The 1,153,433-nt window shown below is 40.0% G+C and overlaps 11 protein-coding genes and 1 long non-coding RNA gene across 46 annotated transcripts; 8 read left to right on the plus strand and 4 right to left on the minus strand.

Moving 5' to 3' along the window:
• The first annotated feature begins 31,016 nt into the window (after nt 1-31,016).
• Nucleotides 31,017-86,037, plus strand: ARMC3 (armadillo repeat containing 3). The gene is made up of 18 exons (XM_050314728.1): nt 31,017-31,061; nt 35,789-35,837; nt 44,651-44,768; nt 46,695-46,820; nt 47,870-47,938; nt 48,266-48,441; nt 49,770-49,964; nt 50,770-50,953; nt 56,168-56,320; nt 56,427-56,532; nt 69,217-69,466; nt 70,608-70,744; nt 74,099-74,267; nt 75,113-75,213; nt 76,118-76,186; nt 81,377-81,574; nt 83,963-84,125; nt 85,584-86,037. The coding sequence occupies exons 2-18, from the start codon at nt 35,790-35,792 to the stop codon at nt 85,791-85,793; spliced, it is 2,472 nt and encodes an 823-aa protein (XP_050170685.1). The 5' UTR covers nt 31,017-31,061; nt 35,789; the 3' UTR covers nt 85,794-86,037.
• A 12,607-nt stretch (nt 86,038-98,644) lies between these two features.
• MSRB2 (methionine sulfoxide reductase B2) lies at nt 98,645-109,230 on the plus strand. The gene is made up of 8 exons (XM_050314740.1): nt 98,645-98,679; nt 98,767-98,925; nt 99,016-99,033; nt 99,124-99,141; nt 100,311-100,417; nt 101,400-101,476; nt 105,414-105,561; nt 108,202-109,230. The coding sequence occupies exons 2-8, from the start codon at nt 98,826-98,828 to the stop codon at nt 108,307-108,309; spliced, it is 576 nt and encodes a 191-aa protein (XP_050170697.1). The 5' UTR covers nt 98,645-98,679; nt 98,767-98,825; the 3' UTR covers nt 108,310-109,230.
• A 21,948-nt stretch (nt 109,231-131,178) lies between these two features.
• Nucleotides 131,179-132,394, plus strand: PTF1A (pancreas associated transcription factor 1a). Its single transcript, XM_050317820.1, has 2 exons — nt 131,179-131,803; nt 131,906-132,394. Exons 1-2 carry the CDS (start codon nt 131,179-131,181, stop codon nt 132,106-132,108), a joined length of 828 nt encoding a protein of 275 aa, XP_050173777.1. The 3' UTR covers nt 132,109-132,394.
• Nucleotides 132,395-132,952: 558 nt separating this feature from the next.
• On the plus strand, nt 132,953-138,714 carry LOC126650488 (collagen alpha-1(I) chain-like). The gene is made up of 6 exons (XM_050335368.1): nt 132,953-133,433; nt 134,280-134,799; nt 135,110-135,404; nt 135,680-135,737; nt 137,169-138,259; nt 138,346-138,714. Exons 1-6 carry the CDS (start codon nt 132,953-132,955, stop codon nt 138,712-138,714), a joined length of 2,814 nt encoding a protein of 937 aa, XP_050191325.1.
• A 59,101-nt stretch (nt 138,715-197,815) lies between these two features.
• On the plus strand, nt 197,816-200,485 carry OTUD1 (OTU deubiquitinase 1). The gene has a single exon (XM_050322028.1). It carries the CDS (start codon nt 197,988-197,990, stop codon nt 199,281-199,283), a length of 1,296 nt encoding a protein of 431 aa, XP_050177985.1. The 5' UTR covers nt 197,816-197,987; the 3' UTR covers nt 199,284-200,485.
• Nucleotides 200,486-274,023: 73,538 nt separating this feature from the next.
• On the plus strand, nt 274,024-625,382 carry KIAA1217 (KIAA1217 ortholog). 15 transcript variants are annotated; one of them, XM_050311843.1, is made up of 21 exons: nt 274,024-274,136; nt 295,037-295,142; nt 455,686-455,972; nt 532,286-532,481; nt 549,651-549,849; nt 554,043-554,136; nt 577,416-578,248; nt 585,818-585,922; nt 586,347-586,399; nt 593,571-593,731; nt 600,250-600,425; nt 607,118-607,248; nt 607,494-607,641; nt 609,329-609,830; nt 610,590-610,770; nt 613,405-613,559; nt 614,159-614,305; nt 617,556-617,675; nt 620,788-622,467; nt 622,928-623,050; nt 623,770-625,382. In XM_050311843.1, exons 2-21 carry the CDS (start codon nt 295,079-295,081, stop codon nt 624,262-624,264), a joined length of 5,850 nt encoding a protein of 1,949 aa, XP_050167800.1. In that variant the 5' UTR covers nt 274,024-274,136; nt 295,037-295,078; the 3' UTR covers nt 624,265-625,382. The 15 variants fall into 15 exon arrangements, with proteins under 15 accessions (XP_050167800.1, XP_050167758.1, XP_050167765.1 ...); XM_050311801.1 differs by lacking the exons at nt 274,024-274,136; nt 295,037-295,142 and adding an exon at nt 395,938-396,206; XM_050311808.1 differs by lacking the exons at nt 274,024-274,136; nt 295,037-295,142 and adding an exon at nt 395,938-396,206 and having other exon boundaries at nt 609,329-609,743.
• Nucleotides 600,268-609,342, minus strand: LOC126638223 (uncharacterized). Its single transcript, XR_007628558.1, has 4 exons — nt 609,282-609,342; nt 608,521-608,603; nt 602,257-602,398; nt 600,268-600,363 (listed from the first exon to the last, which is right to left on the minus strand). It is a non-coding gene; the product is annotated as an uncharacterized LOC126638223 (long non-coding RNA).
• Nucleotides 625,383-630,226: 4,844 nt separating the features above from the next.
• Nucleotides 630,227-742,523, minus strand: ARHGAP21 (Rho GTPase activating protein 21). 3 transcript variants are annotated; one of them, XM_050320589.1, is made up of 26 exons: nt 742,401-742,523; nt 740,874-741,196; nt 697,209-697,391; nt 691,177-691,201; nt 680,511-680,603; nt 676,599-676,677; nt 671,159-671,213; nt 662,135-662,164; nt 658,667-660,614; nt 644,983-645,141; nt 644,727-644,829; nt 644,601-644,637; nt 644,034-644,159; nt 642,942-643,226; nt 641,773-641,837; nt 641,544-641,692; nt 639,842-639,984; nt 639,595-639,750; nt 639,408-639,486; nt 638,868-638,941; nt 638,693-638,782; nt 636,809-636,934; nt 636,575-636,616; nt 636,143-636,248; nt 634,346-634,377; nt 630,227-632,801 (listed from the first exon to the last, which is right to left on the minus strand). In XM_050320589.1, the coding sequence occupies exons 2-26, from the start codon at nt 740,958-740,960 to the stop codon at nt 631,068-631,070; spliced, it is 6,006 nt and encodes a 2,001-aa protein (XP_050176546.1). In that variant the 5' UTR covers nt 740,961-741,196; nt 742,401-742,523; the 3' UTR covers nt 630,227-631,067. The 3 variants fall into 3 exon arrangements, with proteins under 3 accessions (XP_050176546.1, XP_050176556.1, XP_050176563.1); XM_050320599.1 differs by lacking the exons at nt 740,874-741,196; nt 742,401-742,523 and adding an exon at nt 712,311-712,442; XM_050320606.1 differs by lacking the exons at nt 662,135-662,164; nt 742,401-742,523 and having other exon boundaries at nt 740,874-741,645.
• Nucleotides 742,524-744,112: 1,589 nt separating this feature from the next.
• Nucleotides 744,113-815,009, minus strand: PRTFDC1 (phosphoribosyl transferase domain containing 1). Of its 6 annotated transcripts, XM_050320719.1 has the most exons (10): nt 813,980-814,210; nt 811,125-811,231; nt 807,466-807,649; nt 791,377-791,442; nt 775,936-775,953; nt 774,397-774,479; nt 773,938-773,984; nt 771,899-771,975; nt 766,432-766,510; nt 765,627-765,641 (listed from the first exon to the last, which is right to left on the minus strand). In XM_050320719.1, exons 1-9 carry the CDS (start codon nt 814,091-814,093, stop codon nt 766,472-766,474), a joined length of 735 nt encoding a protein of 244 aa, XP_050176676.1. In that variant the 5' UTR covers nt 814,094-814,210; the 3' UTR covers nt 765,627-765,641; nt 766,432-766,471. The 6 variants fall into 6 exon arrangements, with proteins under 6 accessions (XP_050176713.1, XP_050176694.1, XP_050176684.1 ...); XM_050320737.1 differs by lacking the exons at nt 765,627-765,641; nt 771,899-771,975 and adding an exon at nt 747,734-748,267 and having other exon boundaries at nt 813,980-814,211; XM_050320727.1 differs by lacking the exon at nt 771,899-771,975 and having other exon boundaries at nt 747,734-765,641; nt 813,980-814,211.
• A 9,258-nt stretch (nt 815,010-824,267) lies between these two features.
• On the minus strand, nt 824,268-835,820 carry ENKUR (enkurin, TRPC channel interacting protein). 3 transcript variants are annotated; one of them, XM_050320696.1, is made up of 5 exons: nt 835,729-835,820; nt 831,389-831,534; nt 830,127-830,347; nt 828,136-828,282; nt 824,268-824,642 (listed from the first exon to the last, which is right to left on the minus strand). In XM_050320696.1, the coding sequence occupies exons 1-5, from the start codon at nt 835,818-835,820 to the stop codon at nt 824,469-824,471; spliced, it is 780 nt and encodes a 259-aa protein (XP_050176653.1). In that variant the 3' UTR covers nt 824,268-824,468. The 3 variants fall into 3 exon arrangements, with proteins under 3 accessions (XP_050176653.1, XP_050176644.1, XP_050176647.1); XM_050320687.1 differs by having other exon boundaries at nt 835,605-835,794; XM_050320690.1 differs by lacking the exon at nt 828,136-828,282 and having other exon boundaries at nt 835,605-835,802.
• Nucleotides 835,819-858,551, plus strand: THNSL1 (threonine synthase like 1). 12 transcript variants are annotated; one of them, XR_007629526.1, is made up of 5 exons: nt 835,819-835,974; nt 837,607-837,699; nt 838,135-851,922; nt 856,549-856,774; nt 858,260-858,551. XR_007629526.1 is itself a non-coding variant. In XM_050320616.1 (3 exons), the coding sequence occupies exons 1-3, from the start codon at nt 835,819-835,821 to the stop codon at nt 840,412-840,414; spliced, it is 2,529 nt and encodes an 842-aa protein (XP_050176573.1). In that variant the 3' UTR covers nt 840,415-856,523. The 12 variants fall into 12 exon arrangements, 4 of the variants coding, with proteins under 4 accessions (XP_050176573.1, XP_050176608.1, XP_050176619.1 ...); XR_007629527.1 differs by having other exon boundaries at nt 856,549-856,770; XR_007629537.1 differs by lacking the exons at nt 856,549-856,774; nt 858,260-858,551 and having other exon boundaries at nt 838,135-840,563; nt 841,394-841,473; nt 842,173-856,523.
• A 41,114-nt stretch (nt 858,552-899,665) lies between these two features.
• Nucleotides 899,666-1,086,793, plus strand: GPR158 (G protein-coupled receptor 158). The gene is made up of 11 exons (XM_050308312.1): nt 899,666-900,690; nt 914,768-914,873; nt 981,755-981,857; nt 988,650-988,867; nt 1,007,022-1,007,090; nt 1,034,641-1,034,750; nt 1,062,462-1,062,700; nt 1,074,239-1,074,377; nt 1,078,168-1,078,273; nt 1,080,202-1,080,348; nt 1,081,098-1,086,793. The coding sequence occupies exons 1-11, from the start codon at nt 899,819-899,821 to the stop codon at nt 1,082,550-1,082,552; spliced, it is 3,564 nt and encodes a 1,187-aa protein (XP_050164269.1). The 5' UTR covers nt 899,666-899,818; the 3' UTR covers nt 1,082,553-1,086,793.
• Nucleotides 1,086,794-1,153,433: the final 66,640 nt, after the last annotated feature.

Here is a 1,153,433-nt window from a genome sequence, read left to right on the forward strand (position 1 = left end):
TTTGAGATCACTGGCACCTTACACATATCACACATGCCATGCTGATACTGCAGTTTTGGTTTCAGAGGCCAGCATGGCACACTGCCTGCAGTGTCCCATTTGTAGTCTTTGAAACACTGCTCCTTTTTTGCACTTTCAGAGGCTTTCATGCATCCCTCCCTTGCAACGGGCCAAACTTGGACACTTCATTCTCTAAATATGGCTATTAAATTTAAAAAGTGCTAATGGCTAAAAAAGGTACAATCCAAGATGACTAAATTAATGAGAACATATCCTCCACTTCTTGCAATATAGGAACCTGCTACAGTGCTGACTACAACCATGTCAAAAGCAAAGATGTTCAAAAAACCTGAGAACCATACTGGTACATAACTAATCAGAATCTGCCTTAGCCACAACAAAGCAAAGTAGCTTTTTCATGGTTTATTTTAAAGAAATGGTAAAAAGAACCACATAGACCCCCGTCACACACGCAGTAATATTACGCTTTACCTTTTCTGAAGATCTGCAAAAAACCCACCAGGGAATGGTTCAGTATTACCTGTCATGCCCATAATGTGTATATTACTATTGAAAGGGCAGCTCACAGAGCAGATACTCAGACATGCAATGGTACCAAGGAGTTATTCATATGCTGTGTTTTTCCCTCCATATTATCCTGCACACCGGTCTCCAGCACTCAAATCATACTTCATCCTTTTGTTCTGTTCAGGTCTGACCCCAGTTTTTAAATGGAAAAATATATTAAGAGAGTCATAATCATAATGCTCCCTCTGGTTCCATTAGCTTTGGAAGAACTGCATTTCATACATTATACGTGACCAAATTAAAAGGTCCAAGTTTTTTGTGTGCAATTCCTGGCTTACAGCGGCTGGGTATAATTATTTCTTCTCGGGTATTGCATTATACTATAATTTGCACAATGGCCCAAACGCCTTCCAGTGTGCCAGCAGAATCAAAAACTCCTCCACTTTACACTCAAGTGCAGTGCTGCTGCTCTGCTTGTTTCAGCATGGGTAGACAATTAGATAAATAGGGTGGAATTAACCCCCTCATCCCCAAATTAGGGGTGGTACTAATAAAAAAAAGAAACACTGAAGTTGGAACATAAACCTATTGATCTCATTTCATCAAAAGTCATCATAATATTAAGTAATGTGAAGTAATTATTTTTGAGTGTGCAACTTGAAATGTTGAAGAGGTTCTACATTACATTTTCATACTGAAATTCATGCAACTGTTTCCCCTGCAGTCTTTGAAAGCAGAAACCATCATTTCTGTTCCTCTGTACATGTAAAATTAGGTACCATTGAGTCACAGCTGTCTCAGTGGACAGAAAACATTTTTATTGTGACAAAAAGTACCCTCATATGAAGCATTTTAGCAATGTCACCGTTTCAGCTGTCAGCTGACATTCAGCTTGACATTTACAAGGTGACTTCAATGACATTTCTGTAATTTGACTAACTAATGACCCTGAATAATCAAGTGATGATAGCTAAGATCAAACCCATGCATCTGAAGCACATCTTCGACTTACATTTATGTCACAAATTGCTATGAAATTTTGATAATTCTAAATATTTTTGTGGTCTGTTTAAATCTTTGTCGAATAATGAATATCCCAAACAAAAAATAGAAAGGAAAATTCTTATCAAATCACTGTAGAATTTGTGCACCTGGACTAGCCATTTACTTCTTACAGAATGGGGATATCTTATTCTTCACATCATAGACATTTTTTAATAGTTTATAATAAAACCAAATAGTTTTTCTGTGCTCAAATTAAATTGTGCTTTCCTGAGATTAAATTATTGCAGTGAATTGTGATTTTTAAGACTAGTAACTATTGTGAAATTGTACCAAAGGAAGATATCAAAAAGTAAGTTTAACTTTTTTCTTTGACTTGTCAAACTAATTATTTAAGGTCTCATTTCATGCATTTTGGAAGCAATTTCAGAGTTTCCCATTATATTCAGAAAATTATGTAAATTATTCTGCATTAGTACTTTTCATTAGATATAGAAAGAAAATGCTCAGGAAAGCATATAATTCTTTATATTTCACTTACTGAAATGCATTATTTCATTTATATTTTCTGTTAATGTTCTGAGTTCATCTAGTATTTACTCTGCAAGTATTATTTTAAGAATGTCTGAATCTGCAAAATTAAAGCATGTCATTGCAGTGAGTTGCTGTCACTCATTCTTTCTCTTGTTATATGGCTAGCATAAACATTGCGAGACATTATAGCTATTCTCTTAAATATGTTTATTGAGATATATCTATTTTCTTTTCTCCTTTGGAAGTGTTGGAATCTAAATATATCCCTCACTATTACAATCTTCAAAAGAAATGCAGTTGCTTTTAATAAGTCAAAGAAACCTGTTATTTCTTCATTGGTTCCCTCAGGCTCTTTTTCCCTTCCCTTCCCTTCCTTCTCCAAAAGATTTGCTTTTGTGCTTAGAAGCACATTGCCTTTTTTTTTTTTTTTTTTAACTCAGAAGGCTTCTTCATCTGAACTAGTCATCTGTACTCCTTTCTAAGCACTGAAGATCCAGTGATTGCATCCTATAGCAGGACAGTTGGACCATACCTGGAAAGTTCCTGTTTCCTCTCAGTGGAATATGAACGGAGGTTTAGATGACTTGGTCTGACAGAAACCTTTGCTGTTGCCATGCAAAGTTAGAGATGAAGCTCTCTCAAACCCCTACCTGTATATCAGCTATAAAAGAGCCACTAGAAACTGTCAGCTCTGGCTATGAAGAAAGATCAGCCTGCTTAAAAAGAAAACCAAACCAAAACCAAACCAATACATGAGGAAAGATTTGTTTCTGATGAGGCAACCTAAAAAGAGTAATGCTATTTGGCATCTGGCATTTGTTTCCTGTTACAGGGAACAGTAAGGACGGGCCAATGCTACAACCAAGAGAAATTAATTTCCTCACAGGAAGTGTACTGGCTGTTTTTTTAATTATTTCTGTTTCAAATGCTTCCATCTTATGACTTTGAAAATACACACTTTATTTTTATATTCCAGTGGGTGATCATGTGTCTATCTGGACTGGCAAATACAGTGTTATCTAGAGTGTTTTTTCAAGGGGGGGAAAAACCCCAAACCTCAGACTATTTTGGAAAACTCAAATTTTAATTGGTATTTGGGTTCATATTGTCATTCTGTGGAATAGTCTATATCAAGACAGAGCTTTTAGGGCATCACCTCCAACCCAATTTGCAAGATTCCACTGGAATGCAGCTGCTTTTATGTAGCCACCTTCATTCTTCTTGTACCTAAGTCTTTCTCACAGGTGCAGTAGTTGCCTCAACTAAGCACATATAACCTGAGAGAAAGAAGTCCTTGAATAAAGAGAAGAGACTCAGAAGTCCTCATGACTTGGAATGCTGTTTATAGGGCTGAGTGGGGATTTTCTGAACATACTGATTTGCCATGAAATATTTATTTAATAAAGGAAAAAACATTTGCACGCACATTTGTACCATATTTGTAATGGTTTAGACTGCCAGTCTCCCACTTGCTTGTTAGTTGTTCCGTTGGGTTTTTTTGGTTCACGCTTTCTTATTCCACTGCACTTTTCTGGCTCATTATCTTTGTCCACTGATGGGATGCGTGCCTGGGAAACCATAAGAGCACAGGGCAAGCTTGCCATCATCCTACAAGTTCCCTAGCAAAATACTCTCAGCTCTCAGTACTTTGCCCAGAATTCCATGTGTTTTGTTATTTATGGGGTGTTAATGGATTTCACATAGGACAGGATCAACTTCAAGTTCAACCTCATCTCTTCCAAAGTGTAGCTCTTCATAAAGTTGAGCTTTGTCCCTGTGTCCTCAGGTTGCAAAGATGCTCTCGTGAAGTCTTGGCAATCCTGGGAGCTGTCAAACATGAGTAGCCAAGGAAAAGTGGAATTTGCACATTTTTTAGTTTCAAAATGCAAATTTCTCTACCAAGCGTGAGCAATCTATGATTTTACAAGAATTTACAAATCTTACAAGAAGAAAAAATTGATTGCCTGAATATTTTTTTCTATACAAGATGGACATTTTTAGCTCAAATTGCTGGGGATGTGCAAAGCTACAGGTAAGCGGGGGACAAAAATCTATAATGGAAAGTATCAGTTGACCCCGACAGCTTGCAGCTCTCTGCCCCGCCTCACAGTCATCTGCCAACCTGTAGGGCACAACACAATGAATTAGGTATCTGAAATGCTGTTTACCTGTTTGCTATGGACAAAATCAACATTGTAACACCATATGAGGAACACATATTACCCTACTTCCTTCTCTTAACGCAGCAAGTGTTGGATGTATGCAACTCCTGCCACTCCCTGTGTCTCCTGCCACTCCCTGTGATCTCTCCTCTTTTGCCCTAGTCACTCAAAGTTCAGGAATGATGCAAGTCCCTTTCAGTGGGAACTTAAGGCTCTTGCCCCAAGCCCATCCTTCAGCTTGTGAGGTGAGAGGCACACTCAAGTCTTAGATCTGGTCACAGCAGTTTTGCATCCTGGCCACTTCAGTTGGTATTTCATGGATGAGAGGCTGCACCTAACTCTGTATTCCTACAAAGTACCATTTGCTGAGGCTGGGGCTAATAAGAAATTACTCTTGAAATCAAGGAGCTTCAGCAGATTCAGCAACCCTCATCTGCATCATTCGTGTACTGCCAGTGTAGGACATTTATGAGAGATAAAGACACAGAAAGGGAAAGCTGGTGTTTATGCTGATGTCATGAAGCAGCATAATATATTCATATGGAAAAAATATCACAGCTAATAACTGATACATTTTTTGGGGGTGGGGAGTTTCAATAATGGTTTTCATCACAAATTTTGCAACTCTATTCTCCTGGCTTTTTGAAGAGTTTTTTCTAGCATGTGCAGTTTGAGGCACCACAATATAAAGAAGACATTAAGCTATTAGAGAGTGTCCAAAGGAGGGACATGAGGATGCTGACAGGTCTGGAGGGGAAGCCTCATGAGGAGTTTTGGTTTATTCAGCCTGGAGGAGACTGAGGGTAGACCTTATTGTAGTCTACAACTTCCTCAGGAGGGGAAGACGAGGGGTAGATATGAACCTCTTCACTCTTGTGACTAGTGACAGAGTCGAGGAAATGGCATGAAGCTGAGTCAGGGGAGGTTTAGGTTGGGTATCAGGAAAAGGTTTTTAATGCAGGGAGTGGCTGGACACTGAACAGGCTCCCTAGGGAAGTGGTCACAGCACCAAGCCTGTATGAGTTCAAGAAGCGTTTGGACAACGCTCTCAGGCACATGGTGTGATTTTTGGGGTGTCCTGTGCAGGGCCAAGAGTTGGAACTTGATGATCCTGATGGGTCCTTTCCAGCTCAGCATATTCCAGGATTCTATGTTTTCATCTCTCACAGCCCTGCAATATCTCAATAAATCTTTTTGTTAAAGCCTTATAATTTCAACAAGGTCTGTTTCCACAAGTATACCCCATATTACTCTTTATTGCAACCTGAACATCAAAGCCATGCAGCTAACAGAATACTGTACATGCTTTTAGTCTTCCTCCCATACACACAGCTGCATGTCGAGAAGCAACAATTTAAAGATATAATGGATGTTTGTCTGCTTCTACAGAAGCCTGTACTGCTAGCTAGTAAACTGAAATCTTTCAACTACATTAATATCTCTGACAGTCTTCAGGATGTATGTTTAATACAATGGAAAATAAAAATAATATTAAATTACTACCAGTGTGAAACAGTTTGCAGTTCATGGTCCAATAATATTTTATTTGGTTAAAAAAAACCAAAAAACCACATCAAAGACTAAGCCAAATCCACCCAATAGCTCAGTGGGTCTCAACTTCAAACTTACAGTCACTGGTGTTTTCCTGAGGGAGGATATGGCCCACACCTTTAATTTTGTTTGATATTAGCAGTTAGCTAATATAATATTCTATATTAAAGGATTTCCCTTACATTAATTAAAATATGTTGGGTAAACAGAAAGAGAAATGGTTTTGCAAGTAAGTTAGCAGAAGCTGAGAAAAATATGAAGCCGAACATTTGTTCCTCAGATGTGGACAGTGATGGCTTACTACATGTATGAATAATTTCTTACAGTTTTTTATCACTTTCTGCCCCAGAAGCTAAATTAGTTTTACAACTATTAATTGAATTGTCTAACTTCACTACACACTGGGAGATAGAAAGGATTATTAACCCCACTTTACAGATAAGGAAACTGAGACAGGGAGAGGAAACGATTAGCTGGAGGTCACACAGGGAATCAGAGACAGATAAATCCCAGATCTCCATCCAGTGCATTAAGCCCTGAACAGTGCTACTTCTCCACACAAACAGCCAGCAGAAATGAGACACGTTTCAAAGAGAAACAATTAAAGCAACATTTCACCAAAGATAAAAGCTTCTGAAATTCATCCTACGCTGGTGATACCAACCATTGTTCTGTTTTGTCTCTGTCACATTGTTTTAAGTGCAGATTAACCCTACTTCCTTGCTTCCTGCACCATTAGGCCAGCATGTGCAGCATATGCACTCCCATCTCTCCTGGAGCCCTCCTGCAAATATCTGCCCTACCTACACACTGCACACTGCTTTGTGCTTCCATTGTAGTGAGGACAAAAGCTGATCATTCCCTAGCACTCGCAGTACAAGAAGCACATGTCTGCCTCTTCAAAAAGACCAGTCTATATACAGATGTAAGATACTTTTTCTATTAATAAGTTAATGGACAAGTTCAAAAGTAAGTTGTGTAATGTTTAACTCGGAGAGGATGGGGAGGGAGGCGTAAGAAATAAATAAATAACAATATTCTTTATCCTTCTAAGATTTTCTTGGCCTGACCTCACTCACACTCTGGGTGTCTAGGAGAGCTCTGACACACTCACCTTGCACAGCACTTTACAATTTCAGCTATCACCACTCTGAATGGGGTACTTGATTAAACTAATTAAAGTGGTGTTTATTAGCTGACAGCTATTAATAAGTGAGCTGGTTAAACACTTGCCACAGTGTATCAATCAACAGATTAGATTTTTCTTTGTTTTAATTTAAGCCTACGTGTCTTTTTTATAATTACCTTAGTACTTAGATCTAATACTGAAATTCTGTAAATCAACACATATGTCGCCATTAATTTCCATAGGAAAAACACCAGGATCTCTATGAAAAACATTTTATAAAGCACTGCATGCGAGCAAATCAGGTTGCTATAAGATTACAATTTTGAAGCAACTTTAGTTTCTGGCTTCACATTTCCTTGTGTTCTCCTGTCTCCACTTAATACTTGTACACAAATTATTTGCTCCATTTCTAACAGAGTGAATGAGGTCTCATGACTTTAATGGGGCAGATACATGCTACAGAAGAAAACAGAATTATTACATGGTAAACATTAGGGCAGGTGTGTAGACTCATACAAAACAAACCCAAAGGCTTCAAGAGGTAGCATTAGCATTTCAAAAAATCTTGTTTGAGCTACAACATTGTTATAAACCATTTTTAAGTTTTGTTGTGCAAGTTTGTAAAATACAGAGTTTCTAAACAGCAGCATGGATCAAAAATCAATGTATTTTTAAAAATACTTCTTAATGACTGATAATTCAGTGTGGAACAAACCTTCAGAATTTTTCAAAGTTAAATAACAATGTGTTTGTCTGACTGGTTTCAGTAGAATCACTGGGAATATGATCCAAGGAAGGATTTTATTAGTACTTGAAGATTAAAGCTTAAAAAAACAATTTGGAAATCAAGAAAATTCAATTAGATAAAATTAGAACAACTTACTAATCATTACTGACACTACAATGGTTGTCTCTGCCTATTGCTTTCTGTAATTATATATAGTTTTCTACTGGATAGTTCTGATGTCTCTTACAAGGCCTAGAACATGAACACACTACAATTTATGTGTTTTCTATGGCACTCCTCAGCTAAAAAGCATAATGCATTAAATTTTATTAGTTGGTCTAGATACATAAACCAGTTTTTATTTTGCTTGTGAAGCAAATACTCCTCTTATTTACTTATAATTGCTCTTGGGGCCAGTCACATTTTGTTGGAACAAACTATAATGTGTACAGAATGATAGATAAATACTTGAAAAATAGCCACAGTGAGTTTTGTTTATAATAAGACTTTTTCAGGGTATCTGGGAAAGATAATTTGTAATGAAAGACTTTTATCTTCTTAACAACAACTATAATAGCCTTTATTAAACTCAAAGCAACATGTTTAGGCCATTAAACACCTGTGACCTAGGAGCGGCTGAAGACCTTTAAAATGGAATCTTTATCTAATGGCAACTGTTTAGCAAAAAGAAAACATTCCCAAGCAAAAAACAATAACAACAAAAACAAGCAACCAACTAAACAAGACCAAAAAACTTCATATCCAATTCCAACACTCTGCAGTGAAGCACTGGCCCCCTTCCAGGGGTCACTGCCCTTGTTCTTCCAGGCTAGAACAGGGATGGAAGACCACTGGCTCAGAAGCCTAGGAAGTTCCCTCACCAGTATTATTCTACAGAGGGAAAATTTGGATGGTGTACGATCTCATTAAATGCCTAGGGCTGTGTCAAGGCACTGGATTGTCACATCTGCACACAGATTAATTTTCAAACCCATGTCCAGAAATCCTTCTCATCTTCGCCTCCCAGGCCTCAGCACAGAGGCTTGGTCTGCTTCAGCTCCATTCTAGATGCCAAGAAGAACTGAATGTTCTGCCACAAAATCCAGGCTACAACTGCATCTATATTAGTGTTGTGTTTTGAGGCAATGCAAATCCCCACTGTCCTCGTTTACTGCACATTGCTGCAATCTACAGAACAGTGTTTACACTAACTGGGCTTCCTTTCAGGGATATCTAACCCGATGGTGGTGCTCCATATGGCCACCAATTGCACTTCAGCCCCTACAGGGGACACGAGCCTGTAACAGTGCTTGCTGCTTCAGAGCTCATCTCCATTGCATCTTGTCAGTTCCGTCACAAGAGTGTGTTTGGAGCCGATCTCCCGGCTGTCCCACTTACTCTTTCATTTGCACTGCAGAGGGGTCTCAGGGAGTCTACACTGTATTTCTTGTAGGTGAAACTAAACTAGAAAATGTACCTAGAAGTTTCTTCTAGGGCACTGCAGCTACCAATGGAGATTCAGTGCATGAGACCAGATGAGATCTAATTCAAAACATCCTGCTGAAACACAGAGAATGTGGCCCTCAGCACCAGCTACTTCACTCTGAAGGCCTACTTTTCTTGCAGCACACTACGTGCTAGCCTAAACACAGCCTCAGATAGTCTCAGACTGCATGTGTGGTGACAATGTGGTATCTCAGGGGACCAACTTAAAACTGCTCCAAAGTAAAATCCCTGAACTGCACATAAGGTAGATGTACAGGCCTGTTCACTTCATTAACTGTTACTTTTATTGCACCAAATTACTTGATAATGTGGACATAGCAGAGTGCTCTTTGCCATTAGACAGGAGCCTCTGATGGATGTTTAGTCATGCCAACCAGAGGACAGATATCATAGACCTATGAAAACATATATGCAGTTTTAGCACAATTTTTACACCTGAACACTTATGTTCATCTCTCTGTTGCTTTAGCTCTATGGCATTACTGACAGTAAGGATGTAAGCTGAGAGAGGTGGGAGACCTGCCACCACGGAGACCTTGGTATGGGTTGAGAAGGTCTGTTGGTTTTTATAGCTCTGCTTAGTTAAGACTAAAATTCCATCATACAGCTTTTACTGATGGTTTATTTAAATCCTGTAAATGCAGTTTTATTTTATTAATGTATCAGATTAAATTGTGTGGGGTTTTTCTTTATCTCTGTATATCATCTAGCATTAAAAGTAGAGTCACTGAAATATAAATAAATACATAAGTGAACTCAAATCTGCCATAATTCTGCTGGTCTGATTCTGATTTCATGCTAGCATTAATCAGAACTAAAACAACTGGGAAAAAATCTGAGCCATATACTTCCAGAGTTTGTACTAGTGCACCTCATAGTATCGAAGGTCATCCTTCTAGCAGCAGAGCAACTTCTGATATTGCAGATTGCAAACACTAAACTAAAGAAAAAATCATGATGGAGCCTAAAATTAGTTGGATACAAAGCCCAAGCAACATCCTCTGTGGTCCTTGCTAAAAGGGAACAAGAAAGACTTGACCTAGTATTATTGGCCAGAATTTAAAAAGTGGAAATGAAGGTTTCCACATACCTCTGACTTCTGCCTTGTGATTTCAGTCTGCAAAAGAATCACCCTACAAAAGAAAATAAATTATGACAGGACTACAGACACTGACCAAGGCTGCTTTAGATTAAGTTCTCTGTATACATCATGGATCTGTACCATCTGTTTTGTATTGAAAAAGAAGAATATTTTACAGCACATTTATTACAATATACTAAGAAACTTAGGAGCTTGCATACTCCTTTAAAATATATATTGAAATTAAAGACAAAGTCCAGCAGTGGAAACTGAGATCCTCAGCATCTTTCAAGAGACGTTCAAGAATTTCATGAGAGCACTGTAAATGGAAAACAAGCCTAATATATATGATTCTTGCCTGCATCCTGTAAAAATAAACACTATTACTTATACTCTGCTACTCGCTTACTTTACATCCATGTTCTGTAAGTTACCAAGGATAAACTTCAGTCATAATATTTACTGATAAATTTCTGTTATACAATTTTATGGAGAACTTTATAAAAACAAAGTCTTTATTTTTGTTTCTTTTTAGTCATGGATGGACTTACTGAATTTTCATATACTAGATTTCAGATAAACTGGATTTAAAATACATACAGCTTATTTATTTATGCACTGTATATGAAATTAACTTTTCTTGTTGGAATTGTATAACTTTTCTCTTATTATTCAGATTTCACCATGTACTTGCATTGTATGCCTCAGTCGATTCACTAATTTTGGATTTTGTTAGCAAAAAAATAATCCATGAACAACCACATAATATCTGTAAGCACTGCAGTTACAGTTTCCTTTATACAATTTGGGCTACTTATCCATGCTAGAAGAACTCTCAGTTCTCTGTTTAAATGAGTTATCCAACATTATGGTAGATATAAAAGGGCCCTAATGGGATCTGCGTTTTTTTAATGGTTCTCAGAAACTGGAGTTACAAAGACCACTTCTCTGCAGATTCCCCCTTTTCTGGCTCTGAGTGTCAGTGCAGCAGCAGGGCTAATGCCATAACAGGCTGCACTAGCAGCAGCACAGCCTGGCTGACAGAAGGGAGTGGTTGCTTCTATTTGACACCCACGTCCAGTTTTGGCAACCCAAGTACAAGAATGACACAGGTATACTGGACCAACTCCTGCAGGCAGACACCAGGATGTTCAAGGGACTAGAAACACAACCTAAAAGAAGTGTAGGTGTCTGGCTTTGTTCAGTCTGGAGGAGAGATGACTGCTTTGATTGGGCGTACAGAAAAGATGAAGCCAGACTCTTCTCTGAGCTGCACAAGGAAAAGACAGGTTGCAATAAAGGAAATTCTGAGTGGATACAGGAAAAAAATTCCTCTTGGAGAGTACTTAAGGACAGGAACAGGTTGTCCAGAAAGGGCAGGAATCCATCCTTGAAGAGACTCAGAATTCAGCAGGACTACAAAATGCAACTTGAAAGCCCCCTGTTTTGAGCAAGGGGTTGTATTTGTTGACCTCCAATAGTCCTTTCCAACTGGATTCTAAGCCTCTGTGCATGGGTTGCTACTCCCACCACAGTAATACTTCTCATATCTAGCTTTTCTGCATCTATACACTAAATTTGTCATCTAGATCCTCATAATCTTGCATCCTGATTAATTCAGAACTGCTGCTTTCAGGCCATCTGTTATACATATTCTCCCTCTCCCCCCCTTCCCCCCCGCCCCAATTCAGTATACACAAGATACAGTGGTTCTGATATTCCCTGACCACAATTCTGACATTACTGCATTTCTCTGTCTCATCACAGCATTGCTTATCTCCCCCCACAGCACAGTGGATTTGCTTGCCCATTTGTCAGATTCTGCCACTGGGATTGGCCTGTGCTGGCAGATCTGCATGGCAAATCATGCACCGTGACCAGTCCTTCTGAACTGGTGCAGAAATGCCTTCCAGCCTTCCACATTCTTCTGCACAGAGTTCAATTATTGTGATTTTTTTTTAAGAAGCTGCCAGATGATGCATAACCAGAAGGGTCATGGTGTTTGTCAGTCTCTTTCTTTAAAATGACTGTATATTCCGCATATTCCCTAATCTTCTAATCTGGTACATCAGAAATTATTTACCTTCAATTAAATAATTACAGCAGTTTCTCTAAGTGTATGAGTTCCCACAGATACTATGGGACATGCTTGGTGAAGAGTTTAGATAACAACAATAAAAATACTGCAAAAGATCGTAATTAATCAAAGTTGGTTTTAAGTCCAGTGTTCTTTAGGCATTTTGATGATTTGATGTTTTTGGAGAGGAGTGTAGGATGTTGTGCTATTATAGATATGTAAGTTTGCAAAATAAAGTCTGTCACAAAGGTTTGATTCACAGACTTGTACATAGGCACCTGGTGATGCAATTTGAGATGTCCTAGCTTCTTTCATACCCCCATGGCTTCTATCTGGGCACTACAGAAAGAGAACTAACCCTACACTACATTTAGCTCACAAGTTTTGTGCTTGAGCACTTTATTATCTACTGCTCTTTCAACTCACAGCCAAACACGGTGATCAGTTATAACCCATGGATATGTGTGATACACATATGGGTTATATTTCCCTGGAAAGATATACATTTTGATTGTTTCTCACACTCTTTCCATTCTTTTGGAGGGTGTTTAGGCCATGATTTTGAAGAATTATATCAATCAAGCTGGAAATCAAGCTGCAAGTTATATAGTCACCAACTATCTGGCTACAATGTTGTTAGAGAAAATGGAAGCACTTACTAGACAAAAACTCTCTATTTTTCATGTCTTTGGGATAAAAACTACAAATAATGACATCTTCTTTTGTACTGCCTCTGCCCATTTTGGACTAACAATCAGCCCTCTAAAACCTGACATTTGGTTTATATTATTCCATAGAAAAAGAGAAGAAATAAATTCAGGACTGATACATCCACACAGAAAAATAAAATCCTCATTTTCAAAGTGGACTGACAAACAACAGCTTCAGTAAAGAAAGATTAGTAATGCAACTAATAAATTAGCTTTTTACTGGACTTTCTGATAATGGGAAGTTAAAAATGTTTGTGGCTGGACCTCAGATTACACAATCAAGAGAACTCAAACCCAATGACTGGAACTGAGATGAGGATTTGATCCTCTTTTCAAAGGAATAGAGCAGTGCTAACTTTCTATATTTTTGACAGGTTTTTTCCTGAAAGTCTTCACTGCAAAGTTCAAAATAAGGTAAAGGACAAGGAATACAAACTTAGTGTTTTAAAAAAAAAAAAAAGATATCCTGTTCATCAAAATTATAGAAAGCCTTGTCCACCAAATTACTACAAGGTGCTAGACCATAAATAACTGCATAGCTCTGTGACTATAACCACTGGCAAAATCTTAAATAATACTGTCTACATTGGTCAAAATATTTGCCTATTGAACTAGCCAAAATGCCCCCAAATGCATCCACATAATCATTATTCAGCACAATACATTAATTACAGATTGAACCTGACAGCTATGATGAGCTTCATAAAAGCATTCTGACATGAAATTTAACCCCTCATTGTTTTTACAGTAAAGGATTATTATCTGGATTTAGATCACTTGTTACAACAGTATCTATTTCCTCTTTTTTTTTTTTTTTTAATATTATTACTAATTTTTTTCCTTCCTTAGTAGAGAATTTGAAAATATCCAATGGTGTTCATTTTCTTGGTGTACGTTGCCTCTGGCATAATAAGCACAATGTGGTTACAGCCTTCTATCTTTTTTATCCAAAAGATGTAAGTGAATGTACAAGATGTTAGTCTATGGCAATCACATCCATTGCATAACTGAATTCAGAATTCAGACCTGCCAAGTATCTCACACTGCTCGCAGGGCTCACGCAGTTGGCTCATGCCTGTCATTCTCTTGCAGATGGGGATCCAACACACACACGTATTCAGCATTTACACAGATCCTTTGATTTGGTACATGAGATCATGGAGCAGGAATGAAGCTGTCCCAAGCCCATCCCATCTTAATGGAGCCTTCAGCTCACAGAGGTCCTGCCAGGGAGATATGCTCTCTGGATGCAGCCCAGTTTCCCAGCTGCATGCCAGCCCATCACTCAGTGCTCCCTCTGTCCCCTGGCCTCGCATGGCATTCTCACAGGTACTGAAATAAATGGGACCTGAAAGCACCGATATCTGATACCATACAATGCACAGAACTTGCAGTTTATTATGAAGCAGACGGTGCAATAAATCCCTCTGTATTATATTTAGTAATGGTATCATTTGTGTCATTCAGGAAAGTGATCTGGATAGTTTTGTAAAACCCCACGGCTTTGAATAAATCACTTCCAGAGTGAAGTATTTGACTGATGAGACACTAACTGTCCTACAGCGAGAAAATTATTCAGGCTGGGAAGATGACAGGTTCAGAGCACAAAAAACAATAAGCCATAGAGAGGCTGGAAAGAACAACATGTACAAAAGACCAAAGGGCAATTGTCACTATCCCTGAGTAATGACCATAACAACAGGTGCTAAAACATACAATACAGCTATATAGTACTGGCCAATTTCTAAACTGGCAGAAAGCTCAATAGCCAAGTGAAACCCTTTATAAGCAAGAGAGTCTCATTAGCACAATGAAAGGGACAAATAAAAATGACTAGGTTTTGTTTGCAATACCCCTTACAGTTGTCTGCAATGTGAAAGAGCTTTCTGTTTGCTATTTCCATTTGATCTCCCTATGCTATAGCTAATATAATGGTTGCCAATTGGAAAATAAGTAGAATCTGTAGTTAAAATTGTCTATGGCCTTGAAATTGTTATAATTTTTTCCTCATCTTTCTTTCCAATAAGATCCATTTTACAAGTATAATATATAACTATTCTAATTTTTCCTCACGATGGTGTTTATCCTTTCTTATCTGGCCTGCCTGTCATATCTTATTATAATTAACAGAAATCTGAAATGTGCTGTTCTGATAAACCTGTCAGAATAATAACAGAAATACATATAGTTAATCATTGTGATAGGGTTTCCATATTATTCTAAGAAATATAGAACTGAATATTATGAATAACATTAAATGTAATTTATATGAATATATAAATCCTTACCAGTGGTTTCAATTTTCCAATAATCTTGAAATTTTATCAGATACTAATTGCTAATAAGCATGATTCATTATGACTTTCTTTGCACAGATTTACTGTTCGTGACAGCGAAGTAAGACAACAGACACAGAATTCCTGAAAATAGAAACAAAAAATTTCTAGCTATCTATAGGTCTGCCAAATATAAAGTAACACTTGTTCTATAAAATGTCAGTATGTCTCTATTGGTCTTGTTGGTCTTCAGTAACTGTGTTAACTCTGAGTCTTTTTTTTTAGTATAGCATGCAGCCAGGCTGAGATAGCTGGAGATAAGAATTGGCATCAAGCTGTCATTTGGGGAAATGTGCCATCTAGATTCTTTAGGTCCAATCAGGAAAACCTGAAGGGAGATTTATCTTCTCCTGTATAATTGCTAATTATTTCAACATTGAATTCACAAATTCTGAGAACAGAAAACATAAACCCCAGAGAATTATTTTTTTGTTTCAAAGGCACATTATCTGTAATCCTAAGCATATGTCCCTGCCTTCTGCACAAATACAGGAAAATGCAACAGAATAAGCAATACTGTTCTTTGATTTATTTATCTGAGTGTTCATGCTTGAGCTTTGTCATCAAGCAATCCATTTCAGCCTCTTCTGTGCACCTTTTTTCATTTTGCTGTTTTTCACTGAAGTTCTTCTTGCTGCTACTGCCTCCAGAGTCACACACAAATAGATTTAGGCATGAACATTTAATGGCAAAACCCTTTGAAAATTATAGAGCTAATTTTAAATTTTTTTTTTTATTTCTACTTGATAGCTTGCAGCACCAAACCAAACAGAATCATTAAATGGTTCAATGGACTAAGATCAAAGACAGACACCTGTGAGCAAAATCCTCTATTATCCTTTCACTGTCAAAAGTAATTGTTGCTAATTGAACAAGTTTGTTTAGTTGTTAATATAGCTCAAGAGACCATATCCTGAGCTGCTGGAAATAGATCTGGTTCTGCTGAAGTCAGCTCCACTAATCTATAGCAACTGAGGAACTGTCACAAGGAAACAGTTAACCCATTCCTTAACTGCATAGGCTGCATGACCAGCTATTCCAACAAAAATATGTCTCAAAACTTGGGATGAACAAGAAAAAAATGACCACATTCATCTTTGCCTAATTTTATGTGATAAGCTATTAAATACACACTTTGGTAGCAATAGACTAGATGGCATCCAATAGAATTTGATGAAGGCAATGTTTAAAATATGCTGTAAGTTCTGCAAGCAGACTCCAGCCATAATTTTCTAAATGCTTTTAAAATCTGATTTCCCTTTGCAAGAAAGAAAGCTTCTCTCCTCCTGCTCAGGTTTAACACACTACCACAGTCAACCAGCAAGCAACAAAATGAAGTGCTAGCATATGGATTTAAATGTTTAGAAAGCAAATAATAACAAATCCAGCACCTCTTCAAAGCAGTCATTTTTATAAAGATTGCTCAGGAAAAAAGTGTCAGTCTATCTGCCACATTTTAACTCCTAGCAATTTCATTCCAGTGAATGGAATAAAAACAAAACCAAGCAATCACCAAAATGACTTCCTGGAAGGGCAAATCAGATAGAGCTGTAAGATACAGGTCTGCTACACGCATCACAACAGCCTGATTTTCAACAGTGAAATTATATACAAGCAATGCTTTCTGAAGTAGTAGTGCACATTAAAAATGAATGAATATAGTTTAGAGAGAGCTTAAAAATAATTGCAATCATAAATACAAATATTATTTCTTTCAGAATCAGTACTGGCTCATTCATTCAGCTAGGTAAGGAGAACCTACAAATAACTCCTGTAAACCCCCAACTTAGCCTGTTTCTCTATCTGGTGCTTCATAGGACTTGCAGCAGATCACAGCTACAACAGAATGCCAGTGCAATACTGAACTGCTGTTCAGATCATCAAGTAAATAGCAGCATTTAAAAGACTCCATATTATCAAGGCTGATGCACATACAATCTGTAGAGAGATAGATTGGTGCAACTACCAAGATGTATCACAAACAGAACATCACGTTGCATCATGGGTGCCAAGCATGGCCAAATTCCGCTTAGTCCCCTTGCTAACTCCAATCCTGTTTACTTACAAAGCTTATTTCATATCATCATTATTGTTTATCACTTATTTTTTTATCCTTTTGCTTGAGCTGTTCTAAGTCTCCAACCACTAGCTTTAGCTCTTATTACCTTGCATTGACAATGTGAAAATAAAAAATAATGTATAAACCCATGAAGAAAGTGACATATTATAAGGACAGTCTGTTAAAATTCACTCATGCAAGTGTATGGGTGTGACAGGTGCCATACATTCAGCGCACATGTAAGGAGTCACTAAATCCCCTTTTTTTCGTAGCAAGAGACTTTCCAATCCAAGAAACATTATGAGCCATTGCCCAAAATATAGGGCACATCTAGAACCTACCAATGACTGAGCTAATTGCATACCAGGCGCTGGGACCCAGATGTAGGTGCCAATACTAGTGGTCACTGAATGGAAAAACAGACTGAGATTCCAAAGCAGGTACAAAAAGCAGCAGTTTAAACAACATGTAGCAAGTAGTAAAGTAACCCAGGGATGAACAGTTTTTGGGAGAGACCTGTTTGTGGGGGATGCTTGACACTACAAGTGAGGAAACTTCTCTTGTTGTGGCAAGAGGAACTATCTCAAAACACAAGCTTTTACAAGCATTTGTAATTGGTTTTCATCATACAGAGCCCGATTATTAGCCAATAGCACATGTCACAGGGAAAATAATGTAGAAAATATACAAGCAATCTGAAAACCAGCAGTATTTAAACACTGGCTAGTGATTCTACCTTGGCTGTGATGGCATCACTTACTTCAGGGTGACCAGATCAGAAGAGAAGACAAGACCACCTGGCCTAAAAATACCTTTTTGGTACAGAATTCTTTGTTTGCTGGTGGCTTCCTGGACTGGTTAATGAAGACATGAGGTGCATACTATGGAAATACATACAATTGCTGCATTTATCTTTTTCATTCATCTCAGATGACTTGCAAAACTTTACAGGTTGAGATGCAGTGTTGTGATCATGGAATCACAGAATCAATTAGGTTGGAAAAGACCTCCGAGATCATCGAATCCAGCCTATGATGGAAAACCACCATGTCAACTAGGCCATGGCACTGAGTGTCCAGTCCAGTCCATTGGCCATGTCCAGTCTTTCCTTAAACACCCCCAGGGATGGCAACTCCACCACCCTGGGCAGCCCATTCCAATATCCAATCACCCTTTCTGTGAAGAAATTCTTCCTAATGTCAAATCTAAACCTCCCCTGGTGCAGCTTAAGGCTATGTCTTCTTTTCCTATTGTTAGTTGCCTGGGAGAAGAAGCTGACCCCCACCTGGCTACACCCTCCTTTCAGGCAGGTATAGAGAGCAATAAAGTCTCCCTTGAGCCTCCTCCTCTCCAGGCTAAACAATCCCACTGCCTCAGCTGCTCCTCATGGGACATACACTCCAGACACATCAACAGCTTCATTGCCCTTCTCTGGACACACTCCAGCACCTCAATGGCCTTCCTGAATTGGACACAGTACTCGAGGTGTGGTCTCACCAGCACCAAGTACAAGGGAAGAATCACTTCCCTACTCCTGCTGGCCACGCTATTGCTGATATAGGCCAGGATGCCTCTGGCCTTCTTGGCCACCTGGGCACACTGCTGGCTCATGTTCAGTTGCTGTCGGCCAACACAACTAGGTCCTTTTTTTCTGGGCAGCTTTCCAGCCACTCTTCCCCCAGCCTGTTGCCCTGCATAGGGTTGTTTTGGTCAAAAGGTAGGACTTGGCACTTAATTAGCATCTTATTCAGCATCCTAAACTAAACACAACTCTGAAACAATTCTGTGCAGAAGCCCTAGCGAAAGCTCCTGAATATGCTCTGACAAACACCTAAAATGACTGGGCTGATAACATTTCTTAACATACAGAAATAGGTAACATTTTGGTAGGCTGCCAATATGCCAAAGTAATTTTCAACACAAATAATGCCAAAACAAGAAATGGATAGTAATCAAGCTAGGAAACATGTGAAATGCAAAACAATTTAAAGCCAAAACAAGACCCTGTTTCATTTCCATGCAGTTTCAAGGTCAATGACCTAAAGCACAGCTTTTCTTGCTTTTTGTGCTCATCTTCCACTTTCTCTAGCATATATAGGAGCAAAAATATAAGAAGAGCTTGCCTGATAGATCTATATCTAGATCTAATCCAAGATGTGAATTACACTATTTTAAGAGTAACACCTGGCACTGCAACCAGGCTTCAGAGACTGCAGTGCTGGCTCCTTTCAAGTTACCCATGGGTTTACTAAGCAGTTGGCCAGCAAGATGCTAGATTCTCATGTCAGGTGTGAGTCTGGAAAAAGCACTCCAAAGGAAGCATTCTTTTAAAAATTAGTAGGATGAAGGAACAAATAGATGCTTTGAATTTTATAAAAATTCCCCTAAATGACTGTGATGGGGAAAGGGAAGAAAACAGCTTGAGGATACTTAGGTATCCCTAAATATATGTATCTGACTAAAAAATTTACTAGTATCATTCTCAGGAAAATTTTTTGGTATGACTTGTGTGTATAACTTCAAGCTTTCAAAGGTTTCTTCCTTTTCTAATTTCCAAATTTAAAAAAAAAATTCCTACATAAAGGATTTCTTCTCTCTCAGCTGCAGATATATTTTGCCTCAAGTTTTTAAAAGTTACACAGTAAGAAAAAGGAAAATGCAACTGTAATTGCACACTCCCTAGTGTTTTCAGAGTTGGGAAAGTTATGTAAAGTACAGAGTAGGTTAATGAAGAGGAACTGAATAAAAGTGAAAAAATTGCCCAATTTCCCCTATGAACCAGAAAGAAACAGGGAGAATAAGAAAGGGACCAAACCCTCAAATTCTGAGAATTCTAAATCTATAATTGAAAGAGCAAAGACTTTGATAAAGAAAAATTTCCATTTTGAATGCTACAGTATTGAATCAACTTAAAAATATTCATTAAACTGTCCTATATGTTTTGTGATTCTAGCCTTTAAATCCCAGATAAGAACAGACTTGTCATTCCTTGTTGAAACACAGCCTTTGGCAAGGCTTCAGAGGATCGGTGCTGTTACAAGAATGGAAACAATACAGCACAATTTGTCCTGAGGACACTACAGAATGTTTCATCTTTGAAGAATGAAGATATAAAGTGAAATTTGGGCAAGATAAGTCTTGGGTTTTTTAAACACAATCCATGTATTCCTTCATCAGTGCAGCAGATCATGGCCTCTGAGAATACCCGATATCAAACAGTCTGTCCAGGATGACACTTAACAGCATCCCGGAGAACTTATTCAGTTTAGCCTTTAAATCCATGCCTCGGGAAAACAGGTGATGTTTTAAAATATATTTGCTAAGAGACTGTGAAAATATCTAGGAAAAAATCACCTGATCTATGTTAGATGTAAGGTCAAAATGGTGAAATCTTCTGTTCCTTCCCATCCTTCAGTCATTTCTTACAGTCAGCCATTAACATCTCTGATAACATCTACAGTTTTCAAATACCACTTTAGATAAAAACCACAGTTGTGTATGTTCATTTATGTTAGCTTTTGATGGTCACTCCTAATCTAATCTTTTTTAAAAACAAAAAATGTGATAGTCATGGTGACTTGAAATGCAATCTTATTTTCTTAGGATATTTTTACCCTAAGAAACAAGTGTGCCACCTATTGATTTGCCAGATAATACCTAAGCATAGGCCTCCTGATTTTGTAATGCTTATATGCTCCAGCAACAATTTTTGAGAACCTTGATGAACTTCATCTCAAAGTGCTGTATGATGAGGACAGAAGAGCCCAGTTTCATAGGCAGAAATTCAACTCCAGAAACACTGAAGTATTTTGTCATTCCTGTTAAACAACCAAACTGGTTTCATTTTATGCAGTCTATTCAGGATTATACAGGAAGTTCTATGGTCTCAACTCCTGGCTTAAACCTTTCACTGCTAAACCACCTGTCCTCTTCTGAGAGTCTCTGAGGTTATGAAGTACATACACACATGCACTGATGTGATGTACCACTACCAGCAGTCAGAGGCCTAGGTACAAGCTGTGGCTGCAAGTAATCAGTTTCTAAATGATAGTGCTATGCAATTTGCCATTTGCAAATTATGATTAATACATTTGCTACAAATAATCAATTAAATAATTTAATTTTATTTTTGCATAGAAGAAAACTGACTAGAGAATACAAGTACATTGGGGGGACATTTTTTCAATACTCCCATACCATACACTTGGTTTAGGCAGGGTGGCTGTGAAAAATGAAGACTTAAAAATCTCACTTGCAAGTCAAAAGAAGGAAAGGCTTGCTCTTTGCTTTGATTTCCTGCCCCCCCCCCCCGCCCCAAGAAAGAGGTCCATTTACATTGATATTGAGTATTTTAATGTGTGAAGTAATACAGCAAACTGAAATACCAAGATGTTGTGTTGTAAATTCATCACTCCCTAAACCAGCTGCTTCTTGTCAGAAAAGAAAAGTTCCTTTTAAGTGTCTTTTGAGACTGATATAGAACAAGTTACATGACAAGACTGTTTGTACTGTATGTCATCAGGTATTTCTTAAAGCATAAATTATGACTGATTTTTTTTTTAAATGGAAAAAAGAATTATTTCAGACAAGCAACCCAGTGAATAGTAATTCTACTTCTGATGTTTCAGAAATGAGAAATGACTCCCCCAGTGGTACTTCCAGTAGAAGTAGAAAGATAATTTCACACACCTCAACATGTAAATTTCCAACACTTAAACTCAACAAATACTTTGAATTGGCAGTAGCTTATGCATTTAAATCCCTCTTGAAATTAAATATTTAAAATGTTGTTCCCCAATATTCTTTCAAATATGTTTCTAATCCATACTTGATTTATTTTGGCACAAGCCTTAAACTGATAAGATATTTGGCCCTGCTCCTTCATAGGACAGCATGCAAATTTTCCAGTGGCTCTATCAAAAGCTAAGTCATGAAACTTCATTAAAATGTGTAGTTAACGAGGTCCTTGTAGCTAATAAAGTCCTTAGTCACTTTATTAGGTATTTAGTCTCAGAAAGCTCTTTAATTTTATAATCTTCTATCTTTAAAACAATTTGTATTATTCTGGTTTGTGTATCTTTTAATGTTAGAATAAATTATATTTCAATAAAATATTGAGTTCAAGAAGCATTTAGACAATGCTCTCAGGCACATGCTGTGATTCTTGGGCCTGTCCCTTCAATGATCCTTGTGGACCCTTCCAACTCCAGTTCTGTGATGTCTGTCATTTGAGACTATTTGTCAGTTGTGTATTTTCACAACAGTTTGTAACTGTTTTCCTCATTATTCCTCTTCCTTTGCTTTCTTATTAGTATGTTGTTACTCAATGACACCCTCAGAATATTTTCACAAAATTATATTAATTTTTTTAATATATATTTGCATAATTTTGCAAAAACACAGGTAAAAATGCTGCAATTATATGGCTGTCACACAGTGCTTGAGTGCCTCTTCTCATGGCAACCACAGATAAAAATAAAGATGGAAAGCCTATTCTGTCTCTGCAGAATTCATTTCCACGGAATAGTAAGACCACATTTATTTAGACTATGAAGGAGGAGCTGGGTGCCCACAACATGCTCATGGTCCTTAACTCCCAGACACACAACTGAAAGAAACACTGGCCTGACAAACACAGACTCACCTGTCGTGGAGTCAAAATGCCACAAAAGCACACACCTGGAGGGTCCAGAAGGTTAGACGTGTAACCATGGCACAGATAGCAGAGCTGGGGAGGGAACAGCATGCTCGACTTTCTCCTGGTCATCTGCTGTTGTCCGTGTTCCTTTCTGTCTGCTTCACAAAACAGATGCATAGTCTTCACAAAATTTGTGAGAAGGTGCTGGCTATGAGTTTGAAACTACTTGTGCATTTCCTATGTGCATGGGACACTTTAGTCTTCAAGGACAACTGAGCCCATTCTTCCACAAGTGTATTGAAACACAGGGTAATTATGCACCAAATTACTCTGTCCCTCTTCTTTCACATTGACTACGCATCACTGTATGTTTTTTAGGTGACCATTCACATGAAATAAAGAAAATATCTAACTAACTAAAGTTTGGCCAGCATGATGTTTGAAATAACCATAAGAACTACCATTATTGAAGACAAGAAAAAGAAGTCTCCCCAGTCATGGAAATCTTTGGGTTTGGGATGAGAAGATCCCAAGCAGCAACTAAGAATTTGTGGGCTGCTTGCTCACTATACCCCCACAGCCACAGCAGGATGGAGGAAATAATTACAAAAACAGAAGTGAAAAAACAAGTGGCTCAAAATACAGACTGCTTAATAAATGAAGGAAGAAAATGTTTCGAAAATCCCCAAGTGATGCAAAGGCAACCACTTAGCACCTTCCACCAGCAGACCAGTGCCTAGCCAGTTCCCAAGCAACAGCTACCTCGGGAAGATCACCCCCCAGCGTGCTTGCTGAGTCTGGCATAAAATACCCCTTTGGTCAGTCGAGGTCAGCTCTCCCAGCTGTGTCCCCTTCTCAGCCTCCTGTCCATCCCCAGGCCTGCTCTCTGGCAGGGCAGCATAACAAACAACCTTGACACTGTGCAAGCACTGCTTAGCAATAGCATTATCAACACTGTTTTGGTCACAAACCTACAACATGGCAACATACAAGCTCCTAGGAAGAAAACTATCTGTACCCCTGCCTGGCCCAGCACAGGATTAAAACCAAATCTTTGCCTTTACTATTTAAATCCATCTGTTACATTTATCACACCAGCCTGGCACTGTGGTGGCAGACTCTGTTTAGGTCCATGAGGAAGTTTGGGGAGCAGGTGACTTGCCTATACCAAAATTTTTTTTCCTTCCTTCCTTCCTGCCAGTGTGAGCCTCTACTAACTACTGTAAGCCTAAGACATCCATTGGCCAGACTTGCTGGAGTGTCAGTCAGTCACCAAGTTCAGTGTGATTTCTTCTGTTCGTGGAGATACCAGTCAGTATAAAGGTTCTTCACTTGGCAACACAATTACTTTCCAGGGAAGGTGATTATAAATCTCCATAAATTTTCTATAGGAGTGTTAAAAGTAGAATGAGACACCTTCACATGTGGCTTGCCTATGCCTGAAAATGACCCACCAGCTCCTCTGTTATGATGGTACACATTTGTCATAGTGTCATGGCAGGACCTGTTTGTGCTATGATCTCAACAGACAAACATGGCTTATAAAAATAGAACTAAATTTATACTTGCAGTGCAACGTTGTAAAAAACCTGGGGAGAAAGTGATTATAAGGAATCACAGGTGAGAGATGTTAGCAGTTGCAATTTCTTTACCTATTATTACCTGACTTTGAGGCCTGGAAATCATTAGATTTGCTTGTTTTCTGTCACTTCTGCAGTTACTAATAGCAATTAAGCTGCATTTCAAGTAGAAAATGTTTTTTTTTATTTCAGAATTCAGTGAATACTAGAATGAATTATTATTCTGAGAATAGCACAATTCTCGATACAGCAAAGTGTTCTCCATCACCAAGCCAGAGCTGACAGCAGAGAGATCACCCCTCTGGCCCCTTGGCACGGCTCTGTGCTGATGTTCTGCCCATGGGGCTCGATAGAGGTTTGCCTGTGCCTTGGTCTAAGTCGTGTAGTGGTTTTATCTGTTTCTCCCCAAAACAGAAGGCTTTCTCAACTTTCTCCTCGCCCTCTCCCTCCCCCCCCGCGGTGAATGCACTGAAAATAGACAGTGACACAGGACCAAGAGGGAAAGGAAGGCGTGAACGTGGCAACTTGTATATTTTAGACAGACTGTAAACGTTTATGAGTTTTCAGAAACAGTGTTCTTTGGGTGAAAAAGTAGCCTTCCCCTTTAGTCTGCAGAAATAACTGATTACTTTTTTCCATCACTACCCTGGGCCCATCGGCACTAACGACTTAAAAGTTTCCCTCAAAGAGGTGTCACCACCACTTCGGAGTCGGGATAAACTGTGAAGAAATGGATTATATGCAAGTGTCACGGCGAAACCGTTCCCCGAGGACTTCTGGGAATTCACATTAAACGAGCAACGCTTGAAGCCGTTGCCAGGGACGGCTGGGAAAGGGGGGAGAAGGCGGCGCGGGGGCGGCGGGCTCGGGCTCCCTCAGGCCGCCTCAGGCGGGCCCTGCCCGGGCCGCCGCCGTCTCCCGGCAACCGGCGGCACAGCGGCGCGGCGCGATCGCCCCCGGGCGGCGCGGGGAGCCCGGGCAGGGTGGGCGCTTCGGCCCCGCCGCCGCGGAGCGCGGGGTGCTCTGGAGCTGAGAGGGGGTGAGCGGAGGGGCTGAGGCGCTGAAATCGCCGTGCGCAGCCCCAGGTGTCGGCGGCGCCGCAGCGGCGCCGGGCGGGAGGGGCGTTAATAGCGACCGCTGCCCTCGGGCCGTGCCCCGCGGGTCTGGCGTCCCGGCGCCCGCCAGTGAGCTGAGGGCCACGTGTCTGTAGACCTTCAGAAATAGTAAGTCAAAGCTTAAAAAGCATCATTATTTCTGTGTTGGTAGGGTCTTTCCAGTATCCTGGAGGGAACTTGCAGGAAAGGTGCGCCAGGACTATTTATAAGAGCATATAGCGACAGGACTAGAGGGAACGGGTTGAAATTGAAAAAGAGTAGGTGTAGATTGGATATTAGGAAAGAATTCTTGACTGTGAGGGTGGTGAGGCACTACAGCAGGTTGCCCAGAGAAGTTGTGGATGCCCCATCCCTCGAAGTGTTCAAGGCTGGGCTCTGGATGGCGCTTTGAGCAACCTGGTCCAGTGGAAGGTGTCCCTGCCCATGGCAGGGGGGTTGGAACGAGGTGATCTCTTAGGTCCCTTCCAACTCAAACCATTCTACGATTCTATGATTTTTAAAGGCATACATTGAAGCTTTCTCCAGCCACAACCAAAAAAACCCTAAAAACTTACAGTTGGCTTGATAAGGGCATATATGCCTTTAAGAAAAGCAGTGACAATTGCAAGATTTATATTAAAATTGTGAGGTTTAATAACAATTGAAGTATATTGGCATGAACATAAATAAAATTTAAAACCAGATGGCACATATCCTGCACTGGGAGCTCCTGACAGTATTTCGTACTAGAAACTGGGAGTTTAGGAATTGGTGGAAGCAAGTAGGAAAAGACATGAGTGGACATGTTCAGCAGAGGATAACTGACCAGTATTTTTAGATGTGTTCTGGGAAGCAAGAAACTGCAGTGGACCTGCCTGAAGAAAACATAAACGGTAGAGTTAAAAAAAAATATTTCTAAAGTGTGGATAGGTAAGAATAGTTTACTTCAGGTGTGACGTGGAATTTTTGTGACAGGAAAAAGAAAGGTATGGAACTTAAAATGGTGTGGATGATAGACGAGAAGAAAAATAATTGAAATACAAAAGTTTTCTCCTAAAGAACACTAACACATGATCAGGCTATGAGGGTGATAATCTCACCTGATTTATTGATATTTCAAAGGTTTTGGGACATCTTTAGACAGGAATTTCAAAACAAAGTATGGATTTGCTATAGGGAAGCATCGTCTTTTATAATCTTATTGCTAATCTGAAATTATATGAGATAATCTGATATCTTGTATGCAAGATAAACACATGCTTCCTATTGTTTATTGACTGGTAGCAAGCTCACTTTCACGTTTGTTTTTGGAAGCAACAATTCGTTTTTTTAATTTCCTTTAATTTTTGTGATTTTTATCATGTTGCCATTTTCTGATTTTCTAATATTCCTCTAACACAGTGAATGCCAAGATGGGCTTATATATCCTTTAGCACCACTTTTGTGCTACTTGTATTTTTGTCCTAAATTGTAACAGATTTCTTTTTTATTTCTTTTTATTTTTTTTTTTTAACTGTTAACATAATAAAGCCTGGTAAACAAGCATTTAAAATTAAATTATAGGACTACCCTTGCAGATATAATCCTAAAAATCACAAATGTGATAGCAACACAGCTGAGGTATGTCCAGTGCTGACAAAGAAGTAAGAGTACAGTGTTGTAATTCTTTAGGAATCTATATACTTTATAGTATGTATGGAATATAGTAAATATATATTGTATAGTATAAATATTTATTGTATATTTCTTTCATACCAGCAAAGAAAGTAACTGACAAATGTTCAGACATGACACAAATACAGTAAACTGTAGACTAAAAATTAAAAAATGTTCCACAAGCTGATTGCTCATGGTCAGGGACCAACTTTTTAACAGGAGAGGTGGAAACAAAATATCTAACAGTTTTTAAGATACAGTGTGATAGGTATCTGGTGGAATTAAAGTGATGCAGTGGCTGTGATGTGGGAGGGGCATGAATCTGATCTTTCAGAATGTCCCTTTTCCTGGATGTCCCTGAGAAACTGCCAGGAGAAGGCATTCATTTTAAGACCTGTAGACTGGCACAGCTGGCTAAAAACTTAGGAGTGTCTTCAGTTTTTTTACTAGTCTTTCTTCCTAAATCAGACCATCTTTGGCTCCTGTATGAGAAGTGTCCTGCTATTATTGCTCAGACAGTGGTTGTGTAACTACTGTATCTCATTTGTTTTAGGTTAAGTCAAGCTTTCTTTATGCTCTTTCTCGTGGGATGAGGGATTTCACTATGAGTCTCAGTCAGACGTTTAAAATCACACACGTACTTTCTAAAAATCACCTTCCTTCAGGTTATAACAGCTTGGATTTTCCAGAGGTGGATCTTAGGTCTGATGTTATTTAATATGTGACCAATAACATATAGTAAAACCAAAATTTTCTAGTGAGATAAAATAATTTTGTTATGCCTGAAGAAGACTGCTAGAAGCTTCTGAGAGCTCTTCTGCAGCTAGGTGAACTGCTAACACCATGACAGATAAAATTAATTGTTGATGAAAGTGGTGTAATTTATAATGTCAGGAATATTTAGAGCACTATATTCTCTTCAGTAGTGAACCTAAATTAATTGTGATCAGCTGGGAAAATGACCTGTTTACCATATGCGGATAGCTTAGTGAAAATCTTCACTTAGGAGATTGGGTAAAAATAAATACCCTAAAAGTTATAATCTCTCTCAAGTAAGTCAGTAGTGTTCTAGAATCGATTATGGTATTTCAGGTTGGGTATATCATATCTGAGAAAGATTTAACAGTCACAGAGGGACTCTGAGACAAGAAACATAAATGTCTGGAAAAGCTATGTGGAAAAAATAATTAAAGTGGCTTAGATGATAAATCAGAATGTACAGTGAGTTATAAACGAAGTAAAAAGATCAAGTCAGTGCACCTCTTACCTAAAGTTGTAATACAAGAACCGGGGGTTATTGTGTTGAATTGAATAACACATTTAAACTATTTACATATTTTTTGAATCTAAGGCATAGTTCCTTGTACGGTGCCCTTGACAATTGGACCTGTGCTGTAGTGTGTCAGACTAAGAAAGAAGAGTGAAAGGATTAAGTGCTCATGTGGACAGTAAAAATGGCTCCATTGTTAGGAAGAACATAAAAAGTTTAGGAAATCTAAACCTTGGTACTTAGGGAAACAGAAACCCTGTAACAAATGGAGGAAATCTGTCTTTTGGGATAGTTTCAAGGAATTAGTAGCAGCATTTGGCTGTTGCCATTCTGGCTGGATACTGATCAGCCACGGAAGACTGTTCATTGAAGGAGCTTTCTTGCGCTGAGACCTCTGAGTTATTCTGTGTTTTGGAGAGAATGCTATCGTGTCCTTTAATTCCTAGTAATTCTTTTTATGAACATTCATACATCATCTTTTACACTGTACAAATGGGAAAATACATTCTACCTCTACAGCTTAGGATTTCAACATGATTGAAACACTCCTGACTTAGTGCACCTTTTGCTAGGTGTACCAAGCTGTTCAGTTTCAGAAAACAGTGAACTATGGTCCTTGGGCAGTATGAAAAAACTGTCTATCAATCTGAGGCTGTACATGACTCATGTACAAATTTTATGCAAATTTATGCAAATGTTGCATATTTTCACAGCATCATATTGTGAAATCAAATATCTGAGAAACTTGGCTTTTGTTAAAAATCTTAGCATCTATCCCTGGGCTTTTGAAAGTATCACTCAGCTGAATGTTAATGTGATATCAGAATGCAAAGAAAGAGTGTAATTGTATCTTAAAAATTCTGAGATCTTAAATAAATGATTATATTAATTTTTAGCTTGCCTAAAATCACCACCTTTTCTCTCTCATAGCTATTTTCTCAACCTGGCATCTAACTACAAATTTATTTTGGTTTTCAGACTTTGTCTGCAGGGTACTCCACTCTGCACCTCTCAGTATTTTTAATGATTCTTTCATTGTGTGTGTGTTTAATGTATAAATGCATAGATCGTTGGAAAACATTGGAATCTTTAAAGGAACTCTCAGAACGATCAGGATACATTTAGGTGTGGGGTTGGTTTGTTTGTTTTTTGTGTTTTTGTTTGGGTTTGTTTTGTTTTTTTGTTTTTTTGTTTGTTTGTTTTTCTGCAATGGGATGAACTTTGTCGAGTTGAATCAAAATATTGTCTTGTATCTTAGGATCAGACTCTGGGTAATTTTGGTTAGTTAACGTGTCTTGCATCGTAGCTAAACCTTGACCTAATCCTCACAGCATCACAGAATGGGTCAAGTTGGAATTGACCACAGTGGGTCACCTGGTCCAACCTCCCTGCTCAAGCAGGGTCATCCCAGAGCACATTGCACAGGATTGTGCACAGATGGTTCCTTTATCTCTCCAGTGAGGGAGAGCCCACAACATCTCTGGGCAGCTTGTTCCAGTGTGTGGTCACCTGCACAGTAAAGAAGTTCTTCCTCATGTTCAGGTGGAAATTCCTGATCATTTTTTGCCTAATACACACACTGGGCAAATCGAAAGGTCTTGACTTAATTGGTCTCTCATGTAATGTATTTGTTTCATATGCCATATATATATATCTCTATATCTCTATCTATCTATCTTCAGGAACTGAATATTCAATTGGACCTGCTATCTCTTTTTAACTCTCTTCTTCTATGAAGTTTTTTTATAGTGTTTTAATGCTTGCACTGTCATTACAAAATGGCAAAGAGAGTCTGTTGATCCATACTTTAAGAGTTGGACAGAAAAAAGATGGAAGAAGAATGTGGGAGAAAGAAAGGGTTTCAGGATTATTCCATATTGGTCTCTTTAAGAAAGAGCTGTCTGAGAATGATGATGAGTATATTTAAGCTGGTCTACGAAGGACATACTAGTTTATGGACTCAAGAAGGGAGTGAGATTGTCTGATGATTATATGATTATCTCTTGATTGCATTGGAAGGCAGCAAACCTAAAGCATCCATACAGAAATAATTTTAAATAATCAGTGACAATGACCAATTTATAAGGCAATTTACACTGTTATCACACACAAAAAAATAGCTTCTTTGAGACAAAACTAAACAGCCAGACTTCAATTAAACTAGCTCAACTAAATTGATATGTAATTATTATTCGGAAGACAAAAAGAATCTCATGCATCATTTTTGTGAAGAATCTGAAAATCATAGCCAGGTTGTAGTAACACATCTTCAGATTGTCTTAAAGCATAGGACTGTTAATCTGAACAGTGGAACATGTAATATATAACTTGCTAGAAACTATTCTTAAATCCTTCTCTTTGCACTGCTTTTCCACAGGGGTAATTGCTCTCAGAAGAGACCTTTGATTCCTTGACTAAGAGGTAAGTTTCACAGCTGGCTGTACCTTTGACCTATTCCTGTTCTTTGTCTCAGGTCTCACAGTATGTGCAGAGTTCTAGGTGTGTCTTTTTGTGTCTTTTATTTAAGGTTTTAAAACAGAAAGAAGCAAATGGAACAGGTAGTATTTTCTAAATGCATTGTCTGACTTAAAATCATGAAATATTATGGTCTTGAAGTGTATGCAACAGGACACTGATAGTATAGATATATACTCCATACTCTAAAGGAAGATTTATAAGATTTCAAACAGAAAAACAACCAGAAGACTTTCCTCATATATCAAAGTATGGTTTATAGATTCTTTTTTTGTTGAAGCTCACTTGATAGCCATCATCTTGTGTTTTAAAAAAAAACAAACTGTAATGGCTAGAAATAAGTGCATATCTCAGATTTGCAATCCACGAAACTCTTCACACTGAGCAGAGAGGTTGTTAGAGCAAGACAATAAAATGAAGTAAGTACAGGGATCATGGCCATAATTATCTTATGATCTAGTAGTTGGAATCTGCTCCTGTAAGCATCTGCAGCGACTCTCTCAAAAACTACATAAATTTTTCTTATTTTATTTGACATGATAGAGATGCCAGTTCCTGATATAATAGTCAAGAGGTTAGAGGGTTCCACTTCTGAACTAAAAAATCTGTATTTGTGAACTTTCTCAAAATCCTTCTCCACTGACAGGCAAAATGTTCTGGTTATAGAGATGTTACTAGAGATGAGCCTATTCCTTCAACCACTTTAAGAAAGACAAGGTGCCTGTGTTTTGTGGTATGTCTGGTTCTGCCAATGTTCAGTCTGCTCCAGTAGTATCTGCCAGAGCTAGCCTGGCATGTGGATTTGTGTGGAGAAACAGGGTAATAAGCTTAGCTCACACATTTTAGATGTCAGTGTAAATGTAAATATATAAGCCAACAACTCTGGACTTTGATTTTGGTCTAAGAAAAAAGTAGTTATTTTTAAGGTGCCATTCCATTTTAGAGCTATTGGATATGTTGACTAGATCTCCACCAGTTATCAAGGACAGTGACTAACTTTAGTACTGATGCTTAATTTAGTTTAGTGGACGCTACTAATAGTTTGCAGATACGGGTTCAACTCAAGATATTCACACTTGGAGTAGTTCTGGTCCTGTGGGAAAGCTGGAGGTCCTAATGAAGTTTATAGTGAGACAGGGAGGTACCTCCTGAGCTTAGGCATTGAGTGTTGAGGACTGTGGTTTTAGAATGAGGATTTAGGTAGATGTAATGACTGTCCTGCTGGTTGAGAGAAAACACCGGATTAGACCACTGCACTGAAACTGGGTTGGAGTGAAGTAAAGCAGGCTAGTTTGTCTATCACTGATGGCAATAAATTCCAGGTGGTGAAGAACAGGAAGTAGCATAGAATGATAACTTCATAGATTGCTTGACTATGCATTGGCTACATCTGTTAGGTCAAAGTACTTGATTACCTCTAGCTCTACATGACTTAATCAACTCTTTAATCTCAAAAAACATATGTGGAAAAAGTATGCTTCTATGATTCTAGAAATGTACAAGTCATGAAGTAGAGGATATTACTCAAATGAGAATACTTTATTTTGTTTTTAAGATTTAAAAACATAGAACTGGTTTGGTTGGAAAAGATCTTTAAGATAATTGAGTCCAACTGTTAACCTAACACTGCCATACCCACCACTGAAACACATCCCTAAGCATCACATCTACATCTTTTAAATACCTCCAGGGTTGGTGACTCAAGCTCTTCCCTGGGCAGCCTGTTCCAATGCTTGACAACCCTTTTGGTGAAGAATTTTTTCCTAATATCCAATCTAAACCACCGTTCTTATAGCTTGAGGTAATTTCCTTTTGTTCTATCGCTTGTTACCTGGAAGAAGAGACTGACCCTCAACTCACTACACCCTCCTTTCAGGTAGTTGTAGAGAGTGATAAGGTCTGCCCTGATCCTGCTCTTCTTCAGTTCAAACAACCCCAGCTCCCTCAGCTGCTTCTCATCAGGCTTGTGCTCCAGACTCTTCACCAGCTTCATTTCCCTTCTCTGGACACACTTCAGCACCTCAATGTCCTTCCTGTAGAGAGGGGCTGAAAACTGAACCCAGGACTCGGAGTGCAGCCTCAGCAGTGCCGAGTACAGGGGCACAATCACTGTCCTGGTCCTGCTGGTCCCACTATTGCAGATACAGGCCAGGATGCCACTGGGCTTCTTGGCCACCTGAGCACTGCTGGCTCATGTTCAGCTGCTGTTGACCAGCACCTCCAGGTGCTTTTCTGCTGGGCAGCTTTCCAGCCACTCTTCCCCAGCCTGGAGCCCTGCACTGGGTTGTTGTGACCCAAGGGCGGGACCTGGTACTTGGCCGTGTTGAACCTCCTACCACTGGCCTCCTCCAATCAGTTCAGCCTGTCCCAATCCATCTGCAGAGCCTCCCTACATTCCAGTAGATCAACAGTTCCACCCAACTTGGTGTATATGTACTGTAAACCTACTGAGAAAAAGACACCATGCAGCTATTATGGACAGAAAGGGATTTGAATAAAGAAGTTCTTTTATAGTTCAGTAGCCTTTCAATACCTGTACGCATTGATTGTCTGTGTTAATGAAAATTCAATGCAGAAGACGTATTTTTAATTATCAGTAATTTGAAGAATTCCAAATACGTCATTCCCTAAAGTCAGAGTGACCACTGAATACTGAGAGCTTTATGGGAACAAAGATCATACCAACATTTGATGGCAGAATGCATTGAAATCCAGACCAGTACCTGCTACAAAGAAACAGACTGAGGGGCATAATCCACAGTAAAGTAATTGTGCTGGTCTCTCTGCTTATTGCCAGAGGTCATACTGCTTTTTTAAAGTTAAAGGAGCTAAATATTTCTAAACTAAGAAAAATGTAAAAGTTTCTTAAAAATGGGCTCAGAAGTTGGATGTATTTATACGGAGTGAAGAAGTACTTGCAATTAAATGCTTTAGCTATTCTTGGTCCTGAAATATTTATAATTTGAATCTGAGAACATTAATTATACAATATTATAAATACTTTTACATTAATTAACTTTTAAAATTGTTTGGTTTAAACCTAATTAAACTCATTCAGAATTAAAATTGCCTCTTCTGACTTTAGCTTCATTTATACCTGAAATGAATCGAGCTGAACTGAATAATTCTAAGTAAGAGTCCATATCTCCATACCAGGATTTAGCACAATTTAAATAACCCAGATTTCCTGAATGTCCTTGTAAATCTGATTCTTGTATGTGTGCAGGATTCTTACCTTCTACAGTGACTGCATAAATCAGAAGGTAGTATGTCCATCACGTTTGTTCGATATACTGTCAGTTACTTGTCCTTATGCTTTTTCTTATGTAAGTTAAGTTGTCTCTAGCCAAAGCTGCATTTTCTGAAACACTGAATATTTGTGTGTGTTCATATATGTGTATGTACAGATGGACAAGGGTAAAGCAGATTGGAGCTGATGAATCTTTGATTGTGGAGGTCTTCCTCTCAAAACTGTAATTAGTGACCTGCCTATGAAGTTTTAAATTTCAGATCCATTTTTAGGATGTGATTATGAACTGGTTTCACTACTGCTGTGTTACAGTTTATTTTTGGAGACCTATAGAGGAACAATACCTGGAAAAAAATCAGAGGATTCAAGAAGAGCTCCAAATTTTTCTTGAACACAACAAACAATAGCCTTGACTTTTGTAACCAGCCAGGCTGCATTTCATATTGCACTAGAAAATAATCTCTTATACCACAGGGAGGCTGTCAGGATAGTCCTGGCTGAGGGTGAATGTGTGGTTTTACTTTGAGAACCAACGGAGGAGATAACAAGGGGTACTAACAGTGCAAATTTCACTTTTACACAGTGTTAAACTGAAGTTTGGCATAACTTGGGTTATGTTCTATACATAGCTAGTGCTAGTGGCTCACGTTGCCCTTTTACTTTTGCCTGTACTTTAACTGGAAGGCTCTCCTGAAGTTTTTGAAGCCACACAGAATTAGGTCCACATGAGGTATTACATCCATATGCTTCAGAACCTATTAGATGTACTTGAGGAGGTCTTCCTGGTTCATGTGCACATGTGCTAATACCAAAAATAAAAAGGTAGAAGACAGAAGCTGGACTTGGTGCAAATAGATGTAATTTTTTTAAATCAGTGAAATTTGTGCTGTAAAGAACTGTTTCTTAATACCTGCAGACCTGATTTTTGTCTTCTGTGAAATATGAACAGAGAATTCAAATTGTATTTGAACCATGTTTTTGGGGCAGAACTTATTTGTACATTCTACAGTTGTATAGAATGTTTGCCAACACAGACTGTGTAGGCAAACATGGAGAAATACCCTAAAAGGACTTTCAAGTTCATATATGATTTATAGATGCAGATAAATTAACTTAGAGAAAATGATGTTCTGTGGTTTTGTACCACATTACAACCTGAGCCTGTGATGTCTCAAACCTTTCTTTTGAGCTGTGTATTTTGTTGACAGAAATATTTTACCAAATGTGTTCAAGTGTTAGAAAAAGGGACAACTTTCTGTATAGAAATTACTATGTCAAAGAATGATATTCAGACTAATTAGGTTGGTCAAATGAATGAAAAAGTCTGTCTTAAAAGCTTTTCTAAATCAATGGTAAACTGGTTCCTAAAACACAGAAGGGAATTTGTTTGTCTGCTTTTATTTTTTTGTTTGTTTGTTTTTAGAATGGGTAAAAAAGTAAAGAAGGAAGCAGAGCCTCCACCCAAGGATGTGGTAAGTTTATAAACTGCTATGTGCTATAAAATAAACATTACCCAGTTACAGGCCCAACTCTACAGTCCTTACGTAGTTCCTTATTCTCCTAACTTACCCACATTATTCTAAAAATGGCTTTTAAAGATGACTCTGTTTCTGCTTTTCTTGGACAGCATACAAACCAGAGTGACTGGGCATGTGTAGTTCTTTGTAGAGATTGTTGTCTTTGGCAGGCTTTGCAAACAGTAATGTATGAAACAATCCAGGCTTCTTTTTATTTAAAACAGTGTTAGCTTTCTCTTTGTAAAAATCAAAGGAGAAAGGAGAAGAGCAACATGAAATCTGCCTGTCTTTTCAACTGTGAAGACATTCTCTTTCTTTGGGTGGAAAAGAGTTAAGAGTCTAGATGGATCTGCAGTTTTATACAAATACAAAATTTGACAGATATTTTGAATGCTAGTATTACATACTCTGGATCTTTTGCAAGGTTACACAGACTTTTTTACCAGCAGTTTAGGTTTTTTTGGTATCATGGGAAGTACGAGAGCTGAAGATAAATACAGAATCATGGTGATGTGACTTTTTTTTCAAAATTGGAGGTTAAGGGTCTGACACTAGCACACTTTTCAAGGGTTTCTATACATTCCGAAGGTATGAAGAGACCCCCAAAGATAGATATTCAAAATAGTTAATTTTAAAGATTAAATGTTTTATTCATAAAGAAGTAGAGGAAACACAGAAACATTGAAAAGAGTATAATATAAATTCTCTGCCAGATAATAACCAAGTTAATGAAAATAGGAACCTCAACGAGTTTCACAGAGGAACATGAAACTAAATGCGAAGTTCGGTACACTGTTTTAAAAAAACAGTGGCTTTGTCTGTAAAGAGTGGTAGTACTGCAAGAGCTTTTTCAAAGCTCATAGGTCATAGAAAAGTTGATCAGCAAAAACTACATTACAATTTGAAAATTAAACATAAATAATTTTGACTAAGACAGTATCCAATAGCCATGATGTCGCTGAGGCATAGCAATTGATACCAGGTTTAGCTCCATTGTTATGTAGAAAGGTGAATATTACAAATGTATTCATAAGATCCAGTCAATAATAAATCCTCATGAAAGGAGATGACATGAAACCTCAACATAACCTGGGTCTGTATAAAAAAACAAGGAGGAGTCACAAAGATGGTGAATGTGGATAAGACTAATTAAAACAGACCCGAAGAGTTAAAACTAAGTATCTTCGCAGTCTTAAAAAAAAAAATTGGAAAGGCATGACAGTACATTTAAGCCATACAGATAAGCTAAAGGAATAAAAGTTGACCTTTTCAGTAAATAGCTAGAAAATCAGTAGATGCAGCACTACAATCTCTATATCCAAAACATGCCATTAGATTTTCTGGAGAGAACTGTGATACAGCCTAGTAGGTACTACGATAAGTTGTGAAAAATGTTAGAAATATTCAATAATTGAAAAAATCCAACGTAGAGAAAAGGTTGATAAAACTATCAAAAAGGAAGGAACTGGAAAGAGTGAATTCCAGATGGCATCTGCAGCTTTTGGCTTAGTTTTCCCCCTTATTATACTTCAGGCTAACATATCTGTTCTATCAGTCCTAGCAGGAGAAAAAAACTTGAACGTTGCATAGCAAAACAGTATTAAATATGAAAATAGATCATTGATTAATTGTAACTATCAACCAAGAAAATCTAATAGCTATGAGAACGTTGTTAATAATGATTGTGTAAAATCAAATCTCAAAACTTTAAATTTCACCTGGATATTTCAGGTGGCAGGAAATGAGATGCAGGCAAAATAAGAGATGTATTAGCCATTATCTTCTGATTGATAATCTGTTTATGAAAATGTCAAGTCCAAGAAAAGAAGCCTTGAGATAATGTAGGCAGGCTTATAAAGAGGGCCTTTGTGCACTTGGAATGCTCCGGGAATATATGGTCCTGCAGATGACCGCTAATTTTTTATAGATTTCTAGGAACAGGTGGGAAACACATCTCGTACTAGCCTCTGCTTATATGTTTTAGAAAATATTCCTGAGGATTCTGTTTTCACAGCCTTGCATAATTTGTCTTTTCTCTGTTACAAGAATTGGTCTCCTACAGGAAAAATATTACTTTGAGCCTCTATCTCTATATGAATGACCTAAGTCAGTAATTCAGACAGATAAAATATTTGACACACATTGATAGGAACTTTTCGTATGAAATCTACATTAAGTTTGGTCCAGACAATATTACTATTTGATCATCAGCTAGCACACAGACATTAAAAGGAGACCTAAGATTATCACTAGAGAAAATACTGAGGTGCTATCACTTAAGCTATAGATACGTGAGTATTTCTGAAAATAGCTTGATTCACAACTCTGCTGTTAACAAAAGGTGGAACGTATGAAGTGGCACAGTCAGCTCCTGAAATTGTCTTCTGAATAATGCCTAAATATTAATTTGACTTGGCTTTAGGAAGGCTTTCAATACTGTCTCTCATAATATCCTCATAGGCAAGCTGATGAACTACAGACAAGAGAAATAGACAATGTAAATGAATTGAAAAGTAGCTGAACTGACAGGCTCAAAGGGTTGCAGCACTGAGGTCCTGTTGGAGGTCAGGCAGCCTTGTGCTCCAGGGGTTGATCCTGGGGCTGATACTGTTTGAGCTCTTCATTAGTGACCTGAATGATGGGACAGAGTGCACCCTCAGCAAGTTTGCAAGTGATACAAAATTGAGAGGAGTGATAGACAGACCAGATGGTTGTGCAGCCATTTAGAGGGACCTCAACAAACTAGAGAAATGGGAAATTGGGAATTTAATTAAAGTTCAATAAAGGGAAATGCCAAGTCCTGCACCTGGGGGAAGAATATCCGGTACAGTCTGGGGGATGACCAGCTGGAAAGCAGCTTTACAGGAAAGGACCTGGTGATTCTGTTCTTGGTTCTGTGGTACGAGAGAGACAAGGCCTTACTGGAATAAATCTGCCAAACTCTTGGAACATTTGTCATTTGACAGTTGGGACTGTTCAGTCTTGAGAGAAGGCTTGGAGGGGTCTTGGCAGTGTCACCTGACAGGAAGAAGTAAAGAAATCAAGCCAGGGTCTTCTCAGTGATGCCCAGTGAAAACATGAGAGGCAATGGACACAAACGTAAATGCAGGAGGTTCCACTGAAGCAGAAGAAAAAGACCAACCCCAGGTTGTCCAGAGAGCTTGTGGAGTCTCCATCTTTGGAGATACTCAAAATCAGACTGTGTACCAACCCTGAGCTCCAGCTCTCCCTGCTCTGAACAGGGCAGTTGCATCAGATCATCTCCAGAGGTGCCTTCTAACATCAACTACTTGTGATTCAGTGAAATATCTTGGGTTTATGTTGTTAGTACAGGAGATCAGGCAATCACAAAACTGAAACAATTAGCGTGTCCAGGTACCTATTCTGTTTTTCTAGGTAAAGGGGTTAAGAGTATCAAAGATACCAGTCCTGCTTCTAAAAATTCTATGAAAAGTGCAATGATAAACCTGAACTTAAATCAAATTTAAGTGATTTTTTAAAAGACAATCACAGCATGATTAACAACAGAATAATAGAAGATAAATGCATCCTTCATAAGGTGGGCTTTGCATTCAAATGAGAAGTAAAAGCACAATGTCACCCTGCATCAAAATATTTTGGGAGAGAACTAGCAAAGACACAAAACTCACAGTAAAGCTTTTCCAAACTGACTAGATGCAAGAATCTTCTTAGAGGGATGTTATTAGGTGATTAAAGTCATGAAGGAAAAGCAAACTTACTTACTTTTTTGTCAAAGGCCAAAGCACCAAAATAAATGTGATAAAACTTCCCAAATAGGAATAAATAGTATTTGCCCTGGTCTTGTGCTAAATGAAAAATAACTAAAATTCAAAAATGTGGTACTGCTACATGTAGTATTTAATGTAGTGGGAAAATGGAGAGTAGAAAATTTCATTTTCAAAAAGAAATACATTAATAATTACAGGAAATTTATCTTCCATGCTGTGTTAATTGGTAGAAATAGTTCTGAAAAAAACCTCCAAACCCATGGATAAATATGATAATAATGGGCAACAGTCCCTACTGCTTATGTAAAGTTTGATCTCTGAAATCTACTTGAATTCTTTGGAGGAGTCAGTGAGCAAGTGGATAATAGTTTTCAGATTGATACAGTTACTTAGCTTTTTCAAAAGTTTTTAGACTAAGCTTTTTGCTCTCATAAAGACAAAGAGGTAAAAATAATTTTCTCTCCTAGCAATAATGGCTGGTTATAAAACAGAAAGCAAAAGTGAGAAAACAAGTTACTGTTCAGGTTTCATAACAGAGAGAGGTTGCCAATGGAATGTCATGGGGTTTTATTCTGCAACCTATGTCATCCAGTCTATCAGAATTAATGGATATTTTCATGAAAGTGGCAGCCAGTTCCTAAGTAGAAAGAAGTGAATAAATACAACATTTCAAATTCCAGAAATAAAAGGCAAAACAACATGTCACTAGCAAACGCATTATACGTGCACATGTTAAATGCTATTAACAGTTTTGGTGTTTCCATCTCAAAAAGGTACAATTGAGCTGTAGAAAGACAACAGAATGAACTAAGAAAGACAACAGGAACAGACAGAGTGGCTTCTGTATTAGGAAAGATCAAAGGGGATAGGTTTCTTCATCCCCAGAAGGAATAACTGTGAAGGGGAATATCATAGAAACTTAGAAAATTATGAAATATACAAAATTATGAACATACAGGGAAGGCAAATGAGTGTAATTTATTTCATTGTTTCCTATGGTGAATGAACTGTAGAGGACAAATAAAATTATCAGGTGGTAGTTTTAAAACAAAGAAGAGGCACAGTAATTTATATGACTGTTAAATTGTGGTGTTTGTGTCTCAGAATATTAAAGGTGGCTTCAAAAAGTATGTACCAATTTTTTTCTTGTGGATTTTTTTGAACACAGAGATAAACTCACTAGGCTCTCTAGTTCTCTAGGTTGCAGAGTACTGGAGTCTGAGAGGGAATATAAGCAAAGTTTAATGTCTGCTTGCCCACACCTGTTACTAGCCTTTTGTCAGAGACAGGATGCTGGGCTAGATGAGTCTTTGGTCTGACTGGAAACATATTTTATATTACATTCAATTTCAACTAAATTAAGTTGATGGAAGCCAAAAAAAAAAAAAAAAACACCACCCAAAATCAAGCCCCAAATGCTCTGCGGTTTTTAATGGCTTTGAAGTCAAATGTACACAAAAATCAAGATCAAAGACATGTAGAAGTTTTTGAATTATAGCTTTCTTTTTAATTTTATTTGCTTTTTTCTTAATACAAACTGAATGTTGGAAATGTTGTTGCTTATAAACTAGTTAAATTTCTGTGTATAATTCAAGGTTATTTGTAACTTCAGACATATTATTCTAGCACATAATCTGTCCTGTATGTGCCGTTATAGGAAGAATATGCAATGATGTATGAAGATTTAGAAGCAAGCCTTGATTTAAAAAAAAAAAAAAAAAAAAAGCTGGAACACTGGCTATACATGCATTATGATCAGCAAGAGTCATAATCAGCTCTCTGATAGTTTTGATGAACACACAGCAATCACAGATTGGGTAAGGTTGGAAGGGACCACAGTGGGTCATTTGGTCCAACCTCCTCACTCAGTCAGGGCCATCCTAGAGCACATGGCACAGGATTGCATCCAGATGCCTCTCAAATATCTCCGGAGAGGGGGACTTCCCACCCTCTCTGGGCAATCTGTTCCAGTGCACCATCACCTGCACAGTAAAGAAGTTCTTTCTCAATCACTGACCTGCTCAGGCCTCTGACTGATTAAGCATATGAGGGTAGACATTAGATTAATTTCGCTCTGCTCATGTGCAAACCTGTCATTAAATCCCAGGAATTTGCATTAAATTTTGGTTTCTACAACTAATTATGAACATGAGATGCAGTGAAAATGGAGCAATGTAATAATGACTTTGTTACTAGATCAATGTAAATAAATGACATTTAAACCTCTTATTTCATCTTTCATTTCTTATTGATCTTCATCTGAAACCAATATTTGTGTTTATTTTTCTCTGGAGGACTAACAGCCTTTCCTAAAAATTGGAGTTTTATCCCGTCACCAAGTATTTGTCCAGACTCAGGAGATATGTCTGTGCTCAAATAATAGCACTTAATAGGAGTGTTCAGTCCATGCAAAGACCCAAATGTGCAGAAGTAGGGAAGTATGAAGATGGCTAAAGGAACTTTCAGTCACCTCCTAATTCTCCTGTATTCCCCTTATGTGGGTAGAATGAATGATTGTTGCTGTGATAAGCTGAATTTTTTTTGCCTCCTTACAATCCAAAAAGAAGGTTCCTATAAAGAATTCCATAATTTTAGGCCCATTATAGAGTCAATAAGTTTAGAAAAGACCTCCAAGATCATCAAGTCCAACCCTTGATCCAACACCACTGTGGTTACTAGACCATGGCACTCAGTGCCACATCCAGCCTCATCTTAAAAACCTCCAGGGATGGTGAATCCACCACCTCCCTGGGCAGCCCATTCCAGTGTATGATCACTATCTCTGTAAAAAATTTCTTCCTAATATGCAACCTAAACCTCCCCTGGCAGAGCTTAAGCCCGTGCCCTCTTGTCCTGCTGCTGATTGCCTGGGAGAAGAGACCAACCCCCACCTGGCTACAACCTCCTCTCAGGTAGTTGTAGAGAGTGATGAGGTCTCTCCTGAGCCTCCTCTTCTCCAGGCTAAACAACCCCAGCTCCTTCAGCCTCTCCTCACAGGACTTGTGCTCAACTGCCTTCACCAGCCTCATTGCTCTTCTCTGGACCTGCTCCAGACCCTCAATGTCTTTCCTGAACTGAGGGGCCCAGAACTGAACACAATACTCAAGGTGTGGCCTCACCAGCGCTGAGTACAGAGGAAGGATCACTTCCCTGCTCCTGCTGGCCACACTGTTCCTGATCCAGGCCAGGATGCCATTGGCCTTCTTGGCCACCTGGGCACACTGCTGGCTCATGTTCAGCTTCCTGTCGATCAGCACCCCCAGGTCCCTTTCCACCTGGCTGCTCTCCAGCCACTCTGTGCCCAGCCTGTAGCGCTGCAGGGGTTGTTGTGGCCGAAGTGCAGGACCCGGCACTTGGCCTTGTTGAACTTCATTCCACTGGAATCGGCCCGACTCTCCAGCCTATCCAGGTCCTTCTGAAGAGCCCTCCTGCTATTACATCATTAAGATGTAACTTGCACCACTATGCTATTACTTGATTTAATTCTTATTGCTGAGTCATTATTAAGCAAAATGACTTGCAGTACAGTAAGCTGATTATACTTTCTTTTGTTCCATGACTTGGCCCATGCCTTCAGCTTGTCACAGCAAGCATGAAGTTAGTTGGACAGTGTCTTCAGATTTTCAAACCAGTTTTCAGATTGAAGCTAGGTAGATCAGTTAAACACATTAGGCAGGCAACCTCTTAATGAAATTTGTCTTTTGAGCTTGTTGCCTGCTAAATTGTGTGATCTGCCTCATGGAAGGTGATGAAATTAATTAGATTTTAAAACCTACTGAAAATATGAATTTGGAAGTCTTTGTACCAGTATCATATTTTGCCTTATTTTTGAGCAAGTCAAAAAAATGAGAAGAAAAGAAGCTTCCTCTTTGTCCATTTTTCTTATAGCACACTCATAACTTTTAAGATTTGCTCCATATCATTTACTTGCTTGACAAGAAATATGTGCCTCTGATGTAGCTATTAGAGTTTTTTTTAATGAAGTAAAACAAATAACATTTGTAATGATATATAATATAAATATATATTGTAACAGTATTTTTAAATAATTTGTAGTGCTATCTTATATGATTAATCTGCTATATTTTAAAGATAAATACATTGATTCTGAGAGACAGTGTGACTCCAGTATGTGATAGTTTCTTTATGTAACACAGATGCTCTATAGTCCTGAACTGTGAAGACAGAAGACAGTTTTTCCATACTGAAAGATTACTTTAAATCCAAACAAGCTTAAAACTTTTTAATTGGTAGGATTTTCAGAAATTGAATAGACTCTTGTTAAGGAATGAAAGGCTTTTTTAGAAGATTCTCTTGCTCACATGATGTTAGTCCTAAGAAGTCTATTAAGAGTGTGAAAACTGTCTGATTTGTTGGAAGATTTCTTTCCATATGAGAGAACTCAGAAATGGAAATGAGCACTTGGTATCATTTCTGGCTGGATGAGCAGGGATTATATTTTGGAAATGCTTCAGCTAGTGCAAGATCATGGTGAGCTGGTGAACTGAGTTGACAAAGGCACAGGAAATGTGCTTTTATTAATTTTTTAAGCAACCACAAAGTGGTATTGCCAGAGAGTAACCAAGTCCTCTTCCTCGCACAACACCTGAGTTTGTGGTCTCTGTGTTACAGCTGCTCAAAAGGAACTTCTCATGTCTGGTTCCAAAGCTGAAGAATTCTCTTACATATGAAACAATTACTTAGTTTGTTACTTTCAGGACTTTCTAGATTTGCAGGGAAGTGTCAAGGTTTTTCCAGAATCTTCATATGGCATGAAATCCTGATTATACTTATTTGGAAGTAAATTATTCTTTCTTATTTTGTAACAATGTCTCTGATTGTTAAAAAATCAGATTTCTCCAAGTAAATAGCAACTCATTAAGGTTTCTAATTCGAATTCTAGATATCAAACAAGATTTTTTTCTTAATGAAATGTGGGAGTCTACTGCAGCATACAGAAAGACTCAGAATAAATTAAACTTTTCTTTCCTTTTTTTTTTTGTTGTTGTTTGTTTGCAGTTTGATCCATTATTAATTGAAAGCAAAACACCAGAAACGGTTGTACTAATGCTTAGTTCTCCTGAAACGGAAGTTTTGACCAAAGCATGTGATGCTCTATATAAATTTGCTTCAAAAGGTTAGTATTTTTGCAATGAGCATTGTTTTACCCTGCTTAGAGTTTGATGGTAGTTCACAATTTTTAGTTTCCTAGCACTGAAATCTTAATTTCTTCTCAGAGGTCTCTGTCGAGGTTTTGGGGGTTTTCTGAAATATCTATTCAACCCGTATTTGCAGTTATAAAGTAGTTTGCATGAAGGAAATTTTTCCATTTTTGTTGTAGAATTTTATATTCACTGTTGAATAGAGGTGTTTTAAATATAATGTAGATCTGGTTTTGTATGAGCAACAGACCTGCAGTTGGGAAATAATTATTCTTTTTATGACACAGTTTGAGACTTCTGTACCATTGTAGTTATTCTAAGGTTCAGTTTTCAATGAAAATAACTTTTTAGCTTGTTTCTGTTATTTTTGCATAAAGTTGTGTCAGTATTTCTGTGACAAATGATTTATTGGAGACTGCTCAACCTCCTTTATCAAGCTTATTCTGCCTGTGTTGGGAGTCTAACAAGTCTCCAACATACCAAATCTTCCAAAGGTCCCTGTATAATCTATAGCTAAGGATCCAAGGGACCAAGGAGACAACAACTGTGTAGGGCTCAATTTTATGTCGCAAATAATTTCCTAAGCTGTCTCCTATTTTCTCTATGCCAGTCACTCAAATTGGTATATGTTGGTAGCGTTCTTGGTTTGATTAATGTGGTTTAATTTTAATTTCCTTTAAATTTACATTTTCTTAAAAAATTATGGGTCTCTATGTTGATTGTTGTACTAATGGCAATTGCCAACACTGCTGAAGTTATGAGAGAAGAGCTGAATGCTTTGACAGCTGGCTAGAGGTCACCAGGTTCTGAAAGATGTTTAGGCTCTGCTTAATATGGCAAGCTTGGCTGACAGCATGCAATCATATTCTGAATATGGGAAGAGAGAATGTGGACCATAAGCCTTTACTGGCTTCTTCCCTGCTGTCCCCAATAAAATATGTCACACTGCAAGAGGGAGGACAGATGCTTATTTTTTTATGTTTCCACTAAATGAATCATTCTTTAAATCATTGATGTAGACATTCCTACAATCTTCCAGAAGACTTGACTGTAACTTTGCAGTGTGGTGCAAGAGAAGGAGTTGTTTTCAGTTAATTGATTGCAGTTAATTTATTTTTTGAGTGTTGCTAGTAAATTAAGTCCCATCCCTCAATAAAAATACCTTGTATTTTAATCATGTCTTGGCCTGAGTATGAGCGTAGCTCTCCAGTTTCCTCTCACACTGCTTGCTTGTAGCCAGAAAGAACTGGCATGGTTCATTAGAAAATGAATTATAAAGCTGTTGTGGGAACTGAGAATGGGAGTGGGATTGGAATTTTGTTTCTTGGGTTGTGTGTGTGTTTTGAGTTATCAGGAACGGAAGGCTGTAGTCTCACAAAACACCTCTGTTCTTTGCATGTCCAGCACCTATTGAGGTACAAAGTGCTCCATTCTCAGGTAGAAATCTCAGGATTTAATGATCCAAATCCTGCTAGTTGCTTCCACTGAGAGATAGTAAAGATCCACTGAATTATATAACTGTTATTTTGAGGAAAACCGAATTGGGAGGCAAGAAAAGAGGAAGATAAAATGAGGTTCTTAATGATATTGAATAAAATGAGGTTCTTAATTATACTGTTTATCTGTACTTTGCTAAATAGAAAGTTGTCCTTTGTACTATCATTGCAGTCTCTAACAAATGAGTTGAGTGTCCAATAGATAGAAGTATCCTTTGCTTTACAAATGTGAATTAATCTTAGACACATATTTATTTGGGGTATAGATTAGACGATCTCCCAAGGTCCTGTCAGGCCTTTGTTTCTTGATTCTACTATCTAGTAAAAGTAGCTGTTTTACTTCAGTACATTAGAACTGTGAGGTTGTTGCATTTTTCTTGGGCTTCTAACACAATTCCTCTTCAGATGATGAAAACAAAGTGATACTCCTTGGTCTTGGAGCATTGGAACATCTGTATAAACTCATCTCACATGAAGATCCCATTGTACGCAGAAATGCCATCATGGTTTTTGGCATCATGGCTTCTAATAGTAAGACTTTCAATTTATAAATATTTTCCAATGTGTGGTCACAAGGAGCTGACCCATGTGAAAAAATCCTGTATTAATGGCCCAGAATAACGACTAAGTGATGTAAGGTTGAGTTTCATTGGCTGCTGTTTTTACAGTGCTTTATAAACCTATATCTAATTAATGTAATTAATCAGGTGTTATTTTGTTGGATGTTCTACCCAGTTGTCTTCAATTGTGGTGTCCCAATCACTCTCAAGTCTTTTCACCAACTGCTACCTGCTTTTCATGCTGCACTAGACCTTACCCTCTTTACCTTCCTTTTAACTCCACATTAGCATATAGTCCATGCTGCTGCACAAACATGAATTTAAATGAACAAAGATCTTCCATTTATATTCACATCTTAATAATTTCTTTATTTAAAGTAAATTAAACTCTCATACCTTTTTCCTACATTTCAACACTGTAATATGTTGATAACAACACTGCCCTTTAAGATCTCACAAAATCTGTTCCAACAGCTATTATTTGATTTTTCTGTCCAGTGGTTGTGGTTTTGCTAGTTTGCCATTGACAACAATAAAAATTCATTCTGAAAGTCTTTACTGTGATTTTAATGAGATCTAGGTAATTCATGTTTTCCGTTTGCAGGGTGGGCTGACATTAGCTTAAAATAGCAAAGTGATGGCTTGAAAACTAAGTAACAGATTGCTTTTAGTTTGATAATTTTAACAACAAATACTTTAAACTATTGGGATGTGACTTCTTTGGCAATTAAAACTGCAAGACTTAATCAGAACCTGCTAGGTGCAAGTTTTTTGAGTAAAGTTTCAATAAAATATTAAGAAAGTTCATATATATCAAAGAATGTCGTCTGGTACTTTAAAGTCTCTTCTATTTTTTTCTGGGCCTGTTATGATCTTGGTATAACTTCAGTTGTGTGTCTTTCCCAGTCAGATCTGTTTGTCACTCAGAGAATAACCATAAGTACATTTGCTTGGAGCAGATTCTCTTCTTTACTCAGCCAACATTGCCAAATGAGAGACTTTGTATTTATTTCATTGTAGATGATGTCAAGAAGTTACTGAGGGAACTGGATGTCACAAATCCACTTATATCACAGCTGGCGCCAGAAGGTACCTTGTGCAGTATTCATTCTTGTGCTAAAGTACAGTCAGAAATAATTTATGATTGCATTTGAACAGACAATTTAATAAAATCTTCCCTGTAACTTACAATTTGTCCTACTACATGTTAAAGAGGTAAATGCTTTTATAGGAGTAACTCTTACTCACCAAGTAGTATTTTATGTTGTACAGATGGAGCAACATGTTTATGGAGGCATCAGGTAGGATTAACAGCTATTATTTATTGACTTCAAATAATGTTTTAAACCACTGGATTAGTGAATATGTTCCGTGCTGAATAAAACTTGATCAAAATGTTTCTTTTTTTCCCCACAGAAGATGTAGTAATCCATGAGTTTGCTACTCTCTGTCTAGCACATATGGCTGTTGAATGTACTACTAAAGTAAAAATATTTGAGCAAGGTGGGTTAGAACCACTTATCAGGCTGCTAGGTAGCCCTGATCCTGACGTTCAGAAGAATTCACTTGAATGTATTTACCTTCTGGTACAGGTAAAGTTTCCTGTTGTTTGTTGCTTTAAATTACAGAGGCAGATAAACCCTTCCCACCACCCCCACCCCCACCCAGACATTTTCTGTGGGGGTAATAATTTTAAAATACTTGGTTTCTTTACTCCCCAATGTCCATCAGTGTATTTGAATCATCACACCCAATCTTATGAATGTTAAATTAGTTATGAATATAGCTGATTTGACTCTAATTCTTTTGAACTTGATGCAATTATCTGTGGTGTGCTGCAGTATAAGTATAATCAGAATGAGATTTAGATTTTTTTAATTAAATAGGAATTTGTTTTCTCAGTTTGAAAATACTAGTCGTGGTAATTAGAGTCATAATCTGTCCATCCAAAAGGTTGGAATAATCCTGTAAATTAAAGAACTAAAGAACTACCAATTGCATTGTGTCTTGTTTTGACCAGCAGGTCCATAGCACAATTTTGAACATCTTTTTAATGATAGGTGAATGCTGTCAACAGCTACTTTCCATACTGGGAGGAATAGGTTTTTTATTGGCTACTTTCACACTCAGCACTAATGTCATCCATATGCTGCTTAGCAGAAGAATGGTGCATTTGTATGGCAGTCCTCTTCCATGGCTTAAGCGAATCAATTCAATAATGAATTCAGTTTATAACTCTATCTCTTTTGGGGCATCAGAGCATGTCTATTCAGAATCACATTTTACTCTTTCTCCTTTTTTACTATCTCGGTGTCTTTGTTGCAGGGTATATCTGGATAACTGCACCTGGTGCTTGCTTATATTGATAAGGATAATTGCATGCTGCACATGTGCAATAAGCTATTTAAAAGCAAATTGTAATTTATTTATTTATTTTCTATTTTAATATAATCAACTACTGTCTTTTTATTAAGCTGCACATTCACTGTTTAAAGTTGAAATTTTAAATTAAATATAATTACTAAAAAAAAGGAAGATATAACCAGGCAACCACAGTTGAGTGCAAAAAACTGTTTTCCACCCACTGATTAAACAAAAATAGTGAAACTAAATTTAAAAAACTTTTTCAAAGAAACATTTGAGACAAACATGGTGAAACCCAAGAGTAAATGGGCTTCCTTAGACAGAACTAGATTCTACAGTCTTGAAAAAACCCCTAGAATTTAAGGTTCACAGGGCTTGATTATATTCAGTTTGATTTTTAGGTCAAAAGAAAGAAATCTTCAGAACTGAAAGCTCTGAAGTATTGATAAATTTTTTGATGTCTGAAATCAGACTTCTGGTGTTTCTGTGAAGTCAGGAATTGATGTATTGTTATATTCTCTATCACTAACTTTATTTTTTGAATATTTTACTGCAGGATTTTCAAAACCGTGCTGCAGTTAGCGAACTGAGTGTAATTCCACCCTTGCTGGAACTACTGGAATCTGAATACCCCGTTATTCAGTTGTTAGCCCTTCAAACCTTAGAAGTAATTAGCAAAGACAGAGAAACCAGGATAATACTGGGAGAAAAGAACGGATTAGATTGCCTGCTGAAGATACTGGAAACCGATGTACAGTTTGCTTGCTTTAAAAGTTTTTCTGTTCTTGCTACTAATGTTTGTATGACTAATGGGAAATATTACTTCCGTTATGGAAGAGCGAGATAAGAAGAAAGAGTTCCTTACTTGGAGTGAACTAAGATAGAAATAGGATAGGCTAGGATATCTAGCTTACTCAGAAAGGAATCAAAGGGATTCACCCAAGTATTTATATTTGTTTTATTGCTTTACTGCTCTTAGTAATACTGTTTTGCCTTTACTGTTCATTTCTCAAACTGTTGAAAATATCAAAAAAATTCACCGTATAGCTTTTTATATGACATTTTCTCAAATTTTTTTATGATACATAGAACTCTGGTGATGGTTCCTAGTTTGAACACTGATCTTTTTTTCCTGAATTTACTTTGATATCAATGGCCTTAGACATAATTTCCTGCCTTGGAAATATCACTGTTTATGTTATTATGAGATTCAGTTTAGTGCTTCTTGAGTTTAGGTGTCACCATGGGACATAATGCGTAGAGAAATTTGTGACGTTTTTGAAATTTTAAGATGACAGGTGCATTCTGGGTGCTTGTCTAACGCACTTTAATGTAAACAAGAAACTTCTGTAGGCTTTAGTGTTTTTGATAAATTGTGTTGCATCCTAAGGCATCATTAAATAAATTAGATGAAAATGTGAATATGAAAATATACTCTTTGCAGTGTGATTAAACTATCCAAAAGAAAGTTACAGCCATTATCCTACAAACTTAAAAGCCAAAGATATTTTAATCCTGATTTGAAGGTTATTTGTTTGGATTTTTTTCTTTATTAGGAATTGAGCGATCTACATGTCGAAACTCTTGCTGTGCTGGGAAATTGTCTCGAAGATGTGCATATCCTGCAACTGATTCAGCAGACAGGAGGCCTTAAAAAACTCCTTGCACTTTTAGGAGTCTCCACTGTTCCTGATATTCAGAAGAATGCAGCAAAGGCAATTACCAAAGCAGCTTGTGACTGTATGTGACTTTTCAATAATCCATGGACATAAATTTGTTTATGAAGTAAATTTTTATTCAGAATGAGGTTGAGGATAGTACTTGTGCTAGGTTATATATATATATAAATATATATGTATGAGAAAATCTTAAGATTTTGCCTCAATTTATTTTTAAATGCAATATATTCTTGCAAAATGTTGTTCTCAAAGAAAAATGGAACTCTGAAAATATGATCTTTGTCTTTTGATTAGTGATGCCAGGTAACTGCCATCTTAAGCCACCTTTGCTGGCACTTTCTCACTGCCATCAGTTAAGACTTCATCTGGCATTCAACTGCTTGTCTAAATGTCAGGCAATTTCAAATACAAATTTCTGTAACGGGGGCATGAAAGAAAACCTTTCAAATGGCTTGCAGATTAATATTCCCAGGGGAGTTAAATAGTTGCATTGTAATCTTTTTATAATTATTCATCCTATAGTTCTTTTTTATGTACTTTTCTTTAATTCACCAAGGAATTCTGAATTAGGCAGAACATGCTCATCATTTTTGCCCACAAGGATGCTCTTTTAATCAAGCCACATTTGAAATTCTTTCCATACATTGGCTTCTGAGTTGCAACATGTGCCAAGTAGTGTTGTGTAAAAAAAAATATAACTAATAACATACTTCTGTCTATAGAAGATTTTAATTCTGTCAAGGGATTTTTATGATAGAACTATGTCAGTAGAGCTTAAATATTTCATTCATATTTCTGGCATTTTGTGTTTGAATCATGGCTTTAATTGATTAGTATTTTAAAAATATGTTATTTAATTTAATAACACGGGTAAAATAATATCTTCTTTCTGCCATATTTCAGACTTCCCTTCTTCTCTCCCCATGCTGTCTTTCCAATTCTTTTCTCACCTTGCTTAGTTTGACATCATGAATATTTGTAATTATTTGGATTGCAAATGATACACAAAAAGAGTGGAATCTGCCTTTCCTAGTATTCTGTGGATTTCTCTGTGCTTTCATCATTATCTATTGGAAGCTTTGCAAGTCACTGAAGATTGTTTTCATTAATGTTCAGGTATCAAAGATAGGAAGGAACCTTCTTATGCCAGTATTTTCTACATGTATTTTCCTGTATTGTTATTTTATTACGCTACTTAGGACTGTCAGTATCATTTTTATAGTCCTGTGACAGGCTTATAAGGTGTATGCTAAGCAGATTTATATTTGCTCCTACTGCTTTCTACTACGTCTTACTCCTTTATCATATTTATTTTCAAATAAGCATAGCCTTCTTTTCCTCTTTCACACTTTTTTTCAGTTTTTGTGGCCTAATATTTTAGCAGCTGTTAGTAGAAGCATGTCTGAACACATTTTTAAAGCACGGTGGCAAGAACTACACATAATATATTACAGTACTGCCTATGATCTTATATCAGGGGATGTTACCGTCAGTGAAGATGCATCTTCTTGTCATGGTTCTTTACAAATGGAGTCAATGTGGTTTCATTATAAAGGTTTGCTCTCTTCTTCAGCCTGTGACAGTTGGTATGGATACAGCAAGCTGGGAAAATAGATCAAAAGAAGATTTAAAATATTTGCTTTCAAGCTGTAGAATTTTGGTGACACCCAGTTAGGCAAAGGGAAACTTGTTGTCCTGGTGCAGTAGAAAACAGTCCAGTAAACTCTCTGCTCAGCGTGGCCCCCAAAAGCAGTGAATTTTTCAGATACATAGAGCTACTGTCAGCCTTCCAGAGGGAAGAAAAGTGGCATTGAGGCCATTATAAGAAATAGCCCAAGTGCAAAAAAACCCCATAAATATTTGCAGTTCTTGTTTCTTTGGATTCTGGTTGTAAACATACCAAACAGCCTATCCAAACTGCAGCACTAATGTATACAGTACTAGTACTTGCCTTGATGGGAATCCAAAATAATACAATACAACTCTAAGTTCTGTAGTGACTTTTCCATTAAATTTGCAGTAGCCATACAGTAGCACACATCCTTCAGGTTTGATAATCGTGATTGCAGTTTACCAACATTTCCTGCTTACTTGGTTAAAAAAAGGACTGCTTTTCATTGGAATGAAAAAGTTCCTTCTGGAATGACAGAACATGTATTGAGCTGGTTTTTTAATCCTGTAAGATGAGTATACAGCAGTATCTGGTTTTGAAATTATTGTTGTTGACAGATGGAATTTAATTTTGGTGTTTTGTTTTGTTTTTTTTTTTTTTCTCCTGATAGATTTGATCATAGCAAACAGTTTTGTTTTATGTCCCTTTCAGCCCTTTGCAAAGGGACTCCTGTAGCTTTGGTGGTGTTGTTATAAGATGGATTTATCCCTTAAGAGCTATTCTCAATATCAGAATAAATTACATGGTACAAACATGATATTCAATTTGAAATAGCATCTTTAGGATGCTGCTCTGTTTAAGTACATTAAAATTGATCACATTTCTATACATAATCATTATGCCTTTGCCCCTGAAAATTTTTTTGTTCAGTAACATAATTTTGAATTTAATATATTAATTTATTGATGATTTTATTTTGTACGCTCAGAATTATAGTGGTGAATTATACTGTGATTCCCTCCTTGCCCAGCAAATAATGCAGTCATTTCAGAATGCAAAATATAATTTAATGCTATAAATTATTGAATGTCTGTGAGTGGATTATCTGGACTGTTGATTAAGGAGGGCCTGATTTCCACTGTCAGTGCCAGACACACCAGCAACAACAAAATGCTGTGGAGTATGTGTGGAGAAAGTGATGATCATTCTCACTGGAGTTTGGCCTCACTCTGCCAAACTTCTGGTTTGAACCTCTCCCCGTTTTTTCTCTGTATCTCAACGCAAATCCTTTCAAAAGGGAGCACACTAAACACACCCTGTAGCCTGATTAACATATGCATTTCATAAGACAGATTTTCGTTTATCTGGATAATCTCAACTCAAGATCAGTGAGAGCTCATGGTACTATTTAAATTTTTTTTTTTTCATTTGAAATTGGTATAGGTAATTCCATAAAGTGGTGACAGTGACCTGAATAGGTAATCAGGAGAATTCTGATCATGATTTTGGGGTAATAAGGGCAAATAGGAAAATATACTGAAAAACAAAGGTTGTCTCACAATGGGGTCAATGCATGAAAAACCAGACAGAACTGTTAGTACTCCAAACTCTTTTAGTTGTGTGCTTGAGTATTTTGGTTCATGTTAAATCAATCGTGTTCAAATTACTTAGGGGTTAAGAAAATCATCACTGTAAAAATGGTGTTGGCGCTCACGTGAGAAGTACTTCAGTAGAAAGGATGCTTTTTAATTGTGCATTCTTTCTTTTCTGTAGTAATGGAAACAAAGGAACAGCTCATACAGACAGAGAGGATCATCAGAAAATGTTCATCCCTTATATAGAATTGGTGCCTGGATTGTTAAAATATTAATAATTTTCATCAGCCTGTCTACCTAAGTTCAAATTCAAACTCTTTTTTCCACATTATCAAAAAAGTATTTTTCTGTTTAAAATATTTTAAATCAGTATTTTCACTCATCCAAATTAATTACTCATATTATTATTTCATATAGGCATAAATTATCTTTAAAATGAAACACTCATCATCATAGCTGCCTTTAAAAGAAAGAATATTTTTTAAGAAAATTTGAATAGTAGTAAGCAACTTGCTGTACAAAAAACAAATTACTGAGTCATGAAGAACCTCTAGAAATCACTATTAGGGATTATGGACTACTTTGTCAAGCAACAGGCCAGCAGCATACTTGATAACTTCTCCAAATGGTCTCTAATCCCAACTAAGGCCTTCTCTTGAGAGCTGGCCAGTATGCATCAAGGTTGTGGCCAAGGTTCTGCTAACACTTAAAATCCTCTCTGGTTTTTTTGTTGCACCTTTGCTTTGTGATTTTGTTTGCGTAACTGATGATTCTAAAAATGTTCAAAATTGAGCTAGAGGGAAGAAAGCAACTGTACCATCTCACCTATGTGCATTGAGTCATTTCTGCTGTAACTAGATTTTCAATCCAATTCCCTTTTCATTGACTTTGTGGACTTGTATTTGTTTACTTTTATTCATTACAGATTCAGGTTTATCTAAAAGCACACTTATGATACTTTCCTTTTAAATTTTTTTAATTTGGAGGATGACAGTCCAAACAAGGGAGAGATCCCTGAGAGCAGTAGTAAGCATTGGTAAAATTTCTAAGTGTGTTGAAGTCCCACTGACTTCTCAGTTCATGAATTTTTTAATACATTCAAAAATTCTACCATTTAGATAGAACTTCAAGCATGTAATTAATCTGCCTAAAATTATGCATACGGTTAAATGTTTATTGACCCTCATCACTGTACAGCTTCTGTGCTGTCCAGTGCCTTTCTGGATGAGAAAGTTTCTTTCAGGGCTCTTTCTAACAAACACCTGGATTTCTGATCTCATCCATTTCGGGATGAGAGAGTTTATTAGTTAATTAGTATCCACATACAGATGTCTGTTGATACTTTGTCGAAGCTGTGTGTTGTTACAAGGGAACATCTATGTCCTTCCCAGCTGCTGCCGATCATTGCAGAGTAGGTCAGCAGGGAGCCCTGTGTCACCAGCCTAAACTACAACATTGAAATTCTCTGCAAACTGCACATTGATGAAGACCTGCAGGCTGTGCAGAATTTAAAATTTCCTATGTAATGCCCCTTGCCTTTTTTTGGCTTTGTATCAGTATGTTGGCTTTTACAGTGGAGTATGTTAACCGATACTCCACCAAGTTCAACTGTTCATTTACTAGTATGTTCCTCAATTTTATGCATTTGGACTTTGTTAGCATAAACTGAAGTTAAGCATGATCCTGAGTAAGTATGATCTGTTGAACTGAAAAAGCTGTTTCCATCAAGCCTGTATACATTCTGCGGTTTTAAAGTCTTTTAGAGAACAAACTTTGCCTTCTGTTGGGCTATGTATGTTTAAAGCTGTATTTAATAGTCATCATTTGGGCTTGATTCAGAGTTCACTGAAGTCTAATACATGAGTTGGACTTCAGTGATCTTTGTGGGTCCCTTCCAACTCAGGATATTCTATAATAGGATTTGGCTCAGGTCCTTTGTGCACATTTCTAAATGGCTGATGCCCCTGTTACCAAGTATTTCCAGCAGCTATATGAAATCAAATTCATGTCCTTTCACTGATTTGGAAAACAAACGCTGATTAATGCCATTGTTATTTCTTGTTTAAAGCTGAAATCAGAAAAATCTTAAATGAGGAAGAGGTTGAGAAATGTCTCCTAAAGCTTTTGGAAACTGGCAATGATGAAGTTAAAGTTGCTGCTTCCCAAGCAATTTCTGCCATGTGTGAGAATGCAGATAGCAAATGTGCACTTGGGCTCCAGGGTAAGTAAGGTGGGAAAGGGTGAGCTGAGAATTTGTGCTTTTCCTTTTTTTAGGAGACTGCTATGGTTTACTTAAAGGTTCATACATAAAATTATTTTTTTCAAAGGGATTCCCCAGCTGGTACAGTTGCTAAGCAGTGATAATGAAGAGGTAAAAGAAGCTGCAGTGACAGCATTAGCTAGTTTGACAGAAGCCAGTCGTAGTAATGCAAGGTGAGTCTGCAGTAATTATTATTTAAAACACTAATCTGAACACAAGTGATAATATTTTGATTTTTTAAAAATGCCTTGTCTTGTCCTTATCCTGGGATAGGCAGGTCTGTTTGAATTTGACTGTAAGGTGCTTTTTAGTTCTTATAAGTCATCTGGAATAGGTTGGTTCTCATCAGTGTTACAAGAGTTATGCTGTCTCTACTAACATTTGCTTCATCAAGGAAAGGTATGAGGCAGATGTAATGAAAGCAGAGATATAAATCATGTTTTGAAGAGAACATATGAGCAAAATATGCCTTGTAATCTAAAGCATTTGATGTGGAATTTTTTTTTTAAATCCCAAATCATTAAGACAGTTTAAAATTTTATGGTTCGTACAACTTTTTTGACTGATCTGAATCCAGTCTTTGAGGGAGATAGCTCTCAGATCTTCTGAATATTGGCATTGTCATGGTTTTTTTTTTTTTTTTTTGTCGTTTCCCAATTAATGGAGAATGCTTATAGTGCATTATCTGAAAGAAAAGAAGGGCAACTTCAGTATCCAAAATAACTAACAAAGGATGGTTAGCTGAATATATGTTCCAAAACAGTTGTATCAACTAAATTCTGCTGTCAGTTGGAGAGTTCTGTTATCCCAACTCTATTAATAAAGTCCTCTTCAGGGAAAAGAAACAGAGCAGTGTGTGACGTATGTGAGCAATCACATGTAACTTACAAACCATAAAATAAAATTCCTTAAAAGTTTCCTGGAATATACTTAAGAAAGTTGTAATCAATTCACAGGCATTCTTTGAAGTGAAAAAATAAAATAACTCACAAAATAAATTATTTGTTTCAATTTATTGATTCAGCTCTAATAGTTACCAGTATTCACTTAATGTTACCAGATGGAGCCATAATTTGATGCAAGAGAATAATACTCTGTTCTCAGATTCACATAGTAGATTTTTTTTTTATCTGATACTCTGCTCTCCTCATGTTCTGGACTCTTCAGTTGGTGTCAGTGGGAGTCATAGACACATGAAACGAGCACAGTATTGGAGTCTAGGGGTCAAACTTTCAGCTCTGCTACAGCTGTTTTTCGTAGTGCAGCCCTTTGAGGTTTCACATTGTGAAAAGGGAGTTTTGAGTTGGTATAGCAGCTTATGCCAACTCATTCCATTTCTTTTGCCAAGGAGATAGTCAGGACATTGTTTAGCTTGACTGCTGGAACAATTCTCTGAGACCTCAGGCAGGGAAATAGCTGTCTCTGTTCCTCTGCATTATAATGAAATCCGTATTTGTTTCTTGCTGGGCAGAGTCAGGAAATTGTAAAGGTGGCTCACATATACTTCTCTCTCTTTGCAATCCAGCTTCAAGTACAATATGGAAGCACCAGATAATCTAATCACATGTCTTCTGTGAAAATCAGGAAGCAATAATTTACATTAAATATGTATATTGGATGAATGCCATGTGATTATATAATTACTTCAAAGCTTCATTCCTAAATCAAAACCATTAATAAGTCATAGAAGGGTCCAAGTGTGACTAGGATCTGTAAATGAATATATAGTGTTGAACCCTTAGCTGATGCAAATTGGTATAGTTCCAGCCCACTGACTGACTATCTGGCCCATATTTATTTTACATACACATAATAGGAAAAAAAAATAGTTTAGAGAAAATTCATTCCAGATTGAGTCACCATAATCATATTTCATTCTAGAGTGTTTTGTGTGCATGTACACCTCCGAAAATAAGTGTATATATAATGAAGATGCTGATACACTTTTATAATAATGTGACTTTTCTGTGCAATTATGTTGACAGTATTCTGATCCCAAATGAGACTAACAAGACTAGCACCCTTTTATTGGTTATGTGTTAGATTCTTGTTATAAACCTTCCAAGAATATTAAATCATAAAGGTAGTAGTAGCAGGTAGACAGAAGCCAGCAAGAACAAATGGCCACAGAAATGGGGAAGACTATTTGCTGTAAATGCTTTCACTTTTTACTGGCTAGTCAAAAATTCAATCTTGTTGAACTCATATACATGTGTTCTGCCATATTTCATTTCATGAGCATTTTTGTATGCATTACATTGACTGAAGGATGTGTACCTTGCCCTTTCATTTTGTACAGTACATATTTCAGAATATAAACTGAGTATGAGACATCACTATTTTTGCTGGAGATTTGTTGTTCTTGTTAGGAATATTTGCTCAAGAAGTGTAGCCTGCTTTTCATATAACATGGAAAAAAAATACAATTTAAAACAAATTGTGTGTAATTAAGGCTCTCACAATAGCTAGCTCATAAAGATAAAGTCTTCCATTGATTAATGGCACAAGAACAGCATAGGTAATGGGCAATACTACCCCCCACTAATGTATATTAACCTTGACCTTTAGGTGCTTCCCCACAGCAATGAAAGGCTAGTTCTATACCCTGCCCAATCAATCCTTTGTTTTTCAACTGAGACAGCTAATAAAGGTGTCAAATATGGTGGAGATTTGGTAATTAGAACACCTGTTCACGATGAACGGGACAGAGACCAGCTTGTCATTTCACACAAATCCCCAAGCAACCACGATTTGGCAAAAATAAATAAATTAATTAATTGCTCTGCCTCACAGAGTATTTTAACCAAAGATCTAGAGCAGAAGAGAACATGAATCCCATACAAGTGGTTTGAGTTTTCAGGTTTGCTGGAAAACATGGATTTTCAATATGATCTCTACCAGAACACATAACATTTACTATAAATAACTTCTAAAATATTTTAGCATTTAAGTTTTTGCTGCAGAGCTGTTGTTGTATCATACTTCAGTAGCACATAGAGAAAACCACATTGGTCAAATGCCTCATTAGTTTACAGACTGATTCCCCCAGATGATGCTTTTATAAGAATTTTATCATAACATAAGGATGAAGTTTTAATGCTGCTCTATATTGATAATAACTTCTTTGTAAATTTGTTAATAATTAGACTAAATAAATTTGCAAAGTATACTGCAGTTTAAAATCCCATGTACTTATTCTAACATGTTATGTCCCTATGTGTGTATAGCTCCGAGGTCATCCTTGATATATATGTCAGAATTTGGTTCTGTGGTCTGCTTCTGGAAAATAAAGAGAATGATGTTCAACTGGGTATTTCCATCCATTTTTTCCATCACATCTTTTAATCCAGAACACTAACTTGCTTTGCTGAAAACTGTATACACTTATTTGTACAGCAAAATGCCATTTAAAGAATCCATGAAACCTGTTTCTGCTGTGTCCAAGCACAGGGCAATGTGGGCGCAGTCACTTCAGTAAGGACGTGATGCACAAATCCAGCAATTACATGGGAACAAAGAAACAGCAGCGTCATCTATTGGGCAGGAAAATGAGTGATTCTGTGCCACACATCTAACCCTGGAACAAATGTCTTATCTCGACCTCTGCCTATTTTTTCCCATTTAAAGTATAATCAATTATGTTTGCTTTTCATTTTAGGATAAGCTAATTGTGTTAAATACGAATATGATGTTAGTTAGAAGTAGCAAGTTGAAATAAGATCTCAAGCATACCAGTTAGTCAGACATTAATTTGACCAGCTCTTTTCTTCAGTATTGTTGTAGCACAAATGCCATTTCTAATAGCTGCCTTCATAAATCTGGCAGTGTCTGAATTCTGGGCACCTAATGGATTTGCCACTAAAGAAAAACATATGCTCTGGAATTTAGAACTTGGTACTGGACATGAAAACTAATTAACAGCCTCAGTAATATTTGTCCTAAATTGTTTATTTTAAGTGCAAAATTTATAGCATTCAGTTAGAGTTTGGTCAGGGGCAAGAAGGAAAGGGATGGTTTTTCTTCATCTGTACCAAGGGCTGCAGGAAGTTGTGGTACGTGACAGATTTATGATACGGCAGAATATTTCTCCTGGGGTTTATAATTACTGTCATTTGACATATTTCTGTATTATATCTGTGTTTAGATAGCAAAGTATCATCCCAAAATGTAGCTAGCTTAGTCTGTTAATCAGCAAGTTTTATATTATTCAAATTCTTAAATTCTTCACAGGAATCAGTGGATCTATTTACATTCACAATTATGTCCATATAAACAGTTCCTGGCATTAGCGCAGCATCTGAATGTATGCTTTCTTAAATGTATCAAGATTGTCAAGATTTGGGAGAAGCTTGGGATAGGAAGATAGGTTGGAAGCTTTTTGGTTATGGACAGTGTCCAGCGAGGAGAAAGCGAGTTGTTCCCTTGACTTCAGTGGATATTTTATGTATTCCAAACTGAAATTCATACACTGATCTAACGACTCAAAATACATCCTCAGTTTGTTCCATGTGGATAATGCTCACCTGCAGTAACAGTCACCTTTTTAAACTGAGATTTTCAGTACCCACAGCAGACTTTTTACTGTTTGTAAGATGGGTATGCCTGTCAAGGAATGAATTTAAAGAACGTCCAGTTTTCTTACATTCAAAATATTGTTGTTATTATTAGGAAGTAGTGATTACTACCATTAGGTAGTAATATCACTAGGTAGTAATCTTCCCTATTAAAAAATAGAAAACATAATAATAGCTTTTCTCTTTCAAGACTGTAGATGGAACCTAATTCATATAAATATTGAAGCGTTGATATTACGTAAGATAATACATTTGCATGAATATATGTGTTAATTTGTGAGAACAGGAACACAAATTTCTAGCATGAGAGCTACACCTAATAACATAAAGAGGTGATGATCTACTGTAGGGTTTATCTTTTTTATGGTTTTATAGTTCTTTATAATGTAAGTTTTTTTTTTTAAGGAGGAAATCAACAATAGAATGCTGCTGGCGGTATTGTGTAGATGTAATATGTTTTAATACTGACCCCTAGTGTCAGAATTATATTTTTGAGCTCATGTGCTGCAAGGTAAAGGGATTTTTTGTGTTTTGTGGTTTGTGCTGTGTTTTGATATTAGCATCCATTCTGCTGCAGCCTGTAAAATACAGAGTTATCTCATGCCACAGACAGATCCCTCTTTTTCTTTTATCTTACTGTATATCCACAGTGTGGGGATACTTTCTAAAAAAAAAAAATTAACTAAAAAGACAACACAGTCATTTATATATTGACTTCCACTGAAAACTGCAAAATATTTTATGGTAATTTTTTTCCCTTGACAGAAAAACTGAATTAAGTCCTAATGCTGGGATATCAATCAGAAATGTGTTCCCTCTAAGACTTTAACATCACATCAGATGACTGATACACAGCCCATGGACAGTACCCTAAATCATGCCCTGCTGGCAGGTGAAAAATGTTTTGTACAGCCAGCTGTTGTATTTTTCTCTTAGATGTGTGAAAGAGTGGCTGTATGGAAAAGTCCCTCTGTACACTCAGACACTGTAACTGTGTTTTGGTCCCCAGTACAGTTCTTCTGTTACAAAAAAAAATTGTTATGCATTTTCCTGGGGTTTTGGGGATTTTGTTGCTGTTGTTTTTAACTTTGTTGCCTATCGGGCAACTAAAGACAAAGACCAATACAGAGCATTGATCTCTATCTAACACAGATCTCGTGTCACCGCATCCCAAAGTGCATGGGAACCAAAGTACATCCAAAAGAGGTTCGGAAAGAAAACAGAACACTTCTAAATTGGGATAATGATAACTATGTAGAAATTCTACTCCTTGTTGATACAGCAAAATCTTCTGGGCTGTTTGCACTCCCCTACCTTCAAAGCCTTGCACTATCATCACTGTCTTAGCCATGGAAGGCTGGAATTTCACTTGGAGCATATGTAACTTCCATGTCACTTGGAGCACCTGTAACTTCCCATGGTAGATTTCTGTGGGATAAGGTGAAACATTTTTCTTCACGGATGGGGAGTTCTTAAACCTGGGAGGGAAAACTTTCTTTCGTCTAGTGGCATAAGTACAATGATTGCTCTCGAGCGTGTATCCCTGCAGTGACTTTCAGTGCCACGCAGTGAGATAAATTATACTTCTTATGAATTTAAAGTGGCAAGGGCTATTTTACTTATGAGTAAATTTTAGACAAATTTATTGGTGTTTTTGCATGTGCATTTTCTTTATAGTATATTTCTAAATTAAATGCACATTAATTAAGTGTATGTTTCAACTTACTTTAGTGTGGTGTGAATTTGTTTAATTAGGGAATTGCAGGGTTATGGCTGACCATGCTGTGAATTTAACCTCTGCACTGACTGTGGCGTGTTGTCTACTTGTACTGTCTTATACATGAGAGGGTAAAAATAAGCTTTCACAAGTAACTTTAGCATTTTGACAGGCAACCTCAGTAATTTTATCTTAACATAGTAGTATGGGTGTATTTTCTTAGGGATGTAATTTTAAGAGAGAAAACTAAAAGCATAAATTTCTCCCCTCTGAATCACTGTAAGAGCCTGAGCTTTTAGCAAGACAGAACAGGCTCCTGACATTTGAGATAAGTTCACCGTTATCCAGAAAAGAGTTATCCAGAAGTGAAAGATGGTGTCAAGTTTCACAGTCTCAAGTACTGTGTTTAGAGACTGACTTGGCACAGCTTTTTTGTCCTTCCTCAGCTGGTGGTTCCAAAGATGAAGAAGAGCCACCATATTTTCACTCCCTGTGTTCAGAGGAGTTGTTGTGAGGACCCTGACTTGGCATTTTCTTTCCTTCCCTTACACCTCCATGAAGGTTGCTGTGGCAACACCTGCATATCCCTGTTATTTTGCTTTTGTAACAGTGTGGGCTCCAGACTCACAATATTTGTGCTGAGTTACTCATTTTTGCATGTACTGCTTCTTGGATCAGAAGAGAGAGGAGAATGGCGTTTTTTCATTAGCTTATCCTGACTGAAAGTACATGGGATCTTTCAGGAGTAAAAGAGTTTTTACTGCTGAATTTCAAGCCTTCCACATAATAGTGGAAGTGTCAGAAATTCTTAACAAAGGCTGCAAATAATGTTATAGTTGAAAGTCTCAGATATCATGAACAGATAGCTCATTACCAATGTGCCTGTAATATTTTGAATTAAGTATACTACAGTTTTAGAACTGAGATCTGTGTAACTTTGTCAGACAAATTCAGTGACAGACATTAGAATATCTCTGTGAGTTGCTAAATGAGAGTCAGGTATTAAGTCTCTGCTAACCCAGACAGTTTAAGGTTTTATTGCTTCCAGACTGCGAGGTTTATTGAGTTTTAGGTTTGTTGATGTTTTAACAAGCTACTTGTCATTATAAGATAGAAATAGAAGGTTCAGTTCCTGAAATGAAAAATTAAATAAGGTTTGTTGATATCATCAATATTTTTATTGAAGCACAAAGGGGCCCCAAATTGTAGATCAGAGTCTCTTGTGCTAGATTCTCTTACTCAGAATAAACATGCTACATTAATTTCCCTTGTATAGTGAAGAAAACGGAAGTAATATTAGTTTTTAAATAAAATACGGGTGTCTATATATAACAGTCAATTGCTTTTGAAAATAATTAAATCACAAAGTGAAATTTTTACTAAGTGCAGAAGACATTTATTGGATGTGATTATTCTGATGGCATAACAAGGCAAATGAAGAATGCTGATACATTTAAGGGATAAAAAGGAAGCTATTTCTTGAGGGTTTTTCAAACTTCTGGTTATGATGTTCTTTCTCAGAAATTGGGTAAGAGAGCTGGATCAGAAATGCCATGTGTGAAAAAAGAAGTCGTGTGATTTAACAACAGATAGAGTTGATTTTAAAAAATGTATGTGTAATTAGATGCATAATTCTTATGCATAATTTACATGCAATTATGTATGAAAATGAGATATGCACAGGCATAAATGGCTAGCTAAGCACCTCACACACAATCACAGTAATTTTGCACAGAAATTAAACATGCAGTTGAAAACACATTTTAAAAAAATTAAGTCCATAAGGAGTCCAATGGCTTTTGTGAGGAGGAAAAATTTGAATCTTTTCTGAACAGAAATTATGTTAAATCCTCAGTCAGAAAGGGGGGAGTAAACAGTATAGAAGTGAATAAAAATATAATTTAATATAAACCAGTTTATGTTCAGTTGTGGTAGAAGAAGCAGAACCAAACATACTTGATCATTTTTATGAAGTGTCAATCTCACCAGTGTAAATTTAGTACAATCCAGAGTAAACAGTGGTGTCAAGCTGCATCACTGCTCTTCCCCTCTATCTCTCCTCCCTGGGAGGTCATTTAGGTTGAAGGTTTGGGGGGCAGTCTCAGGGGTTTCTGGCAGCTCTTTGAACACTGTTAGTTGCTTTCTCCCTTAGGCTAGATCTTCTCTTGAGGAGGAAAAGCTAGCTGGACCATTCCCTATGCACTAAGTAAATAATCTGTTATTTTTCTTGCCATGGCTAGAAGGCTTGGTCACAGATCAGAGCTATTATGCTTACTATGATGCCAGCAAAGAGGTGGTTCATGCCCCAAAATGCTTACAGTCCTAAAAATAAAATAAAGTAAAAAAAACCCCACAGAGTTTTGGTCAAATTTTTACTGATTATTGTTTTCACAACACTCTAACAACGTCTGAACTTTGCTATTGCACCCCAGATACCTAAAGCAACAAAATATTCAGTTCAGGCACATTAATATAAATCTCCAAAATACCTGCTAAAAAAAGGGTTGTATTGTGAAACTTTTGGTAATGATTTTATTGACAACATTTAACTTATTTTTACAGTAAAAGCAGTAATGTTTGGTTTTTTTACTTTTCAGCATTTATTCTTTTAGTCTTAAATTATCTTATAAAGAACGTTCAAGAATCTCTCTTAATAACGCATTACAGTGTATATTTAAAATTAACAAATTAAATATTTATTATCTGACCTTTTAATATATGTCTTTCCAATGACATTTGGGAAAAATATTTTACTTATTCTTGAATACAGTAATTTGAATCCAATTGCAATCAGAATTTTACTGTTTCACTAAAGAGCATGGTTAAGGTCCTTAGGGTACCTGAACCATGTATACCCTGTTTAAAGTAAATGACTGTTCAGTTAGGCATTCTAATGATCGTAATATGTGCTTACAATTCATAACATTTGAATTATTTTGAATTTAATTTAAGCTCTGCAATTCCTACACCTATCTTGTCTGTTTTCCCTTGTTGTTTGTATTTCAGATAAACAGCTTCCACTTTTGAACAGAAAACAGTGATGTTGCAAATGCAACATTCTTTTTTTTCCCCCCCCTTTTCATTGTCTTCTTTCCTTTAACCTAACCTTTTTTCTCCATATTTAGGAAAGTTAATGTATTCTGAATAGTTACACAACATGGAGGGGAAAAAAACCTGTAGATTTATATAATTTACTCCTTTTCCATACAGAAAGTGTACACTTTTTTCCAGCTAAACCAAGGCACACTTCTTCCTTGAGGATGTAGTTCTGTAGTGGGAGCACTGATAAAGTGCACTGTCTCAGTAGGATGTGTCTGAAGGAGAGTGTTCTGCAGGCAGGGAGAGAGGCTATGGCTAATCTACGTTTGGCAAAGACAGTGCTGGTAAAAACTTTTGTTGCCTTATAATAAAAGAATTACACAGTGCATGCCTCTGCCCAGGATGGAAAGGAACAAGGACCTCCGTACTTAGATCTTAATGTTGTAGTATTTCAGCACCTTAAGAACTTAAGTATGTTCATTCTTTCAGCTCCCTTTTGAGGTCAGGCTCCGTGGCCCAGGGTGACAGTGCTATTTCTGTGTTCTCCGGAGGGCTACGGAGTAGGATTGAGTTGAACTGTGGATTCCCCATTCTTCCTTCTTCCCTCCGAATCTCTTCTATATGTGTCCCTGTTATCAGAACAAAGCACTGGCCTCAGATGTTCACGGCCTCTTAAAAATGTATTCTCAAAGGTATTGGTTACCTTCAGCTCCTGTTCCCTGCTGTTGTCACTTCTAACAAAATCTTTTTGCCTTGTGATCAGTTGTTCTGCTTGATTAAACTGTACTCCTGACACTGATTCAAAATGAGTCTGCGCAGAACACAGATCTGAAATAAATATGTATGATCTTCTAAATCAGTGGTTCTCAACCTTTTTGAAGTTGAGTGGCACTTGAGAAAATTGGGTGTGCTCTGTACCTCGCTGAGGTCAGCTCTGAACACACGCGGAGCTGTCACCTTGCTCTTTTGTGAAGTGCTTATGTACTTGCTGGCTTTATGGAAATTATAGTAAATCTGCCTGTAATGTGATTGGCTACGTCATTCAGTGCTGTGTATTGTTCTGCAACCAGTCCATGAGGGATGATCTGTTTACTAGGATTTCCTGTGGGAGAATACGTGTTCTTGGGTGTAGTACAGGAATAGTAAGTCCTGTACTTACTGCAGAAGTATTGGATATATTACACCTGTGAGATGCAGTGGTGCATTTCATGAGTAGTTAATCTGTCCCATAAATCCTGGAATTTCTTTGTATCCGTTGTAAAGGAGAAACTGTTTGGTTTTGGTTTTTTGGGGTTTTCCTTCCTGGATAACATATGTGTAATGGTGTAAATCTTATAGTTTATGGACATGCCTTACTGTGTATGGCCGTGTGCACGTATGTGAGTCTTTCCTATGCTTTGCCAGCAGGTACATCATGACTCTGTTACATGTGCTGTGAATGTGATGTTTTCCAGCAAACCCATGATACATGTGATGCATGGCTGATTCTTACATGTGCAGTTCTGTTCAGGATTTTTTCATATACAGCAGCCTAGAGAGAGCTACTAAAGTCCTGAAGCTGGAAATTTGGCTAAAATTTTGTGGCAAAAAGAAGACAGTCAATATTAACCAAAGAACCTAGAAATACAGTGGCTTTACCTAAGTAAGAAACCCAAACCAAATCAACAACAACAAAAAAGCAACCCACCAAACAAAACATTTTCAGGTCTTCTTCATCTGGTCAAGGAAGGAAGGGGAAGGAGGGCACAAAGGTGAAGGGAAATCCAGCTGCTTGAAGACAGAGGAATGTAGTGTGGGACATCTGAAAACATAGGACTCACTTCTGAATAGAGACTGAAGTGCTTGCATTAAAGCTACTGGTGCTCCAGGAGGATTAATTAGTCTACACCAAATTAACCCTATATCTTAACACACACTCAAGCTAATGAGCCTGCTCACCTTCAGTCCCTGGATTGCTGCCTTTTCCCTGGTTTTCCGAAGTGGGAACTACTGCCTGGCAGCCTTCCTTAGAGCCATGCACCAGCACTGTTTGTGAGCTGCCATTGCCTTGTACCTGAGGCAAAGGTCAGAGTGACAAACCCCATTATCCTCTGCTGATTCATTCCAGGTATGCTCAGGAGCATCTGCAGCCCCCTCTCTGACAGCCTGGAGATACTTGCACTGAGATAGTTCACAGTAAGATCTACATCATGTTGCCCATGTAATGGGATTACTTGGCACAGGCTGGCATGTATTCTGCTTTCTGTCCTCTTTGCATTCCTGATGGTTTTTTGTTTTCACCAATGCCTTGGCAGTCTTTGATAGTATAACGGTTTCTTTTACATGTGATACTTCTAAGCTTGTGTTTATTTTGTAACTGTGAAAGTTATCAAAAGGTTAGTCAGATTTTGGTAAGAGGCTGTTACAGTAAAAGATGTTTACATGCAGATTTCTCTTTTTATTTAATGTGTTCACAGAAATGTAGCAAATTTATAAAAAGTGTATACTCTTCCGTTGAAGAGCTTTTTATGTTTTAGATGTAGATAAAATGTATTAAAAGAGGGTATAAAAAGCAGTTACAAGGAAAATTCAAATTGCCATCTGCATATTCCCATTGCCAACTTTTAACAGATGAGCCCAAAGTAAAATTATATATCCTCTAATAGTGCAGCTCCCTGCACCTTCCGCTGTCTCGGGCCCAAAGTTGCTATTTCCTTAGTAGTGCTTCTTCAGTTATGTTTTTTTTTTCCCTTGGATATTCTCTAACCTACATCTATGAAATGATCCTTAGAAAAAAATCCCAACAAACTCACCAATTTTATCTGGAAACGGTTTGTTTTGCATGTCTAGCTTAGAACTTGGTCACACCAGCGTTTGTCCCAGCACTGCTGAGAGGCAGCAGCCTTCAACCATGGATGCTTGGGAACAGAGGGAATATTTAAACTGGATCTGCTGTTGATAGACTAGTTGATGTGGAATCACAATCATGGTCAGCCCTTATGACCCTGCTGTTAATCCTGCTAACTCATATAAAGCCAGCTCAGTAATTCCTACATTGCACTGAACTGCACCATGAACATTTACACTAGAAGAAGGACAAAAACTTGGTTGACTATGTTTATATTACCTAGGTGCCTAATAGACAGAACAAAGAAAAATGTGACATTCCATGCACTATAATCCTCATTAGAAGCAGTGCTAGAATGTTTATGGTGATAGCTGATAAATGTCTGCAGAAACATTTGCCTGGAACTAAAATACAAAAATCATACATCTTTAAGAAGATGCAAGATTTAATTGACTTGTTCAGTACCTCAGAAAGAATCCCATAGTAACTTAAAGAATGCAGAAGTTTGTGACTTGGTTTGTCTGCTTAGGTTTTGTCTCTTGAACTTCTCACCATGAGTCATATATAAATCACACACACACATATATATACATAATTAAATCTTGAAACATAATACTAATTTAGTTGGTAAATAGAGCACACTAAGAAGGAAAAATGGTCCTAAAATAACAAATATTTTTCCTCTCCTTTATTTCGCTAGTGCTGTTGCTGAGGCTGAAGGAATTGAGCCATTAGTGAATACCTTGAGTGCTCAGAGAGATGGAGCCATTGCCAATGCTATTACAGTGCTGACAAATCTGGCCATGCAAGAGTCGTCCCGTGTCAGTATCCAGAGCCACGGTATCATGAGTGCCCTTATGGAACCACTGCACTCCACCAACAGCCAAGTGCAGAGCAAAGCAGCATTCGCTGTGGCTGCGTTTGGTTGTGATGCTGTTGCAAGAACTGAGGTAAAACTGCTCTTTGAGGTTGTGATTACTGATAACGTTTCTGGATTGTGAGGCCGGAGTTAAATTAACCTGGAATCTTTTGTGCCTCTCCTAGAAGTCCTGAGCTTTCTAGATAGTGACTTATTTTTTATATTTGTCATAGGCTTGTTCTGCTGAGTTTAGCTCAGTTTTTCATGAGGTTTTGGAGAGGGTTTTCTTTTAATTTGTATTTTTACTGCTGTGTTTGCTTGCACCACATTACTGCTTTGCAGCTTTTCATTGGCTTCCATGAGCTTTAGTCAGGGCTACATCTTGATCCCCATGTTAAGGAGCATTAAAGGTTTCTTTCAGCTGAACTTTGGACATGGGAAGTTCAGTCCTCTTTACTCTCCCTCAGTGTTCATTGCCCACTTTCAAGGCCTGAACGGCAGTATCTGACCTTGATTAAGGAAATATTGGATGTGCACTGAGTAAATGCAATTCAGACAAAACTCATAATTAATCCCTTGATCAGTGACATCCATCAAGTTGAACTCTTTGCTGTTTATTAATTGGTCATAGTATTTTTATAAATAAGAATGATGCTATGTCCATTCATAAATCATGAGATGGGGTTTTCTCACGGGTCAAGTTTGTTAATTAGGATACGAATAAGGGGCATAGATAATTAATCTGCCTCTTTCAGTGTCCTTAAAATGTCTTTCTCTTCGAAAATCCAAATGAGCAATATTTCCTCCAGCATGTATAGGAAAGATACTGTAGCACACAAGAGAGTAGGATGTTAATAAGATTGTCATGCATACAATACAGATTCAAATGTACTGTGATGTAAATTAGTTGCTGGGAGGCAACAGAACACAGAAAAAGCTGTGCAACTCTCTGTGGCAGTTTTGGGTTGCATAGTCTCTTCAGGTTCCACACGGCAGCCTAATAACTGAAGAGTAAGGCAGAGCCAGAAGGGATGTCTGTCTTGTACTACTCTGAAGCTCTCTCAGCTCCAGCCTGTGCAGTTCATGGGAACACAGAATACCCAAGAATGACCTTTCTACCAGCGCAGCACTGGTTGTCTACCAGGCTCGAATGTTTTGGAAGGGGAATTCACAGGCTGTTCTTGTTTGGATAGATGAAAGATGTAAGTGGCAATGTCTTTACTTTTTCACAGTTAAGAAATGCAGGTGGACTGGGACCACTCGTTGAACTGCTGCATTCTAAGAATGACGAAGTCAGAAGAAATGCCTGTTGGGCTGTTACGGTCTGTGCAAGTGATGAACCAACTGCTGTCGAACTGTGCAGGCTAGGGTGAGTGGAAGTAGGAAATTTTTGATGTGAATACTCAATTAAAGTCAATCTTTTTATATCTATAAGCAGAATAACAAAGCTTTTTGGTAAGCAGAAACTACTTTTGCACCACAGATGTTACAAATGAAATGGTATTGATTTTTAGGAACAGAGGTTTTCAGACAAAATATAAGCCTGTAGAGAGAACTGTCTGGAATTATAAAGCATTTATTGTTTCTGTGACTGAATTAGGCTTTAGATTGAAGATTGCTTATATCAGTCAAAATTAGGAACTACAGTGCCCCATACATTTCAAACCGAAATAAAGGTTTCAGACTAAGTTTAATATACAGTAAATTGTACTTATTATACACAGACTAGATTTGATTTACAATCTCTGGTTAACTGCAGGTGTCCTGAAGTGTCACATAAAAGTGACTCTATTTTATTTCTTCTTAGAAGCTCCCAGTTCCATATATTAATATCTGAATTACAAAAACTGGTTTAGGTTATAAGAATTATGACACAGGACTCCTCAGACAGGGTGACTTTTAGTTACTGTTAAATTAAAATATATGTAATTGCCCTGCTCCCTCTGCTGGGCACTTCTCTGATGACTGCATGGATACTTAAAATCCCTCTGTGAGGGAATCCTGCAAAGTGAGACTCTCAAAATTTAGATCAAGATGGGACCTCAAAGGTGATGTTATCCATCTATCTACTGTAAGGCTGATTAAGGTACCCTGAAGTTTTGGTTTGTTTGGTGTAAATACTGATTTTGATGGGGTTTTCACAGCTTTCTGAGGTAACCTGTTCCAGTGGTAGAGTATCCTTACAATTAGAAGGGATTTCTGAGTTTTAAATATCCCTTATATCAAATCAATCCAACTACGTTGTCCTACTTGCAGTGGGATTGAATAACCACTTTTTTATAGCAATTTAACTTACTGAATTTTCTCATTTTCCACATTCTTCTCTCAGTTTCTTTTTCATGACAAAATAAAAATGTTAAACCAATTTTGTTTTGAAATCTTGTATCATTTTATCACACATCTCTGAATTTCTCTTCTTTATTTACACCATTTTGAAGTGCCATCTCCCACGCTGGATGAGGTACGTCAGATGAGGTCATGCCACCATCAAATAAAGCTCAGTAATTATTTTCTTTATCTTGCATATGGCACTGTTCTTGTTTAATCTCTTCTTTGTGACAGTATCAAAGTAGGACTCTAATTGATGTGTCCTTCCAGTTTGACAGGATATTATTGATAATAATACATTAAGCATAGTTTTTCAACTAGTCAGGCACTACTTCATGTTATTTTCATATACATCACATTTCCTTGAGTTGCTCACAAGCATTCAAGTAGGAATATGTGAAAAGACTAATTAAAGTCAAAACATATCTCAAAGTCAACTCATATCTCACATCTACTTCTTCTGCCTATACATCAAGTCACTCACCCTATCACAGCAAGGATTACATTCACTTTACAAGATTTACTCTTGACAAATACATAATGGCTATTTCTCATCTCTTGTTGCTTGCAAACTGATTGTTTAATAATTTGATATGGTGTTCTCTGGACGCTGAAATTTGGCAGCACAATATCTATTATGATTTCCTTGTTCTTAGTTTTTCAAATCTAGGTAGTATCTTTGCCCTTCTCCACCTTCCAGGCATCTATACAAATACAATTATAAATAGTTATGATGTCGCTTTTGCAAATTCATAGAGTGGCATGAGGTAAGTGTCCTCAGGGACTGCTAACTTGGTCTCCTCAAACTTACTCTAGACATGTTAAGATTGCTGTTTCTACCTCCTTGTTAATATTACTGCCAGGCATCAGCCTGAAACCTTTTTATGAAAACTGAAGCAAAAAAGGCATCAGACACTTCAGTATTTTCTGTGCCATCTGCTATGAGTTTTCTTCCCACATTGAGTAATAGGCCTACGTCTTCCTCTCTGACTCACAGCATATGAAACATTTATTTTTGTTTCAGTGCCGGAATAGTTGTGTCTCACTTTGCCTGTGCATCCTTTGGGTTTGTCCCTTACTTTCTCTATTCTGTTGGTAGTGTTTCCATTTCTGTTTGAATCTTTTTTTTGGGGGGAGGGGGGTTGGCTCTTCACAGAATTTTTGGTGCAACTTGTATTTGTCCGGTATTAGCTTGTGCCATTGTGCCTCTAATGTCATCTGGTTTAGACACTGTTGAACACGTTAGCCTTTCTTTATTCATTTCCCCTTTAAAATTCTTCCCTGCATTATTTGCTGCTTATCTGCAATATGCTGTAGACAAATAGCCTGAACTGCTCCTCCACTATCTTCTCCCATTGCTCGCTTCTGTAAGAGAAGGCTGTCATTTGCCTTGCCTGAAAAACTTGTTCTCTGGAACTTGTCTGATGTACCTTCAAAGTCTGCATTGTAAATGTCCACAGCTGAGCTCCCTGTGTAGTTCACAGAGAGAAATGGGCAGTCTAAACACGGAGATCATTATATACATATATAATATGTGTGTGTGTGTGTATATGAAGTTTATTCCTTGAGATGTGAAGAATGTCTGCATGTGTGCATAAAAACACACACATAAATTTGAATGTTTGCCCACAAATATATTACCATTTTTCCTGCCTTTTTTTTTCATTTGTAAACAGTTCTAAAACTGCAGTATGCTGTATTCTCCTGATTCAGTTTCCTTTACCTTCTTAGTGAGCTTTTCCTAAGTTTTTCACGTCAGAAGTTATCAGTATGTGGGTTTCAGCACCAGAAACAGATGAAGAAATTAATTCCTGTCCTCTCATGTCCTCACATTACTATTTGTTTCTGTCTCCATGCTGCAAAAATCCTGCCATTCTGGAGGTGCTCAGACAACTGCTTGTGTTTCTGTGCTCATTCATGTTTAGCAAATATCTGCCAACTGTGCCTCCCCCAAGCACAGTAACAGTCCTGGGCCAGAAGGACTCACACATCACATAATGCACAACTGGAATGTGCAAATGGCATCATTGCAGCTGGGGAGAGAGAGAGGGAGACGTTCCCTCAACTGTGTCATATGGTCAGCTCTGAACATTGTCCCTTTTACATCTTTTTTTTTCCTCAAGTCCTCCGTGATGCTGAACATCCTTCTGCTAAAAGGTTGTGGCATCGTGTCTGTGTTACTTTATGTAGCATTTAACTACCTAAAGAATTGCTTTTGCTTTTGAGCATTGCAGCCTTGCTGACCCAGAGGGCACAGGGCTAGCACTTGGAAGTGAATTTGTCTGGGCCTTGGTAACGCTGAAAACTAACTCTGAACTGTATAATAACACTTAATTAGTATTTAACAATGAATTAGCCACTGTGTTTTATTTACCAGTGCTTTTGTATTTATCAGTGCTTTAGACATCCTAGAAGAAATTAATCTGTCGACAAAGCGTAAAAATAAGTTTAGTGAAGCTGCTCTGGAAAAGCTACTTGATAACAATCTTTCCCAAAAGTACAGCCGGTTGGGATATTTATCATCAAGTAATATCATTACTAATGGATTCTATGACTGTGGTCAGGTAAGCTGTTCTAACTAGCTACTCTTACTTAGAAAGACTAAAATTTTTCTTCAAATTTAGAAAGAGTACTGAAGCAAAAACCAGAATCTGGCTACAGAAAATACTTTGGTTTCATGTCCTGAAGCTTCACAGCTGTTACACAGATCTCTTTTGATTATCTTTCTTCATGGATGAAATCTCACCATCTTCATGCTACCCCTTAGTTGTGATTTTCTTCCCAATCCTATATGAGCTGTACAGACCTACCTTCCTCTCCAGATCCTTTCTCAAACTTTAGGTCTTCTGGTCTCTGTCCCTGCAGTGCACTTAATACTAACTTGACACTGAGTGACCTATGGGCATTTTGTTTGTTCATTTTTATATAAAGAAGTAATATTTTCACCTGAGTCATGACCCTTTCTCTCACACAGAAGTGTTTGTAAAGATGATACTGACTCCAGTATCACTTGTTAGTTTAAACCAGAGAAGGACTTATTTTAAAATACTCAAATGAATTAGAAATACCAGTCTTACTGACAATCAGTGAAATACCTGCTCCTAAAGCACTTGGTTGCTTTTGAAAATTCCATCCTGTATTGTAAAGCCTTCAAAGGCAGGAATATTTACTTACTATGTTTGGAATGCCTTAAAAACTACAGGTTAAATTATTTATAAACAACATTTTTCTAATAAAAATTAATGAAGAAAATGCAAATTAAGAAAAAAATCACATATTTTTAATAGCTTTGTCTTATGGAGTCTCTGGTTTAAGATTAGGAATTCTAAATTACTCTTTTAAATACATTTTTTTCTCTGCATCTTTAACCGAACAAAACACCTTATATTTTATGCTAATTTTCTTTTAGATAAAACCTGGAGCAAAATTTTTATCTTTGGAAGAACTAAGCATGCAAGAGCTTACTGACCGTCGGGCAATAATCTTCATTAATGCAAAACCCCAAGAAGAGTGAGTCGTGTTAGATCTACTAGCATTTATTGCAATAGCTCATCTTTTTAATAATATTCACTGTTTCCAGAACAAACTTCATTTTTTATATATATATATATATATATACATGCATGTATATATCCACACACATATACAGACACATCTATTTTAATGCCAGTACAGTGCTTTATGTCCTAGAAGGCAAAAGATTCGCATTTTATAAAATAAGAACTTGGAAAATAACTTTTTTCCTCTTTCTAGAGAGACAGACAAATGCATGGAAGTTTAAGCACATCATCCCAACAGACAGGACAAAGCCAAGTATGAAGCTCTCAGGCTTGATGAAGAACCTGTGTCCATTTCTTCTCCGTTTAAGTTAAAGCCAGCCTAACAAATCTTCTTAGATTTGAGTGCAGGAAGTTGGTATTGGGCTTGTTTAACTGGGAGCCATTTCCTGTAAACAGTCTCACAGATCAAAGATTGCTCTACCAATATTTTGCAAGTCCAAAACCTTCTTTTCTGTCAACACATCACATATTTGGTTTACAGTATCATTAGCTTCCCTTTTAAGCTTGTATATGACACCATAAAGATGTCTGGGAATATCTATGACAAATTAGACTTCCATGCTCTTTGTTGATCCCTAGAGTTGTCTTTAACTATCAGGTTTTCTTTCTTTGGCTTTGATACAGCTTCTTGCTCTTGCACTTTGGCAGCAGTCTTACTCCCCAGTTACTTTTGAGTCCATAATTTGGTATTCCATACTTCATTTTTGATCCCTGAATCAATATCTGGTTTATTAGTGGTCATGTTATTTCTTCCACTTACATATCACAATATATTTACTGTCCTTTAAAATCAGAACTCCATTTTCATAGCTTCACATGCAAATAACGTGCAAAAATATCTTGTTCTGTTTCAGTCTTGCAGTAGAGAAGGCACAAGATTCACCACCTCCCACTTCAAAACTAGGTAGTAAAGAAAAAGCAAGGTAGGGTTTTCAGATTTACTGGTTGTCAATGTTCTGTTATTGCTCTAACATTAGAAATAGAATTCTGACTGAAAATAGTGTTTCTGAACACTTAAATACAATGTTAAATGTTCTTGGAGTCTTGCTTTCACCTCCTATTTGCACTAATACTCTTTTGTCTATCTTAGTGATTATTTCTCCTCCCTTCCCAAGCTGTAGTTGAACAGCTCATATTTATTTGCTTTTTCCCTTTCATTATCCCTGGGAGACAGGGAAATGCTGTTATTTTGCAACTGGACCACCAAAACACAGGGAAATTAGGGTAGAAGTTCTTTCTGAGTTTAGAACTTAGACCCATGAAATGTTCCTACACTGCCTACATGCATCCTTATTTGTAGATTAAATTTCTTCCAGTGAAATTCCATAGATGACCAGAAGCTGTGTGTGCTCAGAACTAGAAAGGTGTGCTCAGAACTGTCCTGATTTGGATGGCAACTAGCCTAAAAATGCTTTGCTCTCGCAAGGCTTGTCCTGATCCATATGATACACGAGGTACAGTGCTGCAGTCTGTCTGCCCATACCAAGTAGGCTGAAACCTCTACCCGTGTAGTGGAAAATAATTGCATTCTTTTACAGAAAGAGGATTTGAGTCTGTCCCTCAGCAGACAGCTGACCACAAGATATTTGGGGTTTAGCAGTCTCTTTCTGGTTTGTTGTAGCTGATCACTGACAATGATGTGTAATGAACAGGGCTTCCTGCTTCAGCTCTTGGGGTACTTACCTGACAGAGCCAAGCCCAAATCTCTAGTCCTTGTCTAGTATAAAATACTAACCTGTAGTTTGTTCCTGTGGAACAAAACTGAGCCATGGTTTCCCAACTGTCCTGCCTTTTGGACAGGACAGCACAATCATGACCACAACAGTGCCTTTTGGAGAAGCCAAGCATACATGCCCAATTCCAGGGCAGTGTCCAGAATTCCAAACCCAGTCCGGTTAGAGCCTCCTTGCCATTAATGGGATGGTCTCTAGTCCTTGACAGGAATGTGAGATAACCTACAACTCTCCTTGGCTTTTCTGTTAGCTACCTTCGTGAGCTGACCATTTATCATGCTGGTTTCTGTGGGTCCCATTCCTGACTTCCTAATTTTCCTTTCTTATGGTATAGGGAGCCTTGGTAATGGCTCAGGGCTGTGAGTTCTAGTCAGTGGTGGACATTATAAACTGCTAAGTGCTGCAGGGTTGAAAAAAAAAGCAGAAATAGTGCCTCTGTTGTAGGAGCTGAAGTACTGTGTTTCCAATTTTTAGCTTGAAGCTCATCCATTAACTGTGATACACCACTGTCCATAAAGACATTTTATTGACAGAGATAATGGCTGATTTCTTACACTGCTTATATATTTCTGTGTATGTATGTATCTGTGCTTGAGAGAAATCTGCAGTAAGAAAGTCGAGAAAACTGAAACTATGTATCTCCAGTGGAGGAAAAGGAGTTACCTGGACAATGGTGTTCACTTAGCAAAAGCAGCAGTAGGGAAAAAGGCTTAAGGATATTACACTTTGAATTTTATTTGAATATATTTGAATTATATAAATTTTTTTAGAACTGACATGCAAACTGTTGACAGATAATAGCTACTGACTGTGAAGGGTTGAGGTTCTGACTTAAATCAGAATCCAAATTGTGAGATTAGTCTATCCAAAAGTTATTGATTTAAAAGGCAGACATTCCCATTTGACTTGTTATTTGGATTGCCAGCACTTCTGAAATTCAGTCATTTCATAGTAGATACCTGAAACAGATGACACGAATTGCATGTGGAAGGTTCCTGTTTCAGGATGCACGAGAGCAGATTCTGCAGTGTGAGTGTCTCACAAGGCCTGCCCTACCTTCTGCTCACTGAGCGGGTCCTCCTGGTTCCGCTCGTGCTCTGGTCATGACCCACCATGGCGTATATGCCACTTTACTGAAGGGAGCAGAGGCAAGGGGAGATGTGGAGCCCCAGCTGTGTTTGCTCTGCACCGGTGGCGGGTTCCTTTATCTCAGAACACGCTCAAGAGTCACAGGCCACTTAGCACAGTCTCGGGAGCTGAGAGACCTGTTCTGACAAGACATTTGTTTATTACAGTGTGAGATGAGGATACACTTGGATAGTTGCTTTTTAAATGTAATTTATGTCAATTACAGAGTAAATGACTGCTCTGTTAGCAACCATAACTCTTTCAAAAAGCAAAAAAATTTCTTTAGGAAGAAACAAATACCTGGCTCAATTTCCCATAGTAACTTGTAGTTACTATGTAACATAGTAAACCTTGCAGGGATACAAAGACTTCTTTCTTCAAGTATGAAATAATTGCTTTTGAATGTCATGATCAAGCTGTATGATTTATAACCCCATTGTCATTCATTTTGAATCCATAATTCATACATCATTATTAATTTGTGAGATATATGGGAGTTACTTGAAGGTCAGTAGCTGACTCCAAGTCTCAAACACACTTAGACTTTTTTCTACATATTTTTTCCTTTGATCATATGTTTCTGTTCATCATTATTTTGCAAAGTAATACTGTTTAAAGCCATTGTTTTGAAAAAGTGATACTACTTTATATAAACCATAGTTGAAAGCTCAGAGAAAGAGTAGTTGTAATTGTCTGCCAGCAGTGTTTGAATCAGATGTAGAGGAAGTGGCTAGTTGATAGTTTGACATTTATTTGCATTGACAGCAGCATTTTTAATCAAACAGTTGCATATCTGATATACACACTGACCGGGCTAAAACATTGTATTTAATGTAGACTAATAAATGTGTATTTATTCCATGCGACGTTCCAGTACAGCATTTAAGGAACTACTGCCCAATGCTCATTTAAGCCTTTTCTAAAGAGTATCAGGTATTAAGCTTTGTAAAATAGGAAAGAAAATAGGTGTCATGGCTGTCTTTTGATGGTAGGATATTGTCTTGGCTGCCTTCTTCCTCACCATGATGCTCTGGTGACCCCCTGGACTTCTGTACTGAAGCTGCAGCAGGACTCAGAAACAGCTTGAAGCTATTAAGTGCCATGAGCTCTCCTTTGCAATATTCCTCTGCATTCACAGCAAGTAGTGTCACAAGCAGGAAAAACAGCTTTGGGAAATGGGAGTGATTTTTTTTTCCTGATATCACAATTCCCACTATTAAAAAAAAAAAGGGGATTAAAAAAAAAAGAGTACAGGAAAAAAGACAGTAGAAGTCTGCTGTAATGCTTACTGGTAATTTTATTGCTGTATAAAATAACAAGAGCTCCACAGTTCCTTATGGGGTAAGTATTAGGCAGATACGATGAACTGAGCAGCTGAGGAGTAAGGTAGAGACAGGTGTGGAAGACAGCCTTAAAGCAGCTATTCCACCAAGGAACAGAACATAGTCCTACCTGAGAGAAATAAGCAGCAGCAAAAACCTCAAACAAATCACTGTTCAAACCCATCTCTCTCAGGTGTTTTCTTCCTGAAAACTGGGAAGGAGGAGAATTAGTGATCTGAGAGTCGTTTGATTAAATAGGAATAAGGAACAAACTGTCCTGCTACAGCACTGTAATGTAATGGTGCACTTCTTATAGGGAAAGAAAGTACTGGGAGAAGGGAAGAACGGGAAAGAGAGAAAATGGTTAAGAAACAAGAATTATAGCATTTGCAGAAGTTGTTCTTTTGAAAACCTGCTAAGTTAGACACCAGAGAGTTTGGAATAATTAATTTTTTTAACCAGGGCATTTTTAACCATAGCGTATAAGCAGATAAATGGATAAGTAGGAGGCTGTTTAATGTAGCATTATAAGGTTCCCTGGCTATAGTTAGAAAGAGTCAAATTAGATAAAGAAAACTGGTTTTTTCAAGTATACATGTAGTTAATAATCAGATCAGTTTATTTAAGAGGGTGGTAAATTTTCTATAATTTTCAGATTAAATCTTAATTGGTTATCCTTCTAAAATAATACACTTTATGACATCTATGAAAAGGGCTTTTTGAGAATAAGGTAAATCTCAATGAGTTAAAGAAAAGTTTGCAAAGTATTCTGGAGACAAATTGCTTGAATTCAGCTACTTATAATGATGTACAACCCTTCTGCTTTGCCCAGTGCCTTCCATCTTAAGAGTGCTGTTTCACTATAAAAATTTAAGAATAATTTGAAGACCATACAATAATAATAGTGTGTCCTGGAGCCGTGTACTCTAGTGGTTCTCTATTTCTTTTTTCTTTTTCCTTCCAAGACCACCAGAAATACTGTAGATTTTAAAAAATAAGTCAGAACTGTTAAATGAAGGAAAGAAATTTGTCATATTTCACAGTAGAATTATTCAGGATTTATGCTGAAAAAGACATAATGCTTACAAAACATTAGTTTCTTGTGTTCCCACAAATGAAAAATCCTGAACTGTCTGATGGTATAGACCTTAATGATACCTCTGGTAAGATACTGGTTTTTTATAGTTGCTGCATTACTTGTGAAATGCACAATATTCAATCTGAGTAGAACAATCATTTTATTTCTACTTCTGCCGGGTGCTTGTGATGCCTGTTCAGGATCACAGTCATTTTTCAGATCCCAAGCTTTAGTGAACTGTGAAGCAAGAGCAGTGAAAAAGAGTCAACAAAACCACAGACTTCCTGTAAAATCTTCCTCTGACAAGTCATGTTGCAGTTTACATAACACTTGAAGAACCTGGACTTGCAAGTACAGAGATTGTCTCTTGGAATGTCCTGTCAAGATTTCAGCCATGCTCTTGATACCATTTGTTCCTTTATCTGAAGTCCAGACTTTTATCAAGTAAAAAGTCGCTGGAGTTCATGATTTTTAGTTCATATCCAAATGGAACCAAACCATAACTGTCTAAAGATCTTTCCTCTCTGTAGCAGGTGTCTCCTCCCTTAGACAACCCACATATGGGAAAGACGTACCAGAGCCACTGACAAAAATAAAATCACCATTTACAACAATGTTCGTGTAGAGATGGTGACACTTGGTTCCTAAACATCTCCTGCGGGAGTGTTCCACAAGTGTTCTCTACAGCTTTATAAATTTTGGATATTCCTTGTTAAGAGAAAAGATTTCTCCTACTTTCCATCCCTCCCTAATCAATTTGTGTAAATGTCCTGGTGGAGAACTACTGTATTTGAATTTGAGCTCCAGAGATTACAGTATTCTAAATAAATGTAATTTTCTTTTCTATGTAAGAAAAGGGAAGGGGAAAAAAGAAGAGGAAAAAGCAAAAGAAGTTATTGATATTACACCTAAAGACCAGGAAGAAATAAATCTAGAAAATTCACTTTGGTTACCACCATCTGACGTAATTTTAATGGATTACATTAATGATGCTTCCAAAACAATTCTGCCGCTAACTACAACCCGGGAACAGGTTGTGGCCCTTGCACAGTAAGTACCAAATTATATTCCAAAAGTTGAATCCGTAAAGTAACTGTTTTCTTATCCAAGAAGAACTTTTCCAAATTCGTTATTTTTCCTGTTCTTAACTGGAATCCAAATCAGCTATGTTCCAGTATGCTGACAGGATTTTTGATTTTCAGCTTCTTGTTCTAATTCTGTTGCTTTAGCTTAATATTTTTAAAATAAAGTATCACTTGCAACAAAAGGATGTAAATTTTTCATTTTGAAAATATTCATATGGGCAATTTTAGGGCTTTTTTTTCACATGTATATGAAACTGTACTGATCCTTTCCAATGAACACATCAGCTCCCTATAGCATCTGTATCATCAAGGAGCTCCAGAGACCCAGGTGCTGCAAAGCCTAAAAACACAAGCTAGAACCCCAACCTAACAGTCAAGATGGTTGCACCTTCTTTCTCTTACCATGTTTTTTACCTACTTGGTTTGGAAGCCCTTCGGGACAGGAACTCTCTTGTATTTTGTTTTCCTTTAGAGCCAAAAGCATGAGACATGTTTTCTAATGCAGTTTTTGGGTCCTGTTGTAATTAATATCCTGATGATTTAATAGTGCCAGAATATTGCAATGGTGCATGTACAGACTGTTGTTATCAATGTGTGATTCATTAGTTACACTGACTATTCAGCCTGGGCACCAATCACTGTCAGCTCCAAGCAGTGTGTCTGCTTTCATCTTCTCCTTAGTTTAACCTTTATTATCTTAGCAGTTTCCTGGCTGCCTCCTGAATCTGGAGAGTTTGGTGTCAGATCCCACTGAGTCTCACAAAATTTGTTACTTTCACTGCCTCTCATTTTTAATGAAGTGGTCTAATGTGATATGAGGAATGACTTTTCTGTTGATTGCAGAATTTGAAAGGACAGATATTCATCCTTAACTATCCAGCTGTGTATAAATCATTCTGCCTTCCTCAAGGTGGAATCCATAAAATGCTCTTATAAATTCAGTCTTCTAAACAGTGAAATACTTGCAGACACACAGCCCAATGAAACAATCACAGGAACTTTAAGTAGAATGTTTTTACTGGGGATTTTTCTGTGCGTGTTCCATTTTAAGTGGCTGCTTAAATAGCGTGTGTTCAACAGGGAGGGGAGGAAAAGGCAGCTGCTGCATCCCTCGGCAGCCTGGCAGCCTGGGAAGAGTTCCTGCTCTGCTCACCAGAGAGGGGGTCGGGCTGGATGAGGGAGCACCAGTGGTGCTGGATGTGTCCTTTGGAACAAGCCCAGCGCACCTCTGAGTGCACACGTGTGAGCACGGCAGCTCGGGCAGCTTGGCTGTGTTCAGAGAGGGCTGGCCGTGGGCACACACAGCACAAGGGACTGCCTGGAGCCCCCCCAGGCTTCACCCAGTAATTCCCAGCTTCAAGATAGCACGTCCAGCCTGCTCGGTGACAGCTCCCTGTGCCTGTGCTGTTGGAACCAGCACTTCCTCAGCCCTCGTTTTGAGCAATGAGGCCTCGGAGGTTGCCTTGCTTGTGCTGTGCTGACAGAACCTGGTCACAGTTTCTGCAGAGGAGGGGATGCAGATTTCAGCTCCCTGTCTGAAGCAATGGCTTGTGATTTCCATCTCAGTTCTGCAACATCTTGTCAAGGGTAAGAGCTCCTCAATAACCCTTGTGCCTGTAGCTGGAGACACTGCAGGGAAAAAATGTCTGTCTATATAGGGACCATGCTTAGGGAGGTGAAGATGTGTGTATGAGGAAGTGGGGACTTACAAATCAGGGCCTGGCCTTGTGTGCATGCACTCACCCAAAAGACATTCTTTTGGCAGAGTTCGCACAAACTGTGAGTTCTGATCTGTTTCTGTGACTGAGCCTTTTGTTCTAATGGATACACGCTTACCTCTCACCACCAAAATACAGGCTTCAATGTAAGAAAGCACAGGCAGAAGTACCTTCAAGGAATAGTTGCTTTTCTGTATTGGGATCATTACCTGTGGCTTTATTTTTGTCATATATATTCTCATGGTTTTATTATGATTTCAAACAAATTTAATATGTAGCTCACCTAATCTGTTATCTGAAAGATGAACACTAGCTTCTGTAATTACTTCCTCAGTAACTGATGATTTTCTCTGAGCACTCTGTGCCTTTACTAGACTTCTCCAGAATCTCTGCTGGCAGTTTTTGCACCTTGTTTTAGGTCTGGGACAAATAAGAATGACCTGAGTTATCATTATCTATATTCATCAGTAAGCATATTTAAATGCCAATTACTGAATTAAAAACATTAAGCAAACATAGAAAAAGTATTAGTCTCATATTTCATTCACTTACTGCTTGTATACATTTCATTTTGCTACATTTTTGTGATAAACACAAGAGGAACTATAATTGATCCCAGTATGCATTTGGAACAGGTTTGTTGCAGACAGGATGGGTGGCTCTATTGAAAGAGACAAACTACATGACTTCAGCTGGGAACTTCACATAAGTGAAATAGAATTTGAACTGAAATGCAACATTGTGCCCATCGGGAAGATCAAAAAAGGGACATTCTATCACAGGGCTTTACTTTTCAAGGTATATTAACATTTATTTTGCAACATAACATATTGATTTTAAATGGATATTCAAAACTTTACTTGCATCAGTATACCGTATTTTTATTCATGTAAAATCTTTTGTATACGCTTCAGTAATTTTTCACCAGCAAAGCTGATTTCCCAGTGAATGAAAGCCAGCATCGCCTCTTTCTGTAAGCATTCTTGTTGTCATTAAATTGTCTTAAGTGATATGAGCAGAATACTTGGTAAATGGCAAAAAGCCAAAATATTTGATTTGGAGTCAAAACATTTTACATTTTCTGTAAACTGTAGAATATTGAATTATGCAGCTTCCTTCTTTTTCCATGCTGCAAATATAAACTTGTTGGGACTTTTTGTTTGGTATCTATGCAGTATTCTATGATAGTATATAACAGGTTTTATGTTCTAGTTTCTGAGAAGTTCACAAGCATTAACTTCTGGGAAGTTTTATTTCTTCTTTCTTCATGTGAAGATGTACTGGTGCTGTCTGGTTATCTGTCCCATACTTTTTCCTTAGCTGGATTTTTCTTTTTCTTGGATGGAAAGGCAAAGAGAAGCAAGGGCCCAGCACATTGTGCTGGAAGGACCTAGGAAAGAGTACACAGGAGAAAGAGCATGACCCAAAATTTATAGTATCCACGGGGAGAGAAAGTTCCCAACTTATTTATGAATGGTTTGAGGGTGTGAATTAATTCTCCGCCACTGTCCTAAGAAACCTTTCTAGGGAACAGATCATCTCTTTTAAAGCCACAGCACTCTAAACAATGGATATCCTTGTCCATTTGTAACGAGTTAAAAATCTTCTGGGACTTCATTCCCTCCCAGCAGATGCATATTGAGAAAGCAGTTTTGTAGCTGGAAACCATTATAGGTTTGTCTGTGATAGTGCAGCACAGAGGAAAGGCAGGTGTTTCATCTAGCAGGCACTTGCCTTGCATTTCATTGCTTCCCACATTACGAGGGCTGAAAAGCAAGGAGTGTGCTTTGGAGCGATGCAAGAGTCCTAAACTTACACTGATAAAAATGTTACATTTTTACACTTAATATTTCACATGACCTGTACCTGTGCAGGGGGCCTACACCTCATTGCTTGAATAGACTTCAAAATATTATTCAGAATTAAGTTTTCCAACCAGGAAAAAACCCATTGCTGGATATTGTGGGTGTTGCACTTCATTTGAGATCTGAAGGACTGGCTGATAAACAAATGTATCAGTATCTGAAAAGAGTTAAAATTAATATTTTTCATGATGTGCATTGAATATGCTCGAAGTAATATTAATAGCCTACACTTTCTAAGCAGAATGAACCATAAAGGTTTGTAAAGTCTGTTTCAAGGAAACTCTTCACTTTCAAGGTATTTGTTTTCTTTTTAAGCATCTCTGTGCCTTGCTGTATATCACAGAAGCTACATGGATGAACTGTGATTAACTACTTCTTCTTTCATTTTTAGGTCATAGCAGACAGAATTGGCATTGGCTGTAGTTTAGTTCGTGGCAACTATAACAGAGCTTGGAATGAAGTTAAATTGGTTGACGACTCTCCCAAGGGAATAGCTGGGCTTCTGCTTCCTCCTCAAGAGTATATTGTAGATCTAATGTTTGAGCCAGGCTTTTTGATAAAACAGGGAAGTGCGAAGGCAGATCAATACAAACGTATTTAATCATCTTGGCAAATTTCACCAAATAAATATTTTAAAGATGTTTGCAGTGCTGTATTTTTGAAACATAAGGGGTTTCATAGCCAACTATCAAAAATAAGCATATCTGATATGTTGTCTTAAACATTTAATTAAATGAATTTTTGGTATCCAGCTGCAATGCTTAGAAATGTTGTTAAATTCTTTTGTACTATTTTAAGACTAAACTGTAAAACTACAGATTAAAATTTGGTAATCAGTATTTGTTATGTGCTAACATTAAAATGCTTATTAAATAGGATTAGATTATTTCCAATACAGTATTTTTTTCCTTGTTTTCCTTCTACTCCTGTGCACATTTATAGGAACTACTTGTCCATGAAGCAAGAAAATATGACATCTGGTGAAATAACAAGTCACCTAAAAACAACTGGACAATTTTTGTGTGAAATAACCCAAGAACTGAGAATTAGAACAAAGATAATGGTATACTTTCAACCTCTGTAGAAAACATCCCATTTATATTTTTTAGAACTTGGCAGAGTTAATATTTACAGATAATAAGGTACTCTGGATGAAAGTAAATACTGTTCGTTCTGGCACAGGGAAGACAGATGATTGATAAGTTAATGCTTGTGATCTCTGTTTAAATTCTTTATTTTTCACTTGAAGATAAAATAGACTCCAAGAAGGCAGCAGTTTTAGACAGGGAATTTGTATTTCTTGCAGCCTTGGGTAATGTGGTGTTGCTGAAGTGGGTGGTGCATCTAAGACAGGTAAAATACCAGCTACAGCCAGTAACTCCAGTAAACACTTCCTGGTGAAACTGTCAGGAATGTACTGGAGTATTTCAGGGAGCACCACTATCAATTGAGTTTACCATGGAAAACTGAGAAAATGCCCTGTATAGCAGTTAGGCCAGTGCAGACAATGTTGTACAGAACTGAATTTCAGGAGAATTTGAGAATGCAAACAACAAGGCATTTACTTCCTGTCCACCAAAAATGTGATTAAAATATTTGGTGTCTGTGTTCTTTTAGTTTTTTACTGTTTGCATAAGCAGAGCCACTTGCATTGGCCACTGTGGGTTGAGGAGGTTTGTATCTGTTGTATTCATTACTGCTTATGAGCATGATCCCACCACTCCCCCTCCTTCCTCCTCTGACGTGCAGCATGATTTCCTGGTAGCCCCTGGAGAACATTTTATCTTTCTGTTGTAAATTCACTTATATGGCTGCATGCTCATTTTTTTACCTTATGTTCAGCTGCACTCTAGACATCAGAAGGAAAAAGAACTCTGGAAATAAAATGGATGCTATGGTGGTAGAAGTGAGAGGAAGGTGAGGATGTGTTTCTTATCATTGCCATGTAGCAGGCAGGGGGCTGATAGAAGGTCATATGCTCTCCCTGACAGGTATGATTCGGTATAGACACCCACAACTTTGAAAGTGCAGTAAATTGAAGTAAAATAAGAATTAATTTCCTGCTAGCTATCATTTTGTATAGTTTTCTTACACTGGAATTTCATTATTTTGTATTGGAACCATAATGTTAAAGTGTGACTTACTGTGTTTGAGGAGGTCTTGAAAAGAGAGCAATTTCTGTTGTTTCTAATAAAAGTCAATATGGGGGGGAAAGGACAAAATGCAGTTTTTAAAAATAAAAATTGGGAAACTTCTAGACATATAAGCTCACTTTACATAAAATAATTATCTAAACAAATAAACCCAAATACTGTATCCTGCATTGTATAATGAAGAATTTGACGATCCACTGGATCCATTGGATGAGGGTTGTTTCATGTCAACCCAAAATTTTTAATTTTGTATTATCTGAGTTCTGTTACTTCAAAATTGTAATGCACTTGGGTGTCAGAAATAAGATCTAGGCAGAATATAAACACTTCAATCTCAAACTGTTACTTTGAAAACTGCACTTCAGTTGTTACGTAGGTCAAGAGATGCCACACTTTTTTATTTGATGATAACCAAAGACCTGTAGCTGTGCCCAGGGCTCTAGCGGAGAATTTCCCCAGCCTTGAGAAGCACATCCCAGCTCACACTTATTCCAGAACTGAATCTGAAAACAAAAGGTTTAAACATTTCTACAGGGCTCAGCTGGGTGAATATTCCCAGGACATGTCCAGCATACTCCATTTGGCTTGGGCCATGCCTGAGAGAATTGATCATCTTCCTCCTTTTAAGGAGCAGATGGAGAAGGGCCTCATATTTCCTTTTACATAATATTCATTGGGCAGATCAGTCACACAGAAGGAGTCGAGCTTGATGCCTTCCTAAGTGTGAACAAAACAGTCTGCAGCTACCTCACTGCAGGATCTGTTCTGGCCACTAAGCACTCTCCATCGCTTTTTGAAATCTGCTGTCACATAAGAAAAGAATGCAGGATTAATAAAAGACAGAAACAGAAAAGTTGAGTTCTCTGCAGCCTAATATTTGGAGTTAGCAATTAAATTCTTTGTTTGGGGAAAAAGAGTCTGGATCTCCAGTGCCCACTGCCAGAAATGTTCTTATAGTTAACTGAGTAGACACGTAAATTTCTACTGTAAAATGCAGAAACTCTACCTTACCTATAACAACTGCCCCCTAATTAGGGGCTCTCCTGCAAGGTGAAAAGGTGTCTCAAAGAAAGGTAGGAACTGAAACAAGGTTGATTCCTCCACAGCTGTAACCACTGGGCAGTGGCACAGAAATGGGTATCATGGCCAGCAGCTGTGCAGAACAAAAACCAAATGAGACATGCTCTGCTTCTTGAAAGAGAGGCTATGTAGATGATTATCCCAGGACAGTGATGGGAACTGTAGGTCCTGATTTAAACAAGGAACCTCTAAGTCATCCTTACTGTGATGTCTGTGCTCCTGAGAGAAGCATCAAGACACATTCCTCCTCTTCACAGGAACTACCCAACTTATCACTGACTGTGCGGAAACGATGTAGTGCCTGCTCAGCTTGCTGCTTCCTGCAGGGTCTCTTCAAAGGCATCTGGAAGTGACACACCACACATGCACACACATATCACACACACACCCTGCTGCCCCCACTATTCATTTTCATTTAAAAGAATTTTGGTTTTGATTTGTCACTGAAAAGCACAGTGTTTAATATCCAGCACATCTGCATATCAAGAAATACAAATCTGGACTGTGTTGATGAAAGGTCAGGCATGATTTCTGATGAATGTGAACCAATACAGCAGCAGACCCAACTGGTGCTGGTGTCACCGTGATTGCAAGTTGCAGTAGAGGTTTTGGTATGGGAGGGTCTGATGGTTCAACCCTGCACACCTCTGCTTTTGCTTGTTGTGTGTGTGCTGGGACCATTGTGGCTAAGGGGATCCTAAGGGGATAATTCCAGGCGTTTCAAACCAGTTTTTGTCTGAGACCTATTTCTGAGGGGTGCTTCTGGCACACACCTTGCTGCAGAAGTGGATTCTTTTATTCTTTCCCAAGCAGATGCCAAAGCGGATGAGATTGCTGGCAGCAGCAGTACCGGCACTTCCACACTTCCCTTCTGTTCCCTTGATCCCTGAGTAGTGGGAACACTGAGGTTAACTTACACTTGTTTTATCTTTATGCTAGGGAACAACTGCTGTGTAATTTATAGAACTGGGACATTTCAAATAGTTTCTGACTATCCACTGCTAAACTGCAGCAATGGCAGAACATCACTCCCCCAAACTGTGTGCTCCTGTGCATGGTAGGAATTGAACTCTTCCTCCTGTATATCTCTGTTGCTGATTAACTCTGTGTTAATTAAAGAAACAAGTGTTTCTTTTCAGATCCAAGAGGAACTGTTACTTTTCTCACCATACTTGTCTTCAGGTAAAACCAAAAATGTCTTTTATTAGTAAACGCAGATTTTGAATGGTGATATATTATTTCATCCATAGCTTCTTTGCATGAATCGGCACCTCTTCTACTACAAGATTCATTTCATGTAAATCCAGCTCACTGTCAATGCAAAGTGTCGGAATGGAGACTGTGCAGAGGGCAGTAGACATTTACTGGCCAGCGTGTCAATTAGTTAAGATAGAAAACTGCACTAAAACATTTATTATATTCATAGCTCTCTTGCTGCTTTATACAAGGATCTCATCCCCAACAACTCACTGGCAGTACCTGTTTTCCTGCAGAAGACTGAAAATAAGCCAAAAAAAATCCCCATATAATTCAAAGCCCAAAGACAGCACGTGCCATCACAGCAAAGTGGAAGAAGGAAGAATGGACACGCAGGCTCAAGCCAAGAGTCTATCCAAGCAAGTAACCCACCTCCAGCAATGGTCAGTATGGAAAAGGTAAAGAACATGGCACAAATACCTTTATACACTTCCAGAGTACTTTGCTAGGTCCAGCAGTTTGCAGCTGAGGGGCTTTCTATGTGTCTGGGTGTTTAATAGCACAGTTACACAGAGATGAAAACACACAATACAGCACCACCCACTGGTACATCCAGAACACAAACCCTCTACCACTACAGCTGTGCCAAGGCATCTCCTCCCAGGCAACTGTACCTCTTCTGAAGTGGCACACAGGGAAATGATCAAAGGACTCTGCTCCAGCACTTGCTGTGGTCTTTGCAATGCAACTATGTATATAGGACATGATTTTTTCACTCTACCAGTGCAGCTGTTACGGCAGAACTTTGCAGATAAATTAACAGCTCTTTAGCCCTCTTAATGAGCTAATTATTCTTCTATTATACAAACATTGACTCTGACACTGAAAGATAGTGGAAGTAGTGAAATAACTTTATCTGGCCTTCCTTGTCCACGATCACCCAGGCAGAATTTGGAATTCATGAACAGGAATGACACAAACACGGAGAGACATACACACATATGTGTCTTTGAGCTATAAAAATGTTACTTGTAGGACATGGAAGAAATTAGTGTATTGGAGACACAGTGAGCTAGTAAAAGCTCTTCTCTCATCAAGGAGTGAGCTTATTTGCATGCTAATGAACCAAATAGTTCTTCCACCTCATTGATGTTTCATTGACACGCTAAGATGCCATCTCTTGAAACCTGGTACAAAGCTGTAACTGAAGCCAGTTCTTGCTTGAAGTTGGATAAATGTTGGGGGAAATACAGCAAGATGAGAAGAGCAATCATATCTAAGAAGGCAGCAGGTCCTGCCATTCATGCAGCCCTTTGCCCAGGCCATACCCACCTACTCAAATGCTGTTCACAACCAGCTCTCCTCATGCTAGTCCTGCCTTGCAAGTGAGCACAGCAGAGGGTTTCTCTGACCCTGTTGTTCAGCAGTCCAAATGCTTGGGCTATGCAAGATCTCTGCCTATTTTAGAATAAGGGACACAAAAGGCTCTTCAGCAAAAGACTCTACCAGAAAGTTCAGTGCCATTAGGTTTTGTGTGGAGGTTTAGCTGTGAGCAAAATTTTTCCAGTCTATGTAAAGCTTTAGAGCTGTACACTGCTGTTCCTCGCTCCCTCATCCACGCTGCATAAAACTGACAAAAGTAACAAACGCCTCCATGGGCTCCACAGTGTGTAACATCTTTCCTTTTGTGGTGCCAGTGTTGTGCAAGTTTGCTTTAAAACATGGTGCTAAGTTCTTGTGAAGCAAAAACTGCTCCAAAATAACCTCACCCTTCTGTTGCAAGAAAGGTTGAGCTAACTACCCAACTGGAGACCTCAGTGCACACTGGCTGGTACCACAACTTGCAGTCTCACTGTTTCCCATTTCTTTTTTATTGTTTTCTCTTGTTGTTTCCAGCAGATATCCCTAGATTGTTTTACTGTTTCTGATACTCATCTCTTGTGTTTTCTAATCTACATCCTGTAGTGGTTTAACACCAGTCATTAGCTCAGCCCCACACAGCTGCTTGTGCTCTCCCCCTCCTGTAAGATGGGGAAGAGAATCAGACGAGGAAAAGTGAAAGAACTCAGTTTAATAGCTAAAGCAAAAGCTGCACAGGCAAGCAAAGCAACATAAGGAATTCATTCACCACTTCCATGGGCAGGCAGGTGTTCAGCCACCCCAGGAGAGCAGGGCTCGAGCATGCATAACAGAGACTTGGGAAGACAAACAGAATCCCAGAATCAATTAGGTTGGAAAATCGCTCTGAGATCATCGGGTCCACCCTTTGACCAGACACCAGCATGTCAATTAGATCATTCTAAGTGCTATGTCCTGTCTTCTCTTAAACACCTTCAGAGTTGGTGACTCCACCACTGCTCCATCACCACCACCATAAACACCATCATTCCAAATATGCTCCCCCTTCCTTCTTCTCCCCCCAGTTTATATATGGAGCACAGTGTCATATGCTGTGGAATATCCCTCTGGTCATTTGGGGTCAGCTGTCCTGGCTGTGTCCCCCCCAGGTTCTTGTGCACCCTCAGCCTGCTCACTGGTGGGGTGAGAAGAAGAAAAGGCCTTGGCTTTGTGTAAGCTGTGCTCAGCAATACCAAAAACATCCCTGTGTTATCCATGCTGTTTCCAGCACAAGTCCAAAACACAGCCCCATGCCAGCTACTGTGAAGTAAATTAATTCTATCCCATTCAAAATCAGCACACATTCTTCTATAGATCAGCAGTGCTTCCTAGCTATAAGAAGGATTTGAAGAAAAAAACTCATGCCATAGCATGCTTTTAATTCCATTTTAATACAAATTTCATTGAAAAAGGTGCTTTTAGTGACAGAGTTTGAAAAAAGATTCCTTAAAGGCCAGGTGCTAACAAGATATTAAAGAGTCAAAAGACTTTTCAAAATGTCATTAGTTTTATTGGCATTAGGGAACAAATTATGAAAGACTGGGGGTCTACTTAGTGTCCCAAGATGTAACAGATGTTGGTAATGACACCTAATTTCCAAAGTTGGAAAATTCTCCCACAAACAGGCACTCTTCAGACACAGTTTATCCATGGTAGATCATACAGAAGAATCATGTGGTGTGAGTGCCAGTTCCTTTTCATTATACTATTTTTGCTGCAGACTTCTAATGTAATTAATGGGAGCTGCAGTACCAAAGAGAGAACTATGTACCTGAAGGCTGGCCCTTAGGTATAAAAACACGCAAAAAAGTCCAGGACTATAAGCCCAAACTGGGCTATTCAGGAATCCCCAATGACAAGACAGCTAAGTATCAGGAATTGACAGGAACTGGAGCTTTGCAGCACTGGGCCAAATTTCATGTTGGGTCTAAGTATCCCATGGCAGTTTCCCCAAGCCAAGTGCCGTGGGCATGTGGTACAGTTCTAAACCACAAATAACATGAAATACAGGCCGAGTTCAGGATGCAGTGTTACTTGTGCCAAGGATCACACTGGTCCAGCGGTCAGGGCACTGACTCAGTAGTCTCTGTCTTTTAAAAGGCTCTTCACCTAAAGTCCCCACAGAAGTAGCTGCCTCTGCAGACCTGGCCAGTCTTTGTATCACATGAATCTGGAGGAGAAGTTTTTGCTCAGCTCAGAGTTGTTCAGAAAGATCCTGGAAAAGAAACCCAGCTCCTGTTTCTGTGGGAACAGGATATGCTGGGCCGCATTGCCACCAGGAACTCCATTTTCATGAAATGGAAAAACAGCTCATGCCTTGAGAACAGAATGCTAGTTTTTCCAACAGACAATTGATGGCCATTTTTTTTTAAACTGAATCTTTAAGTACTGCTAAAAGAAAGAGTTTAAGGCACACAGGTAGTGCAGAACTGCACACTGTGCACCTGCACATCCCTTAAGCAGTTTTTTGAACTTGAGTCTCTTGCACTGCTTCTACCTTAATATATGTTGCTCATTTTTCAAATCACACATCCATTTGATAAAATCACAGCCTGGTTTTATATAACTGGGAAAATAAAACCCAAACAAAACAGTCTCCAAAAACACAGATACGAAATTAATTTTTAGATATTTCACACCCTCCACTATCCATGTACTTTATCAACAGCCCTGTTCATTACTCCATAATTCCTTCCCTAGTGAAATCAAGAGGCAAGTTCAGCCTTCCTGTCTGGCCACAAGGCAGGTGTCTCTCACAGGGAGCTGGCAGTGTGTTCAAGTGCCCCATCAAATTCCCCCACAACCCGGGTAACAGCCTTTAGGGGTGCCAAAAGCTCTGCCAAGGCTGCTGCAGACCCAGGGCACAACGCTTCACACTGGTAAGAGGTGCTGGCTGCAGGAGGAGGAACCACATAAAAAAATACAGGACCAAGATATTACTCCTTGACCTCTTAACTTATTCAAATACATCCATTTTTAGTAGAAGATTTCCAGAGGACAGATGCTGCCAAGAGGTCTTCCTCTCATAACACAAGTCAGTCAGAACTTGAATTTCCAGCTAAACCATTTCTGCTGCTGGTGGCTGGGACAGCGGCAGTACAAAAGATCTGAAGGTCATTCGTAAGAAGCAGGGAATGCACACTCAGCCTCTCGCTTTCTGCTTATCTTCTAGCCAAGAGCACTACAGTGAAGGTGAGTCACCAGCACAAAACCACGGCGTGACTCTTCCAGAAGTGCCTGCATCTAAATGAAGGTGAGATGGAGGAAGTGCAGACTTTGGGGGGATTTTGAAGAGCATGATTTTGTCCTTTCCCCGATTAAAAAATTCATTAAAAATAAACCTTGGGGACTCACCTAAGAGAGAAGGAAAGAAGAACTTCACTTATGTGAATCCCAGATTTAAAAATGCATCTAAGATGAATGATTGGGAATAAAACCTGTTCTGGTAAGGCCTTTTCCTCAGGAATTCCCGTTTGCTGGGAAAGAGGCAAACTCTGTTATCAGGGAAGTCAGTCTATTGAAGAGAGACAGGGAAGTCAGTCTATTGAGAGAAGCATGACATACCCTACTCTTAAATCATTTATATTTTACTTTTTTATGATGCAATCATGAATTAGCTGTTTCTGCATTTGTAACGAGAGGATAGAACAGATGGTCAGGGCTTAGTTCATGGTGATAAATCCATTAAGAAAACCTACAGAAAGCTGCTGCTATGGCAGACGCTGCCAAATAACTGTTCATTCAATGCTCTGTTCAGGTTTTGGGTACTGGGTGGAAGAACCATCCCACTTCTTCACTACCTTGAGGCACAAGGGATAAGAAATCACACACAAGATTGTGGAATGTATTATTACTGTCTGTGTGGCTCAAGAAATTTGGATGGTATCAGGGGATGCACAGGGGAATCCAGGGAAACAGCCTGGAGCTGTTGCTTCCCAGTAGCTGCCCCTGCAGATACACATAGTCCATACAGGACTGTGTGTCTACTTTTAGCTGAACCAATGGCCCAGCTGCAGAGTAGAGTTCTCTATCAAGGAGTAATTGCAAAATATCCAGTTCACTTTGAATTCATGCCTTCACTTGTTCTGCAAGAAACTTTTCAAAGCTTTTAGGATCCTAGAATAATTTATGCTGGACTGGACCTAGGGAGGGCATTTGGTCTAATCCAACTCAAAGCATTTGTCGCAGTGGACCAAACCTGTAGGTCCCTTCAAACTGAATCTATTCTATTCTGTTCTGTTCAAATTCCACCCTTAGACTCCTGCAGAAGGCTCTGGCTTAATCTAGTCCACCTATTATTTTCTAAAAACACAGGTCAGAATAATCGGGTATCCTAAAGCTTATAATTAGAAAAAAAATATATCAAACCATAAAGCAAGCAAAACAAGAAATAGTGTGTTCATTATTTCTGATGCTGTCTTTGACCTGAATCACATCAGACTACTCTAAAAATGAATCTAAGCAGAATCCATGGGTCAGCTTCAGGGAAGTCAAGAGCTGTGTTCAGTCTCTCTGTACCTCTGGAAACCAGCAATACCCCTTTCCAAGGTGCTTTGACACTTTAAATTTTGCTGAAATCCCTCTCCATCATTGGATTTCAGCACCAGAGCATCACCGCATATCTTTGGGTAGGATTTCCATGTGGAAACAGTGTCTCCACACACCAAGAGCTCAGAGTTTTCATCACACCTGAGTGGCTAGGAACTGGCTGTGGAGCTGTATCAAGTCTATTAAAGGAGAAGGAAGAGTCTGCTGAGAAGAATGTGGAGTTGCTGCGATATCTCCTACAAAAGCATTAAGGTTTCTGTGGGGGAAAATGGAGCCCACCAGAGATACAACCTACCACTGAAGGGTTCATGCCAGTCCCCTGTTCTTCATTTCCCAAGGACCTGGGCGCACAGTACGACTACATAGGACAGATCCAAGACAATTCTTGCATGTTGAGCTCCCACGTGTTTCAATGGGAACATCTCACGGGAGGGGACACGCATTAGGTATGACAAGGTGAGCAGAAGAAAACTGATTGCGTAGAAATGCACACAAAATAAAAACACTACAGTTTCAGTGTTTTCTTCCGTATGTAGTAATGTTGAGGGGCTTTATTAACAAAAGCTGTGTAAGCAGAGGTCTGAATTTGAGCAGGGTTCATCTGACATCTTCACCTCACTGCTTCCTGGCTGGCTGCTCAGTATCTGCCAGTGTCGGCATTATGTGATGCTCTGCTTGTCCCCAAAGCCATCAGTCGAGACAGAGCCTGGGCTGGGAAGTGGTTAGAGTCCGAATAAATATTAGCAGGATAGTCTGGACCGTGCCTGCTTCCCTCTACTCTCGCCTTCACCCGCCCACATGCATGCTGCTGCTGCTGCCTCAGCACAGAGTAACGCTACGGGAGGAGCTGAGGACCTTCTCTCCCCCACCTCCACACATCTAATAGGATGTGTGACCCTTCCCTGGATGCAGCCTTGTGTACGTGCTGGAGTCAGGTGACATTTTTAACAATAAACCTGCTGAATTACAATTCAGGGAGAATTTACTTGAACATTTACATAATGTAGCTAGGGGAGACTTTTAACTGCTTCCCCTTGTGCATATGGGAAAAAAAAAAAGGGAGGAAAATTAAGTAACAGCCTAATTGGCTTTTATAACAGTCTATGGGGAGAAATGCAGGCCGGATGTCTGCCTAGCTACACAGCTTGGTATGTGCTGTAACTATGGGAGGCAATATTACAGGCATGACAGGACAATGATTTGGTTTTTCAGCAACAAAGATCTGCAAAATTAAATACCTCCAGCCAGGGGGGTTGTTTTCCACTTGAGGAAGGCCTGTCATGCTGGTTTGGATGAATGCAGCTCAGGCTTCTGCTGGAAGGAAAAATGGAGGATCTGCTTTGCCAGTGCACCACCTCAAATGTGGATCATGGCTGCTGGGATGAATGGGATCTGCCTCTTCCACCGCCACCCTCATTTAAATCAAGGCGTGGTTTGCAATGAACTGGGTAACTGAGGGGATGATGAGGCTTGGGCTGATGGGCCCGATGCCTTCTGCTCCTTCTGATCCCACTGCTCCCCTAGGTGCATGGCCCAGATGCCTGCTCCCCTCCTCCAGAGCCCAAGGAAACTGGCACAGCAACAGACCTGTGTTGATGCAGTTCCCAGCGCCTCAAAACTGCTGCATTTTGGGATGGTACCCTTAACAGCCACAAGGAAGATACTGACGGTTCATTTTTTATTTAATTTTGTCTTTTAAAAAATCACCAGTTAAATCAATGTCAATTACATGAAAACATGCAAGTTTCAGGACTAATCACTTTCTCTCATCCGCCTTCATTTCCCAGATGCTTCAGGGAGAACTCCATTGATTACTTCCTCAGCAGCAAACACAACCTGAGATCAAGACCAGGAACGTGAGGGAAATGCCTCTTTTCCACAGCTGAACTGGAGACAGAAGCAGTGACCCCCAGGAGTGACACCATCACCTGCCACCACTTGCCAGACCTAAGCCATTTACCAGAACTGAGGGAGTGTCAGATTAGGTCTCTCCTCTCCAAAGGCCCCCTAAAATGTACCAGTTGCCTCCTAAACCATGGCTAAATGATTGATATTAAATGCCACAGGGATAAGCAAGAGAAAAGACCTCTGATCGTTACTTCCCCAAATGGCTGAACATGGCAAGATGCCATTCCTCTAACACAGCATGGATGTTGACCCCTGCCAGCACCAAGAGCCCCGAAAAGCCCTCTCCTCCCTGTCCAGCAACACTCCTCTCTGAACATCCTGAGGACTCACAGCCATCACATCTCCAGGATTTTTCCCAAGGTCCTCTGGCTTCACTCCACAGTGTCTTATTACACAGGACAAAGCCATAAATCGAGTGTGTGCCCCCTCTCCCTGCTGCAGCAGGTAGTGAGCACCATCGTCTAAGAGCTCTGCTGATATCCATCTTCTGGTGCAATACTTCGTGGATCCAAGCAGAGGGAGTTATTAGAGCCACCGTACTGATCACATGCTGTGTTGGATGTCCTGAGCTGCCTTTGAACTCTGTCTTACACGTAAGGATGGTTCAATAAATGTGTATATACAGGACTGATCACACAACACTATTTTTTTAGCTTTGATTAGATTTAGGATAGAAGAAATAGACTAGAAAGAAAGTAATTTTGTATTAAACACCATTATTATTTTCGTTATCCAATGCAATCAGAACACGTCCTTCCACATCCTTCAGAAATGATGAACCAAATCAGAAATGGAACTATTGGGGAAGAAAAGCAAACAACAGCATTAAGGCTCAGCCTGGAAAACTAACTTGTGTTTAGGTCTACCTTCTAAGGACAAGAGGGCAAACTAAAACACATGTCCTACTACAGGTATATTTATAGACCAAGTCAAAGCAGCTGTGACTGCAAATCACACCCACAAACAAGCACCCCTCAGACAGCACATCCCCCTGGCCACCCCTCGATCGGTGAGAGCAGTGCCTGTAACATGCATCCAGGACAGCGACAGCACTTTGGCATGCAAGCACCAGACTCGTTCTCCTTAAAAACAACCTATAATGGCTGCAACCAAACGCCTCAGCAGGATTTTGTTATATTTATAGCTCCAGCGATTGTTGATTTTTGTTTTTTTGTTTTTTTAAGCTGATCTCTTTGCCTCTCGGTAAGAAGTGATCGAAACCTTTACCTGCAAAGGCTGCATCGGCATTTAAGCGGGTTCTTTACTCATTGTTTTTATACGGTTTGACAGCTCAGGCCGAGCGCAGGATCAGCCGCGCTCGGCGCCTTGCCCGGTCCCGCCCCCCCGACATGGCGGCGCGGCTGCCCCTCAGGGCGCTCGGGAGCCGCGGCCTCCGCCTCGTCCTGCTCCGCTCCGGCGGCTGCGCCCGCGCTGCCCACAGGGGCACAGGTACCCACAGGGGCACAGGTACCCACAGGGGCACAGGTACCCACGGGGGCACGGGTACCCACGGGGACACGGGTAACCACAGGGGCACAGGTACCCACGGGGACACGGGTACCCACAGGGGCACGGGTAACCACAGGGGCACGGGTAACCACAGGGGCACGGGTACCCACAGGGGCACAGGTACCCACGGGGGCACAGGTACCCACGGGGGCACGGGTACCCACGGGGACACGGGTACCCACAGGGGCACGGGTACCCACGGGACATAGGGACCCACAGGGGCACGGGTAACCACGGGGGCACGGGCACCCCCGGGAGCACAGGTACTCACGGGGCACAGGTAGCTCCCACAGGGGCACGGGTACCCAGAGGCAGATGAACTCCCCCGCCTGGAGCTTGGGGAGGGGCGAAGAGCAGGAGCTGCCCTGCAAGGGGTCGGGGGGCATCCCCGTTCTCGGTGTCTTCTGGCCGGTTAGCGTGCTATGGGTTTCCCTCTTGAACTGGCAGGCTAAACTCTAGGGGTTTTTTGCTTAAACTATGATTTTCAAATTCATTCTCCCCCTTCTTTCCCCCTCCCCGCCCCCCAAACCTCTGCACTGAAAGAGGTGAGTGCAGACAAGCATCGCTTAGGAGCTGATTGTTTTTCGAAGATCCTGTGCTGATGGGAGATAGGCAGGGAGGTAGTTCCCCACCTCAGACTTTTTGATTAGGAAGGTATTGGTCTATTTTACTCACTCTTTTTCAGCCAATCTATTCAGCCAATTCTTTGCCAGTTCCATACCACCTCCGTGGTGTGTAGAGATTGGCAGGAGGCGTTGCTGGAGTTTTGCACTATGATGAGTGACTTCTGCCCTCCTGTTGCATGTCCCTCACTTAACTACACCCCCTTTCTCTTTGTCTGTAGGTGTTTATTTCTTCCAGTGCTCCTTCTTAGCACTGCTTTTCATTGGGCCTGTGAAAGTTGCTAGTCTTCAACAGCTCATACATGAACATCAGATCCGGTTTCTGAGGGTTTCCAAACTGCCAAACCTTTTAGTGATACCCGGGGATGAGGAAGGAGCATGAACAGACCAGGAGTTATCCCAAGCTGGAACAGAGGGCTGTGCAGGGAGAGCAGGTGGTATTTTGGGTCATAGGTGCCCGTTTCTATTACAAGCCCTCCCAAGTGTTTTGCTGGAGCTGCTCTCTGGATGTAGCACATCAAATGGAAAGCAGATGCAAAGTCCTGCATTCACCCTTGCTCATGTCCCTGAATTGCCCACTGTGCTGTGTTTGTACCCATAGAAACTTGGGGAGAACTAAGATGATGATGGAAAGCATCGACTCAGTCTAAGTTAAAATAGTGTTAAAAATAATACAAATTATCTTTCTACATCTAATTGAAGACAAAGGGTCTCTGACTAAACAAGCTGAAGCAAGAGTTACTACAGACTGGAAAAAAAAATTGACTCCGGAGCAATTCTATGTTACAAGAGAAAAAGGAACTGAACCGGTAAGCAAAGGCACTAACGCTGTTCAAAGGTAAACCACCTCCTCTGCCTGCTGGGCTGAGAAAAACCTGCTTTGGGGAGCTGTCACCACTCAGTTGCTTCAGAGGATTTCCCCTGCCTTCCTGTTGATGAAAGTTAGGCTCAACATACTGAATTAGGTGGATTTTGTTCTGACACAGACTGGTTTGAAGATGAAAAAGCATTCTGCATTCTTTTCATATTTTGTTGGGTTTTTTTCTGGAATGCTTTGCTGCCAGCTCAGCTCTCTGTGTGGCAGTAGTGGAGGCCTCTTCAGAGGAGAGGGATATTGTATTTTTGTCCTGTAGTCTCCTTTTTTGACCATATGTAGACTAGCCATGGAAATGTTGTACATAGCACTCAATTCAAGAGATTGCTTATCCCTCATGTGCCAGATCACCCACCTACCTTGTCCCCATACTTTGCTTCCTTCTGTGATGGAGGCCATTTAGTCTTGTGGATGGAGCACTGGCATCCACAGCCCAGAGCCAGGACTTCTGCGTGCATGGAGCATGTACCGTGGGATTCAATCAGTCAGCTGCCCAAATTCATATCTGTAAAATAAGGATCTGAGTTCCAGACCGTGCAGGAAGGAGGAGAGTCCCTTTGTAGAGCCACTTTAAAGTTGTGGCACTCCATAACAGAGCCATGGTCTTTGGGATCCTGCTCATTTCACTAGTTCCTCGGAGGTCACGACTCCATCCCTGGTACCTGGATGATTTATGCATCTGACTGGTCTCACAGTTTACGGGGGTAGGGGGTAGTCTTTCTTCACTGTTAATCCAAAGGCATCCTCCCCTTCATATCTTTGGGCTGCTAATGTTTGTTCTTCAAAGCCCCCCTGTGAAGCCTTCTTTTTATGGTTTTTCTCCTGTTTTGAATCTGATTCCTACATGCTTGTTCCAGATGGTGAGCTTTCAAAGACCTGCATTATTAACTTCTTTTTTTTCCTTCCTTTTTAAAAAGCCATTTAGTGGGATCTATCTGAATAACACGGAATCGGGAATATACTACTGCGTGTGCTGCAATGCCCCACTCTTCAGGTAACATCCTTAGGATTTCATAGTGTCTTTAACATGCCCTAATTGTGGCAGGAGGGGCAGTGACTTTTCATGAGCGGAAGTGGAAAGGAGGAGGAATGGGAAGAAGGGCAGTCCCTACATATAAGACCTCCAGGATGCCTGTGTTGATACAGACACATGGTACGCCTTTTCCTCGAGCATGTGAGGGTCTCCAGTGCCCAGCAGACAGTTGCTGCGTTAGGGTCTGTCTTGTTCTCCTGCCACACACTGTTCTTTTGGGTTGATAGTAACTCTCTGTTTAAGAGGTCCTTAAGCCACAGGCTGCCAGAAATTATGTGTATTTGTGCATTAGTATCACTGTGTGTTTGCTCTGTTCTTGTGCTCCTCCATAGTTGTCATCTCCTGCCACTCATGCTGCTGGGCCGCACAGACCTTCTGTCTGCCTTTGTTTAGCTGTTGTGATGTTCTAACTGCTGGGTCCCTCTCACTGGAGCTAAGACCCCCACCCCCTACTTGTTCCTTAAATTAAATTCCACTATTCCTGCTTTTTTGGTTATATCTACTTTTTAAAACCTGACTGCCAATGACTGTGCTGTTAACCCCAGCGCTCTTTACAGTGCTATATATTTTGCAACTTCATTAACATCTAAGTAAAAGGAAATAGAGTGCCTTGGAGTAGGATGTGCATTGGGTGTTCTGTTCTCTGTAACTGAACCAGAAAAGACAGTTTCTTTTATTTTTGGTCTAGAAAATAGCCCTTTATTATTATTATTCCCAATTCAATGAAATGCAGCTGATATGCCCATATTTATGAAGACTTTAAAGGATGCATCATAAAGCAGAACTTCAGAGGGAAGCTGAGGAACAAGAGATCTGGATAATAAGAAAGGAGGGAATATGTAATGGCTGTATTGAAAATAAACCTAAATTAAACAATTAAATTGTAAAAATGGAGGCTGATCATTTTGAACGGTTAATTTTCCTTTGGCCAAGTATAGAAAACTGTTATTATGCAAGTATGCATTTGCTTAAATGTATCTTTTTCTGTAGAGTTTGCTAATAAAGACTTTTGAATAAATTGATTTCCAAAGTTCCAGCATTACAAAATATTCTGAAGATAAATACAAAAACTAATAACACCTCTGAAAAATTCACATAAATTAGAGAAATTTTAAATTACTAAGCTGTGGAAGAGTTCCTTCAATTCCTTCAATTTTTCCTTCAATTTCAGTATCTTTTGTATTAGACAATAGATTCTGACAGACCAACATGAAGAGAGACAAGCACTGGAGGGAATTGCTTCTGCTGCTAAACTAGTAACAAAACAACAATATAACCAAACAGTCAGGCTGCTTTTTGCACTCTCCAGCTCTCAGAGAATATAAGTACTTTTGTTTAAAGCACAAGATAATGCTGAGCCTCACAGATCAAAAAAAAATGAACTGTCAGAAAGAAAGCTTTGTAAGAAAATTTGAAATTATTAAATGTGCAAAATGATCTGAAAATATATTTTCCATTGATATATTATGTTGTGGAGAACACTAAAAATGAAGGAGGGAAAGGGGAAATGGTATTGGATAAGAGATTCATTCATCTTTTTTATTTCCTAGTCCATTAAAAATGTCCTTTCTTTTTCAAATGCATTAGATCATTAGCTACAGGTAAACATGAAGTATTTCTTCCTTTCTTTGAAACATGTGTGTATACATTTATACCAAAATTTATTACCTTCTGCTACCAAATATTCATTTGAAAGAGTTGGAAATACGTGGAACAAACCTCTAACCTTTATAGATAGCAAATTGTGGTGCTTTAATTAAATCTCAAACCTTCATCAAACCATAAACCTACAGCTGAGATTCATACAGCAAAAAGCACTTTTTAGAATTATCTGGATTCCATCCAGGATGACTGAAATAGGGATCAAAGTAAATGACATGTGCTGGAGGAATGGTGTGTCGAAGGCTAATCTAATGCATATGTTTAGGGAAAGTCCATTTATCCATAAATTAAGTGGTGAAATACTTCAAAGGACAAATATTATCTTGAACAGCAATATTTTTGGGTACTAAAATGTTTCTATTAGGGAATCTAAGTGATATTACTGTTAGTAAAACCACACAGAGGCCATTTCTGTTGAGAGCTAATTTAACAGCTCAAAGGATTGTTCCTTTAGCAGTGGAAAACATCTACAATAAACCTAAGTATTGTGAGTGACATGTAAGGGACAGAGTCAGTCAGGGTCAGATGCAAAACTCACAAAGCGTTAAAGGCCTTCCTTGACTCTACGGGGTCTTAGAGAGGATCTTTGTATCTAAGTATGAATAAACATAAGGACCCCTGTGACAAAAAATAAAGAGTTCTGATAAAAAGGAATCGAAACAGATATATGTCAGGGAAACTCAGAAGTCACGTACAGATATGTGTTCCCCCACGTTATTCTTGGGGACTCGGTGGCTTGGTAGGCACATGTTAATGTGATTTTCTAGCAGGGAAAGCAGGGAGCCCTCTTTGGCTAGAAAGAAATAGTGCTGGAGCCTTGAGGACCTTCACATACAAATGCAAAGTCCACTGCATTTGCTTCAGTGCAGCCTGCTTCTGTCCTGTGTCCTGTTTCTCTCCAGTTTTACAGAGAGGAGGAGGAGGAGGAAGGAGAGCATTTCGCATGGGTATTTGTGCATTGATGTAAAGGGCTAAGCAACAGCCCTCACAAAAACTACCCTTTGGTCATTCTATGCTTGCAAATCCTCTTCTATTTCCAGAGTTGCATTACTCAAAACCAACCCTGTACAGATAATTATAACACCCATGCTGACGCACGCACTGTTCTTTGGGTTGGATGTTTTAAACTTTTTGCCTAGCTTGTTTATCTTGTCTTTTTAAAAGGCACTGCAATCTATTTTCGGCTTTTTCTTCACTGTGTTAATATCTCACCAGAATATAAATGATATACACTACATACTTACTTTTAAATTCTATGTTAAGTAATGGACTAATCCCCTTGACCCAGAGCTGCTACTGGTGTTGATGTCTCCATCCACCACTAGATGCCAGTAAGAGCATTGAGTTTGTGAAACTGGGAAAAAACTTGAGAAATCGAGAGGAAATAGTCAAGGTGAGTCTCCAGCCCACTTATCTGAGAAGTATGTGAATCTATCTTCATTTCTTGTTGTAGCTCACTCTAGGTCCCTCTTTGATAGGAGAAAGTCCATATTGCTATTAAAGCTTGCGCAGTTTTAAATAGGAGGGATTATCTCATTTCTGTCCTAAATCCCAAAAATATTTTCTGATCGTGTTTTCCAGTACACTCTAGGTTTTAATATGCAGCTAAACAGTGTCTGTCATCCTGGATGTTAACAGGAGGCAATCCACAAGTTGACAGTCTATAGTGCTGTTTCTGATTGCTGCAATGATCTCTTGGGAAAAGTAGATCTTTGTGCTGTGAGGATTTCTCATTGGTTGATCGATGGTTTGAGCAAGGCTTTGTTTGATTTTCCAAACCAGCTTGATGGCTGACTGCCAGACAAAGCCATCATCATCAGGTGTGAGTCTGGGCTGGTGGGCCAACCCAGCCTTTGTCCATTCTTCATTTCTTGTAAACTTTCTGAGATTTTGCTGTATTGGGCCAGGCTTTGAACTGCAACTTAATGGGTGTAATTCAGCTGAACACCATGCTCAGTTGTTGGGAACACCCTTTTCCAAGCTTTATGAAATGCCAACCTGTGGTTGAAATAGAAACAGTGAGTCAAAAACTTCTGCTGTGGGCTGGTCGAGAATTCCCTTTGGAAAAGAGTTTCCAGCACAGTCTGATGCCAGTGAGAAGACTTCTACAGTGCTAAATATTATTAATAGCGGTACAAGACAGGAATAAGGAGAAAAGCCAATGTTCTTAATAGAAGCAGATTTTTTGGTAACATCTCAGTTATTAATTAACAAGAAAATCTGGTTTCCACTATAGCTCAGAAAAGAAGTACAATTCTGGGACTGGATGGCCATCATTTTCTGAGGCTTATGGTACTTGTGGCAGAGATGAAAGTAAGACCAATATCATGAGACGACCAGATAAGTCACTGGGATTAACTAGAACTGAAGTTGTCTGCAAACAGGTATGTTTATTTTGGAGACGATACCCAAAGATACAGATCTTAGCAAATATGTTTTCTTTGTGCCCATGAAGGAATCTTCCTAAATACAACAGCGAGAATTACAGTATCACTGGAACCATTCTGTCTGACTTTTTGGTATGAAACATGAGTGGAGTATCAAATATAGGCAGTCAGAGTACGTGACTGGGGAAAGTAGTTGTGCAAGTATAGCCAAGAGCTGGAGTTTAGACAGAAAATTTATTCAAAGGACCTCAGTTGCAATGCAGGGTGTGACAAGAGACAGTAAAAGAGTCTCTGAGATAGGGTCCATGCATTTGGCTCATCACAGGGATAGTTACTCCTAGTTTGGCTGCTAAATATTTGCTGAAGATGTTCTTAAAATATGCAGCCCTAGTAGGTAATGAATTGTAACCTGCATATCTTCCTACTGTTGGTTGGACATTTGGGAAAATACTGTTTGCTTTGCAGCTACTGAAGTTTGTTACTCTTTGCCCTGCATGGTGGTGGCTGTGCCCTGCATCTCCACAGCTATTTTTGTGGATTTTTGTGGTTCACAGAAGCCACTCTTCTAATTTTGATGGCTATTTTGACTCCCTCAGTCATTTCTTTTCTAGACTAGAAAGGTCCAATTCTTTCAAATGTTTCTTTTTATGCCAGTGTTTTTTAGTGTGCTGATTGTCCTGTTGCTCTATTTTGCATTTTTTCCAATTGACCCTTTTCCTTCTCCAAGTACAGTGCAAAGCTGGACATAGTGCAGCAGCTGGGCCCAGCCTGCATCAGAGGTTGGGAGCTGTTCAGCTGTTTTGTAAATGGTGTTCCCATCCTTACACTTTTACCTTTCCACAGCCCACAACACACTTGTTTTGGGACATGCTGCAATACCCAGGTCCTTTTCTAAAGAACTGCCACCCCTAACCATTTCTTCCCAACTCTGAACCTGTTTATTACTTTTGTTAAGATATAAAAGTATGCAATTGAGGTTGATGAATTTGCATCTTGGGTTTGGTTTTTTGTTGTCTGTGTGTGTCTTTTTTTCCTAAACTGTTGAGATTGTTAATGCTGTCCTTCAGTGTGCCTGCAGCCCTTCTAGCAGGATAAGGTATATCTGCAAACGTAACAGGAATTCACTGCAGTCCATTATCTTGGTGGAGTTCATGTTTGCAGCAATATGCAGCAAGCACCTTTCAAGAACCCTATCTGAAGACAACCTTCCCATTTTATGATGAGCCACTGATAGCTATACTGAGTCTATTTTTTTTTACATCAGCTTTTTGGAGGAGGGAGAATCCTCAGTTAATCTATGAGAAGGACCTACAGTGACTGTCATAATTGAAATTTTCATAATATATTGAGAAGTCTATATACTTCCATTTATTTCCTTTATACTTTCTGGCACTAATACCTTTTTGACTTCCTTTTCTGGGATCTGCTTGTTTGGAGGGCAGGTATCTGCCCACTGGCCAGAGGTGATTACTCCAGGTTGTATTACTAGCCTCTCCCTAAGACTCCCCCCCACCCCCAGCTAAATAGTGAATTAATAAAAGTTTCTTAATTCGGGATAGCACAGTAGGTACCATCATAATGGTGGTCCATAATTCCGATGGTAATAATGCAGTAATAATGGTTTCCAGTCACCAGTGGTGTTCCGCAGGGCTAAGTACTGGGTCCCGTCCTGTTTAGTATCTTCACTGATGATCTGGACAAGGAGGTTGAGAGTACCCTCAGTAAACTGACAGACGACCAAGTTGGGTGGGACTGTTGATCTACTGGAAGGTAGGAAGGCTCTGCAGATGGATCTGGACAGGCTGGATCAATGGGAAGAAGCCAATGTTACAAGGTTCAACGAGGCCAAGTGCTGGATGCTGCCCTTGGGGTCACAACAACCCTGTGCAGCCCTACAGATTGGGGGAAGAGTGGCTGAAAAGCTGCCCAGCAGAAAAGCACCTGGGGGTGCTGGTCAACAGCAGCTGAACATGAGCCAGCAGTGCTCAGGTGGTCAAGAAGGCCAGTGGCATCCTGGCCTGTATCAGAATTAGTGTGGGCCGCAGGAGTGGGAAAGTGATTCTTCCCCCTGTCCTTGGCACTGGTGAGGCTGCACCTCCAGTACCGTTATCAGTTTTGTGCCCCTCAGTTGAGGAAGGGCATTGAAATGGTGGGGCAAGTCCAGAGAAGGGCAGAGAAGCTGGTGACAGGTCTAGAAGGCAAGTCCCGTGAGGAGCAGCTGAGGGAGCTGGGGTTGTTTAGCCTGGAGAAGAAGAAACTCAGGGGTGACCTCATCACTCTCTACAACTACCTAAAAGGAGGTTGTAGCCAGGTAGGGGTCAGCCTCTTCTCCCAGGCACCTAGCAATATGACAAGAGGACATAACCTCAAGCTGCACCAGGGGAGGTTTAGACTGGACATCAGGGGGAATTTCTTCATAAAAAGGGTTGTTAATCATTGGAATGGGCTGCCCAAGGAGGTGGTAGAGTCACCATCCCTGGAAGTGTTCAAGAAATGTGGCACTGAGTGCCATGGTCCAGTTGACAAAGTGATGATCAGTCAAAGGTTGTACTCTGATCTGAGAGGTCTTTTCCAACCTAATTGATTCTGTGATTCTGTAATAATGCAATAATAACATGATAATAATTTCTGTTGCAGTGTGACGCCCATCTAGGCCATGTGTTTGACGATGGTCCCACACCTTCTGGGCAGAGGTTCTGTATCAACAGTGTTTCATTAAGCTTCAAACCAGGCTCTGGTCAGTGAGAAGTGGATCTCTGTGGCTTACAGAATGTCCCTTCTCTGCTTGTACTGCATGCTTGTGAAAAACTGTCATGCTTTTAGTATATAACCCAAATGTTAGTACTTATGCCACGTAGCTTTGTTTTCCAGTTATTATCTTTGTTAATAAAATACATATTTTTGTCATAACTCTTTTGCAGTCTGTCTTTTCATGGTTAGTGTGATGTTTTGATTTGCTTACTGGTTTTTTTCATCTAAAAAAATCTGTGCAATAGTTCACTGTAATAACTATCATCATTAACTCTATTGAGGCTGCTGAAATGACGTGCTCTCCTGAAGCTGTCTATTCTGACCAGTAATTGTGGCACCCAGGAACACAGATATACATGGCTGATCATGCCACAGCTTATACTTCTGTAAAACCATCTTATCTTTCTAAAGGGAAGCAAAAATACCATGAATCTTCAAATAAGGTTTGGTTTTGGTTTTTTTACCCTAATGTGAGAGACCTTTAGCCAAGCCAAGTGACTTTTCCATGAACCCACGAAAGCAAAGTCCTGAAGGAGGGCCCTAATTAAAACTATTCCAGGCAATGGAACCAGTGGAGACACGGAGTCTTTCTTCTTTTAAATGAATTATTTTGATTCTGTGTCCAATAGCAGAGCTGAAATAGGGTTTGCTCCAGGAACTTTCTCTTGCAGCAATAATATGATTATAATGTAAATATTTAATAATATTTATTAAATAAAAATGAATGTGAAATGTACTGTATTTGGGGAAAATAAATTGGCATCAAAAAACAGGTTCAGTAAAATGATGTTTTTGCTGAAAACATGCCTTGTCTGTTCTTTCTTGTACAAGTTTGTAAATACTTCTGTATTCTCCCAAGCATTGTCATTATGGTTTGCTCTAACAGAAAAATAAATCCTATTTTTGTTAAATTGAGCTTTCCTGCTTTCAGATTTTTTTTTCCAGAGAAAATAATCTCTGAGTCAGAACATCAGCTTCACTAAACTGGCTGGGTTTAAATGCTTCCCTGCTGAGAGTTACTAGGCAACATCTCATTTGGCTTTACCTATAACAGACTGTTTCCATTCTCCCCACTTTGGTTGCCTCAGTAATAAAAAGGATGCGTTCATTTACTAGTGTAGTCTTAAATCTGTTTAGACTGACCTCTATTGCACTGAATTTGCTTTTAGTCCTTCCGTCTTGGAGCTCTGCGTTTTTCCCTTCTCCTGTACTTTCTACAGGAGAACTTTACAATTCTGTAACTTGTAAAAACATCCTAGAGACAGGGATTGCTACAGCCAACCTAAACCAGAATGGCACAAAGGCCACCAGAGGTGTGAAGCAGCATGAATGAAGCAGACACTGCTGCTGGTTTTACGCAGTGTCATGGACGGTGGAAATCACATCAGAGGTGTCTGTTATCAGCAACAACATGGTGCTTGCTGTGCCTGTGCTGCACCCTGCTCTGACACGCACAGGTGCCCTTGAATCATCTCCTACCTGCTCTGACCAGGCCGTACATGCCCACTCTGCTCTCAAGTGTCTTCACAGTTTGTACAGAAATCAGCGTCTTCGCATGCTCCGAATTCATGTGCCCCCCTATCCTGATATACTTTCACTCACTATTTGTTTTTCTTTAAATCTATTGCAAAGCTATTGGAAAGGGTATTTGTCCTATAAAGGCATTCTTTAGTCAGCCAGCTGTCTCCCTGCCTTTTCCAAAATAAGAGGGTTCTCTCAGAAAGCAGGAAGGTATCCCCAGCTGTACTCCTGTGTTCAGCCAAGTGCTGGTGGAGGAGCCAGGACCTGCATTAGTACAGTGACTTTTGGTGGGATACAAAATGGAAATGCTCCTCATTTCTGCAAATGGCAGAAAGTAGAAGAGAGCTGTCAAAATACCTGGTTTTTTCCTATCCCCAGAGATGGCATGTTTCACAACCCCTTTTATGGGTGAGAGTGCCACACAAACAAAATAGACCATGAAGCTGACAAAGCAAGTGTCCACACTGATGTGTGCAAACCACGCTCAGTTTGGTACCTTGGATGTACGTGGTTGGTGGAGATCAATGCTTAGTGAAGTGGCAAGTTAGTAGCTACTATTGACAGAGGAATCTTGCCTGCAGAGAGCACGTTTATTTTACACCTACAAACATAATTGTATGCAACTGGATGTTTGGGATAAGGAGCAGCTGGTGCCTCCTCACTCACATGGCAGGATTACCTGAAGAAAGAGTCCTGTAAGACTCCAGTTTAGCTTGTGCAGTATTACAGATACATAATCATATGAACAGACCCATGTTTTCAAGAACAGCACTTGACCTGCACTACACTGATATGTCACCAAGAAAACGCCATATAGCCGCCAAGAAACGAGAGGCTGAGATAAGCAACCTTCTTCTGCTCCAAATGAAACGGGGAAAAAGAAGAAAGTTTGGCTTTGACCATGTGTACCAACAAGAGTAATGGCACATCACTTTTGAGTGTGATGTAAACTGCTGGACATTCGGGACCCCTGACCAAAACTTTGGGGCAGTGTACTTCATTATCTTCTGTGTCTGTGGTACCAACCACACCAGGACAGATCCCAGCTAAAGGCCCAAAGTATTTTAAGATCATAAATAATAAAGACCAATAATAATGGAAGACACTGTTAAATAGTATCATAAGCTATGAGAATTTCCTCATGTATCTATAATGACTTTGTTCCACCATAGTGAATAACGAGCATTTGCTTCTCTGAGCTGAATATACTCTGCCAGACAACTGCAGATTTATGTTCCACCCTTCACATTATTAGTTTCAATTATGATACTTTTTATCCCCTTGTGTTTTTAAATAACCTTTTTATAAATCCTAATTGAAGCTTCTACATAATTCTTAGGAGATTTTAACATCTTAAATAAACTGTCTGAAGACTTTCTTAATCTTTACAGCATCTCTACAAGGCAAGTAACTATTCTCAATTTTACTGAGGGAAAACTTCATGAGAAGAATTTAATTGACTTGATCAAGACTTCAGATTAAATTTGCAGCCAAGCCAGAATAAGACTTTGCATGGCTCATAACAGCATCCCTATCTTCAGACCCTGATTTTTCTAAAAATTGTTTTGGTACTTGATTGTTTTTGGAGGGCGGGAGTATAAATTATCAAAAGAGAGGAGGTAAACTTACCATATGTTTTTCCAGCTATGGTATTAAAATCAAAGCTAAGCCAACTAGGGCAACTTTGACTCATAAAGAACAACACTTGACCTCTTTCTCACAGTGAAGTAAGGACTTGGTTAGAAATTAGAGAAAGAAAGAAAATAGGGAAGAATGACCAGGTTACTCTTATATTACTAGAAACTTCACTCTCCTTCCACCAGAAATCATAATGCCCATAATTTTAACCATATACACAGAACTGTAGTGATGTTCTTTTCTGTTGCACCATGCTGCAAATAATTTGGATTCCCTTTTAAGCTTGTCGAGAGCCTAGTCTAATTTTGTTCAAAACAAGAGAAGAAGGGAGACTTCTCTCAGAGCAAAAATAGGATTTTTGCCACACTTGAACGTGTCCAACATGAGGTGGTTCAGAGGCAGCCTGCATGAGAAGAAACTGGAAAAGTCTCAGCTTGAGTTTTGCTTTTTTCCCTGACTGTTTAGCTAGTACTCCTAAGGACGTTTGTAATTTCTGGGCTTAAACCTTGGAAATAAGTCCTGTCACCACGCAACTCAACTGTCTCCTCTGCCATTCACTTAATGACTTTTTTGCACTGGGCAGCAAAGTGTTTTAAACCATCCTCCTGTGCCGTCCCACCTCCTGCTCTACCCGAGTGATGGTAACACTGCCCTCGCAGCAAGTCATGTACAGCTTAGTCACCCTAATGGATCTCACAGCTCTTCAGCGCACAAGTGATGCCTCCTCCAGCCCTCTGGGGCAGTGGTGAGCCACATGTCACAGAGCAGGAAGCTGACGGACAGCTGTGGGAAGTGACTCGCCCACAGTCCCCTGGGGCAGGACAGGTAAATCTGATTAAAGAAAGGGTTCTCAGAAGCTCTCCAAGTGTGAGCTGCTGCCAAAATTCACAAAGGAAAAGCAGTTTAGAAGCAAAGCTCTTTATTAAAGAAGTGCCCAGATTTTTTCAAGACTGAAAGAATTTGTCTCAAGGCAGGTGTGTCCATGAGGACTGTTTTATGTAGGACTGAGGAATTTGTGTGGAAGAGATTGGCAGCTTGCCATGAGGCAGAAGAAAGAGAAATTCATGCCCATTATTGTTCTCCCTTTTACTGTCTTCTCTTTTGCTGTGTTTTTGTGGGTTTGTTTTGGGGTTTTTTTGTTGGGTTTTTTCCCCATTGCTCTATGGTATCCTTCCTCTCGCCTCAGAAATCCCTTTGTAATATCCCCTGGTCTCTGGCTTTCTTGACTGCACTTGCCCTCACCATGGTCCACACCCTCCTAATTCCAAACTGAGTTCTCTCCCCTTCGTGCCAGAGAGATGAGCAAGCACACAGTCCTGCACCCTTGCCTGCAGCTCCCTGCCCGTGCTGGAAGTGAATCTGGGGATCTGGCCTGCAGGCTCTGGGAAGGTTGGCAGAGCAGACATTGGCTGTGCTCCTCCTGCCTGCCTGCTTTGCACCCGCAGTTTGACATTTACAAAGTGACTTTCAGAAAAACTCATCAAAGACAGAGGAGATGCCACAGACATCAGGAAAAAGGCAATAAAAGAGTCAAAAGGGATGCTCAAGCAGCCTGTTTAGTTCTAGAAACAAAGCTTGTGCTACCCTGCCATATTACTGATGCATGGGATGTGATGGGGACCACAGCCAAGTCATCTTTGCTCAGGTGTCATTTGTGGAAGATCAAAGATGGATTCAGACATCTTGTAATAGCAAAAAGGAACAGGAAAGAATAGCAACTGTTGCCCAACTGCCAAGAAAGAGGCAAAGGTATCACAGAGGAAGGTGCTGGAGTCAAACAGAGATGACAAGAATTCATGTTTTCATTTTGAGAGAAGTCAGCACTGAAGGATGACAACACAGCTGTGGGATGTCAGCTAAAGAGCTGACTGTGAGCTCTCAGGAATGGGAGAGCTGAGATCAGTCCTCCCTGGTGTGAAAATCTCTTGGGGACAGTTCTGACAGGGACATGGGATACCTATGCATTTTCTGGGATTACTGAAGGAGAAAGCCTTGCGAAGGGCTAGGATCTGAGCAGAGCTAGAAGCAGGTGTTCACGCTTGGGAAGTTCAGGAGATTGACCTCACTGTTAATCAGAATACCAGCTGCAAAATGAACTCACATACATTCACTGCCCCAGGAATGACCCTATTCCAATCCAGAAAATGTTCCCTCCCTATTTCAGGCTTTACATTACCTCTTAGTCCTGGGCCTCTCCTGAATGCGCTTGGGTATTCATGCTTGGGTCCATTATGAACAAAGGTTGTTAAACCTTGTCATGTACAATATGTCTAGCTGGAGTTTCCGTAGGCCCCCAGAGAAGGAAAAAAGGGGCCTCCATGATACTTCTCCTTGGCAATAGCACAAATAGCCTCTGCCTCTGGGCCTGGTCTGTAAGAAGGGCATTTTCCAAAACCAGATCACATGTAACTTTCTATGACCTTGTAGCCTTTAGTTTTCTAACTTTAGTTTTATGAATGAATCTCTATTAAAAGCGGGGGGTAAATGTTTTTCCTTTGTCCCTCTTTCAGTTTACAAATTTGTCTTCTCCTATAGCCAGCTGTTAAAAGATTGGTTCTGCCCCTGCTTTCACCTTTCCTGTTTTATCAGCTGAGACGTCAAACTGAGGGCCTGACCACTTGGTGTTAAAGATCCATGGCTCTTTTTGTAAGGCAGTGGCCTGGCCAACTCTAGACTCTAAATGCTGCCTTGTCTTACAGTTTGAGTTAGCCTCTCACACCCTAAATTGCAAGGTGCCATTGCCTTGAGCAATGAACAGCTTCTCTGTCCTAATTCAAGGGTGACAGCAGTTAAGCAATAGGTGGAAGAAGCTGCATATTTCTGACACATGAGCACTGCTGAGAGGCTTAATTTTTTTAGCTCTTGCAAATTGTTTGACAAACACAGATGAAAAGGGCTAGAAAATGAAAAGGGTAGAAATGCTTATGATGGCTTATTATTTTGGTCCTGTTACTATTCTTATTTCTATTACCCATGTGCCAGTGTATCTTTTCGGCAAGGTTTCACCTTCTTGCTCTACACCTGCCTCAAGAATATGCAGAAATTGCCAATTAAAAAACATTGCCTAAATGGAGAGAGCAGATGAACTCCTCCTAAGAGGCACAGTAAAACTCCTCCACTCTGCCCATGCCATGGTATTTAACTAGGTCCATTAAGCATCTCTCCATAGATGACCTCAGCTGATCAGAGGTGTTCAGCTGTGCTTGTGATAACTTCCCAGCCTGTGACAATCACAGCATAGGCTGCAGGGAGCTATCCCTATCTGCCATCAGAACTGTTCTTCTGGATGGAGAAAGACAAACAAGGCTATTTGTTGAGACCATGGCAAGGGGAGGGGAGAGTGGGTGCTGAGGAGATGTGATGCAGACGGGATGATGAGATTGGGCTACTCCAAAGCAGGAAGACTTCACGAGGTGAGGTATGGCATAGGGAGGAGGTGGGAATAGGAGGTGGAGGGTGTAACATGAAGGAAGTGACATTCTGTCTGAGAAATGTAACAGGGTAGAATTTTGGGATCCTGCTCTGTGGAGATATGGCATATGGCTGGGTGGTTTTGAAGAGGGATGGACAGTGACTACTCAGAGTCACCTCAAAATACATTTTAAAAGATTATCTAATATTCCAGAATATTTAGTCTCAGAAATTTTCACTTCGTAACCCATTGTGGCTCAAATGGCTGCTCTGCAGTGACCTCTAGGGTACACTTGCTTTCAAACCTGCTGCAACATTCGATCACAGGAAAACCAGCTTCTCCCTAACAGATTATATGGACCTACATTTTCTTCTAAGAGTGGCTTGTGCCACTGCCAGGCTCAAAGTCCTTCTCCACATAATGCCTTACGCAGGGCATGTATGGAGAAGAGAGGCTTGTTATCTCCAGTTTGCTGGTGCATCAAAGGAAGTTGCAGATGGTCTGCATGGATCTGATCCAATACTCTTTGAAGTCAATGAAACCCCTTCCCTCAATCTCTCATTCAGTTCTCCTCTCTCAGCTTTTTATGCAAATCATAGTCTATTTTGTGTGTCTCTCCAACAAAACCAACGTGTTCCTCCCAAGCTATCCCTTTGTGGAAGCTGATAGCAAACCTTTCAAAATTCTTGGTGTTCTCTTTTTCTGATGAAGCGTGACTTGAAAGTAGATTAGCACTAACCAAAGCGGGGGGAAGAAGCAAGCCCCGACCCTACAAACCTGTTTAAGTACCAATTACTGACAGCTATTATCACTCTGACTGCAGCAGGACTGCTCACCTGGGTAACAGCCAGGAGGAATAGGCCTCAGAGAGGAACCTGCTGAAAATCAGACACAGTGCAAATGAAAATCAGTGCAAATGAATGCAGGCCACTTGACAGTAGAAGATTGTCAGGAAGCCAAACTGGAAAGTGCTGGCCATGCCTGAAATGAAATTGTCTACATATGCTAAAAATAACTAAATAAATAAACAAATAAATAGAAAAAATGGTGGATGGAAGGACAAGAGTATACAAGTCCTAAAAAACTCAGAAGGAAACTGCTCAAAAATTAGGCCAAAATCACAGCAGAGGCTACACCCACAAAATGGGCAGCCCAAATTGAGATTATTGGGCTACAATCCTAACGCTTTGTGCCTTTTATGATAGTCCTTATGTATTCATGTGCCAGCAGCCCCCTCCTTCCACCTTAACAATTAAAAATCTGGGATACGGATTAAAGCTATAGCAGGTGGCAATCTAATGGCTATCAGTCTTACATCTGAACCTCTCATTTGTCATATAAGCCCAACAACAGCTGGCTCTCAACCCTGGTTATCCTCATGGCTATTACAAGTTCAAAGAAGGTACAGAGGGATGGTCCTCATCTGCATGCTAGCAAGGAGCAAGGGGAGCAGAAGGGTGTACAGGTGCTGTGACAAGACGGAGGGGGCACCAGATGAGCCCCTTCTTCCTTCCCTTTGTAGGAATCGCTCACAGCAAGACCAGGCACCCACTGCCTGGTACCAGCTCCAGCCTTCACCATGAATCAGAGCGGACTGTCCGACATCCCCCAGCCTGGGCTGCGGCCGAAGACACTGGGGCAGCAGCACAGCAAATAAAAAGCGTCCTTCTTCGCGAGAAAGCAAATTTCTGCTGTTTTCAGGGCGGTTTCAGTGGTATCACAATGTTCCGGGGGGCGGACCCCAGCGCCGCTCCGAGCGGCGTCGCGAGGTGGCGGCAGAGCCCCGAGGCCGGGCCCTCGCTGCTCCCGGCCCTGGACGGCTCTTCCCGTGCGGAATCTGGGGAGCTGGTCTGGAAAAAGGTGGGAAAAAGTGCTGCATTGTGAGTTTTGGGGATGTCTGTGTTCACGCTTAACGGAAGACTGGTCGATTTTGGCAGCCAGGTACACCGTAGTTTCCTTGTGAACAGTTTGTGCTTCCAACCCGGAGTGCAATCCAAGCAGAAACTTACTTGTAGTCGTGAGAGGTCTGTGTGGCACCGGCCTCTGGAGCTAAAAGATGGAGGCTGGCATGCCATCAGTATCTTCTCTGCTGGCATTTGGTGGGAGACAGTAACATTCAAAATGAAGAGGGGCAGAGCTTGGGCAGGGAGAGAGAAGAGGGAGCAAAAGGCATAGAGCAGTATTAGGGCAGGGGAGGGAGGGAGTGAGGCACCCACTGAAGTGAGGTGGCTGGACAGGGGCTTCAGCAGGTAACTGGGATTAGTGAGGGAAGAGAGTGGGGTTGCATCATAGAATCATAGAATGTTTTGCTTTGGAAGGGATTGTAAGTATCATTTAGTTCCAACCTCCCTGCTGTGGGCAGGGGCACCTCCCACTAGCACAGGTTGCTGAAAGTCCCATCCAACCTGGCCTTAAACACTTCCAGGAAATGGGGCATCCACAACTTCTCTGGGCAACCTGCTCCAGTGCCTCAACATCCTCACAGTAAGGAATTTCTTCCTAACATATAATCTAAACTTACCCTCTTCAGTTTGAAGCAATTACTCCTTGTCGTATCACTACATGCACTTGTAAATAGTCTCTCTCATAAGCTTATTTCAGGTACTGGAGGACCACAATTACGTCACACTGAAGCCTTCTCCTTTCCAGTCTGAACAATCCCAATTCTCTTATCTTTTCTCGTAGGAGAGATGCTCCATCCCTCTCTAATCGTCATGGCCCTCCTCTGGACTCGCTCCAGCAGGTCCATGGGGACTGTGCTGGGGACCCCAGAGCTGGATGCAGCGCTGAAGGTGGGGTCTCACCAGAGTGGAGTAAAGGGGCAGAATCACCTCCCTCACCCTGCTGACCACTCTGCTTTTGATGCAGCCCAGGATACAATTGGTTTTCTGGGCTGTGAGCACACACTGATGGCTCATGTCCAGCTCTCATCCACCAGCACCCACAAGTCCTTGTCAGCAGGGCTGCTCCGCCAGCCTTTTTTGATACTATGGGTAACATTATATCTGAGGATTCAGTAGAGTGTGTAACCTGGGTGTCTGTGGCAGAAGCTGTTGTTACTACCATGACACTTCAGAGCACTGGTTATATGTTCACCAGGTAAACCCAAGAAAGAACTGGTGATGCTGTAATCAGAAATACACCTTAAAATGTGTTATTGTCCCTCAGCTATTATTCCTAAACAATTGTAGACCCCAAGAGTCCAAAATATAGAGAGACAGCATCTCTGCCCTCTAAAAAAAGGACAATCTGGTGTGTGAAACACCAGGCAGAAGCCCTGGGAATGCAGGAGCTGAGCTGTGAAGACCTGTGGAGGATTTGCAATGAAAGCTGGCATGGCAAAAAGAGGGCACTGAATTCACACGCACTGCCCTAAGCCTTTGTGTGCCAGCACACAGGGCCAGCTCTTGCTGCCCAGCCCCACAGCCGTAATTAAGGGATTCCCACTCGCCATGAACAGGTGCAGCCCCACCCAAACAACAAGGCTGCAGACAAAAGATTACAAATAAGGCTAAATCCCTCTACTGTACATTGCAGTGGTGAGCAGGGACAGGTGGCCTAGGGTAATTCAGGTTCAGTCCCCATGCTGGGGTGGGAAACTGCAGCATTTGGATCTCATAACTCCTTGTTGGCTCTGTTGATTGGGAAGCCGATGGAGGCATGGATTAAATTAAACAGCCTGTAAGCTACTGGTAGTGGAACTATTCCTACAGATTTATGACAGCTTGCAAATAAAGGCACAGATGAGGGAGAATCTGCTTCCTCAAGCTACCCCTTCCTCACCCATAATCTGTCATTCATTCATTCATTCAACTATAATTGATCATAGAGGTCTTGTACATTAGATGAGCCCAAGTGTATGCATGCAGGGAATTTACAGTGCTCACGCACCTTTGGGACTTGCTATGTCCAAAAGAGGTCTTGAGCATTTTGGTAACCCAAAAAAAAAAAAAACAAAAAACAAGCAATTGTCATCTGATGTGATATTTGTTGTTCTCTAAGTTTATTGCATTTGTTGTTGAGTTAGGTATGTCCTGCCACCAGTGTCCTGTCTGTTGATTTGAAGAAAGGTCTTAACATGGCTCAGGGCTATGAGCTGCCCATGTAAATTTCCAGTTTCCCAATTTATACTGCATGGTGCATCTGCCTGGGGTGCATGTGGCTCAGTTATCCCAGATTAGAGTGTGAAAGCAAGCTTTCATGTAGTTATCCTCACCTGAGAGCAAGTGAAAGGCTGTTTTCTGTATTTAATAGATAGGGCTGAGTTATTAAACGGATCAAGAAAAACACCCAAGCTAAAGTTTAATCAATGCAATTTCTCTTGGTAGTTGTTAGACAGCTGTAAGCATGTAGAAATGCTCCAGTAGTAATTTGAAGTAATTAGCTTCCTACATGGGGTATCTTCAGTGATTCTGAAAATTAGCCAGACCAAGCATGGACCAGAATGGGTTCGAGGCACCTAAGTAATTCAAACTCTTGTTAGGCATTTGAATAATTTAAATGTTGGAATGCCTTGAAAAACATGTAGCTGCCTAAATATTAGTCCTTTAACTTGAAGGTTTGGGGATTTTTTATTCTTCTGGGTTTTTTCACCTTCTGTTGCCAGTGGAACAAGAGTGGCGTCTTCAAAGGCCACCAGACTCCATCTTAAAAAGGTTCCCTCCTGAGGGTGTTTTGTTGTACCTATCTTTTCCCCTTGACTATTAATGAACACCTTATACTTAGGAGTGCAGTTACTTTAACATGGATATAGATGCCCTATCCCATTTTGATGCTCTCAGGTATCCCACATGGATAGCCTGAATGCAAGTTCCAGCTGAGCCTCCAAAAAGGTGCAGATCTCCTGTTGATCCTGTGTCATACCTGAAAACCCCAGGTACTATATAGTCCTGGACAGTAGGTAGTAACAATACTAGACTATATGTGTCGTATTGCTGTGTGTAAGAATCCCTCTCCTAATTAGTGTCCAGCTCTTGACTGGATGAAGATAAAGTTGATGATGACTCATTCCCTAAGTGACTTGCTTGAGGATATTGATGCCAGAGGCATGTGTTTACAAGCCTAAAAAAGAGCAAAGAGGATCCTGGGAAGTATAAATCCATCAGCGTAACCATGATAATGAGAGTCAATTATTAATCAATTTGTAAGCACATAAGTGATAAGAAGGCAGTAGAACATATCGGTATGGATTAATCAAGAACATACCCCTTCCAATTAATTCAGTGTCCTTATTTGAAGGACTAACTAGACAAGTGTATGAAGAGATAGATGTGATATACATCAACTCTGTTAGTGTCAAAAACCTTTATGCTTATGATAAACAAAACCATGTACTGAGATCTAAATAAAATAGAGATTAGAATGAGCAGATGATGTTTGAATCATAGGAAAGTGGTCCTCCACAGTTCACTGTCAAAGCTGGATGTGCCCTGTGGGGTCCTGTGGGTGCCTGTTGCAGCCCCGATGTTTTCAACAATAAATAGGCTGCTGGAAAAGAGAGTGCTTAATTCAACTCTGGAGAGCACTGGCTGGGAGAGGCTGAGAGAGGTTGATTTGGAGAACAGGATCAGGACTCACATTGATCTTCACAGATTGGAGAGCTTGCCCGAAATCAATAAGATGCACTGTAATAAGACAAATACAAAATGCAGTCTTGGGACAAAAGACAGATCAGATATGTGATATGTGAAATTAAGAATAACTGATGAGGCAGCAGTAGTGCCCAAATGGATCAGATGGCTGTTGTAAACCATGCACTAGGTAAAATGGGAGATGCAGAAAAACAAATACCATTTGGGGATATATTAACAGCAGTGTTTTGGGTAAAACACTGAGGTAATTATTCTGCTCTACTTGGCACTGGTGAGACTTAGCCTAAGTACAGTGTCCAGTTTTGGACACTACACTTGAAGAAATGCTACAGAGAAATTAGCAGCTAACAGCAAAAAAATGTTAAGATGTTTAAAAAGTGCACACTGCAGAGACAGGATTTGTTTAGTCTTAGGAAGAGGTCATTAAGAGGAGGCATGAAAACAATCCTGCTTGTGAGAAAGTTTCTCATACAGTGGAATGAACTATGTTCTCCCTTGTCTACTGGAAGGTGAGCATATGAGAAGAGCTACCAGACTAGGTAAAACAGTACTTTTCACGTGTGGACAACTTCCAAAGAAAACGCAGCATCTCCTTGTGTAGATGTTTTTCATGTCCCTGACTTGGTTAATAATTTTCCACAAAGATAAAAGCCTCAGGGCTAAATGGATGCAGAGATGTGGTTTTGCAATGCCTAAATTGTAGGTACTGGGCATGCAGCCCCAAGGCTCCTGGTAAAGTGAAAGGCAGGTGATCAACAAAGAATGTAGGAGTCACCCAGTGGACTCAGTAAGGAGCCAACAAATGTCTAACTCTGGGCTGGAAAAAAATGTAACTGCACTTAGAAGTGGTGTTTGAGGGATCTGCATTGGAAATCCTTTCCTAGAATTGAACAGCCATGGCAGGTCAGCCATTCTCGTTAAAAATCATCATTTTAACATCATGTTACAGCCAAGACTATTCAACAAAACACCAAGAGTGTAGAGCGTCTCCTTGTATGAGACACTTGTGGGGCTCGATGGTAGCTGGTGGGAGATTCCTGAAGAATGTGGACCCTTAAGGTGCATTTAAGCCTTTGGTTTTTCCCACATCTCAAAGTCTTACCTCTTTCCAAGACAAGAATCATTAATTTAAAACTCAGCTCTACTAAATAGTATCTAATAATGTTAATAAAAATACTTGTTGCTTGAGTTCTAAAAGTCATTAGACAAATTCATGGAAGGGAGAGACGGAGAAATGAATCAAGAGCTCTTGCACACATGAATCTATGCCATGGCCCAGGATAGTCATCTCACAGGTCTTATGGACTCAACAGAAAATTTTTCATGAAGAGCTGTAGAGCAAAACAAGGACTCTGCTAACAACATTTGTCAGCCACAGAGTAGGAAAGGCTTCCCATCATGGAGGGGGGTTTAGAAATCAACAGAGGAAGCCTAGGACTGTGAGTACCAGAGTAGAGAATAAGGAGTGAAATCCAGTGTTAAAGGGTCACACATTAGGGACATACAGTAAGAACGTTTGCTGTGGCTGTGGTCTTGATAGGCCTTGCTAGATAGAGGAGGAAAAAGACCTTGGGGCACTAGTTAATGGCAAAGTGGTCATGAGCCACTGAAGGAACATGGCCATGAAAAAGGTAAATACAACCCTTGCAGTACAAAGTGAGGGATTTTGGCAGAAAGACAAATGCTGACGGCATTCTCCAAGGAGCTGTGAGAGCTCTCCTGGACAGCTGTGTACCATTACGGTTCTGGTTGTCCCAGCAGATAACTCATTTGATGAAAAAGACAGGAAAATGTGGTAAAGAAAGGGGGAGTCTAATCCCTAGCTTGTTTTGCTTGCCCTGGCAAATTGAGAGCTGGGAAGGAACACGGTGACTGTATATAGATCTAAGGGAAAATCCTGTGAAGATGGAGATCTTTCATAGGAACCAACACAACAGATGGGCGTAAATTAGTGAGGGTTCAAGGGAAGAGGACAGAAAATTAATGGAGTCTCTAACCAACAAAAAGGAACAATGACTGGAAAACCTTGTTTCTGTTTAATCTAGAGCTGTTTTTATTTATGGAAGAGACGATATCACGCGGGTGTTTAACAGAATGAGGAAGTGCCATTGGGATAGGAGCCTGTTCCCTGGGGCGGTTGGTTGGGTATGTTGCCGTCTCATTCCGCTGCGATGCCCTAAAGGAGTCACTGTGCCGTCCCCGTCCAGCAAAACCAGCACCTGCCCACCAAAACCAGCACCCGCCCGGCCTCCCCCACCCCGCACTGTGGCTGCCTTTTCCTCCGGCCTCGCCGCGTCCCGGGCCGAGCAGGGCAGGGCAGCCTCGGCTGACCCCGCAGGCTGGGCACGGCCGCCCCACTCGCACCTGAACTGCTCCCGCAGCCGGCGGAGCCTCGAACCCGGCCATTTCTGCTGATTTAAATGATATCAGCTTTGAGTCCTTCCGTTGACGGGTCAATTTAGAAGCTGATGAAACGGCAAATTGTTGGTGGAAAAGTAGGCAGCTTTGTGCTTTGCCAAGCAGGTGCCCGGCAGTTTTAGTCAAGGATTGGTAAATTTACAAGAGCGCAGTGAACGTGCCCTCCCCGGGCTATTGTGAAATACAGGGGCGAACAAAGGAGAACGTGAATATTCACACAGCCGCCTTTCAGCATGTGGCATTGCTCCGCAATGTTTAAAGCGCCATTTTTTTTTTTTTTTTTTGGAGGGGTGGGTTTGTTTTGTTTAGGAAAAAACCTACTAACACTCTTCCGTCCTCCTCGAATCAGAAAGTACCTGTTTGCGCTTTAAAGGACATGGAAATCATCCGTGAGCAACCATATAATTTGATTTGCTAAGCAATCTGCGAGGCGATTGCACATCATTTATAATGTTCATTGAGCATTTTGCTTAATTGTGTCTCTTTTTGTAAAGGAAGCACAGCCCCCTCCCGGCTGCGGCCGGCACAAGTGGCCAGATTCCCATGGACCCGCGACAACCGCCGGCCCTGCGCGGGGTTTTTCCCAAGCGGAGCTGTTCCCCCACGCACGTCTGGGGGGCGAGAAAAGGGCTCAGGTACGAGCTCGCTGTCTGGACCCCCCTCTGCTCACAGCCCGCGGCTTCGGCAGGTGCTGCCCGTCCAGGCTGGCGGGTGCCCGACGCGCCTCTCGCCAGGGCGGTGCGTCCTGCGGGCGGCGAGCCCCGGGCTCCGCACCTGCGGGACGGGCCCGGCGGCACCGGTGCCGGGACGGGGCTGATTGCCTGTGCCAGCCCCAGGAGCTCGGAGAGGAGACCTGAAAGCGGCACCGGCAAGAGAGGAAAGACCTCTGATGCACGACCTTTCCGCGGTCCCTCCCATCCCGTTCCCCCGCAGGTGCTTTCGCGCCTCCGCAAGCCAGGCAACCTGCGCGCAGGTGGGCAGCGAGACCGAGCCGCCGTGGCGCCCTTCGAGTCAGGAGTCACCGGCCGCGGGACGGCGTTTGGTGGGACCGGGGCGAGCCCCCCGCAGCCGGCGACCCCCCGCCTTGTCACGGCCGGCGCAGTTCAGTCTCCTTCATGGAGCGGGAGGCGAAGCCGAGCGGGAATGGGACTGGCAGCCTCTCCGGCGGAGGGGAGCCGGCAGAGCGCCCGCCCGCACCTTTTGCCGGCCGCGGCCGCCCAGCCGCACCATATAATTTGATTTTCCCCCGTGCCCGCAGATCGATTGCAGCTCATTTGTTATATTCAGCGGCTCCTCGGGGCGGGGAGGGGGGAGAAGGGCGGGCCGGGGGAGCCGGCGGCACAAGTGTTGGGATTCCCATGGGCTGTGCCTGCTCTCCAGCTTGCCGCGCTGGCACCCCGGCCCGAGCGGCCGAAGGAGGGGGGTTTGCAGACACGGTGACCTCCGCGATCTCCGTTTGAAAGAGCCTGAAAGGCGGCCCGCTATGGTGCATTACCAACCCAGAGCCCAGGTACCAGCTCGGAGGGGAGGGCGCGCAGCCAGGCCGACCCCGGCTGCAGGTGCCGCCTCCTCCGCTGGGCGGGCGAGGGCCCGGGGCCGCCCCGCCGCCTTTGTGGGGCTGCCGCCCCGCCGAGCTGCACTCGCCCCGGTAGAGTCGGCGAGGGGGGAGCGCTTCTCCTCTCCTTATTTATGGGCCTCACGTGGCGGCGCGGGAAGGGGCGGGCTCGCCGCGGCCGCCTCTGCTCCCTCTGCATCCCCGGGTCAGTCTCTGCTCCGGAGGAGCTGCCCAGGTCCCGGGCACCTGCCTCCGGGGATAGTCGGGCTACGTGGCCGGGGGATGCCGTGGGCTGGTGGGGCTTTGCAGGCCCGTGGGAAGCAAACGAGCTCCCGTAGACGTCTCTACGAAGTGTTTTTGGGCCTCCAGTGCCTGGCAGCGCAGACCTGCCTGGTTTTTGGCGTGCGGGTCTCCTCCTCTCGTCTACAGAGCAGGAGAGTTGTGTAAAAGTTTATTACCATGAAACACATAATTCCCCAAGGTAAACAAAGTTTAATTTTAATTATGCTTTCAGTGCTAAAATAATCCTAGGAGTTGCTCAATTAAAGTGCCATTTTGTATCGGGCTTTTGTTTTGTTTTGTTTTGTTCTGGTAAAATATCATTTGAACAGATACCGGGAAAACGCTGGTCTGGTCTTTTAAAATACTCTTGCTTCCTTTCTGCATCAAACATTGCATCTCTGAAAGAGTGCAGCACGCCAAACAATCCCAGCAGGTGAGGTGATGAGTTTTATAATCTTGAGGAGAAAATGGCCACACTCGGAATTTGCCTCACTGGGGCCTTATAGACCCAGAACTCTTGTTTAATCAAACACTGACAGGGTGGGGATGAAGATTGAGAAGAATCTGTGTAGCGCATGCACGAAGGAAGGTGGAGCTCTCTTGGTTTATCTTCCCATGCCTGTGGTTTCAAGACATTGGATCAGCAAATATGCAGGTAATATAAGATTAGAGTTCGATGGGAAACCAAACAGACCTGGGGACCTCAGAGGACCTGGGGTTTTGCTTCAGCTTGAGCTAACAGGATTCGTTATTCTGGATTATCACATTAGCCTGGAGCTACTTCGTAAGACTCTGGACTGAAAGGCAGGGTGCGGGTTGTGGACCTCACCCCTCACCTGTGTCGCAGAATGACAGAATCACCTAGGTTGGAAAAGACCTCTGAGATCATCGAGTCCAACCTGTGACCTAACACCACGTTGTCAACTAGACCAGGGCACTAAGTGCCACATCCAGTCTTTGCTTAAACACCTCCAGAGACGGTAACTCCAGCACCTCCCTGGGGAGCCCATTCCAGTGCCCAGTCACTCTTTATGCGAAGAACTCTTCACCTCGGACCTCACTGCTGCTCCCTTAACGTCACCATTTTCCGTGTCCTAACTCTCAAGGGTAAAACGTAGCAGAAAGTAGAAGCCGAGGCGGCAGCGAGGGATCTCGGGGGCAGCGGGGGCCCTGCAGCCTCTCCTCGCCATGGGCCAGTGCGGGGCCGTGCTCCTCAAGCAGTACCCCCGGGGGGGCTCCGCGTACGCGGAAAGGCAACCAGGACGAGCGTTCCCGCATCTCCCTCTGGGGCTCATCCCGCGGCGGAGGGACTGGTCCCGTGTTCCTGCGTGGATGCCCTGAAGGAGATACTCGCCGCAGCGCCCACCTCTAAGGCAGGCAGGAGCATGGGTGCAATGGTGTTTGTGGTGATCGGGACAGACCCCTGGGAAGTGCAAAGCCCGCCAGGGCCCGAACCCTCGGGCACGGCCCGCCGTGCTCAGCGCGGTGGGCACCGGTACAGTCGGTGGGCCGGGACTGGCATCCTGCAGAGCATCACTGGGGGCCGTGCAAGCTTTGCAGCCTCGACGGGGCGAGGGAGTACTCCCGATTCCCGGCCCCACTCCGGCCCCGAGAGTCCTCCAGGGGACACCTGTCAATGGTAAGGGATGGGCTTCCGCGGGCCAGGCACTCTTCTTGCCCTAGAGAAGTGCAGTCTCTATGGTTTCTCGGTTGTGCTCCGGAGACCCCACGCCCACGGTCGAGGTCTTCATCGCCTCCACGAGCCAGGGTCGGGCCCCGTCCCTCGATGAAGCCTCGGTTTACTGGGCTGGGGAGCGCTAGCACTCCAGCAGAGGCAGGGCCAAGTGTGCTCCGGGTCCTTTCAATGCAGAGTGTGCGCCCTCTCGTTCCCCTGGCGAGGGGCATTGCGTGGTCTCGCGGAGTGTCAGGAGTGGGTGCCAGTGGACCAGGCTCTGCATGCAGCCCTGCCCTGGCCCCGTGTCCCGCCCCTTCGCTGGACCTTTAGCAACTCCTGGTCCTCGTGAAGGTGGTTGCCAGCTGGACTTGTCGTGTGGTCATTGACTCTGAAGGGAAGGCGATGTGCCTCTTGGCGTGTCGTTCGTTCCCCTCCTCCCCCAGCTCCCCTCCGTACTTGTTCCTGCCCTCAACGAATTGAAATAACGAAGAGTCAAGCGCTGGTCATACATTTTTTTTTTTTTTGCTGGAGAGTGGTGCGGGGAGGTGTCATTCCGCTATCGCTCCTAGCGAGCAGGAGGGGGCCAGGTGAGACATCTGTGCTGGACAAATATTGAAAGAAGGGCGTTTGCGACACCGGCGGTGCTGGCCCACGTGCGATGCCGTGGCCCAGGCTCCGCTGATACCGGTTCCTGGTTTTGCAAGTTTCCTTTCGTAACGTCTTAGGCAACTCCAGTTGCCAAAGAGGAGAGAGGAGCCTTTCCCGCGCCACAGGCGGTTCTTTCGGGGACGGTCGGTACTCGTTTCTCAAAGGCACATGTGCCAAACTGAAATCGTTCATCTCTAAAGCCGTCGCTGCCGCAGGGGCGAGGGCCGAGCTCGGCACAGATCGGGAATCCCTTCTGCTGGGCGTCGCACCAAGCGGCGAGCAGGCGGGGAGCGATATTTCATTGCCTGCACACCCCAGCGCACAGGCAGAGCACCAGCCGTGCCCGTCGCAAGGTTCCCCCTGCATGAGACCAGTCCCACTCATAGTTTACCTCCCCTGAGGCACTGCTCACAAATTTTCCACGCCGGGACTGAACGCTTTCAAGACAAGCTCCGAGTCCCTAGCGGTTTGGAAACAGTGGGTTCCCAAAATATCCCCCTGCTTCCCTTTGCAGCGCACTCCCATCGCCGGGGGCTGCCGGGCCGGCCGCGAAAGTCCGGTCGGTCCTGACAGCGCTGCCTCGCAGGGACGGACAGACCTCACAGACTGACTTCCCAGACCACCTGCCTGATTTTGTGGCCGGGCGGCATCGTGCTGCCTCCACAGTGTGACATAAGCAGTCCAGCGCTGTAGGGCTCACACAGGCTGTGCGGTACCGTCGTGCGCCACAGGAAAACGGGCACCGCTAACCCTGGGCAAGGGGGAAAGAGTCTGGCATGGTAGATGGGCTGGGCTTCCCCAGCGTCTCTGGGCACGCATTGTGCTTGAATCAACAGGAGACATCCTCTTCTCTTTCTTACCCCCAAAGCCTTCAGATACTGCAGTCGGGGAGGTGCTTCACCACCACTTTGACGAGAGGTGCCTCTGGCGCCTGTCACGCTCTCGGAGACGGGGACAGGGACAGACCGTGGTCAAAACGCTGCGCTTGAGAGAAGACTGGGGGCAGAGGTTTTGGGGAAAAGGGCTTGTTTTGGAGTTTTACTCCTCCTCAGGATCTGGCGGCACGTAGCCTGTCTGACCTGGACAAAATGCTGCAAGATGGGCTATGAGTCAGCCCAGGAGTGTGTGTGTGTGTGTGTATGTGAGCCTGTGTGTCTCGAGTGGATGTAGCGATATCAGGGGTCACTCGACAAGGTTGGCTCATCATCTTTCAGTTGCCTGGCTCCGGCCAGAGTGTGGCAGGAGCAAGGACTCGCCACCCCATGGATGATGACTCCTCGGGCATGCAAGAGAGGGAACAGAGCCAGCTCTGTGGCTCGGAAATTCCCCCGAAATCACCTCAGTGTTGCTAGGGTTTGGTTTTCTTCTTTTTCTTCTATTTCACGGTAGGAATTACATGGATCCGAGAGGGATGCACGGTTAGATTTATACCTGTGCTTCTAACTGTGGTGCTCCCCCCGTAGCGTTCATTCCCTGCCTGCACTCATGCAAAATGAGATTCTCCAGCCGCAGGCGCGGCCCGGCCACAGTGGAGAAGGACAGGGCTCGCTTTCGTCTGTGTATCAGAGGGTCAAGAGGACCGCGGGCAGGGTCGCAGGGACCTCACCTCGGCTGCGCAGCACAGCTGTGGGACCGGCTGTGGATGAGCTGGCGGCTCCCGGGCGCCATGGGGATACAGTGGTGGCTGTGGGTCGTGGGCTTCCCTGGACTACCTGGCACCCCCACCCGCTCTAGCAGTCTCAAGGGCTGGGCATGTCCCTGCCCTACCAGCAGCGCCGCACTCCCGGCTGCCGTGGAGTCGCCAAGCATTTGCCCTCCCAGCTCTGGAAGCGCAAAGGAGGGACAGGGATGCAGCATGACCCCCTCGGGAAGACCTGGGGCGGGGAAGAGGAAGCATCGCTACTCCGTGCGGTGATGAAGCTCTGTTTGCTCTCCCAGGTGGATCTTTCGGCTCGGTGGGATAGGTCTGTTCGGGAGGAGCGATCCGAGGGCGAGGGATGACTCTGCCAAAGCTACGGCTGGGGGCGCCGAGGGGCCTCCTGGCCGTCATGCTCCGTGCTCCCCGTCGTGCCACTCGGAGCAGTCACCACCAAGCGCCTATGGTCAGCGAGCTGGACGGGAGCCAACCGTGTACCCCGGCCGCACGGCATGTCAGCAGCAGCTCTGGGTGGCATAAACACGATCGCAGCCCGGGAGACCGAGGGAAGGGATTATTCCCCGAGCTCGACGCTCGTGAGACCGTATCGAATAACTACGGGCGGTTTTGGGACAGCCGCTGCAGCAAACAGCTGTGAGAGGTGAAGGGCTGACGAGGAAGGGGAAGCTGGAGCAGCTGTCCCGGGCAGGAAGGCTGAAGGAGCAGCACTGGCTCAGCCTGGGGCAGAGGCGGTGTCGGAGGTATCCCGCAGCACAGCGGGCATGGGCATCCAGAAGCCTGGCTCTTGACAGAGGTGCATAGTGTGAGGTTGAGGGACGGCGGGTGTGAATGGAAACCGGAGTCCGGACGCTGAGGTTCCCGGTCCCGCTCGCCAGCTGGACGTGAACGGGGAGCCGCGTCGCCGTCGCATGGTCCCTCTGTGGACCACTCTCTCAGTTTCACCGTCCCGGGACGGATGGCAGCGGTTCCCTGGCCACACGTGAGCGTGTTCCTGGCTTCGCGCAGAAGTCTCCACCTTCCCGTCTCGTTTTTTCGCGTGGTCCGTCTGCAAGCGGGACTTTCCAAGAAGTTGTTCTTGCAAAGCTCTTTGTTCCCTCCCATGACTCACGCGTTTCCCTGCCGTTATCACGGCGATGTCAGCGCCTTTGAAGTCGAGTCATTTATCACTTTCCCGGAGCTGGCCCTGTCTTGCTCTGCTGATAGAGCCGGGTACGTTTCCACTAGGAGTTTGATCTCTGCCCGCGCTGGTGGCACACTGGAAAGTCACTTTCGATAAACCTCGACAGACTCTGCCGGACAAACTATTGCAGCGCTAATGACAGAGATAATCCTCTCCTAATCTGCCGAGTAATCCATTTCAGCCCAGTGAGAATTTTTAAGGCTTTAATCAGTGAGAGTCAGTTAGGGAATTATTAACAGAGCCTCCGCCGAGCGAGCTCGTCCGGAGAGGGCAGTGGGAGAGGGAAAAGGAACAACGCAACAGGGCCCTATGAGGTCAAAATCGATGCATGGCCGGGCTCAAGAGCTGACGTGATGTATTTTGATGTTACGATAGAATTGCCTTCAGTTCGAACGCCGCGAAAAACCCCGCGCCATCGATCCTCCCTATGCCCGCTCCGACTAGCGGTCCCGGGGGAGCGGGGAAAGCACTGGGGGTGAGGTGCGCGGGGGTGGCTCCTCCCGGTGCCGCGAGGGAGGGAGGCTGTGCCCGCCAGCGCCAAGGCGCGCCGTTCGGCGGGCGGCTCCCGAGCAGAGGTGCCGAGGCGGACCGGGTCTGCTCTCGCCCGACGTAAGAGCGGGGAGCGGCGGGGCCGTGAGGGGGCTGTGCCGGGGCAGGGCGAGGGCTGTGCCGGGGCCGTGCGAGGGCTGTGCCGGGGCCGTGCGAGGGCTGTGCCGGGGCCGGGCGGGGGCTGTGCCGGGCCGGGCGGGGGCTGTGCCGGACCGGGCAGGGGCTGTGCCGGGGCCGGGCGGGGGCTGTGCCAGGCCGGGCGGGGGCTGTACCGGGCCGGGCGGGGGCTGTGCCGGGCCGGGCAGGGGGCCGTGCCGGCCGTGCCGCTCCCCCCGCTCGGGGCCGGGGCCGGCGCCGCCCCCCAACCCTCGGGGGCTCCGCGGGGTCCCCCGGCGAGGCGCGGCCCCCGGCGCGCGCTGATTGGCTGGCGGCGGCGGCCGGCGGCACGCGCCCGGCCATGTCGTTATAAGACCCCTCGCGTGCCGGCCCGCGGCGCCAGCGGCTCCGGCGGCTCCGGCCTCCTCCCGCCTCAGCGGCCGAGCGGGCCGGCCTCCGCCACCCAGGGGCGGGCAGGGCAGGCAGGGCAGGGCAGGGGCGGGGGCCCCGCCATCGCCGGGGCGCCTCGGCCCAGCGGGCCGGCGACAGCGGCTGCGGGCGCGTCCCCCGCGGGGCTGCCCCCCTGCCCCGTCCCGCCCCGTCCCGTCCCGTCCCCGTCCGCGCCCGCGGCCGGGCGAAGCATGGAGGCTGTGCTGCTGGAGCACTTCCCCGGGGGGCTGGACTCCTTCTCCTCGCCCCCCTACTTCGACGAGGAGGACTTCTTCTCCGAGCCGCCCTCGCGGGATGCGCTGGCCGCCGACGGGCTGCTGGAGCCGGACGTGGACTTCCTCAGCCGGCAGCTGCAGGAGTACTACCGCGACGGCGGCGACCCCGAGGGCGCCTACCGCTGCCCGGCGCCGGCCGCCGCCTTCCCGCCGTCACCCGCCTCGCCCGGCTTCGCGTACGAGTGCTGCGGGGCGGCGGGCGCGGCGCTGCTGTCCCCGGGGGGGCGGCTCCAGGCGCTGGGCTCGGCCAAGCGGCGGCGGCGGGTGCGCTCCGAGGCGGAGCTGCAGCAGCTCCGCCAGGCCGCCAACGTGCGGGAGCGGCGGCGAATGCAGTCCATCAACGACGCCTTCGAGGGGCTGCGCTCGCACATCCCCACCCTGCCCTACGAGAAGCGCCTCTCCAAGGTGGACACGCTGCGCCTGGCCATCGGCTACATCAACTTCCTCAGCGAGCTGGTGCAGTCCGACCTGCCTCTGCGCAGTGCCAGCAGCGAGAGCTCAAGCCAGCCCAAGAAAATCATTATCTGCCACCGCGGCACAAGTAAGTGGTGGGCCGGTACTGCGCAGCCTTACTCTGCGCTCCGCAGGAATGCCGGTCCCAGAAATAACCCCCTGCCTTCCTTTCTCCCCCCTGTCCCCTCAGGATCTCCCTCCCCGAGCGACCCCGACTACGGACTCCCCCCTCTGGCCGGTCACTCGCTGTCGTGGACTGATGAAAAGCAGCTCAAGGAACAAAACATCATCCGGACAGCCAAAGTGTGGACCCCCGAGGACCCGCGGAAGGTGAACAACAAACCCTCCGTCAACGACATCGAGAACGAGCCCCCCTTTGACTTCGTGGCGTGAGGCACCGCGCGGGTGGTCCCCGCCCCCGCCCGCTCTGTACATGCTGTATGTAGAGACCTATATTGTAAATGGAATTTAAGATTCAGACTCTAAGGGCAATCAACTTTATTTATCTATTTATTACGGAGTAGTGATGATGAGATAGAATCGTCTGTTTTGATTATATAATTTATATAATTTATCTTGATTTTTTTTAAGATATGCAATAGGTTTATTCCACCAGCACCTTTTTTTTTTTTCTTTGGGGTGGGGGGGAAATATGCCAGAACCTGTGAAAATAATTTATTTCCGCACGTGGACTCTTCCTGTGTTTGTTAATAATAAACCGAATTATACCTTGTGGGAGCAGCGTATTTGTGGGAAGCGGCTGCCGAGAGCCCCACCACATCCCGAGGATGAACTCCCGGCTTAGTCCCCAGGCGGGTTGAACCCCGGGACCCAGTGGCACCCTCGGCCCAGATGCTGGCTCCACTCTGCCCCATCGCCGGCTCGGGCTGCTCTTATAGCGCCGGGAGGACGGGGACGGGAGGGGGCATACTTTCCCCTTCTCTCCTCCCCTTTGACGTGCTCTCCTGAAGTGCTTCCAACTGATGTCTTTGTCTACCTCTAGGAGGTCCCCTCCTTTCAGTGCCTCTGCACTGCTTGTGGTTTCCAGCTGGAAGACCCGAGCCCCCCAAACACCAACCTTGCGAGAGTGTGTGTTCTCCTCTGCCGCCTTGTACCCCCGACCCCGCCGCTATGGGAATGGGGGCTCCGTCCGCACAAAGCAGCACAAAGCTGTTCCCAAAAGTGCCGGGGAGGGAAGGACCAGGTTGGAGGCCGGGCAGGCTTGGTTCCCGTGGGTATGTGGCCCCGCGCCGGGATCCTGCCGGCTGCCCCGAGCCTTCCGCGGTTCTTGCCACGGCTGCGCCTGGGAAACGCTCCTCGCCCTGGGGATGCCGCTAGTAGCGGGGAGGGGGCAGGGGGATGGCAAAGCCATCGTGCAACTGGTGGCAGAATCGCTCTGGTAGCCCCAGCTCAGTGTGCCCGGCTGCAGAGGAGACGGCTGTGCTGCACCTGCCCGGGGGCGAGGGGTGGGGGCGGCAGGGGTCGGTCGGGCCGGGGGCTGCAAGTGCTCCCGGCGGGGGTAGAGAGGGGGGCGGCCCGGGGCTGGGGCGAGGGGCTCGGCCCGACGCCGCAGGTGCTAATTTTCCCGTGGCACCCGCGGCTCAGCCCCGACGGCTCGGCCCCCGGCAGAGTCCCAGATGCCCGGCCCGGCCCACGGCCGGAGCAGAGCTGTTCCCGCGCAGTGCCCAGGCGGATGGGAACGGCCCGGGTGAGCCAAGGTATAATTATAACTCATCGCATACTGTACATCTCTCCCTCCTTTTTTTTTTTTTTCAAAGCTGCCGCAAAGTGGGAGCAATATGTTGCATGCATGCTAATTGCATTAACCTAGTTAGACACATTTAGTTCCCTAGAGCGGATGGCATGGATCTATTCCAATAGCAATTAGAGGAGCTACTTACCCACACAAACACGCCGAGGCAGGGCCGGGGCGGGGTTGGGGAGGGGTCATTGCTTTTTTTATTTGCTCACTTTTCTTGCGATCTCGGGCTGCGGCTGGGCTGACCGGCCGCAAGCCTCGCCCCGTCCGGCGGCGGGCGGGAGGCGGGCGGCACCGGTGTCATTGAACTTAAACGGAGCTCTCTGAGAGAGAAAAAGAGACGACCTATAATTCGATCTTGTCCTGTATTAGGACCTCATTAAACACAGAAAGTCGCTTTTGCACAAATGCTTCCATCAGGCATGTAATCTCATTACACTCATTAGAAAGTCAAATGTTAGTCGGACTTCAGCTTAATTATAAGTTATGGAAGTGTTGTACCGTTTCCTTCTGTGTATAGCCTCGTCCGTCTCAATTGGCTTTGGTGATGCGGTCCCCCACAATTAAAACACTACAATCATTGTTATGTGGCACCTTTTCTATAGCGTGCCACTTTTTTGTGATTCAATGCTTCAACACATCCTTTAGTATGGTGCAGATGAAGCGGAAGAGCCGGCCTTCGCATGTAAAGCACCAGGGTCTCTATCTTGTCACTCTCCCGTCTTGACTTGGCAAGTCCCTTTAAATTCAATCTTCAAAGAGACTGACAGCTCCTTTTGACTGACTCATCATCCATTCACCCCAGCGCCGCGCTTCTGCGACAAAATCCGCCGCACAGGGCAGGAGGGAACTGCCTGTGCAGGTCCCCTGGCCCGGAGACCCGGCGGGACCGGGCGGCTCCCTCAACTCCGGCTCGCAGTTTTTGCGGTAGCCTGGGGGGGGAGTTTGCTGGTGGGGAACACGGGTCGGCGCGGTACGGACCAGCGTGGGGAAGGCGCGACTGACAGCCACGAAACCCCGGATCCCAGCCTCCTGCCACTCCTCCTCCCCGCGGCCGTGAGCTGCACCTTCCAGCACTGCCCACCGAGGCGCCACGGGCAAGAGTTCCCCATCTCCCTACCCCGCTCCCGGAGCCCCCGCCGCCCGCCTGAAACCTCGCGCCGGCTTCCCCGGGGGCCGCCCCTCCGCGGCCGCACTACCCCGACGGCAGTAGGGAGGGGGGGCGGGGAGGCCCACCCGCGCCCCGGGACTGTCCCGCCTCTCTCCCCCGCCCCACCCCCCCTCCACCCTCAGCGCCACAATCCCCGCGGGGGCTGCAAAGCGGGGTAGAAGAGAACAAAACGGGGGGAAAAGCCCCGGCCCCGCTTGGGATGGGCGGGAATGTTAGGGGCACTTGCAGGCTCTATGCTTCCCGCAGGCTCCCAGGACAGAGGTGCGGGTTTTAGGTGTGCGGGCTGATGGGCTGATGCTATCCTTCCGTGACCAGCATCACTCGTGATGCTCCAGGTGAAAAGACTACTTGATTGTCCGAAATGGGCAATACCCCATTAAAAAAACCACCAAGCCCCCACCAAAAAACCCCAAACCCAACAACAGCAAACAGAACCCTAAAAAATAACAACCCCCCCACCTAAGCTTGAAAGACGGGAAGCGTCAGACCGCTCGCCTGCACACCCAGCAAGGGGATGGGAAGGCGTGCGTGACTCCTCGGCAGCGCTGTGCGCAGGCAGGGGCTGCCGTGGGCACTGTGAACCCGTCCCGCCGCGGTTCCCAGGGTCTCTCATCTGCCGGCAGTCGGGCGAGCGCCCTGCGAGGCGCGGGGCGTGAAGCCTCCCCAGCCCGGGATCTCATCCCTCTTTCATTCACGCATCTCTCGCTGGCACCGAGTACCAGCTGCGAGGTCGAACAAACACCAGTTGAGTGTCCCCTGGTAAACCTCCCGCTTTCCAAAGCATCCCGCAGCCGGTGGGAATGGTCCTAAATAACTCCACAACAAACCGCGCTGCTGAGACCTGGAAGCGTGGGCGGGAGCCGATTCCCACGACGGGGCCGGGGTCTGGCCAACAGGTGCTCGGGTTTGGCGGAGGGCGCCGGGGGAGCCCGGGGAGGCAGAGCCTCCGCTGCCAGAAAGCAGCCTGCTCCGGCGCCTCCGGCTTTACATGGCGTGGAAGCCGCAAACAATCGCAATGATATCTTTATTGCTAGGTTCATGTCCTGGGCTATAACATATCAATCCCTGTCGTGGTTCTCTCGGATGCACCTGGTATTTCAAACTTGTTCTTTTTGTGCTTCTGGGTCCTGGACTGCAGCTGCCTAAAGCGAGCAAAGAGAGAGGCCCTTACAATGTGTCCAAGACGTGTTGGCATGGTTTGCTTGTCTTTAATGTACCATTAACTATTGTCTTTACACAATATGGGAACTGTAAAGCATGACATGTGTTATAATAAAACACATTTTCAACGATACACTTGGACTAGGCACTGGGATGCAAGCAAACAAACAGGCCCAAATCTTGTTTTGTCTCCCTCGCTAAGCCTACTGGCAATTAAACTTAAGACCACTGCTTTCCCCTGATCAGCCAATTAAATTTTATGTCTCCTAATTTTTCACATAGAAAAAAAGTCTCAGTGCCGGCCCCTAAAGACATTGATTTTCTTGCTATCACCTGGCGCTCAGACCTTAGTTCCATTTATCAAGAAGGGAAACGTCAGGCGTTACATAAAGTGACTCTGTTACCATAAGGCTCTCACCATCCTGCCCTATTGTTTTCCCTTGTTAATAACTCATTACCAGGATTTAACAAATCAACCATTACATATGTTTTGTGTCTCCATATTTTGATCCGTACGATTAAGCAGATGTTACGATTGAAAATTGAAAAGTCCAAGGCTACTCTCGTCTGAAAGAAAGAGGGCAGCCTCAAACAACGAGCTAACAATGAGATTCAGAAGATCTTCAGAAAAACATTTACGACCAATAAACAGACTCCAACCTGCTCCATTTCAACCATTGTGCGCCTTGGGGGAATAATTAAGTTGAATAGGAAGAGGTCCGCGGGGTTTTCAATGCCAAGCCCACAGGTGCGGGGTGGCACGATGAATGATCCGCCTGATTTTTGCCAGGCTCAAGGGCCCTTCTCCTGGCCGGGCGAGCAGATACGAAATATTGTCATTTCTTTTAATTCACAGTGTTACTCTCAGGGCGAACAAAGGGGCGGGGGATGAATGCCTCCGGCTGCAAGCGAGGCGCGCCCGGCCGCCGCTGGCCTCTCCGGAGACCGCCCGGCGGGGACGAGCGCGCCGCCGCCGCCGCGCCCGGGGCCCGTCCCGGCGGGCACGGGGGGGTGTCCGTGCCCCCCGGCCGCCGCCGCCCCCCCGCGCCGCTCCCTCCCGCGGGCGCCCCGGTCCCGCGCCGCCCCCGCGCCCCGCACCGCCGCGCGCCTCGACGCGGGGACGGACCCCGCGCGGGCGCACGTGCGCCCCGCCGCTCCCCGCCGCTCCCCGCGCCGCCGCCGCGCACGGGAGGGGCCGGGCGGGGCGGCCCCGGGCCGGGGGCGACTCCCAGCCGAAGCCCCCGGTGAGGACCCGCCGCCGTCGGGGCCCCGGCGAGCGACAGCGGGCGGCGGCGGCAGGGCTCTCCCGCCCGCCGGCTAGCGTTGCGCATGGAGGTCTCCAAGAGGGGGCCCGGCTGCCAGGAGCCCCTGCGGGCCAGGGCGGCGCCGCCCCTGAGCGGTGGCAGCGCCGGGGGCGGCTCCGGGGGGGGCCCCGCCAGGAGCCGCCGCGTCGCGTAGCGGGGCCCCGTCTGGCGGCGGCCACGCCGAGAGGAGCGGGGCTCCCCCCGGGCGGCCCCTGGGGCGGCGGCGCCGGCTCCAGAAGCAGCGCTCGGCTTTCGGTCTGCGGGCGCAGCGCCCGACCGGGCGGCCCGGAGCCGGCCCCCGGGAGGCCCCGCGGGAGCGCCCGCCCCCTGCCTGCCTCGGTCCCCGCACCCCCAGTCTCCGCCTCCCGCCCCGGCCCGGCGCGGACCCCGCTTTCCCCGTGCACCTGCTCCGCGCAACCTGTAAAGCCGAGCGGCTTGGAGAAGGCAGGGGAGGCCCGGCCCCACCGCGCCAGCCCCGCTCTGGGCGCCCCGCGGGCGGCACCGGAATGTCGAAAGGTTCTGGCAGCTCTGCCCGGCCCTGCCCTACCCCGCCCGGACGGACCACGGCCGCCCTGGTCCCCCCAGTCCTCACAGCCCCGGGATTCCCAGTTGGAACGGCGTGGCCCGAACCTCCAGCTCCGCCGTGCGAAGGCTGCCCGTTCCCCGGGGATGGGCAGCGCGGCGGGGTCGCACGAGTGGGACCATCCCACCGCCACCGCCCCGCGCCCCGACGGGGTCCCGAGCCTTCTGTCGCCGCGCGGCTTGGGGAGAGGGCCAGGCGGAGGGAATTTCTCGGCGGCGGAGCTCCGCACCCGTCGGGCGAATGAAGGTGGCTTCCCGTTCTGGGAAATGTATCCACCGAAAGCCCCGATGGCAACCCTGACCTCCAAATTCACGGGGGCCGGGGCCGGTCCAGGGCGCTCGCGTATGGGCCCCGTGGAGAACGATGTCCCGGGAGAGAGCCACGTCTCGGACCCGGACATCTCCCTAGTGGATGGCGGGCAGGGACGCCCCCAGGGCGGAACGGGCACCTCCGACGGTGCCGACTCCCACTCGGGCGACCACGCTGAAGTGAAAAGTGGCCCGAGGCGCGCTGGGACGAGTGGGAAGCACTCCTGCCGTCCCAGCGAGACCCCCAGAGCTTCTCTGGTGCCTGACCGCCGCCGGGCGGCTGGAGATGGCAGAGTTTTGGGGAAAGGGGGGAAACACGGAACCTCTGGGATGTGTCTGGGCAGATTGTGCCCGCCAGCGTGGGGAGTGCGGTCGGCGGGGCCGGGAATGCGCGGAGCACTGCGGCCCCCCCTCGGCGGAGCGCAGACCGCGACACTGACCTTCCCGCGGGGGGGAACGGCGCGTCTTTCACAGAATTAGCCGCACAGGCGTCTCGCTATAACTTTTGTTCCTCGCCACCACCCGGACACACCGCACCCGCTCCGCCGCCAGCCCGTCCCGTCCCGTTCCCGACGGCTTTCCCGTGCCCTGCCCTGACAATACGGGAAATGCATCACTGTCACCGGTCGCGGGTGACAGATGAGGCAAAGGCGCGGAGCCCTCGCCAAGGTCAAGTTGAAGATGTCGGTGGCTGTGCGGTCGCCGCCTGTTGAAGCTGAACACGGCCTTGGCGGGGGCCTCTCCAACGTTGTATTTCTACCTCCCCCACTTCCCCTTCTCCTTTGATAGCCCTTTTTGCGGGGGCCTGCGAGGCCGGGGCGCTGTCCGAGGGAGCGGGGCGCTACGCGGTGCTGCGCGGGGTGGGGGCACAGAATGCCGGAGCTCCGGGCCCTGCGGGGCCAGGTCCAGCTGAGCCGCGCCGTGATGGGCTGGGCCGGGGCGCAGAGTTTCGACCGCGAACACAAGCGCGGCTGCCGGGTTGAAATAAACTGCTAAACGCTCTGGGATGAGTTTTATCCCGTGTTCAGCAAAAGTTTTCCAAATGGAATCTGGTTAAACAAACACTTAGTCTTGTTCCCGCTCCCGCTCTCCCTCGCTCTGTGATGATTGATATTTTTTATTCAGCCAACTTTTATTTACCTTGCAAAAATGTTGGGGACAAATGTGATAAATTACAGATATGCAAATTTCTTTGAATGGCGTTGTAAGTGTGTCTCGCTGGAGCTGAATAAGTCCTTGCAAGTCGGTCTGCGCGCACTCAGGACCCCAGGGAGCTGATCAAAGCACCCTTTCTCTTTCATCCCCAGTATTCTCCTCCAAACTATTTCGATACAATATGTTTCCATGATGCACTTAATGTGCTAGGGACACAGAACTCATTACAACCTAGCTAGTTCTGCCGACCCCTTTGTTCAGAAGCATAAAGTTAAAAAAAAGGAGGGGTGGAGGGGGGGAACTCTGCTAGTTGCCAGCTTTCTGAAATGTTAAAGCATGCGTCATTTTTCACCAGGTCTCGTCTTGATATCCTCAAAAGACAAACTATGAAACCGGCCTCAGCCCTTTCTGGCATTAATTACGCTGCTGTCCAGCCGATCTGTTTTTCCTATTATATGCATTTCTCAGCAGGGATTTTTTTTTTTTTTTTGCAAGACTAATGCAGCTGCAAGTCGAAGTATGAATGCGTTGTATCGGTATAAAAAAAAATAAGTGGAAAGGCCTGAAAAAGATGTCAAAGTCTATACTGACTTTTTTTTGGTTGCCCATGTTTGAGGCAGTGACTTTGGAAAAGAGTTTTGTATCACCCTGTTGCATTAATTGGTTTTATTTCCAGTTATAAGCTTCTTAGAAGGGAAAAATCTCAGCCGGAGGCTGCTGGAAACAGGTTACATGTTTATTGAATGCCGATGCGCCCAACAAATCTTTTCTCACAAGGGAATCGCTTCAAAGTATTTGGGGAAATAGCTGGATATTAGTAGACGCGAGTTCAGGGCGATCCATTTCAAACCCACGGCGAGGTGGCGACTGTTTGGGGAAATGACTCCAGCAGGATGACAGTAAGAAATAAACTCTATTTCAGCGGATGGCGCGTTTGTTTACAGGGTTGATTGGTTGACGGAAATGGCTGGCAGCCAGTTCTGGGAAAGATTCCAGACCTGACTCCGATTAACCCTCTCTGGTGAAACTCTGCTGGAAACCAACTCACCAGCAATTGCCATTAATCTACTTACTAATTAAGCCAATTCATTTCTAAAGGAGAAAAATTCCTTTCTTTGGCCAAACTGATGGGAGGAAATTTGAAAGAAGCGCCAAACTGTGTAACTGTAATTCAGCCAAGGACTGCTAAAACAAGGTGTTGATATATAGCTGGAGATTTAAAACAAGTTTCTAGGGCAACAATCCTTTGGAGACGGTGGTATATAGTGCATAGTAGATGAAGCTCGAATAATGGTGGACTGCAGTGTGCAATTGTACGGACATTGGTTGGAACCAGGACGGTTTTTCCCAATTAAACTGTTCAAGGCTTTTACTCCTAATAATTTATCCGCCCCATTTTAACGTTTCAGCCTTCGGCGACAGCTACAAAGAGCATCTCTGCCGGACCCAGAGAACACGGTCATACAATCATAGAAAATCGTAGAAGTCCAACTCCTGTCTCTGGACAGGGCAACCCCAAAAATCACACCATGTGCCTTGAGAGCACTGTCCAAACGCTTCTTGAGCTTTGGCAGTCTTGGTGCCGTGACCACTTCCTTGGTTGTGGAACTTGACGTCAAACTTTTATCCAGTGTTGGCGACGACACCTCAGTTCCCCTCTCCCCGGGGCCCAGTAAGACACAGGGACACGCTCTGCCCTCACACTACTATGTGCCAGCCAGGACCTGCCTGGGATCCTCAAGGCAACCTGGTGTCCCAGCGGTGTCTCTCCGGAGGCTCTCAGAGAGGCAGGGACATATTTTACTAAGGTTTCATCTTTAGGTTAGCAACGTTTAGCTGCTAAACACACGGCTCAGGTGGGGGAGGCGAGTCCCAGGGGGACCTGGCCGCTGGTCGAGGCCGCGGTGAGCCGGCCCGGAGGGCAAGGTGATTTTTTTTTTCAGAGGAAGCCGCCACACCTTGCGCTGCTGGCAGCAGGACACCTGCTAGGTGAGGGAGAGCTTCACTATTCGATCCGGCACCCGCAGGAGAAGGAGCAGCCCCCAGCTGCCTGCCCTGTCTGCCTGCCCCACCACCAGCATCCCTGCCCGCCCCCGGGGCCTGGCTGGAGCCCAGTCAAGGGCGCTCTCCATCCCGGGCAGACCCAGGGCACCTTCACCGTTCGCTTTTCCCTCTCACACACCCGTGCCCCATCGCCTTTCTCTGTCCCGCACCACTCTCAGAGCAGCCCCGTCTCGGCCGGAGGCGAAGGACAGCTGCCCCCAGTCTTGTCTCGTCTGTGCCGGCAACGCCGACATTCCCAAAGCAGTGCTGAGGATGTGGGACCTATGGGAGGCACTGAGCGGACAAGGGAAGGGCCAGTGCCCAGCCTCAGACCACGGCGCTCGCCCGTACCCGCGCCTCCCACACCCCCAACAACCGGGCTGTGCCTGTGAAAGGCACAGCCCCCCGGAGTATATGGTGTGTGAGAGTCGACGCGCTCAAGAGCGGATAGTTCAAAATCGGTGTAACTGTTACCTCATGTTTCGTTGTTGTTTGTTGGTTTGGTTTGGTTTTATTTTATTTAGGTGCGAGGCAGTGAAAGGCAATCGCAAGAGAAACAAATAAAGCGTTCGGCGGAGCCGACTGTGGACAAGGCGGCGGTGGTCAAAGTGCTCGGCAGGAGGTAGGAGGATGCTGAGCCCTGGACATGAACAAACCACCCTCCCAGAAAGCAGCAGCCTCATGTCATTGCACTAAAATGACAAGATCTCATGAAACACACGGTAATACCACCAAGTGATAACAGCAGAACTATAGACACAACCTGGAGAGGAATGGGGAAACATTTTCTCCATCAGCTGAAGCCAAAACTCAGCAGGTGCTGTAGGTAATGTGCTATGCCTTCGTATCTCAAGCAAACACTCAACTTCTTCGTTTAAGTCTCTCTCTGAGATCATAAAAAATAGGATGCAATATCCTAAAAAGACTAATGACATTTCACAGGTAATGCAATTTAGAAAGAAACACTTCCATGTTTTCTTTTCCAACAATGTGCATTTTTGTAAACTGCTATAAATTGCAATTCAAAAGCCCTGATCTCGCCATCCCCAATCATTTTTTATACTGATCAAATGAATGCAGATACTCCCATTTGGGAGGGGCGACATGACATTTCACTTGGCAGTTCTAAACAGGTCACGGACCTTTCACAGACCCTAAGGCAGTGGGAGGGAGCTCTTTACGAAACCGTGTAACCAAATCAAACCAATGGTTACCCCTTTTCAATACCATTGGAATGGTTTGCACAATGCTATTCACATAGCAGCAGAGAAACTGAAAGGATGGTCATCCAATGGAAATTTCTTTTCTTTTGTTTAAACTTGTGAAGCTCCAAAAAAAACCCTGGAAAACAATTACTTTTTGTATGACAAAAAGCTAAACACTTCTACGTACAGCAGTACGTGTACACCAGGGCCGTCGGCGCGCCTGGATGTTTATACAGATATAGTCACACATCTGTGTGTGGGGATGTACATTTACTGGAGATGTTGCTTTGTTTGAAGCCATAGGCACAAAGACACAACATGGCTGCCCTGGAGATGACCTATTGCTTTCAAGTTGCTTGAACACATCAGAATTTCTATTGTTGAGGTTGATTAATTGAAACTGATAAGTTACCATGAATAAAGATTGTTTTTCTGTTTAATGTGGTGGGCCTGATTTGGTAAATGCTTCATTCATGTAGCCTTGCAGTGCAGCATATGGGCAAGATTCATTCAGTATCGCAAACATATACAATTTATTATGCCTGTATGGTCACAGCCAAAAGGCCTTTCTATTTTAATGACAAACTTTGAATGAAAAATTCCATTTAAAGAGTCACTAACATTAAGTGCGGCTTTGTAATTTATTCCTGTTGCTGGCTGCCGGTGAATCGAGCTTTTGGAAAAGCGGAGACGCGGCGGGCAGGGCCGGCAGCACCGTGCTCCGGGGCCAAGCAGCCGCTCCTCGCAGGCCTTGGCTGGCCCACGCGTGGCGAGGATGCTCCACCACCCCGTGTGTCACACGCTGCTGCTAAAACTCATCGCCGTCGAGCCGCGGCGCCACTGTCGCCTCCCCGCGCTGTCCTGGACGGGGCGGACGAGGGATCCGCCATGGCTTCCAGCGCCTCCTCTTCGGGCAGAACCTCCCACGGGCCCACGAATGCCTCTGCCTGAAGCAGAAGGTGTCAGGAACGCCGTGTCCAACCGGCCTTGCCCCCGCCGCCGCTGGAGTCGCACGCCGAGGGCCGCGGTGCCCTCCCTGCGCCCCGCCTGGGCTCAGGCTCCCAGAGCCGTGGTGCGGCACGTGTGGGCGGCCGGAGGCTCACGGGGGGCTTTCCGCATCCCCACGGAGCGCAGCCCAGCCCCGGTGGCGGCAGGGAGGGCGGCGGGACGTCCGTGGATGGAGAATGCCTCCCGCCGGTTCCGTGGGGTGCCCTCCCCGGCCGCGGGTGCCACCGCGGGTGAGGTTACACGGAAAGGGCAAAGGAGAAACGAAAGACTTCGTCTTCCCTCAGGAGATTGTGTTCATATTCAAGAGCAACCTTAAGCCCTACAGTGGCCAAGGGGATTTTTGCCTCAACATTTTACACCCTAAGATTTCTCCTTTCCCATCTCTGGCTGGGTAATCACCATTTTAAGAAGTTTTCAGAATAGGCGACTCTCAGCCTTGACATCACTTCTGTTTAAAAAGCCTATGTCGTTTTTCTGCATCCTCTACTCTCAAGTTAAACAGCTCAAAACAACAACAAACCCTCACCCAACAGGGGAAAAAAGATGAAACTTGAAATGAAGATGGGACGAAGACCTGTCAGGACCAACTATGTAGGGCGAATCACTGCACTTCAGTCCACGTGTAGGGAGGCTGATCCTGTTCCTGTCTATTTGAGGGGATTTGTAAAGCAACATTTCCCAAAATCAGCGTATCTGACAGAGAAAGTTGAGCTTGTGCACCATCACAAATAAGCAATTAAATAAGGGGGTGAAATTTATGAAAAATCCCTTGAAAGAGCCCTTTCAAGCATTTTTTTAAAAAATATGACCTCTTAGCCTCTTCCTCCTCAATTGACAGAGTAATTTGAACAGAAACAATGTAATCTATCAAAATAAGTTGTGTTACTTCTGTAAATCAGATAGTTATGTTTGAGCTTTCTCTTACTGACAAGCTGTAAAGGCTCACTGTTATTCCAGGGCTTTATCTCTGAGATTCTTGTCTTTTCTGCTCATTAAGAGTCTGTCTACAGATTACAAAGTCAATAGATGCAAACACCGGACTGTGAGAAAACTCTCCCTGAGTACATAAAAATCAACAGCAGTGGATGCTATACAATGGAAAGCATAGATGTTTGTAGGTGTTCAGTTTTATCATCTTTAAACAAGGGAAAGAGTAAATATTGTGGCAAAACTTCACCTTCCACTGTTGCACACTTCCTTTCACCATCCCTAAAGGTGGATCTCGATGCAGTATCACTTTGTAATGGCAGATTTAAGTGTAATATAGTTTACAAGTGTTTTGATTTTTCTACCTGTAACTACAGTGCTAATTATAATCCAACTACCATGTGGTGGACTTGGAGGGGATGACTTTACATCCGCTCTTATGAATTATCCTGTAAAGGCATGACTGAACCCAGTAGAGCTCTTTCACATTATTAAAAGACTGAAGGATCCTGGGCCCTGGGGAGCTTCCTTCAGTTCTTGCGAGGTGCCTCGATTTTTAGTATTTCCTACACTACTGAGTCCAAGTTACTGTATTTTTTTAATGCTGCAATGTGTGCATTCCCAATACTCCTCTGTGTTCACAAGTTAAGATGAGACTAAGGCAAAAAAACCACCCAGACAAAACTCTCAGCTTCAACCCAATCTGCATGATGGGGCACTTAGGTACGAGGAAGCTGAAGTGCATAGCTGAATGGACGTTGCCAAGATTTTAAAAATCGAATGTTATTTTCAATAGTATTCTTTTAAATATCTGCAAGCAGTGTTCGGGGCCATCTTTAGAAGCTGGCAAAAAGAAAAGGGATTTTCCAAGCTTCCTACGGATACCAGGCTGTCTGTGGCGGGTCCCTGCTCAGGAGGAACCTGCTGCCCGCCCGGCCCTGCCGCTGCGGTGCCACCCGCGGGCGGGGGCGAGGGGGCGCGGAGCGGGGCCGTGGTGCTGAGTGGCGGCCAGGGGGGTTCGGGGGCTGCGTCCCGGAATGGGGGGACGGGGGCTGGAAGCGGTATTGAAGGCGAGTCACAGCCCACGGGTGTCTCCTTCCCCCTGCTGTCAGTGGCTCTCAGTGGTACCTTCACACCAACTCGCGGTTTCATGTTAAAGGAGCCATCAGGTTTCTGACTTAAATAGAATCAACACGTTTGGTTATTCCAAGGAGCAGGGCAGACCTCACGTCTTCCCTAGCTCGAAGTTCACTTTGGGAGGGCAGGGTGGTAGGAAACTTTAGGACAGTCTGTGCAACTTCCCAGGTCTGATGTTTTACAGTTGGCACCTCATTTAATTCTCCTGAATTAACTTTCCCTGCCTATATTGTGTGTTATTGTTGTTCACTACCCACTCAGGTGCACGGTGCTTTTTCTCTTCATGCACATCAACGAGCAGTCACTCCATGGAGCCCCGAGAGAGCCTCCTCTGCAGCAGAGCTTTACACGTGGGTACGTGTGGCCAGCAAGGCTGTGATTACAGCTTAAACTTGTAAATACTTTTCAAAAGTAGCAAAGATTTCAAGAAGTTCTATTTGAAAAAAAGGAAAAGATAGAGGTAAGGTGGCGGCAGGTACTTCAGCTGGAGCCTGTCTAGGATTAAGAGGTTTAATGTGTCTTTTAAGCATTTATAAAGTATTTTGTTTTGCAGGACGTTAAACTAGAATATGATTTTCTCTATTGTCTTTAAAAAGGTTTAACAGTCTACACCCTGCACTTAAAAGAAAAATATATTTGTATGGAAATAAAGAACCTATATTGAAGCTGATAAAGTGACAATTATCTTTACTATAAATTCTATTGTATTATTAAACTTGTATGTGGATGTAGACAATTAGGGGAAGTGATACAGCATTTGAATCCTTAATTCAGGAACTTCAAGAACAGACAAAAGAAACAGTTCACATAATGTACATGACTTAGATTATCATGCATTCGCAAGCCTCTGTTTTTTCATGTATTTGCTTAAGTAATTATTTATTTCTTTAAATGTCAGCAAACTTACTCACAGAGAAAACTCAATGCATTAAAGCATTGTGTAATTTTTTTTTTTGTTTAAAGAATAATTTCCCAACCTGAAAAAATTCTGAGCAGCGAACTCACCTGAGATTTACTGCAATCAATTCTACCTCAGTATACACAATTCACTGGGTTTATCCACAGGTGTCTGGATACAACCAAGAGGTGATTTCACTGGTGCTTTTACGTGGAGCACTGAAAGTGTTCTCACTTCCATACTGTTCACCAGTGTCATCACAGTGATGCATTTCACCATTTCAGAAAAGAAATCACATTAATTTCACTAAGTGAAAATTTATGAATTGATGCTAATAATATTTTCTTAGGTTGACAGCTTGCAGTAAAATCAATCAAGGATATTTTAGATAGGAACCATATTCCTTAAGCATTTCTTTATGTTTACATGAATTAAGAGGGCTTTAGTATCTTGAAAACAATTTCTAGCTTGTAATTCTTGACATAAAACTTATAACTGAAAATCAAGTACACTTGTACTATGCAGATATTCCTTTCTGAAGCTGGACTAGCAGAGTTCTAAGTATATTTAGTTGTAAAGGAAACATGCCATTTTCAGTTTTGAACTTTCCAGACTTTTTCTCCCTGAACACCTCATCAGATGATTTGAAGCAAATTATTAGAATTTCTACATCTTCTATTATTGGAAGTCCAAATCCTTATCAGGTTTTGGACTGACTATCTACTGTGTTTAATAGTTTAAAATTTTTATTTCAATAACTATTTTCTGTCTGATAGTTATTTATTGCTGCTCTTTGTTAGGATAGAGTTACAATAGGTATACAAACCCATGAATTTGAGACTGGAAATGTAGGGAGGCCTTTTCCTCATCCTCGGTTCACACTTACTGTAAGCTCTGAAAAGGAACATTCTGCTTGGACTTGTATATTTGAAAAGTCTTCAAGGGATGGAGGAGGTGAGATAGGAGGGCAGGTGGAACCATAGGGACTTGCATTCATATATGAAAGAAATCAATCTGAAGACAAACAGTCCCTGACAACTTCCTTCTTTCAGTTATTCATTCATCTGGTTTGTGACTCCAAGCAGTGCACCACCTAAAATTCTGTATACCCAGAGAAAGCTCATGCAGTCAATACTGAATAAGGACCCTGGCACTGTCCTCCCATAATGCAGCACCACGTATCAAGACATCAGCATTAACATAGGTAGAAAGGAGACATTTTGCAAAGAAACCACTTGGAGCACTTGAATTCTACCCATCCATACCATGATAGCTGAATGTTCAAAATCTTCACAGAAAGCCTGTGGCAATAATCCCATGTGAGAGAAAAGGCAAAGTATTTTGCAAATGTATCTTATGATTATTGCTAGGTAGGTCAATACTCAAACTTGGGAAGAGATGAGCAACAGATGAAAGAGAAGGTGTTTTTCCTCTTTAAAAATTATTAATTTTCTAGTGTCTCTTGTGTCTTGCTCATTCTACCATCCATGATGAGAGGTTGTAGGGGTACAAAACAGAAAATCCATATGTCCAAATGGACTGGATACCTTCCAATAATCTACTTGTATATGGAAGTAGTGATGAGGTTGGTTACTACAGAAAATTCAACACAGTTTGTCAGTAGCCAAGAAGAGACTTTGCAGGGCAGAAGAGTAATCAAAAATATCAAGGGTTGCTTCAGAATATCCCATATCCTCTTTGAGGGGAAACTGTAGGACAAACATGAGCCAGTGGTACGGGTCTCTAACTGAAATGATATTATATAGGACTGGTAATTAGATCAATTATTTCTGTATAGCTTCAATTATTCATGCAGTCATTGCACTCCACAACCTAATCAACTATTTATGACAATGATATCAAGCCTGTGCAGAAGCCAAAACATTACTGTATATTTGAGGAGTCTTCCGATGGGTCACAGTTTTCAATATATTCTTTCACGTAACAGAACTGATTAATTTATTGTAACTGTTTTTCAAAAGTTTTGAAGTATCAGGGTTAGGATTGCTTTAATGGAAGTTAATAATGAATTTGTTTCTTGTAGTTTTCTGTAGTTCAGGGAATATTTTCCTTTCAGTTAAACTTATGATCTAGTGAATATTCTTGTTTGTCTAACTTAATGCTTTTTTTTTTCTTTCAAAAGTGCTGAAAACAAAACATAATACAACTATGTATCAGACAAGCTGATCTTGTAAGGAAACAACTGCCAAAATATTTCAGAAATAGGAGTATTCCGAACCACCTTATTTTCCTTTGTGCTCCACTTTGCCCCAGCGAAGGTAGCAACAATTCTTTCAAACCACCAGACAACCTTGTAGGTAAAAGTGTGGTTTCTTTCTATTTTAACAGTCACAGTTTAGCTGATCACCCTTCAATAGCCAAAAAACACCAAGACCAACCAAAAAATAATGAACTAAACCCAAACATTTTTCTTAATTCAGCTATATTCAGTAAGAGTGATAGGTTTGAAGTCCATATTACTATTCTGAAATCTGAAATGTGCTTCTGCCTTGCTAAAAGAGAATGGAGAACATTTTCCACGCATTTTTGATCATATTGAAATGTACTTGCATTATATGTTTCACTATGCTTTGTTTGAAGCCCCCAGCTTCCCTCTTCCCCTGAGACTTCGGTAAGCAAAAGACTGTGAAGATTGCTAAAGGACGTTTGGCACCCGGATATGGGATGGAATCACAGATTGCAGTTGGGAAACGAAAGAATCACAGGCTGTGCTATGCCTGGTTTTCTTCTGTTCATCATCTGTGAAAAACTCAGGTGGAAATTACTGTAGTCATGGTGGTAGAAAGAAGATAATGGCCAGTCAAGAACCTCTCCAGATCAATCACAAAAGACTAGCAGCTTTCTGAATGCATTAGAGGTTAAAGAAAGGAGAAAAGGAAGGAAGACAGTTCAGAAGTCCTTTCACATAGGTGAGAGAAAAAATGGTGCAACATTTGGCTCAAATTCCTAGAAACATTAGCAATTACCAAAACATGTTATTAACAGTGTCTAACTGGATACGTTCCTGCTTAGTAGGTATTTGCAAGGCTTATGCATTTATTGGACAGTCCTTGTATAGTAGAGGAAACCAGTGTGAAACCTCCAGCCTCTGAAGCAATCAGACTTCTATTTGTATATCCTGAACAGAAACCATCTCCTTCACAATGAGTCATAAACACTCAAACATCTGTTCTTAGCTGTCAAAATAAGGTGTTCTCTTAAAGCCTGACTCCAAGCCTTCTGATCCCATCTCTTGAATAACAGATATTTTTGTCTCTGAAAAATTTGTTACTTAAAATGTGTAATCAAAGAACTTTCCTTGCTCCCCAAGGTCTCTCCTTCCCTTGGACTCTGGGTCAGACAAAGTAGTCACCAACAGCAGGAAGGTCACCAAATGCAACAGATTCAAGTCCTTTTAAATGTAACCATCTCTGTTCTCTTTAAAAAACACCATAGCCATGCTATTTCTAATGCACTCCAAGATTAAAGTACCATTTGCATTCAGAATCAGAAAAAGGACTGGAGAAGAGCTACAGAAACAGAACACCAGGGGTAGACCAATGCCAAAGGTGAAGCCTTAGACTGGTTAAAGTATATGACAAGACCAAAGAGAAATGTTTAAATTATATTTTACATGTAGAGATCCAAATATAGAAGAGGTAGCAATTCTCTCTGCAAAGAATTACACCAAAACATTAAAAAGTGCATACTTGGTTTTAGCCATAGGAATAGACACTGGATTAAAGGAGTGCTACCCACATGCTCAAAAATAAGCAGATGTTTTAAACATCTTGCTGAAAAATGAATCATAAAGCTTGAGTAGAGAAACTGTGGCATTGCATGTCAAAATAAAGAACCTAACTAGCATTCTAAGAGGTGTAGTGAAGTGTAGTGCTTAATGGGTATAATGCTTTATATTTCTGAATAGCAGAGATACTGAAGAGACATTACATAGAGATTAAAAAAGTTTTCATAATGTTCTTCAAATACATGGTTTCATGGTAGTATTAGAATTCAGTATTAAAATGGAATGAAGTTAATCTGTGATTTGTTATGAAAAGAGATGGTAATACAACAAACCTTTATAAAATCTTTTGAGAGAGATCTGAAGAAATACAATCATGTTCAACTACATGCTAAACAGTTAGAAAGGAATACTTAAACTCCAAAGTAGGTTAGTATGCATCAAAACCTTCAGGTTCACCATCTTCAAATGCTGTCTATTTTTGTTGCATTTGGAAGTCTAAGAAATTAATATTTTTCTTTTTTTTTTTTTCTGCTCTTTTGTAGTCCAAGAATTCTGTGATTCTATGGAGAGAAATGTTTTATTATCAAGGTTGAGTAGGAAATTTTGCTGGATAGAACATGAGGAATTTAATATTTATGTTTACTTTTTTAATATTTATGTTTACTTTTTTAATAAATGTTTTATTTATGTTTTCTTTTTTTTTTCGGAAAAATATATACATGGAAGCGGATTATATCTGTGTATATCTGTATCCATCTATGTATCTATGTAATCTATATCTTTATCTATATCTATATCATCTATAGCTACACCCACATGTGTATTTCTGACTGGCAATTTGTTATGACATGAATAAGGCACATTTCCATCATATTGCTTAAGAACCTAGTTTTATAGTTACCCTTGGTAACTTTTCTGTAATTACCTATAACACCCTGAATAATATCTTATTCTTCACTAGCCTTTACTATAATGTAATTTTTTTCCCCACCTGAATATCTGCTGGTTTTATGTTAGTCCCTGGATTCCTGTCATTTTCTGTCATAAATAATCAGATCATAAAGACTTTTGTGTTCACATTATATTAGATATCGTAATTTCAAACAAAAATCTCACTTGAGTGACATACATTTCTCATACAGATTCACCTCTCCATCACCTGAAGTAATCTCATAATCTACCCACTGAGACTGAGGCTTTCAAGGCAGCAAGACAGATTAAATTCTTGCTGGTTCGGCAACTGGTGGTGTTCAGAACATTAGAAACTCACTCAGTTGTTATGAAATAATTTTGGTCTTCCCATTTATTTTAGATCTGGATGAATCAGGTTTACACTGGCCTTGTTACCCACTGAGATAATGCTACTTCAGTTCATATGCAGATGGTTACAGTGGCAGACACCTTTTTTTAAAAGGGAAGCTGGCGTGCCTTTTGCAAATACTTGTTATTGCATGCATTAGAAAAAAGTCCTCAGGAAGTTTGAATATGCTAAATATTTAAGAAATAAACAATAACATAAAATGCATGCAAGTAATTACTCACATTGGAGAGAAATGGGAAATTCCATTTATGTCTGCAGCAAGTCATTGCCTGACATTAAGAAACTCTCCCTTTAAAAACAATCTTCCATTATGCCACTGGAAAATGTTGACAGTTGGATATGTAAAAGTCTTATCCTATACTTCACAAAATTGTAAAACAAAAATATTATCATTAAGTACATAACATATTTAAATATTTATGTTTAAGGGCAAAAAAAAGAAGTTATACCAACATTGAAGGCAAATATAACCCAGCTCTAAATCCTTTCATCTCTCTTACATAATTTTCAAAACAAATAGGACAAACCACCTGTAAGTAACATGAGAAATAAACATTAATAAAAGATTTAAAAAAGGATCTAGCATTTTGTTGTCTCTAAGTGAATATGGAATTGCCATCAGTGTATGATCATTCTTAAATCAGGGGAATATTTCAACTTGACTGTACTTGAACTGTGTATGTTTTACAGTAAGAGCTGAATGTATTTGCAAGTAAATCTGATATACGACTTTAATCAGGAAAAAGAGTCAATGGCAAGTACTCTTAATGCAACTCTGTGTTGAAACATTCACATACTAGTGATGGTAAACTCAAAATGTTTTCAATTTGACAAGCTTCATCCTTGTTCATTCTCCCTGACATTCTTACTATAATGTCAGAACGGCACAAAAAAGGGACAAAACACATACAACTCCGCCTGAAGGACACGAAAGTAATTATTTTGTATAAGACCAATTGCCATGAAATAAATTAATTTTAATAATTTACACCTCCCAATTCAGTTTTGCAAAAATATTTTTCTTAAATGCCTTCAAGTCCAGTGTTGTCTATGACTAACAGAACATAGAATAGGGACAATATGAAGCTGTGCTAACTCATGCCTACCCAAAGGACTGACTAAAGAACTTTCTGAACTCTAGGGCATTTAAATTAAATCCCAAAGGACTTAGTCATTATGGAGTCCTCTGCCCTGCTCTAGAGGGTAAGCAGACTCTGCTATTCCTGTATCTAGCCTACAATATATCATCGTATTTATAACATTCCTGAAAAAAAAGGAGGACCCTAATTTCAGTCTGGTCTGCTGCAAAACAGAAGGACAGATGGCTGTTTATGAGTGGCTCTCCCTGCTCTGTTAGGACTTAAATGTAGCGTAGCTACAGAGTGTGTATCGTGCCAAACTTCATAGCTCCTGCTCTTTCTGCCTTCTGTCAGGTGGCTACAAGGGGCAACCTACAGTCCAAGTCTGAATTCACAAACTGGTTGAAAGAGTTCCCATGATGGTTCATGGTGAAGCCCCACCTGGAGTGCTGCATCCAGCTCTGGATTCCTCAACACAAGAAAAACGTGGACTTGTTATAGCAGGTCCAGAGGAGGACCACTGAGATGATCAGAGGGCTGGAGCACCTCTCTGAAAACTGGCTGAGAGAGTTGGGTTTGTTCAGTCTGGAGAAAGGAAGGCTCTGAGGAGAACTCATTGAGGCCTTTCAAGTACTTTGGGGGAGCTTTTAAAAAAAGAGGCAGAGTGACTTTTTACATGGGCAGATACTGATAGGAAAAGGAAGGAATGTTTTTAAACCAAAAAAGGAGAGTTTTAGATTAGATATTGGGAAGAAATTCTTTACTCAGGTGGTGGTGAGGCACTGAAATAGGCTCCCCAGAGAATCTGTGGATGTTCCTCCCTGGAAGTGTTCTAGGCCAGGTTGGATGGGGCTTTGAGCAACCTGGTCTAGTGGAAGGTGCCCCTGCCCATGACAAGGTGACTGAAATTAGATGATGTTGAAGGTCCCTTCCAATCCAAACCATTCTAAGATTCTATGATTCATTCATAAACTGCAGAAGGATGTCATGTTTACCCAGCCAAGGCACAATTTCTGTGTTATTTGTATGCACAAATTATTGACACAAGATTGTACTGCATAGAGTTCAGTATATCCAGCTTTGACAATCTGCCTTTATTGGACTCAATGTTTCAAAATTTTCACTTGTCATGTGGCATGAGCTGGCTTCTATGTCTTGTTATATTAGAAGGGCTTCTTATGATAAAAATGAAGCATTAAATAAAATAAACCAGTTGTCTGGACTTTACTTACTGTCTCACTGAGAGATATACATTAGGTGCTTAGTAACTGGCATTGCAGTTTTTCCAAGAAATATCTCATCCTTAATCACATGTAGATGAAAAAGATTTTCACTTTAAATTAACATGCATTAGCCTCTTGTCATTCTTAAGAATTAGCATACATAATTAAAAACATACTGAAATGGATTCCCCAAAATATCAAAATAACTGTAATGAAATGGACATTTGATTGATATTCTTTTGAGAGTTGTAAATATAAGAGACTCTTAAACATAGATGGAGCATCTTAGTTCTGGGTTCTAGCCTCAACCTATCTCATATGATTGTTAATCATTTGAATTCAAGTTCAGAGCACTTTCACTATCAGTGGCTAATCTGAGGAGATGCTTTCATTTAAAACAGTATTTAAGGCTGGTCAAAAACATCTGCAGCTGAACTTCTCTTACTGGAAGAAATTAATCAGTCTATGAATTATTACCCATTTTTCTCCCCAATTGATATTTACATTAATTAATTTTTTTAAAATGACAAATTTACCTGATTTCACCATCAGTGAGTGAAGTTTGGCTTTGTCCCCTCATCAGTAAATTCAATAATCTTTGCCTCTTCCTTGGCACATTTTCTACAGACTCCTGCATTTTTCCTGTGCATACAATTTCTATAGGGTATCAGATACCAGAAGTCTTAAGTTCTGGTCATTCTACAGACTATTCATGAAGAGTGTCTTGAGAATTTATATTAAGGATGTGATGATAAAATACCAGAATAAATGAGAAAAATACAAGTAGATGTGTTCATGGTTTGCATTTCTTTAACATATATATATATATATGTCATAAATACATAACTTTACACAACTACCATAAACACCATGATACAGCAGAAGGTTAAGGTATTTCAACCAATACTCTCCCACACAACTTTAAAATAGCCAGTTACAACAAAATGTACATTTTCGTATCTTTTTCAGGCATCAAGGGAAATAACTAAGCAAATGTTATCAATCAGCAGAATTAGAACAAATAATCAGTAAGTGTTCAGAAATCCACAGGACATATATACATTAAAATGCCATTATTATATTACATTAAATATATGAGTACAGTAACCGACCTTACACAGTGGAAAAATCTGTGAGGAGTAGAATACACCCTTTGAAATTAAAATACCAGCCCTTTCCTCTCTGTAAATTTACTATAAGTTTAACCACAGAGCACTGATATTTTATCTAATCAATTAAAATTGCTACCTAATTTCTCAAGGCCCAGTTCATGAGTTAATTTGAACAGCTGTAAAATTTTTCCTCTTTCTTTACAAAGAAAGGTATTGCACTGCAGAAACAGGTCTTTTCAATGAAGGGAAGCAAAAAACCCTCAAAAATATGAAAAACATTATATCAGGTGATAAGAAATTTTCTGAAATAAGAATGTGTGGTTTGGATGGTTTGGAATAGTCTCCCTTGAATTCTTGAGGGAGGAGTGGTAAGTGGCAATGAAACAGAGTCTCTTCTGTCTCAAAATCACCGCAGAGTTCAGCTCCAGTTCAGTAACAACTAAAAGACAGCTCTGACTGATGGTCATATTTGGTCCTACATGACTGAAATACTTGATATATATGAAGATTTTAAAGTAAAAACCCTGGATCATAAAAAAGACCTTCACAAACCTGATTTTACATTAACTAGGGCCTTTCACAGCAATTGAAGCGGAATTTACAAAATTATTAGAAATCTTGGAGTTTTGTGCTTTGTTTGTGTGTGGTTACAAAACCAGAACTTCATGGGCATTTTAGCTACAAACATAAAGAAAGAAATATGTAAAGGATAATTTAGATTTAATTGTTATAAAAAATGAAAGAGAAGTGACATTAGAAGTACTAACTTAACAAATTGACACTCAACATTCTCTAGATATTTTCAAGAACTTACTTCACCAGGTCACATAGTTTTTCATGATTTCAGAAGACACATAGAAGATATTTTGGCCACAAGAGGGCTCACATATTTTACAGTTATTTTTTTTTTTAAATATGAGTATAATAAAATTATAACAATATACAGGCTAAATTCAAGAGGAATATCTGCTGCCCAGATAGTCACACTGTCATTAATAAAATCATCTGCCTGATCCTTTTATAAACTCTCTGGAAAAAGTGAAGTAAAATAAGGGCATCTATTTATTAGTCTATTAATTGGCTTTTCATCAAAGCAAGTCTTTTCTATTATCCATTAGCTATGTATAAAATGACAAATTAATCTCTTCATTAAACAAACAATTGTAATGGTCTACATTAAAAGATCCTCCAGCACCGTTCAGGTAACACAGTGTATACTCATTAAAGTAAACCTGAAATGAATAATAGAAATTTATTTTTCTTCAGAGACTTGCATTATTACTGAAACAACTGATAACATTGTCATTATATTATCAACAACACAGTGTATTCTCACCATTTTTAGGTGAGAAGACAACTTGGGGCCTATTTCAATGAATACTGAATTTACTGAGAAACTACCCATTGACCTTAGAGATATTGTATCAAGCTAAACAAGCACAAAGTACAATACAGAGAGTTGGTTGTGCAATGGATGTATCTTCATTGCAGTTCACCATCTGTAGGACAGAAATTGCATTTCCACACCTTTGATTTGTGTTGTGGAGATAAAAATACACAAGGAAAGAACTGTCTGAAATACGGTAGAATGTGCAGTTGGTGGGAAATAGTGTTCATTAAAATTTGGCATCAGTCCAGATGAATTTTAAATAAAATTGAAATTCTGAAAAAAACAAGTCTCGGAAAGAATTTGGCATTTACAAAGGCTCTCCTGTTCTGCTATTCCAGGCAACATTCACATGTGAACTACCTCTGGCTGTAAACCTCACAACTTCCATATTTTCCCCCAGAGTTTTCAGGCTCTTGTTCCTAGGTTCATATTAGGGACTCTGGAAGCTCTGACAACCCTCATTAGAACAGAGGTTACTGGGCTTTTCCACCCTATTTGCGTGCTGTGGAGTTCTGTCTTAGTAAATCCTGCACGTCTCCTCAGACAATAAGGATGCTGCTTGCTCTACATAAGGCATACACTACTAAAACATTTTGCTACAGACAGAAAATCACAGACCTAAGACATGCCACACAGCTTGTTGTCCACACTGGTGAGTGCTTGTGACCTCCAGAGTGAACTGGTTGTATGGACAAGCTGGAGAGATGGTCTGATTTTGATGGGATGAGGTTCAACAAGACCAAGTGCCGGGTCCTGCACTTTGGCCACAACAACCCCTGCAGCGCTACAGGCTGGGCACAGAGCGGCTGGAGAACAGCCAGGTGGAAAAGGACCTGGGAGTTTGGACTGACAGGAAGCTGATCATGAGCCAGCAGTGGGCCCAGGTGGCCAAGAAGGCCAGTGGCATCCTGGCCTGGATCAGGAACAGTGTGGCCAGCAGGAGCAGGGAAGTGATTCTGCCCCTGTACTCAGCGCTGGTGAGGCCACACCTGGAGTGCTCTGTCCAGTTCTGGGCCCCTCAGTTCAGGAAAGACATTGAGGGTGCTGGAGCAGGCCCAGAGAAGAGCAACGAGGCTTGTGAAGGGATCCCAGCACAAGTCCTGTGAGGAGAGACTGAGGAAGCTGAGGTTGTTTAGTCTGGAGAAGAGGAGGCTCAGGAGAGACCTCAGTCACTCTCTACAAGTACCTGAAAGGAGGTTGTAGCCAGGTGGAGGTCGGTCTCTTCTCCCAGGCAATCAGCAGTAGGACAAGAGGGCACGGGCTTAAATTGTGCCAAGGGAGGTTTAGGTTGAATATTAGGAAGAAATTTTTTACAGAGAGAGTGATCAGGAATTGGAATGGGCTGCCCAGGGAGGTGGTGGATTCACCGTCCCTGGAGGTTTTTAAGAAGAGACTGGATGTTGCCCTTAGTGCCATAGTCTAGTAACTAAGGCAGTGTTGGATCAAGGGTTGGACTTGATGATCTTGGAGGTCTTTTCCAACCCATTTGATTCTATGATTCTGTGATTAATGCTGGGACAGTTTGGGTCCCATGGGACACAAGTGTGGATTTTAGATATTCTTAGTCTGTAGTCTTGTACCTAAGATAGCACTGGGTTATGTCACATCCTATGTGAGAGGTGTTTCTATAGCATGGTGCCAAACACATACACTGCATGTTCTGATGTTACATGGGTGTGCCACCTTCTCCGTACTCCTGTAGGGAACAAACCAGCACCAGAACTGCTCTAGGTTTTTGACTTAAGGAATTGGCTGTTCTATTCCAAAAACAAATATGAGTGCAGCAATAGAGACACACTGAGGCTGATAGAGAACCCAGATCCAAGGACAAATGTGAGCATCCAAACCATTAAAAATTGTTTGTTGGTATATTTGTAGTCCTGGCACACCTGACTGTTCAATTGGTACTTGCTTAAGAAAGAGCATGCTGTTTCAGCAGCTTGCTGCTCAGGTACTATGTATGTTATCTGAAATTAAGTAAAGCATTGGTTATTTTCTTTGCCAGCTATGCAAAAACATATATGAAATTTTGTTCACAACACAGTGCTATTCTTGGAGAAACTTTTCCTTTTTGGGGTTGTTAGATTTTTCCAGTATACTGTTAAAATTGAAAGCTTTTGTAACCTAAGTCAGTATCATAGAATCATAGAATCATAGAATCAGCTGGGTTGGAAGAGACCTCCGAGATCATCAAGTCTAACTCTTGATCCAACCCCACTGTGATTACCAGATCATGGCACTCAGTGCCACATCCAGCCTCATCTTAAAAACCTCTAGAGACGGTGAATCCACCACCTCCTTGGGCAGGCCATTCCAATGCCTGATCACTCTCTCTGTAAAGAACTTCTTTCTAATATCCAACCTAAACCTCCCCTGACAGAGCTGAAGCCCGTGCCCTCTTGTCCTACTGCTGATTGTCTGGGAGAAGCAGTTTGAAGTTGAGTAATAGTTTTAAGTTGAGTCTCTTTTTTCTGTTCTAAGGATTTCAACAGGCAATGTTTTGGCAACTATAATAAAAAAAGTGCTGTGGGTAATTAAATGTAATCTTGTCCTATGTATGTGCATCTGATTCTCATCTTACTGCTATCAAGGGTAAAATTGCCATTTCTTTAAATGGATGAGAAGTCAAGAACTATCATTGTAAATTCCCCATGGCAAAACCAGTCACTTGTGTCAAGTAAATAGAAAAAAGAAATGAGCTCCTGACTCAGACCTAACTCCCACTTTCACAGTTATGTCTGTATTTGGAGCCCAGGAATCCTTCTTAATCTTGGCTTTGTTTGGATGCTCTGACTCAAATCAATTCCAAGTCAGGCATAAGAACTAGGAAAATTCAGGTGCACAGACTAGAAGGGAGCTGTGGTACATTTTCAGTTTGGGTGATTGGATGGACAGGTGCCGATGAAGCATCCATGACATACAACTTAGACACAACCGGTGTCACCTTGAATCTTTCCTTTCCTTTCCAGGAATCTGATTACTATTTTAGAGAAGTGGCATGAGAATTTTTTAAAGGCCCTGGGATAAAGCTGCTATGTAAAATCCTACTACTACATTAGCAATTAAAATATTAAAGACTTAGTTCTGAGAGATCCATAGACTTTAAAAAGTCCATATGTATATATATGTAAAATATATAACTAAGCAGAATCCCAGAAAAGTTGGGCATGGAAGGAACCTCTGGAGCTACAGCAGGTTCATGTAGAACAGGTTCCAAAAGAGTGCATCCAGATGGGTTTTGAGAGAGACTCCACACCCTCTCTGGGCATCCTGTTCTGCTCTGTCAACCCCACTACGAGGAAGTTTTTCATCACAGTCAGATGGAACTTCCTGTGTTTCAGTTTATACCTGTTGCTCCTTGCCCTGTTGCTGGGCACCACTGAAAAGAGCCTGGTTTCATCCTCTTGACACCTGCCTTTAGCTTGTGATAATTAAAAGCTCACCTTGTCAGTAATTTATACCATCTGCAGATATTTCTGCCTCATAAGGTGTTCCTTTTCAAATTCTCTTTTCTACTTGGGCATTTGCTTTGGCAGATTGGTCATTATAACTTACTTTCAGTGCTGAAAACTGACAAATAAGGTCTATTGAGCACAAAACCTTGTTTTTATTTCCTGTAGTATTTTTATCATTTGGGATAAGAGAGCATCATTGATGAGGCACATCATATCAAAAACCTGTAAGAGACTAAACAACCTCAAATCTTCAGTTCTATCTTGGCAGGGTATCATATTTATTGCTTTTCCAACTGTAAATTGTATTGTACACAGGAATAGAGCAAATCTGAAAAAAAACCCCAAAGATGACATGCTTGTTTGGTCGTCTCCCCAGCCACCTCCTCACACAATAAATATCCTCACACAATTACACATTCCCTCCCCCAAAAAGGGACATTTCAACCTTGTTACATTTCCACAGGTCTCCATACAGACACAGTGGACATGAACCTGGTAAATCAAATACATCATCCACGCACCTGTTTGAACAGAACTTCCAAGTTCTTGGTAGGGTTTTGTATTAAGCCCCAGCCCTACCCAGATCAAGTCCTCATTTTGTTTTTTCAGCTGCAGATACATTCCACTTTCTCTTACATACATGTGCTGGTAGCTATGTGGCCAGTTCAGAGGTGTAAACACCAGAGTTAAAGAACAGATAGCATTGCAGATACATTGCAGTATCAGGGCTTCTTAAGTAAAGAAAAATAATTTTATCTACATACTATGAAACCTGAAAATGAAATTCACTGTCAATATTATTAATAAATGGCTGCAAAATCAATCACACGATCAAATTCTCCTTGCAACACAGGGATTTCAAACTGATGTAACACCCTGGATTTCAGTGGCAGTATAGCTGGGTAAATGGAGAGATTGTAAAAGCAAGATCAGGCCTATTGCAGCTGTACACAAAACGGGTCAGAATCCAAACCACTGGACAATTGTCCAAAGCAACTCCAAAGTCACAAGATTTGATTCCCATCCGCTTGAAGTAGAAACTTAATAGAGCTTCTGTAGCCCTTACTGTTATCCTCAGTGATTGCTGGGACATGGCAGGGTAGAAAAGACCAAGTCTGAAGACCTTCCACAGTTTGAGGATCCTCAGCTCTTGGAATGGTTCCATGAGGAAGTCGGAGCATTTCTGAACTCCAGCTCAGTAAGACAGTCAAAAAGAAGAGAGTGACAGTTGCCCTTGTGCAACTGTAACATTTGTTTTGAAAAGATGGTACCCCCACACTTTAAAACTAATGCTAAGGGCAACTAAGGGCAGCTTACTTTCAAGGCTTCAATTTTAAACATATAAATGTTTTAAACATATAAATTCCCTCCATTATATTTTTCCATCTCATTCCTTTTTCTCTTTGCAAACCATTGTCATGTTTCTCTCATTAGATCACTTCAGTCTCTTCTGTATTTTGATATTCTTTCTACTGTGCTTTTATTTACAACTCTGAAATCTGTCATAAAATGTATCTCTCAAAACTATGCTTTTCCTGCTTGAAAAGAAGAGCAAATCTCTTTGCAGATGTGGAAAGCAAACCTAAACTGGATTAAACTCAATGTTTGAAGACAAGTAAGACTCCTGCCCCTTTTCAGGGATATCTCGAGTTGATGGAAGTGTATTCTTAATACAGAAGAAACCTTGATCAATCTCTTGATCTGAAGAGTCCTCACTATTTAAACTGTATTTCATATCCTTCAGCTTTAAAACTTTAGGTAGGCCTCTTTAAGATTTTATTCAGGTTTATATGTAAAAGTGGAAAGAAGCACTAAACATTTTTGGAACAACCATTAGGTTATTCAAATTTATGTTTTTCAAAAGTTGGAAATGTATACTTCTAAATGTATTTAATACTGTCACTCATTCAACTCACTACAGAACCATGGACTAAATTTTAGACTCTCTTGAAGCTGACTGTAGCTAATGAAACAGGTTTCTGCCCACTACTGATCTATCAATGAACCTGAGTGAAGGGCTATGAGACTATTGCTTTCTGCCATACATTTGATTTAAGTTCTTGTGTAACTTCTTGTTTTTTTACTTAATGTTGTTCAGAGTGGAACACATCACAAGCCTACTCAATCCTCTCCACCGTGAGCTTCAGCTCTCAGCAACCACCCTTGGTACATGTGCGTGGTCTTTGGGCTGCCTCAACACATGGCCATCTGTCATGATTGCATGGTGCCTCTCCACAACTGGGTCGGATTCTTGCCTGAGGGCATTAAGGTCCAGACAATGCTGGTTTAGATGAACAGTTTGGTTAATACCACAAGTGCCATCTGTTCTACAGGAAATCCTTTCTCTGTGTCATTAATGAAGTGTTCCCAGCACATAACTATATATTCTTCTCCTTATATAAATGTTTCATGCAGTAGGCGTTATGAGACCATGCTCTTTGCAAATGAATAGTTTGCAAAAATATCAAATTTCATTACATAAATTTGCTTGATACACTTCATAGTACAGATGAACACTAACCACCTATTTGGCAGAGGAAGCAATTGCTTAGCTAGTGTTTCAGTATGGTGACAGCACCTCAGTACCTCAGGCAACCAAAAAGAACTGAACCCTGACCTAAACCTTGCAAGTAAAGTCTATTGCTTCCAGAAATCAAAATATGAATCCCATTGAACAGGATTCCAAAACTTAACTTTGGTAAGGAAGTTGAGCTCTAGCGTAAGTTAGGATGTTGTGTCCTAGCATGGCGGTTGTAAGAGTTACATTACAGGGAAGACCTTCCATATATTTCAAATATGTAATCAAACATAAAACTAATTTTTGGCAAGTTAAGCATGGCCAGAATATCACAACTAATGTTCACTAAACTTTGCATCCATTGTTCAAACACACTTAGCTTTCAGACACTGGGGCTCTAACTTCCTGGATAGGAAAGAGCATTCTGCAACTAGCCTGTTGGTAACATCTCCCCCTCCTTCCAACCTCATTTTCATCTTAAAAGGTGAAAGTTTGAAAAACAATATGTCGTGCTTATCTCAGTACAAAAAGCTACTTAGAGATATATCAAAAAAATATTACTACTGTAATTCAAATATACTAGATTTCCCTCCTGACAAGACTTCTAATTGCCTAAAAGGTTCTAAAATGAAACACCATTGGCTGAACAGCCACAAAGACCTGGAGACAGATGAAGATACCTTGGCTTTATATACCTGCTCAGAGAGAGTTTTTCACTTTACATGTAATGCAGATATAGTGACCTGACTGGGAATCTTCTATTTTGGGAAATTTCAGGAATGTTCTTTTCTCTTTCTTAGATGGTGAAATTACAATTATTTTAGTCATTAAAACAAACAAACAAACAACAAACAAAACCTTGCAACCAATAAACCAAAACAAAAAAACCCATTCCCAAACCTTAAAAGTTTATTCTTCTCTTTTTTGGAAGTAGATATGGTTTTCACTACTTGTAATACAGGTGACATCAAAATGGTTTTATAAATGTCTGTTTAGATCATATAGAAATCTCACTCCTTTTAGTTTACTTACATTCAGAAAGATTTGGCAAACTTGAATGAGCTTTAACAGTATTAATAGGACAGATTTCAACTTTAATAAATCTTATTTACCATTAATTATGCTATTATTGTAAGGTTTTATGACAACAAGGAGCAAATCTGGAAGAATATAAATATTAAGGATGAGAACCATTCAGTATGCACTAAATATTGAGAGTTCAGAGATTAATTTAAGGAAATTAGAAAACAGAATGAAACAAAGATATTTAACTCCTAGTAAGACACATGAGGCTATGAAACAGATTTCAGGGGAACTGTGGCAATTCTATTACCTGTAACACTATTTCTGCTCTACTCTTACACCCTTCCCATCATGACATTACTTGGATATGAATTATTGCTCTAAATGAAGAACAGAATGAAAACCACTCAATAAGAAAAGCCTCCCCTTGGATGAGACTAGCTGGAATGGTCTGTTTCCATCTCTAGTCTCCTGTTACTGTAATAAACACTATTTCTTATTGCATATATCTCCATTTTTCTCAACAGTGCATTATGCAGTCATCAGTTATCACTAAATCAGAGTATCCTATTACCAGAGAAACAGATATCCTATTATTTTCAAAATCTTAATCTATAACAAAATGGTTTTTCTAGTGTAAATATTATCCCTATCTAGACACATAAAAATGTATGGAGGTGAATGCAGGTGTCCTGTGCTCTATCTACAAAACAAAATTACAGAACCAAACCGGCAACAGTACAAACACACTGTAAAAGATCAGCTAACACCATATGTGTACTTAGTAGTAATTGAATGGTAATTGAAAAGTAGTTGAGCTTTATTGAATGTGCTTTTGTGTGCCCCTTCAAACCCACATTCAAAATTGAAAAAAACCCACACAAATTATGCAGTAGAATCTCACCATATCATTTAGTGTTTTATCCATTAACAGCAGACTGTACCTTGAAAGCCCTTCAGGCCATGCCAAAGTCTATGAGGTTTCTGAGAGCCACCATCCCCCAAGGACTGCAGGGCTGTGGGGCTGGACATCCCCACGTCCCCCTTGTGATGGCCACTGAGGAGTGGTCAGGTCTGGGCATTTATCCTCGTGTTTAAGAGGCCAAAGGGAGTAAATGTGCTTTGCACTTTTTAGAAGGGTGCGTGGAGGAGGAGGAATCATCTACTCTATTGCAGGATCACTATAGTATTGTTCAATATCAGTACAAAACCATACAGCTCTAATAAATTAATTTTTAATTCCCTGGGTTAAACTCGTATGATGTTTGATGTGTCTAAAGCACAACAGCAATTATGAAGAGTTGTAGGCACTAAAAAGAACAACAGTATGAGGACTAGTAACATCACAGAACTGTGGTTATTATGGATAGAAATTCAGCTAACAGAAAGAAATACAGTGGTAGTAAATTGGTCAAAAATAGCATACAGCCAAGGGTAATAGAAGATAGGGCAGATAAATCAGGTATTAAAGGAAGACAAAAAATTGTAACCTGTGTTTCAAACTCTACAAAACTTTTCCAACACGAATAACTAGGCCAGGTCATTTTAAAGGTGAAACTATGATCAAGGGCTCCTTCAGGTCCTCAGGTAGATTAAGGCAGGTTAGTCAAAGGATAGTGGATTTTTGACACAGCTCATAACAGGAAAATTCACAAAATGCTACAGGAAGCAAGAGGAAAAAAAGCCTCTGGAACCACAAACATTAACAGAAAACTGGAAAACCTGTAATTCTTATTTTATAAAATTGCACTAAAATAAAAGCGGTCATCTGAAGATCAATCCTTTAAAGGACTGAAAAAGCTTTTAGAGGTAGTGTGAAGGCTGATTTTCTGTCAAAATTTTGCATTGTTGCTACTGAGATTGAAATTTTATGTTGTGACTGCTGAGATTTTACTGTGTGATTAAAACATCAGAGCAAATAGAGATCTAAGTGTCAAAGCAGAGCATAACTTATACTGAATCCATGAAAGAAGAACATAAATTAATTTCTTCAATAAAGAGTCACAAGTCTAAGTAAAAAATAGATAATTACTAACAGTACACTAACTTTTACTAACAACCATACTGTTTAAATACGATCAAATACCACTTTCCAACATCACACATACTTCAACTAACCTATATGTGCTCCAGTTCAGTTTATCTCAGCATATGGCTTGTTCTCACCACATGCCACAGATTTCCAAATCTAACTATAATTAATAGGATTTGTCAAATAACTGTTGAAGGAAATCCAGCCTCAAAAAGTGAAGCTGATTAATACATCAATTTAGATATCAACCTCTAAGCATTGACTTGGTTGTGTTTTTTTCTATTTTTTGAAGTTTTAGGAAGATCAGGGATATCAATAACCCTTTAATCAATTAAAGGCATTGTGAAACCTAAATTCAATCTAAATTTAAGGATAATACAAACAATTAAAAATATTTTGCTTTTATAATGGTTCACTTCTTTTATTCTGATACAATAAAAATATTCTGAAAAAGTTTAAAAATGTCCATATATATACATATATGTAGACACACACACACACACACACACACACACACACACACACACACACACACAAACGTTTCCAGGTAATTACTTTTTAAGATTATTAAAATATAATTCACAGAACAAGAGAAATCCAAACAGTTTAATTGTCACCACATCTTTGGTGAATGACAGGATGTAATAGTATGGACATTTTTATTTGATTATGATCACATTCAGAAACTTCATAGTAGAGTGAGTTTTTAAAGAGTTCAAATAACTAATGGAAATTTTTTATAGATCTGTCATTCTTAGGAAGGAGGAAAGAACATTTTTAAAGGAAAACCTTCAAATGCTATTTAAATGCTAAATGATTTTTCCTTATTACTCTCACATATTCCTTACTTTAAGAATTCCAAAGTTCGGGAAATGTACAGAAGGACTTACAAGTATGTTTGGGAAAGGAGGATGACTTATGTAAAGCAGACTACGTTTTCTCTCAATAAATCTAAGAAGCAGTTTTGATTATTCAGCATGCAAAAAGGAAAGCATAAATGGAGAACTAATTTCGAAACACCAAGAGTAACTCAAAGACATATAATTTTATTATACAATAATTTAGATCACTGCTGATGGGATTCTCTCCCATGCCATTTTAAATGAAAGTAGAATGCAATGTAGGACAAATGAATTCCTTGAGTGAACTACTGTGTGGAGTTAGGAGTTCAGTTTTACTGAACCATGGGTATACTTTGAAGTGTATCAGTGGTAGATTGCTACAGGCTTTTGAGAACTACACTAAGCATTAAAACCACCTTAAAAACTAGCTATGTACTCATGCATAGTTTATTTGCAGGCTCTTCCATATTCCGATAACATTTCTTCTTTTGCAATAATCTTTACTTTCAAGTGAATTCAATTATTTCTTGATATCCTGAGTACTGACAGCTACAACAGAGTAAGATCACTTTATCTATATATTTATCTGTTTGTCGGATTTCCTTCAGCTATATCTGTTTATGACACATATATTACTGTTGCCCAAAGTCTGGGACAAGTTAAGTGCAAGAATAAGTAACCAGACCTCACAACAGGAGTTAGAAGAACTAGAGGACCTCCATGACAGCTCATTTCATCTTAGTCATTTCTAAAGAGCCTCCTGGCAACATTTAGGACCCATACAGGTTTCCTCTGATAGTTACTAACTCAGATGCCAGCTTTACCCTAATGACCTAGCAGTATTTTAAATCCTGCTTCTATTTCCACAGTCCCACAGTAGGATTGCATCTTACTTAATAAATCTCAATGGTGTAGAGGAAATATTTTTCACTTGTGGAAAAACATGATTTTTAGCTCATGCTTCAGAAAGCTCAAGCTTCTGTTCAATAGCTGGACTACCTTTTCTTCAAATCTGCTGTGTGAAGGCACTGTTGTAGCTCAGTAAGTTGTTGGTCTTCTGCAATGCTGTGGCATGTGCTTAGGGTGGTATTTGTACTGCTTTTAGTCTTGAAATATGTAGGTGTTATGGCAAACACAAGCATCCTGGTTTTCTGTCTCTGTGATCCATTTATCTGTAAATCTGTATTTTTGGTAAAGTGTTCTGCCTGTGGACAAAACTAGGATTTGGGGTGCAGTGTTTAAGTGTTTTCCAGTATTTTGAGCTATCTGTGAGGTACAGTGGTAATGAAGGGATTTCTTCCATCAGACTTGTAAGTTGAGCTGATTTCAGCTGAACAAACCCAGGGTTACACTTACCCAACAATTATAGCTGTCAAACATCATGATGCCCTGTGGTCTGTCATACTCATTCTCTCTAGATTAAAGGACAAGGAACAGCAAGTACATGTTTCAATTCAAGGGGATAGTGGGTCAAAGATAAGGGCCTAGTCTAGAAGTGATGTTACTTAACACCATTTAGATTAAATGGAAAAAAAGACTGTTTGAAAGTCTAATATTAACCAGCATTGTGGCTTATTGGAAAAATGTATTGAAAAGAGAAACAAAGAAGTAATCTGGAAATAGTATATTTAAAAAAGGACTTATTTCAGATTTAAAGCTGTTCATATTAGCACTTTGATCTATGACAGTGAAAAACTGTCAGTTCACCGTCTGGGGACATAATAATAACTAGAGGAAAAATATGTACTCTTTTTCTTCGAAAACACTGTTGAATATGAGCTAGGACTGTCAACATTAGAGAGTGACAGCAGCTCCTGGGCTTGTACTGAGTTGTAGCAAAGCCAGTTATTCCTGTGTTACTGCTCAGCATTGCTCATGGATTTGTACTACTCAGATGAAGGAAAAGCAACAATATTGCTTATAGGCAATGAAATGAAACTCAATACTGATGGAATCATTAAAAATGACAAAAAGGGAACATGTAGTCAATTGATGTCTTTCTCTGTAAGTTTTTTCCAGGATTTTACTCTTGGTTCAATATTGAGCACTTTGCTCCCGTTTCTGTTTTGTAGTTGTTTATTATCATCTAACATTGTTACATTTTCCAGGATTTAAGCCATCAGGAGATGTCATATTCTATCACTAACAGTTTTATTTCTTAAAGTAAAAAATATGAAGAATTGTATTTTAATACAAGAAATACTACATTTATATAATAATCTTAATGAAATTGCTTTAAGAAATTGTTAAAACTTAGAGGAAAGCTTCTGAGAGCACAAATGCTTTATTCCAATCATGCATTCTAGGATTTAGAATTTTTCAGATTCAACCTTACTGACATATTAATTTTTACATTCAGTGTTCATCCCTCATCAGCAGTATGTACGCTAAGAGTGTTTTTATTCTCTTGTTTGTCCATCTTTCATTTCCACATTTGTATGCACTCAGAGTACCAATAAGAAGTCTCAGAGAGCAAAGCATTTAAGTTGTCACTGAGTCTACTCCTTCCTTGCAGTTTTCCTGAGGAGCAGTATTCCACTTTCAGTGTTATTTCCCACCCACTGTGCACATTACTGCCCTGACTTACCTGAGTCAGCTGCATTACTGCTGTATTTCTTTTGTGCTTCATACTGATTTGCTGGAGAATATGCAGTGACAAGGTCACAAAAAATTGCATACTAAATAAGATTAGGTGTTTCAGAGCAGTCAAGGTGTCGTCATCACTTCTCATGATCAGTTGCAATGCATACTCTCTGTTTTGGGGACCTCAGAAGCAGACCCCCAAGTATGGTCTAGATATTTGAAAACTGTGTGCTTGATTTGAAAATTAGGAGGAGAGAAAAGAGTGAGACCAACAACTCACTCAACAGTCTTCGCAAAGGCTGGATGCCTGTGCACTCATTTGTCTTGAATTCAGACTATTACTACACACTGTGCAGAGAAAGGTTTGCCCAATTCCTCTGAGAATATCCCCTTAGATGAACCATTTCTAGATAAAAATTCGATATAACTCTAGATAAAATATAGACATTTCTAATAATAAATATTTATTTTAAAAAACAACCTTATTTTGAAAATTTATGTTTATCCTGAATTAACAAAAGCTTCCTAATACATAGATTTTTAATATACATTATGGATATATCAAACCTGGCTGCTTAAGTTTTGATTTTAAAGGTCACACAGGGATTTCTAGAACTACCACAACTCAGTTTGTGACTTAAAGTGATTTTTCTAGGTGCCTCAGAGATAACCCAAAAACGTGTCTGAGCTGTTTTCATGTTACATATCAGTTCAGAAACAGAATGTGAAGCCAAATCAACCCTTAGTTACAGCATCTCACAATAACGCCTTTAAATGCTTTTGGTAAATATACATATTAAACAGTAGTTTTTAGCACTAACTAGTATTCTATGCTGGCCCATTCTTATCCCAAAAAATTTTCCCTGTAAGAGCAAAATCTATTCCCTTGCCTGACTTTAGACAACCAAATTTTAAAACATTTTATTCATTACTTCCTATTTAATACAGTCCTGCTTACACCTTCAGGTCAAAGAAATTTTCTTAAAATGCAATGAGAATTATAAACTATTTTCATTATGAAGGTACTTACTAAAATTTATTTAATAGGAAACTTCCTTTGTAGGATTTTTTTAGCCTTCACAAACAGATTTGAAAGACCTACTTTACAAGTTTACATTTTGGAATTTTTTTCCCCCCTAATTTAAAAAAAAAAAAAGCAGTCCTACAGTACTTATCCAGACTCACTGAAACTGAAAATTGAGTAAGTACTGCAGGATTGGTCCCCTATTAAAAAAGCCCAAGACACATGGTGCTGAGATTAACAAAACAAAGTAAAGCAGCTATGACTTGGCACAAAGTTTGACAAGCTGCAGAAAAGCAAATGTTTAAATAACTGAAGTGGTACTGTTTTTCTATTCACAACCTTTTCTCTTCTAAACAGTATCATATTCTTTTCCAGCACATTTAGATTGAAAGTCAAGCTGTGTTTTATTTTTTATTATAATAAACCCAGTCAGTTTACTGTAACAAAGACATACTAGCAGTGATCAGTGTGAAAGCCAGTACGAAATCAGGCTAGGGGGGAAAAAAAAGTCAAATGGCAAAATAAAGGACCAGCCGTCTGGAAAGTTCCTGGATCATGTAAAAAGAAAATAAAAGGCAGTGTTCTTATGAGACTAATGCAGAATACAAAAATATTTTAAGACAAAACTCTGTATCATTGCCTATGACATTTGTAAACAGCAGCAGCAAATCCTTTCAAATAATGTTGCATTTATTAAACATTTTCAAGGCCTCCTAAAACAAAATAGTAGCACTTTTAAAAAAAAAATCTAGTAGCATTGTTTACGTCTGATCCTCTCAAAATAGGGTAAGAACAAAATAAAACTGTAAAGTATTTTACTGTCTTTTTTTGTATGTAAAATAACTTTCCAACTTAAATATATGTTTATTCAATCTATGGGATATCAAAAAGGTTCTGAATATTTTATTAGACTCGCAATAATAAATGATGGTTACAAAAAACAACGTATGCATCAGGTCTTATCAGATTTTTAGCTAACAGTCTTTCCTTTTCAAGTTCTGCCTTCATTCTCCTTGAATTTCAGTCAACTAAAAATACTTATATGAGAAAGAGTGTTGATTTTCATATTACAAACTGGCATAATTTTCTAAAAACCCTTTCAAAGTACTATCTGCCTGGTGAAGAGACTGCATGTACTTAGTTGCCGACTGGATTTAAACCTTGACACATACACATATTATTATGATAACTGGTAACAGATAGATGCCTTCACTTAGAGCTAAATACAGTAATGTAGAGTTTAATAATGTTGCAAGAGTCAGATGTATAAATCAGGGTAGAGAGTGATGTCACAGGAGATAGGAAGATGATGAAATCATTAGAAACTGAGACTTAGTGACCTAAATCCACTTTTCTAAGTGGATATTTGTGGAAACCTGTCACAGTCAAACAGCAGTGGCAGTTTGGAACTGCAGGAACAATTCCACTGTTCTGATGTACATGTGTAGAAAGATCAGCAGATGTCTGTATCATCTGCAGCAAGTTCTAACATGTCCTTGTGAGACAAACATTGTCAGGCAAATTACACATCTAGTCTCAGCCAGGACAAAGGACTGTGCCTAAAGAGCGGTTTAAACAAAATCCTTCATGAATTCTTCAGAAGTTTCAGAATCAAACTCCTTTAAACAGTTACACTGCATGTAACCAGCTTCCTTGGTTCTGCTGGGTTTGAGCTGTCTGTCAGAGCTGCTGTCACTTGAGGCTTGCAAGTTAAACATCTATATTTCTCCAAGTCACCAGGAGAAGAGTTTGTTACTTACTGAATTTGCATTTTGAACATATTTAAAACCAGACAATGTTGAGTACAACACTGACATTCATTTTCTTTCATAAAAATGGAGAAATGCTCCCCTTCAGCATAATAACCTAGAAGATAGAATGCGCAGCCACAAATCAGGGCAGCCGACATTGTATGCTGCTGGGAGTTTTATGGGGCTTGATTACAATATCCCAAGTCATGGAAAAGTAGCCTAACTACCCCTCTATGATGAGAATAAGCCACCAGTTCTGTTCAAGCTGTGCCATTGGACACAAAGAATATGAAATTCATGAGACTAGATACAGAATACTCATGCATGAGCTTGACGACATACCAAAGCTGTGACTGCATGAGAAAGGGACAACCTTGTGTTTTGGCTTGCTAAATCATTTATGCATTTCACATTAGACTATGAATTACAAGAAAACAATATACAAAACACACCCTCTCTCCCCCTCTACAATCCAACCCAAGCACGAATACTCAGCAAAAATATGAAGAAATTTAAACCAGATCTATAGAAAAGTCCTCTCCTCTGTGCTGAGTATTCTAACATGTAGCCTGGCGACCATGGCTCTTCTGTGCCTGTTCTCCCTGTACCCAGCTTTAAAGAGGAATATGTGTAAACTAGAGTTGTTTCAAAGGTATATGGAGCTACAGGTTCAAAGGTCCTCAAGTTCAACTATCAGAGGACAGAGCAAGTGCTGTAGTGCTTATGAAAAACTCAGTCCTTGCCATCTCTTATGATGCCTGGGGAGAAACGAGAGAGGCAATTGCTCACAGTTAGTGCACAGCTTGGCTGCCTGGGCACAGGAAGAAGATTCAAACTCCAAGTCCCACCTGCAACAAATCAGTCAGTAATTTCTAGCTAGTCCAGGTGCTTCAAACAGGTTTCATCTTATGACGGGCTGTGTCTGCTTTGAACACCATTTTTAGGTTTTATCTTTTCCTTATACAGTGTATATTGGATACTGGTGCCTGTATGAACCTGTGAATTCCATTTCTGGAGTGAAATGTCCAGCTGCAGGGCACTACAGCAGTGTGTGTCTTCATGTCCAGCTCCTGTTTTTAAAGATCAAAGCTTTTTAAACCAAAGAAGAATTTATGCATATTCAGGCTATCAAGAGAACAACTTTCAATGGGATATGCAAAGGAGGTGGGAAAAAAGTCAGAAATTTCAGTCCATGTAGTTAATCTTTAGAATTTTTGAGAAATTAGAATTTGAAGTTTTTCTTTTGGGTATTGAAATATAATTAGATTCATTATCAGAACTATAATGAGGAGTGCCCCAAAGATTTCTCACAGCACTTCAGTCCTACATCTTACCTTGTCATCTGACAGCCTGCACAGTGACTCTGAAGGGCAGCCTGTATGGGTACAGCTGTTCTGGAGGCAGTTTGGGAGGAAAGTCTGTGATCCAAACTTACACAGATATGGCTCTTCCAAATCATATGAGTGGCATACAGAAAAGAGCACCTATGTTGCTGCTCACAGACATTAAACAATGTTCCCCACTGTATGGAGATAAAGGGAAGAGAAGGAAAACAGAGAGTAAGTTTCAGGAAAAATTTTCTGTGAGTGAAAGGGTAAAAAAATGTATTTTAAAAATAATCTTTGAACTGTGTAAATGAACTGAGAAGGAACTTTCAGTGTAAGAACAAATGAGTGGCCTTTTCTTTTGAGTATGAGGCTTCAACTCTAAGCAGGATTCCTGAGCACTGCCGCACCTAGAAAGAAAAAAAAATAACATAAGACACATGCCTCCTTTGACAGAGTAGTGCATTAGACAGACCAATTAATATTCCCATTCTGATTTTGAATTTTGTGTACAAATCCTAAAGATCTTACCCTTTCGATGCTCCTATAAACAGGTGTCACTATTGCAAGAGTGGGAAACTTGGTCATAGAAGAGAGATTCATCCAAGGTTACATCCAAGGATAGGCAACAAAAGGGATGATTTTAGAAATACAGTGCTTCAGACCCCACAAATATATATGTATATATATATTTAAAAAAATGAATTTGCATGAGAATTTAGTAATAATGGACTTAAACTACAGAAATACCACTATTTCCCTTATATTTCATCACAGAGAAGTGAGTTATCTACAAAACGTTTTGGAAGTGTTTTACAGAGGGAATGTTTGTTATAGGAAGAGGTTCTGCATCTATTTCTTAATTTTCAGAGTGAGAACTATACACCGTAGAAGAAAGTGCTTTGAGAACTGTCACAAGATAGGAAGTCCACTGGAAAGACATCTAGATGTTATACCAGGAAAACACTGAGCATTGTCAACCTTTTATTGAGATCAATTGTTAATTAATAAACATTGACATTGTAAAGTTTTCTTAAAAAGGTGACTTTTATATCCTGTTCAGATACTGTTTTGCTCAGACAGCATATAAATAATAATTCACATATACTAATAGCTCTACTCAGGAATAGTGGAATATTTAGCAAGTCACAGGTTACAAAAAAAATCCTTTTTTTTTTTTTTTAAGTTTCTAGATATTCAGCCATACAAATCTTCTTTCCTTTCCTTCAAAAGCTTACTGAATGTGTTAGTTTTAAAATTAAAGTGTTCAATCATTTTACTGCAGTTCAGTGAGGTTCAGAATTTTCACAGTGTTTTAACAAAATTATGAAAGGAAATGAATATTCATTCAAGGAATAACAGTTCATTATTACTCTACAATGGGTTATACTACCATAACCCAAAATGTGACGTAAGTAGAGTTAATGTCAGCTTTCTAGCATTATTTGGACTATGTACTGCTAACACTCCAAGCTCATTACTGTTCTGCTGAGACTGTAGCTTACAGAAGTAAAAATTACTTTGAACCTTTTGAATCATTTGCTCATCTGTTTCCATTTTTTATTACATTCTTTGAACTTGTTTATCTGAAAACAAGAGGGGAAAGAAAAACCCCATGAAATCACGTGCCTACATGAATGTATTCCAAATGTTTGTTTCAGGTCAGTCCCCAAACCCAGTGGAATGCACTGGAGATGAGAGTCCTGAAGGGACTGTGACCTTCACCACCGCCCTTGACATTCACAGCCCTCTTCCTGCTGTTCAGCTGGCTGGACAGATAGATATGAAGAAGTAAGTTCAAGAGCCAAGTGTGACTGAGTGCCCACAGTTTTTCATTAATACTGGTTCTGGACATCCTTGCTGTTAGTCACAGCCAGTACAAAGTGTTTTAGCAGGTGTTTCTTTATGGCTCATACAAAACCAAAAGATAAGAAGCACCACTGAGTCAGAAGATAAAGAAGAATGAGGAATATTGTCTATATCAAATTAATGTCACCACTATTAAAGGTGATACTGGGTCTGATATGGACATAACAAAGCTAAACAGCCAAATTCTACTCTGTTGCCATAGTTACTAGTCCTTGATTAAATATTTCAGTCTGGCAATATATGAGAAGTACCCTGCAGGTAAAGACTGTGCATTGCACTGATCAGGAAAAATCCCTTCCTTTATGAACCGTAATAAAGCACAGGTATCAAAAGTAGTGATGGTTTATTTGAGAGAAACTGATTCTGTTAGAAACTTTCCCAGAAATACAAAACTGATTATATGGAGAAATGCACATTTTACAGAAGCTCAAAAACTACACTAGAGAGAGAGGTTTTAATACAGTTCCCTTAAAATAAAGTAGTAGACCGTAATTTAAAAACATAACTATCTACATACAACCCTTTTGCACTTCAGTAACTTTACAGCATATATCTCTCACAAAACAGTCACAAAAGTCTTGTCATATTGGCATATAAGCAATATTAGAAGTCTCAGAAGCCACAGCAAATATTTCTTTGTCATAAATTCAAAATATGTAAATATATGCATTAAAATTAGAATAAGTATGTATGGATTTATCTACAAATGCATACAAAATTACCATGTGATATCAGAAAAAGACAACATATCAGAAACAAGTCACCATCCTTCTGAAGCGCACTAAAAATTCCAACTTTAGGGACATTTCTTACACACTGCATTTAAACTAATCATCTTGATCTAAGATCAGTTTAAAGTTTTACCTAACAAATATTTTTCTTTGTCAGAGTGTTTTAGAGCATTTTCAAGATGAGAAATCTCATTGTACAGTTTAAAAACCTTATTCTTTTTTTCAAGTATTTTTTTTTCAAAGTCATCAGATTCAAAGGCAACCTGAAAGATTGTGATGCCTTGAATTTATAAATAAGGAATCAGGGATTTAAATATGCTGCACTGGTTTAATATTATGCAACACAGTATCATATAATTTCTGAATTCTATTACAGAGTCATAATATGAATAGAAAAAAGTCGAGATTCTAAATAGGTCCCCTCTAGAAGAAAGGCTGCAGTACATTATATACAAAGCCCATAACACATGGGGACATTTTATTGACAGGAATAATGCATATCATACTGTTTGTGTGCCCTCATCATTCAGGTCAATTTATTATGGAGGCTGTGTCCAGGAAGGCAGCTGGGGCCTATCCACCCACACTTCCCCCCGTGTTTATGAAGTGCTGTCCGTAACTAGGCAGGCAGGAGGGACTGTGGACAGGCAACACCAGGGGGTTGCAAAGTGCATGGCTAAGGAGGGGGGCTTGTTGCCTTTGTGTCATTCCTCAGTGACAGTGCTGCCAGTGTCATGAGGAGCACATCACATGTCAAAGCGGTGAAGTTTTCAGGCTGGGAGCCGCATGGAGTCCATCAGGCCTTCTGATATCAACACAGTTGGTTTTCTACTTGGTGTCGGAGCCACCCAGAGGCAATTCATATTCTGAACATTAACATGGCTTTGCATGCCTGTCACACATAGACCGTGCAGGGGTTTAATGCTATTGAAGACTACGGTTTAAATCTCTATGCAAACAGTGATTACCTTGTAAGAAGGTTCCAGGATAACATGCAACAAAAGACTTTAAAGTTATAGTTTTAGTAAAGCAAACTCATTTACATTTTTATTATGCGTGTCCTTTGTTTAAATCTTGCCACGTCCATTATGGAAAAGACTTCTTATGCAACTGAAGCTTATTGGGACAGCTACTCTTTTTTTCTTGTTGGTTTCAAAGCTATTGAAAACATTTGAATATATTGTCTTATGGCTGTCTAGATTTTACTGCCACATATTTCTTTTAAAATTACAGAAAAGCTTTCAGAGCTGGCACAGATCTTTATAGTAATACCAGAATATTAACTAACTCCTGAAACCATTTAAAATATTAACACAAAAGAGAAGACTCAAACAACAGTTGCTTTGCTTGCTTAGGAAAATTCAGGATATTATTTGTTTTGCTTGGTAAAAATATGAACTTTTAAAAAAAAATATTAAAGACCCAAAAAAATTAACTTTCAAGGTTTTGAAATGGCACGTAGACTAAAACTATAGTGTAAGCATGGGTAAAATTAAATTTATAACTATTTGATTTTCTTTGAAAAAGACATTTTTGGACTCTAATTTACCAGAAGAAATTATCAAGGTGCATAAAGTTTTTTGACCACAAAGCTTTCACTGATTTTATAAGAAACTGTGTAAATAAAATGCCAAGTGCTTTACAAAGTAATTCATATTAGTTTATGGTTTTCCTTCCTGTACTGAAGAAACAGTAGCAGCTTACAGAAAGACCAAGTGGGAGTAACAAGAATGTTATTTTTAATAATGTATTTTTTTAAAAAAATAGATTCTAGTGAAATACTTCAGCAATATTTCACTTTTAAAAGTGTTTATGCATTAACAGATTTAAAATTATTCCTCTGAGCTAATTGTGAGAGTGCATGCTTTTACTGAAAACTTTCCCCAAAACCTGTAGACAGCTGAACACACTGCAGGGAAAGCAGTAGTGTTAAGAAAACAGCACATGCAATATTTAAGTAATTAGCTGACACTCTACTCTGGCAATGGTCAGCTCTAGACCACCGCAAAGCAACCTTAGAATGTCAAAAGACCTTTTAAGTAACTGTTACAGCTCTTAATAGGCTTAAGTATTTGTTCCTTTGCCCTGGCTGTATTTGAGCATCGACAGCTGATGCTCAAAGAAGAACCTTTGCATAAAATAAACAACAACAAAAAAATTAACTAATTCTGTGAGCAACTGTCAAACGTTATCTCGATGTAATAACAATCTTTTACGGCTCTGAGGAAAGGATGTAAAAAGCACAAAAGGCACTTTCTCCCCCCAACTTGCCCCTCGCCCGCTGCCCGGGCAACCTTTAGCTCGAGCGCCACCGGCTGCCGCGGCCGGGAACTGCAGGTCATTAACTATTCAGTCTCCTGCTGCAATGAGGACACTCATTAGCAAAATGAACAAAGGGACAATTTTCTGCAGCTACAGTCATCTGTTACACTTTGAGTGGCAGGTTTTGTAGCAATGTTCTCTCTACCATCTGCCCACAGCGGTAGCGTTTGGCTTGCTTAAACTGGGGAACTTTTAAGTTGTAAGAAAAAAGGGCTAGGGGTCGGAAGGCTATTATGACTTGGCTTCTACAGGAGGCTTGAATATTTCTCACCTTTTCTGATGTATTGCCTTCATTCTAACAGTTTTATTACTTTTGGGGGGGGGGGAGCAGCAGCATATTTTAACCTTAATAATTCCACTATATATTTGCTAAGGTTTTGTATTGTAGACTTACAATAGGTTTTCTAATAATACTAGACAGATATGCATACATAGTTTTGGAGCACAATGAACTTCAACTAGATTCATTCACTACACCCATAGTATTTTAGCCAAACAGGTAAAGGTGAGAAAATGTAGCTATTTACCATGCAACCGAGAAATATGCACTTCGGTTTTGGAGCGCTGCAGTATTTAATGTACACTCAAAATAATAATTTGGCCTTTTGAATAACAGCTATGACTTTTTCACTCTTACTGCAAAGAAATATAACGCAAATTGCTGACGTTTTCCCATGACACGAAAGAAGAAAATATTTGAGCATATTCTAGTTAAATTATAAACTAAAGGTGTTACTGCTGTAGATATATTGGTAGTTTTCCTTGAAAACAAATCTGTTCTTGGGAACCTGTCATTCAAATGGTTATATACCTCTCCGTTTCAAGCTCTACTTTAGGTATTTACAGGCCGTGCTGTGTGCACACCAGAGGGTGCAATTGCCAAGGCTGTCATCAAAACCACTCATTTACAAACACAACAGTTCTAAGTCAAGGGAAATGATAGTTTAGATATTTACTTATATTTATTGTTACTATTCACAGCATCTTACATTTGCACATTTTAAAACTTTTACAGTTCATATCTGTATATTTCAAAGAAATGCAGTTTAAGGTTTAGCATGGGATGGCCATTGCTTGGACACCAGCCTTTACTTTGCAGTTAGTCACCCTGTTAATAAACCTGTATCTTCAATTCAGCTAATGGATATATTCTATTACGGCTTCCAAGGTCTTGAAAGTTTGAGGAGATCACGATGTCATAATTCCTTTAATAATATGCTCTAATCAGCAATCATTCTCATAGTGGTTTCATCTTGTAACCACTGTACTCTATTTCTTTTCATGGCATGTCAGAGCTGGATTACAGACAGCACACCTTTGAAGGGAAAATAGGCGTCTCATTGCAAATTCTTTGACAGAAGAAAACAATTTTTTTTTCTTGTTTCTGTTTTGTATAAATATAGAATTCTCAGAGAAGCTAATGATGACAAGCTTTTGCTGTATGGATTAGCTAATAATTGCATAGATCCTGAAGTAATCCTTGCAGTACAGCATAAGGATGAAGGGTTGGACAGCCAGTTTGACACTAAATGTTTATTGCAAGCAGCTGTCCCTACTTTCCTATTTCTCATTCTTTTTCATCATTTTCATTCATTTTTTCAGAAACTTGTCTGGGATGAAGATCAAATAGTGAATTTTTATAAACTGTTGTTAGAACACTACTTTTGACCTGGAGAGAGATTAAGTGTTCTCTTAAGAGAGACTCCAAACCCCAGGTAAATATCCTTCAGTCTTCTCCTTGGAAAGGTATTCAGATTCTGTAACGAAGTAATCTCAAACTATATGATAAAGACATTTAAGCTGAGTTTTTCAATTTAGGGCACTTCCTCCAGCTCTTAAAAGTGTTTTGACTTTTTCTTATTCTGTAACTATGCAGATTAGGAGTAGTACTAGTACTCCAAGGTTTCAGAAGTCAAATACCTCTTTACACTTATCTGGAGACTGTGTTAGTGCCCAACCACCCCCCTAGTGAAGAATCTTTTCCTAATAACTAACCAAAACCTTCCTTGACACAACTTCATGCCCTTCCATGTCACTGTTCACCAGAGAGAAGAGATCAATGCCTGTCCCCTTGCTTACCCTTGTGAGGAATCTGTAGACCACAGTGAGGTCTCCCCTCAGTCTCGTCTTCTCCAGGCTGCACAAGCCAAGTGACCTCAGCTGTTCCTCAAATGGCTTCCACTCAAAGCCCTTCACCATCTTTGTTGCCCTCCTTTGAACATTCTCCAATAGCTTTATATCCTTCTTATATTGTGATGCCCAAAACTGCACACAGGACTCGAGGTGAGGCTGCACCAGCACAGAATAGAGTGGGACAATCACCTCCCCAATCAGCTATGCTGTGCTTGCCCCCAGGATTTTCGGATTATTAACAATTCTACAATTTTGACTTAAGAGTAAAGTCATACAATTGCAGACACTTCCTTTGCCTCCAAGAAATTGATTATTTTGTCCTTAATGGTGCCATTTATAGTTCTTTCATTGATATGCTGTCCATTTTATGGACAGGTCTTTAGTAAAAGATGTTTTCTTCTTTGATTATGAGACTAAGTCTTTTTGACCATGTAATACTTCTTTTCTTACCAATTTCAGCTTTTTTGAGACTGCTTTTTATCAGCCTAAAGCACATATGAAATTTTGGAAAAGTGTTACAGATTTCTTACACTTCAGTGAACTCCAGATGAGTACAGTTAATTTGGGTAGAAGGACATGTTTATGCTGCAGAAGGGATACAGAGGTGATAAATGGGCATATGAGACTGAATTATGTCTCCCGTTTGAAGACTACAGACTGAATAAGCAGGACAGTTCTCTGCCATTATGACTAGCTATTTATGTCTTTATTTGCGTGGGGGAAAAGATTTATGATTGAAAAGAGCTTCTAATGTTTATTAATGGTTGTACCCAGGTAGTTGTCATACTCCACCAGCTTCTGCTGCATCAAAAAAATCAAATGAGGGATTTCCTATTTAATGTTTATATTTCAAATGAAGCTATGTATATAATGAAGTTTATATTTCAAATGAAGTCATCGTATGCTTGAAATGCTGATTTAAATGATTATCAACACAGTTCTGAATAAAAAAAAAGAAAATATTTATTTTAGAATAGAAGAAGGAGTGTTTCACTACCTAATTGTCAAAGGGAACATAGACCATTCTTCAAATAGTCTGTATGGTCTACAGAGCTCTTTTAAACTAACTCTGCTTAAAACATTAAAAGTAATTGCTAAAGGATTCCTCAATGCTCACAAAATCCCCTATTTTACACTTGGTTTTGGAGCAGAATTTCTTTCTTCAACTGATGGTGCTACAGATCATTATTCAGGAATGAAGAATAACAAAAATAAAAAATGAACATCTTTTCTCTCCGTGAAGTTTTTTTAAAAAATGTAGTTTCTTTCTTACAGAAGCTACCCTTTCCTTCACTGCTAAAGCTTAGGTTTGGCTTTATAATTACCCACTTTCAGCCATGCAACATTCTTGAACTGCATATCATCTTCTGTCAGTTGGTCAGTGTTTTCAGCATTCTGATTTTCTTTTACATCTTTTTAAAATTCCTCAGCCTCACAGCTCCTCATATCTTTTCTGTGAACTTTTCTCCTTTGCTTCCCATTTCTCTATCCTATTCTCTGAAACATCCACATGATTAATGCTGGTTTAAACCCATTCAGAAGTGCACCTGTTCTCCTGTCCCTGCACATGCCTAGGAGATCATTCATTCTGTAAAAACACATTCTTTTCTCCTTCCAGGCTTCTCTATGATTTTTTATACACTGTATTATACAGTAGATGGTGTTAGTATACTGGACACACTTCCCACTATTTATCTCCACCTGACTGTGCTGTGTATAAAAAGCGGAGTAATTTTAGCTAAATATTTTACCCACCACCTTTCCCAAATATCCCCATAAGTATTTTTTTTTTTTTTTTTTTAATACTGACCTCGTTTTATCAAGGAGTAAAAACTTGCATGCTCCGTTTGCATGCAGGGGAAGAAAGATGAAATTTAAATTCCAGATTTTCTAATGTGGATTATTTCTGCTGTTCTACTTATGTGCTGAAACCGGTTAACATGGAGGTTTGTGGCAAAGGCCCTAGAGGGCTGCAGGAAGCCACCTGGAGTGCCCATGACTGGTCACTATTTGCTATTTGCTAGCCTAAGAGTTCAACTACCAAATTTATAACATTTTCTTTTTATTTTTTTTAATTGAATCAAACAGCATTTTGTGTGATTACTGAGTTTCTGCCTCCTAACAGACCTAATCATAGACTGCCAATTAAAGTAGGTTCCCTTCATTTTCTGTGAATTAAAGCGTGCTCATCCCTTCATGATTTGACTGTCCTCAACAACATAGAAAAGCAAGCACTGACTGCATATTTGGGTCTAATCCTACACTGTTTGAGTATTTTGTGGTCAATTTTCACCAGTCAAGAAAGTAAAAACTCTGCAATTTTGGCATTCTTCCATTGGTATCTACTAAAACACCTCATTCACGTTGTATCTACTGTGATGTTACTCACCTCAAACTGCACTCAAGTATGCTAAACTGCATAACAAAGGAAAAAACAATACTTGTAAAAACAATTATAGTTTTGTGTTGATTATTTTGTTCCTATTAAATATAGTTTAAATGCCTACTTCTCATGGAAAATTAAAATACTACCTTTTCCAGGTTTTGAAATGCAAAGCTACACTCTGTAATTAGTTTATGACACATTAATACTCAGACCAGCAGTCTACTATCACCTTAATAATTAAAACTACCTCAATAATTGCCCTGAGAGCAGCCAGTGTATCACATAGCTGTTGTTGATAGCTTTGTTGAATTTGAACAATTTCAACAATCTTTCTGCATTCAATTTGCAATAAATTACTGAGAATTTTTGATATACAATAAAAGCACAGGAACAACTACAAACCCAAGCCAAATAACTTTTATAAACTTTTCTCTCTTCCCTTTTTTTTAAAATTTAATAAAATTAAACCTAAGCTTTTGGACTTGAAAAAATAGAAAGGTCATGTTCCCTTCCCATCACTTTTTTTCTTTGATTATTTAAACATTTTTTAAATAATGTTCACATCAGAAGCTTGAATATGAGGCTTTATGTATATTTCTCCCTTGTAGTGAGGGCTCATTGTTTGTAAAATGATTGCCTAGGAGTGTTAATGCTGGCATGGGTTGTGTTTTACTATCTAAAGGTCACTGACTATATGTTTTCAAATAAATACATGAGAAATGAACTGTAAATAATTTATACACACAAGGAGTGTGCTAAGTTTCTTGCCTGTTAAAATATTATTGTAAAGCATTTTACCAGAAATAATAACGCCACAATCTGTTTTCTTAGACATGGTTGTTAATATGCTGAGTACATTGTAATCCATGTTCTGCTCATTGCAAATTTGCAAAAGACACCTTAGACATTCACTTTTAAATCTGTATGAGTACTTTTTTTTACTTCCTTATTTCCAATACTTCAGTAAATTACTTCCCATTAAGTAAAATATTGTATTAATCTACATGAATAAGAACTGCTATCTAGTAAAGATTAACACACAGAGTGAAAAAAGAATTTTTTCATTAAGTAAAAACTCAATCTCTGTCAGTGGATCATTTATGAATTTGCAAATATTTGAGGCCTGTTGATCATTATTTTCTTCATGTTGTGCTTTAACAACACTTTGGTAGATGAACGAATCTTGCTAGAGGGAACAAACAAGCTAAAAATAAAAATCTTAGTATTATTTTTTATATATATATACAAAATAAGGTAGTCAAAAGAAAAGTAAAGCTGTTCTATTACTCTGTTCAAGATGTTGATGGCTGGATTCAGTCACCCAAACACAATCAGCTAATGCATTTCTATGCCCATGTTCAATTGACCATGGGTTTCTACACCTGTCAGAGCTCACAGATTCATATCCATGCTTTGGACATCTTAGGCTATCAGCAGGAATTTCATCTGCTGAGTAAAACACCCAAATTTAAGCGTCTACATAAGAACTAGGTAAGTTTCCAACACAGGCAATGAAGTAAATGAAACTTGACTCGCTCATGAGCACATGGTTTAGTGCCAAAAGAAATGAGGTATGTCAGACATCTCATGCAGGGCTGGCCGACACAACATGGGGCTGAAGGAAACCTGTCCCTTTCTGAACCCAGAGGCAGAGGCCAAGTAGCATATCTTTAGGCATCTCCACTGAATAGAAAGACAGATCTGTACTGACTATACAATAAGACACTCCCATGAGACACCTAAGTGAAGGTTTCTTAATCTGATGAGCACATCCTCAACCCAAAATAACAAATTTGCTTTTAAATAAAGTCTTGGCAATATATAAGTATCGATGACATCTTGGTAATGCTTGCTGTAAGAACCACTTCCGTGGATGATAAAAATTTAAAGCTGACATTAGGAAAACTACAACTCATGAAATGGAAGAACTGAATATACAAAAGTGAGCACATATCTCACTAATCCCAGGCAAGGAAAGCATAATGAGAACTGACCCCCAATATAAATACACTTTGTATCCTGATGTACAAAGTGTTCTCTGTTAAACTAAAAACTCCTTCTCCAAACCTTTAGTATTGCACATTTGGAAGATATTTGGATTCACTATTTGACAGGCAGAAAATATTTATGCAGGAAGGATATTTAGCTTTCTCAAAAAGTAACTAACTTAGAAACACTCAAGTATCTGCCAGATGGTAACTAGTCAGATTCTGCAAAGACCCACACATATGTATCTACCATATCAATCAAAGATATCAAAATGTAAGCCCAGTAAGGGTCAAATCTTGTTTATAAGTCTTAGTTCAATACTCTGCAAAGTATTTTTGTTAAAAAGAATTGAAATATCAGCATTTTAGCAAGACATAACAGAGGAAGTGTTAAAGGAAATACATTCTGCTTACCACCAGCTCAGATGAGCAAAATATTCCAAACTCTTTCAGGCATTAGAGGTAGAATGAGATACTGCTTCTAAAAAAATTATCAAAAGTATTTAATTTTAGTTCCTATCTCTGCACAAGTAATCTGAGAACTAAAAAGAAAGTTATTCTTTCTAGGAATTAATCTTTTTGCACACATAATTATTTTATAAGCTGAAGCACCTTCCTTTGAAATGTCTTACACAGTAAAGGGACAGACAGAAACATCTCCTTTTGGAGGGACAGATCTCCCTCTGCAGGTTTCTAGAGGCACCCGTCTTCCACCACAAATTGCTAAGGCGCTTCTGTTAAGCAGACTGCACTGTGCCTCCTTTCGTACTGCACCCTCTCTGGCAAGTCTAAGCATTAAATTTCAGATACACACTGTTTAAGATACACACATAATTGCGCGAGAGTTGATAACGTGATTTGGATCTTCTTTTTAATTTTCTTTTGTATGAGATTTGCAGAAGCACTGCACTACTTTATTTAGTATCCCGTGCTGGTTTTGACTGAGGTAGAATTAATTACCTTCACAGTGGCTAGTGCAGGGCTATGTTTTGGATTTGTGCTAAGCACAAGGTTGATAATATAGTGATGTTTTTCTTACTGCTGAACAGTGCTTATACAGAGCTGGCAAGGAAGTTGGGGGTGCATGGGAGGCTGGGAGGAGAGACAGCCAGGACAGGTGATTCCAGCTGACCAAAGGGATATTCCATACCATATGACATCATGTTCAGTATATAAAGTGGGGAAAGAAGCAGGGGGCATTTGGAGTGATGGCATTTGTGTTCCCAAGTAGCTGTCACACGTGATGGGCCCTGCTCTCCTGGAGATGGCTGAACACCTGCTGCCTGTGGGGAGCAGTGAATTACTTCGTGTTTTGCTTTGCTTCTCTGCGCAGCTTTTGCTTTTCATATTAAACTCTCTTTATCTCAACCCATGAGTTTTCCAGCTTCTACCCTTCTGGTTATCTCCCCAATACCTCTGGTGGAGTAGTGAATGAGCAGTTGCCTGGTACTTGACCTCTGGCTGATGTTAAACCACAACATCTTCTTAGCCAAACTCATAACACACCAGGCAAATGTCAACGGGACTGACAGGCCCATATTTATTTTCAGCCTCTTAGCCACTACTAGATAGGTTTAAATCTTCAGACTTTTCACGTACGTTTTTTTTGCCTTAAGCAATGTTAATCCCTATGTAATTGTCTCTGATTCTGATAGCCAGTAAGCCAGTCTCTAATTCAACTATTAATATTTGTATATTATTCTATTTGGAAAACAGACATTTATATAATGTAGTTTAAAGAGGTATATGAAAACAGAAGAAAAGCCAAAATAGATTCCTTAAGAATTACACAAAACAGAGATGACAATGACAAAAGTACCTTTTTTTGTAGCATGAGGAAGACTCTGTTATCATACTGTCCTAATTTACCTTGACTAAAGCTTGCATACCAATACCTAGCTCCTTTAATTCTGGTAGTTCTTTGGTACTTGTTTGTGTAGCGTGATCTGTGCTAATGTCCTATTTTTAAGTCATCTGTAATGCAAGGACTACAAAACCAGAAAGAATTGTAAAAAACACTCGCAATGTTACAGTACTTGCATTAATAAAGTTAATTGATTTTCTGTTAATAATGGAAATGATTTACTGTTAATAATGGAAATTCAGAGGCAAAGTGCCTATATTTGTTTTATAATTTCACTTGTCTGACTTTTTTAAGATAGTGGGTTTGCGTGGCCAGGTTTTGGTGGTGGGGAGGCTACAGGAGTGGCTTCTGTGAGAAAGGGGCCAGAGATTTCCCCCATGTCTGACAGAGGCAATGCCAGCTCCAGGACGGACCTGCACCTGGGCAAGGCCGAGCCAGTCAGAGATGGTAGTAGCACCTCTGGGACAACACATTTAAGATGCAAAAAAAGATTATTGCTTGGGTGTAATTGTGCTCAGAGAAAAGTGAGAACATGTGAGAGGAACAACTCTGCAGGCACGAAGGTCAGTGCAGAAGGAGGGCGAGGAGGCTCTCCAGGCTCCGGAGAGCTGAGGTTCCCCTGCGGCCCGTGGTGCAGCCCATGGTGAGGCCAGCTGTGCCCCTGCAGTCCAGGGAGCACCCATGGAGCACCACGGGGGTGCACAGATCCCCCTGCAGCCCATGGAGCACCCACGGAGCACCACGGGGGTGCACGGATCTCCCTGCAGCCCATGGAGCACCCACGGAGCACCACGGGGGTGCACAGATCCCCCTGCAGCCCATGAAGCACCCACGGAGCACCACGGGGGTGCACGGATCCCCCTGCAGCCCAGGGAGGGACCCACGCCGGAGCAGGTGGAAGCCCGAAAGAAGGCTGTGACCAGAGTCAGAAAAAAAGGCGGCTGAGTCCCGTTAACAGCGTCCCAGGCGTCACTCGAGAGCTCTGCGGCTGCAAAGACAGCCCGGAGTCCCTCAGCGAGCCCCCCGCCCGCAGCGCCCGGCGCCGGCAGGCAGGAAGTGACGCGGAGCGGGAGCGGTACCGGGGCGGTGTCGGGGCCGGCCCCGCCGATCCCACTCGTCCGTGTCCTGCGGCCGCGGCACCGCCTCGCCCCGCCGGCCCTTGCTGGCCCCCGCAGCCCCGCTGGCCCCGCCGCCCTTCCGCGGGCCCCGCCGCGCTCCGCAGCTGCCGAGCAGAGCCCGCCTCGGGAGCACCCCCGGTGTCTGGTTCACCCCTTCCCCGGGGGAACAGATTCGTCCAGCCGGAGCACCCCGTCTGCCGACAGGCAGAGCGCTCGTCATGTGTGCCTCCCTGTTTGCCACCGATCAGGTGCTGCTCCGCAAATAATCTCACTCCCTTCTGGATGTTCTTCTCATTTGACACGCATTAATCTCATTCGGTAGCCTCTTCCGCACCTTAAGCCAACCTCCTCGCTGTTGGAGCATCTGGCCAGCTGAAGACTTCCTGAAAGTGCTGTCAAGTTGGAAATATCAGTGGTTAGATCCTGACTGGAGAGTATCTGCTGAGAGTTCATGTGCTCCAGGTAAATTAGGTCAAGAAACATTTTCCCCACATGATGGTATGTTTCAGACAACATTGCATATAATGTGGCATCAGTTCAATGGTTCCTACCACACACAGCCGATCTTAAACTTCATCCACTTCTCCCTTCTCCAGTCTGTTTGAAAACAGAGGTGACAAGTTCAGATGGATTTTTTAAGGTGCATAAGGACGAGAAGAAAATGTGGAAAAAATATGGAATAGCGGCTTAAGCCGGCTGGAGGTAGAAGAAAAAAATCTCAGGCAATTCACGATTGCAGGCTAAAAGAAGGTGATGTCAAACATCACACAAACACTGAGTGGCCAGTTTTCTTTCACTGTGGTAACAAACTTTGACATTTTAGTTTTCATGTGGTTAGGAGACAGTAGTGGGATGACTAAAAGCTAGGCATAATTTTCTGATAATTTTCCCTTGACAGAAGCCAATCAGAGAATATGGGCAAGCTGAAAAAACTATACAGTTATTAATCTGAGTTTGAATACACTGGTTGATTTGTAGTGCTCTTTGACCTTAATAGCTATCAACAGTTACATTAAAAATCCCTTAAACTTTGCTCAAACTAAAGTTACACCTAGAGAGATGGCAAACATTTAATATGAAATATTGTATTGACATGGCACAACTCTATATAGAAGCAAATAATAACTTATAGATGCTGTAAGGATTTTTAAACAGGATGATTTCTTCTAATGGAGTTGAATTTTTCTAGGGTTAACATCTATGCCTGTTCAACGAGATACATACTTTTATATATCATAAATCACCATGATTAGGTGGATAAAACCATTTCAAATTGTATGAATCCACAGAATTGTCAGGCATTCATATGGCTTTTACAAAAATGGACCTTTATTTTCAAGAATGAAAATAACTGTATTAATTGCACCTTTTCTGCAAGCTCTGGGCATTATTTCATCTACAGAAGAAAGATGGACAGTGATACAAACTGCCAACATACCATTAAATGCTAGATTTTTTCCTTGAGCTCAAGATGAAAAATGGATAAAACATCTACCTCTATTACAATAGCAAAATGTTGTTGATAGAAATTTAAGAAGTTACATATAGTACAGGAGATAAATCATGATTACATTGACAAATGTTACTTAAATGAATATAAAAGATGGATATCTCATTATTAAGTCAGATGTGCTAAGTAATAGTTTAAATTGATACTTGTAACTCAACTATTCTCAGGTTTTCTTTCAGTTATTAACATCAGGGTAATTGAGTAAGTGGCAGTAATTGTTACTTGGCTTCAAAAGACCATTAGTAAAGCCTATCTTACTTTTAGGTCACCTTTCAGCACTAATAAAAAGTCCAATTAGCTATTCAAAACAGATAAAAAATTTATTAAGGCTACAGCATGATAAGGCAAAAACTGCCAAAAATTACATCAAAGATTTCAAGACTTGTAAGAATCAGATTACAGCTTAAGAAAACTAATTTCTTTATCCTGTATGTTGTTTTGATACATATGAAAGGAGCAAGCTGTATCCATTACAAGTTCTGATCAGAAGATTCACATTTATTTATGAACACTGAACAAAACACTTTTTTTATGATACATTTCACCCTGTGTTAGTTGTTTTTTTATTTTTTTTTTTATTACAGCCTGGTCTTAACTATTCTAACTACTATCTTTATGTTAAGTAGCTCAGTGCTTCACACCCTAATTATCTACTGCGCTCATAATAATCTTGTTTATTTAGAAATGTTTCTGCTGTCTAGCCTGGACAAGGACAGCTATTGATTCTTTTGAGATAATAATCAAAAGTTGTTTGTTTATAGCCTTCGTTCACCAAACTCCCTGAAATGTATTTTATGATAGTTTTAGCCCAGTTAGGACCTGCTGGGAATGGATTTGGAGCGATACTTGTGCCCAATCTAAAGGAATAGCATTTATGGCATAATAAAATACTGTTTTTACCTTTGGAAAATGACTTTAGTTGTAATCTTTGAAAATGAGATCCTACCTGCCTCTGGTTTGTGCCCCATCTTTCCAGGAGCGTTGCTGTTTCACTGGCTGGGGCTTCTGCTTTCTGTGCAGGGAATGCTGTGGCACCACAAGCAAGAGACTGGGCCTCTGCACCTGCTTTGCACCGTGGCTTCCCACTCAGCTTGGGTGAACCTTGGTTCACCTCTAAGGAACCAGCTACAGTTGCACATAACATCTTTTTAAAACAAGATACTCTTTTCTCCCTTAACTGAACCACAGTGCTTGGGGTCCATTATGTTAGAATGGAACAACAAAGCTTCTGAGACACACATTCAGTCTCCATTAAATGAAGTCATTAAGAGTTAATGTTGGCTGATTCATTTCTGACTGAGGCTCCAAGGTAAGCAGGTTTATGTGTTAACAGTTCGTGATTTTTTTTTTCTTAGAACCCAAAATATTGGTCCTGTATTTCAGAGAAACAAATAATTTTCTGAGTTAGAGTGGGTGACAATACAAGTATGACAAATAAAATCTATAGACATTTTCAAATTTTCCTCATCATCTGACCCATGTTTGTTGACCTAAGGAAAACACAGTATATCTATTTTATTCTTGCTAGCTTTTTTAGAAAAAGTGGATAGCTCTTAATGCATATAGATCCTTTTGCAAGTCTGATAAAGCAACAGCAAACTTAATAAGAGAGAGTTGCTCTTTGTTGAAACTATTTACTCTAATTCCTTGAACAATTTGGAAGAAATAGGTGTAGCAGCATTTCTAGAAGAGAGTGGTATTTGCAGGGGGAGATAATGACAGATCAAAACCCCCAAGAAACAGACATAAATGGAACAGACAAGTGGGATGAGATTTGATTGCACATTAAGATCAAAGTCTTTACCCAGCTATTGTCCTGTGTTATCATTAAACCACAATGGTCCTCACATTCATAGGCCATTCTGATTTCACCATGCTGCTGCTAGTATTCTGCTACCAGAATCCTTTCATAAAATTATTTGCAGTTATGTCATATCTGAAAGCCAAGGCTGTGAGTCAAGTCTAAATTTATTCGTTGCCAGTTTGTATCCATTTCTTTTTGGCCAACGTTACCTTTAACTTAGGAAGCTCTTCGTGCTCCATAGTATTTCATATGTGATGTATTTATAGAGATCCTTTCTCAACTTTCATGACATAATGCAAGCCAAGAGCAGTTGTCTTCTCTTGTTAGACAGCCACCAGTGCCCTTCGCTCTCATTCCAGTCAAATTCCAACATTCTGAAGCAATGTTGGCCAGAAATGTATCGAGTACTTCAGATTAAGTCTCACAAGTCCTTTCTACAAGAAATACTTATTTATTTTGGATACATTTTCATTTGCTGTGTTCTAGGATCCTATCTGAGCTTTTGAAAGCTCCATCACATCTGATGTGTAATACCAGAAATATGTATAATAGCAGAAAAAGGGTGGATGCACGCCTTTTTTTTTGCACTGTTGAATTTCATATAGTGACATAAGTAATTCTGCCTCTAGTGTTCAGAAGTTTCCCAAAAGTTTCTCAGAAGTTTGAAGATGTCTTAAAAAAATCTTTATTGTAACAATGCTGCTCAGCTCTGAATCTTTAGTGAAAGTCAGTAGCACACCAAGTGCTAGTGTAATTAATCAAAACATAAACCAAAATATTAAATAAAAAATATTTAAAAGATAAAGATCCATCCCAAGACAGATCTTTGAAGAACTCCACTAGCAAGTTTCTTTCAGTGTAACAATTCCTTTAAATTATCTTCCCTTGTCAGACCCATCACCATCGTCTGTTTCTTGTTCTAATCCTTATTTTAATTGGTTGGTACCATGCAGTATCAGAAACTTTACTTAAATACAGCAAGATTAGAAATACTGAATTTCTTGTAGTGACTTTGTATCAAATTCAGATAGACATGCACAAAACCTCGTGTGTCCAGGTCTGATATTGTAAACCTGACTGTATTTGGGATTCTTATCCTGAATTAATGATTAATTAATGCTTATTTTTCATAAAATTGTACTTACATATAAATCACAACTTGAAGAATGTTTATATTTTCATATATGGATAATGTAACTCTTACAACTAGTGATTATTTGTAACAATGTTAATTTTTCAATTACATTTGAATAAGTATGAAACTCTCAAATTACTAAAATCTTATTTTAAAATTTCTGTAGATACTCATTTAAAGCCTTAGGAACACCACTTTATATTTCAGGCTAAATAAATTAAGATTCCATTCTGATTGGAGTTACCAGTATAAATCTACTAACTGGAGAGTAGCTGCCCCTGATTTCTTCCAGTGAAAAATATTTCATATTCAGAGTCATTATAAATGCTTTTAAAAAATATCTCTTGTTATATTAGAACTCTGAAATTTCAGATAAAAAAAAATAATTCTGTATTTTACATTTAGGTATGCCAGGAAAGGTTTAATTATTTACACAGCTTAGGACATCAGTCAGGATGAATTGATGTCATCCATCCTCTCTAATGGCTCTACCTGCGTTATTTCTCGTGTTAAGACAGTGGAGTTAAATAGCAGTGATCTGACGGTGCCATAACAGCGAGCTCTGTGCCACACATATGGAAACAGAGCAGGTTTTTAATTGTGATGAGGTAAGCCCTCTCCCTACATTTCATCAGGGATTTGACATGACTTGCTGAGCTGGTTATGTAGCACATAACCACAGCCCTTTCCCACAGGAAGGACTTGGCACTGGGACAACAAAGCTGGTTAATGTAATTATGTGCTATTCTGTGACTCTCAAAGCATGAATGATGAAATGTGGTTTTCTTTCCTCTCTCTGTAAAGTGATGATTCCTCCTTTTGCTGCTTATTGATGGCAGAAAGGCAGGGAAAGGTGTGCATTGCAAGGTCATGCAGGATAGAGGGGATATCGCTTCTCACAGAATCAATCTGTTTCCAAAGTCTTTTGGTTGTGAGGCCACTGAAGTGGAAGTGCTGGCTGCTTGCTACCTCACCAGAGTGTTTTTTTCACTTCAAGACTCGGCAGTGTTGCCCCTTCTCTTCTACTGGAGTTTTTTTATGCTTACAGTTTTTATCAAGATTAATCTATTAATAATATTTCCTGTAATTGTGTTGATTTCCTGCTTCTGGTATTTCTGTATTACCTACTTACCCTGCCTCCTTCACAGTCTGCCCTTGTCAGAACTCTGTTCTGCTCTTGGTGTTAGCCAAAATGTCTACTTTCCTCAGCCCTAAAGTTGCCATTAACCAACATGAAAGGGAGAAAGGTGACTAATTTCCTGCAACTGATAAAAAAATGTAGACATCATGTACACTTTTATGTCTTGTAAGATTTATTAAAATAGAGAAGATAACCTTTCTAAACATCATACACACTATAAAGCTTGCTTACATCACATTATTACCACCATTTTTTTTTCAGAGGAGAGCAGCATTGCAGGCCCCCCCTTTTTTTTTTCTGGTAGTGTCTTAGGGCTCTGTGCACAGTGACCACCACAAATGCTGTCTACACTTCTGAGTAGAAATGAGAGACTTGACCTGCGTCATCGCTCACATTTGGAGACTCACTTATCAAGTGGGATACCACCTGAGCCCTTGAGATGTGAGCAAATGTCTATATTTATCACCAACAGCCCTTTTTCCACAAACTCTTGCCACATGATGTCATAGCATCGATTACATCCCTAATGACTTGTGCACACATACAGTGAATAAAATTTTAATATAGCAGAACAACAAGAAATTGTGAGGCAAAGCTCCCCGAGACACAGCCATTGTTTTATTTAGCATATTCACACCTCAATGTAAGTGTGGATACACTTTCCCTCCTTTTTATGTTAGTGGTATATTTAGGGTGAAACAAAGTAGGTAATCTAATTAATACCAACATTTAAGCCATGGCAAAGCAGCTGGCATCAGGAGGAAAAAACCCCAAACCTGGGAGTAGGAAAGAGCAGAATTGGTTCTTTTGGCAGTGCTGTTGGCTTGTTGCAGCTTTACAGATTCTCTAAGTATACTCTGAATAAGTTCCCTTGGTAATTTTATGAAAGGAATGATATATGATCATCTGCAGGCAACAGAGGATAAAATTGATGTTTGATCAGTAAGTTCTTTCTAGTTCCAATGTATATGCATTTCTTTCCTGTATTGGAAGATCCTTGATATATTTTTCTATTTTCTAGTAATTTCCAAATTTTGTCCTTGGTATATACCACTTCAGATTATTAGTATAAATTCAAAATTTCATTTTCCAGTTACATACAAGAAGTTATTAATTCATTAAATACTTCAGCCAGAAATATCTTTGGCTGAAGGGCTATTATGCCAGCACAAAAAAAAAAAAAAAAAAAAAAAAGGCAATGGAAACGCTTATTCAGTGTCATTCAATACATCATTTAAGCTAACTTCTCCTCCCTTCTTCACTAACAAATGTTCCTGGTGATGTAATTAATTTGTTTCATCTATGTCAATCATGTATCTACTACATATTAAAGTTAAAAGTAGTTCCACTCTCATACATCTTGTTTTACGTCAGTGAATACCAGTGTTATTCCACAGCTGTTTTTTTGATCGTGGTTTGCCTTCTAAACAATCTAAACAATTCCTGGAATGTGCCGGGTAACCAGTGATAACAGTCATGTCAAGAGAAACTTTAACCATGGGAGATGTTTATGCTTTATTACTACAGTGATTGTTTTGAGGACTGTTCTGTCATAGCAAAGGACCGTACATTACCCTTAATGAGTAAACCAGGAGCTCAGGAATATTACTCTGTGGAAAACAGTGAAAGGCATCTCCATACTGTGTTCTTCCTGCTTTCCACACCCCTCTAGTACATGTGAGGCCGCAACATGCAGACAAAAGTAACAGAAGTTGGAAATTCGTGAGTATTCTGGAATCAGTCAATGTGCGTGTTGTGTTTTAGCCAGGCCACAATAAAACAAAATTTAGTTTCCCCTAGAATTAACACCACTTCTGTATGCAGCTCAGAGAAATGTCAAAGACCTATATTCAGGTAGTGAAAGGCACTAAAGGAAGAACGTTTTATAGATATCATTGCATTAAAGACATTCAAATATTTTCTTGAAATTTCTATTTCACCTGAATTGTACTTGATCATTCCAGGTCCTGCACCTGGTGGTGGTGGTGGATGCCCCCATACATGGAAGTGTTCAAGGCCAGGTGGGATGGATTTTTGAGCAACCTGATCTAGTGCAAGGTGACTCTGTCCATTGCAGGGGAGTTGGAACTAGATGATTTTTAAGATCCCTTCCAATCCAGGCCATTCTGTGATTACTCTTTGGAGTAGACCATGGTTTAGGATGTTACTGTTAAAATCAGATGTCAGATATCCAAGAAAATGACCTTTTAGGAAGTGCTGATTCCTGGTAACTCCTAGTATGAGAGTTGAAAGCTAGCCATGAGATGCTTGTGTGGCAGCAGTTCAATGGGATTTTTGTCCTTGGTTATCCAGAGAGACTGGATTCCCCTCAGGCCAAGTATGTGTGACTAACTCTGGGTGCTCAGGTATGAAAAATGCTGTTTGCATTACACTGTCAGTGTTTAATAACAACATAGGTAAAACACACGAAGATGAGCTTCTCTTTCCATTTACTTCACATGGGAGTTAATGAATATATCAAACGTAGTATACTATTAACACCAAGACAGTGGTTGCAGTGTTTGTTTTGTCTCTCAGTTACCTAGTGACAGATTTTGATTGTATTTTAATCTTATTAGAGAGCTTATTATATGTATTTTAACTGAAAATATAGGAAAAGAGAAAAAAAAGAGCAATCTATTTGCTACCATTATAAAAAACTGCTGGCATATTTAGCACGTGTTTCAGGATATTCCTTGGGTTTTTGTTCAGAGATAAACAAGGGTTTTTGCCCAGAATATGCTACTGTAGAGCATCAGAACACTAACACGATGGTAATTTGGGCATACAAAAATCTGTTTCTTTCCTCAAATGAAGCACCACAAGCGTTGTATCTCATTGTAATGAACAATCAGAATTAAACAGCTGCCCATCCGTTAATGTACCACTGTCTCAAATAACCTATGGTTTTGGAGAGGCAGAACAGTCATTAGTGGGAGTTTCTGTAATATCCTAGAAGAAAGAAAATTGCAGTACTGCGTATTCAAAATGCAGCACTCAGTCCTGACAGAAGTGCTCTTATTCTGCTGCATCCATTTACTGTTCTCTAACAGAAAGAGCTGCCTCTCTCTCTTCCCCTCTCTCTGTTACCAGACTAATGAAGACTTTACACCACCATCCTGTATTCAGCTCTGGCATTTACTAGCAGACAGCACAATTCACTAAGCAAAGCTATAGGTACTTTTTCTGAACTAAAAGAAAAAAAAAAAGCATCAGAAGAACTGGTGAGCATTAGTAATTTACATCTTTATAAGCGACCAAACCCACAAGGAAGAGCTACTGTAAAAACCCCTAAGAAGGGGTAATTTCCAGTCATTTTACATTAAATCTCGTATCAATATACTACAACACGCTAACTTGGCAATAGACATTTTTGACTAAGAAATAAAATTAGACAGGAGTCTTTCCTTTGCTCCAAACCCTCATTTCAAGGAGGGAAGATTTCAGTTTACCATTATTTGATCAATATATTTTCCTCTCAAAGTAATGATTAGTCCAGAAATAAAGAGTCACTGACTGGGCTCACAAGCTATATTTAAAACAGAGTTCTGAACATTCTGAAATACAAGAGTCATTCTGTAATTTCAGAGCAGTTGTAATATCTTATCCCCCTGTAACAGGCTGCCAGAAATGCTCCTGGGATAAGGCCCATCACCGTTTGTTCTAAAGATATCAACTTTCTGGCTGGCTGTGGCAGGTAAGTCAGGACATTTGGGCTTTGACTCAAATCTGATACACTTCTTACATTTCATCTTCGAAGGCAAAACATTTTGATGTATATTGGGCCTATACATTTTTATTAAAGGTTCCCAATAATGCATGGAAATAACTGCTGTGTTTTATCCAGAATAAAAAAGTAAGATAGATGTGAAAACTGTTCCCATAAATATCCACTTTTTTTTGCACGAAGGATTTCAGCATTTTTCTTCAACATGCAAGTTAGCTGAGTGGCTCAGGATATGTTTTCTATGTAAAGAGAATGAAATTCCATATTGTGTTGCTGGTTGCCCTGGAATCAACTGCAGAGACTGAAAATGGATCCGAAACACAACCAAGGCTCCAAAGAAACAATTATTCTTGACATTGCAGTCTGTTACAAGTGATCCTTTAAGTTCTGTATTTTTAATTATATATATAATGGATATATTTAATTAAATCTATATAGTATATATTATATATTATTATTATATATTATTATTAGTATAGTATAGTATAGATTTAATTAAATATATACTATAATTTAATAATGTAAGTGGAATGAGGAATGTTTCAGAATATACAAATAGAGGGATTTTGGTCATTTGGTTTAAGTTCTACAATCTGTGACTGGATTACTAACACTTTTCTGAAGATACTTGAGACCATGGGATGGAATCCAGATTTTTTTTTTTAATCACTTTGAAATGACATATGTCATTACCTTTTTTTCCTCTTTTGTTAGGAATGAATGTCTGTCTTAACATTTGATCATGGTGCAAAACTGGTGGTTCTTGATCGGCATGTCAGAACGTAATCAAATTCAGCGTGCATGGATCACATCATCCTCCATGGACAAATGCTTAGGTATAATTTATTTATAGCACAGCCGAGGCTAAAGGACATGTCTTAATTTTAGGACACTACAGGCATTAATAAAGCAAAATATCACCGATCTTGGTGAGACCCGTATTTTGGAGCGGGTCTTTCCTGTCAATACGCCGTGGCTTATGTGACAGTTTTTATACGCATTTTCCACAGCAGGGCTGCAGGCGGGAGGGCAGCAGCGCGTGCCGGAGGCTGTGGGAGCACTCTGGGCCGGGAGCGACGATCCCGATCCCGATCCCCATCCCGATCCCGATCCCCACCCCGATCGCGATCCCGGCCCGGCCACGGACCCCGGGCCGTGACAGCGCGCGCGCGCCGGCTGGCGCGGGGGGCGGGGCCCATGAGGTCACGCGCGCGGCCCCGCCCCCCTGCGGCGCTCCCGCAGTTTCCAGAAGGGCCGGGCCCGCGGGGGGGCCGGGCCGGTGGCGCAGTCGGAATTGCCGCGGCCGCGGGGCCCGGCCGGGGGGCGGGCGGTGATGCCCTTGTTTATTTTTACCCGGGCGGTTCATCCTCCTCGGCAGCCCCAGCGCGGCCCCCGCCGCCGCTCCCCGCCCCGGCTCCGACGGCGCCGCCTATAAAGCGCCGCCCGCGGGGAGCCGAGGATGCAGCTCTACAGCTCCGTGATCACCCACTACCCGGCGGGCGCCACCGCCGCAGCCACCGCGGCCTCGCCGAGCTCCACCGCCGTCTTTAAGGTCTCCTTGTCGCCGGGACCCTCCGCCGCGGAGGCACCGGGAGCCGCCGACGCCGCGGGCCCCAGCGCGGCCGCCGAGAGCCCCGCCAAGGACAGCTTCATCCCCGCGGGGGGAGGCAGCAGCGCCGCCGCCATGCCCGCCTTCTCATCCTGCCTGGAGGTGATGCCGAGCGGCCCCGCGGCGGGCCCGGCCGGGCGGCCGGCGGGCGGCCCGCAGTTCAGCTCCTGCGCGCAGGTCACCGTGAGCCGCCGCCGGCCGCTGGAGCGGATCGTGCCCATCCGCATCGTGCAGCGCGCCGAGGCCGCCGCCGAGCTGGTGCCGGGCTCGCCCCGCAGCCGCGCCTGGCTGGAGGGCATCCTGGAGAGCGTGCGGCAGGCCGGGGCCGACGGCGAGCCCGCGGCCGAGGAGCCCAGCAACCGCAGCCTGCGGCTCAGCGAGCACTGCCAGGCGCTGCAGGCGGCGGCCGCCGGCGCCCAGCCCGGGCTGGCCCCCGGGTGCGGCCCCGCCGAGCGCAGCGCCGGCCCCGCGCAGCCCCCCGGCCCCGCACCCGGGGAGCAGGAGGACGAGGCGGCGGGTCCCGAGGTGCGGCGGGGGCCTGGCGGCAGAGCGGAGCGCAGCGAGAAGCTGGTGCTGTACCTGGCCGAGGTGGAGAAGCAGGACAAGTACCTGCGGCAGAAGGGCCGATTCCGCTTCCACATCATCCCCGACGGGAACTGCCTGTACCGCGCCGTCTGCAAGGCGGTGTACGGGGACCAGCGGCTGCACGGCGAGCTCCGCGAGCAGACCGTGCACTACATCGCCGACCACCTGGACCACTTCAACCCTATCATCGAGGGCGACGTGGGAGAGTTCCTCATCGCCGCCGCCCAGGACGGGGCCTGGGCCGGCTACCCGGAGCTGCTGGCCATGGGGCAGATGCTGAACGTGAACATCCACCTCACCACGGGCGGCCGGCCCGAGAGCCCCACCGTTTCCACTATGGTTCACTACCTGGGGCCCGAGGACCCGACACGGCCCAGTATCTGGCTGAGCTGGCTTAGCAATGGGCACTACGATGCTGTGCTGGACCGCATGTGCCCCAATCCAGAGTACGAGGCGTGGTGCAGACAGACTCAGGTACAGCGAAGGCGGGATGAAGAGCTGGCCAAGTCCATGGCAGTGTCCTTGTCCAAGATGTACATTGAGCAGAATGCCTGCTCGTGAGACCACCTGGGTCACAGGCTGGGAGCTTTGCTGCAGGGACTGAGACAGAGAGAAGGTGTGCTGGCTGTAATGGTGATGCCTTAATCCTTTATGAAGCAGCAGCACCCCAGACTGGGAAGGACTGTAGATGGTGGGGGATAAATGCAAATGTAATATTCTGTTGTAAAAACTTAGCCTCGGATTATTTGCAAGCACATTTCTCTGTGTATGTTTGTGTCTCCCCACTGTCTATTTTCTATAAGAATGTATTTTTTGCACACTATTTTTAAACTGTTACCTCCATCTTCTACATCTTACGTTAGTATCTGGCTTTCAGCTGTACAGCCAAAAACATTTGTAAACAGTTTTTGTAAATAAGGCTTATGATGTAACAGCTATTTTTGCTGTGTTTTTTACCCATAAACCTTATATTTTTACCAGATGAAGTTGATATAAAACTGACCCCCCCCACTGATGAAAATATTGTGGGTATTTTCTTGCAAAATTAAAACAATGGCTTTTGTAAAAGTGCAGCAAAGTAAGAACAGCCTGCTTTTAGGAACAGTTGCTTTCTCTGCCTGGAGCACAGAACAGGTCCCTTGAGCCAGTTGGAATGCAGCTACACGTGAACAGTATGGGGAGCAATTGACTCTTCTGTATTAATTACTGTTTTGAGTAAACTGGCCTCTTGTTGCCTGGTTGGCTCACCCTCTGCTCCATTTATATTATTTATCTTTAATAACAGAACATTAACTTGCAATAGAATGTTGTGACTAGATAATAGTCTCCTGCTTTGGCAATAATTGCCTTGGCTGCACCTCAGTGTTTGTGTTCTTGTTTCTGGGGTTATGGTGTCTTTTGTATAAGCCCTGCTTCTTTTTTGGCACTGGTATTGCTCCAACATTATCTGATCACAACATTTTATTCACTTGATGTTATTTTCTAATCAAGAAATCAGGAATGGTATTCTATGGTATGGTTTTAAAGGAAAAAGTATTTAAATTGAGGTTTGTATGGTTTGCTGGGTCAAACATTTAAATGTTTCCAATCTAAATTCTGTCTCTTCTACTTTCTGATTAACTTGTTAGGTATATTTATTAAGTAATGCAGTTTGTACTTTTTTATTTTGTAATATATTGTGATTTTGGAATTTATACTGTATTTGTATAATAGGAATATTCACAGCTAAAATGGAATGAATAAAGAATATAATTTTACTTGTGCTCTTTTTTTCTACTGTCTGCATTCCTGGTGTGGTGAAAAATTGTGGGTGGGTTCACAGGACCTTTTATTTAGTTTCTCTGCCTTAGTTTCCTCTAATAAAAGGTGGGAAGAAGGGGCATAGTACTTTACAGATGTGAACCATTGGTAACTCTGGTGTCAGTCAATATATGGAAGAAGGGCAAGTATTTATAGGCAATTGAATATCTGTAATTGTTTTGTTACTGCAAGAGATCTTAGTTTATCTGTTTGCCAATGAGAAACACTTCCACATCTTAATATGCCTTAGAAGAGTTCTCAAGCATAGTGCCGGAGCTGGTGACAGCAGTGGTTGTTAGGAGCTGACCGTGCACACTTGGGCTTGGATGTGGGTATTTGGGAATCTCTGTTCTGCACTGGTCCCAAACTTGCTTGAGATTTGTCCTGTCACTAGTCATACCCTGGCACCCTCTCGAATAGGGGTGACATCACAAAGAGATTCAGCTTTTTACTCCCCTTACCAGATGCACTTGCAAGTTGTTAAACAGTGCTCTGTATGTGTGTGCCCGCACGCGTGTGCTTACAAATCAATCCCCGATCTTAAAATACTAGAGGGCCCCGTCATTAAACAACAGGAGGGTACTGGCTTAAAAATAGGATTAAAATAACTAAATAGCTAAAATGCATCAGTCTTAATTGAGCACAGTTGATAAAAGAGCTGTAGGATTGACTGTGTGTATATTCGGTAGTTGTTTATGTGGTACAAAGAGTAGATTTAAATACTGTGTTATTTTCAAAATATTGGTAAATAGTGACTATATGTCCCTCCATTTTCTTCAAACATACAGTTGTACTTTAAAGTGTAAATAGTGGTGGAAAAAAGCCGGTCCTCCTAGTCCACTACTGCTTAACTATTGAATCTTTGGAAAGCTGTTTTGAGGTGAGGGCAAGGCAAAAGTGCAGACCTGAATGTGTTCATGAGGAATAAAGGTGGTTTATGAGGAAAATGGCTACTTGGTGGCACTAAGCATGAAAATACAGCATCTCTAAACATCAGTCATCTTTGACTGATTAAAAACTTTATATCCAGACTGCTTAGGATTTGGGTTGGATAAGATTAATTCATTCAAAGTTGTGAGTATCGCAAACTTTTTTAAAAAACACATTTCTTTTACATAGTTTAAAATTACCAGCTGCATTGTAAACTGTGATTACAAAGTTTGTGTTTTGCAGCACAAACCTTAGAAATGCTCAGTAAGCAAAGCGAAGAAGGATTGATACTGCACAGTGTTCACTCTGTATGATAAAACTGATGTTGTAATAGCACAAATAAAGAAGTAGTGTTCAAAACAAGCAGTGCACGACCCTGGGATGAGTTCCCACAGGGTTCCTTAGCAATTTTGATGCTTCTGGATGAGTCACAGGGGCATGCAGATAACTTTAAGGAATTTGAAAAAACTGGGTTACTTGTTGAACTAGTTTGCAAAGATATTGAGGGTGTATTACTGAAGCATATAGCAAAGCACTTGTTTTTGCAGCTTGCATTACATACCGTGTCTAAAAGGAAATTACAAAAATGGCATTTTAGATGTTTCAGGCACGTGGAAAATGAATTTTTTTTATAGTTGTGTTTAAAGTTCAGCTGAGGCACTGAGTTCAGATGCAAGCTAATGGTGTCTTGCTTGAGCAGAAGTAGAGGCAGTTTCGTGGAACAGTTTTATGGAAGTGGTGATTCTAGTATGGGTAAAACTTTACAAAACTACTTGTAACACAGTTGCTTGCCACAAGCAAAAGCAGAGGTAGAGGCAGGTTTTCCCTTACTGTCCTCTGTTCAACAATTCCAGTAACAATGGAAGGACAAATATTGTCCTTGCTCATAATTTCAGTGCCTGATTACTTTAACCTTGGCTAATCACTTGCATAACCCAACTAATCCTTAGACCTGTCTGGGGACTTTGGTCAACAGACTCTTTATTATTGACAATAAGTGAGAAGAAGAGCTGGATTTTCAATATGCACTTGTGTGGTTCTACAAGTCAGGTAGAAAATGCTTTAATACTGAACTGGGCAAATGTGAACTTCAGTCTGGGGGAGCATAAGCTTCATGATGCCATCTTTGCTTGTATTTTATAACACAGTTGTGAATTAGTTGACATGTTGGATGCTTCATTTCAGGAGTTTCTTAGGTTGCCAAGACTATGACATTCTGTCACCAAATGTACAATGAATATGTTAGAGTTTTCCCGTGTGTTGAACAGACTCTGTTACATAAAGCAAGGTTTGCAAGAACTGAATTGGTTTACAATGAATGCATCCCAAAATAAGGGTCGTGGGCAAGTGGGGAAGATTTGTGTAAGTATTGTTGTTTTCCGTCTCTGTCAATAATTTGCTCTTCATAAGGTTCAGTGGGTGACACTTTGTGCTTAGTAACTTTCTTAGGACACATAAAAGTTGTGCAATGCCAGCTACTGTTTTTTATCTGTCCTGTTGTATTTGACTGGTACATTACATATGTGCAATATAAATCTATTACATTAATGTCACTTACAAATATAGGTGTATTTCAGTAATCCTTGTACATATACAAAACCACCTGTAACCAAATGTTTCTTCTATCTGCTTTTGCTTTTATTTTGTCAGGCTTAGTTGATAGGATTTTTGAGGATAAGATTCTAATTTTGGTTTAGTGTTTGTCACTGCGCACACACATGGCTTCTGAACCTGAGCAGAAAATTATGACAGATATCTCACAACAGAGACAAGTACCTGGCATTAACTGATTTTTTGCTTATACTCTTTCAAACTTATTTAACAGTTTATTGATACTCATTGGTAAGCGTTCCTAGGATGTTAGTGCAAAATGTTGTGAAATGAAAAAAATTCCTCAACTTCAGCGTTAAAAGATAGTCCCATTTCCAAGTGGCATCATCGTGTGGAAGTATGCAGCATACAGCAAGATTGTGAATAACTGTTTGAAAGGACATCAACTCTGCCAAATGCAATCCTGTAGTCATCAGAACTTTTTAAAAGAAGCAGAAAACTTCAAATTTTGAACTTTTTACTAATACACTTTGATTTATAACATATATATGTGTGTTTTAGTTGAAAAAAGGGTGGCTTTCGTATTTCCTGTTCAGTTTTAATTTGTAATCTTTTTTATAAGCAAGTTTATAGTAATAATGGATAAAAAGATATAGCAATGCAGTAATATATTGTACTTCAGCCATTTTTTTCTGGAGTTAGTATTTAAAATCTGTTTATACAAGGAAACCCATACATGATATTCAAACTGCAAATTGAAGGAGCTAAACCAATGTCAAATTCCAGGTTTCTGTTGCATGAGTGGTTATTTTTCCATGTCCTCATACATTTGTCCTCATTACTGAGAAAGATCAAGCCTCTCTGGAGAAAAGGTGAGTGTGCAGTTGTAGTAGCATGATGCACGTACACATGTAGAACTCTTCTGTCTTGTGTGATCTTAAAAATTGGGATTTCCTGCATTTTTAGTGTTTATTTTTAAACCATTATGGTTTTAATCCTTGTTTTATTTCATAGAGTTTATACTGGAAATTGTAGAAAACAAACTTGTGTCCTCCCTACGGGGCATGGTTAATGGTGTTTGAACCTTCAGCAGTGTAGCAGAGTTAAGATGTGTAGAAAGTGGCATCTGCAGTGAAGAAGACTATTGTGGAAGGCAAGCTGGAATTGAGATCTGGTTGTGAAGGGGCCCAGGTTGCTTTCTATCCTTTCATCTCCCTTGTTCACCCACATCCCAAGCGCAGGGAGATCCCAACTCGCTCTGATGGGTAGTAGGCCTGTGCCATTGGGCTGGCGGTGGGGAGGTTCAGTCTCACTGTTGCTGCTCACTGGTATTTAGTTATGAAGTTCTTATCCTGTCAAGCTTTTGGGGACTGCAAGTGAAAGAAGGGATGCAACACTCCCAGAAGAAAATGAAAAGGATTTCACAGAAAAAGACGTGGCAGTTTTCTTGCCCGTGAACTTCTGTTGCTGAATTTCAAAGAGTTAAAGTGTGGTTGAATATCAAAATGGTTTGCAAAGATCAAGATAATTTTAAAAATCATGCAAAGCATGTTAGAAGCTTTTTGAGACTCTAATAATGCTGAAATACTCTTTTTTTCCCCCAGTTAATCCATAATTACATTAGCTAAACCATATTATTTTCACAGGTACAAGGATCCAGCATTTTTTCTGTGCAAAACTTCTATTTTTGCTGACCACAAATGTTAATTTTTCAGCTATTTAATTAATAAACATTTCTGAAGAAAATAATGTTTTCAGATCTCTGGGTGGGATTTGGAATTTAGTAAACTCTGTCAATTTATCCCAATATTAATAAGTGCAATACTTCTTCCCAGTGCTGTTGTTGTACTCAAGATTAGATGTCTGCTTTTAGAAATAACATGATGTTTGGAACTCCAGCTGAGCTTCTTTTGATATTTTTTCAGAGAGAGTCTGTGGTCAAAATGTACTCCTTTTGTAAATAAATAATACAGTATATTTTATATCTAAATTGCCTGCCTTCCATGGGACCTAAAGACTGAGATTTAACTAAGCAATTAAGCAGTTAATTAACATGTTTATATTACTTGTTTGCTTTCCTAACAAACTTCAGCTCCACTGGATTAGGTTACTCACAGGGACTGACCTTGTCTTTTGTGGCTTAAGGTAGGAGCAATGACAAAATTATTGTCTCATTAATTACTGACACAATTCCTATTACTTCTGCAAACCCTACCTGCAATCTTTCAATTTCTTTTACATGTTAATATTTGTTGATTGTCAATTATTTGCCTGTTCAAGTTTAAGCTTAGAAATAAGTTATGTTGTAAACCAAAACCTAATTAAATAAGATATTTGAATGAGTTTAGGAGATGACAGGTGTTTTGCTGCTTATGTATAATTGAGGGAAAGGTGGTGCCCAGAATGAAGCAGTTGTGAAAGGACTTGTTTTGCTCTGAAAGATGGTTATGCCAGCTTGCAGATCAGCATTGTGACTGCTGACGTAAAAGTTTTAATGTGCTTGCATTTATTATTTCTTAAAGTTATAGTGTTATCTCACAACAAGTTACATTGCTGCTAAGCTGGGGGTGGAGGCATAAAAGACTAATACTGGCAGATTGAAAAAAAAAAAAAAAGAATGTTTTGCTATTAGGAGCCAGGAAGTCATTGCTTTTTTCTTTTGTCTCACACCACTTTTAGTATCCTGTGAAAGGTAACTGTAGCTTTAGGTAAAGAATGATTGTGCACATGGACAGCATCCTTCCTGAACTGGTAAGTTGTATACATGTAGAATAAGATCTTTTACTTCAGATTTATACCCATAAAAATGGTGGATAAGAAGCTGGCTAAATTACTGCAGGTATCTGAAAGCTTCGTCTCCATTTTATTTTGTTAGATTTGTTTTGTTGTGGTTTTTTTGTTTGCTTTATTGGATTTTGTGTTGGTTTGTTTGTTTGTTTATGGATGTTTTGTCAATTAGGTAGCTGTCCTTTTGGATATACTCACAATAATTCATGTAAAACATTCACATGAATGTGATTCCTAGTAGATTTCCATTTGCAGCTGGTAATTTACAGCAGTTTCACTGAAGAGGCTCTGAACATCTGAAATTGCTCAAAATTATATCAAAAAGTAAAAAATTCCAGTACTTGACAGCATTTGTGTAGTGAATTTCCTTTCCTTGTGTAGCTCTGGCCAGAGACAAATATGTTGCAAAATGGACAAATAGGACAATACCGGGCTCTGTTAGGTGAAATAAAGAATCTTTTGCAGAGAAATAGTTATTGTGGAAAGCTGGTATTGCAAAGGAGTGTCCCAAGGTATCCCAACAGGGATACCTTAGTACCTATGTTCTTCAGAACACTTTATTGTCACACTGAAATTGTGACGATTTGGAACAAACAAAACCTAAAAAAAAAAAAAGCCCAGACAAAAGAGGCAAACAAAATTCTGAAAGAATGTAATCTTTTATAACCAGAAAAAAACAAACGAAACTTTCTGGATAGGCTGAATGTGTGAGGAACTGTGGCATCCAGCATCGCAGAGTCAGGTTATATAACATGAACCTTGGCAGTGGCCTCAGCTCTAACATCTACAGGAAATCATTCTGCAAATTAGGCTTCTTCCCTGTGAGACCAAATAGGTAATAGTAGATGCTCTACTTCAGTCAAGGGATTGAGTTAATCTCTGCTAAGACTTTTGGTGCTTCCTCAAGCCTTTGAGCTTTATCTCAGTGCTCTCTGGATTAAGCTGTAGCCAGCCAGCAGCTGTATCAAATCTCTTTCGGTTACTTTATATTGATAGAGGAGGTAGACAACAAGCAGGTACTGTCTCTGTAGGGAAACCTGTGCTCCAGCATATCCAGTTGGTGCCTTATATCACTTCTGTCTAGTATGAAGTGTGAGGAAAAAGAAGTTGTACACCACTGAAACATGTAATCAGTTCTCTCTGCTCACTTGAAATCTCTCATATGAAAATCTTCAAGTCTGTGCCAAGTCAGTTATACGTACTTTCTAATTTTGTTTCCTATATTTTCTATGAACTAAAATATATCACAAGGAGTTTATAGCTAGTCATGGAGGCATTTCAGGGATCTAAAAATGCTACAGGTATTTGGTCACATGGAGATCTTCAGAGGGATGCAACATGTTTTCTACCAAATTCAACTTTGGATTCAGATCCAAAATATATTCCAGAAATTTTCATTTGATAAAGTATGATTTATGTGTTGTTTTCAATTTGACAAACTTTATGGCATAATTCAAGCACACAGCTGTCAAAAGTAAGTTTGTAAAGGAGTATTAATTTCACTGTTATAGGCTTTTTAAGTGAGTGTTTATGGCTGTGTTAAGTTTGATAAATAGTAGAGGAATTCTGAATGAGAAATATGTGAATAGGATGTAATAAAAATATGACATTTCTTGTTCTAATGTACTTTATTGTAAATTTCCAGATGTAATTTATTTGGGGAAAAATAATTGAGAATGGAGCTTATTTGAGCTCTTTGCTGCGCTGCTGGGGGAGCTCATCCCAGCAAAACCCTGAACCTGGTCACCTGCCTGAAAGAGCAGCCTTTGCCTCTGGTTATTGCAGATGGGAAATTAAATGCACAGTCTGTTTACACAGATTCCTTGAAAGAAAATCTTTGAAAGGGAGAATGTAATAGCTACAGCTCAGTGGAAGGTCAGCATCAGCATCATCACCTGTGCAGTGTTTCAAATGCCATTTCTGACTTGTCTTCCTTCTATGCTGCCCAGTGAGATGAAGAAAGAAAATTACTTTGCTAGTCTTTTGGGGTATGTTGGCACTGCAGAACATGGTGCTGTGCAGAGATGCTGTTGTGCTCAGAAGGGGCAGCAGCATCACAGTGATGGCAGCATGGTGGGTAGAAGGGAAAAGCAGGTCTCTGAAGGAGGTGAGTAGAATCCTGAATCACAGAGTTATTTTGCTGTCTCCCCAGTACCTGCACAGAGTCTAGGGCACTTTGACAAGATTCAGTGTCAACACCTGGGAGCAGAGGTCAGTTTTTAGGGATTTAACTCTATAGAATAGATTTAAAGGTATTACTTTATGCAGAGCTGCCATGCAACAATCTTGCAATATCAAGCTGCAATAATTGTACGAGGAGTATGTGGCCCCAGGGGAGAGTTAAAGTACAATATTACACATAAAATTTCCATATATAACCAAATTACCATTTAATAGGAAGCCATGGTGACTACAAGCAGGAAGATGGTATAGCAGTTGTAATAACATAAGCCACTTCTCAGCAGTTTCAGTGGAGATGAGAAGGAATTACATAACAGCTCCGTTCCAGCCCCGAGATAATGTGACTTAGCCACTTTGCCAGTTCTTGGGACTCAAAGGTGTGAATTGTCACCTCCCACATACACTACAGCTGCAGAGTTCAGAGAGGTGGTTTAAAATAATGAGATGTTCTACAGTCATATTTCTGTGAAACAAACTTGGTTCTGTTCTGTTTGTTTGTTGGTTCCTTTTTTTTTTTTTTTGGTGGTGGTTTTGTTTGTTTTTGTTGTGGGTTTTGTTTGGTTTGGTTTTGGTTTTTTTTTTTGTTTTTGGGTTTTGGTTTTTTGTTTGTTTGGGGTTTGTTTGTGGGTTTTTTTTTTTTTTTAGGTTGAGGAGGAATTTGACTGTTCCCAAAATCATGTGCAAATTGTAAAGGTCAAAATGCAGCCCTGACACACATGCAAAAAAAAGTTTCTTTGCTCTTTTCTCTGGCTGTTTGGAAAATATGGCTTTCACTCTCCACCATCCCAGGCAGGGCTGTCACTGTCCCACCAGCTTGTATTCCCATCTCTCTTTGCTGCGTTACCTTCAACTTTGTTCTTATTGTCTGTGCTGGTTTTGGCTGGGGCAGAGTTAATTTTCTTCACAGTGACTAATATGAGGCTGTGTTTTAAATTTGTGCTGAAAACAGTGTTGATAATATAGAGATGTTTGCTATTTTAGAGAAGTGCTTGCATAGTGTCAAGGCCTTTTCTGCTTCTTGTACTGCCACGCTGCCAAGGAGGCTGGGGGTGTTTGGGAAGCTGGGAGGAGAAACAGCCAGGACAGCTGACCCTGGCTTATCCAAGGGATGTTCCAAACCATATGACATCATGCTCAGTATATAAAGTGGGGGGAAGAAGGATGAAGGGGCAGATGTTTGGAGTCATGGAGTTTGACTTCCCAAGTCATTGTTAATGCGTGGTGGGGCCCTGCTGTCCTGGAGATGGCTGAACACCTGCCTGCCCATGGGAAGCAGTGAATTAATTCCTTGTTTTGCTTTGCCTGTGTGTGCAGCTTTTGCTTTTCCTGTTAAACTGTCTTTATCTCAAACCACGAGTTTTCTCACTTTTCCAGTTCTCTCCTACATCCTGCTGACAGGGGAGTGAGGAAATGGCTGTGTGGTGCTTAGTTTCTGGCTGGGATCTAATGGTGGATCTAATGCCCCCATGTCCCAGAGTGGCAGCTGTTTTTCAAGAGGGTGTAGCAACACTGTTCATATCAAAAGCAAACGTGGTAGGAACTAGATCCCTTATTAATGATGGGATCTAGTGGCCATTTGGAACAAGGCTGTCTTCCTCTTGTTTTCATGAGCAAGTTAAACATATTCCAAAGTTGAATGCAATCACAAACCTTCACAGCACTGCAAATCCCAGTGTTGCTGGCAGAAAGGCTGTAGTGGAAGGCAGGGAGTAGGCAGAACAGAGGAGCTGCTGTGGCAGGGTTGGCTCTCCACAGGCCTGGCAAAGCTCAGCTTTGTCCTGCTCCAGGGCCAAGAAGGCTTAGGCAGCAGCAAAAAGACCTGATGACTTTATTATTCTAAAACTTGCTCTTTCTAAAACTCTATAGGTTTAAATCACTTCAGTTGCATAGTCATTGGTAACTGGTAACAAAGGTGATTTTAGCATTGTATTCTGCTTTGCTGCATTGCCAGAGAGATTGGAGCTGTAGACCCCACAGGCAAATCAGCCATCCTGCTATCCTGATGGGCCAGAGCAGCTTGGTCTGAAAGGAGGCAAGTGAGGCAATCAAGTAAGAAGAGCACCTGGTGAGCTTACTTGTGTCTTAGTTATTGCTCCTTGGAAACATGAGGTCTGACAGGCTATGATGCTTCTCCACCCTTTTGAAACATGGTGTTTTGTGAGGTTTGTGTTATACTGAAAATTCTTCTGCATTTGGATCACTTTGTAGTCTACATGGCACCCTAAAAAACTGTCACTGAGACTGTAAGTTGGAATATCTGCAATAGCACAGCTTTGTCCACAGTTTCATCATTGGCCTATGGCTATGACACTCATGCAGCTGCTCTTGCTGGATTTATGCATATCAGAAACTACAAGGATCTACTTTCTCACAGAATTAGCTTGACATGAAGTGAGAACCTCATGAAGTTCAACAATGCCACATGCAAGGTCCTGCACCTGGGTCAGAGTAAGCCCGAACACAAATACAGGCTGGGCAAAGAATGGATTGAGAGCAGTCCTGAGCAGGACTTGTGGGTGCTGGTGGATGAGAGGCTGGACATGAGCTGACAATGTGCACTTGGAGCCCAGAAAGCCCATTGTATCCTGGGCTGCATCAAAAGAATCACGAATCATGGTTGAGGGAGGTGATTCTGCATCTCTGCTGACTCTCATGAGACCCCATCTGGAGTGTTGCATCCAGCTCTGGGCTCCTCAGTGTAAGAAGGACGTGAACCTGCTGGAATGACTTTGGAAGAGGGTGACAAAGGTGATCAGAGGGTTGGAAAAGTTCCTATGTGAGAGCAGGCTGAGAGAGTTGGGGCTGTGCAGCCTGGAAAAGAGAAGGCTCTGGGGAGCCTGCCAGGAGCTAAAGGTGACCCACAAGAAAGGTGAAGAGGGACTTTATACAAGAGCATGTAGTGATAGGACAAGAGGGAATGTCTTAAAACTGAAAGAGAGTAGGTTTAGATTAGATATTAGGGAGAAATTCTTTATTGTGAGGGTGGTGAGGCACTGGAACAGGTTGCCCAGAGAAGTTGTGGATGCCCCATCCCTGGAATGTTCAAGGCCAGGATGGATGGGGCTTTCAGCAACCTGGTCTAGTGGAATGTGTTGCTGCCCAAGGGGGGTGGGGATGGGGGGTTTGAAACTAGATGATAATTAAGGTCCCTTCCCACCCAAAACATTCTGTCAGTCTATGATTTTATAATTCCATGAGTTACAACTAACAGGCTTTATAAACAGCAGGAAGTACAATAGAGTTGCTATGAGTCATGGTAGATTTGATACATGCACTTTATTTTCTCTTATTTTTCTGTGCTTGTAAATTGCTAATTCATGATAGATGCGAATGAAACGTTTGACATTTCTAGTTTTCCATTCTGTTAGGTTCCTTTTGCTGTTTTCCTTTAGGGATGGAACCCTTTTATGTCAAACTTGCTTTTCATTTGTTTTTGAGTAGGTACATATGCATTTGTCTATTTACATACTAAAAGATTATATTTGTTTTCAGCATTTTAGTAGGAAAGAAATATAGTGTTGACTTATACATCTGTATTTGTATATTAAAGAAAAAACATACAGAATAGATACAGTTGTTAACTGCTCTGCTAAAAACACTTTATAAAACAAACAAAAACCCCCTATGTTATGTTCAAATACATAACAATTTAAATCCCTTAATTAGCATAATATTGTAACACTAGTCTTGCATTTGAACAGAATGGTGTCTTTAGCACAATTTCCATTAAAAAAAAAATTCAATTAATTATCTTTAAAACCACATTTGTTTCAGTGATGTTTCTCAATTTTCAAAAAGGCAGAGGCTCACTATCCATTTCTGGTAGGGCCAGTAATGCTGTTTGTATTTTGGCCAAAGCAGAACAGTGTGCCAGCTCTTTGATTAATAATAATTTGCAAAATAAATTCCCTCCTCTCAGGCTATTTCATATCACTAATTTGTTTTAGTTTGCCATATGAAAGATTGTATCTCTATCTGAAACAGGATTGGGGATAGAAACACACTCACAAAGCTTTTTGTCTCTAAACTTCTTTGTTGTTTATTGTAGCATCTCTTCAGTACCTTTAAAAAATACAAGATTAAAAACCTCAGTATGTTAGATTCCACTGACAGATGAGATTGAGTCTTTTTTATCTCACATAACTGGATAAACAATTCTGTAGGAAAACAACAGGACCATCATGTGCTGTTCAGTCAAGCAGTAGGTGCATAATCTTCAACATAAATGCCTTTAAAAATAGAAAGGGAAAAGTGAGTTGTATTGTGTACCTTTGGCTTTTAGTACAGATGTATACTGAAATCTGTGGTGCCATGCTATTTCAACCCTGCAGAAAAATTGGTCCCCTGTAAATAGGTGTCACGCATATGTCTGCATATCATTGTAATAATAAGTCATGCTTTCTTCTTCGATGTTCAGAACTCATGTTCCTTGCAGTGCTGAACCTGTAAATAAATGAATCAGACACCTAAGTAATGGGAAAGCGAATAATAAGTTATGTTGTTCGTGATGTGTCTCGTGTTTCATTACCCTTTGGAGTTCTTCAAAGGTTTCAGTCAAGCAGAACTCCAGCTCAATTGAAGCAGCCAGTGTGAGCTAAGTGTGCTTTTGGCTAAACTTCAGTACCTTCCATTTTCATTGCCTTCAGTTAGTATGCCACAAAAGTTCACCAATCTTGAAAAGAGACACCATCTTCATTTGTTACATATGTCACTACAAACAGATGCTTATGATAGAGGAATTCAGTAGCTTCTTAAAGCGATTAAGAGATTACATTACAGTTTGAGGGGAGCATTATTAAAGGATTAGAAACCTCTCTTAATGACTAAAAGCACTAGCAGTGTAAGGTGTTACATTGCTTGATTTGCAAAGATACAGGTATGTGGGTGTGCGCTTTCTAACCTTAGGAATAGATGTGGTTTTGGCTTACATGGAAAGCATTGTTAGTGCCAGAATTCCTAAACATGCCCAAGAGATGTATTATAGGTGCACTGAGAGTACCTACTGTTGATGTTAAAGAGGGGGCAAATCAAAGTTTAGATTTACAACACACTGAAAAAACCCCACTGATTTGATGAACTATTTTTAAGTACTATGTTTATTTCAACAAAAATTGGAATCTACATGGAAAACATTTTTGAAGTTACTCTCAATCATACATTAATTAAAGAATGCAATAGGCTTTTACTGAGCAGTGTGATTTTAATGCCGTATGTATGGTGTGGCTTTTAAAGGTCATGGATTTGTTGAAAGCTATATGAAAGTGGGCTTCTTGTAATGTTGGTATTGTAAAAATTACACTTTTAGATTACATTGTAATGTAAAACTTGTAATGTTTTTAAGCTTCTCCTTTATATGGTTAAGACCAAGCAACATGATTCCTCTCGTGATGGATGTGCTTGGATAATGGCAGTCAATGTGCCAGTGCCTGCAAAATAGTTACTGCAGCAGCAATCACTTCAGAGAAACCTAACTGGTTTGCAGCAAACAGCTGAGCCCTTGGACCCAGCTCCTGGTATTCTCTCTCCTGTACTAAATATAAGTAGACACGTGGAGGGAAGACTAAGAACAGGCTAAGCATAAGTGATATTTCCCCCTAAAATGTTCTCCACACCAGATTGCTCACAGCTAAGGGGATTGTCTGTTGGGTTGGTCTGTTTGGTATCCCTTTCTCTTGCAAGTGTACCCCAAGCAACGAGCAGTCTCCCATGAGTTCCCTTACATCTACATCTTCCTTTGGCTGTGCAGGGCACCTTTTGATGTTTTGCATCTCACCCTGCACTCCACATGTCCTCAGGGAAACTGCACGGATGAACTGGAACAACAACTGCACTCAGAACACGCAGAACTGGCAGGGGCAGGAATTCTGGCTGCCTGTAACAAGCATTTCATACCATCAGTCACTGCCCTCTCAGACCTCTCAGTCCTGAGCAAGAAAGCCTGTTAAAAAGGTGAAGCTGAACCTTTAGAATTAGAACTACAACTGTGAATGTAAATAGAGAAAAAGGCTTTCCTTCAAGTTCCACAGGCAGTAATGACCTGGAGCTCCCACTTCCCTGTAGTAGATAAACATCTCACCTCCTGGCCTCACTAACACTGTCCTGGAGACTCCAGTTACCTCTTCTCTCAGATGATTAGCATACTGGACTAAACTCAGAGGGCTTTCAACTTGTATTTAGCTTTTAATATCATTGTCCTGTTTAAAGAAAGGCTTCAACACCTGCAAGTTTTTTTTTCTTCTGTGGCAGTTGGTCTATGAAAGATTTTCCGTTTCCCACAAACTCTCCCTGTCTTGTGCCCTTGGATGTTCATAGTGATACCAGCTACTGCCAAGAAAATGGCTATCGAAGGAATGATATTGTTTGAATTACTGCTTGCTGTGTTTTATTTTTAGGTTGTATTTAGTGTCGGTGACAAAGAGTTAAGCTTTACTAGCACTGAATCCTGAGGATAGCGGAAGTCAGGGCTGTGAGGTTAGGATAACTGGGTAAGTAGGGCAATAAGTAATTATGATAAGAAGGTTAGGATAATTAGCAGTAGCAATAAATGGCCAAAGTTATCCTCCTTGAGTTCTCTGTTCTATATTTTGTCAGTGATCATTTTCTTAGGATAAGTTATGAGAGGTAGCAATGCCTTGTTGAATACTGTTGTTCTCATAGAAGTTAAATGATAGTGATGGTGAGAAATCACTGTTTTTTGATGTAAAAAGGATAAAGTAACTGGTCTTAGTAAAGTGGAATATTATACACTGAGTGATACAGTTAATTGGCATTAATGAGCACTGAAAGTCTGAAACTGAAATGAATCAAATGAAAATATATGAAAAGTTTAACCAGCAACACATTCAAAGTGAAACAACTGGTATCTGACATGATGAAAAAGAGATATTAAGGAAAAGTACCTGGTTGGCAGTTTAGTGCCTATGTGATTTATATTTGCGCACAGACTGTGCTCAGCACTGAAGTAGTTCCATGTGGGATATAATTCTTGTCTTTCTTTCAGTGTGCTTTCTTCTCCTGCTTTCAGGGTTTGTCTGTTGTACCTGAGCTTCATATTGAAGTCTGGGTGACTTTGTGTCTAGGTCAGCATATGTAGAATAGACTATCTGCTTGCAAGTAGGATGCAGGCCAGATTGTTCATGGGCTAATAATTCTTCTGGGTCTTTCCTCTACTTTGTCTCAAAGTGTAAGATGTTCTTCTGTTAGTGTCAGTATTGCCTGGTGGAGCATGTAAATGCAAAGAAGCACAGACACTTAGATTGAAAGAGAAATGACAACTACGAAAAGGATGCAGCTTTGCCATGAAGGAAGCCTTCAAAGAACACATCACAACTGCATATTCTGCTTTCAAGCTATTGCTGATACTTTTTTTTTCTGACCACATTATGCTAGAAATTGAAGACAGAAGGAAAGGCTATATCCTTGTCTCAGAAATTTCTGCCTGAAGAATTTATAGCTTGAATAATAGTCTCGTAGTCTGGCTAACATATGCCAGCTTTTGTTTTCATCTGTGTTAGTAGATATCACTAGGCAAGTTCCACTTTAACATTTTCTTAGAAGGTATGGAAAACGGTGATCATTCAGTGTGTTACACGTCTCTCTGAATGTGTTGTAACAACAGTTCATTTGCAGCAGAGAGGAGAGGACCAGAGGAGACAATATTATTGTAACATATCCCTCAGCATCTCCTGAGTGTCCAGAAGTGCACTTTTTTCCCCCTCCCAAGGCAAATTAATCAGCTTCAGAGACAGGTCTAAATTTCAAGACTGCAGTTTGCCTGGAGGATGAACCAAGAAATTCCCTTGCTGAAAAGGAAAAGCATCAGATGACAAAATGGTGATAACGATGCTTGAATTCTTCATGCTTCACTGGTCCCATGTGACATAGTCACAGTCAAGGCTTGGTAAACTTCACTTTCTTCCTGGCGTATTCTTAATCCTCTTCATTTAAAAGACTTCCTTCTTTCTATTCCTTATTGCACAAGAATATATCCCGTTATAGGTGCTTGGGGTGTGTTGAAGCTTTCAGGAACAGTGCAGTTTCTATAGTTCTGTGTGGCTCTTTTGATGGAGCAGGGTAAGCCCCTGCTCTTCCTGCTGCCCTGCCTGGATTGTGGGGGGAACCCTCTGATTTGAAACTACTGAGTTATGGAATGCTGCATGTCTACATCTGATCTTGTTAACAGCCACTGAGGTTTCCTAGAACACAGAAGGTGTTGGCCTTCAACCTGCAAAAAAAACCCCTGCATAAGCTTGTTTGATTAATCGGAAGGTTCGTCCCCCCCGCCCCCTCTTCATAAACTAGAAACTGGGGAATTCATTCGGTTCTCAAAGGCTTAATATTTCCAAGAAAAAAATATTCAAATCACTGATCTTCCTGAATGTCATTTATTTTTTCAAGTGAATCTTTCTCTTTGAGAAGATAAATGCAAACTCAGCAGGATTGATCAAGACCTCAAATAAATTGTTGGTTTACATGCCTGTACATACTATATACAGTAATAACATAAAGGAGCTCCTGACAAAGATTGCTTTAAGCACTGTATAAATAGATTAAAAAAAAGCCAGTCTGTGCTTTACAAAGCTTGCAGAAATGCAAAACAGATTATTGGAGATGAATGAAGTAAGCCAGATGATTTTTCCATGTTCTGAGATGATCAGAATAATGTTGTGAATAGTTTAGTCAAAGCACCAGCTTTCTGCTTGGAGATAAGATTTATAGTTAATGTTGTGGGATCTAGCCTTTCAAAAACAAAGCTTGTAAGTATCATGTATCATAAGACATTTATCCAGCCTAATAATATAAATATATCCATGCACACACACTCACACATATATACAGACATGCACAAACACTCAGGTGCTTATCATAGGTCCAAAGACATTCATGACAGTAATTCTGAAATAACCTTGCATTTCTTTAACTTAATAGAGCCATAAGCAAAATGAAATACAGGCTTTGTATGATCTTTCCTTTTGACAGAGCTGACATTTTTCTAATATTTAATCTTAAAAATTCTTTATGTCTGCTACTTTGTCATGAATGTATCAAAATGTATCCTGCATGATGAGTAGGGTGTGATTTACCTGAATTTTTCATACCTTATGGGGTACAAAGAGTCCAGCAATGAAAAGTATTTTACCCAGCTAACCATTGCCTCTCAGGTTATGCAAGAGGCTGGTGTGTTTCCAACTAGGCTTCTAAGTTTGCAACATGACCTTGAATTGTACCTCCAGTTGGGGTGGTCTTGGGTCTCCTTCTCCCCTCTCCTGGGGAGGCCTTCAGTCTCCTTTGTGCTGTCCTTGCTTCAAGAGTTGGGACTGGGGCCTTTGGCTTCTGTGCTGAAAACTTCTCTTATGCTTCCATTTAGAACTTTTTGAGGAAAAGAAATGTTTTAAGGAAAGTGTTGAGAAAAAAGTGCTGCGTTTTGTAAAGGAAGGTTTTTCTTCCTTTACAAGAAAAAAGGTAAAGAATACCTAATGAAGTTACATGTGTTTAATGCTGTCACACTTTTATGTAAAAAGTAAGAAGCACGGTGGTCATCCCTTACAGGCTAAATGAGGTCTCCAAGATGATTTGAGACTACTAGGGAAGTAAGGTCATTAATAAACTTAACTACTATTGCTTCACTGTAACACAGGAGAAGCACACAGGGCAAATCAGTGTGTGATTTGCTTCCATCACACAGTGATAAAATCCAGACTCACTTAGGTTGTCATACTTCTGTCTTGCAAAAGATGTTTTTTGAATCTTCAGCTCTCTGAATGGAGAAATGACCTCTATCAGCTGCAATTCTTCCCTAGTGTAAAGTCAGCTTCATATTTTCCAAGCAGGGGGCTGCAAACACTACAAGTGTGGTTCTTGGAACAGCTGCAGAAGTGCAAACACAGTGGGTCTGGGCAGGGCAATGGGAAAGAGAAACAGGATTCTGCAGGTCCAGTGCCCAGTGTAGTCATCCAAATCCTATTGTACATCAACCTGGGTGACCATGGATGGTGCTAAGTGGTTGGGAGGAGTAGCTGGGCATGGTATCCCCATGCTCGGCTGCCCCTTGCACTGCAGACAGGCAGTCAACACAAGCACTGTAGCTGAGGTGAGGGAAAGAAAAGAAAGAAGAGTAGCAGCAAAATCAGTGGAAATGATACAGCCTTGTCTCTCCTTTTGCTGCTCTCTTCTGCCTCTGTGGTTGATGTCACTGCTGGGAAAACCTTGACTGACTGAAGCAGCATGTTGGACTGAGCAGATCAACCACCTTCAGCAGCTGGACACTGTGCAATGAGAGTGTAGTAGTGAGTGATCTGTGAATTAAACCGACTTCTATGAATTGTGATCTATGAATCATATTTCCCATCCAAAAAAAGTTGCACATAATCTAACCATAAAAAATAATAATTTCATTATTTTCTTTATTGCATTTACATTTCAAGGGATTTACATTTCATCTCATAATTTCTGATGGGGTAAGTGAGTTTTTGGCATGTCTGTTCAATTTAGAGGGCTCTGAATTGAAGCCTGTGCATATTTGCAGACTGAACAAGGACGAAATACTAATCTGGTAATAAAGCCTCTTATTCTAATGTGTGCACAAGAGTCATAATAAAGGTCTGATTACAGAGAGGAAAAAGATTATTGTAATGTAAGACTAAAATAAGGAAGAAGGTTGTTGTGTATTTACTGGATTTTGAACAGGAAACAGAAAATTCAGCCTGGTCGTTTCAGTGTGGTCAAGTGTATTTCAACCTTTGTGGCATCACTAACTGCCAGAGTTGTGATTTGGAGTTTAAAGTCGATAAGTATATGAGGAAACTTAAAGAAGTTCATCATAAGAGATCATATCCTTGCAAAATATTTTAATAATCAGCTATATTGTGAGGGGAAATAGTATGTATGACAACTTAATGTGGTTTTTGGTAACCCAATTACGCTTTCAAATTTTGCATAATGCAATGAGAGCTCTGCAATCGGCCTCTGCTCAAAAGGTTGCTCAACTCATTATCATCAGCATTTTTTTGAGTAATAAGAATAAAACATTCATCTTCTACATACAAAGTGCTGGTGAAAATTGTTGTTGCTACCGAGTATATATGGAAAAGGGATTCATTTGTTTTTATGTGGTTATAGGTAAATATAAACAAAAATCCTGAACCATAAATGTCAGCATTAACCTTTAGCTTGAAGGTCTCTCTCAGCCTGGAGGCAATGCCGGTTAAAAGAGAAATAAAATTGAAATAGAATAAAAATCCTTTATAAAATGTAATTTTTAATGCAATAGCATTATAATTTAAAACACTACCACAAATAAGTTCATATTAACTTTAAAGGTCTCTCTGACTTAGCCGTTTAAACAAAAGGCTACCACAGACACATGGAAGTGCTGCACAATGAATTAGTATTAAGAAAACTAAGGTCAGTCTCAGATTCAGGTGGTTGCTTCCCCCTTTAAAACAGAAACACACAACATGAACAACAACAATCCAAATCAGTAAATAGTTCAAATTTAGGCAGATATAAGAGGAAACTTTTTTTTCCACAAAGAAACCATTCCATCTGCAAAGAATGTAAATTGTTACGTTGTCAGTCTTATTAGACTGTTTACCACTGCATTATCATAATCTTTAAGAATCCTACTCCTAGAATTATTCAATTACTTTAGAAACTTTATTTCTGGACATTCTTAAGCTGAATAAGTCATTAAACTTGTATATAAAATTCACAGAATAATAAAAAAAGACTATTTGAGTTAATTTTTTAATGGAACATTCAAGGCCTATTAAAGTTATGAGCTTTCAAGGTAATGTAAAATGTTCTTTAATAAGCTGCTGCACATTGTGACTCCTGCTTTCATTTGTATTACTTAATGGTCTTAGGTCTTGCTACCATTAGGCTAAATTGAACAAATGATTGGGAACATTGTTAATTGGGAGAAAAGGGGGAAATGTCAATCATTAGTCATTTTACTTTTCATATCTACCTTTACAGAAGCACTAGTGGAGTCTACTGGTCACTAAGTATGTTTTAATTAGAAAACGGAGATAAAGCCATAGCTTCACATTGAAAGAGAGGTGTCTTACCTGGACTTTTGTGAACTTAGAGTAACAGGGCATTAAGGCAATTTGTGTTAGAAGGATCCTTCTAAAGCTAATATTCTTAAGGCTCTCAGATGATCAGCTGATCAGTTCTCCTCCCCACTGTGCGGTACTTATTTGCCAGCTGGGGTTAGAGTTGTGTGACATTTAATGACAACTTGCTTGAAGCAAAGAAGTTAGCATTAAAAGCAAAAATACTGTGAGGTTAAAAAAACTAAATCAGTTGCCCTCCTTGCAAAAAAAAAAGCAGCTGCTGTGTGTTTCCTCTACTGCTGAAATACTTCAGGCTTCCCAAGCTTCTATAGTGGCTTTAGGTCATTGCAGAATGTAGGAAACGTGGAGGTTCAGGAAGCTGAGATTTTGCAGCACAACTCCTGGTACTGCAAGCATTGCTGTGTGTTGTATGCACACCATACAAGGGTTGTCAGCATCCGGTTACAAGGATAAAAATCCCATCACCCAGTCAATGTCCTGTCTTTTATTCCCTCTCCCAGAAGTGGAGTTGTGTTTTGCCAACCTACGTGCAGAGAACACTGTAGAAAGCAGAGCAGGGTGTTTTGTAGGAAATGCATGATGGAAAATAAATCTCTTCTTGTTCTTAATGATTATTTGTTCTTTAGAGTGCCTTGATTTGGTAGCCTGCCTACTCATTGGCATTCTCCAATAATGCAGTGAGCTCTATTCAGTGGGATGGTACAGAGCAAGTTGGGAGGGCGTGCACTGGCATATGGTGGGGTGAGAGTTGGAGTGGACTTCCTCATCCAGGAGTGCTGGTTGCTGTTTGTCCTGCTCCTCTGATGGCTGCTGCTTTCTACTGCCTGCTAATATGAGAGGGCAATTTGTGATGTACAGAGGTAGGCTGTCATATTACTTGTTAGAGCAGTCATTTATTTTGCCTTGTTTCATATTTCAGTAATGAGTCAATACCAGAAAACTTGTGCAATAATCTCTGCCTGAGTACTGAGGCATCAAGACAGTGGTTTGAATACCGTTCCACTCTGGGAGATGGACCCTTAAATGACAAATGTTAAAATACATGTTTTTATTTGTGGCCACTTCCCTGAGAAATGTGCAGTTTGCATTTCTTTCTCAAGAAGTACTGAGCCTGAGAATCCAGTTTAATGTTGTTTTTAATAGAAAGGTCAGTGATGCTGGCTATATTTCAGAAATTCCTATGAGAAAGAACTCAGCTTTTCTCTTGACAGAGCTGCAGATGAGCAATGATCCAAGCATAAGAGAGGTCAGTTCAGCTGCCCAGGGGATCAAGATGGCTCAGATTGTAACAGGAATTTCAGAAAAAAATGAGCTGTGTCTTTCTATAGACCAATCAGCCAGGCCTGCTGTCTGTGGAGAGAAAATAAAACTTTATTCGAAGTCTGAGGTTCAGCACTGGATTTTCTCCTTGAGCACTGCTGCACTGGCCCTTCATCCTCACCTCTGTCTCTGCAAACACTGCTTTAGTACAGGTCTCCTTCACCCGTTGGCCTCCAGCAAACTGCGTTCTCTCAACTTCAGGTTGCTAACAATTCACTCTGAGTTGGCTCTGATGCTATTTATAAATTTTTCTTCCAATGAACACTCATCTCAGTCCATATTTTCAACTTTTGGGGACTTTGTTTCACTGGAATATGGAAATCTCTACGCAGTCATGTTTGATACTGAAGCTCATGGTACCAACCACAAAGATTGCTGCAGCAATCCTTGCTGACATTGACCTTTTTTCACCAACTGAAATCAAAATCTCCCTTGAGAAACGTCTCCTGTTGAGGAGTATTTTTATTCCACTTTTTGATTGCCTCCACTTAATAGACATATTTTCCCATCATTTACTAGTTTTTCATTTGGGGAACAGGCATCATATTGCTTCACCCCAGAAGGCAGGTATCAGATAGGTGTGAATCTCCTCCTGGGAGAAAGTCTTTGATTTACTGTGCTCAAATTAATCCTACCAACCTCCTACCTTCCCTGCTGTTGCAATATCCTGTTTTGGATTCTAGGCAATAAAGGAACAACATTAGTTTCAAATGTTTTATTCCCAGAAAGGTTTGGATGAACACTGGGGCATGCAAGGTTATGACCTTTCATGTGGTCCTGACAGAAACTGCTAGTTAAAGATGCCAAACTTCTGCGAGGAGAGCAGAAACCCAGTGGGTGTTTAGAGAAAAATCTTTCCAGGGGAAAATTGCTTCTTGGTGGGTAAGCAAGTGTTAATAAACCCATCTTTTTTGTTGATTACTTTCTTTCCTCCCTTCTCATTTCCCCACCTCCAAGGAGATTTTCTTTCTCTGATTCAGTGGTCATGGAATGCTGTAGGGCAATGGTAGATAAATATATTGTGCATTGAAAAGCAGCTAATATTGTATGCCAGCCAAGGAGATGTTCTGTGGCATCAGTTTGTCCTATTTGATTTGACCCAGGGACTCTTCAGTCAATCAAGCAGTGCATTATCATTTCAAGCTCAAGGAGAGATACACTATTAATCTAAGTGAGCTGCAGTCAGACTTGACAGGCAGGGGACAAATCCCTAATCAATCTTTTAATCACCCACCTGGGGTGATTTGAATGAAGTCAATTAAGGGATCTTTCATCAGCAGAAAAAGCTGTACTCAGCTAGTTTAAGAAACATATGTAAGACCTCCTTTGTAAAGATATCTTTAGAATAAAACTCTGAGTGTTTTTCTCTTCCCTCATTCATTTAGTGGGCAGTAAGCTGGATGAGAAAGAAAAGAACTGCATAGAATTTCAAAATAATATGATCACAGATATGTATTTGGAATAAATTTCCTCATTCTCCAGAAGCACTGCAAATATTCCAGAAAATGCCAAACTGTAAAGAAACGTAAATACTGAATAATTATTTTCATAAACCAGCTCTATACATTATAATGGTCAAATAATTGGATGAGGTGTTAAAGGGCTCTTTTGCAATTGTAGATAGTGAATAAATATATTGTAGAGTAGAGATTGAATTTTACATTTTCCTTTTTCACTGTTGACTTTTCTGATAGAATTTGCTACTAATATTTTGTATTAAAAACTCCTGCCAGAGCTAGTGAAGCACAGGATGACCATAGAAAGCAAAACTTGGTTGTAATTTCTGAACAGAGATATTATATTTTAACTCAATGGGATATGCCTGTAAGTTTTGAGCACAAGGTTATTTTTTTCCACTACATCTTGAATTGTGTTATTTGCTTACTGAGACTTAATATTTACAGATATTTGAACATATGACCTGTTGTGCAATTGATTTTCTTCTGGAAAAGGTAGAGCCACAATGTTGTAACCTGTAGCGTTTCTTATTCCTGTAGTCACAGATATTTGAAGTTCAAAAGCAGCTTAATCTTAAAACCATCTGACAACCTACCTGCAGCATGACCAAGAAAATGTGATTAAAACTAAAAAGTACCTTCTCAGGGCATGTCTAATGGACCCTCTATTAGTGGGGGATTAAAATTGCTGAAGGAATTTCCATGATAAACATGTTAAATAATCTGCTGTGGTTGCTAGACTTCTTACTCATCCTTGTCTTAGAAGTTTTGTTGGGCTGTTTTTGCTCTTCTTGTTTGAAATACATCCAGGATTAAACCTCTGTCGCTTGTACACTGGGAGAGATCAAACCTCTTCAATTCTGTGATAATGTTTTTTTTGCTTCCCCAATAGAGTAATTTCAGTGCTGCGTTAAGGACTTAAGCAGTAAAGGTTGAGCTGACATTTAATTTATCAACTTTTATTTTCCTCTCTTCATAGATCTTAAACTGAACAAAATCACCAGCTCTGGGTAATATTGTCGCCCATTTTTATCTCTGTGGAAATCTGAGATAAATTTCAAAAGAAACAAACAAAACCTACTTGAGAGGGACCTGAGGGATGTGAAGGATTGCAGCGACATTTTCTGTAATCCTCTTTGGCACACTTTTGGTACTGCCTTGTGTAAGCCAGCTAAAACCACGTACTTTTTGGATAGCAGGTGCCACTACAAGCTGAAGCCCAAGGGACTCTTGGAAACAGAACTCGGACACCTGAAAATCCACCGTGTCACAGGTGATGGGAGTGATGCACCTGATTAGTGTGAGCTGCTTTACACACGTGGGAAAAAAGAAACAAACCTCTTCTATGCAGTTGGACCTACATACTTGCTTTTGTGGTGGTTTATCTGTTTTCAATATGTGAATTTTAAAATAAGAGATGGAACTTGCTGGTTGCTGCATGTGGTCAGTGGGGCATTAGCTGCTATTTCAGATTTTATTTTCCAAAGAAAGGCAGGAACCAGCATACAGGATTTGACTCTGCTTCTGTTGAAACCATAGGAGAAGGCAGAGGCCACTATGAAGGACAAACCACAAAAAACATGACAACCAACAATACACCACAATGCCCATGGGAGCCATTAGCTGCATGGAAGAAAGGTCAGTTAAGGCTTATGAAGGCAAAGTCATTTTTCTGTTCTTCTGACTTATCTGTTTCAGTTTTCATTGATTTCAGGCAAATTACTTCATATTTACACAACAGTGGAAAGAAAACCAGGACAGGGGTTCATGTATGCAGGATTTATTGACCTGAAGGAGCCACAAAACCTGTGTGTCTCCTCACTCATGACCACTTTCAACACAAAGGCTCCCTGGGTGTCCTAGAGCTGCTGGTGTGACCTCTGCTGTCCCTGCAGGAGCGTGTACACCATGTCCTGAAATCCATACCAAGAGCATCAATAGAATCGAAAGGAGTGTGAGATGGAAGGAGCAACCTTCCCATTCACAAGGAATCTCTTTCCATGGATCCTGGTCTTCATCGATGGCCAAAGACAACAAAACAAGGACCTGACACCAAAGAGATCCCTAAGGATCAAGGCAAATGGATAAGCCAGTGTAAAGTGCTCCTCTGTCTTTCTAAGATGTTGTGCAGCTGGCCTGGGCCAGCTTTGCCACTGTCTCCTCATGCTGATGGTGGGAAATATCCTGGGCGTAGTTTTAATGTGTGTTGATGAGGTCTCTGGGCCTCAGCTTGCCACTCTGTGTCCCCCTGTTCTGCACTCCACCGTACCCAGGAGAGAGGAGGGTCTCACAGCCAGTGAGAGGGCACATTACAAAGGGCAGGTACAGCGCACGATGGGGAGGAGCATGTAGGGCGTAAGGCTTTTGGAGGAAGACTCTGATAGAGCCTCCTTCATGTTGAGGTGTTTCATGACTGTATGTGGGAGAAAATAGGTTGTCTGTGGGTTATCACCTGGATCTGGGCTTATAACTATGCCATTTAAGACATGAAGGATATAGTAAGAAGATTTAAATAATGAAATGAGTGACAGCCTGATAATAAACCAGAATATTTTCCCAGAGTAGTCTGATCTTGTTATCAGAACAGATTTGCAGAGGTGACTGATTAGTGAAATGGCACGTGAAATTCAGTGCCAACCACTATGAGGTAGTACATGCACATGCAAGAAAAAACACATCCTACTAAGTATAAACATAGTAAAGGATTAATTCCCTACCGCCACTCAGAAAAAGGCATGAGATTTAATGTGATAGTTTTCTAAAGGCATCTGTTCAATAGTTGTCAAGAGTCAAAGGCACACTGAATCAGAAAAACATTTAGGAAAGGAACTCACAACAATATAGAGATATGATTATGCTCCCATGCAAAACTATGAAAAGTTGGCACTTGAGTGCTGTGGATGAGACCCCAGGACTGGCAGTCCTGGTCTGCCAAACCTGAGGGAGACTAAAGCCTAATCAGGAGGAAGGTGCCTGGCTGCCTGTAAGGAGTGACTTGCAGGTTTGGTTTTACATTTATGGCTTTGGGCTCTTGTACCAAACCCTACATATGTGGCTGATTTCTAAAATTTTTAAAATTTGTGGAGTGGATACATCTGAGGCTCTATGCCAGGGGTAATACTGTGTGCAGAGTCCCATGGCCAGTTTAACTGGCTGCTGTTATAGGAAGGAATACAAAGATATTTCCCCTTCTGAACTGACAGCTCAGTTATATACTCAAACCAGAGTCAAGCCTTTTACATGCCATCACTGCTGAGACCCAAGAAAGTGGCTTTTTTGGTGAAACTTTCTCTTTTCTGTACATTATCTTGCGATCTTGCGATTATCTGTACCTGATCTCACGACAGGATGAAACTTTTTTTGATGTTTCTCTTACCTTGGGGATTGAGAGAAGGAGAACAAAGCAGCCTGACCAGCATATACTCACTTCCTCCTCCCATCAGGGTCACAGTCCTGATCCGTCTGACCTATGTCAAGAGAAATGAGCTGGGCTTCCAAATTCAAGTTAGCAATGACATTCAAGCATTTCTGTCACAGACTTCCTGCAGAAAAATTGTATGCTCATTTAATTCTGCTGCTCAGTGCATACATCTTTCTATATCTGTCTTCATATAACTATAATGGGCTTTGCAGGGAACATTTCTTTGGTTGCTGTTGCATAGAAGAGAGACAAATTACAGTAAGTCTGTGCTGTATACCCAATATAGCACCAGAGGTTTTTTTTTTTATCTTGGCTAGATTATTTTCCTTTATCTAGAGGGTTATAAGTGTGCTTAATTTTTGCATTTGTATCAGTGTTAACCTTGTAAAAGCATGATAAATTGAGAAATATTAGATTGCTAATAGTCCAAATGGATTAGCTATGTGAGTGTAATGTAAAATCATTACATTGAGGTAAATCTGTATTATGTCTGATATGTGCTGTTTTATCATTAATAGTGTGTTGTCTGATACTGTGATCAGCATAGAAATAGAATGCTAAGTTATGTTCTGCTAGACAAACATGTGCTTTTTAATAATGAAAAGCAAAAGCTCTCTTGCATGTAAAAATATGGCCTATTTTTTCTACTAATAATGGAACAGGCAGTTTCATCAGTTAGTTTGTCATTTGTCAGTACTTTAAAATTGTTGCATATTACATTGCATCATGTTCAAATTTTGCAAGGCAGGGGCTTTTGTTGAGCCCTTCATCTTCAAAAAGTGCCCTTGAGCTGAGCTTTCAGCTGATCTCTGTTGAAACTCAGCTTTCATTACATTTTGAGAGATTAGGAGCTGTTTGTGATGTCTTTGGGAATGATACCACCAGGCTGCAGCAAGGGTGCAAGTGTGCTATTCTTGAGTATGCTGCTGTCTCTTCTTGCTGAGATAGCTGGGCTTTCTGAGCTTTGAATGTGCATAAAAGCAGAAGCGATGCAGACCTTTGCTATCTCACCAAAGTGGGCTGATCTGCTCACAGGAGTAAGGACTGTACAGCCTGTCTTAGCAGCCTTGCACAAACAAGTTTCAGTGATGAGACACTTCCATCGCTTAGACCTTTATCAATATCACCTTGCTAATAAATTATAAGCAAGAATGTATTTATTCTTCATAAAAATGCTAATAAATTCCTCTTGGATTGATTTGAGCACCAGCCTCATAGCTTTATGTTCTACAGTGACACAACATACCAAGGTAATCGTTTTACTGCAGTGTTTCCACTCTTTGAACAATTGGGTTTGCCCTGTACCTCTCACTTGCTCAGCATTTTGCTACACTGAATGAACAGGATGTCACTGAAAAACTTGGGAACCTTCAGAATGTTTTAAAAGACTGTAGATAGAGGAGCTTAAACTCACATTTGTATCTTTTGGTATCTGCTTGTTCTCGTTTTTTGCCTTGGAGCACCAACATTCATACTTTATTTACAGATCTCAACAGGCTTTGCCTTGTCAAATATTTTGAATTCCATAATAAGGTGTGTAATGTCTCTTATATAAGCTCTCATTTGTGCTCTCCTGGGATGCCTTACTTTTGTACTTAAATGGATTTGCCTGTGTTCAGTTTACTCATTTTACTTTTTATTGAGAAATTAAGGAAATTATATTTGGCTTCTGTTGTCCCACCATGTCCTTACTCCTCCCCCTCAAAAAAAAACAAACCCAAATGAAACTCAAGCAATCACCCTGCTTCAGATCATCTGTTTGATTTAGAACTAATGTCAGTTCCAAGAAGCAAGTGGGCTGAGCTGAAGGTGGATGAATGTCTCCAGCAGGAAGTGGGTGCACTCATTTTTCCTGGATGAGAACTTCATTAATACTGTGATGGACTGGATATACAATTTGAGCTACTTCTATTTATGGGCTGGCTCTCCAATTCATGTTTTATGAGTTTCCTCCCAGGCAAAGCTGCTCTGTTTGGTTCATTAGAGTCCTGTCGGGAGAACAATTGGGAGGATATTAATCTGAAGCTCAAATACCATGTCAATTAGCAGGCAAGGGTTTTGTACTGTGGAGTTGAGAATGTACTTGGCAGAAGAAATGCAAATAAACCTTTTATCAATGAGAGAGCCTTAAAGCAGTAGACACAGACATTTCAGTCCTTTTTCTAAATATGGTCTTAAAATAGTTTACACCAGATGCCATCAATGAATAACACTTTGTTATTCTCATGTTTTAGATAAAAATATAAGAACAGAACTTTACTTCTGTGGCAAATATGTGGATATTTTGATGACATACTTTGGAGACAGAAACAAGCAAAACTCTGTTCTACTTTATGGTAGAGAGAGGCAAACAAAGAGAAAGGTCATTCCTCTGGACGCTGACGATAATTAGACACACTTTTAGAAGCCCCACCATGAGTGTGGAACATTACTGTGGGAAAGTCCTTTTTATTGTCAGGCAAAAAATCTTAACTTTTTCATGCAGTCATTGGTAGAATCCATGTAAAGTAATTTCTTTAAAAAACAGTGCACTTGGGAAGCTGTGACAGGAACTGAAATTCAGGGATTGCAGACACACATGTTGGGGTCACGTCACCTTGTGCATTGACTCTCGCTGCTGGGAGGAAACAACTGAGCCTTGGCAGTTCTTCTGGCAATATGTGTTGCATTTGGGTGAAGTGCTTCCATTTCTAGGTTATGTTTCTAAATTATTTAAATTAAAATAAATACTTCAGTGTTTCAGCCCATTAGAAGAAGTCGGCTTTGATGCGGTTGCATTAAGGTCTGAACTAACAGTGCCAGAAACCTTTTTCGTCCACTTATGCTGGGTAGTGTAGACATGAAATGCTAGTAAGTAGAAATCACAATGTGTCACACTCATTTGTACATGCACATAGCTATGTTAGCTTCAAGGCAGGAGACAACTAAGGCATTAATTTATTAGCTAGTAAAAAAACCATGTGCATGAGGTTTGAAGTCATAGTCCCACTGGGCATGTGTGTACTGCTTTATCAGATTGCTCCCAGGGACAGACCCAGGAAGGCATCCCAGCCTGGAATTCACATGCACATTTTGGGCCTTTCTCACTTCCCAGATGTGTCCACACAAAGCAGCACGGAGTGTCCTTGGGATCTCCTATCCTACAGTGCTTTTGACACTATCAGCAAGAGCTTTCTATGTGACCTACCATCTAGTTCTGCCTAACTGGCCTTGCTTGCCTCTGCTCATGATTGCCAGTAGCAAAAGCAGATAAAGAGCCTTTTTTTCATGTGCCTGGACCTCTGGATTCCCAGCTGGTCCCACTACTTCCCTGGAGCTTGTCTAAATCTGAAGCAAGCAAAGCTCCACTGGCTGAATCCCCAGCAGATTCCCTGAAGCCAGGACAGGCAGCAACCCGTGCCTTCCCTCTTGCTGTCTTCATCTCAGGCTCAGTCTCAGTCTCTCTCTGGACCTTAGTTGCAGCAAAGGTCCCCAGCACCCACACTTGACACCATATATTCTTTGGGAGACAGGGAAGGCAAGACCCTACCCCTGTGCATGCTGCAACTGGATTGTTACAGCTGCCTCATGGAACTGAGTCATGACAGAGAATATGCGTTGCCAAGAGATAAACACTTTAGGCAGGACTCAGGCTGGGACGCCAAAATTAGTCATCTAATGTATGTGTAGATGACATTTCTAAGCTCCCATTATTGATGGTGGAAAGCCAGTCCAGAAATCTCAGGGGAGGCATATTCAGCAGAGATGGTGGGTCTGGAGACTGAGTCTACCCACTGTGAGGAAGACACCAAGAACTTCTATTCAGTTCTCCTCCTACTAATAATGGTAAGTGGCAACTCCGAGGTGCCCAAGGCTACCTTAGGCATCAAGATGGGGCTTGCAGATGTGACAGAGGACCTGCAGGAGACATTAGGTCACCTGGAGCAGCAGCTGGAGGCCAGCCAGAAAACAGGGCATTTTAATGGCATCAGACACCAATGCTTTGCAAGTGAATCAAGGCTTAGTTTCCTACTGACTGCAATAGGAACAGAGATGCCCAGCTCACAAATAAAGGTTTGTGATTAAGTTGCTTAAATTTCAATGCCTCAATCTCAAACTGAATCCCACCTTTGTTTCTGGAAAGAACCAGAAGCCGTTTTTGTACTCTGAGTAAATTTGCATTCATAACACACACAAACACACATGCACACACACAAACACAAAACACAAACCAAAGACAGTTCTTGCAGTCAACTATCAAACCAGCATCCCCTTGACTTCTCTCTTCTCTGGCCTTGGGAATGCCCAAGGCATGGGACTGCAGCCCTTTCCCTTTCCAGCCTCCTTGGAAACCTCCTGCCACCTCTTTTCTCCACAGGTGAGTGAGCAACTGGTCCTTTTCACCCTCACCCTTGATGCTTGGCTGGGGATGTCTGACAGCCCTGGCCTCAACCCCTTGTGTCAACTCAGGACTGTGAGAGGACATTCATGCTGCCTCTGAGATCTCAGGGTGTTGGGGGGGGCAGCTCCTCTCATCACTCCTGGGAAGACACAGGCTCTGGCAATGGTCAGCACTGGGCACAAAACCTCCCAGTGAAGCTCTGCCATGAGGCAGGAACTTCTGCTGTGCTTATGTTGTGGCCTTCTGAAGGCCACATGGTCACTGTCAGCCATGGCCTTTGATGCAGTCAGTGAGCACACACCATCACCTGCAATGCCTGGGGACCAGACCCTGTGAGCACAGCACAGGTGCTGATGTGAACATGCCTACTTAATGAACTTCAAAAAATTCCATTTTCTGAGAAGCTAACTACAGATACTTTTGTCAGTATGTGATGTAGAGAGAAGTGTGACACCAGATTTATATCCTGAAAATGTTAATGCGGCACTTCTTTGACTTAAATATAGCTATTGACTAGATACCCCCATATAAAAACTAGCTCCAATTACAAAAATTAGTAATAATGTATCTCACATTACTTGTAGATTCTATTTGTGCATTTATTAACAAAACAGTTGCTACAGTTGCACTGAATTATCTGGGTATGAAATTTATTAATTCAGAGGATAAGCATATTTAGTGAACTGGCAAGCTGCTCATGACCTTGCCAGCGTAACCAACGTGATCGTATGTTTGTCATAACTGTTTGATAACTCTATTGCTTGATCCTCTGACAGAAGCACCTGTATTTGTTATTGATTATCTTAATTCTTATTATCACAATAGACCCTCAGATTCATAGGTCCATATCTTATATACAACATACACTGAACCTACCAGGTTTGTTTGGGTAAAACCCCACCTTCTTAGTAATACAATGGTTCAGTGCACCCCTCCCTACTCCTACTTACCCATTACCTTCTCAGCAAACAACTGATTGTTTTGTCAGCCCAGAAAATGTTCAAATGCAAGAGAGACCATTAACACTGTTCAGAAATGTTCAGCTATTACCTCCTGGAGCTGAAGAGTGTTGTGTTTTAGTGATGTGAGCTATCATCAAACAGAAATGCACAGAAATGCTTGTGTTTGAGCCTTCACTAACAGAAATAATAGAAGTTCAGAAAAAAAACCAATCTAGGTAAAATTGAGACTATAAGCAAAAAAGAACTGAAGGTGGCACTGTAGGAACAGATATTCCCCTTTTAAGAAAATAAAGATGCCTGTTTACTCTTTCTCTTTGAAACAAAAATAAAAAAAGAAAAAGAAAAGAGAAGATTGTCAGCCATGAACCACATTTCCCCATGCTTTTTCTCACATTTTGCTAGTGAATATATACTCACCTCCCTTTCTCAGAGTGGGAGGGCTTTGAGTAGAGCACCAGGGCGTTCCTTGTCCTCCTTTCCAGCACAGCAGACACACATCGGTACCCCCACAGTGAGCACTGTCCACAGTGCAGGCAGGGCAGTCAGCTGGATGTGGGAAAGTCCATCCAGTTTGCTGCCAGGCTGAGGAGTCATTAACTACAGCATTTTTCTTTTCCAGATAGGTTAGGCCTATGGCAGGATATTTACTTTCCAGAGATCTACCCCTAGCATTCACTAGAAAGGCACAAAGAGAGGCACATCTAAATCAGCCAGGCTTTACACGAAATGCTGAGGGTTATGACTCAACCCTGCAACTCTTAATTCCAGTCAAGCTTTCAAACTATCTTTGCCTAAACTAATCCTCTATCCTTTTCTTTGCCCCTTTGTTCTCCCTCTACCATAAGTGGTGCCCATGCTGGTCTGCAGGCAGGAGGGCTTTCCAAGAGCAACTCCTTCATCCTGTGAAAAATCATGTTGTGTGTTGCAGAGAGGTTTATGATTTCAGAAACTATGGCCTAGAGCTCCAGAAGTGTCCAGCACCTGCTCTGGGGACACATAGCAAGTACAAAATCCTGAATGTCTGCACAACCTGTACACCATTTAACCACAGAGTAAATGCTTAATTTTGAAAATATTACAGTCCAGACACACACATCTCAGAAGAAAACTTGTGGATTATGGCCAGCATCTACATCTACCATAGTGCTGTTTCACAGTACTCAAAAGCTTTTAAAGACAAGGGATCTGCCTTCCCATTCAGACACAAGAACCAGACTCCTGCTGGGAACTAGCTCCAGTAGTGAAAGCACAGAGGTGGGTTTTACATTTTGTTTGGATTTGGTGACATTAGTGTCTATTTTTACTTTGTTTTGGAGTTGTTTTAACTTATGTGAAGGTTCAGCCTTTTCTGGTCACAGATCTGCTATCAATCAACAAATTAATGTGGGACTTATTGTCTTGATACATATACCACAATGGAAGTTCAAGAAAACAATAGCACACAAACCAAGAACAGCATACATTATTCATCATCAGGATACTACTGAACAGCTGAGAGCTTTCAGGTGTGTATGCTGGAAACCAAAAAATACCACCACTATGTGGAGAATGCCACTTCTGTGGGCAGCCCAGGGCATCCCATGCCTGTCCCTGTGGACCTGGGGACAGCCAGTGACATCCCCAACAAGGACTGTTGGAGAGGTTTTGCAGATGTGAGAGCTGTGAAAGGCACTTCAGTGCTAGTAAAAACAAGTATCTAGGGGAACTTGTTCTTTCTTGTAGCAAGTTGCTACATCTTGTAACTTATTACCTGTTGTCACAGGTTTGCAGAAGGTCTGCTCTTGCCTCTTATAATGTTGCTACAAGGGTTGTATCATGGAAGTTAAGCTCTATCGCGTTTTGCCAGTGCTAAATTTCACTCTTAAGGAAAAATGCCAAGGCAAGATTTTGGGAGGGGCACAAATAAAGATGTGGGGACAGCCCAGCATCCCCAAAGGAAGAGTCATTCCTACCTTTTTGCTTCTAACCTCTGCTTCTGATCTGGGTGTTGCATTCAGAGCCTTCTGGGAGGTCTTTGGGCAGGAGTTTTGTTCCAGGACTTCAAGTATATGAGTGTGCTCTACTTCTGAGCCTGGGGGGTGAAGGTGATGTGCATTGTGATCACAACTCAGGTCGAAAGTGGGGTGCTGTCCCCAGAGGGCAACTTGCAAGGCACTTGTGAAGATTTTGAAGGTGTATCTGATTTAACAGATTGACAACTCCAACTGAGGGGTCTGTTGTAAGGGAGGGGTGTTATTATGTGTATTTCCTTCATTAGAGCATTTGGCACTGCTGTTCTCTGAATGTCTTTGTAGGAGGGAAAAGGGAAGCTCTTTCCATTACTTTGGTAAGACAACTAGAAGTCTTATCCTTTGAAGGCCCAAGGTGCATTGGTATGTGCTCCAGGGAGCTCCCCTTGCCCAAGGACACATCTAGCTGAGGTTCTGCAGCCTAATGCAGATTTTAGGGCCCTCAGCTTCATCTCTGTTTCTGTCACCACAGTGCCCCAAGTCTGAGCACGCCTGGTCAAACAGGAAATACAAACAAAACAAGCACATGCTGAATTTTTCTGAAGATGCCAAGGAAGACTGTGTAGGTGTGAATCTGATATCAGCTTGGCTATTGTCCCCTGGGAGACTTCTCTCTTTCAGTAGTTCTCAGTTATGGCTCTGATGATCACATGTGGATACCAAAATCTTACTCAAGGAGCCACCACATGAAATCACGCTTATCGTACAAGTGTATTTTGACTGCCCAGATTAAAGGTTCTGTGAAAGTGTTCTATTTGCATGGGAAATGTGAGGATCACTGTGAGGAGATACTCATTGTGGCTCATACTCTGTCTTTCTTTGGGTAAGAAATGGGAGATTTTCATGCAACACCAACAGTCTATGAGTTATGAGAAAATAGAAATCCTTTCTATGTTCCTCTCTCACTCTCTCTGACACCCTCCTGTTTAACAAGTCCCCTTATCTTCAGCAGGAGGCAATTCAGTGTTAGAATAATGGCTGGCAGTAAGGTAGCAGATAATATAATCTGCCTCTTGAAGTTCTACAGAAACTGTCCTTTCTATTTATTTTACTTGACCTGGAAAGAGCAAAGTGCTGTTAAGCCAGCAGGTTTGATTGATTGCAGATATAAATCTATACCCAGGAGTCTCGCCTATCAGTAAGTTACTTTCAAGTAAGGATGGGTTTGATTTGCAAGCTTTGTCCTTAATCTAAACCAGTGTGTAATGGAAAGTTAAACCTCAAGTCATAAGTTGCTAACAGTTATAAATAAAGGTAATCACTACAAAACAAAACAAGCTACTTCTTCAGATGATTTGTTAAAATAAATTAAAATATAATAGGGTGCAAAGGCTGCTCTTTAGATGCTTTTGAACCTCTTCTATCACTCTCTGTCAGTTGTCAACTTCATTCAATAGCAATTGATTTTAAGAAGGAGAAAAATACAAATTATTCTTTTGGAAGTTGCTCTCCCACACATTCACAAGCAACATCTGTCTTTAAGAGCTATAACGTGTCTGAGACTATGACAGCTCTGCTCTCTCAAGTGAGTGTTTACCACTAACATGGGGAGCTTGATGATTTATAGAAAATTTTTAAGCATGACAATTATGAGACAGCTCATAGTAGTTGTTAAGTCGTGTGTGTTTGTTATGATCATGGACTAAGCAGTGGTGTATTTTGTGCTTTCATTTTGAGCCATCTAGTGGTAATATAAATGAGATAAGGTTTCTGTGCTGAAGAGTTGTGAACCCTTCTCAGCAACTACGTACAATTTAATGGGACTCAGCTCAGCAAAGTGAATTGAAACCTCAATATTTTGTCATTATTGCTAAAGAACTTTTATTTTGTTAGAAATACAGTAAAACTTTCAATGCTGTCTAATAACGAGGAGTTAAATCATTCCCTTAGATTATCCTGACAATGGGCTGCTCCAGGACTCTGCTGAGATTGATTCAAGCCATTTTTATCTCTGACAGCCTTTCTGGAGGCTGCCCAACTCACCAGGTGTTCAAATGGGGCTTGGCAGATGTGGCAGTAGGGTGCGATTAGTGCCTCCCTCACCTCAGCCCACTGCCCCTCTTGCACTGGAGACATAAGCCTGTGCCACGGGTCAGGCAACCTTGGGCCTTATCACTCTGTGGCCCTTAGGCAGAGATGGTTTGAGAACATTACCCAAAATATTCTTTGATTGGGGTCAGGCTTGTGAATGGAAACCCCTGACTCTGGTCCCGAACTTTGCCTTGTGTCCTCAGCACGTGGTGCTAGCTTTCATTCTCCAGTGCACTTTTGTCCAGTGTATCCTAATATTGAAATCTGAAATTAAAAATAGTGTTTTCCAGAATTGAGCAATTTGTCCAAATATTAACCGTATAACTGAACTAGAATTAGCAGGGAGCATTATATATTCATATATCCATGACACAGCTGCATTTTCTGGGCCTGTTGTCTGAATGATAATCAATCACATGTCCTTTAGAACCAAAGTTAATTACAGACCTGCTCAGTGGTCTATGAGATAGACTCAGCACCTCAGATATACTGTAGCTAATTTTAGGGTTTCCTAAATGGGAACTGTAGATCAAAGTATCTTTCATTTTGTCTCTCTGTGCCCATATAATGGTCTCAAGAGTGTCCAGATCACTAAATCCTTATTGCTAATCTTGCAGGTTAGAAACCCCAGTCACCTTTCTATTCTGTGTTGAATTCTTGAAGCCTCTCTAGTCTTTGTCTGTTCCCTGATGCCATGCTATATACATTTTCCTTTATGTTCATATATCTCTCAGTTCCCTAAATATAACTTCCGGATGCTCAGACTATGTAACATTCCAAAAATCCCCTAAATATTACATCCTTTATTCTCAGCTGTACTACCAAAATATGCTAAGAGCAATCATAAAAATAAATAAAATAGTTCACCCTCTATTTTTAATATACAGTTTAGAAAATCAGAGCTCTTATTTAGAGAGAAGAAAAAATTTTGAATATTATGTCTTTAGTGCTTCCTGAAGGTTAACATGTTCAAATAATCCCCCAAGCATTAGCAAAGGGAATATGCCTTGCCTTTAGTTAGACTACTCCACCCATTTAGTGTTTCTTATTTCTGTGTGATACCTTAAGTTTCTGGTATATCATGTTTCTATTTAATTTTCTCCTAAATTGGGTGCCAGAAGCACCAGACCTATTAAGCTGGAAGATATTTACAGGAAGAGCATGGAGACAGGTGCTCGTTAATTCTTGTTCATTCTGAAAAACATGTAGAAAGGATTACAAGAATTCCTTGTAAGGTAGGAGAGGAAGGAAATGTCAGCTGGGACAGGGAAACCACAGGAATGGCCCAGATGGGAAGAGAAATTCAGCCAGATGTTTGTTATCACGTTGAATGCAATGAAGCCAGACACCAGGATGAGGATGGGTCTGGATGAGAAGAGGGATTTTCTCTCTTCTGCTGAAGGGCTGTGTCCAGAAAAGGATGCGTCATTTCCAGATTACTGCCTGTGTGGTCTGAAAAAAAGCTCAGCTTTACTGTGTTGCCTCTTTTGAAGGTCAGAGTGGGACAGCTGGGCTCCAGCTGCCCACACTGCCAGCAGAGAGTGTTGGAGATGGTGCTGGAGACCATCCCTGGCAGTGTTACCCACTCTGGTGTGGTATGTGTTCCTTGGACACTGCTCTGCAAACCAGGGACAGGCAGCTCCTGTGGGCCCGGATGAGCAGTGCTTGTGCCTGGGGGCTGTGAGTCAACAGCATGCTCCTCTGGGTGGGAGCGTTTCCTCTGACCTCCACCTCTCCCAGGAGCTTTCTGGCTTTGCAGGGAGGATGGGGGAGAGGAGAAGGGGTGGGTAGGAGAATTGACAGCTTGGCTTCTCTCCTGAAGGCGTGGTGGAGACCATCACCCATGGCAGCCCATATGGAAGTACTGACTGCAAAATAGTAAACCCAAATGATTGGCAGTTAGATCCAGAGAGGGATTTAGGAGTGTTGGTCAGACAAAAATCACGAGAATATGCAGGCTATCTAAGTGACTGAGGACAAACTCCACCTATTTTCTGTGACTGTAAGACAAGGCAGTAGGTCTTTAAAACCTGACTTTATCTCTAGTCAGGGTTGGTTTGCTCAGAGGAGAGGGGAATTCCTCAATATGCTTCAGGAGCCAGCAGCAGGATAGAAACACACTGCCTCCCTGGAAGGGAGGTTTTGGAGTTGCAGCAGTCACAGATCTCAAGGCAGAGCAATGTCATTGGTGGTTCCATCTGGCACAACTTTGGGGTAAACTCCACCTTTTTCTTACTAGAGAACATGGGACCGTCTGTGTAGAGATGTATGCAGTGGACTTGGACAGGTAGTTATCACTGCAGAGGAATACAGGCTTGAGGGAGGAAGATAACATGCCACCTGGTGTCTTTGCACACCATTGATGTCAATGCTGGGGACCCTGTGCAAGGACATTTGTTGGGGATCTCCTCATTTCTTCTAGGGCATTTCCCCAGAGAAGAACTGGCAGTGGTTTTAGGTAAGCTCTGCCCAGTGGAGGTGTAGGAAAACCACTGGAGCTTTACATCCCTTCTCCAGTCACCTCCTCTCTGCTGTCCTGGTGTCCCTAGCCGCTCTGCACTGGAGGCAGCAGCATGGGCTGGTGCACAGGCTGCCATGGATGCTGGGTGAGCCCTGTGACATCAGTGGGTCAAGGAGATCCATGTGGGACCCATACTGTTCCTGCCACCAGGTCCTGAAAAACCTTCCAGACTGCAGGGAGAGCTGTATCCTGTTTTGGTGGCAGGGCATGTCTTTGGCTTACACAAGGTAGCTGAGAGGCACCAAAATTAACAGACAAAGCTAGAAAGGAGCAAAAGCTGGAATATCAGAGTAGGAAGTGCAAGACAGTATCTTGACTCAAGAAAACAGTGTACTGACAGAAACAGTGTAGCAAAGGATGGACTGTTTGAGATAAAGCCACTGATTTTCCATATCTGCTGGTCCACACAAATCTGGATGTACTTTAGCTGTGTTACTCTACAACAAATCCTGTCTTGTGGCAGAGCTGTTACTGCTGTGCCAGTCTGGTGCAGTTCTGGACTTGTGCTGGGAACTTTAGGGTGCTAACCTGTCTTTGTCAACTTTGCCGTTTCATGTTTCTTCAACTTCATATTCATGTGCAGGGCACAGAAAGGTAATTTCCAACTTGGGGGCTCATGAAATTTTTCATGCAGCATTCAGGTATGCTCAAACCTTTTAGATGCAGCACAACTGCTGGACTGTAGCCAGAAAGTAACTTCTATTTGATCATGGGGAGAGCTGTGAAAACCTTTCAAATGTGTCTAGACAAAGAATAACGTTTATATTCCCATCAGAGACTTTCACAGAGTCCTAAGTATTTAGGTTTTCATCCATCCAAAAATAACCTCGGATGACAGTACATTGCTGGGAGCTCATGTTCAATCAGTTATTCACAATGTCCCTGCAGAGCAATTATTCTCCTGCGAATATTAATGCATAGTGCAAGCCACCTTTCTTATTTCTAGGTGTATAATTTTGCTTTGCTCATTTGCAGAATGTGTGTTTCCTGGCACCATCTGCTTTATAAATTGATCCACCACTCTCACTCTGCATTACTGACATGTCTGCATTCTTTACTACTCACCCCTTTCTCTCAGCTGCAGGATAGACTTTACATTTTCTTCCCAATCACTGATGATAGTGTATAGCAGCTTCTTGACAAAAGGAAAAAAACTGTCATGCCAGTCTGTCAGGTCTCTGTTTATTAACTGCAGCAGCCAAAAGCCCATGTCACTGTAGAGAGGCTGCCTGGCCTTCACCAGCACTGTTAAAGCAGCAACACCCACTGTAACCCTTTTCTTCTCACACTTTATTTTCCCTGCAAAACATTGATAATGACGCTTCAATTCCCAGTTACATTCCCAGCAGTGATTAAGCTTAAAACAAAAGAAATGCAATTGTTTAAAGAGGGGTTGATTTCACTGAGTCCACACTTCTCTGAACTGCATCTGAAGAACAGAGAGAAAGCAACAAAATAATGTGCAGCTAGTTAAGAAAGAGCTTTCAGACTTTATTTTATTGGGAAATGTTTTAATGTTACTAGTCATGGTTAGACAATAGGGGCATGACCTGAACATCCTAGAAAAATACCAGCTGCTCTGAAAGAAAAAAATTGCAAACATATGGTGAAGGCAGTAACACTGAGGCATTTAACTTGACAAATTTCACATAAGTTAATTCCGGTGGTAATGTAGTTTCTTCCAGGAGCATTTAGTTATTTGCACACTGTTTTTCTAAGTGACTTACATCCAGGTTTTTTCACTAAGGTCCATCATCTCTGAGGAATGTCATTCAATTTAACGTTGCTCAGAGTGGTCTCCAAACGTACTGCTCCAACTATGTCTTGATCCGCACAGTTGTGTCTCTTTTCAACCCAGCCCTTCCTCTGCTATTCACTGTCTCACTTTCCAGCCTACACCAAAATCTTACTTACCTTTCCAAAGGAGATTCCTCCTTCCTTAAACTCCTGTTGTTTTTGTTTTTTTTTTTAAACTTTTTCCTTCTGCGTTATATTCATATTTTTCTTACATCAACCTTCTACTTCATTCTTGAGGCAGATATCTTGAGCTGGCTTTGACACCGTCTGCCTTTCTCTCAACTCTGCCTGATGGGCTGCAAGTTGCTCTACCCCGACCTGCACCAGCTTCTGCTCTCTTGAAATCTTTAATCATGTGCAATTCATTATGTGACTTGACTATTGCAATTTTAATTGCTGATTCTCCGAAATCTTTGCTGTCTAAGCTCTGACGTTTCTGGAATGTTGCAATCAGGCTCTTCTTGGCCCTTGAAAAATGCTACTTCAGGATTGTCAGGGATGGTTGGTGCATTATTTTGCTTAATATGTAATATTAGGAAAATTTTGGTGGCCTTTGTATTTTCTACCATAGATTAGTGGCTATATCTATTGTCACAGACAGGTCCTGCTCCACAGCACTGTGATGCAACCTGTGCAACATTGGCCAGCCAGTATTTATTGTATTGGGAATTAAAAGCTGGATTTATGCTGCACTGTTAGGGATGATACTGTTCCCTCCTGGTTTGGAGAACTTTATATTACTTTATATTGCTCCATTTCTTGTACCTGTCCTAGCTGAAGTTACTCTTAGCCAAGCTGCCTCATCAGCACAGGCAATTCCCTTCTTCTGGGAACAAAGCCTGCCTCACAAACCTGTTTGCCACTGTCCCTGCCTGTAAATTACACATGGTCACCTGCATGAGAAACTGCTTTATAAGTTTGATACACAGTTCTCTACGTATCAGGACAGCATAGGGGTGCATTTGTTGTCCTCTCTATAAGAACATGTTGGATACCGTTTGGTTTTCTCAAGTCAGTCATTGAGATACTGAGTCCCTCTATAAATAAGATTTTGTTTGGCTTATCTCCTTTCAAAATTTCATGGATATTTGTCGTGGTTTTGCCCTGGATCAATTTGCTTTTACACCCCCATACAATTACTAATCAATTGAGAGAAAGTTTATGCAGACAAAAGAAACTGGATTGGGAAAAAAGGTATGAGCATTTATTACTAGCACAATAAAAATTACTAAAGAACTATATTTACCGTAATTCTACTTAAGTAAAAGGTGCTATGTATTTACAGAAAAATACTTTTCTGTCACTCCTTTATATCAGTCCAAGGAGGAGAAGTAGTTTCCGTTTCCATTCTCGGAGTTCCAGCTCTCTCTCCAGTAACTCTGCAGCACCCTTGTCGCAGCTGGAATTCTTTCTCCTTCTCTGTGTGAGCTTCCAGGGCTGGGCCTACCCCCCTCCTGGGTTAAAACCGAAGGCTAGGGGTTACCCAGGTCCTGAAGGGTCTTCTTCCATAGGCTTGCAAGGGGACACTTGCTTACTATGGATCTCCTTCCACAGAGTTACAGGGGATAATGGCTTAAGAGTTCACCCCTGTTTCCCTATGGAGGTCCCTCCCCATGGGAAAACAGTCCTTGATAGACCTCTCCAACATGGTCTAGCATGGATCTCACACATGGATCCCAACATCCCTACCCGAGCTGTTTTTTGCTCCAGTGTAGGTTCTCTCATGGTCACAAATCTTCAGCACCAGCAGCATGGATCTCTCACTGAGATCCCAAGCTTACCCGAGCCGTCTCACTCCAGCATAAGCATCGTCCCCTTCAAGGGTCACAAAGTCTTTAACAGGACTCTGCCTCACCCGAGCAGCTTCTGCTCCAGCGTCAGGCTTTCTCTCTCTGTCAAAGTCACAAATCTCTGATACATCCACAAGCTCCTCTGTGAGCCACATGGGGAGTCTCTTTACCTCAACAAACTTTTACAAGTGGCAGGGATTTTTCAGTCTTTTCCCTGTTGAAGAGAGAGAGCGAAAGGGAGAAAAAGCAGCTCTCCCCTCTTTGAACTTTCTTCTCTCTCCTCTGGCTGCCAGCTTTGACCTTGGAGGTCCCTTATCTCTTCACTGGAATTTCTCTGCAGCGGTTTCTGTCCAAGTAGTTAGTCTTTTAAACTTTTTTTTTCTTCACTCTCTTACAGAAGAGAAGGGGGGGCCTTCAATGCTGCACCTGCTCCACCCCAGCCCAAGCTGAGGGAGGAGGAGGCCTTGTTGCCACCTCTACATGGCTGCTGCTCTTAATTTCAACTGCGCAATAAATCTTCTCTTCCGTTTTCTTAAATATGTAATTAGCAAAGGCGTCACTGAACTTTTTGATTGGCTTTTTTTTGTCCGGAAATCACCTGGACAAAACCATCCTCAGCCCCAGGGATGGGCTGGTGGGCAAAACCACGACGATATTCTACATTTCTTTACTGCCAAATACATTATTAAGTTGCAGAAAAATGAGACAGAAATTGGAGCTCTATGGGTAAGAAAAATGGCATAGATCCATACTTGTGTGTAATACGTATAAAAAAAGATTCCAGTATTAAAGAAAGACGAGAAGTATCAGAGCAGAAGTTTATTCATTGCAGTTTTTTATATTGCATGGTCAAAAACTGAGGCCAAAAGAGAAAACAAAAGAAATGTATGAGGTGAATGGTAAAATGGGCAGGAGACACAAAGATGTGAGGAGCATTGGTTCAGACAAGGCTGGATGGTGACTTTTAATCTCTTTTGGCCTGCACAACCCTATGCAGATCTACATGTGATGGAGAAGAGAGGTGACAGCCAGCCCCTGAAGCTGGGGTGTGATGCTAACACTGGCTGTTACAGGCCTCTGGGGTTTCCAAATGAAAACAAGAAGTTTAGCAGGCGTCTACCATAAGCCTCCCTTAATCTCAAACTATTTCTTTCAGCATATGGAGTGCATTAAAAGAGTATAAAACCATTCTCAGTGGAGGTTTACTGTGTATTATACAAAAATTGAATTGTTGTAATAGCAACTGCAGTTGACTACCACCTCTAAAGATGCGGCATAAATCTGAGTTTTAGTGCCCCATATAGTAAAAAGTGGGTAACGTTACACAGCCTGTGCAAACAGTGCTATGGAGCAGAGTTTCGCTGCTAAAACAAACACATTGCCACCAGTCTACATTAGAAAATAGAAAGACCACAGCAAATTACCAAAGATATGTATTAAACAAAGCAGACATTACTAGACATATAAATCTAAGTTGTTGTGAAATGTTGTCTCCGCTACAGCAGCATCATAAAATGATTCTAATAGCCTATACAGCCATTTGGCTTGATTTAAAAATACATATTCCTTTGACATATACAGGAGTGCTGTACTGTTACTGTAATTACCTTATCTGGCAATTGCTGTAAATAATTCTTCTTTTCAAGGATTTGAAGACGCTTTGAGTAGTTGCTCTTCTTTTTTCTTAATATATAATTTTCCTAGTTGTCCAAGGCAATTATTTAGAATTTAAATGTGCCCAATGAAATCTGCTATGTAAATGTATTTAATTGTATATAAATTATTAACTGTGTCTAGAAAGAAGAGAAATAGGAAAAAAAAAGACCCTACATATGATTGTGGTCATGTCTTATGTAGTATCTAAGCATATTTTTTTCTGTTTTTTCCAAAGTTTATGTTGTTTTCCCACACAAAAAGAAATACAAGATATCCTGATTATTGTACTTTTTATATGTTTTGAACTTGTGATTTCTGCTAGAAATGTATATAAAATCAAACATTCAGGCTTCTTTGAACTGAAAAATGAAGATAATTAGAGAAAATTTTTTTCTTAAAAGTCTGATGAATGGACAAAATATCAGTGAATGGTACAAAAAATGTTGACACGTAACAATCTTTTTAATCCATCAACAACTAAACATTTCATGAAAAGAATAATGAGGCTAAATAAATAAAAATGTCAAGGGGAAAAAATACTTTATTATGATGCAATATTAGAAATACTTCACTGTGTATATATGGTGGTGATCCTGCAGTCTATGAAAACAGTGACTCCTCTGTCATTTATAATCCATATACTGTAAAAATTAGGTCCTTCTTATTTCCCAGGTGAGAAGTAATATACAGTTTGATATTTCAATACTTGAAGCTATGACCCACTGAAAAAAAGCGGAGGAACATCACGAGGGTGAGATCATGAGAAGGTGCCTGAATGAATGAATGAATGAATGAATGAATGAATAAACGAATGAACAAAGGAATCTTCCATGTATAGACCTGAGTCATGGGTAGGAGGATCCAATCTACAAAGATAAAAGTGAACTTCACAATTCTTTGCAATTATTATAGTTATTGAGCCAATATTAGAAATAATAGAAGACATCATAAGAAATAATCCATTTACTATTCTGAGGGTGACACCCACTAAGCAAGAGGAATGATGAATAGGAAGTTGACTGCAGTGTTGTACAACAGCTACGTCAGAACTCTTGTTGACTGAATGTGCCCAGGATGGTACCCGGACACAGAGGGCAGCTGCCACGAAATGCCCCCTCTGCTAAGTTCCCTCAGACCATGGAGTAAGATGTCAGTTCTGACTGCTCTGATGGGAAGGAACCCAGGCTGTGCTAACTCCCAAAATGGCTCCAGGGGTGGTTTGAGAGAGCAGAAGGTGCCTCCAGCCCTGAGCTGGAAGCAATTCTGACAGCTCCAGTGCCTGGGAATGCTCCTCTGAACTGTTTAATTTACTAGTATTGACACAACAAGTGAGACAGTCCTAAAATAATAGCTGAGTATGTGTGTGTATGAGAACTGTAACAAAGTCTTACATTTGTATTATCTTTCTAAGAAAGTATGTTTAAATCTTGTAGCCATTCCCCTGAACCACAGTCACCGAGAACCTGGTCCTGCAGACGAGAGAGTGAATTGAGAGCAATTAAGTGAGCAGGTATTTGTGGTGAATGAATAAGCAAGTGTCAGCAGGATTAATATCCAGGCTCCTCTGCCCCTGCCACAGCCTGCCTGCGTGACCCTGTTCTTGTGTGCCTGCCCCTCAGCTTACCTTGCTGCTGGTGTTGACACCTTCCCCATGCTCTCAGAGCCTCTCTGAGCAGTGAGTTGCATCTCCTATCACTCAAGCTCTACTTTTCTAGCTGGTTCCTGCTCTCCTCAACTCCCAGTTAGTCTCTTTTGCCAATTAGTCACATCCTCTTTTCACTGCAGACCAGTTTTCCACCTGGCTTAGGCCCATTCCATTTGGGCAGCCAGTATCCTTTTCTCCTCCAACATCAGTTTTCCCACGATCCTGGTTCCTGTCTTTTCCTTCCTCTGGCCTTTGAGTCATCGCCACTTCAGCACAAAGCCCAGAACACCCATGAAAGACAAATCTGCCTTGGCTGGGTGTCCTGGAGGCTGTGAGTCATGCCTGAGGGGACAGTGCCCTCCCAGCCATCAGAGCAGTTTGAGCAAGACCAAAGAAAAGTGAGTTATTGGAAACTGTGCTGAGAAAATAGAAGTCTCCACCCAACAAGAACAAGCTTCATTCTTCTACCAAGAAGTTAAAAAACCGGCAAAAACTGGGCAGATTTATCACAGTTCAGAAAAAACACAGCTCCAAAGCAGGAATCAGCCATTGTGTGAAAACACAGTAGCACCAGATTTGCCTCTTCTGCCACCAGAAATTTTAACACTGGTAAAACAACAGATTTCTCCAAGTCTTGCATCCTGAAATCATAGAAACATTTAGGCAGCAACACTCAAACCAGACAGTCCCAGTAACAAATACTATCTGAGGCAAAAACCCAGGACAGAATTATCTTTTAACTGCGCACACACAGAAGAAGAACCTGAAAAAACTGCCAACCCCACCTTTCATGTAAAACCAGGCTCATAATGTAGGTAATATGGACTACCAGAGCCAACCCAGTTTGATATTGAGTGGCTTAGCTGGTTCAATACTACATTTGAAATGTTTATACAAATATATTCACATAATAAAGTTCTGTTGCTTTTTTTAAGCTGATTCTCCCATATCAATACTGTCACATAGCCTAAAGCAATTGAAATGATTGACTAGCAAAATGTGCTAATAACACTGATTATCTTCATTTATTTGCATATAATTCTTTGCTAATTTCTCTGCAGTAATTAGGACTGTGGCACATTGCTGACATGACTTTTTTGAACAAAAAGGCTTTTAGTAATATTCAAACCTGTTTTGTGATTTCCAAATGATGTTTTCAATAAAGACAAATCACCTTCAGGAAAGATATTTTGGAAACAAATACATATTTCTAGATTTTAAGCAATCATTAGAGAGAGATTTTGCCATGAATGAAGATGTTCAAAATTCAGAAGACATTTCTCTTGAGGCTGCAGCTCAGTCATGATAGATCACTGTTGCCAGTCAGGTAGGAGTTGTTGCCTGGGAAATATGGAAATGACCCAAAGTTCTGCACTCAAAGCCCGAGACTGTTTGGAAGAAAATACTGGCAAAAGGCACCACACTCCTGTAGTCCCCCAATAAGCATATTTCAGTTTGTCATTCCACCTGTGGTGTTTAAATAAACTTACTGAGGTTTTTAAATTACTTACTAATTATGCATATTGTATTTTAGTCAGCAATTCTCCCTAACAAATCTTTGATCCTTTTTGGGGTCTACTTATTATCATGCTACTTGTAAAAGTATTTAAATACTTTTTTTTCCACTTTAAATTGCATCTGTACTGTGCATTACTGGGTAGTAGGTACTGAAATAGTTTTTATAGAGCTAGCCTGGGATGTTAGTGTCTTTTCTTATCTCTTAATCACATCAGGCATAAAATTCAGAACCTGATTTTGTGCCTGTGTCCCTGCAAGACAAAAGAATAAAAGTCAAGGACGAAAAAAACATGTGTCCTGAAAATCATGACTGGACAAATGCAAACTTTCCTGAGTGTTTTGCCAGCCACCTAACAATTTTAAATAGAAGACAGTGAATAGGTGAAGAAAGCCATCAAAGTCAGCATTAATGCTGCTGCCTAAACAGTTTAGCTGTCTTTGCTCCATTTCTTCCACAGCTATTGCTGACTGTGACTACAGATAAGTTGAACAAGGATAGAGGTCACCAAAACAAGAAATGCCTTAATAATTAAGGGCTCAATACATTTCACAAATGCACCTTCCTCTGTATCTGCTGCCAAACAGCTGTGGATTTGTGACATCTTTTAAAAATAAATTAAGAAACCTGAAAGGCTCTGCTCATAATCTAAATGTGGAACTGGAGATGCAGAATGAGGATGAAACTACTAATTACTCTCTCTAGGCTCATACTTGCAATATAATCAAATCTGTCTACTGGGGCGATCAGCACTTAATCAATTGAAGTGTGATATAACCTTGCACTTCATGCTAACGTGAAGCTAGAACTAAAAAAAGCCCTGCCATTGTTATAAGGCTATTTCCAAGGCAGAGAATTAGCAGGCTTTGCTCTCCAAAACGAGCCTTTCAACATTTAATTACCTATAGTAAGCTGCTTGTTAAGGTCTGTGCAGAGCTAAAAGCTGAGCCTGCTGATGCCAGCAAGCCCTTCCTCTACTGCCCTGAGAATGGTTTGCTACTGAGACACCTTGTTCCAGCATACTTCTCAGTCAGTATAATGCTAGGTGCTGTCCTTGTTTTAATGAAAGTGATGCCTTTTCAAGTAAAGAGAGGAAGCATTTTGCATTTCCCTCATATCTTACAGCCTGAAGAAAAGATTAATCCTAGAAAAGTTGTAACTTGTTTGTTGTGGGTTTTTTTCCCCCCTCTTTTAACTGAGACTATTCTGATAGATGAAAACTTATGTATAATATCAGCAGCCACTTAAATGCTGTGTTTGGGCAGATAGTAACATTTTGTGGATATGTATTTAGACCTTCTCTGCCTGTTACATTAGTAGCTGGCAGCTTGAAAGGCAGGTTTTCCTCAAAATTCACTTTTCCTTTAATTATGGGGAAGGGAAATAACATTTGTCTGGCTTTTTTTGTAAATTCTATTTCCAAATTGAACAGTGAAATATAAGGACATGAAAAAAGAGAAAGATCTCAGCTTTCTGAACCTGTAACACTTTGGCTGGGAAATTGAGTGAAGATTCTGTGTCAGTTCTTATTTATTCAGATGTGCTTATACTGCCCTCACATCTGGTTTTTCTACCTCATGCCCATTTCTATGTTCCTTTCCAATCAGCATTTTAGGTAGTCAAAATATTGGCAGAAAACACTTTGCTTTTGTCTGCCATTTCATTTCTAAATCGTGTAACTCCCAAACTTTGATTTGGAAATACTAAAACAAAGAAAAATCTTCTTCATAACAATGATCTGTTTTGAAATTTCCAAAACAAAGTGTAATGATCATACTCTCCCTAAAGAGGCTGATAGCATGGCTGTTTGTTTTGTTCAAAGACTGAAAGAGCGATCAGACTGAGGCTGCAGAAGTTTGCTCATGTATGGAAGACCTCCTGTCCCGGTGATCACAAACCCCCATCTCTCAAGACAAGTGTGGTGTCAACAACTTGCTTCCCTCTGCGGGGTGCTTGATTTTTCTCCATTTTGTCACTGGAGACGATCCACCTTGGACATGATTTTTGTCTCGACAAACTCTGGAGAACAACTTGCATGTTATTTTCATTTTGTCACTCTCAGGGATTCTTCAATACTTATTTGTGTTGATTGTGTAATATTACATCTTCAGTTATACACCTTGGGTTCTGGAGAGAGGAGTTAATCTGGCAGTGTCACGGTGAAGAAATGAAGGCTCTGGCAGAAGGAGCAGCTCGGAGGGAGCCGGCTGTGCCGTGTGGCAGGCAAGGCACACTGGGTGAGTTCTCATCCGCTGCCCAGGGTGGGTTATCACTTACAGATGTGCAGAGCCAGGACACAAGCCCCAGATCTCCTGCTGTGCCTTGTTCTTCTCTGCATGACTGTGCATTTCTGCATAAAATGCAAGAGGAGCATTTGGCCTAATCACTGTTTCTGCTGAAAACAAAATCTGTCAGCTGGTAAAGACAAAACACTATACTGGAAAACCTTCACATTTTTCTTGCTTCTGTTTATTGTGAAGTCTGTCTCATAAAGAAATGAAGGCCAACTTTATGCCACTGCAGAAATGAGTGAACTACATGTTTCTGCTTTCTAAGTTCAACACAGCCTGTGCTCTCACAAAAATATTCTACCAGTAAGCAAAATGTGAACACAGAAACATAATAACTTTTCTCACTCTTATTTTGTCCTATCACCTTCAGTTGAACTGCAGGCAAGTGAAACAGTCTTTGTAATTTAAAAAAACCCAAACAAACAATTCCCTGTGTGCTTTCTTCTATGGAACAGGAGGACATAAGAGGGAGTCGGCTGTCTCCTTGTCTGTTTGTCAGCAAAATAAGAACATCAGAATTATGAAAATGTCCAAACTCAATCAAGGGTTCATTAGCATTCTGGGGAGTCACTTCAATTAAATAAAACTCTTACTTTGCCTGCCTCACTAGAGAAATGCAGACTAAAATTGGAATGTAAATGTGGCTGTATTTTATAATGATTTAATGTGACAATCTTTCTATTTGCAAGTGGCCTAACAAAGGGTCACAGTTTAACATCAATTCATAGAGTAAAATGCAAGTTCAAAAACATGTCAGAACAATTTTCATGATGTTTTTCAATTATCTGGCAAAGGACACATGGAAATTTCTTACATTATTCTGTTTTTCTTTGAAGTTTTATTTTCTACTGGTTTGGTACCACTAGTTATCTGAATTCTTAAATTCCTGTTTGGGAAGTTTGCTGAAATGCTAGCAAGAAGCTCTTGCAAAGTTTCCCTTCATTTCCAAACCACTCCAGTGTCTTTTCCTACTGATGGAATAAATAGGCTGAGCATTTCCAGCTTCATCTCAGGCAAAACTAACCAAAATCAAGCCCTTAAGGCTCTGATTTTCAGAGTACTTAGCACTGATAACTGTAGCTGAAGGTAATTGGAGCTGCTGGGGCACTCTAACCCTGAAAACTTGCAACAATGCTGTCTTTGTGATGAGGATCCTTGGATTGTCAAACCTGCCTAGGGAAGTGAGGTAGGATGACTCAGCACATACTGCTTAAAGCCTGGAATCTGGCTGATCATAATTTAATGGGCTGTTCTTCTCCCCTGTGTTCCTTCTCCCTTTGGTTAAGAAAGTACCCTAGATATCCAGTAAATGGGAACAGACGTTCTACCCTCCCTGAGGAGTTTCTCAGCAGGGAGCCTGGGTGGTGGGAAGATGCTCTCTGCCCCATGGGGGTGGCAGCCTGATTGCTGGTTCCCTCCTTGCTGGGGATGTGTGTGCACACACGTGCCTGTGCCGGGCTCTTGTGTGCACAGGGGTCCTGACTGGGTGGCACTGGACACCTCCCAGCCAGTCCCCGCTCCTCCACGGGTATGGAGCAGAGCCTGCCCTGTCACACACCATGCAGGAAGAAAAAGAATCAAAGCAAAATAAGCCACACATATTTTGTAACTCTGAATTTCTTTGGAGGGGAAGACATTGGAAAATTATATTCCTGACATATCTGCTTTTATTTTCTATATTTTTTTGGTTGTTGCTTTGGTTTGTTTTTAAATCCCTTTAGATTACGTTGTCTTTATCAATCCCCAGAACAACATGTATCAAGTTTTTTGCCAAGTTCCAGTGTAGCCTGATCTGTGTAACAGCAAGATTTTGAAACTTTTTTTTTCAAAGAGCTCAGAACTTGCTTCTGTAGCTGAACTGACAGAGAACGGTGACCAAATGTGTCACTCAGTCATGCCTGTTACTATGAGAATGCTACAAAATCCCTGTCCTGATCTCAGTCTCTCTGTACCTCTGCCATTGATGTGCCCATTCACAAACACCTTGGCTCTTCCTTCCACCTGGAGCTCCAGAAAAGAGCCAGGACTCTCTGGCATCAATGCCAATGAGTAGTGCCAACCAGTATTACTAAATTCAGCAGAAACAAAGCAAAGTTCAAACTGTGAGCTCTGTGCACTGGCACTCTGTGGTTACTACAAAGTGACAACCCAAAACTTAAGCTACCTGTTTAATATTTGATATAGTTAAAACTGAAGAGTATTGTAAAATTGTAGAATTGTTAAGGCTGGGAAAGACCTTTAAGAACATCAAGTAAGGCCAACCATTAACCCAGCACCACCATCATGTCCACCACCAAACCATGTCCTCAGTGTCTGTCAGTGTGTCCTATACCTAATAGGTTCACTGTATTGGACTAAAAAATAAAAAGTATTCTATTAACTGTAAATCTTAAAAGCTGAAGTGTATTGATTGAGCACATGAGAAAGTCTAATCTTGTGCAGCCAAAATACTAATTTAGTCCATTATCTTCTCTCTGATAGCAACCATCTGTTGATGCACTGCGAGGAGTACAAAGCCAGGGAAGCCATAAACCCTTCCCCAGCATAATATTTAAGCTTCTGATGACCCATAGCTTCTGGGCTACACATTTTGTCTTTGTATTTAATAGACCGTGATTGATTTTTTTCCTGTTTTGACTCATCATTCTCTGAAGCCTGGGAAACTTTGGTGAAAGCCTACGGAAAGACTTTTTGCAGCTGACTGTGTGTTTTATTTTTTCTCTTTGTTTTCAATTTGCCATCTTTGTCTTTCTTTGATACTTGTTGGTTCTTGAATTGGAAAAGACAAAGAACACAAGGTCCTTACTCATGATCCCTATACACTTGTGATTTCATAGACCTTTCTTACAGCCTTGTTCAGTCACCTCTCTTCAGACTGAAAAAACCTATTCTATTTAATCACTTTAGGTGAGGAAACCACTGATACCTTTGTCATCCTGATACTCCAGCTCCAAACCCCTTTCAGACCTGCTGTACATTCTGGAGATGGGTGAACCAGAACTGCCCACAGTGTTCAATGTGTGGGTGCCCCACATCTATGCAATGTGGAATGAATTTCTCTCTCTCCCTTCTTCTCTTTTCCCTTCCCAGTAATTCCTCACACTCAATTTGTGTCTTTTTTTTTTTTTTATTACTCCTGAGCATTGAGTTGACACTTTTGTAGACTGTCTATCTCCAAGGTCTTTTTCCTGAATGCTAATTTAAAGACTGTCACTGTGTATGTAAAGTTAGGGTTGTTTTTCTTGTGCATACTACTTTACATTTATCTACTTTGAATTTCATCTGCCACTTAATCAAGTCAGTTTGTTTCCGCAGTTCTCTGTTCTCTCTCTAGGGTTTTTTTTTAATTAATTAATTAATTTTTTTTTTTTTTTAGTTTTTTATGATTGCACTGGATGAATTCTTATCAACAGAAAACATAGTCATCTTATTATTCACCTCCTTTTCCAGGTGATTCAGAAGTATGTTGAACAGGGCAGACCTATCACATACCCCAGTCAGATTCTACTGGTATCTTCTCTGCACGGAGAAAATTGGTTGTGAATCCTACTCCTCATTTCCTAAACCTTAAATATTTACCTATCCTTTAAAAGAGTTCCTTTCTTATACTGTGGTAGGAAGAGTTTTTGGTGAAGGACATTATCAAATACTTTTCAGGAATCCCAGGAGATTAAATCCCAATTATTATGTGCAGAATATGGTGGGAATTGCTTGTTGACTGTCTCTTTTTGTACTTGCAGTAGGGCTCATTGGAGGCATATTTAGAAAAAAATAAAAGCAGAATGATTCTTCATGCAACGTGTAGTTAAGTTTCAAAGTTCATTGCCACACATAATGTGGATAGTGTTTGTGGATGCAAGAGATAGACTGAGCTAGTTCACAGATGACAAATCCATTGAAGGTTACTAAATGTGAAGAAATAAAGGCTGCCTAAGGAGCTCATGACAGTGAAAATGATTGGAAGCCCTAAGAGTACTCATCAGGAGCATCATGCACATTTGCCATGGTTGTCTTCTCTTTCCCAGTCATTGACTTTTGGAGACTGGATTCTTAGCAAACCTAGCACAGTCACTCTTCTGCTTTTTTGTGCCCATGTTCTTAACTGGGTCTTTTCTTGGATGCCTTCAGAGAACTCTGGCTGGTTTACAAGGCATGACACCCCTTTTTGAAAGCTGTTTCCTCAGGGTACTGCACTTTTCCCAGTATCTACTGATTTAGTTCCTACCCATTCTCCTGATACAGTTGTCAAATTAGTAGGTGCTACAGCTCCTGAGTGTAGCTCTCCAGATATACCTTGCAACTGTTAAAAATTTGTCATCACTTCTGCCATCCTCTATTCCTGCAGGGCACTGACAGCTCTAATGCCTTGCAGCTCTCTTTAGTAGGTCAGCCTTTAAATCATCTGGACCTGACAATTTGTTACCTTAATTTTGACAATTTCTTCTATAGATTCTTCTAATGAACTCACTCTGAAATAGTTCCTTTGGCATATCCCCTCTGATGTATGAATAAGGGTTCCAGCCCAGATATTTCCCCAAACTCCTTCAAGGCTGTAAAAAATCATTTAATTTTCCTCCTCTACTCTGTCTTCTCTGAAAATTCCTTTTGTACTTTGATCAATTAATGGGCCTACAAACTATATAGCTTCCTGCTCCCAATGTGTTTGAAGAAATGATTAATTATGAGGTTTTTACACCCTCTGAAAACTGTTCTTCAAACTCTTTTTTCCTGGCCCAAAACCAGGAATAAGGGAGCTTTGCTGAAAAATTTCATTTTGATCTTTTTTTGTACTTGTAGTTCAGTAAAGAAAGAAAAATTCTCATTGATTTTTGTAATCATGCACGTATATGGATTTGCAATGGAATATACCTTTACACCAAATTTGTTACTCTTCTGGCACAATGTACATGTAACATACAGCATAATCCACTTTTTTTCTGTAAAAACATTTTTACATTTTCTCTGACACATTATTGTATGCTAAATAACTAGATACCTTTTTCTCCCTGATTGTGCCAAGCTGCTTCTGCAAAATGCACAAAAGTAGCATTTTAGTGTTCTCTTTCTTTGGCAGATAAACTATTTGGATGCCTTTCCACTCATCTGCTTATGCCTGGCTGACTTGTAGCTCACTTTATGCTTATGTCAGTTTGTTGCTCCATTGTTCTTTTACAGACCCAGTTTGTTGGTCCACTGTGCTTCCACAGACCCCTTTTCACCCCTATATTGGCTTCTGGCTGATATCTGCTGTTTAATCTTACGTACATCTGGTTTGGTATTTGCCCAGTCCCTGATCAGTATGGCTATTTCTTGTCATTAGTATCTCCTTTGTTTGTTTATGCATTTCTATGTTGGTAATTTTGCTTCTCTGCTCCATATTTGGTATAGAGGATGTTGTGAATTAAAATAATTTTCCAGCTTTTCTTCTGTTCCTAGGAGTGTGCTGTGGTTGGGTACGCTTCTCTTCTGCCTGCTGATGGCGATAATCCTCTGTTGTTGTGTAGTTTCATCTTTGCACATGTTCACAGAAAGTTTCTACATTGTTTTCTGCCTTACCTAAAATGTAGATATTCCCAGAAATTTTCCATGTTCACACCTTTACTTCTGCTACTTTCTGGTTGTTCACAATGCAAGTACATTTCCCAGAATTTCCTACTTGCTTTTGGGTATTCAAATTTTGCCAAAGTTGATTTCGTTGAAACATATTATCTTCCCCATTACTCTTGGCTTTGGAGGTTTATCTGTATGTTCACAGAAACTGGGAGGTGGGTTAAGTCAGTAGCAAAATATGTCTCTTCATGTTTCAGAGAAGGAACTTCACATTTTGGTCCCAAGAACTTCACAGTGTCCCTTGCCCAGGTCTGTCTCATGGGCCTGTCCACAGTAGCCCCAAAAGCTGTGACAGTAACACGCAAACTTGTTACTTTTCACTTCTGTTATGCTCCTTCTTTTTCCTCCTGATTTTTCCTGACTTACATCATCTACCTCCTCAGTAGAAGATTATTACTCATATCTATTTCTAACTATCTTTTGAGGTCACTATATTCCATGAAGTGTTTCTTAAATTGGTATTGTTAGAGATGTTGTGCACTTCTAGGCTGCTTAATGACATAAAGTTTTGTTCAGTATGAGATTTTCCTTCTCTGAAACCTGCTTGTTCTCAGCTACTTGCCTATGTCTGATTTCATTCACCGATAATATCACTCATTAACATTTTCTGACAGTGACACTACTAATACTCTATTTCTCGTCTTTGAGACTGCCATTCTTTTGGCAGTTTGACAGTAAGATAATCTTTGACATTAGCAGAAATAAGATATCTAGCCTGTTGGGCACTTCTAAAATTTTCACTGTGGTACTGTAGCTTTAGTTGCCTAAATGTATCTAAGATTTTGGTCCCACATTTTTAGAATTAGTAAATTCAGTCTCCTCCTACCTTGTATTAGGAGAAAATAATAAACCTTTTTTTTTTTAAACAAATAACAAAGTACAATTTAAATACTTACTCTTATTTGCAATTAAACATTGTGTATGTGCAATTAAAAACCAAACCAAACCAGTGTTGTAAACCAAGCGTGGATCTGAGTGTCAGAATGAGATTTCTGACTTTTTCATAGCCACTGGCCATTGGTATTCTGCTAAACTACAAGGTTCTTGAGTCAAGATGTTTCTGAAAATAAATTTGGAGAAGTTTAGCAGTGTGCTTTGAAATCTGTGACAACAGAATGCACTGAGGAAGGATTAAATATATACCTTTACTCTTTCCCTTCTATTGCCCTCAGATGTGCTAAGCAGAGCTTGGGAGATCTGTGCTTCTATGAAATGACAGGGAGGAGATACTGCCTGTACAGCATTTCAAATGTGGTTCTCTATGGTCTGAGAATCTCTGCTGATTGCCTCTTAAGGGCAAACATGTTTCCTCCTTTGCCTTTGTAACTCTGGCGGTGGAGGGGTACTTTTGCTCTGCTCAATTGATAAGCCTAGTAATGCCTATGCCTAGAAGTAAAAAAGAACCCACAACAAACAAAATCTGTTTGAAGGAACTAGCTTTAGTACTTATTCATTGAGTGTTGATTCAAAAGCAAACCAAACTGGTATAAAACACAATCACCCCCTCTGCAAGGCAGACGGGGTTTCAAGGTTGGCTGCTTGTCTGAAGTATGAGACGCACCACTGATCTTCGTCTCTCAAAGAGATGCAACCCACTTTCATCCTGGCTTGCTGTCCAGCCCCTTTCTTAGTTCCCCTTTCTCCTTTGAAATATTTGGCTGGGTCTTGGAGCACCAACTGTCAGAGTGGCTCGGGCTCGGCGGGAAGACATCTCCTCCTGCTGAGCTCTGCTCATCAGAATGTTTTTTGACAGGGGGAAGCTGGTTGTAGCTCCCTCCAGACTCACCCACAGCACCCTGTCATCTGCACAGAGCATCCCGTGCAGTCATTTTCACATTATAAAAGTTAGGTAATTCCTGCAACATGATCATTTTTGCACTGTGGATGAGCTTTCTTTTATTACTTTCTTCTTCAGCATGTGTGAGGTGGCCCCAGAAGGACTAGGGTCCCATTAACCTGGGAACTTTAGTAAGATGCAGTTCCTTGCAACACAGTTTGCATCCTACAAATGTCTTATGACGTATGATGAGAACCAATCTACAGAATATAAGCAAAGGGTCTTAATTGAATGTCATATCTGCAAAAGCCAAAGGGCAAAACTGTGGCCTCACGGAGGTCAGTGGCCAAGCTCCTGTTGGCTTGAGGAGTGCCAGGCTTTCAACAAGAGCCTTTGCGGCACAAGAATTTTTATTCTGCTCACATTGACCTATTTCAGGTTGAAATTCCCTTTAGCAGTGCTCACTAAGCCATAGGGCTTGCCGGTAAACCTTAACATGTTTAGCCAATGCAAGCTGACAAGGGCACGACATCATTAGCCAAGTTTCACATCCCACTGACCTTGCCATCATGACTTAATCCGCTGGGGTCTGTCATCCCTAATGGTTTGGTTTGACAGTGCTTTACTGCACTTGTGTATTCATCTAATACAGTCTGTTAAGAAAATGTGGATATGCAGAAGCTGTTTTATGTTTCCTGTGACATGGGAATTATAGCAAAATTTAACAACACTTTATGTAGTTTTTTTGAGTAGCATACCTACAGTTCTGTCTTACTTTCTAATATCTGAGTTATGGGTTTTTAAAGTCTGATTGCGAATTGTGTCACACTGAAATTACCGCATTTTGAGAAAACTTGATATTTCTACCGAAAGGGTGAGAGGGTGATTTATTATATTTTCACATCTATCATGTTTGTCTTTCAAAATTTCACACCATTTTACAGCATAATTACCCTGATATTTATTTTAGGGAGAGAAAAACAAAGATGCACACTGACAGGTCTGACCAGAAACCACTGGATTAACTTCACTGGTTAAGTCTCTGTGCCAGCAGAAGGAAGAGTGAGTGCCACACCTCCAGTAGAGAGCTGAAGTATTACAGGACTGTTCTGCAAACCAGACACCCAAGTAGCTCACCTTCTACTAGGAAAAACAGAAGTAAGTACCATAAATTCCACAGCATCATGTGTACTCTTCTTTACATACGATAAAAGAGACCAACCAACCAACCAACCAAAAAAAAAAAAAAAAAAGAAAAACCACCAAAAAACCCTCCAACCAACCAACTAGAAATGAGAAGAACCAACACCACTAAGATAAAAAATTTCGGTAGCTGGGGGAAAAGAGGGATCATATGGACCTGTACCTCAGGCACTTCTGTTTGAAACATCTTTCCACATTCCAAGTTATCTTCTCTAGTCCTACCCAGCAAGCTGCATCGTGGGCAGGAGAGTGAGCATTTTACTGCAAACATTTTTTTGCTGAACTCCTTAAATTACTTCCATTAAAAATTTGTCTATGTGGGGGAGTTGCTGCAGAATAAACATAGGGGGTGAATTTAAAATGCAGCATCCAGTTTGTACTCGTTCCCAGCGTGGGTTAAGCTAAACACACGGGGACAATTTCACTATGGATTAAAAATGTCCTCCTGAAGAGTTAGTATGCAATAAGTATTCCAGGCTATTTCCCCAGGTAGACAAGCCTAAACATCTGATAAATAGGCCTATTCCTTTTTCTCTTAACCAATTAAGTACTTATTTTAGAAGGATAAAATGAATTATCACGTAACTATTTCACCGCAATATGTCTTACTTAGTGCATTAATGTCAGAAAAGGCGAACTACTGTCCACAGATTGGAAATAAAGGTATTAGTGTTTTGCATGTACAACCAAAGAGATGTCTCTTGACCTTATTTTATTTTGGGTAAAGATTATGATGTATTGTTGTTTTTGCAACACTTCACATTTATTTCACAAAATAAATCACATAATGGACTGTCATAATAGCCCCAGTAGCGTGACAGGAAAAAAGAATTGGTAGAGCTACACTTCAGTGCACAGTGAAATAGCTAACAATTTGTTAAATATCCCATGAGTGGATTAAATAGGCATATGATCAGTTATGTGGCTGCCAAGCCACAGCAGGAGCCAATTAGAATTCACCATAAATAATTTAGATGAAAACTGATGAATCTATCAAAACCTAATTAAATTTATGGGAAAAAAGCAAACATCTCATTGACAGATTATACAACCAACAAGTTTCTCTGTAAACATTCTACAAAGGATGACCACTGAAAGTAGAGCCACATTATCTGATCTTGTTTAAAGTGCATCGGGTATTTTAACATTTAACATTCTTCCTGTATAAGTTTCACGTAAATTAGTCATATATAAGTGAGTCAGCCAGTTTTACATGAAGTACCACAAAGTCATTCAGCAAATTTTATTTGTTGTTAATTATTTGACGGTCTGTCTTATGTGAAACATGTAAGAGTTTGTGGAGGGGGAGGGATTTGAATGGAGAAGAAAGATGCTGTAGACAGAGAGCTCTTTTAAGGATGTTATTTTATATCATGAACTAGAAAAGCTGAGAAATACAATTGTTAGAGCTAGACCTCTTTAATCTTGAGGTATATTCTACGGTATAATTTTGGGGTAGAGGATTTTTTTTTTAATTGAAATGCTGGGTATTAAGCCAGCAAATGGTGAAGCAAGTCTATGTGACAATGAGCACTGAGACACCAGCAATAAAACCCAGAAGGTAGAAAGGCAGACACTTCTAAATCAGTGCTTTCAGCCGCAGTAAATAGATAAAGTGTCTTCACAACCAAAAGACAGGGACTTGCATGGTTATTTTCATTGCAACCTTGCAAAGAATTAGGCAGAAACAGGGCTGCTGATCATTTTACTCCAGCAATGTCAGGGCAGATATTTCTAAAATGTACCTTACAGTCCAGTTGTTTCTCAGATTCCTGCACTGTTCATTCTCCCATGAAACTGTTGTACATCGCGAACTATAACCTGAGTTGTCTTTTCACAAAAACTCAGTTTCCCCAGGGCACCAATGTTTTTGTGCTGTATATGTTTTGTATGACTAATCAATACAACAAAGACATAGTTGAGTATTACCCAAGACATGGATTCCACACACCCCCACCCCCCCACATGCTCTTCAGAAATGAAGCTTTCAGCTGCCAGCTGAAGAAAAGTGATATGTGCTTCTTCTCTGTGCTTGGGCTTGTTTTGTGTGGCCACATGGGAAAGTGCTAGGACAATGTCTGATTCATCTCCCTTGAAACTGGGAAGTTAGCAATGACTTTCCTTTTCCCTTTTCTCCAAATTGAAAACAAGTGAAAGATCAAATACAGGTAATAACATCCTTCCAACCTGAAGAGTCTGAATATTTGCAGACTAGGTATCTACAAAAATCAAAATGCAGAAGAGTATGTGTTGTGTCATCACTGCTTGAATGTTAACATTAGCCAGACTCTTGCATTACATAAAGATGTCTGAATTACCTTGTATAAAATACTTTTACATGCTAAGGAGACATTTTGAAGTGAACCTGTCTTAATGCATAGATCCATAATAAAAAGATGTGCTTTCTTTCTCTGGGAAAAAGAGCAGTCACACATGTCTCATTTTCTGATTTTTCTTGCTCCTAAAATTAAAGGTATTCTTTAAAATGCGGCAAAAATAGAATTAGACTCTAAGATCTGAAGTCACTTAAGTACTTGAATTAGCTGTAATTAAACTAAAGATAACCTAAAATGGGGGGAAATGGGGAAATAAAGGGGGGAAAAAACAGACAATTGCAAATGAGAAAAAGGATGACTTATTCAATCAACTGTTCTGTTACCTGTAAGAGATGTCTTCTTGGTAAGAGCTCTGAGCTGTGTGATGGGGTCTCAGCATTAACCAGAGGAGTTTCCCTGAAACCAGTGGCTGTAGGTGAGGGTGAGAACATGCACTTACTGCTGCCATATGCATATGCTTTTTTTGTTTGTTTTCTTTTGTTTCTTCATTTGGCTGTTTGGGGAAGGGATGTGTTTTGGGGCAATGTTTTGGTTTTTAAGGTGTTTGGATTTTTTAGGGTTTTTTTGGTAGATTTCAAGGGGATTTTTGGAGGGTGGATGGAGTTTTGTTGTTGGTTTTGGGGGTTTTTTTGAGGGATTTGGGAGTGATTTAGTTTTTTGGGGTGTTGGGTTTGTGGTTTATTTTTGTTTTTTTTTTTAAGGTTTTGAGTGACTGGTTTTGTTTTTTGTTTCTTTGGGGAAGGGTTTGGTTTTTCCTGCTTTTATTTTGGGTGGGGGGGGGATTTTTTTTTTTTTTTTTTTGGAAGAGGGTGGCCTTGGGTCTTTTTGAGGGGGAACAAGGGACGAAAAGCAGAAAAAGCAGGTCACAGCAGACCAAAAGAGATATTGTGATTTTGGATGCTTTACTTGCTATTGGTGTTTTCTGTGGTGCTTTAGGGGGAGGAGGAGACTTTTAGCATGCCTACCCCAGGCAGCACAACATGTTTTGCAACATTTTGCAGCACAGCAGGCTGCAAAATTCTGTGATGTACAGAATCTAACAACTTGATGACATATCATGCAACCTAAGTAGCCATGAGTGAGCTCCTCGGGGAAAATACCCAGCAGACAAGCTGCGAACATGTAGCAATTTCTCAGCACTTAATAAGGCATCACCTCAGAGCTAAGGAGGACTGCTACCCTTTTTCTCCTTGTTCAGACCAGTCCCAAGCCATAAATAAGCACTTTACTGTGATGTGCTGCAATGAGCGCTTCAAGGACCAGGACAAATCAGCTTTTGCTCAGGATGCGACAAAATGCAGGAGCACAGTCCATCATTAGTAGTTTCCCACCGACCTTTTCTTACAGGAGAGTTGAATAACCAAGTCTAACAGTAGCTTCAGAGATCATCTGAAACGGGGATGTTTTCTCCTGAACCTGAGATCCCAAGTTCCTCTTGAACAATCGTCTGGCCAGCTCTGCTCAGATGTGTAACAAGGAATTAGGTAAAGATTTGCTGTGGTTATTTTAAACCCCAAACTAATATGCTAAAAACTGTATTCATTGATGTATTTTGAATAACTGAATATATGAAACAGAAATATCAGACATTTGCATTATCATAACTGGACCTTAACATATTTTTTTCTCATAAAAGTCATATGTCAGGCTGGACATGAGGAGGAATTACTTCACTGAAAGGGTGATTAAACATCAGAATGGACTGCCCAGGGAGATGGAATCACTGTCCCTGGAGGTGTTTAAGGAAAGACTGCGTGTGGCACTTTGTGCCATGGTCTAGTGGACAAGTTGATGTTCGGTGAGAGGTTGGACTTGATGATTTCAGAGGTGTGTCCCAAACCAACTGATTCTGTGATTCTGTAAATATGAACTTCTAGGACACTACTAGAAATACCCTTTCCAAATCCAAGGATTAAATTCCACGCCTTGCTCCTAAAGAGTGCAGCTCAGGAGACATATAAGAAACCCCCTTTAGACCTGTTTGAAACATATAACCATCTTTTTCTATTGGGCCAAATGGATGGAGGTGAATAAGGGCTGAGCAGCAACTAAAATACATGCATGTCTTGTGGTAGATTTCATATAAAAATGGTGCCAGTGTGTCTCACCTTTATCTCTCACCAAAATTTTTGATGGTTCCTGAAGACTTTGTAATTTACCTTGGTAATATATCCATCCTATTTTTTAATGTGAGCAGAGTGAATCTCAACACCATCACACACTAATAATACTCAGCAGTTGCTTATTAAAAGACATACAGCTTTGCTATCTATTTGCAGAAGTAAACAGGAACTTGGTATGCTTGGTATGCACTAGCCAACAATTTCAGAGGCACTACATGGTAAGGTGTAAGAAAGTATTACAGAGCATCTTTAAATGAGATGGAAGGCATTCATTTATTTAAATCACTGGATATAGTCCTGGTAGGGAGCTTGATTCATACCAAATAACGTCAATGAAACTATAGTAATTGTCTTCATTGGAAGGATGCTTGAACTAATTATTTGCTCCTGGGTTTACATCTACAATTAATTTTGAACTTAATTTTCAGAGGTACTAAGCACTATCCCATAATCCACTGATTTCAAGTAATGCTTTGGGTGCTGGGCATTTCAAAAAATGAGGCTGCCTTATCTACATGTTCAGTCAAATTGTTAATCCACATTGGAATTAATGGACTAAGCTAACAGAATCTGCAAATAAATTGGAAGCACTGAATTAGTGCGTCTCCTGATGGTTGTGGAGAGGTGCCTTGTCTAACCAGCCCAATCCATTTTTTCACCTTCCCTGACAACAGGCTGCCAGGCAGAGGCTGCTCTGCACGGTAGCAGCCTTCTGCTAAGGCACTTTATGTCACATGAAAATATATTCAGTGCTTGAAACTAGCCTATTATTATTAAACACCAACACATCTCAGGGGTGGTATTCATCTTAGAACCATCCTCATAAAATCTTTTTTATTGTTTGTGTGATACATTCTCAAGATATTAACATTTTTATGTGTCTGGAAAGAGAAGAAAATCCCTGAATTTCACTCTGTGAACTCAAATCCAAAAGTGGCCAGTGCAGAAACTGTATAAAATTGGATAATCTGTTTACAGAAAGAGCTGGATGTGTAGTGGAGTTGGCAAAGACATTCAGCTTTTACATAATTGGCTCAGATACTTTCCAAGTCAGAAGGGTCAGTGAGGCTTCACCGCCTGAAAGTTGCTTTGCAAAACCTGTGAAATAAACTGCTCATTTATCATGTTGGGGACTTTGCCCACCGTAGGAAAAATACCAACATGCATAACATTGCCTGTATAATGGAAAAATTGTCAGGATTTAAACTAGAGGCAGTCAAATAACATATGGGGTTTCAGGTACTTGAAGAATCCTGGAAGATGTGGTATCAAATACTCACTACCCTTATTGAACAACCAACATTCAGACACTTGTAGAGACAGCAATAACTACCTGTTTTGTTGATTTATTAAAAAAACAAAAACAAAACCAAAAACATTTCAACACTTTTAATTAACTTTATTTTGGAATAAATATACTTTATTTTTTATGTTGTAGCCTCAATTTCAATTTCCAACATCTCCAAATATTGCTGACTATTCTCTTAAAATGAATTTTGACTAAAAAATTTCTAGAAGAGCTTTAAATTCCATATTTTAAAATATGCATGAACCTATTGCTATAATAAATGGAGAAACTAGATGGATGCTTAATAAGGAAAGATGAAAAGACATAAAGTTTAGAGTAAAACCATATTTATTTTTCCTGGTTGTTCTGGTATATCAAACCATAGAATAGAAAAAAGCTAAACCTATGCTATATTAATAGAAGTCAAACAGAGATAAATTACCAAGTAAGGATAGACAAAAAGTGAGTAAAAGGAACAAGAAATTTGCAAAATATAGCAGCTTGTCTCTTTGAGTTAAAATGAAAGCAAAGCATTCACTTGTGTATAATTTCCCAAAATATTCTGCAAGTGTAAAGAATTTGTTATTTTCTGTGCTTAGTGTTGGTAGAAAAGTGATGTAAAATAGGTCTTGATTTTCAGAGGTAAGTGCAACTTTTTCATTTTTTATTGTTGTTTTGCTCCTTTTGTACAGAGAAAGGAAGCAAATTCCTGTGAACATTGAATATTCAGTTACAGGTCCTCCTGCAGGCCATTTGGCATCCTTGCAGCTGTGAGGGAATTGCATGTCAGACCCCGGCAGGCCTGGCTGAAATAGAATGCTCAGCAGGGAAGACTCAGGTGTTGGGACTTCTCACCGTTTTGAGTGCTCATAAGTTCTGGGATAATTTTTTCTCTTGCTTCTCCTGTTTCTGTCCTCCACAGGGGTAGAGCAAGTTCAGGCTGTATTTCACCTTGTTGTGTGTCCTGTAGAGAAAGAAATAACCTTCTTGCACCTACTGCTCCTCAGTGGTAGAAGGATGGGGACAGATTTGGTTTCTACCAAAATGTGTGATGACAGTAATGAAAAACTGAATCACAGAATCACAGAATAGACCAGGTTGGAAAAGACCTCTGAGACCATTAAGTCCAACCCTCGATCCAACACCGCCACGGTTACTAGACCATGGCACTAAGAGCCACATCCAGTCTGAAGTTATCACCTGTAGCAGTTGCAGCTTTGGCATTGAATCTTTTATCCCAGTGATACCTATTAGGCACTGATCACTTTAATAGCATTTATCACCTATATATAACCATTACTTCCCTCTTTCTTACCTGCCTAATACCTTTAACAAAAGCTGTCTGTATTTATAACAGTTTGAGTTGAGAAAGTCCTGTTCAGCCATGATGTGAGTAATGACCTACAGAGCTGAGTCAGGAGGGACTCCGTGCTTGGAACAAATGTTTGCCTTACTGGCATTTCACCTCAGAATAGGTAGCAGATATTTTGTTTGTTTTCTATGAGAACATCAACTCCTGTTGTGTTATGTTTTGCCTTCCTTTCAATTGCAGACTAAATATTTAAAAGCGGGAAAGTCACTGTGATAGCACGCAAGTAAATTCAGCAGGTTCCAAAATTTGGGTGAATTTAAAAGCTGAACAATTTTTAGTAGTCCCATGAGATTGTTTGACAGAATTTGCAATGCATGATATAGCAATGAATATCAGTCTGTGTTTGGAGAGGATTTTAAACTGCAGAGTGCTACCATAGACACCAGCAAGGTGAGTTTGCAAACAAAACAGAGGCACAGTGCAGTGAATGTTACCCTTTGTAAGACGCTCCCTAAGCCAACAGAACATAACCAAGCAGACAAATAGTTATGTCTCTCTCCTTTGTATTAGGCTGTGTAGTACCCCTCAGAAGGCCCTGCAGCAAAGGATGATTGATGCACGTAACAGTGAATTTCATCCTGCACCTCGAGGACAGGAGCAATTGCTGTGCTTTTCCTCTTCATTTTATGCAGCACACCATACTCTTTGCTTCATGCCTTTCAAGTCCTTGAGCATAATCAAAATAGTAAAGGCTGCCTGTAACCTCAAAGTAAAGCAGATAATTTAGAAAATGTTTTTGCATATCCTTTCTTCCCTGATTTTTTTATTTGACCTCAGATTAGTTTAGTTTCTTTTTGGTATCTAAAATCAAAGTCTATACAACTAAAGTCAGTCCCTTCCAAAGGTATATGAAAAACAACACCACATTTTCAGACTGAGAAGGGTGCTTGTCTGGATAGCATAATTTAAAAAAATGTCTCATTTGCCTGCAATAAAATATTCATTCAATACTTTGCATTAGCTGTTCTTATTTCCCTGCATGCAGCATTCTTTCATATGATTCTGGTATATTCTAATAACTCTACAGGCCTAAGAGGAAAAACATGCCTCTAAAAACTTCTTGCTAATGGAGTATTGAAATTACAAGTCAGTCATCTTAAAACCACTGAGTTACAGCACTTTCCTGTTTACCAAAAACACTACTCTATTCAAATGGCTTTATCCTCCTCTTAGATTTTCCATCTTAGCTTGCTCTCCTATGAAAATAAATAAATAAATAAAATTATGTGGTGTGGCCAAGACCAGGGCCTGCATTAGTTGCCTCTGGGAAGATGGAACAACACTGCAATAGCACCAGCACTCAGGTACCTCACTGCGATTTCAGTAGGGCTGAGACCACTGGTGCTTCAAGGACACCTCTCTAGGTCACAGTAATATTTTTTTATCCATAGCAATTGTTGTGTGCCAAAACAAATACGGTGAGGCTTACAAGTCAGAAGAAAGCAGCTTGTGTGTCAGCAGAGTTTGCCTCGAGAAACCTAACCACCTCTATGGTTTAAAAAGAGCATGGCATCTACACAGCATATCCACAAAACCATGTGTGCAGGGGGCTATCCTAGATGGCAAAGGCTTTTTCAGTCTTGGCAAAATAATTAGGTTTGCCAGGTGATATGGGAGCCATGGTAAGCTAGCCAAACACAGGCAACTGCTGGAGTTTCTGGTAGTGGGAAAGGTTTCTTCCCATTGCCTCTGCCACAGAGTACTGCTGCAGCTTTCAGCTGAGAAAGTGTTTCATCTGGGTCCTGACAAATTTTTTATCATGTAGTAAGTTTTAGAAAGGTGGAAAATATGGCTTTTGTTCCAAGTTTACAACTGGTTTGTTGGCTGCCTTCTGATTTCAATTGGTCTGTTGTTGGGCAGGGATGGTAACCAAAACCACCTGTGCAGTTCTCCGGACATCACTAAATGCAGCATTTACTGATTTCTGTGTATCAAAAAATCTAAGAACCAGAATAAACTGCAGACCAATATAATACAGTATAGTTATTAGAGTGCAAACCCTACCTATGCAATGTTTCTCTTTTAGCTCCAGGACTGAATACAATTTGAGAGACATTTTCTGCTCAAAAACCTTCAGAGCTACTTCAACATGTTACTATTTGTTATGGATGTCAAATCTACAATTTTTAGCTTTGAATCACTGTCACTATTCAAAAGACAGCATGTCATCTTGGCTTAGTGTATGAATTATGTAGAAACACAGTTTTAGTACTTTGTTTCCTATAGTAATCACATATGCAGTCTTGACATACGTCATGTTCTCTTCAGTCTTTTGGAAATACCTATCCCTATAAAGCAAGCAGGTATTGTCAGTATTCATAAACTATTCTAAAATGTTGATCAGTAGTCCATCATGCCTTTAGCCACTTTTACAAGAGTTTGTTTCTAGGGAGCTCCAAGTGCTGATTTCATGATTGCATGTTTTTGTGATGGCTCTGCATGTTCAGATGTTCGCTGCACAGAGCATTAGCTCAGTTACTTGACATATAAAGCAGAATACTCTATAAATCTATAAATAAATGTATCAATGTATCATTTGATGCCAAATGTGTTTGTCATGGGTTTCCATATGTCAGAAAAGACACCGTTACTCTTAGCATTTTATCACAAGTGCTTCTCTCTTGATGGGAGCTGCTTTAATCATAAGGCAAGAGCAATCACATTGGATAACAGCAAAGGCCCATTTCACACGGTATACTGTCTCTAATGGTTACCAGTGGCAGATCACTATGAAAAAAGTATGTATTATAAGTAAAAATACAAGAAATTTATGTCAATTTAAGGACTTCTATGCCAAACATTGCATCTGCAGCACTGTATTCAACAAATATCCTTGGATGTTGGTTGTAAAAAAACTAATTTATTTCAAAAATATTTGTATATCAGGCTGAGTCAGACATTTTCTTACTGAGTGCTTCCATTTCTTTATTTTAAACTTGAAGTTGGGTAATTTCAACTGGCAGATTATAAATCTTGAATTATGAAGGAGAGTAAATAATGATTTCTTATTTTCCTTATCTAGATCATTCATGATTTCAATACTTTTGTTATATCCTCCCAGTTATGTCTTTTCCAAACTGAAGACTTCTGGTTGTCTTAGTTTCTCTTTGCAAGGAAATTGTTCTATCTCCAGTCAGAATTTTTTCTAACAGAGGCATAATTCCCTGTGAGATGCCTGTGGAATCCCTGTAGGGTCATTATCACAACATTATTAGACTTCAATAGGCTTAAAATTGTGCTGCAAACTATCTACAGCTTTACTCAGCACCTCTAAAATCAAACCATTACAAATGAAATAGTTAAAAAGGATTTTAGCTTCCTGCCAAAAGCCACCCATGGTTAAAAAACAACGATGTCTAAAGATATGGTTTGCCAGACAGAAATCTGACAGTATGAATATAGACTCACATGTTAGGTATATCAGGAACTTTTCTTAGTCCTTATTGTGAGGTGAGTAGAGAGTGAATTTCCTTTTTTCACACACTATCCTTTCACTCTGGCATCTTTCTTACAGTGCAGAGCAGTTCCTTGTCCATTCCTGATGCAAAATTGTGACTGGCAATGCTTCAGCAGTAACTAAAAAGTCTTTGTGCCAACAGTTGCTAGTGAAGGCAAGGATACTACATTTGTTTCCATCCTCTGACTTGCCCCAGGAAGGCTGACAAGTAGGAGATTTCAATATCCTACATTAAAAAAAAAAGAAGTTGATTGTTCAACATATTCTTCTCATAACTCTTCTCTCAACTACAAATGAACTTTTGAAACCAGAAGCAGAACACCTGACTTAGCTGGAAAGAGAAATGAGAATATTTGGGTTGCCTTCCCAATAACATTGATATGTCATTGTTCATTTCTATTTTATTGAAATGTTATGACTTTCGGCATTTTAATGTAATTTCAGTGGGCACAGTCTAGTATAGAGTTCAAACCTAAAATTTTTTTTTTGTGAGCTTTTATTTTCTGATGTATTCTTCAATATATTTTATTCAAAACTAGATGATTCCCAGTTCATGTAGCATCAGAAACCCAGTCTTCTTCAGCAAAGCACAGAAAATAAGAAGTAAATTAAATTGTGAGTGAGAATGAATTGCAAGGAAGGGTAGAAAATTGCCCAGTCCTACTTCAGTGCCAAAATGAGCAGAGTTGTCAATCAGTTCTCTTTTGGCTAAAACAAAACCAAGGGAATACTTGGGGTGGGGGAAAGCAAAAAGAATTTTCAGTTCTTTGAGAGATCCAAAAGGCTATTTGGTGTAGAAATGAAATATTTAGGTAGGGGCTTTTTCCAGTAGAAGCAGATAAAAAGAAGATTTGGAATTAGGTTCACAGGAGAGAATTAGGAGTCTGGCAAACACCCACACCAGAGATACTGATGACAATGGTACTAGAGCTGGAGATGCTTCCTTGACCCCCTAGCCTGGACTCCCCCTGTGTCCACCCAGCTGACATGTAGGAAAAATCTGCATGCTTGCCACAGACTTGACCTTGTGTTTTCCAGCAGTTCCTGGAAAATGCCAGTGTTCCAGAACAACTTGTAACTCAAGGAAAAGCCACCATGGGAAAAACTGCTGCACTGGAGATGAAATAGCTGGATCCTGCCTGTCCTGTCCTGGGTGTGGGCACTGAAGCAGTTGTTTTTCGTAGGAATTTAATTATTTTTGAGACCTCTGTCTTGCTTTAATACACTGTTGAAATTGGCTGAGTGCTCTGCTACATACTGTGGCAAAACCTGTGATAATCTTTGTCAAACATAAATGTTTTATGTGTATTTTCTTAATTTTTCTAAAAAATTCTTTTTCCCCTGCTGCAGGGAGGAAGAAGTTCAAAGGAGTATTGTGTGCTCCAAAATGGGGGAGAATGTTGCCATGATGAGATCGTGCCTTGCAGTATTTTTTTTTAAATGTAGAAAGTTCTGAAGGACATTTTTTTTTCTGCAGAGCTCCCAGAGCTTGAATTCAATGCAGGAGATCTGAATTAAATCTAGGAAAATATTAATAAAGTCTAAAGATCATTCCATAAGAAAGCAAAGAAAACAAGTGCATGCTGTAGGCACAGAAAATGCAGAAAACTAAATGAATTCCTCATTAAGGTGGGTGCCAGGTTGTGCTGCAAGGGGGATGAATTTGGCTCAGAAGCCAAACTGCAAGTTTGCAGCCTCCCTGGAGGTTTGGTTCTGTTGCAGTGGCTCTGTGCTGCTGTGAGCAGCACTTTCTGGGAACTGCGCCTTCCCTCAGTAGCTCTGCAGCAGCGCAATCCTATATTTAATCAATTCAGGTGCTTGAAATACTTCATTGCCCAGCATGAATGTCACTACACGGACCCAGAGATCAAAGGAATGTACTTAGTCCCCATTCACAAAAGTTAGATATTCCTTTGTAGAACAACAGAAGGTAGAGTGCAGGTGAAAGAAAGAAGGAAAATATTTTGTCAGACTTTTTTTCCCTTTTGTAAGATGATAAAACTTTGGAGAAGTTTGGGTTTGTTTGGTTGGTTTTGTGTGGTATTGTTTTGGGGTTTTGTTGTTCGGGTTTTTTGTTGCTTTTTTTTTTTTTTAAATACTTCCCATCCCTGCTTGACCTTCAAAACCAAAAGGGATTACTTAGGCATGTTGTACTTAGGCTGATAAGTTTTAGATGTAATGGTAACTTAAAGCAACCTCATGACTGTCTCGGGAAAACAAAAGAGCAATAAAATCAGTGAATGCAGAAGTTTTACAGATATCACATCTACAAAAATTCCGTTCATTTCTCACGTGTGATTAGCTATAAGAACTTTCTTGTAAATGGGATACTTAGTGAAGCTCAACATACCCTTGCAAGAACCCTATCACAATACCAAATACTTTAAAAAGTAAAGCTTTTTCTTAGAATAGAATATCTCCATCTGACTCAACACTTTGCTTACTGCTTTCCACTTGTGAATAGCTGTATATTGGTGTCTTGCTGTTTGCAACCATTACAGCAGCTGTACAGAACAGCTAACAGATATGAAATAACTAGCATAACATGAAGACAGCATTGAAAAGGGATTCCTTTTGAAAGATCCCATTGAATGGGGAAGATGGTACTTTTTAGAATCTCTAAGGCCCTTATTCTGCCTGTGGGAAAAATATTATTTACTTTGAGAAGAGTACACAAAAAAATTAGTAATTGTCTGCAGATGGAAATACAGTATTTTAATGTAAGATTTCGATTTACAAGAATTCAGTGAAGACTGGCATATGCCTTCTTAAGGTTGACTAATAATGGGTTTGAATCAACCCCAGACAAGGATTTCTTCAGTACCGTCTCTGTTGATGTAAATAAGTAGCTGCAAGTATGGGTTTAACAAGGCTTTGGGCTGTAACTTGTTTGTTAGGCCAACAGACAGGGATCTCGGTCCTGTACTAAATCTGATGGACATTGCTGGGATTCTCCTACAAGAAGTGATTTTCCATGCACAGATCACTGTGGGACCTTCAGTCTCCCCATTTGGCAATGGTTCAGGGAGCGTCCTGGGAGATTGCAGGAGATCTTGAATGCTGGTGTTGGTGAGAACAGAAATCACCCAGGACCTCTGAGAGGGCGCTGAAGTGCTATCTCCACATCAGGACCTTTACATGGCAGTGTATAGATAGTGTGCTTGTAGAGTAGCATCTTCCTTCCAGTCCCTCACAGCTTCCTTCTTCCTTTTCTGGAAAGAAATGATACAGATTTGGTCTCAGCTGCACTAAGTAGCTTAATTTCAAAAGGCTGAAGTAGACAATTTCAGATGTTTTGAATGAAATCATCTGAAGCATTGTTAAATGCAAAGACTTCCCCATACTCCCCCCCCCCCAGTTTATTATAATGATACTATTATGATTGTATCCATTACAGAAGTTTCCCTTGCAGTTACTCCAGTTATAATTAATCACCATCTCTACTGTATGAATTTATGGCCCAATAGGCATTATAAGTAATGATAACAAACAAGTCCTTAGGATTACTTTAAGTGAAAAATTCAAAGCTGGAAAAATTTATTTAATATTGTGATAATCAACTAAACCATTATTATTGTATTTTACATAAAGGCATGCAGGGCACAAAGGTACTTACTCTTAATTCTGGTGTGTAAAGTCAAATGTCATTCAAAAATTATTCAATTTGCAGGTATCTTCAGCAGAGGGGCAATAATTTGCACTAACGCTTAGGAAACCTAACCTGAATAAATTAATTTTGCAATTTAGCAAGAAATGGGCAGATTTAGCAAGAAATAGAAAACCCAATTGAAATAGCCTGGCTTCAGGACACCAGCATGAAATTGTATTGAACACCTTTTGCTGCTAGTGCTTAGAGACGTTGAGAAGAAGAAGAAGAAAACCTCAGTAACTTAATGCACCATAACACCAGTCTTACTAAAAACACAGTTTGTACATTTGATTTTCAGGCCTGTGCTCAGTCCATCATTTAAAGCAATACATGGCATCACTGAAATTGTTGTATGGGCTGCTGAATCAGAGGTACTGTCTCTGCAGCCAGTGCTCTTTACAGACCTCCTGCATGGTCTTGGGCAAGTTATTTCACCTTTCTGTGCTTGTGTTTCCCCTGCCATTGCTTGCCTGTCTTATCTGCATAGTCTGGACTGCAAATCTCCAAGACAGGCATTCTCTCTCTATGTATGGTCAGTGAAAAGCCCAACGGAGTCTTAGTTCAGCTGCAGCCCCCATGTGTTGCTATATTGCAAATACTGTCCCTTGTCATAGATATAAATGCAGTGCATCACACTTGGCAAAAACAAAGTCCTGGTAATTTGATTGCCCTCTAAAATCTCAGAGAGATGGGCAATAAGTTATTTACTTACATGAGCAAGCATGAAGTTTGGAAGAATATATATTAATGGAGTGTTGTTGCTGTTCTAGCTCATGTTTAAGTGGATTATACAAGTTCAGAGCCACTGGTTTTTGCCCAGCACACTATGGAGACAAAGCTCCATAGATAGAAATGTCAAGCTCAGGTTGTCCACCTTCTAGACAGAAGCTGTCAGCTGGTTGGAACCAGCAGGTGCCGAAAAGCAGAAACAATATCTGATTCCATTTTAAAGATACCTGCAAAACGAGGCCACCATCCTTCAACAAAATAAACTAAGGCAAGCTTGTGAGTTTGTATTTTTGTTTTTTAAGGCCGCCTGTCTTAGTTTCTTTTGCTCTTACCTCTTAAATTTTCAGATAAGCAAAATTTACAAAGATGGCAGTTATTGTAGGAGGTATTGCAACCTTGGGGAATTCCTACTGGCGTGGTTGTATGCCACCCAGCATCAAGAACCATTTTTGTAAGGGGAAAAAGCAAAACCATCCAAACAAAACATATTAATTTAGTATATTTCCTTCATACTTTTTTTTTTTTCGGTCTTGAGAGACTCTATTTGCTTCTTGTTGAAACATGCATGCCCTTGTAGGAAGTCCATCACTTCTTATCCCCATTTTCTATCAGTTTACATCCAAGATTAGCTTCCTATTTCTGGGCTCTCTATGCATTCAGATTTTTGCTTAAGATATCTTTCACAGCTCGATTAGAGCGTAAAAGCCCCAGTTTGTCTGAACAGAGCTGCTAATGTGATGTTCCCACAGAAGACGACGGTACATCGCCTCCGTGCCGATGGATATATTCTGACGGAAACTACTCAAGCCAGCAAACGTTCATCTGTCCTTAAAAAGGAGAGAGAAAGGTTTCGGGCGTCGGGCACACGCTGGTGCCCTTCTGACAAATCTCTCCACCTGGCTGTGACAGGGGAGTCCTTCCTCGGTGCCGAGTCAACCGGGCCAGTGCGTGAGCGAGTTAAGATTATATCCGTGTAGGACTGGTTTGGGGGGTTTGAATCACAGAAGCGACACGAGCAAAGTGCTCCTCTAGCTAGATGCAGCTATTAGGATGCCTAATAAATATTTATAGTCCCTCACCGGGGAGGTGATTGACAGCACGGGGGCAATCCCTATCCTGCAGCTGCAGGCAAGCAGCTCGGGCAAAGCATCCCGGGGCGGGGGTTGCGCGCAGCGGGGCCGCGTTGCTTCCGCACTTGCGGACGGGCCTCGGGACAGCCCTCGGAGCTCCACAGTTCCTGCCTTCCCCGCAGAGGCTGCGGGTGCCTCCGGGGCAGGACTCGCCCCGGCCCGCGGAGGGACGAGCGGGCGCTGCGCGGCGCGGCCCGCCCGGCTCCCCCCGCGGTGCGGGGAGGGCGCTGCCGCAGTGACTGCGGTCCCGCGGAAAGCTGCGGAGCCGCCCGCCCCGCCGCAGCCGGGCTGCCTGCAGGTGAAGTGAAAGTCGTCGGGCAGAGGCAGGAGGAGGCGGCGGCGGCACAGGAGGAGGAGGAGGAGGAGGAGGAGGAGGAGGGAGCGCGCAGCCCGTCCTGCGCCCTGCAGCCGGCGGAGCCTCCGCACCGCCCCCGGCCCTCCGCCGCGGCGGCATCCCGGCGCTCCGCCGAAGTGAGTGCTTCCCAAAGTTCGCCTTCCCGGGGGAGGGGGTGACCTTGGAGCGGCTGCGCCGCGGGCAGGTGGGGCTGAGCGGGGCGGGGGTCGGCGCTGCCCCCGCCGCCGCCTCCGGGAGCGGCAGCAACTCGGGCAGGCGAAGGGTAGGGCGAGGAGCGGTGCGTGGGATGCGGGTTCCCAGCGCGGGTTCCCGGCGCGGGGGGACACCGGCAGCCAGGGCGGGGGCGAGCCGGACGGCTGAGCGCTGACCACACACGGGTGGGCTCCGGCGGTGGCCCGGGACGGGTCGGGAGTGCCGTATCCTCTGGCCCGTCTCCCTGTCCCTGTGTCTGCGAGTCTTCTGCTTGTGAGTAAACTTAGGAATATGTCAAACTTAGAAGTTACTTATGGTAAGCATGGAGTACCACGAAAATTGCTTTTTCCCCAAAAAAACCATGATGGGTGTGTATTGCATGCTTTGACTGTAGTCAGAAGCTTTCCATAACAGAATTACTGTGCTTTTTGGAGGCAAAAAACCCAACCCAAATCCCCTAAGAATGTGCAGTTTGAGTCGTAAGCTTTTCCTTTGAGCCCTGAGGAAGAAAGCGCAGCTCTCCAAACACTCCAGGTGCTAGACCTGCTGCCCTGCTCGCAGAGACCGTGTGAGGGTGGAAGATGCTCAGTGGGGTATTTTGTGTGTGTCTTTGCCCGTGTGTGTGTCCTGAGGTATTACTATATGCTGTCAGCTGAGAACCAACTTTTCCTGCTGCTTCTGGAGTTCAAGAAAAACTATTGTTAGCTTCAAGAATAGCAGGATTTGGCTTGTCTGTGTTTGGCAAAGTTCAGCCCCTGCATACAGTACTGGCCAGAGTGGTGATGTCAGTTTCTCAGAATATTTAAATGTCATGTTTAGTGCTGTATATCTGTGCTGCTGTTCAAAATTAGTCATTATTAGTTTGCTTTTATTTCTTGTTCTTCCTCTGTCCTAATACCTTCAAAATCCTTGTTTGAAGCCCTGCAGATGAGCATTGCGTTCTGCCCAGGGAAATCACCAGCTGATCATTTGCGTGTCTCTGGCTGCTCTGGAAGGCTGCCTGGACAGTAGGTTTTGCTTACTGTGAAAGGATAGTTAAACTATTAGATAAAATATTGCATAATGCCAAACATTAGGATGTAATTTTGTAGACTTCTGGTAACAAACTTTCTTAGAGATGGATATCAAAACCATATTTATTTTTTTTCTTCTGACCTTGTGGACTGTGTGAAGCGAAGTGGCAGTGAGTATGCAGTGCATAGAATTCTGTATCCTTTAGCTTTCTAAGAATGACATTTTCATACAGTGACCAAGTTAGATCTCTGACTAAATATAAAAACTTTTTCTTTTTTTTTTAACTCTATGTTTACCAAACCAAACCTAATCTCAACTTCCTTTGATAACACTTAAATTAATGCATGCAGGAATTTCTGTGTGAACAGCTGGTCTTGTATGTGCAGCATCCAGCGTGCAGTGTTGATAGTGCACAAGTCTTTCTGCGGCCAGAAACTCGCTCTGACTGATGTGCATAGGCCCAAAGATTTTATATAATGTCATAGTTCAGGCTTCTGGGTTTTAGAGAACCTTTATCCTCAGATCATTATAAAATCAGAGAAGGAGGTTTAGTATTCAATATTTTTAATGCTTCTGTGTCTAGAACTATATACTTTTTTTCCCCTTGTATGGCAGATGAATTATTCTAAACCTGTTTTGACAATTTGCTATAATTCAGATTGTGTTTCCTAAAGAATTCAATGTACAACAATAAAACTGCTATAGAATAAAACTACTGTGTTTAGTTACTTTTTTTTTTTAATATACCCTCCTCTCCCCCATCATTGCCTTTGTATTCCTATTCATCACTGCGTTTGTTGGTTTTGTTTGTTTTGGTTTGTTTGTTTTGTTTTGTGCCTTTTTTTTTTAACAGATGTTCTGAATAGCTGACTTGCTCTCTATCTACTTTCAGTGTTTGAAGTAGCAATCTCCTGTTTATTGCTTCGTGTTAAATTGCTCTGCTGGTACTCCATATATGTAGCTTTTGGTTTAGGCTATAGGGAGAGGTGGGAAAGGTTAGCTTGCTGGGGTTTTTTTCTGAGATATTCATAAGGAAGCCAATGCTGTGGTATGGCAGACTTTTTTCTTGAGGGAATAAATTTATTTCTCCTTATTGAAGGTTAAAGCTTGGCAGCTCTTTATTGTGGAGTCTTGTGTAATAGGGGCTGTCCAGACATTGGTTTGTTGGGGCAAGGATGACGTCTAGGCTGCTGTTGGTAACAGTTTGAATTTTTTAAGGTTGCCCTTAATTGAACGGCTCTCTTGTGTTTGACATTTGCTGCGACCTCTTGCTGTAAGCAAAGGGAGACAGTTAATGATTTTGAAGCTTGTCTTTCACTCAGAGTTGAAAATGAGGATGTTTACTTCTAGTTCCTGTTCTAACTCCCAGCCATGTTTGAATTATGACTTTTTTCTTTTTTTTTCTTTTCTTTTTTTTTAATCTTTTATTGCATCCCTATTACACTTGGGATTTTTACAAACATACAGAAATTTATGCATGTACTGTGAATCTAGGTGCTTAAAGGTTGCTTTATAGATACAGAAATCTTAAAGATAAAACTTGCTAATTTTTACAATTTTTATGTTGTTTAGCCAGCATTTGCAGAGGACTACTGGAAGTTAAGTTAGAAGCAGTGAAAGAAATGAGGAGAAAGTGGACTCTGAGTGGCAAATACAGCACTAAGAAAAAGGACAACTCACTGGAGCAAGAAGCAGAGGACACAAAGCAAGCTGAGAGGGAGGGAACTAAAGAAATAACTGGGAAAGTGGGGTGGAACTAATGTTAGCTGGCAGGGAAAGAGGAAAAATATGGACTTTCTTTTCTATTTGACTCATCACTTAAACTGTAGTAGTGTACAATCTCATGGAGGATGAAAGATTATTTTTACTTACCATTCCTTATGTTGATTCAGTATTTGACACAGTTGTGGTGGGCAGAAGCTGCAGCCTATAGAGAGGAATTTTATTGCAGACCTGGCTTTGTCAGCTTGTAGTAACCAACTAATTAATTTTGTGCACTACCTCAGTCCTGGACTCTTCTGCTGAAATAGTTCACGTGACTGGTTTGTCATGGTATCTGTGTGTGTTTGCACCTCAGCAGTGGTACCAGAAATGGCAGCTTGAGTATTCAAAGAGTGGTTCGTGGCAACTGCTTTCTCTCATAAATAGCCTGGCTGGAATGTAAATTGCTGACCTGGGGGTGAAGGCCTTTCCGGTCCATTGCAATTACTTGAGCTTTTGGGCCTCTTCCAAAGCAGTGCTTTCCAGCTAGGCATTGCTGATTCTTTAATTCTGCAAAAATAAATTGCTTTTCCTTAAACATGTTGTGCTGTGGTGCAAAGGGACATTCTTCTGTGATTCCAAACACCTCAATCCTTTTGACTGAAAAAGGTGGTGTCCTTGGTCTTGATCCAGTGAAGACTTGCACGTAACCTGACATTATGTTTATCTGTAAGTCTTACAGATTTGTATTTATAGGTTTGGATTCACTGAAGATGTCTCAGAATTTGTATATAGTTTACATATGCAAGATTGCTTCTATTTTTTTTTCTCTTCAGCACAACTGAATGATAGTGTTTCTTCCATTTTTCATCCAATGCAAACTGGAATTGGCTATATTCTTGAATGCCTCAGAATTCATTAAATAATGGAATAGTAGTTTTCCAAGCCAGCATGAAATGAAATAACTGTAAACATTTATACAAAAAAGGAAAACACTGAGATATTTGTTGCTAACATTGAGGTATACTGCCAGATCTTGAGGTAACAACATTATTTGTGCCAGGGTGGTGAGTAATGCCAGAAGAAGAAACAGGTTCTGTAGTAATGACAGAATGGATTGAAACAGTGCAGTGGTTCCTCCAGAAATATCCCTTGATAGTAAATGTTGGTGGGGTTTTTTCATTATTTTATTTTAAGAATTTATTTATTAAGGGGATCTTAAAATTATCAGTTATTACCTCTTTTGTTTCTGTTTCTTTGGATGGGAAAAGGGAAACAAACCCTTCTGTAGTTCCCCACTGAAAACCTCTTTTGAAACCCTGACTCATTGGAGTATTCTCCAAATCACTTGATACGGTGTTTGAGTTTGTGCAATTTAATGGCAAGTCTGTAAAATCTTGTGGATGATGTATTTTTTTAAAACAGCTTAGCTTTTCTATTTGTTACCATATAGTTTCTTTCCTGGTATCTCTTCCTTCCTCCTCTAGTATTCTGGACCTTTTTACTTTAGGCCCTAAACTGCCCCCTTCTAAAGTACAATTTGTGAGCATGTGGTTGTTATTTCTTTGTTTGTTTGTTTGTTCATTTTCCTCTTTTCATGCAGTATGGACTAAAACCAGTTAGTAGATCTTATGATACGCAGTGGAAACTTACTTTTTTATGTCCCTTCTTTGAGCATGGCAAGACAGGAAATGATACCTTTGTGGAATTTGGTAGAAGTTTGGTTGACAGTGCCACAGGATGGTTAAGGTTGACAGGGATCTCTGGGGGTCATCTTGTTCAACCTCCCTGTTCAAGCAGGCCCACCTAGAGCTGTTTGCCTAGGTGACTTTTGAGCATCTCCAAGGATGGAGATTCCAGACCCTCTCTGGACACCCTGTGCTCAGTCAGTATTGCTAAAAAAGATGGGAGTTTCTTTAAGGGGGAATTTTAGCAGAGTCTTTAAAAACTTTGTAGCTGGGGATGAGTATTTGATGAAGGATGCAACTTAAACCAAATTAAAAAAGCACCACAAAAAGCCACCCACTTCTGGGGTTCCTTGTTGCCAAGATGGTGTATATAGCTTTATGGGGCCCAAACTCAAAAAACCTGGCATTTTACTCTTCATTTGCCTACCTAGTGCTTCCCTTTCATTCAGGTTTCTTGTGATCTTGATCCCAAAAGAGCATGAGCACAAGAAACAGTGAAATCCTCATTTCCTTTACAAGGACAGAGAAGGAAGCCCTGTTTGCACTATTGGCTGAATGCCCCTTAACTCTGGAATAATGCAATTTAGTCATGTCAGATTAAGGAGTTCTGGACAACATACATCCCTACATATGTGCATTCCTCCTGTGCCGTTTCTGGTGCAGCTGATGCTGGTGGGTGCTCCATCTCTCTGTTCCTGAGTCTGGATATGCAGTTCAAACACATCTTTCTCTAGCCAGAGTCCCAAGTCTGAGAGAAGATTTTCTGGGAAACAAACAAAATATGTATTTGTCAGTTAATTTGCAGTTGGTGATGTTTACTGCTTGACTAAAGTTGCTGCCTTTTTCTGTACTTTTCTTAGGATACATTGAAACTATATTGCATAAATTCAGTTTTGCTGTGCAACTCAGATATAATGTGCAGCATAATATGCAAGACTACTATAATTAGGCATTTACTAATTATTTTAGAAGCTGATGGTGTATAGCCTTTTGACCTAGGAAGGTTTTCAAAAGTGAAATGTAGCAGTACTATTTTTTTTCTCATTATTGACTTACCATTTTCTGTTTAAACCAACCTTTTTTCTTGCAGTATCACATAAAATAGAGTAATGTCTGCAAGCATGTCAGAGCTCAGCATCACGTTGTTGGGTATTGGGATGCCAATGGGGAAAAGTGACAGGATTCTCTTGGGATCATATAAAACAAAACATGGACTGTCAAGATAGTTAAAACTGAATATTGCTTTAGTAATGAGAACTCCTACCTTGGAAACTGCATTCTGTCTGGCAAGAGTCTAAGTTCTGTAATTAGAAAATATATTCTGTCCTTTATTGCTATGACTCTGTATGGAGATTACTTGGAAATGTTTGCTGGAAGAAGTTTTGTAAAATTATTCATCTTCATTTTGAAATCCAAAAGGACAGATTACATGCATTTGTTACTCAGTCATAGAGTATGTAATTAGTGCTTTGGCTGAGCATGTATTATGCATTGAGTTAGCAAATACTTTCCATTGTAACGTTTGTTCTAATAAACCATATTTTAGTATGGATAATCCTCTTTTAACATAATTGGAACATGGAGCTAATACTTAAACATCTTCAGTTTAAAGACTGATGGGATAGTTGTAGTATGCTACTGTAATGTCAGCGGAGAAACACTGAAGTGCAAAGGAGTCACGTGCTATAAGCACAACTGCAAGATTTTTGTATTTCATCCAGTCCCATTTCTAGCATTCTTGTACATGGTGGTATAGTCATTATAAAGATTTTAATTGGCCAACAGCTTGCCAGCTTGTGTTTGCCAACTCTGCTGAAATCCTGGCCAAACTTCTTAAAATTATGCAGTAAACTGCAGTTGGCTGAAAACGGCAGATATAAATAGATGACATGGTGCTGGATTACAATTTATTATTGAAATTCAGCTGGTATGTAACAGATAGCCATAAAAAGGCAACATTGTTCCCCTTATACAGGCCTTTAAATCAATGCAGTATTTTTTTTTTTAGTAAAGTAATGTTTATCACAAACTCATAAAGTCTAGTTCATAGTTTAGTGACTTCGCAAGCAAAAATATTTTTCTGTTCTTTAAAAGAAAGTGGTCTACTATCTGATTGGTTTTCAGTGGGAATAGTTCATTATTTGGGGGGGGTTAGGCAAAAGTTGGATGAAGAGAGTGTATTTTATACATAAATTGCTTTTCAAGCATCTTGCTTCAGAAATCATATTGGAGAACAGCAGTATCTAGTGGATTATTATTTGTGTTACCATCTCCCACTAACAAAGAATATTTTGTGCCTGATTGGAACTTTGAAACTGGTAAGATACAAAGGCTTATTCATGGAATCAGATTTTACTAATCTGTGTTTCACTCCATAGTAGTGCCTTCCAGAGGCTAGAATAGCATCGAAGTCCAATTGCATGACATATGGTGGCATGTATAGCGAGGACTCATGGGACCTCGTAAAGTCTCTAGAGAGGCCTCCAGCAGACAGCAGGGACAGCTGTGGTGTCAGAACAGGTTTCTTAGGGCTTGATTCAGTCATGTTTGTGCAGGCTTCATCTGTGGAGGTTTTCAAATCTCTCGGGGTAACCTGTGCTGCTGCTTGACTCTTCTCCCAGTGAAAATGGCTTTATGGGTTATGGATTTCTCCAGCCTGTATGGTTGATGTGTGCTTTTGTGTTAGATCTTGATTTTATTGTTTGCATTGCCTAACAGGAGGTTTTACAATTTGATTTTAGAAGAAGAGGGTGAGTTCCCTTATTTAGATGTTTCACCTGTGTGCTGGGGCTGTTTCTTTTGCACACAGAGAAGTTGTGTGCCTTAGAATCCAGGCTAAAACCCACTTCTTGAAGCAGGAGGTACAGAGAGTGAGGAAATGCAATGTGTGGGTTATGTTTGATATCCTGTCTCCATGGAGGTTAGGCATATGGGGCAATGCCAAGCATTGGGTGTGCAAAAGTCCAAAGTCTAGCATTTGCAAAGCAGTCTGTGAAGCCAAGACCAGGACCTAGTTCCTGAAGCTTTGCCAGTTTGTATTGAGAAGCTAGGAAAGCCATTGTTTAGTTGTTATCTCTGCTTCTCTGAAACTTGAGACGTGGTTATGAGCAGTTTGAGGTATTTTAGGTAAAAGATAAGCAGTTTAGTTTGAAGCACTTTCAGTAGTGTTTCAAGTTACCTTGTACATTACTGCCTTCAAACTAGAAGTTCTTGTGCGGTAGGTGTCACGGGAGTGTTAAATTCGTGAATTACCGCTCTTCAGCCCCTAATTAGCACTTCCAAAATCACTTGGCAGGAAAATGGGAAAGACATGAAGCAATTCCTCAGCCTAGGTGAGCTTTAAACCCACTTCTCTACTCTAGCATTGTAAGTTTCTGAGGTCTGTTCATGTGTCTTCTATTGAAACTCTGCAGCTGGATGAACAAACTTCAATATCCTTGCAGTCAGGAAAACATAAAACTATTGCTTTTCTTTAAGAGTGATGGCAATGCTGAGGAAAATGGACCTATGAGTGCTACTGCCACTGAGCTAGAGTTCACTGTCTGCAGATGTGATTTCTCAGGCTTTATCTGTGTTACTGTGAAGTGTCTAACTGCTCTTGTATTCACTAACGGTATTAATGATGGATACATCAGCTGTCAGCATGCTAATAAGCATCATTAACTACCCTCAAAGCCGCTAAATGACGCAGCTGTTGAAAACGCGGGAGTTGCAGGCATCCGCGTGCCTGAGCGCCTCTTCCAGCTCTAATGGATGGAGCTCACTGAGGGAAAACCTGAGGGCAAAAGCTTGAAGGCAGAATCTCTGTGTGTGAGATTCTTCCTTTTGATGTTTGCTTTAATGTTAACAGAGCACCAGCATGCACTGGAATTGCTTGACTGGAGTTGTATTATTTTGGTGTCTAACAACCTGTGACCCTTTATTAGTTTCTGGTGTTATTATTGTAATTGCAATATGACATCTAAAAGTTTCCAAATGATGCAGCAAGGTCATTGTGCCTTCCTTGGTTACTTGTAGGTGCAGATTTACTGGTAGCTGAACCTTTTTATTTTTCACTGTTCTCAAGGGGCTGTCTTGCTTATGCTAAAGGTTACAAATTTGCTTTGTAAACTAAATGTCTCCATGGGCAGATAGTAATATCCTATTACTGTACTTCCGTAATTTCATAATGCAAGTCTTTTATGGGGTTCTCTTTATGGCCTTTGCAACAGAGCTTGGTCTCTGGATTTCCCAGTAAAGACCAGACCTCTGGATGCTTTACATCCTTCACAATAAATCAGACCATTCACAACCATCCGGCACAGAAATTAACGGTTCGCAATTTTTTTTTTTTTTTTTTTTGCCTATGAAGGAGTAAAATCTCGCTCGCGTTTGTGGGAGGACTGGGAAGAGAAACGGGGCACTTTTGCTGGGAGGGGGGAGGTTAAATGGAAGCTGGGGAGGGAGATCTGCGGCACAAGGAGGAGGCGTTCAGCATCCGCTGCCCCTTGGGATTCTTGAGGGAAGGCAGAGGAGGGATGGGAGCGGCGGGCGCTGCCGGAGCGGCCACAGGAGGGAGCGCCCCCGGCACAGCGCACAGGGCAGGGCTTGTCCTGTGCGGGACATCTGCTCAGCCCTCCGATCCGCAGGGCCTCGTGTGCCGGGGCGGGGGGATCAATGCTATTTTATGTGTCCAGCGGGGTTTTAAAGGTTGCGTGGGGCGCTGAGTACAGGGTGAGAACAAGAGTCCCTTTCTTCCCCGGGCTGCCGGCCTCTGGAGCTGCTGGAAACTTTCAGCGAGTGATAGAGTTATACTTTTTCTTAATCGTTTTATTTCCGTGGCTGACATTTTAAAAATTCTGAACAAATATCTGCAAAGGGCACCAAATAAGCTGAAAATTATTAAGATTCAAAGAACTTCAAAGATGAAGTTCAGTGATATAAATATTTAAACCACAAATTTTGTTTCTTTGGTGGATTAAGCTAGTCAGCACAAATCTGTCTAGGGTTCTGTTGCCCACTCCCCTCAAAGGAAACATCATTTTGCCATACAACACTGTTGGACACAGTTGTTTTAACAATGGCATTTCTCTATTTGTGATTCCATACTAAACTGAATTTTAAGGATCCTTGATTTTCTCACCATCCTCACATTCTATCACTACAAGGACTTCATTTCTCAAATACTCAAAGAAACTCAAACACACTATGACCAAAGAACATCAATAACAGCATATCAGCTGTTTCAATACATTGCTGTTGTTTCAAAACCAAAGTTCACCAGGCACTCCAGCTAGTCATGGTAGTTCCTTAGATGCAATGCACATTCGAATTCAGAGACATGGACTCATTCACCTAACTCCTCATTTTACTGATGTCTCAGAACAGTGTTTCTAATCCCTTTCAGGTTTGCCCACTTCTTTCTTTTCTGATGGGGTCATTTTTGCCTCCTCTTACATTTACTCTAGAACAAGAAACAATGGAAGTGATGACAAATATAGGCACTTTTTCCTTTTGAGTCTGTTCCATGATATTTGACAGGAAGCATAAAAGTGCACAGAGGTATTCAGATAGACTGTCACCACATTGCAACCATCTCTCAGTATTTTTTTATAGACCTGGATGTAGAGTCTGTGTTTGTGAGATTTGACATGTCCTAGCAACTCCTAGCATGATGTCTAGCATCTTGAACCCACAAACCATCTTCATGCCTCTTTCCCTTTACTCATTTTAGAAAGATATGAGCATTAAACATACTGTTCTTTTTTGAAATAAACCAACCCAAATGTACAAAGAAATTAGTAATGTAGTAGAAAAATCACTAAGCTATAAAACCTAAAACCTCAAGGCTAGTTGTTTTGTAGCTCTGTGTCATATGCAACATTCAAATATAACAAAGTTAGCTGTTCATTTTAACTAGACAGAGCTGAAATTAGTTCATCAAATGTCAGTTACTAAACTGGAACTGATTAGATGTGTGATTAATTTAGTTGATACGTTCATTTTGAACAACTGCAAACTAACCTGTGTAATAATAAAGTTGCATTTTTACACTCCAGCAAGTATAAGCAGAACTTTTGTCACCCACGCTGATTTTGCTTTACAGTTGAATAGCTGTAAAACTGTGAGACTTTCTGTAATGTGGAAGTAACAAGAAAAGTATTTGTAGTCTCCTAAATAGTGTTTTTTGCCCTAAAGATATCATATAGTTAAACGACAGTTTTCCTCCATGCTTAAATATGAAATGACAGGAATTTAGTTGTCAATTGTTGAGAATTGTTGATACAACAGTTAGGGTTTGGTGATCGGCCTATTTATTTCTGTATTTATTATCTACTGGAACCTTTTCCTTTCCATGGTACAAAGGATAATTCTAGTAAGACAGTGACTAATGGAACAGATGCTTTATAGACGCTTTTAGTTTTGAACTTTGGAAGTAATACTAGCAGTTTTCAGGAATGGAATTAAACTTAGTTTCTTTCTGTAATAATACTTAGCAGTGTTTTGTAGCTTACAGAAGGTACCTTGCTGGAAAAGCAGTGCTGAGTGCTTGTATGCAGGATGGACTGCACATATCTGCCTGTGCAGCTCTTTCAGCAGAAGAATCAGTAAGTTTTCATAGTAGCACTACAGAGTGATTTGAAAATAATAAGCTGCAGAATTCAGTGGCTTCTATTAACTATGAGAATTTTTGTTTTCTTGTGCATAGGGGGACATGACCTACTCATGTGACCATTAACTAATAGAGTCATTCAGGTTGCTGTGTGAAGTGAGGCAGGAAGGTGTGAGAGGAAAGTGACAAGTCTGTAGCTAATTGCCAGAATTTGGAAGGCATTACAGTAGAAGTACTCTCCTAAACTTACTGTTTCTTGTAAACTGTTTCCTACAGTTTGCTACTGTCAGAGAACAGATGTGGGCTAATGAATATAAAAGTGTGGCCTACCTTGAGTTTTACATAAGGTAGCAGTTCCAAAGCAGTTACACCCCTGATTCTTCTGTTGCTGTCTCCCTCCAGTTCTGTTGGAGTTTTAGTTCTGTGGTACAGAAAGAAATATTTTATCCACATTTTGTCATTAAAAGGTTGGCTTAGGTTCCAGCTTGTCTCTTGAGATACATATGCGAGCATATTTGGAGAACTTGCTTAATAGTTTCAATATCCATTTTTACAAACAACTTGCATCTTTATTTCTTTGAGGAATTCCTTCTAGGTGCAGTATATATCAGACAGGTTTGTCTGTGGGTGATTATGCACCTTCTTAGTTGCACCTACCTTTTTCTGCAGTCGAAGGGAGGCTTGGTGAGCATTGGTGGTGCTGCTTTTAGAAAGAACAAAGGGCCTGCAGATGTAGAGCCTGAGATGGAACCGTGTCACCTTGTGCTTGATGAAAGCTTGCTTTGAACAAGTGCTGTCCATAATGCATGCTTCTGCTCTATCACTCAGGCTCACTAAAAAGGATACTTTTTTATAATTTTCTTTTTCACTTTCCTCTTTTTTTTTTTCTTGCCTTTTTTCCCCCCAGTTTCCATCAGAAGCGTGTTCAAAGTAGTTGCTGGTACTAAGCAGGACAGAAAGCTGAGCAGGCAATCTGGGACTCGTGTGTCATGCTATGAGATGCATTGTGACTGTATGAAATGTGAGTGAAACATCCAGGTTGTCTCTGAATACTGTCAGTGTTTTGTTTTGTTTTGGTTTTAGCATTGATACAGTTTTACTTCCTAATCTGGGATCTTGTGATATCAGAGAGAGAAGCTGGTAATGTACAAGAGTCTTAAGCTCTATTGCTTACACACAACACATCTGTTTGATATACCTGATCAGTTAGTTTATTAGAAATGGTGTTACAGATGTCAGGCTTTCGGAATAGATTTCTTTTAACTGTGCCATAGAGTACTGTGTGTTGAATATTACTTCTTGTTTGCTTTTAAAAATTACATTTATCGTCAAACACAACTACATAGTAGTTGAATAGTAAATACAAACCAAAATGGTGGCAGGAAGCATAAATATCCTCACCTTTGGGAATTATGAAAGAAAATACCTTTTAATAACAGTATCTCACTAAAATGAGTAAAGGTGGGATGTGAAGATGGTTTGTGGGCTCAAGATGCTAGAAATCATGCTAGGAGTTATTAGGACACATCAAATATCACAGATATAGTGTCTACATCCAGGTTTATAATAAAATACTGATTCTGAGAGACGTCTGCAATGTGGGGACTGTCTGAATACCTCTGTGCTTTAATTCTTCATGTCAAATGTCATGGTATAGCCTCAAAAGAACAAAGTGCCTGTATTTTTACATTTCTGCTGTTGCCTTTCTTGTTCTAAAGCAAGTGCAAGAGATGGCAAAAATAAACTGAGGGTCAAGTGGACTTCTGTGTGTCTCTGAATTCGAATGTGCATTGCACCTAAGGAACTACCATGACTGGCTGATTATGGTTCTGGTGAACTTTGATTTAGAAAGAGTAGCAGTGTTTTAAAGCAGCTGAGAAGTAGTTGTTGATATTCTTTGGTCATGGTGTGTTTGACTTTCTTTGAGCAGTTTAGAAATGAAGTCCTTGTAGTGATAGAATGTGAGGATGGTGAGAAAAGCAAGTATCCTTAAAATTCAGTTTAGTATGGAATCACAAATAGAGAAATGCCGTTGTTATAATAACTGTGTCCAACAGTGTTGTATGGCTAAATGAGGCTGTTTGAATTTCTTAATTGAAATTTCATACCTAATGTTATTTGGATTCTTTCCAAGCATAAGCTTAGTTAATTTTCCTGCATAAGATTAAAACATGGCAACATTAGGGTTTTTTTTTCTTTTGATTCTTAAGGTATTGTGAACAGCTTGATTCCCCCCTCCCTTTCTATTTTGTGTTGTTTATGAGAGAAATGAGCATCTTTAAATTCCATTTCTCATATGTGTTAAAGCCTTTTAAATATGTTGCTGAAGTGTTTAACTGTTTAGCAGAGTAGTACGCTGTTATATTCACGTATGTGCAGTTCTGTTATTCCTTAGTTGCTCTGTCTTGTCCACTGTGGCATTTTAGTAGTCTTTTTTTGAGTTCCTGGATTTTTGTCTGGAGTTTACAACTGCATAGGATGGACTTTTCAGTAAGTCATTACTGGTGTGTTTCTTGAAGTGACAATTATTAACTAATATTTTCTCTTCCTGAGATGTGTAGATTTGGATGCAAACACAACATAGGATTTATACTGTCTGTCTACATTTATAGAAGTGCTCTTTAGCTGTGAATGGGGATGACTGAAGCGCAGCCAGGAAAACTTTATTTGATATTTGGATGAATGCCATAAATAGAATTCAGATTAATTTCTCAACCCTACCCTGCTGTGCAGAATCTTGAATATTAACAACTTTTCCAAAGGTTGGTGGAATGCTGCAGTAACTGGTTTTTCGTTCAGCTGTGAATTGCTTGCGAAACTACCTTTTTAATAGTAGCATTTTTGGTAATAAGAGTTATACTTTAAAAAATGCAAGAAACAACTTGTAGTTCTCATTTTTATTTTTAAGTACAAGAAATAATGATATCATAGTTGGGATAAAATTTTAATGCCTGTAAGGGTTAATTATATATTACTGATCATCTTTCTTTAAAATAGAAGTGGCTGTCTTTCAGCAAATTCTTCTGTCTTCACTAACATACTATAGTGTGCTTTTCAGTGTTGGGAGTAGCGGTGTTTGCAGGTAAGATTTGCATTTTACACTGTCCAATGCTGTACCATCAACATGGAGTGCTCAGATCCTCTGCTGAGTGTTCAGAGTGGAGCTATGCCAACATAAACTTTTTAATCATAAAGTTTTCTAGTGCAGGTAGAACTGTGACATCTGCCTTTCCCTGTGTGCTCATGAATTGTGTTGATTTAGGGTTTGCTTCCTTCGTCTGAAGCCAGAGGAAACTGTAAGGAAGATTTTCTGTTTGGCTCTGTAAAACATCCTTGTATACACTGCAGTTTTTTTGAAAACCTGCCACTGTTGCTGTAGCATCAATATAGCTCTGTCAGTATTGATGGTAACAGGAGCACCGGTGGGAAGACTTCCTTCCAGTCTTTTACTGCTTTACAGATACTCTGAATATACTGTGGCAGATAGGGGGAGGGAATAGCACTATAATTTGTTTCCACTGTCCTTTCTTTAGGGGTGCTACTCAAAAGAATGCACTTGAGGAATATTAGGAAGCATACCAAGTGTCTTGCTGACATACTTTCATTTGAGAGCTGTGTGAAAAATAAGTCGTCCAGGTAGTGCTGGGAAATTCATTCCAAATACATTAAAGTCAATAGGAACAGAAGGAAGTAGTCTTTGTGTATTTGTCAATTGAGCACATTATTTTGAGGTGTTCTTGAAGACATTAAATAAAAACCTTGTTTTAGTCACTTAGCTAGTTGATTGAGCACTAGGTAAGAGAGCACTGTGTCCTGCTGAATGATGGCTGGCTGAGAAGTCTTGTGAGTTATGTTCTTTCTACGACTCAGTTTCTGCATCTGCAAATATAGGAGTAGTCAGACTGACAGCTTCGTAGAAAGTTTTAAAGTGCCTGCATCAAGACTCTTAAATAGTGTATGGTGCCCTTTCGCTCACTTTCACTAAGTGTAGGTTTTCTTCTCGCTCTTTGGGTTTTGCCATGCAGGTATGGTTAAATCTTTATGGTTGTCTGACTTGGCAGAGTAAGGCTTATAGTTGGACTTAATGACCCTAAATGTCTTTTCCAGCCTAAATGATTCTGATTCTGTCCTGAACAGTTCTAAAGAATAGCAGAGACTGAAAACATATGAATTGATAATAGGTTTATGACTCATCTGAATGCTGAAAACAGTTCTTTTCTTTACTAAATTACTGATTTCAAGGTACCATAGCTAAATGCAGATGTTCCTGTGCGCTATAGCTAATGTACCACTTGTGTGTGTATGTGACTTATCTGCCTGGGGTGGTGGGCCCCTTGGTTTGCATCTGAAATGATGTCAAGGGTGCAGAGGTGTGTAAGGAACAACATTTGGATGCTTTCATATATTCAAAACGGAAGCTGTTCTGCTCTACTCTTCCATTTGGAGAGATTAATTTCAACCGAAAAATATGTTAAAAGCTACTTTTGTTTACAAAAGTGCACATCACTGCTGAAGAGACTTGGAAGGATTTCAGATCTGCTTGTGCTTTTGCATTAAATGGATGATTTCTAGCGTTTTTATTCTCCTGCCCTTGCTACTGTGTCTGTTTCTGCATTTTCCCATCATGTGGCTTGTTTATCCCAGGAAGAGTCCTTAAGCCATTGCCTTCCTGCATGGGTGGATTAAGGTGTGTTCTGTGTTTTGTTCAGTGTCTGCAGGCGTCATCTCTGTTTGGTCCGAGGATAGGAAAGGGAAATGGGCTCTTCCCAGCTTACATTGTGCTGTGCAGTTCAGTTAGCTACATTTTATATAGCTCAATCTCTCAGGGCAGTTCTCGAACCTGCCTCTTGTATGTGTGGTGACAGATATTTGTGTCATTTGCCCCTTGTGTGAATTCTTGTGCTTCAGGGAAGGGGAAGCAAAGAGGGGAAAACACACTTTAAAAAATTTTGTTTTCTTTTACCCTGTTTAGTGTAGTGGTGGAGAGGAATCTTCTCCAGGTCCCATTTATTAACAATGCAACAGGCATGAATTAAAATCTTGCTCCAGTGCTAGGAAAAGCATGGCTGAGGCACATGGGAACTTGGTGAGCACCCTGGCCCTGCACCTTTTTGCAGGGAATCTACCAGCCTCTCTGCCTGGTCACTGTGGTCAAACTCCTGTACCTTCCAGGGCTTTCCATGAATGATGGTGTGTTTCCTTCTTGGAGACTTAATCTGAGTCTTAAAAATGCATATGAAATTAGCAGGGCAAGAGAGTGAAAAGCAAAATGTGTGAAAGGATTTCTTGAAAGGACTTCTGAGTCTTGAAAGACCTGGGTAGTTCAGGTTTTCTGAGATGTACAAAGATGCTTTAACATTTAGAATTTAATTTTATTTGTTAATCTCTTTATTAGTCATTAAATTACTCTTCAGTTGTTCTAATTTATGTTGTTTATCTTCTTTCTTTGCTTTTTACATCTATATCTTATGGATTAACAGTATTATTTATTCAAAGGTTGTAAGCTATGAAACATAATGAACAAATATTTTGACAGTTCAGAACCCTTTTTAAAATTATTTTTAGGAAATAGGTTAAGCAATTAATATATTATAGTGAGACACTAAGAATTAAACAACCCATCTTTCCCTGGTTTGGTCTACATTAATTCCCTCTTGTTGCTTGCTATAGCTCTCATCTGCTGTCTCCAACACCTTCCCATCCTGAAGTTAACTGTTTCTTCCTTGTTGTGGGTAGTGGAGATCCTGGTGAGGTCATCTGGGGAGCAAGATCCCTAAAGGCAGTTTGTGGAAGGCTGCTTAAGCTGCTGACAATGGAGATTGAAGGGTCCCGAGTCAGTCCCATGCCCTAGAGTAAATAGGTGGTACAGTTCTTGCAGTGCATAACTTCTCTACTTTAAAGTTGAAACTGAGTTCATGTTTATACTTTTGAATGTTTCATATTTAAAAACAAGAGTAATTATCTGTAGTGGCACACTAAATAAACTTCTTTTTTCCCTCTTCAGAAATACTTTTCCCCTGGAGAATTCAGCAGCAGCAGTATAAGGCAGTTACTGTGCTCCAGATATGTGATTTCTTTCCTGGCCCTGGACTTTTATCTTTCAGAAGAATATTTTATGATTCAGAACACTTGGTCACATCTGGTACTTCTCAAAAATGGTTGCTTTTCCAAGAATAGCATGCAAACATGAAATCAGAATCACAAGCAGATGTTTGCTAATATGGCCATAGATAACCTTTCAGCTCATGTTTAATAAATAACCATCTGTAAAGAATGCATATTAATAGAGAACAGAGATAATTTCTGTCAGTGTTAATATGTTAACTTTACTGTGTTACTGATGTTGTACTTATTACTACAAAGTAGCACTATTTATGGTATAAAATAGTCAGTCGCTCTTTACAGAAAAGTGACATTTTTGTCATGGCTCTTTTACAACCTGAAAATGTTTGCTTTTCTTTAAAGAACACAGGATGACTACCTGGGTCAACAACATTGCTAATTATGGCTTAATTTTTTCATCCATCAATAAATTATTTGTCAGAGTGCCGTGGAATGTAGGGAATTCCTGGCTTTTTGTTTGCCTTTGCATTTTCAGTGAACTTGGTGTGGCTCTTGCAGTTGGGCTGGTAAAAGTGGGGTATTTGGTCCCTTGACTGCTGCTCTTGAAGAAGCATATTTAAGCTTATTAAAAAAAAAAATCTGTTTCATAAGGCAGACTAGTAGTCTTTTTTTCTCTTCTTACAATAGTCTCCTTTTAACTTATATTTAGTTTGGGATAGTTCAGCGTACAGATGCAGCTGACAATAGTTTTCCTTCTCTGAAAAGTCTGCCTCTTACTGCTGGAGGAGAAGACAAAGGCATAGGCTATGCTGCCCACTGCCCCTGCCCTTCTAGAACCATCCTCGTCACAGTGGCACCTTAATTGGTGGCAAAATATATTCAGATAGCCATCATAGGGAAGGCATGACATGGGACAATGTCAGAAGTGTCCCTTAGGCAGCAAGAGCTGTGGTGTCTGGATGCTCTAAGCATGAGGCAATTGCCATCTGCTTTCTGCTGAGGTATCCAGTACGTCATGTCTTTAGTGCAGCTCTTGGTGTTTTGGAGGTTCAGGATGGGGTGACTACTTGTACATCTGAAAAATAAGTGTTGGCAGAGGCAGATTTGGGAGGCATGCAGGTTACAAAATCTGCTTACCCAAAGGATGAACCTGGTAAGGGAGAGGGGTGAAGTACATTGGGGTGGTTCTGGCTGGGCTGTGCCACCAGCAGGACCCTTCAAACCCCCTCCTCTGGCTCCAGAGAGCTGGGCTTCCTGGTGGAGCTGCACAGAAGAGCAGGACCACTCAGCAATTGGGCAGGTGGAGAGGAGTGAGATGGGTTAAGTGCCAAAACAGGTTCATGAGAGTAAACCCATATGTGTATGTCAGGGGCTCTTTTTTTGTGGTTTTATTTATTTATTTATTTTAAGTTTAGAAACTTTGAGGCATCTCACTTGATGATAATGCTGACATTCCTTGGAAATAAAGATGCACATGAGCATAGCAAGTACATCTCAGCATCCAAATTTGCAGATGATGTGAAAGAACTGTTTGGGAAAGATAACACAGCACTGAGAATTCATTAGAGCATTGCTTGCATTATAGTTGAAATACCTTCAAAGAGAAACTAACAATTGAAATAAGTTCAGAAGCAGAAGAGCCTTGCAGGCATTAGGGAAGGGGTGGGTAGAAGCTTATGTCTTAACAAAATATCTCCATCTAGAATATTATTTTACATCTCTGCTCTCTAGTTCTCTCCCTTGCTTATTTACAAATGGAAAATAAAATTTACAATTATATCTGATTAGATATTTTTAGGTCTCAACAAAGCATGTTTGTGTTCTCTATGCAATTATTACAGAGTTACTGGGCAAAACTTGGTAGTTGAATTTGAGTTATCTTTGTGTTCAAGCAATTTAGTATCTTCTGTTTTGTATGAAGAATTATGTTCTCTTCCAGCTAAAGCACTCTTTAGAAAAAGGCTATTCTGTATTTTATATTATTTTTTAACCAGTAATTCTTTTCCAATTTTATAGTGAAAATTAACCTAATTTAATCAAGTATAGCCTGTACAAAAGATTTTGATTATGCAAGTTGTGATTGTGTAGACTGCATTCAGGTTTAAATAACCAGTGTTACCATTCTCAATTCAGAAGACATAAATCCAGCAGCTTTCTCTGGCTCCTCTTCCTTCTCCCCACTCACTTATTTGTACATGCTCAAGTATGTTGTCCCTTTCAGTCCTAAATGTGAATCTGTGGTTCTTGTTAATGGATTGTCTTGGCTTGTTCTGAAAAATGCCACTTGTGCATCTCAGCATTGACGTTAGAACTGATACTGAAGCATCTTGTCAGTGCCATATTCTTTTCCTGGGAAACTGAAGCAAGGAGAGGCAGAGGCACTGGGATTCTGCCTTTTGTTTTCTCTTAATGTGGTCTGAGGTTCACTAATGGGGCTGGCCATTTTCAGATGTGACAGATGTGTTTCAGTAATTCCCTGTTATGCAGTGCTCTTAAAACTACATTTGTTTTGAAGTTTTGAGAGATCATAGGCTGCATTTATCAGCCTACAAGACTTTGTGAATATGGAGTGTTGTCCTTATGGGAAATGTCACTTAAACCACTGTCAAAGGCAAGTTAAAGGGTAAATTATATAATTATATCTTAGCCTTTCAGTAGATTCCTGTTGTTTGGTGTACTTTTGATAATGCTTATTATTTGAAGGTATTATCACCTTAAACCTAGATCACATTAACTGCATTGTTAATCTTTAAACTCATACTGTTCTTCTTGAGTGATGGAAATAATGTTCTTTTTCTTTTTAACTTTCTTGCTTCAAAGATATAATGTTTTATTTGAAATTACTAAAGTAACTTAAAAATGGATGAAGCTTGGAAAGGGGTATCAGTTAAATAAGACTGAAATACAATATTACACATGCTGGGAGCTCAGTTTCTTCAGGAGTATGTCAGCTCTGCCTTGTGATGAAACACTGAAGGGTAGCTGATGCTTAAAGAGTTGAATCATCTGTTGCTAACAACTTGTGGCAGTGTAGTAGAGAGAAGAGTCTTGAGCAGGGCAAGAAGTATGACACGGATTATGTGGATGATTCTGAGTACATTATTGCTAATGCATATCTAAATATTGCCAATGCACTATATAACATAAGCAAGTTTAGGTAGAAACAGACAAGTCTGCAGTCTTTGGCCTTGCAGAATGCACAGTTGCAAGGCAACAAAGCACCAATGTAGCTACTTCCAGATTTTATCTCTGCACCTGACCGGATCTTCATGCTTTTGCTCATCTGTCCAAAAGTCACTGTTCCCCATCTTCAGATTGGAAGTACCCTGCAGGAGTGTCTGTCTGGGGAAGGTGTGTGGGCGATTTACCCAGAAGCTACCTGCAGTCTTGAGAGACCAGTTGGCCCAGACTCCAGCACTTTGCACCCTTTTGCAGAGTGGTGTGTACCAAGGTCAGTCAGTCATCAGAGCTTCCCCATTTCTGGAATGCATTCATTATGTGAAAATCCAGACACATACTCCTGCAATTCCCACCTCAAATTCTTATCTTAGAACAAATCACATTGCCAAATAGAGACAATTGCAAGGGAGAGGGGTTGTGTGTGTGTGGAGGGTATGCTCACTGGAAGACCTGACTATCTTTTGCTCCTGCAGGACATCGCTGCTGGGTTAAAAATGTTTGGTTTTAAGATCATTGCAATATTTTCTGATGTGAATAGCTGTTAAATTGTTAATACTTCCTGCTTTAATTGCGTTTTACCAAACAATGTTTTGGTTGGTCAGCCTCGATGATGTGTTGTTTGCAGTGTTTTCAGCAGTGGCAGTGCTGCAGCTGTCTGTGGGAAGCTGTCAGTATTGGTTTCCAAAGGGACGTCAGCACATTCAATCTTGTCTTGCCTTTTCCCTGTTTTAGGTCTCCCGAAGCTGCTGCCCGTTCGTGCTGTGATGCCCCGGCATGCCTCATGGCAGAGCTGCCCGGCCGCCCCGCTGGAGCGTGGCTCTCCCCTGTAGGGAGCTGGGTAAGTGTGAAACCCCATCCTCGGTGCAGGAAATGCTGCCTGCCCACATCTCTTGTCTTCACAAACCTGGTGACGTGGGCTGCTTTCATCAGCCCCTTTTTGTATGCCTTAGCACTCTCTCCTGGTTTCATGTACGTTGGAAGATGGTCTGCTGGGAAGTGGTGGTTGCATGTGTGTCTTATTTCTGACATGCTTGGGGACAGATTCCTCTGGAGAGATGATTATGTGTTAGATGGCTAGGGAGTTGGAGATGTTCACTGAGATTTGAGTTGTTCCTTCATTGTGACTTTTTTAAAAAATATATAGAGAGAGAAGATAAGCACTGGGGTGAGGAAAGTAGGTTGGAGGAAGTGCATCTGAAATGCTCTCTTGCTCCCCTCTGTAAAAAAATTAATTTCTAGAAAACTTATTTTATCTGCCATGAACAGTATTGATTTTCTTCACACACTGTGAGCCCCATCACATTTTTCATGTATTGCTAAAATTTGTTAGGTGAGGTTACCTGTTGTGGGATGATTACTCTTTACCCAGTACTCCAGTTGTATCATTTTCCTCATGCAAAACTAAGGTGTAGTGGGTAGCTGGGACCTTCTGTTTGACCCTCTAAGAAAGACATTTGGCGTGTTTTCAGTCCCTGAATGATTTTTTTGGTTCCTTTATGATTTTAACAATGTATAGATCACTATGTCTGGTAGGGAGTCTTGCTGAGATGCAGAAAACTCTGCTTATGGTTCTCATATTAGGGAATAAATCTAGATATTTACATGTCAGTATTTGTGGGTTTATTATTGATGGTTATTGAATATTAGACAGAACTGTGGACTTCTGGAACTGGATCCTTCTCCTAATAGCCCTGGCAACAAGTGGTGGGTGGTTGTTGTTGCTGAGAGGAAATGTGAATATTTATGTCATCCATGCTGATGTGAAGCTGCTTGTGAAATTCATTGTCAGCAGAGCACCGTCAGAATGTTGGTAAGTCACTAACTTCTGACCAGATCCTGTTCAGGGAACAAATACATTGAGGACTGTGACTGCTCTCTGTGACCCTGGAGGGATTGCATTCTTATTTGTCTCTTGGGTAGGCAGTGTCAGCAACCTGCTTCTCTCATCTCCAGATCTGATTAGTGGAGTTACCTTGTCACCAGGTTTTGTGGTGCTGAACCAGCACTACTAGCTTAAATGTTTGAAGTTGTTTCTGTTCATCATGCTTTGCATTCATTACTGTCTGTCTTGAGACAGACTGAGTTTAAATTCACCTTACTGCTATGTTCGTAGTTGTGAGGGCCAGACTCTGAGTCTGTGCAACACACCTTCTTTGAATCTGAAGTACTTTTTTTGAAGTAGATTTAGTACTTGAAAGTCACCTCCCCTTCGGGATTTTGCTTCCAATCCAAGCTTGGAGATAGCAAAGCTTTGAAGTGGGGTCTGGGAAGGTGGTGTCTCAGTCTTTCCCTGTAGGTCTGGTTAGTGACACTCCAACCTTTTGTATCTGCTTTAAGGAAACATTTTTTAGATTTTTTTTAAACTCTTTCCCCGTTGATTATTCACTTAAGTGATTATTTTTGGAATAGGGCAGATCTAATTCAGTAGAAATTTGCCTTATGGTTGTTTTTAATGGCGCTTTTATGTGTGAACACTTTCCAGTAGTAGGTTTTTTGGGTATCAGTTGATTCACATCCAGCCATGTCTAGCATAGCAGGTTGATTCTTGTTTATGCAAATAACTGATTTTAACCAGTTTGGTTATTTTAAATGAAATAGGTCCATTTTAGGCAACCTGATTGTAGAATGGAAACAGCTATGTGGAGTGTGGAGCTGCAGCACACCAATGTTTCCCAGCCTTGGCTGAACTGGAGCGGATTTCCAGCACAGTACAGTGATTTTTTTAGTATTTGAAAAGAAGCTGCTGTAGTAGCTGGGTAGCTGGTGGTAAAGGTTGATGAGCAGATTGAGCTTCATCAACCTGGCGCTACTGTGCTTCTCCAGTCTTCCCCTGCACCACTCCCAGGCTTGTACTTGGACAATCCTGAAAAAACGAGGAGGTTAAAGGAAATCTTTGATTGTTTATTGCTGTTTATCGCTGTTACCCTGCTGCTATGAATATTGACTACGTGTATTTGGCTAGTTGAATGACATACTCATTGCTTACCAAACTTGCATGTTCAGAAGGTGGTTTTGTTTTCATTTCTGCTTTTCAAATTTTTTTTTTTCTGGGAGTGATGGGAAGTGTATGTGTGTGTGTGTGTGTGTGCGCTCCTGGGTCCCGTGGTATTTTTTACTTCAGGTTTTCCTTCTCAGTCCTTATCTCTGCATATATATTCATGTTGGGTGTTTGTATTGTAAGTGCCCAAGTTGGAAATGGTCTTTCCTTGACAGTGTGCATAAGGCATTTGCACCCTGCCTTTCCTGTGCCTGTGTGCATAAGCAAAACATCTGTACCTGATAAATGATTTTCGTTTTCAGTCATTTAAATGAGTCAGAATTCTTTTACTTTGCAGATTTTGCCTTTGCCATTGTGTTGCTCTCAGGATGCATTTGCCATTGTGTTTTCTCTCTTTGTTCTTTTGTGTGTGTCTGGGGGTGTGTGCTTTTTGCATTTCTCTTCTGCTTTCACCTTTCTTTGGATGTTAATTGAAGGGAACATCCTACTTTATGGCACTTCTTTATCAGCCCTTTCCTCATTTTCCTTCCGTTCTATCTGGAATGACTGTAAACTTTGCCCGTCCTGGGATGGGATACTTGTATCACAGATGTTCTTGTGAGGTGATTGAATTGTATGGGAGGAAACTGCATCCTGTACAAATACTCAATTTGCTGATCTTTTAAGTTCTACCTTGTTTTTTAAAAGATCAATTTATAAAGTATGTATATGTGTGAACATGTTTACTTTGTCAGTCTGGATTCATTCTTAGACCTGGCAGGTTAAGAGACTTGGCACTAAGAGCATTTGCCTATATCTGCAACCATTTTAAAATATTTGTTTATTTATTTATTGTACATATATATATATATATAGTAAAATACACAAAATTATTCTTTTGAAGACTGTGAGGTCCTGAGAGAGGCAGATGATCTGTAAAAACAGGTACTTCAAGACTCTTTCTAACTTGTTCTGTGCTTCAAGATGTAGTTCTTAGGAGATCTGGCTCCTGACATGCTGAGCAGAGCTGTGATGTAGAGGCCCCAAGTTCCTCCTTATCTTTTCATGCTGGAACAGATTCCTTTTACCACTTACTGTAGCCTCAGTTCTGTAGCCCTCAGCACTGCCCTAGTACATTTGTGGTGAGAACATGATGATGTCTATTTTAATTGGAAACTTATCTGCTCTCTGAGATGATAGTTCCACCTCTCCTCCCCAAGCTGTAGAAATGCTATGTCCTCCACTGAAGAAGGAGAGTAGCTACCATCACGCTGGCCTGAGAGGCTGGGCATAGCATTTGCCTTGGGCATGACTTGGGCAACATTAACACAATAAATGTATGATGCCTCCTGGTGAGCCCCAGAGCATCGTACTCTTCCTTAGACAGTGAGTCTTTTCCCATTTTCAAGGCAGGTGCATTTGTATCTGAAGAAAAAAACTACCCCAGCTGGGTAGTTGATTCCCACCAAATTGTCAAGAGTTGCACAGGTGTTTTTTGTTTCTTCTCTTGTTCTGTTCAAGAGAATTTACAGGACCTTCTGTGGAAGAGAAAATGTTGTCTTTTAACACTTTTATCATTGGCAAAGTCCTTTCATTCTCTGTCAGAGCTCCCTCCCAATTTTGTGTCAACACACCAGTTTCTCTTTGGATTTTCTGTTTGGTTGGTTTTTTTACTGCTAAATCTTTCATGTATCTCTGGGGCTGAAATATTCCTGCAGCTTTTTAGTTTTCAGGAGGGTCTGGGTACTGGGTATGAATAAGTTAATGGCTTTGCCATTGCTGGACACAGCCTGGGAGAGGTCAGTAGCATCACTTAACCTCTGCTGATTACTGGGAGACTCCTTCACAGTTTCTGCCATGAATTGGGGTGCTGCTGAAATATCTGGAGATTATTTATCAACTTTTTCCTTTAAAATGTCTGGTGAGGTACAAGGACCAGAACACAGGGCTGTCTGTGCCACTCAGGTACATGAGACAGTGTGGTAGAGCAGTGTGATGCATGAGCAGACATGTAAAATGCAGCAGGCATCAGTCAGTAACATCTGTTACTGTATTCTTTTAAAATTAACCTTTGGTATATCCCAGCATTCGAAAACAAACAAACAAAAAATAGTGATGGAATTTTGATGGTGAGTCATAACATGGGCAAAATGTTACAGCAGTCAAGTTTGTCATTGATGTTCAAATGCTTTTCACTGTACCACTTTTATTACTATCCTAATGTTAAATAAATTGCTCCTATGTTACATAGTCCTGACCACTTTGAATCCAGTATGACTTGACTTCAGGAGAAATGTCTTCAATACAGAGATTCCTTCTGGCCTATCCTTTTTCTGTTAAAATAATCAAGATTTAAAAAGAATGCGTGGAAAATGGTCATAGCTCCAGAGTACAATGAAGTGGATGTGAATGTTGAACAGTCATCATGGCTTTGCTGGAAAATACTTCTGTAAATTAATGTGCTTTCTTGGTCTTAGGGTGGGGTTTTTTAATTAGACTAAAAACAAAAAACAAAACAAAAGCACAAACCATGTAGTTCCAGAAAGCTTGGCAGCATCTTGACTGTACTGATTTTGAAGAGTAGATTATGATATTTACTTTCAGAGAAGAACATGGTTAGTAGAGACTTTCTTATTTTTTTAAAATATTATAAATTATAAATTTATAAATTATTTTTAAAATTATGAAAAATGTCTCATCTGCCTATTTCTTTTCCACGTCTATACTATTTCTGTCTTTCATTCATTTTATTAGTAAATGAGAGGGGGAAAATGTGAATAACATCAGGAAATAGATGAAGGCAAGTACTGTTTACTATGGGAACAGAGTAAATAGAGCATCTGCTTTTGATTTTTCTGGGAAATCAAGAAGTAACAAGAGCAAAACACTTGTTAGATATTTTTTTCCTTGGATTACACTTCTGTATCTGCTGTCAGGCTTCCCCCTACTCCTTCGAGTTCCTCTTTTCCTCTGTCTTTTTTCCTCCTTTTGGTGAAACAGTTGCTTCATTGAAACCAAGACTGAAGCCTACAAAGGAGCCACAGTGAACGGATAATAAAGGACAGAGATTCAGATGTTGTTGATCTGGGCCGGACTGTTCTGTAGCATTTGCAGTGCGGGCGTGACCCTTCCCGGCAGTGCCTGTTTGCGAGGCTGGTGGGGCAGCAGTGGGGCTGCGGGAGGTGCGTGGCGAGGCTGCTGCCTGCGGCTGCGAGGGCAGCGCTTATTGACTGTTAACAAATTAATGTAAACGTGACGTGTAGTTCGCCGTGAGATATTTTCACAGATGGAATGAGTCTGCAGCATAACCTAGGGGTGTAAACTAGAGGATTGTTTAGAGTTTTGCTTGATTATTTGCCCATCACTCCCCTCCATCCCCTGTTCACACACAGCTTAAATCTCCTGTTACAGCAGAGTAGCTGACATGGAGCTCTGCCTGAAGCTTTCCCTAATCCAAGTATGCATCCTGTTTTGGGGCTACCTGCATCCCTGTCAGGGGAGCTGTGATGGGGCAGGGGCTTGTGGTCAATCCCAGTCCCTGATGTGGAGCAAATAAGCAAAGCAGTGCTGAGTCTGAGGGCAACCTAGTGATACTGGTTTGGAACCAGGGTGCAAACCTGATACAGCTGTGGTCAGCAATGGGGCCCCCAAATCCTGCTATTCTCAGTGACGCACTTCCTGACACTTCCCTTCTCCTGAGGTATGTACCAGGGAGCTTGTGGCTAGTGGATCTGTAATTTATGGCTTGAGGACCAAGGCTTGCCAGACTGCCAGTATGGTATTAGTGGGAACTCTTTTACTATTTTTAGTGGTATCATGGTGGTTTGTTTGCTGTTCCAAGCTTGTCACTGCAAAAAGGGTTTTAAATGGGAAATAAAAATTGAGAGTTTTTTTTAAGCGTGAAAGAACTTAAGCAAAAACCATAAATCTGCCTACCAACTTTCAAAGTTTTTATGCCTTTAATATGAAGAGCTAGAAGTCTATTGTTTTTTCGTGAGCTTTTTAAAAGTGAGTCTCTTCTGCAAACACCAGACTTGCAGAACTAAGACTTTGAAAGAGCCAGATGATATTGTAAAACTCTGGAGGGAAAAATATGATGCTTATAACACTGTAGATAGCCCCTTAAAGTACTCCCTCTGCTTCCACATCCCTTTATTCTGGGACATGAAAGAGAAACCTGAGCCAATATAGGATTACAGAACTAGGTTACAAACCTGGAGCTAGGCTATTTGTAGCTAAAGCATCAGAAATTTATTTTATATGCTTATTTTGGTTTAAAAATTCTATGCATTTTGAAGACTGTCTCCCCCCATGAGAGTTCTTCCTTTCAAGTAATTAAAGCAAGACAGTAAGCAGCAGAGACAATGAATTGTAAAATTTCATTGCTGGTTACAACAAGAATTTGAACCTCATCCGTCTGTCATCAGAAAAAAAAGAAGCCTTTCAAAAAGCAGATGGTCTTGTAACTAAAACAGATCTGAATTCTGGCAGACAGGGTGAGAAATGTGCATTGTGAGAACAGGGGAAACACGGCACTGGGAACTGTTCATCTTGTTGGAGTGCTCTAGCTGTGAATACCTCTGCAATGCTATTGTGCATGATAGTGATCATCAGAGGTCAAAATCAGTAACTTTGGTTCCATCTGTAGGCTCACAAGTAATAATTATTATTTCTGGAGCACAGAGTTTTCTGAAAGGTGCCATCTCCTAGCAGGTATTTATGAGAAACTTAAGTGCACTTTGTGCTCGTTAATAGCAAGGGGTTCTGCACAGGAGGAATTTCATCCTAAAGTGGGAATCATGGATTAGCATTGCAAGAACCTCCTTCAAAATAAAACTCTATATTTACAGTGCTATGCTTATGCTCTTATGGGTACTTTCTAGCAAGATTCTTAAATTAACAACCCAATGAATACATAATGCCAGCTCTACATCATTTAATGGTACTTTAAATGCCAGTAACAACAAAAATATCCTCAGACTTGCTAGAGGCTTATTTCTGTGTTTTACCTAGGTGAAGTTGGAGCTGTACAACTTCATTCAGGATTCATTCTCTCCAGGTTATTTAATCAGCTTCATCAGATTCATTGGCTGCAATGGATAAGTAAACTCAGTGCTGCCTGCATGTGTGCCACAGATACCATAATCTGTGGCTGATAATTGAAATTCCTAGGGGCTGTGTATAGTCTTGCATGAGGCTTGGAGCTCCATAGCCTAGAACGCTATTAAAAAAATAGTGTAGTGACTGTTCATTCAAAATCACATTGACCCTTCTCTCAGACAGCAGAAATGCTCCCTGGAGTTATTCTAACCTCTTCATCTAGAGCTAGCAGCTTTTTCAATAGTACATAGTGGGAAATTCTCTCAAATGTTATTGAAAAATGTAGTAGCTAGCTCAACACGTCCACATTTATAGTAGGAAAATCATTAAGTATTTCAGGCCCAGTCTTTGGTCCATCCTGTGTTTAAAAACAGATTAGAAATCTGAAGAGGAATAATTTGGTAACTACACAATTGCTATCTCCATATGTCCCAAAAAGCAGGAAGATGATCATGAACAGCAAGGTCATTAGCATCACATGGAGTCTGGGTGGGAGCCTCCTTTATGCAGTGCAGTGCTGGTTTGTGCTGCTGATTGAAGCAGAAAGCAGGGGGATGCTATGTGCTGTCCCTTGGGAAGAGTTTATACCCAAAGAGGCAGCACTTGCCATGCAAATAGAAGAAAAGCAAAACAAAAACTTTTTGCTTAATTGGCAAATACATTGTTTGGTTGAAGTGAGTCATCCTCCTTCTCCACATTGTTATGGTAGTACTTCCTTTTAGTGTTGTTCTGTCTCCTGCGTGCATGCAATATGAATTAAAAAAAATGTTGATAGGTACAGCAAACAACTTTAAAATTGTCCCAAGGAAAGGAATACAACTGCCAACATGGTGACTCTTCTGTGTATTTAGCCAAGTTATCTAGACCTGAAGATGTGAAAAACCTTGAAATAGTGCTGTGTGCATAGGGAGGCTTTTTCAAGAGCCCATCAGTCTTTTTCATTATTTCCAGGAACCTGAGAACTGTAACTCCTGCAATCTTCATCCTCACACATATCCAACATTATATTTACATGAATCTGAAGGTGTATGAGCTTTTAGTCTTACTAAAATGCATGAATAAAAGATGTGGGTATTGGTGTGAGCTTTTCTTACGAAGTACTGGAGATACAGTTCTGTGGCTATTGTATTGATGTGCTTTAAAAATAATTCCTTTTAATGCATGTCATTACATTTCACTGACCACGCACAGAAATATCCTTAGCTTGGTAAGTAAAATAGTAGAGGGAAGAGACCCAATTTCAAATCCAATCTCTGCCGTACTCACATCAGAATTTGAACTGTGGTATCTCACCTTGGGAAAGTTTGAGTAGAGCTGGGCTAGAGGGTTTCTCCTGATGCTTAAGGGTGCAGAAATCAGGGGGATGCTATGTGCTGTCTTAAGGTGCATCCTTTGGCAGGATCCTTTTGTTCCACCAAACAGTTACTGTATGGTTTTGTTTGCTGTGACCGCTGGGGCACTGCCTAGAACAAGAGGCCTCTCTGCCCCATCCCTTGTCCTAGCAGGGTATGTACATCCTAGTGCAAAGCCCCAAAGGTAAGGGGGAAAGGGGAGTCCCTGTTCCCTGGACTTGGTACTCCATAGCACTCCACAAGGATGGGTGATATGTGCTTAGGATTCCCTAATGAGTGGAAGGAATTGCATGCATGGACCAACAGTCTGATCTAGTAGAAGACGGCCCTGCCTGTGTCAGGGAGTTTGGAATGAGATCATCTTTAATGTCCTTTCCAATCCAAACCATTCTATGATGCAGAGCTCTCAAGTTTGGTAGCTAAAGGAACAAGATAATGCCCCCTTTTTCTCCATCTCCTCTTAGCTGTAGGCTTGCACATGAGTGAAGTGTCACAGCACTTGTGGCAGTCGAGAGCCCAGCCCTCTGCCCTGGGTAGAGCGGGGTCTCCACCTGTGTTGGGACCTGGATGCGCAGACCTGAATTTAAGTGGCTTCATCTTCCAGCTGAACAGTGTGCCAGTCCTGCTGCAGAGTGATATACCTTGTTCTGTGTCAAAGGGAACGATTTAAACTCTGGTTAAACTTACTGTTTTCTTTTTATTTTGGTGAAATGCCATCTTGGAGGGTTCCTGAGTTTATGTGCTGCTTTCTATGTGATGACATATCTACCAAATAAAACCATTAAAAATTGAAGAGCTCTGGATGTAGTGTTGAGGCACAGTGTGGCATGAGTATGGTAACACATATAAGTTACATATGTGTTACACACTCAGTTTTCCTTATTGTCTGTTTTATTGTTTCAATTTTACATTCATTTAAAAATTCGGTTTTATTTAAAAGTAATCTTGCTCCTCTTTGGAATGCTTGTATATGTCAAGCTGCTGTGCTGTTTCTCGTAGCAATTTCTCAGTTCTTCATGGTAAGCACAAGTGTTACAGCTGTCCAGGTTAGTCATTGCTGCTGCAGCACTATCCCCAGATGTGTAACAAACGTGTGTTGGGTTTTGTTGTGAGGACAAGATAATCAGAAAAGCTTTGTTTCTGCCAGAATTGAACAGCTTCCTCCATCTCCTTTGGCCTTGAACTACTGTTGGCTGTGGAAGGACTGTAGGGTATGAGGGCAGCTGAGCCCATAACGCTGCTGCAGAATGCAGGGATGAGCCCTGGACAGGAGGTGTAGGTGCTGGCACAGCCCTGCTTTCCAGACGTGCACCCTTTAGTCACATCTTTGGCATGCTGTGACAGTGCTTATGCTGGGCAGTAAAGCTACAGAATCCAGAGTGTGTGGGTGCTGTGATCTGAAAACTTACCTCTAGCTTTCTGTCATTCCAGTGTGCCAGTGTAAACATTACTGTAAGAAATATTTCATTTCCATACAGCTCTGGGAGTGCCTCAGATTGCATTTCAGTGTTGTATTGTTTTTGGTTTTTTTTTTGTGGTCAGTGAGAATGTGCTGTTTTGTCAAAACTAATTTATTCAAGTCTGCTAATGGATTCAAGAAGAAAATTAATTTTGCAATTCTCTGCATGCCTCAGAATCTTCTTTCTCAGACCGATTTATCAAAGAGTTTGAACCCAGCTCTGTCTGTTGTCATTCACACCTCTCAAGGGTGCATTTGTCAGGCTGTTGATGCAGTAATTTCTGGAAAATATTAGTGGAAAAATGGGGTTTGGAGGGAAGATCAGGCTTATAGTCTTGAGATAGAAGTAGTAAAGGAAAGAAGTAGAAATTCACAGGCAGTTTTGCTGCAATAAATTTCTGTCAAGGTCTTGAAGGAAAATGAGTTCTAGGTCTTGTTTAGAGGTGTGTTTTCCTTTCTTGAAAGGTGAATAGTGAAACCTTTTGAAAATCTGTAAGAAGGCATCAGTAAAAGCAGTATGTCTGAGAACCACAGTTCCTGAGGGACCTCATCTCTCATTTTAATTTCTCCATAAGATGTTGTATTATAGATCTGATATATTTACTTGAGATCTTATTAGACATTATTTATATATACATATTTATATTTAGGATGTTTCAGTGTTAAGGGGTCTTTGATGCATCCAAGAGCAGTTTTTAGCTACTAAGTAAATAATATGGTGAATATGTTTCAGAATGTGGTGCTGCTTAGAAATTTTATGTCTTTAGTATGTTTTATAGGGGTACCCTTGTAGTAAAAATTCAGTGTAAGTTAAGTTATGGATTGAGGAATCAGATCCTGCATTAGCAAGCTAAAATTCTGCCAGCTCATTCTTTGCTAAGCCCCAGCCTTTCATGGAAAAGGCAACTGAAAAGGGAGAACAAACTGTGGTTGTCTTACAGCAAAGGATTAAAACTATCTCACACTGGTCTGGGGAACAGAGAGGGAAAGGGTGATAACTTCAGCTGACTTTAATTTGCCAGAAGTCATCCTGTTCTCTCCTTTATTATTAACTGTTGGAGAACTGTGATTAAGTGTTCTCCCTCCTGATAAGGGCTCACTGAGAAGTGGCTGACAGGTAGAAACAGCAGCCAAACTGCTGCATGTTTTAGAAGGTGTTTGCTGACGCCCGGCATCTCTTGTCAGCGCTGCTGATAAGCTCCAACACAAACAGCCACCCAGAATTTGTTTGGCAGCCCAGTGAAGGGCTGGATGGATTGTGCTATGCACAATGTGCTAATAGCCACAAATTGGCTACTCTTGTTTGAGAATGACAGGGTGACTGTGTATGGTGGGGGTTTTTTATAGTCTAGTTCTTGTACCATTTTTATTCTCAGAACAGGCATTTAGACTTTTTTTTGTGTGTTGGCAACAAAGCAAATTTTTGTTAACCTCAGAAATACTGTTGATTAATTACAGTAAAAAATTCAAAGCAATTTTATTTAAAACTAATTGCAAAGTGAAAGAAAAAGTTCTGGATTACAATATGAAGAACTTTTATATTGGTGAAGTGTTTTTAAAGTATTATAGCAAATACTTAATTTTCCTTTCAAAGACATAAAATCAGAAGTTTCTTCCATCCAAAAAGGAACTGTCTTCCAAAAGCTCACAATAGAGTGTCCCTTTACATTCCCTCAGAGAAGGGTGGGATATCTTCTGTTCCTTTTTCTCAACAGGCAGGGCCTATTGTTTTTTCATTTGCTACCCTCCCCCATCCACATTAAAATATTTTTTAATAGTTAGAACAGTTCAAGACCACAAGATGGAGATATAAGGAATTGTATACAGAAAAGGAGAGGAGAATGAACGTGCGTGTCCGCTGAGTATTTTGGAGAATGAATTCTTCTGTTTAAGGGGGGAGCAGGGGATCTGTTTAGTCATCTTTGATATGGATGGAGGTGCTGGGGTTTCCCTGACATGGAGGTTACCCTTGTGGCACCTGGTGCTACATATCAGTCCCTGCTGCATGGTGGTGGCATTGGTGTGGTACCACCCAGCAGCTGCTACCAGGAGTGATGGTGGTGACCCATCAGACTTCCACAACGCTCAGGCTGGAGGACAGATATAGTGGATGCTTCTGAATATCTTGTCTTTCATGGTCAGAAACCACAAGGGAATTCTAACTGTCCAGAGAGGTTGGAATGGAGAAAAGAGACTTGCTCACTGCTTCTGTTACAGCATACAAGCATCCTGGCATAATATGGGCTGCTTTTGCTTGCCCCAAACTTAGGACACATAAAAAATGCAGGTTCATGCGAGTGTCTGCTTGTCCTTTCCCAGCCAATTTATGATGTAGATCCTAGGAGCCTGCTGGGTACACTAATTTCTCTTTGAAATACGAAGCTGTTACCTTTCTTCCCTTGTCCAGCTGCAAGTCACAAAGAAGAATGAGGAAGGTACACAGGCACAGAGCTGGGAATATGGATGTGATGGCAAGAATGTTTCACACTATTATTCTTTGCTATAATATAGCAAATAATAAAGTGCTCTGTAGCCATAACACTACATGTTTGCTATTCTGGGGAAATTGGCAAACACTGAGAGCAGGAACAGTATTAAGAGAAAACGGTATGTTGGCATGTTTGGTTTCTGTCCAAAAGCCCCAGAAAATGAGAAGAGTGAATAAACAGCAGGAAGAAGATCCTGTATAGTCAAATTGTGCTAAATTGTCTTATCAGTTGAAAGAAAGTGAATGGAGAAGGCAGGGTGTTCAGAGGGATTTTAACAGCACCTAAGGCAGTAAACAAAGAAAGATGTTTAGCAACTGAAAGGGTATTGGGGTATTTTTGTTTGTTTCATGTTCTTGCATTTTGGTTTTTTGGTTTGGTTTGGTTTGGGTTTTTTCCTAATTTTTTTAATCTTTTATGTTGCCAGTGGAGGAGTCCTGGATTGCTCTTTTATCTGGCAAAAGTGATGGTTGTCACTATAATACTGTGTGAAGACTAAAATAAATGAGAGAACAGTCTGAAGGAAAGAGCAAGTTTATAGTGATGAAAAAAATCATTGGACTGATTGCCATTCGCCTTCCTAAAGCAGAGCTGCGTGCACTGCTTATTTACTTAGCTTTTTTTTTTCCCCTCTCTCTTTTTTCTGCATTTTTAAAGGCAGTATTAAATGTCAGGAAATAATTGTTATATAAATCCTAGAAGAATCATGCTCTTTAGAGTTTTTTTAATTTTATAAATTTAATCTGGTTTAAATCACATTGAATTTTTAGGTGAGTCCATGAAAGTACTTTCAGAGATATCCCTGATTTAACTGTTCATTTAGTTATGTTTTTCTTAATACAGACTTTCTTTTGCAGTTTTCCACCAGGGTTTGACATAAATAACACACAAACATCTAACACACTAAGAGGGATGCACTCCCTTAGAATAAAACTTTTTATTAGCACTCTTGGCTGCTTAGTTCTGAATTAACCATCTTTCCTTTTCTTGCTAAGACTCTGTGGTTTCAGTAGTCATGGCTCTCCTTTCAGGAGCAGTGAGTTGCCCTGTGTGCTGCAGTCTGAGTCTCTGTGCATGTTCTTGTTCTCCGATGGGCCACAGAGACAACAGAACTGCTTGTGTTTTCACAGATGTGCTTACAGCTCTGCACTCAGTGCCTGTGAGTGCCATGTGTGGGTTTAGGTGCCTAAACCAGGATTTAATGCAACAGAGGTGTTGTTGGCCAAATATATTTGGGTTGTGTTTCTGTCTGGGTTTTCTTGCCCTTCTCAGAAGCTACAGAAGTTCTCAGCAGCACTGGAGATGCTCTATGGGGTGGTCAAAGCTTGGAGGTTGTACAGGGCACCCTGTCTTTTGTGAAGATGTGACATTTCTTACCCATGTGGTCATAAGATTTGGACTTCGGAGGTAGTTTACTTCTCTCCTCCAAATCAGTTATGCTGGTACTCATCCAGATGCTGGGGCTCTGATCATAGGTTGTCAGTTCTCCGTCATATTATGGCATCAGTGCTGTCTTTGTAACACAGGCATTCCACCTGTAGGTCTAACATTTTCTGACATATCTTAAAGAGTCACTGGCCTTGAAGTGGGATTGAGGGAGAAATGTAATGTTTCATGGAATGTAGGAGTTAGACTAGATGGTTAAATAGTCCTTTCTGACTTTAACCTCTATGAAATAGTAGATGTGTTTTGCTGAGGGCTTGACTTTGATGACTGATTTAGCATTGTGCCCTAAAGAAGGATATGGCACACTTTGGAGGCATTTTTCAGGCTAAGCAGCGAGATAGAATAATTACCAGTTGCACAAATCATTAGAGGCCTTCAGTGGTATTCACAGACTGCTAAAGTAGATGGAATAAAATGGGCCTTGTTCTTTTGTTGTAGCTGCCAAAAGATTGTCAGGAGGATTCCTGAAATGAAATGTAACTCCCTCATCCATTTCTTATGCAGTTTTAACTTACAGATCTATGTTGTCAGAGCTGTACATCACTTTTTGTTTTTTATTTGCTGCTGTTACAATATATGTATGTATTTTAAAAGACCTTGGAGGGTTCCAAATTGTTGTACTTCATTCAGATACCAGAAGTTATTAATGATAATGTGCTGCTACTTTACTATAAAACTAATACATGCAGGAATTAATAACATTTATTTCTGAAATTTCGCGTTACTTTGCTAAATTTGGCGTTAGCAATGAAGTGTGACTTCATTGCAGTGTCCTTCAAAGTATGGTACAGAGTAAGCTGCTTCAAAGCAAAACCTGTACCAAGTGAGGCTGACTGTAAGGGGGACCCTTCTCTCCTCCTTCTAATGTACTAGGTGTTGATGTATTCTATGGCCTGTGGGAGCTCCAAACTCCTATCCTAATAGTTTCTACACAAAACCCAGCACTGTTTCCTCAGTTGGTCCAAAAATTCAGGTTTTGTTGCCTACTGTCATTTAAGTACTTATGTTTGGTAATTAACAGTGGTTTAAAACACCTTTTCTCTCAATGCTGTGTCAAAAAAACAGTTCTGCAATGCCATTTGCATTTTTTACTGTTTTTCTTTAAAAATATTATGTTTGTGTCTCATTATTAAAAAAATATTCCAAATGGAGCCCTCTGTGCAACAAATTACCTCAAAGTATACACAAATTCCTACTTCCACACTGGAGGGAAAAAAAAAAAGAAGTACAGGTCTCTAGAAAGAAGCATTGAATTTTCCAGGCTCACTTTATTTTGTTGACAGTCTGCTGAAATTGAATAGATGCTTCAGGCAAACCCAGTTTTTAGTGGAATTGAAGACAGTCTGCAGGAGTTTTAGAGTTTTTTGACCTCCAGTGTTCTGCGTGTTGCATTGTTTGAGTGAAGTCAACAATAAACTTTGCAGGCCTTCTATTTTCCTGGCTTTGTTTTTTCCTGTCTTCCCCCTCTTGATCTCCTCTGCTGTTCCCAGATGTGTTAGAAAGAGTATGTGTCTTCCTGCGCTTCTACTGGTTACCATAAACCTGAACCATGAACCTCCCACGGGACCCATGGAGGGAGAGGTGGCAGGGAAGCTCAGTGACTGCTGTGTGAAGAGGAAACAACCTCTGTGGTCATGGAGGAGTGTGGTATCACCTACAGGTGGCTACTGGCTGCTGGCTGGGATGGGGATCTTGAAAAGCTTTGAGTGAGTTTTGGTAGCTGTTGAGATTTTACCCAGCTGCCGTGTGTCGCTGTCTACAGCTTCTTCTCCAAAGTCTTGTGATTGTGGGAGGTGCAGCCTTAGTTCTACAAATGCCAGTATTTCCTTGCCTTTGTCAATATGAAGATGTGAACTGTGAAGGGTGAAATCTCTAAGATCAAATGAAACCCCCTCTGAATTTCCTTCTCTAAAAACCATGAGTCACCTTTTTCTTGGGTCTTGATTTTCCCCAACATTTAAGGTTGACAGCACTGTTCAAAATCAGTGAACAGCATAAAAATGCTGTTGAGGGTGGTTATTTTGTAACTTGGGGGACCCGACTCATTTAATTTTCAGTGAATAAAGAGCTTTATGTGATGAAACTGCATAATGGAGAACAGTTTTTTTATCACTCGATGGGAAACCATTTTTGTTCATTGTCATTGTAGTTGTGACTCTATCAGAGTCTCTGTCAGAAAGAAGCTGGGATATGCAGGAAAATGTCCAGTTTGTATCAGATTCATAACTCTGCTTTTAAATGGTCTAGTCCAGGTGCTGTAAAATAATGCGAATAGAAAATGGAATATGTATCAAGTGTATTATTATGCAAAGGATAGACTAATCTACTATGCCATACATCAGTTTTGTAGTCTTGCACCCTGCACGTGCCACATCTCAAATATTTTGAGGGCTGGCCATAATTTTGCTCACATTATCAAAGTCTATCTGCATTTTGAACTTGAACTGAAATTACTTTTTCACAAAGACCATTTCACTTACAAGCTTTCTAATGTGACAGAGAAATTATCACTCATCTAGTAACTGGAGAGAAACTAGATGAACTAATTTGCTGAAAATTTCTTTGGAAATTACTGTAAATACAATGTGAATATTTTGCAATTCTTGGAACTTTCAGTGGTCCTAATCTTAGATTATATTTTGAAAAGGCAATCTACTATACCAGAAGCATTAAAAAAACTCTTTAAAAATGTGTACTTTATGTGAAACTGGATCAGTCTTATAATTACCCCTTGTTGATTAATTACCTGAGGTACTATGAAGCCCAAGTACCAAGAAGCAATTCTGTATGTCATGATGAAAAGGACTCTGCTGCTGCTAAGTCTGAGGGAAATAGGAGAGCATTTACTAGTGTTGTTTCTCTTCTACTGTTTTTTTAAATGCATTGGTGGGGGCAAACGTAACACATGCTCCATCCTGCAGGGGCATGGTCAACTTCTGGTTAGCCAAATTTCATGCTGATGTGCAGTGACAGGAGTTCACCATTAGATCTGTCAGTCTTCTTACCCAGAGCTGCTCTTGACCTGATTTCTCTGTGCAATCAATTCATATAAAACCAGATGCCAACAATCTGTATCAACTGTGAATTAAATTCTTATCAAAATGAATCGCCCCAATTTGGGGTGAAACAAAGCGACCATGTCTCTTGTTCCAAAAAATATACCATCTGTCTGATAAAGCTGATTATCCAGAAGTGTTACTAAGAATGTCTTCATGTCTACGGAGAAGCAAATAATTTGCCTTAGGAAGAAAAGAAAATCTTGCTGTTACTTCTGAAAGTTATGCTGGTTGATATGGTGATTTGTTTTCCCAGAATGCCTGAAGATGAATTGTGTGTGTGAGGTTATTTATGGGGTGGGATTCCTTCTCCTGAGGGTATGAGAAGGGCTACATTAAGAACTTTGTGCATACACTGTGCTCTTAGTCCTCTTGCATTCCAGCAGTGCTAACTCTTATAACCATAAAACACAATTATTCCCAGGACATGCCTGGTACTGTTGTGGGAGCAATTCTGAAGCAAAATGACTATCATATAGCTGAATGAAGAGCTCAGGTGGTTTCTCTTTAAATTGCAGGGCAGGTCATGTTCAAAAAAGAATTAAATATTAAATGAGGGGTGGAAATACATTGGAGCAGAGCCCAGATTCTAAAAGTAAGTTACTGAAGACTATAACCTGGTCTCCTCAATGAGTGTATAGCAGATATGGTGGTGAGGAATAGTGTTTAAGCTAAGGATCAGGAGTCCAATTTTCATCACATGTTTCCAGGAGATATAAGACCTACTGTTGCATAGCAACAGTCGAAGGTATAGCAGTATTTGCACTTGAAAATGTTCAGTGCTTTGGGAAGCATTAGATGGCTGATGAGATAGGTAGTGAGGAAATAGTATTATTCTCTCTTAGGGTACTGGTTTAAATTCAGCCTTGGTTGTACTGGCTGAAGAACATTAACATCCGAATAACTAGCTAGATGTCTGCAAAATGAGTTATTGGTCTCAGTCCAGTTTTCAGAGCACCCATATTCACATTTCAAAAATGATTTCTGTAATTGGCAATGCTGTTGGCATAGTCTGAGGGCAAAGCAGATACAAACAGCTTTGGAGGCAGCCACAAATCTCCCTGCTTCGGAGCACTTCTGTCCTGTTGCAGAGGGCTCTCTGCCCTCGTCCTACTGCCAGATAGAGGGGCTTCTACTTTTCTTAGCCTGTGCCTTCTCTCTACAGCTGTGTGGTGAACCTGAGAACACATTATATAAATTTCACAAGATCCTGGTATTTTTGTTGCATTTTGTGTTTTGAATGAAAGATGCTGCCTAGAATATTTTTCATCTTTTGAGATCCTCTTAAATTACTTTACATTTGATTTTTTCAGAATGAAACGTGAGTTCACATTGAATGTAAGAGTTTTCCAGAAATGTGCAATCTCTCAGTTTGCAGAAGGTCTGTGGTCTTCTCACGTGGCACACCTGAAAATAGTTGGTCTGAAAAAAACAGGAAACCATCAGAAGATGCAGATGAGCAAAGCTGCTGGAACCACATGGCAAGAATTTGAAGTGCCTTAAATGGGATTCGGTGACGCTGCTCCTACATTAGCTGTTTAGTACTCAAAATTTAAAAGCCCTTTATCAGAAGAGCTTGTCAGATGCTTGGCATTGCCAGAGCACATGTTGTAGCTGGGCTGAAGGCTGTCATAGAGTAATAATGAGCAAGAAAGGCATAGAAACTGGCAGCTGACAGCATGTGACAGTCATAGGAGTATTTGCTAGGTCTTTTGTAAACATCTAGTTTTACCTTTTTTACTAGCATTTAATATGCTTTAAAGGAACTATGTGTAGTAGATCATCTCCAGGGTAAATCTAATACAACTGAGAAGTGGGGAAGAGCTTGAAGATGTCCTGTACCATAGGAAGCTTTCACTCAGTGCCAGTGCTGACTCTTCATTTTCTTAACTGCCTAAAATAAGCTTGGTAATAAGCTCTGTAAGAACATTTATAACAAGAGAGAGGTCCAGATATAAGATCTACTAATTTTAAAATAATCACCTAAGAAAGTATTCTGTCATTTATTCCAGTTCCTTGCTTTGATAGAGGAGACCTCAAGACATACTTAAATTAGATGAAGGACAGATTTACAGAACTTCTTAAACTACTTTTTTCCATAAAAATACATATTTTAATCTTAGAGTAATTTTAAAATGTTGTAGCCATTTCTGGATTAAAAGATTTCTGACTACTTCATTTCTGTTGCTGTTCCTAAAGGTGAGAAATTATGCCTATGTCATTGACTGTTAAGGTAATAGCAGGAGTGAGGAAAGGTGTTTATTAGTGAGGTCACTCATATTAGCGAAGTAAATAAGGAAAAAATTCACTGGACTTCTGTCATGAGGCTAATTCTTGTGTAATTTGGAGTTTTGGAAGTGTTTGGTAAAAAACTATTCACCCTTCTTGAGCTTACCTTTATTATCTGAATGCATTGCCAGCATGCTCAGAAGTTCAGAGTTTTCTGCGTGCTCATATGAGAAGGTGAAGAGTGACAGTCCTTACCCAAATGTGGAAACGTAACAGCAGATTTTAAAATGCATGAAGGATTGTGAATTTCATAATATTTCATGGTACTTACCATGCATTCTTAAGTACCATATTTTTTCCCCAGAGCTTATAATATCTTCTTTTTCCTTTGATGGTAAAACTTCTTATGGTGTGTGGTTTTAAATATGTCTTTGTTGTCTATTCAGGGTGAGACAAGGCAGTTCTCAGCTGTGATTTTTGATGTAGAGGGAAATTATGCCCTCTTAAAGGAATTTTATAAAATGTTGGAAATTATTTTCCATTCAAAGCACGTGTTCTTTTTTCTGTGGGGGAATTTTGCATTTAATCCAAGAGATTATGGAATTTCTATTACTTTAGTGTCACTCATATACACAATGAAATGGTTAATTCTGATCTGTTTTTAAATCTCAGGATCTGGTTCAGTTTACTTTTTTATTTCAGGACCAGTCAGGTGAAAATTGGAAATGGAAGAAAATATACCTTATATGCACAGTTAGGCCCAGCATCAGCATGGGAATGCCGAAAGGAGTACCTCTTATTTACATATCTCTGTTTTTGTTTAAATATATTAAGCTCTGCAACTTCTTTGGTGTCAGTGGGAGTTCTGCATGCCCTATATGTCCAGAAAACTAGTCATATTCACATAGATTCTTCAATTCAGTTTTAAGTTCTTATTTTAGGCACCTTTGGGCCTGACTTCTATGTAAACTAGATCCAAAAAGAAACTGGATATTCTGTATGCAAATACCATGTATACAAAGTAGACAAGTTAGTGCACCAATTACTTTTTTGGTTTTCCCTTGGCTGAAGAAATATGCTAGTGCTTCTTAACATTTGCAATAAAAATTGAAAACCAGAAATGCATGCAAAAACTTGAAGAGATTTATTAATAAGACACTTGGTTGCTACTGCACTTCAGTTGTGTTTTCATAAAGTGCCCTAACTTTGAATTAACTTTGAATTATTTTTAGGTTTTATGTGCTTTCACCTTTTTTGGTCAGTTTTGTAGCAGTAGTTCTTGTTTGCCCAGTGTCTATCAGGTCTGCTTTTGTGCCTTTATATGTATAAACTTAACTTGCCTTACATATATAACTCAAGTCTTTAGATACATAAACTTAATACAAGTTCTGTAATTTGCAGGGAGAGTTTGGTTGTGGATCAGTGTGTCTGTAGGTGGCTTTCCCATAAGGGACTGGTACGTAAACATGTAATCCTCAGACTTTTGAGTTTACAGAGTGAAAGGAAGATGATATTTTCAATGGAACAATCTACTTCTAAAGATAAACACACCCCCGCATCCCACACACACTCTTGTTAGTGCACTAAGCCTATTTGTGACTTTTAGCATAGATTTAATGTTTCTCTTTTTTATTAATTTGATATAGTATAATAAAACAGGTAAAAAGTGATGATGGCTATCCCTTTTTCATTTTTCTTGAATTTTCATAATATTCTATCACAAAGAAGAAAAGAAAATAAATACTCCTTATTCTTTTGCTTTGAAACATATGCTCCTGTTGCTTTTGTAAGATTCAACATTAAATACATGTATTTCAGGCAAAAAATAAATTTAACCTGTGTGATTATGTAGACTGCATATGTAATTGAAGTGCTACTCTCAGAAAGTTCATAAGAGAGAATATGATTTTTTTGGTGTAAAACCAAATAACAAACCCAATAGGAATTTTTGTGGAATTTTGTTGTCCTTTTGCTCATTATATAGATGATCTTTCATTAAGGTTTTGTTAATGAAAGATGTCACAACTTTATTAAGCTATGGCCAGTGTTTTAGGGCCCAGCACTGCAAGAGTGGAATTGTGAACTAAAGTGTGTGTGGGACAGAGGGAAGCATTTTTAATTTTATGCATGTGCAGTATTCTGTACAAAACACACTGATGAAGGCATTATAACATATTCTGAAATATTCTTGACTTGATACATCTCTTGGTGCTTCATATCATCAGATATTTTCTTGAATTATTGAATTGACTGAAGTGCAGAGTAGGGAAAGACTCTGAATGAGAGAGATTTAGGGCCCAAAGAGAAAAGAAACCTCATTTTGCAGTATACAGGATCCTACAATTTCAATCCCTGGGTGTACAAAAGCAGATCAAGCAGCTTGTGGTGCTACTGCATAGTGACCTGGATCTGCACTGCCCTCTGAGAACTGCACTGTGCTCTTTCTCCAGGGCTGCAGAGATCAGAGATGGCATTTTGAACCTTCATGAGAACAAAACTTCTGTGTGAACCAAACCTGTTCCCAAAGTCTTTCCTGTGTGTGTGCTTATCAAAGGATGCTGCCTGCAATCTAGGCTCCTGTGTCAGGTTCTGCTTTTAGAATAGTTTTCCATGAATGCAAAGGATTGCTTGTTTTTGGTATTTTGGACTCCTGGAGCAGTATAGGGAGCCTACAGAAAAATGCAAAGTCTTTGAGGACCTCTCAAGGTCCTGTCCTGTTGTGAAACCTAAGAGAAGGTCTTTCCCGTGTGAATTGGTAGAACAATCACACCACCAGCAGCTTTATTACCAGGGCTTGACATTCTGTGGGACAGGGCAGGCAATTTATAACACACGCTGAAAACCGAATAATCCTCAGCATAAAATCCTGAGGTAAGTGGTGGGCAGGGTGTCAGATTGCCTGCCTGAATGATGAAAGGAAGTGAGTAGGTGCCTGTTTCCAAACACTAGTGCTGTATAAATGGCAGAATGTGGGGGAGTGAGTGGAAAAATTAGCAGAGAGAGAGAAATAGAGATACATTAAAAATATGTAGAGGAAGGAGCTTCCTGCTCCTGGGGGTGTGCTGGGAAGGGTTGGCACCAACAGGAGAAGATGGTGGTAAGGAGGGTGGAACCCAGTGTGAATTCAGGCATGCTGCAGTTATTTGGTCTGAATATGCTGGCATTTACAGGCTTGAGATGCTTATATTTTTTCTAGTCATGTTCTTCAGTGTGATGTTCTTCATCTCTTGGCTCGGGTTGATGTCTCTCTGGCTTGTTGCTATAACTACCCTTCTGGTTGTGGCTGCAAAGAAGGGGTTTGGCTGGATCACCCTGGCTGGCTTAGGCCTCGCTCTCTCTCTGAGTGTGACTGCACATGTGCTACTTTGGGGCAGATTTGTTGGCCTGACCCTCCTGGTTTTCAAACCAGAAAAGAAAATCAAAAAAGAAAAAATGGGAAAAAATATTGTTGGTGAAACAATGTCACACTTTTAAAGGGAATTCCTATTTCTTTAGACACCATCAGAGCAAGGCTGTTGCTGAGCATAGGCAGGACTGTCCCACCCGTGAAAGAAGAGGGGCAGAAGCAACTGATGTGGTGCAGGGGCCAATGGTTTTGTCATTTGACCTCTGCAAGCAGCTCTGAACTTCAAATGACTATTGTGTTACCAGAGGTTGCAAGTAATTAACTGTATATAACCAACTTCTTGTGGGATTCATAGGAGCATCTGTTGTATTTAAGAGCACTGAAAGTGTAGGAGGAGGTATGGGGATGGATGAGGGAGACAGTAGGATCCAGGAGACTGCTTGTTGGCTCCTTACACTGATCAGAAACTACCATCATTGCGTACTTCTGGAGGACACTGTGAGACTTCCTTTTTGTATGCTTCAGTTTGCATTTTGGTGAACAGCTAATAATTTCATACAACCTGAGAAAATTAGAAATTTTAAGCACCCTCTTCAGAGGGTCAGTAAAACCCCATGAAGATGCATCTCGTGGAAGCATAGTTAGGCCAAGCATGAGGTTCTATAGGGTGGAGAAACCTCTCCATTCCAAAGGATTTAATTTTCCAGGGATGAAAAGAACGAGCTTGAATTTGGAAAGACACTGATCGGTTGTCATGTTTATGCTTAGTTTTCTGCTTTAAATACTCCAACTCAAAGCCAGTGGGATTATGTATATTGATATATGTCCACAATGTTTTGGTTCTGTTTAAAGGTTTCCTGTTGAAAATACTTTCTAGAGTAAAAAAGAACCTTTATTTTCTAAAGTAGAGGTGCTTCAACAGCTTATGGGGGAAGGGTGGCCCTGCGAGTAGCTTTTTCATTTCTGTTTTGTTTTTATGATGGGGGATCCATAGTGGAGGGGGAGCTCAGGGCTGTTTTTAGAGGGACTGCTGTCAGTCATGGATATTGGAGGCAGAGCAGGGCAGTCTCAGGTGGTGGCTCCAGAACAGCTGTTTGTGTCGGCTGTACAGGACGAATGGAGTGGGTTGTATGTACACCCAGCAGTGTCTTAGAAGCACAGGACTGTGCCTTAAATTGGATAGCATTTCCGTGAAGAAAGGCAAAGGATGAACCATCTCAAATGAGATTTGGCACTACTTAATGTCTTTTAGATGTGGCAGCATAATAATGCCTAATTTGCAGATGAAAGGGCAGATACTTTCTCCAGTCTGAAACTGAGTTTCTGCAGACACTGTCTGGTGTTGTGATCACAGAACAAATAGCCTAATTTACTAACTCAGAGATGGCTGCCTGGTCCTGGAGTTTTGTCTTTTCCTATTTCTTTAATTCTTTGGGTAGCTGAGTCTAAGGCTGTGAACAAGAGTGTAGTACATCTTACAGCTGCAGGGCCAAGGCACCACTGATAATTGTTTGCACCACTTCACACACAAAACAATTGCTTTCCTTTAGGATGTTGTTTCCCTGTGACTTGAAAATCATTAAAACTCTCATTTAGAAACTTAGGGTCTGTCAGTTCATCCTAATATACACGCTACCTTTTTTAATGGTTTATATTATAGCCACCAAGTACTTTTTAATTTTTTTTCAGATTTTTTTGAGTATTATTTCCTGTTCCCTTCAGAGCTGTGTGTATGCTTGTGGCTTTAGCACTTGATTTTTTTCTGACATTCTGTAATTTTTACTGTGGTAGTAACTACTAAGTACTCAGTCATTGTGTTTCCTTATTCTAGTCAAACTAGAACACTTCTGTCATTGCAACTATGTGTGTGCTTGCTTTTCTTCAGGTGAATGGATTGTATTAATGAAATTTGCTTTCCTCAGTAGTAGCTTGATGAGATAAAATGTATTTAACTCATCAAGGTAATTTTTTCTTACTTGAAACTGCTGTTTTAATAACTGTAATATCGTATGAAGAGTCATTGAAAACTTTACCAAATATTTGTATTTGCACTACTTATAAGGCTTTTTACCTAATGTTCAGCTTTAGTTTCTTTCAGTGAATGAGGAAACACATTAGTGACACTGGTTTTCCATGTTGTTGAAAATAAGTGGTTACCCACTTGTCTTTCCATAGATCTGAACCTTGATTTAATTTTAATTCGTATTCTAGGAGGGAATATAATAAATTTTAAATTATTGAAAACGTTTTTGTTCCCTTTCCGTTTGTAAGATTTCTGGGGAACTTTAAAATGTTGGAGCAAACCCACTGTCACTGTGTTTTTAATGCAAGAACAATGGACTTTATTTGGTGGCACCACGAGGTGCCCACCAAAGCTGCTCTATCAATCTCCTCTTAAGCTGGAATAATAATGTAAGACACATGAGTTAAGATAAGGACAGGGAGAGATCACTCACCAATTACCGTGATGTGACTTGGGAAAATCAGTTTGATTTGATTGATAATAAATTAGAGTAGGGTAATGAGAATTAAAGACTAAATCTTAAAATACCTTTCCCCACTCCTCCCTTCTCCTGGGCTCAGCTTCACTACCAATTTTCTCTACCTCCTCTCCCCCAACCGTATGGGGGGATAGGGAATGAGAGCTGCTGTCAGTTTATCACATATTGTCTCTGCCATTCCATCCTTCTCTGGAGGAGAACTTCTCACACTCTTCCCCTGATCCAGCATGGAGTCACTCCCAAGGGAGACAGTCCTCCACGATTTCTCCAGCACGGCTCCTTCCCAAGAGCCACAGTTCTTCAAAAACTGCTCCAGGATGGTCCCTCATGCTGTTATTCCAAGCAGGTTTTTCCCCTCTTTTTAAGTACCTTTCCCTAGAGACTTTACCACCATTTCTGATCAGCTTGGCCTTGGCCATTGGCAGGTTGGTCCTGGAGCCAGCTGACATTGGCTCTGTCAGACATGGGGGAAGCTTCTGGCAGTTTCTCGCAGAAGTCACCCCTATAGCCCCCTCTACCAGTGTCTTGGTGTGCAAATCCAATACATTTAAAAAAACCTCCACAACACACAAAAAACCAACCAAAAAACCCAAAAAGAAACCCTCCAAAACTCTGACAGCTTGATTAATAAGAAATAATAAATAACAACTTTTTTATCCTAGGACAATTCATTGATTTGGGTTTTTTTTTATTTAACTGATATTTGTAGTTTTCTGGCCTGTACTGTAGGCTCCTATTTATGCAGTTAAATCACCAGGAAACAGCAGGACATTTGTACCTGCTGATGGTAATTTTTGAAGAAGTGCAAATTGGAAACCACTCAACTGTTACCAGCCTAAGACAGTTGCTCATGGAGTTTCAGAGATATCAGTGCTAGGAGGGTACAGATTAGTTTGGAATTCGAAAGTAAATATTCTCTGAAGGGTTTTTCTTTTAGTCCAATGTCAAACAGAGGATTTGATTATAGGGAATTACTGATATTGGTGCTTGAATATGTTCACTATTTAAATTAAAGTTTTTTGGGCAGTATGGTTTCTTCAGTATCCTTGCACAGTTCCCTTGCAAGAACTAGGAAGCAAAAGCAGTGTTGACTTGGATTTATTTCTGCATGTAATATCCTACATTTACTGGAGAAAATCCGGTAGAGACAGCCAATCTATTTTTATGAGTAGATTTTATTCACTTGTTAATTCTTTTGATAAAGTTATTCATGTACTCATTTTTGTAAATTAAGGACACTTTAAAATATCTGTGCAGATAAATTTCTGTCCATTAAAAAGGTGACTTCTTTTTTCCATTCCATTTTCCCATGCATTGTATGCTTTTCTGTGTACACTGAAAGTACCTTCGTTCCAGGTGGCATGTTCCATCCTCCTTTACAGAAGAGTAACATCTTCTAAGCACAGGTTGTAGCCTTGTGCTTGCTTCCCTCCACACTTGGATCTTCTCTAAGGAAAGGTGTTTTAGAATTGTGTCTCTGAGCCTTTGCTGGTGGATGTTGATGGGGCAGAGGGGGAAACATAGGCTTCTTGTACTTTGAATACATCTTCTACAAAGTCCTCCAGAATGCATAGGTGAGTAGAGAATCAGCTGTAATATTCCTTTATCAATTAGGAAATCCATAAGCACACTGAGTGACATGGCATAATTCAGTCTGACTCCTTAGAAAAATTACTGACGCACTTATTAGCAGTTCGGGTTTGGGTCTCAGTATGTGTTGGTGAGTCAGTATAAACCTGTTAACAACAGTTAATTACTTACAATGTTTTCTGCAACCTTACAAGATCTATGCAGTGCTATGTAATTTAGTTCTCAGAATTGTGTTAAATTTCTTGACATTATCTGTCATAAGACTTTTCAGTGAACAGAGAGAAAAGTAGCATTTTTCTAATGAACTTTTGAACCTTTGCTAAGTCAAGATGTGCAAAAAAACCTAAAAAAGTAGAGACAAATTTATGAGTTTGTAGGCGCCAGCAGTCTAATACAGGAACCTGATAGGAAGACACCCCACAATTAAGAGCACTAAATTTGAAGTTTGAATTCTAGCCAAGTGTCTGAAGGCCCATGGAGAAGGAAAAGTGTAAATAATGCTATTTTTTGCTGAAAAAGGTTAATATTTCTTGGAACGTGAATAGTCGATAAATATGCAAGGCACAATGGCGTGGTTGGTGAGATACCCGTGTAATGGGTCATAAAAACTGAGCTGGAAACTGCTGGAACTTGTGAATATTGTTGAGGTAATTTCTTTAGCTGTTGATCGGTCCTAGGAAGGATGAACTTGATTTTATCTGTAATGAAGACTGAAGTAGTGTATCCTGGGAAGCCTTTGTCTGGTAAGGAGGGAGAGGGGTGGGAAGAGCCACTTGCAACACAGTCCAGTGAGGAAGAGGAGACCTCTCCTAGGATTGCAGCTTTTTAGTTATCTCTGTACAAAGATTAATTTCTCCTCTCCTTCCCTAATGCTTTAAACTCCATTTGTATTTACTTCCCTAGCATGTCCCATTGCAGGAATGTGCAATGGCTGAACTCCAGAGGTGCCACTTCTCTCAGCTGGCCCCACTTGCTCTGGATTCATCCTGGTGATTGAGTGATTTCCACACGCGTGAAGAGTACATGTGAGGAGAACTCTTTCACTTGTAGTGAATAGCAAAACTTGCATGATTACTTGCTGGGTTGTTAGAAGACTTTGTGAAGGAAAGGACTTGTCATTTTACTCAGGCTGGTCCCTGCTGGGAGTCCATTCATGGCACCTGAGCTGGTGGTGGGGAGCTGAAGCTTTCCTCAGTGTGCAGCTGCTGTTGTGCAAAGTCATGTTTCATTGTTATGGTGAGTAAAATTCGGGATCAGAGAAACTCTAACAACCATATATGTGAGGTTTTTTAGACCATTTAGTTGTTTCAATGTTTAACATAATCTCTCTCTTGGTGTAGTAGAAGATCATGTATAGGACCTCAGAGATGTAATTTTTCTGAGGTAACAAGAAAAGCTTGAAATGTCAAGCAGTTTAGAAACTGTCAGCTGAAATACTTTTTGGAGGTGAAGGAGAAATTCAGTTGTACAAATCATCTCGAGGGAGTCTGTGTGTCTTGGATGTATTTTATAATAGTTACGTGCACTGTTACAGTAGCAGCAGTTCTGCACAGAAGCAGTTTCTTACTGTTCTGCTCTTTCTTACCTTCCCTTTCCTTATGCATGGCTTTTTTAATTAGTCTGGTTGCTGTTCTCTCCCATCCCACATTGTTTTGCTTATTATTACTGCAGTACTTTAAGTAACACATCAGAAAGATGGAAATACAATGAATGGGCCAGCAAATGGAAGGCTACAGGGAGGCAGGCAATGCACATCAGGCTTTCTTTTAGACAAAGCTCAGAATAAGCTTTTAGGCCAAACTTCTCATAATTTGGGCTCCTTTTTAGTGCAATTAAGTGGAGATTGCTATTTTCTAAAAGCAGAACTGGAGAAAATTGATACTGTCAAATAACTTGAGCTTCTTTATTCTCATATGCAATTTTCCTTCTGTCTTACAAAATATCAATAAATAACTAGGACAAAGAACAGTCTTTTTGTTTCAGTTGAATGTCAGGGTAGGGTTTGTTCTCTGCTGAAATACAGTAATGGTCACTGCAGAACAACTGGCTACGTGAAAGCAGGCACCAAAGACGTTTTTTCTCAGAAACACTTCATCCTGGGTTTTCCTGGAGAACTTGAGCCATTTGCCTTTGTCTGCTGAAAACCCTGATTTTCTGCAGTCTTCTCTGAAAGTGCACCAGTCAGTTTCAGCTGTCAGGAAAGTGAGCTTTAACTCTGAGGGAGCTTTTTTGGGGCTCTCTGTGACCTCTATTACCACTCTTCTGTGCTGCTGTGATCCAGGCTGAGTGTCTTTGTTTAGCCTTGTGGTGGGAAACCAGAAGTGTCCTGCCTGATTGCAGAGTTCATAAGTTGGTTCTCTTGTTTCAGGAAGGTAACAGGCAGCAGGTGCTCTAGTATTTGAATATACCCCAGGGGTATTGCTTAGTTAACCAAGAATTTCAGGGTTTGAGCCTAGAGGTGGTAGGGTACATATTGCAGTGGAAATGCCTGCATGTCCAAGCAGTCACAATCTTCTTGTTAGTGATGAGTGGAAAGCAGAAGCTCTCTGCTGTTCTTTAATCATCAATAACTGGAGAATTGAACCAGACCTTCCTATCACTGAGATAATAAAATGAGTTACCATTTGTCATGGGGCCTTGTAAGAGGTTCAGCCAAATCCTTTGGCAGCTTCCCCAACTTTATTGAGATGTGGGTTTGGGTAAGTAATGAGGCCATTAAAACAGCTGGCTCTAGTAAATAGGCTTGGACTGAGTTCTCACAAGTTAAAATGAATGGAAAGATAGGTACAAACATGCATGTAAGGGAGGTAAGGTTTGGGTTTGGAAATGACAGACTGCATTAACTGATTCCTTAGTTTATCTAAGTCTACTGGGCTGTGCTACTTGAATAAACAAGTGGCTTGAATATAGAAGTCTTTCCCTCGCCACCCCCCTCTTAGGAGTTGCACATATCTGGAATGCATATCTGAAGCCAAAGGATACATTTTGGAGAAAAGGACTTTGCATTTAAGTGACATTTTTAAATATAAATTAAAAGAAACATCTCTAAAAAAATGCTGGGGAGTAGTTTTGGAATGAGAGTGTCAAGGGCAAAAAATATAACTACTTGTAATATGGAACTCAGCAAATAAGTCAAAAGGAGCTAAATTCAGTTCTGAAGAAAAACAGGGTACTGGGCTTGATTAGTGAGTTGTTCTTTGTCCAGTTGCCATAATTGTCTTGGTGCTGTGGCATCCCCAAGGCTTGCACAGGCCTCAGCAAAGCAAATCACAATATGAGATACAACTTTGTGTTAGTGCAGACTTGAAATTGGCCCTGTAGGGTATACCTAGGCCAGCAAGCGGGATTAGGGCATAGGTGTGAACTCCAGTAGTAGGTTAGGGTTCAGTATGGCCTGGGACAACCAGCACTGGTCCCCACAGCTGACCAGTTGTTCCCAGACAGTAGCAGGTCAGCCTGTTTGGGAAATAAGTGGGCAAGATGTGTGGATGCAAGACTTCACCAGCTTCAGAGGTAGTAGATGGGCCTTGCCCCAAACTGGTGCAGAGGAAAGTGACTGTATTTGAAGCTGCTGCCTTAGCCCTCAGGCTGAGTCAAGTCTGCTGGTGTGATGCTCTAAAGTAATGCTGAACAAGTCTGCTGATGGTTCCTTTGTGTCAGCTGTATTCCTGTAGATACGGCTTTCTCTTGATTTATACAAGAATTAATTGAGTCAACGATTTTATCAGCATTAATTGATTTTAAGTGCCCATATCTTCTCATAACATATTGTGAGGGGTCTGATGGTATAGGAAGAAGGAAATGTAGAGTAATATTTTGCAGTAATTAAGTCCTTTATGGAATAACATAAACAGATTTTTAAAAACTCTTATTTTAATACTTCTGTCTAAAGCTCCATTTCGTCTGCTCCCTGCATACTAATCTCTTATGTTTCTCTTCTCCATCTTGCACCAAGCTGTATTACATGTCTTTTGGCTGGCCTGTATATCAAGTAATCACTGTAATAATCTCTTTTCTTGTTCTCAGTTTCCTTTAACTCTTATCTGAAGATCGATTCACCCAGAAGTGCCATGCTCTCTAATGCTGCCCACGTGTCAATTCAGTATTCTGGGTTGAAGGTTGTCCTATGCTTTCACTCCAGTATGATTCCAGGGAGTGGTCCTTGAAGATGCAATTCCCACTGCATGGGAAGTTTAAAAGCAGGTCATAGGTTGGCCTGTGAGATCATCTTACCTCTAATTTTTTTAACAAATGATTTTTTTAAAGATAGAAATGCGTCTACTTTTTTTTTTTTTTCCTGTTTTTCAAAGACAAACCACTGTGCATTTTTAGGGATAATTGTGATTAGCTGAAGCTAAAGAACCAGTGCTTACACAAGTGGAGTTGATCCTGGAAACCTCTTTGTAGGTAGAATAGTAGGAAGCTGGCTGTAATTGCTGTGCTTGTAAAGGACAGCAAGAGTCAGGGACATAGGGACATAGAAGCCCTTTAGGAGGCTGTTCATTGGCTCTGATAGAAGCAAGGACAAGTTAAACTTGATATATGCTGTAAAATACTACTCAGGGGGGTAAAAAGTGGTTACTGTTCCTGAATTTCCCTTTTAGCACACTTCAGTACAGAAGTGAGAGCAGTAACCCACTTGGGAATGGCTTTTTAGGATGCTCCTCTTATAGCCAGTGCCTGACAGCTGTGTGCCACAACCTGGCAGTAGGAGAGGGGTTTTGGTACTGTCATGGGTGTTCTGGGGTGGCTGCATTACATCAGCCCCTCCTGAGGCAGTTATGGATGATGTCTGCACTCATGCAAGTTCAATTTATTATGAAATGGCTTTTTAGACCCTCCCTCTCCTTTCTTTCCCCTTCTTTGAAAGTTCCTTGTAATAATGATATATGAGAGTACTATGCAAACCCTTCACCCAGGGTTTTTGTTGAAGTGGGATAAACAAGGAACTTTTATTTTCTTCTCAGCTACCTGTTTTATGATAGTTAATTCTAAAAGTGTATAAAATCACAAACTCCAGACAGTTTTTGATAATAACTTCTGATGAAGTATTCTGTGCACCTGCTACCAGATAGCCTGGCTCCATAAGTATCACTGTCTCGTACAGGGACAAAAATAAAGTTGAATGTCCTCTTCATTTGAGTCTATAACTGACTTGCTTGCTGATGAGACATAAAATAATAATGAATAATGATGAATAATAATGAATAATAATGAATTCTCAAACATACCTCCCAAATAACTCTAAAATATAAAGCTGTTACCAGATTCCTAAATAACTGCTCGCTAAGACTGGGCACCTCACTGGGGAAGCTGCAAGGGAAGAAGCAACTATATGAGAAGGGAAAAAACAGAGCTCAGAAGACACTCAAGAGTAAGAGCTGGGAAGCTAAGGGAAGTTGGAAAGGGAAGAGAAAGAGATCCACTGAAAACAAAAAAAAAAATCCTAAAGAACAGCAGCAGTAATAGGAGAGGGATACTGTCAGAATTGTATTTTTAACCGCTCTTCCACAGAAAAAAAGAGCTGAATTAGTTTAATTGCAAGGAAATATTTCCTAATGATTACAAAAATTGAAAGTGGCATACTATCATTATCATAAATATATGATAATGATATTTTTCTTGTGTTTTTATAATAGAAAATAGTCAAATGTTTCTGTAATTCACTCTTGTACTTAATTCAGTATTGTCTCTGCACTTTCAAATTTGGAAGGAGTAAATGTATTTGTTACTGCTCAGAGGTAATATAATGCATTATCTTATGTAGCAGTCTATTATTCCCCCTGATTTTGGTTTTTTCCTTATGGCACTTTTAATTTATTCTGTTATTTCTGATTATTAGTCAACGGGGAATGAATCTATTTCTGCTCTAGATCGTGTGTGCTTGCTTCCAATTTGTTCAGAAGTGTATAGACTTAACATGCTATTCAGCACTGAAAATTGCATAAAAAATGTCAGTAGAATTTAATTATTGTTGTGTCTTACTAATTTCTATTTTAATATGTGCCAAGGTTAACAATGTGGGGATTATGATTTTTCTCTTTTTAATTATTATTGTTTATCCTGCACTGCACAAAGTCATTCAGTGATCCAACAGTCAAACTGAGTTCATTCCTTCTCACTCAGTAATGCAAGCTTTTCTGAACAAATTATGTCTTAATTAAGAATTGTATCGTACCTGAGTCTTATGGAGTCCTCAGTGATAACTGTGGAGATCATCTGAGACTAATTCTTACAGAGGAATAAGTGTTGAGATGTGCATAGCAGTTCTAATAATTAATTTCCTCCCACCCTTCCCTGGGTCACGCTGTCACAGCTCTGTGGTGAGGGATGGAGCACCGTACCATGCTGACACAGCCAAGGGCCACAGAATTTGTCACATCAAGTCCCTGGTAGAAAATTCTTAAATAAAAAACTGTCTTTTCGTAGTCACGTCTTCAAAACAAGATAGCACTTCAGATGTGGACTGAAATGGGACTGACCAAACCCCGGGCTTCTGCATTCTCTTGGACTTCCTGGTGTTTTCACTTTTCAAGGGGGTGTGGGGGGGAGGGGGGGGAGAAAGGAAAGAAGAGAGGTTTCTCTTTTTTTTTTTTTTTCTCCTCCTGGTATGCCTTTGGGTTTTTTTCTAGCTGAAGTCATAAAGTGGCATGCTTAATTTTTAAGGCAATTCAGTGGATAATAGGATTTCAGGGCTAATGCTTTTATCTTCCCTGAGAACCAGTATGTACACACCCTGGGTTCAATTAATGCTTCGTAAGGTATGTGTTTTGCTTTTCCTGTATACTAATTCTCTTTGTCAGAAGGGAAGAAAATTGCAATTGAAACTCGGGAAAATACTACACAGTGTAGTTACATGTCCTACATATCCCGCACCATCTAGTGGAAACTTTTTGCATTGGCAGTGTGAGGTCAAGGACCTGAAGGAATCGAGAGATTTCTGAGAGAGAAACTGTGGAGATTGTGAATCTGCTCTCCCTCAGCTAATACATAAAAAGTGCCCCACAAATTAATGATGGATTTTTAGTCCATCTCCTTGGAATACACTTATGATGGCTTGTAACTTCAGAAGAGGGAACCTACTGAGGAATATTCATGACCAGCAGCAATTGTGACCCTGCATGTCTGACTTCAGGAGGCCACTTCTCTCTTGAGTAATCGCTTGTAATCTCAGAGGGTTGTAAACTTATACAGACAGTAGGACAGGTAGTAATGCTAGCTGTTAGCTGCCTTTATGTGGCAAAAAAGGGAGAAACAGTGAAACTTAGACTGAATTTAAGACTGGATCTTGTAATCTAGGAACTAGTTTCTGATTTTTTCAAACTTAATTTGTTGCACGTTGAAGTGTAGAATTATAATTTATCATTTAACGTCGCCTAAACTTTTTAACCTAAGAAATTCCCATTACTTATAACGTTCTTTATTACCAATACCTTTAGTTCTTCCTGACTTGTAGCTTAGACTTGTAGCATTTTGTATCGTAAGTTCTGGGTTTGGCATAAAGTGTTTGGAGCTCGTGCTCTAAGTTAGGCGTATGAGTAGGTAGGTGGGTTTTGAAATCCTCTCAGCTGGACACATGGGCTGCCCAGGATGGACTCAGTAGCTCTTGGGGTATGGTCGTATTGGACTCCATGCTATGCAGTGGCTTTGTTGTTAAGTCTACGCTTGTCTGCCGTGTGTGTAGTTCAGAGAAAGATGAACCTACTTTTATGTAGCTCTGTATTAGAAGCCTTGTTTTCTTACATGGCTGGCATGAAGGTGAGATGTGGAAAAAGCCAAGAAAAGAAAGCCATTAATTCAACAGTAAAGCAATTAACTATTTCCAAACTGTGAAATTTAATTTATTGAACAGGGGTTTTATACCATCTTTGTATGTATAACAGGCTTGGTTTTAATAAATTCTAAGCCAAGAATGTGTCTTATGGCAAGGGATGCTGACTTTTGGGGTCTGTAGGTTGGAGCCTGCCAATGCTTATTTGAAGGTGCAACTTTCTGATATTGAAGGGAAACACACTGGCTTGCAGAAAGGGCAGTCACTGCAAAGTAATTGCTAAAATGGAGATCTACCTGAAAGAGTGGAGGTTGCAGTAAGTATAATCTAATGTACATACCCAGGTATGCCTTTCAAAGTGCTGTTCACTACTAGTTAAGAAATAATAGTCTTCTAGACTCATAGAATGGTTTGGATTGGAAGAGGCCTTAAGGATCATCCATTTCCAACTCCCCTGCCATGGGCAGGGACACCATCCAGTAGATCAGGTTGCTTAGGGACCCACCCAGCCTGGGCTTGCTTGAACACTTGCAGGGATGGATCTACAACTTTTCTGGGCAACCGGTTCCAGTGCCTCATCACCCTCACAGCAAAGAATTTCTTCCTAATATCTAATCTAATCCCACTTTCAGTTTAAAGCCATTCCCCCTTTTCTTATCAGTACATGTTCTTGTTTAAAGTCCTTGTCCAGCTTTCTTGTGGGCCCCCTTTGGGAACTGGAGGGCTGCTCTAAGGTCTCCCCAAAGCCTTCTCTTCTTCAGGCTGAACAACCCCAGCTCTCACAGCCTGTCATCACAGGAGAGGTGCTCCAGCTCTCTGATCACCTTCATGGCCATCCTCTGGACTCGCTCCACCAGCTCAAAATCCTTTTTATGCTGAGGCTCCAGTTAGAGTCTCACAGTCACGGAATAGTAATGGTGAGGATGCCCACACATGCATCCTCCCATATGTAATTTGTACCTATCCTCAAGTTTGGATTTTGTTTTGAAGAAGAGTCCTTTCTGCTCTGAACAGCTTGAGCTGAGAATGGAATGAGAAATATTAAAAGTAAAGCTATCATTGCAACTTGGTCATTGTACAAATAACAATTGTTGTCTCTTCCCTTAGCATTGGCAGAATTCATTGTTATCAAATAAGCCCAGCTGTAACACAGAGCCCATGTATAGACAATAGCCTGAAAAAGAGTTTTAGGTTAGGAAGGAATATCATACAGCCCAGCTGCAGCAGCAGATCTACACGACACTGCAGTGAAAACATCTTTTCTTTACTCTCTGAACCAAAGGATTTTGAGTCCTGTAACGGGGAGAAAGAAACCCCCTGAATGTAGATTTCAAAGAAGTTAGCTTTATAAGATAGATAGATAGACAAAAATACAATATATATATAAAATATATATAAATTTACCTGTCAGCATATCTGTGGACTACATTTTCTTTCTTCAAATAAGAATTGTACTTCCAGGAGAATTTTATATTTTGCCAAGTATATTCTGCACAGAAGTTTTTGAAGAAAATTAGTGTTGGGAAAAAATGTGCTGACCACAAGTTTCAAAATGCAACGGCTTGGTGGGATTGAAACTGCGTGTTCTTTGATTTTCATAGCTGAACAGGTATTCTGATGTGGAATTATCACCCTCTGGAGAGGAAGGGATTTAGTGGGGTGAGAAGATGGGGGAGAGGGTTTCTTTTTCATGTTTCTCCTTTTAGAAACTTAGCATAGTTCCTGAGAGTTATTAGTTTCATTCCTTACAGAAGAATAATAGTTTTTATCCCATGGAATTTCTAAGTATTATATATAATTTTACCTCTGACAGTGTTGACTAGAGACCTGCAATTTAGTATTTGTAATAGTAAGCTAAGCTGTGTTTTGCTGTGTGCTACCTATTTCTTCTATCGCAAAAATAGAGATGAAGATCTGTTTCTTTTTTGAAGAAGTTGATGGTGTCAGTATATGGAGCTTTTTTTCCCTCACATCAAAATCTCATCAAACTGTTGTTCAGGAGATTTTATTTTGCTTGTTCCTGTCTCTCTCAAATAACTGTCACGTGAACCCAAGTATAAACATTTCTACATTTACAATAATTTTGTAGCATTCATGAAAACATGACTTTTTTCCACCTCTCACATCCACCTGCTGTTCCCCATGGAAGCTTTAATTCATCTCTTGTATACTGGGATGTCTCAGAGTCTATCATGAGCATCTACAGGATGGAAAAAGTGTCAAAACACAGAGCAGTTTGGTCTCAAAAGGCTCAGAGCTTTCTACCTCCAGCATGTTCTGGTAATGTGTTTGTCAAGGCAGGCCATTGCCGTGTGTCCCAGACCGCAGGCAGCCAGTTGGGCTGTGCTCTGGGGTTTTTAATCGGGTGTCAGAAGGTTCCTGTTTAAAAGTCACATTCTTCAGCTTTTATTAGTCCCTTCTGAACACATAATAATAAACTCCTGCTTAGTTTTTATTGGGCACCTCTTGCTATAGATTTAAAATTACTCAATTTCTAAAATTGCCCCTGAATTTGAAACTGAGAGTGTTGCTTTCATGTGGTGATGCTAATTCCTAGCAGAGGTCTGACTGCTGTAGGCTGTGATTCTGCTGGATGCAATGTCTGTACACTGAATTATGAAACATCCCATGAAACATGGGGTTTTCCCAATGCCTCGGGGGTCGCTACTGCGCTAGAGAACTTTGAAAAGTTCAATTTGGCTATCTCGGAACTGGCAAAGCCTTGAGAGATTTTCATGATTTTAAAGTCCCTGCTAGTGAGATTTGTTGTTAATGTGGACATTCACTGAAGAGCTGTTTTACCTTACATGCTTTTGTTTCATAATAAACATAAATAAGCATTTAAAAGTCGGTGTTTAATGATGAAAGAGGTAGGAGATTGAGGAAGAAGTTTGGAAACATAAAGTTCTTCTGAAGGTGAGTATCTGGATGTCCCTGTTAATAGCCACATTTTAGACTGATTTCCAAATTCAGTGTATGTTACCTTGAAACATGTCATACCTTTCTGCCACTTCAGGGAATACACAAATTGTGAATCTGCAGGTACTGATTTATAGGGAGTGCATCTGTTACACAACCTTGGCGTCTCACACATTCGTCTGTGGACAGAAAAGCAATTGACTTCTCATTTCCTCTGTTTCACATTTCTTTTATGGAGCAGAAAGAAGCTTGTGATGAACTGTTACAACATCCTGTTTAATGCATATATAAAATCTTTATGCTGAAAGTTTAGCCCAGTAAATGTTTCAAGGATGGTTAACTACAAGTTGTATCAGCATCAGTCAGTAGTTCTGCGAGACACAGAAATATTTTTGACCTCAGCGATGGGCATAGGAAGCTTTCTAATTAATTTAACCTCCTGGACTTACCTTTTTACCAGGTTCAGAAGGGGGTTGAGAGCTGGTGAGTTTGCTCAGGACCACTAATGAGCAAATGTAACAGATGGCTTTTCTGGAGAGAACTGTCTGTAGGTGCAGGTATGGCTGTTCCTCAGCTTGCTTGGAATAGATTACTTGATGGATAACTCTGGCTTTGCAAAACAAATTTGTGGGAGGTCAAGATGGGTGAGAGTGATTTACTGTAAGTAGGGAGTGAAGGTGATTTATGCTGTCTGTTCTCCCCACGTGGCAGCTTGGGTCATGCCTGGTGACTCCACTGTCTGTAATAACTGGGGGCCATACTTGTATTCTTTTTTAGGATAATTTCTTCTAGTTTTGTTTTCACATGCTTTCTCTGCAGGAGGGGCACAGAAGAAAAGATTTCTAAGTGATTTTATATGTTTCATGGATGGCTGAAATTAAATCCTTTGTTGTGAAGCCTGTTTTGTTGTTTTGATCTTCCTCTGACCATGCCTTTGCTACATCGAACACATCTCTGACTTGTTTATTTTTGAGCACATATAGATTTAATTTATGATGTGAATCTAGTTCTGTTCACGTATTTTGTTTTGGTGCCCATAAGTCCAAGTGTGCCACTCCTTGGCATGAATTGAAACACTCAGCTGCAGGATGCCCTATAGTGAACTCAAGAGAGCAACATAACTTTTATGTGAGTTGTTTCATGAATATTTTAAATATTTAATGCACAGGAAGAGTGCTGAAAAGGACTGTGTATGGTCATGATTAGGGCAGGCATAGGAGAATATGGGATCCATTCTCCCTGGATTCAGGAAGGGAATTGAGTTGGAATTCCCTATGGAGCTCAAGGGTGCTGCAGCCACTGAACAGCCATCAGCAAGGATGGAGACAGGGCAGGTGTCACAAATGCTACTGGAGCCTCCTACTCGCTTCTGCTTTGGGACAGTAGTCCAATGGATGAGCTTGCCAATGCCTCCTGCACTGCACTGTGCAGGGAAGGTTATGGAGCAAGTCCCCATTTAGGAATTTCTCCAATGCTCATGAGAGAGCTCTGAGCAGCTCCGCAGGTGGGAGGTTGACCTGATGTTTGAGCTAAATGGCAAGGGGCCTTCTCCTATTTCTCTGCTTGTCAGTACTTATCTACCTATGGCTTTTGTTGCTGCCCACAGTTAATTATTTTTGTGCTGGAACTTTGTGTCAGGGACTGTCCTGTCCTTATTGGGTACTTTCCAGCTACCTCTTTAGCAGTTACAATTTGTTTTCTTTTTCTTCTTTACATCCATTTAGTAGTTCAAGCTAAAATATAAATAAATGAATATAGTTCATCAACTTCTAGGTCATTGTTAACATTTAAGAGTATTTACATGGAAGATAGAAATTTATATCCCTCTACCAATAAGAAAGAAATTGATTGAGCTTCTACTGTGAAACAAATAAATAACCGGGGAGAAAAATGTTACAGTTCAATAACCATAGTAATTAGATCTAAGAATCCTCTTGTAGTGCATTAAGCTGTTACCTTCTAAATACAAATTAATATTAAAAAGTTTAAGAATAGGAAACATTAGAATCTTCTGCCATTCAAGTATAAGACCACCAATTGGATATAAAAAATTAGTTTGGACAAATTCAATTTAATCTGTAATCCTAGGAGAAGAAATAATACTATTCTGGTAGTTGTAATGCAAATAACTGTGGATTTCTGTCTCAAGGTAATATTTTGCTCTCTTTAAAATATTTTGGAAGTGTTAATGTTTTGTTTCTCTGTTTGTGATTTCTTAATTGCATTACACAACTACCTTTGTATTTAATCAATTTTCACCTTGAATCGTGTTTTAATCTGCTACATAAAGCAAAATAAAACTAAATTTCATAGTTTAGTTTTCAGGATCAAACTATTAAGTCTTGAATGATATTAGCTATGGCTACTTTTGTAATGTAGTCAAGAGTAGTAACCTGACTTAAGAAAACTAAAAAGTATAAGTATGAAGTGTAGAAATACCTAATTTGCCTTATTACTAGGTTATAAATTATCATTAATAATGATTGATTATTTATTGTTATTATTAATAACCAACTTATGAATTAATTGAGTATTGATCAATTCATCTTCTATTAATTATGATACAGTATCACTTCATTTGTAGGAGTAGTATTTTTCTTCCTACAGTTTATATCTGTTTTATTAACTTATATGTGCTAAAAATAGTCCTATGTGGGGGGAAAAATGTAGATATCTAGGGCTAGACTCCATATCTGATTTTCCATTTTTTATTTACCATGTTTTTGTTAAATATGTTTCTTAAAATCAGAAAAGAGAATTTTAAAAGTGAATCTGTATTGTACCTGAGGACCCAGTTGTTAATTCTTGCTTAGTGATTTTACTGATCTCAGTAGGTATAAAAATGTGGCGAGTGATGTGTTTTACCTTTGAAAACCAAACATGGTCATGGAATTCTATTAATTGTTATAGTATAAATCTGGGATTTTTAGCATGAAATTACACTGGTGCTCTTTCTGGCTAACTGGTATCTGGGATATTAATTTGGTTTGTGACTGACTGGAATACTGCTCAGTCTTCTGGTTTGACATGATACCAAGTTTCAGAAACATCTATTTCATCAAAGTTAGATTCGATAAAAACAGGAAACAAATTTCTTGTAAGGTGCCTGTAGCAGGGTTTTAGAGAAGAACAGATATTTTGACTCATGCAGGATTTCTGTGCTTGTGGACTTCATAGCAACACAACGTGGAAACCCTGTAACACGAATCTTCTGGTCAGCTCCAACTCTGAGCAGTTTGTCCAGGACATCAGCAGCTCCTCCTTGCTGAGGAGAGCATCTCCATTCCCCCCAGAGGTACGCCTGGGAGCTGGCTTCCCGCTTAGTCAGGACCCACTCAGAAAAATTAGTATTAACCCTTGTCTGAAGAGGCTGCTCTTGTGTGAGCCACAGCAAGTCTCTCAAATCAGGCTCCACACATGATGCAATATGCCCTTGAGTATATTTCTCCTGTTACCGTGAATGACATCCATTGTGATGTTCATCCAGTGACATATTCAGGCTTTACAGCAGTAGAGAAACTTGGAAGTATTTGATGGTCATGTGCTACCTTAAAAGCTTAAGGAGCTAAAAGTATGGTCCTGGATGAGAGTGGATGCTGCATAATCTCATTGATGTAACCAACAAGTAGACAAGAGCACCTGTAACTGCAGATGTCTTTCAAAGCAGCATTTTTATTTCTGCTGGAATTCTAATGCCAAATTATCTCTTGACTGTAATTTTCAATAATTTGACAGATTTTAGTGTTAAATGGCCACACTCTACACTCTCTCCCAGATACCACAAGTCTGACCAACAGTTGTGGTTCACACTGTTATTTTGAAATAGAAACGCAAAATCAGTCAAAAGCAGAACCAGGAGTCACTTTTTTTTTTTTTTTTTTTAGTGTTCATGTACTGTATGTCAAAGATGCAATCCCTATTTTTATCAGTTTATAAAGAAGAGGAAATTAAAGACAAAATAACTTCACTGTGCTGTTTATACTATATAAACCCATTCAGTTTCCTTTCATACCCAGATGTTCAGAGTAGTTCTGCAGTGCATTTTCAAGGAGGTGGAGGAAAAAAAGTGTATAGCTTTTTTTTGTTGTTGCAGATTTCTTCCCCTTACTGAAACAGTGAGACATGTAATGGCTGTCATTTGTAATGCAACGATGCTGAATAAGAGTAAAATAAATTGAAAAAAATTGCTTGAAATATTTTTATAATTAATGTGACAAAAACAAGTCTTTTTTTTTCCATTTCTGAAATGTTTTACAATATTCATGTAAAATTTAGTGGAGGTAGAGGAGATTAAACATAAATAAGGGAGGAGAGCCTTCCTAATAATTTTGGAAGTGCTTAGGGAAAAAAAGAGTTCAGTGGAAGAAGATGTTATGAAATTAATTACAGAACATTTTGAGAACATACAAGAGAGGCAATAAAAAAAGTACTGGTTTTCTACAAATGAAAATGGGCAGTAACTTTGTTAGTTGTGGGAAATACATGGTTGTAGAAAGATAATACAAAATGAAAAAGTCTAAAAGCACTTCCCCCATTGATATTAAGCATCCAAATAACTAGGAAAACTGTTTAAGAACCCCGCAGGAGTCCTGTAGTTAACATTTCAAACCTTGTTTAGCCCTATCCCTGAACACTTGTCGAGATAATGACACAGTTTAGGAAACTGCCTCAGGACAACCTAGGAAATTACAGGCATTCAGTTGTAAACTAAGCTGTTAAAAACGACTCTAACACTGTCAAGTGGGAGAACATTTAGGCACCCACAGCTTTGTTAAATGTCTCTAGTGTAGGTTAGGGAAAAGAAGTGGTGCTTTAGCCAGGGGCACGGAGGTGCAAGATGATATGCTAATAGTTAGGACTAGGACTTCAATTAATTTTTTTTTTTTTTTTTTTTTTGGGTAGGAAATATGCAGCCTCAGAATTTCAGAATTATCAGGAAGTTTTCAGCATGGCGGATCAGTCCTGTGATTTCTTCTAAGATATTCCAGTTGGCTTTTGCTTTTCTTAGAAAATTATACCTGCCAAAATTGTCAGACAGCTGCTCTGTTTATGGTATATATCTGAGTAGGGGAAGATTGTTCACTTTTCCGTCCCTGAAACAGAAAGCTGAAGCAGGTGTATACAAAAAAAGTCCATTTTTATGTGCTTGCCAACCACTGCAGCTTTTACTGCTCCAAAAAACAGAGATGTTGTGTTTGTGATTGACAGAAATCACATACAAGTGAATGAATGAGAGTTTAATAAATATTTAATGTAGGAATATTTTCTAACAGGGTTATAATTATAAATTATAATTCAAATCAGAAGAAGCTGAGTGCATTTCATGCTCTTATATTTCATGGCCAACTGCTAAATAAAGAAGAGGGAAGCACCACTCTTAGCTGTTTTGGAAGGTAAAGAAATTATATTTAAAGGGCAGTGAACTTTAAAGGTAATTGCTTTAAGATTGTGCAGAAAACCACCTAAAAGTAAAGGTTAATCTACTTCCTTTGTTTGAGTCTTGTTGCTTGTTTTGAGTTTCTAATAACTTTTATTTATGACATAGATGTATCTATGTTTGTGTATGTGTATTTTTGGTGTGTCACTATGAGTAGAGGAAAGTGTACATAAGATCCAATTTATAGCATAAAAGAGCCACTCCCCCCCTCCCCCAAAAAAAGGGAGAAAACCCAGAAGTACATAAATTCCATTGATTTGTGTGATCCCTGAAGTCTAACTTTTGAATATTCAAGTAAATTGATATTATGGAGAGCTATCATTGCTTCACAGCTATGGATGCCAAAGCAATTATGTCTGCAAACCTTGAGATGAATCAGTCTGGTTTTTTACCCTCTGACTTGGGAGCAGGGAAGCAATTTGGCTGAATATCTAGGCAATTAATGTTGAAATTTGCTCCAACTTTTTGAATTTTAAGGAGTTTATGAAACTATAACCACATATAAAATGAACTCTCTGGCACTTTTGAAAGAATCTCGTTTTATGAATCAGGCATTAGCTTTAAAGTGCGGATGGAAGTAGGAGCAGGGCTCTGACAATCCTGTCCCTGCCAGAGCTGGGTGCCATTGTGAGGCAGAAAGGAATGGAAATCCAGCCCAAATGTGTTGCTGACAGCACACAGAAGATGGAATTTTTCTGACCTATATGTACGCTGCTTCTTACCCTGCCCTCCCTTTGGAAAGAGGCTGCTCTCTCCCAGGTAATTTCTCCAGTGTCGACATGGGCTGTTTGAGCTAAAGTACTGTAGGAGCATTCCATCTGCTGGCCTCCTTTATCCTCCAGAAAGTGGGATCAGCTGCCACAGAGTGGACTGTATCTCAGTGAAGTGAAGAGGTGGCAAGACATGACCATGGGAAGGGATTTGTGTTCAGTTGTGTCAAAATCCTTCTAGTATTTTGGTTTGCGAAGGCACGTGAAGGTTTGTAAAGGTTTATGTCTCCCATAACCTAAAAGGAAATGCCTCAGCATGACAGAAGGCATACATGTAAGGTCAAGGCTTTGCTATTGCTAAATTTCAAAGCCCAGCAGAGAGGCAGAGTGTCTAGGAAAAGGCTGAAATATCTGTGTAGGAAGAATTTTGGGCAAAGATACAATATGTGAGTTGCTACTCATTCTAACTTTACTGATAAGTGATGTGAATGGTGAGGTTATGTGAGGGTGTCTTGACAAATTCTCTGGTTATAAATTGCATTCTCAGTTTTTTCAGTATGATGGTGAATTGGTGTCCAGGGACAATGAAAAAATAAGTACTGTGACATTAAAAAATTGATTCATTTCATGGATAACTTCAAGTCAGTTGCAGCAAGGAGCTATTGCATCGGGATTTTTTTTTTTTAAACTTTTAACAGAACTGAACCAGTGTAGTACTAGTCTTATTTGCCTAATGGCTCTGGAGCTCATGAAATGTGGCTGTGAATTGTTTGCAAATATGTGTAGATCCTTTCACAATGATCAGCAAGGAAGGGACTGATACCATCACTTTTATTAGCATCAATGACACCAAGAACCTGATTGTTTGGACTCAAAAAACCTTGCAGGAACCACTGACCATTCTAGTCCTCTCTCATAGCTGGTTCCTAAGATAACTCAAAAAGATGATCCTTATATGAGAAACAGAGAAGATATTTCTGTTTTTCCACTCAGCCTTGCAAATCACTTAGCAGGAATTGGTGAAACATTCCAGCACAGAAAAACCATTTTTGAGAGATGAAGGTTTACAGAGTTCAGGCTTACATTGTTTTAACATACCATACAACACTGGTGAAAGGGAGACAAATGGCCATTTATTTATTATTCTGCTTTTTTCATTATCCCACGGCTGAAGTAAACCACAGGCCCTTGTGACCAATATGTTATTCCTCAGTATTAGAGCTGTCCAAGGCAAGCTTTTTACATGGATATGAAATGATCTTCTAAGATGCCCAAGTGAGTTGTTCTATTTAGCTGATTTTTTTTCCCGCCTTTAATCTCATTAGAAGCTTTTGGTTTAGAAGTGGGGCACACAAAACTAAAATAAATCAGGCATTGATACTAGACTTGGACTTTAAAGACTTAGATGCTGGTGATTTTGAGTTTTGAAAGGATAGAGTAAACTTCAGACAAATTTTTATTATGGGCATTGAAAGAAGTACTTTAAAAATATATTAAAAATTGGTACAAAGAAGGGTGTTATTATACAGCAAGTCCGAACAAAATTATTATATGATATGATTAAAATACAGAACAAGCTGTCAGTATTAGCAAAATAGACATCTGTCAATATTGACAAAGTAGACATACATCTGCAAGTAAACTGGGCTTTATTTATGTGATATCTAATTATATTTTACCTTTCTGATGGATTATGAAAGCAGTTTGATTTAGCTTTCTTTCCACCCCCCCAAAATTCAAGAGAGTGAAAGTTTGACTTTTGTGCTTAAGTAGGCTCTGGTGAGGTTTGATTCCCATCGCTGCCAGGCACATTCGGCATAACCGTGGGAGAGTCATTTCATCATTGTGTGATTTTCATTCCTCACTGAATTCTTAAGGGTAGTAATATAAAACCTATAGCTGCTCCCTATTCTGTTCAGGTATAGGTTTTGCCTCTAGACATCTATACCTAAACATGAATTAATTACAGCATAGAAAGTGAAAGTCCATTTTGGCAAACAGCACTTGCTGAAGAACAACAATCTGTATGTACCTCAGAATTTTAAATGGTGATATATAAAGTTATAAGAGCCTGCCTGATTTATGAGAAATGCTGTGGAAAGGTTTTGAGCTTTTTTGTTTCGTTAGAAGAATTTTGATTAATCCTTATCACTGATGGTAGAAATTGTAGATTTTACCAGTCTTGCATGCAAAATGGAGCCTATAATGATTTCTTACAATTTATTTTATTCCAAAGTACCTGTGATCCACCAGACTATAAGCTTGTAAGCACATAATTAATTTCATTCAAGGAATGAGCAGAAGTTTTTTTTTTAAATATTTGGCTTTACATAGTGAGTGGGCAAACGTCCCTCTGAAATCTAAGAGACTGTGATTGATGTGAAAGCAACAAATACTGTTGCATGGAGAGGCATTAATAATACATGTAAATCGCCTGTGGAGCCCCTGGTGGTCTAGGGGTAAAGGCGCCGCGCTATCACCGCGGAGACCCGGGTTCGATTCCCGGTCAGGGCCACTCCCGGGCAGGTGGGGCTCGTTAGCCCTTAAAGGCAACCCATCTACGTCCTAAGGACCTCGCTGCCACCGTCCAAGCTCGCTTGGCCCCGGCAGATGAACCTTAGGATTAAAGGGTGGGCTCAGTTCCGCGCACACTGTGTCTCACCTAAAAAATCCAATGCGCAGGCTGGAAGGTGGAAAGACCTTCCCCGGATCTTCGCTCGTGAAGACTGGCCATTATTATTATAAATAGCCTGTTATTTTCCAAAGGTTTAATTTGTTTCCTACCTAGAAGGAGGGAAGGCACAGAGGTGTATGGTGTTGGCAGGAATAAACGGTAGATGATGCTTGCAGGATCTTGCTGCAGGTGGAACTGTACAGATGATGGATTTTGCCAGTTCTGGATTTGGGGCTGATTCTGTTGCATACTAGAAACCAACCTTAAAAAAGGAAAAGGGGCTGACCTCTCTGGGGAGGAGTACCTGTGTACAGCTGTATGGAGCTTCAAGAGAAGCGCAGTGGAGATGGTGAAGGGTCTGGAGCACAAGTCCTTTGAGAAGCAGCTGAAGAAGCTCAGGTTGTTTAGCCTGGAGAAGAGGAGGCTCAGGGGTGACCTCATCACTCTCTACAACTACCTGAAAGGAGGTTGTAGTGAGGTGTGGGTTATTCTCTTCTCCCAGGTAACAAGTGACAGGACAAGAGGAAATGGCCTGAAGTTGTCCCACCAGAGGTTTAGATTAGATATTAGAAAATATTTCTTCACTGAAAGGGTGGCCAGGCACTGGAACATGCTGTCTAGGGAAGTGGTGGAATCACCATCCTTGAAAGTGTTCAAGAAATTTGTGGATATGACACCTGGGGACATGGCTTAGTGGTGAGCATGGTGATGCTGAGCTAATGATTGGACTCTGTGATCTTAGAGATCTTTTCCAATGTTACCAGTTCTATGATTCTATGATTTTACGGTAAAGGAACATAGTAAGAAGTCACACACCAGGGGATGGAGGGCTGTTAAACCTGTCTGGTGGTGCCAATATAATCTGCATAGGTTTTCAGTATTATTTGAATGTTGTTAGTCTCCCCACACACAGCAACACATTTGGAAATTGCTAATTTCCAAGTGATCTGTGATTTATCTCTGACCACAGCAAACACCTGCCATCCCCATTACCCACCAGAGCCCTGTTCTGCAAAGTGCAGTACAGAGATCCCTGCTCTTGTCCTTCCTCGGGGTGGGAGCAGGGGGGCGTGGTTTCAACTTCTCTATATTTTCATTTAACTTTATGTGGAAAATAAGGTGAGGATGAGGATTTTGGTCAGCTGTGGCACAAGAGGTCAAGGCCTGATGGATGTAGAGTTCTGAGGAGAAAAGTTTCCACACCTTACTGTAAGCAGTAAGGTAGGAACCTTAGTTTCTGGAGCTGAATTAGTGATCAAAAAGAAAGTATTGCTGAACTAAAAAGTTGTCTTCACAGTTGTCTTATAGTAATTAAAATTTGTATATTAACTGAACCTGGTTATAAACAATGCATGCAGATCAAGAGAAAACGTTTCATCTTTTCTGTATTGTTCAAGTGTTGATATAATTAAATGGATGGTTGTTTTGTGTCTTTAGTGCTATTATAAGCCTAAGTTCAGACTACAGTGTCATAATATTGTGTTCTAAGAAGGTAGTAATATCCTCTTGTATTTGTTCTGATCCCCACCTGGGATGGGCATAGCAAAATGTTCCATATGACTATAATGTCTTATCTAAACCAAACCCTTTTTGAATTTTTTTCTTGTAGACACTTCCCAGTTGATTAAACTCACTGGTTTAAAAGTTCTTGAGCCATGCTGACGTCCATGGAATTGTTCATCCCCCCTGTATCAACTACATGCCATCAGCTATTGGGAGGATTTATACTCATTGAGGCTTATTTTGCCGGTGCTGCCCTTGTCACAGTACAGTATTACTTGATGGGTACCAAGTAGTCCTTCGGGAACAGCCTGCTCCAGTGTGGATCCCCCACAGGTCCTCCCAGGAGCCTGCTCCAGTGTGGGCTTCCTACATGGTCACAGCCACCTTTGGGCACTCACCTGCTCCAGTGTGGAGTCCTCTGTGGGCTGCAGAGGGACAACCTGCAGCACCATGGTCTTCACCAGGGGCTGTAGGGGAATCTCAGCTCTACCCCTCCTGCTTCATTGACCTTGGTGTCTGCAGAGTTGTTTCTCTCATGTATTCTCACTCTTTTCTTCTCTGGCCGCGATTACTTCTGCCCAGTAGTCCAATAACTTTTGTTTTTCCTTCCTAAATATGTCATCACAGAGGTCCTGATAACCATCGCTGATGGGCTTGGCCTTGGCCACTGGTGGATCCATCCTGGAGCTGACTGGCATTGGCTCTACTGGACATGAGGGAAGCTTCTGGTACCTTGTTGCAGAAACCATCCCTGTAGCCCCCCCAGCTACCCAAATTTGCTTGCCTGGCAAACCCATTACTCAGGCCCAGACAGTAGTTACTTTAGATAACTTAAATCTTTTGGAATTTATTGCCTTGTATGCAGAATTTTTGGATTTTTTTTTTTTTTTTTTTTTGGTCTTTGAGAGATTTCTGTGTGTTGCCTTAGACCCTGGCACAAGAGTGAGCCGTATGTCCAAATACTGCTGTGTCACGTGTGGGGTAACGATCATGGGTGGGAGCTTGCTGAAACAGGGTTGCTGCCTAGAATGGAGAAAAATAGGTCCCTGGCCTCCTAGCCATCCCTTTCATACTGCTGCCTGTCATTTTCTTCTGAAGAACAGTGTGAAGCCCACAGCCAAGAGGTACAGCTCAGATGTAGAAACACCAAGGACTGGAAAAGAGCTGTGGAAACATAAGTGGTTGATGTTACAAAAGAGACCAGAAGTATGCTCTTTTTTTTTTACTGGATCTAGTAATTGCAAATTCTGTTTGGAACAGAGTTTGCTGCTGAAGCATGGAATTTGTCCAGTGTGGAATTAAGCAATGCATTGTTGCCTTGAGAACAGCTCTTTAATAACTGAAGCATTTTTCAGTGGATCAAAGGGGAATTCTGAAACTTCAGTGACTAAGGTCAAAGCCCGTGCAGTGCTAAGCACCTGACAGTACTGTCACCTGAAACTGAGGGTCTTCAACATCTTATGGAAAGAGATCTGAAATTAACCACCTCTCTTTAGAGTCAGTGTAATTCTCTCTATAGCTTTCTTTTAAAAACAAGGTTCTTAGATACGTGCTGGTAACTCAGTAGTCTTAAACCAAACCATTATGCTTTCAAGTCAGTGTGCAAGTATAAACGAGTAATGGTAGTCTTGCCAAATAAAACTGGGACAAAACTGACCAGACCAGTACTGAAGTGTATTCTCACTGATGGGTAGGCTGGAGTTATGCCCATAAATTTTGTCACTGTCCATATTGGAATTTTTGCCAAAGAAAATTTTCAAGTTTGGCTCTGTAAAAACTGGTCATAGGCTATATTTGCATCTGGATAAATCCAGAAAAAGAAGTTGTTTGCTGCATATCCTTGGTGCCTTTGAAATGTTGTCCTTTGAAAACTACTGGGCATGTGTAGACTTCCACCTTCGCTGTTGTTGGCACATACAACTAACGTTCCTTCTCAACCAATTTCCATTCTCTGATATCATCTTCTGTCTTGCTTCCTCTTTCTTCTCCATCACTGCTTCTTTCATTCTTATTTCCTCTCTATTCTTGACGTTCCATTAGCTTCAAGTCACATGGCTACCCAAACCAACAGAAATCTAATGTTGATGTTCTGTTCATTTCAGTTCAGTGACAAACTTGTCTGTCTCTTTCTGGTTGCCTCTCTTCCTCCAAACCTTAGTAGCCATGCAAAACCAATCCTGAGTCTGGGATGGCTGAAGTGCTGTGCCTGTGAGCCACATCTGCTGCGTGGGGCAGTGATGGGCTAGAGCAGCTGGTACTTGTGCTGCTGAAGCATCCTCGTCCTGTGCAGACTTCAGTCCACTGGTTTTGCTGCCATTCCCCCAGTATTTGGCCTGATAGTTTCATGCTCTTAACTATTTTCTCTAATTATATTAAGATGCTCATAGATTACACATTAGTGAACATTAGTAGATTTTTCCCTCCTCTCAATATTTCCCATTTTCATTTAAAGTTGATGATTCACAGATACCTGAGGAGAGATCCTAGCATATCCTTAGTTAGTGAAATGCACGGTACTGTTGTTCTTGACTTCCATTTGGCGGTTGATGAATCCCACTTTGTCTGGCCTGTGTGTATTTTTGTCACTGTGTGTATTTGTTGGTTAGTCTGTTGTGACACTGTTGTTTCTAAGCAATAATTTGCTGATCCTAAATAACCCAAGTTTTGAACTTTCCGATCAGTATCATTAAATGGTGACAAGATTAGTCAAGGAGAAAAAAAACACACCTGTTTTTGACAAACTGCCTAATGCTATTGAATAGACTAAAATTAGCTCTGTCATTCTTCTTGCTTTTAGACATCGCAGTGTAATTATGTTGGGCAAAGTCAGCCAAGCTGTAACTCAAACAAGCTTAGGTTTTAATGCAATTTTTAAAATCATAGAATCATAGAATGATTTGTGTTTCCTTCTAAGTAAAACAAAGATTAAGATAGCAGTTGCTTTTTCTTGCAGAGAGCATCTCAGGTAAAAAAATGAACCAGGCAAATATTCAGGCAGAATAAAATAATAATGATCCAGAAGTGGACTAGACAGCAAATGCAGCTGATGCTAAGGAGGGTTGGGTCTAGTCCCATTTCTCATGCTTTGGTTAGTTAAAAGCTGTGATTATGTTCCACATGAACTATAACTTCATATATGCATTTTGCATTTATTAACTATGTTATGAAGATGATGCAGACAGAGACAAAACTGTTATGGAGGATTTGGGATGGAACAAGCATGCTAATGAGCCTATGCAAAAATGCATCTATTAGCCAGATGGTGAGTTACACAGGCATTAGTTTCTGTTTACCATCTGTTTAATCCTCAGAAAGAGGCAAAAAAGGAGCTAGAAGCAGTGTAGAAGAACAGCAAACAGTAACAGTGTAGTAACCTTCACAGTATGTCCTGAATGTTGCTTTTCTTAAATAGTTCAGTGAAAAACCCTTTTTTTGTGTCTGGTGGTGGATACCAAATTGCCGCAAATTCTGTAAGTTTTTTAGTGCTTGGTTCTCTACTCTAGCCCCTATTCCCAGTATTCCCTGTAGAAAGAGGACTAGCAGTTCCTCACCCTGAGCAAAACACTCATCATGGTTCAAAGCAGGTTACAATTAAAAAAATGCTTTAAACTACTAAACATTGTATATAACTGGGAGAAAAAAGACAAAGATTCTGAATTTAGAGAGAAAAAGACCTTAAGGTCAACTAGTCCAACCACTCTCTTAATAAAAATGTGGTTTTAAATGCAGTTTGAAGTCCTAAACTTCTCAACTTATGGAGTGACAGAGTCGGGAAAAATAATTGCCAGAAGTGCTGTTGAGAGAGATCTGTATTTTAGGCTGAAACTGGGAAACCAAATTGATTAATAATTTGGTTAAGATTCAATTTGGTTAAGATTCAAAGGCACTTGGAGCTTATTTTTTCTCTATTCACTAGAGGGTAGCAGAGAGAGCAGCAAGACCATTTCAGCAGAGCCTGTGCTCAGTAGCGATGAGTTCACTTGCCAGCTTCTATACTCAGACAAATCTGATGCCCTTCAGGCTCCTTGGCAGAACACAAAGAGTACACTTGATGCTGTAAGTGTAAACCAACAGCGTTTTTAATGCAACTTGGTGCAATTCAAAATAATTCTTGGTTTTAGCACTGTTAATAATTATGTAATTTTTTAAGCTTATAAATGTAAGCATTTTCATAATCCACATTTTTCAGGAGCATGTTTTCAGGAGTACTATATTCTGCATAGGGGATACTGTCAAATTTATGTAGGCAGATAATTTTTAAAGAATACCATGACCATAGAAGGTTATTGCTCTTCTAGGCTGTATTTGTGAGCATTCCATTGAAATAAGTGCCTGTAGTCCAAAATTTTATTCTGCCACCACATTAAATATCTGACAGAACAAACCATTATACTGTAATACCAGTAATAGAGACCTTGTGGCAAGTCTGTTTCTATTGCCTGAAAATTCAACAGATATCAGTATGAGTTGCCTGTACCTTTTCCAGGGTGCAGATGTCCAAAGGAATATCATGAAAAGACTTTCAGAAATCTCTTTTGAAGAGCAGCCATCTACTCGTACGGTATTAATAAAAAATCCAAAAACATTGTCCTGTAACAACATCCCCCACCATCAATATTTATTACTATGTCTGCTCTCTGGCATTTAAGATTTTAAAGATATGTGGTTTTATGAGGTGTTGTTAAAGGTAATGCTTAACTGGCTGAGGCTGATCTTGTTCCTATGTTAGAAATCATCCTTTTCCCCCCAAATAATTCGCATTGCTGTTTGCTTTTATTTGCCTGTGATGTTGTAGAAAATTGGATCTAAAAAAAACTGCTTAAAAATGTTCGCCCATCTTTATTTTATGTAGTCTCTTGGGCATGCAGCAATAAAAAGGGACCTTTCATTAAGTAATGGGACTATTTGCCAGCAACAGGAACCATTTGAAGTAGTTGCTCATTTCCCAAATAACACTTAAGTTCCAAAGAAACACCCTTTTGTAATCTGTCTGCATAGTGCTTGTAAAAGAAGAGTATGGAGTGAAAAATGTGAGTTGCCATCCTCCCTTCCCCCTTCCTGTCCCCATACACATGCAAAGATGTGCTCACTGCCCCTCAACTTTTGAAGCTTTTGTATGTGCCTTTGTGCCAGCCCTTCACTGTAGATGGAGAGGTGGGGGACTTCTTAGATATTGCCCAGCTTCGTGTTCCACCCATCAAGTGGTTTCTGTGGGGCAAAAAAGAATACTGAGGAAATCTTTGAATGACTCATCCCTTTGCATTAAAACTTTTCTCAATTTCTACCTCACTTCTGGTCTGAATTCCACAATGAGAATGAAATACAGAGAGGAGATTCGTAATGAATATGGCAAACAAAGAGAAAGCATGTTGATGTAGAGAACCATCCTCCTTGTTTTGCTGGTTCATGTTTTGTGATTGAACATTTATAAACGCAAACTGAAATATAAACTCACTTTGTATGCTATTTAAGAAAATAAATATGGTCCTTTTCATCAAACTGAATTACCACATCAGTCTTCAAAGACTTTGGAAGCTTCATGTTGCAGCATAGTAGACAGATGTCCTGTCTAGGTTGAAGCTTTATTGTGTTTCACTTGTGTGATGGATCATATCTGTGCTCTGTTCTTTTTTCTGTTATAGAAATCCTTTTGGACTTTGATTCATACTAGGGAGTGTAAATAGTGCAATTGGTTCTGATGTGCTCCAGTGAGAGGGAGTCATCAGACAAGAAAAAGCAGATAATATCTCACTTTCCTGAAATCGAGATTGGAATTAGCTGCAAAACAAGTTATGTTGCCCATTTTCAATTAGTTTATGTCTTTTTAATGAATTCTTTTAAGACAAGATTAAAGAACAAATTCCTACAAAATTATGGCATTCATTTTTGAAGATACTCTACTAGATATATTTATATATCTACTAGATATATTTACTGTAAAGCTGCTCAGAAAACTGAGATTTGCATAGCAGTTCTGAGACTGCCACTCCAATACAGTAATAATTACTGCGTCCTCAAGCAACTTTTACTACCAGGATCCTGTTAGTGGTTGTGTAATGTGTATTTGTAAAAAAGCATTCTACACCATGCCCCAACAACATGAGCACTAGCTTCTCCCAGTCCCAGAACACTGATATCTCAACCTCTTTGGTATTTGGGGCTGTGGGGATTTGGGGTATCTGTGTTTGAAGTACTGCCTTCTGCCTCTATTTTTTTTTATGTTCTTTTTTCTGTCCCTTCAACCTTTGTTAAAAGATAAGCACCAAGCTGCTGTGTTTTGAGTCCTGTCATTTGAGTTTTTAAACCCTTCAAGTAGGGTGAAGCATTCTCCATTTCTTTGACTTCTCAAGTTTTTCCTCTGCAAAAATATGTATTTATTTTTTGAGGACAACTTTTCACCAGATAATGCAGAAGAATACTTTGCCAGTTTTATGCATGCCAGAATAATATCATGCACCTAAATGATGTTAGTACCATTGGGCACTGACACTTTAAGCTGCACTGTTCCTGTGGTTTGGGGACTTGCTTTTCCCAGTATCATCCCTCTAATGAGTCTGACAGGTTATCTCCTGATGTTTCCAACAGATGTTGTCGTGGTATGGAGGGAAAAGGGGTCTCATCTTCATAATCAGAGGAAAGCTCACGTAGATACATCGACCAATCTACTGTATATTAAATAGAATTTATGCAATATCAAAATACTTAACAGTGATGAAGTAGAAATGTAATGATTTCTCATCATTCCTGCATATTTATCTCATCTACATGGTCAGTGTGCAAATGCTTTTTTTTGAGGGTAAGTTACTCTATTTATGTTTATAAAATACTAGTCATTTTACTGATACTATCAAATCATTAGTAGTGGTGTGACTCAATGTGCATTGCATATGCAAACCAATATTTAAGAATGTTATGAATTTTCTTATGCTGTGTTTATGAGCCCCCAGTGTATTTTATGTACATTCAGGCCACTTCAATTCCTGTGCTTGATGTAATTAAACTAGACTGTTGATTTTTTTTTTTAACTCATCAACCTTGATGGCCTCTCATTAATAAACAACTTGTTAAATGACAAATTTCTGAAAGCATGGACTTATTATTCAAGAAGCTATTGAAAATAATATTTTAGAAGGCACAAAGCCATCTACAAATTTATGGTTCATGTAAGGATAGGATAGAAAGTTTCAGTAAAGATTGAAATGTTTTGAAAGTAGGACGATCGTGCAGAACTACACAGGGATATAAATGGCAAGTGTGCACACATGCACCATATTTCTATGAGCCATTCAACTAATTTTTGTTCAGTGCCAAACCTTGCATCACTGTTAATCCCACCTTCCAGTTCTTGATGCTGCAAATATATGTTAACAGTTGTAGTTGTCTTATTCTTTAGAAATATCTTTACCTATCCCTCTCCTCAGTGTGTGTGATGTAAACACCACACTTCTCCCTTCCTGAGTATCAGTTCACCTGAGATGTACAAAGTCTGACAAACTTGCATGGTGGATTTTGGCCTGCTCTTGTCATACAGTGATAGAACTGATGACATTTGCTAAATATTTTGGTGCCTGTTCCTCTGATTGTCCTCATGTACATGACCATGCATTTCAGAGGGAAGGACAGTGGAGGGGTACAGGTAGAATTAATCCTGTCGTAAGGATTTCTGTTTTCTGCTGTTGACTTTGTGCCAGTGTGAGGCATTAGCTGCATAAAAGGGCTGTGCCCTTTTCTCTCCCAGTCTTTTTGTTCCACTTTGAAATTGTCTTCTGTAGGCTTCCTCCATGGCAAGTACAAGTTACACGTAGTAAGGAAGAAGAAAAGAGAACCTTAGTTAAACAAAGCTCTTTACCTTTCTCAGCCTTATCTGTTGGAAACTACAGCAAGTTATTTTTAAAGGATTTTATATATTTATGTTGCATGTGTGGGATCTTGTGTAAATTAGGTTTAATACATGGGTTCGTATATGTGGTCATGTGTGTACAGCCTCATGCCTGAAGTGTGTGTCCCTGTTTGAGCTGGCTGCAAGTCCCCTTTATTTCCTTAATTTGTTACAGTGTGACTGAATAATAGTATTAAAAATTGTTCAAAGCTCCACACTTTAAAATAGTCCTATTGCATTGCTTTAGATGAATGTAGATCTCCCCTGAATACAGGCATAGTAGGGAAACTAGGAAAGTATACTTGGTGAGTGTGTGCTTCCATGTAGCATCTAGAAACTGAGTTTGGACACTTAATTGATGTCGATGGTGTAACCCGTTATTTCAATCCTTAATTTTTGAGCATTTTAATAATAAAACCTGCATATATCGTGGTCTATGAATGCCTTTATCATTCACTAGTGTGTTTCACTTTTTGTGTTTCTCCTCCACTTCTGTTTTTGGTTAAGAAGAAATAAGGGTTTTAAATCTCATAAGCAGCTGATTTCATATACTCTACATAAATGAGAGTTATGAAAGCACACTATGTTTAGCGAGGGAAGGCCCATGCTGACCTTGCCTCCCTGAGGACAAGGAGTATTCTGGATGCCATTCCACAATCTTTTATTTTTATTGGATATTTGGAATATCTTCATTGAGAAGTTACTGGCCTTTGTTACGGATTTTAAGTGTATGACCTATGAGGTACTGAGGCAGCATGGATTGTCTGCAGGGTGCCCAGAGCTTTTAATAATTTAAAATGTTTAATATGCCTGAGCTGTCAGGAATGTCCAGGGAAGGGGGTGCAGAGGAAGTCACCCTCACCAGCTGTGCTTTCTGTGCAGCAGTGGAAGTCCTTATTGAATGGGGATGAGAGAATATTTTGACCATTTCATTTTCTTTAATCTCTCTTGTACTTACGCATGGGGGAAGCATATTTGGCACATTGTAAGCACTGATTTTCTCAGAAAGAAAAACAAGACAGCATCAAATGAAGCTGCACAACAGACTCCAATCCCTGGGGTTAGAAAGGAAAGTCCCCTTTATATCTAAAGGGAAGGGGGTATTTATGTGCAGCCTTGCCTGCTTTGTCTGGGTCGGGCATGCAAAACTGTGGGATTAGCAGATGCAGTTTAAGTGGCCTCATGCTGGAAGTGGCACAATAGTTTGCTGCTGCATAACTTGTGTCTGTTGACCTGGTCGCTGCTGCCTCTGTGCTAATGCCCAGACAGAGGAGTCAGCAGTCACTTTCACTGTGTCTGCTTTGTAAGAACAGTCAGGGGAATAAAGCAAATGCCCAGTGGAGATTATATCTATACACACTAAGTCTTCATTCGCAAAGTCCTAATGGTGGTGGTAGAAACAGGAGAGGGAATGACAGGTTTTTACAGTTATTCATCCTCTTTTGCTGAGGAAGAAGACAAAATGCAGCCTCAGGAACTTTGCATCTCACTGGATGGTTTCTCATACGAATCTGGTTGATTAATAGGTGATGTGGGCAGCAACAGCTTTCTGGTGCACCTTCTGCCTGCCAAAGCTCTGACATGTGAGTATGCAATGTATAGAGCTTCCAGATCATCTCTGAATTTCAGCAGTAATTTGTTTTTGGTATCTCAAGGTAAAGCTAAAGATGTTAATGATTTGTTTCTTGAGTATTTCTGAATTGTTCTCATTTATCTTAATTGTTTATCTAATTTCCAGTAAGTTTTTGAGTATCTGTGTAGGTTACAGAAGCCTCAAGACAAGTAAGGCAGTTAACTTCATTGAAACTTTGTGTAGTCTGGACACATGAGTTATTTATGCTCTTTTGAAAGTCTAATTGGTAGTACTTCTTGTTATTTTCCTGTTTTTAGAAGAAGCACAAAGTAGCACTGGTAAGTTCTATGTATTTGTGTGTGTGTGTGTGTGTGCAAGATACGTATTGCCTGCACCTCTTGGGGCCTGTTTGTGTTGCTGCTCTGACTGCTGTGCTGCAACAAAAAAACTGCTTAATAATGTTAATTCAGTGTTTGGATTGGAAATATTTTTTTTCTTTCTGAACAAGAATGAGCTCTTTCCTGTGTTTCCTTGTAGTCCTCTTGTAGTTTTACAGGCGCCTTTGTTCTTTTTTGTTCTCGCTAGGGAGCTACCCCAGTTTCAGCAGCAGGCACATGCTTGCCAAGCCACCTCCTCTTGAGCTGAGCTCCAGTACCACAGATCAACTTTGAATGGGAGATTGGGAAGCTGCTGTATGGCAGCAGGCAAAGGCACAGCAAGCAGCAGAAGCAAAAGTGAACTTTTTAAGGCTATGTTTTAAAAAAACTGCTGTTTAAATATGACAACAGATAGGATGCATCCAGAGAAAAAGCAGGGTTTTTTAAAAATTATTATTTACATTGTTCTTGGCTTTAGCAGAAGATCTTACTATATAGACTGTTTTCAGAAGTTGCCTGGTGACAGTATTGTTAACTGTTATAAATAAGTACAATGAAGCTAGGGAAAAAGCAGTTGTAGCATCTAAAACATGCATTATTTTTCAGCACTTTTATTTTAAACAGTGGATCCTATCCTCTCCTCTCTCCTCAACTTTGCTGCTACCTTCTCGCTGCTGCAGAGGCATCCATAGTCATTGCTGTCAGCAGAAGCAGAGAGCAATGACTCCTGCCTGCAAAGGGAGGCAGCAGGGCCTTTGGTCACAGTCTGGAGGGCATAAGGAAAACATTGAGGAGAAGTATTCAAACAAGGACTTTAAAGAGGATGCTGGCAATAAAAAGGAGGTGGGTAGAGGAACTGGAAGGATGTTTCCTCAGAAAGAGTGAAACTCAGCCAACTCTGAGCCCCTCTGCTTAACCTGGCTGCAATGAACTTCCCATTGTAGGTTTTCCTTTACAAGATGGAGATTAGAAAGTAATCACTGAGTGAATGTGCAGGAATTTTTTTTTTTTGAAAGAGAAATAGAAAGGGATCCTTGCATGGGATTTTCTTTGTTTAGACGTTTAGGGACCAATAAAATACTATAGGCATTGTTCACTGTTATTGTGCTCTGTGCCTTCAGTAAATCCTTGGGTAATTCAGCAAGTCTAATACACTCTTTTTAGGCTTTATGCCTCCTCATGTTTTTGTTCTTAAGAGGTGATCATTCTTACTGGAAAAATATTGTTCACAATTATTCACATACATTTTAATTGAAAGGGTTAAAACTTGCATGTAAATAAAGTAATAACTTTTTACTCTCTTTTAAGTACAGTTCAGTATTTCCCATAAATTGCAAATATTTGTATCTGACACATATGCAAGTACAAGAAACAGTTCAAAAAATTCAGGCGATGGTGGACAGCAGCTATTTTACTTCCTGAAGAGAAAAGCTTTTGATTAGGTGATATTTCAGAATAAGACTTCCAAGAATGCAAAAGATTTAAACTTAAAGCAAAGTGCTTTTTACTTCTTTGGAAGTGTTTGGCCAGATTTGGTAATCTGATGTAATGACTGCTTGAATGACTGGGGCAACGTCTATGTCTGTAACCATATCTGGGGTTATATTATTTATATATTTTTTTAAATATTATTAATCTCACTGCAGCAGAATTCAGTAAAAATTGCTGATGCAACTGTTGAAGATATGTTTCCATAGTATATAGACAGATGTACTCCACAAAGATTAATGACCTTTCCCTAATCTACTCTTGAAGTACTCTTAAATTTCAGGAAGTACTTCATGACTGGATTGATATCTAATTCATATTATTAATGACCTAATTAGAACATAGGTACCAGCTATTCATGTTTACATCTTTCTGATTTGGTGTTGTGCAACAGTTTCAGAAAAATGTTCCTTAAAAAAAAGGAGGGGGGGGGAAATAGCAGTATCCATTCAGTCATGTGAATCAGCTGTAGCAACTTCTTCTAGTCTATGCCAACAGCCCCCTCCACATCAGCTGCTGCTTATCTTATCTCCAGGAAAAGGAAAATTAATAAAAGGAATTAAAAAAGGTGGCATGAGCTTTCATGATTACCATAAATCTTCTTGCAAAAAGGCTCCCTAGCAATGGCACAGCTTTTTAGTTGCACTTCTGAAATATTCTGAATGGATTACCAATTGTCTGTATTTTGGCACAGTTAAAGGCTGTAATTTGAGGTCTGAGTTATGCTTTTAAACTGAGGGCAATAACTGTTCTGATAGTAAAGATAGTAAATTTTATTAGGTAAGCCTGATTTAGCAAGTGTTTAAAAACATAAATTTTAGTCTCTTCCAGCACTTTTATTTAATCTGAAGGACCACTTTTAAACAACTCACCGAATTGGGATTTTGGATGTTTTACTTTCAAACTGTGTAGTCATCTCATATACCAGATGTTATATATTTCTATGACTCACAAAGGCATGCAATTATTCTGTTATTTTCTGAGGAAAAGAAAGTACTGTGAAAATATATTAAACAATGCACAAATAATAATAAAAAATAATGTACACTTTATTATGTCTTCTCTAATGCTAACCTGCCAGCAGGCTAATCATGTAGCAAAAGTTAGGTCATGTGAAGTGTTCACTTACGTGAACATACATAAATTAAAAACATTACAAAGCTTTGTGTGTCAGGGACTGAGTGGTTGAAACCTCTCCAAATTGGAATTCTTAAGACTTCTCTGAATTAAGTTCTCATCATGAATCCCTAGGATTGCTGCAAGTTTTATTATTAGTGATTTTTAGGGATTTTTGGCATATTTGGTGCCCTGTGGTAAAGCTGCTTGATGCTGAACATCTCAGGAGACCAGAGTTGCAAGTGGTTTGTTGGAACCAGCATTATCTGTATTGATAACAGGATTCATTCTGCTTTCACAAGAACATGTTTTGATTGAGAACACTGAGAAGTGAGTGCCATTTACTGGATGAAATCACACCTTGCATTTGCCTGTTTAAATATTATACTCAGTTTTCTGAGTGAAGTTGCCTGGGCCAGATTCTAAGTCTGACAGGTGACATAAATGGAACTGAACCATTCAGCATCTTTTGAGGACTGGTCTTGTAAATTTTTATGCCTTTTAACATAGAAGACAGAGCTGTGGCTCATTTAAGCTCATTAATGGCATTTTGTGATGCTCTATCAGTGGACTTCAATTACTGTAACTTTGCGCCTGCATTTTCCAATGCTAGGGTTCTTTGTTGTGTTTATGTATTTGTTATAAAGAGACAAATATTTTTAATTTATTAAGCTTCAGGTTTGAAAAACATTTGCAAATAAATGTAAGTAGACACAAACTGTTGCTGTATAAAATAAATAAAACAGAAGAAGAATATATTGCTGTTCGGCAGTGAGCTTGTGCCTCATCAGTGTAGTTCCTGAGGCTCAGTGAACCTGCAGAGATTCCTCACTTGCATTAGGGATAGAAAGTCTACCAGCAGAGTAAAGGAGATTGAACAGCAGATGAATCTAGAATAGATTTTATTTTGTATCAACATTTTTTAGCAAAAACCTGACTTTATTTATACTTTGGACAAAACTTATTCATCTTTCCTTCTCCATGGTTTGCTTTCAATAGGCTGCAGATGAAGCTGTTGTAACTCAATGCATACCATTTCATGGGGGAAATTCTTCCTCTTTTTTTTTTCCTTCAGTCCTCATTATTAAATTTTTCAATTTATGCAAATTTAACGGGACTATTATATATAGATTTGTGGGATGAGGGTTTTTTAACATATTTTATAAAACAAATATTAGGAGAAATTGAAAGCAAGGCCTCTTTCTTCTTGGGTAGATATTGGAAATCACTACGTTTGTAGCAGCCCTCTCTCTCTCCCTCTCTCCAGAAGCATTTTGTAATTTGATGCAGATTGTAGTTAGTTTAGCATTTTCTAAAATGTGAGACCTTGATCTGGTGGTTTGGGCTGTGGATTCAGGCTGTACCTGGCAGAGGAGAATATTTGAAACTGCCTCTCCTGCCTCCTGCACCGCTTGTGGCCTGGGACATTGTGATAGCAGAAGGGCATAGTCACGGTGAAATAGGTGGCATGCACAGAGAAAAGGCTGGTGTGAGCTCCTCCACTCTCCCCTTGTGTCCCATCTGCTGGCTTAGACTCACCCCACTGAATGTGCTGCTCTCTGTGGGTTCTGCCCCTTCACATGCTGAGCTTCTTCCCTTGCTGTATAGTGACCTTAGGTGACTTCATATGGTGTGGACAAGCCAGGTGCGATAATGCCCAGCACTAGTATCTCATTCTTCTTTGAAGCTAAATGTAGGCCTAATAGGCATTATGTAGTTGTGGTTTTCTCAGCAAATGAAGGAGCAGATCTGGGCTTTACCCGAAGAAGCATGTGGGGTTCTCTTGTGTTTATTGAACTGAACAGTGAGATTTAAAAAAACCACAACCCACAGCCCAAAGAGCCCACTATTTACTGATAATAGATTAGCTTTTATAATAGCGGATCCTTTTGTAAGTTGTTTTGATGCTTTAGAATTTCATGGCGTTTCCTAATTTAAAAAACTCCTGTTATTCAGCAGCTGAGTGGCATATGATGAAGGGTTTGTGGTTGGCTGCCATGTGAAAGGGGTTGTTAAAAAGCCTTTTTCTCTACCATGTGTAAATCAGGTAAGGGATGAACCAGTTCAGGTAGTGATTAAAACTGAGTTATATTTACACACTTAAGTATATGAAAACAAGATGGAAAATGGGATTTTGGAAAGTGTTACCTTGTTTTTCCTTCTTATTTAAGTGGTGGTGTTTTGATTGTTTAAGATCAATATCTCTTTATTGATATTGACTTGTACTCAACACAAAAACTGGAATGCAGGTATGAAAGCAAGTATTGTTATTTTGATGTGACTGCATTGCCTCACTAGTCCTCTTACATGTTAAATCTACTATTAAAACCAGGGAGCATTCTATTTTGGTGGGGAAATAAGGGGATATTGTATTTTGGTGGGGAGGCGGTAGGGATATGAAAATCTAAACAGTTGTACTTTCCTCTTTTCACTGCATTTTATAACTATATATCTCATTCTCAGTAGAAATTTAAAATTCTTGGTTAAATTAACTAATTGTGTGCTTTTGCTCTGAAATCTCAGTCCAAAATCTGCACTAAAACAAACAAACAAACAAACAAAAAAACCAACAAAAAAACACCCAATGTTTTATGTTTATGGGATTCCTAATTAATATTCTTAGTGACCTAGAAAAGAATGCAAGCAGTCAGTTTCTGTGGCTAAACTAGTTCAGAGACCCTCAGCTTTATTTCACACTTAAAAATATACATCAAAAAAGTTGATTTCCCCACAAGAGCATTATGATATAGCACACATTAATTTTGAGTTAACTGGAGTAAGTAACACTAACATCTGTTCCAGATGTTAAGATAGATAAAGCTTAAGATAGGGGTGATGCACAGCTGTTGTGACTCAGCTCTCCTGGGGCTGCATGGGCACCCTTTGAGATGGCATCTAGTCTTTTATTCGGGTGTCTCATCTAGGCACTGCCACACCAGAATTTTAGATGGCTTTTCCAGAAGGGTGATCCTCTCCCATCTAGCCCAGGATAACTACCTGCATTGCTGGGGTAGTTGTTCGAGACCTGCATACCTGGAGATGTGAAATGGGAATCCTGCCTGCTTGCCTTAGGTGTTTGCCTTGCTATCTCAATTGTGTGAGGAGCACATATATCTCAGAGGAGTGGTCCATACAGTTTAACTTAGATGAATATCAGCCTGTCATGTCCTGTGTGAGTATCTCAGACAAGGGAGAGTGAAGTTGTAAGCATTGACCACTCTTTTGAGTTGGAGTCACTCTGCAGCCAGGAACTCAGCAGTTACGGGACAAATAAAGGTGGAGCCAGGCTCCGAGGTAGGGGCTGGAATGTTTATCTGGTCCCTGTTTCCAAGACAGTTCTTGCTTTTAAAATGCTTATGCAGAGGTTGAAAGTGTAAAATGCATACATGTGCTTCCCCACTGCTGCCACTGCTGCAGCATTGGCCACATCTCATTTTTCAGTGTTTTTAACTGACTTAAGCTGTTTGCTGGAGCCTACATGTCTTGGAGAACAGCTGATCAGCAGATGACTGTCTACCACAAGCATATGTGTGGGTAATTAAGGTTAATGCACAAGGAACTTTTCCTGGAAACGTTAACTAAGGAGTCACCTATTGAGTTTTAGTGCCTGGGAGATTAGGTAGTTCTGGATAATGAGTGAATTAGTCTGTCGTACAGCTTGAGTAGGTTTTAAATTTCACCTTTGTATTTAATTTCCTTGGCACTTTTTCTTTCTGCTACCTTCAAGCTCTCCTGAGAGCTCTTGGCATGTGATGACTTTGTGGTTTTCCCTCTCACATCAGCAAGTTATTGGTCATCACTCACAGCACACACAGTGCTTCAACTGGCACTATCTAGAGCTTTTTAAAGTAGAATCACAGAATCAATTAGGTTGGAAAAAATCTATAAAGTCATCAAATCCAACCTTTGACTGAACACCACCACGTCAACTAGACCATGGCACTAGGTGCCACCTCCAGTCTTTCCTTAAACTCCAGTTTTTCCTTAAACATGTGCTTTGTTAAGTCAGTGGCTTAATCTACCAAATCTCACGTGCCAGCAGCTGTCCCCTGGCAGGCCACAGGGTCCCCTCATTTTCCCCTCCAGGATCTCCCTCCTCGGGGGCCCACAGGGATCTTTCCTCTTTTTAATTTTCTTTTGTTCTTATTTAGGGGATAGTCAAGTGAGGCACATCTTGGAGACATTTCTGAGCTGATATTCCTGGCTTCTCTGATGTTTATCAAGGAAGTAATTGGTTATGTCTTTTATCTTGGCCTTGGAAGTGTTATCATATGTATGTGTGGGAAGGAATGGAAAGGGGGAAATGGCAGATGGGAAAAAGGGATTTTCAGTGGGATTTATACCAGTGCTGCAGAATGGACATCCTTTGAATAGCACCCAGCCTGTTTTGTCTCATGTCCTCTGTTCTCACCAGTGTATGCTGAGAGTGTCTAGGAAAATTATTTGTATTTTCCCATTATTAACTATTTTGTTGCCTTATGAGTGCAGTATTACTCGGCCTTCCTTGCCTAGGTCATGACAAGTAGAGGACTAGGTCATGGCAAGTAGAGAAGTGAGTGGTGCTGGCACATTTCTTTTAAACTGGAAGAAGTCAAGAAGAGAAGCTGCAGTGCAGAGTGGGTGTCCCTGCTCTGCAGATGCTTCTCATTTGCCTGCTCTGATGCCCATAGACACTAAAACCAACATCAAAGAAAAACAAATGAAATGTATGTACTTCCATGGTTGTCCAACAGCCAGCAATGAGTGTAGTAGAATCAGAGTTATTTACTTTGTGATTCAATGAAATAAGAAATAACTTTTTAGCTGAGGGTAAGATTACTTGCTATAACATTTCTGTTTCAATTGTGAAACATTTATAATGAGGGAAATACACATATCACCAAAAGAAATAGTTTGAAGCATCAAATTTTAAAATTATACTTAGATAATGTGCCCATCTGGACTGATAATGTATTAGTTGAAATAGTTGCCCCTGATGTGTGCATCACTCTCAGGATGTGTATTTTTCCCTTAGAGCCTGTGAACAATACAATGATTTTGCTGATTTTTAAAGTCTCAGCAGTAAAATTACATCATCATTAAACAAGAATTGCAAAAATTATTTTCATGTTAAGGTTTTTGTTTTATCTGTTGTATGTGCTTACTTTTTATAAATAATATTAACTTTAAAAAAGTATCACGTAAATATATTTTATTGGGTAGTAGTGTTTGAGCAAAGCTAGGATATGGTTATCAAATAGTTTTTTGGCTAGGTAGTATGTCAGAATATCAGTCTGACAAAAAGCTAAGTACAAGAAATTAGATTTATTTTTAGAGATGTGGTTTGCAAGATTTTTGTCCATCTCCAAACGAAGAGAGACCAGATCAGAAATTGGGTCTGTGGTGATAAAGTTTTGTACAATTCATTTACAACCATTTTCCCTTTATAGTAGCCTGGGACAATGGCTTAGGAGAGGAATGTATTTTAGGAAACAATTTAATTTCAGTTGAAGCGAGAAACTAGCACATCGAAATTGTAATAGACAGGGGAAAAGGATTATATAGTGGCAGAGGAAGAAAAGGGGAGGGGTTTCAAATAATAATAATAATAATAATAATAATAATAATAATAAAGGAATAATGAAGTTAGGCCGGCCCACAAAAAATAGGCAATTTGAAGCAGAATAATAAGTAAATTATTATAGAGAGTGACTGGGAAGAGGGAGTAAAATTGCCACTGTTTTTGATACCTTAGTTAAGGAAAATAAAAACTGTAAATGTCTCCAGTAGCATTATTGCCTCTTTAAAACCCACTTAATATGTGCAGTAAAAAAACAGTGCATAGATGGATTTCCCCACATTGGCCCTCCAGGTAAAATTTATGGTGTAAGCAAAACTGGGTGTTAGAGAAAACCAGATTTGTCTTATGCAATCTTACGAGTGAGTGTATGGAGCCTGCAATGATGCTGAAGTCATGATTGCTTAGGTGTTACCCTGTCCACCTTTGGATATTATTGGACTAGTGATCAGAAACTTGTGTCATAAGAACCTTTCAAGGATGACGTAGGTAGGATAAGTTACTGGTAGAACAGGGTACAAATGAATTGTTAACAGATATTCTAGTATTTCAAAATATAAGAAGTTAGTAAACAAGAGAATAAAAAATTCTACTTCACAAACCCTATACCAGAGGTCGGTAAATAAGATTATTAAGTTAATATTCTGAATTTCTATCTTGAAGCAAAACTAGCATCTAGTGAGTCACTGTTTGGATGAACACTCATGGTACTGAAAGTTAATTATTAAGAGCAAATCTCTTGCTTCTGCATTTCAGAAGGTCAAAGAATTAAGTCATTTGTTTCAGGACAGAGATATTTTTAATGCCACAGGCCAGGAACTGCTAGCTTTGTTGACAGGCTACAAAAGATGCCCCATCAGTATCAGAGCACCATATTAGTGGATGGAGAGACTATTCCTGTCTCAGCAGTGCAGCAATAGCATGGGAGCATCCTGCTTTGCTGGTGCTGATGTAGACTTTTTCCTTTAGGTACCCTAAATTACATCCACCATTACTTATTCTTCAGATCTATTAGATTATTTAAATTCAAATTATGAAGGGAATTCCTCAGCAAAAAAATGGCCTCCACTTTTGAACTAAATTGAAAATAATAAAATGCTTGTGTAAAAACAACCTCAGAAAAAATTACCAGCTGTAGGGGAATAGAGAATCAGTTGAATTTATTTCCCCAAACACAGTATACTTTGTGGATATTTCTTCCAACTACAACCAACTTGAAAGAAAGAGAAACTTTATTCCTGGGAATGTAGGTCAGTGAGCAGTGCAAACCCCTTTTTTTCTCTCCACAAAGGCCCCATATTTGATAGTCTATATGTAATAAATAAGTAATGATTGCATGTGGACAAAACAAGCTAAACAAGTTATAAAACCTGGAGGAAAACCATCTAGACAGACTAGATGCAGTTGGGCCTTCTGATTCACTTTGAGCTGGTCTCCAGAGCCCCTGCTGCTGCTGCAAAAAAAAAAAAAAAAAAAAAAGCTACTGGTTGGCACATCTACAGCATCTTCCCTCACCTGCCAGGCCTGAAACCAACCATTTCACATGTCCCAGCTGTGTTTGGCCTCAGCTCAGGGCAGGAGCATTTCACCAAGTCAGCCACTGAGGTGAGAGTCCAGAAGCAGCTGGTTAAGAGGGCTGGGAAATGGGGCTGGTGTGCTCATCTCTGATTTCCCCCTTCCATCTCCATCTCTGAGAAGGAACGACCTTATCTTAGTGAGGATAATGAGACAAGTCAAGGTATTTGAAGCTGGCAGTGGTGTGACCCAGAAGATGGGAAAAGATGAGCTGCTGCACATTTCTTGATGAGGTATTTCCATAGTGAGGGACTGAGGAGGGTCGGGAAGATGAAAGTTGCAATAACGTGGGGCAAGGTATGAATGAAGTATGCATGGAAAAGGATTATTAGGTTGTGTTAGTATCATAATTCAGCTGGTTAAACCATTTAATGTTGCTTCCAAATGTCTGTCTTAGCCCCATTATGGGTTTTTTGTGTTCTCTATGATATCTAACTCCATCCCATTAAATCTCATTTGAGTGAGCTCTTCCAAGGAGCCTCCATCTGCTGCTTCTAAAAAAATGTGATTTACACCCAAAAGGGCAATGTTTTCAAAAAGAGATTTTTTTCCCTTGTAAAAATAACCTTCTGTTGTCCTGTTTGTATGTCACTGCATTCAAATCCAGTGATTTGTCCAACAATAAATAGATATTACTGCTCTGTAAAGTGTGTTTTTGAAAAAGGCAGCACACACATATATGTATATACACACACATACATTTTATATACCCACATACTGTACTGTAAACTTGAACTTACTTTGGAGTGACTTCTGAACTTGATCCAACTGGACAAAAGCTACTGTTCATGGCTCTGTGTAGCATGCTGTGCCCTTTGTGGCATGATATGTATGTGATGAACTAAGATATAGCTATAGAACCACTGTGCTTTCCCTTAGCAGGCCATGACAATGTCCTGTGAGCTGGTGGACAGCAAGCAGATGAGAAAATGTATTAAATTCACGTGGATCTGTACACTGACAACTCTGTCCTTGCTACTCCCTGTCATACACAATTCTCTACTTCTTCTAATGAATCATGACAGTTTAAAAGGCAGTTTTATAGTACTAGAAGGGTGTCAGTGTGTTGATATCTTCCACTGAAAGCTTTGGTGACAAAATTCTAACGTATCTTTACCCAGTACTCTCCCAGTTGCAGATGTGTTGTGGCTGGGTTATTCCCTGCTCTTTCATTCTATCTTTTTTCCCCTCAAATTATGTATAAACATTAGAAAAACACCTCATAACGTTGTGTGTTGTGGCCCTAGTAAGCATTTATGTGTATTTTAGTTGAGCTGTTCTACTTGAGAGATGTGAGTTTCCAAAGCACAGTGAGATGATGAAGGAAAAGACGACCTTTATTTAATATTTACTCTTCAGTATAGCTTCATCTTCTGGAATAGCTCTAAGTACATTTATAAATGCAAGTTTGTGATGCCAGGTGTTATTTTTGGCAAAGTCTAACATGTTAAGAAACATCTATTAGAAACTTTTTTATCATGTGCAATTATAATCACAGATTACAATCTATGATCATAAGTATGATACAACCCTTTAAGATTTATAGTTATAATTATATTAACTCTAGTCTTAGCCCATTAAAAATGTTTTGTGCAAGCTGTAGATCAGGCTAAAAAAAATGAAAGAAATGAGTGAGTTCTCCTTTCCACCACTGAACATATGTGAAACAATTGCTGTGTTCCCTTGTATGCCAGGCAAGGCTTTACAAGTTCTTGTAGAGCATGAGTAAATGGATATGTGGCTGAGGTGGTGCCTTGGGGCTCAGTGCTTGTGAAGTGATAAATCTGAATAAGGAACAAAGCAGCCTGTCAAATAAGCACTCATTGTTAGATGTTGATGCTTGAAGGCTGGGAGGGATGGGCTGCTTGAGGAATGATAAAAATAATGTCTACAAGAAGACATGTATAAAATAACTACAAATCTCAAAGCAGGAAATTGCACTAATGCAACTTTAAGGTTTACAGCTAAAAATCATAACAGTTCGAGGAATATTGAAGTAAGTGTCCCATGACAATGTTGGATTGGGGTCCCTGTGTGCCTGCTTTATGGTCCTGTGTGCATTCAGTAGCACAAATACTAGCCTAACCTGCCCTGCATCAGGTTATGTGCAAGAAGCAAAGCAGAGGTGTAAAATTACACAAGAGCACAGCAGAGATAATGCTGCTTTAGCAACCTTCCTTTATGTTTCTTGGCATAGCAATTAAACCATAAATGTTTGCACCTACATTGGCATAGTTTTAACTTGGCTTATATCCTGCCTGTTCTAAAGTAAAAGAAAGCAATTGCTGCTTTTCAGAAGGAAGAGAATTATTTTTTCTAAATAGCAAGTGGTTGTCTCTGGACAGTGCTGAACCATTACTGCTTCACAGTTACTGGTAGTGCTGCAGTGCTGTTCTGCCCACCCCATCAGAGAGGTTACAGATTCATCTGATGATCAATTCCCTCAACGTGTGCACTGTAACTGAGGGGCACTTCCTCATTTTAGAGGTCTATTCCTGTATCCTTTTGCCATTGCCTCCTATTTTGTGATGGAAGGAGAGGTGGAAGGAGAACCTGTGTCTGCCTCTGGCTTTGCTTTCCAGGCTGGGAAGAGCAGTGAAGGCTGAGCCCTTGGCTTCCCTCACAGCTTGCCAAGCCTTGCAGCATGGCAATTCTCAACTTCTGTTGCTGAAGCTTTTATGGAGCAGGAGCCAGGCTTTAACGTGTTCCAGAACTTCCAAGCTGGAGGACAATCTGTTCTGGTCTTTGATGTGTCTGGAAAAGTCATTCTCCTACTGCCCCTGTGAAGAATTCTCTGCCATACCTTACACTTGGATCTCCCTGTGTTTCTTGTGTACCCTGCCAGCTGCTATGCCTTCATTTATTTTGTGCCCCAAAGCCACCATTTCCCCCCCGCCTCCCAAAATGTTTCTGTCTCTTTGTTGTCGATTTGGAAAGCACTTGACCATTTAAATCAGATATTTCAAGTCCTACCAAGGTCTCTGAAGAACTTAATTTATGTTTCTGGAGGATTTTGGAGGATCGAGTAAAGAGCCTCTGGGAAGCCCATGCTCCATGGATGAAGGGCAGGCGGTAGGTGATATGCAAGTAATTTTCTCTGTATATTCTACATCAACAAACACTTCCAGCTTCTATGAAGCTTCTTTGTATTGCTGAGACATCTATCTTTGTGTTGTATAAACTGTATTTGAACTATGTATTAAAAAAAACCCTGTTTGATTCTAATTCTTGAAACAGGTGTTGGCACTTGTTTACTGTGCTGAGAGGTGGAGGTATTTTTGCTTCTATCCCAAGTTTTTTCAGAAGTAGTCTATAAATGTTTCTTTTTCTACTCAGGTGTTGTACTTCTAACATAAATCATGTGTGTCTGTAAATGTAATTGTTTGGGGAGTGGGGATTGCTTTTGGCAAGACTAGGAATGAGGGCCTCAAAGGTTATATGCCAGAAAGATGTCTGTTGAGATAAAACATTGGGTGGGTTAAAACTGGTTATGCATCTTTGATAAAAGAACAGTTGTGCTGGTTTGGACTAGACAGCTCTAAGCAAACACTCTTGGATACTGAGAGAGGCAATCCTGCTCAATTGCCTTTTTTTTTCGACCTGTAAGGTTACTTCAAACCTGGACGCTATCCATGTCCCCAAACAGCCATGCAGACAGGGGGGACAGCGTGGGGGCATGTGGCTGGCAGCAGGGGATGATCGGGTAGCTTCCTTTTTGGGACAGACATGTTTTGTCTTAATTTCTTTTTGATGATTATGTTTACCTGAATGGTGGAAAATTGTAGATACACTAATTCAGATACCTGGGTAAAACTGAAGGTTTAATTTTCAGTTAGTGGAGAGAAGAGAAAGTAATGTTCAATTTCTCTAGAGACTCAATTTTTAGAAAATTACATACAGTATTACTTAGTGCAAAAGCAGCTTCGGTGTGCTCATTTTCTCATAATGGGCACAGGTTTACAGTGTGGCATGGAATTAATTTAATCATTCATTCTTTGTGGCTGATGTCTGAAATGTAGTTTAATTTCAAAGACAAACTTCAAACTTGTATTTTATCCAAGGCATCTTCAATTAAAGCGGAGCATTCAGTGAATATGAAGAGAAATACGGGTGTTTGTCTTCATCTTGTTGGTTAATAGATTACTCTGGAATACTGATAGATAGAAGCAGACTTTTCCCCATGTTCTGTTTGGAAAGAGACAAAGTGCAGTGGTTGAGGACAGAAAGTTCTGCAGGTTGTCATACCACTCTGTTACATGTCTTTATGCAGGTTTTTGTGCCTGATTGCTTAGAAGGTAAACCTTGTCTCATATGAAAAGACGTAATTTACCACTTATGCCAGTTGCGGCCTTTAATATCAATACTTTTCGTCCTATACTAAGATTTATTTAGTGCTATTTCTTTTCCCTGGTCTTCGTGTTGTGCATCTGGGCTCTGCTTAACCATGTACGTAACAAAGTCTCCCGAAAAGTAGACAGGTAAGATTTGGAACTTTTTCTAAGTCCTTATCCTTTGACTCAATGCACAGATTTAATTTTTTTTACTTGCCGAAAGGCACTAAGTCCAAAAATCGTATTTTTCCAGAATCAGTGAGGAATGTTGACCTACTCTCCCAGAAGTCCAGAAAGATGAATGCAAAAATTGGTATCCAGATGTTCTGGGTGCAGACAGGAGATGCAGCTGCTGAAATGCAGGAAAGCCTGCTGAGGGGGAACCAGAAATTAGAATAGCTGATGGTGAGATGATCCTCTGGCATTTACAGGTTTTGCTATTTAATAGGGAAATGCAGAGGAGGGTGGTTTATCTTAAATGTCACTTCATGAGCACAGTGATTAAAGTCCTTTACACTGGAATTGAGATTTTGGTAAAATGCTTTTCTTTTCCAGAGAGAATTTCAACCCACCTACTCTAAATTAAGTGTTTTAGGAATTAAATGATTACCATACCCAGAAGTCAGTGGAAGAATCTTTCTGTGTTGTTCTATGTTGCTGGGACTGCTTCTGTATTTTACATTTAATTAATTATCAGAGTGCAAGTCCTCTCCTTTATCTTGCTTCAGGTTCATGAAACTTAGAATCCAGACAAGCCACGATGTGAGACGTTTTTCAAATAAGCTAGAAATGTTCAGGTACACTATCCATCTAGATATTAATGCTATTCATATTCCTATTGTATTGGTGGTTCTGACATACAGGAGTGTTTCTCACAGCTGTGCTGCTGCATTTCATTTTGTCTGAGAAATAAGAAGGTAAGCATGAGAGTGATGCTGTCCTTAGTGGGCAGGTTTGGAACCCTTAGAAATGATGAGTTGTCCTTGGGGCTAGTGCGAGCATGTTTGATTGCTTGCAGGCAAAGGGCCTCTCAGCCTGGGCAGTGGTTGCAGGATTTATCCCTAAAAGGCGGATGACCTTGGCTAGGAGAAGCAGCAAGTTTTGAGGGACCTTGCAGATGAGTATAAAAGGATTTTGATACTTTATGTGCCTAGGTTAGCAGATGGCAGATGCAATGCGGGACACATTAATGTAGAATAAATAATGAATCTTAGAGAAAAGAATGAGAGGAAACATCTGCTGAATTGCAACAGGATGTATCATATTGACTGAGAGGAGAAGAGCAAGTTACCATGGAGAAGTTCTCAAAATGGGCAATACAAAGAGCAAAAAACCTTGTTGCTGCAATTTTTTTGTTTGTTTGTTTGTGGGTTTTTGTGTTTGTTTGGGTCTTTTTGGGTTTTTGGGGGTTTTTTTGGGTTAGAACATGAGTTGTTCATTTAGGGGTGTATGATTGCTGTGCAGGAACATATCTATTAGTTTACTGGTTTAAAGAGCTTCCCCCACTGGGACACTGTGTTGCAGGGTATTTACAGCCATACTGTATCCCATTGCCTACCAAGGGTGAATTTCTGAGAAATATGCCAGTAATTCATTGGAGAGTGAAGCAACTCTTCCCATCTATGTTAATGAACCAAAAGTGTGATGATGCAGAGGCTTAAGAAAACCAGATTTTCACGCTTAGAGGCAGGATGTAGTAGCTTGTTTTGTTGAATTTTTTTGACTGAACCCATAAATGAGATGGTTTCTGGTAATGCTGTTTCACAGTAACCAATGAGGGGTCTATTAGAAGTAAGTGAATTGTTTGAGTTTTTGGTTTGGTGAAAATGTTACTTTCTAGGCAAACAATCTTTTGGTTCATTTCAACACTGATTAATGTTGTATATGTTTTGGTGAATTGAATTATTTCTTGGTTTTTCTGTTTTTAGAATGTGAAATGAAAGTGGCATTGATATTGTTGGCAGTTCAATCCCTGTCTCCTTCCTAGTACTGAATTGAAATACTGTGCTGTAGCTGACCCTATGCAACATAGGTGAAAAAGGGTCAATTCCCATCTTGCAAATGCTATGAACTAATAATAGAAATACTGTTAAAAAGCATTTTTATTTTTCAGCCTTAATTTATTTTGGCTGTGTTTTATGAATGTGAAGTCAAAGAAACTTAATATAATTTTATTTAGCATTAATCTTGCACAATAGCCAGGAGAAGATACATCTAAAATAATAAATGTTGCACAGTTGTATATTGCTATACAAATTTCAGTGGTCATATTAACATTTAAAGAATTTTATTCTGGTGTTTCACTTTTAATATCTGTCAGAAAAACACAGTCAATACTTTTAACCCTAGTATCGAGAAACTGTGCTTATTCATACTTGCAGAATAAAAACAGGGATTCTGATATTCCTATCTCAGTTTTCCCATAACAACAAAAAAAATTGAATAATGTGACATTTGCATTAGTATACTACTAATTATTGCAGTTCAAATACTTGGATGCTGCTGGACAAGTGCCATAGGATGGAAGGGAGGTTCCCTGGACTGTTAGGTCCAATGTTTTGCAGTGCAGGACAGCAACACAGTGGAAGGGTCTGCACAGAGTTCACTTTGTGATACGTTGCTTTGATGACAGGATCAAGTACCTGCAAAACTGAGTGGTGTTAGGATGACCTCGATAAGTCAAATGAAAATGTGAAGTTGTCTGGAGAGCTGAAGGTGTCAAATTCTTCTTAAGACAGAGCTGCTGTTGGCAGCAGCCTTTAAAAGTGCTTGTTTTAGTGGTTCTTTCATGTCTGTGGCTTAAAATAAAAACAGGAGTTATTGTTTAAAGAAATAAAAAAATATCTCAACACCACTACAATAGTGAGAGAAATTTGAATCTCTCTGCTTAGGTCCTCTCTAGTGTATCACCCTGGAACAGGATGAGGAATATACACAGTTGTTCAACAAATATATTCTTATCCCTTTGCACCTATGTTTTTTTCCTACTATCAGGTTTGTTTCTGCCTGGTTCACTTCTGCTTAGACAGAATCTGGATTCTACAATACCCATCTCTCTTCTTCCTTGAAAGCTTAATGTGAATTAATTTCTTTATTTGATCTCCTGTGGAAAGAAGTACCACTAACCACAAAGCTATCCACTGTTATCTTGACAATTTTATGGACAGCATGTAATTAATTGATGTATCTAATTCAACACATTGCAAAAAATAGGAACCTAGTACAAGAAAATGGGAATATGATTTTAAAAAATAAAAAATGAGAGTGAAAATTAATGGGAAACTTGCTGAATTTTTATGTCATGTGTCCACTTAAATAAAGACCAGCAAGCAGGCAAACAAATGTCTGGGATGTCATTCATAATAAACATAGATGAGCACTGGATTTAACATTCAAGAAAAGTAGACACTTTATAGTGTTGGGACAAGAAAAAAATTACTAGAACTGGAGAAACATATTGATTGTAGAAAACCAAACTACATGCAGTGGAATAATGAAAGTTAAAGATAGTAAGCTTCTGTGTATTAAAAATATTATCACGGTTAATAAATATTCTGACAAAACTGCTAGAAGGCAGAATAGGTTCTGCCAAGAGTTGTGAAGTTTTCCTTGGAAAACAGGATTTGAAACTCTTCGCAATACGGTAAAAGGGGTCACTACAGACCCCGTAAAATGAGTTTCCACCAAATGTTATTCTATTTTGAACTGCTAATGTTTATGAATTTTTGGCAGCTGTGACCTAGCAATTATGCCATCTTTCCTTATTTATATTTCCTGCCTTATGTGAAATCTCAGCATTTATTACATATCATTTGGCCTTTTTCAGTGCTTTATATTTTTCATCCAAATCAAAGTGAAAAATATTTAAATTGGCATTACAGAATATTTGTGTAAAACATAGAAATGTTTGCTAATTGAATGTAGACAAGAGTGACCAAGACGAGACAGTTGTTTCAAAATATCCCTCCTAATGTGCAAAACATGCATTTACATTTTTTAAACATGATGTTACTTGAGTAATTCTGTTTGACATGTGGCTGTAAATAAGTTAGTTGAAGACTGAGTTGCCTTTGACATGATCAGCATGTGTATGTGTACATACATACATATACATAAATGTATACATGCATGGCAGCAAATGTGATAAATAGCACTATATATATATATATATATATATATATGTATTTATATGGTTTTGGCAACTCAAGTTGCAATGTTTAGGCCACTAGTCTTATTTCGCATTCCAGATCTCACAAAGGCTTCAAAGAACTGCTAATTATAAAACAAGCCAAACCCCTTCTTGCTCTGATAGGTATTTGGGAAATGTCTGTGTACACCTTTTCCAGAGGAGAAACCCTGTAATTCAGAGTGCCTGAGCTGACATGGCAGGGTGGCAGCAGATCCAGGAATGGGAGTTTGGGCTGCCCCAGTCTCTGGTGTCTGAGGCCGTATTTCCATGCTGGGTATGGGCTGCCAGCACAGCCCTCAGCCCCAAGTACAGCTCTATGCAGGCATGAGATGCACTGCAGCCAGAATTATTTATTCTGGCAGCAGCTGTTTGGTCCCAGTCACTGTCTTTTTCCAGGGATTTTCCCTTGCCTCAGCATCTGCAGTAAATTCAAAAATTTCTTTCATGAAATGGGAGGGAGGCAGGCCATGGCTGCCTGAATAAGCTGTGTTGTCCCTGTAACTGAAAAGAGAAATAGGCTCGATTCAATAAAACACATCACAATATTTCCAAATAGGCATTTTTATCTTTTTTGTTTAGAGGCTCCAAACCATTTACTAAAATGGAGATGGTCTAATTGAATATGAATAAGGAGCTGGAGAGGTGCTATCAAATCAGTCACAAGGTAGCTACTTTATTTTATTGAAACTTTGCTTAAGTCTACTGGATTAATTTTTGTTTAAAATTAGGAAAGCTGTAAGGTGTGGGGGTGTTTTGTTTCCCTAATGCTTTCATTTCCACGATCAACTTAAATAAGGTTAAACTGGTAGTTTTTATCTTATAATGTGAAGCTCCATATCTCACAAGATCAGGCTTGTTATTACAAAAACTTATACTTATTTTGTTCCCTGGAATTTGAAAAGGGGGAAAAATTGTAGGAATGTTAGGTAGAGCCAGGGAAGAGTATTTTTTAGTGGCTGAAAAATATCACCCATAAGTGATATTATTATTTTTGTGTCCAATGTGACATCTTAGCTATTCAACCATTGAAAGACATATGAAATGAAAACTCGATGAATGTGTGCAAAAATATTTGCAGTTATAGGGTACTCATAACAGTCACGTATTTAAATAGTTGATGTTTTAATGGATCAAGCTTTGGTCAAGGGTTAACGATGCATGGTCTGTTTTTATAGCACTATTGACCTTCTGTAAATCTTGGCAGTCCCTTGCTCCTATTCCTTTTCCCATAATTTACAGTCAAATAGAAATGATAACATCTCTAGGGCAAATGGTAGATCTTCAGGATTCAGAGCATGTCCAATATAAAACTCACCCTAGTCTTGGCTAGGAACTAGTCTGGAACTTTACCACCATGTGAAAACACATATTGTTACAAACCCTAGAGTAGTTCCTGAAGCTGATTTCAGGTTCCAGAGAGGAAATGCCTGTGTAAAACTTGCTCTTGAGAGTTAGAGGATTGCTGTAGGAAAGCTTTAAAGCCTGCAGTGCCTGGCAGCACACTCACTCATATGTCAAATAATTACTTAATGTTCCTTTTTACTGCATTCGGTGCCCATATACAGAAACAGCCCATACCATGGCCCAGAGATTTTAACAATGTTACAATAAAAGTGTCCTTGACTTGATCGGGCTGTTTCATTCTAGGAGCTCACCAGGGCTGGTGGCCTCCTGCTGCTTCAGTGCAAGGTCATCTGCATCTTCAAAAAGGCCTCAGGAGCTCCTTGGGAACCAAGGAACAACTGACTTGGAAATTTCCCTTCTTCCTTTGCTTGTCCCCCACCTTTGATTTCCTAGTGCTGGTCATAAACCAAACCATCCTGCCCGAGTCTGCCTTGTGCTGGGACCTGGTGTGCAGTGGCATTGACCTGGGAGCCAGGCACTCCCTGTGCAGACGTGTGGTGAGTGATGGTCCCATCTTCCAGAGTTCACGATCAGAAAATATTTGGTGCCCATTTAGGGTATTTCTATGTTCAGTCTGGTGCCAAAAATTCCTCAGTATAAAGTCAAAATTAAATGGAAGAGTATTAAACATTGCATTGCCATGCTGCTGGTGGTGCAGCGGTCTGTGTGCTATTGCATTTGCTGATGCTGGACAGGCATTGCATAGTCATGTGGATGAAACTTGTACCTCAGATTTTAATGGTGTTGCAGTGAAGAAATGCCATCATTTAAAAACTCCTTAAAATATGTTTGGAGAGGACACATTGTGGTTTACATAGATTTTTAATGAGATAATTCTGGCAGAACCTGCCTCTACTCTGGCCTTAGTCACTTCAGGCTTTTCCCTGGGGACCATTGTCAGTACTGAGACAAGTGCATGCTGTGTTGTGAGTCAAATGAGAAACGATCCTCAAACTAGCTAGGCCACGTAGTTGGTGTTTTTTTCAGCATGGATAATCAAAATGTTGTATTTTCATCCCAGTAACAAGCGAGTAGTATAACACATTTCCCCCTGTCACTTCTACATTATACTGTAGAGAGGGGATTGATTTTAGAGGATGATCTCCTGTGTTTTGATTGTGCATCTTCTGCAGGGCAGCAGTCCATGTATCTGTAGGAACCCAGCTCAGCAGGGCCAGCTCCTGTCCCCTTTGGCTTAAGCCACAGAGATGAATCCCTGTGGTTGGGTTTTTTCCTATTAAAAAACACAGTAGGTAACCTTTGTCCTTTTTAATCCACTGCTTTGTCATAATTTACTCAGGAAGATGGCAGGAGTGTTTACTTTCTTGTTGGAGCTTTAGTAATTTTCATTGACTTCAGATATTATTTAATTTTTTTATAGGGCCAAATATTTACTCTGATAACTGCTTCTTTCAGTATATTATCTCAGTTTTGAAGGTGTTAGTGTTCATTTTTGACCGCAGAAGATGGTGAATCATAGCTATTTTCCTGTGTTACCTATCTAAATTCAGAATCCCCAGTGGGTTTCTGTCCTGCAGGATGTCAGGATGCCTCCTCCTTCAGTTGCCCTCTAAAATTCCTCTCTGAAGTTGCTGGAAAGGCTTTGGGTTCATTTCCATTAGGAGTTTAGGTAACACACATTCAGTGTTCTTTTCAGTGCTGCTGTTAGAAACCTTCACCTGGTAGAGGTTAGAAACTTATTTTTAGAGACAGACCTGACCTAAAGGCAAAATATAGAAATCAGTAGAGCTCAAAATTGGCTTTGCTGCTTTTGTGAGTTTCTGCATGTGCCACAATTCCTGCGTTAGCACTGGTCTGCAGGGGGTCAGAGCGTCAGGTCTGACTGATGGACTCATTGCTACCCTGCGAGAGGCTGCTGTGAGGACAGAACGGTGTCACCAGGGAGCAGCACAGAAGGGCAGGATCAGGTGCGAGTCTGCTCACGGCACGGAGCCCGCACCTTGAATTTGCAAGCTAGTTGCTTGTCTAGATAGATAACTTAGGCCAGGATGGACTAATCTTTAGAGGTATGTAGACTGCCTTCAGATTTTGGGGGTACCCTTTTTGCCTGACACCTCCCCAGAACCAGCAGCTGCCCCCTTTTGCTCAAGTCCCTGGGGAGAGGTGGCAGGACAGACTGACATGTGCCCTGAGGTGCCTGATGCTGATGTAAGCTTTCAGCAGCACAGCACTCTGGGGCTTGAAGGTGATTACATTTCTGGCTGAAAGAGGATATTTGAGATTAATTTGGAACTCAAATCATTATTAGTAGTGTTGCAGTGAGATGGTGTTTGTGGGGAAAAGCAGTACTTTTCAAAGTTACCACAGCACTAAATGGAGGGGGAATCGCTGGCTTTACTGAGCAGTTCCTAGACTTCAAGCTTTTTTTTTTTTAATTGGTTGTGAACATCCTAAGTAGGTCAGTGCATATTTCAAACATTTCATAGAATACTAGAGCTCTTAAAGCCTGATTAGGAGAGGCTACTAAATGCTTGCTTTCAATGTTTGCTTCTTTGTTCAGTGCATCAGTTTATAGTTCATGTTCTTTGTATCTTAATATTGCTTTGTTGCTTGTGGAACAGACTGCGAATTATTTTTGCTAATGTTTTTTTAAAAGTCTAAATAGCTTGGGATTTTTTGTTTGCTTTGTTTTTGTTTTTCTTTTTTTATGCAATGGCTTTTAATACTTGGCAACATTTTATTATAGAGTGAAGCTTTCTGTTGTTTCCTCATTTCTGTTTCATAATACTTTAATACTTCTAAAAATGTCCATTAAATATAATGACTTTGCTTTACTTACTCCCTCTGTTGTACTGCTGAGACTCATATAATCTTTTCCTTTCCTACTCAAGAGTTGTTTTCCTTTTTGGACATGGTTTTTCTTTAGAAGAACATTTTTCATGTGTGATAGTCTTCTTTACTCTCTTCCTTGTACTGTCTTTTGGAGATGGAGAACTAGGGAGACCTATTGGACTGCTTTTGATTTTTGGGTTTGAGTTTATTTTTATTCTCATGCCTTTCTTATATGGTATCTTCATGGAGTGGCCTGGCACAAGCAATTATTTTAGTCTTTTAATCCCTCTTAGGTTTGCTTTTAGCTAACTTCCCTGGTTTTATGTATTTCTTCTCCTTAACAAGTGAAACAGGAGTGGACTCTGTACACAGGGGCAGGCATTTTCTTCAGTATTATGTTGAACAGCAACTACTGCAGGTGGAGAGGAAGACCTGAGCTTGTCAAGGCAAGTGGGGAATGCAATGTTCAAAGGGGAGTGGGATCAAAGGGAGGAGCAAGTGGCAGTAGAAAATAGCAGGTTCAGGTTATTTAAAAAAATACAGGATATTTTAGCCATTGTAAGAAAGGAGAGAAAGATGGAAAGGAGGGAAATCAAAAGGGGAATTGGAGAAAAGTTGGTAAGGACACTATGTCCATTACAAAGTGCAGGGACACTCTACAGGGAGCAATAGGAATACTGCTCAGTTGCCCCTGCTAATGCAGAACCACTGGTAAGACTTTGATGCAGGTAGTAGGGCTCCTCCATAGTGGTAGTACCTAATTTAAGCTTTGCATAATATGTCTGCATACAACCTTATTTATATATGTCATGAATGGAGGTGCAAAAAATATTTGCATGGGCCAAGTTAGTAAAGGGTTCCTTAAACATGAATTCTCATTCCTGCATGAAGTGCTGTTGGTCTGGCTCTAGAGCTGAAGGAACTCAGAGTCCTCTGGTGGTCTGAAAGTCTTTATGAGGAAAAAAAAAGTCTATAAATAACATATATACTTTCATAATATTTATACAGCTGTAAGAGTTTTACTTTACTTAAAAATTTCAGCAACTGCATGTAATCCAGAAATATTTCTGTCAGCCTTTTGAACAACAAACTTAAGATGTTGTGAAAGTCCAACAATCTTAGCCCAAAGCCCATGCACCTAACACATGTTGTATTGTGAGTTGATAAATCTGAACACCCGTTCCTTATTACTACCTTTATTTTTTCTTTCTGAGGAGTATTTACTTTGGTGCCTTAAAACTGATATGATAAGCAGATCAATTGCATCAGTCTGTATTCCTGAAGGGTAGGATAGACAGATATTGTAGCTGCAGATGTTTTATTAAAGTTTGACAAAAAATGTCTCATAACTTCTGTAGTGTTCAAGGTCATAGAACAAAAAATTCTTATGTACGGTAGGAACTTGGTTTTAAGCTGTGAGTTATAAAATAGAAGCTGTAAAACAAGTCTGTAAAATATAGTAGAAGAATATTAGTTGTTTTCAACTGACAGTTCATTTTGTAGGTACTGAAGTAGACTCGACTGTGTATCAGTTCATTCCTGGGGAGAGAGAAAGTGTATGGTTGGCACAGACTAATGTCTCTTTTTGAGGAAGGTTTTTATTCCATTAGTAGAGTAGGTTGTTGAAATAATAAAATATGTACTCTTCACCTCTTATTTTCATTTCCTGATGTATGATAGCTTGAACTGCTGTTGAGTAAAATTTGCAGCAAATGTTCTTTCTTGTGTTCATTTGATATAGTTCACACTCCATTAACAACCTGATAGAGAGAAGGACGTTACTGCATAACTTTTTATTTTCCTGTACTTCTGAGATGACTTTGGGACACCATACTGTGACAGCAGAACACACAGATTTTAGGTAATGTCAGTGCAGTGGGATGGATTCTACAGTTCTACTTATGGAGTCTAAATCTAAATTGTTTCGGTTTTTAATAATTAGTTTATGTCTGAATTTATCTGATTGTGCACACAGTTATTAGAGCACTAATACTGTGAATGCCACTAACACTGTGAATGCCACTCTAGTTCTGGCAGTCACTGTAGCCAAGCATATCTGCAGCCCCCTTATTTAAAGAAAATTATTTCACTTTTTTCAATTATTTAAAAAACACACCAAAACAAAAAAACCACCAACCCCCACCCAGCCAAACCACCTGTTTATGATATTGGAATAGAAAGGTGTTTTTTGTAAAAGCAGAATTTTATTTTGTCTATTTCAGGCCAATTCATGCATCTGTAGTCATTTCTTCAGTAGCAGATTATATAAATGTGGTGTTTGTATTTGAAAAATTGTCTCTTATACAGGTAGGACAAAACTAGACTCTGTAAGTCACCTGATGGAGAGGAGATACTGAATACAAAATTAGTTTGAATAAAAACAATTGTTAAAGAGGAAAAGATCTAAAGACAGATACTAAAGGACCTGCCTGGGTAGAAAAGATAAGGTGACATAGATCACTTTAATGAGTGTTTCAGCTGAAATTTAGAATTAAAGTGCCTAAACTTGGCACCAAGAAATGCTGAATGCTTTTCATTCCTTTTAACTGAAATGAAAATAGAAACTCCTTTTGTCATCTGACAGGGTAGTGTTTATCAATCTGAATACATGGCCTGTCAGAAACAACAAGTATTTTCAGATTCCTTTGAGGTCACTGGGAGCTGAGGGTTAAGCAACCTTTTAAATCTGCCCTGAGTGTCTGTGACAGAGTGCATGAGCCTTGGGGCAGGTGGCGTACGGAAAGGGTTAATTAAACAAACCTCTACGGAGGGGCCCCAGCAGTTTATTCTTATCAGAGGATCTGCAAGGGTATTGGGTTGGATCTGTGGGTGCCTGTGACTCTCTCCAGTCTCTGTCAAGTGAAACAGAGGAAAGGGTCTAAAATGAGCCTGGAAGAAGCCCAGCTATTACTGGGAAGACTGAGATCAAGCAAACTCAGGGACAGTGGTGCCCACCTTTGGAAGATCTTATTTAACTTAGTCTTAAATTGACATCACTGTGCCACTATCTGAAGGGGCTTAGTGTCTGCAGTGAGGTATTCCACAGCGTCACATTGGCCATCAGGCTATATTTTATTCCTTTGATTTTTTGTGATTTAAGTACTCCAAGTTTGGCTGAATATGCTGAAAGGAGACTTGAACTGATGCTGCTATCACCCTCTGGTATTCTAACCTGGGTTTTTAACTGACTTTGTCACAGAGGCTGCAGACCAGAGCCAAACTGTCTCTTTATTGTGTTTGATGAAGCAATATGTAGAAAGTGTTTTTTATCTGCAAAACAAACAATAGAAACAGGCAAACCCCTTGCTGAGGTGCCTGTGTTATTAGAATATCTGAGTGTAGGTAATGTAAGCAGGTTTCACCCCAAGGTGTGACTTCTGTAATTACTCAGCAGTAGACAGTATTGGTAAGAGCTGCTGGTTTCCAAGAAGAACAAGAAAGGAGAAAATAAAGAGGCTGTAAGTTATTCTTTGCTTTGCTAATGAATGTTTTCATTTGAATTGTTCTTAAAATTATTTTCTAGGATTTGTATTTTGGATTCCTAATGTCGTTTTACAACAAGCAACTCTTAACTGGATTTCAGAGACCTGAAAATCAGATACCAGTGGTTTTGGTAGACAAAACATGAAGTATTTTTCACTTGTGATTTAAGCTGTATTTGAAGTTGATGTATTTGAAGACTGACCTGAGTCAATTCTAGTGGGAATAAATCAGAAGGTTCTGTTATGGGCTTTGTGTCATATGGTGTTCAAGATCTAATTCTATAAATCTGAAGCCTTAGAAGGCTCAGTACATTCTAGCAGCCATGTGAAGAAGAGCTGAGACTGTCTCAACGCCTTATGGAGCACTGTAGCTTTTGACTAACTGATTTTTTGGCACCATCTAAGTCTGCCCAACATGAAGCACTGTGCAGGGAGGAGGTGTTTTGGTTCCTCTTTGGTTAGTTCAGAAAACTTCAAGATTTTGCAAATTCACGGTGTCTTGACTTATATCAACTTTCCATCCTTATTTCTTAAAAAAGAACCAGTCATACTGAGGAAGTATCTCAGCCCCTTACTCATGTGATAAGAAAGCAAAGACATGCCAATGTACAATGCATGCCTGAGCTGTCATGGAGGAGCATCTTCTGAGCAGTGTGCCATGAGCATACTCATGACACTCAGGATTTAGAACACACTCAGTAAGTCACTTGAAAGGCTGTGGAGGCTGGGAAGAAAGCCTTTATTTGACTCCAGAGTTGTGATTGAGCTCTTGGATGAGAATTTGGTTTCATCTTGGATTACAGGTGAGCTGCAATTTTTGTTAATAAACAGAAGATTGTGGGAAACTTCTGAAGAAGATAATGGACCATCCAGACACCTTTAACTGATTTAGGGCTTCTTTGTCATTATCTTAGATTTCTGTGAACTTCATAGCATTAGGTAAGAAATAGCAGGTGATGTCCTGATTTTTTAAAAGAAACTTTCTGAATGATCAGGAGATGTGGCAGACCAATTTGAGCTGATTGCATCAAGTGAAAACTCAGTACTTGTTATGGCCAATTTCATTCCATATATAAAATGATACATTTGCTTTCTTATCTCTGGAAATTTTACTTTTTCATTGTTTACCTATGAGGAAAAATAAGTTATTTGTGCTCCTTGACAGCCTCCTGGAGTTCTAACACTTGCAGTTAACTTACAGTTCATGGTTTCTTCATGATTTGAAATGTTTCACATTACTTCTGCTTCCTTGCTCTTCTCTCTGTTCTGCTTGTCTGATATAGAAAAAATTCTTCCAGTTTTATCTAGTGTGATCTTTTAGGAAGCTTCAGTCTCTTTATTTAACAAAAAGCATTGAATTATATTTGGATGAAAATTTTTTTCCTCTAATTTTTGTATAATACACGCAATGCATTTTGACTCCTGGAATTTCCAAAATACAACAAATACAGTACTGTCTAGAAATGAGAGGTACCAAGCAAGGATTTTCAAGCAAGGGAAAGTTTCTTGAGCTGGTACAGCAAGAAAGAGCAAAATTTGTTGAGGTGTTCTGAAAACAGAAGAAGTAAAGGCTGTCATGGAAAGGAGAGGAATGCCTCCTCAGGACTATTTCTTTAGAATGGACTCAAAGCCTGTTTACCAAATGCACTGTTTACTTACGTGGGCAAACCCCTACTGGCTTGTATCTGACTACATATTTTTAGTAGTGACACTTTGTTGTGACTCCCCTTTTCTGCACCAGACCCCCATGTGAGCAGTGTCATCGGTGGGAATAATAAGGTCATGTTCAGTCCCCTTTCATCAGGGCACTGTTCAGTCCCCTTTCATCAGGGCACTCCTCTCTAAAAGGACTAGTTTTGCTCAAGCTGAGCATCACCTGTTTCCCCAGCCTTCCCATATGGCATTTACTGTGCAAAAGGGTTTGAATGACCATCTATGTAAGATGTTGCTGAGCAGCCACGTGGATTATGTCAAACCACTAGGAAAACGGCCATTTTTCATAAGATTAGTAATGCTGAAAAAGGAAGTGCAGGCTTTGTGATTGAAGACAGCTGTTTAATGGGGAAACATAATCCTGGGGCTGCTCTTGGGAGTGGAGTCTTGCTCTGGTTTGTCAGCATGGCCTCCATGCCAGTTCGTTGTGGAACAGTGGCGATGTTATTGACAAAAATTGTGATGCTAAACTTGCAGATTGTTTCTACTATCAGTGTTGCTCTGAGTGACCTGGTTAAAAAGGAGAGGGTGCACATGAAGTAACAAGAAGTGGTTGGATGTTTCTGATCTGCTGCTACTCTGGTGGCTCAGAAAGCAGTCTGCAAATTTGTGGCAGGAGCTTTATGCCCTTTTGTCTGTCCTGGACTTGTGAGGAGCCCTTTTTTTCAGGGAAAGTAAAAAAATCTGAAGAATTTTGAAGGTGCCTCATGTCAGAGGAAAACATACTTCAGCTCCATACCCCAGAGTACTTGGTCTGGCTCATAGATCTACTCGCAATTACAGCATTGTTTATTTTATTGAGATAGCTTGTAAAATAACTATTTCAGGCAAAGATCCAACAGTTCACTTCTGTCTGTCTATTATTTGCTCACAGTGGAGAACTGAATAAAAATCCCACAGGTACATAGGTTTAGTGCAACGTTCTGTGTATAATACCACAAACCAGATGCAAATTCTTTGTTACTGTATATTTGTGCAAATGGGCATGTTTCATAAGAATAAATGAGTGAACTATCATAGTGTTCATAATAATTATGTTACTTTTTTGCATGTCCTGCTTATAGTCTTGGATGATTTTCAGTTTGCTGCAGAATTTAACAATCTGGAGAAAGACTGGTGTCTGTAGAATGGAATAGAATAGAACAGAACATTTTCAGTTAGAAGTGATCTACAACGATCATCCAGTTCTAACTGCTTGAGCAATCCAGGACTCACCAAAAGTTAAGACGTTGTCCACATGCCTCTGAAACACTGAGAGGCTTGGGACATTTGTTGTTTTGTGACTTGCTTTGGAGGTCGGGTGTGAGGTCTGGGTCTGACTTGGAGGAAGGAGAAAAGCAGATCTTGTCTTTTAGCAGTCAGCAATTACCCCGTGAAGCGTGGTAACGTAAAACTTCACACTTACAAAAGCAACAACATACTCATGTATATACTGGTTTGTTGTTCAAATGTTGCTCTCAGAGTGAGAGGACTATAACCCTCCTCCTTCCTGCACCAATCAGCCTTGGATCTTGCATGCAGTTTTTAAGTCACGTCTGGTGGCTGTGGTTGATTCCAAGGTAGGGAATTTGACCATATATGTCATGTTTGAAGTTTAATTTGAGATATAAATAAATAATTTCAATTTGTTCTTGATTATTTTTCTTCAGGGTTTTTTTGTCGTTGGTGGTGGTGGTTTTTTGGGTTTTTTTTGGCTAAGTTTTAAATTTAAAGTTTTAAGTCTTTATGGTGTGGTAATCATATCACATTTTTACTAATGTCAGATGTATACCCATATAGATATGTATGCTTCGAAACCTTCTTATACTACATAGTTCAACAAGGCATTTGTAAAACTTGCACAGTCTAATCACTGAACATACAAAGGTTCAAAGCACTTGCGCTTCTGTGCTGCTGGCAAAATAAGAATAGCTCTTGAATGAATTCTATGGAGATCTACTGTTTTAAGAAAGAGATTCTTGTGGTTCTGTGAAAAAAAATAAAAATTCCACACAGTACAGAAGCTGTACTAACATTATATGTTTGAGTTCCATTTTAAGCACAATATTAGCCTTTTCAAAAATCTACACATTTTACGAGTTCTCAGTGATAGCTGTTTCCTTCTCAATAGCAATTTTTGTCTCCCACTCATGCATAAAACAAGAAAGCTGGAACAGTCCAAATCACATCATCAGCTTAAAAACCTGGCTTATACACCGATAGTGCTAAAGTCACAAACACACAAAACTGTTTTCACCTGGTATCTGAACCTGGTCTTGGAGAAGGTGAGTAATAGGAGTCTTTCCTCCAATAGCAAAGGCCTTATTTTAAAATCTTTTTGAAATTACTTTAATATGCAACGGAAAATCTGATTTTAGAAAAAATAGAAATACTGTCATGTAAAATTAGTTTAAATACAGCCTTATTTTATAGGTAGTTTATAAAATGTTAGAGCTATTTTTTTTAAACTGTGGTTCACTCAATTAGTCTATGCATAAGACTCTCATTTAACAGTTATATCAAGTGCTAGACCAAAGAAGATAAAAAGTAATCTCAAATAATTGTACCTATACTGGATACCAAGTAGTTTGTTCTCTTATTAACAAGAGGATTTATGCATTATTCTAGTGCGTAAAATTCACTTCCTCTTTGTCTATTCACATGTTTAAGTTTGCACTCTAGCCTTGAAATATCTCTGAAAACACGTTACACTGGATAAAGAGCTGGTTCTGGGCAGTGCTCAGTCACTCATTCTCTATCTCTCCTACAGCTTTGCATGCTGATTATTGTGCTGGCTCCACTAGAGACTGATATTTTTGTGTCACCTTTCAGTTAAACAAACAAAAAATCATAATCATAACTGAGTCAAATGTCCAAATGAAAAAGTGTCTGTATGTTTGGACAGCAGTGTCCTAGGTCCCATGGACAGGGGCATGGCCAAGAAAGAGGTCAAAAGAAGGAATCAGTGCTCTCTGCTTATCACTCATTAATCTTCACCCAGTTTGGTGCCCTCCAGCATAGGAAACGCACCATAAACCAGAGGGCCAGGGAGGTGGTGGGGCTGGAGCAGGTGGCCTGGGCAGAAAGGTGGAAAGGAGCGGTGCTGGCTCAGTGGGGTCAGAGGCACCCCACGGGGGGACCTTGCAGAAACCCTTCAGGTCACAGTGAGGAGGAGACTGCTGCTTGCTGCAGTATGTGGTGAGTGGACAGGGCAAGAGACAGAAATTAGAATGAGGCAGATTTAGAGTGGATATAAGGAAAGCATTTTTCAGCTTGATGAGGGTGAAGAGCAGCACAGGTTGCTCTGGGAGGTTGTTCAGGAGCCATCTGTGGAGGCTTTCAAGGCCTGAGCAGCCTCGTCTGACCTCGCATCTGCCCCTGTGTCAGCAGGTTTTCCCAGGTGAAGGACTTCCCACAGCTCTAGCCTTGATGCTCTGCTCTTTCCTCTGTGTCTTTAGCACCACAGTTTCTTGCATGGTCTCCTGCACCACTACCACCCTGGTGCCAAAGCCTTTTGCAGCTGCAGTGGTGAGAGGCTGGCTATGTATTTGCAGTGCAGGCAATCCTGAATTATCTCCACGTATCTTTCACAATTCACTGTTTTGTTTTTTTTTTTTTTTTTTAAGAGTCTGAGTGGTGTTACAGGTTATTTTAAAAGTTGCTTCAAAGCTTTGAAGTAAATGGAGGGTGAATTTACTTGAAGAGATTGGGGTATTTTGTTACTGTTTCTTGATGTGTTGCTGTGATATGGCAGTGGCATAACTGGATAAACACAAATAACTTCCACAACTCAAAGAATGTCTGTAGCATCTAACACAGAGTGCTGCCAACCTTGCTACCATCAAAAGATTTCTGTTGCTTTTTACTAAGCTTGAAGTTAATGAAAATTTAATGAGTTGTAATTAAGGACTGAAGGAATTGAAGATTCTTTATCAAAGTTCCTGAATTCTGCTTGGTGAATAACAGTAATTGATAAATGTATCCGTATTGATTTATTCTTTATCCTAATTGGTGTTTGTAAATGGAATGGGCATTTCCCCCTAAATTAATAAAAGATCACTTTTGAGGGTTTAATTAACTGTTCTTTGAATTCTTCATTCATCTAAAATTAACCTTCCATGACAATTATGGAACTTTAAAAAAAATTCCTTCTGTGTAACATAAACTACAGAGGCATACATTGACTTGGCAACCTACTGTTAGCTTGCAAATGGAAAGACTTATGTGCTGGAAAAAGCCAGCTGCACTTGTTGTTTTTGCTGAACAAATCACCCAGAAGTACACCATCACTCCAGCCTGCCACTCCATTATTTGTATTGTTAAGGAAGTTTTTCTCTCATCAGTGGTGTATATTTTTTAGAAATGAGTAAAACCCCATGGTTCCCCAGTATATTTATGATTTTAATAGGGTCTTACAAACAGTTGGTAAAATAACACACCTTGATTCATGAATAATGTTAGCTATAAAGAAAAGTGTCTTCAATAAGATTTCAGGGCGTGGTATGTTTTTATGTTTTTACCTCTCACAGAGCCAATCTGACATCTATGCTTTGCAGATTGCATGTCTCCATTAGCACCCTGTTGAACTTTGACCTTGTTTTTTTTGTAGTAACCAAAATAAAAAGATTATCCTATTACAGACTTTCTGAAAATAATGGATGGTAATCACAGTTGTGGTCAAAGAGGTTCCAGGGGATCACATTTGTGTGTCACCTGAGCATAGTTTTAAGTGAACTTTGGGCTGTCTTGGACTGGTCCTAAGGCTTGTTCAGGGCTGCACTCCAAATTAAGTGGAGGGATGAAAGGGCCTCTTCCATAATGCTCTGTCAGGCACTTGGAAAGGGGAGAGGGTCAAAGCTGCTCCATGAGGAAAATCCCCAGGACAGCTCTTTGCAATCATGTCAGCAAGCAGATGGACATTTCTCTTGCATTGCCACAGAGCCCATTTCTGTAACAACTTATATATTCTCTCCTACTTGAAAACACGCCTAACCTGGTACAGCCATGATAACTGGCAGAATTTACACCGTCTTTTTTCTTTCCTAATCTCTGCCCCTTAATTTCTGAATCTTTGCTTCTTTCCCTGCTTCTCTGACCCAAATTGCCTCTTTGTCTTCAGCAGGTCCCCTAGGCTGTCCCAGGCAACTGCTCTGTGCAGGCACCCACCAGGCTTCCTCACCATCACATCTCCAGTGTGCCTGGTGGGTGATTTCACACTGCAACTGCAAGGCTTCCTTTTTGACAGACTTTGTAATGTATTTAGCACAGTAAATCTTGATGCTCAGTTGAATAAATGGAAAGAACAACCAAAGGAGCATCTCTTCACTGCAGAGCCTGGTGGCTGAGATTAAGATGGAACCAACGCTGATTTAGAGTATAACATCACATCACACATTGACATTACTGTAAAATAAGCCACAGTTCACTTAGAAAATATAGGATTAAATCCTGACTCTGGACCAGACTCTTGTTGTGTGGTTAGGTTCTGACAAATTGAAATTACCTGTGCAATTACAGTTGAGTGTGGAACCCTAAATAGGTGGCTTTAATAACTAGAATGAAATTGTTGTTACTAAGTGATATGTGACTGTGATTTTATTAGCTGCAGAATAGACCAACAGAGGTAATTGCTGCGAGTGGAAGAAGATGGTTAATTTGTTTGTGCTGTAGAAAATTGTGGGAAAGCTTGGAAGGAAAAGTTTAGGCTGAAAACGTCCAAAACGTTGTTAATCAAATATTTTTCTTTTCTTTTTTTTTTTTTTTCTGTTGTCATGTAATAGAGCTCTTCAGAAGGATTAAGATGTGTCATACTGCTTGGCAGGTGACTGATGTCTTCAGTGGAAGACATCGCTTTATGAGAAATATACATTAAGGTCTTGTCTTTAGAGCTGGAAGTGTTACTTGCTTAAAGCTAGCTTTGTGGTCACTGCCTTCATTTTTGCTATGTTTTATGGCCGTTAGCATTGCAGAGTTGTTATATTTAAAGGAGAAGGCAGTAGTTTTCTTTAGTATATACATTATCTGTGAGCTATTTGAATTCGCAATTGAAAACTTCATTTTGACATGGGAGTAAATTATTGACAAACTTGTCTTTAAAGTCCAGATAACATTGAAAAAATCAATTTAATTCCAGTGTTAAATATGGAAGTTATGCAGATCCTGTTTTTCCTGTTCAAGTAGTCTTTACTGAGGTAAGAAGCCTGATTTTTTTGATCCAAGTTATTCCAGTCTTTCCCCCGTCCAGACCTTTTTACTGAAAGGCATTTTAAGGACTATTAAAATGAGGGACATCATGAAGGGTTGCTTTCAGAATTTGTAACATTAATTTTTAATAGCTTCTGAATTATTCTGTTTATTTTAGGGTTCATATAATAACATGATAGATTTGGAGGTTGTATTTCAGTGCGAGGAATTCAGGTCAGCCTCCCTGATAGCAAATCCCATTAAAAGCACAGGAGGGTTTACTGGAGGGGAGTTATGGTCCTCCTTCCTGTTCTTCTTTCCATGTTTTTTTCTGTCTCTCTTCATTTGCATATGATATTAAGTACACATGTCTGTCTGCTCTTCATATAGCAGTCCTTATAGCATCAACTTTATTTTAAGCCACGAACAAGAACATATTGAAGTTAAATTATTATTTTGATTAATGCATTAGTACAAATGAAAACCTTTGAACTAAGACTATATGTGTTTAGATCTTTCAGTCATTAAAGCAAACCAATACAGCATTAAGAAAAGCCAGATCAGAGAACACTGTTTGGTAGAGCATAGTAAATAATGTGCTCTTTGGGAAATAGAAAATGCATTGAAAACATCATTTTACCAATTTCCTTCATGGTTCTAGGCAGAAATGCTGGTCATGCAGTGTCCTTTATATTTTAACTTCTGCTAACCTACTTTACAAACGGCCACTGACCTTTTTTTAGAGATTTTACATTTATATATTGCACCTGGCATGGTCACCAGTTTAGTTTTCCATTCAGAAAATAGTTCGGGGTTCTTAATAATGTACTTCATAGGTACTTATAATTTATTGATAGGGTTATTAGTTCTTCTCGAGTTTTTTCTTGGCTGGAAAGCCGACTCTTTCAGCTTTCTTTGTTCATGACCATCTACTATTGTCTGTTGTTTAAACACCGTATTGAATTTTCCTGTTATGTTCCTGAAGAGCAATATGTAATGATGGAGGTTGGAGGAACCATGAGGGTAACCTGGGTGATGCCCCAAATATCTGCCAGAAGTAAAGAAAAGAGCAGTTGTGGCATTCCTAAAGCATGCTCTGTGCTGCAGCATTTTCAGTCTTATGTGCTAGTAATTGGGACCATTTGTTGTCATTTATGTAAATAAGGTAATGAATCATCAAATATGCAAAGCAGGACATCAAGTCATCTGCATAAAATCTCCAGATTTCAGAACATTTAGTCTCTACAAGTATGGGTAGATTGTAACCAAGAAATATCTTTCCAGATGGCTTGAGCAGGTGAGGATGCAGTGCCTGTGCTTTTCAGAAGAGTTGTGGTAAACTTGGACTACCTGAGCCATCATATATAGCTATATAAACACAGATAACCGGATTTGCAGATTTTTTATTGTCATTTTAACAAACGTGTTCATATTTTCAGAGTTGCTCAGACAGCAAGGGATCAAGCATCTGACTATTTGTAGACAATTTACTCAAACCCATGCAATCAGCATTACAGGGCACTTGTTATTGTAAGGACAAGTAAGTGACAGAAAGGATTGAATTCAGTGTAGAATCACAGAATATGCTGAGTTGGAAGGGACCCACAAGGGTCATTGAGTCCAACTCTTAGCCCTGCACAGGACCATCCCCAAGAGTCACACCATGTGCCTGAGAGTATTGTGCAAATGCTTCTTGAACTCTGTCAGGCTTGGTGCTGTGACCACTCCTATGGGGAGCCTTTTCTGGTGACCAGCCACCCTCTGGGTGAAGAATTTTTTTCTAATATTCAAACTAAACCTCCTCTGACACAACTTCAGGCCATCCCCTTGGGTTCTGTCACTGGTCACCACAGAGAAGAGATCAGTGCCTGCCCCTCTTCTTCCCCTCATGAGGAACATGAGTCACTTGAAATTTTGACACAGAAGATGGCCTTGTACATCTGAGTTAAGTAACAGTGTGCAGAAAGTAAAGCTTGCTGCAGTGTGATGATGGATATTTCAAATTGGACTTACAGGAGTCTTTTTTTCTTTTCTGTGGTGCCCAAAACCACACAAAAATCACAGACACCTGATCAGATTAATTTCTTGAAATATTCATTAATGAGTGTCCGAAAAGTATTTTGTCTCACAAACAGACAAATACATTTTTTTATTCTGCAGCTGGCTAAGCCCTCCCTCCCAGGGCTGCTCCTGAGGACACTGGATTGGCAGAACACTCTCTGTGCCTGTCTGCAGTTTAGATGGTGTCTCTGACTAAATATTTTTGCTTAAGAAAAAAGACCCCAAATGAAGGTTACTGTAATACCTGACTACAAAGATTTCTGTATCTGCTTGTTTGCTTTCTCATTTCCCTAGACCTGTAGAGATTTTTCTTTACATCCAGTATCTGTGGGGAAGAAAGCCTGGGATAGTCAGCCAAGAGTGCCAGAGCTATGGCTGCTCTAGAAAACTGTTGCTTCTCACCACCATCTTCAGAGGATGTCCATTGTCCTTCCATTGTTCTCTTTTCTTTGTAGTTTGCTCCTCCTTTTGAGAGTATCCACTGTGGCATCCACCTGGGGTGTAATTAATGGGACTTTGGTAGATAAGGAACAGTTAAAAGGCTTCATGTGGGATATGAGTGGATTACCTTCATGCCTGAAGTTTGTTCTTCTTTCACTTTTTACTTACTTTTCCTGTTGTTTTTTTTTTTCTCTGTGTGGTGATGTAGAACTTCAGGATGAAAGAGGAATATTGAAACAATGAAAATGGCTTCTCTGTACCTTGACCATAAGGGCAGGATTCTGTTAGTCAAGGATTGTGTTTGTCTCCTGGCATAGTCAGTCTGCTCTTACTTCCTACCTATCTCCTCTTCTGTTCTTTCCAAGACTTCATTCAAATCATCATAAAGGCTGATTTTCTGTAAGGCATATTTTATCTTTTGTAAAGCTTTAAGCAATCTGTGTTGTATTTTTGTTGTGTTAGAGCTCTTTTAAAGGTTATTCTTTTATTAAGAGGTGGTAATTTGAAAATGCCGATGCAAAAATCTAGAGAAGGCTGTAGTAATGCTAAAACAAATTAGCAACCAATATTTGAAACTTACATTTTCTTCAGAGTAAAATGTCAATGTAGTGTTTCAAGTTGTTTCTCTCCCTCCACTTTTTATAGTGGCATGGCCACTGTATAAAGGCAAAACTTTTATGAAGGTTTATAAAACTAAGCCAGACATAGTTTCATTTACATAATTTCAGAAGAGATTTTGAAACTTGGACACTTTTCTCTTTTACTAAAAAACTACTACAAAACTGCTATAAATTTGGCAAAAGATATTTTTGTGCTCATCTTTAAAATGCTTTAAGAATCTAATGTGAAATAACTGCAGATGTGGAAGGCACTATTCATATGTTATTTAACGACAAATTAGTAATAGAGATGATCTGCTGTGATTTATAGCTAAAGGATATTCCTTTAAGAACATATTGAGCCTAAGTTCTTATTTAATTAAAACATCAGAACAAGTGAAACAACTTTGAACCAAGATTGTATAAATTTTAGCTCTTTTAGTCTTTTAGTCATTACAGCCAACCAGTGTAGTACCAAGAACAGCCAAGTCACAGAACACTTTGTTAGACTTTAGCAATAATTTAAAGATGAAATAAATATTAGAATTTTGTGAGTGGCTGATGTATAGAAAAAGGTAACATTCTTAAAAAAAAAAAAAGTATTTTTTATGAATTGCACTGGCAGCTGATTGTTCCTTCTGGAATTGCTTAGTGATTAACATATCTCGTCAGGATGATGTACCTAAGCCTGCCATCACAGTTGGCACCAATTGGAAATCTTAGCAACAATCTTGGCAAACATTTCAAACATTAATGGCTGTGTTTGCACACAAATGCCCCACTGCTTTGTTCTTCTGCACTGTTTGTCCATTGGTATATGTGTTTAAGTGTGTTTAGGCTCATATAGCCCTTCAGGTGGGGAAGGGAACCAAATGTAGTTGTCAAAAAGCATCCTAAGGACAGAACAACAGGTGAGGGATAGTAGTGATGTTTTCTACTGGTTTAGAAAAAACATAACCATGATATAGTTCAATATGTACAGACTTTAATAGTAGGCCACAGAACTGTGTACTCAGGAAAAACACTTTGAAGGTCTTGAACCAAAGCCAAATACAAGACGCAGAAGTGATAGAATAATAAAGAAAAATAACTCTGCCTCTACTGATGGTATTTCTGAGTTTGGGGTACAATAAATTTTTCAGACTCCACAGCTGTAAACTCGTCTGTCTTTAGGAAAGGTTTTGCTACGGTTTAATTCTCTAAAATTTGATAAAAAGAAAATAAAGTAGACCTGAAGGGGTTTTTTCTGTTTTAGATTTTTTTTTTTAAGACTCGGAGCTGAGATTAAATTTTTATGGCTGAGTAGTAAATCTCTGGAACAGGATTTCCTGATAGAAATGACAACTCTGCTTTAATTATAGCATCTTCTAGGCAGCCACTATATTACAGCAGGACCCTTAACAGACTTTCCTATTTGAGACCATATTTAAGAGTAACAGGACTTGCCATAATTAGTGCTTGCTTTCTGTTGTGGTCTTCACCTGTCATTGAATTAATGACTAGGTTCCTTTTGCATGGTTTATTTTCCCAGGAAGAATGTCCTTAGATTTGTGTGAAATGTTTTAAAATGGGTCTCAATATGTGGAACATGAAGCATCTTCTGTATTATGCAACTATTTCAGAAATCATATATGGAAAAATGAAGCACTAGTACATAGTTCTAAGAAAGCTTTAACATCTGCAAAATTAACTTGTCACTAATTTTGCATGCTTCAGTTACTAGAAAATGTACCTCTCTGAAGCACTAAGCTTTTTTTTTATTATTATTACATTATATACCTATCTGTGACTTGCATCTGAAATAGTTTTCATCACTGATCTTGCTTTTTTGATGCCTATACATTTATTTCTTATTTTGTGCTGAAAATGTTATGCCATCTGGTTACTTGTGTAATTTTGTAAAGAGAAGACTTCATTAATTTGCGGTTTTAACTTCTGCACCTGCAACTTCCATTTAGTGGTGTAGCAGTTTTGCCTGTCAACAGTTTAGAAAGAGTCTGCTGGAGCTGAAATATTTGTGTATTCATGACTTTCTCTCTTTAGATAGTTGCAGGCCAAAATAGGGGAAGGATTTGGCGAGGCTGAGAAGACACTACATCCTGAACTGTACAGCATCAACTCCCAATTTTTCCTGCTTCACATGCAAGGGATCCTCTCCCCTCCCCAGCTCTTTACGTGCAAATGTAAACTAGAACTTCATGGGTGCCCAAAAAAGGGAATTTCAAGCTTTGCAAATGCTTTGTTTGGATTAATAACTTCTATAGTCATGTTTCTTTAATCTCAGAGGGCACAAACATTACTTATGTTAATAGCGGTATCATAGCCTATCTAATACGCTATGGTAAAAATGCCTTCTGTTAGCTAACTCTTAACAAATTCTTGTTGTCATATTTCAACAGTAGTTTATTTTTTAGGCAGGAAAGAGGAGAGGTTAGTTTTGAAACTAAAAGGACATTGTTTGAAACAGTGTATGGAAAGTGTATGGCTTTCTAAAAATATTACTTGTTTACACATATGTGATTATACAAATGCATGGACAGCACTGTTGCTACCTTAATATTAATTTCAGCTGTGTGAGATAGTGACAGAGTTCATTCATTGACCCAAAGCTCTAGAAATATTCCTACAGCAGTTTACAAAAACCTGACAAACTAAACTGCTTTTTGCTTAATGGTATGTTACATCAATATGATGTCTCTACTTAGCTGAAGTTAGCTATCTGAAATCTAAGAGAAAAAGGGTTGGATTTGTTCTGGATTTTTTTGTTCAGGTTTTTTGTTTGTTTATTTTCGATTTTGTGGGTTTGGGTTTTTTTCTAAAGTAGTTCAAAAGAATAGCTTGGGGCTTCAGAAAGCCTGAGAACTGATGAAAGACTTGCTCCCTGGGGAGCTTCATTAAGAACCTGTGGTGGAGGGGGCGGGATGGCAGGAAGGGACCTGCCCCACAGCTGAGTGGATCCCAGGCTTTCAGGGGAGCTGGGCTGGGGGGAGAGGACATGTGCAGGTGGGATGTGGGTGATGGGGAGCTGGCTGCAATCCTGGGTTGCAAGCTCTCATGCTGTTCCATCTTGTGAGGGAACTGGTTCACTGTCTACATCCAGCCTGAAACACAATCAGCAAAGCAACCTCAGCTTATGATTATTTTGGGGTCTTGGGGAGCTGGGGGGGGGGTTGTTGGGGTTTTTTGTTGTTATGGGTTTTTTTGAGTTGGTAGGGTTTTTTGGTTGTTGGTGTTTTTTTTAAGGTTCGATGCTCATAGTTGGAATCACCAGCTTCACATCTCAGAGCTTTTAAAACAAAAAACCAAGACTTTTTATGGGAACACCATGTCACAGACTGCAAGGGGCTAAAAGGGAGTTTTGACCAGAAAGGAAGCAAATTCTCGCAGACATGGCAGTCAGGCATGGGATAGTTTAATTGCTGGGACTTCAGAGAAAAAAGGTTGGACATCTACTGTTGGACAGATTTAAAGATATTTAAGCTTCCAGGTTCTAAATAGCCTCTGAATAAATCTGATAACCCAGAATGACAGAATGGTGGGAAATGGGAAGGCAGTTCTGGAGATTGCCTAGTCCAACCCCCAGCTCTTGCAGGCTCAGCTGCAGCGGGCTGGTCAAGGCTGTGCCTGGTTGGGTGTTGCTGATATCCAAGGATGGAGACTTCATGATCTCTCTGGTCAACCTGTGCCAGTGTCTGATCACCTTCTCTGCGTAAAAATCCTTTTATTATGTTCTTATTTTCTCTGTATTTCAATTTGTGCTCATTGTCTCTTTGTCCTGTTAGTGGGCACCACTGAGAACAGTCAGGCTCCCTCACCTTTCGTTTACGCACAGCTCTCCTCCAGGCTGCTCTCTCAGCCTCTCCTCACATGACACAGTGCCATTAGGCACCTGATTGCTACTCAGGCACTGAGATATTACTGAAAATGCCCATCTTTGACTGGAGTATTCCAGGAATTTCCCCTATTTGAGGAACATCTTTGACTCACCTCATTTCTTCATGGCTGTATCTCTGCTGTGAGACAAAGAGCTTGTTGATCAGGATGTTGCTGCTGTCTTTTGGTGCAGAAGTGTCACCTTGGCATCCAAATGGACAACTTAGGCCCACACCTTTCCTGTCAAAAGCTGATGGATAATGGCTCTCTTTTCCCCATCTCTTGTTGTTATGTTGCTAGAGAAAGAGCCTTAGGAGAATGTGATGGTTTTGGTCTTGTATTTGCAGAGTCCTTGCTTTGCTTAGAAATTAAATTATTTTAAGTTTGCAGGTAACGTGACCATCTGGTTAGACTCTCCTTCACAGATGAGGCTGCTCTTTCTAAGAACAACCCATGATAAGGGTGCTTAGTTTGGATGAATGTGCAATGAGCAGCAATCTCAGTAAGTTTTTGCTTTAGCAATATTGATTAAAAAACTGAAATGCTGCTTTTGTTGTCACTCAGGGCTGGATTTTATATCACCATTGTTCTGTGTTTGGGAGAATTAAAATATGTCCGTGTAGTGTCAGAGGCATTATTGTCAGTGCTTAAAAACTCTTCTTGAGCATACAGCATTTGTGTGTGCTTACGCAATGAGAAGTCGTAATGGAAGATGTTAAAAGTTACGATTGGTCAAACAGTCTGATATCTCAAGAGGGAATTACAGTTCTTCTTAGGCTCAGTACAACTGAGCTCACATACATATTGGCTTTCACTTTTTCTCTCCTTCTTCACTCATTCCTCACTCCAGTTACATTACTAACTCTCTGTTCATCATCTTGTTTCACTCCTGTTTCTGTTCTCCATCTTCTGCATGACCTGCTGTGCCTGAGCACTGCTAATGAGTCCAGAGTTACTGCCATGTCTGTCAAGTTCCTCTTTGAGAGTGGAATAGTTCCCACTCACTTACAGCTCCTATTGTATTGATAAAATAATATGTAGAATAATATCATGGCAAGGCTTGCTGTATTGCACTTAATCTGTCCTGTTCTTAATGGGGCAACAAAGCAATAGACAATATATTTTATAGAGAAAGCTTAAACAATTACCTATTTAGTGTGGGATTCTTGGAAAAAAATATGGAAATATCTTGCAAAAATATTTTTCTGCATTACACAATTGCCATCTCAGAAAATGAGGAATGACTGTAATAATTCAGTCATGTTTTGCTGTCTTTTTGCTTGTTAAGCACTTCTCCTAAATAGCTATTAGTACTTTAGCTCATGTGATATTGATTTGTCTATGTTTATTCTAGTTTTGAAATAAAATGGCTCCTCCTATTCTATCATTGATACAGCATACACTTGCCTGGGATATTGAGAAATACATTTTAAAATTCAGAGTGAAGATTTTACTGTAACTGTAGCTGTGATGTTTTCTTTTGTTTGCATTGTGGTTTTTTCCTTAGAAGTTGTATCCAGAATTATGGTGAATGGAATTTTCTTTTCATGTGACCACATACTTTGCATCTTGGCAGCATTTGCAAGCACAGAGCTGGCAGAGAAGGTTAGGCAGGATTTGCCTAGGCATTTTCAAAGAAGAGCACCCAGGAACTGAGGTTTGAAATAATGTAGCCTGAGGTCAGGAATTTTTTTATTTTAGAGTCAGTAAAGGACATGGTTATCTGTGGTGTGCAAGAAGCCAGGGCTTTTTTAGGTGAATAGGTACCAGTGAAACAGGACAGTATAATGGGCAATATTCTCTGCACTGTTACTTCCTAAACAATGTCAGCTAATAATAAGGGATTTGGGGCATTTTACAAACAGAGATGTTACTTGCTGCCAATCCTTCATTTCTTTTGGTGAGTTAGATAATACAATGCTAGGAGAATATGCATCATTTAATCCAATTTAAGCTTGCACTGTGTTTAACTCAAAGACAAATGGGTTCTTGGCATCAGGCATTTACCATACAGTGCTGTAACAGTGTGGTTTTGGTGCACGGTGAAGAAATCTGCTAAGACAAGAAAGCGTTTGTTTGAGAGAGAGGTCTGGGAGAGGAATGCAGGAAGGTCCCACACGCAGAGGTAGCCCTGTGCCTGGGTGGTTTTTCACGTCGTACCTGTGTAGGTGGAGCACTCCCCTTCTGCTCGGGGGCTGCCCGGCACCTCGTCGGTGCACACCGGGAGCTTGAGGCAGCCCCCGGAAGAGCATTTCCTTGCCCCGGCGTGGCTGGGGCTCAGCACCAGGACAGAGTCATCTGTTTTACCCCAGCACACGTTCACATTCCACAGGTCCGGGAAACTGCGTGACCACCCAACGCTTGGTGTTTAAAACTGATCGGACTGGCAGCACAGCACTTCACATCCAGCTGCGCTGCTCACACAAACTCCACAGCCTCTGTGCTGGAAAGTGAGCTGGGAAGGATTTTTTTAGAAATTGCTTTTGGAGCAGGTACATTCCTGCACAGGCAGAATGTCCAAACCCTCTCGCTTGGCTCGACCTTTGTCAGCCAATACAGCTCCTAAATCGCCTTTGTCTAGAAAAGAAGATTTTAACAGCCGATCACGAAAAATTAGGCTAGGTGAAAAGATTTTGAGAGCTGGCAGCGAAGGAAATCTGGTTAAACAGCATCAGCAGGAGCAGGTGGAAATCACAGAAGGGCTTGTGCCACGGAGGGCTCCTTTCCTGAAAGGTAACTGGTTATTTCATGCTGTATAAGAAATAATCAAATGCATTTGCAATTATTGTGCTTTTAATAAACCCCAAACATCAATTATTGTATAATAGGAGTGTGTGTGTTTATATGTGTGTATATTGGTTCTAAACGACAGATACTAGTACATAAAGCATTTGTTTTGAAAATAAAAGGGCTCAAAATATTTTTGTTGTTCATTTGTAGCTGGGTGCTGTATAGAAGTGGTAAATCACAGGCTTTTACAGTTCAAATGTGACACTGTATTGGGAAGCTTTATTTGAAATTATGATTTGAAATTATTATCAAGTGTGAGAAAGATTAAATAACATGAGAAAATAGACATCAGTGCAGGGACAGAATCTTTCAGCCTTACAAGTAAAATTCCTTTTCTTGGGTCCTAACAAGGCAGCTGGGAGTTGATTTCTTCTATAAAAACTAAACAGATCAAGTGTATTTGGAAAGGCTTATATGCTTTCAGAATGCAAACAAATGTGGAGGATAATATAAGATTACGATCTACTTTCACTGATCTGTTGAGCAATGGGCTGTAGGAACATTACCACTGCCTCTTCTTGACTTAGTTTTTGTGGAGGTACTCCTTAGAACTGCATTTAAAAGTAACCATTTAATCTACATGGCAAAAAATGAGGGTAAGTTGCCATTCTAGTCAGGAAATAAAGGTAGTAATATTCTAATTGGACTTTTCCTAGGTTCTATATTTAAATATGAACAAGAAGCAGAATCCTTTCTATCTAAAATAAAAATTGCTGTCCCTCCATCCTAAATCCATAGGAAAAAGAAGTGTAAATTGCAGACCTTTGTAACTTGAAACTGTACTTTGATTTCACACACATGGCATCCAAGGTCACAGTTTTTATTCCCAGCTGAATATGGTTTAAAAGATTTTTTTCCCTGCAGTATGACTTTTATTATTTCACAAAGAAGGGAGAAGTGATGACACCTAGTCTTACTCAGGGAGATGGATGATCTGTTTGTTTCTACAAAGGAAACTGGGTCTGAAGCACTTTATTAAAGGCAGAAGAGAGCAAATAGAAAAGCTGGAGGTGGGAGGGCTTAAACTTTTGGTCTCGCTTACAGAACATCTTGCTTATTTAGAGATGTAATGTGGAAACTCATTTTTGATCTTGCTATGTACGCAAGAAATTTAAACTTTCATTCAAAAAAACCCCCGATGTACAATTATTTCTACCCTGGTAACCAATATTTATTGATTCTATAGTAAATGACATTTCCCAGTCATATTTTTAAAATTTGAAAATTTTGATAGAAAACCCTGTAACAGTACGTTTTTCACCAAGCTAAAGGTTTTTAAACAGTAGTTTATTCCCTTTATGTTCTCTCATTTATTTGACACATTGAGAAAAGGAAGTCACATGGTATTTACAGAATAGCAAGTGTGTCCTTTTAAGGGATGTAATCTTTATGGCACTCTCACTTCCCGCTTTTACTCATTTTATTTAGATGATTTTGAACTATATAATGCTTTGCAACTACAAGCAAGGCTTCCACTCACTATTTAGTGTTTTAGTTGAAATTTCTCTAAAAGAAAAACGTAGTGGCTATCAGTAGTGCTGCATCCTGCCATGTGCTTTTAGTATTTATAGCTTACACTTACTGTCTTATTGAGCATGAGTTAATCCCTGTTAAGTACTGGCTTTCTGCATTGGGACGATTGGGACATTAGACACGATGTTGCTGTAAATTGTTTTTGCAAGAGTTGTTGAAAAATAAACATTGATACTTCTGAAGGGAGCATGTTTATAAGGGTGCTGGAAATGCAGAGTGTGGGGTTTTTTCTCTGATAATGGGACTGGCTGGATGGCCCCCTATGGAGTCCAAGTGTTGACCAAAGTGATTTGGAAGATGTTTTGTGAGAAGTTGGTATGGAACTGGATGGTGGAGGGGTGGCAGATATGGCAGAAGCCAAAAGAAGACGTGAAGGGTGTAGGAACCACAAGGCAGTACCCTGGGGTCAAGGCTGAGTAACATAGGAGAGCATGAGCAGCAGCCAAAGGGTGTTTATATGATCTTGAAGTGGTAAAGAGGGCAGGTACAGGCTGAATGAGATGGCTGAAGTAGGGAGCATAGTGAGAGGAGGCACACAGTTCCTGTGTGAAGAAGGCTGGTTCTTGGAGGAGAAAAGAAATGGCAAAGAAGGATTGGAATGGCTTTTAGGAACTGGTGTGTCAAAGGGGCTGGAACGGGGAAGTGGGAGCAGGAGGCTCTGTTAGTAGGCAGGGAGTGGGGTCCTGAACAACCTGACATGGAAGAGGAGTTTGACCAGCCTTCATCAATTGTCATGTAATGTTAGTGAAACCCCCATGGCCCTCTGTGTGTGTGTGTGTGTTACCCCTTAAAATCTTGGTCTGTGCACAAGAGATCAACCTTGGTCACCTGGACTAGTTTCTACTCATGAGCTTTACAGTTCTTCATGAGCAACATGGCACCATTTCTGGTTTCTTTGAAAGTCTGTTAAATTAAAACCAAAGAGATAACATGCACGAGTGGTGCTAGCAGACAGCAATCCAACAAAGCTCAGTACTTAACACATAGGAAATACGAAATTGTGGTTATAATTTTAATGGGACTGTGAAACGCGATGATTCATTTTAATTATGATTATATGTTGGGGTTTTTTTCTATAGGATTCTTGACCTGCATTGTGCATGGGATGAGTTGTGCTTAACTGAGAAGTTGGATTCTGTTAGCAGGGGGTCAGTTTGTGGCTGAGTCAAAAGTAATCCTTGTAGGTAAATCCATTAAGGGCTGGAGTGGATCTCTGCCTCTGAGGTCTGCGTGGTATCAGACATACTGCTTCAACTTTCAAGAGGGAATGCTGGCTGTGTGGATTTGTTTCTTCTTCAGTTGTATGTGCAAGTCTGAGACCCTGGGTTCTGATTTGCAGTGCTGAAACAATGTAACAATAACTGAAGTCAGTGTCAGCTGCAATTTTATTGCATGAAGTACTGTCTAACAGGAAGGACTCAAGGTCATCTCATACTTATCTGTTACTCTTTGTCTAAATTTAATGAACAACTTTGACCATAATTTCTCCGGGTGCCAGGTTCTCATCTTGCTGAAAAAGGGAGGAAGGGGTAGAATAAAATCCTTACTTGATAGGGACTATTGTAAGAACAGCATTTCACAAAAATTCACCTACTTTGTTGCAGTAATGAGGAATATTTAGACCTAGTCTACAAAATTTGTTGCTTGGTCTTCAGACCAAGATCTGACAAGCATGCGGTACTTGAACTCCAAGTTTACGTCCAGAATAGCTAAGATGAAGCATTTGATTCCATGAATGTGAAGGGGGTCCTGTTCCTTTTGTGAGGAGAACAAGGTGATGGCCTGTGTGAAGGATGGGATGGGGCTGTGGGTAAGGAAAGACTGTAACACAGTGCATGTGGAGTAGGAAACAGGGTTGCAGAGGCAGTCTGAGTTTTGGCATTTCATGTGTGGTGAGGGACTATCTTTTCAAACTTAGTGTCATTTTAGGATTTGCTGGTTTAAAGAAAAAATGGAGATAGGTAAGGTTTTCTCTTTTCATTCTCACTTTCAAGACTGAATCAATTAAAATAGGATTTTTTCACCTTTGGGATGTGTTACTGATTGAAGAACTTTATGAATTTCTGTCACCCATACTTTCCTTCAAGAAAAGCAGAGAATATACTAATGTCTGTCTTTTCAATTTCATTTCTCTGTGCCCTTTTATTGAGTTTTGATATTTGCTTTATTATTTGCCTTCATATCATTTCACTTAGCTTTATTTTTCATTCTGTTTTTTTCCACTAGATTTTCCTCCCTGGTTTCTCCTCTGCGCTTTGCTTTGCAATTTACAGTGATTGGAATGCAAGGCCAATACTTTTAGACAAAACCTTTTGGTATCCCATATTCAGTTGGATCCAAAACTAGACAAAACCTGTTTGTTCCATCCCTAGTTATTAGATGGGGGCCAAAGGACTTTAGGGATATAGTGGGATTCATATCTCTGGCCTCTTCATGTAAAACAAGCAATAATAGCACCATAGAAAGTGGAATTAATTATATTTTCCCTATTTTACTTTTATGACAAACTCCAACATAACAATGACTATATAATCCATATGTGAATCACTAATTATCTCCAAGAATGTTATTGTCTTTAAATAAAGAGATATTGAATCATGGCCGAAGTTTGGAAATTATTCTTTCTGACATTCAGTTAATATCTTTGGAATGTTTAAGGCCAAGAATTTATCTGTCAGGAACTTCCATTTCACAGCATTTCCTGACAGAGATGTACCTACAAATACAGAACACATGTAAGATTAGGGGTTTGTCTTCCAAGGAAGTTCATTATTAAAAGAATAGTAAAACAAAGACTGTTTCTATTTAGCCTACAGTATTTTTGTTTCTTCTGCAACTGTTTAAGATTCATCAAGGCAGAGAACACAGATCTTTCTTGTATATATAAATGTTTGTTATCACACAAATGTAATGCTAATTCTCTTCTTTACTGCCAGTACTTTTTTTTTCACTTGGAAATGCAGAATTTTTACTGTGATCTTGGGGGGAAAAAAAAAAGTATAATCAGAAACTTTACTGTCTTGTAGAGTAGTCTGAAAAAGATCCTGAAACTAGGGTTGGTAGCAGAGGTGCAACATGGTACAGTTAATTGTTCAAAATTTTGAGCTTGAGACACATAGTTTTGCTGAACTATAAGGAATATATTATTTCATTTTAGTGTATTAATATTGGAAATGAAGAAATAACATGGACCATTAGATATTAAAATACAAAATAAAGATAAAAAATTTCAAGCTGGAAAAGAACACTATTAAAATAACTCTTGGAATTTATAGTTGTATTGTAGAAACAGAGATCAGGTATGAGACAGTAGACATTCTTTCATTGCCTACTAGAACATTTATTTCTCTAGCTGTTATGTATGACTTCACCTGGACGATGAATAGGGCAGCTGAACATGCTTCCTTCCAATTAAGATTATGCAGTATATAAACTGGAGTTATGGTTATTGAAAACTGAATGTCTGGACATTTGTTTAGGTAAGGAATGATAGGCCCACTTCTGTTCTTATTTGCCCTGAGATCATGACTCAGATCTAAGCATAAAGTATATTTTAGCTATTTTTTTAAGCATGATTTCCTGCAAAAATTGTCATGTCAAAAGTCTCTGGCAGGCTTTCCTTCTCTGGTAACCTTTTTACCCATTATCTGAATTTGTGCAATTACGGTGGAGAGGGTAAGTGTCCCAGAAATACTGCATTTCTGTGATATACTGTACGCACTGTATGCTGTGTAGGATACTCTGTTATGTACCTGTCAAATAATACATGTCTATATTTTTCTATAATACTGTGGAATATTGCTGGCTGAGTGGAGAAGGAGGAACTGATTAATATTGTGTTCAGGGAAAAGCTGCAGTGTGTGCTCAGCTCTTCTTTCATATCAGAGAGTTCACGTGTGGGTGAGACCTCATGAAAGCCATACCCCAGGGACAGGCTCAGGTTGTAGCTCACAGCTCTGATAACTCACTAGAGAGGCAAATGCAGACTGTGGATGAGATTGCATGAATTCTGATGGAAATGTTTTGGAGTTGAATGCATACTGCAATCTAAGTATAATTCCATTTACAAAGTCAGCAGTGCAATGCCAAATAAAAAAAATTATAGAAAGATGCTTTGGAAACCAAGTTATGGTTTTGTGTTGCGTACAGAACTATTTTTCAATTGCAAAAGTATATCCACTCTGAAATCTCTTCCTTTGGGACCTGGCAGGATTGGAAGGAGAGCACTATACATCCCTTTGGGAAGCTCAGTATCTTCTCTTTGTTATACAATAAGGGCTAATAGCAGAGGATGGGCAAAAACTCCACCAATTCCCTCGACAGCTCAAGACAAGCTTAAGCCATCTAGATGAGGGAATTTTGGAGAGGCTACAATTTTGTGGTAAGTTAGGTATAATTTTTTGAAGGCTCATTTTTCTTTAAATTGTATCATTCTGAAATCAGTTGGGTTTTGAAGTTTAGCTCAAACTAAGGAAAGTAATAGGTGGCACAGACTGTAGGTACTTAAATGTTCCTCATTAGATACTTGTTCCATAAATCTTTATCAATATCACTTTGACATGTGTAGGATGTAAATATGTATTTCATATAAAGTATATAACTTTTCATGTATATACAATATTTTTAGTGGTTTAAGAGTGTAGTTCAATACCTAAGTGGCATGACTGAAATGGAACCACAGTATTTCAGTATTGCAGATTTCAGTAGATGTTAGTCAAACATGTAAATATGGACTAATTTTGCAAAATTTGGATGAGGAGACTCAGAAATATTAGTCCTACTGTCAAACACCCATCAAGGCTGGTTGTTTCTGAAAAACAGTTTTTTCCTATCCAGAATTGGGATTATAAATATAAGGTCTATAATTTTCTAGTGTGTCCTGGCATCAAAACAAGAGCCAGGGTTTTGAATTGGAAGCATAACTTTCAGATTTATGCCTTTATTTAATGTTAAGAATATTCCTGTAGATTAAAATGTTATTTGAGAGTTCAGTTTTAGTAAGTTTATTTGTATGATATCAAGGCAGGAAGTGTTCTACAGTTGAGAGATTCTTTATTAAAAGTGGAAAGAACATCATTGAAATGTGATAAATAGAAATAGAAATGCTCATGTATTTGACAACCCTTGTAGTTGATATGCTTGTGTATCTTTTTTTGGTGGATGGACTCAAGTATTCTTCTAGACTGAAACTCCTATCTCTTGTTGGTATTCTTGTCTGCTAAATAAGTGATAAGATGGATAGAACTTTCTTTAATCCAAATTTTCAGGGTAGCTCACACCGTCTTCTGAAATGGGATTTTCAAAACTGGACGTGGTACTCCATCACTGAGTGCAGTGGAAGGATTATGGTACAATTATTGCAGAAAAATGTTTATAAATCCTAGAACAAGTACAATATTTTGCACAATGGCTTGGTAATGTTTTAAGCTTCCGATTAACTCCTAGAGACATTTTCGCTGTTAATCATCTTTTAACTCTGTCTAGGCATTTAGAAGATTTCCCCCTGATGTGGAAAGATGATCATTGTAGCTGATTTTAATTCCTAAATCTTATCTAGTATTTTAAGAGTAGACACAACATCAGTTCTTTCCAAGTCTTCTGGCATTTCACCCATCCTGAGTGAATTCAGATAGATATTAAGAATGCAGAAATTTTCATCAGTTAGTTCTTGGAGTGCCCTAGGATGAAATTCCTTAGACCCAGTACACTGTTTGGTTTCTTTCCTTTTCTTTTTAGATTTTGTTGCTGGTATTAATTATGAAAGATGTGGTCACAGCTGACCTTCTTATTGATGTCTGAAAGGCATTCAAAATTCTGCTTTCCCCATGCCATTTGTTAAAAGCTGTCTTTACCCACTGAGTAAATGAATCCATCTTTTCTTTGCCCTTCCTCTCGCTAATGCGTTTATTCAATAAGTAGTCACCCAGGCCTGCTGCTCCTTTAAGAAAGAAGACTAAGGGCCCAGTCATGATTTCACCTTATTTTCTCCCTCTGATAAAATAAAGTAGTTATGCTACTAAAAAAAAAAAAATCAAAACACCTGGCATACCCAACTAGCTGGCTGGCTAGAGATAACCTGGGTATTAATATGTAGATGTTTAAGAACAGAAAAGGTTGTACTATTACTGGGGAATGTGTGTTTTATGATAGCCATTTCCTGTTGTCATAGGCTGTGCTTGTGTCCTGGTTTAGATAACATTTATCTTGAGCCTTATACTTTGAGTTTCTGAACAGGCTGATAAAGTCTTTGCTGCAGCTTGGACATGTAAGTAGCTTCCTGAGCAGGGAAAACTTTTGAGACATCTCAGCCTTCAATCTTCCAAAACTCAAATTCATCTGCAGCATCTAGATGTGAGATAGGTAAACTTAATTTAATTGTTTGAAATCAAACTTTGTAAGCACCTCTTATTGTAAGACACAGGAAAAGAGGCTTAGGCAGAGAAGGTGTAAATGCAGCCCTGCTGTGTGAGGTGCAGACATTGCCTGGCTATCGTGCAGCCTTCAAAGGGAGCCATCCTGCCTGGCTACATCTTGGCTATAACCTTGAAGAGCCTGGGCTGGCAGTTAGGACCTGGAACATCACTTCCTTTTGAGGCTACAGATTTTTGGCTGTGATGTTCTGCCTGTCTGAAGATGGTCCCTCTCCTGTTACGTATGGTTGCCAGTGCCTTTATGAACCACTCTCTCTCAGTCTCCATTTCATTAGGTTAGAGGACAAATACCAAGCATAATACTGGTGCAGGTGATCAAATAGCACCTACATGGGTTAAAATTGATCCATCACTTTGAGACCAAAGTCTAGTTGCCCCTAAAACCCAAACATTTCCAACACAACAAGCCCTGTGTTGCTCTGTCAGTTATTATCTTGTGGCACAGATTTCTCAATGAAGCCTTAAGTGCATGAAAAATGACCTGATTCACATACTGGACATTCCAGGCAATGTTAAAATCATGTACTTCAGTTCATGCACTAGTCATGTAAACTCGCATGTTACAATTGGACATTTTCCAGTCTTCACATCTCACTGTGCAGTTTGCTTTTTCTATTGACCGGGTGCAGACTGTTTGTAATTAACTGAGGCTTATCTGCCACCTTCCTGTGTTGCCCATCGTTACAATGTATGCAGTTAAGTGACACAGCTCAACTTGTTTCTTGAGTTAAGTATGAGATGCACAAAGTCAAAAGATCAGAGGTTGCAGTGATTTTTCACTCCATTTTTTTTTTCCCTCCAGAAAGCTTCTGCTATGTTAATCTCCCATATAACACAATGGCAGTAATAGGTAAATGGAGGACACTGAAATAGCTCTCAAATGGGAGTCTTAGATATTGAAAATATAATTTTCATTATAACCTAAAGCTTTCCATATAAAGGAGAAATACAGAAAGGTTATTATTTTATTCTTGGAAGTTTGCACAGTGGTTGCATACTGAATCAATAAATGAAATTAACAGATTTTCATCCTATATCGTTGAAGTTAAAAGAGTGACTTGGTAATTTCACCTGAAAAATAAAATAATGTTTTCCCATTGCCTTAGGAAATGTATTTAAATGGATCTTACTCACTTCTGTTTATAGAGTGTTGTTTGCTTGGGTTTGTTTTAATATCATCAATCTGATGTGTATCACTGCATGTAAAGTAAATAGAAATGCAAACAGTACTTGTGCCAAGTAATCTAGTTCTGTATTTTTAGAAGAGTTGAAAGGCTTACCAACCATACAGTATTTCTCCATGAAAGATACCTCTGTTCAAATGCCACTATGTCCTAACATAACTAAAAGCATACCAAAGAGAAGCTTAACTTACATAAATATTTTTTTTTGTTCATTTTCCACATTCTTACAAACTAGTCTTTGGTAGAAAAAATGTGATGCAGTTCTGGAGAGTGTTTGTAATTAACCCACTGCCATGCTTGTCTTCACAACTGGTGAAATTAGGGAATAGTGATACTTAGCATCAGGGCAGCTGCTGCTAGTTAGCTGGATGGTTTGTAGCAGACAAAACAATTCCTTTCAGCTTGACCAGCAAGTTATTTTAACAGAGTGTAAATTAAAGATTTCAGTGGTGTTCTTAGTTGCTTGAAATCCCCTTGGGTGCCTTACTGACATTACTTCCTCGAATGTTAATGCTGATCTTTTTGCTTTTTCTGGGGGTATTAAGAATTGCTGTCGCATCCAGGATACCACAGAGCTACTCGCTGAAATCATCCAGGAGTTTCACTTAGCAATATCTTCCTGTTTCAAGGACTGGAGGCCAGTGGAAATAGCCTTGATCTCTACTTTTACTCATGCTAAATCTAAACTATGTATCCAGAGATAAAAAGGGTGGCCTGTAGTCATCTTCTATATTTAGTAATTCCTGTTCAGCCTTGCATGAAAACTGTAATTTTTCAAGTCAAAAATGGACTGCCTTCTTTTTTTTTTTCAATCAGCTAATCACTGAAAATGCAGAAAATCATCTTTTGTCAAAAGAAGGAAATTTCCACCACTGCAAAGCCAAAAGCTTTAGGGAGGAAAATATGTGAAGCTTCAGGCTGCTTCCCTGGTGCATAGAAGAGAACATTACCCCATCACAGTCGGCCCATGAAGATCCACAGAGGAGAACTACAGTAGCAGTTTAATAATGATTTCCATGTTTTCCTCTCAAGTGTAATACAAGGGTTAAATTGTAAATGGCAAGTTACAACTAAAAGCACTTACTTGACTTTTTCTAGTCTCTTTTCTGTCCATAAGCACAAGTCTTATTGCTGATGACAGGATAGAGATTTTTCCAAGCCCTATGTGAAAATATTGGTACTACATAACAGGTCCAGCCTTAATTTTCACTCTTGACGGCAGCTTGTCTAAGCATGCAGTCCTAACACCAGTTGGTCTTTATCTTCCTCAAAATGTTCTGTAATGCTTATCAGTATATTGACTTAAGCCACATTCGTGACAGTTGGAGCTGTTCTGTGCCACTCTGTGGCATGTTACAGCTCATATCCTTATATCCTATATAATACATATCTATTTACATGGAATAATTCTGATGTCATCTCTCAAGCAGAAATCTTGTCACGGTGCATGTTTGAAAGGCAAATCCAATATTTACTGACCATTTTAAAATTATGCTGATAGAATGTGTGGCTGATGAGTGTAGGCATTCAGTAGTTTCTCAGGCAGTGTTCTGGAGAGATATGAGAGGAAGTTTGTCCATGACCTTATCTCTTCAGGAGGCACATTGTATCTCGTAGCAGTAAGGAAATGCAACCAGCTGATGGGACTAGATATTCTTGCATCATTAAAAAGGCTAACATACGAAAGATCCCGTAGATTGTGATAGGACTATTTAAAGAGAGTTTCTTAACCCTCTAAAAAGGTTCTGAGCAAGTTGATTTATGTTTTGTCATCTGTATGCTTGCTTAGAGGACATTAAAAGCAGGTATGGGTCCACTTACAGTTTGAATCGTTTTCTATCCATATGTTTGCTGTAGCTGCCATGAAGACATGATGAAGGTAGAGGAGCCTGACCTGTGGGCAGTGTCAAGGTAAAATGGCAGTCTGCTCCTTGCCAGGACTGAGCATCCCTGATGAAAAGATTTGTCTGGAAAATATGTGCTTTGGTGTGTGGAAACAAAGACACAGCCTGTGTGGATGGAAACAGTGATGACTCCCTTACCTTAGCCATATACCAGGGTGCCCTTAGGGCACAGGGTTGGGTGTTGAGTTAAAGGTGCTGTAAAGGAAGGGGATGAGGTGTGTGTTAGGAGCTTCTTTAGAAGCTGAATTCTGAAAAAGTCAGAATTGGTGGCAAAAGCTGTGTCTTTCTTTCACCATGCTGATACATGGTTAAGAATACTTCAAGTCTTTGTAAAGGATTCTGAATTTTTTAAATGAAAGGTGATATGCAGGCAGACAACATTACTGATATTTTCTTTAGAAAAACTGAATAAATGTTTGATAACTCTTGTGTTGAAGATGGCAAAAATACTTAGTAAGATGTTTTTCTCATTTACCACAAAATTACTTCTACAGAAATTGATATAAGTACCTTTTTAGTCTTCAGTGATTTTCTAAGGAATGCATTCAGTAACTTCAAAACCAGTTCCAACTACTTCACCTTTAATTTTCTGATTAGATGTTCACTTTTTTTAAGGATTAAAAGAAGTATGTCTGAGCTCTGGGCTTTTCTGTTTCACTTGCACAGTTCACTGAAACTGGACTTAAAATAGACCTGAGGTAAACAAAGCAAGTACCCTTACTATTTATTATATTAGGTGATCTTTGCACAGGCAAGCCTTGTAAAAAGAGTAGTGTGTCTAAGTCCCTTGGCATCCTGGTAGCTAGGGAGAGGTAAGCAAGATATTTATATAACTTTTTCTTAAGGGAATTGTGTTGCAGTATGCTTTTAGGATATAAAAGAATGCAGAAGTTTGTAATGTTGTTAAATTGATCATGCTTCCAAGATGGTGATTGTAAGCCTTTGTGTAACCCTTCTTGTTCCCAAAACTCCTCACTGTACCTTTGGAATGTCTGAAAGATATCTGGAAACTCACCTATTGGCTGTTAACCCTTTCTTGTAATTGGTTGGTTTGTAACACCTCCCTTCCTCCCAGAAGCCTTATAAGCTGCGGGAAACTTGAATAAACTCTCTCTGCCTGCATTCCTCCTGCCTGGCTGTCGGCCCCATGGTCCCTCTGGAGGGCCATGAGGCGCCGCGGGGTGAAGGGGGGAGGGGGAGGGAGCTCGTTCCCCCTCGGAGCAAGGGGTAAAAGGAAAAGCCTCTTGTTCCGGGGTTCACCCTCCCCATCCACCTCAGCGTTCATCAGAATTGTTACGAAACTACCAGAGCTCGTCTGAATTTCCAAAAGAGCAAAAACCCCCAAACAACCAAAGAAAATAGTGGGTTTAGATGACGCAATCATTGTGAATTGCATCCCATCTGCATTGGTCCTAAATAGCAATTTACGTTAATTATCAGATGATTTTGCTAAACGAAAGTGATGTATATTCAGCAGTTCTATTGAGTGGTCATAGTCAATATTCATAGATATGGGGAGTTCAGGTTTTTATGTGTCTTGATGTGTGAGACAACCAGCTGTCAGGAGGGGAAGAAGAGTGACTTACACTTGCAAAGTTAAATGGTCACTCATCTATTCACTAGCCAGGAAAATTGTCAGACTCAGCATGGAGGCTACAGAGTCCTTGGGGTTCTTAGGCTTTGTTTGATGGCAAACAAGATTTATGGTTTCTCCTATGCTTAAAAAAATTCTACTACAGCAGGAGTAATGCAATTCCTTGTTCATCTGTCTGGTTTTGCTCTCACCTTCATCTGTCTATAGGAGCTGGGGCACCCTTCATCTGTCATTAGCAGAGAGCCTGAGCACCCTGTTGCTGTGTGTAATTAGTCCTTTTCCAGCCCTCTGGTCAGGGTAGGAGCTGGGGAACACATTTCCTGGACCAGGTACCTTCTGACAACTGCACACACCCATTTCACCAGCCGAGGGATGCGAGGGTGTTCCTGCCCATGTCCCACAGGCAGCAGGGAGTTACATTTGCAGCCTGTCCAGGTTGCCACAGTCTCATCTGGGGAACTGATGGGCTGCAAGGCTGAGCTACGATGAGGACACTAATGCTTTATTGGATGAGGCTGTTGAGCAGGTGTGTATGTAGTGACAGTAAATAACATTGACCAGCAACATATCAGCATGCTCAAAGTGTCACAATAGTATAACACACTCTGGCTTAGGGTGTATTTACTGTCTCTAGCATTGGTCTTAAAAATTGTAGCTCTGTTAATCTAATGGTATGGTTGTATATTATGAAAGACTTCCTCCTAATATAATAATGTAAGTATTACCTTCAAAAGGGTCTGTTATTTTTTTTCACCCTCTTTCCAATAAATTTAACTCCAAAGAAAGCCTTTTTAACAGTTTCTGCAGTTTATAAAGAAATGTGTCCAGTTATTAAAGCCAGACATGCCATTTGTTAAAGGAATTGCATCCTGTGAGGCATCCTGGAGAGTGTTCCTTTCATCTTTTAAAAATTGCTTCAGCTAAATAACATGAGTATTCAGTCTCCCTGAGTTCACTTTAGCAAATGCTCTAATACTGACTTTAAAATGAATGGATATTGGAAGGACCATGTTCCTCCCTGCTCTGCTGAAGTTCTGGTGTTTTCAGTACGGTACAAGATGCCTTATAAATGTTGTATCTGGACAATTCAGCATAATGCATGTAAAGACAACTCTCCTGGTTTCATGCAAGTCTTCTCATAAGTTATTGGGGAAACAAGAACGGGGAAGGCTTTGGGATCATACAACAAATTACATCTGATAAAGTCTAGACTGCATTGAAAGGTTAGTTTGATATTGGATAACTTTATGATAGTACTGATAGATGACAGTAACTTGACTCAGAGACAATATAATGAGAAAGAGAAGTAAAGAGGACAAGAATTTTTGCCGGGGCTGTGAACCCGTTGTGATGATATTATTAATCATTAAAATGTTAATTCATACTGTATATTAATAGAGCCGTTGTTTTAAAAATATTCAGTGTTGTTCTCTCCTGTTGTCAGCATTTTAGGTGCATTAAATGACATAAGGAAATAAAATAAAAATGGTAGCACAGGCATCCAGTTGAGTTCCTGCATGTCAAATGGATGTGTAATAAAAATTAGAGCACATGTTGGGTTTAGATGGTGAATATTATTGATTAGCTGCACAGACCAGAGAAGACCAAAGGGGATCTGGAGAGCAAAAATGTTTGCTGCTTTCAAGGGTATGAGATAGATACCTGAATCTGAAAAGAAACAAGAGAGGAATGGGAAAAGTTCTTACAAATGTTATTTTGAGTTATGAATGGCTTTTTGAGACTCCTGTTGGAGCAGATCAAAAGGAACCATAAAAAGATGGGGAATGGCACAGGTGGGAGTTAAGGTCGTCTCCAGTAGAACTCTTCAGTAGATCATCCCTAGAGATGATTTTGGAATGTACTGGGCAATGAAGAAAGTTTTAGTCTGTTTCATTATTATATGTCAGTAACAAAATAAGGTTATTGTCAGTGGGTGGACAATATGCAGCTTCCTCATTTTATGGGATTGATGAGAATAGTTTTAAATTGATGAAATGGGGAACAGGAGAAAGTGCAAGAGAGCCTGTACAAACCTTGAGGGCACAGGGAAATTAAAATTGGACAAATGAGACTTCAGAAATGGATAAAGGAACAACATTATGAAGTGACAGCTAGCAAGAAAAAACAAGTCCCATTACTGGTAAAGAATCTGACGTGAAGATATAATTATGGAAAGGATTCCACTTCATCTGGCTGGGAGTCTGGGTGAGTGTGAATCATGGAAGTGTTACATCAGTGTAAGGATCCAGGCAGGTGCATGGAAGCCTGAGGGCTGTCTTTGCCAAATGGAAAAGGGGTGTTATCCAAAAAATGGCAATGTGTCCAGGAAAAATTTTATTGGCAAGTGGAGTTGGTTGGGTGTCTGTACACATTAAGGGCACAAAGCTTTCAGAAAGGAAAGATGAAATAAAGAAAAAGAAAACATTTAGAAGAAAAACTAAAATCAAAGCTCTGATGAGGTGGTGTTACAGTAAGTCAAAGGTGGATGAGAATAAGGACAGGGAGTCAATGGCTCAGCAAATGACAAATATTTGAGAAGTTGTAGGCAGCAGTTAATTAATCTGGAATAAAAAGTCTATAGACTTTTTAGTCCAAGGTTCAAAAAACCTACTGGAATTAATAAAAATATATGGTTGATGTACATTGGAAAACAGTATTTTCTTGGATACATAATTATCCTAAAAATAGTATTAAGCATAAGCAAAGAATCTGCAAATAATGGATAGAGGATTGGCCAATACAAAGCACTGTACCTTAAAAATCAGAAAACATGAGAAGGAATTGTAAATGTCTAAGAATCCACCTACGTAATGTAATTTTTTTTTTAAAATAAAAATTATAAAAAGTGAAGAACGGAAGTGCAGTCGGTAAAAAAAGATTAAAGTTTTTACAGTAGCAGTGATATAGAAGGATGGGGTTTAGATGTAATGGGTAGCACTCCTCGTATTTTAATGATGCTGTCGAACCCAGGACAAATGCAGAGCAGCTAATAGGAGTGATTATGCAGAAATGGAAATTCTCACCTCCAGGGGGAAGCAGAATTTAAATTATGTAATTGTTTAAATCAGAAGAGACCATATAATCCACATCCAAGAACTTGCATAATATAGTTGCAATTCCAAAAACAAGTACTATTAATAAATATATCACATCAGGATTTGATATTACCTGGGGAAATAAATGAAAAATAGTACTTAAATTGGAAAAAAAAAGGACTCTGATAAAGAGTGTTAGTATAATCTCAATAGTATGCAAAGTCTTTTGCATAAAAGAAAAAAAGTTTTAAGGAAAGACTAAGCAAACGACACAAAACATGGTAAGTGAGTTAAAATACAGTATAGGATCTCCACAAGAAGGCCATGCCTGATTAAGCTGATACCTTTAGCTGAAAAAATAACTAAGCTAATTCTCTAAACAAAAGAAGTAATCATATATCCATATGGGCTTCAGCAAAATACTGTGTTTGTCATCTGCTGTGTAGAGATTTGTTAACACAGGAATTACAGATTAGTTTTGGAGAGAAAAGAGAGGATGAAAAAATTAACTGGAAGCAAAACTGGAGCTGGAGAGTGGGTTGGAGGTCACCAAAGTATTTCCCAAGGACTTACTATGGGATCAGTCTTAGGTTATGTTTCCACTACTGATTGTACCAAGAATGTAACAATATTGGGAAGACAAATCTTGATGACACCAGTTACCAGAAGGATTATGCTGAAGACTGGAGTTTTGTGTAGAAGAAATGGGATGAGCACATGAGTTGAAAAATAGTTCAGGTGAGATGAAAGGCTGCTGTCAGAAGTGGAGAGTGATGCACTTGAGAGCCTGTAGCAGGGTTGTGGGGAGAGACTGGTCTGACATGGGAGTGCTCATCACAAGATAACCGAGGCATCAAAGTGATACATTTGTGGATAATGGACAGATTTGATTCTAGCATGGATCATCTGGCAGTAGAAGGAAATAGGTTTCCAATGCAAGGAAGCCTTAGAACTGCTTTGTATAAGGTATGTATAACACAGAAAAATCTGTGCCAACGTGATCATATATACTTCAGAAAAGTAAATTCAAACTGGTTTAGAAGCCAAGGCAAGTTTCTAAAATAACTTGGGAAATGGAGAGACTGTTTTATGAGGGGAGACTAAAATCCTGGATTTCTCTGACTCTGTAAAAAAAGAAAATTGAGAGGAAATACAATTGCTGTCTTGCACATAGGAGGATTTGTACATCAAAGATAGTATTAGTACAAAAAGAAATAATTACACACTTGAGAATCTGTGGGGTGGAAATTTAGGCAGCTTTCAAATATGAAGCACAGTGGGACAAGGCACCTGACTAATTTTTAGATAAAAATGTGTTGATTCGTGAAAAAAAGTATATTATATAGTGCCTACAGGGAACAGATTTGGTAACAAAATGGGTTTCTCTTCCTAATGAAAGGAGGCACTGGAAAATGGGGAGGAAAGACTGTTTAAAATACTACTGGTAAAGGTAGCATGGTGATATTCTTCTAAATTAAGAAAATCATCTGGTCTGGATTCAGAAGGGAGAAAACCCCTATGTAATACTGATGTCTCCAGAAACTACACATCACAATTGCTTTTTAAACAGAATTTTGCTTGTTTGGGGAGACTTAGACTAATTTGCCCCCTTTTTACTATGTAGATAGTTTTGTTAAATGAAAATGTACTTATATTTCTAAACATTTTTATTTTGAACTTTTTTTTTTTTTACTTTCTTTTGGTAAATGTGATTTTTAAAATGTTCGTCTGAAAAAAAAGATAAAGGAAAACCACACTGCAGCTGGCATTTTGCTAAATTTTTGATATAAAACTGTGATATATGCCATGTGACTGTATTTTGCAGTATGTTTATAACAGTAATTATTTTTGATGTGAGCTTTCTGCAGTAAAATACAATTTCTTGCAACTTATGGGAAGCATAAACTTTATGACTCTCATATTTAGCATAGAGAAGAAAATCTCACAGCAAAAGAGTAGTGCGTGTGTAATATTAATATTTCTATGATTAGCATGAGAAATTGAGCTGATAATTTTTATAACCTGATTAAAAAAAAATAGAACTGTATAAATGGGCTTAGAGCAGTGCTGTATAATGTAATCCTCCTCATGGCAGAAAAGAAGAAGGAAAGGTTTCTGCTGGAAATGGCGTTTGGTCTAGCTCAGTAATGTAGCCTTTCTTACAATGCACAGAAAGATATTGGCAGCCTTAGGCTATGTTTCATATAATGTCACTTTAGTTATTCAGGGTTTTTCGGGCTTCCTTTTTCAGCTTGAAGGAATTAAGTCCCATTGGGATGGAAAAGATCCATATCTGAAATAGCATAAATTGTTTGTTGATTTTGTGAAATGTATAAGTCATAGTGTGAGCAAAAACAAATCTTTAACTTTGATGGCGTGCTGTGAACTTTCTCTCTCTGCCAAAATGTTTGTCCTTGGAGGTGACACATGGTGGAAGCTTTCTAAGGGTAAAGATAACAATACAGTGACGTACTCCTGGAACTAGAGCATTGGGTTAAGTGTTTTGCTTGTTTTTTGCTTTTTTTCCAATTCGTTTCAAGTAAATGACAATCCTTTAGACAGACTTAGTGAGCTTGGTGAATAAATGAATCTCAGGAAAATATTAGGCTGTTGCCCACAGTCTTGTTTAGAAGAGGCAGTGTTTTCAGAGAGACGGGATGATTCCTGCTGGAGGGTGGCATTTGTGACAGCTGCCACGGGGCAGGAGCCAGCCACGAGCTCTGCTATGCTGCTGTTATCCTGGCGTTTTCTCTGCCAGTGGGTCGTCCTGTTTCACACATAGTGCCTCTTGGATTTTGGCCATGTCCATGCAATTGCATTGCTTTCAGCTCAGTTATGATGGTGCAGCTGAGATGGGAATCTGGTATAGGGCCCTGGCAGGGGGAGGATGCTCCCATGCCTGCCAACTTGGCCCTGCTGCCTGTCAGCAGCAGCATCCCTGCTGAGCTGCACACCGCCAGGCAGAGAGAAGTGACCTGTGCAAGGCAAGAGCTCGACCCTGGAGAGGTGCAGAACTTGATCTAGCGTTGTCCTTGATTCACACTATTCTCAGTCTTTCTGCAAGGTCACTAGTGGGTGTAAACATGAGGAGGGATCTCTCTGATAGGCAATGATGAGTCACCAGTGGGAACCACTGCAGGTGGGAGACTGCAGGAGTACCCTATTTCAGGAGTTAAAAATGATACACTAGTTAAGAAATGTAGGTGGAATAGGGATGGGCCCAATATGAAGAGAGACTAGCTGCAAGTTTGTGGTTTCTCAGGGAATCTCTTCCCTCGATAATTTCATTTTGAATGTTCAGACAACTCTGCATTTCATAACTAAATATATTGGTCGTTTTTGTAATATTTCCTGCTTAGACATAACTAGGGCATGTGGAGGATCTTGGAGGAGATCTAAGATAGATATCATCTGAGATTTCTATCCTCAATTTGCAGACCATGCTACATAACAAAATCTGAATATTCATTTTGAACTTTTGGGGGTTGCTCAAACTATTTGAAATTCGCCAGTCATTATCAAAGCTAAAATCGTCTTCTCTTTGCTTCAATTACTGAGAGAGATTGCAAATTCTTACTTGGGAGAGTAGTCAGTATGGGGAGCTGGGCTACATAGCTCCAACTTTGAAAGTGGGACAGTTCAAGTTTCATGGTCTATTTTCTGTTTAAAAAGCCCCCTAAAGCCATGGAGAAAGGGCATCTAAAAACTTACATTTCCTTTTTGCAATTTATAAATAGAGGCGATCCTGGCCTAGCAAGCTGTAATAGCCAGCTTTGCTATTTACTTATTTATTTGAGCAATGATGAAGTTACATAACTTTTCTTTAGGTAGTACATTTGTCAACATAAGCAAAGTCAGTTCCTGTCTTTTATATCTGGATTTACAGCTTTCCTATTTTGCTTTCTTCCTAGATATGCGTTACATAGTCCTAACCACTGAACAACTGAGCTTCAAGAGTAGAATATTGTGTCAGCAGAGTATCCAGTTCAGCATCCCCTGTGAAAATAGGTTTCCATAATAAAATTTGTGATTGCACATGTCACAGACTGTCAAAGTTTGTTTTGTATTCAAGATGAAAAAATCTTACTTCTATTTCACTGTTGTCATGTTTTTCTTGCCCTTAGATTATTCTCTTACCTTGCCTCTGCCCTCCCTCAGCTTTCTCTTACTCTCCCAGTTGTAACAAGCTTTTATTTCCCTTTGCTGCTGCACTGTGTCTGGCTTTAGTTTACACTTTTCTCTGTTCTCTAAGCATGTATTTCTTTCTATCAATAATGTTTATCCTGCATTATTTTGCAGTATGGGTCACTTTCTGTGTTTGGATGCAGTGACAGTCAGTGAACAGGTTTGTGGGGATGAAAATTTAAAGCTGCTTTGATGGCCAAGTCCCTAGCTATAAAAATAATGCAGTCAGGTTGAGTGCTGTGGAGGCCAGAAGACCACATCTTTCTTAAAATTAGGGGTGGGAAGTTTTGCCCATTTTTTTCTCTACCATTGCATAATATAAAGTTGGTTGCTCTTCAGAATGATCCAAGTGATTGAATGGATTTTGTTCACGCCCCTGGACTGAGCAATCAAGAAGCAGAGGAGTCCATGTGTGACACAGGAGGCTGATGGTAGGGAAGAAACCTTTGAAAAAGTTAGAGGCAAAGAGACTTATCTGACTCCTCAAGAGGAAAATTACTGATTCTTGCACTCAGTACGATGCTGCTACAAAATAGTGGGATGATCCCCTTCAGGACAGAATTGTGGAGCCGTCTTTGAAGGGTTTCTGTTGCACTGCACCATGAATTCAAAGGCAGGCAAGGAAAGGTTTTCCCCCCTGGTTTGTTTAACTGCATTTGAAGAACAGGCCTTTGCATGTAATTTCAACTCTGCAAAATATAAGGGAAAAGCTTTTAAAAATGGGTCAAAATGAGAGGTAGAAATTTCCTTTATTTTCAAATGGCCAGGCTGATATTGCAAAAATTAGAGAATGGAAAAAACCACCTCCCTAAAAGTGATAATGCCTGCAAAAGGCTTTGTGTTTTCTTTTTGGGGGGGGTTGGAGGTTTTTTTTTTTTTAATAAAAGAATTTGCTTTGTTTATTTTTTGAGATTTCAGGTGGATCAATATGACAGACCATTAGAATTATTCCTGCACTGGGCTGTGTGCAGTTTTCCTTTTGCACGGAAGAGGAATGCTCCGGTATGCCAGAGCAGGCAGTGCCCCTGTTTGCAAAGTGGAACATGTTGTCTACAGAAGCAGAAACATATTTGTGATGGGAGGGAAAAAAATATCAATCCTTTCAAGAATTAATTTTCCAGACCATGCTTTTGCAAGGTACTGTGTGTGTAAATTGAAGCTGCTTATCTTAGATAAGGGTAGAGGGGAAGGACAGGTGTCTGTGGACAGGAAAGAGGAGAAACAAACAGCTAAGCAGGGAGTATAGGTGCACCAGAGATAGCTTTATTTGTTTCTTTGAAATGAAATGTGATTAGAAAAATGACAAATTTCAGAATGGGAAAAATTTCAGAAGGTAGGAAATGACCCTTTGGCCTTAAGGATGGAGCATTGCCTAGGGCTGGGGGAATGACCTGGAAAGGCAGCAAGCGCGTCCCTCCATTGCTGGGCTTGTGCTCTGGGTGCCTGTGAATGGACATCCCGAGCAAGTCAACTCCTCACCCCTCAAATCTGCGCCTCAGCAGGGAGCCCGCAGCAGGAAATCCTTTAGCACACACAGCTTCAGAGCTCCTTTCATTTCTCATCAGATGTCCTCACACTGCTGTAAGATAGTGTGAGTGAAGTGACAATAAATGCCAGTGGGAGCACAGGGGACCTGTTCAAAGGCTTAGGGTGATTCTGTTGCCTTAAATTTTTATCCATTAGAAAGATATGTATTTTTAATAAAAGCTTTTATTTTTTAAGCTAAAATGGGGCATGATGAGAAATGTAATGTGAAGAAGTTGAAAAGATTGCACTACCCCCTAAGGAAGAAAACCTCACAAAATAACTCTCAGGTGCTTTATATTTGTTTACTAAATGGAAACTCTGGATTATTTTAACAAGAAAATTACAAGTAAGTACGTACTCTTTCTTTGGACTTTTGCTACCATAAACCAAATGTGTAATACTTTTCCTGTACAGGAAAGAATTCTTTTACTGATTCATAGTTTACTTTTGTATACTGAAACTTATTTTCACCTTCTGATGATGAAACTGGGTAAGTTACTTCAATCTGTCTATAAACATATATTTTGGGGTTTCTTAGGATTTTTTTTTGTATGGTCTGTAAGCATGTATCTGAACAAAAATATTTTATCCTGAAGTTCTGTTCCACTCATTCATGAGTAATTTATTTCCAGGGGTTTTTTAAGGCAGGCAATTAGAGTAATAGGCTCATAATGGTAGTTTTTCAATTATTTTGGCTTACACTAAAATAAAATTCCATTTAAAAAGAGAATGTTTACTGTGACATTGAATGAGAGTATAGCTCTCTCAAGATAATGGTCTAACTTGCAGCTGTATCCATCAAATACAGATAGAAAGGCAACATGAAAAATTAGAGTAATAAAAGAGCAGCTACTTTGCTTTAGTGAAAGACTGTGTGTGACCTGCCCTGGTGAACATTAGGAGAAAATTGCCTTCCTAAAACTATTTAACTTTAGTATGGTGTGTTAGCAGACATCAGACTGATCTAAAATAAGAGATGTTTGGACAAGGAATTTTTCAAAAATTACTTTCTTGTTAATTTATTTAATAGAATAAATAATAATTTATTATAAATTATGACTGTAAACTGATAAATATATTGTTTGAAGTAAGTAATTTTTGACATTGATAGAAAAAAAGTCTCATGCCTTTTTGTAGTTTCAGATATTTTTGGTGTTCTAGCTCCTAGAATCCTAAAAGTCAATGTAAACCTCTGATTCCAGGAAAAGAAAAAAGAATCTCAGCATTAGTGTTACAAAATGAAAACTGTGGAAATATTACGTGCCTGTAACTTAAATACTCAAAATCTTAAAAGCGAATGAAGAGTCCAAAATTTATTTTGTATTTTAGTGAGGATGCAGACACAGGGACATGCTAAACTCAAGGGCTTCTTAGCTCTTTAGGTTCAAAACACCTCATAGCTTCTCCTCTGTCTCCTTCTCACATCTTCCAAGGAGGATGTAATGTTTTAAAAAAAGCTCTGTGAAAACTGAAAGAAAAAAAAAATGGAGTTTTGAGCAGCTTTAATCCTACTCTTTGAATTCATACAAAGAACCCAGCTATTTGTCATTTCATTTCTCTTGTTGTCACTAAATACACCATAGAGCAGCTTCAAACCAGATCTAAATGTGAGGCAAACCACAGCCTTTCTAAGAAAAGGTGTCAGTTGTGGCTGGGAGGATCTGGGGAGGAGAAGAACCCATCCTGTTAACTTAGTTTACCTTGCTTAGCTTATCTTTGAATTGTCATCGGCTTTGCTTCCCACCATTCTTCTAACACCTGGGGAGAAGGGAGATGCCATTCTCTTCTGAAGTCATCATGAGATTCTCCTTGGTCCCTGTCATGTGTAACACAGTAAAGATGGGAGAGCGTGCAGTGCAGTGGGGCTGTGGATACAGTGATGGATGCAGTTTTACCGTGACCCCAAGGACTCCCCTGAGCACAGTTGTGCACCTGTTCTTTAGCAAGGCAGCACAGTGCCTCCATTCCTGACAGTGGGGATTTGTAAATCATGGGGGTTTTGCCCAAGTGGATGTTTTCTTCATACAATATGAACAGTTATTTAGTTTAAGTGCTCCCAAATTCAGACACAATTACTTGTAGTTACAAAAAAAAGGAAACTGAGTTAAGATTTCTGTAAGAAGTAGCTTTTAAGAGAAGAATTTGGCTTCTCCCTACACTTGATGGGACCAATGAACATAGCCGGTAACTTCTGGTGGTGCTCAGGTGAGAAAGAACAAGACCACTCCTCCCCTCCTCCTTGGCCACCTCCTGGCCCTGTGCTGGGGTCAGGTGGAGCACAAGCTGTCCCTGTCTCTTGCCAGGACTCAGATTCCCAGGGCAGAGTGGGGGCTGCAGAAGTGCTGGGGATGTGGCCACTACCTCAGCTTATGGCCCCATCTGGTGGGTTGCCATCACTGAGGATAAAGGATGTAGGGAGGTGCTGGTGAGAAAAAGGGCAGGAAAAGAGCAATGTTCCCAGTGTGTTGGAGGAGGAGTAAATTCCAAAAGGTTTTTGACCAAACCTGGTGTAGGAAAGACTTGTGGTCCCCATCAGGGCATGGGAACTTCCATAGTCATGTGTGCAAATGGGATCCCAGTGCAGACATGGCACTGTTGGAGCTGGTTACAGGGGGAGTGTTACCCTTCAGCTAGTTACTTGGCATTGGTAAGGTTCAACTAAGAGCTAGTCAGCCAAGGATTTATTTTTGATTCTTTATTACTAGGTTGGTTTCTTTCTGGATGGGTTCTTTGAGCCAGTTATCTGAGCAACCACAGAGGTGGGAGTAGGGAGGTACCAGAGAGGGGCACATGGTGTGCTCAGAGATGGCACAGGCTTCACTGAGGTGGGAGGGCATGAAGGGATTATTGAGGCATAAGGTCTGCTGTCCTTGACAAAGACTTTGCTCCAGTGTGTCCCACATCCCTCCATAGAGGTCCTTCCAAGTGGCTCTCTAAGACCTTTTATCTTTCAAAAATATCTTCTCCTCTGTGATGAGTCATTCATGCTGCAGTTTTCATAATGTGATCATCCCTGTCACAGATGGAATATTTTACAAAGTATTCTGTCTATAATATAAGAAATATGCTAAACATCACCATTATGCTGCATTTGAAATGTAGAAATAAAAATATAAGTTGAAAGGTAGAGCTGTTGCCTCTGCTGGGTTTATAGCACGTTGTTGATGGGAGCTGTTAACCCCAAAAGCTCCTGGGAGAAGGTCATTCACTGTGGGGAAAATGCTTTAATATAAAAAAGGATTAATAAAATGGAATTTTTTACAGCTATAGCTGACCGTTATTTTTTAAGATCTATAATAAATGATTGAACATAGAGTGGTAACACAGACTGTTGCAAAAATCAATCTGCATGTTAAATCCCGCTTTTGTTTTGATTGAGGCAGAGTCAGTTATTAACTGCATGATCAGAGCGCAGACGCTGAGTCCTATTCTTTCCTTAATTGAGAATTGCTGTTACAGATACTTGACAGTGGTTCATAGTGGCAATAATCCCTTTTAAAAATGGTTGTTATTCTAGTCATAAGTAGCTTGCCGGGGCACTAACCCCAGATTCACCTCTGATGGTTAGGAAAAGAATCTGATCGGGAGCTGGTGATGTTTAGTGATTTCCTGATAGATAATTGCCAAAGCAGCAAAGTAAGAAAACATAACTTTTAAAATATTTTACCTTTGGTTAGAAGGAGGGTGTGGGCTGTGAAAAATACTGTAACTCTCATTGTTCAAAATGAAAACCCACTGCTTACTGAGAGTGCTGACTTAAAAATTCTTGCACGTCTTTTGTTGATCTTGCAGGCTGATGCACACGACCTGCTAATGCGATGCTTGGCTTTCCATACAGAGCCATTCATCCATGTTATATGTGAATGAAGCTTCCTGGTTTGTACATGTGCTGTGTCACATTCCTCTGGTTTTCTAACAAAGCTTTTAATTGGTATGCTGTGACTAATGAGCATGAAGTCCCAGAGGAAATGGAGCAGAATTTTCCATTATCCACCAAGAAGCTTCAAGCACATAGATTATCAGGGCTTGAACTCCAGGATAAACCAGGGTCAAAGGCTCTAAGTATAATAGAACCTCATAGCTGAATATTTTGCCTCCATAACATTAAATTAATAGTTTCTCAGCAAAACTGTATTGTCTGTCTGATGGCATTGTGCAAACTATAATTGGCATTTTGCTTGAACATCAGATCAAATCCCTGACCTTCACTGTTAAAATTCCCATAAGACTTGAATGCTGACGTCCTGCCTTCGTTCCGGTTTGGGTAATGATGTGTTGCATACTTTTGTGATATAAATCTCTCTTTGGATTCAAGCAGAGAACTTGCTTTTCATTCTTCTTCTGAAAAACTATTGTACAGTGTTGCTGAACTGGGGTTGCTGCCATATGGGGCACCAGCAGTGGTTGCATTTTTTTGGGAGGTAAGAACTCTGACTCTGACTTGAGCGTATTCAGGACCACTTTGCTTTTGAGATTAGGTGAGATTGGATATAGTGGGACCAGCATACCTATAGGCTACCTTTACCAAGTAGAGCAAAGTAATTATCTTCTGTGCCTTATGTTCAGCACACCTACTAAGTATCCCCAACAGGTGCAGTATCAAAGAAAATGTAAATTAACTTAAAGGCATAAAAAGATACTAAGATTGTTACTGGAATTTGTGGGGGACATTACAGATATCTTTCCAATAAAGTACATGTAATAATATTTTTACCAGTTTACTACTTTAGTATTTAACCCAATTTGCAATTAATCATTTCCTCCTTCTTACGAGAGTGTGAGTTGTGCTTTGCAGCGAAACCACCAACCCAGAAGAAGAAAAAAGGAAATTGGTTTTTTTTTAAAGTTCGTTTCAGCAGGGTCAGTTCCCTGAGCTTTCACGGTTTGGTGTGTGGCTGTGCAGAGGGTTGGGGACAGGGATTGGAAGTAAACAGCTGAGGGAAGAAGAGATGTCTCCTTGCAGTGACGTTACCACCCCATGCCACATTTAAGTTCATGAAGCAATGGCTTATGTCTTGTAAGCCCAGAATTATAAAAAAAAAAAAAAAATCTTATTTCTTTTACATGTTGAAACTCCTCCATTGCAGAAAATACTGCAGTGCTGGATGGGGACAAGCTGTGTAGTGTAAGTTGGTCCATCTCATGCAGGCGGCTCTTCGCCTTCCCGACAGCTGTGTCTACAAGAAAGCAACCATTCATTTGCTCCTCTCTTACACATATGGTTTGCTTCATTTCCTTCTCCTGGAAAGGTGGTTGCTTTCTGGTGGGCTCTTGTAGGCCCTCTCTGTTCTCATTCTATGAGGGAGTTACCAGAGGTGCTGTCACCTGTCGTGCTTGGGGTGTGTGTGTGCCCAGCTCCTCCGGCAGTGTATGTGTGTTGCAGTGTGAGACACAGTGAGGCAGCACTCAAGGAGCTCTGTGCATCTTTTTGATCTTGGTCAATTGTTTCACAACACAGAATGGTTTTCTTTTCTTAGTATATTAAAGAAAAGGAAAGGAAATTCTATATAAGCACTTTATTAATAGAATATTAATGTTGTATTATTAGATTCAAAGGTTAGAAGATGCAAATACCAAGAGCAATAAGTACATTGTGCATTCAGATTGTGATATATTGCCTTTTTATCCCGTGATGGTGGGGTTTATGTTTCCCTTGCATCAGGAGTTCTGTGTGCACTGTTAACTGTGGGTAGCTGTAAATAATTGCCTGTCCTTTTCTTGCTATCACATATACCAATGGGATGAACTAACTGTGGTACCAAGTCATGGTACTATTACTGCTTTAGAGCCTAATGAGAAAGGACAGGGGAGGGGAGTTTAAAGGTTTTGGTTACTTTCGCAGTGCAGGTAAGAGAGCACAACTGATGTACTCCAGTGTGGCATAGAATCCATACATTTACTCACAGGTCACCTTAAAACCAAGGGAGTTGCTGTGAAGGTCAAACCTGCCTTTCCGTTTTCATTTGACAGATTCTGTAAATCTCAGAGCATGAATGTCTACTAACCACATAAATACACTGCAGGCTGTGTTTGGTGACCCAGCAGTATTGCAGAATATACCATAGCTTTGTCTGGCTTGCAGCAGACCAGAGTGCCTCACACTCCTGGTGCTGTGGTAGGGCTGCAGCCCTTCTGGGCTGGCAGGGAGGGACAGTGCCAGGGGCTGCTGGAGACTGCCAGACCACATACCTGGCCTTAGTGCTGCCCTGACCTTCTGGCATTTTGCTTTTGTTTTGGAGTGCACAACTGGAAGGAGGATTCCTGTATGCTGTCCAACCCCCTTGTTGTCCCAGACAGCAGTGGTGTGGAATCACACTCACAGATTTGCTGGTTTCCAACTCAAAAACCAACTCTATTTTCATACTTACTGTGATATTGGAGAGCTGTTTGGTCCCTCATTCCTTTCCTTAGCCAAAATTGTAGCATTCATGCCATGCAAACAACAAAGACCTTTACCACTTGAGACAACTCCTGTACCGAAAGGGTTGAAATCTTATGGCCAACCTGTTTCTCTGTGTAGGGACACATTTGGGAACATCCTTCCCCAATCCTCCTCTGGATTTTAGACCCCATATTCTGTCATGACAATCTAGAGAAGTCACTTATGTGTTTTTATTTTTGTGTGGACGAGAGAGAGGTGATTAAAATTATGCTTTGGAACCCATGCCTTGATGTCCCATGTGAAAAGTATTACCCAGCAAAACGCCCAGCCTCGTGCCTTTAAAAAACAGACATGTTTTCCCACCAACTTCAACAGATACTCAAAGGCACAAAAGACTTAAAGAACTGTCAGAAAACAACAAGGACCTCAAAAATTGCTCTTCCCAGATCCCTCAGCTTTATTTCCCAGAACACTGAAAACCAGACTTACACTTTTTTTACAAATGGGATTTTGGCAGCTGTATTGAAATGATCCTTTTTTCAGTCAGTAGTTCAGCTTTCAGAGAGGTGTGTATGGAGTAATACTACTTCTTACGTAAAATCAGTGGTAATGTATGCTAATATGTCTAATATGTTCATATTTGTATTTTTGGGTTTATTCTTTTCATCAAAAGCCCTAAAACTTTCTTCTGAATTTTATACTTCCATTTTAAGGAACTTTAAAGCTATAACTTTTAAGAGCCTTACCTGCGTTATAAAATGAAGGTACAGGTGTTTGCTGTTTTAGTGCTTTGAGAGATATTCATACTCTAGTAAAATATACCACACTAGTTAATCTGGAGCTTCAATAAGCAAATGTAAAAGTCAGACTTTTTAAAAGAGTGAGGAATACTTGAATCTTTAACATCTGTCTGAAATGCCATCTACTAGTTTTTAGTGCTTTGTTTGTTGAAAAGATCAGAAGTACAACCCTTATTGACTTAGTCCTGTGCTGAGTGTAAATTCACACAAAGAAGAGCAATTTAGCATGTGACTGACCTTTTGCAGTGTGAAATGAAGAAATGCACTGTTAAAGTTACCGGAGTGTGGCAGGATGTTTAATCAGCTTCTTTACTTTAAAGAACAGTAGGAAGGAGATGATGTATTAAAGATGATAGCTTCTTGTAGATTTTAACTCGTAATGCCAGGATCTGAGTACAATAGCAGATTAAATCTCTGTAGGGGAACTTCCTACTGGACTTTCTATATTTAGATGTTTGTGGCTGCTCCTTCCTTCTCTTGTCACTGTTGGCTTTTGCTCCCTTGAAGAGCTGAGTCTCTGAGATCTGCTTCCAAACTCTGATAATGTATTTCTGTAAGAGCAATTTTTTTCTCAGTTTTGTAGGAAAGGTAAAAGAAGACAGCATAAATGGAGCCATGCATTTCCTAGTGCACTCGAGGTAAATTCATGGCTTTGAGTACTAAATGTTTGCAATACTCTTAGCATGTTTGTAACAGCACGGCAAACTTCCATATAATGATAATAAATCAACCCAGATTTGCTTGTGCAGCTGCATAGGTGTTCTAGTCCAGTGTTCTGTGCATTCAGCTTGTCCCTCATGTTTGAAAACTCCCTGTAGCTGTGAGTGCCTCCTCTGAGGCATGCACACAACCATAAGTCAGATAACTTCACCTGGCTGTCTTTGACCAACACAGACTGGTTTCAGAATAGCTCTGTATTTTAGCAACATTTTCTCTACAGCCGTTTTCTCTATGGCCCTCCGTGCCCTCTCTTGAGAGATTAATTTACAGTAGGAATCCTGATTCTGATCTGTCTCAGAGCTGACACAACTGGGGTTATGATATTAATTTTACTTATAATGAAATCTTCTTCCTCTTCTCCACTGTTCATCCTCAGGATGTTGCAGTTCTGTGCATCAAAATTCACCACTCTGTGCCTCTACTATAATCTTTTCAGGGGTCACATCTCTTGCATTTCACTGTCTTTCAAAGGTCCATTTTTGTGTCCATTCTGCTCTTGAGTCTGGACTAGATGATCTTTAAAGGTCCCTTCCAACCCAAAACATTCTGTGATTCTGTGATTTCTATTCTAATTCAGGTGATGCATCTGCATTTTTTTGAAGTTTCAGTAACCACTTCTTTATCTGTAATTTGTATTTTTGTGTCACACATTTACTACTGATCTTCATCTTTATTCCAGTTTTTACTAAGGTATATTAACACAGTAAAGCAATTACAACATTACAGAAATATTCTCTTAATAGTCTTGTACGTTTAAAAGGATGTTCTTTTTAATTGTAATGAATTTTAATTTTATTGGTTTTTAATGAAGTAGTGTGGTGGGTTGACCTTGGCTGAATTCCAGGAATCCACTAAAGCCACTCTATCACTACCCTCTTCAGCTGGACATGGAAGAGAAAATATAATGAAATACTCATGGCTTCAGACAAAGACAGGGAGAGATCACTCACCAGGTACCATCATGGGCAAAACAGACTTGACTTGGGGAAATTGATTTAATTAATTACCAATCAAATCAGAGTAGGATAATGAGAAGTAAAACAAATCATTAAAGAAACTTCCCCCCCAACCCTCCATTCTTCCTGGGCTTAATTTTAGTCCTGATTCTCTACCTTCTCCCTGCCAGTTCTTCACAGAGTGCTCCAGAGTGGATCCCCCACAGGGTCACAAGTCCTGCCAGCAAACCTGCCCCCACATGGGCTCCTCCCTCAGTGGGTCCACAGGTCCTGCCAGGAGCCTGCTCCAGCATGGGCTTCTCATGGGCTCACAGCCTCCTTCAGCATCTACCTGTTCCAGCATGTGGCCCTCCACGGGCTGCAGGTGGATCTCTGCTCCCTCATGGACCTCCATGGGCTGAAGGGACCCAACCTGCCTCACCATGTTCTTCACCACAGGCTGCAGGGAAATCCCTGCTCCAGCATCTGGAACACCTCATCCCCTTCCTTCTTTACCAACCTTGCCGTCTTGATTCTCTCAGATATTCTCTCTCCTGTCTTCTCTGACTACAATTGCTTCTGCACAACAACTTCTTTCCCCTTCTGAAATATCTCAGAGGCACTACCACCATTTCTGATGGGCTCAGCCCTGCCTAGCGGCAGGTCCATCTTGTATGCAGCTGGCTTTTTCTCTGTTGGATATAGGAGAAGGTTCTGGCATCTTCCCAGAAAAGACAGCCCTTTAGTTTCCCCCTCTCTTATCAAAAGGTTCCGATGCAAACCCAATACAAGCAGCTTCCCAGGCTTCTGTCTCTGAGATCTTTTATTCTACTTTGGCTGTCACCAGTCTGAAGCAGCATTTGGCTTTGCTTGCTCTTGAACCCACTGGTGGAGTTCTCTTTATTCCATTCTAGTGGGCTCTTAAGTTAGAAGTTTTTACTTCCTTAGTTTGACAAAAGTACTCCAAGTGCTGTGCAGCTTCTGTGTCATTTAATAAGGGATGTATTTTGACCTTGTCCTTTGTGGGAATGCAATCAGATCAGAACAAAAATTTCAGTCAAATAACTCTAAAAACCTTGTAATCTCAGAAACCTGCTTTTGAGGCTACAGGAGTGAATGCTTTTATTGATATTCAGCACTCTTTGTTATGCTGAGTCTCAAGTAATGCCCATGTTTTCAGCATCTACTACCTACCTCTTGGATGCCAAACACTCCAGCACAGGCAGGGAGATAGTGATAGCTGACAGCACCCACTCATGGTGTGTTTTAAATGTCTTAAATCCAAGAGAACTACTGAGCACTAGGTTCTTGTCCTGTAGTCTTGATCTACTCTTGGGCTGGAGAAGCTCCAGGTACCATACGGTCACCAGAGAACTAACGTTTTTGTCACCAGGCTCTCCCTGGACTGTGCTGTTTTGTCCATGGCTTCCCCTTGCTGGGGTGGTGCCCTGGCTTCTGGGTTGCAGGTTGATGGAGATAGGAAAGCCTCATCTATGAGCAAAGAAGACAGAGGGACAAGAAGCTAGGAGGTGTGAGGAAAAGTGGTGGGATTGCTGAGTGTTGAATATGGGAAAGCCTCGTCCCTCGTCTAACCTCTAGGTATCTCTTGGGTCACCCTTGGATCTGGCTCAGGTCGTCTGGAAGATGGAATTAAATCTGTATACAGTTTCTGCTTACTGTGTCATAAGGACTGTCAAAACCAGAATCATAAGCATTGGTTTTAAAAATGGTGTAGCTGAGATAAAAGCATTAGCTGCATCATTGAAACAAATCTCCCCAATGATACCTGCATGTTGTCCCCGCAGAGGATCTTTATGAAATGTGTTACAGTGGGTTATTTAAGGGACTGCTCTTGAGGAGTGCAAGAGGCCTTCACAAAGATACTTCTGTAACAGCAAAACATACATACACAATCATAGCAAGCTGTCAGAGGTTACACCAGTACTTTCTGGAAGGGAATTAAGGCAAAACAGGGACACACCAAGTTTTTGGAAGAACTGTAATGAAAGCTCTGATTCTCCATTTGAGCTGTGGTGTATGAGCCTGGCAGCGGCTGCTTCTCCCCACCTACATCTTGTCTTGGCTGTGTCCAGGGTGACTCTGATAGAAGAGGCTACGGTCAGAATGGTTTTAATTTAAAAACAAAAAAGTCTTAGAAGTGGCAAACAAACCTTCTGTAAGTCCATAATCAGCAATTATATGATGAGTAAAATGAGGATATGGTAAAGAGCATTACAGAAACTTCATTCACCACTAAATCACAATTTTATGCAAACTGTGGCTGCAGCCTCTTACTGGGTCGTGCTACTACCCTTCTTCCATTTCTCTTCCAAGCAGAGATAAAGTTCGTGTGCGTAGGAAGGATAGCTGCACTCTCTTTATTTCCCATAGATACTCTTTCGGCATTTTAAAATGAGATTTCAATTCTGCAGAGCACTGAGTAACCTGCTACAGACCCTACAGAGCTTGGGACCCTGCTTTGAGAACCACTGTCTTGGATTTTAAATGTGAAATCAAGACAGCATCTGTTTGCATTTAGTCTGCTATTTTAAATGAACATGGGTTTTGGTGTGGAAACCTAATTAGTCTGAGACGGCACTCCTTTTTCTCATATGAAATAAAAATCATCATCAACTGAATAGATCTGTAACGAATTTTATTGACGTTTTGGGAGGCTCAGCCATTACCAGTGTAAATTAAAAGTGTTGTCACATGCTTTCCCAGGACAGAATTTCAGTATATTGGTGCACTTTCATACCTGCTGCCTATATGGTAGGAGCACTCACTGCTAATCTGATGGCAGGTAGCCATTAGCCATCAAATGTCTCTCTCTGCATTTCTCCCAGGAGCCTACTCAGTTTATTTCCCTGCTTCCTAATGAAGGATTTCTTTGCCAGAAAACTTGTGGAAATATCTTTCCTGTATTTCTTCATACTTTTCCCAATAGAGAGTATCTTTCAATTTCAGCTCTTTTCCTCTGTCACGTTGACCCCAATGCTGTCCTTTCTGGATTTCCTGCATGCTTTGTTTTTCCAAATTTCTGTTTTCAGTTTGTGATCATTCTTTTGCACTGATGGAGCATCTGCCCATGATTTGCATTTCTCTATTGTGACAAACCTTTTTATTACAGTGAGGCTTTAAGTCAGTGATGAATTCTAGTTTAGTCTGTTATTCTCAAAGATGACTTCTAGTCATTTAATTTCAATCCCTGAATGAGCAGCCTGGGCTCTTGATACAGCAAATAAGCCCTCCACAGGGAAGTCCAGAGTACTGTCCTGATCATGGACCAGATTGTCCTAAGTTGATCAGGGCCAGGAAAAGATAGATCCTTAGGAAGGACCTTCTTTGTCTCTTGCTTTTTATGGAAGGTGATGATCCTGTTGTGCTGTTAACAGTTCTTCTGTCTCACATGTAAATATTGAAAGGCTAGGTCATGGTTTCTCTGTTTTCCAAGTTTATAGCAAGGTCAGAAAGAGATATGAGCAGCAGATTGGTAAATCTAGGAGTGGCATGATGTATTGAAGAGGCCTGTGATTACCAATCCAGTGCTACAGAAAAATCTCATGGAGAACTTCTTTTGTCAACACAGTCTCCACAGAAGAGTCCTGGGAAGGCTGAAGTGCTCACAACATGGCTGAGTTTTCAAGCTTGTTTATCAGATCCCAGAGTGAAGACATAGTCTGCACAGGGGCAACTCTGGCCTTCCACCCTTCTTAAGATATAAATGATGCTGGGACTACAGCATCAGTCTCTGTGCCAAAATCCCTCAATGATACAGGGGGATCTCTAAGAGGGAGTTCCTTGAGCTGTTATGCAAAGTCCCCTTCTTTGGCCTATCAGAGAGGAAGGGATCTGTTCCAGGCTCAGGATATGACAAAGAGACAGAGAACACTGTCTTAAAAAAAAAAAAAAAACAACAAATAAAAAAAACCCCAAAGGCCAAAGGACTCCTCTATTTCCCAGTTACTGTAACAATGCTGATCTCAGGGTCTAGCATATGGTTTGGCTATTGATTCAGCTTCTATTTAATTGAGATCTTTGAAACAAGATTGCTCCATGCTGTGCAGTGCACATTTATAAAGCCAATCACTAAATATTTTGCCTTTTCCTTGCCTATATAACGACAGTAAAGTTGTCAGGAGGCCGTTACCACCTGAACCTTTTTATTGTTATTGGTCTTCTGACTATTAACATTACCATATGGGGTGAATTCCCAGATCTTGTAAGGCTTTGTTGGGCTGGTGTAGAAATTTTCATTTAACATTCATGGCAAAATCTGTCCACTGTTGGCCTCCATAAACTATTACTGGTTTGTTTACAAGATTGGCTTATAAAAATACACATACAGAGTGAGTGAAAACTTGTTTCCTTACTATAAGTGATCTTAACAAAGAGCTTTCCGGACTTGAAAGGCAAGACAAGCAAGCATTGTGCTATGATTTAGGTTGCTGCAGTAGGAAATCTTTAGAAACAGCTCACAGAGATCTTCTTTCTGAAATGGCTGCATTGACCTTTAATAAAGTGGTAGTCAAAATTTTGGGATGGGGATTGTTTGGGTAGGTTTTTTTTAGTTCATGAGGTTGTTCCTGCCTGTAGCTTGAGAGTCGCTTCCTTTTGCTGTTGAAGGCTGAGGTTGGAAAGGAAGACTTACTGCAATCTATTTCAAGAATAGTCTGAGGAGGAGGAAATTCCCTTCTTGTTCCTAATAACTGGTGCAGAACGCTGTACTGAAGGAGGAGAAAAGTTCAGTAAGTTAAAACATTTATATGAAGTTTTGATTTCATACATCTTGTTACTATCTAGAAATTTAATTTTATTGTAAACATACTATGTTTTATCTTCTTTGTTAAGGGGGGGGGATCTGCAGGTATTGTGTGTAGCTTTGAAATCAGTAGATATTAATTTGGTGATATAGCAGTGGTGAAATGTTCAGTTAGAAAAGAAAACAATAGCAGATCAGCTAGTGCTGGTATGACAAAGCACCAGTCTAAACTGCTGGGGTACCTCTGAGAAATATGAGCAGTGCATTTCATTTATCCAGGAGTTTGGATTAAGAGGGGGAGGTAATTTTGCCCATCTATGCATCTTTAATGTTCTTATCTTTTCAGATGTTTCAGATTGCTTTAGGGTACTTCCATCAGCAATTTAGAATCAAGGGTTCTGTTTAAATATCAATAGTAGGGCAATCCAAACCTCCTTCAAGGCAGAGTTGGATATCCTAGGTGAACAGAGTAGAATAAAAATGTTTGTCTAGATACATTTCTCTTTTGCTTTAATTGAAAATGGAGTGTTCAAGGAATAGCTAATTCTGTACTTCATTCAGAAGCATGTGCTGCCATGCTGGGAGCAGACAGCACTGCAGGCTGTCGACAGTGGTACAGGGTATGGGGGCAAGATGGAAGCCCCTTCCTCCACTATTCCATGATGAAAGTACTCCTGTTGCAGTGGAGGGTGTGTGCTGAAGCAAAGTGGGACCTCCTGAAATCCCCTTGCCCTCTGCTCTTCCCCCACAAGGCTGACTCAGGGGGCAGCAAGGCAAAGCCCAGGATCTCAGACAGATGTGGCACTGCCTGTGCCTCCCTGCCTGCTCCTCGACTGTCAGTAGGAAATTTGTCTTCATTCCAGTGACTGGGATTCCACTGCTGCTCATGGGCCCCTTCTAAGAGCCAAAGAGGCTCTGCATCCCAAAAACATTAAACTGTTAAAAGAATCACATTTGTTTCTCCTTTTGCCACACTTAGGAACCGAGGTTTGGTAAGCAAATCCTTAAATTTTTATGCAGCAGAATTCAAACAAAGTAATTCATAAAAAAAAAAAAAACAACCAACACACAAAACTGGAGATTGAAGAAACATCTTCTGCGAGATAATCTATCAAGTATTCTCTGCAACTCCTTTCAAGCCAAAAATGTTGCTGCAGGTGTGAAGGTAGTTTGCTCATGAAGCTGCTTGTTTACCCAGGTGAGCCACCCTCACACACTGTCCCTGCCACTTACGTGCTAGCCTTTGATAAAAGACACATTCCAGCATTGAGTGTCTCATCCCATCCCATATTCTGTTTTGGGACTTGGCCAGGTAGGTCTTTTATCTTCTGCAGACAGTGTCACCTGTTTTGAATTTCTGAAAGATCTCTGTCAGATATGCATGAAACTATTAATGTTCATCATTTCTTTCATGAATCTTTAAGAAGATTATTGCTACTTTTAAATGAAAATCAAGAATTTAACTGAGAGATAATTTCTGCAATCCATTTTAAAGTATCATTTATTATATCACAAGTAATAGCCTGAAACCCATAGCAGAATTCTTTGGACCATTCTACTACACGCTGTACAGGAAATTCTTATGCATCTGGGTATGGTTTATAATTTAATTGATGATGAGCAATATATAGAGGGAGAGATATGCTGTGAAACATACAAGTGTAGCTTTATTGTTTGTACATACAGGTGTATATATGGGATAGTTCAAAGTTAAATAATGAATAAATTAAGCATGTCAGATTGTCTTCCAGCCTATCTATGTGAATTCATACAATTTTTTCTCAGTGTCAAATAACTAAAGTTTGTGGCATTCTTTTATTTTTCTGGCATCACTTTATTTTGCTGTAACTTTGGGCCTTTGTATTTCTTGCAAGTGAAGGCACACATTTCAACTTTCAAACTTTAGACAAATTTCAGGAGTTCATGTCATACTTTCATTTTTATCCTGCCATTGGAAGTACAGAAAAAAAGTGATAAGTTGTCTGTAAAACATCTTGGGTGATTTTAGTGTGTTTCAGGTATTGAGAAATTTTAGAATTATCACTTCCTTTAAATAGAATTGCCTCCATTGTCATTCCAAGTGCTGAGAAATGGCATTGTAAGGCAATTCTTTTTGTACTCGCAAACAAACTTCCATATGACAGTACTTTGAAAGTGTTTGTTAAATTGTGCTACATCTGTCTCTGTTGTTAAAAGCATTAAAAAACAGACAAAAAACAAGCTCTCCTCATGGCCTCAAAATGCAGAATATGTATACATATTCAAAACTGCCTATCTTTAATTTAAATAGCCACCCTAAGCTTTCTCCATGAGCTTTACTGTTTTATAAACTTTCTCTGCCAAACTTGGGTTTTTTATATAGTTTCCTTGTCTGTGCAGATTCAGTCATGCTCTTTCATGCTCTGATTGGAGCTATTTTGATATCACCTGGTCTGCAGGGTGACACGGCAAAATATTCGTGCTGCTTTGCTGCAGCATCCAAAGCACCCAGTGCCCCACTCCTTGGCACCTCCTTTAATCAACCCTGGCCAAGTCTGGCACAGGCAGGGCTGCAGAGGTGTGGTGGCACTGCAGAGAGAACCACTGCAACCAAAGCCCACCTGCCTGTGGTGCAAAAAACATTGGGTTTAATTTAGTGTTGGATTTAGTTTGGATGGGGTGAGCTGCTGCTGTGCTCTGTGAGCTGGATCTGCTAAATGTCTTTGGAGAGAAGGCTGATCCCATCACTACCGGGTGCCGTAGCAGCAGAAACCAAGACCTGGCACCCAGATTTAATGATGGTAGGAGTGTGAGGTACGTGACACGGTGAATGGACTTGCACTGAGTTTGTGTCAGGGTGGCAGAATCTGTTATGGCCCAGCAGCTATCGGTAAATTAAACCAGAGGCAGGCTGAGAGAGACTAGGTCAGCAGAGCAATAGTGGTTTGAAACTTATATAAGGTTCATTAAAACAGAAACGTAATAATCTAATTGCATTTTAATTTTTCACCTAATATGTGTTTAGAACTATTATATTATGTATAAGTAAGCTGTGGTGTTTTTTGAGAGACATAGGCTGTGTATGTGTATAAAATAGAAGTTAAAACACATTAATGAAGTTATGTATATCTGGGAACCCTCTTGTGCAGACATTATGAAGCTACATTAAATTTTGCCTTGGCAGTTTAGCTTTGCCCAAAAAACTTAATGTATTGGGTTTTAAGGGGCTTTAAGTGAAAGGCAACAGAATTTTTAGGTCATAATTTTTGCAGCAAATTGTGATTTTCATAGATTGGTGAGGTTCAGCACGGTCAGTAGAAATTTATCCATCATTGAAAACTATGTGAAAATGAGTTTTACTTACTGCTTGGATTGAAATTGATTCTCTTTTTATTTCTGTGTTTGTTGATTAATTTAAAGTATAGGAATAAAAATTACTAGGTTATATTACAATGGCTAAATCTTGACAATAGTTTTGTAGGAAACAGACCATGTAAATGCAAAATCAGAATGGTGTGTTTTCCTAAAGCGATACCATATGTTAGTTGATTAACAAGTTGTAGGGATATTAGAAGATCTTGGCTGCTGGTAAGGAGGAGCATATGTTTTCCAAGTCTTTTATCTAATATGTGTAAAGACTTTGCCAAGTCAAATTTAAGCAGTTTTTTTTCCTTCTTTTTTTGGAGGGGTGATATATCAGCTATATATTCCTTGGGTGTTTTTCTTTCCATAGGCAACACTAGTGCATTATTGAGATCTAAATCTAATCCCATCCCTATGAAGAACATGCAGTAAATTAAGAAGTAATGCAGAATGTCTCATGTCCAGATACTTTATATGAGCAGTTCAAAATTTTTTCAGCATCACAGCTTGTATTTGGTGTAACAGTTTATGTTTTGTTTTGGTTTTATCTTCAACCAGACATCAACTCAAGTAACTAAAGAGCAGTTGTAAAAGTTTAGTTCCTTCAGAACTCGGCAGTTTACAGTGATGGCATTTCAGTGAGTATGCAAACTGCCAAGTGTGTGTGCCTGCATGCGTCACCAATGTAACTACAAGAACAAGTGTCATGAGTTTTACAGAGTAAAATGTACCTCCACTTAAGACCTATTTTGAGATCTTAGATAGAGTTTTAAGTGGTTAATCAATCTTATTATACTGGCTTGCTGCAGAATCTTGTGTGGTCTAGGCAGTTTTTGGGCTGTAGGGAGAGCCAACAGTCTGATGCTTCACCCTGGAAACAAATGAGGTCTTAGAGAAAGACTGGAGATTTTAAGTTGTTTCAGGCCTGTCAAAGAGAGCTTCTACCCGTCTGTGCTCACAATCATAGTTTGTGGTTTCCAAAACAGCATCTAAGAATAGCTTTAACTTTTCTTATCCAGGCCTGATAAAGTTTTTGGACTTCAGATGGGGATCTTACCGGCCAAAGGGAGCCTGTAGGACATGTATGTTCTTCTTTTGGGGCACATTTTGTTTCATTGATGATGAGAGAAAAATGGAAATTTTAAAAAGAACTTCTTAAAAAAAAAAAAAGTGGTTTGCATGTTGTTAATGTGTCTGTTGTTGAAGTCTGATTTCTCTGTTCATCTGATTTCCCCATACTTTCATTAGATGACTGTAATTTGAAGCTGTGAAGGAAGTTTTGAAACAGACAATGGGTGGAGGTCAACCTATTTTCTTGATGCTTTGGGACTTTCCATGGTAGGAAACTGTTTAGTTTTGCAAAAATTGCGTGTATTTCATTGGCAGGACATTGAGCTTAGTCGTCTGATGCCCACAAAGTGAAAAGCTAGGACAAGTCTTGAGACGAAGTAGCAAGACAGGAAGCAAATTCCCTCTCCTGCTGCTAGGCTGTGTTTTAAGGGACAGCAGCTTCAATGCCTGCAGGAGGTGAGTGCTTGCTTTCCTTGTAGGTGGTCACAATGGTGCTGAACAGCCTTCAGCTGCTGTAAACGCCCAGGGCAGCTCTCAGCCTCTCACTATCCGCTCTAGCCAGCTACCAACAGCTTTGAAAACTCTACCTTTAAACTATGCCTTCATCTTCACATAGCTTTTCTTCATGTGTTTCCTGGGGAAGGGGGGAGCTACATGGGGCAAAATAAAATATGCTGTCAGCAAAATATGTTGAAGATGACGAGCGCCAAGAGGTGAGAGAAGCAGCAGCTAAGCAGGCAGTTGTAGGGTGCACATGTGTGTTTGCATGAGAGAAGTGTTACCTTTTTTGTGTGGTGCCATACACTACACAGAGCCGAGATCCTGGCACAGCTCGGCAGAGCCCAGTGTGGATGCTGCAATGTGTCTACATGGATTGGGGTCAAAGTGCAGAAGAAGCGCTGTTTGCAACTCTGCTGGCAGAGCCACAGCAGCCACTCATGAAGTGTTACCGACAGAAGTTTTAAGAGCAGGCTTCATTCTTTGGTTTTTAAAGTCGGGACAGGAATCATGCAACACCTCTATCTGGTATGAGATTGCAAACAGAAATGTAGTGCAAGGGAAAGACAGACCATCCTCAGCCTTGTAAAAGAGCATTTTATGGTGGTGAAAGTCTCCCTAGAATATGCTCTGGGTGGATTGTTTTGTTTCAAGAGAGAAGTGTTTTAGAAACTGATTGTCTATTCTGCTGGCAGCAAAACAGTATGACAAAAAGTGTAGGGACAAAAATAGAAAGAGGAAAGTCTTCATACAGACAATCTGGAACGTGACTCTAAAATTTCGAATTAAATATATGCTTGGCTCTTGAGGAAAACAGTCTACATGGGAATCACTCACTGTCTAAAACATTGTGGAAATGTTAGAAAGAGTATTAGAAGATATTTCCATGTATAGAGAGTACAATGTTTTTCCAAATAAAGAATTAATTTTATTTTATTCTCAGAACTATTTAAGGAAGTGTGATACTATCCAAAAAGCCATATGTGTAGATGTTTCCAAGTGATCACCCCTACCTCTACTGGAGAGCTGCCCACTGAACAATAAGTGCTCTGCAGCCTGCGAGAGTCTCCTCCTGTAACATTGGCCCTGTAGGCACTGGGTGCTCAGTCTAATGTGTGTGCTGCTGTACAGTCATGGAGAGACATCTCAGAAGACTAATTCATCCCATCCTAAAATAGATGTTGTCTAGACTGAGTGAGGTGAATTACCTTCAGCAGGTTCCTCTTTCACCTCTGGGGTTTTACTAGGTGGATACTAGGTGGCTACTTGCTTGTATTTTTGATGGCTGAGACTAGCGAGGTGTGGCAGGTTGGCTTTTCTTCAAAAGAAGGAAGCTCTGGGATTCTTTGTTGGTGTCTAAGGAGACGTCCCATCAGCGAGAAAACAGCACTCTGATTTTCTCTTATTTGCAGTGTCAGTATTGCAGATGAGTGTAAAACAGCTCTAGACCAACCAGTGCTTCTGCCAGCCTACAGCCACAGTTGCAGGTCCATATGCAGAGGACAAATTTGGCTGCTCTTATCCAAACAACAGTATCCAAAGGTTGTTTATGCAAGGTGTTGTGAACTTTGTGTGCGCCACATGCGTGAAGCTTCTGTGATTATTTTTTTAACCATTTCAGATTTTCAGGGTCAAGAGTTACTGAGATGCGTCACTGTATACGGTGTCATATGTGCATCACTTGAAAAACAGTATTTAATCATGCAAATAAAATGTTTATGAAGAGTCTGCTGCAACATATCCCGGCAGCTCCCTGTTACAGCAGTAGTTCCAAGTGTAAGACACTCCTCACTACTCTGATGTGTTTCTGCAGTTAACACAGAAGTACATAGTCTCAGGTATGAAACTACCACTGCTTTCCTGCATGCTTGATAGTTCAGTAAGAACTGCCTTCTAAAGTACTTGAAAATCTAATGAGATTCTGGATAGGCCTCTTTCACGTCAGCCAGTCATAACATTCTTTGAGAAATTGCTAGTAAAAAGTTTCTTACTGTGAATAGCTGCTTAATAAAAGGCGTATTATTATTTGCCCTTGAAAAATCTCCTAACTAAAGAAAAAAAAATCTCCCATTTTCTTGGAGTGAGAAAGCAGAGAGGTGGTCAGACTTCTGAATAAGGTAAGGAAATAGTAAAAGTAAATTTCTGAAGAACTACAGGTACAAAACATGCGATGCCTTCATGGTGAGATTTTGTGCAAAGGTGTGGGCAGATATTCAGATTTCATGCTTCTAAATGAGCAAATTACCAATGATACAACTGCTACTGCATCCCAGTACTGCACTTTGGAGCACTGTGCACTGATCTGCACAGCTTTGCCTGCCTGTACCCTGGGTCCCATATCCCAGAGAGATGGGGAAGCGCAAGGGAGGCTTGGAGCCATACTGCGCTTCAGTCTGAGTCGCGGCACCTGAAGTCCTCCAGAGTGGCCGCTCAGTAGTGGGGAATTAATGCATGAGAAAAGATGATCTTGGCCTCCCAAAACTGTACACATCCCTTGTTCAAAAAGTTTAACAGTGTTCTGACACTTGGTGGAAGCCAGAGCTTTGTATGCTCATACCATGAAAGATTTACCCTGCATTGTCTGCCACCTCTGTGGAATAGCTGAAGCACTGCAAATTCATTCTCTGCCTTCTACTGCGCTGGCTTTCCTGTGTAGACAAATGTTTAAGGCCATTTTTGCAACAGATGAGATATGACCTAACGTATTATATGCCATTCATTTTCTCCACATCCTTGCTTCAGGAGGAGATATCGTATGAAACTCACCACAGAGCAGAGTGTTGTGATTAGTCTGGGCTTGTTATTTTTCTGTTGTAATGTAAGTACTTCTATTCCTTTATGTTTAGCACATATGACAAAGTGTTACTGTGAGTATTAGGGTAACTTGTACCTTGTCAAGTGTAAGAGCAGTTGTAGGAGGCCCAACAACTTGTCTTGAATGGTGGTGGTTACCTAGGAAAGAATACAGGATCAAGGAGAGTATGTAGTCATACTTCTGGTATATCCTCCCAGCTCCCAGAAATATGTAATTAAGAGATTACTTGAAGGAAACCAAGGATTATGACTTTTTTTACTTAATAGTGCTCAATGGAATTTTTTTCATTAACTTGTTTTTTTTACTTTTTAAACTCCTAAACACGATAAATAACTGCAGTGTTCTACAGAAAGAAGTTCTCCAGTTTACCAACACTTCCATAATGCTCTGTGAAATTATTATTCACATGTATGTATTTTCGAATCATTAGCCTAATTCTTTCATTTGATGACCCTACAGTATGTATTGAGAGAGACAATGAACAGTCTTTCTCTATTCAGCTTCTCTCTGTCACTCGTGTTTATAGACCTCAAACAAATGTTTGAGTCATCTGTTTTCATAATGGAGAGTCCTGCATAATTTAGTCATTCCTTGTACAGAAACTGTTCCATAACTTTGATCATCCATGCTGCCTTTTTCTTAACATTTTTATTTCTACTGTATTTTCTTTGACCTGGAGTACTTTAAAATTGCATGCAAAATTCAAAATGTGGGTGGGTTGTGTATTCGTGTAGTACCATAATGATATTATCTGTCCTCTTTGCTATTCTTTTCCCAACATTTTCTAACATCTATTTGGTTTTTTAATCACTAATGAGCATCAAACTGAAATTTTCAGAAAATGGTTATAACATCAGACTCTCTTTTTGAGCGGTAATAGTCTGTTCAGTGTCAGTGTGCATCAGTTTACATCTACGTGGGATTTTATCTGTCAATTTATTGCGTAGTCAGTGAATCTTGTGAAGTCTCTTCTTTGTAATCATCCCTTCTCTTCACAGAGTATCAGAATGTACTCAGCAAGCTCTGCCACCTCACTTAAACGCTCTTTTCCAGCTCACTAATGTTGAGAGCTGTCTGGACCAGTCCACTCTCTGCGATGCCCTTGGTAATCTCCATCTCCAGGGAAATTTGGCTTTCATTCCTGCAGGGAACTCCTATCTTTATTTAGTTTTCTAATTGATAGGAAGATCTCCTCTCTTTGTTTCTTTACCAAGGGATGTTGCTACATGCTCTGAAGAAACCCAAGGGAGCCATATCTGCTGGCTATCACATGTCTCTTCTCTCACTGGGTTGGGAAATAGAAATGGAGTCCTTGCTTCTGCTTTTCTTGACCCATATGATCTTGTGTGTTTCAAGTTCTCTCTACAACATTAAATTATTAATTTCACAGTACCACAGTGGGGGTCACTAATTGCCTAACATGTTTTCCACATGGAACCTGTCAAGAGCCATATCGGGTAGTGACATATGCTGCTTTCTGAAGTTGGGGGGAAGTGTTTATGGTTCTTATTTTAGCTCCATCAGCAAAAGAAAGTTATGAGTGATAGTGTCTCTGTGGCTAAATTTGTGGTTTATTGAAACTGTGGCAGAGCCCACAAGATGAAGAGAGAAAATAATGTCTGATTTTAAATTTCAGCTGTTGACTGCAGCTGCAGCTTTCATAAAGCTTTTCAGCCTGGCTCCTGCCCCATTTTCTCCTAGCTTCCTTTTACTGCAATGAATTGCAACATTGAACACTCCGTGACTTAGGTTTTTTAGTACACAGGAAATTTAGACTTTAAATGGCATGGCTTTGAGCATAGGTATTATTATATGTACATTATTCAAGAAGGGAATAAGGGAACAAAATTTTTTAATTCATTTTTTGAAATCTGAATATGTAGCAATCTATGAGATGTTTTTAAATAAACAGAAAGATAATTGCTTGAGTTTTCTGCAAGGGACTGAGTTTTTATGTAAATGTTTAATTGAGATGTCATTCCCCCAATAAACTAATAGCCTCAAAATTCACAGTTACTTATCATGTATCAATAAAGTTGTATATTCTTGCAACTGGTGACAACTATTGCAAGATATGCAATATATGGAGGGGAATTAGTCTTTTAACCTAATAAAGAATCTCTGTGGCATGGTAGACCCATGCTGATGAAGACAGCTGAGGAACTGGAAATATAGTACCTTTCATAATCGAGGCTTTATTCACATCTTGGAAACACTCCTGAGATTTACATGGAGCTATGAAGAAAAGGTATTTAGTGATGATTTGCAAAACATTGCCACAGTCTTAATGTCTGTGACTAAAATCAAGTACAGTGTAAGACCATGTTGAAAAGGACCTCACGCTACCCAGGAGGCCTGGGGTGGCCTTGTCCTCGAGAGGAGTATTTCTCAGACTCCAAAAATCGAAAGACCACCCAGTCTTTTCCTTGCAGGATGGGGAAAACAAACAAATTACCTTATTTGATGGCTGGGAAAAGAAAGTGATTGATAATTACTGCCTGCAGCATTTTACCCCCTAACTGTGGTATTCGGCCTGTGTTCTCCGGCTGCATTTAGGCACTTCTAACTTTAGAAGACTGTGCAAAAAAGCAGACTAAAAGCATTAAATTAATACTACTCATGGGCTGCAAACTCATCCTTTGCTTACCTCTTTGCCCTCTTCCAAGGGCACCCCTCCATTACTCTCTGTTGTGAGAGAGGATTTATAGGAGCTTATAAAACTGAAATGGGGGCATGTAAGTAATATTGTATCTTGTCTCAAAGGGATTTTGATACTTTTCTCCTCTAGCACTTCGCCCAGGATTTCCTCCAGCTGGTGAAAGGACTTAAATGTTGTTCCAGCTGCAGTCTTGAAGTTCTATCTTTTAAAGGCACTTCTAGAGCAAAAAAGCAAAAGAGGAGGGAAAAAAAAGTGAGAATTCATCACTATATGTTAATTATGAAAGATTAAAGCAATAGGGTGAAAATCACAAATAAAATTAAATAAATCACAGAGTTACACTTTTGCAGATGAGTCTTGAAAATCAGAGTATTGGAGTATATGCATATGCAGTAAAAGCTGTCTGTGTTGCCAATTAGTATTTAATAACCTTTTCCTCTGGAGTGAAGTAAACCTGTCATTTTCACCACTTACTGCCTGTTCCCTACCCTCAGATATGCTGCATGTGTTGTTATGGGGCATATTTATATATCTCAGTGCAGACTTGCAGTTTGTAAAGGGACATAACTAATACAGTGTAATTTTATGTCATCAGTGGAATGCTCATGTGAGTCATCCCATTGTTTGAAAAGTTTTTGTAAGATATACAAAATAGTTGGAATTAAATTGTCTTGGGTTATGTATTTATTCATGGGAAAGACAGAGGATCTATCTCTGAATAAGCTTAAACTTTTGTGACACCTTTCTATGCTGACATTTCTTATTCTAGTCTTCACCCCAGGCAGTTCTGTGCTCTTCTTGGAGCCTGATGACACAGAGCATTGTTACTTTTTCTCCCTTTTTATCTTCTTGTACAGGAGCAGACTTCCCCTTGTAGGAGGAATAGAATATGACGCCAGACTCATGACACTGCATCTCACTTGGTGTTTGGACATTTTACCCTTGCAAAACCTGAAACATTCTCTCTCTTTTCAGGAGGAGGCTGCTGTGGCCACAAACTCCCCATCCCAGCTGGGGAGAGTGCCACAGCCTCAGTCCCCTTTCACTGGGAGCTCCGCGCTTTTGTGCAGCATCCAGCTGCACCAGTGTTTTCATAGGTAAATTTAGGTCATGTACCCCTTTATTACTGTTAGTACATTAGTTCAGAAGAATGGACTCTGACAATCCTGCTAGCTGTACTGCAACAAGATGGGAATACTGGAGAGAAAGCAAAAAGAGGCAAAGAATGTTTTCCAAGGTGAAAACAGAGAATGAGAGATAATGCAGTCTTCGAGAGCTCAGCGGATGTGTGTGATTGAGGAGGAGACTGTGAGGTGGCTTTCTCACCAACAACATGTCCTACAGCACCGGTGGGTCTGACTGACAAAGGGGGAATAAATCCTTGGAAACTGAAGTTAAGTAAACTTTACCCTGAAGAAATAGGATACAATTTGTTATCACTGATGATAATTAAAGATTAGTTAGTTAACTGTAACACAGTCTTTGAAATGAGAACGGATATATTTGCAAAGCTGTTTGAGCCCAGGTGCAGCAAGGAACCCTGTATTTATGGGGTGATTGTTGCAGCGTGGAGGGTCGTGGCAGGCCTGCTGCTGCTGGACATAGTATGCCTGAGTCAGCAGCTCCAGCAGTCACATCCATGGGCCTGTGTGCTGAAAGAGCTTCAAGTAACATTGATTATAATCTACTGCAGTGCTTGCACCTCTCAGCTCGTAATGTGCATTGGTCAGGGGGATTTGTTGCCTTCCATGTATGTATATTAGGACAGGTATGTTTTGAGGTGTTTTTCTTTTTCCTTTCAGTTTTTTTTCCCTGCATGAGACTGACTGTGCTGGAGACAGTGGCTGTGTGCATCACAGCTTTGGTTAGGATGGTTTTGGTTTTTTTAAGGTGGATGTCTGATCTGGGAAATTAAAGTCAGAGGAAAGAACTTTGCTCAGAATTAAGCTCCCTCAGTTGGGAGTTTGATGTCCTACACTTCCTTATGCTGATCATCTGGGCAGATCTCATTGCGTGTGTGGTGGGGTTTGAAACAAATGCTAGTGCGTATGCAGCATTGGTCTCCTGAGATCGGTAATGTCTTCTTCATCTCATTTAAGTGTTTGGCCTTTTTGTGAGGACCCCACATCAAATTTAATGGCTTGTGATAGATGGGAAGTCAGACAAGATAATCAAATGGTCCCTGTTGCCCTAAAGCTATGAAATCCTAAATACTGAAGAGTGAATTAATAAGTGTGCATCCCAGCAGAACAGACTGGGCAGGCCTGAGAAAGAACAGCAGTGCCACTGCTGTCAGCTCTGATTGCTTTCTTATTAATCAGCTGTCTTAATGATAGCATCAGCATGGTCTGGGGAGGTCAGAGAGGCACTTTGAAGGAAGGAGATACGCATACTGCTGGAGAGGTCTTTGATACATTTACAAGCTGAAAGGTCTAAACTAGCCCTCTGCTGTTACATCTGCCTTCAGGAGCTGGTGCCCTACAAAGGGTAGAAACAAAAGCTTTACATACAAAACCTGTGACCATCCCTGCTGGGTTAGAAATCAGATATGCATGGAAACAAAACTGTAAGAATTTACTTAGGTTGTCTTTATCTCTTTTCAGACATTCAGATTGTCATTTTTTGTCTAGTACACCCTTTGTGGCAGGAGATGGAGAAATTGTAGTAAGAACAATTTAAGATGCCCAGCTCATGAAGTCACAATGGCACTTACCTCTCACTTGATTTTAGTCAGAACCTCAGAAAAAATCTAGTTTCTTGCCGGTGACATTGCGGAGAAAAGTCCAGTATATTATTTGGTACAGTCCAGAGATGAATAAAATGAATAATATTCCAAAATAAGTTACTTTTCAAGTAAGACTATCATCATGAATTGTGTGAATGCTGTGTATTGGCAACACTGGTACCATTGTGTTAATTACTAATGATTACTTATTATTTTTTATTGAAACTATTTTTTTGGTGGTAGAATATTTATCAGAAATGCCTGTTGATAAGTAAGCGGTTATGGCTATCACAACATAACTTAAACTATTATTTTATTTCTAAACCCAGGCTTCATTGAAGTACAGTTTTTATTTCCTGTTAATTCAAGCACTCATTGGACAATCTTATTAACTCAATGTGTACTTCATAAGAGCTGAAATAAAGGATCTCTCATTATTATTTCAAAATATAGTTGTGCTTTGCAGAGAACAATCTTGATACTTTTGATCACTAAAGCATGTCACCTCATAAATTTAGAACCAGATCCTGCAGACATCCGTGAAAGCAGCAATAGTGTTTCAGGCAGTAAGTCTGTTCTTCTGGCACTGCTAAAAAGTTGGATCAATTTGAATCCAAACTCTCACCAGAGCTCTGTTCAAGACAATTCATCCAAAGGGAACTTATCAAAACCAAAATGCTTTACACTAGGGAGAAATAGAATTTGAATGCGGAGCAGATGGACTTAAAAGCAACCTTCCCCCCTCGCTTTCTTCCACCTCCCTCAGAAACAATTCCCTACACTGTTCTTTCCCACCCACATATTGCTTTTTATTCGATTAAACTCTGGTGATTGAAATTTCTGCAATGTAAGGCACGTTTAGCTTTCACAGAGTAAGTTGTTTGGTACCTTATGAAAACATCTTCATGTTTTCTATTTTTGTGTTTGCAGACTGATCTCTCCTTACCTTCCTGCATGATGCGTGAAGGGCTAGCCAGGCTGGAAGGCAGGAGGAGGAGCTGAGGCATGTCAGGGTCTTCAGTTCAAAGCTGGCTGTGCTGGTGGCAATGTACTAATATTAATGTTAGCTTGGTACAGTGAGATGGCAACAGGGGGTACAAAGACTGAAATAAGATGTTGCATTACATGAGCCTGTAATTATGCCTGTTTAGCTCTGTTCCATCTTCCCTTGGGCAGTGGAAAGGGAAGTCATGTAAAGTGTATCAACAGTTAGCTTTGTTGGGGTTGTCCCAAATTAGAGAGGGAGACAAAGTTATTGATGAAAGAGAAGAATCACCTCTTTTTTTTTTTTTTTTTTCTTCTGTACTTGAATGTTAGTACTTCTTTGTGATGACCACAGTTGTTTTTCTCAGTTTGATTTAGGGCATGCACAAGTGTTTACTGCTTTCAGGCCTTTTAATTTATTTAAAAATTGGAGATGGAGGAAGGAAACAAGAATAAAACTTGGAAAACAGAAAATCTAACCTATTTACATGATATAGGTGCCCAGGTGCGAGACTTGTGAGCTTGAATAAAATGTCTTCTGGAGCAAATGAAGGTTGCTCTGTTACTTGGAGACAGGCACCTGAAAGCTTGGTGATGCCAAATGAAAGGTGATTACAGATGCTTCCTAGTGCTCTCTTTGAAATGGATTTGGAAGGATGAATATATCTTCTGGCTGAATATTTCATGTTCAACTTCTTAGTCACTCTTATGTATAGTTGTTTTAGTGATTAAGGCTGGCTCTTGGCACCACTGTTAGTCTCTGAACTTCTCTGAAGAGCTGAAACCAGTAGGTCTGATAAGACACAATGAAATTCTGTTGTGGAGATGTATAGAGAAACTCATACTCAGTTTTCTTTTTTGCATAAGCTGGAGTGTTACTGATTCATTCCTTGGACTGATTTTTCCTCACAAATATGAGAGTTCTTAACTGAAATGGAATGTAGGTAGTATAAACATTGAAACTCTCCAAAGATTTTTAACAGGAAAGGTAACTTCATGATACATAATTCCAGAGGTTGTATTAGATTGTTTGTCATCTTAAATTTTGAAATCAAGTTCAGATGTTTTCCTTTAATTAAACCTCTGAATATTTTAACCACTATCAGACCCACCTCATTGAAATTCTGTACTAAGCAGATGAGACCAAATGATCATAAAGTTCCCCTCCACATCTTAAAAATCTGCAATTCCTTTTACAATACCAAATTAGTTGACAATTAATTTTAAAATAGTGTCAACCTTTTTGCCCCCAGGGTCTACTTACATGGGTTCATAATGATAGACCTTGGATTTTTTTTCATATTTCTTGTACAAGTTAGTGGCTGCTATTATATCGTAATTGATAATATACTATCTGAACATAGTCCTTTTTTTTTTTTAGTGAGTCTATTAGAGTTTTAAGCATTCAGAGACCACACCAAGCTTGGCAGTGAAGATGCTGAGGATGAACAAGAACAGAGATGTGGTCAAATGAACTGCAGCCCTGAAGCTGCTCTCTGCTCCCTGGGGTAGAAACCAACGCTTCACCACAAACAGTGCTGTTTTTCTGGAGTTAGTTAAAGATACTTTCTCCATTTCAGATCTGACTGGTTGTTAGCAAACAACACGGACAACTCCCTGGAGTGTAGTGGGGAGAATTCCTGATCCGCTGGAGCATCCTCTTGATGCTCCCCTTCTCCAGGGCAGTCTCAAGCCATCTCTGGCCATATAAAGCTTGGAGAGGTGCTGCAGTGTGACCTGCTCAAGGGCTTATAATTCCTTCAGGTCTAATATTTGTTTCTGGACTGTAGTGGGTTAAGCAGTGTCAGGCTGGTTCCCACAGAGAGCATTTATGACATTTTTCACAGTGGCTACATGTTTTCACATGGACATTGAGACAAGTCTTTAATTACGGGACTTTTCTTATGATTTAACTATTAATAATTAACTTCCCAGATTTTTAGTTGTGAATAATTGCTAGTGCCATGGAGTCACTGTGGTATATTATAAGTTTGACTAATTGAGTGCAGCCAGTATTTGTTAATTGTTCCTGTTATGCACATGCTAAACCCAGAAGTGTTGAAGTTGCTCTGGGACATTAATTTTAAACACAATTAAAACATTCTAACCTGTTGGCAGTTATTCTCTGTGCATTGTTTTATATTGATGGTTTCAGATCTGAGCACAGTAATTAGAAGGAACCAGTTATTGTTGATCCCACAGATAAACAAATGCTGATTGCGTGCTGTGAACTGGTTAATCAAGTTTATTTAACTTGTCGTTGGTGATTCATCCCAGAGACTGTATTGGGGAGCTCTTTATTTGAGCCCAGCAATGTAATGGTTCTGGCTGCCTCCAGCTACTAAAGGAGTTTCACTGATTCTTTTAAATAGACTTTAGTAACATCTTAAGGAATAGCATTGTTACATACACAAATTAGATCCAGTTTGAGACTGGGGACTTTTCTGTTAGTGAGAACATGCTTTAGGAGCTTGCTGTCCCGACTGTTCCCTGTCCTGAGCAGCAGTAGAGGTGATTATGTTTCCTGGGTGGCGATTTTGTTTTATGTGTGAGCTCTTTTTGTTTTGTTTGATTTCGATGATACCAGAGTGTGTCATGTTTAGTCTGTCCCTTTGCCAATGCTCTTTAATCCTGTTTGAGAAACTACTTCTGCTCCTGCAGAAGTTCTCGTAAGATGACTACCAATTTTCAAGTCATATGTCCACAACCAAAAAAGCAATCTCTCTTAGATCATCTCTGCATTTTGGGGGTCCATGTTGCTCAGGCCCCTTAGCAGCACTATCAATATAATTTACTGTTGGTCTCAGCAGTGGGAGCATCTTGCTGGGGCCATAAAAGGAATAGTTTCAGACCAGTTTGACCCTGTCCCAAGGGGCACCTGCTTACTAGGACATGTCAATGGGGGAGTCAAGAGACAACTCTGTCTTGTGCTGTTGGCTGTGGAAACTAAAGGTGCTGGCTAAAAGCAGATGGATTATTATTGTTGTTGTTGTAACTATTTTAGTGTTAGATTAATTTTCTAGGTATTTTTCCCACCATGGATGAAGGTAAAGCCTTCTAAGGGGTCAGAGTGCATTGATTCTGATCTTACTAATGTTCTTGGTACAAATGCTACTGACCTCCAGAGTTAACCCTGTTTTTGTACAAGGCTGAAAAAGCTCCTTCCTTTCAGACATTTTAGGCAAGTATGTTTTGTGCTTTCCTTTGTGTTATTTCAGGATAAGGTCTTCTTAAATGCTCTTTGTTTCGGAAGTCTTGATTTCTGAGCCCTGTATACAGGTAATGTCTTGGTACTGCTTTTATGTTGCTACTCCAGGCAACTGTACTGGCTTTTTTTTTTCCATCAGGGGTTTCTGAGTTATTTTACATTTCTTGAACTTGGTAGTGTTCAGTGTTCACTATTCCTGTCAGAGCCCTCTTATCCTTCCAGCTGGCTGTGAATGTAAATTGCAAGAGGCTCATCATGCTTGTCCAGACTCTGGAAAACCTCAGTGTTAAAGGCACATTCCTTCATGTCACAAAAGGCAACATCAGATAAGTGGGATGGTTGGCCATCCTTTCTCCTCTTAAAATAGTTCACAATCAGAATGAGCAGGAGTAACCCAAGGCCAGTAAAAACATTACTCTGAATAAAATGTGTATCACACTGTTTTCTTTATAATTGCAGGACAACTATAGGAGTATTCTGTTGGGAGCACTGTACTGCGGATTTTAAATAGCAGTGCTAATGTTTAAGTTGTATTTTCATTTTTTCTATGTTTTCTGTGCCAGATTTCTGGGATTTTTGCCAGGTTCCAAGACCATATAGAATTAATTGTTAAAAAGGAAAATAAATATTTCTCAAGTGCTAGAGAATATGTGTGTCTGATCTAATGAACAATAGTTTTGTTCATTTATCAATTGTTCATCGTAATTTACTCAAATACTTTTTCTGTCTGGAAGGGAGAGGATAGGGGCATGACGAGAGCAATCCTCCTTGAGCTTCTGTACCAAATTTATATATACACAAAACATTTCTGCATTCAATAATCTAAGTAGACAGGATGACATTTCTGCCAGATAGAGATGTAGAAGGAAATGTAGAAGAATTTTCCTAGCCTATCTGGACTGAGTGTCTGAGAGGTCATTGCAAGCAATTTGGCTCATGTTATATTGAAGTCAGAGTTGAAGAAGGCTTGAAAGACTGTATTATGCTAGGTCTGTTTGCAAAGACGTCCAAGATACTGTTACCTGGTGTTGGAGTATGAGGTTGATTTAAATGAGAAATTGCATATTTTTATTAATATCTCAGTTATGCTTTGTTCTCAACCTAATTCAGAAGTTGTCTGTGGATAAACTTTCTGGTCTTGATGCTGTAACTCAACACTCAGTTTGTTCCACCATCTCTGACTCAGTGTTATGATTCTGATAGACTAAATCAGTCTAATATTCTCCACTAAATCAACACATGTGGCATCTGCTGGAATCTGTGGGATTTGATCTCATCCTTCTCAGCCACACTATTTTTTGCCTTGCAGTCTGGTAGATCTGTGGATTCTCATGCAGGCTGCTGGCCTCTGATCTGCCAAAAGAGAATTAGTTATATGTTTCTATATGTTTTGCTACTGAGGCTTGGAAATCCCTCTTAACCAAAGTCCCTGCTTACATATTGCTACCATTCATTTTTATTGGCTTTGCTAAAGTTGAATTCCTGTATCTTGATTTTTCCCCAATTCATTCTCTGAGTGGCCTCAAAGAATCCAACAGAAAACAAAACCTCAAAGCGCTTATATAATGAATTACTTTTAAACTAGACGCTAAGAAAGACAGAGGAGCATTTATCAGGAATGTTTGTGGGCTTGGTGGTTACGAGCTTAAAAGAAAAAAAAAAAAATACCGTGTGGAAAGGCTTTTGTCCCATGACAGAGATTTAAAAGGCTGCGGGCTCGGATTCCAGCGGAGGCTCAGGCCTGTCTGTAATCGCGTTTGAAATGTTGCCTCTCACAGGGCGGCGGGCCGGGTAGGGGCGGCTGCGGGGCCGCCGAGCCCGTCACCTGTTGGGGCCCCGGGCCGGGCGCGCCCCCGGCGCTGCCACCGCCGGGCCGGGCCCCGCGGGCGGCGTGAGGGGCGCCGCGGGGCGGGGGGGGCTCCGCTCCGGCGGGGGCAGCGCTTCCTTCCTCCTCCCCGAGCACCGGCGCTGACAGTCCGGGCGCTGCGGCTCCGAGTTGGAGAGGGGAGCGTGAGCGGTAGGCAGGGACAATGGAGGAAAATGAAAGCCAGAAACTTGAGCTGTGCCTGGCTTGCCCAACAGACAGCGGGCAGACGAGGGGTAAGTAAGCGGCGATGTAAGGCAAAGATGGAGTTACGTTTAAGCATGCCCCTCGTTGCTGCTTTTTGTAATTGGAGGCAGAATGCATGGGAAAAAAAAAAAGAAATAGCATGTCTTTCTTGTGCTAATGGCTCTGCAGATTTCCCTAATACTTCGACTTTGTGAGTTTAACTTTCTCTTTGAAGAGGTTTCTGTCTGCCCTCTAAAGCCGGGAGCACACTGTGTGGCTGTCACGGATGCAGGACCCCGCCGGTGCGGAGGGTGCTGCTCCCGCGAGGCGGGGGAAGGCATCTCCTCTTCCCTTTAAATGGTCTGCCAGCCTCACCTATGGTAGAGAAATAGCTCTTCCTTCATAAAAGTGGGTTTGAGCTCATCTTTACCTCGGGTTGTCTGTTAAAAGGGGGAGATCCACGGCAGATTGTGACAGGGTTAGTTTACTTTCAGTGAAACCACTGGGGTTTATTTTGGAGCAAAGCCAAGAATGCCTAAGCGGAGTTTTCACGATGGGTCCACTGTGGTGCATTTGCATATTCACTGCTGCCTTATTTCGTATAAAGTGACTGAAAACTATTTCCTGTCTTGTTCTACGTGGGCTATTCCACGTGAAACGTAACATTCAGGTAGCATGACAAACACCTAATCTAATCCGTATCTATTATACTATTTGTGGGGCACCTGTGAACGTTCCCATTTCATGCGTGTTGTGTTCCTCATAGGCACTTCAGGAGAAGTTGTGTTACTGCACTTCTGTGAAACAAGTAGTGCATGCGGTTTAAAAAAAGGTTTTAAAAAAATCACGCAAGTTTATGAACATGCAATACCAACAAATTGGCAATTTAGGAGGAAAAAAACCTCTTTTTGTTGTTGTTGTATTGAGGGTTCATTAGTTGATCGACACTCTTTTGAAACATTTTTTAAAGTTAAAATACTGAACACTACAAGTCACCTGTGTCTGTGTATGCTTATGTTTAGTGGGACAGAAATTGTCACTTAAAGAATGTGTCTGAAAAGGAAAAAAAAAGCCTTCAGTAACAGATTTCTTGTGTGGGGGTTGTATGAAACTCCCTGAGATACATGTGGAGCTGGGAAAACAGAGGTCTGGCTGGTCTGATCCTGTGATTCCCAAAAATGTTGAGTGCTGAAAGTTCATAAGCAAATGTAGTAGTTTTGGCCCATATCCCAAATTTATGTTTGAAAGTTCCTTGGAAAGAGAGCTAATTAGAATGACAGTGGAGTAAGTTAGAACTATTCCAAATAATCTCACATTCACTGGTAACATAAATGTAACAGAGCTGGGTTTGACCACACTGTTAAATCTGTATTCTTTTTAAAATTTTAGTATTGAATGGAGTTTGCTTCAAGGCTCAGTTTCACAGTATAGTATGGGTCAGGTCCACACTTGTTGCTTTCTGACATTATTCTCAAAATGTTCTTCTCTCATGTCACCTGGGTTGAAAAACAAGACTATTAAAATCTTCACAGTGTTTAAAGTAATGAAACAAAGTGACTTTCCTGACCTTTGTAGACTTCATGAAGGGTGTGACTTTGAAGAATTACATAGCAGGACATGCTGAAAGACTTTTTTCTTTCTGTCTATTTTTTTTTCTTTTTTTTTTCCTAGCTTGCAGCCATTAATCCTTCATGATAATCTTCCTGCTAGTCCTAGGCATACTGCTCCTGTGCTGCAGACCTGGGCCTTTTCTGTATTTACATCCACTTTAGTAATGGGTGGTGATGGTGATGTTAAGAAATCTTGAAATTTGTTTTCAGATCAGAGAAGCAACTCAAGTGTAAAGGTTACTCAAGCCTTTGGATAACCAAAGTCCTCCCTGTCAATCAGCAAGTCTTGCTTTTAGTTCCCCTCTAGACTTGCTGCTTTATTGAACAGGAAGACCTTCAGCTTTTAGCTTCTGAATATGAGGGAGGAAGAGAGGGAGACAAGCTTATCTTACATCTTTGTGTTTTCCATTGGCTTCTCTTTGCTCCTTTTCCAAGGAGGGTACTTGCCTAATTTATCCTTTTCCTACTCTTAGTTCTCGTCTGGGTATCATCACATGATCCTTCACACATTTCAAAGTTATCTGTGGAGATTGATTTTCTAGGCCTATTATCTTCACTTGGAAGATAGGAAAGGTTTGCCCACAATGTTGTTGAGCAACTCTAGAATCCAGAAAACTGCTCAGTTTTTCCTGCCTGTAGCACTGTGGCCCACCCAGTATCTGCAGAGCTGATGTGCCTCATGATACACACGGGGATTTCACCAACCCACTGTTCAACCTTGCCACTGAAGTCACTTATCCCTATGTAGGAAGTGGCCAAAACCATTTTTCTTTCCAGCAATTTTAGTAGGGGAAAGACCCCTATTCAAACACAACAGATTTTGGTTTGCTAAGGAAGTCATGTGCTGCTGTGATGCCACTGGACTGAGATCCTGCTGGATGCCCAAATCAGCTCCCTGGGAGGACGAGCAATTAGTTTGCATAGTTTACATTCTTTTCTTCCACTTGTATTTATTCAGTGTTTTTCAAATATATATATTTTAAAAAAAGAGAATTTGTTGATCTTTCTAGTATAGTATAAGAAAAATATGTTATTTTTGACTCCTTCTCAAGGTTTCACCCAATAACAGTGGTAAAGCACTTTACTTGATATGTCCTTTATACTCCACATACTTAGCTCTTTCCTAAACTATTGAAATTACTGAAGTGCAGAGTAAGGAATAACTTTTCATGAGAGGTTTAGGACCCAAAATACACATTCATGAGTTCTGAGTTGTGCTTGTCAGCATAGGTTTACCTGCCTTCTTGAGGAAGTGCCTTCTACCAATTCAGTGATTGAAATTGCTGCTGTGACCGTACTTTGGGGGTTTATATCAAATTGGTGCACTCAGTGCACCCACACTCACACTGACTCCCTCCAGCTCCAAGAAAATACCTTATTTATGTCTGCTGCCTTGGTTCCAGCAGCCTCCATGATATAACCTCCAGGCTCTTGGTGCAACAGATTAAAGATGGTAAATTCCATCCAGCCCCAGCCCACCTCTTTTTCCTCCCACGTAAAATCCCTTGAAATGACTGTGCAGCTTTCAGAAACTATTTTGACTGAGTGTATCTGGAGTAGCCATGCTGACTTCTTGCAAGCTAAACTCTCCTGTTTGCCATTTTCCTCAAACAAACTGAGTGTACCTGATGGTTGGTGCTCTGAATTTTCAGTAATCAGAGCAGCTGGATGTTTTTTAATTGAGTTGTGCTTGAAAAAGTTGAGTGCACATGTGTATGTGTGTGTGTATGTGCATGTGAGGCTGCTGCTCTGAAATTTTAACCAGGATTGTGCTACTCAGAAGGTCTTAGAAGGCGCTGCAGAGATCACAGATGACATTTTGAATCTGTGGAGAGTTAAGACTTCCCTGTGAACCCAACTTGTTCCCAAAGTTGTATCCCAATCTGTGCTGCTCTGGTCCCCTGTGTCTGGATCTGCTTTCAGGATAGGGTTCCATAAATTCAAACAGAAGGGTTTTGTTGAAATTTTGGAGTCCTTGAACAATACAGGGAGCTTACAGAATCATCTTTAATGATCTTCATTTTTAATCATCTTTAAAGATCTTCCAGGGCCAAGTTCTGTGGTGAATCCCAAGGGAATTGGTTCCCTATATGAATTGGTGGGTCATCACACTGGCAGCGGCTCCACTGATAGAGGATTTGCTTTATTACCAGGGCTTGATATTCCATGGGATGTGGCAGGCAATTGACAACACACACCAGAAAGCTGAGAAATCCTCAGCATAAAATCCTGAGGCAAGTGGTAGGCACATTGTCAAAATGACTGACTGAACCATAAAAAGAAGCGAGTAGGTGCCTGTTTCCAAACAGCAGTGCCATATAATGGCAGCACGTGGGGGAAACAGCCGCTGGGAGAATAAAGAGCTCTGAGGTGAAAAGTGTCAGACAGAGGGAAATAAAGATTTATTCAAAAGAGCTAGAGGAAGGAGCTTCCTGCTCTTGGGGAGGTGCTGGGAAGGGTTAACATAGGAACGTCTGAGACTGCCTGGTAAAGATGGGGAAGGGCACATTCAGACTTTTCAATGCTTCAGGTTTTTGTTGGTTTTTTTTCTTTGCTGACAAAGGAATGAGGGTTTTTTTCAAAGGTATTAGGTAACAAGGCTCCAGACTACAGTTTTTCGAGCACTTGAGGGTTCGTGTTACAGAGTTACCTGAAGATAAGCCAGCACTTACATACCCTCTGTGTCAGCCTGTCTCTTTAAAAATGTTGTCATGGTCTTTGGTCTTAAAGTAGATTTAAAGTAGTAAAATTTATCTGATTTTTTTCCCCTTTTTTATATCATGCAAAACTTGCTCTTATTCTTAAGAAATTATTTATTGAAAAAATGATGTGGAATTTTCCAGCCTGCTATCCTGAGACATATAAAATCCAAGGGAGATCCGTGAAATTTAAAACCAGACCACAGTCAGAAGTCAGGAAAAAGAGCCTCCAAAACCCTCTTATTATTTCACAGGTGTTTCAGAACATGTTGAAAACACACTGAAAAAAGATTAAGGATTACAAATCTGCTTTGTCAAAGGAATTTTATCAGTTGGTATTCTTAAGGATACTAGTTATGGGGCCATTAAGTGTTCTGGAGGCTATTGAAGAAACCTGTTCCTTCTTGTGGAAAGCATCCTGTAGATCTTAAAGGTCAGGGAATAAGGGCCTTGTCAGATCTTTTTTCAAGTCACATAGGTAAAGATGATATAAAAGGAACATCTACTTTAATGATGCTCACTTCTCTGTGAGGCAATACTGCAGTTGTATGTTAAAAGTATATAAGTATGTGCATAGCTTATATAAGGGATTATTTCTGGGCCACTTCTTATCATGTGTATATGCCTAATGATGCAGAACATGCCATTGCACACTACCAGACTTTTAAAAGAACCTAGCTTTCATATCAATCCTTTTCCCTTTCTCTTGCTAATGTGTATGTTGGGATTAAGTTCTTATAATATACTGTTTGGGTTTTGTTTTTTTCAGACCAGGCAAAAACCAGTTTGCATGTAACATCACTGGACGATGCAGAATGTCTCCGATCTAAAGAGCTCCTTTCGACTCCGAACAGTCACACCTCTTCTAATTCAAAGTCCACCCGCAACATCCCTCGAAGACATACAGTAGGTGGCCCTCGCAGTTCCAAAGAAATACTGGGAATGCAAACCTCAGAAATGGACAGGAAGAGAGAGGCTTTTCTTGAGCACCTGAAACAGAAATATCCCCACCATGCCACAGCAATAATGGGACACCAGGAGAGACTGAGAGATCAGGTAAGTAAGTCAAATTTGTATATGACTTTTTGTTTAAGAGTCCTTATAACTCACACAAAATGGAGTGCTACCTCATTGCAAAAGGTGAGAATGTAACAAAATATTAAACAGGTTTTTTTCAGGTGTCCTGTGATTCAGTTACCTCCTTGAAATTCAAAGAAACAATAATAAGAATTAATCTATTCAGTATTACCTCGGAATTGTTTGTTGAAACAGAAATTTCTGAAGAGCTTTTAATTTTTTTTAGCATATACACAGAGAAATGGGTGAAGGTGAGACTCTTGATCTTAGTTCATGGGTCTCCCATCTACTTTTCACAGCTGACGGGAAAATATGGAACAGCTGTTAACTTCTGTTACACTTTCAGTATTGGCACCATTACCCAGGAGAAAAGAAAATATCTGCAGAGTGTGTCTGTGTGCTTTAGCTGGCTCTGTTACTCTTTCATTTGCTTTCTTTTCTATTTTTGAGTTTCGTAATACAAACAGAACCGATTTATTCATAACTATCTGCCTCCTTGAAGCAGCTCTGACACCCATATGGATCTGTCAGCAGCATGCCTTAAGGTGGTTTTCTTCGCGTCTGCCTGCAGTTGCTTTTCAGCAGCAAAAAGTAGATGTAGGGTCAGAGGAGATGTGACACGCTGATGTATTTCTCAGAGCAGGTGGAGTCTGCTGACACACCGACCTTCTGAATTCAGGGAATGCCATACAAGTATCTCTTCACAGCTTAACTCTGGACTCTGGTTTTAGGTGCCATAATAGAGTTTAATTTGTTCAGCTTTACAGACAATCTACCGTCCCTTCCATAACTATTTTTTTTTCATTCAACCGTCAGAATTTAGAGTTTGATCTAAAAGATCTTACGCTTGTTATTCTCAGTTAACAAATGACTGGCAGCAAAACTGTTGTGAAAGCTTTTTTTCCTTATTTTTCCTTAGTTTCCTTAGTGGTTTATAGATATTTCAGCACTAATAACAAATTAATTGTAAATAAGGAATAAAAACAATGTGGAAAAATACTGTAATCTGAATTCCCAGTCTCTTTGAAGCCTTCCGAACTTGAGAGGCTCTGGAGACCAGACTATTGTTACAGGTTTCGAAAGTTTGTAATTTGGTAACTCCCCACTAGAACTTCTCTTTGACAGAGTCTCTAGACATCCCAGATGCTATCACTGCTTCAGAAACTGTTAAAATCCATATGTATCCAGCTAAAATTGCTTGCAAGACTTCAGCTCTAAAAAGGATGATCTATTCCTTATTTTTGAACAGCTTTACTCCTTTCCTTTGAAAGTCTTGATTTTTTTTTTCTCCCCACTTATCTCTTCCATGAACTTTAGTGACTGTGTGGAATGTGCTGGGTGGCGGATAAAGATAGCATACAAATTAAATAAAGGGGGTGGGAGGGGGTGAAATCCAGAGATTAGATCTTTTGGAGTCATGTAAATATTTAGTTCCAGTGTTGCAGACACTGCAAACCCAGTTTGAACAGCCTACAGCATTACACCCTACACATTTTGTAATTTGAGCTTTTTCTGAAGGCAATAAATTACAGAAGGAATGCAGTAACTGTTCCTGATATTTGTTTAAAATGTGTCATCCTTCCTAATTTATTGAGGGTAAAATTCATTCTCCTGCTTCTATTTTTTGATGATTAGACATATATGAGTTGTATATAATGTGTTTTTTAATAATTTTAAAACAAAATAACTTTGAAATTACTGTTAGAGCATCAAAATATCTTTCTTGGAAAGGGGAAAGACTGAAGACTCCATCCATTCAGCATTACTTTAAAAAAAAAAAAAAAGATAAACTGAGCAGAAACCATATTAAAATATGCAGAAATAAGTAATACAAGTTGATTGTAAGAAATTTGCTTACTTGACATGTGATGTATCAGCTAACTCATCAGATGCAGCAAGACTTTAATGATAGTGGCATTACAGTTCAGAGGGGGATTTTTTTACCAGTTGTGTCTGTGCGTGCACACCTGTGTATTTTGTGTGTGTGTTTGTGTGTATTTATATCTCTGTGTATAGATACACAGTTATGTGTATAGATGCACGTAGTTATACTTGTGTGTGTTTATGTGTGTGTGTGTATGTATAATGCATGCTTTCTTATCTGCTCTATGAATAAGACTATGATACAGTTTTGCTTTGGAGGGTGTATATGTGTGTTTAGCATTCATACTTTCTTTTTTCCTGCCCTTATATGTATATTTGTGTAGCAGTGGTATGGAAGACAAACCACATACACAGGTAACATATGGTAACATATACATGTATCACAAACAAAATCTGTAAGATGTATGGGAAGACATGAATTAAAATGTCACAATTTATTTTCCAGTTTCCTTTTCTCCCTTCTTACTTCTCCAGCTGCTCCAATATCTGGAAAGTGGTAGCATTGTCCATGGTGGGAATTTCCTCACTGTAGGAGACCTATCAAGGATAGTAACTAATGCAACAACAGTTTCTAATCTCTGTCAAATGGTGCAGCTGAAACATAAAACACCCCAATATCTACAGTCAAGAAATAGTCCCTTGTATATCATACAGTTTCTCTTCTAGGTTGCTCTAAACCCTGTCAGGCCCACAGCCGACAGAAAATCAGGATTGGTAATTGTCTTTTTTTTTTTTTTTGGTGGACTTTCTTCTCTTGTCCATTTTAGCCATCAGTATCTGAGTATGGCACACTGACCCCTGGTTTGCAGAAAATAAACATCAGGGAAAAAATATTTGGTGCTGTCAGATCATACTTTATCACCTCCACCAGCAAGGTCAGCTCTGAATATTGTCTGCATCTTCCACTATGTACTAATGGTTTCCTCCAGGCTTCGTTTATTCAGATAAATCCCTCCCTGGATGTGCCTCCTGAGGATCCATTTCTACTTTTGATAATCTGCCGCAAATCAGCAGTGCAATCATGGTCAGGTAAAATGCCAGCAATGATTACTGATGGTTAGCTAACGTGATGACCTGAAACCTCCCAGCTGTGCACACATCATGCCTCCTCCACCCCGAAGGTGTGTTGCCCTGTTTGTGACAGCCTGTTCTGGAAAGGAAAGCTCACAGAGGCCATCTTTATTTGCACAAGGGACTTGGGATACTGCCGCGAGGCAAATAGCTTAGAGTGAAGCTGGTGTGCGGTAAACTGGAACCTGAGTTTGCAGCAGCCAGGGGAGGGGGGCAGGGTGCAGATGTGTCTTGTGCACCCTGAAACACCTACAGGGGAATGCAGCACCCTACGGCTGCAGCTCTCTGACCCACAGCCCAGCAGATCCCCCTCACACTGCAGGTGTTCCCCCTTCTAAGATAAGTCTATAGCTGGGCACCTGGGCTCCCTCCACCTGGAAGCCTGGACAGCTGAGCAACAAAATACTTTTTTTGTAGGTAAAAAAATGCAAGTTTCTGCAGGAGCTTTGAATACCTTACCTCTGCCAAGGCTATCTCATCTGTGGTAATGAAAGGAAGGTGCTAATGTAATCCCCAGTAAAGTTAGAAAGAAAAAAGGAGAAAGTTAAAAGGAAGCTGTCTGGATCGTCTTAACTTTGAGATGGTGTGAATCATCTGCTGTGGAGCTCATGGCAGGACAGGGTCACAAGTTAGGTGGGGTTGACTCTGGTCAGTAGAGAAGGCTAGAGAGCAGGAACAAGTGTAAAAGCTGGGTCAGCGGCCGCGAGGATGAAAAAGAGTTAGCAATTAAGAGGTTAAAATGCTAACCTGGTTATGGGAGGGGAATAATCCCTGCTGTGAACCTGTTTTACAAGTAACCTCTCTAAAAAAACCTTTCTGAGGGGCAGAGAACAAAAATTATTGTGTAGAAGTTTTTCAGAGCAGGAGCTTGTGAGCCTGGGGTAAGAAAGTGAGCTGGAAGAAGTTTGCCACAGCTTTTTTCTGTTGTTGTTTGAGTAGGAAGTAGACTGGGAGATGTGGAAGGGTCAGGAGCAGCTCTACTGCTTCAGCCAGTGCTCCAAGAAAAGAAATTTTCTTGGCAAACAAAATTAGATTTCAATCAATTAAAAACAGAACCCAGATCATTCCGGTGTCTGTGCAGGGCTAAGTGCCTAGAAAATGGTGGTTGAGGGTTTTTTTGTTATGTTCATTTAAGTCTGAACATGACAGGTAACTCTGGCATCTGGGCAGGTGTGGCTAAGGTTACCATGGAGATCCATGATGTCATGCTTGATAGAGCATGTCAAGACAGCTAATCTAACATGTAGATGTTCAAAAAGTCCCATAGGCCAGGACTAAGCTTTATGCAAATAACAAAGTTACGCTGCAAAAGGGCAAAAGAAAACACGGCTAAGACATGGCGTGCGTTGTACCTGGCAGCTTGGAAGGATTATTACAGGCTTCATCATAAATTAAAACTTTTGGAACTAAAGGAAGAGGATTTCAGACCACCTCTGGCCTCACCTGTGGAATCTCACATTTCGGTAAATAAGCCTCTTTCTGTTTCTGCCCTCGCTGTGAAAAAATGCTTTTGAAATCGTGGAGTTTGCTTTACCACGTTGTTTCTGCTGGCAGCAGGACTGAGTCAATAAAGCAAGTTTTCTGGCAGGGCATGTTCCCTTTTCTCTTTCAAAAATGAGTTCTTTATTGAATGAACTGAGAATTCAGAATTATTTGAAAGGCATTGTAATGTATCATGTTGATTATGTGAATCATGCTGCAAAAATGTCCTAGGTAGTGTTTTGGAGGAGAAACTAAGAATGGAGACACTGTATTTATTTGTAGATTATTGCCAGATGTCTCTCCTTTAGCTGTTAAAATAGAACCCTAAAATTACAACAGCATTTATTCCAGGATGAGATATCTGTTAAAATCTTGAAGTTTTTTTTTTTTTGTTTTTTTTTTTTTAATATGGATCATAGTATCAATTGGTTAAACTGACTTTGAGTGTGTGCTTTCATATCACAGGTAATGCTTGGGCACTTCTTAATGGATTTTCTTCTTGGGTAAAAGTACATTAGTAAAGGGTAAACACATTTGGAGGTGAAATTCTAACATCAAAAAATGCTTTGGGGACTTAAGAGTTTTAGGTATAAACACAAGGGGATATTTTCAGTCCCTCTGGATGGACAGTAAACCTCCTTGTTCTTAGCTGCAACCACTTTTGTGCTCACTTCAACTGGGACAGATCAAGTAAACAGCAGTAGGTAAGGGATGGCCCCCCCGCTGGCACTGCTGGATATGATAATGGGAAGCAGGGTTAGGGCTAAAGAGTTCAGTGGGTTCAGATCACTCGCTGTGGAAAGGGGTAGTTCTTGGTGGGAGAGGGTGGGGGCAATGTCCAGGCTTAAAAATGAGAAAAGAGAAAAATCTTAGGTTCTGCCTAGAGACACCTGAGAACTGTAAACTTGAGAGGAACTTCAGTTCAATGTAGAGCCTCAGTAGGATTTAGGGAATGAGTGGGCTGCAGAATAGGGTAAGCACATTGTCTAATTCCAGGTGAAAAAACAGAGTAGAAAGGTTTTTTGATGTTCTGCATTGCTTGATCAGGCAAGGTTAAATAAACTTTTTTTGGAATGTGTAGTGATTTTTAAAGTCAAAGAAGTGAAAGGAGTACAAATGAAGAAATCACTAGGTAATATTTTTTTTACAGATTTTTTTTTTTACAAATTACTGGGTAATTTTTTTTTGCAGCTCTTTTTTTTTTACTCCTTGATATATCTTGAAACTGAACCATTAATGGGTATATTTTAGAATTAATTTCGATTGAACTTTTCTCCCAAAGCCTGAGTGTTAATTATTTAGTCCTTGCATATGTAAAAATAACAATGTGTCAACTGAACTAGCATATTTTACATTTATTACACTGTTGCTGGTTGATGCTGTGGAATCCTGTAGGGAGAAATTGATTTAGTGTTACTATTGTGAATGCTTTTTTGGTCTGTACTAGTTAAAAAACAGAGTTAAAAAAATACATTCAGTTTTAAAATGTGAAAAATGTGATTTTAGTCTGGATATATGTTGCTCAGATTTTTCTAGTTCAAAACATCCATTTCATTGAACTACTACTTGGATCACATACTACTGTATTTAATGTGTCAGCAGAAAATGCCTATTTTTGTCTGAGAAGTCAGTGTCATACAGCTAGAACTTGCTGTTGTGTCAGCATAGGCTGTAGGTACTTGTTCAGGGGAAAAGCAAAGTCTCAGAAGTTGTTTCAAGAGATTTCTGTGAGTCTCTGCCTCCTCTCCACTGGTGAGTGCTACCTCCCTGCCCAGATGAGACAGCAGTTCCCCCTCCTCCTTGAATAGTCTGTGTAAGCCCAGCAGAGCACGTTGCACGTTCCCCAGCATCCACACGTGTCCCCTGTCTCATGTACATCTGGTACTACAATTTATTGCTTTCCAGGGCCGCTGTATGTTAAGGGCAACTGCTCGCATTTTACACTGTTAAAAGCACCTAAGAAAAGCTATGAAAATGAACATATGAAACATGATTACAAGGTTAAATCTCTGATGGATTCCAAGCCCTTAGCTTTTGTTTATGGAAGGACATGAGGTGACATGTCCATTTGTTTTGAGTTGAAACATGCTCTTTAGCCCCCAGATAATGCTGTGATTGCAAGATATTTATAAATAACTCGAGAGATAAATGAACAAAGAGCTAGTTCATTAGCAAAGTAAAGTGGATTTACTTTGTATTCACTCTAAAAGAAAATGCTGAGGATGAAGAATATTCCTAGTAGAATGTCTCAGTGGAATGTCTTTCAATTTTACTCTCTAGTTTACAAAAGTAAGGCAACATATCAAGGTACATATTAAACTACTACACACAACTACTACTACTCTGAGAGTAAATGAGGTTTACTAGATTGGTAATAACTAATTGCTTTAATAAATACAAGTTTCTTAATTTATATCTATCAGTTAAAAGTAATTTTAAAAGCTGTTCTTTTGGAAAAGCAAGCAAAACAAATCTGGAAAAAAGCTAATAAAGCAATTCCTTTTCTTTTTCCTTCCCTCCCCCATGCAAACCACACACCAGCGCAGTTACTTTGCCCCAACAGGATTAGTAACTTTTCTTCTGTGGCAACGCCTCTGCATTTTAAATAGCATGTATTGTTTGTAACTCTGAAGTCCCAGGTAGTTATTCATGCTTACCTTTGTTCATGTGAATTTTGTACATAAATTTTTCTAATCTTAGGACAAGCAAAAGTATTTTTAGAATCCTTTGTATTCAGTTGACTGAATAAATGCCTGCAATAATCTTGTACTTACTGATAGATTACTAAAGAATCTAGGACTATGGTATCCCTGAAAGCATATTTCAGGCAGCTACATTCAAGAGTGTTGCCCCTGGAAACCTCTCCCACTTATTGTAGACAGCTGAGATTCCTTGGGTTTCAGAAACTTAAGCTTTTCTGGCCCAACATGTCCTGAGGCATTTATAGGTGTGTTTTTGCACATACCTGGTTTAGCCCTGGGTTGCCTCTCTAGATGACTACCAAAAGCTGCACAGTCAGCAGGGCCATATTTGGGGATGGGTTCAGTGCAGACTGCCTCCTTCAGCGGTGGAGAGGAGCGCCTGCATGAAGGGTGCTTGGCCACTGGTTCCTCCTCCAAGTCTCCTTTTAAACCAAAGCACCTTGTTTTCTGTGCTTCATGTCCAGCTCAAGGGGGAACAGCATGGGAGGCATCCTCAGGGCACCATTCTAGATGTGGCTTGTCAGTGATCCCAAAATCCACAAATAATTTCAAGGCCCTTATTCACTTATGAGAGCACAAGAAGTTTGTGACGGAAGTGACAGTGAAGCTCTGGTCTACAGACACTTTTGGCCATGCTGTTTTTGAGCAGGCATTCTCTCTTGGCCATAGTTCTGGAGGTGTGTTACAGAAGGTGTGAGGATCACATGTTTGGCAGGTGATCACAGACAGACTGAGGTCTTGGATGAGAGCAACAGATTGTGCTGGTGGTAGTGCGGAGGTTACAGCATAGCTTCCCTGGTCATTGCTCAAGGGTTCCTTCTGTAGCCTGTGATTAGCCTCAATATTTATGAATATTTTCTGTGTCCCAAGATAATTTCCTTGCAAATAGTTGTGAATGTGCTTGTGTTGTCGTTTCAGCTGAATAGTCCTGTTAGCTTCCCACTGGGAGCATTTTTGTGCTCTTTGCACATTGTCACTTGGGATGGGAGCACATATTTATGTCAGTCATTAGCAAAGTAAATGCACCTCTGGACGATTGCTTCTGTATTATGACATTTTTCAGTTGATTTTTTAACAAAGGCAGATTGCACTGAAGTCACCTGGTAAACTGGTTTGGTTTAACAGTAATCCCTGGGATTTACATCTCTTTTCTGGGCTCATATAGGAGAACAATAGTAAATAAGACAAGCAAATAACTTATGAACGTATATTCCAATTTCCCTTCTCTTCAAATGAGGTGAATACATCAGGAAAAAGAGCACTGTTGTTAAAACTGGGGACAACACCTGTGGCTCTGACAGCTACCCCTGAGATGTGTGTTTTTAACATTCACCCAGTCATGGTAATTGTGCCAGTTCAGTAAATTCAGAATCTGGTGTTACTAAGTTTTGCATCTTGATGCAGCGAGCCAATGCAGGGACTTCTGGTTGCTTGAGATTGTTTTGAAGGGTCCTGTTTTGTTTTGTGGATTTTTTGTCCTAATTTGTACCTTTTGTACTACTGAATTTTGTGTGGTCTCTGTTGCAGTGGATTGTAGTGATTGAATTAATTCACTGGAGAATCGCTGCCTTAGTAAACACTGACCATTGTCGTTTGTTTAAGTTTAGGAATGGTTTTCATTAGATGATCAATACACTGCCATAGGTGCACTTCACTTAAAAAAAAGAATCTAAAATTCAGAATTAGTTGTTAAAGAAAGAAATAAAGAAGCTAATCTCTTAGGTTATGTCTGAAATCCAAAAGACCAATAATATGTTTTTCACCATGACTTCTGCCCCTTAAGGAGTTTCTCACACCTCTTGGGAACTGAACGTGGGATTATCAACCATGCACATCATGTACATTCTGGTCTTTAGTAATTACAGATTTTTTTAGTTCCACATCTTGAGATTTGTTTTATCTCCCAAAATTATGTTGTTGTTAGTTGTAAGACTGGATCTTCCTGATACCTACATGAATGTCCAGTTGTGTCTTCTACTGCTGAATTCCTGACGATGTTAATGTCTCATGACTGTAAATTCCAGAGCTCAGCTAAGTTTTAAGAATATTTCAGCCTTTAGGGGGTTTACATTTCTTACATATACATTTCATAAGCTCTCTTTGTGCTCTTGCAATTATTTCGTTCAAAAGAGAAAAACTAGTGGTACTTCAATTTCGGTTAAGGCTAAATATTTCTTCAGTCTGAGAGTGGTATCTGTCTTCCAAGAAAGGAGGAAGGCAGCAAGAGGAAGAAGTAAAGAGTAAAAAACAAAAGACTTAAAACATTTTTTGTATTTGAAAGAAGTTGATTCTGATTTTAAATCTTACATTATATATTCATCTCAGTTACACTTACTGCCAGATGAACAAGCAGAGACTTTTCCAATTTGCACCTATTTTGTGGGTATGTGGGTGTCTAAAGTCTGGAAACAGACCTGCTGTCGATGTCTATGTATGAGCTTTGGGCTTTCTTCCACTGTGCTTTGAAAGCATAATTTGAGCTGCATTTATTCATTTGTAGCCCTATTTTTAGTAACACAAAATACCATACATCAGACTGTTGTAATTAGTAATAAACTACTCACAGAAGGAACAAATATTTGACTTTGATTAGAATAAGAAGAAATGTCATTTATTCCCATTGGCTGAATAAATAAGCCATTGTATGACATTGGTTCATTGATTTAAATGACAATAAATATTGTTTGGAAGGAAGAATTATTATTTAACATAATATAAAAAAACCACTTAAAAGATATAAACACTTCCATTAAAAGTGTGTACCTGAAAAGTTAGGACATATATAAAATTCCCTGTAGACCTTTACAAACTGTTTATTTCCTTTTTTTTTTTTTTTTTTTTTTTTTAAATAATGAATTCTTGATCTAGGTCATATTTTTCCCTAAAAGGTTTCAGAGAAAAGCCCACTCCAAAGCATCATAGACGTTGTGTGCGAATTTCACTCTTTCCTTATGGATATCATGTGGGATTTATTTTGAAAAAAAAGCTATTTAAAATAAAAATTGCTTCATAGCTTTGCAATAAACAGACATTATGTCAACATATACTATCCAGGATATGGGAGAACCTCCGTATTCCTCTGTCCTAATGGAATCACCAAGATAATGCATGATTTGTCCGTAACTGCTAATCCAAGCTACCATCTTCTTGCCTAATATAAATCCAACACTGGAGACGCAGGCAGGATGGTGCCTTCTGCCAGCCTCTGGCATGCTCCTGCGTGGGCGAGTTGCTGAGGAGGATTTCTGCACTACACAGACTGGGGACTCTCTGTTTTGCCACAGACAATTAATGTGGTGTCTGTCACTGGAGAATTTAAATGAAAACATGTGATAGAAGCAGCATAAAAAGCTTTCTGGAAGTCAATGGAGAACCTCTCCCTTCTGAACACTGCAGAAGGGTGGGATGGGTTGGAGCGAAGAGGAGCAGATCACAAAATGTTTTCCTTGGCCCTCATAGCGCTGCTATTGATGTCAATGAAATGTTCCTGCTGACCAGGGTACAGTTGGCTCAAGCCCCCAGCAGATTGTCTGACCGACGTGCTCTTCCTCTGATATCAGATGCAAGCATTTAACTTCTGGCTCATGTGTACTTCCCTTCTGTTTTATTTTTGCCAAGTGCTTTCCACACCGGACGTTGCGGCAGGCGCCTTCCCGCGCGGGCAGGTCCCACAGGCACCTGCTGCTGCCGCTGCTCCTGGCACGCCAGGCTCGCCACTCCCTCGCACCCGGCAGCTGCCGGGCACTGCTGCAAGGCCTCCTGGCCACAGCCTTCTAATCCGGTCCTGAGCAACTGGGTTAATCCCATACTGAGCCCGGGACCCCACCACAAGTCAGAGTCAGGTTTCTTCCTGAGGCCAGTGAATAGCTTCCAGTAACGCAGGACCACTGTGGAGGTCACGTATGATACTTGGTTGTTGCTGTGGCTTAATTCCACAAGAGATTTCATCATAGTATTAACTATTTCTATTACTTTAGTTGTTCTTTTACATCTTTTAACTGTGCATGTTTTATTTACCCTCTTTCTTCATTGCTAAATCGTGACCTCCTTGGCCTTAGGTATTAATCCTGTCACAAAAGGGTAGTTCTAGCCCATGTGCAAATGTATTTGCTCAATCTCCACCTGCATGCAAGCATGCAACCATGAGAAACCAGTATTTTTTATATATGACTCATTCATACACCCGGATGTGTAATGAAGTTTTGCATCAAATGAGGCTCTGCTGCTTGTGCACACCTCTGAAAAAGCTGCTTCAGGAGGAAGAGGGACTCGTCCTGCTCCTGGTTCTGTCTCTCCATGCTCGTAGCAGTTTGCTACTGAGGGGATGGCTTTTGAGGAGGAGGTAACCACTGTAACTCCTGTGACACAACCAAGAAGAAAAAGGAGCCTCTCAGCTCTTTGCTGCTCCTCTGGTGACTCTTCTGCGAACCAGGTACAGCTGTGATGAAGAGCCAGGGCTTTCTTCTGTGGAGCTTGTGCAAGAGAGAGTGGGAGCTTTTGGATAGGCCATTTTATTCAAAACATTGCTCCCTGTAAGAAGGACTGTCCTTAAGTGTTCATTATTATTATTCTACTGTCTATACAAGTTTCTAGGTTGATTTCGAAAGGCATAAAAGACTTTAGGTTACTGCAGATGTTTTTAAGAGGTAGACTGACAGTCTACAAAAGAAAGTCTTCCCTTGAACCATGTTAAAATACAAATTGGTTTCATCTCATGATTTCAAAATTTGTCATATGCTGTCCAAAAACCAAGATGCTTTCTTCTCTAATTGTAGAGTGTGTTTATATGTAAGGTTTAATCTTTTTACTGGAAGTCTTCCAGGAGTCCAGAGTAACTGCTTCTTTGTGGGCCTCTTCTGAATTGAAGGGTTAGGAAACAGTAGACTTGTACTCCAAAGACACTTGAACAGTAAAGATGAGTGAGCTACTTATTTTCTCATGTCTTCTTTGGCTTCTGCTGTAATATTTTAGGTTTGACATATCTTTTTTCCTCATGCTGTGACAGCAGGTATTGCTTTGTTTTAGAGAAACTGTGAACTCACAAGTTCAGTCTTGTTTCTGCATGACTTAAACCTATCTTGAAGACATTATTTTACCAAGAATAGTTTCACTTGTATGTTAGACAGATTTCTTTCTGACTTTGTTACATAGGGAAAGCCAGCTTTGAATTTAGGGAAACTTTTCATAGTTTGTAAAAAAAGGAGAACTGAGGAAATGAAGAAGAAAAAAGGCTCACAAGTACTCAAACAGGTACTTGTGCAATAGTTCCCATGTTGTGTTGCGAGTTTTGTTTAATATACTTTCTTGGATTTCTCACAATACCTATTAGCAATGTATTGTTAGAGAAAGGGCTGGGGGTTTTTGTAATGTATCACAGCTAAGTGATTTTAGATGTAGGAACTGGGGCAACTAATTCTGAACTGATACCAAAAAGAGTTTTTGTTTACGGTGATCATTCTCGGTGATGACTGTTTTTCCTAAGGAGGTGTATAACCTTTCTGATTAGATTTACTTGCTGTGTAGCCTTTTAAACACACCAGACTAAAAGTAATGTGGGGTAAAACCTGCAGATGTATTGAGTCTCCTGGCAAAACAAGGGCAGTTTAGATAACCATTCAGTAGCTTATTGTGGTAAGATAAACATGGAATTCTAGGTATTTTCTACAATAAAAGAACTGATGTGGTCTTTTGATCTGTGCTTTCTGCTACTGCTTGTCAAACTTCCCTGGATAGTGCCAAAATGTCTGTGCTTTTGTCATGGTACTTCTCTCTCTTTTTTTTTTTTTTTTTTCATTTTAATAGCACACTATTAGGTTTTGAGAGCAGAATGACTTTTCTAACTTCTAACTTCCTTTGCAAAAAGCAGCCAGACATAAGTTAGCAAGCCTTTCAAGTGAGGTTTGTCTAGCCACTGCTGCTTTGTTTTTTGGCTTATCTTCTCTGTGGTTTAAAAACTTTCTTATATGTCTGGGTTCTGTGATCTTTCAGAGGTCTTTTAAAATGCAGTCATAATTTCAAAATGTTCACTCTGCCCTCAAATACTTTCAGTGGAGGCGAGGGCAATGATCTGGTTTTACTTACCTCAGTATATGGCAAGGACCTGTGTTTGGAAACCTAATCCTACATACTGTTTGACTGCTCATTTAACTAGAACAGCCAGGCTGGTTTCATACTGCTGTCTCTGCCAACCCACAAAATCACCTGCATTTGTTCACCCAGATTCAGCAAAGTAGCTGAGTCTGGCAGCGTCCTGTTGCAATAGCAGATTTCAGTGATTTTACTTGAAATCTAAGGGAAGTAAAGTTGAATAAGAGTTATAAGGGGAAGAAAAACTTGTATGAGCCATGGAGAATGTTTTGCTTTGAGTTTGTTCTTGGTGTGTTGGGTGTTGCACTTAAGAGCAGAACCATTAAAATCCTTTTGAAAAATGCACTGACTACAAGGTTAACAGCATATTGTGATATCATGCTCAGCAAAAGCACATAGTTTATCTTTTACATGACTAGACTGCCATCGTTCATAAATAAAGGGAGAATTTCCAGTTTTCTTCTTAATAACAGACAGGTAAGCAGTCATAACCATAGCTCTGCTATTTGATCATTTGAAAGCTCAGGCACAAAGAAGCATTGCAAAGAACAAATTTGCCCAGACTCATAGCCCAAGCGATCTCTCTTATCTTTCCTGTCACTTTGTTCTCATCTAAGAAGAGGATCAACCAGTTGTTTGTCATTTAAGCCCCTGCTTCAGACACACATTAGGCATGATGCTCAAATATCCCCCATGGAAGTGAAGTTGGTTGTCAGCAATGTAATAAAGGCACCGTTTTTCCCCATTGTCTTTCCTAAAAGCTCCATGTAAATATACAGGCAGATTGTTTTTAATAACCAAGCTCTTCCTGTTGGAAGGTCTCAGTAAGTAGCAATATACAAACATCAAACTGACTTCACTGTCCCAGGTGGGTGTTTGAGTTAACTGCTGTTCACTGAAGATGATTTCAAAAGCATCTGATTAAAATGTTAATGAGTGCTGTTTCTCAACAGTGTTTTTTGACGAATAATATGATTGCAATTTGCTTCTGTGAGTCCAAAGTGTACTGATGAAAAGAAAAGTGATGCTGAGATCTGGAGACATTGTGGGAATTGTACTTCTTTTCCTTAGCCTAATCCAAAAAGACATAATCAAAACAAGTTAATAATTCATCATATTGGAAAATTTCTTAAATAAATACTGTACTGTGAGCTCTGTTTGACTTGAAGGATAACAGCTACTATACTTCCACTTAAAAGACAGGGAGATATTCCTTCTTATCAGCAGAGCTATTTCTTTCCTGCCAGATTGTGCTGGTTAGAAAGGATAAGGGATAAGATCACAGGCCATGTAACAGGGCCTTTTGCCCCTTTTTTCATAATTGGTACTCTGAGAGTCAACAGGACAAAATCTGTGGGTTTTTTTCTCTGATGCACTGCTGTGCTACTTCACATGAAAGCCATGCACTCTTAATTTAAGGGGGTTTGTACAATTTGAGTTAATCCAACCATTAAGAAGCACATTGTTTAAAGATTTGCAGATACTATTTCATAGGCCAGAAAAACTTCTCAGAGTTTTGTTCAGCCATAGTATTAGATAAAGAAAATCAGAGCAAACCATGATGCAGTTTTTTTGCTTTATTTTCTTTCTCAGGGTATTATTTTGTCTTCCCTCCTCTATTACAGGTTGCCATAAATCATTTGTAGAGTACAGTGACCTTTACAGAAAGACTAGTAGCAAGTGCTTAAGTATCACTGTCTTGATAGCTGGAAAGGGAAAATTATTGTAGCAGGAAATTATCTGAACAATGAAATATCAAAAAGATACAGATTCCTCCCAACCCCAAACCCTGATAGAGCAGGCAGAGTTATATTAGCCTCCAGTAGGGCTGAACCATTGGAATGGGTTATCTCACATGGTTTTAGTCCTGGACAGTGATGCTAGCATGGTTTCTACCCCTCCTTCTGTACAACTGAAATCAACAATGGGATTTACCTGCAGACACAGGCAGGGGAAGGCCATCATCTGGATTTTTCCCTGCACAGGTTTTAAGAAAAATGATCAGAGTACCTTGAGACTTACTGGCCCTTGGGACTAGGGAGAACTAGGTGACGTTTAACATTTGAAGAAATCCATACATTGCTTCAAAGTTTGGTAATAAAGCGGTCTCGCCTGGTTTGCCAACTTGAGTTTAGCTAAACTTTTGAGTTTAGTGATCAACCTTATTTTATATTTTTTGTAAATTTATGGTGAAATGCATTCATTTGGGAGGAGGTAAATATAGCTAGAAGTTAAGATTTTTCATATAGAAAAATGTTAAGTGTCATCACCTCTTGAAACAGTTGTTGGGAATATACTGACAGGCAGCTTTTATAGAAATGTTTCTTCTAACTGGGTTATGGACTTTGGTGAAGAAATTCACTCTTCTTAAGCTGCCAACAATTGCACCACAATCTTTTGCCATAGGAGTATGACATGTCATGGTAGGTACACAGCATTATGTTACAAAACCAGAGCATATCCCAGCATCAGAGAGAGTATTTTAGTATGAGATTGTCTTTTGTTTCCTCAATACTTGATCATTAAAATATACAAAAAAGTTTGGCAAGCAATTCTGGAAAGATGTAAAGAGCAGTAAGGGATAGAATGGTGATTTAAAAAAAAAAAAAATTACAAATAAAGCAGGCAGGGAAAGATATTAGTCAGATGTGTAAACGTATCCTTTGTGCTGAGAGATGAAGCCAGAGGTGAGGAATTGTCATATTAAAGTAACAGCTTGGGAAACGTGAACACGTGTTTGTGCACAGACAAGCATGTGCTCCACTCACAGTTCCTCTCTGTCCAGATCTGCTGGTGGTGGTGTAGAAGCCTGCAGCTGCCTGCAGAGTCACTTCTTGGTGCTAAAGACTCGAGCCAATTAATGCTTATGTGTATGGTGTAAATACACGATGTATGTAAGATAAGTGTTTAATATACCACAATACTACATGGGTTAAACTTTTCACATGTTAAGAGCTTAAAAGAAGGTACCAAGTTGGTATTGAAAGAATAGAAGTGGCATCACAAACCTAAAACACCAAATTTATAAACTTTTGCCTTAGCTTTTGAAAACCGTAATGGAGAATGTATTAACTGCATCTGAGCAAACGTGTGACTGTGTGTCATTGTAGCACCTAAGTTGGAAAGGACCTCTTCATAGCATCTGAACTGCTGTAGATTAGGTTAGATTATCCACACCCCATCAGACTGAGTCTGGAATACTGCCAGTGAAGGAGTTTACATTGCTTCTCCAGATGGAATTTCCAGGAATGGACTAAGATGTATCCTGAAAATGGTAAATCTGGAAGGGATGTAAGGAACTTTTGATCTTTCTGATTTCACAAGGGTTCCTAGTGTGATGCTATCATAAAAGGAGAAGGAGTTATTTTCCAGGAAGACAGTGATTAAGTCTCAATGGCAGCCTTACCTCTGGATGAGCATTGTGACAGGAATGCGTGCTGTAGTTTCAGAGGCAATATTGTTGGAGGAATGTTGAACCATGAAAGCGTTGCAGGACACCCAGAATAGTTTGAGATCTGATGAAATAGCTTTTCTCTGAGAACCAGGATTTTGTTGTCCACGGACCCAGTCAAAATAGAGATCTTCCTTGGTTAAGAAACAAAATTCTCTTGAAGCAGGAGAAAATATACTGAGTTTATATTAGCTTTTTATCATAACACAAATTAAAGGTTATGGCTGGAGACCTGGGCAGATTCAAATCAGGAGTAATGCACAATAGAAATGATTCATTATTCTGATAAATTATCAAGGGAAGCAAGAGGTTCTTCATCTCTCTAAATCTTCGAAGTATGACAGGTTGCTTTTCTAGCTGATATGCTTTAGTCAAACAAAAGTTACTGATGAATAGGGGTGACTGGCAGAGATTTATTGGCTGCTCCTTGGCCTTGGTTATGCAACTGCAGCTCTTGGCTATTCATGCAATTTTAATGTTTCAAGTGCTGTTCATAAGGAACTAAGTTTGACCCAGCTGGTTTTGAATATAGAGCTATTCTAGGGGAAAAAAGTGATTTAGTATTTAAAAATTTAGGTTACTTGAAAATTTAAGATAAAAATAAGGGTTGTAAGCAAAATATTACAAGAAAAAGGGTCACAGTGAATACAATTAAGGTAGAGTTAGAGTAAATAGTTGGTAAATTTCCCTGCCTTAGATACCCTTAATTGAGAGGAATTTTCTACTTTGACGAAAAGTTTGAATTTTTCCTCAGCTATTCCTTGTGAAAATTTTTGCTTCCATCAATAAAAGTTTTGGCAATGTAAGAGATCTCAGCATTAAACTGTAGCAAGCTTGACCATAATAAACAGAATAACTAAATTTTCCCCATACCCCAGTGTTGGGGCCTTCCATGCTTGTGTGGGTGACCCCCGAGATTTGCAAGCTCACTGTCAGCTGCACTGGCTCAGAAAAATAAGCAGAGAAGTTCATCTCCAGGGTCTTTTACTGGTGTTTAAATGCAGAGGAAGGGAATTCATAAAAAAGAAATGTAATTGCCAAGAATTTAGAACAACATTTTCCTGCTGTTTTCCTGAAATTTCAGTATGAATGAAGCAAATTGATCTCAGTTTTGTCTCAGTCTGAGTGTACCTTTTTTAACTTTGATTTACTTTCTTTCTTTTTTTATTTTTAATGTAAAAACCCCAAATCCTGATTTTAATGGTAGTTCCTAGTTTTGGAAGCAGAGTTTCTGAAATGCTGTAAAGAAATTTTTGTCTCAGCCAAAAGGAGGAATAATGGAACGCTTTGAAAGTGCATCTTTTCGTGAGCAGTACCTACTATAAGTACCTAATATAAGGACTGTGAAAATTTGGATCAGTTTCAGATGAAAAATATGCCACATTTAAACAGGTAAATTAAGAACTAAGGCTGTGAACATGGGAGTTCATGCATTAGCATGGTAAATCCTTTGTTAAACTGAGTTTCTTAAACTCTGCTCCCAAAATGTCATTCCTCGGGTCCCCATAAACAAAAGCACCTTTGGCTGGAAATTTTCAAAAGGATAAAAGTTGGCTTGTTTTTTTTTTCCCAGATAATTGTGATCCAAAACATTTCTTCACACAAAGAGTGTGTTAAATTCCCTGTAACATTCATTTCAACCGGTAGTTCCTCCCTTTTAAAAGGAATGACCGTTTCATTATATAAAATAGAAGTCTAGTGTACATGTCAGTTTTTATTAAAAGAGTTTCAGTTCTCCATCCATCCTGAAATAAATAATTTGAAGGAAAACAAAGCATCCAGAGTATGTGTTAGGAGTCAAGTGTACAGTTGCTTTTATTAGAGTCCTTGGTGGGGCCGAGTATTATTTGGCACAGGCTTTTTGAGCTGACAGCTACAACACACCTATTGGGTGTGGGTGGTGGAGTCAACTAGTTAATTATTCAGAAAACCAATCCCAACACCAAAATGCACCCTGACCTATGTTATGCAGCCCTAGGTTTCTCTGTCTGTACTTTTCTGAGTTTAGGCCATGTTCTCTACAAGTCTCCAGGCTATGTGCAGAGCTTTGTGACTGATGAGAAATGCACTTCCAATGTTTCTTTCTGCTTGACCTGGGTCATCATTTCTGCTTGTAGTTCTCAGGCTGTGGATTGCTAGTACCATATTAAGCACTGGGAATAACACTAAGCTTATGGAAGACCTTTAAAATTACATGTGAACCATCATGAGACTGAGGGACTGAGGTTGTAAAGCTCCTTGAAAAGCACACTGGACTGTGAAAGCGTTTTTTCCTCCATCCCGTTGGCTCTATTGCTGTTACACACCCAGCACAATTTCACTAAACATCCTCTCTGCAAATACCCACCCTGTGCTTTGTTCCACCACTTGGTGAAGCCTCAGTTTTGTCATCTCTGAAGGCTTCTGACCATTTCTCCATGGTCTGAAGGGATCAACATTGTGTGTGGTGCACCTCTCTTTCCAGGACCTGTTCTTGGCTTGCGTGGCTCTCTCCTGCCACAGAGCACTGAAGTGAAGGCAGCATATGAATACATGCTAGCAAATAGTTCTCTGAAATGTGAGGACATTATATATTTAACACAAGCTCATTTTTTGCATAGAAAGGGTACTTCCAAGCTCTTTGTTTCATAAACTATCAGAAGATTCCTGCCTCCCGTCACTGTGGCGAGGCCGGAAAGCCCATGGAGGGGAGGGAATGGGTGGCTGTGAGAGCACAAATGAGTCTGGGACAGCCTGTGGGCCTGTGCCATCAGCCAAGTGTGTCCAGGCAGCAGTGACCTTCAGTGTCCCTCAGCCATCCTGTGCCAGCGCTCAGGGTCAGTAGTATCACCATGTGACCTTTCCCAGGGGAAAGTATACTCCCACAGCATATTTGTGGAAGTCTCTTGTATTCAGGCTTGGAGAGGAGGGGAGTTTGGCTCTCTGTTTACACAAAGGAGCATATTGGTGGTTGCTGTCAGTGAAGCATTTCACACAGCATAATGCTATTTGGATAACAGATGCTGAGATGAGGACATCAGAGTTCATACCACTTTAAAGAGTTCATGTAATTCTTCTCAGTACTGAAAATGTTACTTGAAAGAATGTCTGTGTGCTGTCGTGTCGCAAGAGTGAAACAATAGCACATTTTACTTGAGACCTTGCAAATACTTTCCTCTTTCTATTAAGATTGAAATAATAACTTTCCAGTCACTTGCATTGAAAGTTGCCAAGAGGCTGAGGAGCACTTAAGAGAGTATTACGATTGAAGTTAACTTGTGTGATGTTTGTACCCAGAAAGACAAGACTGTGCATAAGAAAATTTCAACTGTGAGAAACAAATCTTAGAATGTGTTTACTTTTAATTGTTTTGTTTGCTGAAAGTTGAAGAAACTCATACTCCCAATTTAAATTAACATCAAAATTTCACTTAATATCTTTAAAAAAAAAAAGAGCCAAGACATATTCCATTACACCTACAGCTGGTGAAGAATTTTAGAGAGATCTGTATTATATGTGATACTGGTTTATAATGAAGGCAGCCATTGTTTTAGAAAAACAATCCAAGTGTTAAAATCCATTTTCAGCCTTGGTTTGCAGTTCATGCATATCCAAAATTTAAGACTTTAATTTGTATGAATCACAGAGAATTCAACATTGGCACAACAAGGATTTTAAAGGCATTTTAATGTCCCTTAAAAGTGGTGATCAGCTTTTATATTGTTTTAAATATGTAGGAAGAGTAGCATCTATTACAGATACTGTTTTAAGATTTGTGAAGTGAGCTAGTACTTGTTCAGCTGATGGACCAGGGCATGGAGGCTTTCTCTGAAAAATAAAAGGAAAAAATAGAACAAAATCTCATCCAGATAGGAGTGAGCCAAAGTTGGCATTTAGATAGGAAGAAGGGTGTCCACCTGCCAGCTTCAAACACTTCTTGGCCCCCAGAAAGACAATTTTTGTCTTAGCTCTTCATCCAAGATCAGTAGATGACTCGAAAGTGTGTACGGTAGCGTTTGTGCAGTGAGGATTAAGGGCACTGGCCAAGCAGCCTTCCCAGCAATACCAAAGCATTGCAGGAGGGACTTTGACTCATTCCTCTGACTGTGCAGATAAGCCATAAGCTCTGACTAAGTGGCAGGAATGTCTCTGTTGAAAGGAAATTGCAAGGTTGTTTAAAGCCAGCATGTCCAACACTACCCAATTTCCTTGCGGTGGTACCGTAGGATGGGGTGGAGGGGTCATGGCCAGTGCTGTCACCATCTGGTGCTCTGTGGCTGCTGGCAACTTCCCGGAGACAGCAGGGCCTTAAAAAGCCCATGGGCTATTCACAATTTTACCAGATATGTCAGTAGAGGAGCACAGAGGGAGTTACCTCCTCATCTGGCTCCCTAAATTCAGCCAGAGCTGTGATTCACTGGTCAGGATAATTTTATTAATATCTGAAAAGCTCAGACATTAGTTCACTGAGGCAGAGTAGTTAAATCTGACAGGCACCCAGATAACATAGGATGAGAACAGTATAAAAACCTTGGAAGTACAGGTCTGAAAATATCCTTCAGGATTTCTATTGAAAGCAGGAAAAAAAAACAAAACTACTAGAGTAATTTCACCTTTTTATTAAAAAACAGCAAACAAAACAGATGGTAGAAATCTCAGATTTCTGTCTTCCTAATGTGAAGCACCAAAGGGTATTTTTTCTGTTTTTCATTTTGAATGTGGGGGTGGAGATAAATTAATGGGTTTTGTTTTAGCCTCCAGTTCTTAAATGTCTTGCACTTGAAAACAGTGTTTTTCTCCTCCTTTATACCAGATGTTACACTCTGGAGAGTAATTTCTTAGTGTTTTCCAAGTTCAGTGAACTGCCTTGTATTTTAATGATCATTAGGAAATGTACCAGTTCATAACCAATGATGTACCTAAGGCTGTTTATAGACTGCAGTATGGGATCCATCACAACTGAAATGGCTTAGGAATATGAAACTTGATCCTTTTGGACAGCTGTGTACTTGCACTGAGGAGGGACAACTGAAAGAGGAAGGATGACACTGAGTTTTTTTACGTGATGAGATGTTTGGGAGTTTGCAGTTATTTAAACAATTCTTCAGGATTTACAGGATCAGAATGATCCCCACAGGTAGCAAAGCAGCACGCAGTAAATTCAGATCATTGATGACTTGCTTAAGCTGAGTATGTTGAGGTAATTTAGATAATATTTGTGAGCTTTTTTTTTTCTTTTACAGGAATAGCTAAGTGAAATATGAACAGTTTCCTGGTGGTTTTTATTTGTTTTCCCATTGTGGACAGGGCGTAGCACTAGGCATTTCTCTGAAATTCCCAGTTCCATTGTCAAATATTTCCAGCAAACTAATTGAGAGAGTTCATTTACTATTACTCACTCCACTATACTTTTTTCTTTGTTTTGCAGCATGTTTCTCTGCTTGCTTCTTTCATTTTCTTTTATACACCCGTTAAGCCCTGAATAAGTTGCTTGAATAAGTTTGTCCCTTTAGATTTTCTGCCTTTAAATCCCTCTTACCAACTGGCACATTCCTGTGTGAGATCTCTGCGTACCATGGCATCTTAGTGGACTAACACGGTGCAGCTGCATGGCTAGTTAGCACAAGCAATCTCGCTAATTAATAGAGGCTCCCCTTAGGGAGTGGAATCTCAGTTCAACACTCGCCCTGAAGGAGTTATCTAAAATGGATCAGATGGCATGTGCCTTTAAAATGCCCCCTGATTTTTAAGAGTGGTGACCTTACCCTTAAACACACCCTGTGGGAATCTACAGTGTAGGTGTCCTGGGTTAGTGTTAGGGAAGATCAGTGTCTGAATAGTTTTGTCTTCTAAAAAATTAAAATTAGTGCCTTGCCGTATTTTACTTTTTTTTTTTTCTTAAAGTTTGAGTTCTTTGAGGAGGGGGCCATCTAACTTCTTGTTTGTCCAGTGCTTAATGCGTAATCATGATGTTAGTTAATTAGAGGAATAACAATTTTTAGAGCTTAGGGTCAAGACTGCCAAAACCACGTTACTGGGCAACACAAAGGATGCAAAATTCAGAATTCTATCTGCAAATCCTGCTTTGTTTCATGAAAAGTGTTGAGATACCTGAGGAACTTTCAGATAAATTATAGTTTTTAAATAGCTTCCTCCATCAGGTTACAAATAGAAAGCATAAAGCACTTTGGAATGGTATATTTCCTTTACACAGTGACACCACTGTGGCAGTAGTTCAAAAACCAGTAGAAGGAGGAAACAAAATATGGCTGGGTAGTTCAAATATGAGGATATATAAAATGTCACACAGGGCATAGAATCAAATAGTAGCTGGGAAGGATGCCAGAAAGACTTATGGTTTCAGTTCAGAAGTGCTTTTAGTTACATGTCTTTTTTTTTTTTTTTTTTTTTTTTTTTTTTTTTTTTTTTTTGAATTAAAGTACTGGTTATTTCTTCTATGGCCTTTCCTTTAAGGGCTTCTCGTGTGGATGCCTATTAGTAAACAGCTGCTTGCAATAAAAGACAATTACTTTACAGCCATTGTGGTTTCTGATAGATGTGTTTGTTCATTGGGGGCTGGTTGTGCTTCTGTTTGCCTTAATATAATCCAGATAAGAATATGTAAGTATTCTTAAACTGAGCAGATAACTCACAGAAAAGCTACATAAAGACCACATAACAATCATGGTTATTCATAGAACTATTGACCTTTAGAAATCCTTGAAGTCAAATAAATCTTGAAGTATGCTAAAAGTACATGCTCATATGAAAGTTTTTATATATATAATATATAATTACTACCTATACATTGTCTGCCTATATATTATGTGTGGGTATATATTATATATGTGTAAAAATAATTATTATTACAAACATGTTTATTGAGCTCTCCCTGAGGTTGATGCTTGAGAAACTGTGAAGTAAGATACTTGCTTGATACTTAGGTACAGAATCATTGGTGTTGTCAGTTGGTGTCTTGTTTGTTCAAACTGTTGAAAAGATGGGATTTACTGGACACTGGAATTAGTAAGATTCAATTAGTTAAAAAATCTCTCTATAAAAATACAGTTCAAATCTGTAAAATACAAATTCATTAAGTTGCAGTTACAGAGTAACCCTTCTCTTGTCAAAAATTTCAAACAGGGTAATTGTACCTGAGTACCTGATGTAACATGGTCTTTAAGTTGGGATGGTTTTGTTCAGTGTAGAGTTGAAAGAATCTTGAAATCTTTGAGCTTAACATTTTCCAGAATCTTGAAGCTTGCTAAACAGTTGAAAGATGCTAAGCTACAATAGTACTCATGTTGGTCATCTGAGTGTATTCTCACAGCTTTGAATAATCAGGAAAATATTGTCTCTAGGATGTGGGAAATACAATGTAACACAAATATGCCACTTTAGCTTCACTTGACTTGCTTTTTTGAGGCATAGTGGACAGTGGATATAGTAATCTAAAAGTTTCTCTGAGGACCAGAATTAGACTATTGTATCCTACTCTGTAGATGATTTATTTTGGAAATGCTTTGGTATTTTGAAGTGAAAAAGATTTGTGTTTTTTTTTCCTTATGCTCTCATAAGTTGAGCTACGTAATAACTCTCTAGGGATATTTCTCAAAATGATTGACAATTAGTAATTGCTAAAGGCCAGCTATAAAGCACTGCAAAATGATCTTCAGACTTGATGTTAAAATGGCAGGTGAGGTTCAATTTAAATAACTGTAAAATATACCACATGAGGAAGACTAATCTTAACTTAGCGTATAAAATGGTAAGGGCTAGGCTAGCATTATCCTAGCCTTACTAGGATCTGGAGGCTATTATGGATCTGTGGAAATGTCAATGCTGTGTTCAATAGCAATCTGATGTTTGTAATTATTGGAACAATAGAACAGAGAACGAAACAGAGAGTATCACCTGCTGCTATAAATTCATGGGGGTGTGTAGTCCAAGTGGTTTAAAGCCAGTCTCCAAAGTCTCCAACACGAAAATGGCGTAATAAAAATGGGGACAAGGTTTGTAGGACAGGAAGTTACAAAGCTACAAATTTCTAAGGTCTGAGGAGAGAGTTTTAGAGTAGCATCTCTGTTTGCACCACTGTTCTTAACAATTTCCTGGGTACCTACTTCAAGCTGGTGTTTTGAACAGCCTACTGGAGTAGCTGGACCTTTGGTCTAGTCCTTCTTATTCCTGAAATTATCTCTAGGCCACAGTAACCCCTGGGTGGCAAGGATGAAGTGCAGCATAAGACCAGGAGAAGCACCACATTTGGGGAGAAAAGTGATGACTTTACCATTTGAGCCCCCTGCCATAAGCACTGAGTACAGAATGTCTCTGGCTCTCCCAGTCTCACCAGGCTGCCTTTATCCAACTGTTCCCCGATCTCCTGCATCAAGTAGTTTTGCTTCTTTCTTCCTAGAAAATTGTCCTCTTGCCAGTAATTTCTCCTTCAGTATTCTGTTATTCTGATTGTTTCTTGAGGAGGCTTTGACCATCTCCTTCCCTGACTTGGATATGTGTTTTTTTGGTAGCTAGTTTGTAGTACAGATAAAAGCCTGTTTGTATGCAGCCAGCTCTCTTTTTTGCAGGTATGGAAGTCAGAGGAGTGGGAGCCAGGAGTGTATTGTTGAAAATTTTCCATCCCCTTCCACCTTGTGTCATACTAAGTTAAACCGTCACCTATTTAGTGACATGCAGCTTATATCACCTTACATATGACCTTTGACTTTGTCCTGCTAAATTGAGCTTGAACTTGTGAAACTTAAATGTCAGAAGGCTAGAGCAGGTCAGAACAGCACAAGAGCATAAGTTACAGTTGGCCATACTATTAAATTTGTGCTTTACTATACATAGCACAAATTGCCTATAAAGAAAGACCATTGACTTAGAATTTTCACTTTGTCCTGAAAAAATTATGCAGGTGATAAATGAAGTCATTAGCCAGAAGATTTAGAGAAAAATTTCCTTTGTATTTGGGTTTATTTATCCTCTTCCTGACATGTGTTGTACATTTGGTCCATACTTTGTCCTTTGTTCATTTGGTTGATTTGACTTGGGTTTTTTTTCAGAAAAAAACATAACTGTAAATCCACAGCAGTAACAGGTAACCCAATAGTCGTAATCCACTTTTCCGTTGTTGACATCTTTTGAAAGAGAAGGTGTCTTGGTACTGATTTACAAATTCAATTTAGAATAAGTTGACATAATGAATATTTTTAATAGGATTTGATGGTCTAATTTCTGTTTCTTCCCTAAGAATGCATAGATGTGCAATAGAAAACTTATTTTATAATATATTTTTCTAAATACTCTGATTATTCAGTAAGATTGCTATCCAAGGTATGTGTTCATTTGGATATTTATTTATGGGAGTAATCATCTGTATTCTAGGATACACTGTTACTGTTTCTCTAGTCATTTCAGCACTTTGTCACTGTATGTTGTCTTAATCACAGAACATCATCAAAACCCAGATGAATTGGGCAAAGAATTTGGTTGTGACCTATGACCTCTTTCTTTCTATAGACTTACTCAAGAAATAAATTTTCCTTTGACAGTAGTTGACAAGGATAGCATGTGGACTTTAAATCCTTAGAATTTATTCTAGCTAAAGAGCAGAAATAATAAATTTGTTTTTCATGGCCTGCTTACTCATGAGTAACATTGCCTGAGATATCTGATTTGTAAACCTAGAGGACTAGACAGAGGAGTGTGTCTGAGCTGTTTTTGAGGTTTTGTGGCCAAGCACCTTTCTGGTTCCCTTTCCTGGAGGTGTTGTGGCCATTAGGGGTTTTGGCTTATAATGATCAAGAACACTGTGTCAAACCTTAAAAAAAATGAAAATATGTAAAACTGACAGTAGTCTGGTACATATCTTAGTAACTTAATTTAGATCATAATTCTGGCCTTCTTTGTTGTTGTTGTTATGTAATTACATCCAGAAGTGGGCAGTTCTCAGCTGTATTTAAATTTTAGCCTGCTACTTGAACATAATAAGGTACATACAAAGTTGATTCTTGGTGTGAGCTTCACATGGTTTCTTCTAATTCCAGTTTGAAAACAGACTTGATGTATCTTTCTTGCCTCCATGAGGCTCTTGAACTGATGCTTCCTAACTCCAGAGCTTCCTTTTTCCTGAGATTGCCTCAGAAGAAATATCAATAAAAGATGGCTTTGGTGATATTTATAGATGAGGTGCAATAAGATATGAAGGAGAAATAAAAGAATTAATTAGTTTACAAAAATAAGAAGAGTCCATTCCAATTCCAGGTCTTGGAAATCTTGTTGAAGCTCTTGTGGATGTCACTATTTAAGTGCACTGTTCATGCATGCATACATCATCTTAATTCCCGCACTGTGTAATCCCTGACGCTAAAGCTCCAATCTCATGCCTGGGACAAGCGGCATCCTTCTGGCTAACATTCATTAGTTTAACAGAAGGAAGACTTAGTACTCATGTCCCCAGTGAGGCAGAGGTATTTCCAGTGTCTAGAAGAACACAATGAAGGAAGTACATTCCTCCCTTTATCTGTCTTCTTTAAACATCTTCTAGGGCCTTGTGGACCTGCAGCTTCCTCCTTCAGCAGTGGCTGCAGCCTTTACCTGTGTGGTCTGGCTGGCTGGCCATCACATCAACACACCTCTCCCACCAGATAAACCAGAAAGCTCGGCATAGAAGGATGGACTAAGCTAGATAAAGTTTAACAAATTCAGTTACATGGAGTGAGGAGTGTTTTGGACAGAAAGTTAGGCTCAGGTGGAAGGAATGGAAAGACGCTCAGGTTTTAAAAGTGTTTTCTTCCTCCTATCTGAGAACAAAGATGTTTGGCTGTTTGTGGCTCAGTTATCCTGAGTAGTTCCTCTGGGAAAAAGAGAGGAGAAGAGGACAGGGCAGGCTGCCTTGCTTGGTTCCTGGCTCCTCAATAAGAGAGTAAAGCTCAAACCAGTCCCTCAGGCACATAATGCTGCTGGAAGATCAGGTCTCTGGGGAACAAGTCTTGGGGGAAAAAAAACACAAGAGAGAAACGTAGTAAAAAAAAAAAAAAATTATAAAGAAGAGGTTATACAATTTTTTACCTATTTTTAACGTACTTTATTCATGAAAATTCTTTGTAATAGAGAAACAGAAGATGCAGACTGGGGTACTTCACTGCACCAAGGGAAATTCCACCTCTGTGTAGTAGGGAATACCATAAATGCATTCTCTCTGAGGTGTAATCATTGTACACAGCAAATACAACCCCATACTTTTCAGGAAAAACATGAGCCTTCAAATAGAATCTGTGGTTAAAACAAATTAAATTTAATCCTTTTCCTGGCTGCACTGTGTGGGTCACTGGCTAGTTCCTCAGGCAGCTCCCAAAGGCATTTTGTCTTTGTCCTTCTGCCTCTTACCATTTTGCAAGGTGAAATTGTACCATGTTCTGTGGTTTTGCTAACTTAGCAGTTTGCAAGGAATAAATATGGAGTCAGATGATACAAGTCAGATGATCTGATCAAAAAAGAAAGGCATGGACATACTTCTGCATATTACTGTGATTCAGGGTGAAGCGAGTAAACCTCCATTACCTGCCAGTGTTGGAAACCCAAAGGCAATAACTGCAGGGTGGAAGTAAAAGGTGAGCCAGAAACTGAGTTACACATCCCTGTTGTCTCGCTGGCTGCCTTTGGTGCAGTGCTGAGCTGTGGTTATGAAACTGTGCCCTGCATTTACTCATGTCACATTTGATTTGCCAACCTGTGTGCCAGAGTGACAGGTCAGTGCCTCCCTGCCCTGGTGGGAACACCCTTGTTCCATCTTCTCTGCAGTCGCTGCCGGGAACCTTACCAGAGTATGCCTTGTCTGAGGAAGGACGCAGATATTGAAGTGATGATATACAGAGCAGAAGCACAAATGCGAGGATTTAACACAGCGGGCAGGCTAGCTCTGTCACTCATTTCTGTGACAGGGAACTCACCATTTCCTTTTCTTCAAGAAACTTAATCTAGTGGAAGTGCCTGTACATGACACTGCTGCATTTGCTGGTCTGTCATCCTATTTGTCTGTGTATCTCAAGCTGGCATGGATATTCCTTAGTATTGGTCCTTGAAAGAGGAAATCTGGTGTCTCCTCTCTTCCTAAGTGCTTGTAAGTTGATCTCTCTCACACAGAGATACAGTGTTCAAGATATGCTGTCCTGCTCCTGGTATTTACATTTTAAGGCCTACTTTTCTGGAGCCATGTTTGAGATCTGCATAGCAGTTGAGTGCACTATGTACCTGACATAGTGACATGATGTTTGGGAGGATGCTAGGTGGAATAAAATCAACAAGTTTGCTTTCTCCTGTTTTGGAGTTTTTGTTCACTAAAAGATCACGGGTTTGACTCAGACGTGCTTTAGCCTGCTGCAGACCATGTGGAAAGGAAGAGGAATACCAGCACACTGACAGCATTAGGTTTAGAGAAGTAGAAGGTTCTTATTCATGGTGTTCTTCAGAAATCAAAGTGCAACATAAATTTTAAGATCTTAGCTTAAATCTAACAACTAAATCCATATTATCTGAATAAAAGCAGGACATCAGTTACCAATGATCTTGGAAGCAGGCAGAATGAAGGAGAGAGTTCTGCCTCTAAACCAGACATGTCCTCAAACATATTAGCATCTGATGGCCACCAAGAAGCTTGGCCACTGTGATTTAGATTGCTCCACACTAGATAAAAATACATCTCACCTCTTTCCCATGGTGCTATTTCATTCAGATCTCCCCAGAGTGTCCTCTTTAACCAGATGTAAAACGCTGACTCCCAAGAAGCTGAATGCCACATGGCCTATAACCCACTCTTAAAAACTGCAGGAGAAAAAGACCAGGCAGTTTGTGGGCTATCTCAAGGATTCTGAGGCTGGAGCTCCACAACCCAGGGCAGCACTGCAGTATGGGCAGAGGTGGCTCCATGGGACCATCAGCTCCAAGGGCATGGAGAGTCCTTTCCATCTTCTTCTGCTGTGTCTTTCTCATTAGAGGGCCCACCAGTGTGGTAGTGAGACCCAGAGTAAACCTTGGTTTTCTGACCAGGGCCAGTGCTGTGGCAAGGAAGAGGCCATCAGGTCAGCCTTGTCATGGACCTTTCAGATCTTAGACAAAGACTTGTAATTACATTTGGGTTGGAGTTAAATAACGCATGAAAAGCCAAGTCTATGATTATGCATTTAAATACAGCATCTACTGTGCTCTTCTGGTTTAGTGAGGATTGTGTGAATCAAAAATACCTTACTCATCTGCAAAAAGGCTTAGTCCAAGCAAATCATGACTTTAATTACAGGAAATAATCATAAACTACTTCATATGCAATTAAAGACACTTTCTCTTGGAGATATTTTTGTAATTTGTATTTTTTTCCTAAAACCAATTATCCAAAATATTATACTTTTTCATGCCTGCAGTGCAAATTTGTCTTGCATATAAATTGATTTTTTTAATTAAACTTTATGTATAATTGAAATTTGAGACTGTTTTACCTCTATCTAGGTAATAGATTAATAGGCCAATTAATAGGCCAATGTGCTGGTTAGTAGAAGCAGCTAACAGTTTTATGCTACAGTTTGCTTGTTTAGATAATTATATTAATTTAGAATGTAAATTGACACAATTACAATAGTGTTTTTTAAAATGTCAACATCTTTTATGTTAATGTCTAATCAGCCTTTAATCAAATACTGAAACTGTTTTGAAACAGAAAATACCTTTTACGCCAAAATTTAACGTATTGCTGGTCTAGAGCTCATTAGTTTCATGGGAAGCCCAGTACTGGATTTGGACCATAATCATAATTTTATCCATCTATTAAAGCAGAATAACAACATTCGAATTCAAACTGAATAGTGATGTGGCCCAGATCTTTCACAAACAGCTTCAAACAAGCAGTGGAGTATGTCATGGCAGTGGTAGACTTGAAGGCTAGGGAAAATGTGTCCTGAAGGATATGTGCCCCTGTGGTAGTTGCAACCTATGATGTGTGAAGAAGACACATCATGTCTTCTTGTGCTCCAGGTGACAGTTCAGGGAAGGTCCTTAACCTGTAATGAATAGCTGTGAGTTAGGAACAGAAACTAAGCAAACATCCAGGAAAACATCAACATGATCCTTTCTGCCTAGCAGCTGGGATGAGGAGCTGTGCTGCTTTCTGGCTCCCCACTGATGTCTGTGCTCCTGCCTGCCTCTGTCGTGGGGCTGGTGTCCCTCAAGGATGGTAGGTCTCATTTCCTGACTTATCTGTCCACCTCAACAAGAGAGATCACCCCAAAGAGCACAGAGGCCGTCTTGGCAACTCATATGCTGAGGGGAAACAAGCAGCACATCTTAAAAAGAGGAGTCCCTTCCCAAAGAGCTTTGATATTGAATGTGTTTGATTGTTCTCTATAAATATATCAGATGGATGAAAAAGTGAGGCACAAAGTAAAGTAAAGGAGGGTGCTGGCATAAGGCTAGGTGGTATGTGTTGGCTTGGATGAATTTGGAAGAGCAACTCTTGTTGCCAGGATAGCTGGAATGTTGTTCTAGGGCAGCATGAGCAGAAAAGTGGCTTCCAAAAATCAATCAACTCTTATACCTGATTGCCTGTAAGGAATTGATGTGATAATCCAGCAAAAGTCATTATGCCTTTGTGCTCTCATGGCCTTTACAGATAAGCCATCCCAGTGCCATCCTCCTTAGTAAATATGTGACTGGATTATAGAGAGGATATGGCTGGATGATGGGAAAAAAGAGTTTTCTAGAGGCTGCCTTATGAACTTTCTGCCTCAAAACCCAGTCTGCCTGTGCAGCAAATTTCATAGGGCCACACTGCCCTACCAGCTGGTGCCACCACTGAAATGCTGCTGTTGACACAGGGCTTGGCCGCCTGAGCAGGGCAGGAGTTCACGCACCTCCAGGAGTACTGCACATTCTTTCAGTCAGTCCTGATCTGAAATGATGTTTCAGTTCTTGACCTGGGGAATTTACAGAATTAAGCTGTCAAAACTATGCAAACAATTATAGGCCTGGATTTGGCATAGAAACTTCTACAGTGTTTTCCCTCAGCATTTGTATTTGCTGTTGGAAATGCTTCAGCCCATAAATCTGTGCAGATAATGCCGATAGGGGAAATCACTAACAAAACATAGTTTTACAGGTGATTTTAGGTGAATTTTCCATCAACTTTATGTGTCTGTAACATATCATTATATCCTTTTCTCAGCCATTAACTTCTGCTGTGAAGCATGAGATACTGGATTTCTTTTGCCTTTATTGTTTGCCTCTGTCAAGAGGCCAGGGTAGAGGCAGACAGAGGGCAACATGGCAAGCTGGAGACAGCAGCTGGAAGTGCCAAAAGATGGGATGTGACCCTTGGTGGCCCTGTCTGTGCTTGATATGAGGAATACTACAGATGTCAGTGGTAATGACATCTAATAGGAAAGGATAGCTCTCCAGATTTTGCTTTTTTGAAAGCTATGAAGTTTGTTGAAGGAGAAAGGTCTAGGCTTCATTGAAACATGTAAGTGCCAGTTGGATGATGAGGGTATTCAGGGCCACTGGATTCCTCTTTCATGACCTTGGGCCAGCCATTTGTCCAATAAATAAAAATAGGCTAACTTAGTTTAAAATTGCATGTTAAGTTTGTATGGATCTAACAACCCTCTATCCTTGTTTTTCTCTTTTCCCATGCACTAAAGACTCACAGAAACAGGAGAAAATTAACCTTGGTGTTAGGGAATGAGAGGAGAAGACAAATTGTTTCACCTTATGCACAGGGAGGGAGGTGGGGAAATATGGTTGGGATTGGGGCAGGAGAACTGAGGAGTCATCCCCCCTTCCAGCTATGCTGTTAGATCAGCTGAGCAATAAATATGTGTCTTCAGCCTTAGATTAGTTCATGATATAATTCTTCATTTTTGCCCTACTCAAGGAGTCACTGCTAAAGCTCTTTTACCAATAGCAAAAATATTTATTCACATACAAGATAACCACTTGTTTCACTTCTCCCTCCAGAGACACGAGTAAATCTCATTTAAATAAATGAGTGTGCTGAGGACCTAATTAGAGACAAGGTCCATGGTCCTGTGCCAAAATGCTACATCATGAACTAAAATTTGTGGAAACTTAATACAGAGTCACAAATTAATTGCTATATTTAAATCAGACTTTAAACATTAAATGAAAGCCAATACACCCAATAAAAGCTTGTAATCCGGTCTGTAATAATTCTCATGCTGGTATCCCAGTGCAAATGAGGGTGAAATTTTAAGTTCATTGACATTAATGTCATAGTGCATTTTGACTTCAACAGATCCAGGATTTTTTTGGTAATGTGCTTAGAGTCTAATTTACTAGCAAAGTAAGTTGTTTGGGATTTCCTGTTCCCTCCCCTCCCTGCCCACGGTCACTGATGATGTGATCATCTCCTAGGATAATACTAAAATGTACTCAGCTGGATTTCTCTGTCAGCATCAGCCACCTCCTTTTTTTCATCTGCCTCCCAAAGCCACTTCTCTGTTTCTCACTGACCTGTCCTGCAGTACACAGCCTTGGCAGGTGCACTGGTGTATTTGGCTTTTAGACTTGTTTCCTAAGAGGAGAAAACGTACATGATTGATTAGGTGACTTAGGTCTGCAGAATCATCTTCAGTTAAAGTCTGCGAGGAGAACAGCTATCCTAAAGGTCACTGGGCAGAGGAGGCAACCCCAAGTGAGCGCCGTACGCTGCACCAAGCCCGCTTTGGGAGGGGAGCAGAGGCAGCAGTGCCAGCAGCTGACTGCATGTGACACATACATTACTCCAGACTAACTGCAGCAGGGATCCTCCTCAATGAATTTTTTTCCCCCTGTACAGTTTGGTTTGATGTGACTTCAGCTGCTTCCACTCAATGGTAGCAACACGATGACCTTTGTCAAAGGGGCTGATTACATTTGTTTAAGTGGTGTCTAGTGATAGCAGAGCAGTAACAAAAATTGATTTGCAACTTTTTGTGTGCTTTGCAAAAGGCATGCGAGTTTCACTGGCACCAGTTGGAAGCAAGTGAAGAGAAAATAGTATATAGGAAATATTTCTTAGTATACAATGATAAAACTTAAAAAACTTAATTTTTGAAGAAAATTAATTTATGTTTTTACCATACATAAATGGTAATTCATTTGATGTTCTTGGAGATATAAAACAATACAGAAGGCTGCATATATACTTCAGTTTTATAATTTTAATAGCTTTCATCCTCAATTATTGCCATCAAATTGATGTGGAATATATAGTGCTGATTTAGCTACAGCTTAAAGATGGGTCTTACAAGCTGTGAAAAAGGTAAGGTGTTTGTTCTGTCTGTACCTTCTTTTATTCCCTGTGTACCTTTATTCTCATTGCCTTCAAAAGTGTTTGTGGATATCCAAGAGGCACAAGAGCTAGCTACTAATGTTCCAACTACTCCCTTTTATTATTTTGAAGGGTTTAGAAACTCCTTTATAGAGACTTTTTCACTAATTCTACATTTTTTCCTGGGCTTACCTAAAGATCTCATTTTGCAGGCTCCTGTACATAAGTTTATCTTTAAAGGCGTTGGTATTATAGTATTACAAATGTTAGGCAGGTTTCTTGAAGTTAAGCTTGTGTGAGTTTCTTCAAAGTTTAAGGAGAGATGGGGAGACATTGAGCTGCCATCTGAATAACAAATACCTTTGTTTTCAGTAGAAGTGAGAAGTGGAATGTTCCTTAGAAGGTTGCAGACAGGTTTCATGGACTGCAGATGCACTGGGGACTGATCTATGAGCACCTTTTGTCTGCTAGATCAGAGCATAAATATGTTTATTGTTATATATCACAGTAACAAGGGCAGTGCAGTGCCAAGTAGACACCTGGCTGACCAGCAGGTTGAAGAAATGAGAAAATTCATAGTTCTTTTGTTTTCTTGTAAACCAATATAATGGTTCTAGTGTGTCTGAAATTAGGGTAGGAAAAAAATGTATTAGTAGTATTCAGAAACTAGATTATATGATTATATGGTATTGATGAAAAGAATTCAGTTATAAAGTTTACTCCCTTATTATTTATTTTCTTTCCTATAAGGGAGCCCTTCTTTCATTCCTATTTGGCAGGTAGGATTCATGTGTAGCTGAGCTTGTTTACACCATCCCACCCTTCCAGTCTGTGTGTGTCAAGAGAAGGGTCCCAAGTTGTTCCCAAGGGTCCTCAGTTGTTCCCAAGACAAGGGTTTACTGCCTGTAAGCAGCAGAAGAGAGAGTCATTTAGCACTTACACAGTGTTTCCTCTACAGAATAGTTCCTGCCTCTAAGATCTTCCATCCTGTTCGTTATTTAATACCTATTTTATTTTGGGAACAAAAAAAAAAAAAACTGAAGAGAAATGGGCACTGTTCGCATCAACTGTTTCTGCCCTGCAGATATGAGGGGAATAGTTTCCTTTCCACAGGAAGAGTCACCGGGAGCCTTTTAGCCAATTACCACAGCAGTTTGCAGACCACAGCAAAAGAGGGATTACTTCTGCCTTCCGTAGTGAACATTAACCACTGCTGTGCTACACAAATAGGCCTTTTATATTTTATCTGCTTTGATATTTTAAGGAAATGAGAAGTCTTGAAATGACAAAATGCTGGTAATAATGAGGTGAGTTATCACCACATGGTTATTATCAAGAGAATTTTCTTTTTATAGTAATATGTGTTAAAGAAGAGGCATGTTCCTTGTTTGCCTTGGAAGGAAAACCATTCAAGTTTACTCTTGTCAGGTTTCTGAGAAGAATAAAACACTGTTACTGTTTGGGAAGGAGAAATGACTTAGCGGAACCTGGCCCACGAGTTGTCTTCCTGGAAGCCACATGTGATCGAGGCTCTTGTCGTGTCTGAGGTTTGCCTAAATTCACCTTCATCCATTGTCAGGTTCAGCTGCTGGTGCTGGCAGTCAGTTCTGCATTCGTTATCTCCAGTAAAGTTACCTTATTTGCAGCAAAAAAAGTTGGACTTGGGTGTTTTGCAACCAGCATTAGACATTACCTGTAACGCAGGAATTTTTTTGGCAGTGAACTGCAGCACTTCTCCTGTAGAAGCTGGTAAACATGGCAGACACTATTTAGCATCCACTACATCCCTGAGGTAAGGTTGTTTTAAAGAATGTCCCTGTTCATGGCCTGATGTCCTTCCTGCTGTATTTGGAGTAGATGGACCTTAAGTGGAAGCTTATGTAGATACAATTGATTGAAAATAGACCATATACTTAAATTTTATATGATAACAGCTGCAGATTGAATTAGTAAATCGCTATTCACTGTGACTTCTGCTTTAATCTTGTTTTCACTTAAAACCCTTCAATCATGTTTTGTGCATTAGTCAGTGAGTTTTCACTGGAAACAGCCAGGTGCATGAGGACCTCTGTGGTAATGCTGTGCTCCAGAGTCTCGAGCTGTCTGTTTGAAGACTCTTGCAACTTCTTTGTTGAGTTTTAAGCGTGAAACTACCTTTCTGTCCAGTGCAACTGTGAGCAAACCAACAAGAACCTTTGCAGTGTTGCAATGTTGGGTACACTTTAAAGTGTAGTGTTACGCTAAGAAGTAGTGTCACATTACTACTTTGTGGTGTCAGCATACTGCAGAAATAATCACAGTGTATAAATTAACATATGAGCTTTCCAGAATTGCATGTGATGAGTTTTAGTTCAGGCATAGTTAACAACATGGATAAGGTGCCAAACCTGTTTAAATATCTGTGTGTCTTTGTCCTCTCTATTTTTAACACTGAAATGATTGAGGATGCCATATATAAAGCTTTTGTGTAGTATAGGACTTGTATTAAGCATCTCAGTATGCTCAGCAGCCTTTACAACAAGCAAGAAGAACCTAACTGAAAATAACAGACTTAATCTCTGATAAGGGATTGTTTGAAAAGTTTTTTCAGAGAAAAAAAAGTCAAATTCATATGAAGCTTGTACCACTTTTAAGCCTAGCAAAGTAACACATTTGGATTCTAAAGCTAATTGGAAAGATGATTTTATTAATGGCATGAGTGTCAAGAACAAAGACACTTAAAAACTGACAAAAAAGGAGTGCAAATGACTTTATCAAGCTATAAAGGCTTTGTAAAAGTAGAGCAGATACTGCATAGCTGGATATGCTACCATAAAGGATCTGAAAAAACTAAAGCAGTAGAAGCCCTGAGATTCTTCCAGACGTGTGAAGTAATGCCTTGCATTGTTATATGGGCAAGGCTGTTTTTCTTGGCTATGATTTAGGAAGGCTTTTGTATGTTATCATCAATGAATTAGAACTTGAATAACAAATCTTGGACATATTCATCATAATCTGTTTCTGTTGGGGTGGGACAGAAGGGAAAAAGCTTATTGTAAAATAGTTTAAACCTATTTGATGAAAAAATGAGAATAACTTATTTGCTTAGCATAGCTTATTGTTTACGTGGATTTTTTTTTTTGTTGAGTGATCCATTATCATATAGTCTCCTTTAAGAGTTCCTAACTCAATCATACTGCAGCAGTGAGCTCTGTGTACTGTACTGCTTAGTGCAGTGTGTCTGCTTTGAGTTCCGTATTGAAATGAAGGAACTGAACATGTCAGACTGTGCCATAAAACAAAAATGACTAAGGTAAAATTGATTGCAATGTGTTCTCCATATTGTGTACCTGCCTTAAGAAATTACTCTTCATAGGTCTTTGGAACACAGTGTAACTGTGTTATATATGCTTCTATGTCTATATGCATATATGCTTATGTCCACTTATAAATTATTTTTTATATATGCCAATACATATCAGAATTTGCCTTCATCTTGCCCTATAATTGTGAGTATTCTTTGAAGGTGTATGTGTGAGAGTGTCCAGTAGTAACACCTCAAAGTTAAAACTTCAGGCAGTCATGCTAGATGGTGTTTGTTAGTTCTCAGTTTAGGAATCTGAAAGGTGGAACATCTTTCAAATAGGGAAACTAAGATGGAGATTTTGCAGAAAACAACTTTTGCCTTGTCTGGGTAAAAACTGAGAAGAAGGGAAATTTCTGCTATGTGGGGATGAAAGAAATGCAAATTTGTGAGCAAGAGGGATGTGAGAGGTACATGTATTCCCAGATTCAGTATATGGAATATTGGACATAACAGTCATTACTTCTGCTTCTTTTGCTTTTTTATTCTTTTTCTTTTTTATTTTTTTTAATGAAGGAGAAAACATCATTTAAGTGAGAACCCTTACGTGAACTAGAACCTTTTCATTTATTTTATCACCCATATATCCCTCTGCCGAAACAGACTCAAATTCCTCAGTTTTCCAGCAGCGTGCAATTTCTTACTGATGACCCCACTTGCATCCATTTTTTTATAAAACACAAAATTTGCATTCTGATTTGGTAGCATTTTCAATAACTTGAAAAAAATCTTAGTGTATTGGTTTGGGGGAATGAAGTGGCTTGCTGAAACTTAAGTGGCTGACAATAGTCATTAGAAAGACATTCAGTGAATTTCTCTTTAGATGAGCTTCTTAATGCAGGGAGGTTTTGTGGGGCACAGTGTTGTGAGGTCATTCCATAATCATCTTAATTTAGTCGGTTTTGGTCTACTGTGTTTCAGATTCAGAAGTATTTACTTTGTTCTGCTGTGAGTCATAGTGCTTCGTTATGACATTTGCACTGACAGTTATGGGAGAGATGTGCTGAAAGGCGCTAGGCTACATCAACGTGTTCAAACTCCCACATCCTTCTTCCCATTTTTATTAGGATATCCTCAAAATTGGTTACACACTCTCTTTCAAATTGTTCTTTATAACTCAGGTACAACACTCACGACTCACTGTGCAGCTGGTATGCTAATTGCTACCTTACTGAACCAGCTGTAATGGGCAGCCTTTTTTGTGTATTAACATTTTGTCTTTGACCATACATTTTGACTATTGTGTCTTTGGAGTGGATTTTGCTGCCCGCTTCAAGCTTTGCAATGCCTGCGTCCAGCACTCTGTACAATGAGACCTAATCCCCAGCTGGGGACCGTCTCTGGAAGTGCAGTACAAATAAAATAAATTTCAACATTTTTTTCTTTTAGCTTGGCCTCATTCAAAAGGGGGTTTGTTGCTATTTCTCAATTCCTATTTGACATACTAGTTTTACAGTGATTTTCTGGCTATTGAAAGCAATTTATTTGGGGAAAACACAATTCAGTGTTTTACAATACTGTATATATGGATTGGGGGGTGATTTTTGGTATCTCTATTCTGTACACAGTACATGCTAATGTATTTGAGTGGTAAGATGTGTGAACTGCTACACATCTTTAGCTTTGCAAAACATGGGATCGAAGAGCTGGGCTAGTCTGCTTGTTTGCTTTCCCATGTTGAAGTGGTAACTGTCTGCCATTACTGTGCCTTGTGGCATTTAAAAAAAATAAGAGACGAGAACATTTTTGCTACTCTGTATGCCTCACAGAGCAGTAAAAGTAAGACATCATTTAAAGTGGCTATTGTGCAGGAGGTTTCTGGAATGTCTGGCATTGCATGTTCAACTTTGGCATTTTGTCATCAAAAAACTGGAGCACAGCACAAGCTCTCAAATATGCAGTCAGGCCTCTTGAGTTCCTGTAAAAATAAGCTGGCAAACAAATCCCTCTAATAAAATGCTGATGCTGGAAAAGATATACAATCATCACTTCGTTATGCTACTTTTCTCAGCATGTCTCATCTATTTCTGAAAGTAAAAGAGAGAGATGATTACAGTTAAGCAAAAGTCATGATGAGGTGAAATCCTGGCCTTGCTGAGACAGAGAACAGCTCAATCACTGGATCAACCTTTGAACCATGAAATGTCCCAATGGCCTGGCAAGGTCACTGGTTTCAATGGCCATTAACTTCCTTTTAGTCACGGCAGTTGTTTCTTCTCTCTTTGTGCTCTTATGATGGTCACTGTTTAGCAGAGTACACGGGTCTTATGACTTTTTGGTTTGGGCTTTTAATGACTCTGTAGCCATTCAAAATGCCCTCCCTGAAGCCTCCCAGGGGTTGAGTGCACTGGTGAGGCAAGAGGAGGCTTCTGGTATTAGGAGCATGTGGCATTGGGCTGCTATTGATAACCTGGGCAGTGAGGGTGGTGACAGGGCTGCAGTGCTGCAGTCTGGGCTGTCTTTGTTTACTGGTACTGTTATTTTTCCTATCAGTTTTTCTCAGGATGGTCCATTTATAATATTTTACTCAACGTATTTTCTCATTCCAAATCTGCCTAGCTACTAGTCATACTTGGCAACATTTTCTTAATTATTGTGTGTTCTTTCCTCCAAAAAGAACTACATGATTTTAATATGTACTGTGTGGGATGCTTGTGTAGGATAGTTAAGGAAGAAATAGGAGTAATGACAGCCTGGAAAGGAGAAGTGTCAGAATATTTGGTTATTTAATTCATAAATTACAGTCCTGGTTAAACAACAAGAAATCATTCTCTCTCTATAGAGCTAATAATGACAGTGGAACTATTTTGAATACAAATAAAAGGTGAAGAAACTTGCTTTAAAGGAAACATTTTGGCAGTGCTGAAAATGATAACTTCTAGTGGTGTTACAGAAATTGCAGTATCTTTCCTGTTATACCACACTGGCATGTGCGAGCCTGGAATCAGAAATTTTGGTGTGACAATCAATATAATGTGATAGAGGCGGAGTCCATGAACAGACCATGTGTGTCAACCCAGATGCACTAACAAAGCTACCTTCCAAATACTCTTGTATGTCACAGTGATCAAGTAGGTTCTGAATAAAACAAGTTTTTATGAAACTACATATCCTCTCTTCTGTTTCCAAATGAATCACTTTTGTAGTGCCCTCCCAGAAGGAGCCTATGGGCACCGGGCAGACTAAGAGTGTTGAATGAAGGCAGGACATGACAAATAGTCTTCTTTCCTCATTCACAGAGTAATACTAATTAAACTGCACAGCTTTAAATAAGGAAGAAATAGTACTTGTGATCATCTGTAGTGGCAATCAGTCATATCTTTTTTCTTTGTGCTGTTCAAATCTTGAGCAAATGATTATAAGCAGATTACATGTTTCTGAAGCAACTCTGACCACGTACTGTTTTGCCTCTTCAGTTCTGAAAAATCTAAAAAAAAGTGCCCTATCAGAAAAATACTATTATCAGGTCTCTAACCAGTAATGTGTTTTAATAGAGGGGAGAGGAACTGTGTGGTTATTTGTGGCTTCTTCCTTCCCAAATTCAGTAGCTGTTTTGTACCAGGAGATTAAACAGTGCAGTTTGTATATGGTCTATGCTGCTTGTATAAGCAGGTCCAGGGACGTTTTTAAAACTTGCATCTTTTTTAAGGTCCTTGAGCATGGCTGTCTAAAGTTTATCAGAGAAGAGCATGTCCTGTGTGCTGCACTCTCATCCTCACATCTTGGAATTGTTCTGGGTGTGCATAAACACCTCACCTTTCATGGCTTCTCTTGTACAAGTGGCTTTTGAGGCCAGCTTTCCTCTTCTTGACTTCTGGAACAGCCTTTAGCATTGGAGCAGGGACCAGAAGTCAATCTGCAAAGCTCTGTTAAATGAAATTTCCAATGGGCATCCAAAGATTGTGACACTGTATTTGTGGTAATGGCCAGATATTACCCTTAGTCCTTTGTGGACAAGATTCTGGTATCCCAGCTGTGTTTGCAGGGTTGGGGGAGAAATGGTACCCATTCCTTTGGGTCCCAAAGCTCTTGTGAAGCTTCAGGTTGTTGGACATGTACTGCCACTGGAAAATTGTTAGGGTCTGTGAAAAGAAATTCTTCAAGTTAGACACTTTAAAAACTCAAATAGATTGGTTTTGGCTTGTTAGCAATGGGTAAGATGAAACACAGACATTTCTAACATTTTGACTCCCTTTATTTTCTCTGTAGGAACCCAGCAGGCAAGATAGAAAGTGATTTGGAAATTTCTGTGTTGAGTTCCTAGAACAGCTGAGTCAGCTCCACGATTTATCATGGCTGTGTTTTTAGCTGTTACATAGATGGTGATAGGACTGTGGACTGCCAGTGATGATAAAAACAAATATATATTTGTGGCAATTAGACAGTGATGTATCTAGAGCTAAGCAGTACTGTTGTTGGCAGGATTACAAGAGCTGGGTTGTTTGGAAATTTAGTGTTCTCATTGTGGCTATTATAGGGCAAAACTGAAAGCTAATAAAACTGAAGGCAGGTCATATCAACAGACCAATTAAACACAGTGTGTATCATGGATACAAATGTTTGTGAGCTATACTGCTTACACAGCAATCATTATTTTTGACCTTTCAGTGTGAACTCTCTTGATTCCCCAACACTTTTTCATGCAGGATAGCCTGCTAGAAAAATGCTACCAGACATGACTTCATATAGTCCCTGACTTTAGCTGGATTTCTGCATTCATGATTTAAACGAACTTGGTTTTACTGGAGGGATGTAGAGGACAAAAGAAGCCAACTTTTCCTTTCTCTGGTTTTCACTGTGTAGACCATCTAAAAAAAATGAAAATGTGGCTTTCCAGAAAAGATTCCTTTTTCCCATTGGTTTCATTACTAAAATGGAGCTTGGGTGGATGATTATTGTGTGTGGTTGAGTGGCATTTGCTTTAATTCTGTATTTGCAGGTGGCACTGTCTTTTCTGCCAGGAGACAGGAGAAAGTCTAGGGACTTTATCTATTAATGACACAGCCCTGGAACAACAGCAAGGTAGCTCACTTTGGAACCACAAGGCTGTTGAAACACAGATAACTTTAAACAACAAGATTCAAAACAAACTTCTCTCTGTCTCCTCAGAGCCCGACCAATTTCTAATAAAATGAAGCTTCAGCTCTTCTTTTGTTCTGTTCTCACAGAGGCTTGTTGCATGATGCAGATGCAAAGGTAATACCTGCTTAGCTTCACTTTGACATTTCCATTGAGATTAGACTCAGTATGATCTTGCATCACAAAAATGGATTCAAACCTGTGCGGGACCTTATCTTGCAGTAGCAAGCTGCTTAGCCCAACTGGTGAGGAGGATTCTTAGTTGCTATGAATTGAGGAGAAAATGCATGGACTTGGAGCTTTTGTTGAATGCTTTTTTCATGCATCACAACTTCTTGCTGCAAATAAACTCAGCCAGATACCAGTTGAGAAGGTCGATACGGTCCTACACACCAAATCACGGCAAAACCCAAATATTGACCAACCGACAGCTGGCCCAGCATCCTTCTTTACAGTGTTTTTTCTCTCTGTGTTCAGTGGAATATGCAATTCTTTTATTGCTGTTAGTCAGGTACCTTAAAATGACATTAAACAACGTTTTTGAAAAACACAAATAATGTATTGGATTTTCATAATTTCTTGCTAAATATCTTAGTTAAATTATTGCAAGCCGCTATATCCTGTACCTTTTCCTTTATGATTTTTTTTTTTTAAATGTCTTGGTAATCAGACCTAGTAATAAATAACAAATAAAAGTATGATGCACAAATTTCAGTTCTTAAAGCTCACTTAAATATAAATGACAGGTAATCTTGTGCCTCTAATTTTTGTCCTGCTGAAGTCCCAGCTCTTTCCATCAACTAAAATCATGGTCTCACCTCCAGAAATATACCTTAATATTAAAAAAACATGCATCTCTACATTTTAGGACCAAACTGATTGCTATAATAACTTTTTTCTTCCCTGTCTCACATGCTTTTTCTTCTGAATTGAACGGTATTCTTTTATCAGAAATTTCTTATAGGTACCTGTATTACATGATCAAGTCACTTTTTCATATTCTTTTGAATAAAGCCTGCAGGGAGAACTTCTCTGGCATCATCCATAATTCAGAATTTTATAGCTCTTTTCTGAGTGTGCTGAAGTTTTTCAACATTACCTTTGAAATACACATATACCAGAACTAACCTTGCATTATTTTATGGCCCTGTCAGAGCCATATAGAGGAGTAATACTGCTTTCCTACTGTTATTTTGAGTTCCCTTCATATGTTGTATTCATTGGCTGCAGCATATCATTGGGAGTTCATGGCCTGTTGTTGCTTCATGTTTTTTAAACCATTAGCCTAAAGTTTGTCATTTGTCAGTGGCAGAAATTGAAAAGGTTTCATAAATTTCCTGAACTTAATAATGCAATGGCAAGACATATCAATAATCACTTAATAAGTAATGTAATTTATGATTTCTGTAAGGTTTTTGACAGTTGTCACATTCAATAAATAATTATAGTTCTGCAATATCCCTGTAGATTGGGGAACTGTGCTTTATTTTGAAGTGGGGAAACTGAGGCCCAAATTTGTCACTGGCTAAAGGGTTTTTATACCTGTACTGAACCCAGTTTTACTGAGTCCACGACCCATCCTTCTTAGGCTGCCTGGGAGAATAAGTGTTTTATAGTTAGTGTCACCCCACCATGATGTTATTCTGAAAGTGCTTCCTTATATGTGGGGGTCATACCTGTTTTTAGGGCAGTCCTGTGCAGGCGCTAGTGGTCCCTTTCCAGTGCATGAAATGCACCACGGCAGCATGAATTTCATTGTACAGCAAGTCTGCACTCCTTGGCACACAGAGCAGGATAATACTGCTGGTGTCCAGACCTACGGTTTTCATAGTGCTACATTTCCTCACTAATGGCTTATGAGGCAAATGTTTAAGTGCTTGTTGTTACATATTCTCTTTTTATCTCATTATTGATAGAGCAACGTTGGAGTTATGAAACTATAATTTTTTTTTCCTTTTTTGAAAAATAAGATCAAGCAGCAGAAGATGAAGGCTTTCAAGTGAACACTTATGAGTTTCTTCACAACGACTGTTTTGTCTCCTGTGGTTCACTCCTGACACTTCTTCAACTCAGCATCCCCGGATCAGCAGAGCCTGCTGTGCTCCAGCGCCTGAGCTCCTGCAACACCTCTGTGTCCTCACTGGAACAAATTTGAGAGTTGTCAGACCTGATAGATAGATGGTCTCCAACCCTTAGAAGTCCTGTCAAATATACTAAAGCATCTTTTATGGTGGAGAACAGACACTGAGTACTTCAAAGGACTTCCTCGATCTGACTTCTTCTTTTTTTCCTCTGCTATTAAAGATATGGGGCTGAGGTCAAGTTTAGCATGGGACCTTTTGCATCACAGAAACTTTTGTACTGGAATCAAAAGTTCACCTAGTACTTACACTAAAAGAATAACTGTTTTAGGAACTTCGGGTGCTTTTGTTGGGCCCAGATACTGTGTATCTCCTAGGGAGCAGGTTGTCCTCTTTGCAGTATGTGTATTTTACTCCTTTTTGTACCTGCAGAGGGTTTTTTGCTTCATTGTACTTGATGCTTTTACCTTTCTCTGATCACCCACTATTGCTGTAGCAAAAGACTCCTTGGGATGTTCCTTGTTCTCCTTAGGAGACCAGTTGCTCCTCTGACCACACGTGTTTTCTTGGAGCCCATTTCAGACTGAAAGCCCTTTTCTCATCTGAAGGGTGATTGTCCATTTCTCCCCTTCCTGGTCCCCTGATGACAGTCAGATGTACCTCACAGCCTGCATTGGTTTTTCATGCCTACCCTTTCTTGAAACAAAGGCAGAAGATGACAGGGGACCTGTTCAGGCAGCTGGAGCTGGAAAAGATGCTGGTGCTGATCCTGGAGAAGTTAAGAGATCCCGGTCTGAGAGGTCTTCCTCTGATCTTTCCTCACTGATGCTTCAATGGTGCAAGGCAGAATGAGCCTTGCTGCCTGCCCTGCTCCTCATGGCATGGCCTGCTGCTGTCCAAGGGCAGAGGCAAGGATTTTCTTGGATCAGGGAAGTGTGGGAGAATCTGACATGGCTTTTCGAGCCTGGCTGTCTGCCTCCTCTTTGTTGCTCACTCCAGGCTGCCACTCTAGAGCAAGCCTTGCCATCTCGTGCAACCCCCAGGCTGAATTGCCCAATGTCCCATTTGCTAAGAGGAGGGAAGAGGCTTTTTTAATTAATACTTTGGGGCTGTGTTTTTATTCTTCAGAACATGCATCAATGTCTAGAAACCAGGATCCTGTCCAAAATTACTGCCCACATCCTCGCCCAGTGGTCAGGCCCTTAGCTCTACAGGTCCAATGTTACATGGGGCCCCTGGGTCAGGAGCCAGGTTGGGATCCTGTCTTCTGCTGTCTGGAGAGCCAGGGATCCACCACTACAAGACACAACCAAAGAAGATGGTCCCAAGCATTTTGCTTAGGGAGTGTTTGTTTACCTGCCCTCCTGCCATATATCCATGATCATAAGGTTCCTAATTTTTTAATTTTTAAGTGTAATTACCAGAGTGATTCTAAGTCATCTTATCTTTAGCCAGTGCCCAGGCATTTGCAGAGGGAAATGACACTTGCTGTGTGGCCCTTTCATACTAGTATTCACTGCCACGCTGCTGTGTCATTAGCCAGTGTTTGTTTTAAATGTCTGAAGTCCAGAGCTATGGTGGTATGTTAACCTACCACCTCTGTGTAGTCTGGAAATGTTAAAACTATAAGTTATTATAAACAAAGTGCCATTGGGGGGAGCATATATACTGTGATTATTTAAATAGTCATATAGATTTCTGCCTTAGTTTAGTGCTCGTAGAATGTATGCATGATCAGAGAAATACTCCACAGTTCACTGAAGAACAAAGGTATATTTAAGAGAAGATGTGTTTCTACTGAATATATGCTTTTTTAATTAAGATTTTAGCTTAAAGAATAATTTTAGCTGCTTCATCTGCTTTCCATATGTAGCTATTTCAGCTAAAATGCATTGCTAAAGGTTTAATTGAATCAGTGCCATTGTATAAATACAGAATTTCTGTTTATGTACACTTCTCATTCTGATAGCTTCCAAAAAATAGCTAAGTGACCATTAGAATAACTTCACAAGAAAAGGTTTTTAGTTTATGAGATGTAAGTTCTCCTACATAAAATACAACATTCTGGAACTAATTTTCATTGCATGGTTATGGTTAATGGTTAAAAATTTTCAGTCTGTGCAGAACCATTTCCATACCACTGATCCATCTGTTTTAAAGAGACCTTGTCTTGAATAATACATGATATTTGGTCATTGAGGAGGAACTCCCATGGTCCAGTGTATGCTCAGTGCATCCTTGAAATTTAGTCCTTGATTTTGAAAGGTTAAGTGTTTCATGGGCATCTTTAGCCCTCAGTGAATACTTTGTCATAGTAGATAAGGTGCATGCCAAGTAAACTGCTATAGTTTCCAACCACAGCCACGAGGAACAAAGTGGGTTAAGGCTGGAGCCTAAAATTGCTAGGCAGAAGTAATAAAGCTTTTCTTTGTTGAGGTTTTAGATGTTGCTTTGTTCTCATATGCCCCAGTGAAAAAAATGTTTCTTTTAAAAAGTATTTTACAGACGCTTAATCTTGATTGTGTCTAATGCCTTTCAATATTTTTAAAAGAAATTCCAAGTAGATGAGTTATTTATGTGTTTAGCTTTTATTTTCCTTTATGTCTTTTAATAGATTCCAGATCTCATCCATATTGTAATGGCTTCTGTGTTACGGAGCAACACAATTTACTGAGTTAAATATCCATTTTTCTTGCCTCTCTGACATGAAAGTGCCATCAACCTATACACTAAATTGTTAATATCTTTGTAAGCTTGGAAGTCCATCTTGTCCCCCTCACTGACTGCACACAGGCTTCCCCAGACATGAGGAGACCCCAGTGCACTTCAGCACACCTGGAAGCATCATGTTATTCCTAGCATTCAGGTGAACATGCTTGGAAGACATTATGATTAAAGGCTGTAAATGGAGAACTGTTCAGGCTTGAATTCTGTGTAAATTGCTTCCCTCAACCAACATGTTGAAGCACATGTAGAGTGTAATTTTATAGACTTGTCTGAGACATGGGGTATGCAGATGGAATATGTAAGGTGATGGAAAAACGAAGAGATAACCCAAACTGCTGTGTTTGTCTCCACCCTCTTCCATGCACATTTCTTTCTTTACTTTCTCTTTTTTCCCTTGTACCTGGATTTATTTGAATTTCTGGGGAGAGCAGGTGTTTAGGGGACAGAACAGCACAAGGAATTGGGCTGAGCTTTTACCATCTTGGAACTGCCACCGTGAATCCCTGATTTATTTATTTATTTATTTATTGTTTTCTGAGACTACAAGCTCCAGGAATTGAAATATAGCATTCTGCACTCAAGAATTATTCCATAGAAAATGTGAGGCAGCCTATAATTAAATACTTGTGCACAGATAGCAGTATTGGAAGAATAAATTTGGTGCCAGTCTCTCCAGAAGTGGTTGAAAACCGTAAATCATGAAGCGAATAGATAATCACAGATATAACAAACTGTAGCTGCATCTGCTGATTATTTTCTCCTCAACCTCTTGTGTACAATTAAGAATTCAGATGTAACAGCTGGGAATGATTTTCAAATGTTGATCTGAAGCAGAAAGTTCTATTCAGAAACTTTCAGCAGTTCTTTTATCTTCCCCATTCGTTATTTTTTTCTGGAATAGGTTAAAAAAGATAGTACTTGACCTGCTCTGCACTGAGATAGAAAAAAGATCATTATAAACTGAGATATGGATTTATTGTTAATGATCCATCTTCTAGTGTGACTGAGTTCAACAGCAAACAGACTGAATATCTGTCAACAGGCTAAACTTTCTTTGGTCAAGAAACTTGATCTGTTAATATTTTATTTTCCTAGTTCAGCAGGGAGACATTTTTCAAAGGTTTCTTGTTGATAGTTGTGGCAAAGAATTTAAGGTAAAAAGCTCAAAGTGAGTGCCTGTCAAATTAAAGGTAGACACAATACACAAGTGAAAACTATAAAAAAATTGAGTGTAGATACTAATGTAATCATACATCATTATATACACTGATGAGTATAGAGTTCTATGTATAAATATATTAATATGCTAAACAGGTATATTAATGGTCTGTGTGGACCATGTCTACCTGTAAAATTATTACAGGAAGATCTCACATCACTGTGCTCTACGTGCACCTGAATTCAAAGCTTTTGGCATTTAGGGTGTCAAAAGCAGCAGTTCCAGCTTTGGAACACATTGTTTATTTGTTTAAGTCTTGCAATTTTTTTGTATTCTGCCAGTAAAATCTCTGGTTTTAATGGTCCAGCAAGCAGGTAAGGAACCAATTACCTGAATATGTATGCACATGCATTTACACACTTCCTTTGCAACAACAGATACTTGGAGATCTTTGCCTAGTCTAGTAAAGTGAGCTGTGCATCTTTGTTGATGTGGTAGAGAATTATTGTGGTGAACCTGGTTAATTAACTAGTCCCTCTAGAAATGGAAAAAAGAAGAATTGCGTTTCTGGTAAAGGTATGTCCTCATAAGGCACTTAGTGCAAGTTTATTTTTTCTTATTTAACACTTACAGTTTTGGTGCACATTTTACCTTCAATTGTCTTCTCCTCTGTCATCTGTTACTTTCGTTTGGGCATTTCCAATTTCTTTGCAGGGAAGCAGCGTATTTTATTTTTTATCAAACTTTCAAGTCTTAACAGTATTGTTTGCAGATCAGGTCCAGGAAACATGTCTGATCACCCTACACAGATGTGTCGTGTTCTGCATTTCTGAAAGATAATCTGCATCGTCAGCCAAAGAACCATTATTCTTTAGACCCAATATTCTACTACTTAACTTTCTCCTTATTTCTTGTGTGCTTAGTTGCTTGGGGTTTCTTAATTTTATTTCATTACAGCAGTATGCCCATACCTAAGCTGTTTTGATTTTTTTCTTCCTTTGTTCCATTCTTAAGGCACAGAATTATGCCCCTTTCTCTAAGATGGTCTTGTCCTCTTGGTATCTCGTCTAAGGAGTTCACTTATATTGACCGCTGTTTAGGTCAGGGCGTTTTCTTCCTACGCTCTTTAGGATTTGACTTTTTTTTTCATGATAGAGACATAACATTTTTTTACTTAATTTTACTAGTTGGACATTGAGAATAAAAGGACTATTTCAATATTAATTGAAACGCCCAGTATACCAGAAAATTTGCATAGAATGGAGGAGCTGTAATCAACTCCATTTAGTTTTTTAGGCTGGTGACATGAATTTTCAGTGCATCCAGTAATTGTGGGAAGTTTTACTCATGATAAACTGTGGTATTTTCTGGGGCTTCAGCTTGAAGAAAACAGTAAAATCAGCTAGTGGGATAAATTTGCAGACTTTACAAGATAGGGAAATAGTCAACAATGTTCTTAGTACAAAATGATCTGCATGAACTGATTAACTCAACTCAAAGCAATAAAGCAATTTTCAGTGCAGCCAGATGTCACGACGTACGTGCAGGAGCAAAGACCATGGGCCATGCAAGATCCTGAGGACTTGGGCTTAGGAAGCACTGACCTCAGAAGAAATTGAGAGCCGTTTTAGATATTTAACCAATACTGACCTCTTGATATGAGGCATGGCCTTGGGATTTGTAGGACCAGGGGATGCTTGAGTAATGCGAGGAAGATGGCACTGTTTACCCAACTGAAATTGAAGGAATTACTCCTAAAAGGTTTTTTCTAGTTCTACTTTCCCCAATTTCAAAAGAGCATTGAATTGTGCAGACCCAGAGAAACCACCTAGTTAATAGCCTGAAGAGATTATTCATCAGAGTAAGCAGGATTTCCAAACTTTAGTCAAGATCCAAACATCAAGACAAGATGCACACTCTTTGGAGTTCCTGTTTTTACATGAGGAAAACTATCCACTGGAATAGGTGTTTGTTGGCTTTTTTGTTTTGGTTTGTTTTGGTTTTGTAGTATGTGCTTTAGTCTAACAGAAATTAATTTGTATTAGCCCCATTGCCTGTGTTCAGACTAGTAGGTTCCTCTTAACTAAATATTGGTTTGTGAGTTTTAATTTTCAGGAGTAATGTGAGCATTTCTACTTTTCATCTCTTTAAACAATCAGAAAATTTATAATAGCAGGTTGTGGGATACTAGCTTTTCTGCTTTTCTGTGTTACTTGGAGATGAAATCTTTCCAATAATAGGGTAGCAGACTGCAGAAATAGTCATATGAACAAAGAACTGTTGAACCCTTTGAATTAAAATAAAAGCAGTGCTGCTCTCCACCTTAATCAATAGAAGGGGCTGTTTGGGCCATGGGGTTTTTATATTTCTTTTTTGTTTACAGATTTACAAAGAGAATTTTCAAAAGTTGTCTTCAGGTCTTCCTTCAGAGCATAGCTGCAATATAATTGCAAGATATGTGTTGGGGAAGAGGGAGTGCGTAAAAAAAGACAGTAGCGATAATGGTTTTCAAATAATATATTTTATACAGCAGGAAGAAAGTGATTACTGAAAGGTTAGCCCAGATTATTATTCATAAGTTTTCTAAGCTTTTAAACAAATTGTTGTGCAAATGTTCACAACCTCATCATTTTCTCTCTCTCAGAAGGTGTTCAGATCCCCACATGTGCGATAGATCAAGTGTACTTCCAAAAATAGGCGTGTTGTTTGTGCTTGCAGTTGCAGATGATCTTGTTATGACAATGGAGTTTCTGCAAGGAGTTATCCTTTCTCACTTCAGTTCCCCTTACAGCTGGGAGCTGCTACTGTACTGTAGAACAACCCTCTCCTTTTTGGGCACCGTGCTTTGGTTTCAAAGCCAAATGCAATTAAGTCATCCTGATTAGATCATTAGAGCCTTCAGTGAAATCTGCTCAGTAACATGCCTGAACTTTTGCTGTGGTTCCAAATGAATAATTTTTTGGTATTTGACTTTGCTTTGAAATGTGGAGTTCTCTTTGCCCAAAGGGGTATCTGGTTTTGTATAAACATGGAAGGTTTCAGACCATTTGAGGGACACAGTGCAGAATAATTCAGCTGTGCTGAAGATCTGAAGTATTTCAGCAATATCATTAACAGTGCCTTCTGTATCTGCTTCATGTTGTTAAAAATTTTACAAGAGACCTCCTTACAAACACTCCTGGAAGAGCTCACCAGGCAGAAGTAGCTGAGACCCCTCCATCCTGTGTAGCTGCTGTGTGTGACCCTGGGTACATTCAGCACCAGGCATAAAGTTTTTAAGGGCATCTCCCTCCCCAGACCCATTGCTCCCATGGTACACCATGTGCCTCTAGAGTGGTACCTGAGTGTTGCAAAGTATTGAACATTGGATATTGAATATTCTCAGTGACAAAGCTGGCATGAGGGCATTATTTACCAGCAAAGGTGAATCCTTAGAGAAAACAGCAATTCACTTTCAAAATTAGGATCCCTTTCACATGCCATGTGCCACTGAGCTATTTTCTGTAGCAAGACTCAGCCTTTATTACAGTGGTCTGTGGGAATGCACAGCCACCAGATGCATGTGACATGTTTACTTTGCATGTCTTCACAGTATCATAGGGGTAAGACATGGCCGTAAGAATCACCAGCTGTAGAAAATAGAGGTAGGAGTGTAAAGGTAATAGTGAATGATGAAAATGCAGATATGAAACTGGGAAGACAAAATATAAAGAAGAAATCCCCTAAACATCTGACACTGCCAGCTGTGCCTCCACCTACTTGAAAGTAGTTGGAGGTTTCTTGTGAGCACTCTGACTCTGGTTTTGTTTGTTTGTTTTCAGTGCTAGAAATTCAGAGGGATTTATTGCAGGAATAATCACTGCTTGACATGAGTTAGGCTAGCAGAATTTGACTGCTTGACAATATTTGAGAACCAAAACACATCTCTGTTTGAGTTCAGGTACATTGTTCTTAGTACTTAGTCTCGTTTTAGCAAATAGTATGCAGTTGTTGTTTTCTTCTATAAGATCTGAATATTTACTGGCAGATTTACTGGCAGATTTACTGGCTGTCTTGTTTGGTTCTGGGTGAGGCAAGCAGTTACAGCTGAAGCATAAATAGTCTGATGGGATCTACATGCTTTATTTAGCAAGTAATTTAAGGTATATTAGTGTGGACCTCTTTGTCAGAAACACAACAGCCACTGAAAATTGTAAGTGAAGGCTGTAGGGCACATTCTTTTATTCTCCATGACATCAAACTAATAATTGATAGTTAACACCATTTTGGTGAGTCTTCTTATAGAAGCCAGACTGTTAAAGCTACTAATTTTCAGAGTTCCAAGCTTTTGTTTGCAGTTTATAGAAATACAACATTAATGCTTCAGACTTTGCATCAGCTCTGTGTCACTGAATTCAACGATATGAATAGCTGACTTCTTCCTTCCAGCAAAATGTGTTCTTCACAGTAAGCATTTTTGTGTGCTCCTCTGAACCACTCCAGTGAACATAAGAAAATCAAGAAAAGGAATGATAGCCTGAAACATAGTTGGCAAACATTTTATACTTTAATACTGAAATGTGTTTCTTTTGTCAGTAAATTTACTAAAATTCCTTTTTTTTTTTTTTTTTTGAAAGTACAGTGCCTTAGGAAAGCTATAGTACTTGCTAGGGAGGTCATATTTATTAACCAGAAAATAGTAATTGGAAAAGAGATGAAACATGGTCTGTTGCTTTAGAAATTATTCTTTGAATTGGCCAGTTTCCAACTGAAAAGAGGTCTAGAAGGATTTTGTCCTATTTCTGCCTCTTAAGTTTTGGGTTTTTTCCCACTAGCACACCGATAAAAGATTTCTTGTGAGGCTTCTATTTTTCCAATAGACAGAGGAAATCTAAATTGCCTCTGGGTTTTTTCTTAGTTCTAATGAGTTAAGCCTAGTCCGGAAAGAATATACACAAAATGGAGAGATGCAATTTGGACATGTGTTTTGCTGTTCATACAGGATGTTGTGAAATAGCAGATTCAGGCATTAGGAATGCAGCACTTTGAGGTGGTAGGTTGTGACTGTACTTGCAGCAATTTGCACAACATTTTCTGCAGGTATTTATCAGTTTACTTTTATTGCTATTTCACTTCCCATGATAAAGAAGTGGAAGACCCCCTTTGCAAATTATGCTGGCCAAAGGAAGTGTTGCCTTTCCTGATCCCACTATTCCATACCCACTAGAAAGACTTTCTCATTTACACAGTTACTGATTTTCCCTTTTTTTTTTTTTTTTTGCTGCATCAGTTTTGACTATGGAAGAGATACACTTTATCTTACCCAAAAAGATCAGATACTTGGAAAAAATTTTCCAGTGCTTTAGTATCTTGTGATGGACTTTTAAAATACTAGTTTATTATTGCTTTCAGCCAAAAAGGCAAATATTAAAAGCACTCAGGAAATGCCAGATAATTCATAAGGCATATGTGAATGCTAGGTATATAGTCAGTCAGATGCAGAAGTTCCTGACCTGCTGATGGTTTGTGGCAGGAGAGAGAGTCATGTGAATGACTTTTCTTCTTGCATGTGAATTAAATGAAACTTAATCTATTCCATATATTGCCATATAGTTTCCCCCCCATAAGCGATGACAGCATTTGATGCAGCAATGCATGCAAGTGCAGTTGAGGTGCCACCACAGGGGCCACGACTGGAAGAGCTGCTGTGTCCTTGTTTCACTTGGTGACCTGCCCTGCACCAACATGTATCAATATAGCTTGAGAGCTAGTAAAAATTGCTGCTTGGGGATCTGCCCACAGATTTAAACATATGCAGGTCTATAGGTAACACCTGGCAGGTGAAGGGTGTAGGGCAGAAGCTCAGCTCCCCTACTGCTGGTAGCTCCTTCAAACTGCCCGGTGTGAGGCAATTTAGGAGAGATCTGTAGCCAACTTATCTGAGCCATAACATGGCTTTTATGGCCTCTGCTTCAAGGAGCTGAGGATATTCAAAGTGGCTGATAGCTGCTTGCCTCATCATCCCTGCAGCTGAAATCAGGTATATCCCACCCATTAATGTGTGGTCCAGAGTCTGAGGGCTCATCTGAAAAGTCGGTTTGTTCACTCTGTGAGGGTTAACATTTGGTAGAGGATTTTTGTTTGTTTGTTTGCTTGCTTGGAGTATACACTTGACAAAGTAACAGGAGTTTGCAAACTGTTTTACCTGTTAGTTGGGCCTTGTTAACACACCTTTCTCAGTCCTCACGCAGTAAATACTGCAGCTGGAGTTGCAGACTTTAATAAACAGGTATCTGTAGTAGCTCCTCAGAAGAAAGTCTCAAAGGGTAAGTACTGTTTTGTTTCCCCTCTTCCCCCTCCCTATTCTAAATGCTATCTAAAAAGGATTTATTCTAGACCATATTTTACCATTTTTTTAGTATTTACTAAGCCATAAAAAGAGAGTTGCCCATGTTCACAGTAGTTTTTGTTCCAAGTTTCCTTGAAGTATTTCATGCAAGGAGAACATGCAGGCTCTGTTAACTAGACTGAAAGGATTCATGATGGGAGAATATCTTTTCAAATTAGCATTGTCTACAGAATATTTTTAAAGACATCTGTGGGGTTTTTTGTATTCTTAGTCCACACAAACATTTGTTTTTTAATTTGCTTTTTAAATTTGTTTTTCATTTGCTTTTCAGGCAAGCAAAATATTATCTAACTAACTTAGAAATATACTTTTCTGGATGTTCTTCACTTACATTTTTTTTTCTTCATATTGTTCTACTGTCTGCCTCTCATTCCTCTTGGTAGAAAAATTTCAGTTTTCCTTCATCACAGAAGTTATCTTTGTAATTGTCATTGTAAGCAATACTTTTGGAGAGCTCTATTTACCCTTATCAATCAAACCTCTACTAAAGAAGGGTCTATCTTTTTAATGGAGAAAATAGGTTTTTGTAGGTTTTTAGACCATTAATTTATAAATCATGTAATCTGATACTGAATTATCCTATGTCATATAAACAGTGGCCATAAGCATTGAAACTTCACACTTTTGAGTTCCAAAATACAGCAAATGCTGTCCTAACAATTATTACCATTTGGTACCTCAACCTCCCTGAGAAATCTCTTACAAACTTTCTATTTTCCAGACAGGGAGATTTAAATGAAATTTATAAGAAAAAGTAATGAATATTGGGAAGGAATTTAAACCATTACTTATAAAATCAACAAACAGTCCCTCAGTTCACATCCCAAAGCAGTCTGTGGAATCATCAATTTCTTGAATAACCAGTGAATCAGAAGAGACATCTAGGTATTGCTGCTACTTGGTCCTTTCCTTATGCCCTACTTTCTTCTGTTAGAGCTCTGTCAGAAAGATATATCACATGAAATTATGTATTAATAGCTTCTGAAATAATAAAATTATTATTTCTTTTTAGAATTCAGTGTTCCTTCAGAAAAATGAAACCCAATCTTATTTCTTTCAGCAGCTTTGTACAACTTATACCCTTGCCTTATTGGATACTGTTGAAATTACTAGCCATTTATTCAGTTCCTGAGATAAACAGAACTGAAAGCTCAGTCAATGCATGTCAGAGCAGATATGATCATACACTAGATTTTCCTTTCCACTTGGCTTTCTTACACTACCTAACCTTCAGTGAACTCCCTATAACATCTGCTTTCACAGAATTCTCCTTAATCCACCTTCATTGTCGGGCTGGATTTTCTGTTTGATTTTTAGAAATACAGAAGTAATGGTAGTTCTGGGAATTTCAATAACTAGAGGAAAATGACTGATGATGGGAACTCATTTAAGAGGGTTAAAGGGATAATAGGGTAATGCAGTCAATGTGAACATAAGTCTTGAATATGTTCGTCTCTTTATAAGAACTTAGTATTCCCTTTTGAGTCAATCAAATCAGAGTATCTCTTTAGTTTTGAATTAGTTTTGCTCAAAACCTTCAAGATTAAAAAAAGCAATCTGTTAAGGCATCCTATAGTATAGAATATTTATCATGCAGCTGTTATCTGCCACACAAACTGTCTTTGCATCTCCTTTCTGAGTGGATAAGAATAAGAGCTATGTTTCCTAGTTAGTCAACGTGGAGCTTATTCCTGGGAACAATGCCTGTGTCATCCGTTTATGTTGTGAACAGCATGTTGAATAGTATGGCATTGGTGAGTATGTCTCAGGTGATTTCTCTCAATCAGAACTGATACAAGTGCAAGCAGGAAGATAATCTTATGAGGACACTGAAGGGACCTATGTGAGGACACATAGGCACCTCTGCAATGCACACTTAGATGCCGTAACCTACCATGCACAGAATTTTCCTTGGCAACAGCTGCATCAGAGAATAGGTGGTCTTCATGTTTGGAAATAGACAATATACATTTCACTGCTATTTGGAGAAGAAAGTTATATTTGCATCCAAAAAAATAGGCAAATGAAGGATGGGGAACAGAGACCAAAAAGAGTAAGCACTGATCCATGGCTGAAATAGGAATTATTTTCTATTTATTTATATTTCTATTTCCAAGATAACACTATCACAGAGCAGGCAAAAGTTACCACAGAATGTCTGCAGAGTCTAAGAACACATTTATTTTCACAAGATTAGGCACTTTCATCCATATTCAGACACATCTAAAAGGACCACTGCCAGTATGTTTTGCTTTGTAGGTCCTACAGAATCACCTGTTGGAAAGTGAATTATTCTCAGAAAATTCCTGAAAGAACAATACACGAGAGCCCATTCTTTCTTCACTTTGAATCTTTCAAATCTATTTTTGAGGCTTAAAAAAGGGATGCCTGTAGTAAAACACATTCCGTGAGCTTCTGTGGAGTCGGGATTCCTTTTGTATGCGTACCTGTAAATCATAGGACATGCTCTCAATAGTATCAGTAACCAGGCAAATGAATAATCTCAAGTACAGACCTACATTATGTTCTGGTTACAATATTTATTGGCTAGTGAAGGCTGTGCCGTGTAATTAGGAGAGACTGAGACACAGTTTTTTCAAATATTTTTTCAAATACCTTTTTTGTTTGAACAGATAACATTGTCTTTTGCTGAATTCAGGAGAGAGAAAGCACTGAGGAATATGAAGTCATTGAATATTCGCACAAGAGCAGAAGAAGCTATGTTCTGCTTATCTGGTTTTGTCTACTAATGCTTACTTCATTTCAAAGTTTTAACATTTGATTTGATACAATTTTCAGCAGTTCTGAGAATACTATGTGCTAAAATGTGCATATATGCTAAAAGAAAAGTAAATCAGCAAAGAGAAAATTCAAATGTACCTACTCTGTTCACTGCCTCTCTCTCTGATATGTGGGAAATTTATCTGTTGGCTCATATTAATCATAGAACGGTTTGGTTTGGAAGGAACCTTAAAGTTCATCTAGTTCCAATACCCCTGCCATGGGCAGAGACACCTTTCAATAACTCAGAACTCCATTCAGCCTGTTCAAGGACACCTCCAGGGATATTAGACTTGCTTTCTCCTGATTTTTGATACTTTGTGATTTATGAGTGATGCTACCACTGTAGCTATAAAGCATGAATGTGTTATATCCCCTCCCCCACCTTGTCCTTGGAAAAAACCTAAACTGTATTGAAAATTATTATTCATTGTTGTGGGGCCTGGCCCCTTACAAGTTGGAAACCATTTTATATTTATAGATTCTTTTCAGTTTTAGAGCCCTGTGTTGGCTTGTGAACAATGATTACATCAACTCTTGAGCTCCAACTCTAGCTCTATTCCCTGTTCTGTAAGGTTTATAATGCCAGTAGCATTTGTCTTTGTTTCCAGATGGGGTGTATTTAAACTGACATTTCTGATTAATGAGTTGATGTTATGGTTTGTTTATTACTGGTTTTACATTGTATCCCTCAAATATAAGTAGATAATTTTAAGAAGAAAGTTTTGCAATATAAAATAAAACATATTGCAATAACAACATCTGAACAATATGTAATATTTGATTATCTATATATAAATCTGAAATTGTAATTAATATTTAAATATCCTTATCAATGAAAACTTACAGTGTTGTTTTGCAATAGTGATGCCACAATAATTTTCCATAGCCTAGAGTTGGCTGGAGTTAATTAGCCCCTAGCACCGTAGCAGTGATATCTGATTGTATCAAAACCAGAGTTCACTTGGGACCTTGCAGAATTTCACTGTTTGTGTGTAACATTATATGTACTTAATATTTATCTCACATGAGATAACTGATATTATGAGAGAATAAGACTGGCTTATTCTACTGGATTCCACTCTAATTACTCTATAACTATTCAAGTGTAAGCTGGTATATGCTGCACAAAGGCATTTCTGAGCTCGTATCTCTCTTGTAATTGTGTAAATGACAGGTATGTGTTTAAGAAAGGATGGAAGGTAATAAATTCAGTTAATAATGAAACAGGTAGGCTTTTTATGTTTGATGTTGTAGTTCAAAGTTTTAGGTGTTCTAAGGGAAAATGTAGGAGACTATGCCTAGCAAAACCTCCCTACTGTGCTGAGACTGTGATCCCTGCAAGAGGTTAAGAGCAAGCTTAATGTGGTGTATAAATGTAATACTTTTCTGTAGCAGTTTTCCCTGCAGTATGCTGGAAACTGTTCTTGAGTTAATTATTGCAAAAGCCATGTAAGGTAGAGAGGTCCTGTGAGTTCTGTTGTCTATGGTGGGCCAAGGACAAGAAAAGTGGTTTTGTAGGGACTGAAATGGGAACCAGAGATTAACGCTCAGACTATAGAAAGCTATGATTGCACCAAATTTATTCACCCATTTCTCTGTGGTCAAGGGCATTCTGATTTACAAAGTTTTCTAAGAACACTTTAGTATATTAGAAATAGTTGGTAAGAGAACACTTTCCAAGGAATGAGGTTGTCACTACAGTTATCCTTTGATTTTCCTTAGCCAGGTTACCCTTGGTGAGTGTTCTCTAAATTGTTTATGCTCTACAACTTATTTTCTTAAAAGAAATTCAGAACATTGAAGCACATAAATTAAGTGGGGTTTGGTTTTTCGTAAGAGCTGAGCAGAAAAGCAAGTACTGGGTGCAGTGCCCAGGCATCCTGATATAGGCAGGTACTATACTGCGTGAATCTTTCCTAAAGTTGTCTAGGGCAGTAGTTAAAATGGTTGTTCTTGGCCAAGACCTGCAGTTCCCATCATTTGGAGTTGTGAGCTTTAAGTTGTTAGAAAATGTGTCCATTAAGTCATTTTGCAGGTACACAGCAGAAAGGTGGAACAAAATGTGTGTACACATTTTTGTTTATGCTGTCTTCTGAAAATTAGGTACACTTAATCAATACTGAAAATCAAAATAAAGTCCAATAGAAAGAACTTACAAAAGAAACATTACAATTAATTCTGAGTGATGGAAGATGACAAGTTCATTCATTTTTTTTCATTTCAGAGGGTGTTGTTCTCAGTAGACCATCAGTTGTCGTCATAAACACCATACTGTGCTTTTCAGTGATGGTTATTGTATGAATAACCAGGTCAGCCACTTGTTTAAATAAAGCTGGGGAAAAAATACCACAGAGAAATGAGACAGAGAAACAGCTATATTCTTTAAACATCATATTTTCCCTATTATTCTTACTTACTTTTCAAAATACAGGAGACAGCTCATGAAAATCTTTTCCTTCTTAGGTCATCATTGTTTTTTTATTCCTTTATAAAGATTTATGATTTTTTTTTTGTTTATCTTCAACAATATATTGTGATTCCAAGAAGAGATGATAAAGATAGGAGGGAGTGAATAATAGGAAAAAGAGACTATTGGAAACAAAGATACTATATTTGTCTAATTATCCCAATTTCTAACTTTGGGACAATTACAGAAAAATGGTAAACAATATTCTTCACACTTACTAAGTATAATTTCATGTCTGAATCCATATTTACTTTGTCAGATATCTCAGATATTACATGTTATTGGCCGAAACCCCCCAAATGAATTAAAAATTGGTGTGTTCCATGCAAATGTTACCAGAATTAGTAGGAGACACAGCTAGGAACCTCCTTGCAAACTCTAAGCCTTATTAGGCAACCAACTTTGAGATTTTCGCCCACTGTTTTTTCAGTCTTCCAGGTCTGTTCAGTGGAGGCTTTTCACATACAGAATTTTACATCACAAAAGAGTGATGCAAGAGTCATAGATTCAACTCAGGTTCAGATTACCTTAAGAGAAACTAGACCAAATCATCATTTTTTCTTCAGCCTGCACCAAACAGTCTGGGTTTGTACTGCTGCGTTGCACAGTGATACTTAAGTTCTGTAGCAAGGGACAGACAAATCATCAACACAGGAATAATTTCTTTTATGTACTGGTTACTTTTATGCGAAATGTGGAAAGAGTCTGATAAGTGCCCATCCTTGTAGGTGTTAGGGCCCAAGGACAGCCAAACAATCTGTTCATGCCTAACTTTGTTAATGATAATAGTCTCATGGACTTTTTATATGATTATTCTTAATTATGTGCTTAATTATACACTTTAAGCATAAAGCCAATACTGAAATATACAATACCTTGCAGGTTCTTGCTTAAAAACCCCTAGACTTAAAAGTCATCTAAGGTGAACAAGAAGTTATGTTTTCCCTTGGTATTGCATGTGGAGTATAGATACAATACTTTATTTATGTTATAACAGTGCAAAAATAAGGTGTTTCAACACAGCATCTCCACATGGGTGGAGAGACAGGAAAAGGGGGGAGACTGTGTGACCTTGGAGAACTTACAAATCTCTTGAATACCAGACTGTTTTTTACTTTAAATGTATAACTATTTTATGTCTCTTAAAAAGTATGATTTGGCCTATGGTCTGGATCCCCTTGAGGGGTTTTTTTATGTGTCTAGTTCTAGGTGTTTGCTTTTCACATTTACTAAATATATGAAATTATATAAAATAATAGCTTTCATCGTCACTAAATTTAAATGAAACACAGGTTTTTAGCTTTTTTTTATTATTATTTTACAAAAACTGAGAAAAAGAGAAAAACAGCAATGAAGAGAAGACCCTTCTTTTTTTTTTTTTCTGTTGTTTGGAAATCAAAGTGGTTTGCCTGGCTAACATATGCCATTTTCAGCTGTAATATTCAGTGAGTTTGAGCCAAAGAACCTATGCAGTTTGAAGGATGCTGTAGAGGTAGAGTGTGCTGGAAAATGTAAATCCTGCAACATAAGAACTCCTAATGTTTTGTGCAGACATCTTCCTTTGCTATCTCTCTGAGTGCATTCCTGGTTTACATTTCGCTGGTCTTTTTGTTTCCATGCTTCCTTTTGAACCATTTGTCGTTTGCCATCCCCATCCCCTCCCCCTCTGCAGTTGTTTAAATGCTGTCTTGTAGATTGCTGGCAGTTGATCCTGTACATTGACTGTGTTTGCATGTGATAAAAGACTTCAGCTTTTCCCTCCTTTGGCGGATACTTATGTGCTTAACATTTCAGTTGGAAGAACCTCTGGCCTGATCCCAGCTGAGTTACTATCCTGATTTTTTCCCATCCCAGCATTGTTGAGAAACACCATTTTCTGGTATCCTCCCCACAAAACCATTGTGCACAGGAAATAGGCAGTTGATCCTCATTTCCTTTCTTCCTTCAGTTTCAAGCTGTTTAAGAGGACTTATGAGTCAGCATCTCGTTTAGTTGTATATCATCATCTACATACTCATTTCTGGCCCTTTGTGTTCTCATTATCATTTCCCTGCAGCTTCAGTGATTGCATGTCTCTGCAGGATTTCACCCAGAGACTGTAAACCTACAGAACGCTAATTGTCATCCTAATGTCCCGGGGTCCTGGCTTAACCCGCCTTTACTTCATAGGGTACTCCTCCCTTTTTTATGATTTTAGCCACTTCTTGTCTCAACAACTGTGTCATCTTCCTGGGTGACCCATGATAAATGTAATATGCTTAATGTACTCTGCTTTTGTAAGGACTTCCCTTTTGAAAGCCATCAGAAGCATAAATTGAGGGTATATTACACAGACTAAAAAAATGGGGAAAACTTAACGCGTGCCTTGATTTCTCCTCTTTTGCAGCACTGCCAGTACCTCAGTAAAAAAGGCATTCTGGGTTGTATGTCACTGCCAGCAAGAACAGCAGTGCTGCATTCCTGCGGAGGGAGCACATTGTGCTCCTAACACCCTTCTGTGACATTATTTCAGACTGACTCAGGGGGACAGATGTCTCCTACTAAATCACCAACACAAATGTCTCAAGAATCTGCATTTTCCTCTGGAGACTTAGAATGTCAGTGTTCAACAGGCCTGATCCTGCTTAAAATGGTGAATACTTTCCTTTGATCTGCTTAGCAAGCAGATCCCACAAGGCAGACTTGCAGTTCATTCACCCTTGCTTTGAGGGCCATGGGATAATGACTAATAGAATCAGTCAGCCTCAAGGTATTAATCCTTGTCCTCCCTAAATTGCTGTGTGATAATCCTTTGGGTACTACCTTGCAAGTGGTATTCACCAGACTTTTCTTACTACTTCGTTTGATGACATCCAGCACATTCCTGGCAACTTTGCTTTCCTCCTTTGACTCTTAGTTTTCTACACCTTTTTCCAGGGCCACCACTTGCCCCATTTAGGTTTAAAGTTCAAAAGCAAGATGTTTCTCAGCTGTTTCCCTTGTCTCTGATACCTTTCTCATTACAATAAGATCTGGCTCCCAAAATTAGTTTTTCTCCATGTAACACCCCTTCCTGCTCATACCTGCCATTAGTGATGCTCTGCAACTGTTCCTTGTCTGTGTGCTCTGTCCCAGCCCCGGCGTCCACTCTCTTTGGCCTCTAATATTTTTCACCTTTTTCCAGAGGAAATTACTTATGCTCTTTCATTGATTTTTTGCATATTACCTTTGTTGTGAACATATGTTCACCTGCATGTATCAATCTGCTTCTTTGCAAGACAGTCCAATAAGTACAAGCATTGGTACCTCTTGTATCCTGCCTATTTGCTTTCACAGCTCGTAAAGACTTAACACTAGTTTCAAGAGGGGCCTTTTTACTCTGAGGGTATTTGCTAACAGACAATGGAAATCCCTGTAATTTTTCCATCTCACTGGGAGGTGTCAGGCTGACATTTTGTAGGTTTTCCATGCACTGTTAGAGCTGGTCAATTAATGTTCATTCAGTCCAGCTAAGGATCTGCACTCTTATAGGAGAATGAAGTCACAGGCTCTGTACAACTCCATTTAGGAGGAAACATGGGATCCTATCTGCTGGCCAGCAGAGGTTGCTCAGAGCACGTTAGTTGAGTGTTCTGCACTCCACAGCTCTTTTCTCTTAGTAAGTCAAGTCCAGGGTTTTTAATCTTCTGTGGGATTTGCTCCAACACCCTATTTCTCCCCTCATGCTTGGCATTAGATTTGATGCCTCATCTCTCTGGAACAATGACAGAGTCAGTGAGGGAAGCAGGAGATAGGATTGTCCCAGGAACCTGTCCCTGGGGTGGGAAAGATTGTAGCTCTTGCTGCATTTGGAAATGGTAAAGCTCTTCTTGAATTAATTTCCCGTCGTTGTGGACTATGTGCATGCCCACAGATGGAAAAAAATTAATATTCCCCTACAATCTAGAAGTAAAGGAAGAAATAGATTATTATTGTTTTCCCTCTTTAAATACCCTTGAGGTCATCAGAGTGCTGATGAAGGCATCAGTGTAGTGTTGAGTTTGGATAGAAATGCAGACAGGTAAGAAATATTTTGGAAAGTTCCAAAGGAAGCCATGCTTCGAATTTGGATTCAGACCCAAATCTCTTCAAATTTCATTCATAATAAAGTCTTTACGTGGGCTGCAGTAATGGCCTTAATTATATTTCTCCCATACTGGCATGTCTGGACCTTCTTTAGGAGATCTGCAGTTTGCTACATGACACCTTGGAGGCCTCACTTGTCTCCTTGTGTAACGTTATGGAGGAATTGGAGAAGCCTGCTGCTGCATTGCTGTTGTGGTTCTGGATTTCTGTGTGCTTCGTTTTTTCCTGCAAGATTGTGTTTATTCAGAGAACACTAACTCTTAATCCTGCATGACATCCGCTGATTTCAGATCAGCTCCAATAAGAGGAAGGAGAGACTTCTGGATCTAATATTTTAACTTCAAATCTTCATTTATCTTCTTGCTTTAAAATTAAAATAAATACCATATTATGATGAGAAGAGGGGGAAAATTAGGGATACAGGCAACATTTTCTGTAGATTGAGGATGGGAAGTCTTTCAGGTTTCCTCAAGCATCCTTATTTCCTTACCCACCCTTAGGTCAGAATTGATGTTTCATTCCTTTGGGAGTAGGAAAGTCTGGAGAAAAGTGACAGAGTTGTAATTCTTCATGAGGTGACAGTCTCTGAGGAAACTAAAAAGCTCGAGTTGATCTTATGCAATGGCTTTAAGAAGGGTGACTGTTGCACACTTTTTAATGCTGCCATTGGGCAGAGTAATGTCCCTTCTGAAGTGTGGTTTTGGTGTGTAATGATGCCTGAATGTCAAATGAAGAATGATTTTTCCCCTTGGAAGTCTTGTGTATTTGGCATTGAGATTTAGTCCTTATAGAATCCATTTTTTTTTCTTTTTAAACAGAATAGTTTTATAAAGGCTAAAGAGGACTTCTCAGGTTTGCATGTGTGGGGTGGTGACATTATAAAAACATGAAAAACACTAATACAGTTTCAGTATTACTGAGACATTAGCAACAGACTGTTTTTGTCTTTGTGGTTTGGAACTGGAATTTTTCCAGTTGTTGCCGGAAGGCTACATTCAATTTGGACTGTGTTTGCATAAATAGCTTATTTGTAAAAATCACATTTTACTTGAACAATTCTGAATTATGCACTTATCACAGGGAGAAAAATGATCTATTGTTCTCTTTAAATAAAATGGCACTGCCCTTGCAAAGTATCCAACAGACAAAAACATGAGAAATCACAGCATACTTATATGTTGCTTATCTCATCCCCAGAATCAGCTCTCACATGCTCATATCCTCTGGGTTTGTAAAATTCAAAAGATTTTTTGAATTACTCTCTTAATTGTAATGTTGGCATTATAATTACTTGCTAAATAAGATTCTTAAACAATGACATCCTTGTTACCAAAGCAGTTGCACTTCTTTGCCTGGTTTGAATACCTGTGTGCTCTGAACTGGGAAGCAGCAGTTGTCCTGGGAGCCTGATTCTGGTTGAAGGAGGAATCGATTGCTTAGAGAAGGTTTTCTCGAGCACTGTGCAAAATCTCTTTTACTCCACAGGCAAATGAAGTTTAAGGAAAATACAGGACCTCCACCTCTGTGGACTTAAACAGCAGTAGGCAATTTCCCCTCCAGTTAGCATCTCACTTATGTGTTGGAGGGAAACAATGGTTGGGGGTTTTTGGCCCTTAAACCCCTTTTAGCAAATTTTCACATTCTGTACCTTTAAGATGAGATATAGAATAGTACAGAGAGATGTGACTGGAGAAGACTTATTAATCATACCATAGTTTATTTTATTATTTTTTAAGTTGGGGTTAATCAAGAGTTATACAGTATTTCTGAGTTCTGCTTGAAGGATTCCATCTCTCTGTAGTAAGTGTGAAACCAACACAGAAGTGTAATTACTACTGCTAACTCCAGCCAAGAATTCTGTAGTTTCTTATGAAGAATGCGTGTTTTGCCATATCATGTCAGATATGTTTGCTATATATATATATTAAAATCTGTATGGCTCAACTTTCAGCAATTAACTTTTATATTAGAAGAATATTCTCTGTTTCTTTGACATACAACCACATGTAGCGCATCTGAAATGAGTCTAACAAGAGTTCTGAGAATATGGCATATTAAGTATTGATAGAGCATATTGTTCCCTGCCACATTTCCCTCATTATTCCTCTCTTCTCTTCTCTTCTCTTCTCTTCTCTCCTCTCCTCTCCTCTCCTCCTCTCCCTTCCTCTCCTCTCCTCTCCTCTCCTCTCCTCTCTCTCTCCTCTCCTCTCCTCCTCTCCTCTCCTCTCCTCTCCTCTCTCCTCTCCTCTCTCCTCTCCTCTCCCCTCTCCCTCCTCCCCTCCCCTCCCCCTCCCTCTCCCTCCTCTCCCTCCCTCCCCTCCCTCCTCCCTCCCCTCCCCTCCCCTCCCTCTCCCCTCTCCCTCCCCTCCCTCTCCTCTCCCCTCTCCTCTCCTCTCCTCTCCTCTCCTCTCCTTCTCTTCTCAGTATACTTTCATATGTACAGGTTATTCTTTTTTAATTTCTATTGTTCTCCATTTTCTTTTCCTGTTAACAATTATCTCTCCCCCTCCCCTTCTTTTCTCTCTCTGATCCACAGGTTTTGCAGTGCATGTTGGTCTCCCTTCATTCAGAACTTGACATTCAAAGGTACTTGATGAAAATTGAATCCTCTCAGAGAGTTAGTACTGTACTTTCTTTTTTCTGCACTCTGCTGTGAATTGTGAATTTAACTGTGTGTCTCTTGCTTCACAACTAGAGTTCTCAAATAAATCTGAGTCTGCATGCTTTGTCTCTCTGTATTTCACAGCAGTGAAGTATCATTCAGATAGATTAATTGCATATGGGAGTGTGATGCATGTGCATCCTTTGACAATTTTTTAATTCTGACTTTTCCTTTAATGGCATGATAGACATGAATTCCACACTCTTGTCTTAGATGCTCTGAAATCCACCAAAAGTCAGTGGGAGATCCCAGATAAATAAGTGATCCCTAACAGCTGTTCCAATTCTAGCTTTATTTATGTGTTTATACATACTTGGAACTGGCTTAGGTGGTAATAGTTTTGCTGCTAAGTTAAGGACAGCTCTGTGGGTGCAGCAGTAAATATTTTTGTATTGAACATGCAAAAAGCTTAGTTCTACAACTTCGAGAATTATCTTATTTGTACACTGGGCACCTGTGAAATCACCTGTATCTCATCTTTCACCCTGTTGAGCTTCTCCTTCATTTCTATATGGCTTGTAACACCATATAGGATGGATGTCTACTACAGTTACCTTTTTGCCCCACCCAGGCACATGCCTTGTGGATACATGGGTAAAAGGTGCCTCTGCGTGGTTTCTACTGCAGTCAACAGCATATTTATAAAAGCACCAAGGTAACACGTGCTGCAAGCAAGGAATGAGGCGGAGCATGCAGAGTGCACAGCGCCTGATTTGCACCTGATTTGTCACTTCCCAACTTGTTTTGTTTCCACTTTGGAGATTTAAGTAGGCCAATAAACATGCCCACCACAGGGAAAGGTGGGACAGGCAGAGGTGTGGCGAGCTTGCCACGGAGATGGCCTCAAGGGAGGGAAAAAGAAGCAAAAGGGCAAGGTGACAGGTTGGAAGAGAGGAGCAGAAGCTTCTACAGCATCTCTCCTGCAGCAGCCCCTTAACTCTCCCCAGGTGTCAGAGCAACAGGCTCTAGTAAGTGCTTCATCACAGGTTTACTTCCATGAATTGAGGCTAAAAATAAGTCACCGGTGTGGGTGTGCTGCCGCCGGAGGCAGCTGTGCTTTTCCCGGGCGATTTTCTTGCTGGGGTTTGGCAGCCCCCATGGACAGTTCACACCCCGTCCCGCAGACCTCGCTCCCACTCTCCAGCCGTCATGGCGATGGTTCTTTTTTTTGGTTATTTTTAAAACAGAGTGTTAATTCAGAGCTCTTTCTTGGCTTGTAGAAACATAGCAAAACAGGTTTATCCAGGACCGGTGCATTGTGTTCCTTTGCTTTGGGAAACAGACACCACAAAAACAGACTCTCCTCCTGTTTTCCGTAGGGAGATGTGTGGGAGAATAGGGATGGGTAGATAATAATTTTCTTGAATCAAAACTCACTATCCCCTAGGTACATTTAGGCATCTGGTATATATTCTTTTTTTTTTTCCCCTTTAGCTTTTGCATGTGGTTTTAAGCATGTAAAGATCTTTCCCCTTTAATCAGCATAATGACAGTTTTTGTTTAAATCATCCCTTTTAATCTTCACAGTTCTCATGGCGATTTGGGAGATCGTGTAGGTAGGAGTTACTTCACCCGCTGCTGATGAAACGCAGCCATCTCCTGGATGGAACAAAGGGTCATGCTGGCTTGTGAATAGTTCACAGTAGAGTTTTTCAGGAGGGAAAAGAGAAATAGCTTCCAACTGAAACTGCCATAAGATTTTAATTAAGACAAATGTTGATGTCCAGGCTGGAATTTATGGATAACTTATTTAAACAAAGTAATAATAAACTGAAGCTGTGATGCAAGACTAAGGCAGACTGTAAAAGAACAAATTTTGCTCTGAGCAAAATTGATGGAACCATAGAAGCCTTTGCAGGGAAGAATAGTGAGATGATCAGTGACTTTTAAAATTTGGCTGTCACGTATAAATAAATCCTTTATGTCATAAAGCATTACAATAAAGCAGAGAGATAAATTATTTTATTTTAAAATTAAAGATTTCTTTCATTTGGTGTGAACTTTTGCTTTTTACCAGTAGGTGACTAATAGTTTTCTCTATTGTTTTACTTCAGTTTCTACCCTAAAATCTCAGACTGGCGTTTGTAGAAAGATAAATCCTTAGATTTGGACAGAAACATATTGAGAAATATTTGTACACTTTAATGTGGATGGCTTGGGTTTTTCTGATATTACACGTATTCCAAAGAGATGCCACAGCATGTTGCATATTTCAGTCTGGACTTGTCTGGACCAATTAAGCTGCTCTTAGACGGGCTATTGAGTTCCTTAGGGCAACATTTTCAAATGCAAGTTCCTGCAATTAAACATCTGAATAAGAGGTCTGGCAGCATAAGTGCTGAGCACCTACAGCTTTTATTGCTCCTAATGAATATCTTTACTGTAAACACACAGCTTTCCTGTAAAACAGGTTTCAATTTATCTAGGTGCTTACAGTTAAAAAAAAATCCAAACATTGAAAATGTTGCTTCATATCAGTCATTTATAACAGAGTTTCATGAAAAGCTTTTTCTGCTAACTGTGGGGATCAACCGGCTGAAGAGCAACGTGGTCCTGCCAAGGGCGAGCAGCCTGTGGATATCCTGCTCAGTGATTCACAGCACTTGGGATTAAAAGAAATGGGTTTTGGCGGCTTGCCACAGCAGGGAGCATGCAGCTGGCCACCAACAGGAGCTAACAAGGCTCGTGGGAAAACGTGCAGATTTTTAGGATGATTTGAATATCGTTCCAACCTAAAAATATGGCAGATAAACTCTGACACATCATTAGATATGGAGGGGTTTTACCCGCTAGGTGAAAGAACTTGGGGTCAGCATCAGTGAATAAATAGAGTGGTGATAAAGATCCTGTCATAAGCAGAGAGGAGTTTTTCCTTGAAATAAATTAATAAACTTGAGTAAAACGGCGGAGCATCCTGAGCCTGACACGGTGACATGGCTGTGACTGAGCATTACTGGTGCTGTTGACTGAGTTATCTTACCCTGCTTCTCGTTTACGATGGGAGGGAATGGGAATGCTTTCTTTTACCTTACTTGGGAAAGTTCTTCTGGGTCTATTTTCTGCCTTCCTCAGAGCATGAAAAGATCTGCACTGGGGCTGTACCTCAGGTTCACAGTACACTGAATTCATTGCTTTGCTTAATGACCGCACGGCAGGTGGCCTGGGGAGGGCTCTGTGATTCGTGCTCTGCTGGCATTACCCCCGTGGTGAATATGGCGAGCTCAGGCTCTCCTCAGGACCGCTGGCAGCAGGAGGAGGCTGGCAGTGCTGCAGACAAGGGGAAGCTCGGGCAACATCCAACGCAGAACATGCCTCACAGGCAGAGAGGCTGCAGGCAAGTGGGGTACCTTGGTCCAGTGCTAGGGGTGGTGGGCAACCATGACTCAGGCATTGTCTCTCTCTCCTTATCAAAGAGGAAAGAATTCTGGCCATTCATATGGTAGAAATCAATATTACCACCAAACTGAGCGTGCTTCTGAGCAAGAACTGGCTCCCAAGTTACAAACTCGTTGACATTGATTCAGCAGAAAACAGTAAAATGTTTGAGTTCGAAATAGAGAAATGAAAGCCAGAGACATATGGTAGCTCATGAGGTGACATCAGGGAAGAGTATAACTAACACCTACCACCTACAGAATCTGCACACTGTCAAGTGGGCAGTTGCTCCTCCTCTCTTCAGCTCAGGAGGACTCGGATGCTGGAGCTGCTGGCATGGTACCGTTTCCAACTGGTGGTGTCTAGAAGAAAGATGCCATAGATTTTTGCACCTCATAATGGCAAAATAGCACACAGAGAAAAGTGAGCTTGCCATGAGAGATGGTTTTATGTTGCATTCAGCTGCTGAATCATCTCCCCACCCCAGTTGCCCCCAGTGAGAGAGAGTATCCAAATACATCCCTTGCACTGATGTAATGTGAACTTTAGTTTATATAGACATTTATAGGCATTTAACTTTTCTGAGAAAAGTGCTATGGAAAAAGTATGGAAAATGCTTAAAAACAAGATAATGCGGGTAGTATTCACTTCCTCTTCAACAGTAGTGTGTCATTAATAGCATGTCCAGACAAGTAAAACTCTGTCAGTGTGTTAATATGGGACCCCAAAGACTGTATCTGTGGAAAAAGAAGATCCATCCTTCAAACAGTGATGATTTGGATCTGACAGAAATGTGATGAAGAAGTATTATTGTTGCAATTGTAAGAACTCATATTGTGACAATATTTTAGAATTTATAATCCCATCGTACATGAAACAGAACCTGTTTATATGCATATTTGCAGTCTGTCACATATCCTGTATTCATCTTTGGCACAAATCACAGGACAGATAGTTTACTTGAAGGTCAAGAAAAGGAGGCTTCCATTTTTCTACTAATTTTTCTTCTCTATTTGAAATGTCAAGAAGGCTCTTAAATGTGGCGGGGGTTTTGCCTATGCTGTGTTCTTCAGAGTACACGATGGGAAAGAGTTATTTTATTAGCTCTGTATTTTTTTTGTGTCTTTGTTTGCCATTTGTACACTGCCAGGAGTGCTAGCACTTCCAAGATGTGTACGATAAGATTCTTTTCCTGAACAGAGAAGTTTCTGTCAAGATAAAGGCTAAGGAAGTTCCTGGAGACAGGAAATAAAAAGTGTGAATTGATCAAGAGATGAAATTAAATCTTTCTTCAGGTTATGGGTTTTTTTTCTTAATTCTGTTTTGTCTGTGAAAACGTGTGAAGCAAATTTGCAGGAGAGATTTTTAAAAAGGAAAAGAAGTAAAAAATGCTTCAGTTACATAGATTAGTGTGGAAAATAACGGGAAATGAGCATAGAAGAACTCTATGAAGAGCAGAAACATAAAACCAGGTAGAACAAAAGGGTGAGAGAATTTGTGTGGACAAATGTGAGCAGAGGACCAGAGGCAGAAGCAAGCACAGAACTTGATAAACGTCTCTGGTGCTCCATGGCTGCTCATTACATTGGTATTTCTGCATTATTTCACTTTTCCTTATTCCAGATACCTTCACATTTTATTCCTAATTATTTGCAATCTTACTGCATTTAAAGAGCTTTGCACTTCAGGTTGTTTTGTGGTTTTTTTGTTTGGTTGGTTGGTTTTTTGGGGGTTTGTTTTGTTTGGTTTGGTTTGGTTTTTTTGGTTTTTTGGGTTTTTTTTTCTGAGTCAGTGAAGGAACTAAAGCAGATTTATTAAAAGTACATTCTCTGGACAAAGTGTAACAGAGAGATATCAGTCATGAGGCACGATTAACCACAGGTTTGATTCTTCATCAAATCCCAAGTTGAAAGATTCTGTATCTTCTGTAGTTGCTACCTCCATGTGCTGCTCTTAAATATATACCCTGAAAAGGTCAAGAATCTATATCCTTGTAATAAAATAGTGTATCTGAAGTAAAGAGTCATCTCAGAGACTGTGTAATTATATATAAGTTTTCACCAGAGTTTTTCATCCTTACTTTGGCCTTTCCTTTCTGATGAGCTTCTGACCCAGAACCAGCACAGGCAACATCTTTTATCAGAGCAGTCCTTAGGGAGGGTCAGCTTTACTCAGATGATTGACAAATGAAGCCTATTGCACCAAGAAACATTCCTGGGAGTGTCTCCTAACACAGAGCTGGGGGGGAGGAAGACCGTGGCTGACTGAGGAAATTTGACCTCACTGGCCTTAGCAGAGGGGGAGGAGAGAGACCTGCTGCTCAGTTCTGAACCTTCTTGTGCTTTCTGGCATTTTCCCAAAGGTGGCTTGGAAAGTGCAGGTGTTTCTTTGGGTTTGTCTGCCTGTTTGCAGTATCTGTTTACATGTTTTAACTTTGGATAGTGCTACTCCTCTAGTTGGCATGTCTTGAATTTTCTTCTCTGTTAGATATTATGGGTTTTTTTGCTACGGCACCATTCTGACTCTCACAGTAGCAGTCTACACTATGACTCTAGTTGGGTTCTATATTGGGGTGAATATTTATTTTGTAAACTGTATTGTATGCTAGTTCCCAAAAAGTTCTTAAAAGGACAAGTCCTGTAGTATTATTTTAAGCTTTTTAATACTTTTAAAATACATTAGTAAACATTCTATGGAAAAATATATATGCTGTTACTTAAGTATTTATTTGCCATTTTTTTATTTATCTTATTTAATATTAGAATCAACATGCTGAATAATTATTGCAAGGGTTGGATAATACTGAAGGTTTATGCACTGCTTTCTTCAACCATCTTTATAAGTCCTTGTAGATTATGGCTCTGTAAATGTTTCAGGTTCCTTCACCACTGAATGGGTTGGTTTTCCTAAGAAGTCATATCTAGGAATCCACTTGATTTTGAAGTAACATCAAGCCTAGTGCTCATTGCCAATAAGAAAGATGCTTTCCTATCAAATATGCACTCATATCTCTCAGTTACTTGAATAACCACTGTCCTTGCTGAGTTTGAGATTTTTTTTCAGAAACTGTTTAAAATTCAGAATCACTCCTGAAATGCAGTGTTTACAGGAGTTGAGCATGACAAATAGCTTGAAGCCTTTCATAGACAGTATGTGTATATTTGCTGGATCTCATTTATAGCTTGCATTGGTTTATGTTTGTATCACTCCACTTACTAGAGTGGAACTACTATGGATTTGAACTGGTGGATTAAGAGGAAGATGGGACTTCATGTCTGAGCAGGATCCATGATGTCCCTCTGCCTTGCTTCAGAAGGCTGCAGTATTCGTGGTGAGGAATGAGGGCTGCCAAAAGGGGTCATTTTTAGTGTGGTGGCTGGATACCAGGTGCTCACCAAGCCACTCTATCCCCCCTCCTCAGCAGGAGAGCAGGGGAGAAAATAAGATGGAAAAAACCCTCATGGGTCAAAATAAAGGCAGTGTAATAAAGCAAAAGCAAAGGCTGCGTGTGGAAGCAAAAGAAAACAAAGGATTTATTCTCTATTTTTCATGAGCAGGTGATGTCCAGCCACTTCCCAGAAATTACTGTTTCAGGCTTCAGTACGCATAGCAGTTGCTCCTTAGGACAAATGTAATAGCAATTCCTCTCCTTCTCCTTTTTCTTAGCTTTTATAGCTGAGCAGTCATCATATGATATGGAATATCCCTTGGGTCAGCTCTCCTGGCTATGCCCCTTCCCAAGATCTTGCCCACCCCCAGCCTACTGGGTGAGTAGGGGAGCGTTGGAGAGAGCCTTGATGCTGTGCAAGCCCTGCTGAACAGTAGCCAAAATACCATCAGCAAGTTTCCAGCTACCAATACAAAGTGCAGCACTGTAAGGGCTGTACAGTGCTGGAGAAAATTTAACTCTGTCTCAGCTAGACCCAGTACATTTAGTCACAGTAATGATGTCATTGTCATCCATGGAGATCTGAGATGCTCTACAGAAACAAAACATTGCTGAGGTTGGCTCCATCTGTGTATGGACAGGACATGCTGAGCAACTGCACAGCTAAAACTGTGTGTCTTGATTCTGGTAATGAAGTGTCCCCTTACTGCTCACATATGCACCTGTCCATATGTGTCAGTGAATGATGTACATGCAACTGCATGTCTCAAGTGACATCTGGGCATTCAAATTTAAAAAAAAAGACGTAAACAAAGCAAAATAAGCTTGATCCATATAATCAGAATTATATTTTCGTAAAGAAGCAAAAGCAATCCCCTTCCCAACAAACTCTGAAATAAAGTACCTTTTGCAGGTGATTTTATTACTGCCTTTTTTTTTTTTTTTAATCTTGTTTTAGTCATGGTTTTCTACCAAGTGAGAATTTCTCAAGTGAGAATTATGTGAGAACTTCTGGCTCCGTATTAATGGATATAAGTTTTTAATCAGTACAAGGAACTATGGAACTGTGATGGCTTGGCTTGGTAGTACTTCCATAATATGCCTGTGTAAACAAAATACTTCAGCAGTGACGGTTCCTAAACCACATGGAAAGTTGAATGAAGAAGTACTTATCAAATTCTTTTTCTGTGTTTGCAGGTCACTTGTCACCTCTATAACTTCTTCACCACAAGTTCCTGTGTTTACAGCCTATACACTAGTGCTGACCTTGTCAAAGGCACTTCAAAGCTTAATTTAGAAGAAAAGTTGTTAACTTTAAGTCCTGCATAGAATTCAATGCTCTTGAACAATTTCATTGCAGGACGTTGGACAATACCTACTATTCTAATATCTGCATTTTAAAAGTGAAAAGTTCTGGAGGATTTACTTTCTTCTGAGGTATTTCTAATCATTGTAGTTTGTGAGCAACTGCACAACTTGGCAACAGCAGGCCTCTGTAGCCAGCTAATGAAAGTGTAATAAAAGTTGAAGCTCTTCATACATTCAAGGTCACATAAGGAATATTATGTGACCTTGAATATTATGCATGCTTTTGCTGAAATGAACTTGCTTCATTTCACTTGAAAAACCACCGAAAGAACCAGATGTCAGCAAGATAAGTCATCTTGGCTTTCCAGAAAGAAACACAATCTGGATCTTGACAGCATCTTCAAACCTAGAGTTGAAGTTAATTTTGATACAGAGGATTTTTTTAAATGTAATAGCATCTGAATTTAAATGATAGGGGAGAGAAAAGCATGTAAATTTAATGACATCTTTGGCCTGCTGCTGATTATAGACTTTTATGAAGTTCATAGTTATCTACTGGTTTTGGAACTGAGTAAGGTTGCTTTACTTTGAATTTCTGCTTGTACAATGTCCGTTCCTGTTTGTTGTGATACAGTTTGATTGAAACACTAGGAAACTATTCTCTGAAGTAACAGTACATGTGGTCATGGGAGTTTGACTGAACAGTATTGAGTATGCTCCTTAGAGCAACTCCTTTTTCTAGAAAGTGCTTACAATGCCACTTATAATTTGCAAAAAGTGTTCAGGATGTTTTTTTTCCTACTGAGTGTGTTTTTGTTAGGTAGATCTTACAGTGAAGAGTTGGTAGAAGTGCATGAATGCAAGCAGATTTCTCCCCTCCTGAAGGAGTTGGTTTTTTCTCAGCAACTGTGTTTAGCAATTTACTAGTATGATTTCCCAGTGAAAATCATAGTTAGTTTGGTCGGGTAATGAAGAAATTTCTGATTTATGCTGGTGCAAAAAAATAAAGTAATTGTTTGTGATTTCAGCTAGAAATGTTGAATGGCTGTTTTGGCTTTGCTGCATGACCTGGATCTTTCATAGATGTCACAGGGGAAGATAATGAAATTGATAGCTTTACAACTGCATCACAGTGTTGCTTTTCAGAGGATTTTTCCTCGTAGACTTATCAACATTAGAGTGTGTATGTGTGGACAAGGAGAATGGCCTTACCGTACATCTCCTCAGCACACTTTTTATTCTCAAGGCCTTGTTAGCAACAACATTTGCAATGTGAATATACAACCATAAAAACTGCAGCAGAATATCCAAGGACACTGTTTTTCACAGAAGTGACCTTCAGCATACCAGTATTTGAAGAAGTTTGGACTCCTTCCTTCTTCTCTTTGATTTTTTTTTTTATCCTCCCATATTCTGGTTTCAGTAGACTAATAATGAAATACTCTGTTTTGCAGACAAGAAGCCCAAAGCTGTCCCAGAGCCCACAGCCCAATTTGGGTGACCAGACAGAACATCTCTCTGAAGCATCTGCGGATTCCTTAGAGGCCATGTCCGAGGGTGACTCTCCAACCCCCTTCTCGCGGGGCAGCCGTACACGGGCAAGTCTTCCAGTTGTGCGGTCAGCAAACCAAACAAAGGAAAGATCTCTCGGTAAGAGCCTACTTCAGCCCTGCTTTGCTTTACTCCTAGCCTATGTTTTCCGTTTGTGAATTTAAAACAGTTTTTAAATAGTTTGGGGTTAAAAAAAGTAAAGAACTTTGGTAGCACGGTACTTTTTATGTCAGGTTGTTCTTTGGAAATTAACTGAGTATGGGGTTCCAAGTAACGTGGGGAAATGGTGAAATTATTTTTGTAAGATCTGAAAGTGTGCTGGGAGCATAGTAGATATTCAAGGAGAAAGATGCAGACTCTGACACAAAGCGCTGACTAATGGTTAAAACCCAGTGTTGCAAATATTTTTTGCCAAGCCTGCACAGTATTAGGCAGTAAAATTAGTACAAGATTGCACCCTTGTTTTCAGAGAGGAGACACAGGCTTTTTCATTCTATCCTTTCTTCAAAGCCAGACTTAGTTGCAAGAAACCTAGAGATACCATTGTCTTAATAATCCATCTTAGTGAAAACATTTGGTATTTGCGTGGTGGTTGCTCCCCAGGCAGAGGATTTGAATGAATATGCAGATGGAGATGCCATTTACTTTGGGGCAGTGCCCTTCTGTCTGCACGGTGACACGGATGATGTGTTGGCGCAGGTGGACAGCTCTGCTTCCCATGTTCTTCCCATATCTCAGGGTTGGAGTAAGCCCAGCTGTGAACCAGAGCTCCTTTTATGATGGTGGATTTTGTCCTGGAGGCTCTGTGCTCAGCTGACAGATGGTAGGAGTAAAGGCTGTTCTTTTGAGGGAAGACACCAGAGGGCAGTTAAAGTGTTGTGAGAAAGCACGTAACTCATGTGTGGATTGCTGAGGAAGGCAGGTTTTGCTCATAGGTAATAAACTGAAATGCTGCTTTCCTGTAGGCTCATCTCCCAATATAGAGAGTGACATAAATTGAAGACTGGACTGTAAATCATACCATGCTTGTAAGCTTGTCATGGTAGTTTACTTGTTCCTCAATAATCTAAGACAGTTTCTGTCAAGAGTATTATGATATCTGACAAACACAACAAATGTGAAGACAACAGGGCTGGAAGGGGTTCCTGCTGCCTCCAGAGCTGTCAAGCACAGAGCAGTGGGGCTGAGAACAAGGTGCTGATCCCTGTCCATGTCAGTTTGTGGACTGGCACTGCTGCCCTCCCAAAGCCTGCTGGGCCACCCCTATGCCAGGCTCTTTGGGGAGAAATTTGGAAGACTTCAACCTTAACAAGACTTTTTGGGTTAGAGGTGTTTTTCAGAGCAAGTGTGTAGCACATGTATGTTTGCTATTCATGAAGAGGATTCATCTCTGCCTAATATCCACTACTGACTAGGGCATTCTCAGAATGTCTTGCTCCACCTGGAGATTTTCTGGAAAACTTGTATTTGGTTCAGAGTCATGTTAAGTAGATTGAGCCTTTGCAGGTCCCTGTGCAACTCGTAGTCCAGCCCCACTGTGTAGATTTTAGCTGGTGTTCAGTGGTTACCCCAGATCCCATAAGGTATCTCAGCTCTGAACTTCTGTTTCAGTATGAGCTGAGAATTGATAAACAGCTTTTGGGAATTCTTTGGTTGGCATCAAAGGGGGTAGCCTGACAGGCACCAATGCTTTGTGCAGTGTTTTCTCCCCCCAAAGCTGAGCTAGAAATAACTTTCTCGTAATTGGTGTGTGCACATGAAGAGAATACAACAGTCCTGTTTCTGGAAAAAACTGAAGTGCTGTGAATAAACCTTGTAGCAGAAACATAGGAAGACCTCACTGATTAGACCAAGAGTCTGCCTGATCCCATGTTTTGTCTCCAAGAGGGACCATAGGTGGTAGTTTCAGTGGGAGTAAGAACAGAGTAAGCATATCATAGAATCATAGAACTGTTTGAGTTGAAAGGGACCTTAAAGAGCATCTATCTCCAACCCTTAAAAGGGACAATAAAAGGGACACCTTTTATTAAACCTGGCTGTCAGAGGCCTAAACACTTTCAGGGCTGGGGCATCCACAACCTCTCTGGGCTGTCCGTTCCAGTGCCTCACCACCCTCACAGTCAAAAACTTCCTCCTGATATCTAATCTAAACCTACTCACTTTTAGTTTGAATCCACTCCCCCATTTGCTGTCACTACATACTCTTGTATAAAGTCCCTCTCCATCTTTCTTGTAGGCTCCCTTCAGGTACTGAAAGGCAACAATTAGGTCACCCTGAAACCTTCTCTCTTCCAGGCTGAACAAATCCAGTTCTCTTGGCCTTTCCTTGTACAAAAGGTGCTCCATCCCTCTAGTCATCTTGGTGGCCTCTGGGCTTAATCCAACAGGTCCATGACTTTCTTGTGTTGATGATTCCAGCACTCCAGTTGGGGGTCTCACCAGAATGGAGTAGAGGAGTAGAATCACCTCCCTCAACCAGCTGGACACACTTCTTTTGATGCAGCCCAGGATACAATTGGTTTTCTGGGCTGTGAGCACACATTGCTGGCTCATGTCCAGTCTCTCACCCAGCAGCACCCACAAGTCCTTCTTCACAGGGCTGCTCTCGGTCTCTTCATCCCCCAACCTCTATTGATATAGGGGGTTGCCCTGACCCAGGGCACCTTGTACTTGGTCTTGCTAAACCTCGTGAGATTCTCATGGGTGCCCTTCTTGAGCTTGTCCAGGTACCTCTGGATGGCATTCCAGCCTTCAGGCGCGTCAGCTGCTTGGTGTTATCTGTAAATTTGCTGGTGTACTCAATCCCTTGATTTGTGTCATTAGTGAAGATAACACTGGTCCCAATAACAACCCCAAGGGACACCACTTGTCACTGATGTCCATTAGGACTCTGAGACATTGACCACTATCCTCTGCATGTGACTGTCCAACCACTCTTATCCATCTAACAATCCACTCATCAAATCCATCTCTCTCCAATTTAGGCAGGAGAATGTTGTGGGGGATTGTGTCACAGGCTCTACAGAAGAAGTCCAGATAAATGACATGTGTCACCCTTGCCTTGTCCACTGATATAGTCACTGCTTTGTCTGGGTTGGTCAGACAGGACTTGCCCTTGGTGAAGCAGTGCTTGCTGTCCTGAATCACCTGCCTGTCCTCCACGAGCCACACACATACATGTGTATGTATGACCCTTCCCCCGGTGTTCTTGGCCTGAAGGTATCTTCACTTTTGGGATTTCTTGGTTATGGTTTCTACCTGTGTAATAACCATGAAGACATGTCTCCTCCAGGTATTTGTTCAGTCTGCCTTTGATTCCATGTAAATTTTTCACATCTGCAAGAGTGCATCTGTGACTTTGGCAGCAAATTTCTGTTGGTTTATTGCCCAACCAATGCTTTCCTCTTGCTTTGTTTTGTATTTGTTTATTGGCTCTACATTATGCCCCCTTGTCCTTGTATTGGAAAATACAGCAAAGATCAGATCGCTATCTGCTTCCCCCAGGCTATATCTGATTTCCTTGGCCTGTTATTTCCCTCAGGTCATCTCTTCTCCAGGCTGAGAATTGCTGCTGAAACCACTTGTTCCTCATCCAGAAACCATTTGATTATTGTTGTTACCCTTCTTTGCACTTTTTACTGTTCTATAATATCTCTCCTGAGATGAGAGGAGACTATAAGTTCACTTTAAGTAGTTCACTCTTAAACCCTATTTTTAGCATCTGTTGCATGTACTGAAATGTGTTGCCCAGGTCATAGTGGAGAACAGTCACATGAAGATGCACTATTTTATTTAATGGCCAGGATTTCAGACCCTGCAAGGCACCTGTCTCTCATGTACTAGAGACATGGCCCTGGTTGATCCCATCATGAACAGGCAAAATGCAGGAGAAAGAAAAAAACCCAAGAACATCAGGGAAGCAAAGCAATATGAAGCATTTCAGCTGAGAGGTTTTTAGATTTGAAATGAACAAAATAAGCCTTTTCTCCGTGTATTGCAGGAGGGGTCACAGATATGTGTATGGCTTAAGGGATCATCATACTAGCCAGTTAGGAGGTAATATATTGTCATCACCCCACAATCTGTCTTTTTCAAGTTGTTCCAGGAATTAATTATTAGCAAATAGTTTGTTTTAAAGATGGTCTAAAATTTATTCCAAAATAGTTCAGTTTTATATTGTTATTATTCAATACATTTCCTTTATAATAATTTCCTTTTCAGTCTTTTCTGCTGGTGTGTTCTGACAACACCATGAGCAATGTTCTGAAATTTACTTTTGAGACACTTTGCACTCTGTGGTCCTGTTAGGATTAGTTTTACTTCCAGCTGTAACAAGGGGAATGTTTATTTTTAAAAAACAGGAAACTCTTTATAACTTCAATTTTAAAAGTGTCATGAAAATATTTCTATTCACATGATTTTAAATAAGCTGTGTATAATCACCTCCCTTTCCATATCTAAGAATTTTTTAATTTAATATAATTTAAATACAAATTATGTTTTGATCCTCAGCCAACATAATTTCAGTGCAGAAAGTAACCAACTTTTGTGAATTTTTATTAATTTTACATTGTATAATATCTCAATGCCATTTTAAAAAAACTATTTTCTTTTTGAAATTCTAATTGTCTTGTGGGTTCCTATTTTACTAGGTACACGAGTCACTTTGTTTTTAATTGGTGGTCTGAATTAACATGGAGCCTGAGAAGGTATAGCAGTAGTGCATTTTGGCTACCCCACCCACCGTCATGGGTTTGTCAGTCAGGACTAATCTAATAGGACATGGTATTCATGTGGAATTGACCCAGAAAACAGTATTCCAATTGTAGGCCCATTTAAAATTTCAGCCAGAGCTTTTGAAATTAAGGTCTTTTCTTGGCTAAGAGGTCCATCAGAAGTCAGCACTTGTCTCATCATTCTGCAGCCTGTAGACAAAGCGAGATACTAAAATAAATTAATTCACTGTGCAAGAGAAAATTAAGTGTATTTTAAAATATCTATTTGAAAGCTGGGAATTTTTCCAGTGTGATAACTGTGGGAAAGAAATTATCTAGCAAAACTGTCAGAGCGAGAATCAGCTGAAACCTGGAAAGTGCTCAAAAGCTTTCAGCAAACTTCACTTGTAATTTGCCTGGAGGAAGCAGAACCTGACAAGCATCCAGTGAGTTTGTGCCAGCAGGCAGCCTGTGCTCGTGCTGCAGCTCCCTGCCATCCCTGCTCTGGCACCTCCACAACACAATGAAGGCTGACAAATATGCTCACTTGTCGTCTCTCATGTGGCACATCTGTCCAAAGAATGGGCAGGCACTGGCATCCTGTGACAGAGCTTCCAGGGCAGTTGATGTAATGGGTCAGAGCCCTGAAGGGCAGGGTGTGATCACAACCTCCCATTGCAACAGATCGTGCTCCTACAGGATCGGGCTGTACGTGCAGGGTTGGATTAAGGAGAAATATTGTACAGGGCGGGATTTCCATAAATACACGAGGATTTGTGTTTGAGAAGTGACTGAGGAGGATGAAGCTTTATGACTCAAGGGTTGCAATCATCTTCTCTGGATACCCCAGCCAGGGTGCCCAACCACTCCAGTCCAGATGAATAAGGAGTAGATGATGACTAGGCTCCGTGCTGGGAAACACATCCCTGAAGTTAGGTGGAATGGAAAGGCCTCTTTAAAAATGTCTGAGCCTGCCAACATTTGCATTTTATTTGCCTTTGGAGGGATTACTGACAGGAATAAAATTATACAAATACTTAAGGATTGGCATGGGGAGGGTCTTAAGCAATCATGAAGTATTCAGATTATTATTTATTAGCCCTTAAACCCCAGTTTGGGCAGGCACAGATATTAGTGTCTGATTAATTACTTTGCTGCCACCTTCTATGGAAATGCCATTACTGATTATAAGAGTTAACGCTTGGATCTTTTGTGGTATTTCTTGCAGGTATTTCTCAAAGCCTGTTAAAAAACAAAGTAATGGCCGTAGTGACAATTTCACACATAGCAAAACCTTTGCAGAGAGAGGGATCATTTCTTCTCTGCTGGTGGTAGACATGACTCTTTCATGTGTATGCAATATACTGTGACACTTACACAAAGACATAAATGCTAAAGGTAGACATATATTATATTGTAGCTAATTAATTGTTATTAATTAATTGTTATAAATTACTATTTATGAGCTAGAAATTAAAATAGGCATGTTAAATCTGACAGAAGATGTGTGAATGGTCATAAACCTTATATGAAAAGGCTGTGATTTGCTAGCAGTGTGCTACTCTTTCCAATTCCTTGGGGCATGATTTAAGCCTAATGAAGTCAGCAAGAGCTTCAGTTTAGTTCATGGGAGAGGAACTCCCTGGGAACTGCGTTTCAAGTCAAGGCTGAGTATAGCTTTAATGTATTTAGTCATCTTAAAGAATTTTTCCCTATCTTGTCTTTTACAATGTATGCAAAGCAGCCAACATGCAAAAACATCATGTAAATATTTGCTGTCATGGTCAGATAGCTTAACAGGGACTGACAGGTCTATAGAAAAAACATCCTGAAATAACTAGTTCCAGTTAATGAATTGAAATGCAGACCCTAGGAAATTACAGTATTCTAATGTAGCACAAATTTTCCTTCCAACTTTTCTAGATTTTATCTTCTTTCAAATTTCTTCAAATTATAGCTAAAGATTTTGGACTTGGAAAGATAAAAACATACATGTCTTACCTGAAATATTTTGTATCAAAAGAGCAAAGGAAAGTGAACAATGATATCAACATATCAGGGGTTTTTTGCCTAATTTTTTTGCCCCTACATGATTTGTGAAAGGCAGCTATATGGAAGACTGAAATATGGGCCTTCCCAGGCTGGCACTTGTGCATGCAATTATTGTTTACTTAACAGATTCTTCTTCCTATAATAAAATGTCTTGTGTGTACTTGAAAAAAATACTTCCAAGAAGCAAGATCTTATTTAGTATGTACTGTCTCAACAGAAGCACATTCTGTCTGCCACCAAAAAGCTGATATGCTGTATGTTTTAGATGGTGCATCACAGTGGAGCTGAATTTTACTCCATTGCAACAGGCTATATCAGCATAAATTTAATGGGTTCATTGCAATGATACTGGAGTAGAAGTTGTGCAGTGGGCTAAATATAATCATGAACTATGCAAGTATGTCTGTCACTGATATATCTGTTAAATGTTTTTTGAATGCAGTCTTTATTTGCACTGCAGTACTAAAGGATCCTGACTAAAATGGTGCCTCACCGTGTTGGGTAATACACATAGTGACAGAATACTCCTGTTGCAGGACCTTGCAACATGAATGAACCAGAATGAAAAGTGGTGAAGATAATAGGAGAGGTAGTTAATGTACAATCTGATAAATTGAATAAAGCAGTGTGGAGGTGGCAGCGACTCTCCTCTTTACCCCAAATCATGTTCTCACAGAAGGTGCAATATCTTCATCCAGCTCTACCATCACTTTTTGTTCTGATTTAGCAGCAGCAATTTGAGCTTTCAGCATTTGGTGTCTGCTGGAAGAGGGCTTTGGCAGATGGAATAGCTTGTATGGTCCAAATTAGCCTTCAGAGGAAAGGTAGAAGGCCAGATGGAGCTGTCCCTTCACTTGTATCTAGCACAGGAGCTATCCCTTGGACACATCTGATCTAATTTTTGTTTTATGTAAAATTTGTAAGTCTACCTCTAATATGGTAAGTCACACATACACCAGATCCTTCCATTTGCACATAGGCATGCAAAGAAAAAAAGTGTATTGCAGTTCCATGCACTGTAAGAAGTGTAAGACTTCGGCTAAACAGAAAAGCATAGGCTGTCCCTCAGTACAGTCAGTGTATATGGGATTTGCTACCAGGGCTGACAGCAAGCCCCTGAATGAGGACAGCTCTTCAATTTAATCATTGCTCCCAATACTGTTTATGTATTTAGGTAGGGATTCTAATGCATGGTTACTGCACTGAGCTTGAGTTCGGGTTTCTGTTCCCAAAGGGAAATAGTGTCATCTCTGTGGTATCATATAAGACCGTCTCTTGGTTTTGTTTTCATTCTATCTCTGTCTTCTGCCTTTCTGGCTATAGAGTAGCACAATTCAAACAGGATAAGAGGATAATCACTGCATCAGAGGCTTGTTGATAGCCTGCTGATTAGGGTACTCTCGTTGGACTAGAGAGGCAATAGTCTGAGCAACTCTTGAGATAGGAGCCCTTCTGAATAATTTTTTAGCTACTCAACTGCTGCATAAGAGAGAGACACTTGGTACCGTTGCTTTGCCCAATTACCTTCTGTGCTGAATAGACCATTTGTGGGTATGAGGGCAGAGCAGTGGATGTTGTTTATCTTGACTTTAACAAGGCCTTTCACATGTCTCTCACAGCCTTCTTGTAGCCACATTAGGGAGGCAGGGGGAGCTTTCAGTGTGTGTAAGGTTTAATGCTTTAAAGTCTTCCTGGCAGCTGGATTTCAGTTGTCTGGCTAAGGGCATCCCTCTGGGGCCAGTACTTGTTAACATTGGCAACCTGTTTGCTGGGATGGAATGAACCATCAGGAGGGCCAAGTCTGACACTAAGTTTGGGAGAGCATTTTGTGTACTGGATGGTCATACTGGGACCCAGTGAGCCAGAGTAATGGGCTAGCAGGAATTTTATGAAGCTCCACAGAGGCAAATGCAGTCTTTCATCAGGGACAGAATAACCCTGTGCAACAACACAGGCAGGGACAGGCTGGTTTGGTAGCACCTTTGCAGAATCGACTTGGGGTCTGACAACAAGGTGACTCTGTGTTAGCAGCATGTCCTTGCAGCAGTGAAAACTGCATAGCTGGTTACAAGAAAAATTTAGCCAGAAAGCAGGTCAAGTGAAGTGGTTATTGAACCTTCTTCTCAACATTTATGAGGTTACACTGTGTCCTGTTTTGGTTCCCTGACACAAACTGGATGACAAACTGGAGTAAGTCTAGCAGATGGCCTCTTGGCATTCTTCTCCTCAACTGCACAAACTAAGGGCACAGGTCCAAGATCCTGTCTAATGTAACCCGTGATGACTTCACACAAAGTCAAGCTGCTTGTTAGAGCCGACAGAGGTGAATTTCTGGTGTGGTGCTGTAACCAGATGTGCTCTTACGTGCTGATGGCTTAACCCCTAAATTTGCTACTGACAGGATTGAACCTTTTAGAAATGAAATAACTTTAGAAGTATTGAAGTGAATTCCTATCTAAAATACATAAAATTTGGTAAATTGAGCAAAACTACAAAGGCATGTGTGGACTATGTGACTTTATTGCTTCACAGTTACAGAGTATTAAAATGGTTACATTCTGCCCTTGAACTCATCACCTCTACCTGTTCTAGTATTAAAAAACAGGGTTTATAAAAGTACTCATCACCAAAATTATGTATGTTTGATACAACTGATTCATATAGAAAGGAAATACAATTTGATAGAATCTCCCTTTCTTCGTGTTTATTCAAGAGAAAGAACATGTATTCCGAGAAAGTTAATTGATGTTTTCTTGTCTTTTTTTGCTTTTGCCCCTTTAAAAGTTACTAACAAGAATGACCCATGTAAAATACTTTCTTACAGTGTCCTTACATGCTTAGCATATCTGCACAGTCTTTGGCAGACACATCCTTGGAAATTGTACTAGTCAGCTTGGCACCTTTGGCTGGGAGCCAGCCACGGCACTGGCTCCTTCAGAGGTTGGGCTCAGCCTCTGGTGGACAAAAGCAGAGCCTGTGTGGGCATGTCCTGTACCTGTCCATGTGTAGTTCTTTGGTTTTGCTGTGCTAAATTGGTGAAGGTGAACTGGAGTAAATGCAGAATAGCAGAGCCTTTGGGCCCTCTGAAAAACAGCTCTGGTACACAGGAAATTTCTAGTTCATCTCACTGAGTTCAGTTGGGGGTTTTTTTATATTTTTTCATTAAGTATTGTAGGGGTTTCATGTTCTTCCAAGTTTACTGGCATTATTTTGTCAGTTAGGGGTATGAAAAAGTCATCTCGATGGTCAGTTGGACTATTCTGTGGAGTAGGGTGTAATTATTGTCCAAAAAGTCATCCTACCAGAATACTGATTTCCATCTGGGGAACTAGGTTAAACCGAAATGTTCCCTCAGTCTCTCTAGATGGTAGAAGTGACTGTCTACATTTGATGGATTTGCTGACATGAGTATATGGACAAAGTTGCCTTTTGGCCATAGACTATTTCATAGGTTTTATCAGGAATCAGATGGGGAAAATACCAGTTTTTCTTTAGATGAGAAATGTCCATTTTCATTTTGGTTTTTATTTATTCTTAGCTAGCTAAATGTATCCATTTGTAGAAAAGTGCTAGTATTTGAGTGACGGTTAAAAATCTTTATTTCTCATAACACTTCAGTAGGCATTTTATGTGACTACTGAGTTTTCCATCTGTCTTTTTCACTTGGTAACAAATTATTGCAAGTCACTCTAAATAGCAGAGAAGAGGGAAACTGCAGAAAGGAGTAATAGTGGAATAAACTAATCGGTTCCTGTTCTTATTGAACTTGTTATCAGACAACTTAATATCTTGAGCAAATCTCTTCAGACTATTCTGGAAGAAAAATAAATAAAATAATTAATTGATTTTATTTCATTAGAATATTTACTTTTTGGTTGTCTTAGTACCTGGAGAGAGCTAAGCATGTTTATAGACATTTTCTGAATGTGGAGGACAGATTATCAGGAGGGAGTACTAATGGAAACTAGTAGGAGACCTTCGGGCTAGAAATACCACAGGGATCATGGCAGTGACCTCAGACTAGTTGAAACTGTGTGTGGTGAAATAGGAGAGTCAAGTCTTGAGGATATGGAAAGTAAAAACTGCATACTGAGGAATTTCTTCCACACTGCAAGAGTTTTTACTGTAATAAACTTGTGTCTGCATAACTTTTGCAGAATTTGATGATTTGTGTTTGCTCTGTTTATCTGATGGCTGAGGGGGAAGGGGGATGTTTATCTGATGGCTGAAGGGGAAGGATGCTACCCTTACAGTCTTATATACGACAATTTTGCCAAATAAAAATAAAATAAAAATTTGGAATATCTTGTAATTTTAGTAAAAAAAACCCCAAAATTGTAAACTGGACTTCTGAGGAAAGGCCTGGCAGTTTTTATTGTGACCCCCTGTGGATTGTCCTGAGGTGTTCCAGCAAAAATAGCTATTGTTGCTATTTTAAAGTTTATCCTTAGTTTTAAAAACTGATGCAAGTCTCAACTAATGATTTGACATAAATATGAGGAAGTAATAAGGGTGCTTTTTCTCACTTTTCATGTTAGCATTGCTGCTGACTTCAGTATGAGGGAATGTTCTGGCAAAGACAGTGATTCACTGGACTTACAGTGGAAGATCAAGCTAAACCAGCATGAAAAGACAAAGCTTGCCCATCATCTCAAAAAGTTATCGTTAACTGGTGGTTTGGTAAAGAGTGAAACTAATCTAATGACATTTTACCCCTGTTTTAGTTATACCCTGCTTTGCATCTTGAACTTAAAGAAATTCCAGAGCTCCCAATGCATCCAGGTTTTGGTTGCTATAGTCCAACCAGCTTTACTCATTGGTTGAATTTTTCAAATTGTACATAAAATTTCCAAAGGATACACTGAGTGACTGTGTTGGAAGAGAGTAGTAGTAGTTTCTGGTTCTGTGGGAAGGTTTCAATATTCCAGTGCCCAAGCATCAACATTAGCCAAATACAGATATTATCATCAGTTAATACTTCTCTTCAGATGGGAGCCCATGGATTAAGGTGTTGCCAGATGTCAATAAGATATTTCAGTGCAGAAATTTGCAAGACATCTTGCCTACACAGAGGGTGTCCTGTAGCTTCACGGAAAAGAAACTCGTGAACTCAAATTTAAGCTTTAACTGTATTTTATTTTGTAACAGTGAGGAGTTTAACTCATTTAACTCATCTGCTTCAGTTTTCTCTTCTTCATTATAAGATAATTCTGAAAGGATTATGTAAGTACCAGTATTTTTCAATTTAAAATTCATCATGTAAGTGAACTAAATGATATTTGTAAAGGTCACAGAAGAGGATGCAATCTTGTTTGTTTACTTATTCTTGATTTATCAGGTATTTAACTTTTCTTTCTATTGTGTGCTTTGTGTTTTTCCTCTCTTAAATAACAAATTTCTAAAGATAACTCTTGTTCTTTAAACAAAAGCAAGTTGTGATTAAAGCTCTTCTAAGCATCTAAGATGCCCTGCACCAAGATCATTTTTAGCAATATAACCATGACAACATGGTGCTTAGTCAGCCTTTGGTCATCACCATGTATGCAGTGGAGGTGCTGAGAGATGTGAGCTGGGTGGTGTCCTGCCACCTGCATAACATTGGCTTTTGCCGTGAGGAGCAAACCTTTACCAGTTGTAACTAAGGAGTTATGGTCTTATTGGTATGGATACTGTGCCGACCCATTTTGGTTACGCAGGTCCATGCTCCAAAGCCAGCCTAGACCCTGTAAGTTCAGGCAAGGTTCACCATTACGCTGTGTGGGAATGTCCTCACTGCCCAAGTGAGTTTTGCAGCCCAGCAGCAGTATCTGAGCTGAACACGTGCTCATGGATCTGGTGCATCTGCCTGAGCTGCAGCCCCAGCATGGGCAGTGCTCAGAGCTGTGCTGGCTGGGCTAAAGGCACAGGGTGGCTGCACTGGGCACCCCTCAACCCAGCACTCGTGGGCTCAGCTCTACCCAAATCAGGTTAAGACTGCATCTTTCATTACACTGTGTTGCATTTCGTGTAGATCATCCCTGGGAGAAATGGCAAAACATTTTGCAAATCCTGTCACTGAACCTTGGTAAAGGGGCACCAGAAAGTACTGTGTTTTAAAAGAGCTCTCTATGTAGAGAAGGAAAGGGCAATCATGTGGTGTGTTCACAGGATCATCATCAGATCTGGGTTTGATCTGGGCTTGTAAACCTTTCTTTGAACACGCCCTTTCGCCTCTTGGGTGTTTAATTTCCCCTTCTATAAAACATACTTCTTTGTTGATAGGAATGTTGTGAAGCAATTTGTAAAAAAGTTTTATGTTACTAAGGCCTACTTGTAAATGTTTTCTGCTGTGGCCTGTGTTTAAGCCTGTGGTCTCTTACCTGTAGGGTGAAGAACGATCAGAAATTCCAGAGGTATTTCTGCAACTAAGTTATACCAGCATGACAAAAGCTTAACATTGCGCTTTACCTTGTAGCTGTAGGACCACAGCTGTAGCTGTAGAACTACAGGACTGGCAGTACCTTGGAGCTCCTGGAAGTGGGAGCCACAGCAATGTCTGACATGCCCTTTCAGAACAGTCGTATGGTGTCATTTCCTCATTCACACTTGTCTTCATACCTGTTTGTCCTAGAGTAGCAGGGCATTTCTTAGTCCTCTGTGTTGCATAAAACTGAGCACAACCTTCATGTTTCAGGCAAATCCATTGTAACAGAAGCATAAATGCAAGAGGTACTCCAGGGTACATGGAGACATGAACATCCCATGCGTTTAACTGTCATTCCAGCAGCTTTGCTGAAATATGTGCTAACAAAAACTGTGCCTGAGTTTTATTCTATTTCTTCTTGCTTTAATCTTCATGGGAGTGATTTTTTAGCTGCAGGTAAAACACACCTCAGAGCTCCAGCAGCTTCCATGAAGTGGAGCCTGTGGGTATTGACAGTGTTCAGAATTTCAGCCAGGCAATGTGTGGGAGAAAAATAATGTCAATGACTTAAACTAACGAATTCTGAGTCTCTTTATTTTGTCGTCCTCAAAAGGGATTTTTAGAAGTGAGCAGTTAGTTCTGTCAAATGGGAAATGCCCTAAAGCATTCCTATATCATGATATGAATCAGACAACTCAAGAGGAAAGTAGTAGGGTTTTTTAAGGGCATGTGATTTAAGGGAAAATAAAGAAAAAAAGAATACATTATGCCTTTGAAAATGTGGTTTTCCCCTACAGTGAGAATGGGCCCAAAACATTTCTCCAAGTTGTACGTTTAAACTGTCTATTTTAAGGCATAACATACATATTTGCTTTGAAAATCCAAGTCTCAAGGACAACTGTAAGTTTGTTTTGGATCAATATTTTGTAGGAGCATTGGGGCACAGGCAGAGTCAATGTTCTGAAATGATTTAGACTTGTGTATAAGGAAGATTTTTCAACTCTACCATTTATTTTATGTTAATGGTTTCAGTATCTCAATATTCAACATGTTTTTAGTGGTCTTAAATGCAAAACCAACATTTTCTGCGTTCTGCACTAACTTTAAAACTGGGCAGAAAAGAGAGTCCCACACAACCACAAAACTGATATGCAAAGTGGGTCTTTTTAGCCAAAAAATAATTGGTTTGCCACTAAATCCATGAAAGCTTAAAATACCAAAACATAGAAGGTTCCTTGTGTTCTTCATAAGAACTTAAAGCTATCATCAAGTAGCTGGATATGTTTTTGAACATCTTGGAAGACTGAAATCATTAACTTGCGTACATTTTTTTACATATATAGTTAGTTTCTGGATTCAGAAGAGTGTTTAGCTGCATAGAATATTTGAATGAGCACTAAAAAGTTTTACCTAGAAGAACATGGAGAAACAAATGATATCTCGAATTATAATAAAAAAATAGTTTAATAACTTGTTAAATATTGACATTAGAAACTAAATTCATAGGAAAGTTCCTCTCAATTTTTGAAAGAAAACTAGTTAAATTTCATTTTGAAACAGTTTTTACAGCCAAAGGAAAATGGAAGTTTGGAGTAGGATTTATAAAGGTTCTGATTGCAATCTTAATGAAAGAAGAAGTATCAGCTCTTGATAATACTAGAAAAAATAAGTTAAGAGCTCCGTTTTATAAAAGGAGCCTAATATGAAATACTGGTTAGGTAATGTTGAGTGGTCTGTTTAGTATTCAGGAAAATTAACATCTTCCTTCCCTAAATGCAAGCAGAGTTATCTACCCACTGACCATACGAACATCTGACTGTGTGTGTTCATTGCTCTAGAGCAATTATGGACAACATAAGGACAAAAATACTAAAGACTACCTTTCATTAAATTTCTTTGTATTCTGGGACTTCAGCTTTTTCCATTGCTTTTGCTCAGTGTTTGTATCTCAGCACCTTAAACTGCCCAACTTGTTGCTGATGACTTCAAGTGAGAATCACTGAGTTACCATTTAAGTTTTGTGATTTGCTGAAATTTGATGATGACTGATGGTAACCTTGTGTTCCCAACCTCCCTGTTTGTATTGGCCAAGGGAGAACAACAGTACTTTGCATTTACACTGCAATTGCTGTGGTGGATCCAGTTTGTGTAAAATACTGTGCCTAGTTTTAGCCCACCTGTGTTGATTATTGGTGGATGCAAAGGCTTGGCAGCACAGAATCTTCTCAGGATTGGAGAGAATGCAATGGAAGGCCACGAGGATGGTTCATTTGGTTGGAGCATTTTTCCTCTGACAAAAGATTGAGAAAGCTGGGACTGTTCAGCATGGAGAAGAGAAGGCTCAAGGGGAGTGATGTCATCAATGTACAAAAGTACCTGAAGGGAGTGAGTGGTCAAAGATAACACAGCCAGGCTCTTTTCATTCATGCCCGTTCAGAAGATCGGAGGCAATAGTCACCAACTGAAACAGGCTGCAGAGTCTCCCTCCTAGAAGATACTCAAAAGCTGTCTAGACGTGGTCTGTGAAAATGGTTGTAGGAGTCCCTGTTTGAGTGGGATGGGGGGTGGACCTGATGACCTCCAGAGGTGCCTTTCAACCTCAGCCATTCTGTGATCTACCACCTTTTAACATCAATGCAGAAGCTATACCTGTTCCATCTCTTACAGACAGCAAGAGAGGAAACGTATTTCCTCCTGGCACAATGCAGTCTTGTACAAAGACACCTGAGATGTCTCAGAAACAGCACACTGGGCTTTCAGTGATACATGTTCAGGCAGGACACCCAGGGTATGGATTGGATATGTATGCTCAGCTGGGCTTACCAGTTGCTGTTTCCTCTGTATTCTGTATCCTCTGTTCAGTTTGGCTGAACACTTGCTTCTGATCTACTCCCTAGTGCTGTACATCCCAGGAAATTTCATAGTTTGGTTGCAGTCCTGTGTCAGGTTTCCTGTTTCCTGCTGTACAGATCCTAGTAAGCCTTCCCACATTTGAGATGCTCATGCGAAGAGCTTTCTTTAGGAGCCAGGCCCAGCATGGTTAGAACTAATCAACACCATCAAGTCCAGTCTTATTTCTTCTGTTGACTGGGATGGCTCTTTCTCAGGGCTTCAGTCCTTGGAGGGAAGCTTTGGAGCTTGCGACAGCATGGGGCTGGTCTGCAGCAATGCTCATGAGTCACAGTCATGCAGCACTGGCCAGTGGAATACAGGCACCTGGTGGTGATACAGGAGTCAGCATAGCCCTGGCAGGGCCCACGCAGGCATTGTGGAAGGGGTACTCCGTATCCCTTCACTCAGCCCCTGGTCTGTATTATCTATGTTTCTTTCCATTATTGAACATCTCAGATCCTGTCATTCCCTGAAAATAGCTATATGACAATGGTGTTCTTTCTGTCTTGGTGAATAGGAATGTCCATATTTTGCAATTCAGCACCTAAGATTACTCATGTTTCTCCCTGAGTGCTAAGCATGACTATTTGCAGTGCTGTGAAACTGAAAGAATCCAAAATTGCTCTTGTTTTTGTGAGAGACCGCAATTTTACTCCTACTAGGAGTTTCACCTGGGGCTTTATCCTATTTAATGCCAGCAAATTGAATTGTGAATATAAAATTCCTAGTGCTAAAATGAAAGTTGGGGGGGGAGGGGGTTTTATTGATAAGTATGAAGTTAAAATGCAAAATTTATGTATAAGGAAAATTGGATACTATAAAAGGATAAATTTCTTCCTCAGCTACTTTTATAAAGAGTACCTTGTGATTTACCAACAGTTTTCAATGCAGAGTTGACTTGATGTGTTTGGGATTTTTCATTAGCCTCCTTAAGGTAAATTTCTGATTTATTTAATTGAAGAACAATAAGAGTCTTTTGAGTACTGGGGTTAGCACATTTATCAAGGCACAACCATATCATTGTTCTATGCTCTATTCCAATAGTCTGTTGAAAAGGAAAATGTCATATGTGCTTTATTTTTTAACAACTGTGAGTTGATGTTTCTCTTCTCATTTTGGGCTTGGTATGTGTTCCACATAGACTTTGAAACCAGATCACTACTATGCACTTCAGAATATGTAACTTCCTGTTACATTTGCTTGTAGGTGTATTGTATCTTCAGTATGGAGATGAAACAAAGCAGTTGCGGATGCCGAATGAAATCACAAGCACAGACACAATTCGTGCCCTTTTTGTAAGTGCCTTCCCCCAGCAGCTGACAATGAAAATGCTGGAATCGCCGAGTGTCGCCATTTACATCAAGGATGAGAGCAGAAACATATACTATGAATTGTGTGATGTGAGGTAAGTAAACACGGAATTATAGCTGCTGGTTTTGTTGGTTTGGGGTTTTTTAATGTTTTTTGGTTTGTGGTGCACTTACAGAATAAAAGGGAGTCAGGTTGATAAGTATCTTACAGAGACTGGCCTTACACATAAAGTCGTATTCAGCAGTGTCTGAGTAATATGGGAGGTCTGGTCTGACAATGCCTTGAGCTGTAGGTGCAACATCGAAATGCACAAGCCACTGATAAATGGCATACCTTGTTGAAATATTCACATAAAACATATAGGTTCACATATTTACTATGTTTATTGAATTTTAACTTAGACATAATTATTTGAAATGCAGAATACTGAATAAACATGTACAGAAAGACTGGGTTTTTTCTTTGCTGGTAGCACAAAGCCTGATCTCATGAACCTGAAATAACAAACATGAACATCACTTATTTCTTCACAACAGTTTCAGTTGTTCATCACATAACACAAACTGAGTTCAACACAGCAATTGCAGTGTAGATGCACTGTAATGTTTTCCTCCCATGACCAATACAAACAGGAGTAAGAGAAGTCCACTGCTGCCTTGTTTCTTTTGGAGGTCCTATGGCTCAGGTGTTTCTCCATATCATGTTGCAGTTGAAAGAGCAAGTTGGAGCTTTTCTAGCCTTGCCACATCCAGTTCTCCCATCCCTGTTCTTAGTCTCTGAACAACACCACACTCCATTTTCTCACCTCTTTCTTGCTCTCCTCAGGCTGTTTATCCAGTGTTTGTCCAGTGTCTTGTCATCAGCCAGCCTCTTAGATTTCAGTTTCTTTTAATCTTACTTGCTTTACAGATTCCCACACCCCTGTTTCACCACTGTAATACCTCTGTAAAGACCCATCTGATTTTTTGCATCAACATCACCATCATCAGTCATCATTTATCCAAGTTTCTTACACATCAAACAGTCTTTCACAAGATCAAATCAACTGATTGAATCAAGATAGGTGTTACTATATCTCTGTTGCCTAGTGCATTATTGCCAACTATCATCGGGCCCATCAGCTTGTTTTCTCTCACTTTTTATCCCTCCATCTTCCCTCAAGTTTCAGACTAGAAGTTTATGACTTCATCTCCTCCCTGCCCTCGAGAATGTGGTTGTTGATTATCTTAATGCCACTCCACCTTTTTTCCCTTGCTCCCATTGCAGGTATCACTCTGCCAACCTCAGGCCTGCCTCAATCTCAACATCTGCTTCCTCTGCTCCTATGCCTGTATTATAGAGTATTTCTGGAGGAAATACCACAACCCAGCTGACTTCCTCTATAACAAAATTCTCTCAGTTCTGCCACCCTTCTCATTTAGGAAACCTCAGCAATTCCAGCTTACTGGAGTCCAAAGCATACCCTACTAGCTGTGTTTTCACCACCTTTGAATAATTTCCACAACAGTTTCTCCATTTCTTACTCTTTACAAGATCTTGCCAGTGTCTCCTCTCAGAGAACAGATGAAATGCATGATCATTTTTCTCTCCTTTGCTTACTGTGTCTTCTTTCACTTCTCTTCTTTCTTCCTTGTGTTAAATACAGAGGTTTCAGTCAACTCTTTAAGCTCTTCATCTCCCTTAGAGGTTCATGTTCCTCTCTACCTTTCATTAGGTAATCATAGTCCTTCCCTTTTTCTTCCTTTTTATTTTTCTTTTTTTTTTTAATCACTGGGGACAAAGCATTATCTTTCTATAAAATCCAGTCTTTTCAGTAAAGTGATTCAGGGCTCTGCATCCAGCATAGATTTTAGATTTTTCTTCTGCAGAACATCCCTATAGTATAGCCTTTCCTTTCCCATCACATAGTGTAAAAACACTCATCTAATTAATGAATTTTTTAATAGCAACTGCTGTAATCATCTTTTCTCAGCAGTTGACACAGGTAATAGGTAATCTTGTTCGCTCTTACCCATTCAAATGAAGCAACATTCTCTTAGTTTGACAGGCATACTGTTTCACATGCATTTTTTTCACTTGTCCTCTGGCTGTATCTTCTCCATCTCATTAAATATAAACTACTTGTCTTCATTATAAGGGCTCCTCCAAGCCCACTTCAGTGCTACTTTTCATTTCTTGTTCAGTACCAAGTGCCATCTGCTTCCACTTGGTGAATAATGCGAACTTGAACTCTAGGTGTCTTTAATTTTCAAACAAATGCCTTCATGCTCTCTCTCAGGCAGCCCTTTAACGTGCTTGGAGGTGTCCCCCACAGACACCTGCAAAGCCACTGCATTGGTCTCCTTTCCACTCTCTTGTTGCATTGGCTACTCAGAGCATGCCTGTGGTCCCAGGATTTGCTTGTTGCTCCTCTGGCTGGAGAGACTATGGTCTTCTAATTTCTTTTTGTTCTCTTATCTTTCTGCAGATCCCCAGTTGTCTTTTGTGACCTCTATTCACTTTGTAAGCTGATGATGAAGTTGTATTCCTGGGGTGTTTATACAGCACACAGATCAGTGAGGCCTTTGAACATGCCAAGGGCATCTGGGAGATGCAGTAATGCAAATTATAGTAATAATAAAAGTACCGTAATATATACCTGTTATCAGTAATGTTTATCTTAGAATAGCAACATGAGGTGAAATACAATTCACATCAGAGATCAAATACCTAGTATTCTGGTGCTTTGCCTTGCAGCAATGTTTTACTTTAAAGTGTCATGTTACTACAAGAAATATTTATGGAAAATGCTTTTAAAAGAAACTCCAGTTAGTAGAGGTACCATCTCGTAGCCATCAGACAGAAAAGACAGCAGATAAAATATATTTAAATGAATAATATACCATTTCTTGAATGGAAGATGAGAGAACTTGCTTTGTATCAAAAAGAACATAGTTCCAAGTCCAAGGCAGAAAATAGTAACTGAGACTCCTAGTGCAGATCTCACAGCAAAAGGGTCACATTTGCAAGATGGAAAACAGTTTATGTTACCATAAATAATTGAAGAACTTGAACTTGCTGCAAGGTAGCTGTTTTCCTATGCAGTCTACAAGTAAACACTCATAAATACTGAACTTCTCATCAGCCCTCCAGTTCTGAAACAGAAGGCACTGATCTGTCTCTTAAGCTGTGGGGTTTCGTTAATAACTACTTGACATCTACAACAGCAGCACAAGTTCTGACTAGCTACTCATTCAAAGCAATCACTGATTGTAATATGACATCGTAAGAAAGAAATTGGACCTGCCCAAGAATCCTTTCCTTCATTTTTAAATTATAATCCCAGTGATTAAGATCAGTTCACTAGACTGGTAGCTGCACCTGGAGGAAAGGAACTCAGTCACGTGTGTAAGTAAATTCTCTAGAGTTCACTTCAGAATCTCAGCTTTGAGAGGATGTAGGTGAGCATAGATCAGAGGCTTTGCTACTGATTAAAATGTGAACCAGAAGTCAGCAGAACTCAGGGCAAGTGTCAAAGCCATAAAATTATTGGATGGTAGGTTTTGAGACAAAACAAAAAAGTACTGTTTTCTAACTCTTTCCTAAATGTAGTACTTGAAAAATGAACTAATCAATGACAAATTCTACATCCTAATTAAACAAAAGTGTTCTCTTAGGGCTTTTCATCTAAACCATTTCTGTGATAGCTTTCATCAAAACTTTTGCTAATTTATTTGTTTCTGTAATATCTATTTTTTCCCTTAAATAAACGTCTTTATTATAGATAAAGTTTAGAGGAAAAATTTATCTGCTACTGAATTTTTAGCTTTTGTGGATTTTTTTTTTCAGCTTTGTGAACAAGCTGATAATTAAAATTTCCTCAGGAATAATCACAATTAGAAAGACTGCTTTTCTTTTGATATTCTTCCTTCTTAGAATAGCAAAAATTCATGTGGGCTGAGTGCACAATAAAGCATGTAAATATTAACTAAATCCTTTTGAGTGCCGTGTAATGTTGAAGCTCTATTGTCTTCAAAGTGTTTTCATTCTATGGCAGGATCTTGAAAGAAACTTAACACTATCTAATTTTTGTGGGTGTGTAGTTGCAGTGAAAGAATGCTACTTCCCATGGGAAAGAGAATTAAAGTAAGCTTTTGTTTGTTTGTGTGTGTCTAAGTTATGGCATTTATGTTTTTCTTATAGATCAGCTGCCGACCTACTATGTTTGTCTTTTACCTGAAACTTTTGGGCACCAAAGTAAATAGAACTATTTTCATCTGTTGTCATTGCTGATTCTTTTAATTCCAGGAATATTCAAGACCGATCTTTCCTTAAAGTTTACAACAAAGATCCTGCACACGCATTTAATCACACTTCCAGAGCTGTAAATGGAGATATAAGGGTAAGTACTAGTACTGCATTTATACTCCTTTTTCTTCCAGCTTTTATGCTAAATGTTTAGATTATTAAATGTAATATGTACACAACAATTCATAAAATCGAAGATATGTGTACAACATATATACAGAGGAGGAAACTGATAATGCTTGCTGTAATGTTTCTTAACTGCTTCGTGTTTTCCAGTTATTTGCCCTGTGCATTAACTGGATGTTTGATCTTGTTTAGATGCATTAAAGCATGTGAAGCAAAATATAGCCTTTAATTATGTATTTTATGACACAGACGGTACTCAGAGTTTTTACATCTTCCAATTTTGTGTTTCCAAACCTTTTACAGTGAAGTACAGCATGGTGTTAGTACACTCCAACAAGGGATTGGTTTACAGCGGCTGAACAAATGTACCTAGCTTCAAGTCTTTTGAAGCACTTTGTAAATGACAATTTTGAATAGGAAATTCTGATAAATACCCATTGTGGTGTAAGTGGTTTTGTTTTTTTCTGAAATTTTCTACCTGAAAGAAGTACTGAATAAGGATGAGTATATTTGCATTTTCAAGTTAGTATTTTGTATCAGGAAACTATAGGGAATGCCTTTGAAACATTTGATTCCTCTCTCTCATTGCCTTTATCTTTCACTGGGCTGTTACCTCCCACCTTGATGCCAGGAAGGAAGGAGATGCCGTGTGGCTCCCCTTCCACTATGTTACCCACAGCTGGTTTTGCGGTAGAGGGTGGTGGTGGTGAGTTTACACAGCCTCATCTCCTCCCCACCCATCCTAGGTCAGTCCACAGGAAACAGTACAACCAAATGAGCTCAATGGGACCAGAATGCCACTACTGGCCTACCTGCTTTGTGGCTTTTATGTGTGTTCCAAAACTGATTCAACTGTGCAGAAAACTTCCTGTGAAGTGATTTGCTTAATTGTGCATTTTCTTCTTGGTTTTGTTATCAATTCTGAGCATGTCTGACTGCTCTATTACTAATATTTCATGTAAGTAGTTATTCTGTTTCAACAGTTTCAGGCCACATTATTTTAGAAAGATTCCAGTAGCTGATTTACAGGCACTATTCTCAACCACCTTTCATTTATGCACTTCAATTATAAAACGGTCCTTTGAATAGGTCAGAAATCTAATTACTTGATTATTCACACTGCTGCATACACAACATGAGCAAGCAAATAGATGTGCATTAAAGGGATGATGTGATACTTTTTAGTGTCTTCTGTAAGGTCCTGAAATTCTTCAGTTCTAGTTACACTTCTGTGGGAGTAAATGGATGTATTCCATACATTTCATTCATATTTGAAGGCGTGATATCATTGTGCATTGTGACATTAATACGTGTAGCAATTTCACTGGGGCTTTATAAAGTTACCTTATATTGTTCTTGTTCTGTGTACAGTGGATGCTGGAGGTATCTACTGTGGTAGAAGGTATCTGTTTGTGTGTTCTAGACTTTTTCAAATACAGTTAGCTACTGTAGTTAGCTATATATATTCAAAAGTAAAGATTGCTTCTTTGGTCGTCTTCCAGGCATTAACTGCCAAACAGAGTTGTTTTGAGCACAGGTGCTGCTTCTGTGCAAAAACTGCAATGACTTGAGTTGCTTGTTTTAAAATACTGTGTTGTACAACAGATATGCACGCCTGACATCTCCTGATTATGGCTGAGTTAGCTCCTTTTGGCCATAACCAAAAAATACTGGTGACACAGTGATGACCTTTGCAGAAGTTGTGTTTTCATGGTAGAATATTATATTTTACTCTACAGAAATGCAAAGATGCCGCTGTGAAATTCTGTGCATCCAGCAAAACAGCTATTTTCTCGTTTGGCTTTTCCTCTGTATTGACAAATTTCTGGTCTTTCTGGTTTGAGAGGTGAAGTCAGAGCCAGGATGTTCACTGGGGCTTTGTGGAGAAACGTGCAAAAAGTCTTCCCTTTGAACTGTGTGAACTTCTGCACTTCAAAGTTACGAGCATGGAAACAAGCGATTTCTTGACCTCCAGAAATAATGAGACCTCTTTGTCTAAGGATGTTTGTCTTTTGGTTGGGTTCTTGCTTATGCAGCAACACTCAGGTCCTAACTGAGGCTTTTCCTAAAGTAATAACACTCTGCAGTAACACTCTCCAGTGTTAATTCCCTGAAGTCTAAGAAGACGGACACACTGCAACTTTTCCTGTCATTGGCAGAAGTACTGTAGGATCTTCTCTCAGATCTCTAATTTGGCAAAATTTGTTGGGGCATAGTAATTTTATGGTTTCTACCCTTTGGTTAAATCTGGTTGAAATTCACCTGGAGATTCACAGATTATTAATTCATCAGAAACAACCACCAATAAACAGGTGGATTATCTATCCCTCTTTTCTTAGCAAACCATCTTAAAGGGAACGGAAATGGGGGGAGGACTAAGTGAGAAACACGTACATTTTATGTCCTGTTAATGCACAGTACCCGTAAGATTGTAGAAAACCCTTTGCTTCTAATCCCTCCTTTTGTGTTTGCATATCTTTGGTTTGGGCAGATTGATTTTTGCCAATTTCATATGATAAATGAGTGCTAAATTCACTGCAGTAGGAAGGAGGGAATGTGTGTTTTGCGTCATGTTTAACTGTTTCAAAATACCTACAGAAAGGCACCTTATTGTCTGACCAGTTAAAAAGCAGTATTTGGAATATCGTGAATTAGCCATTGTAAGTACGTTTTTCCATGGTAGCACTGTGAGCATGGTTGTATCTCTAGCCAAATGTGAGTTCAAGCTTTATTTTTTTGAGGTTTGGGAAAGTTTTGCCTTTACGGATTTTTCTACTGTTTGCCTTCTTGTCCCTTTGGAATGTTTATCCCTGGGTTTGATGATGTTCAGGCTTCTATTCATGTGATTTATAATCATTTCCATGTAACAGACCCAAAATAATCTCAGAAAATAATGTTAGCTGCCAGCTTGAACACCTGTTTTAACTACCAAACAGATGTGAGACCTGTATAGGAGCTGGCAGTAACACTTGAAGTAGTAAGTAGTATCCATATGGACAAGAAGACTTCAGAATGCTCAAGAAAAATGTGGGATCTGTAAGTTTCTTTATCAAACCATTCAGCTCTCATGTCCCTTAATTCTAATTTTCCTGGTTCTCTTTGTTTCATGCATTTTTCTTAGTGGGTTGAGTTTGAGAAAAGGGAATGCTGAGGGTCCAAGCAAGTTCTAAAGAAAAGTTTCTCTTGAAATATGTAAATGGCCATTTACATCTCAAAGAGCATGGTTTGTTTGTCAGGTCTGCCTTGTTGAATGCTTGTCCTCTTCCTTTATTTATTTTTCCTTTCCCAAAATGTACCCTGGAAATCCGCAATGACTGGGTTTTTCTTGAAAAATGTATCTTCACCTTGCTGCATTTTTTCATTCATTTATTCCTTCACCTGAGCTTGTATCGTTCATCAGCATTTTCTAGCTCTCTGTGCAACAGTACTCCTGACAAAATACTGTCTCACGAGCAAATGTTTAAATGGTCTTTCTGTTCCCTCTGGCATTGTTCTGAATTCCAGTGTAAATGGAATTCATGCTGGTCTATGCCCTTGGGATTAGCATTTGTGATTCACACAGATTAGAAGGCGAAAAGGTTTTCTCAGACTTACAAGGTGCAGGGCCCAGGTTGCCTCCCCTCCATTCAGCGGAGGTGTATAGATTGAATGTCAGGAGATGACAGTAAAGAACTGATGGTGGGTTTTTATATGCTACTGAGTGAATTGAATTTCTTTGCAAGTGTCACAGCTCCTTTTGTCCTGGGCTGTTGCACTGAAGTGCTTCCCCCACCGAATATGCACAACATATTATCTTTCCCCATTCCCTACCCCCTCCTTTTATGGAGTGTCTAAAGGAGGAAGAATCCTAAAGTATAATATCCCCCTTCTGTTATAGAAACTAATCTGTGTTTCTGGTGGCACAGTTGGATACTAATAATGTTGGTTTATGCAGTGGGTTTTTTTGGACTTCACCTGCCAGCCAATTTTGAGAATTGGAAGGGAATTCGTAAAAAAATGGTGGCTATTTTGCTTAGCAGTCTTGCTCTTCCCATCCACCTGCCCTAAAGTCTGTGGGTCACACTTCATTTTAAAATGTCCTAGACTCACCATGGTTTTGCTTAATTCCCTGACTTGTATAAGACCTCTGCTGGGTGGGTGAGACCAGAATATCCAAAGAATGCTTGTTGTGGCTGCTGCTGTATTGAGGTATGCTTTGAGGTGTTTTGGATTTTTTTTCAGAGACTGTTTCTCCAAGAAAGAGCAATTAGGGCAAGTTGAGTCAGAGCTGAGTTGGGGCAGCGCAGGGTACCTGTAAACTCCAAATTTTCTGGGAGTTAGTGTGGCAAAAAGATGATGATGTTCCTGGCAGCAAGGATGTTTTGGGTTGCCGGGGTGAGAGGAGAGGAGGTAAAATGAGTTGTGCAGTAAAATGAGACAAACATCTGACAAGTTGGGTAAACTTGTGCTTAATAGCTTTTATTAGTGAAATTGCACACAAACTTTTCATTTTTCCTCTGAAAATGCCTGAATAGCAGGTTGCTAACATTTTTACTCTGTAGAGTTAGATGCAATTTACAAACGTAAAAGAAACCCCTGCAAGTGCTAAAAACCCTCAGACAACTCCCCAAGAATTTAAGTCTTCAAAGAATGTTGAAATTTAGTGCTGATTTGCAGGAAAGATAGAGAGATAGTAAAAGCAGAATCATCCTTCTGTGTTCTTGAGGTACCTGTAAACATACATGCAGCTTCTTTAAGATGTTTAATTTATTTTTATTGGATTGTTTGCGATCGTAACATCACAAATAAACATAAAAGCTGATAATGCTGTCAAAATTGTATTTTTTCATTGCATACTACTGCTAAAAAAAAAAAGATCTGCTTGCACTACATAGAAGTATTTAGAACAAAAGTATTTATTGGAAAAGAATTCAAGCAATAAACTGAGTGAATGCATTTTAGTGCTAGAATGCCTATAGGACAGCATTTATGTAAGTTGCCATGTGTTTGTCTTACTGATCGTATTACTATAAAAATTTGTTTTCTTTAGGGAAGAAAAAGAAAAAAAAAGATAAAAGAAAAGATAAAGCAAATGCTAATACCTCTATTATCTGATAGAGACCTTCCAAATGATACAAATCTCATCTTTCCTGCTGTTTTGCTGTCTGCTTTTTCTAATGCTCTTTTTGTCATTGAGAGGTTATGACAACATGAGCCATATTGTATTTATAAACATCACGTGTTTCCTTGATATGACTTGCAGTGTCTGCCAAACAGAACACATGGAAGAAACATTTCTCATTAGCTCAGCATTGGTTTTGGTTATACTGATTTCCGGGACAGGAAAAATGCCTTCCTTACTCAGATTTAGCTTTCATACAGTAGAAAGAAAGCCTCTGAGTGTCCATGAAATCTCTTGAACAGAGACGCTGCAGCTCTTGTAGCCCACATACTTTGTCTGAGGAAAAGAGAAAAAGCACTTTATTTTAAAGAGCAAATGTAATGGCATCTATTGCTGAAACTAATTCTGAATTAGAATACCTGCCAAAGTCATCTAGAAACAGAACTCACCAAGAGATGTAAGGTAAGATGATGCTTCTAAATAAAGAAGGATATCTAATTCCTGTTTTCTTTTTTTTTCTTTCCAAACTGAAAGATATTTTCATATTAACTGGGAATTTAAATCATAACAATGGAAACTGTTTCTTCTTGCTTCAGCTGTACTAGAAAATAAATGTTTAACTGCTCTCTAAATCACCAAACTCTACTTCCAGATTTTATGTCTGGTTTCAAACTTACATATTGAACATGAACAGTTATTTTCCAACTTACCATTACAAATCTTGCTGAGATTGGAACAAAATATATAATAGAAGTCTCTGATGTTCTGGATTTTTTTAAATGATATGGATTTTCCTACTTTTGCCTTGAGTGGGTTTTCAGTATTTGCCAATTACTTATGCAACTATAGACCTGCAGACACTGAGAAGTACCTGCATCCAATCAAACTGTGATGAGAGACTGTAAATGTACCTGTTCTCTTTCATTCGTATGTCCTTTGATATACAATACCTACTGCTGTACAAAGCCTAAGTTAATGGGAAAGTGGATAGAATTACAAAGAAAAAAATTATTTTTTTTATTTTAGCTATACATAAAACAATATATTAGTCTCAAACATTTTCCAGCCAAAATCTGGTCTGTTTGAAGATACAGATCCTATGTTACAGTTGGATGGATACTACACTGTGGCTTTTTTAATATGATGCCTATTTTCCTTGGTGTATTATATTTATTTCGCAAACATTGTGTGTAAGGAATATAAGGAATATAAATGTGTAGATCCTATTACTATACCAACATTTTAAAAGATACCTCTTCTTTCTTAAAAGAAATTTTCAAGTAATGGGGATGGATTTTGAGTTTACATCAAGCTAGAGGTTGAAAGAAAGTGTCATGTTATTAAACTGTTCAAGGAACACGAGTTTGCCACACCCATGCAGTAATCTCCCAGTTAGTCTAAGAGGAGTGTCATATGGTAGATATCACAAACCAGTTACCTGGAAACTCCCAGAGAGTGGAATTTTTAGGGGGAGAGTTCTTTATTTCCTGCTAACAGGCCTGTATTCAAGCTGGCCTGCCTTTCATGTTGAGGTTTTCTTAGAGCTTATCCTGGAGCTGATGTAGTTACTTCATGTCAACATACTATCTGTCTTGGGTAAAGGTCTCTTCAGTCCTTCATTAAAATAAGAAATCTTACCTCTCACATAAATCTGAGGTTCTCAGGGAAAGCTTTTGCTGCCTTCAGTGGGAGCTTGTCCTGAATAAAAACATAAGGATTGGATTTGAGTCTATTTTTTATTGTCTACTAGTTTCTGGGTTTATTCTTACTCCACCTCTTTTTACATAATGTTTCCTTGTGCCAATTCTTTAGAAGTTTTGTTCTCTCTCTTTTTTTTTTTTTCCACTGTCCTTGCTTTTAGTAGAACAGTTTGCACTAATTTGACTGTTCACTTGAAACTCCTAAATAGCTGACAGTCACATGTTGCTGGAGCTCCCTAAACACATTGACAAATTATAAAAGTGGTCATAGTTGTGACCTCCCTTACAAGGAGGGGACCTCCTTCTTTTTGTCCTTTGTAAACCAGGTAGCTTATCTGAATTGCTGGAGTCCTGCAAGTCAAAGTCCAGTCAAGTTTTATGATTTCCAGCTTTCCAAATGAGCTGTTACTCAAACAGGGGTTAAAAATCACTTTGTGAAAGCGGGCATTTTGCTGCCACAGTTCCTAAAAGGTTAGTAAAGTTAGAAACAATGTTTTCTCATCTACAAACAAGCCATTCATTTATTATTCAGGACCTTAGCTTTCCCAAGAAGTTTTTCACAAATCCAACGTGTTCACTTCATGATCATGTCCCAGATTCTCTGTTTCCACTGAGTCTTCACTTCAGTATGTTATTAGTTACCTGCCTCCAGATAAGCCTTATGAATACTAAAGGGAGGAGTTAATCAGTACCTAGTGTTTAAGAGAATACAGCTGTGTATCTGAAGATCTCGATTCTTCTCTGTGTAGGATTGTCCTTTTTTCTATTAAGGACTCTGGAAAACTAATCAGACTTCTGAAAGTATGAACAGTAAAAATATTTTTTCTTGGATACATATTAAGATCTGGGGTTAAAAAAAGCCTCAGCTGGCAAAAGCAAGACAGTTGCAAATACCAGCACGCAACAGGACTCCATGAGAAATGATGTGATGCTGAAATTATTTTTCGTCTATATGCCTTTCTTACGTCATCCCAAATTTGAATTCCATGTGACTAAGTAAAAAGACTGAAAGGGTGTGTAGGGTAAAGGGCTAGTCCCTCTATCACTTAATATTTACTATAGATAGCTTGGCCTTAGGGTAAACTAGGTTGTTTACTTCAGCCATGCTGACCAATTTCTATATTTTTTGGATAGAAGGAAGTAAAACGGAAAGAAAATGTTGGATTCAGACTGTATAGGAAGAAGTTTGTGATCTAAAAGGACTCTTAGTTGAGGCACTGATAGCACTTTCAGCATTGCAAAAGACATAGTTGCAACTGCAAATGCTGTTTGACCTTAGAGCTCTCAGATGCTGTGCGGCTTGGACACTTGCATCACAAAACCCAGTTGTGAATAAGACTTCCATGACCATTTCTCCTGCCAGTAGTGCTGACTCCACAACTCAGCACAGCAACTTATTTCTTATTTGCTATGTGCTTATATTGGAAGAAACAGGTGTAAGCATGCTGCTTATGTCTTTTCATTATCAGCTCTGTTTTAGAATATTTATATATTATTTACATCTTAACCTATTTCGTGTATCTGTAATAGAAATTGTATTGACTCAGTTGTTCAGTAATGGCAGATGACACCAAGGGTTATGCTTTCCTTTATGTTCATTTAACTATATCAACTTGCTCAGTTTTATTTGGCTTCAGTGCAGTGAGAAGAGATACAAATATGGAACAAAAATAAGAGCTGAGTTGTTAGTACAGGGAGTTAGAAAGCCATGCATTTATTTTGATTTATGAGTGCAGTTACTAAAAGTATTTCTTTTTTTTTAAGAGCAGAAATTTGATATACAGCATATTTAAACCGAATAAAAATGCTGATCTGTACCAGAACTGTACATGTTTGAAACTATTCCTTTTTTGGAAAAAAAAGAGATGACCCCATCAGTTCTGTGGTGCCCTGGGGAAGTGCTGAAATTGAGACTGGTCTGAAGGGTTTGGCTCCCTGCATTGGTGGCGGCTGTCTATGTAATGTACATGGTGTCCTTCATCTCTTCAAAGAGAATGGGGAGGATGGAGGAAATATTTACTGCATTATCATGAATTGCATGACTCTGTGTGTTCTCAGAAAATTCTACCATAAAAAGCATCAGTGGAAAAGCAAAAGAAAGGAACAGTTGGTTTGAAAGCAAAAGCAACAGTTGGTTTGAATGCAGCACTAGTTTTGAGGGTTGTCAGAATGTTAACTTTAGAAAAATAGATCAGTAACAGCTTTTATATGTTCAGTCCAAACAGTCTAACAGCTCATGGGATGGGTGGGCCATGCTGTACTGATGAGTTAAATGTGGATACTGGCAAATCAATGATGTAATTATGTAAATCCGACCTTTTTAGGATTGAAATGTGTTATGTTTCAGTGTGTTTATATTTTTGTCATTTGTGATAACACCCTGAAAAATCTTGGCTAAAGTGCCAAGAGTTTTTTTAATGTACTCACCACACTATTCTGTCTGCATAGTACACTAAGGAAGCATAGGGGAAAAAAAGCATGAGAAATTTATTAACTTCTCCTTGCTTAATTGGATAATCTAAACTTTTTTTTTTTTTTTTTGGCTCTCCAATTTCATTTGTTCATTGGAAATTAAATACATAAATAGGCAGAAATGTGTGCCTGTTAACTGATGTGGATGTTCGTCTTGCTGATCAGGAGTACTGGTAGCAGTGAGATAGCTCAAATGATGAAATGTTGCTGGGGAAATAAACCTCCACACAAAGGCACTGTGATTTCAGTCAGGCCAATGCAAAATATTCTGCATCTCATCCATCTTCTTGCTCAGTTTGCCTAAAGCATGGCTATACCAGAAGCTCTCATGGGACGGCTCTGGGTCAAGCTCCAAGGGGCCTTAGCTCCTTTCCTTCCAAGCAGAGTTCAGCCAGTGTGTCACCAAAGTTGTCTCACTGACAGCTAATCTGTGACAGTGTCAACTAGGGAGTGTCAACAGGTTCAGTACAGGTATAACCAGGCTAGTCCAAATACAGAGCCTGCTCCTCTAGCTAGATTTAAGGTGATACATGTTGTAAGCTTACCATTTTATGGGAGGAAGTATGATACTGCATTTCTCTTATTTTTCTATTTGCTTCTTGTTTTACACCTGAAAAAAAAGGTAGTCTTAGTCTAGGAATGGGAAGGACTGTTGAACAGTATGATGGCCAAAGAGCTCTTGATGTGCAGGTGTGCTTGGGGTCATAAGTCTATGTGGTCAGGGGGTTGATAACATGATGGAATTGATAAGGGAAAATATTTTCTGAGAAGTAAGGGCTGCGTGCAAAGGTGCATGCACACACACATGACGTCTCACCATTTGTCAGAACTGGATGATGATTTCATCAAACCAGAACTTCTGTTGTCCCCCACTAATGACACGTACAAAGGGCAACAGCCACCTCAGCGTTCTCTCAGCACTCAGTCCCACTGCATGTTGTGTCTCAGAGATGTTGCACTAAGGCCTGTCTTGTAGAGAGCTGTTACTTCCTGCAGTGTCTCAGGGAGATGAAGCTGTTTTGAACCTTAACTACATCTTCAGTGGTAATGGCTGCACTAAGTGCTAGATTTCAAAAGCCATTTGTAGCTTTAAAATTCATCTCAAATATCTTTATTTGAATATGAGGGTGGCTGGCAAAGGCAAGTGATGGCCTTAGCTTCTTTACTCATGTCTTCAAGCATTTGTGGGTCACTCCAGCTGGCATTTTCCTGAAGTGTTCTGCTCACTTCTTTCCTAAAAACTACCCTCATGTTCTGACCACACGTCTTACAAAAACCTCTCAGAATACCAACCAAACTAAAGAAGTTTGTATTGGATGTTCTCCTTTCTCATCCCTCTTCTCCTTCCTTTCTTGCTCTCTCCCTCTCCTTCTCATGCCTGCTGTGCTAGGCTACAGCGTTGTTATAACAAGAACTAATGCAAAATCTTCTAGGCTTAAGAAAAATTTGCATTAGTTCATGTTTTTCCACTTAATTCTGGGGTTTTTTTCCCTTTCATTGAATTTTTGTTGATTTGCCCTTCATATGCTACGGTCTCTCTCACTGCTCTTTTTCTCATCAGTTCCTCACATCCCAGCTTAAGTACGTCTCCTGTTTTTGTTTCTTTGTTATTTATTATCCATTTCTTGCTTTTAATTTCTCAGCACTCCATTGCCAATATTACTTTCTTTCATCCTTGGACTCTTTCACAAACTCCTATTGCTGTCCTTCACCATATCTCATTCCCTTCTTGTTTTATCTTTTTTCCCTCTTTCTTCTGTAGTTTTACGCTAAGAATTCCCTATTACCTTTCCACATAATTTTTCTTTATCTCCTCTCTCTATTCCCATTTTCATGTAATCACAGAGTCATTTAGGTTGTAAAGAACCTTTAAGATCACCAGTCGAAGTCATGAGTTATGTGATAGCTGAATGTTTGCAGCATGTGATTTGCTACTTTTTATTAACATTTCTTCATTACCTGTTGACTAAGAAGGATAAATTTCCTGCCACAAACTCAGTCCTCTGCATTTAGAAGTTAACAAGTTTAGGCATAAATACATGTACTAATGGTAGGACAGAGGAAGAGGAGAATGAAAAGTAGGTGTGCTTCTGTATTGTTCTGTTGATAAATAAACAGTGTTTATTTAGTGCCAGCTTCAGGAGAGAGACCTCTAATTCTTAGTTTAGTCAAACAGGAACCACAGGCCAGATTGGATCCACCAGGTGGATCACAGCAATGTCCACTGCATGGACCAGCAAGTAGCAGCTGGAATGAAGCTGCTGTTGTCCTTTCTAGTTATAGGATCTCAGCTTGAATTATAGAGAAGAAAGAAAAAAAGGAAGAAAGTAGGATGAGAAACAGAGCAGAGTGAGCTAAATGAAAAGACATATGGGCAGGCTCACTAGAAAGAATTAGGAAAAAAATCTAATCCTTACAAGCTTAGTGTAGAAATTGCCGCCCACTGCAGTCAGTGGCGAGAGGTTGGGAGTGCCAAAGGACAGCTTGTCCCACCCAGCTCTGAGGGAATGAACTGACTCTGGTGGGTTCCTGGCTGACTGGCTTTTAACGCAGCATTAGGTGAGACAAATCCTCAATGCAAAGCAACTAATATTGCCTCTTTACTTTTTGAGAGGTGCTTAATGCATACATGTCTGTGATACATGCTGTGATACTTTCTTATAGCTGGGAAAATGTCCTTGTTTAAATCAGTACAGAAATTAGGAGGAAGCATGAGGTTTAAATTACAGGGTAGAAAGACAGACTGCAGACCTGACGTAATAGTTCAGTTTTGCAGAACCTTCTTCATGCAACTCCAGAGAGAGTTGGCTATATTTGTTCTAGTAAACTTAAAAAAATTTTTGAGAGGCTTATAGTGCTTCCAGCAGAGGATTTCCCACATGTACTTGCTTGCTTTAAGTTTTTAAATCCCTAAAAATCAAAAATTTCTGATTGAGTTGATCTGCCATCACCAAAGTATAGGCCAAAAATTTACTGCTGGTATGCAAACTGTGTATGTATGTATTTATATGTAATTTTAATACACAGGTTACAACAAAGCATTGTTCTCTTTGGAGCTCAGGTGGTCACCTGTGGGCTGGTTCGAAGGCTTCATACACAGGTTGCTCCACACTGCAAGCTCCAGCTGTTCTGGAGAGTGTGCTGCTTTGCCAGCAGTGAAGCTGTAGAGCTGCCTGTCCCCTTTATAGTGGTTCATTCTAGCTGGTGCTATAATGTGCTCTGTGATGTGAGAAGGCTTTTTGTTTATTTGTTTGCATTTCTTTTTTAAGAACTAGGGAGTTTGGAGTAAGTATAAGAGAACTTCATGGTACTTGTGTTTACCTCAAGGCGTATCTGTTTCACTGCATGCCTTTGGAATCAGTAAACAGAGGGAATAACAAACAATGTGTATGTTTAGAAGAAGATAGTGTGGTCTGTACATAATCTCAAACCAGTATGTGTTAGGCAGTCAGAACTGTTCTGTTCCCTCCCTGTTTGTTTAGCTTCTGTAGGGTTTTCAGTCTTCAAGGGAACACCACGCACGTCCTTGTAAGTATAAATATGGGCAGTGGGCTGGAGAGCAAATGTGAGAAAGTTGAGGCCAGTTTGAAAGAGTTTTTTGGGGTCATAGAGAGCAGCGTGGAGAGCAGCGTGGCACCAGCACAGCCTGGCTGGGCACTGGGGAGTGTGTCACCTCAGTGCCTTTGTGAACGACAGCAGCTTGGGGGGCCGTGTCCTGCTCCCTCATTTTTGCCACAGGGAAGCAACTGAGACTGAGATCAGGATGGGATAGGAACCCTTTTTTCTTCTCTGTTGAATGTTTAGGGGCAAAGCTAAGGGTGAATCACACTCATTGTAAAAAGTGAATAACCACACTGAGAAGTCCCTGTCATGGTGCCACCCTAAACAGAGAAAAGAAAGATACTGATCCTGGTTCTCCAGCTGCCTTCATGAGTTTTGTGTATCAGAGGCAGCAAATTTAGGAGACCCTGCAGACAACTCCACAGATCCATCTTTGTTGTCCCAAACTGTTGGTTTCTTGGATCGGAGTTAGAAGCTGGGTGGGCTGTAGGACTGGTAAATGGCATGAGACCTTCCTTGGCAAAAAAACCTCCCACAAAACAACAAAAAAGCAACCCCAAAACCAAACCCACACCCAAAACCCTAAACCCGAACCTCCCAAAACCAGAAGAAAATAATACTTCTTTTGTAGTACATCTGTAAAAGCTGTCATCATCAAACTGTCTTTCCATTTGGATTCTGCTGTACTGAACTAACTTGTTGGATTTGAGCAAAACCCCACTGACTCCATCACAAGCTTTGTTCCAGAGTGCTGAGAACAAAACCAAGTTCTGAGTTAGTGACCAGCAATCACTGTAAGTACTTCCCTGTTTTCTGTCAAGGAAATAGTTGTTTACAGCAGTACAAGGCATTAACTACTTAATTATTTTCATTCATGAAAGTATTATTAAGGGAATAGAAACCAAAAGAGCTGTTATCAGGAACAGAAAAACCTTTGATCAGCAGTCAAACAATAACTTATGTTTATGCCACTTGTGTATACCCCACAGTAGAATACAAAATATTCTCTGGCTTTATAACTCTGTGTTTTACTGATGTTTAAACTCTAAGATTTTTTTCTGCTTCAAAATGAGGGAAACAAGCAGAAAATAAGGGATTGTGATGAGCAAATTGATGGAAAGGTCCAACAGACCGACATTGTTAACAACATAGAATAAAGGAGGGTGATGAGAGTGACTGGTGTTACAGGTCTGTGGTAACTTGAGCCTGTCATTAATATAGATGTTAACATTGGTTCTAAAGTCCTAAATTAACCTAAACTTCCAGGCTTGATCTCAGTGAAGCACAGGGTGTTGTGCCTCTTAGGGGCATGCCCTTTGTTTATACTGAAAAGGAGCTCTAGTTCTATACAGTATTTTATAAACAAATATATGGCAAGTAATTATACATAGGATAATACATGGAAAGTTGGACAATGCTTGAGGGTTCTGATAAAGTGATTGAAATGGAAAGTGATGCTTGAGTTGTTTGTATGCATTGTTGGAACCTACAAATTAAATTACAGCCTTGGTAATGATGTAACTGCAATATTTATTATGTTGTGCTGATATATTTTAAAATTAAAAAAAGATTAATTCATCTCATGAAAAACTTTTTGAAGATTCTTGCATACTGTGTCATACATATGGAAAACTAGTTGTAGTGTGTCTGGTGTTCTGGGATACACTTTATCATGGTAGAGTGCAATTACTGCAAATATGCAGCCTATCAGCTTGGAATTGATTGCAGGCAGACTGAAGTAAGTAAAATATAGTCATCTTTTTTATCCTGCATATTAGCATGATAATGTTATTTGTCACTGCAGGTTTGCTAGCCTGCAAGGAAGAGCAGGGATGGAGGAATATACTCAGCAACTGTTGGAAAACCTGTGTGGCATTAAAGTGTACTAGAAGAATCTGCTTATATTTCTTATTCGTGATGGTTTTGAGTCTGGTTGGTCCACTGACCTAAGCAGCTTTTTATCTAGGTCAAGTATATACATCCACTCATTAAAAGAGGATGCTTGACTGGTTAGTTAAACCTGCCAAATATAAACCAGATGCTTCAACAGTAAATACTGCTTTACTCCTATACTGCAACAAACCAACCTTGACTGATTAAATTTGAAATAAAAATAAATAGGTTTAACATTGTTTCTGTGCCATAATAATAGTTTATTATAGTGCTAGTGCAAATATTTAGTAAAAGCAATATTTTAAAATATTTTACTGTGAAACTGAAAAGTAAGCATTTAAGACAAAATGAAATATTTTACATTTCTAAAAAAATTATATTAGACTACATATAAATTTTGGGAAGTTCTGGTCAAGATCGATAATGGCATACAAATTTACAGTGTACATTACAAATCAGAACTCACAGCAGCTGTCTACAAAACTGGAAGAATTCTCTGCTCTTGGACTGGGTGTAGTAAGGGGTGGAACACCTGGATTTTTAGTTTTGGCTGTCAGATCTGCTATGATCTTTGTCCTGTTACTTAAGTGCATTGTGTCAAATTGCCCTTTTGTAGAAGAAGTGAATGATACCTCCTAATAGCTGAGACACTGAGAGTAGTACTGTGAAACAGAAATGCTACTCCAGGAAGGTCCCAGTTATAACTGATTCTGTACAGCAGTATTAGGTCATGGTCATGTGCTTAATTTGGATTTTGATTCCTTTGAATGCCAGTCATGATGGTATAGGCAATATTTCCTTGCATAAAAACAAAATTGAGACAAAACCCCAAACCAACCCTCCCAAAGTACAAGATAACCACAGGACTGGGAAGGGCTCATGTCATGAGATTTCTCCCCTATGATATTTAAGTACCATCTCTTTTAGCCTGTAACTACTGTATTTTTACGGAGACATTTTCTGTACTCTATGGTCTTTTGGGGTGAGGGGATGGAAGGGAGGGAAGCGTTCTTTTTGTTCTAATTTTTGAATATATATTTGCCTTCTCTATTGTACCCTCTTTTAAAAATAATAATAATAAAAAAAAAGCCAAACAACAACTAATCATAATGGCTAGTGTGGTGTGCTGCAGAGATAACAATGAGATTGATCTATGGGGACCCTGAAGTTCAGGTTAGCCAAGAGGCTCAAGTGCCCTGTTAATGAGTAGACAGCCTCCTCCATGGGAGGAGCTTGTGCTTCCTTCTACCGAGTGTCACTACCAATCTGAGCAGGTGAAAAGCTTCTAAGGTTTATAACTGCTGGATTTTTTTTTCTAGAATTCTGTGTACTGAGTTTGCTAAATAGTTGGAGGTCTTCACCTGTTAGGGAAATAATATGTATGTGCCTCATATTGTTGCCTTTGAAATGCGCTCTCCTACCGAAACAGGGGTTACTCAGTATTTTATTTATGACTTTCCCCTTTGTGAGTCTCTTTTGTGGTTCACTCCATAATGTTAGTCTCTTTCTGTGCATCTTATAGGCACACATTAAAAAATGATTGAGCGATTGAATCACATAGCGTTGCACAGTTTGTGACTGGGTGACATGCCAAGGAGGTTATTTAGTGACTAATTTCGAAGGGGAGGAGAAATCGCAGGCTTGTCATGTGGAAAAGTACTTCAGTCTATTGAAGCAGCATTACTTACACGACCGGATAAAGCAACATGGCCTGTCCCTGTTGTGAGCAGAGGGAACAAGGAGCATTTTTACTCTTTCAAAACCTTTCCCCAGAAGATATGGATATACAAAATATTATACCATAGACCAAGGATTCAGATTCAAGACTGAAAACAAAAAGTGCTTTATTAGAAGAAGTGGAACCAAATGTTCATCTCACTGCTGTAGCCATACAAGTGATTTCTTTAACTAACAGTAAGTGGCTTTAATTATTTCAGAGCAAAAATCTTTTCAAAGATTGTTTTATGTGTCCATCGGTAGCAATGTTGTCTAAGAGTGTAGTAAGAGTGCTAATGTTTTAAATTGTGGAACCAAATACTTAGAGTAGCATCAGGATAGCTGAAGAAATTATGCTTGAAAGAGCAGACTGTGTAGGATTTGGTCTGAAAACTCTGTGTTTGTTTGCATGATCCATCTTCAGCATGCACAGTGACTTATAGGCAAGGTGAAGCAATCAGACATTTTTGATATTACCATTACATTTGTTTTGTGGTTAGCTTAGAATTTTATGGATCTGTTTTACATTCACTAAAAAGTGAACTAGGTATTCTTTGTTTTCCCCATGGGAGCTTTAGGATATGGTATGAATTAAGGTTGTATATAGTCAGGGATATAAAAGAACATACTGAGACATGTAAAATACCTTGAGGTAAAACATTTGGATCGCTGTAGGGACTGGATTCATGCACAAGTGTGCATTAAACATACAGGTATAAAATAAGGGACAATAAAGTTGAGAATGTGTTTGATGCTCTGTATCACAACAAGGGAGTTGATGCTGTGTCTGAGCTTCAAGTCGGTGCATGGGTAATTAGAATATGGTATCCTAAAAGTTCTGCTTTTGGGGATCAAATAGTGCTTTTTCCATAACCTTTGTGTATACCTGCACAACTGGGAGAAAGATACAGGGACTGGATGTCACAGTGATATTGGGTAGTATGGTGTTGACACTTGATTATGGTTAACTCAGGATGCCTCCTTTCTGGAGGGTCATGTTATGTCCTCTAAATTCCACCTCCTAGGATAGTGAGCATCATCTTCTGGTTGTCTTGTTTTGTTCATGCCAACTTCTAGCTAACTGAGCCTGGCCAAAAAAAAGAAGTAATCTATGAACATAGAAACTGGAAGATTGGATGGATTTGTCATCACTAACCATCACAGGCCCACCCTAAGAAACATCTTATATTGACTGATTGCAGTGTTTTTGATCAAGGGAAAGAAAAAACAGAATTAAGAGCATAAATGGAAGAAGAAAAACTCAGTTATTCTCTTGAGGTATCCACCATATATGTAATCAGTCCTTAGAAACAGAAAAGTGCTGTTTCTTAGATGTTCTGAGTTTTTGTCTCAACTCTCACCATAATACAGAAATTTTGCAGCCGGGAATATACCAAAACTATGCAAAAGGACCTAAAGAACATAGGTGTATGCTAATACTGGGAAGTTAATTATAATAAATGCTGAGATTTCTCAGGGAGTTCTGCAACTCCATGTCTGGAAAATTATCCAGGAAAAAACACTGGAAATATGTGGGACATGTTAATAACAGCTAGCTGGGTCTGGAGTTCCCCATTCATTGGAAGTTTGAACACTTGAAATCAGATTTATTTTGCCAGCATGCTGTTGCCATAATGAAAAACAATTGTGAACCCTGGAAGCTCCTAGAACCTCATACTGTGGGGCCAAATTCAGCTGAGGCCAGGTCTCCAAATTAGGTGAGGTCAGCTGTTTCATGGTTTGAAGTCTCTCTTTTGGGCTTGAGGGGACCCACCCTTAGCCAAAATTACTGTTTAAACTTCTGTTCTGGAAACATTGCTGAGGAGTAAGGGGCATTGAAACCCCTGGCATGTCATTACTTGGTAATCCCAAACTGCCAAACCCTTGCTCTGCTGAAGAAACATGGAGAGCTGGGGTCCCTACACCAGATCAGACTCTGACTGAGTTGCCCCAGAGCTATGAATCTGGAAAGTCAAAGCTCTGGAACACTCCAGGGATGTCTGATAAGAAATAAGGTTCACTGTTTGACTGAAATCTGCAGGGTGGTTTTTTCTAGCATTTGTCTTTACTGATATTTTTACCAAATATTTCAGCTCTTTGGGATTAATGTTGTTTGCTGAAAGTATGTTTCATTGGAAACTTTCTGAACAGAAAAAGCTAAAAATTATGCTAATGTGTTTGCAGTTTTCAGGTATGGCATTGGGCAGCTGGAGGAACCCACAACTCCAACCAGTATGTCTGTAATGACCCAATAGATTGGGAAAATTTATAGGAATTAGAGGGTTTTCTATGAGAAGGCAAGAACAGATAAGTGTGACAACCTCTCAGTGATGTCTGATAGCAAAAGGATTTGGCATCAGATAGATAGTTGTACAGATACTTAAAATTTTCATTTTAACTGTTTACCAATTATGTAATTTTTAAGTGCACTATTTCATATTGTAAATTATCTTATTTTAGAAATATTAAAACCGTATAAACCTGATTGGTGTTTTTCAAAAGTGGATTTGTGCTTTCAGCTGTCCAAATCCAACCTGAATGAAAGATCAGTCATGACAGAAGTGTTATCATGTAGTGCAGCTAATGGTTAAGCTGAGATTTTTGAACAACTAGTACAGTAAAGCTATCAATCTATTTTTATTAAGAACAAATTAATTTATTATATTGTTATTGGGTTGAGGGTTCTTTGATTAAGTACTTCTCTCTAGAAGAGTTAAGAATTGCCTCACTTTTTCAGAGGATTTTCTTCTGTTGAGCAGTTTCCATAAAAGGTCTCTTTACAAACAGATTAATTTATCAGCATTGTGTAAGTATTTAGTATTTTTGTAGCTTTTTCATCAAAGACCCCCCAAGGTCTCCCTAAAATTCTTTGCAGGTGTCCTCTGTTTATATTGGGATGAGCCAGCTTTGGAAGCATAGGTGCAGTTTCCTCAGGGAAATGCAGGGTGTCAAAGGGAGAGTAAGAAAAGTAATATGCCTGAGAGGTGATTAATGAAGTCTGTTGGGAACTCCTGGGTGTCTCCAAGAGGGTGCATGGATAAGCTCCACCTAGGGAACATGCTCCGTGTAAGTACTTTGGCAGCCTGAAATCCTTGGGGCAAAGCCAGTTTCTGAGTTCTCTGTTGACGTAGAGGAGGCCTGGGAGAGCAATGGGAAGGGCTGCCAGGTCAGAAACTCCGGCCTACTTTTCCCTTTGCCTGTGTTTCACTCTGAGATGTTAGCAGATTGTGGCGTGAGTCAGGCTGTACCTGTGGTATCCAGCTGCATGGAGAGATGCAGAGGTGGTGTGGTGCCAATGAATCAGTGGTAGGCTTGGTGCCTGGTGCTAGCTGGCATTGCCCTGCTGTGTGAGCAGGCACAGCTCCGTGTGCCCTGTCTGCTGTGATCAGAGAGACTGGCTCTGCTCGCCCTTTATATGAGCTACCAGGAGCAGGACTCTTTGTATGCATTTGGGTGGATGGATAACTGGTTTGCTGACTTTGTGCATATAGGCATTTTCAAAATATAGCCAACAAGCTTTGAAATAAAGAACATAACTTCTTCTATCATGTTGATTCTTTAGTATATAGGGAACCTCTTAAAAAAAAAATCAGTATCTTACAGATTTAAGTGTTGTTAGACTGACCAGAAACCTCCACAGGAGATGTTTAAACATGGTGTGATCTTTTTTACTACAGAAAGTAAAAGGTTCCCAATGAGGTATTTTCCCCTCAAATGTTTTTTACAGAATTTGTTGCTAGCTGTTTGCCGTATTTTAACCTAAGGATTGACAAGTTTCCATTTCAAGGATATAAGGTCTACAGTAAGGCAGTAAGAACATCCTTACATCCTACAGTAAGGCAGGAAGAACAAGGAAGAACTATGTTCTAAAGAAAACCACACCCTCAGGCAAACGTATTACTTGCCTGCAGTTGAAAAGCACATGACCCTGTGCTTGCACTAAAGAAGTCTTTTTCCTTTTGCCCTCGAAGCAATTGGCTGTGATAGCACCTATATTTGGAGTCTCAGATAACCCCAATATCCTCTTTCACTGTCCCTGAGTCATGCGAAGTCCACAAACATGTGGCTAAAGACAGCCTGCATATTAGAATACAAGTTTTTGTGCAGCAACATGGGGGGTTTGTGGTGGAGGACAAAAGAAAAACAGCATAGTAAGTGGGGTATATACAAGGGAGAGTAGTGTGCATAGACAATCACACAAAAGATGTGTAAATGAGAAGCCAGAAGAGACCATCATTCACATTTTTAAACTTCCCATTAGCAAATAATCTGGAGATTCTGGTGAAGAGAGAAAAATGGAAAAAGAGGAAATACCAACCAGGTGGCAGAAGACACTGTAACCATCCAGTAAGACTGCCTGGCTGCCAGTGACCTACTCAGATCCCTGCCCAGCACCACATGCCCCAGTGCAGCTGCCCTGGGCACCCCAGACTCTGTGGCTCCAGCAGCTCTACCATTCATCACACTCCACCCAGGACCTGAGTCCTGGCTTAAAATAGAAAGTGAACTTTTCAGAAAGGGTTTGGCTGCCCAGGCATTTGTGCTCTGCCCAGCCCGAGGGGGTCTTGATTGAGGCTGTGTACTCCAGGTACTATTTTAAAACGAAAGTGAGTAGTGTTATATACATCATTACTCAGGCACAGGATTTTGAACAATAGCTCAGCCTCATATTTGAATTTATTTCCATTCTAAAGTATTCCATCTTAAATATCTTAAGGTAAAAACCAGAAATTTTTGTTTGACAGATTGCTTTAACTTAGGAGAAATGAATGAGCATATACAGGATTATGAAGTCCAGAAGTTAGGGAAATTAAACCTGTTGCTTTCAAAGCTTCCCATGGAAATTTTCTCCTCTCTACAAGGTAACACTGGAATTTTCCTTTCGCTGCAATTGAGCTTATCCTAGTGTCTGGGGTTTCTGTGCCAGATACTATTCCATCTGTTGTAGCTTTATGTGAAGCAACTAAACAGGGTATGGTGTAGCTTGTACAGTAGGAATGAAGGAGGATTTTCTTTCTCTGGGTTCTTCTCTCAGTGTGAAACATCTGTGGCTGCCTATCCCTGAAGGCATGATCCCAAAGCTGCTCAAGTCAGTGGGAGTCTTTTTGTTCTGCCGGCCCGGGTGCAGAGTCTGAACACACAATACAGCTGAGTATGTTGCAGTGTTACTTCAAGCCAATAGGAAACTATGTGATTAATACTGTTTAGTTATATTTTAGTTATATTTTATTTTAAATTCAAGACTAGAATGATTCTCTGTGCAAATGAAAAAATTATCCCATGTTCCCATTTGACTTCATAATTCTTGTCTGGCTCATTTATGACCCATCCCAGTGCACTCCTTTGTTCTGTTACACTAATTTATTATTGCTGCTGCCACAATCAGGTTTTCTCCTTTCTTCTTTGTGATACCTGATACTTCAGACTGTTGATCTCTGGCCCTGGGGAACGTCATTTGTGATTCCCAAGTGCAGAACCTGCTGTGATAAGAACAGCTATTGTTTATATACCGACATTGCAATTCCCTTACCAGTGGAAAAACCTGTGGTGGGGTAGGAATAATTTCTTGCTTCATCTGCCGTGAATCACTATAGCTACAATGAATCCAGTCACATTATCAAAGCAACAAGTGAGAGGGGAGAAAAATAGTGTAGATTTCAGATCAGCAATGTCCACTGTACATCAGCATGTGCTCTGTAACTTAAGGAGTGTGGAGTTGGGCTTGGTGATGCAGCGTTTTCTACAATCCCTTGAAAGTGATGGAGAGAGAACCTGCAATTGTCAACACAAATTTTAGAAACTAAATTTTTTTCTTATGTAGTTGGTGACCTAGATGACTTTTTTCATCTCCCTGTTTGACCACCATACCCTAATGGCAGCAGAGCAGGCGCATAATGCTTGCTAGAGGGGGAATTTCTCCTGTGTCTGTCAGCCATCTAGAGAGGTCATTGCCAGGCAGAGTGAGATTCTACAGTCTCAAAAGTGCACGTATCCATTGCAGATTTTTGCCAAGGCCTCTCTTAAAAAAGCACTAATGCTTTGGTATGGATGTTTTCCCTTTCTTTTCCTTGATTACTCATTCCTTTCGGCTCCTTACAAAGCTATGATAAAACGTTCGTTGGCTTCCTGAGCAAGTGTTCCACAAACCCTCTGAAGCACTGTTATCTCTGCAGCGGCACATGTTTTATAGGGTCAAAGTGTCTTTGTGCAACTTGACTGTGTTGCGGTCAATAAATGTCTGTGTTGTTCTTCTTTGCTTTGTGTATCCTTTATTTAGTAAAGACCACATCAAGTTATTAGTTTAAGGCTAAATCCTACAATGAAAATATGAAAATAAATAAGAAAATATTTGTTTTCCTTGTCTAAGGACTTCAGATGTGTTTGTGATGCTAGAGCATCAGCATTTCTTTCTTGCTTTGGAATCAGTGAACTCTAGGCTGTGTGTCTGATCAATAAACTGTAAGTCTGTTACTGGCTAGATGTACTTGGAACACCTGGCACTGAAACCCCTGATTTCAGCTTCAGTAGCTGTGAGTATCAGATTAGAGTAAGATGGTATTTGCATAGGTAAAAGCATTTTTAAAACTCTCATATTCCTTTAATATGCAGCCTATTTTATTGCTGTTTATAGTATGCTGTTTTTTTCTTTAAGCATCGAGGTCCCAAAGTGTTCTGTTTACGCAGATGTCAAATTATTTTGTCTTGAGGGTTTGGTTTTATTTCCTTATTTTCCTTAGACAACCCACATCGTGTTTTGCTCATTCAGTAATTTTATATCGTATATGTTTTTCCTTTTCTTTCCAGATGCAGAGGGAAATTGCTTATACAGGACGAGATGGCCCAAGCGGTTCCCGCCCTGGATCTGCCACGCACCCCCTGCATGCGATGCCCAGCTCTCCACCCTCCACCCCGGTGCCCCACTCCATGCCCCCCTCTCCATCCAGGATTCCCTATGGTGGGGGCCGGCCCATGGGTGTGCCAGGCAATGCCACTATCCCCAGGGACCGTCTCTCCAGCATGCCAGCCTCGCGCTCCATATCGCCCAGCCCAAGCGCCATTTTGGAGAGACGGGACGTGAAGCCAGATGAGGACATGAGCAGCAAAAACCTTACCCTGATCCGAAATGAAGGTCTGTACGGTGACCCCTACTTGTTTCACGAGGGGAGGATGAGTGTGGCTGCACCCCACTCCGGACACCCCCTCGATGTCCCCGATCACATTGTAGCCTACCATCGCGGTGCCATGAGGTCATCAAGCACTTACTGCAACCCTTCAATGCAGCCTGAAATGCTGGAGCAGTCCTTGTACAGACAAAAGTCACGGAGGTACACGGAGAGCCATTTGCCCACTCTCGGCTCTAAAACACCCCCTGCCTCGCCCCACAGGGTGGCTGACATGAGAATGGTCGATATTCATCCTCACCATGGCACTCACATTCCTCACCACACCATCCAGGCTGACAGGTCTTCCCCCAGCCGCCAGTCGTTCAAAAAGGAGCCAGGACCGCCTGTGTTCGTGGATGCGAAAGCACGGAGTGCTGTTGGCCTCCCGGGCATGGCCGAGGCGATGCCCTCTCCAGCTGACAAGCAGACTTTTGGCTATGGGTCACCTACCATGCCCAAGGACAAGGAGACAAGGTAAGGCAGAGCTGGGGCTTAATTCATGCAAATGGAAAACGTTCCTAATCTGCATATCCTTTGATGTTTAACACTCAGGGGACAATGTAATGTGTAGGAGCCTGCTGCACCCGGCTGCAGTGTTTATTAGCTGTCTGTCAAGGTAGTTAGTAATTTAGAGGAGGTGCAACACCACCCATTATTAATTTGAAAGTATTGTCAACCCATGATGAATCCCTAGTTATTTTCATTTGTGTAAACTTCAGTCATTGGAAAAAATATAATAAAATAAAATGATTAACTAGGATTTTTCTTTCCAGACAACCAGATCATGTTACAAGAACAAATGATGTTCTGTTCCTGTTAATAAGGGAATATATTTCACCCCCATTAAGAATGACACTCTGATATTACAATTTTGGTTCTTTATGGAGTGAAGTTTTTCTCATCTAGTGTTAGGAAATGGGAAGTATTTATCATTACTGTCCTATCTCCTGTAAAACATGAATTTGCATAAAAATAGGACAGTTGTTTACAATAATGTTCCTTGAGGGGAAACTGCTGAGAAGAGCAAGTCTGTCCCAGGGAAGAAATTGAAACACGACTGCTGTTCTCAATGATTTTTCCAGCATCACAAGTAGTTGGTGACCTGGCTGTTTCTAACTTGTGTGCGCTGATGATGACAATGATCTCTCCTGTCTTTTTAAGGACCAGATTTTACGCAAAGGTCTGTGAAGGCTTCTCCTGCCATAGACCCTGCCTTAGGAGAGAAAAATCATTACGCTGCCAGGCTGTTGCTGTGCATTTATACGAGCTGTGTTAATCTCTAGCGTATTGTTTGTGCTGTTAACTTTTATAGAGCTCTTTAGGGAAGTGAAGATGAATAGCTGGAAAATGCTGAGCTCACAGAGGCTAAAGGTAACTGCTGACTGCCTTAACCGCTGGGAAGATCTGGAGCTTCGTATAGCCCCCAGACTTCCCCTCCATTTGAGCAACTTGCTCAAGAATTAGTTGCCTCTTGCCATGCTTGGCCAGAAAAAAAAGCATTTTGAGGTTCATTTATGGGGAAAAAATTGAAGAAAATGAAGAAAATGAGCCATCCACAAAAATTACAGGCTTATAGCTTGGTAGTTATGTTGACATAAGAGTGTGAGTTAGGATATATTACAATCTAGGGTCAGTGAAATATGATTTTTATCTATCTGTTTCCAAGAGAACATTGCAGGTACCTGAATTTTCATTTCAAGCTTCCATTATTAAAACTGGGAAATAATTTGAAGGAAATTTGCCAGTTCCAATCCATTTTCAGATTGAAAATTTTACAAGGTTCATGACAGGAGGTTGAAAATAAGGAACCACACCAACAACTTTTCAGTTTGTGCAACTTCCTTTCTTCCCACTGGGCATCTCAGCTCTTCACTCAGCTACACAGAAATGCACAAGGCCGTGTGTTTGTAAATGGATAAAGAGCAACTATACTGATAGTTCTGCAGCTCCTTAAAAGGGAGTTTTGCACCAGCAGTTTTAGTCCTGGTCCCAGAATATAGTAACAGTGAAGAAAACAGCACTTGCACAGTTGCACTTCCAAATAAATACATGACCTTAAAATTCAGCATGGTGTGTATTAGTCACATGGCACTAAAAGAATCATTCTGAAAGCTGTCGTTATGAGTTGTGGTTTTTTTCAACATCGAGGAAGTGGGACTTTCTGAAAAATATTTGTAAATACCAAATGCAATTAATGCAAATTGGTGTGTTTCCTAACCACTGCAATTTAAGAATTGGGTTGAGTTCTACAGATACAAAATGCTTATTTTTGCTTTGTAATAATTTCATAAACTTTGAAAGCAAACACTGTTGAAACTGTACCAAACTAAACAAGGGGTTATCCAGGTTGAGGTGCTCTTTTCCAGCTTTAGCAGGGGCCGAATTGTTACAAGGTTGCCATGAACACCTGAAGGGTGATGTATATAATGGCAGAAAGGTATCCTGTGCCTTGTTGTATAGGACTTAACGGTTTACACCCATAAGCAGTAGAGCTGGGCTTACTTCTGTGAGTAAGAGTATTTTGGGGATTGGAGAGATGGGGCGGAATTCATTCTCTTCCAGGCATGGTAAAATGTAGTGTATGGTGCTCTGTTGTGCACATTATCTACTTGCTGATGCCAAGAGCCCAAGAGCCAGGCCACAGAACGCACATGGCAGGGTGTTCAGTCAGCCTGCATGCAGAAGGTGTCAGGTGTGGGCAGATTGAGGATCTCTTGGTCTTGGGAGTACTGAGGAGTGAGGTCTTTTGCATTTGTGCATTGTGACAGCAGACACTCTGCATCCTGACTCATTCAGGAGTGGGTTGAGGACCCTGCAGGCACCAAACCCATCAGCTCATCACTGTTCTTCCTTTAATCTCTAGTGGAGTGTGCTGTGAGCAAAGAAAACCTCTCTTGTGCCATGTCTTTGTGGAATTTACCTTGAAGTAGCACTGTCACAACCTCAGGACAGTGCAAATTTAAGTATAAGTCAGACGGAAGATTGAAATGGATAGTGACAATGTCAGAAGTAAACCTGAATCTTTCTTCCCCTGTTAATTCTCCTTCAATTTTTCCAGTCCAGGGCTGAACTGGGATATCTCTGTAATTTATCAGAATATGTTGCGTACTTATAGCAGATAAGACCTCTCATGGACTGTGTCCTGTTTTGGTTGAAGAAAATGGTTCCATTACCTTTGGAAGTTACTAAAGGCAAAACAGATATTTAAATGTTGATAAATTGGAAAGGAAACTGTTTATCCAAAAGTGCATTCAATTGAGTACTGTTTAACTTTCAGTCTTTGCATTTATAATGTGTTCAAAATTTTAGGTTATTTGAAGTGCTGAATACATATATAATTAATGCTGCTACTCACTAAAACACAATCCTTAGAACAGCAAGATAACTCAAGAGAACATTTTTTTCTCAGGAGTGTACTGTGGTTCTCTTCTACCTGAACACAACTTTTATCCTCTTCTTTTTATACCACCTTAGTGATTAGTGAGAAAAAATGATGGTTGGACTGAGCAAAAAATGTGATCACATTCATGGCTCATGGCTTGCAGTTCAATACTAAAGTTTAATGGCCAACTGTAGATTATCAGATACTCTTTCCACTACTAAAGTACTTTATTGTTTGGTATGTAAAGTATGGATGAACTCTCTGTGCATTAGGAAAAATGGCCATACAAAGCCATGAAAAGGCAGGAACAGTGAGGAGACTCCATCAGCAATTCACTGAGAATCATGTAAGGGGAGCTTTGCAGATACACTCTCTTAGACACTTTCCACAGGGCCAAAATTGCATCTTCCTTTGTGAAAGGTGTTGAATAACCAGGCAGAAAAAGATGAATGCAAATGACTGATACAGGATGGAGGAAAGATAAACTCTATTTTGGCTTCCTTCTGTTAGAGGAACTGTTTGTACGACAATGAGATGCAGACTCTTGGATAAGAGTTGTCACATAGTATCACAGCTGGCGGTGCTTTGGAATTTCCTTTTTCCCCCTTTAGCTCCAAGTAGAAAGATTGAATTTAATTTTCTTCTTAGAAGATTGAAATACTCAGGTGTGTGTATCTTTCCGTGACAAGAGAGAAGAGTACAGAAGAGTTCTGCTGGTCTTTTGTTCCCACCTTTCCAGCTTTTTGGGGGGATTTTGGAATAAAGTTTGACTGAGACACCTTCAGTTGGTTCTAGGGAAGCCATTGAGAAAGACAACCTATTCCTGTTCCTTCTCCTTTGTCACTGAGATAAAAAAAATTTTAATGAAATGTTTCCCTCGTGGGGTAATATAGAAAACAATGTGTATTTCCGTGTCTCTGATCCTCTTTGATTGCTACACTGACTTCACTTGGGGTTTAGCTATAAAATATGAAGTCACTGAAAATTCTTCTCCAGGAAGGTGTGCCAATTAGTTCATGGTGCAGACTTGGTATTTGAGTACATCTGTTATGGATGATGCACTGTACCGCCTAGGAACATGAATGAACAGTTACACAACCCAGTTTTATTCTGTGTCTGTGCGAAGTATTTTCTCAGTGATGTGAATATGAAAGATGTCCCCCAGGAAAGGGAAGTAACATGCGAGTCACGCTTAAGTAGCATTGCTGTGACAAGTGGAAATCAATTCAGCAATATGCTGTGCCCTTCTTGGCATTACTTCCAGTTAATTGCAGTAGAGGGAATTACATGAAACCTCAATGAAGCTGTAAGGAAGAAATCTGGTCATGAAATCTAATGTATATCAATGCCCAGTCCCCAGAGAAGCAAGGGCTTGCTTTGCTTTGCTGAATTTGGAGAGCAGGGTGCTAAGGCAGTGCCCAGTGCCTGGACAAACCCTGGGCTGCTGGGTAGAACAGTGCTGGCAAGTGGCCTGTGCCTGCCTTGCTGGCCAACATCTGTGAAAAGCCGAAGTCTGAGGGAGAGACCTGCTGGGCTGGGCATCTCTTCTGACCTTGGCCCCTTCCTTTCCTCCCTCACCATGCTGCCACCTCTGACTCTCCCAGCATTCACAGGAAAACAATGTGAAACAATGCCTTTCTCTGTGCAGGCTGATAAAATAGACATTTCTTTCCCAACTGCTGTAGAAAGAACCCTCCCTGCACTTCCTGGGTGGTGGAGAATTGTAGCTTTATCTGGAAAATTAATCTGGGAACAGAGAAGGGGTTGGGTCTTGTGCTACCACCACCAGCAAAGAGACACCACTGCTTTTGTTCTGCCTGACTCTCTCTCATAATACTCCACATCCCAGCCTGACCTGCCAAGAGGGACTGGGGCCTGCCCCATGTCACTGGAGTGCCAGCCTGTCCTGTGCCCTGGGAGCCTTGGTCTGCCTGATGTCACCAGCGTGACAACCTGTCCCATACTGTGGGAACCCTGGCCTGCCCCATCCATGGGACCCTGGCCTGCCCATGCAGGCAGGGCTGTTGAGGCAGGCTGTTCTACCACCTTTCCTCTCCACGGCAGAAGGTAGAATTTACAATGTTAAGAACCAAAAACGCGCAGTTTTCATGGTGGTGCTGGCATCCCTGGTACACTCTGGCCTGGCATAGGCTGAGAAGGCATTCATTTCCTCCCTCCTGGAGCTGAGGCTGCTCCAGCCCTTCACAGGGAAACCAGAGGGGAAGGTATTGGCTGCAGAGCCTGTCCCTACTTCTTTGGGGCCATGTGGCAGGCAACAGGACTAGGCCACCAGCCCTCCCAGCCATGTCAACCAAGGTCACGGCCTCAGCCACCAGTCTGTCTGCATCCCTCCCTGCCTGTGCTGGAGCACGCTGCCTCCCACCACTCACACTGCCTGGCCTCTGAAAATCAAATGGTTTTATTTAGTGCCTAAAAGGCATCTCTTTTCAGACACCTGTTTTTGAAATGTTTGGTGCTGCTGACCATAAGAAGTGTCTGGGTATTACAATGAAACGGTTACAGGAAAAATCCTGCCTTGTTTCTAACGGAGTAACTCCAGAGCACATGTAGATTCTTCACATTTTTAATGCTTTTACCATGTGAAAAATAATGTGCTCTGTGCAATTGATTCCAGTATTTCATTCGTTTTTCATCATCTCCTATCTCTGGAACATCCCGCTCCCTCTTAACAACATATTTTCCTAAATTTCATGGCAAAGGACAAGATCAGCTTTGTGTAGCCATAATCTCTTTTGAAGCAGAAAATTGTTTCCAGATTATCAAACGTGGGATGGAAAAAACATCATATTTATGAATTGGTAAAACAGATAGACTTCCAGTTGAGTTTAGTTATAGGAAGGTTTTGTGATGATTATTTGGGAAAAAAATTTTCATTATTAAGTGTCAAAAATACTGTATAAAAGTTTGTTAGAATATATTTATCCCTGTGTTTTAGTACTTGTTTGAATTCCAAAAGTTACTCTAGCCTGAACCAATTTCTTATTTTAAATCTTGTAATAGTGGAAATTCTGTAATGTATTTCTTGGTTTGAAATTAATTAGGTCAGATTCACTAGTCTTTTCATCACCATTCAAAATACCTTTCAGCATGAAGACAGAAAAGTAAGACGCACACACTGTATTAAATTGCAATAAGAACACATCTGTTGGCTGGTGACTGACTGACCACTTTCTTCCCTGCTTGTGTCTGTTAGCATCTCATTACTTGTTTTGCTGCCCTGTTTTCTCAACTTGTGGGTGTCTCAGAGTCCCTCCTGGCTATGGTATCTGTGTGCTATCCCAGCACATCTCATTCATTCTCTGAATGTGAATTAAATAATTAGCCTGGTTAATCCATCTAGCTGCAGTGAAGGCTGGCTACTCGCTTTGTGTCGTGTCAGCTTGCTTTGCCTGATATTGGTACCTGCATTTGAGTTTATGTGACCCTTATTGACTGGCATTGTTGCTTTGGCCACCAGACAGCAACTGAAGCTGAGGGTGGCTGGACTTTTGCTGCTCCCATGTGCCCAGGATGCCACAGTGTTGATGGATGGGCCTTACAGCAGGCTGAGTCTGTATCTGAGTGTGTCTGTCCCATCTTCTTTCATCAGTCACTGCTGCTTAGTCACTTGCTTTTTGAGAAGTTTTGTTCCAAGTCACCTTCTAAAATCACAGCCCACTGTTAGCATTTGCTTCTGTGTGTCTCCCCAGACTCTCTAACTGCTGGCACATAGGGATACCTTTTCAGAAAGTCCCATGCTGACATGTGTTTGTGTGTCACTGACATAATGGCATGTGTAAGTGGGCAGCTGTGTGAGCAAAAGGCCATTTTGGAGCCCGCTGAGGAAATCCCCTGGTACCTGACTAATGTATGCATTTGTATGCAAACAGATAAGCACACAAATTTTAGCCTTCCAATCCAAAAGATGTCATTGTTGTTGTTGTTTAGTAACCTTTGGTCCCTGTAGAAAAGACTGAACATATCTATTGTAGTTCCTCTTTGTCTCTTTTCTTCTGTTTTAAGGATTTTCTCAGGATACGTGTATGAAAGCAAATCTGTTTTATTATACGATTGCTGTACAGTCTGCATTTGGTGTCCTGTGCCTCTCTGTAACATTTCTGTCCTTTCCAAGGCAGACAGTTGTGATGTCAGGTGCAAAGGATTTGGGCTGGAAAGTAGTCAGCTTGGGCAGATTAACTGCTTCACAGACAAAAATCCTGGGTTTGGGGAAAGTAAAAATAGTATCAAGAAAAAGCGTGAAGTCTTTAATCCTGAAACCTTATGTACAGGCAAAATGATTGGCTCAGGGTAGGTAGAAAATACATGTAGTACTGAAAAAACTGTTTTTCACTGGATCCAAGAGGCATTAGATTGTTTTAGGTACCTGTCTTGTGCGATCATTACAAGTTTATTATCCTGGTGGTGGTTTGTTTTGTTCATTTTAACTAAGCAGATGTCTTTTTTATTGTCTGTTACCATGCAAAAGCTGTCCAAAACGTGATATGGTAAGTTGCTGCAATAAGGTATATGCAAACTGGTACCCATGGGCCTTTGCCCAAACTCTGTAGTGTCTTTCCAATCTTGTGGTAATCATTCACCTAGAAAAACAAATCTGAAAGCGAATATATCTGGCTTTAACAAACGGTTCTCTTGTCTTACAGAGAGAGGATACAAGCCATGGAGAAACAGATTGCCAGTTTAACTGGTCTTGTTCAGTCTGCGCTTTTTAAAGGGCCAAATACAAGTAATAGCAAAGATGCTTCTAGGTAAAAACAGAATTCATCTGTAATGATTTTAGTAATCAATCAACAAAAATAATATTTGAATGTAATAGTAAAAAAAAACCAACCTGATTGCTCAATCATTTTTAAATATCTTTATCATCTCCATGAGAATGCTAGGCAGAGAGGAAGAGTATGACAAATTATAGATGGAGATTAACTGCATTACTCTTCTTTGTGTTAAAAAGAATTAATGTAGCTACATCTCTGTGCTTTCTGCTGCTTGTACTCCATTCCTTGCTTAACTTGTATTAAGAGGTGATTTAAAAAAAAACAACAAACAACTGACTGGTGATGTAAATTAAAAATATATATACTAGACAAGGCCATTTAATATGCTGAATATAAACTTCACTATAGTTTTAATATTAGTAAGCTAAAATTATTATTTTTCTTTTGATTACTTTAGTGAGAAGATGATGCTGAAAACTGTGTCCAGCAAGAGCAGCGTTGACACTGCAGGTAAGATAATTCACTTTTATTTTACAAATTATTCAGATATATGAATAACTCTAACATTACAACCATCACAGCTTATGGAAATGTCAAATTTATTTAAATTCCTGTAGCTGTACTGTCAGAACCAAAGTTTAAGTTCAGGATATGGGAGTCGATCACATCTTTAAGAGAGGAATTTCTGACAGGTTGAAATGGTATTTGGAATGAATTTTACACCTGTGCTGAATGGTTTAAATGAGATGCAGAGCCTCTGCACATGGTGAATTTTCCAGTGACTCATCCTGTCTATAGTATATATATCTGTCATTAACCCCATATGTATCCAGACTGTTGTAGGAGACTAAATATTTCCTTCTTTTTCTGGTCACCTGAACTTTTCTCTAGGGACCTTCTGTCGGTAGGATGCTATGGATGTAACAGCACCAAGAAATTTAGTAGTCAGCAAGACATCACTTTTCCTAATCAAGCCACATTGATCTGTTAGTTAATTATTAGAGCTCACCTAAACTGTTCTGAGTTATTGATTATGAAGCTGGTAAGGCCTGATGTTATTTTACCTTCCCACTTGGAGAGCTGTTAAGTGTTTAAAAGATGGAGTTAAGGCTGTTGTGAAAGAAGATCTCCATGTGATTGAAGCTCTTTGTCTATGGGCTGTTGCTGGAGAAGTCTGCAGGGTGTTGGTGTGTTTATATGCCTCCTCTTCGCCCTTTGTCATTCACTGAATGCAAATAAAGGCAGTTCTCCACTTCCTGGTAGCTCTGTTCCCACAGGGAGGTCTGTGCCCTGGCAGGTAGTAAACCACACACATTTATTAGCAAACCTATTATGCTCCTAACTAGCCTTTCTGTTGGAGCTGTTAGTTCATGTTCGGGATTCCTGTTTATCTGGAATTGCATTATGTCCTCCTAACTGACAGAAATCAAACTAGACCTGGAAACTATCAAGCACATTGCAAGAAGGAAAGTGCTAAAATCCTGGTACTGAAGCTTTTCTCCCAAGCCACTCTCTGGTCTGATTCCAACTCTTCCCTTCCTGCTGGCCTCTGGATAGGGAGAACAATACTTAAAGCTTTGAAGAAATAAGCTGTAATTTCTCACTTTCAGACAATTTACTAAAAAGTCTGTAATTTTTCAAAACAGCTGCAAAATGCTCCTAGACTTTTCCCTATTGCAGTGTCATTATAGAGTGAGAATTTATGGTATTTCCCAGTTGCACAGGCCTTGTCTCATATAAAGCACTTATGAAACCATCACAACCTGCACACACATTGCCTTGTGTTCCTCTTTGTAGTGTATTGCCATTCAGTCTTTCTTCTTGCCTGTGTTGGTACTAATTCAGACAAGTACTTTGCAGGGGGTGATGAGTTAGAGGTCCTGATCTAAGCTTGGAGTGAGGGTTTGGACCAGATGACTTCCAGAGGTCCCTTTAAACCTAAATTATTCATTTGTGTTTGCACATATGAATGTTCTCACAATGAAATGAGAAGTGGAATAATATTCATTGGGAAAATCACACAAAGTGAAGGTGGGTATCCCTCTGGAAGTCCTGCCCAGCCGACGAGAATAGCTTGGCTCCTCTGACCAGCAACCGTTTCCTGCCCCTGTCATTCCCAAATACTCCTCACTCACATCTTATCATATGACTGAACACATGTCCCTGAAATGGCAAAATTACATGTAACAGCTGCGTATCTAGGCATGGGAGGAAGGTCAAAAGACCAGATCAGCATTTGTCACTTACTGATAGAAACATTGACTTTGTCAGATGGCTATACCCGTATCCAGCATGTGAGTAAGGATTCTAGCATTCAGGTTATGCCTTTCTCATCACTTTGGAGATGGGGACAGGGCACTGGGACCAACCATGCAGCCAGCAGCCTGCAGGGATCCCTATCAATGCTATAAAGTAGCTATAAAGTAACTGCATGCCTAAATCCTGTCCTTCCAGAATGGCTCAGTCAGAAAATTAAATTGTAGCAGCTATGGGAAACAAGGTGTGATGACCCCAATACACTACAGTATTGTAACCCACAACAGCTATTACTGAAAACTGGTGTATAATAGAATTGTCTTGTATAATGAAATATTTTGCTTTTGCACCTGCTTTTGAAATTGCCCATGACACAGTCTAGTAAGTCAATGCAGTTCCTGCTTACTTGAAAATTAGGCAATCTTCCAGAATATGCTGTAGAATGTTTCTCCTTTTTGTAAATATGCTTGGGTTTAAATGTGCCAGCAGCATCCAGAAACACTTCTGCTGACCGCTGTCTTGTTCTTCAATTCAACCCTATCTTTATTAAGTATAGTCATTCAGGCAGTCGATTCTCTTACTTTACAATTTCACTTGACAGCTGTGCACTGAGATACCAATTCTAGCAATTTCAAAGTCTGTTTGGAAGAAAAAGTGTTATAAAATGTTGATTGAGCAGTCCTTTCTAGAGCACTGGTAAGCAAAAACATGAATTGCTTCCCATCCTAAATAATAAAACATCTGTGCGAGATAATATTGACTTATCAGTATTGAACCAACATTGTATTTTATAGCATGTGTTCCACTGATAGGAGACTTTCATGCAAAAAAATAGAGAACTAGTTCCCTTGAGATGCGAAAGAACCCAAAATTTCTAAACTCTAGATAACTGTATGTGGCAAGATTGTGAATATTCTATTTGGTACGTAATATAAACCAAATTGTTGTATTTAACATGCTTTTGCTTTGCCAGCCTGTAGCAGCCTCAAATATGAAGAACACCCTTGGAAAAAAAAAAAGCTTTCTCAGTGGGGAAAATGAGACTGTAATGACAATGCTTGTCTGCATTTCTTAAGTTTTATTGCTTTAGGCTCAGTTCTTTCATGATGGGGGTGGGTTCAAAGAACAGTAACCCACCACAGGCTGGTTATGTCTCTTCTACTGATGGTAGGAACAATCCCATGACTGAATCCTCATAAAGATCTTCAGTTTATTAAACACAAATGCCATCAAGGAACTCTTCACTTAGGAAAAGCATGTGACTCTAAAACCAAACCATACTAGGAAGAGTCTCCCTGAGATTGCTAGCAGATACGCTGAGAAATGCTCACATACTCTCTTTTCTGTCATATTTTTGTTCAAGTGGAGATTGCTTGATAGACTAAATCGTAGATTCATTGATTAAATTGAGATCAGTTGTGTCATGGATTACTGGAAAAAGCAATAGCTTTTTGCTAGTTGCTGCCTTGTTAGAAGAGTCAGGAATACATTTTAGTATTTCCTGAAAAGGTATCACGGAGTGTGACTTTCTGTACTAATGCCACAATACAAACCAAGAGGAAGATGGCAGCAGGGAGAAGAATTACAAACATAGGGCTCACATTTGATTCCTCACTCTTTGTGAACTGTCTTATCATCCGTGTATGTCTTATGTGCCTTTTTCACATGACTGACTCCTGCTGTGAACTAAAACATTGTTCATATCTGTGTGCTCTCCTCAGATTCAAAGCCAGATCATGCTAATCTTTGAACTCTGTCAGCATTTGCAAGTCAAACATGATCCTGAATTCATTCTGGATCAATGAGAAGTTGCACAGTTTGATATATACATATGTATGTAGGTATATACATGTGTGTGTGTATATATATATATTATTCTTTTAAGCACATTTTATTGTCTAGTAACTGTCACGTCTCCCTAAATGATGCTTGAAAATGTTGTGGCTCTTTAATAAGAAGATGAGTAATTTGTCAAGAAACATTGCTATATGTCTTCTGATGGCCTCTTCCCCCAGCCTGCTTAAAAACAAAATCTTAGCATTTTAGAAAAAAAAAATCTGGAAAATGGGAGAAGAGCAGTGCCTTTGCAACCACAGCAAAGGTCAAGTGTCAGGGAGAAGTTGTGTTCCTTACCTTCCTGAGCAAACCCCTTCCTGCACATCAGTTCTCTTTGTACTGTAAAAATGGCAGCTTACTTCATTAGCCTTTGTAAAAAAGGCTAAGATTTTTTTTTGTCGAGAGGACTAGGGAATTATGGAGGGGGTTTGCATTCAAGCCCCCTTACCTAGCTCCAGCAAAGGGTTTATTAAAAAACCTCAGAGCTAATGCTGTTTCTTTCCCATTGATCCATCTGGCCACACATCTAATTGCAAAGCTACAGCCTGGGATTATTTCCAAAAGTGAGCAGTACTCCCTAGATGAAGCAGCCCCTCATTCAACTACACTTTTATTCAGTTTTGATGAAAATATGTGTATGTCTGAGAAATCAGCTGTTGATCGTTACTGCTCACTCGTTGTCTCCTTGTGTTTCACACCCCCGGGAGTCCCACCTCACGTGTCACGGGCTCTGAGCACACTCTGCAGCAGGGACACTGTGGCAGCTGAGAGAACCCAGTGGTGAGAAGAGGTGGCTGAGGCAGCTGCGGAGGAGGAGAGCTGCTTTGTAGAGAGTCAGAGACATTTATTGCTTACAGAAGCAGATCACAGTCCATCTACACTAAAAGGAAAGCAGGCAACCCCTTCCTGAGAAAATATGTGAATTGACTGGGGTCCAGCATGGGGGGAGAGACTGGCGGGGACTGATTCATGCCTTGGCTGCATCATCACAGGGTCGAGGGCTGAGGTTTTGGAGCTTTTGCTTGAGGCAAAGAACAGCAGAAAGGTAGATGTGCTTTCAAAAATAGTCCAGATTTGTGGCTAGGGATCAGAACTCTTGGAGGCTTATCCACATTTTTCAGACTCTCTGGTGGTTTCTGTCTGTAAAGTTTATGAACTAAATACAATTTTCTTTAAAAAAAAAAAAAAAAATAGTGCATGTGGGAGAGAAATAAATGCTTGACTGTAGGAAAGACTGGAGTGTACATGTAGACAGATAAGTTTTAGCATATATTAGACTGAAGCACGGAGTGGGTATATAATGGCAGTGAACAAGGACTGTTTATTTCTTGAGTGTTGCTTTCTGTTAAGCAGCTCTTTGAAAGTCAAGAGAGCATTGAATCATACTGGAGTATAGCAAAAATGTGCAGCAGCTTACTCAGCAGTGTAGTGAAAAGTGCTGTTGTTGAAGCACCAAGCAGATTTAGCTGGAGCACGTTTAGAGAAGGTATAGCCTTACAACAGCCTGCACTGGGCTAGAACAGCTTTTTGTCTGAGCATGTCTCCAGAAGCCGATGGCATAGCACACCACATGTAGCATGGATCTGGCCAGAGGAGGTGGGCTTTCACTGACAGGAATTGCAAATGTAGGTAAAGCCAGAAACGTGATTCTTAAAAAACTTTTAGCCTATTTTAAAATAAAAATAGTCTGGTGTAATTTCCATCCTTTAAGAATGCTTCCCTCAGATGAATTTTGCAAAGGCTGTGTTCAAGGTATCCACAGCTGTTGGCAAAGGGATAGCAGTGTGTTGTGCTGAGCTGTACTCACTCGGGCATATTTGGAGACTGTACTGGCTGAAAAGACTACTAGGGATGAGAGTGTGGGATAGAGCTTCCCACTCTTGGATTCATACTCATTTCAGTCAGGAGATGTGTCATGCACTTTAGTGCACTGAAAATTTACCTTTAATAGGCAAAGAAAACACTAGTTTTTCTTTGATTTCATTGAACTTGATGGAATGTGTGCTTGTGGGAACAAATGATGACCAAAATCCCTGTGAAGATCCATTGATGAGCTGTTTTCTGTTTCCTTAGATTTTTTTGTTGTATTCATAGAGAAGGAAGAAATTGAAGTAGGGAATGACCTAATCATAGAGTAGAGTCATGGAATTATTTAGGTTAGAAAAGACCTTTCAAATCCATTCAAATCCATTCAAGTCCAACCATTAACCTAACACTGCCAAGTCCACCACTAAGCCAGGTCCCTAAGCACCACATCTACACGTTTTTTAAATACCTTTGGGGGTGGTGACTCAACCACTTCCCCGGGCAGCCTCTTCCAATGCTTGATAACCATTTTGCTGAAGAAAGTTTTCCTAATACTAAACTTGAACCTCCTCTGGTGCGAGTTTAGGCCATTTCCTTTTGTCCTATCACTTTTTACCTGGGAGAAGAGACCGACTCCAGCCTCTTTTCAGGTAGCTGTAGAGAGTGATAAGGACCTTGAACCTTCTTTTCTTCAGGCTGAACAACCCCAGCTCCCTCAGGCACTTCTCATAAGAATTGTACTCCATATCCTTTATGAGCTTCTCTGGATGTGCACCTCAATCTCTTTCTTGTGCTGGACTTAAAAAATAAAGAGTGTCCTACTGACAGTCTGCCATTTTGTCTGCTGGCAGTGGAGGGGGTGCAGTGGGAAGGGACACTAGAAAGAAAATTTGCAGAATATGGGTGTGTAAGTGCTAATTGAGAGAGGAAGCTGTTACATGGCCATTAGCTTATGAATTGGAATATGCTATTGGAATGTACATTGAAATATGTACCTGTATATAAAGTTTCTTCCCAGGTACTTGAGACTGAAAAGAGAAAGCTTGATATTGATGCTGTTTACAGGAAAAACATACTTTAACAGAGAAAGTCTTGTGAAGACACTGATGTTTTTTTTCGGAGTGTGGCTCAGCTCACTTCCTTGTGTTATGCTGTACTCCTTTCTGACAAACTAAAAGAGAGCGGGTGGATGCAACACAGCTGGAGAGCCTCTGCCACACCTTCATTTTAATTCTCTGGTTTTATGTAGCCACTGTTGGAGACACCTGCTAGAAATAATGCAATTGTCCTTTAAGAAGTGAAGCAAGACTTTCTATAGAAACCTTTTCTCCACATTTGACAGCTTGACTGATTTTCTTTCCTGTGATGATTAAGCAACAAATATGCAGTTCAGGAGTTCTATGAATTTGCATCAGCTCAGTCTCAGATGTCTCCTGGGAGGGCAATCCTGAAGTGACTTGCAGCATCAATTTGATTTTCTGCTGTTTGTGTAATCTGCAGTTATATTTTATTATCCCATCTCCACTACATGTGGTAGAAAGCCTTGAAGTAATGCAATACTCTGATACAACTGAAGTTCCAGCACACATACACTCTGATGTGGTACAGACTTCCCTCAAACTATATTGGATAAGGAGGTGCCAGTCCCCTGTTAATTCTGAGCATTTGCATCTGTCTTTTCCTTGTCTGTCTGTGTGAAATACGCGTGGATTCAGTGGGCAGAGGAAGGATCATGTTTGCACGTTCTCTGCATGAGCTCAACCTGTACTGCTGCTTATTTCAGGTGCTTCTAACATGTCTGGGGGGAAGAATGCACTGGCAACTGTGGATTCAGCTGTCATCCATCACCCTGCTGGAGCCCTATCAATGCAAGTCAGCCTGCATGGTATGAAACGCAACGTGTCAGATCTGCGGCTGCAGCTGCATCAGATGAAGCAGCTACAGGTACGCTTATCTGGGTAATGCTGGGGAAAAAGGTGGGTTGTCAGCAAATGCCTTTTTTCTCCCTCCTTCCCTCCCTCTCTGTCTCTCATTTTCTCTGTCTTTTATTTTTTGTATAAGTGATTCTCAGTAGCAGAGTCCTAGCAAAGAGCAGGTCCAAGTACTACAGACACAAAAGTTCTAGCTTGCATAGTCCTCAAGGTATGGGTATTAGCTCAGTTAAACTACTGCTGCTCGGGTATTGAGAAAAAAATTAATTTCTAGCTTTGCTTGATGACTCTGGATATTAAAGCACTATTTATATTACAGTAATATCAAGTCTGTGATTACAGTTTGGATCCTGCTATGCTATGTGCTGTATAAACATGTCAGAAGAGCCATGTTCCTGCTTCATACTGTTTACAGTTGAGACAGTTTTAAAGATCCTGAATAAACAACTTTGATGTCAGGAAACCCAAATGTAGCTGAGGATCAGTAGACATGCATTAAGCTGGAGTTTGAGTCCTGTATTTACAGAATTGAGAAGAATAGCCAACTTGAACTATAAGGAAAAAAAATATTTTGAAAGTTGTTGCTGTTTGTTGTGCCCTACTTCCATTCACATTTTAGAAGTACCTTTGTAATACACATCAATACCTCAAAACCTGCAAGAAACAATATGAGCATTGAAGAGTTAACAAAAATATTATGTTGGCACATACAGTCCTGCTGCATATATAAATATATGATGTTCATCTCAGACACTGTGAAAATAAGCATATGCAGCTGTACAGGTCTTCAGCCCTTCACTTAATTGGAAACTGAAGAGCACTGTGTCTTGTCCCAGAAGATGGAAAAGGAGGCAAAGCACTTTCTTGTAAGACAAAGCAGACTTCAGTACTCTGCCAGTCCTCCTTGCCCAGGAGGTGACATCACATGTTCGGTATTGTAGGGCTGCGGCTACTGCTTTTACAACCAAGGTGGTTTTGAATGGTACCGCGTCAATCAGGTTTGATATGCTGATTAATTTAGAAGAAAATAATAATGATACAGATCAGAATTCAGAGCATGTTTTTCCTTTACCTCCTTATCTAAAAGAGATGAAATTATGATCCAGTCATAGGACAAGGGAGCAGAACGGTGAGGTGAGCATCAGGATAGGAAAATGTGGCTGACTAAAGATGCTGTGACAAGGTCCTGTGCTCAGTTTGGTGGGAATGAAGAGATGACAGAAGGTAGTTGGAGGAAAGAGTTGTGTCAGTCAGGTGACTTCTGCCTGTCATACAGCTCCCATGCATTTAAACTTCCAGTTTAGGATGAGCATGTTCCTATAGTAATTGTATCTTGCAAAAGCTGTTCTCAGCAGTGCTGCCTATGTGCCAGCCACCATGTTCCCCATCTAATTTCAAGACACTGGTCTTGAATTTGTGCCGGGGACCTCTGCCCTGGCACATTATGTGTATGTGCATGTTCTTCCACATTTGTGCCGCAAACCGCTGCAGCCCCTCTGTCCTTCTGCAACCCCATGTGCCAAATGCAGCTCTTGGCGAATGCCTGCGGTCTGGCCACCAGCTGTGCTTAGCATGTGGCCTTGTAAGGCTGCAGTGCTGCGCTGGGGGCAGTGAGCACATCGTTCTCACAGGGCCTGCTCACTGAGGAGGTGGCATTTCCCCAGCTGCACTTTGTCCCCGTGGCCCTGCCCAGGGCACAAGCCTTGCTTTTGATCAGCTGTAGCAGTATGGCACACAGGAGTGAACAAACTCGTACCATCTGCACAAATCAATGCTGCCAAGGAAGTCTTGAGAAGGGAAAAAGGACGTATCCCAAGTGTGCTCATTAACTCTGGCTGGCTTCCCTTAATTCAGAAATTATAGCAAACTTGGTGCATTGAGCTAGCAGGAAGTTGAGAAATTTGTGATAGTCAGATGGAAGAACCTTTACCTCAAGGGAAGTTTTGGTGTGTTACACATGAATTACATTCATGACAGTGAGTTTTTGTCATGGCTTTCCTGAATTATTTTGAAAAAGAGCTCACGGTACGGCAGCAAGTGAAACAGATAGTGTTTTAAACTGAAGAGTGTTGAAATACCACATTCCTAAGGAAAAGTTTTGTGCTATGTTTTTTCAGAAATGATTATAAGAGAAAAAGTATTTTTCTGTTTACCCAGATTGTTTGCCTTGAATGTTTGACAGTACTTCATATTTTTAACTTTCACTGTTTCTCCTGGGTTGGCAGTCAGTTCGTTCCCGTTTGTATGAATTTTTCATACAGTGACAGACTAGAAGAAACACCAAAAAAAAAGAGAAAAAGATGATTGCCCAGGCACAAAAGTTGTCAGGATGACTAAGAAACAGGAACAGGACACAAAACTATATTTAATACTATCTATTGTTCTATATTCAGTTGATGTTATCTCCATAAGTTCCTACTAATTTCTTTATAGAATCAGAGAACACATGGTGGAAAAGACCCATTGATTCCTGTAGCCTTTGTCCGTGTTGGCAAAATCTTCTTTTTAAACCATATCCAGTAGCAGTTGATCCAGATGTATTGATTCACACACCAGTTAAATATATGTTACCAGATGCAAACAGAAAGTTAAGACTCAGTCTGTGGTTGGATATTAAACAGAGATTCTTGTCATGAAGACATTTGCCTCATGACTGTTGCTAGAAGTTAGATACTCTCCTCGCTACTTCACTTGCATCTTCCTTAAGCACTCTGATTCTCAGAGACATTCAAGAAAGACTAGTTTCGTGGTGCTGTGGAGTTTTCCTCATTGCCAGAGGTAGGCTGTAACCCAGCCTGTGTCCTGGATAAATGTATTGTTGGCAAGAATGGAGCCCATGATGATTTTAGTGGGGTTGTTCATTCTGCAATCACAGACAATCAGAACTCTTAGTCGCAGGTTTGAACCAAACCTTGAAGTGAATGTACATGTTATATGTACATTGGATTTTTTTTTTGTCTACTCCTTATTTTCTTTAGTTGAAAACGTTTTAAGGGAACATAGATATGGTAAGGGTTCAGCATTAGGAATGTGTATGCATGCATGCTTTTCCTTCACTCACTGCATTATTTGCAGGGAAGTGAGTGGTGAAGAAAGGACAGAAAAAGTGATAACAACACTGTCCATAAATGTGGTATATGACCATATACTGTGGAGTATGATACTCAGTCTCAGAAGTGTAACTTTGAATTAGAAAATCAAATATATTTTAAGCTGCATTATAGAACTGCAGTTTGATCAGTGTATGGTGACAAACTTTAGGAACTAGATACTTAGGTTCTACAGAGGTCCTGAGCTGCAGGCAGTCAGTTCTGTTTGTGGCTGTGCACTGTAGTGCATGGGGAGGTGAGTGGCCCAGATGCCTCTCCCAGAAGAGCCTGTGAGGCTTCCATTGGACAGGTCATGCTTGTCTCCTAATGAGGAGCAGGGCCATGAACTAATCCTTGGTTTTCCAGTTACCTGTCTCATAGATAATAATAATTGGTTCAAAGTGAACTGAATTGGTTATCAGATTATTCTTGAAGTGGGTGCCAGAGGCAGTGCTGGACTACTTGTGTGAGAGCAGTGATATAATGTAATATATGTAATGTGATGTGATATATGTGTAATAATAGCAGTAAATAATGGCTGGAGCAGTAGCTGAAGGAGAGGGACAAGGTAGATATCTGGAGAGATTACTGAGGCTGGGAGTGAGAGCCCAGGGTAATGAGTGTAGGAGAGGATGCTAGAATACTAGAAAATCATGTTAAATTTCTTTCTGTTTGACTGCTGCTTGCAGTTGTAAGTCAAGTTAACTCTAATTAGCAAGAAATTGCCATTTAGTGGTGACAGGAAAGCCTTCACTGCATTTCCTTACTTTTGGCCACTAGCCTTTGGAACCTGAGTACGGTTTTAACAAAGTTTCTTTTTAAGTATTAATGTCTAAGGTTGTTTATTTGGCTTGCTTTTGAGCAAGCTTGAAGTATGAAAAGTTCTCCTCTGTGGAACCAGAATAACTGTGGCAAATCCATAAATTTCTTCCACTTGAGGCAGTAGGAAGTAAATGGCAGAAGGTGATCAGAGGGACAAACAGGGTATTCAGTTAGCCAGGGGGTCTCAGATCTGATACCTGCTGGAAGAAGAAAGTAAGAATCAAATTCAGTTCCAGAACATGCAGGTAGATGTGCTGTAATGGCCAGAGATTGCCTTCTCCTCAGCCACAGGTCTTCCCCTCTGCTTCTGCTTACCCTGCCTCATGCTGTCCTGTGGCTGGTGACTCTTGCCACAATTGCTCCTCTTCCCTGGTTCTCTTGCCCTTCTGTACTCATATGTTTTTCTCCTTTCTTGTTATCTGTCCTATTTTCCAAAGCATGAACAAACCCGAGTTTTCCGTAACTAGCCAAGTGTTGCATGGATTTTCAAAGAAATGGCAAAACCATGTCTTTGATACCAAGATGAGTAACTTCCCAGACTTCAGGAGCTCACTCCAAACATTGAGGTTTGGGAGTCTTCAACATACAAGCTTCTTTGAAATATTGCTGCATTACTTTTTTATTCCCTAATCTCGTTACGAGAAATGGATGAACCTTTATGACTGAAACTTCCTGGTACTGTTCAAGGTTTTCATAAATGAAGGTGACAAGCACCTTAGCTGTAGGCATCATCACAACAAATATAGATCCCCTACATGCCCCCATAATAGGAAAAAACGTGTGCCTGCCCATTTCACAACCTCACACACACGTACTCAGTTTCACTATTACTGGAAGTCACTGCTACCAGCTGAGGAACATTGAGGACTTAAATTCTGGACACCTGAGACTTAAGTCTAACTCTGTTACTGACCTTCTCATTGACCTCAGATCAGTTGTTTCACATATCCTAAATCACTTTCCTGTGTCAAATTTCCCCACTTTTTAAAGAGCTGTGAATAAACTGTATGACTGAAGTGTTACATGCTCATTCACTCATTTATTCATTCATTTAGGTTTTCCTACTTGAAAATATAACACGATGAAAGAGGTGTGTGTCTCAGACAGTTCGGCTGGCCTTGCAGTAAGAGGTTTTAATTTATCAAATCCAAACATTGATCCCATAATGGGGAAAAACACACGCAGTCACTGTCTTTAAAGTAATCCAGATAATGTTTATGTATTTGTGCTGTCCAAATGTTTTTCAGCATCATTTTTTCCCTAACTGCTAACACTTATCTTCAGCTGAGTTTTGAGCTAACACCTCCTGCTTGTCACAGCTTAGATCACCCTCCACACACACCTGCAGTGAGGTGTTACCCTTTCTCTCATCACAGTTGTGTCACTGGAGGAAAGAGTCAAGCATAGGAACTAAAGGGTTGGGAGGGTAGGGCTGAGTTTGCTCCTTTCATGCCCACACCAGTTGGAAAGAATTGCCTCAGCAAAGGCCTTTTTTTTCTCTGATTCTCATGAATTCTCTAAAATCAAGTTAAAAAGGAGTCTTACTGCATTATGCTGTCTTGTAGGTAACCCATTTCTGTGATTCTTCCTATTAGGTCATAGTTTTACTTTGCGTGTTAAATGTGGTTTGGCTGTTAAGCCTGGATGTTTAGAAGACAGCTGACAGTTCAAGTGCTTGTTTTAAAACTGGCATTTTGTCCCCCAATTGACATGGGTGTTTTTAAAATCTCACAATATGAGATGGCTGCTGTGCTAACAGAGTTGTGTTCATGTTGCCTATATCCTAAAGCTGTGGCTAGGTGGAGTCCTGCTTATCACTTTGAATCTTGTGATTTGCGTAAGAGACTTAAACAGGTTTGGTTTGTGTGAGCATGGGGCATAGCTGCTCTAGGACTACCCACAGAAGAGTACAGTCTAGTTTGCCTTCTTAGCTGTGTTTTGCTCTGTAAGTTTAATATCAGCAAGAAAATTAATGCTTTAGTTACTTAACATCAGGCTAAGACAAGGAAGAAGGTGTGACTTTTGCAGTGCTTAGAAAACTACCGTATTATAAAAGGTGTTTTTTTGGGGGAGTAAAGGAGGTTTTATGTATTGCAGGTGAACTATATATCTGTACCAAATTACACTGCGTGGCACAGTCCTTCCCCTGCCACTTGAGAGACTGCAAATTTCCATTCTGAAAACAGCAGTGCATTCCAGCCGTGACATTAATGTGTGGGATTATCCACTAGGCACGTATGGGCAGCGTGATGCATAAGCTTGCGAGATACATGCAAAGTGGAAGTCAAGCTTCCGGCATTCTCGTGAGTTGTAATTAATTCTCGATTCATATTGAATCAAGCATAATAAAGGGACCACAGTCCTTGCAGGAGTTATGCACTGAAGGTGACATACTGATCCCAACATCTTTTGTTCATCACCTTGCAGCTGGAAGTTAGATATACATGGAATACGTAGAATAATATTTATAAGTACAGTTAAAAAGGGAAAGAAGGAAGTAAAAACATTTGCTCACTGTAGGGCTGTGTTTATCCCAACCTTCTGAGCTCTGCAATGTATTCATTTGCTAGGGGTGTCAGTCAAGCAGGAAAAATTGAAGTTGATTTCTTTTGTGCAACAGCTGCAGAACCAGGAGATGCTGAGGGCAATGGTGAAGAAAGCAGAGCTGGAGATCAATGGCAAAATGATTGAAACAGTGAAGAGGCTTGAAGATCCTGTGCAGCGACAGCGCAACCTGGTGGAACAAGAAAGGCAGAAATACCTCAACGAGGAAGAAAAGATTGTGAAGAAATTATGGTGGGTTGAGAAACCTCTTAGAATTTATTGCTTTTGCCTGGCTTTTTCTTCCATAAAGTGGTAGCTTTCACCACTGTCTTCACTGAAAGTGCACCTGTATGTGCTCTTTTAGCTGTTTCCTTGCTGTGTATCATATTGGCTGTAAAACTGTGTCACTGCTTCTGACTGGGAGTCCATCTTCACACAGCCCACTGGGTCAGTCCCGCCAGTACAAAGAGTTTCAGCCTCTTCAGAAGTCCCCTGTAAATGACTGATGGCTGTAAGGACCATGACCACCTTTGTATTCTGAAAACCTCCCTTGTCTCTAGCTCTACCCTTCAGCTTTATGTATTATGCTTTAGAGAAGGAGGGAGGAATTTCCTCAAGAACAAATGGATGCAAAGGAAGGTAATGAGTTTGGCTTCAAGTACGAAAATCATATTTCAATAGTAAGTGCTTTGGATATTGCATGGGAGGGGTAGGGGAAGCTCATAAATAGAGGATTGAAGTTTAATTGCAGTCAGCAATGCCAGTCTTTGTTTAAAATTCCCATACACTTAACTGCAGATAAAAATACTTTCCTTTTTGTTTGTTGCTGTGTAAAGGCCCTTTGTAAGACTGTTTTCTTTTTTTCCGAAAAACTTTGGCCTACCAAGACTGGTGGGATCAAGTTGTTTGCTTTAGTCCCTATTCAGAGTCAGCAGGAGGCAAGATGAAGCTGAAATCAATAAACAATTTAACTAGTTCTAATACTTATATTTGTAATAGGTTATATAAATAATTATTTCTCATTATTGCATTTATTTCACAGCTGAAGAATTGCTGCATAATAGAGAAAAACTTTCTAGTCACCTTGTCAATGGGAATTATGATTGAAGAGCCATCGAGTACAGTTATTGACAGCTGAGGAGAGTAAATCTTTCCTGTTGATCAATGTGTTGTCAGATTAATACAATTTGTAATAAAAAAAAGACAAGATAGAGTGTTACTAAGGGAGAGTATGGTTTCTGTGAAGAAAAGTTGAATGTGCAGTACCAGTCCATGCTAGAGTATCTAATGTTCTCAGCTGATTTGTAGACTTAAATAACATTGCGTTGTAGTTTTAAGTAATTACCCTCCTGTTCCTCACCTTATTCCTGTGTGCCTCATTGCCTGGTTCTTAGATTGTTTATTCTCTATGGAAAGAACAATTTGTGTGATGGCTGTTTATCACATTGCCTCATAAAATGGACACTGAGTGAGGTCAAGTGCCAGTGGCATTCGCTGTTGCAGCTCTTCTTTTAGTATATGACTTGGATTGCAATATGGTTCTGTTTTATCAGGTTTGGGAATTTTTCCTGTTTATAGAGTTTCTGCTGCTTCTATTCTACTTCATTTGTTAAAGTTACAGGGAGACGTAAATCATTCAAAAGTTAGTTCACCACTGTTAGAGACATACTAGAAACAAATATTCATTTGCAAACAGTTATTTTTCATCATTTGTGTCCAGTGTGATTCCTTTGTCATGTATTTGCTTGTTTACAGGATCAAAGCCCAAAAGAAAAGCACATCTGACAACAGTGCTTTAATTTCAACAGCTGATGGCTGTTAATAATGAGGAGCATACGGCACAAAATAACACATGAAATGTCACTGGCAGCATTGAGAAGAAAGCCAGTATTCTATGTAGGCGCTTACAATTAAGCTGATCCCAGTGCAGATGTATAAACAAACACAAAGCAAAAGGGCAAAAAAGTTGTCATTTCTTAGTATTTCAGTTGCTGCCCTGTTGACCTTTCCTAAATCGTAGGACTAAATCAGTATACTGGTTTCACACAACACACCAAAGCTTAAGGATTTCTGCAATACTTACAAAAGTGTATTTACTACTCTGAAGTGGTAAATCTCAGCTTAAAAAGTTCTCCTTTCTACCATTCTGAAGATTATTGCTTGAGCAGGAAGGTTGGCCTAGATGACCAGCTGTGGTCCCTTCCAACTGTAACCATTCTGCAATTCTGTGAAATAAAAAAATAAAAATACTGGCAGTTTCATGTTGTGAACAACAGAAATAATGGTGTACATTTCAGAGAACGCTCTCTGTTGAGCAGCTATTCATGATGGTGCCTACAGAAGTGTGCCCATGTGTGTCACAGCTGTAGCAGGATTACAGTTCAGAGGTATCTAATGAAATCTGTTAAACACAGTGTTCATGCACACTTGTAACAGGGAAATACACACTCAGAATTAACTGTGTAGGTTTTCCCTATCTTGTCTTTTGATTCAGTATTCAAAATGTCATATATGACACTTGTAGATACTAGATTTAAAATTTACCAGACAAAGGACAAATTATGATGCTATGACACATTGACTGATGAAGCATTTGTGTCACAACAAGCATGTTACAGATGTGATTACTATATGTTGTAGATTATTTTAAGCACTTCATTAGAGGGTATTTATAAGTACAGTATTTAAGTTATGGCCACATCCAATCTGTCTAATGCGTTATGATGCAGAGTAACCTACAATTTATACTTTGTTAGGAAAACTATCAGATGTTTTTTTAAAAGAATAACCATGCTGAATGAAAAAAAAAACTTCATTTAGCAATCTTGGAAGGCTACTCATAGCAGATATTTGGGAAAGGGTAGAACATGTTAAAGTTTGCAGAGCACACCTTGTTTTTCATGACTTGTAGTTAAGGGATCTGTGTAACCTGTTCCAGGTGACCCTGCCTTGGCAGAGGGGTTGGACTGGATGATCTCCAGAGGTCTTTTCCAACCCTAAGAATTCTGTGATTTTCCAAGTTAGAGACAGTATCTTCCTATGCAAAAGCTCTGCATGGATTGCTTACTTTTCATGGATTTATGAATTTTTTAAAATTTATGTAAACTTTGTTGTGTACAGCACCTGGATGCAGTGAATTCTACAGAGTAATCAGTTTTTGGGGTATAAAGGATCTTCTTTTGTTTGTTTTTGAATCTTTCATCTGTCAGTCAACCCCCAAACTCTTAAATCACGCACAGAAGAATACTCATCCTTGCCATGCTAGTCATGATGTTATAGACACTCTCCAGTTCCCCTTCCACTCCCTTTTTCCCCAGTCATGCCTTTTTGCATAAGTGACATGGAGATGGGGAGACAGGAGAGTCCCGAAACAGCTGTGTCAGATGTGGGCACAGCTTGACTTCGTGCAGTGGTGTGGTGTGACTTCCCTGTCCTCATATTCCGCATGAGCTTTGTGTTAAAAATCCAGCATCTCACTCACAATGAATGTTTATCAGTTCAAAGTTCATTACTGTGTATAGAACCTTAGGGTTTTGGGAAATTATTTGGTTTAGGTGGGATTCATTTTGGTTTTATTTTTCCTCTGCTCATGAGTAATAATTTCCATTTATTAGGAGTTAATTTAATCTTTAGTGTTTTCCTGGTCAGTTAGTATCAGGTGGTCTATCTGGAGTCCTCTGCAGCCACCTTTTATTTTCATTTCCCTGAATAATGTAATAGCCTTTGGAGATTTTTTTAAATTATTTATAATATGTTGAAAAGCATCAGCCTAGCAGTGATCCCTGTGGAACCCACCAGCAAAGTACATTCATTGAGTAAGCTGTTCATTGATCCCTTCTCTCTATTTCCAGTACTTTATGCATGAGAGAATTTCCTCTCTTGTCCCATGGCAACTTTGCATTCTTGAAAGCTTTTGCTCAAATACCTTGCTGAAAACTTTTTGGGCTGGCTATAGCTTGTCCCCATGCTCTTGTTGTTACTTTGTGGATTTGTGAGACTTACCTTCTTTTTACACAAACCACATTAATTCCTACCTTATATAGCATATTTATCCATTATTATTATTATTATTATTATTATTACTCCATTAATTTTTTCTTGTTCATTCTTTATTTTGGTATCTATCAATTACACAGTCTAAGTGTCAGTCTTACCAGAGTACAGTTCCCTTGATAACACCTTACTGTTTTAAAACATTTGTTTTCTTCTTCTATGATGCTTTCCCCTGATGTGGTGCCAAAGCAATGTTAATCAAGAAGTTAGATGTTTAACATTAATAGTTCAACTGTTTCAACCTCGAGTTGCTATTGAACTCCAGGGTAAATACCATCTGGTCTGGTGATTTGTTACTGTAATTTTGTGAGTTTGTTTTGTAACCTGCTCTACTGATACTGCAATCTGAGGCAGATCCTCTGATGTTTCTTTTGCCTAAAGAAAGATCTCAGCATAGGAGTTTGCCTTGGCTCCCCTGCATAGAACATAGATGCAGAAAAAATAATTTCTTTTACATTAGCTTTCTGAAACTGCATTAATGTGCATGTCTTGTTAATTTGCTCAGGTCCATCTGTAAAGCAAAGCTGTTTCCCTAGTTACAGAAAAGAATGCTGGAGACCTCTGGATCTGTTTCAGACTTTGGGTCCTGAGGGATGAAATTTCTTTTCCCTTGCAGTTAGCAACATGAAGCAGTGTAATATGGTATCCCCTGTGTAATTTCAGGACCTGTTGTCTTGTTTGATATTATCACTGTATGGAATCAAAGGAGTTTATGGTGACCCTTCCATTTCTGCTCAAAGAACAAAGGAGATGGTGAGCCACTGTCAGCTACCTGGAAGTCTTTCCTTTATCCCCACGTTTCCAACAAGCATAAACCTACCAAAACACTGTAATATTGCTCTGTGTTTTCCTTTCTCTTCTTTCCACACATGAACTATTTTAAGCTTCTTTCTTTATCTTTTTGATGTGTGTTGGATGGGAATATCTGAGAAGCTGCTTTTCTAGTGCTGATCTAGAAAAGGGATGGAGGATACCCCATGATTCCCAGAGCAGCACTGCTGAGCTCAAATGCCATTATCAGGGCATTAAGGCTAGAGAGGACGTATGACTGACTGAGCATCGTTCTGCAGAGCAGGAGCCATTGCATTTTATTGAGTGACAGAAAGCCAGATTCTTTTTCCAGCTTCTTTCTAGAGTGTGTCTGTGCCTTTTATTGCAAAGGCAGACAAGAGACAGCAGATATGTGCATTATTGCAGCCTCTTCCACTGGAAAAAATAGCCTTAGAAACGTTCCCTTGCTGCCATCGTGTGGCCCAGTGGATTGTTTCCCACAAGTCTGCTTGTGCTACTGGAATCAGCACTCTCCCAGCTTTCTCAAGGCAGTCTTTGGGAGAAGTGGTCTTAAAGTGGGAACAGGATCATTTACCTCCACTTGCTCGTGATCTGTTAAGAAGCAACTTATGATTCTTAATTCAAAATTATTTTATAGTTTCTAAAGTTCTTAGTCTTTGGATTGAAATTAAGTCTTTGCTCTGTGCACTTAATGTTCAGATTCTGATACTGCTTCTGCTTCTCTGTGTATCAGAAGTTCTGTTGTAATTCCATGTATTGTTCCATGTGACTGTGCTCCCAATTTAAATTGACCTACATGTGGAGTAGTGCTGTAAGGTATTTTCTCCTTTTTATCCCATTACTGGCCACCTACCTTTCTTCCCCATGTCACCTGTTCACTGAGATGGGTCTGGGAAATGGCTGGTTTTGTGTGGCAGTGCTGGCACAAGGGAAATACGTGGAAATACAAGACTTGCAGTTGGTGCAGGGGGCAGGCTTCTCCTACCCCTTTTCAGACAAGCAGCTCATACCTTGGTTCTCTTAGAGCAATTGCAAACCTAATACCTGAGTGGATGTGAAAAATGAGGCCCAAGATTAGGTTAAAACGAGTAGTCGATTTGTCAGCTCAGAGTTTCCTTTGCATTGTTTTCAGCATGCAATTAAACTGCTTCCTAGAATATTCCTGGTATTTTAATAGAGGTGAATTTCTCTTAGAATATTCAAAAGATTATCTTTTTGTGGTATTTGCGTGAGTGTTTGTGTAGTTGCACATAATGCATCTCAGGGAGGTTTTTCTGAGAAAATTTTAAGTATCTCTGTGGAAACTCCAGTTGTCTCAACCTTGACTGGAAAGAAGTGGCTACACCCTCCAAACAAAAGCAGAGTTTTTTTGTCTGAAGGATTGCAAAATTTTATGTGAAGTATGGAAGCACGGGAAAAAATATTGGAAAAGGTGATGAGGGAGCACCAGATGGAGCTGGAGAAAGCACAGAATGGCAGTGGATGGAAAAAACATCTGAAGTGACTCATTCTTAAATGGAAGTGCTGAGCGAGAGCTGCACACAATGCACACTTGCTGTTTCAGTCGGGCTATTCATAGAAACAGGATCCTGTATCCTGTCTACCCGGACCTGGCAGATAAACAAGGTTGCACGAAGGGGCCTTTGTTGCCAGTTTTTGGGTTATTGCTCAACTGTTGGCCATTCCCTTGTGTGTCCTTGGCAATGAGAAAACACAAGGAGCAAACCAGTACTGGATGTGGTGGTAAGAGTGTCTATACCCTTCGAGGGTTTGCGTCCCCAGAGGGCTGACTGTTCGATGTGTTCTACCACCTCACCTGCCCTCATAGCACAGCTGCCCTGAGGTCAGTATGCTCTGCACATCTGCAGCCTATCAGAGAAACCAGTGACTTGGGCTAGTTACAAGCCTGTTCCTATGCTGTGAGTGTCCAGCATTCTCACTTCCCCTTGTGGTACCCTGCTGGTTTTTTAGCCTGTGGTGTAAGATTTAAAGATGCCACAGTTGAGGTTTCTGGCTCAGTTTACTCCATTCGTTCACATATATTTGCTTGTAACGTGAAAGTCCTGCTTAGATGTTATGTCCACTTTTTCTTTTGCCAGTGAGCTGGAGGCATTTGTTGAAGACCTGAAGAAGGATTCCGCTGCTTCCAGCAAGACAGTTACACTGAAAGATGTTGAAGATGGAGCCTTTCTTTTGCGTCAAGTGGGAGAAGCTGTTGCTACTCTGAAAGGTATGTACTTTCCCTTTTTACTTTTGTTTCTTTTCTTTTAACCACAGTGGATGAGACCAGTTTTGCCTTTGATCTGGGGGCATTAACTTTCACTTCCAAAAAGATTTAGAGTTGGGATTAGGAAGCTTGCTGCATGGCCCCTGGAGAGAGGTAGATGCTCAACTGATTGACATTCACCCAATCATCCGTTACTCCCCAGGGCTTTTATCGTTCCGTCTTCAGCTTCACAGTTGTTTTCTTTGCAGGAGAGTTCCCAACATTGCAGAACAAAATGCGTGCGATCCTCCGAATTGAGGTAGAAGCTGTGAGGTTCCTAAAGGAAGAACCACACAAGCTAGACAGCTTGCTGAAACGTGTGCGCAGCATGACCGATGTCCTTACCATACTCAGGAGGTGAGGGGTTGTTTTTTCCTTCACACCTAAAGAATTTCCTCAAGCAAGGCTGGAACAGCCTTTGGGTTTGTGTTCTCTCCCTCTCCTCAGGCAATTCTGAGAAGTTCAGCTTGCTCACAGTATTCATAAATTATTCCTAGAGCCCTCTCAAGGGAAATCAGATTAGCCTTTCCTGTGCTCTGTGCAGTGTTTCTGTTTTGACCTGTTCTGACAGCCTCAGTTGTTGAAATCTTACAATTGAAACTAGTTCCCTCTCAACTCAGCACTTCCAGGTTTGGGAAGTACCTGGATGAGAAAACTTAGAGTGCAGCAGTCTCATATGTGAGCTAATTAGCTATAGGCATTTACAGCTTTCTAAGCTAACTGAAATATTCTCTGACAGGGAAACCTGCATCCCTTAAAATTTAACAGACTCCGTTCCTGTTTTATTTCTTACTAAGGGGTAAAGGTATCCTAAACCTTCTAAAAGAAAGAAATTATTTACAATATACTTCTGAATTAATGCAAATTCTTTATTCTCTTCTTTACAAGGAAGATGCATGAGAGAAAGTTGAAATATTAGATAAAACTTACATCCACTAAGTGCCAGTGTTTAGCTGTGTTTGTTTCAATATATGAGTTGTAAATGACTGCTGATTTATATGACTCAGTAGGCATTGGATTTAATTCCTCCTCAAAACTGTCAGTGGTGGTGGTCTCAATTTTACATCAGTTACAAGGAAATGTAAATCCTAAGACTATTGTCACTACCGTTATTCTAAGGAATGTAGAGTTGCCATTGTTTCCATGTATCCTGGAGCATATGTAAAATGGATTTGCCAGTACTGGCAGATGAATCAAATGGGTTATGTAACAGGTCTTCTAAGAGCCATTACTTACTTTTTCCATGCAGATAAACATCTATATCCTTTCACATTAGTTTCCTTTTCTTAAAAATTCCTACAGTTATTTCCCGTCTTGTCCTGCTTGGAAAGAAAAATAGAACAATAAGCTATGCATGCCAAGGTTTTACCAAAAGTCGTTTTTTGCAGCAAAATTACATACTAAGCTTCATAAAGTCTGTTTCAGTAATGGAAAAACTGATGGCATTTGATGGCCCTCTACACTCTGAAGCTCAATCATTTCACAGCTAGCTGGCAGAAATAGCTGCCTCTTTACATCCGCAGCTCATCCTACCCCACACTCTTGACAGACAAGGCCTTTGTGATCATTTGATACAAAACCTTCATTCGAAGGCTCTGTTTTGGCAATGGGCCAGGTTACTACCTCGCATTATATGTAACTTCACCTTTCTGTGCCAATAGTCCAGGAACATCTTTAGCTAGATACAGTCTACTGTGTTTAAGTCAACTGATTTCTATTGTCTCTTGTGTATTTTCTATTCTAAAAATCAACCCACTGTAACTCATGGTTTGGTCAAAAAGTGCCATTACATCAATAAAGGTTTGTAAACATTTTAAAAGGCAGAACTATCTAAATTAAGACTGGCCTCTTTAAAATTGTGAGTCCCTGACTCTGAGAGAAAGCTATAGAATCACACAACTGAGAGCATCAGGAAGAAAACCCACCCCTTTGATCATTTTGATATAGGTGCTTTATCCCTTGCAAGAGTTTATTGTTATGTACTGTTCACGACTCACCTGTATGTTAACATGTGCTGTGCTTTGTGTTCAATTTGGCTGGGCAGACATGTTACAGAAGGACTGCTGAGGGGTGTGGATCCATCCCAAGCCGTGCAATCCTCAACTATGGAAAAGTCCACTGCAGCTGACACACTGAAAAACCAAGAGGAGCACAAGCCTGCCCTGGGACACACACAGCAAAATCTCACAGCAGTCACATCAGAGTCCCAGGTGTCATCAGTCAAGTCGGAAGTCATCCCCTTCTCAACAATGACTGTCCATCACGTGCAGAGCTCGCCAGTTGTCATCCATCAGTCTCAGCACTCATCAGCCCTGGTCAACCACGCCCAGGGCTCATCCACCGCAGGCACTCACAGCGAAGGTGTGCCAGCAGGTGGTCACCTCTCAGCCACCCCACCAGCCCCCCTGCAAGAGCCCACAGCAGGATCCCAGCCCACACAAGCCACACCAGCACCACAGGTCTCTGTCAATGGCACCACCATGCAAAGTCTTTTCATTGAGGAAATTCACAGTGCAAGTACCAGAAACCGAGCTGTATCAATTGAGGTACGGTGTATTCTGCTCAACCAGTTCCCCTCTGTTTGGGTCTGAGTTCCCTGTCTCACTCTTGAGGCTGCAGGTGGGATTTTTCTAATGCATTCTGAGGATTTATGTGCTTAACTCCTAACTGGACTGTACTTCTGAAGATACCCTCTGATTTTGTCCCTGCTCATTGCAGAGGGACTAGAAGACTTTGTAAAGGTCCCTTACAACCCAAACTATTCTAAGATTCTGTGATTTTAAATGCGACAGGAAAATTGCATATAACCAAAAAGAGTAACTCTGTTTTTTAAATTTTAAAATATTTTTTTTTAAAAAATAGATTTCTATTTTAGAATACCTTATTTTTGAGCAATAGTATATAATTCTCTGGCAACACTTGCATCTGTGGATTTCATTCACTTTTTAAAATCTCCATATTCCGTATTATGGAGAAGTAAAAGTGAAAGAGTGTGAAGTTCCAGTGGTTTCACACAGAGAATTTGAGAAAACCCACAGGTGAACTGTTGTGTCTTACTACAGACATGCATTTTAATCACCAGTATAAGGCCTTTGTTCCTTTAGTGAGCAGTGGCCACTGTGTGCTTGTGCCATATCTAGCACAGTGGATGTCAGAACCAGTGTACAATTAGTGTTCATGTATTTCCTCTAGTTGCTGACTAGAACTATACTGACCTATGATGTCTACACATGGCTTTTATTTTTAAGTAAGTGATCGCAATGGAAGTCAGAGAAATAAATAGATACTTTACTGGTTTTGTCTAGAAAGCTGAAAAGAAATGGGAAGAGAAAAGACAAAACCTTGATCACTATAATGGAAAGGAATTTGAAAAGCTCTTGGAAGAGGCCCAAGCCAATATAATGAAGTCAATTCCTAACCTGGAGATGCCTCCCCAGCCAACAGCCCTGCCTAAAGGGGATGCAGCAGAAAAGCTCGAAGTCTCAGGTAAGGTTTTCTAGAGTAAATGGCACTAAAGAATTGCATATCTGGAAAAGAGAAGTTATTTTTCTGACTTTCTAGAATGGTTTCAGTTTACACATGTCTATGATCTTGGGGAAGGACAAAGCAATCTCTGAATACACAAAAATATGCTTTTAAAAGCAAGAATAACTTGCTGTGGGTGGGTAGAACAGCAGGGAAAATTGGCAGTTGCAAGCAGGAAGATCCAGATTAGGTATTAGGAAAAAGGACGGCATGAGGCAATGAGGAGGATGCAAGATCCCCATGGTTGGAGAGAATGGCTTAGACTAGCACTAGATCAAGAGTAGGTAGAGCTACTTTGTGGTGTAGCAAGATGGTGGGATGTCCTTGCTGTCCTATTTCTTTCACAATTTAACATACAAATCTATGTCTGATTTTCTTCACAATTCAAGGAGCAAAGAAGATGCCTCAGACAAATGCTGGATTTATCCCATTAGTCAAACATGAATCATCTGCAAAATTCTTATCCAGCTACTTAAGCAATACTACATCTGGTTCAGCAGTCTGTCTCTGACAGAGGCAATGGGAGATACTGTCTGGGGGAGCTGCCTTCTGCAGTCTGTTAGTAGTCTCCCAGTAACCCAGCAACTGGTTTTAGAGGGAATATCCCAATCTCCTCCTTTTCATATCCATTATGGAACTTTTATCCAGTTTTAAACTCATCTTGCACCAGCTTCACTGAGCTCCCCATAGTTCTGATATTCTGCAGTTTGGCAAAAAGCAGCTCTGCATTCCTTATATAAAATCATGATATCATGAAGGCAGTGGATAAATCTTTATCATATCCTGGAGCTCTGAGCCTGCCCCCAGACTTCAGACTGCAAATCTGTAGCTTTTCTGGTCCCTCCATCCAGGCCAGCTGCTCCCTCCCCAGGCTAGATTCAGTTGTCCTTCTCTAACTCCACTGTGTCCTTCTGGAGCTGTAGAAGTCAGAGCTGCATGCTGCACTCCAGGTGTTGGCATGACAACCTTGTAAATAGCTGAAAAACAATGCCCTGGGGCTTGTGTAGACAAATTCATGTAGAATTTGGGAGGAGTGTTTTCAGATCTAGCATTTTATTCTGGGTGCACCTTTGACACTGCCAAGTTGTGGCTTCCTGGATGTTTCACTACATACATGTTTAAAATTAATTCTGTTGAACCTCACAAAATAATTTAAGAATTCAGTGAGGTTACTGGCTATCAACACAATTAGATTGTATAATGTGTGGCATAAATAGAAAAAGTGAAAATAAGTACCATATGGGTGCAGTGAACTGTGACATCTTAAAAAGTGCAAGGCACAGTAACTGAGAAGTTTTGTAACTTGCAGAGTTAACTAATCCACTTCTAGAATACAGTTTTGCACAGTGTGCAGCCAGCACATTTAAGAAGAAATCTGATGAGATTGAGACGTTTGCCTTCTGTTGTGCATAATGAATCCTGTAATAGTAACAGGATGAATGAATAGAGGAACAGCAAACCTTTTCCTTAATATCTGATTAAATATCTCACATACCACTCAGCTCTTCTGTGATTCAGGATGAAAAGTTCAATACCAGTCTGCTGTAGATTAGAAAAAAGAGCACTGTAAGAAAAGACAGACCGCCTATCTACCAATATAATACATAAGAAATTTTGGCCATAAACTAGCAGAGCCCTCCTTTATCTTAACTGCAGAACCCAGATAGATCATGTTACCAGATTATGTTGTCTCAGCCATTCTCCACACAAAACCTGGTAGGTAGGACTACATCTGATGTACTTAAAAACTAAGTGGTATGTATTGACCAAAGAAGTGGTCTAATGTAAAGTGCATCTGGAAGTTCTTGCAGTCCTGCAAGTGAGTGCCACATATCCAGGGAGGGATATAATACAACAGAACATTTCATTAAGATTAAGCAGCTTCAAAGAACATTTGAGCTAAGAAGGGAACAAAGATGAGGCTGGGTCAGACAACTGCTCCGTGGGCCAGCTGGAGCATTGGAGGAGCCTGACACAGCCCCAGGAGTGTGCAGTTAGGCAATTACTTGCCCAGAGGGAACACTTAGCCCTAAACAGCTGGGGAATCCCAAAAGCAGGAGGTTTTATCTTTCTGGATTATATTTATTCCAGCTGTTATATAACACTGAGTAGCTGCAGAAAGGCCATTCTTTTGCTCTTGTAAATGAACATTGTAAACGGTGGTGTGAAAATGGTGGCTTTTGCCATGTATTATGCTTGTGAGCTGGAACACGTAGGGACAAGTCACAAGCAGGGTAATGCTGCTTCTGGAAAAAGTGCTGTCCAGAGACAGTGGGGGAGGAAGTGGCAGCTGGTGGGGAAGCATAGCTGAGGGGAATGCCAGTTTGAGAAACTGGCATAGCAAGTTATGCTATAGCAAGGGCTGGTTCTGCTCCGCCTTTGTATGTGGTATTTGAATTTTCATGGGTAAGAAAAATATATATAGGGCTCTTATGTGATAATTCAAAAGCAAAACTGTGCATTCCTAGTAAGTAAGTAGTAAGAATAGTAGTAAGAAAAGTGAAAATAAATGCCTTTCCCATTGAGGCAGATATGAAAATACGGTTTTCCTCTCCTTCACCTATGCTTACTTTGTGCTGCTCTGTTTATGTGTAGAAGAAGTTCCTGATGGAGAACAAGATAATGACAAGCTGACCAAATCTCCACCTCCTCCACCTCCACGGCGCAGTTACCTGCCAGGGTCAGGACTAACCACGACGAGATCGGGAGATGTTGTCTATACAACCAGAAAAGAGGCTCCTGCCGCCAAGGTTTGATGATTCATACTCCAGGCAGTCAGACCGTTGATGAGTGGTTGGCAGAGAGACAAGCCACAGGCTTGGGCCTATAAAATAATGTTGAGACAGAGCTATGTCCTGGAGAGCTACTGAAACTGCTTACCAGGATGCACTTCTCTTAGGCCAAATGAACAAGGAGGATTTGACCAGTTCTGTTTACAGGAGTCTTGCTGCTCATATTTCCTAGCAATGTAGAAGGCAAGTTAGCAGCTGTTTTCATTAGAGTGGTAAGAAGATTAAAAATAATTTTAAAAACCACGCATGCTTTAGACAGATGGGGACGATCAGCTCACATTTGAGAGTGTTTTTACAGAAATGTTGCAAATTAGTTTCTTTGGGCTTCTTTTCTCCATCTGTTCTGTTCTCTGAAGAAAGTGGAGGGAAGTCCAAGTTAGGAAGCTTTTTAATCTGTGAACATAACAACAACATCAGCAATATTGGTTACTTTTGAGCTGATGAAGTAGCGGGAAGAGGGACCTTGCAATAGGGGAGTTGCAGCAGTGTTGAATTTTCAGTGTTTGCTTTGCATCAGGAGGGCTCATATATCATGTTTGCGCTTTCTTTGGTTGTAGGAATGCAGTGAAGATGCTGGGCAAATAGCACAATCCAAAGCCCCTAAAGAGGATCAGGCATTGTCTCGGAGCACAGGACATGCTATAGCATCAGCTGAGAAAGATGAAGAGGAAGAGGAAGGAGATAAAATAATGGCTGAATTACAGGTATGCCTTTTGGGTTGCACATGAAGACACCTGTGCCCGATATAATTTCTGTGGCCTCAGCACAATTTCTAGCTCAGAACATGAAGGAAAGCAGGTCTGCCAGTCTCACCCAGTCCCACATTTTTGCACTGAGTGGTACACTTTTTGGAAGTACCACCCAAATTTTGTTCAAGAGGTCTGAAGCTGAGAGAGTGATCAAGAATGTACTAGCTGCCACAGGAGAAGCCTGCAAAGGTGGATGGGACAAGTAAAATATTGGTGTGCATTTGGTGTCATTGTCTCTGGGCTAGTATTGCTTACCTAGTACCAGACTGGCAAGGTGCTTAGAGCTTTGTTAACTTTGGTGGTAGAATACGGGCTGTGCTCCTGGTGGGCTGTGCTCACTTGTTCTGTGCTATGGTCTGAAGTTTCCTGGAGTGTTTGAGTGCTGAGACATTGCCTGTTCCCTGTCGTGTAACTGGTGTGTCACTCTGCCAGTGGCATAGAAGTAGTGCTCTCTTGCTGATCCTTCACTTAACATCATGTAGGCTGGTTTTCTTCAGTGATGGCCATGCTACTGTAAAAGCCAACTATTCCAGCTGCCATCAATGAGCTCCAGCTTCCCAGGGGCTCCTGTTGTCCTCTTCCATGCCCACATGAGGAAAGGAGATGTGGGTCCGCTTAACTGGCTGTAACTTCTGACAGCGCGTTTCAGAGCACTGTCACGGCATGAGGTGATTCCTGCTGTCCACCTGCCAAAAGGTGGGTTTGGTGCTGCCCAGGGAGCACCTGCAGCACAGGAGACACGGACATTAGGCAGTAACTGTTATGTCTGATGGGTGCACCCTGCCCCTTTGCCCTGTTCTCACCCACCAGTGCTTCAGACACACCTGGTTTGCAGGGACCAGCTGGGGACAGGGAAACTGTCACATCATCTCCTGTCTCTAGGAAAGCAACTCGTCTGTCTTGCAACTAGTGACAGTGAAGTGGAGGTCAAGGTCTGGAAAGGGCTACTGAGAGGACCCAAGGAGGAGAAATAGGCATGGTTGCTCAATAGGGAGATGTGTGTTTAAATTACAGTTTTGGGGACTAAAGTGATACCAAATACCAGTTATATTTTAGAAGGTTAAGAGAGTACCACGTTTTATAAAGGGCATATTGCTTGATCTAGGAGCTACAGGCTCATTAGTTTGATATCAGTCATAGGCAGAAAAATGGAAAATGAAGGAATGAAGTACAGGATTCAATCAGTGAAGAGCTAAAGGACAGATATAAACAGCTACGCAGCAAACGCAATGCAGTGGAGCACAGATCTGTCAAAGGAAACAACACTCTTTGATCAGATAACAGGTTTAACTGCTTAAACTGAATTGTATGCTATAAACATTTTTGATCAAATGATACAACATTCTGATAAAAATATCATACCTCAGACTATACCAGAAAAACCCTATCATAGGACAATTGAGAGCTGACTGGGTTTGAAATCACTGCCCTTTGTGCAGGTGTTTATAGGCAGCTCCCATAGGGATAAGCTACAGGCCCAGTGTCACTCTGTACTTTCATCAAGAGCCTGGACATACATTTAAAATCTTTACTGTGTAAATCACCCTAATTCAAACTAGTGAATATGAAAGCAGGTATAAAGTCCGCATGAACAACAACAACATATAGCCCAGGCCACAACAGCATGTCTTGAAAAGAAACAGGAGTTGCAGTAACAAGTTGACAGGAGGTCCCAGGTCAGTGCTGTTGCTACAAAATTGTGTCTGCTTTAGATGTAGATGTGAAAACAGATGTAGATGTGTCCTCATCTCTGTGTACAGGATCAGTGAGATCAACATTGGGCTGCTGCACCCACGGCTAAGTATCCATGTGTCCCTCATTTGAAAAGACTGTTAAGAATATGAAGGTTTGAAAGAGTACAGTGTGAAGATTTTTAATATAGCAGAAAAAAGGCATAATATTAAGCAGCTATTGCAACACAGAATGTATTTGGAGATTGTTACAGATACTCCAGAGCAAAGTAGATAAATTACCAAATTACCAAAGGGAAATAGTGGCTTCTTTGTCACTTGAAGCCTGAAGGACTTTGAGGATGCCTAACTCAAACCTACATCACTGATCTCACAAATAGGTATGCTGGGGAAAAGTTCATATCCTGTATTATGAGGAGCAACACTATTTTTTCTATTAGTTTCATGTCATCTTAGGTACTCTGGTCTATAAACACAAATGGGATGTAGTGGAAAAAACAGAAGAAACTCTACATCACGATTTTTTGCTCGATACTTTTTTAATTATTCTTAGTTTTCTGATTTTGCATAAACATGCAATACATATGAAGATTAGAGTCTTTAAAGAACAGGCCTCAGTCTAATTGTAATCAGGACTCTTTATTTCATGAGTTGCCAGGAATTAAATAATTTCCCTAATACATGGTATAAAAATATAATCTTTCTGCATTTCAGGGTGTGTCTGACTCCTGTAAGCACTTCTCCGTCTTTGCTTTGGCTGGCAGAGATGTCCTGCCTGCACATCTCACTGAAGGCAGGCTATGCCAGTAGAGGCCTACAGAAATTCCAGGGATGCAGATTTGCAGCCAGCACTGCACGGTGATTGACAGTGGCAGTGACAGTTTTGCTCCTCCAGATCTAGGAGCCAGTTTGCATGAGAAACTCAAAGGGAATGGAGGGAGGATAGCGAGATAAAGGGCTAAAAAGTCCAGGCCATGCCCTGGGGTACACATGGTGGAAGGCCAGTGGTCCACAATGTCCATATGTTCAGGAAGTTAACTGTCTGGTGCATTAGTGGAGACTGTGGTAAAGACACATCTCCGTGGCTGAAGTTTTAATAATGGTTTGTGTGGGGAGAAGTGGAGTTATGTAAGTCTTGCATGACTATCAGCCACTAGGAAGTAGCTACTGTCACAAGCCAAAGTTTGTCATGGGCTTCCTACTTAAATTTGGATAGTCTGTAACACCTTGGTGTGCCTTCATCTCCCCATCTGCAAAATCAGAAATCAAGCTCATCCTCCTTAGAGGGAGCACTAAGGTCAGCATGATGTTAGAGTGTGGTCTTGGTAAACCAGAGCAGATGCCCTGGTTCTCTTAGATAGTTTAGACTATCAGCTTATTATCTCAGAAGCTTGTAGATAACATTGTTGACCTGTGACTGTTAAAAAAAATGCTTTCTTTGTAGTCAGTCATCTCCAGACATTTCTGTGTAAAAATTCTTGGTCTCCTGATAACCTGCAGTATTTATTTCCTAGGCTTTCCAGAAGTGCTCTTTTATGGATGTAAACTCAAACAGTCATGCTGAACAGTCCAGAAATGATACACATGTTAAAGACATAAGGCCTGGAACTTTAATGCATCACAAGGAAAAGAAGGTAACAAGTGGCAATTGTAAACATGCCACCCAGTCTTGGCATAACCTTCTTTCCTTCAAAACTAATCTTATATCTCATGTCCTGTTCTTTTTAACACCCACCTACCACTGCCCAGTGGTTTCCTTCTTTTTATCTCAGTATGGTTCAGAAACTCTCACATGGAACATTACAATAAACTACATTATGTGTCTCATCAGCGATTATACAATGGTTGCATGAAGTTTTATGATTCTGTAAAATCGAGATTAAAAGAGGATCCATCAGTTTCTGCCAAAGATATGCTCATTCTTCTTAGAACATCCATCCTGTACTGTTCTAGCAGTGGATGGTGAAGCATCTCTCCTAAGCTTGATTCTCTTAGAGGAGAATTAATGGTTCCTCTCAGTCTCTAGAACCAATTTAGAGAACTGCTGTATTTTATTTCATTTGTTGGTCCCAGAAATAGTTATTAGATACCTAGAAATCCCACTGAGTTTATTGGTTGACAGAGTCAAGGTGGATAAGCAGAATTTGCCCTTATGCTAAAAGTTAATGCCCAAAATTCACTCTTCAGCTGTGGAACTCAGAAAGAGGTACCACAGATCTGGGGCTGTAGCCAAGCTGGGGTGAATTTCACAGCTGTGTCTGCACTGGAGTTGGCAATTGAGTTGATTGTGGGCAGCAAATGAGCAGGATAAGAAAAGGACAAATATTTCTGTCCTTGCAGACCTGTTTTTTGTGTGAAAGTTGTGTCACTGCTGGGTTTAGAGGGTCATGCAGACATGAGAATTTGTCGGCCAGATGCCAGTTTGCAATGAAGAGGATACAGAGAAGAAGGACACACAGCCCTTCAGCACAGCATTTCAACTTTGTCATGTATTTTGTGTGTAAGGTCAGGGCATTGCACTCAAGGACTTGGCTTTGAGCTGCCCAAACAGCAGTTCTGGTCTAAAGCTGCAAACACCTGGCTGGGGGAGGGTAAATTAGGTCCATGGGTATGAGGGAAAAATTGCTTTGTTGTGGAGTGCATGACAATGTTACTGGTAAAAAAAAAAAGGTGTGAATTCATCCTCTTTACTAATGGAGAGAGAATGAAAAGATCATATTGTTACATGAAATTCTGGGTAACCACTCAGGACACTGCACATCCTGTAACACAAACATTTCTTTGAAAGGTGCTGCCAAGTAGTTGCCATAAGCTGCTGTTTATTTGAATAACACAGAGTCCAGGAAATTAAGGCTAATGAGATCTGTTTTTGTAATCTGACATGACAGAGTGTTTATTGGCTTTAAATATGGAACGTTATGGTCATGATAAACTCATAGAGGAAATTAATGTAGTTACAGTTTTATTTTTGTAGTAGAAAGGCAGCAGTTCCTAAAATGAGATATGTTGTACAATGACACCACAAGATGTTGCACTGAGGCTTGGAACAAGAAGTGGAACTTCCTAAAATAGATAGAGTCAGCATATCCATAGGCAACAAGTGCCATTAAGTGACTTGGCCTAATTCTAGGGGGGTCTGACATGTAATGGGACTGGGAGGCACCACTTACCAAGCTGGGGATCAAAAGCCTTGGTGTTTTGTTCCAATGCAGGCTCTCAGCACAAAGTTTAGACAGTGTCAGCCTGCCCATCGATGTCTTACTGCCTGTGCTGGTTTGCATGACAGCTCCTCCTTATTTAGAAATATGAGGGATGTCAAGGTATCCATGGAGCAACTGTTCAGCCTTGTTACTGCTGAATAAGCCTTTGTAGAGGTGAACTATCATTCTGGTCTATTGTTGCCTTTTTCACTGCTGTGTTTTCATTGTGTGTATAGTTTTTCTGTGTAAAATCCTCAGACAGTGTATAATATCACAAGATGTAGAAACTACACCTGGTGACCCTCAGAATGCAGGGGGAGTGCATGCAGTAGCCAACCCGGTGATTTCTGTACTGTCACTCGTTTGTCTCCGTTGGGAGAGCAATGTTCCTGACAGTTCTGCACATCTCGATGCTTATATAAGTATAATCTGTCTTCTGGTGTGTTAGGAGTCAGCTTCTAGTCTCAAGCAATGTCAGCAGTATCGCTTTTGGTTCACTGTCTTCAGGCACTTGAGGCCAAATTAATTTCATTGCTGGTGAGTTATCTTTTGACTGTAGATTTCTTTCATGTTATATCATAGGCATGGTGTCTCTCCTCAGGTCATTCCCTCACCCTGACAATTGGTGTTTATCCTAAGCTGTCACTAGCACTTAAACCAAGCCTCAGAGAAAAGCCTGGTATTATGAAACAGCATCTTCAGGGGTCCTCACTTGAAAATAAAGAAAAGCGTCCCCTTAAATTTGCATTGCTGGGAATATACTACTTTTGAACCAGTGGATGACCTCTTGGTGAGGTGTTTGGAGTTTCTGGTATAAGTGAATATAGTTCAGTATTTCATTCTGCACTTCCACAGGCACTGCAGGGTGCTACTGATAATTTTGAAGGAATACTTTTTAAGCTGCAGCAAGGAATTTGTTCAGCCTGTGATGATATTAACTGTGATAGAGCAGCGCTGTTCAGGTGTGAGCAACATTAGAAGCAGCAAAATGTAACTTGAAAATCAGCTTTTACCGGTATAAAACTCCCTTTCAAGGTGAGCCAGACTCATGCATTTGGCTCTCTGGAGAGCGAGCAAGCCATAGCCCCCTGCTGTCAGCCCTTCCACATCAGGCTTTCTTTGATGTGTCCCAGCAGAATGTAATCAGATACTGTGAATCTTTTCAACTTCAGTCTTGTAAAAACCTGGGATGATTTTTTTTTAAGCTGTAAGGTGAACAGGTCAAGGTAGCACTGTGTTGGAAATAAGGTAATTAGTGTGCTTTTGCATATTCTGGAGGCCTTGTTAAAACAAGGTAACATCCCATCCTAACCACATGCATAGCACAAAGCAGTAACATCATGCACTGTTCTACCAGAATTTGGAATTTTGTCCCGATGAGAGACAGAAATCAGATGACAGCTTCAGACATGTCTCTGCAGCTGTAAATGGAGTGGTGAGTTCACAAGGTCTGCGCTTCCCCTGAGATTCATTTTGGGGAAAAAAAAAAAAGGTCCTGTAAAGGTAAAAGCCCTGAATAACTAAGTAATCCAACTTTCCCCCTTAGGTGTATGGGGCTACAACAGGATCTCCCACAGATAGTGATCATCCTAAAGAGAAGAGGGAAGGGAAAACTGAAGAAGAATTGGGTTCTGATTCATCCAGTACAGCTGACAGTAAAATTGGCTTTTCAGTGAATGACAGTCCTACATTTAGCAAGGGTTTGTTTGTAGACAGTACAGACTATTCTAACAAAAACCTTCAGAATATGAGCACAAACCTGTCTGGTGTCAGTTTGCCAGAGGATGAAAAAAGAAGAGGGGCTCAAGATATTTTAGGATCCCATATTCCAGCTGTTGAAACTGGAAAACAAAAGCCAAACTACAGACTCTCTAGAGATGCTCACCAGGGCCTGCCACAGGGTGAAGCCTTGCAGAGCACGAGCAAGCACATCCCTGTCAGCAGCGTTGCCCCTCTCGTGAGGCACCCACAGGAGGCCACAGGGCCTCAACCTGCCTCGCAGGAGCACGAATGTTCTGCAGTGAACTACAGTCAGGTTGTGCTAAGACCCAAAGTGTCCAGAAGTAATAGTGTGAACAGCATTGAAGAGACAGACTCTCCAGCCACCTCTCCAAGTGAAGACAGCCCACCCACAGAAAACATCGCCTTCATGATTACCAAAACAGCTGTGCAGGTCCTCTCAAGTGGAGAAGTTCACGATATAGTCAGCCGGAAAGGAGGAGATGTGCAAACAGTGAACATCGATGCGAGGAAGGACGTGGCATCAGAGAAAGGTATCCCAGAGAACACAGACAGTGAAGAGCCAGTGGTGTGTCTGGACAAAAAACCTGTCATCATCATTTTTGATGAACCGATGGATATCAGGTCAGCGTATAAGCGGCTTTCTACAATTTTTGAGGAATGTGATGAGGAGTTGGAAAAAATGATGACAGATGAAAAGATAGAAGAAGAAGAGGAGGAAGACAATGAAGCACATGAAGTCTCTGAGAGCCAGAAGGAAGAGTCACCAGTAGTTAATGACAGAAAAGCAACTGCAGAGCATTCAGCAGCTCACACTCTCCAGGAGCCGTACCTGTTTAACCTTCAGTCTGACTCTGCAGAAAGCAGACCTCCTGCAGAACAGGAAAGCACAAAGACAAATTTGAACAAATACCGTCAGATCTATGGGCTAAACACAGAAGCAAACTCAGACTCTGCCGATCAGTTTGGAAGCAGGCAGGATTCTAAGAAAAAATTCAAGTTTAAATTCCCTAAAAAGCAGCTGGCTGCTCTGACACAGGCGATACGGACAGGAACCAAGACTGGGAAGAAAACCTTGCAGGTTGTGGTCTATGAAGAAGAGGAGGAAGATGGGACCCTGAAGCAGCACAAGGAAGCAAAGAGATTTGAAATCACTAGGTCTCAGCCTGAGGAGAGTGAGAAAAGTCCTTCTGGGAAGCAAGAGGGACCCTCCGGAGCTGCAGTGCCCCTGTCTAGGACTGATGAAATTCGACAGAGTACATACAGGACACTAGACAGCCTTGAGCAGACTATAAAGCAGCTGGAAAACACCATCAGTGAAATGAGTCCAAAACCTATCCCTGAAAACACATACACCTCTGAGGGAAGCACTGTCCCCTTCTCTGCCCAGATAGTACCCGAGACCCCATCCCGAGAGCGTGTAGTGCTGGATGAGAGCCTTGCTGGCGTAGAGCCCCCTGCGTCAATCCCAGCCACTTCACGTAAGGTACCTTAGTCCAAGAAATCAAACCTCCAGCTGCTTTCTAAAATCTGCAATAATCACCATTAAACAAGAGGGTCTTGTGATTTGTTTGCTTCCTTTCAGGTGGCTTGTTTGGGCTCCCCACAAGGTGTCTAACAGCTAATAGACCAATGGTTTTTGGTTTTTTTTTAATCTCTGCTGCTGATTGGTGATGGGCAAATGCAGGGGAGCTGGGCCAAATAATCTGCTGTGTGAAATGACAAGCGTCACTGACATGAAATCCAGGCTGATCAGTAGCTGAGCAGTTTTCTCCATTTGATTCTGGAAATTAACACCTGCGGTGTGAAGCTCCTGAACTTTCCCTGCATGTAGTACTGTGGCTTTTTTTTTTGGCGCATGGTGTGCAGCCATCTCTTGGAGCACTCTGGTACTGATCACACCTTCCCCTTGTCTCCCCTCCCTGCCCCTCCACTCATTTCCACAGGGCCCCAGCGCTGCCTCCCAGACAAGCCGGATGCCAGTCCCCATGACTTCAAAAACTAGACAAGGAAGCATGGAGAAATCCGGCAAACAGCACAAGCTGCAGGATCCACGCCAATACAGACAGGTAGTTTTACCCTAAACCCGGTGTTTGGATGGACATTTCATGTTGTTTGTTTATTTAAACTCCAGTAACTGACTGAGATTATACCAAATATCGGATGCCTGAGGTCTAACTGGACGTCCTGGATCCTGGGGGCATGACAGTACTGATCTTTTCACCATGCTTGTGCATGCATGTCTGCAATAAAACACCTGCTGCTTTTTTATTTTTCTTTTTTTGTTTGTTTGGTTTTGTTTGTTTTGGGCTTTTTTTCTTTTTAACTGTGGTATTCAGCTGTAATTTTAAGATGTCAACTACATGTTTACTTTCTGTTTGGTAAATGTGGTGGTTCCTTAAGAGAACTGGGAATGCTTCTGTTCGGAGAGTCTTTACAGGAAGCCTTGGACACTAACCTGTTGGTGTAGAGGTGGCAGTAGGTGCACATTAACTCTCCAGCCGGACATGTCTATTCACACGTTAATAACCCAGCATGGCCCTCGTAGTGACTGGTCTGTAACCCATAGATCACGCCTTCTCACAAAGCTCTGTTGGCTTTCACTCTCTCTATGCACTCTTCGTTGGGCACTTTGGGTTTTCTACCAGGTCCAGTCCACAGCTGCAAGACTTAGCTCAGGCCTTGAACTGTTAATTCTGGTTCTCTGTAGGGCTGTTTTCCCAGGTCCTGTTGGTTTATCATGTTACTGGCTTTCTGACAAACTGTCTCCTGCCATCTTTATTTGCAGGCTAATGGAAGTGCTAAGAAAGCTGGTGGGGACTGTAAGGCTACTTCCCCTACCCTACCTGCTTCTAAGATCCCAGCCTTTTCTCCCACTTCTGGGAAAAGCAGCTCAGCACCTGCTTCTAGCGGTGACAGCTCTAACCCTCTTAATCCACCTACTAAAACCTCTATTCCTTCCTCCAACCTTCTCGGTCCTCAGACAGGTCGCATAACTTACTCTACCTCCCTCATCCCCTCTGTCTCTAACGGCTCCTCCAAGTTTCAGAGCCCCACTTACCCAGGGAAAGGTCACCATCTCTCCTTCTCACTACAGACTCAAAACGGCCGGCCACCCCCTCCTTCCTCCTCTACCTCCCCCTCCTCCTCTCTCTCCCCCCCTTCACTGAACCAAGGTATGAAGAGCATCAGGACAATCCACACACCTAGTTTCAACAGCTACAAGGCACAGAATGGAAATGCCGGCAAGTCCGCCCCATCCACGGTCAAGGAGCCATCCTAAAGGCTAAGCACAGCACACCTGCCAGGTCACCAAGGCTTTTTGTTCATTTTCAAAGAATCTGCAGCCAATATTTTAACCAGGGAATGTAACCATTTAACTGTATTGCTGGAGGCTTAATACTAATCACGTGCTAAATACTGAATTACTACACTAGATTAGAGTGAAGCTTTTTGGAAAACTGTTGCTGTTGTAGTGATAAAAGAGCATTTTCTTCCTATAGGCAGCCCCTCTTACAAAAAAGCGTGAAGGTGTGTGAGTGAACTTGACAGCGCGTGCACAGTGGTGTACTGAGCATGGGGAATTGTATGGTTAAAAATTTAGTAAGTTGTTTTGTATAAAGCTATTTTTCATTATGGGGTCTAGAAGTGAACAGAGATATACTAAAGTGTGATTATATTCAATTGTAAAACTGAAACTAAAATATTTTTCTTTTATTTTGGTGTTATTTAGCTTTGTTACAGATTTCTATTTTTGTCAACAAATGTCATGGTTCCTTTCAAGATCTTTTTGCCAAAACATTTTGATACTATTGTAATGTACATTTGAAAGTAGTATGCTGGACAGTAAACCTCTACACAAGAAACAAAACAAGACTGGTCTTTATGTGTGTACGAGGCAACTCAACCTATTGCACTGCCATTCAGATTATATTTAAGAATTTGCCAGCCAATGAAAAAATAAATTGTTTTACACATATAGACAGTTGCTGATTACTTTTTTTCTTAGCTAAATCCACCCTTTTTCCTTCAGTTTTATTCTACTGAGACCTGGTAGCCCATTAATGCATTGCATTGTGGTTTTTAAAATGTACACTTCAGTACTGTTCTGTATACTGGCAAACTTTTGTACATATCTATAAATATCTATAAATAAAGAAATACTGTATGTGGCTGGGCACATAGAGTAGTTTTACCACACCAAAGTTAATTTTTATGCATGCTTAAAAATATATATGGGGAAGGGTTGAAAAAGATGGATATCAATTAAATAGGAAAAGAGTGAGAAACTTGCATAGCTCATGATTTTGTAAATAAATTTATTTGTATAACACCATAATGTAATATACAGAACTATGATAAGCAAAGATCTTTACAAAAATAAAGGGCTGCATGCTTATATATTTGTATTTTGTCACTAATAACTTTTCGGCTGGTCTCAATTAGCTGCTAAGCTGTTTGCCTGAGAGCATTAAGCCATCAGGAGAAAAACTGACTTTATTTTTCCTGGATTAAAACCATCCATAATTACTAATTTTAAAATTAAAGCTCATTGCTGGAATTCCCAGTTAGTTAGAAAAACAGCAAGGAGAGAAAAACCTTTGACTGACTGAGGTATCTTCTCTTCCATCTTTAAGTATTCTTTGTTCTGTTACCCCTTGTGAAAAGGGAAGTTTCTTAGAAATGTCATTTCAAGGCTGTGCTCTCAGATGGTGCATCCCATGCAGGCGGGTAACTATAGAATGTAAATATTAGCTCATCCCTACAGACACAACACACAGTCTGGTTCCAGCAGGATCATGCCAGGTGCCATCCCCTCGGCTGCCATGGCAGCAAAGGCCCCCGGCGCTTGCAGAGCACAGGAGCTTCAGTGTGGGGCTGAGCTCAGCCCAGGACAGGCTGGGTGGCTCCAAAGCCAAAGTGAAGCATTAGGTATGTTCAGAGTGCCCACAATGAGCCACTGGAGTGAAGCCACTTCTCTTCCAGCCACTACGGAGCAGCTGTGACTGGTGGCTCCAAAGCCTGGTCTGTTTTCTACTTCCTCACATGCTGAGTACACAACTCCCTTGCTCTGAAGGGAAATCACCTCATCTGACGCCACAGCTTGTTACCAGGTCCCCACACAACGCACAGCACACACAGGGAGCACCAGCAGGCCTGGTACCACACTCCTCCTTTACGGTACACAGCCAAAATGCAAGCTCAAGCTAAATGATGGGCATAGCAGATTTTGTTCTTAAACTGTTAGTCCGACATCCCCCATGAGCAGGCAGGGTCCCCAGTGGTTCTGGCATTGCTCCCACTGCTGCTTTCTCATGCAAAGTGGTGTGCAGTGGGCAGTAAGCCAGTGCTGTACTCACAGGGAATTATTGCTTGGGGTGGTGAATGTGGAAATTGCCATCAGGGAGTGAACACAGCACCTTCCACATTTTGTGTACCTGCTCAGTGCTGAGGTGCAGCACCCGCCAGGAAACCATCAGCAGGCTCAGCCAGCACATAACCCACATAATCCCAGCACAGGCAGCGCTGCCAGGACCTTCGGGAGTCAGGCAGTAACACTCCCTCACCATCCTGCGTGTGGAGCACTGAAGTTGCCGGGCGTTCACAAACGCAGGCAGGAAAGAGCCGTGCACAGGCTGTAGTTCAGCACCAGGAATGTTTCTGAACAATGGGCAGAGTATTTAGACAAATCATCAAGTCTGGAAATAAATACCTTTAGCACAGAAGAAATCAGCTCCAGCCAGTGATGAAGAAGCCAGGTTTCTCACTGCAGAGCAGTTAGGAACAGCAGTTTGGGTAGTTGGCTGCAGCTGGACTTTGGGACAAGAGCCACGAAGCAGGTACCACTGCAGGAGGGCTCTGCACTGGCACAGCAGCCCTTGGCCTCACTGCTCTGACACACCAGTAGCGAGGCAGTTCACCGCTCCTCTTCGAGATGGAAGGTGAGCAGGACCTTCCTGCTGCCTGTTGTAGTCTGAGCCAGCCCAGAACTTCAGAGTAAGCCCCATCCCTGTGTGCCAGCTGATTCCTCACAGCACAGAGCCCCTGCGCAGGGCAGGACACAGGTGGGAAGCCAGAGCAGAAGAGGACACATAGACAGAGCAGGAAAAAGGAGGGATGTACAGGACATTTCTGCCTAGAACTAGTACAGGGTCAAAATCCATCTGATCCCCACTACAAGGCAGCTCTTCCATCATGCTTAAAAACTCAGAGGTTCAAGAGCAGGTGGTCAAGGCAGATTTTTACAATCTCATGCCTGGGAGCCACAGGTACATGCACCACTTCAATGATGGCAGGCCTGTTTTAAGCCATTCCTGCCATGCATCAGCCCACACCCTTATTTCCACAGGCTGGCACAATTAATGGCTTGATTAGTATGTAAATGAGAATGCTGTAATGACCTGGCTTTGAAAACAAGATTGCAGCTTTCTGTAGCAGATGAGGCCACATTTCAAACTCTTTCATCCTACCTGAACAAAGTAGAGAGGTTTTCCTCAGATGCTGCAGAGAGGAACCTGAGACGCTTATGTGCAGCTCAGCAAAGAATTTTCCTTCAGCTCTGCAGCAGCACAAAGGAAGTTAAGAAACTGTCTGAACTGTGGCCATGCCTTAATTCCACATTATTGGTGCTGTGAGCAATACTAAGGGAGACCTTAATAAGCCCTTTAAAGTCTTTAAAAAAGCAGCCATACAGAACCTTCCAGCTACCAGAACCCAGAAAAGGCCGTTCAGACTAAACCACCAATCCCCACTGAAGCAGGAGCTGCTGTTAGGAACCATTTTAAAAATCCAAACACTATTGTTACCAACACAGTTCATACTTCCATTATTTCCCATTCAGATCTCAGCCTAGGCTTGTCCCAACTTGCAGCTACACAGCTCCAAGTAGTCCTCAGACCAACAGTATTTTTCAAGCCAGTCTGAATCCTTCTGAGGACAAACTGAGAAACAAAAAATAGACACAAATGGCAATGTTAAGAAGTTCTGCTTAAACATAAAAGAAGCACTCTCTTTCACTGTAAGTGTGACCAAACACTGGCACAGGTTGCCCAGGGAGGCTGTGGAGCCTCCATCCTTGGAAATGTTCAAAACCCAACCATAGCCCCAGGCCAGAGTAACCTGCCCTGGCTGCACTTGACTGAGCTGGGGGTGAACCAGGAGATGCCCAGAGATCCCTGCCCACCTCACCTGCACTGCAGCCTTGTGGAACTGCCCATCCCACTGAATCCAGCTTCTAGAGGAAATACTGGCAGTAACAGTATCTACCTCAGGACAGCCTACTGTATTTACACACTTCCCTTCTTGAGTCAATCAGATAGACTGTCACCTTCCTGTTCAACAGGAGGGAGGGAAAACAGGAATGAAATACACAGTACAGTCAAAAAAAATCTACAGGTAAGGGTCTGAGGCAGCTGTGGTTAAGATCAAAATTTAAGGGGCTCCAAATCTTGGCAGTCTTTAAAGAGCATAAAAAGCATCAGTGTTTTTCCAGACTGTGATAAGCACTCACACACTACTTTCTTAAGGTGGAGCTCAGTAACCTCTCCCTGATGCACCTGAAAGATTTGCTCTCTGCATCTCCCCTTCAAGTTGAGGGCTTCCCCAGATCTTCCCTCCCTCCCACCCTGCCTGCCAGGTCATCTCCTTCAAGAGCTGATGTACCTGAAAAGGATGGAGCAGTTGTGGTCAAAATGGCTGTAATCCCTTTCTTACATGCCCATAGATATCTTTGACTTATGTCCAAGCTCCTTCTGCAGCTGCCCTGCAGCATCCACGCTGCCAGTGCAGCAGCAGACAATACCATGGAGGCTGATAAGGCCTTAGATTTGTACCTGCAGAATTGTCAGCCTATGCAATTCCTGGTTTCTGTGGGTTATTTTTAGTAAGTTTCTAATTTTTCAGAAGATGTTGTGTTCTTTTTGAGTCAATACAGTAACAGTTCTAATGTTCTCAAGCATAAATGTTGGCGGCCATGCATGTAGCTTCAGGATTAAAATTATCAGTCATCTATAAACACAACAAAACAAAAATTAACTTGATTCACCAAATGGTCATCAAATCAGAGTAAGGTGCAGAGCCCCAGACCCCTGCACACCTCTGTAAGTACATTGCTTCACTGAGAAGACCCCTGCACCTTGCTGTGGATGCTCAGCACACATTCTGACAAGACTCTGAAAGTAATGATGGGACAAAATGCACTTCCAGTAAAAGACAATGGCTGCTTGCTCATGAATAGCATTACAGAGGCATCACAACATTTTGCTGTGATTTTGAAATCTCTCGTTCAAATACACTTAACTATTAGGACTGAAACAAAAATCATCATCAATTACTTTGTGCTTCACAAAACACACCCCTTCTTCCTCACATGGCACACAGGAATGCATCTAATGCACCTGCTTCCTGTTCACTCTGGGGGAGAAAAGACACTTTAGTTTGCAAGGACACCACAAAAACATAGTCCATTTTTATGGGACCTGGTACTAGGTGGACCCAATTATGTGAGAACTTTCCCAGAGCTCAACTGTCATATCTGACACTTTTCTTCACAGCCAATTCTTATAATGATTCCTCACAAGGATCAAAACCACAGTACATCAAAGCATGGGACTGTTGCAGTCACTCTGGAAAGAAACAAGGTCTGCTTAGAAACATGTCAGCCAATACATCCTAGTACCACAATTCCTTCTCTTCCACTGGACACATCAACACAGGTTTAATCCTCTGCCAAGCAAGCAACAGTGTAAGACATGGGGGTACCCAAAGTAAAGAACAGCTGCTTTGTTTTCAAGGAGGTGTCCAAGAACATTGACGAAAAAAATAACTGGTATGGAGCTCACACACAGAAGGGCTTTTAAGGTAGAAACTCATCTTTGTAGTTAAAACTATAAAAAGTCCAAGACCCAAACTACAGTGTTGTTCTGACTGGCAGAGAGAGATCTTCACTCTTTATGACTTGAAGATGATCAGGGATATGTGTTTTTTCAGGGCTACAAAACCTGCGTATTAAATCAACTTGCCATATACCTTAGATGCAAATTATGTATCAAGATGAAAATATTTACCCAACTGAATCTCTCTCACATGCTAAAATCCACAGTGTTGTCCTACAAAAAAAGTTTGAAAAGAAGTGTACTTCATCCAGGAGGAAGTGCAGGGCTGGTGAGAGCATTTGCCGACTGCAACTTGTAAATGCGACATTTTCTAAACCAGCTCATTAGAAAGAATTCGAATCACACAAAGAGTCACCAAAACGATTTTATTTCCAGTGTTTAAGTGGGTATGCACACAGGCATGATACAGGTTTGGATTCATTAGGTCTTCATGCAGAATTATATTCTCGATAAAAGAAACCAGTTCCATCCAGTATCCACTATCTACACGCCTATGTTACAACATTTATATCAAATCTGGTATCTGAAGAAAAGATACACATGTAATATGTACATTTAAGTTACTTATTTTACAGAAAGATTAGAAATTCAAGTCACATAAAACTCAAAATCTGTATTAAAATTGGAAATATAAAACTCCAATATTTACTGGAATGCCTAAGGAATGGAAGCTCTGTAGCCACCTGTGTTAACATTTGTAAAATGTAATGAAACTCATTAACAGTAAAATGCATTCATTTGTTTGTAATAAGTTTCTCTAATTTAACAATATGGCACCCTAATAAACCAAATGAATTTATGATGAGGCACTTGTTAGTGACTAAACCAAAAGAACAATTTTCCTGCATACTAATGCCAGGCCAACTCTCAGTCAGAAAACCATGTATACACTACACAGCATGTTGCATCAGATGCTTTGTTCAACATTTGTATGCAGCCATCAAATATACTTTTTCTTAAAATATATACATATACTTTAACTTTAGTGTTCTTCTGGCTGTGGTAATGCACTGTGAAGACGTTCCACAGAGCACATTGATGAAACCAGCCCAAATGAAGGCTGCATAACAACAACAGTACAGGAAAAAATATATATATATGTACACACACGCGCACACACACACACACACAGAGTTACTGGGAAGTGTAACAGTAAGTTAATGAATTGCTGCAGTGGACATACCTTCCCGTTTCAAAGATACTGGTAGAATCGAGATCTAACCACTTGGGTCCCAGACAGTTTATGAGGATGGGCATCAACTGCTGGGCTGAAGTTGTTTTTGTTCATATTCTGGTAATTTTCACCATTTACCTGGTCTGGTGGCTGAAATGGTCCCGACGGCGGTGTTCTATTAATTAAAGTCAAGCTGCTGGAAGAACTGCCTTCATCTGCCTGCGTGTCTGCAGATGAGGGCAGATCTTCCTTTGATACATCTGCTAAGCTAGTGTTCTCAAGTCTGGGCTTTCCAGTTTCACCCGTATTAAGGTCAGTTGTGCTAGTGCGTAAACGTTCTCGTGCAAGCCAGTCTGAGATTGAGAGGTCCTGTGCTGGACATTTGGGCTTCAACCGAGTCACAGCTGAAAGCTCAGATTCTCTCTCTCTACTTTGACTTGGCTCCTGAGCTTTCCAAGCATTCAGGACACTTATTTCAGCGAAATCCCTCTGTCCTCCAAGCGTGTGCCTTCGCCTGATATTTTTTCTCTTTGCAGTCTCTGCGGAATTAGCTTTTTGATTCCCAACTCCAAACATGTCATCTGCAGATGACTTGAGTCGCAGCTTTAACCTATCTGTAATTTTAAGTCTCCAGGTAGGTTCTTGTTTGTCAGCCTCACTTCTGGCTGATGAGGCTAAACTGCTTGTTGATCTTCCTTTTTTCATGATGTCAAACATTTTGGTCACAGTAGGCAAGTCCTTCTCACTCTTTGCATCCCCTGAACCTTCACTGTCCGTTTTGTGCCGTGCAGATTTTCTCCTGGAGAGTGTATCACATTCAATAAGTTTGTGTGAGCTAAAAAGTCTGCGACTCTCTAACTTTGGTGTGGAACTTCCCTCAGTACAACTTACTTCGCTTTCTTCTGAGTTCCTCCGACTGGTCTTCACCACTTCTGAAACTTTCCCTTTGGAAAGCCTTTCAGCAGCAGCGCTGGTGGCAAAGACAGGGAAGTCACTTTCACTGTCTGTCTCCATAGGACGCCCTTCGCTGATCAATTCACTTCTCTCATCATCGGCATCTTCTCCCTTGCTTTCTGTCACTGACTGCACCTCAGGGCTCAGCATGCTGGCATCTAAACCAGTCAGATACATAGTAGATGAAGTAGTTGAATAGTCTGAGGTGATGGAGCTGACATCAGCTGCTAAAAACTCATTGTGTTTAATTTCAGGGCTGGCTACTTTTTTGCATGAGTATCTGTGCTGGGAAGCCTGGGAAGAAGTGCTTAGCATAGTGCCAGAGTCAGACACTGTCTCCTCAACCTGGGAAGAAGATTGTGAAATAGGCATTTTTGGGTTATTCTTCTGCATGGTTTGCAGACAACTGAGATTCGATGATTTTGTACATTTTTCATGGTAAGGCAGTGAAGGTTCCTCTGACAGGATACTTTCTTTCTTCAATGACTTCTTTTCATCCTTTACAACATTCACATCTTTTTTACTGCTGTTCTCTTTTTCCTTCAGGACAAACATCCTCTGTTTTCTTCCTATCTCTCTCTCTCTTTCATATTCCCCTTTAGCTGTGTCCTCTTTTGTTGTGTCACCACGAGATTGCTCTGCAAGCTCCTTCTTGAAAAACACATTATCCAACTCATCCTCTGAACTACTTGGTTGTGGTTTCTCTTTTGTTTTTTTCCGCTTGCGACTAGCTGCTGCAAAAATGGAGGACACAAGTAGTTCCTTGCTATACTGATCCTTTCCAGAACCCCAAGAACCCTGTTAAAAAAAAGGGAGAGGGCATAATTAAAAATCACAAAGAAGAATCATTAGCCTGAGACTGTTTAAAAGCACATCCTGACCTTCACAGTATAAAGTCTGTCTTTATTCAGGAACATTTCCATGCTCTTTCTCTAGTCTAAATTGGCCAAGAAGTCAATTTTCATCCTGAGAATTCCACTTTTTATCTGAGTCCCTTCAACCTAAAAAAGACTAGGTTTGTGTATACAGCTATTCAGTTTTTGGTTGACTAATAAAGCAGGCCCTTACTGCAGTAAGAAACCTTTTCAAGACCAGTTTGACACAGTAACTGCTTCACAGATGAGGTCCCAAGAGTGTGGTTTCAAGCCCTTTTTTCAAGGTCTTACTTACACAAAAAGGGTAATTTCTCAAACTGTTCAGTTCATCTCTCACCTTTCAGACTAAGTGTTTAAATTGTACCATTCATTACTTCCAATAAAATGAATGCTATTCATCAAAACTCTAGTTTAGGCAGAAATGTAGAAAATGAACAGAAATAAACTTCTTCCTGATTTTTGAAGAATCTTATATACCTTTAGAATAGCACTGAAGCAATAAAGGGACAAGCCAAATTATTCCATTTTATGAATTAAAAACTATTTTCACTACATGATGACATCACCACCTGGCCACTTCAAAGCTACGAACCCTTCGTACTCCCTGCCCCACTGCCACAGGCAGCGTGGTGTGGTGTCCTGGAAATGGGGCTCTTTGGAGGTAACGGCTGAGCCACCAAACACCCTCACAGAGCAGCTGTGCTGGCAACTCCACGGTGAGCCAGAAGGAGGCATTGAGTGAGTCCTGTTCTCAGCTCAGAGGGGGGCACCAGTGACACACCTGTACACACACCAGCATAAAGCTGAGCTCAGCTGTGTGCTGCCCTCTCACCCTGTGCTACAGACATCCAGTGTCAGAATCACCCAACAGCCCAAGAGACAGAGACTTGTCCACATGTCAGATGAGAACTTTGTCGTTAAACTGAGGACTGAACAAATGCCCACTTTTGTGATGTCCCACCCTGAACCAGTGTTACTCCCCTCATCTACACGGCTGTCCTCCCAAGCACAGCAATACTTCCTAGGGAGGTTCTGCAGAGCAACCTTTAACTACAGCCTTTGCCTTCCTATAAAAGGAGGAGCTATTTCCTTTTAAGACCAGGCTGAATTCTAAGTATTGCACTTTTCTCAGTGAAATAAGGAAGCATAAATACTGGCTGTGAGTGAGTAGCACGCCAACAACAGGCAACATTTACCTCTACTAAATGAGATGCAAAAAGGAGATAAGTGCTCACAATTGTGAGAGTTTGGAACAAAGGTGTGGATGTGTGCAGCTGACTGCACACAAGTGACACTCTTCCAGTATACCACTTCAAAACTATGTTATGAGAAAACAATGTTACCACTTATTCAAGAAATTCTACATAAGCTCTATAGTACATCCACATATAAATGATTTAATAAAGCAAGCAAATATCTAACAGAATTCAGAAGCTTGCAACTACATCATATCACAAAATGATTTACCTTAGATTTTGCTGAGTCACTAGTAGCCGAATCTGTGGAAAAATGAAAAAAAATTCTGCTCAGTTCTGTGCAATTTTTTTTGTTACTACAGACAATGCTGGACTTATGAAAAAGACAAGCACAGAACAAGATGTGAAGCAAATAAAAACCAGAACAGAGTGAATAGTCAGAGCTCACAAAGATGCAAGCTGCACCACAGAAAGCCACCGCCATGAAAGGATGCTGTGAATTGTAGGCAGAACCAGCTCAATGATAGGAATGGCAAAGGAGCCCTGTTCTTCTAAATAGAAAACAGAAATACTAATGTTTATTTAATGTTTAAAGTATACAGCCCCTGCAAAACCGCAGCTGAGAGACCTTTTCAGGATGGCACTGTGTACTCTCCTGAGATTCAGGATACACAAAGCAAAATTGGGTGTCTTAGTACAGCTGGCTTCCTAGGTACAAATCATGGTTCTTGTAGTCATACACTTTTTGTGAGTTTTTAAAGGAATTAAGTCATATTTTGTGTGTAAAACCCCAATTATACAACTCCCTCCACCTCTTACTACATACAGGTAAAATTTTATTTTAAAATCTGCTAGATTTCAGCAGCTACCAGTTTTGTACTTTTCCATAACAAGCGCTTTTATGAAATGAAAAATGGACACCATAGTTTTACTGTCTTGCAAAACCCAAGATTATACAATTATAAAGGGGGTAGGAAGGGGCTAGCACAATGACTAAAAAATATGAACGTGGATGTGTTCCAGCTTTAGGGACTTTCTCCCTTGGAAGAAAGAGCTGAGCCCCCTGCCACACCCCTTTTTGACACATGGCTAATGCTTTATGACTAGAAAGACTGGTAGACCATACCATGCTATTTCTCCTCAGGGTCTGCTTCAGAGATAACAAGAAACAGCAGAAAAACTTTTAAAAAGTAGCATTGATCTGTTTAAAATACTCTTAAAAGAAAATTTACAGCACAGATCAACTCGGGTTTCCATTTACAAGAAACGGGGGTTTCTGCAGACAAGGCAGCTACAGTGTGGGCAACAGTCCTCCTTCTTCCTACAGTTCCAGCTGTCCATCACTGACATCACAGAATCCACTAATGACATCACCGTGTGATAGACTCCTCCCACTTCGCCTGTTACAACATCAGTACAAAGTGACTGTTTCAGTAAGTGCTGAACAACCCTTTGAAAACTGAAACAAAAGCTAGAGACGAGGGATAACATTGGTGGGATACAACATGCTGGGTTAGTGCAATAGTATAGTGAAGGGAGGAGGGAAAAAAGTCACCAAAAAAGAGCCTGTAATGCTTGTCCTTAGCCACAAAAGAGGATGGCATTTATAAACAGAAGGAAATCAGCTTTAGTACAGACATACTGCAACATACTTCAAGTGTCCATCACTTGACAAGAAAACACAGCTCAGTTTTTTGCATTCCTAACGTTGGGAAGGAGCAATATTAGACCACCACCGAAGATCAGTCTTTCTGCCATCACAACAAACCCCTTTACAGCAGCATATCTGCTTCACCTCACGATGATGATTGCATGGGTTACTGTGAATAAATAAAGTAGTATGTGCAAACCTCATCTTTTAATGATCAAATTCCTGTTATACAAAAAAGTTTCCCAAATTATGTCATGCATGATTATCAACAATTCAAGTCTTTCAGAAGTGTTAATGGTCTTTCGGAAAAGAGGAAAACGTTTTATTAGTACAAGAAAATAGGAAGAGAGAGTTACAGCGAGTTAACAGAGTAGGTTATTCTAGCCTGTGGATTAACACTGTCCAGGCAAAAGTTACCTGATACGTCTCCAGGAGACACTCCCGTTCTTCCAATGTTGGTGAGTAAATGATCTATGTTTGGCACTGGCTGAGATTCTACAGTGTTTTCTTCCTGAACTGCTGTCTATAGTTAATAAACAAAGATCTCTTCATCATCGTTTCACAAATAGTTCATTACGATTCAACAGCATTAAGAAAACTTCATTATTCACCTGAAGAACACGAGGAAAGCGTGTCCTATTTTCCTTTATGCTTTTAAAACAAATGCATGGCTTGCTTTTTAAAAAAAAATAAAATTCATTACTACAAGGACTGGAAAGCTACAAATGTGCTTCTGAAAAGCAAACCATACAGGGACGTAATAAGAAATATACAGACATTCTAGAGGCAGCAGAAGCAGATTCTAAACTAAGATAATTAGAACACAAGTATTTATGTCACAATACTTACAAGAGGTTCTTCAGCATCATCTTCTGTGAAAAACCAGTCATGCTACAATTTAAAATAAAAAAGGTGAAAACCCCACAGGAAATACAGACCCCAAAAGTGGCACAATCTAACATGGACATTACTAAAAATGACACTTTGATGGATAAATTCCAGACCCAAACTGGCCCAGTGAGAGAAAAGCCGGTTGATCTGTGTATGCTCTCATTTTTTAAATAATGAAATGCATCCACTTACTTTTTGGATGAGTGTTTCTACAATTTTATATTGGTCTGGCATGTGCGTAACCATGTGTGTCATGTTATCATCAGATGTCCTCACAAGTGTTGGACCAAATACTATTGCCAGGTTTCTTGGTTCCATCTAAGAAATGAAATATTTCCACATCATACATTTATAATGAGAAAATACAGTAATATGGGCTAAGTAAATTAATACAACACTATTAATATATATGAGAACCATTTTAAATAAAGACATAAAAAGTTTTTTTAAAAACACCTTACTGACTCAGGTGGGATGTTACACTACACCAAAACTCTCCTACATGCAGCTGCAATAAATACCTCCAACATTTCTGCAATTCAAAATTCCAACCTTCCTTAACCCACTGCAAGCAAATGGCTCCACAAGCACAGAAAATATTCTTTACACTTTCAGAGGGGAATCTTTTTTCTTCCCATGTAGAAAAACTTCTGTTCAGAAAACTTGTTTTAAGAATTTTCTGTTTTATAAACAGGCATTCTCTGTGTTTTTTTTCTGAAAATGTTTACAAGACACACAAAAAATTAGGCTGGTAATCAAATGCTGTTTTATGTCTACGGACAAAGACCTCATTCAATTTTCACCAACTTTGGAGGCGGTGGCAGCAAACAAACATCGTAGACCCAACACATCTATTCATGAGACAGAGTTATGTGACCATGTCATAACATTAAAAGTAAATTAAGTATATGACTGCTGTTACATCTCTGACAAATAATTTCAAGAAAGCAGCAGCAGAATACTTACCTCCTATTTTTGCTTACTTCTCTGACTTATAGTTTACTGTTCTGGTATAGAAAAGACCAATAATATACAGGAGGCAAGGTCATTTTGCAGGCTGCAAACATGACACAGGCCCCTAATGCTCTCCTGGACTTGAATTGTGTCCTTTGGCAAGTCATACAGTTATAACATCACCTCACTCCTCTAGCCTTATATATTGTATAATATTAACAGTATTTAACAACATTTATAGAGCACACCGAGACTGCAAAATGATAAAAAAAGCTTCCTTTAGGCATTGCACTTAAAAATTACATTTATTATAATGTCGTTATAATGTCAGCTTTTAAATTATTCTTATATTTTAAATGATTTAAGATTGGCCGTAGGCACCTCTACAGAGCATCAATTACATAATTTTTTTTCCTGTACGCTGCACATTGGTAGCCAAGCAACAAGCCACCACATTACCTGCCCAGAGACAAGCATCCATAAGCACACCCATACTGTGGATAGCTTTGCACTCAGCTACCCCTCCCTGAGAGTTGAACAAAGGCGATACTGTTATTTGCATTTACTGCAGGATTACAGCACACACAGAAGCACTTAACGCAAACTACATCTTCCCCACCCACAGAAATTACAAAAAGTTATACTTAGTGGTGGAAAAAGACCCTGTAGTGATGAACTACCACCGTGTACAGCATGAATTGTCTTTCTTAAAACCAGACAAAACACCATCTATGGGGTCAGCAAACATTTAGTAACTACAGCAAGTCTTAGTCTTACAAATTTCTGAAGTGTCCAGAAGTGAGGCTTCACACAAAGCTGGTGTGTCAACAGAGTTGTTCACCTGTGCCCGGCTCAGGCACCCTCTTACAGGTGTCTAGACTGGACTAACTGAAGCTTACAGACTTCAGATAAAATTAGGATGTAAGTAGTTATTCCCACAAAAATTAATACCAGTTTGAAAAAAACTAATTCACACTAAGCAGGTGCACATTTTTGCAGCCTAATCCAAAAGTCTTAATTTCAGCCACAACAATAAATTATCCCCTCAATTAGAGATAATCATGTACAAAAATAATACTTAATGAAACAAACAAAAATACATTATATTTTTGTTTCTGATACCTTGTTCTTTTCTGAGTTCTCTGCTACTGTCTTCAGGTGTGCAGAAAGAAACTTGAGAGTCTCATAATGATGTTCAGGTAAATCATGAATCTGAAACAAACAATCACTACTCAGAAAATTGAACACTTCATGCTAATTTTGTGGTGCACCTACAACACAACTGATTTCAGTTTACCAGTCTCTTCAGTGTTTTCAGACGCTCAACAGGATCTTCTTTTCTATTGGCATCTATAAAATCTGCATATTTGTCTGTTAAAAAACCAGAAATAAATCACATATATATATACACACACACATATACATGAGGTTTTATATCTAATATGTATGTATATACACCTCCACCTCCTAGCCCCATTCACCCATGAACACAAGTAACATATTAAAAGAATGACCCTGGAAGTCATAAATTAGCCCATTATACTGTATATAATATAATAAGATGGCAGTAGGGAAAAAAACCCCAGCTTTTATAGAATATTCCAACAGTAAAACTGAAAATTTTTCTCTTTTTTTGAATATTCATCATTACCATCAGAGAAATTCTATTTACAGATCTCATTCTTAAGCTCTGTGATTGCCATGACTCCCTGCTCTTTAAGAAAGAGAACATTTTTTGCAGAGTTGGGATGATTCCACTGGATTTTCTCTCAAATCATCTGAATGTTGTAAGGCAACAGCAACTCCTAAAGACAAAACTGTAAGGAAAACTACTTACCATTGGTAAAAAGGGGTTCTGGGAGTTTTCTGAAGAAGGATTTCAGCAAACTGCTTATCACATTCAAGTCACGCCATTTCTACATATTTAAAAGAAAAGGTCAGACATGCTTTATATTTCTATAGTCACAACACAACCATTAAGTTTTTGGGATTTTAACATGAAAATAGTGTGATCCAAGACTTACATCATCATGAACATCAATGTCAGTCATTCCTTTGTTGAGCTCTTCTTGCATACTTGAGATGGCAGCATTATTTCCAGGAACTCTGTAGATACCTGTGTACTCAAGACCTCTTTCTTCAACTAGTTTGCAGCATATATCAACAATCAGTGGAATATACTGAAGAAAGAGAAGATTAATATATATATATAAGTAATTAATCAAAAAAATATTCTAAAATCACAATGAAAGAAAAACTGTACTTCCATACTTTGTTGGTATGAGCTGGGGGGCAGTCATCTAGCCTAACACCAAATGTTCCAACAGCGGATGGCTTCTTTTCAAATGTCTTCCTCATAATGCTTGGAATGCCTTTTCTCCATGTCCCCTTGTCTTTTGGTGGGCTTGTCTCATCTTTTGGGTTTTTTTGTTAGGATAGTGAAAAAAAAAGAAACAAGAAAAATAAGAACATTTAAGTCACAAAATCAACTGTCAATACAGGTAACAGATTTGCAAAGAGCAAGTGACACCTGCTGCATTTTTATCTTTTACTGTCCTGGTTTTCCACAACAACTCAATAAACATTAGTTTGTCTTAAATACACCTTCTGTTACTCTTCCATGGTGTAAAAGATAAATCTGAACATACTCACACTCCAAACTTAGAAATGCAAGTAGCTGGATGGTGCTGTGGAATTTCATCATTCTAAGACTACAGGTGCAAAAAGACTAAAGGTATATATAAACTACATCTAAGAAAAATAAAATCTATGTTTAGTAGCACAACATTCTCTATGGAATCACAAATTTTGTGCACAAAATACCCACCAAACTCTACAGCCACGCTCACACTTGTGCAGACCTACTCACTCTTTTGGATTTTAGTCACTCTGAAATCATTCCAAACAGGACTCACTTAAAAGCATTCTCTAACCAAGAATCAGATTAGAAGTTCAGCTGGTTTGTTTACCTCTCCTGTACAATTCTCACCACAAATTGCAATTCCCAATTATCCTGCACTGCAAGTCACCTTGCACAATACTACTTCCTTCTTTTTTCTGGAAATATTATTTCAGTAGATCTGACATTTACTTAACATGTGCAATTTAGTTACATAATATGTAGCATAGCAGGAGCAAAGGGACATGTGTTGGGAACAAAAACCAGAATTCACTCACAGCTTAAATTCAAGACTGAATAGTTCAAAATTGGTTGATCAAAAGTGACTGCTAATCCAGTCGCCTGAATTTGCATGCAAGAGTCTTAAAACAACAGGCTGATCCAAAATACCATATGTTTACAGACTATGTGGGGGGGGGAGGGGAAAGAAAGAAAGAAAAAAAAAGTAGACTGTGACATTATTTGATGAAGTTCAGACACTGATTCAAGTTTGCAGTGCCAGCCCATTGGACTTTTTTAGAACTCAGCAGGCAGTAATTTTGTTCTGGAAAAGAAAACATAATTTCACTCCTGCATTTTAAAGATAAAGTCAATGAAAAAATCTGTTCCTCTCTACTTTTAAAACACTTCAGAGAAAAACTTTGGTTTCTTAAGAACATATGTGAAATACAAATTTACCTTATCACTTCCAAGTCAGCTGGAGACAAAAGTATGAATTACACACAAAATTATTTCCAAAGCTTGGCAAAATATTGCTCACAAGAAGCTTAACACCTGTATTTTACTACTGTTAACACTACATGGAGCTGTAAGGGGAAAAAAACCCCAAATCCTCGTGAAAAGGGATTGAAATAAAAAGCTTCAGGGATCTGAGAAGATCTGAAACATATCTTAAGGTCTCGTCTAAATGAAGTGGTTACAAGAAATGAGTGATTAGAGCTGCAGCTTAAAAAATCCTGTCTAATAGTTGGTTTGCATCTGTACATTCATGAATTCAAAAAAACTGAGAAGGACACCTCGATGGCCTTGCACTAGGGCAATAAGGAACTAAAGAAATACATAAAACATACAGACCTTTAGTGAGAAGCTTCCTTTCAGACTCATCCTTAGGAGAATGTGGACTCTGAGTCCTCTGCTCTGCTTTAGTTCCAAGCAGAGTCTGTCTGATACTTAGACTCTGGCGAGGTGTTTTGGGAGATGGTTCTGTTTTGCTGCTTGAAGAACTGAACAAGATACATTACTTTAGTAAAAAGATCTAGAGAAGAACTCTACAAAAACTACTAGAAACAAAAAATTCACCTACCTCATCATTGTAGAGTATTCTTTAATCCTTCGACTAATTAGATCTCTACTAGTAACACCAGTATCCTATAAAATGAATTGAGAACTACTTTACAATCTTATAAAACAGAAAGGAATAGTTTTTCCTTTCAGAATGTGATTAACTCTTCCAGTCACCAAATGCATATAAAAAAATCAACATTTCAGTTCATTTAAAAAGCCTATAACCAAACCAAACATACTAATAGGCAGTCCTTGAGAACAGTAAAGATAGAACATTTAAAAATCATGAGGAAAACTAAAGTGAGTAATTGCAAATTAAGTACTGCTATTTAGATTTTTTCAAAGCAATATAATTGAATTAAATCTTCTTAAACTTTCTAAAAATTTAAATAGAAAAACACAAATCAGCACATACTACTGTGAAAAATCCAGTCCTATGTGCATACAGTACTTATATAACTAATTGCTACTACAAGTAGAGCTGAAACAGCCATGACTTCAAATATGCTTTTATCCATTTATGTAATAATGTTTATTAAGCTATTTTCCTTTGGATAATTATTTAGAATATGAGCAGATGTGCATGACCACAGAAAGGAAAATATTCCCCTGTTGCTCATCACCGCAAAGAAAATGCACTGAGGACAATACTGGGACACATATTGATACCTTATGTACAACAGCATATGTTTGCCTTTTCCAATTAGCATTAACTTAATTCACAGAAACATCAGCATTTAATCAGGGAAACAGGCATCCTTCAAAGTTTCACTTTTTAACTACTGAGAAACTTGTCACACTGTACTAATGCACACAACACTTTGCAATGCAAGTCTGAAGAGAGACCACACAGGTACTAAACCTGCAATTACCTTTTAAAAAAATATTAGAGACTTTTAGAAGATCAGTTTAATATAAAGTGTATCTTTAGTCAAATCAGAAATTACTTTAATTATTTCAAAATTCTGTTCTCTGATTATGACTATGTCTGCCTTTTTTTAAGCTCTATTTATTTACTCAGTTACCTTGCCTTTCACCTCATTTTCTTGTATGTTCCTGTACACATTTTGGTCTACCAGTTGATTACAAATTATTTCTTCTGATCAAATACTAATTATAAGAAAACACAATATTTTTTTAATTAAAAGACAAGAACTATGTCTTCTTAATTACATATCATATGATTACCTCATCATTTAAATTGCTGTTGTCTTGTATTGCTTTAATCCATGCTAACATATTATCTCTGTCCTCAGCTTGAAACAGATACTCGCAGTCTGATGTGGTGAGTCTAAACACATTTTTCCTCTTGGTTTCACAGTACGAGATGTCTATCAAACAAGCATTGATGCTTATAGGTTGTTCTTCCTCAGACAGGGTCACTTGTTCCTTTTTATCCTTGTACAAATAAAGCGAATGACCTCGAAGAACAACGTACAATTGCTTCCATGGCCGAATGCTCCCACCAACTCGCTGAAAAACATCGACCGAGATGTTAGTTTGCTTCTTTGTTACAGTGGATGTTTGAGGATTACAAAAACTACCTCCAGAAGTTTTTTAAAAAGAAAGACTAACCACCTATCTATACCATTCTGAAGAATGCTGGCAGGAAGACTACACAAACACAGGATTCACTAATTGTTCTCTGTTAGAGGAGTGAATAGGTCAATAATCTGCCCTCCCAGACCACCCATTAGGTGTGAGTTCACACATAAAAGTAGCAAGAAACCAAATGTGACTACAATTTTAGAGAGGCATTAATACAAATACAGTAAGAAATATTCAGGGGACTCTTGCCCATGCCTTTCAAACTGCCTTCAAGTCAGACTCACCTATTCACACCACTGCAATTCCAGACTCCCAATTTTCCTGAAATGTTAGCCTACACTTGTGCAGAAGGTTAATCTGAACTCAATTCTGCAACATTCACAAAAATGACAGCTCTTTTTCTTTATTAGTAAAGATGAAAAAAACCCCACAAACTACAAATACCAAGGGACTGATTTCTACTACTTAATTAATCATTAGGAATTAGTTTACTTCACAGATGCTTTGAAATGTAAAATTTGAACAGTTTTAGAAAGCAGTCTGTAAAAAAAGCTGAGGAGCTGACTAAGGTCAATGTTCTAGCAGGTCTAACACTTTGTCAATCTTATTGATGCTCTTATTCCCCCCAAAATAAATCAAAAAAGCAAACCAGGAAGGCTTCTAGTTTCTTATCTTGGTTTTTCACCAGCTTAGTATTTGTCCCAGGTTAAAAACTCAAACACAACCAGATACCTTTCCTTTGTCTGTAACAAGCTGACGAAAATGGAGCCATCCTTCCTTTGAGGCATCACCAAACACCTCTGAAGAAGAATCTTTTCGGGAACCAGAGTCTTCTGAAGACTTCTGGCTGTCTGGGACCTAGAGAAAACATCACAGAAAGAACTTCTGTCCAGTGTATTTCTAAACACACTTCTCTAAGTACCTAGGTTCAAGATGCTTCTCACTTTAAAAATGCCCCCAGGAAATATCCTTCTGGGAAAACATAATTTCTAAAGTTTCCACACATCAGTAGTGACTTTACACATCCCACGACTACTTTGAGAAACTTGCAGAGTCTTAGACTCTCATTAGTATTGTTTTCACAAAAGCCCACCATACATATGCTCTGTTTACAGAGACTGAAGAAAATGAAAATCAAGGACCATGTGATGAGTCTAGGAAAAAAGAGACCATGTTCACTTAAGCGAGGCAGCAATTCCAATAAACTTCATGTCTGTTTAACACATTTTGTATAATGGAGTTGTATAATTCACACAACTTGTGTTACGTTTACAAGTTGCTATACACATATTTACCTACCTTAATCCCCTTTAGACTAGATACATGCTTAATGGATCTGTTGGGAGAAAAACAAATGTTAAAATGAGATTTTACACACTTCAAAAAACAGATGTCCAAATTAACTGATATTTTTCATGAACTCACGATTTTCCCTCTTCTCTGTAGTCATCCAATCCTTCATCATACGACTTTGATCTCTCAGTTTTTGCGGCAGGCTGGCTATCCAGAACAATAGGCCGCATGGATTCTACAAACAAATGGAAATTTTTGAGTGTGTGGGAACCTGAATCACATTTTTGCAATTTATTTCAAGCAAGAAAGAGTTTACAATTTTCACTCCCGTTCTCCAGATTGTGAAAGGAAAAAGTTGCAAGAGAAAAAGAACGAAATCAACGCTCACCATGATCATGTGAAAGCTGTCGCCGAATTAAAGGGATTGGAGATGTGGGACTGGGAGGAACAGTTGTTATAGCTGGTGCTTGAGAAGCAGATGCAGAAATAACAGCAGAAGCAGGAATGTGTGCAATATCATGGTCAATACTAGGACTAGTCGGTTCATCTACAAAGGTAATATGTCATATATTAACATATTAAACGCATTAATCAAATGCTCAAACCAAATAGCTGTCTGAACTTCTCATTATTGGAATATCAGATATCTTACATATGAAGTCATTCTAACAAATGCAAGAGTCCAATTAATTCACACTGACAAATGTACTCTTTCTTTTTTCATGAAGAGAAGCCTGTTTCATTTCGTAGGGATGTTAACTGTACATTAGAGATAAAGGTAAAAAACGTAGATTTTGTTGTGTGCAAAAGAAACAGGAATTATTTGCTATTCTCTCATAATTTTATTTTCAAGCAGAGTATTTCTGTTTATATGCATAAGCAAAACCTACATTTATTATATCAGTAAGTCTGACCTCGAGAGACAGACAACTACAATAAAAGACAGGCAGACTAACAGAAGCCATTTGGTTTAAACGAGTGTTCAAATAAAAAAGCCAAGTCACAAGCAAACAAAAAGCGCATTTTAAACAGCTATCTAGCATCCAAGGAACCAATCCCCCCATCCTCCGTACAGTCAAATAACGAAGCAAGTATCCACACTTTTAAAAGATGGGACTACTACATACCAAGCAGTTCTTCCACTAATTGTTCATACAAACGATTGCATGCCATGCATGCCCAGCACCTCTCAGTCTCAACAGCCACAAGGGTCATCATGAAAGATTCCAAAAAGCTTTAAGCATTTCTAGTATTTAACATGTTTCTTACAAGACGGAAGAAGCCAAAAGATGCATTTTCAATAATTTTGAGAAGGCAGCCATAACATCTTCTAGAACACATTACTAGTACTAGAAAAATAATTCTACTTCATGCTCTGGTAGAAGAGGGAATGGAAAGGAAAAAAAATCAAGTCACGAGCAGGGGCTGAACTGTACTGCCGTAATGAATATGAATGTACCCTAGGTGCTAAGAATTGTAATATGCAGAGCTACTGAAAAGCCTATTGAAATCAATGAACACTCACAGACAGAGGTTTATTCTTTGCTTTGTGCGAACACAACTGCGTGTGCTGCATTGTGCTTTTCCAACAGTCACTAACAGTTCTGTTAAGGCAGCACTTGTACCATCAAAATTTGGCAACGTACATTTAAAACACAGCAATAAACAAAGTGCAGGAAGGTTTAGCAATAACACCCCTCTAAACTGTCTGTGGTGCAAAACGTAAAAATTTTTGAAGTTAAAAAAGCATATCCAAAAAAACCCAGTTGTATACTAGAAACATTAATAGAAAGAGAAAGCAAAAGAATTCACACCAAACTGTGATGCTACAATTTTAAAATTTCCATGTTTTACCTGCATCCACAATGATAAATTAGAAGCATTTAGAAATTACTTCTCTATAGAAACCAGAAGACAGGAAGAAACCTCAGCTACACTTCCATTTCAAAACCACAACAGCTCAGTGTCCTGTTGCCTTTTTACATTTGCACTTCCCTGCAGCAAACCCTGAAACACACTAAGGTTGACTAAGGAATATAACCACTGGCTGTACAATTGATTGGTTAATAGCACACAAACTGAAAGTGTTCAGGTTTGTTATTTATGTTAACAGACGCTTCTCAAATGCCACAGTCTCTACTCCCAAAAGTTATTAAAACACTTGAAATAGTTGTTGAAATAGATCTGTGCAAGCTGTGAACACAAACATGTTTGGCAACACTATACAATTTCCCGTACACTTAAATCCAAGAATTCAGATAAGGAAAAACAGTTTGTAAGTCCCTGAAAGCAACAATAACTATTCAAATCATTATCACTTCACAGTGCATCTAATCCCCAGATGAATCAAAACTGAATTGATTTTGGAAATAGGCAAACTTTACGGGAACTGCAAATGACATTGGTATAGGGGAGGCATAACTGTTCAATACCTGAAGAGGCTGAAGGTCAGCTAATGGCAAGCTTTTACATAATATAAAGTGATTATAGAGCAAATAATGATGTACACCATAGGAGTTTCTGCCTATTAATTTAATGCATTAGCAAACTCCACTACTGCTGTGCAATAAGAAACAAACCCCAAACAACTACATATATCCCTTGTATTTTGATTTTTCTTTCTTTTTAGTATTTGCAGTGTTTGTCTCCCTATTCAGGTTCCTTCATTAATTGACATATTTTCACCCCAAAACTCCTTGCACAGCATGTGAAAGGATGTGTTTGGCTCACCAATCAATGAAAATGACTGTGTCCAAAATGTAGCGAAGCGTACAAAAAAAACAAGCCAGAGGAGAAGTTCCGTATAATAATTCTCTTTCAGTTTGTTACCTCACAGATTACTTGTATCTCTTCAGGTATTTGGAACAAAAAGGTCAAAGAAACCATGGAAAACATTATTCTGGGAAGCACTAAAAAGCACCTTGCAGACAGTGCAGGCATCACTCACAGCCAGCACAGCTTCATGTGGGCAAAGTCAAACCTGATTTCCTTCTACAGCAGGGTAACCCACTTCGCTGATCAAGGGAAACCAGTGGATATCATCTTTTTAGACCTAAACGAAACCTTTAATACTGTCTCTCACAGGATCCTGCTGGACAAAATGTCAGCACACAGCTGGATAACCGTGTTATGTCATGGGTGAGCAACCTGCTCACAGGTTGGGCACATGGAGTTATAGTGAATGGGGTAACATCAGGATGGTGTCCAGTCACTAGTGGGGTTCTGCAAGGCTCCACCCTCCTCCCAGTTCTCTTCAACATCTTTATTAATGACCTGGATGCAGGACTTGAAGGAATACTAAGTGTGCCAACAACACTAAATTGGGAGGAGCTGTTCCCTCCCTTGAGGGCAGAGAGACCTTGATGAATTAGAGAGATGGTCCATCACCAACCAGATGGAGTTTAACAAGTGCCAGTGCCAGATTCTGCACCTGGGACAGGGCAACCCTGGTTGTGTGCACAGACTGGGGAACGAGAGGCTGGAGAGCAGCACCATAAGGAGGGACCTGGGGGTCTGGGTCAATGGCAAGTTGAATGTGAGTCAGCAGTGCCCTGGGGGCCATCAGGCAAAGCATCAACAGCCGGGTGAGGGAGGGGATTGTCCCGCTCTGCTCTGCACTGGGGTGGCCTCACCTTGAATATTGTGTGCAGTTTTGGGGATCACAACATAAGAAAGATATTAAGCTATTAGAGAGTGTCCAAAGGAAGGCCACGAGGATGGTGAAGGGACTAGAGGGGAAGCCTTACGAGGAGCAGCTGAGGGCATTTGGTCTGTTTAGCCTGAAGGACACTGAGGGGAGACCTCACTGTGGTCTTCAACATCCTCATGAAGGGAAGAGGAGGGGCATCTCTTTACTCATGTGACCAGTGACAGGACTTGAGGAAATGGCCTGAAGTTGAGCCAGGGGAGGTTTAGGTTTGATATCAGGAAAAGGTTTACCACCCAGAGGGTGGTTGGGCACTGGACCAGGCTCCCCAGGGAAGTGGCCACAGCACCAAGCCTGTCTGAGTTCAAGCAGATTTTGGACAATGCTCTCAGGCACATGGTGTGATTCTTGGGAGTCCTGAACAGGGCTAGGAATTGGACTCGATGATCTTGATGGACCCTTATTCTATGATTCCAGTACTACTTAAAGTTTTACTTTTCATTTGAGAAATGGATACAAACACAATCTGTTCTGCATTTATGTCTAAGAAGCTACCCAAGAGATTGGCCATTGGATACAAGTCAGCACAGTGACAGAGCATCTCTGGCCCAAGGGGGAGATGTCACCTGTAACCTCTGTTTGCCCATGAGTATGTAACAGTTGCAAATAATGATTTTCAGGAAGAGCTCTTTACTACAAAAACATTTATGTGAGAAGACACTGAAAACTTGCAATAAATAGGCAACACAGCTGCAACCAGAGCTAACTGATTCTCTAGCTAAAGCAGAGAGAAATTCATACACCGAAGTACTTTTATATTGCCGTGCAGCTGGAGATCAGGGACCTACAAAGAGAGGGAGCATCTGTACAGATTGTAGGTGAGCTGAAAAATATTAACTGACTCTGTAAAGACAAATTTACACAGAATGGGCTCAGAGGCAGATCCAAAGATTTCAAAACAGAGAATTTCATGGGTGAGAAAGCATGACAAACAGGACATATTATCCCCACTGAGTGGATGCAAAAGTAAGGAACAAGTATTAACCAAATATTCAAAGGAATAAAAAACAAAAAAACTCTGGGAAAAAATTAATATTTAATGTCTTTGTTTATACCTGCATATCCTGGAACAGTTCCTCAAATGCTAAGGTTTGAAAGTAACAACCTGAACATGAAAGGGGGCACATTCTGAGAACTTCAAATTTAATTTAAATAAATAACAGAATTATTCAGGTGGGAGTAAACCTCGGAAGGTCCTTTGACTCACCTCCACTGAACAGGGTTAGTGCTAAATTCAGACCAAATTGCTGAGGGCTCTTGTCCAGTAAGTGCCAAACAGAGGGGTAGATCTCCCTCAATATCCTGGCTGTGCTCTTTCTTTTTGATGCAGACCAATAAAGTGCAAGTCTTCCTTACTCTCAAGGTGCCAGTACCATTGCAGGAAGTTAAACTATTCTAGGAACAGAACTTTGCACATGTCCTTGAAATTCAAGAGGTTCCTATCAGACCACCCCTCTAGGATAAGTCCTCCTGAATACTGCTTCAGATGTACTGTCTGCACCCCGTACTTCAGTGTTGCCAAACTTGGTAAGTGTCCTCTCTGTCCTCATGTTCTCTCTAGGTCATCAACATTAAACAAGATGGATCATTAGTCAAGCACTTGGTAAATCCATGCTAGCTATTCCAAATGATCTTCTCCTTCCTTTGCCCAGAAACAACTTCCAAGAGGACCAACTCTGATTTTCTTAAGGACTGAGACAAGGTCAACTGACTACCTTCCCTGAGCTGTGCTTCTCATAGTTTCTCAAGATGTGTGCACAATGTGCTTTTTTCCAGTTAGCAGGGAGTTCTTCCAGTCCTCGTGATCCTTCAAAGATGATAAACCATATCTCTGCAAGGACACCAGCCAACTCTGTCAGGACCTCCAGATGCATTTCATTGGGTTGGACAGGTATGGGTTGAGCTGCACCAGAGCTGTCTGTTCATCCCAGTTGGTAGAGACTGTTGGGTTTTGGTTGGTTTGTGTTCATTTTGGTTTTGTTGGTTTTGTTTGTTTTTTTTTTTTTTTGATAGGGGGAGCTGGGGAGAGGACTATTGAAGGAAATTGTTTTGTTAACTGAATCAAAACATACACATATGGGAAGCAAATTCAGAGACTAAATTCAGTACAGAGACTAACCATCAGGGATGCTTCAGTAGGGATTATTAACAGAGAAAGGTGACTTCTCCCTCCAATCCCTGGGGGTTCAGATTGCCAAAGCTTTCTTCAGTGGTAATATAAAATGACTGGAAAAACCTAGCTCCTCAAGGCTAAAGCCATCCTTCACATTTATACTCTTTTGGTTATGGCAGTCTTTCAAGCAGTATTTCAACTTGAAAGACTGTAAGAAAGAACTATATTATTTAATAAATGTATGGCAGACCAAACTACTGTTTAAAACACTAATTGGGCATTTCAATTTAAACAGACAATGTGAATTATGTGGCTACAAAGCTTAATTCAATAAGTATATATTTTATCAAAGACTATCATCCAATTTAAAGATTCAAATCATAAAAATTTAATAGCTATGTAGGAACCCACACTTGAAACAGCTTTAAATTTCAGATGAAGAATGCTGAGACAGCATGCACCCTCAGAAATAAAAAAATTGCTCAACATACACTTTCCCAAACTGCATGCATTGAAGAAGATAACTGTACTGTAAATATTACTGGCTTTCTGAAAATCCCATCCATTTCTTAGATTAGGTATGTGTTTAAAGATGCCCATGTAGGATGTAGTGCAATTTTCATTACTCATAGCATCTTGTGGAATTGTAACAGTGATCAATCTTTGTAAAAAGCTTCAGTTTTCTGCAGAAGGCTCTCTAGAGAGGCTGCTCATACTGCTGTCTGCAAAGCAAAGGGCTAAAAGAGTCATTAAAAACATTATTCAACTGAGGCATAGATGAGAAGGTTTCTATCTCTGGACCAGATCTCCCTTCCTTAAGAGAGATAGGAAAAGGATCCTCATCCACACACACACAAGGAAGTTAAAAATAATAATAAAAAAAAGTCTATCTCCAAGGAAACCCCAGAAGAAGCTGAACTTAAGGCAAACACAGACATACTAATATAGACCATTTTTCTTAACAGTCTGTCAGTAAGACAATCAAATAAAAATACTGTATATGCAATTTCAACTGAATGGTGAGTAGGCCAGAAGTAATCAGTAAAACAAAAATGAATTGTTCAATCAAAAATAAACTATATAGAACTGACCCTGCTATCACACAAGATAGCACAAAGATTAATAAATATCCCACTGCAGGGACTTCTTGTTACAAATCGTACAGTACAAGCTGCTGCATCTTATACTTCAACCTTCAACAGTAAAAGCTTCAGTAAGTACAGACTTCCAAGGGGGAAAAACATATTTTGGAAAGAAAATACACTACTGCCTGGATTCCTCATGACTGTGTTTTACCCTATTTTTTCAAAAGACCTTTAAAAATATGTTTCTGTTAGTTAAGTACTTCCAGCACTGGCAGAGCTAATTGTCTTTACAAAGAACTTCTTCATGTATCTACTTTACGTAACTATCCTCGTGTGGCCAAAAGAATAGAATGGAAACATGTCTGCATGCTGAGCACATTCATTTCTCTAAGCCCCAGAAACACAGGACTGGAACAAGCCTCCTGAATCATCAAATCCAGTCCTCTGCTAATGTGTTCATGTAAATAATATGTTTGTTATACTGAGTTTCACACAAACAGAAAATGCTTCCAAAGGTTATTCTTCATGTGAGACTATTCTGAAAACTTCATCTATGACAGTCTGTTATTTCAGCGTTAAACAAATGTGTAAGTATCTTTCTATATGAAGTAATTTTAAAGGTTCCTGCTTTGCAGTATTACACCAATACATGAAGTGCAATTTCCAATACACACCTTTTTTTGCCAAAAACCCTGACAGCATGCCCTTATTACCTGCAATTATCATTTGAAGTTCTAATGATCCAGTAAGGTTGATTTATGCTTTGAAAGTATTACTTATTATCACACAGTCTGATGCTTCTATTCAATTAAAACTCTTCTATATGTTATGAATTATTGCTCCCAATTTTAAGTTTTAATTAAAAAAATATTTTTGAGATACAGAAGCACTTAAAGGGTATTTATAACACTAATTTGTAATTTTGTGTTTTGGCTACTATACTTCAGAATACCACAATGATTTAAAAATTGTTCTTTGGATAAGAAACACTGGAATTTTCAGCCTGAAGCAATAGTGATTTGGCAGGCCACACTGTAAAACCCTGGAAAAAAAATTGAAGATGATGCTTATCTTAGAAACACTGATGACATGTTAAAAGCTTTGCCAATGCTATCACTATAATAATAGAAGAAACAGTCCTCAAAAATGAACATCTGTCAGCTCTAATCTCTACTGCAATTGCATTTATATTTTCATAGTTTGGAATAGCTAGAAAACTATCACAATAACTGAAGATTTTCATTTGCATCTTGACTGCTAACAGTTTTTTCTAAAATTACAGTTTCCTTTAAACACACCATATCAACCATCTGTATCCAGCCACCATTTGCCCTTAAGGTATCCACACATTTTGGGTTGACAAGCCTCAATCTCTGCTCGAGAAGTCAGAGGTTTTGAACTTCTCTCTGTCTGATGTTTATCTCTTCTCATGAAGAAAAAACAGAATAAGTACATTCTTTCAAATGTTTTGTTACTGTATATGAGAATAATTGTTTGTTTCCCCTAACTTTTGTCTATTCATACCATCATAACCCTTTTCACAGTGTGTGTGCAAGTGTATCGATTTATTTTCTTGTTTCAATTGCATTCAATGTCTGTGTATTCCCACTGCCATCTTCCAAGTCCAAAGAGCCTGCAGAGAGAGGTATGCAGATGTAGAAGGAGGACAGAAAAGGTAAGGCATATACTTCACTAAGAAAAGACAGTAAAGTCACTACACTTTCCAAAAAGTACTTGGAGTTATGTACATGACTTTTTGCTTTTGAAAACTATATTGAAGATCAGCCCTAAAAGCAAGATGAACAGCAGAATCTGCCTGATTACCAGCACAGAAATTGCTATGGTAGTTTGCCTGCACTAAGGGTAGAAACAATAAAGCAATTTATTGCAAGGATGATGAGGCACTAGAACAGGTTGCCCAGAGAAGCTGTGGATCCCCATCCCTAGAAGTGCTGAAGGCCAGGTTGGCTGGAGCTTTGATAAACCTGCTCTAGCAGAAGGTGTCCAAGCCCACGGCAAGGGGGCTGGAACTAGACAGTCTTCAAGGACCCTTCCAAACCACCGCTGTTCTATGACTCTATGATATAAAACTATTAGCGGTGTTGAACGGTGAATTGAGATTAGCAAGATGCTGGTAAGTCTTACATTTGTATCAGAAATTCAGCCAGGAGGAGACAGTTTTTAGGAAAACACACACAAAAGGGGAATAAATACCATATAGTTTAACCTGTGAAACTGCTGGCAAATCTTTATTTAAATCAATCAAGGTATTGGATAACAAAATTTTACTGTAATACAAAAGAGAATAGAGAAATTCACGGAGCACTTAAAATCGCATTAGGCTTCAAGATGCTGTAAAGCGCAAACAGTTGGAGACACCAAGTATCACACATCCTTGTCCTGTTCTTATACCTTTCCTCAGGTATCCTTTTCAGTCAGACAGAGAACACTTTTTTTTTTGTGTGTTATCAAAATCTGGTCAAATATTTTTATCTGGTTAATATTCTTTCAGTTATTCACAAATTAATAGTGGAATGAAGTGATCTATAATTTTTCTAGGGTAATCATGTACTAAATATTTTTAAAATGGGATCGCACCTCTGAGGAAAAGTCTTTGTACTTCTCTGATGCTACTACATGCCTAAGAGACAAGCTCTATAATAGGATGACTATGAACTTGTTTTATTTCTAAAAAAATTTAAACTTCAAGATTATATTTATTTACATTAAGGTTATAAAAACATATCCATTTAAAATTCATTTTCATGTGACAACCCACTGTGAAGCTGGGAAGAACACCCACCCAATAGTACTGGGCAAAGCACTAAGCTGCGCTGGCAGTTGGACATGCAACCAGGTTAAGTACTGAATAAGCACCTCTATTTCACTCCTATGGGTAGTTCATTCAACTCAATAAGAGAGGTGGATTATCCTTTTTTTTTACACTACTTTCTACTCTAGAGTAAATAGTGTAAGAAGTAAAAAAATATTTTCAACCTTGCTGCAAGTCTCAGACACACACACTAGACATCTCTAAGAAACATATTAAAAGAACTGTATTCTGAATCAACCTTTTCTCTACAGTTACAAAACCCACAGAATCATAGAATGGTTTGGGTTGTAAGGGACCCAAACCCCCTGTTGTGGGCAGAGACACCTTTGACTAGACCAGGTTGCTCAGAGTTCCATCCAACCTGGCATTAAATACTTCCAGGGATGCGGCATACACAAGTTCTCCAGGCAACCTTTTCCAGTGCCTCATCACCCTCACAATACAGAATTTCTTCTTAACCTCTAATCTAAACCTACTCTCTCTTTCAGTTTGAAGCCGTTGCCCCCTATCCTATCACTACATGCTCTTGTTAAAACTTTCATCTTTCTTGTTGGCTCTCTGCAGGTATTGGAAGGCAACAATTAGGTCACCCAAAGCTTTCTCTTCTCCAGGCTGTACAAATCCAATTCTCTCAGCCTTTCCTCGTAGCAGAGGTGCTCCACCCCTCTAATCATCTTAGTGTTCCTCCTCTGGACTCAATCCAAAAGGTCTATGTCCTTTCTGAGCTAGATGGAGCACTGCAGGTGGGGTCTCACCAGAGTGGAGTAGAGGGGCAGAATCACCTCCCTCACCCTGCTGGCCACTCTGCTTTTGATGCAGCTTCCTGGGCTGCGAGCACACAGTGCCGGCTCATGTCCACCCTCTCATCAACCAGCACAACCAAGGCCTTCTCAGCAGGGCTGCTCTCAATCTGTTCATCCCCCAGCTGGGATTGATACCGGCATCTGCCTCAACCCAGGAGCAGCACCTTGCGCTTGGTCTTATTAAACCTCATGAGATTCCCATGGGCCCACTTCTTGAGCTTGTCCAGGTCCCTCTGGATGACACCTTCAGGTGTAGCAACTGCATCACTCAGGCTCGGTGTCATCTGCAAATCTGCTAAAGGTTTCTTATCTTCCCCATTGTCTGTGTCATTAATGAAGATATTAAATAACACTGGTCGCAAGTAAGGACTCCTGAGGGGCACCACTTGTCACTGATGTCTGTCAGGATGTGAAGTAGCATTTTAATTTCCATTCCAGTAGTGTAAACGCATCCAAAAATTACCCAGTGGGTCAGAAATTTATCATTTGCTGTTCTCTAACATAGAAATTGTGTTTACAAGCCTGAAAAATTCAAGAATTGCTAAGAAAATGTTATTTTTATTAATGTAGAGACCATTTCTGGGTAAAAGAGGAAACTGTCATTACACTAACTGGTATGGTTTGAAACAATAAAGAGAATTTCAAAACCAGAGTCTTTCTTTGGACCTGAAATAAAAACAGCAGCTTTCTCAGCTAACCACAGTACTCTGCATGTAGAAGCGTATGGAGAGTACTGAAGCTGCAATACCAGAGTATGCTTATCTGTAAAGCCAGCCAGCTTTACCATCCCCCAAAAACATTGCTTACCATAAGAAGAGCTGAAGCACAGAATACCTTTCCTATTTTTTTTAAATAAATCCATTTTTCCCATAAAAGATATTACATCTATCTACTAGGTTTGGTCTGAACAACTCTCTCATTGCTATTAGCAAATGAAAAAAACTTAAACTCCCTGCTTCTAAACTGCCTTTTGTGAAAGGACTAGAGTCAAAAGGCAGTTCTTCAGTAACCCACCATGACCTGTGCAAGAATTTGCCATAAGGAAGCTTAACAGAAACACTGCTTGGATTTCTGTTTGTGGTGCAAGGCACTGTGCTACTCAGCAAGAGCTAAAATCATCCTGATGTTGTACTGTTCTCAGGAGCAGCCACAAAACACTGCTGCAGAAGCCAAATGCTCCTGGATTAATTTCTACCAAAATATGGTGTGGCCATATGCAGAGAGTGGCAACAAAAACACACACATCACAAAGTATGCAAAACAGTAGCAATTTGTAAGCTTGGAATCATAGTGACTTTCCATCAGAAGAGTTAAAAAGCCTTTAACTGAGTTTCAAAGCAGATCTAGGGTTTTATCTGCGTGATTAAGTAAGGCTTTTAACAAGTAAAGCCTGTAATTAGGCATAATGATAGTGGAACAAGCAAAGTTAGAATAATGCATATTAATTCTAACTTAGGAAGAGATCCGCTTTTAACAGCATTTCATGCTCTTCCTATTCAGAGAGGGTTATTTCCTCTTCAAGGTGCTGGAGCTGTGCTGGAAATTTCCCACAGCACCTGTACCAGCACAAGAATTTCTTGCTAGGAAGACAGCCACAAGTACCATGCTGGCTCAGATTGTCCCCAGGCTCCAGGAGCACCAGTTTTTAGAATTTCTAGAACATTCAGGAGGTTTCATTCCAAGAGGCTCATAAGAATTCAATCCCAGGTGGTATTATGCTAAGAGGCTGCAACAAAGAGTTACGATTTTGTTTGTTTTGAACTGCTCAGCTCTTAACAAAACGTAGTGCAAATGACATATTTAAGGCTTCTTTGAACTTCAGTCAACACATTTCTCTATAGTATGGAAGTAAGTCACATGAGTAAGAGTTCACAACAAATCTTCGTTGAAATCAAGATAGGAGATGGTACTGAAAAGGTTGGGCTTGACTTTACTAATCTTAATCTGACTTTTACATGACATTTCAACTGTACAGGATTAGAAAACTCCCAGCAAACACGGTACATAACTAAATCAAGAGCCCAACACTGATTTTAGGCAGTATTACAAAATCCTGCACAAAGATTAGTTACATGCCTTACAAACTTGTGCTAATCCTCAAAGAAAGGCTGACAGGGTCTAAAGAAGAATACAAAATTACACTGGATACTGATGCGTCCAGTAACAACAATGAAAAATAATCTCTATAACTCCCACTCAAATAGGAAATCCCAACACAAAAACCATCTGCTAGCTCAAAAAGCATTTTTTAATATCTTAACAGCATTCTGTAAAAAGAACAGAATTACTGTGTCTTTTGTAAGATTTCTATTCTTCAATGAACACAAAGCTTCTTCACTGTTTTTTGGTTATGCCCTTTCAGCTAGTAGCAGATATGATAAATAACACTAGGGAAAAAAAAATCACTGCTGTAGATCCACAACAGAAGACAATTACAGTAAGACAGTGTACCTGTAACTCCCTTAACATAAAGTGTAAAGAACATGGATCATCATGAAAAGTTGTTTTTCACATACTTGAGTTGCAGAATCAAAATTCAGTGTTTTCTAAATATTTCTTATACTAAATTCAAGAGCACAGAATCAGGTACAAATCAACTCGTGGAAAATGATCCACAGACATCCAGAGTCCAAAGGATTAAATCAGCCACAACAAAAGAAAATCCAACCCAACAACAACAACAGCAGGGCAAAGACAATAGTGGCATTGACTACTTGAGTAGAACAGAAATGCTCTGCCACCGCAACTCCCTCTTCAGCAGAAGACATGAATTCATTATCCAAAATTCAGGTTTGTTTTTTTTCTACTATTTACAATCCTTCCCTGAGTTCCTCTTCTAAGTTATCTCACAAGATCTCAGCCCCTGTCCTATAAGCTCCCTGTAATTCCAACCCTGTGTCACAGCACACCAGCAGATCTTTTTGCCTTCTCAGATTCTGCTTCCCCAATCCCTTCCATTCATATCCATATTAGCATCTTGATTTGCAAATCCACTTCCTTTGATTGCTATCCTTTTACCTGAAACAGCTTTCATCTATTCCCTATCTCTCTGAGAAAGCTTTCACCATACCTATTCAGCTGGCAAACTTTTTTTTTTCTCCACAAATCACCTTTATATGGATTTGCATCTTTACTGGATTCCAAATATGTTTTATACTAGAGAAGTAAAAATATCTGAAAGGTGTTGCAAATGCTAGTTGTCTGTATGTGTAACATCAGAACATTATGTGGAGTGATAGTGAAACACAGTTATGTAATGCAGACTTACCCAGTAGGTTAAGGAAAACTCTGGAAAAATGTTATATCACTGTAGGCTATTTAACACTCATCCTCTAGGAACCCCAAACAAACAGAACATTTTTTTTCCTCTACTGAAGAATATTTTTACTTTTACCAACCTAAAATTATTCTAGATGAGAAAAATGCCCCCTGCCTCTCAGCCTCAGGGCTTACAGAAACAACCTGGCGTGTTGTTCTCCACCACCTTTAGCAGAGAAAAGCATATGATGGACACTGAAATAGTTTAACTCACCAATAAATGGAATAGAAGCCAAAGAGTCACCAGGTGGGCTGGAACCTGATGCTTTCCTTTCCTCTATTCTTTTTATGTGGACTTCTCTCCGAGCATCGTTAGGTAACCAACAGGTAGTGTCCGAGGCTGCCTCTTGGTCATTTACAGCAAGAATGTAGGACTGATGCCTCAAAGGCTGTGGAGTTTGGTGGCCAGAAGGTGATTTGTCCCGCATGACCACTGTGTCTTTGTCATTTCCCTGAACATCCGTTTGCAGACTTTCAGACTCACGGACATCTTCCCTTTCAAAACCATGAATCTTTTGTCTTACAGAACCATCTACATTGTCAGAGGTAGTTGAACACTCACTTGGCTGAACAAGTTTGGCAGAAGCTGGAGACAGAGAGGAGGGTTGGATGGTTTTACCAGTTTCTGTTTTGTGATCTGGGGCACCTTCTGCTCGGATCCTTGACTGTTGGTTTAACAGACCGCTCTGATGCAAGTGATTTACTGTTCTTTGGTCTTTGTTGGCAATAGCATCCAGGCCCTGGTTAAGGGGAATAGATGATTTTGCTGCATAGGGAGCTGAGTTCTTCAGAGAGCTACTTCTAGAACTTCTGGCTGGTGTGAGACACAATCTCTCTTGTGAAACAGCTGCAGGTTTTGAAACTCCCCCAGGAGTTTGCAAATCTCGAGAAGGCTGTAACATTTTAAAATCTGGTGAAATTTTCTGAAAGTGAGAACCGGGTAGAGAAGCTCTACTACCAGTTCTCCTGTTGTCTGAAATATAAGCATTTGGAGCTACAGGAAAATTTTGACCTCGAAGGGACATATGAAATGCATGCTGTCTAGATCTCTCATAAATACCTCGCCGATCATCTTGTTCAGTAAACCCTGTCCACTTGTAAGTCTTTCTCCTATCTCCATTTGTATCTGCAATCATATTCTCAGAATGAAAGTTTTCTAGCACTTCACCCTGTTTGCTGAGATAATCCCATGACCGAGCCCTGTGATTTCTAGCATTAACTGAAGGCGAAGTTAGAGTATCTTGTGAAGCACTTCGTGGCCACTCTTTCATCAACACAGGATCTTCAAGTCTTTCCTGGGATACACTTCTCTGCCGGATCTGAACAGACTGGGGAACCCTGTCGTGAGAGGTGCTCCTGCGCCGTACCTGAGAAGCAGTGCGGTTTGGCACCACCTGATTATAATCAGTTGTACTCTGAGAAGCTGCTCTTAAGCTGTCTAACCTCTCCTGTATTGTTCGGGAGCCGTACATGTGCATGCGCCTGTTATCAATGTACTCTTTGTAAGTTTTGTAGGTCTTCCAGTCTATGTGCTGGTGGGAGGATGGAGAACTGTAATGATTAGTAGAGACTGAGGGTGAGTCCGTGGCTTGAGTAGGAGGTCTAGTGCTTGGGATTCCTTCTGGACATACTACATAATTTGAAGCTTTACTTACTGCTCCAGTTGTATCAACTGGTCTTGTTATTGGAGTCTGGGGAAGGACAATGGCAGTGGACACTGAGGATGACGGTGATGTGGTCCGTGCTTTCAGACTAGTTTGATCTTTTAAGCCGTATCTTACTTCCTCTGTCCTGTGTGAGGGACCAGCGTGATTATTTCTGCAAGATGGCAAATCTACAGCCTTCTCAGAAGGCACAATAACAGTCCTTACAGTTTCATTGCAAACGCACACGGCTGTATTTGATTTTGCAATGTCTGTTGGTGACGGAGGCACTTGTATTTCCATTCTGTAGGCCCTCTCTGGCTGTGTCAATGCCCGTACTGGTCTGCTGACTTGCTGCTTCCCCAGCGAGAAGTCAGAAGAAAGCTTGTCTGCAGCTTGTGCCTTAACAGAAGCTGCGGATGTCAGACGCGGGTAACATATTGGCGGTGGTTCAGGTATGTTGTGGGCATTACCACTGTAGGCTTCGTTGCCTTTCAGGTAGGCATCTTGGGAATACGCCTGTGGAGAGAGGATTAAGTGAGTATTCAGTGGAGAGGGAGATGGAAAAGTTAGCCATCCAGTATTTGCATGATCAATCTTCAAGAGAGGGAACACAAGTTCAAAACTGACACTGTCTCTAATTTTAGACAAAATGTTAGTTAAAAAGATAAAAACAGCATTCCATCCCCTTACTGATGGGGGAACAAGACACAGAACAAGCAAAATCATTACATACACTCCCTCCCTCAATTAAAAAACGCAACTGATGACCAATTTCAGGAAATACTGCAGGTAGGGCACTGAGACAGGTTTCTCAAAATCCATGAACACAAAACACAGTATTTTTCTCCCCCTTAATTTTGCTTTCTAATGTCATGTTTCATACATTCTTCCCATTGAAGCTTCACATTGCTGGAAACCAGAATTTCACAGCAATCAATAGGTTAAAATGCTGCATAATAAATTCAACCAGTACTAGAAAATTCTCTATTCACTTTGTGTATAAAACAACTTTGTTCATTTAATGTAGTACATATGAAAAAAGTACACACACTCCTCTAAGATGTCTTCTACATAAAAGCTACTGTTCCTAAACATATAATGAATAAATTAAAGCAGTAATATATTTGTTGTGAGCCAACACCCTCTAAGTCATCTTACATTTTAAAGGAGGCAGCAAGTACATGGTACACAAATCTTACTGCTAAAAATATTAATGACATTTAACATTTTTAACTTCAAGGAACAAACAGTAAGAAAATTCATACATATCCACTACTGTCCACACCCCATTGAAACACAAACTGAAATCTCAAATTGATTTCCTTAGTGCACTTTGCACCTTTATGCAGAAGAGCCTGACTCCTGAGAAAAAATGGTTATATTACACATCGTATGTCTCTGCAGCATTTTAGAAAAGCAGCATTTGTCACTGTGAAATTAACAGAACATCCAAAATAACAAATTAATGAGAAGCATACAGCATACTTAAACAATATCCTATTATTGAAAAACTTTAGCATGACTTCTCTCAGTTTGAACATAATGCAATAAAGAGCCAATGCAGAGCCTGCCAGTATAACAGAAGATTAAAATAATTTCTCAGGGCTTTTACACGCTTAGGCGTGGTATCATAACACAGCATTTCCTGTCCAAATCATAACATGCTCAATTCCAGAATATCAATGTGCTCTGTCTTAACACGAGACAGATTATAAAAGCCCAAGAGCAGCCATAAAATTAATACAGAGCAAAGTACAGAGGAGGGCGAGGCATTTACAATACTGCTGCAACGTTACAATGAGCATTAGTAAAATGCAAAATAGTAAAGCACACCGAGAGAAAAACAGACCAAATATTGCAGGCACAAACCACAAATCAAAATATTAGCATTATGAAGAAAATTCATTTCAGATTATTTAGCTCTATCTAGCTCATTTCCAACAAACTTGCTGTTTCATGTTCTTGCTTCTCACAAATCATTCAGCAAAACATGCCTTACAAAACCACGAGAGAAATGGCTACTGTACATTTCTTACCAGTGCTGTGACATCCTTTGTAAACTGCAGCTGGTAGAAAACAGGAAAACACAGTAAAAGCTGCTTACAGATGTAAAGGTAGAATTATCTTGTCATATTGATGTTGACTACAGCAAGCTAAAAATACAACTATACTGATTTCACTGGAAGGTACCAACAGATGCAAAGGGCAGTAGAGCATAAAAAATAACTTCACCCTCCTTGCAAGCATGTCCACTCAGCCTTTTATTTGCTCCTTGCATTTATCCTGTAGCTTTACAGAAAGCAAAATGCATTTGTGCCATTTTGCCTTGGTGCATCCCTACAGCTGCCTGCAGAGAGCTCTGGCTCTATGCAACGAGACTTCCCTTCCACTACAGCAACATTACTGTCTCTCGTTTCCCCTGGGCTGCTCCCACCCCTGCTTCCTGGTGACGAAACAACGGCTTTATTATGCACTTAAAACAGCACGCCCCTTCCCCACATATATCTGAACATGACCACAAGCTGTCAGCTGACTGCAGCTGCTTTCACGCTGTACATCTGAAATTAGAGGAATGATGCTGCAGAAACACTCCACTCACATGATTTTTCCTCCACTCATAGTAAAAATCAAGCCAAGCTTCCACTGGCACATTTAATGGAGGGAAAGAGCACACAAAGATAAATATTTCTAAATCTTTAAATAAATGGCTATTTAAGATCTTGATGGTTTGTAAGAATTTAAAAAAAAAAAAATTGGAAGAGATACTGAAGACCCAGAAAACAGATTAAGTGAGATACTACTGACATGCAGGACAAACAAAACCAATCACCTCCTCCACCAGAAAACAATTATCAATTTATACAGCTCATAAAAAGGCTGATATCCCACCTTCGCTGGGATATGCACACCAACAACAAATACACCACATTTATGTTTTTGTAAAACATTCCCCTGACAAACAATGCTTCATTTGACTTTGACAGCAGAAAGGCTAGATTCCGAAATTGGTGTGATCTGATCGTAGCTGAAGACTACAGATGAGTACAAATATTAGTTCTCAGCTCTTGACAAAATTTATCACAGATATTAAAACATCACCTTCAGAAGACAACATTCTCACAGAGTCCAAAATGAGATCAGCTTGACTTTTTCCCCCCAATAAAGAGTATATTTCCATGATTGCAGGTATATAAACAGACTGACAGTTCTGTGTAAGAGTTACTGGAAAAAAGGTGTTGATGATGGAAAGCGTATTTCTCTTTTCAGTCGCATTTCACCCACTTCCCAAGGAAACACTGAAACAAAGCTGAACATCCTTCCACGAAAGAGGAAGTTTATAAATGGGACTGTGAATTTTCCACAAAGAATATTAAATATCTTGGTTTCATAATTCTGATTAAAGGCCGACAGAGAAATCATGCAACTCACAAAGAAATGCATGGATCCATTCGGAATAATGTCATGCTGCATTATGCATTATCAGCATACATTCCACTATGAAATATTTTAATTACTTTAAGCAGAAAGTGATGGTTAAGTTTTTAGACATTTAAAGGTTAAAAAATGTGAAATACATCAATATCAAATTTAATCGTTCATACACTGTTTTGACACAACACAGTTTGCAACTATAAAACACAGCTTGAATATTACTCTATTCTCCCCTTAGCTTCTCAAATCATAGAATCATAGAATCACATGGGTTGGAAAGGACCTCTGAGATCATTAAGTCCAAACCTGGATCCACTACCGCCACAGTTACTAGACTATGGCACTCAGTGCCACATCCAGTCTCTTCTTAAAAACCTCCAGGGACAGAGAATCCACCACCTCCCTGGGCAGCCCATTCCAATGCCTGATTACCCTCTCTGTAAAGAATTGCTTCCTAACATCTAACCTAAACCTCCCCTGGCAGAGCTTAAGCCCATGCTCTCTTGTCTTACTGAGAGCTGCCTGGGAGAAGAGACCAACCCCCACCTGGCTACAACCTCCCCTCAGGCAGTTGTAGAGAGTGATGAAGTTTCTCCTGAGCCTTCTCTTCTCCAGTCTACACAATCCCAGCTCCCCCAGCCTCTCCTCAGAGGACTTGTGTTCAAGTCCCTTCACCAGCCTTGTTGCTCTTCTCAATGTCTTTCCTGAACTGAGGGGCCCAGAACTGAACACAATACTCCAGGTGTGGCCTCACCAGTGCTGAGTACAGGAGAAGGATCACTGCCCTCGTCCTGCTGCTCACACTGTTCCTGATACACGCCAGGATGCCACTGGCCTTCTTGGCCACCTGAGTACACCGCTGGCTCATGTTCAGATATATCAAATAGCAAAGGATATATTATGTGAAAACGCTACTCTTATCTTTAAGTGATTGCAACAAACTATATACTCATAAAAATGTCATTACAGTATGGTCTCAATTTAAGTCTTTTAAAAAGTCTTAAACCAAAAAAAAGCCTTGCAACTTAAAACTTTTTTAATATCCAGATCAGTGATGTTCCTGAATCAGACACCAGCCAACCCACTTGAATTCCTACAGGAGCTGGATACTCAGTAGTTATTCAGAAGTCCCAAGAGGATCCAAAAGTCAGTCTTGATGTTTTATGAGCACTTTTCCACCTTCTCAAAACAACAGTTATGGAAAGCTTACCATACAAATGCAACAATTTAGAGTGACATTAAAGGCTCTGATGGATAACAGCTCTGCAAAAATTACTAGAAGAAAACTGCTGGGCTCACAGTAAGAACTCAGCATGTTTCCAGCTATTGGGTACAATTTCTTCTCCATCTTGCAATCTGGTTTTGTTTGCACCAAGTTTGCAAGCTCCTATGGCAAAGAATTCATTTCGTACTGCGAATCTGTAGCCATTAAGGGTTTAACTCCTAAGGTAATACATTCATGCCATATTATAGGCAAAACAGATTTTAAGCAAATGAAGCATTTTACAAGGTATTTAATTAACCATCTAAAATTCACCTAGAGGGTTTGGATTCCATTTTCTCCCACTTGATTTTATGCCATTAGATGTCAGAATAATAACAGCCAAATGTACCAGAATTCCTCTGGGTAAGAATTACGGTGAAACCTGCACCATCCAGAGTTGGAACCAACCCTGTCCTACACCACTTAGTCCAAATCCATAAAAAAACCCAGTCCTGTGTTTCACTGAGGATGAGTATGCTTCACTACAGGATGAATATGCTTCACTAAAGGATGAATAACAACATTGATTTCATCAGAACTATTTGCAAAATTGGAGAGAAGCGTTTTGATGAGTCAGAAGCCAACGTGCACAGCACCTTGCAAGACTGAGCTTGAGGCATTCTTCTGTCCTTCTTCCAACCAGTTTGGCTTCAGATTATATTTCTTTACTGCTAAATTCTTCTCTTTCCCATTCCTAACTTATTCTCAGTTAGCATGAGTATGAGAATTGCACACCAGAAAAGTTTTACAGTTGGCTTAAGAGGAAATGCTTCCTAGTTATAGTTTGTTCTGGCAAGAATGTTATTAATACAGCTCAAGTGCTTTCGTTTTACTCAGACACACCCAAACACTACAGTTAGACAACATTATTTGAAAAAAACCCCACACACCCTTTCTTCCCAAAGGCAGTGCAATTTTAGTATATAAAATTTAATGATTTTAATGCTTTAAGCCCAAAAAATTTTATTTCCAAATACAAGAGACTTTCTTGTAAATATTAGTCTAAGTTGAGGTTAGGAGGTTTGATGCAAATGGTGTTTTCTAACATATGCAATATTCAATAATAAAGTTTCAGTCTCTTCTTCTAGGTTACTATGTCTTCACACCACATCCCTCCTCCTTCCATTTGTACTTGCTTCCAGAGCTTTAATATTAACCTCTGTGACCATCAGTAACTATGTCAGTACAAAATCTGAGAGTAAAAAAATGCTCCAAGACTCTGGATTAAATATAGCTACTTATGAATACATCTCTATCTTTATTAAATATAAAGCAAATGAAAATATTTCACAGTTTGCCAATAAAACAGTCATGTTGCTGCTCCACTAGGTCTGATGCAAGTGGATGGCATAGGGGAGAAGGAAAAAAAAGTAAAGACAGTCTTTAACATTAAAGTTGACCTGTAGTCAGAGACATGAGGTTCCTGGTGCATATAAAACTCTAAAATAAATTTCCTCATGCATGTTACTTTTCTTTATGGTGTTGGGGTCTTTTTTGGTTTGGTTTTTTTCTTTTGTTTCCTTCTCAATACAGGTGCACCACTGGCAATTTCAGGGTACTACAATGCCTTGAGAGCCACCAAATTCCACAAAAATACTGAGTTCAGAAAAGATAATGTAGCAAACTCTTCTTTTCTGCTCAGATCTCCCTATACACTGAAAAGTTCCATATCACCTGACTAGAAAGAAGTGGGGAAAAAAAAAAAATATGTTTCAGTTGACTTTCATTCACTTTCCTGGTCACTCCTGTCTAGGATTTTATGGTTCCCCTACTATCTATGACAAGAGAAACATTTCTGTTCAAATGTGGTCAACTTTCAGTTATTGATATGTAGTTTCATGGGTCCGTAATTTTACAGAAAGATTAGATTAACTAAATATATCAAAAACAAAATAGTAAACTGCCCCCTTTTATTTTCATATTTACCATTATTCACAGAATGCCCAATAAAATCTTCTAGTAAATGAAAGAGTTCCTTCTGGAATGGCAAGGTACATTTCAACAGATTTGTACACTGATAAAATTTAATGATGACAACATCTAAGACTAGAAGTAACCTCCTACCTTTTGGGGCAACTCCTGTAAGGAAATGATTTTTTAGAACTGTTTTGAAATTAAACTGTTGGAGGTAGAATAGAAGTTAGGCATGATGGAACTTTTGAGTGGGTCATAACAGAAGTGCCAGAAAATGAAAGATGAAAAATCAGGGTGACTTGCTGATAGTACGTATCTGTTTATACACACACACACAACACAGATATACATATTTACAAAATAATATCTACATAAATATATTTACCTAAATTAAACCCTATATAAGAACATTAATATGATACATTTCAAATAACCTTCCCAATGCAGATCATATTAGAGATAGCATTTTCCAAAGAGTGATGTTTTCAAACGCCTGATACATAGAAATTCAGCAGCTGGTAAGCTACATTCTTCTTTACACACACAAGGAACAATCAGCGAATAAGTAAATTCCAACATGAACATTCCCTGAAAAAAATGGTCCAAAAGCCCTGCATACTAAGGACACCCTAACACACATCTGTTAGACACTACAAAATCTGTTGACAAGATTCCTAATACCTGTAAGTAGGCTTAGCAAACTCTATTTTCTCTCTCTAGAGAGCACCTTTACATTCAGTATTTTCCATGTAATACAAAATGTTTTTGAATAACTGAAAAGCTGTCACAATTTGAACAGCATTTTAGCTGTTAGCATTAAACTTGTTATCTAAAGGCTACAAAACAGTTACAGTTTCATTGAATATACTTGAGAAAAAGGAACTATTTGTAGTTGACCTAAATGTGTCTTCCCATTTGCATGAAGTCAGTGGTAATGCCAAAATTCTGCCAAAAAAGGTTGAGAATGCTACAGAAATTGCACATAGATACATCAAATTCGAAGCATTGAGGAGAACACACTACAAAAATAATCATCCTCCTCCTCCTAGTTTCAAAACTGTTATATATCTAGAAATATTTCAAAATCATCTCTTTTGGTAAGTTTAAGCAATCACATATTTGAGGAGGAGCATGAAAAAAACCCGAACACATACATAGTTGTCAAGAGTTCAACTTTTTGTCATGGATAGAGATGTTTTAAATATCCTTTTCCCCATCCACAAAGTGACATTTTCAAGATCACGCCAGTGAACAAATGCGACTGACACTGATTTCACTAACGGCAGTTCCACATGTAATTCCCTTCCAAGCGAGTACTGTTCACATGCCACTGACACAGGGCAGTAACCTGTGGATTGGACCACTTCATTGTTACTACTGATGAATGGATTTGAAGGCCTGTTTTCAGGGAATTCAATATACCAAGAGGTTCACAGACATATATGGATATTTCTGAACACTAAACTCGAGGTTTATAAATAGCGAACTAAGGATAGAAACGAGCAACTGTTTCAAGCAATCAGCCACCAGCACATGGAATAGATTGCCAAGTACTATAAAACTTACCACAACCAGCATTATTCCTGAATATAATGAAACTATTCCATCCTCATTGCACTAGATATACCTTTCATTAGCTCCTCCAATATCCACTAGTGTTTTGGGGTTTTCTATTTTTACAGCACACTAGTATTTAGCATCAGTTTAAAATGAGTAGTACTGTCTGAAGACATTTACAGTGAAATTTATGACATATGCCAAACAAAAAAAGTTAGATTATTTAACACTCTCTAATAACTTATATTTAACAATCTATAATGCATTCTTACATAACACAGCTCCAGGTGTTTTTCCTCTACTAATAAGGCCACTGTCCCTTACCATTTACCATTCACTTTGCACTTATAGTGACACTACAACTACAGAAATAATTGTTATCCCTTACTTATATGAGTTCTACCTTAATTCACAAATAAGAATTTGCTCTGAGATTTACACATTTTTTTACATAAGATTTCCACAAAAACTAATACAGCATTAATCACAAAGATAAAACCAGAAAATTTAAAAAGTGTGCAGTTTCTCAGCTGGAAATAAAAATTTACTCTCTTTTCACAGGAAGTGAAAGGAGTAACATTCTATGCTGTTACACTGAAAGTATTTTAAACATGTTCAGATTTGAGTAGAGCAAAGCTCTTCACCAAATCTTGTAATGAGAACTGTGCATCCTAACCCTCTCCAGAGGAACTGCATAGATTTTTCATTTTACTGAAGTTACAGTGATGCACTCACTTGAGCAGTCTCAAAGGCCTGCTGATTTCTGTTTTAGAAGTGCTAAGATTTTTCCTCCTCTATGGTGGGCTAAAAGACAAAAAACTACAGGCTTTAACTGACCATCTCTGTTGTGAGATGCAATTCATTTTTATCAATCTTCATAAATTGCAACTCTGTTGGCAAAGACTGACACTTGAAAACATATCTACTAAAGTAGTCCACGGCAGGACAGAGTGAACAAACTGCAGCTATCCAAAGTCTTTTCCAATAGGTCCAAGTGCACTCAGTGCTCAGTCTTGACGACTACAGAAAACACCTCTCTCTTCTCGGCTTTCCTCTGGCAGATCCTACGTGGAACTGAAACTCCTCAAGAGAAGTTCACTTTTACCCAAACAAATGCATCTTAGTAAACAGCAGCATAAACTCTCCTGTATCATGACCATGTACCAACTCACCCAAACAGCAAACAACTGTCAGAAGGAACTCATGGAAACTATAGAGGTAACACAAAGCATTTTCTGCAAAATCATTACTTCATCTCTCAAACCTAATCCCTTTTCTATCTTCAACAGAGGAGCCTCACACACAAAATTCACAACTCTGTCACATCTTACAACTCAAAAGGAACTTTTTTATAACAACACCTGAAAATTATTCCCATACATATATCCTGTCTTTTCCTAAAACTTCCACAGGCAGATATTTTTTCTCTTCTCTTTACCCATCAATCTCCTCCTGGAGAATGACCTTATTTTCTTTTTGTCAATATCCTTTTCTAACACAAATGTAACAATTACCTTTTTTCCTTTCTCTGGCCCCACTACCTCACTTGTTGACATAAAGTTATATCCAATCAATTGCTTTTCATCTCTACTTCACCTGAATGCTGCACTTCATGTTTCATTGGAAGAGGGAAGATGTCACCCAGCCAAATACAAAGGTTTAATAATTTACATGTTAGCACTATTCTTCCATTTCTACACATTCACAGTACCAATAAATAAATAAATAAATAAAATAAATAGACAATTTAAAGGAAAAAAAGCCCCAACACCAACAGCTTTCTCCTCCCACTGATTCATGCAATCAGAACTCACACCCCACCCCCAACATTTTCTGTGTTGGATTGCTGAAATATTTCTTTATCAAATGTTCTCAAAATATCACTTCTATTCTAATAACCTTGGTTTGTTGGCCTAAATGGTTGAGTTCCTGCATTAATCTCTATCTCCAATTCAAAACAAAGTTTCCTGCTTTTTTTCCTTACCCATTAATTTGACCTTTAATACTGGAAAACAGCTACTGAAACATACAGTTTTTCTTAACTTAAAGGCAATTTTTACTAATTGTGTGGATTAGAAAATACACTTTTCCAGCTACTAACCAAAAAGTCTACCCTGCTTGTCATCTTCTCCTTTCCTCTGCTTCCAATTAAAAATAAACTAGAGCATAACAGTATTTTAGGTGTTTTTCTAATTTTCACGATATGCACTTACACATCATGTATTATTCAAGGCTCTTTTGGACTTAAAGACACTAAATGGGAGATGAATTATCTCACTATAGGAGATAATATAAGACCTCAGTGCAAATTGAGAGCATATAGGCACTAGTGCAACAAAACATTTACAGCAGTCACAATTTAAAAAAAACTGGTAATAACCTTCAGCACATTCATCACCTTGCTTCTTTTCCAGAAAATCACTCACAAATAGTGAGTCACTAACAAAAGTAAATTTTAACCTTCATATGCTAGTTTTTAAACTCATATTATTTAGAATTAGACAACCTGGTCAAAGGAAGCAATCCAACTCATAAATTCTCATCATGGCTAGGCTTCATGAACAAAGATTTGAGAAGGGCTCTATCCACGCTTGCTACAAGCGCACTGATGTCATAAATTCTAACATAAGGAAATTAATCCAAATTATAATAAAAACACAATGTATTTTTTTAAACATGCTAGAAATATCATGTGAAGATGGTATTCCCTATATTTGGATTCCTCTGAAATTTCAGGCATGGCAAGGAGGCAGGAAAATATCTAAGGAGCGACAAAGAGATAAATGTTAACTCTAATTATTTGCTGATAGTGGAGTTCAAAGACTCTGTAACCAACAACAGAACATTTTTATTTAGTCAATAAACTCTCTGAATAGAAGCTTCATAAACATACCAATTGAAGGATGTCCTCGTCTTTTGGCATAACACTAAGTTCCAATATGCTGTCACTGAAACAAATAGGAAAAAAACATACATCACACATTAACTTCTGGAGAAGATTTCAAATTCTTGTTACAGAGACGAGTCCGTTAACTTCTACAGATGACAACTATTCAAAAACTCCAACACTCAGCTATTCTGACAAATACTTTACACAACAGAAATAAACACTGATTTCCATTAGAGTCTTAGCAAGTCAGAGTAAGAACAGAAATCCGACTCAAGAACACAACTCTGTTCTCAGTAAAACCAGTTTATTGAGCCAACACACTGGGTTTGGCAGGGTTTTTTTCCATGAAGTCCTAAGGTATACCACTTGTTTGGAGCTTCTTGGACAAAACAATGTGACAAATTTATGAATACAAGATAAAACTTCTCTCCTTCTTTGATTTACAATTAAGTCTCTAAAATTGCTAGGGAGAAGACATAACCACCACATCAAGTGAAAAGTGGAGCAATACCAAGGCAAGCACTGACTTACACCTTTCCACTCCAATCACCTCCTGGCAGAATCAGCTTAAATACATTTAGTCATCCAGATGACATCTGAAATATGGATGAAAAACGCTTGCTATTTATAAGTGCTGCATTTGTCAGTCTGAATTGCTGAAACCAAAAGCAGTAGCAGCAGCATAAAGATCCAGGAATCCAGACAGTTCAATCAATGTGACTCAAATACAGGCAAAATCAGGACACTAAATGTACCAGTTATCCAGAATCAAGTATTTTAAAACAGTGAAACCCACTGTCTGCATCTACCAGAAGAAGGTATTTTTACAAGCAAGTGAGAAATATGTGCTTGTAACATGGAATACGAAATAGCTGAATTCATTATCTCATCTGACATAAAGGAATAATCTCTTCACATTCATTAGATGTAAAGGGGAATAGGAGAAGGGCTACAAAAGACTAAAGTACAGTCTATTCTAAACTAGGCTGGAAAAACAGAAAATGAAGATTCTATGACCATTATTTAGAAATCGCATATTACATGTCACAAGAAAAAAAAAAAGTGTATTTAAAAAAACTGACCAGTACCAGCATAAAAAAAAAGGCATACAACCTTACTGGGTATGTCAGACCAGAAATTCGCTGTAAATACAACACATCAGCTGAGAAAAGATAAAACCAGCACAAAAAAAGATAAAACCAGCCCCAACTTCAGGGCACACTGATCAGCTTATGAAAGCACCGAGGAGGACCTCAGTTTCTTATTTCTGCAGAAAAGAGAGTCATCATCTCAAACATGTAATGTGTGATTTATTATGCTTCCTTATATGAAGAATGTTTTTATTTTGTGGTTCCTTTTCCATTTTTTAGCAACCGCAGACATAAGGCTGCATTCCAAAATAGCAGAGTAAGGGTATTTGGTTTCACAATCTTCTTAAACCATTCTTCATTCTGGAGAAAAGTGTTCTCCAAGAAGCATAAATTACTTTAGTTTTAAAACCAAGTATCAGCAGTGATTTAAGTTTTTCTTTTTAAGTCTACATACATCTAGGAAAAAATGAGTCTTCAAAAGCCTTGTTAAGATTTTTCAAAATACTGAATTTTAAGAAACAAGAGAGTATTGACTTTATGTACATTTACAATAACATACCCCATTTTGACTGAATGCATAAACAATGGAACTATTTAAAATTATTCTTTCTAAGTAGTGTCATCATGAGTTGACTTATCTAAACTTCTTTGTATGGATTTTAAACTATCTATCAGCTGTAAAAGAAAAAAATAATATGAAACAGATACCACAGCTTGAGGCACTTCTAAAGAATTGTTCAGACTTCATTTCTATGTGTGGATAGCATGTATGTATTCATCCTATTAGGCAACTGATAATAATCAATGCTTACTTGCAGGGTGAAGACTTTGGATGTTAGAAATATGATAAACAGCACTGCTCCTCTTAAAGTGCTTTTTATATGAAGATACATAATCTGAGACAGAATAAACCATACTCATTCAAATATCTTCTGTGTTGCCCCCTGATTTATTTTTTTAAGAAGGTAATTAAATCTATTTCCACTCACACAGTTAACAGCATTTTAGTAGCCATCCAAAAGAGAAAAGAGTTCCATTCAGCAGCAATGTTTTAAATGTCATTCCAGTAACTAGTTAACTACTCTATTCCAGTTTGCCTGAAGAACTTTCTGGAGACAATTTGAATCTTCCTACTTTATATTTTGTGACATGCTCTCAGCATGTTTTTCAATTCTCATATCAGAAACAAAAAGTATTAAGGAAGACTTTTGGTGCACCAGACTATACAATATACATGCAAATTATGAACTAGTAAGTGTTGATAAGAACCACCACATAGAAGATGGTGGATTACACTAAACACTAGGCACAGTACTGAGAACTCTGAGATAGCTATCATTCAAATTTCTTTCATTACACATTCTAAGAGCCAAATTTAAATGTATTGACCCAGAGTCATCAAACTAAAGCACTAATCGTAAAGACTACCTTTCGATGCATTATTTTGTATTAATGCTTCAGTAGCTGAACTCTGTACACTTCTGAGTAACCCCAACACATTCAATAAGAATTTGCAAAGAGAAACAAGTGGAACAGACAATCATTCAAATTCCCCACAGTTAAAAAAAAAAGGGGGGGGGGGGGAAGAAGTTGCAAATCAGAATCTGTTTCTTGTTTTATTTAGAACTATAAATAATTTAGAGTTAGATTAGTAATCAACAGATCTCCAAGTTGATTATGTATGTAAACAGATTAGAATAAATTCGTAATGGACCAAAGTAGTAACTATTGGTAAAGAGCAGGAAAAAGACTTGAAAGTGTTCTTGTGACTAATTGTGTAGTTACTGTAGCAACTCTTTTGAGGTATGTCTTTTATCTTCCAGAGGAAATAACCAGTGTAAGTTTAGCTTTGCCATCTCCAAGCAGAGCAAAAGAGAAAACATTCTAGACACAGCTTGAAACTTTTCTGGGAACTATACAAAGCATGGTTGAATTATATCCCATCCGTAAGTCCCACTGGAAAATAAGGGCACCATTTCATCTAAGGCAGCTAAGTTCTGATGTCTGCAGCATTATATAATGAAGACAAACAGCTATAACTGAAAAACTTTCTAGAAAAATAATGAACAGCTATGAAAATGGAGCCACTGGAGCGATCTAAAGAAGTCTGCAAGTCCAAACTGAGTTTCGTTGCAAACAGCTGAACAGGGAAGGAGGGGAACTCTCTCTTTAGAAAGAACAGTATAAAATGTGTTGTATCCTTAAAAACTACTCTGAAGATGACAAGAAAAATGACAAAAGAATAAGCATTTACAGTCATCAATATGTTTGAATGAGAAATTAAAAACAATAATTAAAAATACAGTAATTAAAGTATCTAGAAAACCAACACACAGCCTACTAAGACTATGAAGAAAACTGTATTTAGTCATGAATAAAGGAGATTTCAACTGACAACCTTTCAAAAGGTCTTTTAGCAAGTTGCTTGCACAAAGTCTACTAAAGAAGCCAAGGTGTGCTGCATGGAAGATCAGCTAAGACACAAAACACAGCAACAACTGTGTCACTGGGTATTTTTAAAATGAAGAGTTTAAGGACATTCAACAGTAAATTTGTGCAAGATCAACCTATCAACTATTAAATCAAACAATGCAGGTAAAACCTGTAGTTCAGTAAGTTCCTAAACCAAGGATTTCTGGGAATGGGTATGGTTATTTTCTGAGCTGGTATTATCTGACCCCTCTATATTTCACTGCTTCCATACACTTCTCCTAAGAAATCTTTGTTAAATATTACCGGAGAGGATAATGGCATAACAGACCATCAGCCCTACCCAGGATGGCAATGCTGATGCAAGAGCAGCCTGCTAAAGCAAGAACCATGCACTGTAATAAAATTGTATTTGCCATGAAAGGGTAGCATAAGAAATAAAATACTTATATGCAGAACAAACTGCTCTGAGCTCCAAAATACTGTTCTGAAGTAAAGAACAAGAGAGATGATTCTTCAGTCACATGAGAAGTACTGCCTGTAAGCCACAAGAAAGGTACACCTGGTCTGCAGTCTGAACTCTCTTTATGGATCAGAATTAATATTCATCTGTTTATACCAAGAGGTTCAGCTGAAGACTTCCTAATGGTTGTATTTTCTGTATAAAACGCTGGAGGATACACATGACCTTTTGTTACAATCTTCTGTGATGTACACATCTGGCTTGAGAAAACAAACTGTTCTCTCTCCTAACTAACAATAGCATCCCTTCATCCTCTCTGCACTCATGGAAATCAGGGGGACAGACACAGCAGATACCATTCCTGGTTGCACTAGATAATCACTGACAAGGCCTTGTTCAGGTGTCCCTGGTTTATCCACAGCGGGCAGGGGTTGAATTCTACAGAATGGTTCACTAACTACACTCTCAGGGTTGAAAATTAAACTTTATTCACAGGCACACCTAGAGTTCACTGAAGAATCACTGACCACACAGATGTGGTTGGTCTCTTTCTTGGATTAAGAGAGTTAACTGGCTGATGCACAGGTTTGGGCATGTAATGTCCTGTGTCTTGGGTATACACTATTGTACAACAGTGGTACCTCTATAAATATAAAATAAAGAAATAATACATGGCTAGTGTTATCTCCAGTAAAGGATAGAAAAGAAGGTAAGATTCCATCTTTCCAGCTCTTGTGTAGACACTATTAATGACACAAAACATGTTTTGGCCTACCTTACCCATCACATTCTTTCACGCTGATCGTAATACATCTTTTTTGCACATAACCCATTATTTTTCTGGAAACTTGTTACTGTAGAACAGAAACTGACACCAAGAAAACTAAAAATGGAGGGATGAGACAAAAATGAGTATCTAGACTTGTGTATGGACATGATTTCACAAGCCCTCGTGAGTTGCAGGCAGGAGCAGTAAATATTAGCATTTCCTCCATGCTGTGCAAGGTTCATAATTTGCTGCAAAACAGAGGAAAGTCAAGACATTTTGCAGGTGTTCACTAGCATAAAATTTTTCCATTACTAAATATGCTGATTTTTTGAGTTATCATTTTTTGAGATCTCATAAGCAAGGTAGATTTTTCTGATCTTCAGTTGACACACATACACGTGGTGTATGTACATCTACTTTGTCTGTTTTAAGTTCAACCTTCCTCTGTAGCACTCAGTGTTACTTGCTAACAAGGGACAAGTACTGACATAAAAGGACTGTGGTATAATTCAGCACACCTATTCTCAAAACCCTCTCAGCATTCACCAAATACATGAAAAACAAATAGTAAAACTGAGTGTGTATTAAGGAAACTTTAAAAATACAATGACATTTCAAAACCCCCACAAGTGGTCATTTCCTGCTTAGCATACAAAAAATAAGAGGCACAATGAAATACTAGTACCTTACCTGTTCTGTATTAAAGCAATGACTTGAGAATATGTCTTCCCAATAACACTTTCCCCATTGACTTTTATAATTCTGTCACCTGGAAAGGGAAAAGTTATAACTGAAATATAATTTGTCCAGACATTTTTTAAACAGTTATTTTGTACTTCTGTATCCCATAATAAAGAACACCAATATAAATTCAAGGTTAGTCTTCCTTAAAAGTAAAAAAGAAAAGATGCACAATACAACTACATGTAACCATACACAGGACATAAAATTTCTACTCTTTTCTCAGAACATGTTCAGATGTGCACCTTACCCTAAGCTTCCAAATGACTCACCTAGAAAGTCTTAGAAAGAAAATTACAAGCAGGTTTAAGCTATACCAGAGGCTCACTTAGGTATCCCATCTTCAAAACAAACCTGTTGATGTATGGTAACACATACTGACAATTCTGCCTGATTCTTAAGCAAATCAGAAGTAGACATTTCATGCCAGCACTTAACCTCAAAATAAAACCAAACTTTTAACTCTCCTTTAATAGCAGTGCATACTGCAATTTTGTACTTCTTCCTTATTAGAAATAAAAAACAGACCTTCTGAAAGCTCCAATTTCCTCCTTCGTCAGAATAATCAGTGCTGTTTTCAAGACATTACTGTGTTCAGTGTGCCCTGGACAACTGTAATGGGTTATTTCATATCCATATAGTTCAATCTTTAGATCTAACATCACTTTTGAAAGATTTCTTCAGATAGTTTGTTGCACCTTCCTCATTAAGAGCCTCATATACTCTCACAAATAAACTGTCAAATCTATTGTGCAGAGCATTTTGTAGCTTTTGATGAAAAACCTATCCCATTCCTTCAAGTAAATGACATTTAAAGTCATCTCTGATCTGAAGAGCAGAAAGTTATCTTGAATTTACTAATGAGAAGGAAATGGTCTAAAGCTAGGTAAGGAGCTTTGGAAAGCTGCTAGAGATAAAAGAGCTGAAAGAAAGGACCCATGCAAAGTAAGCCAGAGAGAATGGCTTTTTTAACATTGCTTTAGAAACCGAAAGCCCTTTCCCTGTTGCTGGCAAGATCAAATTAAAGCAAGGAAAAAGCTGTTCACTCTAAATACTCAGCCTGACTTGGGAGAAAATAATGCTTTAAATACTTGTGCTCTGTGGAGTTTCCCTTTACAGACCCTATGGATTTACAAACTACATGGATCTTCTGACATTTTAATTTGGTCTGTGCTCACAATGTTAGGGTAATACAAATAAACTGGTGCAATATTTTGAACTTTATAAAAGTTTACATATTCCCTTTAATTCATTGGTTACTGCCTTTTTCCTTGACTGAAAGAACTCTTTTGTGTCTCTTGCTTCTTAAGGGATGAAAGAAAGCTTGGTGGCAACATTTAATAGCTGCTGGCAACCCACATGCCTGATAGGCACCTGTGATGGATGGCAAACCCTATCCCACTGCTGCACACATGCAGACATGTTACGTAATCAGGGTGAGAAACTGGACTATCCATGGAATCACACCAAAATAAATCCTTTCAAAAAGCTGCAGAAAAAAGGAATGCTACAGTTTATGCCAAAACATATTTTTATTTACAAGCTCTGAGTCCTGTCCTGTTAGATTATATCACAGGACTTCCTCAGAACACACCGAGATCCTTCTCTGGAACTTGAACTGGCTTTTTTCCAGGCTGTTTAAGAACTTGCCCACAGATGTAGATCTTTATTCTGTATTTCCCCTAAAAATTAAAATTAGGAATATCTTTAAAATAGGTCATACCATCTTATCTATACTTGCGCAGCTTTTATTTTTCAAAGAAGCAGACAAGATTATACACAGCAGTGAAATGAGTCTACTTGAAACATGCATCCAGTGGACCCACCAAGAGACCCAGGTGGGACACGCTGTGGAATTCTCACAGGAATGACGTGAGAACAGACAACTCTGCAAAATACAACTTTGCTCCACTTCAGGGACATATAAAGGGGAAGGTCAGGGCCTGTAGTGCAAAAAATGATTTAGAAACGTGAAGGCTTTTTCTAATAGCTCTCCATCAGTCTGGTGGCTCATTAAATACCCTTGATCAAACCAGAAATTACTCTGAATGCACTTAAACCATCTCCCTTTCTACACACATTTTAGTTCTTTATATTCTTGCATATATAAAAGTGACAGCGTGAAAATGAAAACATGGGAAATGTGCATTTCTTTTGGCTGCTTGTATTTCAATATTTCTAACACTTATGCTTGGAACTCAGCAATGTTATTTTTTCATGAAATGCCTCAGAGGTTAAATAGGGGAAGTATTTTCTTTTTATCTCTAACAAACATGATTTCACAGGATTATTTAAAAATATTCAGAACGGTTTGTCTTACATTTAAGATATTGTAACCTACTGCTCAAATCAGCAAGAATATTCCAAGTTTTCTGATGAACAGCAGCCAGGTAAGCTCCTGAAAGAGAGCTCAACTCATTCTGGGTAATGAAGCTTATGCTGAGATTTTCAGTATTACAAAGGACCCTGCAGCAATGAAATAAGAATTGACAAATGTAACTACCTAAACTCATACTCAATTTTCAAGTATTTTCTTTTCTTCAGTGTGATCACAAAATAGTGCCAAGTTATACTAGGAAAAAAATATAGTTGATTTTACAAATTAAGAAATTTAGATGGTGTCTGTATTGGAGATTAAGCAATCTACCTGGCTGATCACTCCCTGAGTGTTTTATAATATAATTTCAAGACAGAGATACAGTAATGTATTTCACCCTAAAACTTGTAAACAAGAAATATTGGCATGACCTAATTAGATATAACTGCTATCAGCAGTGTGTTTAAGAAGAATATTCTAGTAACTAAAAAATGTATTTTTCTCATTTATTTTATCTTCTTTATTCTGGGCTCCTAAAAATCTCTTCTATGACTAAAAATAAAATCATCTCTACAGATTTCATCTCTCTCAATTTGGCAAACACTGAACAGAGCAGAAATTAACATGGCTCCTCTGTACAACTTCAACATATGCTGCGTTTTATCAAGCCAAAACATTTCTTTATATAATATCATCAAAAACAACGAAGTAGCCCTTCCCTGAATAACTACTTAAGTAGCAGTCTAAAAAAACCCAAATTAAATTGCACAAGTAGGATCTGGTACTGCCTTTAAACTGATCATCCTAGAAACTTCACATTTCTTTAGGAGGATCATACAAGCTTATTCCATTCCAGTCAAATGCAGGTGCATAACTGTTTCTAAAGGAAAATATACCAACATTCCATTACTTATACAAGCACAAACCTTTCATAGATTGTAAGTTTTGTCGCACTTTTAAGAAACCTGTGTTTGTAGTGGTATTCATCTGGGCAACTTATCTTTTTATCATCTGTAAGACTTTCCACCCTAACACAAATTTTTCCTTTGAAACTTAAGTAAAGGTGTGAAACACTGCACAAAACCCCTATGTTTTCTGCTCTCCAGTTTGATTAAAAGAAAGACTGAGCAGAATTTTTTCTAACAAGAGAGAGACCTGAACTGTCCCTACTGAATTTAAAGGAGGCAGAATGGAACAATTTAAAGCACATAAACCTGAATGTTTTCAGGTTATCAATTTGTCACAAAGCAAAAGGAATAGGAGCTCACAGGAGTTATTTTCCTCCCTTATCTCCTTCTGTTCACATTTTACCACATGTCTTATTCTTACTATTTTTAAGATAATAAACCAAAAACAATAAGATTGTAATGCCTTAATAAACACCACAGTGCTTTCAAGATGAAAAATCCTGGAGGACAATTTGAAGGAGATTTCAGCTTGTGAATGAAAGAATAAGGTTTAAATGGAAGACAGAACTATATGAAGAAACTTAAATCACGAACATTTGACATCATGTACACAAACATGTCACAGAAGAACAGTACCTGTGCACAGTCCAGCTTCAAAAGCAGGTCCACCCTCTTTAACTTGTTTAACGAATATGGTATCCATTGGCTCCAGTCTATTTCTTTGTTTTCCTGAGGATGGAAGAATATTTAATAGCATTTCATTATACTGCCTTAATGTTTTTACTCTAAGAATATTTTGGGACACAATCCCATTTATACAGACCTACAGAGTAAGAAATAATGATGTAAGCTAAAAAATTAAATTTTAAAATCTTTCTTTAGAAGGAAAAAATGTAACATTGATTTACAGTCCTTATGGAACTGTAACACTGATTTTCTAACAGTGTTTTTCAGATGCTCCAAGATGAAGTAGAAAGTTTTCTTGAAGTTCAAAAAGCAATACATAACTCAAAGTAAATTATAATGTCTGGAAATGCTGTACCTACCCATAAGTACACAACGTGGAAGATAATCTGCAGTAATTAGAAACCATGTAAACCTGTATCTTCTTGCTTTCTCAATACATGCTTAATTTCTATGCTCCCAGAAACACAGGTACCTATGTAACCAAAGCTGAGTAATCCTTAGTTAAGCAGCCACCGTGTTTGAATATCAAGACAGGGGGGAGGTGGGTGTGTGTGCAGTAAAACAAACAAAAACCACAAACAAAAAACCTCCACAGTTATACTGCAGGCTAAAATAGTGTTGCTGTGCTGCATCTGCATACAGCTGGAATAAGTCATTTTACAGCACCTACACACTCCACTTATATAATTTTTATACCAGTGACCTAAAAAAACCCAAAACAAACAAACAAAAAAACCCAAACAAACAAAGAAAAAAACCCAACACAAATCCCGCAAAAAAGCAAACATGCAAGACTCCTCCTCTCCCCCAAATACATTATTTCCAGTCTGCAGAACATTGCAGTGTTATTGGTGTCTCCTGACACCACTACATGGTGCAAAGTGGAGCGCTCACTGAACGGGAGGCAGAACCTGGAAGGTCACAGCCAGATCCACACGGCCTGACAGTGCCAGTGCAGGCTTGAACAGCCCAGTCCCTCCCAACTCCAATCACCGGTTACTACCCTTGTTCCACACTCTCAGCTAAGGAAATGCCACCTTTGGAGGTTTCATAATGAGCCAGCCTGGGGAACTGACATGGTATGAAAGTTAGCTTGGTCTGGGTTGCAGTTTACCAGGAAACGCTGGCATAGTTGAGACAGCAGTTTAAATGCAGAAAAAGAAGGAACAGTAGGAAGGAATAAAGGGATTGCTTAAAACTGGCACTGCTGATAAAAGAAACACTCCCTAGAACTGGAGTATTAGGTTCTAATCACTTCTTCAGTGACTGACCTTTGATTTAGGCAAAAATGGCAATGCTTGTGGCAGTACTTTCCCTACAGCTTTAAATATCCCACCTGGACATATTTAATAAGCCACTGCAATACTTACTGAATATAAATAAAGTGTACCTTATCCCTTTTTTTTAAGTTCAGTTTCCATGTTGGAAAAGCACATTATTTGAAAAACTTTAGTAAATTGCACAGAACCACACTTCCCTCTGACGGATCCACATTTTTCAAATATAAGTTTTAGCCTAATGCCTTCAATTCTGCAACCTCTCAGTATCCTGCCATTTTACCACAAAACAGTTCAACAAAATGGCTTACTCATATGTCTCCAATTGGTCTTCTCAAAGTAATTCCAGATTGTCAGAGAATAATCAAAAAACTGATCTGATAGAGTCAGATAAATACTATATATAAAGCAACTGAATTACAGATCCAGAAACTCCAGCTGGTAGCGCAGTTCCCAAATACTTTAAAATTTGATTAGTGGGACAGAGCTCCAAGACATACAAAATGCTCTTTGTGAACCAAAGTTAATATCTGTCATTTTTAATCTGTAGATTTAAATAGACACTGAACATATGATGAGTCTCACCCCTTAAGAGGCAGTAATGTTTCAGCATGTTTAGAGAAGCTCTAAGAATAATCTACCCGATGCCATGAACAAAAGGTTGTTTCAACCACTTAAAAGAGTGAAGTTAAAATATGGCCTTTTATAGCAACACCAAACATCCTTCCCAGTGCTGCCACTTAATCTTTTACATACAGTCCCAGAAGGGACAAGAAAAATAAAAATAATGCAGCTCACATGGCACATTTAATTTGTAATACAATATCTGATAATTATAACCCAACACCAAGGGGTTACCTCAGCTTCCTTTATAAAATACTCTTAAAAAAATGTTAGTGGCCTATTGCTAGTTTGCTTAGTACTCAAATGCTCCTTTAAACCTTGTCCACACCAGAATATACAAAGCAAGAGGCCAGGAAAATAAAATCACTCCCATTCAGTATCCATCCCAGAATTCCTTTAATACACTTCCCACTTCTGCATAAGAAGGAAATCCTGTAACGATTTTTGGAGACCAGAGACTGCAGGCTTCCCTGACATCTGACTTCTGACCAACCTGCCACCTACACCAAGAGGTCTTTCAACATTACAGGTTCCCGCTTCACATTTCTATTTTATGGACCAATTCAGAAAGCTGATTACCATTAAACTCGGTTCTTTGTCCTACTTGAAGAAGGAGGATATATTGAACAGCCACTCTACTTCTGAAAAAGGTCAACCACCACCTTAAAGATCAATTTACAGGCAAAAAAATTAGAATGAAAGGTTCAAAATGTTGTTTACATTTGCAGGTTCATTTTACAGCTCCGTAACACCCAAATACAAGTCAAGACAAGAAAAAAGCCTAGAACTCTCAAGCTTTGATAAATGAATATATGCTCTTCATTTCTCCTTGATCTTTTACATACTTGGATATGAACCAAATCTTTTTTTTAAATCAGTAGCATATAAGTGAACTTCCTTGAATACATAGCCTCAAAGTGTACATTTATATTCTGAGTTTGAAATGCAAGCAAAGTTAATGTTTTTTGACAGTAGGAGTTAATGATACTTTCTTCAGACCAACTGAGAGGGAATAAATCTTGTAGACATGCACTCAATCATTACAGAAATAAATCTTAGTAAAATGGATAACCTAATAACTCACCTCATGTCTCAGAATTTAACACTACTACACTCCAGTTTAATTGTGCCTAAATCTCCATTTGATCCTTTCCACATCCAACCATCAGGCAAAAGCAAGATGCTGTCCAAAAGTGTGAGCCTAAACTTCCCTTCTTCCAAACTCCACCATCCAGAGCAGACTATAACAGTGGAACTTTTATACTAAGTTCTCCAGCTCTGCACTACGTACTGTCAGGATTCAAAATTTCCCTTTCTAATATTGAAAGGCCCGGTTTTTTGGAGCATGCCAGCAATTCCTTACAATGTGATATAACAAAGAACAGTAAAGCAGCTCAGACTGCTGGTCTGTAAGACATGTAACCTCATTTGCCAGTGCTTTTGCAGTGCTCATTGCTGCGTTTGATTTTGCCATATCCCTCCTCCTCCATACTTTTGTAAGCAACTTTATAATTGAGCATCACATTGCAGGTTACCAGCAAATAGGACAATTTCTTCCAGATCTTCAACTGCAAGTGAGAAATAAGACATCACGCACACATAAAAAACAGGCAAAAGTGTGAGCTGCCAATAACACACTCACATGTGAAAGGAAACAGCAGTAGCCAGTATGTTTTTCATAACTCTACGCAAATCTTCTAATTAATCAGCAATTTTCAACCAAATACTACATGCTACCTTCACTAGCCAGTGAGATCACAGTAAAATCTACAAATTAAGATTAGTGTCTTTTTTCAACTGTGGTTCAAATGAATATAAAATAAAATTAAAAACTTTATTCATAATACATATCATAGAGCAATTTATGATCTAACTTTCACACTACCTAGATTTTTGACCTGAGACTACAAGTCCACACTGCCTTAACAGTCTGACAGTAGAAGTGGGTTTCTCATTGCAAAGTTACAAGGAAGCTTTCTTGACAAATGTTTAAGGTGCCAGAAGTAGCAGAAGGTAGTACACTGCACTAGCACAACTACTTCATTTGCAAAACAGTAAAATTCTAAAATGCTCTCTCTCTCCATGGTAAAAGGGAATATAAAAAACAAACAAACAAAAAATTACTACTTTTAAACATAACATAGAAGTAAGACTAGTTAATATTTATAATTGATTTACTGTCAATCTGGGGGTCACAACCAGTAAAACTTCTCTTAACTCCCCCAAACTTGACATAGAAATTAATTCTAGCTTAATCCCCTAAAAAGCTAGTTTAAAATACAGCTGCTACAAAGAACATGAGTAGTATTATATTAAGTGCAGTAGCCATGAGATAAATTAAGGTACTCTTTGCAGACCAGGCAGTATTACTATACTGCTCTGTAATTCACCTGGAAAACAAAATGACATGGTAGAAGTTACACTATCAAATCTACCAACACACTACAACACAACAATAAGCACATCATTTCTCTGTAGTCATTAACCTGTCGATACAAAACACAGTCAGATAAAAACACCTGAGTCATAAAGACTACACAAAAAGGACACTTCCTTGACAACCTTTACATTCTGGAGAGAAAAAAATTTTAAAAAGAAAGAAACAAAAAAGGTAATCCTATGCCGAAGAGCTATTGCTGACATAACTCTTTCTTTCATTTTGACCTGCAGAGCACAAACCTCCAAGTGTTGGGACACAGCAGAACACATACTCTGTTACAAAGTTTCTCCTAAGAACTTATTGCTTAAAAACATGCCATTATCTTCCTAGAGGGGAAGGAAAAAAAAATAAATCTTCTGCTCAAGACAGCTGAACTGTGCTTAGAATTCCTCATAACACAGGTATTGAATAAAGCCTACAGATTTTTGTTAAATAACCTTTCACAGAACATTTTCACTCCCAGCTCTATGCTCAGCAGACAGTAAGGGGATGACTTTCATTTTTATATTCAAGAATCGCCAGCCCAATTACCTCAAATCAGTAAATTAAGACCAGCTCTTATGTACATCTTTCTCTGACTCAAGAAGGAAGAATATTCCTCTTGAACATGAAGATCTACAAGTATGCTTTTAGATATCCAAGGCACTTGAGCTCCATTGTTTCAACAAGGCTGAGTGGCATGATTCTTTGGGCGCCTTTCAGGCAAAAGGAGGGGAAACAGATAAAGGGGGGCAAATGCTTCAAATTGATTAATGAATCAAAAACTTGCTAATCATTTCCCAAGCTACTTAAAACAAGATTGCTGCATGTATAGCAAAAGTTACACTTACTAACTGAAATTTCACTTAATTAAATATAAATCACAAAACTGTCAGGATTACATTTGACTAAGAGAGTCCCACTGAAGACAATTACGGATACTTTAATCTGCAAATTGAATTTCCTACATAGGAAGCATTTCTCCACTAGCAATCCATTGTAGAAGAGGAGCCCAAATACCCCACCCCAGCCCAACAGAGCTTATTTCACCCACTGTCAAGCACAAAATAACTCGATTGAAAAACACTAACCAAAATAAAGTGCCAAGGATAAGTCTCTGAAAGAGAATAATAAGTAAATAAGAGTTGTTGAGTCATTTAGCATTCAACTCTCTGATACAGGAAAAATACACCCTCATTATTCAAAGCAACCCTGGTATTTTGATTAGGCAACTCAAAGATGGTATTCCTTATTTTGCTCACTTTCCTGTTAAACCATTAGACTAATACAACCTTAACTCAATCTTCCTGGCAAGGTGGGGGTAAAGAGGAAAAAATAACCCGGTGTTGTTATGGAATACATGTAACACAGTCTCAACTTAGTTACAAACCCTCCAAAACTGTGTTTTCCCGTTGCATTATTTGCCAAAAATATTAATTTTTAATTTCTCTCAAATCTAAAATGAAACCTTTTCAAATTTAAAATTTAAGCTCTGATTAGTCTAGAGCATTTGCTTTAGTTCTTAGATAAGCATAGGCCCATACGATTTATAGCTGTTGTAGTGAACCTACAGTCTCCCTTAAATGCATGGAAATTACACTTTGTGTTTTTATTAAAATTCAAAGATGATTTGAACTCAGCAGTAATCAATGAGAAACATTATGTATGTGACAAGTTGGAAGGTCAATCCACCAGATATTCTGGATGAACTATAAAGGAGCAAAGAATCCTCAGGCTGTGGTCTCAGTAGAAAACTAAATGAGCCTTCTTTTAGCATTCTCAACATTTGGGTGTTAAAAATTGCTAGATTAAAGAGGGCAATTTAGGATAGTGGCACTATCCTAAAGCATTAGTCTGTTGCCTTTTACTCCTAATTCTATTATCATACACCTTAGACCATATCACCCCAGCAATCTATGACCTTTCAATACTTCCTTTCAACATTCATTTTCTTGTTCCTTATCAACCTTGTTCCCATCATCACAGGCACAAGATGTTTATTCGTAACAGATAGAGCCAATAGATCATGATGCTAAAAAGGATGGGATTAAATTAAATCCTGGGAGAACACTAACTACATTATAGAAATCAAGAGTCTGTTTAAAGAAATGAAGCATCAAAACTCCAGGCCTTATGTAAGCTGCAGTAAGGAATAAAAAGCTTTTCCTGCATTTTTTCCACCCTTCCCCCCGAAGGCTCTGCATCATCACAGTAGACTTGCAGAAGTGAAGAAGCCCAAATAATAAATTGGATCTATTTAGCTTAGACAACTGAAGGGTAGAAACTTTAACCCATATTTAGGCACATCAAAAAAAATAGCCTGGTGATCAGAGTTTAGTGTTCTAGAAATCTCAGTGAAAACAGATGTTTAAAATCTCATTAACAGCTCATTTTATGTGAAAATGAGCTGCTATTTGCTATAGATACTTCTACACTGAAATAGAGATTAACATATGACAAGTGAGAACATCATATTAAAAAAAAAAAGATACTGGATTATAATGATACTGGAATCCCAGGTACTCTATTAAACACAAAATAGCTTAGTTCTCATGAAATACCAAATTTCTTTTAGTCTCATTTCTTTATGCTTATCACTGTTTACTTTAAGCATGGCCACCAAGCCAAACGTTTTTGAAGAAAAACCTGTTTGGGGACAATACACAAGAACTACCAACCAATTTCATATGTATTAAACTTGTATTTTGGCATCTAGAGTTTTAAATAATGTTTGAAGGACAACAACATATAGAATCATACTTAGTGCACAGTGAAACAGCATAGAGACATTCTTCTCCAGCACCATTTACCACATTTTGACAATGCAAGTTTTTAAGAAATAATACTACGGTTTTTACTAGGTGTAGGTATTTTTCAGTATGTCTCCAAATATTCCTAATATGCTCTCTTGGGAGAGTTTTACCTGTGAGATACCACTTAAATGAATAACTGCATACTGAAAAAGGGCAATTTCAGAAAATAAGAATACTTTTTTGAGAATGGCAAATCGTCCTCAAAAAACATTAAATAAATATTCCAGGTTATTTCTTGGAGTAATAACTACAAGAAATACTTAATATAGGTTGGTAAGTATAACAGAAATTCTCAAGAAAACAGTGATAAAAGTTTCCAGTCAGAGACCAAAGAATCCACTGTGGAAGATCTGCATCTTCTGATAAGGTGCACCTCTTAAAGCAGCATTTTAATGACTTAGCTTAAGGTCAACAACCTGATGCAGCAGAAGCATGAGAGAACTGAAGACTTTAAAATAGTAACTACAGAATATTTAGGGTAAATCTGTTGTGATGCCCTTCCAGCAGAAAGGGTGCTAATGTTCCCATGGAGGAGCAGAACCTGCATATGTGAATCTTCCACCACTGGTCTCAGGAAGCCTTGGCTACTTCTTCCATTAAAGGGCAGTAGCAGACAACCACCAAAACACTGCCCACATGGGGTCTGCCCACAAATCCTGATCATAAGCTCTAAGCCAGCTCCCCATCCATCCTAAGCCAGAGCTCCATGCATCCCTGCTGCTCTCTCACAACTTGACCAGAAAAAAAAAAAAAGCCAATCTCCACACTCGTCCCAACCTGTCCTTCCCAAAGTGCCTGTACCCACCCCCTGCAGCACCCTCGCCCTCTCCTGTTGGATATCCCACACCCTTTCTGTGATCCCAGTGAGATCACAGCGCTGCAACTGAGTGCAGATCTCCAACTCCTGGTTGTCCCCCAGGTTGCATGTGTGAGTGCACACTGGCTCCAGAGAGGCCCTGAAAAAGGCACGAGAGCTCTCCCCACCATGTTGTCCTGCAGACACCCTTATCCATGTGCATACACTTAAGGTGGTTCACCTTTGTCCCAACTGTTGACAATGAGGTGTCTCCTGTCCACTGCATCCTAACCCCTTTGCTTGACAACTCAATCCTGCTTCTTGGCCACCACCTCCATGCCAGTTTAGAGCTCTCCTGGACAAATCCACACTACCTCTTACTCTAAATGCTTTGAAACCTTACTGCTTATCAAAAGTAAGATTAATGCAAGCCATGAGCATGACCTAATTATATACTGAATTCTACATCAGAATATAAGACCATACAAAAATATTTCTTTCACTGTTAGAATATATCAAATCTGGTACACACTTTTATCTTCTGCCCTCTAGGCTTAATTAGGTACTCTGCTCCTTCAGAAAAAAATATTCAAGTGCTCTCAATAAAAGGCAATAGCAATAGAGATGTTTTTCTCCCATGCACCTAATCAAATATATAAATGCTGAATCTGATAAAAAGCCTCAAGGTAAGCTTAACCTACAAAAAGGGCAAAGCAAAAGGGCAAAATCTTCACTGAAAACTGATAAAAAAAGATACTTTTGCACTGGTACACACTGCTTCACAAAAATCAAAAGCCTGAATCCCCTTGGCTTAGTCTTTCAGACAGAAAAGCCCAAGTGAATTACGTGAATTACCATTTACAAGCTTCAAAAGGAGAGTGTTTATCAGTGGGATATTTTTCCCGTTCCTCGCGGCAGGGCAGGTTTTCCAAGCTCGGCTGCAATGCCGGAATGCGCCACTGGGTGTCTCCAGCGCACGGCCCCGCCGCTCCCATGTCCCGGTGCGCAGGACTCAAAAGAATCCTTCTAATAACCCTTCCTTCACAAGAACGTGGGGCCTACCTGCTGTCGCTGAATAAACGCCTCTTTTGTGAACATGCAAAAAGAGATGTGCGCTTTTCCTGATCTTCTCCCCACGAGCTGCCTACTCAGCTCATTCGGGAACAGGAGCAACTTGCAGCAATGTAAATGGAAACCGTTTCACCCCTCTCCACCCCCAAGGATCACACTTAAACGCTGGAGAAAAATGTCTTACAGACTTTGTCCCATTTTGTTATTTTTAAAGGTGTAATACACAGAACTGGAAGATGAAGTTGTACTGGCACCTCCATCCTCTGCCCCACAGTCATCTCTTCTCTTTTCAGGAGCACAAGTCAAACCTGCTCTCCTTAGTGAGAACGCTGTTACCTTTCAGAGCCCTTTGTGCCCTCTGATCTCTATTTCAAGGCATACAACATACCAGGCTGCCATAAATAAGCAATAGTTGAGCCATGATTCATAGTTCAAGTAGCTACACAAAAATTTCCATAAAGTAATCTTGTTCCCACCTGCACAGGTCTCAGAGTGAACCAAAGAAATATTTATTTACTGCTGTTCCTCCACTGAAAAATAGATCTCAGATAACATTTTAGATAAACCGAACTATGTTACATCTTTAAATGATTGAGTTCTTCTTGTGAGAAGAAGAAGAATACCACAGAACTTTCTCTAGACCACAAGTGGTATCTTCCATGCTGGTTTGGCACAGATCATCGACTCCCTTCCTTTCCTAAAGGAATCTGCCTTTTCTTTTTGTATGTCAAAACAGATACAGGATGTTTCAAGTTTGGGGAGTGATAAGGAGTAAGAAGAGATTAACTTTTCACTGTGTAATGCACAGGTGATGACAGCCGAGCAAAACTAGGAGGACGAAATGGATGAATCCATCTGCTTCCAAGAGAAAAGTCAGAAAGTTCAAATAAATATTTCCCATAATGCTTCTAATATATCACAGCTACACAAAGAAAACTGAAACAGAAGTTCAGAAATGTCCTCTGTCTTCCAACTAAACACAGGTATTTGAAAATACACTGAAACCAGGTACCATTCTGTGCTACAAACCATAACCCACCAGTAAAGCAAGCACTCAGCCCATGCTGCTACCGAGCTTTGAGCAGGTTTGTCCCCAGGAAGCTGCACTGCTCTGCCAGGTGAAACACAAACTGAAGCCCTGCACACTGTACTCACAGTGCAGCTGATCCCACCTCCCCCACGCACCTCCCTGCTGTGACAGACAGAAAGTGGGACTGGGCTCCCAATCTGAAAACCCAATTTCCTTGAATCAATACATTTTTCACCCTTTTAAGGAAACATTAAGGGATCAGCAAAATGGATGCATGGATGAGAAAACAGCTAATACCAAAGAGAAATTTAAGTTAACTGGGATGGAAATACAGAATAAATTTACAAAAAGTAAGTTAATGTGTGAATTAAGATAGAGAGCAGACACAGATAATGTGAGAGGGAGAAAGCTATAAAATGGAGTAGAACTGACTGGCATAACCTAGAAATAAGTGACTAATCAATGAGCTTAATGCTCACACTGAAGTGAATTCAAGTTTCAGACTCTTAAGTAGTGACTGAAGTCTATTACACAGATGAAGCATTCAATATATTGGATCTATGAGAGAATAAAACCAAGACATACCTTGTCTATTCCCATTCTCTTCATCCTAAGGAGGAAGAAAGAGTGCATATTAAAAATTCAATAAATGGAAAAAAATGCATAGGCATCTATTAGATACAAAGACTTGAAGTGAACTTGTAAGGTTAAGTCTGTATTCTGGTACCTCCTACTTTTTCCACAACTATTCAACTTAGAGAATTAAGGCTTTTATTCTGAGAATGTAGAGCAGTAGCTATTTTAAAAACAACTTTAAGCACAATCCTATGAAACATCCCCCCAGAAACAACATGAACAGCATGATGTGAAAGCAAATGTACCAAAACACATGAAACGCTGCCATGAAGCCTAATACTGCACTTTGTGTTCTTGCAAGCATGTCTCACCCCGAAATCCAGGCAGGAAAGGTTACACTTTAATTATCTAAGGATTCAAAGCTAAATAAGCAAGAGATACAAAATATTTTGAAAGCAAGGTCTGAATATGGTTTCCAAAATTTGAATATTTCTATTTCTAAATCACTATTTAGTAATAGCCTTGAAGAGTCTCCTTTTGCTCATTGAACTATATATACATAATCATAACTACCAGGCATCACTGACAGTCCTACAAAACAACACCACAACCAAAAACCCAACAAAACAAACAAACAAACAAACCCAACAAAAACCCCACCCCAAAACAACAACAAAACACAAAGACCCAACAAAAACACAAACATACAAAGAAACCAACCCCTAACCACACCCACCCCCTGAAATCATACAACTAGAAAGTACTGATGGAAAATGGCATGCTCAAACAAATAAACAAAAATATTACTTTAATACTTTCTTGTCAATATTTTAGTATGAATGAAAGATCGTGGTAATCTTGTCTACAAAATTCTACAATTTAAGAAGCACAATTAAGTATGGAAATACTTGCGTTCTGAACTGTAACCTTCATGGAGCAACAAATGTTCAATCTAAATACAATTTCTTAGACTAATACGTATTATTTATAAAGTATTTCTAACTGTTCACCTCAGCTAATTAGAACAGCTTTGTCCTGAAGGAAAGAAGGAGCAAGGAGGTGATCACAGAAATAATTTTCACCTGAATAATTTCCTCCTACTTTTAAATGGACTAATTCCAAATTTCTAGGTATTTTGCATTTGAAGACAAAACACTATGTTTTTCATTTTAAATATTCTCAAGGCAACTATACACTGAACTAAGCAATCCATTCAAGAAAGAAAGACCTGAAGAAAGAGAAGGAATAAGACCTGGATACAAACACTATACAATCATGAGGATGAGACCAATCTGTCCTAGGAGTAATAGATTTCTTGTGACACATACAAAAGTTCTGTTGGAGCTTTCTAAGATACTATGGAAAGGTAACTTTAAGGAAGAGAAAAGCAATAAAAGAACTCCCCCAAACCTGAAACATTTGAGTTAACAGAAATCTGGCACTCATCCTACTTTGAGAAAGCCATGATGATTATCACTGCCACCAAAGCAGTGTATTCCCTAAGCTGGAGAGTCCTCTCTGCTCTCTGCTTTGGTAACAGGGGCATACTAGAAGACAAATACTATTGATTGCTTACTCCTGAAGCCCTGTAACAGGTAGATGGTTTTGAACTCCCATCAGCAGTGAAGAATTAGACAAGGCTGACATCTGCATGTCTCTACCTGCCACCACAGCTGTGCAGTGAAAAAAACATCTTTGCGACTTGAAATATTAGAGCTCTTAGTCTGGAAAGTCTGGGTTACATGTATGGGATGCTACTTGGTTTGATGCTACTTAACACAAATTTTTGGAAGTAAAAAGTTAGCTAATATAGACATGCTGTAATTTATTAAATACTGCAGCAGGCTTGTCAGTTTGTCACTGGCTATGCAAATCTCTGTTTCAGAAGACAGCTGAAAAACATTAGTTTTCCATGGTATCAAGCCAATGAGCTCAGACCTTGAAAAATGGAAGGGATGCTTTTATAATAGAAGTGTTTTGAAACCAGCTTTCCCTCCTACATTCACCTCTTACACACTGTAAAATGTTAGTATGCTGCATCCATCCCTGAAGAGTTTTTCTTTTATCATTTATTTGCTTCTCAGACAAATGGAGAGACTCAGGAGAACAATCTTGTCATGCAAAGTAGTGTCTGATTTTAACGAATCCTAATAAACATCTGATGCTAAAAGCATTATGTAACAGTGGTTTTTTGCAATGCTAGCTTAAGAAATCTTCCACACACTCTTTATTCATTTTCTTAAGGGAAAGGAGGCATGGGAAGCAAGAAGGATACATAATGGGCTATTCCTGAATGTGCAGCTATTCCCAGTTTGGTGTGTCCCCACAGAAGCAGACTAGTGCTTTTGCCAAAATGAAATATGTTAAACCTCAGCCTCAGTTTCCAAGATCATCTTTCACGCTGTCCTTCACACAGGGCTGTCCTTCCCAACAAGGCCTACCAGACAACACTTTCTTCCATAACCCTTCTCTATCACAATGCTTATAAATCAGTTAATTAGTACCAATTACAATGAGAAAAGACCTTTGATTTGTAGTTAATCAGTTGTTTTGTGCAGGAACCATGAAAGATAGTAGAACTTAGTCCAGTATCCTGAATTTAACCTAGACCTGCAGTATTACGTACATACTGAATGTTAAAGAAATTAGATATAATGTAAAAATGTTATATATATAATAAAAATATAAATTATACATATCATACTAGTGTTTACTTTTAAAATATGCAGAGATCCTTCCCTGAATTGATTATAATCAATCATTTTCAATCGTTTCAATGACAGTAAGTAAGGTCTGATTTCCAGTCACATGTGATTGTAAATGGAGAAAACAGAGCTTTATGGATGCCCCTCATATTCAAGCCACTGTCACCTCGTCACTCCTTCCTTGTAGAGAGCTCCTCAGCACAACACACAAAAAGGCTTTCCAACTGAACATACTTTTTATTACATCAATTAGCACACTGAACTTCTCAAAATTTAAATAAAACCCCAACACCTCAAACAAACCTAGGCAGAGGACAGGTTATTATACACTTTTATAAAAGTAATGCCCACTCTTCTCCACTCAATACATCCTTTAGGGTGGAGATCTTGGCTTCCAAGCAAAGTCACGGAAGTGGCTTCCAAAGCTGCAGTGTTCTCCAGCCTGTCAGAAACATGGAATATCCAGCTGTGGTGTGCTCCCTACCACACCCTGCAGGCTTTAGAACATTATGCTCTCTGTCCTAGAGATGACAATGTTCTCCCTTTGTTAAGAGTCTTGTCCTCTTCCCAGAGGATTCCACCTGACTTGTCAAAGCTTTTTCAAGCACACAAACTGCAAGCAACAGGAGCAGAACTTTTAATGGGGACATTTTCATAATATATTTCTGAATTGGAACAAAGAGTAGCTATTAAAAAAATAAAAACCACATATACACACAAAGAATGTGGAAAGACTGTTTGAAGGAAAGCTCTTTTAGATGCCTTTTTTTTCCTCTTCACTACCTCTACCAGTTTACATTGATTTGCAGTAAAATTTAGAGATCTTAGGGCAAGCTTACCCTGTGGGGAAAAAATTAAATAAATGAATAAATTAAAAAAATAATCAAAGGAGCTAGAATGCAAAGCCTTCTCTGAGGTAAAAGAAGACCTCTGCATTGATCTAGAGGGTAAGCACCAGCATCAGGTTGACACTTGTGATAACAGAAGGGCTGTGGCTCTGAGAAACAGGCAGGGGATTTGAGTAACTCCAGCTGTTATGTCAACGGCATCTTCAGCCTCCAGCTGTAATGTCTGTCTTACACCAGAGGGGACCACATGCATTCTCAAGTGTGAAGGAGGGACAAGGCTACTGCAAGATTCAAGACTCTTGGAAAACCAAATCATATTCATCATTATTATACTCCCTTTAAGGTGTGCAAAATGAAACATCTCTGACTTCCATGGCCCTTACAATTTTGATCAGAGAGGAAAGGTGTTTGAGCTTAGAAATGATGACAGAGACTGTAACCAGCTGGTAACCAATAGGATCTTTGATCAAATAAGAACTGCAGAGAAATCAGATTTGCCTCATATTAGGATCAGGCTGACAATAGCTGAATTTTATTCTTTTATACCATAACTTAGGTATATAGATTTCTATAAAAGCCCCCTTAAGAAGACTCAGGAGTAATAATTTGGAAGATCTGTTCTTTTTTCTTGCTCCATCTCATGGACATTAAAAGGAAGAAAGGAGAATATAAGCACTCAAGCTAATTTAGAGAAGTACAGATCAGAGCTCTGTCCAAATAAACCTTATCATCTTTACATGAAACTGAATCTGTGAATAAAGGTGCTCATCCAACCATCTCATTGTTTGCTTTTCAAAACCAGACAGAAATAGGAATGAATTAACCAGATTCAGACATATCAGAGAAGAAATGGAGGAAAAAAAGAAAACGCATTAAGACCTTTCTTGCAGAAAAAGTGGGGAGTTAGAGCTTCAAGACATCTTAAGATTTACAGGTATCAGGCTCACTATGTACTGCTTGGGCCTCTCTCAGAAACCATCAGATATAAATGAGAGAGGAAGGACTGACATTTTTTTTTATATTGCCCTGCCTTGTGCCTGTCTCCTTTTGCATGAGAAAAACATACTGGCCTCTTCAGAGACATCTAGTGATGGTTTTCTTCCAGAATGTATCCAGTAATTTTTTAGTTAAGGAGGTTAATCCTGCTCATGCTGTTTATTTTCACCCTCAGCATGAAAGGGGGCTCTTGCTGTGAGATGCTAACAAGTGCACGTAGTTTGTTCTGCTCAAGGCTAAGGTTTTCCCCACCCTCCTTCCTCTGTTTCACATTGGAATTCAACCAGAGATTGCTATAACCTATGCTGAAGGACAGAAACATTGGAATCACCTGATACTGCTAACAGTCTCACTTCCATATAACTTCAGCGAGACATTGTTGAGGGGAAAAATCTGGGCACTAAAGTGCAGGCTGAATAGCTGAAGTTACCTGGAAAAATGTGCCAGCTTTCTCCTGTAAAGCTTTTCCTACTTCTAAAGAAATCTTATAGCCACTAAGGACAAGCAAAGAAAGACAACTTAAATGAATGACTCCTGCAGAGATACATGAGTCAATTAGCTTCGTGCTCTTTCAGGAAAGCTTCAATATCCATTCCCCAGCTTGGTAAGGATCTATTCCTCTGCCTAACTGGAAAAGCAAAACTGAGAAGTGGTATTGATTATGAAAACTATTACACTTGATGACTTTAAAATGAGCAAATCTTATTTGAACTCACTAGGAAACACCCTCTCTCAATATTAAAAATTCTCACTACTAAATGGACTTTTTCTCAACACCTGGTACTACAGCAGCTTTCAAAAGGTTCTGTCACGTAAGAGAATACATACACTCTTTGAGCGAGGCAGACCAATTAGCAACTAAACATTTAGATCTACTTGTTTTAAATTAAAAAATGTAAAATACTTTAAGGAAGTTGTTCTTCAATGTAGGACTGTATATATTTTGTATATATTTGTCTCTTGACTAACAGAATTGCAGATGTTGTTCTTTTCAGCACAAAGAACATAACACAGAAGTACAACCTATCTTTCTAATGTACATTAATTTTAGGATACTCAGAAACTAAGGCAAACTAATGTTTCTTCATCTCTTCGTGCGATGGTATGAAAAACTTCAATTTGGGGAGGTGGGGAACAACAACAACAAAGAAGAAATCCAAACCTCGCACCCTTGAATTCTACACTGTAAAGATGTACAAACTAATTAATGACACTGGCTTTGGGTAAAAAAAAAAAAAAAAAAGGAAAAAAAAAAAGGAAAAAAAAATCTGTACAGAGAAGTATTTCCATATTCTGCAATGACCACTGGTCTTACCAATGGTACAAATATTTTTAACAGACTGACATGCTCAGTCAACCACCTTACACATGAGGGATCTCTCGTCTGCATAAGACAGATCTACAAATACATTTATTTCCAAGTAAGGTGGATTTTTGACCCTAAACAGTATAAGGCTAATATACAAAGTGCTTCACAACTAATTTCACTTACTTTAAAAGAAAACTGCACTGCAGATTCTGGAGGGTAAACTATGAAGTGTCTTAAAGTGAAGCCAAAACCCTGAGATGTCCTCCTTAGCACGACAGTTTTGGGACCAGGCCAAGAGAAAGTTTCTTCCTCCTCCGATGGTGATATAGCTTCACTCTGTTCTTTTCCATCTTTATTTTTTGATGCCTAGAATAGAAAAAGACATGCACAGAAGTTTTAATTTGGATCACTGAAAAAGAAAACAAGAGTAAAATTTCCTAAACATTCTTGTACACTAGAAAACAGAATTTCTCCCCCCATAACCAAAATAACTTCATGATCACTACTATTTTCAAATGAAATGTGTATTGTAAAGCAGCATCCCTTACACCATTACACCTCTGGTCATATCGCACACAGAATAAGTCTTAAATTTTAAATGGAGCTGGATATGAAAAAAGTCAATGTACAACAATGAAAGTCTTGAGTGAACCACAACAAATGTGTACAGCTTTGCATGTTTTATTTGCTTTCTACTTAGAGACAAACATGTGACTTCTGAGACCCAATTTCTGGGTGCACATATCCCACACACTGAAGTACAAAACAAACTCCGTTTTTCCTCACTTAAATGCAGGCACAATTTCCTCCACTAGTATCTCCTCACTTAATAGAAGTAAAACAGAACTGCACAACACATACAATTGGTTAGGCTTCTTCAGCAACACACTCCCCCTCTACTCATGTCTATTACTTCACCTTTGTTTTTTCCACCCTTAGTTAATTCCTCTGAACGTTTCAGTATGCCAGTTCTAAACAACAAAGTAAAAAAGTCTCATTTCCTTTTACAGTCCTACTACAATCCCTCCTGTCATGCAGAAATAAGCCACCTTGTTTGTGTTTGTTTGTTTTTCTTACGGGCAATTTTATATACCTATGACTCAAGAAACATGCCATTTCTATTAAAATATTTATCTTCTCAGCCTTATATGAAATCTTCCATTTTAACTTTCAAAGTGTCACACCATACATAACATTTCAAATCAGAAGAAGGAGACATACAAAGAAAGCATGCAAAATCCTATGACCCTCCTCTAAAGATCCTAGTTAAACGACGCGTGAAACAAATTTAGATACCAGAGCCCATACCCTATTCAAAGGGTATTCAAACAGAAATAATAGTCTTCTTGTCCTCCAGTAGCTCTGCTGCTGTGGCTCAGCAACTGGCTGATAACGTGTCAGAATTTACAGCCTGGTTTTCTCCCTGGCCTGCTCCAAAATACTCTCTTTTGCTTCAGTCTTACAGTTAGTATCTCCTGCTGCAGTGTTTGTTGGCAAGGTGGGCTCAGCCAGCTCCCACCAACATCTACAGAGAAGACAAAGCATTTCCACTCTAACCACAATGGTAAACGCTGCAGCTCCTTGGTGAGATAGTTAACCTGCCAGAACAGCGTTCTGCATTCAGGTATGTGAAGCACAACACACTTATCACAGATTCTGGTTTGTCCTCATATACCCACATCTTAGTATGTCCACAAATGCTAACCAGTGCTCCAGAGACCAGTCTCCCTACCTCCAACAACCCTGTTTTCAGCAAGGAAAAAAACATACAAATGGAGAAGGGTCTTGGTGCTACAGCCAAGCCAAGAAACTGAGCTGCCTCTGAAACAAAAAATATGGAGAATACAGAGCAGCCAGACAGGGTCCTGCTCTTCCAAACAGCCTGGAAGGATTATCAGCAGATTTGGAAAAGAACAGTTATAAATATCAAGGACTCTGTCTCAGCCTATACTGTCCTCATATATCATCTTCATTCATGTTCTGAAGCGCTGGTGTGAAACTGAAAAGACTGTGCAACTGGATGACTAACGAATGAAAAATTAGTGAGCACTGTGGAACTGCCAAGATGAGTGGCTTGAGTTTCAAGTTCAAACAGTGCAAAGACTAGGGTAAAACTTATATAGTCCTTTAGCCTAAGGACAGGGTTTGTTACTGAGAGGTGTTCCCAACCACTCCATTCAGCTTCTGAACATGACAGCATTTTCCAGTTCTGCACAAATGAATGTCCCTTCTCAGGCTTTCAATCTCAGGACACGAGCAGAAACTGGAGCCAGTAAGAACATTTTGATCTTAGCAAATTGGCAAAAGAAATAGTTCCTAATAAAAAAAATATCACTGACCTCTAAAAAATGACAGTGATTTCCTCTGTTAAGTGACGGGCAGCAACCCATCTATTTAACATTCCCTTGCAATCCTTTGTTTCTCCTCTCAGATTTTTACAGGCAATATGTGATGCGAAGTTTTGAATGATCAAATAAGTACAGGTATCAAAAAATGTTAATAAGCAAATACCTATAGTTACAAATATGTAAACAGCAAGCTCAAATGTAGCTCTGAAAAATCTAAGTCTACAATATACTGGCATCTTGTTTCTAAAAGACCCTCCTTAGTTAGTCAAAAGGTAATTTTAGTACATATAACAACTGATCACTGAAGTTTACATATAGAAGTACTGTAACCTCAGACCAAAACAGAGCCAGACAGAATTTCACTAGCTTTGAGAAATGAGCTACAGCATCTCACTGTAGCAAGAAAACCCCTAATTTCATTGTAATTTCATGTAAACTTTTAGCATTCACACAAGTTGCTGAACTAAAAGCTATTCATAAACTCCCAGTCAAAAAATTATTTCTTGAAAGAGGATGCCAAAACAGAAAGGTTAACTTCATGCCAGCCTTGGACCCCTTGAAAGGTCTGCCAACAGGGCAACAGAAAAAGCCAGTATCAGTAATAAATGTGAGATATGTTCAGTAATAGCAACTTTCAGCCACCACTATGAACCAGCAAGAATCTGATTTATAAAGAGAGTCAACATCTGTTGAGTAACCCTGTGACATGTCCAACCACAGCACACCCACCAGACTATCCCTTGCCAGAAAAGTCTTTAAAAGGGAACAAGAAAAGTTTTCAAAAACACAAACAAAACAAGGATGCAAGACAGCAAGCAAGAAACAGATGATGTTTAGCATAGGCCAGAATACATTACTGAAGGCACAATGCCCACATGGTTTTCCATGTAAGCCAAATATCAAATTACAGATACATAAATATCTCATATCCATAAGGTGATTTGTGTCTTTTGGGTAGAGTCATTTGCATTTCAAGAGATGAAAAATGAAAGCTTTCTCTTCTTTTATATAAAATCTAACAAACCCAATATTATTGTGCCATATTCCTCATTGAAGTGTGTTTATTTCTCTATAGATTCAGTGCTCAAAATTGAAGTCAGAATGCATGCAATTGAGTTCAAGGACTGAAGAATCCCAGGCTACTAAAAATGGTTCAAGCATTATTTCCCTCAGGAATTTTTCATACAAGGTTTCTGCACGAAGTATCTCAAAGCATCATTTCCTGTTCCATGCAATTACAAGGACATACAACAGATGCTTAAGTGCATTGTAAAATGCATACCCTGGTTTTTTATACTGTATTTAGCCCTTCTTTCTGAGCAATGAAAGCACCCATGAAAAATCAGATGGCACCATAAAAAACTACATGAATCACTGGCAGCTTAACACAGATTAACAGAATTAAGTAAAAATCAGTAAGTAGCGTTGATGTTTGTAAATTATATTATTTCCAATTAAAAGTAAATCTCAAATCAATAGTTTCTCATTATATCAGCCTAAAAGAAAATTCAAAAAGCTCCAACATCCAACTTGCACACTTTCCCAAAGCCCCTCTAATTTTTAATCTTCTGATCAATTTACAGACCTAGAGTGAGCATGCTAAAAATCCTTCAGTGACAGTCATAGCTGCAATACAAGCTTTCAATAAAGAATTGTTATCCTGACTGCCTAAACAGACAAATAGGTACAGTCCAACTTCTGAACGCTGTCTTCACAGGAGGACAATGAGGAACACAAGAAATAATTGATACATTGCACTATCAATTCTGGAAAAATCACTCAAGCCATTTTAAAAGCTGGTATGAGCAACCAATTTTTATCTTTATGTTCACTACACAAGTTCAAAATTATTTCTAAAGAGACATGAGACTGGCATCCAGATTTGCTCTACACTTTTTAAACTGTTTTGTTTTGGGTTTTTTTACCAAACAGAATGCTTCACAAATAAAATTACATAAATAAGTCTCATTGTAAATGTAAGGGTTACCCACACTATATTTTCTGGAGCCTAAAGCTATGTTTAAAAAGAAAAACCACACCCAAGAAACCCCAAACAAAACAAAAAAAACCCAACCCCCAAACCAAACAAACAACACCCTCCCCTTCTCCACCCCAGACTATCCAGGGGACTCTTCTATCAATATCTCAGTAACAGCTTGGAGAAAGCCTGTGCTAAGCAGCACCTGCTTCAACTGCATTTAGCAATGTTCAAATTTAGCTAGTCTACCAAGAAATAGCAGTTCAGTTACACAGATATATGCTGAAGAGAAAATGCGCTGATATTACCTGATTTTACTGACTCAATAGCCATCATATGATTTTTAGGGTTTTTTTAGTAACTACTGACATAAGCCAGAGCAAAGAAGGATCGTTATTAATCCCTAAAATCATCCTGAGACACTGACAGGATTTTCCAAATGCCCTAATAAATGCTCGACTCACATGAAAACAGTGATATTTCTCGTATTTGGTCATTTATTTTCCCCAGTTTTTATACCTAAGTAGTTATCACTTAGGTAACTGCCCTGTTAAATCTGCTATTGCAGAGAAAAAGGCTTTCCTAGAACAGTCTGACCTTATTTTAATGTGACAACACATGAGGTTCTTTAAAAAGGTAACAGAGAAGAAATAAAAAGGTCTTTTCTAGCTAAGACTACAGAATGTGTAGGAAAAAAGCCTGCCTATAAGACAGCCAGATAAAAGGTTATACAACTTTACTTTGACATACATTATCTCCATCCTTATTTGCAGTATAGGAAGGTATATCCAACACACAAAGCCAGCCAGTGTTTTATCACAGCAGCACCTGAGAAGCAGAATCATTCACTAAAAGCACAAAATTAGTCTATTACTTTCAGTTCCCAAGCTCATACATCAAAGTTAAGAGGGAAATGGGTCACATTTATAAAGCCAAATACTACAATCATGTACTGAAACAGTCTAAGGCCATAAGGTAATTTCTAATGTGCCTTTAGATCAAACTAGAATGTACAAACAGCATCGTATACAGAAGTCATTCTCAAGTTGAAAAAAAAAAAGTAATGACTGACACAAAGGTGACATTTTAAGTAAATTCACCTTTCAGGTACTCAGGACACAGCTTTCTTCTCAAAACAAATTAGTTCCATCACTTTTAGCCTCGGTAAAAGGTTGCTCAATGCTTGTAACTGCTGAGCCTGTTTTCAGTAGTTACCAAGAGCTGACCTGCCACGAAGCACCTGAAACTGGAAATGGAGATGTAAACAAGCCCTCAAAGCTCTAAAGATCAAACAGCTGCAAAACCGCTCTTGCCACAAGAGAAAGCCGAGATGTGGAGATAAACAGAGCCTGAGTCCACACACATAAAACCATCAGCAGATAGCATTCACAGAGACAGATAAAATTGATTTAGTCAGGGCCCTCGCTCTGGGGCCACTGCTGTCTGGTTTTAGAATTGGGGCTGCAAGGAGCAGGGGAAAGGGGGTAGGGAAGAAACTGTAACAGAGGAAGAATCAGTTCCAGAGGGAGACCTCAATCCAAAACTCTGGGACAAAGTGTCAGCTCTGAGAGTCAGCAGGGAACCCCATTCGTCTCTTATGGGACTTGCTGAAACTCCCCAAAACTAATATTTCTCTGGAGATGCAGCTGAGGGGGATGCAGTAACTGAAAAAGGATTAATAAAGGCAAACAAACAAGAACTCAACTATGACTCTAGAAAAAGATCCAAATTCTTTATGACCACAGATGGAGACTAAGTTACTATGATGAATGGTTCAGTATCAAACAACAGGAAAACAGAAATAATCTATTAGTGACCACCATAAGACTAAGGGAAAGGATGGGCAATGTCATTTCTCATGGTTGCTGCTCACTTTGGTTGGTCAGGTGGCACCTGAGCAGCCACCAGCAGCAGTGAGGTGGTCTCTGTGAGAGCTCTCCCTCATTGAGCCCCCCTGGGTCTTGCCAATAGCCATAATGAGACACAACAATTCAGAGCAAGGGAAGGTAATAAAGATGTGCGACTTTATGGAGTGACCACAGGTCTAAGTGTGTCCTTCACTGGAGCCCACGTTTAATCCCTAACTCACTGTTACAGCACTAAGGCCAGGTCCTTTTTGGTGGACTAACCAAAAGTTAATTCAGGCATATGCTAGGACATAATCCTGGCAGCAAACCCACCATTTTCTTTTAGGACTGTGAATCCCACCCAGCTAGAATACAAACCTGGAATATTCTTTTAGTTCAGTAACAAAGGCAGCGACTGCCTGCCTGTAGCAGAGATTGATGAGGACACCAACACAGACTTGAAGCTCATCTCAAAACCGAATAGTCCAATTCAATAAAATACATAAATCATGTCCTCAAACCAAGATCAGGTAGGAAGCAAGGCCTAAGATGGCAATACCTGACTACTCCTAGCATATGAAGTAAGTGGGAAATATGCGACCTTTCAGAACCAAAGCGTCTGTGCCAGCACAGCAGATGGCTGGGAGGCACAGAGAAGGAAACATGCATTTCTGTCAAGCACCACGCAGGCTACAGAGCTGGCTTGGGGGTGGAAGGAGGACACAGTGATATGTATTTCTGTGTACTTTCTGTGTACTTCTGTACTACTACTGTTGCAGTAAACACAATCATTCAAAGGAGAAACAGTATTTTCAAGATAAAGTATTTCAGTTCTCAAACAGATCAAGGCATACACAGAAAGCAAACAGTAAACACCTTTATGTGTGCATCTTATTACATAGCTCAAACCTGCCTTACTGCACTCTACCGTTCATGAAAGGCTGCTCTGTAAAGCACAGTACTGGGTGCTTGTGTCACTCTCATCACTACTCCACAAAACCTAAAAAGCAAAGCTGAAGCCTATCTACAGCAAGGATGATCTCCATCAAGTTCCTTCCATGCGTCTGTTCAACTGAAAACTTGTCAGTTTACCTGGCTCTGGGTTAAAAACAGTGACACCAAGTGGCTCCGCAAACGGACCTAGCTAGACGTACATGCTTGGATAAAAGCTGCATGCAGCTTCCCAGGCCAGAGGAGATCCAGAAGAGTTCTTCTGCACTGGAGTAGGGATAATCCCAACCTACTAAGTCTTGCTAGATTTTTTGTTTTGTTTTTTTTTGTTTTGTCTTGGTTTTTTGACCAGTGCAAGCTCTGGTTTTCTCATACTGTTGTTCTGATAGCTGGACTTTTTCTACTATGCTCTTAACTCCATCAAACCCAAGATCATGTCTGGTATGACTAATGCTCCACCACTGTTCAAACAGGACTTCTCCACACTCAGCACCTAATCCCTCAACACGCAGACATAACCCAGCTTCCCAGATCTCCCTTTAAACACTAGATACTAGGAAGTTTACCATATTTCAACTCATTAAAGTGATCCTGATCTACCAATACAAATGTCTATTTTTATACATGTACACATACATACAAAAAAGTATCCTGTGTTTTGTGTGTGTGCATACATATACACACATATTTGTAGGAATCTGGCCACATCCAAAAACTGTACTACTTGACTTGAGATTCTTTGCAAAGCTAATTAAGTGCACTTCAGTTTAGATCATGTCTTATACTTCCACAGAGTAACAGCCAATTTCAAGCAACAGAACCAAGGGAGTAAAAAGTATACAGACTTCAAAGGACAGAGATACAAAGTATTTCCACAATATATTTTTGTGTTCGAATTTAGTATTTACAATAATAAACATGTAGTTCATAGTATTAAATTTAGTCAGAAAAACATTAAAACAAAAAGAAATTGAGAGCTTCCTTGTTTTCTTATAGACTCATTAGCAAAGCCTCCCCTCTTAACAGCTACATCCTTAAACTGGAAAGAAAGGAAACATCTGCAGGGCTGGTAGCACAACAGCAAAATGTCATGTGATCTTAATTTAGCTAAATTGAAACTTTTCCTTCTCTGCATGTTCTGTCGTTGCTTGTTAAGAATAGGAAATGCTTTGTCCTCACCTTACAGTCTAATCTGGACATATCAGAGAAGCAAAACTAAGAAAGCTTGCTTCTGCCTCTCAGCATTGAAGAAACTTTGAGGTTACTCCATGCATGATAAAAGAACCTTCTCAGCAGTCTGACAGAAGTGATAAAGAGTGGTTTGCACAGTCACCAGCTGTCAAGAGCTGTCTTACACTGCTTCTTTCAGCCTACGGGAATTTATTCACAGACCCAAGAATATGAGCTGCCCCATGACCCACTCTGCTTCTTGCAAATGAGGAGAGGACATAAGAAACACTGCCTATATTCCCACCTAAGTACACTGCTGCAGAAATTGTAATGAGTTTCAGTGAAGTCTGTACTCTTTCTGCTTTCTGGAATAACATGGGTTTTATCAAACACACAACACACCAGACAGCTTCCACTACACTTTCACCAGACTATTACAACAAACCTATTTACATGTGAAATAGCTTTGTAGAAGCCAAATCACTGCACAATGTAAAACCCAACTTGCACAGATCCCATTTCAATAACCTGATGCACCACACTTGAAACTAATGGCAGCTCTGTGTGATGGTTCGGACCTGGCTCCCTGCCAAATGCTCAAACCCTCAGCAGCAATTCCCTCCCCCTTCTTCCCCCAGGGCAAAGAACTATGCAAATTGAAGAACCCAAAATCAAGCTAGTTATATAACAATATATATTTTATGTTTATTACAGTTATATACAATTAAGATGTTATGTACACAGCAAAAGGGAATCCAAACACCCCCCGAAGGGATAGGGAAAGGGGAAAAAAGGGACAAAAGGGAACAAAAAGGGACACACCAAACAGGTATATGCAACCAAACCCGAGAACTAGCAAAATAACTAGTAAAACAAATCTCACCACATCCCTTAGAAAAAGTAGGATTGGCAGACAACGGCCAGCACTCTCCAAGCCTCCACGTGCCAGGCCAGTGGTCGCTGCAGGCCTCAGCCTTAGATAAGCAAGACCAACACAGGGACCCACTGTTCCCGAACCTTGCTGGAAGAGAAGAGAGTGAAGACCTCTCCTCCCTTCTTATTTATACCCCGATTTACATAAAAATCGTATGGAATACTGGGAACACTGCCCCTTCCTTGGTTACAAACTGGTCACCAAGGAAAGCCTAGATTAAAACTACCACACTCTCAAACCACCTACAGATTTCCTTCAGTTCATACTATTTCTCTCCACAGAGACTACGTCTTGGATCCAAAAATTATTGACACTACAAGGGATATAGTTTAAGTTGACCAAACCACCCAGGAGAACAACCACTTTTCCACAGCCTCTTTGTCCTTATGGGAAACCTGTGTTTGGACTAGGCTACTTCAAGATGCAGCTACAATGCTGAGTAAGGGCTTTACTTTCTTTGTGGGCTGAGCCCTGGGACAGGGGTACACCTTACACCTGCTCTCTACAGAATGTAAGCATGAGGCTGATTTTCTCTTGCTGAAACTACTGAACTTTTCAACGTAAACAGAACACATTCATTCCTGTTTCAAAAACAATAAAATGAGATCATTTAGAGACTAGACACACCAGTTCATCTGAATAACCACATCATCATACTTGCTAGTAATCCAAACTGTTAAGACTTAAGCTCATTCAATTCTGCAATATTGCAGCTTTACTTAGGATTTTATTTCGTGTACATCAGAAAAGTCTCTGACCTGCCCAAAGCCAAACAGAAGCTTTCAGAAGATCAGGGAATTTAGCCTCTCAATGTCAAAGCCTAAGCTATCAGCCTAAAAACATGGTTATTGCAAGTGCGTTGTTATTCGTTGTTATTGACTCTATTTGCAGAAGATATACCCAGACACATGGAAGAGTTTTAAGAACAACTATTTGATTTGAGAACAACTATTTGTATAAAGCCTAAAAAACATCACAGGAATTTTTACACAGAAAAACGTGACTTAAAACACCACAAAACTTCTAACACAAATGTTTCAAGATTTTTTACCTCCTCACATACACAGCTTCTCTCCTCAGAAACAACCTCTGAATTAATATACAGCTGGAGCTACTCAGTGTTAAAGCTTTCTGATACAGAGACTATTTGTAAACTCCCGCAAACTCATCACTTAAATACAATTGCTGCATTTAAAGACATTTGAACATACTACATAACGTGCAAATTAACATACTCTTTAAGTTTTAAAAGTCCTAGACTCAGAAATAAAAAAACTTACCTTTTGAACACTTAAATAAAATTAGCATACACAGAAGCAAAGTCACATATCCAAACACCCAAACTAAATTATGTCCAACCTCTAAATTTGTAATCTATTGTGCAGATTACAAGAGAGGAAGAAAAGTAGCTTTTTCAATAAAGAACTTCTTTTACAAAAATACAATGCACAGGAAAATGCTTTAAAAAGGACTGTGAAGTCACTAATCTGAAAAAAAATCTTAAATCTTTATGCCCAGAGAAGAGCTATCACTAAGAGGATAGAGAGGAGAAAGTTGTCCACAGGATTTTCAGTTTAACTGCAAATCCAAAAGCTTCTGAACGTTGACTTATGATGTGATCATACGTGACCTGCATATTTCTTCACAGTTTGCATTGCATATGTCAGTAAGAATGGTTGATGGGGTGACTAAATCTACATTTGTATCCCTGTCTGGATGTTGGAGTGGGGAGAAGAAATCTATTTTAACATAAATCTGTTTGCTTATTTAAGAACTACTTGTCTTTACACGCCTATTACTATGGTTTGAATTGCTCACTGGTGCCAAGTTACTTCCCTGTACTTCTTGACATTACAAAATGTTTCTCCAGTAATGTGAATTTCCACAATGAGTAAAGTCACCAGCTATCTCATGCAATGATTTTACTCCTTTTACTCAGTTACAGTGAAAACAGCACATCCCACACTGCTACCAAGACAAGATTTTTATCATATTCCCTCCCTGCCCGAGGCAGCAGATAAACAGAAGAGCACAGTAAGGTAACATAAATATCGCATTTCAAAACCATTATCAGCTGCAAGTATCTCAGAAGGAATGCAGCCACCTTTGTTATTTCATCCTGTAAGTGACACATTTGGAAGACTGAAAAGCTTTTTTAATGTTACTGGAGATTCTGGGGAGGAAGGGAAATAGCTGCAGTGCAGCAGCTGCTGCAGCACTGCTGCGTTCTGGGGCTCAAATGGAGCTGGGCTCGCACTGCAACCTCTCCTCACACACTGCCTCACAGAGAGCACAGCCTGCAATAATGAATCCCAGACAAAAAGAACACAAATAAGACATCCTGGCTGCTGTTTCACAACGTATCAACACACTTTCATGTACAACAATATAGTCTTAGATGAGAAGGTTCCTCCAAGTCCAGCAACTGCAATGGTCAGGTCCATCCCGTGCAGTGAAATTTGACCAGCTGCAAGTCTACAGAATTTGCAGAAAGAATGCTTATCCTTGGCTAAGAAACCCAAAATTTATGTATTTGCATGGCTGAAAGAACATTATCATTACAGAGGCAGCAGTAAGATTAAAAATAGAAGGCTGATGTAGTTAATCTAAGAACCAATGAGAACAGTAAATGAGAACTACTTTGCTCTCCTCAAACTAATAAAGGTCTGCTCAGAGCACAGTGATTACCTGTGCTGGTAAGAAGACAACCTACACTCAACTTTTGGTCTACTGTTCCCTATCTAACACTCAAAATAAAGGTATTTGTGCTGAAAGGAGGAAAAAAACCACAACCATTGTATCACCTACTTTATATTACCTACCAGTACTTCTTCCAGCCATGTGAAGCAGTGGCATTTACTGTAATTTATTTAAAATGTACTTGCTCTGATATAGCCCACCATGGCCACAAGGTCAACTGACACATCAAGCATCTGAAGAGTTTGCTCATGTGCTGAATGCTGATAAAGGATGTCCTTAGAAGGGCAGAGGGGGTAGTTCCTACTGCACCTTACTGAGGATGAGCCTAGTTGGTATGTTACTGAGCAAAAGTATTACTTAGCACCTTAGCACTTCCATATATTCACTGAGGAACTCCCTTCACTTGAACCATGGCTAAATTATGATTCCAAGACTACAACTTCATAAACACCAGGCTATCATAAAAAAAATAATAAAAATAATTGCCCTAACTTTTTAAGGCCTTCTCTTTCTCTCTCTTAAAAATTCCTTGTTTACCAAGACCAGACTATATTAATAATAGGATTAATCATCTATGATCATTATTGCAGCAGTCTGGTAAGAACAGATTCAAATTTGCACATAAAGGTCTCCCACAGGATACCAACTTTTTACCAACTATCCTCCCTCACTAATTCTACACTTGCAATCATGTTTAAGTTCTAAACTGCCAGTAAGACTCTCACACTTCAATATATCCCCATGAGCGATTCTCTATGCATCACCACATGATAGCTGTCAATTGTATCCAAGGTTTGGACTAAAAACTGTAATTCACTGATGCCAACAGAACTCCACTGATTAATATCATATAATAATTTTATTTTAGAGGTTTCTGTTTTAATATGAAACACTGCATATCCTTTGAAAACATTCTGATACACACAACAGCTTCCTGTATCAGAGTGCAAAGGGCAACTGTGCTCAGTCATAGTAATTTTCATGCTGCACTGTGAAAGTACCTCTTGTAAAATCTACATTACCATTGTGGACAGGAGAAAATATCCCTCCGTATCTCATACTTGTTTGCTTCCTGTTTTAAAAACCAAGCTTTGGGAAATATATGCTGGGAAGCTGTGGGGGAGGGGGCTGAGGGCGGGAGGGGAGGCAGTGAACAGTAAAAACAAAAGAATCCTTAGAATGACTCTCTAACTTAATTTGATAAATTATTAGTGACACATGCAGACAATTACTTAGGTTTGTATTTTCTTCTTGAATCTGTATTTCTGATGACTCTTCAGAAGAAAACTTGTTTTCCTATAAGGGAGGTCTTCAACTCAGCTCTCAGATGACAAGGAGTAATTTATACCTTGATGTTTTACCGGGGTCAGAATGAATGGGAACTGTCAAAAACACTGCCTAACTTGTGCTTTGGTTCATGGTATCCTTGAATTAGCAGAACTGTGCTTTGAGGTCACTCTTGAGGAAGAGCTGTTAGTCTCAGACCTCACAGGTCACCTCTCTGCTTTCTCACCAGCTCGGGCACTGCTGCGTGGAAAGCAGCACTGCCAATAGGAACAGAATGCCTCTCTCACCGGCCTGGCAGCTTCCACTTCTGCCACAGCACTTCAGTGCAGTAGGAAGAGAGTAGCTGCACTGTAAAATCCCAGAAATGAACTTCCAGCTTCATTTCAAAGAAAAGTATTGGCAGCAAATCATTAAAATGTATAGTTTACAGGGACTTCAGTTAAACAAAACAACCCCAAACACACAGAACAATTGGACAGTCTACTTAATAAAATCTAGCAAGATCAAACAGTTCAGTAAAATTTTTACCTCAAGCATGCAAGTAATTCAAGGCATATTGATCTAAAACTTGGTTTTTCTTTCCAGTTTGGTAGGAAACAGTTTTTAGATTATGCAAACCCTGTTCTGGGTTTGGGGGGTGGTAGTGGTGGTGTTGGTTTGGGGTTTTTTGGGCTGAAGCAGGGGAGAGAACAGTATTTTTGTGGTTTTTTAAATCTTTCACTTCAATATGCTCAAAAAACCATCTCTTTTCCCTTCCCCCTAGTTATATCAAATGCATTTTAAAACTTCACAGGACTGTCCACATCACAAGCTAAGTCTTTTCTTATTTCTTGTTGATTTTTGTGAAAGTATGGGAAGCAATTGCCACACTGAATTTGACTGTACAGGTGAATTCTTACATATATGTTAGCAAAACCAGATCAAACAGTTCAGCATCTGTAAAAATTAACTCCAAGAGAATGCGTCACATTTCCTCTGCTTTTTCAAATTCAACAGAAGACACTTTTTACCTGTAATGTTAAGTAGATTACTTAAAAAACCCAGACATTGTGAATCAGCTTTTGCATCACTAATAAAGAAAATTAAAACAAAAGACACAAATAAACAAAACCCAAAGCCAACTCACAACGCCATCACGTAGCAATGCACTTTCCTGATTATGAAGCTTCAGTACAGACAGATGTATGTACCCTTCAGTACAGGGGTTGTATGTATTTTAAATGGCAGATTATTTCAAAGGACTTCTATGTACGGTGGGAAAAAATTCTGAATCACCTGCCTCTAGTCAGTGTACTGAAACTGCAGCTTGATAAGAAGTGCTTACCTCCCCCTTTCACCAGAGAAAGATTAAAAAAAAAATCTTCACTAACTGGTTGAATATTATATGAGAAATACAGATAATATTTAGAGTACCTTTAAAGTAATATTACAACTGCATACACTATTTAAATCTCTTTAGTAAGTGGATTCTATTTTAAAACCTTTTCCTTCAAAATCCAGACAAGTTTTGTTTGTTTCTCCCTCCAGTTCTGCAGCAAGTCAGTTAAACAGACTTAAATTTGTCCATATTAAGAACTAAATAGCATTCTGCAGAAATTAATTTAAGCCTTTATGTTTAAAAACAAAAAAGTAACAACCTCCCCTCACGCTATTTTTCTAATCCTATTCGTGATTAAGTATTTTGCAATAGCCAAGATGCTCCACCTTTTTAAAGCAGGAAAACAAGTCAGCTTTATATTCAGTCACAACACAGTTTATCCTGGCATATCTCCCCCTTCCTCTGTGTCATATTTATTTTTCTGTGCAATTCATTATGTAAAACCTCTCAAAGCTTAAAACTCTAAAGAGAACAAACTAAAGTACTCAAAGTGTTAAAAAAAGCAATTATATAGTCGAATCATGCTTTGTATGCTTAGTAACTCTAGAAAACTCCTTAGTAAATAGCAACACTTCTAATAGTACATCCTCAGTAAGGCTGGGGGTGGGGAGAAGAGATCGACTACAGCCTTTATCTTTTCCACCTTAAACTTATATAATCATATTGCATGTAAGGATAAGCAAACAACAAACCTGATCACTCCACGCACAATACAGGTTACAAATGAAACTCCAGTTGTGATTGATAATGCAGTCCAAAATCCTGAGCTGGGCCATGTCTTGCTATAGCGCAGAGTGCTGCTGTGCTCTGACTCAGCTTTTGTCCCGGAGATCCTCGAGGATATGAGAGCTATGCAGTAATGACATTCAGGAACAAGGACTTTCCTTCCTGTTCAGTCTCCCTTCCCACCCCAGCCATATGTCAACTCAACAAGATAAACTGACAGAACTGCGTAACATTCTTCAAAATAATACTTCCGAAGCTGACAAATTATGCATTCTTGGGAATAAATGAGAAATAAGAACATCCTAAGAAATCACACTAAAGCAAACACAAAAATGCACTCTCAAATTGTGCTTGTTCTTTAATCCCAGCCCCTTCATTTCTGCTCCTGCTGAAACTGCTCTGAATATCAGCAATTTAGTGTCATAATTCGTATCATATGAATCTTAAACTTGCCTAGGCATAGCTGTGACAATGGCTCCTGTGTTTACATGTGATCCAAAAGATCTGGGCTATTTTAAAACAGCACAGTAAGAGCAACTTCTCAATGTTAAGAAAACTGCAGTTTTCATAAAAAATATATGGGTTTATCTACTTTGGGCTCTTGAACAGTAGACTTCTCTTTAAACCTACAGGAGTACAATTAGCATTGCACAGAAACACTGACTGCCTTCCGTAATGAAGGTTGAAAACCATATTGACAGGGCTGCAACACCAGAGGGATCCTGAGAAACTGAAGAAATACTGGAAAAGCTTCTTTCTTCCTTCAAGTGTTCCTTCTTTGCAAGCTGTGAACAACCACCCTATTTCAGCATGCACCTCACTTTCTGTATCAGGACTGCCTTCCCTGTACTCCCCTTCCAAGGTGGGACTCAGAATGGAAGTGTGTTTCTGCAGAAACATACACATTTTATCTGATGTTTACATGAACTATTAGACCCATCACAGAATCAACTTAGAAAAACTGCAGTTTAAATGATACAACTATCTAACAACATCCATGAGACACAAGAGACTTTTCTGTCTTGGGAAAGGATGGAGGAACAGCTACAGGAAAAGGTGGCCAATTCACCCTTTGGTTCAGTAATGGTCCAATGACTGAAAAGTACTTTGAATGGGAAAGAAAATTTGTGCTATAAAAGTGGTCTGGAAATACAACAAACTTGTACACAAGGGTCAAACAAATGGTGTGCCCAAAGAGCAACTCGTAACTCTGAAACAGTTACATGAATAAGGCCCCGTTTGTTTTAACTAAACAAAATTTAAAAAAAATCTTGTTCCAGTTTCTCATTCCAAGGGCTCTGGGAATTAATACCAGAGTCCAAGCGAACCTCCTCCCTTCTCAACAACATGAATAGTCTGAAAATTTCCAAGACACAGTTGTGTACAAAGAAAAAAATCTATTCTGGTTCATTTTAAGACATACGTGGCAAAGATTCTCTATTACAACACCTAATCAAGCAAAAGAGAGAACAGTAGTATCAGTGCCACACAGTACAAAATTAAAGTGTCCCCAGGAAATTAAAAAAAAAGAGAGAGAAAAAAAACCCACTCTAAATAAAGGGGATTAAAGAGCTCAAGAAATTAGAACAATAAAACTTCTCTCATACAAGTTAGATGGTCTGCACTGAAGTAGCCTGTCCTGACATGACAAGGGGCTAGAAAAAATGTCCTGCTTAGCAACTATTACTAGGTGGAACAGATACACTTCCTCACAACAGACACCACAACTATCCAAGCTTGAGAAATCTTGGAGAGGATGTCTGAGAAGATTTTACAGAGCAGGGGGTTACTGCAGAGATGCCAGAGCAGAATGAGGCAGAGAAGTCTCCAGGACAGCAATGCTGGATGGAACGAGGAAGGACCCGGCCCCCTGCAGGACTGGCAGCAGGGATGCTGGCAGAACGTGTGGGGCAGCCTACACATGGCTGGAAAAGCAGCCAGCTGCACATTTGTTGCACTGTGGAAAAATGCTGTCATCAACTAAATAAGGCAGAGGGAAGAAGGGAAAGTAGATCTGGAGAATTAGGAGAAGACTGCTGTTCTATACTAAAACCATTATTAACCTGTTACTTTTTGGTATTCGTTTCCAAAACTTGTTTTAAGGAAATTCTAAACCAATTTTTTTTCCTCCTACAATCTGGGCAGTGCTTACGCCTAAATACTGCAGGTAAAACCATAAATAATAATATACAGCATTAGGAAAACATTGTTAGAAACAGTCAATATTGGCCTGACAGCTGCCACCAAAGGTTAGTATCAAAAGACTTGTAAATTCCTGTAGGCATAGAACGAGGTGAGGACCAAACTTTTTGCAAGCTTGAGTCTTTACTGAAGTGCCTCAGGGAAAAAGAGGAGCTCAGAAACTGCTGCAAGAGCAGCACCTGCAACAGCAAACTGCAGTTATTGCTTAAAATAGACTATCTCAAAATTTTCTTCCAAGTCAATCTGTCGGCTTGTAAATTTGATCTGCCACTACTGGACACTGTTCCTGAACATCATCAACCAGTTTGACAACTACTTTCTCATTTACACGAGAATCTCCTTCCTGGTACGAGGCTAAATCAAATTCCACTAGTTAGCACTCCTCTGTTCTAACCTTTCTTTACTGTTAACATGTTTTTTGGGAGACCATTTCTGTTTCTTCTAAGCATGATTCCTGTGTATAAAACCTCCTTTAAATAGGCCTACAATAAACAGAGGGCTTCCCTTTCTGCCTTCAACACTCAGTTTACTAATGTATTCCTTCAAAAAGTTTAATGGAGAAACAAAACTAAAACAGGTGGTGTTGTGAACACTCAAAATTTCTAAAAAGATTTGCCCAAAATTTAAAAGCAAGGCCTCCACACTGACTTTCCAATTTGGAGGTCAACAGAGCATTTAAAGACGCACTCATGGCATAACTAGAGAATGACGAGGGGGACACATCAGTATTAGCAGGCTCCAAAGAACTCTGTGTCCAATTGCCCAAAGAGCTCTTTACCATACACTGAGCTTTGACTGAAAAATATGATGATGATGACACCAGGTTTCAAAGTTAATTATCTACTTCTCTCTCAATACTGCAGCAAGCTTTCTGAAACAGACAACAGCTCATGCTCACAGAAAGGAAGGGCTTCCTTTTCCTTACAGTTCCAGATACTTTCTGTACATGAGCAAATATGCAAGCTGCACACAAAGGTCAACCACATCGTCAGCACACACTGAAGTGTATACCAGAAAGATGCTGTTCAGAACTTGGAACACAGAGTTCTTTGAAAGGGTAAATCCTACACCAAAAAGGTGTAGACTCATAATTATGATGGTGAAGCTGGAGCGGAAATTGAGGTTTTTTTAGTAAATGAAATTGAGAAGTACACAAGAACAAAAGGAAAAAGCATGTCTGAAAACACGAAGTGTTTCCATTGCTCAGCTTCACGAAGTCTGACAATGAGAAAAGTTCCTACAAACCAAGTCAACAGCAGGAAGAGGCTGAAATATGATTTCCATTCTGAATTCTTTCCTATCACTGAAATTTTTACAAAAAGCTATGAACATTAAAAAAGGAAGAAACAGTGAATACAAAAAAAATCTCTCTCCACAGCCAAAAAAAAAAAAAAATCTGAAGTGTTTCCTTCCTCCTGTATCAACTCTTTCTTAAGATTCAATACAGTTCATAGAACTAGAAACACAAGAGATCTCCTTAGGGGAAAAAATGCAGGGTACAACAGCTGGCACAATACCATTTCAGGCTATTTAACACATTCATACCAGACTGCTACAACTCTACTAGAAGTAAAAGTACAAAATAAAATCTAAGTAAGTACACAAGACTTACTACTTTCTGATCATAAACTAAGGGCAAAAGAAAACAATTCTCATTTTTCTTCTGCATGATTGCAACTTCTATTTTTAATCAATGTATAAGCTCATTAGATTAGTCAAACAATGTATCTCATGATTCATTTTGTAAATGTACCACTCCATCACCCCACATATGATCTAAATCATATACAGACAGTTGTTCTAATTGTGTTTTAAACACTCATGCAGTGAGGTGCTCATCAGTTTTACTGCCTAATTCTCAAAAAATTCTCTTGCATCCACTCTCCAGATGCCTTCACCATCATTCTGGTTTCTTCCAAGGACATGGGATAGCAATATTGATCTGGCAAGAGTCAGTTTGAGTCATGACAAAGAAAAGCCCTTTTCTCTTGAGCTACTACTTCAATTCACCAGTTAAGTTCCAGTACTACCCACTTCCTTGGATTTCAGCCTTAGCCAATTTCAGTGGACTAGTGTGGCATTTCCTTTCTCTAACCAACTTTCATTTAGGATGTGATACAACGTGCATTTTCTCTTCTTTATCTAACATTCAATTCATACATATTTCTTCATTTCAGAGAAGATCAGGTATTCAAACAAGAATATACTTTTATTAACTTCAGCTACAAGAAAGTATCATTTGTATGCTATCCCACAAAAATAAATATACTGGATATAAAACAGGATCTGAGTCCCCAAACAGAATTCTAAAAAGGCAACTGACAGCCCTCAGAAACTGGAAGTAGTTACAAATTGGAAACTTCTGCCACTGTTCTATTTAAGAATGCACAGCCAAGTTTAGTGGGGGCTGAATACAAAAGCCGTATGTACTCTTATGCAAAGTGAACTTCTGTGATACCATTAAGCACTTCATAACATTTATAGTGCTAATAAGATCAAACTCATGAGAACATGTACATTTAATCAAGCTATCATCACTGCAAGCTCAGTGTCTCACAAGAGGGGATCACTCACTTTCCACTTGCAAGTTCCTGGATGACAAAACCTACTGCTCCTGTGGAAATTTCTGTTTGTCCAACGCAGTGTCTGTACAACTGTATCACTTTGTTTCACTGGTCATTTGTTCTCACTATCCTTAGTTTTGTATGTCAGCAGAGGATGAAAAAAGCAACTTCAAGAAAAAAACAAAACAAGTGTATTTATTAAGTGCAGTTTTAATCACATTACTGCTGTTCACCTGGTTATTTTACATCATCATCACTCAAAGAAAAAATGCAACACAACTTAATTTGAATTTTCTCTACATGGTAATTATTTTCATGTCCAAACAAAATATGGAAAAAAAAATACAGAAATGCTTATTGCTATCATAATGTGCCACCCACCACCACTGCATCTGTCCTTGTGAAAACAGCAACTAGAAGCTACATTACTACTTATTTTGAGATTACATGTGAACCTCCAGAAGACACACTACACACAGTGGTAATGATGCAGCCATGATCAGGTTAGAAAGCAGGGAGATTTTCTTTTTATTTCTCCCTCCCCCAAGGAATGATGGTAAAAGCATCTAAATTAAATCACATCAAATGTAATGCCTTTGGTTTCAACAGTACACACATTTTCTTTTACAGAAGGCTTTCTATTTACAGTATTAGTGATCCTGTCTGAGCACACACAGCTCCACAACTGACCTGAGCCCTACCACAGGGATAATTCTAATAGGGACTTCCTGTTGTCTTCCTATTCTTCACTGCAGTGCAGTGCCATGTGATCAGCTCTGCTATTTTCTGATCCCAACCCAAAGCCACAACTAAGTTACTTGCCTGCCCAAGACTGGGCTTCAGAATACTAAAATTTTCATTGAGATAAAATAGAATCCTTACATATATTAACATATATAGAAACATACAGAAAAATACAGTGCTAGTTCTGGTGCTTATAGAGAAAATCCTTTCAGTGTACTGGGATGTCTTGCAGCAAACTCCTTCAGGGCAGCTATACTCCAGCTGGCAAAGCCCATACACACTGAACGCCCTCCTCAGCGACTTCACCGCCACACCATCAGTGACCTCCAAGTGCTCTTCACAGAATCCTTTCCAAATGCCCCTCTCCTGCTTACACCTGCGGTCTCATAAATTTAAAGCTCGAGTAGAACTCACATGTTGTTAGTGTAATGCAAATGTTACAGAGAAAGGTGCCACTTAGGAGCACTATTTACACTGAATTACTCAGTGCAGTCTGAAGCCCAACTCTTGTTCAATATTACAGCAGCACCTGACTTGCAAGCAAATTATGAAAAGATTGTATTTAGGAATTATCACTCTCTGTAGTTAAGGAACCTCTTTTTATATGTTCCCTAAGGGAACACCTTTGACTGGAAGCCTACAGCTGTTAGCACATTTCTTCCTGTGGATGCACAGAGAGGGAACGTAGAGTCCAAGACCTTAGATCCTTAATGAGCAACGTTCTTCACATCTGCACTTCTACTATTCTTTTGAAGGGGGATAAAGTGTAAATACAGTAGCTAACATATGCTACCAAATAAAGCTACTACGGGTTAGCTTTTCAAATCTGTCAGGCAATTTGTTATATTGATTATAGGCAACATAATGCAGTACAGAGAACTCCTGTCACACTCAAACAACAGAACCCAGCAGAGAAACAAGTATCACCACTTGTCACTCTTCAGTGAAGAAGAGTTAAATAAAAACAGCTTGTTAACTAATACAGCTTGCTAACTTAAGACTAGCTTTCTTTTCCGACTGCTCCCAAACTTTAGTAAGTTGCACAGTGTCAGAGGCTTGTCTAGAACTTTGATGAAGCTTTCATTTCTTGGAATGAAGATGAGGTACCCCAAATAAACTACAACAAAATCAAACTCCCCCGTTCCCCATATATCAAGTCTACAAATAAAATTTTAATAACCTTGCTTCCATATGCTGTGTTTTCAGAGGCTTAAATTCAAGTCTTTATTTATTAAAAAAAACCCAAAAAAACCACTTAAAGACTAAGCTCTACACATCTAGTAATCTTTCCTGGTAGTTTAGGTAATGGGAAGAAATCCAAAAATTCAAATTTTCCATCAGTTTTTTGATGTCTTTTTCTATGTAGACCAAGCCCAATGTTGCAGGAACAGTGTTATCAGATCAGTCATGTGACATAATCTGAAACCAAATATTCACTTCCAGTATTTTTTGTTGTATAAAATATGTGGACTTGATCAAGGTCTTCCCCACCATTGTGCAAGTTTCCATCCCTTCTCTAAAACCTTCATTCATCCAAAGATGGACTGACTTGGAAGAAAATACACTTTAAGAAGTTAACATATTTTCCAGGGAGCTTTGGAATTCTAAGAAGGTTTAAGGTTTATTTTAGAAACAAATTAAACATATCAAGTTGCTACATGAGTAGTAGAACTGACTTCAGTCTCATACATCTTGTATCTCCCCGTCATCTTCTTTCATCCTGTCAGATCCCCTATAAAGGAAAGAATGTTTTTTTGGCAGTCACACATGTGCTGACTGGCCACAAGAGCTTTCCCATCTCACCTTCAGTGTGAAACGTTAACCTGGGCTTCTCTTCCATCTAGCTGCTGAGTTGCTCTAATTCCCCAGGCACTTCATTATCTCCAAGAGCTTTCCCTGCCTTGGAATTTGACCAAAACTGGCCAAGGACCTCAAGAGCAACTGCAGAGGAACTAACAGATGAACAGATGGGCAGACTGATGGCATGCATAGAAGAAATCAGATTCAAGAATTTTTACTTCTTCACTCCATTACATCACTTGCTTCTGAGTCTCTTTTGTCTGAAGAACACGAGCCTTGCATTCTCACCCATACTGCCTTCCACTCCTTCAGCATACAGTCATCACTGCACAAGTTACATTTCATAGCTTGCCTTTTTTTTTTTTTTGGACAATAACCCAGTTTCTCTACTCCATCCCTATTTTATCCACATTCCTATAGTATTTATCATTCTTGAACTGTCCTACAGAAATATAGGTATTGTGATCCTCTCATCAAAAGTAAAAAAAGAAACTTGCAGAACTGCAGGCTTTTAATACATTCCAATCCTATAATGCTTATATACATTCTTTAGGGAAAAACATCGTAACTGAAAATCATGAAGTCAGCCATGTTCTTGTCAAAAAGTTATATAAGTACAGGTGGAACAATAAACTTTTTTTTCCTGACCACCATTCGTTTTCCAATAGATTAAATTCTACTTTCCCCATTTTATATATGTCTGTAAGAGCTGAAGAATGCATATTTTTCTAGAGAGCAAAACCTCAACTTCACAAAACACAAGCAAAGGTGGTGTTGCACTTCTCTTTATGGGACACAGCTCCCGGCGCGGCATTTACAACATGGGAAGCTCCAGTTCGTCTCTCAGCAATGGTCAGATCTAAGCATCTAGAAAGTAAATTCAAAACAGTGAGATATGGACCAGGCAGATGCTAAAAGGAGCGATATAATAAGCTGACAAAAGAAGTACATCCAAAATCCCACTTATTTCTACAGTTCAGACACCGAACAAGTTTTTAGATGGAGTGTGAAAGGCACTATGTAAAATTACTGTAACGCGTGTCTAAGTGATCAAAGGCACTGAAGCCAGGTGTCGGAATTTGACTGTATGTAACAGGCAATTACTTGTGGTATGAAAGAGACTTGACATGATACTTAATAATTCTTTCATACAATGGAATTTAAAATATTTTTATTTCTTAACCACAAGATAAAAGGAACTTTTAAAATAAAAACAAACTATGCAAAATACTACTGTAGCACTGGCAAAGACCTTTTTCCTCAACTAAAAGCACTGCCCAATTACATTTACAGAGGAAGTCAATGGCTTCACCCTCTGGCCTCAACATTTCAATTACACTGTGAACCCAGGGTAATTTTTAGTGCTTACCACTAAAGGGAAATACACTGATTGCACAAAACCACAGACTCAACACATGTAGCTCCACAGGGATGTTATCTAAGTAGATCTCGTTGCTTGTTGTGTCGCTTAGAATTATGCTCTCAAACCTCACGATACTGGTGGCACAATTCATCATTCCAGAACTCTTAAAAAAATAGTGTCAGTCAACCTGAAAGGCAAGACAAACGGAATGTTTGCTTCCATAAACGCAGGAAGCATCTTAAAAAAAGTTTGCTTGTGTTCACATTCATCAGCATAAGAACCCCCTAACTAATAACAAGTAAGTTTCACTTTCCAAATGGCCTCTCAAGACTATATGATATTTCTAGAAGTGATGGGCTTAGCCACCCTAACAGTTTGTTGCCTGTCCCTTCAGTGAACCACTTCAGCCAGTGACTGCTAATAACATCACCAGAAATGCAGGCCTCAGAGTAAATGGAAAAAAAACTTCATATACACTAGAGGAAAATGACTTCTGAGCAGTAGCAATCTTTGCTCAATTCATAACAGAAAATGAATAAAAAAAACTCATCTCAAACTAATTCCAGAAGCAAGGACTTACTCTGTTTTAGTCAATAGGGAGTGGAGACATATTCCCTTAACTTCTAACTCAATCCAATAATCCTTCTATGAACTTTCTATATATGAGAAAATTGTGGTTAATCTCACATTTTTTTATCTTAAAAATATTTTGGAGTCCTTACTATTATGAGAGGGTATAAGCAGAGCCACAGCAAAACTCTGGCCAATAGGGTTCCACCCCACCAATTCAAGAGCTATTCCTATCTCCAACCCTGAACACAGTCATGTAGCTTTAACGTTATTCGGAAATCAGTCACAGCATTCACTGAAGTGATCTCACTAATAAATTAAGGACAAGCAGGGTTGCTTTGGTACAATGCCTGTATCATAACTCCACCATCACCATTTAGATTTATCACTCTTAGGAGCACACTGATCTCAGATTCATCTTTCCTCCTCTTTATTCCCACAATCTCAACCAGGAGAGAATGATTTACACCAAAAACATAATGCACAATGAGGAAAAAATACAAAGGGATTCCAGGAACTTATTTTAACTTACAATTTCTGGAATTCTCCAACATAATGGATAAGCTAAGAAAGAAAAACTCTAGAAAGCAGACTTGTACCTTCACTTTACTTGAGCACTGAACCTGAAAAAAGATAATTAATACAGGAGCCACATAGACAAAATAGCTCCTAAGAAAGTCAACAAAGATAGACAATAAAGAGGAACTGTAAATTTGACGTAATCGTCACCTTAGTCAATACTCATGTTGGCTGATGAAAAGCCATCTCATCTTCAGTCATCACGCTGAAATTCTTGAGAGAGGTTTAAGATCAAGATCCATCATCTGTTAATTTTTTTTCTTATCCCTGAAACACCTCTATCTCTAAAATAGACTAGTCCAAAATAGCACAATTTTGCTAAGCTTTATGTTATACTGAAAATGTAATCTTTGTGAAGTACTACACAGGTGGGACTCAGGTGAAAAACAAACAAACAACAAAACAACAACAAAACCCACACCTGTGAGAGCAACAGAGAAGTCAGTGTTTTCCAGTGAATCTAATTGCATCTCCCCTATTTTTCAGAAGTCTATAGGCACAGATAGGTGTCCTTTTCTTAGTATAAACAGATTAAGAAATACCTCATTTTTATTAGAAAGGACATGCCAGTAAGACTTTTTCAATATAATGGACCAGATGGTTATTTAGAGAAAGTACAACATACAGTTCTAATCACTGTCACTGGAGACTACTGATGAAAAGCTGTTAAGGTCTTTGTCCAGTGAATCCCTCAAAGTCTCCAAAGAAGAAGGGTGCAGGACCTTCCACAACCTGTTCCAACATTTAACCAGCCTCAACAATAATTTTTTTTCTCCTTGTATTTAGCTGGAGAATGCAACTTACACAACTCTCTTGTCCCTTGCTGAAAACCTCACCCAGCTGCCTCGTAATCCTTCCCTGCTTCAGGCTGAGCACAGCTGGTGCCAGTGGCCTCCCCTCCAGGCAGACACTCCAGTCCCTGAACAACTTCCTTCTCTCCAGTTTGTCATGTCCTGCAGGGAGGGCCAAAAACTGGGCATGGTCTTCTGGGGAAGAACCTCAACAGCGTCAAACACATGGGGAACAACACCAACACGTTCTGTGGATTAGCAGAGTGCAAATGTTGTGAACAGTTAAACATGACCAGCCAGATACGCTAGGCAGGCGCAGCAACAACAGTTACACCACCAGCACTACTCATAGGAGTAATGGGTGATAATTTTTTCCCCTCACTGAATTGTTTGAACTACGACCTCCAGAGCTGTAAAAAACCAGCATGTAATTCCATGGCCTTTCACAAATAGTCTATTCATTAAAAAAAGAAGCCTTTGCCACACACTAAATAATGGAAAGAAACCCTAACTGGGAAGTAATGGTTCAATAGGAAGATGACATGAGTAGGACAAGAGGGGCCATTAAGTGGTCCTCATTTTTAAGCTGCATGGCACAAGTGATTGAAAACATAAAAAGGCATCCAAATACTTAATGGAACATGAATAATCAAATCTATAATATTTGTCACACATTAGAAACATTCCCTCTATATTGCATACAAAGCACAAAGTGCATTCCCTTTCTTAAAAGCCTGCATAGAGTTAGGGGTCAAAGATTTTTATTTATTTTTTTAACTGAAAAGTTCAAGGCTATAATGCAAAACAAATAAAAAGGTAAAAAAAATTGCAACCTAGAGACTCCTAGCAAATATGAAATAAATATACCAGCGCTTAAAAATCTCAGAGAAACTTAAATTATTAAAGACTGAATCAAACAAGCCAGAAATCCAGGTGCACACACCCAGGAAACAGTACATAAACCCACATGAACCCGTATACTCCAACGGACTGAAAAGTTCTTCCAAAACAATTTCTGTGTGTGAAGGGACACACCACACAAAATGCTGTCATAAAGTTCTAGACAGTCATGAGAGCTACATTCAAAGCCTGAAATGAATGTGCCAGTGAAACTTGATGAAATCACAGTTTCAAGGAAAACATACCATTTTAACAGGCAAGTCCTAAATCTATCATAAGGTATCAGATCTCAGACTTCTGTCAGTGCTCAGGGGAGTACTAACATTACAGTCAAAAAAATCAAAACAAGATATTGAAAACTACAACATTCAAAAAGAAATTAAAGAAAAACAAGCATGACTGAATGTAAGGAATATAGGGAAAAAACAACACACTAGCAGAAACCAAGAAACGAGCAGGAGATTTATTAGTGGAAAACTACAGGCTGACTATATAATGAAGAGAAAGTCACAAACTAAACTCAGAGTCGCTTATATTTTAGCAGAAAGTCTGTCAGCACAACCTCCTTTCAGCCAGCAGCAGGTCTCAGTCGTTAACAAATAATTCACTTAGTGTCATACTAAGTTCACAGTACATCTTAGGAATGTCTTTTACCAGCCTTGTCCCAAGTGTGAGTACACACGCTGTGACCCATCAATCACAAACTACTACACACATGCCAAGCTCTTCATTACAAGACAGTAAGAGGACGGCGCAAAACTATTTGGTACTAGAGAAGTGGTTCTTTTCTAGAAGCTTTTATTATCATTTCTTCCTATGTCTGCAAAAGGACGGTGTATTTCCTAACCTTCTCTTTCAAGTGAGAAGTTTTTAAAAAAATCACCATACAGCAACTTCAGATCAAATGACAGAAGCTCCATGACCTTTGTGTGTTTGCACAAAATATCATGTGCCAAACATCGTTATTTAACAGTCCTTTACCAAACCTCTTCACCGGTTTTCTTACTAAATTTATATCCTGGCTTTCAAATTATGTTGTATGATGAAACCAATTCATCTCTAATGAAACTTTCTTTTCTCTGTATTTAATTACTCTGTACAAGTTCCTGGTCAATAGCCTGTAAGGGCAGCTCCTATTTTATCTTGAACAAGACCAATTCAGAAGGCATTCAGAAAAAATGTATGTAACAAAATAGATATTATTTTTAATAATTTTATTAACATCACAGCAGAACACAAGCAATCCAGCAGATTTCCAGAATGTGCTAAAAGTTGCTTTCTGGCACAGGTGACTGAGGATCCAAAAAGGAAAAGGCAAGCGGCTGCACCTCACATTTAGAGACAAGGAAGAATTCTTGAGGGGATGAGATTCAGGGGCCACCTTGGCTACAGTGACTGTGAACAGTGAGGTTCAGGATCCTGAGAGCAGAAAGCAAACCAAATAACAGCATCACAGCCCTGGACTTCTGAACAACAGAACTGTTCAGGGATCAGCTTGGAAGAATTCCAGAGGAGACAGTCTGGAGAGAAGAGGGGTCCAGGAGAGCTGGTTGATTTTCATGGATCTCCTTCTACAAGCTCAAAAATGGTCCTTACCAGCGTGCAGAGAATCAAGCAAAGGTGGCAGGAGGTCTGCATGGATAACAAGAGGCTTCTGACTGAACTCAAATGGAAAAAGGGAGTGTACAAGATCACAAGCATGACCCAGGTGACCCAGGACGAACAGAGACTCTGTCTGAGCATGTAATGATGGGGCTTAGGAAAGCCAAAGCCCACCTGCGTTTCCATCAGGTATGGGACATGAAGGGCAACAACAACGGTTTCCAAACACAGAAAGGACAAGAAGATTTATCACCTTCTTGATGAAACCATGCTTAATCAACCTGAAGGACCTGACTGGCTTGGTGGATGAGAGAAGAGCACCAAGTATTTTTTATCCTGACATCAGAAGGGTTTTTGACACTGTCAAATATAATTTATAATATAATATAATGTAATTATAATATAATAATATAATATATTATATAATATATAATATATAATATTATATAATAATATAATATAATAATAATATAATGTTCCTACAGACAAACTGATGATGTATGGGCTAGATAAATGGACAGTGAACTCAACTGGAAAGTGGTTGAATTGCCAGGTTGAAAGGGTTATGAACAACAGCAAGAGGTCCAGCTGGAGGCCAAATATGAAACTACAAGAGGCATTACACACAAGCTGAAACAGAGGAAAACCCCTTTAAACACTAAAAAAACCCCAACTTTTACTGTAAGGACAATCATAACACTGAAACAGGGTGCCAGAGAAGCTGCTGAGTCTCCATCGCTGTAGTCAAAACCAGCCTGGACACCATCCTGGGTGGCCGGTTCGTTTACTGAACTACACCATCTTCAGAAGTGCCTTCCAACCTCAATGATTCACGTCCAATATAGTCTGGCAGTACCCTGTGCTAACATGCACCCCAGACTGTGAAGGGAAGTGTAAAGAAGTCTCCACTTCTCTGCCATTCTCATTTAATTTTACTGAAACGATGTTATTCACGTAAATGTCATCATTTTCTCAAACTTCTGGCTTCAGAAACCACTTACTTACAGGATCTACAATTACAAAATATAATCACATGGGTTTATGGAAGGAAGCAGGAATCAGAAGAACAAATTCACCCTGATACTGATCTCAGAAAGCCAGAAACTCTTGAGTCATAGAAAGATTTAATAATAATAATGGCCAGTCTTCGGAGCGAAGATCCGGGGAAGGTCTTTACACCTTCCAGCCTGCGCATTGGATTTTTTTTTAGGTGAGACACAGCGTGCGCGGGAACTGAGCCCACCCTTTAATCCTAAGGTTCATCTGCCGGGGCCAAGCGAGCTTGGACGGTGGCAGCGAGGTCCTTAGGACGTAGATGGATTGCTTTAAGGGCTAACGAGCTCCACCTGCCTGGGGAGTGTCCCTGACCGGGAATCGAACCCGGGCCTCGGCGGTGACAGCGCCGCGCCCTTACCACTAGACCACCAGGGGCTCCTGAAAGATTTAATACCAAGGAGTGATTGTACAAGGTACAGGAGTGATTTCCAGGCTCCAGGTAAGATCCTGTGGAAACCACAGAAAAGCCTTTCCTTTGTACCACAGCTAATTATGACATTATCAGTTGATCCCTGCACTTTGCCATTGTGGGCAATTCTGACTACCTCTTACTTCCAAGTTCAGGCTATACAAAAATCTACTTACCAAATTTATAACTATGTTCTTTAATAAGGTATATTTTCACATTAATCTACCTCATTATTCGAAGTCCAACAGGAGAAAAAATACTTCAAATATTCACAGCTGACTACAAATTCCTGCAAAAGGATCACACAGCAGAACAACAGATAAAATTCAATTACAATTAAAAAAAAACTTAAAAGCAGTGTTTTTTAAGGGAGCTTTAGAATGTTCTTACTACTTTCCCAGTTGAGTGTTTAGGGAGAACATTTAACCATCTATTCTGTTATTTCTAGGTAAGATATCTATACCCTTTGCACATGAGGCTTCTACAAGCAAAGTTGCAAAGAAAAAAAAGTCCCAAAAAACAACAAAACAGGAAAAGAATTCTCTTAAAACAGTCAGATTTTGTTAATGCTGGAAGTATACACTAAATGAAGTATAATTATACTTCAGTCCATGACTCGCTATGGAAAGATGCTCAAGAATTTCTTTTAATTTTGCTTTTCTTTTTTAGATTAAATTTACATTTTTTAAATCCACAATTTGTACTGTGTTTACAGCAAAGAGTCTTATTTGCATGGTTTCAGAGATGTGTCTACAACTCTTTCAAGTTGCAGATATTCAAAAAAGCAGGACTTATTCTTCACAGATTTCCTTTAAAGAGTCAAGCTTTTTCCCCTCACTTAATTTGGGTAAGAATAAAGGAGTAGTAAAAAAATACCAGAGTTTTGTCCTCAAAACAAACATATCAACCTCCATGGTGTGTTTAAGTTCAAATTACTGGGTTTTTTACCACATTCTTCATATTTTCATGTTGTGACTTCGTATCACAGAATGATACAATAGCATGTCAGGTTTTTGACAGTAATTATAGTTTTGCATTTCAAGAAGAAAAAGGAGTGGTATTTGTAGGCTTTTTACTCTGAGAATTTTAGAAAATGTTAGTAGTTTGGAGTTATTTTTGCATAAACGTGACACCAATTCCTCCACATGAAGGTTTGCAGCAAGTATACAATGCAAGTTATTTACTAATATTTTAGCACATAATACAAAAAGCAGTCAGTGTTAAAGAACCATAATAGAACAGGCATGACAGGTTTTCACAAGAATTAAAGACTTTTTTCAAAGGTTCATTTATTAGAACCGCTGATCCAAAGCCTGCTGAAGTCCAGAAGAATCTTCATCCTAAAGGACTTATACAGGCTATTTTATGAAGTATCGAATAATGTATTTTCCCCCTATTTTAGTATTTTGAATTAGACTGAATACTTTTTTCCAATAATTAAGAAAGTTTTATTAACATAAGCCATCACAAAATATTTTCCCACACACATTTGCTATTTCTGAAATCATTTAATCTACATCTGCACTCAAGAATAAGAAAATCGCCTGGACTCCAATCCTTGTAAGCAATAAATACAATGGAACTTCTAGGAACTGGCTGAAACTCAAAGTACTAAGTAGCATAATGAAACAGTAAAGCCTCTACTACCACATTATAACAGCCATTTAACAGCCAAAACAAGGTAACAGAGAAAAACAGACTTGTGAAATAAAGTGCAAGTGCCCCATAAAGGCATTATTAAGGGGTAAGAATTAATTGGAAGATCTACACTACAGAAGTGTAGTGAGTCATTCTCAAATGCAACTAGTTGTATTTCTTTCCCAAATGAGAAGTGTCTTTGCAAGAAAGAAACCAAGTTCCACATAAAACAATTGCACCATGTGATAAAGAATACAGAGGAAGAACAACCACTGCTCCTCATGGGTTGAAAAGGCTGGTAATGCTCAGCTGAGGGCATATGCTTGTAATCCCTACTTTCTCACTTACAGGAGATGGGAAGACTACAGGCACTTTCCAAGGAACGAAAGCTCATGGTATCTTGGGTCCTAAGCAGCAAAGAGAAATCTGCCAGACCAGATTATCTAAGTGGGGGAAGTGACACTGTATTAACTGAACTTAAGGTCAAGTCACTCCCAAAACCCTGTTCCTAATCTTGCACATAACACCTTCCCCTCAACTCATCTGGTAGCATTAATGGTTTGAATTTAAAAAAACCCACCACCACCCACACAGCAACACACCACCAAAAAACCCAAAACCACAAACAAAAAAGCCCCCACACTAAAACATCATGATTCACTCTTCTGGCACTATCCAAAATAAGATGATTGTGGTATTTGTGCTTCACCTCCCTCACAGCAGACACAGAACATAACACATATAAAATTCTGTTTCCAAACTTCAGATTCCCATTGTGAACTGCAAGGAAGCTTACAGGCAACCATTACATCAGTGACTGATGTTGCATCATCCACAATTTAAGCCACTGAACACTGGCCATGAAATGGATAAAGGTTAACATGCCGAGGGAGTTGCAGGGGGACAATCTTTTTCCCAAATAAACTCACACCGGATAGTGTGAATAACAGGCAGCACTGAATTCTAAACTGAACACAAGATTTTTTCCATAAGTTTATACAACTCTCTGGTTTAAATGAAACAAGGAAAAAATTATTCTCTACAGACAAACTTACCAGTGAGAACTGTTTACCCTGAACACGCCTTGCTGAGTAACTGTCTAATATTACCACTGTCTCTACTCACTCACATTAAAGAATTTAGTTTCTCAGTCGTGAATCACTGATTACAAGAGCAGAAACCATCTTAGCCACAGTCTCCTTGTAACATTTTAGATCTAGCTTTAAAAATAGGTTTTGGGGGTGGAGGTTGTCGGTCTGCCTACCCACAAAGAAAAAAAACCAACTCAACAAAACTATTTCATGGCCATTTCATTTCACAATTGTTTAGGTAGAAGTTGGTTTTGTTGTCGTTTTTTTTTTTTTTACCTTCTCGATAACTGATTTTCAGGTGAAGAGAAGAAGTTTTTGGTGAAGAGAAGTTCCATTTTGCCAGGAGGAGCTCCTTCCTGATGTACTTTCCCTGACTTGTACATCACTCAGTCCCATGCTTTTCAAGATTGCTGTGCAGCCCCTGAAAGTGCAGCTTCCATTCCCTAAGCTGCTACCACAGAACTTTAGAATAGTTACTCCTCTTTCAGTCCAGTGACGAGAAGACCCAGTAGCATCATTCATCACAGAAAAAAAAAAGGAAAAAAAAAAAAAAAGAAGAGATATTTCCACTGGCTCTAAGGGATTTTACCGGTTTTGCTGTTGCTGTATTTGTAAGACTTGGAATTGGGAAATGAAGTCTTGCAATATAATGCAGTCCACTAAAAAAGTAATGCAGAAAACAATTCAACAGACAAAAAAGAGCACATGCCTGACAGTGCAAAAGAAAACAAGAAAACAAGTGGAAAAGAAATAAGATATATGAAAGCATATACAAGTTCTGTGTATAAGCACCATCACCTTGCCCTCTCCCTTCAACTAGAAGGGTTGATGGAAAAAGAGATGAAGTGAACACAAAAGCAGGTAACTGTGCATTTCATTTTAGCTTATTAACACTGGAGAACATTAGACCTATAAAATGCAACAAGAATTACCAGCAACTTTAACAAAAACAAGCAAAATCAAAGACAAGTTTGGTATCTTCGAGAAGTAAAAATAGGTTTCAGTCCTGAATATTTGAAAAACTCCATTTCCTGTAGCTGATCACCAACAGCTGCCTTGTTTCATCAGGGTTGGTACAGAACCTCATGAAAGCAGACAGAATCCTGATGAGCTATCATGGAATCAGCATTGCAACATGTAAGAACACCTGTAGGTCAGATCAAAGGTTCACCTAGCCCTTCTCCTACACTGACCAAATGCTGAAAGCTGCCAATAATTAGGAAAGAACATAGAAGCAAGCATCAATAGACTATCCTTCCAGCTTCAATTGCTCACAAATCCGTAATCTATTCCACTACAAGGGTACTGAGTAACTCTAAAAGTATTGTTCTTTAAAAAATGCATCTGGGTTGCATACAAACTTTTAGCTTCCAAAAGATTATGGTGCAGAGTAACAAGCTTAACTTTTATGCAAAGAACATCTCCTTTTGCTTGTTCTCACTCCACCCATGCTCATTTGACACCCTCAAGTTCTTGGTGTAGGTAATAGAAAGCTGATCCATAGAAATTCAAGAGAGTTGGAGAAAGCATCTGAACATCACCTCTGTCTCTTCCCAAACTGCCAAATCCTAGCTTCCTTTTTTGATTTTGATACCAAGTCCATAAATTCAATTATCATAGATGCCATTTCTCTGTGACTTTTCTGGCCTCACTATATTGTTTCCCAGATGAGGAAAAATGAAGGGAGATGGGACAGCACTAGACTTAAGACACACCAGCTCCAAGTGCACTATGGATTTATACATTGAGGTATGACAGAGAACATTAACTCTTCAAAATTATTAGGCAATGGATGACAATCTGTATTTTTGACCAACACCAAGCATTAAGCTACTGTTTAATCCTTGGAGTTACCTACCACAACTCTTAAGACTTTACCCATGAGCTCCAAGTTAATCATTACCTCCCAGTATTTTATATGTGACATATTACTTGACATTTATGCACACTTCAGTTTTCATTTTATATCAACTAGTGCTGAAGATCAAAAGGTCTTTCAGCATTTCTTCACAGATAATTCATCTTTATTTATCTTAATAACTGCATCAGCAAGCAGAAGTTCTCTACAAAGAAAAATAAAAAAAAATAAGCACTTTAACTCTCTGTTGCCATTTAACTCATGAAAACTGCAGAAAGTTATCAGACCTGTTCAGATATACAGTTGGATCATAGCCTCAGTCACAGTGCAAATAGAGAGAAAATTACTTACAACCACCTATAAGGAACTCATGAAAAAACAACACCTAAAGGGCACGGGCTACGAAATGCCACGGGTATTGGCCAGCATCCATTCTACAACACCATGTTTCGTAACACTTTCATCTAGAAAAAACCTTTGTTGCACAGACTCAGCCACGAGGACCATTTTGGTCAGGTGTGCAGTATTTTTAAGACAAAGGAATACTTCTTCCCTTTTTTTTAAATTAAATTAAAATGCTAACAAAAGAGATGCAAGTAATGAGCTTGTAAGACACCCATGACATCAGGATCACGATACCAGCTTGCCAAACTACTTACAGCTACCAAAATACTCTAGCATCTGATTCAGATGCACAGATTGCAAGAAACACTGAAGATTATTCATATTAACATGTTTCACTCTTCCAATTTTCATATTATTGATAATTTGTCAAGATGGGAAACTTTAATACTCCCAGAGCAATACACAAGCCATTCATTCTTCTCTCCTTAAGAGAGAGACCATGTTTAAATCCCACCTCACCAGCAGTTCCAAAACAACTTCTGCAACATGTTTTTTTAAAAAAATAACTAAAGCATACAGAAAATGCAAGACTGTATTTAGACAGACCCATACAAAACCAGTGCAAGTACACAGAACGGAGCAGAAGACCTGTAAAATTGCCATGAAAATTGATTACTCCGGGCAAAGTTTACTTACTCACCTCTTACCATGGTGATTGAGGATAATAAAATTTTAAAATGCATGCAAGAAGGAACAAGTCAGATTTTACAGCCATTGATGAATAAGAAATGTTTGTGGCTACACATGGGAATACTTTTCACTGGAGTCACAGGCTCCCTATTAAAGTTGCATCAAAATTAGAGACCTGAGAAGAAAAGCACAGGAACAAAAACAAAGCATGAACTGCAATGGGACAGCTTGTTACATGAAAACTGCGGCATTCTTCTCAGAGATAACCCTCACCAGATCCTTATCTTACAACAAACAGGTCAGAACATACAGGTAGTAAGAGTCACCTGCTTGAGGAGCACATACTAGACCTGCTGCTTCTTTTGCTGGTCAAAACAACAACAAAATATTTCAGTTCTCACTTCTTGCATCACAAGGAAATTTTGACAGCTTTTCATACTCCTGCACTCCTGCAACTGCTGACTGAACTCTAGCCCTCTTAGATATCATAAAACTGAGGACATATGAGCGTAAACTTGTCTGAACTATAACAGCCTTTAATTAAAGAATTGTATTTAAATATCTGTCAAGTTTCTTAGGAAATCAGCCACTTCCAAATGTTACTACAACAGGACAGACCTTGGACAAATTAAAATGTCATGTTTTCCTCAAAAATAACTGGAATTGTATTATGGTTTTGAAATTCACTACTTTAACTCCATAAACTAGTTTTTGAACATCTCTCCATGTGCAGTTTTCAAATGCAAAACCACAATTTGAGTTGTAGATTGACATCAGTTTTACTTCTCAAAATTGAGTTCACTTCAATGCCACGAACATATGACTGGGTAGACTCTGTTTGTCTGCAATAAACCAAGTGATCCCAAAGGGACTTCTGAGAATTTGAAGGTTCTCTTTTTGCTCATCCCATGGACAAAACAAGTAGTACTCAAGACACCTATCCATCTCAAAGTGTTAAACTGCATCACAAGAGGCTGTTTTAATTTTAGTCTCTTCTGCCCTCGCACTTCGAATAAAAAAAGTACACAGGTATATTCAACACTAAGGTTTAAGGTGATTTAAGAAGCTTTGATTTTTTAGCATGTTTTTATTACAGGATTGTTCATTACCTTATGTTCTCATAAGCTTCAAACAAAAACCCAAATATTTAGATGAAAAATTAAACTAGAAGAGAATAAAATATAATCTTTTAAAGGGTGGGTGGTTTGTAATAAAGTTTCAGTAAGAAGTAGTAATTTATTAAAGTGTACAAAGAGATATACAGAGATACGAGTAGGAGGGCACACCACCATTTCTATTAGGTTTAAAAAAAAAAAAAGAAACAGGTTCAGGTTTCTCTTTTCAACCTATTTGTACCAACTGCAACTGTTGGTTGCACTTAGAAGCATTTAGAATCTCCCTCCTCAACACAGTTTAAAGCTCTTTATTTGATTTCTTGTCCCTGGCCCTTCAAACAAACATAAGCCTCAAAATTTAAAATAAAGAAGATTGTGTTATCCAGCCAGCTCAGTGATTCCAGTGCAAGATTATTCCCTACAGCATATTTGCTAATGCTTAATGCAGTCCATACTGTGTGTCCTAACACATTATGCAAATGGCACACACATAAAGGAAAATGTCTATCTCCGTGTGCCCCCCTCCACCAACAGCCGATCTGTAATTAGCCATGTCCTCTAAGGAGGCTCCTCATTCACTCTCACCAAAGCAGCAGCTGCCGGCAAATGGAAATAAAGAAATTTAGAACAAAAATAAGCCTACTACCTACTACACTCCCAAAGATGTACGCTCATGGTTGCAAGCCAGAGTCAAATCTCAACAGCTGTTTGTATTTTTCCAGAATGCCCACACAGAACCTCTTTTTCCCAACACCAAATATTTACTAACATGATTTGTATCAGGCTCTCTTAAACATGATACTGTTCAGAGAGCTGCAGCAACAGCTCTCAATACTTCACTCAAACACTTCTGAACTACAAGTTTTCGATGCAAAAATCAAGAACAGAAAATATAAAGCAGCAACGCCTTGTGCTGAACATAATTCACTGGCATACAGAACAACAGGGTACACCAATTCAGAAAAATGCAGTAGTTCTAGCCCCCAGAGACTCAGAGAACAAAGCATATAGTTGTGCCCAGTTTTTACAATCCTACTACCAAGTGATCCACTCTCTAAACTCTAGTATCACTTCCCCAGAAGGGTTCTCTTTAAATTCAACAGCAATGATGAAACAGTAAATTCAGAAAGTTGTTTCACCATTAGCAAGGTAAACAACAATTCAGGGAGTAGCCAGAGTTCCCATCTAACTAGAGTAAATGAAAAATGCTTTTCACCTTAGTTTAAAATAAAATTAAAAAAACAAAACAAAACAAAAAAACACAGTAAAAAGGAAAAATGCCAGAGGAAGCCTTCCCATCAAATAACTTTTATGCATTCAAGAACTGTACACATAAAACACCTTATCCCACCTTGCAACTGTGAGATTAGGCATTTTCAGGTTTACAAGATGTGTCAAGCCCCTGATATGAACACAGTCAAAGCCTGTTTGATGTCGCTGCTCCTGCCCATTATACTTCTACTGCATGTGCCTACTGCTGGGTGATGGGCAAAAAATAACACAGAAGTGTCTTTGCAGAAATATTAAAAATTACAAGACATAAGAAGGATTTGGAAGGAGAAATGCACACCACTTGCCATTATCTACATTTTGTATTACAGACAAGCAAAGTTTGACATGTTTACCCCCATTCATCCATCAATCTGATCAGACAGCATAGCTCTCATCCAGTGTCTCTGTACTATGCTTACCATAACATTATTTTTAATATAGATATATATATTATCTATTGTGTAAGCAGACAAACACTTCCTCTACAGCAAGGCCCTAAGGTTTTGAAGAGAACATAGGCTCTGACACCTTCCACAATCATGGAATTATATCTAACAGCCCATCAGACTGACTTCTGGTGTGCTGTCAGCTCAGACTGTTTCAATGCCAGTTTAGAAGCCTCACCATTTATACCAAGGATAATCCATGCTTTTTAAAAACAATGACCCCTGTTAACCACCAGAAATAAATCTCGGTTTCATTTAACATCATTTTCCAACTTTTTATATCTGCCTCCTATCCTATGCAATTTAATATAAAAACAACTGCAAGGAAGAATAACTTACAATCTCTGAATGCTAGAAAACCTCAATTTTTCTTGCAGTTGTTATAAGAGAAAAAAACAAAAAACACCAGCTACAAAGCACCAGTATATATTCCTAACAGCTTAGCCTAATGGTGTTCCTTAGAAAGAGATACAGAAAGTTTTTCTTTTAGTAAGGCTGACAGTTGCACAGGTTTATATTCTAATCACCATCTAAAAAGCAACATGTGTATGTATTCACAAAATTTTAAAAAAAGACCAGCTTTTATTTCACTCTTTTCAGAGCACATACTGTTCAGCTGAGCTACGATTTGGTCATCCACTTCCAGTAAGATGTTTTCAAAGGTACAAAAGGGAGAAGATCACAAATGCATACAGTGCATAAGACTAAGTATCTCCTATTCCTCAACTGTTCTCTCAATATTTTTTTCATGTAAGTAAATATGAAGGACATGAGATAGTACGTCTGAAGTAGCAGACATTTTCACATTTTAAAAACAGCAATCATTAAAAATAGGTTATACAGAGAAAAAAGTCAACTCAGTGATTTGATGTTTGTCAAACCTGCTGAAGAAAAAAGTTCATTCTTGTAATGCGCATACTGCATGAAATATATGCAATTATTTCATATGGACACAGTTCAAGACACTCTTCAGTCCACTCCGTTTGTGTTGCAAAAATATTTTTTTTCGGACAATTATCAAAGTGATATGATCAACACAGCTGTATTATTGGGAAGCAGAAAGTCACTTTGAAAAAAACATCAAACATAGTTACATTTGAAAGCAGATAGTTCCTTCAAGAAAAGGAAGGTGTTTTCTGCTTTATATTGTCACTTATCAAATACGTAACATTTCCTCATGGAAGAGATCCATGTTTTGTCAAATTATCTTATGCTCTCTGTGACATAAATGAGAGCAGAAGTCAGCATTATGCTTGCATGATTAAACAGGATTTGACTCCAGCCTATTGAATAGCTGCAATCACAGCTCCTGGTAAGACTGGTATTTATACTAAATTTATTCTCTCTTAACAGGTTTATGCAAAATTCTCTTTCCCCCTAAGTAATGTACACTCCTAACAACCATTACTCTGTACTACTTGACATATAAAATCTTACAACTGCATTTCTCCAATTCTGATAACTTCAACATTACGGTTAAACCTTCCAGCGTGTAAGCACCAGGCATAGCAAAAGCACCAACACCAACAACAAAGAGTTTCAGAACAGTTTACATGTTTACAGGCATAATTACATAAAGACTGATATGCAGGATCAAAATACAGCTTCAGTCCTTCTGCCCCTAAAGAGTTGTAACACCTGGGAGTCACCACTAGAAGTTTAGCAATGTCATCCCAACCAGGTTGTTAAAATAGTAAACGATCTATTAATTATTGTTAGCAAGAACGCAAATGATTTTCTATTTATAGCGTCATCAGTGCCCTTCTCTGGTTCCTGACCCAGCACATGCTTCTCTTGAGTTTACGCAGTTGTGCTCTCTCTGATAAGGTGTAGGAGTGAGAATATTGTGGGGTTTTCTTTCCCTTCTCTGAAATTGAACAATTGTAATTACAAAACAAGTACTAAATAACCTCTGACTTTTCTTTTACAGAAGTCTTTGGAAATGTATTCCTAACTACTGCCAAATGCAGAAGCTCTTGGGAATCTCCAAAGACAGTTCACTATTCCTAACAACTCAGCTGTTGAGCAAAACAAAAAAAATCCCACAAACCTAAAACCTCACACTCTTACTGCAAATTTGCAGTAAAGTATTAGAAATTTACAATAAATATATAAATGAATGTGTGCTCTAATGAATTCCAAGAGAAAAATATCAGTCTTAATAAAATTATTTGCTAAAGCATTTTTAGTATTCACAAATTGAGGAAACTGTATTACTAAGAATTACAATCTGACTTTTAAAGCTAAATATGCTTTGGTTACTGTTTTTTTTCATCCTGTATTTAACATGCAGAACAGTAAACTATACCACAAACAGATCTGGCAATTATTAAAATGCAAAACAGTGGGAATAGAAAAGAAGAAATAAAAGGGCAGTTTTTGTTGTGCCTTTCTAGGCAAAGGACGGGAAATTAAATTTACACTAACAAAGAAGCCAGTTCCAGCCTCAAATCTGGACAGGCCTGTAGATGGGATGTTGTGACTGAAGCAGTACTGCATGTACCTCAGCAGGGCTTAAACACTCCAGCAAACACCGCTACAACCTGACGAAACAGAGATAGCATATGCTTATTAATCTAAAAGCCAGAAGGAACACGCTCTCGCTTATCTGTCCTTATGAACATAAGCTCAGCAATTCTTCCATTTGTAAACGTGTGTCAGATTTCAAACAGAATGGCAAACAGCCCTGAGAGTCCCTGGCCCTCACTGCCAGCTCTCCCCAGAGCCCAGAATACGTGACCTGTCCCTTTGAGCAAGCGCTCCATGTTCAGACAGGAGCCTGCAAGCCTGAACGCGCAATCTTTGTTCTCAACAATCGTTTCAGTGAAGGGGCTGTGAAGTGAAAAAGACCACCAGGTACAGTGTAAAAGGGAAAATGAAAAAAAATGAAGCGAAAATAAAAACAGAAACCTTGGGAAGGCATGACCAAATGGAACTTAATATCAGATTAGACAGGCGTCCAAAACAAAACACAATTATCAACCAACATATGCAGTACCAGAAGACTCAAACTGCATGTCCTCTGTTCTCCCACCTGTGTACACAAAGATACACAGAAGCACCACTTCTCAGTCAGACATGCCCCTTCTTTGTCTGACCACTGATCCTGAAGCCAGAGGACAAGTCTTTCAGTTCTTGCTCAAACCTTGATGATTACAGTTATGCATTTCCAAAACCTTAACTGGTTGAAAATGGTAATTTGTTGGGATTCTCTTGACTGTGATGAACAAGCACTATGCTTGGAGTCTTCCTCGTGACAACCTGCCATGTGTACAGGTCTACAGCTAAAAATCAAATGAGTTAATTACTGCATTACAATGCAAACACCATATGGGATACAGTGTCCCAAAACCATAAATCATTTCCCAAAGTTGCTAATATCTTGCATATCAAACCCTGCAACTGCAGCAATTTTTCTGAAAACTTAAAATTCCCTTTTTATAGTAACTGTCTTTCATTAAAGGTGTTTTCTGTTTTTTAAACAGAAAAGCCATTCTTACTGTTCAATACAAACAAGTAAGACTTTAGTTAAAGGGATATGTTCACATATAGCACATCAAACACTATACACAGCAACTATTCCATCAACTGAACTGAGACAGCAGATGCCAAATCACACTCTCTCTCTCAGCATTTTACAGGAACCTATGAAAAAAAAAAGTTGTAAGAAAATAAACTGAACTTTAAGACATGCAGCAATATTATACTGAGGTAACTGAGAGAGCAACACAACCTTGGATCAGACATTCACAGCACTGTCTAAGTTCAAGCAAAGATTACATCAGGCCTGCCGTGATTAAGGCAATCACCAGCCTAAATGTATGTTTTCTAGCAGTTACATTTTAACTGCAACATGCAAGTGTAAGTACCAGGTAAGTACCAATGTAAAACAACAGGCAGAGCAGTCCATTTTGCAATTCCACACCTATTAGCAGCCCCCAATTAGACAGCTTTAACATGATGAGCTCCAAAAGTGCCACAGACCTTGTTAGGGCTTACCACAGCAGGGATAGGTGGATTATGACAAGGGCCAGTGCCAAAAGACCAGCAGTTTAAATACGACAGAATTAAAGAGCAGATTTTAATTTTTACCCTTAGACATGTGGTATCCTCTCTCTTTCTAAACTATCTGAACAGTATTGAAAGACAGGTTCTCCAAACATAACCACATTTTATCACAAAGTCTTAACATTTTCTGCGTCCTTACTTAGGATTCCAATTTTGTCCTCACCTAACCCACCTGCTTAAAGAGACTGTGTGAATCTCTTAAATGAGGTGACAGTAGAAAGGAAAATCTTACAATACCATATGTGCCACTTTTAAACCAAGGCAAAAGGGTGAGCTGAGGATAGCAATAAACTAAAACTCACTGTCCAAAGGGAAAAGAAACCAAACCAAAACACAATACACAGAACAAAAACTCACAACCAACCTAAACACCACCCATACTTTAAAGTTCTGTAGGTTTAAAAATCACTCTACCGTGTTTCAGTTTCAGCAAACAAAAGGGGTGTATATTTCACAGCCCTATGCAGATTCAAATTTGCTTTCTGAATTTAGCACAACGTGCCCTAACTCAGAGGAATACAAAAGTAAGTTTGTCTTTGTAAATAAAGTTTAAGACAGATCCTAGAAAAATTGAAACTCTTACATGTATTTTGTTGGATCTGAAGTTGCAGCTGTTCCACACTTATACTACTAATAGGGAGCACAGAAGGAAGCATCAGATATGGTTCTGCGTTAAAAACTTTGTCTTGCGAGTCAAAACATGCAATGGTGCCACCATAGGGCATACTATGAAGTTTCTGAACTAAACGCACAGACGACGAGTTGCAGCAACAAATGCTACGGACAGAAATACGTTTAATGTAAGCCGTTACGGACAGGCAGGAGGGTGGCAAGTACTGGGTACAAGGAGGCAGAAACCGGACCCTTATTTTTACTAAAAAAATCACCCCATTAGATCTGTGCGACAGGGACGGGGCCGTACCCCCGGTGCCGCCCAGCGAAGCGCTCCTGCCCCTCGGGGACGGGGCACAGGCGTCGGGACAGGGCGAGCAGGTCGGGCGTGCGGTGGACACGCCGCGATCTGACCGAGGGGCCGGGTGGGGAGCGAGGGGCCCAAGGGGCGACCCCGGGCAAACCGCCGTCCCGAGGGCGAGGGCGGCGGCGGCTCCACGGGGCGGGAAGCGGAGCCACCGCCCGGCCCGTGAGGCAGCGGAGGCGCCACCGCCGCCCGGCCCCGGAGCGGCGCCCCGAGAGCGCTCGGCCGGGCGGCTGCCTCCCCTCCGCTGCCGGGGAGCCGCACCACTCCCAGCGTCCAACTCCCGGCAACTCCGGGGCGGGCGGGCAGGAAGAGCGGGCGGGAGGGAGGGAGAAAGAGAGGGAGGGAGAGAGGGGGCGGCCATTAAAGCCGCTCCAGCCAAGCCGTTCCCCGCGGCGGGAGGCGGCAGCCCGGCCGGGCCCGCGCCCCGCCCGCCCCCGCCGCTCCTACCTGGCCGCCGGCGCCGCTGCCGCCGCCCGGGGGGGGCTCGTTGTCTCCATCTCCGCCGGGTGGCCCCGCTGCCCACCGGGTCGCCATTATTTCATTCCCGGTTACAAAGGAGGCGCAAATCCTCTGGAGCCCACATCGGGGAAGGGAACGGACAGGAGGGAGGGAGTCAACGCCAGAGCCGCTCGCACACAGCAGGCGAGGCTCGGCCAGCCCAGCCCCGCCGCCGGGGGAGGGGGGCTCGGCCCCTTCACGCGGTTGCCATAGGGAAGAGCGCCGGAACGACCCTGGGCTTCAGCTGCGCTCCCCGGCTTCTGCCTTCATGGCTGAAGGAGGAGAGAGAGCAGATGTGTCAGTCCTCGGCAAGGGGCCGCCGCCTCCACCGCCCGTCCCTTGTTAGGCTAATTGCACCCGCTCGTCATCTTCCTCTTCCTCCGGCTCCTCCTATCCAGAGCCCCAGCCGCGGGGAGGAGAGGGCAGGCGGGGAGAGGCGGGAGGTGTCCGCTCCCTCCTACTTCGCTACACGCCGCCCGAGGGAGCGAGGACGGGGCAGCGCTGCCCGGGCAGCCCCGGCCGGCAGGGGCGGTGGGGCCGCTCCCCGGCACAGCCCGGCCGAACTCTGATCAACTGGTGGAGGTCGGGGCCGAGGGGCCGCTCGCTCTCCGGGCCGGGAGGAGGCCGCCGCCTGCTCGCGATTGCCGCCCTGGCCGTATCCAGCGGTGCGACTGGGCGGGTGCGGCGGGAAGCGCACGAGCCCCGACGAAGAAGCGGCAACAAAAGACCCCTCCGGCGGCAGTGAGGCCGTGCCGGGCTTTTGTCTCTCACGCGGGTCTGCCCCGCTCACAGGCGGCTCCCTCCCCCAGCCTACGTAGCCGGAGCCGTTCGCGATCAGACCACCGCGCCCCACGCCCCGCCCGCGCCCCTCCCTCGGGCCTCCCCCCGCACAGACGCCGCTTCGCCCCGACAGCGGCAGCCGGCGGCCGCTGCGGCCCCGCCGACAATTAGGGCGTCTCGGCGCGGGGGCCATCGCGCCGCGCCAGCTGCGCCCCCCCGGGCTCCTCTGGCTACCTGAGCACCGGCCTGGGCTCGGCGAGCGGGGGGAGCCGCGGGCGTGCCCGGGGGCTCCGGCTGGCGCCCTCCCGAAGGCGCGGGGGCTGTGCCGCTTCCCCCGCGCCGCTCACCGCGATCGCTCCCACGGGCCCCAGCACGGCCCCCGTTCCGCCCGTCCCGTTAAATCCTCTCCCCGGGAAGGCCACGGTTCCGTCCCATCGCCGCAGGCGGCCCCCGCCCCGACAGGGGAGACCACCAGCCCCCAGCCCGCCGGGCCGGGCCGGCAGCGCTGCCCATGTCCCTCCTCCGGCCCCTCTTACTCGGCGGCCCGCAGGGCTCCGGCCCCTCTCCCCGCCGCGGCGCTGCCAGCGCTGGCGGCTCCCGCTACCTCCGCCGCTGGGGCCGGTGGGGATCACGTCCCCGGCCCCTTCCCCCGCCTCCAGGCTGGCGGTTTCTTCTTCCCTCCAAAAATCCACCCACCTCCTCAGACGACACCGCGAGGGCAGGAACTGGCTCCCGGCTGCCGTCCAGGGCACCCGCCCTGCGGCCGCGGAGCGCAGAGCCCCGCCGGCCCCCGCCCGCCAGCACGGCCTGGGGCGGTGGCGTTCGCTGCGCCTTCCCTGGGCGTTCTCAGAGGGTGTGCACTCAGGAACGAGCTCAGATTTTCCGCCCTAACGCAGGATTTGGTGCCTGTGCCGCCAAGCTCCACCTGCACCTGGCTTCGGAGGACCGGGACTGCGACAGCCCCTCGGCTGGCTCGGGACGGACCCGGCTCAAGTCCTGGGGGGAGCTTGGTTTTGTTGTCTCCGCGAAGGTGGTGGTTTTAAACATTTTCTATATCGTTATCGGAGTGTGATTTTTAATTTCGTTCTCTAGAATTGTGTTTTCCAGCGTAGAGGCTGGACAAGTAAGGTCTCTGTGAAAGGAAACAAAGAAAAACAAAGCATTTGTGAGAATTAGTAAAGGTCGTCAGTGAAACAAAAGGGTTGTGTTCTAAAAACAATAGTAATGTTTTGGGTTGTGGTGGGTTTTTTTATTGTGCTACCCTTGATCGTGAGATCGCTGTCTCTGAAAAGAGGTGACTGGACTGGTTATCAGACATCCATCAACAATTGCGTCATCAGCAGGGATGAATACTGGTATCCAGAAAACGGAGGAAAGAGCTTACTTCCAGTGGCTGGAGGAAAAGTCTCAAGGCCCACTATGCGAATTCTTGTCAACCAAGGTCACATCTGTGAAGTTTAAAAGGGTGTTACAACTCATGGCCGGTTGCACTGCTTCAGGTGCTTACCTACAATACCGTGTGCTGCCATGGATTTCGTATACAGTCAAAAATGTGTAATAGTTTCTGAAAAATTTGAGTTCCTCATAAATTTCTAATGTTAAAGACTGCTTTGTGGCTGAACCTGACCTGGACCGGAGATTATATATACATATTGTAAATAAGCATACTGCTGTCCAGCTGGCAATCGGCAGGAGAGTTCTGCCCAGCTCCCTAATCATTTCTCACTGTCATACAGCATTTAAAGATTTATTTGCCATCCAGACCTTGAGCAAACTTATAATATAGTCCACTCAATGGTTGTCAAGAAGTTGAAAAGACCAAAATTAAACTCACTTGAGATTTTTGAAGGGTGGAAAAGGGGAACAGTCAGGGCACTTTTCCTGTTGAGAATCTGTTATCAAACAGAACCAAGAAGTGTAGGTGTGTGTTTAGCTGCATACTGCTCTCTGCACTGACGTCAACATGTCAGTCTGCACATCATCATCAAGAATCCATGATGTACACAAAATCCGTTCTGTTATTCATAGTATTTTTTGTATAGGAAGCACAGTACTGACTCCAAATGTAAATTAGCATCATAACATATTTGTAGAGAACATTGTCAAATTTACAAAATGTCTCGGAGAGATTAAACCGCAAGTAGACTCTGAGTGATTGTATAGTATCTAACAAGTCTCTGTTTATATCAGCACAACTACATCAATACAGTGACAAATCTTCCATTTTTATTTTTTCACGTTGCCCATGAACTTCCCTAACTTCAGCTTTCAAGCTATAACAGGGACATGAAAATGTTACAGAGAAAATGTGATCCTAGAATCACAAGTCATTGCTAGGCTGAGGGACTAGATCTTATTATTAACTCTGAGGAGGTTATATTTGTGTAATTATCAAAAGAATATTTATGCTGCACAAATCTTTGTAAACTGTGTACCTAATTTTCTTCCTCATGTTCAGTGTTCTATTTTTTTAGTGTCAGATGTTTTTGTTTGAAATGCTGAGATGGTTTTAGGACTTTCGTGTATAAGACTATGCTGCTGTAATTTTTCATTCTAAATATGGTGTCATAGTTAAAACAATAACCTATAGAAGGATGCAAGCTTTCAGAAACATACTACTTTTCTTGGATTCATAACACACAAGCAAACCGTCTGAGTCCCTTAATCACCCTTGAAATGGGTTTAATAAAAGAGATTGCAAAAGCAGAATTAGGGTAACTGAAAGCTATAATTTCACTCTCTCACCTTCCAGTCTGAAGGTGTTGACACATACTCACTTAGCAGACAGCTGCAGCAGCTTAAAGTGTTAGCACCGTCCTACTGTTTATTATCACTCCTTGCTAAAGAGTATCATCCCCACAGGAGAGCTACTGCAGACATCTTTGAGGGCATCTCAGCCACTTCAGTGCAAAATCTAGCAGCTGAATTCAAGTTGCCACAGTAGGCAGAGTTTAGCCTGCCTGGCAGTCCAGGGGCTAAGATGTGCTCAGTCATTCTGTTCTGCCTGTTCTACTGGGTAGTGGTGGCACAATTATTGGGCTCTGTCTTCTTAAACTATCATTTGCTGAATGAACGTGTTTATGTCTTGAGAATATAGGTATTCTAGAGGCTAAACTTAGACATCAAAATTCACTTGGACAGGTAGAATGGAGGACTGAAATTCATTATATTAAATATGTTTTAGGTACCTCCCTCCTTCCCAGATAGTGCACAACAACCGCCTCCAGCAGGGCACAGGGGCTGCCTTTCTCTCACATGTACGAGTGTGTAGGCATCTAACCTGCACCCAGGTGAAGCAACTCACTTGCCAAGCAGTTATGTTGTCCTTGCCATCTTGAAGGCTCGCTCTTCTATCACCATCTCCAGCCCACCATGATATGTCAGACCTGAGGTGCCACAGTCACTGAGAAGACTCAGGCACAGCCAGTCCCAAATGCCCAACCTTTAGGTTAGACAACAGCAGGAGTGGAGAGAAACGGAACTTAAAGCAAGAGCAGTTTTTTGCAAGACTCTTTAGATTAGATTAGTGTGGAGTAGTAGAATACTACTCCACACAGAGATTAGATAGCCAGTAGTGGGAGATAGCAGTAACTCTTGGGTATTTTGTGCTGGGATAAGGACAAGGCTTTCTCTTCTAAGGAGAAGTCTGAAAAGTTAAGCAGGAAAAGGTGCAAGTTTAACAGGGCCTGAGTTTGGGGATGAAAGGAAGAGTGAGTGGGAGGAGATACACCTCTGGCAAGTAGATGTTTGTACTGATGTTTGCTCTCAGAAATTGGCACTTGTAGGAACTGCTGAGGTAATGATCATTCTGATAAGACTTTCTACCCTAGTCCCTAGTGGCTTTAATCTCACAGTCAGGGCTTGCTTTGAGAGGTTCAGGCTCAACCTGGACACCTGCTATTTCCTCTCTTTCGTACGTAAGGACTATTACTACCTCCTAGACAGTGTTTGCCAACACTGTGGTGTGCAGCCTGACTATAGCCTTTTCACCATTTGCATCAGTCTAACAGCATTCCTACTCCCAAGGATCCTGATAGGTGTCCTGCATGAGAATGATTCATTAGATTCTCCCCAGAGTGAGAGTTTGAGTAGTGGATTACACATACATTTTTCGTTCATCGATACTTCCAAGATACTGCAACTAGCAGACAGTCCCTCTCTAGACATGTAAAAGCCATGAAATCATCACTAGAGCTGTGTAGTAATATGACCATTATCTGCAACTGCAGGCTGTTTGCTTTATAGATTTCTGCATTGAGAATCCTCTGATTCAGTCGTGATATAGGCGTCTGTCTCCTGTCCAGCACTAGTGCATTATGCATCCTAGACATCACTAGGGATGGTTGTTTTCCTGGTAACTGTACTATAATATTCCCCTTTCAGTTTATGGATGTTCCTGTCACTTACACTGTGGCAACAGAAATAAATGTCATTGCTGCCATGCCTACATCTTGGCTCCCCTGTTACACTGAACTCGGACAAATGTGTCTCCTTTCTTTTATTTCATTCTTCTCCTCACAGGAGATCACACCTACCTCACTTGGCCCTGGATGCTGATGCTTTTAAACTGTTCCAGAGTACTGCCAAAGAGAATTGCATCAAGGCCTACCACTGTGTCCCCAGTAAGAGAGGATTTTAACATCCTGCAGTTTCAGTCAGCCGTCTCCACCAGTTACAGGGTGTTTGGCAACAACCCTTAGAAAGTAACACCATTTTACGTGCTGCAGTGGATTGGACACCAGGTAGCCACTAAAGCTCCTCTCCCACTCCCCTCTGCAACTGGACAGAGGAGAGGAAAAGAAAAAAAGTGAAGGATTCATGAGTTGAGATAAGAGCTGGGAGCGGTCACTTACTGATCACGGGCAAACCAGACTCAAAGTGGGGATATTAATTGAATTTATTACTAACAGAATCAGAGCAAAAGAGTGAGAAGTAAAATAATCTTAAAAACATCTTTCTCCCACCCCTCCTTCAAGTTCTCCCTCCTCCCCCCCAGCAGTGCAGGGGGACAGGGAATAGGAGTTACGGTCAGTTGTTGTTTCTGCCGCTGCTCAGGGAGACGAGTCCATCTCCTGCTTCCGAGGGATCCATCCCATGGGAGACAGTCCTTGATGGACCTCTCCAGCATGAGTCCATCCCTCTGGCAGCAGTTCTTCCCAATCTGCTGTCCCGTGGGTCACTCCTCCATGGGGTGCAGTCCTTCACGACTGAGCTGCTCCACTATGGGTCCTCCACAGGGGCCACAAGTCCTACCCAGGAAAAGCCTGCTCCACCGTGGGCTCCTCTCTCCATGGGCTGCAGGACCTGCTCCATCTGGGCCTCCCATGGGGTCACAGCCTCCTTTGGATATCCACCTGCTCCAGCATGGGCTCCTCCATGGGCTGCAGGTGGGTCTCTCACTCTGATGTCCCTCCATGGGCTGCAGGGACACAGCTGCCCCACCATGGTCTGCACCAGGGGCTGCAGGGCCTCAGCTCCAGCGCCTGGAGCACCTCCTGCCCCTCCTTCTGCACTGACCTTGGTGTCTGCATTGTTGTTCCCATGTTCTCACTCTGCTCTTCCCTGGCTGGAATTTTTCTTCTGCGCAACAACCTTCTGTTGTTAAATATGTTAGCACAGAGGCGTTACTGTCACTCCTGACTGCTCGGCCTTGGCCAGAGGCAGGAAGTCCATCCTGGAGCCAGCTGGCATTGGCTCCACCAGACAGGGGAAGCTTCTAGCAGCTTCTAACAGAAGCCACCCCTGTAGCCCCCCACCCGTTACCAAAACCTAGCCACAGAAACCCACTGCACGTTCGTACAGTATTGTGCAGGATAGCTCTCAGGGAAAATGACTGCCTGGGAGTGCCAACAGAGAGTAACATTACACTTGGGTAGAAGTCTGTGTATCTAGTTTTTATCCTGCTGCACTTTAGGGAGGACGAACTATTTGGTTTCTGGCACTTGTCCACTTTTGGGAACCAGTTACCTGTGCTATGAAAACCAATATCTCAGCTGATGTGTCTTTTATTTGTCAAGATATTCTTCTCAGATAACAAAGCTTAGGTGTGAAAAGAGATCTGTGTCTGTCAGGACACTGCTCCTCATGTGGTCAGGGTGACAAAGTCCAAAGCAGAAGGAGAAACCAGGAGTAGACAGCAAGATGACTCTTCCTTCTGGCCAGCATCCCTGAACCATCACCAAACAGAGAGAAAGCTGTGTTCAGGAAGGAGGCTTCACTTCCCCTCAGAAAAAGGGTAACAGAGTAGTGAGAAAAGTTATTCTTCCATGAAAAATGTGTCCAAAGCAGAGATGTTGAAAAGTTTCTGATGTGTTGTGAATTCATAACCTAACTTAGCACTTATTAATACTCTTGTCTATGCCTGGGTATAATCTTCCTGAACTGGACCCAGACACGTTTGTGTGAAGCTACCAAAGTGCACCAAGGCAGGCTGACACATGGCTTTTACAGCAATCAGCTCAGATGTTCACACTAACCATCCCTGCTACTCTGAGTCTGGGGTTGGATACATTTTGGTGGGTTTGTGGCATTAGTATTTCACCTCCAACAGCAAACTTGGTACTCTGTAAGGAAATACAAAATTGTTCAAGCCTGCAGGAATTTACTATCATCCAGCCAGAGACAAAAACAATTTCAAGTATAATTCAGTGAGCCCAAGGGAATGGGTTGCAGTGTAAAATTTGAGCAAGCAAGATTATGGCTAGGAGGAGCCCAGCAGAACTCACTTAATACTTTTAACTTGGGTTCCTAGCAATGAAAATCTACTGACACACTCTGAAACCATAAGCAAAGCAAAACTTGTTTTTCTTGCTTTGCTGTTGGAAACTGTCACTGTGGAATAACAACAGTGACAATGTTTCTGAAGACGCCATGTCTGTTTACAGCTGGATTTCCTAATTTTTTAAAGGTCTAGGGGAAAAAAAATCACTCCAATCTCTTCTGCATTCACTTAAACTATCTACATTCTTTCATTTGTTTTAAATTAGAGGAGCCAGAGTCTAACAGATAAAGTCATCGGCCTCAGTTCTGCTGAGGGTTTATTCACTTTAGGTCAAACAATGTTAACTTGTTTTAGAAAGCCAGCAGGGACTATTACATGTGCAGCATTTTCCCTCAGAAACCCTCCCTTCCCACACACGCACAGTTTAAAAGAGTTCAACACAATAAATATCCAACCTATTTAAAATTGGCCATGACAGGAAAGGTTTAAGTGCTCGAATGACAGAGAAAAGTGAAATGACCATTTGAGTTACCTTAGCTCCTGTACTGCAATAACAGCTCTGTGTTTGGTTCTGTGCTGTCATCTGGGAGGTGATAAATCAGCTTTATTTTGTAAAATGTTTAGTTTAACTACTGAACTGACAATTCAGGTGGAAGTAGCTGGTGATGAATCGACAACAGTGTTATCACTCTCTCCCTGCTTTATCATATAATCAGCAGCTTGATCTGCTGATTAGTGAAACCTTGTTTTAGTAGCACAGAGGTGCTAACAGCTGTCTCCAAAATTCAGGCTACCCATCCTGTATTTCTTCTGACTATCCACAACTTCCCCTAGATGAGCAAAGTGTGGCAGCTTTCTCCTGAGCTCTGTCCTTAAACAGATCTTCCTCTAGAACTGGGCTGGATCAAGACAGCTTTCAGGCATTGAGAAAACCCCGAGGAATAAAAAAATTAGACATGTCACATGAATATCTTGATTTCATTCAAACCCTCCCTTCTTCCAAAAATGACGTGACCCACCCAAAGGTGACACCCCATGTGTCAGTTGCTGCTCTCTTATTTTATCTACTCTATCCAAAGAGCTTTTACTTCACTTTGAGCTCATCAGAACCTCACTGCCAGACACCCTATGGAAACCAGGTACTTGGCTCTTACTGGCTGCTAAATATGACTTCATGTGCTGCTACTTATGCTGATCGACCCCTGCTCAGCTCTGTTTTCACTGAAGAGACACGAGAGATGCTCTCTAGGACAGCAGGAGTCATCTAAAGGCCAGAAGATGTCTAAACCTGTAAGCTGATTACTATTTATGGGGACTAGGCTCTGAAAGTGATATTACACTGGGGGGAGGTTTGGTTGGTTGGGGGTGGGGGTTTTGTGATTTTTTTTTGTTGTTGTTTTCTCTCCCCACCACTTTCCATCTTTCTGTTACAAATTTTAAGAAGTGAGATGGAAAATGGGGAGACAACATTCAGGGAAGCATGACCCTTCCAAAAAAATTCCCCCAAAAACCCAAACAATCAAACCAACCAACCAAAAAACAAAAACAAACACCTGTGAGGCAAGAAGGATTGTATTTGTGTGTGTATGGTATGAATTTTTCAGAAGAGGCTGGATTAGGATTCTGTTTGGTATTATAACAGAACTAAACTGTCACTATAACTTCCTGGAAGAAGTACTATAAATACCACTACTTCCAGAGACAGGATTGCTTAAGAATGCTGCTTTCAAGAAGAAGAAAGTACCCGATTAATTCTCTTTTGGTGTTTTACAAACCCTTTGAATAAATGTCAAATGCTACAGAAGTTGCTGGCTGCTCGGAGTTAGAGATACTGATCTAATTGAATGATTCTGCTGTAACTTTAGGAAACATCACAGGCAACTGCGTGCAGAAGGGACACCCAGGATTGAGTTTAGGTTCCAAGTAGCTCATCTGCCTCCACAGAAGAAAACCAACATAGGAATCCAGCCATGTAAATCATAGCAGCGAATGAACAGAAATGTTCACTATTTTTCTGTACAAAGGCTATGTTGATTGCCTATGCAAACTGTAGTGTGGAAGAACTGACTGAAGAAAGCATTGAATATAACATGTTTCTAGTGTGACTAAATTAATTGCCAGCAACCTCTACCCATTTGTCCCTGTTTGGCAATGAACTTACAGTTTCAAATTTGGTCAAAAATCAATCCAGAAATCTGATCAGCAATAACATAATGCTGGGAGAAGTTGAAAGGAAAGTAATGAGCTAAGGAACAAAGCCACGTTTACAGAATATTTTCAGCCCAGTCTTCTGCTGAGACACCCTCAGACATTCACTTCAGAACTGCTTTTCCAGAAGAAAGCAGCAGCCAAATATTTTAACTCATTGGATATACTTGAACTCTTCACTGCAGTATTGTGCTGTTTCACATGTGCCAGACTCCAAATGGCTCCATGTGGATGCAAAATATGTCCACACAAAGGTCATTTGCAGGATTAGACCAAAGCATTGCAAGGGCGGCAAGGGAAAACAGTCCAAGTTAGTTTAATTCTCAAGGCACTCCTTAAGGCCTAAGCAAAATACAAAACAAACTCTGAGCACAGTAATGCAAAGCATTTTTTTCCAATGTCTAAGGTCAGGGATTGATTAATATTTTTGATACAGTGAGAGTGGTCTTTCCTTTTGATCAGGTGGGGATGGACTGTTAAGAGTTCAGGACTATATCACTGCCTGAAGTGAGGGCCACAAGTATTATACAACTTCCATAAAGGTAATTAGCCTGAGTAACTGGATCTGATTAATATAAAAAGGAAATCCAAAGGAAAAACCCTCCTCCTTGATATGACATATTCCTATTTGCTCTTCTCATCCCCAGCAGGAGTAACAGGTTCCGTTCCATTTGCATTGTGTCAGGCTGCTCTTCTGGAGACATCATCTAAGTTTTAGAGAAATCTTGATGTAAGCCAGAGAAAAAACAAAGATTTGCAGTAGTCGTCATTTGTCAAACTTCTCTATTCACTAAAACTGTTTTGGGCTGTTCTTAGCTTCTATGTTTATTTAATCTGCTTTTCCTTATTTATTGCATTTCTTTTACAAAGCAACAGTTGTTAAAACAGTGCTAGCAAAATAGTTTTCTTAAAAGTTAGTCGTATTGCCTTCTGAACTGTGTGATACTTCCAGAGTACAAAAGAGTTAAAGAAAAATAAACAGATTACTGCAACTTTCTGCATTTCAAAATAGAGGTAAATAACATCTGTGTAGAGCTCAAGTCCCTTCCAATAGTTAGCTGCTTTAGTGAAGGGGATGAACTGCGTGGAAACACTGCAGAAGTCATCTTTTGGCTTTTCCTCCTGCAAGATGTTTTCTGACTCCAGCTTGGAGGATTATGCTCTTCATGATCATGACAATATTGTTGTTACAAGAACAAAGGTGAGGGCAGAGAGTGAGGCACGCTGCTTAGGTCATCGGTAAAGGATGGTCCATGTTAGTGATGCCTGAAGACAGCTACCTCAAACAGCTGCCTGATTTAGCTGCATTTGGATCCAAATGGTTATTTCACAGACTGCTGGAGTAATGCACTAGTGCCCTCCCCTTCTTATGCTGCTCTCCATTGAGAGAGAGTATAGAAATAACTGATCCAGCTGGAAGATATGCCAGATATTGGGAGACTGGTAATTCTGGATGAGGGGATTGTGCATCCTCTGCAGAAGCATTGCTAGAGCACTCAGTGCAGAGCACTCGGTGCTCTAAACCATGTCAGAGCTCACCTGACACTCTTCAAGAGACAGGGGGCCCACTTAGTAGCTAAATATTTTGGTTCTTCTCTGATAAATGCCAGAGCTTTTTAATCTAGGGTCTAGACTATTGTAGCCTTTGCTCATTTTACATTGGCTTGCTCCAAGCCTTTCCAGATTCTGCTCATGCAATTTCCATTGATTATGCATAAGATGCGTGCAGAATCTAAATGTCCCTTAGCGTATTGGCAGGAAATGCTTTAATTAAATGGATCTCATGCTCTCTTCTTCTGGCTTTTAATGAAAAGACTTGTTTTTGGTTCCAATTCAGAGCAGGAGCTGAAATATTGAAAACAGTAATGGATTAGCAAAATGTATTCTGGGTACTCTTTAAAAAATATGAATGCCTTATTCAGCTGCAATTTAGCTCGATGTGAAGAAAAGAATGAGGGGTTCTTTCTGCAGGTACAGGTGTTCCAGCACGGGCACTGTTGCTAGTTCCAGGAACAAGCAAATCCTTACAAATCTGGCTGCAATAGGACTCCTTTCTGGGCAAACAGGGAGCCTAATAAGACAGCCCCCTAACATCCTGAGGCAAGGGAAATTTTCTGCTTGCCTTGTACTCTCCAAGTGCACTAGGCACTGGGGATGGTATTCATGACGCCTGATTTTACCCATCTATAAATTATTCATTTGGTCTGAGCTTATCTGCTAAGCTTGCTCAATAGTCAGTGAAGAGACACAGAAGCTGACCAGACACGTTCATACCACACGTAGGATGGCCTGCATCAACCTCTCAGGGTTCTCATTTCTCTCCAGTGACTTCTGGGAGAGCCCAGACTACTGCAACTGCAGTGACATATTATTAGACCATTTTCTTTTTGTCCGCCCTCACACTGGGAGAATTACGAAAAAAGTAACACTTTATTCCTGTGTATAAAACACATCCCTTTGATGGCTAGCAGGAGACAGCTGTGCAATTCTGCTCTGTATAACTACACATATAAAAGTATTAATTATTTCTATATTAAGAAATAAATATGACATGAGGTAACAGTAAGGCTTCCATCCAAGTGTGTAGGGGGAATTTTCTCCTGGTAACACTGCTGTTAACCAAGTATATTAACTGAGACATTTCAATTATGTTAATTAGGTATTTTCTAATTCTTTAGCTTTATAAATTGTCATGCCGTTTTGTGGGGTGAGAGCAAGTGTGACTGTGCTGCAGGATCTGTATTACTGGAGGTTTGTCTTTAGTAAGGAAGGATTTTTTACTCTGAGCAAGACACCAGGACTTGTATTTTGAAAGCTTCTGTAAAAGAAAATATTGATTTTCAGTTTAGTTTCATTCATCATGTTAAAAAATTTAGTAGTCTGGCTGTCGCAAACTATACCAGGAAGGGTTGTAACCCTGGAAACAATATGCCTAGTCATTTTTATTGGCATGTCATTTTTATAGACATAGAAATTGGGTCCGTTTAATAGTAATAAAGAATTGAGCAGTGGTGTTCACTACCATAAGAAATTGTGAGATCTGTTTCACAAGTGACTTGTGTGTAAGTCCAGAGTAAAGTAAAATATTGAGACATGATATAATTGACCTCTCTTGAGGTGAAGAGTTAAACATCATAAACTGTGTGCCAAATGCATTAGAACTGAATTCAAATCTTGTTTTTTCTTGTTTTTCTCACAAGGGCTGCGGTTTTTTGTTCACTGTAGATCAGCATCACAGAAGGACTTTCAGTACAGATATTCTTTAAAGTATTCTGTAGCGAGGAGTGATTAAATCCTTATCTTGTTCACCTGGACAAGACAGTGATTGGGGATGTGTTCCTTTCATGGAACTGGGATGGAGAACCAAGGCCTCCCTACAGCAGGTTGTTTTGCAGTCCTTGTGGCTATAAAAGACAGCCTTTGGTCTGTGACTTGAACTGAGACCACTGCAGTTATCCTTCTGATGCTGCCAGCAAACAGCGTGAAACAATAACTTTGGTATCCAAGCATTGCCGCATTTATCACAGCTGGGATGTTAATTCAGAAAGCAAATACAACTCAGGGCTTTAACTGTAAGTCTGTCTTAAGGCTGAGCGTATGGGAAGGCACGTCAGAGGTCAAAGGTACTGTTAACTACAACTGTGAATCACAAAAGCAGCTTTGGAAAGGAGATAAAAAATAGACTTAGTTTTGTGACTCTTATCATAATCTATGATTCAGACATCCATTGAAGACGCACAAAAACCATTTGGCAGCAAGAAGGGCCTTCAGGAGAAACCATAGGATATCTAAAGGTGCCAGAATTTATAAGTAGCTGGGTATGGCCTCCATGGATCACCCGGTAGCAGCTCCTGAAAAGTGCTCCAAAGCCTGTGCATCTCTCACTGTACATTCTCATTTATCCACTTGCCTTTGGAACCAAGAAACAGACTCCCACAAGTTCCTGAGTACCAAAATTACAGTTACCCACTCTCTTGTTATAAAACCCTCTAGTTCTCCTGTGACAGCTGTCAGAGCGGAGCGGAGCGGAGTCGGGGGAGAGTCCTGCAGCCCACCGGCTGCTGAGAAGTATGCAAAGGCAGCTTTGGGACTGAAAGACGATCTGCACTGGATATTGATCATTATTTCAACATAAACATATATGAAATAATGAATATGGTATAGAATACACTGTGTGTGCTCCTTCTTTGTTGTAAGAAAACTTTTTTTCATCTGTGAGGCTGACTTCAAAATGCGCCTGTGTCACAGGACCTGCAAACCCCACATTTTGGTTTTTTTTCAGACATTTCATCTCGATTAGCAGATTTTCCAGTATTATAACTATGTCAATAAAGTCAAACCAACTCAGAAGCCATCCCACACACTTCTGTGATAGCCTGTGGGCGGATCAGGCCTCATTACTCCTTTTATGAAGCTATAGTGTTACAATCACTATTATAAAGACCTGAGGGTCTTTGTGATATTAGTTGTATGCTAGATATTCTCCCTTATGTTCATTTTGAGCTTCGGAGATTTTAAGGTTTTTCCTTTTTCTGTGGAGAAATCCCTATCAATGTTGGAGCCAATTTCTAGTCACCTAACTGGTCATACACACAACCCATAATTGCAGAATTTGTATTCAGTGAGCAACGCTCCCAATGTTTATTTTACCCACTACAGAACTGGATGGAAGCAATGGCTCCATCCTTATTTCAGGCTAAAAGCATGCAAGTGTTCAGCACTGAACCAGAGGAATATCTTTTCCTGGTTTACCTCCAAAGTAGTTCTGTTATGAAGATCTATTCCTAAACTAGCACATAGATGTCACTTAGAGACAGGTTGTAATGGGAAACATTTGCTTTTTGGCTAGATTAGTGCATTTAAATGGATCAATGATGAGATGCAGCTGTAGGGTGGAGGCTCTTTAAAAGCTGCACTTCTCAGTGCCAAGTATAATGAAATACGAATGACTTCCAGCTAACTTATTGTTGATCTTTATACAAGGGGAAATTTTGCAACATGAGTATTTGATACTGTGAAGCTGTGCTGTGGAAAATCAAAAAAGATACGCAGCGATTATAAAAATAAGACAGATACAGGGAGAAAGCAAAAACTGTCTAAATGGCAAAGTAAATGTGGAATGGAGACAAGCAAAGATGAGTAAGATATTAGAAATTATAAACCTCTGCAAAAAAGAGATTAAAATAATGGAAAGTATAACACATGAAATTATCAATAAAAGACTGGATGCAAGCAGAATAATCATTATATGAGAAAAAAATTCTTCCAGAATAACTATAAAGCTATACAAAATCAGAGCTAAGAAGGTTAGCCTGATTCTGAACCAATGACTTATCAACAGGTAATTTTTTTTTTTTCTTTTGCTAAGTTGTACTCACAGCTCTTGATTTGGATTGCATTACTTACCTAAACTTATGTCCTCAGATAGGTAAGAAAAGGAGAATCTTGAAATAGTTCAAATCAATCTTCTTCCCAAGTAATTCCCTTTTCCCCTCTATAGATCAACTACAACGATTGTCAGTTTATTTTCCTTCTTTCTGACTGTAAGATGGGAAACTCTCAGGTGTCTTGTGCTAAACCAACAATATTTTTTTTTAAAAAAGCCTTTTGCCAGTTGAGAAATGCAACAGCCCATGTAGAGCTGCTCAGCTGAAAAAGACGTAACACACACAAAAAACCCCTGACCTGTTGTCCTCTTCAGCAAACCATAGAAAATGAAGACAGTTCTGGAGATAACAGAACTCAAATGTTATTTATCAGATCCTTAAACTTGATGTTACAAGTTTAATTTCAAAAGAAATCCTCAAAATGTAATCCAGTTTAGGTTCAGCTTTCCTCAGCACTTCAGCCCCCCAAAAAATGCATTGCAGTAGAGTTCAATTAGTTGGAAAAACAGCTGTGTGTGGACTGAGAGCAATGCTGTGTGGACTGACGCTGCTGATGGGATAACCAGAAGTGTTACGTAACAGAAAGACAGGAAGGTCACTTGTATCTTCTCTGAACTTGCCTCATCACCTTTGTTGCTTTTCCAAGCATCTGCACAACTGTATTAAAGCTGATTTTTTTTGAAAAGTCAGTGATCTGGACCACGGGCTGTTGCTAAAGACACAACTGTAAACGAGCCATTTTCTTGGCCTGCTGTTTTTGAGAACTGGAAACGTGAATTATTTTTGATTTTGGGGCCAAGTCCTTACTGCAGTAATTGCACGTGGAGCTGGACCATCTCTCACATGCAGCAAAGAGTGAACCATGGCAACAGAAGCTGTTTGTACCCAGTAGCTCTGGAGAAATTAGTGGGCTGTCTGTGGTGGCCCCTGTTCCATCAGGGCTGTGTAAAGCATTTTGCATTTTAAATTGCTTCAGCTCTGCCATCCAGGGGAGCTCAGCCCAGCAGGGTACGTGGTAGAGGAAATAACAAGGAATCTGTCGAAAACAAAGGATTTGGCAGAAAAACCTTAGGACAGTCCCCAACCAGGTCTGTGATTTGGGGAGGAGGAGGGACCGTGGGGAACTCCTCTGGTTTCCCTGCCAGGCTCAGGCTTTAATGCTACCGCAGCACAAACAAATGATCAGATAGAGTCACATTAGCATTTCAACCTGGCCATAATGAGGAGAACATGGGGCAGCTGCAGGTTCATCAGTCCTGCGTGAGCAGACCCTAAACAGGTCTTGTTATTTAATTTCAGAATAAGAGAAACTGAGACTAAATACATCTTTCAAAACTGTCTAGTTCATCCCCTTCCAATTCCAATTGGGTTGTTCCCAACCCTCTGTTTTTTAGTGATTTATCTGTTCTAATTTTAAATTACTCAAGAGATGGAGTTTCTACCACTTCCCGTGGGAAATTAGTCCACGGTCTGATAGACACAGCCAGGATATTTTCCTGATGTTCAACCTTCAGTGGTTTTCCTTTGTTCAGTTTAATCTCATTACTCCCAGTTATTCCCTGTCGGTCAGTGCCAGGCACTCAGCCCCTCTCTTTTGTGTTTACACCTCCACAGTTGGATACAGTTGTCTTTAGAAAAATCTGGTAGGCTTGATTATGTATTATCCACCTTCCCAAATGCAGAGAAAAAAACCAAAAAAATATGAGCAAAGGATAGTATAAGTTAGTCTTAAAGGATGTTTTCAAGACTTAATCTACTTCCATTCACCAAACCTCAATGAGACCTGCTCACATTTTTTAGGTTACAGTGACTGGTGACCCCACACAAACCCACCACCGCTTTCCTACCCATATCAGAACTATGGGAACACAAGTTGTACAAGGTGGGAGTAACAGATGTGAGAAACCAAAATCAGGTTTCTATAATAAGAGGACACAGAAGCCCAAGACTTGCAAGAAAATGTGTTTAGTGGAGTGGCATTAAAAAGATTACCAAAAATATCCCCATGTGACAAATAGGAAGTAGAAAAGCTGGTGAATCATAAGCATGGAGAAAGGTGCCGAAATGGTATTTATGGTGAGATCCTTCAGAAGCAAAGTACAGAGAGGGAAGAAGAGGTGATTGAATACAGTTATTTCTTGACTTTCCAGAAAATGCTGAAAAGTGAATAAGGATCCCTTAACACCTTGTAAGAAAGATTAAAGATGTGGAAGCTGAAATAGAACTGTGGAAACCAAATGAAAGCGTGAAGAGTAACCTGAGTAAATCTCTTGAAAGTAGGAGACAGATCAGAGGAGGGAGGTAGTATTAGCTAGAAATAAATTGATAGAGGCTTTTCTGGGATACTGAAGAGAGATCTGGGCTTTCTGGAAGCTTGGTGTGAATAGAACAGTCTGTTTCTTGTTAGCCCTGATCGTAAGGAAGCTGCTGAGAGAGATGCACTATTCCTTCTCCTTCCCCCACAAGCTTCTGTCTTTAATATGCCTGAGCTTTACATGTAACAGTTTAAAATTGGAATGAAAGAGTCATCTTGCCCCCAGTTCCAAACTTTATGGAAGTCATGAGCCGAGTACACTGATTGAGTGGCAGAAGCCGAATCAGGGAAGAGCTAGGCCAGAAGTGAAGAAGAAACGCTGAGCAATGATGTGCTGCTCAAGGAGCAGACCTCCAGCAAGAAGGAGGGTGCACCGTGATGGGCAACTGGAGTTAAGGACAGGTTTTTTTAAGGTGGGAGAGACTAAAGTATCCTTGAGAAGGATTGCTACTTGCACCTGCAAATATGCCATTCCCTCTTTTGCAGAGAATCCACACACTGCAAAAGAGAGCAGGAGAACACTACTTTTATCAGGGATGATGACTGTAACTCCGTGGCACTGACATTATCAGGGGCCACTCAAATAGCACATGCACAAGCTCCAAGCTCTTGTCCTTTGCACACAACTGAAAACAAGAACATTCAGATACTAAGTAGGACAAAAAGTTGTTATGGGCTCAGGCATAGCTGCTCCCAGGACACTGCATTGCCTTCCAGCCCGTCTGGACTGCAGCGAGGTGTGGAAGAAAATTCTCTGGCATATCTTCATGAGCTAAGTGTAAAGTTATTGTTGTTATGTGATGGGCTAGTGATAGAAACTGGAAGAGTCTGGAGTCAGCAGAATCTGCTTTCAACTAGCTCAGTTCAGATAATGCCAAAAAGAGAGAGATAGACCCCAGCCAGACACATCCAAACCCAAAGATATATTTTAAAATGTGTAAGACATTCAGATTTTGAATTTTAGCTGTTTGAACCTGATATCCCCTTGTGCCATAGATAATCTTCTGTAATGCATATTTTAAAAATAATTGTCTCTGTGATCTCTTGCTTTTTTTTTTTTCCCTTATGCATTTTTTCTCACTGGACACATGGTCAGGCTAAAGGTGGTACATTTTCAGATGGACTTCCTATGGCATGGAACAAGCTGAAGTGCCTCGTGGCTGGTTAGGGTCAGCAGCACTCCAGTTCTCAGGCAGGAGCAAAGAAAGGCTGCAAAATGGTAAACAGGATCTCAAGTTGCACTTTTTGAAGAAGAAAATAAATCTAGGGTTATGCTGATAGAAGATATGAGGAGATTTTAAACAGACTTAGGAGCTGTGAGCTGTAATTTTTAATTAATTTGGGAAGCAATAGTACAAATATAAAGACTTTGTCTAGACCAAAACCTAGTGATCTTTTCTAATTCTGCATTTTGCAGTGACTCCACCTAAACCATTTGTCTAGATATTATTTGGCTGGACTGTAGTGGCATGGTGTGCAATTTCAATTAGTTATCCATTTTAAGGATCAGCCTTCAGCTCAGAAAGATAAGAGAAATGTCAGGACAGAGAGCAAGAATCTATGATTCACAAGATGTCACATGCTTCAGTTTCTTGACTGAAATTTCTGAAATGAGAACCACCTGCTCCTGGTAGAATGCAGCATCTCTTACTGGAAAAGCAAACAGTTATTTCAGTAGAATCTGGGGGGGGGAAACTACAAGAAAGAAATTATGCCAGCAGCTTGAGCCGAAGTCCTGTGAGACCAGAAAGGAAGCGCAGCAGATCCTTCAGTCTGAGAGCCCAGCTGAAGGCTGCTGGTTCCAGTGAAATTAAGACAAAGCAGAGATAGAAATACAACAAAAGATGAAGGAAGGCAATAAAAGAAATGAAGTGGGGGGAAAAGGGAGTAGTATTCTGAAGAGGCCAAGGTGCTGCAAGCAGAGTATGATCCAGCAGTTGAACTGTTGGGCGAGGGGCCAAGTAGCTGAACCCAGTGCCGCTGGCCATTGCTGTGACAAGGTGCTGCAGCTGAACAGGACGCTTTGCCATGTGCAGTACCACTGCTGGGTTGGAAAAGCATGGACACTTCAACCTCTACAGGACCATGGTTTCATTTGGTTTGGCACATTCCCTAATGCTTGAAAGCAGCGCTGACATGATTCTCTAAAATCAGGGCTGAAACATCTCAATTTTTAAAACAGAAAATCTAAGTCTGTGTGCTTGCCACATCCCATGTTTGTGCTGTGAAAGCCAGCTCAGAAATATCTGCAAAGGGCCAGCCTGTAACCATCTTATCTAAAGCAGCACTTTGCTCTTGGATGTCACTGCACTTGGCTCTCCACTTGATTTGATGAACTTCTATGTTTTTCAAGAGTGGATTGAAAATATGAAGAATAGAAGGAAAGGTGATATCGAGAAAGGAGAAGAAGGGTGGAATCTGGTCTCAAGCAATATGTGGTATTTGGGTGGGAGGTGCTGAAAGCATACAAGTGTTGCTTTCAATTTTAATTGCAACAGAATTTAAAGGAATTGTAATTAATACGACATGAAAGCTCAGATGGAATGGCCTGGCATAAACTGAGCCTGTGGTTAGTTTAAACATCTATCACACTGACCTCTCGTAAATCAGGGTCAGGAAACAATGAGAGGGCAGGCAAATGTTTGTGCTGTTGTTTGCTGACTGGATGTTTAAAGGAATGCTGGAAGAATGTGCCAAGAATCTGGCTTTGTCAGGAAGAAAAGTTCTTGTTTTTGAAAAGACTGACAGATCTTTAGAGACAAAGAGGAGCAAGCTGGCTGCTCAGGTGAAGCAGACCAAAACCAGAAGCAGGACTTAGAAGTTTCTCCAGGTGTTGCAAATAATTACAAATAGTAGGAGAGGCATGAGGCACCAGGCTGTAATCCAGAGTTTTGCTACACCAGTGTGCAGAACCAGCACCAAGGGTGGGAGTGAGGTGGAGTCTCAGCAGCGTGTAGGGCTTGTGCAGGTGCCTGCCCAGTCCAGAGAGTGGGGAAAGCAAACCTGGGGTTGCCAAGATAACCGGTGATTGCAATGCACTGGGAAAAGCAGATCAGCCATCTCTGGCATTGCCACAGAAATCTGGGGCGGGAACTAAGATGACGCCCAGTGTATGTTTTATGCTATTGTCATGGCCAGAAGGGCTGAAATGATAAAGGGCATTCCTCTAAAGCCGGTTGTTCTCACTTCAAGGCTGCCTTATTGTGCCATAAAATGTCACTGGAGGAAGAGAAAACAATTTTGTAGTTGCTGAGATCATTCAGCATTTAAATGGGAGCACCGTGGTGCTGTCAACACACCCAAGACATATTGGAAGAAATAAGGTGCACGGACCTGCTGTGGAAAACATGAGGGAGGGCAACAAGAAATTTGATTTAGATGAGCAAATTGGCAGCTGGATGCTGCCTTTGAAATATACTGGTTGGAAGGAGGGAAAGTGAGCATCCTCAGTTAAAACCAGACTCGTGATGGTTCTCTTAACTGGAATTTCTAAGGTCAGAGCTAATGAAGCACACTCAATAAGCCCTCAAACAGGAATTCTGTGATTGTATTCAAATGTTGAACACAGAAGTCCTGGTAGAGTTCTGGAAAATGACTGAGAATATGAGAAATAGAAAAATACCTTTTAGCTAACACTATCAAAACAGGGATAGAAAATTCTGATTTTTATTTTGATTTGTTTTTCTATGTCCATATTTCTACTAACAACTACTACTATAGGAACTTTGTACATAAATAAGAATTGCTTTTTGTCTTTCATAAAGCTCTTAATGCAGATGGTGACATATGAATGCTTAATGGCATATTTTAAAACTAACTTTTAGAGCAAATTTTGATATGATTACTTTGTGTTGAATTAACTCAGAAGAGCGATGGCAACTTCCCAAGATTTTTCACCTTGGATGAACCTATAGACAAAATAACAAATCATAAATGCTTGTTTTCCTGGAATGACTAATAAGAAGACTTTTTAAAATAAGCTGGCCAAGGACTTCTGCGAAGTGTGTCAAGGCAGAGCAAAATTAATAAAAAGCCAAAGCCCCTCCAAACCCTAAATTCTTAAATAATTATTTATAAGTTTGCTTGATCTGTTAGTTCTCAGTTTTTATGGATAAGTACAGTACTACCTACTGGAACACTACATTTCCCTATATATCAAAACCATCTGAAGGAGTAAAGGCAGCATCTCCTTTCAGCAGCAGTGGAGAACATCAGCCAGGCATTGGTGCCGTAGTGTTTCACTATATATTATATATACTATAATTATATATACTATAATTTTGATTAAACCTAAACATGGAAATCACCTACTTTCTTGATTTTCAAAATAACTTTTTCCCACCCACACTATTATTTACGTCGTAGCCATGAGCTGGCAAGGAATAGTAGGTCAGGAACGGTATTTTTGGACTGGAAAACACACATTCATGCAGCAGTCTGGGGGCAAGAACGAGAACCAGCAGAGGGTGAGAAAAACTGGTTCTGGAAAGAAGCTGAATCGAGGCAACACCAGCAGCCAGGGAGGGAAGCACAAACCCTTGGGAGAAGAGCAGGGATGCTTATAAAGGTAGCTTGATGACATTTTTTTATTTAGGGCTTGTTCGTGATGAAAAGCAAACTCCTACATCTCTCCAGTTTTAAACTGTGATCCCATCTGCTCTAACATTAAGAACTGAGCTCAGAAAATACCAGGAGACCTCAGCTGGGTGCTGAACTTGACACTGGGAGTTGCATTGCTGCCTCTTCTCTGCCAGGAGAGGCTCTGAGCCCTGAGGAACACTGTGCTTCTGGCTCAGGCTGCTGCATAACAAGAAACTGTGATTGTCCTTTTCATCCTCCCAACCCAGCCCTTCCAAAAATGGCAGGGTAAAACACCACTATCTCCATTCCAGTTCAACCCAAGTCTGTCATCCCATAGGCTCAGCTGATACCCAGCACTTTGTGGCCACTCCTGCACTACATAACAGATAACAATTTTACATAGTTTAGAGCTTTGGCTAGGAAAGGGTTTCTCTTAGCAAATTAAAGTGGAAGACGGAGAGGTTCTGCCTGCTGTGTCAGGATAATGGCTGTGGATGAAACTGTGGCTTTAGGCAGACCAGGTTGGACTTGAGGAGCCTCAAGGGAGAAAGCCTTGGGATTCATAAGCAGGTGAACTTCAGAGCAGAATAAAGCAGCTGTGCCCCACGCTGACTGTTATGATTCATAAACAAGAGTTTATATTCCACTCTTTTTGTCTTACTAGAAATGGGCCTTGTAAATTATTACGAGCTTTGGAAAGTCTGCCTAATGATGGCTGAGAACAGCTATGATGTGCCTTTCTCTCCTCAGGTAACGAGGATTTACCTCAACAGCTGAGACTCCCAGAGGATGTTGGTGGATGAATGTGTGTTAAGCCTTATCACGAACTGCACGGCTGCTTTCCCACCATATTTAGTAATGCATTTAAATGTTGTCTCCCAAATTTACACCCTTGTAGTTAACAATTGTATCAGCATTCCTAATTTTAGGCTGATGCCATTATATTAAAAGAGGCTAGAGGACTGTTTGGAATAACATGCATATTGAAAATGATATTCTTTTCACGTGTACACCTATACTAACTAAAATCTGTAGCTCTGATCTTGTTAAGACTTCACAGGGGCTTAACTCTGTAACTCAGGGTATGTGAGCAATTGTGGTCAGTTGGTCTGTGTTCCTCTGTAGGAGGGGGCCTGTATTCTATGGTGTGAGTTTGCTACTCAAAACAGAGAACACGGACTCCTTGGGTAGCTTTACATACAGTTTTCACAACCTATTATGACTTCACAAAAAGCTGTTGTGCTTCTGCATAAAATAATTTACATGTCTCGGAGACTGCTGAAGTTGAGACAGTCTAAACACAGTTTTAAGGGATGAAAAGTAACCCTGGTAAATCTGTGCCCAACCAAAGGCTTCAGATTAGCCTGAGGCAGTGCCATGATGTGCCTTGGTTTCCTTCTTCCCTCCTGCACATGAAATATGTTCTTGTACTTGACTGTCTCTCTAGAAATAAATGGACCATAATCAGGAAAACACTTGCTAGCTTTGGAGTCCAGCTTGTGACTTGCATGGGGAAAATATTAAAACACTTTGAGGCATATTTTGGCCAGACTGCCCTGAGATATGGCTGAGGCCTGACAGAATTAACAGTGTGCCAGACCTGACCTGGATAAACCCTGTTCTGTGTTTGTCTGAGTACTGGAGCTAGAGAAGCTGCAGCAAAGGAGGATGCTTTTTGTGCTGATTTATGTCTCAATGGCTGGATTTCTGCTGCAGGCCCAGATGCTGCCTAAGCTCTGAGAGCAAAGAAACCATGCTGGGCAATGGTGGTGGCACAAAGTCCTCTCTCCATGCCTCCCAAGGCAGTTAACTTCTTCACTCTGATACTTCTGGACACAAACCAGAGATTTTCTTTTTTTACCCTTACATTAAATATTTGCTACTTTTCTTAAAATCTCCCAAGAAAGATCATTGACTGCCAGCCAGGTCTCAGCAGTTTGTGAGGTTTGTTTTCTTTGGTTGCAAACTCAGCAGTGTCTCTTTCCAGAGCATCCCTCATCTCTCTCGCAGCACCTGCTGAGCTTGTAAATAGGTTTCTGCCCAACATAGACTAAGAGGAGTTGGGAGAAATGGAAATAAAGTTCTGAGGAATAGGATAAAGCTTGAGATGAGAAGACCTAAAAACCTCAGAAAATAAGATGGAGAGGCTGTTGGGAACAATACTGAGATCTATTCAGATGGAGTAACAACGGTGTCTAGTCATTGATTAAATTTAAGGCACAGATTGAGATTGACCTTACAGAGCTGAGACTGTCTAGTCTACAGCTTAGGCAAAATAGTACTGGAAGTTTCAGTTGGGTGTTTGTAGTTAAAAGCATGAATGCAGTTAATAGCATCATGTTATTATGTGAAATGTTTCTGGAGGAAGATAAACAATTTCAGTTTATTATGGTTTTCCTTCCCATATGGCACAAGTGGGCCCAGGACCAAACTGGCTCTCAGCAGAAAGCTTCCATCTCCACACTCATTCAGCAGGTCATATTTAACCAATTTTAATACCTTTCCTGTACACCCACTGGTGGATCCATTCCAGTCAACACTCCACAGATAAAGTTTTTTTATGACACTTCATTTTTTACTCTCCTTGACTCTTCTGCTGCTCATGCCATTGTTGTTGAATATTCCTTTGTAGCTGATCTGTTTTCTATTTCTCTGTGCTAGTATTTATGCTGAGTTATTATTTCCAAAAGCTCAATTTTGAGCACTCTCACCTCATTCCAAATTTCCTAAGAAAAAGCAGAAACATTACCACAATAATTCTCATGAAATTCCAAACAAATAAATCAATTAAACAACACTTGCATGGTTCAGAAAGACAAAGAAATATTCATGCCCACATCAAAGAATGACACAATTGTACTTGCCTCTCCTTTTTGTTCTGACATTCTCTGTTTTCATTGCAAGTTATGGTATTGCATGTTTTCCCAGTCTATCCAGATTAGGCAAGAAACATTTTCAAAAGTACATGGTCACTGAAGGATGCAGTCAGGCACCCCCCCCAAGCAGGTGAAATCCCATAAAATTTTCTTGGATGCTTATGCACCTTTGAAAATCTGCTCTTGAACATTTCACAACAAGGGCTTATCTTTCCTCATAAACAACAAGCATTTGTGAGTGTAATTTAAAACTACAGGACTTGGTTAAAAGACAACAGGATAAAACAGAACATAAAACCAGTGTGTAACTGGAGATTAGAAATCTGAAGAAGGGAGATTAATACTTCTAGAAGTTTAGGAAAATGGGGGAAAAAAAGTGCTTCAAGATAACTTTGGGTTTGGCATTGCTTCCAAAACATCTCAGCTAAATTCCAGTGTTTTTCTATGCAAATTCAATAGCTATGAAAGCCTAACATACATCTTCCAGCAACAGCTGTCCCTTGTGTAACCTTGTGACTTAACAGTGCTGACAAATGTACAAAGCTTTACAAACAGGAGGACCAGAGGATTTTGGAACACGGGTAGTAATGATTTAATGTAATGAAATTTTGTGTCATGATTAGAAACAAGACTTTCTTACCGTTATCAGAGGCCCAGTTGTGCAGTTCGAAGAGAGACTGCTAGAACACAATACTGCAAGTCATTTTTGTCTCTTTCTGCTATGGAAAAAAAGGGAAAAACTTTCATGCCTCTCCTGAAACAAACGAAAGGTCATCCTCTGAACAGTATCCAAAACTTAGCATTACACATAAATTGCTGTACTGCAGACTCCAATAGTTTGTCAGTAGCTCATTGCTCCACGCAGCAGCAGAAGGAACAAGGCTTGACAGCAAGTATTTAACTAATTGAGTCTAAATTTCTGCATTTGGAATCCCCTTGGTGTTCCAAAACAACTGCTGGCAGCAGTGGAAAGTTCAGCTGCGGATAAGCAAGTGTTCATGTGAAGGTACAAAGAAACCAAGCACCAGTTTATTGACAGAAAGGAAGGTAGGATCAGCCAGTGCTTCATAACAGCACAAGTATCCAAACTACAGCTGACAGCTTTCAAGGGGCTTATGGAGCCTCACCCAGAACTGATGGCTCCTTTATTCCCTTCTGAAAAATGTTGTGTGTTCTCCACGTTTTCTGCAAAATAAATGACAACCTTTCCCCAGTTTGTTAGCGCTGCCTTCTCTACTTGGGCTGTCTTCCCCTTCTCATCGTTTGTAAGTGCATAATATTGCTCTTTCTTAACAAACCATTATCCTTTTAACACCACAAAATAATCCCAAGTTTATGGCTTGTGATCAAACCTTTCTAGTCGGCCGAGTGTTGCTGCAGTGCTGTCACTGCTCTGAATATCCCTGGCAAGCACAGCAGCCATTCCCTAGTGGTACAAACACTCTCAGCTCAGGTGCTGGGACAGCTGCACGTGGCTGCCTTCCCAGAGGAAGGCATGTGGCATTAAGCAAGTAATTGTGAAAAGTGTATGGAATTAGGATGAAGGCTTTTGTTTTCTCTCTGCTTTATTTTCGATTTTTTGAGAGGGTGAGTAAAGCCCCTGACACTCTGCTGCTCCCACTGTGAGATTTCGAATGGGGGCACTGAGATAAGCACAGGAGGAGGCTGACTCAGCCTCTTCAGTCATCTGGAGGGTACAGGCAGAGCTAACTTTTGGAAAACTGAACTAACACACACCTACATTAACTTATATGTGTACCTTTCTCCCTCCAATTTAAGGAGAAAAAGAATCTAAGATACCTTTTCCAGTATGCTGAGATACTTCATTCATTTCAGATCTTTATATATACACTATCAGAGGTTTTGGAAAACATTTAAAAAGGTAAAAGAAGTGAAAAACATCCTCAAATGTGATGGTTTTACAAAAGGGCAAGGATCCCTCTTTCTCTTGCTACAGAACCCTGTAATGGTTTTCTTTTGAGACTCTCATTTTTAACTGAAAATTAAAGTTTTCAATACAGTTTTTCAAGTTTTTCAAGAATGAATTACAGTTTGCATGTCTAAGTTTGATTACAACAGGGGTTTTCACTGCTATGTTATCTGAGAAAATCAAAATGCAAAATATGCAGAGAAGCTGATTCAGCCTTTTCTTTCTCAGTATAAAGAAATATTAAAATTTAGAATTCCCATCATTTTTGTATTTAAATAAATCTTATTCTCACCACAGAGCAATAACGATGCCTCAAGACATAAGTACATCTCCAAGTTAGGCATTTTACTGTGTTTAAACTGTGATGAGCTGACTCTTTCACAGATCAGAAACTGTTCTCTAGCTGAGTATCACATGCAGTTACTATTGTATTTTGAGTGGAAATGTTGGAATTTTACATTATAAAAGTTTATTAATAAAACCTTGAGGATTAACATAACATGGTCAGGAAATATAACACCAATATTAAGCAATCAAACATCCAGACACTATTTTCTACTTTGTTCAGCTCTAACTACAAGAATGCAGTAGCTAATTTAATTGAATATCTTAATTACAGACCTTTTAGACTATTTCAATTCTATTTTTTAAGCACAAACTATCAGATATTCAGACCATGTCTATGGTTTGCAAAGTGAAATCCTAATTTATATTCAGTTAACCAAGCTCAAGGAATTATTCTTCCTACTTTGACTTTCTCTCCAGAAAATCACTTTTGGATATTTTGGAATGGAGCCAAGTGTAAGCATGAACGGGCTGAATAAAGTCTAAAACCTGATGGCTGCTAAACATTTACATGACTTTAAACCAAATTACTGTCCATGCTAATTGGTATTCAACAGGTAGGGAAAGAATGCTTGTGTTAACTGTGTAAGAAGAAAAACTGAGATAAAAACGGAAGCCCACACAATACATAAACACAATGTCCAAGGGAATTAATGGATTTTAAAGAATATCCTCTCCTTTTAAGCAATAGATGTTGCTGAACTGATTAAAAAACTCCAAAACATAGCTTCATGGGTCATAGAGTGTAACCACAACTGAAAAAATGTTTAGTGGTCTTTAATGAAAGAATAGAACCAGCACTACTATCGAAACACGAGACAGTAAATTCTCTGGGCACACCAAAGAGACTCAAGTCAATACTGATCAGACATGCATGCATGATCACCTGTTCCCTCAGCTACACTAATGGTATCCTGGAATCTGATTGTTAAAGTAATCGAAAAATAATTTTTCAGACAGAAGAGCTTCAAGCAAAGAGTAACGTGGATGGCGGCTGAGATACGTGGACATGCTCAGACACATGAAGGTACAAAATTCAAATATGACATTAGAATAGAAACCCCCCTTTATTCACAGTAAAACTGCACATGCAAATTCACTAGTGAGATCTGTATGGTGCTTTTTCATGATGTTAAAAATATGATGACAGGAGGAAATGGAATTAATTTGAAGAAACATTCCAGTTCTTATGTTTTCTAGAAATCTGGTCTTTTCTATTAAGTATGTAAATTTTAATAATATCAATCTTCCAGTTAAACAATTTTAACAATTTTATTAATTTTAACAATTTAACAATTTTAACACTGACTTACGTGCATCTTCATATTTTCACATGGTACTTCATATTTTCACACTAATTTTACACAAATTCACTTGCTACATTTTGTTGTTATTGTTGCTGAAGACCGATCATCGTAGCAAGGCAAACTGGATTGTGACTTTTTAAGAAAAGAGGAAAAAGAGGAAATAACCTAATGGATATCTTGGACTAAGCCTACACATGTCAGTCTACACAATGTGACATTACCACAAAATCCAGTCAGAAACATTAAGAAAAACGTTAACACTCCCATAAAAGAAAAAGGGATGACACTCTTCAGCAGCTTCTTCCAGGGGCTGTATGGGTATGCATTCTTCTCTAAACCAGAAGAAAGTTACTCTGAAGGAAAGCTTTTCAACAGAACTCTTCTAAAATATAGGTAAAAGGAGAAGAGAGGGCTAAAGCATTTCTCTAGCAATCACAATAATTCTTTGATCTTTTTCATTCCCTTAACATAATGGATTTTATCCAAATAACAACAGCTCATGAGTCGCAGGATACATACATAAGGTGTGTTTACCAGTTAAATGCACTTTTTTAAAAGTTTTAGGGGCTGTGTGAAATATGCTGAAGCAGGAAAAAAAACCCTGTGCAATGTAACAAGTGTTCTTAATGTTTCTTTATTAGTTTATAGCAGCTAATAACAATCTGCCTCTCACATTTCAGAGCAAAGCTACTGATACACAGCCCCTTACTTTGCATTAGTTTCCCTCAGGAAGTTAAGAACAGTGACATTCAATACAAAATTAAACTTCTTGCAGTTAATGCAGCATGTAAATTCACAAACTTCTTCAAACCTGATGTATAAAGAAAGGAAGGAACCTCTATAGTCTACAGCACTCATGCATTACCTGTTCTTCTGTTTTCCTATACATTTATTTATTTTTTTTTCTACACGAGTCTTCTCCAGAGTTGTCAGATCTCTATTCTCGAAGACAACAAATGGTTACAAAAAGTCTCACCTTGGACATGCTACAAAAATCAAATCATAACTGAATAATTGTCTGAGTAGCAGTAAATTTTTGTGCTTAATGAGGTTTAATGAAGAATATAAGCACAGGATACTGTTAATTTTTATACTTGTTTGTGTCCCATAGGAGTAAGGGATACCATGCAGAAATTCAAACTCGCCTGGCATTGTTTTGTTTTGATTAAAATTCAGCACATTAAACAGGTTAGATCAATGGCTACATGATATACCAGAACCAGATATCCTCCAACTTCAGATCAACAGTGTATTGCAAGGGTTCATTTTGACCCACACTCAGTGCATTCCGAGCGCTACAGCTTTGTTTGGAAGAGGCAGCAATGAACTGCAACACAACATACAGCTTCAGCTGAAACTTCTGAATTGTGGAATTAAATCAAAATAATGCTTTCAATTTAGCAGCAGCATATCTGACCAAGACTAAAGGGATGGTGAAGTCAATAAAATCCTCTACAATAATCTTCATGTACAGAATGGCACTTTTGAATGATCTTATGCAATACCGTGAAGTGCATGAATTGCAATGGGTGGAACGATGGACTGAACAAAACGATGCATTCACGATGAGACCTGAGGCAGACAAGTTATTAGTCAAAAGGCATCTTACGTGATAACTTTAATACTTAAAAAAAGGTAGTAACTTTAAAAGCCCTATACTTCACATTTTAGATAAGAGCTCTCACTTCTCTAAATATTAATCAGTATTAATATTAATCTCTAGAGTAACCCCCTTATTATACTGAGATGAAAGACACACAAGTTGGTTGAATCACTCTTCTGGGAAATGCTTGAGGGAGTGTAGTCAAATTTCTGCTTCAAATTCTGCTTCAAATATTCAGGTGTTGATGTTACTGCTTCAGACTCTGTATTTTGCTTTGCCATGATCATTGATAACACATATATGCTGAAAAAAATAGAACACTGATTGCAAAAGCATAGTTGATTACATTATTGATTATTAATTCATTTTCAGAAGTACTTTGGCTTGGCCAGTCTAGTGATCCTACAATTACTCTTTCCAGAGATCTGGAAGTGAATTCTGATTTCACTTTCTAGCTACAGCAAGTTTTTCCTCTTGGAATTCCCAGCTTTGAGGTCTACCCTGGGAGTACCACAAGAAGCAAAGGCAAGGTTTGCACCCTTTTTCCATCCTTACCTCTCTGAGAAAAGGGGCAGGAAACACAGCACTCAGACAACCCGCCTGACCTGTGGCTGTCTCTGCACTTACTGGGAATGGTGGACCTGAGAAGTCCTAGGCTCACCTAAGATGGAATTATAACAGAGGTGTGACTTCTGCTCTTAGGGGGAAGAGATGGGAAGGAACTTTCACAGCTGAGCAGGGACTCCTTTGTATTATTTGAGGCTTTGCAGGGAGTTCTGCACTCACTCTAAGGATCCCAAATCCCAAAAGAATACCTCCTCAGGGCTGAAAGGAGGAGGTAAATTATGGGGTATTTATGGGAATAAATATGGGAAAAGTAAACCAGCGACTTTTTAAATAACTTTTTTTATAAGAAACTTACATTTAGATCTCTGAAGTGCTCGTTGTAGTCTAAGGCATAACCTACCACAAATAAATCTGGAATTTCAAATCCGTAATCTGTATTGAGACAAATAACAAACACCATCAATACAAGATCAGTGGCAACTATAAGCCCTTAATTCATGTGTTGGTTCTCAACAACCAAACTCTACATATATGTAGTCAGTTGAGGTTATGCTACTTTTGAGTCTGAGACATCAAGGTCAGCAGCAGACCCATAACCAGTTGCCAGTCGTAGAGTATTTGTGACAGGGATGTGAACAGTAGGAGAGTTGAAGAGTTGTGTACAATTATCACTGGCACATTGTGGAAGGAAGCCAAAATCAGAGCTGGAAAATTCTGCTTGTGTTTGGAAGCTCTACTGGTATGTGTGTGTGTGATGACAACTGTCCAGTATCACAGTAATGATGCAAAAATGTACAAATTTAAACCAGAAGTAACTTTCAGAGATCTAGATATTGTTCTGCTGAGAATAGCAAAAACTATTTTGCATATTATGCTACCAAAACATGTCAAATGCTTCTTAAATTAAAGCCCCGACCCTTATGAAGACTCAGCACATGATTAACAAAATAAATGCATGCAGTGTAAGTGAATTATACATCTCACACACCTGAAGCTAAGCACAGGAATGCATCTGCTTGAGTGTGAAGGTCTGTGCAGTATCAGCACTACATAAAACAAGTTAGACTCTTTCCAAATTGTTCACTAAGTAACTAGAGAAAAACCCAGATACAAAAAAATAGGCCCATATAAAAAATTTTACAGCTATTCAAGTAAGGAATTTATTCAGTTAGTAAAAAATGGGGGTAATAAACACTTTGGAATTGTAAATTTGGGTAAGTGAGGAAATGAGACGGTACTATCAGTGATTTACAAAGAGATTTCTGATGCTTAACAAAATTCATCACAGTTTGAATAAACAAGGATAAAACCTGTTTCATTTTACAAGTTAATACATGCTACACTTTATGAAGTAATTTTATTGCCTTTTTTATATGTTTCTCATCAATTAATCCAGTTAAATATATACCTTACTTTACTGGATTAAATTCTAAATGTTAAAAATACCGCTCCACTGTATAAAAAGTTGTACAACAAAATTTTTGGGTCATAGTTCATATTACTGGGCCAGAACTTCAGGGCTATGCTCAACATTTAAGTAACTTTTGCTTCATAAAGTTTCCATCTCTCCCACATCTCAAATCCAGACCTTTCATGCTGCCTCCTGGTACTTACCTGCCTACTTTCCTTCTACCCTCCTCCCCAACTCAGCTGACCAGAGCCTTCTTCAGTAGCACATACTGGTTGGTCTCTTCTAGATGGCTCTATTCTTTTCCTATTTAGCCACATACCTGTTATTACATCATTTATTCTAAATAAGTCTATATATTAGAGTATAAGGACCAATATAGGATAGTATAAGTATGGTATATAGTACAAGGACCTATAATTCAGAGGGAAGTGGTGCTGGTGTGACACGAACAGAGCAGCAGGAGGAAGTTTAAAAAGCCCAATTTCTCTTTTGCTTTTTGGGGGTTGGGATTTAATTATAATAACAGTGTTTACCCTTTAAAAAAATACTTTTCAAAAAATTAATTAAAAGTGTTATTATGATTAAAAAAATGTAAAACTTGCAAATACCTATATTATAAAACATCTTTCATGTTCAGATGGAATCCTGCAGCTCCTCCAAAGAGATGCAAGAGGAAGGAAAAAGAAGAAATGCACATTCTCTTCTATATGGTTTGTCAGAAACAGACGATGTAACGCTCACCTTTCACGGATAAAATAAAACCCTTCCATAATTTCCCTATAAAGTTAGTACTCTGCAGAAAACATAAGGAGGCTAGGCTTTCCAAACCACAATTACACAAATCCTTTCATTGAATCCCATACTCCCATTGGCAACTGATATTTTTCAATGCTTCTAGCAGTCCACAGAATGATATGAAAGGTAAGCGATAAGAGTAGTGGTAACTTCTACTGTCATGTACAGACTTTCACAACAACACTTACAATCTGGTCTGTATCCATCAGGCCGAGATGTTCTTTTCACCAACAAACTGTAATTAAAAATAAAATAAACCCCTTTTAAATCTAGATATGCAAGTGAATAACATGTATAGAAACTCTTCCCTTTATCAAAAAACTTCTGAGCCACGTGAATCCCTGCTCTCGTTCTGCTTCTCTTCCTGACAGTGTCCTGATGGCAGGGAAGAGGTGGGTGTGTTCCCCTTCCAAGTCCATCAGTGCCAGCCTTGAAATGGCTGGAGGGTCATTGTCACTGCAGAACAATACAAAAGCATTTCCTCTCCTTTCCCCCACCCTCCCCCTAGTGACTCAGGCAGCTCCTCTGCACAGCTCCCCACGCAAGAGTGCAGCATCGAATTAAAGCAGCATCTCAGAATGGGAACCTCCACTGAAAATAGGTTGGACTAGGCTGATTAATTACTACTTTGTGATTGTTTTACTCACCTTGCCACTTTAATCATTTTTGGCTTGTATTTTTCTATAGTATTAAGCAGAACCTTCATGGTCCTTCCAGTTCCAACAATATCCTTACAAAACATGAAAAATAGAGTAAGTAAAACACAAAGAAAAGCTGAGAAGAGGAAATCTGGACAATAACTGAGCAGTTCCACCTTCTTATTTTTGTGGAGATGATTTATTTTTCCCAGTACATTGTAAGCCACATTAAAAAAAAGGTTATAACTAAGCTTACACTCTTTGAAGTAAGAACTTTTTATTCATAAAATAATCAGTTCAAGGACTGTCCACTTCCTCTTGAAAACAGCTATGTTGCAAGTATTTGGGATGTAACATGGGACTGGAGATGACTTTACTGAGGGCTGCAAGGATGCAGGGACTAGACTTTTCATATTATGGTCAAGATCACAGTATGTCAACATCTCTCCATGTCAGGACTAACTCTACCCTATTTGTTGTTTTCTTAGTCCAGTACAAATGTGTTTTCTCTAGAGCTGCCATACCCAACATCACCTCAATGAGATCAGTAGGTACCTGGCTACAACACTGGCCATGACATGGAGAGCAGCTGTTGTTCCTGAACTCTGTGGGTATGGATTTTTCATTATCAACACCTTGCTTCTGCTCCCCAGCTGTCTAATAGCAATAACAAAATTTTCTTCAAACATTTTTAATTTCTGTTACAGTAGCTAGAATTAATAAATAATATTAATTAATAATATAGAGCTCCTAGCAGCTGTTCAGGTAACCAGCCATCTCTGTGGCTGATGACTTTTTTCCCACCCTTTGCTAAGAGAAGGCATTCCAACGTCATACAGTTCCTTCATTACACTGTCCAGCTCACATGCCATAGACTGGGTCTGAAATGCCAGGCAGATCCTGATGTGCTCTCTAACTGTACCAGTTGCTCATTCAACATTTTCAAAGAGAATCACCTATATTAATTATATGAGAATTTGAAGCACCAGTGAGGTGATACATTCTTTCCTCTACAGCTGAACACTGTTGTTGATCCACAACAGCTCTGTGATGGGCCATCCCCCAGGGGACACTGCTGGATGGAGAGTTGGATGCAGGAGCTGGGGATGGGACTTGAGGGAATGACTGACACTCCCAACCAGACTGTGAACAACCCTGAAGCTGTAAAGCATGTGCAGGGTTACTATTTCAAAGTCACGCACCTGAGAAGTGCAGGGCATCACTGCAGTTGATTCGCTGTCCTCCAAGGAACAGAACAACTTGCAGAACATGAGCAGATATAACAAATAACAAATCAAATAATGCAGAAACAAAGACTCCTGGATATCACAAGGCTGAGCACTAATTAGAGTGACAGCAATGCAGTTTGATCCGTCATGCAATTGCAAAAAGACTGAGAGGCCATTAAGCAAATCAAGCCCTCTCTCTCTTCACCACCTCCCAGCTAAAGACGTGTAAACACAGACAGGCTTCAGAAACTGAACACTCTGTCACGACTTGACTACGTGACTCTATCTAAGTACAATATGACATAAGCACCCAGCTTACCTCCACAATTAGAACATTCTGGAAGAAACAAACAAAAAGTAATACAGTTACACAATATTCACATACTAAAAGAAACAAGTATTTTAAAAAGTGAAATGAGGACAGGTCCATGTGCATATGTACAACACAGCAGGACAAACGGAGTTTCCTGTTTCATTTTTGTGCCCTGAAAAAGAGCCAGCCATAAGAGCAAGCCCTGCAGTCAGGGGCTACAACTTAATTCAGCTCTGTCTAGATTATCCTCTTTGTCCAAGAACGGATGTAGGCTTTGGAAAATAAAATTAGATGGAAGAAATCCAAATGGAATGAGCTTCATTTCATTCCAGTGTCTCTAGCCATGTACTACAGTGTACCCTACAGTTCACTAAAATGTTATTTCCAATGTTAAAATGAGACTACTGCAATAATATTCTTTATCTGAAGTAGATGCTCTTTCTCCCTCCACCCACACCCCAGCAACCTCACAGTAAAGGATTACAGGCCAGGTTGCACCACCCAATCTCCTACTGGGAAGCACCCTCTTTTCTCTTCAAATACTGCTGTTGAAATCAGTATTATTTGAAGAGAAGGGGAGTGATCCAGCCAAGAACAGTGATGTCAGGCTTTATGACAGCATCATCACACAGGCTGATCTTTTTGATGAAATGGTTCATCACTGTTCCAGGAATCACAATATCTAAGGAGACTTCTGTTCTTCTGTTAAAAGCAGTAATAAGATACAATGTCCTTATCAAAAGAAATAAAAACTTATTTATTAGTAAGCATTATCATAGGTATGTTCAAAAGTTCTTACAATCTTGCATTAAGCTCTACTGTCTGAAATGAAACCTGCACTAGCAAGAGGGAAGTTATTTCACAAATACCTTTATCTATCTATCTATCAATGTATACATCATACACACATGTGCATGCTGCATGTTCTGCAAAACCTCAGCCCAGTTTCATTTCCATGCAGTATTCACCAGACTAGCTTACACTCTGCTTCCTTTCTGTCAAGCTTGTTGGCTTTGCTACACCCACAATGTGGAGACTGTCTAACTTCCTTTTCCATCATAGAATCCCAAGGCTGAGAGTTCTGAGAAAGACTCAAACACATGGAGAAGGAGTGCGTGAAGGGAGCATGCTGACAAACAGCACACCTTTGACACTTTCATTAATTGGATATGTAAATAATTTTTAATCTTCAAAACAGAAATTATTAATATTGATTATCCATATTTATATCCACACTGCAGCTCCTCCTGACACTCACAGCACTTGGTAGGGAGACACAGCATGCTTCATGCATCAACCACTGCAGAAACATGTTACCACACACTGTATTATACCTGGATGCTTCTGAAATGGCAAAACACTTTGTAAAGGTGTGGAGGGAACTCCTGGTAGTGGTTGAGCAGATGTCAGCAATGGAGATATCACTCAAGAAAGCCACTAATTTAGACTGAGCTCTGCTGGAATGTATATTAATCTTAGAGGGTGGCTCCTTTTTGGTGTTTTCATAACAGGTTTCACTGGTGGTTATCCTGCTTGGCACTCCTGACTTTCAGCCTCTCAGCTGCTGACACAAACAACTCTGTACCTGAAACACCTGGTCCTGTGGAGGTAAAAAGTCAAAGGCCTCTTAACAACAAAAGCCCAAAGATGCCCTGCCTCTAGAAACTTCTTCCTTCAAGAAAGAATAGAAGTATGTCAGTCGTTTAGGTAAGATGAAGAGACCAAACCCATGTTCAGGAGATGCTTATGACAGGTGTGCAGGAACACATTTTCTTGAAGGAAGCCATTTGGATCCAAAAACGGTTTGGCTCTCATCTGGCTTCCTGGATGAAGTCATAACTAAGAAAAACAGTTCCAAAAACTAGCTCAGGACACCTGGGTCTGGGGCATAAGCAAATCACCTGATTCAGTCAGTGGACATCTGAAGATTACATGTGGGACTAATGGTCTAACCACCCCCAGGGAACCTGTGCAGCTGGTGGTGATATACGTAAATATTTATGTGTTTATACACACACATACACACGTATATGATATATATGATATAGGGAGAGAGCAGAAGAGCTGACAAGGAAAGAACCTCATCAGAACTAAAGATGGAAATGAACTCCTTTAGTACCAGGAAACCAGTCAGGGTGGCTGCGAGCTGCATGGTAAGAGAGGGTGACCTACCCTCAGCCCGACATCCTGACTCATTCTACCTGTCTGTGCATCTCCTGCTGCTCTTCACACTGCTAGCAAGAACTTCACTCCCAAACGAAAAGCAGAGACCTTCTAGTGACAAGACCTATCCAGTAGCTATGGCATGAGATGGGACACCCCAAATCTGACATGACAGAGGGCTGCAGAGTCCTGCATGAGCAGTGTCAGGCTGATCACTCCTGAGCTCAGGGTAGGAACACAGCTGGCCCTGCAGGGGCCTCACCAGCCCAGGCTCAGCCCATGGAGCCCCAGCGAGGAGAGTGGGCAGACCTGAGACTTGTTCAACCAAGAGTGGATATCATCAGGTGAGTTCACAGTGACAAGGCAGATCTGAGGCCAAGCTAGGATGTCAATCCACAGGTTGGGATCAGGTCCAGTGAGAGTAACCATGATGAAACACAGCCCACTGATCTCCAGGCAGGTCCACAGCGATAAGTTTGATGAAGTCAGACTACGAGTCAGAGTCTGGATCAATGTTTGCAGTAACAGGCATGGCTGAAGGTTGATACTGACACAGCAGAGCTCAGGTCTGGACTAACAGCCCAGGGCTGAGCTGAACTTGCTGCTCCCATGCCCATAGGTGTGGGTAGGGGCCCCAAGGGACACAGGTCATGGCCATTAAGGCCTATTAGAGTACACAAGGCTGTGACAGACTGAGAGAAATGCATAGTCCTGAGACATTTCATTGATTGACAGATGGGTTTCTTTGCTAACACTGTTGCTTCAGCTATTCTGTCAAGATCAGAAATAAGGATTCTCTTGCTTGCTTGCAAATGGAAATCACAAAATTGGACAGAATGAGGGGACAACAGTTTCTCTGGCCATGGAATTGGGATTAACCAAAAGAGAGGAGCAGACCTTACTATTCAACTTTGAGAAAAAAAAATCAAGGGGATGAAGAGACCATGAGAAGTTATCAAGACTATTCTGTTGGCCCAAAGAATCAACTTGAAACTATCCCTCACAGATTTACCTGTTCTAGAACATGACGAGGACTTCAAAACTTCCCCAGGCAATGTGTCTCAATGCCTTGGTATTTCAGAACAAAAGTACAGTTAGAAAACTTCTATTGATATTTGGCCTGAGCTTGTTTTGCAATGGAGACAGAAAAAGCTTTATTTTCTTCTCTTTTTTTTCTTCTATATTTGGAAAAAGATGCACTTCCTCAGTTTCCTCTTCTTCAGATTAAACAACCCCTATTTATTCAACATCTTCTCACAAGTTATATTTCCTAGCTTTCTGATCACTCTTTTGTTCTCCTCTGGAATGTATCCAGCTGGTCAGAATCCTTCTCCAGTTGTGGTGTCCCAAACCAGAAAGAAGCCTTTTCCAGTGCTGAGCAGAATAAAAGAACCACTTTGTATGCTTTACAAATAATCTTCCTTTCTACATATTCCAGTACAACAGTTACATCCTTCATAAAGATACGCTGGTGCCTCGTGCAACTTGTGATCCACCTATTGTCTCCAGAACTGTTGCTGAGTCAGTCCTCCCTCACTTGCCTGTATGCAAAAGATTACTTCTATACAAACACAGAAGTTAGCATTCATCTTTATTGTCATTATATGTCATTCTTTGAACCAAATTCTTAAAATAATTGCTTAAGATCATAATATCTTGTAGTATTTTTCCAGGTAGTATTTTTCCAGGTAGTATGACTAGCATTAAATGCTAATTTCATCTTTCAGTCAGGAACTAAATATTGTATAGTCCCTGGAGAACATGCTTTAATGCACCTAGTCTGACAGTGAAGCATAATTAACTGCTTCTTGAGAACAGCTTTCCAAGCAGTTATACATCCATCTAATAGAAATTTAATCTTGTCTACGTTTCCTTATCACAAATGACTCATATGAAGGAAAGAGGATTAATGTGGAACCAGACATGCCTGAAGGGTTTGTCTGGCCACAAGAGTGATAGTCACCTGCACGTGACTTCAGCTGAAGTGTAAGATCTTGTATTTATTGCCTAACTTGAGAAGGAAGGATTTTGGTGGACCCTGAAATTGTCTGACCAGCATTCCATTATTCCTGCCTCTTCTCCATAGAGTTAAGGAGTCCAACTGTTATAAATTATTTATGTTGGGAAATTTGGTCCTTTGAAAATCCCAGCTGTCTGGGCCAGGAAGCACAGATTCTTTTCTGTATTAAGCACATTCTCATTACTTCCAAAACACTGATGAGGATCTGCTGTGCTATAGAAAAATCCCGTATATAAGGGCTTTGTAGTGGAAAAGCCACTATAAAACATTTAGATATGAAAACATTTTGTAACTACAAATAAGCAGGTTTCCTAACTGTTCAGAGTGATACTTTAATCTCTGTTTTGATTATGCAGGGTTACTGTGTCTAAAGTCATCATACTTTTCAGTCATTAACTGCTCCTTATGACTGGTATCAGAAACCATCTCCCACAAAACAACAATGGGATGTTCTGGGAAATTGACTGTATTGCTGCCTATCCCCTACCTTTCTACTGTTGAAGAAGGCTACTGATAGAATATTCCAGAAAAGGGATGGCATAGGAGAGTAGTAGAGGAACAAACTACAAACTGCCAAGAAATGTTTTGATATACAGTAGCCAAGACTAGATAGTGGTGATGTCTAACTAAAACTGGTTGAAACACATCAGCTTATCCTTGATCAGATGAATGGCAGAGGATAAAAGAAGAATGCAATGGATATAACAAATCGGAACATTATCAGGAATGTCACTATCATCTTTAATGCAGAGCTGGTGGCATCCAGCATCTCCTGTGAAAGGTCAGTTACATGAAACACCTTATTCAGCTTCACTGGGAAATCCACCTGTGAGCTGGTGCACAGGAGACCGGTAAAACTCATCAGCTTGTGGTGCTGTCAGCACTAACTGACAGCTGGACAAATTATAGGAATCTAAAGGACGCTGAAGAAAAGATCTTTTCTCAAGTATTTGTGTTTGTAGCTCCTGTACCACATTGACTGAGACTGTTTTGTCCTTTCAGATATATCTGAGACAATTGCAAAGAAGGAAACCACATGAAAATAAAAGCAATCTGGCCTTCTGGATTCTGTCTACTTCTGAAACTCAGAGAATGGGAAATAAGAACATTTACTGACATGTTGATTAGACTGAAGATGGCTTAATTTCTGAGTAGAGTCATTTTCACCAACACAATCCCTGAAGTACATCCAAAAATCTAAAAATGGTGCTCATATATCTTACAGTGAGACATAGTACAGGCAGTTTTTTAAAATACGTCCTGGAAAGATTTCATATATAGTCCAAATAAAGAAGGGATGCTGGCTCAACTCTCAGAGAATGAAACACCTTCCTATCAAGCCACTACAAAAGAATCATCAGCTTCCATTGTAGATGGATCAGAGGGAGCATGGGAGCTGATAGATATGGATGAGTGTGAATCATTCTGTGTTTACAGCTGTTTCTACCAGGTAGCTGGCAGGAGAAAGGCTGGTGCAATATATAGTCATAAAATATCTCAAGGTCGAAGGGACTCGTAAGGATCAAGTCCGACTCCTGGCTCTTTGCAGGAGTATCTAAAATTAAACCATATGACCATTGACCAGATGCTTCTTGAGACCCTGATAACTTCCCTGGGCAGCCTGTTCAGTGGCCAGTGAAGAAACTTCTCCTAATGTCCAATCTGAACCTTCCCAGTTATGGCTTCATTCCTTTTCCTCATGTCCTACTGTTGGTCACCAGAGAGAGATCAGCACCTTCCCTGTCCAGTGCCCCCCTCGAGGAAGTTGTAGGCTCCCATGAGGGCACCCCCCCAGCCTTCTCTTCTCCAGGCTGAACAGACCAAGTGACCTCAGCTGCTCCTCATAAGTCTTGCCCTTGAGGCCTTCCACTAACTTGGTTGCCCTCCTCTGGACACACTGATAATTTGAAGTCCTTCTTGCATGAAGGTGCCCCAAACTGCACACAGTGCTTCAGGTGAGGCTGTCCCAGTGCAGAGTAGAGCAGGACAATCCCCTCCCTCACCCGGCTGGCGATGTTTGCCTGATGCCCCCAGGACAAAGCTGGCCCTCCCGGCTGCCAGGGCACTGCTGATTCCTATTCAGCTTGCCTTTGGTCAGGACCCCCAGGTCCTTTTCCGTGGGACTGCTCTCCAGCCTCTCATCCCTCAGTCTGTACGTACAAAGAGGATTACCCTGTGCCAGGTGGAAAATCTGGCACTTGCTCTTGCTAAATTTCATATGGTTGGTGTTTGCCCAGCTCTCCACCCTATCCAGATCTTTCTGTAAGGCCTCTCTATCCTTGAGGGAGTCCACAGCTGCTCCTGGATTAGTGTCACTGGGAAACTTCCTAAAGGTACCCTCAATTTCTGAGTCCAGATCACTTATAAAAGCATTACAGTGGCCCTAAAATTGTACTCAGCGGTTTTGAATGCAAAGGGGTGCTGTGAAGTTCAAAACTCTCCAGTTTTGAATGATTAGGGCAGACACAACTTGCAACTCTGCACATGAACATTTCCAGTGAGCAGAAATAATAACTGTGGTATGAACTGGATATACACGAAAATAAAATGTGTGCTTTCATATTCTTTTCTAGACAGTAGTAAACATGCACAGCAGCATGTCTTGGGACATCTGGAAAAAGTAGAAGGGGTTTGACACTACTAGTACTATGTAAAATGAAAAATAATTTATAATTCCTGCATTAGATGTGAATTTGTCTCTCAGGTTAAAGAGACATATTTTCACTCTTGTAATAAACTTCAATATCTCTGTGAATTTTAAAAGTTTTAATAATAGACTGGAAACCTGCAAAAATTGAAAATCTCTAGTTTACTGCTTTTTAAAGCTGCACAAGCTTACACACAGCAAGGAAGTAGGTTGTTTTTACAGTACATGTAAGAAAACCCCTGACTTGTAATAAGCTGAAAAATACTCAGGCACTGAGTCAATACATTTCTATTGTTTATCTTCCCACAGGTCAGTAATAAATGGAGCAATGTCAGCTAACAAGACCAAGCAGAGTAATGAGAGCATGTATGCCTCCTGCCTGACAGTAGTAAGTGCTATGGAAACTATTTTTCACCTTCCTGAAAAAAGAATAACATTTTCTTTCCTAGATTTTATGTTCCATTCAGAAGACTGATTTGGAAGGAAAATTTGCTATGAAATGGCAGTACTTTGAAGTTAGCACTGAATAAGAGTTTGAGGGAAAAAGCTGTCTTTGAATTAATATAAAACGTAGAATTTTAACAAGGTAAAATGCTAAGTTGCAAATTCAGAAAGGGGCAGTGTTTCCTTGAAAGCTGAAACTACACTTAAGTAATCAAATAAACAACTGTACTTAATGCAATACTACAGCTATGAGGACAAACTCAGCCCTTGCATGTATAGCAAGACAATCAGGTAGGGTATTTCCTTCTTAAATGTTTCAGCATAAAATCAGTAGAATACCATGCACACACTTTTTTTTTCTTTTTTTTTTTAAGAACAGAAAGATCTTAAGATTGAGAAAAGAAGAATGATTTGAGACACAAAAAAACCACCTTACAGTGAAGTAAGGTTTGTAGCAGGAAGTAATAGCTTTTATTTAATTAACAGCCCATTTCCCAGTGGGAGAACATTTTTCACAAAAGAACTTTGACCTTTCAGCCCACAACCTCAGAGAGACCACAAAATACCTTCAACAGCTGAGCCTGGGAACAAAAATTCAGAACTGCTGTATGCACTCGAAATCATGGACTGAATAAAATACTGGCTTTACAGCACATTATAATCCTCCATTGCAGCTGCCCTCCAACTCATTTATCAGTGTTCCACAGCTGATAATTTGCTCTCTTATTTTAGCTCAGAGGAATTCTTAACATTTTTATCTGCCCCTCTAGTCACAGGGCAGGTGATTAAGTAGGGCAATCACTTTTCTTATCCCAAATTGTCTGATTACCACATTAGGTTAAAACTAAGAATTTCTCCCAATCTGTACTTAGCTTGAAGCTTGCTGGTTTTGTTCAGACCAACAGAAGGATCTGTGTGCTCGAAGTTTTGTTTGTTCCAACTATATCAATTGCCTACTTTTAATTTCCTGGGTTTAATTCCACCTTCAAACCTTGTCCCATTTACATCCTACAGTATGGCAGTACTGTACAGCAGGCTCCCAATGTATTAGTTTATCTAGAAGAAGTTTAAGTAATGACTGTGTGATAGGCAAATATGCAACCATATGGCAATATGAATTTGATAATGGCAAGCTGCTTAATCCAGTAGGCAAAGGTATTAAAAAAGGCAACAGCAAAAGATAAAAAAATGATTTAAATTCAGAAAAGAAAATTAGGTTAACCATTTTAGCAGTGACAACAGTTGACTATTAGTAAAACATGCCTGATGTAGGGAGACTTCTCCATCAGGTCTGTAAATCAAAGTTGTTGGTAGTTCAGAAGAGACAATGTAGGTACAGTGAAGAAATTATCATTTCGGACCCTTCATTCCAATCACCCAGAAGTTCCAACAAAGTGCTTTTGGACCCTAAGATAAAGGAATTTTTAAACAAAGCTCTGTTTGTGAACAGACCAAATAACTGTACTGGGAAGTAAAAAAAAACCCAAATAAGCAAACAAAAAATAACCTTAATGTGGCAAGACTGGCAGAAATTTTAAGGAAACAATTCAAAAAGACAGTTGTACCTAAGTCTTGTAAAACTCATTGAAGATATGCAGGTACCAAGCTCAAAAGAAAGAACTTTTTCGTGTGCTACTTAAATATGAAACTCCTTGCTGGAGTGGGACTAGAGGTGTAACAAGAGGTACAAAGGGATGACACAAATGTGAATAACAGTTCTAGCATTGGATGTATTCAAAATGAACATGGATTTTGTAAGTCTTTATTCTTGCTGTGTTTCATACATCCTAAAGAGACCTTTCATCCTATCACCTGATTTGGTGATAACAGTGATCTTACAAGTGGAGAAAATATATGGAAATTTGGACTGATGGAAATACTTTTATCATCAAGTCCCCATTGACTGCTTGAGTTAATTCCTCCCTCCTTTTTGAATGGAACTACTCTTAAACTATTTGAGGGTACTTGTAACATATTGTCAGTTACACCAGCTTATAAAATATGCATGGATATGCAGTTGCTGGAAAAGGTGACTTCTTTTATGCATCCAGTTTCACAAATGAAGGCATATTTGTAAAAAACCACAAACCAACAAACCAAAACCAAACCTAACACCCCCCAAAAAGATACATCTCCTTTTTACCTATATCTATTTCTATTATTTTTTAGGGGGATGAGACAGAAGGCTTCAAATACAGTGTACTTTCATTCCCTTTAGTTCAATTTCCATTCAGAAGTCTGCATTTTCAATTACATTATTTCTGAAGAAACCTTTTCATGTGTACTGCCTACCAGCAGAAATACATAAATTGATGTGATTCTTCAAACTGAATTTTTAATGGAGTATCAGTTTACTCGTCTCATTTGCTTTCTTAGCATTGCGTTTGGCAAACCTCAGGTACTACTGGTTAAACAAGACATTTATGACAACGTCAGCTAAGCTTGAAGAAGCAGTACCATAGAGCTCTAGAATGCTCATCAAACAAAGGTTAAACAACAATGCATTGAGTTTCAGTGAGGAGGTCCAAAAGGAGCTACAAGGACTTTTTCGAGAAGTAAAATCATTTTATGATACGCACACAGGAGTGAAATCCATGTATATTAACACTTCATCACAATGTTAGAAAATAATAAGAAAGACTTTTGAGAAATGAGGCATCTAAATAGGAACTTTTTACAAGGTTCTAGAGAAGGTTATGTATGTCTGATTTTAGTCTCTTCTGCTGGGCTCATCCACATCTTCTGCCGTTCCTTAAAGAACAGAGATGGTATCTCAAAAATATAATTTTTTTGACACTTTGTTTTGGTCAGTGACAGCTGCTGATGGGAGCAACTTGGTTGGTGTGTTAAGAGTTCACATATACAGACTTGAGCTCCTTAAATTCTGTAAAACTGGTTCAGAATCTTGAAGAGTTAACAGAGTGGGGGACATAATGGAGGGCCTGTTGCTTTAGAGAGCCTGATGTTCTTAGAGAGCTTTGTGTCAAATGCTGTGCACACTCATGTTCCGCTTGCAGCCACGTTTACAGCATTCCTTCTGTTGTGCATAAGAAGTAGAACAAACTACCATAATTACTTTAAAGGCAACACAGGAATTAATCATCGTCTCCATTTTCTTACCTGAAGGAAAAAATGCATCTTCTGGACATCTGGAATTTGAGGAGGATTTTCTGGACAGAGGTGAAATAGAATTATGAACACGTATAATGTAGAAGCAGGCAGACAGTGCCTGAGTAGAGCCTGTGAAAAATGGGATGGGAAGGCTGGGAAGTTTTTTTTATACTTTTCCTCTTCCAGAACAACAACAACAAAAGAAAATAACGATGAGCAGTAGAACAGATTACCTAAGAAGGAAGTGCAAACAAATATGTCTTTGGCTTTCGAAAAAGCAGCTAAAGATGGCAACTGTCAGAAGAACAGACAATATCAAATCTAATTAAGAAAAAACGCAGAACAACAGAAGTGACTAAAGACAGCAGTTCAGCAGAGGTACTGAAGATGTGGAATGCTTCAAGACATAAAATCAACCTCTGAAAAGATGAAAAAGGCAAGGCTGCGTGTCTGATAGGAATACAGTAAGATGCTGAGTGGGGGACATGACTATTGCAGAAGCATATAGTGAATTTTGTATACCTTTGCTGTCATAGAAATTGTCTCTGATGTACATAATGTTCTAAATAAATAATGCCGTTACTTTTTCTGCAAATGTATGGGCATTATTCTGGAAAGGAATACAAATAGGGAGAGAAATCACAACATTAGTCAAAGCAGTGAATACTGAAGGAGAGAAAAATAAATATAGAACCAAGAGAATTCTGAGAAACAAACTTGGAACAGTGAGTACAATATGTATGTTAAACTAGAGAATAAAACATTGTGTTACACAGCTGCCACATGTATGTCTTACTAAATACCCAAGTGCTAACATATTTAGAAGAATGCTAGAGAAACAGCTCTCAGAACTGTTGCTAGAGCCTATGACATGCAGGGAAAATTGTTCAGTAAAGTATGAAAGAAATGAGAGGCATGAGAAAAGAAAGTGAGATTGCATTCTGTTCCCATCCTCCCAAACGACAAGCAAAGCAAGAAAATTGTAGACAGTGGATAAATTGATTTAGGTGAGGCATATGAAGGAAGTCTGGAGATTTTATAGCACAAATTCTGCCAGAAGGAAGTGAGAAGTGCTGCATGGAGGATATCTTCCTCCTCGTGAAACTTCTTTTTGGTATGAGCTGACCAGTCATTTTAGGAAACCACCAGAGTGGTGATGGAGTGCTCAAACTAACATGATGAAGTGCAAAGAGATTACAGACATTCACTTTCTTTTTTCTTGATTGCTATTTATTAACTTCTACGCTTCTCCAAAAATGTCAAAACCACTGGCTGTAAACAAGATTATGAACAAGGGGAATTCATAAAGAACATAAGCATCGTCAGATGGAATATCAGAAACTCCCTGGCTCCAAAATTGTATTATAATAACTGTATAACTACTTTGTTTTAATTCAAGCTCTTATTAACCTAACAAATAGTAATAATTAATTTTTTTCACATTCTATGTTATGAAAAAATAGTGAAAATGACAAAAATACATGGATCTAATTTTGACATCAAATACATTATACAGCTGTAATAAGTATTTAATTGCAAAATGATATAAACTCTAAATTTATGATTTTGCCTAACTTGTCTCATTTGCAAGGAGACACATCAAAGTGGTATATGAGCTTTTTTGAAAGGTTACAAGACATATTTTACCTATGGAGCGATATACAGAATGATTCCTGTCAGTGGTGACTGAACAACAGAACCTGCTCCAAAGCTCTTCAGACAAAAATATACACACATAAAAGTATAAGAGATAAATGGCAATGACACTCAAAACTCTGGTATAGCTGAATCTCCTGAAGTTTCTAGATGCTTTAAAATTTACTGTGACACAAATACTTGAAAATATGTTAGGAATTTTTACAGTATTATACAGTATAATTACAGTTTTAATACTAAACAGGGTTATAGTATTTGTTCTTTCACCCCGTCTTCATAAATTTTCATTGCCATCTTGCTTTGAAACAATTTTCTGGACAGTAATTATTTATCTCCCTTTTTCAAAATTTATTCATCTCTCCTTTTCAAAATTTATTCCTCTTTACAAACATTAATGATAAATTTTACCCAAATGAGCATTTCAGCTTTAAAGTAATTGAAAATAAATTGAAACTTAAGCAGCTACTTAACTATGAAATCAGCTACTGAGAATTTTATGTTCACCATTTACATCATTAAAGGAGAGATTTTTAAATTATATTTTTTTCTGCATAGAAATGGTTACAAAGCATAAGAGTGTTAAGCTATATCAGGAGTCATTCCTCAAGTACCTCTGTTAATGATTCATGCCATGGAAACCTTCATTCTTGCCTCTGTGACCTTCACAGAAGAAGAATTTCAAAGGGTATGATTTTCTTCAAGTAACAGTTTGGGCAGTTTGGGTCTGTGTGCTAACTCTCTTTTATAATATTTCTCTTTTTCATGGTTTGGGTCATTATATATTTTTCCCAGGCTTATAATGTTTTTATAAACAAAAGCATATTGTAGAGAAGTACAGAGGAGATATTCTTCTTTCTGAAGAGCTATTATCCCTATCAGCCTCTTTTTAATTAGCTTTTAAAATTCTCTGCTTTCTTTAAGCCTTCTCATAAAAAAAAAATTGTTATATTCATGTTCACTCATTAATCTTTTTTCCCAATAATAAGTAAAGCATGAATGCGCCTTAATTGTTCACTAAGATCATAGGCTAGCTGAAGTTCCAGGTATTATTACTTACTGAAGAGCACTTTAAGATCAAAATCTCAGAATCTTTTGTCTGTAGGTTTCAAAATTCTCTACATTCATTGATGCTTTTGAACTTTGCAAAACTTAATGGAACTTACAATATTCCAAACTCATGCTGGTGTTTTTGAAAACACCTTCCATGATAGCAAGTTAATGGAACTTAACCTGGTATATGAATTTTTCAATATAATTACAATCTTTTCATAATAGTACTCCAAGCAGGCAGAAGCAGCACCCAGCTCACTCAATAGCAGGGAATTCAAATTCTATCAGTAAGTCTTTAACTAATTCACTCAGTGACTTTGGATGGTTCCTAAATCCAGCAGATTTAAAAGCCAACAGCTAAAGAGAGGTACTAAAAAACACTTTAAGGAAAGATATCCATGGCCTGTAGGAGGCTCTGAATCAGCCCACAAATGGCTGATTAGTAAAATGTGCTGAATACTTGCACTAACTGCTGAAGTCAGCAACAGATGGAGGAGCTGGCATCCGAGGACGCAAGGCCACTCCTTCACAAATCCAACTTTAGACATGAAAGCATGAACATGTGAGCCTAAGCTTTGCATTCCAACTTTCCAATCAGTAAAATAAGTCCTAAGGAAACCCCATTCTCATGTGTGATAGTGGAAGTGCTATTTCATATTCACACATCAGCTGTGTCACAGCCAGCCACGCTCACAAACCAGCGCCGAACGTGCCCTTTCAGCAGCTCTGCCTTCTTGGCAGTCCCAGCTCCCCCTTCCTGCTCAGCTTCAGCCTCCACACCCACCTTTCAGCACTGGGCTCCCTTCCTGAGCAGCAACCACCTTGGCTCCCAAACCAGCCCCTTCACACCTACCCAGCCTCCTTACCCAGCAAATTTAAACTATGTTGCTGTTCAGTCTTCCCCCCAAGTATTTTCTGGCCTCCCAACAGCTGAATTCTGTGTCCCATTCCATACCTGGAACAGGAGAGCCATGTCAATGAGAAAAAGGTTACCAGGATTTTTATTTTAAGAAAACATTTTACCTAATTTTTGACAAGAGCAGAACTAAATGGGAAGAAACTTTCCTTCTCTCTGATGCACACGAGGACACATACAAACACACAAAAGTCCTGAAAAAAATAATGTCTTGCCCCAGGGAATTCAAATTACACTAGAAGTGTTATGTCTGGAAGAAATATTAATAACTGAAGCTATTAATCAAGAAAATTTGGGATTGGAAGATGGTGAAGGCGACCTGGGCCTGAAAGTTTAGAAAGCATTTGGACTACCTGGGAAAGATGAACAGGTGCATTGCCAGTTCTGTCTGTGAGGTAGAGAAACATGCAAAATCATCACAGAAAAACAGGTAACTCCAGTGTTTGAATATTAGAAAGTAGCAAATTAATTAATATTTTCCAAGAACATAGCTAATGCTTTAGTGGTAATTTGGAAACAACACCCAGCAGGAGTATTTAGAAGTGTAAATTGAGTGCACATGTATCACTAAAACATTCTGAGTGTAATAGCATTTTTTTCATTTAAGTTCTAGTTGCATCAAAACCTATTTAATATTAATGAAAACATTTAAAGTTAAGTTTTTCTCTTATTTTTCCTGTTTGCTATAGTACAATAAAATAAATGAGTTTGCTAGTGCTACATTTGAGTGCTTTGAAGAACCTGATATTATCTAGTACCAGGCTAATAAAACAGTAACTGCACGTACAGTATAAATAACAAGATAAGTATTATGTTGCCTTAATGCATAAGTAAAGACTCCATTTTCTGACCATTTTCCACACAGACCATTTGCCTAATGAAATCAGCCCTCCTTCCTCTTTATAGTGCTGCTTTGTATTGCCACAGTTGGATGAAAATAGCCTTTTCACTGCCTGAAACCACTCTCATTACCACAACAGTCAAGCACAGCCAGCCTGATGTTGAAATTTTAAAAATCCCATTTGATTCTCTGAGTGAAAGGTTCCACAACGGAATTTTGTGCAGTAGGCAAAATGGTATTAAACTCATACGATGAATTCAACAGGGATATTCAATGTGCAGTTTGCTTGCATTGAAGGCAACAAGGCTCCAAGACACAAACAAGCTCAGGGGAAATATTACAGCACAAATTTTGCCCACAATCTCACTGGTGGTACGTGCATAACTACTGGGAACTCCCTGCACTAGGATGGAGGGGCTACATTCTGACCTTTTGGGGCATCTGCGATCTGAAAGCAACGGCACCACAGCATTTTAATACAGACTAATAAATACCTTTGATTCTAGTATTAGTATCTGACAGTCCATGTGCAAAATCACACAGACCTTCTCAAGTGTTTTATGGATTTATTTTCTTTCTTAAATTTAAAAGTAACAAACCTTCCCAGTCAGCTTTGAAAGATCATCTCCTCCCATGATCTGCATATCTTGCATAGATTGATCATTCTGAAAGAGGAAAGATCAAATTTGAAATTGGTTATAACTGTATAAAACTGTATAAAATACAAACAATACAAACATGCTAACTTTTTTTTTTAAATCTTGGATAGTAATATTTTCTAATGCTTATTAATACTGGTGTGCAACAAAACAACACTCTCAGTTGCTCCTGTGGCTTCCATCATCTCCTGGTTGTATTTAAGCTAATATCAAGCCTAGGCTTTACTTAATTAGAAAAAGTTGCATTTTTCTTTTTAAAATAATGTTCTCTTGCTTGCTATTTCTTAACATGGCAAGTGTTAAGTAACATACTTGTCCCTTTCACAACGGGAGGACAGGAGCATCTCAACACTTGACTAAACACCTGTAAGCACATTCTCTTTTTCAAACAGTCTTTAGAAACACATGCAAAATGTTCTTACATCTATCACTCACACAGAGAACTCAGCTATTTTTGAAAGAATTCACTCCTTTTTTTTCAAGGGAAAAAAAAGTTTTACAAAATTCATCACTTGTTATCAAAAATAGTTTCAGTTGCCTTCCAGAGCTTTGTTTTTGCAACTGTCTCAAATATAAAAATCCTTGACATCAATTACATAAAATAGACTATTAACAATCAGGTTGAACTACATGCAACAGAATAATATGCTTTGATTTGCCTATTAAAAAAGGAATTTTATTACAATCAGTAAAAATTCTTTTTTGATAGATTTATTTCACAGATATTTCTAGTTGAAACTCATTCTGATGGAAAATTCTCAACCAACTCTATGTCAAATTCATTATCAGCAGAACACAAAGTTAATATCACATAAGGGAGACAGACTGAAGTCCTACCTTTAAGGGAAGACAGAAGAGGCCCTAAAGAAGATGGCAAATTAAAAAATATACAGTTGTGGCCAGGCTATATGAACTTTTCAGAAAGAGCAAAAGTAAGAATAGTTAATGTGGGGGTTTTGCCAAATTGGTGCATGTGCTAATCTAATCTCCCTATCCAAAGAAAAAACCATATTATTCCAGTTTCAATAAGAGCTGCAGTACCTCAGTGTGACACTGTAGTCCACCAGGAAACTTCACCATTACACAACGATGTAAGCACAATACTTGACTACTTTGCCTTTATTTCATAAATCTAGTGCTCTGAAGTCAAATGTTTTCCCACAGACAAAACAATGGGACAGCAGGACTTTTAAGGTAGGTGAGGATCTACCAGACTAAGGGGTTTATAGCTCTTCTTCTTCCCCTCAAGAAGCAGGACGAGCAGAGGCAGCACCCTGGCACTGCCATGTGGCACAGTCACACTGCAGATGGAAACCACACCTGCCCACACTCACAGCCCAGGTGGCACAAGTCCAGGGACTTCCAAGGCACCTTTGCAGCCACTGTTTCACAAGCAATCTGACAACCCCAGGAAGAATGTGTGGTCCCCATGAGAATGGATTGTCTAAATTAATACAGCCTTCCTGAGTAACTGTAAGTGAAGGTTGTAGAATTGCCCAGAATTGCACTGCAGTCCCACCAGAAGTCTCCCCCGCTTTTACTCAGACTCCACTCTCCAAAAAACTCTCACACCACGGCTTTGTAAAAGGTCCTTAGCAGTCACTGCCTTAAAAGACAGTTTTTAGACCTGCCTTTACTTTTTCTGCACCGGATCTGGGAGCTTTAGATAAATTTCATGCTGCTCTGATCTGTTTCCTGGGAAACAGAGCTAGAGCAGCAATGAAGGTTACATCCCATACATTTTCTAATATAAATTTCAACATTTCTTTTACTTTCATCAAGAAAAACAGGAAAAAAACACAACCCAAACAACAACAAAGCAACCAACTGATTTCCTCAGAAGATTATTTTAAAACTAAACAAAAAGTAGAGATTGAAAAGATTTAAAGTTCAGGCTTAAAAGCACAAGTTTTATGTTGCAAAGCAAGGCAGGTCACTCTTCAAAAGTCAGGGATGTATTCAAGTCAAGACTATTATAAGACTATAAAAAGCAGATTGTTTCTAATATCTACCACAGCATGTGTAACCAAGGCACTGACAAAATATTTTTTCATTTCAAATGAGAAAGTGTGGAATTTCATTACAACCAGCACACAAGAATTACTGAAGAGGCAGTTTGCCCTTAGCCGCTAGTTGAAAAAGAGAGAGGAAAAGAAAAAAAGATAACAGTGAGGTGCAATGATTAATGAATTTATTTATTTTTAACTAAAAAAAAAATATCTCTTTCAGCAGTTGTCACAGCAGCATTGTTTCCTTTGCACTTGGTATTTCTGGCTTCAGCTGAAAAGAAGATGCTGAAAAAGCATCTTCATTGCTGGCAAGCAGCTAAGCAAACACAAAAGCCATTGAGAGCAGGGGGATCACAGCATCCCGTCAACCTCAGCGTTCACACACTGGCTGTCGTGACACAACTGCACACAGTTATGAAAATCCTCAGCTGAGAATTCCCTGCGCCTAAAAAACATATAGATTTCTATATGGTTTCTTTTTTTTTTTATACATATATGCAGCTCAGAACCCTTCAACCAAGGTGCTTTCAAAAAATTTAAAGACATTCCTTGCATCACACTGTAGGCAATTATCTTGCCAAAAAAAAAAAAAAAATCCCAACACAGATCATTGATTTTAATGCCATTTGTAACTATCTACATTCATCACTTAACTCATGTTGTAAAATACATACCTGCCAAACAGCAAGACTCAACACCACGGTGTGACATTACCATGATCATAATGTTCACATAGATAGTTTGCACATTATGGTTGCCATAGGAACCTCCCAGTTCAGTTTTCTGAGTTCTCAGTTTATAATCTCAAAATAACATTGCACTAAATGTTAAGTATAAAGTACAATGAATGTCAGGAAAGAAAAATATCTGTTTCATTCAGTATCAGTTACTGTCAATTCAGAACTGTTTGTTTAATTTGCATGGTCTCAAGTCATTCAGAGCTTCTATTTTTTCTTTGGGAGTTGTTCCAAATGATTGAGTCTCAACAGTTTCTTATAAATGCAGAAACATGAATTGAAGCTTCACTTTCTGTCACTGAGAGTTCCTCAAAATTTGTTTTCTAACATCCCTAAACCCTATAAATTAATTTTTTTTGATGTTAAATGTTTGACACTAAATACATTGTCCCAGACAGAGACAGATCTAAATCACACTATGTTTTGGTTCATGCAGCACAAAATTTATTGCAGCTGTTTCTGACAAGACATGATGCATTGTGTTGCATCCCTACACCTCACCCCAAGCTATATTTAATCCCACATTTCTGATTTTTTTCTGTGCTTAATAAATCTGTATTTTCCAGGATAAATCTCAATTTCTTTGGTTTTACTTCCTGTGTTGTCCTTTTTCACCTGTTCATCTTTGTTTTATAATTTTCATTCAGACCTTGTCAATATACATCTTCAGATCCTATGAATACTTGATGAATGAAAGCAAGAATGTTATTTCCACCTCCATTTTTCATGGCATACAAGATAAAACCTTTGCTTTCTATGTAGATTCAAAGTATAGATATTTAAATTCCATCTATACTAAGTCATGTCTTTTGAACTGGGTGGGGCACAGGATTATTACATCTCTTTTACATCTCCTGAGATCAACACTTGGACATAGTTCAAGTTACAAGTGAAATGAGTTGGGTGGTCTCAGGAAAATTCATTATAAACAGCATTGCTCATCTGAAAATTGCACCAAACTGTGAACATCTGTTACTCTTCTAAAGAAACAGAATCTGGAGCACATTAATACTGGGCTCAGTGAAACAAAGATTCTTTAATCATGGTAAAAAAGTAGCTCTAACAGAACAGTTTAAATGCATAGCTAAATTATGAAATATGGAAACAAGGTTATTATTATGTATCTAATTACTACCGTCTGCAAAGTTCGTATGGAATTTCTTTTAAAAAATGTGGTTACCTTTTTCTCCAAAAATTCATCAGAGAAGCTCATAACAAAGAAAGATGTAACCATCAGGCCTGCTCTGCTTTGCTTTCTCCCCTTGGTGATACAGCAAATCCCCCAACTTGAGGATTCCCATGAGCAAAAGCTCTTTCACTTTGCACCATTATTCCATCTCCTACAGCTGGGTTTTCCAGGAAGGTTACTTAGAAGCATCATACACTTGAATGAATACTATTTTGCGTTTCTTCCCGACAGAACAACTGAAAACAATAGACCTCAAGGGGGTAGAACATAAGCTGTCATAATTTTCATGCCAGACAACTAGAAGGACTATCCAGGCTTAAGTAACAACATTCAGAGGGCAACTAGTAAGTACTGTTAAGCTGGAGACTTGTGCAAATGAGTGGGAATGATATGGATCACTTCCCAGTAAAGACTGAAAAGTTTGCCTTCCCTTCCCCAGAATCACATGTATACCAGTGGGCAGACTGCAACCTCCGGGGTACACCCACATTCAAAACAGTCAAGTGCCAGGTCACTGATATATTTTTCAGAGGTGCTTTGAACACCTTGCAAACAATCCAACAATGCTGAGCCAACTGGAAGTCAAATACAGTAAACTGGCATACACCCACTGCCAGGACATCCCCTTTCCCACAGGGACAGTAAAGGTGGTGCATTTGCAGCGCAGCACTGGCAGCTTTGTGTATCTCTGTCAGCTTTAACGATGCCTTCCTGTGCTGACCACACCGCTGACTGTGCTGCACTGAGACAGCCTTATTGCTACTGCCAGGACAACCTGTGACAGTAAATTTTAAACTGGTGTAGGTGTACATCTATCAGAGTTCTAGTTGCCACCACGTAAGACATACTTTACTTCTCTAGGATTAGACCTATAACATAACTAACTTAAATGTTCACTTATTTTTTATTATTTTTCTTCCTTGTTATTCCTTAACTAAATGCTCCATCACTCAGGTTTGGAAGTGCCTCAAATGCAGGTTAGTCTATCCAGTTCCAGGGAAGGCCAGAGTTCTGCAATGAGGAAGTTGGCTTTGGACAGAGAAAGGCAAACAATGAACTTACTGACAGCAAGGTACTCCTTATCAGCTGATCTGTTGTAACACCTGGGTATGTTTCTTCCCTACTGTAAAAGTGAGGCAGGTCATTCAGCTTAAACAATTCTCTGGGCAACAGTGAGTTATTAAACTGAATAAATGGGATTGTTTGCAATCATCTGTTCACACGTTCAGTAATTTCTTATGTACCAGGACTCTTGCATGCCTTCTCTGTATTTAATTCAAAAACATAAGGTATCTTAAAAACGGGCCAAACTGTCATAAATTGAAGCAGAATTCAAACCAGTTAACATGGCTAAAAAGCATTATAGACAATAAATTAATTCATATTTTTATTTCTGGTTTAGCAATTAAGTTTTATGTAATTGCTTGGTATTGGTTAAATGTGTTATTTTGTTTAAGAATGATGCAGTAAGATTGCAGCACCACTTATAACCATATGGCACAAACAGCACCTGTAGGCTTGAACTGAAATCAAGAGCATATGATACCAATTGTTTTGAATTGCATATATATCAGAAACACAATGTAGCCTCAAAACTCAGGTTAGTTTCCACAGAAAGCAGTCTGAGGTTTCCATGTACTCTAACTTATTTTTATTCTGTAAGATAATATTTAAAACATAGAGCCAAAATCTGTGTATGTTCCAGGGTGAGAAGAGGTACTAACAGTTTCACAGGGCTCTCCAGTCATGTGAGGCAAAGTTCAGATCACATAATTTGTCTCCAGAGATGGGAGGCAAATAAATTTAAAACTCACAGGTAAAAGAAAAATTTAGGAAGCTTATCCTCCAGAACTGCCATAATCCTACTCAGGCACTCCTTTTGGACTGCCAGGAGGCATTGCTAAGGGTGTCCACATTTTGTGATAATAATGTAATACAAGCCCTCTTGGAATAGGAGACTTGGTTTGCTTTTCTTCCTCAGCTCCATAAGCCAGAGTGTAGGGAAAATCTTCCTCCTGTTACTATGCTATGGTACTGCAAAAATCATAAAGGCATCAAGTGTGCTATAGCCAACTATACTGGACTCAGCTGGGGAAACACCAGTTTGGATTCAAGTCCACAATAACTGGAGTATTTGTCTTTTACCCAATAATTGTTTAACATTAAATGCATGAGCATTACAGCAGGGAAACTAGAAATCATGTTTCCCAGAATCAACAGAGGATCTCAGCATGCCAGCTGGGACACTACTAGATCCCTATGTACCATCTTACCCCAATTTTTAACTGGGATGTAAATTAATGATTAAAGTAAATGAACATTGTGAAAAATCACGTAGTGAATTTGTAGCTCTGTATTAAAACTCTGTCCCCTCAGGCATTCTGCAAGCACAAGAGAAACAACTTTCTCCAGACTAAGCACAAAGTACTAACCTTCTGACCCTGACTATCATTAGTTCCTAGGATTTGGTGATAAAAGGCAGATAGGAGAAGAATCTTGAAATTTGTCAAATAGCCACAGGCTGAGAAAACAGATAGATAGGTGTAAGCAAATTCACAGAAGATGAGACCGATAAAAACCTCAAACGCTTAGTCCCTTCCAGCAATCTGGAGTCCAGTGTGTCACTGAACCTCACAACTCAGTAGCATTCTCCTTCATAACACTGTGTTTAGTCCCTTGGTTGGTGACAACTGGGAAACTTTTAACAGTACACATAGTCTTTGTGAATTTTCTTGAAAGATTATTTTATAGCATGCCTTTATTTAAATATTCTAACTTCTGTCTACCAAATGAGGAGGGAAAAGAATTTTGTATCTGTCATGCAGACAAGCACTGCAGTAATAGAGGAGTTCCTATTATTGCTACATTCCTTTAAAGTAACCTTTTTGGTTCATGCTTTACAGCCCCCCTGGGGTGTGGCACTGCAGGTACATCACACATGCTATGATCTGTTTTAAAAAACAGCATTTAAGAGATGCCAGTAAAAGAGAGTCATAGAATTCCTTGAGAAAATTAGAACCCTCCGGCTTCTTTTAATTAATTTTGCCTCATTTCAGATCTTTATATAAAAACCCCACATATACTAAATGGTATTACTAGCATCTAAGTAAGTAATCAAGGTGACATTTTTCCAATGCATAAACATGTCACAGTACTTTCAAACTCATCAGATCTTACTTGAACAACAGGATTAGCAACCTTCTGGACCTTTCTTATATGTAAGATCCCATCTCCCTGTTACTGTAAAAATTTGTGAAGCAGACTGAAAATACAGACTGCAGTCTCTCCTAATGATGACATAGAGTATCGCTGCAAAGACCGTAATTTAGCAGTAGCTTGAGTATTTTTGGCAGAATATGAAACAAAGTATTTTACTAAAACTAAACTTCAATTTTTCAGGCTCTGTAACAAACCACTGCTTTACAACAAATATTGTATCCAGGGGCTTTAGAATTTAATTCTTTGAAAAGATGAACTCTTGGAAGCCATTTATTAAATCCCTTGATGCTTTGAATCTGTTCTAAAACTGACCAATTTTACAAACATCCACAGTCTTAAATGTTAAGATGTTCCAGGAATCTGGACTGCTTAAAAATACCAAAGATTTAAGCTCACCAAAAAGAATATTAAAAGCCTTAAGAAAAATGAACTTCAGATCTAAAACTCCATTTATACATAGTAGCTGTACCCTATGTAATATACTGTAATCCAAGACATTTATTTCAAATTGGAGACATTTTTCAAAAGAAAACATTACAGCTTGTTAGAAAAATGCGGCCCTTGGGGAGAAAAATTTCTTGAAGAAGATTAGAAAATACCTCTGTGGAGTTTGCATTAGATCTGAAGTCCAGAAGGACAGAACAGCAACACAGGAAAACTAATTTTTTTTTGTTAGAAAAAAATAATTCCACAGATAAAAATTATGTATCAGTATAAAGGAAGGTAATACCTAAGCAGGAAACAATAGAAAAAAATTAAAAGTATCTTCACAAGGCAAGTAGTTACTTGCTTTAATAAGCCTCACAAATGCCTTAAACCAATATTTTGGTATTGCTGGAGAGCTGTAGGACAGCTCAGTACCAGTGTGCCTTCACTGCCACATCTGTTCTCGTTCTGTCCCCATGGCAATCAGGCCACTTCCTACTCAGTTCTCCCCCGGCTGAGTTGTTTGGTTCCCCCAAATCTTTTATATGTGAGTCACCGAAACACTTACTCATACTTACCAAAAAAATCTCTAAGAATTCAGATGGTGCTAACATATTTAAGTGATGTGTAGGTGTGTTATCTGATGCATACAGTTACAGACATCATCCCTCTATGAGTAAGTTTTACATTACAGATAAACTTGATAAACTGACTGTATGATAGGTTTATTATGACCTTTCCTGAACTATGCCCACAAATTAATACCTACTTACATTATTAGTAACACTCCACACCCCTAAGCAGTGTCCAACAGGAAAAGACTGTATGTTTTAATTAAAATAACTTAAATCAGAAACACTTTCTTTCTCCTGACACTCAAGACAACCTTGAGCAAGTTATAAATTAAAGCTGATACATCACAACTCTGCCATAACGTTAAATGGAAGCTGTAGTGCTTAGGAAGGAGAGCATATGCCTCCAGATCTAAGAAGTTTCACCACATTGACTTTTAAGTTCACATTTTATTCCACATAGTATGGCCTTCTTCAGTTTATCTTAGAACACTATGAAAACGAGATTGTTTCACAAAAATAACTAGGGTTGAAATAGCCACACTCCTGATACTTTTAGGAATGTGTCTCAGATAAAGAAGAGGGTGAGTCTGAGGCTGCAAACTTGGTAGCAAGGATCCCTTGACTATGGACAGACTTCTTTTTCCAGCAAGGGCTGAGTAAAGAAGTTAATGCCCACAGGCTGTCCCCAGCCCCTCCCTCTGGCAGGGACTACTGGCAGGCTGAGGTGCTTGTGTGCATCTGGGTCACTAAAAATGAATCCAGCAAGCTCAAGCGGTTCAGATAGAAAGTCTCTTGTAACTGATCTCATCTGGGTTGAAACAGGTTAGGAAGTGCTCAGAACACCAGCTGAGCCGGCAAGTGTGACTGTCAGGAGGGCACTGCAGTGGCTCAGGAATGAACTGGAAATGATAATTGTTCCAGGTGATGCAATCAGAGAAGAGACCCATCTCTAGCGTCTCAGCTTTTACACCAAGCCATGAGCCATCTGTACCTGATGTAGAGGAATCTGGCAGGAGAGTCTAAGAGAGTTTACTCTCAAAGTGCCTGAATTGTGCTGCTACTCTAATAACACCACCCACAATTCAACCCATGAGACTGTCATTCACCTCATTATATTTTTGTAAATTCCTTTAAAGAGTTCATCAGCTTGCTACAAGAATAAGCTTTTGGGACAACTTCCACCACTAACACATTTTCGGCTGTTTCTCTGAGAAGCTTTAGTGTCTCTGAGGCTGATATTTTGCAGTAAGACACTACTGCATGTAGAAGTGGTTTTTTTTGTTTCTTTCATGAAAAACATTCTATTTTTAAACAAGTTCTACCACTTGAAAAATGAACATTTGGACACAGTTTGGAGAACTGTCAACTGCAGCATCTCCAAACATTCAGTTTACAAAAAATATGGTCTGTTTCCACCATTCCTCACCTTCTTAACCATCTCAGGTTTTACTAAGTTTCAGAACATAACTGAAGCATCAGACATACAGAGATATATCAATACCTGCTTAAGATTCGGGAATATCTTTGGCTTGGAGCTGTGAAGGACATTATACTCACTCATTTTAGCAGGTTTGAGTATTTCCCAGAGCTTTCCTTCAAAAATATACTACTACTTTAGGATGAAAATTCCATTTTATCCACAGATATGGAAAGTACACAGAGATAAAACCCCTTTGGCAATTCTAGGAATAGATCTCTAGTCCCAAATCTCTTCAGCTTGCCCATAAGACATCTCTCTGGCAGCACCATTGACAATCTCAGAACAGCAACAACTTCAAGGTCTAGATCCTTTACACTGGTAGCTTCTGTGGACTAAGTTAATGTCATATTTTTGCTGCCCATTAGCATCTAAAAGTATATCATGGTGTAAAATTCTCTGTACAGTTGTTTACTGTCTACAATGCTGACTGCAAGACATGCATCTGAAAAAGCTTAAGAGTATCTTTTAGGTTTTAAATGTCTAGTACATGGGCAACCTCTTTCCAAATTAAATAATAAATTATTAATTTCCAAATTAAACCACATTTTGCCTACACTGAAGCTATTTATCTGCATATCAAATCGATAATTCACACATAATTTGGAGTTCAGTCCCATGAAATTATTGCAGAATTTGGCTTTAAAGTTGACAGGAATTAATTCTACCAGATAGGCTCCAATTTGTAAGTCTTCCATGGCTACTCAGCATCAAGATGATGATGTGGTCATCAGCTGAACTGTGCACATGATGTATAATAAAGGGAACTCACAACTTGCCCAAGAGAAAACCTGTAAGTACAAAAACTAATGTGGCTTCTCTTTCATCTCAGGATGTACATTTTTCTCAGGAGATAAGTTGTGTTTTCATGACACAGGAATGGAGTTAAACAATCACTGTAACACTGGTGTAGAGTTTGGGTATAGACATGAATCAGTAAATGCAGGCAGGACACTTAGTTGTTTCTTTTGTGTTGTTAAATTAATAACACCATTTTGAGGTTACTTTTTTCGGGTCAGGATTTCAACATATTGTTTTCAGATATAAAACTCATACTGGTCTTAAAACAATCAAGTTCTATACAGTAAAACTATACTGAATATGAATAGGTTATTATGCAATGTAGGAATGTACATTTTACACCACTCTCTGATTACAGTCTGATGGCTCATGCTGTTGTGCCGTTTAGGAATTAAGTATTTAGTAATGGTGTATGAGAAGGAAACCTACACAGCTGAAAAACAAATTTACCAAGCTTTCAACTTACTCATTATAAAATCCCTCTGCTTCCTTACTCCTACAGTAGAGAGATTTAGCAAAACTATTTACTGAGATGGTTTCATATAGCAAAAACATTCAGATTTCTACTAAACAATGCTTGTTTTGTTGCTTGTTTTCAGATTTTTGCAGCACTAATGGTCCTGTTTATGCCAAGACTAATAACCAACAGTTGTAAATATGTTTCGAACAACTGGAGGCTGAAGAGGAAACAGATCATATCAATGGATTTGTTTGTGAGCAGAATTCAATGCAACCATTGTGCATGGATTACAATTCAGAGGTCATATTTTTACTTTTTTTATTATTAATTATGTTCTGGAAACCATAAATAATGTACTAATTTTAAAGAGTTACATGAATTGACCAAATCCACATAATCCTCTAGAAGTTCCTTCCAAGTGACTAGCAAGCAACATTCTCTTAAGTTCATACATATTTGGGGCATCTACCACCTCTCTGGGTAACCTGTTCCAGTGCCTTACCAAATTCATCATAAAAAAATTCTTCTTTATATCTAGTTTAAACCTACCCTCTTTCAGGTCAAAGCCATTCTCCCTTGTCCTATCATTCCATGCCCATGTAAATGTCCCTCTCCACCTTTCTTGTAGGGCTCTTAGGTACTGGAAGACTGCTCCAATGTCTCCCCAAGGTTTCTTCTCCTCTGGAGAAGAGACCTGTGATCATCTTCATAGCCCTCCTCTGGATTTCCTCCAACAGATCCACGTCCTTCCTGTACTGAGGACTCCAGAGTTGAATGCAGTACTCCAGGTAGGGTACCAAAGTTATTCAAAATAACAGAGTTTGTTATAACAATGTTATTTCAAAATAACAGAGATGGCTGGTCTTCTGACACTTTAGTCTGCATATATAAGCAAATCACAAAAGAGTTCAGGAAAAGTACAAGTCTCATTCCCACTTCACTTTTCCACGGTTTTCAGTGAAAAAAGGTTATGTTACCAAGATTCACTTGCCCTTCCACAAGATGTGAGCTTAACTATCATACTTACTTTATAAAATATAGTAAGAACAGGTAGCAATGCATGGTCTGCCTGTTTCTTCTCTCTTCCACCAGTCCCCACCACCAGTTTAAACAACTCTTTATGATTCTTTCAATTTCTAGCTTCCATCATCTGTCCACTAAAGAAGTTTTAATTCACATGCATTTACTTTCTCTTCTATTGAGAGGTTGCTGAGAACTTCTCAAGAAGTCTACAGACTCTGTGTACTTCCTCTACTTCTTCACCTAACTTTTTCAATTCCATCTCAAAACTGAGGTTTGACTTCAAGATCACATTTGGCATAGCCAAGGAATAGGATTAGGTGATAATGATGCATCTCTTAGTAGGGGATTAGACTTGATAAACCAGAATATCCTCCTCTGTTTCAAGCTGTAATTCAGCCTTTACCTTCATCAACCTGTCCTAAATTGTCTTTTCTACACTGAGCAAAGAGAAGCTCTAATTACTGTTTATGAACAGTCTACTCTTCTGCTACAGTTCTCACAGTATCACAAATGTATTACAGAATTTCTGGATCTGTGTTTCTTACCTCTCCTGCTGGTGTCATATTCTCCTTAGATGACATTCCCAAACTCAACCTCTTCCTCTATTTACTTTTCATCCTTGACTTCAACCCACCATGCTTCTGAAAATGATTTTACTTCTTCTACCAATCTGAAACTCTCACCCCTTTTTAACTTCAGAACCCTGATTTCCCACAGAGGAACAATCACTCAGAAAAAAATTTAGTATGGTGAAAATTGAATACAGTAAATTTTAATTTTTATCCAGTTTTAAACTCAAAAATCTCTACGGTCAATTCCACTGTTCCTTAATATCTAAAAGGCTGCCAAATTCTATCAGTTCTCACATCAGTGTTTCCCCTAAAACTTAGCATGCATCTTTCCATACATTCACCATATTTCACATGAGGACTATTCTAGTGCTTTTTTGTCTATCCTCTGTAATTCTTGCCACACTACTCTTGAGTTCATTCAAAAAATTGTATGTTTTCTCTGCCTCTTAAAACTCAGAACTGCTGCTTCTCATTCAATTTCCCATCACTGGATTTTATTTTCCTCTACATCTACTTCCTGACTCTTACCCTTAAGTCTACACGATGCTTCCTATCTGTTTACTTCTGAAGTAATATTTTCTAACTCTCACTTTGGTGCTTTCTTTTAATCTGCCCCTTGTAAAATACACAAAAGTTTCTCACAAAAATGTTCAGGCAGATATGACAATACTTAGTAAACCAGATAAAACCATCCTGGTTATGGAAGTAAAAATAGTCACTCACCTCATTAATATCCAGAGAATCTAAAGGTACTTTGCCTTTATTTTTTTTTATCAATTCATTTGCATGAAGAAGTCTAACAAAGAGGACACATGCCCAGGTTTCAACTACTTAATAAGAAAGCAGATCCTAACATACTAATTAAGTATAAATGCTAAAGTCTAAATTCTGGAATATTTTGACAGGTTTGAAAAACAAAGAGCCCTATAAAGCTTGTCATATTTACAATCTCCTTTTCCTGTAATCATGTCTGTATGCAAAACATCAAAGTACAATATTTTTCACTGACACTTTGCAATTAAGATGTACTTTCACTGATGCCAAGATCTGACTTTGGGTCACAATTACAGCCCACTTTTGCTATATGATTAAACCAAGAAATCCCACTTTAAATTACAACTCCTAAAAATCAACTAACCTTTCAGTATTGAAGTTGGAATGAGACAATTTAAAAATCCCATGAGTTTGAGCTGAAATTAGTTGTTGCATTTAAACAGCTGGAGGGGGGAAGGAAGATGTCTGAAGGAAGTATATTGAGAGCAGCAGGACTCCCTTTAGGAGAGAAACAGAGAACAGTTAGTAAAAGGGAGCAGGATAAATAATGTGAGAAGAACAGTGTCTATAAAATGAAAAAGGGATAAAAAGAGATACCAGCAATAAGTCTTACTAGAAAGTGGAACAGAAAAGGCCAAACGAAGAAAAGGAGTGGAACTGGTGATGCTCCAAGTCTTCAAGTAGAGTCTTACCTCCAAAATTGTAATTATTGCCTCTGATTAAAGTGTAAAACACTGTGAGAGATATGTTATTACAGAATAGACTAACATGGGAGATTTGGGAGTTTCATATAAGGCTGGGATAAAGAGTCACTCAGACTAGTTACAGCGAGTTCCTTAAGTGTTCTGACCCCAGCTACACTTACAAGGGAACATTCTCTAAAACCTGCAATTGCACAGGAAACAACAATAACTCAAGATGCAAAGGATGGCAGGTAGAGGTACTGGTACTTTACTCAGCATTACATTTCTGCATATCTCATGGAATGAATCTATCAATCCTATTGTCATTTCAAATGACTGAAGTATCATTCAGCTTCTCAAGACCAGACACACATCAAGCACTGCTCCCAGTACTGAATTCAGGACACTTCAGACTCTAAATACATGACACCTGCTTGGAAGCACATACAAGGAGAAAGGATTTATTTTCTAAACACTAGATGCAAGCACTAGTTCTGGGGAAGGTGATACCTTTCTGATAAAGCATGAGACTAAGATCTGAAACATGCACAGCCACTAAATTTGTCTAGGATTTGGTTAGGATTGTCTAGGACTCAGTATTGATATCATCACCCTTACATAACAAAATTTGGATGCAGTTGAAGCTTGATATAACATACTTTTATTTCCTAAGCTAAAGATGTGAAGATTTCCACACTCCTGCAGTATACATCTCGTGCCACTCGTTGGTTATGAGTTAGTATGGCTAATAAGAGTTGATTTGTCACCAAGGAAAGAAATTTTAGAACCTTCATATCTTCATACTGTATAAGAGATAACCCTATAGGAAAAGCACGTGCATTATCTACATGCCAGATGCAAAATAAAACCCCATTTAAGTACTTCCACTATTTGACAAGGAGTATTACTGAAGTGCTCTCATAATTACAAAAAAAAAATTGCATATAATTTCCATGTGCCATTATGTGAGACAAAAATTATCATTCACTTTATTAATTAGTTCTGTAATACTGCTGAATACCTAGAAAATATATAATATTAGTATTGCTCTAGAAAATATATATATATATATATATAAAATATATAATATTAGTGCTCTCCATAGACATAGCTAATTACTGAAAGAGGACTCCCAGGACCAAAGCCTAACCAAATGGCTAATAAAGGCTCTTGTTCACTTTTCTTCCATAAAGGAAAAAATTTAGACTTGATAAGTTAGGAAAAGTTTATGGTCTCTTGTGTCAGAGCAAACTGCCAACCAATGAACCTCTGCCTGTGGAAAGGATGTAGAGTTATTATGGGAACTGCTGGACTCAGCAAGTTGGATTCCTGCAAGATACTCCATTTTTTCAGTGTACTTCCTCAGACATTTCTAGGACAACTTGCTTCTAGAAATGCTCCCTCACTATGGAATGTGCACTAGAAGGTAGAATATAAATTTATAGCTTATAACAATAAGAAATGTGTAATTAAAGGCTGGTCATCTCACTATCATATCCTCACTGATACAAATGAATTATTGCATAATTTCCTCTGAAGATAACAGAAGGTCTTGATGCTTACTTCAACACTGGATTTGATTCAATGGCTTGTTTCATCTTCTTATAGAACACTATCATCATCTGGTGGTATATTTTGCTACTATGTAAACTGCATGTTATGAAGATGAAAGCACTTCATTTACTTAGCATTAAACATTTAGAAGAAGACATAGATTTATCATCTTACAGTTATGCCAAACTATGTGGGGGTGGAAAATGAAGTAAAATGAAATTAACTTGACAGAACTGCAAAGGATTTTTAGAACAAACAACATGCTGACATTTAACATGAAGGAAATTTGAATAATTTTCTGTCCAGAACTAAAGACAGACTAAACAAAACAATACAGCCCAAAGATGTTCATATCCTCATTCATACTAGGATATGAACAATTATTTTTAAAGAAAACCTCACAAGTTTTTCAAACAAAAATATTTTTCACATTGTTTTCCTTTTAACTGAAGGGAGGAGTCTCGGGTACAAAAATCCACTATTTATTATGACATTCTAACATAATCTACATAAAACAGGTATTGACTTACGTGGTAACTTTTCAGTCGAACAAAATCAACTTTCATGGAGATGAACCTTTCTGAATTTCTGCTGAGATTTTTAATGTGCTCCACAAGATCAGCACAGAACTTGTAGCCACCTTTGAGGACACAGAGAACCACAATATCATTGTCTCCAATGTCTTGCACAATATCTTTGGCCAGTCGTTCTGTCCTGGGCCAAAAAAAAAATTAAGGATAAAATAACATTAGATGCAGATGCTCTAAGTTCATGGTAGGCTTTCCACGTGTTTACAAACACTACAGCGAGTATAAAGCTTGACTGATACTCTGTTTAAGTGTCTTGACTTCACAGAATCATACAATCATTTAGGTTGGAAAAGACTTCAAAAACTATTGAATTCAACCTTTGATCACCTCCTTGTCAACTAGACCATGGCAATAAGTGCCACATCCAGTTGTTTTGTGAACACCTCCAGGGATGGTGACTCCACCATCTTCCTGGGCAGTCCATTCCAATGCTTGATTAGGTTTGGATTCAGCTCACAGAAGGCAGATACTGAGTGATGGATGCATGATGCAAAGCATGTGAATCAAACTGGTTAACCTTAAATGCATAAATTCCCCAGCTAAGCAAAAGGGAGCAACCCATCTCAGCATATGTTTGACTCATAAGCATTTCAGAGACTTTGGAGAAAAGAATATAATTTAGCCTTCCATTTTACCTCACAGGAAACATCAGTATAAAATATTCCTGAACAATCCCCTAACTTGTTATTTGCTGCACAAGTACAACAAATTAAGTGAAAGACAGAAAAGAAAATTACTGGAAATATTTCACACTGATTGGCTTTGGAAGATGCTACCTCTACAATTTTAATAAAAATACACACAAATGCTAGAAAGAAGTAGAGCATCAGTCAAAAGCTTATAAAGAGTGCACATTATCACTATTTCATACAGATGACTATTTTATCCTACAAAAACGAAGGGTGCAAAGAGCTTAAGTGACTTGTTCAAGGTTCACACACGCGCAAATAATTGAGCTTATGCTCCAATGAACTCAGAACCACAGGGTTCCCAAACCTGTCTTCCCTTTGACAATTCTGCATTGCAAACACAATATGGCAGATGATTGGAAACAAAAGCTACTCATTTCTGCCATAAAATGCTACATATATTTTCAAGATAAAAATAATAAATATGAATCTTACTAATAAGTAAAAATAATAGATATTCATCTTAAGTAGCTTTGCTGAAGAACATCAGAGACGGCATTTCTAGATGTAAAATAGAGTACCAGGTAATTTCTAGATGTAAAGCAGATATCAACAGAAAACTTAATGTCATTTGAAGTTTTGAGGAGAAACAGCTCAATGCATTATATTCCATAAACACTTATGCTGGAAAATTCTCTGATAGCTCTCTGAATTACATTAGCAGTTTCAATAAGAGTGGACTTCTTGACAGGAAGAAATTTATTAAATAATCCTAAAATTTATCCCATCTCTTTCATTATTAAATTTATACGGTTTTGTTGATTTTTTTCTTTCTCTGCTGACTCTAATACAGAAATCAATCTGCGACTACATAAATGCATTGATTGAACTTCAGTGAAATCTGTGCACGTACTAGAATAGAATAAGCTCTAAACTGAAGATAATATACTAGTTAGGAGCAAAGCTGTTGCTTCATTTTCACATCTTTGTATTGGTAACGCTCTAGTAAATTCCATACAGCAGCAATTAGTAGGTTTTTATTTGAGAAATAGGAGATATCATTACATCATCTTGTTTGATCTCAAATATATAATTACTTTTATTGTTGTAAGAATGAGAAATAATAAAAGACTTTCACTTACTTTACTGAAGATTAATAGTCTTTTATCATCTTTTATCAAGTCTGAGAATCATGGGGAAAACCTCTCATTAAGAAGAAACATTTCTCTGATGATTTTCATTTTTATATTGTTCCTCAGATTGTCTGAGGAGCTGAAATTACCAAGTATTCCAAAGATCACTTTGAATTTTAAAAGTGTATGAACTCCAGCACAGACAAAAATGTATTATTTTCAATTTCTAAATAAAAATATAGACATTTTAAACTTATATTTAATTGCTGCCAACTGACAAGAGAATTTTCTCAAGTGCTGAGCCTTCTTCCTACATGAAAATCTTGCCTGATCACAGCATATTAAGTTCTATGTTCTTTTCCATTAGAATAGAATCAGCCTTTTTTTGCTGGAGTAAGAAGTGGAGCTCATTCTGCTGGAGTACAAAAGCAACACTGGAGTTCAATGCTTACTTCAAAGACAGTTATATTTAATTCTACGACAGCTGAAGTTGCAATATGTTTATTTTAAAAAAAGAGGAATTAAAATTCAGTTGACTCAAACCAAAAAAGATTAGAAATTCAACACAATGGTAACTGAACAGGAAATTAAAGAAATTTTGTGTTCAAAAACAAAAACAGGAGTAATAGCTATTCCTTGTGATGGATGTTTACAATCTTCTTTCAAGGAATTCCAATTCCTTGTATTTGCAACCAGCTGCTGAAATGTGGTAGGTAGAAAGCTGCAGGCCGAATGTCCCATGAAATTCCATTCAGATATTCCCAATAAAGACACTGTTGAAAATTACCATTTCCATTTTGTAACCTTTTCATAAGTTTTTTAACAGGACACCAAAATAGTAACTGAGTATGAACACTGAGCTGACCTACCACAAATACCGAAGCACACCAGATGCCTACACTGAGTGCATATGGGAACTGCCAAAAAGTAGGGAATGAAGGATGATCAAACTTTCCCACTGACACTCTCCAAACTTAACATCTGGACCCGAACAGTCCACAACACTTTTTAGTTGTGCTGAATGGCAGAACTCAACATACAGTCAAGAACCATCAGGTTAATTTGCATTAATGATTCAAAGACCAGTAGATGAGCCACGTTCTCTGCTGAAGAGAACAGCTTAAGCTTTACCAGGGGAGGTTTAGGTTGGATATTAGAAAGAAGTTCTTTACAGAGAGAGTGATCAGGTATTAGAATGGCCTGCCCAGAGAGGTGGTGAATTCACTGTCCCTGGAGGTTTTTAAGATGAGGCTGGATGTGGCACTGAATGCCATGATCTAGTAATCACAGTAGGCTTGGATCAAGGGTTGGACTTGATGATCTTGGAGGTCTCTTCTAACCCAGTTATTTCTATGATTCTATGATTCGTGCTAGGGAGTTGCCAAATTTGTACCTAATGGAATGTAGCTTTTTCTCCTTTTTCTGTTTTTTAATTAAAACCACAGGATGGTTAGAGTGCAAGTGAGACATTCAGACATACGTATATGCAAAGATATTACTTGCCCTTTCACCTTCAGTTCAGCTGTCTTTTCATCTACATTCCAAAGTCAATTTCTCTATATGATAAGACTCTCTTTTCCTGTGGGACCTCTTGTCTCATTCAATGCCCAAATCAGAAGTTAGGTGAAAGAAATTAGACAGGGAGTTGCAAAGGCAACTACAACCTTCAAATATTTTATTTTATTTTACTTTCCAAATTAAATCATTTTATAAATGCCAATATAGTATTTTAGGACAAATGTTATACACGCACTGTCTGTGGATGACAGCCTTTATAAAAAAAAGAATAATACTACTGAACAAAGAATCTATTTAGTAACACTCAAACTACACATACCTGTCAACAATAATGCCGTGAGGTATGAGCACATATTCCAGATCTCCATAGTAGTGCTGAGGATAAGTGAACAAATCCAGACTGTATCCGGGCCAATTGTCTGAAATCTGAATATCAAATAGTACTGTTAAAAATGTTTCATAGTGTCTGACACTATATAACTGATATAAAATCAGCATTCTAGTACACTCTGTTGGCTGAATTAATTGTATGCCATGTTTTCTTCCAGTTATAATTTACTATTTTGCTTTTCCTATTAATTATTTTGTTTCTTGGTATATCTCAGAAATCAAATGCTACATTTTTTCCCCCAGAGAATGTGGGAAATTTCACCAGAAATTACAAACAGTTAGATAGAGAAAGAAAACATTTGAAACTGATTTAGTGGCAAGAATGAGTTTCTTACTACTTCAAACTCAGAATGCAAATATAAGATTGACAGTAAGAAGGGATTCTCCAGTGGGAGATTCAGACAGTGGGATCAAAAGTCATAAAATCCTACATTATAATTGCACATTTCTAGTTTAGAGTTATTTAAAAGCCATACATGAATAAAGAAATAAGAATTCTACAGATGAAACAACACATAGGGAGAATAAATTACGAGGTTCATGGATGATATCTGTGCAAATCAGTGGAAGACTGTACTTCTTGCCAGAGGCGAGGTCCTTAATTTATACGTTATCAAAGGTAAGTGATTACAGAATGTTTGCATCTCACCTCACTATCAGCTAGTCTTTAAATCCATACATTTACAGAAAAAAATATTTTACAGATTTAACATACATTGGTTTCATTGGTGTTAGAATACAACAATTAGGAGATCTCACAGCATACAAAGCCAGTAGAGGTTAGGAAAGGCAAAACTCAGCCAACAGATGAAGGCTTCAGAAAGCTGTGAAGATGCAAAGCCACCAGCACAAAAACTAAACAAACTCCAAACCAACCATTTTCCCAATTCCTTGTAAAAGACAAGACCTGCAGGTTCACAAGGTTATCTTGAAATCATTACAAAGCTTTGCTTCAATATGATTTGGGGTAAAAAGTGACACCTACTAGGTTTTCTTTACAATCATATTCTTTAAGTCACATATTGTCTTTCTACAGCTTGGCTTGTGAAAGGAAAAACGGTGACAAACTTTTGCACTTTTGCCAAGTGCATGTCTTAATGGTATTTTTGCCACATACAGCCTTTAAAGGACCATCACTGAAACCAACCTCTGCTCACAATTTTATACAGTAGAGTGATAAGCTGCTTCTCACAAATATTTGGCTCACAGCATATTTGATGTTGAGCTGTTCTTCCACGGCCTGTATTCTTGGACTCAGACGCAGCCCTGCCTCATGCTGTACCAAAAGCGTTCTGCCTCAGGGATTTTGGTTTCCTTGGGGACTTTTTTTGCATATTCACTGACAGCTACAGACACCTCGACTGTCGAGTTTTTTTAACACTACCCAACAATTTCTGTATCAAAAAAAGTTATTCATTGGCAACTACTACTGAACACTTGCCCACAAAAGGGCATGACTGGGAGATCACTGGAATCAATGAAAGCTTTTCCCCTGACTTACACCAGCCTTGAAACTATACAAAAGAAAAAAAGTTACTTAGTTGTGTTCCCCATTTCCATAGAAACAGGAGATTATAAATATCCTCCTTGGTGAGGTTTTTAAATAGAGGCAAATCTTGCTCCAAAAACAGTGCTGCAGAAGAGCTGGGAAGCCCATTTTTCCCATCTACTTTTTCAGTACATAAGGATGGCTGAAACTTTTTAAGCATTTTGTAGCAATGAAATGCCTGGAATGGTTTTGTTCATAAGCATTTTAACGTACACTGAAACAATTTCAGATAACCTTAAATTGCCTGAGTATTATAAACACCCACTACAAACCCCTGTCAGTGTTGCTTTATTTCTGCATTCTCATCACATTGCACGTTTTTAGTGTGATGCAGAACAACAAACTAAGTGGATGGAAATTGCTTCAGAATTCATACAAATCAATAGCTTTTACTTAGGTTACAATAAATCCTTTCATAAAGAGGATCAGGATGAAATTTTGATTTTCCCATTTATCCTTCTGGTTCTCTTGAATAGAAGAAAATAAACTGCATCACTTTTCAATACTATAGAAATTCTCATTTACAAGTCCTTGCTGGTATTTGACAAAATAGATGAAATTCACATGTGCTTTCAAATTAATTATTTTTCTGATATGATAAGCCTATTTCATATTCTTCTTTCTTTTAAACAGGCACTTACCAACAACAAGGCTTAGAAATTCTCATTTACCCCAAAGCTATTCACAGTGCTACGCTATAGGACAAGTTTCAAGTAACTGTAAATTCTTATGACTATCCTGTCTGTGAATTAAAAATAAAAAAAAAAACCAAGGTGCAATTATCCTGAATTGAATAGCTTAACATAAAAAAATATTCAAAAAATACAGATTGAACTCAACTTCTATTTAGTTCTGGCTTTAGTCCTTGAAAATATGAAGGAAACAATTGTGGTTGTTTCATAAAAAGATCATATTCAACTCGATGAGTAAATATATATACTAAATACATCTGTATACTTGCATATAAAAAAATTCCTATAGTGAAAGAAAGACCTACTTTTAAAGTTCAGGCTTGGCATGTTCAAATAGCCCAGGAGAAATTATTCAGTAGGTCTTTTAAAAGTGGATGTGAATGGATACAAGAAGGAATACAAATACATGGTAATACCGAAAAGTGTTCCCTTGAGGTGTAAGAGATAAGCTGGAGACATTCAGTTGCAATGGCTTTGGAAGGACACCACTAATTTTGTTGTCTGGTAAAGTGAGTACAGGTGAGATATGAGCACAGTCCTCACCTCAAAGTGAGCATCAAGCAAAGTCCAGCTTTTGTAACTTAAATGATACAGGACTGGCCTTGCTGTTGATTGGGGGGGTTGAGCAGAAGAAATTAAATCAGTACAGCAGAACATGGTTATGCACACTCATGTCCTCCTTTGCAATATCCTCGTGTTGCTTTGGTGATAAACACAATCACTTGCTTTAAGAATGTCATTACAGGTGTCAGGAGAGGTGGTTGGTGTGTGGCAGTTTCACAGAGACCTTAAACACAGAAAGACAGGTCCTTAGGAAGCAGGATGGACGGGACGGTGGCATGGACACAGTGTCACCACTGCCTACACAGAGGGCTCTGGACCATGATCTGGGCAGCTGTCCTGGTGATTTTCTGCTAAAATCCCAATGCCACAACAAAATAAGAACATACCTAAGGTGGTGGCAGTGATGGAATTTGCTTCACGGGAGAATCTGGTTTGTCTCTCAGAACAAGGAGCACATTCATTCATTTTTTACATCACTGATCCATCCCCACAGGCACTCCAAACACACTGCCAAAGTTCGGGCTATTTCCCATCCCAGCCTGCCTTCAGGGAGCCCACAAATCCCCAGAGACGTCTGAGCGTTCCGGTGGGAGCCAGACACCTCGGAATCCCTGAGGATCCTCATCTCCATTACCCGAGGAACCCGGTGAAGAACAGCCCCGGCCACAGGAGCCGCTCGCGGTGATCCAGGACCGCATTTCCACGGGGGAAGAAGCCACGGGCGCGGTGCAGCCCGGGGAGCCCAACACGGCCGTGCCCCTCCGGCAGCCGCACCGGGGCCGGGGCCGGCGGGAGTGGAGTTGGGTGAGGGGACGCAGCCCAAGAGGGGGAAGGGGAGGGAAAGAAAGGGAAAGGAAGGGAAGGGCGCAGGGGGTCAGCACAAAGTGGTGCGGGAACCGCGCAGGGCAGGGACGAGCGCCAGGCCGGGCCCCGCTCCCCATTTACCACAACGCCGCGGCCTCCAGCGCCGCTGCCGCCCGGCCCCGCCATCTTCGTGCGCGCCGCCCGCCTGAGGGGCTGCGGGGCGGGGCCGCGGGAGCGGGGACGGGAGCGGGAGCGGGGATGACAGGGGGATCGGGGACGGGAGCGGGGTCAGGGACGGGAGCGGGATCGGGGACAGGAGCAGGGTCAGGGACGGGAGCACGTACAGGTGAAGGAAGGGGCAGTAAGGTGGAGCGGTTTGGGCAGGGCTGCATAAGGGGCCTGGGCTGGATAAGTGGGTGCGATTAAGCTGGTGTGGCTTAAACCGCCCTTTTAACAGGATTTTGATTACACTCTAGGGGAGGGAAAATGGGATGCCGGAAAGCAGATTTCCGGCAGTTCGGTACTCGTGCTGTCCATCCTCGCTGTGCTGTGAGGTGCTGCTCCTTCCCCACCGCTGTGTGCCGGAGCAGGCTGTGTCTTCCCAGCGCCTCCAGCCCACCCTGCGATGCCCGCGCTGTCTGTGGAGTAGGAGGAAAACAGAGCAGGAACCAGGAACAACACAGCCTTCTGCCACCCCCCTTCCAGTGCTGCTGAAGTTATTATTAATATTTTGCTTTCACAGCCTCACAAATGAGAAGGAGCTTGTTGCTTTCTTCTTGCTTCTTTCTTGCTTCTTCTGTCAAATATACAGCAAGAGTTCTGCCATTCCTATAATAGAAATTATTAAAGGAAGCATAAAATTTGCTTTTAAGAGAGACTTGGGCATAATGAAATATGCCTAGGGGTACCTGAGGGACTCTTACCAACCAAGTAGGAAGACATTTCCATTTGGTACATTACTTTTCTACAATGTGATCACTGACACTTCTAGGTCTCAGATGAATCCAGGGATATCTACCCCTGGATTTTTGTGTCCAAGATGAACTGCTTTTAAAGTGAATCCTTTCAGTGCACTTGCATTAGAACTGATAGGGCAATTAATAACTTAGGAATCTAGTATTAAGAAGGCTTCTATAAATTAATCACTAATTAATATCTGGCCAAGTACTAAAGCAATTGAAGATTATCTTGTGATCAGTCCTTTCTTATATGAAGCCAAGTCTGTTTGCTTTTGATGGATTAAGGAACTGTTCTTGGAAGAACTATTGCTACAGTAGACAATGTGCCTGAAAGAACAGAAGACCAGGTTTACAAAGTGACAGGGAGCCCCTTCAGGATACATTTGCCTCGTAAGTGGTGCCTGTGTAAGAAGATCGAGGTGTGCTGGAAAAAAATAGTTCCTATTCACAGTGCCTTAAAATAAACAATAAAAAGGAGTGAATTCGAACAGCATATACAGACTTGTACAAATGTATGTGAAGTAAAAAAAATATATTTTTGTAAAATACATAGGAAATTTTCATAATGGACAAAGTCCCTAAATAGATTTGCTTTTCAATTACTCATCAACATGTCATACAATTATTGAGAAAGTTTAATGTTTCATCTGAACTTTGGAATTAGATGCTCTTGATTTGTACCCACAATCACTTTTCAATATTTGAAGATTCTTCTTGCTTGGAGGTGGTCAAGAACCCCTCCTGAAGCCCACGTTTGCCCAAAGGTAATGCAGTCTGACTCACTTACCACCATGTTACTGATAAAACTCTGTTTCATTAACAACACAGAACTGGGCTCTGTAGATCTGAAGCTATTTGGATTACAGCTAGAACCACAGATCAATTCTAGCCACTGCTGTTTGAGTACTGGTTTCTTTTACCTTTTGGACTATTTGGGTTTCTATTACAGAGTTTTCTGTATTTTTAAAATATTCTTTATCAGACCACTGCAGTACAAGAGATTACTCTCACTGCATTACAGACAGAAGTTTAATGATTCGAAAAACGTCAACATGAACAAGACAGTAAAAAAAAATTCCTCTGTCATTGTGCTGAAAAACTTAAGCAGGAAATGTTTGTTCTTCCCATCAAGGTTGAATGACTGCATTTTGTAAAGTCTTCATTTTGGTATTCTTCTCTTCCAGCAATTCTATAGGGCTTGCTTAAGAAGTATAATGAAGTGTTGTGTCTTGCTAATAACAGTAAATAATAGTAAGTAAATAAAAAATAGATAAATTTAGCTGGAGTACCATCTGAAGGGCAGTGCTGCTATCAGCAGCCACCTGCCCAATCCACATAGCTACTCTTCTCCATGTAAGGTTTTTTCATTAGCATAAAATGTAGTAATTTTTTTAATCTTTTCTACAAATGAGACAAATTTACGGATCTGTGAACTCAGAGAATTAATAGAAACTAGAATTAATGAGGTTCTTTGGGCATGACAGAAATGAAGCTGCTAAAGATTTTGCTATGGAGATATGTGTACTTACTGAATGTTTACAGTGGGTTTTTTACAGTATGAACTGTTGTAGAATGAATGAATTTACAGTAGATTTTCAAAACTTTTTTTAATTATGGCCAAAATATGATTACTGAAAACGTGTTATTAGGGCCTTAACTGTGAAAAAACCTGTGAAGATTCTGAAGAATACTCTTATTATCTTTGTTTAGCTGTTTGTTTATAAACTAAAAATAGGAGGAAAAGAATAAACATTTCTAGACATACAACCATGGGAAATGATCAAAGGGTGAAAGAACAAAGAAAATAAGGGTAGATAGTACTAACAAGTAGGTCTGGACACATAGCCAAAAGACATAAAGGAGCAGATGGAAGAAGCAACACACAGAGAGGCAGAGCAGAATTAAGCCTTATATGCAAATCCCTTGTGAATGTGTTTATATCTTAGGCCTTTACAGAATAAACTTTACAATTTCAATTACACATATGTTCCTTTCTTAGCTTGTTACTGATAAAATTAGGACATGTCCACCCTTTCACAACTCTGATGTAAAGAAATACTGAAAATAGAAGGTCATGGGCAGGAATATATCAAGAAAACAATATCAAGAAAAACATTTTCATGGAGTTACCTGTAAGCAACCTTTGCAACTTCATTATGTATTCTCCTCCCAAAGAGCTATAACAAACATTTGACAACTCAGTTTAATATGTAAACACCAAAACTAGACAAGAAAAGCATGAAAATCCAGAATATTTCAAGAGGTATGGCTTACCAATTGGCTTCAAGAGGTAGAAGCTTGCCAATTAGGGGATGAAGTAAGAGCTCTCATTCTGGTTCTGCCTGTTGCTGCAGCTGTTATGTGAACAGCAGAACTGTAAACAATCTTATCAAGCATAAACCTGCATTTCTTAGTGGTTACAAGGTAAGTGACAACAACTCCTCCCCCCAGTTGTGGCAGAGAAAGACTTTTTTTGATAAAATCGTCACTGAAGAGATTATCAAAAACAAAAGTCTAGCATATACAGTACTTTTAAGGCACGTTGAAAGAATTCTAAATTGTTTTCATGTCAATTTTTAATATATTCCAGAATTTTGAGTTCTTATGCATTACCTGAGTTAGTTAACCAGTCCATAGGGTGGCTGCTGGAGACCCTGAATTCAGCAGAACATATTTGGCAGACATTGTTACAGACATCTGGGAGAACATGAAGAACTATTTCAAAACATTTCCCTGCATTCAGAAACAGAGGGAGGCTGTAGGAAAAGCTGTCCCCATTAGCAGGGCTAGGTAGCATCCTATGATGTGCAGCAGGATAGATGCTATACTTGTTCTTTGTGACTGCTGTACTGCAACAGGTGACAGAGTGGCACTGCAGGCTGGAATCTGGCTCCTGTCCACCTTCAGTTTCAGCAGGATTGCATCCCTTTCAGAGGAACTGGAAAATTCAGCTTTGAAACAGTTGCAGCATCTGAGATCCACAAGGGAAGCTTGGAGCTTTTAGCTGTCACAGTTAACCTGCACTGAGTCTATGAGACTGACTTAGGCTTTGAGAATTAACTGTGGCAACTTCAATACTAAGAAAATGGCTAAAAGCTGCCATTCAAGATGTCAGTCTGTTTTTAAAATTTTTATGCCCTTTAAGTCACTGTTAGGCACTGCTTGACAGAACTCTGAGCTTTGACTTATTTAGTCTATGATAAACATCTTTAATACAAAACTACATTTTTGTTTGTTATTAATCTCACTGTGCCAAACTAGAGCAGCGAGAGCTTCACTTTGCAATTTCCTGTCTCCTGAAGATACTCTTCCTGCTTTTCAGGTTCATATTATTAATATAGAGTTCTTTATAGCTGAAAGAAATGCAAACAGAAATTTCCTCCTGTCCTTTAATACTAGAATAAACCTTATATTCCTCATAATATTATGGAAATATCTCCCCTAGCTAGCTATTTACAGATATTGACATTTGAATAATAAAGCATTATTTTCAAGGAATGCTGCTCACATCATATCCTACAACAAGTTCATCATGCATGATCATGAAAACTAGTCAGGGAATTTTAACTATATAGAGTCACACCCAGCGTAACAAATTTAACTGTTAGAGATTGTTTTCTTTTTGAAGGAGGTTGTTCACTTGGCTTCATCCCTCTTTTTTCTGTTTTTAGTAATTAAAGCAAATTTGGGAAAGTCTGCCAAACAAAAGAATTCTGAGTGTCCTAAACAACTAAACAAGTAACATTTTAAGGGCTTTTTTCCCAGAATAGTTCAGTCATCTTTGATGTAATTTTGTATCCTTCACAGCTTGCCTAGAGTAAACAGCGCAGTCACAAAAACAGAGTCGGGTCCCACAAGTTCTCCTGTACTGTAGGAAGGACAGTGAATGTTCACGGCTGGCCAGGCAGCAGCTCTGTTGCTGCACAGAATGGCCTGCTCCCTGAGGGTGCTGGAATGCTGGATTTAGAACATTTGCTAATTTTATTGTTTGTGTAAAAGACAAATCATTCCTCCTGAGCAAACAGCAATATGTGGTTGTTCCTCCCCTGTGCAGTGCTTGGGGCCACACACTGAACGCTACTGGAGTTTCTTCCTTCAAAGAGAGAATTACCACGTTGCTTCCTCAGCTTTAATATGGACCTCAAAGCAATATGGAAACAGTTCTAGATGTACTTGTCCACCTTCACAGCAGCTCTGGGAATTAAAGAATTGAGTCACCTGAATTTCCATACGGGGGATTTCACCTATCAAGAGTAATTTAAACATTAATTTCAATAATTTTGACTAATCAACAGCATTCAAACTACCACACAGTGCTGTCTCGGCTCAAAGCATACTTCTAATTTTAGGCACACATATCCTGTATTTAAAACAGATGGGCTCAAATTGCAGAAGTCAGGAACCCCAAAAATGAGAAATGCAGCATTAATGGTTACCAGTGAAAAAGCCAGGTATGTCATTTACCATTGCATTTCAAAAACATTCTATGACATGAATAAATCATATTGCTCCAGGGAATAAGTTAAGTGCTTTAAATCTCATTTCTCTTCCTTCAGCTCCTACTTTCCAGTTGCTGAAACAAATGAGATGAGGGTTCTTGGAAAACAGGTCCTTTTAGTAAACAACTTGAATCTGTTCCCTTTGTTTCATAGTCTTAATTCATCCCCAGATGACCATATTTATTACCACTATTATTATAAGCACACAGGAGGTCTACTTACAGACAAAAATGTTATTGCATCAGACACAAAGCAAAGAGAGAAAGAGATGATCCACACGACAGACAACTTACAATCTAAGCCTAAGACAAGAAACAAAGGGCTACAGTGCAGGAAACTGCACAGGTCAGTGAGAGAAACCCTAATCTCAGCTCACCAGCAGTTTAGCTGTTGTTAAATTTTTGGTGGGAACCATTGCAAAGGACATTTGAGGAAAGATTTGAAGATTAAATTATTCCAGTCTTTGCATGTTTGTGTGAATTTCTCCATGCTGTGGAGTCAATGTGGAGGCAAGCATGGAATAATGAATTAACACCACAGGCTAGTACGGTGACTGAACAGAAGTTCATTCTCGTAGCAGCATCAACAAGTCCAGCTGACGTGCACATAGCCTGCTATTTGGCTATGTCTGCTTGTCTACAAACATTTGTTGGAGGTACAGTCTAGAAAAAAATTATGTTTTTCATAACTTAGTGAAATGCCAGTCACATGTACATCAGCACCCTTTAAACAGTAAACAAGAAAACACAAGAAACAACTCACCTTGCATTTATACCATAATGCCACTGCTTAGCCTGGAGGGTAAAACCGCTGAATTTACTCACATTTTATTTACATAACTTTGCATGACAAAAAGGAGCTGGAGGAAGACTGAGTGGAAAAAAAAATTGTAGGCATTCAGTGGTCAAGTATCCATCACCATCTGGGATGTCTCTCCATGGCAGAAATGGCTGCTCCTCCTTAGCTTGGTCAGGCTCAACACACCTCTAGTTACTGGGGTGGAACGACGCCGATCAGCTGCGGGGCTCAGCAGCTGCCTTCCTCGACTATGGGAAGTGTCAGACAACCTTAATAACAGGGTTTGCCACCTGTATCTCCTGTAATTATATTATTAATATTATAAGCATCCTAAAGCCCAGGATGAAAGTGTTTACTAAGGCTAGCATTTACCTAGGACTCCCATTAATCAGCATTTATGTGAAATTTTCTTATCTGAAAGATGCCTACTTTCATTAGGGCTGAAATTGTTAGATATGAAGTTTTCCCTAAAATGTAGGCCAGTGAAAGGCCTAGATTTTTAGCTTTGTGGCAAAGAAATCACAGCAGCAGTTTCTGGTACCCATTTTGTACATTGTACAGAAGGCCAGAACGTGCCCTCCTATGATAAAACCCACCCACAGAGACTAAGGAAAATGAATTCAATGAGGAATTTCTCCCGTATTATTTTTTTCCCACAGAATTTTGCCCTTTCTGTTTTACGAGGGGAATGAGGTTATCCCTCTGAAAGGAAGATTTTGAGGAACTATCCCAGACTTAGTTCCCAGGAATGCATGCAGAGCCTAAGAAGCCACCATGCCTCGAGACCAGCCACATGGAGCCCATATGCTCCTGCCAGAGCTGACGCTTGCTTGAGGCAGCTCTATCGAAGCCATACAATCAGGAACTCCCTCTGTTTGTGATGATGCCATATCTGATCCCTTCCTTCCTGAATATAAATAGTTCCATTCTCAAGAACAGCCAGTGAGATATTTATCATAATTTCATGTTTCTATTTTCAGAAATTAGATACACAGTTTTGTCATGCACAACTTCCAACAGGAAATATTTTCAGTTTGTGGCAACGTAACTCTCACTGACCAATAGAGCATTCATGCCCTGTTTTGCATGTGTTTTTTGATGGTTATCCAATCTAATACAGACAATTTGAAATTATCAGTTTGATAATAATGAAGTACTAGAAGCATTTCTTCTCATTACTTCACTGATTATCAGTAATTGACTACTGAATTTAGAGAATGTTCCAACTCATAATACTACTTCTGAGCCTGTGGACAGACTTGTTTCTGTTAATATTTAATAGCTTTTATGAAGGAACAATTCTATCAGAACAATTGAGTTTATTCACCTTCTTAATTTTGTTACACCAATGATATATACTAGTTGATTCACAAACATTACACTTTCAGTTACTGGCATTTCCTTAACATATAAATACAGAGTTACATTATTTGGATTCTGTAAATTTATTTTGTCATACTTCCCGGAGAGAGCTAGAGGGTAAGCATGTCGTCCTTCTGAGTGTATTTTCAATGGTTTTCATTATAATATATCTTTGTAATCAGAAGTGTTGGAAGGTCGTATGGAATACACACCAAAAGGAGTTATAGCCTCTCCCCTGGGTGACAGAAGCTATTCACGTCTCAAGAGGGGAACATCCCATGTGCAGCAGAGCTACCTGCAAAGAACTACATGAGGCTTATGAAAAAAACCCCCACAGTACTGTTGAAAGACACTGGTAACAGCCCACTCAGCTACAGAAGGACACTGGCTTTAGTCTCTCCCTCTCCTGTTAAGCAGGAACAGTTTTTGCATCTCTTCCCATCCACTTCCTAACTTCCCAATAATATATTAATATCATCATTGTTGGTGAATGATGATTGTTTCCAAGTGTTGGCGTAGCTGTTTGCCCCAAATTTTGGGATAGGACACCACCTACTTTGCATTTCCATAAAGTCAGCACTGATGATAAATGGAAGAACCAAATCCAGATTCTAACATAATTCAGCCAAATAGTCTACGAGTAACTAAAAGCTGAGAAGGAGGCAATGGGAATGCATTCTGGTTTGGAGTCAAATCCTGTGAAATAGCTTTGTTTGATTATATAGCATTTCTTAAGAACAGCATCTTCACTAGGAGATAATGTGACATGTTATTAAGTGCTAATAATTGGTGTGGTTTTATTAAAATATACAATGCAAGTCATTAGAGTAAAAAGTAAATGAAATCCATATTTTACAAATCTGCAGCTTTCTTCCAGCTTATATCCTTTGAAAATGAACATAATTGCTTACCAATAAGCTACAGAGAAAAAAATACACATTCCTGCTCACCCACACGTTCCTAGTGCACGTCATAGACAAGTATAAGATGCACAAGAAATAAAGTCTAGAATCACTGTGAAGTCTTCAAAGCCATTCCCTCACAAATTTAGGAAAGGAACTTAATGTACAGGAAAATTTGGCTCTTCATAGTTAATTTCAGACTTTTTACTTCATCCTCTGCTGATGTCAGATACTATGATGTCACAACGGCTGCTGGTGGTAGTGATTGATACCATAGAAAAGGCTGTATTCTGAAAGGCTAAAAAAGGTCTTTTCTAACCCAAATAATACTTGTAATTCTATGAAGAAAAGACTAAACAGTAGGAAAGAAAAACATTTTTTCCTTCTATGCAAACAACTGCAATAGAGTGTGCTGATATAATTTCTGCCTAAGCCTTGACTCAGATGCTAGTATATTGCTTTCCTTCTAGCAGTACACACATAATTTCAATAAAAGCACATTTTTCTAATTTAGTTTTAGATTTACTACAGTATTACAGAATTATTTACTCGTAAAAACACACAGCAAGCTACATGTGGTATCTGTATTGTGTGAAGTCTATGTTATTACAGGCTTCCACATTAGAAATTGGTTTTGGTAACATAAAATGAGTACAAAAAATGTTCTGCAGAAGCCAAGCTGCTTAGAAATACAATCACTCAAGCTTTTAAGTAAAGCACAACAGCTCTTTAATATGTAGTCCAGAAGCCATCCCATCCTGAAGTTATATTTACCAAGCTGTCTTCAGCAGCCAATTATTTCCTGTTGTTTTGGCTATGCAAGGAAAGATGTGCTCCAAACATATGAAACAGGGCTTCATATGTTTTTTGTACTATGTTTATAGAAATCTTAGCAGCTAGTAAAAATTACAAAGAATAACAAATTCATGATTTACACTCAAAGTTTAGCTAAGAATTTTATTTCCAAACATATTGGACTTGTACAGATGACAGCTATATGTAACAACTTTTTTAAGAAGCTACATACTTATATTAGTTTCTGAATAGTTGATGGTAACAGTTTCTTCTGACTGTGTAGGGAGGCGCTTCTTGGAGATGTAGGGATGGAGAACAAGGAGGAAAGAGGCAACATCTGAACAAGCCCTTATTCATTTGCAATGTAGATCCATTTGTGCTTCTCAAGTGCTTCTATGTCATGCTCCAATTGTTTCAACTTCATTTCCACCTCTGCTTTATGCATCTTCTTGTACCTGGTGTCAGTTAGTACCGGAAGACACTGAAATTCACGATTTAGTTCCTCCCATTTCTTTTTCAGCGCCTGGTGCCATTACACGAAAAGGAAATATATAAGGAAAAACTTAAAGTAAGAAAAATATGTACATAAATGACTAGACTTTTTTATAAATGTTGTGTTTGGTGTCACTGCAATGTAAAAATACCAGATAAGCATATGAATAATGTGTCATCATCTTAATTGGACAAAATTAATTAAATCCTTAAAAGTTCAATACTTGGAACTCCAGCCAAAATTCAGCAGCAGTTTCAGGTCATCTCACCACCAGTTTGATTTTCTGTAACTGAGACTTTTCTCAGACTGTGGACACCAAACTGGTCCCACTGTATTTCAACTTCTGTAAACTACTCTGAAAAAATTCTAAAGAAATTGCATTCCATTTCTAATCTACATTTGCAGTAACATCTATAGGTAATTTATTTATCATTTGGACTAAAACTCTCAGCTGTCACTGACCCTATCAACAACAATTTCATTAAGTACTTTTTTGAATGCTGCTGTGCCAAGAATTACCTTACTAGATAAAGCGAACTGTATCCTCCATGTATAAAACGCTGAGACTAAAACCCTGCCTAAAAAATAAATTACAAAGCTATAATCCAAAATTTACTCATAAATCTATTAATTCAACACCAGAGACAAACTTTTATCCAGCAATATATGCTGAATGGAACCAGACTGTGGTAGAAAAATAAAATTTAAATCTTGTCTTTATATCCTCACAATTACTCTTACTTTCCTCAAAAGTATAACCAAAATCTGCACATCCTATCCGTGCAAACATGAGGATTTAGTAGAGTTTATTCAGTGTATCAAATATCCTCAGGAAACTATGTGGGTGAATTTAAAAATCACACCTAATAAGCAACTGAGATAGCAATCAGTAAATAACACAATATAGCTGTCAATGAGAAAACACTTCTTCAAAATGTATTTGGCTCTCAGTTCTGTCACCTTAGAGGATATTGCAAAGTATCTTCAAAACTGAAGAACTGAAGTTACTCTCTTGGGAACTAAAGTTTTCAACTCTCTTCCATAACTAAAACTGGATTCAACCAGCACACTGATTGTATGGCACATTATGACTTCCAACCTCATGTCCTCTATTATTATTATTAAGCAGTTTTTCTCACAGAGTGGCTAATTGATGAAGATACTGAAGTTAAATTTAGAGGGTTTATTCTTAATACAGATTTAGCTTTGAAGATTGTTGTTTCTATTTCAGAACTCAAGGGCTCTTGTGCTTAAAAGCTTGTCTGATTTTGTTGACTGCAAGAATTGATTTAATGGAAAAAAAAAAAGAACTCTCTCTGCCAACACTAAGAAAAACATAATTCTTAATATGAACAAATAGTTTACTGATTCAAACCAGTGTATTTATTGCATGGCAATTCATGCTTTTTGCATATTCATATTAAGCATCTAAGTGTTGTTCATAAAAGTTATTCCAACAATCTTCATATAAAAATATCTACATAAATTTAAAAACCCCACCTCAACATGGGAAACTTAGAGCAATGAGGATATTTATTTACTGTCTTGTAATCATAATTGTCTTTGCAAGGCTGTAAAGTACTTTAATAAAGCTTGCAAACTACCAGGCATCAGGTACAGGTTACAAATATATTATCATGAAAATAAGTACCATCTTTCCAAAAAACTTTCATAGAAGAGTGATTCGTGGCTTCTTTCAAATAACTCTTCTTTGTGTACATTAGTAAAAACTAGTTTGGAAATCATTGAAAAAAAGAGTGAATTTTAAAATATTAAAGTATGCACTCATCGCAATTTGCTCTATCCCTACAAAGTGGAGAGATCAAAAGCAGATTAAGACTCTCTCTATAAAAATCTCCTTCATGGTTCCTCCAACAGCAATGTAATATGCTGACCACTATTGCTATGGGCTAGATCACAAACTGAATATCCAGCTCTCTGTATAAAATTCTAATACATGCTGGATCAGGGAGAAATATGTACTGCATTTATTCTGTTTTATTCCCATAAAATCCCAACCAAAGTAAGCATAATGGAGAGTTCAAAAAATGTTGGCACAAACTATTTCCCTTTATTATTTTAAGGTCATGAGGCTTGACTTTGGTCTCAGGCATCTATTGCCACGTCCTCTTTCAAATCAGATAGTGCACATGTGTTCACTAGCAATGTCAATTATTTTAAAAGACAGGAATTCCCATATGCCTACAGCTGAGCACTGGGTACAAGCCACATACCCTGGGGATACTAATTCCTCCTGACAATATAACGGTATAAGTCAGCCTATCAAAGAGCAAATGTTTTGGGGAAAAAAAAAAAAAAAAGGGGCAAAATACTGAGTTAATAAAAACAGTCAAAAACTTCTAAATTAAAAAATATTTTAGTGCATTACTGTGTTTTAAAAATATAGAACACAATTTTAATCAAACTAAATGCAGAACTATGAGCAGCTGAACTCACATGCCTTTTTGCACATATTTTTGTTGCATAGTTAACTTGTTGGACTATCAGCTTATCCCATGCCTTTCCCACCATAAAAATATCTTAATCTTCACCCTTGCTGTTCTGTTCTTTATATTGCTATCAGTGCAATACCCTCACCTCTCACCCGTACTCCTTCCCAGCTGCTACTGCTTGCTGTACAAGCAAGAGACACCATTGTGCTGGTCAGTTCAGACCTTGCCAATTAACCAGTTCATCTTTGCAAGGGAGTTAGAGACTGTTTTCTCTCTAGATATTCTCCTGGATTTTTTTTTCCTGTGGGAGTTCAGCATCTCAAAGCTGTCCATTCATCTACTAATTTGTTTCAGGTGGATCCTAAGAGAAAGTTATTAAGGGACAGCCTGACAAACAGATATCACAGTAACGTAGGCTTCATTTTCATGGGAAATTTGGCTAAAAAGTGGTCAGGAAAAATTCCAGTTCAAGGGTGGGATATACTTTTAAAATGTCTCTTTTATGCTCTATTTCTTTCATGGTATTCTTTCTCTTCAGAAAATCTTGTTCAATAAAAACTGTATGAAAGACAGTTTATCCAGAACAGGTTAACAAAATACATATTTTTCTGTCATAGTTCTATGACTATATTGCAATTTAATTCTGTTTTCTTTTTTCTGCCACATTTTAAAGCATGACTTTATGTTTTAGTCAGTGAGGTCACAATGTCAAGATAGAAACTACCAATAAAAGGGGCAATATTCTGTGCTGGGGAAAAAAATGTATTTTTCCATGATTAACTCTCACTAAATCCATATAGATGATTTTATGCACTTTGAAGTTTCACTGAAATTCCAAGTTATTAAGGGGGATAGGAGTCAAACAGAATTGAAAACTGGATTAAAACTGTAGCTAGATCAGCTCCTTTCAGTTTTTTACAATTGTTCTACAGCTCCATCTAGTGAAAAAGTAGCTAATTCATCCATCTCACTTAAAAAAAAATCCAGTATACTTTTATTATTTATATGGACTTACACTACCTTATTTAATCTTTTGTACATTACTAATTACACTAAATCAAAATATGCACCTGCAGAATACTTGTCTTTTCTTCATCAGATAGATGTTTCATGGCTCTCTTCTTGAGCTCCTCTACAACTTTGGCCTCACGTTCTTCCTCCTCTCTCCTAATTTCTTCATTTCTCTGTGTTACATATTTTGGTGTAACACCATAATCCTATAAAGGTAAGGAAGATGCTCCTTATTTGTGCTTTTAAGAAGGAAACAAAGAGATACCTGTCATCCATAGTATATTACATTTGCAAAAATAGCTTGAATTGACAATTTGTGCTGCTGAGCACTAAAATTTTAAATCACTGTGTTCTTAAAAGTATCAAGCGTGATTGTCTTTGTAGCCTGAGTAAAATGCATAAACAATTCCCTTCAATTTCTTTGTACAACCTTGGCAGACAACAGAATGCAGAAGCTAAAACAGCTATTCATCAGAACTGATGGTTGAGTGAGGATTTTGAAATCTGTTAATGACATCAAGTTATTTTACATTTTTATATGGTGTCAGATTCCAGGATTGGAAACACATTCCTTAAGAGACTTTCTTTGAAAAGGTCTTCCTGTATCTTAATTTTTGTTGAACATTGCATACCACAGAGGAGAGTGAATACTGTTCACACATACACAAAAGCTGGACTAGTTAAGAAGGATAAACTGTCCTATACTGGATGTGGCAGAATTGTTTCTGTGAGGAAAAAATACCTTCTGAATATCCCAGATGGTCTTGGGGAAACACATCTATTTTGCCTTAGCCTTTGTAAAATGAAGCTTATCTAGCTCTGCCAGAAGATATCAGTCTACATTCTTTCTACTAAATGCTAAGTGATTCACAAATCTTTTACTGTTGGGTAGCACCATGATTAGCATTGTTTATGTATATATTTAGCCATGCAAAGGTACTGCAAGGGCTTCAGGTCCTCTTTTGCATCTTCTCTGTCAGGAGTTATGTCATATGTTATCTCTTTTTGCATAATTCTCTGTCATGAGTTACCTGTTTAGATAAGCCAGACTCTTGATAAATCTTGTTTTCTGAGTAGCAGAGTGGACTGTTCCTGTGCTTGGAGGAGGTTGTCCTTAAAGGCATGTCAGCTCTCTTCAAGCTTCTTTGCTTTCCAGAGCTGTCTCACACAGGGTCCAACTTACCAGTCCCTTGAATAAGCTGCTGTTTGCTCTCCTGAAGTACAGCGTCTGTACACTACCACCTCCCGAGGAGGAAGGGACCTTGTACTGCTACATGGCCTGTGCAACCCAGACTATAACTGATTATCACACCCCTGACCAGTTCTTTCTCATTTGTAAGTGGCAGCACCAGAAGAGCATGGCCACTGGTTAGCTCATCCACCGCCTGTGTTAGAAAGCTGTTGCTGACCTGCTCCAGGAACCTTTTTGGATTTCTTTCATCCCACTGTGTTGTCCTTTCAGCAGGTATCAAAGTGCATAAAGTCTTTCATAAGCTGCACTGTGATCTGACCATTTCCTCAAGTTGCTTAAAGGAATTTCATCCAGTTCCTCGCCTTATTAGGTGTTCCATAACAAATACACTTTTAACACTCGCTGGCCTCCTCTGATCCTGACCCACGAGCTCAAACAACCTATTGACAATTCCATAGAAGAATTCCATATATTTGAACAGCTCCTTCAATCAAAGGGCAACCTTCCCCTCTTCCTCCCTGCCTGTCTTTCGTAAAGAGCCAACAGTCATTTACCACAGAATTCCAGTTGTCTCCCCATTAGATACTCTCCAGGTTCCCACTGCAACACACATGCTATTACTTTAGCACCATCATTCTGCCAATTTTTTTGGCTGACACTATAAGCAACTGAATGCAGAGCAAAGGCAAGGCACAGTTCTAGTGTCAGTGACTTCTTGATGAATTTAAAAGGTCTACCACAAACAGCAGTGGATCTAAACATTTCAAAAAGAACCATAACATTTCACAGGAGAATGCAATAGTGAACCTAAAATACACATTGCTAGTAGTATTTCCACTATCATTTAATAAAACTTACCTTTTTTTTAATGTATTTTGGTACAAGTCCTGAAGGTTCAAGGAGGTATTTATCTCCCTGTCTTGAATCAACACAAAAATGTCGAGGCTTTTTAGGCACCCCTTTAATAACAGCAAGTGCATTTATATTTATAAAATTCTTTTTAATCCTAATTACTGGGCGATATGTCCTCCCTGGCACTGATAATGCAGGCTCTTTCTTACCATCCTGTTCTTTTTTTCCTGTGAACAGAGCACGTAAACGTTCTCAGCAATAACCATGAAGAACTTTGCAACTTAATGTTATTACATTTTTCAAAATGAAATAACTATGTACAGAATTACATAGAAGGAGAACCCAGCAGTATCTACAATGAAAGAACTGACTCTCAATGAATTGTGATTAAAATAAGTATGCTTGTTTGGCCTAACAGAAGTTTTATAACCTAGAAAATACTATGTTGTTTCAGATGGGTTTTCTTTATAATATGTCAGTCATTTCCTCTTAACTGCAGTAGTGCAGGCCTCTTTTCAAATGTACTTATAACTACTCTTAGTAGATATGCTCGTTGTCAGGGCCCTTAGGTAATAATGGCCCCACCCAGTCTCACCTGGGGCATCCACTCCACAGCCTTGGGCTCAGGAACCCCATTTCAGCTCAGCCTTGAGCTGTCAGTACCTGGCTGACCTGTCTCAGCCTTGCCTGCCCCTAGTCCTAGTCCTAAAAATTACGGGAAATCAGTGGAGGGACCTGGCCTGTTACCCTGTTTTGCCTGATGGTCACGGGGCCACTGACAGGACAGATTTTCCTCACCACCCTGCCCTGCTGGCCTCTGGCATGGTGGGACTGCAACCCCTTGCTGAGGTCTTTGCTCAGACTACATTGTGGTTGCCTTCAATGTTTGGCTCATCTCTCCTTACGGAAGAGCCCTGCTCTTTCTGCCCCCCAACCATTGTAAACAACTTCTCACAATCCTTTTTCCAGAGAATATATTTCCCACTAGACATAACTCTAATTCATGGTCATTGTCAGAGATAATGATTTGATTCAAATTGTCTGAGTTCCTGTGCTTTTTTGACAGAAAATAAGTGTAATGTCAAAAGTGACAGAGCTCACTCCTACAACAGCTGGTTTCCTGATACTGATCCCATGAAGCAGTACTTTCTTGAGGTTTGTTTTTACAACCTGATAGCTTGCCTTAACTTAGTACTGCGGGACACGCAGGCTTAACTCTCTATTTTACAAAGTACATTTCATTGAATGCATTTCCTGTCTACACTTACTTGGTGCCAGCTTGGGTTCCTTTGAATGTTTCTGCAGGAAATCATTTGGAGATGGCACTGCAACTTTTGCTGGCCCCATAGTTTTCCACTTGGATTTATTTTTCTCTGCTTCATGTTTCACAAATGTTCTAAATTTGGATATAAACCTTAGAGGTTAAAAAATAACCATAAAGAAGTTAAGGGTCAGAGAAAGTATCCCAAAGTTCTTAAAAGAATATACATTTTTGCAGTAGTTCATGGCAAAAGCCTAAGCTGTTATTTTTTAATCCTCTCTCCCAAATAAAGGCCATCCATGCTAAGGCTAAACACAGTACTGCACTGACAAATGGGTTTTCTGGCTCTTAAGTTAGCTTTCTTCTTCCTTCTGCTCTTGTGTCTTCAAGGCCGATACTACCACACTTCAGGAAATGGCTCCCAAATATAAATACTGAACACAGACATTCTGAAACTCAACAAAACCTAAATTTTGGAAATCAACTGCTTTGAGTAGTGCTTGCATGAATTCATTATAGCACATGGTGTGATTCTTGGGGTGTCCTGTGCAGGGCCAGGAGCTGGACTCGATGATCCCAATGGGTCTCCTCCAACTCAGCATATTCTGTGATTCTATGAGTCTGTGATTTATGCTTGAGAAAAGATGTCAAATACAGTCAAGAATTGGACAGAATGTCTTTGATCAGCATTTTTTCTTATTACTGTCCACTGTATCACTGTCTCAGTGTTCCTGTTGAACCATCTGTTACAGACTATAATGACACATCAGATGAGATGGGTCACTGCTCCAAAATAGCACAGCACACTATATATTTCTTATATTGCACAGATCCAAACTACTGCCCTGAACAATTGTAATCAGTGGTGGGTTTTGCACTGAAACAAATTATGCAAAAATCAGTAAGGGCTCAGACATGAAAAGCTCTATGCACATGGTATGCACACACTGCTGTTTCGGTCTAATGGTGCATATGGCATTGCTACTTCTGCTTTAATCAAAATCTGCAAAAGAAGCCAAATGCTGATCATTAGCTGATTAGCAACATCTTGCCTCTATCTGAAGGGCTGAGCTGGCACAGATGTTTGCCTGAGGGAGCAGAACTCCTTGCTCCTGAAGCGAAGGCTACCTCACTGTACCTTCTAAAATCTGTCCATCTTTACGAAACATGTCATAATAATTTATGGTAGACAAAAGCTGATGAAAACCTGCTCTTCTTTTACAGAAAAAACATGTTTATGAAAAAAACTATACCACATTTTCAGGTAATGAAACCCCACCCATTTTATTTTATATAATTATATTATATTGTTGTATTATATATTATTATATATATTTATATATTACTATATATTGCATATAGTGCAACCTATTTTATGGAAACACTAAAATAAGAAGAAAGAAATCATGTAACACTGGGCCAGTGAACGTGTGTTATAGGAGCAACACTGATAAAAGCTCTTGTAGGTGAGCTGCAAATGTCCAATACATGTAGTTGTACTTATGATCATAACATTAGAACATGTTAGAGGACTTGATTAAAAATGTGGAGTTGTTCTGTGTTTTGGAGATTTGGTCTCCAAAATCAGAAAGAGGATTATGTACATAAGAGTACACGTAATTCCATAAATACCTTTAACTGTAAAGAATGAGGTTTTGTTTAGTTTTTTCTGTTAAATTCACAGCAAACAGCTACAGACAGGCACAAATCCACAAATGCATAAATTATTGAATTCCTCACCATTTGCAAGGAGTGGCATTGTAGGCACACAGGAGAAAAAGGCACTGACTTTATGAAGAGTTTGACCTAGTGGGGCTCACAGAGACTTGGAATGAGAAAATGAATGAGAAGACACTGAGTTTGTTACATATTGCTATAAGGTAAAGATAGCTTCTGTAGACAGCTATGGGCATTCTTTTGGACAAAGAAATGTGGCAGTTGTTTCTTTTCAGTGACTTTTCAGGCCAGAGAAGTGCCTAAGTATGTCACACACCAATATCATAGGTCAGACCCTCATAGGGTCACAAGAGTGTTGCAAGGAAGGAAAGATAGTTATGGGAGACTTCAGAATCTAATCCTTCATCATTTGGCAAGGTGAAAAATGACAATACATCTATAAGAAGACAGAAGAAGACAACACATTTTCCTAAAGTGTCACCTTGGGACACCAAAGTTGGGGAAAATGAGGAAGCTTGCTGTGATTTCATGAGCAGTAACTCGTCAGTTGAGAGTGAAATATGTATGATTTCATTTGGGAAAAGAAAACAACATAAAACCCACAAACCCCCTAGATTTTGTATGCATTAGTTGAAACTGGCCAAATTATGCTCTTAACAAGGTCTGACACTGTTGTTACCAGCTGAATATTTGTCACATTGTAAAGCAAAGCGGGAAGTGAGGAGACAACAAAAGTTAATGAGATCAGAAGGGGATTTAGTCAGATTATATCCAACCCAAGGATCACCTTGCCTAAACTGAATCTGATGGTCATGGAGTATTCAAATCCCTGAATAGTATTAGGACAAGAATGGATTTAGTGTGTGTGCTTTGCCATACTGTCCTTTCACCTTCCTCTATCTGTCAAAAAGTATCTCCCCCCAAAAGTATATCCATTCACAATGGAAACAAACAAGCAAACAATTCTATTTTTACATGGAGAAGATTCAGAACTAGGAATCTCACAGGTCTGAATCCTTTTACCTGAAAAGGGATAACTATCTTTGTTCTAATGAGTGTCACTGATACTTCTACTCGTTTTAAAGCTATTGAGTCATGACCTACATTAAACTTCTACTAAAGATCACTAAGTGTACGTATTGGGTTTGTGTGGTGAGGTTTTGATAGCAGGGTGGTTACAGAGGTGGCTTCTGCGAGAAGCTCCTAGAAGCTTCTTCCATGTCCGGCAGAGCCAATGCCAGCCAACCCCAGGACGGACGCACTGCTGGCCAAGGCCAGGCCAATCAGGAATGGTGGTAACGCCTCTGTGATAACATATTGAAGAAGAAAAATATCCTGCTCCGATTTTGTTAGTAAGAAATTCAATTAATATACAGAATTCAAGTCTGGTTTGCCTCTGACAGTATTTGCTGAGTGATTTCTCCTGGTCCTTACCTCAGCTCATGAACCTTTCACTATATTTTCACACCCCCTGTCCAGTTGCAGAGGGGAGTGATAGAGTGGTTTGGGTGGGTGCCTGGCACAACAGATAACTGTGTTACTACCATGTAACAGTTTCATATTATTGGGGACTTCAAGAAAACCTAACATATTTACTTAAATATAGGCAAAAGCCTTTTTTATATTTTTAAGGTAAGAGGTGAGAAAGAGAAACAATTTCAGAGTCAGAACACTGTCAACCTGACACACAAAATATGGAAGTGGGGCACTGAGAAAAGTAAATTAAAAAGCCCAACTTTTATTTAATTTTTATTTTTATTTTATTTTTATTTTAATTGTCGAGAAGTTGTTGTAAGTGCAAATAACAAAGGCATCTCATGTTCCTCTAGGCATAAATTACCTTTGTAAATTATCAATGAACAAGATGACATTGAAGACACTAAGCTGAATCATCAGCTCATGGAGCAGGCTGTAAACTCTCAGATCACAGAACTACAGAATCAACTGGGTTGGAAAAGACCTCTGAGACCATCCAGTCCAACATATGACTGAACACCACCATGTCAATTAGGCCATGGCACTAAGTGCCATGTCCAGTCTTTCATTAAACTCCTCCAGGGATGGTGACTCCATCACCTCCCTGGGCAGTCCATTCCAGTGTCTAATCACCGAAAAATTTCTACCTAATGTTCAACCTAAACCTCCCCTGGTGCAGCTTAAGACTATGCCCTCTCATCCTGTCACTTGTTACCCATGAGTCAGGAGAAGAGGTCAACCCCCACCGGGCTACACCCTCTTTTCAGGCACTTGCGGAGAGTGATAAAGTCCGCCCGGAGCCTCCTTTGCTGCGGGCTAAACACCCCCAGCTCCCTCAGCCGCTCTTCACAGCACTCGTGCTCCAGACTCTTCGCCAGCTTCGCTGCCCTCCTCTGGACACGCTCCAGCACCTCAACGTCCTTCCTGATGTTAGCTAGTGATGCCTTAGGAGGAGCAATAACTGTTCAAAAACTAGTCTGCTTGGGGTCTTCTTTAATACCTCTTTAGCTGCATCGCCTTGCCAGAACGAGCCCCCCTCGCCTGCAAGTGACTCCGTCACACCCACGTACCTGGCGGGTTTGACGGGCTTCTCCGCCCGGGGCGGGGGGTCACAGGCGCCCTCTTGGGCGCTCTGCGTCGCCATCCTCCCGCCCCGGGACCCGTCTCTGAGGGACTGGGACACGGCGCTCCCGCCTCTCCGAGGAGCTCCGGGCTCTGAGGGGCCGGGGGGGGGCCGGCCCCTGTTGCCCGTTACCAAGGGAACCGCTGCCGGGTAACGGCGCCATGGCGGGGCGGAGCCGCGGCCGCCACCTGCCGGCGGCGCGTGCGCACTGCGCGGCGGTGAACTCAGAGGGGGCCGGGCGGTCCCGCTGCGCGTGCGCGGTTGGGGCGTTCGGTGGGCGCGCGCGGCACCTGTGGCAGCGGTCCCCGCCCCCGCCGGTACGTGCGCGCGCCGCGCTGAGGGCGGGGGGGGGGCGGCCGGGACGGGACAGGACGGGACAGAGCAGAGCAGGGCAGGGCACAGCAGGGCAGGGCAAGACAAGACAGGACGGCACAAGGTGCCATCGCCGCCGCTCCCGAGGGGAGGTGGAAGGCCGGTGCCCGCGGCTGCGGTGTCCGCGTGGGTGCGTGGGTGGGTGCGGTCCGCCCGGCCCCCTCCCTTCGCCCGTCCACGCTTCGGCCTCCTTCAAGGCGCGTCGAGCCACTGAGGAGGGAGCCGCTGCACGGCCTTGGTCTGGGGGATCATCTGGTGTTTATCCCAGTGAGACACCCATTTTCACTAGAGCTGTCGCCGGCAGTGGGTGTCAGAGTGGCGGGTCATTGCTGATGATGTGTGGGTGCTGCCCACGTCCAGGTGAAGGGTGGAGGTGTGTTAACAAAGCGTTAAATTCCGCTGGAGGTTTGGGTGTGAGCTCTGCTGCAACAAAACCACACCCATCTGGCATAGGGGTTCATATCTAAAGTTGCATGGCTAATTTGAGCTGGTTTTGCAGTCAAGTTTTGCCACTGGAACAAAACATAATCTCAAAGAAATGGGTGGCGTTCAACAGCTGCGGGTGCCTGTGTACATGTGCTTTATGTGGGTGGGTGCAAAACTGGGCTACACTGCAGGAGGTCGAAATGAGTAGCTGGATGAAGAATTCCCTGCAAGATTTTGCAACCAGGTTAACTAAATTGATTTCAAACAATACCTATGGCCTAAATTCGTAGAGCAGCCCAGATGTTACACCCGGCAGATGTGTAGAGCAAACCAAGTGCCTGCAGCTGCAAGTGAATCTCTAGTCCATCTGGATGTGGCAGGCAGGACACTGTGCCTGGTGTGGTTAGCACTCCTTTAGTCCACACGTAATGCTTGACGTGATTCTTAGGTTCAAGAGATATAAAGTCACTAAAATACTGTCTCTCCATTCTTGGGGGGTTTTAATCCCAAATATAACTTTTATATCTGCAAGCTTAATACAAAGATCTTTTTCTGTCCCTGTTGTGAATATAGACATACATAATGCACTCGAGTGCATTACTATTGTACTGCAGCTTTATATTGATACTGGATATTACACTTTGCAGTTTGTTTTTCCTTTTTAATAATTGTTACAAAAAACTTATATTGTATCTACACAGGATGACTTGCTTATCCTTTACAAGGATGGAGGAAAAAACCCTTTACAGTATGATATGCCGATCTTTACTCTGATCTATGCCTTGTAATTACAGCATGCCCACCAGGTCACAGCACTGGATGCAAACACAGACTTACTGTTTGCAAGCTCATCTTTCCACACAGAATTGAGCAAATGCTTTTCCCACCCCCGCCTCAGTTTTAAGGAGATTTTGAGAGTCTTTCCCTCTTTGACCTCCCTAAACATCATATGCTGCAATTAGTGCTGATACTGGTGTTTATTCATCTAAGCAAAAAAAAAGCACAATGTCAGGAGTTTCTTGCTTAATCTTTTTTGGAAATCCATCTTTCTTAGTGCCTTTTTTTAGAGGGTAGAGTGTCTTCATGATATATTCTCTCTCTCCCCCCCCCCTTTTCTCTCCCCCCTCAAATAACACTCAATACAATTCCAGTATAGGAGTTCTTCACAAATCCCTTGCTCGGTTTGCCATCCCTTCAGAAGAGACTTGAATGCAACTCATTCAGCCTTGCTGTTGCACAACACTGTGAGTTATCTGTGTATTTAAGTGGGTCTTGCATTTGTTTTTTCAGAAAATATTAAAAAAATCAAAGTTACCTTGGGAGGTGGGACAAATGTATATTTTGTTAACATTTTGATTACAATAAGTTAATCAAGTTAATTGTTATTTGTAAATGTGTAATTAAAAACAAGTGTTAATAGAGGAAAAACTAATTGGTTTTGAATTTCTATAAACAATATTATTTGCAAAGAGTTGGATTTGTTAGTGGAAATGAGCTGGAACTATGCAGGAGAGCGGAATGAGTCTTTCTCTGAAAAACATCTCCCTGGCACTGGTGAAGTCATAGCTGTATTTATGTTTGAAGTCTTGTTCTGAATTTTATGTCCTTTAGGTTTTTTTCCTAGATGTTTGCTGAAGGACTGGTTACTGGTTTTTTGTCTGTTTTTGTTTTTTCTGAAGCAGTTAAGTGGATTGTCAAGTTGCCTTGGAAAAACCCCCACAATAAATCAACAGAAGATGTTTCATGTTTTTCAGTATCGGCCTTTGAGACTAATAACCCAAAACAGTCTTTCTAGCATGCATTTAAAACTGATGCTTTCAAGACCTGTTGCATTGGCACAGATATGGAAGTCGTGGTTCTCAAGCCATTCTCTTCTTGGAAACAAAAATATTATCTTGATGGGACCTCCGGGTGCTGGGAAAACAACAATTGGGAGAATAGTAGGCCAGAAACTAGATTGCCCTGTCATAGACATAGATGATGATGTCCTTGAAACAACGTGGAATATGAGTGTGTCAGAAAAACTGCAGAATGTTGGTTATGAAGAATTTCTAGAGGAGGAAGGGAAAGCCCTGTTGAATTTTTCAGCATCTGGAAGTGTCATTTCCCTTAGTGGGTCCAATCCAATGCATGCTGCTGGCATGCAGCACGTGAAGAAAAATGGAATAGTTGTGTATCTGGATGTGCCCACAACAGTCATTATGAGCAGGCTGAAATCAATGGCAGTGGATCGCATCATGGGCCTGTCTGCTGGTAATTCCCTCAAGGACATACTTCAGTTTAGGAAGCCATTTTACAAAAGGTGGCACGACATCCGTGTTTTTTGTGGAGAGGATGTTGCGGCAGAAGTTGTAGCAGAAAAGGTACTTGATGCTGTGAAGAGATACCAAGACTCGGAACTGGAAACCTTCATTTCAACTCGGTCTAGTAGGTCTGGAAGGAGTATGGAAAAAGACTCTCATAAGTATTTCAGTGACGTTGTTATTCAGGGCTTAGCCCCTGATGGAGGACTCTTTGTTCCTGAGAGACGACTTCCAAAATTCACTGCTGGAGAATGGCAAGGTCTAATAGAAGCAACGTACGTTGAAAGAGCTGAGGTCATACTAGAAAGATGCATACATCCTACTGATATTCCTGCTTCTAAGCTGGCAGAAATTATTGGAACTGCTTATGGAGAAAACTTCAGTTGTTCTAAAGTTGCCCCAGTTAGGCATTTGGCAGGCAATCAGTTTCTTCTGGAGTTATTTCATGGACCAACAGCATCATTTAAAGATTTTGCATTACAGTTGATGCCACATTTATTTGCCTCCTGCATTCCCAGAAGCTGCAATTACTTGATTCTGGTAGCTACTTCTGGGGACACAGGGAGTGCTGTCCTAGATGGCTTTAGTCGTCTCCATGACACTGACAAACAGAGAATTGCTGTGATGAATTTTTTTCCTGAGGATGGAGTAAGCCCGATTCAAAAATCACAGATGATTGGCTGTCAGAAAGAAAATGCATGGTCAGTGGGTGTCAAATCTGACTTTGATTTTTGCCAGACAGCTATAAAGCAAATCTTTACTAATTCTGATTTTACTGGCTTTCTTACAGTAGAATATGGAACTGCTTTAGCTGCAGCAAACTCCATAAACTGGGCACGACTGCTTCCTCAGATAGTTTATCATGCTTCTGCATACCTTGATCTTGTTCATCAAGGTGTTACTCCTTTTGGTACCCCTGTGGATATTTGCATTCCTACAGGAAACTTTGGCAACATATTAGCGGCTTTCTATGCTAAAATGATGGGAATTCCTATCAGAAAATGTATTTGTGCTTCCAATGAAAACAATGTTTTGACGGACTTCATAAGAACAGGTGTTTATGATTTGAGGGGAAGAAAATTAATTTCCACTTTTTCATCAGCAGTAGATATTTTGAAGTCCTCCAATCTTGAACGATACTTGCACCTGATTGCTAATGAAGATGGACAACTGGTAACACAATTATTTAACCAGCTGGAAGATCAGGGCCACTTCCAGCTAAGGAAAGATCTACTTGAAAAGCTTCAGCAGGACTTAGTGGCTGGCTGGTGCTCTGAGGAGGACTGTCTAGCTGCCATTCACTCTGTGTACAGTACTACAGGATATATTTTGGATACACACACAGCTGTTGCTAAAGTAGTTGCAGATCGATTGCAAGATAGAACTTGCCCAATTATTATTTCATCTACAGCTCATTATTCTAAGTTTGCACCTGCTATCTTAAGGGCCTTGAGGATTGCAGAAATAAACCAGAATCCATTAAGTCAGCTTCACTTACTGAGTTCTTACAGCGCTCTGCCTCCAATCCACTGGGGCCTGTTAGAGACCCTGAAAAAGACAGGGAATGGGGATCACCAGGTCTGTGCTGCCGATATGAGTGTGCTGATGCACCACATAGAAACCCTAATCCAAAATCATTTCATGAAAGTTTTTTGAGCAACTGATCCAATGTCCCCAGTGTGAATTGCAATACTGTCTTAACAAGCAGCATGTTTTACTAAAGCCATCATTCACCTGGGCTGTGTCCAGTCCACAGCACAACATCCACAGTTTTATACTCAGTTGTCAAGCTTTCAACAGAATTTGTAAGTAACATGTGTGAGATTTCTAGTGGTGGTGAAAGGTTGTGAATTGAGAATGTAAAAGACTGGACTACCTTTTTGCAGGTCAGACACAGTAGAGATGTCAGCACTCCCAGCTGTCCTTGGCAGTGCTGTCTCCTTCAGAAGCCTGAAGGAGACAGATAATCAAGTCTGACCTTTCTGAAACTAATAGCTCTGGTTTTGTTGCAGCAATTATGTGATCCTTTGGTCTGTGGGTGATTAATTAAACTTTTAACTCATTTCACTTAGGGCACTGGAACAGAATAAGATACTATAATAGTGTTCATATGTTGCTAATGAGAATGGATTTCACTACAAAGATTGAAGTGTACTTGTATTGTTAATCCCTGAACCACTGAGGAACCACTGAACTTTGTGGTATCTTTTTGTATAATTTTTTTTTATGTATCATGAGGCCAGTGTTTATGTACAAAAAATCTGGTCTTTTTGTTTTTCAGACTTTTTTCTCCCAGATATTTTCCTGTGTAGAACAGAATACTTGATTCAATATTTTTAATATATTTGAGATGTAACTCTTCCTCCAGTGCGTTGTGGTCTTTCTCCTGTATGTTTTCTGCTTGAACTTTCAACTTTAGAACTTTTTTTTAATCCCATAGAAGAATCTGCTAATAGTAGCAGTAGTCTTCTTAAATAAGAACCAGACTTTGCCTTTTCTTTACATTTATTTTTTTGCATTATAAGTTTAATCTTTGACATCATAGAGCTTTCTTGTTCTAATTACTTCTGTTTTCCTGTTTTCTTAAGTTAAGCGTCCTTGATGTTCTATTCTGTTCTCGCTTTGCATGAATTAGTGTAAGAAAGAAGCTTCCCAAATTGCTTGGCATCTCATCAAGGAAAGTGAAGGATGAATTCCAGTGTGATAGCATCAGAGGTATTCATTATGTAACCTAAAATAGATCTATGTGCTTTTGCTAATGATAGGCTCTTTATTGTTTTTTTTCTGAAGAAAAAAGATTGAGTAGGTTGTCCTAGGAGATCATGTGGTTATGGAGAAATGTATTCTGGTACCTGGAGGTATATTTGGCAATGACATAAAATTAACTACATTTCACACTAAGATAAACGGTGAAATGATGTAATGGCTAGTTTTGAGTGGCATGCAAATGGCTCTTTACAGGTAAAGAGCTGCCCATCATCAGATGAGAGGTTGACTTTCCCACCAAGATTCAAATAATCCGGTAATTGATAACATTTTTGCCTCTTTGATATGCAACATTTCCTAGATGTCAAGATTCACCTGGGGCTTTGAACTGTTGTCATATCTGACAGCTTCCTCTGTGTGTCTGCTTGCCACATTAGAGGCGAAGAAGACACCACCTAGTAAACTATTTTAAAGAATTGTTGTTTAAAGAATTCTTCCAGCCTAAAGTAAAAGACTCAAGCACTTTGCCACAGTGGGTGCATTATACAGTATAATTAAATGTAGCTGATAACATAGGTGTAACAAAATAGCTTTCTAGATTATGCCATTCTTGGATACCTTTTTAGAACCTTTGTATTTCTTTTCTCAGCTCAATCCTTGTTCACTATTTCTGCAATAACTTTGAAAAAGAAGTTTTTGTTTTCACAGAATCGTGAGCATCCCAAGTTGGAAGGGACCTCAAAACATCACCCAGTCCAACCTTTTGTGGCAAAGGGAGCCTAGATGAGATTATCTAGCACCCTGCCCAGGCACGTCTTAAAAACCTCCTGCAATGGGGCTCTTCCACATCCCTATGGAGGTTGTTCCACTGATTGAGTGTCCTCACTGGGAAAAATTTTTTTCTTATATCAAGATGAAACTTCTCCTGGTGCAACTTCCTCTTTGTCTCCATGTGTCTCCTGAAGAGAGAACCTCTGTCCTCTTTCTAGCCACCACTGAAATACTGGAAAGCTGATGATGTGGCCCCTGAACCTTCTCCAGGGTGAAAAGACCTGACTCATGCAGTTTCCTCATGTGACAGGGGAATTGTCATTTTCCAGACACAACATTGGAAAGACCATAAATATGTGTTTTGGTTTTTTTTTAATCCAAGTTCGGTAAGAAAGAATTGCATAAGCATATTGCCGAAAAAGAAGCATTGCTTGTGCTGGTGATAAGTGCACATCCACCTTGTATTTCTCTATGTTTAAGCCTGATTCTTACAGTAGTTCCAAGTGGAAAAAAAATGTACTGCTTTCTCTGGATGTGCTCAGTATAAGACCAGAATTCTAAATGTTAAAAAACCCAAACAAATCCAAACCCAAACAAACCCAACTGCCTGGATTGAATTACTGGAACAGGGATTGGGTTCAGCTTCAGGACTCAGTGGAAATCGTGCAGTAACTGGTTCATGGGGCTTAATGCAATTTGACATCACGGGTCAATTTGTCACACAGTTACAATACTTTGAAGAAATATCTTCAAAGAAGAGCTTGTTTCTTCATGGAAAGTACCTGAAAGAGAAAGCTGAGATTCTAAGAAGATTAGAGTAGAAGCCAACATCCTACCCTGAGATAACTCACTGCTAGATAAACCAGTCACAACTAAACTAACGGGGGATTTATTTTGGCATGACTCAATCAGTATTTCAAAGTTTATGGCAGTAACTCAAGCTTGAAGTAGAAAGTATTAGTAAAATTTCCAGTTGCTGTTTTCCTACCGCATGAACTATTATAGCAATTGACACAAATTTAATAAGTAAAAAAAATGAGCAGTTGTACCTAGTTAAGGGTTTTCAGCATGGACTTAAGGTCTTTAAAGGCAGTGGTTAAAGAGCACATAAGGTATTAATACATTTCTCCGAATGTCTAAATAATTAATTTTTGGACTTTCAGTGAGCTATTTTTGTGCACTACATCTGCTTGTGGATCCTTGTAATGGGCTCTATAAAATGCTGCAGTAGTGTTGTGATCCTGGATGTGCACAGTATTTGTGACCTGGTGCTGATGCTGTGTTCTGGCAGCTGTCATGTACAATCTCCTGGCTTGCCTTGTTCTTTTGGGCCTGGAGAAATAAAAGAGAAAAAATTTCCAGTATACTCAGTGTAGCTGGCTGTGGAGACATGGGATAGAGAAGGAAGCAACCCTCTTGTCTTCCCAGCCTGGATTTTCTTAGTGCTAACAATATACTGTGATTCAACAAACATTGTGCTACTGTTACTGTCTTTTTTTCCCCCCCCACTATCAGTATTATGAAATATTCAAAAGGCATTAAAGACAGGACACAAGTGATCTTTTTTTGCCTTGTGTGTTCAGTGTGCAGACATTGTGCACACTGAATGTTGTCATGTGGTATTTTCTATTAAGGCAAAAATGGTGTGCCAATGATACACAAGGGCAAATCTATATGGTGCTGGTTAGGAGAATTCCTTAAACCATTTAGGCTTGCAGGATACACAGTTTGGTCTTGTTTGTCTAGCAATAGGATGTTGCAGTCTCAATCAATAAAAGCCAGGTTGACAGAGAGTGTGTGTGCATAGATACACATTTCCACTAGATACACATTTGCACTAGCTTTGTTGACCTGGAGTAAAAGCATAGCTTTAGTTAAGCTGTTATTCATCTGTATAGATAAAATGTTTGCTGAACACTTGCTACTACCTGAAAAACCGTAAGGATGAATGTAACAAATGTAAGGACAAATGTAATGTCTATACTTACACTTTTTATTACAGGAATGTTTATATGGAAAATACTGTTTTGTTTACACGTGTACCAGCTGCTCATTACTTGCTTTTAGTCACAGCCCTTCTTGGGGTGACAAAGAGTGATGTGAGGTAAAGGGTGAATAGAGCACATAGGGACAACTTGAGAATTTATTTCTGATTTCTTAGTATCTTACAATTAAAAATAATTGCCATATATGTTTTTGAGGCAATGGAATATTTTAGGTGGCGGAACTCTACAGGGAAGATTCTTGGTTTTTATGCTGTCAAGTTTGCTCTTCAAGGACATCAAGAACACACAATGCTATTAAGTATATCATGTTTGGCTTTCCTGAAATATGCATTACTCATTTGTATCTGCCATATTTCTTTCCAAATAAAACTTCAGGATCCACACTGTAGCACTTTCTTTGTAAATATGTTTGTAAATCATTATCAATCTGATATAAAGGAAATCCACTAAAAGGAGTGAGGTTTAGAGTTTGATATTCTTAAATGTTGAAAGATGTGTTCCATCCTGTGTTTTCTTGGAAGCTGGATGTATAGTAACTGTTAATCTAGTAATTCACTTTGCTGAGACTGAGGTGGTTAGTGAGATAATTTGCATCATTCTGGAAGGAAAGTATGTATAGAAAAGAATCCCACATCCAAAATAGCAAATGTCTAAACACTCTGTTTATGTTGCACACAGACTTGCCTGGTGCTGCATGGAAAGCCTACTGTATTTTGAGGAATTAATATGGAAAAGGAAATCTCTGAGTGTTTAATCTTTCTTATTCCCACTTAGTTCAGTGGAGACATGAGATGGTTGTTTTAACAGTTGTGGAGCAACCTTCATTCACTTGGAATATTATTTCAGGATCATGGGCTTAAAAATCACTTGAATAGCTGAAACAGCAATGAGTAGGTAATGTCAGTGAATTAAAGGGAATGGCCAGTTGATTCTGAACATGTATTAGCAGCTTAAGGAGGATTCAGATGTTACTGTGTTTTTCCACAGGAGTTATAAATGTACACAGCATGCTTATTAGAAATGGGAAGCTGTTGATTCAGAATTTTTCAGAATGTAGCAATCTAAAAGACAGCAGTCTTGGTCTTGCTCTCCAACTTAACTAAAACTTTTGCAGGTCTCCCATTGTGGATGTAGATCTGAGCTCTTTGTTCCTTTTACTCAAGAAGACTTTATTCCCTGATAACTGTTTAAGATGCTCTCTGGTCTCTTTCTTGACAGCATAGGAAAATTGCTCAGCTGATTTAAGAAAACAACTGATTTACTCTCTTATGTATGTAGTCTTATAAAATTTAACCTAGTAGAGCATCCACAGTGTTTTCCCTGTGCAACATAGGACCACATTTTTCATAAAAAGTGTATCTCAACAAAATCTTCACAAAATCAGTTACTTAGCACCAGAATTGTTACTCTAGCATTTTATTTAGATATTTCATCACTCATATTTGGAATATACTTAGATTTTCAAGTATTTTATTTTATTTTAACTAAGTTATTGCTATAGAAACATGCAGGGTATCACCCCCAAATATAAAATTCATCATGACAGTAATTGAGTCAAACTGGAAAGGAAACACTGAACAGATTTGTTATATGAGTTCACATAGGATTTGGCTCTTGAGCATGAGTTTGTTAAGAACACAGGAGGAAATAAAGTAAAAGTAAAAAATCTACACAAAATTTAAATACTAAGGAACTACTTAAAGATAGTAAGATTAATTGCTTGGTTGGGAGCTGTAAGCAACTTGCATTTCACTGTGGGCTAAAACGGACCGGTGTTTCTACCAGCATAGAGGTTTGAGAACATATTTAGCAAGTGGAACAATTTGTGGTAGGAAATGCTGACTTTGAACGGTGTGTGAAGATGGTGTACCATTCTCAAGTGAACATGAATTTTCAGCATGCCTTGCAGCCAAAAGGGTTGGTGAGATCCTGAGGTTTAGAAATGGGAATACTGTCAGGGATGTAATATTGCTGACTGTATTTGACTCTGGTACATCCTTTTGGAAGAATGCTATGCCCAGTTCCAGGAGTCATAATTTTCAGTAGTGCTGGGAAGTTGGACATAAAAAGCCATGAGAGCAATAGAAGGATTAAAAAAAAGCACTGGCATGAGAGTCTCAACAAACAGAATTTGCTTAGTTTAGTGAAAGAATTACCCTAGACAAACCGTCTTGGGAGATAAAAAAATATAATAAGGAACTGTTCCATCTAGTAGTGAAAGAGTGATCCAGCAATTCTAAGTAGAAGTTGGACATGTTACAAGAAGGGATAAAGGTACATAACAGAAAGGTAAAGACTTCCCTGTCTGGACACGTTAGATGATTTTCTGAAAAAATGTGATTTGATAGAAACACGACCAATTCAGACAAATCACATCCTTGTTACACAACAGGTCAAAGCAAATAATCACAAGTCATATTTGGCTGCCCTAGGAGTAACTTGTCTGCTGACAGAATTTCACAGAGGTTTGAGAGCCAGAGATTGTGAACTCATTTCAGTTCTGCTGTAGTGTGATCAGTACACAGAGCAAGTTGTGCTCTAAATAGGCTACTGGATATGTTTAGCCTTGTTCTTTCTGTCTCTAGAGAATTGCAAATGGACTACTAATGCACACTCTGACTTGACTCATGGCTATTAGGATATGGCTCATTAGTTTTAAATTTCATTATACAATACGTTCTGTGATGGTTTGGGCTGTATATACTTTCATTATGAAAATGAGGTGAACAGACACAGAAGGAAAGTGCCTGTGTAAATGTCAGCTTTATTGAAGGTAGCTAATTATTATTTATTTTTCCAAGCGTTTAAAAGTTAGAGATCTTTTAAGGTTTTATTAGATACTCTTGGACACCTTCTTTCCATTCTTGTTTACTTGGCATTTTTCTGGGCTTTCACAAGCAAGTTGCAATACAATGGCTATTTTCAATTCATTTTCAGCTCATAATAGGATCTATGTAAGACAAAATGAAAAATCCAATGTTTCCTTTTTATAGTTAAACTCGACCTTTTACATTCCAACCAAAGATGCTCCATAAAGCTTAGAGAAGTTAAAGTGTGCTCATAGGGTTCTGCTCTAGCAACATATTTTGAGAAAAATGTATTTTCCCTACATTTTAGAATAATTCACTAAATTATAAATAAATAGAGTAATTATTTTGTGGACTTTTTTACTAAGTACATGTGGCGATCTGATTCTGTTTAAAATGCTAATAAATGCATCCCATCTCTAATGAAACTGGTGCTTCCTGCATAATTAATTAGCATTTTATACAGATGAGGACAGGAAAGCCATATTCACAGTCATTTTCAACCAGAATAGTTAATAAAAGAATTCTTTACAGTTCTGAAAGGTCACACGTGAATAGCTCATTTCTGCAAAACGGGTATTTTTTGCAAGTAAAAATTTTAGTGAAGCTTACCTGGAATCGTTGGTCCATACAGCTTTTATCCACAAGGTGGCATTCCTAACAGGAGTTTACGAGACATGGTAATTTCTTGCAGTTTTTGAAGAGCTCTAAGTGAAAGGCAGTCATGAGCATTTGTAATGTTATATGAGATTTTTATGTTTTAATTTTTATAAAATGTAATTAACAGTAAGTCATTAACCTTAATGATAGTTTAATACTCATTGATATGTGAAGTACCCAGAACTATGTGATGGTTCCAGGTCAGCAAAACAGCATGTTAATTCATGGCATCACATGCTCCTATGGACACTTTCCAACTTTAAATTCGGAATCGATTTTGCTTTAATAAAAGAATATAAAAATTAAAAAATCTGTTATTTAAATCCAGAGCACAAATAATAGCATGGATCTGTATGCAAAACCCCAGTGTTTGGGGTTTTGGTAATGAGGCACCTTGTAGTGAGTGCTGGGTTAAAGAAGAGCGGATAACAGTATTCACAGGGAAGAATTTTTCATAGCTTAATGTTACAATCACCAAGAAGCGTATTTTCAGATGCCTATCATCCAGGCTGGTCACTGAGCCCACAGGCAGCCCTGCTTTCTTTCTGGCTTTATATCTTTTTCACTTGATTGTAATATTTTTATGCTATATATATGTATAAAAAGAATACATTGCTTGTTATTCTTTTTATAGAAGCACGAAGGGAGTATAATACAACCTGCTAAACTGATACAAGTGTACTAGGTTTTATTTAACAGGGACATGCGTATTATGCTTTTCTCCCCCATGGGTAAGGTCCTGATCTTACTTTTGCTTCTTTTGCTGACTTTGTTAGATCAGACCTGAGCTAAGTAATCATTTCTGTTTCCATTTTAGCTAGTGCCCTAGTTGCATTTTGTTTGGAAAAAAAGGCATAACCTTAAGTTTATGCTTAAAGTGGAGTCCAGTGTAAACTGTGGATTTATTTTTTTTAAAATTTATTTCAAGCCAACAGAAAGGAATACAATAGAGTAGTTGTTTATTTGTTTGTTTGACTTATTGTTTTGTAGTAGCAAAAATTCTGTGGTGTCTTTTCTAATGCATGTGTACATTTCCTGTTAATCCTTCTGGTCCATGTGCTGCCCCCCACTGATGCCTCAGCCCTCTGGTTTTGCTTCTTATCATTTAATACAGCTGAGAGGGCGGAGTAGCAGCTACATCCACTGCTGACACTAATGACAGTCTTTGCTGAGTGACAGGGTACTACTTTGACATTAAGCAGATGTTCTTTTTCCTAACATGCTATTATACCTCTCTCATCTCTCAAAGATGGCTATGCAAAGGAGAATATGAAGTCTTGTTCACTGACAACAATTGTCAGTCGAAAAACCCCACTTTTAGAATGATCAGGCAGGTAGAACCTACCTGCTGGATGAATCTGGCACAAGGACTGCAGAGACAAACTTCTGAGTTAGTATCATCTTATGTTGACTACCAGTAAAATTTGAGGGCCTGAACATCTCCCACATGCTGCAAATCTTAAAGAAATGTGATGAAAATGTCTATTTCAAGGATGCCGAAATGTCTGGACAAAGAAAGTTATATATAATAATTAAGAATGTTGATGAGGAAGTAAATAATTTCTGGCTGTTACTTTTCAAGTTACACCTTGAATTCTCTTTGTAGTAGTTAGGCATAGCACTAGGTGAGTAGATGAGGGCAAGGTTACTCTGAGAAGAGCAAGGAGCCTGTCCTAGGGAGGAGGTTTAAAAATAGGAAAAACAAATGTACTGAGGAAAGAAACATTCTCTGCTCTGATGACTGCCATGTGGAAAGGGCTTAAAGTGAAGGATAGTCTGTAAACAGAACTATACACCACTAAACAAGTGAACAGGTTAGTCAAGGTAATGACAGGGTGCAGGGTCCCCCAAAAAGCCATAATGTGTAGGGTGCAATGGACACCACCAGTAGAAATCAGTGGTGTTGAGCATTGCTTGTGTTGCTTCTGGGACATCTCAGGATGTTGGATCAGATGGATATGTACTCCAACTCCCAGGAGTTGGGAAAGATTGCACTGAATTTGTCCTTTTGCCTGAGTTATATGACAGTGACTAAGAGTTCATATAACCAAGGGCTTGCAGGTAACGCTGTCAGAAAAATATGGCCATACTGACTGTAGACAAATAATAGTCCTGATACTTTATGATGGATCTGCAAATTACTTTGTTAGTACAAAGCACATCAGGGGCTAATTTGATGTGGTTTATTGTTTGCAAGAGGTGGGTTATAAATGTTGGGAATTGCATTTTATGTAACTGCTGCTGGGTAGGCATAGGTATGAGTAAGTGTGAACTGGGAAAGGAAAATGATACTGGGAACTGTAACCACGAGTATTATCACTTCCCATCTGTAACAAACTTATGCCTAGGGCAAAGAAGCACAATTACTGACAGAAGCTGTGTTTGTTCATGCAAGTGATTTTATTGCTCTAAGTGATTTATCACTGTGGATTATGTTTTTTGATGAAAGACTTTTCTGGAATAATTGTACTCAAAAGGAAATGAGTTGTTTACCTTCAATAGACGACCAGGTTTGCCAATTGAAAATAAGTTAGATTTTTAAAGTACTTTCATGAGGGTTTTTAATTGGTGGGATACAAAGGGCTATTGTGCAACATGGGAGTTTGCTTCCCCAAGTTAGTAACATAATCTCTTTCTCTCTGCCTTTCACTTCCTCAGTCTCAGAAATCTAGAACTACACATTTTAGAAAATCATCAGATACTTAAATATTTCATATGCTTCCAAATATGATTTCACTTGGTCTATTATCAAAAGAATAAGCTGGGTTCTCTGAATTTATATTAGATGCTGAAGATTGATGATTACTGAAAAACAGCCCTCATTTCCTTCACAAAAAGATGTTACGTTTTAAAATTGTGCAGCACCTGAACTGCCAGAATCTTTGTTCCTTGTGCTCCTGGGTCACTGATGGTAAAGCTCATACTTTCTTATGCATTTGTAAAATGCATTTGTTGTAAAAAGAAATAGTTATAAGTTATATACCTTCCTTCTGAGAGGCATCTGAATGCAAAACAGACACAGATATCCACTATGTTACTATGGCCTGACACCAGAATTACTTTACTAAAGGCAAATCAAAGCTAATACCCGGTCAACCCCTGTTCAAATGCAGAGGCAAAGCTGAGCTGGAAGATACCAAGTGCAAAGTGAACTTTCCAATGCTGTGAAAAACCAGTATAAAAGCCAGTTGAAAACTACTTCACAAACTACTAAGATCTCTGTAGTGCCCAATACCACAAATTGTTACTCATTTCTGCAAGGCACAGCTGACAGCTGATGGGGGAAATAAAGAAATATAAATTACTTTACTTTTTAAATCTGTCCAAAATAAAGTTTGCCTTCTGTGAGCACTTAGCTGCTTGTGCTAAGCCCTAGGGTGAAGAGTGAGTCTCCCACCTCCCAAGGTGGTGGCTCTTCAGTCAGTTCAGGGCCAGCAGAAGAATCATTTTCAGTGATGAGATCTTTTTCCTTGTATTAATGCATGATCTGTTTCATAAATCAAATTACATATAAATGGAACAACTTAAAAGTAATTGTGCAGCTGAGCAACTGATGAGTTACTGTGCCTTATGGCTGCTGTGGCTGTGTGGGTAAGCACCAAAAAGACAAAAATTGGTCTCTTTAACCTCCATTGTTCCTTCTACCTCCCCAATGAGTTTCCTGTCACTTTAATTTAGGATGTATTTTGATCAACTTATGAAAGCAATTCTATGATACATTTGTCTCCAATTCCCAAGAAACAATTTCCCAGTCCTGTGTTCCTAAATTCCCTTCTGTATGCTGCCTTACCTTTTTTCTTTTTTTGGTAGCTGTAATAGATGTTGTTAGTGATGATGCTGTTTGTAGATCTGGTTTTAGAGGACAGACAGAAGAATTAAGCAACATTTGGAGTGTCATTGAGACCACCTTGGTAATTTTTTTTGTTTTGCAAAGCAGATGTCTCTGTAATGCACTCAAATTCTTCACCGTCACCCATTATCATGAAGTCATTTTAGCATAACTATTTTTTAATTCTCTAAGCCTTTTTACGGGATAATTTAAAATCAGTCTTTGTAGGATAAATTTAACTCTATATTACAATTCAAAATACCAGAATCATAAAATTTAGAAAAAATAATCTTGTAATAATAATTTTGTAGTTAATGTAATTAATTTTCTTCCAGGCTGATACTTGGACTGCAAATCGAGAGTTTTATTTCCCTTTTGGCCTCAGGTACCCTCTGAAATGTTCAGACTTAAGTTCTGTGAACTGTGTTGTCATTCTGTGTTGTGACAGTGTGTTGTCACTCTAATTCTGACAGCAGGATTTTACAAACTGTCAAGAGTTCTGAACAGAAGGAAAAGTGTATGTATGCAACAATTTCCAGTGGATCAGAAAACCAGGAGACATTATTCTGTTATTATAACTTGACCTAAGAGGAGAAGAGGTGCATGTGTATGAGCATGCAGATACTTGATAAGTTGATATCTTTTCCATAAAGCTTGAAAGTGGTGATTTTTGCAACGTTTCAGATTGATTAGGGGTTGTTGGGGTTTTCTTCCAAATTCATGATGGAATGACACAAAAATTAAGAGCTATTTTTAAAATCAGACTTTGATATATAGAAAGTAATAAATAGGAGGACAGCAGTAGCAAAAGTCAGATCCAGTGAATAGTGAAAAGCTGGACACAATTCTGTGCCAAATGCCTCTGAATTAATGCCTGAGACTGAAATTCTGTTCCTTTAAACGTGGTCATGACTAAAACATGCTATTTCTAGCCTTAAAATCTTACTATAAAAGCAGAGTTGTGTTTTTCTTGAGAGATTTGTGTAAATTCCTGCTGCAGGGAGGCTAGGTAGCAGGGAAATGGCTTTCTAGGGGGAGCTGAGAGGGGTGGTTCTACTTTTTGTCCAGCAATAATTCTGATCTAAAGGAATAGGAAAGCACTGAAAATTTTATTTAAACCTCAAAAATTGTATTTAATGTGGGATGGGCATTTATAGTTTAGCAGTCTGTTTATCTGAAGCTATATGACTTCTTCCTGACTGTGAAGGCTCCCAGGACATGTTGTTCAGTTTATTGTGTGTTCTGAGAGACAGAAAATGTGAAAGAATTTGTGTATATGCACATGTATCTATAATGTACATGCATGCAGACTGTATATGTATCTCAGTTTATTGTGTGCACAGAATATCACGTTCTCAGGCTCAGAAACACAGCATGGTTTGCAGCCCAGGGCCCCAGCTGGCCTTGGCCCTTGGCTGGTTTTGTGCAGCACCGTTGCCTGACCTTGGCTCACTGTCACTGAGAAGGCTGTTGCTGAGCTCTCAGAGTCTGTAAACTGAAACCGTGTAAGATAAGAAAAGTAAAACCAGGCAGAACTGAACGTGCTGCGCTGGGAAGACTGTCTCAGGGACTGGGGACAAACACTGACATGGAATCTATAAAACCTGAGGGAGAAATCAGAGATGTAGAAGATGGCATCTCTGCAACTGCGAGGACTTGTACTGAAGTACTGGGGTATTGTGACATGACTGAAATACTTTTCTTGTTAAAGTCTGCAACACCAATAAAAAGTAACAGAAACCACCTCATATGCTTTTCCGCATTTTTTCTGCACTGACCCTCATCTCATCAGCTCCCTCTGATCCATCTGAAACACACTTCTCTGATCAGCCTTTGGTCAAAAATGCCTCTTGATACCTTTTACTGCTTTGCTCGTTTCCCTCCATGAAATCGTGTGAATCATACAAACCCCCAAGGCACACTTGGCATGTGGTGCTGTTGTCTCACTTCTCTTGACCCCAGTGTCCACACTGGGATGGTGCTGCAGTGACCAGCCAGCCGTCTGGACTCCCATGCAGATGCCCAGCTTGGCTGCAGGGCTGGAAGGGCGAGGAACAACATTCCCAGCCCCGATATGAGTACCCAGGGTTGGGGTAGGGACTCAGGACCCAAGAAGCTTTGCGCTATTGCTTACACAGGCACCCAGGTGAAAATAACTTTGCTTCTAATCACAGCAGGCACCACGGCTGCTGGGCCCTGGCATAGGTTCCCTCTTGCTGTCAGAGCCAAAGCCAGCAGCTGTCTCCATAAGCACAGTACATTTCATATATGGCAGACTCTGAGCTGCCTTCAGATCCTTCTGATTAAAGAAATAAAGTCGTTCTGGGAGTGTTTAGTGTGCCATCTGGGATGTGCTCTGCAGCTCCTCAGACCAAACTCGAGATGGTATGTTTCCTTGTCTCTCATGTTTTTGTAAGTCTCCTTCTTACCATCACCATATCTTTTGTTACCAATCTCCTCATCTCATTTCTGCTACCAGGTGGTTAAGCAAGCAAAAGGGCATTGCACAAAGGGACTACCTGGACAATTTAAGCTGGACTGCAAGTGTACATTGGTTCCATCCATTTTAATTTGGAGGGGGGGGTGTTTGAGTTTGTTATTTGTTGATAGTGGTTTTTTGTTGTTGAGGGGTTTTTGTTTGATTGTTTTTGTTTTTTATAAATGAAGATGCAAATATAAAATGGTTGGCAGTTTAGCTGTCCCTGAAATGTCAGATCTGAGGACCGGATTTGGAATGGGATTTCTCTCTGATTTTGTTAGAGCATCCATTTTGGCATATAAGTGAAAGTTACAGCAGAAATTATGTTGGTGAGACGTTTCCAAAGCTACAAAGTGTGAACTAGATATAGACAAAAGAGGGAAAAGTGTATCCCATGAACTAACCAGCCCACTTGATCAAATCACTCAGGAACCTGTAAAAGTAGGATTTCATACAGAAGGAAGAGATGAAGGTGCTCAGGAAAAAAAGGCTTTCTAGTCATACCGTGAACTCCTGCTCTGTAGCAGCTGCTGCCGCCCAAACTCCTCTAAAAAAACCAGTCTCTGCTGTAAGCTGATGGCAGAAATGTTGTTGCATGGTGTACAGTAGCATTTACTTTGGGGCATTTGCTAAAAAGGCAAAAGATACATTTTGGAAAGAGACAGCAGTCTATCAACTGGAAAATAAATTATCTTTCTCTGCGGCCCACTCCATTATACCCCACTGCCCTTAGATGCCTCCTCTGAACTTGGATTCAGTACATTTCCAGGCACATCTGGGCTTAGAAAACATATTATCTTGCACAAGGGAGAGCAGGTGGTCCTGTGCAGCCCTGTTTGTGTTCAGCCTAATCTGAGAGATTGGCTTTTGGAGGAAGGGCAGAGATCTGGGGGCATATATGCAATTCATCATCACTGTGTCCAACTGAATGTGAGAAACTGCTACACCTGCTGCTCTGCTTCAGATGGGCTTTGAAATACAGGCAGGCTGAAGGACGTGTGAGTTTTTCTTTCATGATAACAAAAATAAGCACTTTGTTCTGGTGACTGTAAAGTTAAGGCAGTTTCCTACAAGCAGCGATAATTCAAGATCAGTTTCTGGCTTGTGATTGACACAGAAAAAAGAAGAGTATTTTTGAAAATGCTGGTAGATTTTATTAGTAAAAAAAAAAAAAAAAAGGAAAGAAAATCACTGCTAATTTTCAGTTTGCTGAGTTTAATACGTCATTTCCAACAGAAACACACTGAATTATCAGACAGAAGAGAAGTAATTTCACTGCTGTGAGACAAAATCATCAGTATAAAGTAACTGTTAGAAGTCTTCATCGTGCTCTAGGAAGGAGTCCGGGTTCCTTTATGCCACAAGAAGTTCAAACAATGTTCAGCTGTGAAACAGGACCCAGAATAATGATGCAAAGCAAATGCCTGTTCACATACACAACTTGTCCAAGGGCATTGAGAGTGTGTTAGAGGGCTGGGAAGATCCCTAAAACCAAACTGCTGGTATGGGTGTGCCCTGATGGAAAACAGACCCAGCATACAGTAGCTCGGAGGCTGTGTTGGAAGATGCAAGCTGTGAATGCACTTTCTGTGTTTGCCAGACACTTTTAGACAAAACTGGAAAGATTCAGTCCTGACTCATGAAAGATTTTTGCAAATCTGCAGATGCCAAGCTTGAGTTTGAGGTCCAGGAGAGGCCAAGTGCCACCTGTGTGATTGTTGCTGCAGCAGTACTATTGCGTCCTCCCCAGTGCAGAAATTGGGGAATTTTGCTGCCCTGCCATGGGGAGCAGGTGGGTTCATGCCCAGGGTGAGTGCAGGGCTGGGTCCTGCTTTCCAGAACTACGAGTGCTGGCTGCCCCATCCTGTCCTGGCCTCCTTCACCCTCTGCCCTTGCTGCAGTACCACAGCTGCCTCGTACCATGGTCCTTCCCTGCAGTGAGTGGTTTATCTGCACTGCCAAGAGCCCCTGGGCTAATTTGGGGGTTTAGGGAAGGCGATAACAGGTATACTAACAGTGCATATAGATAATTTAATATTTGATTTTGGAAAAAAAAATTGAAATCCAATTTCCAAACGGTGTTTAAAAATTGATTGTAAGAAGAATCTGAATTTCCCTTGTAAATAATAAAAATTATAAGTTATCCATTGGAAATACAATCTGCAGCTTCATTGAAGCTCATTTATTTAGGCAGGCTATGAATTATTCTGGTTTTATTCATCACCTGACTATCTGGATGATTCTGTGTAACATTAGCATCCACATCTATATAATGGAAGTAATAGTACTATGCATCTTTGAAGATGACTCTGGAATTTCAGAATAAAGAGTTTATTAAAGTGCTGGATTTTACTTTGTGGAAACTCTGAAACCTGATTCATTTCAAGTGAATCTCGAAAGTGTTGTAGAGTCCAGTGGGAGCAAGATTGAATTACTGCAAAATGCAGGCTTGGAATCAATTATATATTTATTACCTTTAAAACAATTATCCATTACATTCCCTCTTAACCTTTTCATTATTGTTTTACACAGGCTAAAAGAGCTACCCCAAGAAGTGACTCTGTCCAAACATGAACATGAACAGAACATCATGCTTTCCAAAGCAATTACAATTCTCATTCACTCTTTCCATCTCCCTCATGCTTGCTGTGTGTAATGAAGCTGAAAGACAACAAGGGACATGGTCACTGGAGATATTTGTCAAGCCTGTGACTGAAGCTACTGAAGTTCTCTGCTAATATGGCACGTGAAAATGTGGGTAAGAAGTGCTACAGTTCCAAAGTCAAACATTCAGTTACTAGGAAATATCCAAGTCGTATCTTCCAAGGCAACCTTAGCTCAATTTTCCTATTTATACACTTTATAATATAGTATTTAATTATGTTGTCACAGATAAGTTACTGCTGAAATTTCCTCCTAATACCTACTCTGAGCATCTGTGTATCCATATAACCCTTAGAGCTGGGCCTTTATTTCTCCCAGAGAGCATTGTATTAGAATCCAGCAGAGAGAGATTTAATCTAAACTCTTGATTTCCCAAAGTCTCAGAGGCAAAGTCAACCTGGCATGACAGCCCTTAGTGAGGAGAGCTGGGGAGTTGGCCGAATAAATAGAAAGTGGAGCCATGTGTCTGTCTGTCCCATCCACTTCTCCCTTATATTTTGCTAGAAGTGCAGTGACCAAAGTGATGCTCCAGTGCCTCCACAGCAATACAGCCCCACCACTTGCTGATTTCACCAAAAGCCCCTTGCCCAGTTGGAACAACCCATCCGTGCTGAGCTGAGCTTTGAGGATTTTACTTTTCTCTAGAGACAGGAAAAATGCAGTGTGGTTTTAAACCCTTTCACAGAGGAAGGGTATAGAGCAGGTGGGCAAACACACTAAGGAGGACTTTGGACTCAGGCCATGGCTGGGCAGAGACTGGGAGGTGTCAGGAAACACCTTGCAAAACACTGGGAGTGAGAGCAGACAGCAGCTCTGCAGTTCTCCCTTTTCCTTTCGGCGGTAGCTAATTAGTCTCTGTGTAGGGAACAGGTTCCCAGTGAAAAGCAAAGCCTTGCACTGGCTGTTACCAAGCAATTATTCATTGCCATTCTAGCAATTATTTCTGCCTCTGGGACAGCAGCTACTTTCTACTTTGAGAAACACAGGAGATGACTTTCCATTAAGCAGTCAGTCTTGTTTATAGGAAAATGCACCAATAAATAATAGAAATAATCTACCAAGGCAAAATTCAATCTTTTTGATTTTTAAGTGAAAAACCTGAGGAAAGCCACTGGTGTAGAAAACACTGAAGGTATTTGGCTCTACCTGGGGAAAAATAAAAACTCCAAATATTTGAAAACCTTTTCTGTAAAAGATTTATCTTATGTTTTCAAAAAACAATGATAAACTCTCCAGATAGGTAGAAAAAATATCAGTAATCCCAAGTCTGTGGGGGAACAAAGAGCTCATATAGCTTTTCTTTCAAAAACTTAGTTGCCTTCAAGTGTTCCAGTTGCTGATTATTTCAATAGGAAAGTCTGAAAGGATGAATGTGTCTGTTCGATGCCAAGTGACACTCAAAGTGATCCTTGTTGCACGCGCTGGCTCAGGGTTGCTGAAGACCTATGCCTGAAGCCGTGTGAACAGCAGTGAGGTTGCACACAGAGCCATCTGCAGTTTAACAGGAATTTCTTTGTCTGCATATGAGCACTGTACATGCCTATGTCTCCATCACGCTCAGTTTCGGGGTTTCTTGCAGGACACTGATTTATAAAAAGCTGGTTAGAAATAATGAACGGGATCAAATGGAAATGAACGGCGCAGCAGGGAGAGGATCTGTCCTTTCAACAAGCCGTGGCAGTAACAGATGAAGCAAACTGGCCTTCCCTGGCTCCGCAGCTTGGCTGGGGAATTGCTCTCACAGGGGGGCTGAGCCCACAATAGCGTGGAAGCACAATCGCTCATAAAACTGGAAATGTTGCTCTCCTGGAGGGCTTACGTGGCACATCGTGCTGCAGAGCTGGGGAAATAACGTGCGCATTTCTCTTTCAGCCTTTCGATGGTGATAGTAGGCTTTTTCAGCAGTTTTGCCGACTTACCACATCATACTTTCGTCGCCTAAAGCGGGTCAAGGCCGGGAAGGCCGTGGCAGCCTCTGCTCTGCTCGGGAGAGCAAAGGCAGCTCTGGTGCTGGTACCGCCCGGGTGGGAGCTCTCCGGCCCACGGGCCTGGGGACGGAGCAGCCGCGAGTGTGTCACTGAGAGATCGGCTGCGCTCGAGGGCACGCTCTTTTCATTCCCAGTTTTCCGGGCAGAAAGGCATCCCCAGCAGCCATCTGCCAGGCCCCGCTCCCAGCCCGCCCCGGGTGGAATGGCTCCTGGGGGAAGCATCCGACTCATTTACCCTGGGCTGATAACATATTGCAGATATTGTGCAGGCGGCAGCTGAGCTTTTTGATGCCCTTAAGGAGCGTTTTGTTCCTTTTGCCTCCAATGTACATGCCGGTTCCTCCATCTCACAAGTTATTACTTGCTTCTGTACAAAAAAAAAAAAAATAAATCCGCCTCCTCTGGGGGAATTGAGCTGTTGGTCCTTCTGAAGACATCACAACATAGTTTTTTAAAGGGGCCTTATTTACTGAATAAGCTACTGTTTACCCACGAGTGCATGACCTGCTGTATGTGTTCATAAAACTTTAGGGTAATGCCTAAAAATCAGCTAAAATTACTTTATTGTGGGTCTGTCCTATTCTACTACATTTCTTTATTTTATTTTATTTTATTTTATTTTATTTTATTTTATTTTATTTTATTTTATTTTATTTTATTTTATTTTATTTTATTTTATTTTATTTTATTTTATTTTATTTGTATTCTTCGGCTTGCTCTTTTTACTCCTGATATACTAACAGTAATATATAATGCTTAACAGTGCAGCCCTTATAAACACATTACTGTTAGTATATCAGGATCAAAGCAAAAATGAAAGACACTCCATTGCTATCTCTTTTCATCCTCCCCTGAGGATGCTGTGATTTAGTCTCTAATCTGGAGGGCACTGTCAGTGGGAACAATGCCAAGTCCTTTTTTCATAGCAAGTATGAGACTGAAATTGCTCATTAAAATTCTTTCCCACCTTAGTGCGCAGTGTTTGCTGTGGGCTGCGCTGTTGTTTGACTGTCTGTGTCAATACTGTCTGGCCTCTCAGCATCTCCGTCCTGGGAGGGCCTCGTTATCCCTTTCTGACCCTGCCTTGGAATACTTGCACGATTGTGTTCGGGTGCCTTCCAAGTTTCAGCATCTTCCCTTTATAGATTTAATGGCCTCACCAGTTTTATCTGCTGCTGATTTTTTTCAGCTCATTTATCTTGGTTACATTTAGTTAATTGAGACTAATGTTTTGTTGAAAAATATCTCTCTTGGTCCCCAAGCTGAGCTTTTGAAGTGAATAGATTTGGGTAGAAATTTGCAAATGAGCTATTAATATCATCACTGCAAAGATACTCTCTTCACCCATCATACCCACATTGGCCTGGAGGGGATTGCTTTTCCTGACTGATAGTCAAACAGTTGCCAGCATCACTTTCTCCTTTCAGTACAGCTGGGACTTTATGTCTGTAAGCCTAATCTACTGCTGAATGCTATACTAGAGCCAATCTTACTTCTGAAGGTGTGACCGTTTTATGTTAGGTTTTATCTCAAAAGGAAAATATATATTTTATCTCCAACTGTTAATTAATAATTAGTCTAAATTCTTATTTGGCTCTTGAATTTAGATATCATGAGATACCATCTGGGAGCAGGCGGCAGAAGTAGTTACACATGCTAAACCAAAACCCCTCTCATTTGCCTTGCTCAATAACATGAAACTGTGATGAGCTCCTTGAGCGATCCTATCCTTGAGGCAACCATAGGCCACCTCCTCAAGTAACACAGCTCAGCAACAGGCAAGCACCTGGAAGTCTTTTTAGAGTTTGTCTGGCCTCTTGCAGTTTTCTCATGTTTGTCAGCCTGATGTTACAAAGTGGACAAAGGTGCACCCATTTTTCTGTGTTGTGAATAGTTCTTGGCATTCCTTCAAATAGGGTGAACCTGGGTTTGTCTCGACTCCAGACTGGTCTGGCTGAGGATGTCTCTACTGCCTCCCTTTCCAGCTCATCACTGTGACACACAGACACTCTCCAGCCACCGTGACACACACTGTGCCAGGTCCCCGTGGCCCAGTCACTACAAGGGTTGGTTGCTCAGCTGCTCAACAGCTGCAGCTCTCTCTGTACAGCTGGAGAAATGCCATTTGTACCAACTGAAGGTCTTCCTCAAGTACTTAGTGGCCACATCTTTCACAGCTCCTGCCCATTTTTGTATCCTTAATGATGTGTGAGTGAATGATTAAAATTCTACTACTAAAAGTAGCTAGATGTTTGGAAAGAAGTTTGATCTACATCCCACAGAAGGAAGAAAAATGTCATGATGTTTGGTCTTGCATTTGATTGAGAAACTGGTCAAACTCTCAGAGATACAGATCACGTTGAAAAACAGACCTAATTTCCTAAAGTTGGAAGAAAACATGAGAGACACCATCTTAAACCAAGAAGTCATTTTATTAGGGGAGAACCAGGAGACAGAGCAAGCTCTTCCAGCTGTCAGTCCATGCCATCACAGCACTGCTGGGGCAAGAAGGAGTGGAGACCTCAGGGAGAGACAAGCCTCTCCCTGTCTGGGAAGCAGAAGTGATGGCAGCATCCTGAGCAGGAGTGACAGATGGTATTTTTTCTGCAAAGTGGGTATGGGATTGTCTCACCACTGAATTCCCGAGCTGTGTTTCAGTGGGCTGCAGAGTTTAGTGCCATGCCTGGAGACAGGGAGCCAAAGAATCACAAGACTTAATTGCACCTTCAAGCACCTCCTGTCAGTGAAAGAAAGTTAATGTGAGAGTGACCAGACTGGAAGTGAGTTTTCTGCTCCTTGTGCTTATTTCCTTAGCAAAGACACATTACCTGATGAGCTGTGAGGCTCTTCTAATACATTTATCATGACTTATTATCATGGCTACTTTCTGCAGGATATTCCCAGCCTCACAGGCCACTTAACAGTTATGGCAGCTATCACCAAAATGAGTGCAATATGTCTTCAGTCTCTTATTCTCCTCCAGAATGGATGGGATGCAGAGACCATGGAAGGAGAGGGTGTTTCTCCTGGAGACACTCATCTACTGTGACAATTTAACCTGTGCTAAAACTAATCATACAGGTTGTATCATTTGAAAGGAATACTCCCAGGTAGAAAGGTAAACACATACTTCAGAGTAAGGCTAGGTGAGGGGGTGAATAAATATCCCTGATACTCAGGGCCATTTAATGCAAAACTGTTAGTTGTGTTACAGAGGGCTTAGATTTGGCAGGATAAAAAAGACCAGACAGTATTTCTAGATCCCACAACCAAGTTGATAACAGGTATTGTACTCTGTTATTATCCATGGATTATCATCTAGTGACATTAACTTTCTGACAATAATGCTAACCAGTGGCACAGGGTTCAGCAGGAGGGCGTCCCAGAGACTACAGCAGGACTTGTGCTGAGTGGGGCAGTTAACATGACACATACGGGCACAGGTGGAAAGTCTTCAGGAAGGCAAAACATTTTTCTTTCCTTTTGGAAAGTGCTTTCTGTGAAAGCACTGCTTTCCTTAAAGCCAAAAAATTGACTTCATGTTGCTAGGAGGATGCTGAATGAACAGGATACTGAGAAAGCTCGGTGTCGCTGCTCCCTGGTCTTGCCTTCACAGTCATGGAACAAAGCAATCCCATGAACAACACATGAAAGAAGCTAAATCTCAATATTTCCATAAGGATCTTGTGTTTTGAAATAGATTTGCTTTTTGGTGCCCAAAATTACACATCACAGAGAATTTTTTAGAAATTGTTGATCAAATTCCAGCTCTGAACATAAAGGCTCCTGGCAATTCAGCCATGGTGAGTATGCACAGCTCTATATTTAGGTATCTGAATGTGAGAACCCTGGCTATGATCTCCAAGCTGACTTCATGAAAGAACACAGAGCTGCTGCAGCTCAGCTCATTCTTGCTATTTTCATGACATTTTGTGCTCCATAGGTATATTTATGATGACTGAAGGAAAACAGCCCTGTTTTGTGGGAACTGAGGGAAGGAAATAGCATTTCTTGAATATGTTTTTTGTTTTGTTTTGTTTTTTTTATTTTAAATCTGAACAGAGCACTGAAGCTTTTGGCCTCCACAAGTTCAGTCAAATTCTTAAATAACTGAAACATTTTTGCTCTTGGCTCATCACTTGGGGCTTTCAGCATTGTGTTTGAAAAGAAGCTATTTATGGGTTATCAAACAACTGGGCTAGGAGAAAGGAATTTGAAGAATGTCCTTGAGTCTTAGGGGAGCTTAGCAGAACAGGAACAACAAAAACTTGTGCCAGACCTTAGTGCCTCTCCAGCCAGGCTGCCCTTTTGCACCTGCTTGCTGCCACAGTGGTTCTCCCCAAAATGACATGGGGACACAGTTCAGAAATGGAGTCACTATATCCCTTTAAAGACAGCTCAGGTGCTGTTCTTGAAGGGGAAGGGAGGTTTTATTTGGGATGGATTCTACGTAGGACCCAAATGAACAGTAGAAGGTGTCCCACAAGAGAAAAAAAAAAGCCTGATCAAAACAGAGCCCTGACATTTCTTCATACTTGGACATAATAGAAAACTCATTTCTCACCATGAACATGAGCAATGAGCAGAAGGAAATGCTGCCTCAGCCACAGGGCAGGCTCATATGTCTCATCCTGACCCTCTTCTGGTGCCTGCTCTCTTCTCCCATTGAGGCAATTTCATCAGGGAGACCCAGAAGATTTTGTCCTATCATCATGGACAGGAGAGCAAGGATGTTCTCCCATTTGAGAGGTGGCTGCATGGACTCCTTGCAGAGCTCTTGTTAGCAAATCTCAGGGAAGTGTCATGCCTGTTTGGGGGTTGTTGACGTCCTGCAGGGCTGCAGGACAAGTCCAACAAACCACTTTCCCTACCTGCTGATATGCCGGGGAAACACTGAGAAAGAGGAGATGCATCTATTGAAAGAGCAGTTCCAGTCCACAAACTGGCATTCAGACAGGACATACATAGAGTACATCTCAGTTAGAAACCTTTTACCCCCAGACACTGAGGTTTGCATAAGCTCTCCAAGCTATTCACAGAGCAAATGCTTTGTTATTTTGCCAAAGAAAAGTGGCTGGCATCTGGAGGGGATGACACAGTCTGGGCTGTGGGACAGCAGGGGATGGGACTTGGTAACCTGACTGGCTGCTCTAGGTCTCTGTTTTTCTCTGCCTTCAAGAGCTTCTCTCTCTGCTCCCCAAATAAATCAGCATTTCTGAACTTGCTTATCCTCAAATGAGGTGTAAATCCTACACTGTATCTATTACAAGCAAAAGTATCATCCTCATCAAAAACAAGTAAATTAGGTTCTCACTGCTGTGCAATAACCCATACTCTGACTTAGACAGTTGGTATTTTTGTTATCTTGGTGTTTTGTGGCTCAGAGGGAAACAGCTACTGTATTAAGCTACTTCTATTGAATCCAGTGTCTCATGCTTTAAAGATGCTCAGCAGTGCCTCAGGGATGCACTTCCTACCTCAAACTCCTCTGTGTCCTGGATAATCACTGGTGGACAGCTAGGAAAAGCAGTAGCTGACAGTAGAAATCAGCTTTCCAATCCCTGAAGTCCCGCTGTAAAGCTGAGGAGATAACAGAGAGCTATGTCAGGAGCTCTACTTATGCCATAAGTCACCTAATAAAGAATAACAACTTTCCCCCATCTCCTGCCTGTCCAAAGCCTGATGCCATGGAAGGACTGTAAATCCAGCACTTGCATTTTGAGTTTGTTTTAGGAGCAATGTCACTCTCTCTGAGTAGAATGTGATGAACTAGGAAAAGAATTTGAACTCCAACTGGCTTTCCATGAGCCAGGGAGATCACAGAATCATAGCATGGCTTGTGTTGGAAGGGACTCTAAGGATCGTCTAGTTCCAACCCCCCTGCTGTGGGCAGGGATGCCTTCCACTAGACCAAATTCCTCAGAGCTTCATCCAACCTGGCTTTGAACAGTTCCAGGGATGGGGCATCCACAGCTTCTCTGGGTAACCTGTTCCAGTGCCTCACAAACCTTACAGTCAAAAATTTCTGCCTAATATCTAATCTAAACCTACTCTCTTTCAGTTTGAAGCCATTGTCCCTTGTCCTGTCACTGACATGCCCTTGAAAAAAGTCTGTCTCCATCTTTCTTGTACACTTCCTTCAGGTACTGGAAGGCCACAGTTAGGTCACCCCAAAGCTTTCTCTTCTCCAGACTGAACAAACCCAGTTGTCTCAGCCTTTCGTCATAGGAGAGATGCTCCATCCCTCTAATCATCTCTGTGGCTTCCTCTGGACTCACTCTAACAAGTCAATGTCCTCCTGTGCTGGGGACCCCAGAGCTGGATGCAGCACTGCAGGTGGGGTTCCTCAACCTTCTGGCCACGCTACTTTTGATGCAGAGATGTATTGGAGAAGCCCTGCAAGACTAAGGAAACAGGGAGGCTGTTTCTTTAAGGGCGTAAAAGGATCAGTATCTGAAAGAACAGATATCCTGACACTATAAGGATGACATTTGCTGTATGACATTACATGAATTTTAAGACAATTAAGTGTGAGGTCTCTGCTTGGCTTTTACACTTCTGCATCACAGTGAGGTATTTAAAGAATGTGTAGGTGTGACACTAAGGGACATGGTTTAGCAGTGGGTTTGGCAGTGTTAGGATTTAACGGTCGGACTTAATGATATTAAAGGTCTTTTCCAACCTAAAGGGTTCCATGACCCTGTTTTTGCTCAGGTAGCTCCTGTTGGACAGGAGGGGCACTGCCAGGGTCCCCACTCTGCACTCACAGCTGACAACATTCATAAGCATTTCCCAGATTTTCTGCCTTAAACTAAACTGAATTTATCACCTGACAAACTCGGCAGTGAAGTCTAGTTTTTATCTGTCACAGAGCAGACGGCAGTGGAAATGAAGGTTCATTACTCTCTCTCCAGGACCCTGGTGCTCTCCGTTTCTCCCACTGGTCGCTGACCAACAGACTGGTCGCTCTGTCTTCGTAGCTGACAAGGGCTGTTGCAGACACCATCTCGTCACTGTTTTGATCATGTTGAGATGAGGGAGGATGTGGTTTTGAAACCTTGAATGCCCTTCACTCTCTGACTGCTCTGCTGTGCAGTGGCTGCTGTGCAGTTGAGCTCTTCAGTTGTCTCCTGGATGAAATCATCTCATTAGGTGATTTCAAAGAGCTGGATGAAGCAGAGCCACCTGCTTTCTCAGAGGGAGAGTCTCATCAGTTTTCCTGGAACTGATAAAGCACATATGAAAGGGAAGTCTGCATCACCTGAAAACCTTACTTTAAAGACATAGCTCCAAGATTTCTTAGTTTGGAGAGCAGTTAAACAGACCAGCCCTTTGCCTCCTTTTCTTCTGCCTCCAGCCCTTTACCAAGGATTTTTTTTGATTTTTTTTTTTTTGTCTCTTTTATACTTCTAAGCAGCTTACAGATGTTTACTAGTCACCAATATTTTTATTCTAGTACAGTAAGCCAGTATGGATGCACAGGTATAAATCCCCATGGGGAGACCCCACTTCTGAGATAACAAAGGATTTTTGATTTTTAGTCCACAGTGGAAAAATTAAGAAAAAATACCTTGATTCTGGAATAAGACCATGACTAGAGGAGTATTACCATCATGGCTGTAATGGTATGCAGTGCCAAATCAGCATATGCTGGTGCAGCTCTTCCACCAAAAAGAGTTGCTGCATGGTTAAATGTGCAGCTCCTGGGAGTCCAGGAAGGCAAATTCCTGTGCCTGCCTATGGATTGGCATAGGTGGAGCACCTGAGAAGAGCAGGTGGGCATCCACATTCTTGTCTGTCCATGTGCTGCACAGAAGCACCATTTCTGAGAACAGATGGAGGCTTGGGACTGGATTGCCTCTGGTAAGAAAGATGATAGCTTTGATGCAGATTTTTCTAATGGGAGTATCTACTGCCTTCAAAAGTGGGGTGATGTTAGCAGCTCATTTCATACAGATCATAACCTAGCTATCTAATCTGCCCTGAGGTGATGGCCTGCCCAGTTTTGTGTTTCAGTACCATTCCCCAATCCTCCTTCTGTCCTGTTTAACAAGCAGTATTAGAACTGTAACTGAAGCTACCAATTGTGGGGTTATCTTTTTAATAAATACCATAGACTATTTGCTCATCTTACAACTGACATTTTTTCACTGCAATCCTTTTAAATATAACCTGTATTCCGGAAAGCCAGGCTGGCTTTCTGCAGTGCATGCACGTCAGTAGATGAAAGGTAGAAGGTAGCTTTCAGTTTTTGAGACGATGTAAAGGGCAGACAGACTCTGCTGCTCTCCTCTTTTGCTCCTGCATTTGTGGGGTTGGCAGATCAAATTTTTTGGATAGGAAATGTAGCTGGGTAAAGCAGGAGAGAGCATGGGAGTGCAGAATGAAAGTGCCATTCCATGAGGGTTTTTATCATAATAGAATGTTTAAAATCACAGTTGGTTTAATCCTTTATATTGCTTTCTTTCAAAAGCTGAAGAGTTGCTAGATAGATATGGAAAACACACTCTCACAAGATGGGTTTCTAAGACATTCTCAGAGCTATTAGAGAAAAATACCCTTTTCTCACAGCATCACAAGTTTAGTCTGCTGTCTTCTCCTGTGATCTTCAGAATGGTTACTATTTAATTATTGATATGTACAACATGGCAGTAGTTAAATGTGGCTGCTGTTCTGCAGGTAATCTTTATATGCCTACATTCAGTTAGGAAAATATTTGTATTATGATGAGTCACAGGAACTGATTTAAAATGCTGCATGTAAACATCTATGCGACCGCTATCTGCAGCCTGAAGTTCTTGGCATAAGCAGCGGGCGCTGACTGAAGTCTGCAGGGTTTAATCCGACTGTTGTTTCCCTTTGCTGACACGAGGGGAACGGTGTGCTTGCTCCTGTCTCTCCTGGTTCGGCAGTGACTATTCCTGGATCAGTGCAGTGGGAGAGCCGAGGCCCCTCAGTAGCACGCCTGCAGCTGCACCATCCTGCTGCCTTCACTCACTGCTTGTTACACAAACCCTCTTTGCTTTTGTGCCTTTAGATTTTGGCATCGCTTCCCTGAGGGATTTGCTTGCAGAAAGCTCTCGGCAGCGACAGGAAAAGCACTGCTTTCCTCCTGACAGGCATTCCCAGCCCCGGCCTTCGCTGCTGGGAGTTCTCCAGATGCTTGAATCTCCTCTATTATGTGCATCAGCAGCAGAGCTGGGGAACAGCAGCTGGAGGCACTGAGGGGTTAAAAAGTGAGGCTGTGTTGCTGTATGGGGCACACCTTTGGGAAAACATCAGAGACAGCAGCTCAGATTCTGTCTCTCTTTATTATCAGGCTGCAGGCAGCAGGCACTGGGGTGAGGATGCTTTTGCCTTCCCTTCTGCCAAAAGCACGCTAGTTCCGGCTGCTGACAGCCAGCATTCCTCCAGTGGAGCCCTGCCCATCCAACCAGATGGCAGGTCTAACTTTTAGCAAAAATGTGACCAAGGCACCCATTAAAACAATCTCACATTAGGACTCAGCAGGCTGGGTGGTCTCTCTAGCAGGCAGGTTTAGTCATGCCAGGGTTTTGCACTGGTGGATGGATGGGGAGCCATTCTCTGAAAGTGCCAGGGGTACCAGTGCATGGTGGTTCACTCTCCGGTGGAAGTGGGCTTTCATGCAGAGCCTGGTGACCTCTGCCAATCTACTGCTCTGGGGACTGGCTGATGATGATTGATTGATTCTCCTAGGGCCACCAGCTTTCTCAGCTGGGCACCACTCCCAGGGAAATGATATTTTCCTCAATCAGGCTTGACTAATTGTAAGACTTTGAAAATGGCACTTCCAAAAAAGAGGGGCCTGCTGAGTGAGTTATTAGTCATCCTTATCTAGGAGGGAAGTGATGGCTGCTGTAACAGCTTCTTTATCTCTGCAGCACCATGTTCTCTGGAGAGGGGGCTGCGGGGACGTCAGGTGTGGGGAGTGGCCAGCCACCTTCCTTCAAGGAGAGCAGAGGGCAGAACAATTTGTTTCTAAAGGGCTAGCTCTGCACTCTGCAAATTGTGGCTTTGCTTTTAAAGCTATTTTTAACAGGTTATAACTAATAAACCCCCCTGTATTTTTTCCACTGATGTCTGACACAGTTGGTTTTTTTAGGGTTTTCTTTGGAAATAGACGAAGCTCAGTGTTTCCCCTGATGGATGACCCAGCTCTGTGTCTGAGAGGGCTTTGCAGCAGACTCTCAAGGTCTGGCTGTGGATATTCTTGCTCTGCAAAAGTGTGATCCTCTCTGTTTGTGGGCAGGACAGGGCCCAGAACACATTTTGAAGAACACCATGATTGAATTCACTTTGGTATGCCCTCTGATGCCTTTCTTCTCAGGTTTTAATATGGTTTCTCACATACTTTCCAAACTTGACTGTGTTATGGCTCCTTTTGTGTGGTTATGAGGAAGTCTCCAGAGAGCGTATTGGACATGTTATATGTTACACAGATGTCCAATCCATTGCTGGGAAATGCATAGGGCAGTACCAAACCGGTCTTGTTCTAAACAAGAATATGAAAGCATCATTGTGTCTTCTCTCTTTAATCCTCATATATCTCGAGGAAGAAGAAAACAGCCTTGTTCCAAAGCTCTCTTAGCTTATGCCCCCTTGTTCTCTCCCTCCCACAGTGGCCCAAGGAACCCCCAGAGAACACTGCCCCCCACAGCTGTTCAGTGTAACTGATAGATGTCTTCAATCAGTTTTGGGTTTTGTCCGTGGTTCAGAGGTTCATTCATTGGCATCTCCTCTCAATTTGCAAAATACTTGTTCTCCAGAAAAACTGGTAGTGATCTGCCTGTCCGAAGTAACTGAATTGCTGCCAAACTGTCTATCCTGCTCCTCCTTTGCATAATGCACTCTGATACAGGGACTGTGTAATACAGCAGCATTGTCTAGGAAATGACATTTGGCTTTTGCCTTGACAGGTGTTTGACAGTACCTCACCACCTTTTCCATTATTTTCCCATTACAAGTTTTGTCCATAATGAGGCTGAGAATAGAGACTGCTTTGCTCTTATCACAGAGATTGTCACAAATATATTGTCCCCAGCTTCTTGGAAGGACCCAGCAGCACCCAGTTTACTGATTAGACCATGGGACTCTAATGAGCAAATTCCTCTGGTGCAGCAGGAAGATGTGTCTCTGCAAAGCTCTCGCTTCTGCAGGCTGAAGAGTTGATCTGTTGTTTTCATTAGCTGTGCTGTCCACACTGACATTAATGGCTCAGGTTTTGCTCCTTATCTATGACCTTCAGTCCTGTTTGTTAGGACACTTGTGTGATAAAAGAGTGCACCTCCCAGACTGTTGGCATGGCTTGTTTTTCATGAGACATGTATTTGCATACCAAATGCATAGTTTTACTTAAAAAAATAAAAATAATTTTAAATATAGTGTCTGTCTTGTTTTTAAAACGTTCCAAGCAAACTGTATCAAAAAGTATTCATGATTTCTGTTTCAGAAATTTTGTTTTCTTTCTCCATCAGCAGAATTGACCTCATCTGGGCACACAGAGGGGATGATGTCATTGTCAGGGGCTGACATTAACACAAGGTTCCTAAAACTGTTACCCTGTATGTTCATTTTCCACTGAAAGAAAACCAGAAAAAATTGCATTAAAACATTTTAGAAATCAAAGTATCTAATCTGATCCCATTGAGCCCCTTATTACGAGAAAGACATTGAGGTGCTGGAGCATGTCCAGAGTATGGCAACAAAGCTGGTAAAGAGTCTGGAGCACAAGTGTGATGAGGAGCAGCTGAGGGAGCTGGAGTTGTTTATCCTGTAGAAAAAGATGCTCATGGGGGACCTTACTGCTCTCTACAATTGCCTGAAAGGAGGTTGTAGCAAGCTGGGAGTCAGTCTCTTCTCCCAAGTGATGAGCAATACAAGAGGAAACAGCCTCAAGTTGTTTCAGGTGAGGTTTAGATTGAATATTAGGAAAAATTTCTTCACTAAAAGGGTTGTCAAGCATTGGAACAGGCTGCCCAGGAAGGCTGTGGAGTCACCTTCTCTGGGCATATTTAAATGACATGTAGATGTGGCACTCAGAGACATGGTTTAGTTGTGAGTTTGGCAGTGCTGGGTTAATGGTTGGACTTGATGGAACTTAAAGGTCTTTTCCAACCTAAATGATTCTGTGATTCTGTGGAAAGTCTTCTAATTCAGAATATACCACCTACCTATTGATTGTTCTACAGAGGTTTTATTTTTCTATACATTACAAAAGGTTGTGAATAACTGATGATGTAACAAATTTTGCTTCAGGGTGTACTTCTGGTTACAGTCATATATGAAAGGGCTCACAGCTTCTGTTATGGTTTACAAAACAGGACAAAATGTCTAATGGAAAATTTAGATTCTCTTTGCTCAGAATTTAGTCAGGGTAAGAAGTTGCTTAAAAAATACCTTTTGAATTTCTACACATATAAATTTAGAGAGATTTCCCTTTTAATGATAGACCAGATATGTGTCATCATGGTGACAGCTAGCTAAGTCCCCTGGCTGATACAATACTGTTTGTCAAACAAATGGCAAGGAGAGCAGGTTGCAGTAGTCTCTCTGCCAACAGAATGCCTCCTGCCAGCGCCGTAGGTGGCTGATGGACAGCTCCTTCCAAACTGGGACAGTTATATAATAATAACTCCACTCTGTGTCAGGGATGCTAATGTATGCAAATACTGCTATAATGAATCCAATTAGACTTCTCCGTATACAGAAATATGCCAGACTACCTGTATCTAATATCACGATAAGGGGAGAGAAGAGGATTTCAGCGTTAGAGAGATCACTCCTGTCTCTGCTACTGGAGCTGCTCTGCACAGGGCTGGGTGCTGGTACACTGCAAAACTCCCAGCTCCTGACCAGTCCTGGCAGCTGCAGCAGCTGCCTGGAAAAGAGAGGCACTGCAGCTGAGGGGACTGAGCTGCCCTTGCTCACTCTATCAGGCTGCAGTGGGTTCAGAGGCAGAGTTGGTCAAGGCCTAGAGAGAGACCTGCAAAGCCTGAGCACCTGCTTTGTGTTTTCAGGAGCTCACACTCACTTTTATTACAGAATCATAGAAGAGCCCTGGTTGGAAGCAGCCTTGGAAGATCATCTGGTCCAGCCTTTTGTGGAAAAAAGAGCCTGCTATCTAGCACTCTGAGACTGGCTCACCTTGAAAACCTCCAGAGATGGGGACTCTACCACATCCTTGGGAAGGTTGTTCCACTGTAAAAAATATCTTTATTCTAGCAAAGTTAGGTTATTGCTTTCTGTAGTGTTCGTGGCAAATTTCTGTCACTTGTTTTGAATGTTTTCAGTGTATTTCCTAAGCTTGATAGTGAACAGACTCTACTGTGCAAGGAGGCTGGAGGGGAAGCTGCTGGCTCAGTAGTCATGAATGAGACACTTCCAGACATCATGAAAGAGAGGGTGTTATTTATTAAAGAAATTTTACTTTAGGGCCTCCTGAATATTCATTATGTGCTGATTCCTGCTGATCAATGTTTCTGTTGTCTCAATTAATCAACTGATCTTGTGAAGAGTTTTAATCAGCTCCAACATTGCCAGGAACTAGCCCCACTTCAGTTGAAGGAAATGTGACTATCAGCAGCTGATGGGACACCCAGCTGCACATTGGGCCTGGAAGCTGGATGCTTGGCATGGTGTATAGGCAGACTCTGGGAGAAGGAAAGACCTGTTTCTCAAGGCTCTACATAATATAACACTCTTCATATAACCCAACCAAAGTGGTTTCTAATCAAGCAAGATGGTAAGACCAGTCATACCAGCATGACATACCTGTTGAGAAGGATGAGCAAGAGAGGCGAGATTGCAGAAGACAACAACAGAGAAAAGAAAAAAGGTAAAATCCCGGGAGGCTGTTGCCATGAGCAGTGACTGTGGACAAGGCAGCAGCACCATGAGCATGGCAACACACAGGTGGCCATTGCTAATAGGTGGGGAAAATCTTCTGCTTGAATTTTTAGGTCATGCAGTGAAAAGTGCGTAAACTATGCATAGACTTCATATAGCTATATTTACACCATTGGCTGACCTTGATCCCCAGGGGACAGATTGACTTAAGATCACAAGATTTTCTCTTTAATATGTTTGTATTCCTTTTTGTTTGTGGATTCACCCAATTCATATGCTTAAGTCTTTCCCCTGCAACAACAAGGACCACAGCTAGAAGCACCATGCATGTCTGGGTTTGTCCAACTGTTCAGAATTCAGTGAACCTGTGGACAGCGCTTCAGAGAGACAGGACATGCAGCTGCAGCCATCTGGGCAAGGCAGCTGGCTCAGATGTGGTGTCTGTGGCAGTTGGTGAGCTGTGGCCATGCTGTGCCATGCAACTGCAGACAGGCCAAAGCAGTTAGGGGGGACTTGGCTTAATGCATCATGTACTGCTTTACAATGGGTGCTACAGCAGTGGTTCACATCAAACTCCTTCTCCCCATCCTCCCAACACAGACATCAGGCTTCATCCAAGAGACTTACTAGTTTCCTTGCTCAAATGGAGCACAACATAAATGGGATCAAGTTGCCCAGGTCCAAGGTGCACCGAGCTGCTGGAAATACTCACTTGGGTCTCCATAGGTACAGGGGTTTCTGCAGCACTTCCCAGGGGATGCTGGAGCAGTGCCCCTTTACTCCTGCACCCACTGGAGGTTTGCACCCCACCCAGTGATCCTCTCCCAGCACCTGGTGCTGATGCTGATCTGATGGCCATGTTTAACAATGAGATTTGCCTTCTTTGCACTGGCAGGGCAGCTCCATCACCTGGTCTGGCTGCAGGTTTGCAGGGGACAAACTCTCCACCCCACACATCTCATGACATACCTCTTCCCAGAAGAGCATCTATTAAGTGGATTAGTTTGTCTTGCAGGGTCAATGGAAATGCATACCTGGCTGCCAGGTATCAGCCAAGGAGGTGAAGTGGCCTCCTTTCATCACCACGAGTATCAAATGCCCTTTCCAGGGATGACTCCCCTGCCAGCTACTGGTGACAGTGAGTGCTGGTCACCATCAGCACTGCTCAGTGCTCATGTACCACAGTTGTGTCACCTCAAACTCTGTCAGTTCTTTGAGGGATCACAGAGAGGCACAGCACCTAATGGAGCACCTGCCACACGCCCAAGCACAACACTACTCCAGTTGTACAGGTGCAATGATAAGTTTTAGGGTTTTGGGGTATCACTTTTGCCTGTCATGTAACCCTTGATCAAGACTGCCAGATGTTTCAAGTCATCACAGTGGGGGGACCTGTTCAGTAGACTCTAGCTGGTTTTATTTACCTGGCTACCTTCTCTGCTGAACAAGGTTCCCATTTGAGTAGGAAGCACATAAGCTTTAGCAAATCTTGGAATTTGCCTTTTGTCATTAGTGTTGCCACCTAATCCCCAGAAGAACTGGAAAGACAGTAGCAAGAAAGGCAGATTAGCCTCACAAAATTAAGTTTGCAACTTAGTATGTAGTTGTCATTGCATACTGAGAGTTTGTAATAGAATTGTTTAATTGGGATTTATGAATTGCTGATAGACAGATTTCCATAACTATTCCAATTACCATCAATCTGCCAGTATAAATGACTGACCGAGGTACACAGACAGTTGGTATAAAAATCCATCTTATATCCCTTTTATCAGGCTTGACTACACAATTCTGTCCATTTTCTACAGATAATCAATAGCAATATTAGCTGTCGCATTAGTGGCCATAACAGTGTCATTCACACGGCTTCTTTGCAGGGCCAAAACATTGGCTGGCCTATTTTTTTTCTTTCACAGGGACCATCTAGAGATCTAGAAATATCAGACAAGAGTGAATTGTTCAAATTACGTTTGGAAGATTTCTTTGAAAGAAGTACAGCCTGCTTTATGAGGACCTGGGCTGATCTCCTACGAACTGTTCGGCTGCTTGGCATCTGTTTTCATGCAGAAATAATTTTCTATCTGGAGTCTGGCATTGCAATTCTCTTAAGCTTTTCCAAGGAAATTGATTATAAGAATAAGTACGTTAATTTTACTGTTTTATCTATTAAATATCAACTCAGTCCCATTAGCTAAGCCTTCTTATAAACTAAAAATGACCAAAACAAGCCTTTTTTCTTTATGCTCAGCTGCACTGTGCAAGGAAGCCTCCAGTTAGGACCGTGCATCCTGAACTTTTCAGTCATTCATATTCTTTGAAGGGGAACTGCCTCCTTCCAGGCCCCGGGGCTGCACAAGCACCGTGTCCTGCCACTGACCTTCTTTGCCCTGGTCTGTGGTGTCTGTCCTTGGAGGACATTGCTGTGCAGAGGTAGCTGAACCTGCAGCAGCTCGGTATTGCCTGCTCTCGCTGTCAGCAGCTGTCATTAAGGCAGAATTTGACTTAATTTCAGTGGTGCACTGGGAGTGATCAGTGAAGGGCCTGCTCTATGTAGGACTGACGTGCCATGGCTTTTCACTTGCCATCACTTCACTGACCTGACCTGGTTGTGACTCAGGGTCACTCTGATCTGACTCAGAGAGCTGAGAGGATTTATATGGAGACAAGGAGATAACAAAGACAAGTAGCTGAGAAGGAAACAATTTTCTGGGAGGAACTGTGATTAATCAAATTCTGATTTAAGAATAAAATCAAACAGAAATTACAATTGTTTTGAAAAGGCTCTTTTTCATGATGATACTGCAGTTTTAAACTTGAGTGATTTAAAAGCTCTCAAGTAGGCTGCACTGGGGCTACCAAAGGGGATTGTAATGAGTGGCTCTGCTGGGAGAACCAGTCATGTCCTCACAAAGGTCAGCTTGCTTCTGAGTGTCATCAACACCTAGGGGGAAACGAGGGGACTCAGTCCCCACCTGGTACTGAACACATGATTAGAAAAGTCACTGTTGAAAGAGCTACAATAAAATATATTTCACATATTGTTGTCAGTTTTTTTAAATGCTTCTGCCCTTCTTGGAGAGCAGGCAGCAGGCAGAGGATGCAGCAAGCCCTTGGCCAAGGTCATCCAGCAAAACATCCTGAGAGGGGACTGGAGCAGAGGAATCATACCTCACTACCTCGGTCTGATCCCTGCAAATGCCTTCAACCTTCAACAGGGATGGAGACCTCAAACTACACCAGCTCTTCAAATTTCCCTGATGCAATGTTCCTCCCCACCACCGACATATCTTAACTCCAAGTGCTCAAATCTTTTTTCATTTTCCTGCTCCTTTATGTGTAGATAGCACCGCAGTACAGGGTGGTTTTGACTGTGTTTATCTGACACCATTTGATCTGTGTAAATTTGTTTTATATCCCTCAAGTAAAACACTGCTTTCCAAGGCCAGAGCAGCTTTCTGCCATTTATCACCTTGCTCTGTTATAAACAGACTCTGCGTTAGTGATAAGTAGAGTAGAATCAGCACAGAAGAAACATTTATTTTCACGAGAGATGAGTCTGATATCCCTCTATACAGAGTCATTGGAAAATCCAGGAGTCCTTGTCCCAGTGCAGAGATGTTCTGAGTGCACATTTAATCTCCATATGCTTCCACCTTGTGCTGCCTCTCAGTGATGCTGATGCTTCTGACTTACCCATGAGTGTGCAAACTGACAGAGCTGTTAAATAACTGCTACCTTTTTCACCTCATGCAGATGGGTATCTGTGGTGACCAAAATATTTCCCAGGACTATAAGGCTATGCTATATTTTTGCATCTGTGAGGCAAGGGCAAAGCTTTCAAGATTACTCTGGCTAGTGAATAAGAAGAGCTCCCTGAGTCACTCCCTTTTCCTCTTCCCCAGGAGCTCATAAGCAGAAATTACATGAAATCTAGAGATTTCTTAGGGAAACGAATACCAGGAGCATCTCACCTTCCTGTTTGCCTCTCCAGCTGCTCTCCATAACCATGCTTTTAAGAGATATGGACTCTGCAGAAGAGTCTTGGTATGCATGACTTCTGCAAGGGCAGCAGAGCTGGAGGAGACTGAAACTCCCTGGAAGGGTTATGGAGAAGCAGGACATATGTGTGACCATCTCACAGCTGCACTGCTCTTCTTACTGCTATGCAGATGCTATGGGATGCTGGTGGTGGCCTTGTTTGCCTTGTTCCTGACCTGTCCTTGGGAAGAAAAGACATAAGCCCTGTTTAACTGGAGCAGGAGGAAGGGGTAGGATGATGTGAAGGGAAACTCACTGACTGGAGTGCAGTGAACAGGAGTAACCAGAGAAGGAAAGTCATTATGGTTTACAATTTACAGACCAGGCAGTAATTTGTAAAGCATCTGTATATCCTTCAGTGCCAAGATGCCAGGCAAATGGGACACCCAGTCAAGACGATGGGTGCTGAAAGTAATTAGGAAGGCAAGACACGTAGTTTTGGTAATCTCATTTAATAACAATAACAACCTCCATTTCATCCTAAGAGCTCTGAGGATAATCCTGCTGTTTTATTTCTGAGCATTCTTGAGTGTGACTTTTAAAATCTCTTTGACTAATTCACTGCCTTCTATTTTGGGAAAGCCTTGAGAGATGCTGCTAATGAAGACAAATGAAGGAAAAGGAACTTGACCCCAGAGTATGAAATTTTGCTCATTAACTTGAGCTTCCAATTGGCTGATTGATATTATTTGGACGTAGATGGGGTAATTAATGACAGGAAATAATGCAGCAGGATATGAGTCGTGCAGAATGCACTTCAGTAAATCTACCTTTTATTATGTCTCAATTTATTTATATGCATTGTATTTGTTATGCCACTGCCTGATGTAGTTACCACCTTCATTCAGAATTTCCTTAACTCAATTGTTTTCTTCATCCTTTTATGCTATTTTGGGAATTTTTTATTTATGTTTCTGTATGTAACAATTTCCTAGTCTCTTTTTAGTAACATGAGGATGCATTTTCATGGCCATAAGGAACATTTCAGCATGTGAAACGCTTCTTACAATAGGAATTGCCATTGAGATGAACTATACTTCCTTCCTACTTCACTGGAAAGGCTATTGGGATTGCCAGTAAATTAATGGTCACAAATGTCCTATGTACTCTCACTTACATTATTTCTCTGTCTCGGAAGGAAATGAGCTAAATATGAAATTTTTTACATTTTTGGGGTGGGTGGAGGGTGAAAGGCTATGTCAGAATTTTTTAAATGTCATATCCTCCTGGAAGGAAATTATCTTATGGTTTGAACTGAAGGATCTTAAACCAGTAAGATATCACTGTGCTTTTGATTTAGCTTTTTGACGTGAGAACAATATATATCACCAAAGGAAAAGATGAGCTTAAAATACTAAGTGATGTGAAATGACCCTGGAAAGGTTCTGTAAGTGTTTATGCATGTGAATAATTTTACACAAACTTTCTGGTGTGATAAGAGAATATACCCAAGAAAAGTTATTGACCTGAATATTTGTTTGAAGGAAAAGGCTGTTGCTAAGAATATTTTTACCCAGGTTTCTCAAAGAACACTATGTTTTGTATGTTTATCTGTCCACCTGTCTTTTGCCACCCCAAAGTCCTTTGAATCCTTTGACATAAACCTGGTACTTACACTTGAGGTCATATAATGAAACCCTTTACATAATACATAGCTCATAAAATAAAAACACTTGAACAAAAATAGCATTCCTTTATTCAAGATGCAAAGCAGCAGATGGAAGAAAGTGCCGGGATAGATTAAGAATCTGAAATTAAGAATTAATGCCTATGTAAGCAGAGCTGGTATGGTCATAGGCACAGATTCCTGGGAGGCAGACAAAAATGGGAGTTACAGTTTGGGGCTACAGCAGTTGTCTGTGTGTACCTCTCTAGATTAAGGGGGTTGAGTCTGCTTATCTCTGGGTTAAAGAGGGGAAAATGACCTCACACGTCCTGCAAGGAAGAACATTCAGATGAGCAATTATCAGACAATAGCTGGCCCTCTGGAATTTCCTCTAGTAACAATAACTTGATTGCTTGCATATTCTCACAGGCATTAAAAAAAGAGGCGGGGAGAATCAGGTACTCCATCAACTTCGGTAGTCTACATGATTTTATTTAGAATATGTTGACATAAAAAATTAGAAGTGGTGTTATGGAGTTGCATTCCTACTGAGGGTGACTGTGTTGTGACTGTGTTGTTTTTAGATTACAAAAGTACCTTTCTCCAATCCCAGACTGCTCTATCCTGTTCACTTCAAACACGAACATCCGAAGGTCCATGAATGATGAGCATCCTCCCTGAAATAAAACTGAGACTTTTACTCCTGAAGACACCCAGTGTTGTCAGCAGGGCCTTTGCTGCATACAGAGTGATTTATACTTAGCAGTGTCCTGTACCTAGACATGGCATTCCCTTGTTATTTTGGATCACTATGCAGAGAAAGTAGTGCAGGGTTTGTATTTCACTCCAGGGCTGTCTGCATTCATCACTTTTTATAAGTGAAACACATTAGGAAGAAAAATCTCTATTTAAAATGGCTTCATTTATTGGAACATGCTTGGAATAATTCACGTATAGGCTCAGTAAGGGATCTTTAAGTGATCTTATTCTTTAGTCTGCTTCAAAGAGCTAATAACACCTTTAAAGCTCATAATAAAATACCATCATAATGAATATTACTCTGTGTGGGCTATTTTTATGAGATAATAACAATCTGAAGTGAAAGTTCATCTTGCTGTAAATATGTCATATAACCAGGAGAAAAAAAGCTCTCACCCTCTCCAGTGAGAACTACAGAAAGGAAAAAGCAGGCTTCTATCATTCAGAATTTACTGAAAACATGATGAATGTTTATTTGAAATGAGAGGAATGGCCGGCCAGCTGGCAGCCTGCTGAAAGTCTGTGTGTCTCCTCTCAGCAGATGGTGCACACAGAACCCAAACACAAAGCCTCCTCCTTTTGTCTGAGGTGCTTTAAAACTGTGCTTCAAGGCAGAACTCAGGCCTGCTGTGCAGCCACTGCAGCTACTTTGAGGGGACTAGTGAGGGTAGGAAGTGTTTTAAGATGGGTAAGAGACCATTTACTATAAAACATTTTATTATTTTCCTGTTGAAATAAGACTAGAGTTGATCTTTTTGTCCCAGCTCTTCCCCACAACTGCTCTGCTGTGATCTGCCCACATTCATTCCCTGTAACTCAGATTCATCCCATCTCCTTTGAATCAGAATTTTACTTTTCTCCACTTCTTCTCTAGTGATTATTTATGAAGTAAATTATGCACATTACAGTGTAATGAAAATAATAAATGTTCTGGGATAATTACTACGGTAAACTGTCTTGGTATTAAGCCCTGAAAATTGAAGGGATTATGCCAAAACATTTCTCAATATAGGCACAACAACCTGGAAGCTCGAAGTGCCCATGACTAATCATTGATCTCATTAGCTAATCTGACTGTGGATGTAAAGACAATTGTCTGTGCCATTTCTGACTTTTTGTCAGAAATGGTAAAACCGTCGTTGTTAATTGGTCGCTTTGAAGGGTGGGATTAGCTGGCTGCCAGTTTTTCTAGTGAGAAAATACCTGTTATCAGTCTGACCTTATCACTCCCCAGCAGCCGCTGTCTGCCCAGGGCACCTGAGCCGGCACAGGTCAGACAGTGATTTCCCCAGCACCAAAGCCACGGCTCTGCCACTGGCACGGTACTCACTTTCAAAGCGGGAGGAGGTAACGGAGCTCCCCCTAATGTTGTTTCTATATCCTACATCCCCCGGGTTGCCGCTCCCGCTCCCTGGCGGGGCGGGGACCGGGAGGGCGCTGCTCTGGGTGCCAACCCTGCCCGCAGAGCCCTCGCGTCTCTCGGGAGGATGCTCAGGGTACTGTGCCTGAACGCAGAGCCTTGGTTAGCCCATCCCAAAGGTGTTCGCTGCTTCCACTCTTACGACTGGGCCACATTAGTTTAATCGTAGAATGATAGAGTGGTTTGGGTTGGAAGGGACCTTTCAAAGGCTATTTAGTCCAAACCCCCTGCCTTAGGCAGGGACACCTTCAACTAAGTCAGGTTTCTCGGAGCCCCATCCAACTTGACCTTGAGCATTTGCAGTGTTGGGACATCCACCACATCTCTGAGCAATTAATTATTGATTCATTGAAAATGACTATTCTTGCTGTTAAGCCTACTAGGAAAAGCTTTTTGTAGCTAAGCAGGTTGCTAACTCTAAAGTAGGAACAAAGTGAAAACTAAATTTCTAACCTATCTTTAAGGATTAAAGACATATTACACTCACTGACATGTCAGAGAATTGTCCTTTACTTCTGCAGGTCCCAGGGTATTGGCTCTGGTAGAATCATTCAGTCGCTCTGTTAGTCACTAAATACAGCTTTATGTAACAGTTCTTCATCAGCCTCGAGGATCTGAGGCATGATGGCTGGGTTTATTATAACCACAGATCCATGTAGCAGATCCTGGGAATATGTAGTAAAGAGAGCCTTTCCCCCCACGCCCCCCCCTTCTTTTTAAACCTGTTTCCATATGAAGAAATGGAGAGTGTTGCTGTTTATGGAGAGTAAAATCCACTGCATTTTATACATAATCAAGCATCTCATTGCTTAAGCCCAATGAAGAGCTCTGAAGCACACAAACCTTTCAAAAATAATCTTATGAAATATCAATAGGTAAGAGTTGTCACCTGGAATATTCCTGTTTCCATTCAGAGGTCCAGAAGCCTGCAAAAGTCTGTAAGCTGTATATAGCACTGGTGCATTTAAGAAATTAGTGTGAGTTGGAGAGGGTACCATTGTGGATTAGATAAATGACCTGAGTTAGGCTGCCTGCTGGTTGAGCTTCAGCTGAGATATTGTCATGTGGTGCAAAATATTGCAGAGACTTTACAAAAAGATGTAAAGAAATGGCTCAGAACAGGAGCCCTGTACAACAGATTAACATCACTGCAGCATCACAGCCCCACGTAGGTAAAGGTAGTTGGAATAGGCACGAGGATAAAAAAATACACACACCTCACCTGATTCTGACCTTGGCACCACACCTGAATACCCTCAAAAATGGTGTAAACAGGGCAGGTACAGCCTCTAAAGCCTGAAGCATTGCCTAGTGCCCATCACTCAGGCACAGTGCATTGGCAAAAACCAAGAGGTGAAATAAAACTGCTCGGGGAACTTCAGGTCAATGTGTCAGCTTTGGCTGGCTGTTGGCAGGATGATACACATTGAGAATGGATGTTGTCAGGCCTGTTGTCAGGCCTGCAATCCACCTACCAGGACAAAGCATTCCCAGCTGTTGAAAGAGCACAACAACATGGATGCTAATCTTAGCATTAATGGATTGAGTAAATACAAAATCATAGAATCATTTAGGTTGGAAAAGACCTTTAAGATCACCAAGTCCAACCGTTTACCCAACACTGCCAAAGTCACCACTAAACTGTGTCCCTAAGTGCCATGTCTACATGATTTAAAATACATTCAGGGATAGTTACTCAACCACTTCCCTGGGCAGCCTGTTCCGGTGCTTGACAACCCTTTTGGTGAAGAAAGTTTTTCCTCGTTTCCAGTACATAAACCTCCCTTGGAACAACTTAAGGCTGTTTCTTCTTCTCCTATTGCTTATTACCTGGGAGAAGAGACCAACCCTCCCCTGGCTACAACCTCCTTTCAGGCAGTTGTAGAGAGCAATAAGGTCACCCCTGAGCATCCTTTGCTCCAGGCTAAACAACCCCAGCTCCCTCAGCCGCTCCTCATCAGACTTGTGCTTCAGCCCTTTCACCAGCTTTGTTGCCCTTCTCTGGACACACTTCAGCACCTCAACATCTTTCTTGTAATGACGGGCCCGAAACTGAACCCAAATTACACAGGGGGACAGTCACTGCCCTAGTTCTGCTGGCCACATAATTTCTGATACAGGCCAGGATGCCACTGGCCTTCTTGGCCACCTGGGCACGCTCTGGCTCATGTTCAGCTGCTGTCAGCCAGCAACCCCAGATCTTTTTCGACTGGGCAGTTTTCCAGCCACTCTTCTCCAAGCCTGGAGCACTGCAGGGCGTTGTTTTGAACCTAGTGCAGGATCCAGCACTTTGGCTTGTTGAACTTGTTGAACAGTGGCCTTGGCCGTTGATCCAGCCTGGATCCCTCTGCAGAGCCCTCCTACTCTCCAGAAGATCAACCCTCCCACCCAACCTGGTGTGTCTGTAAACTACCCGAGGGTACCCTTGGTCCCCTCATCCAAATAACTGATAAAGATATTAAACAGAACTGGCCCCAACACTGAGGCCCAGGGAACACCACTGGTGACCACCAGCCGGATGGATCTCCATTCACCAACACTCTCTGGGCTTGGCCATCCATACAGTTTTCTACCCATTGAACAGAGCATCCAGCCAAGCCATGAGCAGCCGGCTTCTCCAGGAGAATGTTGGAAACTGTGTCAAAGGCTTCACTAAAATTCAGGTAGACACATTCACAGCCTATGTAAGGCTATTTGAAACATTGAAAGAAAGGGAACAGACAAGATTTACAAAGACTTATTTGACTTTGTATGACTTAGGATGCAAAACCTAATCCAAAGCCAGAGACAAAAGAATCTTGAGTGCAAGAAGTGGTGTTGCTTATTCTCTTAGATTTACCTATCATACAAGTAGTGTTTCAGCATTTATAGTTTTCCCAGATTATTGTCTAAACTAATTTTAAGAAGTAAAAGAGACTCTCTGGTGAGATTTGTAATAAACATAAGTGCAAAAGTTTCGCATTGTGACCTTAACATGCTGTGTGTGTCTGTGCATATCTGTGGATGGACACCCACCTCTGATAGCTCTTACCTATCACCCCGAGCAAATTCTCACCATTCATTTTACTATGTTGCCCTTTAGGCCATCCCCATTTTCTGTGATATTGTTAGAAGCCACGAAGTTATTGTAGGGAATTTGCTGGTTTACCATTAGTTGCAACCTTTATCACAAGAAAAACTTGTACAGGAGTCTCAGAAAAAACTACTGTAGGCAGCCAGCATCTCATTAGAGAAAAAAATCTGGCCAAGTGTGGGTTTTTTTATGGAGAAGTGTGAGCACTTTGCCCTGAGAATAGATGCGAAAGCTGTGAATAAAACAAGGGGTAAAATAACTGCTATAAAATCTTCTCTTGCAAGCATTACACCAGGGATCCCAGATATTACTTTTCCCTATGCTTATATTTTTCATCTGACAGAGGTTTTTTCAATGTGATCCAATGCTGCAAATCCTGAAAGGTCACTGGTTGTAGGTGGATTTATAACCTTATGTTATTTCAAATGGAAATACAGCACTGAACTTTGTATGTTTGGCCCTTTATATGTCTTCAGGAAATTCTAGAAATCAAATACTGATGGATAACACAAACCCTGCAATTAACCCCTGCTATTTTAGAGAGCAAGAAAACTGCTAGTGAAAATGAGATGAGCTTCTTAGAAGTAAAATCCTGCTGACTAGAGGAATTGACAGTGAAACCAAGGGTACCCTCAGCCCAAAGACACTGCTAAGAGGATTAAAAGCAGCATACCCTGTGCTGCAAGGGTGACAGAGAGTGAAGTAAATAGATGCTACATGATACTAGAATTTATCAAATGTTTCTATATGTATTAACAAGCATCACACTTATGTTTAGATCATATATAAACCACAGACCTGAGCCCTGAGACTTCCTCTCCAATACAGAAAAATATAAATATAACATTTACTGGGGAATGAGCAGACTAAGGAGAGGCAAATATGTTTCTTTTCAGTAAAACAGGGTTAGTGTGCTGGTATGAGTAATCTGGCAAGGAGAAAGATCCTGGGGGACCTGGAGAGAGAGCACAAGAATGGTCGGAGCTCTAGAAAATATGACCCAAGAAAAAAAGATTGAAATTCCTGTGGTAGCTCAATCCAGAGAAGGGACAGCTGAAAGTAGATGGGTGCAAAATACAAATGGTACCTTCAAAGAGGAAGGAGTGAATATTTCACCATGTCCACTATAATAGGCTGACATTGCAACACGATAAGAGAGGACAGGGAGCAAGGTTACTGGGGCAGGTGTCAGATTGCTTGGGAAGGCTGTGGAAACTCCAGTGCTAAGGAATGTTGAGAAATTTTTTAATCCTAGAACAGGAAACATGCTTTCAGGTGCATTTCAGTGGCAAAAGTGAGTGACTGACAACAGCAGGGTAAGGTTTTAGGGAATTGACGATTTTCAAAACTGACAGAAAAAGAGATAACCTGAGTGCCAAAACCTCTGGGCTAGACAAAATTGATCGGCACTAAACCCAAGGATGAATAAGAATTCTTAGGGTATAAATCTTTTTCCAGTGCTCTAACTCACCAGGATCTAGAGAGCTGTGTGCTAATTTTAACAGTCTTTGCAATCTGGTATTCTCTAATGTTGAAAGAAAACTTCCTATGAAACAGAACTAGCTAACAGGGCTCTTCTGCCTCTGGGATAAAAAGGAAGGGAGATGCAGTACAGAGAAGATTAAAAATGATGTGGGGAAAGCCATGAAAGGCACCAGGAGACACAGCTGAAGACAAGACTATGCAAATGCAGACCAGATGTAAAATGAAAAGCTGGGTCATGAAAAATGACAGGTGTTGCACAGAGATTAATAGTTGCTGCGAAAATTGAGAGTGGCCACCACCTCTAAAAAAAAAGAAAATGGGAAAAAAGAATTAAAACCCCAAAAGCTTGCAAAGGTGTAGAGGGAATAGCAGGGTGCTTGTAAATTCTAAAAATGTGGGAAATGAAAATGAAATGGCATGGAAAGAAAGCCAAGGGAGAAGATAACCAGAGAAAGGGGATTGATAGAGCAGTGAAAGAACTAGGAGATTTAAAACCTTTCCTATCACATATTATCACTTCCCAATAAAAAGTGCCATTACCAGGGTGCTGCCAGTAGAATCAACAGCAGAAAAGGAGAAGGGAGATAGCAAAGATGAAAGAGCACCAGGGATTGACAGACACTTTGAAGGAGAGAGTGTTCAGATGACAAGAAATGGAAGATGGTAAGAGGTGGTCTGCAGGCAAAACTGAACGCAGGAAAGGGATCAAAGAGACAACATTCAAGGGCTGGCTGCAAGTAAGAATGCAGAGCAGGGGGGAGGAGAGAGAGGGAGAGAGACAGAGAGAGACAGAGAGAGCAAGCTGTTTTAGAGAGGAGTGGCTGAGTTTGAAATGGCTGAATCTATGGAGTGAAAATAGGAAAGAAAAGAGCAAAGTCAGATGAGAGCTGCAGGCTATATCTCATACTGTGAAACAGCCTCGAGATCCTTCAGGGGCTGAGTGGCCCAGTGCAGATTGCCTGAACACTGCCATGTAAGTGGTGCTGGGCAAGGCCAGTAGCCTCCAAGGGTCTGGGTGCTGCTCAGGACTGTGCCCTTGCTCCTTCTGTCACAGATGACCTACACAGGGGCAAAAAGTTCAAGGGATAGGGAAGATTAAGGGTCTATGGAGGGTTCTCTACCACTGGTACTGATGGGACTATGGAAATTTTTGGTGTCGTCATCAAAAACAAGGTGGTTCAAACTAGAAAATATTAAGCAGCTGAGTGGGATCATGAGTTAAAATCCTGTTCAGGTAAATACAGCATCATCATTCCACTGCCAGAAACAAAGGTAATGATTTCAGCTGACAGGAAGATGCAGAATTGAGTCCAACTGGCATAAATGTAAAATGTATGCATAATGCATATTCCTGGAGTGGCAAAAATGAAAATAGACTTGGTATCATTCCACTTTGATAAACATGAAGCTTATCTTCTGTTGCAATAGGAATTTATCAAGTCTGATGGCCTAGAGCAAAGTGACAGGTGAACATCTGCAGCGTAGTGAACAGGAGTGGAAAGCACAGCAGAGGAGGCTGGCGGATACACACCTTTGTGGAGCTCACAGAGTGCAGAAAAAATGAGAGTTCTGCAAACTTCAAAGCAGAGTGTGTGCCCTGGAGCTCAGCTGACTCAACCCTTACCTCTCAGCACTGCAGTCTTTGTTAAAGCTGACAGGCCCTAGTCCTGGACATAACTGGAATTCTGAAAGAGCTCGTTCACCCGCCTTGTCCCCCTGCTCCTTCCCAGCCGTGTGAGCCAGATGTACCTTCCTCCTCCCGTCCTTGCAAACACTGGCTGTGACACTGCCTCAGCCAAGCAACAGAGTCTCTCAGGGTTAAAAATGTAGATGGGATAAGGGGTTTGGAGTGGAAAAGGAACGTGGTTAGGACAATGTAATAGGGTTCAAAGAGTGTGGATGTGTGTGTGTGTGTGTGTGTGCACACATAGTTGAATACAGTGGAAGAGTGCAATGGAAGAGACAAAAGCAAAGAACTTAACTAGTATTGGAGAATCAGGGCTATTAAACAGAACATGAAGGTAAGAGAAGGAAAGGGAATTTCCCCTCAGTTTTGGACTATTTTTGCGGCATTTGATAGTCTAATGGATCTACCCAGTGTGTTTGGTATGTGGCATTTCACTGGTACAAAAGCGTTGTCATTCTCAGCAAAGAAAAAGGCAACAGGAGACAGGAATGCAGCGCTGTTTCCAGACACTAAGGCTGCAACTGTATCACACTGTATGGTGTTACCTCCCCATTAAACAGTGCCTGGGTTTTGGGCAGACCTTGGCGAACCCCTGCCACGACTACTCAAATTTTCTGCTTGCATCCAGGGTGGGGTTGCTGGGATATACAATCCTAAAAGATGGGTCCCATGAGAAGTGGAAGTCAGGTAGCCCTGACACTTCGACACTGGGAGCTGCAGAGAGGGGTTAAGATGGGCTTTAAGCAGATGGTGTGAATTTTACCCAAGAGTTCTATCACAACGACAAGAGAAAGTTTTTCATTTGGGAAAGGAGAGTCCTACTGCCTGGAATCGCAGAGATGGTGGGACCTGGGCCAGGTGCTGGCCACTGAGTTTTTCATCTTTGTGTAGCATAAGCTGCAGTGCCGCACAGGCTCTGAAGGAACACTCCCTTTCCCTTTCCATCTTTAATGGCTTTAATGGAGCCCTGAAGCCAGCTTGTCTTCATTCTTCAGGCTTTGTTTGTTGCGATTGTTTCTATATGGACCTTGTGGAGATTTAAGAGCCAAAGTTAAAGAATGCTTTTTTCTAGAGTCAGGAGGAAGGCTATTACAGCTGACTTTAGCTTTAGGGAAAGAATGAAATCACCAAATATCACAGCTGATTTTTATAGGGAAATGTTTCTACACAAACTAATTGAGCATGTTTAATTTTAAAAAAGAGCATTAAACACCCTTAAGTACAATATTTCTGTCTTAAATAAAATTACAGAAAGTCAAATGGAATGGCTGGAAGAGGGAAAAATTATCTAGTCTTGTATTTGATTTTCCTGACTGCTTCTTGTTGGCTCACTGAGCACATTCACTTTTTCATCAAAATGGTCACCAGAATTTTGTTCTGCTCTGTTTGTTGCAGAGCATCACAGACACTGCAGATCTTAGGAAAAATCTATTCTCCCTCTTTCTCTCAATGTGTTAAACTTCCATCTTGTGAAATGAACTAACCTAGCAATTTGGTATTAAAATAAACCTCTATACAAGTCATTTTTACAGCAGGAACAAAATTTAAGCAATGAATGCTGATACGCCCACACAAATATACATACATGCACACACTCCCACACATAGCCATCCGAAGTGAAGACTCAGTTCCAGCCTCTGTATAAATTTGATCTGGGTTGTGCTCATTTCAGATGTGGAAATCTGTAGGTTTTGTGGAAAATGCCTTAGAACACTGTGCAGGGCAGTGATAACACATTTGCAGAAGGGCAGTATAAATAGCAGATCTGAGATAAGATGGCTGATAAGTTCTGGCTTATCAAACAGAAGATGCCTCTCCTGTTTGTGAAAGAGAACGGATGATTTACATATCTTTTAACATAGTTCTTTGAGATCTGTGAGGGAAAAAAGTAAAATGCTGTGAATTGCCCAAGCCTGGAGAGTCCAAGTCTCACTTTCCAAAATGATTTTTAACTAAAACATTGTGATACAAAAGAATCACCGGCACATAGGCTGCTTACACTTGCTGAAATTATTAGCTGCAGATGATTGATTCGGAGAGCAAAGCTGAAGGTTATGTATCTTCTAATCACAGCAGGATAAAACCAGAAGACATTCTCCTGCAAGTAAGTGAAAAAAAGAAATTGACCTGAATTGTCCTCGGCAGAGTTAGATGTGAAGGGAGCTCGGTTTCCACCGATCCTGTCCAGCACGTGGGATGGATTCTCCCTCCTCTCAATGTATTAAACTTCCATTTTGTACCTGAGCTGTCTATTATCCAGCTGCTGTTTCAATCTGTGTAACATGCACTAAGGGAGGACAGAGTGAGGGACTTAGGATTCACAGTGTCGAAAGCTGCATTATCTGTATCTTGCACTCTCTGTCATTAAATGTTTGCAAGGGACAACATCATTCCAGTACAAAACTTGATGGTATGCTCTCTTTGGCCAGTGTAGGCTAAAATACTGACTCTGGCAAAATCTGTGAGTGGTTTACTATTGATTGCAGTGTAGATGGATCTTAGCCTTTGCATTTATTTGAAAATGAAGGTGGAGTTTACAAAGACCAACTGAAAAAAAAAAAGGTAGATTTTGAATAGGGAAGGAGCACTAATAACAGTGCACTTGCAAAAATTTGTCCTTGGATTATCTTACTACCACCAGTCACTCTATTTTTACGTCTCTGAAAGCTGTCATTTGTGTTTGAATGAATTACCTAGAGCTGGCTAGTTTCTCTTGCAGCTGTTGAAAGTCTATTTTATATGAAGAACTGCACGTCATTATGTAGGTTACCCAGAACCAGTAAATTTACTGTATCTAAGTAAAGGAGAAGGAAAATTATGCTTGGTAAAAGTATTGTATGACTATGAAAGCTGGTAGACTGCCTTTCACACTAGGTAGAGCAGCATAGGAGACAGTACTGAAAGTCCTCTTGCAAGTCCTGTTACTTATATTTTGCTACAGACACAATGGCCTATTACTTACACTCTTGGAAAAGGACACACTGATGTGGTTTCCTTGCCTTTGGTCATTTGGTGCAGCTGAGTCAGGAAAGACACTGGTTTAACAAGTGACCTAACTCGTAATCCTCTTTCTGGAGCACAGTGGGGATCAAGAAGCATATTGATTTTCAGGAGAGATGGTGCCTACATTTAGCCTACATTGTCAAAAGAGAGACACCATTAAGTCCTGCACTGGACTGATGCTGTCCCTTGCAATCACTTAATGCAAGAGAGTGGAAGGTATGGATAACATAGCTCTCACCACTGTAAGTCCCAAGTCTTCCACTCTGCCCTCCCTTGATGCATGTTACTTGACTGAAACAACAGCTGGATAATACTGTAGACAGCTCAAGTAAGCTTTGTTTTGATTTTACTGTTTGAATTGCCTTAGAAAAGGAATTGAGAAAAACAATGCAGAAACTGAACCAGTGACTATAATATGTCTTAGGGAGAGGAATTGCAGAATGAGGTTAGGTGTAGTAAGCTAGTTATCCTTCTTTTCTATTGCTGCCAAAATTGATTTTTGTTGTTGTTGTTGTTTTTGTTTTTGTTTTTTTTCCCCTCATGGGAAATCATAACTCATTTTAGAGAAGGTAAATTGAAATGCTCTTCTGAAATAGCTTTCCTCTTGACAATAATGGCTGAATTCTCCCTCTATCTCATCAGCATTAGCTTCCAATCTTTACTGAAGCCACCAGTTTGTAGAACCAGTGAGAAACAAGCACTTTCTTCTGAGTGTTATCCTTGCTCAGTTGAACCACAGATTGGATTTAAGTGTCTCCAATTTTACAGAAAGGTACAGAAATTCCCTTCTGCCCTTGAGCTGACATTCATTTTGAAGATAATTCTAGGAGAATGCTGGATTGGCTGAAGAGACTTCTTCACCTGTAGGGATTTTTTTCTGAGTTCAAAGAGCAAAAGCTCTTAGGCCCACAAGACCCCTTCACCATTTTTATGCCTTATGTAGCTCTGTGCATTGTTATTCACCACAGGTCCTGGTGACCACTGATCCACTTCAGGAAATACGAACACCACAGTGGCAAATAAAGGGCATCATTGATGACTCTCAGTGGAGACCTGAAAGTGTATTTGTCAGTCTGCTCCTACCCACTGTCTGTCTTATTTCTTCATGTCATGCCTCCTTCTTCATTGCCAGCGGACTCCCAAGTCTGGATCAACCTTACAGAGTTCCCACCCCAACAGTGCTGGGGCAAATGGCTGTGTAATGTCTTGTCTGCTGTCCTTGCTTTATTGGGTCTGTACAACTGCTGAAGATTTTCCCTAAAGGTTATCCAGCCATGTGCCCTCTTGTCAATTAAACTGCTTTTCTAAATCAAAATCATGGGTGATTTGGAGCCTTGTACATATGACAGGAGACTGTATCATTATTTTCTTTTGTTCATTGTTCTACCTCTGGCACTTTACCTTTCTCCTCCAGAGTGTAGTCTGGCTGACCTATAGTCAAGCAGAGCCTCTCTTTTTACAATTTATTAAAAAAAGAGTCAGAAAAAAAGAAATTTTCTTGGCTCCACTTTCTCCTTCCCTCTCTGATATTGTTGGCATCACACTCACTGTTAACAGGAGTCTAAGTATCTATCATGTCTCACCTCTAGCTTTGCTTTGAATGTGGAATGGGGCAGAAGGACAGGAATAGAGAGAGGGTAGTCTGTTTTCTTCAGTAAATCTTATTTTTTCCAAGAAGAAAAATAAAAAGTAGCATTTTTACAGAGAGTTTATTTTAAATATTTTATCAACATGAAGACAAGGGCCGCCTCAAACCTCAAGGTCCATGATCAGTGGCTTCTGCTATTTGCTTTTTATTTCAAGTGGACAGCTCTGCATCAGATAGCAAAGCTGTTAAAAGACTCTCTTAACAACACAATATAAAGCAACCATTTCCAAACAGAACTTATTTTGAGATTGTGATTTAACTCTCAATTAATTCAAATTATTCCTCCCTTTGAAGTTTATTTTCATTAGCTGACATCTGCAAATTCCTAGAACAAAATGTAAGAGGATGTAGGTTTTTGTAACATCTTAATGGGAATTCTGGATTCTTCTTTCTGTATGTGAGGTGAGTGGGCAAATACTTATCTATATAAATTCACAGCATTTCATTGGTTTCCAGTAAAGATATGCTAATCTACATCAGATGACAATTTGTTCTGTTTTATGTAGCTGAGAGCAAATGAAAGATGATTCCAGCCTTGAAATGTATTTGTAAAAAAGGTAATTGGTAGAATAATTGGGAGGGAGAATATTGCATCTAGACATATAGTTAAATTCAAAGTAGTTACCATGCCATCATATTGTGGGTTACACCTTTGAAAGTTCAAAAAATGTTTACAATGACCTAAATCCCTAAAGCAGCAAGGAGGAAAATAAGAGATAGCATTTTAGTGCTGTACAGACTGGATGAGGATAGGAGGGTAAGTCTTCAGCAGAATAGTGTGCATTCATGATTTATTGCTTGATAACAAAATTACTATGGATTAAATATGAATCTTCTTCTTGTAATAAGAGAACCCACAAGATAAACCCACCTTGTCTGTGCTCTTCTCCAGCAGATTATTCTTTGCTGATATTTCTGAAGGATGTATATTTAGTTGTTAAAAAGCACTGTATTAATTTGGATGCTCATTGTAATCAACTAATTAATTAAGGTGCTCATAGGAAACTTAGCTACTTAATATAACATGTCCTGGTTGAGATTTGTTTTTCCTGATGCTTATAATGATTTTTAAACTTCACTTTTCAGGTGATTTATCTTGTCTTAGAGCATTTATCTCAAGTTCATTTCTTTCCTGATCCATTCTGACCCTGACAAACTGCTGGACTGCTGTTGGGCTGTCTTCTCAAAGTTGTGGGTTTGAAACTCTCGTTGAGAAGGGCCTCCATCTCTCACTTGTCATAGAAACGTTCTAGGCTCTGGCTATTAATCCGAAGATGAGCTCTCCCACCACCTCTGCCTGTGCTTTAGCAAACATCCATGAATCTCTACCCAAATACATGACTTAGGTGGCTAAGGACAAGAAATATTTTTACTCTTTGAATGAATGTTTCTCTTGCTGCAGCTATAACGGATTAACAGGGGAGTGAGCACTCCACATGTATCACTTCTCACCCAGGGACGGCTGAGGGTCTGTGCTCAGCTGCTCATTCTGCTGCAGGGACTGGAGATTCATTATTTAGATTCATTATGAAGTTTTTAGGCTTCATAACATAGGGCCTGAAACACTAATATCTCCTTTTGGGTACAGCACTGAATCTTCTACCGTTATTAAGGGTGTTGCCCACTTGGTGTCCTTATTTAACATGCCATTTATACTGGAAATCAAAGGGAAGTGGTATTTACTCAATGAAGGCACCTTAGGTACTATGCTAGTCATTTATTCTATTTGCTGCACTCTGCCTTTATTGCCACAGACATTTCTGGTTAACCTTTGTTTTAATTTCAAATAAAGCAGTTCATGGAAAATAGCTCAGAGATCTGACTATTTTTGGTACGTGTCCTGATCTGCAGTTTTGCTCTCCTTAGTGCATGTGTGTTACACTGTGTGTCCTTGCCACGGAGGCTGAAGGCACCACCAACTCTCAGTATATGTGTGCAATGTTTCCAAACATTCAAATCACATCCTTAAAGTGCAAGCAGAATGGACTGTATTTGTATTGTATAAGGACTATATTTGAACCTGAACTTTGTCATCCCCTTATCTTTTCCTAACTCTGAATAAGCTAACAAAGCTTTTGAATAGTGTTTATTTAAAATGTAGAGTCTGCATCAGTGTATTAGATGTATTTGCATATCAGATACAAGTTCTCCATAAACAATCAGGAGTCAAAGTCATCAATATGTTTTCTGACAGACCATCTTCTCCTAACCTAGAATAACATTTTCTGTTGGAGATGAGATCTTTCAAACACATACCGCCAGTTGCTATTCCAAGTGTTTGGGAGGAAGCTTTTAAAGTTGGGAAAAAAATCATGCTGTGTATTTTCATAAAAAGAGATAAAAGAGATTATAAAGAAACTAATGAAAAAGATATCACTAGAATATTTACAAAAGAAGTATTAAGCTCTTTTTAGTAATCATCTAGAAACAATAAATTTATTAAAAATGGCCACTGTAGGATTGTCAATAAAACTCCACATGAAACAAACTGAATTTTCTTTTTTGACACATAACTGACCTCATGGACAGTGAAGAAGCAGTAGATATGCTGTATGTCTCCATCAGCAGCATTCACTATATACTTATCTTGAGGTTCTCATCAGTAAGGTAAGGAAATATTGTGTAGGTGGGTCATGAGTGGGTAAGCAATTGCCTCTGAAGTAATTCTCAAAAAGTAAGTATCAGCTGTGTACTCTCAAGCCAGGAGGATGTTTGAAGTAGATTTCTGAAAAGTTCTGCTCTCAGATGACTTCTGTTAAATAGATTAATGAATGGATTGGATAAGGAAATAAAAGGTCATAACATTAGCAAATAACTACAAGAAACAAGGAGATAGTTAAAAACATTTTGGGAATCGAAGATAATCTTGAAAAATCAGAGATGGCCTAAAATCAGTAAGGTAAAATTCAGCAAAGGCAAGTGCACACTACTACCCAGAGGCAGCAGAGCTCAAATCCTCAAATAAAAACAGATAATGAATAACTGGGAAGCAATATGTTTTGAAAGGTTATGAGGATTACTCAGCATTACAGACTTGCGTAGTGGTCAATACTATGATGAAGGTGAAAAAGCAGGCAGATCTCAATGTGGGGTGTATTAACAGATAATTTTATACAGGCTGCAGAAGATGCATAGCAGGAGGCCTTGTCAGGGACACCTAGAAACAGGCTCTAACAGAAGGGATAGTCAAGAAGGGAACAGCAGGACCAACAACAGTTTTAGAAAGCAAAGCATAGCCTGCTAAGAAATTTGCTTAATTTAGCCCAGATAAAGAAAATAAAGAGTAAGCCAAAGTGGTCTTCTGTAGACAGTAGTTTATGTGCTCTGAGAAGGCAGCAAAGTAAAAAAGAAAGTAAAGAAGACTCTGAGTATATTACAGGACTCCCTTGCCCCACACTTGGTGCTAAGGTGATGAAACCTGGAAGAAGGTAGTTAGGGTGGCTGTGGAGTGTACCTGGCTGGAAGTTCTCTGAGACAAGGCAGGTAAACTCCTGCCAGAGACAGTCATGCTGTACATAATCCTGCTGCAATGCAGGAGTGCTCTACTGGATAACTTCTGTCAGATTCCTTCAGTCCCAATGTTTCTAAGAAAATATCCAGTAGTTGGAATTTCTCACTATAAGTGAACGTTAATTGACAGGTAAACCTTCGCTACTTCTTCCGTCCACTTCCAACTATGAACTTTAGTACTCTGTGTTTTGACTATTTAATATTTCTTTTTTTTCCCCTCTGAAATGTTTAGGTGGTGGTTTTAATTAATTTGTGAGAGAAAACAAGAGAACTAACAAAGCCTGGTTTCCAATGGATTTGTGTTCACTATTTCTCTCACATTCTGCTGTAATAAACCCAGGATTTCTCCCAGTCCCTGTGCACTCTTTGCATAGTTTATTAAAGCCTCATGGCACTGTGTTCACTACCAACAGTACTTCCCACTCCCCTTGTCCTTTTGAGTTCCACCCCAGAAGCCCCCTTGGCTGCTCCCTGGCTTTTGGGTAGGGAGGCTGCCCTGTATGCTCCAGCTGTTTTGGGGTATATTTATGCTTACTGGCTAATATGAGAGGCCAAATGAAAGACTGGAGAGATCATTTAATTGTTGAATTCACTCTGAAGGTTTTCCCTCAGCACATGAATGAATATGGGTTGCTTTCTTTGATCCATCTGTGACTTTCATAACACTAGTAGATGCTCAAAGACTGCTGTCAAACTTACCTGAAATGAACTAATGGGATCAGAAATTATTGGCAGACAGAAGGGACTCATCAGACAGACAAAAATATCATTGCAAGAACATTATTTGTTTACGTAATCAAGCTAAAAGTATTTTGAGAATACTTTATTTTTAATGTGTTTTTAAATAGCACAAGCAATGATTTTGATAAAAATTTTGCTTATTTTGTGAGAGAAATACAACACTTTGTAGTGTTTTAGCACTTACTCCTGTGGAAAGTCCGTATTTCATCTAAATATTCTAGAACAAATACTAATAAATAACTGAGTATTTAAATACATTTCACAGCTATAACAGCCTTTCCTACATTCCAGCTGGTTTTAATAATGCTGATTTTAATAATTCTGATGCTTCTAGCATTTCAAATAGTTCAGATAAACCAAGATCTTTTTGTGTAGGCCTTATTTGAAGAAAGTAGGTTACGCTTACTCCAGTCTGTTAAAAACATCTAACACTTTGCACTTCTATTTTTTCTACACTGTAATTAGACTCAGGTAGAGCTGACTTCTATCCTGGTAGGTAATACAGTAAATCGAGACACTTCATGCACAAGTACATTGCATGCAGCAATTGCAACAGTTGTAACAACTCAGAAATATTCAGGGCAATGGTCAGATGCCTCCTGATTCCTCGCCAGAGGTTGGGTTGATGCAGCACCTCTGGCACAACTGAGGCAGAAGCATAGGAAACATTATTCAGTCACAGTAATCTTGTGTCTCAGGGACTCATCCATTTTTCCAATTCAATTTTCACATTGTCCTGGTCACAGCTGAACAGATTTCTGACAGCTGATCAGAAATGACAGTCCAGAACCATCAGCACATTTTAATACTAAATAAAAATACAAAGATCAAAGGTTCCTACACCTCTTCCAACCCTTAGTAAACTCACATAAATAAAATATTTGGTAATTTTCTTAATCTAGGAGGATATTATCTTTCCATATTGTCAATTCCCTGGATCTGGGCAATTAATGGCAGGATTTGGGTCCCATAGCATACTATTTACAAAGCTATAAGAAGCTGCAGATTTGCAATGGTTTAAAATGTGTTTGTGTCTCATACTGAACGTGGCTGTACACAGTAGCTGTTTGGGATCAGGTCTGAACTGACTGCAGGAGGAAGCCCTTAAGAATAATGAAAGCCTCTTTGAACCCTCTGTGATGCAGCTGTACAAGACTCAACAATGATCTTGGCATCCTTAATGAGAAAGTCCTCCTGCTAACCTCTCATCCTCTCCCTCTGACTCGGAAGAAGTGGTGCAGAGAGCACAAACACAGAGCAGACCAATAAAATAGGAAAGAGAGACTTCTAATGCTTGACATTAAGGGAGAGACTTCCAGCAGCTGGAGCTGTGCACTAACCCATTTTGGCTCCTGGCAAACCTTTGGATTAAGAACTACACTTCTGGGGTTATCAGTGAAGGACAAGAGGGTAGGGGAACAGTGGGTGCTACTGGAGAGGGGTATTTGGAAGGACTGTGGGGTGATCGGGAAATAGAAGGGACTTACTATGCAAGTACATCAAGGGGATATTTGATTATCCTGAGAATGTGTGAATGTGGAGATTTAGCAGGTCCAGTGCAATGTAGATAGGTATTAATAGTCAGGCTAGAGCAGGGGAAGCGACTGCTCAACAGGGAACAAACATTTCCTTTAGAACAGCCCTTGTCTGTCAATAAAGAGAATCAGCACAGGTACACCATTAAAAAAATGCTTGTTTATTTATGTTGCCATTGATATCTCCCCATGTAGCAGATCCCATCTTATCTTAGCTCAGTCCTAAGGGCTGCTGCTGTCAAAAGCCCTGGTTCTCTCTTATCCACAGTAAATGATGCATCTTTAGGTATTTGCTCAGAGCAGATTTGGAAGCACAGATTCCCTGTGCTGTGCTAAACTGTAAATACCAGCTTCTGAGCTGCTCAGTATACGCAGTTTCTAAATAATCTGACTATTCACTTGAGGGAAAGTTCAGTAGAAGTAAATTATTCTTAGGCAGTGAATATCCTCTTCAATTGCATACAACGAGAGAAAAAAAGTATTTATAACTTTCTCTCTTATCCACATGAGATATTGTGATTATTAAAGGTGTCCATAGGCAAAAATAAAGTGGATAACATCATATGTTATATGTCCTAGGACATATGTAATTTATATTTAGCTATGTTAGAGTGGCTATTCCTTTAGGTGTAGTTTCAAACATTTTGGAAATAAGATTATGCTTTAAGGAGCAGATATATCTTGTCAGTGGTTTAAAATTAGATCATATATTCTGCATGATTGAAATCTGCTCTTTATAGGATGTGCATGCATGTGTGTGTGTATATACGTGTATGCGTGTGTGTGTGTGAGAAAAAAAAAAAAAGATCCTCTTTTACTACTCTCTTCATCTGCACTTTTGAGTTCCAAAATTGAATTTTATATTAAATGAGAATGAAATTAATTGCAGTTAGGAGATTTTGCTGTGGAACACCTTCTCTAAAATTCACCCTTTGCTAACTGCCTCCTGTCACAAACTCCTCATCCAACAGCAAGATATTGAGCAGATGAATAATCCTGCCAAAGAAAATGCACCAAGCTAAATACGTAAGTAAATGCTTTGATAAACTAGATCCTTATTACTGGTCATGATGGCTTATCTGGAAAATCCCAACTACATCTTCTATGCACTTGTGTTATTCCAAGGGGGTTTTCCACAGAGCAGGAGGAAAGCCGGAGTGATCAGCCTCTGCTGCTTTGGCTCCACACAGGTGCTCTGCAGGTCAGTTGAAAGCCACTGGATTAAGGGCTTAGTTTTGAAAACAGCACTAGGAATTAGCACCTTGGAGTTAAAACACTAAAGGGAAAAAGGAAGAAAAGCTCATGGTTATGTGAATGCAATCAGCCAGCCGCTGTAGTTGCAGGGAGAGTGGCTCAGTGCCCGTTCCAGTGGGATGCGGGGCAGGTGAGGCAGCGTGGGCAGGAGGGGCAGCCCATGCGAGGGGCCCGCGGGCCATGTGGGTATCCTGGATGTGGGCCCGGACATCTCACAAGGCAGAGTTGCCCATTCCCACCCAAACGTCGTTCCCTCAGCCAAACGCCTCCTTCCTCCCTCGGGGGCAGCCCGGGTGGGCCCACGCGTCCCGGGGGAAGCCGAGGAGTAACCCGTGTCCCCGCCGCCCACCCAGCGTGCCTTCCCCACGGCGGCACGCAGCCCTGACAGGCGGCAGCCCTGACAGGCGGCAGCCCACGCTGCAGATCTCGCTGTAGCCGCCTTCCCTGGGCTTCTCCCGCTCCCCGCGGCGGAGGGAGGCGGAGATATTCTGGGCACCGGCGCCCCGCTCCTCCGCTCGCCCCGCTCCTCCGCTCGCCCCGCTCCTCCGCTCGCCCCGCTCCTCCGCTCGCCCCGCGGCCGCTCCCGCCGGTCGCCCCCGGAGCGGGGGCGCAGAGCGAGCGGCGCCGCCCCTCGCCCAGACACCAGGGGTCGCTGCCCCTTCCCCGGACACCAGGGGTCGCTGCCCCCCGCCGCAGGCGGCCCCGGGCGCGCCGCAGCCCCCGCGGCTTCCCCGCCCGCGACCTCCGACCCTGCGGAGGGCCGAGCGGTGCCGGCGAGGCGGGCGCCTCCCACGCCTCCACCCCGCGCTGAGCCGGCGGCAGGTGACGCGAGGTGCCTCGACGCCTCTCTCCGCGCCGGCAGCAGCGCCGCCTCCCCCGGCGCCGCACGGCGCCGTCCTCCTGCCCCGTGAGTGGTTGTCGGCTGACTGACAGGCGAGGCGGCCACATAGGGCGGCCGCTGCCTGGCGTACACCTATAAGGGCCGGCGGCGAGGGGCGCCGCGCGGTGCCCGTGGCGGAGCCGCCCGGAGAGCATCCTCCCACGGTCGGGTGTCCTCGCTCGGAGCGCCGAGCGCTGGCTCCCCCGCAGCAGCCCCGCCCGCCGACTCCCGCAGCAAGTGGCAGTCCCGCACCGCGGGCCCCCGTCTCCGGCAGCGGCGCCCGAAGGATGCGGAGCGGCGGGGCGCGGGCGGTGGCGGGGCGGCGCGGGGGGACCCGCCGCTGCGCTGGGCGCGGGCGCCGCCGCCCCTGCGCGATGCGCCGGGCAGCAGCAGCAGCTCAGTGAGCGCGGTGGCCGCGGCGGGAGGAGGCGCGGGCGGGCTCGGCGCTGCCGTCGCCGGAGGGGCTGCGCGGTGCCCCGCGCTGGGGGAGGCGCGGGCGGTGCCGCCACAGGTGACTCGCGGGCCGGGGCCGCGTTCCGCCGCTCCGCCGACCCTGCGCGTTCGCGCCCCTGCGCCGCGGCCGCCTGCGCGAAGCCCATCCCCAGCCGCCTCGCCGTGCCGGCGCTGCCGGCAGCACCGGGGGACATGGCTTTGCTCCGGCTTCTTCTCCTCCTGCTCCTCGCCCAGCGCGGACCGGGGGTTGCCGCCGGCCAAGGGCAGGCGGTGCGCGGCCGGGAGCGGGCGCTCGGAGGGACGCAGTCTATTTACAACCACATCAAGAGCCGGGAGCCTCCGCCGGCCCCGCGGAGCCGCTCTTCGGAGAGCACCATCTTGGCGCAGCGGCTCGCCGAGGAGGTGCCCCAGGACGTGGCCTCGTTCCTCTACACGGGCGACTCCCGGGAGTTGCGGCGAGCCAACTGCTCCGGGCGGTACGAGCTGGCCAGCCTCGCCGGCAAGTCGCGCTTCACCTCGCACCCCTCCCTGCACGGGGCCCTGGGCACCCTCACCCACGCCACCAACTTACTCAACATGATCCTCCAGAGCAATAAGTCGCGGGAGCAGAACTTGCAGGAGGACTTGGAATGGTACCGCGCCTTGATCAGGAGCCTGCTGGAGGAGGACCCCAACATCTCCAGGGCAGCTATCACTTTCAGCACGGAGCCTTTCTCCTCCACTCCCCAGGTTTTCCTCCAGGCCAGCAGGCATGAGAGCCAGGTTCTCCTGCAGGACTTGTCCTCCTCAGCTCACCGACTGGCCAATGCTTCTGTGGAAACAGAGTGGTTCCACAGCTTGAAGCGCAAGTGGAGGCCACATCTGCACAGGAAGGTCTTAAACACGGGCTCCAAAACTTTGGAGAATAGTTGGAAGAGGCGGGACAGCTTTGCTGCTGATAAGAACCACATCAGGTGGTCCTCACCATACCTGGAGTGTGAGAATGGGAATTACAAACCCGGCTGGCTAGTGACTCTCTCGGCGGCTTTCTATGGGCTGCGGCCAAACCTCATCCCCGAATTCAGGTAGGAGGAGTTCTCCTCGCTTTCTATTGACAATTTGGGGGTAGAGTGGGGGTTTGGTTCTGCCTCCCTGCTAAGGGAGGTAGTGCTGTGTCTCTGGAGTGACCTGATCAACCCCTGCCGCACGGGCTGCTCAGTCACACCGCAAGGCAACCTCAGGCCTTCCTATTGAGCTGTACCTTCGTTTGCCTTAGGGAGCTGTTGCTCACTAAGGGAATCGCTGTCATCTCCATCTGTAAGACAACGTTTGCTTTACCTGCTCCCATGGAAGCAGATGCGCATGTGGGTTACCTTCCTGGTGTGCCTGTGGTGGGGAGAGGAGAGCAGCAGTTGCTGGTTGAAGTTTATTTCTGCCTGCAAGAGGAAGATGTTTATTGAGGTGTTATTTCTTAGTATTACTGTGTAGTTAAACCTAGCTTGACCCCAGCTATGATTTTAACCAGAACTCAGAAACATCACCACTGTGCTGGTAAACTGCAATTTCTGGACTCCTGAGTGCATCCACTGGGGTGCTTGAGCTTGGTGAGTGGTCAGTACACTTGTAGGTAAATAAGTGATGGTGACAGTAGTTCCGTCATAGTGCATGTGGCTATAACCTGAACTGGCAGTAGGAAAGTGTTCCTTAGGACACTCCTGGCTACGTAGCTGTGTAATTGGTACCTGGAATATGTAAAGATTTGCTTATTTTTTATTGCACTGGGCTGTGACTAGCAGAGGGGAAGATATAAAAAGGCTCTTTCTTCTATCTTTGTATTTTGACAGCAGAGAGGCTTGCTCAAAGAATGGGAGGAATCTAGCTGAGAAGCCAGATTTTCCTGCTGGCAGTTCTGTGATGGGGTTCATAGGTAGCTCTGCCCATTGGGGAATACCCACTGCCCAGAAGTAGCTGGCATTTGTGGGAGGATGAGAGAAGAACACGGAATTTGCTTTGTGCTATGAGTTAGAAGTAGGTAAAAATAGATAAGAACACAGCAGACACCAAAGAGATTTTGCCATACCTAGGTGATGAGGCAATAGTGTCTGTGAACACTGTTTTTCTTGGCTTAGTCTGAAATCCAGTGGGATCAGCGTGATACAAATACAGTCATGAATCCTTGGGGGGAGGGGGAAAGAATGTTAAATGGAGAGTGGCTGTTTATTTCTCTATTGAATTGCTTTTTTTGCCTTGCAGTTTTCATGCTTATGGGGATGGTAGGGTTAAGATGAAATGAGCTCATCTGTAGGCTGTTTGTTGCTGAATTCCTCTCGAGACCAAAACCCAAGAATAGGTCTACTGCAGAGCTTTTCTGGACCCTAGGGGGTGCAGAAAAGTTCAAGAAACTTCTCATAGGTCACTGAAATGTGGTGTTTAACACTTGATGGACTTCAGGATGTTTGTGAAAGTTAATGTAGGCTGATACTCTCTTGTTGGGTTCAGAGGTTCACAGAACCTGCAGAACCACCAGGCTGGAGGTGGGGTGGCAGCTATCTGAGAAGGTAAATTTTGATATAAAGCATGATTCAAAGAAGCTTCAGTCTTGCCTTCCATGAAGAGGAAATAAACCCGTGTCTAAAGCTTCAATCTCAGCTCTATGCCAGGATCCCGTGATGCCAGAAAACATCTCAGTGGTGTAGGTTTCTGCTGTGGTAGATTTGGTGTGCAGGAAACACCAGGTCCCTTTCTGGAGTAACTCTGGCCGACCAAGGCAACCAGTAGATGTCCTCCTGGATGCAGTAAGAGCACTGCCTTCCCTGCCTCACCTTCCCAGCCTCTGTTTGCCACGTGAGAGTCACTTCAGTTGAAGAAATAGAATAACCTGTTATAACTCTGATACTTCAAAGGGCATCCATTGAGCTCATCTGAGCTTGGAGAACCACTTCTTATTTAGAAGATCTTGAGATGGAGTATACTGTGGAAGTTCTAAGTGTTGTATCGGTCCTATATCCAATAGTTAGGGCAAAACTAACAAAGTTTTGTTGTATCAATAGAGAGATGAGTTGGTAAGCATTTCTAAGAAAATGGGTCTATATGTTTTTTGTGACTATTAAAGAAGCAGGTGGAAGAAGTACCTTTATAAAGACACACATGCACATATTCTACCAAGGCTAAATGATAGTTCCTGTTGTTCCTAGTTTGAGATATGTTACATGAAAGATGGGCTTCTAATATAAACTTTTTTTTGGCATATTGAGAAAGTAACTTTACAGCTAGATAGGAAATACTGCACATAAAAGCTTCTAAGATTTGTGGTTTGTCTTAATATTTGCAGAATGTTTTCTATACTTGATAGGTACATGGCCTCAGAGTGAGTTCTGAAAAGGAAAAATGGTTCCAAGTATAAGCAAGCAATAGAAAAATGTAAAATGTAACGTAGTTACTGGAAAATTAGTGTGAATCACTGTAAGGTGCCTCTTGAAATAAGTTTTATTTCTCCTCACCACCAGTCTTTGACTAACGCAGTATTTTGCTTTTAAATTCTGTTTAAGGCCTGTATGATGAGGCAGTATTTATTAACCTTCATCTTTTGAAAAAGCTATGTTGGTTCTCCAAACAAAGTATCTTTGAAACATCTGTTAGGAAGATGTTAATGCGTTAGTTAACACGCTACTTCCACTTAATAATCTAATATGAGGTTGTTAATGATGATTTAGTGCATACTACTTTAATATTATTCTAGCTGTTTGTGGACTCTCTTGGCTCGTGTTAGGTTTATGGCATGGTACATGAGGGTAAGAGATGTTCAGGAATATGCTGTATCCATGGAAGAGAGTTCTTTAGACTACAGAAGGAAAAACCATTGCTCTTTCTTCTTGATATCTCTTCTTTGGCAGCAACAGATGGTATGTCATGTGGTGTAGCAATGGAAAGAGTTTAATGAAGGTCAATACTAATAATTACTCCTGGGTACTGGGTATGTTCAATACATGCTACTACTGCAGTGCTGTTGTCAATGGCATTCTGAAGGTGCAGCAAAAAGCAACAAGCTTTGCTCTTTGCATTGTGAAGGGTTACAGTACTTTATGCTGGAGGATGTGAGTGTTACAGGCCAGGGGGCTCTTGCAAACAACTTGCTGTCTTCAGTTTCACCTCCTTCCTTACCAAGAGGTTGCTGCCAAACTGTCCAAAGTGAAGGCCAAGGAGTGAATATGGGTGTCTAAGTTGTCTTTCCAAGGCTGACACTGTAGGCCAAGACTGAGATGAAATTGAAACCAAAGACAACTTGGTTGTGTTGATAAATGTACCAGAAGCTGTTCAGGCCTGGTGGGACCACATTAGCCCAGTGCAATGCTAAGTTAGCAGTGCTGGCTGGCTGTAGCTTCTTAGCAGTGCTTGCTGGTATTTTGTTGTCTGCATTTGCTGGTCCTTGGACCACCCAGAGTGCAGAGAGAGAACATTACCTGCTTACAAGATGCAGTGCAAGCTCTCATTCAGAAATGAGGATCCACAGAGACTAGAAGTAATCACCTGATGTTAACCATCTCTTCTCCTTTCTTAAGAAAGCTAAAGTGATGCGGTTTGCAGCTGAAATTCACCATCTAATGTGCCTAATTACTCCTCAACTGTAGTGCTGCAGAGGGTAGAACACGATAGCATTTGTCACATATCTTGTGTGACCCTCCTCTGCTATTGCCTGTCATATGATGAGAATGAACAATGTTCCATGGCGCATGATGGCCCAACTGGCCTCTTTGCAGCCCTGCTGAGGAAGTGGAAAGGTGTGAGAAGCTGCATGTTCTCTAAAAATATTTGCTTGGCCCCTGGAGAGGAAGTGAGAGGTTTTCATTGCTTGCAGCAATCTTGGAGATCACTTCTTGAGCTGCAAGAAAGATGACCAAGTAGGCAGCCAGTAAGAATATACAAATTAAAAAACAAAAGTCCTTCTGGATCACTGAATCGGTCCTCTGCTGTTACAAGCTCACTCAATGTCATCAATTGACAAATCTCCATCTGAAAGTAGATGGGCTTCCCTCTGGACAACCTGATGGTTGCATAGCTTCTGGTTTCTGATCTGCATTTATTCAGTCAGTTCTCATGCATTTATTCTGGTCCAGAACTGCTTTTTATCTGACGTAGCAATCTTTGCTGATGTTTACTGCCCTGACTTATTTATAGGCAGCAGTCCCTTCTCCACCTTTGTTTACTATACTACGTAAACTGGCTTTCTTCAGGCTCCTTTTATAAGCTCTCTGTTGCCATGGCCCTTCTTCTCAAGTCTTATTCCAGTATTTCCTGAACATGGTTAGTCAGATTCATGTGCAGTGTTTCAGCCTTGTGCAATGACATCAATTATCCCCAAATTCTGATTAATGAATTGCTGCTTTTGCAGTTCAAAATGTTCTCATATGTGCTCTTTTCATTTTCTTTAATGTCATCTTGTAATGTGTCAACATTTTGGGAACTGGTCATTGGTCTTGTGCTGTTTTCTGTCTAGTAGGAAATACTGTCTTCAGGATACAGGGGCATTGGCTTTTTTTTTTCCCCTTCCACTGTGCTCTGGCAAGTTTTACACCAAATCCAGGACAGTATTTGCTATCTTTTTTTTTTAAGGACTTTGCAGAGAATGCAATGAAATAATGTCTGTTTTGGCAGAAAGGTACTCAGTCAGCAAGCTGAGAATTTTTTTTTTTTTTAAATTTTTATTTTATTTTGAATGGTATCATGTTCTGGAGCATTTACAGATAGCTTCATTTTGAAGTTTGGCCAGATCAGGTGTTGCATCTCAAAATTTTCTGTCCTTCAGAAGTTTGCTACTTCTCTGTTATTTGATGCAAAGATAATCTTTATTGCACAGTTAAATTGAACTGTTTCTTCCCTAAAGGCAGTGTAATGTAGTGATTTCCACTGTACTATTAACAATGACTTGGATCACTCTGTTCTTAGGCTGTAATGAAACTCTTAGTTAAGGAAACATTACTGAAGACAGATTAAACCATGGAGGTAGAAGTATATATGACAAATATGTAATTTCTTGGGGATTGTACATGATTTCATATTCCACTAAATATTTCACAGCTATTAAATTGCTTGGTAAAAAAACCCCAAACGTAGACATGAAGTTGTAAAAACTAGTAATTTTTTCTTTTAAATGTGGTTTAATTTCTTCCTCTAGCCCCTTTTTTTAGTTTTCCTCCAATCTTTCTTTAGTTTCAGTACTGAGCCAAGAAAGAAAATTAATTTTAACTGTTTAAGGGGACTTTTTTTTTTTTTTGTGACATCATATATTAGTTGTGTAATCTAGAAAATATTTAAAAATAGTGAGCTTGACATTTTTTTATAATGTGTCCTGGCCCTTACCATGATTGAATATGTGGCTGGATTTAGAACTGGTTTTAAAAATGAAAAGGAATAATTTATTTCCTAGAACATCTGAATGTCTTGGATTTATATTCCTGAGAAGTTAGAACAAAGAAACTTCTTATCATTTACTGTCTGCTTGTAGAAACCCCTAGTATGCTTTAAGTATTCTCTAGGCAATCAATTATGTCTCTGCTGGCATTTTTCATATGAGGTCATGGATAGGGATAGAAAATTGGATAGTGATGAAACACAGGAAAGGAACAATAAGTAGGGATTTCTCTTTTTAGAAACACGATTCAGCTTTCTTCAGTATTGGAGAAACAGAAGGTCTTTGAAGAAAAAAGTTAAATACGACCATGGGAGCATTGAAACACGTACTGCATAAATGTCCACAGTTATGTAGCACATGTGAAGGTGCAATAAAATGAACTATTTTTTTTGGTCAAACTGCTGTTTGACCGTTTCCAACTCCTCTGTTCTCTATCCTTGTCCCCCTTGGGCAAGACTTCCAGCACAGCAGGTTATCAAAGCTCTTTTGAAGGGGATGGACATGTGGCAGTCAGTCCTTACTATCCGAGATTCAGATCCATCTATTCTGTTTGTGAATGTGGGCTGAGATAGAGAAATGTTCCTGAAGATAAGAAAAAAAGCATTGCTGTGTTGGGTCAGATGAAAGGTTTACCTAGCCCTTGATCCGAAAGCAACTTCTGACAGGTACATAAGTAAAAATGTAAGAGCAGTGGAAGTGCCGAGTTCTCCTGTCATCATTATATCCAATTTACCAATAATGGCCAGTCTTCGCGAGCAAAGATCCGGGGAAGGTCTTTACACCTTCCAGCCTGCGCATTGGATTTTTTAGGTGAGACACAGTGTGCGCGGAACTGAGCCCACCCTTTAATCCTAAGGTTATCTGCTGGGGCCAAGCGAGCTTGGACAGTGGCAGCGAGGTCCTTAGGACATAGGTGGGTTGCCTTTAAGGGCTAACGAGCCCCACCTGCCCGGGAGTGACCCTGACCGGGAATGGAACCCGGGTCTCGGCGGTGATAGCGCCGCGCCTTTACCACTAGACCACCAGGGGCTCCCAATAATAAGCAATAAAAATAAATTGGTTTTCAGACTTTCTGAACCAGTGTTGATAGTAAGTATGGATTAAACTGATCTTCAGGATTCTAATTTGCTTTTTAATACACTTTTATCTTCTGCAATGTAGTTTGGTGTTGTATTCCATAATATATTTATGTATCCCATGGTATATATATAGTTTGTCTTCCATAACTTTCTGTTTCTAAATTTACTGCTTGAGTCTAAAACTGTTGGGACATCCCAGATTCTTGAATGAACACTTTCCAAAGTTTTTCTTTATTATATTTTCTCTATGTCAGCCAGACTTAGTTGTGGGTTATATCAAATGTTTTTATCGCCTGCAGCCTTTGTCAATGGCCACCCATTTGTGGTCAGCTGTGAATGTGCCAAACAAAGAAGGGATAGTTGCGATGCCCAGCTTGTTAACTGTCCTGCATTGTGAAAGCTGACTTTTGCTAACATTGATGCATTCAAGAGTGATGAAAATAACTTTTTTGGCAAAAGCTGTCTTCACTCTGAGCAGTCTTTATATCTTAGTTGTGTGTTGGCCTTAGAGATTCAACTTCAGCTTTCATGTTTCTGATGTATTTGAAGTGTTTTTAATTAGTAGAACCTATACTTTTAACATACTGATTCTAAAAGATGTCTTTTGGTTTGTCTTACATTCTTGTAATTTGTATTATGTTCCTTGCCCAGGTTTATGCCTCTCTATTTTGCCCCCCTTTTTTTTTTTAATGTTGACTTCCACTTACTTTCAAGTTTTAGAATGGCCTTATTACCTTTGAATAAATCTTCAGGCTCAGAGGACTTGGTACAGTTATGCTGAGACCATCCTTACTGTGTTGGATCCCTCTATTTCAAAAGATTTTTGTGTTCCTAACCTTTTTTCTTCTATCATGTTCTCTACTGTTCCTTGAGAACCTTTCTTTCTCCCCATGGATAGCAATGGGAACATTACAAAAAAAAAAAAAGTTGCTGGTTTCTTAGTAAGTAACTTGATTTTGGCTCCAAGACCTTTTTTCATAGGGAGAATCTAATGTAAGTGGTACCCCACCCCACCATCACTGACACCTGGCATTCCTATATAAGGTGATGCTTTGTGACAGAGTTAAGATGCTAGCAGCAACTTAAGCATCCTCAAGGAAAAAAGATATTACTGCCCCTCAGAGTATCTAGGAAGCTCTCTAACTAAACTGGAGGGAAATCCCCAGAGAGGCAGCTCTGCATTTTCCCCCCGTGGCATATTTATGCCATAAATGTGAAGGCAGATTGAAGTAAGTCTTCAGACAACAGAGGATTCATCTTTAAGTATTCTGCCCTTGTAGTACTGTTCCAAATGGCCTAGAGGGATTTCCTTTGCAGGTGAATCCTAATTCATGTGCCCACGCTGCTATGCATTATTCTTCACTTAGGTTTATTTTTAGTGAAAGCTGGTTCTCCTATGAAAATGTGTGCTGAAAAGCAGCAGTCATGCTATGGCTGAGGAATTAGGTAAGTCCTTCTCTGTCCTATTAGTCTGGAATTAGAGGTAACTGTGACCAGGTCAAAATTAGGTTGTATGTAATGTCCCAGTAGCCTTTTGTGAATGTGGCTGGATATGCAGAGGTAACAATTTTAACAATGTCTAAGTGATGCAGAATCCTAAATATGAACTTTCGAAAGCAACTTGAACCTGCAGAAACTGCTGTTTGTCTGTAAGTCTTAGAGCTGAAAGTAATTTGGCAATTTGACACCAGCATTATTTTTGGATGCTAAGTTGATGGAGGAGCCTCAGGTGTCAGCATGCACTATTTGAAAATTAATATTCTTGAAAGTGTTAGCCTCCAAAATGACTGGTTGGAAAAGGCATCTGTCCTGAACACCTTGGTTATCCTAAATACAGCGGGCATTTGTCTAGAGGTGCGGGCATTTGCAGATTTGGGATGACTGTAGAGAACTTGTTTTTCTTACCTCCTTGTTTTGTGGTAAGGAGGACTTATGAAGGACATCATGTAGGACTGAATGAATATGGCAGCAAGAGTCTAAGCAGCTGCTTAGATTTGGGGGATGACGTCTGCTTCAGTGTATGATAACCATGCCTTATACCTTAATTATGATTGCTTGCAGTGCTTACAGGTACAAAAATAAGTGTACAAACTTAGAAGTCAAACTTTGCTTGTTTAGCTGAGCTGTGATGGTCTCTGTGCCAAAAAAGCTTTTGAAGATCTAGAGGACAAAGATATTATTTATCACCATTTAAATGTTGGCAGGCTATTATTCTGTGCAGTTCTGGCTCAAGCTGACTGGGAGAAAGAGAACATGCTCCTTCTGCTCTTTTTACTCTTTTTATGATGTAACAGTAGAGGCAAAAAAAATTATTCTGTAGATAGAGGTTTTACAACATGTTGTTACAATGAAATATTATAACTACTGAAACTATCAGGATAGTAGGTTGGGAATATAAGCTTAAATCAATTTCTGGCACACATTTCAAACTGGCAAACAGCATACCAACAAACAGTGCTACTGGAAATAAAGACAGACATTAAAGCCTCTTAAATCAAACCTCTGACCTGACAAAAAATCCTTGATGACATAATTCTTCAATGATTATCTGTTATGTGCAATTCAACTAATTCTTTCTTAACTACATGTTAAACATGAACACGCAATCCTTAAATATATATATATATTTTTAAAGGACTGAAAATTGTGGCAGGAAAAAAATATTCATTGTTATAAGGAGATTAACGAAATATACTTACCTGCCAGATGGTCCATAATTACCAGTACTATTGTTATTAACTTATGACTGGGGCTTTGGTTCAGCCTGGCAGCATTGTCAGTGCAGATGAATGTGTTGTGCTGACAAGCTGAGTCTACTCTTATACCCTTGATATTTGTCTGAATTGCTTCTACTGAGATAGCAACACTGCCATTATTCCCAATTAGTTCAATAAATATAACACAGGGAGTTGGTCTGTATACATTCTAGGAGGATGTATTCTTCCATATGTTCCATTTTCCGAATGCTGAGTCAAAAATAACTGAAAATGTGGGTGGCTAAACAGGCTGTGCCAGCTACTGTATTAATCAGAGATGAATTTCAGAAATATATTGTGTGCATATTGGTGTACTTTGTGTGTAATAACTGTGGGGTACAAGTCTGAGGTGGTGTTATAAAATGGCAAAGCATCACAAGTGAACGCAGTAGAAGTCTTGTACCACCATGATGCTTTCTGTAAATGCCACATGTATGCTCAAAGAAAAAGAATAATGTGCACCATGGGGGGAAAAATTGATAGCCTATGATAGGTTGTAACTGTTAGAGATTGCTTTCATGATCTTGCTCTTGGGCTGTACTATGTCTCCTTGCTGTAAATTTTCACCTCATAAATTTGCAAAGCTCTGAGAAAAGGGAAAACCAGAACAACTTAACCATATTAGAGGTTCAGGTTGTGCAGATGAAGTGTGTAGGTAGAAAAGTTTGTATTGAGTTGATGAAGATTGTATTTTGTGAAAGACAAACATTCTCGTAAGAAAAGTTTTAACACAAGAGAAACAAAAGGAATTTAGCTTGAAACAGAAAAATTTTTTGTTATTTCTAGAAGAAGTATTATGAAAATATTTTGAAATGAGATGACTTTCAGACCTGCATGACTTAACAGGGAGATCCTGACAAAACTGAAGCATAAAATGAAAGTGCACAGGAGGCAGAATCAGGGTCAGGTAACCTGAGAGGAATATGGAGACAGTCTGAATATGACTGTGACCATGAACATCTTGTATCAGCAATAGTGTGGCTGGCTGGACCAGGGAAGTTGTGGAATGACCCTCCCTGAGAATATTTAAAACTTCTGTAGATGTGGCACTTAGGGGACATGGGTTAGTGGTGGCTTTGGCAGTATTAGGTTAATGGTTGGACTCAATGATCTTAAAGGTCTTTTCCAAGGTCTTTGCTTTTGAATGGAGGAGTATACTCTGTGGTGCTGGATTTTGAAAAGGCCAAGGTATTTGATGTCTTCAAGCACTACTGGCTGATCAGCCTCACCTCAAGTGCTGAAAAGGTGATGGAGCAAATATTTGTGAAAACTCCTTCTGAAATACATGAAGAAGAGGAATGTCATTGGGAGGAGTCAGCATGGGTTTATGAGGGGGAAAATAGTATTTAACCAACCCAGTAGCCTTCTGTGCTTAGATGACTGGCTGTCCAGCTGGAGGTTAGTCATTACTGATATATCCCAGGGGTTGATATTGGAGTCACTTCTCTTTAACATTTTCATTTGGTGGTCTGGACAATAGGGTAGAGTGTTGTCTCAGCAAGTTTGCAGATGATAAAAACTGGGAGGAGTGGCTGAGAGACCAGTTGTTTGTGTTGCCATTTTGGGGGTCTAAAACAGGCTGGAGAGATGAGCAAATTAGAAGTTTGGCAAAGGGAAATGCCAACTGATGCACCTTTGGAGGAATAACCCATGAACCAATACAGGCTGAGGGCTTAATGATTGGAAAACAGCTTGGCAGGAGAGGCCTGGGGGATCCTGGTGGACACCAATTTGACATGAACCACCAATGTGTGCTTGTGGCAAAGAAAGCCACAGCCTCCTGGTCTGTGGAAGAGTTTTGCCAGTGGGTTGAGGAAAACGATCCCTCCTCTTTACCCAGCCTGGTGGGGCTCCATCAAGAGTGCTGTGTCCACTTCTGGTCTCCTCAGTACAGGAGACATGGATGTACCGAAGCAAGCCTAGTGAAGGACCACAAAATTGGTTCAAGATTGGAGCATCTGACAGACAAGAAGAGCTGAGCGAGCTGGTACGGTTCAACCTGGAGAAGAAAAGGCTCCAGGAGCATTTTCTGTGTATGCAAATAGCCAGTGAAAAAGTGTAAAGGAGAGAGAGACAGACCTTTCTCAGGGTTATTCAATAAGAGTACAGAAAGCGCTAGGGGCACAAAGTGAAATATAAGAAATTTAATTTAAACATCAGAAAACTTTTTTTTTTGATGCTATGAGGGTGGTCAGTCACTGGATCAGGTTTCTCAGAGCTGGTGAAGTCTCCATTATTGAAGTTATAAAAAAAACCCAACTGAGCTGAGTCTGCTTTGAGCAAGTGATTAGACTGAATGATCACAAGAGGTTTCTTGCAATGACAGTTGCTGTACGAATCTGATTTTTGCATCTATTTTGAACAAAATAATTGTGTTAAGGAGCTTTCAAAGGATATAAGTTACCTAATCAATTCTGATGTGAGAAATCCAGAAGTACGCTCCTTTTTCAGTACACGGCTCTGTGTTAAGATGCTATCCTGATTTCTGATACTTGTCCCACTAGAACATGGCATGAATTCTCCAAATTGCAGCATTTCTGGTACAAAGCCACACTCAAATGCTTGCTCAGTGTGCTTACTGCCCCTAATTCCTCTGGTGTGTGTGTGGTGTTTCTTGCAAGTAACGTTTAGGTACGTGTTCTTTTGAAAATATTTATATCCTTTTTTACTGACACTGTGCTCCTGCAGGGCCTGCTTGTGGTACCACACAGCAAACTCTTAAGGTCTTTCTCCTCTCCTAGCAATGACTAGTTTGCTCTTCATTTGCAATCTGTACTTCTCTTTGCAAAAGTGTTTGTAGAAGGAAAGAGGAGTTTCCTTTCCTCCCAGTTAAAACCAAAATGTGCACAAGGGAAAAACTTCTCTAAGATGCTTGAGTTGCAGTTCGAATAAGGTTGAAGCGATATCGCTTTTCTCTCTGTATAAATGGACCTGGTGGGATCTGCATATGACCAGATGAGAATTGGCTACCTCTACTGCCATGAGCATCTGAGTCAGGTACCTTCTTAGCAGGTTAAGATTAAGTTTGTAATCTGCTGATATCAACACCTTGAAGAGATAATCTGTGCAGTATGGCAGTTTTTCCCTTTGAGCTTATTGGTCACTTGGAACATGGAAAACCCAGTTCATTGGGGTGGAAGTATGGTTTGAGCATTTCCTGGAGAAACTGTTGTTCAAAACAAGTGTACAAGGGCACAAAGCTGTAAACTAAAAGTATATAAAGTATTCTAGAGGTGAGGTGTGTGCTATTTTAAATTGAACTGCTAGAACCAGCACTTAAATATTTCAGGTAATTTCCAAGTGTGTCTGGCGTCAGATTATTTAGATTTTAGGCAGGAGACTGAGGGGGATGAAGTGTTCTTGTACTGTCTAACTTCCTATTGGCTGTCTTATGTACTTTTGTAATGCATTCTTCTTCTGATCACTTAAGTGATGTGTTTGTGTTTCTCCAATGACTGTATAGCATGTCTGAGGAATGCTCAAATTTAACTGTTGAGAAGACTTAGCGCTTGGCTGTACTGGGGTCAACAATATTGTCCTGGTTTTGATCAAGCTTACTCTTATGCCTGTTCTAATTTTGTTAGTAAGCACTCAAATAAATGGCTCTGTAGATATGTTATTATTATTAGTGTATTATTGTGAGATTTGATTAAAAGAGGCAACACACTTTGAGGTGAGTGAGGTGTTCTTGAGGTAGAGGTTGGGCCACGTCCTTGTTAATTTGCAGTGTGAAAGAAGGGATGATGGTGTTTGTAGTTGTAGAAATTCAGACGTGTGGAAACGAAAAATTCTGTCTAAAGTGGCTGAAATGACTGACTTAAAAGGAATGGTATCCCAAATTTAAGAAATCAGTAGAGAGCATCCATCCACTATGAGTGAGTTCATGTAATGATCTAGCAGCTAGAAGCTGCATATTGACATTTTTGCTAAGTCCAGACAGCAGCAAAGCAGTCACAGATAATGTGCTCTCACAAAGTGATGCTATAAATGTTCTACGTCCCAAGTCATTCTGGAGGTTATTTTAGAGAGAATATAAAAGTCTGTGAAGTTTTTTTTTAAACATCTGAAACTTCAGCCTTGCAGCTTTTTTCTTCTGGTGATTTTTGAGTTGTTTATAAAACAATGTTGGCCTTGAAATTGGCTTGTTAGCTTTTCTTTCAAAAGAATTTTTGAGGGAAACTTGATGAAAACTTGAATCTTCTTGGTGTGGGACTTACACAGTTCAGATGGTCCTTGAGGACCTGTGTGTGTAGGAAGCTTTTTTCTGGCTTCACAGACATCAGTGGACTACTGCTAACTTGTGCTGCTTTCTGATGTATCAGGTTTTATACCAGGACTAGCTGGCAGGAACTAGGGGAGAGGGTTAAGATGCCTGCTGGAGGAGGATGCTGAGCTGCAGAGGGGAGGCCTGAATGTCACCAGACATTGGAGTGTCTCCAGGGAGAATAAAGAAAAAAACTTTTGCCAGTTGTTTTAGCAAGTAAGGTTTCCCTGGAGCGAAGGGGAGGATGTAGTTATCTCTGGACAGGGGGTGAGATGTGATGCCTGGTACCTTGTATTCAGAGTTGGCTGGTGAGATTGCTGCCTCAGAAAAAGTAGTGCATGTCTTTCATTGTATAAATTTTGTGGTCTTTGCTGCATTGTAAAGTGTGAAGGGCATATAACTTGTACTTAACTTCCACCTTACACTTAATGCATTGGATATACTGAGCTCTTGCCATAATACATCTCAGTAAAGTCTAAAATAAGAATGTGTTTGTGTGATCATGGCTTGGGGAGCACAAAACTGGTTTTTGGACACTTTATCAAATTCCATATTTAAAGGAAAGATGTAGTTCTGCTTTTCAGGCTACAGCATCATAAAGAAGTCTAACCTGTGTCTGGAGTTATGTTCACGGCTGTTTCTCTCTCTTTTCAGAGGTGTTGTCAAGGTTGACATCAATTTGCAGAAGGTGGACATTGACCAGTGTTCAAGCGAGGGGTGGTTCTCGGGGACACACAGGTGTCATCTCAACAATTCTGAGGTATGTTTGTCCCTAAGGGACTTCACTTCAATAACAAATCTTTCCACTATGAGTACAGTTCTGTAGTATAAATGTTATTTATTTTATAGGTGTTAAATGTGGTTTTTAGGCTGAAGAAATCTTTCCGTGCAAGGTGTTACGGTATGTGTGAGTTTCAGGAGTGCCTGCATTTTAGAATTATTGGTGTTAAATGAAACAGAAGCCAAGTTATTGTGAAGAAATAACAGTTAAAGGGGAAAAGAATATTACCAATGAAATGATTTATGAGGTTCTGCTTTGCAAGTCAAACAATTATTTTGTGCTCAAAATGAAAATAGGCTTTTAATGTCAGTGTCACTTTTGCTTGGACAGCTTTACAAAATATAGTGGAAGTTAGTTAGAATGCTAATAGTAATTTAGTCAGAAAAACATGGTCTTTTGATAGAATGATACAGAATAACAGGCAGAATTGGATACTGAAATTCTTTCTTAGTAGAAATGCCAACATTTTGACAGAGCTGACTAAAATGTTTCTGTTCAGTTCCTTCCTGCTTCCCCTTTCTCCTGAAGGTCTCTGTCTGACTCCATCTGTCAGCGTATCATAGATCATTCAGCCTGGCCAGTCATATGTTCAATGAAACTTTAAAACAAAATAAATTCAATGATTTTTCTTATTATGGCATATGAAGTTGTTTTCAAAGGCACCCATTTGTGAGAGAAGGCACCTCTTGAACTTCTGTGCTTTCAGAAGGGACAGTAGGGGAAGTTGACGATTGTCTACCAAGAACTCAGAATTTTTGTAAACGTTATTTTTTTTGGTATTTTTCACTTTGATTTTAATTTGATTATTTTCTTAAAATAAACTTGAATGAAATGAGAAATAAGAGTCTCTAATACAGACTGATTAAAGATTAAATATTTCTGCAAATGGAGAAAAATGTTTTTCTTTGTCAAGTACTTCTGAATTCAAGGGAATACTTTCCTAGAAGGAAGCATTGTTTCCCATGTGATCTGGTAAACCTTGTTTTTCAACATATGATAATTATCCTGAATGTGATTATATACTTTGGCATGTGCTCCTCCTTTTCATAATGTCTTCTGAGCAAAATTTATCAGCAGAGGGATAGGATTGTAAATGCATCTCTTTCTGCAACCAAGAAGAAATGAGGGGAAAAAAAACCCCAACGCTGTGAGAAGACTAAATAAAAACACGGCAAAAGGAAAATGGAAAAAATGAAAAAAAAGGTCAGTGGTGGGATCACCTGGACGTGTTAATAACACAGCTAAGGAGATGAATACCACTTCATGAAAGGCTTTTCAACTTGTATGCAGAGGATAAACCTGCCAGCTGTTCTTCCTTCTCCATGACACACACTAGACTGTTAAATCAACAAGGCTGTCATGGCTAAGGGAAGAACATATAGGTAGTAGAAGCCTCCCCCAAAATGAAACTTGCAGGCAGGGAGTGCCTTTTCTTACTGCACCTGAAGAGGCTGAAAGTCCTTGCTTAATAAGTGTGGGCATGGGGAGTTGCAGGAAGAATCTGTAGAGGAACTTCCTCTCCTTTTACCCTATGGTCACTGCTTTAGGAGAGTTCAGTCTGTAAAGAAAAATGTTCTTGCTTTAAGAGCAGGTCTCTTGTGGTTTAGCCTCAGTTGGCAACTAAGTACTGTGCAGCTGTTCCCCTTCTGCCAAAGCCATGTGGAGGAGAACTGGGGAAAAAATAGTGAAAATTTGTGAGTTGAGATAAGAACAGTTTAATAATTAAAACAAAGTGAAACATAATAATGCTAATGATAATAAAATATACTACTACTAAAATGATAGGCAAAAAAAAAAAAGGAAAATAAAACCTAAGAATAACAAGTGATGTTCCTACCAGTTTGTCTACTGAGCAAGATGTTCAAATATCCCTTTGGCCAGTTCGGGACAGCTGTCCTGGCTATTCTTCCTCCTGGTTCTTGTGCACCTCCTCCCTGGCAGAGCATGGGAAACTGAAAGTCCTTGACTTAATGTAAGCATTGCTTAACACACTACTGTTGCTATCAGTGTTATTCTCACGGTGAATCCAAAACACACAGCACTGTACCAGCTACTAAGAAGAAACTGTCTCAGCTGAAACCAGGGATCTTCAGGAGTAGATCTCATATGCTGCTTTTTGTACTTTGTTTCATTGGAATGTGCTATGTGGGATAAGGGTAACTTACATAATTGTGCAACAATCTTTTCCACACAGTTTTCCTTATAAATGCTAATAAAATGATACTCTTTGTACTCTCTTTTATCTACTTAGAGGCAGATACAGAAATCTGCTGATGCTGGAACGCTCTGCCCCCATTAATAAAGTTTGTCTCTAGCTGAGTAAGGAAGAGAATAGAGATCTCTGGACTTCCAGTTCTGCTTAAGTTAGACCCTCCTTGCTCTCTTTAGTTTTGTTAAGTGAGTTGAGTATTTAGTGCAGCATAGCCTTTGTGCAGACTGCTTGGTAAAGCTTTGCCATAGTGAATTTCTGGTTTGGCTCTGAAAGTCTGTTTATTGCATAGCCCATACTGTGTGGCTGGGATACCAATGCCATTAAATCTAAGGCATAAAGCTCAATATTTCAGAATATTTCAATATTTCAGAAATACAACTCCCTTCTTCCCTAATGCTATGAAAACATAGCTAGTGACTTAAGGAATGGACAAGAGGGGAAAAAAAAAACCAACCTCTGGATTACTTAAAAAGCTTCTTTCCTTTGTCTTCTATTTCAGGTAATTTTATAGTGGCTAGGGATCTACTAGGCACACTGCAGACAAATTTCCCTATTTTCTGTGCTGTTCTGAAGTGTTTATTTTCTAAATAAAAATCAATTGGGAGAGATGGAGGTGCATTACAGTGAATGTAAGCATATGGTAAGCCAGTGGTCTGTGTGTGCTAGACAGAAAAAAGAGACAGAATGGATGGGATCCAACTTCTACCAGAAAATAAAGAGGCTGTTGTTGAAATTACTGTGTTGACTTCACATGGTATGGCACAGAATCATTAGGACACGATGCTAAGTGTGACATTGGGATTTGTCTTTGGAGAGGCATCAAGAGTAACTTGATTGTGATGGAATAGTTGTAGTGCTAGTCCTTTCTTGAAAGACAAATAGCATCTGGTTGAGGAATTAAAGAATATTATGACTCGAATATGCAAAATGCTTAGACATACTATTCCTCCTTAAAATTCCATCTGTCCTTAGGTTTAGGTGTTCTTCATTAGGATAGGTGGTTCTTAAATATCTTGATTTATGAATGGTGCCCTCAAATTGAATACCAAACAAAAGCAAGCTCAGAGAACTTTGGATTTCCCATTTTTGACTACCTGAATTCCTGATACACTGTCAAATGTTTTCCTGATTTGTTCTCTTTTGTGGACAGTACACCCTGATTTCATAGCAGCCTAGATGAACTGGAAGAACAGGAGTGCACTCCTTTAACCTCAGGATAACTGAAAACTGTCCAGTCTAATTAGGCAAGAAGTTAAGTTTTTTTTTTTTTAAATTTTTTATAATTGTATCAGCCAAAAAGAGGCTGAGGGCCAGGTGTTGTTTTCATGACCTGGAGGAATAAAGGTCAGCTCATAGTGAAGCATAAAGAGCTACAATTCTCCTTCCTGCCCTCTAGCTTGACACTCAAATAGAGAAGAGCTTCACCAAAAGCTATATGGGCAAGAAATTTGGATTCTGTGGGAGTGCTAGGGATGAGGCATGTAATATCTGCAGAGTTAAAAATAATTAAATTGGGTAGACCATTAGGTAATGCAGACAACTCTGAAATTAACAAATGTAGAAAAAGTGTAGTTGCCCAATAACAAATCCAGAGTAATTTCATTGTACAGGCAATGTTTTACAATGTACTGTCAAAGACGGGTTATGGGAGTAAGAAAACATGCATTTTTACCCTGTTTGAAACCCTTGAAGACTGTTCTTTTATTATATTGGATTTCTTCTCCATACGTGCTGGCAGCAGCTGCTGGCACTTTTAGTAACAACTTTAGAGTTCTTGTAGAGACACCAAAAATAAAATCAAGGCTGAGGAGCATCAGAAGAAATCAGCTGGTATAGCCCATTGAGCTCGCTGACTGCTTCTAACCAGCAGCAGCAGTCTGTGAAAAGTGGCAGTGGACTCCTCATTGTTTCCCTGTCCTCAATGAGCCTGCCAACAGCTTGCAATGTGAGGCAGGCTCAGCTGACATCCCTTTGGGTTTCAGCAGTATTCCACAAATGACAGCGTGCAAAAATATCCAGAGGAAATGAGAGAGGCAGAGTAAACAAGAAAGCTGCATTGCTGTCTGTATACAGTGTCTGTATAACTGTTTGTAGAAAGATGCATAGGCCTATTGTGTGTATTTATTCTGCACAAACACAAAGCCAATTGAGAAAGGAAAACAAATGTGCATTACAGCCAAGATCTTTTTTCCATTGTCTAGCAAAACATCATATTTTATCGTACTGTATCCAGTACTACAGACAAGCAGCTGAAAAAGGGGGAGGCGGGGGCTGATTAAAAATAGAATTGTAATAGGGACTGAGTTGGAAGAGAAGGGAAAAAAAACCCAAAGGCTTTCCAGGTTTTTCAGGCTAATGTTTTCAGTGCCCTTGTCAAAGTGGGAATATTAATATGCATAGTCTGTGGGAGAAGAAGCATGACAGGAGATTAGCATCTGAAGTCCTAACCCAGTGGGTCATATTCAGTATGGTTGATTTTGCTTATTACCTGCATGTGTTTTCTGTCTTGTCTGTTAGGAGAAGTGCAGTCAGAATGAGAAAAATGTGAAAGAAAAGTGAATGGTCTTATGGAATATAGTTAGCTTCTAATTTGGAAACAATCATTCTTGAAACTAGAGATTCCATCCAAGGTAGGGCAAGAGAAGTACCCAAAACAGAGTAGAAAGTTGTATGTCAGGATGTATTTCCTCTTAGAAGAAAACATCTTTAATGATAGAATCCAAATACTAAATGCTATATCAAATCCTGGGCTGAAGGGGAAATCTGAGGCAGAAAGGGCAGTAGCTCCTTTTAGTATGCAGGGCAAGAAAACAGCCAGCACTTCTGGGATTCAGAAGCAGAAAGGTGTATCTCTTCTCTCCAACTGATCACTGCTCACACAACCCAGGGTATTTGAAGAGCATGCAGTAGACACAAAGAACATTTCGGACGCTATTTTAAAAATAACTTTGCATCATCTGCATTCATGGGAAAAGTCCCTTTATGACAGTAAACCAGATCTAATCTGGCACTCCCCCAGACACTGTTACATAAAATAAGGTGGAGGTTTGTCAGAGTTCTCAGTGATAAACAAGGTGCTATGAAAACCAACTTTCAGTTTAAGGAAGAGACAGGTTGCTTAGCTACAGCATTTTTGCTTTTAAGAGAAAAATTTTAAATGAGACTGTGTTTTGCAGGAGCTAATCTTGGTTATCAGTGTTTTCTTCAAAGCAGAAAACCTTTGCAACAATTCCTTTTATCCTAGTTAGCAGTATTAACTTTGAGCATTTAAATCCATCTGGGTCAGTTCTATTTGCTGCTGTTTTCCTTCCCCCAGAGTTAAAACATGAAAAGTGGTAGATGGTTGGGTGAATGATGTTGTCTGTCAGAAATTCAAATAGCAGGGAGGTATTTGGTTTATCTTGCATGTGACAGGTGATGGTAGCATTGCATCAGTTCCCATTTCCTTTGGAGCTATGCCTACAGTTTTGGATCTTTCTCTGCTTAATAAAGGATCCCATCAGGCAGCGCTGATTAGCTGAACTAGTGCTTCTTTCCATTTTGTTTGGGAAGAGGAGAGGGGAGGCTCAGAAGCTTAGTTAGCTGGTGGAACATGAACAGAATATACATGGTGGTAGCAAAGGGGAAGTCTCTGAGCAGGAGGTGGGCCCAGAGAAGAGCTCTTCTCTGGAGAGAGGCTGAGAAGCTCTGTCTGTGGCTGGGGCAAGAAACAGAAGATCAAGGTGTACTGGGAGCCACAGAAAGCCTTACAGCAAGGAACCTGGGGACAGGTAGCCAGGCTGTACCATTCTCTTGGCAGACTGGCTGTGGATTACCTTTCGCAGATGTGAAGTGACAGAAGCTGTATCAAACCCAGGCATAAATAGAGCACGGCTTCATTCAGGGCTCTCATTTGTTATTACTACATTCACAGGACTGTACAATATCTGAAAAATGTATCTAATAGCATTAAGCACAGTTAGATATATGCAAATAGATAAATATTCGATTTCATTTCAATTTCAAAGCATCAGCTCCCTTCTGTGAGAGATTTTGATATGCATATTTTGGAAGAAATGCAAGTACTCCCATATCTTGTGAGGTAAAATAAAGACTATTACCACCATCCTGGAGCTGGGATGCAGAGACAAAATGATTATCTCTGAGCTGATAGATGCCCTGACTGGAGTTGAAGAGTGATCTCCAGGTGTGCAAATTACCTCCTCCAGAGTTTGGTTTCTGCAGAAAGGTATGACAAGCATGTGAGCTGAGAGTCCTGATGTGCTCCAGCCAGGGCCCAGGCTGGATTGTCTTCAGAGTGGGATTTTGGGGTGCATTACAGCATGCACCCACCCACCCCATACTTCAGGAAGAGTTAAGCATCCTCATATATTTCTGAAGCCTGTGTCTGACCAGCTTAATAGTTTTCTTAGTGGTCTTGACTTGTGATAGAATTCTGGGCAAAAATGAAGTCACCTCACCTCCTCTTAGGTAAACACACTGTTGCTACACTTGCTGTCATTGCAAAGGACACAACTTCCTCTGAACTGTGCAGACTCTGTCCCTGACTTGCACACTTAGCTGTCAGTTTACTCAGGCAATAAATTGCAGAGGATTTTTTGATTATTAAAATAAGACAATTCTGCTCAGGCACACATTGTACAGTTGTTTTTTTTTTTTTTTATTTGAACACCCCCCCGCCCCCCGGATTTGAGAAGCAGTTAACTGATAGAAAAAAATTCATTGTCTGTCTTACTTAGAAAAAAGCCTTTATGAAATGTAGCAACTGTTTTTCCTGCTTTTTTTATACTTCATGATACCTGCACAAGAGGCAAGTTTAATTTAACCTGGAGAAGAAAGTTCATTCCTCTTTTTCTATAACAAATTAAAATTAGATTGAAAACATATTAAAGATCCCTAGATGAAAAAGCTGGAGAGAATAGCTGCTGAATTTTCATATTCAAAGCAATGTAGTGAGTCATAGTAATAGCCTTAATGGAAAAAACCCTAATTTAGTTTTATTTTTGAAGCACAGTTTTATAGCATTAGACATTCAAATACAGTAATTTTTATTGGTGACTTCTAGTAGGAGGTGAATGCTTTTTTTGCAAATGAAAAATAACTACTTTTGGGTTACCTAAGCTTTTGTTTGAATCCTAGTAATCCATAATGATTTATTCTTATGGTTTGTGTTTACCAGTACTGTAAACTGATGGCTATGAGGTCATCTGTTCCCTGAGCAGGGGCTGGTCTCGTGGAAATTTCTGAGTCTTTACTAAGCTGCTTAATATCTTCTTTTGTTTCTTCACGACTTTCTCGCCCTTTGCTCTTTCAGATCGTTAGTATATTAAGCATCAGTACTAACATGGGAATGCAGAACATTTGATTTTTGATCTTTAGATTTTTGAGTATTACTTTTTTTCTGTGTTTTGGCAAGTTTATAAGCCATTACTGAGCTTCATCATATTACTGCATTTCTTTATCATTCATCTCCTTTAAGGGTTTTACTCTTCTTTCTGTCAGTGAAAAAGTTAAGAAAGAAAAAACACTTCTTCCTATATTCTTATGCATGTAAACTTCTTAAGATAAATAAGATATTTACCATCTTTGATTCCTCCTTAGCTTACAAGGGATGGTGAGGGAAAGTAGATATTGCCATAGAGACCATTTAGACAATTTTATATTTGTTATACTGCACTGTTTTCTTCTTGCAGCAGGATCAGAATTCCTCTGCAGTTAAATTTGGTCCCTACATTTACCACAACTGCTGTTCTCAAGGCAATCAGTTTTCATTTACTTGCATGAAATAGATAGTAGGATTTTTTTTCTTTTTGTCAGAATGTCGTAGTTAAGGTTTTTTCACCACTAATTCTGTGTAACTATTCTGTTAATTTTTTCTTCTTTCAAATATGGTTTGCTAGGGGGAAAGAAGTGTTCATGGAGTGATATAACTATGCATTCTAATTAAAGCAAAGTGAGTCCCATATCTTTCATCTAAACCAGTTATGGTCTTACTGTTATGTTTTAAAATACAGCTCTCTATGTTGGCCTCACCTGAGAAACAACCTGAGCTATCTCTATAGCTGATAATTGAATTATTTGCACCCCTCAAATGTTTTTTGGGTTTATGTTTTTATATAAATACATATTTACTGCTAATCTTTGTATGTGTGGACATGTATGAACATCATATAAATGCATGTGCATGAATGTCTGTAGAGATGTTTCTGTGGAGCTGTGATTGACTCGGTCCTTTGCACAGAGGCATTCTGCTAGAGCTGCTTTGTGATGAGATGTTACAGAGGCTGGGGAGATACTGGTCTTTATTTTGCACCAGTACGGGCTGCATGGCTGGAAAGCAGCTCTGCAGAAAAGGCTCAGTGGTGGACACTAAGCTGGCCACGAGCCAGCAGTGCGTTTTTGGGGCCAACAGGCTCCTGGGCTGCATTAGGCAGAGCGTTGCCAGCTGGTCGAGGCCTCCTCTGGAGGGCTGTGCCCACTTCTGGGCTCCTCATGTTCAAGAGTCTGGATGCTCTGGAGGGACTCCAGTGAGGAACCACCAGAATAATTCAGTGTTTGGAGCACCTGTTGAATGAAGAGAGGCTGAGTGAGCTGGGACTGTACAGCCTGGGGAAGAGAAGGTTTGGGAGATTTTATCTATGTGTGTAAATACCTGATGGAAAAGTGTAAAGGAGACAGAGACAGACTCTTCTCAGGGGTAGTCAATGACAGGACAAGAAGCAGTGCTCAAACTGAAGCAGTAAAAGAAACCCTTTTTTTTTTTTTTTTTAATTAAATTGTGAGGGTGGTCAGATGCTAGAAGAGGTTGCCCTCTAGGTGAAGTCTCCACTGCTCTGAGCAGGGGTTGGGACTGGATGACTTTCAGAGGTGCCTTCCAGGCTCAGCTGCTCTGTGATTTTGTGGTCAGCTGCTCTTTCATCTTTCACGTGATTAATTTTTGCTGTCTGATTTATATCCAGGGAGTATGATATCCCATTTGGGCTTTGTGTTTCCACTCTGCTTTATTTACATTTATGTCAAGACTGTCTTCCACTGCCAACTGCTTTTGCTTATCACTTGTTTCTTTTAAACTTCTTATAAGCGTGCATGTGAGGTTTTTTTGAGAAATCATTTACTTCAGGCACTTTTTCTATAACAAGTTCAACGCTTTTTTCTTCTACTACAATAGAAGAAATGAAGTATATCTAGATTATTACTTTTTTAGGTAATAGCTGTAAGCATCTCTACTTATTTGCTTTCAGTACTTTGAAAGCCTAACACTAAGATTTTGACTTAGTGCTTGGACTAGGTTTGAAATATTTTTATCCCTTCATACATATTATCTAAATATCTAACACTGAAGTCTTTAAGTGGAGGGAAGAACTGCAATATGGGTATGGTTGTGGGATTTAATTCAGCAACGTATGCTGCATTGTAAAATGTGAGGTTTCCAAACAGACTGAATTAGACTGCATGTATAGAATACTGCCCTAGAGTTAGGGAATTGCTAGGGCTATTCAGTAAATTGTTATAGGTTTGTATGAAATTAAGACATTTTGATACATTTTTTCATCCTGAAATGCAGCGATGCCAACACTAGCAGTGCATTTTCCTCAATCAACATTTTAAAAAGCATTAATTTTTAAAAATGAAAATATGTTTTTCAGGGTGCAGCTTTGTAATTTCTATAATTTGAAAAGCTGATAAAACTTGATTAAAACTGCACATTAGTCTTAGTCCTTTCTTATGGGGAGAAAATAAGAAAAGGACACTTTGAGAAAGTCCTGTTGTAGGATAATGGAAATAGCTTGGTGATAACATTGTGAGCAATTCTAGAAACCTGTCTACCAGTCAAAGCCTCACCAAAAGCGTGTCCTTTTTTGTCTCTTGAAAGGTTTAGAAACTTTTGATACCATTTTTCCAGTTCTGTCACTGATCATATCTGTCTTGTGCTGTTGGATATTAATTGTGTTTTTGAGCTCAGCCAAAACAGCTTGTCTCTCTCTTCCAAGAAAGGAAGTCAAATAAAGCAGCACTTCAGAACTTGTAAACTTTTACCAGACAATAAAACATCCTTACATTCCAGTGTGTACGAGACATGGCACAAATAGGTTTTAAGCGTGTGAGACCAAACGTTTGCCCTGTAGAGCTTAAGCTCCTGTGTTCGTATTGTTCCAGAGCTCTTCAAAGTAAATACTGCATTACAGTAGCTGAAGGAGATGTTTCTTGGTAGTTTAGTAATACAGAATTTTTATACTAACAGGATGCTTGTTTGAAGTAAATGTTTCAATACGGTGCTTCAATCATCCCGATATGAATATTCTGGAATATTTTTGTGAAAAACTCCAAGGCTGGATTTTTTTTCCATGATAATAAAATGAATTTTAATTTCAAAATTTCTTGCAGGACAGGACTCCATAATAATGCTTTCTAAGGGACCACTGTGTTGCTGCATAGACTGTGTAATTATAAGAAGCAATTTTTATGAAGTATTATTCAGTTAGCTACTTAAGGAAGAAATATTTTTGCATATTTAATGCACATTTCAGTTATGTTTCATTTCCATAGGTGATTGAGTGTTGCTTTTGATTATGCATAAGTGGATTATTCTAGCTGCTTTCTAACATTGTTTAAAAGAAATGGTACATTATAGCAGTCGTTTTTTTTACAAGCATAACCTAAAAAATATTTTCTTCAGTGATTACATGATCATAGAGACATTTTGCATCTTTGTCACTGTATTGTACTGCAGCAGATTTAAGTGTTTCCCCTATTTGTATATCTTTGTTGTAAAACTGCTAGATGGTGAAAATGTTGAAATACATATAATAATTGAGATGAATCAATTTTGAAATCTTTACTTCTCAGAGAATTTTCCTTGCATTAATTCTGCATTTAAATTTGCATGTATGCTCCATGAGAAAAGACTGTCATGTCTCACAGACGTGGGAGAAGAAAGTCGGTGTGTATGTGAAGCGCTGTGTGTGTCAGTGGGATCCTGTGACCAGAGGAGCTATTCCCATAAGCCAGAGCTACAAGCCTCAATGTCCTACTAGGAAAAGAGTGATGGAAGAAGAGGAGGGCTTGAAAAGCATAAATTACGTACAACATCTGAATACTTACCTTCTTAGTAAGGCTTATATGGCAAGAATAACACTGTTAACATTAACTCTTATTTCCAGTGAAAGAACATCTCACTTGTCAATTGGAAACATCAAACATTTGACTCTGTGCTCTTACTCCACTCCTTCAGTTTTCTCTAGAGATACAAACACTGTTACAAAAAACAGTCTGTGTGGTTGTTGGTTTTATTTTCCCCATGTTATTTCTTGCCTTGATTAAGTCCTGCATAATTTTGGGTTGCAAGCGTGAGAATGTTTGTAGTTATCTAGTCAGACAGTCCATAACTGTATGAGTTCATAGCAATCGCTTTACATTAGGAATTGGTCTTTCAGTCTGTAGCCTGCAGACAGTTCTCACTAATATAATTTTAATCCTTGTTTGGTCCTGAAGAACAGAAGCTGCTGACCCATTGTGCTGGCCCTCAGAGCTCCAGTTGTGCTTGTTCTATGACGAGCTTTTTTGAGAGCATCCTCTGTAGAGAGACATTTTAGATCTTGGAGGGAGAATGAAAGCAAATGGGATGTGTTCTTCCCACTTGCAGCAAAGGCTAATCAGCTCACTGTTCAGGGGATCATTCTCTCCATCACCTTTTCAGGTACTATTGATCTTTGTGTTCAATTTAACCATCAGTACAAGCAACATAAGTATACGTAAGTATAGCTCTGTGGACATGGTCCAAATCGTTAAGGCCAGACTGGTTTCTGGCAGGCATTCATTCTGACTTCTGGAGCACCTTTGTGCAGGTTAAGGGAAGTCTTCTGTTTCTGCTTCCTCTTTTTGAAACGATGTTACCAATAATTATTTTTGCTTTAATATGCCTTAGTGTCATAGTTGGGTCAATCAGACCCCTTTCTTTTTACCTTTTTCCTTCCACCAAAACCCACACCACAGTTTGGTTTTTCAGAAAAAAACAACCCTAAACAACTATATAAATTTGTGCTCTTGAGTCTGCAGTCTTATTTTAAATTGGAGTCTCTAGCGTAGCTTAACCTTGGTTTTAGGTTGTGTTCCTGGTTTTGGGAAGTTTGCAGATGTAAATGGTGCTATTGATGTGCAACTCTGCCTTAAGTCTGGTTTTGCTTTTCTCCTCTCTATATTGATTACCCACTGAAATACACTGGAGTTTTGGCTTGCTATTCTAAAATAATTTCTGATATTTTCTATTATTATTTTCCTATTATTTTTATTTTCTTACCAGCTTATGTAGTGTCTTTAATAAATACAGTCTAAGGGATTGGGCTGAAGTGAGTTTAGAAATTGGCAGAAAGTTGTGTGTTGTGTGAGTGTGTGTGCTCAGGTTCTTGGGGAGCAGGAGGCTGCTGCACCCTCCCTTGGGTGGGGGACTGCCTTCTCTCACTGTGAAAGCCCTTCTGACGGCCAGTGGGGGGTGTGAAGATGTAACTGTGCATTTGCTTGTGGTGTTTATTTTGCCCTGGTGACTTTGATCACAAATGCATAGTGATGCTGGGGATATTTGCATTGTTAACCAGGAAGATCAAGTCAAATATAGTCAAGCCTCTTCTCTCTCTGGTGTTTAAATGCAGACCAGATACCTTTCTGGAAAACCCTTATTAGCCATTCACATGGCATTGGGATCTGTTTGAATTACTGTGTTCTGTGTTACATAGGTGGTCAGGTTATATTATATAATACTCCCCTTTGTCTTAAAATATAGTCAATAAAGTATTGGATGTGCTGAATCATTTCGTTATGTGTGTCTTTGGTCCTGTGCTCCTCCTGGGGAGTATCACTGGACTGGTCACATCTGTCACTGAAAGTAGTCTGTAAGAAGAAAAAGGACAACTACCTTTTGGATGCCTCCCTGAGACTGCCAGTTTGGCTTGTGCAGAGGAAGTGCTAGAGGTGTGAACTGAGTGAATCTTCTTTAGGATAGGTATAAGAAACACCCAGCATTCTTAAAGCAACTAGCACAGTTTGCTCCTTCTCCCCAAATCACTGTGACCATATTTAAGGAAAAGGTTCAGATTCAGAACAGTGGACATTAGACTTCCTTAAATTTATTTTTTACTCTTTTTCCCCACTTGTATTAAGTAGGTTCTCCCTGAAAGCACTGCTAGCACTGATCTTGTGAGAGTTGACTCAAGAAACTGTGCTCTGACTGAAAGGTAAAAATTAGCTATAGGAGAATTGGTGAGTTGTCAAAACATCTAAAGATATTTACTGTGTATACTCAAAAATGAATATTTTTCAGCACCCTTTCAAAATAGTGTTGTTTTCATCTATTCCCCTTTCTCACTAAGAGTTGCTTGTCTCTGTCAGAATGTCGCTAACTGACACTTCGGTTTCTGATAGTCCTGTATGTTGAGGTGCAATCTGATCTTCTCAGGGAGGGCCCCTGGTATTGCTTTTTCAGGAGAAATGATAATGAGGATGTATTCTGTCACGTGATACTGTGTGCCAGAGTTGCTCTAGTTCTGTGAAGGTGTGAAGGTATGGAAACAAATGTTAACAACTCATCCCCCAAAAATCCCACTTGTACTGGGGAAAAGCTTTTGCATCACAGGTACACAGAATACATAGAGACATGTTTGTCATAATGAAATTAAATGTTTCTAAAAGCAATTGTAAATTAGATCTGAAGATGTTGCAGTCCAGTAGACTGTATTCCAGCCAAGGGAAAAGGGATAGGAAGCTTGGAAACAAACGACTCCTTCTTATGACTTGCACTGAAAGTATTTCTGATTAAAGCTAACATTTGTTGAACTACTTTATCAGCCTCTGTCCCTGAAAGGTAGACCATTAACTTAACTGTTGTATAAGGACAGTAGTTCAAATGTGGGGTTGTAGCAATTAAATCACTGATGCCCAGTTTGTCAATACACCCAAGCAAATTCTGACAGAGAAGCCCTGTGCTGTAGCTGTATTGCCTGTGCACCTTGCTGTATGCTATTGCTTTATAAAACAGCAATGTCTAGGTCACAGTGAGGAGATCCTTCCCTGTTTTTTTTTTTCCTAGAACTTAAAGTTGACAACAATAAATAAAAGAGATCAGCAGGCTTCTTAGCTAAAAAAGACAGACTCATGTAATGAAAGATAAATAACAGAAGCCTCTTACTTAAAGATGTAATTAATTGCGAGAGCATAGTGATGATATTAACTATATAAATCAGGGAAAAAGGCATTTTATTAAGTTTCAAATATGTAAACTGAGAAAAATGCAGTCCTATTAATGCAATTGTTTTTAATAAGGTAGGTGAACCATTTTTATTCTGTAGAGAACTGTGTAGAAAGTTGTTACAATACAAGTTAGAACCAACTTACATTTTAGACTCTAAATTTAAATCTACATTTTTATCAGGCAGTATTTTTATTGGTAAATCCCTGGGTTTAATGTTAATTTTAGATTAGCTGAAATGAAAGTAATGACAAAGTTTTTCTGTAATAAGACTTTTTTTACCCAATAAGTATAGTGGGTACAGGAGACAAGGATTCCTAAGAAATTTCCAGATACAGCAGAGCAAGAAGTTGTTGGCATAGAGATGCTATTGAGCACCTGTAAAGTTAGGTTGTCCACACATGGTCTCAGGGTTTTCAACTACACGATATCTACCCACACCCAAAATTCCTACATGAGAGCCACTGTAATAGTTTGGGCATTCCAGGCAGTCCTCTTCAGCTGCTGGACCAAACCTTCTGAGGGATCTCGTGTACTGACTTTTAACCGTGATATGAAGGACCACAGAAATCTGGCAACTGGTAATTTACATATTGGGATGATACGAGGACCATAAAAAAAATCTACTAGGCTTGAAGGGTTTATGTCTTGGTTTACTCCTTTCTCACTGATGTCTGGCTGTAACCATTTATGACAGCAGAATAACTTAAGTTGAGAAGTTGAAAATCCCTTCCCTGCTGCAGAATGTTCCAGCAGAACATTAGTGCAGAGGAGCCCCAGAGGAAATATGTCTTTTGGCTTTGAGGTGAATGTCATCCTTTCAAGGGTAGTTTAAAAGATTAAAAGAGGAAAAAAGGAAAACAGTGGGCAGTGCCATAGGTACCTGCACAGGTATGACTACTGCATGTAAAGTCAACAGAAGTTGGTCTGGCCAGGTGTTCAGCTTTTTCTCATTGGACAGTGGTGCCCTTGAATTCTGCTTAGAACTGAACTGAAACGGGCAACATTACCTATGCTATTTTACAGGTGTACCAACAGCAGCTGGAAGTTCATTAGTATTCTATAGCATCCTCTGGCCTTTAGAAGGACATGAGTTTCTGAAGACTTTCTTGGAAGAAGGTGGGAAAACCATTACGTTTTGGTTTTGCTCTACCTGAGAAGTCAAAGTAGATCAAATAACTCCATTATGCAAACAAGTAACGGATACATTATTCATCTCTGTCGCTCCCAGTTCATGCATTTTGTATATGATCTATTTCCTTCCATTTAATGAAGAAGCTAAAAACCCCTTTCCCTTTGTCTTGAACTAAGTAGCTCTTTTTTTCTCCTCTTCTTTTTTTTTTTTTTCCTTCATATATTAACAATGTTCTTGCCAGTGCTACCTTGTAAGAAGTCAAATCAGGGTCAGGGTGTCCAGTTTACCCAAAGTGGAAAGGCTGGAACTAGTTTTAAAATTCAAAACTCCAGCGGCAGACATAATATTTGAGACTTGTTTTACTGCTACAGTTGGTAATTGATCTGTAATTGTATGCCTAGATGGAATGAGAAAAACCTGATTTTGGAACTAGTTATTCTAAGAAAGAACCTTAACTAAACTATTGTGTGGCCTGGAGCTGCTTGTTTCGCATACCGGTCTTAGCTTGACAGGAGGAATCATAGAATACCTGCAGATTATTGAAGATTAATACTGACAGGCTATTAAAGGGCTACTTTTTCCTCTTGCTTACACAGGGTTTACTTGAATGTGACTCCACAGACTCCAAGGAGCTGCTTCTGAGTCAGCCTGTCAAATCATCCCTGAGCCTTGCATTTCTGAGCAATTTCAACCTGAGGCATTGCTCTAGCAGCTGTCACGTGTAAGGTGTTTAGTTCCCCCAAAAGTCCCAAAGCATGACTCAGAAGTTTTTAAAATTATTGCTCCTTCCCTTCCTTGCTGTCTTATATTTGTGCTTATTACCTAATTCACGATTTTTTACGTATTTTCTACACTTTAACTTCCACTCATACAAACTCAAAATCTCAAAGTTAATCTGTGCTCTGGCTTCTTTGTATGAGAAAAAATCAGGTTTATGTTTGTCCAGCCATATTGAGTGTATCATATACATACCAAGGACTGAATGCAGAAATAAGAATGAAATTTATTTTTCTATCTGAAACTAAATTACTTGGTCTTTAAGGAACTTGAGGAGCACCTTTCTCTGAGGTTGTGTGTGTATGGGTGTTACTGCTCAAAATAGGGGGCATAATTTCCTAGACATTCTTCCCATCCAGGTCTATAGCAAGACCAAAGTTATGAATAATTTGAACCAATCAGTGCTATGGCTAACACTGAGTGTTAAGTGCAGGTGAGTATCTTATTTCCAGTTCGTGTTTTAGTGTTTCACGTGTAAATGTTGTTTTGAATCTGCTTTTCCCAAGTATTTTTATGCACTTTGCCTACAGTATTTGTCAGTTAATCAGTAGGTAGCAATGTCAATAAGAGGCTTCCAGGGCTTACCCTGTATGGTTGACTGTACCAAGATGGAGTTTTTATTTATGAACCATTACTATAATTAAATTACTCTTCTTTTTTTTTTTTTTTAAGTTTGTTTATTCCCATCAGGAAATAAGAAAAGTAGGTCAGAAAATTGAGTGTAAATACACAAAGTGTTTCTGGAACCAGAGCTCAGCTCTTGCAGACTTTGAAAGTTCAGTTCTCTTGTGACTTGATAGGTGCTGAGCAGTCTAAACGATTTTTCCTTAGAATGTAGTGAAAAATTGAGGAATTGCCTTTCTTGGGGATTTAATTACAATTATTTGTGTTGTCTTTAGTGGCTGTAGGGTGGTTGGACCTTAATGACCTTGTTTTAAAAATGACAGTGTTAGGAAGAAAGGCTTGAAACCCCTTGAAACCAGTGCAAACAGTAATAAGAGAATTAGCAGTAAAGGAACCAACAATTAGGTTGGCTGTTTAAAGTCTTTCACCCTCAAATGAAGGCTCTGACCTTGAATCCTCTTGCAAATTGGTTCAAGGTCCTCTATCAGACCTCTTCTGCCCAGAGAAGTTGTGGATGCCCCATCCCTGGAAGTGTTCAAGGCCAGATTGGATGAGGCTCTGATCAGCCTGCTCTAGTGAAAGGTGTCCTTGTACCATGGCAGTGGGCTTGGAACTAGATGATCTTTAAGGCTCCTTCCAATCCCAGCCATGCTGAGCTTAAGTGCATTCTTGATATGAAGTCTGACTCAGGAGTGACTGAAGAAATGAGCTCAGTACACTGTGTAAAACTTGTCTTAAATCAGAAAAAGGTACAAGACCACTCTGTTTGTGATTTGTGGGCTACCTATCTTTGTAGTGAATTCTTTTATATGCCTCCAGGAGGAAACTTGTAATACTGAAAGTGGTTATTTGACAGGCAAAGATATTTTCAAACTTAAATAAGGGTAAAAATGACAAAAGTTGGCCAGTAAGACAACTTTCATCTGCCTAGCCCAGGTAGCAGCAGTAGCAAAGAAAGGTAGGTAACACAGAGTTTGGGACAGTTTACACAAATTGACACACGTCTGTGTGCTGCCTGGTTAAGTACAGGTAGCTGAGTTGTTTCCTGAGTTGTTCATCCTGAAGACATGATTTCCCAAGTGTTGCATAAATACATCCAGGACACTGTACCTCATATGTAATGTCAAAGAAGTATGAACCAATATAAAGAGAAAAAACTCTGAGGAAAATGCCACAATGGATGGCATAACCTTGTCTGTGGTAATCAAAAGGATGTGCCAGCATTTGTCTCAGTAATTGAACACCTAAGTAATTGAATTGTGTCTGACAGACACAAAGCAAGCCATTTTTATTTGAATTGATAAACACATACAGAGAATGCTAAGAGTACTTATATATCATCTAGTGAACTTGGTGAGACTCCCTAGGTAAGGAAAACCATGTTTGGAGTTTGTTTCATGGTGGGAAGGGACAATTAGCTGAGGTTTGGGAAAATCAGAGCTGGGTTGAGCCCTGTGGATCTCATTGTTATCTGCTGAGAATCTCTTCAGTCTCAATTCTCTTGCAAAAATGGTATTTTCCCTACTGAGTAAAAGTCACATTTTTTGACTTACCAGCATTGTCACAGCAGTAGAACTGATTATTAGTTTTAATAGACCAGAAATAAAAACTGGAATTGTCTTACTCTTGTGGATTACTGTCTCTACCAGTGCTTGGTAGAAATAGGGAAATCTTTTTATGTACATAGAAAAATGAAATTATATGTAAATTGTATCCCAGCTCTGTTGTTAGAGGCATGATGAATATAAATTTAATGAAATACAGGACCATTCCCATTGCACCCTCTGAGAAAGATGCTTATTACTCTGCTTTGGTTACACCTCAATTCACAGGCAGATGTGCTGCTTTAGTGAGATGATATTAGAAAAAAGTGCTATTTAATGCAAGAGTTGCAGAATCTAGGATTCCTGATTTCTTTGTCACACAATACAGAGTATATCTTAAAACATACATTTGTATTTAATCAGAAATTATAGAAGCATTATAGTATAGAAGCATTTCAGTCTGAACAGTCCTTTTTGCAATGTCTAGTGTTCACTGATTCCAAGGATTTCTTGCTGGAAAGGGAAAGAGGAATATTTACTGGGTGGTTAACGCAGATAAGAGCCATCACCCTCTGCATTCTCAGCTTGCTTTGATTAAGATCAGTTGGCTTGCACTGGATAAAGATGCATTTTCCTTAAGGCTTCATAAGAGCCAGAAAAATACATAGTTTTATATGTGTCTTTTTGGCATCTAAAATAATTAATTTCTGTCCCTTTTTTTTTTTTTTTAATCAATAGTGATGCTGATTTATTTCTTAGAAGGAATGATTCTTGTCGTTGTGGTAACAGTGACCCTTACCTATCATGAACATTAAAAGCAGACTCTCATTTTTAACTCAAAAAATTTAAGGGATTCTGTCATCCATTTTTACAGAAGGACCAGCCATATTCCATCAATCTGCTGTTACTTTTATTTCGAATTGTTTTTCTCTTGCTTTCAACAAAGTTTCCATGGTTGTGTTCCATCTGTTATCATTCTAATAGACTGCAGCTGATCTTTCACAGTCTCCTACCTTTGGAGAACACAAAGATTGTAAATATTTCAAGGTGAGGAAAACAAAAATCAAAGGTACCAACTGAATTACTGGAGAGAATTAAGTCTTGGAGTAGTAGCAGGCACAGGGACTAACAAGAAGCATTCTCATGTTATTACTGAAGGAATGTACCCCAGACTTACTTTTGCTTACTGTTACACCTTTTGTGAAGCAGTTCTGTGCAGTAATTTCCTGAGAAAAGAAGTCAAAACCCTAAAATCTCTTGTGCAGCTCAGGTTACCTAGAATTACGTAGGAATTTCTGCATAAACTTGGTAGACCACAAGACAATGACTTGGAGAGCTTTTACATTGCAAATGGTAAATGATCTGTTTGGTTGTGTGATGGGTTTTTGTGTGAAAATAAGTTTCTTATTTTGTATTTAAGCATGTCTAGCTTCAGTGTGTTTTAATCATGAATGTCATATGCAAATTCAGAGGTAACATGTGGCTATCAGCCTCATCACATTATGTTGTCTAAAGGTCTCCTTTATTATTGGTTAACTTCTTCTGCTATAGATATTTGGTTATCAAATGAAATTTGCCTTCTTTGTGAAAACATTTCAATCTAAACTATTCAGCCTTTTTTATGATGAGAAAGTAAGTCTTCCTGTAAAGCCCATTTTCTGGAGTTCAGCTCATTTTTATGGATCTTTTTATGGACTTACTCTGGTGTACCACTGATCCTTCACAAAATGTATACACCAGGAATGGGCACACGTCCCAGAATGTGCTTCACCATTGCTGAATTCAGAGATAATATAATCTCTCTTCTTCACTATTTGATATTTTTCCTTGTATTATATTCAAAGACTATGTTACCTCTTAGTCTTTCAGGTGACTGGAATGTTTACCTGGTAAATTTTCATCACTAATTTCTGATCATTCAGGAACTGTTCAGAGTTTTCTTCTGCTGATTTCAAGTTCAGTGGTTTTCAGACTCCATATTTTCTGAAGATCTGAACATTCATCATGTTCCTCTTTTTGTAACCTCTTTCCCTGACACTGTCTTTCATCTGCTTTAGCTCCTTGCTCCTTTATGTGTAAAAGTCATGTGTAAAATTCAGGTTGCTTGCTCTGTGAATCTGCTTAATCTCTGGAATTCATATTTTTCCTGTGTTATCTTAGTAACACTTGTTCTTGATCAAGCCTTCCTTTTAAACAGTGGTTTTCCAAGTTTGACTTTCCATTTCCTAGAACAAGAGGAAGAGTTTCCCCTATGTTTAAAAAACAAGAAAATTTCAACCAACTACTATCAAATACCCCATGGCCTTGAGTAGTCTCTAAATACAGAACTATGGCTACATTTATATCTCAAATATGAACCAGCTGCAACCATGTGAGGCCTATTGCTTTCATGGCCTTAACTTAAAAGGAAGGCACATTTATAACACAAGCCTTACTAATTATTAATAATAGGCTGTGCTGACAAACATAAATGTGTACTCCTAAAGCATTATTAAGGATTATATAGCATCTTGGTTAATAAGCAGATATATGATTAAATACAATACTAGGCTAAATATAATATTAGGTTGGAAGGTTCAGCTATAGGTAAACTCCAGCTCAGGGGTACCCCTCGCATTACAATTATTCAGAATTGAAGAATTTTGCATCATCATTTTGGGTAAATTTTTTTCTGCTTGTAAAAATGGAAAATTTTGCAGATATTTCTGTAGCAGAAGAGCAGTGTAGCCTATTGTACCTCTTTCCTTTGTAGTTTCTGCAGTAGCTTGGCAGCACCAGCAACTGGGGTACAGATGAAGCTTCAGGATTGTAGTAGCTACGTAACATGTCTAGACATCCCTGTCTGGCTAGGACAGTTCTGAAGACAGAATGTCCTGGCATCCTAATGGAAGTGGTCAGGATGTTTTTGTGCTGTTTCTCAGGGCATGAGATTTTCTTTCTGCAAACCAGCCCCTTCCCACCCCCCACCAGCTGCAGCTGTAGGAATTAAGGGGTTTCTGGGGCTTAGATGTGAAGTGTAAGCACTGTGTTGGGTTGTGGAACCTGACAGAGAGCAGGTCCCTGTCCCATGCACTAAGTGGTAATAAGGAACACAGGGAAAAAAATTACAGAAATCACAAACTGGGAAAAACCCCCCTCACGTATACTTAGTAACAGAAAAAATGACTTTGTAGTCTATTCCAAATTCCTGAGATTATTCATTGAAGGCTTAGATTCCTTCTAAATATTACCTGTTGCTGTTTTATAAATCTTTCTTGATAAAACTGATTATTGCATATTCCATGGCCTTTTAAAATTGACAGCACTTAATTTTTGAAGACCTACGAATTATTAAGGCCCAGCCAGATGAATGACCCATTAAAGAGATGCAGCATCCTGCTCCTGTCTGCTCTGTAGCCTCTGTCACCTTTTCTTCTGTCACAGACACCCACAGACACTGCTGTGCAGTGCCCACGTTTTTCTTCAGTCAGTATTTTGGAGTGTAGAGATCACAGTAAGTGGTTAAAAGTCCTGTCCACTTGAACAGTGTAAGATCAGCAGTGGGAACGATTTGCAGGATTACGTCTTTTCGAGTGACTTTTCTAGATGTCTTCAGATAGAGTAGCTGGATCTCTGTTACCTGAAGTTGCTGACCTGCTTCTGCCCTGGGCTACTGTTGGCATCCAAATAAAAAATAAAATACTTCTCTCTCTTCTCTGTGGAAGAGGTAAATACTACCAAAAGGATAACTTGGTGGGTCAAAATAAATCCTGTATTAAACACAAAGTGAAGACTTTATGAAAAACGTTAAATCCTTTTCAGTCTGTAGAGTTAAGACAGTTTTTCATGCTGATGTAACTCTTGGCCTGGGAGAAGCAGATCTGCCTCTATTAGCATAAAAAGGGTAGATCTATCATCTTCAAAAGTATTCTTAGCTTTTTTAACCCAGTTCTGAGAGTTTACTCTGTTTATTTATAGAGTAATATATTTTGCTTGTAATTAGTGACCATTGCTTATGTAGAACCAGCATCAGCGTTTGCTGGAATCTGGATGTTTTCTATGACTGTATTTTTCGGTTATATCTGGAAACTTGCTCTCTGATATTTTTAGCCTTTTCTTGTCTATGCACATTTCTAATTTTTGCTCTGTTTTCTTGCTTGTGTCTGAACAGTTTTGTTATTTCCTGCTGGCTAATGGCTTCTAGTGGGAATGGCTGCTGCTGTGGTAATGGGTTTTGATAGGCACGTTTCAAAGCTTCAGGAAAGCAAATATGATCTACTTAGGCTGTCACTAGCATAACAGAAGAAAAATAATTCTGTAGAACAAATGAAAGGCTTTTAGCCTTGTGAAGTTTTGTTTCTGCTCTTCTGGAGAAGTCTTCCTAGAACTGATACTCTGCTCTGCTGGGAACAACAAAACTGCTAACTTTATTTTTTAAAATTCATGTCTGTGATTTCTCTGTGAAAGCCAATGCACACAAAATCCTACAAGACTGATCAGACTTTGGTCCTGACTGAACTGGGTTAAAATGTCTCGGTTCTTTGTCCCTGCTTGGTATAACACATTATGTGGGGAAAAAGTAGTTTTCTTCTGCCTCTAGCTGTGTTACAGGAAATTGTGAATCGTCCCTTCCTGTTCACTTGCTTGGTGCCTCTCATCAGTTCAATCATACCTCTAGTGAAGCATGTCTTTGCCAAGCTGGAGAGTCTCACTCTTTTCAGTTTGTCATGCTCTTATACATGTTATCATTAGTTTTTTCTTTCTTGTTGAGCATTGTTTTGGCTGAAGGGGGCTGTCAGCTGAGGGTTCCACAAGAAGTACAAGTCAGAAGCTTTCTCTGTTGGGAGTGGTGCCTAAAAGTGACAAGGCCACAGGGGTGACTTGGATGCTCAATTGTGCCTTGCCCAGGAAAACACCAGGATCCTCTGCTGACCACTTGGCTTCTGTGAGGTGTTGGCTCCATGTTTATGGAGGCCAGGAACTGTAGAGGTCTGGCTGCAGTTGGTGTTGATGTCCACACTGACCCTTACACCCTAGCCCACTGGGCAGGACACAGCATGTACTGAGTATATAGAATGGAATCATAGAATTATTGAATGGTTTGGCTTGACAAGCCCCCTGCACTTGTTTGCCTTTAAACTGATGTTTGAAAGGCAAATATAAAGACTGGTACTTCAGCCCTGTTTTAATGTATATTTTTCAGATAATTGTCTTTCTAGTTTAAAAAGAAGTCAATGAAAATACTATTCAGAATACATACCTTGTATGGTAAACACCAGCAGAACCCACTGAAAAGCAGAATGTACAATTTGTCATCAGGAATCATTCCCAAATTCAATCAGTTATTAAAAAAGCAAACAGCAATTGAAAATAAATCAAATGGAAAAAAATCAGAATGAAAAATCTGAAGGTGTCCTAAGTATCAATGTGTGGTTATTTTTATTTCCTATTCAAGAGTTAAATTGAATTTTGTGTTGATAAAAGACATAGTGTGACATGCTCAATAAATGAATAGAGAAGTGAGATGGTACGTAAAGAGGAAGAAATCTTGGATTCTGTGGTGAACATCTTTCTCCTTGTTTGTATTAGTGAAAACAGCCTGATTTTTCTTTAAATGGATAGTGTTGAAAATCAGCTTGGGAATGTGGCTGATTTTGACTGAGGGCTGTCTTAAAAAAACTAGATGTGAAAAGGCATGGCTCTGTGTGTGTATATATGTGTACATAATATAACTGTTGAAGATTTGCATTTTATTTTGGAGAAACAGTAGTTCAAAGAAGAGTTAGCGGAAAAGGACATTTATTCCTTTCCTCAAATAATGAAACAGACAAATGCAGAAACATTAAAATTTAGAACATGATATGTATCATAATTTAAGTGAAGCTTTAGTGATGTAGGTGAATATCTCTTAAATTCAGAGATTTTTAAAAATAATTCTGTACAATATGGACCAGGAATAAATAGAGGATTTTGTGTATAGTGTGTAAGAAGTGCAGGGTTGCACTTGTTGTTGGCATGGGGGAGGAATGCAAGTGGTGGCTGACATCTGGCTTCAAGCCCAAAATGTGCTGTTATTGGTGCCTTCAGACGGACTCTGCCTTTCCTAGGCTCTCTGGTTCAGGTCAGCTCTTCTCACTGTGTATTCACAGCAGTCGTTACTTTAAAACAGAGTCTACTGTCTGTCTCCCAGGATTACATGACATTATTGGAAGCCTGTGGTGACAAAACCTCTGCAGTTTTGCTTCTTGTAGGCTGGTTATTTTGTCAATACTTTCAGCTCGCTTCCTTGGGACTAGCTCTATATTAGTTAAATTTCCTACGTCTATGCTTATTGACCTTAGCATATTTATTTAATGGCCTGCTATGTTCACCTGAGAAATGGAGTCTGTGAAAATATGTTGTACATTTCTGTTTCAGTTGGGAGTATTCTTTCAGCATTTACGTAAAATCTTGTTAAATGGCTGGATATAAATACACACTGGAGCATGCACATAACTCCTTTGAATGTGAGTAATTTTACTGATTAGTCTGTTAAGTGTATTCAGTGTTGCCTCCCATCACTCCCAACAGGCTGACAGACCCAGAAACAATTCAGGTTCCTCTCTCACTGTGATACTTGTGGCAAGGACTTGACTTTCTTACAAGGGCCTGGGGAGGCAAAGCCCTGCAATCTCTGCTATGACTACAATTACAGTCACCAGCTTTAATTCTTTGCTGTAGCCTTTGGGATATAGCTCTGTCCTCGAGAAGAGGGCTCAGGTTTTTCAGGTTGATAGAAGAATACAATCCCGCATCTTTCTTTTCTTCCAGCACTGTTTTGATATTGTACACAAGGAGGTCAATATCCATCTTAATTTTTTTAGTCTTTCCCCCCCAAGTGATGAATAGGTACCAGAGATACTTTCTCTTTCCATAATAGTTCTGGGAAGGAAGATAACAAATGCATCAAGCAGGTGACAAAAAGAAGAGAGGATTCCTTTGTGCACTGAATAGTTCAGCACCGAAATTCCTTGACAGGGAGGACTGTGGAAGCTAACAGTTCACATACATTCAAAAAACATCTGGACAGATGAAAGGAAGCCAAATAAAATGGATGTTATGAAATTCAGTGATAACGTGTCTTCCCCTCAAGCTGGAAGTTGGAAGAGTGTTGTAGAGAAGTAATAACTATGTATTATTCCAGTCCTTAAGGGCTACATTTGCTATTAGACACAATACCAGATTGGATGCCAGGCATCTTTGCACCTTTGGTTGGATTTAATGTGTCTGACCTGTGTTCTTGGCAACTTTCTTCAAAGGATGCTCGTAGTAGGAAAACCAGATGAGGTTCCTGGCTGTATGGAACAGAAAGCAGGAGAAATTGCGGGCACCGTAGCTTTCTAGCTTTATGGAGAATGGAAAAGGTTAAAAACAATAGTGAGTGTCTCTTTTATGCTTAACTTTCTGAAGTCTTCCCTTGTTCTCTATCACTGTACCTTACTAAGTCCTGAACCTATGCAATTTTTTTTTTTTTTTAAAGATCCTCTTACAAGCAAAAATTTGGACAGGACACATGCAACTGTACAGTGATCTCCTAGAGGCTGAAAAATTATAAAAGTTTCTGTTAAAATTCAAAACCTACAATACAAATCCCAGAAGAATACATGGGTAGGCTCCTGTTGCTGAGTGTGGTTACAGTTTTTTTCCACTAAGTGTATTCTACATGTGATTATCTTTTGATAGTGGATAGCTAGTAGCTTCATGAGTTCTGCTATAGACAATTTGTGTTGTCCCTCAAGCCATGAGTGGTTCCTAATGCATGCCTGGCCCACTGGGTTGCTTGTCTGGGACTGTGCTGCAGGTGATACAGGCTCTTTCATACAACCCTGGGTTTTTAGGGTGAAAAATTGAGAAGATGACAGTGTCTTGTTTTCTCCTTGCAGTTTTTTTTTTGTGCTGACTGTTCTGAGCTTGTAACTCCTGCCAACAAGGGGCTTGCTAACTTGTCTGCAACTCTCTCTACGTATGGGTCCTCTCTTTCTGGAGCTGAGTGTTGACTCTGTGCAGTAGAGCTTTCCACGGCAGGGTGTGAGCTTGCTCTTCCCTTCCAGCCTCTACAATTTCAGGACCATTAAGCCATGGACATGATTCAGCAGCAGAATTACCTCTCACACCCGCAGCACCTCCAACAGCCCACACAGTTTCAGTTTAGCCATCCAACAGCTTCGTTTATAGCTCCCCTTTTGCCCAGTACACCTCCCAGTATGTCGCATCATGCACTTACTACTTTTCACACTGCATGCATAGCTGTGTCCAGTGCAGAAATAGGCCAGATTTGCCCCTTTTATTCCTTCATGGTTTTTGTACACCTGAAGTACACAAGTCTGGAGCTGTTTCAAATTATTATGGTAGGCAAGTATTAGGTACCCTGATTCCAGATCTGGTTATTTTCAGTTATATCAACAAGTATAGCAATTTAATTGAAAACATTCTATTCTTAGTTAGCTTTGTTAGATCTGTCTGCTTACTCACACCTGAATGTACTACTGAGATCATCATTATGAGTTTAACTCATCTAGAGGTTTGTGCAATTAGTGTAGTCCCTTCTTAGTGTAAAGCAGTTTTGCCTGTTGGGAGATGAACTATATGTTATTCTAATGCCCGCAATATCGACCTGGCTGAGCTGTCATAGTAACAGCCAAAAATCCCACTGCCTGATATCCGTATTCTCAGCTGGCAACATCCCTCACTCCATTTAAGTGGTTTCTTTTGATGAAAAGGGTCAAGAGATCATAAGATGGTCCTTGCAGTAATGTCGAAGTGGTGATAAATCTTTTCTCTGCTACGGAGTGATAGATACTCTGGGTTGTCCTGTGGTGTTGGGTTTGTTCTGTGTTTGAAAGGAGACTTGAATGTAGTTTCACAGACTGGATAGCAACACTACAAAATTCAGAATATCATTCTATACCACCATTGGAACAAAATAAGACTGTTAAAGTCAAAGTGTTAAATAAATAAAAAAAAAAAATCTTTTTTTTTCTTTTTTTTTTAATTTTGGTGTAGGTATTGAAACAATATAGACTTCAAATTTTGTGTGTTGTGGGATCACTGTAAGATTGCTACAACTTCTGTATTGTTTCTATGAAATTTTTAAAGAGATTCTAATCCTTTTTTGTCAATTCTGAGAATCCTTTAGAGTGAAACAGAAAGTAAGATAATTTTATTTAACTCCACTGACTTAAATTTCCTCTAGGTCAGACCCAAATAAAACCTCATATATGTCCCCTTTTGCTGCTGCTGGAGTGTGATACTCACAGAAGGGCTGAGTGTGGTCCCTATTTACTTCCCTTGGTCAAATTTAACCTTAATGATATTTTTTTCATTACACTGGTTACTGCAGCGTAAAAAGTAATGAGACAAGGAATATATTGCAGTTGGTTGCAAAGTGCTTTATGGTGCTGCTACTGAAAGATTACAGGGTATACTTGGAAATTCTTACATAACCTTGTATTATTTGTGCCTTTGCCGAAGTATTTACTTACTGTGAATTGTGAGTTGTGACTGACTCTTTGATATCTGTTTCTAATCTTGCCTCCTCCCAGTTCAGATATAACTTAAGGATCAAATATATAACACTTTAGAAGAAGTTAAAGGAGAAGGTTAATGCTTCATAGCCTTTGAAATGTTTTTAAGCTATTCTTGGCTAGTGCAAGGATCCGATTTCTATTTCTGGCTGCTCTTGAATTATTGGTTGCTAATATTGCATCCAAATTGAAATAAGAGGAAAGTAAAAATGTTATAAAAATGAAATTATGTTATTTTAATGTCTGCTATTATGCCACTTGCCAGGAATAGAATAAAATGCTTTCTACCATTTGGTAATTGAGAATTGCTGTGTTCCATTAGTGCAAGGAATATTATGATGATGATGACCTGTGAGATATTAACTTCCCCAGCCTCAAGCAATTTTCTGTGGGGAGCTCTGGAAATTTGAGTTCACTGAGTCCTGCCCTAGTGTTCTTCAAAGATATAAAAGTAATACTATAAAGATTACAAAATCAGTTAATATTCATCTGTCTCAAAATAACTGCAAGTTAACAGTGATAAAAGTTAATGTTATTGAAAGAAAACATTGGCAGGTTTTGTTTTCTTTCCCTCATACAATCTAAACCTGATTATTAGTTTACTTTAGGGCTATGGCTTGTACATATGTGAAATGTTTCCTGCTTTTGGATTTGGATTAAACCAAAACTGAAAACATGTTCCTATCCAAGAATATTGGGAGTTGGAATCAGCCAGGACCTGGTAACTTGATGAACTATGCCACCTTAAAATTGTTTAAGATGGAAACTAGTCTGTAAAGTGAAATATTCACTTGGAAAGACTAGGCCACATCAAATCACATATCGTGGCCTCAGCTGTGGCTCACCAATTTCAAGACCACATAGGGAAGATACAAATTACTGGTCTGATCATCTGCTTAATTCAAAGCACAAAATGTAATTTGGTAATTCCTGCTGTGGAGGAAATTCATCTATTCTAGGATGTAAGTAAAAGCTGTCAAGTTTGATAAATCGTAACTGAACTTGCGTATCTGGGAGAAATTTACAATCTGAGATTAAAGACTCTAATCAATGAGAAATTCCTTAGTTCCTTTGGTAATCACTTTGTTACTCATGGCTGTGACCAGCTCATACTCTGCTGTTGGGCTGAACGGGGGAGCGGTTTGAGTGATGAAATGTATGCTAATGCTGTTCCTTTCTCCATTTCTGCCTTTCTCCTAGTGCACTTTTTTCGAACTGTAATTTTCAACTGGATGTTCAAAGGGATGTGAAATGACTAAATTATAGTAGACTGAAGAGTAGTGGGAAATAAAATTACCAGGAAAGAGACAATGAAAGGAGAGAATTTTAACTATGGAAAGCACCTCATCCTGTAATATAGTGAATATTGCAGCTTCTTTGCCGATGGGCAGAAGTGATGCATATCAACTGACATAATTAGGGTAGTAGTGTTGAAATCACTGAACTTGTTTAAGTTTGATGGAGAACAGAATTTGGCCACTTATGATCCATTTTTAGTGTATTACTCATATAAAACTGCAGAGATTGGTTTAGTTTTCAGAACAGATGTCCTTAATGTTTATTTGAGCAGTCCAAATGTTCTGGAGCTTCTGCTCGTCATGCAGGGTATTTCTTGAAGCTCTGTAAAACTCTTGGATAGGGAGGAAGATGTTAGTTCTTGCAGTGTAAGTGGGAATTTGAGACTGCATAAGCAACCTATATTTTGAACTGGGAATTGTGGCAAAGGTGATAGGAAGTTACCTAGCTTATCCCTTCATTAATTCAGGAAGGCTTAGCAGGGCTGGATTTTGAAAGGCACATCTTTGACTTTTGAGTTTAACAAGATTCTTCCTTGTCTGCTGTGCTCAGTTATTTGTGCTTTCTCCCTAATTTTTACCTGACCATTTGGTAACTCTTTGGAACAAGCTGTTAAAATTTATGAATAATGAACTCAAGAATGCTTTGTGATAGAAAATAATTGGGGAGGGTTTGTTTTTCCTGAAGTCACCCATCTCTCTTACACTTCCCTCTCTCTGAAAATCTGATTACAAATGAATTATCATGCTGTAATTCTAGCCTGCAATATGGTGACACCATTTTTGGTACAGCCAACTACTCTGTCAGAATTAATAAACTGTACAAATGGTTTTCTAGAGATAATTTCTTAATTTGATGTATTGCCGGTTTCCACAGGTTCTGGCGGTTGCAGTGCAGCCCTCTGTCTAAGACGTGGAGAGATACATTCAAATATCTTGCTCCTTTATTCACATAATTCACATTATGTTTCAGCTTGCTGGATATCCAAGAAAAATCACAGCATAATCTAATTCTGCATATTTTTTGTAGTAAACAGCATTTTATAAAAAGGATTACTTTTAATTTGCTTTAGATCAGAACACATTTAATCTATATATTATGCATACAGCTGTTGTACTAACTGTTGTATTCTGAGCAGTGGAAACTTTTTAAAGTTAATATTGCTCTACTCTAGTACCTTACGGTGTAGGCAGATGTCTCTAACAGTATTTATTTGCTTATATTCAAACATGATGACAAGTACGGTGTCAACAGCTGTGAATTTAGTTTTGCTAGCGATGTTATTTTGAAGAAGATGGGTTATCCTGATCCCTGAATGCAAGGGGGATCTTTAGCATCCATGTGCTCAGCAGCCAGGGATAGGCAGAAGGGACTTAGTTTTATCCTCTTATCAAGGCTATAAATAGCCTTATAATTAAAATATATAGCCTCTGCAATTTGAAGTTCTGAAGTAATTTCAGTGTCGAATATTATTGATGCCTTATCATTAGACACATGGTCTGCTAATTATGTCTGATTTGGGCTGTGCCTGGAGTCTCCTGTGAGGACTGTGAATTTTGGCCTTGGTTTCATGGAGGTTATGGATTAATAGAGGCATTAGCACTGCTGTGCAGCAACACCAGTTCCTGTTGTTGATGTAATTCAGGATGTTATCAATTGCCTGCAGAAGCAGCTTGTAAAGGTGGGATGTGGTGCAGGGGATAATAATTGCCCTCACTTTTCACCCAGCATCTCTGAGTGAATTTTTGCAGAGGCAATGACAAGAGCTAAGGAAAGCAAAGCTCGGGCATTGGGAAACAGGAGGGCTAACAGAGTGAGCCAGGAGCATGGACAAGCCTGAGCCTAATCCAGATTTTAGCTCCTGGTGCTGTTGAAGTTCCCTTTATCGGTTCTCCTTGAGAATATGTGTGTAATTGCCAAGATGTAAGTATGTTTTCTGAGCTACATTGTTCTCCCATCCAGCCTTACTTTGCAATAGTTCATGAAGTCTCATGTAAAGCCTTCTGGGTAGTGGGAGAAATAAGAGCAGCAAGACATGCAGTGGCACTAGAGCTGCTTAGATACATAAGGGCACAGAAATTAGGGAAGAGTCACTCTGGCTCAGGAAACTTGTGCTTCCTTGGAGCAGCCTGGACTTGGGTCCTGGCTGTGGTGCCTGGCTGCTCTGCAGAGAGCCTGGTCAGGCAGCTCTACCTCTGCCACACTACTTGAACCTATTCCACATGGTTTGCACACTGGCTGAGAACAGCACCGTTGCAACCTGCTTCTGCCTGCCTCCATCACACCCTCTTTGACTTTTAACACTACAGTCAGGGAGCCAGAGGTAAACAAAATGAAAATTTTGAAAGTGTTAAGGAGTTAGCATGCAAACCTGAGTGGCTGTGCTGGTCCACACTGGAGCTCTGCGCTGCTGCGGCAGCGCGGTTTCCCAGTGTGCCAACCAGCCTGTTTAAAGATGGTATCTCTGTGCTGCACTGCGTCCTGCAGCATCAACACACCCACTGTCTCCTGTTTGATTCCTCCTGTGCTGAGGGAAATAGGACTTTTATAAATATAAACAGTTGTGTCAGAGGAATTTGTGGATCTTTAATCAATTGCTTCTCTTTCTGAAGGCAGCCCTCAAGCCACTGACTCTATTAGTGTATGTCAGAAAAAGTAGCAGTACCATAAAATCACATATTTACACACAGATTAGCAAGTCACTTTGGCTTGGTTTGTACTTCTATTTTATGCTTTTTCTTCTAAGCTGCCTTTATCGAGAAAAGTGCTCTGTGGTGTGACCTCAAACTTGTTTCTAAGAGATGACCAAAATACATGGAAAACTGAGAGAAAACTAAAAGGCAATATCTCTGTGACAACTGAAGTAGAAAACCTGTAAGAAGATGATACTAAAGTTTCTGTTAGCCAGTGGGAATTTTGCTGATTCATGCCTGCCACAAATCTCCTAATGAAGTAGAAGAGCCAGGGAGACAGATCAAGTGTTTTGGCTGTGTGTGGGGGACTCAGCTTCCTCAAGATGATCTGCTTCTGGAGAGAGCTGGCACTTGGTGTATTTGTTAACAGGGCTTTTTCAGGTGTATCGAGCTGAGGCATCCTGGAATCAGAATACATACAAGAGGTAGCTGCTATGGAAAATGTTTCCAAGATCTATAAATACCTTTGAGGTAGTAATAGAAACGTGGAAGGAGTGTTGCTCTATCTTCATCCATAGGAAGATAATTATCTGAATTTAAGTCCAGGGAAATTGCAGGCTGTGGCAGATGTTTCCTGACAAACCTACGTGTGGTAGATTGAAACATTGCTGTCCCCAACCCTCAGCATGTCCTTGCTGTCAGAGACCTGCGCCCTTGCCACAGGGTTCTGCCAAGAGGTGCTGGGCAGGTACATTACTTGCATCCATTTTCTATCCTGAACTTTAATGCAGACCCACCTTTACCAGCTGATGATGGCCAGGCCATCAGTAGTTCAATGTCTGAGGCAGAATAAGCAGCCAGGGCAGCAATGTCCTCAGCAGCAGCTGGAGCCAGCTGTGCTGGCTGTCAGGCTAAATATTCAAAATGATTAACAACAGGTAGGTTCTCCAGAGAATATCTGCAAAACCCGTCTGCTTTGTCTACTTCTGTGCCTCCTCTCCTTATGAAGTATCTGAACACTGACAGCCTTTTAAACAGCCCTCTGTGTGACTGCCCGTGCTTTAGGCCTGTGCTGTAAGCTGTGGCTTCAAATGCTGATGCTCTCTAGGACAAATGGCTTATGCTGGGGTAACAGACTGCTGCTTTTTATTTAAGGCACTGTAACTGTCAACCTGAGACTCACTGAGCAATTCAGACTGGAAGGGATCTCAGGAGTTAATTTAGATATTTGTAGTCTTCCTGAATAAAATGTATTAGCTTAAACTTTTTTGCTGAGGTTTTCAGTGAAGCTGCATTACTTTATAACTCTTAGTCAAATATGGGAAATTGAAACATAAAAAGAAATTTAGGGGACATGTGACAGTACATTTTAAAGGACATGTGACAGTACATTTGAAAGGACATGGCCAGAACAGCCATGGGTAGGATGGTCAATTTGAAGAAAGAAAATTCAGATTTCTAATGCCACATCTAGCACCAAGAGCTGAAACTTGAAGAATAAAGTGGTTCTAACACTGGAAGCATTCAAATGTCAGTTTACTCAACAGCAGGGCAGACCCTGTGGGCAACGGTGGAAAAAAAAAGAATGAGACCATCTTCACATTGTTTAGAAAAGAAAACTGTTGTGCCTTGTGGTTTACATAGTCTGGTGCATGTGGCCCATAGATGAGAATTGACATGACTTCTTCCATCATATTTGGGTGGTTGCTACTTTAGATCTTTGCACAATTTCTGATAAGCAGATTTATAATTTCTAATTTATATACAAATTTTGATAAGCAGACTTATAAATTCATGTTCTTTGTTGCAGATTATCCTGTCTGATATTTCTGCCATCATGAGAAGCATGATGAATAAATACCTTACCATGTTTATATGCAGAAACATTACAATTTGTTATTCAATCTGTCATATTTATCCACTTCTGTTGACCATTTCAATGAACTGTAGGTCTTGGAAATTTTATGTTCCCTGTGGTCACTCATGAAATCATTATCGAATGGCCAATGAAGTCAGGCAACGAAGCACTTCAACAGAAACCCTAACACCATTTAATTTTCCATAACAAGAAAGGAAGGATACTATGTATTAAATAGACGGTCTAATAATGAAAATGTGACACGTCTCAATGTGACTGGTGGGTTTCTTTTCTTTCGTTAATATACTTATTGTCCCTTGACTTTTTGATGATGTAATTCCACGTCACTCCTTGCTCCTCCCTCCCCCTGATTTGGTCTGCCCCTATGGGAAGCTCCTCTCTAAATTACATATTTGGAAAAGTAGGACAATTTCAATTCTTCCTCCCAGAAAGGTGCCTTCTTCTCAGGCTTCTGAGTCATCATGGCTGTGACTCACATGGCTTGCTTTCATGAAGATGAGTCACTCCAAATTTTCTGGCATTAAGACTGTCCTACTGTCTATCAGTGTGTTATCTGCTGTACACCAGGAAATGTTCTGAGCCACAGAGTTTTAAGTAGGCAATAAGGAGAGGTAACAAAAGAGAGGGGAGATCTTCAAGTCAGTGATAGTTTGATTTATCTTCTTGGAGGATAAGGGAAGGTGGCAGAAGATGACGGTGATAAAGTATAGATTATTCTAGTGACATAAGCTGATGTTATTCCTCTGACTGCTGAGTTCCATAGGCAACAGTTCAGGGGACTGTTAAAGGGAAACTCTTTGCTGGTTAACTGTGAGAAAGAGAGAGAAAAGTCTTTAAGAGGCTGAAATAGCTGATGTCTGAAAATAAGCCTTTCTTCCCTCCAATAGCTGTAGGCAGCATATCAGCAGCTGTAGCAAAAGCCTAAGAAGCTGGATAGTGATCACGTGCTGCAAGAGTAAATATTCACCCTTTTTGTCAGCTGTTATTTTTTTTCTTCAGAGGACCTAGAGAAGAGTAGTAACAGCAAAAATGGTTTTGCTTTGATCATATGACTGTAGACATGCACTCTGAGAAGGCTCCCCAGAGACAGGGCAGGTTGTCTCTCTGAATTTTCCCCCATTTGGCTTTTACTCTCCTTTGTCCTTTTCTTCAAAGTAGGGAAATGGCACCTAGACATAAAAGCAGCAGGGGAGGAATCGTGTATGTTTTCTTGGGTCTGTCCAAGAGGAAATGTGCTGGATGGCTTCAGCACCCTGCAAGGCAAACTCAGGTATAGCTGGGGAATCTCGGGCAGCTGAGCTCTATTTCAGCACTGGAAGCTGGGAGCTCAGAAGGCACAGCAGAAAGGGCACTGGGTTAGAGGGCAGATTTAGATTCAGTTCCCCCCTCTGCTGCTGACTTTTGTACAAGTTCTGGTAAGTCACCAAAGGCAATAGAGAGGTTTCTTTTCATGCTGCTGAATCCCCCCACTGCATTATGGGCAGCCTTTTTTATGTTTTTTCTGTGGAACCTCATCATGCTTCACTTTTTTAATTTAAAACACAGCTTGAGGAAGAGCTCCTGCTAGTATCTTCGTGCTGCAATAGCTTGATAATTAAAGCTCTCATCCAGGAAGAAGGAGACCAGATTTCAATATTATTACTTCAGAGTGAATATAAAACCACTCAGATCAGAGGAGTAACATGCCACCAGGCTATTGCTCTTAGGTGGGACACTAACCTGTCTTCCTGTTGACTTGTGTAACCAAGGATTCAAGATGAATCAGATGGGAGAAAAGGGTTGTGGAAAGCTCTGTTCTATAGCCAAATGCTCAGGGATCTTGCTAGATATGGCCTCAGTCTACGTCTTTCTGTGTCCTGTGCAAGAGCTCTAATCCAAAAATGGGGAAAGGGGGCAGGATGTTCAAATAGGCAACTGCAGCAACTGCCTCGTGCAGAGACCCTGCTTCTGTCGGTACCCACATATCTGCCAGGAACAAGGGGGCAGTGAGGTCAGGAGTACTTGGCTTCTGCATCTTCCTCAGGTGTCAGTATCTGTTCAAAGAGTGTAAAAGCCTGGTGAGCTCTTGTTAAGGGACTCTGTCAACAGGCTAAGGACCTTCACTACTCTGTGACCCTTTTTTTGCAGGGGATGGGTGTTTGGGCCATCAAGGCTAGTAATGGAAGAAGTGTTAAGACTGAAGTCCACCAGCCATTTTTGGATGCGGTCCTGAGTGGACTGAGGTAATGGATACTCAGAGCTGAAGGCTGGGGCTACCTTCTTGGAAGGTTTTGTCACCGAGACTGAAAAGTTTTCAGATTTAACCAAGATGCTTGAACTTCCCTGCAGTATTATCTTTTCTTCGGAACCATCTTTTCAGAAGATAGCAACAGTGAAATAGACAAAGATCTTCGTTTGTAGATGTTTGTTCAAAAATAGAGAAACATTTAAAGTGATTAAAAAAAAAAATCACATCACTTTGATTATGTAACAGAGTTTGCATAGTTCTTTCGTCTATAATCTTATTTTGGCACAGTCATGTTTTAGAAGGGGCTTCACAACTCTATGGAAAATAATTTGAAGGAATTCAGTTTATTCTGAATTAAAGTTAATTTGTTGAAACATGCATTTTTGTAGTTATTAGACTTGTTTAACATCCAACACATTCAAACACATACTGAAAAGTCAAACCAGTTGATGGTGTCCCTTTAAATTTGCTATTGCTGTGCTTTCATCAAGCTAACTAGCACAATAGTCAGTGCCATGAAGAAGCTTAAAACATACATATTTTATGAGCTTTTCAGAGAACTGCCACACAAAAGAAGTAGGCTATGTCTACAGCACTCTCACTTCACCTATTGTAACCTTCTCAAGGGTTTTTTTTTAGATTAAAAGAAAACTGCAGCATATGATCACTGCAGAGCAGGGTCAGAGATTATAAGAAGGGGGAGGAAAATAACGACTCATGGTGTCTGAGGACACTTCTTATCACCTTGGTGCATGCCATCTGATCATCAAACTATTCAGAGCTTTATTCAAAGGTTATTGTTGGAGTAATTCAGAACATATTAACTCCCAGCACTTGTTTGTGGGTTTATTTTGGCTAAATGACATGAAATGTTGGCTGGGTGTTTCCTGGTTTTTGTTAACTCTGAAGGCTTCTGAAAGCTGGGAATTACACAGGATTCATAAAATACAGATAACATCCTTTACTCGGTTTCTATCAACCTCTGTGAAAACAGGTTTTCCCTTTAATGAGAGTGAAGAGAAATGCTTACTAAAATGCAATGCAGTAGTTGCCTGCTTAAAAATAAACCAGCATAGTCTGCATCCTTTTAGTGTTTTGACTGCTGGAATATTTACAGGTTAGTTCAACTATAAAATACCGCTGAGAATAGTAGTTTAGATATAGCATTATGTAACTAAAACTAAGTGTGCAACACACCTTGCATTTGTTAGGCCGCACAGAAATACGTGGAGCAGTATTATTGCATATAAATATACAGGAACTGCAGCAGTTATTCATTGACAAAGGTGGCAGCCAGGGACAGGGGTGACCTCCATGCAAGACATAGATGGTGTGTGCAGGGTGCTTTGGGACTGGGTGGGTGTGCAGTGAAGCCAGCAGAGTTTGTTCCTGCTGTCAGGGCTGAGTGGTGTCGGGATCTGTGCCTCTTGCTGTGCAGCTGGGAGGGTGAACAAGCACCCTGTGAGTCTTTAAGGCACAGTGCTTAACACACAGGATGCTTCTAACCTGTGAATAGCTGCAGGCTGCTGAGTACTCTTGACTCTAGCATTTATTTCAGATTTCTCGTGAGGCGGCCTTTGGAGGATTGTTCACACATGAAGTTTTAGAGGCACTGTTAAGGCAACTCTCCCTGGAGTTATTTTCCATTATTTACTCATGGGTTTTGTTTGTATGCCATCTTTTCTTGTTCCTGCTCCTGTCTGGCTAACCATTGAAACTGATGATCATACCATGTGTGATTATCAGACTGCTTGAGCTGTCTTTGCTCACAGCAGCAGAAATGTATGAGTCCAATGGCATCTGTCGGGCAGTTGTTCCTTTCTTCTGACCTCTGCTGCTTTCCTTCTCATCATTTTGGTTTAACCCAAATCCGCTGTGCTCAGGCTTTAGCAGATCTCTGCCTCTTGGAAAACTCTTTTCCCCCCTCTCTTGATAAGATTGCTGTCAGGGGGACTAGGGAGAATTGCCCTGAGCAGCACATCTTCCTTGCAGGAGCTGTTGGGACAGAGCATGATCCATCCCTGGGTATGGTGGGGTTTATCCAAACAGACCTCAGTAGAAAAACTCACATTCTTAGTAAATATTTCAGTCTATTGACTTCAGACACTTTACATGCAGCCAAGTGACTGACTTGCCATACAGGGCACACGAGCCTGTGCTCTGTGCTCTGGATGTATGTGGTCTTGGATCATCTCACTGGCAGGGTGAGCTCAATTCTACCAGATCAACTACACATATAATTTGTGGCCTGGGTTGGGACTGAAGCATGTTTCTTAGGGAAGGACGTAGTTATCTGAATTATGAAATCATCTTGCAAATCCTCCAATGCTTTGCCTCATTTATCAGTGTGCTGCTCAACTGCAGCAGCACATGAAGCAAGGGTTATCGAGAGAGCAGGCACTGTCAGTGAGCACTGGGATTTGTCCCAAATCCAGGTCTAGCCTGTGTTCTGGAATGAAGAGCTGACAGCCTTGGACTGTACAATTACAGACCGTATCCTGTGATTTTCTTCCTTGTGTTGGTGTTTCACTGGACCATCCTAAATTCCTCTCCTTGCTTCTGGTGTCAGATAAAGTAGTCCTATAAGGGTCACAGAAATATGAATTCCAGGGTGGAGGTAGAAGATGTGATCAGACTAGTCATCGTTGAAAGTCTATTGCTACGTGAAAAAGTAAATGAAAAGAAGGCTACGTGATTTAGTTGGAAATGGCACTAGGATAGAGCTGGGTGTGATTTGTAAAATAGAACAGTCATGTAGTTCAGAGCAGGTAGATGTGTAATATTTATGGTACATGGATTCAGAAAATGGTAGGAAAAGGAGGCAGTGCAGGGCGTTCAGAAATGCAGCTCATTAACGTGGGTGTGAAAGGACAGCTCAGGGACCCTGCAGTGGAGAGGCACATGTGTCTCACCAAGGCTGGAGTGTCCCCAGGAGTGTCACAGGACAGTGATCAGGAACGGCCCTCACCCACTGTCATGGTGTCTGCATCTTGGAGAGCTGTTTAGGAAAAGTCAGAAAATGAAGGGAACCGCAAGAGGGGAGTGAGGCTGCAGTTGGCTCTCCCCAGCTTTATCAGGAGCAACCTCTGATTGATGTCCCCTGTAGGAAAGAACTGACAGAGCAAGTGGGCTCTTGGGAGCCATGGTACAGGGTAGGACTGGGGCTGAAAACACACTGTGAATTGTTACTTCTTCCCGTTGGTCAGAAGCTGTGGCAGAGCTGCTCCAGGAGCTGGAGCAGGCAGTTCACAACTTAGGCTGTAGTCCTTTGAAATACAACCTGGTGGGTTTATATCGTGTTTGAGACAGACTCATGTCTTCTGAAAGTGAAGCATGAGCAGAGATTCTAAGAATGGGATTTTCTTAGTCGTAGAAGTGGGACATAGAGACCAACGATTGCTCATCTTTCCGTGGTCCTCACTTGGTCCTCACGTGGTCCTCCAGAAGTGCAGAGTGGGTAGACCTGAATCTCTCACTGCAGCCTCTGCTTCCCTGAATTACTTTGGGAAAAGGCGGTTTGTCTGTTCTCTGGAGAGAAAGTTGTGTTTCTTTTTCCTACAACAAGCAAACCCCAGGATCACTGGAAAGCGATGTCATTTCCCAGTTTCGCTGCACACTTGCACATTTGTACCAGTGAAACTTAAAAAACCCCTCCTTTTTAAGATTTTGTTATTTATTACTGTTGTTGGAGTTGTAAACACTGACCATCTTTCAAGCCAGTCTTTGCTGCTACAAACTGCTCAAATGGCAGGAGGCAAACCTCAGCATCATTGTGATGCATTGAATAGATAATACTGGATTTCATTTTTATGTTGAATAACAGGATGGGTAACAACTTTAATGGGAATGAATAGATAATGATGACAGAAATGATCCTAGGGCAGATTGAAATTATTCTCATATGGTCTGGGGAAGATTTGTGGTAATATATGAATATACAATTAATCTTGTGAGCGAAGGAAAAAAGAAAAATAAAAGAAGGAAACTACCACTACTTGAGTAACCTTATCCTAGGGGTGTAAAAGAGTCATGAAATGGGAAAGGAGTAAGCAACAAACAGCAAAGATGCTGTACAACCAAGTTATCCCCTAAAGCAAAAAGAAAACGTAGTTAGAATGCTATGAACTGTTTTTCTTCAGAAATTTCTGTAGTGTCTTCATATTGATATTTATTTAAAGCTTGGTTCAAGAGGATTTTTTCCTCTGACTTTGACTGTATTTGACTTAAATTCTTTATTATACAAGTTTGGTATTTCTGTTTTGTTCTTTCATTTCATGTATACTAGTTAAAACTGAAAAAAAATTTAAAAATCTATAGGTTGGTTTTAAAAATTGACTTCATAAAAATGTTCAGAGACATTTACACTTTGGTTTACTTTATTTCTTCTCCAAAATACAATATTCCAAATTCAGCCCATCTCTTTTGGTTTTCTTGGAGCATATTTGTTTCATATGTTCTCTTCCCTTATTTATCTTACATATATCTAGCTATTAGGCATTCATCACTTGTCTTTCATTTTTTGCACTGTTCTTTTGTTGTTAAACTGCTTGGCTGTTTATATGTGGCAGTTAGATAATGGAAGATTCATTGAAACTTTTAATTATTCCAGAGTATTACGTGAAAATGATAATGAAAAGATACCAGAATGTACATTTAATTGTTTAAAACCGTTCTTATGAATGATAAAGATAATGTGTATTTAGAATTATAGCTATTTATATGGGTAGATAGTTAAAGAAAGCATGATTTCTTATTTATGAAAGCAATACAATGTTCCTAATATAACCACTTCATTAGTTTCTAGATAAGTGTGGTTTGGAACTGAACAAGTGCAAATGAAGACAGTATATAAAATTAAAATCCTTTTAAGGATAGTCACTTTGAGGGAAGTATCAACACTGCCTGCTTTCAGTCCACAGCCACTGAGAAATAAATGAAAATTCATGTAATTCCCAGACAAACAACAAAAAAAATCCTTAATTTACCTGAAAGTGTAAATACATATCTACTAATTAAAAATCTTATTAGAGTGTTATTAGAATTTTTCAATACACTAAAAAGCAAATCTTAAATTCAAACAGAAAGCTAAGCACAAAATGCAAATGCGTGCTCATATCTTCACTGGAAGGAGTAGCAGCACACAAATCAAAGACATTTTATTCTGTCAGTAAGGATAATGGCAAAACCCAATAGTGGTTTAGTCAACCTTGACCTTGATTTTATTTTTTTAAATTAAAAAAATTACCTTAATGAATTGACACTTAAATTCTTGCATTTTCTTACTACTTATGTATTTCTGTTCTGACACTGAAACTCTTCCTTAGTGAACATATCTAATAATTATTAACACTCTGGAGACTTACTAAGTGGAAAAAGAAAATAGATGTTGCCTGTGTCCTAGGCTCTGACTCCTATTTCTCCTAGAAATATTCTCGCACCATTGTTGCACTGCTTTGGGAACAGCAAAGACGTTCCTCGTATGTGGGGAAAAGAATAGAGGGTTCTTGCTGTGTGCTTCCTTTTAAACATAGCAATTCAGAATGTCTTGAATTGAATTCATCAGGAAAATAAGACTCGAAAGTACTTTCTTTTTTTTTTTTTTTCATAAGCATTTCTCTGTAGTCTATTCTTATACCTGTAAAGTTGCATCTGCAGCCTTGATAACATTGGGGACAGTCTGATTAACAATGTTTGTCTCAACAAGGTGCAGCAGTCCCCCAGCTGTGAGGAAATTTCCAGTGATTCTCAAATTGAAATGCTGCAGGTCAAGGCTGCCCAGCTTGCTGTCAAGGCTACAAAGGTGGCAGATAATGGATCAAATGCTGCTGTGGTTTTTGTCTGGGAGTAGGTCGGTGGTGCTTACTAAATTGTTTAGGTGGCTTTGTATTATCTTTGGACATTTGGATTTTAAGACAGATGCAGATAAGTGACTTCCCTGGTTGAAGAAACAATTATGGCAATTATTAATGTTTTCTTTTAGCAGGGAGGGATAGAGTATCTGATGGTGGGCACTGGATAAATTTTGCTCAGGGAACTAGTTTCTGCTGTTGATAATCAAGTTAATTAATGATTGATAAGCAGTTAGGATTATATTAGGTCCTTGCTTAGTTGTTACTTCGAACAGGAACTGGTTGTAAATAATATTATAATCCCTCTTGCTCAGAAAGCATGAAGTTTTGAGTAATTCTTACTCTTTTCAAGGCAATCAATAGGAGCCCATTTTCTTCTTTCTGCTATTGGGTATTGTTGTGGTTTAACCCCAGAGAGAAGTCGAGCGCCAGGCAGCCACTCACTCCCATACCAGCAGGATCAGGGAGAGAATTGGAAGGGTAAGAACTAGAAAACTCATTAGTTGAGATAAAGACAGTTTAATAGGGAAAGGAAAAGCTGCACACACAAGCAAAGCAAAGTGAAGAATTGATTCACCACGTCCCGTGGGCAGGCAGATGTTCAGCTTTCTCCAGCAGAGCAGGGCCCCATCATGCATAACAGTGACTTGGGAAGACAAACATCAGCACTCTGAACGCCCCCTACTTCCTCCTTCTTCCCCCCATATACAGAGCATGATGTCATGTGGTCTGGAATATCCATTTGGTTATTTGGGGTCACCTGTCCCAGCTGTGTCCCCTCCCAGCCTCCCACAGGCCCCCAGCCTCCTCACCAGTGTGGCAGTACAAGAAGCAGAAAAGCCTTGGCTCTGTGTAAGCCCTGCTCAGCAATAACAAAGACATCTCTATATTCAACCCTGCGTTCAGCACAAATCAAAACATAGCCCTGTACTAACCACTGCAAAGAAAGTTATCTCTACACCAGCCAAAACCAGTGCGTGTAGTTGCAGAGACTGTCAGCGTGCTAATGTAATGACTTTTATCTATTATACTTGACTGAAATAGTGGTGGTGGACAGAAGAGACATGCTCTTGATTAGCTATAGTGAGATTAACCAATCTGCAGCTGTGGCAGTGCTTGTAGAAATGTGGAAGCTGTGGTAGAGAGAAACAAATCTAAGAAAAAGAATGTTTTTTGCTGATGATTTTTATTTTTAATTGGTAAAGTGTCAAATATATTGGAAACCCCCACGTTTCTGTAGTCACTTTTCTATGCAACTCACACAGTTAAAGTTGTGATTGCAGAAATGTACAAACTCAACAGTAGAAAAGTGCTGAAAATGAGCCCTCTCTAATGGTGTTCAGTCCCACCCTGGGATAAAGAGAGACAGATCTTGGCAAATTTGTGGGCACACTCCAATACCCCAATGCTGCTAAACAGGAGTCTGCCTGGAAGTGTTTTGGAGGCCAGCCATCCAGGTTAAATTGGGATAGTGTTGCAGCTCAGTGGGTAATGAGGACAGAACCTAGGCTCTGTGAGTGACAGAAGTGGGGATTAACTGTGTTACTTCTGGATGTATCTTTATTGTAATTTTAGCTTGGATTCTCATTGAAAAGGTGCATTCACCACTGTGTTGTGTGACTGTCAGGTCATCTCACACAGAAAATTTTGAGCCATTTGCCAGTATGACAGTGAAGTCACAAATATGCTATGGTCCTGTGTGCTTTGTGAAGAGAAGGGAGTGGAGGAGAAGGAAAGCTCTCCATGAGGTGAAAGACATGAGGTGACTTCATCTGTTTCAAACAGGAGTGCAGGAGGTGCTGTCACTGCCCCAGCCACGTGAGATGATTTAAGTAGAACTTACAGTGAGAGATGAGGTACATCTGTTAAGAAACCAGACTTCCTTCATTGTATTGCCTAGAGAATTTTTTTTAGATAGTAACAGTGGCATCCAGGGTATCAAGAGAGATGTTAAATCCTATTGTCACCCGTCCTTTATATAGTCTAAGGTCTAAAAGCAAGGGCTTTATATTCTGACAATACTATAAAGCACTACACAGCCTGGGCAGGCATTTTTCAGAAAACTGGTTTCGAACAAAATTTAAGGGACAGAGCTTTGTGCCAACCCAGGGCTTTCTGAATTCTTGCCTACTAACCACAAAAGGGTATCTCTGCAGATTGCTTTGATGGGGCTCTGTTCCTCTGTGGCCTTTTGACGATTTGCTATTCCTATAGCACACAAATGGGTAGTAAAGTGTTGCACAAAGCAGCATTTCACTTGTCAGCTGCACCCCTGCTGTTGATGCTTCCCACTAGGGAGCCATTGAGTTAAATGGTGCATAGTCAGCTGGATGTATTTTTCTTCTCTCCCATGCAATGACTTCACCTCATTACCTCCCAGGTGAAACTGGATCTGTCTGCATCAGCAACCTGCTTCTGATTTCAAAGAATGAGTTAGAGTTTATGACTGTTGACTATGGAAGGCAGGGACATTGGAGCACTAGCCTATTTTAAATCTATTAGACCAACTTTCTGTTGCAACCACTGCTTCTGGAATTAATTATTGGGTTTTCTTGGTTTTATTTTCAAATACCAGAGTAGAAAGTTGAAAAACATAGGAAAGGAGAAGAGGGCAAGACTACAGAAGAAAATTTAAACTCTTCCCTGTGACTCCTGAGAAAGGGCACAGTAATCCTAGATGTAATATTTAAACAGTGCTTGCAGCTCTCCACTTATCAGTTTAAAAAGTGTATAGCTAAATATTGAAGTATGCAGAACATGAAAATGCATTAGTAAAAGAAAGGGGAATCATATGGATTTGCTTGCTTCTCTGCTCTAGCAGCTTAGGTAACACAGCCTGAACCCTTTTAATTGTCTTTGTCAGAGATGTTTGACAATTCACCAAATCTATTACTCCATAACAGTTATTTTAAAAGATGTAAATCCTTTCATTTCTATGGAGAGGAGCAGTGACAAATAATTACAAGTGTAAGCTAGGATCAAGAGTATCTGCAATTAAAATCCTGTGCTCTCCGAGGGTGTCTGTAGCTCCAGAGTGCCTGAATCCAGGCTGCCCAGTGAGAGGTTCCTTGGCATTCATCTCCTACTAGGCTAATCCTACACTGACAGCACTTAAGAAGAAATCTTCTTTGTTCATTCAGCATAACCTATTTAATGCAAAAGCAACAACTAAAACAAAAAATCACAAGCTCAGATTGTTCCTTTACTCTAAAACCCAGTGTAGAGACTGAGGAGGTTGGATCACATGGAGTAGTTTCACGTATATTTAAGGCAGCTTCAGGCAAAGAATGAGTGGAGTGAAAAAACATCCTCAAATTCTGTCCCCACATGTAGTTTCATACTTCTTCATCTGCTGCTATTTGCAGTGTTGTTTCTTACAGACTCCAGGTGGGAGAAGCACTTCTCATTGAACCCTTGGGAGTGCATAATGTGATGGTGCCCTACCAGGCTGCCTTGTTTCTCATCCTCTTGGAGGTTACCAGCTCTCCATTAGCAACTACTCTAACAAAAAGTACTGTAAATGTGGCAACACAGATCTCTTGAGAAGAAGTGCCTGGGGAACTGGACAGAAGTCATAAGGGTTGTAGGGTGCTGGTTCATCTTGCCTGAGGATGCCCTTCTTCTCCAGCCAGTATAAAGGTGCTTCTGAGTTGGTGCCCTTTTTAGATTGAGTAGTTGCTCTGACAAATAGTTCACATAAACCTCTGCTTGATGACTCCTTAATTCTTAAGCATTTTATGTGTCCTGTGCTATGGAGAACAACAGTGTGATGGGGTTTGTCCTTCATTCATTAATCATATCAAACTGATCTAACAAAAGAATTGAAAAGAAGGGAAAAGTCAGAGCAGAAAAACACTGAAGGAAATTAAAAAAGGGGGGGGGAAGAAAAAAAAGATCAGCAGAGCAATTCCTGCAGCTGCAGCTCAGCTCAGAACTGTAAGGATGCCTCTTCCTGAAAGGCAAGGGTTCTAGAAGGCAGACAGGAGAGGATGGAGCACTAAGTATAAAAGCCCAGGAAGGCCATATCCCAGAGCTCAGAAATTCTGACACCCAACTGCTCCTGCTGTCCTGCTGCTTCGTCCTTGCCTGCTTCTTCAGGCTGTGAGTTCCTTGGGCAGGGATCATGTGTCTCTGCCATCCAGTGCTCTCGTGAGTGCTATAAAATATTTCAGTGCTCTGGTGAAATGTGTGAAAGCTGAGAGGGCACCTTGAACAGGAGGTGAGTGTGTGATAAAAAATGTAACGGGGTGTTTTGGTGTGAGAAAATGGGAAGTACATTTTACACTTCAACTATACCCTACTAGTGTCACTTAATAAATTACTTAGAGTGCTGCCATGAGATAAGGAAACACCAAGGAGGTGTGAATGGATTAGTAGCCTGATACACAAAGGGTGCATCTGAGAGGTGAGATGCTTTTTCTAAAGCACATTCAGAGACTTAAACTAAAATGCCCAGAGATCAGTATCTTGTACTGTTCTGTTGAATCTGAGACAAACTACTCCCAGAACAGTTCTGAGTGCTAGAGCAGCCTCTAGGGGAAGGGGGGTGTAAGTTTGTGTCCTTCAACACAAGGGAAAGACCTGGACCTGTGATGCCTGCTGTACCGTGGTAGATGTAGGTTCTCCTGGTTTTTCAGTGCCCAGTGGGAGACAACCAGTTCTGCAACCCTTACTGAACCCATGTTTTAATCATACAAAATTTAAGCTCTCCTTCTACTCACCAGTGTTTTTTCATGGGAATGGATTCAGGCAGTTAAATAATTTAAGTATGACCCAGACAGTTCTTATTTTGTGAATAATAGTTGAAAAGTATTTCCTTATCCCTGATCTGTCTGGTGCTAGAGCTTTGATTCAGCCTGTATCTCATCGCTGTAAGTTAGCAAAATTGAAATGACCCAAATTTTTCAATGGAGGCACTAGTTCTACTCTCCTCAGTTGGCAGTATTTAAGTATTTGTGATATATCCATCACCTGTCATAGTTTTGTAAGGAAAAAATGGTGTCACATCTGCGTTGCTGCCAGTCAGCACTCACAGGCAGATGTGGGGCACATCTGTGGGATAGGGCATGAAGCAGCCAAGCATGAAAAGGGGATGGGAGGGGTCCTTGGTTTAATCTGCTGGTTAAGATGACTCTCTGGGCCCAGAGAGTGCTGGTGAACAGGGCTGCACCCAGCTGGTGGCCAGTCACCATTGTGTTCCCCAGGGGTCAGTGCTGGGCCCAGTCCTGTTTAACATCTTTATTGATGATTTAGATCAGGGCATTGAGTCCATCATTAGCAAATTTGCAGACAGTACCAAGTTGGGAGGGAGTGTTGACCTGCTGGAAGGCAGGAGGGCTCTGCAGAGGGATCTGGATAGACTGGAGAGTCGGGCCGATTCCAATGGAATGAAGTTCAACAAGGCCAAGTGCCGGGTCCTGCACTTTGGCCACAACAACCCCATGCAGCACTACAGGCTGGGCACAGAGCGGCTGGAGAGCAGCCAGGTGGAAAGGGATCTGGGGGTGCTGATTGACAGGAGGCTGAACATGAGCCAGCAGTGTGCCCAGGTGGCCAAGAAGGCCGATGGCATCCTGGCCTGCATCAGGAACAGTGTGGCCAGCAGGAGCAGGGAAGTGATCCTTCCCCTGTACTCAGCGCTGGTGAGGCCACACCTTGAGTATTGTGTTCAGTTCTGGGCCCCTCAGTTCAGGAAGGATATTGAGGTGCTGGAACAGGTCCAGAGAAGAACAACGAGGCTGGTGAAGGGACTTGAGCACAAGTCTTATGAGGAGAGGCTGAGGGAGCTGGGGTTTTTAGTCTGGAGGAGGCTCAGGGTAGACCTCATCACTCTCTACAAGTACCTGAAAGGAGGTTGTAGCCGGGTGGGGGTCAGTCTCTTCTCCCACGCAATCAGCAGTAGGACAAGAGGGCATGGGCTTAACTCTGTGAGGGGAGATGTAGGTTGGATATTAGAAAGAAGTTCTTTACAGAGAGAGTGATCAGGCATTGGAATGGCCTGCCCAGAGAGGTGATAGATTCATCGTCCCTGGAGGTTTTTAAGATGAGGCTGGATGTGGCACTGATTGCCATGATCTAGTAATCACAGTGGGGTTGGATCAAGGGTTGGACTTGATGATCTTGGAGATCTCTTCCAACCCAGTTAATTCTATGATTCTATGATTCTATGACTGCAAGAAATGTGTGTGGATAGCTGGAGATGATCCCTTCCTCATGGAGAAGGATGACTGTGGTCCATGTGCGATCAGCAGAGACCCCAGACTGGAGCCTGGGGTGTGAGGGCACCTGAAACCTCCATCAGGCAGGTGGGAAGGGGGAGACAGTGGAGGTCGGGAGCATCTGTGGTGTTGGCTTCCCATGTACAGGCTTAACTCCTGAATGTTTTCCTCTTGCTCTTGTTGAAACAAATAATACTCCTGTCTCACAGGCATGCTTTTTAGCCAGGATTCTGTCTGGTTAAAGTGGGGAGGACAGTGGACCATAGCCTTTGCCATGGGGTGGGATTGATGCTTTCAGACCACTTACTACCTCCTTGGGATCCACATTAAATAGGGCAGAAAGTAATATTGTGCTGTGCTAGATATTTTTGGCAGAAAAATTGTGATTTGCTAATGGCCTTTCCCCAGTTAAATGCTGTACAACTACATTCTTGTAATTAATATTTAATCAGACACTAATAGTACTAGCAGAATTCAGATGTGCTGGTGAGACTTTGCTGCATCTCAGAGCTTTGGGCTGTGGTGCTGCTTAGAGAACAGTTATGGCTATATTTTGAAATGATACTTTGACAGATAACTCTACTGGCATCTCTACAGTCAATGGAGAGGAAATATAACATACGTAAATATGACTGCACGTTGTTTCGCTCTATGAAATTTTACAACATTGAAAGCAAAGTAAGACCTTTGGAGGCCACAGCTCCTTCAGAAGACCAGACAGTATATTTAGAAAAATATAATGATTATTGGACTGGAATTGACACTTACTGTTTCTTTTGAAAATTTTACCTACAAAATTGAAGGTTAATAAAAATTGCACTAAGATTTCTCTTTCTTTCCTCTCCTTTCTGACCATCAGATCTCTTAACTATGCCGTCAGGTGACGTGGCTTTATCACTTCTGTTCCTGAGAATAAAACTTTGGTCAGCACCACTAAACAGGAAACCTCAAAGCCAAGTCATGATTAAAATACTTGGTGAAATTAAATTGAAAGCCACATATGTACAGTTAAGAATAATAATGGGCGAGATCTGTCTTCCTGGTGAAGCTAGTGTTGACATACCAGATACTGCCTTTCAGGTTTGAATGAGAATGCTTATCATGTTTTTCTTCGGTTGTCATTCAACCCAATGTTAATTACACTGTAGGGTTTCCTCAGTGACATGTTTGTTGAGCTGTATGTAAGTGACAAGATGATTATGTCTAAATGATTGGTAAATGTGTTGGCTTTGAGGGCTTAAATATTTGTATAGATGATTCTTCCAAAAGCTGAGGAATGCTTGGCATCTCCACAGATAACAGGATTACAGCTTTGTTACACACCTTATTTTAGGGCTGTATTTTAATTGTCTTGCTCATTTTGGTAGTTTCTTACACCAACAAAGCCACCATGAGAATCCAAGGGGCTGTTTCAGTGTAAGAAGCAAACCAGAACAGAGGTGACAGAATCTCCCATGCAAAGAAGGTACTTCTGTTTAGCCTTGAGAGGGATGCAGCTATGACACTACTTCTGTGAGAGCAAACAAGGAGAAAATATATCTGAAGTTAATGTCTTCAAGCTGGGAGTGCCTCTTACTTCTGTGAAGGGTAATTTGTTTGGACAACAAGTTTAATAGAATTCTGCGAAGTTATCTTAAAGGATGAAATTTTGTAATAAACATCCTGATTGAAATCTGTGTGAACCTAACAGGAAGAATATTCTAACAGTTTTCATTTCTAAGGAGCTGCTGACACATTCAGTTAAGGAGATACGTAAGGATTTTGAATTCCAGGGTGATGGCCTAAAAATGTTTCCCCCTGTTTTTCTGTAGATTAAGAAGCATGTCTTAGCCTAAATTGAAAAGTGAAATAAAGGAATGCGTGAAGCAGGAAAGAGAAGAGAGAGCTTTAACTGGCACAGTCTTGGGTTGTGCAGGAAGGGAAGCCTCTCAAGGAGGCAAATGGGACTGCAGGCAGGAGGGGGAGAAGGCAAATCCAGGCTGTGCATTGGGCAGACAGCCTTTCCAATCCAGTGGCAGCTCTAATGAAAGATGAGTTAAGGCATGAAAAGCATGATGGGTTTACATGATAAAGGGAGAGGATGCTGTCCATAGAGAGATCTGGGTGATGAAATTCTGTGAAGTTCTCATAGCTCAGCTATGAGTTACTGCTGCGTAAAAATTGGCCAATTTACTGAAAGGGAAAAGGTGTCTCTGTAATGTCAGTTCTGCCAGTGGAACTGCTTTTTTGAGGCATAGGCTTTTTGGTACCTAATAGCTACTTTGGTTGTCTAAGAAAATGTGAATCATTTAGGCATGGGACAAGAGGCAACTGGCAGAAACTGATGCACAGGAGGTTCCACCTGAATATGAGGAAGAACTTCCCTGTGCAGTTGACTGTGCACTGGAACAGATTGCCCAGCGTGGTTGTGGAGTCTCCCTCACTGGAGAGATTCAAGAACCATCTGGTCACAGCCCCAAGTAATGTGCTCTAGGGGAGCCTGCTTGAGCAGGGAAGTTGGGTCAGATGACTTCCAGTGGTTTCTTCTGACCTTAACTGTTCTGTGATTTGTGATTCTGTTCTGAGTCAGCTTTTTCTGTAATCTCAAGTGATGTTACAGATAAATATTCCAAAAGTTCTTTGGTTTTCTTGGAAAGAGCCTGTCTTTGTTAGTCCTAGCAGTGAAGTTTAGTCTGTGTCCATTACATTTGGCATTGATTATGGTGAGGAGGGTGTTCAGAAATAGTAATAATTAAAGTCCTATTAACACTCACACAATTGTATAATTCTCTTCCTCCCTTAAAGATCCCACAGTCCACTTTATTGGCTTCAAAAACACCTCAGGGATTTTTTTTCACCTGCTAAGACTGAAATTGAGCTGTTTCAGTGGTAAAACTTGGCAATAGGTTGTATACACATGCAAGTGTATACTTTCCAGCAAGGAGGGGGCTTGCTAGAACTGTAGGGATTGGAAAACAGGATTTGGGGATTAAACAGTTTTAGGAAAGTATTCACTGATAAAGCTGGAATTTGATGAGGACCTGGGAAATTATGTGGCTTAATGTGTTGTTTGCTAATTGGCAATAGCAGCAAGGCTGCCCTACCTTCTGGTCCTTCTGGAATCTGCTGGAAGCTAGAGTTGCAGGTGGCACTTTAGGCAGTGATGATCTTCATTCTTTAGATTTTATAACTTATTAATAATCTCAACAAATGAATTTATATTAAAAAATTATAGAGTATAGATTAAAGTATAAAAGCAGAAGGAAGCAAAGTGGATTTGATTCTGGCATCATTGTCTGGTAATTTCACTGAGATGACTGGAAGCACTGGAGTCATTGGAATTTTGTTTTATTTAAAATAAAGGCAAATGAGAACAGAATTGGATCCTTCTCATTTTGGCTTTCAAGTGTCAGTTACAATAAACCCCACGTGACATAGATTGTATATATCTCTTGTTCTGTGCCGCTCTGAGCACATTATTGTGATTCTGAAAATAACCGCTCATCATTTCCAGAAGAATTGTCCTTTCTGATGAACCGCTGTGTATTTTCAGCTGCTTCTGACATTATGCCACTAAAAGCTGGTTTGTCTCTCAAATGTGTTTCCTCAGTGTTTCCTGCTTTGGGTTTCAGCAGCACAGTTGCCTATGAGGATAAATGGCTTTGTCTGGAAGATTTAAAATTACAAGGTTGAGAAAGAAGTATGAGGTAGGAAGATACTGGATGCCATCCTTGCAATAATAAGATATACTAAATTCCCCCCCGCCCCCTTCCTCTGTAGTGTTAATTTTGATGTGAGAAAAACTAAAATGAGAGTAACTTTGCTGCAGTTTTCTGATGAAAAGAGATTTTCATAAATATGAGATTTCAGCTGATGTGATTTTTTTGAGGGCATGTGTCACCTCTGTTCAACTTGGTGGAGAAAGACAAAGTTAGACCACTCCAGGACATGGCTGGGCTGCAGCCCCTGTCTGTTCCTCCAGTGGGTTGCTGTCTGGCTGCAGACTTGTTCCCACCTACTCTCCCCAGGATTACGTGTTTTTATTAGATTGTATCTACATTTTGTTGGAATCTTCCTTGATATTGTTCTATATTACACTCTTACAGTTAAATATTTCTCATCGTCAAACCATCCTTTAATCCAAGTTCTGACTTGAGTGTAAGAAGTGATCCATGAGGGTACTGACTGAGCAAGTCAGCAGTTATTGATTAGGGCACCAGTTCTGAAGTTTGATGATTTGTAGCCTAGAAATATTAAATGAAAGATATATAGGCTATGGGCACAAAGATGCGATTCAGTGATTATGAAGTGATTATTATGAAGTGATTGCTGTAATACGTTGCAGTGTAGAGTTGTTACTAAAATAAAAATGAAATTTGGAGAAAAATGTGTTAGTTATCAGATTTATTAGGAACAGTAAACAGATATATTGTTACTTTAGCTACGGCTAACTGATGGTGATTTAAGCAGCCACTCTAGTTATTTCTGTTACTTTCAATGCAGGTTTACATGCAAACATGTTTCTTTCACGGCTAAATGTGCTTTCTCTGTTTTTTTCTTTTATTAACTTTATATGGTTGGTATTTATGTGAATTGATATAATTCATATTATTTTGAATTAACAATAGTTAACTTTTATTACTATAAGATTATTAGTGCAAGATGAGATGTCTCTTTTTTCACTCTCTGTGTGTTTGTTTTGGAGTTTTATAATAGGAATTGGTTATGAGATGTAGCTGAGGAGCCTGTAAGATGTTTCTAGGGAGGGAGGGAGGGAGACAGTTTTCAGGATATTATTAGTTTGTATGAATAGCTGGGTAAAATTTTTTAAGGCACTAAAGTAGCATTTCTGTGTTAAATCATCTGTCTTGAAGCATTGGAAACTATAATGAGAAAAAGCATGATGGGTGCAGTATACAAAATCCTTCCCTTCTCTACACATGTGACAGCTGGAGGCAGATGGAAGGGGCACTGGTGCTCACCTGGCTGCTGCTGGAAGGGTGTGTTCTGTAGGTGGAGGTGTTTAATTGCCCATTGACTTCTTTCCATTTGGTCCTTGCACAGAGAATTTTTCCTTCACAAAACTGATTTCTCCAACACAAGTTTATAAAAATTCGCTAGGGAGGTGAAGTTGTGCATTTACAGTAGATTGTAATTTGAAAAGTAGCCAAATGCTGAGTGCATCTCAATGCTTTTCCCAAATTTGCTTTAGTTTGAATATAATTAACTTCAGTGTCTATGACTTGCTCTGTCAGTACCAGCGTCACTACCAATATTAACAATGTTAACTGTTTGGCTGCCTTTTTTTTTTTTTTTTTTTTTTTTTTACACATTAGGGTAATTATAAGCAGCATAGTAGTCTCAAAAGAGCTAATAAAGGTAACAAAGAGTTACTGCAAAATCCAAGTACAATTTAGCTTGTCAGGTAACCTTCCTCATATCATGGGAATACTGTAAAAATATTTATATGATAGTGAGCAAGTTACTACTTTTTAGAGCAAGGAACCTTTATTTTTTTTCTTTCTTTTTTCCCCTCTGTTTCTATATGGGTATGATGTTGAACAATTAGCCTGGTATATATACTAGTTCACCAAAACACTTCTCATGGTATAAGGCTGTATGAAGTCCCTAATCTTGAGATGTCTTGAGAATTTGCAAGTGGGGTCAAAAAAGAAAGTCCCTCACCCCAGAGAAATCCATAGATAAGGAAAAGATTTATCATTTACAAGACAAGCAAAACAGAAGCCTGTAGATAAGCAAAGAAAACATTCTCCTGATGAGAGGTAGGTAAAGGTTGTTAGTAGGTAAGTCCCATTGACAGTCTGCTGAAGTATTTGTCCTTGAGTGACCATGCTGATGCCTATGAACTTCTGAACATTTTTTATCCTTATCAAGGACCTCCAAACCTGACCTGGAAGCACACAAGCTCTAAATCCTGCAGGTTTGCAGGGCTCTCATGCTGCTAGTGGAGAGTGCTTTGCTTTTTCACCTGATGTTTCTGAATTTTTTGAGCTTTCAAAACACTGCTTCTGGGTTTTAGGGCTTTCATTACATATTCTGAAGCTTACTCACTGGAAGGTTGATGAAGAGACTAGGATTTCACTGTAAGCTTCTACCATGGTCCCTTCATGCAGCTTTATAATTCTATAATATAGTGAATACAATCCTATGATGTAATAACTAAGATGGAACTTTCAAATATGGTTATCATATTATAGGATTGTATTTACTGTATTATAGAATTACAGCTTTTATGTATAGAATCCAGAAACTTCCTGGAATCTGTGAGGCAATGACAGTACTCAGGGAGAGTTTGCTTAGACTCAAGAGAACTCAATAGAAACACTTGTCTAGAAACTTTGCTAATTTATAATTCATTTGCTGTGCAGGAACATGTTAATACAATTTACCTGGTGGAGGTTTTCTGTTTTCTGTTTTTGTTTGTTTGTTTGTTTGAATAAAGTCAACGGTTGAGATGGAATTTTCGAAGTCTCAGAATAAAAATGTGGAAGACCTGGTCTGTGTCCCATTTACACTTTTAGAAGATTTAGAAATGTATTTGAACTGGGAAGGCTCTTCAGGCTTCTGAATGGGCTGGTTCCTGGATTTGTGTTTTACCTCATAATTGGGAATAAGAGTCTTTTGGAGGGAGGCAAATGGAGAGTCTTTGTTGTTCCTCGGGATGGGGTGAGCGATGTTTCTGGGGAAGTGGGTCACAAGTCCCATGTCCTTAGTGATGTGTTATGTTTTGCAGCAGATGAGAGTAGAAAGGACAGGGAGGGGAGAGCAGTAACAAAACATAGCAGTAAGTTAATTCTACAAACCTGTGTGCTATAATGCTGTTGTTCTTGTGGTATTGGCAACCCAGGAAGACGAGTGACCATTGTTTATTAATAAATATGAAACAAAATCTGATGCCATTAAATTTGTAGGTTAATGAACTTACTAACCAAGTATTTTCTCTCTTAACCTGAAAGTCATTTCATCTTCCATTTTCACCTCCATAATATTTACATGTTACCAGCTAAAATCTATGGATGTGTGATAGGACCTGGTTCCACCTCATTTGTCCTGGCTTTAGCTTCACTGGTCCCAGGGATTGTGCCACTGGATGGAAGTAGTAATTGTGTTGGACATCTGCAAGTGGTTTCAAAGTGAGAGTTAAAAAGTAACGATATAGAGCAAGAGTGGGTGCTTGTATGTGCATGCCTGTGTCACATTAAGGCTGTCAGGTCTTTGGTGCTATTTCTGTAGTGGCTTCCAATACAATGGATTTGCTCTGTCAGATGGAAAGTAAACTTGACATTTTGTTGAGTCTGAGGTAAACTCTTCCAAGCATCTTATTGTTTGCTGAGGTTTATATGCCTACATTGTGCTGCTACCAGATGCTGTTTCACCATTTCTGAGAGCTCTCAGAACAAGAGGTACATTTCTATAATTAATAATGGAAAACAATTTAGTTTTTAATTTTAATGTTGTCAGAAAAGATCCAGTCCATCGTGCTTTGTGAACCAGCTCCTGGCAGCTGCTGAATAATAGAGAGGAAACTCCAGCTTGCTTTCTCTTCAGTTGATGTACCATGTTACTTGTTATTCTTTAAGCCCTGTTTTCATGCAAGTTCATTAAATAGAACTGGTGAGTGATAGCTACCCTACTGCTTGAAGGCCACTTTGATTCCTGTGTTTTGGTGTTACTCTTCTGCCACTGTATAATTGCAAGTACTTGAGGAAGAAATAACTACAGTGCAGGTAAACCTGCTGAATTTCCTGATGTTCTCAATGACTCCTAGGAAACTGGCTTCCAAATTTGCAGTTGCATGATTTTCAGATAGTGTTATCAGTAGTTACCCTGCCAGGAGAAGAAATACAGAATTCCAGAGTTTCTGGTTCCAGAGATTGTTTGATGCTTTGCTTTAGCTTCCTGCTGCAAGCTGGAACAACATCATGTTTTATCTCTGTGGTGTGGCCATCTGTCATTTGGGTTAGCAGGGAACTCATTTTGGAATTGGGTAATCTGTCTGCTGGTTTGGGACCTTGGGTCAAAAATGGAGCGTTGCTGAACCAAGGGGAGGCAGAGTACTGAACAACTTAAAACAGAAAGTGTATTTCATCCTTCCAGCTTAGATTTGAACTTAACCTTCATTTTGGTATGTGTATTGTTATATATCATAGGATTAATTAAATGTGGCAATACTTCCATGGTAAAGATTAGTTATACTATGGATTTTTACAAGAAGAAAGCTGTCCTGCTTGGAGATCTCACAAGGGAGGAGGACTGCTAGCAAGACTTTAGGCCACCATGGCACACTTTTGAGTCTGGACTGCTCCATGGATTCCTTGGGCTCTGGGACCCATTAAGCTGTGGGTGATGAGCTCCAGTAGACACCCACCCCCCTAAAATTTCTGTGGGTGCAAGAGGACCCTGTAACACAGAGTAACACAACTCCTGTTGGAGACAGGACAAGGGAATATTTGCATTCCTACACATATCTAGACACAATACCTTAGTCTGAATGCACTTTACAGGTCTGTATCAAAGCTGATGTTATACCATGACCTTCAGAGAACTTTATAGTGTGTGGCTTTCACACTATAAATGGAGTTAAATGGAGTCTGGTTGTAGCTCTGTATGAAGGAGGATTTCAGCTTGGGCAGGAAATGGCAGTCAAGCAGAACAGGGAAAAGTGTCTTTTAATCACTGTGGCACAGGAATAGCCTTGTTGGAATAAGTGCAAACCTGAAGATAAAAATAATGATGAGCAGAGAGAAGCATCATGAAATATCAAAAGCAGTAATTTAGAGAGAGCCTTCCAAGGAATTTACATCCATGGTCAAACCCAAACCCTCCAGCTCCAGAAGGCAATGGAGGAGTGAGATATGAGTCATCAAGGCTACATGGCTTTAGATAAAAAGTAGCAATCTAGATTTGAAAGAAGGGAAGAAGAAGAACAGATAAAATATTTTCAAGGTGTCTGTCTAGAATGTGGTGGCTCCGTAAATGGAGCTGTATCACCAACACTCTGGCAAGCCTTAGACCTAGAAATGAGAACTTGCCTGTAGGACAGTTACTACCCAGAATTAAGGCATTTTCCTCAAAACTGATAAAGGTTGCAGGAAGAAAGTGAGCATTCAGAGAAAAAAGCAGGATTTCATGGTGTGCTCTTGTGGCTGATCTCTAAGGTGTCCTGGATGAGAAGCAGTAAGTAACTAGGCAAGTGGTAATTTATCAAGTGTATTGCTGGTTTATATTATGTTGTTAAAACATTTTGTTACTGATTTGTTATCCACAAATTAACCTGTCTTGATGAAAGCACTTTTAAAAATGCCTGTACTTGCCTAATGCTAAAGAAGAGGTGGAATGAGCTGGCAAACAGTGGGTGTTCTGTTTTCATGGTGCTAATGGGGCATGCAGCACCTCTGTGGTGCTTGTGCCTTGTAGTGAGTGAGTATACGGCTCCAGGCTATGGAGATCAGTGTCACTGTCAAGTAGTGGCATTTGGGGAGGTTTTTTTCTGATGGCAACCATATGGTGCTTCTTCTCCCTGTAATATGACCCTTCTAGTGGTGCTCGAACGGCAGTCTGACAGACCATGGTCTGTAGTGTTCTTGGGCAAGAGGAGGAATGATGGCATTGTCACAAAATCATGGTCTCCTCCGATAGATGAAGTGGGAAAAGTAGACAGGTGATAAGGTTGAAAACAATCAAGAGGAGTATGTAGGTTAACAGAGCTCGGGTCGTAGGTTCAACCTAGAAACTGTGCTCTGGAGGAGAACCCAGCCCTGAGGATAGGATGCTTGTGGCTGGAACCTGGATATATGTTTGACAAGTAGAAAAACTCAAATTCTTACAGTATTTTTAAAGTAAGCTTAACTTTGATTAACTTTCCTGATGAGTTAACACACTGTCAAACTCTAAAGGCTACAGTCCAGAATAAAGCAAAATTAATGAAAGGATACTGGTCAGCTTGGGGACAGAGCAGTCACTCTGCTGAAGGACATGATTGTCTTCTTGAATTAAAGAAATATGCTTTTAAAATGTATGCTGCTGATGGTCAGAAATGAAAGATGCCATAAAAATGACCAAAGATACTAAAATTTGAGCCTTTACGTAACTGTCTTCTCGATTATGTTTCACAAAAAATACTCAAGTAGAATTTCAGTAAGAATTAATTTTGTGGCTAGGAGCATCATTTACCCAACTTGGCACAGGTGGACTCAGCTCAAGACTGCTGTTAGTCCTGAGTAATCAAAACCTCTGGAAAAATAGGCCAACTTGTTCTAAAGATGGACTGAATACCAAGGTGCAGGAACATCAGGTTGTTGTAGCCTACTTTCCTAATATATTTTAGTATAACAGAATCATAGAATGGGTAAGGTTGGAAGGGACCACAGTGGGTCATCTTGAACTTCCATACTCAAGCAGGACCATTCTAGAGCATGTTACTCAGGGCTATGACCAGACAGTTCTTGAATCTCTCCAGTGAGGGAGACTCCATAACCTCTCTGGGTGATTGGTTCCAGTACACAGTCACTCACACAGTAATTCACTCACTTTCTGCTCATTGCCTTTTGTCCTATCGCTTGGCACCGCCGAGAAGAGCCTGGCTCCATCCTCTTGACATCCTCTTTACTTTATAGGCATTGATGAGGTTCCCTCTCAGTCATCTCTTCTTAAGGCTGAACAGGCCCATCTCCCTCAGCCTTTCCTTGAAGAGATGCTCCAGTCCCTCAATCATCTTTGTCACCCTCCACTGGACTCGCTCCAGGGGCTCCATGTCTCTCTTGTACTGAGGAGCCCAGAACTGGACACAGCACTCCAGATGTGGCCTCACCAGGGCTCAGTAGAGGGGCAGGCTCACCTCCTTTGACCTGCTGGCAATGCTCTTCCTTAAGGCACCCCAGGATTCCCTTGGCCTTCCTGGACACAAGGGCACACAGATGGCTCCTGGACAGCTTGTTGTCCAGCAGGACCTCCAGGTCCTTCTCCATGGAGCTGCTTTTCAGCAGGTCAGCTCCCAGCCTGTCCTGATGCGTGGGGTGATTCCTCCCCAGGTTCAGGACCCTGCACTTGCTCTTGTTGAATTCAGACAGTTCTTCTCTGTCCATGTCTCCAACCTGTCAGGGTCCTTCTGAAGGACTGCACAGCACTCTGTGGTATCAGCCGCTCCTCCCAGCTTTGTGTCTTCAGAGAACTTGCTGAGGAGGCATCTACCCCTTCATCCAAGTCATTGATGAATAAATTAAACAATACTGGGCCTAGTTTTGAACTAGGAGGAGACAACTGGGGAGACATCACTAGTGACAGGTCTCCAACTAAACCCTGTGCCACTGATTATGAACCCCTGGGATCTGCTCTTCAGCCAGTTCTCAATCCACCTCACTGTCCACTCATCCAGTCCACACTTCCTGAGTTTGTCTGTGAGGATGTTACACTGTTGGCTGACCTCTAGGAAGGCACCAGTGTCAGCTAAAGCTTTTCTTGTGACTGGTATTTCAAAGAGCAATCTCTGGTGTATAATAAAAGGTATATCTTCATGACGTAGTTTTTCCCTCATCAGGAACACTGAGAAGGTAACTCTTCTCTACTAAGATGTTATTTTCATGAAGCTTGTGGGAGCTTAGCAAGTTTCTGACCCCCACTGCACTGTCTGGAACCAGCCAGTAAGTCAAAAAAGTTACTGTGGGTTGGGAAACTGCAACACAAACTGTTGGAGAACTTTTCCAGTGTGATTACATATGTCTTGCTAGTATGTGGAATCAGCCTAAAAATAATGTTTTAAGAATCAAGAAGTAATTACTTGAGTGGTTGCTGGGAAATACAGTAGAAATGACAGATACATCTATCAGCTAGAAAATGTTGGTTTAGCAATGTTGTCCGTGTTAACTTATTAAAATATCGTGCATGGTTTCCCACCATTTTATTCCTCTCTTTGATTTGTGCATCTAAATTACCCATTGATTTGTTAGCTTTTGCATGAACTACAGGATATTTTTTCCCTTTCCACCTAGCAGGGCCAGCAGGCTGTCCATGCAGGAAGCACTTCAGCAGAGTCTTTCCAAAGAGTGGCACAATCTACTGGATGTTTGGCTGTGCCTTTCTGTGAGATGAGCTGTGCAATTCCCATACACCCTCTTTCCTTGATGAGTTCTTTGATGAATTCCCCAATTCTCTTGATGAGTTACTGTGTTGGACTGCCTCCCTTGTATTTCCTATTGGCCTTTAGAAATAAAGATATATTCTTAGTATTGCAAATAAATAAATAAATATTTTAAAGTTTATAAACATGAAAAAATGGATTTCAGAATGGAAGTAGTTTATATTGTCATAGCACCATTAACTGCATTTATTTGCATAGGCAGGCCAACAGAAAATTTGGTTGAAAAATTTACATCAATAAGTAATACCAAATTAAGGGGTTTTGCATTTCTTAACACCGCATCCTTTGTGGGGATCAGGAAAAGATACAGCTTTCTCCCCCACTAAATGATTTTGGAAATGACTCACATTCTTGCAGATTCTGGCAAGCTTTCTTGTCTCACTGTGTGGCTCATCTTCCAGGCAAACTTTGCAACAGTTTCTGCCAAGTCACAGATGAATGCAGAAGTAGCTGGCAGAACCAGACCTCCAGAGGTAAAGAACCTCTGTATGTTTTTGCATATTCCTTGATAGCTTCTGGAAGGTCTTCTGCAGATAATGTCTGATATTTCCAGTATTGCCCATGTGTAAAGCACACAGTTATCCGAGTGATAGGAAAACAAAGGAGTGGAGAGAGAGTATGAAGAGAATTTTCTCTAATGTAGGTAAGACACCGAGGAAGTGAATTAAACTTTGCTCTAAATGAAGTTTAACCTGTGCTAATGGTGAAAAATGTCTTAATTCATCCTCAAAGCCAAGGATATCTGGCCCCGAGAATATGCCCACGAATTAATTACACTGCATTATTTAATGGCTATAAAATTCTCAGTCCCTTTGGTGTCTGTTAACAGGTTCCCCTGTAATTGCTGTGCAGTTTTCTAGGAAAGGAGAAATTGTAATTTTGTTGTTTAGCATGTTAATCAGAAGCAAAGTTTGATGTGTTCTAAAATAATATTCAGGTTACCAGTGTCAATTCCAGACTGTCAAATAAAGAGATTTTACTGTTAAAGTAGCCTGACTGTATACTGCACAAGTGTTTTCAGAAGTAATGAAAAATCTGTCTTAAACACTGTCATTGCAGAGAATCTGTGAGTCGTCCAAGCTGCACATCTTCTGAAAATTGCTGTAATTCTTGTCCTTCTGTAAAGGACTCTGACTGTGGGAAGCACAGTTTGTAAGCTGACCGTGGGTTCTCCATGTGCATGACAACAGCTGATGATGAGTTTTCTGCTCTGTAGCCCCACCATGGCCCCCAAGTAACCTACTTTCAAACACTGTTAAATCAAACTTTTTCTCCTTTTACTGTCCTCTAAGCAGGTACCATGATTTGTACATATTTCTCATCTCTCATTTCTTTGCAAAATGCTTCACTTCTACCATTTTTCCCCCTAGTACTTGCATTTTTGTAGTGTATATGCACCCAAGGGCTGATAACACCTGCAGGTTGGGAGTGAAGGAGATAGGAACACAAGGGAATCCTGTATGTCCTCAGACATACAGCCTGGTCACCAGAATGACTCACATTGAAAAAGAGGTTAATTAGATGTTATAGGCTCTATAGTCTCTTACATTTAGTAAATTACATTAATTTTTCTACTCTTTTTTGCTTGTGGTTTGTCAGTAGTCACGTGTCATTTATCATTATTTGTGTGAATGAATTAAGGTTCCTTACCATCGGTATTTAGTTTCAGCCCATGCTTAACAAAACCAGAATAATGAAAATTCAGACTGAAAAACATTGAGGAATTTTTAGCAAAGCATCAAACTAGGAAGACAAATATTGTCCTGACAGCTACCTTTGCTCTAACCTCAATCAGATCAGGTGTTGTTGTGCTTCGATTGACTCAGATTTAAACAATTTGGTGTTATTCTAAGTCCCTTGTTGTTGAAAAACACGTTTTTGAACTTGCATATAAAAAATAATTAACTCCCCTAGTGCACTCAGAAGGGAGGAGAAGAGCTACAGGGACCTAAGTAACTCTGCTGTGTAAAGCATGAAGTGCCCAACCCTGTTCTGTCTTTTTGAAACAAACTGCTGTATTTGAAGACTAAAGCTTATGAGTAGTGTGGTTGGCAGGCTGGCTGCCTCCTAAGCTGTCTGGATGCAAGCAGGGCCTCCCAGGTGTTGCACAAGGTTCTTGGATTGTATGGATGTGCTCACCGTTCACTTCTGAGACTGCAAACACACTGTGACATAAGACTCTGCTCTTGAGGGGTAAATGAAGTGAGAAAATAACAATGGCTAAAGCCTTTTCAATGACAGAGTTGTCATTGACTTAGGCAGAGACACTTTGGCTTTTGTCTTCTCTTAGTTATGCTTTTTATGAGTAAGTGTGCTTGACCACAATGGTAAACGGGATCAGAAAAAAGCTCATGGGGTCTTACAGGATACCAACCTGCTCCAGCTGCTATTGTGTGCCAGGCACAAAATTACTCATATGTGTTTAGCATTTTCTAGAAATCCCCTATGTGCTGCCCCTGACTAGAGCAAAGAAATATGGGCTTACTTGTATTATTTTTGTTAAGCTTTATCTATCATGACTTTGCTCCTATTACGTCCTGTGAACAAGGAGTCGACTTTAGGAAAGGGAGATGTTCTCATTTCTATATGCATGTGGAAATACAGATTTTGCAAGCTACTATTCCAAAAACTAGAAATACCCAAGTCAAGGCCGACTGCATTTTTAGTTTTTGGTTTTTTTTCCTCCTTAAATTCTAAAATTACTAGTTTTCCCCCCTCTGCTCAAGAATGCTACAGGACAGATTTGTTTAGTCATTTATTTGAGTTTCTAAATTACATGTAGGACATGATGCCACATGCTCTCTCTTAAACTACTAGTTTCTTTTTGCCCTCTTCTCCCCTTCCATTTTCTGGTGTGGATGTAACACGTGCTTTGTGGGTCTGATGAATACTTTGTCAATTGGTTTCTGCCTAATCAGATCTGATGAAGGGCTTTGTCTCACTTGTGCCAGAAGATTTGGCTCAGACTTTCAAAGCAACTGCATAGGTTATTTGAAGGGTTTATTTTCTTTCCAGCAGAGATAATCTTTATCGCATTAGATTTTACCAACTTTGTCCTTTATAATAAGCAGCATAAAATTAAACCAATACATACTTAAAAAAAAAATGATTTAGATGTTGTGTCTGTTTGATTCAGGGGCTATTTATTTATAAATATTTTCAAGATAAATATTCATGGAATATCTTTTTTTTTTTAGTTGAATATATAATTTTAAGCATACTGTGTTAAGCCTGGGAGTCAGTAATTAGACAGATAGGTGGAATAAATGTGCTGTGTGAATTCTACACACACCTATTATTCTCTTTTTAGCAAAGATAATGATAAAGCTGATCTTAATGGTAATCAAGCCATCTGTAAGAACTAATGGCTGGAAGTTAAAGCAATAGAAATTCCATTTAGGAGTATGATGGCCTGAAGGGCACGTGGGTGAAGGATCATTTGATAGCCAACTGCATCTTTCACTGTTTGCCTTGACACTGGCTGCTGGGCACGTAGGAGATGCAATACAAGCCTAAATGGATCTTCTGATCTAACCTATAGTAGCTGCTTTCATTAATTAAATAAAGTATGATTTTTAAAAACCTTATGAGTACTGATGAATTGACAAATGCTCAGTAATATGGTTGGTTTATTCCCAGAGCTTTGCTCTCACATTTATAATGAAATCTAAAACCAGATCAGGTTTATGCTTACTTTTTTTTTTTTTTTTTTGCTTATGTGGAAGCAGTAATTTTACACACACCTGCTTTTTTATCAGTGCTAAGTTCTATATGGATCAAATCTGAAGTAACTCAGCAGCAGATTAATATTTTACTGGCTGTGTCTGCACAGTCCATTGTGTGTTGCTCAGTTCCTGTGCTCCTGGGGCTCTGAGGCCCGTGGCTGATTCTGTGGGCTGTTCTGGGTGAGCTAGTCCAGCTTTGCAAGGCCTGTGCTCAGGATCTGCCACTGGGGTCACTGGAACCAGGGTGCCACTTATCAGGGCAAGGACAAAAGCTACTTGTCTGTGCCTGCTGTGTATTGTGTAGATTCACCCACAGACAGGCAGGAAAAGCCTCTGTGTCGGTTTACAAACATGACACACAAATCTGGACTTTGTTTGCTAAACTCCTTCTGTGCAGCAGAAAACTCTTATTACTCAATTTATTTTTCACCAAAATATTTACCATTGGTTAATAAAATATGAACTGTTAAGTCTTTTGTGAAAAGAGCAAAAATTTTTCTTTCCAGGGAAAGTATTTTTCCCATTTTTGGCCACATGGTATTTGGTGTTCTTCCCTGCCTAGCAGTTGCAATTTCTTGAAGAAACTCAGATTGTAAACGTTTGCGTGAAATGTTGAGCACAGTGGAGTTTCAGAGTTTGAAACTGCATCTAGCCTAGATCTAGAGTGATCTAGACTTCTTTCTCTCCTTCTCTCCATTCCACCTTTCAATAGGCTGTCCTGATCCCTATTGTACCTTTGCATGGGATTATGTGCAATGCAATAAACAAGCTGACAATTTTTAAGGTGTGCATTACAGCTGCCAAAGTCTGGAAGCAAGGATAATGTCCTAGGTCAGGGAGAGATAACAGTATTTGAAATATTTTGTTCATTTTCAAGTTCTTGACTGGTCAGTGACAATAAAATAAAAGTTACAGACTTTTATTTGATGTGAATATTGAATGTTTGTGAAAGGATCATCAGTAAAACATTCCTTTTTTAACAGATTCATGAGCCTATGGCATATTTTTATATGAATAATTCTATGATTCTATGAATTTGTTCAGTGGGAAAAGATTATGAATATAGTAGTAGGGGTGCTGCAGTGTTCATAGAATACAGTACAAACTACTTCTTTTCCTTCAAAAAGAAAATGCAGTCTCTGTAGCACAGTATATCTTCATGTTACAAAGCAAGAAACCAGAAAGGCAGAAGTGAATTTTCTCCTTAAAAAGTCTTTTTATCACTTTAACTGCCTTTTTGCACTTGGTTAAAGAGGTTTTGCTGCTATTGGACTTGCATACACACTCATCCCATTTCAGTTTCTCCTGCCCTCCACGCTGTCAACAGTCACCTTTCTGCAGGGTAAAGATAAAAAAATTTGTGCCTTCTCTTTGCTTTTTTTTCTTTTTTTCCCCCTTCTTTCATGCTTACACAAAAGCTGAATGAATTTTCAGTGTTCTTGCATACCAGTTTCCTACTCATCAGCTTTTTTCCAATAGCACCCACAGGCCTGCACTGCCTGCGTGGACACCAGATTGGCAAAGGGTGCAAGAAAAGATGATGCCATCTAAGAAATGGAGGCAAGGAAAAGCAGAGTGGCTTTCCTCACATCAAGCAGAATGATGTCACAGAGCTGAAATTTTAGATAATAAAAATTTATTAATCTTTATTTATTTTTAATTTTTATTTCTGAATTTTTTTGAGGTGTCAGTGTGGGTCTTGTCCTTTCTTGGTGTACACTTGAGTTTTTGAAACTTGAATTTTTTTACTGAACCCTGTCCTCTGCACCTTCCTGCCAGCTGCAGACAGTTAAGAGATTGAAGCATATTCTAAAGTCAAAGTCAGGTGAGAGGGCAGAGGCTGTTTTAGTTAAATCATTTAATTGGTCACTGAGGAACTGCTGGTGTCTAGTTCTTACTCATGGAGACGTGTTGGTATAGGTACACCCCTGCTGTAAGTACACCTATGCTGATGGAAAAGGCATTTATTATAGAAGTGTACTTCAGTCTGATGAAGTGAAATAAGCTGTACTGGGAAACATCATTTTACTAGTGTTTCTACCTTTATGTTGCTGTACTGTTTCTTCTTCTCTGTACTAGGCAGATACTGTTTGATGTACTGTAGGTATTCTGTCATGGTAATAAATTTACTGTGGCTGACCTGATGTCAGAAGTAAGCAAGAGTGAAGTTGAGTTTAAACAAAACTTGTTTCACATATTGCTTCCTCAAAAAGGGACAAGAGAGTTTAAAAGTGTGGGGCTCCTGTTGACATACGTTTTCTCTCACCAATGTTAGATGTATGTCTGCAGCCATCTTCTCTAACCAGTTGTTTGTGTTTTAACTGGGTTATCCCCACTCTGCTGTGCTTGCCATTGTGTCGGGGGCACCAGCACCAGCTTCCAGTGCTGCTGGAAGAAGGTTGGTGGCTTGGCTGTGGGTATCCATGTTCTTTCTCACGTAGTGTGAGCTCCAGCTGTCTGAAATCCACCTACTGTGCTGGGAAAAAGGTCTGGAAACTCTTCAGGGAAAATCACAGCCATTGGATGTCCTGCCTAGAGCAAATGTGCAAGAGTCAAATTTGGCACTTGGTCAGTTCACCGGTGGAATAGGCTTGATTGCAGCTGTCTTTGCTGTCTGTTGGTGATGAACGACAAGACAAAAAAACTGGAGTGATATATGACTACAGGAAAAGCCACTGAGAAAATGCTGGCAGTCTGCAAGGAGTGCCTGTTTGTTCTTAGAAGTCTGTGCACAGTATCTTGTAATCTTTTTATGCTTGAATGTACATCTGAGTGTACAGTTGTATGATCATCTGCGTGACTTTTCTTTTTTTCCTTTCTCACAGTGCATGCCAATTAAAGGCCTTGGATTTGTGCTTGGAGCCTACAAATGTATTTGCAAAGCTGGATTCTATCATCCCAACATCTTCTCAGTGAACAGCTTTCAGAGTAAGTGCCTTTGCTTGAACTAAAAAAAAAAACAAAAAGAAGAAAACAGATCTAGCATTAATAATGCAGGGCTCCTTTTTATCCTCGTCTGGGTTATACAGTAAAATCCCAGTGGTTTGCATCTCTCGGATTATATAATCACTTAAGGAGTTCTAGCCCTTTGGTTTGTCATGCATGGTACTCTTGAGGATCCTGTAAAACATACCCACTTGAAGAATATTTGATTTGTAAATAAATTTAAAAACATGAAAAGAAGTTGTGCTAAGGGGAAATAGAGGTTTTTGGCATCTGTGCTCAAGCAGAAGTATTCTGGAAATTAATCTACTCATTTTCTCTTTGGCCAGAGTAAATGAGAAGGCCCTAGCCTCTGGCTTTCTGTGGGCTTTAATTGTTTTCATTTTACTTCATTTGCAAAGGAGAATTCAAAGGAACATCCAAGCTGTAATACATGCTGATGAGGTAATAGAGATGGTTCAGGCCTGGAAGTCTGCTTGGCTGTATGACATGGATGACAAACAGCATCCACATGCCCAGGGCACACATTGTATGGTACTTAGACTGAGTTGCCCACAGCAGGGGAAACAGAACTTGGTTGATTCTCAGCAGGGCTAACAGATAAACTGCGTACCCAAACTTGATGTCTGTTACTTTTATCGTATGACCAAATCTCTGCACAGATTGCATGCTGCACTTGTTGTAGTTGTACTAGTAGAGCTCATGCTGCAGTCACAGGTGCAAAGCTGCTGCTTGAAAGTCTAACAGGGCATCCTTCTCTGCCTCCTGCTTTTGGGTAAATAGCATCCCCAGCTTCTTTGCACCACCGTCCTTTAGCCAGAGGTTCATGTCATCAGCTCTCCTCTGTGAGAGCAGTTTGTATGAGATGCCCAAGGAATGGCAATCAGTGACTTTCACCAAGCTTGATCCAAGACTGGGTGTATTATCTCCTGTTTGAAAACAACTGTTCCCGTTCCACTGTAGAAATACCTCTAGTGCTATTGAACACTTAACCCTGCACATACATATCTGTGAGAGATACCATGTCTCCTGTATATATTTGTAGCCTAAATAGCACAGTTTGTTCAGTGGTTTACCTGGTGAGTGTTTGTTTCCCCTTCTCTTTTCATATTGTAAAGTGTCACAAATGGTAGCCTTGTGATAGTGCTGTTTCTCTGGGCTTGAGTGAATCTTTTGGTGGAGTAAGGAGGATGTTTGGTTCCTCCTGCAGTGCAATGAGTTCTGGTGGAATTGGGATTTAACTCCTTGAGTAAGCATCTATATATAAAAAAATCATTCTTAGATTTTTGTCATACCAAATGCCAAACAGCACATGAAAATAATGTATCTAGAGATCACAACAACATTGATCATCAGGGGTGAGATTAATTTTATTTCATGTATGGGCTTTCTATGTATTAGTCACCTAGGTTTCAACTGCAGTCAGCATCAAGAGCGTGGCTCCTCTGGAGGGTACTTTGTCTTTAGATGTGAAAAGTAATACCTCAGACAGGTAACCTTTTTTCTCCATTTACTTTAGAAGGAAGAGCCTATATACCTACCTTAGAAAGGACATTTAGCTCCTAACAGAGTGAAATTTTGTCTCAAGAAAGTGTTTGCATATGCTGATATTTTAGGGTGTGTAATTACATCATATGGGACCAGTTTGATTTGAGCCTTTGTATCTGTGAGTTTTGAAATAGTAATGAAGAACTGGTTTAAGTTATCCAGATGCAGCTCCATCTGCCAAGTTGTATAGATGATTTTGAAAAGTGAACAGTGAGATTGGAAATTACTGAAGTGATATTAAAAACCTGTGGTTCAAAGGAAAGTTGGCCTTGTCAAAGAGCTGCATTCTGTAAAAAGAAAAGAGGAAAAAAATTCCATGGTTAAAATGCCTGTAGTATGTATTTGGTAGTTCAAAATGATGATAATATAGGAATTCCAGACACGAATCCTTCAAGCAGTTTTGACAGAAACTGTCTGACCTGAAGATCTCTGTGGAGATTGGTTGGTGAAATCTGATGATAACAGATATGAAACTGAATAGAAATGTTAATAGTTTAGAAAGTATTCCTAGTGGAATAAAATAAAGAGGCAGCAAAGATTTGCAGGTCTTGAGATATAAGAAAGAAGATAGATAGAAAAAATGACCAGTTTTATACTTCTCTGGATTGAAAAATTGGATGGAGTGTGTTGTGTCTTGAAATGGGAGCATTTATCAATGATACTGGGATTCTGCTTCACAGCAGAATGTTGTTAACTACAGCTGCACATTGTGCCTGAAGTGTCTGACTTTTAAGCGGGGGAAAGGTTTTGCTTAAGTTCCAGATTAATGTTTTGGTTTGAGCCTGAAAGATGCCTGTATTAAATGGCTTTTCACGGATGTTGAGTACTACACAGTTTATTGGTGGGAAGGCTTAAACGATTGCTTTTCCGCCTCTCTGCAAACTCAGCTGTGGCCCTGAACGCCAGGATGCAACATGGCATGAACAGTGCCCCATGTAGGGAAGATTCTGCAGATCAGTTAAAGCAGTACAATGTTGCTATTCCCAGAGAGCTCACAGGTGTTGCAGGTTCCCAAAGAGTCTTTGGGACAGGGGCACAGCTGGAATTTAGGCTGTTCTCTTACTGAATAAGAAGCTGGGTAGGAGGACATTTCCCTCCCAAGTCTGCATCAGTTCTTCAGAACTGACAGTGCCAAAAATATGTAAAACCGTTCTATTTTTTCTGCATGTGTTAAGGAGGACCGTGGGTGCCAGTGGGGCACAAAGTTATTGACAAATTTCCAGGGTCTCTTTTGAGGTTGGAAATTGATTTTAGAAAAAAAAAATGTATCTCATGTATGCAGGTTGTGTTAACCTGTAAGTGCCTGAGTATATGACTACGCACTTTCTCCTAATGGCTCATTTTTAGGTAGCACTATTAGTATAGGTAGAATAGACTAACTGATGACTACTTACATTCTAGCATTTCTGGAACACCCTTCTTCAAAGCAGTTCTGTTCTCTGCCTCGTGGGATAATCAGGTTTGCTTTGGAAAATCCTTAGCAGAACATAGTGCTTTTTTCAACTTAAAAGTTTGCTCTTTAGCAATGAATTATCCATATTTTGTAGAAATTCTGCTTAACTCTTGTTGTTTGGATGTTGAACCTGCCCTGTGCAAAAAGGTGCTTGCACCAGAGGTTGCCCTTTTGTCTGAATACAGGACTGTGCTGTCTGTAACTGTGCTATGGTCACATAAAAAGTTCCAAGAGGGGTTTTCAGTTCAACCGGAATTCCCATTTTTTACACCTGCCCTTTTGGCTTTGGTTCTTCAGCAGAACTCACACGTGCACATCTTGGCACATATGGAGGTTGTTTCTGACTTCAGCAATCCCTTCCTGGGCTGAGGCTTATCACCATGGCTGATTACCAGTTTTTGATGCTGGCAGGTCGAGTTATCACACTGAGTTATTGCAGCATTGATGAAGCAATGGAGTTGTTCCTCATTTACACTATTACAGAACAGGAGCAGAATCAGTGTTTTGTTCTGATCAGTTCTCAGCAAGCACTGTGCTCTTTGCGTTCATCCACTGAGTTCTAATTGGAGTGTGGGATGATTTGGTTTGGGACAGTAGCAATCCCTGCCCTGGATCTCAGCAGCCTGTGGTGCCATTCTTAGTTTGCAGGAAGATCTCAGCTGGCAATATCGCAGCTGCTGAGGCATCCCTTGCGTGGCAAACTGTCCTTAGGAGAACTGAAGCTGATGAAGAGTTGCCCTCAGGACACCACTTCAAAAACAGATGGGCCAATCCAACAGAAAAATAAGCTGGGATAGAAGAGGGAAGAACTAGGAAAAAGTATGGTAGAGTGGATGTAGCTGAAGCATTTAAGCTTTTTGTTTTGTTGTATTGTACTTCATATTAGTTTATATCCTTATTCCTACTTTTCACCAGTTCTTTGTTATTTTCTCTTTCCTTATTATGCTTTTTATTTTTTGGTTACTGCATTTTTTTCTGTTCTTTTTTTCTTTTAAAACAGTGCCTTTTTACACCTTCCTCATTCTCAGTTTTAACTCCCTGCAGCACAGTGTTACTTCTGTCTCATTTGCATGCATGCTAAAAACTCTACAGCCTTATGTAGAGCGGAACTGACTTCTTGTCCATCTACCTTACAAGTGTCTAGAGTCTTTTGAGGAGGAAAAACTGATTTTCTTCACTGGAGGAGATGTGTAATCCCTGCTGAGACAGGAGAAGGCACACTGAAATCTCTAGCAGTGCTGTTAGAGGCGGTAACTTCATGCTTGGCTTGGACTGTCTGTGGTTTGAATTGATGTTCCATTGACTGTGATGAGTGGACAGGACCAGACATAAAGGGCAGAAATGTTCAACTGTGCAGTGGGCACCAGTGCCCTGACTCATACAGTCAGGGCAAGGATGTGAGTGGGCAAACAAGCTCCCAGTCAGTGGTAAATACAATTGACATTCTTTCCCAAGAACTTCTTTAAGAAGGTCTAAATAATGTTATTTCTTTTTGTCAAGGAGGAAGAAACCTAAAAATATGGGGGTTGTTATTGGTTTCTTATCACATTGTGGAAAACCTCAGCTAAATAATTTTTTTTTAATCTTTCTTATATTACCCATAAAACGAAGAATTGTTTCTAAGTCAAAAAATATTCACAGAAAAATCATTCGTAGCTGGCAGTGCAGACAGTGAAGATTTGTATTGATGATCTTCCTTTGTATACAACAGACAACAGTGTGTAAATTTTTATGCTGAAAATAATTTATTCAGTTGACATAATAAAAGATATTAACAAATGGCTCACGTGGCTCAGGAATGTGAGATTTTAAAGATATTAAATTAATCTTTTTGGAGATGGGCTATTTGAAGGGCAACTGTTCAAGAAACAATAAAGTAACAGGTGTGTGGTGGAAAGGCAGGTTGACAAGTGCAAATGTTGAGGAAATGAAGTGGAAAATTTGGTCAGTAGGTAATGCACTCTTGATTTGGATATGGAGATGGGAGGTGGGAGACTGTGACACACCTGTTCTCTGCCAAAATATAGTGTGGGCCTGTTGCTCTAGCTGTAATTAAGAAAATAGGGATCTAATGTTAGATTTGGAGAAGGTGATTTCTGGTAAAGTTCTTGGAAGGATAATGGGCTGAGGCTCATGGGTGTTTGCTCTGAAGAGGACTTCCAGTCCTACGATATCTTCGAGATATTATTCCTTAGAGGTTCTCCACCTTTTCAGCATGCCCAAGCGTGGTTATTTTCCAGCATTTCCATTCCTGCCTCCCACAGTCTGGGTCAAAAAGGCACAAGACCTCGTCTTGCTGTCTGCTTGTAACTAAGAAAATATGACTATCAGCGTGAGTCAGCACTACTCTGCTCTGTTCAGGTTTCCAACATCTTTGTTTAGAATAAAACTCCAAAGAGAAATTCACAATCTTCACGAGAAATACCATTGTGTTCTTTTCCCACTAGGGGATGTGGGAACCAAGCACCCTGCACTGAGGGCGAGGAGCACAGGGCTGTTGGAATGGCATGCAAAACAAACAGGCCTGGATATAGGGCCTCTTTGTTCCTTTCCCAGGCTTTGCCCATCAGCAGATGTGTGTTCATGTGCATTTGTACATAGATTTGAGAAGGCAATAAGTAATTGCCCTTGGAGATAACCTTCTGTTTAAAATGTTTCAAGCTAAAAGTCTGAGGAGAGTTCCATGAGCCCATATGCACGTGCGACATCAGTGGAATAAGATGTCTCTTGAGTTAAGACTAAACAATGGATGATTTACTGTTGTCAGTGACAAAGGAAATTTTTGATCAAAGACATTAAAGCAATTCTCTAGTCATGTTTAAAGTGAGAGAAGTTACCACACATTTTAACACACCTTTGATTTGGCTTCAGCCACATTCTCTTGTTTCTGTGAGCTCCTAAGGCTGTCTTGCCAATATTAACATTTTCTATAAATTCATTTTTCCGTCTTATTTAATAATATTCTTTCTTTTCTCTCTTTCACCTTTTTACTCCATTAATTGCCTGTAGGGTAAGAAGCGTTAGAGGGATTTACAGGCAAGTGTTAATAGATCAGAAAAACTTGGAATCCTTCTATCTGTGCTGTTGATGGGTTAATTTTGATGGGTGAGATGTCAGCTCAAGAGTCACTGATTTTCATAGACAAAATATTAATTTTTGCCAGTGGGTTTTCCAGATTTCCTGGTGTGCTTGTGTGAACAATGGAAAATTATACTTAGTGTAAGTGCACTGGTTTTGCTTTGGGGACAGAGTAGTGCAATCGTGCAACAACATGCTGAACAAATGTTAATTAAGAAGGGTTTTATCTAATTTGAAGCTCATTAATTCACTAGATAGCATCTTTATGAAATTGAGGAACAATCTGAAATAGGATCAGAGCTTGTACTATGAACATTAGGTAGTTAATGGGTCTGCTCTTCATGTGTCTATGTGAAATCCTTTCCCTCAAATCTTTCAAGTACTTTTTTTCCCCATTCAGAATTCTCCTTCATAGAATTTGCTGTGCAGATTTAGCCCACTTTAAATATAACAGGGAAGCATTTGATGTTTAACAACCTCACTTTTCGCTCATGTCTAAATTGCTGTGCATTTTCTAAATGCTACAAAGGAGAGTGAAGTGAGAAAAAGCAACACTGGCCAAGCTACTTTGTAACTGAATGAGAGAGGCCAACCAGGAGGGAAAGGATGCCCAGCAGAGTAATGGTTTGCTTCTGTCTGGATGAACTCCTCATCCTGTACAACTAAAGGTTTCTCCCTTGCCCTTCTGACACTTTCAGGAAAAGATGCAGAGAATCGCTTTTCAGCTGGTGAATTGTCGGAGGAAGTCTACACCTGCCTGCCCTGCAGAGAAGGATGTTCCTACTGTACAGACGATACTCCCTGCTATGCACAGGAGGACAAATATTTACGGCTGGCTATCATCTCATTCCAAACACTCTGTATGCTGCTGGACTTCATAAGCATGCTGGTAGTCTACCATTTCCGCAAGGCAAAGGTAAACTGACTTGTTTCGCTTTGGTATTCCTCACTGTGTGGTACAGACTCATTTATCTGAGGTGTATAGCTTCTCATTTCGAGAGTCAGTTTATCAGGTAAGGAGCCCAGGTCAAGGGGAGGATGAGATTTCCAAGCAGGGACGTTTTTCTAAATTGTTTATGTAGTTTGGGGAAAAAAAAAGTTGAGCAATTTTTGTCTTCCAATGAAATACTCTTTGTAGATGTTCAGCAAAAATCAAGGAAACCTATTATGTTCAAAGTAATTCTGGAAAATCAGGCCAATTATGCAGGTATCTAATGAAATATGGGGTTTTTAGAATCTCAGGATCTTGAAAATCTCTGTTTTAGCACTATTGAGAATGATGTTTGTTTTCAATATATTTGAGAGACTAGCTTGAAAATAATTATATGAAAGAGAAATACTTCCAGGTAGCTCCTAGAGAGTTTAAACTTGATTCTGTGGTTAAAGATTAGTACTTTTTTCACTAAAGCATGAGTATATTCAAGAGTATTTGTAAATTTCTGATGCAGCATTTATGTACTAACCTAATGAACTTTCTGCTTTTACCTTATTGCAAATCGTGTAAGATCTCTTGGAATCTCACTGTTGCCTCAGTAAATGTGGAATATTCTCTAAAACTTCAAGTTTAATAAAAAGAGATTAATTGAAGATGGCGTATATTCACTACCTACATTTATTTAAGAGATGTAGGTGTGCACACAGTATGCCACTTTGTTGAAATTAAGAGCCTCATCCACTTTCCATAACTAGATAAGCATTTCCATATTGGTTTTTGGAACACTTGATCCCACAATCTTCCTAATCCTGCAGTGTCTGTGTTACAAATGCGTGGCTCATTTTGAAGGACTTTAATATCCTGGCAGGAAATCATGGAACGAGCAATAACATTGTTTTTTTTTTTTCCTCTTCTGTTTCTGAAAGAGTCTTTGTGTTTCATGATATTGCACAAAATCATTCAAATGACAGACTTAATTGTATCTATAAAGTTATGAAAATTTGTTGTAGGCATCTTTTTAGTTGCTTAGCCTTAACTTAGCAGAACTTTGTTCCTGATTTTGTGAGATTTTAATCTGGTAATGGTACTTCCTTAATGTCATAGACAACATCATGAAAGAAGCAAGTTTGGCTTGATTTTTTTTTTTTTTTACACGTTGAAATATTGTTTTATAAGAAATGTCTGTATTTTCTCACAGATAGCTTGAGATCAGGCATGAATAAAATTACATACACTCTTGCACCTGTACACTTACGGTTGTTCTGATATACATATCCGCTACTGTAAGAAGAAAGATATATCTTTATTAAACATACTAGAGAAATCTTGTGTGTCACAAAACCTGCTAGTAATGAAAGGTGCATTTTTACTTTCGTGATGATTTCAATTCTCCAAAGTAGTCTTTGAGTAAAGAACCAGATGTGATCTACATCTTTAATTCCAGAGCAATACTAAAGAAGCATATACACACCTTTCCTTGTTTATGAAGAGCCTTTCAATCATTATGAAAAGGTTTGACCTTACTTTTTTTTTCCAGCTTGCCTTTAACCATTAGAAATCGAGACATCTGAACAAGTGAAACTAGATATAAAACAAAGCATTCTTTTTTCCAGAATGAAAAGTGATGCCTTTCAGGCATTGCAGTTCATTCACTTGGCCAGAGATATATTTGATTACAATTTTGCTACCCTGGAAGAGAGTTTACTTTTTTCTAGATGTGTGTCTCACAAGGAAAAGGGCAGGAAACACGAGACCGAAAAAAAAAAAAAAGTATAGTGATTAACAAACCCTTCCATTATGATTGATGTTTTCAAGAAATAGAAACTGATAAATTTTCCCTGCTTTTCATGTATTCATCTGAGTTTTTCTGTGATATTCCTTTAATGTTTTTTACCTTGTTGGTACAGCATGATTTAAAAAAGAAAAAGATCTCATGTGTTTACCATGAAATGAGAAGCTGTATGGAGGACAAACATACTGAGAACAATGAGTATTTGCTTAAGAAAACTGCTGGTTACATTGGGAAATGACAGAAATTTGGAGCGAAGGAAGAAAACTAGTAGCTGACTATGTACTCTTTGCCAAAGGGCGAAAGTCATGAAAATGAAAGAACACAGATTGAAATATGTTCAAAATATCTGCCTTTTTGAGAATTTCCAACTGTTAGTGAAGCAAACCACAATTAGTTTAGTATATGTGTCTGTGATTAAAGTTGCTGTGTTAAACTGCTCATTTCCATTGTGCTGTGTGGGTGTCAGAAAAGAGCATTTTTTTGGATTCTCTCCCACATGTAGCACTACAGTATTCAAATAGTTACAAAAAGTAGTTTTCAATACAACATTTTAACAGAAAGAACTGTTTACTGCTACCATACTGCTACTTTGAAGCAAACTTCAAAGTGTTTAAAAGAGCAGAAGAAGGAGTTGAGAACAAAAAATGTTAAATTAGGGCCCCAGGGCTGAAAAGAGTGAAGAGTAGGTATGTGCCATTTTGGTACAGTTGTTGATCAGTAAAATCAGAAGGCAAATGAGGTTAGGTTACCTCTTCAGTAAAAGTGACTGCAAAAGACTTCTCAATGTTTGTACTTTATGGAGCCTTCTGGTAATTACTACTTTCAAAGAGGTAAGGTCCTGAAAAGTTAAGGTTTGCCAGCAGAATGCACCATGAAAAGAAACACTCCAGGCACCTTAACCGTGCTACTGTGAGTATAATAATTCAGAAAAAGAATGATAAAGGTCCATAGGGATTCTTTATATCATGATGGAAGTGACAACCTTTCTCTCCAAAAAATCAACATATCTGTAATTGCAGATGCAGATCACAAGTATTTTAGACAAGTGAAGAAATACCTCAACTGTTCAGATCATACTGGTTGCACATCTTACGACCAAGGAGGAATTATAATGGAAAATTGCCATCGACCTGGTATCATCAACAGTGTAGAATATGTGCTAGATCCAAACCAGTTACTGAAAGATCAACCATTAATAAAAGATGTACTGCTCCATTGCTGAAGAGTGTGGTGATGAGAATGGAGATGTTTTGAACAACTGCCGTCAAAGTGTTATTGAAAAAATGTGATGATGCAGCTTTCACTTTGACATGACCTTTATAACTAACCTAGGCTGTAATAATAACGAGATACAGGGAAATCTGGTAAATATCAAAGTGGTTCCAGAAGTGAAAGATCTTGACAAAATTACAAAAATGGTAATAAATAGGCAAAGCCTATAGCAAGCCAGATAACTGGCTTATTAGAACCAGGCTTCTCTTTAGAGGAACCATTACAAGTCTCTGAAATTTTCAGTCTCTTCTTTTAGAACTTTTTAAGGTTCCTCTAAAGATTCCTCTTCAGACTTTTGAAAGAACTCTAGAAAACTGCTGAACTATTTACTGTGGAATAAGCTACTGCTCGTATTAATAGCAGTAAAGGAGGAATGGAAGATAGGAAATGTGACATCTGTGTTTATAAAAACTTCTCATAATGGTGACAAGCACTAAAGATCAGTAGGTCCAACTTACACAGTTGCAATTACCATAGAAATGGTAATAAAAAATAGAACTACTGGTCCATGGATCGCTGTAGGGAGTGAATTTTTGTGAGAATGTGATGCCCTACAAATGTATTTATAGCTCTGTGAAGGTGGATTATGAGCATGTGGGTATGAGAGTACTTTTTCCAAGGTCTGCCACCAAAAGCTCTTAAAAATGATGATCTCAAGGAGCTAGGTGAGCTACACTACTTATAGATAACCAAGAGATGACAGAGGAGAAGACAGCACAGGAAATATAGTATATAGAGTCATGTGTGACGAGGAGATGTTGATGTGTGAACATATATTCATTGTTCCTCTTCAGGTATCATTAGGGCGTGTTCATGGGATCTCTCAAATGGTTAAAAAATTTAAGTAGATGCATTACACAATTTTTGGTTGCTTTGTACCACTCATTGGCAAAAAATACCTTGGATCCCAAAGTATAAAGCAATTAAAATAGGGTTTGGAAGAACAGTGCAGGATATTTCTGTATATATTTCTATATTTCTAGGGTGTTTAAATACAGTGGTTTTGGTGAAACTGTGAGGATAGACCAGGAAGGATCACTCTCTGCTCTTTTTCTTCTTTAATAATGCAGCACAGGCCATGAAGTGAGGTAGAGCACTGGAGTCTGAATCAGAAAGCCCTTCTTTTGCTCTATTCTTGAAAAGCTTTGAGTTACTCACATAGACTTCCACATTTGGTATGTGGCAAACCAAAATTCAGCTTGTTCATCCAAAATATAGTTGCTCCAAACTAGTGGTACCACTGACCAATCTGACCATTGCCAATCTGTGAATGTGACGGCAAATTAATGACTTCAAGAAGTAGTCAGAATTGGCCAGCAGTATAAAATGGAACAGCCGAAAATACCATGAGCAAGCTCAGATTGATGCTGACGAATTCATTTCAGGCTTTGTCAAACACAGGTGAAAGTGACTCAGCAGCCCTGAGATCAGCTCAGCAGCAATGTTATTAAACTGCAAGAGTCGTAATTGGAGAAAATCACAGGCAGAAAATGTGGCCCTTTGCCAAGAGAAGGGAGAACTCCCAAAATGGTAAGAATAAAAAAAAATTTGGAAGGCGGCACAGAAGGAGCAGCAGAAGCTAAACCACTAGTGAAAAGCATTGTAGGGAAAGACAGAAATAGATGAAAATTGTAACAGATAGAGAAGATGCTACTGCTATAATGGGAAAAGACAAAGCATTTCAGCAGGAGAGTAAAGGGAAGAAATGTGCCAAACAAAGAGACAAGAGGAAAAAAATATTCACAGCTAATACACAAGGGAAAGCAGATATGCAGATCACTTCAAAGAAATCTTTACTCTAGACACCCCTCATGCCAATCAGTAGTGAAAGCTGGAAACCCTGAGCCTGGCATTGACACAAAGTGCAAGAGGTTGAACAACTCGAAGGAGATGAAAAGGGAGATGAAAACGTGAAATCCCACCAGAAAAGATGACAGCACCTGACAGCACCAGTTTAATGACACTGAGGAAGCTGTGTGATGAAGCCTGGGGAAAAGAGAGTTTTCCTCAATAGTGGAAACGTTGGAGTTCTGTTATACTGCTCTTACAGGGTGATCTTGCTGAATACTGCACCTGGGGAGATGGTGAGGCTTCTGCAGTGTGAGAGAGCTAAAGGGGCATTGGATGTAAAACAAGGACCAGGCTCAGTGCTTTTGGTGGTCAAGATATGTCTTAGCAATCCTAGAGGAGTCTGTAAAGGAATAGGCTCAACCTTATTTCCTTGATTTTCAAAAGGCTTTGACAGAGTATGAGAGGATCTTACAGAACAACTTTCTACCCTACCAAGTCAGATCTTCATGGCTGTATACAGAGGCCCAAAACATTCTCCAAGATGAACAACTAGGGAAAAAATCAGGTTAAGGTGAACACTATCAAACATTATTTGCTGTGGCATTATTATCGATTTTATAATGCAAACATTTCTACTAAAAACACATCCAGAAAGTATGAGGCTAAGCTAACAAAAGTAACTGGTTAGAAATCATGGATGCTAAAGCAAATATTCTCAAAAATGAGAAGCTGAACAGTGATTTTGTAAGAAAAAGTATCAACAAAATGGGAGAATTTGTGTGAGTAGTGTTATGTGAACTCATGGAGAGCTCAAATAGGGAGTCACCAACTGCCAGTATTGATTACATGCAGTGTAAGGTTGGAGTAGCAAAGCTACCAGAAAGAAACTGAACATTTAAATAACTATAAATAAATTTTTTTAAAAAACGTTTCCAAGTTAGCATAGAATTTCAAGGACTACAATTCTACCAGAGCCCGAGAGAGGAAACCAGCTGCATTGTAAACATGTTCATGTAAAAGTACCAGAAGGACATTACCTGCAAAGAACCTAAAGGGCTCATCAGTTATCAGGCTGCCTTTTCAAATGAACTGGAAAGGAGAGCAGAAAATAACTGACCTTTGCATTGCAGTCAAACATGGAGCTATCAGGTAGGACACAACTGCTCTGAGGAATTGTGAGTGCCTTTAAGAAATGCTAAGAACCTCTGCTGGCAAAGAGGACAGAGAAGCTGATCTCAGCCATAGCTTGGAAGGGGCTAATTGCTACTTGGGTGATGAAGGAGAGATGAAAATGTGACACCAGCCTTGACTCACACTAAACCTATTCAGAAGGGTCTTGTTTGCTGGGAATTCTCATTCAGATCAATGCTAAAGGCTTCAGAGTAGTTGCACTAAAGCCAAACTACTTTGCCATCGTCTTTCCTTGTCATGCATAGTGGGGCTGCCAGGTTCTGAGGATGCAGGAACTGAGGGCGAGTGTGGGAGGAAACCTTTGGGGGCTCTGGTCTTTCCGTCTGGCTAACCTACCTGTGACCAGCATCTCTGGATGTAAATCCAGCATATCAAGGTAAAATTGACAGCATTGAGCACACTTGTAAAAGGTTGTTTTCAGCTCTGAAAAATAATGGAAAAAATGCTTAGAGAAGAGTCTTAAACACAGCAATTTGGAATGATGATGTCATATGGCATTAATGATGAAGGACTGTGATAGAGGCCATTGGAATGAAGGGATTTGCCTCATTCAAGACCATTTCCAATCTCAAATATTAGAAATTTATAACTAAACAACTTTTTTATTGCACTGGTCTTCCCACCTCCCCGCCCCTGCCCCAGCCCCCCTTTAGGAACACTCAAGAACTGTTGAAAATACAGAAATACAAATACTTCTAATGAGAGAAGGAAAATGTACTTCCAGAACACTGGTCAGGGAAAAAACTCACAGTTAATAGGACCACATGATTAATCACCAACAGGAATAAATCATTTTACTTCTCTTGAGGGAACTGTGGCAAATAACAGCAACAAACTGGTTTTGTATGGTTTTTATTCTGTTGAATACAGTTTTTCATTGTTTGGAGTTCAGCATGGCTAGATACGCTGTGCCACCACTATTCTGTTTTTCTATTTTGTGTAAATATATTTAAGTGTTCTGCTAAATGTGATTTCAAAACTGTGAAGATAGTCCCTAAACAATGCAACTGTAAACACTGCACAGAACTGCACATAGATGGAAAGGCAACATGCAGATTTATGCTGAAGTTCCCCCTTCTAATACTGAGAAATCAAGAATGTCTTTTCTCCCTTACTGCAGCCGTGGTAGGATGCAGTGATTCAGAGTGAGGTAATCACAGGCTATTGATGTGTGATACATCTTTAAATATTAAAGTGTGCTGGCTTTGCAAACATACCTCTTTTGCTAATGTAAATCAGCCAATCCTTTCTTTTTTTTTTCACCGCCACTCCAGTGGCATCTTGATGTGCTTATGCCTGGATGCCTTTCATCTTTGGTGCACATTCTGCTTTTTTCTCCCTAGACACCAATTTCTGACATTTCAGCTGAAGTGGAAACTTGATAGAGGGAAGAGATCTTGTGCAGGTGGAGCAGCTCCCTTTACATGCTGTGCTGGTGGGCATACCTGACAGTTCACTCAGCAGATACACATTCTGTGCAGTGCTTTATACACCCTTTCTTCATCATATCCTTTTGTGAGAACCTCATTTCTTGTGAATTCTCAGGAAGTTTATTGTAGTTTTCAGGTGTACAACTTTAAAGACATTGCTGATGTTGTTTTCAAAACTGTTGGTTTTTTTAGTGGAATTCTTTTTTCCTTTATTAATAAAACAGAACTCATAAAATGTCCCTTCCCATTTTTCTGGGTAGTTGAGATGCATTTAGGGATGCTGTACTTTTTAAACAATCACATAAACAATTGCAGAGTGCCTTATTGAAAAGATAAGAAGTACAGGGGCTGTTAGCCTGTGGCAGCAGTTGGGTCTCAGGGATGATGTACTGTCTGCTGGAGTTTCCAAAAACAGCAAGCATTGGTAGGCATGGCTGCAAGGGTGATACTGCTCTGTGTTTGCAGGGTGTTGTGGCATTTACTTCATAAGCCCAAAGATTTCACTTTTGTATGTATTTGCATTCTAATACATGCTTGAGAGGCAGCAAGGACTTGTGAATAGAAAAAATAAACCTAGTTCTGCTATAGACACTTAAGGCCTAATGAAAAACTAAAGTGTGAAGAAACTAGATATGAATTATGTTTGTTGATTTCATTTCAGTCTCATGAAGAATAGCTAATGGGAAGAGCAGGGCAGTAGGAAGCACAAAAGGGTTGTGCACAGGGTTCTCTAGACTGAGTCTACTCCTAATGGACAATGTTCTAATGGTAGGTCTTCCAAATAACTTCTCATCAGTACTCAACAGAAGCTCTAAGAATTCAAAAGCTACAGTCTTCTCTATAAATCTTTATATTAAGCCAGGGCTTGTGTCTACAAAGTTGGATTGCACAACACTTTAGGGCCCATGTGGAAAACATCAGTGATTTTTCAGGGAGTTTGTTGTCTTCAGAGTGATGTGAATCAGCCGTGGACTGTGACATGTTTGTTCCACTTTGATTTCTCAACTGACTCCTGGCTTTTGCTTTCTTAATGTCTTGCTGATGAACACCTTGCAGTATGTGAGTCATTATCTTCTGTTCCACCAATACTCCAGAAAATTCTACAACATACAGCCCCAAAGTTCAAATGAGTGGAGCTGAAACTGGTCTTTCAGTGGAGGGTGTTGGCCAAGAATACAGCTGTCACAAGAGATGTGGCTGGAATAACCTTGAAGGCATATATATGTTTAATTGTGTTGCACTATGATTTCACTTTTAAAATAATGAAAAATAAAGGTAATCAAATCCTTGACTTCCAGCAGATATTTTCTAACAAGAAGAACTATAGCAGCATAGAATAACTTTCCAGAGCTACAAATTTAACTGTGCAAACTGCTAAAATTTTTGGTTTTCTGTTACTCTGTTAGTCTTGCTGCATCTTGTATTTGTAGCCCTTGTGGGGTAGTTGAGTAAACCAAATACTCTGTCACGTGACAATAAGCTTTCCCCACTGAGTCTTTGATGCAGTAATTTCAGGACAGTTGCATTTACCTGAAGTTTCATTTGGGTTTGTGAATGGGTATTTACAGATTTGCTGGGAAGAGAATTCCTATCATGTCAGCAGAATAACGGCAACATTATTTATTTATCCTGCTGTTTGTCTTGGAGTTGCATCCTGCTGTGACCTTTCCTTGTACAATCAATAGCAGTAACAAAGTCCCTGATGGCTTGCATGAGGTCTTTGGCATGCTTCCCTTTCCAAGAGCCGACTTCTGTCTGAAGCCGGCCTTTCCTTTTGTTGTGAGGGTCTAAGTGTAGGCTCAGAAGAATATTCCAAGCATAAGCCAAGTTGGTGGTAGAGGGACTTTGAACCAGTAAGGCTTTCAAAATTTTGTTTCAGTCAGTCATTTGCTGTGTGAGGTTTTTTGCCTTTGGGAAAAACATTTGGCCAATAGACAGGGCCAAGGTTTGGAGGCTGAAATGTGGCTTTTGATGCACGTTCTGGAGTGCTTGTGTCTGGACCCCATTTTGATGTTGAAAAAACAGTACGACTAAGGAGAAGTGCTTATGAAGATGAGAAAATAAACTTTTTTAGAAGTTTCACTCAAAGAGAAGGAAGAAATAATATAAAAAAGAAACTGGGAAAGAAAACAACAGAAAAGATGTAGCATGAGAACTTCCAAATAGCAGAAATAGAACTGTATTGGAAATCTTACTCTAGGAAAATCTTGCATTTTTTACTGAATATTTTTTTCATTGCAAACCTTTTGTTTAATGATAGCATGTTCAGAGAAACTTTATGTGCTGTTTTTTATGTGGAGTTTTTTTTTGGCTTTATCGTGTGGTGGAAGCTGAACACAGATCATTCAGACTAAAGCATATGCCTGTTCTTCATTCTTTTCTTCATTTCTTTGGGCAAAATTTGAAGGTTTATAGCAGCAGGCCTGTGCTGTCAGCTTCTTGTTAGGACGTCGTGCTATGAACACAGTCAGATTGCTTTCTGCCTTCTCTGTCTCAGCCAGGCCTCCCCCTGTCTAAATTAAATCGTGACATTTTTCTCTGACATCTTCTCATCAGCATCAATATAGAAGAAAAGAAACTTTGATCTCCTCCTGCTTCCCTCTAGGACATCCCAGCTACTGCTTTCTTCGTTACTGTAGCAACCAGCTTGTTACTGAAAGTGATTTTGGACTCTAGCGCTCACTTGGCCTCCAGCTATGTCTGAGCCTTACTGAACTCCAAGTTCCCTTTTAATATATACTTTCTGCAGACCTAAATTTATTGTCTCAGCTTGGTATCTTTTGTCTTGGCTACTGCAGAGTTCTTTCAGCTGGCCTTGGCAAATGCAGTCATGACCTCCTCCTATCTATTCAAAATGATGCTGCAAACAATTTTCTGTTCCACCACTTTGTATTGTCCTTGTTGCATCTCCCTGTTGACATCATACATGAGCTATACCTCTTGGTTTTTCAACTCTCCCACATGAGCTTTTTCTCTCTTCTAATGCCATTTCTCTGATACAGAAGTGTCAACAACAGCCTCTACATCTTGTTACATTTTTCAAAACCGCCCTTTGTTGCGTTCATATTTTCCTCGTTTGGTAGAGGCTTTTTGAGAGCATCCCCTGCTCTCCATATCATGGCTTCAGATTCAAGTGCTGACAAAGTATGTGACTCAGAGCGGGATACTGATAGGCTTGGACTACTAATTGCTGGTTATGATACATGATATTGCCTTGTTGTTTCATTGTTCTTCTCATCTGCCCTTATCTGTCTGTTGTCCCTTCCACTCTTACCTTTGTGGAGGTAGGACAGTCTTCTTCACTTTCTCCTTGTGCAGGGTCCACAATAACTTGAGTCTTCCCCGAGTCTGGGCCTTTTAGCAATGCAGTGGTAGGAAGAATAATTAAATTTTACATAGCAATATTTCCTTCAAAGGTGAATGTGCTTTTATTTCCAGTGGAACATACAGTGATCTAAACTTAATGAGACATTACTTAACATAATAGATTCTGAAGAGCTGAAAAATTTCACCATTTCTGGAAAGAGCATTTCTCAGATCCATTCCATTAGTTTGGAGTGGTTTAGCCACTTGGCTCCTGTAAAGAAAAAGTGAATAAAATAAACTAGAGTCAGATTTAAATTCTTCAGAATTATGAGATTTTGATTCATTTCGATCTTCATCTATAGTACATTTGCCATCTCAGTCATGTGAATAATGAGATTTTTTTATCTTCATGAGATTTATTCTAGCCCTTCTTTTCTTAAATTATTGTCAGTTTGTTTCCTCTGAGATATTATGGATCTTGAGCTTTGCAGTAAGGGTGGGGTTTTTATCCTGTAATTTACCACAAACTATTGCTCTTTACATGATTGAACCACCATTTGTATAGACTGTTTAGTGAGCTGTGGTATTGCCTTCTGTAATAGGTAAGGCCATGTTGAATGAAATGCTGAATTTCATTTCAGGTATTCCAAAGTTAATTGTAAACAAAAACAAGGGAACATACTAACAGAGCCCCACCTTCTGCTCCTGAAATTCATTTTTGTATCCCATCGGATTTTTTGTGTATTCCATTTAATCTCTTGCTGATTAAGCAGCTGTCAATATTAGAATGCATTTTATTCTTGAAGATAATGTTCCTTTCATTTAATTTCTATGTTAATTGACTGTATAACCTAGCAAAACAGGCACTTCAAGTGATCTAGATTTTTGATGATCATTATCGTACATATTCAGCTTTCAAACTAACCTTAAGTCTGTGAGTAGACTGAAATTGAACTTAGGTATTATTTACCTTATTATTGATTTTCTTTCATTGTCTGGTGATCTGATCTAAGCAATATGTCCCTGAGGAATTCCCACTCTTATAAGAAAAGATGTTCCTGGGACATTAACTATTTTTATTGTGAGGGTTCTTCACCCACAAATACTGTTTTATCATATATTTATTTTGTAGGTCGTGTAGTGCAACTAAGATGCAGCAGGACCTGTGTTTCTAAATACAGAACACCTTATCTTCATCATGATATGTCATACAGATTTCATTACTTGCATAACAGAAAAGATCAAGGGCCACATGAATTGAAAAAGTATTTGAGGATATCCTGTATGCCTGGCATCTTGTGCACTTATAATGAATTGATTTATGATTGATAGCCTTTGCTTTTCCTGACTTTTTTTCCAGTAAAAAGTAAATTGAATAATTCTGTTCTATTTGAGCTCAGCTTCAACTAGTAATAGAAAAATATGACCTTCATGTAAGTATTCTTCAAAGGCTTTAAAGGGAAATGAAAGAATATGAGGATTATATTTATTTGGTTTAGGAATACTGCACAAAACCTGCAAATGCCAGAAAATTCTGCCAATTTGCCAATATAGTTTAAGTGGCAATACATAACTGTAAGCCTGTCTTTGGAAAATTGGCCTTTGCTATTAAATCTTCTGTATTTGCAATCCATATTCTATTAGTAGGTATTATTCAAATAGAACAATTATCATTAAAAGTATTTGTCAGTATGGCAAGAGGTTGAAGAGGACGCACAATTTTCTCTTCACTATTTTATGGAGAAATTTTCAAAAGAGGTGCATCTCTTTCTCCCTCGAAGTGAAGGGTATTTCCTGCAGTTAGCTGGGAATGAGTTGCTTGAGTTTTGTTCCTTAACCAACAATAATAAAATTAAAGCATATCTTTGTTATCGAAATTGACAGTTCCCTTTTCCTGAATGGCCGTCCTAATCAGTCCCTGAATTTATTATCAAGAGAATCAATAAATTATGACAGTACTCACTGAGGGTTCGAACAAATCCTTCCAGTTGCTTTTGTGCTCATTCTTTAGTTCCCAGTAACCCTCTTCCAGATCTGAACAGTATTAAGATATCATCATCATGGCTGGGCTTCGCGAACGAAGATTTGAGAAGGGCTCTACCCACGCTTGCTACAAGCGCGCTGATGGCTAAAAAGGCCAATGCGAGATAGACAAGTCCGGTTGCAGAAGGCACAGCAGAAAGACTCCCCAGGTGATATCAGACGAGACGCGATTCTTTCTGCGTTGTCTTTTCTCCTCGAGAGTGATCCTGCGTGTGTTCTCAAAAGCAGCAGCAGCGTTATAGATGGTGTGTCTGTCTCCAGGCCTCCCGATTGGAGGCCAGGGTAGACCAATGGTGATGATCAATATGGCCAAGGCTGAGGGATTGTTTCAGGCAGTCCTTGGATCTCCTCTTTGGGGCTCCTCTCTTGCGGTAGCCAGTGGCAAGTTCCCCATAGAGCACGATCTTAGGGAGGCAGCAGTCCTGCATCCTGGAGACGTGCCCTGCCCAGCACAGCTGTGTTCTCAGCAGCATGGCGTCAATGCTCATGACTGCTGCCTGTTCAAGGACAGACGTGTTGGTCACACAGTCAGTCCAGAGGATGTTTAGGATTGTACAGAGGCAGCGCTGATGGAAGCGTTCTAAGAGACGCAAGTGGTGCCGGTAAATGACCCATGATTCGGATCCATATAAAAGAGTAGACAGTACAATGGCTCTGTAAATGCTGATCTTTGTACTTTTCTTCAGGTGTTTGTTTTGCCACACTCTTTTATGGAGTTTACCAAAAGCTCTGTGCGCCTTTGCTAACCTGTTGTCTATTTCTGCATCAATTTTACCATCCGAGGAGATGATGCCTCCCAGGTAATTAAATTGTTGAACTGATTTAAGCTCTGTTTCACCAATGGTGATATGGGGATGATGGGAGACTTCCTGAGGTGCAGGCTGATATAGAACTTCTGTCTTCTTCAAGCTGACTTCCAACCCAAAAAGCTCAGCAGCCTCTAACCACCACAATAAATGTAGTTCTCCCCTCTTTTCTACTCTTCTTAATATCAGTGTCTAGGAACTGGCAACTTTTATCTCTTGACAAAGAGCCAAACACCTTGCTGTTGCTCAGCCTCAGGGACAGAAAAAAGGATCTCTGTATTCTGTTTCTTAAAAGTAAACTTTAAGTGAGATAAAATTCCTTAGAGTTAGCACTTCGGGTTTTCCACACAGCTCTTTCACTGAAAAAGATAACAGTATCTTTGTAGCTGTGAAAAGATATATGGAATAAGAGAGAGGAAAAAGGTTCAGTGGGCTTTAGAAAAACAGCACATGAAAATCAAAGGAAAAATACAGTCATACTGAAAAAAGTTTTTTTGTTGGGAAGGTTTATTTTAATAAGAAAAGCAAATGGTAATAAAACGTTTCAACCAGCTCCACTTCAGACCATGTATTTTCAACTTGACAAAAATTTCTTTTCACCTCTGTTGTTTAAAAGAAGTAAAGAATCACTTGTACTAGGAAACAAGAATTTGAGGAAGGGCTTTTAGGGAAGTAAGGGAGAGATTTGGGAATACAGTCCAGTAAGGTCTCATCACATGTCCTCACATGTAGAGGAGAACGGATCTGCATCACAAGGGTCGCAAGGGCCCTCCTGGGAGCTCTGGAGAGCAAGCATATTGCCATTACATATTACCTTTAGCTAAGCTTTTTATTTCACTTGTTTAGATACAGTTTTGCATAGTAATTTTTCTTGTCGCTTCAAATATATCAGCTTAGTACAGCAGAGCGCACCTGGGCCTGTTCTCTGTATTTCCTTGCTTCTCTACCATTCTGTCATGTATCTGTACGTGTTTTCCAGTTTTACATTGAGTGGTAGATACACTTTACAATTTAATAAATATGGATGTGTTGTATTTAAAGTTGAGATCAAAAAAGAATTCTATCAAATTTTTGTCCCTGTAGTTTTTTGTTTGCTTCATTTATCTGTACAATAAGCTCACGTTCTGGTGAAACCATCCTTGCAAAAGGAAATTTTCTTTAAATCACAGCCTTTTTTGGTCATTCTTTATGTTACAGAAGGGGCAGAACTGTTTAACCAAAAGTGAAAAAAAAATCAAAATATGCCAACCTTTTCCCCTCACTAGGTTTCCATGGTATCATGCTCATATAGTACACAGTGACATGTGGCCCTGGAAGAATCTGCAGTCTTCCTGGACTGATACCAAAAGTCTTCAGTTATGTTAATTTGGTATTATGCAATGTAAGAGATACAGGATTACTTCAATTTTATTCTGGGTTTTAATTTCTTCTTTTTTTCTCCACTCTGAAAATACTTCAACACTCATATCACTGACTTTGTATGATGACATTTAGGAATTCAGTGGTAATTAATGCTGCTGTATTTCCTGGACTGCTTAGGACCATAGAGAATTGAAATGCAGTATCTTCTGTGCATATTTATACATCATTTCAGCTCTTTATTTTGTTACACTTGATGAAACTTGGACAGCTTATTTTTTAAATTTCCCTCATGCAAATAATTTTTAAGCATTTATTTATGACTCTTTAGCGATACCCAAGGGTATTTCTTAATGTGATTTGCCCGAGAAATTGTGTTACTTTCTAAAATAGAAGGATAAGGAATGACTGTTTACCTCAAAGGCTACTAATGTGGTCTAGATACAATGAGTAGATGGAAGACTGAGCAAATCCTAAGGCATAAATCAGTCCTTCACAAACAGTATCCTTTGCAAGCCTAGATAAGTAGATGGTATAGGTAGCTAAATTAAGTTTGAAAGTTATTACAAAACTAGAAGCAAAATAAAGTGCAGTATCACTGAGATGTCAGCAATATGAAACCACTGAGTGTGACTAAGAAATCCAGAAAGGACAGTTTTACTGGCACAAATAAGTAAATATAGAAATGAAACCCTGAAAGGGAAAATGAGCACACAGGCAAAGTGGCAATAAACAAACTGTACACAAGATGAACAGCCAGAGAAATAAATAAAACCAAAATAAATGCCAACAAGCAAGGCAGATGCAAAAAAACCAAGCAACTGTTAAGGAAAAGAAGAAGAAATTGAACAAATGTTACATGCAAGTTGAAGAAAATCCCACTGCATGAAATTTCAGGGCTGTATCCTAAAATGCCCTGATTTCTGTGATTTCCACCAGGGAATTTTATTTGTGCAGCTGGTATAGGTGGACACCAGCTGGTGGAGACTTTAGTTTATCATTAGTTTCCATTCTTTTGTTTATTTTCTTAAAAGAACAAAGGCTTTTTTCTTGAGGTATATGGTCATTTTCAGTGCTCTGTATGTCATAGATGCCCATAAAGTCATGTATTTGTGATACTGCCCCCAGCAATGCCTGAGGGGCCCATACTTGCTAAGTCTGTACAGTAGAAGATTTAGCTTTTGATCAAACAACTATCACTCAGAGACTGCTGGAAATACTAGTTTATCTAATATAACATACATTTATCTCATAAATTAATTTTAAAACATTCTGCTTTAGTTTTGGTTTTCTCCTCTTTAGTTATTCCCTGTTGTTAAAACTTCAGTGCTGGATGGAGTTTTTTCTTCCTGGACTTTACCTCTTGGGATGTAGTGGTCACTATGAAAGAAAAAAAGAATTCATATATTTTTAAAATCAGTTATTAAAATATCTGTTTTTCTTTGCAGTAGCAAAAATTAAGTTTCAAAAATGTATTTTGGGAGAATTCTCATACTTCCATTTCCATACTAATTTTTTTTCTCTACACTTAATGCAAAAATAGTTCTTTGGTTGTACTGTTTCTTATTTGAAGTTTTGTGCTTTTCTTCCTCGCTGTGGATAGCATCCCGATGTGCTAGAATGTCTCCTCCATTTAATGAGGAATCCTGTTAAGAAGAGCTGTGGTATCTTTAAACATTGGGTTAAAACCTACGGTTTCCTGGTATCAAAGACTGAGATGAAAGCACAGTCAAAACTTGAATTCAAGCTCATTTTGAATTTCAGTGTTGCTTTGTAAGCCACACTTCTTTTAAGGCAGGAGGGTGAAGGGGACAGACAGAATTCACAGAGAACGGTCCCTACCCAATCACAGGTGAGAGGAAAATCATGGATTATTACTTGTTTTGGAGGAAAAACTGTAAATGCTGAAGTTCTTTGGCCCTGCAGGTTCTCTCACAATCATACCATCCAGAAAAAAGCTCGATAAGGAAGGACTGATCAGGATGTGAAAACTTGTTTAGAAAAGGATGTTAACACAGAAGCTCTATGAAGACCAGACGTTTTAGATAATTTCCATCTTCCCTGCATGAAGTCAGTTTCACTAACTCTGTTGGCCATTCTGTGGCATACAGATGCATTGTATAAAATAAGAAAAAAGAGTTTTGAGTATTGCTCAGTGATGAGAGATGAGTTCACTGACCTCTGGCAGTGTCCTGTGTGGTGTTGGGCAGAGCCCTCTGCGTTGGTTCCCAAGGAGAAAAGTGTCGTCTTACAAAGATGTTATGAAGAAAAACTGTATCAAAACAAGTGAATCTTCCATCTATGGCAGAATCAGGGCCACAAAAGGAATCTTGTGGACACAGTCCTATAATGCTTTTTACAGTTTTTATAATTTTGTGCTTGGAATTTGACATCACAAAGTGTGAAACTCCCTTGGGAAGGAAATGGTTAAAGAAAAGGGAAGCAATGCTGATGTTTTGTCTTTAAGATAAGGCACAATTGCACTCTACATAAATCATCAAACTTGTTGGAATACATTTTGTGTTAGGAACAAGAATTGATTTTTTTTGTTTAATTTTACGATGTAAGAAAACGTGATGGAGAGACTAAATTAGAATCAGTAAGGAAATGGCATGGTATGTTTATAGTCCTGACAAGTTAATATCTGAATCAACATCTTTGTACAAAATTTCAGAAAAAATAAAGGCCCTTTCAATCTAAGAGCACACTATATTCAGTAAAATGGTAGATTATTCATACATATTATAGAAATCAAGTAATTAATATTAAATAAGTAAAAATATTCAAAGGATTTCTTGAAATTGAAACAATACAGAACAAATTCCACAGTTAAATTCATGTCTGTAGTTCCTGTGATCCATAATTCTTGGCACTTGAGAACAAATTCAGCAGTTTCAAATTTTATCCAGGTATTGTGTGTTGAATAGTATTTTGGATTTTGTAAAACACAACCATTTTAATGGGCCTGTGAATTAAAGAGTGTGGAGCATGCCAGTATGACAGACAGCTTAATATTCTGCTTTAATAAGCTTTACTGTGGAAGTGTTATACTGACAAAAGTGAAGATGCCTTCTGCAAAGAACCCAACATTGAAATGTCACACAGAGAGAATTTTCTAATATTTTGTGTTGGTTTTTGTCTTCTAGAGTATCAGGGCTTCAGGGCTGGTGCTGTTGGAAACCATTCTTTTTGGATCGCTTCTCCTGTACTTCCCAGTAAGTCAAACTATAACTTTAAAAAAAAATTATATCCTTGCCAACATTTTAAAACATTGCATGAATGACTTCAGTGAAAATATAAATGTCAAAACTAATTATTAGTTTAACCTGACTGTAAAATGTGCTGTGTTCTGTAAATATTCTTAAGAGCACTCAAATGTTTTGCTATATTTGTAATACTTCTCCATTTTAAATTTAGTGAACTTACCAGTCATTTTAACTTGAAAGTTTTTAGGTGTTCTGGGCTAAGATGAGTTTTTTTTAGAGATGACACCTCTAATCTATGCTATGGGAAAAATCAGCAAGGTGTGTAAAAGAAAGACACTGATTATACCAAGTATTTCTCTGGAATGTAGTACAAAGGAAAATAGTTATTTCAGTGTATTAATGACATATATTTTGATGTTTCTAAGGCTATGTGACATCTGCAACACCATGTATTTGGGAAAATTAGATTATATTATTTCTAGGCTGTAAGTGGAAAAAAAATAATTTCACAGTCAAATGAGAAATACATTACAAGGCTTTTAGAAATGTGGATCCATTCTCTTTTCAAAAATCCCAGGAAAAATGAGTTTGTTAATTGTTACGTAAGCCCAACACAATGGCTTGATAAAGCAAGACATCACAGTGTAAATTGAAAGAAGTTGATAGCATGCAGGTCAGGAGCCAGAAACAAAGGTGAAGTTGTGGGCTGTTTTAAAATATGTTTGCGTTTTCCTCTGTAGTCAGAATCTTCTGTGCATTTACAGACCAACATGTAGGTACTGAGAGATGAGCTGGATAACAAAAGTCTTTAGTAGTTGCAGAAAAAGCAGCAAATAAACTGTAGTCGAATGTGTGAAGAATACTGTAAGAAATACAAATCCTGATGGAATTTTTATACATTATTTTTTGAATCCTGTTGGCCTTTCAAGTTCTAAAGAAAAAGTGTGTGCATTTCTAGGATAGTTTTATGTGTTTTTCATCTTTCACTTTACAGATGTCAAGGAGGCAAAAGTTTTTGTTTTTTCCCTATTGTAAAAGTGTTTTTTACAACCCCAGCTTTTGAGAATGTCTTTCATATTTCATTGTGGTGAACAGAACAGAAAGCCCAGGCACTGTTTCTTCAGCCGGTGGTGTGAAGGAAGCATTTACAGAAATTTGTAGCATAAAGCATTCCATTTCACAAAGGGAAATGCTGGTTGTCTGTCTTCAGCCTTCAGGTGCTCAGCATCAGGGATACTGAGATACTGTGGGTGAAAAAGACTTCTCACAGCCGTTGACGTGAAGGGCAGTGCTGTTAAGATGCAAGAGCTGGTGTCGTCCACAACCTTTAAATGTAGAGACAGGAAGTGGTCCTGGGAGGGAGAGTTCAATAACCCAAACATCCCCTCAGCTTGTCACTGACATTTAAACATCTCCCCCTTTGTTTTTTCACTGACAATAAGAGTGTTAAATGTACAGCAAGTGCAAAATGACAGCTTGATGCATTCTGAGGAAAAAAATTGTACAGAAAATTCCTGATTAGCCTGTGTTCCAGTTGGTATGTAGATACTTGACCAGAGCTTGTCTTTCTCTGCACATCTCATTCTCATACTATATAAAACTGTCCACTGTGAACACATTGTGTTAGAAACTAATAGGCAAAATGTACCTGCTTTTTCTCTTCTGGCAGTTTTATGTTCCCACTCTCTTTGCTGGGGTATTCTTCCTTTCTTACTCAGGTAATTATGAATCAGACCGTTACTCCTACGGGTTGAAACAAAAATAGACAGAAATTTTATTGTTTCTGTTTTGAGGGTTTTAGGGGAGGGATGTAGAGAATTTGGTAGTGGGAGGTCGTACTAATGTTCAGACAGATAAATTAGTCCTGATTTCACCAACCCCAAGAATATGGTTTTCTAAAACCGAAGAAGATTGGGACTGATACAGAAAGATCAGCTCAATTCACTGATCCAGGGCAAGGCAGTGAAACAATGTATGTGTGAAGGGTATAAAGTATAGTCAGAGAGGTCTATTATTTAATTTTTAAGAAAGAAAAGCTGCAATTTGTGGATTATGGAGGGTGGGTCCTTGGAATGTGAACTTGATATTTTGCTGTACATGGACAGTATCTAAGTGTGCTCACCTACTTATTGTCTTGAAAAGGAGCACAAAACAGAGCAGAATGGCATGAGAAAGGAAACCCAAGGTTTGCTTTTAGATGATAGAATGAAATGCAAGTTAACATATGGAATGGAGTTCACAAGCATCACTACAGTAGGGTGCTGGCTTTTAACATAAGACTGTTTTCCTTTTTGTATCATCTCTTCTATTGTGATTTGGAATGTAAAACCAAAAAGCTTTACTTTCACACTCAGTCAAGTGTGGAATTACACAGCTTGGCTTAGTGCATGTAACAATATAAAGACATAGTGACAGCATTTCAGTTCTAAATAACTGAAATCACTATTCATTTAAGGATTCAGTGGAAAATTACATTCTTATTTAAAAGCAAAATCCCCTTAGAATTTCCCAATGCTGCTCCAAGTCTTTGCATCTTTATTCTCTGTTCTTCTACAATTTCTTAATTCTTGCATTTTCTAGATGTGCTCACTCAGTCTGTCTTGGATTGTTTTGAGATCGTCCAGCATACAAATTTCACTGTGTCCAAAAGGGGTTTATTGCATCTTTGACTTCTCCTACCCTCCAATTAAATGCAAACCAAAACCTTCCTTGTTTTGGTTTGAATTTCTTTCACTAATTGTGGTTGTTTTCATGTCTACATGCAGTAATCTATTCATAGTGTAACATCATTAATTGAAAAATAATATCACCATTCAGCTGCTTTTGGTGAGAAAAACAGCTGTTACAATGCCCTTCTAACCAAATGGGAAGTGCAAATGATGGTCTCCACCTAAATTTATTATTCAAATTCTGCTATACTGATAACAACACTCTGATCTTTCCTGAATTATAAGCAGGCAGATGAGCTTTGTGTATTACAATGCATAGATTTTACCCAGAAGTTGCTGGGCAGCTCTCATTTTTTGTATTTTCTGTAGTCTCACAGTAGCAACTCTAATTTCCCTTTACTTAGTCTTTCCAATTATCAATGGACCTCCTCCAAATGAACTCTAGGGTTTCTAATTAATTTTGCTTATATTTCTTTGTTCTTAGATTTTGAATAGAAAGGCAAAACCCAACCATCTTATGGATGAGTCTCTTGACTTCTGTGCTTGGCATCTGATTACTTTCCTTTTCCAGAAATATTAAAATTTACACCTTTCCTAACTCCATGTCTTGCTAATGCTTGGAACTCACTGACACAGGTTTAAAAACTTCTGCATGCTACAAAGACCTTCAACAAAAGTGAGCACAAGCACAATATTGTAAGAATGTTAATTGCATTAGAAGTCAGATCTCATCTGATTTTAGACATCTGTAATAGGCACAAGTTGAAAAATAGAAAATTCTGATTTGATATCAGGAAACGTTTTTTTACTGTGAGGGTGGTCAAATACTGAAACAGTTTGTCCAGAGCTGGTGAAATAACCATCCTTGGAGGTATCACAACTTGACTGGGCCCAGCTCTGAGCAACCTGACCTATTAGACCTATTTTGAGCAGAGGGCTGGACTAGATGACCTCTGGAGCTCCCTTGCAGAGGAAATTATTCTGTGAGTCTGTGTTTCTTGTATATGTATCCATAGCTGAAACAGTTAGCCTGTGCTCACCAAATCCTGAAGAGGAAATGGACCTTTTATGACTTGTTTTAGGCTTGGATCTTGAAGATGAGGTGCATCATGGCTAACACTTAATGAACTATAAAGGAGGCTTGAGGTACTTCCCTCAAATGGTGATAATTCTACCCTAGGCAACTAGGATTGTCTGATATATTAAATATTTTCCATAGTGCTAGTCTATGTTAACTGAAACTTCAAAATTAACTCCAAAATCCATGCAATATTATGATAGAGTTTCTACAGCTAGTGAAAAAAGTTAGTGAGTCTGATGATGCAAATTTCTTCTCCATGTTCTTGGTACAGCAGATAAGAAGTACTAGGTTTAAATTCCAACAAGCAAAAGTTATTTAGACAGGGGGGGTGAACCTTGTAACAATGAGATCTGTTAGATCATAAGATGAACTAGCTTAGGAGGCTGCACAGTATCTTTTTAAAGACTGTTAGGATTTTGTTCCTTCAGTCTTCTCATCCTTTGGCTAAAGACTATGAATTCTTTACCACTTTTCCTTGTTTTTCAGAACTGCAAATTATAGCAAGGCAATATTGTTACCACTTTAGAGAAATGGAGCTGTGGGATGGCAGAGCATTGACTTCCTAATGCTCATGAAATAGTTCAGTAGTGAATCCTGGAATAAGCTTTGTGCTGAGACATCTTGTTGCATGTGTTAGGTGTTAGGATGTGTTTCTGGGGCTGTCTTAACTCCCTCTTTCACACTTGAACTAGAATCACCTACCCTTTTGTGTTATGAGAAGGAATAGAAAGTGAGGAGTGGTAGAGCTTAGATATGGATATGGGGGTTTTTCCCCTCAAGTGATCCATAGGTAAATTAGCGTGGAAGAAGTGAACCATGAATGTTGGGAGGATGAGGCTGTGGTGGCTCCATTAGTCATAATAGTCCTGAGCAGAGCGAGGTCACTGGAAAGCTCTGGTTTTGACATTAATGAATGTGAAAATGGAACAGTGTGAAATACTTTAATGCATTTGTCCCTTGAGTATTCCTATAAGGGATGCATTACAAGAGCTCAGTCACTCTTCATTCTATACACACTGATGTGCAGTAAGGTCAACTGAAAGATTGGCTTTTTCCAACACATTTAGCACTGCAAGCCTGCTCTGATACCCCAGATGTTTTAGGCTGATTCTTTTTCAGAATATAATTACATCTTCTTTGCTCACAAAATAGTGTTTAAAGCTTTTAGGATTAACACTCGTCATTTTACTGTTCCTGTTTCTGGTAAAGAAGATGCCTGTCTTTGGTGTTCATGTCACTGAAGTCCAAGGACAGCTAAGAAAAATGTTTATGACTGTTCAGCACGGAATATTTTCTGCTTTTTGAATAAATATATTTGAAATAGCAGAAAAACAAGATACACAGTGTGATAGTTCTTCATGGTTCTGTTTCCACTAATATACATAGCTATCCTAAGAAATTCTAGTAACTACTATCAACCAGAGGCTGTTGTGTATATAATGATAAATATTAAGACCTGTGATTAGCAAGAGCTATATGATCTTGATTAGATATTGATATCGCTGTGTATATGACCAATGTTTGGGGTATTGGAAACTTAGCAGAGCTACGACATCATAATTTCTAAGAGATCATGCAGGTGGAATTTGGTGAGAAGTATTTGTTTATATTCTCTGTGTTTGTGTATGTCTCTGTGCTGTGTTCCCAGGATAACTTAAGCTGGAAGGGACCTCAGGGGGCCTCTTGTCCAATTTCCTGCTTAAAGGACAGTTAGTCAAGGTCATAAGATTTGTTACAAGACAAGGTGTCATGGTTATGAATGGTATTACGAATGGTACTCTCTAATTTAGTACTCCCATGAAAACCCCACATGCTGCTCCCTCTCCCCCTCTCTAACTGAAGGCACAAAAGGCACAGATCACAGGCTGAGATGACAACAATTTACTGGAAACAGCAACAAGATAGGAAAATGAACATTAACAGCAATATTAAAAACAGAAGCATACAAAAGAGAGAGAGTGATTCATATGCAGAAATGCTCACAAGGGCCCCGTGACAATAAATAACACTGGACCACTCCCCCTGCCATGTTTTCTCCACCAGAAGGAACCCCTTCTCCCCAGAAGGCAGTCCCTTTCCCACTCGTGACCTGTCCCCCCTCCTGGCTACTGCAAAAAATTAACCCTGTCCTGGCCAGAACCAGGACACAAGGTTACTAAGGGCTTTATCCGGCAGGTCTTAAAAACCTGCAAGGGTAGAGACTGCCCAACCGGGCAATGCACAGGCACACAGCAAAGTCACATGGTTGTAGGTTTTTTGAATAGTGATAAAATATGTGATGTTGCTGGAACATGTAGTGGGATTTATAAATGACAGGCTGACGATATGTCAGTGAATGTACAGGTACTGATGATACTTTCACATCTTGGACTCCCATGCTCATCCTTGTGACATTAATTGCGATACATGACAAAACTCGATTTTCCCCTTCCACAAAGGTACAGTATTGTAGGAGGCCAGTGTTATCTTTGCTACTCTGAAAGCTTTTTTGAGAACTGAGTTTGAAGGGCACATTTGTCAAAGTCCAAGTTCACTGAATAGCCAAGTATATGTAAGTGTGCAGGGCTGGAGAGAAAAGGACAGCAGCCAGTGACCTGAACCAACTGCCACACTGGGTTTTTGTTGACCTTTTTATTTTAAATTACTGTCTTGCACTGCTGGCTTGCAGGGACTTATGTGGTACAGTCTTGCCAGCCCTTCATTCAGTGAAATTAATATTGCAGTGAGGGGAGCGGGGCAAAATCTTGTGGTCTTTCCTATTTATTCATGATTCCACTGGAAAAACTTGCATGAATAAGCTTACTTATGTATAGAGGAAACTCTACATTAGTATATTCTTTTCAAAATAGTGTTATAAAACCAGACCACAGTCCTGAAAAACAGTGCACAATATTTAACAAGGGGTTTTAAAATTTTTTGGATACAGCATGAACAATAAAAAAAGTTAAATGAGTATAAGCAATGTTAAATTGCATGAGCAATGCACAAGTTAGAAATTGCTACATTTGAAAAATAAAATTGTGGGAACTCTTTTCTGATCATGCTTTGAAACACAAAAGTTATCATAGGGTAGAATGTGGGAGCATTCATCTGGAGGAAAATAGTGCTGGAAATATTCATGGTATGTTCCTTACTAAAGCCTGGAACAATGCTATAATAATTCATCCTCATTGCTCTGCTCTCCAAAGCTAAACCATTAGAGGTACTTGAGCAGGAGACCACTGCAGTGCCACTTTCAAGTAAAAGAATTGCTGAAGAACACCTGACTGAAAAAAAATCTCATCAGTGAAAGTCCTTATTTGGACTCACTACTTGTGCTGAATTGGACTAAAAAAACAGGAAAAAGGTCTTACTGAATGATTATGTACTTTATTTTATGTAACTCTTGTTGGATCTCAATAGCAAATAAGCTAGAAAGGATTGGACTGATTCTCTCAACCAAACATGTTTTGATGACCACACTGATCACTTGGCAAGTGAACTGAGTTGATAGGCATGATGCTTTAGAATATGTTTGAATTTCACTGTAGTGATGTATAACCTTATGAAAAAAATTAATATATGAAAAAAGGCACATATATTAGTTCAAAATATAAATGTGATGGAACTTTTACAGGAAAGATAATGGAGAAGGATATACCACATTTTTATTAAACTGTAAAACTAAAGACACAAGAGGTTTTGACAGTATAGATGAGCCAGGACTGAACTGTACCAAAAAGGGAAATATTAAAAGTTGTAGTCGCCATGTACATATTGTCAGTAGGGTATAGTCCTTTCATCAGTGATTTACCCTCACTCATTAGGTCTCTCTTCTTTTATGTATGAATGCATTAGGTATTTCCTAACCATCAACTTAAAATGTTGCACCATGAAGGGTGATTAACGGTTAATGATTAGAAGAGATGAGGAATTCAATACATTTCAATGGAGAAAGAGAAGAGTTAATGTTTTTGGAAGAGATCCTTAAGAAAGGAGATTTCATCCATCAGAGATGAGGCTGCCCTTATTCAGTCATTCTGCATGCTGAGTACCTAGGATGCAGACAGTGATACCTTTATGGTTTTTAGTAACAGCTGCTAATAACAGAAGTTAAGCAGTTTTCAATTTACAGGGAAAATTATATAACTAGTGAAATCTTTGCACTGGAAAAATCTTACAGAATTATAATAGTGATAGTGCAAAGTTTTCATTACTGTGTAGCACTTCTAAACTTCTCACTTCTAAACTCTGGGATAAGAGATCAATGGGATTTAAATCAATGCTGTTAACCCAAGACCACTTATTGCCTGATGTAAATAAGAAATTAGCATTTTACTTGTAGAAACTAGGAAAAGTAATATAAATACTTGTGAGAGCAAAGGCAAGTTTAAAATACAACATGTAAATTGCAATATAAAATTATTAAAACACATCAACAAGTAGTGTACAAGATATTCCGTATCTCTACTATTATTGATAATAATAGAGTCATCTGATTGAAATACTCAAAGTTTTAGTTTACCAGAGTTAAAAAAATGAAGAGGTAGGGGCCAGCAGGTAAAAAATTTGCTATGAAACTAGCCAGATTTATTTCTGAAACTGAGACTTGAAAGCCTAGGGCTTGGGTCTAAATCTACATCACACCAAGTAGGGAGAGATGAGATTTCTGTTGTTAGAAATAACAATAATACTGTGGATGCGACAGAAAATATTCCTTAGAGCAAGCAATTAGTCTTTATCAAAAGCAGCTTTTTCCTATGTGATGTAAACCTTCTGATTTCTTGGCTATAACTGTGTATTAGGACCACATTAAGAAGCACTATTTTCAGCAGACAGTGTTTTATACAAACTTTGATTTCTAGATTCTCTGCTTTTGTGGGACTAAGCACAGATCTGCAAATAGATGCAAGTTTTGAGGAAGGTATAAAGAAATATCTTGTCCTTCATAACCAATATTCATATGCTGATCTTTGAAATCTGAATCAGAAGTAGATTCCTTGTAGTGGTATGATGCAGTTCAGTAAGTTCTGGACATTCCTAGGGGAGAGAAAAAAAAAAAGAAGCAAAGAAAAACGTGCCAGTTCAATCAAAACTCTTATTGGAAATGGATAGAAGGATTTCAGAGCTAAAAATAATTTAAAGCAATTCCCAGGTAATACATATGGACAAAAACCATAGAAAATAAGAGGATGAAAAGAGACTTTCTTTCATCAAACAAAAAAATTGTAAGTGGAAGAAAATACCATTTTATACAGTTCTCTTACAGTGTATAATTTATCAAACTTAAATTATTTAAATCATCTGCAATTTTCATTATTATTTGATGTTAATATTTTAAATAACCTAGGGTGCTAAAGCCTTATTGCACATTGTTTAGTCAGTAAAAGCAATGTAAAGAGATAAGGGAAAGGATGATAGTGTGAAAATAGAATAGAGAACTTTGAGAGCTCTCATGGAAACACAGCAAAAGTCTAATGCAGCAACAGGAAAATTAATCCAAAATTGAGCAATCAAACAGTATAGAAATGAAAACAAGACACAAATGACATCTTGTACTTTGATACAGTCAGCACTCTTATTATCACAACTACATGTTATAGAAGATATCTGTAAAACCACAGATTGTACATTCAGTGCTTGTTCCTTGCTTGCATACGGGTATTTCTCACTACTCCTTACAAGCTTTCTTCTCCTTTACTAAAACACCACTTACATAATTATATAAGATAAATCTTTTATTCTTTCCTTTTGCTTCCTCTGTATTGATGTGTGGTTTCTCATCTCATATTTAAATTATGAACTCTTTGGTACAGGGATGTTTGGCTTAGCTGTGCCATGCACAGCAGGGTCCTGATCAATGAAAAAGAATCATGTTACAAATGGCTGTTGCTAATAATAACAATAAAGTGCTTAAAAATATTTTATTAAAGGTGTGAGCAAGGACACATTTAATGGTGAATTTTTCATCTTCTCAAAGGTCTGGTAGCATGCAACTGTTTTTACAGTGCTAAAAATTATAGGTACTTTATGAGAATGACCTGAGAATATTTGATTTAGGCTTGAAAAGATTAAGGCATAGAAGTACAAACAGGAAAAAGCCTGATACTTCATTCCACATGGACTGTATTTCAGAACTACTCTAATAATTTCTGTGGAGCTGCATCCAACTTGTATGAAAAGACACTAGATGATAAACAAAGCAGAAAGAAACTCTCACTGGAAAGCATCAATCTATGGGATTTAAAATAATAGAGCGGACGGCGAAAACTTGCATTGTCAAGGGGCAAGAGCAAGAAGAGGTCCTGGTTTTACTCGAATATTTCAGTCATCTTCTGAATAGTCACAAAATGATGAGTTTGTAACTCAGATTTGTCCATTTTTAGGGGACTACCTGAGCTCATAAGGTACAGGCTGTCCTGGTGAATGTGTTCAAGCATTCCATGTAAACTGGAGCAGCTCTGCTAGAGTGGGTTGGGAACAGACCAGCTTCCGATGACTGAGCTGCCTCACGGTTGGCATGCCTTTACAGATAAGGGTCTCAAACTAACCAGGGATTTAAAACTGCTTTTCTGTGGCCTGAGTAAGGTTTCTCAGTCCCTTGGTTTGACCTTAGCAGTAAGACTGGATCCCACACACTAACAGCTGGAGAGGGCTCAGAAGGGAGTTAAATGTTCCATAGTTTGGCATCGGCATGAATTTGAGTGGGTTTGTTTGTGTGGAGAGGGGTTCAGATGTATGCTACATTAGACAAGGTTCTTGTGATTTACAGCAAGGAGTCAGTCTTGAAGCTAATCCTTTAGATGCCGTAGACCCCTTGGCAGGGAAGGATTACCATTTTACATGTGTTCTCTTATATATTGCAGACAGTAGAGAATCCTTGCTTTGTATGTGCAGAGTGAGATTGACTCAAGGCTAGTGAGAAAAGCAGTAAGCCAAAAAGCAGGCAAAAGTAAACCTAAGCAGATATTTGGAGTATCTGTAAACTTTGTCAGTGTCAGGGTCATTGGTTTTAAAAGTAACTTGAGGGGCCAAATGCCTTGGAAAATGCAAACCATAGTCATAGCGTACACATATTCTGAATGTGTTCCTCTGGTGCAACTGGTGGTGGGCAGATCCACCACAAAGGCAGAGTGTGTTCCTTAGCTGTACTGCAGTCTCAGTGCTTTGTGATGGAGTAAAGTTGCGTTAAGAGTTTGTGACAGGAGAGTGTGCCCTGTGCTGCTGCCACGGCTGACTGCCATCCCGGCAGCAGCGCGTGGTCTCTGTGGGCACCTGCTGACTGAGGGCATATTACAAAGAGGTTTGGTTCTGGTTCGTGGTGTGTGTACAAAGTTTGGTGAGAAAACGTTTTCTGATAAAGGAAAATCTTAATAGTTCTTCATTTAACTTTTTTTTCCTATTAAATTTGTATTGATGCTGTTTTTTCCTGCATGACCAAAACTTTTTATATCACTTTCACTGAAGGAAATGTTTAAACCTGTTACATGTATATCAAACAGGTATATTTTATATAGCATATGCTGACACTTATGCAGACTATGGTGACATTTAAGAAGAAAAGTAATGGAAGTTTTGTTGTCATAAGGAAGTGCTTTCCACTTTTCCTTCAAGTATTGTATCTTGTTCAGACTTACCTCTTCCTTTTAAATTTTGGAATTTTCTACAGGTAATAGTTAAATAACCAATGTTTTTGAAACATGGAGCTATGATTTAATCGTCAGATTGCTTTATGTCAATCCAAATATATAAGTTGTCACATTAATCAAAGTCTAAAATAATTGTATATATTCCAGTAGTGACCTAGTTTTTTAACTAGCCTAAGCCTCTCAAATATAGCATGTACTGGGGTGCTGTATACAGGCATGTGTTCTCAGTGTTCAGCTCTGTCTCTTAAATTCCTAATCTGACAACACCAACATGCCGAATCCTTGAAATGTTGTGGTTTTTTTTTTTTTTTAAATCCAGCAGAGCTTCCTGGCCCATGGAGTCAGCTCATCCTTTTTTCTGTCTTTATTGGTGGCAGTGCCTTGAAACTGTAAAGAACTGATCTATAAAAGTCTGTGTACTGAGCTATTTAGTCAGCTATTTATATCCATATTTATTAAACCTGTATCTACTTTCCAAACCTTAAAGCATATTTACATGTTTGAAATGATAATCCAAAGAAGTTACTGCCATAGTAGCAGGCGCTCTCTGTTCAAGTAATCACCAATTGTTGCTATGAGAAGGCAAAATGATGTCATAACAAGTATTTTAAAATCCTAAGGAACATTTTTATTAACCATTAATTCAATATAAGGCTCTGTTGGAATATCATATGCTCAGGTCTTGAAAAAAGGTCCAGGAATTTTGGAAGATAGCTAAATCAGAAACATACTCTAAATACCTACCAACTAAGTCTTAAGCAAGATTAATAGATTTATTAGTGACAACAATAAGGTATCTGCCAATTTTAGATGTCACCAAGAATACATAAAAAAATCTAAATTTCACTTTTAGCTGCTCTTTATGTAACTTTTCTGGAACAAAAAACATTCCACATAAAGAATTTTGATGCATTGTGCTGTTGGTTGTGGGATTTGACAAGTAAAAAGGAGCACTTTTTTCTCAGGCAGGATAAGTTGTCTTTTTAGGATAAGTGATAACAGTACTTACTAGATTTGGAAAAGAAACCTCTGCTATATCAGATTTTCCACAAGTACCTATAAACTGGGCTAACCTGGTAACATCAAAACCTTTCATACCAAATGTTATAATTGTGAAAGGCACTCATTTCTGATTTGACTCTCCAGTGTGTATAGCAGACATCAGATGTGATCAAGAACTTGAAGATATGAAATTGATAATTAATTGTATTTGATGAAATAATTAGTAATGTTATTGTTAATAATAATAATAGAAGATCAGATTAAATAAGCAAGTTGACAGACAAAGAATTCTTGAGAAGACAGTTGAGAAAAATCATTCTCTGTTATTGTCAACAAATGAAAACAAAAACTTTGGAACATTGATGTAATTTCAAGTAGTGTTTAGTCTTGGCTGATTAAGAAATAGGTTAAAGAACAGGATGAAGTTAGACAAAAGTTGAAACCAGAGTGAAAGAAAGAAAATTAAACAGAGGACAGAGAAGTTCCTGTTGCTAAACACTGAGGGCTCTGTTGGTCTGGAGAGCACAGCAGACATTCTTGAGACTTTGCAGTTACCTAAGCAAGCTCGAAGAAATGCTCCATGCATGTCTTTCGTAAAGTAGATGAAATTTTGTAGCAGGATACAGTGAGTCTGCTAGGTTCATTTCCTCAGACTGTTGAAAGTAATGCATTTTTCTCAGACATGTCACAATCAATCCTGTCAAAATCTGCCGGAATGGATTTGTTTTAAATCATGAATAGTTGTTATATATATAATAAGTGTTCAAGAACCTTGAAGAAAAAGAAGGTCATGGCCCTCTGAGTACTCACAGCTCCTCATCTAAATGTGAGGCTTGAAGTGTTTGTTTTGGACAGTTTCAGATATGGGGTCTCACCACTTGGTTGGTTTATCTCATTACTGTCTGTCTATCTTAGGAGCCTGACTTCCCTTTTAAAAAATTGCTGTGTTTCTCCTTGGCCTCCTGGAGTTCAGTTATTTTGGTTTCTGTTTACCATCTCATTCTTAGTTCTGGTGACAACTGTTAATTTTGCTCTTAAATATTTTGTCCTTCTGCTTTTATGTTTTTTTTATTGTACAGTTGTTTATTCAACACCACAAGCAGCTTGGTAGGGAGGATGGAGAAGGAAGTTCGTATAAATAAATAACTACAGTTAAATGCAGAAGACTGCCTAGCAATAAAATGCATAGAATATGTCTCTCCTGATAGAGGGTAGGCCTTTTCTTTGATAAATCAGTGAAATGTTTGGAGGACTCCCCCTGTGCTCAGGAAGGAGTGGAACATTTGAAGAAAGCCTCCTTCTGCTGTTTTGTTATCTGTTAATGAACACATTTTGTGGACCGTGCAAGTGAGATGTGCCAGGAATGCAAATGAGCGATCTTACCCTGAAAGACTGGTATTTCTAATGTTTTATTTTTGCAGCTGCCGCAACAGGAGGGAACCAGCAGGTACTGGTTCTAGCTATTTTGGTCAGTCTCTGAAAAGAGGAGACCAAATATGGTTGAATAGTTAAGCCATTAGTAGGGGATGTGTTTCCTAATACAGCTTCAACTTTTATCATGGCAGGTCTTTTAAGGACTCAGCTTCCCACTGGGGAAGCATTGCAACTCCGTATTGCAGTGCTCAGTTTTGGTGCCTCGAGGTCAGGTGAGGTACTCTTGGCATGAGAGGGCCATGTGCTCCCAGTCAGGCACTCTTGGCTAGCTTAGGGAGTTGGATGTGCTGAAGAGAGAGGAATTTGTGGTTTATGGTGTACCTAGTTTTTCTGCATGGGAACACGCCTTCCTTCACATGGGCTGCAGACTTGAACCCTCTCTTCAGGTACACCGTGCAATCCTCACTGTCTTACCCAGCATAGATGGTAGAAATCTGGCCTATAGACAGTGGGGTTTTTTCAATATTCTGCTTGTTAATGCTTTCCTTCTGGATGTGGCACTTGAGTTCAGTTCCTTCTCTCTCTGGCTCAGAAGATACAAACTTGTACTACCTTGAAGGAAGTTTTAATGCTTTGGCTCTAAGATGAGAAGTGTTAAGCCTCTTGTGCTGCTACTGTTCCATTTCATATGGCTTCATTAAGCAGCAGTTAATGGATATAAGCACAAATATTAATCTAACTCCACAGAGCAGTAGGGAGGGTATTTTACCTATTGGGTAGATTACCTGTTGGTTAAAATGTGGAGATCTGGCTTCTAATTGAATGGTTAAGTTATTTTTAGGTATGAGCAGAAAGTAGCATATGGGCCTCAACTGATGTCACTGTAAATATATAGCTTGAATTTAGTTGGTTTCCAGGTTAAATCATTTACTGTCAAGAACTTTCCTCAGAAACTTGCTAATTGTTGCACTGCAGACAGGGCACTGTTGTTTCATCTAATCCTACTTAATTTTCAAAAAAATAAAAAATCAGCTCCTCGGAGTGTCTTTTCCTCATTCACAATTTATTTATCTACAGTTACTTTACATGTTCGAAATGAGTGGCAATTATATTTGCATTAAATAAACCTTAAGTTACAGAGAAAGCATAGTTCAGCAAAACAAATTGCAAGTCCTAATGCAGTTCTGAGTGTCTGAGTTCAGATCTTTATGACCTGAAAAGACTTTATATCATGTGAGAGAGAGAATTGAAGTTTTTAATGATAACCAAAAAAGATGTTGAAGATCAAATATATGCCTGTCTAATGCAACTTTTTGTCTCAAATGTTTTTGTGGCTTCTCTGTTACTTTTGAAAAATAAATTACCCATGTCAAACAATTAAGAATTCATCAATATGTTTATTTGTGCATTTGGCAATGTGGTTTTATGGAAAACCTGAATGTCTGCAAAGGTTAGAAAATACAGTGTTTGGAGGATGAGATTTGCCTATTATCCCTTAGGGATTTTACTGTTGCTGATTGTTCAGGTGATGAGCAGCAATACAGATCATTCAGATGTCATGAAACTTTGTTTTCCATAGGAGGAGAATTTATTACCCCAGTTTCTCCCAGTCAGTGATTTCACATTGTGCAACACCTTTGTCACCTGGTTCCTCTCCTGCACCATTGTGCTTCAGAATTCTCACTCACTGCTTGGTGACCTCCACAGACTTTTTTAAGTTTTTCAAGTCCATGCTCAATCTCCTGAAGATCTGCTCCAAGATCTAAACCTCCTGCTTTCCACTTCCATGTAGCATTTCCAAGGGGAGGTTTCTTTTCTGAGTTGTTCTCTTTAGTTGGGTGCCTACATGTGTTGAAGCTTTTGAAGACTACTCTTCCAGAGTTGAGTATGTTGTTCTTAAACTATTAAGGAAATATTCTTCCCGAGGTCTGTAAAGAAGTGGCTCCTCTGCGTTCATCCAGCTGTGCTGCTGATACATTGCCCAAGATTGCTTCTTGGCAGCTTGTATCCAATATGCCTACTCTGAGATCACTGCTTTTCATTTTACAAGTTTTTCATTTTTCTTCTCTAATGGAAATGACACCTGTCCATTCAGGACACAGCCCTCAACGAGTTACTGTCTCTGTTACTTTCTTTGCCATCTTGTTTCTGTGTTTCTGCATCCCTCTTAAAATCCACAAAATATACCTTTTATTCTAGGCTCATTTCTTTTCAAATCAGTTGAGTTGTTCTAAAGTTCTTTGCTTCCTTTGAGACATCCAGTTTAAATTAGTAATAAATATTAAATTAGGCTAAAGCCTTTTCCAGCTTGTTGTCCTGTGTAGTATTGCAGAGTTGAAGGATGGGCTTTACGTGGTCTGACAAGTTACTAGCTGCCTGCATTTGAGGAGGAAAGAGTGCTTAGAGCTGTGAGTAAAACTTTGGAATGGCTATTTGCAGTGCAGGGTTGTTTGTTTGTTTGTTTAATTACTTTTAACTCTGAATATTCCATTTTACCCCACCCTCCCTTTATAGCCTATGGAGAAAAGTAGGCACCTCTGGAGGACAGCACTCATACCCTGCCTTAGGTACCTGTAGAAGGACAGTGTGGTTTGGCCTCTGCCTACAGTACTCCCCACTGAATACAGAGGGAGTTTGGCCTGGCTGTCTTGCACTTCAACAATTCACTTGTCTTCCCTAGCTCAGGTGTGTAGAATCTCTACACCGGATTTATAGTCCCTGTAGTATTAGATGGATTATAGTATCAAGTCACCTTAGCTGAATGTGGTGGTGGAAAGTCAATATAGAAAATATGACCTCCACACATACTGTGTGAGGGAGTGTTTAATGGCTCATGGAGGTGCCCTGTGAACCCTTCTGCAATAATGTGTATTTCAGAGTTGCTTTCTGTGTTGCTTTCCTTAAAGAAGAAAACATTGGCACAGATATACTTGAATTATGCTGCTATTTTGGAATCAGTGTGCTTTAGAATCTGCAGGAAAAGTAGCTAACTTTTGAAAGAGAACAACAAATACATCAAATCTATTTCTGTCTTTAAATGTATAGATATATAAATATTTACACAAACGTATAATTAATTTTATGCTGTTCTTTAAAAATCACCTAGATATCATATGTGACCAAAAGAAAATCTCTGAAGAGCTTGATCATCTTGGATATAGGAATTTATTTTACTAAATTTGCTTAAGTTTCTCAGTCATAATAATTTTAACAATATCTACTCAATACTGCATAAATATTTTTATTACATGGATTTATCTTAAACAATTTTTTTTTTACTTTTGACTAGAACCAAAGCGCATGAGCACTCTGGCCCTCTTAGCCAAGCATACTGTCCAAGCAATTCCTTTGGAAGATAACAATGTTCATGTCCTTGTGATGTAAGAACTATAAGAATGTCTTTCTACTGGGAAGAGAAGAAGTGTTGCATTCCTATTTCCATAGCTTCTACTACAGAGTGAATTTTGAGTTTGCAGCTGTGACTGGTTTCTTCTGGACTTTGTTAATTACTCATAATTAATTAATCATGTTAGTGACATAATTTGCTTGATGTGGTTAATGTAGATTTAAGATTAATATAGATCATACCAGCAGAGTATGTCACTCATTTTCACTATTCATCCAGTGACCTCTCTACTGAAGCTGATGGCTTCAGTTTACTTAAAGCATATTTCTCAGAAAGGTGTCCATTCCTCATTAGGGAACATCAGGAGATGGAATATTCCCAGCACTTTCTCTGGAGGTTTGTCACACTGTGGCCTCTGGCTTATCCCCACTGCTGTTGTTGCTACAGGTACATAAGCTGAAAATTAAAAGTCGATAGTTCCAGCAGTGATGTCTGCAGTAAACTAATCAGCACTGGCTGGATTGAGGTGTCCAGCTGGTATTTTGTGGAGAGAGTTTTTCTAAATTGCTGGTTGTCAAAATAAATACTGACAAAAACTTTCCTGAGCAGGGTTGCAGCTGGTTCTGTCCTGCTCTTTGCTGTGATTTAACAGTGTATTTCAAAGTCACGGTCTGTCCCCGTTATCTCTTCCCAATAACAGTCTTAAAAGCTGATGTCATTAGAATTCTTGCCTTGACTCATGAACCTGCCAATACATAGTTCAGAGAGAGCATGCAGCCAGGAGGGAGGTATTCCAGAAGAACCTAAACCATCAGGTAGTTTTTTTTCTCACGAACTTGGTGTTAAATACCTCACTGGCTTTTTTAGATTAAGACCGGGAGATAAGGTATTTTTGGAACTCTAAAGCTGCATGTTTTCTTTTCCCCAGGTAGAAGTCAGTATTTGGAAATATTCACATAAAATATCTCTGCACTGTATATTTGTAAGGATTTCAACCATACTGTATTGAGATATAAAAGTCTGTGGGACTTTTATAATTCTTTTATGACCTGTGTCATGCATTAAGTATACTTGACAAATTGCTCTGAATAATTTAGCCTATTATGTCTTGATATAGCTGCAGCTCTTGCAAGATTTATTTTAATATAGTTTCCTTTACCATTATGTTTCTAAAAGATTCCTTTTTCCTAAAATCAGATGTGATCTTAAAATTAATAGTTAGATTTTCCTTATTTTTAATAAAATAATGAAACTAGCATATCCTTAACCCTGTTGTTCAAATGTGTCAGTGATTTGGCAAATGACTGGTCTGAATAGATGTCAATTTTTTTTATTAGAGATGTTTCATCTCCTTAAAGTGTTTCTCTTTCTGCTTCTTTGGTGACCACGTCTTTGTTAAGAAAAGATGATAGTAATGCGTCCAGTAAGTAAGTTTGGGGTTTTGTTTTCTCATATGAAGTAGGTAAACTAGGACATTCAGTTGACTGTTGTCATTTACCCAAGTGGCATGTCACATGGGAAAAAATGTATCTGAGCAAAGGACAGAAATGGTTGGATTATAAAAGTTAACTGGTGGAAAAAGCAAATATTTTAGAAGATGTTTTGACTTTTCAGCTTCCTATGATTTTCCACTTTTATAATTTTGCATCAGCGAGAACAGTTTTTGGTGTGCCCATACATCCATACCTGTTGTGTAGATAAAATGTTCTGATGAAATTATTTCCATTAATTTTGAATTATGTTTTTTGAATGTAATGCACACTATGAAAAAAGAAGGATTGAATTATTAAGGAGCTCAGCTTTTCTGTATTTCACTTGTGCTTCTCTTCTCATCCATAGTGTACATGTGGATGGAGCCCTGAATGTCACATCTGCTCATCTTTGCTTTAGTGTTCCTACTGGCAGATCAGGTCTAATAAGCTTCACTCAAAACTTGACCATGTGCTTGATCAGGAAACCCACATTTTCATTTCTCTTTCAATATTTAATGGGAAAGTAATCCAAGGCCTTTCTGGTTTTTTCCTAATTTTAGGAAAAAGAACATCAAATGAGAGAGTGCAGAGTGTCGGTGTTAACTACACTGCTCTTGACGCTTGAAGCTCTTTTTGAAGACAAGAAGCCAGATATTTTTTAAATATTTCAGTAGTTGCCTTTCAGCGAAGTCAAAGGCTCCTACTCCCTGGTTAACTCTTAAGTATCTTTAAAATCAGATAAATTAATATTTTGTGCCTCAAAGCTGTGGCTGGTGACCTGCATGAGTCAGGAAAAGCTCCTGTGCACAGTTAGCTACGTGGATTCTGGTAGGATTTAAATTTTCAAGCACAACAGTTATTCCCGTTTTTGAAAATCTTATTTGAACAGATTTTAAACTTTCTGAGGCAACATCTTGATTTAAGTGGATGTCCAACCAAGTCCACATCTGGCCAGCTTGAAGTCTCTGAACCTCTGAGGTGAGCCAACTCTCAAGTCATCAGGGACTGACTTCTGAGGCTGTTCAGGTGACTTTTAGGGTAACTGTATTAAAGACTGTGAGGCTGTCAGGAGGGAACCAACATATGTATGAGGGGTAGACACATACCAAAGACAGACAAAGAACTGGCATATCAAAGCAGATGGATAAGAAGATCTGTTGGGCCAGCCAAGCCCATTCCTGTTTGGACTGCCTGAATAATATTCATTTGCTTCTTTTGCTTTATGGTACTGGTGAAGCAGAAGTACATTTGAATGAGAACATGGAAAACCTAGTATGTAATTCAGACTAAGATTAATATAGATCATACCAGATCTATACTGTCTTAAGATGGGACAGACTCTTCTGTCTTAAGATGGGACATTATTAGAGCTATCATATATATCTTCTTTCAGACTTGGATTTTTCAGTGTTAGGTAGTTTGTTCATTGCACTACATCTTGTCATGTTCTCAGTGGAACTTATGAGCTTCAGACCTTCTCCCTGTCTTGTACTCCATGCTGCAAAAGCATCCAATAACTCACAGCGGTCAGGAAGCTGCCTTTCTTGGACAAACATTTGCCCCCATGAAATTGGATTTGCTACCTCCAACAGCTCAGGGCCTAAAGCCCCTTAGACTGGGAGACTTCCTGAATGACCTGTTTAGGATCGTCATTCCCTGAGCCAGTGCCATTGAAATCTCTCCTTGTATTTGAGAAGTTTATGGTTAGAGATAAATAGTTTATTCTATTACAGTGAAAAGCTAAACATAGTCTCTGTTTGGAAATAGATGCAGAGAACACATGTGATAACCCAGTAATTCAAGGTGATTTCTGTTTCTCCTCAGTTCCCCTGGTGGTTCCCACAGCAGCCTGGTGCAGGGGTCTAGTCTTTTTGTTAATACTAGTTCTTAGCTTTTTTTCCTCTAAGAGGGTTCAAACCTGGTATGCTGTCTTGTTTTGTATCTCCTTTCTCTTGTTGATTGTGAACTGAGCCTTGGGGTACCCTTCAACCCTTAGCATTTATACCTGATTCAGCCAGGGCATCAGTTAATGACTCTCATAAGCTAAGGAACTGGTTTGTGACAAAGTTTTAGCCAATATAAGGAAAAAGTCCCAGAATGCCCTTCTCCACTGCATGGGCCTTGTTGGGCATAAAACTTCATTTGTTGAGGATCAAATATGTTTACAGAGTGCAAACATTGTATGTCTCTTTTTTAATCCATCATGGATTATAAATTGATTTTTTATTACTTGACTTTAGAATACTATTCATTAGGCCAACATTAATAGGAACAGTGAAGCTGGATCATTAGTAAGTCTAAGCAGGAGCTAGAATTCCTGGCAAATAAATGCATTTTCAGGCCATGTGTTCAGGTCGCTTATAAATAAGTATTTCCAGAGCTGGTAGGATCTGTGACATATCACTTTTTCTCTTCAAATTGGAGGAAAGACTTGACAGCATCTTGGAAGTCACATGGACATTTTTTTTTTCCTCAGAATAACATATTCAGGGGTGTCTTGTCAGGCATTAGCTGAGATCTGGCTTATGAACAGAGAGAAAAAAGAGGGAAAATAATTGAAGATATATCAGTAAAAATGCATTCTAAGTATGCCTTGTGTCAAACCAGAATGATCTTGAAGGTTCTGTTTGCTTAATCACCAGTTATGTCTCTCAGGAGGCTAAGTGAGCTCTGCTCTAAAATATTTGTTCCATAAAGAGCTTTAGAAATCTGTTGTTACTGTCTGATGGGGATGAATCCGAAGTGTAATAAAACCTAGTGATAGCAAAGGGTTCTGATGAATCAAGTTCTAGAAGTCTGCCCTTGTATTTTACACTGGTGCTGGTGGTTAGGAGCTTATACTGGGTTGTGGTCTTCCAAATGGCTTTATAGGCAAGACAGGTCTTTGCTGAAACAAAGACTAGACAGAGATTTAATATATATTAATATATATTAAAACAGGCAGTGAATATCTACAGTTGAAAGTATAGTGGGAAGGAAAAGAGGATTTCAGTAGGCAGAATTTCAAGCTGGACTTTGTGTGGGTGACTAGGAAAAACTTTATCTTCTTTTATAAAGAAACCCTAAAGGTCTTAAGTGGGTGTAAGTATTTTGACTTCGACATACATATTTTCTGAAATGTATTGCCCCCAGCAGCATAGTGCCTCTAGTGCTGTGTAGTGGGAATTTGATTCAGTTCCAGTTCAGAGGCAAGAATAAAACTTACTGAGTAGTTACTGTGGTTTCTTGCAGCAAAGTGCTTTATAGAGGCACAGAGCTGATGATCTGCCACAGCTTTGCTTTAAAATGGTGAGATTTGCAAGGATAGAGGGGTTTGATGGTACTGTTGTCCACAGGTGTATGAGAATAAAACGTTATGTCTTAAAAAGCAGGTATGGTTTAAAAAAATGGGATGGAAATGGAAGGAAGTATTCTTATGTAATATATATTCAGCTCCTATTATACCTCTAAAGTGTTTTGTGTAGTTGCACCGGAAATACTTGTTGGTGGTACAGGATTGGGTAAGGAGTTGTGCACTTGCTAATACTTAAGCAGATGATCTGAGCTGTGACTCATGTTTTGAACAGTGTTATGTGGTGCCTGTAGTGTGCACAGGCTCATGAATGCCTCCATTCATGCCCATCTGTTAGGATGGCATTGTGCCCACATACAAGTGGATTGATTGGTCCCTTTTCTAGGAAGTGTAGTGCCAGATTGTTATGAGTTTGGATGGCAGGCTTATCTAACATTGCAAACAGCATCTCCGTTGCAGGAAATCCCTTCTCAGTATTAGGACTGAAACATTAATAGGTGACTTGATGTACCCTGGAGGATATTTTATATGTTGAAAGAAACTACTGAAACATGGCAGAAGAAGGAAGACTGCCCATCTCACAGCACAGCAGGATACTGAGAGGAAGTATCTGATGGCTTGTTCTGTAGCAGAATTGCCTAGAGACAGCCCTAGACAGCTGTTGCAGTCAGGCAAGGGCAGATGGTGCTGGGCAGTGGAACAGATCAGATGGATCTCTTCACAGTATCTCCTAGATGCTTGTTAATGGAATTAGCCCAAAAGGCATTATGTTAAATGGCTGTGTCATGTCCTGCATTGAACTGTGCAGAGTACTTGCAGAAAATTCTGAAGTTCAATATAAAAAGTAGATAGTTTTCCTGAAATGCTCTCTGGGTTAAGTGCACACAATTTTAAGAAAAATGTGGTTATTTGCAAATGAGAAAATAACTATTAGTCTTGCATCACTTTTGTCTAAAGTAAGTGACTTTCACCTCACATCCATAACCAGGTGATGCTGATGCTCAGATTCTAAATTCTGAATTTCATTTCCATGTATCTGACATGGATAACATCCCTGCCCACAGCATTAGGAACTAGATGATCTTTAAAGGTCCCTTCCAACACAAACCTTACTATGATTCTACAACCAAGGGAAAAAACAGTAGAGTTCAAAAATGAACACTTTGAGACTTTTTGAGTTAAGGTCCTGCTCAAAATTTTTCGTGTTTAGCTTTAGGATTTGTAGCACTGACGACCGTATGTATTTTTTAAAGTTCTTTGACTTCTAATATTTTGAGACATTATAGCATTGCCCATTTTCTCTCAATATTGAGTATAGCAGTTTGATGATTGAAGAGGAGAATGAGTTTTTTATCTATTCATGTGACTTCTGTGGCTTAAAAATAGAAGTAAAAAGCAAATTGTCTTAAATACATTACAAAATAGTTACAGCTGGCTATGGAATGCTTGGTTTAGTCCTCCTGATGCAGATTATTAATTGACATGTAGTAAAGCAAATTCTTTAAAATAAATACCGAAGTACCTTTCTGGCCAATGGAGATGTGTATTTGAAGCCTTTAGGCCAAGATTCTGTTCAAGTAGCTGAAGCTGAACTTCTTCAAGGTACCTGCCTTTATCCCTGGGTTATCTATGGAACTTGCATTAGTAGGGCTGATTTACTAGACCCCCTACAAGGTAGGTAGAAATTATATGCCTGATTTAGGCAGACTGAATCCCAGTTAGTGCACCTTGGGGAAGTGCACAGTATTAAAATATTTTTGCATGTGTCTGGTGCTCAAGGTGAAGTGCAGAATTAACCATCTTTTAATGTGCACAGTAAAGTTAATCTGAAAAACAAAAGAATATTTTGTGATGCACAGAAGTATTGCTCACTATTGACATTATAGAGTTGTGATGAGGTGGATTTTTTTTTAAATGATTTTTCTAAATGCTGTTTATCTTTTTAAGAAGCAATGGCACTGAGCCTATAAAAGTCACTAATTGCTGATTTTTTGTGACGACAAACTCTCTTATTGTATTGAACCTTCAATTGTTTAATTAGTTCTCTTTGCACTTTTTCTGCCCCACCTGTCCTGATAACGAAAATGTACTGTATTGTGGGAGGTGCCTGTATTGACTTTAGCCATTGTCTTTAGAGAGTATGTGTGTCTGTTCATCACGTGAGATGAATAGCAGAGCTGGCTGATCGCTGTGTCAGCATGCTAAGTCCCTCTTCCATGACCATAATTCTCCAGCTCTAAACACACTTGACAGTTAGCCGGTGACCTTAGAAAGTCTTTTCATCTCTGACTCCACAAGTGGTAGCGTGACTGCTGGGATGGTGTTTTGGCGAGGATAATAATAGCTTAAAAGACATTGAGTTTAAAAGCAGACATCTAAATGCATTTGTCCCAATGACAAAGACGAGATAGTTCATGAAGTCTCACGCAGAGCTGCAGTAACTGGTACATGAACAGTCACTGTTTGGCTTCTCTTCTGCTGGTTTCCAAATATTTGTTTCCCTGATCTTTGCTGTTTAAGTGAGAGAAACTGATGTCTTATATTTAAGTGGATTCCAGGAGCTGGTAAAACAGATTATAACACGTTTCTTTATGTACAGTAAAGGGGTTTTATTACATCCATCAGCAAAACCTCTAAGCATTTTTAATGGGATCTATGCTGCTGTCATGGTCTAATGCATTATAAAAGCAAAAGAGGAAAATGAATTATTGTCAGATTTTTGGTGGGCAGAGTAGTCTTTTAGAACTGCAGAGGGATTCCCTTGTTCTGCTGAGAGCAGCATGGATATGTGGGTGAATCCTGGTTTCATCCTACGCTCCTCACTTGGAGCTCAGCAACCTTTTGTTGCATGTTGTTTGTCATTTGAAGAAAGCTTAGGTCTGGGAATAACAGTAGTGAATGGGGTTTTTGGTAAGGTAGAAGAGGCTGATATTAAACTTAACCAAGACTTCTATCTTATTTTTCTTTTTTTTTTTTTTTTTTTTTTTTTTTTTTTTAACCTAAGGAGAGTGAGGGATGGAGTGCAGCAGCCATACTTTGGACCAGGTTCTTTACAAGAATTGTATTCCACTTAGATTAAAAAATTGAGCATAGATTTAAGGCCAGTGTTTCTATAGCCCCTTGGCTCCAATCCATTAAAGATTATTCAATTTAAAAACTGTGCCTCTGAAATTCATGGTGATTACAAGAGACTTAATGCTGACAAGAGCTTAGAGAGGGCAGTCACCCGAACATTCTATTGAGCCCTGATGGTAATGGGAATGACATGTTCTTAGAATGGCTTTCTGGAAAGCCTAGGAAGCAAGTGAAGTGTACGTATAACAATTCCTGCTCTTCAAAGCTTAGGTCCAGGACAGACCACCTGCAGAAATAGGTAGAAATGGATGTTGGCCCTTGGAAGGGCATTGTAACTATTCTCCATCATATAAACACAGGAAGATCCAAAAGAGATCTAATCTTGGATCAAGTCGTACTTCTACAATGTCCCAGACCACTGGGTGAAGGTGCAGGTAAAATGTCTCAATATTGAAAAGGAAAAATTAGACCACTTTTCTGCAAAGAGCTTTGCCTCTGCAGCCTTCATGGTGAGCTGCCACATGCCAGCTCACACCATGCTGCATTCAGAGTGGTGGTTTCTTGGTTGATATCTGGCCAAATGCCTCAGATGCTCATACAAGCGATTCAGTGCAAATCAATGAGATTTTCTAGACACAAGCAGTTAATATTTCAACAAGCTACTGCAGATGAAATTGCTGTGTCAGTTTGCACAGCAAAGAGAGCTGTTGCCCTTGTTCAGAAAATTCTATGCCTGGAGAGTTTTCAGACTTTCCCATTTCAATTATCTGAAAAATTCTGCTTTCAGATCAACTTTGAAATGTTCAGGATCTCTGTATGCCAGTCTTTTTTTGACATTGTTTTTCTAGTTTGGAAGAATCAAAGACGAAATGTGGAGTTTTCTGCCCCCTGGCAAACCTCAGGAGGCAGATTACTGCTACAGACTTTGCTCTGTTTCTGCAACTGTCCTAATGTATATAACTGTATATTAGGGTAAAAGGTCATTGCTATCATTCAGGTCTTTCTCAGAAACTTTTTGCTGGATGCTCTGTTTACCCAAGCATGATCATGCATGTGTGGATGCATTTTGGTATTCCAGCTGATTTTCCACGGAGAAAAGCTGCACACTGTTCCCTTCCTTCCCTACATGGAGAATTTGTCATATTCCCAGAAAATATCTACCTTGAAACATGTCAGTCCAATAACAGTGAAAAAAAACAGATTAAGTTTTGCACCACAACTTCATTGAGCAAACCATATTTTTAAAAGAAGTAGTTTGATTCTGTACAAAAAAAAGCATGCCAGCAAAGCACAAAAGCTTCTCAGCCCATGTCTGCCACTTTTGCCCCCACTCTTCTAAAAGAAGTCTGTGTCACCCAAAGGATGCAGTGCTGGGCTTTTGGCCATATCCTGGACTTGAATTCCCACGTAGAAGAGCATTTACTTAGGAAAATAATACCATGTGGCAGCCAGTAGGCATAATACTACCTCTGCTGCCAGAATGTGCTGACTGTAAATGAAGCTGTGGCAGATGGCCTGAAATGTTTCAGTGCTTTCTTTTCTAGACCAGGATTACCCAATTAATTTTGTGCTGTGGTGCACTGGGTCGTTATACCAGGTTCTAGTCAGACGTGTGGGATGCGCTGGGTCTAACTGCTGATCAAGCAGGGTCTGCAGGTGGGGTAAGGGCAGCTTACAGCCAAATTCCTGGGACATCAGGCTCCTGGTGGGGCCAGATGAAAGATGGAAGAGGCCAGTGGTGTGAAGGAATATGGGATCATGCCTCAGAACAACAGGGACAAAACCTGTTGGAATGAGAAGAAATGGATTCTTGGTTCAAATTGTGACCGAGTCCACCGAGCAGTCCAGTTTTAGAGAAGGATGGCATTTTACTTGGTAATGAAGCTTCTATATGCACTGTACCTGCAGAAGCAGCTTTATGTTACTGCTTATGGAATGTTGTCCTCATGCATGTACTTGGTAGATAGGGCAAAAGGCCGGTAGGACCTTTTTGTTGTGATTAGAGAAATATGTAGGTGAAGAAAAAGATTATTTTCATTAGGAATGTGGTGATGCATCAGGAGATTGGGTATAGCTTAGGCAAAATATATGGGAAAGAAAACAGTCAAATATGTCATCAATATTTTGTCATTTTGGATAGAGAGAGGCTAGTGCAATCACTTTAGTTTGGCAGAAAAAAATGAGCAGTTATAATTTTGATAGGTTTATTAGGAGTGACTTTAAAGTGTGACCTAGTAAATACAGCCCATCAAACCAGAATTAGGCCAGCTGCATATTACTGGAATAGCTCAAGGAAAATGTCCTTGTCTGTTCTATCCTCTTCTCTGGGTACATGTTTTCACTCAGTTAAGAAAAGTCAGTGGAATTGCATTTAAAAGTGTTGTCACTTCACAGTCTGTCACAGGGCTTTTGCCAGCTCCCTTCAAAAGAAGTTGGTGCCTATAACTGTGCCAAGCTGGTTGATCAGATCATCCCGCTGCTTTACTAGAGAATCTAAATATACAGCAGTACGAGCTGAAATGTGTCTGCTGTCCTGTTTTGCAACTATTCTGCATTTGAATGAAGAACTACTTTCGCATGAAAGCAGTACTGAAGCTCTCTCTATCTTTCTGTTCTATAGGTTGTCATTTTGTATTTTGAGCCAAGTGTATTTCGCTGTGTTCTCCTAAGATGGGTTCGTCTTCTGGGCTTTGCTACTGTTTATGGAACTGTGACGCTCAAGCTGCACAGGTATTTCATGTATTAATTTCCATCTCTGTGGGAGTATGTGCAATCTGTGTGGAATCTTAGATGGAAGAGCTGCAGATATTATCATAAACAAGTGCTGTTTCTGATTTTAAGACCGCTGTGTATTTCTCGTCAATTTTCCTGTTCAAATTATATGCTACTAATTGCCAGTCGAGAGCTATGAATGAAGACAGGATATGATGAAAATATATGCATCAACTGTAAAATTGTGCAAGAACCCCTTTTCACAGAAGGTGAATGTATTTTCCTTGAATATAGAAAATACAGAAGTGTTCGTAGAGTGATTAAAAGTTTCCCTGTGAAGCGTTCATAGAGAGAAGCTTTTGAAGTGTTTAGGTACAGCAATGGTGGGTAAAATAATAGACTACGGTGTATGCACTTACTGTGTTTTCTTATGGCTCTTAAGTCAAGGGCTGCTTTCTTCAGGCAATCACAGCAGACAGGTTACACACTCACAAGCATCAGTACCTGCCAGCAAAAATTTGTGAGAAATTCTGCTTTCCATGGGGCTGGCAGTGCGTTCACATTTGATTCAGGGATTTAAGGTCTAGAGGCCCAACTTCAATTCCCACTTCTACAGTCCCTTTAAAAATTTAAGCCTTTTTTGTGTATGCTGTAAAAATCCTAATGCTTTTTCCTCTTGAAACTTTAATGAAAAAAATTACTGATACATTCTGCAAGTATTTTTATTCAAGCAAAGAGATAAGCAGTATATTGATGCTTGGACATATTGGATGAAGTACATTTGCTCATCTTTTTATCTTAGTTTTATTACTGTGCTGGCATGTTAGATAGAGGAGGTTTGATATTATGCTCATAAACTGAATAAGAACTAAAAATATCTTGTGTTTCATAATGCATATTGACTTGTCACATTTTAAGTGGAAACCCCTGCTTTCCCACTGACAAAGAGTCTCTTCTTGCAGCTCTCTTTTATTTGTGTCCCTGAGTATATGTGTACACTTTGGCTACTAAACTCTGATTGTAAAGTGCTATGTCTGGCCACATCTTTGCATTGAAATTGATCAAGGAAATCCCACACTCTCATGGTGTTTTCTGGGATCAACAATTTCTGACGCAAAAAGTATAACAACTAGAGCACTACAGCCAAGAGAGAACCAGTGACTTTGCTTGGATCTTTGTTATCTGTAACTCAAATATAGAGAAACAGCCTAAGACTGTGGGGCCTAAGACTGTGGGCAGTTGATGTTGTCATTGCAGTTCTGCTGTCCTACAAGGTCGTTATTTGTATGGTTTTACATGATGTGAGGAAGCAGTTGATCTTATGAAGTGAGGGCAGGCTGCAAAATTGGGCAGAAAGTCTTGCACTTCTGCTTTGCTCATTCAGCTGTTTGGTGTTGGCACCTGTGCTGACAGGGTCATCAAGCAGGACAAAGATTGAGTAAGAAAACAAGCATGAACTACATCCTCATTCTTGATCAGCACAAAGCCATGAAGGCTAGCAGCAGACTGGACTGTATCAACAGGGCAGTCACCAGAAGGCTGAGGGAAGTGATTGTTCTCCTTTACTCAGCATGCCTTAGACTGTATCTGCAATGATGTGTTCAGACATCAGTGAACTTGGGTGAGTTCAGTGAAAGGCCATCAAAATGGTCAGGGCTTGAAGCACTTGTTCTGCAATGAGAGGTTGAGGTTTGTTTGGCCTGGAGAAGAGATGGCATCAGAGGGACCTAACAGCAGCTATCCAACAGCTACAACGAGGTGGAGCCATGTTCTCTACAGCGAAGTGTATCGGGAGAACAAAAGATAATGACAAATTGACATATATTTCAATCTTATACAATATAAATTAATATCACGGTCAACGTTATACAAGGAAAGCATTTTCAGTGTCAGGGTGATTAAGCCATGGAGCTGGTTGCTCATGAGGTTATGAATTTCCATACTTGGAGGTTTTTAAGACCCAACTGGATAAAGCTCTGAGCAACATGGTATGGATTCACTGCTAAGCCTGCTGTGAGCATTGGATGGCTGCCTGAGGAAATTACAATTTGAATAATTCTGTATTTCTTTGTGAAACGTGAAGAGGGAAAAAATCCTATTTAATATGTCATTCTAGAATTACTTTCTCGAGGAATCTATGTTTTGTTTTCCACACAGGTAACCTGACTATTCGTTTCTTAAGATTCATGATATTGTGGGCATTTTTGGTACAGAATATTTCAGTCACAGAGTGCGTCTTGCAAAAGACTGAGTCAAGTTAGATGTATGTGTTATTGTATCCATTCACAGCAGTTATACTGATTAGGAAAAATGTGATGCTAATAGAAATTTGGTAGAAAATTTTTCATATCTAATTCAACGCACCATCCCTACAGAGTTGAGAAATGGCTTACTGCAGACACCACAAATATTCATGGCAAGACTGGTTCCCTCCTGCAGCTCGCCTGTGTCTTACCTGGGGGAAGAACCAATTGCTAGCAAGGAACTTGTGATTCTTCTACATTTAGTGGGAAAACCAATATTGTGTAAAGGCAGGTATTAATGATAACAAGGCAGTCTAAAGCTGTAGTTCTCAACAAATGAGGTGCTTTGAGTAGCATTGGAGCATGAAGATTAACCAAAGCCAGGTAGGAGTCACTGGAAACACTTGTTTTCTTTGTAGCTTTTTTTTTTTCCCCTGTAGCTCCTCACTTCCTAAGGAGGTCTCAGAGGTTTTGTTAGGGTCAAGCATCAAGGAGAAATCAGAAAAGTAGTCAAAAGCAGATGTTTAAGGAAGAGTAAAAGAACTGGAAAATCATGTACTGATTCATTCTTTGAACAACTGTCACAGTCAGTTTCTACAGTGCCTCATCTTAAATTGCCTCTTTCTTATTCATTGTGCATTTTTAAAATAACGAGCTGATGTTTGTGGAGGTGGAAGGATGGGGGGTAAGGAAATGAGCTTAATTTAAGAAATCTAGCTGTAGAGCCATGATCGTAAAATACAATACTTTCCTTAACAATGAATTCTCCAAAATAATTCTCTCAAGAAATGATGATGTTTCAAATTTAACCTTTTGAGTTTAAAGGATCTGCTGATTTTGCACCTTTCAGTATACTTGTGTGAGTGAGGAGACTCTGTGTCCTTTTTCAAGCCCCTTATTTTATGAACAGGTTATCTCATTATTTTTAATAGCAAGGAATTATTTTTAGTAATGAGATAACTTCTGACATCTTGGTGTCAGGATTAATACAGAATCCTTAATTCTGGATCAAAACATAAGAGTGAAAGAAAGCTATATACATGCAGACAAGTGTTTGTATGTGTGTGTGTATACACAGGATAGCTTACAGATGTTTGAGGAAAATGAAACCCAAGAATGGTGTCTCTAGTTTGTAGGAGTCTCCATTTATTATATTACTAAGAGAAACAGAGAAGACTGGAAAAGTGAGGAGAATGAGAAGGTATGGACAAGGTAATGTTCCAGGTATGGGAAACATGGCAATGACATAAAATGGCTTTTTTTTGTAAGTAGTGATGGTGGGATGGTCGTGTTAGTGGGAGAACAAGTTAACACTATGAAGCAATTCTGCACTTCATCTAAATGCTGTGCTGAGATTACACTGCTGTGCCTTGCCATCTGGTACAGTTGGAGCAAGTAGTGGACCTTCCTACAGATCTTTGTAGGTGAGAAAGAAAGAAGAAAAGCAGTATAGATAGCATCAGGTGCTTAGGAGTATGATTTAGTGGGGCACATGGTTTAGTGGTTGATCTGTCAGTGTTAGGTTTGTGGTTGGACTTGATGATCTTAAGGGTCTTTTCCACCCTAAATGATTCAATGATTCTGTGATTCTGTGGGTGTGGTTCAGTATCTGACTGAAAAGGAGACTCACGCTAGTGGAGAACCCAAAGAAGATGCTGGTTTGCTTCTTGAAGCATCAATGGCGAGGACATGGTGTCCTGGTTCTGGCCAGGACAGGGTTAATTTTTGCATCAGCTAGAAGGGGCAGGGCCAGGACCCTGGAGTTATTGGATACCACCTCACGCCATGTGCAGGGGGGATGGAGGGTTTTTTTCTGTCTTTGCTGGGGTGTGCAGTTGGGTGGCGTGTGCTGAGCACTCGCATGTGAATTGTTCACCTCTCTTGTACACTCTTAGTTCTGTTGCTGTTACTGTTAGTTTTCCTATTTCATTACTGTTTCTAGTAAATTGTTCTTATCTCAACCTGTGATCTTCACTTTTTTGTGCCTGCAGTTCTTCTCTCCATCCCACTGCAGGGGGAGGTAGGTGGAAGTGAGTGAGCAGCACATGGTCTGAGGTGTTTCAGTGGGAACGCTAAATTGGGGAATACCATTCCTAAACCATGATACACGGCTCTCTCATAGCTAAAGGTGGGAAAGAAGATACAGATGATTGTGTCTAAAAGTGGCTGGCAGGAATGTGGTGCGGAAAGGGCAGAAGGTACCTTTGCAGCTGGAACCTGTACAGCTGGATGGTCCCTAGACCAATATTTCACAGGCTGTAGTGCCAATAGATGACAGTTCCATAGTGCCAATACACCACTACTAGTTGTTTTGTCTTGGAGTAGTGGTTACTGTGTAACCTCAGCTTAAGTGGCAAGGAAAGTGAGATGAGGAACAGCTGTAGTGGTGAGCTACCCTGGTTTTTTTTTAAATGAGTCAGACCCTCGTGGTCATTTTGGCTAAAATTCAAAAAGTGGGATATATGCTTTCTATTGAATTATTCTTTTTTCTTATGGAAGATGAGAGTGAAATTACTTCAGACAAATACATTCACTGTTGGATTTTGCCAGTGGATGTGGTTTTTGTAAATGGTTGTTATCTCATGTAAAACAAAAGGGGGGGAAATTGTTTTCAAAGCAGATGATAGTGTTGCAAATATGCAGCATCCAGAGAGCTGGTCTGATACTGCCTTGTTGAATTGTTTGAGTTTTTACTGATATAACTTGACTGACAGGAATATGTATTTGAATATGTTTGCAAGACAGGAAAAGGAGTAGTTTGGTCAAGCTGTAGAGATGTTTACCCCATAGGGACTTATTATAATTCTTCTTACCATTTGTCTTTCTCTTCCCTAGAAGTGCCATATTTTAGCACCTGAGGTTGTACACACTGAGTCCTACAAAGCTTTGTGAAAAAAACATGTTGGGGCAGAAAACAGACCTTATGCATGTCTCCACAGACCAAAGGCTGAAACCCACAGCATCAGCAGGTCCTTCTCTGCCTGATCTGCCCTTGGTGGTCAGTGGGCACATAGTGCTGGTGGCTCCCCTGAGGCACTGCTGGTGCCTCAGGCCTGACTGCTGGAGGAAAGGGCAGAGAAACGAGGGTTTTAAGGCCTGGGGACAGATTGAAAGGTTGGGGGATGCAGTTTAGGGAGGGTGGGAGCTGGACTTGCTGCAAAAGTGTGTGCATATACAGTAGGAGCTCATAAGGAGTGAAATTTTACTCATTAGACTGGTCATGGAAAAATCTGTTTTCTTGTTAGCATGTCTTAACATAATTAATTCATTTCCTAAGTCATTTCTTGTCTGCTGCAAACCTTTTCTACCTTATTTAATTATTTTTTGTGGTATAGAAAAAAGCAGGGCTTTAGACAGTAAATTGCATATAGCATTCCTTCATGATGCACATGCAAGATTAAATTCTCATTTTTGTAGTTCTTCCAGATTAAATGAGTCGCATTCTGTTGTGTTGTGGCTTTTTTCCCAATAAGATCTGCATTATTAAAATCCTATTTAGCTCTTTTGTATCTCTGCCATTCTCAAGCAGTAACTAGCCTTAACTAGACAGCATAATGTTTAAGTTTCATATTTCTGAATAAAATATCTACTTTCTTATGTATAAACTAATAAAATGTAGCACAACTGTTACAAAAACACTCAGTGCAGAATTAATCTTGATGGAGCACAGTGTAGAAGTGGGACTAATAAACATTAACTTAAAGAAAAAAAGTCAGCAGCGTATAAGATTATTAGAGCACTGTGATCCTAAAAATATTCTCATCCATATTCCTATTAATATTTAATTTATATAAAAAATGTGTAGATAGAGCTGTACAGTTCCATGGGCTGTTTTTTTAATCACCTTAATAAATAGCAAACATTCTTCCTTATCATAGTAGACTGAATTTGGCTAGGAAAGTTCAAAGAGAAGGTAAAGTATCTGGTGTTTTGATATTAAATGATACTGCTATCATGAATAGAAACAACCCAGCAGTGGGTTGGAAGGCCCTCTGTAATGATCCACAGGTATCACAAGACCTTTCGGATGTCTTTTGGTGGCATGCAAGAGCACCATGGCAGATAATGGGAGAAAGGACTGGTTTTGCACATCAGATTACATGATAGCAGAAGGGCTACAGAACTGGAACTGCAGCCTATCCTTTCCAAGACCTTATCCAAGTCCAGGAACCGCCTCAGGTGGCAAAATCTTTGTGCTGTGATGCTGTACCTTCCATGTAGGTGTGCATTTGTGCATGCATTTAGCAGTACAAGTAATACAGCTCTACAGACTGGGTTTTTTCTCATTACATGGGAAGGACAGAATTGGTCCGTGGAACAAGGTATCTCTGCTGGGTGGGATTATGTCATGAAAGAGAAACCAGGCATTGCACTGCAATACTTGAGTTACAGGCTATTTGTGGAGGAGTGTGAAGAGGGAGTTAAGGATGTGACTCACACACAGGGGCTGATCACAGTTGAGTGGAAGGAGGGATTTGCAGATCACATATACTGATTGTCAGTGAAAAATCATGACTGGAGAGGAGGCTTCTGGTGGGCTACTGTGAAGGATGAGGAATAAGCCTGATACTATTTAGCATTTTCAGTTGCAATGAAGAACCAAGCAAAAAATGATTACTCATAAAATTTGTGGATAACACGAAGCTTGGTGAAATGATGATTTTGTTTCAGAACGTATAGTAATGAAAAGTAATCTTTATTAGAATCATAAAATATTTTGAGTTAGAAGGGATCATTGAAGTCCAACTCCTGGCTGGTGTTTGAGGGCTGGGAAAATGCTTGATACTGTGAAAGCTAGTCTGATTTTTAGATCAGCAAGAAGACTGAAAGATGACTTCTTGTGAGGTATGTAAACCAGCAGGGAGAGGAAAAGTAGTCACAAAAGACTCTTTAATCTATTGGACTGAGGTTTAATAAGATCCGTTATCTGGAAGCCAAAGCTAGAGAAATTCAAATGAGCAATCTGGCACAAGTTTTTCTCAGAAGGGTGCTTAGCTGTTGAAAAATCCAACAGAAGAAATAAGATCTTTTTTATGCTGCTTTCAGTTCAAGACTGACTTTTTTTGGAAGATTATGTAGTTATACAAATTCCAGGAGTTTCAATAGAAAAATGTAATGATCTGTGTTATACAACTGATCAAGTTATAAAATTTAGTGGTTAGTCCTATATTTAGCCTTTATTTTACAAATATGCAATAAAAATGATAGCTTCAAAGCTGCTTTGACATTATTCCAGATCACTTATTCTAATGTAGATCTTTAGGACTGGGGAAACTGATCCATGGACCAAATATTCTCACATATTAATTTTTCTTTTCTGGATTACTATGAAGGCCCAAAGTTGCCATTATGTTCTTGAAAAATTGAGTACCTGATCAGTGGTAACCAAGCACTGGTGACATAAAATGCTATGTTGTCTTGCTGTAACATACACAGGAGTAAAGCTCATCAGCATTGTACCAGTCTGCACACTGGTGAGTTATCCTCATAGATGCTTTTCTGAAAGATGTTCAAGGTGCTCCAAGAATTTTAGATGCAATGTATTGGATCCATGATCAGAACTGGAAAGGCCAAGACAATGCTGACTTGGCTGCTTGAAGCTCAGGAATACATACCTAGCAGGTCCTCTAGAAAGTTGTAGTATTTATTAACTCAATTGTAAGTATCAAGCTATTTATTTTAGAACTAATCTGCAATATTTTCAATTTACAGCAAAAAAATTTTATTAAAAAATAAAAAAATGTTTTCCTACTGTAAAGTATTACAGTACAGGGCAGATTTTGGGTGTTCTTGAGTCCTACCTCCTCCTTGTGCACTCTGTGCTTACTTGCAGCTATTCTATATGGTTCAAGCTGGAGCCTCTATTTCTGGCAAATCTAAAAATGCTAGCTGTTAATAATGAGTGTAAAATTTTGAATGCCTGTTTCTGTTTTGTGAATTAAGTTAGCTAGCAGTGGTGCACAACTCAGGGGCCTCTGAGTCTCTTCCCAGCCTTCAGCACCACTGTGCTCTGGCAGTTGGCAGCAGCGCAGTTGTGCTGGTGGAGCCGTGCTCCGCTCTTGGCCTCTGCAACAGCAGCATCTGTTACTCTTCTGAGATCTTCTTGAGCAAAACAATCCTTCTCCTTCCTTGCTGGGATTTTAGGGAGATGCCACCTGTTCTTTCCAGCTGTGGCCATGGGGAAGTTACAATTTCCCATGAGTACAGTGCTGCTGTACTGCTGTTGGCAGCACTGGCTTGCACAGAGTTGTTGGGAAGTGGCAACCACTCTTGTGACCACAAATCTTACTAAGCTTTTTGTTTCTCCTTGCCTATCTTTTTATATAACTATTAGCCCACTCTGGCTGGTATCAATCTTAACCAGTGCAGGTATTCTTGTTTTCAGCTTCCTATTCTAAAAAATGTCAGGCATTGGCAACCAGGGATTCACTGGTTCTGCCTTGTTGGTGTATGTGGACCAGAGTCTTTGTCAGATATGTTCTTCAGCATTATTTTGAGATTGTTTTTTGCTGTTCGCTTGTAAATAATGCAAATGGGCATTACATGTCTGAAATCATACTTCAGTTCAAACTACATAAATTCATGGCCTCTAAACGAGGGGCAATGTCAGAAGTACTGTGGCAGCTTCACCAGGGCTGGTAAAAAGAAAGTTGATGTGTATAAGCCATAGGACTGTTTGGTACCATTGTCTGGCTGAAATAAGGCTAGAAATCTATGAATTATTTAGTTCTAGATGTTGCAATCATATTTGTGAGCACATCTTTGCACATCTTCTGTTCTCCTTGACTTGGTTTTCTAGATTTTGCATGTGACCAGGTTTTAGAACTTTTTTCATGCTACTGTTCTTGTTTCATGAAGTTATGTATTAAACTTTGTATCTTAAATTACTTTTTTTAAAAACATATATTTTCTAGCTCTCTGTGGTTTTCTTCAGTCCATAAATGACCATCATAAATTCCTTTTGAGATATTTCTCTAGCACCTCAGAAATCATTCTCTTTAGGATTTGAACAAATCTCTATATAGTGCTGAGAGCCTTAAAACTGATAAAAGAGCTAGAATTACACTGTCCGAGCCATCCCTTAGTAACAGCCTTAATTACTTTATGCAGGATCTTGCCTCAGCAATAAGTCTGCCTTCTATCTTAGACTGAATAGGCTTTTTTTCTTTTAAATCGGATTAACGTAATCCAGCTCCGGACTTTGCTTCCCTGCACTTTTTCAAATGCTTTGGAGAATGTGGCTGCAATAACCAAATCTCAGTTCTAAGTTTATATTCAATTTGCAAATCATACTTTACTCGTTGAGAAAATGGCCTGTGTATTGCTCTGGGATCCTTGTATGTGGTGATTGTTAAACTTGTTTTAAAGTAGCAATTGTTGGCTTCTGGTGAGTATCAGCCAGCATTTGCCTCTGATGAACAAAAGCCTGTTTGTGCTGACTGGTAAACTGTGCCACTGTTTTACCCATGGAGAAGACATTGACTGTTTTACTATTTGAATGTATTAAAATGTAGGATTTTGCAAGAACCTATGCTATGTAATGTTTAATTTTGCCTGTGGCTCAGTCTCTTGTAAGGAAACTTTGTCAGTGTCCATACTCAGAAATATTGGCTGGTGTTCAGTTCAGTTTGTTTGCTTCCTAAGATGTTACCCCAGGTCTGGAAGCCCAGTGAATATAATCCTACTGTTTTTCATAATCTGTATTGGGATTTGCACTCACATCTGCACATCTGCACCATCAGAATCACTGATGTGAGCAAGGCACAAAATCCGTGTTGACCTTTCTGTGTGTTTTCATACAGTTTTCTATTTGGGTGGCAAACTTGATGGTGTTGCCCACTGTCTATTTATACTTCTCTTTGAACTTTGTTTCTGTGCTTGCTTTTCCTCTCATGTGGCGCTCTGCTATTTGTTTATCTTTGCTCAGAACTCCAAGCTCTCAGCAAAGATCCTCAGAGTCTTGGACAACCATTCTAACTGTTCTAGAATGGGTTTTGTGCTAACAAATGGCTTTTGTGTTTCTGACTGAAAATTTAGGCATGCCCAAGATAAACTGTCTCACCCGGAGGGGAATGTGATATGTGCCATGAATGAAGCATGAGGCAGCAGTACCAAACAATGCTGTCACTTGATTTTCTCTCGCAAGGTACAACATCATGCAGATACCTGAAAGTATTAGAACCCTACAACAGTGTGCCAAACATAAAATCATAGAATCATTTGGGTTGGAAAATACCTTCAAGATCATTGAGAGCAGCTGTAAACCTAACACTGCCAGGCTCACCACTAAACTGTGTCCCTATGTGCCACACCTACACATCTTTAAAAACCTCCAGGGTTGGTGAGTCAACCACTTCCCTGGGCAGCCTGCTCCAATGCCTGACAATCCTTTCTGGAAAGAAATTTTTCCTAATATCAAATCTAAACCTTCCCTGGCACAACTTGAGATCAACATGAGCAAAAAAATGAACTCTTAACAAATAGTTAAGGTTTGCACCTCACTAACATAGTGATGGTGCTTCTAGTCCTGATACCACTGTGCTTTTTACTAATACAGCATTTCTGTACCATGTCCCATAACCTCTCTTGAAGATGAGATTATTGCACAAGTTGCCTTAGCACTTGTCCTAGTCCACATCCTCCAGGTTTTCCCTGGTTGATGCATTCAAATGTTTCTTCCATATCTGTATTTGTATTTTAGCCTTACAGGGGCTGGGTTGCATCTTTAACTAGTCTTCATTTCCTTTCTGGAGAACCGGAACTACCTACTTCCTTGCTTCTTTGTCAGAGCACCAAGTGACTCTCTCTCCATTTAAGCTGTTGCCCTGTGGTAAGCTGCATAAATCATTTGGACTTTCATGAATGTGGTATATTCTGCCAGGATGTTCTTCAGTTGCCTATTCCTTGCCTCTCCAAGGAAAGGTAAGGCTGAGCAAGACCAAGAATGAGGCATGCTATTATCCTCTTAATTCATACATGTTTTTGTTGATAAAAGCTATAAACTGAGTAATTTCCAATTATTTATTTAGCTATATGTATGCTTAACTTGCCAGCTTACGGGATGTTTACTCTCTAATTAACTCCAAAACTACACTTAGTATTCATTAGCTGTGCATTTTTTTTGACCACTAGACGTTATTTTATCTGTCATTTTGGCTTGTGAGCCCTTCATCACCTTAAGCTTAATCATGATACTTTGTCGTTTCATTTATCACTTCCGTGGAGCCAGCAGCATTGGTGGTTCAGTCCCGTGCAGGGTGTAAGAGCAAGCAGACTTGTGTCACTCTTCAACCTTTCTTCAAACATCAGGTGTAGCAACAGATATGGCATCATTTTCCTCAAACACTGACTGGTGTTTGAAGAACATAGATGTCTTGTCTAGCATCATCAAGTATAGTGCTGTATTTAGTGTAGATTCTTTCACACGCCATTTTGTCCCATAGGTCTTCTGATCCCAAGTTCTGTTTAAGGTAATTTATTTGCTAGACAAATCCTAGTGGGTTTTTAAAGGCCTAATTCTTGAGTCCCGGTAGTTCACTTCTGAATTTTTCTTAATCAGCTGTCAGCCAGTTCTGTTGCTCAGTTTCTCCACCTCAAATGACAAGACTAATTCTGCACCATAAGTGTGTTACAAACTCTCTTGTTCCCACCTTCTTTTGGGTGTCTGTCTAAAACACCACTTTTATGAAGAAAGTCCTGCATTTGCAAATGTCAGTGCAACAGTTCTGTAGCTGGCTGTCACTGACTCTGCCTGCTACCCACACCTCAGTGCTCCTGGTTGCACACACAGAGCTTGCCTGGATTTAAGTCCAGGCACCCTGAAACACCTGAAGTGCTGCTTGAGCTGAGAAAGATAGATTGACCACAGAGAACTGAGTTGTCTGTGTTTTGTTTTCCTTCTATAGTGTTCAGATACCACCCAGAGGCAAAGTTTGCTTTATCCAGTGGCAGAATCCAGTGCTGCAGGACAGGAGGCTCATAGCCACCAGCTGCAGTAGCTCTCTGCCAGACCTTCCTAAAGACACAGTTCCCCTCAGCTGGCAAGGACCTTCCTGTACAAAGTGGCATAGCAGCCACACATAGTGTGCTCTGTCTGTTAAATCTGCAGCAAGCCAGAGTGCACAGGCCTTCTGAAAAAATAAACAAAAACTCCAACCCAAAGCCCTTGAGACTTCAGCTGTGAGGCAGAAAAAACGTAGACTTTATAAATCAAGTCAGTGAACTTTGTAGTTGTTTTCTGCAACCTTTTACTATAAGCATAGTGACTGTACTAAAGCCACTGAGAAAGTTCAGCCTGCAAACCCAAACAATACTATTTATCCCAAATCTCAGAAGGATTTCCTGTGTGGGCTTCTCAGTTTCTGAAATAAACACAAGACTGTCGAGAACAGCAAAATCAACTATCCTGAAAGATATTGGAAATCAAAATTAGTGAGGTGAGCTTTGTAGCTATGCTCTCAGAATGCAGTGAGCATTGAAGCTTAGCTGTTTCCTAGCTTGCAGCCTGGAAGTAGTCCTAGCAGGCTCAAATGTATGAGGAGCTGGCAGCACGCCCTGCCCTGGACAGCCTCAGGTCTGTCACCATGTCACATGAAAAGTCAAAGTCATCTGTGTCATCTGCAAGGCTTGTCAGATAGAATACAGAAACCAAATTACGTATCAAGACTATTTTGAATGAAAACAAACCACATTTTCTGTTCCTTTTTGTCTCCACACTCAGTTAGACTGGGTTGTTTTATTTTCATCTTTGTGCTACATGAAACACCACATTTAAGCTGTTTGTTATTTTCAAGAGTCCAAATCTGTTTCTTGTATGATTAGCTCTTGTTTCGTGGATGTCACCAAGTCTGAATTTGAGTCGAAGTCTGTTAATTAAAAAGGAGTCATATTAATTCCCCCTTTTTTCCATATTTACTTCTTTGGGTTATTTGGTTGTGAAGCAAAGTCATTGCCACTGCATTTCTTAGCACTATTTGATGTCTCTCTGATTGGAATATTTCTTTTTAAACAACTACTCTCTAAAAAAATTCATAGCTATCAACACGTCTAATGTGTGTATGACCTCAAAGTGGAGATGGCATTCTTTGTCCTTAATTTATCTTTGCAGATTTTACAGAGCTTCAAGCTTACTGCATTTTCCTCCCCTTCTGTTCAGTCCCTGTTGTTGGCAGTAGGGTCTCATTGCTCTATATGGGTAGATTGCCTGCATCTGCATCTTTTACATCTTTTACATTTGATTTCAGTCAGAATTTATGAGTGTTTTGTCTGTCTTATAGCAATCAACCTTTCCTCTTTTGTCCTGAAAATTGTGGCATTTAGATTAACTCTCCTGTGTGCTTGCTTCATGCTCCTTCAGAACAGCAGAATAATTCTAATTTTCATTAAATAGATGCACTATTCTTGTTTTTCTTGACAACTAAACCTTCGACTATAATTTAAATTATATTTTTTTCATTATTTTATGGTGAACACAGAAAACAACAGTTTGCAGAATTCAGCTTGTCAGTTGGTGCTGTTTCTTCCTGTGTGTGTGAGAGGAAACTAGGAGATGAGAGTTGGTGTTTCTTAGTTGACTTTTTTTAACTTGAATATTTTATTGCAGAATGACAAACAAAGAGAATTTTTCTTTTAGTTATTGAAGTTGTATGTTGCATTGATATATATAACCTTGCAGGGGATCATGAGTAATGGCATTGCCCTCTTCATTAGAATGGGTGACAGTACTGTCTAGTAATAAATTTGGAAAATAAAAGTGAAAATGTGTACTTTAGTGGGCCCCTGAGAGCAGAATTTGTGATACTTTATAGAATATTCAGTCAAAGCTCTGAAGAAGTTCATAGAGGAAGTTATACAAAAGAGCTTCTACTGCTAATATACTTTTAGTGCTAATACACTTCTAAAGCCTAATAAATTTTAAGATTTAAGGTGTGAATAAAAAGCTTGTCGCAGATAGCATACTAGGAAAATATAGTTTCTTCCATCTATACATCTGCACAAGGACTACAGAATCACAGAAGAGTTGATGTTGGCAAGGACTGCTGGAGGTCACATAGTCCAGCTCACCTGCTCAGAGCAGGCTCAGCCAGATCAGGATGCTCAGAGCCATGTACAGTCAGGTGCTGAATTTGTCTGAGGATGTAGTTCCACAAGGTTTCTCTTAGCAACCTATTCTAGTGTCTGAAGTGATTAATAGAAAAAAAGATTTTTCTTATGTTTAAATGCAATTTCCTGGATTTAAGTTTGTGCCCATTACCTCTCATCTTGACACAGGGCACAACTGAGAAAGAGTCTGGCTCGATCACCTTTACTCCCTCCCATCAGATATTTATGTACATTTATAGACAGTCATAAGTTCTTTCCTGAGCATTCTCTTCTCCAGGCTGAACAGTCCCTCTCAGCCTCTTCCCTTATAAGATGTTCAGGGCTTTCAGTCATCTCTGTGGCCCTTCACAGGACTTACCTGCACTATGTCCTTGTTTCGGTGGTACTGGGGAGGCCAGGACTGGACACATCACTCCATCTATCTCACCAATGATGAGTAAAGGGATAGGATCACCCCCTCAGCTCCCTGAACATACTCTGCCTCCTGTGGTAGAGAACACTGGTCCTGATATGGCCACAAGGGTACACACTGCTGGCTCATGGTCAATTTGATGTCCACCAGTATCAGCAAGTTGTCTTCTGCAAAGCTACTTTCCAGCCAGTTGACCCTCGGAGTGTACTGCTGCAAGGGGTTATTCTTGCCCAGCAAGTAATTCTCCAGACATGCAACTTTAACTATTTTCACAAAATTTAAATTCAGGCAGACAGTCAGAAACTAGTTTCCAAGAAACTGAAGCTTCCTCAGAAATACCCATGATTAGCAGGTTTTTTTCTGACTGCTACACATGCTTACACATATTGAGAGTAAACGTAGTTGAATAAGCAATTACCTGGCAATAGATCATGGAATTTTATTAAAGGATTAATTTTATTCAGATATTGCTGATACTGTGCAATGATTCTCAGCTGCTGTTCTTTAAATTTCTTATAACTGTATGTTTTATTTTATATGAAACTTTGGAAGAAGAGCATACAGAACGCAATTTATCTCCTCCAGAGCATGAATGTAACTGATCTGTTTCAATAATGATAGTGAGTAGCATGTCAGATTTTTTAGTTATTTGTCTTGTTACTACAGTATTATAAACTGAAGTGCATTCTTCTGTATTTGACTTTGCTCTGGCCGGAATTTGTCTTCTACTTTATCTGAGAAACTGCTGTGCACATACTGATATTCATTTTCTTTCATGGTCATTGTTCTACTTGTTCTTCCAACAGGAGAGGTGTTTGACATACTGAAGTACCTAAAAAATTCTGGTTTGGTCTGCTTACCTTTAGAATTTCTTTTATTCCCCTAAGTTTTTAGCGAAGGAAGCATGAATACTTTGGGCAGTATGTCAGGGAATTTATATGACTGTCAGCTTGGTTACCAACTATTGTCTGTTTATCCTCTGTACCATCTGTATTCAGAAGAGAAGACAGGAGTTTGAAGTAATAAAGGTTTGGAAACTTTGTCATTGTTGCTTTTGAGAGTGGAGAATGTAAAATAAGATGACTAGTAAAGCAAAGGGAGATCTGTGGTAGCACTGCAAACTTAATTAGCTCTATCTGCACCCCTATATTGATAGATTAGAGGCATATTTATATATGATGTTGTCCCTGCATCTCCTGAGAGCCTGGAAAGCCTGGAACTTGCAGTGAAAGACGTGAAGCTTCTGTGGAAACCTTTGCTATTTCACTTGCATGTTGGACTTTTTATTCTGCAGAGGGTCACCGCTCCTCAATGCCAGCAGCTGGCCCCTTGCTTTCTCCTCTGCTTGACATAGACTAATAACTCAAAACCCAACTGTACAAGGTCCTCAATAACCTGCTGTCATTAGGCAATTTGGTAATTTCTCCCTTCCAACCTTGGCTATTCTGTGAATTAATCAACCAGAGACATAAGAACTCCCCAGATGCCTCATGAGCTGTTATACCCTCGCCAGCATTTTCATTCCATTCAGTTTAAGCTACTCCAGGTGCACATTTACAGAGGAATATTGTTAGTAATAACAATATTTTATGACATAGAAATTTTATTCAAAAAAGCTAGTATTGTTTATGGTCTCAATTTCTATTGCTGTTGACACTGTTATATTTTGTGACAGGTGGAGATGTTCCTGATTTTATCTGTTATAAAAGTGGCTTGAATGTTATCTTTTGCAGACAAGCCGAAGAATAAACTTTCCTTTCAAATACACATGGGTATCCTAGCCATGATACCTTCATGCACAACCACAAGATAAAGTTAATATTTATTCCACAAGTGGAAGGAGAACACAGTGCTGATAAAGAGCTGCGTTTTCTGTAGAGTTGATATAAAACACTGGTGCCTGTCAATCACATTATAAAGTAGTTAACATTTGTTTTATTAAAATGGGCACAAAATCAGCAACAAATGTTATAGCTAAATATTACAGTTATGTGTCTTTCTGTGGCTTTCTGTACCACATTTCATTAACCCTTGTCATCTTGGCATCATATAATAAGGATGTTGGTAACTCAGCACCTCTTCTGAGTTCTGCTGAAGTACAAAAGATCTGAGAGTAGGATTGTTCCACTGGTTTAATCTGTGCTGTTTGATTATCTACCATGGTAATTAATGCATCTAAGTGAGAGCAGAACACATCAGAGACTGGACCTTTCAATGTATCCTGCTCCTGAGTGTCCTCGTGGTTGAAAAGAAATGCATATTTAGAATTGTTCTTGTTTATCTACATATGATTATCAATGAAGTGAAAAGATTGGGAGGATGATCTGTTAAAAAAGTGAATATTTATATGGCTTCATTTGGATATGTAAGGATGCACATACTTCTGGTCATTCGATATGGAAGCAACTTAACCAGTTCGCAGTAACTTTCAGGACTGAAATACTCTGACAGAAGGAAAGCAAAAGGAAAAAACCCCACACTCCCAAAGATATAAGGGCATAAAAATTATGGTTTGTTGCAGTGTATTGAGATGGGAGAGCTTCCTGTCCCTTCAGTCGCTGATGTTTGCTTCCTGCATCTTTAATAATGGATTGCCACTTTAAAGTAGTGTGTAGGAATGTCATTTCACAGCGGAAAAAGAAACAAGTGCTTGCAAGTAAATTTGTGAGGAGGCATTTCAGTGCCAAAAGATTTTGTGCATAGTGTTTTAGTGAGTGCTTCACAGATATAGTTCTTTTCCTGGTCTGCTTCTTTTCACTGGATTTTTTTCAAGGCAACATACTTAAACCAGTTTATTTGAAAAATACTTCTCTTGAGTGTCCTTGAAAATGCAGTTAAACACTCAATCAGTGACACCTTTGAGCTGTATTCACCTTCTCCTGCAGGAACCTCCTCCAAAAAGGCAGTGAGAAATCTCAGAAAATCTGTTTGACTAGTCAAGGTGACTTGTTTTTTGGTGGAAAACAAGGCAACTAGATACATCGGACCAGAAGTAGCAGTGTTTGTGCCTGATTCTTGATTTGTGTGTCATGCTCTTGCAGGGCAGGCCTGGATTTGATCTGGCTTGATGAATTTTGAAGTTGCATCAAATTTTCCACAGTCTTCTCTGTTTCTTGTGAATTTTGTTTCCAGACTCTTGGATCTGCTCCAGATCTCTTACTGTTACCTGCTGCTGTCTCCCAGATCTGAGCTTGCTCAGCAGTCCACAGACAGACAGAGAAATAGCACTTGTGTCAGAGAAGTCTACTGACCCCATTGTTTCTTAAAGAATTATATTTAATATCTTACAAATATAGATAAATACCAGATGTCACATGGAGTTTGAAGATTCACAAGAAAATCTCATCAGCATGAGAAACTGTTTAAGGAAAATGCAATTTGACTCCTAGGAGAGTCAAAGGAGAAAAGAATCTTGCTGCTTTTCATCTCCTGCAAGTGGAGTATTCAGAAAAATCACTGTCATTGAAGTATCTATGATGACAAATCCAAACCCAAACTCTGTGGTTAGATCTTGTAAATCAACATATTTGTTGCTTTAGAGCAAGGTTGGGGAACCCCCTCGTTGCTGGCGCTGTGGACACCGTGCAAAACACCTGCACTGGTCTGTGTGTTAATGGTGTCCCAGGGATGTCAGCTGGGAACTGGCAGCCTGGGTGAAACCAAGAGCCACATCTGCCCTGCCCTGCAGGATTTCAGATCCTACTGTAGAAAATTCAGTAGCAGAATTGTGTGATATAATTTTAAGAACATTATTTAATAGTTTTTAACATTTTTAAAGCAGATAATAAGATGAAAGAGATCACATAACACCACATTTCATTTTATGCTACTTTAACGTAGAAACTTGCTGTGTAATTAGGATTAAAATAAATAAATTGAGGAGATATTTTTATTGAAATCTTTTTATCTTATTCAATCCACAATGTAGCACACACTAACAGTTACAGTATCATATTAACCATATGTGAAATACAAGGTGTAAAACAGTGAAGCATCTATCCATGAACATGAAGACATTTATTTGTGAAATATGGTTATGTTGTTTTACTTCAACTGCTGACTACTTTTGGTGCATTTCTCAAAAAGCAAAGTGGAGTGATCTGTAAATATGCTATGGATATATAGTTCAGTCTTCACAATAAACAAACTGCTTAGCAGAGTGAACTGTGATTCGTTCAAGTCCACTAGATTTTTTTTCACTGTTGTTTGATCCAGAGAAGAGCCTTGCATTCATCTTATACAGTATCTGAATGAATTAATTAATCTATTTATAAAAGTGGTGAAACATAGTACAATTGTGATGGATTGTTAAGTCTTTATTAAAGCTGTAACATTTCACATCATGCAAATGGACCAGAATATTTACTGTCTTTAGCTTTAGGAGTGAAGTATTTTGGTTTTCTGGACATATTAAAAATGCTGAAAAGGTACTGTCTTTTTAAAGTGGGGCTTATCATTCTGTGATCAAAAGTACTTATGTAAGGAGGAGAAGAAAGGAAAGAAAATCTTTCTGTATCAAGATAAATAGCCACTCTCAAATTTACTTCGGTTTGTATTTGGGCTTTATCCATTTCAAGACTTTCCCTGTCTGCAGTGTGACTGTTTTAAGAACAAAAATGCAAGCTTTGGCATAAGGTGTTGACCAGCTACCGTATTGCTGACTCTAGAAGGTTGTTGAAATTGTCTGTGAATGTTTTCAGCAGTAGAGGGTGCCTGTATGGAGCAGCGCTAACAAGGAGGTGAATTTGTCATCCCAACTGGTTTTACTCATGTGCCTTTGTTAAATGAAACATTGTGAACTGGTATCAGGAGCGGATTTGCCTTTTGTACGTTTGACTCCACAGCGTTATGTGAAGCAAATTTTGGAATGAAAGCCTTGAAAATGTTCTCGACCTGTTGTAGGAAAAGGTTACCAGCAGGCAGCTTCTGCATCTGCTTTCAGTGTAAGCTTCCTGATAAATAGTGACCTTGAGATCTTCTGTACTGCCTGTTCTGAAAACGTTTGATAAGGGTAAATAACTCAATGGCTTTAGATTTACAAAAAGATAATAACCACCTGATGAATTTTAAGAAATAATTAATTTAACCAGAGCTTGTAAAGGCTAAAGGATTTATAATCATCAGTCCAAACTCCTAGTGGTTTCTGTCACAAAATCACTACAAATTTGAATGAAGAAAAGACTTCAACAGGAATTGGTTTCTTAGGGAGAAAATTGTCTGAGGAGCTGACCTCGTTTTTCAGTGAGTGAGGGATGTAGTTATTTAAACATATCTACTAGGAGGAAGGTATTGAAATGGGCTGTGTTAACCATTCAGTAGCAGACTTGGAAAGAGATGGCTTTGTGCCTATCCCAAGGACCTGGGATTTTCAGAATTTTAGGAATCAGATTCTGTGTCCATGAGCTCTTGATTTTGGTGCTACCAAAGCAACTGTGTGATGTAACCTTAAGCCCAAGTAGTTGACAAACAGGAGACATGAAGGTGTTCAAGGCCAGGTAGGATGGGACTTTCAGCAGTCTGTTCTAATGGAAGATGTCCCTGCCCATGGCAGTGGGGTGGAACTAGCTGATCTTTAAGGTCCCTTCCAACCCCAACTGTTCTGTGATATGTCACTGCTGGTTGTCTGGGGACAGATTGATAGGCTTTTTATTTAATTGTTTATGGGGTGCTTTGTAAGAGCTCTGCCTCATCAGAGTTTGACAGAGAAGTGTCAGGCGTTTCACTGGCACTCTGTAGTTCTGCTAATCTCAGCAGGATTCGTGGGGGTATTAGTGTAGTAAGTGGTTTATTAGAAGAGATAATGAGCACAAAGCAGATGAGGATTTAATAAATAAGGAGACTTGGTCTGCATCACTGAAACCTAGTTACGTGACATGGCAAGTCCCCTTGTTGAGCCTTCTTACCTCTCAGCTGCCCAGTGCTTAGTAAATACAGCAGCACACACTCAGGATGGGCAAATCCCCTTGAGGAACAGCCTTTTCTGATGAGACCTACCTGGATGATATGATGATATAAACAAAAACACTTTAAAAACCAACACACACACACAGAGCTTCAGTGTCTCCTGCAATGGGAGCTGACAGACAGCTGGAACAGATGTGGGCAACAGAGCAGTGAGCTGGGGAGCAAGGAGGCACTGAGGAAAAGCAAACCTCAGCTGGTCTGTCAAAAGATTCCTACTACAGTTCTTGGAACTGGCTGCAGGCAGAGCAAGCTTTCTGATCTATAATCCACCAGGAAATTGAGCCTTTCTCAGGTGGGAATTTAGACTTGCAGGTGAAAGGAGAAAATAAAGCCTATGTATAGCATGAAAATTGTCAGAATCTAGGCTACATTTAAAGAAGTAACAATGTTGTTTGCTCATTCCAGGCTTACTTACAGGTTGGCAGACAAAAGCTACTTCAAATCAATAAATTTTCATCAAAGGAAATCATATTTTTAGACTTTTTCCATGTTATTAAATATACATGAGACTGTGAGTCCAGTGCTGCTCACATGGGAGTGAGTGGTTTCTGATTGCAGTGGGAAACCTATTGGTTTCCTGTTGCCTCCCAATACCCAGAGCCTTCCCTTGAACTGCATGTAATTTCCCTCCCACCTTCCTCAGTCTGCTCAAACTCTTGAAAATTAGGTTAGCATAGTTTGTCTACTGTACATTTATCCAGAAGGGGAACTTTTATTTAAGCACTGTAGAATTACCTTTACACATGTAACATTAAAACTAATCTGGGAAACTTCTGTATGAAGTAGCTTGGCATTGTCATGACCCATCTGTCTTAGCCTACTAGTGGTAGATTTTACCAGGCACTGAGATAAAATACATCTTCACAGCTTGTTTTTCTGCCCATACATCTGATAAATTTGTATTGCATTAGTTCTCCACAGCAGAAAAACACTTTAAAACATTAGGGAATATGTCAAGGAAACTGTACTTTCAAAATCACTTTTTTGAAAGTAAATATAATTTGTTACAGAAAACAGACAGCACTGTTTCATCATTCAATACACAAGAATATCTAATTGGTAATTTTTAATGTACCATGAAGATATCCTCAGATATTAATACCATTTATTAACCACAGACTGCCAGGTAAGGATTTGAAGCCAGACATTATTCCAGTACAAAGGAAAAAATCCTTCAGCTAGTCTTCCTCCCTGTATTTCCAGTACTGTTGGTACTTAGAGTTTACCTTGTAACTATCGAGCAAGCTTATGATAGTGTTAGTGGTCTCACTGTGCAGACCAGCCTTCACAGGATCACAAAGTGGGTCAGGTTGGAAGGGTGGGACATCCAGTCCAACATCCTTGCTCAAGCAGGGACATCCTAGAGCCCATTGCATAGGATTGTGTACAGGTGGTTTTTGAATATCTCGAATGAGGGAGACTCCATAACCTCTCTGGGCAATCTGTTCCACTGCATGGTCATTCACACAGTAAAGCCCTTCCTCATATTCAAGTGGAACTTCTACGCATCAGTTTCTGTATGTTGCCTCTTGTGCTATTGCTTGGCACCACCAAAAAGAGCCTGGGTCCATCCTCTTGACACACACCCCTGTCAGATACTTATAACATTGAAGAGGTCCCCTCTCAATATTCTCTTCTCAAGGCTGAACAGGCACAGTTCCCTCAGCCTTTCCTCACAAGAGAGATGCTCCAGTCCTTTAATCATCTTTGTCACCCTACTACTGGACCCGCTCCAGGGGCTCCATGTCTCTCTTGTACTGAGGAGCCCAGAACTGGACACAGCACTCCAGATGTGACCTCACCAGGGCTCAGTAGAGGGGCAGGATCACATTCCTTAACCTGCTTGCAGTGCTTTTCCTGAGGTAGCCTAGGAAACCATTGGCCTTCTTGAGCACAAGGGCGCACTTGTGCTCTGTTACCTATTACAAAATCCAGTGCATTTGGAAGGGTTAGTCGATTCTTCTGAGTATTTTTTTGCCTTTCATGGCAATGTTCTTGACTGTGTATTTGCTATTAAAAAATTCTTCTCTGAAATGAAAAATGTTGGAGATTTCCTGTCATCTACGCTGTGATTTATTGCATGCATAGTGTGAAGGATTTGAGGTATTTTGATGGCTCTCAGCAATATGGGGCCAAGTTTTCTGGCTATACACAAGATGGGGACTCTACGAACTATTCATACACCCAAATATTTGCCAGAACTTCTTTTTCTAGTTGTTGTACCTTTTCACTGGACAGGAGATGATGAATATGATGCAGGTCTTTCCATGCCATTGTCATGGTGCCTTTCAGTCCAGGTTTGCTCAGGTTCAGGGTGGTCAGAATCAATAAAGCTAAAGATCATCCCAATTTCAGTGAACATTTTCTTCAGAGGTGCACTTCTTGTCTGTTCTGTGCTGAGGTGTTGAGAAATCACTTGGGAAGTAAACAATGACTAATTTGGACACTTTCAGCTGGAAAGTTGTTTAGAAGGCTGTTCATTTCTCTCTCGGTTGGGTTTTATCCTTTCCAGGGAGAACCAGTAACTGATGGTATGAGTCCATCTAAATACGGTTTCTGAGGTCTTGGGCCTTAAGTGTTGATATTCTTCGTTCAGTCATCTTTTCTGATGTGAAAATAAAACTTGCACTCGGTATTTGTGTATGTGTATGTAATTGTGTGTCAAGTGTGAAGCGTAAGCTCTCTTTGACATTGATGCAGTGCCATACATGTGCCACAAGTACCTTTTCACTTTTAGTAGAATCACATCAGTCTACAAACTCAAAGTAATTAGTGACATATTGACTGTTACTCCAGAAAAAGCAGGTAAGATATAATCCCTGCACTGCAGGAGGGCAATATACTTCCTAAGAGCTTGACCTGTTATCTTTCTGATGTAGCTTTCATATCACAACAAAAATCATCAGTCTGGAACAGAACAGTTTGACAGAATGACTCAGTAGAGCTACAAAATGACAGATGTTAGAAATAAAAAATAAACAAACTGTGTTGGGTCATTACTGTCAAAGCAGGATCCTTCACCTGTTGTTCCTGATGCTTATGCAGTCAGCAGTAGTTTTGGGGCCATCTTTTCTCTTCACAGGACAGATTATTGATATGACTTGAAAATTTAATATGATGTGATTTATTTTCAAAGATTACACATTGCATCTCAGGATGTAACTACAGCAGCAGTCACCTGCTTTGCTTGTTTTTTCCAAGTTGGTGATCCCAGCCAGTCCTGTGAACCGGTAGGCTTTGTCCCTCTGCTTCAGACCCACTTACAGCATCACTTTGCTTCCCAACTGCTGAGCTTCCCTTGGCTCTCAGTGTTTGCAACCACACCCTCCCCTTGTCCATTTATGTGGAGCCAGACATCCCAAAGAAAACCCTCAGACTGCATAGCTTAGTTCTTGACAGTGCAGCCAGAAGAGTTGGGAGTTACCTGCAGTGGTCTCCAGGCAGTTCATTCAGTCTGAACTGTGCCTTCTGTTTACTCTGTAAAAAGGATGGCTATTGTATATCAGCTTTAATGCTGCCTGTAAGTCAAAGCTTTGCTTGAAGGCAGCTGTGTCTTCCAGCAAAGCAGGTAGAGCACATTGCAGTGTTCTGTCTGATCTGCCTGTAAACGGAGCTGATGACATGTCACTGAAAATGATTGTTTGATTATCCAACAACAGCACAGAAAAGTGGAATGCAGTGGAATGCTGAATGGTTTTAGGTGGGAGAAGAACTAGAAGATGCTGAGGAAGATGGTGAAGTTTTCTCTTCTGCTTTAGATCAGAGACCATATGGCTCAAACAGAGCCCTAAGCTTCTACCAGGGCACTGGCTGGTGCTTGGTGCTGCCAGACATTTTGGGGGTAGGTAGGACAGGAGGAGAAGTCTTTCCATTTTACATTGACTTACTAGATACTCATAATTAAACATTAATTTCCTCAGGAACTTGCATTCAGGACTATATATATATATATTCACAAATTAAGTAGCATCAGAGAGAACATTCCTAGGCACTGGAACTCCATCCTCTGTCCTGCTGAATTGTAATGCTGAGAGTAATAGTATGGATGCTGGCTGTTCTGTGCCGGTTGCCATCAGTGCCAGGGGCAACACAGGACCTATTTGATTTTCTTGTGTAGATGCAATCCACTAGCTTCACTTCTTGCCTCCCTGTGAGAATTCTCTCTCATTTGTTCCATAGCTAGTTCTACCCAATACATAGATACAGAACTGAGTGATAAAGGGGGTCTGAGCATTTGCTATCCAGAAGTAAGGGCAGGGATTTGAATTGAGAACTCCCCTGTTTTCTGATAGAGGGTACCAGTCATCAAACACTACGTGCTTGGTGAGGCAGTTTGTTCTCATATTGCAGTGATTCAGCTTTTTTATAGTGAACTTTGACTGTTATGAGTCAGAGGTACAGGAGGGAAAATCATCCTCCAGGCTGGTGAGAGGTCTTGCTCTTGGGTGGGAAACTCCTGGGCACTTGTCTCTGCTTGGATCCATGTTCAATAATACATAGGAGATGAGAGCAGATGAAGCATGTAAGTCAGTGTTGAGGTGGTGAGCAATGCAACTTTAGATTCGTGTTGTGGCAGGAAGATGAGGGAATTGCAACTTTGGAGCTCGTGTTCTGGTTGAATACTTCTGTGCCACAACCTCTGAAAAGGAGATTTTCAACACTGTAAATCTAACCCAACTTTCCTTACATCTTTCCAGGAAAAAAGTGTTTGGAAAAAGCAGTGTAAAGGTTGGGGTACATGTAGGACTACATGACCAAGGTAGAAATGGTCATGGTGTGGGATGCTTATTTTTGCGAAAAAGAGGAGAAAAAAAGAAATGTGATTTGATCCAAATTGGAGGGAGTTTGACTGCTGTATTGCAAAATGTTATTTGTTTCACTGTGCTTAGATCAATAACGTAACAGCAGCCCACCCTCCTCCCTTAGAAAGCTGTCTCACAGGCAGCAGATAATGAGCTAGTACTGGAAGAAATCTAATGGGTCCCGCCTTGTTATGTCCAGAAAAAGCTCACATGTTCACTTTCAGCAGAATCATCAAGAATTGACTTTGAAGAGCCAAAATACAGGAATTTTCTAATAGTTCTCAGCTGGTTTGCATGACTAATTATTAAACCTTCATAAAAATGTACAATGAGATTTTTCTCAAATGACAGACTAAAGCTGTGAAATTTTCCAGTTCACTACAAAAAGAATATGTTTTACTTCTCTTCAGAGAAGCTAACTATTGACCAGCATTCACAACAGGGAGTAGGAAAGCCTTTGCTCCCTGATTTTTACTGTTTAGAAAATGAGGGTTTACCAGTGCTGCTCTGGAACAGTAGTGCTGTGGCTGAGCAGTGTGGAGGGAAGTGGCCTGCCTTGCCTCTGTGGAGTTTTCTGTCTCTCCTCCCTGAAGTCTTTGGGAAGCTGCTTCCAACGTAAGGCACTTAGCACGTAAAAGCAGAGCAGAACATCTATCAAACATGGAAAGATCAAAAATTGTGACTCCCTGTGGAGTGACTGTTGGGAGGGAAACAGCTGAATAATGTTGAACATATTCAGATCTCTGACTTCACCTAATGCACACTGTGAAGACTGTGTTTGTAGTCGAAAGCAGATTCATTTTTATGGATATGGAAAAGCTTTTGTGCTTCTGCCTTTAAAGGCAACTGCTCTATTAGTTGTTTTTCAAGGGAGAGGCAACATCAGTTCTTTCTGCCTTCTCTTAGACAAATATAAGCATAAATGTTAATCTGAAGTTTGTTTGTTTTTTTACTGCTGAAAAGGCAGGCCTGGCTGTGGAATGGTTTGGGAGGTGGCTTGATGCTTGGTACACTGAAAAAACTGCAGAGCTGACAAGGGCACTTAAAAACTCAATTTTCTGAAAAAAAAAAAAAAATCAAGATCCCTAAACCTCAGTGATAATTTGTACCTTCATGGATATTGAGAGTATTCACTGGACATGCTCATGCTTAGGAGTCAGGACAAAATCACTGAAACAACGTACCTCTTAACTTTGAAAAACTCCTCACCCCAGCCTCTGAAACAGTCTTTAAACTTCAGCCCATCTGCTTCTAAAGGTCTGGGTACATGAAAAGTTCCAAGGTAGCCTTTCTACACTGGTCATCATCGGTAGCTTAGCAGGGCCAAGGTCGGAGCACTGCAATGTTCCCCACGATGCTCCCAGGCAGATCTCGTGCTGCAGGCGGCACACAGAGATGTTTCATGCCACAGGAAGAATCAAACTACTCCCTCTTCCCAGGGTGATTTCCTCAAGTTTTGATTGTTCTCATGCTCCCAGGAGGACCTTTTTCTGCATTTGTGATGCAGGTGATATTTCCTTGAATAATTCTTGGTGGGAGTAAACTTTTGCTAATAGTTAAGTGCAAATATTTTTAAAGTGAGTGTTACATGGTATATGTGCCTGACCTATGGTGTGGCTTTTCTTATGATGTTTCTGTCCTAGCTTGAAAAATATGTTGTTGCTTCTAAATAAATCAGAAACCACTTAATTAGCCAAGTGCCTTCCACAGTTATTTCTATGATTACTAGGTTATTGTCTCAGCAGCATCTAACTCAGTGGGAAAAATATCCAAGTGTTAATTTGTTCTCTGGAAATAGCATGACTGAGGATGAGCAGACAGACAGCATCAAAACAGAATGAAATCTAACATACATGGTTGCTTTTTTATGGAAATGACCTTTCTTTTTCCAAAGACAGAAGTCTTCCACTGAGAGCTGGAAGGTACAAAGCAGCTTGACAACACAGCATGTGAATGCATGTCTTTAACATAAGCATAGCTAATACTTTCTCTTATTGCTGTGTAGCACTCTCCGGGCAGCAATCAGTTCCATTTAAATACGATTAATATGAAAGTAATAGTGTCTCAATTTCACTCTTGTACGTAGTGTCAGGGGAAAGAAAGTTGATTTTTTAAAAATAATTTGATAGTAAAATAAAAGGAAAATCTTAATTCCTGTGAGACTTGCTAGCACTCTTCTTAATTCTGCACTGTCTAAATTTTTCAGGGTTTTGAAGGTATTCCTGTCCCGAACGGCTCAGCGTATTCCATACATGACAGGTGGGCGAGTGATGAGGATGCTGGCTGTTATTCTTCTGGTAGTCTTTTGGTTTCTCGTTGGCTGGACTTCTGCAATAACCCAAAATTTGGAGAGAAACATTCCACTCATTGGCCAGGGGCAAACATCTGACCACCTGATCTTCAACATGTGCCTCATAGACCGCTGGGACTACATGATGGCTGTTGGTATGTCAATTTTCTAGTTTATCTTTAATTTCTGAAATAAAGCTTGATTGTTTTTTAATTTTTCTTCTTTTAGAATTTCTTAAAGTTTTGCCAGACTACCTAATATGATGTGAAAAGCTTCTATGGAAGTAAAATAATTAAAATATACTGAAACTTCTATGCCTTTCAAAGGTTTGTAACTTGGATTGTAGTAACAAACTGATGGGTGCTCAAGACGTTTCATCTTTGAAGGCAGAAGGTATCTAGTTCTTCTACTACTGAAGCTTTTCAAAAATTCTTCTGCTATTGAAGTCCAAAATTGTGGCTAGATCAGAGGAGGCTTTTTGTTTTCACACCAAAGAACTGGGCAAAGCTCTTGCATGAGGAGGGAAAGAACTTCCAAGAACACTCGTTCATAAACTTACAGAAATTAGCATCAAAGTAAAGGAAATAGAAAACACACATCAAATATGCCAACTTAATGTATTTGTTGGATGTGTTCTCAGTGCATGGAGTAGGCAGGAGCTAAAAAATATCAGTCCAAACTTAAAGAAAGGAGAAAAATGATTTGGTTTTGTTTCCTTCACTCTATAACAAACAGTGGGTTCCCCATGCCAGGGTTCAGTTAAACAGTGTAATGTTCTTTCTCCCAGTGGCCACACAGTTTTGGTGCTTCCATCTAGAGCCATTTTCTCTAGTACAGCCCAGGCTTGGCACCCACTTTCTCAAATACATCCGTGTTTTGAAATCTAAAATAAATTCTTACCTTACTAATCTTTCCCTTATTCTCCCATGGACATCCCATTGACAGAGCTCTGGTACTGAGGATTAGGGAGAGGTAATGGTGGCTCCTCCTCATGAGAGTGCAGATGAGATGGCCAGAGGTGGTCTGCAGGTATGAGGAGTGTTTTCTCTGAGAGTGGTGTACAGATGGCCAGTGCATGGCAATACACAGAGCAGAACACTGCTGCCAGCCTCACCTAGGAGTGTCCATGGCTCTCAGGTGTAATACCTCAAAGGCAGTGAGGCACACAGGTACCCCATCTGTCAATATGCTCACTGGTAAACCACACAGAGAGGAGTAGAAAGGGTTATGTTTTGAAATGCATCTTGATCTGGGCCCTTTTGGAGAGTGTACTTTGCAGTAATGGAATAGTACTCTTGCCAGAGATGTTTTAAAATTAATAACAAAAGAGAATTAAATGGGAAACAATAACCCATTTTGGATCAAAATTTTACTGCATTTGACAATGTAATTTCATTAAAATTTTGATAGTGATGGTTTTTGCATAATGGCAAACAAATGGTTTTAGTCTCTGTATTTTATGGTTCTGGTAGTGCAGTGATTAACAATTCAGATCCTAATACCTAATTGTGATCAATAGTCCCTTTTTGGTAAGAAATTGCATAAGTTACTGTCTGTGTAGTTTTGGAAAAAAAAAACAAGGATAATTTTTTAAGATATATTTACATTTAGAAGGGTTTAAAATGTTTTTCAGAATATACTCAAGGGCAGTAGAGGCAAAGTGAGCTCTCAAACCTGAATAAATTGGGTAGAATTTCTTACGTTCTGTCATTTTGTCTTCTTACCCAAATTACCTATACACAGAGTTATGCTTGTGCAAGTCTTCAGTAAACTGTGCAGTCACATCAGTGGTACCAGGAGACGTACACCTACAAGACTGTACTAAAATGTCTGTCTATGTATATTTATATATGTGTGTGTGTGCATGTGCACTTCAGGATTTTTATTGTTAATAGCAGTCTGAAAAGCTTACAGTCAATAGGAACTACTTCCAGAATGAGATGCTTCACCTCAGAGATGTGTCAGAAAAAATGCCCATAATGCCGAACCTCTTTTATTCCTGTAATTGACTGGGAGCAGCCTTGCAAAATATACTATGTGATAAATTAATTGATAGAGTATGCCATTTGATTTCAAATGCTAAAATAAAACCAGTGCATAGCAATTTTTTAAAGACTTGTTATTTCATTTAATATAGTTAGGCACAGTATTTTATATAAAACTAGTGAGTGTTTTGGGATATATTCTGTTACTTGTAGTCCTTGATGGAACACCTCCCTATTTCACTTGGCTGTCAACACTTCTTTGAAACGCAGAAAGGGAATTTTCAAGGTCGCAGATTGGTGAAGTGAGAATTAACAAGGCTCTGTTAGAAAGTCATAATGAGATGAATCCTTTATGCTACCAGAGATTAGTGGAGTTGGGATTTATGAAGCATTTTCCATACTAATCATGCTACTTAGACTCTGTCTCTAGAGACTTTTATTGCAGTGAACGTTTTATATTTACATTTCCATTAAGTTTAAGAGGATTCTCTCTGTGAGAGAAGTAGGGACCTAGACATAAAGGTTGTCACCATTTCTGGCATTGCCTCTTTACTCTGTGATATGCTGATGAGAAAAATTAGCATTCAGTAAATCTTATTTTATCTATATAACATAATGTGGGTTAGCGTGTGTTTTCCTTGGGGTTGGATAATTGTGGATAGCTTATTTGTTACTTGCCTGGATTATTTTTATTTCCTTTATGTTTGTTTCTGCATCACTTTCAAGGTTGGGGTATCTGTCTCATTGACAAGCCATGGCATGGGTGACAGTCTGAGATTGCAGAGAAAGACCTGGGGGCTTGAAAACACTCACCCACAAAGCTTTTTTCCTATGGCCTGAATACATTCTATACCTCTACCTGTCACAGTCAGATTCCAAGTTGGAAAAAAACCCAAGTGATAAACATCTGATAAACCTAAGGGCTTGCAGTGTCACAAATGAAACTATTATTCTTTATCCTGAGGAGAAAGCATCCTAAAAGTGAAAGAGATATAGGCACAGGATTTAGAAGAACTTTCCAGAAACTGGAAAGAAATACAAAATAATAAGTTTCATGAACAAAGCCCCAGGCAGGAGAGAAAAGCAGGCAGAGCGATAAACATGCCTGCACAAGGACAAATAAAAAGCAGAGGTGAAATCTTGGCAGATGGATGTTCCTGACTTCATCAGGGCCAGAGTTTCACCCAGCATGAATAGGATAGCTTTTAAAAATCCCCCATGCATCCTGTGTGCATTTTTCAGTGTTTTATTTAGTTATGAATGACATGTATTATCAAAGCACAGGGAGGTGTTTTTCCCCCGAACTTGTTTGATTCTTGGCTGGCAGGAGCAGTGTTACTCCTGTGTGGCTGACCTGAGCTGCTGCTACGGCCCACGCATCTGTAGGTCATGCTTTGGGTCTTGGGCATCAGGAGGATTTCAAACACAAAGCTTCCTCATGATTACTGCATACTCTCAGCCAGGAAAAGGAACAAAGTGAGTATTTCAGACTGTTCCTAAAAGAACTCCCTCCCACTGTTCATTTGCTGATATTCAACAAATACAATGTTTTCAGAGAGGGCAAGAGGTGCCAGGACAGGCTCTTACAGATTGTGCATTAAGACTGCTTGTACAGTTTTGAGCTGGGGCATTGTAATACATCTTTATGAGGCCCTTTATTAAATATTCTACAGCCCCTCTGCTGCATTCAGTGAATGAATGATTATTATTTCTTTTTATTATCCCCATTTGATGTGGCCCAATGCCATATTCAGAGTGTATGGTTCAGAACATGAAATGAATAAAGAACTGTTCATTTCCAAATGGGCATTTTGAAGCATTTTCTCCTTAGCATTGATGCACAAAGATTAAAGCCAGAATTGTCAACAGTAGCTATCCATTTTAAGTTTCTATCTTGAGACATCGAGGAACTGGTTTTTCAGAGTACTGTTTATAGCCTTCTCTGTGTGGAAAGCACAACCAGGAGACGCCTGTTAGAATTCCACTGGTGTGGATCTGGCTTCATGTCTCACATTAGGTGCTCAGAAAATGTATCATGTAGAAATAGTGATCACTTGTGAAAAGCTTACTCAAAGTGATAAGGCCAGAGATGTATAAAATGTTTGGAGCAGAAATAGGAGAAGAATATTGTCTTATAAAGTACCTTCAGCTCTGTCCCTTTTCTGCTTATAAGCCACTTCTGCTACCACGTACACCTCTTCCACAGTCTGCATCACCAACACTGTGTGCAGTTTATGTCACTCATCTCTAGGATATGGTAAATCTGGAAGAGTATGAGGAAGAGCACCAAAGATGGTGAGCGGTGCTGGAACCCCCAGCTTGAGCGGTTTGGATTGTGTTACCCCCTTTTTCTTGTTATCTGTTACATGGTAGATGAATTTCCAGACACTTTATTTAGTCAAAAATTCTACAAAGTATTTCTGCTCAGGAAACCATGTTTGGGTTGCCCTAGCTGCAGGTTTATGTAATGGTAAATGCCATATTTCGCAGCTTCTGCAAGCCGCTTGTGGGAGGAGGTGGCTTTGGGAGAGGCTGGAAGGTGTTCTGGCTTCCTTTGCGCCACCCTTATTGGAATCCTCTACTTGTACGACTCCAAGTCTTTCCAGTGCTCCAAGTACTTTGGAAACCATTGGCATTTGCTCGCATTCCCTTTAAGATGTGTGATAAAAGGCCCCACACTCAGCCAGTTTTCAGCTGCTGGTGGTAGATCTTTCTGATCCTGTTCTTCCTCTTTCATCTGCACACAAGTGAAGGGTGGTGATGGGGCACATGACAAGCAGAGTGCCCAGCTGACTTTAATAACAACAGTGAGCTATATAGAAGGAATAAGGCAGGAAAACACGTCTGTGTAGGATAATTTAAAAAGTGCTTTAGTATAAGGGCTCAGAGATATGAGGAAAGTTCCTAGGGATTTTAAACCTGAGCACTGGCATATGTTTAGTGCAGTGAGACTCTTAGACATGTTGCTCGCACTCAAGTCAGTGGATATGTTTCCATTGCTAGCAAAAGCCATCTCTAGGGCACCCTCAAGCCATGGGACCCCCAGTCTGGGGGTGAGCATGTCCCTTGCATTGCTTTGAGTGTACCTGCAAGGCAGTTTCGTGGCTATGTGGGGGACAGAGTATGCTGTGCCCCCCATCAGCCCGAGGACCCCTACTCTTCTTTCTCAGCCTTGCACAGCCACAGCCCACAGAAGTTTTGGTAGGGAGAAAAGTCTGGAATTGGCACCATTAGTTCTTTCTCCACACATAGATCTTTTTATTGCTGTGTGTAGCTGATTGAAATGATGCTGAGATATGGTGAGAGAGACAGATAAACCTTTGGTAATTTATAATTTGCTAGGAATAACTTGACACTAAAGACTTACACATGTAATCATAGTTTATTGAAATATATGAAAATCCTTTCAGTTGAAGAAAAAAGCTTCTCCTGTGGCACGGTGCAACTCTCCAGGTGGGAGATTGGACGCAGCGAAGCAGGAAGAGATTGCGTTGGCTGGCAACACAGGAGCAATCAAGGACACAATTTTTTCCCGATTTTAAAATGGCTCCAGCTGGCACCCTTAGTGAATAAACGGATGGAGGAGCTGTGCTTCCAGATCCATAGCTCACTTCATTTCAATAAACAGGATTTAAAATGTAGTGAAGTGTGACAGAGAAATAGATGAGTTGTTGTAGCTGTGTTATGGATATAAGTAGAGTGGTAATCAGTAATTTGTTTCCAAAATCTGAGCTAAAAATGGTATAGCTGTTAGAACAGTACTGAGTTCAGAATACCAAGTGAACTTAGTCAAATCACAGTTTTAATGGGCCTTCCTTCATTAGTTTAAGTAAAAGAGACAGATCAGGTCACCATCTCTGGGGATCAGTGTCTTGTTCTTAGCCTGTGATGGTGCTTTTTAAACAAATAAGTGTGATCAGACATAAAGCTTCATACAGACCCATGAAAGTGGGCTTTAATCCTTCAGGATTAAATTCTTCTTTTTGCAAGTGTAATTTGGACAGCAGAGTGCAAGCGAGCACAGGGATGGGCGTTCTGGCTCCAGGGAGCTCCTTTCAGCATCTCTAGCCCCCAGCCATCTCCACTGAGAGGCTGGAATGAAGAAGCACAACAGAAGGGCATTTCTGCCAGGGTAGGAGGACTGAGAAGCAAATCAGAATGGACAGTCTGAAATAACTCACTTTCCTTTCCTGACCATGGCAGGAAGCAAACACACAATTTAGGATTTAAGCTTTTCACAAATATGGATAAATTTATTTCCACTGTCACCTTGCAATGACAGTGGCATTATCCCCATTTTACACGGGTAAAGCTGAGGCACAGTAAGATTAGGGTTATATGGTCCATTTAATCTGGGTGTCCGTTTTGCAATGCCTTTGGCTCAGTTACAGAGCTTAGTCAAATCTATATATAACGTTATGTGTGGTCTCACTGGCTACAAATAGAGCCCTGCATGCTTAGTTCTGCTGCAAATTGCAGCAAAAATTCCTTGTTTGGCAACCGAATAGCAAGAAGAATTCTCTCTGTGATCACCTCTGCGAAGTTTGGATTCAGTGGGAATCTCAAATGGGGGTTTTTTTCATGTGTATAGAAGCTTTAGGCACAGGCAAAGTTAGAGTTCAGTTGTGCATGTGCGCTAGACTGGTTTTCCCCACCCTGCAGTCTTTCCTCTCATTCACTAGACATCTAAATGTCATTTGCAACAGATTACAGAGATTTCTTCATTAGCTAACCTTTATTTATCCCTGGAAATGCTCTGTCACATTCATTAAATTAGTCTGGTCTCTTAGGAAATGATAGTGTTAACTGAAGACTATATATGCAAAAGAGAGCACTTTAAGGCTGCATGTGTGGTATTTTTATTTGGTGCTGTCCAGTTCTTAGGCAGCAAAGCTATAGAAGTAAGGATGAAGTACTTTGCTAGGGCCTCTGAGAAGAGTTGAAGTGTGTGTAAGCCGTGTTCCAAGTTCCATCTTCACATTTCTTGATTTTTCATGTTTCCTTATATGAATCTCAATGACTTTTTCAAGTCTTTAAAGAGAGGACGGTGACTTCGATCACTGCTCTCAGTTTGCCATATCTTGCTCTGCAGTTCTGTGCTGTCATATGAAGTACAGACATCTGCAGAGCAGGTTATGGAAGTGGCTGTGTTTTAACTCGGGGATTTCCTTCTGCTGGGGGCTGGAGAGGCGGGCACAGGTCTGGCTGCACACACTGTGCCATGCAAGGCATGACACAGCTTGGCTGATGGACACTGAAAGAAAATGTCCCAGGCTCTGGACACAGCTTCACCTTGTACTGGTTTTAAATATGAAAGAATAATTTGCAACACAGACAACTGCATGTTTAGCAAAACCTAGTAAATATATTAACCCAGATTTTCTGAGGAAGTTTGATTGAGTCAATAATAACAACCCTGAAGCTGTCCTTTTCTAACAACAGATATGTATCACAAGTGGTGAACATATATAATTGTCCTTCAGTATCAGAAGATGCAGAATATGAGCAATGGCCTAAACAAATGGCATACTCTTCATTTTAACAGGCTGGTGTCATCAGGCATGAGTCTGGCCCAGTATATTGGATGATCAAGCTAAGTAGTCCAAATTGCTTCATTTTCTAAAAACATGATCAGCATCACAAAGACAAGGAAGACTCATGCTTTATAAGCACCAGAGAATATATTAAGCAGGTTGATTAGATAATGCAAAGACCAGATAAGAGGTTCTGTGGATAAGAAGTAGGAAGTGACTAGGAAGAGAGATATTTAAAGATTAATTCATTTATGCACATGACATATTGAGGTCACTTTACATATTCATCTCCTACCTTCCATTCACATCTACATCCATTTATGCCTTTAAAGCAATTTTGCCTTTTCTTAACCTCTTATCTCTCAGAGATTTTCTTCTGACATCCGAATGCCTGGTTTGGACAGCTATAGAGTAGCTGCTGCAGGTTTTTTTAGAGCTCTTTTATGCTTTGTTGGTTTTGACTCCAGATTTTCTGTCCAGAGAGCTTTTGACAACTCTCTCTACTAGGAATTTCCATAATTTTTCAGGAGGGGAAAAGAAGGTTTCCTTGGTTTTGTGCTTAATATGTAAAATGCAGTAATCTGTAAGCCTTGTGATAAATCATACTTATAGGAACAAGATCATGTGTTTTGAGCTTTGAGTTTGGTCTTGACAGGTATGCAAGTATGCTAAGATATTCCTTTAGTGATCAGAAAGTCACTCTTTAGTGGAAAATTATTCAGCAAACCAATTATAAATTTCATATCACATTTCACAGATTTTAATCATTAAAGATGTTTGGTGCAAAGCAGTCACTAGTATGCCATACACAAACCTAATAAGGTCTTAGAGATGAGTGGTATGCAAGAACCTTTTTGCATGATGGCCAGATGTACTCAATTATCTATCTATCTATTTGAAGTTAGTTATATTTTGTTTTTCATCAGAGTAATAAATACATTAATATATCACCTTATTTTATATTGAGAAAGAAAAAAGGCCATATAGAAAAAACAATACAGCAGAATTTTATAACTCCTTCAGATTTTTGTCACAAATTGCACTAATAGTCTGTAGCTAATTATAGCTACTTGATTTCCCCCCTCAAGCACAGCTTTTACATTATACATTTAAGCTGTTTAATTAGTGGTTTAGGTAATAAATTGGTCTTGTATCAGTCTGTTTTATTTTGTCATTGCTAATGAAATTATTGTAATGTTTGGCTTAGCAAGTAAAGGAACTCTGTTATTTTACCTTGTGTTTTAAGAGCTATTCCCTATTTGTGTTGCATACCAGATGTCACACTAATTATTATCTGCAGACAGGAGTCTGCTCTATATGTAAAGCTTTTCTAAAAGCATTATGCACTGAATGGTGCAAACTACTGTTATGCTTCAGTATGTTAATGCTTTGAAATCACCCCTTGTTGTCTTAGGAACTCCTTGGAACTATGATTGTGAAACAAAACTGTGAAATTTTCAGAATTTATCAGATCTGAGATCAAATGCTACCTGCCTTCTTACTTAGCCCAGCTAAATGAAATGTTCGGGTTGTGTGTGGTTTTTTTAATGGAACTGTGGCTTTTTCACTTTCATTTGCTCTGTATGCAAAAAAAAAAATAATAATTCTTGTAAATCTTCCAACTTAGAGCAGGGATTTTTTCTTGTAAAAATAAACAAGATTCAGCCCACACTCTTTAGTTTAAGTAAGAATACCTTCAACACATGAAGTTCTATATAAGAATTTTTATACCTTTAAAAGCCAAACCTTTTCAAGTTCTCAGCCTCTCAGCACTTTTAACTGAACTTTTCAATCAGTAGGAGACTTGAACTCTTCTCACTTCAGATGAGACAGGAAAAGAAGAATGGACCATGGGTAGTTTTGTGGAGTATGCCTGTTACTTCATAATTAGCTTGTCTATTCAGTTCTGCTGCTCATTTTGGGGAGCAGGGGGAGTTTGGATGAAAGGCAAAATGTTAAGAAATAGGTTTTCTGGCACGTTCAGGTGATTCCTGCTGAACTGTGTTAATAAGAAGGGTTTCCATAGAAGACGGGACAGTAAGATAGAGTGATTTGGCTTTAGCAGCCTAATTCTAACCATTTTCTGCTTTTCAATGTCTTCTAAATTATTATGGAGCAATTAAAGCAATAAATTACAGTGCTTTGAAGAGCAATACATTTCCATGCCATGATTCTGCATATGGAAGGCAAGTACTTAACAGAAAAAAAACACAAAAAAACAAACACTGCTAACATTTAAAAAACAGCCTTTAGTATTATTTCATTGAAGCAAAATTTGTATTCCACTTGTCCAGGAAAGACTTCAGGAACAAGATCTCTTGGTAGGTCATTCTGCACAGGAGGTTTTAGGAAACCAGAGTAATAGACTTCATTGGTAGCATAGCTAATTTTCTAGGAATGAAATGGAAGTAGCAGCCAGTTTGCCCAGGCTTTGAGTGTGTGGGGGATGTGGGAAAAACATACCTGCATATATACTTCTGTTGAGTTCAAAACTAGGCTGGGACACATAGTCTCAGAAGATTCATACCATGCTTTTTTCATTTTGACACTCAGTTAAGGTCCCAAGTCAAACTATTACGTAGTCAAAAGATCAAAAGGTTTATTATTGTTGGGATTTTGGTGAGGAAGAACACAAACACGGCAGTATGCATGGATTGTGCCTCTTCAGATTTTTGGGTTTATGTAACTGGTAGGGCTGCCAGGTCTCTGAAGGATATGTTCTAGTAAAAGCAATGATCTCGGAGCGAGGCCATCTATTTTTCATTAAGAAACATGAAAAGTGTTGTTCAGAGTTCAAACTGAACTCTTACCACAGCACAGTGAGATCTGTGTAACTGAATTCATTTTATCCAGACTTGTGTCTTACTGATTTTAGATAAAATTAATAGCAAAATTAGAAGTTTCAAAATTATATAACAATGTGATATAGGTAATTTACAGCAGCTGTGGGCTACTAAAAGTGGAGGAACCAGAGGACGTTTTCTCATGAGATATCCAGTACTGATGTTTTATTTCAGTCTGTTGCTAATGATGGGGTTCACAAGCTTTTGTGTCCTTATCCAAAGCAGACCAGTAATTATTTGCTGATCACTACCATAGGGTGATGTCACTGATCACTGGTTTTAGTTACAGTATAATAACATTTATTGGCAAAAATAAGTATGAAATAATACTGCATTTGATTGTAGTTTTTACTGCTAAAATTCGACAAGGCAAAAGCACTGTGTGAGTTACAACAGGATCACACTCAGTTTCTGAAGCTGGCTTGGAGTAATGCTGGCATTGCGGGGTCTAACACGGAACTGCACGTTGCTGGATGACACTCAAACACTTTCAGCCTTTGTCACCCAGACTGGAAGGCAAGAGGACAGGCACCGACTCTATTCATAACCACATGGCAGAGCTGTGGGGGGTTTTTTCTGGGAGTTTTTTCAAGATGGGTATGAAAATCACCTCATTTGTATCAAAATCAAAATGATGTCAAATCAGACTGTCCACTGGAAATTGAAGTCAGCATACTGCTGAGTGCAGATGAGTTAGCTCTAACCGGATAATTAAAGATGATCTTGACCTTTTACTCCTTCTCCTTTCTTCCCTTACTCATTTTTCTCCTAACAGAAACACGTCATTTGTTATAATTGCATTAGACCCTGAGAAGTGACTCATCATATAATGGGTACCAGCAGAATTAATTACCATGAACAGAGGAATTTTTTAAATCCAAATATATTGTTATATCTAAGTTATAAACCTTTGAAATGAAAGTGTTGTCTTAAAATCATAGTCTAGTAGTAGCACCAGTATCTGCCTCTATAACAAGAACCAGACCTACAATTAAAAATACTTGCTATTTGAAGTGATGTCAAACTTTTGTAGTACCAAATATAAAAGCAAGCAAGACATTATTAGACATTATCTTAAAGTTTGTCAATTGAAAAACTGAAACACCATAAATGTAAAGGTTCCTGATCTGGAAAAAAGTGTGTAAAATTAAACCAAATGTATGATGTACAGTAACAGTATGTGAAAGAGTTTAAATGACTGTCTGTGTGCCTGTATACATGTGTATTGTCTTTGCATAGATACTCACACATACAGAAGATACTCTAGTACTTCACATTTCCTTCCATCTATAAAACTAATTGCAAATTATTTCTTTTTGTTCTTCTCACAGCTGAATTTTTATTCCTCTTGTGGGGTGTTTATCTCTGCTATGCAGTGCGGACAGTCCCATCAGCATTTCATGAGCCACGTTATATGGCTGTTGCAGTTCACAATGAGCTCATTATCTCTGCTATATTCCATACAATTAGGCAAGTGATCTGTAGATCTAGTAATTAACTATTTATCTTTCAGGTTTCATGTGGTGCAACTTAAAATGGATGAATGGGATAGGATGCATAATAAAAGGTCTTATAAATATTTGTTTCTACCAATTAAGAGATTACTAAACTTAAAAATGTTCCCATGGGATTCAAGAGTATGAAATCATATAATTAGGGGGTTTTCTTCAACAGAGCTTATAAATTAGGTATATGATAAATCAGGTATAGCAAAACTACTGTCTGTCTTCAGTTATCTACATACTGCTCACTGTTTTCTACCCCTAGAAAAACAGCAGGTAAGAATGTTGGTTTATATGAACTTTTCCTGGTGTGTAACAGATTGGTGAGCTGCAGCTATGTGTTAAGATAACTGTACTGGTTTGGGCATGAAGCACAGTGTTTTATATGCTGACATAAAAATATCGTTATGCATATGATGGTATATTAGTAATATAAAGCCCATGTTTCTTATAAAGTCTATAATGAGCTCTACATTTCATACTTGTAAATTATTTGGGTAGTATTTGGGTAATAAGGGCCTTTGCTAGAGCTACATGAAAATTACTATATATGCTTTTCCTACATAGTACCCTGTAAAAATGAATTGGTCCTAGAAATGCAAAATAGCAAGATAACATGAGTTTCATCTCACCCTGTAAAAACCCTTATGACTTTCTTATGATGTTCTCACACCTTCCTTTCCCTCCTGACTAATCTTATCTACTAAATTTTTTTTTATTTAACAATGCTTAATTGACAGTCTTCAAATACTCTTCTCTGTTCCTTGGTCTGTCTTGGTACTCACGTTTCTGTCTGTCTTCTTGCTGTTCGCTTTTGTGCTTTTTTCTGAGTAAACATCAGCAAAGCAAATCCTTCATCTCAGTTCTTTCCTGGTGCTCTTTTTCCTTATCACTGTCATACAGTTCACTGCATTTTTCAGGCTTGCAACTTTCTTTTTCCTTCCCCTTCTTCTAACCTTGTATCTCAACATCCACATACTCTCAAAATCTTTACTCCCTAACACAAACTTCTGCAAAGCTATTGTTTAAAAGCTATATTTGATTGAAACATTTTTTGTTTAATTCCTAGTGGATGTAAAATTCAGTTAAAATACTTCTGAATTTATTATAACCAATATTACAGCTTCTCAGTCAATTCCCCCCCCCATTAATTAATATTCCTAACCTGTGTTTTGGGCCATGTTAGAAGATACAGTTCAGTGCACTAGGAGAGCTATTTTGTGGGCTGCAAGTTTGTTTTAACAATAGAGCAGGATGAAAGTAATCTTGGATTAAAGAGAGGGAAAAAGAGAAAAATAGAAAAATGTGGCATTTTAATTCATGCTTTATGAAGGAGTCACAAAAGGATTAAGTCTTTCAGTTTATCTTATTGACAGTCCTGTGCCTCCAGCTTAAGGTCTGTTGATCGTGTTCTTCCTTTTTCTAATGTACATTTAGTATTGATTCTTTGCTATCTGTCTGATACATGATGGTTTGTTGAAGAAGTATCATGTAGCGTTTATGGATAGAAATGAATAAAATACGCATGATCCCCCCTGAGATTATGTCCATTATTTCTGCATACAAGTTTTAGTCTGTTTCCTTACTTTTTTTTTTTTTTTTTGCTTTCATCTTCCCTGCCAAGGATGCAGTTGAAAGGGTGGATATGTAGGACTTAGATTTATGTGACATATCTGAGTTGTCATGAAGTTGAAAGCACTGGAGTCTTGAAGGACACCTACAAGGCAGCCATCCAGTTTAAAAACTCACAAAGCTCATAGAAGATTGATGTGAGCACTAAATAAAACCTTGAACTGTTTCATTTTGTTTTCCTTTTAAAATATTCCCATTTCAGAAAAAAGAGGATTCTGGATTATCTTCAGATCAGCATAGTATTAAATTCCTGCATTGCTCTTTCTCTTATATTACAGAGAAACCTCAAATTTATGAGGGAAAAAAATCTCATTCAAATAGAAACCCCATCTCTATAGGGCTGAATGGATACCACAAATGCTATTTTGCTTTCAGAGGTATTGTATGGCCTGTATACCTTAATCAGTCAAGACCTCATGCATAAAACAAGCAAAAAACCTTCACAGAATTTGAGGATTGGATCTGTTCAGGGTTAAACAAATCCAGTGGGCATCAGGATGTGGGTGCTTTTTCCTGGCTGTCTGATGGATCTGGCTGCCACTGTTTCCATTTGCAGATTGAGCACATCCACTGTGGTGCAGTCACACACAGCTGCCCACATGGACCAGTGCAGGCCCAAAACAGACAGCCTGGTCCTGTTCTTCCTCTGCAGCTGGACATGGGCTGAGACCTTGGGTCTTACCAGGTGCAAGTCTCCGGTGTTCTTCCTTCACCTTATCACCTATCTGACCCAATTCTTGTCTTCTCCCAAATAAACAACCCACCCTTCATTGTTTTTTTCCTATTGGCCCAAGTTTTGCTACATCTGTACTCAAGTTTGGTATTTGTGATGCCATTAGCTGGGTAATCACAGTCGTATATGCTGTTACTGATACGGTTGCATTGGTGTCACTGACCTTGCAAGTTCTCCTCCCTCAAAGGTCCTTCGGTCACCTGTGAAGTTTGGCCATCTTTCAAATGACTCCCCATTAACCACCTGTGAAATCTTGCTGTCCCTTACAGCACTGTCTGTAACTTTTGCTCACTTCTTGCTCTGTTGTTTGTTACATCCAGCAGTTCATGTCATCTTCATCAGTTCTCATGTTGTGTTCAGTTAGCTAAACCTCAGGCCTGAGCCTCCTCATATCCCCCCACATCCCAGCAGCAACGTCTCTGTAAATGAAATGTTTCATGAACACAATAAAAGATTATCATTAATTATTTCTTGCAAAATATTAAACAAGTAATTATGACTGTGTTATTGCAGCATATAAACCAGTGTTTCATGCCAGACTATTCCTGTTAACAAAAGCTTATGCAAAATGTGCATCTGTGAACTTGGATAAGTTGCAAATGTCATTTCTGTCTGAATGATTTTTTTTAAACCTGCAAATTACAAGCCAGCAGTACATCCATTTATCCATTGCATTGCTTATCGTTTCTGTCTTTGGGAGCTCACTAAAGCAGACAAGCTAAGCATGCTCCAGCTAGCTTTAACTGCACCGCTTGTTCTACCACTCTTTTGGAAAGCTCAGCAAGGAACTGCTTTGTTTGGGAGGTTCAGCCACTCATTTCTTAGCATTCACAAGGCTCTTGGGCCCCGCAGCAGTGAGCTGGGTGGTGCTGCAGTCAAGACCATTTCTCTGCTCTCCACTAAAAGGCATTTTAGTTCAGTTCTCTCTTTGATGGCTTATCAGCTGTACTCGGTAGCTGCAATCTGTGGACATCCTGTGTTTATGAAGTGCACTGCGATTTATCATACTACATGTGCTTACTTAACCTAAAATCACCCCTTCACATCCTTAATGTATGTAAGCTGCCATAACTCAGCTCAGGCCAAAGAAACTGTGACAATATAAACCAAACAAAAAGACAGCTCAATACAGTGAGAAAGATGGAATAAGCAGTATCATTTAAGGTCTGTTGTTTCTTTTTATATTGGGGGTTGTTGGTTGGTTTTTTTCTGAGTTGTTTTGAAATGTGGTAAAAAGCATGTGGATGTCATTTTTAGCCTGTATGAAAGCAGTACAGAGCAAAACCAGTTGTGTTTGGCCATTCAATGAAAAGAAACCTAAGGAACATTAAAGATATTAAATCAATGCACTGGAGAAAATGCAGTGAATTGCAACCCTGAATTCTATTTTCAGATTCATTCTTGTTTCAAGACTTCAGTCTGACTGGATGCTGATGCTGTTCTTTGCACACACACATTTGACTGTGACAGTCACTGTTGGGCTACTTCTGATCCCTAAGGTATTTGAGTCTCCTGTATCTTTTCTTTTGCCAAGATGAAGGCAGATAAATGTTGTCATGCAGAAGCAATTCTGTATAAATCTAGCAAGCAACTGATAGAAAAGGAAGATGTAAAATTTGGCTATTTGGCTACCTAAAAAGCTGTTTTGGTGTGGCTTTTTTTTATTTTAAAAACTTACACATTTTCAAAGATTCTTTCTTTCAGCTTTCAAAATTCCAGGAGTTTAAAGTGCTTAAAATTTTGATGTGATAAATATAAGAAGGAAAGAATTCTGCCCAACTATGCTTTTTTCAGATACTTGGGTGACTGTGCTGCTGCCAGAGTTGGCAGAGATTAGACAAAGAGTTTAGGCAAGAGGATAGAAAAACAAGAATCAGGAGACTGGAGTAGCCATGAGATAGAGAGGTTGGGATTTAAACCAGGCAGTTACAGGCTGAAAAGGTAGAGCCCTTTGTAAATCAGAGCCTGGGATGGACAGATGCTGCATACTGGGAGGAGACATGGCCCATGACATGGAGCCAGGAGCAGTGTTGGGTGCCAAGACGGATGGGTAGGGGCACCAGTACGTGGGGGATGACAGGAGTCGGGGAAGAGAAAACGCTCTGAGCGCTGCAATCACCTCCCATTGGGCTCTGGGACTGAAGTGGCAATATGTCAGTCTCACCAGGGGCAGGAGAACTGCAGGAAGCTCCACCTGTTTCTAGCACTGATCCCCGGGATTTGAATGGAGCTCTTTCTTAAGACAGTACCCCAGCAAAACAAATGATTTTATAATGGCTTTTGAAATGACCAGTCATATTAATCAAAAGGTCAGGAGTCAAAGATAGGAGTAAAATTGAAAGTTATGTATGAAGGAAGAGCATTAAGCAGTTTGAGTTGATAGAATTTTCAGGTTAGTGAAGCTGCTATTCCCATCTTCTGCCTGTGTGTCTGAACAGGGTATGCTTATAATTGTCAAATATACATACATTGAACAGTCACAACGAGGGGACACATTGATGCAGCCTTAATACTGCATAACCTTGTTTTATTTCAAATTACTTTTCTGGTCTTTAGCAATAGTCTTATATTTTCTACTTTGTATTCATAGATTTTATAACATATCTTCAGAGGTGTCTTTCTAAACTAGCCTAGAAAATTTGTTGAGCTTTCTGAAGCTGACTCATAACTACTGATCAACATTTTAATTTTTAGCTTATTATCTGTATAACGCTGCAGAGGCTTTTCTTCCAGCATACCAAAGAATTCAGGGAATTAAGATTCTCAAGGTTTTGTTCTATTCATAAAGTCCTGAAGACAGATGACTGTGTGAACAATGGTAACTACAGATGAGTGAATCAGTATGAACAAAACAATTATGACAACCTCTCTCCAACTCTTGATTCAAGCGTTTGCTAAAACATAGAAGAGAAAAAAAATGTCTCCTTTTTCATTAGTTTCCATCTTTTTTCTTTATTTTTCCTTTTTTTTGGCCACCTCATGTCTTCCTCTTCAGGGTCAGGATCTAAAATGGAAGAATTGCTTTCTGCACGATTATTAAGCTGTATGGAATACAAAATAATGGCTTAGAGTTTTAGCTGCCTACTTGGAAATACTGTCTGAGAGTCTATTTTTACCCTAGCTTAATTGAAATACCGTTTAAAGAGGTTCAAACAAGCATCAAAATAAGTAGGAATTTTTTCTCAAGCAAATCTTTAAGATTTATCAAGTTAAGGTATCTTCATAAGAGTTCCTTCCACACAATACTGATACTCCATAGGACACTACTTATGCCAGCTAAGATTATAGATAGTGTTTTAAATTCAAGAATCATATGAAATCTATAGAAAGATCGTTGTACCATAAAAACTGCTGTAAGCTCTTATAGTGATGTTGGAGTAAACTTTTGCACTCATGGCAACCTCTTTTTTATGAATACTTATTGCAGTTTTCACATTCAAGCAATAACCCAAGAGATGATATAGCTACAGAAGCTTATGAAGATGAGCTTGATATGGGTCGGTCTGGATCCTATCTGAACAGCAGTATCAACTCAGCGTGGAGTGAACACAGTTTGGATCCTGAAGATATTCGGGTACATAAAACTCATTTAAATAGCATTCATTTTCAAGAACAACACTTTTTCCTACAAGTAAACTCCAGATTGCATGCATTTATCTTTCTTTGCAGATATCAGCTGAGAAAGGCTAGCTTAGATCTCTTATGGTTGTGGTATCGGGTCATGTAAAATCTCATGGAAACTATTCACTAGTGTGAAGAGATGCTGAATTATTAGTTGCAGTAAAAGTCATACTGGCAGCTAAGGAGGAGGAATCATCCACAGCAAGAGCTGTTTATCATAGGCTCTTTGAATTATCTTGAAGTGCTAACAACATTTGGTTTCAGTGTCATTAGCCATTTGTACGTAACATATACATAAGCATGTATAACTGCATAGATAAAACTTTAAAAACGTGTGATCAAAAGAAAAAAATTATTCCTATCTTGCATGATAAAAGGGGTTATATTCTGAGAATAAATAATAGCTATAGAGATCAGCAGGAAAGCATACACCTCAGCATTGTGAAATGTGAAACATACAGCATAAATGTATATGAAGGTTGTGTGCTGTGGAAGGTCTGTGCATGAGGGTTGAACTTATTTTTAAAGTGCAAAAAAAAATGGATTCAATTTGGTGGAGAAATAGCATATTCAAGAATCAGAAAAGACAGAGAAGTACGTTTAATGCCACTGTTAGAGCAATAGATCTTGCATCCGTCAGGCTGCTTGTTTGACTGCACTGGCTCTGTACATACTAGTTTTGCCATTCACTTTGCTTTGCAGGATGAGTTGAAGAAACTATATGCCCAGCTTGAAATCTATAAAAGGAAAAAGATGATTGCTAATAATCCCCATCTCCAGAAAAAAAGGTGCTCTAAAAAGGGCTTGGGGCGCTCGATAATGCGGCGTATTACAGAAATCCCTGAGACAGTCACCCGGCAGTGCTCCAGGGATGAGAAGGACTTGATGGAGCACAGTGCTGTGAAGAGCTTGGCCACACTGAAGAAAAATGCGCAGGATTCCACAAGCTCTGCAAAGCCAAAGGAAGAGACTTTGAAAAACCGGGTCTTTTCCTTAAAAAAGTCCCACAGCACTTACGATCATGTTAGGGATCAAACAGAAGAACCAAATGGCTTAACTACAGAAAGTGCAGAAGTTATACCTGCTGAGAAAACACTCCTGGACTCCTTGAACGGTAACAAATTAACCAAAAATGCTCCTGAAAAAGTTGAAGCTGTCTCCACTGAATCGGTCCCTTTGGTGTGCAAATCAGTAAGTGCACATAACTTAAGTGCTGATAAGAAGCCTCTGCATCCAAGAACGTCTGTGTTACAAAAATCCCTCAGTGTTATTGCTAGTGCCAAGGAAAAGACTCTGGGACTAACGGGTAAAACACAAAGTCTAGAAGAAAGCACTAAATCTCATAAATCTCAGCAGAAGGGTAAGGAGGCCAGCAAAAAGCACTCAGCCTCCGATAAGGGGGAACATAAGGATTCCCACAGGAAAAACTCTACCCAGTCTGAGGAAACAAAGAAAGCCCATAAATCTGGAATTATTAAACAGCAAAGGGTTAGTCAAACACCTGCAAATCCAGACACAGGCCCAGGTAAGTCTTTGCACAAGGACAATTTTGACAGAGGAGAAGTTTGTCCTTGGGAGACATATGACCAAATTCCTGGTCCTGTGCCTTTTGACTCTAAAGCTCAAAAACATGTATCTATTGCATCCTCAGAGGCAGAGAAAAACCACCCTTCCCCGCCAAAGGGGAAGACTCATCATAAGCTGAAGACACCTGAGGGGCACCAACAGTCAAATCAAAAGAGCTCAGAGAAGGTGGAGGCAGCCACTCGGGAGACACAAGAGCAACAGGTCTTTGAAAACGAGAAAAACCAGTCAAATTCCAAGTCTCAGGTCGCTCCTGGGCTGAAGTGTGAGAATGTTAATAAATATACACCTAATACCTGTGCTGGGGAGCGGGAGGAGCTGCCCCAGAAAGCAGCAGAAAAGGAAAACCTCAATAAATTGGCGGAACAGAAAAAAAATGCCTCTTCTGAGGGAAATGTGCTTTCATCTAACTCCCATAAGCCAAGTAGTTACTTACAGCAACCTTTAGCATCTCGAGCTGAAGTCTGCCCTTGGGAGTATGATACACCAGATTTACCAAATGCAGAAAGAAGTGTAGCTTTATTGAACACCTCTGCTATAAGTGCAAATAAAACAGCAGCACCTCGAAAATAAAGAGGCTTTTGGACTGAGGAGAGTAGCAACACAGAAGAAAGACAAGAAAGACAGAAGGGACTTAGGCCAAAAGGATCTGAAAATTCCTAAGGAGCATCACTTAAATCAAGGGAATCAGCACTACAAATAAGTAGAAGTTAAGTGAAGTAAATTATCATTAATGTTGTTATTATTTATTTGTTGAGTGCCAACAATGTGATTAGCAATGCCCAGAATATGGTCCCTGCTCCAAGGATTTTACTGTGTCAGTGAAAGAAATCTGCCTTTGTGAAATCACTTCTCATTTAAAAGAAAAATAATATGATGGTAACAAACGCACAGTGTAGATCTTAACCGAATTATTTCTGGATGCCGTAACTTGCTTTAACTTGCCCTTGGGACTTTAAAGATCCAGCAGAAGTAGGGCACAGAAAATATTCTGATGGCAGAAAGTGGTATCAATGAGCAGCTTATTAAAATGACGACTTTTCACTTTACATATTTAATCTAAATAGCACTGCTAACTCAATGCATCCCAAAAATATTTTCTATAATGATTGCTCTCATTTTCTTATTACTATGCGTTCAACTACACCGTTGTGTCTCATATTAAAGCATTCCAGATTGTATAATTTTTGCAGATAACTTTGATATTATGTGACACAACAACACATTTATGTGATCTGCAGATACTTTCTTCTAATTGCAAGTTAAAATATCTTTTTGTTTATATATAGAATTACAGTAATCTTTCACTGGCTATGGAAGCCGTAATTCTTATCAGGAAATTCTTTTGGTCTTTGGAGACTATTTTTTTTTTCCTTTCCTGTGATTTATATAGTGAATTTTTTTGTTTAATCTCTGTTATTTAAATTTATAGTTTGATACTGTATTATTCGGGAGTTTTATATGCAGTAAGTTATGCACTTCCCTGTTAATGCTCATAGACTTTGTTAGTAGTGGAAATTCAGTCGTCTTAGCTGCATATTAGGACAACTTGTCTGTTTTTTGTTACTAATTGGAAAATATCATCTATCAAACCAGAAATCTTACTTTAAACATCAATTGTGATGATCTTGTTCAGTATTCCCTACTGAGCATATCCTGCTAAATAAGTCAAGCAAGAATGACAGTGAATATACCCCAGAAATTATCACCTCTTTTTCTAAAATAAACAGCTCTGGGAAATACATTAGCTAGCCTATATAGAACAACATTGCACTGTTTACTCCTGATGGCAGACGTCAAAAACTTGGCCCTTGGAGTGACAAGTCCAAAATATTAGTCTTCCCCCACATACGCAATTGCAAGAGGTAATGGGAATTGAAATTATGGCATTTCTCTCCCACTCTCCAAAATGCTTTGATGTTTTTTTTTAAATTTATATGTGCACTTACAGTAAAAGTTAGTGTTTAATACAGTGCTACTTTTCAGCAATAGCACCAGTCCTCATCATGCATATGAGCTTAATTCATGGCCCATTCACAACTATGAGTCTTAGTGATGGTTCACCATCAGGGCCTGAGGACATATAAAGATTCTGAGTAGTATGAGTAATAATGAAAACCCCCCAGCCATCTAAATGGAGTACCAGCAAAGTGCTGTTCACTGGAATTGGCTATACATAGTGTACTCCAAAACAAAGACAGCTCAGTCCTAAAGAACTTGTGCAATTTGAGAGAAGTGATGGGATTCAGTGGAAGAACATGAAATGAGGATGATTGAATAGAATGTGTTAATATATATGTAATATATATAAAAATAGATATTTATATATGTTTAATATATATATATAAATGTCATATCTAATACACACATGCACATACACGTATGTAGTATAAACTGATTTTTGTGGCATCATAGAAAAAGTGGCTTAAGATAAAATGCAATGAGCAGAGGGGCGTAGACAACCTGGGCATGAGGAGGACTTTTTCTGTCCTTCGAAAGGGAGAGGAGTCTATGGGCATGGCTAGACTGACAGATCAAGATGGATCTGATCTTCCTACTGCCTCTGCTAAGCCCTAACCTGTAATGTGCCAACACTTAAGCCAGCAGGGGACAAGTTGGCTCAGGTCTTGGTGCTGTCTAAACACATTTACCTCACTTATAAATTCTCCTCATAGCTCCAGATTAAGTGGCTGAGCTGCCCCAGCCAACCTGGTTAGCCAGAACGATGCTCAGTTACACCACGAGGACATGCTGACTTAGGTCTTTACTAGCCCGGGCTTGTCCGACTCAATCACCCCTCTTTTGTAGGGTGTAATTATGGCCTAGGAGACCTGACTGGGACCCCTGCAACCCAGAATCCTTGTTTCCCCTATGAAAGGGAGTCAGACATATAAGCCTGAGTACTTTGGGCATCAGTGCACCCACTTTGTACACACAGGGCCACTGGCATCCTGTGTGCAACCCAAATCCAGCTTTATCCTTAGTATGGAAAAGAGCTGAGGTTAGACCCGGTGTGCTCAGATTCTCCCTTCCCAGTCCCAGACACTGGTGGAATTTGTCTGTAAATGTTCTGTCAACTTCAGTGGGACTTGGATCAGCTCTTCAGAGAGAAAGTAACCCTATATTTCTATGGGAAGAAGTCCATCCTGGGAACATAGCTTTCTGGGAGTCCTCCAGGAGCACACTGACCCTGTGTGCAGAGAAATACACAATTTTAAACCTGATGAGAGGGTTATCACCTCACACCTCCCCAGCCTTCAAGGGGAGGTTCTGCAGCCCATCTTAGCAGTGGTTTGTGGGAACAGGATGGGGGGACAGCTTATTGCAGGCTGCCCTGACTCACAAAGCCGGTGCTTTGTCAGAGCCAGGGGGTGAGGTTAGAAGTGGGAATCCATGGAGGAATCATGAACGTAGACATTTGTATGTTCTCACTGCCTCTTGGAGTCAAGGAGCAGGCACCAACCCTCTTGCCCTCGCTCGTCTTGCCCTCCATCCTTTACCTCGGAGCTGAGCAAGGACACACTGCCCATGCCCTGCTCTGTGGGAGCCGTGCTGGGGAGCAGCACACACCAAGGGTGAGGGGATCCACACTGGCAAAGTGTCTGCACAGTACCACTGCCCCTTGCATTCCTGGCAGGATCAAGCCCTTCATGCATGACTGTGTCTGTGCCACCGCTATATATCTATAATTCCTTGCTTGGTTTCTTTTCCTTTTCTTTCTTTTTTTTAAAAGATAACTTCATTAGAAACACAAAAGCAAAGCCCAATCCTTGGCTGGTGTAAAACAGCTCAGCTGCACAGCAAGCAAAAAGCAATGGTTGGTTTACCAGGGAAGGCACTGGCTTGTATATTCTTGTTTGGGTTTGATTTCTTTCATTCTGACCGTTTCCCTCACTTCTTAAAAAGTGTCTGTTATGGTTCTTTAGGCTCGTTGTAGTTACATCCTTTAAGACTGACACAACTGGGGAACTTTCCTTTAGAAGACAACAAAGCTTTCCCCAGTTTATTAAGCAACTGATCTTTGGACTACAGATTCAATTGGGACTTAAAATTATTTCACATTTAAGAAAATGAGGGGCCAAACTTCACACAACTATTCTATTTCACTATGATGCTGCTAGAAGCATTGCTTAATGAAGACATACTAAGTTAGACATAAATAATGTTCTGCATTTCATAGATTTTTCTCCACCAGCAAATATGGGCTAGATTGCGTAGTTGTCTTTTTCTGGAGTTTCGTTGTCATTGTTCAGCCAAGAGAAGTGCAACTCTAGAATAAAAATGTTACAAGGATGTTTTCTAGCAGATCTGTTCAGAGAAAAGACAATAAACATGAAGGCCACAAACATTTGCTAGGTTGTCCTTTTAAATGCATGTGCAAGCTGCATTTCTCCTTTATTTCTAAGCCATGGTTTATAAAGAATTAGATTTATACCAATCTTATTAGACTTGTATAATTTATGCAAGATTATGCGCTTTAAAATATAAACCAGTACACACCTATCATCAGCTTTGGTGGCATCATAGACCTGAAACTGGACAATACTTTTATATTTGCTCTCCTTAGGCTTTTGCATGCATATGACAACAGGCAGGCCTGAGCAAACACTGCCTTTGACTTTTAACATTTTAGCTACTCCAAGTTGTAGAGTATATAAAGCTGTAAGTCTCTTCACTTTATAATGTGGTTCTTATGACAATGTTATCTGGCAACCAACAGCATCCACCATGAAATACTTGATAGATTTATGTTGTAATGTGTTGCAGCATGTAAATAATGTAACTTCTCTGCAATAAAGCACATTTATATGAAATCTGTCTGCAGGCTTTTGTGTTGTGGTTTTCTAAAGTCATTATTGATCCAAGCTAAACAAGTTTCCTATCAAACTTCTAAAGTAGCTAATTTTACAGCTTATATGATCTGATCATGTCATTAGCATTTTATGGATTTTCCTCATATTTTCTTAACATCAGCCTTTAGAGTAGATGTGTATTGTGTTCAGGATTTCTGGTTAAGGAAACAGCTCTGTTTTCTCAGTGACTGCAATTTTGAGATCAAAAATTGTAGAGTCTGTTCTATTTTCTTTTGAATTTAATGGCAACTACAGTATTAGAAAATAATAGGAAGTAACTGGATGGCATTTTATCGTGTCACTGTAAAATCCTACAGCTCATCTGTACTGTATGTGTGCATACCTGAATTCCTCATCTAAGATATGTGTCTAACAGATATAGGAAAGATACAAAGAATGGTATCAAAAATATCAGAGACAGAAAATGGCAGCAGTGTAAGTGCAACTTGTTTAGCTTGGAAGAGAGATGACTCAGAAAGGGGGATGAGACCTGTATAAAATTGTGAAGGATTTGAAGATAATTAGGAGACTGGAATTTGCTGGATTTTATCATGCAGAAACTACAGAACACCCAGGGTGATCATCATGCAGCAGCTTAAAACAAATGAAATTTTCTTGTGTATATGGCATAAATAAATTGTGAAGCTAATTTTCACAGATTGCTGTGGGTATCAGGAGTTCAAAAAGCACTTGAGAGGTCATGGAAGAGAAATCCATCAAGATCCCTGAAAACTCTTTAATCCCTAACCTGTAGATGGCTAATAAGTAGTAGAATTCTCTTTGCATAATCATCCATTCTCTTTCCATAATCACCCACTGCTGGATAGATGGGCTTTACACTGCATGATGAACATTTCATGCAGCACAACCTCTGTATGTTTTTTATGCCTGCATAAACACAGATAGTTAGGCTCAATTAGCTTATTTTTTGTTGTCATCCTTGTGTTTTTTAATTATTATTGATGTACAAGTCAGGTTGGTTCTTGCAAGGGCACGTATATATGTTCACTTGTGCCTCTCCCAGTGCTTTCTGGGTTGAAATGCTGATATTGGGTAACCAGTCTGAGTTATAGTGTCAGGTGTAATGGAGACATGATGGGGAAAGAAGGGGAAGGGAATTACTTATGTTTTGTAAATGAACTGTATATATACAAGTCCTTTGCAAACAAGAAGTCCAGATACCAGAAAAACAAGGCTTGGAGATTTTTCTCTGAACCACTCCGTGGGGCTCAGCTCAAATTGAGAGCAGCTTTACTTTCTCAGGTGCAGGGTATCAAAATTAATAGTGGCCTTTTGAGCCCCACTTCTGACATTTCTGACATTTTCACAGTTTTTAAGAAGTAAGGGAATGATTTCCAAAGTTTTGTGGCTTTGGAAATCATCCACAGCTGTATTTTCAAGTGCCATCTTGCTTCTCCCGTTACATTCCGTGAGAGGAAACCATGGCTGTGCCTGCCCAGCCATGAGAAGCTGGGGCAGGGGGATGTTCCCCCATCAGCCTGCTGGCACTCCTGAGGAGGGGATAGAGAAGACAGATGGGCTCTGCACAGCAGTACGTGGTGGGAAGAAGAGAGATATACAGGCATGAATTCAAACAAGAGACTCAGAATGAATATTCAGAAGACTTTTTCCCCATGAGAAGTCAAACAATGGAGAAGGTTACCCGGTTGTGCCATTCCCATCCTTGGAGCTTTTCTTGGATAAAGCCCTGATCCTGTAGATTTGAGCAGCAGGTTGGAGACTTTCTGAATGATCCTATTGTTCTGTGAACAGTGTTTACTTACCCCTCACATGATCCCTTGGAAAGCCTGCAGGTGGATACCAGGCAGCTCTGACTCTTGCCCAGGAGCACAGGACACGCATTCATTTATACAATACGTAACTGTGGGCAAACCCTCTTAACAAACACCAGCTGCCATTACAGCATTTGGCTTTTCCTCTGACCTCCAGAGCCCAGATGATCATGGTAACAAAGTGAAGAAGGAAATTATTTTCTTTAGAGCTGGTTGGGTAGAAGTTTTAGCTGCCTATGTTGAGTACTTGAGCTGATGTACAGTTGAAAGAAACTCTATAAAAATTTTAATGTTTTTCTCTAACACTTTGAGAGTTTTTTAAAATCAGTGCTGGGTTCTGAAGGAACCATTAGGAAATTCTGAATCTGGTGGGGGTTGTGAATGCAGTTGTTCAAAATGGCAGTTGATTTGATTCAGGGTTACAGGGCTGCCAGCCTGCCTGCAGAGAAGTTATTTCAAGCTGAATATGATTTTGGGTTTTTTCAATAAAATAATATTTCTGACAGGGTTGGAGCCAACTTTTTCCAATTCATAAGGAGCTTTTTCATCAACTCGGAAATTAGCTTTAGCAATGCTAGAAATTTAGTAAAGGATATTGATCATTGGTTGGCAGGCTGCCATCATGTTACAATATTCAAACTTCTGGTTCTTTAACACTTGGAAAATTAAACATTATCACTCCATTTCTGCAGGTGATTTTTCTTCCCCCGACCCCTCACCTATTTATGAGTTAACTCTTTTGGTCACTGAAAATGCACAAACAAATCAAACCCTGGGCATTCTACCATGAAATTACTGAATTTTCGACTTGTGGATATATGAGTTGAGTTAAATTGTTCATTGTTTCAAAGCATGACAAAGCATTACATTGTACCCAAAATAGTCATACATTTTTGAAATATGCATTTGTGATCTTTTATGTAATATAGATATGCATAGCTTATATACAAGGTACAGAATCATTACTGCAGCTTCTTAGCTGCAGAAGGCAGGGTTTTCCAGTAGACAAGTAGCAATTAAAGAGAAGCAATTAAAAGAGAAGATTGCTAAACCTGCTCAATGGAAGTCTTTTCATGAAATTCAAACCACTCGGTGTCTTTTGGGTCTGTGGATATAAAATGTGTGCTAAGTTAAGGCCTTCTGTGTCTTTGCTTCTTGGCTGTTGGGGAGATGTTCTGAGGCAGAGCAAATGCAGACCCACCACAGCACAGGTTGTGATACCCACATGTGTGAACTCTTACTTCCCTGCTTGATGGTCACGTGCTGTGCCCTTAATGATGGGGAATCATGGAGTAGACTTAAAAACCTATATTTGGCTGATGGGCTTGGCAAACACCCATAATGGTCGCTCTCTGTTGTATTTTCTCCCCTGCTGCTCTGCAGAAGCTGCCAAGAGCAGTGGAGATGAGATGGGTTTGGATGCTGCAGGGTTGTCAGTGGGGCAGAGTGAGTCTACTGGAGGCTGCCTGGATCTTTTTGAGCACTATTAGTTGTACTGCTTGACAGATGATGTTGGCAGGGAGTTTAGACTGGCTGCCTTACTACAGATGAAAACCACGTTGATTTGACATACTTCAGTGCTAAAAATAGTATCATGTAATGATGTCTTTGCCATGAAAGGTTTTTTTAAGCTGCAGGGGGGTAAGAATCGTGTGGCTCCAAAGCAGTCATCTTGGAGACATCATCAAAGGAAAATCACAGCGGCACTGGAGAAGCCACCTGTCCAGCTCTGTTCCCACATGATATTTCATGAGGTACTTGGCAACTGCACAGGATTTGTGTAAGCCAGCAAAATTGGCTCGTGCTTCTCTATATACAATATATTTTATATTTATATTCATTTTAATGCTTTTGTTTTACAACATTTCAATTTGCCTTTATTTACAGCAGTTTTGATACCTCTGTGATGATTTTTTTGATCTTTTTACAGGAACTTGCTACTACACCTGATTTGTATCTCAGCAACTCTATTGCAAGGCCAACATTATCCTCACAAAATTATTTGTGTTTTAAGTCCAAAAGCAGTAGTTTCATTAAATAGTTTAAAATACAGTTGGATAACAATGTTTTTACACACAAGCTAAAGTACTTGCTAAACCACCTGCTCTGGTGTTTTATTCATTGTCTTGTAAATTTAGATATTATTCTCAATTCTTTGGGAACAATATTAAAATTCAATATAATGGACAAGCAGATCATAATAGAAAAAAAAGAGATAAAACTGCATACTCTTTATTTTGTTAAAAATGTGATAGTGAAAACGTTAGCATTTCTGGGGGAGAAAATAAAACAATGAGGATTTTGTTACTGCTTTCCCATTAAGAACCAATTATTGTAGTATTAAGGAGCTCAGAGAAAACTTTTGTACATTTCTAGTTGATCATATACTACCCTGTACATTCTGTCTATTTAAAACCCTTGTGATTTCAGCTGAAACAAGTATGTATCTTGTAGTTCTTGCCCAAAACTTTTTTTTTCTAGGGGTGCATTTGACCCAGTGGGAATGAGTTTCAACTGAAGGTGCAGAAACTACAAATATATATTGAAGTCCCATACCTGCGTATGATTTTTGGGGTTTATGCACCATTTTTATGCTGTTTCTGTTTTTACCTCACAGTAAATTACTTTTTTATGGAAGTAAATTTTTCGGATATTGTTACTTCAAAAGCATGTTCATGGTTGGAGTGTCAAACAGGTAGGTTATAGAAGGAAATATGTTTACACAAAACAAACAGTACAGTGTTTGGGGGCTTTATAAGCAGAGTTCCCACTTTCCTCTGCTTGTTTGTTGTCTCCTCACATGGGAAAGATACTTTCTACTGTAACTTAATATGACGCAAAAGAAGACTTAGAGGACAGGTTACCAAGTTACGGAATGAGAGGCAAACTATTAGTTAATTCTTAACACAGAAATTACTGATTTTGACTGCCACTGGGAAATCAATTTAGTCTCCATTTCTCTTTGAAAACTCCAGTCTGAAAGTCTAGTTTATTGGTTCTGATGGCAATAAAAAAATCTACAAAGTCAGCAATAGAGTCCATGCCCTTGTACAACTGCTTGGAGAAACAGGCTGATGTGAAGCCAGGTAGACTCTTGGTGTGGGAAACTATTTGGAACAGTACACAGAATGACACATTGACTATATCCAGCATTAATTTTGCACTACCAGGAATTAGTTATTAAAGCAAAACATGAAAGAAAATATGTTTGACAGTATAAACACCTTTTCAGCCAGACTGCGATGGAGAGACCATAAGCTCATACAAAGTAGGCCACCGAATTAGGTGGCCTGTGTTAAGTCAGGATCTGGTTCACATTCATACCAGGGAAACAGAAACCTGCTGCCAACAATTCACCTGATACAAAACCCTTAAGGAACAAAAAAGCATTCATTATCCCAAGAGCTGCCACTGCCCATTCAGATCCCTGGTTTCCAGCTGGTGGTCCCACCAGGTGCTTACTGCCCTTTGCCACCTTGCAGGTAGTACAAAAGGTTTGCCTTTTCACTGGAAATGTCACAGAGGCTTATGCTTGGTCCTGCTCTCTTTTCAGCCAGAGGCCAGAAGCATTGTGCTGCAAACTAAAGCTCCTTTCAGCTTTTTCTCATGGCTGTTCAGCTCCCTTTAATCACCAGAGTTACTTTCCCAAGCTCAAGTCCTGGGCAGATGGCAGCACTATTACCCTCATCTTCTTCAAACATCCCACTTTATTTTATTTAAATCATGCTACCAAACTAAAGCCATTTTGGTAAAATACATGCCCCCTGCCCCGACCAGAGATAGCCAGGACAAAGCCACACTTCTTCACTTTTCTGCCTAGCTGTAAATTTCCAGTGTAATATTTGGCAAATCGTTAAGGGGCAGATTTTTTACATAGGTACTGGTCTGACTCCCAGGCTCCCTGTGCCTTGATTTCCTGTCACTGTGTGAGGAAGACCTGACTGTTTCCTACTGATGGTAGGAAGAAGGATGCAGTTAAAATCTTACAGTCTTTAGATAATTTTCATAGGATTAATAAACCCATGTATGGTTTCACCTTCTGTATGACAAAGGATTATATTGTGTTGAATGACAGTAAAAGGTGATTCAAGAGCAGGTTATTATCAACTTCCAAGTTATGGAAGCTTGCTTAATGTAAGCAATTTTATACTCTTGAGAAATTTTCTCCTGGGTCTTTTATAATTTGCATTTTTCCTTAGCAAAACAAATAAAACCCAGACAAACTCCAAGTTGAAATAACCTGACCTTTTCCTATATTAAAATTCTTATAGTCTCCTGAGTTGTTCAGAAGTAGGAAATTAATATTTGTTGTTTTTTAGCACTGGTGTCAGGAGTTGTCCAGAATTTCCCTGCCTACCTGCACAGCTTGCTGGTGCTATCACAGCATTCCTGTGTACACATGGAGAGCAAATCAAAAATCCTCCTTGCTTCTCCAAATACTATCCAAATGTCACAGGGAGGGTCTTGGGTATTTGCGTCTCTGGTACATCTGGTACAGTTTTATATGTGTCTGTTTAATTTCAGCAGGTCTTAGTCTCTGTTCAATTCCATGGAGCCAGGTAAATTCAAATAAATAATACCAAAGTCTGTTCCTCTTTATATCCTTAAGTAAAATAGCTGGGCTCTGTTAAACAGAGCTGACTCTGCTCGGAAGAAAGCTAAGTTGTGGCACAATGTGGAGATCAAATCTGTTGTGAGCAGCTAGTTTGTTTGTATTTAATGTCACTGTCACAACCTTCATGCATAGCAAACTCAGATCTTGAAAAAGCTTTAGGTGCATTTCCTGATCCTCTTTTCTAGTGTTCTCTGCTGATCTTCAAGGGCTGTTTTCTCCCCTTCTTCTTTGCAAACAGTGATCAAAACGAGCTCATGTACTAACATTGGCTCAGATGCACAGATGTCTCCTAGTCTTTCGTATTTCTTTTATAACCCCTTTTACACGCCTGAGGCCCTGCTTTTGCTTGGCCTGATTGGAGCTCTTCTCCTTCAGTGGGGTTTTTTGTCTCTACCTGTTGATTCCAAGCAGGACACTGAAAACAAGAGACACTTTGAAGCCCTAAGAATCTAGGTGTTTTTAAAAATCTTATTTGCCCCATCTCTCCTGCATGCTTCCTTGTCTTTGATTCTCAGTTTCTCCATCTGTGTCAGACACAAACTTCGTGTTACGGTTTCCCTCTGCCTTCTCGACCAAGTCTGTGCTTGTACCTTTGCTAAAGCCCCCTGTTTTCCAAATTCAGCTTCAAAATCATTTCAGCTAGCAAAGACCATGTGCTCCATCCTGACATGCTGGACATTCATCACCCTTGACATCTGCTCTGAATTCTCTTCTCTCCATGGACACGTTTTGCTCCAGACACTTGTTGCCCCACTTGAGTGAACCTGCCTCTGGCTTATCTTCCTCAGTCTTTCTGGATTCCCTGATCAGCACAGGCTGGAGGTGGCATCATGGTTGCATCAATTTCTGTTGTGTTGTCAATTGTACAAAAATGCACATGCAAAATTAAGTGCTATTTCACTCTTTTTTTAGTCTTTACAGCCTACTATTATGGGAAGAAAAAGACGAAAAATAGGAAGAGGGTTAACTATCACGTGAGTATAATGAACATATCTGACACAAAAAAAATGTTCACCACTTTTCCAACTATATTTGCCTATTAAGATATTGTTTATGATTTGTAAAGAGCACTTTTCAAACAAAAATAAAAGAGATAAAAATAATTTTATGTTATTAAAATAATTCTGTTGACTAAACTAAATTCTGCACGTATCCATACTGTTTCATGAAACATGAACTTTACAATAATGTAGGGAGACTCCACACTTGTTTACATAAACTACAGATTTTTAAGAGAATTGTCTACCTCCTTTTTCTAAATGTTTTGCTGATAGCGATGTAGCCATGTGCACAGACTACTGCTTCTTTCAGGTCCAGCTCCCAAAACCCTGATTTTCCTTTCTTAGGACCATGCTGGATTAAGATTTACTGTCTTTAGAAAAAGCTGTTTCAGTAGCAGCTGGCTGTAAGAGGGGCTGTGATGCTGATAAATGAATCACACTGAAGGACAATCTCTGCTGCTGGTCTGCTGTACCTTCTGGGAACATCCTTCAAGTGTCTCGGATTTTGTATTGAATGCTCCCTTATTACTATTACTACCTGGAGGAGGAGTCCTTTGACCTTGCTGCTGTTGTCCCTCTGCTGTGTGACATTCTGATGATACTGTTCCTATGCTCTGTCTAATGCCAGACTTCTCTGTCTAGCTGCTCCTAAACAGATCAGCTTTCTAGATGAGGTGCAGCCTGTGCCCCACTGCTTTTCAGTGAATTTAATGCCTCTCTCTATGGGGTCCACAGACATCTTATATTCATGTTGTGTAAGTATTTTTTTAGTTGGAAAGTTGTCTATTTAACTGGACATTTTCTCTTGTATGCTACCCTACATGGGGCTTCTACATGGGACTGCAGTGTACAGTCTACTCACAGAGGGTTTTTTGTGCTCCCTTAGTCTCTGTGGCAGACTTGGCTTCCTCAGGGGTGTGTTGCAGTTGTTTGGCATTGCCAGGGAGGGATTTTGCCTGTTTTGGTGGCAATGTGTACTGGCAACTTGGTCTTCCTGTTGCCTTGTGGCACCCAGCAGCAGATGCTTTGGGATAGTTGGCACTGCCTTGAAAGAATGTCACCATGTAGAAACCTACATGTAGGTGAGTCTTCTTTGGGCCCTTGTATGGTCAATGGAGATTTATTCAGTATAGGTCCTGGGGCCAATGGCAGAATTCCTTTCACACTAAAGACAGTGCCTAAAGGAGGTAGTTGCCATCTTTCTATTTTCCAAGGAAGATTAGTATGACTAGCTCAAATTTAGAGGTATCCATGATGTCTCATACTAGGTGAGATATGGGATCCCACATAGGACGTGATTCATCCTATACTGTACATATTGGCACTCACAATGCCTTAGGCTTCTTTCCAGCCCCCCAACTTTTCATCTGGCAAGGATCATTCAGATGCCTAATCTTACAGCATTGGTGATTGTCTGAGTAAGGCAGAACAGACGCAGGCCAGACGAATTCTTTGCTTTTAAACGGAATACATAGTACCTGTTAGTATTGTGTATAGAATGGTCATGCACAGACATAATGTACTCCTTATCACTGAAAGGGAACTTTGTCTGTTGTGATCTCTCCCAGGAGCTGAGTGGGGATTTCATTAAATAAAAATGTCTCCATTTGAGTCCTGATTACTCTGTTTATTGCACATTTTGTATGGTTGCATGTTGTATCTAGACTCTGATTTGGTCCCTTGCACCCAGCAAATGGGTACCAGCCTACCATTAGGGGATCAACAAACCCTCATCAAGTCCAAACAATTATTACTCCACTCTTTCTGCAGCAGGGAAATGTTGTGCTTTCTGCAGTAAGAGGTGTCTGAAGGGATAAAATGTAATTACAGTTCCACCTAGAGCTTGGTCAAGCTCCATCTGTCTTGCTGAGATGAACGCTACAGCTACAAACTGTGCCAGGAGCTGATGTGTAGGAGTCTGCCTGAATTACCAGCCTGTTGTCTGCTCCTTTCACGAGTGTGGTTCTGTTATTTAGTGGCAGTCTGATATGAATCCCTGTGAAGCCAGAGGGAGTTTTTCCACTGACTTAAGTAGGTTTAAATTAGGCCCCAAAGTAAAAATTGTCTCTTTAGAAGACAGGATATAACAGAATGGTGAGGAGCTGTGAGTGGCTTAATCATTACATTTACTCAGCTTTATGACTAATGCCTATGTCAGTTAACAGGTTTTATTAACAATATAGTGACCTTGAAAACTTTGTGTGTCTGATTAACTCATTCTCTTTTATGAGTAAATGCTCTATATATTGATCAATTATGTAATTGAAATGATGTCATATAAAGTGGCTTGATGCTTAAAATTATTTAAATAATATATAGTTTGCAATTTCCCTTGAAACTGATGCATCATAATATCAGTATCAGGTAAAATGTATGTGTATAGTGAGATGAATATTAAGGGTATTAATCATAGGTATGAAGTGCTAGTTAATGCAGAATCATTGCAGCACTGAAAACTATTAAATGTTGATATGATGAATTTGGGATCTGTAATTTGCCACATATGAAAATCTGTATGACAGTGAGAATGGAAATCCATGAAGTATACGGATCATAATGGTTATGCTGTGGCAGGTCATGCCTAATATGAAGTGGGGCTTTAAAGATGCTCCATGCACAAGTAAGTGGGGAGTTACTGTAACACAGCAGCTGAGATTCACTGTATTAATGGTGAGGGTGCAAATGTACATCATACTCCAACCCACTCAGAGATCTAACCACCCCTTTGTTCTGCCCCTGAAATGTCACTTATCACTGAGCTAAATCAGCACATCTACTTAGCCATTTAAGCTCTTTCTCTTCCTCAAAAACTTATATGCCATAGCACAGGTGTGATATATGCAGTGTGATCACACCTCCCAAGATACATAGCTGGCCTGCTTGCTGTTGAAGCCAACTTTCTACACCACTCAACTAAATATCATTCTTTCATCGAGAAATAAATATCCATACATTTCTCTGTGCATTCATGTTGTGTTTTGCCCTGCATTATAACTGCAGTCCATAGCAACCATCAGTGTAGTAAACAATATGTATCAGTAATGCACTGTGGTCAAATATCACAACTCAGTGTTCCCCCTGATGGCCTTAGTAATTCAAGAAACGTATACCAGAACTCCATGCAAATAGACCTGACGTCCTTTCCAGTGCTTTCTTACTTAAACCCTCTATTTAACCCTGCCTAAATGTGCAAGGATAGTATTTCTGTGTTGGTCCCTTCATTCAGGAACACAGTAGTGTCACCACAGTGTGCAGCTGCTGCTGCCCAGGCTCCTCTCATCTCTTTTGCACATCTAGCACGGGGGTGTTGGTATCATGTCCTGGTGAAAGGGCTGAGCCCAGTGCAGGCAGATGAAATAGAGCTTTCTGTCAAACCTGCTGTACAGATCACAATGGCTCACCAAGAGAACCACCCTTCACACCACGTTCCAGCCAAATCTGTTCTGGGAACCAAGAGGACCCATGACTTTCTTGTGCTGCAGGAGTTGGGGGAAAAAAGAAGCAAGAGGGAGAACTCCACAAGAAAGGTGCATGGGAGGGATGAGGGAAGAAATTGAGGAAACCTGGGAAGTATCAACAACTTTATTTCAAAGACCACCCAAAACAGTATCTGAGTAAGAGCCAACATCTCCATCTATGAGTCTCCCTAGGTCCCCTTTACAGAGATCGAATCAATATAGTTGATGGAGTCTGGGACACAATTAGTGAAACTCCACATCTAAGAGAACAAATAAAACACTCCCCAAAATTTCCTGTAGAACATTAGAACAGGCTGCACAGGGAAGTGGTTGAGTCACAGCTCCTGGAGGTATTTAAAAGATGTGCAGATGTGGCACTTAGGGACATGGTTTAGCGATGGACTTGGCAGTGCTGGGTTAATGATGGGACTTGATCTTAAGGTTCTTTTCCAAAATAAATGATGGTATTTCTGTTTCTTGAACATGAATGATGTTAAGGTTCAAGTTCAAGCAACAATGCTGACCATTTACATGTCTAAAGGATAACTAGGGTAAAAGCCATCACTGTTGTCTTTACTGAGAAAGCCACACTTTCTTCCCAGAATACTGTTAAGCAGGATCACTACTTAATTATGAGTGAAAACACCTGCGTATGTCAGGTTTGTCAATAATTTCAATTGTTAAGCTTTCATTGAACTTCTGCAGGTATACTGTAATTTTCCCCCCGATATTCTATAATGATAATTATCCACTTTAATGTTATTTGAACAAGATTAAAACATTTAATAGACGTTCGGAGGAGTCTCAAGTTTGCACCAATTCGTTTGCTGTCAGTGAAGTCACTTTTGTTAGTGCTGTCCCTGTGCCTACAGTTCTCATCACCTGCCTGCTGCCCATCCTGGGCTCTTCACTGCACTGTGCTCTCCTGCCCCATGAACACTGCTTTGACTTCATCCAGAAATTATCTGGGAGCATCGACAGTAGGCAGGCAGCAGCAGAACACGACTCTCTGCTAAGAGTCTTCAAACTCTCTCTTATACCATACTTTCATGAATAGCCATCCAAATTGCATAGTAATTTATGTATAAAGATAGTTCTTGCGTGGTTTTGTATATATATATAATGTATATGTAAATACATGTATGTATGTATATATGCTTGTGAGTGGTATGTGTGTATATATATATATATATATAAAATGCATTTAAATACACACATAGGCACACATAGAATTATACACTATATCCAGCTATCCCTGATTTATTTCCTAGGTGCTGCCTAAGAATCTGACATGAAAGGAGTTATTTTAAAAAAATTCAGCCAAAAGCTCTAAAAGCAGGAAGCTAGTACTGCATGTTAACTTTCTTGTTATGCAGATGTATCCCATTACCACTGTAGTTGCAGATTTTCTCCAATAATGTTTACGCAATGCTCCAGATTTCCATTGATCAAGTAAGATGTCAGTCAGTCCACGTACATTGAATAGATGCCACTTCAGAGAACTGTGACTAAGAATAAAGTGCTGTCAGGGAGGTTTTCTGTCTTCCTTCCACTAAAGTGAGTCACTATGGAATGAACGGCTGCTTTTTGCAGGCAGACCTTTAGAATGAAGAGACTGAAACATCAGGAAGCTCTGAAACATCAGCCTTGTTCTAGAGAAATCTTTTTATGTAAAAAGAAGCCAATCTACCTCAATGTACTCTGACACGAGATGCTAATCCAAGTATTCTTCTGTCTTGGTTTATTTGGTCCTATCTGGCAGTGTTTTTCCCAGAGCAGAGGAATGTTCTGATGGTGTTAACTTTCCCTTTCAGAGGTTACCAATGTACAAAATGCATGTACCTTTTGTGCATGAGTGTTATAGATGATTGTGCTATTGCAGCTGTAGTCTTGATTGATGCCAGCAATATACGGTGTTCTTAGGATTCTACTGAACACCTTCAAGGTTCAGCATAGAACCTATTCAGCAGTCTAAAATGTTTTAAGTTACAAGAGAAAATGTAGTAACTTAAGAACTGTAGCAACTTACAAATACAACCTGTATTTTACATATGAAATATGATCATTTTTTAAAATAAGGCAATACCTACCTAAAATACCTTGGAAACCCCAGCTCTGCCTCTCTAGCACAGCGATCCAACTTCCTTCCTCCTGGCAATGCTTCTCTGAGATATGTGTTCTTTGAGGCAACACACAACGTGTTGTCATTAGGGAAGGACTGGGGAGAGCTGGAGAAATAAAAAAACCTATTCTGTGAAGAGTTTGCTTGCTTATGTGGGTTTTTTTCAAGCTTAATTAAAAAAATCCAGGAAGAGTGACTGCAGCTTGGAGATCCTGGCAACATGGGTGCATCATGGAGAGTTATCATCTCTTGTTTGACCAGGTGTACATTATGAATTCAAGAAGCTCCTACTGAGGAAAGGTACATCAGTACAATGTCATGAAAACATTCAATGGGATGACATTTTCTGGCAGCAATATGAAAGGCTTCATGAAAAATTCATCTTCACCATCTCAAGTGAGGGTGTCTGTGCTATTGTCCTGGCACAATAAGCATCCTCTGTAGCTTAGCTTTTACCCTTTGATATGTTGCTTTCAGAAAGGCATAAAAAAGCTTCCTGTAGCTATTGCTGCCATCTTCAACTAAGCCAGGTCACTGTGCAGCATTATTTCTCTTCCTCAGAGTTAATGCTGAGGAAGTCAACAATGCTGAGGAAGTCATCAATAAGATGAAAAAGTTATCTTAAGCTGTGTCCAAAAACATTGTTTGCTAGGAGGGAGCTGGAGGAGCAGCTTCACTCATGGTTTGCTCCTCTGTGGTTGAATGAGAGAGAAATGCATTTCTTCCCTCTCCCTCTTCTCCTACACCCTTAAATAATAATGCAGGAAGACATTTGAAATTAATAGTTCTTTGGTAGAAATGTGTATCTTTAGTTTCCTTACTTAAATGAAGGGACTTTATTAGTTGGAAAAAAATCAACTCTTGTTTACATGAATTTGTATGAAATAAATAGCTGCAAAGAGGACCATAAATACATGAATCCTAAAAGCTCAAACATGAGAAGGCAATTAAAACTCGAGGCTTTGCACATACTGAGAGAAAGAGTGGCTATACAAAAATAACTTTGAGGAGGATACTTCCACGGCAGAGAAGCAGCTAACTCCCACATGCAGCAACACATATATGCAGCCTACTTTTTTTCAGGAACGGATTCAAGGGTCCCCAGGGGTCCTATGTGAATGTTGTCACTGTGCATTCACAGCTTCAGGTGCAAGAAAATCCACTGCAATATGCACTTTATCCTTCAGAGGAGCCTGAGAAACCCAGCCTGGACTTGGTTACATTTCAGAAATCTTACAGATCCATCACCCCACTGCACATTTCATAGGGAGCCCTTCACTGCACAGGTGACTAAATTCACATCTCCTCCTCCTTTTCCAGTAGCTCTTGTCTCTGGGAAGTAACACTCCAGGCAATTACAAAAGTTTTCTTTCACGCAGAGGTGGATATACCTGGGTGGGTATTTAGGCCACCTAACAATGTGAAAGTGCACTGTTGCAGCCCATTCCTAAACAGCTGGGGCATCACTGGTCTTACCTGATGAGTTTCCAGGGTCTCTAAAATATTTTTTTACAACACTCTTTCATAAAAAAACCACAATTAGCGATTAAAATTCCATATCTGATTAAACTGTTCCTTGAACTCTATTTAAATCAGGTGCAAACCAGCATCTCCAACACCAGTGGCCATATCAATTAGTGAAAGAGGATATTTTAAGCAAAATTCTCTGTGGGAGGCCCCATTTTCCCATTAGAAACTTCCTGCTCCTTGATTATTTCTCTATCATCACTAATATTTATAATTCCCCTCATTTGCTGAGAACATCATCAATAATATGCACCAGATATGTAACAAAGTGACTTTTAAAAAGGAGTAGACTAGTTCACAATAAGAAGCCAGAAGTGTACCAGGCTGTGGATAAATCTATAAAAAGGATCTCCAGTTATGAGGCCAGAACCTCACAGCTATGTATGTGGACCTGTATTTCAACAACTGCCTCTAAGCAATTTATTTTTTATTTCTCTGAGCCTCAAGTAATGTTACTCCACTAGGAGGCAGTGATTGCATCGTTTGGGCCAAGACTAGGAAAAAAAATGGGGCCCAGCATATTTCCGTCCAAAGATGTGAAAAACTTTGCTAATTCATTAAGCAAGAAAAAGCAATAATAAAATCCCTATTCTTATGCTAAAATTAAATCAGAAGTGCAGAAAAGAGGGTAGCAGCCTGCCACTAGACTGATCCTTCTGAGTGCTACAGTTTAGGCTAACACTGAGGCAACTGTATTTACCGAATTCTTTTAAAAGAGTATCTGTCTCTTAGGGCTTGAGAAATCATCTTCCTCTCCACTGTGTTTTCTTTTTTTCTCTGTAAATTTGTGACATCTAGGCTTGAATCTGAAAGCTTTTCTTGTGTCTGAGTTTGTGTATATTTCAGGTGGTTTTGTTAAATGAATCTTCCTGGGGTACCATGGTACTTGCCACGTAAACAAAGAAGCATTTGATGCTGTGAGAAATTTTGGGTACAAATAGATCCTTCTTATCCTTGGGCTTTCCACTTCGGTGTTATTGCTCCATTCTTCCCTTTCAATAGGGAGCACTGAAATCCTATGGATACCATGTTTGGGTTATTTGCTGGAGAAAGGCAATGGGGAAATGCAAAGTATCTCTTTACTGTGGCAACTTCTGTAAATCAAAACATGACTGGCAAAAGATGTGAGAGACCATATTTCTGACTGAAGGCAAATGTAATTCTTAATAAATAAATAGTGTTTACAGACAGGAATAAAAATATAATGCCTCTCTGATTTGCCATTTTCTCATTAAGTCCTCCTAAATAAACTGTCTGTATAAATAAATTATATTGTATACATGAGGTCAGTGAAACCATACAAAACAGGCTGATGAATTTCCTTCTATATTGTAATAGAGGTAACATGGATATTATCTTCAGAAAATAGACCATAAGATGTATCAGTCAAAACTATAACAGTGGTTGGAATAATGTTATTAAACATGACTGAATCTTAATGTAGGATTACAAGTATTGTCATTTTGGCATCCATATATCTCTGTCTCCCAAATACCTCTGACCCAGTGGAAGATCCTAAAGGGAGGACAGAAATATTGCTTCCATAAGTCATTATAAAATAAGCAGCCTATTTTGAGGTGGTTCACTCACTCACTCACTCAGCTGTATGCTGATGTTGGCTCTCCTGATGTTAAATCCTGCTTTGCTTGGTGACCAGATTTTAAATCCTTTTTCTGCTCACAGGCAGATTGATAGTTTGTGATCTGCAACAACAAACTCTCAGTGCAACTTCTTATGCCATTTTCTTTTCCATTCTATGATTCTGTGATTCTTCCTAATCCTCCCTGCTGCCTTCCCTGCTGCCACTGCGTGCTGAGTGGTGGGGAAGGTGTGGGTGGAGGTTCAACCCAACACTGCCAAGCCTGTCCTAGGACTTTGGGAGCTTGTAGGGCTCCTTAGGGAGCAAAAGAGAGGAGATACCACAGGCCACCCTGTGGTATTTCAGGCATCTGAACTAAACACCTATTTTTTTAACTGGCAGTACTGATTTAGACTGCCATAATCTCTAATTATTCCTGCCAACCACCATTCTGCATGCCATGTGCCACCTCACTGCTCACCCAGCTTTGATGCAGTAAGGCTTCCTGAACTCTTCTCCATTTCTCATATTTGAATGTAAATATTTTTGGAGGGCAGTGTTATCTGCAAATTATTTCACTGGAATTTTCCCACAGTACTTAGTAAACAGACTACAGTAGACAATATTGTAGGCTCACCTAGTGCCCTGCTGAAAACATATTTATGCTGTTTGTTTCATTAACTGTAATTGGTTCTGGTTAACAAAACAAAACAAAACAAAAACCAACAAACTCGTGTAAGAGATTAGTAACTCACAATTTTTCTTTGTCAAAATTCAGGCAAGAAGCTCATGGTATCATGCATGACTACCTAACAGTTTCACCATTTCAGATCTAAAATGATTGTTACACCGTGGATATATACCATGGATAATAATTCTGGGTGATGTATGTTTTTCCTGAGTTATTCCTACTTTTTAATAATAAGGACAAACACATGTTGCTTTCTGTTTCTCTGTTACAGCCATTGCATTTTAAGAGCTCGAAAAAGCAGACTGTGAGAAGTGGGAGATCCCAACAGTGTGCAGGTGTTTAAGCCAACAGTTCATTGCAACTGAGCTGTGTCCAAAGTGAGTCTGTGAGAGCAGACCTGGTGAGACAACAGTTCAGACCTTGGTAGTGTAGGGATACAGTAGTGGCCATAACACAAGGGTATGAAGGAACCAGACAATGCCATAGATTTGCCTACCCCTAGTAGATACATCATGAAGTATCTAAAATTTATTCTTAAGCTTATAGTGGTGGCACTAGATTAAAAACATGGTAAGATTTACAAAACAGGTCTTTTTTTGTCATTCTATTTGTTCTGCATTTATTGCTAGTTAAATAAAGTAAGCCTGAGGGGATATTCTGCATGAAAAAGGCTTGTTTTCTTGAAGTTAAGTTCATTAAATCAAAGTCTGACCTTTTAGAGTTTACACTGGCTGAGCCTTTCTGCTCCCTGGACCTCCAAGCAAAACTGTTGGTCCACAGATCTCACTTTTTCATCAAACATTGCCCACCTTCCCAACCATTAAACGCTACTCCTTGTTCTTAAAGTGTTTGCTGCTGTGCATCAAAATGCAAACAACTAAAGGGCATCTATGAAGCAACTGTTGAAACAACATGGCTTCAATTCTAAAGAAAACACTTTGCAAAATAAAAATAGTTTCTGCAATCACAAATTTCCAAATCAGCACAAATGTATTATCATATATCTGGATACATATATGCACAGACATACGTTGTATATAAATTCATATGTGGCCACGTGCACATTTAAGCAGACACCTTTTAGCTTGCTGTGCTGGCTGTGCTGGGCCCTCACCTGAATACATCATGCTCTTTTAACTCCAGCCCAAGATGAACAGATTGCTGGCTGAATGAAGTCTTTTTATAGTTCTAGTCCATGGGGAAATTCTTCAACAAAAATGCTTTTCTGATCACATTTGCAATTCATATACACTGTGAACAGTATTCTATTAATTGAACACTGGAAAAAAATTCCTAATTATTGCATATATTATTAATGACCTCTACAATAAGCAAACCAGCAATGTTCAAGTACTAATGTACATTCTGAGAGTTTTCTCACTGTGGTTTCTGTACAACTGCTCTTCAAATGGTTATTTTTTCCTAAGGATTTCTACATTTAGATGACAAATCAAGCTTTTCTAATTGCCAAATTGTATCTCTTCACTAAGAGATACCTCACAGAGCTTCTGAGTCAGAGTAACCAGGCAACCCTAAGCCTCTAGACTAGGAGGCAAAGAAAAATGTGAACTCCTACAGCAAGAAGAAAAATTATCATTTCAATCTCTATTCAAAAATTTGTCATAATAGAAATAATGTTTGCTGTGACTCAAACATTTCAAAGAGTGATATAAATTCTGAGGCTCGAGTTGTCCCAGGCAGAAGCTGAGGGGTTTCTTGCCAGTTCTCCCAATGCTGCTGAGCAAACTGGATGCCTGGCAAGAGCTGGTCAGGCAGTTCTGGGTCTCTGAGCTCCAGTCATGGTAATGTCTTTTGATTTCTCTTAACTAGGTACGGTCATACCAGGGAGATACCAAACGACAATCTGTTGTTTTTCCTGGGCAGAAATCCCCTGATGGTCCAGCCAAAGCCAAGTCTTTATAGTGCAAATTTCTGCAAATCCTAATGATGACCTTCCCATCAAGGGCAGCTGCATAAGCCCAGCTGTGCTTTGACTCTCTGAAGTTTATCCAGTGACCTGACGAAGACCACAAAATCATATTTATTACCAAAAAAAAAAAAAAAAATCCTTACAAATAACTATTTATATACATTTCTTGGAAGAAGAAGCCAGAGGAAGAGGCCATCAGCCCTGGTCATGGTTCAGAAGGTGGCTAAAATGGGAAGTTAGTGCCGCCTTTGGTATGCTTCCCCATCCTAAGTAGTGCTGACTGTGTTGTGGGAACTGCAAAGAGGAGTGCTGCCATGGCTTTGGCAAGGAAAGCAGCAGGCTGGAGGGCCAAAAATTCAGTGGTGATTGTGTCCCTCTCTCAAGGTGGGCATCTACCACAGCTGGGCAGCTGGGAGGCATAGATGAAATCCACTTTGCAAAGAGCAGCAGTTTAGGTCATCAAACCCCTGTCCTGATTGCTTTTGATCACCTTGGCTGCTGGATGCAGAGTGCTAAAATAGCAGCAAAGTGGCAGATACTCCTCCCTCAAGCTCTCTAACCTTGCCTTCTCTAAAAGTGTATTTGCTGATGCCCAGCCTCCTCCCTGCTCACTTTGTGGAGCTTTTCCCCCAGTTGTGGCTGTCAGTGGGTGACCTAGTGGCTAGTGAGTCTCTTTTCCACCTGTGGCTGTGGTTTTGAGACTTCATCCCAGTCCAAGGAATCCTGCCTTTAAAAGGCTGACATGACAGCCTCAGATTATTCAACAGCGCTCAGCCACCAAGGGGTGCCTCAGGCGCAATTACAGAAGACCATGAAATGTCTCAGCCACACTGCAGGTACACTGTTGTTCCCAGGGGAGCAATGATTTCTGCAAGCGAATATCAGAACTTCCTTGTGTTTACCTAAAAAAAAATAAATTAAAACTAAATACTGGAATTATCTTTGCATGTATGTGTTGCATTTAGTCTCGTGTTTGCAATGGTGGAGAGTTACCTTATGGCAGATACTTCTAACAAAATCCTCAGGGACTACTTCTCCTCACATCTGTTTGCATCTCTGTTCTCTCCTTGAAGGATGCATCAAGGAGCAGCAGACCTCACTTTGAGTAGTCCCTCTGGCTTCCTGTTTGCATCCTTTTTCATTTTTTTCTTCTCCTTTTCCCTTTTCCTTTTCCTTTTCCTTTTCCTTTTCCTTTTCCTTTTCCTTTTCCTTTTCCTTTTCCTTTTCCTTTTCCTTTTCCCTTCTTTTCACTCTTTTTTTTTCTGTTTTCCCTTTCCTCCTCCCACCTCACCTTGCTTCTCCCCTCTTTTTTCTTTCTCACACATGTCCGTTAGTTTCTTCCAGCCTCATACATTCTGAACACTGGCCCAGTGACTGACACTGCAGCCTCTGCCACAGAATTCAACATCCTCACAAAGAAAAATGTTTCTTTTTGGAGCATTTCCCCTTGGCCCTGAGAGGTGAGGAGGAAGAGGAGGAGGAGAAAGACAGGCCCCAGTCCTGGATAGCAACCAGGTGCGTGCTGAACCTCAGCACTGGACCTTACCGCCATTGATTTCACAAGAACATGTGTATGTTTCCATGATTTGCCACAGGTAAAGGGATTTAGATATTTGTTAAAATGCATAAATTAAGGCCTTATTTGTCTATTTGTTTTAAGTAAAGCTCCTTCTAGAGTTAGATGAAGTTTGAGACATTAAGGGATGGAACTGGGCCTCATATCGAGTAATTTTCATTCCTGCCGTTCTTAGAGGCATGTTGGATTCCTCTGTTGGTGTTTTGTGAAAAAATCACAGCATGAGAAATGCTGTTATCCTGGTATCTGATGTGCTCTGGGCAGCCTGGCTGGACAAGGCTGCACACGGCAGGGCAGGCAGGACAGAGGGGAACGTTCGAGGGGCAAAACTGATCAATGGCCAGAAGACACCGGGGCAGTGCCGGGTTTCCAGCTGGCGGGCTGGAAGCGGGTCCATCGCGGAAGCCGGGAGCGGCTGGCACTCACAGGGCTGTGAGAGGGGCACCGGGCGCTTCCCTGCAAACTCCCCGCTCGCTGCGCATCCCGTGCCCGGGCACAGCAGCACCGCACAGCGCCCCGGTGTCATTTAGCACTGAAAAATTAATTCAAAGGGCATTCCCTAAAAAACCGCATTTGTAAGACGTGTGGCCTCACCCCGGCACAGGCAGGGGCTCACATTTTCGGGGAAGATTACCCAGGCGAACCGCGGGGCAGGGCTCCACCTGGTGACGCTGCCGCGGCTCTGCCGCGCCGGGCGGCTCCGCCACGGGCGCTGCTGCAGCTCCGGCTGCTGCTGGAGGCTCCTGGCTCCCCTTCCACTCGTACCGCCCGCCTAAGAGGGCCCGGACAATATTTCATATAGGGGAGCTTTAAGGGGAAAAAGTCCCTACAAGATTCGCACAGGTACGTGCTGAGCTATTTCTAGCACGACGTTAATGTAACTGCTCTAAGCAGTTATCTTGCAGCACCACAAAATCCTATTTAGCAGCTAAATAACATTTCCCCATTTTTGTAGGTCACTATACAGTTCAAGACTTTAAGAAAGGTCTTTCAGAGCTACTTCAGTGCTTATTGAGGCACTCACTCAAAGTTTCCCAAACTATATGATCAGAGTAAGGAGTCTAAGAATGCTTTATCTGCAAATGTCCTAAGAATTTGACATTTCTTAGTGAAATCTGCTGGATTTCTGTGATATTCAGTGCTCATAAAAGCAGCTGAGTCAGATCACTGGGTATTTGTGACAATACAGCCTTTCATCTATAATTAACTGCAATGGGAAAAGTTCCCCCAAGTGGTTTCCAAGTCCATTGCAACATAAAGTAAAAGATGTGGATGGCAGTGGAAGGGAAAACTCCTTGATTTATATGATGGTTACAAAATAACAGAAAAGTGAGATGCAAGGTAACTGAGTGAATATATAAGGATGCTGTGCAGTATTTATGCCTCTCCGCTTTACTGTACCGCCCAGTTACTTCCAGGTGACATGTTGGTGATCAGAATAAAAGGAACGGCCTGTGCTTCCAGGAAGGTGGTTTATACCTCAGTTTTAGGAGATGAGCATGCAAGGGAAGTGCAGTGCTCGGAGGGCTGCCCCTTGACCCCTGCTGCATCAGGTGGGCACAGGCACTCTCAGCCCTGGTGCAGAGAACTGTGTGGGCAGGCACTTTGTCACACCTATGTGGCAGCCCCCTCTGAGCAGGCATGGGATGGGAAGAGCAGGTCACCACAACATACTGCTGGGTTTGCAAGCACTGGACAGCAAAGGATAAAGAAAAGGATAGAGAAAAAAAAAAAAAAAAAAAAAAAAGAAGAAAAAAAAAAAAGGTGGGAGCTTAAAAGATTCTTAGTAACTTCAGCATGCTTTGCTGTATATGCTGGCTGCTGCTTCTTTTGTTCTTGTGAGCAACTCCATGGGCTTCCTGGGCCCTGCTTGGGTGCAAGGCATGTGAGGCTCAGGGGAGCTCATCACACAAAACAAAACTACAACATCTACAGCTCATGTCCTAGTGCTTTTTGAGACCCTGCAAGTAAAGAATGCCAGCAAAAAAGTTTGACATCCAGGATAATGTGTCTGCAAAAAACCATAAAAACACATCAGTTGTAAGCAGTGGGAGGATGGGACTATTTAAACATATCTGTCTAAGGTATGGACTAACAAGCACCACACTTTCCACCCCCGTAAAATCATCTTCTCAAACAAGAATGAATGCAGAGAGAAAAGGAACAGCATCTATCTGAGCATCACATGCAGCTCTGGGGAGGTCTCATCATAAAAGCAGAAACTGGCCTTTGTCAAAATACGGGGTAAAGGAATGAAAAGTAGAGCAGAGAGTGGGGATGTCACACCTGAAACACCTATGACTTCCATACTTATCCTCTTACTCCAAGGCAGCATTTAGCCTACAAGACAGTGTACACAAATATAGGACTGAAAAATGGAGGATTTAATTTTAAACAAATAGCCAAAGCTGTGATGCCAAGTTGCTGATGGCATTGAGGTGCCAGACTTTGCAGGGGCCCCCATAATCCCCTCAGATGGTTCATGAAGGTGGTCATGCCTTACCCAAGCTGCAGGGGTGGCAGATGAGCAGGAGACAAAGTACAAGCTGCAAATGGAAAATGGCCCCTAAGTAAGTGAGAAAAAGTTCTCAGAGACCTAGAAAAACCTCAGCCCGGTTCCTGATAGCAGCCAAAGAGGAAATTTGAATATTCAGGAATTAACAGTGGGAGAGTAGTGACTAACAGAGGCAATACCAGATGCCACAGTGTAAATACTGTACCGTTGATATTTGGAGCCACCTTCATTCCCCACAATATGAAAGCATAAAAAAGGCCTAAAAAAGTAGTCTTTAAGATGATCAGTGTATCTAGCAGCTACTGTTTGAAGAGAGTATCACTGAAAAAGTGATGATCAAAGGGAGATATACTAGAACTTTTTATGAGAGACAGTTTCTACAAGGTGAGCAATTATTCGGCAAGGCTCCACCTACAAGAGCTGGGAATCACCCTGCAAAATTTGTTCACAAAGGATTTAAAACAAAATGACAGCTTTTAAGAAAAAATTTCATTCACTGACTGTGAGAACAGCAGTGCAGGTGAGCAGACGAGCAGCCCTCGCTCCTTCCCGTGGTTGAAACCCTCAAAGCCATACACGTTTTCTTCATATTTGAAATTCAACCTGTGGGTTTGTTGCTATGTTTTTCACAGTGGCAGCTGTTTCTCTCTTGACTATCCTCCTTCAGTGGAAGTGCCTGCCTATTTAAATTAACCCCTCCACCTTGAGTTTTTGTAAACCATATAATGAAAAAGAGTCCCAAAAAATGTAATTAAAATTGCATTAGTTATTTTCTTATGTTGGGGAAAGAGCAATGGAAATACCCAAGATATGTTAATTTCTAGGAAGAAAGAAAAAGAGAGACTAAGAATGGCAAAGGAGGTCTATAAATTTTCCATGCACATATAATTTAGATATTAATATGGTGATAAATTAAATATAAAATACTTCTTATATTTAATTTCAGCATACATAAGAGGAAACATATTAAGTGTTGCTCCCCCTTTCTCTATACAGAATGCCTCTCTTCACTCATCTCAAAAGAAGACGTGCATGAATCTTTTATGTGGCTAGAATAAAGGTTGTGGGATATTTTACTCAAGGAAAAGTCTATGAAAAGAAACCTAAAAGCATTGACATACCTCAAAAGGACATGTTGTTTAAGAAATGTCCTCATTATGTGTAATTCATTTCAAGCTGCAGATTTGTGCATAGAGGTCTGTGCTTGAGCAGCCATAAAATCAAAGCCTCACTTAGGCTGGAAGGGACCTTCAGAGATCCAATGTGTGGTGGCAGGAGGGCTGGAGTGAGCAAATGTCATACACTTAGAGCACAGAAATGGAAATCACAGCACAGCTGTTGATCTTGTTCCTGGCATTTTAATAAGGTGCTGCCAACGCAGATCACAGCATCTTTCAGTAAGCTGAAAGAAGCTTTCACTAAAAGATGTTCAGCTGAGAAGTTCACTCAGAGGCCAAAGTGAGAATAATCCAAAACCCAAATTCTTGGCTTCATATTTCAGCCTTACAAATTCTGACACCAAACAAGAATACCTGGAATAAAGCAGTTTTAAAAGACCACTAAACCTTCATATCATGACAGCTGCAGAGACAATCAGTTACAAGACAGGGCAAGTGCTGGAGATGTGTGTAAGGGAAGGTGTGAGGTGTGTCCCTAAAACCAGTCTCCATTGGTACATGGGGCAAGAGGTGAATAAAATGAATTGTGCTCTGAAGAATGTGCCAGACAGCAACTGCTGGCTGGGTGCCCAGTGCAGGTTTCCTCTCTGCTCTGATCCCTGAGAGCATCACAGGGTGTCTCCCAGGGGAATGAATTTGGATGCCAGGGCTGGTTCTACTTTGGCAGCTGCTGCCTCTCCCCATCCCCCCTTTAGTTTACATTTGAAATGCCTCTGATCTAGATCTGGGAAAAATTATGACCTCCACAGTTACGTGCCCATCTTCTGCCCACTCCCAATACAGTAGTGAAGACAAGACAGAATTAAAATATTAACAAATTCTACTTTAGAAGGTAAAGTCTGGCCAAATCTGACATGTATTTGTCATAATAACATGTGAATTTGCTTCATTCACTCTTGTTATCACAGGTGGACATCACCCTCATAAGGTGATGGCAGAGTTTTGGTATCAGATCTTCCACCTTCTTTCTCCTTGGGGGAATGTTAACTTTGTCTCCTGCTGCTGTGAACAAAACAATTTAAATTACAAAGTGGTTGTCAGGTCCCCCAAACATTCTGTGACTCTGGGCTTACACCCCAAGGTGTCACACAGCCATGGGTTCCTAGCAGTCAAGGGGGACTGGTGGACAGCAGCCCCTGCCTCCCCGCTTCCCTTCCCAGAGACACTACTAGGGAACTAAAATTCAGGTGCAATTGCACTCTCTGGTTTCTTCTTTTTGCAGGGGAGGAAGATGTTTTCCTCATCAGTGGGTCAGCAGAGAAAGCTGTGGAGGAGAGAGTGAACCTCATTTGGACAGTGAGTGGTATCTCAATGCTAGTCCTCAAAACATGAAGCCTCTGTAGTGAGGAGTTAACCACCTGTCCCCTGCAAAAGCCTGCCTTAGGTGGGAGTGAACTGCCCTTTTTAAGACCTGTCTTGAGCCACTGATTTTTCACTGAGGAGATTATTTCAGCTGAAATCTTTGCATTTCGATTTTCCTAAGCTGGACAAGAGAAATCTCAGGGATATTCTTGAGTACGGCACAGGCACAGGCGTGAACACAACAAAAATACCAAGGATGACTGGACAGATAAAGACAACGCCTTAAAGTTCATGACTCTAGAATATTTCCTGTCTTTCTCTAAGTTAAAATAGGTTACACTATTGCTGTAAGAGTAGCAGTGCAGAAATACTCTTTACTGACACTGACTCTAATTTTTATTTTTATTTTTTTAAATTTCTGAAAAGATTACACTAGGCCCATGGGAAACTAGACTTTCTCAAAAGGATGCAAACATTCACATTTTGATCTACTCAAAGAAAGATTCATCCTGAGATTTGAGAAAACATGAATAATCTTTTATCCAAGACGCAGAGGCAGAGTGAGGAGGGATGGAGGAGGAGCCTGTGTGACCATGGAGAGGGAGCAGGGCTCCAGCCATTCTGCCTGCCACAGCTGCCCACGGTGCCAATTCACAGAGCTAGTCCTGCCAGGAACATGAGCGAAAACAGCCAGTTCTGGTTTTTTCTGCAATCCCCATCAAATCCAACTCTCTGTTTTTTTCGTGGGAGTAAGAAACTGATGACATTGCAAAGAAATATCTTTGACTTTCTAAAGAAATTACTTTGAAAGACATAGAAACAAGTAGATCACAATGTGTCCACAAGCCACTATAGCACATATCATTTGGTATCACTGCCTGAGCTCACTCATAGCCCCAGCAAAGAAATCCATCCAGCACCCACAGTTGTCAGCAGGATTAAAGAGCCCAAGCTTCTGTGCATTTTCTGACTTAATCTTTTTGAGGTGTAGATGTGGATTGAGATGAAAGGTTATCTCTTGATATGAAAAGCAGACCTTTGTGCGAACATTCTTCTGAGATACACAGCACATCTCTTTTTCTTTTTTGATCAGACCAGCAATTTCTGCACCTGATAGTTAGATCCCAGAGTCAAAATCCCTCAGGCTGCAGGAAAGCAGGGTTTCATCATGCATAATGGTAATTTGGGAAGACAAATACTATGACTCCAAATATCGCCCCTCCCTTTTTTTTTTTTTTTTTTTTTTTTTTTTTTTTACCTCCAGATTTCATTGCTGAGTACCATGCCATTCAGTGTGGGGTATCCCTCTGGTCAGTTAGGGTCAGCTGTCTCAGCTCTGTCCCTTCCCAGAATCTTGGCCACTGTCAGCATACTTGCCGAGGGGGGAGTATGAGAAAAAGAACTGGTATAGAAGGTATGGGGTTTTTGCAAGCCCTACTCAGCAACAACCAAAACATTGGTGTGTTATCAACACTGTTTTGTTCACAAATCCGAAACACCATATGGACTGCTATGAAGAAAATTAACTCCATCCCAGCCAAGATTAGTACACACAGAGAGGACGAGAGGACATTGCCTACAGTGCCCATTTATCATTCACACTTCTATTTACCATCACCCAGTATAAATTATCATTTGCAAGGTGCCCTCCTGCATTCTGTAATAGACAAGCAATGAAATTGGTCCCCTAATCTAAAACTGGAATTTAGTCAATGACAATGTTATATACACATTCTGCTTCCTTTGAAGACTTAGAATGGCCCTTGAGAAATTAACACCACCACATCTCCCTACCTTGACTGTTCTGAACAGTCACGAATGGAGAGGTAGTATATGAATCTGGATCTGCTGTGCAGGAAGCCAGTCTGGACAGCTCAGTACTGCTTCTTCGGGAGTATAGGCAAAATTTACTGACAGGATAAACCAAAACAGCTAGGAAGCCTTTAGCCTAGCCTGGTAGTAAGCATAAATTGTCCTGAAAACTAACACTCATCCCAGGTAAAAGGTCATGCATGTTGGGAGCTGTCTGCCATCAGGTACAATTCATAAAGCCTTTTTGGAGGAAACATTCATACTTTACATCTCGTGTTGGAGCCAGGTAGGTATTCATGCCATCACAGCACACCTGTAGCACAGGTAGCTGGTGATAGGGGATGGCTGGTGCCTCTGGGGTGAGGAGCAGCGAGCAGATGGCAGCTCAGCAAATGCACATCTAGCATGTGTTCCAGCTGTGTTCACTCTGGGAGTCCTTTGCTGTTGAGTGAGCACCAATGATCTGCTGTGATACACAGACAGTGAGCTGCAGGTTTCCCTGGGTCCCAGATGGAGCCTTGAACTGGTATCAATCAAGTGCTTTCGGTTGAAGTACTTAGAAATTGAGTTCAGGCCATTTCACTGCCAGTTGGTTACTGACAATAGAGCTAACCAAATATCAGAGAAACAGAAGAGAAAATCATATTAAGTACCCAGTTTTTGAGAGCTCCTGATGAAATATAATATTCTACAAAAACCAGGAGGCAGAGGGGGGACTCCTTGTGGAAGCACCACTGTAGATGGAAAAGTTAAGTAAAAGACTGAAAATTATATAATTTTGCTTAAGCTTAATTTTCTGTGTTTAATGTTCAAATCATTCAATTAATCATTTATTCTCAGCATAAGGTTTTGCATGCTAAATGCTAAAGCTACCCAGCTAATTATGTGTATGTGTACAGTACAAAGATAACTGCACTTGGGGTTCAGATGCAGCCTCTGGCAAGCACAAAGCCTCCATTCAACCAATGCAATGACAGAAGTCCTCACTGACTGAAACTGCAGCATGACCATGGGAGTTAACAGGGATGTCGAGGAGTGCCTTGGTCCTCAGGGGTGCTGGTCATTTACAGCCCCAGGTGAAGGCACAATAGTTTGTGATATCCAAGCCCTGCAAGGTTTCCAGAAGAGGGAGAATTCTACACTTCATCCAAGATGGGAGTCAGCTTATATCTGAGACATCGAAATGTGGACCAGTGAGGTCTGGGCTCTGCTTATTTCGGCTGCATCAAGATGAGAGGGAATGTAGGTGCCTGTCCCAGTGTCATGTCCATAGTCCCAAACAAGCAACACAGCTGAGGGCAGTGAAGCCAGAGCAGAATGTATCCCATTCTGCCAGGGAAACCAACTCTGTGACAGCCTCAGGTACACCCTACACTTCATCAAGATTACTGACTCTATCTGCTATCATGCAGCTCTCATAGATAGCTCACAGATATATATGTATGTAGATATCTAGGTTTGCATTTGTATTAACCTTATGCTGCATCCCACTCCCCCAAAGGCCCATGCAGTCAAAGACAACTAAGCCACTGACTTGCAGCTTAATTATAGAGCTGCATGTAAATTTAGGAGAGGATAACTGAAGCAGCTTAACATAACACCATTGTAAAGGATGGGGAAACTTCTTAGTGCTGTAAGGCTTCTTGATTTTCCCTCAAACTAAAAATAAATAAAGCAGTTTCTTTCTGTATTGAGGACATCTAGAGGACTATGCCACTTGCTTTCTCCATTGCATAGCATAAGCCAAGTCATGATTGCTTCACCTGTCATTGGGATACCATGCATACAATGCATACTAACCTGCTCCCAGATGGTGCATGACCATCAGAGGACAACAGGATGAGCCTTTCTCCTTGGCTGACCCTGATGATGCTCCTGCATTCACGCAGCAAAACTGCAATTGGTTTCCTCATTGAAAGGCTGAAGGAAAAAATGAAACAAAGCCAGGCTGCTATGCTGAGGAGATGCCAGCATGGCCAGAACACTGTTGCCAAGTGAGTGTAAGTGATCCCAGCTGCAAAATATACTAGCTAGCTATTAGATCATAATTTTAAAGTAGCCCCCGAATTTGGTCTTGTATCTTAATATGTTCAGTGCTACCACTAAGATGGAACCAGCCTAGTTAGCTTTTCCTTTGGTAGCCCATGTCCTTTCCTGCAAAGCCCAGAACAGACAAAAGTCTGCTGTGCTGTGCCTCATAGAAAAATAATAATTGAAATAGTTCCACCTTAAATGTTTGCTCCTAAAATTGGTGCCTCTCTCTACAAGTGTAAAGTAGGTGACTAAATGTTCTAGGACATGTGGCATGGTGACAGTCTAAATCAGGTGCTGTAATCACCAATTTGCTTATCCTTATGGATATTCAATCTAAGTGATTCAGCATCCTGAAATGTGCCAGCTGTGAGTATGGGTGCCTTGCAGCTCTACAATACAGATTTATGAGGCATTTTGTTTTCCTTCTTGTATTATACCACCGGGCATATGAGCACTACCCTTGCTGGCTGCCCTGCAGAATTCTGACGCCCCTTACCCATTCACTCTTAGGCACAACATGTATCACAGAAACGTGTCAGGGATCTGTCAGATTATACTTGTAGTTCTGGATTCCTGAGCAGGTGAAATTGGTGATAAACATGCAAAGCTCAACAAACTTCCAGTTCTTACACCAGGCAGCATCTGCTGATCTTTAAGCGTCATCTACCTGTCCACCATATCCAGATCATTTTGCTTCAGGCTTGTGTATATAAAAGCAGGAAAGCAGAGCCATCAGCAAATGTAACCACTCATGAAGGTGCCAGTTCCCCTTCCCCTCTGGCTGGGGAAGAGATGAGAACTGTGAGGTTTGAAAATCCAGTTCCACCTGCTGCAGCATCCAACAGAGCTGGCAGAGTGACAGTGTCCCCATGAGCTGTGGACATTAACCCCTGGGCAAGGGGCAGGACTGCCTCTGGGCAGCAGTGAGACCATCTGACCAGCACAGAAGCAGGGTCAGCTACAGGGTAACTTAAAGTTACCTGATGATACGTTTTTTTATCAGTTGTGGATTTCTGCTCAGCTACTGCTACAGGCTGGTCCTGACTTACTGAAAACTTCACTCTTGAGTAAGAAATAAAAATTGTTGGTTATTCATGTACTTGAGTGTACTCTCAGGTTTATTGACTTCATTCAAATGCTGAATAGACTTAATGGATGTTTCCAAATGAACAGAACTTTAGGATAATTAAAAACTCCAAAGGGAAGAAAGTTATCAATGATATCACGATTGTTTAGAACAGACTAGTTAGATACAGACTAATACTTGCACAAGGCTGTGTTTGCCATCCAGAACATAAAACTAACACTTGGCATGAAAGTCACAGTATCTGAGCAGTTCAGTCCTTTCTGCAGCATCAGTAAGTATTTCAAAAGTTACATATTGAAAAATAGTATGTCATCCTCCAAATTATGAGAATGCATTTTAAGTATTGCAGTTGAGGATTTTTTAAAATTATGTTTGGGTAGAATTCATAAAATAAAGCAAAAACTAAAATGCAGAGCATGCTCCTTGTCTCCAGGAACTGAGATTTTAGAAGAACACAAAACATTAAAAGAAATCAAAAAAATTTGAGTGAGTTGGCAAAGTACTGGTAGAACACTATATAAACAGACAGATAAAACTGTACTGAGGGTAAGCAAAATGCTGCTTTGACATAATAAGAAGTTAAAATAAATTGCATGAAACAGTTGAAGATCTTTTCTTTAAGGCTGCCATATCCCTCTCATGTCCTGAAAATGTAAAAATGAGGTAATCTATTGTCTCCCCACTCACTGTGACATCAGTTTCCAGTCCATACCACCAGCTCCAGCATCCCACACGTCTCCCTGTCAACCTTTTACTGCTCTCAGACACTTCACACTTGACAACATTTCTTGTTAACAGTCAATTTATTACATAGATGCCATGGACATTTGTGCTGAAATACCAGTTTCTGCTTGAAGAGGTTGGGGGTTCAGTTTGTTCTCCTGCTCTGCAGTAGCCTGGTAGCTTCCACAAGGACCTCCCTGGATCAGGCACTGCCAGAGCCAAGGATTTTGTGGAGATAAAGCTGCCTGAATAACATGGCATCTCCCTCTGGGAAGCTTCCTTCTGGTCAGCAGTGCAAGGAAAAGCCCCATTCCACCTGGCACATCACTTGTGCATCAGTTGAATGGATTCATAAAGTCAAAAATGCAGTTTCTGTGTGACTTGAGGCTTAAGACCAGGGAAGAGAAGCTCCCACAGTGGAGTTTTGAATCTGTAAGCAGTAATAGCAGCAAATCTCCTCCTCTGTATGTCTAGGTGAGGGTAAGTGCTGATATCTTACGCTTTAATTAAAGTCAAAGTCTCAGAAGACTGCGAGGTCTGACCCACTTTTCTTCTGAGAACACTAAAGAGCTACTTTGAAGACTTACTTGCACTTGGCCTGCCATGTGCCTACAGCTGTTCCTCTGCAAGGAAATCTGCCTGACTGTATTTTTCCCAGCAGGTAAATCAGAAAGTGAATACCAGATATTGGACACACAGAGGCAGATTTCCTCACAGAGCTATGGCTATTTAGGAGTAGAAAGGCCAGTCAGGCAGTCTCTGATCAAGAACCTTTGCTGATGACACCCCAAATTCCAGAGGTTGGCTCTCCCATCAGGAGTGGTTCCTGGAAGCATTCAGGAGATGGTGGAGAAAATGTGCAGGAACGGAGAAAACCTGAACTGGGATGTGACTTGGGTGGCAGGGTGTTCACTGCCTGGGCACCCACCTGCTTACGATTTCCTTTCCATACCAGGTGTGACAGTCTGGATGAGTAAACAGTGAAGCTTGGAGTATTCTCCCAACCCAAACCTACTACTCACAATGGCTGAACTGATTTTGGCTGGAAGGGGTTGGATGAAATTACTATGTTTTCTGCTAACAGGACTGACATGAGTTTGGAGGGAACTGCCTTTCAGTCACCTCTATGAAATGTCTGAGAGGTGTGATCTATGTAGCACCACTTCCTTAGGACCACATGTCATGGCATGAACAGTCCTATAGCTGTGTGACCTGTCTTTACCAGGACATGCATCATACTTCTTCCAGGTCTTGGAGATGTAGGATAGACAAACATCTCAGCTTTCTTTTAAACAATTCCTATAGTTGTGAAGATGGACATGAAAACATGATGCAAGAGCAGTCTGTAGGCACAAAACCGAAAATACCCATCATGCTGCCATTGTAAAGGGAGTAAGTCAGTTCATTTTAATTTTTGTCTGTTAATGATATGGTTTGGAAACTTCACAGTATTTCCAGGCTCAGAACAACTGGGAGGGGACTGTGTTCCGGGAAAGCCTGGGCTGCTGGAGTGAAGCTGGTGAAGTCAGTGGTACAAATGAAGGCGAAGGTTTGCAAAATCAAACTTTTAAAATGCACGTAACCGAAACAAGTGAGATTTGTCATCTCTTCAGGGTCTCTCTAAGTGGTTGCCCCTTCTGTGATGAATGTCACCTATTCTGAAATCTGTTTTCTTACTATAAGAAACAATTGATTTTTTTAACTCTTGCCTTTTTCCTGCTGTCATCTGATCATACTGCTTTTTTTACAGATCAGCAGCTCTGTTGTAGGTAGTAGCATTCACTGTACCTCATATACTTTCTAAGCCAGACAAAGGCAATAATTAAAGAGAATACAGAACATGAAGCCTATTTCTCTTGGCACTGCTATCAAAAACTGAGTGACTTTATTTTGTTTCACCTTAGTTGCAGTGATTGAAATGTGAAAATATGCTAGTAAGTGGCTCTCTCCTGCCTATTTATTAGGGTTCATTCAGGCAGGTGATGGCCCATATCTAGTGCTGAATCTCTGTTGCTTTATACAAGCTCCTCCTTTGGTAAAAGGAGGATCTTTACCCTTAGAAATCATTTTGAGAACTGACATAAAGCAGTGCAGTACAATGAAAAGCCCATTTAAGCTAATTAAATACTATGATTAGATGCATATGTTCACCTGAATACAGGAAGTCACCATGACTATGACATTTTGACTCTAGAACAGCTTCTGGATCACATTTTTAAAATTGTCAAGTTCATTTTGTGCTGCTCAAAAGGTACAAAATTCACCTGACAGCAGCTGACGTGGATGTGAGAACTTGCCTAAGTGCATTAGGTTCACTGCAGGAGGGAAACAAGTTTATACCAAGGAAAAAAGAGCTATGTGAGAGGTAGGAATAGCTAAGAAAGTGAGTGACTTTCTACCTGGATCCTTCAGCTAAACAGAGAGTATGCCACTGAAGACATTGCAATAGATTATCTGCTAGATAAGCCTCTATGAGGTTCAGAAAGCCCTTCAGACACAGACCCAGGTGGCAGGCAGCAGTGTCACCTTCATGCTGCAGCCTGTGTTACTGCCTGAAATGAGGACAACCTCTGACCATGTTGTGTCAGCAGCTAACAGCAGAACTCACTCAGAGCTGCTTTTGTATCCCACAGCTGGGCCTTTGAAGTAAAAGCTCTCCCAGGTATTTTCAGCTACAGTTGAGAAAGAGCTGTGGTGGATCTCTGATGGCTTCTAGGGCTGAGGAGGAAGAGCACTAAAAGCCTGAGCACCCAAAAGGACACTACCAATTTCTGTGTGTTATGGACTTCAGGGATGTATGGTTACAATGAGGCAGTGCTGCCAGGGTAAACAACAGCCTGCATCCACCATGACTCCAAATCCAGCTTCTCAGAAATTTCAGCTCTATGAAAAAATGGTGTGTGTTTTGGAAGCCCAGCCTGCCCTGGGATGCACATCACAACTGGTCCCCCAGGATTGCTTTTCTCTGGCTGAGTGCAGAAATGAAGTTTCTAGGTACCTTTTGGTGCCAAATGTCATCTTGACTACATTAGGATTATTAATTACTTCTATTAATTGACTGCACATACTTGTGATGCAGAGCAGCACGTGTGTGTCTGCCATATGGAGGCACGGGGATCCCATTCGCACCAGGAGTGTCCCCCCATCCACCCAGCACTGCCCATCCTCATAACAGGAGTCCAGATCCCCACATACCCACTGAGGCTGATGCAGTTACAACATTGACTCACCCTGTACTTACAGCCCTTACTTACAAGAAGTTATTTTGCTTTATTAGCAATTGGTTTCGAGATATTTCCATGATAATAATAGCTACCAATTGTTTGTGTACTGTCCATTTCTAATCTAGAACCCAGTTATAGTAATGAAAAAGAGTGTGTCAGAAAGTACCAGCAAATTATACCAAAGAAACCTCAAGATGGTTTCACAAGTTGTTATTATCATCATATGAGGTCAGGAGGAAACTGGTTTGTTTAGTGACACATTGTTTGATTTAGCAGCTGAGTGACTCACACCAAATTGAAGATTTGTTGCTACACTGAATGCTTAATTGCAAAGATAAGCCGTGCTGTTAGTTCAAAGATAGTGTGTAGGCTGGGATGAGCAGATGCCAAAATCATGAAGACAATTACTGAAGTTTAAATTATAAAGTCTGAATTGAAAGCTGTGATTAAATAAGGACTGTTCTTCATTAATCACTATTTAGGTTTTCCCTCTTTGTTTCATTCTTCACTTTGATAGAAGCAATCCTATAGAGAGGACCTGAAGCAGAGCTAAATATCAGTGTCTGATTTGAATCTTGCTTACATGGATCCTCCACTTCCACCATGTAATTAACGCCAGTGAAGCTACCCAGGTGCAAAAGTAATCAGAATTTTGGCCTTATTCATTCATTTATTCTGAGATGGGTTGACAGCATGCAGACTTCTCCCATCACCTCTGTGCCCTGCACCTGTCCCAAAAGGCATGTATATGGGCATCACGTAAACTGTTCCATGTAATTACTAATGCCTGCTCCTTCCTCACTAGCTGTCTGTGGTGGAAACAGGAGCATCTCAGCTGAGTGCCCAACATGAGTGCAGGATCAGTGTGGCAGAGAATCTGCAGGGGCATGGAAAAAATGGGGTGCTGGGATGGGTGCATCTGGAACCCTCTTGCTGGGGCTGCCTGGAGCTGGGCAGGGAGACAGCAAGGAGGAGGAAGAGCAGCTTTTCTTCTCAAAAATGTCTGTTTTAAAAGTGCTGTCAGAGGCGCTACCTGTTTCTTAACTGGGAGCTGAAGGTCTTGTCTCTATGTCCTGAGGTCTTTGGGGATTTAGAAGAGAGATAACAGAGATGAAGCTCATTCTGGAGAATATGTATGTTTAATCTAATGATTTTAACTTTTAATCTGATAAATCCATGAATGACATAAACCACGTCAGCAGGAAAAGTGTATTTGGTTAAAACTGAAGCTCCTGGCCTCATCTGCCTTGCAGCTGAGAGGTGAGCACCAGCTGAAGCCCAGCATTGCTGCTACAACTCATTGGAGAGCAGCCTCATCTCCCACCACACGTCCTCTGCGAGGGCCACCTCTCCTAGATCACCTGCCCACCCTCCTGCTGTGGTCTTACCCTTCTCAGGATCTCTCAAGTAAGGCCATCTCCTGAGCATCACAGTGCCTTTATTACATGAGGCAGTGATGGTGCCCCCAGCACATTCCAGGGTCCATTTGGGTTTGTCCCCTCTTGTGCAGCAAGAGGGGACACAGGGATTTCCCACAGTGGGTTGGCAGGACAAGGGGATCCCAATACCCCTGGGGAGCCCTGGGCAGCAGAAACGGTCAAGACACTGCTGCCACACCCCTCCCACGGGAAGGGGCGCGATGCAGGAACTCCCCTTAGCCGGTACGAGCTCCTTGCTTTGCTCACCAGCAGATGGGGTAATGCCTGACACCAGCAGCAGCAGGAAAAGCTTAACTACTCGTGCAGGAGAGCCCGGATGCTCCCCGCTTCCCCCCCACCCCCGCTTTGAGGGATTGCTGCCGGCCAAGCGCATTCGCTGTGCAGGCACGTAGCAGGAATGGCTGTGGCTGGCAGGAGCAAAGGTACAAAGCGTGATGCAGTAATGCCGCGTTTGCAGGGACACTGCTTGTGCTCACTGCTGGACCACGATGTCCAGCACGGGGTGGCAGCTCCGCAGGGGCCTCCGTCACTCCAGTGTCCCTGTGTGACGGGTGTGGGATCACCCCGTCCTGCGCGTCGGTAAACGTGTCTGCCAGAGCACTTCCCTCTTGTTTCTCTAAGTAGAGACCGTCTTAAAAATCCCCTTTCCTCAGCACAGAGGAGAGGATACAAGCTGTTAATACCCGTGGCTCCTCAAGGAGCTACAGCAGGGCCGTCTGGCTGCCGTCGGCAGGGCGGCTCGGCTCTGCGGCTCACCCAGCAGCACAAGTTGGTCGGCGGAAAATTACAGGAGGTATTCGAGCAGGGTAAGCATACAGTGAAAGCCTAAGAACAGAAATCACCGATAAAATAAACTCCAAAGCTGCTGGCTGAAATCCCACAAAATGGGCGCCAGGACAGATGCAGGCGTAGGTTTGTGATGCTGTCGGCCTGACACTGCGTGGTTCATGCCGCAAACCGGGACAACACGCTGAGGGGAGGCGAGATGGTTCTCGGTGTGCCTGCACGGCTCCCCTGGCTGTGACCACAGACCCAAACCTGCGTGGAGATGACAGAGCCCTTCATCTGCAGAGGGCACTCCAAGCACACCCCATTGCTCTCATCACACCCCACATCAGAATTTAACAGCTGTCGTAGTTTTATGGAAGTTACAGACAATAATATTTATTATAAACACAAAGCCAACGGTCATTTTTTCCCATTGCTTTGGGGAAGATTAAATAAGGAGCCATGACTTTATGGATGTAAAGAAGCAAAGCGATAATTGGTTTGATTCAGAAATCATGGTTTCGGGGGGCAAATTAAAAAGCAAAGCTTTTCCTTTTTCTAAGAGAGGGTACAACTGCACCGGCTGAGTCATCACTCCCAAGGGAAAAATAGGGGGGTGAAAGCCTCCCCACCGCGCCTGTGAAAGTGCTGTCTGTGCCCAGTTGTTCCCGTGAAATAACAATGTTGGCTGCAGGGCTTGTTCTCTCTTGCAAATAGATTAGGGTGCTGCCGCCGTTTAAGCTTATTGGAGATATTGCCCTCAGCTCAAAGGATTACCTTATCAGCAGCAACCAGATGGAGCGTATCAGGGCCATGCCAGTCATTCCACACCTGTTGATCCTACGTGGGAGCCAAAAAATTAATTGCTTAGAAGTGTGAAAGCAAAAACCTAAAATCATGGGGGAAAAAAAAAAAAGATTAAAGGGGAAAAGCAGGGAGGGCTGGGAACTTCTTGCCTGAAACTGGTACCTGTATCAGCACATTTTGGAGGATGTCTTTCTTATGTGGCACCTGATGCAGTTTGCAAACGCAAGAAGGTGGGAACCCCAGAGAGCAGATAATTTTGGAAAGAAATACCTATTTAGCGGCTACCAGCCGTGTTTAATTTGCATACATATGACTCGTGGAGATAACAGCAAATGCAAAAAGCTTTCTAAAAGGATGCTGCACAGCGATGCTGTCAGCTTCCCGCTCCCGGGGTGTCCCTTCCCCCCCTCGAAAGGCTTCCACTGGGGCTGGGGCTCCCTGACGCGTGGCCTTGGCGGGCAAGGAGCCGCGAGGAGGAGCTCCCATGTCGGCTGAGTCCCGGCACAGGGCGGGATGTGTCTGCCTCCCAGCCTCCCTGTGCTGCGGAGCGTGCAGGAATAGCGCTTCTCAGCTCCTTGCCCATGACAATCTCCAAGTGCCCGAGCGTGAAGAGGATTAGATCTCCACGGCTGCCACGGGAATGTGTACCATGAAACAGCTTGGGAGTAAACTGACATGAGAGCAGGACAGGATCAGGCTTGTTCCATCTTCTGTAAATCACTAATCACATTTTGGGTGATGGGAATAATGGCAACAAATTAGGGGAGAATGCATATAATTATGGATATAGAAAAACTGACATTTTTGGCATTGCCTTCTGTCCTGAGGAGCCCCAGAGGTGGGGAAGAAGTGAGGGTGAAGGGATGTACTCAGCTCTTTGCACCCGTGGGGCCTCATGCAGCTACCGCATCAGTACTGGAGGAGGTAGAGGCGTGGAATCTCACCCTGCCCCACAGCTGGCACGTGTCTCTGAGCACTCTGCATGCTGCTTAATTTTATACACAAAATTTAGATGCAGCTCTGCCTGTCAGGTACACGGGCTGTGGCTGGGCAGGCAGCACAGCAGCCTGGGCTCTGCGGCAGGCACCGAAAGGCAGCGCGCCCGCGGGGCGAGCGGGATGTGCTGAGCATCCCGGCTGGGGCAGCACGGGCTGCAGCCCCGGAGCACTGCGAACCTCCCAGGCGCGCAGGTACAGACCTCCTGGTGGCCACCAAAATAAGACAAAAAGATGCACCTAGTGTGCCTGTGCACACACTGGGGAGACAGGTTTCCTTCCGCTGCCTCTGTAGGTACCAGTAGCCCAAAGATGCAGGTGATGGCAGAGGTTTGTTCTGTGGATAAATGGGGGAATTACCTATCAAACCTCAGAAGAGCACTGCTCCGAGCAGTTACCCTAGAAAGCCTTATTTTTGGAAAGGTCTTATCATTTTGATTCCCTGAAACTAACTTGGCATGATTCAGACATTTTGCTGTGCCCTCCTAAATGACAGTAATCTTTCCACAATCCTTTATTTATGCACACAGAATAAAAATAGCACTGCTAGAAACAGCAGGGACTGAGGAGTGCTCCTATTCAATTTACACAGCACACATTATTCCTCCTAGTGGTTTTAGCATCCTTTTTAATTAAAATTGGCAAATCTCCTAGGCCAGTCTGCATTCATGACCTTTAGCCCCAAAATTGTTAACTCTTCGCTGGAATAACTGGGCTTTAATTCTCAAGCTTTATCTCTTCTTTTTATTTTCACCCATGAAGTTTTACAGGCAACTATCAGAAATTTCTATTCTCCTAATTTCTGGAAATTCATATGGGTTGGGAGATGGAGAACAGTTAACAGAGCTGAACTATTTTTATGCAAATAGAGGACCATTTTCTTAGCATTGTATTTCATGTCCTGTCATAGGTAACAACAGTTTTGTTGTCCTTAGTATACCAGAAAAACTTCTGGGAGGTGGGAACAGCACTGAAACTGAGGTCTATGTATTTGCCACCAATAGAAATATACTTTTTTTTCACCTAAGATGCAGCACTGAAAATGAAATGGCACCAGAAGCCTTGTTGGGCACAGCAGTGCCACTGTCCATACTGCCATATTGTTGGACCAGCTCCTGATGTGTTTTCAACGGGGGCTATCAAGGCCTCTCTTGACTCAGTCCCTGAGAAGGGGGTATAGCTGAGATCCTGATGGGCAGTTTGGGTTGAGTCACTGGGCATCACGTGCCTTTTCAGGCATGTTTAGTATTAGGGAAATATGTAGAAAGTTAGCTCAAAGATCATTAGTAGTGGAGTGAAGTTTATGTAGAAAAGATCTACATACCCCTGCTGTAGAGGTGTTGGGATTCTTCTTGAAAGGTCACTGAAGGCTCCTGCAATGTTACTTGAAGAAATAGGTGCCTGTAAGCCTTTCCCTTCCTGACCTGTCTGCTAGAAGTGTTCTTTCAGACTGGATGAATCACTTTCCTGGAACTGCCTGTTCCTCTCCACTGACTTTAAAGAGAGTTATTTGTCTTCATTTGGCCAGCTAAATACCACCCCAGGCAACTGATGGCAGGGGAGAGGGGGAAAAGCCTTTTCCATTATAAGAAATAGGGCCTGAATTTCTCACTGACTGTTAGTACAGGAGGTGCTGATTTAGGGGCAGAGTCTCTGCACAGTGCTCTGTAAGACTGGAGGAAAGCAGACACCTCCAGGGTAACCCTGATTTATGGACAGCACTGCCCTGGCAGTGTCCAGCTCTCCGGGCTGCAGACAGACACCAGCAGATCCTGCTGCTCTGCAGCCAGCTCACTCCTCCACTCCAACACAGCAGCAATCAGCACAGATGAGGTGAGTTGAAATATTTCACAGGAAATATAACAAATGGAAGCAAAACTAAAAAAAAAACAATTGAAATTTATTGTAGCAGCTTGGCCGTGCATTACATCTACCATGGCAGAAAGCAATCCTTTACTGAAAAGATGTATCTTAGAGTGCCACAAAGGAGACTCATGAACAAAGTGGTTGTAAAATAGTCATCAAAAATGTGAGTGAGAGCCAGGAGGTTGCAATCCTCATGCAGAAGAGTTGCAGGGAAGAGAATATAAATACACATATATTAATTTACTAAACATTATCTGTCAAAAAGATCACAGTAAGATTTTTGTCTTTCATGAAACAACAGTGACATCCAGTGGTACTGTAGGTGTAGCCAAGGAAAGATAAAGCCTTTCACCCCTGAGGTGACAGGTTCCTTCACCCTGGGACAGGCTCCCTGTGCTCCAGCCTCTTGGAGGAGGCTGGCAGGATGCAGAAAGCTCCAGCTGCCCACAGCCTGGAGCAGCACCTCTGTAAGGGATGAACCTGTAAAGGAAAAGAGAGAGAAAAAAAGAAGGTGGTTTTCAGAGCATGGAGTGAGAACACATGCATTTCAGAGGCTTTGTAATTGCACATATAGGTTAAAAAACCCAGCCTGTTTTCCAAAAAACAACATCTGCATGTCTATCAAAGTCTACTTCTATGTAAACAAATGCATCCCATAAAAAACCCGACTCTCAGGCACTTAATTTCACTTGCTCTAAGACATAATTAAAATTGCCTTTTCCTTTTCTTTAATTTCCCCTCCATTTTCTGTTTTCTGTACTAATTTATAGCCTTCTTAAAAATATTTTCCATGGGCTTTCTCTCTAATCTCTACCAATTTCCCTTTACTTTTCTACCATTTAGATTTGGATTGGCTCAATTAAATTTTCTTTTCTACTTCTGACTGGATCTCTTGAATAAGCTCTCAGAGAGCATCTGCCTCTTTCTGCTGTCATTTTGACTTACTTCCTTATCGCTTTCCATTGATTTTCCCATAGGACTTAATTTTAATCCAATTTACAGTGTCCGTAATCTGGGTTGTTTCTTTTAGTTAGATTTAGATTCCAACTAATTTTCTTTCTATTGACAACTGTCCAACTTTCTTCATTTAAATAATTGTACTCACTCTGTCTCGGCCAGGCTGTTCCCTTTCCAGCTGGGGCTTGCTGGCTCTCAGCTGCTGCTGGCTGGAAAGCAGAGGCAGGGACTGAGTGGCTGGGAGATCAGGTGGCAGGAGGCAGAGCATCGCAGGCAGACATCCTCCCCACCGTGGCTTTCAGTTATTTAGTTGTGGCAAGAGCAAGCAGTGGGAATGCAAATCTTTCCTCTGTGCCAGCATCCCCAGCAATCTCCACGCAGAGTTCCACTGGATGCAGGAACACAGTGCTGGAGGTGATTGGTTCGGTGGGGTCCTGAGGGACATCAGATCCATCTTCCCAAGGACCCATGGACACTGATGGGAGTCGGACTCTGTGTGGGTCTACCACTCCTTCGGTTTGTCGAGGAAGAGTTATTTGCCAGGGTTGCATGTAAAGAGGCATTAACGCGTGGTGTAAAACCACTACTCAGTAATAAAAGCATTTGAAACCCTCCCCCTCATCCCTGAACACAAGATGCATGTTCTTGTACCCACAGTAAAACAGTGAAAATTTGAAATTATGTCAGGCATAAAGCCACAGTGACCTGTAAACACTCTTCTTACCAGGGTAACTCCAGGAGGTGTACGATGCTCTTCTCACTTTGGTTTCTTTCTTTTTTCCTGTCTTATTTTTCTTGCATAATTTACGCATCCAATTCCTTCTTTCAAATGTGAATAAAAAAGCTGTTTCATCAGATCCATGTGGGAAATCATAAATGCTCTTATCTCTAATAGCCTAACAACACATTTGGGAAAAAAAAATCCACACTACAATATGAGCACATTTTCCTCTCAGAAATGTACTTCTTTATAATATTTTTTAAAGATAGAAAATTAGTCTTTGCAGCTATTTTCCAGTAGATCTATCTTACCTTTCTTCTGTAGGAATATTGGTCAATATTCCTACAGATATTCCTCTTAGAAATGAGATAAAAAGTAACAGTGATTGAAAGCAAAGCTGCAGTATTTTCTGCTGCTTACATTGAATTACACCACCACAAACCTCAGCTGAATCTATTAGGAAACATTATGTGCTCTTTCCCTGCCATACACCCATCTTTTGTGCCGTTGCCAACTGGCTCAATCTTTTATCAGCAAATAATTTTCACTTAATGAGAATTTACTCTTAAGTGCTTTCTTCCTCAGGAGCACACATTTCCTCCTCTTCCAGCCTGAGTCTTTCTGTGCAGATTGCAGCAGCTATTGGAGTATGATGAGCCTTATTACAGGTATTGATTTGTCTTAGGCTGCTGTCTAGACAACTATTTGCATTGAACCATCACACCATCACACACCCACACAAGGATCTGCCCCTGTGTTTCAGTGGCTACTTGCTTTACTCGTAGGGGCATAGGCAGGCTTATTCTGGTCAGCTCAGGTGATCCTCTGCAGCTGCACTGCTCCACACTTGTGAGGACACAGTGAGCAAAGGTGGAGGCTGCCGGGGACCGGCACATCTCACAGACTGCACGGGTTTATTTTTAGATCAGTACATCAGACACGCATTTGACTGATGGGAACTTGCTCTCAGCTGCTCCTTCTCTAAGTGACTTTTTGAAATAGCTCAGTGCTCTTCCCTGCAATGACTGCTCTATGTTTCCACTCCTGAGGGCCCTGAGAGCAAAGGCTGTCTGAGCACTGCAGGAGGAAACTAGAGAGGCCGAAGAGGACAGTGAGGGCAGCAGAAAGCCATAAACATGGGCAGGGTGAAAATCATGACAAATATCTTCAAGATGCCCTGTTATATTCTTATCTTGACATGGGCCCATTTCTTGCTATACTCCTTGCACTTGCATAATTTTTAGCAAATAAAAAGTCCCACCAGAGTTTTGGAGCCCAAATTTTGCTCTCTAATAACATGCAAAAACACTTGAAGGAAGTTTCCTGAGCAACATCCTATTATTGTTGTTCATGTCTGCATTGATGCTTGCTGTGTTGCATATAGATGTGTGAACACTCGCTCTCAAACTATGCTTCACTTCTGAGGAAACTGCTGCCAAGACACTCTGAGTACTACAGCTGCATGCAGGCCTGAGCAAAACTTTCCAAGGAACAATTTGCAAACACAAAGAGATTAATTTCCTTCAAAAAATTCTCTGAAAGAGATTAATCCTGTTTCTTTATTGTCTCCAATATCACACTGGGGCTGGTTTTCATGTACCCGGAGATCTGTACTGAAGTGCTGTTCAGTACAGCTGCTCAATATTTGTATCTTCATTTTTTAAGGGCCACAGTGTTATTTGCAGTCTCCATTTGTCTTCTTCTTTTAAAGGGAAAAAATGAGCACCACAACCATAATCTTGTCTGGTAAAGGATGAAAGAAGTCTTGCTCTAGAGCAATTTTAAAATCATGAGGCTGTTTCTCTACAACAAGATGTGTTAAAGCAATGAAAAAGTAATGCTTTATCGCCTCCTTACCTCTGCTGAATCTCTGATCCCAGCTTCCCAGGCTGCATGGTACCATGAATGAATGAGAAGCACTCCAGATTGGGAACAGGACCCTCAGCTGCCCCAGGCAGTGGATGTCCTCAGCTGTGTGTCCTCCTCTGCAGGCTTCATTGGACTGCGTGGTTCCTGTGCAGGAGATCACACTCCAAAAAAAAGTTCTTTCATCAGTGCATCCTCAGGCATCCTTGTTTTGGTGTATTCCACACTCCTAAAATGTGGGAGACGGAGTCTGATCATTCCCAACTGAGCAAGTCCTGCAGCTCTGGCAAAGTGCCTTAACTAGCACACAGCCCTTACAAGAGAACCAGTTGAGCTGAACCCACGGGGCATTATGGCACCTACCATACCCCTCTGGGTATGTGTGTTGGTGGAAGGCGTGATCCCTGTTCCTGGAGGACCCTGTGTTGCCTCAGATCTCCCCAGGCAGTCGATGCAGGGAGTAAGGCCCCCATTTGAGATGAGCTGGGTCTCTACCTACAGCACCTTTCTCCACGCAATACAGAAGTTAGAAAGAATGGGCATTCTCTCCCCTAAAGTTCTGGGGACACAGTGGACAAATTAAACTCCTGAAGTGAACATTAAGTCTACCTCACACATACCCTAGAAACGGCAAGTTTACAGATATGCTTCCCTTCTCTGCTGTGACCAATTTATAGAGTTATGACATTAGGCATAATTAGTTGTACTGCTGCATTTGCAATCAATTTTAAATTAGCAACTTCTGCCTGTTTGTTTGTTTTCAGTAAAACTGTCTCAGAGTCTGAAAGTAAGTGCAAATTAAGAAATAATTGGAGATGTTTATAGTTCGTCAGGCAATCTCCATAGGGATTTGAGGGCTGTTCAGAAGATACCTGTTGTCAATCACCACTGGACCTCTATCTCATGAGCACTTCCATGCAGTCAGTAGCTTATATTTTCAGAAATGACTAGTGATCATTGAAGCTTGATATAAAGGAATTGCTATCTACCTGTACACATCTACTAAGGTGCCTGAAATCAGACCCCGAAAGTGCAGATTTGCAGCGCCACTGGCCTCTTGCTAAATACAGGACAAGGTGTGTAAGTCTTTTTCAGATCTTTGGCATATACATTTAGTTCCTTACATCTCATGGACTATTTGCAAAGCGTAATAGAACCATGAGTAAATGTAAGGAAGCAGTAGTAGGTATCTATCTGGGTGTTCAACCCTGACTAAAGGAGGTGTTTTCAAAGAAGTCAGTTTAACAGACCCTTGGTGTGCATGCTCCCTTAAAAATTTTACCTTGAAGGGAAATTATCTGGAGAAATACTATCCTGCATTGGCATAGGAAGAAAAGGAGTGATTTCATTCTGCTTGAAATGACAGAAGCTCTTGCAACTGAACTTCGATGGGAGCGAAGTGTTTCATGGTCCTCTCATCAGTGCGGCTCACACAGGCGTGCAGCTCTGTTACCATAGCACCAGGGCTCCTCCTCTTACCAGCACATTTCCCATCAAGTGGTGGCTAAGAGTTTTTTTCTTAAATCCAAGAATCCAAAGCAAGTAACACTTTAATGGAATATCTTAAAAAGAAAATATATGCTCTAGTATTATTATATTGTAATAAGGATACTAAATCTGTGAGTTTCCCTTTGATTTTTCTGTCTCCTCTCTTGCAAGATGTTGAATTATCGTCTTCCATCAATATACTATAATTTCCACTAGCTAGAATGGAAATTTGCCATGAACTATTAAAAATGGAGAGGAGAATAAATATAGGTACTTATAGCTACTTATAACAGCACTCTGTATTTTGTTTCCTACCATGACATATATTATAGATACTGCACAAATTGATAGACAGTAAGGGCAAATCCCTATTTAGTTTTGGTTCAAGACCAAATTAAACAGATAAAATAACAAAGGAATCAGAACAAGGTAGTAATGCCTCCTTATATTTTCAGCCTATGGCCTGGATTTAGGAGCTTCAGGTATTTTTGTGGTTGTGAAAAATAGCAGCCTCATCACCCAAGATCCTTCATTCTTGCCTAAATAAATAGTCACTTTCAGGGCACTTTTGATCCCATTGCACCGAGCAATAGTCTAGGCCGTTGATGTTTAGCTAATTGTCATAATTAAATAGGATAACTTTGACCCCGTGTTTACAGTTTGTAAATATGGAGACATTTTTAAAAGTGCTCAGTTTGTGTTCTGGAAGTAGTTAATCATTTACAAATATCTAAAAGTATATTTTTCAGCTCCACCAAAAAGCTTTTGTCTCAGCCTATACATTTGTATTGGCTTCTCTTCTCTCATAAATCAGTGTGTTCTCATTAAGCATCAGGAAGGCATACCACCCATGTCTTCCCATAAATTTAGTATCTTTTAATCAAAGAAGGAAGCTTTGTATTGTAGCAGGCAGCTTATAATGTGGCTTTTACCAAGCTGAGCCACTTATTTGTAAGCCTCTCTATTAGGGAGCTACAGATAAGCCAATCGAGAGCTAGGCAAGGTCTGATGGCTGGAGCCCAGGGTCTGCTCTCAGTGATGCTGATGCAGAATTGGAGCAACTGCCCTGGAGTTAATAGTTGGATGTATAAAAGTTGAAAAGTCCTCCAGCCACACTCATCCATCCCACTGTGCAGGTGTTTCTTCTCTAGAGCTTCCTGTTGTTGTCAGATGAAATATTTTGTTCAGAGGGAAACAGGAACACCATTTTGTTTTTCAGCACCCTTTTAATCTTACAGCAGGATTAAAATGCTTTTTGGTTTAATGCTAATCATATGGCCCCTGATTTTAGAGTGGCCTGGAGTTCCTCTGAATGGTTCGTGTGGCGTGACGAGGCTGCTTCTGAGAGGATTAGAGAATTGTGCATGTCATTTAAGGTCAAAAAGGTCTCCCATTCATTTTCAAAATACCGAAACTTCTTTTCCCAGAAATTCATTTTCCCTGCAAAAACATCTATAATAATAATACTGAAGTTAAGATGTCTTTATTTCACTTCAGGGGCCACTCTGGCAAAGGACGCACCGCACATGTGATCAGCAGTGACAGCAGTGTGCTCTCACTGCCAGAGGGATGCCCTGAGGTACCCCCAGCCTTTGGCTCCTGAGAGAAAATCCCCTCTGGCACCTTGTTGTCACACCAGCAGGGCATACCCCAGGCATGGGGTTTGTTACAAGATTTCTCCTTTTGCCAAGTTGGCATAGTGGTGTTTCTTTCATGTATTACTATTTCCTTTACCTCATTTTCCCCCTGAGGCAAGACCACCTGGAAGATTAGGTTCAGGATTATGCACACATGGATTAAAATCTCCTTAAGGGTCAAAACATCTGTCTGCAGACCTGCTACATATTTTGAAAAAAACGATTTTGCTTACTTAGCCCGCTAAGTTCTCAGACACAGTCATGAAAGACAGAGAGACTAAATCACCTTGGAGAATTAAATAATTTCCTTATAAATTAGCCCTTGCCACTTTTCCAGTTGATAAATTTAGCAACATTTTTCAATATCTTTTCCTAACCCTGTGTTACATTTAACTGGAAAATTTAGTTCGTGCAAGAGAGTGATGCAAGACATTTGAAGGTTTGGAGTCTTTGTCAGCAGAACTGATTGGCAGCCTGAAGCAAAAATAACTCATTATAGTGGGAAATATATAGAATAGATTAATTTCTTATTGCATTCAAATGATTTGAGGGAGGGAATTTTCTATGCTAAACTCCTTCTCCCTTTCCTCCTGCCTCCTCTCACCTCTCCCACACATTCTTAGGTGGTTCCTGCTGATATTTTTAATGCTTCTTTATTGCTATATATATATTTTCAAATCTTTGAGTGTTTAATTTGTCCCAAGAGCAGAGGACTAAACAGTGAAAATAATCTTACCCATCTCAGCTCTATCTGAAGTGATCTCCATCTTCAAATAGTTATTCTTCTTAGGCATATTAGTTTTATTTAAAAATGTTTCAGTAATTTACTTGATTTACAAATTATTCACTTAACATTCAAATTTTGTCTATGGGAATATATTCCATATAAAATCAGATTAAAACCCTTAACTTGGGAGAGAGAGATGTATAGAGAAGGTGAAAAGTTAGTGACTGTTTCTCACATGTAGTAAATAAAGGGCATTAAATGACATTTCCAGCAAGTCAAAAAGATGAAGCAATTTGTCACAGAATTCATAATTAAACTGTGGAATCAGTTGCTGCCACAAAGTATCGAATGTGGATACCCATGCAAAGACGGGCACTGGAGATACCACAATGAGCTAACCTGAACTTTTGTCCAGCTCACCCTGCTGGGTCTTACACTCTCAGGTTCTTGTTATGTTTCTCACCTTGCATCTAGAAAATTTAACAACTAGTCTAGTTTCAGAATAGTACATAACAAGTAAGTCCATGCTAATCCATGGATGTAGTGGGAATTCTTTCTGCATACGCTGAAGGCATAACTCCCTCACTCCATGCGGGCAGGACTCATACAGCTCGGGCTGACTTCCTAGCCCTATCCTCATGGCTCATTCAGCATGTGAAACAGATGCACCCTTTTGTTTCTTAGCCCTCGAGGAGACTGATCCCATTCAGATGGTAGATGGCTCTTTGAAAATAAGAAAACAGAATTTGAATAGACATGCATGAATACTTTGGCAGGGAAAAATGTTTCATTTTTGTGCCAGTCCTTCATTGCCCTCTCAGGTAAATACATTGCCTGCCAAGGAGATCTAATGTTTGCATAGACGCAGAAACATGCAACTCTTCACCACTGTGTTCCAGGAAAGACAATAGGAATGAAGCAGCCTGGACTTAAAAAGTCTAATTACAGTCAGACTTCAACTTTAGGTCTTTTCCCCTACCTTTAAAAAAGAAAGGATACATCTGTATTTCTTGGAAAGTTGTGCCTGAAAGCTTCTGGCAGCAAGCGTTTTGCATCATCCACTTTCACAAGCAAGCCAAAACTTTGGTGAGGGGAACATTGCACAGCCCTGGAATGAGGCTCGGCAGAGAAGCCCAGGTCAAGGCTGCTCCTCCCTGAGCTCTCTGCTCCAGTGCTCCGGGGGTAGGGTGGTTCATGATGCTGCCAGAAAGCACTTTTTGTGAAAACTTGAATGCATTTAAGTAACCACTGCCTATTCTTGGAGGTCATCTATGAAAGGCATCTCAGGAGGCTCTGCACCCTGTTTTTCTTTTGTAAATTGTGCACCTGGGGATTAGATAAACAAAGGATATGACCTGAACTTCATGGTTATGAAGTCCAACAATCTGACCTGAATTCATGGTCAAGCTGACCTGAACTCCTCCATGATCCTGACCTGAACTCCACAGTAAAGCTAGGCTAGTAAAGGTACATGAGATTTTCTTTAAAACAAGGGAAATAATGTGGTTTGGTAGCCTGTTGTAAGAGAAAAATGAATTGGATCTCTTTGATTCCTTGTGCCCTAATGATTTAGAAATACCAGGCTTTTCAGGTGGGCTCCACTTTCTTAGGAGTCAGAGTGTGCTGGAATCCTCTCCTCCTTCCTAACTGCAGCAGAGCTTAAAAAAAAGTATTGATAGCTTTTTGTATGTATAGCTCATCTGTGCATGTATTTTGGCAAGGTGGGAAGAGCATTTGACAGCTCAAAGAAGGAAGAACCTCTGTCACTCTGTGGGTGCCCATGTTGTCTATGCCCATTTGCCCAGCAAACGGATAGGAAACCCTCTTGTAGAAAAAAAGGTCAGACAATGCAGTGTAGAAGCTCCACAGCATTTCATCAGTGCTTCAGCCTTTAGGACTCCCAGAAGAATCAATATGCATCTGTTTGGTGTGACACTGGGGAAGACAGGATGCTCCTTTATAGTCACCCCAATGTTGTTTTTCTAGGCTGATGCACTGTTTCAAAGTCATGCACCTTCACATGGCAGCACTTTGGCTTCTTTACTACTTCTGATCAAGTTTTTTGTCTCTTCCATCTTGGCAGCTCAACAGATCAGCTCCATTTAATTTGAAATAAAGACAATGGATCAGAGCACTGAAAATTTCCACTCTTTGAGAAGAGAAGTAGTAGTCAATAAGCAGCTGCCACGTGCACAGGCCCTTTGTGAGGGCTTTTCTCAGACTCAGCAGGGAAAATGAGACTCAGGCAGACTGTATAATCAGTGATTCTCTCAAGCTCCTGAAAAAGGGCAAATAGACTTAAACATCCAAATTTAAAAAATCAGAAGAATGGGCCATGAAATACAGTACCTACAAAACTAGCCTGCTTACAACGGTGCTCCTCACTTTGCAGAGAATGTGGCTCCTGTGCGTGAATAGCTGTGGGGAGAAAAGGAAGAAAATAGGAGACAGCTGTGCAAAATAAATATCACTTCTGTTTTAAGCATAAAATATCTCTAAGCTCATCAGGGTTTGTAATAGAGGGATATTATTTTTCGTAAATGAAAATGTCAGAAGTCCAATGTAAGGGTTCGTGAGTTTAATAGAAATGGTCTCTGTTGAGATGGTGCGCTTTGTATTCTAGTCACGATGCATCAGCAGTTTATTCTGGAGTTCATTCTGAGGAGGTAATGACTAGGAAAATGACAAAGAAAACTGTTACTGACCATTAGTGAGCAATCACTCTGTCATATTACCAAGATAATTTAGATAAATATGGGGTTTAGCTGTCTCCAAGGGAGACGGGATGCTGATATCTTAGATAGTGCTGCTTTTTAAAGCTTTTCCATTTGATGAATATATATTTTTGCCTCAAAGACACAGACTAGTTTCCCATATCTTCCTGATGGAAATAGTAATAGCTCATTTCAGTGCTGTCATCTTTGCTCAGTTGTGTAAAGCACGAAGCTACAGAGTTTTGCAACAAATATGGAAAGCTCTGTTTGGAAACATAAGGTATTTAATAAATGAATGTAGAGCATACCATGTTTTTCTTCAATTGGCTTCCATTATTTTAGCAGCTGCTAATTATGCAGTGTTGATATTTAGAGAAAGAGTAACAGATTTATCTGTTCCATCTGGATAATCAGGCTTTTAGAGCATGTCCTTCTACCAACATTGGACTTAACTCTTCCTGTTCCTTTCTTCCTCCTGAGGCCACATCAGCTTAAATTAAAAGGTGCAAAATTCAGTTAAGATAACTGGAAAATTTTGTTCTAGTTTTTAAAAGTAGTTTCACTACAATCACCACTGGCATAAGATGGCTTACAAGGAGCTGCACTGGATCAGCTGGATGTTAAGGCATGAATTCATAATACAAAGGCCAAAGACTCTCAAGATCCATCTGGCAGCACTAGGTTTAGGCACCCTGTATAACATGGGCTTTTCCATGTTGCACATCAAATATCACATCTCTCTTCAAAAGTATATAGTTTTGCAGGAAGGTTTTGCAGCAGTCAGATGATTGCCCAGATCGAAAATCAGGTATTCAGATACAGAGGACCCAGAAAAGCAACGTTTGCATGTTGTACATACTGAGTTATACATGCACAAGGCAATCTTGCACAGCATGCAGAAGTGCTGTAAAGCCATTTCTGTAAAGAATTCAGTTACCATAATCTCCATATGTCCATGAACTGCCCCAAAATGGATGTGCATCTACACATAATGCTTGGCAGGAGCCACTCAGCTCCTGTTCCATCATAACCTGAGCTTTCATGTTTGAATTGACTCCACATTCTTGAGCATTGTCAAAGTTATGAGTTTCACCTAGAACATAAAACATTCTGAGCCATGACCAGAGGGAGGTGCAAATCATTTTGATTCACCTCCAACGTCATCAGGTCTTCAGGCACAAATGATAATTTGTATCTTCAACTTTAGTAATCTTTTTACTAGGAATCAAACTAAACAAAAGGAGGGCTGTGGTAGTATCAAGAATCAATGGATGGAATGTGGTGGAGCTGAAAGAACAGAACTGGTGCAGAGGGCTTGTCAATGGACAGACTGGAGATGCAGGCTCTACTGTGTCTTGGAGTTTGATGGAATAGACATGATAGCTGGATAGTGCATCTGGATTAATTTGGGATGCAGAATAAACTACCATAGGTCTTCTGTGGAGCTGAGATTCTGTAGGGCTGAGATTATATGGGGCTCTGACCAGTTCATGAGAATAATCAGTAGCTCTGACTGTAGCCCACATGCACACACTCCTCTGGAGAAGGGAGCCTTTGCTCTCCAAAAACTACTTAATTTTTTTTCAGCGTTAAGTCATGATTTCTCAACCCTGGTGTCAGCAGTGCTGAGTGAGAGCAGATACAACCACCAAAACTAAACATACACTTAACAAAATAGTGAACTCCTTTTGGATGCTTGGGGGCAAGTAATCCCTCTCTGTTGCAGTCATCCTTCCTGGGGGGAGGCAGTCCCTGTGCTTGAAGGTAAAAATGATACAATGAAAGTATAATTATTTAAGGCTAAATTTTTACCATTAATGTATCACTGATATAATTCACAGCTGGTTTACTCTGTTGTTTTACTGTACTCAGGCAAGACTTTCCTGGTTTTTTCAATCTGCTTTTTCTTTGCAGCAGAAGTCGTATTGAACATGCTATGCCATGGCTATTTCCATAGCAACAGACTCTTCTAAATCTTCATTAGAATTTCTTGGCAGTGCTGTTTTCTTTCTCAATGTCTGGTTTTTGAAAGAGAAAGCTTTAGTCAAGCACAAACCTTCAGAGAAGTTATACACTAAAAAAAAAAAGGGAATGGATATATTTATTTTCTAGAAAGGTCCATCAGAATTTAGTAGGATTTTTGAACCTTCAAAAACTGTGAGATAAGATGTATGCTAAATAGATCACATGGTATTTGATCTCAGAAGATGAGTAAAAATATCAGCCTCAGGAAAATACTTGTTTCTTCATATTTAATCCACACATTTTTCCCCAAAAATTCCTGTTACAATACTTCCTTTCTTTCTGTATAACAGATTTTTCACTCTATGCAGGTTCTTCTTTTGAGTCAGATGTGTTTTCACCAAGGCTGCCTGGCCTTTAACGAGGGACCAAAGGGAGATTATGAAGTCACTTAGCAGCCACTCAATTGTGTTTGTTTTCTTTTCCCCCTAATACATCTTTACTTTTCTGAGCCTTTCAGCCTCCATGTGTTCAGTTCACTGAAAATGCAGCTCCCAGAGCAGGAAAGGAAAGGATATATACTTGTTAAGCAGTCAAAAAATTTGGGACTAAAGATGCTGATGAACTGGCATGATCTTTTTAATATTATGTAAAGGTTTCAGGAGCTTTCTGATTAATCTGAATCAATCCTAAGAAATAACAGAAGAATAACAAAGCCCCAGTGCACTTTCTGCAAACAATAGCATAAAGGCCAGCGATTATTTAATTTGGTTATATAAGCAAAAAAATTTTTATTTATCCTAGCTGCTAAATTAATATCAGCATGGTGGTCCTGCAGCCTCCAATCAGTTCTGTACTGGCAGAGCAGAGTTGTAGAGCTGGGTCAGTTATAAAATACCACTTTGGATCCCTTCGCTAGGCTGAGCAGTGCAGGTCAACTTCACAGAAAGCCCCTGTCTTGTCAGAGTGACCATTGGTGAAAATGTTTAAACCTACCACAGATGGACAAAACATATAGAAATGTATTTCCCCAACAGACCCTGGCAGGACAGCAACCTCAGGATCCATTACCGCACTGTAAGATATTTGTTAGTTTACTATTTTTTCAATTCTTTTCTTATATTTGTATTTAAATAATTATTGTAAAATGTGAGAAAGTGTATTTATTGTTCAACATTTTTTCTGATGAGTGTGGTAGTAGTGGCCAGACCACAACCACAGGCAGCCCAGGGCTTTGCCATGAGCAGTGCCCAGCAGCTAGAGAGCAATAAAAGCACAGAGTAAGTCTGAAATGAGGCCTCCTGGCTCTACCATTTCAGACTGAAAATTTACACCTCAAACACTTGTTAAGACAGAAATAATTTTATATTTAATTTTTGTCAGTGGATTTGTCTTCATGGAATTTGTCTCATTAGACCCATGGAAGCCACATTTAGAAGTTACAATTTTGCAGCAAGGAGTAACAGTTTTACTGTACATCGTGGGGAAAAAAAAACCTCATTTGATTTGCTTTGGGTCTACAAATTTTTCTTCTGAAGTCCATCTACTCTTTCTCACTATTGTGTTCGCTCTGTCCAGGTCACTAGTGCTTTTATAAGGAAGTAGCCTTTTCATTTATTGTTAAGCAAATGCATCCTAGTGTAATTAATCAGTACTTTAATGGAAGCTGCACTGTATCAATAACCATCCTATTTTCCTTCCTCTGAACTTCTTCCATTTCCAGTATGTCCCCTGTGGGCTAAAATTTGAGGACCTAAAATACATAAACAAGTCAAATTCAAACACATCATGCATTTCTACAGAGGCACAGTCATGTTCTCCGATTTGTTCTCTGTTTCTTTCCTGTGATTCCTCAGGTTTGGTTCATTTTTTTGCCACTCACCCCTTTTCCAGATTGTCTATGATTATACTGCAGCATTCAGACCCCCCTGGTAACCACCTCCACTGTTAAAACTCATCATTTATTCTCATCCCCTTCTTAGTACCTTTAAACCAATGAACATGTTCAGGGTAGGACCATCTCTCTTCAAATACTTGACTCCATATATGTTGATGTCTACTATTAATGCTGGCTGGAAATCATCTGATCTTAGGAAGTTGTTGAAGTTTGCTCCATAACTTTTCTTACTGACCCTTATGTTTTTTCCACCTGTATTTGTAACTAGATACCACTAGTACAGTCTGATGGCTCGTAACTAGGATCTGGAGCACAGGCTGTATGAGGCACGTGCTGTACAAGAGCACTGAAGGTAAAACAAGACAAGCATTACCAGGGCTCTCATTTCACATCCTTCTCATTTTTGAGAGTAATTCTAACACTTATGCTTTCATGTGCAATATGGATACAATTCATTGTTCATTAACAATATCTGTTAATAACTGGACATCTTATTTAATAATTTCAAAATGTCATCATGTTGAAAAAAGTGTCACCTCTACAGACACCACTACAGCCATCCCTACAGAGACCCTTGGAGACAATCCTACAACCTTCAAATTCCCCTTCCTCCCCACAGCCCTGCACAGCTGAACAGCCAGTAAGTTTTAATAAGGGAGGAAGGAAAACACAGGATGAAATGACAAAGCTGCCAGTCAAATCATTTTCCAAGCTGTTATGCTTCCCTGAAATGGTGATGCACTTATACAGCCTAGGGAGATTTTTAAATTGTTGTTTCTCACAATACCATTATTCACATTGTGGACACCTGATAGCACAAGGGAGGCAAACTGTGCCGCTGTCCACCCGTGACTGGGAAGAGACATGACCCAGTATTGAAAGCCAAAGAGTAGAGTCTTTATTTTCTTCTATTTTTAATGATGAAAAAAATTCTATGTTATATGTAGTAAGTGACACTACAATATTATTTTGGCCTTCAGTCAACATACCTTTTCACTGCAAAATCTTTATTTTACAAAGAGAGGACAAAAAAAATCAGCCTTCTGTCACAATTTTCTAATGTTTTGTGGTCAGCTGCTTGAGGACACCATTACACACCAGCCATTTTTTGAGCAGGGATTTCAGTGCATCATAAAAAGTAGTTATATCCTTGCATTAGTCTATTTGGGGCTAGAAAATCTAGGCAAGATATATGAAGGAAAATGATCTGTGGGAAGTAAATGAGTTCCCATTCTTGCTGGATCATGCATAAGATAAGGTCCCAACAAGACAAAATAGGGTCACTTTCAGATAAAATATCTGTAATAATATCATCAGAGAGTTTCTTTGATTAAAGACAACTTCTAGAGGAATTAAGTGATGTTATGAAAGCAATTTCCAAATATAGTTGCAAGATAACCTTTACTGCACTGCTTTTATGGTTATCAATTAAAATACATGTCTCCATGAAATTTAATATGTCAGTTGTAATAGCTTTGTAAATCTTAATGTTCTTCCATGTGTAGTTCCAGAGGTAAATTCATGGCAAAAAAGAGGACATACTCTTTCCTGCAATGGAGTATCTGGTACTCCACAGGCATAATATAAAATATATTATATATGGTATATGTATATATATATAGTATAAATATATATATTATATATATATATATAGTATAAATAAACATAAGCTTTTACACATACTACACACACATATCCATACAAACACATGCAAGAAAGTTAATCAGAACCTTGTATTTCTTTTAAACATGCTGCTTCTACGGTGCTCTATGTTGAACTAGTTGATTAACTCCATTATTTGAGATAATGTGGCTTCAACATTGGTCACATTTTCCTTCGTCCATAAATTCAGTATGAAGTAGACAGACATGGATTCTTGACATCTAGTCTACTGCAAACAAGATAGAGAAATGAATAAAGAAATAGATGTCATTATTTGCTTAGGTTTATATTCAGAAAGCAGAGTCCTGAGCAAGCTAAGTGATCATTTCTGGAGGACAGCTCAGTGCCTGGTACGGTTTTGATGGTTTTGGACCCTAGTTGCCTTTTACCTACACTGAGCATTTCAGCCCTTAGGGATTAAGTGTGGCCTCCTAGCCCCACACATTTCAGATCAGACTATCCTACACCTTCCTCACCAGAGCTGCTTTTGTCCACCATGTTCACTGGTAGGAGAGTAGGGTGATGTGGTGGTGTACTCCTGTGCTGTCTTTCTTGTACTATTGTGCTGTCTTTCTAAGTCTCCCTGTCTCACATTACATGGGAATTAGCATCAATTTTCTCAAGCTGTCAAAAGGTAATCCTTAAAAAGGACTTGTCTGGCAAAACTTTAGGAAAATTCAGCATACTACAGAAAATACGCTTTGTGAGACAGACACAATGACACATGCCTGGTTGTATTGCTTTGCTCTCTGGTGAACTCCTTTTATAACTGTATTATGAGAACCTGGTGTTCTGGTTTTGGCTGGGATAGAGTTATTTTCTTCATAGTGGCTGGTATGGGGCTGTGTTTTAGATTTGTGCTGATCACAGTGTTGATAGTATAGAGATGCTTTTGTGATTGCTGAGCAGGGATTACACAGAGCCAAGGCCTTTTCTGCTTTTCTTACTGCCATACTGGCAAGAAAGTTGGGGGTACATGAGAGGCTGGGAGAAGAAACTGCTAGGACAGCTGATTTCAGCTGAGCAAAGGGATATTCCATGCCATATGACATCATGCTCAGTGGGGACAAGAAGGGTGAAGAGGAAGATGTTTGGACTGATGGTGTATGTTTTCCCAAGACATTGTTACGTGTGATGGGACCCTGTTCTCCTGGACACAGCTGAACACCTGGGGCCTGCACATGGGAAGCAGTGAATTAACTCCCTGTTTTGCTTTGCTTGTGTGTGCAGCTTTTGCTTTCCCTAATAAACTGTCTTTAGCTCAACACCTGCATTTAATAGCTTTTACTCTTCTGATTCTCTCTCCAATCCCACTGGTGGGGGAAAGAGCGGGTGGCTGCGTGGTGCTTGGTTGCTGGCAGGGGTTAAACCACAACACCTGGATAGGACTACTCATCCTCTTTATGCTTAATGATCCCATGTATTTAACTGATTTTTCTTTCAAAGTGCTGGTGGGGACATTTGCTCTCCAAGAGTTCTGTCATGGACATGCTATAGCCTTGATTAAAGCAATATATAATATTCAAGTATAATCAAACTTGTTTTAGGTTTGCTGAGTTGCTGAACATCACAACCGTAAATTATACGTGAACATTTCTCCAAAATAATTCAGATACCTCAGGTAAATGCTGCCAGTGTTATTACAGAACCTTTCATACTCATAGAGCCTTAGCAGATTTATTATTAAGTTTTCTTCCCTCAAATATCCTCAGTTTGCTGTACGTGACAGGTATAAACCCAGAAGACTGACCCTTCACAAATGCCAAGCAAATATAAAACAGTTGCAGTGCCTTTTGAAAACACATCAGTCACTCGCCTCCCAAGGCTGCAAGTTTTTGATCTGAGTCATTGCAGCCTTTCCTACTTCTTGTTCTTTGTGTCCTTTGTCAGGTTCAGGATTGTGTCAAGCCTCAAGTGAGCCTGCTGCTGCTTGCCCTACTCCTCCAAAAATCATCTACTTCACTTCCAAAGGGAAGAGACTATTTGGCTTTTGCATTATTATCCTGCTTCCCTCAGAAGGTGTCCTAGTACTGTCCAGTATACCTTCACTTGGCATTGGGTGAACAAACAGGATGTGTTTGTTTGCTAACCTGGGCACCCAGGCACTTTCCTTGGGTATCTGGTTTTCAGAGCATTCCCTCTAATTGTAAGAACTTTCTGCTAAACTAAAATATCAGCAAATTATGTCCAGGCTTTGGTTTTATAGGGTACCCCAATTCAGCAAAATGTTCACACCAGCTTTAGTCCTAAAACTGGTCCCCTTCTGGCTGGTGCAAATGTAGAGAGTTGATGACACATGTTTTATAATAAAACATGGCACAAATCAATCTGTTCAGTGTGGTGTTTGACTTTTGGATTCTGATCTTTCAGATGACATTGATTACTCTGCATCCAGCAAGTTAGTATCAATCTTTCTGACATTGTAGGGTCTCCATAGATAAAGATCTCGATGCTTTAATTTATTAGACTGACATTTTGTTCTGCTATTGAATAAAAAGAAAAGGAAGAGTTGAATGCCAGTGTTCATCAGAATAGCTATTTCTGATTCAGTCACTGACTATCTGGAGCATAAATATAGTCATTTCATATAAGTGCAAGACATTGCTTTTAGCTTTGCATTTAGGGAGCAGATCATTCAATTCCCATTGCATTTAATTTTACTATAGGGAAAAACTTAATGTGACTTATGAATAAAATCATTATAATCATGATTATTGAGCAAGATGAGAATAAAGTTTGCCAGGAATTGAGCAATTTCTGTTCCTTGGCTTCATATTCTATTTACTGAATAATAATGTCATTTGGAAAACAAATGAAGACTAAGATTAGCCTTGCTAAAGAGATGACAAGAACTGCTATTAGGCAACATTTTCTCAGGTTGTTACAAATAATGTTCCACGTTTCAGCATTTCTAGAACTGATCATGTAAATATTTTTCTTTTTACATAACTGACTTAAACCATATGTCTTAGAGATTAAAAAAAACAAACGTGTCCCTCATTTAGATAACCAGATCCTGCTATCATCTCAAGACTAAGTCCAAGTCCATATCAAAGTGTCATTGATATGTCTATTGGCCATGACATAAGATGTCATTTTTCCTGCTTCTTGAGGACACAGGACACGGAGTTGATTATTATCATCATCAAGTCTTCTCCTGGACTGGGGCATTTCTGTGCATGATGGTGTGTGTGTCCACATTACCACTGAGGTTTGACCATGAGAGTGCAGTTTAAGCAAACCCTCACCACCTACCACGCAGTGTAATCTGAGACCCTGCAAGTGTCTCCCTTTTGGGTGAAACAGAGCAGAAGCTGGGCTCTGCAGGCACACCTCAAGTGCTTCGGTCAGCCCTGGGTGTTTGGAGGCTGCCCAAAGTGGCCCTCAACTGTGAGCAGCATGGAAATCTGGCCCTCAGCACTGACTGCTTTGCTCATCAGCTGTGCCACTGCCCTGCAACTCGTCCTGCCAACAAAGACAGCCATTATCCACTCATTCCTCATGTCAGGAAAATGATGTTAAATGAGCAGTTGACAGGTGTGTTTGAGATGTGGCTGGTAACTGATGGATGTCATGGGACTGAGAGATCAGTCTATCATAAGGGCACAGGAAGCTGCTGTTCTCACTGTTGTGTATTGCAAAGGAGAAAGATCCCTCCCATCATTAATATCTGAACTATCCAGTCTTAACACCTGCAATAGGTGGAGAAAGCAGGACAAATATTTCAAAAAGAAACCCAAGATTTGTTTACATTTTCAAGTGGTGGCAGCAAGGACACTTGATCTGTAACAATTTGTTCCATGGCTTATTACTCTCCCTACCTAAAAAAGGAGATTTCAAAAAAATCATTTCAAATCTGTTGAGTTTGTTGAGCTTCAGCTGCTCACCTTTGCACCCCTGCAGCAGCCAGCTAGTCCTGGATTACTGCAGGGCTATCTTGTTGAGGCTACCCCCGCCATGTCCAACCACTGTCCCATCCAGCTCCTCTTGTATGGCTCATACACAGGACGTTGCTGCACCCCTGGCTTTTGCTGTCCCTGCCACATGCAACACATGAACTTTTTGAGGAGAAAGGAAGTAGTCTGAGGATTAAGTTCCTTTCACTGAGCACCACAGCAAGAGCAAAGACAGTGCATTATCTTTGCAGGTGACTGTATGATTTCCCAGCTGGTTCACCAGTGGGGCATCCTCGAGGCATTGTCTGTTTAGAAGTCAAGAGCAGAGCAGTGCACATAGTCAAGAAACTGGTTGTCTAGGTGCTATCACCAAGCTCTGAGACACGGGTATAGATGCAGACCCATCTCTCACCTTTGGAGCTAGGGTTACCTGTGTGAGGAGCTGATGCCTGACATGAATAATCCCTCTGGACTTTAGCATCAGTGTCCACATGTATTTCTAATGTAAAGCAAAGGCCAGCTGTGTATTTAAGAAGTTAAAAAACAGGGAAACATAAGAATTTGGACAATTGTATGTCATATTGATTTTAAAAAACATGTCCTATTTGGCATTTTCTCCCACAAGGTGTCCTTTGGATGAGGGGTGTGTGTGTGTGGAAGGAGGAGAGTTTCAAAAACTCTTTCAAAAAACTTGTATCCAAATAAGGTAAAATTTAATAATCTCACCCAGGACAATTGCTTGGATTCTAATAAAATATGTAAATATGGTAGAGATTAAAATTCTCCTGTCAGTAGAGAATTTAAATCTTTAAAAGTTCACACTAAACCAGAGGGAATGTCTCCTGACACAGGCAGTTCAGTTCAGCAGGATGCCATATGACTGTGGCTTTGCAGTGTAAGTCTAGTGAAGAAAAAAACTACTGTTCTGCTATTTTCTGAATCCTCCTGTACACACAATAATGTCAATTAGCTGAAGGGCTTGCAAGGCGTTCACTGCTTGTGTGCCCTCGTTTTAGTTCTGCAGGCACATCTGGCAGGGTCACACTTCACTAACACTAACTGGTAGCATATAAATGGGTGAGAAACAATTGGAGGAATATTATTAGCCAATATGAAACTGCATTAGTCATGTTAAGACAGTTCTAAAGTAACAGCTATTGTCATTTTAATTAGAAAATTAATACCATTATTAGTATATAACAGAAAACTGTAGTTAGTTCTTCACCAGGAATATGTTATACCTATTGATTTTGTATAACTAGGCAATAACTGAGCTCTTTTAACAAGAAATAGCCTTATTTTTTAAATATATTTATATTTCAAGAGGTGGTTTTGGTCCTTTTTGTGTGTTTGGGAGAATGTGGGACATTTTACTTTTTTGTGTTCATTTGTATGTTGCAAAAATATATTTGTCTTTTTATAACCAGGATGATGCCAAATGCTGGATAAGGGTTTGTGAAACCAACTGCTATGTACATCAACTGTTTTAGCTCTTTTATTGCCCTAGCACACTCAGAGTGAAAACTTTACAAAATATGAAGCTCGTGAGTCTCCACATCCAGTAGCTGCTGCTTAATTTCTACAGACTACAGACTACAGCTGAACAATGAGGCTCTTCCATGCAAATAAGCTGCTTTCTAAATTCAATATAATATTAGTGCCACTTAGCTGTCAGCAAGCTTGAAGCTGCACAGTGTCACTGGATCAATGAATTGACTATTCATGAATGGTTGTATTTTAGTAAATGGAAAAGAAGTCTTTTAAGGAAAAGTTTGTCAGGGAAATGCATCAGAATTTTACTGGGATGATGGCTGGCTTTGGGGAAGTCACATAGTTAAATCCCCAAACAGATGAGAAAACTAATCTTGGCTGACTGTAAATGCAAAGTGCTGGAATGCAACCGATAGCAATTAGTCCATCAGTGCTTATTCCTCTTTGTTTTCTCAGCTTTAACTAAATTACCTGTTTCTCTACAAAAAAGAACAACCTAAGAGTGTAACTACTGCTACTTGTAACATACAATTGAGAAGTTTTATCTTTAATTTATCTATAATTGATAAGCGTTTGCAAATATTAACTAAATAATCTTCAGAACTTCCCATCATGCATAACCAAAGTAATAAAGTGTTTTCTAGACCTTAAAGGTAAAATTAAGATGTATTTGGTGAAATTTCAGGGTCTGCAAGCAGCTCAGATGTGTTTTTAGAGAAAATTGTATTAAGTAGAGTGTTCTCTCCACACACACGAGTTCCAGTTTAATCTTGTTAACTGTCTGTGTCTTTAGCAACTTTCAGAACCTGTAAAAACAAGGTAAATTGGGTTGCTGCGAGGCTGTCAGCCAACCACTGCCCTGCTGGCCTGCTCTGCCTGTGCTGAGCCCTAGAACCCTGCACAGCAACTGCTGGCACTGATGAAGGAAGATGTGAAGACTGGCAGAGAAGCAATCACTCTCAAAAGGGCCATGATATATTTTCCAAAAGTACTTACTACCCTCTTTCACATACCAGCAGCAGCAGAGCGACTGTGTGATCTTTCACTGTTCCTCTTTCCTCATTCCCAAACCCAGTCACACTTTATTCTAGTTCAGTTGCTTCTCCAATGCCTTTATAGCCCCTCTCCCTGTACCATGGTTGTCAGCTATGCTGTATTTTATTCTACACACCCCCTGTGCTTGTATTAGCAAGACAGAGAAATTGCATACCAGAAATAGATCTTGGTCAGGAAGAAAAAGGACACAGGCAGGGCAGCAGTAACAGAAATCAGAAAAAGATCAGAGTAGGAACTGTATTTTGGTGTAGGTACAGAGTGTCCTAGTCATTTACCAGAGCAAAGAGGGCAGTGAGACATGGATCACACAGTTGCATTTTAGCTCTCTGGTAGAATTACACATTTCTAATGTAATACAAAGTGAAGAAAGAAAGGGCTTTTTGCACAGGATGGAGCCAGTCAGTTCCATTTCTCAGCTGTATCCCACAGCAGCTTCAAGTCTGGTGGTCCAGGGCAGGCTACACATGACAATTCACATCTAGGGAGGGTACCTGCACTGGGATGGAGCATTCCATTGTCCAAGAAATGAGAAAGGGCAGCCAGTACATTACCCAGGAGGGATGCCAGAGAGGCTGAAACATAAGATAGTTCTGGAACATTTCCCAAAAATCTGGATGTATTTCCAAGCAAACTGAGGCAGCTGCCTTGTGTAATAGCTGTGATATCTTGACTGAAAGCAGTTATCACTCCTGCATAGCTAGATGTGAAACCAAGGGAAGAACCTTTCCACTCAAGGGTGTATCTATTTAACATCAAAATTTAAGAGATTAAATTTCTGCAGTGTGAAGACAGTTCAAACATGCAGAGGAGAAGTTCCCCCTGTACCAGTGCTACTGAACTGAACATCAGACAGCTGGTGCCCCGGACCAGCCCACCTTCACTAAGTGATGGGTCCTATGCTATTGTAATTAGAGATCCTGAAAACCTCACACCTCCTTTGCTGCAAGTTCCCTGTGGTTCAGAGTGAAACCATCTTGTCTGGGCACATATGAGAAACAAAGAATCTTGTGAGGGAGCAGGAGCACAGAGCAGCTGAGGGGAGAGATGTTAAACTTGCTGGGCGATTAGGAGAATGGACATGTAGTGGAGATGAGTAAGGTTTGGTGCCATCCACTGTATGGATTGAAGATGATAATATGTCTCAGGAGAATGCTGTCTAAAGTATTTATCACTAGGGAAAAAGTGATAGAAGGAAGCCCATTTCTTGAAATTTTGGTTTTTTAATCAACATTTACATTTCCTCCCACCCATGCAGAAATAGAGTGAGAATAATGCTCTCACCTACTGAGCCATACACCATTTTCAGTAATTTTCTTTTTGTCTAAGTGATTCTTCAAGTATTTTAAAGAGCAAGGAGGACAAAAGCACCTTTCACAAGGATAATTACCTAACACACCTGCATCAGAAGAGGGCCTCGTATTTGATTACTTTAAAGAAGAAAAAGAATCCAATGACAAACAATGAATTATAAATCTATTATTTGGGATCACTCTATGACAATAAATCAATGGCCATATCCCTCAGTTCCATTTTAAGCCTCTGTAAACTTCTCAGTACCCCTTAATTGGTTTGATTCTCTTATTGATTTTTACAGCTTGCAGGGTCACTAAGGTTGCAGAAAAGCTCTATCTCTTCTATGCTACTCTGTGTTGCCACCCACTGTGTAACAAGCCTCCTGTTACCTTTTAAAATCTTAACTTGCTCTCTTTCAATATTTGAAACAAAGAACTAAAAATCATCACTAAGCATATAAGAAGCTCATTGCCTGTAAAATAATAATTTTTTTAATAATTTTGAGTGTAGTAAAATACTGCAGAACCTTATTATAGGGGTTTTAGCATGAGTTTGCTGAATTTGCTTACATATTTCAATATTTATGTCTGGAAGAGAGACAAAGAAAAGGGGAAAAAGACAGAAAAAAGAAGAAAAAAAGGAGTAATTATTCAGAACTCAGTGGCCTGAATTACTACTCACAGTAGACACAGGACGATGTACCTCCCCTCCATCATTGTCATCACCTGCAAGGGTTGCTAATAGACATTATGATGATCTCTAAATAGAAGTGCTAATAGATGCCATTCTAATGCTGTCCATCATAACAAATTATAATAATTTACAGCACATCCATAGAGAGGTAGGAACAAAGCAGAGATTAGTAATTGAAATACTGCAGTGGCAATTAAAACACTTGTGGCTAGCAGCTGCTTCTAAATTGCTGGAAATGGGTATTTATATAAACAAGGGCTTTCCTTTACCAAAAGGGGCTTGTGTGATGAATAGGGTTTGCTGGTCTCTTTTCTGGTTTCCAGGCTTCAAGCAGCAAATGCAAAAGTTCAGCTGCAGGACCATATTTACTCCTTTCTCCTGTGAAGAGCTGCTTTAGGGCATCTGTACAACTGGGTGTCCCCTAGTAACAAAGCAACAAAGTTACACTGAGTAATAAACCACCTTCTTAATTTGTAATCCAAATACGGACACGTTGCAGTATGCTTGTGGTATATAGAAGTATGTTGAACTTGTAATGATTGCTTAAAGTGACCACGCTTCCAAGATGGTGATTGTGACTCTTTGTGTAACCTTTCTTGTTCCCAAGATCCCTCACTCTTATCTGTATCCTTGGAATGTCTAAGAGATAACTGAAAGGTCATCTATTGGTTGTTAACCCTTTGTTATCATTGGTTGTTTGTAAGACATCCTGTGCTCTCAGTGGTTACATTGTGATTCCCCCAAGACCTACTTAAGCTGTTGCCAGAACAATAAATCTCTCTCTGCCCGCTTCCCTGCTGCCTGACTGACGGCCCCATGGTCCCTCTGGAGGGCCATGAGGCGCCATGGGGTAAAGGGGGGAGGGAGCACATTCCCCCTCGGAGCAAGGGGTAAAAGGAAAAGCCTCTTGTTCCGGGGTTCACCCTCCTCATCCACCTCAGCGTTTGTCACAGACATTTAGTTTTTCATACACTTTTTGAAAGGTCTTACTTAGGTATTTTTGAGACTCAATCTGAGACTGTATTCTAAAGAACTCTGTTTGGTCTTTAGACCATCAAGGTGGTTCCAGTTTGAGGGAGAGGATTTGTCAGAACTACCCTTCTATGGAATTGCCTTCTATTCCTGAGGATATGCAGAGGTATAGCCTTGCTACCTAAGGACATATCACTGGCAGATTTTCTCTTCTGATTTGTGTTCCAAACATAAATAAGACAAAATTAATAGGGATAAGATATTATTTGAACCCACTTATGTCTGTACACATTATTAACCAACTAAACTTCTCTTTGGTTGCAGAACCAGTACTTTCAAGACATATTTCAGTAGTAAGGGGCCAAGGTGTGGAGGATGTGGGGCCAGGGCTGGCTGTGGTGCAGGGCACAGGGAGATGAAGGAGAAAGTGGGAAGGAGAAGGGTAGTGCTGGCTGTGAAGCAATCTATGTTTCAGCACTTAGGTACCAGTGGGAGGGTGTGATGGCAGGGCAGATGTATTTGAGAGGCATGTCAGGGACATATTTGTGCCCCACACAAGACAGGGCAGGCAGAAAGGGTTGGTACAGGTTCATCATACATAATATAATGAGTTTCTGTGGTTGATGTTTCTAAGGCAGGGAATCTATTTCCAAGATGATTTAAGAACAAGGTAATAAGTGAGCAAAGATGCTTGCTCGCTTGTTTATTTGTGCCTCTAATGGATGCAAAAAGCTAAGGAGAAGAAGATGTTTCTAGGAAAGCAAAATGAGTAGTATTAGAGAACATCCCAGTCTACTTCACTTTATAAAGACCTCCACCCTTTTACCTTCTCTGTATAGAAATTGTTCTCATAACATGCATCCTAGATAGGCTTTACTAGTGCACTGCTACAGACTGAGAGACAAATATCACCCAAAAACATCTTGACAAAAGGTAATTTTCAGTATCTGCTGACAATATTATGCACTAATAATCTACCTTTACCTTTATTTTCTGTAAGGAAATTCTGTAGAGGAGGCAAAAGAGAATTTTTGCAAGAGAGAAAGAAGAGATAAGAGAGAAAAGCAATTTTATCTCCATGAATTGAATCCTGTCAATTAAATTATAAGGTACAACAATGTGGAACAGTAATATATTAGAAATGTTGTTACCTTTTATAGACCACTGGCTGTGATTTGATTACTGTCAGCAAGCATATGGAGGGGAGGAAGATTTCTCAAAGTGCAGGTTCATTTTTTTCAGGAAATAAAGGTATTTAGTCAAAACATCATACTACAGACAGGCAATACAATCTATTAGTAAGAAATTAAAACTGGACAATATCAACTTGATAAGAATCATAGAATCATAGGATGGTTTGGGTTGGAAAGAACCTCAGAGATTACCTAGTTCCAACACCCTGCCATGAACAGAGACACCTTCCTCTAGACCAGGTTGCCAAAGCCCCATCCAACCTGGCCTTGAACACTTCCAGTGACAGGACATCTACAACTTCTCTGGGCAACCTGCTCCAGTATTTCACCTCCA

The sequence above is a fragment of the Myiozetetes cayanensis genome, unplaced genomic scaffold (genome assembly GCF_022539395.1).
Source record: "Myiozetetes cayanensis isolate MyiCay16 unplaced genomic scaffold, myiCay2020 scf1, whole genome shotgun sequence".
In the NCBI taxonomy this organism is placed as follows: Eukaryota; Metazoa; Chordata; class Aves; order Passeriformes; family Tyrannidae; genus Myiozetetes; species Myiozetetes cayanensis.

Bases quoted from the DNA above. Each gene is read 5' to 3' on its own strand.
- THNSL1 (XM_050320616.1), top strand. From the start codon at position 835,819: ATGGCGGGGCGGAGCCGCGGCCGCCACCTGCCGGCGGCGCGTGCGCAC. The intron at 835,975-837,606 runs GTACGTGCGCGC...ATACAATTCCAG, and splicing joins AGCGGTCCCCGCCCCCGCCG to TATAGGAGTTCTTCACAAAT. The intron at 837,700-838,134 runs GTGAGTTATCTG...TTTTTTCTGAAG, and splicing joins CCTTGCTGTTGCACAACACT to CAGTTAAGTGGATTGTCAAG.
- ARMC3 (XM_050314728.1), top strand. From the start codon at position 35,790: ATGGGTAAAAAAGTAAAGAAGGAAGCAGAGCCTCCACCCAAGGATGTG. The intron at 47,939-48,265 runs GTACCTTGTGCA...TTTTCCCCACAG, and splicing joins ATCACAGCTGGCGCCAGAAG to AAGATGTAGTAATCCATGAG. The intron at 49,965-50,769 runs GTACAGTTTGCT...TTTCTTTATTAG, and splicing joins TGAAGATACTGGAAACCGAT to GAATTGAGCGATCTACATGT.
- ARHGAP21 (XM_050320589.1), bottom strand. From the start codon at position 740,960: ATGGCGACCCGGTGGGCAGCGGGGCCACCCGGCGGAGATGGAGACAAC. The intron at 680,604-691,176 runs GTATGTCTTGGT...TTCCATCCTCAG, and splicing joins AGAGAATGGGAATAGACAAG to GAAAACAAAGAAATAGACTG. The intron at 639,487-639,594 runs GTAAGTCTTGGA...TTAAATATGTAG, and splicing joins ACATTGATGTTCATGATGAT to AAATGGCGTGACTTGAATGT.
- PRTFDC1 (XM_050320710.1), bottom strand. From the start codon at position 814,093: ATGTTCTGCTGTACTGATTTAATTTCTTCTGCTCAACCCCCCCAATCA. The intron at 807,650-811,124 runs GTATGTGTAGTT...TTTTTGGCCCAG, and splicing joins CACGGCATTATTGTTGACAG to GACAGAACGACTGGCCAAAG. The intron at 791,443-807,465 runs GTAAGTCAATAC...TTCCTCTTTCAG, and splicing joins TTCGACTGAAAAGTTACCAC to AATGATCAATCTATGCAAGA.
- GPR158 (XM_050308312.1), top strand. From the start codon at position 899,819: ATGGCTTTGCTCCGGCTTCTTCTCCTCCTGCTCCTCGCCCAGCGCGGA. The intron at 981,858-988,649 runs GTAAGTGCCTTT...TGACACTTTCAG, and splicing joins CTCAGTGAACAGCTTTCAGA to GAAAAGATGCAGAGAATCGC. The intron at 1,080,349-1,081,097 runs GTACATAAAACT...TTTGCTTTGCAG, and splicing joins TGGATCCTGAAGATATTCGG to GATGAGTTGAAGAAACTATA.
- ENKUR (XM_050320696.1), bottom strand. From the start codon at position 835,820: ATGGCGCCGTTACCCGGCAGCGGTTCCCTTGGTAACGGGCAACAGGGG. The intron at 828,283-830,126 runs GTAAGTTTTATT...TTACCTTTATAG, and splicing joins CAAAATACATTAAAAAAAAG to GATTATGGTGTTACACCAAA. The intron at 824,643-828,135 runs GTGCATATTTTG...TAATGGCACCAG, and splicing joins AAAAGACAAGTATTCTGCAG to GCGCTGAAAAAGAAATGGGA.
- PTF1A (XM_050317820.1), top strand. From the start codon at position 131,179: ATGGAGGCTGTGCTGCTGGAGCACTTCCCCGGGGGGCTGGACTCCTTC. The intron at 131,804-131,905 runs GTAAGTGGTGGG...CTGTCCCCTCAG, and splicing joins TATCTGCCACCGCGGCACAA to GATCTCCCTCCCCGAGCGAC.
- OTUD1 (XM_050322028.1), top strand. From the start codon at position 197,988: ATGCAGCTCTACAGCTCCGTGATCACCCACTACCCGGCGGGCGCCACC.
- KIAA1217 (XM_050311801.1), top strand. From the start codon at position 395,987: ATGTCCAAACCCTCTCGCTTGGCTCGACCTTTGTCAGCCAATACAGCT. The intron at 600,426-607,117 runs GTGGGTTGAGAA...TTCTTTTGCCAG, and splicing joins AAGATTGTGAAGAAATTATG to TGAGCTGGAGGCATTTGTTG. The intron at 609,831-610,589 runs GTACGGTGTATT...GGTTTTGTCTAG, and splicing joins ACCGAGCTGTATCAATTGAG to AAAGCTGAAAAGAAATGGGA.
- LOC126650488 (XM_050335368.1), top strand. From the start codon at position 132,953: ATGTGGCCCCGCGCCGGGATCCTGCCGGCTGCCCCGAGCCTTCCGCGG. The intron at 133,434-134,279 runs GTATAATTATAA...CATTCACCCCAG, and splicing joins AACGGCCCGGGTGAGCCAAG to CGCCGCGCTTCTGCGACAAA. The intron at 134,800-135,109 runs GTAGAAGAGAAC...CCCCCACCTAAG, and splicing joins CGCGGGGGCTGCAAAGCGGG to CTTGAAAGACGGGAAGCGTC.
- MSRB2 (XM_050314740.1), top strand. From the start codon at position 98,826: ATGGCGGCGCGGCTGCCCCTCAGGGCGCTCGGGAGCCGCGGCCTCCGC. The intron at 100,418-101,399 runs GTAAGCAAAGGC...CTTTTTAAAAAG, and splicing joins GAGAAAAAGGAACTGAACCG to CCATTTAGTGGGATCTATCT. The intron at 101,477-105,413 runs GTAACATCCTTA...TTTCCACTATAG, and splicing joins TGCAATGCCCCACTCTTCAG to CTCAGAAAAGAAGTACAATT.